Source organism: Bos indicus, chromosome 13 (genome assembly GCF_029378745.1).
Source record: "Bos indicus isolate NIAB-ARS_2022 breed Sahiwal x Tharparkar chromosome 13, NIAB-ARS_B.indTharparkar_mat_pri_1.0, whole genome shotgun sequence".
Lineage (NCBI taxonomy): Eukaryota > Metazoa > Chordata > Mammalia > Artiodactyla > Bovidae > Bos > Bos indicus.
Window position 1 is genome coordinate 38,894,055 of NC_091772.1, and position 1,047,624 is coordinate 39,941,678.

General features: G+C 45.9%; 6 protein-coding genes, 4 long non-coding RNA genes and 2 pseudogenes across 42 annotated transcripts; 7 read left to right on the forward strand and 5 right to left on the reverse strand.

Annotated features, from left to right (window-relative positions):
• Positions 1 to 3,647: 3,647 nt before the first annotated feature.
• LOC109568108 (uncharacterized) lies at positions 3,648 to 14,903 on the reverse strand. 2 transcript variants are annotated; one of them, XR_011570057.1, is made up of 4 exons: positions 14,656 to 14,903; positions 12,219 to 12,494; positions 4,804 to 4,866; positions 3,648 to 4,498 (listed from the first exon to the last, which is right to left on the reverse strand). It is a non-coding gene; the product is annotated as an uncharacterized lncRNA (long non-coding RNA). The 2 variants fall into 2 exon arrangements; XR_002182204.2 differs by lacking the exons at positions 3,648 to 4,498; positions 4,804 to 4,866 and adding an exon at positions 6,406 to 6,677.
• A 26,032-nt stretch (positions 14,904 to 40,935) lies between these two features.
• SLC24A3 (solute carrier family 24 member 3) lies at positions 40,936 to 482,508 on the forward strand. 4 transcript variants are annotated; one of them, XM_070802132.1, is made up of 17 exons: positions 40,936 to 41,059; positions 125,705 to 125,833; positions 316,103 to 316,179; positions 380,476 to 380,550; positions 383,847 to 383,931; positions 384,681 to 384,784; positions 437,131 to 437,205; positions 447,594 to 447,619; positions 450,382 to 450,435; positions 456,201 to 456,334; positions 458,290 to 458,450; positions 459,218 to 459,482; positions 464,563 to 464,729; positions 467,906 to 468,020; positions 469,222 to 469,334; positions 479,196 to 479,261; positions 479,602 to 480,669. In XM_070802132.1, exons 2-17 carry the CDS (start codon positions 125,716 to 125,718, stop codon positions 479,800 to 479,802), a joined length of 1,836 nt encoding a protein of 611 aa, XP_070658233.1. In that variant the 5' UTR covers positions 40,936 to 41,059; positions 125,705 to 125,715; the 3' UTR covers positions 479,803 to 480,669. The 4 variants fall into 4 exon arrangements, with proteins under 4 accessions (XP_070658233.1, XP_070658231.1, XP_070658230.1 ...); XM_070802130.1 differs by lacking the exons at positions 40,936 to 41,059; positions 479,602 to 480,669 and adding exons at positions 52,481 to 52,969; positions 480,731 to 482,508; XM_070802129.1 differs by lacking the exon at positions 40,936 to 41,059 and adding an exon at positions 52,481 to 52,969 and having other exon boundaries at positions 479,602 to 480,672.
• Positions 305,524 to 312,459, reverse strand: LOC139186661 (uncharacterized). Its single transcript, XR_011570337.1, has 2 exons — positions 312,174 to 312,459; positions 305,524 to 312,076 (listed from the first exon to the last, which is right to left on the reverse strand). It is a non-coding gene; the product is annotated as an uncharacterized lncRNA (long non-coding RNA).
• LOC109568039 (uncharacterized) lies at positions 482,100 to 510,246 on the reverse strand. 5 transcript variants are annotated; one of them, XR_011570335.1, is made up of 5 exons: positions 509,283 to 510,246; positions 508,642 to 508,732; positions 501,794 to 501,902; positions 491,377 to 491,534; positions 488,440 to 489,120 (listed from the first exon to the last, which is right to left on the reverse strand). It is a non-coding gene; the product is annotated as an uncharacterized lncRNA (long non-coding RNA). The 5 variants fall into 5 exon arrangements; XR_011570333.1 differs by having other exon boundaries at positions 508,642 to 509,855; positions 510,105 to 510,232; XR_011570336.1 differs by having other exon boundaries at positions 508,642 to 509,368; positions 509,717 to 510,232.
• On the forward strand, positions 499,374 to 499,459 carry LOC139186685 (U6atac minor spliceosomal RNA; annotated as a pseudogene).
• Positions 504,829 to 507,011, forward strand: LOC109568038 (spermatogenesis-associated serine-rich protein 2 pseudogene; annotated as a pseudogene).
• Positions 510,247 to 511,147: 901 nt separating the features above from the next.
• On the forward strand, positions 511,148 to 719,411 carry RIN2 (Ras and Rab interactor 2). Of its 20 annotated transcripts, XM_070802114.1 has the most exons (16): positions 511,394 to 511,611; positions 543,987 to 544,096; positions 545,663 to 545,782; positions 553,619 to 553,755; positions 612,554 to 612,647; positions 655,981 to 656,081; positions 671,589 to 671,669; positions 675,794 to 675,986; positions 679,400 to 679,511; positions 683,089 to 683,209; positions 691,233 to 691,324; positions 694,806 to 695,981; positions 706,973 to 707,278; positions 709,644 to 709,775; positions 714,314 to 714,477; positions 717,568 to 719,411. In XM_070802114.1, exons 5-16 carry the CDS (start codon positions 612,591 to 612,593, stop codon positions 717,889 to 717,891), a joined length of 2,859 nt encoding a protein of 952 aa, XP_070658215.1. In that variant the 5' UTR covers positions 511,394 to 511,611; positions 543,987 to 544,096; positions 545,663 to 545,782; positions 553,619 to 553,755; positions 612,554 to 612,590; the 3' UTR covers positions 717,892 to 719,411. The 20 variants fall into 20 exon arrangements, with proteins under 20 accessions (XP_070658219.1, XP_070658218.1, XP_070658215.1 ...); XM_070802118.1 differs by lacking the exons at positions 511,394 to 511,611; positions 545,663 to 545,782 and adding an exon at positions 511,148 to 511,266; XM_070802116.1 differs by lacking the exon at positions 553,619 to 553,755.
• A 10,772-nt stretch (positions 719,412 to 730,183) lies between these two features.
• NAA20 (N-alpha-acetyltransferase 20, NatB catalytic subunit) lies at positions 730,184 to 748,770 on the forward strand. The gene is made up of 6 exons (XM_070802135.1): positions 730,184 to 730,337; positions 735,640 to 735,664; positions 743,548 to 743,638; positions 744,282 to 744,417; positions 747,633 to 747,778; positions 748,249 to 748,770. Exons 1-6 carry the CDS (start codon positions 730,285 to 730,287, stop codon positions 748,332 to 748,334), a joined length of 537 nt encoding a protein of 178 aa, XP_070658236.1. The 5' UTR covers positions 730,184 to 730,284; the 3' UTR covers positions 748,335 to 748,770.
• A 430-nt stretch (positions 748,771 to 749,200) lies between these two features.
• CRNKL1 (crooked neck pre-mRNA splicing factor 1) lies at positions 749,201 to 774,841 on the reverse strand. Of its 2 annotated transcripts, XM_070802133.1 has the most exons (14): positions 774,683 to 774,841; positions 769,756 to 769,908; positions 768,857 to 768,948; positions 767,885 to 768,043; positions 767,004 to 767,170; positions 762,056 to 762,234; positions 760,754 to 760,924; positions 758,964 to 759,155; positions 755,733 to 755,792; positions 754,972 to 755,052; positions 753,994 to 754,233; positions 752,791 to 752,892; positions 752,098 to 752,346; positions 749,201 to 751,197 (listed from the first exon to the last, which is right to left on the reverse strand). In XM_070802133.1, exons 1-14 carry the CDS (start codon positions 774,731 to 774,733, stop codon positions 751,012 to 751,014), a joined length of 2,082 nt encoding a protein of 693 aa, XP_070658234.1. In that variant the 5' UTR covers positions 774,734 to 774,841; the 3' UTR covers positions 749,201 to 751,011. The 2 variants fall into 2 exon arrangements, with proteins under 2 accessions (XP_070658234.1, XP_070658235.1); XM_070802134.1 differs by lacking the exon at positions 753,994 to 754,233.
• Positions 774,842 to 774,885: 44 nt separating this feature from the next.
• CFAP61 (cilia and flagella associated protein 61) lies at positions 774,886 to 1,022,877 on the forward strand. Of its 5 annotated transcripts, XM_070802104.1 has the most exons (27): positions 774,886 to 774,958; positions 781,253 to 781,403; positions 786,808 to 786,958; positions 790,639 to 790,715; positions 792,344 to 792,411; positions 793,031 to 793,157; positions 807,979 to 808,111; positions 822,283 to 822,442; positions 843,855 to 843,946; positions 849,616 to 849,687; positions 850,552 to 850,730; positions 852,379 to 852,418; positions 856,397 to 856,536; positions 865,524 to 865,650; positions 871,445 to 871,522; positions 874,158 to 874,364; positions 876,936 to 877,070; positions 915,251 to 915,378; positions 937,943 to 938,041; positions 943,419 to 943,584; positions 950,831 to 951,008; positions 964,290 to 964,582; positions 971,510 to 971,837; positions 973,091 to 973,182; positions 980,029 to 980,234; positions 1,017,823 to 1,017,913; positions 1,022,417 to 1,022,877. In XM_070802104.1, the coding sequence occupies exons 2-27, from the start codon at positions 781,261 to 781,263 to the stop codon at positions 1,022,615 to 1,022,617; spliced, it is 3,711 nt and encodes a 1,236-aa protein (XP_070658205.1). In that variant the 5' UTR covers positions 774,886 to 774,958; positions 781,253 to 781,260; the 3' UTR covers positions 1,022,618 to 1,022,877. The 5 variants fall into 5 exon arrangements, with proteins under 5 accessions (XP_070658205.1, XP_070658206.1, XP_070658207.1 ...); XM_070802105.1 differs by lacking the exon at positions 937,943 to 938,041; XM_070802106.1 differs by lacking the exons at positions 1,017,823 to 1,017,913; positions 1,022,417 to 1,022,877 and adding an exon at positions 980,528 to 982,679.
• LOC139186388 (uncharacterized) lies at positions 928,568 to 936,543 on the reverse strand. Its single transcript, XR_011569932.1, has 2 exons — positions 936,445 to 936,543; positions 928,568 to 929,125 (listed from the first exon to the last, which is right to left on the reverse strand). It is a non-coding gene; the product is annotated as an uncharacterized lncRNA (long non-coding RNA).
• Positions 1,022,878 to 1,030,133: 7,256 nt separating the features above from the next.
• Positions 1,030,134 to 1,031,961, forward strand: INSM1 (INSM transcriptional repressor 1). The gene has a single exon (XM_070801050.1). It carries the CDS (start codon positions 1,030,262 to 1,030,264, stop codon positions 1,031,828 to 1,031,830), a length of 1,569 nt encoding a protein of 522 aa, XP_070657151.1. The 5' UTR covers positions 1,030,134 to 1,030,261; the 3' UTR covers positions 1,031,831 to 1,031,961.
• The last annotated feature ends 15,663 nt before the right edge of the window (positions 1,031,962 to 1,047,624 follow it).

Below are 1,047,624 nucleotides of genomic sequence, written 5' to 3' on the forward strand. Positions count from 1 at the left end.
ATAACCCAATCCAGTGGCAGAACAGTTAGCTTGGCTAAGGGCTGTGTAAGACTCTGATTCCCAAGGCTGCCAGGGACTAGGTCTGATCGTGGAAGGAGTCACAGGGGAGGGGGCATTCTTGGTGACCACCGCAGTGGCTGAGGCCCAGAGGACAGGGGTTTCAGCACAGTGGGAGTGGGGCTGGGGACTGCAGAATGAGCGGTGGGAGAGGGGAGGCGTCTCCTGTCCCCAGGAGGCCGGGCTCGGCCATCTTTGAAGTAGAAGGGGGAGCATGGGCCAGTGATTTGCTGGTGAAGGTTGCGCCAACGACTGTTTCATCACGCAGGTCTTCAGCCCTGGAACAGCCACTACCTTGCGTGGTTTGGGAAAACGGTAGATGCCCTGTGTTTGTCCTCATCTCTCCAGCGAGCTTGTAAGAGCCTTGAAGGCAGGGATCGTTAGCCATGTTTCTCTGATTACCCTGTGTGAAAGTGAAGTGAAAGTCGCTCAGTCATGTCTGACTCTTTGCGACCCCATGGACAGTCCATGGAATTCTCCAGGCCAGAATATTGGAGTGAGTAGCCTTTTCCTTCTCCAGGGGATCTTCCCAACGAAGGGATCAAAGCCAGGTCTCCCGCAGTGCAGGGAGATTCTTTACCAGCCGAGCCACAAGCGAAGCCCTATACCCCTGTGTGGAGGGCATCAAACACTCGATTGTTTAATTCAGTGAATATTGGTTGAGTCCATACTGTGCCCCAGCCACCGTGCCAGGCACTGGAGCTTCAGCAATGAACATCTGCCTGAGGAGGCTGAGTGAGTCCCTGCAAACTAAGGGAAACCCTAGGGGGGTACACCCAGGGATGTCTGTGCTGATCTGTCTCAACCAGGAGCGGGCAGGAGAGGAAGTCCTTTTGCAGAGCCTGGACCACCCTGAGACATTGCCTAGAGTCTCAGAGACCAGGCTCTGCAGACCACCTAAGACTAAGAGGGAGGCAGTGATGGGAATAGCACTCCTTGTGATTATTTCTTAGCCATAAGCTTGGGCATGGGTTTTATTCTTTCCTTCTTGCCAAGGCATTCTGAAAATTGGAAAATCACTTGGTCATGCTAATTGTGACAGCGTGAGACCTCCATCAAATTACTGCAGAGCTTGCGCTCTGGGAAACCCTGCCTTTAAAACGGAAAAATGCCTTCTTAGATTAGTACAGTGATGAACATCATTTGTTAGGATAAAAAAGCCCCAGGGGGCTCCTAAGAAAACAGCTCTTTACTGTGGGTGCTTTTCTGCTGCTTCTCCATCCCCACTCCCATTCACCTTGGTCAAGAGTAATTATGATATGATTGAATTTTCCCTGGGTCGTGGGGATGATGGGGGAAATCTGCTCAATGTACGAGCCAGAGCTTCAGGTCGTACCAGCTTCTCTGTCCTTGGGCAGTTGTAGTGGATGAGCTCATCATACTCTGGGTTTTGAGAAACAGTCACATTCCTTAATCTCATGCTCAATTTTCTCAACCTTTTACATTTATTAACTTCTAAGCATGGTTGTGTATTGAATAGGAAACTCTCGAATCTCTGTTTTCCCTTGTTTGTTGCTGTAAGTTATTCCCATTAGTGGTGGTGGTGGGGGTGAGCTCATGTATGCCACCAAGGAGCAGCTGGCAGAGATTCTGCAGCACATGCAGGGTGCAGGGGACTTGCTGGAGGATGGGTAAGTGGGCCTGTCTGTCCAAGCTCTGAAGAGTCAGAGAAAGAGCTAACAACCCAGTAGGTCTTCTTCGTGGGAGGCCCCACAATTAGTGTGCCTGCTTGAACTTCCCATGAAATCGCCTGCTCGGAGGGTCCACTGCTTTCTTTTGGAATTATATCCTCCGTGTTTGAGGGAAATAGGAAAGTCAATACATTTAGTTGAAAACCAGCAACCCTGCACTGTTCAGTCAACAAGACTTTATCGAGCATTTCCTAAGTGCTGGTCAACGTCTGGATCCTGGAAAAGTGCAGACTGGCTAAATGGATGGGGCCATGGAGTTATGGTTGTGGATTTTCATTCCAAAGTTTCCAGCTCATGGCGTTAGGTGGTTTGTGTCTCCTTCCCTCCTCCTCAGTAACCATGGAAACCACGTGGCTAAGATGGCAGCATCCTAAAGTGAAGGATTTGGGCCCTGGAGTCACCGCATGGAGAAGAGCTGCTCACGAAGCCACTGGCTCATCTCATGCTGTGGGGTGAGCGAGAGGTAAAACTGTGGTTGTGCTAAAACAGGGAGACTTTAGCTTTGTTTGTTATCACTGCAGAACCATAGCTGAAACTAACATGTCATGACCATCTCCTGTCCCCTGTCCCTGCCGGTCTGCTGAGCCCTCCTCCTCTAGGTTTCCCTGCTGCCTGGACCCCTGCCACCCTAGTGCCCTCAGCCAACCTCTAAGGGCAGGATGGACCTCTGGCCCCACCCTTGCCCCCATCTCTCACCTCTGTGTGTAGCCTGAGTCTCTTGCCAACCGCAGGAATCCCTGTAACCCCTGCACAGACACCCTGCAAGTCAAACGTGAAACTTAGAGGATAGAGGTCAGAGTTAGGCGATGCTACGGAGAACACAAGTAGACACATCCCACTTCGTGCCTCACAGCCTCTGAACTGGAAACCAGGGTGTCCCAGAAAAGACAGCCTTGCACTCTGTCCTGTAATGTCAGGAAGCATGGTGGCCACGCACAGCAGAGTGAGCCCAAGGTGAAGGGCATTTGTCTTATAACAACTGTCTTTCCTGATATTTTCAGACAGAAGAGTGTTTTTTTGGGATGTGTTCTGATAGACCACTAGCCTGCAAGATGCTCCATGAAGGTTGCCCTCAGAGCAGGTTAGCTGGGGCTACACCACACAAGGCATTCCCATCGTAAGACTCAGCGTGCGTCTCAGTGCATCTGGTCTTTGAGACACCCTACAATAAAACAGCCTCTAACTTGGTTTCACCAGAAGTACTTAACCCTTGGCACATCTTCTTCTTATGTTCACTAACATCGGTAGGAAGAAATTTAGGGAAATGACCAAAATAGAGTATTTATCCTTATTCACACAACCTCTGACTTTCTCAGCATCAGTTGGAGCTAGACTGTAACAGGAGGTCTACACCCGTTGTTGGGAACAGTGGAGAAAGTATAATTCTTTATGGAGGATACTTCAAGTGATTTTCATAGCTTCATACTGTTGTCTCCTAATGATGATTCATAGGAAATAATGTAACTAAATTCAGTTACATTAATAAAGTGAAACTATTTTCCTTTTCATATAAGACTATCAAGGACTGTTCACTTGATGGGAAGGGATCGTTTGTACATAGTTATACCACACTTTTCACAAAATGTATTCTGAAAAAATGTGTAAATGAACCTATTGAAAATAGCATCTCGTTTTCTCACTGATCAGTAATGTTTTCATCTCAGTTCGTCCCAATCTGGTATTAATTTACTTTTTCCATCTTTAATCCCCTTCATATTTCACCTAGCTAATAATCAATAAACTCCTAAAGGCACAGAGAAACTTAGCCGTGAATCTTTAAGTAAATGATCACTCTCTGTAGATCTCTAGATTTGGATGCAGAGCCTTTCCTATTATCAACAAATATTTTCTAAATGAATAAGTTAATTTTTTTCTTTAATTTTTGGTTGGAAGTCATTTCACATTTTTAGAAGTGAGAGTACATATGAAAAGCATAGATATAAAGTTTTATTAGGATTGTTACTGACCCAATTTCTTGGCTTTCCCCAATCAATAGAAATAGACAAGAAGCTAGACAGGAAATTCAGGCAAGGCTTTATTGGGGGCCCTGCTGCAGCCAGGGTGGGGAGAGGGGAGCGAGAAGTTAACAGGCTCTTTGCTCACTCCCAGAGGTGGGGCAAGTTGATTCCTTATTTGGGATGAGGGTAGGGGTGTGTCAGAGGTGGCTGGAGGGACAGCGTCAGTGGTTTGCCCACCCCTCTGGTGGTATTGTGTGCTGAGGGCATGCATAGCACTCTGCTTTTGCTTTTGACACCTTGTTTTTGATCCAGCCTCCTCAGAAGTGGCAGTTGAGTTTTCTTTTCACTGTCTCTTTGTATCTTTTGGGTCCAGAATTAGCCCCAAGTGTGCATGCACAGTTATTTTCAGTCCCATACAGTTTCTTTGCATTTTGTTGCTGGCGGAGAGGTGTGTCCAGGTGTAAGCAAAGGGTCTCAGGTCCCAACCTGTCTCAGGATTGCTAAAGAAGTTCTCCTGGAAAGCAGTTTCAAGTCAAAAGTGCTGTTATGTGGTCAGGTTGGGGCCAGAAAATGAAATATACCAAGGTTCTGAAAGCAAAACAGGAAAGGGGAGCATGTTTCTTTCAAGCCACAGACCAGGTAATGAATGTCCACTGGAATCATTCCACTCTTGGTGCTAACTCTGCATCACACAGCGTCTCTCATACACCCAGCTCACGAGCATCTGGGTGGGTCTCGCTGTCCACCAACAGCTCTGCCTTCAGAGTCATGCGGCACTTGGTAGACCGAGCACTGTGGGGACAGAAGGCGGGGTCACCAGGGTTTGACCACGACCACTGGCCTGGGCATGGTGCAGAGGTCATCTCCTGCCCTGTTCTGCCCTCCCAGCTGGGCCACCTCCTCCATCCTCCATTGCCCAAGGGAAAAAGAAGGCCTAGCTGACTCTCAGTAGCAGGACCCTCCCTGTTCTCCATCCTGCTCCAGCCCAGAATTCTTCTGGGAGTTCAGGCTGGCCCGGCTCCCTGTTTCCTGGCAGCAGCTCAGCTGGGACCCAGTGTCCAGATCCAAGAGAGGATCCAGAAATGTCAGCTGTTTACCTGGTTCAGGTGTTCCTCCTTGGTGATGCTGGAGGCATTCTTTTATTTTATCCTTTACATTTTCTGTTGGGATATAACAGACATAAAATGCCTAATGTGCATCTAGGAGTATATTGCTCTATAAAACTCTGCTTGCTGTTGTCTGTACCAGTCAGTTTGCAAATACCATAGCAAAATAACAAAAGCTGCAGACCGAGCAGCTTAAACAACAGAAATATTTTTCTTGAAGTTCCAGAGACTGATGGTCCAAGATCAAGATGCCAGCAGGGTCTGTGGCTGGTGAGAGCTCACCCTTGGGTTGCAGACAGCCACCTCTCGCTGAGCCCCAACAAGGCAGAGAGAGAGAGAAAGAATGAGGCTTGGGGAGTCTCTTCTGGCATACATGTGTACTAAGTCGCGTTAGTTGTGTCCAACTCTTTGCTATCCCATAGACTGTAGCCTGCCAGGCTCCTCTGCCCATGGAATTCTCCAGGTGAGAAGACTGGAGTGGGTTGCCATTCCCTTCTCCAGGGGATCATCCTGACCCAGGGATCTAACCTGTGTCTCTTATGTCACCTGCATTGGCAGGCAAATTCTTTACCATTAATGCCACCTGGGAAGCCAATACCTCTACTAATTAGAGTATAAAACACCACAACAGCAGGAGCTTTTGTCTGTTTTGTTCACAACTGTATTCTTAGTGCCTAAAATAGTGCCTGGCACATAGTAGGTGGCCAGTCAATATGGGCAGAATAAATGAATCAATGATGAAATTAAGTAAGCAGTTCCTCATCTGTTATTTTGCAAAGGGAATTCTGTTTTTATGAGTTTAATATATTTTAAAAAAGCTTCAAGTCATAGGGCAGCGTTTCAATAATTGAAATGGAGATGAATACACAATAAAAACAGTGAAAATTCTTTCCATGTCATCCCCCTCCTTCCTCCAGAGGTGCACCCAGTTAAGCTTGCTTGGTATCCTTTTCAAGACTTTTAAATCTAGTTACATATATATGTCTCAAATAGATATAAAGTTTTGTCTTATTTTAGATTTCAGTAAATAGCAAAAGGCAGGAATCTGTAGTCTTTATATAGTCAGATATATCATTTTTTTCATGGCACTGGAGATTATGTCTGGCATAAGATCTTTATGGCCCTTACGTTCTTGTTTTTTAAGAGATGTTTTTCTCTTGGGAGCTTTTAGAATCTTCCTCTTCATCCTTATTGGCTAGAAAATTACCAGCATAGGTCTAGATGTGATTTTAAAGTTATCATGCTTGTGAAGTTATCGTGCTTAGCATTTTCTTTAAATCTCAAGATGCATGCTGTTTTTCAGTACAGATGAATTTTCTATTCACATCTCTTTGATTATTTATTCCATGCCATCTTCTCTAATCCTTCCCTCTGGACTTCCTATCAGAATTCCTCCTACATTTTCCCTACAGGGCTCTCGATTCAAATTCGTATATTTTTCATCTCGTTGTCTTTCATCCATGTGTTTTGGCTACTGAGAATTTGATAAAGAAGAAAGATAGTAAATAAAAACATTTGCTGGTCTGCTACATGGCTTATCTGCTCACATATATCTTTTGCAGGGTGCATGTTATTCAAGAACACAGTCATCTCTTTATCACATAAAGACTTTATATCAGCTGGGGCTTCCCAGAGCTTGAAATTTATTTAAAATTATTTAAAATTTAAAATTTTAAAGCCAAACCCGTGGCTTGTTGAAATCCCAAGACCACCCCAAGATGCCTGTGAGTTCCAGGTGTGCTCAAATTCTGGTGACCTTCTTTCACTGGGGTCATTGCCTTGTTGCATCAAATATTTTCCTCCTTGTGCTTGTCCAGGGGAGAAATGATCCCTTCTTCAGTTTAAAAGTGGCCTTCTCCTAGAGCCTATTATACAGAGTGAAGTAAGACAGACAAAAACAAATATTGTATATTAACGGATATATATGGACTCTAGAAAGATGGTACCGATGAGCTTATTTGCAGGGCCGCAGTGGAGACTAGACATACAGAACAGACTTGTGGACACAGTGGAGGAAGGAGAGAGTAGGATGAATGGAGAGAGCAGCATGGAAACATGTACATTACCACATGTAAATAGACAGCCAGCGGGGATCTGCTGTATGACTCAGAGCTCAAATCGGTACTCTGTGACAACCGAGAGGGGTGGGATGGGATGGGAGGTAGGAGGGAGGTTCAAGAGGAAGGGGACATATGTATACCTATGGCTGATTCACGTTGCTGTATGGCAGAAACCAACACAAAATTGTAAAGTAGTTATCCTCCAATTAAAGATAAATAAATTTTTTAAGAAATGGAAGTGTTAGTCGCTCAGTCATGTCCGACTCTTTGCAACCCCATGGACTGCAGCCCACCAGGCTCCTCTGTCCGTGGGATTCTCCAGGCAAGAATACTAGAGTGGGTTGCCATTTCCTCTTCCAGGGGACCTTCCTGACCCGGGGATTGAACTCGGGTCTCCTGCACAGTGAGCAAATTCTTTACCATCTGAGTCACTCACACAAAACCTTGGAGGATATTACTAAAGAGCTGGGGGAAAAAAAGTGAAGTCACTCAGTTGTGTCTGACTCTTTGCAACCCTATGGTCTGCAGCCTACCAGGATCCTCCATCCATGGGATTTTCCAGGCAAGAGTCCTGGAGTAGGTTGCCATTTCCTTCTCCAGGGGATCCTCCAAACCCAGGGATCTAACCCGGGTCTCCCACATTGTAGGCAGTTGCTTTATCGTCTGAGCCACCAGGGAAATCCTAAACAGCTGGCGAGTCATTGTCTAATGGATCACACCACAAACAATTTAATCCTCCGTGTCTTCATTCCTTTTCTTCAAAGTCCTTTCCAAACACTCAGCTGCCTGGGGCTCCTCCATGACCTGCCCTTCCCACAGCACACGGAGTCCTCCCCTTGTCCTCCCTTTCCCCCAGAGTTTCCCCTCCACTAAGCAAGGTCACTCAGTGGCCTGTAGCTTATGCTCCTAAAAGAGCATCACAAAGCATTTCTACATCCAGGGCAGACAAAGAGCTTCTCCTAACAGGATCCATTCTCTTTAAAAGGCAGTTTGAGTTATAAGTCATATTTTGTTCTGTTTCACACAGCTAGAGATGCTATTATTATTCAATAATATTTTTAAAAATTTTTATTGAAATAAAGTTTGAAAGATTGAAGGCAAGAGGAGAAGGGGATGACCGAGGATGAGCTGCAGTCCATGGGGTCACAAAGAGTTGGACACGACTGAGTGACTGAGCAAAAACAATAACTGAATCATTTTAACATTTCAAACATGGCAAGGACTTTAACACTTTCTAGCAAAATAATTGTAGTTAATTACTCGTCTACAACTTGAGTCTGTTTTTTAACAACCTCCCACCAAGTCCATATTTGGTCTGCTAATACCATAAAGTACCACCATGCATGGCTGACACACAACTGGTTTATTGTGGCTTTTAGTTTTTCCCCAGAGAAGTAAAATCCATAGTGCTAGGTGACTGAGCAGTGATGAGGAGTAACTGTGCGAAGTGACGAAGAAACTCTGAGGTTCTCTAGTGACTGGGAGGAGGGTGTATCTCTTAGGAATTACATTTGACGGCAAACAATGATGACTTTAAAAAGTAGAGGCTTAGTTGTCTCATGTGACAGGAAACCTAGAGGTGGGCGGTTCAGACTAGTTCAGCATAGTGAGACATCTTCTGTGACCCAGGGCCCTTCTCCGTGCTTTTCCTTCCTTAGTGTATGACTCTGGTCCTTATAAGATGGCTGCAATAGCTCCAAGCATCACTTGCTTATATATTATTGGCCAGTAGTGTTTGCATGACTACACACAGCAGTGAGAGTCACTGGAGATTAAGTTTTTAGCTTTCATAGACTCTGATGTGGACGCAAGCAAAGAGTGTATGTGTGTGCTCAGTCGTGTCCGCCTCTTTGCAACCCTGTGGACTGTAGCTCACCAGGCTCCTCTGTCCATAGAATTTTCCAGGCAGGGGGCCATTTCCTACTCCAGGGGATCTTCCTGACTCAGAGATTAAACCCGTGTCTCTCGCGTTTCTTGCATTGGCAGGTGGATTCCTTACCACTGCACCATGAGGTGGGGGGTGGGATATAAATAGGATCAAGGTGAGCTGATGCCCAGGGTGTCCCACATGTAATGATGACTTCCAGGGACAAGGGGACACAGGAGAAAGCACGTGCTTTGGCAGGGAAGACAGATGTATTTGGGGGCATATTGAATTTGAGGTGTGGTTAGGATTATCCCAAGAGACTGGTGGTTGTATCTGCTCCAGGCTAGCCCATTTTACTATTTGTTTACATAAAAGTGGCATAGCTGGAAACTCTTTAAGACACAGGTCTGCCCAGCCAGAATTTTCATCTCCTTGACCTTCATGACTATCAAACAATAACGCTGGACATGTAACTCAAAGTGGACCAACAAGCCTCATTTCCAAGGATTTGGGAGAGTATTGGCCAAAGGAAACATTTTTTACTTGACCGTTGATATTTGGGATAGAAGTGGAGATGCTGGGAACCACTTGGCTACTATATGGCAAGATGGTGACGGGAGGGTGGCCCTGCATCTACCGGCTGGCCAGTGGACCCAATAAGATGGCATGAGGCCTGAGAAGGCAGATTCTCCTGGGCGCACGAGACTGGGTTGGTTCCTCCATGGTCTAGGACACCTGGCTTTCTTAGAGCAGCAATGTCAATATCAGAACAAATAAGGTTTCATTAGCCATTTTGTAATTTCTTACAAATGTTTAACCATTTTTACAGAAGGCAGATTCCATGCAAGATTTGAGAAAAACAACATCCACAGTACATATTGCAGCATTGTTTTTAGCAAAACCTGGCAAAAATGTAAACAGCCAACAACAGTAAAATGGACTGGTGAATTATGGCATGTCCATGCGTGAGCATGTTATGTAAACTTTAAAAATTATGTGTCATATAGCCTTTAAAGATTATATGTCAAACAACTTTTAGTGACAATGGAAAATGCTTATGATAAAATGTTGATACAAAATCACATAAACAGTACTATTCTATTGCCATTTTTTCTAACAAGCCTTAATTTGCAGATAGAAGAGATTGGAATGAAATACATCAACATATAATAATGTTTTTCTCTGGTTGGTGAGATTATGCATAATTTCAATTTTCTTCTTTATCCTCCCTATATTTTCCAATGAGTTCCTACTTTCATGATCATGAAAAAACCCAACATCACTTGTTTAAAAAGATATGGTGTAAAAAGATATACCATATCTGGTTATCATTTCAAATCCATCCTTAACAGTAAACGGTCCTTCCCTTTTCTCAGCACATGGGGCATTCCACTGTGAATTTGATTTGAGTCTATATCCAAGGTCATCTTTGTTGCTGGATTATAGATTCCTCGAGGGTGGGGCCCCTGCCATGGTCCTTACTGATGCCGCACTGCCCTGAAATCTGATAGAGCCTTGAAATCTGACACAGCCTTGTTGAATTGAATTGCTGTGTGCAGCCCAAGCTGATGTAATTGAGTGCCACAGCGGCAAGAGAAGTAACAAGACAAAAAAGGGCCATGAAGTCCTATAGAGAAGGTGGTCCTGGGTAGGACGGGAGGGTGCTCTGCTTCCCCTTTGTGTTTCACTTTGGTCACCTGTGAAGTGGGGATGATGGTGGCACCTCTTTATGGCACGGATGTGAAGATTTCACGAGTGAGCAGAGGTGAGGTCCTCGTGGTGGTGCCGGGACCACAGGAAGCGTGCAGAAGCATTTGCTCTGACAGAGGCTGTTGTCAGCCACTGCTGGGGACGGCGCCCAGCGCTCTGTGGCCGCGCACTTGAGCCTGTGTGCAGGCGCCTCTCACCTCCCATGTTCTGCTTTTCATCATCGCACTCCAAACTGCTTTACCCTCTGGGATCATAAACCCCCTGAAATTGGAGATTTATTAAACTGTACATTCCCTTCGATCCATTGCACCTGGCAGGTACTACATAAAGCCTGTTTAATTAGCTTTAAAATAATGTGTTTACTTTTCCTCCCAGGCGCCTTAATTTTTCTTTTTAAATCACAGCATCCCTTAAACCTTAGTGTAAACGTTCTCTGCTCTCTGCAAGCCAGTTCCTAGAGAAAAGCACTCTTGGCTTCAAGACTCGGAAAACTGAACGAGAGGTCACTGGTCCAGGCACACAGCTGGGCACCAGGACAGACACACTTAAGCTGACATCCTCAGCTGAAATCCCCTCCCTGCTGTCCTGCCAGAAGTCAGCCTTCAGTGCAGAGAGGAAGGGCCACACTTTTTTCTTTCTTTTTTGGCTGCACCGTGCAGCATGTGAGATCTTAGTTCCCTGGCCAGGGATCGAACCCATGCCCCCTGCATTACCAGCAGGAGTCACAACCACTGGACCACCAGGGAAGTCCCGGGTCACCCTTCTTGTTTCCCACTTCCAGTCACATCACAGAGGATGAACCACGTGCATGCACAGCTCCTGGGCACCCCGTAAGGTTATTCTGAGCGAATATTATAAAAGCCATTCATGGCCCCAAGCTGCTCAGTCACCCTTGCCCAATTTTCTGGCAGGTTTGGAGGGAATAGAAGTCCACTTTTGATTTATTCTCAGGTTTAGGGTTGATAGAGGTGACCTTCAGAGCATCCACTGGGGAGACGCCCATGCCACCTTCCAGAGCCAGAACCAGGAGCTCCTTTGGTACCCAAGCTCCACACTAATTCAGAGAGATCTCAAGATAGATCCCAAGGAGATGTCCATGAAGCACAGGCCCAGCCCTGAACTGGAATCCAGCCCCATTCACTCGGTGGCCCTGTTACATCAGGCAACCTCAGTTTGTTTGCTAGGTTAGAATGCTCTCCTCCAGCCTAGGGAGAGAAGTCAGCCTGCTGTGACTTGCTTTCTCCTCTCCTGGAGCAGCTAGGTGAGGATTCATATGTAAATGATGCCTAGCATTCTTTGAGTATAATGTGAGTGGGCAATAACCATGGGCTCTGTTGATTTAGAAGCCTCTGGAGAAAGCTTCTTGTTTAATCTGTTAATAAAAGTCCCACATTTGATCGCTTGATTGCAGGCTGCCTGTCATCGCATGATGGTATTGGAGCGTATGTCTCGTTGGCGCATGACTCACCAGCTGAATTGCCCACCACCGGATGTCACAATGATGCTGCTATTCAGAACATGAAGGATGCACCGCAGGGCTCAGAAAAGATTTTTTTTTTTATATAAAAAGCCGTATTTGTAGTCCAAGCCCCTCCAGGAGGAGATGCCATGCTTTCTGTTTAGCCGGTAAGGCAGAGGAAACAAAAACCACGTTATGCCTAATATCCCTGAAGCCAAATTACAATATTTACCCCTGCATGGCAACTTGATGCACATAATTATCTGTGCATAGAAAAGAAAATGGAAGAAAAGGTTCAATGAACACCCACCTGGCTGTTGTGAATGATGTTGTTCCAACAGAAACAGAGGTTGAGGAGGAGGGCTTGAGGGGAGGGAAGGAAGCGTGGTCCTTGCACATCCTCTGATGAGGAAGGAGCAGAGTCGCCTGGAGCTGGAGGATCTCTGTTTCCATCCCAGCAGGGATGAGACAGCCATGTGGTTTCCTCCGTAAGCCGCTATCGGTGTCCCCAGTGCTGCTCCATCACAGATCAGATGTAACAAGCTCCCAGACCACGCCGCAAGCTCAGGGAGCTTCCAGAGTCTCCCTGCAAAGGAAGAAGGAAGACCCTCACCGTGGCCTTTGTGACCGCCTCCAGTTCACATGGACCCAGTGCTGCACACCATGCAGCGGTCTGCTCACACCCGTCGGCATCCAGCATTGATGCCTCTCTCCTGGTAGACTGACCACCTTCACTTGGGTCCAGGGTGCCCGGAGACCCAGAAGTGTGGACCGACTGATGGGTGTGGGGGTCTAGACACCCTGCCCTGTCTGCCCCACACCCACAATTCAGGCAACTCTGATGCCTCCCCAGAGCCGCCAGTGGAGTCAGAGCCCCTCCATGGGACTGGGCTGAGTGCTGCACACTGGTCCCCCTTCCCATTCCATGACCAGGTTTTTTTCCTGGAACGTTTCCTAGGAAACGGTTCACTTGAATTTCTGGGTCCTGGATGATGGGCTTGGGGAGCAGCCCCGCATGTCCTCTCACAGGAGACTCAGCTACTCTGGCCTCAGCTGATTAGAGGAAGGAGAAGGGTCTGACCCAGAGCAGCCTGTCAGTAGAATGGCTGCCCCAGGGAGTCTGCCTAACAGGACAGGTCCTAGATGTCATTTGGAGCCTTCTAGCCCATAGTGTGGAGAAGTCGATGGCACCCCACTCCAGTACTCTTGCCTGGAAAATCCCATGGACAGAGGAGCCTGATAGGCTGCAATCCATGGGGTCCCTAAGAGTTAGACATGACTGAGTGACTTCACTTTCACTTTTCACTTTTATGCATTGGAGAAGGAAATGGCAACCCACTCCAATGTTTTTGCCTGGAGAATCCCAGGGATGGGGGAGCCTGGTGGGCTTCCGTCTATGGGTTCACACAGAGTCAGACATGACTGAAGTGACTTAGCAGCAGCTGCAGCAGCCCATAGTGAGGAGTTTGGATGGGACGCAGTGGAGGGACCAAATAGAGGTTCAGCCTTTTTTCTGGTTGAGTTGAATTGAAGGGAGGGGGCTGGGAAGAGAGGGGTCAGCTTCGTGCTGCCTCCTGTGGGCAGGTGAGTGTCAGGACTCACAGGGAAGTGCAGGGATGGCGGGGGAGGGAGATGAGATTTCCAGCAACAACTTAAATTCACTTCTTTCGCTTTGCACCAGAACCCCACCCAGCACTCAGGGGTGACTAGGAGAAGCAGGGCGTTGACCCTGGGTGACAGCTTCACCATTACCTGGTCCCACCTCCATTCCGACAGGGGAATGATTTACCTACACTCATGATGGCAAATCTGGGACTGGAAACCAAGTTTTAAGTTTTGATTGATTGATGATTGATTGGCAGTGCATGACACCACCTGTTTTCAGTTTCCCAGGGGGAAAACTCACATTGTTAGTAATACTCACATGGTCATTCTATCTCTTGCCACTGATACCTGCTCATACACATTATGAACTTCCTTGGCTGCCTGCTAGAAATGCTCCACTGCGACATTATTGCCACCCAGAAATGTTTGAGTCCTCAGCTTTCCAATGCTCTCAAGGACAAAGCTGTGCTAAATCTCTGCCTCAGTCCTGGGCAGTCTTTTCCCGGCTCCAGGGCAAGAATGTAGCAGGGCTGATATGTAATTTGTGGAGGAATTCCAGGTGAGCTGTGGATGGTTGAAGAGAAGGACACTGTCTCTGTCCTAAGGGTGGGGAAACTGAGGCAGTGGGGGAGGCTCAGGTGTCCAGGACGCATCATTCTCCCTCTCTCCCGCCACCTCGATTCCTAAGCTATGACCGAGAAACTGAGGCAGTGGGGGAGGCTCAGGTGTCCAGGACGCATCATTCTCCCTCTCTCCCGCCACCTCGATTCCTAAGCTATGACCGAGAAACTGAGGCAGTGGGGGAGGCTCAGGTGTCCAGGACGCATCATTCTCCCTCTCTCCCGCCACCTCGATTCCTAAGCTATGACAGAGCAAACAGCACTGTCTAGGTTTTAGCCCTCAGGTGATGCTGGTGGGCTGCTCCTTGGGCATTTACTTTCTTCACACTGTCCAGGCATTCTGCCATGAAATGGAGGTCTCTCTTGATCTTCACTGGGGCTCCTCCTCCCCTCCTGCCCGTCACCCTCCTTCTTCCGAAAAGACCCAGTGCGCTCGCGGGGACCCTCTGTTAGACCTGCTGAGCTTGTCCCTTCATCTCAGCCTGTCGTCGGGCTCATCGCTGCCATCCCATTCCCACTCACCTCCTAAGGCCAGGATATATCTCGCTTCCGCCCTGAGTATTCCCCCAGCAATTCCAGCACTTGCTGACTTTCTCCATGTATGCAGGTCTGTAGGCTTTATATCCAAGTTAAGAAATCTTTCATTAACAGAGAATAGACTGACTCAGATGAGTTCAAGTTAAGAAATAACAAAAGAAAGGTTGTATCTGGGAAAGCGATTCAAGAATACAGCAAGGAATAGACATGAATGGGCTTCAGGTTGGGTGTGAACTGAGAAGGGAGCTGGCAGCTCCTGAATCTCCAATTCCACCCTCTGCTCCCTCCTTATTTGCTACTCTCTGTTATTTTTACCCTATCTTTACTTCCCAACCTTCCTCTGAGCAATGCTGTCTCATGGCTTTGATGTGCAAATGGCCCCACACACGGTCCCCTGCCTGAAACTCATGCTTACTGGTGCCTACAGATGACCAGAAACCTTCCCCTCAATCTCTTAGCTCCAATTCCTGGGAAGAGAAGACTATGGTTGATTTGGTTCATTCTTTTGAACCAGGGCACAGAAGCCATGAGTCTGGCCAGCCAGTGGATTAGCCTCCCGTGGGTCAGGTATCCATCCTCACTCAATCAATGGTGGTCCCAGAGATTAAGGTGACATGGTGCAATACCCGTTAATCTGGGGGTCCATGAATGGAGGCCTCGTTAAAGGCGTGTGTGCAGGGTAGGGGATAAATTGGCATCTTTAAGGCGACTTAAGTTCAGTTCCACAGAGTCTAGAGCTTAATGGTCCTTGTGACGCTTCAGTGTTTTATTCCTGCCTCCTTTATGAGATGGGCCCTGCTGGTTCATTGGCCAAACAATCCCTGTTCCATTTGACCCAAATTTTCCCAGGTTGTGGAGAGGATCAACAGAACTAATGTCTGTTTTAAATGTGAAATGTCAGCCTGAATATCGAATGAAGAGCAATTGATTAAGTGAATTAAGGCAGTACTGCACAACAGAAAACTGTTCTGCTATTAAAATGCAGTAGCAGAAGAATATTTATATGAAAGATGTTTAAGACATTGTTAATGGAAGCAAATGAATTCCAAACAGTGTAAACATCATGATTCTCTTTGTGAGCATGTGTACATACACACACATTCATCCTTGCACTTGAAAAGATGCTCACCAAAATATCAACAGTAATGTAACCTGGGTGGTAAGATTATTGATGACATAAATTTTATCCTATTTGCTTGCTGCTGCTGCTGCTAAGTCACTTCAGTCGTGTCCGACTCTGTGTGACCCCATAGACGGCAGCCCATCAGGTTCCCCTGTCCCTGGGATTCTCCAGGCAAGAACACTGGAGTGGGTTGCCATTTCCTTCTCCAATGCATGAAAGTGAAAAGTGAAAGTGAAGTTGCTCAGTCGTGTCTGATTCTTAGTGACCCCATGGACTGCAGCCTACCAGACTCCTCTGTCCATGGGATTTTCCAGGCAAGAGTACTGGAGTGGGGTGCCATCGCCTTCTCTGCCTATTTGCTTACTGCTGCTGCTGCTAAGTCGCTTCAGTCGTGTCTGACTCTGTGTGACCCCAGAGACGGCAGCCCACCAGGCTCCCCTGTCCCTGGGATTCTGCAGGCAAGAACACTGGAGTGGGTTGCCATTTCCTTCTCCAATGCATGAAAGTGAAAAGTGAAAGTGAAGTTGCTCAGTCGTGTCTGACTCTTAGCGACCCCATGGACTGCAACCTACCAGGATCCTCTGTCCGTGGATTTTCCAGGCAAGAGTACTGGAGTGATGTGCCATTTCCTTCTCCGGCCTATTGCTTAGTTATATTTAAAATTTTTTTCTGCAATAAGCATTTATCACTTTGCAATAAGAGAAAGAAATAAAAGGATAAAAGGAATGTGTTAGTCACTCAGTCGTGTCTGAATCTTTGCGAGTCCAATCCATTATAGTCTGCCAGGCTCCTCTGTCCATGGAATTCTCCAGGCAAGAACATTGGAGTGGGTAGCTGTTCCCTTCTCCAGGAGATCTTCCTGACCCAGGGATCAAAGCTGGGTCTCCTGCACTGCAGGCAGATTCTTTACCAGCTGAGCCACCAGGGAGTGTAATGCAAGGCTATAACCTCCTTAATGAAGGCTGTTTTTTAGATTCCACTGTGATAAATAGTTTGGAGATCCCTTAAATCATATCTAGAAAGGTTGTCTATATATCCTGTCTACAACTAAAAGTGTATGCATGTAAAAATCTGATTACGTGTCTAATTACACTGAATGGCTTTCTCAGGTTGAGCTTCCAAGGAGTCTAATTTATTTGGGAGGTGATCCCAGGAAGCACTGATAGGAGAGCAGAGAAGTGAGGCAGAGAAGGGGGAGAAGCCACAGCTGGTGTGTTCCTGAGCGCCCCAGGGGCCAGCCACTGGAGATCTGAGACGGGGAGAAGCTTGCTCAGAGCTGTCCTTCCCGAGGCGCAGGGGAGCTGGGGCGTTCATTGGTCCACTACTCCCCTCTGCCAGCAGGTTAAGATTGCTCCCATTAGGCGTTTCTTCTGGCCTTCCAGCCTCCAGGGCCCAGGCAGAGAGGACTCCAGCAACCAGAAAAGGCTCTTAGTTCAGCATGCTGCTGCTGCTGCTAAGTCGCTTCAGTCGTGTCTGACTCTGTGCGACCCCATAGATGGCAGCCCACCAGGCTCCCCCATCCCTGGGATTCTCCAGGCAAGAACACTGGAGTGGGTTGCCACTACCTTCTCCAATGCATGAAAGTGAAAAGTGAAAGTGAAGTCGCTCAGTCGTGTCTGACTCTTAGTGACCCCATGGACTGCAGCCCACCAGGCTCCTCTGTCCATGGGATTTTCCAGGCAAGAGTACTGGAGTGGGGTGCCATTGCCTTCTCCGTAGTTCAGCATAGCCTCTTACAATTGGAAGGTGTTAAGTTGACATACACAAGAATGGTAAGAGTCCAGGGAATGTGGGCTGGGTACCAACAGCATCCATGCAATGGCATTCTGTCCCTTTAACAGCTCTGCCCTGCAGGGTCTTTCTTGAATTTCTGTGCTGGTGGGGAGGAGGGAGCAAAAAAGTCAAGATGAAGAAGGTCTACAGGGGAAATTCTATGACTGTGCTTATTGCTACCCTGTCCCCCACCAAAAGCCAAAATGTTCTTTTTGAAATCTGATCTTCCCTGGTGCTGCCGGGAATATTCAAAACAAAAGTTGTGAAATCCAGGTTTCAACAGGAACCCATTATAGCCAGTGAAATTGAGGAATGCACCAGGAAAACATGGTATCAGGACTTGGAGACATTTATTTGTGAGTTTGGCAGGTCTTTTTTATTTTTTTATGATGTTTTTGGACTCTTCTGCATATAAGGCAGATTCCCTCAACCCAAGTCTATTAAATCCCTCGCCATTCATTTTATGATGTGTTTGAAATACCAAAGGCTGAGTTATTTGTTGATGATTTGTCCTTTTTTTGGACACCCCAGCTGGGGATGGTCCTTCCAAAAATAGAGTTGCTAACTTCTTGGAGACCTGTGAGCATACTTGCTGACTACATCTGTGCACCAGGAAGAAGAAATATTTATTTACTGGGCCATGTGAATAGAGACAGAGTTCTGGGCCTTAGAAACTCTAGGAATAACATGAACTTGTAGAACTAGAATCACACACTCTTCATTTTACAGTCTAGGAAACTGAAGTCCCAAGTCACCCAGCAGGTGTAAGGGGGGAATTGGTGTGAAGCTTCCCCACCTCTTCCTGGGAAGTAGCCTGTGCACCAGGGCTGATTGGCGGCTTGTGCCGGTTGGGTTGGTAAATGACACTGATGCTCTAATTCCATGATTCATTCAAGTTGTCCAGTCACTTCCCGGCATGGACTTTAACAGAATCTTCGTCTCCTTGGCCACTGAGTGCTCTGGCAGTGACGTCACTCTGTGCAGCTTTCCTGAGTGTTTTACTCTCAGATTCACCTTCTTTCTCTCCTTCAGGAAAAACTGCATGATCACTGAAGGATGTTGCCAGTCGGCTAGAACAAGTCATCCTGGGTTTCTCTGTAATTTTAAGATTTTTTTTTGGCGTGGACCATTTTTAAAGCCTTTATTGAGTTTGTTACAATATTGTTTCTATTTTATGTTTTGATTTTTTTGACCACAAGGCGTGTAGGATCTTAGCTACCCCATCAGGGATTGAACCTGCTCCCCCTGCCTTGGGAGGTGAAGTCTTAACAATTTGTCACCAGGGAAGTCCCCCTTCTGTAATAATCTGGAGTGTTGGGGTCAGGGAGAGAGAGAAAAGAGACGGTTGGGACCCTGAGCACTTGCGTTCAGGCTGGTCTGTTTCTTAGCTGGGGTGGGGACAGGGGTCTGCTGCCCCACACCAGGGGCTAGGAGCAGAAATCCTCACGGAAGTGGGTGAAGGCAGGGCCTGAAAAACAGGAGATTCTTAAGACTGTGTGAGTTTAAGACCTGAAAACAGCTTCACAGAAAATCAAACCTTGGGCTTATCTGCCGGGCTTTTATGGGACCTGATTCGCTCAGGGCTTTTGTTCAGGAACCGGAAAAAGAGTCGGGAGGTTGTCTAATATCTTTTCCTCTCCCTAATCACACTGAAACTCTTTAATCTGCCAGAGGCATAGTGTATGTGTGTGTGCTCAGTTGTGTTTGCCTCTTTGCGCTTCCATAGGCTGTAGCCCGCCAGGCTCTTCTGTCCATGAAATTCTCCAGGCAAGAATACTGGAGTGGGTTGCTATTTCCTTCTCCAGGGGATCTTTGCAACCTAAGGATCTAACTGCATCTCCTGCACTGGCAGGCAGATTCTTTACCACTGCGCCTTGTGGGAAGACTCCAGAGGCATTAACAAGCCCTATTTTCTTAAAGTTCTGCTAACAAGGGGGCTCACTCGACCACCCCCCCCCCCACCCAATTTGGCAATCGTCAGTAGTAGTTCCCTAACTTAGAATGGCTAACTGCTTACATTAGGCAAACACCAGAGCCTGGTCTCCGTGGGTGCACGGGGAAACCCTTATGATCTGAGAACAGAACTTGTCCGTTTAAAGAGGGATGCTACTCACCCCAGGGTGTCCTTCCACCCCACCCCACTGTGCTGCGTGTGCAGGAAGGTGTCACTTGGAGCTGAGCCTGAGAGATGGTCACTGGGGAAGGCTCAGCCAGGCTGAGCTGGGTTTCCACCAGGCTATGGGATGAATGAGAGTGTGCACGCACACGTGTGTGTGTGTCCACGTGCATTCACATGTGTGCACATGCTTGTGGCACTTGTTTCCCAAAAGTGTTTGTGTTTCAGTGGAGGCTTGTGCAGAGGCAACGAGAATCTATGCGCCGGGCTGTCTATACTCAGCGCTGGTATCTGGTGTGGTTGCTTTGTCTTTCAGGTTTGGGGACTTCTTGCTGGGTTTATGTCCCCCTTTCCCCCCTCTTGTCTCCACCTTGTCCCCTTTGTTGCTCCCTAAAGGTTTCAGGTGGGCTTCTGACAACCTGACTCTGTTCATGGAAAGCAGGACTGTCACCCTCAGATGCTTTCCCTTCCTCCTCGGAATCCCCACAGCCTTCAGGGTGGGCGGTGGCGGCCGGTGACATGCTAGGGACAAACTGCTGCAGATGCTATAGTCAGAGCTTGACCCACAACCCCCAGGGTCTCTTCACCAATTTCCTGCAAATCTAGTGCACATTCACCTTTTAATTTTTCAAAGTCTGTGCCCTTTCCAAGTAGCATGCTGAAACATCTGAGGTCTAGAGGAGACAGGCCTTCCTCTGCACGGACTCTGGAAGATTCGCTCTAATGGGTGATCAGGACAGATGCAAGGGTCAATGGACCCCAGAAGAGGCAGATAGGACTCAATGGATCCCAGAGGAGGCAGATAGGACTCAATGGGCCACGGGCCCAGAAATGAGAAAGATGTGAGCCATGGGCCATGGAATTGGTGCAGAATCTTGGTTACAAACAGAAAGCTCAGTTAAATTAAGCCTGCGTGCAGTCATATCTGATTCTTTGTGACCCTGTGGACTGTAACCCACCAGGCTCCTCTGGCCATGGGATCCTCCAGGCAAGAATAATGGAGTGGGTTACCATTCCCTCCTGCAGGGGATCTTCCCGACCCAGGGATTAAACCTGGGTCTCTTACATCTCCTGCATTGGCAGGTAGGCTCTTTACCACTAACGCCACCTGGGATGCTGGGCTCACACTGTCCACATGTCCAGTGGACAGCCACAGTGGTCCTCCCTTATCCAAGTGGGATTTGCAGCTTCAGCCTCAGTGAGCTTCTCTCCCTCTGGGAGAGAGAAGCATTCTGTTAAGGCTGAGAGAGATTTAGCAACTTGCCCAAGGTCACATAGCAAAATTTGCAAAGCCAGAATTGAAACTCAGGTCTGTTTCTCCCCAAAGTTCACACTCTCCCTGACCTGGCATTTTAGATAATAATTTATGGACACCTTGTAATTAGGAAGGAAAAAGGATGGAGTTCAGATCTTTGACTTAGTGTTTTTTATGTGTAACTGAAAGACAGGCATGCTTGAGGCACAAGTGGCCTGTGTGAAATTCAGATGAACCTGGAGAACAAACCGTTGAAACTGGAGCCGCAAAGGGGCAATGCTTCTCAAGGAGAATGAGCAACATGTGGCCTCCTGATATAGACCAGTGACCTGTGAGTGCCTCCAGGCACAGGAAGCAGTTAGGAGAAAAAGGGAGGCAAATCATTCAGCTCTACTCTTGTGAAAAATACCTTCCCAAAATGTGTGGCCTGGGAAAATGGAACATGGACCAAACAAAAAGCTGGGAGCTCAGAATTACTGCAGGGTGATAGTCCTTCTCTGTGCCACCAAATGACAAAAAAAGGTACAAGAGAGCATCAGACTGGTTTAATCGTATCCACAGACAGCTGATCTTTAGAAACTGGATGCTCCGTGCTTCAGAAACACCTGGAAGTTGTTCTTAAACTTTAAGATATACTCTTCTGCAGACTCTCGGTTACTCCAATGTGGAAATTAGCCATCGTGCTGGGAACACCGACTCCCTGACTACCTGGTACCTGCCTATGACCGGGCTTTGTGCCGATGTCCTGAGGGCAGGTGAAGCGGGGAGCCCCTGAGGAGGTGCGCGCAGGGGAAGACAGCCCAGCAGGTGGATGGAAGACTACCTGGATCAGCTGCACACTCACAGCTCCCTGTCTGAAGGGTCGCTGACTATGTTGGAGGTGAGTGTGCATCTGTGTGGCATGCTAAGAAATAATATATTTATCAGGATAAAATCATTGGGGGGAATAAATCATTCTTTCCCAGGTAAAATAATCAGGATATTTGGTTCAAGCTTCAGAGTCACTGATACTTGTGGGAGAGGAATGTTTTGAAAGTAAGAAAAACCAATAAGATTTTTATTTATACCCCTCTGGGTTATAGCAACCATTCTGCAAAATAGCCAGGTGAGGGGCAGGTGGAGGCACCCCCCTGGGAAGGAGGCTTTGACCTCCTGGCAAGCAGACTTTTCAGCTTGCAATAGCCAAATGAATATTGACAGTCAATTTTTTGTTACAATCACCCTGAATTACCCACCACAGACTCATTAAGCTAGAAGACATCTGGTCCACCCTCCTGCCTCTAGGCAGAGCTTAAGCTGTGATTGTTGGCAAAGTTCGGGTCAAGGGGGTCCTGTCCCCAGGTGTCCCATGTTAGGGCTCCAGGAAGAACCTTAAAGGGGAGCAGCCCAGTGGGCATATAATTGAGGCCAGTCAGGATGAAATGGGAAACTCATTTCTTGGAGTGCATCGTAAGTGTAGCTACATAAAACATTGTGTGAGGCCAAACAGGAACACATGCCAACCTCAGGTGGGGAAAGAAAGTGTGACTTGCTTATTAACAATAAAAGGATCAATCTCCCTAGGAGCACCCCTGCCCCACCCCTCAGGGTAACTGGGAACCAGCCTTGATGATGAACAATAATTCTCTCTTTGGGCTTTAGCTGGCTCCTTTCAGTTATAAAGTGCTTCCCTGGTGACTCAGACAGTAGAGGATCCACCTGCAATGCAGGAGACACTGGTTCAATCCCTGGGTTGGGAAGATCCCCTTGGGGAAGGGAATGGCAACCCACTCCAGTATTCTTGCCTGGAGAATTCCATGGACAGAGGAGCCTGGTGGGTCGCAATCCATGGGATCACAGAGTCAGACACAACTGAGTGACATTCATTCATTCATTCCAATGTATGATAGTTTCTTTCACAGAGCCCCTGCTTTGGGCTCCCTCCATTATACAGCAAATTCTGAGCCACCAGGGAAGTCCTATCTATTTTACATATGGTAATGTATCTGGGTGTCGATGTATAGCAGAAACCATCATAATAAAGTAATTATCCTCCAATTAAAAATAAAAATAAATTTTTAAAAAGTAGTTTCTTTCCCAGGTAAATGCTTGGGGCTTTCAAATTCTGCCCCTTCCCCTTCTCTTCCTGGAGATGGCCCCGGGGAAGTGCTTCTCTTGTCTTGGGAACGCAGTGGTGGGGGTTCCTAGAGTACTTGTTCCTGGAGCCCCCCTTGTTCTTTTATCAATGATCAGAATCAAGTATATGCTATAGAAAAGACGCCAGCAAACCAGGCCTGCTAACTCTTGGTATTTGGGGACCATGTCTGCTTGGAAATGTCTGACCAGACCACTTACATTCCCTGTTTGGCAGAGTGTATTCTTTGTGGCAGAAATGCTGAGCCTTGGAAATACAAAACATGACTTTCTCATCTCTCTTTCTGTGCACTTAGATGTTCTTCCAGAATCTGTGCCTGGACTCCAAACAGACCTCCCTGGGGCCTGCGGTAGGCAGAATAATGGCCCCTTAAAGACATCGTCGTCCCTGGAGCCTGTGTGTATTACCTTCAAAGGCGGAAGACATTTTGCAGATGTGATTAGGGTTGAGGACCCTGACATGGGGGAGAGTCTCCTGGATTATCCAAGTGGGTCCAGTCGAATCACATGAGTCGTGAAAAGCAGGGAACCCTTCCCAGCTGTATTCAGAGAGGTGACATTGCTGGCTTGAGGGCTGGAGGAGGAGAGCCATGAACCAGAGAACGGAGGAGACTTCAGAATCTGGAAAAACGGAAAAAATGCATTCTTGTATTAGTCTGTTCAGGCTGCCATTACAAAATAGCCTGGGTGGCTTAAGTGACAGAAATTGATTTCTCATGGTTCTGGAGGCTGGAGGTGAAGATCAAGTCCTCTTCCTGGCTTGTGGGTGGTGTCTTTTCTTGGTACCTGCACACAGGGTGAGCGATCTCTCTCTCTCTTCCTCTTGTAATAAGGCCACCAATACCCAGTCCTGTTGCATTAGGACTCCATCCTTATGTCCTTGTGTGTGCGTGCTAAGTCGCTTCAGTCATGTCCAACTCTTTGGGACTCTACAGACCATAGCCTGCCTGGCTCCTCTGCCCATGGGATTCTCCAGGCAAGATTACTGGAATGGACTGCCATGTCCTCCTCCAGGGGATCTTCCCGACCCAGGGATTAAACCTGGGTCTCTTACATCTCCTGCATTGGCAGGTGGGCTCTTTACCACTAGCGCCACCTGGGAAGCCTTATGACCTTACGAAAGAAAGAAAGCACTAAGTGGTGTCCGACTCATGCGACCCCATGGACTGTAGCCTGCCAGGCTCCTCTGTCCATGGAATTCTCCAGGCAAGAATACTGGAGTGGGTTGCCATTTCCTTCTTCAGGGGATGAACTTAACTTTAATAACTTACTTAACTTTAATAACTTCCTAAAAGCTTTAGCTCCAAGGACAGTTGCATGAGATGTTAGGGCTTCAACATATAAATTTGGGGTGAACACAATTCAGTCCTTAGCTCTCCCCCTAGAGTCTCCAGAAAGGAATGCAACATTACTCATGCATACATTTTAGCCCAGTGAGATCCATGTCAGTATTCTGACCTTCAGAACTGTAAGATGGTAATATTGGATTGTTTAAACACTAAGTCTATGGTCATTTGTGACAGCCACAAAAAACCAGTACATACCCACTACCCTTCTCTTTGGCGTTCTTCCATCCTTCATGGATGAATTTTGTTTGATGCAGACTAAACTGCTATGTGCCCAGTGGTATTCGACACACAGCATCTCTTGTCCTTCGTCACTACAAGGGCAGGATGAAGGTACCTACTACAGACAAGTACTGTGGGTCCCTGGAGGTCAGGGATTGCGTTGGTCATGCCTCTGCTGGCCTAGTCCAGTGCCTCAAACACAGTAGATGCTCAATCAGGATTTGTCCAACAAAAAAAGAAACATTGATGTTCAGAGAGGTTACATAACTTTCTCAGGATCAGGAGATCTGATTTGTCCACCCAAAGAAAGTCATGCATTTTCCATCACAAAATGTAAACCCCCCAAATTATAGTCCTTGCCTATCCACCTGCAATGCCAGAGACCTGGATTTGATCCCTGGGTTGGGAAGATCTGCTGGAGAAGGGAATGGCTACCCACTCCAGTATTCTTACCTGGAGAATTCTATGGACAGAGGAGACTGTGGGCTACAGATCATTGGTTTGCAGAGTTGGACACGACTGAAGTGATTTAGCACACACTACTACTACTACTAAGTCACGTCAGTCGTGTCTGACTCTGTGCGACCCAATAGACGGCAGCCCACCAGGCTCCCCTGTCCCTGGGATTCTCCAGGCAAGAACAATGGAGTGGGTTGCCATTTCCTTCTCCAATGCATGAAAGTGAAAAGTGAAAGTGAAGTCACTCAGTCGTGTCCAACTCTTAGCGACCCCACGGACTACAGCCTACCAGGCTCCTCTGTCCATGGGATTTTCCAGGCAAGAGTACTGGATATTTATTGACTTCCCACTGTCACAGATCCTTTTCATGCATTTTTTCACTTGGGTCTTAGGAAGCAGACATTAATTATATTCATTAGATAGCTGAGAAAAATCAAAGTTCAGAAAGGTTAAGAAACAGTCTCCAAGTTTTGGGTGCAGTAGTTGTGGTAGAAATGATTTCAAAGCCCAAGTCTGGTAGGCTTTTGCAAAATCCATCTTTTCCCCACTACCTTGCACTGTACATGGACTATTTATTTTCATTTGTGTGTTTTCATGAGTTGCCCTGTGCAAGCAGAATCTGTTGTTCCATCTGCATGTTCTAACTGTTCGCTGTGACCATGATCTTTCGAAGGTGGGAAGCATGTCTCCTCCTTTCTTTTTATTCCCAGGGGCAGCTCATTTCAAGTGGCTCATCACATACACACATCCTGGCAGCAGACTTCCTGGGTTTAACCCAGATCTCAGAGGTATGCCTACACTAATTAGAGCTGCTTCAACATTTTAGAACAGCTGGAAGTATTTTATTCTAAAAAGCCACTCAGTCAAGACAGTTTTTGGATGCCTATCATACAAGACACACCATATGGAGGACAGAACCAAACCCACCTGGAGGCAGTACCGCCTGGTGGTTAGACGCCTTGCCTCTAAAGTCAGGCAGGTCTGGTTCTGGGTCCCTGGACCACATTCCTCACTGGCTTTGGGACTGCGGCAAGTTATCCCATCCCTCTGAACCTTAGTTCCACATCTCTAACACTAGTTCTTTTTTTTCTTTTTGGCCACGCCGTGTGGCTTGCAGGATCTTGGTTCCCTGACCAGGGATTGAACCTGTGCCCTTGGCAGTGAAAGAGCAGAGTCCTAACCAATGGACCACCAGGAACTTCCCTCTAACACTAGTCCTTATTTCCCAGGTTTTCTTTGGTTTTGCTTTATTTTGATTTCTTTTTGCTCTTTTTGGGTAGTAAAGATTAAGGGAAATAAACCCAAGATGCTATTAACATAGATCCTGGGATGTAGGAAATACTTATTAAATGTTAGCTGATTTCTGTTAAGTCTTTGTTCTGGCAGCCGTAGCAAATGAATACAGTAGAAATCAATCAGCCATTCTATGGTCTGAGTTCTGACTGGTCTTCATCAATCAAGGCACTGAATTCCTGTGAAGACAGTGGCTGGCTGACTCGTGAGAGCAGCAGATGGAGTATTTAACCATAATCCTCACCTGCGCTTATGCCCTCACCATGGCTTCATCTTGAGCAGTGTATCCTGTCCTGTCCTTTGACTTTGGCCACAGCTGTGGGTCTTACTCTGACTGTTGGAAAGGACACTGTGCCAGGTTTATGCATAAGAAGCTGTCTGTGTTTCCACTTCCCCTCTTGTACCCCTGCCATTTCTATGACAATGATATGACTCAGCCTCAGAGCCCAGGAGAGGGAGGGAGGTGGAGCAGAGCCTCCCTGGCTAACAGTAGAGCCATCTGGTCACCCAGCCTACATGAGCACACCCCACCAACCTGCGATGTGTGGGGGAGCCCAGATGACACAAGCAGATCTCCTTTCAGATGACTGTCAGCCATGTGAGTAACACTCACGGTTAAGTGGCACCAAGACTACACAGTGGTTATTACACAGTGTCTCACAGCGACAGCTAACGTATACAAGGAACACGTCACCTGGGGTTGTTCCATTAAGATGGAAGCCCAAGAGTCTTTCTTTCCAGTGTTGGGGAGAGTTACTCTTTCTCAGAGCGGGTGTATAGCATGGAAATTTTTGGCAGCCACCTGGAAACCAGGCTGTAGATGACACTGAGGAATCAGAACAGAAAAATGAAAGGAATAAGTGTTCTTATCAGTGTTGCTGAGCCAGGAGATCAAACCAGACATAAGTCTTGAATGACCTCTAAAATCTCCAGTTACCCGAGCAAGAAATAATGCTGTTGTCTGCTCCCAGGTGGCTTAGATTTTCCATTACTTCAAAAAGACAGACTCAGAACTTCTGGTTTCAGCTCTAACATGTAAAGAGTTTGGCAGTGATCATTCCTGTTCTTACAACAGAAAAATTCTGAGCAAACTGAAAATAAACAGATTTCCTCCGGCCCATCAAGGATTTGAAATCTGAGGGTAAACCGTCGCCTCCAGTCTGGAGAGATGGTAAGTGAACACAGAGTCTGCTTACCCGGAGCAGAAGGCGCTGGAGCCATAGATAAGTAGGAACACCTACATGAGGGTTTGGACGTGTAGAATAGTTTGAAAGTGTGAAATCTCTGGAGTCTGAAGTCTTAGGCAGCCCAATGCTTTTCAGGACCTATTTTCAGGAACCTCACCAGATTCTTATCATGAAGCCAAGAAAGATCCCCTCAGGGACTTCCCTGATGGTCCAATGGTTAAGACTTTGCCTTCCGATACAGGGCGTACGAGTTCGATCCCTCGTCCAGGATTTAAGATCCCACATAGGCGCTTCAAACCAAAACATAAAACAGAAGCAATACTGTAACAAATTCAATAAAAACTTTAAGAATGGTCCACGTCAACAGAATCTGAAAAAGAAATAAAGATCCTTTCGTGGCTCTGACAAGAGGAGGGGAAATCATTGTGAGACATGCCCAGAGAGTTCTCCAAAGCAGATGCTCACTCTCCCAGGGAAAGATTTTTACCAGAACCCAAGGGAAAGGGAAAAAAACTAAGGGGCCCTTGTGAAAGTCACAGCCCAGGAATATGGGCCTGTTAAAAAGACTGAGATTTAATTAAATGATTATAAAATGCTTCCTCTCTCCAGCAGCTTACCCCCACATCAGTAAGAGTGTAGTATAACTCAACATTCAAAGAACCAAGATCATGGCATCTGGTCCCATCATTTCATGGCAAATAGATCAGAAACAATGGAAACAGTAAGAGACTTTATTTTCTTGGGCTCCAAAATCACTGCAGATGGAGACTGCAGCCATGAACTTAAAAGACGCTTGCTCCTTGGAAGAAAAGCTATGATAAAACTAGATAGACAGAATATTAAAAAGCGGAGACATTACTTTACCAACAAAAGTCTGTCTAGTCAAAGCTATAGCTTTTCCAGTAGTCAGGTATGGATGTGAGAGTTGGACCACAAAGAAAGCTGAGCACTGAAGAATTGATGCTTTTGAACTGTGGTGTTGGAGAAGACTCTTGAGAGTCCTCTGGACTCCTTGTAAGGAGATCAAACCAGTCAATCCTAAAGGAAGTCAGTCCTGAATATTCATTGGAAGGACTGATGCTGAAGCTGAAATGTTAATACTTTGGCCACCTGATGTGAAGAACTGACTCACTGGGAAAGACTCTGATGCTGGGAAAGATTGAAGGCAGGAGGAGAAGGGGACGGCAGAGAATGAGGTGGTTGGATGGCATCACTGACTCAATGGACATGAGTTTGAGTAAGCTCCCCGGGGTGGTGATGGACAGGGGAGCCTGGAGTGCTGCAGTCCATGGGGTCGCAAAGAGTCAGACACGACTGAGTGACCGAACTGATAACACTGGATTACAGCTGACAGAGCTGCAAGGCACAGACTCTATTTAAGGAGCCCATAGACAACAGGAAAGGTAAAAACAAAGAAGTTAGACAAATTTGAAGCCTCTGACATCTACAATTACAGCAATATTAAACACAGCCCGACTCTCAAACTGATGAACACAGGATCTTATACTAAAGGCTTTACCTCAGTTCTTATTACCCAATACATCATGTTCAACATTTAATAAAGTATTACGAGGCATGCTAAAAGGCAAGGAAAATCAGAGCCTGTAGAGAAAAAAGGAAACATTAGAAACAGATTCAGCTAGTACACAGACTCTGAACTGGTTAGACAGGGAATTAAAAATAACTATGATTAATATGTTACAGGCTGTAATGGAAAAACTAGACAACATGCAAGAACAGATGGATAATGTAAGCAGAGAGATGGAAACTATAACAAATAATCAAAACGAAATCCTACAAATCAAAAAGCACTGTAATAGAAATGGAGCAAACCTTTAATGGGCTCATCAGTATACTCAGAGGAGCCAAGGAAAGAATCAGAGAGGTTAAAGATATGCCAATAGAAAGTTCCCAAACTAAAATAAGGATAAAAAGAACAACAGCAGCAAAAAAAAGGCAGAACAAAATATTCTAGAACTGTAGGGAGATTCCAAAAGTTATAGCATAAACACAGTTGGAATACCAAAAAGAAAAGAAAGACAAAGATGACATATTTGAAGTAATAATGACAGAGAATTTTCAAAAATTAATGACAGACACAAACCACAGACCTAGGAAGCTCCGAGAAAACCAAGACAAATATAAAAAAAAAACTACACTTAGATATATCATATTTAAATTACAGGAAACTGACAAAGTCTTGAAGGAAGACAGAGTAGGGGGGAGGGGTCTTATCTATAGAGAAATAAGGATAAGAATTATGGAGGATTTCTCATCAGAAACTGTGCAGGCAAGCAGAGAGTGAAGTGAAATATTTAAAATGTTGAAAGAAAAAATTAAGAATTCTATATCAAGCAAAATTATCCTTCAAAAGTGAAGGAGAAATATTTTCTCAGTTAAACAAAAACGGAGGAAATTCACTGCCAGCACACCTGTCCAGAAACAAATGTGTAGGAAGTTCTTCATGAAGAAAAAAATTACATAAGTAAGAAACTTGGATCTACATTAAAAAAAGGAAAAGCATTAGAGAAGGGAATTTTTAAAAGATAAAAATAAACATTTTCATTTTTCTTACTCTTTTTTCCCACTTTAGCCCAATTGCTTACTCCCAACCCCAGCCTCTGGGAATCACCCATCTGTTTTCTGTCAATACGTTCGATTTGTTTTAGATTTCACATATAAGTGAAATAAAACCGTCTGTTTATCTGACTTATTTCACTTCACATAACACCCTCCAGGTCCACCTTTGTTTCTCAAATGGCAGGGTTTCTCTCCTTGTAATGGCTGCCTTTTCTTTTTTTTTAATCCACTCATTCATCAGTGGGCACTTAGTTTATTTCCATGTCTCGCCTATTGTAAATAAGACTGCAATGAACATGGGAGCCCAATATCTTTTCAAGATAGTGATCTTGTTTCCTTCAGATAAATATCCAGAAGTGCCATTACTAGATGATGTGGTAGCTCTATTTTTACTTTTTAGAAACCTTCACACTTTTTTCCATAGCGACTTCCCCAGTTTACATTCTCGCTAACGGTGCATAAGGCTTCCCTTTTCTCCACATCTTTGCCAGCACTTGTTGTTGCTCATGGTTCCCTGAACCTCTTGTGCTGCTCCGTCTGTGGGATCTTAGTTCTCTGACCAGGGATTGAGTCTGGGCCCTGGCAGTGGAAGCTCCAAGTCCAAACCTCTGGACTGGCAAGGAATTCCCATGTTTCTCATATTTTTGATGATCACCATTTAATTGTGATTTTAATTTGCCTTTCCCTGACTATTAGCCATGTTGAGCACATTTTCAGGGACTTCTTGGCCATTTGTATGATGTTTATTCAGTTCCTCTCCCCATTTTAAAATCAGATTATTAGGGTTTTTCCTGTTGAGTTGTATGAGTTGTTTCTATATTTTGGATATGAATGCCGTATCAGATATATAAGTTGCAAATATTTTCTCCCACTCTGTAACTTGCATTTTCATTTTGTTGATGTTTTATTTTTGGTGTGCAGAGGCTTTTTAGTTTTATGTGGTTTAGTTGCTAAGTTGTGTCTGACTCTTGTGACCCCATGGACTGTAGCCTGCCGGGCTCCTCTGTCCATGGGATTCTCCAGGCAAGAATAAATGGAGTGGGTTTCCATTTCCTTCTCCAAAAATAAAGTGAAAGTCGCTTAGTCGTGTCTGACTCTGCAACCCCATGGACTGTAACAGTCCCTGGAATTTTCCAGGCCAGAATACTGAAGTGGGTAGCCATTTCCTTCTCCAGGGTATCTTCCCAACCCAGGGATTGAAGCCAGGTCTCCTGCATTGCAGGCAGATTCTTCACCAGCTGAGCCACCAGGGAAGCCCAGTTTTATGTAGTACCTATTTTTTCTTACTCTTAACTGATATTGAAGTATAACTGTTTCAATAATAGTAATAATGTATTGGGTGACTAAAGCATATGGATATATGAAACGGACAGCAAAGTCGTAAAGGATGAGAAGGAAGAATTGGGAATATTCTATTATAAAGTAGCAACAATACATGTGAGATGATATAGTGTTATTTGAAGGTGAGCTTAGATTAGTTGCAAATGTATATTGCTATTTTTTTTTTAAATATGAGTCAGGTTGTTGTTGTTTTTGATGTAGACTATTTTTAAAGTCTTGATTGAATTTGTTACAACATTACTTTAGTTTTATGCTTTGGTTTTTTTGGCCCTAAGACATGTGGGATCTTAGCTTCCCAACCAGGGATTGAACCCGTGCCCCTTGAATTGAAAAACGCAGTCTTAACCACTGCACCACCAGGGAAGTCCCAGAGATGTGTGCTGTAAACTCCAGAGCAACCACTAAATTTGTTAAAATAACAATCTGTATACTAAGAAAGGAAAGAAAATGGAATAGTATAAAATGTTCAATTAAAACCAGAGATGGCAGGAAAGAAGAAATACAAACAAGTGTGACGAATAGAAAACAGTTTAAACGTGGTAGATATTAATCTAACTATATCAGTAGTCAATATATGTGAATGTTCTAAATACCAGATTTAGAAGACAAACATTGTCAGAGTGAAGGAAAAAAAAAGATTCAAATATACTTTGTCCACCAGAAATTCTCTTTAAATCTAAAGGTTCATATATGCTGAAAATAAAGGCATAGAGAAAGATATATCATGTTGACATGAATCAAAAGAAAACTGGAGTTAATCACATTAATTTCAGTTAAAACTGACTTCAACACAAGAAAAAAAAGTCAGATATAAATAAGAGCATTATAGAACAGTAAAGGGGTAAATTTCCCAAGAAAGCATCATGATTCTAAGTGTGAAAGCATCTAGTATCAAAATATTTGAGGCAAAAATTAATTGAATTTCAAGGAGAAATAGACAAACCCACTCTTACAGTTGATGACTTCCACACCCCTCTTTCAATAACTGATAGATGAAGCAAGTAGAAAACCTGTAAGGATATAGTTAATCTGAACACCACCATCAGTCTCCCTGACATTTATAGAATACTTCTTCCAACAATAGCAGAACACACAATCTTGTCAAGCCCATGGGGCTCTTACACGAAGACTGACCACGTCCTTTGTCATAAATCACACCTTAACACACTTGAAAGAATAGAGATTGTACAAAATACGTTCTCAGGCCACAGTGGAATTAAACAGGAAAGCAATAATAGAAAGATAGTTCAAAAATCCTGTAATAGTTGGAAATTAACAAAAAAAGACTTCTGAATAACACATGGGTCAAAGAAGTCTCAAGAGAAATTTACAGCTATTTTGAACTAAATGAAAAAGAAAGTACAACTTATCAAAAATACACACTTCTCACCGGCACATCCGTCATGCTAGACTCCCAGAGTTGCCTGTGCTCAGGAATAAGGGTACTTCCTCCATAAAGTTGTCATCTAATCCCCTTGGAGGGATCTGACTAAGTCACAGAAATGACTGGCTCCCCTCCAAGGTGGCTAGGGCATGCAGACCAGCTTTGGTAGATCTGAGGTCAGGCATGCCGTAATTGAAAGCTTCAGAGAATAAGCCTTTGGAGAGCTTGTTCCATTCAGAATGCCCAAATGCTGCCTGGTTTTTATTACAGACACCTTAACAAAGTGGTAAAACTTTTTAGATTGCAAATTTAAACTATTCTAAAAGTGATACTGCATTTCTCAAAGACTCGAGACTCTGGTCTGCTAGAGTTCACTTAGGCGTGTTGAGTTCAATTGGGTTTCACAGGAAATGCTGATATATGGTGTAAGGATGCATCAGAGTTTAGCTCTGACCTCAATATTGGGCTCTGATTTGCTCTTTGACTTTTCCTGGTCCTAATCTTTGGAAGTCTTACTAGCCTAGTTCCCCTATTTCACCGCCCTACCTTGTGTCCAGTCGATGATCATGTGATTGTACAGAGAACACATATGCGGTCAGAAAGGATGCTGCTTGTCCAATGCTGATTGGAATAAGACATCTTTAGATTTATCTTTCATATTGGAATATTTATTTTCAGATATATGAAAGCATTTCAGACATATCTTAGAGTGAATAGTCTACAAATTTTGAAATTCTATTGAAATATAAATAAATTATTTATAAGAAAGTATAAATAAGAGCAGAGAAGGCAATGGCACCCCACTCCAGTACTCTTGCCTAGAAAATCCCATGGACAGAGGAGCCTGGTAGGCTGCAGTCCATGGGGTCGATAAGAGTTGGACACGACTGAGCGACTTCACTTTCACTTTTCACTTTCATGCATTGGAGGAGGAAATGGCAACCCACTCCAGTGTTCTCGCCTGGAGAATCCCAGGGACGGGGGAGCCTGGTGGGCTGCCGTCTATGGGGTCACACAGAGTCGGACACGACTGAAGTGACTTAGCATAGCATAAATAAGAGAGCTTCCCTGGTGGCTCAGATGGTAAAGAATCCGCCTGCAAGGCATGATACCTGAGTTTAGTCCCTGGGTTGGGAAGATCCCCTGGAGGAGGGCATGGCAACCCACTTCAGTATTCTTGCCTGGAGAATCCCCTTGGACAGAGGAACCTGGCAGGCTACAGTCCATAGGGTCGTACAGGATTGGACACGACTGAAGCGACTTAGCATATAAATAAGAGAAATAAAATATTGCCTGCAGTATCAGTAAACAAAAGATTAACAAAAGATTATCATCATTAACCTCTGCAGCCCCCTACTCATGGTGAGCCCTGTGGGAATTCAGGAAGGAAACACAGAATGCCTGCCACCTAGCAGTCATCAACCTGCAGCCACCCCCAAGGCTGAAGCTTGAGGAAACTCACAATGTAGACACAGGATACTGGCCGCAGATAGCTGAGTGCAGATCAAAGGAATGATTTTGGGGCGCCCAGACTCTTGCATCTTCCCATTTCCCAATTTAGAAAAGCGCTAAATTCCTTAACTTGAGATATCTGGTTTTCTTTAACAATAATCTTTTCATTTTTGTCACCGAAGGATTGAACCCTCATCTCCTGAAATCTCCTGCATTGGCAGGTGGATTCTTTACCACTGAACCACCTGGGAAGCCAGCTCTATTACGATCAACCATTTTATCCTTTCTGAGCAAATGTTTATAAAAATTTGAATAATAATTGTATTAGTCTGTTTGAGCTGCTGTAATGCTTAAAATTCTCCAAGCCAGGCTTCAGCAATATGTGAACCGTGAACTTCCAGATGTTCAAGCTGGTTTTAGAAAAGGCAGAGGAACCAAAGATCAAATTGCCAACATCCATCCGCTGGATCATTGAAAAAGCAAGAGAGTTCCAGAAAAACATCTATTTCTGCTTTATTGACTATGCCAAAGCCTTTGACTGTGTGGGTCACAATAAACTGTGGAAAATTCTGAAAGAGATGGGAATACCAGACCACCTGACCTGCCTCTTGAGAAACCTGTATGCAGGTCAGGAAGCAACAGTTAGAACTGGATATGGAACAACACACTGGTTCCAAATAGGAAAAGGATTACATCAAGGCTGTATATTGTCACCCTGCTTATTTAACTTCTATGCAGAGTACATCATGAGAAATGCTGGGCTGGAAGAAGCATAAGCTGAAATCAAGATTGCCGGGAGAAATATCAATTACCTCAGATATGCAGATGACACCCCCTTATGGCAGAAAGTGAAGAAGAACTAAAGAGCCTCTTGATGAAAGTGAAAGAGGAGAGTGAAAAAGTTGGCTTAAAGCTCAACATTCAGAAAACGAAGATCATGGCATCCGGTCCCATCACTTCATGGCAAATAGATGGGGAAACAGTGTCAGACTTTATTTTTTGGGGCTCCAAAATCACTGCAGATGGTAACTGCAGCCATGAAATTAAAAGACCCTTACTCCTTGGAAGGAAAGTTATGACCAACCTAGAGAGCATATTAAAAAGCAGAAACATTACTTTGCCAACAAAGGTCCGTCTAGTCAAGGCTATGGTTTTTCCAGTGGTCATGTATGGATGTGAGAGTTGGACTGTGAAGAAAGCTGAGTGCTGAAGAATTGATGCTTTTGAACTGTGATATTGGAGAAGACTCTTGAAAGTCCCTTGGACTGCAAGGAGATCCAACCAGTCCATTCTAAAGGAGATCAGTCCTGGGTGTTCATTGGAAGGACTGATGCTAAAGCTGAAACTCCAATACTTTGGCCACCTGATGCGAAGAGCTGACTCATTGGAAAAGACCCTGATGCTGGGAAAGATTGAGGGCAGGAGGAGAAGGGGACGACAGAGGATGAGATGGTTGGATGGCATCACCAACTCGATGGACATTGAGTCTGAGTGAACTCCGGGAGTTGGTGATGGACAGAGAGGTCTGGCGTACTGCGGTTCATGGGGTCACAAAGAGTCAGACACGGCTGAGCGACTGAACTGAAAAGGATACTAAAGACTGGCTGGCTTAAGCAATGGAAATTTATTTTTCTCAAGTTCTGGAGGCTGAAAGTCCAAGACCAAGGTGCCAGAAGGACTGACTCCAGCTCTCTTCCCTGCTTGTAGGTGGCCTCCTTCTCGCTGTGTCCTCACGTGGCCTTTCTGCTGTGAGTGGGCTCCTGGTTTCTCTTCCTTTTATAAGGATCCTATTGGATTAGGGCCCCACTCTTATGACCTCATTTAACCTCAGTGATTTATTCCTGTCTTCATGTACAGCTATATTGGGGGTTAAAGCTTTAGCATGTGAATTTGGAGGGACCCAAGTCAGTCAATAATAATAATAATATAATGTAAGGTAAATAGTAATAATAAACTGTTGTACCAGCATCCATAGCATTAATTGAAATTAACATTATGAACTGGTTTTGAGATCACAGTAATGCTGGCTTTATGAAATGAGTTAGAAAGGCCTCTTTTTATATCTATTACCTTCTAGAAAGGATTGTAGAGAATTGGTATAAATTTTTCCTTACATGTTTCATAGAGTTCACCAGTGAATTGATACAGGTCTGGTACTCTCTGTTTTGGAAAGTTATTAATTATTGATTCAATTTCTTTAATATATATATATAAAACCATACTATCTTTTCTACACATATTCAGATTAATATTCAAATTGTGTAAATTTTGGCACATTTCAAGGAATGCATCTATTTCATATAGGTTATCAAATTTGTGGGTATAGAGTTGTTTATAATATTCCTTTATTATCCCATTAATATCCTGGGATCAGCAGTGATGACCCCTCTTATATTTCTATGTTAATCATTTTTCTGCTTCCTTTTTATTAATCAACCTAGCTAGATGCTTATTGAGGTCATCAATCTTTTTGAAGTTTGATTTTGCTGATAATATCTATTGTTTTCATGCTTCCAATTTCATTGATTTCTGCTGACATTTTATTTCTTTCCTTCTGCTTACTTTGGATTTAAATAAAATCCAAATCATTTTCTTTTTCTATTTTCCTAACATGTAAGGGTTTTAGATGGTTGATTTTAGATTTTTCTTATTTTTTTAATATAAGCATTCAGTGCGATAAATTTTCCTGTAAACACTGCTTTTATTGTATCCCACCAATTTTAATAAGTTGCATTTTAATTTTCATTTACTGCAAAGCATTTTAATTTTTTTCTTGAGAGTTCTTCTTGACTCGAGTATCATTTGCAAATGTATTGTTTAATCTCCAGATATTTGGGGGACTTTCCAGCTTTCTGTTATTGATTCCTAGTTTAATTCAGCTGTGGCCTGAGCACTTGCTTTCTGTGATTTCTGTTCTTTTGAATTTGTTAAGGTGTTTTTTATGGCCCAGAATGTGATCTCTCTTGGTGAATGTCCATGTGAGCTTTCAGAAGAATGTGTATTTTGCTCTTGCTGGATGAAGTAATCAATAGCTGTCAATTGTACCCAGTTGATTGATGGTGCTGTTGAGCTCAACTATGTCCTTACTGATTTTCAGTCTGCTGAACCTGTCCATTTCTGAGAGAAGGGTGTGGAAGTCTCCATCTATAACAATGAATTCATCTCTTTCTCCTTACAACTCCATCAGTTTTTGACCCACATAGTCTGACACTCTGTTGTTAGACACAAATAAACTCATTAAGGCTTGTTACATACTCTTGGAGAACTGACCACTTCATCATTATGTAATATCCCTTTTTATCCCTGATAACTTTCCTTGCTCTGAAGTCTGACCTGTCTGAAATTAATACAGCTACTCCACTTTCTTCTTATTACTCCACTTTCTTATTAGTGTAACTATGGTAACATCTTTCTCCATCTCTTTATTGTTAATCGATGTGTAGCTTCATATTTTAAGTGTGTTTCTTAGAGACCACATGTAGTTGAGTCTTGCTTTTTGATCCACCCTGACAATCTGCCTTTTATTTGCTATATTTTAAACCATTGGTGTTTAAAGTGGTTTTATTTCTTACACTTTTAACAATATAATGTCTCCTATTCAGAATAAATATACACCCAATGAGAGTGGGATTCCAAGTGAATAGAGGCTTGGGGGTGCTTGTTAAAGTGATTATTTTTTTAATATATACATTTTATTGAAGTATAGTTGACTTACAGTGCTTCAGGTACACAACAAGGTGATTCAGTTATACATATACACACATATATTTTTGAAATTATTTTCCATTATAGCTATTTAATGTAATTATTGATACAGTTGGATTTAGATCTACCATATTTGCTGTTGTTTTCTATTCATTGCTCTGTTTTTTTGACCCTATTTTTGTTCTCCTCTCTGTTTCTGATATTTGTGGGTTTTAGTTAGCATTTTATACAATTCAATTCTTTTCCCTTTCTTGGCGTATCAGTTGTACTTCTTTTGGTGGCTGCTGTAGAGTCTGTAATATACATTTACAATGAAACCAAGTTCACTTTCAAATTATGCTACACTCCTTCACAGTTGGTGTGAATGCCTTATAGTAACAAGTTCAGTAACAAGATAATCCTAATCTTCCCCTCCCGTCCTTTGTATCATTGCTGTCATTCAAAAATATGTATCTCACAGTCAAGTACATTGTTGCTATTATTATTGTAATGAACTTCTGTATGTTAGCTCAATTAAGAATAAGAAAAATAAAAACTTTTATTTTACCTTCACTTATCCAACCAGTCCATTCTGAAGGAGATCAGCACTGGGATTTCTTTGGAAGGAATGATGCTAAAGCTGAAACTCCAGTACTTTGGCCACCTCATGCGAAGAGCTGACTCATTGGAAAAGACTCTGATGCTGGGAGGGATTGGGGGCAGGAGGAGAAGGGGACAACAGAGGATGAGATGGCTGGATGGCATTACTGACTCGATGGACGTGAGTCTCAGTGAACTCCGGGAGTTGGTGATGGACAGGGAGGCCTGGCGTGCTGCAATTCATGGGGTCGCAAAGAGTCAGACACGACTGAGCGACTGATCTGATCTGATCTGATCTATCCCTTCTCTATGAGGCTTCCCAGATGGTGCTAGTAGTAAAGAACTCACCTGCCAGTGCAGGAGACATAAGAAATGATCCCTGGGTTGGGAAGATCCCCTGGAGAAGGAAATGGCAACCCACTCCAATATCCTTGCCTGGAAAATCCCATGGACAGAGGAGCCTGATGGGCTACAGTCCACGGGGTCGCAAAGAGTCAGACACGACTGGGCACAAGTGTATCCCTTGTCTGCTGCTCCCCTGTCTTTATGTAAATCCAGGCTTCTGTCCTCTATCATTTTCCTTCTCCCTGAAGAACTTCTTTTAACATTTCTTCAGGGCTTATCCACTGGGAACAAATTCCCTCAAGTTTTATTTGTCTGAAAGTCCTTCTCCTACACTGCTGAAGGATAATTCAGTAGTGTTCAAAATTCCAGCTTGGAGTACTTCTCTTTCAATACTTTAAATATATCACACTACTCTTGTGTTGCTTGCATGATTTCTGAAGAGAAATTAAATGCAATTTTTATCCATGCTCTGCTATAGGTAAGGGTTTGTTTTTTTTGAAAAAAAAAAAAAAAACTTGACTTCTTTCAAGCTTTTTCTTGATTTTTGATTTTCTAAGGTTTAAATATGATATGCCCTAGATTTTTTTTTTTTTTTGCTCTTATCTTGTTTGGTGTTCTCTGAGTTTCCTGGATCTGTGACTTGATGTCCAATATTAATTTGGAGGAAGTTATCAATCATCATTGCTTCAAATATTTCTATTCCTTCCTTCTTTGTCTGGTATTCCTATTATATGGATGTTATATCTTTTTTTAGTAATCCCACAGTTCTTGGATATTTGGTTCTGTGATTTTTTTCCATTTTTTTTTTCTCTCTGCTTTTTCATTTTGGAAGTTTCTACTGACATATCGTCAAATTCAGTCTCCTCAGCTGTATCCAGTGTACTAGTGAGCTCATCAAAAGCGTTCTTCACTCCCTTTATAATATTTTCAATCCTTTCCATTTCTTTTAGACACTTCCTTAGAATTTCCATCTCTCTGCTCCATTGCCCATCTGTTCTTATGTGGTTTCTACTTTACACATTAGAAACTTTACTGTATTAATCATGATTGTTTTCACTTCTTAGTCTGATAATTCCAACATCTTTTGTCATATTTCAGTTTGATTTTGATGCTTGCTCTGTCTCTTCAAACTGTGTTTCTGGCCTTTTAGTATGTCTTGTAATTTTTTGTTGATAGTCAGATGTGATATACTGAGTAAATGGAACTGCCATAAGGAGGCCTTTAGAAAAGTGATGGTGAGGTGTAGGGGGAGTGGAGTGTTCTACAGTCCTGTTGATGCAACTTCAGTCTTTCAGTGACCCTGTACCTCTGACCTGTGATGTTCCTAAGTGCTTTTTAGTCTCCCCTACCCGCTTAGGTGGGAGAGATGGCTAGAGTGGGCTGGAATTGCGTATTTCCTGGGTTGTTTAGGCTCTGATAAGTCTCCTAGAGTTTAGGGTCTGATAAGAGAGTTTCTCTTGAGGACAAGCCTGATGAAGAAGGACAGAATGCTCTGTCATATTTCAAAGGGTTCCTTTTCTTCTCTCCATGCTGGAAGCATGAGGGAATTTTCTTCAATATCATTGTGAAGATCTGATCAAGTCCCAGGAGGTAAAACACGAAAGTGTAAGATCCCTCTTATGACTGCTTCAGTCCCTGGAGTTTTACCTCCCAGACTTGCCCACCCTGAGCCTCCAGTAACTCATCAATTATAGTTTATATTTTTCTTACCTTGGCACTGAGTTCCTGGGAGGTTTGTGCCTAGGGTTTCTGTTCTGGTAATTTGTGACTTTCTGGATTAATATTTTCATGTCTGTCTCTTTAATTTTGAGGGCAACAGTTTGCCTGTGACCTCACTTCTCTCAATGGTTCTTAAAAGAGTTGCTGATTTTTCCAGCTTGTTCAGCTTTTTAATTACGTTAATAAACACAAGACAAATTGTTAAGGAAGAGCAACAACTTCCAATCTCCTTATATGTTGAACTGGAAACTGAAAGCCTGTATTCACGTAGATTTCAAAACCAACTTGTTAATTTCTGCAAAAGGGCAGCAGGAATTTTAAGAAGTATGGCATTAAATCTGTAGATCAACTGAAAGAATACCGCCATCTAAACAATAGTAAGTATTCCAGTCCTTGAACACAAGTTGTCTTTCAATTTTGTTAGGTCTCTAGTTTGTTTCAATGATGTTTTGTATGTTTCTAAGGACTTGTCTTGCCAAATTTATTCCGGGTGCTTCATTCTTTTTGAAAGTATTGTAAATGGAGTTGTTTTAAAATTTTATTGTCAAAAATTTACTACTATGGTATGGAAGGAAATTCAATTGATTTTTGTATGTTGATTTTGTATCTTGCATTTTTGCTAAAGGCATTTATTAGCTTTAATACCTTTTTTGCAGATTCCTGCAAATAGAAATAGGTTTATTTTGTCCTTTATCAGTATGGTGCCTTTTATTACTTTTTTCTTGCCTGATTGCCCTGGCTAGAATCTCTCATACCATATTGAATAGAAGTTTTGGGAGCAGATAACCTTTTAACGCTTCCAATCTTAGAGTAAAAGCTTCTGTATATTTTGCTATTATGATGTTTCATCGGCTTCTTCACAGATGCCCTTTGACATTCTGAGGAACTTTTCTTCTCTGTGTGGTCTGTTGAGTATTTTTTTTTTTTAAATCACAAAGGGATGTTGAGTTTTGTCAAATTTTTTTTGGCATCAATAGAAATGATCATGTTGTTTTTGCCCTTTATTTTACTGAAATGCAGTATTATTTGTTGATTCTTATATATCAAACCAATCTTGCTTTCCTGGGTTAATTTATACTTGCTCATGGTATATAATCCTTTGTGTATGTCACTGGATTCAGATTTTTAGTATTTTGTTGAGGATTTTGTCATCTATATTCATAAGTTTCTTTTTCCCACTGTGATGTCATTGACTGGTTTTGGTATCAGAAAAATACTGGCCTCATAGAATGAGTTGTAAAATGTTCCCTCTTCTATTTTTGTAAGGGTTTGTAAAGCATTCATTTAAATTCTTCCTTAAACATTTGGTAAAACTCATCTGTGAAGCCATCTGGTCCTGCACTTTGTGAGGTTTCTTGAATACTAATTTTATCTCTTGTTATAGGTCTATACAGATATTTTATTTATTCTTGAGTCAGTTTGGGTAGTTTGTGACTTTCTAAGAATTTGTGTATTTCATCTAAGTTATCTGATTTCTTGGTATACAATTGTTCATCGTTCATAGTACTTCCTTCTAATTCATATAGACTCTTTTGTTCCTTATATTAGTAATTTGAATCCTCTCTTTTTGAGTATTCTGGTCACTTAAGCTAAAGTCCTGATTCCTTTTTTTTCAAGTCAGTTAAGCTAAAGTCCTGGTTCCTTCTTTTTTCCTGTTTCCTTATTTAAGGAAAACCTGCAAATACCTCCTGGTTCCTTCCAGCCCTGCTTTTGGCACACTATGCACTCACAGTTCTGGAACCAGAGGTTGTTGCTTAGGAAGGAATAAAAGTGACTGGCATGTGGAGCAAGGAGCTCGTGTTGTAACTTTAGGGCCTCTGAAGTTTCTCTTAAAGAGAGAAGAATACACGTTTTAAGAACAAAACAAAACACCTTTGAATCATGACATTTTAAAATTTGGTAACCAAAAGCACAATACCCAGTAAGTCTAGCCAAAGACTTCTTTATGAAAACTATTTCAAGGAATCAAAGACAAAAATCGTGTCTATCAAAAGAATTTGTTAATACTAATGTAGTATGGATGACTTTAAAATAAAAAATGCCAACTATTTCACTGTAAATAATTACCTTGGCTTATTTATGCATTTTACTAACACTAGATATGGGATCATGGAGGTGGTTAGTTATTAGGTTTTCCCACTCTGAACAGCTTTCTTGTCCTTTAAAGGCATAATTCTAAGTCTTACAAACCTTGATTCCTTGACTGGTAGATTCATATGTATGGAGAGGTCGTGAAATCTTATCTAGGAGGTCTTGAAATCAGGTGCTACAGTTACAGCTTCCTGGGATTTCAAGACATGCTAACAATATCACATTTAGAGGAGCCCTTCTGCTTTCCAGGGCTTCCCTGGTAGCTCCTGGGAGTTCGACTCCTAGGTCAGGAAGATCCCTTGGAGAAGGAAATGGCAACCCACTCCATTATTCTTGCCTGGAAAATTCCATGAACAGAGGAGCCTGCCAGGCTACAGTCCATGGAGTCAGACACGACTGAGCGACTTCACTTTCTTTTCTTTCTGCTTTCCTGTCCCTACCCCTCGTTTATTATTTGAACATACCTCCTCTCCCTTCTCAAATTCCCAGCCTACTCACACACACTCAGTCTCCTCTAGTATTTATTAAATACCTCAGGGAAATGGTAAGTAACTTTTAATAAAATGGTTGAGTACCACAATAATCATTATTGGGGACAAGATCCATCGATGGATGCTAAAACTAATGGGTAAAATTTTGAAGGGAAACAAGTTGACCTGTTTCCAAGGTATCACCTCCCAAGATACTAACTCCAAGTGATCCAGGTTAACATCACCAGTAATAAGACATGGACATTACAAACCTCTTGATACAATGCAATGAGAACTCAGTGTCATTTCATTGCCCCAAATGGATAACCTCACGCAAATCTTGAGAAAGCATTAGAGAAGCCTAAATTGAGGGACATTCTATAGAATAAACCACCAATACTCCTCAAAAGTGTCAAGATCATGAAAGATAATGAAAAAGAATTGTCAGAGATTAGTGGAAAAGAAAATAACTGAATGCAGTGTGGGAGACCAGAGAATTCTATCTTGAACAGAAAGGGGATATTAGCAGAAAAGGTGATGACATTTGAATACGGTCTGTATTTTGTTAGCAATAGTATAACTGTGGTAATTTAGTCTTTTTTAAGATTTTTTTTGTGGTCCATTTTAAAAGTCTTTATTGAATTTGTTACAATATTGCTTCTGCTTTATGTTTTGGCTTTTTGGCTCTCAGGCATGTGGGATTTTAGCTCCTTGGCCAGGGATTGAAATCTGCATCCCCTGCATTAGAAGGCAAAGTCCTAACACAGGAAAGTCCCTGTGTTAATTTTATAGATTTGATTATTGTGCAGTAGATACCCAATGTGATAACCTTAGGGGAAGTTCATGAGAGGAACTATTTTTGCAACTTTCTGTAAGTTTAAAATTAGTTCAAAATAAAAAGTTTAAAGGGCTTCCCAGGTGGTGCTAATGGTAAAGAACCCGCCTGCCAATGCAGCAGGTATAAAAGATTTGGGTTCGATCCCTGGATCGGGAAGATTCCCTGGAGGAGTGCATTGCAACCCACTCCAGTATTCTTGTCTGGAGAATTCCATGGACAGAGGAGCCTGGCAGGCTATGGTCCATAAGGTTGCAAACAGTTGGACATGACTGAAGCGACTTAGCATGCAAGCATGCAAAAAGTTAAAAGAAATCATTATACTCTATTTTAACTTGTCAAAGGACTAGTTTTTTCATTCCTTTGATCATTTTTATCATCTGACTTGAAAACTTGGTATTTTTGGACATAATAGTTTAATGAGAATATGACTTATGCAGACTACGCAGAGAAGCACTGAAAGAAAAAGTATTATATCAACATAAGGTTGTAGTCTCAAATTCTCACACTGCTTTTTCAAAGTTTAATTTAGACCGTGTTTTGTGCCTTGTACACCGGTGGTGGTGTGAACTAACATAGTTTATGCCCGGCCTGGGATTTAACTTAGAAATTCCTCTTCTGAATATTTTCCGGATTGGAGGGACTTGCTATTCACAGCTAAACGTTTAATGGTGTAGCTGGAATTCTTATACCTCAGGACCTCAGAATCTATTGCTTGTAGACTGATTTGAATGTTTAAACCTTAGGAGTTTGGCTTTGTTGGTTTTCCATATTTAAGAAGTGTTTAAAAGCAAATGAGACACAGCAAGTTGAACAAAATGGTACATGTAATCTTGAGTGTTATAATTTGTTAGTTAGCCACAAATAGGGGAAGTTATGAAGTCCTAGTCATCTCATCCAAGAGGAAGTCCCAACCGCATCCGTGTTTCTCTGTTTTTAACATACACAGAAATCTGTGGGTTTTATTAAAATGCAGATTCTTAGGCAGCCAGCCTGTGGGGTAGGGGGATGGGCCTCCAAGATTCTGCATCTCCCAGGAGATGCTCCTGGTCCATGGTCAACATTGTAAGCGGCAAGGACCCTAAGTCACTGGAAAGGTCAAGCTACCTAGGAGGCCTGTTTCCCTCAGGTGTACATTTCCAAAGGGGATTTAATTTTAAACAAGTGAAATATTTAAGTACCTTCAGGCAGTACAACTGGTAGTAAAAATGTAAGGAAGCCTCGCTCATGAAACAAACTCTGGAGGAATGGAGTGCTGCCTGCGACGCCCCGGTCACGCCCAATGTCAGATTTGTCTGAGCAGAAACGTGGATCCAGTCCGAGGAAGCTCAACCAGTTCATGACCTGGCTCATTATTAACACAACCCCGGGAGCATGTCTGCCTCTGCCACCAGGGGGCGCGGCGCCACAGTTTTTCCAGGCCAGCCGTGTGGACTGTCAGCCTCACCTTGGGTGGCAGGAGGATCAAAGGAGATAATGAAACCCATACAGCACGGTTGGGGAGGGGAGGGTGGGGGGTGGGAAATCCCCTTGTCTCAGACCCTGACCTCAGGTTTTTTCCCATGACAGGGACTTGGGGATGGGCCATGTGTTAACAAATCTTGGGATGCTACCCTGGCAGTTGAGCTGGGCTCTAATGGAAGTGCATTCCAATCTGTGGTTAGATTCCAGGTGTGGGGGAGGCAGGGTTTGCTGTGAGGACCCTCATGTGGATAACACAGGTTGTTGAAGTGCAAGGAGTGACTGACTTGGGTCTCTTTTGAATGTTATGTATCCTCAGAAGGTCTCCCTGCAGCCAACATCCTTTGGAGGAAGGCTTGTCAATTGTCTTTCATATTGTCAGCGAGCAGAGAGATGGCTGGCTGGTGGATCTGCAGCCCAATTCGATGAACGATCTGCTTCCTACAGAACTCCCCACCCAACCTGCGACCTTGGGCATCAAGCAGTCAGCACAGGACTCACACAGCGGGCAAGGCCAGAATCAGGTCACGTCAATTCCCTTAATTTAAGTCAACTTACCCTAACTATTTGGAGAAGGCAACGGCACCCCACTCCAGTACTCTTGCCTGGAAAATCCCATGGATGGAGGAGCCTGGTAGGCTGCAGTCCATGGGGTCGCTAGGAGTCGCACACGACTGAGTGACTTCACTTTCACTTTTCACTTTCATGCATTGGAGAAGGAAATGGCAACCCACTCCAGTGTTCTTGCCTGGAGAATCCCAGGGATGGGGAAGCCTGATGGCTGCCGTCTATGGGGTCGCACAGAGTCAGACACGACTGAAGTGACTTAGCAGCAGCAGTAGCATCCTAACTACTTACACGTGAGCAGATTCTTTTAATTGTTCTTTATTTTTTTTTATTAGAAAAATAGGGCAGGCTACTGCCAGAAAAACAATTGTAAAAATAAAACCCAATATAAAATAAAAAGTGAAAGTCTCTCCTTGGTCACTAACTTCCACCCCAAATCCAGAAATCCCACATTTAGAAGTAACCATTGCTGACCATATGTATGTTTGTATATATAGGGCTTCCTAGGTGGCTCAGTGGTAGAGAGTTCACCTGCCAAAGTAGGAGACACAGGAAACATTGGTTCAATCCCTGGGTCAGGAAGATCCCTTGAAGGAAGAAATGGCAACCCATTCCAGTATCCTTGCCTGAAAAATCCCATGGACAGAGGAGTCTGACAGGCTATAGTCCATGGGGTTGCAAAGAGTAAGACACCACTGAGTGACTAAGCACAGACATATGTATATATATTACATATATATATATATATATTTATATTAAAGTATATAGAGGGAGACATGCAAGTGATTTTGCTTAATTTTGCAGCACTGACAGTATACAGTTCATAATGCATCTTGCTTTTGCTACTTAAGATGTATAATATATCACAGTAGTTGATCAGGATGAGATTTTGAAACCAAAAATGACAAAACACTTTACACATCTGTCTTTGTCATTCAAAACAGGATTCCTAAGCCTAACGTTTATATTTTTACAAAAACAGGCCCCCAGGTCCCTTCGTAGTGCCCCTGCCACACTCAGCATGCTACCTGTCCTAGGGCACAGTGCCAAAAGAAAATGAGTGGGTTTACATGTTTTCTTTCTGAACGATTCTCATAGAATGAGAAAATTGCTCAAACTGTAATTGCTTATTTTTTGTCTTCTGAGGATTTAAAATTGTAACCTCTTTATTATTTTCCCTGGATTATTTTTTATAGGATTTTTTCATTTGTGAAACAGGAGAGAGATTAATATATAGCCTTGGCTACAGGGTATGCTTGTGTCCTCTCTCTTTTCTCTATTTCTTCCAAATATCCAAAACAAGTCAATTACAAATCTGGACAAAAAGGGACTGGGTAACATAGTTTCCCTTTTCAGATTTTTTTTTTCTCCTCCAGGATCCACCAAAAAGACGCGCTGCACTGTCCCTTCCTCTAGAACAGATCTCAAACTTTAACACAGATGGGTCCCTGGAAATGTCTGAATGATGTAGATTTCCAGGCCTCCTGAATCCTTTTCCTCAGGATGGGCTGGGAGTGAACATTTCCAACAAGATCCCTTGTACTGTTTATATCCACTAATGCTGGATTGAAAGGACCCTCCATGGCCCTGCTTCGGAGTTTGGGGGCCGTCTTTTCTGATGGCACCTTAATTCTACTTTCTTCTCATTTAGAAGAAAAAGGGGATGGAAAGAATGTACAAGAAATGGGTTGTGCTTTTTCCATAAAAAGCAGCCTCCAAATTTTATGCACATCATAGCAGTTCTTCTAGGCATGTCTTTAAAAGCCTGACCCCTAAGCTGGCCAGCTGATCTGCTGTCCTGCAATTACCCTTAGGTCATGTAACCGGTTTGAGAAGCAGCCCATGACTGTTTCAGTTTCAGCTGAAGTTCCTTCTAAAGCGAGCCAATCTGGGAGGTCACTTGTCTCAGATCCAGAGGCAGTGGTGTGGTTATTCTTGGCTTACACTAAACTTGGAAGGGAGCTGAAGCATTAGGTAAAAAACAATGTACACATACGCAGCACGAAAAGAAACCTTCACAGCCCTACACATCCACGTGGACAGATCCCATGGAAACAAGGCTGAGCGAAAGGAGCCTCTGTTCACCTGAAGTTCAAGGACAGGCACCCATAACCCACGAGAGAGAGCAGGGAAGAGGGGTTACCTTCAGAGGGTTATTGTCCAAGGAGGGGTTGGCATGAGGGGGCCAGAGAATGCTCTACGTCCTGATCTGAAACTCAAGTAGGTTGTCCATGAATAGGTAAAGTCATTGAGCTAAGTGCTAAAGCCTTGTGCATGTTACTATATGTAAATAATCCTCAGTAAATTTAAAAAAAGATGATGGGCACCTATGATAATGACTCTGGTCCACGGGTAGGGGGAAAAAAAAAAAACTACAGTCACATCCATGAAGTGAGTCAAAAGCACCCAACAAACACTGACCATTGGCCTGAAAAAGAGTACAAAAATGGGAAACAATTGTAAAATAACCGATTGCTGCACACCTGAAACTAACACAACATGGTAAATCAAGGATACTCCCATAAAAACTTTAAAAAAAGAAAAAATAAATAAATAGAACAAGCAGCTTCTTTTAAGTTCATTTCTAACTGAATGCTTCAAGTCCTGCGAGCCCCAGATTGTGGACAGGGCCTTCCCACAGCCTCCTGACCTGCAGCGTGGACTCACACTTGTCCAGGAGTGATGATTCTGTGCTCTTTGAAGTGCCGACACCCCAGGAAGCATCTAAAGGAACAGGTTTACCAGCCTTTTGATGAAGGCATTGGACAAGAACGAGGAGGGGATCAGCAGTCAGACCTTCTTTGGAGACGCTGGGGTTTTGTTGGCCTCTGAGTGCCCGATGTGCAGGCGACATGTCTAGAGGTGAAGCGCAGCTGGTCTGTTCGGCCAGGGTCGTGGTTGACCAGACCTGTCCCGAGACCGGAGGCCTGGGAGTCTGTGTCTAGCCTGGTGTGGACAGGTGTCATGTCCAAGGGCTGTCCCAGGCTCCCCTATGCACAAGTCGCTCCCCTACTCCCCGCCATCCACCAGCACATGGCCTTAGAGTGTTGAAGGTGTTCTGTGAACGCCCAGTGTCTTCCCTCTCTTTGCTCAGGCCTCGCCTCCCTGGGTAAGAGCCAGTCATGCCCAGAAGGCTGACTTGTCACCTCACCCAGCAAGTGGCTCCTCTGATTTTCTCCTTTCCTCCCCCACCCTCTTCCTCCCATCTCTCGCCGGTGGCTTGTCTGACAACTGGCACTGTCTGGTGTTATGGAGACGCAACCCTGCTTTGTTGTGAAAACAGGTCTATCAGGTGTGGGCACTGTGGGCTAGAGAGCGCCTGGAGCCTGGGAGCGAGGCCGGGGGACACAGAAGACCCTGGTGGCCGGGCCTTGCTTCTGGGCTGATGTCTGTGCACGTGGTCCTTTGTGATCGAGGCAGATCTGTGAGAAAGATGAACCACTTCTGCGCCCTCATATCCAGTCCAAAGTCTTTGCGTGGAATGCTTTTGGAGGTTAAAAAGAGGGCATGGATGGTGACACCACCACCCAGCCCAGGCTGCCAGGCTGTGTAGGGGCCTCGTACCCACGCCTGTCTTGCTCCTGGAAGGGTGCAGGCCCTGGCACATCTTGGGGTGATGCTTCTCTTTCCAAGCAAGCGAATTCTCAGACGACTGTATCAGGGCCTGGGATTTTCTCCCCGAGGCTCTTTGCATAAAATGTGAGATCAAATGCAAACAGATTAAGAAATAAAAGGCGAAAGCTGCCTCGGGATTGACGAGGATCCTGATGGTGAAAGATAAATAGCACATAAGTTAGTTCCGGCTCCTTCCAAAATCCAGTTTCTTGGGGGGAGCTTCTGAAGACTGGGAGAGGGCAGGTACGACAAACACAGGTGGGAAGAGTCCACCGGGATCTGTCTCCTTTCTCCGGGGTTGGCAGAGGATGTGAGAACCTGCTCTCCCACCCCAACTCCCAGTCCCAAAGGGTGCCCGCTGGAGGGAGGGTAGGGGGCTTTCCTGACCCTAGAAGGAAACTTTCTTCCGGCTGAGGAGCCACCCCTGCTTGGGATGGGAGCCCTTGACGGCAGGTGCTGTCAGGCTAGGGACTGGAAGCACCCATCCTTCTTTGGGCTTCTCAGGGGTCTTTGTCTCTGCTATACCCACTTTGCTGTGAAATCTGTTGAAATGAAGATGAACTAAAAAAAAAAAATCACTTCAGCATGCCTAAGAAGGATTCTCCATCTCTGTCTCCCTCCCCTCTCTTTCCCCACCTGGCTTCTGCTCTTTCATTCCCTGCACGTGCCCAGGGCACTTCCAGGGCATTGCCAACTCTTAGTTCCTCCCCTCTGCCCTCCTGCTCTCTTCCTGACACCTCTCCCACCCCCATATTACTCAATTCCTTGTGCCTGTGGCTCATTCCCTAACCCAATTAGTTCCAGATTCCCTCTCTCACTTTTATTTTTCCTATTTACATGAGAAAAAGCGAGTGTCTTTCCTGGTTAGTTGAATAAAGGACAGTTTTCTGAGCTCCTAAACTTTCTTCTGAATGTTGATCAAGGTGATGAGACTGGAGCGCCTCCCCTTCCCCAGGGACTTCCAGGGTTTAAATCCTCATACCAGGGTTGGTAGCTGGTAACCAACAGGAGCAGAAGGGTCAACAAGGGCAGGGTAGGGGAGGTGCTTCTGGGGAGACGCCAGGCTGAGAAAGGACTAAAGGAATGATACGCCCAGGAAGCAAGAGCTCTCAGGCATGCTGGGTGAGATGATCTCTCTGTGGTGAGGAAGCCACCTAGGAAGGTCTGTTTTGTCCTTGGCCATGACCTGCTGTTCCCCGATGCTGAGGCAGGGTCATCTGGGGAGCTTGGGCTAGGAGGTCACCCATAGGTGGGGTCACCCTTGGGCTCTGTGGATCCTCCCAGACCTAGGAGTGAGAAACCCACACAGAGGTCTCTCCTTCCTTCTCACCTCCATAGATGTTTGCAGCTGGATTCCCTGAAATGACCGGACTCTGTAGAGACAGTCACCTAGACCAACACCTGGGTTCTAGTGATCATTTTTTGAACAAACTCTTTTGTTTTCCCTTGTGGCTCAGCTGGTAAAGAATCCGTCTGCAATGCGGGAGACCTGGGCTCAATCCCTGGGTTGGGAAGATCCCCTGGAGAAGGGAAAGGCTACCCACTTCAGTATACTGGCCAGGAGAATTCCAGGGACTGCGTTGTCCATGGAGTCGCAAAGAGTCGGACACGACTGAGCGACTTTCATTTCACTTCACTTCTGTTTTCAGCCCCACCATAGAGGCATCTCCTTCTGGGGCTAGATCCGCCATCCTAGCCTCAGCTCAAGGGAGGCACCGGGCACTGGGGAAGCTGGAAACCCCAGGAGGGAGGGTGGGTGTACCTGAGACCACCGGGTGTCCTCTCTAAAGGACATCTTCTGCAACGCTGCAGGTGAGGGCTGGAGCACAAGTGGAGGCTGGGGAGTGCGAGGATTAGGGCCCTGACCGCAGGACTGGGGGCAGCCTGACTGCTCTCGGCGACAGGAAGGTCAGGAGCCTCGTCCCGGGGTTGGCCGGGGGCCCTCGCGCCGCCCTGACCCTCTTCCCTCGGCCACAGCCTGGAGGCTTGGTACAGGACTATTCCGAGTGAAGTGTGAGCCCGGGCCAGAGGGGGGAGCCAGGACACCCCCAGCGAACCAAAGAGCCTCGGGGAGTCCTGTTTCAGGTCCGGAGCCGGGCGCGCACGGGGATCCCCACAAGGGGCGGAGGGAAACCCAGGAGGCCCGCGGGAGGAAGCGAGCCCGGAGGCCCGGCGCGCGCAGCCAAGCGCACTTGCGGCGCCCCTCTCCCGGCACAGGGCGGGGAGGGGGCGGGAGAGACCCTCTGCTCCTCAAAAAGTTTCGGGCGAACCCTTTCCCCCCCGGAGATCAGCCTTTCGGCGGCGCGTGTGTCCCGAGAGGGGGCCCTCCCGCGCCGGCACGAGCGCAGGACCGCGCGCGGGGCTCCCTCCCCGGCTCAGTCTCCTCCCCACGCGCCCCCTCTCCGCCGGGCTGGCCAGCGCCGCCGCGTCCCCGCCGCTGCCCCCAGCCCGCGCCCGCGCCCGAGCCGCCGCGCCGCCGCCGGCTGCCGCCTCCCGCCTCGCCCCGAGCTCCCGGCGCGCTCGGCCCGGCCCCGGCCCCGGCTCGGCCCCGGCCCCGCGCGCGGACCATGGAGTAGGCGGACGGCCCCGCGACGCGCTCCCGCCGCCGCCGGCGAGGCCGGAGCAGCCCCGGGTGGCCTCGCCCGCCGGCCGAGTTGGCCCGCGGCGGGCCCTCCTCCCGCCGGTCCTCCCCGCTCCTCCTCCTCGGCCGCCGCCGCCCCCGCCTCCCGGCCGCCCCCGCCGCCCCCGCCGCGCCGCCGCCCGAGGCCGAGCGCGGACGCCGAGCGTGGGAGCCATGGCGCGCGAGGAGGACGGGGACCCCGAGCGCCCGGAGGCGGCGGCGCGGGCCGGCGGCGGCGACGACGACGACGACGACGACGACGAGGAGGAGGAGGGACTGAGCGACGACGAGGACGGAGATCGGGAGAACCGCGGCGGCCGCCAGGAGGAAGGAGAGGCGGCGGCGGCGGCCGCCGGGCGGGAGCGCAGCGAGGACGCGCCGCCGCCGCGCGCGGAGCTGCCTCCCGCCACCAGCCGCGCTGCGGCCGCCCGCGATCGGAGCGGCCGCCGCCCGCCGGGGACCCCGCCGGGGCCGCTGCCCTGCCGCGCGGAGAGGATGCCGTCGCCCGACCTGGAGGAGCGTGAGCGCCGCCGGAGCTGCCGGAGGGACCTTCTTCTGAGCCAGGTCTGCTTCCTGGCCCTGGTGGCGCTGCTGCTCTGGTCGCTGTCGAGCATGCGGGACCACGACGGTGAGTGCTAGCCGCTCGCCCCGAGTGGGCGCTGCGGCTCTGGCGGCGGCGCAGGGCGTCCAGGCCTGGGGACGCCCCCTGCCCCGGGCGGAGGGGCCCGGGAGGCGAGGACCGTGCGCGCGGGCGCGGGGCGCGGGTAGGACCGTGGCTGGCACGCTGGGCGCCTGGCTGCCCTGGGAACCGTCACCTGTGCCTCCCGGCTCTAACCCGCTTCCTGCCACGAGCTGGAGGGACTGAGGGAGGCAGCAGTGGGGACTGTAACCCCTAAACAGGTCCCCCGTGGGCAGTAGTGAAGTTGTCCTGGTGAGCTTCGGCCCCTGCGCGCGTGACCACCTGTGCAACTCCTTGGCCTGTGGAGGGAGGGCAGGGAGAGGGCTGGTTGACCCGTGAACACAGTTAGTGCTCCGAACAGAACAGGCGGGATGGACTGCCTGTTTCTTTGGAAGCTCCATCCCCCTCCTTCTAGAACAGGTGCCCGGGAACTAATGATAGGAAAAAAGTGCTGCCCCCGCCCCGCGCCCCGGCTAGATTTTGCGACTGGTTCTCCTCCACTGGTCCCTCGCTGGGAACACGGATCCCTTTTGCAGACTTGCAACGCGTGATGAAGCCGTTAGACGGGACCGCCGATGGTCTGTACCTTACTTTCAGGGTGCCCTGCGGTGCGCCCTCCCGGCACACAACTTCTGTCTTATTTTTGCCCTCGGCCTTTCTTGAGCTGAAATAGACCTGCTGAAGAATTGTGCTCAGCACAGTTGTTCCCGGGCAAGAGTTTGGACCCTGGGTGTGCAGCTGTCAGAGAAACGGAGGAAAGGCTTGGAAGAATAGCTCTTGTAAAGCGGTTTTCTATCCCGGCTCCTCCAGTGGCGCGCTTGGTGGGAAAACAGATACGGAAATGCTCTGGAGGGAAAACAGTGATAGATACATGCTTTGATGTTAAGATCCACGGAGCTCCAATACAAGGGGTTATGAAGTGCAGAAGGAAGGCATTTGGATAGTGATGCTCAAATATACTTAAGGGTACAATCAGTTAAAAAAGGGACCTTCCCCAATTGATTGTGCTCCTGCCTGGTGGGGAAAGTGGATGGTGGGTCTTGGTTCAGGTCTTAGCAGACTTCAGCATATATGGTAATAGGAGAGAGTCCGTCCAGGTCCTCAGTGGAGCCCTCGAGACTCCTGGTTCTCTGCGTTTCTCCAGGAACCTAGACTGTCTGGCCATGGGGACTGACATCCGAAAGTGGACGGTGCCCAGTGAGGGAGGCTGGACTCTCCAAGGGCAGAGTCTGATCTGCCAGAAGCAGTTCCTGGCCTTGTCTCAGGAGGAGGGTTTTCATTAACCCCCTTTTCATCATCGCAGCTTTGACAAGTATAAAGCCAGTCCATACTATGAAAAGGGCCGTTTCAAGTCAGTTACACACCCGCCATCTTCCTACAGGTCAGGGCTCTCAGGCCATAGACTTCCTACCACTTTCCAGGCTACAAAAGACATTTTTTTCTCAGTGGGGAATGTGACCCAGATGGTTAAGTCCATCAGTGGCAGGGAGCTTCCTGGGCCCGAGGAAAGCTGGGATGTTCGGAGGAAGTGGGTGTCATAGACACTCTGCAGACTTGAAGCTAGGTGACTAGATGTCATTTGAGGATGGACAGAAGTGTCCCTGCTAGGGACTCAGATTTGGGTCCAGTGTACAGCCCTATCTTCCATCCTTCCCCTGATTAGTCTCTCTCCTTCTGCCTTTTCACCTCCTCTACACCCCCTCCCATAAATATGGGGCCTGAGAAGACCCCTACCCCAGCATCTTAAGATAACAGTGACATGTCAATGGGAGGGGAGCGTGTGCCATTGAGCCCCCTGGATGGCATGCAAGTTGTAATTCTGTCTCAAATCACCTTTTCTTCCACTAGATAATGATAATTTCATTACATGATGCGCAGCAAGATTGCTCAAGGCCCAGGTTTTTTGAAATAATTTTTAAGATACTAATTAACATGTGTGAATCTGCAAGTGATTATTTTGCTTAAGGGATTGCCATTCAGCATACCTAACCATCTGAATAGTGACTTTTACTAACTTAGGAGCTCCTCTGCTTGAGGGTCCTTTCAGTATGAATAAAAAGTTTGGAATGTAGCCTAGTTTTGAAGACACTCTGACTTGGAGAGGCCAAGCGATTCACTTACAGTCACACAGCAGTTGAGGAACAGAGGAAGAGATGAACCTGAGGTGACCTGGCTCTTTGATCCCATCTCTGTCCCCCGGCGTTTGTGCCACTCTCTGGGGCAGCTTGTAATATTTATATAACCACGTGGGGAGTGGTACCTTCATAATGATCAAAGGTGATGCTTCTGTTTATTTACCTTGAAAACCATGCAGTGATTAAGTGTAACTTCTCAGAAGCCTGTTTTCTAACACACGTTGATTTTTCTTTTTTTTCCAATAAAAAGGACAGTTCTTTTACCAAACCAAAATAGAGGTGTACAGCAGGTGTATTATATAAATAACGTTTCTGATGTATGGAATCGGAGATCCCTTTTAGGAACCCCTAACGAAACTCAGTATAGATTCTCTCCTCAGATGGGACAGGAGCATTGTTAGGCTTAAGTCAGGAAGAATTAACACTGGAATAAAGGGAAATGTTAATTCTCGCAACAACAAAAGCAGTAATAATGCTAACCGGAATTTGGCACGTTCTCCAGTGCCAGGCCCCGGCCGAGTACCCTTTCTATGCGTTGCTACATTCAAGTTGAGCACACTCTTTGCAGACGCTTGAGCCTCCAGTGCAGAAGGAAAGCCCAAGTTGCCCTATTTACTTGTTGCTGATGAAGATCTCATTTTGATGTTTTCACAGCCAATTTGCTAAGGCGGATTTTCTTTTTCTTTCTATTTTTTTTTTTTTGCAGTCTGAATGGATTACTTTGTGTGTTTTGAGTGATTTAAAAGTGTTTAATTTTTATTTGGAGTCAGGAACCTGGTCCTCCTTTTCCAAAAGTGGTGTGGACAAAGTCCAGAGGTCCTTTGGAGGGAGTGGTTGAAGACATCCTCTCTCTTGAGATTCGTAGGGTGGTGAATGGTGATTAAGGAAAATTATACATATGTGTAAACAACTTGGAGCTACTCTTTGGCTTGGTTACTGTTGCCGCATAAGAGATCACTCCAAAATAATGGTGTGAAACGACTCCTTTATGTTCTTACTTGAGGATTCTTTGTGGCAGTGACTTAGGGAGGGCCTGGTGGGGAGGACTGGCCTCTGCTTGGCTGTGTCGGGGTCTCAGGTGGAGACATTCAAGGACTGGGTGACCTGACAGCTGGGCCTAAGTCGTCTGGAAGCAGCATCACTCCCATGTGTGGTGTTGATGCCAGCTGTTGGCTGGGCCCTCAGCTGGGCTGTCACCCCGGATATCTACATGTGGCCTCTCCATGTGCCTTTGTCTGAGCTTCCCCAGAACATGGCAGCTGGGCTCCGGGACAACAAGGTGGATGTGCCTGGCCTTTTTATGTGTCAGCCTCAGGTGTCGTGTGTACCACTGCCACTGCTTTCTGTTGATCAAGGAAGTGACAGATGTCAACCCGCAGTCACAGAGAGGGGACATAGATGCAACCACTTACTCAACGGAGGAGTGTCAGGACATATAGAAAAGTGGGCATGTGTGATGGAAGATGCTGTTGTGGTTGTCTTTGGGAAAAAACAGGATCCAAAGCGATGATGACTTAGGAGTGATTGTATATATTTCCCAAGATGGTAAAGGCAGATAATATATACATGTGTACATGTACACACATGCATACATACATGTGTGTATATATGTGTGTGATTATGTATATATGTGTAGTGTGGTATATGTGTGTGCAGTGTATATGTATATGTGTGTATGTATTTGTGTGTTTATGTATGTGCATGAGTATGTATATGTGTGTGTATGTTTATATGAGTATGTGTGTATGTATTTATGTGTGTGTGCATGCATGCTGATTTGTTTTAGTTGTGTCTGACTCTGCAACCTTATGGACTATAGCCCACCAGACTCCTCTGTCCATGGGATTCTCCAGGCAAGAATACTGGAGTGGGTTGCCATGCCCTCCTCCAGGGAATCTTCCCGACCCAGTGATCAAACCCACGTCTCTATGTCTCCTGTATCGGCAGGTGTGCTCTTTATCACTAGCACCACCTGGGAATCCCATGTATACGTGTGTGTATGTACGTATAGGTGTGCACGTCTGTGTGTACGTGCATGTGTATATGTATAAATGTGTATATATGGGTGTATGCATATATGCACAAGTATGTATATATGTGTCTATATGTTATATGTGTATGCATATGTGTGTATGTATGGATGGATGTATATATGTGTGCATATGTGTGTGTATCTGTATGAGTGTGTTTACAATTTCTATTGATAGATCACCCAATCATGGTAACACCACTGCTCGTCTTCCTGGTTGGGGGTCCAGAGATGGTGGACCCAGTGGGACTTGAGCTTCAGATTTCAGTGGCAGAGCTTTGTGGCTTCCTATCCCTCGGAGGGCCCTGATCATGACCTTTCAGTCCCTCCTGTAGATTCCCAGGGGTCGAGGCTGGCTGGACTCTCATCAAACTCTATCTTCCCTCTCCCCTGGCCGGGCAGGCCTTTCTTCTGCTCCGTAGACCCGACCCCAGACCCATAGCACATGCAGGCCACATTGTCACCACCCTACAGTTTATCCTCCACCCTTCACTTCCGGGACCAAGACCTTCCTGGCCAGACTGGATCCCCAGTTTGCTCTCTGAACACACTCTGTCTTCCCTTTGTAGCAGTTCCTGCAGTTGGCAATTATATATTTCGTTATGACTTGATTATGTATTCGTTATGACATCTCCTTTTCACCAGAGTCTAAGTTCCCAGGAGGTCAGGGGCCCTGTGAACTTTTCTCACCTTTGTCACCCCGTCACCCTACCCAGAGTAGATGCTCAAAAGGCATTTGTTCGGTGTGGAGGCTGTTTCGATGTCTGAGCGACAGTGCCTGTGATGAAACCCAGCGATTGTATGTCAGAGCCCAGCTTACAGGCACACACTAGTTTTCATGATTTCTAATTCTGCCTTCAACCCAGCAAATTTGATGTTGTTACCTATTTTGCATAGACTCACCCTGACCTGAGAAAGGTGGGTGCCTCCATCAGAGGCACTTCATTCAGTGGCAGGACTTGAACTGAAGCTGCCCGCATCAGAGCTGCATAGCCCCGGCCTCAGAGGACACAAATGGAAAGCAGGAGCCACTCTGTCTTTTCCAGTCGACTGGGGAGTGAAGGAGTAACAGAAGGTTGCTTTCATAGAAGCAGTATTTTAGAAAAACATTCCTTTTCAACCTTTTCTATTTTCTGCCTAAACATATATAGATGTGTCTCCTTCCTCCTGGCTTTTCTTAGCTGCTCATCAACCCAGATTTTTCTCAAAGATTTCCTCCTCTTGTGAGTCTTGAATCCTTGTGGGAAGATTTTTTTTTTTTTACCCTGGAGGGTTGGCAAAGCCCAAAGAATTGCAAAACCAGCCATTTGCGGAGGATTCCAAGGTCTGGTGGAAGTTGGCTGATAGGATAGGCTTTTGGCAACTCTCTTTTTCCTTCAGAAGATTTCTGTTTCTTGAGCAGAATAGTTTTGGAGGGGGGAATAAAAGGACACAGACGTTTATCCTGGAGGAACCGGGGTCTGCGAGGGTTCAGAAAATGTCCCTGAAGTCGCAGGGCAAATGGGTAGTCCTGCCAGGAAGGGAATTCGAGTTTTTCTGGCCTCTTCCAGCGTTCAGTTTCTGTAGAGCTTATTTGGGAATGGTTTTATTTTCTCATTTTCAGGGGTGTTACACGTGGTCCCATTTTGTGCCATCTGAGAATTAAGTATTGAGGATTCAGTGGAAGGAGATTTTCTATGCATGAAGCGGTGATGGGCACCATTCGGGCAGTTCGAATCATGGAGTTGTGATGTTTCAGATTTGGATGGCATCTCCCAGTCTCCCTCCTGCTGTGAGGTCCCTGTCTGTCTACACCTGTTCTCTCTTCATCCTCACCCCTGGGCTGGGTGATGCTTTTCATTGTTGCATGTCCTAGGGACTTCACTCACCTCCCTGGTCTTCCCAACCTTGCCCCCACCTCTGTAAATGGTCCCTTATGAAACTCCCTTCAACAGTATCCCTTGAGTGAGTTTCTGCCTGGACCCAACTGGTGTAAAACATAGGGATCTTCGTTGCTTCTTTCTGGAAATGTGTGGCAGGTTTTTGCTCATTGTTGCGCTGATAGCCGTGTCTGAGATGGATACCCACGGTATCCTCATGATGCTCTGACTTTTGTGGGAAGAGACACATTGAACAACTGATTTTCAAGAATTTTGAGAGACAAATGAGAAATACAGCATGATGTGGAGGAGGTCTTGGTCCAGGGTGGGAGATGCTGGAACCTGGAAAATAAAGGCGTTAGGGTTGGTGAAGAAAGGACAAAACCACAAATGTACAGAAAATGGGTAAAAGAAGCTGGAAGGCAGTTCCTAAAACAAACAAGCAAGCAAAAACATTTGCAAATGGCCTGTTGACACAAGTAAAAATTCTCAGCCTTGATAGTAACAGGAGAAGCTAAATTGTAAAATGACGAGTTACCATTTTATAGTATCAGACCAGCAAAAATGAAAACAAAGTGTTGCCAAAGATGCAGGGGAGACTGCTTCTCTTGTTTATGGCAAGTGAGGATGTGCCACGGTGCCCAGGATGGGGGGAGACTGCAGCAGACTGACAGGGTGCTAGGCATAGACCTCCTGTGATGCCTCTGCCTTTTAATGAGATCGATGTGCGGAAAGTGGGGAGGTAGGATGAGAATGGCAATACAAAGTATTTGAGACGTGGATAGAAATGCAACTTGTCTGGACCCATCTGTGACCACGGAACAGGTTGGTCCTGACCCTGGGAACTCCAGAGTGCAGGGATTAGGTGAGAGTTCAGGGGAACAGGGGAGAGGCCCCTGTCCCTTCTGGAGCATGCCCAAACCCATCCAGGTTGCTAATTGAAATTTATTTTACTTATTTATTTTTGGTTGTGCTGGTTCTTCGTCACTCTGCACGCTTTTCTCTAGTTGCGGCGGTTGGGGGCTACTCTCTAGTTGCAGTGCACAGGCTCTGGGACTCGAGGGCTTCAGTAGTTGCTCCCGGGCTCTAGAGCCAGAGGTTCAGTAGTTGTGGCACACGGGCTTAGTTGCTCCATGGCATGTGGGATCTTCTCGGACTGGGGATGGAAGCTGTGTCTCCTGCATTGGCAGGTTAATTCTTTACCACTGAGTCACCAGGGAAGCCCCTACAACTTGGGGATTTAAATCATGAGATCCAGCCAGCACGCTTGTTTGTCAATCACGCTTCTTTTCTGAGAGAGGGTGAACAAATAAAGTAAGCTCATCACCCGACCTACTTCCAGGGAATTTCATGTTGCAACTTTGTATTTTCCTTTTCCTTTTCCCCTGTGTGCTTCTGCTTGTTTGGCCTTGGCAGAAGTCATTTTCACGATCGTGACATGCATTGGAATCTAAACTTGGGAAGGACGGGAAGTACCAAGTGGGTTTCTTGAGCAGGATTTTGACGTAAGAACAAAGGTCATGGGGATGAGCATGGGGGACCAGGAGACGGAGTGCCCCACTGGCCATCAGGGAGTCACTAGCACTGGTCTCTCTGTATTCTTCCTCAGATTCTTTTCCATTATAGTTTATTATAAGATAATGAATATAGTTCCCCATGCTAAACAGTAGGTCCCTGTTGTTTATTTTATATGTATGTATGATAATCCCATACTCCTAATTTATCCTCCCCTTTGGTAACCATAAATTGTTTTTTATGTCTGTGAATCTGTTTCTGTTTTGTAAGTAAGTTCATTTGTTACCACTTTTTTAGATTCCACATTTAAGTGATATCATATGCTATTTGTCTTTATCTGTCTGACTTATTATGACAGTCTCTAGGTCCGTGCATGTTGCTGGAGATGGCATGATTTCATTCTTTTCTAGGGATGATTTTCATTCTTTTTTACCCCATGGTGTATATGGACCACATCTTCTTTATCCATCCGTCTCTTGATGGACGTTAGGTTGTTTCCATGCTTGACTACTGTTAACTAGCGCTCCTATGAACATTAGAGTGCATGCATCTTTTCAGATCAGAGTCTTCTCCAGATGCATGCCCAGGAAAGGGATTGCTGGGTCATATGGTAACTCTATTTTAAGTTACTACTAGAGTCATTTTAATCGGGTTTCCTCAGTGGCTCAGTGGGTAAGAATCTGCCTGCAATGCAGGAGATGTCAGTTTGATCCCTGGGTTGGGAAGATCCCCTGGAGGAGGAAATGGCAACCCACTCCAATATTCTTGCTTAGGAAATCCCATGGACAGAGGAGCCTAGCAGGATATAGTCCATGGGGTCACAAAGAGTCAGACATGACTGAGTGACTGAACACACACACACACACACACACACACACACACACACACACAGAGTGTCATTTTTAAGAAAGAACATGAAATGCTCATTTTGGAACATTTTGACTTTGATTACTGGTAGGACACCTAGGTGGATATATAGTGGGTGGTTGAAAGTCAAGACTATAAGTAGCTGCTGCAGGTAAAGGTCTGTGACGGTTTGCATGAGGGTTGGAATCACACCTTTGGTGAGTTCTGTGCGTCTCAGTCTTCTGCACATGTTGTAATCACCAGGGAACTTTAAACCTTGCATCTGGGTCCTACCAGCTGGGGATTGTGATATAATGCCCTAGGGTATAGCTTGGACATTGGGATTTTTCTAAAGGGGGGCAGATGGGTCTACCTTGCAGCCAACACTGGGCACCACTGGCCGCAATCAGGTCAGTTTCTTATTGCAGCCACCTCAGTGCTCTTGGTGGCTCAGCTGTGAGATACACTGGGCTTAATTTTTCTATTCTGAACATGACTTAATATTTGGTGGCTTGGTATTCTAAGCCTTCACCATTAACTGAAGCCCAGACTTTCCTCTGGTTGCCTTCATTTCCTCCTCATGTGCCCAGAGTATGAAAGTGTTAGTTGCCCACTTGTGTCTGACTCTTTGCGACCCCATGGACTGTAGCCCGCCAGGCTCCCCTGTCCATGGATTCTCCAGGCAAGCATACTGGCATAGGTAGCCATTCCCTTCTCCAGGGGATCTTCCCGACCCAGGAATTAAAGCCGGGTCTTCCGCATTGCAGGCAGATTCTTTACCATCTGAGCCACGGGGGAAGCCCTCATGTGCAGATATTCTGTCCAGCGCTCTTTTGGAAGAAGTCTTTTCCAGATTCTTCTGCCCGTTCTAATCTGGACGGGTGGCTTGTTAAATCTGCTGCCCAGCTGTCATCTTGACATCTTTCTTCAGTTTCATCCTCCATGTGTTGTTTTTTTTTTCTCCAGCTTTCCTTATGTTGAAAGCCATTTTTCCTGGAACCCACATAGGTATCTCTCTTAGTTTATTTCTTCATTTTTGGTATGCATTTTTGGGATACCACACTCACAGTGCCTCCTAAGACAGGGGTGTGGGAATCAAAACAAAGGTTTGAGATGTTGTGGGCTTGACAATATGTTAATTCTACCCCCACACTTAGAAGAGTGTTAGACTGGATCAGGGTTTAGGTTGGAGCATGTTTTCTTTAGAATTTTGTAGGCTTAGCTCTTCTAGCCTCCAGTGTTGCCTCTGAGAAGTTTGATGGTGTCTTAGTTTTTTATTGTTTTAATTGTTTTCTCACTCTCTAAAAGCATGTGTGCTCACTGCTTTGTTCCTGATGTGCAGTTGTATCACAGTTATATGGCTGTTGCAGTTCATGTATTTTCTTGGGTACATTCACCTGGTTCTTTTATCCTGAAAGCTAATGTCCATTAGGTCTGGGAACTTGTCTGTCATTTCCTCTACTCTAACTTCCTTGGGTTCTAAAATCACTGAGGATGGTGACTGCAGCCATGAAATTAAAAGATTCTCCTTAGAAGGAAAGCTATGATAAACCTAGACAGTATATTAAAAAGCAGAGATATCACTTTGCTGACAAAGGTCTGTATAGTCAAAGCGATGGTTTTTCCAGTAGTCACATATGGATGTGAGAGTTGGATCATAAAGAAGACTGAGTGCTGAAGAATTGATGCTTTCAGATAGTGATGCTGGAGGAGACTCTTGAGAGTCTCTTGGACTGCAAGAAGATCAAACAAGTTAATCCTAAAGGAAATCAGTCCTAAATATTAATTGGAAGGACTGATGCTGAAGCTGAAACTCTAATACTTCGGCCACCTGATACGAGGACCTGACTCATTGGAAAAGACCCTGATGCTGGAAAAGATTGAAGGCAGGAGGAGAAGGGGACAACAGAGGATGAGATGGTTGGATGGCATCACTGACTCTATGGACATGAGTTTGAATAAGCTCCAGGAGTTGGTCATGAACAGGGAAGCCTGGCGTGGTACAGTCCATGGGGTCACAGAGTCGGACATAACTGAGCAATTGAACAACGACAACCCTAAGTTCTTTGCTTACTCTTTCTGGATTATGTATTATTGGGTGTTTGACTTCCTGCATTGATCTTTTTTATTATCTCTTCTCTCCTATTTTTTTCTCATCCTTCTGTTCTAATTTCTGTAGGTTTTCTTAATCATACCCTCTAATTCTTTTTTTTTTCCCCTCTAATTCTTATGCCAGGCTTTTTATTTCTGCTGTCATATTTTTACCTTCTGAGAGCTCTTTTTTCCTCTGCAAGTTATTTTTAGTACCATCCTGTTCTGCTTCATCAATACAGTATCATCTTTTATATCCCTAAGTATATTAATAGTAGTCTGTGGTTTTCTTTTCTTTGAATGAACTCTCTGTCTCCCAGTTGCTCTTGTCTGTTGTTGTTTTCCCTATTATGTGCTTTCTTCTTACGTCAAGGGACCTGTCGCCTCTGCTCGTATTTAAGTGAGCCCCGTTAACAAGGAGGCTGGGAACCATGCACATGGGCGGGGGGGAGGATCTGCTGATGGTGCCTGTGTAAGGTGACCTGACTGGCTGTGTCCCTGGATAGTGCTCCTAGTTTTAGATCTTTATCAGAGGGCGGTCAGATTTCCCAGAGGAGAGTCCCCTGGTGTCCTGTCCTAAGGACAAAAACCTGGTTATTCCCAGGAATCCAGTGGGGGAGGAGGTGGTGGTTGAGTGTGTAGGGGGGCTGTTCAGCAGAAACACTCCTATACCCAAGGACAGTTGTTCAAAAGAGCTGACAGTTTATTCTGATACGTTGCAGGACCATCTGAAGCTGCCTCGAGTCTCCCCCCGCCTTCCTCTCCTCCCTTCCTGCTGTCCCCCTTTTCTCTCCAGTGTGTGTGCTCAGTGGCTCACTCATGTCCGCCTCTTCCTGGCCCCATGGACTGTAGCCCGTGAGGCTCCTCTGTCCATGGAATTTCCCAGGCAGGAATACTGGAGTGGGTTGTCATCTTCTCCTCCAGAGGATCCTCCTGACCCAGGGATTCAACCTCTGTCTCCTGCGTTGGCAGGCGGATTCTTTACCACTAGTGCCAACTGGGAAGCCCCTTTTAACTCCTATGCACATGAAACTGGTAAGGGTTGTTGTCTTTTAAGAGGGCTGATGGTCGGGGTTGGGGGAAGGCATAGATTTTACCATATCCTTTCTTATTCATTGAAAAATATTATTGAGATAATTGTAGAGTCACAGGCAGTGGCAAGAAATAACGCTGTTTCTTCTGATGGTAAACTATTGCAAAACTTGAGTGAAGTATAATTTCATAACCAGAGTAGGGACACATTGATGCAGCCTACCAACCTTATTCATTTATATTGTATGTGTACCAACCCAGTCAAAATATTGAACTGACCCAACGTCACAAAGATGACTTGTGTTGATCCTCTGTAACCATACACACTCCAGGTACCTTTTTGTATAAAACGAACAGTCACGTTAAGTAACTCCTATCACCTATTCCAAAAATTAAGCTTATGAGAAAATTATATGTCATACAAATATTCTATTCTTGGTGCTATTACACCTGACTTATCCTTAAAAAAGAAAAGAAAATGATAACTTGAAGAATTAAGGGCAATTTCCCCACCAGTAATGTTGCTGTACTCCAAAGACTGCTTGTAAGTTGAGGGGCAGGGGGACGAGTGTGAAGAAGGTCAGTCTGTCTCAGTGAAGTTAGGGGGGACATCGGGGGAGGAGGTGGCCTCCATCCTTGCAGTTTGATCACTTTCGGGTACAGTAACCTGAGCTAAGTGCCAGATAAAGGCCATGCATGGCTAGTTAACAGTTTTCTTTGATGAATAATTTTTGTCTGTCATTTGCACAGTATTTCTGAATAAATGCTCCATGAAAATAATTCACCCAAACACTTGCCTCCTTCAGGAAGTTTAGACATGCCCTTTGAGACATTGCTTTTACCATTATTCACCACTGTTTGTTGACTGCTGGAGAATACTGGGGATGGAGATCGTGGGCACTTTAGTATGTTAACATCTGATCTTATGTTTGAGGAAACTGATGTGAAAGAGAATTTAAACTGGAAACAGAATCCTGGTTTTCTGACTTATTGCTTAGTAAATACTTAAGACAAAAATAGCAGAAAATTCAGATTAGAAATATATTTGATACATATGGACTGGGTGAAATTATTTCAAATTCTGAAATGCTGGTATCTTGCTGGGAATTATATGTCCTGTGGTGTGGTCATTAAATGGGGAAACTTAGGGATTTTTAGAGTGAGTTACTTCCTGTAGCATATCGATTTGTTTGTTCAGAAATCTTGGTCCATGGAACACTTTTAGCTTACTTTAGGAGAAAGGTAAAATTTTGGCTTACCTTGGCTTACCTTTTACCTGGGTAGTCACTTCATATAGCCATGAGAATGATTGGTCATTTTAAAAATTAGTGTCCATTAATTTTTCTTGTTAGGGGTCTTTGAGTTTATAAGATTTCAACTATTTTCACCCCTCATGTTGTAATTCTAGTCTGTGATCTGAACATGACTTCCGAAGTTTCGTAGGATCTTAATAACCCCAGCTTTGAAAGTTAATGACCTTCTGCATTATGACGGTTTGCTCATTTGACATCACAAGTGTTTGTTGGGATACATACAGAAAGAAAACTCATTGAACCTACTTTTGATAAATCTGGGCATGAGGACAGGTTGGTTTCAGTAATTTCCAGGGTTGTGATGTTGATATGTTTCCTCCCATACATATTATAAAATTGCTGTAATACTATGGATAAGGTCTTGAATCCTGCTTTTAAAATTAAAAGCAACTGAATACACAGTGGAACTGACTGATGGTCAGAACAGAACTGTCACCCCTCAAAATCCCCCTTAAACTATCCACTTGTATCACACTGTACCCACCCCAACCCCCTGTACTCTGCCACCGTACTTTTGTCTTTTATGAATGTCATACAGATGGAATGCTACAGTATGTAATCTTTTGACACTAGAATCTTCCTTTGTTGAGAATTTTTATCAGAAGTGGATATTGAAGTTCATCACATGATTTACCTGCATGAAATGATTCAATCTCGTGGTTTTTCTTCTTTAGACAGTTAATGTGGTGGATTGCATGGATTGGTTTTTGAATATAGAATCAGCCTTGCATACCACAGATAAGCCCTACTTGACAAGGGTGTTTTTTTCATGGTGTATTTTTCTGGATTTGAATTGATCATATTTTCTTGAGGACTTTTATATCTGTGATCACCCAGGATACCTGCCCTAGGTTTCTTTTCTAGTATTATCTTTGTCTGGTTTTGTTGGGTCCACGCAATGAAACAGGAGGTATTTCCTTCTGTTTTCTGGAAAAGATTGTGTAGTGTTGGTGGAGTCTGCTTTTAAACTTGTTATAAAGATTTCTCCATGGCATGAAACCTAAAAATTAATTTTAATGTCTACATAGTAATATTATTAAAATCACAGTATTTCTTAGTATTGTGTGACGTTATTATATATTTACAATATATAAATGTATATGGGGGCTTCCTATATATATTTGCAGGCGATGAAGAATCTGCCTGCAGTGCAGAAGTTGCAGGAGATGCAGGTTTGATCCCTGGGTCGGGAAGATCCCTTGAAGGCAGGTACGGCAACCCACTCCAGTATTCTTGGCTGGAGAATCCCATGGACAGAGGAACCTGGCGGGCTGCTGTCCATAGGGTCGCCAAGAGTCGGACACAACTGAAGTGACCGAGCATGCACAAGAACATACACACACACATATATAATACTTCTTACAAGTTAAGTGAAATATATTGAACACTTGGCATGTTTGGGGCACTGTTCCAAGTGCTTTCCCTGTACCAGTGGAATAGGTACAATTAGTTTAAGTCAGTTGCTCGAGCTCACAAAGTTTCTATGTGGCCAAGTAGGCTGTGGGCTCAGGCTGTTGGATTCCACATCTCATGGTTTTAACTGTGACATTGTATCCTCTGATTATGCCAGAATTTGTTTATTTAGGCCTCCATTTGAGATAGTGAGGTATTTTCCATGTCTTCACCGTGATGGTTGTTCTTGTGCTGAGGTCTTTGATGGCCTCTTTAGGCTGGGTCCCTGGAAATACTGTTTCACTGTCAGAGTGTGGGCCCATTGTAAAGGCTACCACACACCACTGACTGACTTTCCAGGAATCTGAATGAATTAGAAATTCTAACAGCACTGTTTGGGAGTGCTCAATTCAGTGTTCCCTGCCAGAATTGAGGATTGTGATAATTTTACACATTTTAAATTCAATTTGATGGCAGACGGACAGTATCTCATTGCTTTAGTTTGCCTTCCTTCTTTGCTAGTAAAACTGAATTGTTTTTTATTTTAAGAAATTGATTGCTAACAAGAGTGAAATATATTTTGAACCCAACAGAACAAAACAAAATTAAAACCTGCCATCATTTCAAAGCAAAGAAGAAAGATTCAAAAATAATTTGCAGAAATTCCTCAGGTGACCAGTTACTAATACCAACTGCTAGAGATACTCATTTTCAAACAGTTAATTATTGTCATCAAATAGATGTTAAACAAATTGAATCTAACTTTTTAAAATTTAAAATGTTTGCTTCTATATTTCTCTGCTTGATATATTTATCAGTGTTAATACATAGATAACCTGAGTTTTATATCTTTATCATGCTTAAGGCTTATATTCATAATTTTCTCATTGAATAAAGTAAATGGCTCCCACATATTTCAGTGTTTTATAATTATCTAACATGAAAATATTTTATTTTGTAATTATTTTTAAAGATTCTTATTGATCATTTGTATTTTTTTGCTTGTGAGAAAAATTTGTTCATGTCAGTTCTCCTTTTTTTCCCCCAATGGAATAATAGTGTTTTTCTCAGTAATCTGTAAGAGTTCTTTATATAGCCTATGTATAAATCTTTTATCTTGTTTTGTAAATTTTGCCTGGATTTTTGGCATACAGAAAAAATTATTTTTATCTAGTCAGAACTCTCTTTTCCCTTTTATTTTTTTTTCATTGTTTATCCTCAGATCCAGGATCTCAATTATATATTTATATCATGTAATCCTTTGGTCTCCCCCTCCTCATTTTTATGGTTTAATGTTTTAAAAAACTAACCCTTTACTTAATTTGAAATTTATCTTAGTAGGAGCTGCTGCTGCTGCTAAGTCGCTTCAGTCGTGTCCGACTCTGTGTGACCCCATAGACAGCAGCCCACCAGGCTCCCCCATCCCTGGGATTCTCCAGGCAAGAACACTGGAGCGGGTTGCCATTTCCTTCTCCAATGCATGAAAGTGAAAAGTGAAAGTGAAGTCGCTCAGTCATGTCCGACCCTCAGGGATCCCATGGACTGCAGCCTACCAGGCTCCTCCACCCATGGGATTTTCCAAGCTGGAGTAGGGTGCCATTGCCTTCTCCATCTTAGCAGATTAACAGATTTCACACAAATTGTTTATTGACTAATATTTCCTTTATCCTCACATTTGTAGTGTCACCTGTAGCCCATGCTTAAAGCTGTTCTTGTGATATCTACTTAGTTCTATTTCCCCATTAATTAATCATTGTAGTTTGTTCACATGTGAATTATCTGATGGGACAAAACTCCTCACCTCTTGTTTGGGGGGAAAAATCATTTGCTAGTATTCATTTATCCTTGTGGGTGAACTTTAGAATCTCTGTTAAATTTTGTCCAAATGCCTGTAGGTTTTGACAAATTTATAAAAAAGAACTGTGAAAATGCAACATTTTACAGCATTGATTCATCTCATAGTGTGCTTCTTAATCAAGGCTTTAAAAAAATCTGTCAAGATTCATGATTATTTTCCTATATTTTTCTTACATTTATTTGTGAAAGTTCTTCTGTTATTATTTATTGTTGCTATTGTTTTGTTTTTATATCTATTTTTGAAATGTTTTTTCTTTAAAATTTCTTAATTTTATTTGTAAATGTTAAGCTATGTAAATAATAATAAAAACAATAATTTGCTACTATGGAGGATTTTTAAGATTCATTCTATATTCGAATAGCTTTTTAGTATCACTTGTCAGTTAATCTAGTTATTTTTCATTATGCAATGGAACTTTCCTTTTATTTCTAGTTTTCTAAGAGTTTTTGAAAAAGCAGCCATGAATGTTGTTTGCAGTCAAATGCCTTGTTAACATTTATTGACGTGTTTAATGTAGATCAGTCCTGGGTGTTCACTGGAAGGACTGATGCTGAGGCTGAAACTCCAATACTTTGGCCACCTCATGTGAAGAGATATTGGAAAAGACTCTGATGCTGGGAGGGATTGGGGGCAGGAGGAGAAGGGGACGACAGAGGATGAGATGGCTGGATGGCATCATCGACTCCATGGACATGAGTTTGGGTAAACTCCGGGAGCTGGTGATGGACAGGGAGGCCTGGCGTGCTGTGATTCATGGGGTCGCAAAGAGTCGGACACGACTGAGCGACTGAACTGAACTGAATGTAACATAATGTCAGTAAATCCATATTAAATTGCTCCTGAAATAAATCTTAGGTAGCTATATTTTTTCTTTTAAAATGATGTTAGATTTTATTGATTCATATTTTATATAGAAATTTTTCTTTTTGTATTCATGATATAGTGACATATAACTTCCTTGCCAGGATTTGGTGTTATCACTACACTTGCTTTACAAAGCAAATTGATGATTCTCATGTTTTTCTACATTCTACAATATTTTATGAAGCGTGGGAATAATCTGCAACTTTAGAATTTGAAAGAACACTTTGTAGCACTGCCTGGCCTAGAGTTTCTTGAGGGTAATTTTGGACAAACTTTTCAATTTCTTCCCTTGCTGCTTTTCTGTGTAGGTAATTTGTTTTCCCAGAAAAGCACTAGTCTCTTTAAGATTTTGTAAATGAACAAAATTATGCATTGCATTTTAACTTGTTCTGTAATGCTGATTATGTAACATTTTCTCGTTTCTGACTTACGTGTTTCTCTTTCTTTTCTCCTTGGTCAAATCCGACTGTATTTAGTTTGTTTTATTATTTTTGGATGACCCATCTCATGTGTATCTTTGCAGTTTTGCTTTTTCTCCTATTTTATGAGTCATTGATTATGTCTTTAATAGTTCTTTAAAATCTTATTAATTCTTTTGGTTTCTTTTCTAATTTCTTGACTTATGTGCTTTATTTATATGTTTTTATTCTTTGTTGCTAATGATACATTTGGGGCTTCCCAAGTGGCGCCAGGGGTTAAGAACCCGCCTGCCAATGTAGAAGACATAAGAGACGTGGGTTTGATCCCTGGGTCAGGAAGATCCCCTGGAGGAGGGCATGACAACCCACTCCAGAGTTCTTGTCTGGAAATCCCTATGGACAGAGGAGCCTAGTAGGTACAGTCCATAGGGTTCCAAAGAGACAGACACGGCTGAGCCATTTAGCACAGCTCAATGACACATTTGTCTCTGAGAGCAGCTTTGCTGCTACCGCTAAGTCGCTTCTGTCATGTCTGACTCTGTGCGACCCCATAGATGGCAGCCCACCAGGCTCCGCCGTCCTTGGGATTCTCCAGGCAAGAACACTGGAGTGGGTTGCCATTTCCTTCTCCAATGCATGAAAGTGAAAAGTGAAAGGGAAGTCGCTCAGTCATGTCTGACTCTTAGCGACCCCATGGACTGCAGCCTACCAGGCTCCTCCATCCATGGGATTTTCCAGTCAAGAGTACTGGAGTGGGGTGCCATTGCCTTCTCCGGAGAGCAGCTTTAGATTCACCTTAAAAGTTTTAAAATGTCATGCGGCCATTCTTGTACTTTTCAGATAGCCTTGTAGTTTCTTTCTTTCTTTTTTTTGCAATTAGTTGTTTAGGGAAGTGATTTTTAATTTCTAAGTTGTCAGGGTGCTTATATGTATATATTTTAAAATACCAGTTTCTGATTTTCTTTCATTTTGTCCAGAGAATAGGACCTTTGATTGGAATATGACCCTCTGCTACCTGGTAGTTTGAATATTTAGATGGATCTTTATTCATATAATTTTGATCAGTTGATAGGTCTTCCCAGGTGCATGAAAACCTGCAACCCTAGTTCCTATCCTCCCTGCGGTTCTTTCTGTCCTCCCTTCTCTTATTCTCCAAGAGGCAGTATACCCTCATTCATATCCCTTTTGCTGGTTAACTTGTATTTCCAGGAATTGGGGGTCTCAGTGATTGGATATAGAAAGACATATTCTTGGGGTGAGGGGTCCTGTTGCAAGTGGTTTCTTTCAGCAGCTTGTTTCTGGGAGAGGGTTCCCATCTGGTGGTCCGCCTGTCACATCCCATTCTGGTGTTTCAGGGGCTCATCCACACTCAGCATCTTTTATGTCTTCCTGGGTTTTTGTTTTTTCTTTTTTCAGTGAGACCGCAGGAAAGGGTGAATCACGTGACATGTGCTAATTACCATAATATCCCAGAATGCCTGTTCAGATTTTAGCTTAAAATTTCTAGTTTGTTGCAATGAAGTTATCATGGATAGAGGGACTCAGCAGCAGGTAGGTTGATCTCATATTCACCACCTGGTCATTGTGTTTTCTAGGTTCACACCTCTGTCACATATGTTACCTCCTTAATTATTTCCAGAAAACCATGGATTAGGTACCAATACCCTTGTTTGAGTTATGGTGACATGTTCAAAGTCTCACATGTAGGCAGGGGTAGTTTCCATTGTGATAAACATCCCTGAAGGGCTTCTCTGGTGGCTCAGTGGTAAAGAACCTGCCTGCCAGTGCAGGAGATGTAGGTTCGATCCCTGGGTAAGGAAGATCCCCTGCAGAAGGAAATGGCAACCCGCTCCAATATTCTTGCCTGGGAAATCCCATGGACAGAGGACCCTGGCAGGCTACAGTTCACGGGGTCGCAAAGACTCAGACATGACTTAGCGACTGAACAACAACAACAAACATCTCTGAAGAAAGATATTGTTGAAGATTTCCTGTTGGGGATTTCAACCATAAGCTGCCCCAGTGTGGTGTGCAGTAATACTCCCCCTTCCTCTCAAAGACGTCCATGACCAACAGCTAACACCAAAAAACTATTCAACCATAGCGTGAATCTCAAAACATTTCCAATGGTAGCAAATGATTATTTTTATTATTATTTACATAGCCGAACATTTAAGAATAAAGTATGTAAGAATAAAACTAAGAAACTTTAAAGTATTTCAAGCTCCAGAGCCCATGAATGTGTTCCATTCTGTGGGGGTGGTGTGGTGGAGGTGGGGGGATTAAGGTGGCAGGTGGTGTTAGGGTTATTAATCAGCTGATCTTGAGCTGGGAGATGATCCTGTGTTATCCAGGTGGGCCCACTAATCATCACAAGGGTCCTAACCCATGAAAAGAGGAGACAGAAGTCAGGGAAGGTGATACCGTTCCTGGCTTGAGGATGGAAGGGGGCGAGGAGCCAAGGACAGTGGGCTGCCTAGGATCTGGTGGGAAAGGCAGATGAGGGCTTCTCTCCTGTAGCCTCTGGATGGAGCCTGTCCTCGCCAGCACTCTGAATTTAGCCTGTGAGACTCCTTTTGGACTTCTGACCCCCATAAATGCAAGTGTTTGGTCTGTCTCAAGCCACTAAGCTTGTGGGAATTTATTGCTGCAGCAATAGGAAACTAATACACTCAGCATATCAATATTGGCCACGGTTTGACTTTCTGGAAACCAAATAGGGAGTGCCAGAGTGGTCGACTCTGTATACACCTCACAGAGGCATTTACCTGAGCATGTGCTGGTCCTCACTGGATATTCTGTGTAGGTTTTTTCTCATTGTGTTGCTGACCCCTCCTGCACTGGGAACGTCCAATTTCTGGGAGCAGGAAGAGCCTGGGATGGAGGAGAAGCTCAGTAGTTATTTGTTGGATTATTTCTTTTAGGTCAAAAGACATTGTACCAACTAAATGAAACCTGCTTTGCATCCCAGATGAAGTAAGCCCTGCTATATAAGTGATAAAAATAAACATAAATGAAAATAAAGTAAAAAGTAAATAAAAAGAAAAAAGAAATTGAATTAAAGCTGTGGTGGTGGTGGTGTAGTGGTTTAGTTGCTCAATCATGTCTGACTCTTTTGACTCCCACCAGTCTCCTCTGTCCGTGGGATTTCCCAGGCAACAATACTGGAGTGGGTTGCCATTTCCTTCTTTAGGGTGAGTTAAAATTATCCAAGATCAAATGTTAATTTCCAGTGTTCCTTCTAGTATTTGCTCATATGCATAAACATTTTTATATATTCAGTAAATATTCCTCATGCACTGAATGGTCCTCTCATAAAAAATAGGTGGTCATCATAAAATAAATACAGTGCTTTATGTTGGGGTTTTGACTTATAGATATGTTTTGTGTTGCATTTTGGGGACTTAACATTTTAAATGGAGAAGGCAATGGCAGCCCACTCCAGTACTCTTGCCTGGAAAATCCCATGGACGGAGGAGCCTGGTGGGCTGCAGTCCATGGGGTTGCTAGGCGTCGGACACGAGTGAGCAACTTCACTTTCACTTTTCACTTTCATGCATTGGAGAAGGAAATGGCAACCTACTTCAGTATTCTTGCCTGGAGAATCCCAGGGACGGGGGAGCCTGGTGGGCTGCCGTCTTTGGGGTCGCACAGAGTCGGACACAACTGAAGCCACTTAGTAGCAGTAACATTTTAAATAAAGAGAACCATCAGTGTTTTATAATTACCATTTCACGGGCCAGTTCACATTCCATTGAGTATGTAGGATAAGCCTATATAATATATTGAATATGTATGTATATAATTAGTTATTGTTGGTTACTGAAAATATCTTAGGTTATTTAAAATATTTGATTACTATTAATGAAGTACCATTGTGCATGAGTCTGTTACAATCTCTAGTTTTACTGTGGTTTTAGTCATCTGGTGGGTTCTGGGCTAACTGGTAGACCTGCAGACAATTCTTGTGGAGTTACAGGGCTTCCACATGTTTCTGTGTAGAGCTCTATCCACCAGAGTCCCTGTCTTAGAGTGCTTTGAATAGCTCTTAAGTTTTTGTTTAATTTACTCATAAGGCATTCTCTGCCTGGCATCAAGTGTCCCCACCTATGTCCACCTCAGATTGTCCTTCTACTGAAAATTGTTCCTCATCAGAAACCCCCAGAACTGCTACAAGAACTGGAGGCAAAAGCAGAGTGTTCACGGGACAGTGATAGCAAAGAAGAAACACCCACTTGGAAAACACATCGAGAGGGTCATGAGTATCAGACGAAGTCATCGCCTGAAAACACGTTACATGATGACCTTCACTTTTTAAAATAGACATTTTGTTTTTCTTATCTTCCCTTCTTGACAGTTGCTTTGGTTTTCCTATACACTGAGTGCTTCTCTGATAACAAAAGAAGAAGGAAAAACAGAATTTTACCCGTTGACTCAATTTCGCAAGAGTGGTAAATGGTCTGGGGTTGGGGGAGGGGATCTCCCCAGGCTCCCTCTGGTCCGCCAAGCCAGCAGCGTGTGCAGAATTGCAAACAACAGCTCTAAGCCTGGGAGGAGAAGGATGTCCCCTTGGAGGCAGATCTGGACAGTTGTTTTGCCTAAGATGGCCAGAACAACATCATCTTTCAATTTTGAGCCAAGAAAGCCATAAATGGACACATCTTGTCCAGCCTGGGAAGGGATGCTCCTGAGGGCTTCTGGGGTCCCATAGTGTCCCTTGATGACTCTTTCACGTTGATGTTTGTGTTATAAATGTTTTTGAGTGCTTTGAGAGGTGGAGTGAGAAGGAAAGGAGGAGGAAGGGGAGGTGAGAGGTGTGCCTGCCTGGGAGCACTCCTCAGACAAACGTTCTGAGTGTCAGCGCCGATTGAAGGTTTATTTTAGGAGACACCAGGAATGAAATCTTTTATGTTGATGTTCTGCAGGACTCGTCTGTCCCTGTTCACCACGAAGGACAGTAAAAGTACACTATCCTCCTGCATCTTTATAGTTTCTGCTGTGAAAACGTCAATGGATAAGAAAGTTGGCTCTTCTTGTTTATAATAGGCGTGCTGGACAGTGAGTCTGGAAACATGGGTTCTGGTTCCACTCCTGTAACTATGACTCACCTTTGTTCTCTGTTTCCTCATCTGTAAAATGGGAGCATGTATGCCAAGCTGTGAATTTGTCCATGTAAATTGTCTTTACACGGGTAACACTAAAACTCTCCAATTCTATCATTAATTTTAAATCACTACCCTCTTGGAAATATGCTTCCTTCAAAGGCTCATTTACAGTTGCACCTACGTAGATTTGCTGCTGAGCCAGTCCCGAATCATTAGTCATTTTTATTTCATGAGAATTACTCTTATAAATATGCTTCCCCTTTGGTTTCACAGAGCCATCGAGATTGCACAGCTCGATACATTTCTTCTGCATGTCATAAATTTTTGCTCCTAGAAGCTGGCAACGTTCAAAGCCAGATCCTTGGATCAGTAGCATCTGTATCACCTGGCCATCCCTGTGAGCTTGTTGGATGTGCCAGGTCAGAGGCTCAACCCCAGCCTGCCAAATTGGAATCTTTGGGGATGGGAGCCAGGAAACTTGGTTCCAACAAGGTCTGCTACTGAGTGTGATGGAAGTTTGAGAAGAACTGCCACAAACCATGGAGCAGACAGACAATCGGATTTCTCCCTCTGCACAGGAACAAACCCCAAGCATACAGTTTGCGCCTTGATTAACTGTACTTCTGACAGGTCAAGATAGAGACCTTTCTTGTTCCTGAAGCTCTGCTGCTCTGTCAAGGGCCTGAAGCTATTGGGAGGGAAATGCAGACTTCCTTGGGGTGGAAGGGAAGTTGGGCTTCCTTTCCTTATGGAATGGCCTCCTGCCACCCTAGGGTAACATTTAATTTTCACTAAGATGCCTGTCTTCATCCTCAAGTATGAATGTTGCTAAAAATAAAACTCACGGACTTACCTCCTCCACCAGGATCCCTTCCAGCTTGGGTACCCAAGTGTGATACCTGAGCACCCCGGGTTCCCGTGTCTTCACTACACCTTCTGAGCTGGAGTTCTACATCGTCTTCCTTCAGTTCCTCCCTCATCTTTGCTCTCCTTCCCCTTTCAGGTCCAGGTTCTTGCCACCTCATACCTGCCCTTCTGGCCCCTCGCCCTCCACCCTCTCTCACCATTGCCCCTTCCAGCACAGGGCACTGAGTCAAGCTTCCTGAAGCCCCGAAGGGCTGGTGACAGGTGCATGCCCTGATGAATGTCTGTTCGTGTTTCCTGACTCCTCACTCCTCCTGTGGGGGGCAGGTCTTAGCTCGGGTTGCTGCAGCACATATGCTTTGGGAAAAGGGGTGGGCATCATTGAAACAGCATTTACTTCTTGTGGTTCTGGAGGCTGGGAAGTCCAAGGTCAAGGCAGTGGCAGATTCTGTATATGATGAGGGCCCTCTTCCTGGTACATGGATGGCCGACTTCTCTCCATGTCTCTATGTGGTAGAAGGGGTGAGGGAGCTCCATGGGGTCTCTCTTATTCTTTTATTTAAATTTATTTTTAATTGGAGGATAATTGCTTTACAATATTGTGTTGGTTTCTCCATATATCAACATGAATCAGCTATAGGTATGTGATGTCCCCTCCCTCTTGAGCCTCCCTCCCACCTCCCACCCCATCCCACCCTCTAAGTTGTCGTGTAGCACTAGATTTGAGCTCCCTGTGTCATACAGCAAATTTTCACTGGCTATCTAGTTTTACATATAGTTTTGTTGTTGTTTTTCAGTTACTCAGTCGTGTCCAACTCTTTGCGACCCCATGTATTGCAGCATACCAGGCTTCCCTGCCCTCCACCATCTTCTGGAGTTTGCTCAAATTCATGTCCATTGAGTCAGTGATGCCATCCAACCATCTCATCCTCTGTCGCCCTCTTCTCCTCCTGCTCTCAATCTTTCCCAGCATCAGGGTCTTTTCCAATGAGTTGGCTCTTCGCGTCAGGTGGCCAAAGCATTGGAGCTTCAGCATCAGTCCTTCTAATGAAGTTTCAGGGTTGATTTCCTTTAGGATGGACTGGTTTGATATCCTTGCAGTCCAAGGGACTCAAGAGTCTTCTCCAACACCACAGTTCAAAAGCATCAGTTCTTTGGCGCTCAGCCTTCTTTCTGGTTCAACTGCCACATCCGTACTCAACTGCAAGTAAAACCATAGCTTTGACTAGATGGACCTTTGTCAGCAAAGTGATGTCTATGCTTTTTAATATGTTATATAGGTTTGTCATAGCTTTTCTTTCAAGGAGCAAGCATCTTTTAATTTCGTGGCTGCAGTCAACATCCACAGTGATTTTGGAGCCCAAGAAAATAAAATCTGTCACTGCTTCCATTTCTGTGGGCCATGGTATGGTATAAAAAGAGGGCTACTACTTTTTAATATGCTGTTTAGTTTTGTCAAAGCTTTCCTTCCAAGGAGCAAGCATCAGAGCTTAGGAAATGAGTGTCTATTGTGATTTGGGAGAATGTTATAACTTTGAAGTGGGCTGTGTGGTATTGATAGTAAGTGATGTGAGTTAAGACCAAGAAAACAACTTGGGGGAAGCAGGCAGCTCCTGGGGGTGTTGGGGGGTCTCCACCCATCCCTAGAGAGGCCATAGGCTGGCCTGTATTTCACGGTAAGCTTCTCTCTTCACCCCCACGATATTTTTAGATAAGAAACAAGCTTACAGTGAGCAATTGGACGGCCAACAAATGTGACAGAAGACCCATTGCCAGGGAGGTGGGTGATGAAAGGGAGGGAGGGATGGTTGGTTCTGTAACTTAATTGTCTGCAGGTTGATCATCCTCACTGCTTAGAGAAGAGTTGAGGCAGTAGAGTTTCGTCCTTTCCCCAAGGAACTGCCCAGACACTTCCAAACCATACAATTAACTTTAACAGGAAATATTCATTATATTATGTGGTGCTTGCCCTGAAACGATGATAATGAGAACTTACAGCAACACAACTCACACTGGGTGGGTTCAACCCTCACCTACCTCAGCAATCACACTGGGTCCCCTTTGGGGGAACATTCTTTACATTTTGGGTTTAGAGACCCTCCAGGTCTCCAGAGCTGCAGGTGTTCATTCCATTTCCTTATAAAGTGGAGTTCTTTTTGCAGTGGAAGGGGAGGGTGTGGGAATTGTGGTGTCACTGGCCAGGCAGGGGTGAGTTGGGCTGGGTGGCGGGTTGGGATGTCAGGGTTTGGTCAGCCCGTGGCACCATCTGCTCATCTCCTAGCTTGGCCGCCTGCCTTTGCCTGCTCGGCCATCTGTAAGTCTTCCTGCAAAGGGATTCTGCGAGAATTACCTTAGGAGGAGGTCTGGCATGGGGTCCCTTTAAAGACATGGAAACTCTACTCAGTGCTCTGTGGTGACCTAAATGGGAAGGAAATCCACAAAGGAGGGAATATAAGTATATGTATGGCTGATTGACTTTGCTGTACAGCAGAAACTAACACCACATTGTAAAGCAAGTACACGCCAATAAATACTAATTTTAAAACACTTGTCATCTTACAGAAATATAAACAAAACCATAGGAACCTGTGCTCTTGGGGTCAGCATCTGCTCAAGTCCTATGTGAGCTCAGCTTCTGTGTCTCTGAGGCATCTGAAAACTGGCGGGGCCAGGATGGAATTTGGGGTGCATGTTTGGCTCCCCCACACCCTCCTCATGTGGTACCCTGCCTTTGGTCCTGCGTCACCTCAGTACAACATGCAGGGTCATTTGCATGAGAAGCTGATGGTGGGAGTGTCCACGGGTGGCTGAAATCAGCTGGACTGAGATCTGCCTCCGTGAGAGACTCTGGGTGGAGCGATGTGAATCCCCCAGCTCTCCTGTGGGGCTCTGATTCTGTCTCCTTTTCACTGGTTCCTCACCCCACCTGCTTCCCCTCCCAGCCTCGCCTCTTCTGAGTCTCTGGTTGAGGCCTGGATGAAGCCTTGCTTACCTTTACTTCACTTCCAGAGTCTACGGCCCTCTCCCATTTTTTTTGCCGCTTTCCATGTTCAACCCAAGTTGGAAATGACAAGGATGGTTTCCGTACAGACAGAGTGTGACTCATTTTGTTACTTTGAAACCTTTAAAAAAGTATATATATATATATATATATATATATATATATATATATATACACACACACACACACTCATATATATATATACATGCACGTATATATACATACATATATTAAACTTTCAAAATGCAGACACACAGAAAAGTATATTTACCATAAGTGTAGAGCTTGATGAATTTTCAGAAAGGAAACAGCACCTGCACTCCTGAAACCCCCTCGTGGATCCATCTGGTCACCCCAGGAGTCACCACTGAGCCAACTTCTCACAGCACATTTTGCCTGTTTCTGTGTTATTTCACTGTAGCCTGTGTGTATATTCTTCAACTGAATATTATTCTTGGGAGATCCAGCTACACTGTTTCAGTGGGTTGGAGGGGATCCATTATCATGGCCACTTAGTGTTGGTAAGAACTAATGGGCATTTGAGTCGTTTCCAGTGTTTGTTGTGAGTTGTATGTGCCTTTCTGTGGTCACCAAGTGCGTGTTGATGACGTCTGAGCCCCCCGTTGTGGAATCACTGGGTCTCGGGGGGACGTGCCTATATTTGGTTTTTGTAGATCCTCACAAGTAGTTTTCCACCGTGGATGTGCCTTTGTAAAGTGTACCCTGGATTTTAAAGCAAAGTGGACGATTGAGCTTGAACTCTGTGATCCCATCTGTTGGACTGAAAGCTTCATGGGCAAAGCAGAGCCAAGAGGGGGTGGAACTGAGGGATGGAGGAGTCTCAGGTGTCGTGGCATCCTCACCCTTGTTGGGTGTGGAGGCAGGGGACTGGCCAGGTGAGAGACACACCAAGTCACACTCCTGGCCTTCTCTAGACGGAAGCGACCACCACGACAGATGCTACTGTTGTCATGGATTCTTCCCTACTCTTCCCTCCCTCCTCTTCCACCGCCCCCTCCTTCCTCCTCCTCCTCTTCTCTGTGGGCTTTGCTTTCTCTCATCTCACAGCATCTCCAGAAAGGAGTTGTCTTCCGCCCCCATCCATGTGCGAGGACAGCTCCCAAGGCCAGTGTGCAGCCTCACAGCATGGAGCAGAGTGTTAATTACACGGGAGCCATTGTAACCGTCATCACTGGAGCTCTTCAGAGAAAAGCCTTATTTAAGAAGAGGAACAGAGAGAACAGGTCTTCCCAGAGCCACAGCATCTGACAGGAAATGTCTGGAGACCCTTGGGAGGTGACAGAGGCACCTCCTCCCCTGTGGACCCTGACCCCCATGTCCCTGCCCAGGGTCCCCAAGTCCCAGGGTGGGGAGGAGGCCCAGGAATCAGGACATGCTGACTGCATCTTCAGCCCCGATGACACCTGTTTGGGGCGTTTCTCTAGGAGTGGAGGTGGTACCTCTGGCGGGTGACTGTCCCCATGTGTGGGCTGCTGCCCGGGGACTTCTGCAGAGGCCAGCTTGATCTCTGGGGCCTCGGTCATAGAGGTGTGCATCCAGGTGGCCCTGGCCCAGGACTGGATACGGGCTGTCCTGGAGGGCAGTCTGGCTGGGGTGAGCAGGCCCCCAGTTCTCTGTCCTTGACCACTGCAGAGCACGGGACTGGAAGCCATCCCTTGGATGCCAGGGAGCATCTTGGTCCCCAGGGTGGGGCCCTTATCCGTGCACCTCCTCCATCTCCTCTCTGCACCTCCCGACACCTGAGAGAGGCAGTTTAATGCACCCTGTTTTATGTTTTTCCACCATCTGATGTCTTAGAAATTCTGTTGACCTCTAAATGTGTGTTAATAAAGGATGAATCTGTTCATTTCCCCCCACTGAAAATTGTCAAAGGCGCTTCGATGCCTTTCGGGGCTTTGGGTCACTGTGTGATAATTGGTGCTGCCCCCTGAGTTTATGTAATTGCCACTGAACGCAGGGGCTGATGGTGTTTCCACCAGCCATCACGGCCCTAATTGGAGCGGATCTGCGGCTTCTGAAATTCTGAAATAGCATTGTCCCGCTGCTTGGCGAGGGCTGGCTCTGAAATGTGTACACGTAGAGCTTTCCAGGGCTCTTCTGCTTCTTGGGAGCCAGGAGCTCCAGGGATGGTGGTGGTCTGAGCTGCGTGTGTGTGGCTGTGCACCCAGGCTCCTGGCGACCAGGGAAGCCTGTCTGGATGCTGCCCACCGCAACTCGTCCTCCTCGGGAGTGAGCAGATAAGTTACAGGCTATCCAAGCTCTCTGGTTGGCAGAGGCTGCTTTCCCCGGGTGGGTGAGTGTTATGGGGGGAGGAAACAGGTGAGGCAGGGTGGGTAGGGGATACAGCCTGAGCTGGGGGCAGGGCATCCCACAGGGAGGTCCTGAGCAAGCTGTATCCCAGAGTCTATCCTGTCTGAGGGGGTAGAGGGGCTGTCTTTATACTTAGCCAGCCACTCACTGGCCCCTGGCTTGGGGGCAGGGTTACCTGCCAGGTGAGGCAGGTGCTCTGGGGAAGGGGGCAGGTGGGAACCATTCACAGCCAAGGCTCACGGCAGCAGGGTGGTGTCCCTGCGAGACGCAGCGGGTCTGGGCAGGTACCAGAAATGAAATTGCACCACCCGTGGATCTGACCAGTGATGGCCACTGCCTCTCCCTGCTCTGTGCCTGTAAACAGGACCCTTCTGGACCCGCCAGTGTGCATCATGCCACATGGACAGGTCTCCCAGCAAACCACCTGGATCTGAGAAGCCCATACATGTGGGCCAAGCCAGGCTTCAGCCGAATGGGGCCTGTCAAAGCTGACAGCCGTGTGTTCTTGCCTAGTCCATGGCCTCTGAGTCACCAGGGTCTGTGCAGACCCCTCAGGTATCACCAAGAAACAGTTCTGTTCTGCCCCTGCTCCTGCCCTCCCCCTGCCAATAACATCTGTGCCATCCCCACTCAGGCTGGGGACCCTCTCTTAGGACAGCCTGGCTCCCCTTCACGTCATTCGTCCTTCTTGGTCTAAGGCGGGACTGGTGGTCAGGAAGATCCCTCCTGGTCTCACTCAGGTTGGGGCAGGCAAGGCAGGTCTGAATCCAAAGCCTGGAAAAGTGCTGGCAAGGTGGGTTTGCCCCAGGGCAGCAATGATGAGCACTAATAGTTCCATCCCTTATGGCTAAGATGCTCCTTCCAGACTCACCTGGCGGCCATGAATTCAGGGCGCATTTAGCTCTCATTGAAGGCAATCATGATGAGCAGTGAATCAGCCTCCCCGACTGTAGGGCTCATCTTACTGCAGAATGGCTGCCCTTTGTCTCACTTGCAAAACCGTGCCGAGAAATGAATGTTCCAGGCTGTAGAAATGCTGAATAATAAGTGAACTTGATCCCACCAGGCAGCGAGGTCTGAAAGGCTGTCTTTGATTGACCGAGTTATACTGTCAAGGTCCCGAGACCAGTGCTTTGGAAAAAGTGTTTGGCCCCAGCATCTCCCTGGGGGTCGTGATGCTCTGGGATCTCCACCGCAGACTTTCATCTCAACTGGGAGTTCTAATTTGAGAATTAAAACTCAAAGGACTTCCTGGAAAAGGTGGAGGGAGGGAGGTGAGGCGTGGGATTGGGAATGGGTGTCCTGGAGTCTCAGATCCAAGAGGAAGATTAGTTTACAACCCAGACACGGTGGAGTGGGGGGACGGCTTAGTCTGGAGCAAGTGCACGTGGGCCCTGTTGGAGTAAATAAAAACCCTGTTTTTGTAGATGTTCCACTTCATTCATCCATATACTCATCCATTGAGTCAACAGACAGGTGTGGGATGTCAGTTTTGCTGGTGTCGGGTTTGAGGTGCCCCAACAGATTGGGGTTCGGCCGACAGAGGCCTGGGCTGTGGGGAGGACCCAGTCTTTCCCAGGACTCTGATGCCAGCAGTTGGGTTTGCAGCTGACGTTTTCGACACAGTCCGGTGTTCAGGAAGGATAGGTTGGCTTTTAACCCATCCTTATGATAATTTTTCAGAGATGGTAAATCTTAGCTCTCATATAGATTTAAAGTAACCATCTATTAAAGATTTTATTGAACTCATCATTATGGATGAGGAATCCGGTAAGATGTTATAGGTGTTTCAGAGGAGAATCCACAGAGCAGACATACAGGTGGATCAGGAATACTGGAATGAATGTGCAGAGTTGGACTCTTTCTCAGTTGTGGGGAGAAGTCAGTTGAATCCACTGAACACATTCACATTTGTAGACAATACTTATTTTGCATTACTATCAATTTACAGAATTGAATTAATTAATAGCTCAAGGGCAAAGAAAAAGTAGGATCAGACAGCCTGGAAGGATGTGTTCTAGACAATGCTTAGTTTTCTCTTGAAGTTCAAATTTTTCTGTATACCCTTCTTAGTAAAGTCCAGTATTTTAAGCATTAAACTTGTTCAAAGAGTGCCTTTCTTGTTCTTTTTAAATGTATAAGTAGCAATAATAATTTTTTTTTTCATTTTGGGATGCTCAATGTCTTGTTTTTATGATACTAAAGCAAGGTTTTTACTCTCCAAATAACTTGAAGTGTTATTTTGGAAGAGAATTACTAAACTTACCTGTATAGTTTCCTAGGACCTGTATTAATGAGTAGGAAGTATGATTTATAAGTTTACATATATGATGTATGAGATGTTGAGTATATAAATAACATTGGAATGTCATTTCCGTGAACCAGAAATAAATTGGCTCAAATAACTTAGAAGATTCTGAATCATAGCTCTTGTGGGGTGGGGAAATGGGAGGTGGGAAGCAATCTATGTAATTCCAGAACACAGTTCCCCCCTGCGAAGAGTTGGGAATTTCTTCATGCTTTTATTTTTAGTCTCTGAAAGCTTTAAACATAATCTAATTGAAGCTAACACTTTTCACAGTTCAGGAGGACCTGGAATCCTAGATGCTTCTGATTTGTCTGCCTTCCTGATGTTTATCCTGCAAAGATGTATAATGTTATGAAAAATGAGAGGGCCGGGGCATTCGTGGCAGGATTTAACTTGCAGAACCTCTTCAGACTTACTATGAAAGTGTTTCTCCTTGATCCTCCACTGCAGCCCTTGACATCTCCTGCTGGAAACCCAGACCTTCTTTTCTTGGCCCTCCCTGGTTCCTGTTTTTCCTCTCAGGGCTCTTCTCTGTGTCTTTCACTGGTTTCCCTTCTTCCCTCTTTCCATGGGCTCCCAGGATGCTTCCCGAGGGTCTGCCCTCCACTATCCCAACCCCCTCCCGGACACTACACCTTCTTCCAGTGAGCCACCACCCACCCAGTTCACATGGTCACAATCTTCATTCCTCCTCTGGGACCCCACGCCAGCATTTCCAGCTGCACCTGAATATTCCTACATTTCATACTCCGGACATCTAAAATACAGATAATCCAGTTTTTTCTAATAATATATGTAGCTTTTTGAAAATATCCTTTGAACCCACTTACCAAACACCATCAATTCTTTCTTCCCAGTGCCTCTTCCATTTGACTCTTCCTTTCATTCCATTGTTGAGCCATCACCCAGGCCTTCCTCCCTTCTACAATGAGATGCTGACTTCTGCACTGATCATCAGTCAGTCCTCCTTTAGTGTCCAGTCAGTGGACACCCTGAGCCAGGCCCTGACATAGCTGTGAGGGTCCCAATGCTGGGGTCCATTGAGAAGACAGACACCAGAGAGACACAACTGAGTGTGTCATCAGGAGCTGAGATAAGATCTAGAAGGTGTTGACAAAAGATTAGTCAGTCAATCTAAGAAAGAAATGGAAAATTTTATTTGAGCCAAATTTGAGGATTTTAACCCAGGAACCCAGCATCTCAGAAAGCTCTGAGAACTGTTGTGCCTGTTAGAAATCAAGACACAGTTATGTAAGTTTTTTTAAGACAGAGGGCTGTACATCAAAAAACATATTATTGACAGTTTACATAACCCAGACCTAAATATCATTGTAGTGTTCATGTGAGCCCGAACAGGATCAAGAAGGAATGTTATCTTTTAAGGAGGGAGTCATCTTGTGGGTGCTGAGAGAGTGTTGCTCTTTATGGTTGAGCAGGTATTCCTGCTGATGGGGAGGTCTGGTCTGTGAATAATGCAGATACACAGTGCGCGGTGCAGAGAAGGGGAAGACAAAGGACAGAGAAGTTTTTTATGTTTGGATTTTTCTTGTCTTGCCATAAGACATGAATTGTATTTTACAAAGGAAAGTGCTGCAGAAGCATGTAGTGGGAAAGCCTGAATTAGCTTGGAGGTCAGACAAAGCTTCTCTGAGGACATGAGCACCTAAGGAACATCTGAGAAACAAGTTGGCACTGAATCCCTGAAGGCGGGGAGCCCAGTGTCTCCTGTGTCCTGGAGGTGGATGGAGATTGAGTGTGAAAGACCTCTGTGCTGCAGTGGAGGGAGTCAGGGCAGAGGAGTGTGGGAGAAGGTGGGCAGGCTGGTGTTATGTTGTGGTAAGAATTCAGGAGTCTACACAGATGGACCTTGATGGCAATATACTGAGTGAAATGAGACAGGGAAAGATGCAGGCTGTATGATGAGGTTGTACATGGAATCTAAAAAAGTCAGAACTTCCCTGGTGGTCAAGCAGTTAAGATCCTGTTGCTTCTGATGCAAGGGGCATGGGTTCCATCCCAGGTTCCATCCCAAGATGCCACAGGACACAAAAAAATAGTAATAAAATGAAAGTGAAAGTGTTAGTCACTGAGTTGTGTTTGACTCTGTGACTCCATGGACTGTAGCCCACCAGGCCCCTCTATATATGAAATTCTCCAGGCAAGAATACTAGAGTGGGTTGCCATTTCCTTCTCCAGGGGAATCTTCCCCACCCGGGAATCAAACCCAGGTCTCCTGCATTGCAGGTAGATTCTTTACTGCCTGGGCTACCAGGAAAGGTAATAATAAAATAAATAAAAATGAAAAAGCTGAACTCAAAGAAATAGAGAACGTAATGGTGTTTGCCAGGGGTAGGAGGAGCCTCGAGGAAACGGGGAAATGCTGATCAGAGGATACAGACTTCTAGTTGTAAGATGAAAACATTTCGGGGATCTAATGCATAACATGTTGATTTTAATTAATGATATCATATTACATGCTTGAAAGTTGCTAAGAGAATTCTCTCACTGTACACACACACATCTATGTGAGGTGATGGAGGTGTTAACCAGCCTGATTGTGATAATCATTTCACAGCATGTATGTGTATCCAGCCATCCTGTTGTGCCCTTTAAATGTACACAGTGTTAAATGTCCATTATATCTCAATAAAGTGGGGGGAAAAGAATTTAGGTGTCTGACCTCAGAGCAAGGGGGAGTTTTTCTTTTTTTTGGTTACAGCTCAGAGTTTTATTCGGCAAACAAAGGATAGTACACCCTTGAGGCGTGAGGGCGGGCTGACCCCAAAGGAGAGGCCTCAATCCATCTTGGCTTTCTCTTTTTATAAGCTTTGTCTCCTCTCTCCTGAGCCTCAGTTCAGTTGCTCAGTAGGGTCCAACTCTTTGTGACCCCATGGACTGCAGCACGCCAGGCTTTCCTGTCCATCACCAACTCCTGGAGCTTGCTCAAACTGATGTCCATTGAGTCGGTGATGCTATCCAACCATCTCATCCTTTGTCATCTACTTCTCCTCCTGCCTTCAATCTTTCTCAGCATCAGGGTCTTTTCAAATGAGTCAGTTCTTTGCATCAGGTACCCAAAGTATTGGAGTTTCAGCTTCAGCGTCAGTCCTTCCAATGAATATTCAGGACTGATTTCCTTTAGGATTGACTGGCTGGATTTCTTTGTAGTCCAAGGGACTCTCAAGAGTCTTCTCCAACACCACAGTTCAGAAGCATCAATTCTTCTGTGCTCAGCTTTCTTTATAGTCCAACTCTCACATCCATACATGACTACTGGAAAAACCATAGCTTTGACTGGATGGACCTTTGTTGGCAAAGTAATGTCTCTGCTTTTTAATATGCTATCTAGGTTGGTCATAGCTTTTCTTCCAAAGATCAAGCATCTTTTAATTTCATGGCTGCAGTCACCATCTTCTGTGATTTTGGAGCCCCCCCAAAATAAAATCTGTCACTGTTTCCATTGTTTCCCCATCTATTTGCCATGAAGTGATAGGACCGGATGCCATGATCTTAGTTTTCTGAATGTTGAGTTTTAAGCCAACTTTTTTACTCTCCTCTTTCACTTTCATCAAGAGGCTCTTTAGTTCTTCTTCACTTTCTGCCATAAAGGTGGTGCCATGTGCATATCTGAGGTTATTGATATTTCTCCTGGCAATCTTGATCTCAGCTTGTGCTTCATCCAGCCCATCATTTCTCATGATATACTCTGCATATAAATTAAATAAGCAGGGGTGACAATATACAACCTTGACGTACTCCCTTCCCTGTTGGAACCAGTCTGTTGTTCCATGTCCAGTTCTAACTGTTGCCTCTTGACCTGTATACAGATTTCTCAGGAGGCAGGTAAAGTGGTCTGGTATTCCCATCTGTTGAAGAATTTTCCACAGTTTGTTGTGATCCACACTGTCAAAGGCTTTGGCATAGTCAATAAACCAGAAATACATGTTTTTCTGGAACTGTCTCGCTTTTTTGATGATCTGACAGATGTTGGCAATTTGATCTCTGGTTCCTCTGCCTTTTCTAAAGCCAGCTTGAACATCTGGAAGTTCACAGTTCATGTACTGTTGAAACCTGGCTTGGAGAGTTTTGATCATTACTTTACTAGTGTGTGAGATGAGTGCAATTGTGCGGTGGTTTCAACATTCTTTGGCATAGCCTTTCTTTGAGATTGGAATGAAAACTGACCTTTTCCAGTCCTGTGGCCACTGCTGAGTTTTCCAAATTTGCTGGCATATTGAGTGCAGCACTTTAACAGCATCATCTTTTAGGATTTGAATAGCCCTGAGCCTGCCCTATGCAAATTAGGACAGGCCAGGAAGCGGGTGTGTTTGTTTCACCCGATGTTCTCACCCTGGTGCATAGATTTTCTTTTGTTCTGTTTTTGCGGGCTTTCCCTTTCTTTGTCTTTTAGCCACCACCATTTTGGACTCCTTTTCTCTATTCTAACTGCCTAACATTCCCCCCTCAAGAGACGGGAGGCCCAACAAGGGGGAATCTTTGAAGGGTTTAAAGCAGAAGGGAAGTGACATACTCAGATGAGCCTTTTCAGAAGGTCACTGTGACTGTTGTGTGATACGCAGAAGACAAGATCACCTGATAATCCTCCTGGTCCAAAGCAGCAGGAAGAACTGGGTTATATCATAGCCCAGCTGAACTTAGTAGGAAGTAAGAGATGTTGCTGGAGGCGTCCATAGAATAGCCAGGGAGTGTGCTGTCCCCGACAGCTTCATCTTTTCTGCTGGCATTGGCCCATCCCAGTAAGCAAGGGAGAAGGCAAGGCTGGGGGTGAAAGTGGATTGGGGAAGTTTTCTGAGACTCTGACATGAAAGTGAAACCCTGTGATCAGTACAAAGGGGACTGTATGTTAAACCTCCCCACCAAAGAAAATGCTAGGAAGCTTGACTCTTTTGACCTGGGCCTTGGATGGGGCTGGAACAAGTCTTCTCCAAGAACATCTGGCCATGGAAATACCCCAAGGTGATTTGGGAACCCTTCTTTACATGACCTGGAATCCCATCACAAGAGATGAACAAAATAGTCTGTCTCACACTGGTGATCACCCTTAGATTCCTAGGAGAAGCATCACAGTTTTCTCTGAAATTCTAGGTGAAGTTAAACCCTGAAGAATGTCATAAGATAGTATATATATATGTATGTGTATAAATATATATATATATAAAGAATTTGAAAATATTTTAGATTGTGTATAGCAATCCTGTAAGAATGAATGATCAATTTGAGCCAGTAATCAGAAAAACATTTTAAATCTTTGTATTTTTGCCAAGAAGAGTGGCTATATTGATTGATTACAGTGTTATTAGTTTATTAAGTTAAATGTGCATGTTAAAAGTTATGGGGATTACTAAAATTCTAAGACGAGGATATAGGATTTCCAAACCAATAGATGTAGGTACACACTACCCAAAGGCACTATTGGATTGGATAGGATTGGATATTATTATTCATTAAAGTAGATTTTAAGGCAAAGATTATTCTTTGGGATAAAGAGTCAATGTTTAATGGTAAGTGATACAATTAACTGGGAAAATGTAATAATTCTAAATTTCTAATTTCTTAATGGAGCTTTCCAGCTGGCACTAGTAGTAAAGAAGCTGTCTGCCGATGCAGGTAGATATAAGAGACATAGGTTCTAGCCCTGGGTCGGGAAGATTCCCTGGATGTCCATTGGCAGATGAATGGATAAAAAAGCTGTGGTACATATACACAGTGGAGTATTCAGTTCAGTTCAGTTCAGTTCAGTTGCTCAGTCATATCCAACTCTTTGCAACCCCATGAATCGCAGCACGCCAGGCCTCCCTGTCCCTCACCAACTCCCGGAGTTCACTCAGACTCATGTCCATCGAGTCAGCGATGCCATCCAGCCATCTCATCCTCTGTCGTCCCCTTCTCCTCCTGCCCCCAATCCCTCCCACCATCACAGTCTTTGCCAATGAGCAACTCTTCACATGAGGTGGCCAAAGTACTGGAGTTTCAGCTTTAGCATCATTTCTTCCAAAGAAATCCCAGGGCTGATCTCCTTTAGAATGGACTGGTTGGATCTCCTTGCAGTCCAAGGGACTCTCAACAGTCTTCTCCAACACCACAGTTCAAAAGCATCAATTCTTCGGCACTCAGCCTTCTTCACAGTCCAACTCTCACATCCATACGTGACCACTGGAAAAACCATAGCCTTGACTAGATGGACCTTTGTTGGCAAAGTAATGTCTCTGCTTTTGAATATGCTATCTAGGTTGGTAATAACTTTCCTTTTAATGGAGTATTACTCAGCCATTAAAAAGAATGCATTTGAATCAGTTCTAATGAGGTGGATGAAACTGGAGCCTATTCTACAGAGTGAAGTAAATCAGAAAGAAAAACATCAATACAGTATATTAACGCATATATATGGAATTTAGAAAGATGGTAACAACTTCATGGGCAATAGATGGAGAAACAGTGGAAACTGTCAGACTTTATTTTTTGGGGCTCCAAAATCACTGCAGATGGTGACTGCAGCCATGAAATTAAAAGACGCTTACTCCTTGGAAGAAAAGTTATGACCAACCTAGATAGCATATTCAAAAGCAGAGACATTACTTTGCCAACAAAGGTCCATCTAGTCAAGGCTATGGTTTTTCCAGTGGTCATGTAGGGATGTGAGAGTTGGACTGTGAAGAAGGCTGAGTGCCGAAGAATTGATGCTTTTGAACTGTGGTGTTGGAGAAGACTGTTGAGAGTCCCTTGGACTGCAAGGAGATCCAACCAGTCCATTCTAAAGGAGATCAGTCCTGGGATTTCTTTGGAAGGAATGATGCTAAAGCTGAAACTCCAGTACTTTGGCCACCTCATGTGAAGAGTTGCTCATTGGCAAAGACTGTGATGGTGGGAGGGACTGGGGGCAGGAGGAGAAGGGGACGACAGAGGATGAGATGGCTGGATGGTATCACTGACTCGATGGATGTGAGTCTGAGTGAACTCCGGGAGTTGGTGATGGACAGGGAGGCCTGGTGCGCTGTGGTTCACAGGGTTGCAAAGAGTCGGACATGACTGAGCGACTGAACTGAACTGAACTGAACAATAATCCTATATGTGAGACAGCAAAAGAGATACAGATATAAAGAACAGGCTTTTGGACTCTGTGGGAGAAGGCGAGGGTGAGATGATTTGAGAGAATAGCATTGAAACATGTGTATTACCATATGTGAAACAGATCTCCAGTCCAAGTTCAATGCATGAAACAGGGCACTCAAAGCCAGTGCACTGGGACAACCCAGAGGGATGGGATGGGAAGGGAGGTGGGAGGGGGGTTCAGGATGGGGGACCCATGTACACCCATGGCTGATTCATATCAGTGTATATGTATGGCAAAAACCACTACATTATTGTAAAGTAATTAGCCCCCAACTAAAAATGAATAAATTAATTAAAAAATAATAGGATGTATTTTGTTATATCTGAATAAAGGAAGATTAACAATAAATGAGTTAATTTTCAGTTTAGGAAGTTAGGGGAAAGAAAAATAAATAAACCCCCAGAAATTAGAAGGAAAGAAATAATAAAAAATAAGAATAGAATCAATGAAATAGTAGACCAAGTTATAATCAGTAGAATTACCAAAACCTAAGTTTGGTTCTTTGTAAAGAACAATAAAATACACAGATTTATTGACAAGACTGACCAGCACAAATGAATAATATTAGGCATGAAAAGGGGTTCATTGATACAGCTGCAGCAGAGATTAAAATGATAAAGTCTCTTTCTCATTCCTCTCAAGTTACTAGGAATCTCAAGTAAAATTAGCATTTTCAAGATAGATATTACTTAAAAACATGACTGAAGAAGAGATTGAAAACCTCAAGAACTGTATAATATTAAAAATTTTATTCAATAGTTTAAAATATGTTTATTCATCTATTGAAATGCATTAATACATTCTTTTGAACTATGGTGTTGGAGAAGACCCTTGAGAGTCCCTTGGACTGCAAAGAGATCCAACCAGTCCATCCTAAAAGAGATCAGTCCTGGGTGTTCATTGGAAGGATCGATGTTGAAACTGAGACTCCAATACTTTGGCCACCTGATGCGAATTGCTGACTCATTTGCAAAGACCCTGATGCTGAAAAAGATTTAAGGCAGGAGGAGAAGGAGATGACAAAGGATGAGATGGTTGGATGGCATCACTGACTCAATGGACATGAGATTGGGTAGACTCTGGGAGTTGGTGATGGACAGGGAGGCCTGGTGTGCTGTGGTTCATGGAGTTGCAAAGAGTTGGACATGACTGAGCGACTGAACTGAACTGAATATAGTTTTCCTCATGAACAGATAAATAAAGGGAAATGTGCTCATCTCAACAGATGCATAAAAGTATTTAAGAATTCACACCTGTTGTCTTTCTCTATCTTGATTTCTGTCTTCAGCTCTGCAAACCAGGACTAATAGCCAGGTAAAGAGTATCAAAACCTGGAAATAAATATGTAATCGTTAATTAAGAAATATTAAAAGCTCTTTCTTCAAAATTAAGAATAGGCCAGAGTTTTCTTTATCTCTTGTTATCAATATTTTATCAGAAGTTGTTGCAAATGTAATAAATTGGGAAGACAGGTCAAAGGTGAAGGCTTTCCAGTGCAAGAAATAAGTTCATTTCAGTTCAGTCGCTCAGTCGTGTCCAACTCTTTACAACCCCATGGACTATAGCACGCCAGGCCTCCCTGTCCATCGCCAACTCCCGGAGTCTATTCAAACTCATGTCTATTGAGTCAGCGGTTCCATCCAACCATCTCATCCTCTGTCGTCCCCTTCTCCCACCTTCAATCTTTCCCAGCATCAGGGTCTTTTCAAATGAATTAGCTCTTCGCATCAGGTGGCCAAAGTATTGGAGTTTCAGCATCAGTCCTTCCAATGAATATACAGGACTGATTTCCTTTAGGATGGACTGGTTGGATCTTCTTGCAAGAAATAAACTAGTTACGAAATTTATGGTTACCAGAGGGGAAAGGGGCAGGGCTAAAGTAGAAATTTGGGATTGACAGATACACAACGCTGCTGCTAAGTCGCTTCAGTCGTGTCCGACTCTGTGCGACCCCATAGAGGCAGCCCACCAGGCTCCCCCGTCCCTGGGATTCTCCAGGCAAGAACGCTGGAGTGGGTTGCCATTTCCTTCTCCAATGCATGAAGGTGAAAAGTGAAAGTGAAGTCGCTCAGTTGTGTCCAACTCTTCTCGATCCCATGGACTGCAGCCTACCAGGCTCCTCCGTCCATGGGATTTTCTAGGCAAGAGTACTGGAGTGGGGTGCCATTGCCTTCTCCGAGATACACAATACTATATATAAAATAGATAACCAACAAGGACCTACTGCACAGCACAGGGAACTGTATTTAATATCTATAAGGGAAAAGCATCTAAGACTGTGTATGTGGTGTATGTATGTATATGTACATATATATGTGTTTATATGTATGTATGTATGTTGACTTCCAGGTGGCTCAGTGGTAAAGGATTTGCTTGTCAATGTAGGAGACGCAGGTTCAGCCCCTGAGTGGGGAAGATCCCTAAAGAAGGAAATGGCAACCCATTCCAATGTTCTTGCCTGGGAAATCCCATGGACAGAGGAGCCTGGCAGGCTACAGTCTCTGGGGTTGCAAAAGAGTTGGATTCAATTTAGTGACTGAAACAACAACACAACAAATATATCTATGTATGTATAACTGAATCAGTTAGCTGTACACTTGAGACATTGTAAATCAACTCTGCGCTGTGTGTGCTTAGTCCCCGACTCTTTGCAACCACAGGGACCGGTAGCCTGCCAGGCTTCTCTGTCCATGGGGATTCTCCAGGCAAGAACGTTGGGATGGGTTGCCATGCCCTCCTCCAGGGGAGCTTCCCAACCCAAGGGTTGAACCAGGTGACCCTCGTTGGAGGCAGATTCTTTACCATCTGAACCACCAGTGAAGCTCACGAATACTGGAGTGGGTAGCCTGTCTCTTCTCCAGGAGAACTTCCTGACCCAGGAATTGAACTGGGGTCTGCATTGCAGGCAGATTCTTTACCAGCCTAGCTATCAGGGAAGCCCCAACTCTACTTCAATTAAAAAAAAATATTAAATGAGGTCAACTTGCAGATCACTTAAAAAAAAGACATAAACTGAGTTATAAACATTGTGATTTTCTAGTTTAAAAAATTATTAGATTTAATGAGGAAGTTCTTCCAGATTGCTGGATAGAAGATCAGTATACAAAAGCCAATTTCCTATTTATTTGTCAGCCACATGTTAATATAAATAGAACAATATATACCACTTAGAAAGCAGAGTCAATGACCCCATTGGGGTACTGGCTCTCTCTGTGGGGCCTTCTGTGATGAGGCATCTTCCTGCCCAGGTGCAGTAATTGATCCTTGTACACCTTGATGTCCATCCTCACCTGAGTCCCTTTCTCAGTCACTTGGCTTCGTAGTTTTCTGACTAAAAGAAAATTAAAAAGAAAAAATTTAAATCCAATTTCTGCAGTGTCTTCAGCTCTTTCTAGAGATCTATGACTTTCCCAGTACACTCTTTAGGAGGCAAGACTGTAAGAGCCAAGGCAGTAATTTTGTGGATGAAAATATCAAGCCCATAGCCACAGAAATGTTCATTCCTGGAGACAAGACAATTCCCAGTCCTGTCCAGCATGGTAGCCAAGGGCCACAGGCAGCCAGTCAAGCCCATGCATGTGGACTGAGGTGTCTGTCAGTGGAAAACGGCCACCAGATTTTAAAGACTTCATTCAAAGGAGTGAGAATATCTCCTTAATAATTTTGCATTGACTAATGTGTTGTAATGGTAATACTTCTGATATGCTGGGTTAGTTAAAATGAATTACTAAGGTTAATTTCCCTTTTCTTTTTTCCTTTCTCAATGTGGATTCTAGAAAATTTGTTGCGTGTGTGGCTTGCATTCATTTGTTTTTTTCTGTTGGTTTGGTCAGCACTGTTCTAGGTTTCTGAGTACTTCCTGCTTGTGCGGTTTAGCGGTAGTGCTGTCTTTTCTCTCAGGCTTTTTTTTTTTTTATTATTCTCTTTTTAAAACAGGGGTGATGTGTGTTTCCTGTACCTTAGACAGTTGAGAACATTCAGTGGGGGAAACCCATTTTCCAAATGAGTACTAGATAAATGGTAAAGGTTCATCCTTGCACCAAATGGTTTTGTTTCTTGTTTTTGTTCTGGAGCACAGCATAGACCGAGAATGAGGGGGAGAAAAGAAGTCCTGGAGAAAACTGACCACATAGCTGGCATCTTGCCTGTTTATCAGAGGCAGGGATCAGGACCAGTCTCTTGGCCAAGTTTCCCTATTTCTCTTCTTTATGAGCTACTTTTAGAGAGAATTCTGTGTGCCGGGCATCTTTTTAACCCACCAGGGTTGTACACACCCTGTTGGTAAAAATGACCACACAAGCTGGAACCATGCCAAGCAATGTTTACACTCAATGAGAAAAATGATGGTGGTTTTGTAAAGTTTTTTTGTCACATCATGGAAATCTACCTTACTCTTGGTTTTAAGTGGATAGTGAAATGAATGGTAAAACTAGTATTTATTTACTGTACCTAACTAAAAATATTAGAAATACCAAGAATTAAAGGGTTTCTTTGTACTTTACAAAGAAACTTATGGGGAGTAGTTGAAATAGCGTTTACAGTGCGGGCTGAGCATCTTTTACATGTCTTGGTGAGCTGTCCCACCACTTTCTGAGTTTGGTTGGCCCCTAACATTTTATCTTCTGTGTGTTCAGTGTCTCAAGGCATCTCCAGGAGTCCCTTTCACATAAAGCTTTGAGCTGGCCTCACTGCCTCCAGGAGGCCTCCATCCTTTTTATCATGACCACTCTCTTCATTTGTGCTCTTAAGTTTGCCTTCCGTGGTTCCTCTGGCTGCATCCATTGAGTCCCTCCAACCTCACGAGTATCAGCATCTCTTCACTCAGCAGATCGTGTCTCTTTCAGCTCCATTTCTCCAGGGATCACATTTCCCTTCCAGAATTACCACTTGCCATTTCTTTGCTGCACTTTTGTCTTGCTGGCCAGGTCCTTCTTTTGGTTACTCATCTTGTAGAATGTCACACAGGTTTCTCACTGGAGGACAAGGAGCAATACTGCTGCACAGTTGCTGGTCTGCTGGTGGCCGAGTCACTGATGCCCTGGTGGTGGTAAGCTCTGAAAATCCTGATGTGCTGGCTGCCAGTCACCGTGTGTGTGTTATTTGCCTACTGACTGTGGACTAAAGAGTTAGCAGTAAGTTTTTGCTTTTAGCAACTCCTCACAGCTGATAAGGGGTTCCCTGGTGGCTCAGATGGTAAAGAATCTGCCTGCAATGCGGGAGACCTGGGTTCCATCCCTGGGTTGGGAAGATCCTCTGGAAAAGGGAACGGCTACCCACTCCAGTATTCTTGCCTGGAGAATTCCATGGACAGAGGAGCCTGGCAGGCTATAGTTCATGGGGTTGCAAAGAGTCAGATATGACTGAGCGACTTTTTCACTTCCACGGCTAATGTGTATTGGGTTCCCCTGGTGGCTCAGTGGTTAAGAATCCACCCACCAATGCAGGAGACACCAGTGTGATCAATCACTGGGTGGGGAAGATCCCCTGGAGAAGTGAATGGCAACCTATTCCAAAATCCTTGCCTGGGAAATCCCATGAACAGAGGAGCATGGTGAGCTACAGTCTATGGGGTCACAAAAGAGACACGACTTAGTGACTTAATAAAAAATAATAAAAAAATAAAAGCAACAATGCCATATAGTCTTGCCCAGCTAATACATATCTTCATAACATAAACCTGAACTGTGTTCTTGGTAACAAGCATTATTCGGCTAAACCGTGACACCTAGAATTCATGCCTGAGAACCGTGCAGAGCGAGGACTGTCTGTTCTTGGCATGCTGGGAAGGTTATTCCTCGGGGGAGAAACATACTGTGCCCTTGATCTTGCTTCTTGTCCCTTGTCTGATCTGAAAGGCTGCCTTTCCTATTTATAGTTCTCAGACCTTAACTTGTGGACATGCCAGGTGTGCAGAGGGGATGTACAAGGGTTGGAGATCATTAAGTCATTTGACAACTATGTTCTCTGTGTCTGCCTGTGCTGGGCATCATGTCAGGCGCTGGCATGTTTGCTGGCAACGGAAAGTGCCTTAAATTGCTCTCATTTTTGGTTTTTGGCAGCTAACTTCCTAGCATATTTTCCAAACCACCACTTATACCATTTGCACTAGGTTTTAAAGTGACTTCTTCCTGGCCCGGCTTCCCACTGTCTTCATGCAGGAATACCCACGCTGGGGGAGCACTGCGTTCCTGAGATGGGGGTGTGGTCTCGGCCTGCCATATGGGACCATCCCCTTTCTAAATCTAGCAGTTGACTAATAGACGCAGTCTCAACTTGCATAGTTGATGGTTAATTATTTAAAGCATGTGTCATCCAAGCACATTTCTTAGCATCTTCTTTTTTGTGTTTTTAATGGAGCTGGGAATTAGGGCTACCACACTCCAAAGGGTGTATGACGGTTTGTTCAGAATCAAATGTCTTTGCCCGGAGGGTTAAATTCCATGGAAAAACTTCTTCAACCAGAGGAGAGGTGTGGCCAGAGGGAGAGAAGTTTATGATCTTAGAGCTTTAAAAAAAAAATGTTTTAATCCTTTCGAGATTTTTCACCATTAACTATATTAAGTAGTTTTGGCAAATAACATATTTGCTTAAGAAATCCAAAACACGTTTTATTAAATAGCTCTCTGGCTCCCAGTGGTGAAGGAAACCAAATGCTTATTGAGCTAGAAGTGTGCCAGGAGATTTTACATATCATCACGTGCAATCCCTGTTAGAGTTTTCTAGAATAGTACCCATTATCTGCTACTTACACAGTTGAGGGACCTGAGACCTGGATAGAAAGATTAAGATGCCTGCAATCTTCAGTGTTAGAGTTGAATTTTTGAGTTTTGAGTTTGTCTGATTCCAGAGTCTTTATAGAAATGATTGTAAATGCCTGGTGTACTGGCCACCATCCTCTCCTCCTGGTCCCATTTCCGACATCACTAATTGAGAATCGATTTATTCTCCCTGCCTTATGCTACAGGGCTTCCCTTGTGGCTCAGACAGTAAAGAATCTGCCTGCAATGCAGGAGACCTGGGTTGCATCCCTGGGTGGGAAAGATCCCCTGAAGAAGGGATGGCTACCCACTCCAGTATTCTTGCCTAGAGAATTCCATGGACACAGGAACCTGGTGGGCTCATGTCCATGGGGTCGCACAGAATCGGACACGACTGAGGGCCTAACACTTACACTTTCACTCTGCTATACTGCTGCCCGTGAAGATGCTGAATTGTGCTCAGAACTGAAAACCCATCTCTGCCCCTAATTGCAAGGTCCTGTGAGCAGAGAGATTTTAGGGACTCCAGACTAGGGAGGCACTGGCAACCACTGCTGGTAGGCAGCTGTCAGGCCAGTTGGGCCTCTCGCTACTGTTGGGACAAAGGTGTCCCTCTTTGCTTCTCGTGTTTTCCCTTTGCCCCCTGTTTCTATATTTGGGAAACTTAAGGGAGAGCTAAAGTGCTCCCTGTGGAATAAGCCACAGACAGGAAGAAAAACAATTACGAATTAAAATCCTATCTATTGAGCCTGTGTCTTGGTTGGAGTTTCCCCAACAGCAGACCCTCAGGCAAGGGCTTGACACAGGAGATAAATCAGGACTTCCTCCAGGAGAAGGAAGGAAGAAAGTGAGACAGACTGGCAGAAACACACCAGTAAGAGGTAACGAATGCTGCCGTGAACAACTGGTCAACCTGAGATGTCTCACAGGCTGTGTGGAGCATGCCTCAGGGGCAGGAAGCTGGGTGTATAGTCACTAGATCCCTCCTGCTCGTGGACTTGGGGAGGGGTATGCGCTGCTTGCATTCCTCCCCTCCCCCAGCATTAAATCTTCTGACACTCATCCCTCAGTATCTGAGGGCGAAGTTGTTCCAGGACCCCTGATACCAAATCCATGGATGCTCAAGTCTCTTATATGAAATGGTGGAGTAGAGTCAGCCTTCTGTATCCATGGATGCAGGACCCACAGCCTCAGCCAGCCTCAGATCCACAGCTGATGCATCTGGGGATGTGGGGATGTGCGATATGGAGGGCTGACTGTACTTCTCAGCTGCTTCTGTGCTGATCAGCCTCCCGTGGTGCTGGAGGAAGCCCTCAGGTGGAGAAGTGGGCAGCTTCAGGTGCGTAGGGGAAGCCAAGAAGCCCTGAATCGGCAATACTTGCTCCAGGGCCACAGGGGCCTGGGGCAGGCTTCCCCAGTCTGCTGTAGCTGGCTTCTCTTGTGCAGTTTTCCCAGATAGTTGGCAGCAAGGTATGCTGATCATTTCCCTTGCTGGTCCACCTCCCTTGCTTTGGAAAGTCACCCAGATTCTTTATGTTTTGAACTTCTAATGCCATGGAAGGTACAGACCCCAAGTGGACTTTCTCTGTGGTCGGGCTGCATTCTTGGTGCATTCTGCAGCCTAGCAGAGTCGATTGGAAGTTTATGGTGATGGCTGATTCCATCAAAGACAACACGGAGCACTCCTAATAAATTCCTCGTTATCTTTTACAGCCATCTCGGGCAAGCATTGTTCCTCTCAATACCGTGTCAGCCAGAGTGAATGTTCCCCTAGACAACCATGAATTGGAGGCTAAAGAATTTTGGGGCCAACATAACTAGCTTTGGAATGGAACCAAATGGTCTTTCACCAGTGGAAGGGGCAGGCCCAAGGCAGGGTGCATTCAGATGACCTTCACGGTGAAGAGACCCTGAGCTTTGGGAAGTCCCTAAAATTGTGGGTAACACAATCTTTGCCACCGAAACTTGGAGCAAGAAGGAAAAGCAGTGGTGGTGACAGGGTGACGATGTATTTGCGGTAATAGGTGCTAATTAACCCAGACGGCTGATTTTAATCATTGCCATCATCTGTTGAAATCAGTGAGCTGACAGTGTGGTTGGCATTCATCTTTTCCAATACTCAGAAAGATACTCAGAAACTGCTCTCTTTTCCCTTCCTACCTCTCCTTTTAGTTTAAAAAAAAGCCTAAAATTAGAATAGGGGTGCATTATTTTCCAGAATCCCCTTACAGTTTCCCTTGGGTTGTCTTGGTATATTTTTCTCTATGTGGCTTTGTCCTGCTGGATCACAAGAACCAGACAGCACAAGTCCACATTTCTTACTCAACAGTTCTTTTCATGGCTCCCATGATAAACTTTTCTTAATCTCCCAGTAAGGCTTCCAATATGGGGGAGGGTCCACATTCATATTTAGAATTCTCCTGTGTTGGTGGCTCTATGTTATATTCTAAAGAGATACACGAAGACGTGGTACCTGGTTTTACAATCTCATAGAAGATGTGTGTGCATTTGGATTTATAGAATTATGCAATGGGTCCTTTGCCTCTGAGGGTGAAGCACGGTCATGTGGAAACTTCTGAAGCAATTCCTGGATGCTTGGTCTCCCCATGGGATTAGGCAATAGCACTGGTCCAGTAGGCCCCCTGGAAGTGGACAGAATGGTATCATTTATGGACGGCATCCCAGCGTTTTCCCTTGCGGTCCATGGGATCATCTGCCCTTTCCTATAGGAGTGGGTGCAGGAGGGGGACAGACCTGAAGCTTGCCATCCTCTGGACGTACATCTGAGCATCCCAGGGTCCATCCCAGGGTCCATCCCAGGGTCCAGGTCATGTCCTGGGAAGTTCATCCAGTGACCCCATGTATTGAGCGTTAAATGATCTGCCTCTGTTGGTTTGAGGAGTCAGTCATTTTTTAAGACGTTCTTACTACATGAGAAGCATGAAATTACTTCAGACTCCAGAATCTGATGCATGTGTGTGTGATACACATGGATGAGTCCCATGCCAAGCATCACCTGGCACAGCCCTAGCACTGCCTGCGGAGCCCGAGCTCTTCTGAGCAGTTGGGTTGCAATCCTCTGGGCTTCTCAGACCCTTGAACCATGTCAGCTGGCATTCACTTTTTTCATTGTCTTGTGGTTGTTAATTTTGACTGATCAGCATCTTTACTGATGGGAACCTTGTCTGTATCCTATAGCCCTATCCTCCATGGCCTTACAAGGTCTCGGTACAGGTTCCACCAGTAAGAAGCTGCCGAAGTCCTGGCCTCTGCCCTTGTCCTCCTCCAATTCCCCATCAGATTCTTCTCCTCATGCACATCACTCTTGTTGAGTGCCCACCGTGGATCCAACCTACTTTGGCAGGAAAAGGAGCTGGGAGAAGTATATGAAATGTTCCTTTTCTCTAAGAGCTAGCTTCTGGAATGGATGGGGAAACAAAGCCTTCACATGTCAGGGGAACACAAGCTCTGAGTTTATGTTTCAGAGTTCAGTGGGCGCAAGAACAGCCAGGAAGTGGAAGGACAAAGAAGGAGCGGGACTCGGGTGCAGAGAGGCAGGTGTCATCACAGAACAGGAGCAATGCTGGCTGACACGACTCCATGTGTTTGAGTGTGGATTAAAGGGAAAGGTAAGCCGGGGCTGCTTGATAAGCCCAGGCCTCGCCGTCATCCTCCCAGCCAGATCCAGGGCACATGCTCTGCATCTGTGCTTAAGGAGCTGGTAAAAGGCAGTGGGGAGTGGTGGGGACTGGGGTGTGGGCAAGGGGGCTTCCTCATTCACAGGGGAGTAGGTGCCCTCTAAGTGCCTTTGTGGCAGGGACTCAGGCCTGTCTTGCCAGGTCTTCTGGTTTTGCAAAAGAAACTGGAAATCTGGCTTTTTGTACAGAATTGGGGAACTTTCACAACACTGTATGAACGAAACTAAACACATCTGCCAGTGTCCAGCTGGATTGTGACCTTTGGCCTTTGCCATCCCAGTGTGTCCTCCTACAGGGTGACATTACTGGGGCAGACGGATAGCCATCTACTCTTAATAGTGGACACCAGGCACCCTGATGCCTTTGTGTGGTCACCCCAGATGCCCCGGGGGGTCCTGGGGGATTAGGTCTTGGGGACCCCACTCCATTCTCAGTGAGGGAAGGCTGGGTTCACTGGCAGGGAAGCTGCCTTTCCTGCCCTCACAGGGCTGCTTGCTGTCTTGGGCTAGGATTTCAGGCAGTTGGGTGAGGGTGAGGAGCATGTTTTTGGGGACAAAAGCAGTGAATCCAAGTGTTGTGGAGTCTGTCATTCCTCAGCAGCGAACTCAACAGCTCTCCTTCCAATGTAATAAATCTGGACCCTTGTGGCTCGTACAACAAGCGTGTTGACAAGTAATAATAACTCATAAGGAACTTTTTTTTTTTTGGTCTTCCTGACTCATGCCTTTAGCAAGGGAAGTCTAGGCAGGGATGGCCACAAGTGAATGTTCTCTGGAGCTGGAAGGCATGATTCCAGAGACCATGCTGTGTGGGCAGGGAGGTTGGCGGGGGTCCAGCAAAGAGGAGGAGACTTCACAGGGAGAGACCTGGGCTCCCTGAGTGTCCCAGGTTTCTCCAGGGCAGCTCTGTGGCAGGAAACTGGAATCTGGAGCCCACGGCCTGGGTTCAGATGCCTGCCATGCTGCTTACTAGCTCTGTGATCTTGGGCAACTTACTTTACTTCTCTGTACCATGCTCTCTTCATCTTCAAATGCAGATAATAGTAATTTTTTAAAATCTCTCTCTCTTTTTTTAGTTGAGGAACCTCCATATTGTTTTCCTTAGTGACTATACCCATTTACATTCCTACCTACTGTGTTTAAAGATTCCCTTTTCTCCACACCCTTGCCAACATTTTTTATTTGTAGACTTTTAATTTTTAATTTTTTATTGGCATATAATTGCTTTACAACGTTGTTTTAGTTTCTGCTGTAAAATGAAATGAATCAGCTCTATGTATACATATATCCCCTCCCTTTTGGACCCCTCTCCCAACAGCCCCCATCCCACCCATTTAGGTGCTGATGACAGCCATCCTGACAGGTGTGAGGTGGTATCTCATTGTAGTTTGATTTACATTTCTCTGATGATTAGCAATGTTGAACATCTTTTCATGTACCTGTTGGCCATCTGTATGTCTTTGGAAACATATCTATTTCAGGTCTATTTCCCCTGAGTTGTATGATAGTCTGGATATTAATCCCTTATTAGCCATACCATTTGCAAATATTTTTTCCCGTTCAGTAGGTTGTCTTTTGCTTTGTGGATGGTTTCCTTTGCTATTCCAAAGCTTTAAAGTTTAATTATGAGGGTTCAGGATGGGGAACACAGGTATACCTGTGGCGGATTCATTTCGATATTTGGCAAAACTAATACAATATTGTAAAGTTTAAAAATAAAATAAAGTAAAAATAAATAAATATTAAAAAAAAAACGTTTAATTAGGTCCCACTTGTTTATTTTGCTTTTGTTTCTTTTGCCTTAGAAGACAGATCCAAAAAATACTGCTACATTTTATGTCGAAGAGTGTTCTTCCCATGTTTTCATTTAGGATTTTAATAGTTTCTGGTCTTATATTTAGGTCTTTAATCCATTTTGAGTTTATTTTTGTACAGGGTATTAGAGACTGTTCTAATTTCATTCTTTTAAATGTAGCTGTCCAGTTTTCCCAGCACCACTTATTGAAGAGACCGTCTTTTCCCCGCTGTATATTCTTTATTCCTTTGCTGTAGATTAATTGACTATAAGTGTGTGAATTTATTTCTGGGCTCTTTATTCTGTTCTACTGACCTATGTGTTTGTTTTTGTGCCAGGACCATGCTGTTTTGATGACTATAGCTTTGTAGTATAATATGAAGTCAAGGAGTGTGATACCAGAAATTCTGCTTCTGGCTATTTATCCAAAGAAAACGCTAATTCAAAAAGATACACACACCCCAATGTTCATAACAGCATTGTTTACAGTTGCCAAAATATGGATGTAACCTAAGTGTCTATCAACAGATGAATGGTTAAAGAAGACATGGTCTATATATACAATGGAATAGTTCTCAGCCATAGAAAAGAATGAAATTCTTCCATTTGTAGCAATGTGGATGGATTTGGAGGGTATTATGCTCAGTGAAATAAGTCAGACAGAGAAAGACAAATAGCTATATGTTATCTCTTATATGTGGAATACAAAAATAAAATCAATGAATGAATATAGCAAAGCAGAAACAGAGTCACAGATACAGAGAACAAATTAGTGGTTGCCAGTGGGGAGAGCTGGAAAAGGCAATGGCACCCCACTCCAGTACTCTTGCCTGGAAAATCCCATGGACGGAGGGGCCTGGTGGGCTGCAGTCCATGGGGTCGCTAGGAGTCGGACACGACTGAGCGACTTCCCTTTCACTTTTCACTTTCATGCATTGGAGAAGGAAATGGCAACCCACTCCAGTGTTCTTGTCTGGAGAATCCCAGGGACTGGGGAGCCTGGTAGGCTGCCGTCTATGGGGTTGCACAGAGTCGGATACGACTGAAGCGACTTAGCAGCAGCAGCAGCAGTGGGGAGAGCAGGGGAGGAAACAGGTAGGGGTATGGGATTAAGAGGCACAAACTATAATATATTACATAAGTAAGCCACAAGGTTATATTGTACTGCACAGGGAACATAGCCAGTATTTTACAATAACTTTGAATGGATTTTATAATCTACAAAAAATATTGAATCACTGGTGTACATCTGAAACTAATATTGTGAGTCAACTCTACAATACTTAAAAATACTCTTGCAAATGTTTGTGAGAATGAAAGTTGCTGTGTATAAATTGCTTAGAAGACTATCTGGTGCATGATAACTGCCATAAAAGTGTTTGGTATTAATTATTAAACTGTAGCATCTACAGAAGAAGGAATGCATCTACTCTTTCCCATAAGTAGTAAATGCCTTTGATTCATGGGGTGGGAATCCATGGGTAACATTATTTCTAAGGGGCAGAAGTTCACCAACTCTCCTTAACCCAACAAGCTCTCCTCCCTGTGTATCGGTATCTCCTCTCATGGGCACCCCATAGAGTAGGTGATGTCTGTATCTTCCCTCCCTTGATCTGGGAAGGTGAGCGGGTTATTCCTGGTGACCCATCAGTTTAACCTTGGTTGTCTTTTAGCAGCTACTGCTGTTGGAACCAGCTCATCTGGATTGTGGGAGGTGCTTTCTTTAGGGTGACAGTGGCTGGGTGCCCTGCCCTTGTCCTGTAGGGCCTGTGCCCAGGTGGAAACAGAATGATGGCCAACCACATTGGGAGTGTTGTTGAGGAAGGAGAGTGGACCTGGGGACCTCCATTGATATCTGTCTAGCCTGTTCTTTTCCATCTGTATCCTCTCCACATGGCCCAAAGCAAAGGTGAGGAGGAAAAGCTTGGTACCATCAGATGGGTCCAGCACTTGGGTTCATGCTGTGATGTCTCCACTAACCAGCCTGTGGCCTTGGGCAAGTAATTCTCCTTCCAGGGTTTTATTTAATTTTCTAAAGATGATGGGATCTGCAATAATATTGGAGCCATGAGCCTCATGTGGCTCCAGAGCACTTGAAAAGTGACTCGTCCAACTAAGATGTACACCACATGTATAAGACACAACGGGTTTTGAAGGCTAAGTACAAGAGTGAAAATGAAAGCGTTAGTTGCTCAGTCGTGTCCAACTCTTCGTGACTCCGTGGACTGTTGCCCTCCAGGTTCCTCTGTTCATGGAATTCTCCAGGCAAGCATACTGACATAGGTGGCCGTTGCCTTCTCCAGGGGATCTTCCTGAACCAGGGATTGAACCTGGGTCTCCTGCATTGCAGGCAGATTCTTTACTGTCTAAGCCACCAGGAAAGCCCTAAGTACGAAATGCTGTGCTATGCTATGCTAAGTCACTTCAGTCGTGTCCAACTCTGTGCGACCCCATAGACGGCAGCCCACCAGGCTCCCCCGTCCCTGCGATTCTCCAGGCAAGAACACTGGAGTGGGTTGCCATTTCCTTCTCCAGTGCATGAAAGTGAAAAGTGAAAGGGAAGTCGCTCAGTCGTGTCCGACTCCTAGCGACCCCATGGACTGCAGCCTACCAGGCTCCTCCGTCCATGGGATTTTCCAGGCAAGAGTCCTGGAGTGGGGTGCCATTGCCTTCTCCGTAAGTACGAAAAGAGAGTGTAAAATAGTTCACTGATAATTTTTATCCATACTGTTCAGGCATTAAAAGGATTGAAGTACTGAGACTTCTCTGGTGGCCAAGTTGCTAAAACTCCAAGCTCCCATTGCAGGGGGCCTGGGTTCCATCCCTGGTCAGGGAACGAGATCTTGCATGCCATAACTAAAGATCCCATGTGCTGCAACTAAGACCTGGAGCAGCCAAATATATATATATATGTATATATATATGTATATGTATATATGTAAAAGGAATGAAGTACAGATACTGATTCAACATGGATGAACCTTGAAAACATTAAGTCAAAGAGGCCGGTCCCCAAAGACCACATGGTGTGTGACCCCAATGATATGAAATGTCCAAAAGAGGCAAATCCATGAGGACAGAAGGAAGATGAGTGGCTGCCTAGTGGGCAAGGAGTGCGTGGAGAGGCCTGCTAATGATTGTCTTTTTGGGGTGATGAAAAGATTCAAAAATTATGATGATTGCACCACTCTGTAAACATATAAAAAATCATTGAATTGTACACTTTAAATGGTTGAATTTTATGGTAGATAAGTTGTTATCTCAATAAAGGTGATGAAATAGTTTCTATACTTATTGCTTGGTGAAATGATAATATTTTGGATATATCAGGTTAAGTAAAGCATGATTAAAATGAATTCCACCTGCCGTGCTTTACTGTTTTAATGTGTCTGCAAGAAAATGTGAAATTGCATACGTGGCCCGCAGTGTATTTCTGTTGGACTGCACTGCGCTCACATTCTCCAAGGACCTTCCTGGTTCCAAAATTATATTCTTCCACGAAACCCTCCCCAGTTTGGACTTCTGATGACTCATCTAGTACCATGGCCCAAACCCAACTTGGGTCTTTTTTTAAACGATTTGCAAAAATAGGTTTTTAGAGAGAAATCCTGGAAGGAGACAGAGAGTCACATAAGGTGAGCCAGAGAGCTGGGCTGACACTTTCTCCTGCCCCCGTGAGCCTTCCAGGGCCATCTGTAACCCTGGACAGGGCTGTTTAAAAAAATTTACAATCTGAGCTTCAACAGTGGTTTCCTCAATCGATCCTCCTCTTGGAAAATTGACTCCAGGACTGCCGCTGCCCAGAGGGAACAGGCAGTATATCCCTTGCTGGCAGACAGGCTGAAGAGTTGCCTGGCCAAGCCAGTGTACCTGGATTCCTCGAGTCCTTATGGCCCAGTAGGAGACCATGAGAGCATCCTCTATCCCGTAAAAGACTCAGTGACAAAGCCTGGACCGTGGCCTCCAATCTTACCTCCAGCAAGGGCTGAGGACCATCTGGGGAAGTGTCTTTTTCTCTTAGTAGTGATTGATTCCTTGAAGGAATGAATTCATAGAAGGCACCTTCTCTCTCCTGCCTTTCGCTGGGTGTCTCTGTTACTGCGCTTGATGGAGAAACCTGCCAGAACTGGGAAGTTACAGGGCAGAAAAGCTCCTGGACATACCTGGTATTTCCCCTGTGGGCTGAGTCTTCCCCTTTTGCTCCTTCAGGGACCTCTTTAAGACTGGCAGAGTCTCTGAGCCCTGCGTCCACAAGCCGTTGTCTGCAGGCTCTGCGTAAGTGTAGGTCCTTGTTGGGAGGGATGCCGGAAACACCTTGCCTGTCTTTTCACCTGTTTGCATTTAAACCAGAGGTGCCATTGTTCACAGTTTTAAGCTCCTGGAGGCTGGCACCCCTGGGTCCCCTGTTTCCACCAGCTGTTACCGCAGATCCTCTGATGGACTGCTTCCTGTGCCCTGAGCTCTTCTGCTCCTTTCAAAGTCTGGGCAGGGGCCTAGTGGAGTGAAGGCCTTCTGTAAAAGCCCCTTTTAACATTTCCGTAGGGAATAAGGCAAAAGGAAACTTCTTTAGTTCCTGTGCTTCTTTTCAATTAATTGAATTCCCAGAGAAAACAGTAATTGAAACCATCGTGATGAGGGAGATAGGAGAGGGAACAGTTTCCTGTAGCTTTTCCACTAAGTCTGAGCTTTCCAGAGAGCTCAGCCGAGGAATAAGCAGACCCCAGCTCCTCCAGAGCTTGTTCAGGGTGGGGCTGGGAGGATGTGGGGTGGGTGCAGTGGGTGGGGGATAAAGCTGGGTAGCAAGGAAGTATTCATAGGCTGCGGGACCCTCAGTACACTTAGGTGGAGGCCCTGTCTCGTCCTGGCAGTAATTCACCAAAGAAATGCTGTTCCTCTAGATTTAACATCAATGCAGGGATGGGGCCTGTTTCGTAATTGGATTAGAGTCAGGTGCATTCTCCTGTCCCAGTCATATCCAGAGGAGACCTTGGGAATAGAGCTGTTCAGAGACAACTGGCCTCTGAGCCAAATGATTTCCTGCCCCCTCCAAACCTCCCCCACCTCCCATTCCCACCCCCACCCCGCCCACAGAGCACGCTTTGCTGATACAGTTTTATTACTGAGGGGAAGGAAGCCCTCCAGGCCCCTGAGATGAGAACAGAAGTCAGACCCTGGTTTTGGAAGAGGAAGTAAAACAAGGGTGCAACTTGGGAGGTGCTGAACGTACTGGTTCCCACACGCAATGTGGCAGGTCCTGGTTCCGGAAGGGACACTGATCAGAGGCTGTCTTCTTAATGATGGGGATTATGGTGCACTCGGCCATGGTGGGCAGGTGCCATGGTGAGAGTACCATGCCACCTGAGGCCTTTTAGGCACAGTAGATATGGTCTTCGAAGCAGAGCACAGCTGAGCAGAAAGACCCAGCCAAGGTGTTAGACCACACGTGGCCCCAGACTGGCTCCCTCTGGAGGGGTTCCCTGGACACATAGACCTTGGCCATGTTGCAATAATCTTTCTTTTTATCACTCTCAGATGTTATAAAGGGGATGCCATGAATAATCATGTACCTTTGGGACCTTCTGCAACATTATTTTCCCCTCAATGTTTTATATGAAAACGTCCATCCATACAGAAACATGGAAATAACTGCAGTGAACACTGAGATACCTATCTCCTAGATTTCCCCATTAACTTTTTTTAAGATTTTTTTTTTTTATGTGGACCATGTTTTAGGCTTTATTGAATTTGTTACAGTATTGCTTTTGTTTTATGTTTTTGGTCTTTTGGCTGTGAGACATGTGGGATCTTAACTCCTCTATCAGGGATTGAACCCTCACTCCCTTCATTGGAAGGTGAAGTCTTAACCACTGGACCGCCTGGGAAGTCCCCCCTTTAATGTTTTGCTATACAGTATTTGCAGCATTTTTTTTTTTTTTGAACACAGTAAAATTTCAGCATGATTCTTGCATCATATTTTACTTGTATAAAATCAGTCCTGTCCCTCCTGTGTCTCTGATGGAAATGTCAAGGGGAAGCTTATACAAAACAGCCTCTGAGTGAAGCTGAGGCAAGACTCCTGAGCTTTAGGAGGTGAAGGTGAAGGAAGGATTCCTGGCATGGGAACTATCAGGCGGAGGTGCCAGGCCAAGTTCTGCTGCTAAAAAGCCAGATAGCATCTCAGATCTTTGTCCTGCCAGTTAAATCCTCAGGCCCTCCAGGTGCTGAAGACCTTTACCTGGCGCCGTGTGCGGCCAGGTTCAGGATGGGCCCTTGGGCAAGTCACTGGCCTAGAGTCCAAATGATGGGTTTCTCACTGGAGAAGTGGGAGTGAACACACGCACCTCCCAAGGGTGCCAGCAGATGAGCGAGGTGCTGAGACACGAGGTGAGAGCTGCAAGTGGTGCCTGGCAGGAGGTGGGCCCTCTCTGGGAGGTGAGCATCCCGAGTCCAGTCCATGTGCCCCTCTGTTTGGCACCTGGCGCCCAGTGCTCATGGAGGTCCATTCATTACGCTGCTGAAGTTACACCTCTGTGATATTTAGAAATAGTAGCAAGAGCGGTAGTGATTGTAAGGTTAAGGAAACCTGAACCAAGGACAGAATGAACCAGAGATTTAAAAATGTCCCAGGTTTCAGCTAGGGCATCCTTGGTAGGCGTTTGTGAAAAGAGCCAGTACGTCTTTGCCTCTGGAGAAGAGAATGTTCTGGCTTATTGCTTCCCATAAAAGATGGAAGAGGAACCCTTCAGAGAGGCTGAGGGCACCCAGGCCCGGGTCCCTGACCATGGAGGACACGGGGCCGTAGCTCTGCCTTCCCGAGTTAGGTGACCCCCCTGGCCCAGACGGCCACGCTCCTCTTACTCAGTGAGCTCTCGCTGCTGATCATCTGGCAGCGGTGACAGCTCACACCTGTCATCAGAAAGGGTGGGATGCCCTCGAGTCGGAGAGGCAGTGTTTCTATTTGAAAACCCCATCAGGGTGGCCCTGGCGCGAGAGGCTGCAAGGAGAGGCTTTCCAAGCGCCTCGGAGACTCCACCCCCTCCCGGGACTCATCATGGGCTTCGACTCCTCGTAAACCAGCTGGCATGGTTCACAGTGCCTTCTGTGGCTTCGCTGAGCTCTTAGGAGGAGAAGCCTCTCAGAGGGAGGGGCGTTTAGACTGGACCTCCTCACCCTTTTCCATCCTTCTCTATGCAGTTTGCAGCTGAGGGATGCTTGGGCGGGCTGTCAGGCTGCCATGACCAGGGACGAGGGGATGCGTGGGAATGTGCCAGGTGCTGTCACTCATCCCGCCGGGTGGTGATGTGGTCTGATGAGTCCTGGATCCCTGAAGAGGGGACACTGGCATTTTTGCTGTTATTTTCAGAGGTTCCTCTCCATTTGTAGTTATTATAGAATCTTGGCTATATTCCCCATGGTGTACTGTCCACCCTTGAGCCTGTCTTCTACCCAGGGGTCTGTACTGCAGGAGGTACAAACTCCTGGGTGTAACATAGGCTCACTGCCTTTATTAAAAAGCTTTGTGCATCCAGGTAGACTGCTGTTTAGGGGCTTCGCTTGTAGCTCAGTCGGTAAAGAATCTGCCTGCAGTGCAGGAGACCCGGGTTCAATCCCTGGGTTGGGAAGATTCCCCTGGAGGAGGGCATGGCAGCCCACTCCAGTATTCCTGCCTGGAGAATCCCATGGACAGAGGAGCCTGGAGGGCTACAGTCCATAGAGTCACACAGAGTTGGACACAACTGAAGTGACTTAGCACAGCACAACACAGGCTGGTATTTGGGACAGATCACACGAGTGTAAGGCCAGCTTCTAGGAAAAGGTTCATGCCTATGAGGCTGTGTGGGCGGGAAAGTTACAGAGCCAGAATTTAAACCAAAGTCTGATGTTTCTCAGGACAATTCTTTTATCTTAACGCAAGGTTTAATCTGATACATCAAGTCACCTGTGTAAAACACAGAAGACAATTCAAGATGCCTAAGGCATTGGGGGATTTCTTGGAGGCTGTGTCTGCAGATAGGCTGGTGTGATCAATGGACTGGTTATGTCACCGGGGCAGGTGGCGTTGGGTGGGGGGGGGGGGGGGGGGGGCTCAGCTTCCTTCCCTGCCCATTCCCCTTCCTTATATGAGTTCATAATTCAGAAAGAGATGGGCATGGCCCTTGGTTCCCAGAATCCCTTGCTTCATCACCCTATCTCAGTCTGCTTGTGTGTGTGTGTTTCCTTTTATTGACCACCTCTCCCTTGTCCCCTTCTTCCTTCACTTTTAGAAACAATGGAAGAGGCCTTTTACGTTTTTGTTTTCCTCCTGGCTCCCTGACAGAGGATTACTGGCCTTGGCTGGTGGCATCTCTCAGGCTTTGGGAGAGGGAGTGGCCAGAGGGGCATGCATGAATGAGTAGGAATCCACTGCGAGGAAGTCACTGTGTGGGAGCTGGGGAGGGGCTGCTATTGGGCTGAAATGACAGAAGCGAAGGTGTCCTTGCTCAGGCAGCAAGTGGTGGCTTGGAAGGCTGGAAGGAGGTGTGGGTCAGCCTGTCCCCATCTGTCCATTTGGGGGCTCCCTCCTTTGTCTCCCCAGTCCTGTTGGGAGATCTCTGACTTGGGAAGGAACCCTGGGGGCTTGGATGCTCCCTTTATTTCAGTTCAACTTTGCTGTTTGCCTCTGGCAAGCATCAGTTTCCGGCTTGGAAAGATGTGAGCAGTGGACCAAAGTGTAGGAAAATGTGAGAACTCAGTGGCTCTCCAGCTAAAAGAAACCCACTCGGCCCCTCCCTCTTTGGTCCTATTCTTTCGTTGTGAAGCGTCCAGAGGATGTTTTAGTTCTGGCATCTAGTTCCGTGGTGAGAGAAGGGGGAGAAAAGGAAAACATTGTTAGAAAATCTACATGTGGCCCCAGACCAATCACAGCTTCCCACTTGCTTTGAGAGAGACTGTTTGTAAGATGAGGCCAGGTTACCTTCAGTAGCTGACACACCTGCGTGGCCCTTGAGATAGCTCTTCTGCCCTCCTTTGGGTTGGAGCTGCAGCTGCTGTGGGCAGTGCCATGTGGTTTCAGACTCCACTCTGGTGATGGTGCCAACTCAAGCCTGGACCATATGTCTCTCTGGCTCGAGGTGGGTCTGGTAGGTGGCGTGGCCCACCTGAAAGTGCAGCTCAGAATTTGGGGGAGTTCATGCTTCTGGGGTAGCCCTTGGCCAGGGGGTAATGGGAGCCACAGCCCTTATCCTGCTGCAGGATGGTTTGGGGAAGAATCCTGGTGCATCTCCGAGCTTCCAGTGGGCTCTGCCTTTGTTGCCATGACAGCAACTTCCATATCATCCCCCATGTATAACCCGCCTTAAAGCTCCTGTTTCCCTTCCCTTCCGTGCTCTCCATGCACCTTCACTCCATCGTCCTGGGATCCCCTTCACAATAAACTACTTGCACTAAGTCTTTGTCTCAGACTTGGCTCTCAGGAAATGCAAAACAGGACACCTTCAGGTTAGTCGCTCACTTGTGTCTGACTCTTTGCGACCCCATGGACTGCAGCACGCCAGGCCTCCCTGTCCATCGCAAACTCCTGGAGTTTACTCAAACTCATGTCCATTGAGTCGATGATGCCATCCAACCATCTCATCCTCTGTTGGCCCCTTCTCCTCCAGCCTTCAATCTTTCCCAGCATCAGGGTGTTTTCAAATGAGTCAGTTCTTCACTGACTCTAATACTTTGGCCACATCAGGTGGCCAAGTATTAGACTTTCAGCTTCAGCATCAGTCCTTCCAATGAATATTCAGGACTGATTTCCTTTAGGATGGACTGCTTGGATCTCCTTGCAGTCCAAGGGACTCTCAAGAGTCTTCTCCAACACCACAGTTCAAGAGCATCAGTTCTTCGGCGCTCAGCTTTCTTTACAGTCCAACTCTCACATCCATATAAGGCTACTGGAAAAACCATAGCTTTGACTAGATGGACCTTTGTTGGCAAAGTAATGTCTCTGCTTTTTAATATGCTGTCTAGGTTGGTCATACCTTTTCTTCCAAGGAACAAGCATCTTTTAATTTCATGGCTGCAGTCACCATCTGCAGTGATTTTGGAGCCCCAAAAAACAAAGTCTGTCACTGTTTCCATTGTTTCCACATCTATTTGCCATGAAGTGATGGGAGTGGATGCCATGATCTTAGTTTTCTGAATGTTGAGTTTTAAGCCAACCTTTGCATTGTCTCCTCTTTCACTTTCATGAAGAGGCTCTTTAGTTCTTCTTCACTTTCTGCCATAAGGGTGGTGTCATCTGCATATCTGAGGTTATTGATATTTCTCCTGGCAATCTTGATTCCAGCTTGTGCTTCATCCAGCCCAGCATTTCTCATGATGTACTCTGCATATAAGTTAAATAAGCAGGGTGACAATATACAGCCTTGGCATACTCCTTTCCCTGTTTGGAACCAGTGTGTTGTTCCATGTCTAGTTCTAACTGTTGCTTCCTGACCTGCTTACAGATTTCTCAAGAGGCAGGTCAGGTGGTCTGGTATACCTACCTCTTTCAGAATTGTCCACAGTTTGTTGTGGTCCACACAGTCAAAGGCTTTGGCATCAATAAAGCAGAAGTAGATGTTTTTCTGGAACTCTCTTGCTTTTTCGATGATCTGATGGATGTTGGCAATTTGATCTCTGGTTCCTCTGCCTTTTCTAAAGCCAGCTTGAACATCTGGAAGTTCACGGTTCACGTACTGTTGAAGTCTGTCTTGGAGAATTTTGAGCATTAGTTTACTAGTGTGTGAGATGAGTGCAATTGTGCGGTGGTTTGAGCATTCTTTGGCATTGCCTTTCTTTGTGATTGGAATGAAAACTGACCTTTTCCAGTCCTGGGGCCACTGCTGAGTTTTCCAGATTTGCTGGAACATTGAGTGCAGCACTTTCACAACATCATCTTTTAGGATTTGAAATAGCTCAACTGTAATTCCATCACCTCTGCTAGATTTGTTCGTAGTGATGCTTCCTAAGGCCCGCTTGACTTTGCATTTCAGGCTGTCTTGCTCTAGGTGAGTGATCATACCATCGTGATTATCTGGGTCATGAAGATCTTTTTTGTATAGTTCTTCTGTGTATTCTTTCCACCTCTTCTTAATATCTTATGCTTCTGTTAGGCCCGTACCATTTCTGTCCTTTATCGAGCCCATCTTTGCATGAAATGTTCCCTTCATGTTTTTAATTTTCTTGAACAGATCTCTTTCTCATACTGTAATGTATATTTTGTATATACTTACATTTAAGCCTTGTATCTAATTTTGTGTTTCTAAACTTTTTTGTTTAAAAGAGGGACCTCAACATTACATAAACTTCAGCTCTCACAAAACCTGGATCCACCCCTGATTTTTATGTATCAAGAAACATAAATTTGAGGAATAAAATAATGATTTAGTAATAGAGCAATAATAAAGATTTAATAAAAACAATAATAAAGATTTAATAATCAGTTCAGTTCAGTCAACTCAGTCGTGTCCAACTCTTTGTCACCTCCTGGACTGCAGCACACCAGTCCTCCCTGTCCATTGCCAACTCCCGGAGTTTACTCAAACTCATGTCCATTGAGTCGGTGATGCATCCAACCATCTCACTCTCTGTTGTCCCCTTCTCTTCCCACCTTTAATCTTTCCCAGCATCAGGGTCTTTTCAAATGAGTCAACTCTTCACATCAGGTGGCCAAAGTTTTGGAGTTTCAGCTTCAGCATCAGTCCTTCCAGTGAATATTCAGGACTGATTTCCTTTAGGATGGACTGGTTGGATTTCCTTGCTGTCTAAGGGATTTATGTATCAAGAAACATAAATTTGAGGAAGAAAGTAAAGATTTAGTAATAGAGCAATCATAAAGATTTAATAAGAGCAATAATAAAGATTTAATAATAGAGCAATAATAAAGAATAAAATAGAGCAAAATATTTCAATTTTACTAAAGTATTATGATTATTAATACTGTTATGTTCTATGAGAACTATTTTATTGAGGACAATGTGATTGAATATTTTAAAATCATTTTTGAAGATACTAGTTTCATAGTTTGAGATACAGCCAATTGAAAGTCAGTTTAATTAAAGATTCAGTTTAGTATTGACTTTATGGGCTGTCCTAACTTAGATAATTCACCAAGATACACAGATCCAAGTGGGGAAAACAACATCATAAACCATACCTACTAAATCAAGACATTAATTTTTCCATCTCATCTACCAATTATGCAAAGACTTCTTGTTCACAACTTCCCACTTTTTCTGGTTTCAATCAATTAATCATGCTACTTTTCAGAAGGTGTTGAATTTACATATTTTTAACAAATGGATTAAAAACTCATTGAAACTCTTTGTGTGTGGAATGTTTTTAATCAGGTAACATAATTCTGCATCCATGTTTTACAGTAGAAAATATGATTGTTTTAGATGCTGCTGATTTCTGTCATTTCTGGAAGGCAACACAGTTTCTTGATATTTGTTTTCAAAATGTTTTCTCCTTAGAAAAGATTTCTCTAGGAAAGTAGGTACTTTTTCACCTGATGGTTAAAATGCCACCTTAAAGGGTGTGTGTGTGTGTTTTCTGAAAATATCTAGCAAATGCATACTTAGCTGGTGGCTACAATCGTCTCAGAAAAGGTTGGCATATTTGTATGCATTCATTTGTAGATGAATGCATAATTCATCTTTAAGTTCAACAGTTTAAAAGAGTTCTTTGCCAAATGATAATGAACATCCAGATGGTATAAAAAGATTTCATGATCATGCCCCCATCTCCTTTCAAAATAGTTTAAAATTTTTACTGTCTCAAACAATATCTATAAATCTGCTTCTCTGAGTGTATGTAAAGGGCACTTTGCTTGATGCTCTGAGAGCAAGACCCTTGCCTGCCACCTGCAGAAGCTGATAGTGCCCTTCTATTATGTTAATTATGGGACATGCTGGCACCTGGGCTCAGTGGGGATGCTACTGTCAGCCAGCATTATAAATATTAAATATGCATTTTTCTTATTTTTAAATTTGGATGTAATACAGTTGTGGGGGTTCTCATGTTTTCTTCCCACTCTTTAATAAGTCATGCAGCCCATCCTCCTGGGGTATACGACTCTACCCTATATTTTATAAAATCCGAGCTCAAGGACTTTAGTGGGGGGATTATTCAAGCCTTTCAGTTTTCAGATGCAGCAACTGAGCTAATATGATTCCACTTCTCCAAGAGCCCACAGCTAGGAACAGATCTGGCCACAGATGCCCAAGGTGGTGAATCCTGTGACCAGAAGTCCAGCCCCTGGGGTCCTTGGAATGTACCTGTTTGCTTTAGTTAGTAGGGCAGTGGGGAAGAAGGGAGCTGTTTTTTTTTTGGCGGGGGGGAGCTGTTTTGAAAAGAAGAAGCTTTGAAACCCAGCTGCCTAGACCTGATCTTGTTTTTCAGGCAGGTATGGAGGAAGTGGGGCTTTCGAGGTGGTGCTGGTGGTAAAGAACCTGCCTGCCAATGCAGGAGACATGGAGGACGTGGGTTGGATCCCTGGGTCGGGAAGATCCCCTGGAGGAGGGCATGGCTACCCACTCCAGTATTCTTGCCTGGAGAATCCCAGGGACACAGGAACCTGGTGGGTGATAGTCCATAGGTTTGTTAAGAGTCGGACATGACTAAAGTGACTTAGCATGCATGCCTGCATGGAGGAAGTGTCTCAAGGCGGCCAGCTAGCATCTTGGATGCCAGAGCACGTCTCCTGCAGGGGCTTGTGCTCAATGAGGGGGGGTCCTTGTTGATCCCTGGGGACTTAGAGGTGGAGAGATCACGTCGAGTGCTGTCCTGGGAACTGGAAGGTGCTCAGCCGTCCCTGTCTGTGAACAAATGGGAAAAGAAAGACTCAACCCAGCACCAGGCTGCAGAGCCAACCATACCTGAGTGTGCACACGAATCACCTGTTTAAACTCAGAGCCTCCCTGGAGGTCTGATTCTGCATCTCTAACAAGCTCCCAGGGGATGTTGAGGTGGCTGGTTCAGGGACCACACGTTGGGTTTTGTCCAGGAACCTCAAACACTTGGATTCTTTTTTAGGTTTGCCACTAAAATTCCCAGGTCTGTCATTTAAATTTAGCCCTGTATCAATGGGCATGACCCCCAAAGGGTGATGTAGAATCACTGGGGTCTTTCCTGGGGATGCTGTGATGACTCCCCAGTCCTACCAGGTGGGGGTTTGAGTGAAGCTCTGTGACAGTGTGGTTGTTGGGAGGGTGTGTGGGCTGGGCTGCAAGGGGTTGGAGTCAGGAGGGAAGGGGAGACACTGCAGCCATCAGGACTTTGTGGGGAGAGATGGCTGGACCTGCCCATTCCCCTCCCATGGGTGGATTTGCACGGGGAGTGGTCACGGGACCAGCCTCTTTGGATGCGGGACTCGACTGGACAGCACATGTCTGACCACCCAGCCCAGAGCCCTGGCATCTCGCTCCTGTTCTCTATCATGGCCTCAGCAGCACTGGGCAGGGACCCTCTGCCCATGCCCTGCAGCCTCCCTCTGCATCTTATGTTTGGAAGCATTGTGTTTTGGCTAATAACACTTGAAGCTGTTTACTGGGGCCTGGGAGCAGCAGCTCAGCCTCCTCTGTGCCCTGTGCAGAGCCCGGCTCTAGTGCTGTGTTTCTTGTAAGCCCCCAGGAGATGCTATCGCCGATGCCGACTGAGCGCTGTGTATGGGAGCCCTGCAGAGGACAGGCATCGGTGGAAGGGCCGCATCCCTGGGGCAGGTGGCCAGGGATTGCTGTCCCCTCTTCCCCTCAGTTGTTCAGTTGCTCAGTCATGTCCAACTTTTGCAACCCCACGGACTGCAGCACGCCAGGCTCCCCTGTCCTTTATCATCTCCCGGCGCTTGCTCAAACTCATGTCCTTTGAGTCAGTGATACCATCCATCTCATCTTCTGTCGTTCCCTTTTCTTCCTGCCTTCAATTTTTCCCAGCATCAGGGTCTTTTCTAATGAGTCAGTTCTTTGAATCAGGTGGCCAAAGTATCAGAGCTTCAGCTTCAGCATCAGTCCTTCCAATGAATATTCAGGGCTGATTTCCTTTAGGATTGACTGGTTTGATCTCCTGCTGTCCAAGTGACTCTCAAGAGTCTTCTCCAACATGCCTGTTCAAAAGCATCAATTCTTCTGTGCTCAGCCTTCTTTCCTGTCAGAGGGACCAAGAAACCTCAACTTTCCGTGGGGTTTCTCTATTGAAGTGGGGGTGCGGTGCCTTGATACTGGAATTCGTTTCAAGTGCAGCCTGGCTTGTGATCACCATCACGCAACCAGAGCGCAGGAGATGGGCACCCACTGGACAGGGCATGTAGACACCAGAGAGAGGAGAGGTTTAAATGGAGATTGTGGCCTTCTCTATCTTTCTGGAAGGTTTGAGGCCATGGAGGGACCAATGTCCAGGCCATAAAGCCTCCGGCTTCTTCCTTTCCTGGTGGGTATGGTGGGCTCTTAGCTCTCCACAGTCTGTTCTCCTTTCCAAGGACCAAGAGCCATGCAGAGCCATGCTTGTCTTCCGGCTGCAGAGTTGATGTGAAAATCCTAATGCAGAGGCCAGCCCCGCCCCTGCCCCCCTCCATTCAACCACAGAGGGTGAGGACCATGGTGAGTGGGTGGGGGGCAGGAAGGGGGCCGCTAGGAGAGGGTGCAGGAGAGTCTGCAGAAGGCGGTCCCGGGGCTGCAGGCTGATGCAAACCCGCCTTTGACCCCGGGGTGAAGACCCAGGGTGCCCAGAGTGGAGACAGCTGTGTAAACCGCAGGGTGGGGTATTTATAGCTCAGCAGGGCCAGCCCTGTGGCCATGGGCTCTGTCTCTTGTTCTGTTCACCGAGTTTCCTGGACTCGCTGTCCTCAGGGTCGCATGAGGCTCTCTGCAAGACTCCATGTCTCCACTTGCTGTCCGGAGCCTTCTGGGTATTTCTCTCCATCCCTGTTTTCAAGAAGAAATGCTGTGTCCCGGTTCTGGGGCAGGGGAGAGTTAATATGTTCCATCAAGGGGTCCTGCTGACCCCTGGAGGCCACTTCCCCTGGGCTCCTGAGCTCTGGGCTGAGGTGGGACACACACGCCTGGCCTTTGGAGTTGAGTCTGGGTTGGGGTCCCTGCTGGCTGCTTTATCCCACCAGTGAAAGGGGTGAAACCCCGGGGAGAGTGTGGAGGGAGAAGGGGCAGGATGGTGGTCGGGCACATGGGCAGGAGGCTTGGGGACAGTTCTCATGCTGCTGCATCAAACCCTCATCTGAAAGGGGTCCTCCACTCCTGGGAGCAGGGGTGGCAGTAGCCCCACCTCTCTGCCAAGCTTAGGGCCCTATCTGGGACTAGGAAAAGTGTGGTATTTATTTAGTCTTAGGGTGAAGCTGAGGGGCCTGGGGCACCCGAGGAAACCCATTCTTTGGGTCAGGACTCCTTGGGCTTTCCAGGCCCTGGTCACAGAGGGCAGGAAGGGGAGGAGAAGAGAGAGAGAGAGACCGAGAACACACAGCTCTGTAATGGAAACTTGGCTTCCAGCCCCACGCTCCTTCTTTAATGCCTGTGCTTGAGTCTCGGGTTGGGAACCCCTTTCCTCCGGCAGGTACGCTGAGCTAGCTCCATGGCCCACTCCTGTTCCCCTGCTCCGAGCTGGTGACACAGGACATGTGAGCCTGCTGCCTCCCTCTTCACCCTCCCCCACCCCTGTCCTTGATTAATTAGGTCAACTCGTAACTTCCAGGGCCTGGCAGGAGGAGCCAGGAACACAGTGGAGGGGGGCCAAGGGGTTTTGTTGACGTAGCTCAAGCGTAGCTTCATGGAGCAGCAGCCCCTGCAGAGTGGAGAAGTCCAGGAAAGCCAGGGGTGGGGAGGGGAGAGAAGCGGGCAGCTCCCCAAAGCCCTCCGCCTTCCCTACTGGCCACCTGCCCCTGCTCCCTGAATCTGAGACTGTAACCCTCCATGTCGTGACCAAGAGACTGGCTGAGTCTCTGAGAAATCCACATTGAGCTGAGCATCCTACATCCAGTGGGGTTCAGGACCATTTTCTTTTTATGTGTGTGATGCTTTCTTTCCAGTGATGCTCCTGCCTCATCACTGGTCCTAAGAGTTTCTGGGGGAAGCAGACCCCATGAGATGGTCTCAGCTGTTATAAAGTGCAGGCTGCATCATGCTTCTGTCTTGCGGTAGCTGAGTAACATGGCCAGATGGATTCCGTCCTCTCCAGGGATCTACCAAGAAGGTGGCCTTTGGGGATCCCCAGACCTGGGTTCAGATCCCTGTTTTGTTCCTCTTTGCTTGCTCTGTGGGCAAGTCTTTTAACCTCTTCGTGCTTAGATTTCCTTATTTGTAATCGGAGTTAACAGTTCTAAAAAAAGACTGTTGAGATGAAACATAGCAAAGAATGGAAAGTTGTTTGCACAAAATAGACACTCAATAAATGGCTGTTGTGATGACTGTTAGCTGGTGGTAGATGTGGCCATGGGTTGGCTCTGAGTTTAGGCAGATCACTTCTACTCTAACTTATTTACTCCAGAGGAAGGTTGATCTGAGAACTAACTGCCCCTTCCTACCTCTCCAGCAATTGTGTGAGGACAGAGAAAACGGGGTGTCATATTGTCACGTGTGGTCCTCAGTGGGAAGTGAGTGAACACAATGCTTTTTTTTCATCAGTGTTATGTTCTCAGACTCTGGTCTCTGCATCTGTGTATCAGTGGTCAGTGCTCAAATATATTTTTGTTGAGATTAAAGTTTGTAGATTTTGGAATCCAGAGGCACTGCCTTAATAGTCTCTAATTCCTGAAGCTATTGAATCATTGTGTAAAAAAATCCTCTCATTTTCTGCTACAATAGCTGGCTTTATTTTTACATTTCTTAATTGGTATCAGCTTTTCTCTCGGAATTACAGAACTATGGAAATTTGGCCTGAGAAGGAACTTTGGAAGTCACTGGAAGGGATGCTCTTGCTTCTTTGCAAAATGTTGGAGTCTTCCTGAATGTTAGGATTGCAGCCCCGCAGGACATTTTTCTTTGACCCAGATTATGAGAGCAGAGAGGCCACTCTGTTGGTCTCATGTAGGCAGAACGATGCCCCTGGCATCCTGCCTGCATCACTTGTCCTCACATCTTTCGTACAACTTCCAGCACCTGTGTCTAATTATCTAGGGCCATTTACTGGGCACCAGAGTCCATCTTGGGAGAAGGCAATGGCACCCCACTCCAGTACTCTTGCCTGGAAAATCCCATGGACGGAGGAGCCTGGTAGGCTGCAGTCCATGGGGTCACTAAGAGTCGGACACAACTGAGCGTCTTCACTTTCACTTTCCTGCATTGGAGAAGGAAATGGCAACCCACTCCAGTGTTCTTGCCTGGAGAATCCCAGGGACAGGGGAGCCGGGTGGGCTGCCGTCTGTGGGGTCGCACAGAGTCGGACACGACTGAAGTGACTTAGCAGTAGCAGCAGAGTCCATCTTGATTGGAAGTGCCAGGGAATGAATGTCCCCTGGGAATGGACTTCATTCAGCCCATGGCAGACCAAGAGCAGGTGGGTAAATACCCCAGCTCCCTCACCCTCTGGGTGTCTGCTTTGAATACGTACACTGTCCCCTAGAGCTTTCCAGAGGGGTCAAGCTCTAGTTCATGCATTTTAGCTTCAGACTTGAAACATGCCTCCTCCGGCTGGCTCCCACCCTGCTCCATTGCCCTGTCCTCCGTGGCTGCTTCCTGGGATTACCGCCCCCAGGTAAACTACCTGTGCTCAAGTCTCTGTCCTCAGGGGCTGCTTCTCTGGAAACCCAGCCTGAGACAAACGAGGTGTCTTTCTTCACACTCTGAGATATGGTATTTTAAGTCTGCTTATTGAATTTTGAGGCCACTGACCTTATTCCTTTTTTATGAATTTTTGCAATATTTTTTCTCTGCTTGTCACTATTCTTAATCCTAAGAATTAACTATTCAGGTAAACCAGACTATACACATATCTTGCTTTGACCTTGAAATATCTTTAGGATTGTCTTCACAATTATGGTTAAACTGATATATCTGGTCACCATGTAGGTATTTTGTATTTCAGTCTTAAATTATGGTTTATTCTAGTTGGGCTGCATATGCTAGTTTTTTTTGTTTGTTTGTTTGTTTGTTTTTTGCTTCTCTGTGTAGCACGTGGGATCTTAGTTCTCCAACCAGGGGTTGAACCCACAGCCCCTGCCTTGGAAGCACAGAGTCGAGAGAGAGAGAGAGAGAGAATAAACATAGGGGCTCTTCTGGCTAATGTGTAAAGTTGTAATTAGCTGCTTGATAAATTTACATGTGGGAGCAGGTTCCAGTTGATTGAGGAAGACCTCAGTGCGTGAGCTGCAGGCTTATATGTGTCCTTTTGGGTTAGGTGAGATGCCCACATGCACTGTGATTTCCAGAAACTTCCACGAGTCTTACCATATCCATTCACTGAGTGGGAATGGTGACTCCAACATGAATTTCCTGAGCACCTACTCTGAGCCAGCAGTGATTTGGTGTCAGAGAGACAGCAGTGGACCCAGGAGACAGTGATCAGGCTCCATCTTTCTTTCCAGAGCAGTGTCATGAGGTTCCAGTTACATAATGAAAGTGACATCATTTGAGAAACTAGAATTACCATGGAAATAGAGGAGAGGGTATGATGACCTTCAACTCTTTACTGACCATTTCAGAACACTAGGTTGGTTTGACTGGGTGGGGCCCAGCCTCTGGCCTTTCATAAAGGCCACTGGTCCCATGAATTAGACTCTTTTTGTCTTTTTCTTATATCCATTTCCTGACCACAGCAACTCTGGACACTCAAGAGGTAGCCAAAGCTTCATGTCATGTCTTTCTTGAGTTCCAAACCACTAGAGAGAGCCATCTGTGTGCTGTTTCCAAAACCCAAGGACTCTCTGAGGTCCTGCTCTATTGTTATTTTACATTTTTCCTACATGATTAAAAAAAATTGGGGGAGGGGGGGAGGAGCAAGGCTCAGGGTGGGAATGGCGGCTCAAAAAAATAAAAATAAAAATAAAAATAAATTTTTTTACATGATTTGTCCATAGTGGTCAAGGCCATTGGCAACTCTGTCCTTTTTGAAATTCTCTTTTTGCTTACCTTCTGTGACACCACTTCCCTTGCTCTTTTCTTTCTTTTCATGATTTTTTTTTCTTGTCTCTTTTATTTATTTATTTATTTCTTAAATTTTATTTTATTTTTAAACTTTACAAAATTGTATTAGTTTTGCCAAATATCGAAATGAATCCACCACAGGTATACATGTGTTCCCCGTCCTGAACCCTCCTCCTTACTCTCTCCCCATACCATCCCTCTGGGTCGTCCCAGTGCACCAGCCCCAAGCATCCAGTATCGTGCATCGAACCTGGACTGGCAACTTGTTTCATACATGATATTATACATGTTTCAATGCCATTCTCCCAAATCTTCCCACCCTCTCCCTCTCCCACAGAGTCCATGAGACTGTTCTATATATCAGTGTCTCTTTTGCTGTCTCATACACAGGGGTATTGTTACCATCTTTCTAAATTCCATATATATGCGTTAGTATACTGTATTGGTGTTTTTCTTTCTGGCTTACTTCGCTCTGTATAATAGGCTCCAGTTTCATCTACCTCATTAGAACTGATTCAAATGTATTCTTTTTAGTGGCTGAGTAATACTCCATTGTGTATATATACCACAGCTGTCTTATCCATTCATCTGCTGATGGACATCTAGGTTGCTTCCATGTCCTGGCTATTATAAACAGTGCTGCGATGAACATTGGGGTACACGTGTCTCTTTCCCTTCTGGTTTCCTCAGTGTGTATGCCCAGCAGTGGGATTGCTGGATCATAAGGCAGGTCTATTTCCAGTTTTTTAAGGAATCTCCACACTGTTCTCCATAGTGGCTGTACTAGTTTGCATTCATGATCTTTGTTGAAGGCTTTGACTCTACTTTCTCTGGAGGAATGCTGAGTTTCCCATGGTTTCTTCTTCCATTTCCTTCTCTTTAGGAAGCCCCATTCATACTCTTGCCATATGCTTCCCTGCTTGTTTATGGTTCTCCTGATGTTCTGGGTAGCTGCACTGTTGCCCTGCAGTGTCTGCACCCACATTATCCGGGCAGCACACCACCCTGCGGATGGTCCACGGACACTTCAGATTCAACGAATCCTGAGCAGAAGGCACCACACTGTCCCCAGCGTGTCCCTCCGTGTCTGCTCTTTGTCCTGACACTTCCATCCCCATGGTCGTCTCAGCCGGAGACCTCAGCCCTACTCATGCATTCAGTGATCAGCTTTCCCCTGGTTTGTGCTCTTCATCTCATGTTTGTGGAAATCTTGTTATGTGGGATTCACTAGCCTAGGCTCTGGGCATGTTGACATGGTGTCTTAGCCTGGGTGATCCAAGAAGCAGATCCTGAGCAGGTGTTAATTGCAGGTGCTTTATTTGGGAGGTGATTCAAGGAAATACTGAATATAAATATCATTTTTGTTTTTGTTTTGGCCTCACCGCATGGCTTGTTAATCTTAGTTCTACCATCAGGAATCGAACCTGGGCCCCAGCAGTGAAAGTGCAGAGTCCTAACCACTAGACCACCAGGGAATTCCCTTCAAAGAGATACAGGTTGGGGACCAGATGCTCCTGAGCAGGAGCCAGTCTAACTGACTTAGTGGACCCAACTGGGCCCTTTCTTTTCCCAAGTCCATGTTCAGTGAGGTCACATTGGTAGCTTGAAATTGGACATGGTGAGAATTTAATTTACACCATGGAAATTGACCAGTGGCTACAAATCAGGACTTTTCCTACAGAGAACTGGTTGTTCAGCATTTCTCAGCATGTCACTGGGGGCACAGAATTAAGACAGGGAATGCATGCATGCTCAGTCGCTTTAGTCGTGTCCGACTCTTTGTGATCCCGTGGACTGTAGCTCACCAGGCTCCTCTGTCCATGGGATTCTCCAGGCAGGAACCCTGGAGTGGGTTGTCATTTCCTCCTCCAGGAAGATAGGGAAGGACAACAGCTAATAAAGTGTGCTTTATCAGGAAAGTCGCCCTGAAGACATCTGGAGAGTCATCCCAGTGGAGTAGACTGGAATCTGGATTGGAACACACACTTCAGTCATCCCTCTGGAGCAGTGAGGTGTTTATACACTGCCCTCTAGCAGTCGTTGGCTGAGGGCTGCTGCTTGGGGCCTGGCAGGATCCAGCAGTGGAGAAGCCTCCCAGGAGTTAAGAGACAGGATGCTGAGCGTAGTAGTCAGAGGTGTCAGGGCTGTCGGCGGGACTGAGCGATGATGGTTGAAGGTGCTGGGCACCCAGCGTGGGCAAGGGTCACACCAGCTGTTAGTGATGTGTGGCTGTGGTGTCTTTCTCCGTAGATCTGAACTTCATGGACTTCATCGGGCAAGACACACAGTGGACTGTGGGGAGGAAGTTAATGCAGGTGAATGACTCACTGACTTCAGAAGATGCAGGACCGCGGAGCAGCAAGAACTGCACTGAACCAGGTAAGATGACGGCTGCACTGGGGCCTTTATACTGGGGACGGGGCTACTGGCAGTGGCCATAGCCCGGGAAGAGCCGGATCTGTGGTTTTCCTCTGAGCTCTGATCCAGAGAGACTCTGAGGACATTTAGGGGCAGGTGTCTAAGAAATGCGAAGGCAAGATCCCAGGGGGACAATTCAGGAGTGTTTCCACCTCTGTGTTTGTTCCCTTGGGCGGTGGGGGAGAAGGTGAGTCAAAGTCCTGGTCTAAAATATGGATGCTGGTGCCATACCGAGGGACACTAAGTCAGGAGCAGGTGGGTGAGGATGTCCTGTCCTCTTTGCCTGATTTTTAATTGAGAGCCTTGTTTCTGTCACAGTAAAGGCACAGGTGTTGAACCAGACCCTCACCTCTGATGTTGAGCTTCTTGGAAGAAATGGATGTTCATGTGTCAGCAGTTATATTTGATATAACAAATAGAATGTGCCTTTCCTCAGAACATGTTACCTCTAATGTTTTTGAACTTTCAAGAGAAAACTAACAGAAGGGGATCAAAGGGACTTGAACTCAGCTCAGCCAGACTTTGGCCAAGGCAGGTGGCCTCTGGACGGATGAAGTCTGCTTGTTTAGACCAGGTGGCGGCCACCCTGTCTGAAAAGGGCCAGAGAGCAAATATGTTAGGCTTCGAAGACCTGATACTTCTATAGTGTCTATAGTACATGTTTATTATTTAATTTTATTTTTAATTAGAGGACAGTTATTTTACAATACTATGATGGTTTCTGCCACACATCGATCGAATCGGCCATAGGTATACATGTGCCCCCTCCCTCCTGAACCTCCCTCCCCATCCCAACCTCTCCAGACTGTCACAGAGCAGCACTGAAACACGTACATTGCTGTGTGTAAAATGGAGAGCCAGCGGGGGTTTGCTGTATGCTGCAGGGAACCCAAAGCCGGTGCTCTGTCTATAAGACATTTTTAAAGATTTTTATAATCTTTAAAAATTAAAAAAAACATTTTAGCTCATGGATGGACTGGGCCTGTGGCTGCATTGTCAGCCCTGACATGGAGTTCTCAGATCTCTTGTGGGTGGGGCGGGGGTGGTTCTTCCTTCCTTACCTGGTAGAGTCTTGGGCCTCAAGTGTGCCCCCTTTAAGGGCCTGGGAGCTCAACCACCCAGTGATCCTACATGCAAACGCTGGCCTCATTTTAAGCATCAGCCTAGATGGACATATGCAATCTTCATTGCAGCCCAAAGAACCTTAGCCCTTGGGTTACAGAAGGTGAAATTGTGTGTGTGTGCTTTTCTTGGGAAGGTGGATAGAAGTTCTCTTTCCGATGTCTGGAAAGAACTAAAAATAGATTACCTTTCCCTGCCAAAAAACAGCCTACAACCTGACATAAACTATATTCCTTAAGCTGGAGAATTCAAGGGTCCCTGTGGCTGTTATTCAGCACTCTGAAAGAATACCCTTCACTGAAGCACGTGGGGGCTGCGTGAGCTACAAGTGAAAGCCGGGTTGAAGGTTTACCTGTCATTACCACGTGGACAGAACTGCATGTCTCCTGGGAGGTGGGCTTCTGTGGGGGCCTGGCCCAAGGGGCGTGGCAGGGATGCTTCGGGTCACCGCTGTGCTGGTAACCCTGTTTGCCAATCGGGTCTTACAGTCGAAGATATGTCACCATCTTTTTGCAATGAGAATGCGGGCGGTGACTGGGATGTCAGGAGACAGGAGATTCAGTTCTAGGAGCCCAGCCTTGCCGTGGGCACACCTTTGGATGCAAAAGAATGGCGTCAGACAAAGTACAGAGCCCAGCTCTGGGACTGGGGTCCAGCTCTGTGCAGGGCCAAGCGATGGAAGCTTCTGTTCCCTGGAGTTGGGACCATGTGTCAGGGGAGATGGTGCTGGCTCGCTGTGAGTGGCATTGCTGACTGTTTCAAAGAATGCATTTCTCAGAGTGACAGGTGTAAAAGAATAAGGCGCGTGAAATGCCATCGCGAGACAGGAATGACTCAGCTCACAGGCAGAACAGAAGATGTCCAGCTAAGAAGAGCTGAAGCCAGCACCTGTTGGTGTTGGCAAGAAAGTGGGGGCGCAGGGCAAGGAGGAGAGGAGAGACTCCAGGGGGCAACAGTGGTGGGGGGGTGGCAACAAACAAGAGCTCCCCATCCTGCAGCTCCAGTGCAGGCTGGGAAGCAGCCTTCTGGACTGGCCTCCTTCCTGTTCACGATGGTGTCACAGGGCAGGGCACTCACGGCTCCCCGGGATGGTGTCAGGGCTCCCTTGGTGCCCAGCGCTGAGTGTCCACATGGGGACCTGAGTGTGTGGGGGCCGGTGTGGCCAAGGGAAGCACAGTATCAGGGTCACAGGTGGGAGTTAACTTGACTCTTATTGTGAAGTGTGCCTGGTGCCCTCTGATGTCACAGGGATTCTCAGGCTGTGTCCTCGGAACCCCTGGCTGGAGACGCCATCGGAATGAAATTGACTGGGAGGCTGGTGATGGGTTGACATGTTCTGGTTGTGGAAACAGTTGGGGGATGGGGCTGGCTTGCTTCCTCACTTGGGAAGCAGACCTAGTTTAACCCTCTGCCCCTTCCATTGCATGAGTGCAGAATAGGAACTCACAAACTCTTCCACCCCTAAGACACCAGGTCCAGTTCCCCTTAGTAAGTCCCTGCTTTGTGTTCCCAGAATTCCGTGTCCTACTGCCCTCCCTGTCCTTTTATCTCTCTGCCATCCATGTTCCTCCCTCCCCCTCTCCCTTCCCCGCTCCCTCTCTTTGATAACCAGGAGGCCAGAGCACGGTCCAGGGGACAGCCAGGATCCCCGGCCCATTGGACAGTGGCTGTGCTATCTTTGTGGGTGTGGCGAGCTTGATATGGCTCACTTTTCATAGGACAGCTGCCACTTTAAAGACGTGTAAAGGACTTCCCTGGTGGCATAGTGGGTAAGATTCCACCTGCTGATGCGGGGGACCCAGGTTTGATCCTTGGTCAGGGAAGATCCCACATGCCATGGAGCAACCTGTGAGCTGCTACTACTGAGCCCACCCGCCTAGAGCCTGTGTTCCGCAACAGAAGAAGCCCCCACAATGAGTAGCCCGAGCGTGGCAGCAAAGAGTAGCCCCTTCTCGCTGCAACTAGAGAAAGCCCGTGAGGCAATGAAGACTCAGTGCAGTCATAAGTAAATAAATAACATTAAAAAGACATCTAAGATTTAAAAAAATTTTTTTCTTTTAAATGGCATTCTTCCCTGCCCCCTTGAAGACCTGGTTTTGGTGAAAATTTGTAATTTTTTCCTCCAGATCTGTATGAAAAAGACTGAGGTCCAGGCTCTAATTTTTCTGTCATCGTTCCAGCCCTCTGAGAATTTTTAAGGTTGTTTTCTTAGCCTGACATTGCCAATCTCATCTCGAGCCCGGAAACATTGTCTTTTGGCAAATAACACTTGAAACTGTTTACTCAGATGAATTATTATGAGAAATTTAACTTTGAATAAATTTGATCCATGGAAAATTAAGTCAGCTAAATGTAATACTGAGGGTGGTAGACAACTGTAGCAGAGAGGGATTCTTAGGAATGTGTGTTGGTACACTTTGCAGAATTTTATTCTACACTTTGCAGTCTGCCTCCAGAAAAAAAAATCTATCAAAAAAATCTATCATCTTTTGGTTTTTAGTTCTTTGGTATTTTAAGGAAATGAGCTTTTCCTCAGAGTGCCTCTTTCAAAGAAACTTGGGAAGAAGGAAGCTATTTAAAATGAAAGCCTTTGGTGTGGGCATCACTCTGAGATGACTGCATTTCCCTTTTTAAAAAAATTTATTGGAATATAGTTGATTTGCTATGTTGTGTTAGTTTCAGGTGTACAGCAAAGCGGTTCAGTTACACATATACCTATATACATCCCTTTTCAGATTCTTTTCTCATGTAGTTGTCACAGAATATTGAGTCGAGTTCCCTGTGCTGTACAGTAGGTCCTTGTGGGTTATCTGTCTTATAATAAGGGTCAATATGTTCATCCCAAGCTCCTGATTTATCCCTTCCCCCGCATTTTTCTGTTGATAGCCATAAGTTTGCTTTCGACATCTGAAGGTCTGTTTCTGTTTCCATTTTCTTCTGATAAAGGGCTCAGCTCCCTCTCTCTGCCTGACTTGTTGGGTCTGAGCTCTCTGAGCATAGGGAAGCCACCTTGAGCCTTTGCTTCAGGACAGAGGCCGGTAGGCACTGACCCCATGGGGCTGTGCTAGAGGTGTTACTGGATCAGGTGGCTGTTTACTGGAATGGCCAGAAACCACAGAGTCTAAGAGTCAAATCTGAACTGTCCTGGGGGAGGGAGGTCAGGTCAGGATGGGAGAAGCAGTTCAGGGGGGTGTCCAAAGCTAGGTGTGGACCATGAGCAGAACCTGGGGGCCGGGCTCAGACGCACGAGCCAGTGAAGGCCGGCTCAGCTGCAGGTCGTGTACACAGGGAGGGGTTGAGATCCTCCTGTTTTGGAGTTTAAACCGTAACATCAGGGTCAGCTGGTTTAATACCACGAGACTGGATATGACCGATCTACAAAGCACGAAAGGTCCAAATCTCTCACCATTTACATAAAGAAAAAAATGAATGACCTGCCTGAGGTTACAGGGCTTTTCCAGAAGCAGAGCAGGGCCCCTAGCTGTCCCACCTGGATAATCAATGCATATCAATAATTATCTAGAAAATCTGACACTTGCATCATTTAGAAGAACACGGTCCTGTAGAAATATAATGCAAGCTACAGATGTAATTTTGAGATTCCTAGTAGCTACATTAAAACCATAAAAGGAAACAGATGAAGTTAAGTTAATACTATAGTTTCTTTAACCAAATATTTTCAGAATATGAGGAATGACAAGTTTTCAATCGCCTTAATGTTTTATCCCTGAGTTTGAACCCAGGAAACAACTAAGATTATTTTTAAAAGTCTTAAAATGTATACTCCATTAGACTAGCTCACATAACAGTTCTCTAACTTCTCTCTACAGTTGTAATTTTCATAATGATTCCAACAGTAGCTGTGGACATTAAGTGGAACACCTTGGAAACCCATTGTGATCTGCTCTTCAATTTTTATCAAGTTCTTTACTGAATTAGGGCAACAGTAGCTGCTGTAACAAGTAAGTCCTTCAGACTTGGGGGTTTAACACAAAAGAAGTTTCTTTCTCATGTGAAGTTCTAGTCTGTGGGTGGCCCTGTTGCTAGAGGTGGTCTGTGGACTCTGAAATTTCCATTTTGAGGCTTCACTGTTCTCACGCTTGGTTTCCAAGGTCACTGTGCTTCTCTGCTTGAAGGGGAAAGAACAGGGGAGTTGTTCACAGCTGGGTTTTATGGACTAGACCCTCCCTCCTGCTCACATTCTTCTGGTCAGGACTCAGGCAAGACCACTTCTAACTGCGTGAGAGACTTCTCCCATTCCCTTGGAAGAAGAGAAAGCACATTTTCCCCCCAAACTTGTTTCTTATTAAAAAAACAAATGTCTCAATTTTCCTTTATGCTTATCTTATTTCAAAAGCAATATACTCCCTGTAGACAAAAATTATAACCTAAATTTATGTCTTCTGAGGCTGGCTTAGCCAGTAAAGAATTTGCCTGTAATGCAGGAGACCCAGGTTTGATCCCTGGGTCAGGAAGATCCCCTGGAGAAAAGAGAGTCTACCCACTCCACTATTCTTGCCTGGAGAATTCCTCAGACAGAGGAACCTGATGGGCTAGTCTTGGGGTCAAAAATAGCCACCTGAGCCCCTAACACAACACTAGCTCTTGGTTTAACTTTCATGGTTCTCACCTGGTCAGGTGACACACTTTGATTCTCTTTTCACCTTGAAAGGGTCACAAGTCATGTAGAAATTATCCCAGGTGTGTCTGCTTGCAAATTACATCTTTTCTTTGTAAATGCAAGGAGTGTAGGAAAAATAATGGATGTTTGAGGATATGTGAAATCATTGGTGAAATGTGGAAAATGCTTGGGTTTCAGAGTAAATCCTAAGTCTCTGTTCTGTCACTTTCAACCTATGTGATACCAGGTGAGTTTCCTGAATTCTTTGAATCTCTTTTCCACCATCTGTAAAATGCATATTTAGATGCTCACATCATGAAGTGAGCTAAGCTTCATAAAACAGCAAGAGTATAGGATGGTTGGATGGCATCATCAACTCATTGGACACAAGTTTGAGCAGATTCCGGGAGATAAAGCAAGACAGGGAAACCTGGCATGTTGCAGTCCATGGAGTTGCAGAGTCAGACACGGTTTAGTGACTGAACGACAATAAATGGTGGCTATGTTATCTTTGTCACTAGAAGGATCCTTAGGGATCTTAAGAGAAGAATCAATGTTTATTCTTTAAAAATGCTTCAGGGACTTCCTTGGTGGTCCAACTATTAAGACTTCTCGCTTCCTCTGTGAGGGCTGTGGACTTGATCCCTGGTAAGGGAACTAAGATCCTGCGTGCCACGTGGTGAGGCCAAAGAGTAAAAAAATCAATCAGTCAATCATAAAAATAAATAAAAAATGAAAATGCTCGAAAACCCCCTGGTCTGGACTAACCCCTTATTCCAGAGTGTCCTGTCAGTAACTCTGACCTTGCCCTCCTAATCCCTTCCCTCTCAGCAGCCAGGCTGACCCAGAGCAGCTGAGGGCAGGATCTCAGGGTGCTGACTGCCTCTCCCTTCCACCCTCTGTCCCTGACTGGGATGCTCTCAGGCCTGGAACGGCCTCTGGGAGCTTTGGGGTAGGATGTAGCCTGGGGAGGGCCTGACCTTTCTCCCCAGAGTCTCCTAGGCCTCAGACTTTTTAAACAGGCTCCCAGGACACAGCCAGTGGTGTGGCTGAGGGCTGGGGGAAAGCATGTCCGAGTTGACCTGCTTATTGTGGCTCCCACCAACCAGCTCACACTCGAGAATCTGGGCAGTAAGCCTGTTACTTCTTCTACTTGGGCGCTCCCCACGGCCAGTGGGCTGATGGCCACCCTCCAGTTTGCCTCCTCTGGGATTGGTCTGGGCTGACAAGGTTTCCATCTTGGACAGTAAGGTTAAATGAGTTCACGTCTGGGTTATCACACTGGCGCTTCTGTGGTTCCTGATATAGTGTGAGACCATTAGTGTGACTGAAATGTCTATCATAGAACAATAAAATCCCTGAATTAAAGATTAGCAGCCTATTTTAGAAGCTGACTCAGAATGAAGTGGACATGAGCCCAGCTCAGTGGTTTGTCCATCCCGGCCAAGGCCTTGCTCCCTAGCCCCGTGTCTACAATGGGATGTCAGGGCTCCACCGATGGGTCTGGGGACACTGGGCCGAGGAATGGAAGAGAACAGGCTGCAGCCCAGCAGGTCAGGCCACACTGGCAGGAGCATGGGACTGGGGTCCGGGTCACGAAATAGGCACTTGGAGTACCCACCCTGCCTCAGACTCATTGCGAGAACCAGAAGAGAAGGGATGTCCACATTTTATAATTGTAAAGTACTTCTGAGTGGAGTCAGGGATGTGGTCCAGGGTCCCACAGACCTGGAGAGGCATCCTGCTTTGACATCTATGGGCTGTGGGGCCCTGGGCCAGTCATTTAACCTCTCCAAGCCTCAGTTTCCTCCCCTGCAAAGTGGGGGTAATTCACAGCACAAACAGAAAGGGTTGCCGTGGAGAGTCAATGAGATAAAGTGTGTGAAGAACTTGGCACAAGGGACTTCCCTGGTGGTCCCGTGGCTAAGACTTCATGCTCCCAATGCAGGGGGCCAAGGTTCAATCTCTGGTCAGGGATCAAGACCCCACGTGCTGCAACTAAGACTTTGAATGCCACAACTTAAGATCCTGCAGGCTACAATAAAAGATTCTTTGCCCTGCAATGGTGACCTGGCACAGCCAAGGAAATACACAAATAAATATGAAAATGAAGAAGCTTAGCACAAAGCACGTATCCAGCTGTGACCTGATGCCCGTTTCTGGAGCACCCACTGTGTGCTCAGGGGTCCTGCACCCAAAGCCTCAGTTATACACAGGAGGATATGGTTATCACTCATGCACTGGCTTGGGCATGCGGACGTCTCCTCTAGGAGGAGAGTAAAGTCAGTCTGACTGTATTAATATTATAATAGCTAGGTGGAAAGTAAAAATATTCTTAATTTTCAAACCATACATGTTGGGCACATGAACATCCTGTTAGCATCAGCCTCCACTTCCCAATGGATCTTTCTTGGGAAATGGAATTTCACTTATGCTGCAATCTTAATTGACTCTCTTGGGCAAATCCATGAAAAGTCACCAACGATAGGGATTTAGGTCTTTACACTGCATGTGCAAGGTTGGGTGTGCCAAGTGGATGTCAGTGGATGAAGGAAGGAGAAGTAAGGGGTGGTGAGAAGTGGGGAAGAAGCTGGACTTATTCTCTGCTGAGGTCTCTTCCTGTAGGTCAACTCATCCAGAAAGATGTGATCCATGTCCCAAGGGCAACTGTCCTGCCATATTCCAGAAACAAAGTTTCCCTACCGTCTGTACCATTTAACCACACATAGGAGACCTATTAAGTTAAATTATAATTTGATACTGAGTTTAAAGGAAGGGAAGATGGAACACAGATGTACTCATCTCTTTGTGAGTGTCTTCATCATTGACCCAAGTTTGATGCAGAATATTGGCCTCTCTGCAGGAATCACTGTGTATTTGTAGCTCACAGAAGGATGTTTCCTTTAATGAGACCCAGGACAAAGAATGTGGTGCCCAGTGGATCTACTTAGTGGTTCCCAAGGGCACACAGTAATGAACCTAGAATTGTCTTTTCAATGCCACAGTGTCATTGTTGTTACCATTTTGTATCTTCTCTCTCCCCATTTAGTCTCAAGACTCTTGCCTTTAGGTACCTTTTCTCCTACTCCCACATTTTATTATGAAAATTTGCAAACATGCAGAGAAATTGAGTGAATTTTACAGCAAACACCCTCAGACTCAGCACCTAAGTTCTTTAATTTGCATTTCACACTACTGGCTTTATCGTGTTTACTCACCTCTCCACCCCTGTATCTATCCGTTAATCTATCTTATTTTTTTTTGGTGGAATTGTAAGTGATTTGAAGAAGTAAATACACTCTGTCTCATATAGGTTTAACATGTGTGTCATTAGCTAGACTTTATGATCTGTTTATCCATCTTGGGTAACAAGATGTTTATCCAAATGTTGGGTAACATTTATGCACAATGAAGTTTACAAGTCTTATGTGTACAATCCATGAGTGGTACCTATTAACTATGCAAACTCCATGGCCAACTTCTGTCATAATATGGGACATTACCATCATTCCAGGAAGTTTCCTCAAGTCTCTTTTCAGTAAACCCACAGCCCAGCCCACCCCCACACAATTACTCTTCTGATTTCTATCACCATAGGACCTTCTGTACACGAATCTTACACTATATGCTCTCTGATGTAAGACTTAGTCTGTAGCACACTGCTTTTGAGATTCATCCCTGTTTCTGAGTATAGATGCATCCTGATTCTACATGCACACTCACACATACACAAATACATGTAGATTACTCACACACATGTGACGTGCTTTCCATGTAAATGCTAACATGTTGGGTATATTTCTCTCTAGGAAGTGCCTTGTAGATTTTGGTCACTTTCCTTAGATACTTATTTTAGGTCCACTTTCAAAGAGACCTTTGTGATGTCTGTGAAATTAGCAAGCACTTTGGTTGACCAGAAGAGGTTAGTCATAGATGGCCAGTTGCCCCTAATGACCCCTCTTACTTCCCTTGGAGCAGAACCACAAACTGGATTAAGCAACCTTGTGGTTTTAAAAAAGGAAAGGGGGAAGGGGGAGCAGAGAGGAGGGGTGATCTCCCTTGTCTTTAAGGTGTTATTACTTCTGATGCAACACTGCACATTCACTTATTCAGTGATGACAAGAAGTGGAAGGAAGAGAGCCGTGAAGGTCCAGAAAATGGTCTGATTCATTGAGTCAGAGGCCGTGCTCCTTCTGCTGAGGAAGCTGCTTCCTGGGGGCTGGCATGGCATCCATTTTCACTGGAGCTGGGCACACTCCTCTCACAAACAGCATCAGAGAGAGATGATATATCTGCACTGGGAACTAGATACCTGGTTGGGGAAGGTCACCGGCCCCACTAAGGTGGGAATTTGTGTGTGTGTGTGTGTGTGTGTGTGTGTGTGTGTGTCTGTTAGGGTCTTTGGAAAGGCTGAGAGCCGCATTGTCCACAGTAAGCTCTGTCCCAGCAGAACCCTTTGTTGGCCCAATCTTCATTCTTTGTGCTCCTTGTTTCTTTGTCGGTTCCTGACATACATGTTGACTGGGAGGAGGGCCTCTGAGACACACATATGACTCTCCAGTGACGGCACACTCTTGGTGATCATCCATGGCTTGCTGTGACCATCAGGCGCCTTGACTCAGTTCTGGCTCCCTTAGAAGCAGATGCTGAGGCAAAGGTTTGGATGCCTGCAGTTTATTTGGGAGATGAGCCCAAGGAACCCCTGGGAGTAGGGAATAGAGAAGTGAAATAGGGGAGAGAGGGCATTTCCTGAACCAGTTATAGTGTGGTCACTAGGTTAGTGAGCTGGGATGGACTATGGAAGACACCTGGATGTTCTCCCACAAGGGGGTGAGGGAGTTGGGGTATTGATGCACCAGCTCCTGTAACTCACTGGTTGAGGGCTGCTCCTGGGGGTGGTGATGCCCCTTGCACAGGTGGAGTAGCACCTATGGGTAGAGACAGCCCCAGGGGAATTGAGGGGCAGGTGCTGGCGGTTGGATGTTGGGCCAGTGAGCACCCAAGAGCTAAGGAGAGAAAGGTGAGCAGAGCAGCAACAGTGATTGCTAAACACCTACTTCTCTTTTTTTTAAATATAAATTTATTTATTTTAATTGGAGGTTAATTACTTTACAATATTGTGTTGGTTTTGCCATACATCAACATGAATCCGCCACGGTTATACATGTAAACACCTACTTCTCTGTTCCCAAGGACGTGGTTTCATGTTGTTGAACAGGTTGGAAAGCTTATCGTGACCCAAGAAGAGCGCAAAGCATCACCCAGCACTTCCTCTGTCTGTGCGTGAATTTGTCTTGCTAGGCGAAGCCCTTGGACTCACCCCATTTGTTTTTACTGCATCAGAATGTGTGTTTGCACAAGTGCTGACCGCTCACTAGGCCCTCCTGCAATAAGTGGGAGCTTAGGTAGACCCAGCAGAGGAGGCCTTCTGGCCTGGCAGCAGCAGGGGAGCCCTTCTGGCCGGGCCAAGAGTGGAGGGCTTTCAGGAAGACATCCCTCCTGTCCTCATTCATCTGACTGCATCCGTGTCTGTGCTGGCCTTCAGGGGACCTCAGCAAAGCTCAGGACATGTCAAAGTTGAGAAAAGGAGAAACCAAGGAGCCCTGCATAAGCTCCTTCTGCAAGAAAACAGAACCTTTGTCCACCAGGCAGATCTTCTTTGCAGTCAACTAAAGTAAAAGAATTCTTTCTAGGAGCATTGCTGGGGCCCGAGGTCTAGAACATATGTAAACTCAGGGTCAAGACTGAATGTGAACCCTGAATCAGAATTGAGAAATGTGTGTCCTTTGCTCTCTGGGATATGTGTTATTTCAGGGGCATTTACTGGATTGTCCAGCTTCAGAATTAAGCTAGAGTATCCATATCCTCAGGTAACCAGTTCATCCCTCACTGGGCTCTGTCTGGTGTGAAATGGAATCTATATTTTATAGAAAATCATCTTTCAAGGTGGCTCAATGTGTTTAAAGTGGGGAACCCTGTTACCCTGGTATTCAGGTCTGTGGTCTCATAGCTCTTAGAGCTCTCAAAGGTGAGACTTCCAAAAAAATACATCCCACTGAGTGATGTTCTTCAGCCCAAGGCCTGACACAATGGGAAGTAACTCTCACCTGGAATTTGAGACATTTGGGTCCTTGAAGGCTAAGGGATGCTGTTTGTAGCCCCTGAAAAAGGCTGGTACCTTATGGTGCCTTAAGACATACCTACAGGTGCTCTGATCTGTCTTTCAACATGAAATTTCTCTCGTTCTCCTCCTCTTGAATATGACTGGCTTTCATGATTCACTTCTAACAGATGGACTGTGGCAGAAGCTCTGTGATCTCTAAAGCTGAGTCCTCTAAGGCAGTAGGGTTCCCCCAGCTCTTCCTCTTGGGATGGTGGCTCAGGAACCCGGCCACCCTGCTGGGAGGAAGCTCAGGCTTCACAGGGGCCATCGGCAAGGGCCTTGCTGACCATGGACAGCCTGCATCACCACCCAGACACCTGAGCAGAGACACCCTCTAGATGACCCCAGCCCCACCTACCATCAGATGCAGCCACGTGAGGCCCCAAGTGAGAGCTGCCTGAGTCCAGTCACCCCAGAACCAGGAGACAGACATGATAATACACAGTTGTTGCTATTTGGAGCTGCCCTTTTGGGCTGCTTTGTATGCAGCTGTAGTGACTGGCACACGCATACACTCTTGGTCATTCTGCTCAACAGCTTCTGGGGCCAGTAGAGAATCTCTGCTATGCATCACTTCCTTCTTTTGTCTGGTGCAGTGACTCACTTGGTGCTCCCCAGCACTGGTGTTTGGTGGGGACAGACAAGGACGGGCATGTTTCTTGGATCCAGCGTGGTAGCTAGAGTTTTCTAGCTGAGTTTTCTAGCTGCTCTGACGCCAGCAGGTTGGGGCTGAGGGCCTCTTCTGAGTCCGGCTGCAGAGGGGGTGGAGGGTGGAGAAGTTGTTTCTCTCCATCCAATCGAGATCACAGTGGTGGTCTCCTCATTGTCCCCTTGCTCTGGGCTCTTGGGCTGGCTCTGCACACCTAACTGGCTTTTGTGTGGTGACCCCACAGTCTGGCCTTTGCCTGGGGCGTCACGGCTGGAGGGTGCACAGCGGTTAGGCTCCATGGCCCTGTCCTAGGCTCTGGGCCTGCAGAGGGCAGGTCCTGGGCACCCAGCCTGGGGGCTTCTCTCTCACGTCCCCTCCTCCCCAGTGCTCCTATCTTGATCCAGCCCAGGAATGGCTCCTCCTTGTCTTCACTGTCGTGGGGGAAAATGTGAAAACACATGGGAGAGAACTGTGAATGTCCTGCTGGGTGTTTCCACAGACAGAATGTTCTGTTAAGGGGTTAGTGAATGGTTACTGGGCTGGGCAGGAGTGACATACTTACATGGATGTTTTATCTTCTCTGAAAACCATAAATTAGAGTCACAAACTCTTAACATGCAGAGACTCTTAAGAAATTGCATGACCTAGCAGTTCATGTAAGTCCCGAGATCCCTTTGTAACATCACCACAAAGTGGTCCTCTGTCCTGTCCCAGGATGTCCTCAGTGAGGGGAGCTCACCCCCCACATCCTGTGAGAGGCCTTTTTTTTCCCCTGGGCCTCCAGGTTTATTACAGTTGTCTTCCTCGTGCTGAACCAGAATGTCTTCCTTTTAGTCGTTGTGAGTTCTGTAAAATAAATCTTATTCCTCTTCCGCTTGGCGTACCTGCAAGGTCAGCTGCCGGTCTTCCTTGTTTGCATTTCCTTCTCTTCAATTTCTTAGCTGCCCCCTCCCAGCCCTCGGCCCCTGTATGACCTGAGTCCCCCCTCACTGTCCTGATTACTTTATGCACCAAACATTCCTCCTTCAAACATGATATTTGAAGAACACATGGAGAAGTTGGACTTGATACAGTCATGCTCAGGTGTTAGACATGATTATTACTATTTCAGATGTAAACTCAGCATTCCTGAATTAGGATTAAAATCCATAGGTTCTTTCCAGAGAAATGGTAAGGGGACCAGGCATTTTTTCAGGGACGAGGTAAGGGGACCAGGTATTTGTTGGGTGTCTCCTTGGAGTCAGGGCTGGGCTAAATGTGCCTGGACGGAGACCTGCAGTATCTCCTTAATTTTCCTACCATGCCTGTGAGTCAGGCATCCCTGGGGCATCTGGGGGTGGGGGGCGGTGGCAGAGCTGGAGTGAAAGCCTGGCCACGCCCAGGTGCCCCTTCCAGCATCTCACTCCTCCCTGTACTGAACTCCAGGCAGGAACATAGTGTTGACTCATCATTTCCACCCGTGCTGGTCTTTGCCTGCGGGTGATGAACCCTGCATGGGCAGGAGCAGGGCCGTCAATTCACGGTCGTATCCCCAGGGTTTGGATGATTCCCTGAATGCCCCAAATATCTGTTGGCGTTCATTCTTTGTTGAACAAATGATTGATTGAATGAATGACTCCTTGGAACTTCTCTGCGACAGTTGTTGTTTTTCACATTTTATCTTGAGAGAACAAAACCCTCATAACTATAAGAGAAAATACAACAAATTCCAATGTATTTGTTCTGGGAGTTAATAAATGATAACATTCTTTAAATGTTGGAAGAAACATTGGAAGAAAAGCAACCTAGACAGGTTATTAAAAAGCAGAGACATTACTTTGCCTACAAAGGTCCATGTAGTCAAAGCTATGGTTTTTCCAGTAGTCATATACAGATGTGAGAGCTGGACAATAAAAAAGGCTGATTGCTGAAGAATTGATGCTTTTGAACTGTGGTGCTAGAGAAGACTCTTGAGAGTCCCTTGGACAGCAAGGAGATCAAACCAGTCAATCCTAAAGGAAATCAACCCTGAATATTCACTGGAAGGACTGATACTGAAGCTTAAGCTCCAATACTTTGGCCACCTGATGAGAAGAACTAACTCATTGGAAAAGACCCTGATACTGGGAAAGATTGAAGGCGGGAAGAGAAGGAGACGAAAGAGGATGAGATGGTTGGATTGCATCACCAACTCGATGGGCATGAGTTTGAGCAAGCTCTGGGAGTTGGTGATGGACAGGGAAGCCTGGCCTGCTCTAGTCTATGGGGTTGCAAAGAGTCAGACCTGACTGAACGACTGAACAACAACATTCTTGATTTGCTTTTAGTCTCTTTTCAGTTATCAGAAATATAACAGTTGCAAAGCAGATGGACATTCCCTTTATTCACCTCCTCCGATTTTCCACGTTCGGAAGCACCATCAGCTTTATTTTCAAGGTGGTTGACCTGTGTTTAAAAGTTTTTGTCTCCTGTATTTGTATGCATGAGCAATAAGTAATATGGTTTGGTTTGCTTTCAAATTTATGTAAACGTTATTCTACTAGACTGATGTTCTGTGATGGTATGTGCAAAATCATTCATTTGAACTGCTCTCTTGTTTTCCATCATATGACTTTGTTGCCACTTATTTGTCCATTCCCAGGAATCCGTATGTGCCTGCTTTCTGTTCCCTGCCATGGGGTGATTCCTACTCTTCTCACCCTAAGTTTTCAGGTAAGGGACCTTAGAGTCAGCAGTTAGAGGACCCATCTAAGGTGTCACAGTTTTAACAGGTGCTTGAAGCAGAGAATGAACCAGACTCGTCCTCTGTTTCAGGCATTGGCTGTCTAACACCTCACACCTCTAACAGCTTCCTGAAGCTGTCTCCCTTCAGGAAGGGACATGATAAAGGTGAAGGAATTGGAGGAAAAGCTCCAGGGAAGAAATGACCATTTTTAGAGAAGAATGTAAATGTTTGATGCCCACTGAGGTCATCCCATGTGTTTCATGGCAGAGAACAGACCTACATGAGGTAGGAGGGTCGCCCCCAACTCTGGGTCTCGTCTATGCCCTCCAGGGTAGCTTGCTGGGCAGACAAGATGAGTGTTATCACCACTTTGAAGCTGGCCCTCATTTCACAAAAGCAGCAAGAAGCCCTGGTGACCTTATCTCTCAGCTTAGAGGGTCCCTGAGGGATGGGACCACTTCCGTCTTGGGTGATCCCATGCGTTTTTCCATTTCAATGGGACATAGTGTCACCATCAAGCAGATTTTGAAACCAGTTAACTTAGAAAGAGACGAATTACTTCTCTCTTCATTTCTCTTTAAAAATGAAGGCTTTGAAAACACTCATCAAGTTTCACAAATTTACCAAAAGACAGTTGAGTTCCTGAGGCAATGATGGCCTCCTTTTCCCTCCTGGAGGATGGCATCACCGCCTTTTAGCTACCTGGCTCTGTTACAGGCTTCGGAGAGGCCCTGGGGCCAGTTTCGTCACTTCCCAGAGGAGTTTCCATTTCCTTGTCTTTCATAGCAGATGCTGTTGATAAGCACCTCCCTGGACTGGGAATGGTGAGCCTCAGGGCTATTCACACTCTCTAGGGCCCCTCCAAGATCTTCTGTCTCATTTTTATTCATCATTTGATATGCATTTTTATAAAGAGGGTCCCCAAATTGTGTAAGCTTTGGCCCCAGAAGCCCTGGAAGTGCCTTCTTGCACATAAGGTTGCGTAATTAGTGCATAGAAAATGTGAGCTGTTGTTCAGATAATTACTTAATGAATAACATTTGCCCTGAGTGTAACCCCATGCCTGGAGCCCAGGTAGGGGCTCAATTAGTGGCAGCTTTGGTTCCTCTCCAGTTCTGCAGAGTTCAACTTTCCTGGGGTCTCCATCTTCCAGGACCACGTGGGAAGGCTCAGAGGTACCTGTCCTCCTTCTCAGGCCACTGCAGCAGATTCTCTGTGATAGAACAGGTGAGAATCCTTCCATTCCTAAGTTTCCACCTGTTTTGTCTCTTCTTTCCCCATCCCCTGGCTCACCTGCGGGGTCTAGGGGGAGACAAGCAGTCTGCTAGACAGGGACACCAGGAGGCTGAATGTCATCATCTGTGCTTTCTCTCTCTCTCTTTCCCTTATTATTATAGAAGTATGGTTGATTCACCATGCTGTTAACTCTTGTTATACAGCAAAGTGATTCAGTTACACATATGTATACGTTCTTTTTTTTTTTTAATATTCTTTTCCATTATGGTTTATCACAGGATTTTTGGAGGCTCATTGCTTTACAGTGTTGTGTTCGTTCTTTTCTTTTCTTAAAAGACTGTGAATCTGGAAATCTCTCAACTAAAAGATAATGGCAAAACATTGTACAGGAAAAAAAAAAGTTTCTGAGAGAGTGCCAGTTACCCTGCAAAAGCTGAAAAAGAGTTTCTTTGGGGAGGACAGGATTGTGGAGGAGGGTCCAGGAGTGATGAGAAGTTGATTCTGGGGCATCCTTGGTGCCTTGGCTTCTTAGTGAATCCATGCCTTGCACACTTGGACCAGGATCTTTGGGCCTGGACTGAATTTGAAGACCTGATGAGTTATTTTTCTCTTTCCTTCTTGAATGCAGTGTGACAGTTGTGTTTCTAAATTTAACTCTTCCTGTTTTGGCTGCTTGCGATATTTGTTCACGGAAGACCCATGTGGGATGAGAGCAGCTCTCAACGGAGGATCAACACTGCCAGGAGCTGTCACATCCCTGGGGAAGGAAGGAAAAAATATATATTCCTGCCCCCCACACCACACACCAGGGCCAGTTACTCAGGCTCCCCAGTGCACCGCTTTTTCTTAGAATCTCCTGAATGGTGTCTCTTTCAGGAGGAAATGTGAAGAATGGTTTTTCTTTCTGTGTAACTCTGAAAGGATGAGGAAACATAGAACCTCACTGAACAAGATAACTTGTTTGCCAAGATCCTTGCAATGGAATAGTCACCCCAGGAAGCTCCCCGAGGGCAGGCCTTGGTCTGGCAGTTCCTGCACCTTCTCCAGGGCCCACCCCAGGCCTCGGCACCGAGTGGGTTTGGGTTGGATGTTTGGGGGATGGGTGGATGAACAGCATGCCTGTCTTTGGAGAACATGAGAGCCCTACGTCAGTGATGGTTCCCAGATGGGCTGGGTCAGCTCTGTGGATGAGGGCGGGCCTTCCGCTGTGTGTCCTCCTGCTCCCGGACTCATAGAGCTAATTAAAATAAAACAAATAGTAACACTTGCCTGAAAAATAGGTACTGCCTGGAACATATTAAAAATGATTTCCATTTTCCAGCAATCTGGCCTAGTTTGGAAAACAAACCTGGGGGAGGGGCTTCCCTGAGCCACCAAACTTAGAAAACAGGCTTGTTCTTGGCGAGACCAGACACTTTCACATCGAAACCTCTAAGAGCTACAGGAAATAACCTGCTTGAGTTCATTTAAGCCTACATTTCCCAAAACAGTTGGGCAGCAGAACCCCTTTCTGGTAATTCTGGTTAACTTCCTTGGAGTCCAGGGTTCCAAGGGGAAAAGCAGCTGGGGAAATCCCATCCAGGTGAATGTGAATTATGTTGCCAATTGTGCTTTTCTGTTTAAGACTTACAGTTCCAACTATTTTCAAAGTCAGGTTGTAGTCCTCTGAAATGTCTCATTCTGGGAAACTGATTAAAATTGACAGAGGTGCAGGTCTTGAGTGCCCAGGGATCCTGTGAACCAAACAGACGTCTGTTCTGACCAAGTGGATGCTGGGTTGCTTTTGGTGTGTGTGCGTTCATGCTCAGTCATGTCCAACTCTTTGGAACCCCCATGGACTGTAGCCCACCAGGCTCCTTTCTGTCCATGGGATTCTCCAGAAAAGAGTGCTGGAGCAGGTTGCCATGTTCTCCTCCAGGGGATCTTCCCAATTCAGGGGTTGAACCCATGTCTCCTATGGCTCCTGCCTGCTACTGAGTCATGTGGTTAACTTATCCTAATTCAGCACGAGAATATTTGCATTTTTATTGTTCCTGATTTTCACGGAAACAAATTTTGAAAGTGAAATGTTATCATTTTTGTTTGTCATTATTGACCCCTAATATCTACGTGATGTAGACCTCCCTCCATAGAGGTATAATAGAGGGACCTTGGGAAACAGATGGGGGCTTCCCAAGTGGATGAGTGCCTGGTCAGTTCTCTTTCTTTCAAACTGGCCGTGGCTTAAATTGTGGATGGAGCGTGTTAAGCATATTTTCCTTGCACGCTGTGAGATTTTCTGATGGGCAAATAAAGCAGGTCGAAAGGAGAAGGTCTCCTCGAGGCGTGTTGGCCAACCTGATGTTACCACGTCCTTGACTCTTTGTTTCTTCAGTTCCACGGCTATAAGTGTTGCCCCAATCACCCTTGTAAAAAGAAAGCTCCTCCTTTGAGGGGCTGTGGCTTCGTTTTGAAACTGCTAAAGGCTAAAGACATGCTTGGAGTTCACCAGCGAGAGGAGGTGACATCTATGGTTTCTTCCAAAAGCAGATGTTGAAGTCCCAAATTGGCTGAGGGCTTGTCAGTATAGATTTTTCCTTTGATGCACCCTAGAAACATTTGTGGAGCTAGTTTTTTTATTAAAATGTCTGAAATCATCTGTGCCTTTTGGAATATGGAGTGGAAAAATACAAAACCGGGCTACAATACACTCTTGATTTCATTGTGAAGGTGCCCATGTCACGACCTAAGTTTTTCAAGCCTTTAACATCTAGAAACGCAACAAATGTTTGTTAAATACAGTGAATGAACTAAATGAAACATTCCCTCAAACCCCAGACCATTTAAAAAAAGCTGGTAAACATTTGATTGATATCCTTCTAAAGTAAATTCCATGTATTCTTGCCTTCTGAGACCCAATGCACTGAACCTAGGTTGAACTTTCTCCTGATAAACTAGGGCCCTCCTTTTGTTGAGGAAAGAACATAAACTTAAGTGGTTTTGTTGTTCAGGCACTAAGTCGTGTCCGACTCTTTGCAACTCCGTGGACTGCAGCACACCAGGCTTCTCTGTCATCCACTGTCTTCTGCAATTTGCTCAAATTCATGTCCTGTGGAGCATTATTCTTTGGGGCACTGGACTTTACTTTCACCACCAAACACATCCACAACTGAGCATCATTTCTACTTTGACCCAGCTGCTTCATTCCTTCTGGAGCTATTAGTACCTGCCTGCCACTCTTCCCCAGTAGTACACTGAACACCTTCCAACCTGGGGGCTCATATTCCAGGGTCGTATCTTTCTGCCTATTCATCCTGTTCATGGGCTTCTCCTGGTAAGAATACTGGAGTGGTTTGCCCTTTTCTCCTCCACTGACTTAAAATCCAGACACCCCCGTTTTCTAGCTCCAAAACTCGATTGGATTTCCTAATCTCAGAGACTGTTGGCTATTTCATCTGTCTGGTGGAGGGTCTGAGTCTATCCAAGCCAGTGATGGTGTTACTAGTATATTAATGCAAATGAAGAGCCTCACCAGGTGGCTGGCACACTCTCTAGTCTTTTTCGTCTCAAAATGAAGCCCAAGGATCAGCAGCAGCTTCAGCATCTCCTGGGAGTCGGTTTGAAATAGAGTCTCACACCCAGCCGGGCCCTCTGCCTAAGGGTCGCCAGGTGAGTCTGTGCACATCAGAGTCTGAGATGCGCAGGTCCGGGGTTCCCCTCTCCTACTTGGGAGAGAAAGCACTGAGCCAACTTTAGGGAGTCAAGGGCTTTCTGGAAGCAGGCAGGGTCCTCAGGCTCCTGAGAAGTGGCCCACCAAAGGAGAGTGGAAACTGGGTCTGGATTCTTCTCCATGTAGGCGGGTTAACTTGAGATGGCCCTTTCTTGTTTATGTACCCGCCGCTCCCAAGCAGATGGAGGGTCATCGTTTGGGGGTATAGGGACAGGGACACCTCTCCCCCAATGAGAGCTGGGCTTCCCGCCTGTGTCCTGGGCACCCTGTGCTCTGGGAAGATCCCAGTCATCCACCTGGTTGGGGTGGAGGCACAGAGTGTCACCCTCTCCCCGCTACAGCGTCCATCCTCCCAGAGCCCTGACCCTGCACAGCAGGAGAGCCCAGCAGGTCATGAGGGCCTGAATCGGAGCCAGGTTCAATGCCAGAGGTGACCCCCGGGGATGGGCCTGGTCTGCTTGGTCCTAGGGAGCTGTTTCCACCCCTGGCCACCTTATCCAGGAGCCTTGGCATCTAATTGATGATTTTCAGTTTCTTCAACAGATGGGCCCTTGCCTTCACACTGCCCCTTCTAACATCATTCCAGGGGTCATATGTGATGGTCAGAGGACAGAGGTGTCGGCCTAGCTGGGGGCTCATTGGCCACCAGGAGCTTAGGTCCACCTGGACCTGCTGAATCTGAATGTGAGTCTCACACGATCCCGACGATTCCCAAGCACAGGATAGTTCCACGTACACCCTGCTAGTGTATGCTCGGCAGACGTTCAGTCTTCCTTTGTTAACCATTGTGTAGCAAATAAAAAGCAAGAAGGCTCTGTGTGAGAGCTTGAGGAATGAAGTGCAAGATTCCGGGCCAGGAATTTCCTGCACCAACTCCTCCCTGCTGGGTCCCAGCTGGGCTGCTCCAGGACTGACTCTGGTCACCAGGGGAGGAACCAGGCTACTCTGGTCACTTGTTCCTCCCACACGGCTGGTGCACAGAGCTGTCGCCTGTGTTGCAATCTTGGGACCGCAGGAGTGTAAACAGAGCGTGATGGCGCAGTCCACATGTTACATAACCACCCTGGAGTCCTGCTCTCCAGATGTGTGGATGACTGCTCCCTGCTCCTCGTGCCACCTGTATCTTTAGCCAGATTCAGCTTCTCTAGGGGAAAGGCAAGGGCCAGCTCCCAGGATGGCCAGTGGGCTTTAAATCTTCTGGGAAAATGCCTTTGTAAAATTCATTCTAAGATGTGTTTATTTGCTTTCCTGGAGTCTCTCAAATTTTTTTCTGTTTTTCCTTTCTTCTTTCCTTCATCAAGAAGCACATTTTAGGGCCATTGGAGCCTCGGTTTTGGTTGCTCACATGCTCGTGTGAAATTGAGTTCAGATCCTGGAGGACTTTGGACGTGAACCGAAACCCATGTTCAGGGGCCCAGGGCCGGAGGAGAACCAGCCTAGTGTTGGGCAGCTTTTGGCTGCAGGGTCTACCAGTGATTTCTTGCCAGGCAGAGAATCCCTCCAGGACCACAGACAGGAAATGAGGACAAGGAGCTGACACACAGACCCTCTTCCCTGATTCTGGGGTGCGCGGGCTGGTCTCCTGGTGGGGGTGGGGGGCTTGGGCCCACAGGCCTCACCCCCCTGAAGGTGGGGGCAGGGCATCTGACCTCTTCCCTGCACAGTGATGACTCCTCTGCTGAAGGCGTGTGGCTGCCTGGCAGGCTCAGCAAAGGGTCAGGATGATGGCGGGGGCAGGGGAAGAAAGGCTTCCAGGAGGAGGCATCTTTGAATTGACAAGCATCACCCCAAGAAGATGATGGCACGCATCCTTGGAGGTGGTCAAGGGGACTAGAGCAGCGTTTTTTGCTTTAGTGACAGCACATAGCTCCCCTCTCGCTGCCCTGGTCAGCACAGAACTCATCTTGCAGCATGTCTTTCAAGAGGATGACTCCAGAGAAAGGCAGTTATAGTCGCCCAGGGTAGCCCTTGGCCCATTTGAGGGCGTGGCTGCCAGGCCCTGTCTGTGGTACAAGGACTTTTTTCTCTGATTCTTTCATACGTTGCGACTAATGAGTACGTTTGCACCCACTTCCTGCCCATGGTCAAATTCACATTTCAAGTACTGGAATAGCAAATGGACGTGAGCTTATACTCTGCTGCTGCTAAGTCATTTCAGTCGTGTCCGACTCTGTGCGACCCCATAGACGGCAGCCCACCAGGCTCCCCCGTCCCTGGGATTCTCCAGGCAAGAACACTGGAGTGGGTTGCCATTTCCTTCTCCAATGCATGAAAGTGAAAAGTGAAAGTGAAGTCGCTCAGTCGTGTCCGACCCTCAGCGACCCCATAGACTGCAGCCTTCCAGGCTCCTCCGTCCGTGGGATTTTCCAGGCAAGAGTACTGGAGTGGGGTGCCATTGCCTTCTCTGGAGCCTATACTCTAAGAACAGTAAATTCAGGCTAGTGTACTGTCAGGCTTGAAAGTAGCCCTGTGAACCAGAGCACTTGCTTACTTTATAAAGGTGGCAAGGTTATTTGTGGTGATGGAGGCAGCCTTAGTTAAGTTGCAGTGTTGGAGGAGTGCTCAGGAGGCTGAGACTCAGGGCTCCATTTTCCCTTCAGCCAAGGGCTCCCCTCCTCCTCCTGATTTGTGCATGGGATGTTGGCTGACTCCCAGCGGGTGGGCCGGTGGAGAGGAAGGCATTCCAGGAATCCATCCAAAGGTCCAGTTATACGGAAGCTTGGGACAGGTCAAGTATATATAGCTTTATATTTCTATCTTTGGCTCTTTTAAGTTAGAAGAGTCATTTAAGAACACACAATTAGCCTAGAAAGTCCAACAGTATGGAACCCTGTGGAGTAAAAGCTAAATTCCTTTTCATGCACCTGTAACCTCCTCCTCATGAGCTCCAGGGAGACAGTCATTGCCAAGAGGACAGTGACAGGGTGGGTCCTTCAGGATCTCTTTCTGTTCGTTTACAAGTGCACACAGAGAGATGATTAAAGCATAGGCAGGACACGTTTTACACTTCATTTGGCTATTTGCTGAACTGCTACCCCGATGGGTTTTGTTTTCTTCCGTTTTCTGCTCAGCTATTTGTCCAGACCGCATGTGATAGGGAAGGGCCTCGGCGAGGTGGTGGTTTTATTTCAGCCGTTAATGTGAACAAGGAGATGTCACGGGCTTGTAGCATCACTCAGCATCTCAGAGGCCCACAGGCCACCCTCCGAGCAGGAGGGGGGTCAGAGCCTCCCCAGGAAGAGCTGGGGGGAGGCTGGTGCCCCCTCCCTGGTCTGCCCTGGGGCTCTGCACCTGCGTGGCACCGAATGGGCCCCAGGAACCTGAGCGAGTCTGGAATGCAGCCCCGTTCTGGGTCAGGGCCCGTCTGAACTCTGAGGCCCAGACTTGCCTCTCCGAGGTCTTTCTTTTCTCAGTTGACTTGACAAGTCAGAGGTTGAGACTGAACTGAGAGTCTGAAGCGTGTGGTGTTCCAGCTCCCGCGTCTGGTTGGACACGCAGCACCATCTGTTCTCAGAGTCAGTCCTGGGGTTTTGAGCGGCTCTTGAATGTGAACCTTTCCTTCTGCCCTTTCCCATCTGGTGGCAGGGAGGTGTCTCAGTGACAAGTTTAATCCCCCTGGGGCTTTACAAACTTGCTGAGTGACCTCCCTGCTCCTCGCTGGGAGGGTCTACGTTGCAGAGGGTGAGCAGAAGAAAGGGCGATGCTGGACATGTGGGCCGAGGATAGAAGTTCGGGTATCGGGGTGCACGGGGAGGAAACCCCTTCCTGTGAGCACTTCCTGATGACGGGCATGAACCTGTCACCCTGTGCATTCATCCATCATCCAGCTCAGCTTTCTGTGGGGTTGGTCAAAAAGTTTGCTTGGCTTTTTCTGTAAGATCTTATGTAGAGGGCCTTCCCTGGTGGCTCAGTGGTAAAGAATCTGCCTGCCAATGCAGGAAACACCTGTTCGATCCCTGGTCTGGGAAGATTCCACACAGCATGGAGCAATTAAATAAGCCCATGAGTCACAACTACTGAGCCTGTGCTCCAGAGACGGGGAGCTGCAACTGCTGAGCCCACGAGCTGCAAATACTGAAGGCCAGTCGCCCCAGAGCCCATGCTCTGTAACCAAAGAAGCCACCCCAATGAGAAGCCCGCACACCGCAACTAGAGAAAAACCTGTGCAGCTACCAAGACCTAGTACAGCCAAAAATAAATACGTAAATAAAATTATTAAAAAAAAAGATGAAAAAAGGCTGAACGACATTTCTGAACAACCCAGTACAACCAGGCACTGTTGAAGGACGACAGTAGTTTTTGACCTACAAACTCTCTGCCCCAAGTTTTACTCTGGTTTCTTGCAGGGTCAAGGGTCACAGGGCTGCAGACAGACAGTCTTCCTTCCGGGGCCAGTGTTTTCCAAGGAGGCTGCAGGAAGGGAGCCTGGGCCTGTCCTAAATCACCTCCCCCGCTGTTCTGGACACTTGAGTGTCCTCGCTCACTGAGGCCTTCCTTGTCTGCAGGTTGGAGGGAGTGACTGTGGTGGGTTCTTGGCCGAGTAGGCCACCCAGTTCTCCCGCCTCCAGGCATGCTGCCCGTCCCATGGGCTCCAGGATGAGCGCCAGCCAAGGCTTGTCCTAACACAGCCCGGCATTTCCCAGGCTGTGGCCTGTCAGTGTGTCTGGACATGGGCAGGAGGCCGCATCAGACATGAATTACGCGTGGTGTTTGCCCTACACAGAAGGACATTCATTTCTTAGAACACTAACTACGCATTTCGGCATAAAGCTGAAGCTCCAAAACTTTGGCCATCTGATGCAAACAGCTGACTTATTAGAAAAGACCCTGATGCTGGGAAAGATTGAGGACAGGAAGAGAAGGGGACGACAGAGGATGAGATGGTTGGATGGCGTCACTGACTCAATAGACATGAGTTTGAGCAAACTCCAGGAGATGGTGAAAGACAGGGAAGCCTGGTGTGCTGCAGTCCATGGGGTCGCAAAGAGTCAAAGCTGATTTAGCTACTGAACAACAAAAATGTGGGAAAAAGTGCTGAAGGAGAAATTTGCTTTGATTTTATGGGTTATGAGGCCAAGCAGGCTGGTGGTCAAGACACCTGCTTTTGGGGTACCTACATCCTGTCCCGGCTGGAGGAGAGCACCTGGGGGTAGTTTTTGCCTTTTTGCAAAGATAAGGTCCTTTGCGTCTCTGTACTCAGACCTGCTCACCACACACCCGTATCTGTTTCCTGTACTTTCACTTGTGATAGGTTGCTGTCCAGTAGGCCTGTTTCCCCCTCTTTTTCACCAGACTGAAAATGTTTTAAGCAAGAAATGGAAAGCAGGCTCTGGGCAGCCCTGGTAGGGGCCCCAGTGCTGGTTTTCTGGAGGGTGACGCTCTGAGGACCAGTTGTTGAGAGTGGGGTGAGCATCGGACACTCCCACTCAGGGGCACGGTGGGAGGGTGCGTTGGAGGGACTTTCCACCCAGCACCAAGTGGGAGTCAGTGGAAGGTGGTTCGAAGGGGTGGGATCACGGGCCCAGCCCATGTAGGTCACTGAAGGGCTGGGGCCAGATCCTTGACCCTGCAGGGCTGAGGCCTTCCCTGCCTCCTGGCTGTCATCATGAGGGGATCTCATGGTAGGGCCCCGGTGCTCACGATTTTATCAAGAACACAGACGCTGGTGATGTTTATATCTGTGTGGACCCAGTGGCTCTGCTGGAGGGTGAGTGGGTAATCACGGCACAACCAGAATCCACAGTTCTTGTGTTCACTGTGCTCACAGGCACTGGTGTCAGGGTTACAGCCTTTGCCCACTAACAATGCAGCTGGAGAGGGAGAGGTGAGACAGAAGCTCAGGAGCAACCAGAGGCGGTAAGCAGGGCCCCCGGGATTTCACGGGCCAAGGAAGGGAGGCTGCAGCTGCCGTGGGGGTGTCGGGGGGCTATACAACACGAGCATCTGGTCTCTGGCGAGCGAGGACCATGGTCCATTTGACAGGACAGGGGTTCTCTGTGTCATCTGAGCTACGGTTCATAAATCAGTCAGATGAAAAATCCAATCTTGAGAATGTCTAGCAGGACATTCAGGACCTATGGGATTAAGTCACGCATCCAGGAGCTGTAAATCAACCAGAAGTGAAGTCACCCCGACTCACAGGAGGGGGTGTGACCCCACCTGACGTGGGCCTTGCAGAGGAGACAGTGGGGACGACATCAGGCTGTCAGGGCTCCCGACTCTGTTAGCATTGCTTTGAAATGGCGACTTTTCTGGATCCTCCAGGGCTGGTCAGACGCGTCCTGCATGGGGAACAGAGTTGCCTTGTTCTGTTCCAGTGATGCTTGCGTTTCTCCTCTGCTCCCACGGTGACTCCTCCCTGACCTGCCATGTTTACAGAAAAGAGGCAAAAGGGAAAATGGGTCTTCAGGGCTGATCAGCCCTGCCAGGCCACTGCCCTCACTACCCTGACCCAAGTGGTAGGAGAGACCTGGGTGCCCTAGCTGAGCCACACCTGAGACCTGCCCGCAGCACCTCCTTCCTGCAGCCAAGGGGCTGCCTCTCCTCCCTGAGTCACCATGATGGGTTCATGCCCTTTTTTTGGAGGTCTTTTTGCCTTCCCCTTCTTGTCAGGGACATAGGATTTCTTTTCTGGGGGTGTGGCGTTTACAGGAGTTTTTCAGGTGGCTCTAGTGGTAAAGAATACAGGAGACACAGGAGAAGCAGGTTCGATCCCTGGGTCAGAAAGATGCCCTGCAGGAGGGCATGGCGACCCACTCTGGTATTCCTGCCTGGAGAATCCCATGGACAGTGGAGCCTGGCGGGCTGCAGTCCATGGGGTTGCACAGAGTCGGACACGACTGAGCGACTTAGCATGCACGCACGGTGTTTATAGAACACCTCTCTTCTTTACATTCCTGTGATTTCAGGCAGCTTGGTAGGGGTATTCAGAGCTGCTCTGGGTTTCAGGGAGCAGGGCTTGCCTGGGTCCTGCCTCTGGCTCTGTCCCTCATCTACTCCGGGCACCTGGCCCCACCCCACCCATTTGCTCCTGCCTTCTTTCCCTGGAGTCGGAGCCCACTTTGCTCCCCTAGTAACAGGCTGGCATGGCAGAGTCTGCGAACTTGGATCACCCCTCACCCAGGGTCATGGCTGCACCTCCCTCGGGGGCTGCCCACCAACTCATCTGCCGAGGACACAGCTCTGCTGGCCACCTTAGGGGGAGAGGCCGGCAGTGAGGCTCATGGGGTGATGGGCGGTTGTGCCAGCAGGGCTCCTTCCTGGCCACTCGCAGTGTTGGAGGCCACCATGAGGGAAGTGTTAGTCCCTCAGTCGTGTCCGACTCTTTTGATTCTCTGTAGCCCACCAGGCTCCTCTGTCCATGGAATTCTCCAGGCCAGGATACTGGAGTGGGTTGCCATTTCCGTTTTCCAGGGCGTCTTCCCAACCCACGGATCGAACCCAAGTCTCCCGCATATCAGGCAGATTCCTTACCATCTGAGTCACCAGGGAAGCTTTCAAGGTGGTTTCTTTTCCCTTCTGGAGGCAACCATGTGCTGGCACACTGACCTTCCCTTTGTGTCCAGCTGTGTCCAGACCTCAGGGGGCAGCCACACAGAGTCCTGGTCTGGAGATGTGGGTATCCTTACAGCTGTCCCAGCCCCCTCTCCCAATGTGCTGTTGAGGTGATCTTCTTTCCTCTTCCCGGCATAGACCTACCAGGTGGTTTCAGCTTTGACCACAACACAGCTCAAAGACCCTGGGTTCCACTATCCTGCAAGCTCATGGTGGAGACACTGGGAGGGACAGAATAGCTTCATTCTTCACTCCGTGTGTGTGTGTGTGTGTGTGTGTGTGTGTGTGTGTGTAGTATTGCTAATGTGTCTCAAGTCAGCATTTCCCAGCAGAACCACCTGGCAGGGCAGTCAGAGCCTCAGGCTTAGCGCCTCCTGGGACCTGCTTCTGGAACCTGTTCCTGAGACATGGGTGTGTCTCTAAGGCAGGTGTGGCCTCAACAGGTCCCCCCATCTCCCTGCCCCCAGCAAACCTGCCCCATCGCAGGTGCTCGCCTGCATCTGTGGATGCCCTGTATGCACTATAGGAAGTGCTTGGATGTGGTGAAGAACAAAGTAGATTCTTGCTCTGGAAGAACTAGGAGGCCAGAGTGCAGTTTAAAATACTTAGCAGTGACAAAGCGGAGCCCTAACAGGTCAGGACTGGCCGCTGAGTCAAAGGGAGCCAGAGCCCTGTTCTTATCCTTTGGATCGTGGAGACGTGGCATGCGGTGCTGGAGGTGCTGAGGGGGCTCAGGGAGGCATGGGATGGGGTGCTGGAGGGGTTTCAGGGAGCAATTATGTACCTGGTGGTACAGAGTGTTTTGATACGTTCACAGTAGGTACGTGGATTCATACCACGTGTTCAGCCACCTGTGCCCACTTGATGGTGGGTTATGGGTCCTTCTAACGTTAAGGGTTGGTGCACCAGGCTCACCAAAGCCATCGGCTCCTCCCATGCTTGGGGCAGGGTGTATCGGTGGGGAATCCCAGAGTTTCGTCCCACAGACTCCCTAGTAGGCTCGTTCTCCTGGGCCTGTCTCACTTCCGGGCAGCATCAGGGATGGATTGGAAAAGCAGGGTCCACCCAGCTTGCTCACCTGTAATTACGTTCACTTAAACCTGCCGTCATGTCAAAGCCGCCTCTGGAGCCAATGTGTCTAAAGGCAAGCTGGCCCGGGCATTGCCGACGGCTCAGCTTCTGTTGCAGCTGGTTCCTGCCTTTGTTGAGTCCTGTCCGGTGCTGGCAGGTCAAGTTGCAGAGGTGTTGCATATGTGTGTTTTGCGTTCCAGTCAAAACATGGTGATTTACCAACATCACAGGGGCCGTATTATGAAATTAACACGAGGGGTGCCTGTGTGGAGCTTCGAAGATTATTTCCACCTCATTTGAGAGACTGTTACAGAATCGCTGCTGTGAAGCTCCTGGATTGGGACATCTGCTCATTTTTCTGGGAGGCATGCTGTCCCTGATTTGGCTCATACTGTGGCCCTTCCGCCTGGAGTGAGCTGCTCTTATGGACACTGAGCATTTCTGGCTCTGTGTCCATGTCCTGTGTCGGGGGTTTGACATGTGCGTGATCTCTCTCTGTGTCTCAACACAAGTGTGTGTGTTTTCTCTGTGTGTTTTCCAGCTGTGCCAAGCAGTTCTCCAGTTCTAAGTGGACACTTCCTGGATGTCCTGCAGATCTGATCCGATCCTCACACTGTCCTCCTGGTCACAGTGTCAGAGCCCACAGGTCAAGGGCTCAGTCCATGAGGCTGCCCCCACTTCAGACACAGTCTGAAGTGACCTTCAGTCCCAGGTCCCAGGTGTCACCTGTGCTTCTGACCCACGGGCTATAAATTGGAGCTTTCCACAACCTCCTCCTTGGTTCAGTTAATTTCATAATTTGGCTTATGAAACTCAAGAGACACTTACTTATGTTTCCCCGTTTATTTTAAAGGCTATTATATGCATGAATTATATCTCAGTAAAAAAAAAAAAAGTGGGGAAAGGGTATTATAAAAGGATACAGACACATCCAGATGAAGAGGTACACAGGGGGAGGTCCTGCCCAGAAGCTCTGTCCCCGTAGGACTGGGGTGCACCACCCGCCCAGCACATGGACATGTTCACCAACCTGGAAGCTCATCAACTCAAGTTGCTCCAAAGAATTTTGATAGCACTTAATCTGCAGACCTCCCCCTCCCCTTCCCTGTGGTTGCTGGGTGGAATTAAAAGTTCTAGCCCTCTAATCACTGGGTCTTTCTTATGAGTAACACCAGCCTGAGGCTCTCCAGGGAGCCCACCTGAGTCACCTCATGAGCTCCAAAGGGGCTCCTTAAGAATAAGAAAACCACTCCCATCACTCAGGAAATTCCAAGAGTTTTAGGAGCATTTTGCCAGTACAGGGTCCAGGACCAAATGTTGAACATACATTATTATTACCTGTACACATATGTGTGCGTGTGTGTGTGTGTTAGTCACTCAGTTGTGTCTGATTCTTTGCAGCCCCACAGACTGTAGCCTGCCAGACTTTTTTGTCCGTGGAATTCTCCAGGCCAGAATACTGGAGTGGGTACCCTTTCCTTTCTCCAAGGGATCTTCGCAACTCAGGGATCAAAGTCTGGTCTCCTGTATTACAGGCGGATTCTTAACCAGTTGAGCCACCAGGGAAACCCAGGAATACTGGAGTGGGTTCAGTTCAGTCACTCAGTCGTGTCCTATTCCCTGTGACCCCATGAACTGCAGCACGCCAGGCCTCCTTGTCCATCACCTACTCCCAGAGTTTACCCAAACTCATGTCCATTGAGTCGGTGATGCCATCCAACCATTTCATCCTCTCCCGTCCCCTTCTCCTCCTGCCTTTAATCTTTCCCAGCATCAGGGAAGAATCCTGGTGCATCTCTGAGCTTCCAGTGGTCTCTGCCTTTGTTGCCATGACAGCAACTTCCATATCATCCCCCATGTATAACCCCCCTTAAAGCTCCTGTTTCCCTTCCCTTCCGTGCTCTCCATGCACCTTCACTCCATTGTCCTGGGATCTACTTCACAATAAACTACTTGCTCTAAGTCTTTGTCTCAGACTTGGTTCTCAGGAAATGCAAAACAGGACACCTTCAGTTTAGTCGCTCACTTGTGTCTGACTCTTTGCGACCCCATGGACTGCAGCACGCCAGGCCTCCCTGTCCACTGCAAACTCTTGGAGTTTACTCAAACTCATGTCCATTGAGTCGATGATGCCATCAAACCATCTCATCCTCTGTTGGCCCCTTCTCCTCCAGCCTTCAATCTTTCCCAGCATCAGGGTGTTTTCCAATGAGTCAGTTCTTCACATCAGGTGGCCAAAGTATTAGAGTTTCAGCTTCAGCATCAGTCCTTCCAATGAATATTCAGGACTGATTTCCTTTAGGATGGACTGCTTGGATCTCCTCACAGTCCAAGGGACTCTCAAGAGTCTTCTCCAACACCACAGTTCAAAAGCATCAATTTATAAAAGCATCAATTTATATAAAGCTTTCTTTATAGTCCAACTCTCACATCCACATAAGGCTATTGGGAAAAAACCATAGCTTTGACTAGATGGACCTTTGTTGGCTAAGTAATGTCTCTGCTTTTTAATATACTGTCTAGGTTGGTCATAACTTTTCTGCCAAGGAGCAAGCGTCTTTTAATTTCATGGCTGCAGTCACCATCTGCAGTAATTTTGGAGTCCAAAGAAATAAAGTCAGCCACTGTTTCCACTGTTTCCCCATCTATTTGCCATGAAGTGGTGGGGACTGGATGCCATGATCTTTGTTTTCTGAATGTTGAGTTTTAAGCCAACTTTTCACTCTTCTCTTTCACTTTCATCAAGAGGTTCTTTAGTTCTTCTTCACTTTCTGCCGTAAGGGTGGTGTCATCTGCATGTCTGAGGTTATTGATATTTCTCCCAGCAATCTTGATTCCAGCTTGTGCTTCATCCAGCCCAGCATTTCTCATGATGTACTCTGCATATAAGTTAAATAAGCAGGGTGACAATATACAGCCTTGATGTACTCCCTTTCCTATTTGGAACCAGTCTGTTGTTCCATGTCCAGTTCTAACTGTTGCTTCCTGAGCTGCATACAGGTTTCTCAAGAGGCAGGTCAGGTGGTCTGGTATGCCCATCTCTTTCAGAATTTTCCACAGTTTATTGTGATCCACATAGTCAAAGGCTTTGGCATAGTCAATAAAGCAGAAATAGATGTTGTTCTGGAACTCTCTTGCTTTTTCAATGATCCAGTGAATGTTGACAATTTGATCTCTGGTTCCTCTGCCTTTTCTAAAACCAGCTTGAACATCTGGAAGTTCACGGTTTACGTATTGCTGAAGCCTGTCTTGGAGAATTTTGAGCATTACTTTAGTAGTGTGTGAGATGAGTGCAATTTTGCAGTAGTTTGAGCATTCTTTGTCATTGCCTTTCTTTAGGATTAGATTTGATCTTCCCTACCCAGGAGTTGAACAGGGGTCTTCTGTATTGCAGGCAGATTCTTTACCAACTGAGCTATCAGGGAAGCCCATATACATATATATAAAACATATTTATTTGGGAAAATCAGGTAAAAGTATTGCAGACAAACATCATGAACCTTTGTCTCTAATCTCCCCATACATGAATGCAACACTACTCAAGAAATAGAACAGCCACATCAGAGCCTTTGAAAGCAATACAAGTGAAATTTTGAATTGAATTAAAACCTGAGTCTCAGAAACATGCAAGATGATTAGTAATTTATTGAGCAGACATTTACCAAGTCTCTGGTATGCACAGGTCACTGGGCTTGGAAGTAAGGAAGCAGAGGGCAGAGGAAAGCCTGAACTGATAAAGATACTGAAAATATGTGAAGGTCAAAAAAGCAAAAATGAAGAAGTTCATGATGAATGACTTTGGTCTTAGAAAATTGAAAGCCTTTTCTATTTCCAGGCTGTTGGATCAGCTAGGAATCAATACAGGTCATCTTAAGGAGTAAAATTATCTTATTCCTTGGATCTCTAAGATGTTTGTTACACTTGAATGTGTTTAAAATAACTAAAAGTGTGTCAGAGGACAATGGAGGAAAGATGCCCTAGAGTTTTATGTACCTCATCTTCTTTATCCATTCCTCTGTCGATTGACATTTAGGTTGCTTCCGTGTCTTGGCTTTTATAAACAGTGCTTCAGTGAACACTGTGGTGCATATATCCTTTTGGATCATGTTTTTCTCTGGATCTATGCCCAGGAATGGGATTGCAGGGTCATATGGTAGCTTGTTTTTAGTTTTTAAGGAACCTCCATTCTGCTCTCCATAGTGGCTGCACCAATTTACATTCCCACCAACAGTGTGTGTGTGTGTGTGGGGGGGGGGGGGGGGGGGGCGGTTTCCGTTCTCCTCACACCTTCTCCAGCAGTTGTTTGTGGATTTTTTGATTATAGCCATTCTAGCTGGTGTAAGGTGATAGCCCACTGTAGTTTTGATTACAGCAAAATCTTTTTTGACCTACCTCCTAGAGTATTGAAAATAGAAACAAAAATAATCAAATGGGACCGAAATTAAACTCAAAAGCTTTTGCACAGCAAAGGAAACCATAACCAAAGCAAAGACAAGCCACAGAATGGGAGAAAATATTCTCAAATGAAGCATCCGACAAGGGATTAATCTCCAAAATATACAAACAGCTCATGCAGCTCAATAACAAAAATACAAACAACCCAATCAAAAAATGGGCCAAAGATCTTCATGGGCATTTCTTCAAGATGGCCAAGAAGCACATGAAAATGTACTCAACATCACTAATTATTGGAGAAAAGCAACTCAAAAGTCCAAGGAGGTATCACCTCACATTGGTCAGAATGGCCATCTCAAAAAGACCGCAAATAAGTGTTGGTGACAGCATGGAAAGAAGGGAACCCTGCTACACTCTTGGTGGGAATGTAAATTGGTACAACTGTTATGGAGAATGGGCTTCCCTGACCCAGGTTCGATCCCTGGGCCAGGGAAGATCCCTTGGAAAAGGGAATGGCAACCCACTTCAGTATTCCTGCCTGGAGAATTCCATGGATAGAGGAGCCTGGTGGGCTGCAGTCCATGGGGTTGCAAAGAGTGGGACCACGACTAAACAACTAACACTTTCACTTTCACGGACAGCAGTATGGAGGTTCCTTAAAAAACTAAAAATAGAGCTACCATATGAGCCATCACTTCCCACTACGCCCCCCCCCCATGCTTACATTGCCCCAGTTTTTTTTTTTTCAAAGCCAAATGTGTCAGTTTGAATGGACTTTTTGTAACAGAATGACCCAGAGCCATGTTTGACTATACTTGTGCTAACTGATGAGTTAGCAGGGTAAGCAGGTCGACAACACAGAAGCCTTTGGGTGGTCCAGCCCAGAAATGTCCTAGGACCTGGAGGTTTCACCTAGTGTGGGATTTTTTTTGGCAAGGTTGTTCTTTTACATTGAAGACTTTCTTTGGTCAGGACATTTCAAGAAGCAGTGGGATCAGGCCTTGTAAAGCCAGCAGGACTAGACAGGCGTATTCAGGTGACCTCCTACCACGAGGCTGGTAGCATCTTCAGGCTTCTTTGTGGGTGCTTTCATTCTGCATTCTATATGAGGGGTTACCAGGAGAGTAACAAGATGCTGAAGCCTAAGGGGAACTTTTGTAACCACTTACCCATTTTATGGAACCTTCCACCAAAGGGGTGCTGGAAACCATGCTTGCCACCAGAGGAATTAAAATCAGTGCTTCATTTGCCAAGAGGGTTGAAGACTTGCTTTAGCTGGGGAATTGTTCCTTTGCTCTCAGAATTATTTTTTATATCTTGGCCAACCATTTGATTGATGTAATTATCATCAACACCATGATTGGCATTCAAACACATCTACTTGGGGACTTCCCTGGCAGTCCAGTGGTTAAGACTTCACTTTCCAATGCAGGGGATATATGTTGGATCCGTGGTTGGGGAGCTAAAATCCCACATGCTTGTAGCCAAAAAGAGCAAAACATAAAGCAGAAGTGATGTAACAAATTCAATGAAGTATTTAAAAAATGGTCCATGTCAAAAAAAAAAAAAAAAAAAAAACTTAAAAATAAGTCTACTAAACTAGGACCGTTTGCTTTTGAGTCTGTCGGAGGCAGGACGACCTTACTCACGAGATCTCTGAACGTCAGATGAGACCAGGCATAGCAAGTCCCCATGCGGTGCCTGGTGCGGGATCGGAGCTCAGAAAATATCAGTTATGATTACTGAACGTATTTGTTAGCGGCAGCGATCTGACCTTAACACGCGTGAGAATAATAAAAAATGCTCGTCCTGAGTCACTGGGTGCTTCCTCTCATTTCAGTCATTTGAAAGCTGGCTGTCTGCTGTGGCGGCTGATAAGTTACAAATTGATGTCAGAGGGCTAATTTCACTGCCCTCTCGCCTTGTTAAAGGAGGGGACACCAGCCAGAACACTGCTTTTCTTGGTACTAAGATTCCCCTCTGATCTATCCGATACTGTTTTTAAGTTGTAATGTTTTCCTTGAGGACTGATAAGATCCACAGTGAGATTGGGTGACAAACATATTATCATATCCAAGTTAAAAACCCTTTGGTGTTTACCGTGGGGCACTTAAAAAAAAAAGTTATTTTATTCAAGTATAGCTGATTTACAGTGTTGTGTTGGTTTCTGGCATACAGCAAAGAGATTCAGTTACATATATAATATGTATATGTATATATATCCTTTTCTATTTTGGTTTATCACAGGGTATCGAGTGCAGTTTCCTGTGCTATATAACAGGACCTTGTTGTTTATCCATCATATACATGATAGTTTGCATTTGCTAATCCCAAACTCTTACACCATCCCTTCCCCATCCTCATCCTCCTTGGCAACCACAAATCTGTTCTCTGTGTCTGTGAGTCCGTTTCTGTTCCATGGATAAGTTCATTTGTGTCGTATTTTAGATTCCACATATAAGTGATATCACATGATACTTGTCTTTCTTGGTCTGACTCACTTTGCTTAGTATGAGCATCTCTAGGTCCATCCATGTAGCTGCAAAGCCATTGGTTGCATTCATTGCTCCAGCTGATGGATGAGCAGTTCTGCTTTTGAGAAAAGGGTTCTTTCTGATTCACACCAAGAGGCGTTACAGTCCCACAAAGCCCAGATTCATGGTCGCAGGGCTCCGTGCTTGCAGCTGCCCTAGTTGTCATCGTCTCCAGATGCCATGCCACTATGATTTGACGTCTCTACCCATCTATTTAATCAGAGAAAATCAAGCTGTGGATTCATTAAAGGGATGCCCTTAGGCTGTGTCTGTAGAAGGCCAGTTATGCAGCTGGACATGGGGGGAAGTCAATGATCTTGTTCTCGCAGGCTCTTGAACACAGTCTGATATTTGCATTAATATTGTGACACATGCTGTCCCGGACAGTGTCTCAGACCGTGGATGAATGAGTTCATCCTCCTGGTATGTTCACTTTTCAGTCTTCGCCCTGGCAGTTGACAGCCAAGGAGCGCAGCTTTTCAGTTCTGACAGCTCATGGGGGTGAATGGAAGGAGGGACTTTTTTTCTGAGATGACATCAACTCATTTATAGCCCGAGGCATCATCCTCTTCAATTCCTAAAATAACTTAGATGGCCGTGAGGTCAAAATAGAGTCCCACCCCATCAAGAGAGGAGGCCGGACAGAAGCCTGAGTCCCTTTTCAGCATCCATGGCCAATCTCTAAGCCCTGCTCCCCACTGACTGACACTATGGCTGAGGACGCCTGGCCACCAGACTGTGTGTGAGGGGGTCTTTCCCTCTGGTCGTGGTGTGCCCCCGGGGAACAGGAGCTCTTCCTTCTGCCAGGGTCTGGGAAGCAACAGATGGGATACTTGCAAGGAGCAATAGAGGTAGTTTGGGGAAAGATCTACTTAGTGAGAAGTAGGCAGGGCGAGAGGACCAAGAGGACAGGGAGTGCAGTCTGTGGAGTTGCTGTAATGAGGGGTCATCAGCGCCCTGAGCCGGAGGAGGAGAGGAAGACAGGGCCCCCGGTGCTGTGAGCCGTGGGGAGGCAGCTTGACAGCAGCTTGGGGCCAGGAGAGAAACAGGCAGTAAGTGCCCTGGACTCTCTCCTCCCCTCCGTAAGCTCCCGCCAGTGGCCAAATCCCCCTGGGAGCCAGCAGTGGCCCCCAGAAGACAAGTCTGGCCTTCTGGAGCTCAGAGCAGGGGCTGGGGCCTGGGAACGGTGGGTCAGGAGGACCAGAGGGAGAATTTCCAGCACATTCAGTTTTCCTTTATTAAAGGCAAAAAGCATAGAACAAAGCTTGTTTCCTTTGTTTTACAGAAATGGATTCTGTGGAAAGCCAGGAAAAATAAATCCAGCCAATAATTACGTTTCTGTTTAGAGATTCATTAGAACTGGACTTTGTACCAGGGGAGAGAGGTGGCCTGACTGTTTCGTGAAGGTTTACTGTTCCTTCCATTTATTTTGATTAACGTTTCTTTATTTCTTCAATTTTATTTTTAAAACATCCTATTAATATTTCACGATACCCAAGTATCAGATCCTTTTGTTCTGTTGTGATTCACACAATGGGAAGAGAGTTTCTGAGGCCCTGCCTATTTATGATGGCTGGAATGGTGGATCTTGGAGATGGTTGTAAACTTCTCCAGGTTTTGAGGGGTTCCTGCTTGCCTCCCTTAGTCCTCCAACTCTGTGGCCAGGCTGGAGAGGTGTGCAGAGGCAGGCGGCCTCAGTGGCATTGTCCCCAGGGTCAGGGTATGTGGGTCACCAAGAGAAAAACCTATTTTCGTGTCCCTGTGAGAGAGTACCCCCAGGTAGGGAGGCCAGTGGGTGGAACACACACAAGATGGAGTGGATGTCACAAGATTTGCTACCTTCACAGAACATACGGTTCTGCCTCCATGACTGATCATCCCACTTATATGTGTGTGTGTGTTTAAATTGAAGTATAGTTGATTTTCAGTGTTGTGTTTTTTTTCAGGCATATAGCAGAGGGGGCAGCTACATGCTGACCTTGACTGGATTTTGTACTGGAGGAAAAATTCTCTAAGGGACATTATTAAATAAGTTGACAAAGTTTGAATTTGAACAGTAGATTGGATATAAGAATTATATCAATGATAAAATTATTGAAATTGTGTGCCTGGATCATGTAGAAGAATGTTTTTATTACATGTAAAAGAATGTTTTTATTACTGAAAAATAAGCATTGAAGTATTTAAAGGTGTAGGGCCATGATGTGTGCTATTTACTCTGGAACAGTTCAGAAATAATGAAGAATGGATGGATGGATGGGTGGATGGGTTGGTGGATGGATGGATGGATGGGTGGGTGGATGGGTTGGTGGATGGATGGATGGATGGGTGGGTGCATGGTGGGGGGATGCATGGTAGGGGGATGCATGGTGGGGGGATAGATGAATGGATGGGTGAGTGTATAGATGAATGGAGTGGATAGATGGATGGATGGAAATAGAAGGCTATAAATAGAAATTATATAGCTATAAATAGAACGATGAAGCAATGGGGCAGCAAGGTGAATCTGGATAAAGGGTTTATGGGCATTCAATGTACTATTCTTGCAACTTTTCTGAAAGTTTGAAATTACTTCTGAAAAAAAAGTTTAAAAAAGCTCCCCTTTTATTGATGGATTGATTGATTTATGCAGGATTTGTGCAGCATCAGTCAGATCCCATTTTGCATGCAGTGTGCCAGGCAGACAAGCCCCAAGTTCTTATGAAGTGTCTGTTCCTGGGGGAACGTGACAGAATAAAGAAATCTACAAAGAATAAAGTTGCTAAGGAGAAGGGAAGTGGGGTCATCAGGTGGTGATGGGGTTAATGGGAGGGATCCCATTTGGTTGGGGTTGTGGGGAAAATGGAAACCTGGTTATGGGAAGGAGGTGGTGCTGTCCCCACCCAGGGAAGAACTTTCTGGATGGACGGACTGGCTGCTGAAAAGACCCACTGTAGGCCAGAGATCCTTGGGGAACAGAGAAGGACATTGGGGCTGGGGGTGGGACAGGAGGGGTCAGAGCCTTGGGGCACTCAACCACTGGAGGAATTTATTCTCAATTGGAGAGGAAGCTGATGGAAGGTTGGCAGAATGGAGATGATTTTAATGAATTCATGTTTCCAAAGATTGCTCTGGCTACCTCCTGGGGTATAAGCTGTAGGGAGACATTGAGCAGGAGAAGAGGCCTGGGGGCCACCTCTGTAGCCCCTACCAGGACCAGGAGAGGCAGCCTGGACTCCCAGCTCTTGTCAGTTCTCCCCACCCCCATGGGTGTGAACGCCTGTCGGAATAGAGGGTGACTGTATAAGCACACGGTCTCTTTTTTGTCTTTTATACCAAAACATATCTTCAGCACACTCACTCAATGCCTCTCAGCAACTCTAAAAATTGACCAGAATTCTTTTTCCAACATGACTTTGACACACGCCAAGAATGACAAAAATGCACCTCTCTCCAATTTTTTTTTTTTTGCTCTTGAGCTACTTTCAGGCCTGAGTGTTGGGGAAGAATAAATAGAAACGCAGATCATGACTAAAGAGGCCCCATTCCACAGGGAGAAAACCACCCAAAATCTCAGAGGAGTGTCTGAGGGATCACGGGAGCCCCTAAAGGAGGAGGAAGTGGCCAGGGGGCATCAGTCCCTCAGGCACCCAGAGGTCTCATGGAGTATTTTATTAAAAGAAATAAAGGCTGTAGTCTTTCTTGTGAATGAGTTCCCATCTCGGCTTTTGCCCTATGCCATCAGCCACCCTCTTCTAGAATCTAGAATCCTGAAGTCTGGGAACCAGGAGAGTTTAGGGAGGACATTCTAAATATCCCATCCCCCTTTTTTTGCTCCCCGTGTCCGACAAACTGGGTTTTTTCTTTAGCAGCTGGAGGGGCCCAGGGACTGGGTGCTGGTGACTACCGGATGGCTGTTTTGTTGAGGTACGATCCTGCCAGAAAGTAGAAATGAGGGGCCTGGAGAAGTGGTGATTCTTCAGGGTGGGTGGCTCTTGATCTTCACAGGTAGAGCAGTGTGTGTATGTATGGTGAGCATGTATCTCTGTGTATGTGTGTCTAGCAGGTAGGTGTATACACCTTGGGATGCCGGTTGTTTCTGGAAAGATATTTTTATCTGTGATGTCAACAGTCCTAGTTAGGTGTTTTGATGGTCATAGAGAGAGGTGCCTTTTATCGTCTCTCTGGGCTGGTTTTCTTGCTCTGGAGCACCACTCTACCACAACCAGGGCACTCAAACCAGGGTCTGTGAAGCAGGTTCTGGTGGGGCTCGTGTGTATGCGTGCTTAGTCGCGTCACTCATGTCTGATTCTTTGCAATCTTGTGGACTGTAGCCCGCCAGGCTCCTCTATCCATGGAATTCTCCAGGCAAGAATTTTACTGGAGTGGGTTATCATGCCCTTCTCCAGGGGATCTTCCCAATTCAGGAATTGAAACATCTCCTGCATTGGCAGATGGGTTCTTTACCACTAGAACCACCCGGAAGCCTGGTGGGGGCTTGAATGGACCCCAAATGGATGCTGTGTGTGTGTCTGTGGAGAGGTGGGGGACTTGGCCTGCTACAAAGTGAGAAGAAGAAGGAATGATTCCACCAAAGTGGTTTGTGGCATCAGTACGAATCAGAGAACTCAGAAGGAATGGAATTTTTAAAAAAGAGCCAACTCGTGTATGCAAATTTCCATTTTGTTGAGCAAACAAACTGCTACTGAGTCTGGTCTTGCTAATTTTTAATTTTTTGCATTGTAAATAGATGAATCGATCATTGAAGGTGGTAATTTGAGAAAAATGGAAGGGAAGAAAGCAATGCTGGCATAACTGTTGCCTGCTCATTGTACCTCTTCAGGGGTAGTAAATAACCCTCCAGGGAACACAACTTTGATTTTGGATATAGTCACAAGGCCGTCGAGCAGGAATAATGTGTGGGATCTCACTCCATGTTACCACTTACGGAGAACGAAGACAACAAAAGTAATGGTTGCCACAACCCTGTGAATGCACTGTTGTCTCTGATCTGCCTTGGGGACCAAAATCTGCAGGTGCTCGAGTCCTGGGTATAAAACAATGTAGTGTTTGCACATAACCTATGCACATCCTCCCCATACTTTATTTTTTTATTTTTAATTATTTAAAAAAATTTTGGCTTATGGGATCTTAGTTCCCCAACCGGGGACTGAACCCAGGTCCTCAGCACCAAGCACGCTAAGTCCTAACCACTAGACTGCCAGGGAATTCTCTATCCTCCCTATCCTGGAAATAATCTTTAGATTACTTATAATGTCTAGTGCTATGTAAATAGTTGCCAGAATGAAGCAAATTCAAGTTTTGCTTTTTGGAACTTTCTGGAATTTAAGAAAATATTTTTGATCCATGGTTCATTGAGTCTGTGGCAGAACTGTATTAAAAAGTTTGACTTGCACATTTTAAATGGGTGGATTGTATGAGATGTGAACTGTATTTGAATAAAGCTGTGAGGGGGGAAAAAAGACAGCAAAAGAAAAATAGACGTGTTTGACATGAAGAAACTAAATTTTTAAGAGTCAAAGAGATAACACACACACACACAGATTCTCTTCCATGTGATCCAGTCCACTTATTGTAAAGATTTGATACTGGCTGAAAGATCTTTAAGCTGAACTCTGGGGACAGTTTTCAGAACCAGGGACTTACAGTGTTCGGTTTCTCAATGGAGTCAAATGTCCTTGGAAGGTGGTTTGATTTTTGGAAACAGCTAAAATAATTCAAAGGTAGGTTTGGTGATTGAGTCATCAAGCTGAGAAAAACCAACACTGTAAAATAAAAAATAAAAAAAGTTCTATGGAGTTAGAGCAATTATTTTCTTTTGGGAGATCCCATAGCCTGACTCCTAAGGCTAGGGCTCAGCAAAATACCCCTGTTTTGTAAGTAAAATTTTACCAGACGCAGCCACGCCCAATCGTGTATGTGTTCTCCATGGCTGCTCTTTTGGTTCAAGGACACATTCAAGACCATGTGGCCTGCAAAGCCTAAAATATTTACTGCCTGGCCCCTTACAGGAAGAGTTTTCTGGACCCTGACTTACATTCTTCTTTTGGCTTTTTTGAATGGGAGAAAAATCTTCCTGTTGGCATGGGGAGCAGTTCAAGGAGCCTGTGTTTGTCCCCCCGCCGCCCCTTCCTGGCCTGGGGGAAGCTGGTGAAACCTCCAATCTGCAAAATATATATGAACTTGATACATGGTCCCACTGTAACCTTTTCAACCCCAGCACATCACCGTTAATTAATTACAGAGACAGAACTTCTGAGGCACACTCTGTAAGCATGTGAGCGTGAGGGAAGTTGGCCTTGGGGTCGCATGTTGGATCTGCCACTTAGTGTGTGGCCTTGGGCCAGCTGGCCCCTCCGAGTCTCTGTTTCTCATGAACAGGAGAATGTTACATCACAGTCCTTGTGTGTGGCAGTCCAAAAAACTTTGCAGGGAGGATTAAATTAAAAAATGGACTCCCAGGGCCTCACACATAGTAAAAGTCCATAAATGGGAGTTCTTCTCAAAGCAACATATTTTAGTAAATAAGATGATGGCCTTGGAGAAATGGCTTGCTCAGAACAAGTTCATATCTGCCATGGGAGTGTCTTGGGAAAGTAGTCTTCCTTCGTCCTTTGGGAACCCTATTGTGTCTGTTAGCTACAGCTGTGTAACAGGACACCCTGAATTTCAAGTGTTTAAAATAATAAGCATTTACTGTGGCTTCTGAATCCAGGGGTCAGCTGGGTGGGTGGTGATGCTGATCTGGGTCAGGTTCACCTGATGTCAGCTGAGTTGGTTCCTGAGCCTGTAGTCATCTGATTATATCTGGGGGGTGGCTGGATTGGGTGGTCTCATGTGTCTTGAATGTCATTCCCACCACATTCTCTTGGCCAGATGAGATCCTACGAACAGCCCAAATTCAAAGAACAGCTGTCCCCAGAAATGAATGAGCTGAAGAATCCAATTGCACGGGGCCTGGACAGGGATAAATGAAGAACTAGGGACATTTTATAATTGATCACATTGGCTCCTTCACCAGGATAGTAAAAAGTCAATCAAGAAATCACAGACGTCATGCCTTTCATCTATATGAATCGTTAATTTAAGTATCCAACTATTTTCAGCAACCACTGTTAGCTTTATCTTAAGACACTGACTACACAATCTCTACCTTTATAGGAAGGAAAAAAAAGCTATGAAATGAAATCTTTAATGAAGTTCTACTTGGCAAACCCAAGTTCTCCCTTGCCTTATCATCTCTCCAGACTTGGTACAACAGGTCCTTTGACAGGACATTCATTTGGGGTCTGCCTCCCACAGTTTGTCATGTAATAGGGTCGGCAAACCTTGGGGCCTGTTGGGTGGTTGCATATCAAGTTTCTCTGATATTTTTACAAGCACCACAGTCCTCGGAGCCACCTGCGAAGGAGCCCTCAAGCCCCACTTCACAGACTCATGTGGTTCCCTCGGGATGTATCATGCCTGCTCACTGCCACCAAGGCCACTTGAGACATGAACATCGTGGCCGGATGGGGCGCTGTCTTGGCCTCTGGGATCAGGCAGTCCTTGGATGATGTGCTGGTTTGATCTTATTGGCTCTTCGGTTTTAGCCAATTGTTCAGAGTTGAACCAGATCTTAAAAGCATGAAGGGCTCAAGAGCTTAGCCTCTGGAGTCAACAGAACAAGGAAAGCTGACTCCATCCCCTGCAGTTATGACCTTGGGGAAGATGCTGACCTTGAAGGCTTTTGGTCTTATAATAGCAGGATGGGATCAGTAACAGGATTGCAGAGACACCACGAGCTAGTGGCTTGGGATTCATCTGAGTTCAGTGTGTGGGATAAGCACTCACTCGATGACAGCTCTTATTATCGAGATTATTTGTATGGGTCTGACTCCAGTGTAGTGAGCCCCTGGGCGATTTTTAAGTCTGAGTTACATGCCGGATTTTTCCTCTTTGAAGGGGTCTCTGCCGCCTTTTTGAGCCTGCGTCTGGGCGGCTCCTTTTGAGTGGGAACATCCAGGGGTTGCCATGAAGATGTCATTTTTTGAATCGCACAGGGACTTTCCACTCGAGAAAGGGGGTGGCTTCTCTTCAGCAAGGGATGCCTGCCAAGCTCCAAAAGAGCTATAAACTTGCTGAATCGTGGAAAGGCATCCTTGGACCTGAAGCTCCCAACAAACCAGGACCTGTTTGTCATTAATTTGAATGCTTCCAGAGCATTGTATCAGACCTGCCTGGTGTCTCCCCGGGGGGCTCTCACCAGGCTGTGACCACGGATTGGAAAACTCTTTGCAGTCCTCCTTCTTTTCTTGAGGGCCACGATTCATGCAGGGCTATCATTTTTTGTCCTTAGGTAGCTGTTTCATTTGTTTTCCTCTCAGCTCAGCATCCATGTGGGTGTCTGCAGAAGGGGAGAGCTCATAACTCAGTATACTCCGTGAGAATCCGTGCAGATGTGTATTCCTACGCTATCTCTGAACCCGTGTAACAATTTGTAGAACATAATGTCAGTTCACTTATTGAGCTGTTCAGAAACTCTTTTATTTCCTGTTTTCTAAGGAGAAGTTATAGGAGCAGGTTAGGAGCACCGAAGCTGAGGGGTTGGTCAAGTTAGAAGAAACAGAAAGGACTCCATAAATATTGGCATTTGCTTGTGCTTGGCTTCCATGTGGTGTTTCAGAGAGACCCCACCCTGTCCTACCTGCTGGGTAGAGTTGTGTTCTTAACCCAGGGCTGCGAGGTTTGCCAAGCCCTGCAGGCCGAGGGCCAGAAACTGACAGGGTGGGGACAGGGCTGGGCTGGAGATGGGTCCTAAACACAAGCTGAGTTGTTTGAGGGAAGCTCTGAGTTAGTAACACCTTCAGTGTTTGATCCATCATGTGTCACCCGTGATAGGTTGGGTAGAGGGGGATTGAAATAAAGTGAATTGTTAATAATTCCCAAAGGATGTCCCTGTGACAGTGTGTGAAGCAACGGATGTCTTTATGTTTATGTGTTTCTCTTTTTTTATTTTTTAAATTGGGAAAGTATGATAACACATTTACAGGAGACTTGGACAAGACAAAGCAAAGTTACATATAGTTCCACTCTATATTACAATTATTTTTTAAGTAGATAAGATTTTTAGTTGGAGTTTCAGTATCAAACTCTCAAAAATTAACAGAATGAATATACAGAAAATTAGAAGGATATAGTAAACTTGAAAACACCATGAACCAATTCAACATAATTAAGATTTATACATTTTTCACACAACAGTAAGATACAAATTATATTCATGTTCCCATGGACTATAAAGTATGACATACCAGAACATACCCAGGGACATAAAACAAGGTGCAAAAACTTCATGGTCTAAATGTATTAAAACCATACAGAGTCTATTGTCTTATCACTGTGGAATTATATTAGAAATCAATATCAAAAGATATTTGAAAATAACCCACATATTTTCAAGCGTAATGTGACATTTACCAAGAGAGATCTTTGACTTAGCCATTGAAAGCCTCAATAAAGTTAGAAGACTGAAAAAGGCTTGTTTGATGAAGCGACAGTCTAACCAGGACCCTCACCCCTGCATGTACTTTGCATCTGTTGGGTGTGCTCTTGTCCCAGGGACATGGGGCACATGAGGACCCAGGGGGTGGTCTCTGATCTTTAGGACTAGGATGGTGTCTGTTATTGCTTGAATTGTGTCCCTCCCGCAAAGCTGTGTTGGCGTCCTAACCCCCAGCATCTCAGAATGTCACCTTATTTGGAGATGGGGTCGTTGCAGAGGGGATCAAGTTAAGATGAGGTCATGGGGCTAGACTCTAGTCCAGTACGGCACATGTTCTGAAAAGGAAGCATTTAGAGATGATTCCCATTGCTGCACAGCAGAAACTAACATGATGTTGTAAATCAACTAGACTTCAGTAAAAATAAGCAGGCAAATAAAAAATAAATATAAAAAAATAAATAAAAATGTAAAAGTCAAAAGAGGAGACAAGTCAAAGAGGAGACATTTGGACATAGACCGGTGGGGATGCCATGTGAAGGGAGTGGGGGTGATGCCTTGGCAAGCCCTGGGTGCCTGTTGTTGTTTAGCTCCTAAGTCGTGTCTGACACTTTTGGGAACCCATAGACTGTAGCCCTCCAGGCTCTCTGTCCATGGGGTTTCCCAGGCAAGAATACTGGAGTGGGTTGCCATTTCCTACTCCAGGGGATCTTCCTGACCCAGGGATCGAACCTGGGTCTCCCTTATTGCAGGCAGATTCTTTACTGTCTGAGCCACCAGGGAAACCCAATAGGCAAACCAACTAATTATTTTAGGTTGAAATGTTTAAGTTAGGTTATGAAGAGGCTGCTGAGAATCACTGGGGAATTTTTCCTTGAAGAAAGATTTTCACACACCTTTCCCTCCCACCAGGCACTCTGGATCAGAGTTTCTAGGAGTAGAGTCCAGGTGTCTGTATTTGACAAAAGGTCTGAAGATCACTTGAGGGTCATACAGGTTGGGTTTTAGAGTGTGTTCTAGTGGGATTCTAGGCCGTGAAGAGTTGTCCATCTTCCCGTAAAGCCTGGGCTGTAACACCTGACTTGATGACCCAGGGAGCATTGTGTGTTTCACTTGAGAGATTCTAAAGGTTAATATTATAGTGTCCCACAGAAAGGATCCCGGACTTGGAAATGGAGTAAAGGCTTTTGCATCGTGACTGGGCATAACTCCCAGCCATCCAGGAATTCTGTTTTGGAATTTTACATCATTTTGTGGAAGTCCACAAAATGGAAACAGTTTCCCATTCCATAAACCCATAGAATGCAGCCTTTTGGACATCATTGAGCTGATTTGTTTGTTCTACAAATGAAGAAACTGAAGGCCACGGAGGGTGCGGCCAGCCGTCTGATCCTTGCAAAAGACGGGTCTCAGTTTGGAGGCTCTGGGTACCAACTCTGATGTCCTTGTCATCTCTTCTGCTGACCCTGTGTCCATCCAGCTGTAGCTCGCTGACCACAGCCCTGTGAGATCTGTGCTCCAGATGGGCCCTTCCTGTAAGAGTCACCGTGATGTGGTGACAAAAGAAGCTGTTTCTGGCTAGGACCTCGGCTGGAACTCGGGGAGTGTGCCCGGCCCAGTAAGAGCATGCTTCGCACTGCATGGGGCAGGGTGGAGGGAGTCATGGCTCCTGCTCAGGGCGTTCTGAAGGCCTTCTCCGGAAGGTTGTCCACATCAGCCTAATTCCACATCCTGTAGACCTGTGCGTGTCATCTCCCACACCTCAGGGACGCTCTGTCCTGGTGGTGGTCATCATTCTGGGAGGAAAAAAGACCTTAGAGAGAGAGAGACCACCATGTAGTGGGAGTAAGCACAGCTCCTGGGCTTGGCCCCCGATGTCTAAGTCTCAGCTTCACCCTTAATTGCAAGAGAACCTCACTGGGTTCCCTGGGAGCTCCTTTTTTCATCTCTAATAATATATACCTTTGGGGTGTCTGTGAAGAGGACACAAAATAGTAAGTATCGAAAAGTACTTTGAAGCTTTATAAAACACTAGTTATTACTGTTGTTATTATTGCAATGTTGGCCTGCATCAGGTTGATATGGAAACTCAGGATGGGGCACAAACTTTCCACTTTGTACCTTCAAGAAGGGTTAAGTACCAATTTCTGTTTGTGGGTTTGGTTTTCTTTTGCCAATTTTCAAATAATATGGAAATATGATGCTGTATACAGTAAGTTAAGCTGACTGGCTCTGTTCTCCTGAAGCTTAAAATCTAAGGCAGAAAATATTGGCAGTGACAGAGGTGACTGGGCCATTGGTCAGAGCTGATTCCTTAATTAATCTGCCTTTATGTCTTGCCCAAGTGATGGGAAGCAGGGATGGAGCCATGGCACCTATGCTGTGCTCTAGGTGGACCCACCGTGATACATTTCTGCTGAGTTGGCAGTGTCAGTCTTTGGACAGGTCAGATGACCCGATAAGATCATGTCCAATTGTAGGACAAACATACATTGGAATCATGGTCAATTATTAAAAAATAGGTCTGTGGATATTGGGTGACATGGGAACATATTTATGATAAATGTTCTAGGTGCAAAAAGCGAGTTACAATTTGATTAGTATAGATGCTATACTATTTTTTGGATAGTATAGATACCAAATGGTAAGAAAGGGTTTCTGGTGGTTGGAAGAAGTTATTTCTGTTTTCATCTTTGTATCTGTTGTATTTTTCAAGGAAATACTAATTCTGCCAGATGGTTGTGGCTTCACTTGAATTGGGTCTTTAAAAATTTTTTTTTATTGGAGTATAGTTGATTTACAATGTTGTTTTAGTTTCAGGTATACAGCAAAGTGATTCAGTTATACATATACATATATCCACTTTATTGTTTTAGATCCTTTTCCCATATAGGTGATTACAGAGTATTGAGTAGAGTTCCCTGTGTGCCCAGTAGGTCCTTATTAGTTACCTGTTTTATATATAGTAGTGTGTATGTGTCCATCCCAATTTCCCAATTTATTTCCCCCACCCACTTACCTCTGGTAACCATAAGTTTGTTTTCTACATTTGCGACTGTGTTTCTGTTTTGCACATGACTTCATTTGTACCCCTTTTTGTTTTTAGATTCCATGTGTAAGTGATATCATATTTGTCATTGTCTGACTACTTGAATTGGGTCTTGATGGATATATAAGAGTTGAAAAGGCAGGAGGCCATCCTGAGGAATGGGAGTAGCATTTGTGGAGACATAAAATAGAAATGAAAATAGACGTATGGCCTAGTCTAGAAATGTCTGGGCCACATGCAGATGGTCAGCCAGTTAGGGTTTTCAGTGACATCTGGCTGGAACAGAAAAGCATGTTGGATAAGTTCAGTGAAGCTGAGTGGTGGAGGGTCTTACGGGGCTGCTGGTAGATTTATCACCATAAAGGGAGAGGTGATTAGAAGGTGTTGCATGCTTGTTAAGAATGCTGGCGAACAGGGTGCCTGGCCCTGCCACATTTTCCACAATTACTGGGTCATGGACCTTACCTGGAGCCAGTACTGATATTGAAGTATTTTAGACTCAGTCCACACCCTGGAAATAAGCCCTGGGTTCTGAGCCTGGAAAGACTCATGGTGGACTTCACTTTTGAGTATTGGTTTCTGGGTTGGGGAAACCACTATCTGGTTATCTGTGGACACCGCCCCCTCCAGTGAGTAAACAGGACGTTGGTCCATGACGGGGAGGGCAGTAAACATGTTCAGGCCACAATACAGTGCATTGCTGTATCGCTGAAACAATCTTGCATGCCATTTTATTGTTTTTAAGTTTTTGCTCCTTCATTATTTTTGAAATTGAGAAGGAAGAAATAAAACTGCCTTTGTTCACAGATGTCATGATTGCTTATGAGAAAATCCCAAAGAATCAATAAAAAAAGCTCATGGAACTAATAAGTGATTGTAGCAAAGTTGCAGGATACAAGGATTCAAAGGTCAATTGCTCTCTTGTATACAAGAACTTGAAGTAAAAAATACAACACTATTTACATTAACAGCAAAATAATTAAATACTTAGGTGTAAGTCTAACAAAACATGTATAAGATCTATATGAGGAAAACTAGAAGACTCTGATGAAAGAAATCAAAGAACTAGATAAATGGAGAGATATCCCATGTTTATGGATAGAATGATGCAATAGCGTTACGGTGTCAGTGCCTCCAAACTTGATCTTGACTAGATACAATGCAATTCCAATCAAAGTCCTGGCAAGTTATTTTGTAGATATCAGCAAAATGATTCTAAAGCTTATCCAGAGAGGCAGAAGACCCAGAATAGCCAACTCAATATTGAAGGAGAACAATGATGTTTGGGGACTGACACTGACTTCAGCCCTTTTTATAAAGCTACAGTAATCAAGGCAGTGTGATATTCACCTGAAACTGATAAATGTTGTACATAAATTAGGCCTCAATAAAGAAGATTTAAGCAAATTCCTGTTGTTTATTTTAAAAATACACTGCAATAGTGGTGAAAGTAGAGGCAAATAGATTAACGGAACAGAATGAAGAGCCCCCAAACTGGAGGCAACCAAGAGGTCCTTCAATATGCATATGGGTAAGCAAACTGGGGTACATCCATATGATGGAATATTATTTCAATAAGAAGAAATGAACTGTCAAGCCACAAGAGAACATAAAGGAACCTATTGTGCATGCATGCTATATGTCACTTCAGTCGTGTCTGATTCTTTGCAACCCCATGGACTGTAACCCACCAGCTTCCTCTGTCCAAGGGATTCTCCAGGCAAGAATACTGGACTAGGTTTCCATGCCCTCATCCAGGGGTTCTTCCTGACCCAGGGATTGAACCCAAGTCTCTTATGTCTCCTGCATTGGCAGGCAGGATCTTTACCACTAGCACCACTTGGGAAGCCCTCTTAATAAAAGCATATTGCTAAGTGAAGGAAGCCAGCCTGAAAGGCTTGCATACTGTGTAACTCCAAATGTATGCTCTTCTGGAAAAGGTAAAATTAAGGAGATAGTAAAATATCCATGATTGCCTGGGGTTCCAGGGGATGGAGAAAGGGAAGAATAAGTAGATGGACCATTAACCACCTATATGAGATATTTGGAGTGGTGGAACTCTTTCGTATAATACTATAATGGTGGATACATCATTTGTCAAAACCCATAGAACTGTACAACACAAAGAGTGACACTTGGTGTATTATTTAAATAATACTAATGAGTCAATATTGGTTCATCAGTTGTTATAAATACAACATACTCATGCAGGATATTCATAACAGGGTAACTGGGCCGAGGAGGGAATGAGAGGACACAGGGGAACTCTCGATTGTACGTTCCACTCAGTTTGTCTATAAACCTAAAGCTTCTCTTAAAATAAAAATCTCTTAATAAATGAAAAGGGAAACATTATATAGACTGGAGTTTTAAAAATATAAATATTTGTGGGTGATTAACTTATAAGTTAGAGTCCAGATCTTCCCCATAAAAAATGATTCCAGGATAGAAATGAAAATGTGATATTATCAAAATAAAAAACGCTGTGCTGACACACACAGTACAGAAGACGACCGTGGACTTGGGAGCAACGTGTGCTGAGCCCCATCGCAGCCTGTGCCTCAGAAGCAGAGACCATAGATGAGTTAGAACTCAGCTTCAGATGTCTCGTCCGCCAGGTGAGGGTGGGGCTGTGAAGGGGAAGGGAGATGCCGTCTTTGAAGCGTGTTGACAGTGGCGCCTAGAACAGTCCCTGGCCTCTTGCGCTGCCTCCAGACCTCTCAGGGTGCTGGACTTTGATCCAGTCACTTCTCTTTGACCCAACCAAGGCTTGTCCATCTTTGGCTTCTTGTCCATGCCTGGGCTGCCAGTTGATGATGGACAGTGACTCTGGAGGTCTCAAGGTGGAGATGGACCTTGCTCCTCAAAGCCATGTGTGCAGGCTCTGCTGGAAGCCACGGGCTCCCCACGTGCACCTTCAGTTTCACGCTGTCGCACTCCAGACGTTCTTTATGGGTGGCAAAGGCGGTTCACACTTCAGACGGACCTCTTGAGGATGATTTGCTTTCTACAAGGAGAACTGGGAACTCCCAGCTGGTTGGAAGGTTCTGTCCACTCTCATTTCAGCACTAGTGGTCCAGTCTGCCATACATGCGAACCCAGCCGTATCTGGATGAGCCATCCACCTGTGGTGGGGCTGAGCTGTCACAGTGCAGATGTGGGTTATTTCTGTCGTCTTGGAAAATTCTGCCAGACAATACAGATAAGAAGTATTGTGCCTCACTCACTAACTGCCTCCTTATCTCCTGCATGCATCTGTTCTCGCTGTGCATGTAGTCACCACCTCAGTTCTGGCCCTCAGTGCTGACTGACCACTACAGATGTCCTTTAGCAAGTCTGGCAAAGTGCTATACCTCCTGCTTCTCAGACGACAAAGCTGTGTCTCTGCTGCGTACACAAACCCTGCCAGGACCCACCTCACTTGTGCCGTGTTATCTCTTCCCGCTCCCCAGCACAAGCCTGTGTACATGGCCTGTGCACACAAGACTCCTGATGTCCTGCACGCTCATCTTTCCCTTCCATACCCCTGTGCAAGGTCTGACGTTCCTCCTCCACCCTTGGTGTGGTCTCCCTTCTCTCCTCCTGTCGATACCTTCTCTAGTCTGTGGCATAATTCTCAAATCTCACCTCCTCAAAAAAGACATCATGGCCACCCAGCCAGATAATTCTTTCTTGGGGAAATTCCCTGATAATTTGTCCTTTCCCTCCCTTGAGATGCATAGCTCATCTTGCTTCAGGAAATTTGTCTGTTTGCATCACTCGTTCTCACTTCCTCCTGGAAAATACATCCCTTTTGAGGACAAGCGCTCTTTTGCCTTCATCTGTGCCGGCTAGACTCATGCTTTGCCAAGCAATACATATTTGTATTGCTTACAAGACCCTCTGGCCAAGAAACCATCTCCAGAGTCACTGCTCCAAGAAGCTGCTTCCTAAATCACCATAGAAACAAGCCAGCATACTTCCACAGATCCCACATAGGGAGACAGCCATAGGGCTCCTGTCTCACCCTGTCTCTCTAGACCAACAATTAGCCACACTGGTCAGGTGTTTCCTTTTGCTCACTAAGGGATCAGCTGGTGTAACAGACACTGCTGATGCCCAGATTATGTCTGTGCACCACCCAGTCTTCTCTTGCCTGAACCAGAGTCTTTTTCCTAAGGGGTTTTGGATGTCCTCCAAAGCCAGAGACGACTGTTCTACCTGCCCTATGAAGCAGACCAGAAGTTCCAGAAAATGAGCATCCTTGGAAACAGTCCCCAAGCAAGAAGTGATGGGAGATGGGGTACAGATCCTCTGGCTCCCTCTCCAGCTGTGTGGACAGCTCTGAGCTGCTGCTGCATGTGGTTCCCCAAGAGCACTGGCTTCCAACCCCACAGCCTAAGTGGCTTGATCACTTAGGTCTTCAATGTCTGCATTCCTCCCCTGCCCCACTTCCCCATGTCAGAGTTCCCTTTCCCTCCCAGCAAATGAGCTGCCTTGAATCTTTGTCTCAGATTCTCCTTCTGGGGAGTCCAAATTCAGATTGAATGACTGGTGGCTCAGACAGTAAAGAATCTGCCTGTAATGCTGGAGACCTGAGTTCAATCCCTGGGTCGGGAAGATACCCTGGAGGAGGGCATGGAAACCCACTCCAGTATTCTTGCCCATAGAATCCCCATGGACAGACAGTCCATGGGGTCACAAAGAGTTGGACACGACTGAGCGACTAAGCACAGCACCAAGTTACCTTCATTTCTGGCATTCTGGCCTCTTTGATTTTGACATCCTTCAGTGAGCTCTGGTTGGTATTTTGTCTACGCTGTTTGCTCCCTCTGAGACATACATCTAAGCTCTTAGCTGGAATGATTGCTTCATTCATGTTGTACAGCTAATCCTTGTGAGTGACATGTTCAGCCAGGGACCCAGCAGGCTGAAGAACATGTCTTGAGAGTGTGAGCATGGTTGGAGGGCTCCAGGAGTTCCGGAGAAGAGGGTGTGGTGCCATTCTTCACAGCCCTAGCTCCTACCTTAAGCCAGGGATTATTGAGAGTCACCAGCTCTACTGCTTCTAAGGAATGAATGCCCAGCTGGGGAGTTTATATATGAAAAATGTGAAATACTGTTTCAATGTTAAATATCTTTTTTTCCCTGTAGTTCATAAAAAGAACATTTAATTAAAATATTAATAGAATTTGGTGGAAGACATCAAAGTTACTTTGCAGAATTTCTGTGATAGACTTATTTTTATCTGGATTTAGTCCTACTTCTCTTCCCTGAATCCATGCCCTTCTGTCCTCTGTTCATTCTCTTCCTTCCTTTCTCTTTGCCTCTGCTTTTACCACGTTATTTGTGCTACTGTATTTAAACGATGTTAAATTGTTTGCTTTTTAAAATACACATACAGATAACTTGATTTAACTGTTTAGCATTTAAATGTGTTAGGACTTTCTAAACAAAACAAGGATCCATCTGTGGCACACATGTAGCCATCTCCCCTCCATTGCTCTTGCCGGACATCAGTTCAGTTCAGTCGCTGAGTTGTGCCCGACTCTTTACGACCCCATGGACTGCATCACGCCAGGCTTCCCTGTCCATCACCAACTCCTGGAGCTTGCTCAAACTCATGTCCATTGAGTCGGTGATGATGCCATCCAACTGTCTCATCCTCTGTCGTCGCCTTCTTCTCCTGCCTTCAGTCATCAATCAACATACCCTCAACCCAGAGCTCACAGAAGCCATTGCTGGTTGATGGGCATTCCCATAGGAGATGAAATTTTTCTGATTTAACGTAAGTGCTTAGAACAGGGAGACCAGTTTATACTTGATATGCCTGTTAGTTTCACATATCCTTATCCTCTGTTAGGAGAACAAAGAGAGGAGGGTTCTAGGACAGCTTCTCCTTGAGTTCTGTGGTTTTGAGTCAGCCTTGGGTGCAGCCCTGCGCTGACCTATTCATCACCTTGAGAGAAATCCAGGAAAGACGAGAACCATGCGCTGAGTTTTCACTCACCTCTGTCCTAGCCCCAGTGACAGTTTACTGAAGACCTTTAACAGTGCATACAGATGGGGGTTCCTCTCCTCAATGTGTTTATACATTCTGATGCCACTAGCTTTTCCCAAAAACCAGTTCCCAGGTCCCTTGATCACTGTCATCATTGCCCTTGGACGCTTTCATGTTGGCCTCTCTGTGATGGTGCCCAGGGGCTCAGGTCCAGGGCCACCGTCCATAGAGTCTTTCTAGACATTTCCCCCGAGTCTGTGCTTCACCAGTCTTCCCCAGAAATGGCCTTGGCCTTGTAGGCACTATCAGCTGCACTGTAGGTGTGGCTGACACTTGTTTGCTTGGGTGGGTGGATTGTGGCCTGCTTTTCAGGAGTCCAGCTCACTCCTGCTCTTCCCTGTCTATATCATCTCTGTATCCGGGGTTACACAGCATCTGGACTGACCCGCGGGACCCATCTACGGTGCGGGACTGTTCTCTGAGTCCAGGCCTGACTCAGCAGGCCCCTAGACCTCTGTCTTTCTGGCCACCCCCGTCACTTCTGGCTTCTTGTCCTAGTTTGTCCTCCTGTTCCAGCCTGGGATTTGGCTTGGAGAACTTCTTCAGTGTTTGCCATGTCCTCTGAGTTATGTGATTAAGCTTCTTGCCAGCCCTCGTATGGGCATTAATGCTGGTCCCTCGCAGCCTCCTCCAGATCCCTCTCCTGGGGTATTTGTCAGGGTCTTTATACCACTGGCACCCTACCAGAGGTTGTCTTTGTGCTGCTTCTTCTGCATACCTCCTGAGGCTCTTGCACATGTCTCTTGTTTGATTGCTCCATTGCCTTGATTTCCCCTCCGGTGATTGGTTTGGGTGGTGGGCCAAACACTGTGATACCCAGAGAGTCAGTGGATTTTAAGAATTATGGAAAACTTCTCCAGGCCCTTCACACTCAGTTGACCCATGAGTGTGGCTCCAAATAGTCTTATGCTTGGCATCAGTGCATCAGGAGGAAGTGGTGCCCACATGTTCCTGGGTGTCTCAGGTTCCTGGAGGCAGGAAGATGGGGATTCATGAGCACGTGTTTTGTTGAGGGGGAGCTCTCAGGTGGAGTTTGTGAAAGGAGGAGAGAAGCAGACAAGGCAGGGCAAGAAGCCAAAGGGGATGCTTGCTCAGGCCAGGTTCAGCCTGGGCCTGATGGAGTGTGGGGAAGGGTCACTCCTGCAGCTCTGGTCACACCCCGGATGGTCCCTGCGCAAGTGAGGAGCCTGAGGCTGCTTGTATCCATCAGTCCTTGGACACCCCCCCGGGCATGAGGAGCCCAGTCTTCCAAGGGGCAGTTCTGAGGACAGAGTCCAAGCTGTAGCCCCGGCAGCAGGGGGTTGTGGTACCAGCTGCCAGGGGAGCTCTGGACTGGTGCCCATGGCAGCAGGAGCTCTGGAGGAGAGGATCTGATGCTTATTGCAAGGCTGCTGTGAGTGATGTGTGGGGAAATTTCACATCCATCCCCTCGTTTAATTCTTAAAATGCCCCATAAGCACCGCATTGTGTTCCCCTGGGTGGGATCCAGGAACTTTCTAGGGTCTGGGAAATCAGGACTGGAGGAGCTGGGGTTTGAACTAGATTCGTCTTTCTGGGTTTCTCTCCCCAAGCCCAGTTCCCTGCTCTGGACCTCACTGCTGAATTCTGCTGTACCAGAGACCTCAGTTTCAACATGTTTTCAGCCTTTGGTGGGGAAAATCATTACCTAGGAATCTCCTGAGGACTTTTCCCCAAGGTAATCTTTTAAAGTGTTGAAGGCTCTCCTTCAGACCTATTTGCTTTTATTTATATGGTTGCACATTTAGAAGTCAAAACAAACCTGTTTGCATCCCAAACAAGCCCATGATAGATTCAGATCACTAGTTTTGAAGGTGGGTTATTTAGAGGCAGGGGGAGGCTGAAGGTCTGATATGAAAGGAGAGATAGTATAATAACAGCAATCAAAAAAATTACATCTTGGGCCATTCAGTGTAGAAAAACCTATAGATGAACACTCTACTTGGCCTTAAGAACGTCATTTTATTATATCCCAGAATTAACTGGAATTCATTTGTTTATTTTTTTTTCGAGTTAATTTATTTAGTACCTATCATGTGTCATATACTGTGCTAGAGACACAAGGATTATTGAGACGTGGTCCTTCTCCAAGAAGAATATGTGCTTTAAAAATTGCTTAAAGAGGAAACAAGAAACGAGCAAGTGTCTCCCCTGAGCAAGGTCCTTTATCACATTAACCCAACTAATGCATATATCTATCAGCTGATAAGCTCACGAAAGGATATACAACATCATTAGTCATCAGGGAATTGAAAATTCAAACTTCAATGAGATAACGCTGTACACTCACTAGGATGGCTCACATTTAAAACCTGACAATGCCAAGTGTTAGCAAAGATGTGAAACAACTGGAACTCTAATCTGTGGTTGACAGAAATGTAAAATGTACAGCCACATTGGAGAACAGTGTGGAGTATCTTATAAGTTAAACATATACTTGCCATATTGCCCAGCCATTGTACTCTTGGTGTTTCTCCCAAAGAAATGAAAATATATGGTCACAAAATGACATGCATGTGAATGTTCATAGCAGTTTTATTCATAATGGCCCCAAACTGGAAAAACCCAGATATATATCAACTAGTAAATGGATAAACCAGTAGGGTTACATACATGTAAAGGACCACTATTCAGCTCTTAAAGGAATTAACAACCAAACACACCACAACTTGAATGCATCTCAGAAACATCCTGATAAATGAAAGAAGCCAGATATCAAGGAGTACATACTGTGTGATTTCATTTGCATAAAATTCTAGAAAAAGCAAACTAATCTACTAAGGCAGGAAGCAGATTGGTGATTACATTGGGGCCAGGTGGGCCCATGATGGATGCACCACAAAGGGACGTGAGAGAACGGTTGGGGACAATAGACTTGTCCACTTTAAAAGGCTGCAGTTTATTCAAATCAGTTATACTTCAATAATGTTGATTTTTAAAAAAGCACATAGCATTCTTATCCATTCATCTGCTGATGGACATCTAGGTTGCTTCCATGTCCTGGCTATTATAAACAGTGCTGCGATGAACATTGGGGTACACGTGTCTCTTTCCCTTCTGGTTTCCTCAGTGTGTATGCCCAGCAGTGGGATTGCTGGATCATAAGGCAGTTCTATTTCCAGTTTTTTAAGGAATCTCCACACTGTTCTCCATAGTGGCTGTACTAGTTTGCATTCCCACCAACAGTGTAAGAGGGTTCCCTTTTCTCCACACCCTCTCCAGCATTTATTATTTGTAGACTTTTGGATCACAGCCATTCTGACTGGTGTAAAATGGTACCTCATAGTGGTTTTGATTTGCATTTCTCTGATAATGAGTGATGACAGCAGATGAATGGATAAGAAAGCTATGGTACATATACACAATGGAGTATTACTCAGCCATTAAAAAGAATACATTTGAATCAGTTCTAATGAGGTGGATGAAACTGGAGCCTATTATACAGAGTGAAGTAAGCCAGAAGGAAAAACAGCAATACAGTATACTAACGCATATATATGGAATTTAGAAAGATGGTAACAATAACCCAGTGTACGAGACAGCAAAAGAGACACTGATGTATAGAACAGTCTTATGGACTCTGTGGGAGAGGGAGAGGGTGGGAAGATTTAGGAGAATGACATTGAAACATGTAAAATATCATGTAAGAAACGAGTTGCCAGTCCAGGTTCGACGCACGATACTGGATGCTTGGGGCTAGTGCACTGGGACGACCCAGAGGGATGGTATGGGGAGGGAGGAGGGAGGAGGGTTCAGGATGGGGAACACATGTATACCTGTGGCAGATTCATTTTGATATTTGGCAAAACTAATACAATTATGTAAAGTTTAAAAATAAAATAAAATTAAAAAATCAGAAAAAAAAAAAGAATTTAATGGTACCTTTGCATTTATGGTTTGATATAGAAAGGTCTGCTAAACTGTTCAATTAGTGACAAATTAGCCTTATCTATTGGAGAAGGAAATGGCAACCCACTCCAATATTCTTGCCTGGAGAATTCCCGCCAGGCTACAGTCCACTGGGTTGGACACAACTGAGCGATTAACACTAGCCTTTTCTATAAAGAATAAATCAGAGGCCAGGGGATCATCCTGATGAAAGAGAATATTAAAGTGCTCATTTAGAGTTTAGAATGCAAGTCAAAGTATGTCTTTTTAACAGTTTATTTTTTTAAATAAATAATCTTTCAAAAAAAAAAAAAAAAGCACATAGCAGCATGCCTAGCATGTAGCAAATGCTCAATAAATGGTAGATGTAAGGGAAAAATTCGAGTCCACTGCCTGCAAGGTTCTCACTAGCCTCACTCCTAAGATACATCATTTCCTATTCTATAGGCAGTTCTGAGGTACAGAAACCCCCATGGTCTTCCCTGTGGGGCATAAACACGTACCCCACTCTGTGTGGTGGACAAGGCTGCTTTCTGCTGGAAGCAATGGTGTTCTCTTCCATCTTGGGATCCTTTAACTTAGATTCAGACTTCCTGAGGCCTGGCCACACCTCTGCTAGGCTGAGTCGGAAATCCGCCAATTCCCCACGCCCCTGCCCCACCCAGGCATCCTTCCGGCCAGAAGGGAGGAAGTCACATGTGGTTCTAATCACCAAATTACAGACTCAGCCTTCACTTGAGTTTCAGGTCATTTTGGAGGCTCCCTTGGAGACTGGACCCGCTAGTTCAGTTCTCGTGTTACATTTCCATCTGTGTTCAGAACAATTCACAAGACAGGCCCTGGGTAAGATCCAATAAAAGGAGACTGAGAGGAGACGGGTTCAGGACAATGGCACAGTGCAAAGAGCTTACCTGATCCCTCAGCTTTGCATTTTTTATCTGCTGAGATAAACAAGTACAACTTTCTTTTCCTCTTTAAATTGGGATCTGATTTTTATTTCTGACCTTCTGTGTCCTGAAACTGTGGGGACCCTCACGGACTTTAGTAGCCACTGACCTGACTCCTTGGAGACCCCAACCCTGCTCCTCCTCCAGGGATGCTCAAACCCATTGGCAGTCTGCTGAAGGATCTTGTTTTGAAGACATTGGATAAAAAACAGGGCAACAGAAGACAATTTGCCTCTGTTGAAATATATCTATCAGTGTAGTGAATAAACAGCCCGGGGATGGAGTAATAATCTGTGTGCTTCTTTAGTCCATGTTCAATAGCAAGAGCTGGTGGAGAGTCTGATAACTACTGTAATTTTGAATTGTTGGTGAGCATAAATGCTGTCTTGAGATACCTGCAAAGTGTCATGGGCTGTAAAATACTGACAGCTATTGGTGATAAAGGCTAAGAAATTGCTAATACACCATGCAGTTTGCTGCCCACGTTTATATTTGAGAGTAATGCTGCATTTCAGGTAGAAGTTACTAAAAAAGATGTATTTCCTCATCCCTGTTCAGGGTCCCCTACATTCTCTCCCTAGACCCCTTGGTTAAGAACCACTGATACTGGGACCAAACTCTCCTCCCCACCAGACCTTCCCATTGGTTTGCACCTCTCCTGCCAGTTGAGTACATCACCTCCTAAAGGAAAAAAAAAATCTGACAAAATATTTCAGACATAAAGATGTCTAGGAAATAATATAATGAACATCCACATAGCCATCACTCATCTAAGAAGTAAACTATTGCAAATGCATTTGAACTCCCCCTTTGAACTTCTCACTGTTCACATTTGAATTCTGTTCCCTGCCTTTGAGGGCTTCCCTGGTAGCTCAGTTGGTAAAGAATCTGCCTGCAATGCAGGAGACCCCGGTTCGATTTCTGGGTTTGGAATATCCATTGGAGAAGAGATAGGCTACCCACTCCAGTATTCTTGGGCTTCCCTGGTGGCTCAGCTGGTAAAGAATTTACCTGCAATGGGGGAATACCTGGGTTCAATCCCTGGGTTGGGAAGATCCCCTGGGGAAGGGGAAGGCTACCCACTACAGTATTCTGGCCTGGAGAATTCCATGGACTGTATCTATCTATATCTAATCATGTATCAATATATGTATAAATATAATCGTATATCAATAAATGTATATATTATTATGTATCAATATATTTATATGTATATGTGTATGTATATATCTATATAAGAATGTACCAATCCTACTCCTCTTTATGGCTGAACTGAACAGTATTCCATTTGTGAGGTTCTATCCCATTTGTTTCTGCTCATCTGTCGATGGACATTTGGGTATTTCCACTTTAAGCCTACAGTAAATAGTGCTGCTCTGAACATTAGTGTACAAATTTTTGTTTGAACATCCCCATGGTCCACTTACTGAAGAACCACCAAACTATTTTCCACAGAAGTTTCACTGCTTGTATCTTTTTTTATCCTTTGTTTCTCCAATTAAAACAAACATTCATTCAAGGTGCCCATGTTCTAAGATTCCTGTGTTTCTGTGAGTATCCTTCATATCTGCTCACCCAGAGATTCTAGGAGACATAAGCTGTGAACAGTCCACATGGAGCTCCAGCACCTCCTCTCCGCATGGAGCGACTCATCCTGAGAGCCCCCTCCCCACAGCCCCACTCCAAAGACAGCTGTCAGCACCTGCTACCACTGCCCGCATGGGCACCTGCAGGTGGAGAGAGGACTGGCCCCTCCCTGGGATGCGGTGGGAGGTGAGCTTGTCTCCCATCGGGAAGGACATCACGGATGTGAGGCGCCTCTGTGGAGTTCCATCATTGATGCCCCTGTTCCTCAAGGAGCGGGTTCCACCCATGTGCTTCAGCAGAGGTGCCATGAGGAGATGGTGACCTGAGAACCTGGTGGCCTGCAGAAGAGGATGCATTCACTCTTGGCAGGGATGAGGTCCTGATCCTGCTTTCCAACTGTCTGCTTGGAGACAGGACTGGTGCTTTGGAGATGGCTCAGTTAGGGTTCTCACCTTAATCAGAAACAAGGATTTGGGTACAAATAGATTGTTTGGGAGGTGATCTCAAGAAACACCAATAGGGGGTGCTACCTTTGAGGATGCCTGGGGCTCAGTTCCAGCATGGACCCTCTGGGAAACAGTGTCCAGCCACTGACAGGTGAAGAAACTGGGGTGTTCACCCCTCAAATCTTATCCACATAGGTTGATCCACAGTGTTTCTTGCCTGCCCATGTAGGAGTCGCACACACACCTGGGCCCAGATAACATCTTCAGGCAGGAAGATGCAGGACACCATAGGCATGGGTGGAAACTGCCCGTGGAGACCTCTAGGGTGGGATCAGCACTGCTGCAGGGAAGGGATGTGGAAGGAGAGTTCATCAGAGGGTGGTGAGAGGAGCCCATGTCTGTATCTCGGGCCTGGCCCAAGTCATCTGATGCTTGAAGTCAGAGAGATGACTGAGAAGGTCTTTACATCTCAACCTGTGGATATCTCAACATCTCAGCATGGGACTGTCTCACCAGGTGCTGTAAATGTCTCTCTGTATCAATGTGTGAAAATCTCAACATCTGGATCTGGAAATGTATCCTTGTGTCAATCTGTGAATATCTCAATGTTGAACATCTTGACACATCAACGTGTGAATGTCTCAACATTTCAACATGTAAATGTCTTAACATCTTAACATGTGAATGTCAACCTGTGAATGTTTCAGTAGTCGTAATGCACTCATGTCTCAACATCTCAAGATGCAATGTCACAACAGACCAACATGTGATGTCTCAACTTGTGAACTTGTGTATGTCTCAACATCTCAACATGAAAATGTCTTGCCTTCTCAGTAAATGATTGCCAAACTAACAGCACATGAATGTCATGGCACCACGGCTCCAAAGAGTTCAGTGAGCCATTATTTTTTTTCTAAACAGAGCCCCTCAGAGCACTAGTGAAATACTTTTGTTGTTCAGTTGCTAAGTCCTGTCCAACTCTTTGCAACCCCATGGACTGCAGCATGCTGGGCTTCCCTGTCCTTCACTATGTCTAGGAGTTTGCTGAAATTCATGTCCATTGAATTGGTGATGCTATCCAACCATTTCATCCTCTTCTGTCCTCTTCTGTTTTTGCCTTCAATCTTTCCCAGCATCAGGGTCTTTTCCAATGAGTCGGATCTTTGCATCAGGTGGCCAAAGTATTGGAGTTTCACCTTCAGCTTCAGTTCTACCAATGAATATTCAGGGTTGATTTCCTTTAGGATTGACTGATTTGATCTCCTTGCTGTCCAAGGTAATTTTAAGAGTCTTCTCCAGCACCCTAATTCAAAAGCATCAGTTCTTCAGTGCTCGGTCTTCTTTATGGTCCAACTCTCATATCTGTACATGACTCCTGGAAAAAATGTAACTTTGACCAGATGAATCTTTGTCACATGGAAATCTTAACCCCTGTGGAAATTCTCTTCTTGTACGAATCAGCATTGGATCTTACAGGTGGAAAGATACTTGGTCAAGCTTTGTAACAATCCAGTAGCTTGCCATTTATATAGTGACCAGCCTGCTGGCAAGATCAGATACTCCTATGCCCTTGTTGAGGTGAATGCCTCTTGGCCTCATGGCAAGACAGTCTAAGACCCATGCACTTTTCTAAAAGTGGCTGTGAATTACTGTCACGACCCCCATCCAGATAATTGCAGTTAAAATGAGGTCACAGATTAGATACAGAACCTCTGGCCCTTGTAGAGTTGGCCTCAAGGGGAGGAGAAGGAAGCCCTGTAGAATGTAGACTCTCGGGAGTGAGAGTGGAGTTGACTAGGGTGCCAGGGAACCTTCTGGGCAGTAGTAAAGGTCGGCATCTTGAGAGAACTTTGGGCTACAAGGGCATATCACTCGTCACAGCTCAGTGAATGTTCACATAAGATTTGTGCATTTTATTGTGTCTGAACTGCATCTCAATAGAAAAGTACCACAAACAAGTATGAATATGATATGCATGCTGAAGAATTCAGGGAGAAGTGTGCTGGTCTCTGTAACATGATTTTATGTTTTTGATTATTCATTTATTGGTTGCGCTGTGTCTTAGTAGCTGTACCGGCTTTGTCTGGTTGCGATGAGTGGGGGCTACCCTTGTTGTGGTGCGTGCTTCTCCTTTTGGTGGATTCTCTTGTTGTGGGGCACAGGCTCTAGGCACGTGGGATTCAGTAACTGGGGCTCATGGGCTCTGTTGCTCTGAAACAGGTGGAGTCTTCCCAGACCAGGGATTGAAATTGCATCCCCTGCGTTGACAGGTGGATTCCTATCCACTGTGCCACCAGGGAAGTTCTCTGCAGTATAATTTTAAATGCGTTTTTAAAAGACATACTGGTAGCTGGATAGAGGAGTGGACAGATGGGTACCTATGTGATAAAACAAGCCTTTTATAATGTGATGTTACAATCTAGGTTGGAGGGGTAATGTTTTCCCAACTTTTCAGCATTTTTGAAAATTTTTCATAATAAAATATTCTAGGAGAAAGTAGACTTGTTACATGAACAAGTCCAGCCATCCAGGTCCCCCTTAACTCCTATCACAGACCCTAAGAACATTTCCAATTGTATCTCATTTTCTTGCCTCATACTCATTAACGTTCTGGATTATTTTTAGAAATCTTGAAATTCAGATCCGTGTGTATTTAAGATAGCAAAAGGGAGTGTAATTACTTTTGAAAATTTTCCATTAAAAGCCTCTGCAAGGTCGATTCTTAATTAGGGCTAACCTTTAGAAACCTGGAACACCTCACTTAAGTGAAATCGCTCCTTCCCTGACGATACAGGATGAGTGAGCTGCTGTTTTAATTAGCATTTCTGGTTCCTGGACAATCACATCATCTTATCTTTGACTTGGCGTCAGCATTTTCAGGGCATTTTTACATGTATCACCTCAAGGTTTTAGGGAAAGGACTTTGGAACTAAAGTCACCGAAACTTGTATTCTGTCGAAACTGTCTCCCTGCTGTGTGTGACCATGGAGGCATTTCTTGATCTGTTTCATCGTGATGCTTTTATGTGACAAGTGCGAATGATGACAAGGAAAATACAGGTTTCTCTTAAGACATAAATAATGCAGGCTGCTGCTGCTGCTAAGTCACTTCAGTCTTGTCCGACTCTGTGCGACCCCATAGATGGCAGCCAACCAGGCTCCTTCGTCCCTGGGATTCTCCAGGCAAGAACACTGGAGTGGGTTGCCATTTCCTTCTCCAATGCATGAAAGTGAAAAGTGAAAGTGAAGTCGCTCAGTCATGTCCGACTCTTAGCAACCCCATGGGGTGCAACCTACCAGGCTCCTCCATCCAAGGGATTTTCCAGGCAAGAGTACTGGAGTTGGGTGCCATTGCCTTCTCTGAATAATGCAGGCAACACGTGTTAAAGAGTCTGACGCATAGTAGGCTCTTCACCAGGTGGAATTGTCAGCCTCAGTTCCATTCCTGAAGTCTGCGTTGCATTTCTGTAATGCAGAATGAACACTGTCTTAAGTGTTTCCCAGAGAAGACAGCTGGTGTTTGGAGACGTCCCTCCACCCCGGGAACTTCCCTCTCCCCACCGCTGGCCCCAGCATAGAGGACTCGAACCCTTGACTCTGAGTCCACTGTCCTTTCTACTTCGACCAATCTTCCCCCAAATGTAGTGGAGGGATCAAGGAAGCAGAAGAAGAGCGTGAGGATGAACTGAACTTGCGTCTCCTGTGGTCTCAGGGCAAAAAGGGTGTTGCCTCATCTGTTGAAAGTTGAAAAGAATTTCGTTGAAAGTTATTAACATCTGGGGATTCCCCAGTTGTCCAGTGGTTAGGACTTCATACTACCACTGCAGGGGCCATAGGTTCCATCCTTGGTCAGGAAACTAAGATCCTGCATGCCACACAGTACAGCCAAACAAAAACAGACAAACTAACAAAAAAAGAAAGTTCTTAACATCCGCGGGAGGATAGTTAAAAGACAGACTGAAATTATACAGCAGACTTGCGTGGACTTTTACAAAATCTTTTACAAACCTTTGAGCCTCACCTACCCCCACCCTGGACCTTCACTGTCCCCCACACCCCCACTCGCCCCACCTGGGACCAGGCAGTGGTAAGGACCCTGGGGCATGGTGGAGGGCCCTGGTGTTTGGAGAAGTTCAGGGATTTGCAGACCCCGACCCTGTGGGTGTCCCAGAGTAGTGGAGGGCTTGAGCTCTCATCCCTGAGTCCACCACTGTTCTGTTTTAGCCAGTGGCAGTGGGTCAGTGGTGCAGCCAACACCTTCCAAAGGGCCCTGGGTCCTTTCCAGATGCCCTCTTCCTTTCTTCCTTTCGTGCCAAAGCTGTGGAGTTTTCACACACAGCAACTGAAGAATAACTGTGTTATGTACCTGACTATTCCCCTGGGGCATCGCGTCTGCCTCAGACCTGGTCATCTTGGACAGCCTTATGCCAGGCATCTCAGTTTCCCTGGAGGTTTGCCCATCTTCTTAAGCTTATCATCCAGAATTGGCTACTGACTTTGTTTGCAACATAAAGGGAGGGAAAAAAAGTGTCTGCTTGAGAACATCGTCAGCTGTTTGGGTGCCCCACCAGTGCTGAGAGTACAGAGCCTAGCGTGTGTGTCTGGTGGGGATGCCCATTCACAGAGGCCATGGAAGGAACAAAACAGTCAAACCAACCCTGGGAGAGAGTGATGGCCAAGGAACACACACCCTCAAGGGGCTTATTGTTTTTACAGCATACTGGGGAGTTACGACAGACTGCTTGGAGCCTTAACAATAGCTTATTTTGTATTGGATGTTTTAAAAAAGCAAAGGATTTTTTCTTCGTTGTATGTTACATGTATGCCAGGAAAAATAGTTCCTGGAGAAAAAAAAGCACCTCGAGGGTCAGTTTGCAACTTGAGAGGGGCTTTTGGGTCCAGTGGCCGGGAAGCCATTTTTTTCTGAGCGATATGTGTCTGGCAGGGATGCAGATAACTGCCAAGGGATGGGGTGACCTGGGAGGGTCTCCTGTGTTTAGTGATAGGTCTTCAGTGGGAGCTGTGAGTGTGATGGTGACTTCACCGCTGGCCAGGAGGGACGTGGGCCGCAGAGTATCTGGTGTCCAAAACCTAATGGGGAGCAGGACCAGGAAGTGCCACTCTGGGCTGCTGGCCCCAGGCAAGCCTGGTGTCTGCATCTCAGGAGCAGTTAACTTGTAAAGCACAGGTTGCCTCAGCAACCCACCCAGACCACAGACCATAGGCCCCAGACCCCTGGTGTTCTCTGGGCAGTGCTGTCGTCTGCAGGGTTGAGAACCTGCCAAGTCCAGGGCTACCCGGGAGCTGGCATGGGGAGCAGCAGGCGCAGTGGAAGGAAAACGGAAGAACAGCCCAGGCTGCCATCTGTCCAGGGCTCCCTGGAGACCATGGAGGGACTCTTGAGCAGGAGCTCATGGTCTCCTGGGAACAGCACCCCCACAGGGCTCGAGGCTCTGCTGGTGCTGACTCATGCTGTCCCGGAAGGCCCTGCACTTGGCAACCCGTGGGCCAAAGAGAAGTGTGCTTCCCCACTGGCCTCTTCAGTCTATCTGACTTTCCTTCTGCCAGACCTGGGGGGACTCCAGGTATCCCTCAAGCAGCAAATGTTTCTCAAAATGCAGTTTGAGGACCAGCGGGTCCCTGGAATGTGTGAGTATTGCATGTTCTCCAGCCCCATCCCAGACCTCCTGAGTCTGGAGCGCTGGGGTGGAGCCCTGGAATGTGAGTTTCCCTATGCTCTCCTTATTGCCAAATTCAGACTTAAATTGAAGAAAGTAGGAAAAACCATTAGACCGTTCAGGTATGACCTAAATCAAATCCCTTATGATTATACAGTGGAAGTGACAAATAGATTCAAGGGGTTAGATCTGATAGAGTGCCTGATAAACTATGACAGAGGTTCGTGACATTGTACAGGAGACAGGGATCAAGAGAATCTGCAATAAAAGAAATGTAAGAAAGCAAATTGGTTGTCTGGGGAGGCCTTAAAAATAGCTGTGAAAAGAAGAGAAGTGAAAAGCAAAGGAGAAAAGGATATACCCATTTGAATGCAGTTCCAAAGAATAGCAAGGAGAGATAAGAAAGCCTTCCTCAGTGATCAGTGCAAAGAAATAGAAGAAAACAATAGAATGGAAAGACTAGAGATCTCTTCAAGAAAATTAGAGATACCAAAGGAACATTTCATGCAAAGATGGGCTTGATAAAGGACAGAAATGGTACAGACCTAACAGAAGCAGAAGATATTAAGAAGAGGTGGCAAGAATACACAGAAGAACTGTACAAAAAGATCTTCATGACCCAGATAATCATGGTGGTGTGATCACTCACCTAGAGCCAGACATCCTGGAATGCGAAGTGGGCCTTAGGAAGCATCACTACAAACAAAGCTAGTGGAGGTGATAGAATTCCAGTTGAGCTATTTCAAATCTTGAAAGATGTTGCTGTGAAAGTGCTGCACTCAATATGCCAGTAAATCTGGAAAACTCAGCAGTGGTCACAGGACTGGAAAAGGTCAGTTTTCATTCCAATCCCAAAGAAAGGCAATGCCAAAGAATGCTCAAATACCACACAATTGCACTCATCTCACACGCTAACAAAGTAATACTCAAAATTCTCCAAGCCAGGCTTCAACAGTATGTGAACCGTGAACTTCCAGATGTTCAAATTGGATTTAGAAAAGGCAGAGGAACCAGAGATCAAATTGCCAACATCTGCTGGATCATCGAAAAAGCAACAGAGTTCTATAGAAACATCTACTTCTGCTTTATTGACTATGCCAAGCCTTTGACTGTGTGGACCACAACAAACTGGAAAATTCTGAAAGAGATGGGAATATCAGACCACCTGATCTGCCTCTTGAGAAATCTGTATGCAGGTGAGGAAGCAACAGTTAGAACTGAACATGGAACAGACTGGTTCCAAATCGGGAAAAGAGTACATCAAAGCTGTATATTGTCACCCTGCTTATTTAACTTATATGCAGAGTACGTCATGAGAAATGCTGGACTGGATGAAGCACAAGCTGGAATCAAGATTGCTGAGAGAAATATCAATAACCTCAGATATGCAGATGACACCACCCTTATGGTAGGAAGTGAAGAAGAACTAAAGAGCCTCTTGATGAAAGTGAAAGAGGAGAGTGAAAAAGTTGGCTTAAAGCTCAACATTCAGAAAACTAAGGTCATGGCACCTGATCTCATCACTTCATGGCAAATAGATGGGGAAACAGTGGAAACAGTGACAGACTTTGTTTTTTTAGGCTCCAAAATCACAGCAGGTGGTGACTGCAGCCATGAAATTAAAAGACGGTTGTTCCTTGGAAGAAAAGTTATGACCAAGTTTTAGTATGCTTTAATAGACAACATACTAGAAAGCAGAGACCTTACTTTGCCAACAAAGGTCCATCTAGTCAAAGCTATGGTTTTTCCAGTAGTCATGTATGGATTGTGAGAGTTGGACTATAAAGAAAGCTGAGTGCTGAAGAATGGATGCTTTTGAACTGTGGTGTTGGAGAAGACTCTTGAGAGTCCCTTGGATTGCAAGGAGATCCAAGCAGTCCATCCTAAAGGAAATCAGTCCTGAATATTCATTGGAAGGAGTGATGCTGAAGCTGAAACTCCAATACTTTGGCCACCTGACGTGAAAAACTGACTCATTTGAAAAGACTGATGCTGGGGAAGATTGAAGGCAGGAGGAGAAGGGGCCGACAGAGGATGAGATAGTTGGATGGCATCACCAACTCAATGGACATGAATTTGAGTAGGCTCTGGGAGTTGGTGATGGACAGGAAGGCCTGGCATGTTGCAGTCCATGGGGTCACAAAGAGTGGGACATGACTGAGCGACTGAACTGAACTGAACTGCTGCCCTCTGGGTGAGCCCAGGTACACTCCTCATCTGGACCTAGGGATGGAGAGGAACCAGGATGGCCTCTGCAGAGTATGGGGCTTCCACTGTTGGCATTTTCAAGTCTCTTTCCCATGGTAGGTTCTCCCCGTGGGCTTTAGGGTGGGTCTCTGAATGGGAGGACCATTAGCAAGATATGGGGCAGGATATGGCTAGAATAGGGTACTGGGAAATTTCTTTTGAGCTGATATCCAGAAATGAACAAGATTACTTTCTAAATGATAAGCTGTGTGTGCGTGTGTGTGTTAGTCTGTCAGTCATGTCTGACTCTTTGCGATGCCATGGACTGTATATAGCCCTCCAGGCTTCTCTGTCCATGGAATTCTCCAGACAAGAATACTGGAGTGGATTGTCATTCCCTTCTCCAGGGAATTTTCCTGACCCAGGGGTCAAACTTGGGTCTCCTGCATTGCCGGGAGATATTTTTACTATTTGGGCCACCCAGGAAGCCCAAGTGATAGGTTATAGGTCAATAAAACAGTCACATCTTTCTAATGGTGTTTTTGTTTACACTTTACAGAAGAATGAGAAGACATCAGTGGTTCATTTCCAAGGCTAGTCTTTGTAACTCTGGTCTGTGACGGGTCTTGCTAGGACCCCCTGCCCCCAGTCCTTCCTTGAGCAAAGGTTGGACAGTCCAACAGCAAAGGTTGCCTGTTCCCTGGTTTAGGCTCTACGCTGTGAAAATGAAGATCCTTTGCTTTTTTTCTTTCTGATTTTTCCCTGACATGCTGGTCCAGGTATTATTTATTATCTGGGTTTTTCTCCTTGCCTCCAGGCAAGGACTACATTTAAGCCAGTTCAAACTTTGCAACTCTTAAAAATAACTCTTTCTTTGCTTACCCCTTCCAGGTTGGCAGAGGCTTTCTTCAAACAGGAAATCCATCTATTTCTACCTGCCCACCCTCCTGCTTAACTCACGTCGTGATCTGGTCTTACTTTTTCAAACTACACATTGACAGGGTCATTGTATGTGTGTGTGTGTGTGTGTGTGTGTGTGTGTGTGGTGAGGTGGGGAAGCAGTGGGAGAGTACTGTTTTTTCCTTCCATTGCCAAAGGTCCTGATCATCAGAGTGGAAGTTAACTTCTTTAAAGGCAAAGCAGTCGTCATGGCCCTTTGTGAACAGTCATGCCTTCTGTGGGCTCATCTTCCTTTTTGTTGTTCAGTTGCTCAGTCGTGTCCGACTCTTTGTGACCCCATGGACCCTCTTATTGTTCCTAAAAGTTATCCCAGTACTTCCCGAAGTGAAGGTTACTATGACTGTTTTAAAGAACAGCTTATAAATACCGCAGACCTGTGGCATATATTTAAGCTGATAATTATCTCCAATGTGACTTACTTTCATACTGAAAGGAGATCTCTGGAGATTTTTCTTTTCTTGTAGTCTCTTCATGTTAATGGGTTTGGGGTGTGATTATGGATTCAGTCTCTCCTCCCACCACCTCCTCACTCATCCCAATGACTAGACTTTTATCTGTCCTCCTAAAACCAGGATATAGTCATCAGCTCTCCTGCTCTGGATGGGTCCCCAAACTACATATGCCCCTCTCTTCATGAGACCCTAAGTAATAATGACAGAATCTTTGGTCACAGAGAGACCTTTGAAAAGTGAAAGTGGAAGTTGCTCAGTTGTGTCCGACTCTTTGCGATCCAATGGACTATACAGTCCATGTCGTTCTCCAGGCCAGAATAGTGGAGTGGGTAGCCTTTCCCTTCTCCAGGGGATCTTCCCAACCCAGGTTTTGAACCCTGGTCTCCCGCATTGCAGGTGGATTCTTTACCAGCTGACCCACCAGGGAAGCCCACGAATACTGGAATGGGTAGCCTATACCGTCTCCAGGGGATTTTCCCAACCCAGGAATTGAACCAGGGTCTCCTGCCTTGAGAGCTATCAGAGAAGCCCTAGAGAGACCTTTGACATCATCAAACTTACTTTATCAAAATTTAAGGAAAAAAAAAATAGGGACCAATGATTGGGTTCCGCTTTGAGGCAAATGTTACAACTTGCTGAGAAATAAGTGGGAAGGATTTAGAAGGTGAAATGTCAGTAGAATAAAGATACAGGTCAAATGCCTCTGCTTCCCCCCCACCCCCCGCCACCCTCAGGTGTGCCCCTGGCACCCAGTATGCCATCCATGGATATGAGTGCAGAGGACGCCTCGTGAGGTCCCGGCATGGCTCTGACGCAGCTCCCTCTCCTTTGAACATGGGGGAACCCGTTGGCTAGCCAGCCCCTCACCAAGGAGGACTCCCTGGAGGACAGTGTGTTCTCTACACTGTTTATCACATGGAAGGTCCTGGCCACATGCATCCCCAGAGCACTTGACATGTGGCCAGTGCAACTGATGAACTAAATCTTAACTTTCGTTTAATTTTATTTAATTTACATTGAAGTGGCCACAGGTGGCAGCCTGGCTCCCTGTAGAGGAGGTGCTCCCCCATTTATGAAAACCTGGAAGCTGAGAAGGGAAAAGACCAGGCTTTTGCAAAGAAATTGAGATAATTGAGGCTTGAAATTTTCACTGAGGTGAAACAGAGCCTTGCTTCATTATTAACAAATAGGCTTGGAATGCAAGCAGAGAACTAAACAGAAAGGCCTACTGTTTCTTTCTTTTTTAACCCTTCTTCATCCAGTAGGATGAATTGCAGAAAACTCTAGAAGTGTCCAGGGGCTTTTGTTTTGACTAGGAAAAGAGTAGAGCTGACCGTTGTCTGAGTAGATGCCCAGGTTTTTGGACTGGCTGTGGTCTCGGAAAAGAGTAGAGCTGACCGTTGTCTGAGTAGATGCCCAGGTTTTTGGACTGGCTGTGGTCTCCCTACCTTCCATTTTCCCACTTGCCGGTCCTTACCATACCTGGGAAAGGACCCTACCTGGGAGGGAGGAGGAGACAGGAGTCAGCATCAGTTGGTTTTGCCCTTGGTGGCTGTGTTACAGAGAGGGTCTGGCTGGGAGGATATGAATCATCCTCAAAGCTGGAACTTCCTTGGTAGCCTAGGGCCTGACCACTTGACATTGGTACATTCCCCATGTTTGCCTAAGAAAACTGTTCTGTTTTGTAATGATTAACCAGTGTCCATCCCTGGATATCTGTTGAATAACAGGCTCCGTGTTTCATGCTATGAAGTTCGGGAGAAGTGGTATTTATCACCATGACACATGGCACCATAGAGTAGGAAAAGTAGAATTCGCACTCTTGGGATAAATGGTGGAAGAGTTAACTATCAAGTGTCAATTTTTCAGTAAAGGATGGGAATGAGTGTTAGTGTGTGTGTGTGTGTGTACCCATGCACATTTAGCTTGCACACTGGTGGCAGTCAGTGAGACAGCAATTGGAGGGAAGTTGGATTCCTTTTAAACTGAGAACCATCTTGCTTGGTGTTTCTGCTGAGAACAGTTTTTTAACTGGTGGTGATGACTGCTGACAGGAAAGGTCCAGTCAGAGAGAAAACAGGACAGACAGAGTTAAAAGTAGCCAGTGGGGCCCAGGGATGTCCTGCGAAGGTGGCACCCATTTGCCTGTCCCTCCCTTTGACATTGGCTCCTGTCACCCTCCTTTCTGGCACATGGCTTTGGCTGCTCTCTGCCCTGGTAGCCTCTCAAGCTTGGCTTTGGCTGTGGGGCTGGTGTGTGCCCTGTGTCCAGCTGAGGCTGGGCAGTGCCCTCCTCCTGGTGCTGAGTGGGTCCCACCCCACCCCTTCTGCAGTCCCAGGGCCCCTGCTCCACCCCTCTCTCCAAAATAGCAGCCATGACAACCGTTGGCCCCAGGACCCAACAGTGTAGCCAAAGGATGCTTTATTGAAAGAAGAGCTTTTAATAAAAGCTAAATCTCTTCTGAAACAAAAATGGGGCCCATGGTCTCTCAGTGTCCGGAAATTTCTCAGTCCTGACTTTGCATAAGGACACAGCAACCAGCTTTGGAAGGACTTCTCACTGGCCAAATCTGGGACCATCTGAGATCAAAATAATTAGTGATAGTAACAGTCGAATAAGATCCATAGAATAAGATAAGAATCTGTGAATCAGAGGGAGGTGGGAGGGGGGTTCAGGATGGGGAACACATGTACACCCATGGCTGATTCATGTCAATGTATGGCAAAAACCACTACAATATTGTAAAGTAACTAGCCTCCAATTAAAGTAAATAAATTAATTAAAAAAAAAGAATCTGTGAGTCCACATTTGAATAAATGAATGGATGAATGAATAAATGAGACACATTCTTCCTTTGAGTAGAGAGATGATGAAATTAGAAAAATCACCATATGGCAACCTTCATAATTGTTTCAAGCAAGAACCATAAATAACAGTTCAACTAGTGACTAAATGCTTGATAAACAGGATATTTACATCATCTTAAAGCATATTCCCATGGGATAAGAAAATAGGAACTTGACAGTGAGGAAGCTGGCTGACCCTGTCCTAACCCAGTGTAGGGACAAGCTGGCACTGTGCCTCCTGATGGGATGCCCTGAGAGGGGCACAGTCACTTCTGGGGTTGTACATCTTGAGGAATCGACAGGCAAACCCAAGTTGAGGGGCAGCCTACACAACCTGGCCTGCAAGGATGTGGAAGGCCAGTGAGAGCAGCTGTCCCCAGTTTGGAGGAGGCTCAGGCGACAGTTCAGGTGTGTGTGGTGTGTGATTCTCGACCGCATCCAGTGCAGAAATGTGTCCTTTTCCAATAAAATGAGAGTGAGATAATGAGGGAAATGAGTCAGGTCTGTGGATTCGATCATACTGTTATTAGCATTGTTGATGTCCACGTTTTGACAGTTTTGCCACGCTTGTGTAAGAGTATGTCCTTACTCTTGGGAAGTACACTGAACTGTGAAGGTGTAAAGGGTACCATACCTGCCCTTGACAGGACCTGTCAAGGGACCTGTTGGGGGGATGGACTGCTCTTGTGCCTCTGTTGGGTTGTGGGTCACCAGGGCGCCTGCATTTGTTGAAATGTACTGAACTCTACACTGAACTTCTGTATGTTTTTCCATCTGCACGTTATGCCTCGTTGGAAAGTTAAATCAGAAAAATCAAACACTTAAAAAAAAAGAGAATTCTAAAATTGTTTAGTGTATAAAGCCATTGAGGTGGGTGAAAGGCCTTCCAAAATGGCTACGTTGAAATTCTAGAGTCGTCTCTGATCCAAGCATGTTAATTTTTAAAACTAATGCACTACTTCACGGTTGTATCCTGTTTCCCCTCCTAGCATGTAGCATCCTATGGTGCTCAGTGAATATCAGCCAGTTGTTTGATGATTGCTATCTTGGATGCTTCATCCTCTTCGAGACCTGGCAGATGGGAGAGACATTTGTGTTTCTAGGGGAGGAACAGAAAGCGACCCCAGGTCAGAACTTTCCAGGCGCTCACAACCTTGGTGAAATCACTTTCCACCCCAGGAAATTCTCCCCATCCACCAGGCCAGCTGCAGGGCTTATGGTTTGGAGCCTGACAGTCTGCTTATTGGAGTTTCCTTTTAAGGGACCCCAGCCAGCTCCCCGCTTTGATGGCAGAGTTTGGAGAATGTATCTGTTGCTTTTAAAATCACCCTCCGGTGCCAGGAAGCTTCGGGGGTAGTGTCATCTCTCCACCTCCGAGGCAGATGGAGTAAAGATGTCATGCCAACCTCGCCCAGTAAGGGGATGGGAAGTTAGGATGCTGAACCAGGAGCAGAGGGAGCAGAGTCCGGTCTCACCTGGGCAGTCACCCCACTGCTCTGGCTGCTCGGAAAAGGAACTTGACTCCCACATCCCATCAACGCTTGGCCATCTGAAGCCTGGCAGGTCACGTGGTGGTCCCAATTCTTTTAGTACATTCTTGGGTTCCCTGGGCAACATTTCAACCCTTGTTTCAGGTGGGGGCTCTGAGGCTCAGAGATACCTAATCACCGGAGTCTGGACTTTCTTCCCTCTTCTCCGAGGTTCTTCCCAGTACATCAGGCAGCCCGTCTTAGTATGGGTTCCCGGGAGCAACCGTGAGCTAGGACTTGAACTCAGTCCTTGTTTGGGAGGTGACCCGGGGAAGGGAAGGAAGCTTTGGATGGGAGGCAGCCGAGGGACATACTCATCCACTCCCCTGAATCTCTGGTTTAGGGCTGCGGGGAGCAGAGTGGGTATAATTCTATCCATCATACAGCTAGGCAAAGAGAAACTGATGTTGGTAGTGGACGTTGAGGGACTGAGGAGGTATATTGAGGGAGACCCAATACAGAGTGTATTGAGGTGTATTAAGTGTCTTCCCAGGGCCAGACCACGTGGAACAGGCTCTAGGAGCTTTGAGAGGAAAAGTGCATTATGGACTCCATGCCAGATCTTGGAATCAGATCCCTCTTGCCCGGCAGCCAGTGGCCCGGCAGTGGCTCAGAAAGGCGTAGGCGAGGGAAGAGGGAGAGGAACTGGTTCTCTGGTTAATTCCATAAAAGGAACCTCGGCCTCCCAGCTGCCAGCCATCAGTGATGACCACCCACACCCCCGCTACAAAGGTTGGGGCAGGCTCCCTGATAACCTGCCCTCTACAGGCTGCCCCTGCTTTTGAAGGTGATGGATTTCCTTCCCCTCGTGGATGGGACCCGAGACCCAGTTCTAACCCCACATGTGGAGCCCCAACCACGTGACACTGAGAGAAGTCCGTGACTCCCCATCGAGATCCCTCCTGTGCCGTGGTTGTGTTTGCTGGATGTCTGCTTCTGTGAAGAGACAGAAGCTGAGGGCAGGCAGGAGAGAGAATAGAAGACTTTTATGAGGAAAGCTCGCTGCAGGAATCTCTGGAGGAGGCGGGTACACGACCCCTGGCGTTCCTGGGCACTGCCATGTTGCTCCTGGCCGTGGCGGCCCTCTGAGGGTGAGGGATACTCCTCTAGGAAGCAGAGCTGATTGAAAACAAAAAAAACAAACAAAGAAAAAGGCCCATGTGGGAATAAAGATCCTGACCTTGGCCTCTTGGCAGTACCCACCCAGTTATGTCATTCGTGTGTTTATTAGGAAAATGGTGAAACACAAAAAGGAACAAAGCAGCAAGTCAGCAGACAGACCTAAGCTCCCACCTCTGAGGAGCTTCCTGTCTGTTACTGGCAGTGCAATCTCCTGGAGAAAATGGGCGTTAGTCTGAGCCCCATGGGCCCCCGGTTATACAAGCGACACTTAGACCAGGAGGTTGGGCCCCGGGGAGAAACAGCGAATGTGAGACATTTCCTCCACCACCACCGAGCAGAGGACTCGGGAACAACCAGCAGATTTCCGCCTTTCTCCGTGGCAGCTAGAATCACAGACTTAATCAGGTGGCATCAGGAGGCAAATATTTGGACCTGTCTATGGAAAGTTCTTCTGCTTCACCATTTCCTGTGGTGGCCTCGGGGCTGGTTGGGACCACAAGGGAGATGAATTACATGGAGAGGGCGCATGCCTGACTTCATTCCCAAAGAGGAAAGAGAGAGAGAGAAGGAGAGAACTCCTTTAGCTTTGTGACTCTTTGTCCCTTGTCATGAAAGGGAGACCCTGGCACTGGGCTCTGGTTGGGGGCCTACGGATTGGCTCCTTGCCCTCAACCCACTTTGTCTTTTTGAGCGGATGGTTCCCGGTCTGGTTTTTGTTTGCTGCTGGGATTTAGTTCCTGAGAAAGGATCTGACTTTTACAAAATAATTTCTCCCTCGGCAAAGGCCAAAGGGAGTCCAGCCAGAAGCAGAGGCCTCTCAAAGGGGTCCCACTGAGTCCCATCAGCATCAGCCCCACCATCCCCTCCTCTGTAGAGGCAGGGCCTGAGCCCAGTGGCTGAATGAATGAGAGGCTGAGGGTCTGGGTGGAGTAGTGCACCATATTGGTTTATGGCATCAGAAGTTTAGAAAACTGGAGAGGACTGGGCCTGAGAGAGAGAGAGGACTTTGGTTTCTCAGACAACAGGGCCGGCCTGGAGGGGACTCATGACCCTTTGACCCTCACCTCGAGCTCACACGTGCCTTGGGAAAATCTGGACCTTGTTTCCTCATCGGAAGAAGAGGAACACAGGGCAGTGTGACCTCTAAACCACAAGAGGACAACCAGGGGGAACAGAGGCAAAAGCCAGGGAAGGCCCTGGGCAGAGGGCCTGGGCTGGATGTGCTGCCAGCCTGGGGCGAGGCACTGAACTGCACAGAACCCCTGTCACCACCACCCCACCCCCCGACCTTGCATCTCCCCTGAGTGCTGGATGCATTTCGGGGGGCCCTCGGAAGACCACTACTGAGGCCACGAGGACATCTCAGCCCCTGGCCTCCAGGGTTCTCTGCCTGGCCTTTATTGAGCACTTGTAGCCAGTAAACTCGGACTGCCTTCTGGACAATCTGATTTATTGGAAGGCTAGAGGGAAGAGAATTGCTTCTTAGGATAAAGCAGACATAGGTAGATTCTGCTACCTATGTAAAATGTGCTTGAGTTTGGGAGGTCGGGTGGGATGAAGTGGAAGGTTGGGATTGACATATACACATTGCATGCATACATGCATCCATGCTTCAGTCGTATCTCACTCTTTGTGACCCTATGGTCTGTAGCCTGCCAGGCTCCTCTGTCCATGGGATTCTCCAGGCAAGAATACTGGAGTGGGTTGCTGTGCCCTCCTCCAGGGGATCTTCCCAACCCAGGGATTGAACCTCTATCTCTCATGTCTCCTGCATTGGCAGGTGGGTTCTTTACCACTAGCACCACCTGGGAAGCCCCATATACACTGTACTATGTATAAAATAGATAACTAATGAGAATGTACTGTATAGCTCAGGTAACTCTACTCGGTGCTCTGTGGTGAGCTAAATTGGAAGCAAATCTAAAAAAAAGCAGATATGTGCATACATATGGCTGATTCACTTTGCTGTACAGTTTATACAACATTGTAAAGCACCTTACTCCAATAAGAATTAATTTTAAAAAGAGATGATACTTTAAGAATAATGCTTGTCAATGGATTCCATGCCTGCCTTACCCCACTGGTACACTAGCTCCTCACCCCTCTGATTGGCACCTGGTGGAGCATTAGTTGGTGAATAAATATCTCAACTCCCTCTCCCTTGGGCTTCCCTGATAGCTCAGTTGGTAAAGAATCTGCCTGCAATACAGGAGACCCTGGTTCAATTTGCTGGGTCGGGAAGATCCCCTGGAGAAGAGATAGGCTACCCACTCCAGTATTCTTGGGCTCAGCTGGTAAAGAATCTGCCTTCAATGCTGGAGAGACCTGGGTTCGATCCCTGGGTTGGGAAGATCCCCTGGAGAAGGGAAAGGCTACCCATTCCAGTATTCTGGCCTGGAGAATTCCATGGACTACAGTCCATGGAGTCGAAAAGAGTTGGACATGACTGAGCAACTTTCACTTTCACTTTCCCTCGCCCTTGTGTAAGAATAACCCTGAGGTGCATGGCTCATGCATTCTCCCTAGAATTCCCTGGGAATTGGGGTCAGGCCCCACCAGCCCACAGGGATAACTGGCTTCCCAGATCGTGCTTGACTGGCGGCCTTCCCTTCCCAGGGTCATGTCCCCCCCACCCTCCTGCTGGCCATCGTCCACCTCGCAAGTTAGTCACCTGCATCGGCATCCTTGTCACAGAGTCGGCCTCCTGAGAGCCTGAACTGAGACCCAGATTCTTGGGCACCAAATCCCAGCTCCTCCCATCTAGGCAGCAGTGTTTTCCCCTTTACCCTCTGAGGGGAAAGTCTCCCCAGGCTCCTTAGAGAGAAGCCAGGCTGTCTTCCAAGACTAAGCAGTCTTCATAATACCAGGGGTGGAGAACATGCAGTTAAGGTTGGGGTATTTTCTTCTTTTATCCTGAAGAGAAAGGAAACTGACCACACTCCCTGGCACACGCCCCCCCCATCCACCTCCCCAGTTGGCTCTGCTTCTTGTCCAGAAAGGGAAGTGAGGGTCAGGCAGAGACCCAGGAGAAAACCCCACTGTCTGAGCTTCTGGCCTTTGGAAGACAGATTGGGCCCAGAGAGGTGACAGAGTCCCCAAGTCACCGCATTTACTGTGCGCGGGACCTCATGTTCTGTGAGGGGGAAGAAGGGCGGCAGGCATCGTAAATCACGGGGAGTGTGCCGTGGCCACCTCTGGGTCGGGGCTTGGAGATGCAGCCATCTGTCAAGCAGGAGGCCAGGCCGTGGGCCCCCCTCAGCTGAGCCTTGGCGAAGAGGGGGGCCCCTGAAGTGAGAGGGTTCTGCTTTTCCTTCAGACACCCTTGAGAATCAGAGAAGTTGGAAAAAACACTTCAAAATCTCCTGAAAAATGTTTTTCTGAATTTGGCAAAGATGAACTAGGATTGGCCATGTGAGTGGGGAGGGCCTTTTGCTTTTATTTTTTACCTTTTTTTTAAATATATATAAGAGTATAATTGCTTTACAACGTTGCGTTAGTTGCAGCTGTGAAATGAAGTGAATCAGCTATATGTATACCTATATGTATACATATATCCTCTTCGTCTTCAACCTCCCTTCTACACCCCCTCCATCCCACTCTTCTGGGTCATCACTCCTGGGCATATACCCTGATAAAACCATAATTCTAAAGATAGATATACCCTTGTGTTCATAGCAGCACTAATCACAATAGCCAAGACGTGGAAGCAGCCTAAATGCCCATCAACAGATGAATGGATAAAGAAGACATGGTCCATATGTGCAGTACTCAGGCTGTTTATGGCTGAGGACTATTACTCAGACATAGAAAGGAATGAAATTGGGTCATTTGTAGAGATGTGGATGAACCTAGAGCCTATCATGCAGAGTGAAGTAAGTCAGAAAGAGAAAAACAAATATTGTATATGAATGCATATATGCGGAGGGCCTTTTTGTTAATAAATAAAACAAAGTCTCCAAAATTCTTATGGCTGTTAGAAGCTTCTCTTGTGTGTCTTGAAACAGACTGAAATAAAGAGATGTTGAGGACAGCCCAGCTTTCTTATTTAAAGCTGATTATTAAAATGGAGGGGCTTCCCAGGCGGCATTAGTGGTAAAGAACCTGCCTGACAAGGCAGAAGACCTAAGAGATGCAGGTTCAATCCCAGGGTTGGGAAGATCCCCTGGTGGAGCTCATGGCAACCCACTGCAGTGTTCTTGCCTGGAGAATCCCATGGACGAGGAGCCTGGCAGGCTGCAGTCCATAGAGTTGCAAAGGGTCAGACACAACTGAAGTGACTTAGCGAGCATGCATTAGAATAAAAACATTCTAACCCAGTACAAGAGGTAGGATGTGTATGGGTATGTGTGAGCCCAAAGACAGACGCTGGAAGAAAATACATGAAGGTGAGGGCAAGTGGGCAGATAAGGTGCTCTCGTGGAATCCATTGTGCACCCCAATTTATATTTCCCGTAATGCTATTTTGTTTGTAGTTTTATTTGTTGCTCATGAACTGCCAGGGTAGGAACAACGTTTTGGTTGCTAAGCGCGTGTCCAACAAGAAACCAAAAAGAAACATGGAGGCCTCCCTGTGTTTGAGATCACTGCTTGCTGGTTTTCTGGTGACCAGTAGTCATAGAAGGGCTGGGAGGGAGAATAAACTGGCACCATCGTACAGGAGGGGCCAGCATCACCCCAGCTTGCTTGTGACCCTGTTCTGTGTGTGCGTCCTCACGTGGATAACTGTGAGCAGCCTGTCGTCCTAGCCTTACTGGGAGCCTGTTCCCAATTCATTATTTCACTCTCCTCCAGGAGTAAGCCAAGGGAAAGAATATGCCCAGAAGCAGATTGTTCCAGGTTTTCTGAAAGGTCACGGCCAGTTTTTCACTGGTTGCTCCCATCTCAGCAGAAATGCTCCAGTGTCCCTCCCTGTCCCTCGAACCAGGGCTTCTTGCTGACTGCGTTTCTTTGAGATAAAACTTCCCTCCGGGTCCAGTAATATTGACGGCCGACTTGGCCACAAGACAGAGGGCCCTGTGTTCTTAATTATTTCTGGATGAGAAGTCCCGCAGGCAAGTGGAGATTCAGGGCCAAGCTGGCTAGGTGGGGCAGGCCCCAGTGTGCAGTGGATTGTACAAGCGGAGAGATAATTAAATTAAGAGCACCAGGTGCAGGCATTGAAAGATAACCATGGGTGTTAATTATGCAGCCCAGCTTCACAGTCCAGCGTTAGGGGAAGAAGTGCCAGGGGCCTGTCTGTCACGTGGTAGCTCGAAGGACTTGGGGGAGAGACATTCATGGTTTCTAGAGAATTTGCCAAGGGCTGCCTACTTGGGATTCTGGTGGAGCTGGGATTATGTATGAGTTGGAGTGTGTGCCTTTTTTTTTTTTTCCTATTTCACACTGAGCCAAGGAGGTCCTATAAACCAAGGAGGTATATAGGATGGGGAGGAGGGCTTTGGCCTGCATAGAAATGTGAGTGTAGAGGGGAGAATGTGGTGTATGTTGTTTCTGGTTTAGGCACTTCTGGCAGTATTTATTCACTCTGATTCGAAATGAGTTTGATCATAGGAGTCTGGGGCCATGTGTCCTCAATCATAGGCAAGGTGATACATCCCACGGTGACCTGTGACACAGCCACCAATGGGTGTGGACACTGAAGTGGCAGAGTGTGTGTGTGTGTGTGTGTGCGCGTGCGCCAAGTTGCTTCAGTCATGTCCGACTCTTTGCAACCCTATAGACTGTAGCCTACCAGGCTCCTCTGTCTGTGGGATTTTCCAGGCAAGAAAACCAGAATAGGTTGCTGTGCCCTCCTCCAGGGGATCTTCCCGACCCAGGGATTGAACCTGCGTCTCTTACATCACCTGCCTTGCAAGGTTCTTTACCACTAGCCAAGACAGACCCTGCATATTGAGTGAGAGACGCCGGACCTCATGATCCGTTCTGCTTGATTCCGTTCTGGTGCAAGTTCTAGATCCGGTTGAACCGGATGTCGGGTCTGGGCTGCACCAGGCAAACTAGAGAGTGACGGGATTGTTCCTCCTGTCTTGGTCTGGGGTTAGTTACGTGGAGGTAAACCTGTTTCAGGATACAATGGATGTGCACTTAAAATCTCTGCATTTCATTGCATGTAAGTTACTTCTCAATGAAACAAATGGGAAAAGACCGTCCAAAGCTGTGCCCTGTCATGGGTTTGGAACTCTGATCAGTCTCTCTCAGATTCCATGTTTGTCTGGTTCTTACCACGCAGCCTCCCCCTGTTCACTGAGCCATTCAGAAGAGCCTTTTTTTTTTTTTTTTGAATTTTCCTTTTTATTCACAAACTAGCAAGAAAATATACTGGAAAAGGTATCTCACTTACAATCATTATATTAATTTGCACTTTATCATATACTTTGTTGGAACATGTAATTTCATGAACAGTTCGATTTGGTGGGAAGTAGTTTAAAAGTTTTGAATTTATCAATAAACTATTAATAGACAGGATGATTCAGATTCAGAAACAAAGAAACACCATGGAATTAGGATCTGACTGGTTGATACATGGAACAGCATATGGTGAACTTTAAAAAAATTTACAAAAATCAGAGCACTATATCATATGTAAATGGCCATTGAAAGAAATCCGGAAACAGATACCCAATATGTATATGCTTAACATAATACATTTGACATCATAAATCTCCTTCAAAAGAAAGCTTGTGTAATCCTTGAATATCTTGTGTGTGTGAGCTCAGTCGTGCCTGACTCTTTGCGATCCCATGGACTGTAGCCCACCAGGCTCCTCTGTCCATGGACTTTTCCAGGCGAGAATACTGGAGCAGGTTGCCATTTCTTTCTCCAGGGACCTTCCTGACCCAGGGAGGATTCATTTTGATATTTGGCAAAACTAATACAATTATGTAAAGTTTAAAAATAAAATAAAATTGGAAGAAAAAAAAAAAAAAGTAAAAAAAAAAAAAAAAAAGTCACTATTATCATTTCAATGATTGTATTTTCAAAGATTGCTTCCCAGGTGGCACTAGTGGTAATGAACCAACCTGCGAATACAGGAGATGTAAGAGATGTGGGTTCAGAAGAGCCTTTTGTTAGATGGGAGCAGAGTCCAGCACAGGATGGCAAACTAAAGCCCCTGGGGCAAATCCATTCACCCCCATGTATGTAAGAACAGTCCTATGGGAACATACCCATTCACATCAGCTGCAGAGACCCCTGGTCCACAGCTTGAAATATCAACTCTCTGTCCCTTTTCTGAAAAGGTTTGCAGCAGCTCGGTCTAAAGGATCCTTTCTTTCTGGAACTCTTTGCTTGATCCCTGTGTGGGCAGAGGTTCGGGACAGAGAACGCTGGGGAGTCAGATATAGATGTTGCCATTTAGCCCAGTGGTGTCTTGTCCCCTGGAGTTTGCAGGGCACGTGTGGTGCCAGCGATCAGCAGTGGAGTACAGTTTGGCCTATATAAAGTTTAAAAAAAGTTTTCTGTGTTGCTGTTGTTAAGGAGGGAGAAATAAATAAGGCCTGGAAGCTGTCCATAGCCAGAGCAAGACTCCTGTTTCAAACCCTCTGTCTTTGCTTGGGGGCTTCCCAGATGGTTCAGCGGTGAAGAATCCACTTGCAATGCAGAAGACTTGGGTTCTATCCCTTGGTTGAGAAGATCCCCTGGAGGAGGAAATGGTAACCCACTCCAGTATTCTTGCCTGAAAAATCCCGTGGACAGAGGAGCCTGGTGGGCTACAGTCCATGCGGTCACTAAGAGTCAGACACGATAGTTTACAGCACAGCCTTTGCCTGTAAGTTATCCCTGCAGGGAAAATAAAGCTCAACCGACTGATTCTGAGCAAAGTACACATGGTCTGGGCGAGACCCAATCAACGTGGTTGGCAAGGTTTATTCAGTAAATGAAGGAACACAATTGAACAAATGAGCTGGTGTCAAAATGTAGGTTTGGTTCTGGGGCTCTATGAGCCACTTTGCTGAAGATGCTGTTTATGTTGTCGATTGTTTGGAAAGGTTTAAACTTCCTTTTCTGCTTTACCTTCTCTCCAAAAATTCTCATGAGCAGGCTGGAACTCTGGGGGGCTTGGTAATGTGGTACACGAGCCCCCAAGCAGAGTCTTTCTTCACTGTGCAGTTATTCTGTGCTTCCTCCATCTACCTGTTTCCTTCTTTTGCCGTTACCAGAAAGAGTTAGGTCTTGGGGAAGAGGGATCAATTGTTATTATTATTATTTTTTAATGAGAACAGCCAAATGTGATCAGTATCACCTAAGCTTGAGAAACAGATCTCTGTTCTCCCTAAGAAAGAAGTGTGTGTGTGTGTGTGTGTGTGTGTGTGTGTGTGTGGAGCTAATTATAGACCCCAAGAGTCCACCTAATTGGGGACTTAAGAAATCGTATCAGTGCCTTAGTGGTACATTAGACTGTCCCTTGATGGCCCCGGGTTACAGTGGTTACTGTGAGCAGGTGAGGCATAATGTTAGAACTGGAAATTTACTGTCTAATGGAGAGCATTTCAGAGACAAGCCGATGAGTCATGGGTGGTAGATTCATGCTCCAGAGTGGAGCAGTACCGACTTGATCATGTGTCCTGCACCCCTCGGGTGGGCCCCATTCTTTTTGTTAAGGGTGTATACGTAGAGCCTCCTATGTGTTGGGCACCGTATCTTACTTCATTAGAAGTGAGGGGCTCCGGGGTATGTGCTTACACCCACACACCTCTCACTTACCTTTGTTAACTGGAGGATAGTCATGGATTATCAGGGGCTCGACAGAACTCAGCCAGCCACTGCTTCTGCTGCATGGTAGTGTCAAAAATAATGGAGTCTTTGCGGAAGTCTCCTTTCCTCGCTGGGGCCACTGCACCTGACTACAGCAATAGCAGCAATGGCCACAACACACACACACACACACACACCCCATAATCTGATAGATTTTTTCTATAGCTTCAGATATACATTTGGGATTTGGGGAGAATATGATTTTTCATATTTTTATAAAATATTTTTTGTTAGTATTTGTTAGTATTCTTATAGAATTGCTAACAGTAACCCTGTGATACAGATGCTGGCTAGGTCACATTGAATATGCATTAATTCATCTTAATGGGGCAGGTTGTCATTTGCCAGGTGCCATCCTTGGGGCTAGGGAGTAGTTAATGAGCAAAGCCAAACCCGGTTCTTACCCACAGGGAACTCACAGCATCGTAGAGCAGATAATTGGTTATCAAATAACATTCAAATATCTGTTTGGCAGTTTACTATTGCACAATATTGTAAGTGACATGAGATCACACAGTGGGTTTGGTGTCAGGAGGGGTTCATAGAAATGAAAGTGATCCTGGAGTTGGAACCTACAGAAAGGATTGACCAGGTGAAGGTTGATGGAGGTTGTGCAAAGGCCCTGGGGTCCAAAGGAGCAGGATGTGTTGGAGGATTTGAAAGAAGACTGCAGGGTGGGAAGGTGGGGGAGGGGTTCCAGGTAAAGCTGGGGGCTTGGTAGTGGCCCAGCAATGCAGGTCTCTCAGGATCCTGTGCAGGAGGCAAAATGGAGTCCAAGAACAGCAGGAGCTGCAGTGGTTCTTCTGGAGGTGGATTCACATTTGGAGAAGGTACATTTGGAGTCACATTTGGAAGGATCCCTCCAGCCAGTGCCTGCTGTGGACCAGAAGGGAAGACCCAGCAGTAGCACTGATTTTCTGCATGTCTGTTCTTTTTCTCTCACTTTTTATCTGGATGTTGGGGCTCTAGGCTGATTCAGCCTCTGGTTGTCTCTGAGCAGAAGGATGGATCAGGAGTAGTTATTAAAGAAAGGGTGGTTGGAATATTTTGGAATGATGTTCCCTGGGACCTGCAATGAGTAGGAATACCAGGTACCAGCATTAATGGGTGAAACAGGTAAGTGTGTTGCCGACAGGTAAACCGAAGTCTGAAATGACTCCATCCACCATTGGAAGGACTGATGCTGAAGCTGAAACTCCAATACTTTGGCCACCTGATGCAAAGAACTGACTCATTGGAAAAGACCCTGATGCTGGGAAAGACTGAAGGTGGGAGGAGAAGGGGATGACAGAGGATGAGATGATTGGGTGGCATCACCGACTCAATGGACACGAGTTTGAGTAAACTCTGGGGGTTGGTGATGGACAGGGAGGCTTGGCGTGCTTCAGTCCATGGTGTCTCAAAGAGTTGGACATGACTGAGTGACTGAACTAGACTGAACTCAACCAAATCTTGGCTGTGAAGATTAAGTTCCTGTTTTAAAAACAGGTTTTTCCTTTGGCGTCCAGAATAAAGCATTAAGAGGTTTTCCTTGGCAGCCAACCTTAAATGACAGAGCACTGGGAAATGATTTCTGACTCTTTGTAATTAAGAGCCAGGCTAAAATCACAATAGGTTAAGACATCTGGGTGATGAAGAGACCCAGTGCGGGTAGGGGAGGGGAGAAGTATAGGCTGCTTGACTCAGTGTCTCGCATAGATGTTGCCTGTTCTTAATATTAGATCCACTGTTACCATCAGGAATGTGCTGCATTGCTCTCTCATGTTTTATATTCATTCATTCAGTTCATCCTTTCAGCAAATGTTTACTGAGAACCTGTTATGCTGTGCTGTATTGTGCTGTGCTCAGTCGCTTCAGTCGTGTCTGACTTTGTTGCGACCCCATGGGCTGTAACCTGCCAGGTTCCTCTGTCCATGGGGATTCTCCAGGCACGAATGCTGGAGTGGGTTGCCATGCCCTCCTCCAGGGGATCTTCCCAACCCAGGAATCAAATCCATATCTCTGGTGTCGCCTGCATTGCAGGCAGGTTCTTTACCCACTGAGCCATCTGGGAATCCCGAGCACATATTATACCAGGCATTATTACAGGTGTTAGAGATGTAATAGGGAGCAAAGCTACCTTCTCACGTTCCTAAAGCTTACATTCTGGCTGGGGGAGGTGATTAAGTTAAAAAAAAAAAAGAATAAATAAATGCATTGTCTGGAAAATGGGAATAAGAGCTAATTAGAAAAATAGAACAGGAATAGGGGATGGAGAGAGGGATGGGGAAGATAGTCTAGGAAGGCCTCTCTGAGGAGATGCTGCTGAGCCAGGATGGGAGCAGAGGGCATAGACTATATGGATGGCCAGGAAGCTGGAGCAGCAGGTGCAAAGGTCCTATGGCAGGGGATGGTTTCATCACTTAAATGACGCCCTCAATGTTCATCCGTAGTGTGAGAAAGAGGGAGGAGGCTTGCATGGCTTGGGGAGTGCTCTCTGCTCTCTATGCGCCAAGCTTCTGTTATTGTAGAACCACAAATGCTTTACACAGGAGTGAGCCCCTCTTCTGGGTGGTGGAGGTGAGATGTGCTGAGAGATTGGCAGCCACTCTTTGTTTTCTTTCTTTGTTCCTTGGGGCTCTGGTTCCACATCCCTCCCACTAGTTTCCACCACTGAGGTTAGCAGCTATTCCTCCTATACAAGGAGAAGGTTCCCAGAAGAAATGTTTTGAGTTTTAGCAAGTCAAAGCATGGTTGTGTCTCCTTTCCAACAATTTCAAGATTGACAAAAGTCCCCATTTGTCTAGTGACCTGGAGGGGCAAGTATCCAGTTGAACATGTGACACAGAAAGAAGCAATGAGACTTGACGTGCTGAAGTAGAAATGGAAGGAAAGACATCTTTGGAGGCAATGAAACCACCCAGGTGACATTTGAGGTGTCTGCTCTGCCTTCGACAGATGATGTCCCTGTCCCAAGCATCTCATCTGACAGTTCCTCGGACATCCGCCAAGTGCCGGGTCTCTGCTGGGGGCCTGGCGGCATTCTTCACGGTGTCTGCTCTTGGTAAACACGTCAGCGATTTGTGTGATTCACTCCACGTGCATAAAGGCTATGGTTTGGCTGATCGATCAGGATGCCAGGGCCCACAAATGCAGGAGAAAATGCCATTTCTCATCTGTGGGTGGGAACACAGAAACCAAAACTTTCTCCCCCACATGTCCGTTACACAGTGAATGATCAGAGTCCCTGAAAAGTCCCAGAAGCTGGATTACTGTTGGTGATGATAACACGATCAATTAAAGTCATGTAGGAGTTTGTCTAATTTACCCCAGTGGGAGGAAGACAAAAAAATGGTTTCGAAGGAAAAGAAAGTGAGTTCTTTTTTTCTTTTTGTTTTTTTTACACTTGAGAGTCATAGTGATTAAAATTAAGCAGCTTCCTCATCTTTTTAGGGGAGAACCTGGAGAGGCTGTTACCTCTGCTCTAGGAGCCTGGCGGCTGGTGGATGTGCGACGTGGACTCACATGTCCTCCCTTCTCAGGAGCCACCCAGGGCCCCAGGGTCACCAGAGTCTCTGTGCAGCGTCCCTCCCTCTCACCTTTTCAGGCAATGTAGAAACGTAGAAATCTTATCTAAGACAAGATAACTAAAGTACACAAATCCGGAGGGGAACTAGAGAGGGTTTAATTACAGCTCCCCTCCATCACCTGTTCTGACTTTTTCCACCCAGAAACCAAGCTGTGGACAAACACAGCATATTGGGCCCAAGAGGATCAAGCCAGTGCTCCGATACACTCACTCAGGCGGCTGCCCCACGTCTCTGCGGCAAAGCCTGCAAAATTGTGAGCATTCAGCTCTTACCATTACCATGGACTCGGCTGCCAAAACCTATTTTCCATCCGTTTCTGACAGAGGCTTCTGTTTAAATAGAGAGTGGGAAGAGAGATGATGTCTTTTCAAAGTGATCCCAGCCCAGTTCTCTGAGTGCAAGTGGTAAAGCCACCAAGTCCAATCGGGCTGAATTGATTGATCTTCTTTGGCAGCCCTGATCAGCATCCTCCCAGGAGGCTGGGCTATAAATGGGAGGTAATCATGATGAGATACTTATTTCTCTGGATGCTGCTTGGCTAATCCAGTCTGTTTCCAGAGATATTATCCCTTCAGACAGCCGCTATTCCACTGCTGGTCTTGAGTTCTTTGTTTAACCCTGTACTCAGGAAGAGAAATCTATGGGTATTTTGAATGCAACCAGATGCAGGGAAGATATGGGAGGAGCCCACCCTCCTGTAACATTTCCCTATGGAAGCTGAGGGTCTTTTTTTTTTTTTTTTTAACTTCCACCTGGACAAAGATGGAGTGTCCTGTGAAATGAGCTAATTGTGTACTTAACATACATGGAATAGTCAGTTCACATGCGGGCATCACATGCCCATGATTATAAGTGCGCATGTATGTTTTGACGTCCTCTGTTCATACGTGGGATCTACGGAGCTTCTGGTTGCATTTTACCTGCTTTGTCTGATCTGCTGGGTTAGGGGAAACTTGATGTGTTTGCATGACCTCCTCGTCACCTCTGCTGATTCCTAGGTAGAAACTTGGAGAACCATTTGCCTCCTGTCCTGTTTTATCCACCGACTGCTTCCACCCCTAAGCTGAAAGCCTTCTTCAGGCATTGCTTGTTAATTTTCTATGACCTCAGCACTTTCACCCATTCAGTGCTTTGTCTTCACTTTCCTTCATGATTTGTCAGACGTCAAGGTTTCACCCAGTTTGAGACGGTGTTCCCATTCATCTCTCTGCTTTCCCAGTCCTCACAGCATGCTTAATACACAGTCATAAATCAAATGATTTAATTTGGTTTGTCCTTCCCCAAATGGCCAGTGGTGCTGTTGACCTTATCAAGGGGAGAGGGGACTGTCCCTGATCCGAGATTGCAGCCCACACCATCACAGGCCTCTTCTGCTTTATATCACCTCATGATGTATATCACAACCTCTGATATCAGGTATTTATTTGTTCATTTTTTCTTGTTCCCAGTACAAGCTCTAGGAGAGTGGGGATTTATTTTGTTTATAGCTGAATTTCCAGTTTAGGATGGTGTCTAACATAGCAGATATCCAGTACATTTTTATTCAGTGAAAATATAATAGCTTAGCTACTCGCAAAGATAGAAAACAAACTTACAGTTTCCAAACAGGATAATAGATTTGGGGTGGGGGATAAATTAGGAATTTGGGATTAACATATGTACACTACTATATATAAAATAGATAAACAACAAGGATCTACTGTATAGCACAGGAAACTATACTCGATATCTTGTAATAACCTATGATGGAAAGGAATCTGAAAAAGAGTACATATATATATTTGAAATTTTAAAAAGTGAAGGACAGTACCACTACCAGTGAAGGATAGTACCAGAATCGAAACCAAAAAATATGTTGATTTTGGTTTGTCAAGGATTTTGACAAGGGTGCCAAGACTATACAATGGGTAAAGGAAATCTTTTCAAAAAATGGGAAAAGTGGATATCCACATGCAAAAGAATGAAGTTGGACCTGTACCTTATACTACATACAAAAGTGAACTCGAAATGGATCAAAAACCTAAAGGTAAGACCTAAAACTATGAAACCCCAGAAAGAAAACATGGGGCAAAATCTTCACAGCACTGGATTTGACATTGATTTCTTGGATATGACAGCAAAAGCAGAGGCAGCAAGAGTAAAAGTATTAACATATACACTGAAACTGCACGTCTAAGGACAGAATCCAGTAAAAAGGCAACCTTCAGAACAAAATAAAGTACTTGCAAATTATATATCTGGATATTACTATCCAGAATATATAAAGAACCCCTACAAGTCAACAATAAAAAACCAAACCACCCAATTAAAAAATGAGCAAAGGACTTAAATAAACATTTCTCCAGAGACCATATACAAATGGCCAACAAGCATATAGCAAGGTGCTCAATATCACAGATCATTAGGGAAATGCAAATCAAAGCCACATTGAGATACCTCCTCATACCCATTAGGATGCCTGCTGTTAAAAAAAAAAAAGAAAGAAAGAAAAGCAGAGCATAAGTGTTAGTGAGGATATGTAAAAATTAGCACCCTGTGTGCTGTTGGTGGGCTTGAAAAATGGTGCAGCCACTGTGGAAAACAGTCTGGAGGTTCCTCGCAGATTAAAAATAGAATTACTGTATGATCCAGCAGTCCCACTCCTGGGCACATATTCAAAAGAATTCAAAGCATGCTCTCAAAAAGATATTTATACACGCATGTTCATAGCAATGTCATTCACAATAGCCAAAAGGTAGAAGCCGGCTAAATGTCTAGTCGTGAATGAATGGCAATGCATTGCGTGTATCTGTACAGTGGAATATTATTCTGCCTTAAAAAGGAAGGAAGCTCTGACATCTGCTACAGCACAGAAGAACCTTGACCACATGATGCTAAGAGAAATAAACAATCATAAAGAGATTAAGACTGTATGCTTTCCCTTACATGATGTATTCTAGAATAGTCACACTAATAGAAATAAAGCAGAATGGTAGTAGCCAGGGGCTGGCGGAGAGGAGGTCTTTGACAGGGTCAGGGTTTCAATGTTGCAAGGTAAAAAATAGTCTTAGAGATCTGTTGAGTAGCAATGCGAATAAACTTCATGCTTCTGAACTGTACAGTTAAAAATGGTTAAGATGATACATTTTATGTAATGTGCATTTTACCACAATTTAAAAAGTCACCCATAGTTCCAGTCTAGAATTGACCACTCTCAACATTTCAGTGAGTAATTATGTTAGGTCTATAGATTTTTCTTTCCCATGTGCACGAATGCAAATATGTGCACATGTGAACACACACAAATCATTCATTGGTTGACCAGAGAGGCAGTTGAGTCATGATGGGGAAATCCAGCTTTGCTCTAGGGATTAGACAGTGAGAATGCTGGAGAGCTGCAGGGGGTCAGAGCAGGAAGAATTTGCAAAGGAGGGGGCATCTGAGTTGGGTTTTAAAGTATGAGTAGGAGTTTTACAGGCATAGAAGAAGGATCAATGCACTCCAGGTAGAGGAGAAGGCTGTGAGGAGTTCGGGAGCAGTGAAGAGGTCTGTGGATGCAGTGGAGTATTGGGATGGGACAGGCAGTGGTGGGACTGAGCCTGAACAAGGTAACTTGAGCCCTGTTTGGGGGCTTCAGTCTTCTAGCTGTCAGGGAGGTGGCCTAGGGGTATTATTTTTTTTTTTAATAATGAAAATGACATTGGCTGCAACAAAAAGGATCCCCAGGAACCAGAGGTCCATATAGTTAAAGCTGTGGTTTTTCCAGTAGTCATATACAGATGTGAGAGTTGGACCATAAAGAAGGCTGAGCACAGAAGAATTGATGCTTTCAAATTGTGGTGCTGAAGAAGACTCTTGAGAGCCCCTTGGACAGCAAGGAGATCAAACCAGTCCATCCTAAAGGAGATCATCCCTGAATATTCATTGGAAGGACTGATGCTAAAGCTAAAGTTCCAATACTTTGGCCGCCTGATGTGAAGAACTGACTCATTGGAAGAGGCCCTGATACTGGGAAAGATTGAGGACAAGAGGAGAAGGGGGCAACAGAAGATTAGATGGTTGGATGGCATCACTGACTCAGTGGACATGAGTTTAAGCAAATTCCGGGAGATAATGACGGGCAGGGAAGACTGCTGTGCAGCAGTTCATGAGATTGCAAAGAGTTGGACACAACTAAGTGACTCAACAGCAACAACAGGAACCGGTCGTCACCACAGAAGCTGCACAATAGCCCTTGAAGGTGACCATCTACTTCTCTGAAAGAGGAAATTACCATCTCTTGGTGCTCCCTGCGGGTTGAATGTGTGTGGATTCACTGAAAGGATAGTCTCCTTTTTGGGTTGCTTTTCAAATCTATATACTTTATTTTTTAAATTAACTTTTTATTGGCATACAGTTGATTTACAATGTGGTGTTAGTTTCTGCTGTACAACAAAGTGAATCAGTTGTACATATACACACGCTTTTTTAGATTCTGTTCTAATGTATGTCATTTCAGAGTATTGAGTAGAGTTGTCTGTGCTATACAGTAGATTCTTATTAGTTATCTATTGTAGATACACAGAACCCAATCTTTATTTTTAAATTAACTTTTATTGAAATATAGTTGCTTTATAATGTCCTGTTAGTTTCTACTGTACAGCAAAATGAATCAGCCACATGTATACATATATCCCCTCTTCTATGCTTTAAAGTAGACCAAGCAGTGGGTCTACAGGATATAATAACCTTTATTGTCTGGAATTGTGCTACCTAATAGAGATATAATGCAAGACACATATGTACTTTTAAATTTCTAATAGTTACGTTAAATAAAGTAAAAGAATAGGTGAAGTCAGCTTTAATATTTACCCCGCTTTATTGCTTGTTGAAATAGTATTATTTCCACATGTAATCAATATAAAGTCACTAATGAGGGATTTATAATCTCTTTTTTATTCAAAATCTCCTGCACTTAAAATACTCACCAGCCCCAGTGGCAGCATGCAGTTGGGGAGAGCAGGTCAAGAACTCACAGTGGTTTAGGAGAAATAAGCAAGTGCAGTGCATTTGCTAACCCTTTGATTGGAATAAAACGTGATCAGGATTGGTACCCTTTTTAGAGACTGCTCACAGCACAGATCACGTTACTTCCCTGGCATTTAGGAAGGTTTCAGCTGATGGAGTATAATTTTCACTGACACGTTCGCTTGCCAGGATCATATGGTGTCTAAAAAATATGCAGTCATGTCAAATCATGGTAATTAGTGCCAGGAAAAGCTTGCCAGGGGTAGGCATGCAGAGTCATCACCTCCCCTTGGCAACCCTGCATATGGATGTTCTTTTGCATTTTCATCCAAGTCAACAGAACTGAATTCGGCATCAGGATACATCCTCGTGGATTGTGTTAGTAGGAATAGGATTGAATTTTGAGGAGAACTTGGCTGGGATAAACGAGAAAGTGATCATTAGTGTCAGTGTTAGAGGTAGCAACATGATACACTCTGATATTCACTGTATGTCATGTGTGCATGTCAACCCAACGCAACAGACTCAAGGCTTTCACTCGCAGGGTAAGCACATTCTACGCACTCTTCCAAATTTCCCTTATTCCCTCTCTTGCATATTTTTAACATACAGATTTGGAATTCTTGAATCCTACATTATTTTTTTCTCATTAGCAAAATTTCTTCCCCAGGCCATATGTTTTTCTCCCCTCAAAATACAAATGATTTGTTTTTCCTCATAACCAGTTAGGTTCTTGCCAAAGGTATGAAATAATCATTTGAGATACAAATTTTGAGGCTCAGTCCTCCAAAGAAGATAACAAATTAGTTGGAAATTACTGCATTTGGAAAGAAAAGGAGACCTGAACCCAGGAGTTTCGCAGTGTTTTCAAACTTTGAACAAAAGCAGAATCCTAAAAACTTGGTAGATAACAAACATTTATTGGCTTCCAAGGAAGGACTGGCCTTGTCTTCATCTCTTATTTCATTTTACCTTGAAAATATGTGCCTTCTTCAAAATGTAGGTGGTTATAAAGGGAAAGATTGTGCTTTTTTTTAAAGTGATAGTTAAAGAGGTAAGGGAAATACGAGGAAATTTCTCAAGTTGGAGGTTGGAGAAACCAACAAGGCTATTTGCATCTATTATGTAAGTTGGAAGCTGCAGATAAAGAACATAATTTGAAACTATCTTTGTGATGCTGAAAGTCTGTTAATTCTTGATGCACTTTCATGAGAGATTGAAGGAGGAGTATTATAGCTCAGAAGCTTTGCTGTCTGAGGACCTCAGTCCACAGGAGGTGGTGAGATTGCAGGAGGAAGTGGTTGCTAATGGTTCATGAGAAACCTGGCTCTTTCTCTCTCACATACAGAGGAAATCGACACCATTTTCTCATACCATTGCTTTAGAAGAATGTAACCTACCTTACTGAATACTTAAGGCATTTTGTACTTCTTTCTCCTAAATCTTTCCTTTCTGCTTATTTCAAGAATTAGAGCCTTTTCTTTTCTCTCACTGGTCATCATTTCCTTTGGGCTTATGATACAATTTCTAAGACTTCTAACTGATATGCATTCACTACTGAATTTAACATTTAAGTGCTATAGTTTTTTTTCTTCTTCTTCAAAACCCTTTTGGGATTTTAATTAGGATTGTGTTGAATCTACAGTCAAGTTGGAGAGAACTGACATCTTAAGACTCATGATTCTTCCAACAAATGAAGATGGTATATTTATTTAGGTGTTTAATTTCTCTTAGCAATCTTTTGTCATTTTCAATGTACAGATCTTGCACAACATTTGTCTGATTAATCCCAGATTTATCATGTCTTTATGCTGTTGTAAATGATGTTTCTTTTTAAACTTTTGAATTTTTGGTATCTCATTGTAATTTCAAGTTTTGATTGTTCATTTTTAGCATTTAAGCTTTCAATAGATATTTGCATATTGATCTTGTATTATCCTTCAGCCTGCTAAAGCAAATATTAATTCTAGTAGCTTTTTGTGTATTATTTTAGTTTTTCTTATAGAGGATCATGTTGTCTGCAATAAATACAGATTTATTTTTTTTTCTCTTGCTTTATTGCACTGGCTAGAGCTTCTGTAATATTGAACAGAAATGGAGAGAGTGGCCGTCCTTGTCTTGTTCTGTATTAGGAGGAAAGCACTCCAGTCTTTCAAATTTACTAAACGTAAACTATAGGATTTTTCAATATAGTGTTTATCAATGGAAGAAGTTCCCCTGTATTCCTAGTTAACTGACAGTTATTTTTTAAATCAAGAATAATATTAGATTTTGTCAAGTTCTTTTTATGCATCTATTGAGATTATCATAAGATTTCTTGTTTTAATTTGTTAATACAGTGAATTAACATTAATTGATTTTTGAATGTCAAACCAACCTTGAGTCTAAGATACATCTGACTTGGTCATGATATTTTATCTGTTTTACATATTTTGGGGTTCAATTTGCTAAAATTTTATTTATAATTTTGCATCTACATTTATGAGGGATATTAGTCTATCTTTGCTTATAATGTCTGTGTCTGGTTTTGGTAGGTAACAGATGAATACTGGCCTCATAAATTAAGTTGTATGGGAGCTGGAACAGTTTGTGTAGGCTTCATATTATTTCTTTCCTAAGTGTTTGATAGAACTTAGCAGTGAAACCTTCTGGATTTAGAGTTTTATACATACTAAAGTTTTTAACTAAATATTCAATTTATTTCATAGAGAACTATGCAAGTTATCTATTTCTTCTTTTTTTTTTAATTTTATTTTATTTTTAAACTTTACAATATTGTATTGGTTTTGCCAAATATCGAAATGAATCCACCACAGGTATACATGTGTTCCCCATCCTGAACCCTCCTCCCTCCTCCCTCCCCAAACCATCCCTCTGGGTCGTCCCAGTGCACCAGCCCCAAGCATCCAGTATCGTGCATCGAACCTGGACTGGCGACTCGTTTCATACATGATAGTATACATGTTTCAATGCCATTCTTCTAGTAGCTTGTTTGTCAAAGATTTAGTTCATTTCATCGAAGTTGTCAATATATTGGTATCAAGTTGTTCATAATTTTTACTTGGTGCCCTATTAATATGTTTATAGAATCTGTATTGATGACACTTCTCTCATTCCTGATCTGTAAATTTTATTGCCAATCTCTAGAAACAATTTTGGGTTTCAACAACTTTCTCTATTGTTCTTCTCTGTGTTTAATTCATTACCACTCTGATCTGTACTATTTCTAACTTCTACTTACTCTGAACTTAATTGTGTTTTTTTAAGCACCTAACTGAGGTATGACTGACATGCAGCTGCTGCTGCTGCTGCTAAGTCACTTCGGTCGTGTCCAACTCTGTGTGACCCTATAGACGGCAGCCTACCAGGCTCCCCCATCCCTGGGATTCTCCAGGCAAGAACACTGGAGTGGGTTGCCATTTCCTTCTCCAATGCATGAAAGTGAAAAGTGAAAGTAAAGTAGCTTAGTCCTGTCCGACTCTTAGCGACCCCATGGACTGCAGCCTACTAGGCTCTCCGTCCGTGGGATTTTCCAGGCAAGAGTACTGGAGTGGGGTGCCATTGCCTTCTCCGGACATGCAGAAAGCTGTGTATATCAAATGTATGCAACTTGATGACATGGGAAACAAGGTACATCTGTGAAACCATTATTACAATCCATGCCATGAGAACATCCAGCACCTTCTGTCCTATTTATTTTATTGTTATTATTTGTGTGATAAGAACACTTAACATAAGATTTATTGTTGTTGTTTGGTTGCTGAGTCATGTCTGACTCTTTTGTGACTCCATGGACTGTAGTCCGCCAGGAGCCTCTGTCCATGGGATCTCCCAGGCAAGAATACTGAAGTGGGTTGCCATTTCCTCTCCAGAGGATCTTCCTGACCCAGAAATTGAACCTGAGTCTCCTGCATTGGCAGGTGGATTCTTTACAGCTGAGCCACCAGGGAGCCCAACAGAAGATTTATCCTGTTAGAAAATTTCTTAGTGTAAAGTACTGTTAACTCTACACTCTGTGCTGTACAGTAGATCTCTAGAACTTATTAATCTTACACAATGGAAGCTTTGTGCCCTTTGAATAATGCCTCCCTGTCTCCTCCCTGAGCCATGGGCAACCATGATTCTATTCTCTGCTTCTGTGAGTTTGATATAAGTGGTATCATGTGGTACTTGTCCTGTGGTTGGCTTATTCCATTTCGTATCATTCAGTTGCCACAAATGGTGGGATTGCCTTCCTTTTTCAAGGTTGAATAATATTTCATTGTTTACTGTGTGCATACATATATGGTATGTTCACATTTTCCTTATCCATTCATCTTTCAGGGGACATTTACGTTGCTTCCTTGTTCTGGTTATTGTGAACAGTGTGGTAATAAACACGGGAATGCAGCTATCTCTTCAAGAAACTGACTTGAGTTCCTTTGAATATGCACTTAGAAGTGGGGTTGCTGGATCATATGTAGTTCTTTTGGGGATTACAACAAACTAAAAAGCTTCTGCATAGCAAATCAACAAAATGGAAAGGCAGTCTGTGGAATGGAAGAAAATATTTGGTGACTATATATCTGAGAAAAAGTTAATATCCACAATACAAAGGAAACTCCTAAATGCGATAGCAACCAAAGAACAAGACAAAACAAAAAAGAACAAACTATACAAATGACCTCATTTTAAAAATAGCCAGGGACTTCCCTGGTGGTCCAGTGGTTAAGACTCCACCTGCCAGTACAGGAGAGACATGGGTTTGATCTGTGGTCAGGGAAGATCCCACATACCTTGGAGCACCTAAGCCCGTGGGCAACAACTATTGAGCCTGTGGTCTAGAGCACAGGAGCTGCAACTGCTGCAGCCCAAATGCCCTAGAGTCCATGCTCCACAAGAAGAGAAGCCCACTCAACACAACTAGAGAGCAGCCTCCACTCACCACAACCAGAGAACGCCTGCATGTAGCAACGAAGACCCAGCACAGCCATACATACATTTATAAATAAATAAATGCTAAAAAATAGGCAAGGGAACAGAATACACATTTCTCCAAAGACAGGCAGATGACCAGCAGGTATCTGAAAAGGTGCTGAGCATCGCTAATCATCAGGGAAATGCAAATAAAAACCATAATGAGGTATCAGCTCACACCTGTTAGGGTGGCTGTGATATAAACAAACAAACAAATAAATGCTGTCAAGGATGTCGAGAAAAGGGAACCTTTGTGCGCTGTTGATGGGAATGCCATGTGATGTAACGACAGTGAAAAATAGTATGGAAGTTGTGTTTGTTTGCTAATCTTTTAGAGGTGGACCCCAGAGTCATTGATCTGAAACATTTTTCATAGATACATAGTGCCAGAGTTTCTTCTTTGTGACATTCCACAAAGTTTGACGTGTTTTCATTTTTGTGGGGTTCAAAATGCCTCCAGATTTCTCCTTTCATTCTTCTTTAACATGTGGCTTATTTAGAAACATACTATTTTGCTTCCAAGTATTGGGTGATTTTTTTACATATCTTTCTGTGGTTGATTTTTAATTTAATTCCATTGTGGATGGGAAATAAACTTTATATGACTTGATTCACTTTTCATTAATGAAGACTAGTTTTATGGCCCAGAATATGGCTTATTTTGCTAAATGTGCTGTATGCTCTTGCAGAGAACATGCCTTCTGCTGTTGTTGTGTGGCATGATCCATAAGTGTCAATGAGGCCAAGTTGGTGGGTAGGATGGTTTCCTACCTCCTGACTTACTTTCTGGCTACTTGTTATATTAATTGTCGAGAGACGGGTGTTGCAATATCTTCATTCTCTGTTTTATTTTAGATAGTTTCTATTACTGTTGTCTTTAAGATCTCCAACTTCTGAAGTGTTGTCTGCCATTAATCCTGCCCAGTATATTTTCACCTCAGACGTTTTCATCTAGAAAATATTTTCATCTGTAGAAGCTCAACTTGACCCTTGTTAGTATTTTCCTCATCTCTGCATAACTTTTTGAACTTTGGAATGTGATATAGCAACTGTTTTAACATCCTTGTCTGCCATTCCTAACATCTGTATCAGTTTGGGGCTGGTATTGACTGATGGCTTTCTCTCATCAACTTGGGTCCTATTTTCTTGGTCTTTGGCACCACTGATAATCTTTCCGTGGTTATTTAGACATTGTGAATTTTACCTGGCTTGATGCTGGGTATTTTTATATTTCCCTAGGGCTTTCCTCTAGTTTTGGCAAGCAGGGGCTACTCTCTAGTTGCAATATTCGGGCTTCTTGTTGCAGTGGCTTCTCTGATTCTGGGATCCAGTGATGTAACTTGGAAACCTGAATCTTTGTCTCAGTGTCTGCTCCTGTAGGAGCCCAGATGCAGGCCAGCAGCTGCATGAGGATAATTGACAAACATCAGAGAATCAACTAAGGAAGAAATCCCTTTTTAATGTGATGTTATGAAAGAGAAGAGAAAGAATTTACTGCTTTAAAGCTCTAATCTAAAGATTAGACAGAAGCCTTGGAGGAAATGATCACAAAATAATCAAATCCATGATGAACTCAGTAGCAATAAGCCCAAAGTTAAGAGAGTCCATTTCAGGAAAGCAGATTTGCTTAGGTTTTCTCTATAGCAATTTTTTTCTCAGCCTTGTATGAAAAGTGAGAAATGAATGCAGATATTGGAGCTGTGATTCAACAGTCTAAAGTTTTCTTTAGAAACAAATGAGCCAGGAACCTCCCTGGTGTCTCAGTGATTAAAAGAAAAAAAAAAGAATCCATCTGCCAATGCAGAAGACATGGGTTTGATCCCTGATCAGGAAAGATCTCACATGCCTCAGAGCAACTAAGTCTGTGGACCACAACTACTGAACCTGAGCTCCAGAGCATGGGAGCCACAAATGCTAAGCCCACGTGCCTACAGCTACTGAACCCTGTACGCCCTGTGCCCATGTCCACAGTAGGAGAAGCCACTGCAGTGAGAAGCCTGCGCATCGCAACTAGAGGGTAGCCCACACAGCAGTGAAAACCCAGCACAGTCAAAATAAATAAATAAAAATTAAAAAAAAAAAAAGAAGCAAATGAGCCATAGTGTCAGAAGGACAGAAATGATTAGGAACCAACCCAGGGCTTTGCCCAGACTCCAGAGTTAGGAGTCCCGGGGAATGAAGCCAGGACCTCCAGGAGCAGTCCAGCAATGTGAGGGGGCAGCATTGAGAGGGCCAACATCTGAAGGAAGTTGTTAGCAAAAACTGTGAAAATCATGAAAAAAATCAACTGAGTATTTAAAAACTGTGGGGTAGACTAAAGGATCAGAGAAGTTAGTTTTTTTGATAGATGAAAGCTTGTAGGATATTGCTCTGTCCTTTTGGAGGAGATGAGCAGTGAGCTAGTTCTAGGTATGGTGTTAGGAAGGAAGGCAACACCCAGAAAGGGAACTGTGTGGTCCAGGACAACCCAGAAATGTGGCGTGTGTCAGGCTAAGCAGGCATTAGAACAGTGCTGGCTAGAAAGTGTTCCACATTTTGTGTATCTGTTCCTCTGTTGATAGGCACTTAGGTTGCTTCCATGTTCTGGCTATTGTAATTAGTGCTGCTGTGAACATTGGGGTCCATTTATCTTTTTGAATTTTGGTTTTCTTTGGATATATGCCCAGGAGTGGGATTGCTAGATCATATGGTAGGTCTATTTTTAGTTTTTTAAGGAACCTCCATTCAGTTCTCCATAGTGGCTATACCAGTTGGATTGACATATACACACTTCAGTTCAGTTCAGTTCAGTTCAGTCGCTCAGTCGTGTCCGACTCTTTGCAACCCCATGAACCGCAGCACACCAGGCCTCCCTGTCCATCACCAACTCCCGGAGTCCACCCAAACCCATGTCCATCGAGTCGATGATGCCATCCGACCATCTCATTCTCCATCGTCCCCTTCTCCTCCTGCCCCCAATCCCTCCCAGCATCAGGGCCTTTTCAAATGAGTCAGCTCTTCGCATCAGGTGGCCAAAGTATTGGAGTTTCAGCTTCAACATCAGTCTTTCCAATGAACACCCAGGACTGATCTCCTTTAGGATGGACTGGTTGGATCTCCTTGCAGTCCAAGGGACTCTCAAGAGTCTCCTCCAACACCACAGTTCAAAGCATCAATTCTTTGGCACTCAGCTTTCTTTATAGTCCAACTCTTACATCCATACATGACCACTGGAAAAACCATAGCCTTGACTAGACAGATATACACACTACTATATATAAAATAGATAACTGATAAGAACCTGCTGTATTGCACAGGAAACTCTACTCAATGCTCTGTAATGACCTGTATGGGAAAAGACTCTAGAAAAGGGTGGATGGTGACGCTAGTGGTAAAGAACCTGCCTGCCAATGCAAGAGATGTAAGAGATGCAGGTTTGATCTTTGGGTTGGGAAGATCCCCTGGAGGAAGGCATGGCAACCCACTCCAGTATTCTTGCCTGGAGAATCCATGGACAGAGGAGCCTGGCGGGCTATGGTCCATGGGGTCACAGAGAGTTGGACACAACTGAAGTGACTTTAGCACACAACACAGTACATGTGTCTATGTGTAACTGATTCACTGTGCTGTATGGCAGAAACTAACACAAAAGTATAAATCAACTATACCCCAAAGAAAATTAATAATAGAAATAAAGTTCTGCGATGGTGGTAAGTGGTCTGTATGTATACTGCCCGGGACAATAGCCCTTGGCCACACGCAGCTGTTGAGCCCTTGAAAGGTGATGAGTGTGACTGAGGAATTGAATTTTTCATTTCACTTCATGTGGCCAGTGGCTTTCACATTAGATAGCCCAGGTCTGGAAGGTGCACCCCAGGGTGATGTGATCTGTGACCTTGAGACGTGACACAAGAGGATGAGCCTGAGGGCTGGGGCAGAGCTGGTGTGGCTTCTCTCCTTTTGTATGGGAAGTGGGATGAAGGCCCTGGCTTGTCCAGGGTCTTTAGTATGTGGGATGGTACCTCCACAGGAATGAACTCTTACTGAGCATTTTATGCAGCGTCTTGTGCTGTGCTGTGCTGTGCTTAGTTGCTCAGTCATGTCCGACTCTGCAACCCCATAGACTATAGCCCTCCAGGCTCCTCTGTTATGCTTTAAGAAGCAGTTTTCAGGTAAGACGTATGAGTTCAGCTCTGTATGAGAACAAAGTTGGTGAACAAAACAGACCCAGTCTGTCCTCAGCCTCTTGGAAATGATCATCTAGCCAGAGGAACAGACATTAGACCCAAGATGGTACCAATTTAGTTCATCTTAACTGTGAAAAGTACTCTTAATAAATAGGACAGATGCTGTGAGAATGAAGAACAGGGACTCAGATTCATCTGAGAACAGCAGGGGCTTTGCTGAGAAAGTGACCTTTCAGTAAGAATTAGTTCAACAAAGAGGAAGCCACGGGGAGGCCAGGGAAGGGGATCCTAGGCAGCGGGAACGGAATATCTGGGGTCATGGGGAGTGAAGGGTTTTAGGGGTGTTCTAGGATCCATGAGATGTCAGTGTAGCCAGATTTAAGGGATAATACCATTGTCAGGTGGTAGTGTCTTACCGGCAAAAAAAAAAAAAAGTTAAGTGTTTTTTTTTACCTTTTATCATTAGGAATTTTTTTTTTTAATTTTCCATCAAACCACAGGACATGCGGGATGTTAGTTCCTCCACCAGGGTTTCCTGCACACCCCTTTATTGCAAGGTAGAACCTTAACCGCTGGACTGCTGGGGAAGTCTGCAGTGGAATTCTTTAGTCAGATGAAAATTTCTGGGATGTCTCATAATAAAACAGATGAAGATGAAGACAGAGTTCCCCATGCATCTCCTATGCAGAAGCATGTCTGCAGAGCTCTAGGGCTCAAAGTAACAGTGGTGGAAACACTGTGGAGTCAGCTCCTCTCCTTTCACAGATGAGAGGATAGAGGTTCAAGGCAGGCATGTAATTTAAGGCTCCTCAGCTTGAGGACAGCAAAGGAGACCAGCACTGGAGTCTCCCTGCCCGCCTCCACTGCCCCTGCCCCCATATTCTTTGTGTTTTACTGAGGAGGAGAACATGCTGAGCTGTCAACAGGGATTCCTTGGCACTCCTTTCAGAATTCAGTTCTATTCAGCCAAGAGTTTTGAGCACCTGTTATATATGCCTGGATCAGTCAGCAAAACAGGCCACAGTCCTTTGTGGAGTTAATTTCCCTGAGCTTGTGTTCAGACAGTGAAATACTGGGATGGATAAGCCAGTGGCCATTCTAGTGTTGGAAATGCTCTGGTTCCTGTGACCCAGCACTGTGGGCAGATAAAGATGCCCTTATCCACTTGGCCTGGTGAGGGTGAATGTGAGGGAGTCCATGGTCACGGAAAGGGCCTGAGCACAGGGATTGAGTAAGTAGACTTTGGATGGATGTTATCAGGAACCAGGAGCCTGCAGGTTCCCAGGTTTACCCTGGTTCTTTCCCTGCCTTGCCGTTGGCCCGTCCCTGTGCGTCAACTCAGGGTGAAGAGTCGGGCGTGAGCTTTAATCTAGTTCCTTCCCACTTTGATGTGTTGCAGCGTGGCAAGATGGGGTTCTCGGGTCAGCTTAGGCAACCGTGGACAGTCAGGGTGGCCTGTTCCAGGTACAAGGTGGTCATCTTACAGTGCCTGCCGCTCCTCACAGGAGTGATGACCAATGACAAGTTGAGGAGGTGAAGGGCTGTCCCTCTCATGGAGTTGTAATTCTTTTCCTCTGACATCCCACCCGGGAGGCTTCCCACCCCTGGTTTCCTCAAAGCCTATCACGGTTGACATGGTCTAATTTTTGTTTATTTATTTTGCTTTATTATTTTTATTATTATTACATTTTGGCCATGCCATGTGGCTCGTGGGATCTTAGTTTCCTGACCAGGGATCAAACCAGCGCACCCTGAAGTGAAAGTCTGGAGTCTTAACCGCTGGGCCAGTAGGGAAATCCAGTCTTATTTTTAAAAGCCCACTTATTTTCTTCCACGTTCTCTCTCAGGGTCTTTAGGACAGGGACCACAGAAGGTAAAGACAAGCGAAAGCACGCGCCCCTCCCCTGCTCCTCACCCAGGGATTGCTAGACAATGTCCCAGGCCATCCTCTGTCCATGGGGTGTGTTCTTGCTGGGGGTGGCTCCCTCCGAGAGGCAGGAATCACCTCTGCCCCCAGTGGGTCTGGAGTCTTAATTCCAAAGTCTAGTGTATTTCTCTATCACTTTGGTCACTGTGTCGCCCATAGGGCCCACTCCTGGCATCGCCTCCAGCGTAGGGGTCAGGAATGGGGGTTAGTAGTGGGTGTAACTGAAACCAGGCTCCCAGCTCAATGCTTCTTCCATCAGGATCCTCAAGAAACCAGGACCCACCACTACCACCAGAACATCAGTCTCTAATCCATCTTTCTGTTTCTTCTGTAAAGTTTACAGCTAGGAATACCAGTTCACTGTGAGAAAAGAAAACTTTGGTGGGCCTTCTACCAGCCTTCTGTCCTAGCTACCTCCAATTCCTTTCCACTTTGAGGTAGGACAGACTCGTGAAACTACACTGCCATTGGTACCCAGGCCACATCGATGGAAATGTACCTGAAACATAAAAGGCAGAATAGCATCTTGGGTTTGATCACAGTGATGGAAGTAGAATTTCAGCTGCATATGTCTTCACAATTGTTGTTTTCTCTACATTTTTGTCAAAAAATCACCCTGACATAAATAACCTAACTTCCAATCATATATTTGGCATCAGCATTGGTTTAAAACAAAATTTCTAACTGATTTAAAGCAAAATCCCAAACCTTGAAGTATTTGAAGAATTTAAATATTATTTTCTACTAAGGAAAATTACCAAAAGGCACAGTTGTCTGGGATAATAGGAGTGTACACACTGGACAGTATATAAAATTTAGGTGTTTTTCTTTTTGTAGAGGGAACTTCAGGTGAAATAATGAAATCCTTTTAACACATGGATTTGCAGATATATTCATGTTTTTTTAGTGAATGATTTTCTGCATTGAAGGAGCGTATTAATACTCTGACAGCAAATGCAATTTCCGAAAAGAACCTCTGAAAGCCTGATTTTGAATTGCCTTGTGGAACTTGCTGAAATTTTGTACCTATCCTTCCTTCTTTGATTGCTTTGGAAAACTTACAGTTCAGCCTGAGAGGCTTCGTGGCCTTCCACAATATCAGGGTGACGTCCCCCAAAGGATTCAGTATTTTAGTGCTTATCAGTAAATATATATGATGTGTGTGTGTGTGTGTGTGTGTGTGTGTGTGTGTTGTGTGTATGAGAGAGAGAGTATTTGAATGTTGGTACCAAATGATACTGCATCTGGAAGAGTCCACCTGAGTATTCTTGTGTTTGGGCTTCTGTGGTGTCTCAGAGGGTAAAAGATCCTCCTATAATACAGGTGACCTGGGTTCGATCCTTGGGTTGGAAAGATCCCCTGGAGGAAGGCATGGCAACCCACTCCAGTATTCTTGCCTGGAGAATCCCCACGGACAGAGGAGCCTGGCAGGCTACTGTCCATGGGGTCACAAAGAGTGGGATACGACTAAGTGACTAAGAACATTCTTGTGTTGATTTATATGTGATAACAACTGTGAAATGATAGAGGACTGGCAACGTTGATTTAAAAACTGAAGGGCCTGGAGTTCAGTTTTAGAGCTTTTCTACCTCTTTCCTTCGTGTCCATACAGAGACTAAGAGAACTGACTTTTTAAAATTATTTTTTATTGGCAGATAGTTGATTTACAATGTTGTGTTAGTTTCAGGTGTACAGCAAAGAGAATAAGTTATGAATATACTTACATCCGTTCTTCTTAGACTCTTTTCCCATCTAGGCCATTACAGAGTCTTGAGTATAGTTCCTTGTGCAATACAGCAGGTTTTTAGTTATCTATTTTATATATAGTAGCCTGTATATGTCAATCTACTTTTAGATCTTCATCCAGAGACCCAGTTGAATTCCATTCAAAAATGTTTATTGAGGGACTTCCCTGACCATCCAGTGCTTGGCCTTCTGATACAGGAATTGCAGGTTTGATCCCTGTTTGGGGAGTTAAGATTCCATATGCCTCATGGCCAAAAAACCAAAACATATAACTGAAACAATATTGTAACAGATTCAATAACAACTTTAAAAATTGGTCCACATCAAAAAAAAAAAAAAAAAAATCTTTACTGAGAAGCTATTCTCTGCTCATCCACTCTGCCCACAAGGAGGATGTGGTGAGATTCCAGCGATAAAGGAATCTATTGTCTCATGAAGGAGAAGGAGACGAATGACAGATTTATTAGAATGGAGTGATCGCTGCAGTGAGAGGAGAGGGACAAAGTGCAGGAGTGTGGTGGGGAGAGCAAAAGGCAGCATGAAGGGGAACATGGGGCTGCAGCATGGTTCCATGTGTTCCCCATGTCCTCGGGAGTCAGTGCAGTCCCCCTGATTTAGGTGGGCAGTACCATGGCCTTGGCCTCCTGGTGCATGGGTGAAGTTATTCATTGACAGTTGCTTTATCTGTTGTGGCAACCCACTCCAGTATCCAGTATTTGCCTGGAGAATCCCATGGACAGAGGATCCTGGTGGACTATAGTCCATAGGGTCACAAAGAGGCGGACATGGTGGAGCAATTAATACTTAATCTGTTGTGTGTAAGAGGAACCTCCCACCCAACTCATAAGGTATGAAATTGCAAAGATAACAAGCACAAGCCTTGAGGAGGTGGAGGGACAGATCTGGTCAGAGGTGGCAGTTGGGGAACATGCAATACTCCTGAGTGGCCCCCAGCCATCAGAGACAGATATCACTAGTCAGTCATGGCACTCTCTCCTGTTGATCTCTGACAATATGGCGAACCAGGCAGTTTCTACCCATCAGTGTAGCTGGTCCCAGGAAGATTGTCGTTGTTGCTATTCAGTCGCTAAGTCACATCTGACTCTTTGCAACCCCATGGACTGCAGCACTCCAGGCTTCCCTGTCCTTCACTATCTCCTGGAGTTTGCTCAAATACATGTCCTTTGAGTCAGTGATGCTATCAAACCATTTCATCTTCTCTCATTCCCTTCTCTTCCTGTCCTCAGTCTTTCCCAGAATCATGGTCTTTTCCAGTGAGTTGGCTTTTCATATCAGGTGGCCAAGGTATTGGAGCTTCAGCTTCAGCATCCATCCTTCCAGTGAATATTCAGGGTTGATTTCCTTTAGGATGGACTGGTTTGATCTCCTTGCTGTCCAAGGACTCTCAAGAGTCTTCTCCAACACCACCGTTCAAAAGCATCAATTCTTCAGCACTCAGCCATTTTTATGGCCCAACTCTCACATCCATACATGACAACTGGAAAACCATAACTTTGACTATACAGACCTTTGTTGGCAAAGTGATGTCTCTGCTTTTTAATACACGGTCTAGGTTTGTCATAGTTTTCCTTCCAAGGAGCAAGCATCTTTTAACTTCATGGTTGTAGTCACTGTCTGCTGGAAGATACCTGTTGACTACACAGAGGATTTGTTTGAAAACAGTAGAAAAAATGGGGGATTGATTTGGTTTATCGATCCAGGGACAGTGGAGGTTTCCAGAGATGAGAGCTGGTTCTTGTCAATGAGTCCTTGGGCAGAAGAGCTTGGCTGTTCCTCGGAAACCCTCGGGCACTGGTGCCAAGAGGCTGCCTATGAAGATTCAAGGCCAGGAAGCAGTGATGGGTCCCTGTGGTCATCTTGTGAAATGATGGAACCAGGAGATTTAGGGGCAGTGGGCTGAGCCCATCAAATGGTAGGCATTTGTCATCTTTAGTCTCTCTGTGTTCCACTTTCCATCCTCTTCCTGGGAGTGAAGAAGGGGCGGGATGAGCTCTGACAGTGCTTGTCCAGCTGCTTCTCTTGTCCAGGGCGGCTGCCTGGCAAAGTGGGGCTGCCTTTCATGTCAGAAACAGAGAGGGGAAAACAGAGAGGGAAGCCATCAGAGTTGCCCTGGCTTCAGAAGAGAACTGCAGGAAGGATGCAGCTGAAAAAGGCCTTCAAGGAGAAGAATTGAGTCACAAAAGTATCTATTTTAGGAGTCTAGTTACTGGTGCTTATCTCAGGCATAGGAAGTAAAAAAAAAAAAAAAAACCTAACCAACAACAGCACCAATAATAATGAGAGTAATCATTTAGATGTGTCAGTTTCCTCTTGTGGTCCATGGTATGCATTTCTCTTTCTCCACCAAGTTGAATCAGGTATATGTGTGTGGTATATATATATATATATATGAATCTTGTATGGTTTAGCAAGGAAATGTTGACAATGCTGTTTTTGTTGTGGTGTCTACACCCTAACTAACTCACCAGAGGATGTCAGTGCGTGTGTGTGGCATGGTCAGTCATGTCTGACTCTTTGTGACCCCATGGACTTAGCCTCCTAGGCTCCTCTGTCCATGGGATTATCCTGGCCAAAATACTGGAGTGGATTGTCATTTCCTCCTCCAGGGGATCTTCCCAACCCAGGGATCGAACCTGAGTCTCCTGTGTCTCCTACATTGGCAAACGGGTGTATTCTTTAGCACTGAGTCACTAGGGAAGCCCAGGTGTCAGTGAGATTGGAGTAAGCCCTGGTATCTCTTTCCACTTTCAAGGGGAGTCGGGTACAGCAAGGGTGAGGACTGCTGACAGTTCCAATGGAAGCTCTGGGTTTCACAGGATTAAACCTGTAAAACTGGTTCCTTCTTTGACCATTCTTTCTGTCACACTTAAAAAAATTCCTACCGTTTGCAAAGAAAAGAAGATAGGGACCTCAAAAAACCAAATACCTTTAAACTCAGAAACTGGAGACTTTTAAATGCTTTACTTTATCTGTAAAAGAAACACATTCTCATTGAAGAAAATTTGATAAAATGCTGAAGTATAAAGAGAAATATCCTCCTTATTTTATCACTCAGAAATATACCATTAACATTACATTTGCTGTCATTTTCATGTTATTAAAAATTCTTCATAAGCACAGTTTTTGACAGCTGCATAGTATTTCATCATTCACGTGCAATTAACATGCCTAACAATTTCCCCATTTTTCTTTATTAGAGTTGCTTTCCATTTTTAATGCTATAAATAGTGTTCTGATGACCGTTCTTTGCCAGAATTGTTGTTTCCATCCCATGTCAGCAGGAGAGAGTCCTAGAAGCAAAATATTGGCCCAAAGTTTATGGATATTTTCAAGATTTAAGAAATTCTGTGGGTATAGAGTGTATCTATATACTGTGACAACTCATCTGTAGAGTAGTTCACCAAGGAAGGGAGATTGACCTTCATGCTTTCATTCATTCAGCAAGGGAGCATTTATTGAGCTCCTGCTGTGTACCTTCACCATTCTGGGCAAAGGGGTCATAGTAAGGAACAAGAGAAACTGAGTTGGCCTGAAGGGAAAGATAATCAAGAAACACCTTCAAGAACTAGCCATTTTCCGGAAGAGTTGGGTGAGAAGCCAGTGGTGCTGGGTCAGGTCATTGAAAGTGGCTGGTGGGGAGGAGAACCCACTGCTTCTTTATTTAAAAAAAACAAACAAACAACTTTTTCTTTTATATTGGTGTATAGCTGATTAACAATGTCGTTATGGTTTCAGGTGGACAGCAAAGGGACTCAGGCATACATATATATGTCCACTGCTTCTTTAGATTGTAGATCCCAAGAGGTTGAGACCAGAATTACAAGGAGACACCTTTTTGTTTTTCCTTCAGTGAGTTAATTTTTTGGACCCATTTTATTTTGAGAAGTATAGAATAAAATGCAGTTGTTGGAGGACAGCTGCTCTACAGTGTTGCATTGGCCTCTGCCACATGTCAACACGAATCAGCCACAAGTATACATATGTCCCCTCCCTCTTGAGCCCCCTCCCATCTCTCTTTTAGAGACCTGGGAGGTGACCTTTCCAGGAAGAGATGCAGCGGGTGCAGCGGGCAGGCCAGGACCCTCTGTGTGTAGTGCCGGAGGCCAGGGGTGGGCCTGCTGGGGCAGTGGGGCCAGCTCAGTGGGCTTCAGGAAGCAGAAACAGGAAGGTAGATGTTGACACTGAGGGGTCTGGGGGCAAGGTGCACCCACCAGGTGCAACCTGGGCTGAGCAGCTTTGGGCAGGACAGGTGCCCTGAGAACAGTGTCCTGTGCCCATTCTGACCAGTAGCCAGGAGAAGGTTCAGGGCAGGTTTGTGGGTGAGCCACTGAGTCAGAGGAGGCTGTCTGATTGGAGAAGGGATTGAGGGAGAGAAATTCCTTACACAACTACAGTCCCAAGGGGAAAAAACCCAAGTGTCAGGTTAGGAAATGGTGCAATAAATTAGATCCATAGTATAAAATATTGCGCCACTAAATCATGGCTATGAAGAGTTTTAATAACACAAGAAGATGCAAACGATACCATAGAAAGTTCTTTTAAAAAGAGCTAAAACTTTTTTTATAGTAGTGCCATTATGTAAAAAAATATATCCATGCACAAAATATATACAGAATAGAGTGGTCTTGAATGTTAACGGGGATGTCTCCAGAAAGTAGGCTTATGGTTATCTTCCATTTTCATACTTTTCTGCCTCTTCCTTTTTTTTTTTTTTGCATGTACATGCATTACGTCTCTAATATGAAAAAATAAAATATGTGGAAACATTTTTGAATGCAGTGAAACTCGTGACACAGGTATTCAATTATAGAACAAGACAGAGTGGTGAGAATAGGGGCACTTCTTAGAAGAATGTTGAAAGGGGTAAGGGAACAAAGCAAACGCCTTACAAGGAGCTGGGAGACTTTATCAGAAAGCTTATTAAAGCCTGGAAAAAAAAATACTTAAAAAGAAGTGAAATGATATGGTCCCCAGAGGAGGAAAAATTAAACTCCCCGTTTGCCAAAAGGCATTAGACAATGTCCTTGAAGAAACTGATCAGCTAAGCAGTAGTGACCCCAAAAGATAAGAGGATGAAAGGAAAAAAGGAAGGCATTGCCTTGCTGTGAATTTCAGCACAGAAACTGCCCTACTGTGTCCTGAGACACTGAGTGAGACTTGCGGCCATTTTACCGCAAGAAGGAAGGTCCAAGGAGGAGAAACGCGGGCAGATGAGTGGGGAGGAGGCAGCTGGGGGGAAATTTTAATATTTAGTTACCGCCCCCCAGGATGCACGTGCTTGCCATTTTTAACAAGCCAGTGAGCTGAATGTGGGCTTCCCTGGTGGCTCAGTGCTAAAGGACCCACTTGCCAATGCAGGAGATTTGGGTTCAATCCCTGGGTCGGGAAGATCCCCTGGAAAAGGAAATGGCCACCCACTCCAGTATTCTTGCCTGGAAAATCCCATGGACAGAAGGAGCCTAGTGGGCTACCATCCATGGTGTCACAAAATTGTGAGTTGGACATGACTTAGCGACTAAACAACAGAAAACAGTGGGTTGAATGCAGAGAGTCAGCGCCTGCCTGGGTCTGATTTGAAGCCTGTGGTCAGTGTCCCCTCTGGGTGGTGGGTCCTGCGGTGCTGACTTGGCGCAGTTCCCCCAATGGACCAGGGATGAGGAATTTGTGCTGTAGGAAGAGTGATGGTCATTTGAGACAGATTAAAGAGGAACAGCGTTTGATCTGGAAAGATGAGGAGGATGTATCAGATCAAGAAATGATAAAATGGTGGAACTGAAGAGAACACGCCTCTGCCTCCCCCACAAGGCTGGAGAATAAGTCAGCATTGCTGTCGGGTCTGTGGCTTCCACGAATGCAGAACCGTGTCCTGCCTTGCTCACCATTGGAGTCCCAGCACCAAAGACCTTGTCTGTCTCATAATTAGGTGCTCAGGAAATGCTGGAAATAAAGGGCTAAAAGAATGCAGTGAATCATGAGTTGAAAATACCTCAAGAGGTGACACTATGAACAAATTCATTTATTCTTTCTTCAAATATGCAATGAGCGTTTTCCGTGCAAGACACCACCTTCAAAATAGACATGAGCTCGTAACACATTTGACACAAGTCAGTGCCCACATTGGATTATGAAAGGGAGCGGAGCTGGGTGCTGTTTCTGGAAACATCTCTGTCCTGAGATGGAGTCTAGGAGAAGCCATGTAGTTCCTTCCTGGTTCCTTGGTACTTCACAGCAGCCATGCCTTGACTGACTTCTTCCTGAATCCCTTCCAATCTGGTCGTCTCTTGAGACTGAGTCCTGGGCAGAGCAAAGGTGGGTCCTCTGCTGACTGATGGGCTTCCCAGGTAGCGCTAGTGCTAAGGAAACTGTCTGCTCATGCAGGAGATGTAAGAGATATGGGGTCGATCCCTGGGTTGGGAAGATGCCCTGGAGGAGGAGGGCATGGCAACCCACTCCAGGATTCTTGCCTGGAGAACCCTATGGACAGAGGAGCCTGGCAAGTCACAGTCCATAGGGTCACAGAGAGCTGGACATGACTGAGCTACGTAGCACACTGCTGGCTGGCGTGGGGAAGTCTGCTTGGCCCCAGGCTCCTCATGGTGTGACCCTTCCCCTCAGCACATTTTTACATCAGGATGTTTCCAAATCCTTCTTCTCCCTGAGGTGGTGAACTGCCCCAGTGTTCCCAAGTAGCCCCCCAGTCCCCGGCTCCTGGAAATGTCCTCTACAAATGCCTCTTCAACAGAGAGTGTAATGTTTAGGGGGACACCGTCTATGGGGTCACACAGAGTCGGACACGACTGAAGCGACTTAGCAGCAGCAGCAGCAGTGAGTCTGTGCACTGACCCCACGCAGTAGCATGAGTCTTCAGCATCCTTTGGTACTATGTTCATTGGCAAGAAAATAAAGTGAGTATTTGGGAAATGTTGAGATATCGTTGGACCTAGCAGCCTTGGCCATCACCAAGCAGCTTGATGATGGCTTTGAAAGTCCAAGCCTCTGGTCTGATAGAACTGACTTAAGGAAAATAAATGGGGAGCAGTGCAGGAGTCCCTGGGGAGCATCTCATCTGCTTCTGTCTCTAAGCTCTGGCCATCTTTCCATCAGCTGGGATAGTTGTAGGTGATAGTTTTGAGAAGTCAAAACCCACATGCTGTGCTGTAGTGGCCTCTGATACAGTCTCTCTCCAGCAGCTGCACACCATGGCTTTGGGCCTGGGGATGTTGACTTCCCCTTGACACTTCCAGCATACTCACCTTTTGTTTCTAATGTATTTGGCGAACTTCTTTTGTGTTCATCTCAGGATCTACCAGGGTATAAGAAATGTACAATGTGAGCTACAGCAGAGTGATCTTATGGCCCCTCACCCCCACACCTGTTCTCATCCTATTTTTTAGCTGTGGGTGTGTGCAGGGTCAGAGTTTCTCCATCTGCAGCAACGGGGGTACTTTTGAAGGCATTAATCAACAGAATCGTTGAGTATAGCACTAGGCAGATTTCAAACCCCAGAAAGTAGGAATTTAAAGCATTTGGTCTGTGAATTCATCTCATGCTATTTTTATTCAAGCTCATCCAAGCCCTCTTTGTTTCACGCCTAATGAAATGAAACCCTAATGAAATTATTCAGGCAAAGGGAGTGACCAGACAAAGAAAAATGTGCTGGTTGGGATGGCAAGACAGAGCCGAAAGCTCATGGAGAAGACCTTCCTGTAGGACAGAAATGGGAACTAATGGACTGTGACCGCTGCATTTCCCTCGTGGGTGAAATGCCAAGTTAGAAAATAAAAGGCCGGGAGAGTGGGGTAAGGAAGGGGCAGAAAGAACCACCCGAAGGCAGCAGCTTGGAAAGCCTGACCAGTGGAAATTATTTCAGGACCACTCATGGCACAGTAGAGGATGCTCATTTGAGATGCCCATTTGGCTTAATATCTTACAAGAATAGGCCACTGACTCACAGCCTGAGTCCCCGGTGCTTGTCTGGTGTGGAGTAACAGCCGGACAGCTTGCAAATCATTACCTGACCGACTTCTAGCCACTCAACTCTCCCAGTAACTGACCAGTTTGTGTCATTTTGTAGGTGTCCTTCTCTTCGCCTGGTGTCTATTGAAGACATTACAGTGTTTTTAGGACCAAAATAAAAGATAACCAGAACTGGGAAGAGTAGCTAAAATGGGAGAGGGCAGTGCTACGGGAGTGCACCATCTTGGTATGAGGCTCGAATTAGGGGGGTTGACACGTGGCCAGCTGGGACATCCCTCCCCACCACAGTCTGAAGGAACATTCAACCCTTTTGCAGTTTGGCCACCTCCTGAGTCACTGAGAACAGCCAAACCCAGAGGTCTGAGGCTGGGGGGAATTGACCTGGACCTGAAGGTAGTTAGAAGTCAGACCCTTTTCTAAAAACGAAAGAAGACAACAGAAAAATGTGAACATCGGTTTGTGATGCTTCATGGGGTGCCTTGGGCAGAGCTAAGATGTAGTGAATATTTGCTGTATAAATAAATAAGTGGCTCCAGACACTGAGATCCCTGGGTCCTTATGACAACAGAACAGTATAGCAGCATTAGAAAAAAGGTTTGAAAAGTTTCCCAACTCCTCTTCAAGGAGACGATTGCCAGGTTTCAGGTGGGCCCTTGGAGTTGTCTGGATGTGTGCCCAGTCTTTTAATAGAGTTCTATCCAGGAAGATTCCTGACAGTGGAGTTCCAGTTACACTGGCTACCTCCTCTGGTTCCTGGTTTGGGTTTCTATCAAGGATTCTGACACCCAATAATCACCTTTTACTCTTCCCTCAGCCCCTCCTCTGCAGTACAGACTTATGATTACGTTTTGATTTACAACTTCCTTTTCTGGAGCAAATGAACAGCAGGAAAAACTGAAGTCTCTATGCCATTCTCCTGTAGCTCCCTCAAATAGGAATATTTCAGTCAAGCTCCCTGCTGAAACTGTTTAATATAAATGCACTGAAAGAAAGCAAGGGGGAAACAATCCATCGTTTGTCTTCATAACATTTTAAAATTTCTTTCTGGGCACTTTCCTCATGGTTCAGGGGTTAAGAATCCACCTTGCAATGCAGGGGACATGGGTTTGATCTCTGGTTAGGGAACTAAGATCCCACAGGTTTTGAGCAAGCTAGCCTATGCGCCTTGATGAAAGATCCTGCATGAGGCAGCTAGGACCCAATGCAGCCAAATAAATAAATAAATAAGAGGAAAATAGAATCTCATTCTGTAATGCTATTCCATTAACAAAATTAACCAGCAGACATCAAGCTGGGAAATGCTGGAAACAAATAGGACAGAACAAGAAGATTAATATTTCTAATATATAGGGAATTCATCCAAATCAATAAGAAAAACATTAAGACCCAAAATAGACCAGAGTAAAGGACAAAACAAACCTCTAAAGAGAAAATTCAAGTGGCAAATCAACTTATGACAAAGACGACCAACCTCATTGGTTTTCAACAAAATGCAGATAGAAATAGCCGGGCACATCATCTCCCCTGTCAAAGGAACAGAGATGCTAGGACAATGGTCCAGAAAGAGGTACAGTCAGATAGCATGTTTTGTTCAACTCAAGCAAAGCACAGACTTTCTGGAAAACAGTTGGCCCACAACACATCAAGAGCTTTGAAATATGTGGATGCCCTTTGACCCCAAAAGTCAGCTTCTAGAAATGTATCTTGAAGAGGGCCTCAGATATGTGAGCCCTCCTTGGTGTGCAAAGACATTCATAACAGACACGTGGTTTATTAGAACACCAATTATGAAAGAGTTGAAATGCACCAAATTATGAGAATGGCTCAAAAAATATGGCTTATCTGTTCCATGAAAAATACAGCCTTAAACACGATGCTGGTGAAAAGTTTTTCCCAGTATGGGAAAACTCTTAAGATAGAATGTGACTGGAAAAAAATAGGAAATTATGTCCACATATGATTTCACCTACATTTTTTAAAATGGAAAGAGACTGGAAGTAAATACCAAATGCTCACATCAGTTTTCTTGAGGTAGTGACATGACAGGGAACTATTATATTCTTTTAAAGTGCCTCCCCTAGGTTTTCCAGAAAAGATGTCTATTCCTTTTACAATTGAAAATAGCTGGGAATTCCCTGGGTACAATGATTAGGATTATTTGCTATCACTGGCATGGCCCAGGTTTGATCCCTGATCAGGAAACTAAAATCCTGCAAGGCACATGGTATGGCCAAAAATAAAAAAGAAAGAAAATAATAGTCACCCCTTTTATGTATCTTAGAGCACATCTTCCATCTGTGGACAACTAACCCATAAATTATATAATAACACTGTCCTTTCAGCCTTTCCTATCAAAAAACTAAGATCAAATTTAATTCGTGACCCCAAAAGATAATAGTCTTGACTAATCTAGTTTCTCCCCACCCCTCTTACAGCGGAGATGACATTTGGCTAAATATGGCACACTGCATATGTATTTTACTCCATTTCTTCACAAAATCCTTAGATGTCGATAATAACATAAATTTTAAAAGGCATTGATTGAGGATAATATAAGGTTATATGTCAAATATACCTCAATAAAAAAAGAAAGGCATGGATCCACAAATTCTAAGAGAGTGGAAGCAGAGACTGGTCAGCACGGTTCTGCCATCTGTTGGGTGGAAGAATGAGCAATAATTGACATAGCAGATTAAGTTGGCAACTCCGTCCCTGCAGGATGGGAACAGGAGGGGCCAGCCAGAAAGAACCCTGGAAAGGCTCCGTCGTCAAGGTGCCAGGTACTTGTGAAGGTGAACTTTTTAAAGAATTTTTTTGATGTGGGCCATCTTTAAAGTCCTTATTGAATTTGTTACAATATTGTTTCTATTTTATGTTTTTTGGCCATGAGGCATGTGGGATCTTAGTTCCCCAACCAGAGAGCGAAACTGTACCCCTTGCTTTCGAAGCTGAAATCTTAACCACTGGACCACCGGGGAAGCCTGAAGGCACAGACTTAAGGGAGATCTGGAGACGGAAGAATTGGTTGATTCTTTGTTAGAATAATGATGTAACCTGATAGAGATATCTTCTCTTCTCCCACAACACGGTCAGGAAACCAGCCCCAACCACAGCTCCAGCACGTTCTCTAAGTTGAGCCTGAGAAGTTCTGACCCAGGTATCACCTGAGCTGAAGGAGTGATTCTGTAATGTTATGGGGGATTCAGTGAAAATCTGCATGCTGAATGGCTAGATCCCTGCTTGTACCCAGCAGTGGGAGGCAAACCTGTTCACACCAGGCAGGAACCTGGAGTCGGGGAGTCTTTGGGAAAATCAATCACCTAAAAGAAAAGACCTACAGTTTAATAAGGACTTTGGAGTTCCTCTGAGAAATTGCTTCATCCCTGCCTGATCAGTCTGCACTGGAGCCCAGAAGGAACCAGCCTCTTCCTCGCCAGAAACAAGACTTTCCCAACTCTGCAGAAACTTTGTTCAAATATGAGTGAACACCAAGGGGTCATTCGAAGTGGAGAGTCAGAAACCAAAGCCAGAAAGTAGGGCAGAAAGAAATTTGTTGGGACACGTAGAGAGTGTGGTGCACATATGAAACACCAGAAGATGGTGAGTGATAGCCTCGAAAGTAAGAAAGTTATTGCACCCATGGAGCAACAACAGCCAGCTATAAAAAGGGACATAAAAGAAATCCTGGAAATAAAATATATAATCACAAAATCAAAAGGTTCAACAAGGGAGGAGTAATATACAGTGGAAGAGATCTCCCAGAAAGCAGAATAAAACAAAAGTGGAATAGAATAAAGGAGAGGAATTAAAAAAAAATCAGAGGATGAGGCTATGAAATCTAAACCTAGATCAATATGAAACAAATGAAAAACAGAGAATATGGAAAAGGAGAAGAGAGGATCAAATAAAAACAGAAGAAAATGTCCAACTGACAGATAGGAGTTGCCCACTTCAAAAGGATCCATTGAGTGACCAGGTTGCACTAGTGGTAAAGACACCACCTGCCAATGCAGGAGACTCAAAAGATGTGGGTTTGATCCCCAGGTCAGGAAGATCCCTTGGAGGAGAGCACAGGAACCCACCTCAGTATTCTTGCCTGGAGAATCCCATGGACAGAGGAGCCTGGTCGCAGAGTTGGACATGACTGAATCAATTAGCATGATAGCACAATTGAATGCCCCTTACAATGGATTTTAAAAGACCCTCATCTCTAAATACCATTCCTTGTTTAAAGAACCAGAGATCCTCAAGGAAGTGGTTAATTCTAGATCTAGGGCAGGAAATGTACAAGATGGAACTGGGGTCAAGCCAGACAGCAACACAGTCATTGAAATCTGGGTTATGTCAGTAGGACTCAGTAGCCAGTTTGGAGAGGTTTCCACTGGTCAAAGATATGAGGGCTTCAGCCTCACTTAGAATAAGGGCTGCACAGATCAGACCACGAGTCCATCATGACACTGAAAAGGAGAACTCATTGGGTCACTTTTGGAAGATGCTAGGGAGCCAACTCCTTATTGTGAAAACTAGCAAATAACAAGAATGAATAAGCATTTATTTTTGTCTTCCTTGTAAAACTGTACCTTGGGTAACAAAACAGTTGATGAGAGAAGGTTTTTCTATAAAACTATTTCGGCTAATAAACAGAAAAGGACACAAAAGAGTGAGACCGTCACTGTCACATTCCCCAGTGAGATGCAGGATCCTTGAAAGATCGGTGGTTGTCACTGACGACACAAAAAGAGTGACAGGCAGGTGCGTTGTGCCTCCCAGTGCAAGTACGCATCACCACCTGTTGGCACCAGCCAGGCAGTCAAAGTCCAGTGTCTTTTTTCCCCAGCTCCCTAAGACATAAGGGAAAACTTTAGGCTGAAGCCGAGTTTACTCCAGTTTGCACAGGGACTGGGGATCTAGCTTAAAGACTTTAGCCTTGATTGATTTAATCATTTAAATGAGTAGCCTGATGCCTCCAAGCAAAAGTCCCTGAACCCCTGCCTAGGAAGGGTATTATTGGAGGTTTCCAGCTGTTTATCCATCAGGTGGGATGGTGCTGCAGACACTCAGAACCCCATGGGGAGGGGTGTAAGTCCCCTCAGGACGGCATGGTCAAAGCTGCTCTTCTTGCCTACCTGTCCCCCTGGGAGGCAGTGAGCCAGCTCCTTGTACAGTGCCTCTGTCCACTTCCATGGGCTTTTAGAGAAGCCTGGGCTCAGAGAAGTTAACTCAAGTTTTCCTGATGTCTTACCTTGGGTAAGCTGAGCCTACGCAGAGGATTTGGCTGTAGAGGGGATCCCAGAGAACAGGGGGAGGGAGGGAGGAAGAGAGCCGGGAGCATCATGCAGGATGCGTGAGGGCACCAGTCACTTCAGGCAGCTGGGGCTTCACCCCATTAGAGACCTCGGTGATGACCCCTCACGGGATGAGAAAGCAGGGATCTTCATTCACCCATCATTTCCGCCATTGACGGAGGGTCACTGGGGTGCTCACTCCCTGACCATCTGTCTGGTCCCATTGAACCCACACTTTGGCCAGAGACTTGTTGCAGACAGGAGGACATGGGACACTGCCTACCTGGGGAAACTGCCTGCAGGTGACCTCCGCAGCAAGTCAGAGTCAGCAGAGCCAGACTTCCTGGCTCCCATGCTGTGCTTATAACCACTGAATTGAATTGGACTTGGGGTCTTTTATAAGGTGCAGACCCGGAGCTCAGGGAGAGAGGAGAGACTGATGTGACAGGACTGGCCTAAGTCTACTAGGTGATGGTGTAGATGTCACAGGTCCAGGGATCAGGCACTTAGGTAGCTAGTGCTGTGCGTGGGTGCCTCTGGCATGATGCATCAGAAAGAATTGGGGATGTTCCTGTGCTCCGTGTGCTGACAAGGACCTGGCTTCTGACCTGGGCAGTCCTTCTGAGTTTGGCATCTTTGGCAGCCATCCTTAGATGGGGAGATTTCACCCCCTTGCTTGGCAACTTTGGTGAAATGCTTTGAGTAGTTCTCAGCCTTCGTAACACATTATGATCACCTGGAGACCTTTAAAAAGACAGATGCAGCTGTCAGGTCGCTAGAGTGACAGAAGTAATTGACCTGTGGTGAGTGTTGGCGCTGGGAGTTTGAAATTCCCCCCAGGTTTCTAATGAGCAGTCACCGCTAATGAAAAAGTTCTAAAAGCTTAAGCAGGAAGTCCCTATTGCAAGCAGGTATTATTTTATTAATCAGGAAGGAATTGCTCACTTCTTTATGAAACCTCACCTACTGAGTAGGGGAGAGAAGGAGACCCAGCAGAAGGGTGTATGAGCAAGTCTCTTTTGTCCGCAGGAATCTGAGAGTTCTTAAGTTAAATTGATTAGTGGTCAATTAACAAGTGATTTGGAGAGGTTCACTGTTCAGGAAATTAATGAAATTAAAAGATGCTTGCTCTTTGGAAGGAAAGCTATGACAAACCTAGACAGTGTATTAAAAAGCAGAGACATCACTTTATCTACAAAGGTGCCTATAGTCAACGCTGTGATTTTTCCAGTAGTCGTGTATAGATGTGAGAGTTGGACCATAAAGAAGGCTGAGGGCTGAAGAATTGATGCTTTCGAATTATGGTGCCAGAGAAGACTCTTGAGAGTCCCTTGGACTGCAAGGAGATCAAACCAGTCAATCCTAAAGAAAATCAACCCTGAATACTCATTGGAAGGACTGATTCTGAAGCTGAAGCTCCAATACTTTGGCCACCTGATAGGAAGAGCCGACTTATTGGAAAAGACCTTGATGCTGGGAAAGATCGAAGGCAAACAGAGAAGGGGGTGGCAGAGGATGAGGTGGTTAGATAGCATCACTGACTCGATGGACACATGTCTAAGCAAACTCTGGGAAATAGTGAAGGGCAGGGAAGCCTGGTGTGTTGCAGTCCACGCAGTTGCAGTGTCGGACTTGACTTAGTGAATGAACAACAGCAACAACAGCTGTTCAAGAGGCCCTGTCTCTGTCACCTTCTGACCGTAAAAGCCTCCTTACCAGCTATACCTCTCCAATTCCCAAGTTTCGGTTCACACGTCTCTAAAATGGGGATGTGCATGATGTTTGACAAAATGCACGTGAACTGTGTGCCAAGCACACCCAGGGCAGATGCAGGCAGCCGCATCCCACGTGTGAGGACGGGCCGTGGGCGGTTAACAGAGGAGCAGTGTTACTGGAGTGAGGGATGCTCACTCCTCTCCACGGGGCTGGGTGGCCAGATGCCGTGCCAAGAAGACATTTGAGGAACCAGACTCAGGGTGAAGACCGCCCTTCCTCCAGCTTTTCCTGTTCCACCTGCTCAGCCCCAACTACAGAAACTGGAGCCAACAGCAGTTAGAGGACGACATGGTAAAAGACTCCAGTCATTCTGAAGCAGGAGGATGGCTGTGGTCAGCTGGATAGAAGACGTTTACACATTTTGGGGTGCTTTTGTTCCCCAAGAGAAGGAAAGCAGGAGGCCCTGCAGGCAGGAGGGATTTCCTGGGTGTCAGCAGCAGAAGGGTTTGCAGAATTGTTTCCTCTGCTCCTGAGGTCACTTTCTGTCTGGTTGTGGGCACTGAACCGTCTTGGCCTCCAGAACCCCATGTGCTGTTTCAACCCAGGACCATCCGGAGTTTGAACAGAGGAGGACAGTAACAGGAGCGGGCATCCTGCCATGTTCAGAGAGGTCCCTGTCCGGCTCCTAGAGTTGGCCAGTTCTGTTGGGGGTGCTGGGTCCCCATGACGCCATCAGGATTTGAAGCCGCTTCTGTCTGGGGAGCCTACTGGTTAGTGCGGGACACAGGCCCGTGGGTTCATTTCAGTGCACCATGATGCAGGGTGTGATGGTGGTAACACCTGAGCCTGGAGCAAGGCAGAGAGATGTGAAGGAAGATCATGCCCCACAAGGAGTCTTGTCTGAGATGAGGTTACAGGAGAAGTCATGGTGTGAATAGGCAGAAAGGGGCCCACGGGGGTGCAGGGGGTGGGGTGAAGGCAGGATATGACAGAGGACGTGCACCCCAGCAGGTGTAGATGGGTCACAGGTGCAAGGGGTTGGGAGGTGGGGCGGTGTTAAGAGCTAAATCAGGAGATCTAGTGGGGACCAGACCCCCGAGACCCTCTGCTCAGTGCCTAGACTTCATTCTGTGTGCCTGGGGCTGAGTAAGACTTATTTTCTCTCCAACGTTTTATTCTGAAACTTCCAAACGAGCAGGAGAGTTCAAAGACTAATACGATAAATAATGCTGCACCTTAAACATAGGATTCCCAAGTTGTTAACATCTGCCCATTGGCCTGCTCTCCTTCACTCTGGGTTATTTTTTCAGAATCTTTGAAAGCAGGTTACAGATGTCATAACTAAATACGTGAGCTTGGGTGTCTGGGAGGAATGCACATTCGTATCCTACACGATCTGATGCCATTGCACACCCACTGCCCCTTCGTTCCCAAATATATCCATTGTTGTTGTTGTTGTTCAGTGAATAAGTCATGTCCTACTCTTTGTGACCCCATGGACTGCAGCGCACCAGACCTCCCTGTCCCTCACTATCTCCCGGAGTTTGTCTAAGTTCGTATCCATTAAGTCGGTGATGCTATCCAACCAGCATCCTCTGCCACCCTCTTCTCCTTTTGCCTTTACTCTTTCCCAGCATCAGGGTCTTTTCCGATGAGTCAGCTCTTCATATCAGGTGACCAAAGTATTAGAGCTTCAGCTTCAGCATCAGCCCTTCCAATTAATATTCAAGGTTGGTTTCCTTTAGGATTGACTGGTGTGATCTCCTTGCTGTCCAAGGGACTCTCAAGAGTCTTCTCCAGCACAAATACATCAATACATTAGTTCATTTGCTGCATCCTACAACATCCACAAAGTTGTTCATGGATTGCTATACCAATAGCACCACCACCACCAACAGGTTTACTCGGTGAAAAGTGAGATTTCTTTGCAGTCATTTTCTTCTTTAGTACATGTCCCACCAAGGGTATCTAGTCCAAGGACCTGAATTTATTATTTGTGCATGTGACTTATAACTGTGTACAAATCAATTCATTTGTATATAATTAGAGTTTATTATTTCATCTTCAGTTTTATTTTGGGGGAATGTATACTACTTACATTTCAGGAGTCAATACTTAGAAAATTGTTTATGTAGCCTGACTCCAAGGGATGGGTACTTGGTTGTTTCCAGTATTTCACTCTTGCAAATAAAACCATGGTGAATTATTTCAACTTGTGAAAGTGCATTGTCCAGGTAAACCCCTGTAAATGGGGTTGCTGCACTTGCAGCCAGAGGCACGTGTGATTTTGTGAGACATTGACACATTCCCTTCCGTCTATGCTGCACCATATGAGTTGTCAGGAGGTTCTATTGCACAGTAGGTTTGAGAGCAAGTGTCATGGGACACAAGAGGTCCCTGTGGGTATCTGGGCAAGTGATGGCTCAGGGTCTGAACTGCAGGAGTGGGGCAGAGGCAGGGGTTGGGCTGACTGAGGGACTTAGCTTTTGATTGAATGCGTAGCCATGGAATAAAAATAACAGAAGGACAAAGGAATGAAGACCCCCAGATGTTTGGGCTGAGGGCACACTGAGACAGGAAACAGGAGGAAGAAGATGTGTGTGTGGGTCTGTTTCTGTGTACTTGCGTGTGTGTCTGTGTGTGCATTCATCTGTGCATGTGTGTGTGGGTGCACCCACAGGTGCACGAGTTTGGGACACAGACATGCAGAGCCTGTCGCACATGTGGGGCAGCCGGATGCAATGAGCCTCTGGCACTTAAGGCCTTGATTATGGTTGAGGCCAGGCCGTGCATCACCAAATGTCCCCAACCTCTGGAAGCACAGGGAAAATGGAACATTTGTTTTACTTTCCTCGGATGCACATGTGGATCCACTGCTTTAAAGGTAGAGGTCCTTCATCCAAAGGGGCATCTGGAGGTTGAGGAAAACCACAGTGAGCAAGTGATGCAAAAATGTAACTAACTGCTGCTGCTTTTTGCTCAGTCATGTCCTGACTCTTTGTGACCCCATGGACTGTTGCCCGCCAGGCTCCTCTGTCCATGGGGTTCTCTAGGCAAGAATACTAGAGTGAGTTGCCATGCCCTCCTCCAAGGGATCTTCCCAACCCAGGGATCGAACCCAGGTCTCCCACATTGCAGGCATATTCTTTACTGTCTGAGCCACCAGGGAAGCCCAAGAATACTGGAGTGGGTAGCCTATCCCTTCTCCAGGGGATCTTCCTGACCCAGGAATCGAACCAAGATCTCCCACATTGCATGTGAGATTCTTTATCAGCTGAGCTACCAGGGAAACCCAAAAATGTACCTGCTGCTCTGACTCTGTGCGACCCCATAGACAGAAGCCCATCAGGCTCCCCTGTCCCTGGGATTCTCCAGGTAAGGACACTGGAGTGGGTTGCCATTTCCTTCTACAATGCGTGAAAGTGAAAAGTGAAAGTGAAGTCGCTCAGTCGTGTCCGACTGTTCTCGACCCCATGGACTGCAGCCTGCCAGGCTCCTCTGCCCATGGGATTTTCCAGGCAAGAGTACTGGAGTGGGGTGCCATTGCCTTCTCAAAAATGTAACTGCTGCTGCTGCTGCTGCTAAGTCGCTTCAGTCGTGTCCAACTCTGTGTGACCCCTGAGATGGCAGCCCACCAGGCTCCCCCGTCCCTGGGATTCTCCAGGCAAGAACACTGGAGTGGGTTGCCATTTCCTTCTCCAATGCATGAAAGTGAAAAGTGAAAGTGAAGTAGCTCAGTCATGTCCGACTCTTAGTGACCCCATGGACTGCAGCCTACCAGGCTCCTCCACCCATGGGATTTTCCAGGCAAGAGTACTGGAGTGGGGTGCCATTGCCTTCTCAAAAATGTAACTGCTACGAAAAAACGAAGGGACTTGATGTTTCCCAGACCACACGTGATTTTCATCACCCTCTTGGGGGCAGGACAATACCCACTGGCCCCAGTATGAGGCGTGATGACTCTGGTTATGAAATGAGCTGCTGGCTGAGGCCCTCATGGGTGGTCCCTGTGGTGCTGCTGTCCTCCAGAGACCTGCCCTTGTCCCCGACTGGCCTGTCCTGGGCCGACCCGAGGGCAGTAAAGTGTTTGCCGGAGGCTGGGAGCACTGCGAGGCAGTGGATGTAGACCATTTCCGGGATGTGCTCCCTGGATGGAGCCCCTGTCTTCCGTCAGGAAATGCGTCTTCACGTCCAGAGTGGTTCTTGTTTGACTAAAGATGGAGACCTGTGTGTTCATGAGCACCTTAAATAACAGTGGACACAATCCCGTTTTAGAAGCTTATCAACAACTCTGCCCTCTTCACACGTCAGCTAGCATATCTGCAGGAACATGTCAAGGATCCGCTCTGCTGTGCTCCTCACATCTGAGTGACTCAAGTAATTGAAAACTTCTTTTAGTACCAATTCAATGACTGTACATTGGTTGATCATGTATCTGGGTTTCCACTGATTCCAGTACAGACTTTGTTAAGTCTTTCTTGCCTCCTCACCCTGCCTAGTGCACATGACTCAGTCATTTCTTCATAACTCAGTAGAACTGACAGAAAAGTCTCTCTCCTGGCCTGGTTGTGAGGGTTGTGGCTCCCGTTTGCTGTCCTCAGGGTTGGCTGCCAGCTCGTGCTGTCTCCTTTCACCCCTGAACAACCTAGTCTCTCTGCTTTGTGTTTGCTGGTCGACTTGGACGCAGTCACCCGCTCTCTGTAGTGTTAATACTCTGTGTTGAAGAGGAGTCCTGAGGCTCTGAGAGACTTCTCAGAAATCCGTGCCTGATGGCTTCCTGCAACACAAGGGCCGAGGGATTCTTGCCAAGAGCGAGGATGGGAAGGAGATTTCACGTCTGGATGATGGAGCTCTGCCTCTGTGCTTGCCTACAGGTGTTTCTGTTCTTGGAAGTGATCAAGCCTCCAGTGCAACTGACCAAATATGAGCTTCTGCTTTATCACGGGTATCAGTTCTCTCCTTTGAGGGGATGGGGGAGTATGGGCAGCCCTCAGTCTGTCTTTGGGAGGCAGAAGAGAAGAGCATGACTTCCGAGTTTATACCTGTGAATGGAGCTCGGTTACCTGCCTCTCCCAGGTGATAAGCATGGAAAAGTATAACCTGAGTGATCCAGCTACAAATACAAAATACCCTTATCCGCACTTCAGGGCTATTTTACACATATGATAGCCAAGGTACGGTTTCCCAATTGTGATTTTTCTCATCCACCATAAGTGTGAGACGTTTCCTTTCTATCCTCGAGTTCCCGCTCCCCGCCAGTGCTTCTTTTACCCCCTCTCTGTGTGTGTGCATGCTAAGTCGCTTCAGTCGTGTCCAACTCTTTGTGACCCCATGGACTATAGTCCACCAGGTTCCTCTGTCCATGGGATTCTTCAGGCAAGAATACTGGAGTGGGTTACCATGCCTTCCTCCAGGGGATCTTGCAAACCCGGGGACTGAACCCTCATCTCATGTCTCCTGCATTGGTAAGCAGGTTCTTTACCACTAGTTCCACCTGGGAAGCACTAGAACCTTACTGCCTTCTACACCCAAAGAATTTTAAAAGGAAATATAATGCTGATTTGAAAAATCTGAAATAGGGTTTCCCCTGCCAGAGGGCTATAATTTCCAGAAGCCAGTGCCTCACTTCTCTGCAGGTTACCCAACGCGGGAAGAGGTGTGAGCAGCGTGGACAAAAGCAGACAGCTCTGCTGTCCCCCACTGTTCTCATCTTTATGTCTAGAATCATCCAGAAAAGAATCCAGGGGCTAGGCTATAAGGCTGACCCTTGGGAAGCTTCTGACATTTGAGTCCTTTTAATACATGGAAATGCCAGTTTCCAGTGGTTTAACCTAGTGACTTACAGAAGAGAGTCAGCCTTGTGGTTCAGGGCTATTCAAGCAGGATTGCAAGATAATGCTGTCTATCTCATTTTTACAGTGAAAAATCTAGGAAATAAACGTAGGGGCTTCCCTTGTGGCTCAGACAGTAAAGAATATGCCTGCAATGCAGGAGACCCAGGTTTGATCGCAGGGTCAGGAAGATCCGCTGGAGAAGGAAGTGGCGACCCACTCCAGTGTTCTTGCCTGGAGAATACCATGGACAGAAGAGCCTGGCAGGCTACAGTCCATGGGGTCATAAAGAGTTGGGCATGACTGAGCAACTAACATTTTCTATCTTTCAAATGTAGGGAGTGCCATGTAAACAAATGCAAAGGTAATACACACATACAGCATCTCCAGTGCTCAGTCCTGCCCCATATATAGGAGTTACCGTTATTTCTCAAGTCTGATTCAGTCTGGGATAGAGACACGTTCAGGTAGAAGTTGGGAATTGAACTTGAATTTATTTTGTCATTTTAATACGCTGCCCCCTTTACTGGACAGTGAGTTTCAGTGAGCACCGTCTTCGAAGCACTTCTGATCTGCTAGATAAATAGCGCCTTGGACCGGTGCATCACAACCTACAGACGGTGCCTCGTAGAGGCTCATAAATCTGTCCTCACAGGAGTACAGCCCTGCGGTCACTCCGTCTGTATTATTTCCCACTGACCCATAAAAGGCATCTCCTGTGTGCTGATGACAACCTTGTCATCTGATCTGAAGTCCACTCACCCTGAAGCAGTGAGAATGTCCTCACAGTCCATCTCATTTTTAATCCAGAGGTGTAGCGGGGAAGCCTGTCTGCACGGCTTCGAGAAAGCAGCCTGGTCCTGTGATTAAATAGATGGAGGGAGGAAGACAGCTCAACCCGGCTGCAGGAAGGCATCCCCGGGGAAGCCCTGGGGTCTGAGGCCCAGGGAGGGGCTCTGCTTGGTCTCTTCCTTCCCCCTGCCCCCTTCTGTATTCTTTGCTATAAGTTTCAGTTAGACTGTTGCTGGGGTAAAGCCCATTCCTGGGTCTGGATCCTGAGGTTCTCAACTCTGGGGCAGTTTTCTAGGGGATCAGCAAAGGAGTTGTGAGGATTTCTGGACTCATCAAAAAGAGGACAGAGGATGACAGCAGAGGGGACTGAACTTTTAAAGAGGGTCACCACCCAGAAGGTGCCATCTCCAACCAAGCAGGGGGACCCAATGCCCATAGAGAGAAACCAGAAGAAGGAAGGGAACAGGGAGACAAGGAGGAAGAAGAGATGGAGCTGGAAGAAGGGTGGGAGGGATGGGGGAAGGGGGCGGGAAGGAAGGCAGGAGAGGCCCCTCTCGCAGATGATTTGTGTGGAAATTAAAAGCAGAGCCTGGACTGTAGGGTTTCCGCAGCCTTAGGGGAGCACGTTAATGGGGAAAATAGTGCAGAAAAATGCAGCTGATCCACGGTAAGCGGCCCTGCTCCCTCGAGAGGCCCCAGCCCATGACCACACATACACAGGCTTGCACAGGTGCACAGGCACAAACTCACACAGGCACACCCGTGCAAGACACACACACACGTGCACACACATGTGTGATCATACCCTGCCCCGTCCTTCCTGTTTTGAGTCTTGGCCTCTGCCCTTGTCTCTGACCCTGACCCAGAGGTGGGGTCTCCACAAGGTCCTGCCCTCAGGACCCCACCTGGTCAGGACCTCTGCTGGGATACAGGGAGCCCCGCGGGCTTTGCAGTCAGGGCAGAATAGCCTCTATCCACCTGTGAAGGTTTCACTGGCTGGTTGGCTGGCAGAAAGACTCGTGTGGACACGAGTCTGGTAAAGCCTTGGATTTTGCCCTGGCTCAGCTCCCATGGGGCATCCCAGGATCGTCGTGGGGGCTGCCGAGGAGGGAGGAAGCCTGCAGGGACTTTGTTAATGCAAAGCTTATAAGAAGGAGAACTTGGGAGGCAGGGAGGTAATGAGAAGGAAGGAGGGCAGGAAGGCTTTGGGAGCCTCCTCCAGGATGGCCATGAGAGAGGGTGCACGAGAGAGGGTCTTTGGGGCTGTCAGGGAGTCACAGAGCCAAGGCTGCCTCTCAAGGGCATCCTAGTCCTCCCAGAGATGGGTCTGCCTTGGTGACCCCGCCAACATAGCCGTGGATCTGGCCACCCCATGGGTGTGTGGCCTGAGAGCAAACAGAAGTCGATGGAAACTGAGACCCAAGGCAGAAGCACTGACCTGGCTCTCTTTTCTATGGACTCCAAACAGAAGTCAGCAACAATTCAAGAAAGAGCTTCAAAAAATGATAAAATGATAAAGTAAGTCAAATAATCGTTTGCTAACAAGATACTTTCTCTGTCTGAACTGGGGGAACTCTCTGCATGGCCAGCCAGGCAACACGCCCCCTATTCCCAGCACCAAGAAGCACCGATATTATAAACTGAGTCAGGGGATGGTGGACTTGGAGGGATGGAAGACTTTCTGGATGGTGAGTGGAGCTTTAAACATGGCACAAGGTTGTAGAATCATTTTGTTTTAGAGTCCTTAGAAGTCAGGTTTGAATCCTGTCAGTTTCAGATCAGTGGAATGACTGTCCGAGGGAAGAGCCCTTCTCTTCCTGGACGACCTCATGCTTCCCGCACTGGGCTGAGGTCAGCAAAACGCATCCATGGGTGACCAGAGATCAAGGTCTTCCCATTGAGGCCACAGAGACATCCATATAAACAGCACTTAGCCAGTTCCAACCCCCAAAGCAGGTGGTGTGAGAAGAGCCGCGGTCACCTGACTTCATGTTCAGGAAATCAAACAGGCTTGTATGTCATCTTAAAGATCATCCTGATAAACACTGGAAAATTTCAGAGTTAAAAGAAGCACTCATCAATTACAGAAGACTAGACAGTGCCTAACTCTTTTTAGTCCTTGGTTGCTCTTCTCCTACGACCATCTTTCAGTTGCCCGTTGAGTTTTTTCTGCTGCCCACAGTTATTCAGGTAGAGGTGAAGACCTGTGGAGAATTTCAAGCTGAAGTCTGAATGCATACCAATGGAACTGAATGCAAGCTGAAGCATGCGTACCACTGCATGCATATCTCGAGCTCCAGGGTGTTCATAAGTGAAAGAAAAATGTTAGCGACCAAAGAGGAAGGAAGTCTTTGATCAGGAGCAGGGTCTCTCATCTGACTGGCCAAAGAATGTGTAATGTTACTGCCGAGACCCACTCAGCTGTGCAGCTTCCACTAATAGAGGGAATGGTTTGTCAGCTCTTAGTAGCCAGATGCATTACTGAACCTGTGTTCACAAGAGCATCTTAACACATGGATTTCGTGCTGTCAGTTCCAAGAGGTATAAATGCCTGAGGATGTTTCAAGCTTTCAATGAAGTTTCTTTGATTGGTGGCAGTTGTAATCTTCTGTATCTTAATTAACCTTAGGACTATAGCTCTGTCCTTCAGGTAGCTTCAATTAAGATGTGGATATTTTATCTAGTGGGCTTCCCAGGTTGCACTAGTGGTGAAGAACCCACCTGCCAATGAAGGAGACATGAGAGATGCAGATCGGAAAGATCCCCTGGAGGAGGGTATGGCAACCCACTCCAGTACTCTTGCCTGGAGAATCCCATGGACAGAGGAGCCTGGCAGGCTAAAGTCCATGGGGTTGCAAAGAGTCAGACCCGAGTGAAGTGACTTAGCACACACGTACATTTTATCCAGTGCAAGAATCTCAGGATTTTAATCAGAAGTCCCCCAATGCAGGTGGTAATGGCATGTGGGCTTTCTCTGTGGTGTCTCATCTAGAGATAGTTTAAGTTTTGAGTGGGACAATATTACCCCCAATTTTATTAGGAGATTAATGACACATGACCAAATCCTTATGCAGAAAACACTTATATTTTATTTTCAGACTTTGGGAGTGGAAACTGGGTCAAATCCCAGAGCATTCTTACACAAACTAATGAGATCCTCAGAAATCATGCTTCTGCAGTGGTTTTCATGAATTTTCCACAGGGAATGCACTAAGGCTTTGCCGTTGAATCAGGCCGTCACAAAGGTAGGTCACTTTAGGTAAATTTTCTCCAATATGCAGAGTATTAAACTTGCATCTGCATGTCTTGGATTCTTTTTCCATCATAACTGTTGGTTTTTCTCTTTGAAAAGCACGATAGAGATGAAGCCACTCAAGCTTTCTGCCGTTTTGTGGGAGGTGGATGTGGAGTGTGGTGGGAGTGACTTAGTAGAGACTTGTGTTCAACTAGAAGGTGTTTTATAGAAAATTTGAGGGACTTCCCTGGTGGTGCAGTGTTTGGGACTTTGCCTTCTGATGCAGGGAGTGCAGGTTTGATCCCTGGTCAGGAAACTATGATCCCGTATGCCTTGTGGCTAAAACAACAACAACAAAAAACCCCAAAATATAAAAAAAGGAGCAATATTGTTAACAAACTCAATAAAGAGTTTTAAAAATAGTCCTCATTAAAAAATCTTTTAAAAAATAAGAAAATTTGAGATATGATAAAGCCAACTGATCAGGAGAGGAGCAATGTGAAAACACTGTTTGTTCCACACAGCTTCCCAGAGAAGGGGGTGTGTCATATCACATGAAGCAGTACCAGAGTGGGTCAGGGGTAAGAGTGGAGTGGGGGTGGGGGAGACAGTCTGAGGACAAAGCCTTTATTGTGGTCTCCTTGGAAAGGATCAGGAGAGGCAGAGTGGGCAGCCTTGGGCTTGGCTAGTTTGGTGAGTTTCAGCAGGCTCTGGGGTACAGTGACCGTCCTGGTTGTACAGTTACCTGGGGTACAGGTACCTGGCCCTGGCTTCCAGAAGGGCAGGTGGAGAGTGGCTCAGAAGGTGAGAGCTCCACAAAGGAGGTGGTTGGCGTGAGGGCTCTGGATTGATTGTTTTGAAAAGTATGCTCATGTTTACTGTTTATTACCCATGTGTTTGCTCTAGGAATGAGCTGACCCCTGAGAGAGACCCTCCCTCCTGGGCCAGCAAAGCCCTAGATGGAGCCCGTGAAAATTAAAAAAATAAAAGACCTGCTTCATGCCCATCTCCAAGCTGAAATTCCAGTGGTTTATCAAATGAGAGGAGTGAGGATTTAGAGCTACGTTTCTGTTCCCAGAAACCCCCCATATAAGGGAAATGTTCACGGACATTAAAACCCAGAAGTCACAGAACTTTATTCTCCCACGGATGTCGGCAAACCTGGTGTTCGTCAGCCCCTACTGGTCATGCAATTAAAAGGCTTGGGGGTCAGGGAGGCGCTCTGCCAGCTTTGAGAAAGAAGGGGGACAGTGTTGAGCTCCAGTTTCCCACGGGGGGAAACGAGAAATGTTTTGCAGGTGGATTCAGCCCAGGAAGATTTACATTGCAGGAATAACATTTCAATCACTTCATGAGATGGAGAGGGTTGTAGAGCTCTAGCCTGTACTGCTGGCCTCAGGATGAATGACCTTTTTTGGGAGAACTTGCCATTTCCTTAGGAAAGGGAAGGCGGCTGTCCATGGTTCCTACCGTGGGGCTCTGTGCCCACCCTCCCCCTCTGCATGCCTTTCACGGGGGCTACACAGCTGCTTCCTGGTGCTTATTTGTTCCTGGCTAATTACAGAATGAAGGGATTTCACAGTCTTACAGCTAAGAACCCACCTTTTCCCTCTTTTCTTAGAAAAAGCTGACACTCATCTCATGCCTAATTAGAGAGTCCTGTATGCAGGGAATCGGAAACAGTGATGCACACATGGAGAGGAGGAACTCCTCCCAATGGCGGGCAGCTTCCAGGGGGTTCATTTTTGTTTCAGAAGCTGCACGATCACCCAGAGTCCTCTTGGCCACAGCTAACAGTCCTCTTTGCTTTGTTTTGCCACTCTCTCTGGGGTCCTCAGCACATCTTTCAACAGTTACTTTTTGATGAACTAATCCAATTACCCTGGTGTTGGATTCTGTCAAAACGACCCCAGAATTGCTGTCCCTCTCTATTTGGGATGACTTCCCTGCTAGCTCAGCTGGTAAAGAATCTGCCTGCAATGCAGGAGACCCCTGTTCGATTCCTGGGTCAGAAAGATCCCCTAGAGATTCTCACCTGGAGAACTGGGGACAATCTGTTGTGGAGAGAGAACAGGCTTTCATGACATGTGAGTCTAGATGTAAATCCTGGCTGAGCCACGTCCCAGCTGGGCATGTGTGGGCCACTTCCTAACCTTTCCAGAACTGTAACTTCCTCCTCTGTAGCATGGGCCCACCAACACCACCTGTCCACAACAGGAGGGTCAGTTTGTAAAAGCCTTGCCAGGGTGTAGGCTTGTTTATTCTATGTTTTTTGTTTTTACTGCTTCACTGTATTTTTTATTTTATTTTTAAAACCAAGTTTTATTGCAGTATAGTTGATTGACAACATTGTGATAGTTTCTTCTGTACAGCAGAGTGAATCAGTTAAACATATACATGGTGGTGGTGGTTTTGGTCGCTAAGTCAGGTCTGACTCTTGCAACTCCATGGACTGTAGCCCTCCAGGCTCCTCTGTCCATGGGAGTCCCCAGGCAAGAATACTGGAATGGGTTGTCATTTCCTTCTTCAGGGGATCTTCCCTACCCAGGAATCAAACCCAGGTCTCCTGCATTACAGGCAGATGACTTACTGACTGAGCTATGAGGGAAGCCCAAACATACACATATATCCACTCTTTTAAGATTCTTTTCCTGTATAGGCCATTATGGAGTATTGAGTAGAGTTCCCTGAGCTATACAGTAGATTGCTATTAGTTATCTATAGAAGTGTATATGCTGTGGTTAGTCGCTCAGTTGCATCCAACTTTTTGCAACCCTATGGACTGCAGCCCACCAGGCTCCTCTGTCCATGGGGATTCTCCAGGCAAGAATACTGGGGTGGGTTGCCATGCCCTCCTCCAGGGGATCTTCCCAACCCAGGGATCGAACCCAGGTCTTCCACATTACAGGCAGATTCTTTACCATCTGAGCCACCAGGGAAGCCCAAGAGTACTGGAGTGGGTACCCTATCCCTTCTCTAGGGAAATCTTCCCAATCCAGGAATTAAACCAGGATCTCCTACATTGCCTAAGGCAATGGCACCCCATTCCAGTACTCTTGCGTGGAAAATCCCATGGACAGAGGAGCCTGGTGGGCTGCAGTCCATGGGGTCGCTAAGAGTTGGACACAGCTGAGCAACTTCACTTTCACTTTTCACTTTCATGCATTGGAGAAGGAAATGGCAACTCACTCCAGTGTTGTTGCCTAGAGAATCCCAGGGACAGGGGAGCCTGATGGGCTTCTGTCTATGGGGTCGCACAGAGTTGGACACAGCTGAAGCAACTTAGCAGCAGCAGCTCCTACATTGCAAGTGGATTCTTTACCAGCTGAGCTACCAGGGAAGTGTGTATATGTCAATTCCAATCTCTCAATTTATCCCTCCCCCCTTCTAACCCCTTGGTAAGCATAAGTTTGTTTTCTATGTTTGTGACTCTATTTCTGTTTTATAAATAAGTTCATTTTGTTTTTCATATCCTTTTTATGTTTCTACACCAAAAAACCACAAAAGTATTCTGATTAATAATAAAAAAGGGCATTTATTGTCATCATTTAGTGAGTGCAGTTTCAAGAAGCTCCAATACTTTGGAAAAGCCCCTGATGCTGGGGAAGATGGAGGGCAAGAGGAGACAGGAGTGACAGAGGATGAGATGGTTGGATGGCCTCATGGACTCACTAAATTTGAGTTTGAGCAAACTCCGGGAGATAGTGAAGGACCGGGAAGCCTGGTGTGCTGCAATCCATGGGGTCGCAAAGAGTCGGACAGGACTGACTGACTGACTGCTGTCCAATTATGTAAAAAAGCGGGGGAAAGAGCATATGCTGTTTGTGAGCTCCTGGGATCTCATTGTGTCCTTGTAAGAACCCTGTGGGGAAGCTTTGGGACCTTTACCCCACTGTCCAGAGGTGGAAAGTGAGGCTGGCCGGGCTTCAGCACTAGCCCGGACTCACCAGTCCAGGACTCAAGCCGCCTCCTCAGAGAGTGTGGCTCAGTGACCCTGGAGAAAATTCTGGAAGGAAAAGGCTGTGATGGCAAAGAGAACTTATTCTGAGCCAACTTGCGGAGGCAGCTGCGGAGAGTGCTGGAGCCTTTTAATTAAACGTTGGAAAGCACAGGAGATTGAAAGTCAGCTGCTTCAGCGGGAAGGCTAATATTTACACATAAAAAGTGTCAAACTCTGGAGACCCAGGTCTCTCATTAGGTGGTGGTATAATTACCACGTTCCTGTTTCCTAGCAGTAAGGAAGAAGATGTGAATTCTGGGTCTAAGGTTTGCCTCTGGGCAGGTCTTGGACTTGGTTGCTGGCCGGAGCCTGTTGCCAAGGGCCGAGTCTTCAGTGTTTTCTTAGAGGCTTGTGGCTTTAGGGAATCACTCTGGGAAGGAAGGAGTTACCTTTATTCTCTGCATCCAGGTGACTTGAATGAGCTCTTTGAGCATCGAAGAAAGGGAGGGTGCCCTTCATGTAACCTTGACTCATTCTACCAGAATGCCTCTGGTGGGGAACTTCTCACCAACTTCAGTTTTGTCACCAACTGGCTGTTGGGCTTTGGACACATCCATAGAACTCTCCGGATTTAGTGATTTTCTGTGGAGTCCTGTTGAGCTCTGTTAACTGCACTTTGTGGATGGGCAAATGCGTGGACCACAGATCCTGTATGCAAAGACCCGTACGTGCACCCACGGGGCTCAGAGCCTACTGCCAGCATCTGCCACCAGCTCAGGCCACCGTTGCCATAAAGTGGCTCCGCCAGGCCAAGCCTGGAGGTTTACGGTGGGGCCCTCCTGACTCAGATGAGGGCACTAAGAGCATCCAAACCCACCTTGTGGATCCTGTAACACTGGAAAGATGTGCAGAAAGCACCTTGTTGAATTATGTAGGGTAGCTCCAGCTGCTGCCTGGATAAGACCCCAAATTCCAGCAGCTTAACACCATAGAAGATTAATCCTTACATATGCAAGGTATTCAGTAGGCACTTTTTATACAATGACTGAGGACCCAGGAGCTATTGTGTCCAGCTTCCGCCACCATAGCTGGTTCTGAGTCCTAGGGGAGGCCCACAGTGGCAGCCACTCCCTCCTTTCAAAAGTCAGGATCCTGGGTCTCCACCAGTCCTGCCCAGGCCAGGATGGCTGGACCTGGTCTCCAAACCCACGGTCCCAGCTCAGCACAACAGCAGACACGGTGCTCTGACCATATCTTAGCATCACCAAGTCACCATGGTGGTCCTGGCATCTGCCATATATGGGTGCTTGTTAGGCACAAGTCACTGATGCTTACTTTGTACAATCTTTTAACCTCAGTCATAAGTGCAACATTGTCTTCATAATCCACATTTTCTGATGAGAAAACAAAATATTGGGTTTCAGAGAAGGTGCTTACATAGCTGACCCTAGTCCTGCCTTACTTCAGAGCACTGTAGGTTACACACAGCTTCACTGAACCCTGAAACCGTGGCATCAGCAGGTGACCTTCTGTCCTTTCTCCCCAAAAGAAGCCTTGGATGGTTCTCCAGATCCATGTTGTATCCCCACAATGGTGCCAGTGGTTAATTGGATGAGCCCCCTCCCGCCCGCCCCCCTCCGCCGCCCGTCATGGGCAGGGATGTAAGGTTGGACTTGACCGTCAGGTCAACTCTGGGCCCCACTACTTGGCAGCACATCATCCTGAAGCCTCTGTGCTGAGTGGGTTTACCTGAGCCAGTCTCACAGGACGTGGTCCAGGATTCGGCAAGATAAACCTGCAAAGCAAATTAGTGTGGTCCCTGCACCGACTCGATGGACATGAGCTTGAGTGAACTCCAGGAGATGGCAATGGACAGGCCTGGCATGCTGCAATTCATGGGGTCACAAAGAGTCGGACACGACTGAGCGACTGATCTGATCTGAACTGCACCTAGTAAATGCTCCATGAGGTGTTAGTATCAGAGGGAGAGCAGAGGTCATTTCTCCTCTTTCTCTTAAATAGGGAGGGGGGAACTTCACACCCTGAGCAGGGGAAGTGCAGCTGAGGGGGTCCCTCAGCAGCCCCTGTGCACACAGCCCTGAAGTGGGTGCATTCAGAGAACTGCCCTTTCAGGACCCCCTGGAGCAGCAGAATGGAGACAAGGGCTTGAGTAGTCACTGGGTTGGGGGTGAGTGATGGCAGCAAGTAGGAGTAGGGGCTGGGACTGTGACAGGAGGGAGCAGAGGAGGCTCTGCGACATTTGAACTGGGCACTGCGCTCCCGGAAGTTGTCTGTCACAGAGATGGCTCCTGGAGAGTCCTCCACCAGCCCCTCCCCCTGTGCAGCATCACTGGCCTTGGCCTGCATCCCACGTTGTCATCTTGGTACCTGCCTGCCCCCTGAATGTGTGGCAACGTCTTGAAGGTAGCGGCTACTTCTTGGGACGCCACTGGCCTGTAGAAGACTTTTGTGCAGACTTGGAAAAGGTGCCCCTTAGGCTGGTCACAGCTTTGTGAAATGCGGTCTTAGGGAACAGGAGGCACCTTGGTTCACATTTTTTAAAGGTGCCCTTTGGAGAGGGACTTCTGGGGTCCTGCTAGTGTCCTGTTTCTAGACCTGGATGCCAGTGACCTTGGTGTATTCAATTTGTGAAAATTCAGCAAACCTGGAACATTCAATTTATGCACTTTTCTTATGTGTATATAATACTTCAATGACATTTACCAAAAAATATTAAAGGAATAAGAAAATATATTTTAAAATACCACTTCCTCCAGCTTAGCTTAGCAAGGGCACCAGCGGCCTCTTCAGCCACTGGTGTACCTCACATCCTACACACCTGATCTTACTCGATGTCATGTCTCTGGGGTGCTTCCTATAACTGTGCCCGGCCCCAGCAGGTCATCTTATCAATGGGCATCCACTTAGTCTATTCATCTCTGAGCACAGCCAGCTCTTGGTCCCCTGCATTGTGATAACTCAGCTGTGGGGCTCAGTGGAGAGGTCTCTTGTACAAACCCAAGAGTTTTGTCACTCAAGCTAATCCCCTGCTTTTGTAAGAGCACATGAAAGGCTAGCCAGCAGCCCCTGCAGTAAAGGTATTTTGAGTGATGGCTGCAAGTGGACATGGGGCCCGGAGGTTCTTAAGGTCATCAGGAGGTTACGTGCTCAGCTGTCGATAAATAGCTTTCCACTATTTGCTTAATTATGCCATCCTGTTCTGGTGCTGGTCTCTCTTCCCCATCTCTAGAGGGGACAACATACCACCGGAGCCTCAGATCTCAGGCTGTCAGAGGGACATCAAACTTTGCCAATAATTCCTTTTTCTTCCTCGGCATGCTCGAGTGGGCTTCCAGCCTCAACAAAGGGAAAGAAGGAAACATTTACCCAGAGCCTTATCTGCTCTTCCTGATGTGCCTGTTTGTCCCCATGCTACAAGACAGGATTGTCTTGGTGGCTATTTTCAGGAGCCCAGACCACATCTCATCCCAACGCCAGGACATGATTCAGAGGAGCCCAGCTCCACTCTGGGGAGGCATTGCGGGTGAAAGATAAGGTGCTTGGGGGCTTATCCTGCAAGTACGGTTGCTCTATTTCAGCCTCAGACCAACATCTGAGACACCCAGGGGAAGAGATGGCGTACTTTTTAAAGAACAGGGTTAGAATTTTCCGAGGGCGGAGTTAACGCTTTATCAAAGACCTACTATCGGGGCATCAGGCTCCCAGAAGAATTTCTGTCCTAATTGTGTCTTCTGTTGTCAGCACTCATCAGCGGCGAAGCTTTAAAAAATGGAAAGCAGGTGGCTAATGTGGGGGCCTGAGGGTGTGTGTGTGTGTATGTGTCGGGGGAGAGGGGGGTGGTGGGAGAGGATTATTAGGGAGGAAGGATGTGGAGACTGATGGCATGGTCTGGGATGCTCACTGGGGATGCCTGAGGTGCTTGGCTGACAGATGCCCAGAGGACCACAGCTGCCCCTCCTGCTGGCAGCGTTAGGCTCCACCCTTCAACAGAGCATCCTTCAGGGGTAGTGAGGGATCTGTTTAATTTCAACCCTGATCCCGCCCTTTGGAAGGAAGAGTGCCTAGATGGACACAAGAGCCCACTGTCAACCACCAGAGTCCTTCAGGAGCCTGACCAAGTTCTGGAGGGCCTTGGCTTCTGGTCTCAGACCAAAAGTTGCCAAGATTCCAAGGAGACATGAGAAGTGGTTGGGGTGGTTTACATTGGAGGGGAGGAGCCTGGGAACAGTAGTGGTGAGTGTTGAAGTTTTTTTGTTGTTGTTGTTGTTGAACTGTAGTTGATTTCAGGCTTCCCTGGTAGCTCAGCTGGTAAGGAATCTGCCTGCAATGCAGGAGACCCCAGTTCAATTCCTGGGTTGGGAAGTTCCCCTGAAGAAGGGATAGGCTACCCACTCCAGTATTCTTGGGTTTCCCTGGTGGCTCAGACAGTAGAGAATCTGCCTGCAATGTGGGAGACCTGGTTTTGATCCCTGGTTTGGGAAGATCCCTTGGAGGAGGGCATGGCAACCCACTCCAGTATTCTTACCTGGAGAATCTCCATGGACAGAGGAGCCTGGTGGGCTACAGTCCATGGGGTCACAATGAGTCAGATATAACTGAGTGAGTAAGCACAGCACAGCATAGTCGATTTACAATGTTGTGTTAATTACTGCTATACAACAAAGCGATTCAGTTATACATATATACATTCTCTTCTATGTTCTTTTCCATTGTGGTTTCCTGTATATATAATAAAAGCTTATGTGTGCTCAGTCATGTCTGACTCTGCGGCCCCATGGACTGTAGCCTGCCAGATTCCTCTGTCCGTGGAATTTTCCAGGCAAGAATACAGGAGTGAGTTGCCATTTGCTACTCCAGGGGATCTGCCCAACACAGGGATCAAACCTGGGTCTCTTGCGTCTCCTGTGTTGGCAGCTGGATTCTTTACCACTAGCTCCACCCAGGAAGCAATGTAGCAGCCTACATCTGCTAGTCCCAAACTCCCAGTTTACCTGCCCCCCACCTCCCACCCCCTCGGCCACCACAAGTCTGTTCTCTATGTCTGAGACTGTTTCTTTGTAGGTAAGTTCATTTGTGCCAGAGTTTAGATTCCACATATAATACGGTATTTGTCTTTCTGACTTCCTTCACTTAGTATGATAATCTCTAGTTGCACGCACGTTGCTTCAAATGGCACTAACTCATTCTTTCTATGGCTGAGTCGTATTCCTTTGTATTGTGTGTACCAGACACACTGTATATGTATACACCTTCTTTATCTGTTCATCAGTCGATGGACATTTAGCTTGTCTCCATGTTTCAGTTATTGTGAATAGCGCTGCTATGAACATAGAAGTATGTGTATCTTCCTGGATTACAGTTGTGAAGATATATGCCCTGAAGTGGGATTTCTCTATCATATGGTAATTCTATTTTTAGTTTTCCGAGGCACCTCTGTACTGTTCTCCATAGTGGCTGCACCAACTTGCATTCACACCAACAATGTAGGAAGGTTCCCTTCTCTCCACTCCCTTTCCAGTAATTGTTATTTGTAGACTTTTTGGTGATGGCCATTCTGACTTGTGTGAGGTGGTATCTCATTATACTTCTGATTTCTACTTCCCTAATGATTAGCTATGGCACCCTATGTTGAGCATCTTTTCATGTGCCTGTTGGCCATTTGTAGTTTTTTTTCTTTGGAGAAATGTCTCTTTAGGTCTTCTGCCCATTTTTTATTGGGTTGTTTTTGTTGCTGTTGTTGAGTTGTATGAGCTGTTCGCATATTTTGAAAATTAAGCCGCTGTCGGTCACATTGTTTGCAAACATTTTCTCCCATTCTGTAGGTTGTCTTTTCGTTTTGTTTATTGTGTCCTTTGCTATGCAGAAGCTTATAAGTTTGATTAGGTCCCACTTGTTTATTATTGTTTTTATTTCTATCGCTCAGGAGAGTGCCCAGGTTCTGACTGAACATCTCCATGGCGTCTGCTTCCCATGCCCCCCTCTCCTGTGCTGCCTTCACCATGTGTGCAGCCCCTCCCTTCCTTATACAGGACACTGGTTCGCACTCACCCATCTCCTGAGCCTGCTCCCCCTCCACGTGACTTGCACCCACTGATAGAACAATGAGGGCACCCAAAACAGATACCCAGGAGAGGGCTTTGGGGGATGGAGAGTGTTCTCAGGCTGCCTTAAAAAAAAAAAAAAAAAAAGACTAAAAACAGACCGAAAGACTTCATTTATTGCAAGCATTTGGGCAAAAGATCACCAACATCACAGACAGAGCCATTTTCTATTTTACAAACTGCTATCTCCACATTTTAGTGAATATTCCTTGCAGAAATCTGGCCAGCTTGGTGACGTGACCATTTCATAGTTCAAAAGGTGGAGATGCTGGGGGTTAGGAGATATACTCAAAGCCAGGGACTTAGAGACAGATCTGATGTAATTGAATACAGTATTTATGGGACCCAAGGTTTGGGGAGAGGCTGGGCAACTGGCCCTTCTCATTTCCCGAACATTTAAGGAGCCAGTTGTTGTCAGGCCAGTGAGGGGAGACAGGTTTGCGTTGTGTGTCTCCAACCTGTAACATCCTGACCCTCGATGGATGTAAGGTTCATTGAAGGCGTCTTTTGCACTTGTTGTTTATTTCCTGTTTTGTGATAGGCTTTCCAGGCCAGTAATTCAAAGCTATGAAGTAGTTCGGTGGAGTCTTGATTTCAACACGAGATTTGCAGAATCTGCTATGATTTCATTGGAGGCTAGACGGATAACTGGGCATGGATGGCGTATAGCTAGTATGTTAGCAGCTGGTTGACAAGATTGCTTCAAAACTGTGATTAATGACCTTGGGTGGGAGAAGGGTTCTCTCTCATGGCCCTCTTAACCTCAGAAGTTCATCATTTTTATAGATGATAGTGAACGAGAAATGTCAGTTCATAAAGAATTTCACTGAAGACATCAAAGGCCTGATTATCACATTTGCAAGAGACCCAAGGATTGTAGTCATAACCACAGAGCATTAGGGAGAACCAAGGTTTGAGACTGTCTCCCCATCCTGGAGATGGAGGAGATGAAATTTAACCCAGAAACGTGCAAAGTCCCACACCAACTCTGTTCCTAAAACCAGCTATATGAGTGCTGGGTGGGGAACGGGGGCTAAGGAGTAGTTGCTGTAGAGGGCTGTGTCGCCTGGTTTTGTTCATGTTGCTGTGATCAGATGTGGCTGAGGATGTGTGTCATTGGGAACAAAGGGTGCATGGTAGCATCACATGCAGACTTCCTGCTCTTCTTCCTTCCCTCCCCACCCTGCTGTGTCTCTCATTCTCAGGGAGGTAGGCTCTCAGTGCCCCCTTGAAGACTCCTCCCTCACATCTCACACCCATTCCTGGGCCAAGGATTTGCAAATAGAATGGAACCACCACTGTTGGTTCCTGAATCCCTGCTTGTGAAGAGAACTCATCACTGGAGCAAAATCGGGATCCAGACAGGAGGAGGAGGAGGGAGGGAGAGCTGGGTGTGGAACAAGTAGCCAGAGATGTCAGCTACTCTCTGATACTCTAGGTTTTCTTTCTCTTCCATAGAACCTGATACAGGGTTGGGTCATCAGTGGACAGATTAACTATCGGATTCTTTTCCCAACCATGGCCATGTGCTCAGCCTAACCACAGAGCAAGCTGAAAATGCCTGGAAGCTAATGTCCCAGGAGCAGTCTTCAGCCAATGATGTATGGGCTTAGGAGGTTACACCAGCTCCCCTTGACTCTTTGTGGAACTGGTCCAAGGCCATTCAACTCCATCTCTCAGAGCCTCCTTAGTGGGACTGAGTCCCAACTGCCCACTGAGGTAACAAGCTCATGACGCCCCCTAGACTGGCTTCCTGCCCTCCCTGGCCTCACTCACCCACTCCTTTACTGCTCCTTGGAAACCCTCCTTCCCCTGCAGATAAACTACTTATCTTGGGGTCCGCTACTGGGGGAATCCAAATGAGGACAGAGGCTGAATAATTCAAACTACTTGGTTGGGAGACTGAAATGATCGATGTCTCCATAATACAGAATCAGTTCCTTAGGTGACATTTATCAGGCACCTACTGTATGCAAAGTCCAACACTGCATATTAGACAGTTTTACACAAATGCATGAGCTCTTGGTTTATAGTGTCCTGGGGAAGGTTAAGTAGGTACACCCCACACCACAGGTTCTCTCTTCCACCGACAGTGCCGTCTCCCCCACGAATCCTGTGCTCTTCTCTTCTTCCCCATCTGGATCCATAAAGCTTTTGTTAATCTTGAAAGAAAGACCCATGAGAAAAAGATCTGGTAGGGCGCTGCTGTTTGGGGCCTCACCATTGGGAAGCCTTGGGAGGAGGGCCCATGGGAAGAGAAAGCACGTGTTCATTTCTTCTCCAGGCAAGCATCCGTCTCCTTTTTCACATCCTGCCACTTTGTCTTGAGAATGGCCGGCATTTCAGTGACATTTCTCTCACAAACTGCCAGTCTGCAGTTCACAGTGGCTCAGAAATCCTATCACCCCCATGAATCCCAAACCCCAGTCTTCGGGCAAGGCAGGCTAGCAGGAGCGAGGAAGAGGGGGCTGTGGGTAGTGACCTCAGCCATCAGGGGGCCTTTGACCTGGGCATAAAGCACTTCCCAGTATTCACTCAGGGTGGGGGGAGAGACACTGTGTCTGCAGAGACAAGAGATGAAACTGCAAATCTGGGCAGAGCCCCCCGTTAATGTCTTGGAAGCTTAAATATTAGATCCCGAGCTTTCTCTTGGGATTAATATAAGGGGAGGCATGTGCCAGATATGGCTCCTCTGCAAGCTCTCTGATGCTATAAAAAGAAACACTGCAAAGGGCATCCAGAAAAACGTCTGAACTCAAGAGAAAATGAATAATGCAGTACTTACCGACATGTGGCTTGGGATGTAAAGGGAAACCCTAGTGGCAGGATCCCAGATCTTCCTGGAGCCTCACATTTTACGAGCTGAGTCTTTGGTCATGGTGGAGAAATGCTGCACGGGAGGACTGGCCTCTGAGGCTTCATTTGCTGGGTGACCTGGGGGCACGTCAGTTTACCACCTTGCACTTGAACTTTCAGATGAAGGCATTAAACTGGGGCTTTTTCAAGCAGCATTGTTTTTCATGATACACACTCAGACTGAAATAAAAGTTATTTATGGCCTACCTTTTTTAACTCAAAATGAAAGTGCTTGATTCGATTCCATTTGAGAAAATGTGTATTTAATTAGACAATTTCCTCGATGGGATAGAAGAACACCAGGGAAAAAGTCAGCCCTGCTTTTCACCCCTGAAATGCTCATGCCTGGGTACTTAGAGAGGTGCTATAAAAAGCGGAGCTTTCCGGTGCTCTGCCCTGCCCTGGCTTCCCCGGGCCGCCTGGTGAGCCCAGGCAGTCGCACGGGTCCCGACAGCCACGGGTCACCCATCACGGGACCAAGGCTCCAAAGCAGGCTGCCTCTGAGGACAGACACTCTAGGCCGTCACTCCAGCCGCCCTGTGTCCCATCTGGAAGGAGTCAGCTGGGTGAGCGCACAGAACAGCCCCTGCAGAGGCCCACGTGGATGCTCCAGGAATTAATTACCTCCAGCCCGTGGTAATCGAAAGTGGCAGCTCCAGCTACGAGGCTCAGAGGTGGCAGAGTCTCGGGATCAGGTGCCCCCAGGGGAATCCCAGAGCATCTGAGGGGCGGCGAGGGATCTGTTCCCAGACTCGTCCTCCAGAAGGTCCAGGTTGTACGCGCTCTGCAGTTACATAAGCACCTTTTCCACGTGACTTCTGCACACCTGGGCCGGCATGGCATGGTGGGAGCTGCAGTGGGTCATAGGTCTGGACGAGTTCTGGGTTCACACGTCCTGTGTCCTGCAGAGTGTTTTCCAGCCTGTCTCACACACATGCACACACTTGTCCATACATCTCACGGACACATATACAAACACATAGATATACACATGCACGTCTCTGTGTGTGTCTGTCTGTATCTCAGAGACAGTGGGGTAAAATTAGCTGAGTTTTTAACCAGTTGGACTTTGTCAAGTCACTTACGTCGATGGATTGAAGAATTGTTGTCTACAGGTACTTGAGAACTTTGGACTAGTTGACACGCTTGCCTTGGCCCATTCGAGTGGTAAAATGCTAGTGTTATCAGACTCACTCCGAACTCACTTCTCTCCTCCAGCGTGGACCTAGGCAGGCAGGATTGGGGGGAAGGTGGTCCTTGGAGTGTCCATAAATTTTGGAAGACTTGGGCCCCAGCGCCTGCCTGTAGAAGACTGTGAGCGTGGTGTGTGATGGATCAGTCTCACTTGACTTGAATTGGGTGACTGGCATGGCTTATTGAGTTGGGTTGCTTTTAATGGAAAGTGTATACATCAGATATATTTTAAAAGATACTGAGAATAACCATGAGCATCCCGGCCACTCTTGCTATACTTAGCAACATTTTCTTCCCAGTCAACACATCCTCTAAAATTGTCGCATCTAAGACTCATTGAATAAAACCATGGAGTCAACCCAGGTTTCTTACAAGACCTCCTTGTATTAGTAACCTGCTCATCACCACTCTTAAAGTCTTTCAGTTGGACCAGGAATGGATGGTCAGGCATGTGCCTGACACGTCATTATCTTAAATTCTGGATGCGTTTGAGGCACCATGTAAACATGGATTGATTTTTATGGCACGGACTGTATTGACATCCTGCAAAATTAAACAGACTCTGAGTACTAGATGGAACCTTGGAAAGCAGTGGTTCTTTCATCCAAATGCAATGTGTGAGCTTTGTGAAATATTTAATAAATGGTCAACAACTCTTTATTTTAATAGAATTAGTATGCTGTCTCTCTGGAGCTGAGTATGGATTTGTGATCTTTGGGTGGCTGAGAGAGATCTTGGACACCCGTTGAGTGTCTTCCTCCTTAATATCAGCCCATCCCCTCACCCCCCAAGCCCTATCCCCACCCCCGCCCCAGCATCAGCAAGGCTGAGGGACGGCAAATGCCAGTTTCTATGTTGTTCCTAGGCCCTGCCAGGACTCAAACTTAAATTTTGCGCATATGAATCACCCGGCATCCTGTTAACATGCAGATGATGACGCTGTAGGTCTGGAGTGGAGCTGAAGGTCTGCATTTGTAACAAGCTCCTGGGTGCTGCTGGTCCCTGGACCACCAGTGCAGGGCAAGGCTGCTGGGAACGGGTGTGGAAGGGGCAGGGCCAGGGCTGGGGTCTTTGAGGAGCATCCAGGGCTCCTGATGGAGGGACACGCTCCCCTCAGAGTTATCCAGGCACACCCAGGGTGGCATGCCCTCCCTGGGGGGCAAGTTCAGGCTGCCTTCATCCTGAGCGCCAGTGCCCCCACATTCTGTGACTTGTTCTCCCTCATTCAAGGGACCTAGTGGAGAGGGAGGCATTCTAACTGGGTTCTTGTGGCTTCACGCCCCCAACCCTGACATCCGGGCCATCTGCCTCAACATTCCTCTTGCTTTGCACCTCCCCCGAGGATGTACTTGACGTTGGTGACTCTCCCCCTTGTACCCCAACCCCATCCCCGCCGGTTGCCTGTGTCTGTGACAGGTGGCCACACAGCTCCTGCTCCCGCCCATGTCTCTGCCGTCTTGTTACTGCTTGTCAGAGTCCCAGCCCTGCTACCTCTCACATCCCAGCCCTTGAAGCTGGGCGTGGGCACGCGATGAGTTTTCTGCCAATGAAACATGGCAGAAGCGAAGTGTGCTGTCCTGTGTGGAAGCTGTAAGAGCTGAAGGTGGTTCCCCGTGTCCTCCTGCCCCAAGGGGGTGCCCATAGGGGTCCTATGGAAACCAAGCCTCTCTTAGTGATTCCCGGGGCTCAGCCCCCTGCTGCCCCACGCTGGGCACCTGTGAAGGAGAGGGTTGTGTATTACCGAAATGTGCCCTTGCCCACCCTAGGGATGCTGCCTGGTTACCTGGGGGCCCATCACTGTCTGTCATGCAGGTTCAAGCTGCTGATTACTCCTCCCAAGCTTCTCACCCAGGAACCTGCCTCCTGACGGCTTTAGTTTGGGTTTCCTCTCCTGGTGTCCAGACTCCTTCTAAGCACTCCATGCATCCTCTGAAGTGTGTTTGGAAAACTTTTCAGACCAAGCCTGTTCTCAGTGTGCATCTTCCTGAAAAGCTTGGTTATTGTTGTTTAAGCAACTGCTTCTTGCTGTCGCCTTGAAGAAAGAAAATATCAGTGAACAGAGAATGGATTCTGGTTAGGGAATTCTGTCATTAATCAGAAGAATTAAAGATATCCTAAATGGTGAGACCATTGGGACATCCTCCCTGGGGGACCACCCTCCAGCTCTCCAATGGTGGCTGTGTAAGTGTCTTCATTCAATTAGCCACATTATGAACACCGTAACTGGTCAACATAAAGTATTCCATGGCGTTTAATAACTGCATGCCATTGCCCTACAGGGATGCTCTGTGTTTATTCTCCTGGGCTTCTTTCACGAAGCACTTAATTGATGTCCAATTTCTCTACATCGTAAACACCACTGCATCCTTGTACATCTGCCTTTCCTGACACCAGATTCCTGAAGTGTATTTGCTGGGTCTGATCATGCCGGTTGTTTCATGCGTGAGTTTGTATACAGGAGGGCTGGTTCCCCTCTTTGCCAGGGTGAGGATGTCCCACAAAGTCCCTCCACCAGTGAAGACTTCAGTCGCGATGAAATAACATCACAGACATATGTGTACATATTTGTGTGGAGAATCCCTCCACGAAAGCATTTATCCTTCATCGTCATCTTTTTCCGTCAGCAAATGTCAAGACACAGGAGAGTTTTTTTATCATCTTTTCCATGATTTGTTCTGATACTGGCAAATGCAGAGCATGTATTAGAGGTGGTGACAGGAGAGGGATGGAGAAGGGGTCATAACAGATGGTAGGCACTGAAGTGGGCTCATTGGGGACATGAGGGCAGGACTCCTTCCTTACAGCGCTGGGTGCCCAGCCAGGAAGCTGGACCGAGCAGATGGACCCCTCTCCTCTGCCGCCTGTGTGGACTAAGAAGTCCAGGAGAAGGTCTGTCTGGCAGAGGTGGCCTAGAGATGGGATGAGACCTCAGCAGGGCATGGGGAAGGGAGGTATGGGGCTCCTTCTAGCTGGGTGGGGGTCCTGGGAGGAAGCTGCCCTTGTCACCCACCAGGCTCTCCCAGGGTTGCTGAGGGGCACCCCAGGTGGAGGTGGGGGGTGCCCTGGTGCTTCCCCCACCCACTTTTCCAGCCTCATGATAAAGAGGGCCCTTCACACTACACATCTACAGGCCTGGACGCTGAGCTGCTGAGAAGGAAACAGCACACTGTCCCCAAGTCCCCTGGGGCATGAATGGCTTTCTGTTGACCTTCTTACAGCCGCGTGGAACCTGTGAAAAACCGCCACTGCAGTGGAAGGTCCTTCATCCCCAGGCCATCGGGACTGCTGGCCTTGTGACCACCCTGCTGGTGGAAGTGGACTGTCCTGTCCTGTCCTCCCAGAGCGGGCCTGTGACATGACTGTGACATCCCTCCCCGCCCTCCTCTGACCGCTGGCTCCTGAGGCCCTGAGTTCACGCACATGTGTGCACACATGTACGTACACCTGCCTACATGCACACACATGCATGCACGTACGTGCACAGCCAGTCAGGGTGTGTGTGGGTGTGGCCCATCGAGTGTGTGCTCAAAGGAAGGGATGAGGTCAGTTGGGAAAGGAAGGACCCTGCAGAGACCTGTCTGATCCCAAACCAGACAAAGACCCCTCCTCACTCATTGGCTCCCCGTCATCCTTCCTCTTGGGCCTAGTTTCTGGGGGCTGTTTGTTAGTGCTTAAAATTGTTTCACTGAACACTAATAGCATATTCTGTGTACACAGTACATTTCTCAGGAGTAGTCTCCCTTTTGGACAAGCTTTATGTGCATTAAAGCTGAGAGAAGAAAGGAGAGAGTAGGCCCATTATACAGATTAAGAAACCAAGGCCCCCAAACACACCATGATTTCCTCTTTACCCAAGGAGATTGTCGATGCTGCTTAGACATCTGATCTTCTTTCACTTCTTCAGCCCCCAATCAATAATTCTGCAGGGACTTTGGCCGAGGACCTGTTAAGTCCAGAACAACATCACCCCATAGAACTTTCTGTGGGTTGGAAATCCCTTGCACCAGCCCTGTCCAAGTCGGCAATACCTGCCACCCAGGCTGTTGAGCACTTGAAGCATGGCTGGTGCAGCTGAGGGCCTGGAGTCTCAATGTTGTTGTTGTTGTTTGACCCCTTCGTTGTGTCTGACTCTTTGCGACCCTGTGGACTGTGGCCCACCAGGCTTCTCTGTCCTTGCAATTTCCCAGGCAAGAATACTGTAGTGGGTAGTGGGTTGCCATTCCCTCTCCTAGGGGATCTTCCTGACTTAGGGATTGAAACTGCATCTCCTTTACCCACTGAGCAGTCAGGGAAGTCCTGGAGTTTCAATGTTGCTGAAATTTAACTTACTTAAGTTTAGTTAGCCACGGGTGGCCTGCGGCTGCCGTACTGGACAGGCCTGGAGCACATACAGGAAAGAGCACTTTGAAAGGCAGATTTCATGAATCAAATGTGGTCAGTGCTCCTGCAGCCTTTCTTCCAGGATTCCTTTATGAGAGCAGGTCGGGAGGGTGGAGCCATGAGAGCTGTGGACGCCCAGGCTCACTGACAATCTGGAACAGAAATGTCCAACAGAAACTTCCCACTTAGAACATATTTTCCGATAAGGGACTTGGTCATATTCCTTTTTTTCCCAGAAATATAAGATGCTTACTCACATGGTTTGCTAGAATGCATGCTGGTTTGATGCGAGTAATGACATGTGTCTTTAGTTAAGACACATCCCATCAAAGCCAGAGCTGATTGTGTGCCTGTGATATTACTGATGCTATCCAAGTGGTTAACTCATGCTCGATTCTGGGGTCTTCCAGGAAGGTGGGAAATCTTGTATCTGCAGACCAACTTGCGGTCTCCTCCAGCAGAAAATGAAATTGGCGTGGCACGGCCTGTTTCTCTTTTGTTTTTGATGTCTTAAAACAGCCACACGAAGTCACTGCCCTATCGTGTTGAGTGGTTTATCTCTGGGATGTCATAGGCTCTAACCATGCTTCTATTGGGCGGGCCCGTCCACCACTGAAAGTACATTAGACTCACCAGAGAACTTTAAAAATAACCCACTGAGGCCCGGACTCCACCATGGGCCAGTTAAACCAGACTCTGTAGATGCAGCCTAAGAACTCACATCTTTGGAGCTACCGGGGAACGTATGCTGGGTCCTCAGGCTGGGGCACTCAGCTTTTGGTGGCCTTTTCTGTGTTCCCCTAGCCATCTAGTTTTGTATTTCATTTCACTGTAAGCTGCCCTGGGTCTATTTAGAAGTAGATTGGTAAACCTCAAATAAAAGTCTTCATCCTATGCGTTATAGAAAGTATACCATGTTTTCACCATATATAGAAGTTTAACTTTTCTTGAATGTAGGATCCCAAATGATAAATCAGAATTACTATAAATGTCAAACTCTGGCATCGTTTCAGACCTAACCCCTGCTGCTACTCCTCCAATAGTCCTTTTGACCAGAAAGTCTCATTGCCTCAGGAAAGATGCTGCAGACTCCCGACACGAGGATTAAGTTAAATGCACCCAAGAAAAGAGGACAGTGAGCAGCTAAGATGCCTGCAGTGACACGGGGAAGGGAGTCCAGCCGGGGCCACCCTTTTTGTCAGCCACCGTGCGGTGGCAGTGGCCCGTGGGTGTTGTATGTTTGCATCCAAGAGCAAAGTATACTCCTTGCTCCAGAGGGAAGCCTCTTGTGCTTCTGGAATATCACCCTGGTTCTTCTGCCCTCAAAAGGTAATAAAGTACGTGCCTTTGCTGATTAGGAATAAATGTCACAGTGTCCACCATGATGGAAGTCTCTGATTTCCATGGCTCTGACCCGTCGCAGCAGGAGCTCATGAATCTTTCATGGCTGGCCTATATTTAGGGCTTTCAGTGTCTGAGGGCGATAAAACGTCCTGCAGGGATGGAGTTCTCTGAGTGCCCTGTCTTCTGCCAGGATTGGGGCCTATTTAAAGCACACCTCACCTTCCTAATGCACAGAGATTCTGATGACCACAAGAAGCTGTCCTGGACTTGAGATTAGATAAAAAGAACTCCCTTTCAAAAAAAGTTTTATTAATTTATCCAAAATATATGAGAGTGACTATCCACTATGTGTCTGGCCTCTTGCTGGGTACCATGGTGGATAAGACAGGATCCCTGAGCCATGAGCTTATATTCTATTGAGAGGAGACAGAAAGCAGATAAGGAAACAAATAATCAGGTCATTACAGGCTGTGGTCATTGCTGTGAAAGTAATAAGCAGGGTGGTGTGAAATGTTTTAAGCCCAGAAGTGACATGACCTGATTTGTGTTTTGAAAGGCCACTCTGGTTGCCAGAGGAGAGTGGCAGGGGAGATGGATTACAAGCGGGACACAAGTGAAAGCCAAGACACCAAGAAAGAGGCCATTGCAGTGGTTCAGGAAAAAGATGGTGAAGGTGATCAGAGTAAAGAGAAGGGGCAGACTTGTAATGTACGCGAGGGTACAGTGGAGAGGGCTTCCTGAGGGTTTGGATGGGAGAGGAGAAGGAAAAGAAGCAAGGAAAACTCCTGAACATGTGGGTCAACAAATGGGGGGATTGTTGTACTTTTTCCCCAGACAGGGAAGATGGGAGTGTGCATAGAAGGGGCAAGTTTGGGGAGAAATATCGAATATGCCTTCATCTAACTGATCTAAGTCTGAATGTCACCTAAGTGTACATGTGCCTGGAGTTCTGGCATGTCTAGAGATACGCATTTTGGAAACATAGCTTACAGATGGCATTTAGAGCCATGAGTTGACCCGGATGGACGTTGGAGATGGAGCCCTCCGGTCCTTCACCATCTGGATCCAGGAGAAGAGGTATCAGTGAAGGAGGCCAAGACGGAGTGGCCAGTAAGAAAGAAGGAGAAAAGATCACAGCATCCTCAAACAAAAGAGAGATCAGGAGGATGGTCACCAAGGAAACAAGGTTGGAGAAGCCCTCATTTAAACATCGGGCAGCATGGAGTCTATAGAAACCTAGGCGAGAGCCATTTTCAAGAGAGTTTAGAGGGTGGGGAGTGCGTTAAATGATTAAAGAGTAGCTAAGTCCAAGATTAAGGTGAGGAAGTTGAAGTTTTGCAAGTTTTTCTTTGAAAAAGGAGCACAGAAATGGGGCAGCAGCCCATAGCATGTTAAACTGGGGAAGGCTTTGTTTTTAAGACGAGATGTATTTGGAGGGAGGACTCTGGAACCTGTTTGTTTGTTGATTGAAATGATGGAAGGGAAAAGGAGACTTGTGTTTCAGGAGCAAAGGGGAGACCAGGAGGTAAAGTCGTGGACAGTCCAGGAGGGGAAGTGACCCAGAACAGGCACCCCTGACCTCCTTCTAAAGCTGTGGGGATGCTGCCCTTTAACAGCAAGAGAGAGAGGATATGGTGTGGATACAGGGAGCTTCTAGGCTCTGGCAGAAGAAGATGAGAGTCTGATTGCTCCTAATTTTTCTGAACATAAGGCAGACTGATGAGCTGTTGGAAAGGATGCATTTGAGGAGAGAGAAGAGAGTGTGAAGCCATCACTCCAAAGAGCAGGGAGAAAATCACATAGAAAATGTAGTCAGATCACCCGCTCCCCAGGTGCTCCTTTGGGTTCTAGTGGCCTGTTTGGGAAAAGCCCTTCTAAGCCCAGGTGTGTCATTTCTCTCCAGCCATGTCAGTTGCTCAGGTGTGGCCCAGAGCAGGTGGAGGGTTGGCTTTAACCTCAGGCTGCAATTTTGCCACTTGAATGGGGCAAACACCTCCTCGAGGAGGATTCAGGAAGGGGAATTCAGTGGGAGGGAGCAAGGAGATGCTATGATTTCCCAGGACAGCATCCGGGAAGGAGCGGGGGCCCAGCGCAGCAAGTGTCAAGGGCTTGGAGGGAGCTTCAGGGATTCTGTGCCTGTTGTGAGGTTTCTGGGTCAAGGCATCTTTGAAGAAGCAGTGGGAGAAGCAGAGTAAGAGCAGAGCCTCCATGCTCACATGCTGTGGCGATCTAGTGGACAGTGCTGGGGTGTGCAGCGTGGCCAGGAGGCCCTCACTGCTGGCCGATCCCGAATGTTGCCCCATCTTTAAACGACTGTTTCAGTCCCTCCATGAATCTGGTCCTAACATTCGCAGAAATTGCTTTCAGACTTCATCCTTAATTAATATGCCATTAAGATCAAATTTGGCACTAATTTCTTCCTTGAATTGTATTACTATGCATTTCTGGTTTTGATCTGGAAGCCAGAAAGCCAGGTGTGACCTCCATGAGCATTCCAGGTGTTGACTGTATGTATATAACTGGGGAATGAGACAGGAGTCACCTGGTAAACTGGCTCCAGGAAGCAAAAGCCCCCATTCATGATTGGTAGCCTTTGCTGATTTCCTTGGCGTAGATCCTCCCACAACGGCCAAAGTCAAGGGGAATTTTCTGAGTGTGTAACATGTGGATTAAGAGCCCCAGCCCATCAATGGGTGGAAGGGGCAGGGAAGGGGATACAGAAGTAAGAGCAGGAAAGGTCAAAAAGTTTCCTTTGACAACACTCCCCATCAACGCCTCTTTTTTTCAAATTATTAATTTAAAAAAAAAGGATGCAGACAGTTTGTGAACCTAATCCAAAAATTTCAAACTGTTCCTTTAAAAATAGAGCCATATTTGAGAATTTAAAATATGAAAATAGGAAATTTTCTGGCAGTCCAATGATTAAGACTCTGCACTTCCACTGCAGGGGATGAGGGTTCGATCCCTGGTCAGGGAACTATGACCCTACATGCCTTGCAGTGCAGCCATCTGTGTGTGTGTGTATATGTATATATGTATGTATGTGTATATATATATTATATGTACATATTTTATATATATATACTATAGCATTGAAAGTGTTAATTGCTCAGTCATGTCCAACTTTTTGTGAGCCCCTGGACCATAGCCCAGCAGGCTCCTTTGTCCATGGAATTCTCCAGGCAAGAATACTGGAGTGGGTAGCCATTCCCTATTGCAGGGGGTCTTTCCAATCCAGGGATTGAACCTGGGTCTCCTGCAATGCAAGCAGATACTTTACTGTCTGAGCTACTGGGGAAGCCCATATGTATATTCTATAGACATATACATATATAATGTGTGTGTGTGTATATGTGTGTGTGTGTATATATATATATATATATATATATATATGATAGTCTGCAAATCTCTGCATAACAGAGATTGTTGAGTTACAAAGGAATTTGCCTTGTAGGTCTTTAAATACCAAGTAATCTCGGGGTTTAAAAAAGATTCAATTTTGCAAATATTTAGCTTACTGTTTCTTAAAATACTCTCTTGTTTAAAGCAACAGTTCTTCATTTGGGGTCCATGAATCCTTGGAAGGATGCATGGTGGGGGAGAGTTTAGGGAGCTTGTAGAAGCTTTGCACTAGTCCACATGTGCTTTTTCTATGGAGATGGAACTTTCAGCAGATTCTTCAGTATGTTTATTACTTAGAAGGTAATAGACTCTGTCACCCGCCATGGGGCCCCATGTCCTGTACATCATAAATGCATGTGTGGTCATGTGTGTGGATCCAACAAGGCATTCCAGAGGCACGTGTAAAGTCGGTATCAATCAGTGTCACGAGTACCTTTACCTGCTGGAGGCATTGTCCTTGCCTTGGGATGAGAGGTGGGATGTGGACTTCTCAAGGGTCAATCTGCAACAGATTTGTGGTGGTCTATCTACAACATTGTTCTGGTGGAAACTCACTGAGAGAACAGAACACTTTGTGATGAACACGTTGGCTGCTCCTGATGTGGATGAAATTTTCTCAGGCTCCCCCTGGTGGGGCCGGTTTGAGAGTATGAGTTCTCACCTCACAACTCCGCGAATGCCCCATGTGGTCAGATAGCCTATCTCCACCTGTCCAGGTGTGCCCTTATATCATCTGCAGGTGATATTTCTGCACCTCTCTGGACACCACAGAAGCAGGGCTTTCTGTAAAAACATCATGAGCAAAATGATACATCTTCACAAGGTTAGTATGCTGCTGCGGCTAAGTCACTTCAGTCGTGTCCGACTCTGTGCGACCCCATAGATGGCAGCCCACCAGGCTTCTCCGTCCCTGGGATTCTCCAGGCAAGAACAGTGGAGTGGGTTGCCATTTCCTTCTCCAATGCATGAAAGTGAAAAGGGAAAGTGAAGTCGTTCAGTCGTGTCCGACCCTCAGCGACCCCATGGACTGCAGCCTTCTAGGCTCCTTTGTCCATGGGATTTTCCAGGCAAGAGTACAGGAGTGGGGCACCATTGCCTTCTCCGACGGGGTGAGTATAAATTAATGCTATTCATAGGAATATGAGTGTTTCGGTCTCAGTATAGTTGTTGTAGAGGCACTGTTTTTTCTCCGTGAAGTTTGTTTGACAATTCATAAGATAATTTCTTTCTTTACTTTTCTTAGTCTACAGGATTTTAAAACACGTGTTCCTTAAAACTCTGTACAACAAGCTAGGTAAATATTCATTTACCTTATAAAAGAAAGAGAACTGAAGCTGAGCGCGTATGCAATTGGCAAAGGTCAGAGGTCTAGGTTCCTAGCACATGGTCCACCGCCCACCTGCCAGGGAGGAATAATAATAATAACTAGCAGTGTTGGTACTCGTCGTCACACCAGCAACAGCGGACCTCCTGTGGGCACTACCTGGAACTGGGCTCAGCCCTTCACGTGGGCTTTTCTCCTTTCATCCTGCACTGACCTGTGCCATCCATAGGCTTTGGCATTAATCCCGTCTCCAGGGTCACCTGGTGAGTTACTCACCCTCAGCCAGGCTGCTAGGCCTCTGGGAAACCAAGATCTGAACCAGCTCTCCGTGTTCTTACTGACCACCTTCTGTCAATAGTAGGATCTGTGCAGCCCACACAAGACCCTCCCCCAGGGGAGCTGTCCTGCTTCCACCAAGGGCCTGGGAGCTGCTTTGCAGGTACAGGTGGTGTGAGGAGCCCAGGGAAGGAGTCCTAGGCAGTGTAGGAGGGGTGGGCGATGGGCTGGCAGAGACCTTGGCATCAAGAATTTCTCCGTGTTCTCTCTAGGCAGATTGATCCTTAAGTCTGCAGAGACTTCTAATTAAAAGATGGATTTTTTAATGAATTTTTATTAATTCAGCAATCTGCCTGGGTGCTGAGTTGTCATTTTTGCTAATAGAGAAAAAGGTTGAGTTTATTTTCCAGGACAGTGAAAGTCACTCAACTTAATTAAACTGTCTGAGGAAATTTTCTCCTTGTTTCACTGAGCTCAGGCCCAGGAGCCCACTTCATAAAGCCTGTCAGCCACAGTCCAGCCTTTCTCCCGAAGTTGGGATGGTTTTGGTGTCAGCTGCTTCTGAAGTTCCCCACGTGGGCTCCAGGGTACTGAGCTGAAGTGAAGAACCGCGAAGTGATGCCTGCCTCCAAGTCTGTGCAGGACCCTCCCACTGCCCCTGGACAGGGGAGCCAGGGAGCAGTGGCTGCTGCTGCTGCTGCTAAATCGCTTCAGTCGTGTCTGACTCTGTGCGACCCCATAGATGGCAGCCCACCAGGCTCTCCCATCCCTGGGATTCTCCAGGCAAGAATACTGAAGTGGGTTGCCATTTCCTTCCCCAGTGCATGAAAGCGAAAAGTGAAAGTGAAGTCAGTCAGTCATGTCTGACTCCTAGCGACCCCATGGACTGGAGCCTATGAGGCTCCTCTGTCTATGGGATTTTCCAGGCAGGAGTACTGGAGTGGGTTGCCATTGCCTTCTCTGAGGGAGCAGTGGAGGGCGGTGTTTATCCCCAGTGGCTTAGAACTTCAGCATAACCCAGAGTTTAGACTGAGAGCAGTCTGAAAGAAAATTAAGAATCCAGAACTGCCAAAGGAAACACTTAACTAGATTTGTCAGGACATCAAAAGAAGTTTCTTTCATGAGCCAGTAGAATCTGAACTTAGTGATGCAAAGATTGATTAATAGTAGAGTATCTCTCTCTTGGGCTTCCCTGTAGCTCAGATGGTAAAGAATCTGCTTGCAGTGCAGGAGACCCAGGTTTGATCCCTGGCTCAGGCAGATCCCCTGAAGGAGGAAATGGCAACCCACTCCAGTATTCTTGCCTGGAGAATCCCATGGACAGAGAAGCCTGGCAGGCTACAGTCGATGGGGTCGCAAAGATGGACACAACCGGGCAGCTAACACTACTACATTAGGATATCTCTCAGTGTCCTGTTTTGTAGAGATGGGTCTCCACAGGGTGGGGGGTAATCACATTATATGAAAAAAAAATTAATATTAAAGAAAAGGATACCCCCCCTGTCAAAAAGACTGATTCCAACCATACATCCGTGGAGGTGAACCAACCAACATACATCAGTGGAGGTAACCGGAAAACACACCACGCTACACTAAGTCAATTCAGGTGTGTCTGACTCTTTGCAACCCTTTGGACTGTGGCCCACCAGGCTCCTCTGCCCATGGGATTTCTCAGGCAAGAACACTGGGGTTGGTTGCCATTTATTTCCTCCTCCAGGAGATCTTTAAGACCCAGGGATTAAAGCTGCATCTCTCCTGTCTCCTGCTTTGGCAGGCAGGTTCCTTATCACTAGCGCCACCTGGGAAGCCCAGAAAACACACATGGCCCATAAAAATCGTATCTGTGACAAAGATGGCCACCATGATCATGTTTATTTAACACCTTTGCTTCAAAGGTGCTGCTAGATAGCTCTTCTCAATAGAAAGATGAATGTTATTTATGGATAATATAACTATATACCAAAAAATAATATAAATCTATTGGTAATCTCTTAAAATTAGTAATAAAGCTTTAAATGGTCAGATATAAGATAAATATGCAGATATTGATAGCTCCCCTAAATATTGATAGTGACCCATTAGAAGATGCATCAAATCTTTTATTTAGATAATACCAACCAAAAAGTAGTCATGTAACATTTAGGATTGACTTTAACAGTGCACAACCTCTATAAAGAAAATGTCAACTTGTATCTAAACAGATATTAAAATATTTTCATAAATATGTGTTCTTGGGGAGAAGATGAAAGCTTATTTTTAAATCATCTTTCCAATTTAATTGAAAAATCTGTAAGATTTAGGTTTGGATTTATCTGAAGCCCTGAATGTATTTCGAAAAAGAGCAATGAAGGAACATTTTTTTCCCTACTCTATATGGAAATGTAGTTTACATTTTATTAAAGCCACAGCATTGAACCAGACAGATGAGTGGTACCCAGGAGATAGCCTGAAACTGACATTAGGACGTGAGCCTAATCTCTAACAGAGGAAACAGCCTTGACCACAGCAGAAGGGAAGGATTTTTAACAGAGCATGTTGGCAAATTACCTGGAAAGACTCCAGTTAGCTTTACCCCTGAGCATACATCCGAGCCCTCCCTCCTCTCCCCCAGCTGCAGTTAACTTCACCCCTGAGCACACAGCTGAGGCCCGCCTTCCTCTCTCCCTGCTCTGTTAGACCCCAGCAGTCCACTTGCTGATGAAGATGTGCGAGCCAATGCCCTGCAAGCCTCTTTCCCACCAACCTAGCCGCTGGATATATGAATGCTCTCGGAGGTCCATATTGATGAGCCCTTGTTATACACCCAAGGTGTTGTTGATTAAGTCATGATAAGTCTGAGCTTACCTCAGATGCAAACCCTGGACCTGATCTAAAAGAGAGCTAAGGGCAATCCTGGCTACAAAGCAAATGACTTTAGTTATAAAATGGGGCTTCCCTGGTGGCTCAGGCAATGAAGAATCCGCCTGCAGTGCAGGAGACCCAGGTTTGATCCCTATGTCAGAAAGATACTCTGGAGGAGGAAATGGTAAGCCACTCTAGTACTTTTGCCTGGGAAATCCAATGGACAGAGGAGCCTGGTGGGCTACAGTCCATGGGGTCAATAAGAGTTGGACACAACTAAGCAACTAACACTGAATCACTGACTTGGTTATAAAATAGAGGCCTGAACATAAAATCTGGAGCTCTTAGAATGTAACGTGGGAGAAAATCTACATGGCCTTGGGTTTGACAATAACTTTTTAGATGCAGTTCCAAACACGAAATCCATATTGTGCAGAAAATAAAAATGATAAGTTGGGTTTTCTGGGAAAGGAGTCTAAAAGAGAACGTATGTATGTAAATGTATAACTGATTCACTGTGCTGTACACCTGAAACCAACACAGCATTGTATATCAGCCACAATTTTTTAAAAATGGAAATTTTAACTTGGTGAATTACTAACTTGGTGAAAGCTACTATTCAGAGAATAAAAAGATAAGCTCCAGACTGGGAGAAAATCTTTGCCAAACACAGGTCTGATAAAGGACTAGTATACAGAATATGTAAAATTACATAGTGTTGTTGGAGAGAGCCGGAGAAGGCAATGGCACCCCACTCCAGTACTCTTGCCTGGAAAATCCCATGGACGGAGGAGCCTGGTAGGCTGCAGTCCATGGGGTCGCTAAGAGTTGGACACGACTCAGTGACTTCACTTTCACTTTTCACTTTCATGCATTGGAGAAGGAAATGGCAACCCACTCCAGTGTTCTTGCCTGGAGAATCCCAGGGACGGGGGAGCCTGGTGGGCTGCCGTCAAAGGGGTCGCACAGAGTTGGACATGACTGAAGCGACTTAGCAGCAGTAGCAGCAGCAGTTGGAGAGAGCTAGGTGAGCGCTTGGAGGTGGTTGCTTCAAAGAAGGTGGGGATTGCGGCTGAGAGCTTGTGGCTTTTGTCGAGGCAGGCTTGGGATGTCATCATCTGTCATTATGGAAACCTCAAAGGGTCTCTCCCAAAACAGAGAATTCCACAGGGGTCTCTGGAGGAGGGCTGACAGTAGCGCTTGCTTCTTAATCCTCCTTTTCTCTATTCGTATCACTGCCCTGACTCCTCTGGGCATGTGTGTGTACTAAGTTGTTTGAGTTGTGTCCGACTCTATGCGACCCCATAGACTGTAGCCCACCAGGCTCCTCTGTCCATAGCATTCTCCAGGTAGGAATACTGGAGTGGGTTGCCATACCCTCGTGCAGGGGATCTTCTGGACCCAGGGTTCGAGCCCACGTATCTTGCATCTCCTGCATTGGCAGGCAGGTTCTTTACCTCTAGTGCCACCTGGGAAGCCTAACTCCTCTGGGCACATATGGGATTTTGGGGAGCTGTGAGTTAGGCACAAATAACCTTGTAAGGTAAGGAGTCTCTTCCTGTGGATGAGCTACAGGGCATCTGCGGGGGCGTGGACTGGTGTGTAGACCATCACAGTAAGGACTGTGGTACCTAGTTGGTTGGCAGTTGAGCGGGAAGAGGGTTACCATGGGAGAAGAAGTGAGCAGGAGAGATTGCAAAAGGAAGGATTCAAGCTGGAGAAACGTGCTTGTCAGTAACGCCCCATCGCGTGGACCTCCAAGGGGCCTGCCCCCGATGGTTGTGCACTGGAGGAGAGCTGATGGTTGGAGGAAACAAACCTCTTGATTTGGAAGCCCCTGGACATGAGCTGGGTCTGGCGTCCAGAGGATACATGATTTCAGATCTTGGAGTCTATATAGGGGCTGCTGCTATTTATAGAAATAATGAAGGCAGGAGAAAGAGGCAGGTGTTTGTAGCTAGAGAGACCTGCAGGGAACAGATGGCCAATTTTAGCTGAAGGCAAGCTAAGTCCACCAAAAAGAGGGATTTTAATTGCAGATTAATTTGCTACCTGGAGGTAATTTTGAGTTATAGAGTTTCTCTTCCACAGTATATGTGTGTGTGAAAGAACTCTTTGGAAAAAGAACAGTGCTTAGCCTGAAGTTAAGGATCACAGTTACCCTAGTTCTTGGATGGGGAGTTTTCTGACCAGGGGTCACCAGCTCTCCCTGGCCTCGCCTGTCAGGGGGTACCACCTGCCTAAAGACCCAATATCAGTGCTCCCGTCAAAGCAAGTGGCTCAATTAGCATCTCTGACAATTTCTCCTGTTTGCCAGCCTGGCACATGAATACACTAGAGACTCTGTATGCTCTCTGTATTAAACCCTTTAGACTTGAGACCAGAAGGGATTACATGACTAATATTGGGCTGGGAAGGTATTGGAAGGGGATGAAATAATGTGATTGTCATTTTCACAAGGGAAGTAGCCTCCTCCTCCAGAGGGAAATAGAAAACCCTACAGAGGAATAGAAGGCCCAGGTCCCTGGACATCTACTCCCGCCCTTGGACATTCTTCAGGAATCCCATCTACGGTGTCAGTGAGAAGTCCTCAGTCATACTCATTTATTACTATTTGTCATCTAGATTATTAGCAGGCATCTCATTTAGTAATCTGAATCCAGAGATTGCCCGGAGTCAGGAGCCAGGGAGTGACCTGGTCTGGCAGCCCTGGTCTCCTCCCAGCCTTCCTGCAAATGATAAATGACACACCCCTCCCCGACACCCCAGGGAGAGATGAAGTGCCCGCTCGGGGCCTTATTGATTTTCCGTGACAACAGATGCATCTTTAGGATCCTATTTTGATTTCAGAAGTGGTCTTCTGACCCGACTCAGGTCCATAAATCTGCTGATGGAATGGACTGCTACGGCTTTCCTTGACTTCCTTTATGCCGTGTTTTTTTTTGTTTTTTTTTTCTTCCTTATATTTGCCATGGAAAATATCCATGGGGTTCAGATACACCTCCTTCTTCACTGAGGGGAGCTTTCCTGAACTTGAATCTCAAAGATTTTTAAAAGGGGAGTGTCAGGATCACAACCATTGATTCATTTGGTTTGAAAAGTCAAGCTCAGAAAGCTACAGTGCACCCCAAGTGTGACCACACTCTGGGGCACCAGCAATGTTTCTCAGCACCCCTTGGGGGCAGGAGGAGTATTTCCACCAGCAGGAGTCTGGACCCTGGGCCACTGTGGTGCTCTGTCCACAAAGAGCTTTAATACTCAGTGAAGTGAAGGTCAGGCTTGCCAGGCCATTCATATTACAGGACAAGGAACCAAAAACCATAAGCACTTGCAGGAAAAGAGCTGTCTCAAGTTCATCTCTGTCCCAAAACACAGCCCAGGGCCTGGCACCATCAGCACCTGGGCTGAATGGGGATTGGATGGAGTTGGTTGCCAGCACCAAGTCACTTTCAAGAAGGGGGGCATAGCCCAGGCACAGTCAGAAGAACTTGTTGTTTCCTCCATGTGGCCACTCTGTGTGTGGGTTCCTGGGAGGCTGCAGAATTCACCAAGGCCTCTGACACACATAAGCCAGGTTCGCTGACCGACTTACCCCTGTGTGCAAAGATCAGGGTTCTGGGGTCACCGCCCTGGTCCTTTGAGTCTTCTGGAGCTAACATAGGCACCCGAGGCTTCCTTTCTTGCCAACCTCTGATTAGTTTCAGCTCCCTTGTCATGAACCACTGACCACGGGCAGGTCTACAGGTTAATTACTTATTGGCCAAGTCTCTTGCTTTATCCACTGCACACATAGCTCTTCTTGGCTCTATTATCACGCCTCTTCTGAGTTTGTTGGGGAAGCCACAACCTCCTGACTGGCTTCCTGACATCTCTCTGAAGCTCCCCATCCTCACAAATGTGGAGAGAGGATGGCTCTGCCCTTCCTTCTTGCTGTCTTAGCCTTGCTCCCCAAGGAGCCAACCTTGAGCAAAGATGCAAATAAGAGGTTTACATGGGAGGTGATACCAAGAGGCATCAGTGCACCAGTGGGGAGGGAAAGAGGAGGGAAAGAAACTAGTACCAAGCGTATTAGTGAGCAGGTAGCTTTTGTGGGCAGATGGGAGTCTGTATGTCCGGCGGGGAGCTCTGGGACACAGTGGAGGAGGAGGAGGCTGGGAATTTTAATCTCCAGCTCCCATCCCTCATTGGTTAGGGTTGCTCCCGGAGGCATCCATCTTGTCTCTTTGGAGCTACTCCACTGTTCCACCCGCAGGATGGGAGAAAGCCCTGGGCTGGAGGGACTCTGCCGCTCACATGAGGCCCACGAGTGTTCAGGTGACAGCTGGGACAGTAGCAGCTCACTCAGATTTTGAGGACCTTGAAGGAAGACTCAGCCTGGGGCTTTGGTGCCATTTGTGTTTCTGAGTGGACTGGGGCTGGCTGCCCAAAGTCTATGCAGTACAATGCTTCCCTCAGTGAAACAGTGATGGTGGCTGATGTATCTGATGTATGTATCTGATAAAGTGGTTGTGAAACCTGAGAAATGCATAGAAAGCACTTCTCACAAGTCTGGCTAAGAGAGCACACAGACGTCTTAGCCACAGATGGTGGTGTCATTACACTGGTCTTTTGTTGCTTGTTTTAACATGAAATTTGTTCAAAACAGTGTGATCTGTATAATTTGGAATTGTCTGGCCTCACTGACTCAATGAAGGTGAGTTTGAGCAAACTCTGGGAGATAGAGGACAGGGAAGCCTGGTGTGCTGCATTCCATTGGGTCGCAAAGAGTCAGATATGACTTAGTGACTGAATAACAACTAGGAGACTCGAGGAAAGTTTGGCTGGCTAAGAAGGTGCTTCATCTTCCTGGGCCTGTTTTTTCATTTGGAGAGTCTGGCCTGGAGGCTGGGGGTCTCTTATCCTTGTTGATTCTGTGAAATGAATATTTATCAAAAGCTGTGTTTTATTCTGTTCATTTTTGCCTCCCTCTTTTACACACCTTAGCAACCTTGGTGCTAAGCACCACACTTACACCATTGGACTCACAGCCACCTGAGTTTTGGATTTTCAAAAAATGGCACCAAATTTAAGTGCCCTTGCAGTAACTAACTGGGGACTTTCCCCACAGGAGGCCTAGAGAATGGGAGGTGGGGTCCTTCACTCATGGCTTGCTTCTGTGCCTTTGTCAGAGAACTAGCCCACTTAGCTCCTGAGATCCCACTCTCAGATGAATCCAAACCCTTCTGTAGACCCTGTATCACACTCAGCTCCTGAGATCCCACTCTCAGATGAATCCAAACCCTTCTGTAGACCCTGTATCACACTCAGCACGGGGAAGACTCTATGTGCTGATCTTGGAGAAGGGAGGAGTCCCAAGGGGACAGTTGACTTAGGTGAGTTCCTTGGGGCAAAGGGCGCAGTCTTTGAGAGCTGAGTTTATGGCTCAGAAACATCTGGGTCCTAGGAGACCCATCTTTCCTGACAACGGGGACTTGGTGTCCTCCTGGAAGCCTTCGAAACAGCAAAATTGAGTTCAGTTATGTAAGAAAAACCCAATAGGATTCAATAAATGCATATTGATTCCTGTTTAATAACAAGCCTCTGAAAGTCCTCAGTGTTCTTGGCAGGAACGTTATAAATGCTTGTCTTGCCTCCTGCTGACAAGCTGCCTGGACTTGTCTGATGTCTCATGGCTGCACGTGCATCAGAGGGAAGGCCACTTACGAGCACGTTCAGGGCGTTGTTGGGGAAGTTGGGGAGGGAAATATAAATAAGAGGCTGTCCTTGCACACGAGCGGTTGAAGTCCAGAGGAAGGAATTGATATTGGAGGCAGTGCTGTCAAGAGCAGATGCTGTGTTGCTACATCTTGACCATCAGTGTGCACAAAGTGGGTTGAAAGAAAAATTAAAACAATAATGATGGACATTGATAGGGCAATAACTGTGTGTCAGACAGTAGATTTAGGACTTGACGTGCCTCTCTGCCAAGCTGTCCACAGTTCTAGGAGTGCCAAGAGGAAGCAGCCACAATTTCACATGAGGACACTGAGGCCTAGAACTGCCCAGCCAGCAGCAGAGTGAGAATCTGAGAGGCCTGGCTTCAGGCCTTACTGGAAATTCAACCGACTAGGGTGAGAAGAGTCTAATGGGGTGGAGGGAGGGGTCTCAGGGATCCAGGTCTGGAGCCTGGAGTCAAGTGTCAGGAAAATTCAAGTGGACTCGGATGTTTCAGTTGGATGCTTGGGAAAGGGGCAGTCCTACCTGTCCATACAGAGGATGCAGAATGAGAGCCCAGCGTGGCTCTGAGACGGAGGACAGAGTGAGCCTGAATGGGGGTGGCCGGAGGGGAGAGGAGGTTCCCTGGAGAGTCAGAAAAGTCAGGCCAGGTCACTGGGTGACCTTCCCACATGACCTCTTCTCATCAGTGAGTTTGAGGGCCTCCCCTACTTGACCTCTGCCCTCGGGATTCTCCTTTGAACTCTAGACCCAGCTGACACTGCCTCCTGGAGAGCCATGGGGTCTTCACACTCCACATGTCCAAACTGACCCCTTGGCCACCCTCCAGATCCAGTGCCCCTCTTACCTCCCTGTCCTGGGTTCCCCAATTAACCACCTCCCTGCTTCTAGAGGCAGAAACCCAGATGTCTTCCTAGACTGGCCTCTCCCTAACATCCGCACCAGCTCCCCACTGCACACTGCTGGCCACACCTCCTTGGAGGATGCCTTCTTCCTCTCCTCTGGGCTGTGTTCTGGCCCACGTGATTTCCACCCTCCCACACTCTCCCCACCTTACGGCCACTGTGATCCTCCTGCAGATGAAATCTAATCAAGCTCCCCCTTCTACAGAATGCACATGGGACTTCCCTGGTGGTCCAGAGGCTAAAGACTCCTTGCTCCCAATGCTGGGGGCCTGGGTTTGATCCCATATGCCCCACCTAAATATTTATTTGGCTGTGCAAAACCCGGCACAGCTAAATATTAGTAAATAAATAAAATGAATATTTTTATAAATAAGTAATGCACCAAAAGCAGCACCTCCCACCTAGGCTGCCTGGGCTGCCTGGCTCTCCCGGGCTGGCATTGCCCGCTCTGCCCACCTCTTGCTCCCCTACTTCTCCCCACTCCAGCCTTACTCTCCTCCAGTCACATAAACACCACGTTGGTCTCCCTGCCTCCCAGCTCCACTTCATCTTCCGGGACAGGTTTCCCTCTGTTCCCCTCCACCTCACCCCTGCTCTTCTTCCCTCTGTAGGCAGGGGAGTCATGGACCTCGCCTGCTCCTCAAGCCCCAGGGAGCATCTTCCTCATGCTCATTCCAGTTGAAACCTTATACTCCTTGGTAAAATTAAATGATCGGCCACTAGGCAGAGATCTCCTTGTATTCCAGTGCTTATCAAAAAGCCGGCAAGTAATAGGTGCTCAACTTATATTACCTAAGTAAGTGAAGGAGTGAATGAGTGAGTGAATGAATGAATGAGTGAGTGAGTGAATGAATGAATGAGTGAATGAATGAATGGGGGGAGCATTCCCGGGACAATCTCCCTTCTTTCCCATTTGGAAAGTGTTCTTGCTTCTGCGAGGACAAAACCCATCTCTTGCTGAAATGTTCTGAACAATGAGCAGCCTCCTGCTGAGATGTTTCCTCTGGCCACCAACTTGGTGAGACCACAGATATTTCAGGAGGGACCTATGGGCAGAGTCTGAGGACACCCGAAGTGTGTGGCTCAGTCAATAAGCCTTTGCCACTGTGTGCACTGAATCGAACTGCAGGGTTCACGATCCAGTGGGAAGACCAGCCCAACAGACAGGAAGTGTGCTGGGTTATGGGAATGGGCCAAGGGGTTGGAGTTGCCCTGGTCTTTCCCTCTCTGAGGCATGGCCTTCTGTCAGAGCTCATGTGTCAGCACTCCTCCTGTCTCCACGGCAGCCATCAAGGCTCTGCAGCAATGAATTACCTACTTATGATTAGCTTGTTTACTTGTGATTAATGACTGCTGAGGCCAGACAGCTTAGAGCCAGTGAGCAGATCAGATCTGATTCATTGATCCAAAGCCTCCAGAAAACACCTGCCCTCGGTCATCAATAATTCTCCTGCCTAGGCAGTAGAGGTTGATGGTTCACAAGCAGTAGCTCTTTGGCAGATTTTTGTCTGAGCTTGGCTTCCAAGGCAGTGGGAAGAAGCACCAAAAGAAAAAGAGTTCTTGGCCATTGAAATAAATGGAGAAGAAATTCTAGAGGCAGCCAGCCTGGGACGCTAGACACAGAATTTATCTATCTCATTTCAGTGGCTTGCAGGGTTGTGGAGTAGTTGTGTGTGTGTGTGCATTTTAACCAAACCTAAATTTAGGATTTGGAATATTTGGTGGGATCTGAAGGATAGATAGCATTTACGTCAGCCGCACCAGCTGTTTTTCTTGCCTCTGAGGTTCAAGGATATTCCAAATGCCCCCAAAGACCTGCCTCCAAATGCCCCCCAAAGACCTGCTTCCTTAATGTGGTCATCAGAGTTATTGCCTCTGTGAGCACCAGAGAGAAACCGGAGGGTCTACATGGCAGGGAGGCTGGGCCACGTGCCCTGAGGCCTGAGCACATGGGGTCTCTGTGTCGGGGGTGTTGGGAGGGGTTGCCTCTGCTCATGGCTCAGCTTTTTGCAAGTGTGGGGCCAGCTGGGGTCTGCAGCGCTGGTTCTGGGTTTATTCTTGGAGGCAAAGTTTCAGCGCCTCACAGGAAGTGGAGGGAGCTGAAGACACCTTCCAGGGTGGGCTTGAGGATGGAGGAGAGGCGTCTCGGAACAGAGGTCCTGGATGGGGCTTAGGGGTCAGGGTCAGAAAACAAAATGGCATCAAGACATATTGAAAGAATTAAAAATGGAATTACCATATGATCCAGCAATTCCACTTCTGTAGTACACCCAAAGGAATTGAAAGTAGGGTCTCAAAGAGACTTCTGTCCACCGCAGCATTATTCACAGTAGCCAAGAGGTGCAAGAACCTCAAGTGTCCACCAGCAGATGAATGAAGAAACAGAATGTGGAGTATACATACAATGGAATCTTATCCAGGTGTTTTAAAAGGCAGGAAATTCTAAGACATGCCACAACATGGATGATCTTCTGTGACAGTTCATCACGGGTGAAATAAGCTAAATACAAAAAGCAAATTCTATCCGTTTGCATTTGTATGTGGTACCCACAGTCGTTAAATTCAGAAAGACAGATGGCAGAACAGTGGGTGCCAGGGGCTGGGGAGTTACTGTTTAACGGGAACAATGCAAACCCAGGACCCCTCTCGATACAATTGAATTGGCTCCATGTGTGCTGTGCTTAGTCACTCAGTTGTGTCTGACTCTTTGTGACCCTTTGAACTGTAGCCCCTCAGGCTCCTCTGTCCATGGGATTTTCCAGGCAAGAATACCGAAGTGGGTTGCCATTTTCCTCCTCCAGGGGATCTTCCCGACCCAGGGATTGAACCTGCGTCTCCTGTGTCTCCTGCACTGCAGGATGATTCTTTACCTGCTGAACCATCAGAGAAGCCCTGTTGGCTCCATGAGGTTTTTATTTCTTTTCCTTCAGTGTATATGGGTTTTCATATTTCAGAACCCTGACTTAAGATCATAAGTTTTAATGGCAAGTGTTTCATTTTATTTTATTTCATTTTAATTATGATGGCAGGATAATGAAGCCATGACTCCAGAAAATTTAAGTGAATACCAGAGTAATATTTTCAATAAAGGTCACATCCTTTGTTCTCAATTCATAATTAACATTTACTAAAGGTCTGAAGTTTGGGAGATATTATTATAAACATTTACATAGTTTGCTCTTTTATGGATCTTTTTTCCTAATTAATTTTTTCAAATGAACTCAAGGGCCTTTGGAAGAAAAGATAAAAAAGTAGGGTATTCCAAGAAATCACTATTTAGAGACACCACATGCCTATCTGTGAAGTTTTAACTGCTGTTGAGCTTAATAGTGGCCCTTAGGGTGTGTGAGTCCTGAACTGTCTTTTGAACTTGGAAGAAAAATCAAATTATGTACAAAAAAAATGTCAGTGCTGGGAGTATTTTATGGCACATGGTCTTCTTAATTGACAGCCCGCATGCTAGCATCCTGACGGTGGCTCCCTCTGCAGTTCGCCATTTCCTTGACCATATTGAATATCGGAATCAAGTCTTGCCCTATTTTCTTTCTGAATCCAACACTAGATCTTGGAGGTTTTGGGTAGAAGGAAATAAAAGCTAGCTTTGAGAATAGAGAAAGTTCTTATCAACCGCATGCATGTGATCCTGAACTGCTTGCCTATCTCTAAATCGGTAAACTTCCAAAGGTCTCTTCCAAAGGGATCCCAGAAGCCATGCTTCCTGCTCACCATTGGCCATGTGAACCGTTGCCAGTTCACACAAGCTGTCCTCTTGAGCACAAGGGCCATGTTTCTGCCATCTGCCCCTGAGGACAGTAATGAGGTGGCCCAGAGTAGCACCTCTTTAATGCACAGACCATGGCCCTTTGGAAATTGAGAGAGTGGCTCCTGGCTGACTCCCCACAGAAGAAAGTCTTCTCAGACTCCTGAGAAAGCTAGCAGATGGAGATGCCTCCTGACTCTCACCACGTCCTCCTCCAGCCACTAAACCCGAGAGAGAGGCGGGTCGGAGCGCAAGGGTCCCTCTAGCTTTTCTTTGTTGCTAATCCACCTAGTTTTCTGGGGAGAGAGATGTCTGGGCGCCTCCACGTTATCCTTTATAAAATTCAGTTCAGTTCAGTTCAGTTGCTCAGTCGTGTCTGACTCTTTGCAACCCCATGAATTGCAGCATACAAGGCCTCCCTGTCCATCACCAACTCCCAGAGTTCACCCAAACTCTTGTGCATCGAGTCGGTGATGCCATCCAATAACCTTTAAAAAGCTCCAAAGGCAGAATATTTTTTAAACTTTTTATTTTGTATTGGCGTACAGCTGATTAAGAATGTTGTGATCGTTCCAGGTGGACCACAAAGGGACTCAGCCATCTGTACACATGTATCTATTCTCCCCCAAATTTCCCTCTCATCCAGGCTGCCATGTAACACTGATAAGAACAGCATATTTGAACCAATAGAAAAGCCTGACCTGGACATTTGCCAAAAGACAATAGTGACTCAACGATTAATGCAATTAGAGCTATTATTAAACTGGGAGGTTAAGTACCCATAAACAAAGGGGTTAGGGCAGGTCCGCACTTGTCCACTGTGTACCAGGTCTGAAAGTGTCCACTAAGATGAGAGAAAACTGAAACCTTCTGACCTTGACAGAGTCATACATGTCTTTCTTAACCTCTGGGCCAGAGGCTTGCTCCCTGGGGATCAGCACAACACTGTGGTTAAAGGCGTGGACTCTGGGGACAAAGGATACCTCATTTAGGTCCGACCCTGACTGTGAGGAGTTGTGTGGCCTTGAGCAAGGTATTGTCTTTCTGAGTCAAACCTCTGCATCTGTGCAATGGTGCCAGTTCCATTCACCTGCCAGAGTGTGTGCATGGCCTGGCACAAGGGGCCAGCCCACCATACCTGATGCATACGTGAGAGGTCTGTGGTCGCTCATCTTTCCCATCCGAGAGCTGATGAAGCTGAGAGGTCGGTGCTGCCATCGCACTCCACTCACTGTGGACCTTTGGCCTTTTAGTCCTGAGGCCAAGGTGCCTGCACTTTAACTGCCTGCATCACCTAGTCACTTATTTGTCATGTCCACATACTTCATGGGGAATTATTTCCTTCACCCTGTTTTCTTTCTTTATTTGGCTCCATACTTCATGAATAATTATTTCCTTTCACTTTTCTTTCTTTCTTTTCTTTGACTGCACTGGGTCTTTAGTTGCAGCAAACAGGGTGAGCATTGTCTATTTACTTACAGTGCCTGGAACGGAGTGAACACTCCAGAATTTTCATCAGATGAATAAACTGAGTACTAAAACCATTTGATATAATAGTCAGGCCTCTACTGCAACGAGTATTCACTGAGTATTTTCTGTACTCTTAGCACCAGGTTGAGGATCACAGAGCAAAATAGTGGAAATGCAAAGTGCTTATGGAATGTGAAGGGGTGGAGGATGTAGGAGTTTCTTAGGAAAATAGGACCAGTTAGAATATGAGAATGATGGGGGGTCAGGAGTCAGGTTCAGGAATCAGGATCAGGGGTCCAGAGTCAGGGTCAAGGGTCAGGATATAGGGTTGGGGGTCCAGAGTCAGGAGTGCACTTGTCCTGCCCACTCCCTGCTCATCCCCCCGAGATGGTCCAGCCCTCCCCACCCCCAAACGCTGAAATACAGCTGATTCTCCAGGGTGAGCCGCCTGTGGACCACAGTGCTGCCTGACTCGTTGGGGCCTTGGAAGAGACCTGATTTGTTGGGAAAAATACTCTCTTGGGCGTGCTTGTCTTGCACTGTATCTCTTGGCTGTGGCTTTCTTGGCCTTGCTTACCGCATTCCAAGTTAAAATAGCTCATGCTTCTTCCAGGCGGGACCCAGCAGCCTCCCCAGGGTGTAGATCTGTGTGGAGGGAGGGAGGGTCTGTGGTTGCTGCCCTGCCTCTGGAGGGGCATCAGTCCACATCTCTGAGCCTACAGGCCTCCATGGAACCAGTAGAGATGCTGCCTGCATTACCTGAACGTTTAGATCCTGGATGGACCCATCCATAGGCCCTCCTCCCCAAGTCAATCATGAGATTAGAACTCTCTAGACATTTTTAATCCTTACCACGAAGGAGAACAGGGTCTCCCTCTGATAGAGAAGTGCTCCTGTGGTCACAGGACAAAGACTCCAGGAGGACCAGAGGTTGGAAAATGACCAAGAAAAGTGTTGCGCATATTGATCTTTGGGCCATCACAGCAGGGATGCTGGGTTCATCCAAACTTGTTATCTTCCAAGTGATGGAAACATTTGGGGAATAAGTTCCATATAAAATATAAAATCTTCCCAGCATCCCTCTTCAGACTTCAAAGGGAGATTTGGGGGAAGGAAATCCTACCCAGTTATAATTATTCCAAGGATGTTGGGGAGGTGGGGAGGAAGCAGGATTGTTTCTGGTGCCAAATCCAAATCTGGCTCCCCAGCTGTCAGCCCACTTCCGGGGCATTCAGCTCGGACTGCAGCTGTGCTAAGGCCCAGGGCTTCACTCGGAACAGAGACAGAACCACTGGTCCAACTCTGAGCTGCGGTGATTTGGAGGGATCAAAAGAGGCACAGCTCGCTCTGGTTCATCCCTGAGCACACAGGCCCTCTCACCTCTCCCCTCTCCCCAGGATGTGGATTTTATGTTTCAGTGACAGGCCTCATTCCCTCGGCAAGTTGAGAGCAAAAGCCAACTCAAGGGGCTGTCTTGGGTTGGGTCCCTGAGATAGTGATTTATTGATGGACAGTTCTCATGCAGAGGGGAGAGAAACAGGCTTAGCAGGATGAGTGAGCCAAGCTGTGTTCTCAGCTGCAGGCCAGCCTCAGCCTGATCCTGCAGGGACCAGAGAGCATGCATGGCCCTGAAAAGTTGTCCCACCTTGAGGCAGGGGTTGACCACACGCTGCTCTGGAAGTAAGCACTTAATCTTCCAGGCATTTCGGGTGAAGTGTTGTGCATCAGTTACTTCTCAGGAGAAGGGCTATTCTCAAGGAGAAGGATGCACTCAATGGACAACATTCATGGCAGCAGGAGGTGGGTACCCATCCCACAGAAGGGGATCTAAGTTGCCAGCAACAGTGTCTACTACAAAGATGTTCCCTGTTGTCCTTCTTGACTTCACCTGGGACTGGTTATAACAAAACTCCAAGTTCTTGTCACCTTGAAAAGAAAGCACCGGGCATCTGTCTGTGAGAGGTTTCCTTTCCTTTCATACCTTAACAGGTTATAGATGTGTTTTGAAAAGGGAGGAGGCAGTAGGTGGATACATAAGAGAATGTAGCTGGTCAAATATTACAGCCTTGGACCCAGGACCGCCAGCCCCTGATGTAAGCACTCAGCTAGCTATTCATCCGGGCTTGTTAAACATGAGGGCATAAAAAGAGCTGATTTCATTCATTTTATAGCACCACGTAGTTTCCCCCAGGAGAGGCAAGGCTGGCCAAGATGTGTGTGGTCCATACCTTTTGTGTGAAAGATGTTTTCAAGACTTTTCCCCCTTGTATATGCCTAGTCCTGCCCCTGACCAACACCTACTTATTGATACTATAGAGCGTGAGCGTATTTGGGCTGTTTCTAGCACTTGCCTTTCTGTCGTTTGAAATGGTCACCCAAAAATCACAACCATTTCCATTCCCAAACCCAAGTACCACGAGGTTCTGACAACCAGATTTGGGCTGGGTGTTCTGTTGTCACCTGAGCCTATTCCTGCTTCCAACGGACCAAGACATAACCAGAAATCCTATTCTGTTTGGCTATTTAGATCCGAGCTTCCTGGTGAAAATATATATATTTTAAACAATGTGATAGGAGAACATAGAAATGTCTCGAACATGTTTAAGACCAGTGAAACACAGTGAGAAGATGATCCCACTGCCTCCTCGTGGCTCAGACAAGTCAGACATGCCCCTGGCTCCATCCGCTGGCACTAGCCCTGGAAACTTTAGCCACGGGCAGCTGTTTCCATGGCTGCTCCACTCCTTCCTGACCGCATCTCAGAGCAGTTCTACCCCAGCATAGTCCCATCCTAAACCCCAGCCAGCCCACCTTCAGGCAACAAGGACCCATGGGCATGCTGGAGTCTCGACAGAAGAAACGGTCATCACAGAGCATAAACAGGCTGATTTGGAATGGATGGGCTGACAGGAGAGGCGTGAGGCCCCTTTGGGATCCTGTCCCTTCGTAGGACTGCCACGCACACACCCCGGGGCGTGGGAACAAGTCAGCAGCCCCACCCCCACCCCCAGCCTGCGCTCACGTGGTCTGGATCCCACTCCCGTGGTGATTGAGTGCAGGATTCCTTCGGGATGATCAAGGGGATGTTTGTGGGAGAAGCAGCGCTCGTGCGGTTCTTGGGTTAGCCTGGCTTCCCAGAAGCAGAGCCTGGCAGGAGCGTGCATGTGAGAGGGATTTGGGAAGGGCTCCCTGGAAAACTGCTGGGACCAGGGAATGGGAGAGGGCAGTGCCAAACAGAGCCTTTAGCTCAGGGGACTCTGGGTGCCGGCTCTTGGGGACTGCAATCACCCTAGGGGGTCGGCGTAAGAAAGGGGATCTGAGGTAAGGCGAGCAGAGCACAGGCAGGGCTGGTTCAGGCCCCTCCCAGAGACTTTCAGAGGAGTTCTCAGGAGCAGAAGTAGCACCAGGACAATGCTTCCCCCACGCCAAACCTTGCTTTAAGTTGGCATCTTTCCGGAGTCCTGATACCAACTCTTTGCACCTTGCTCTTGTGGGTCCCAACACACCAAAAGAGACACTGGGGCACCAGCATCTCTCGCCCAGAAATATGCAAAGGATAAAATGGCACCCTGGGATGGAGATCCTGCAAAAAGTGCCAACACGCTTCCCATCAGGATGGAGCTCAGGTCCCGGGAGGATCTGGGTTCAACTCCTAGCTTGTTCTCCACCGATGACAAATGCCAAGATGCAGGTAGACATTCGCAGTACTTACATAAGGTGAGAACGCCAAGCCAGCTCCTTTTGGGGTGGAAGGGGCTAGAAAATTGTTCCGTTTGAATAGGAAGCCCTGGATGCAGAAAGCTATTCACCACGAGGCACGCGGTGGAGCAAAATCCCAGACTCAACACAGTCCAGGGTTCTGTTTCTCTAGCCTGAGGCTTAGTAAACGGCTAATCAGGAAACCTGGCCAGTTTTCGTCTTGGGTCCTATTCTGGGTTTTAATGTACCATGAAATTCAATGCAATTCCAGAGGCTTTTGTAGATTCTGGGTGAAGCATTTTCTTTTGGATAAAACAAAGCGAGGGTTCGCATGAGCATGTGCTTGATCTCTGTGAGCCTGGGGAAATGTGAGCTGAGCCCCGACTCCTGGGTTCCGAAGAGGCTGCTGCTGTGGAGGAGAAGAAAGGGTGCCCCCTTAGAGGGTCTGCCCCAAGGGCACATGCGCTTTGTGAACTTGGTCTCAGTCTCCCTCTCTGTAGAGCTGTCTGGGTAGCTGCGAGGATTAGGGAAGGTCACAGAAGGAAAGCAATGACAGGGTCGTGCGTGAGTAGCTCTCACTGTTTCCACTGGAGAGCTTGTCTTCTGTTCAAGGAGAAACACATGGAAGAGTCCCCACCTCATTAGAACCTAGAAGCTGTGGTCGTCCCCCCTCCACACCTTGGTTACCACTTCCTCCCCACCTGGGAGGGCCTCCTCTACAGCTTCCCCTTCTTCAAGGCTCCACTCAGTACTGACTCACCACATGTGGCCCTTACCTGTGGCTCTGGCTCACACAGGGGCTTCAGTTCCTGACTCTAAATACCACCTACTCTGATCCATATTAATGGATACATTGTAAATATAGCTATAAAGTTATCATTTCAGACAGGCTTCCCTGATGGCTCAGATGGTAAAGAATCCACCCCATGTGGGAGACCTGGGTTCGATCCCTGGATTGGGAAGAAATCTCCTGGATGAGAGCATGGCAACCCACTCCAGTATTCTTACCTGGAGAATCTCCATGGACAGAGGAGCCTGGCAGGCTACAGTCCATGGGGTCACAAAGAGTCGGACACAACTGAGCAACTAAACACATCGTTTCAGACAGAGGAAACAGTGCCTGTGTTCATCTTCTCAAATGGCCATGGTAATAACTCCAGGACCACGTGTGCTTCCAGGGTAGGATCCCTCCCCCACCCCACTAAAAGTCAAGACAAAGAGTCTACAGTACCCCCCCACCCCCGCTGCCCAGCCCTGAGGGCAGTCAGGCCTTTGACTGACAGACAGTGGTAGAAAGGCTCTGCGTGACTTCCCAGGATCCGTCATAAAGGGCCATACTTTATGGGTATTCTCCTGGGTGTCTGTCTTGAAACATGTGCCTTTGTAGCTCCGAGGCCATGTGAGAAGTCCTCATGCTGAAGAGACCTCAAGGAAGAAAGAGGGGTCCAGGAGCCCCCGCAGTGTCAGACCCGGGTGTCTGAGCTGCCCCAGCACAGGTGCCAGAAAGGCAGTGAGGGAGGGAGCTTCCTGTTTCCAGCCCCAGTCACTGGGTCACGGCAGTCGCTTGAGTGGTGAAGTGAGGACCACCTCCCTGAGGCCAGAGTCATGAGCTGTAAGCATAAGATGTTCTGGTTGTCTTAGGCCAACCACTGCCTTTGGGCATAGTTGTTCAGTGGTTGATATGTATCATACACATGTATACACACGCACATGTGTATGCACATATATACCTACGTGTATGTTTGGGGATCGGAGAAGGCAATGGCACCCCACTCCAGTACTCTTGCCTGGAAAATCCCATGGATGGAGGAGCCTGGTAGGCTGCAGTCCATGGGGTTGCTGAGGGTCGGACACGACTGAGTGACTTCACTTTCACTTTTCACTTTCCTGCATTGGAGAAGGAAATGGCAACCCACTCCAGTGTTCTTGCCTGCAGAATCCCAGGGACGGAGGAGCCTGGTGGGCTGCCATCTATGGGCTCGCACAGAGTCGGACACGACTGAAGTGACTTAGCATGTTTGGGGATATAGCCTTCTATCGGCCTCCAATTTGCGTATACACTTAAATCTGGCTTCCCCAACTTGACTGAAAACTCCAGGAGGACAAGGCTGTGTAGAGTGTGCCCTAGTTATCCTCTGCAGGATTTAAGCCAGTGCGGTGGGTGTAACAACTATGCCATGTATTGTTGAGTTAAGTTAAGTGGATAGGGAACGTTTGTGTGCACGTCTGTGTCTCTGAAAAGCCTGCTAGCATTATAGGATACATTTGTGATTGTAAAGAAATCAGAATCTTTTTGGTCTTTGAATCATTCTCAAAGGAACCTTGTATCCTTGGAGAGAACCATTTGCTTAAAATCACTGAGAACAAGCCCCTTGGTTTGCTTCTGTGTCCTAGATAATGCAACTCACACTTGCCCTCCCATCTGTAGGCATATGATCACTGGCCTCTTATATTAGCTCATGATTAGGCCAGACCTTGTTTTCTTGGTCCAGGATCTCGAAGGAGTTTGTCATTTCCATCTTCAGAGGAAAAAGTAGCTTGGCCTATCTGCTCACCTTATTGTTACCTAGGAGATCAGAGATCTTCATGCAGTAAGTTTGACACTCTGGTCATATTTATTTGAGCTATGTCAGAAAATGTAAACATTGGAGTCACTCCCAGAATAATAATTTTACCTCTTCCTAGCCACCTCCCCCCCTCAAAAAATACATATCTTGAACACTAGAAGAATCACTTCTTTAAAAATTTATTTTAATAGGTTTTGTCCATAGATCTACATGAAATGCCCCCTCCATTCAGTGTTTACATGATAAAAGATCAGAGGATGTAATATGAATTTCTTTCCATCCTTTGAAGTCAACAAAGTTATCACACCTCATTCATCTGTCCAGCATGCCCGGTGAGCTGCAGGTCCACATCCTTAAGTCTGGGCTAATCCAGCCCTCAGACGGTGGGGGTGGCAAGAGGATGCTCATTGTCTTGGATTAGCCTTTGCTTCAAATGAAATCAAGATTTTTCCTTACTTACGACAGCAAATGTGTCCATTTGCCTCTGGTCTTGATGACATCATGATCAAGTTTATTACATCACAAAGTTTATGCCACTGCCTCTGCATCTTTTTGTCCCAAAATAATTATGTTGATTTCTTTGACTGTGTTTTCAACTCCAACCAACCCTGCAGCGAAATATCAGCACATAGAAAGACATGAGCTAGCCAGAATTGACACAGAAATCCTGGATTCTGAGGGTGCCCAGTGGTCGCTGACTTGTCACGGGGAATGTGAAGGAGTTCTGACACCAGAACAAAGTGAAACCTTTCCCTCCTCACTGTGAACACCAGTTGTTGTATTTATGAGTTTGGTCTCAACTAATTCAGGAAATGAGCAGAATTTTCCTTTACTTCCTTTTTTAAAAAAAAATTATAGATGTGATTGCCTTTATGTTCTTTAGGTAATGGCCAGATTTAGTCAAGTTTGTTTGTTGCATACTTCTCTTTCTCGTTTCTAAAGCTTTCATAAATTTGTCTGGACTTGAAAAGCCTCTATTAAACACCTACCTTCTATTGCTGGGAATTTCAATCTGCCAAATTCATGTGGAATGTCAAAATCTGACACTCTGGGGAACGTGTAAGAGGACCTCTAGGCTCCAAAGGAGAGCAGGATGTGATTCTACTTCATTGGCTATAACTGGTTTCTGATAGCACTCTGCCTCCGAACACACTCTCCTGCCTCTGAGCCTTCGGGCATCACCTGTCAGAGACATCAGAACTGCCACAGATGTGTCTTTGGATTGCCTTGACCTTGAAATATTTATAGTTGAGGGCTTTGCAAGGCTGCCACGTCTCTTCCTGGAATCTTACACTGTACTGATTTCTCTCTGTCCAATCCTTGGTTTATCCATATGAATTAGTATGAAACTAGGTTGCCTCCTAGCCCTGCCATCATAACTTGCCTGCCCATCTAGTCACCTTCACTTTCCCTGGGGTACACCACACAGTTATTTTGGACTACAATAGTTCCATGGAGGATTTAATATAACTAGTAGCAAGTTTGGGGAAACATTCACGTGCATTTAGTTTACTGGACACTTTTCTGTGGCAGGTTATGATCTAAGATATATTCTGGATTTTAGACTTCCCATCATGGTAGAGTAGCTTATATTGGATTAATGCTTTTGTAGGAATGGTTATAGACTGTAAATAGAATAAAGAAAAACAATTGTTTAAAGGCTTCAGAAAGTGAATAAATAAAGCAAACAGAGAATAGAGAGTATATGAGGTTTGAAAGAAGGGAACTATATTGTGTGAGGGCCACACCCATTGGCTTTTCCCAGAGCAAGTTCCCATGATGTACAGTGCATGGGAATAGAGCTCTAGCAGAGTGAGAGCAGTGATCTTATTGGGGCAATCCATCAGAGATTAGTGTGAGGTCCTCCCAGAGTAGCCGGAATTTGGGGGATACCCCAGAAAGAAAGAAAAATTCAGAGGGAGAGTGCAAAACATGCATATAAATTCCCCTGAAATTCTTGACTGACTCTGAAATTGTGCATGCTTTGAGTGTGTGGGATTCCAGGCAGTTCCTGCAGGGACAGCAGCTGAAAGGCTGGAACTGCTAAGTAGACATTTCAGTAGCTACCAGCACTGGGGAGACAAGAGTTTTCAGTTCAAGTCTCTAAAGTTAAAGAAATTTATTAAACAGCTAAGAGTTCCCACTGAAACCTATTAGGACCATATCCCAGGCCTAAGAGTATAATAAAAATGGCCTTTATTATAAAAAAAACTTAAAACCAGCACCAGATAGCACCACTAACTGCTCCAGCAAAACACGACAGTCTTCAGAGGAAGACAACAGAATCCAGAGTCTCTTCAGTGCATCATCCGTACAGTAAACATACAACCAAAAATTGTTAAACATACCTCAAATAGGTTCTAGATGCCCTTGTTTTGATCTATCTGCTCCAAACTGTGACCAGTTTTGCTTTGCTAAATACAAGACAGCATTGTGGCTTTCTTAAGATATCTTTCTTGTCATCGATTTGTATTGGGTTGGCCAAAAAGTTCACTGGGGCTTTTTCAAAGATAGCTAATGTATCACAAAGGGAAAATGGTTTCCTCCAGGTAACATTTCTTCATGTTTCCTTCAAGGAGTGGTCAGAGATTGCCAAATATTAAATCGTGTTTTGCCAAATAGTTTATTTGGCAAAACAAACTTTTCTATTTATTTACAGAAAACTTTCTATAAGTTTATTTACAATACACAGAAAGTTTATTTACAATAAACTTTCTGTTTATTTACAATAAACTTTCTGTTTATTTACAATAAACTTTCTGTTTATTTACAATAAACTTTCTGTTTATTTACATCTCTTCCTACAACTAGCTGTGAGTTTTCTTAGATATTTATTTCATTACTACAGGCTAGATTTCAAGCTAATATTTATAAATACATAGCTACCTAATACATCTGCTTGAATATATTTGGCATCTTTGGGGGATCATATTGAAACACTTTTTTTTTTTTTTTTACAATTTGAGTTCTGAATATGTTTTTAATTGAGGTATAGTTGGTCACTGAAGCACTTTTAATCTCTGTCCAGCTTTTCAGTGGATTACACTCTAAAGTAGGTAAAGACCAGAAGAAATTAGAGTAATCACTATTGCCAGGAGTAAGAAGGGACAATTCGCTTTATTTTTAGGATTTTTGTCAGCAGAGCTCAGTGCAGAGAAATAAGAAGCACACATGCCCCCATTTCCTTTCCCATAGCCATGGCAGAGCCATCCTTAGTGGGTCACAGCGCTTCACCACAATGAACCCCATCCAAGATGAGGCAACCCAGCAGTCACTCATTACCAACCAACTGATGAACATATGAAATGACCTCTGCTTTCTATCCCTGAAATTGGTGATCATGGAATAATATCATGGAGAAAAAAGAGAGCAGGTTTTAAAAAGGGAAGCAGAGGAAAACTTCAACAGCATTTCTCATCAAATCCTTATGCTAACTACCTTTCCATCTGTAGATCAACAGAACCCTAAAGGTTGCTTCTAGCTCTGAAATGTGATGAGTTAACGTTTTAAAAAATCACCGATTTTGAAACTACCAGTCATTTGGCGTGCACACTTCATCTTCAATAGAATAAATGCTGAAAGAGTGAACGTGTTCACCATAGATTCCTATAGGGAATTGCAACACTCAGAAAGAACTATTTAATTACATTTTTCCTAAGAAAGTTTTTCACAGAGCCTCATCCTCTCCCAGGGTGCTGAGAAGCAGTGCACATTCTTTCCAGCCCTTGTGCGTTGTCTTGAGGAGCTATGCACTGGGTTTCTGCACACGTCAGCTTGTTGGTCTGCATTTCTCTGGATCAATAAGCAGACATGAGAACACGAGGGATGCACTACCTGGGTCAGACCCCTGGTCATCCATCCAAACCTCCTGCCTCTGCCATTGGCACCAAGGGACGTTTTGAGGAATAGAGCAGTCCAAGGAGACCATAAAGTTCTGAGCACTGCAGACCTATTTACCGTAAATATTGCATTTCCTTTAATAAGAATTCATTACTGACACAGCCATGATGATCCCGCAGGAGCAGCAAACACAAGTGGCTGGCTATTGCCTCTGCAAAGTGGCTTCCTGCTCTCTGCAGCCATGGCTGTGGCCTGAGAGCACAGCGTTGTTCGTGGGATCACTGTATTTTCCTACAGTAGCTGCTGGCTCAGGCACATGAGCAGTGTGGGTGCCTCAGCTTTTTATTATTGATAAAGAAATATGTTTCTAGTTCATCGAATTACACTTCAGGGCCCTGCCAGGCCAAAATTCTATGTAACTAATGACTGGGGTTCTTCAGTTGCAAAGAATGTCTGTTCTCTTCCAGGAGAAAAGCTTGTGGGATGGTTGTTTAAAATCTTCTGCCAATATGGACATGAGAGAAAAGAGCCCTGGAGTGGAAATCAAGGAGCTTGTCTTGGGTGCTGGATCAACCTCTGCACCACAAAAAAGAGGGCAAAGATGGTCTCTCAACCTGTGTTCAGGAGGGAGGCGGTTCTATGCTGCTGTTGACAAGGCAGGGTGCATCACTTCTCTATAAATGCGTGGGAATGAGGCCCTGATTGGAGGGAAATTCACCTGAATATGGATGAATTCTCTGCTGGAAAGAGTAGCGTTTGTTGAAGTGGAGGGTACAAGACTGCAGAATTCCTAGTTCCCTCTGTATAAATATGGATTTGCCAGAAGTAGGCCTTGAGGCAAGCTCAAGTACAAGTTTATTTTGGAGATGATTTAGGCAGGGGAGTTGGGAAGTGAGACAAGGAAGGAAAGGCAATCAATCAAAGGAAGGTTACGAAGCCAGCTGTCACTCTGAGAAGCTGGAACTTAGTCCCGCTGAGAAGAGCAGCAAACAGCACAGAATGTGCCCCATGACCCCACCTGTGTGGGAAGGGAGTTGGGATACTAATACACCCAACCTCCCATCAGACTTTGGTGGAGGGCTTCTCCTGGCCTTCTCAGGGCCATGAGTCATAGGAATTCTCCAGCTTCTCCAGCCTGCAGTATCAGGGCAGAGCACCCATGGTCAGCCTTGGAGAAGGCCCTCACGCAAAGAGATGCAAAAGAGATAGGGTTGCCCAGCATGAACATGATGGGACTCTAGGAAGGTGGGCATGGATGCCTTGGGAAACACCTCCTGTCCGTATTTCTCCTTCCTCGTTATTTGAATCAAAGGAGTTACCCTTTGATAATTACTTACCTGATTGTAGGTACTTGGTATTTCATAGGTATCATCACAGTTAATCCTCCTAATCACATAAACTGGTATTGTTTTCATGCCCTCATTTTGCACAGTAAGAAATTAAGACTGGAGAAGTCTCAGGAATTTAGTTCAAGGCCACAGAACTCATGAGTGATGAAGAAGGTCTTCAAATCTAGGTATTCAGGTTCTTAGAAAACCCTGGCTGCCTGGTGAGCATACGTCACCACATAGACATTTGGCTGAAATGGCATTTGTCAGTGAATTTGATTGGGGATACCTTTGTAGTAATAGTTGGAGGAACCCTGGATTGAGGTTCCTGGTTACCACGACCTCTGTTACATTCTCCTTCACAGAGGTGCTGTTCAGTCTTGTTTCCACACACACGTCAACCTATTTGAGTCTGTAACTTTGGTTCTGGCTTTTGAAAGGAGGGACTTGTGCCCCCAAAAGTCAAGGAAAGGGACAAAAAAAACCAATTCCAACCACTCAGGTTGGAATCCAGTTGTTGGGTGTTTAATTGAATTGTACCTCCCAGTATCATTTTTCAGCTAATAATTCTGTTTTGGGTGCATACAGAAGCTGTATCCTAGGAGAAAGGCTATCTGAGTCCATTCACTCTGCTTTTTCTATTGCAGAGACATCAACATGCTAGGAAGTCAGACCCCAATTATGATGGCTCCTCCAAGAACATAGTGTGACTGTGGGCTGGTTACTTAATTTCTTTGAGCCTCAGTTTCCTCCTCTGTAAGTTGAAGATAATGATTCCTATCCCATAGAAGCAATGAAAAAGTGATAAATACATCTTTACAGTACTCCATAAAGATTACTTTTCTGCTTCAATTTGGGACACATGTTATTGGTGTGACTTAAGAGTTGAGGGTTCCCTTGCTCCCAGCCTAATCTTTTATTAACTCCTCAATGGTCAGGACTGTGTATCCTTCTTGTTTCTAGGACTGGGGTTGAGTACGGTACTGAGAACATGGTAAGAGGTAAATAAGTATGTATTTCATTGCATGGTTTTGATTTGTTAATAAGTTTTTTCATGTTACTGACAGTCCTTAGACTGAGGAGCAAGTTCAAATGATGACTTCACAGCAGCCTGCACCTGCCTGTTGCCAACATGCTCCCTGTTGCATCTCCATGTCCTGCTCAACCTCACTGAATCTGGAATGCCTGAAACTTCTCCAGTTGTGAATACATCCACTTTCATAGATTCTTTCACAGATAATCTTGTTCAGGGGACTTCAGTGATGACACATGTGTTCATCTGATCAGCAAATACTCATGAGGCAACTGCTCTTCTGCAGGCACTTAGCTGTGCGTGGGGGATGCACAGAAGAACAAATTTCCTCCCACCTTTCCTACCCTCACACAGTCTAGTGGAGAAGACAGGAGAAACGAAAGATTGTCTCAAGGCAGAACCTCATGTGCAGAATGCCATAGGGATGCCAAAGACACATTTGCTATTGCATTGCTCAGAGTGGGCTTGGATATGTTGGGTAACAAACAGCCCCAAATCTCAGTGGCTAAGGAGACTGCAAGTGCTGTTTATTACTCAGGCTACCAAATGTGCACCTCAGGGGGATGGGATTCTAATATCTGACTCAGGGACCCTGGTTGATGAAAGATTCATTCCTGACATGTAGCCAGGAGCACACAAAATAGTGAGTCAGACCCTGGCTATTGAGGTTGACCCAGGAAAACAGACGTCCTGTCGTTCTGTTCACATTTCATTAACCAAAGCATCTGCATGGCCTCACCTAACCACACAGGAGGCTTAGACCTGTGCTCCTGCCAGGTCTTGGGATGGAAAGAATGGGTTATTTGTCCACAGCCTGAAAGACCACTCAGGTTGGAATTCAGTTGGGTGTTTTATTGAATCGTGCCTCCCAGTGTCATTTTTCAGCTAATAATTCTGTCCTGGGTGCATACAGAAGCTGTGTCCTAGGAGAAAGGCTGTCTGATTCCATTCACTCGGTGTCATTCTCTTTTGTGGCGCTGGGCCTGGTGGGTGCTGCCCTGAGAGAGGTCTTGACTCCCGGGAGCTCATAGGGTTATTTAGGCCAAGGCATGACTGCAGTGTATTGGAAGGTTACATGTCAGCACAGCATAATGGGACCACCAACAGAGCATCAGGAGGGCTCTGTGGGGGCTGTCACCACACCTGGCAGACTCGGCTTCCCAGGGTGTCTGCCAGGGGCCCAGGGAGCAGCAAGATGTATCAGAACATCTAAAACAGAAGCTTGAAGTCACCCATTGCTACAGAGAGGAGCTGGGCAGTGTCAGGACCTCAGTTCTTGGTGCAATCCCCAAGGGGCCAGGCAATCAAGATGCTCTGAGTATTTCATGATTAAAAAACAAACAAACCTGGATGAGAGCAGGGTGTTGTTTTGGTCACAGAGGCCCAGATTCCTTTCACTCAGATATTTTCAGGGAGCTGGGCCTTTTTAGGTGTGTTGATTTTCATCTTGAGCTGCTTCATTTGATCAGTATGCAATTAGTATGTCTAAAGATGCTATGAAAGTCCCTGTTGCATTTTAAAAAAAAAGCTCTCCATCCCCTTCAGACTTCCATTTAGACTCATCAAACTCAGGCCCAGGAAAGCAGCCAGGAGAGAGAAGCAGGCCGCTGATTGCCGTTGCCTTGGTAAGGGGAATCCGCTCCCTCCAGGCTCTGTTGTTTCCATGGGAACAGCACTGCTTGCCTCTGCCGGCTGCCTGCCCCAGGCTGGCAAGATGTACCGGAAAGAAAATTAGGGGGAGAAGGAGAGGAGCAGAAAGAGACTTTGAGGATTTTGAAGGTATTTGGGGGAAACTTCAGCTGGATGTATAGCGGTTGCCAGCATGACACAAGGACCTCGGGCTCCCCAACAGCCTGTACACAGGAAGCACTTATCAGAGGCTCCGGCACTCATGCGGCTCCTTCGGACCAAACACCATCCCGGAGAAATAACCCAGGCGAGGCATGCAGGAGTTGGTGATCGGTGTGTTTTAACACCGTCGTCGTGAGGAATGTGTCCTTGGCCCCCTTTTGGGCGAACATCCTATCGCTGTTAAAATGAACAGGAACAGCAATAGGTACCCAGGAAGATGACATGGCAGAGGTGTTTCACACACTGTCTGCACACTTCCCAGCAACTCTACACAGATGGCGTCCACACACCTTCTCACCAATGGAGGAGGTGGGCTCAGAGAGGGGAAAAGAAAACCCATGAGTCACAGAGGTGGGCCGTGAACCCAGGCCTCATTTCCCATGGTGGGCTTATACTCAAAGCCCAACCAACGGCCACAGGAAAATGTTAAGGAAGCCGAGGCCAAGAAGTGCTGGGCAGAGCCATTCGGCCACTCTGTCTCTGTACGCTCTTCTCAGAGGCAGATGTGGCCCTTCCGAAAGCACTGTTGGAGCTGAGTTTGTGGCCCAGAGTCTGTGCTGGCCTCACGTGGGGGGTTGTTCAACCTCAGAGAAGCTAACTCAACCACCAGCAGCAGCTCCTGAACCACTGGTCCAGCTGGGCAAGGCCAGCTCATGCTATCTGCAATCAGGGACCCCGTCTCCTCCCTACAGAGGTCTTCATCCTGTCAACACTTATTAGGCACCTGCTGTATGCACTGACCCTGCACTGCGTGGACTGGAGGGAGCAGTGACCAGAAACCGCAGCCATTTTTCATATGGGCCAGCAGGCAGATTCAGGCCTGGAGAGATGAAGTGACACGTTGGCAAAAGCCACACCACAAGAAGCCTGGGGATGAGCCCCACATCTCCAGACGCCTGACTGAGGGCCCTTTCCTCGGCCTAAGCTGACCCTTGCCTTAAGGAAATTAAACACCATCACATCAAACTGCTTTAGAACCAGGACAAAACAATACTTCGTGAAATAACTTTGTACTGGCAGGCACTATGTAGGGTGCATATGGGGTGGAGAGGGTTACTGATGAGATAAGTGATGAGTTACCCCCAAAGAAGCTGCTGCCCCAGTTGGGTCTCTGGTGATGGGGCTGCTCCTGAGTCATGTCCCCTGTGGCTAGGGTCGTCAGGTACTGGTCTTTGCCAATGAGTCACACAAGCTTCCAACATGATGGAATTGAAAATGATTACAATGTTCTTTGCAAGTCATGCAGTAGCTCTCTGAAATCATCATAATAATTTCATCATCAGCCCAGTACATGTTTTCAGAAGAGCTGTCATAAAGTGGGACCCACATCAGGTGAGGCTTCCGGGGGAATTCTTACCTAGCCATTCTTTCCACATGACTGGGAACCACCAAGTAAGAATGTTGTCGTTCTGGAAGCAATTGGAAAGCATTTAACTGACTGTCCTCTGCCTTCCAACCCTCCTGACTGGTCACACCCACCCTTTGTCTCAGCCACTGCCCAGTCACCTCCAGCTCTGTGAGCCACTCTGCTCACAGCCCCTTGCTTCTGCAGTGGGATAGTGATAGACCAGGCCTTTGCCACATGCCATTACACTCTGCACCCCATTAGCAGGCAATGGTTTTTCAGGACTGTTAGTGGTCCTGCTCAACTATTGGTCTACACTGTCAGTGAGTGACTGTTACTGGTCCTTCTCAGCCATTGGTTGGTGCCGCCGTGGGCCCCGCTCCCAAGTGACCAACTGTCAATGAGTGACCGTTAGTGGTCCTTCTCAGCCATTGGTTGGTGCCGCCGTGGGCCCCACCCCCAAGTGACCAACTGTCAATGAGTGACCGTTAGTGGTCCCGCTCGGCCATTGGTTGGTGCCACCATGGGCCCCACCCCAAAGTGACCACTGTCAGTGAGTGACCGTTAGTGGTCCTCAGCCATTGGTTGGTGCCGCCATGGGCCCCGCTCCCAAGTGACCAACTGTCAGTGAGTGACCGTTAGTGGTCCTTCTCAGCCATTGGTTGGTGCCGCCGTGGGCCCCACCCCCAAGTGACCACTGTCAGTGAGTGACCGTTAGTGGTCCTCAGCCATTGGTTGGTGCCGCCGTGGGCCCCGCTCCCAAGTGACCAACTGTCAGTGAGTGACCGTTAGTGGTCCCACTCGGCCATTGGTTAGCACTGCATTGGGTCCCACGAACAGGCAACCAGTTGTCAATGAACTACCAATCATGGGCATTTCAGCTAATGGTCAGCAGAGTGGTGGTCATCAGGTGGAGAGTGAGGTAAGAGGTGGATCCTGGCCTTCTCCTAGGGTCCTCCAGCTCACCCAGGCTTGGGCCAGCAGGTGAGCTGGGGGGGCCCAGGGACCAGGCTGGGACTGTGTCCTGCCATATCCAGTCCCTGTTGTCTAGGCAGCCTGAGGAGCCTGAGGGCCATTTGGGTCCTAGGGATCTGGCTCCCTCAGCTATGACAGCTAGACAGGGTCTGGAGACTTGGCCCTGAGGGAGCCAACAACTGAGCTTTGCCTCCTCTTAACCAGGCCCTAGACCTTGGAGGGTGGAAGTTGTGCCTTGGGACCTGCCCTTTCATGTCAGAAGAGAGAATCACATCTGTTTGGTGGAGATTGACAAGCATGTCATTCCCTAACCATGACCTGACCTCAGGAATAAAGGGTTTGACACCAGAAGTTTGCAACAACAACCATGCCTCTCCCTCCCCTTTCCTAGAAAAGGGCTTTGCTGAGAGCTTTCAGGAAGTTTGGGGTTTTTAAGGCATAAGACTTGCTTCAGCCTTCCTAGGCCCTGCAGAAAATTTTTCTCTGCTCTGAACGCCAGCATTTCAGTATCATTTGGCCTCACTGCATGTCAGGCACATGGACTAGCATTTGGGTAACAGGATCATCTCATGGAGAATTTCATTGATTTTCTCCTAGCCAGTTCTGACAGCAGGAGGCACCCTTGACCAAGGACTGGGAGTTTCCAGCTGGTGATGAGTCAGACACCAGGCCAGGAAGACAGATCAAGAAGGGAACACTGCCAAGCTCCCCACTTCCCTGAGCATTGAGGAAGGAGGAGCCTGAAGGAGAGTGTCCTGGTCCCCAGCCCTACCCTTTTACCCCAACCCCCACCCAACACCTCCTGGGCCAGCACTTTGGACAGCGCTCACTCTGCCTATCCAGAGCCAGCACTGGGCTCTGTGGGTCCTTCCCCATCCAAGGGCACAGCTCTCGGCCTGGGCCTATCCAAGAGCCCCAGCCAGTCCCCAGGGTTTATTGGGAATCCAGATCTCTGCTGAGACCCTCCCCTACCAAACTCAAAGCCCAGAACATCCATCTGGTCCTGGTCATTCCACTCCTGAACTCACTGTTGAGCACCCAGGGCATTTAAAATAAAAATTGTTGTTGTTCAGTCACTAAGTCATGTCCGTCCGACTTTGTGATCCCATGGACTGCAGCACATCAGGCTCCTTTGTCCTCCACTATCTCCTGGAATTTGCTTAAATTCATGTCCATTGAGTTGGTGATGCTATCTAACCATCTCATCCTCTGCCACCCACTTCTCCTTTTGCCTTCAGTCTTTCCCAGCATCAAGATCTTTTCCAATTAGTTGACTCTTTGCATCAGCTGACCAAGGTATTGAAACTTCAGCATTAGCAATAGTCCTTCAAAATGCCTCGATTCAAAACATAAAAATGTGTCACTTACTGACATGGTGCCCTTGATCAAACCATTCTTGGGGGCTCTGGTAGAGAGGCAAGGATGACGGAGCAGGCACGGTGTGGGCATCTTGCAGACTGGTAGGGTTGCCTGCACCATGGCCTTCATTCCCTCCATCTGCTGCTCTCAACAGGAGGGGCAGGAGGGAAGGCAGTGGCTGGCTTCCATGTATCAGTGGCAGGGGCACCTTGATGCCCCTCACATCCCTCGTCCTCCTCGTTGATGGTAAGTGGTCCCCATGCATGGCGGTTTTATATGATGCCCATCACAAGGCAGACCCTGGCTTCAGTTTCCCAAGGCTGTCCTGATGGATACAGTAACCTGCATATTGGCCCATCTCTACCTCTGGAGGAAGGTGGGAAATGGATTGATCACATTTACCCCTGACTGCCCAGCACTGAAAAGCCCCATGGCAGCTGCACAGATTGCTCCTCTGGTGTGTGGGGGCTGAATTTAGATTGGATCAGGTCCCCACTAGGAAGAAGCCCCCCAGAAGGAAGAGGTCACCAGGTGAAATAAGATGGGCAAGCCGTGCCAGGAGCCAAGAGGTCACAGCTGTGAGGGCATCATGGGCTGGTCTCCTGGGTGAATGGCCCTCCCTGTGGATGCTCCAGCACACCGTCTGGTCCTGCTGCCGCTGGGTTCCTCGTCTACAGTCCAGAAGCAACAGCTTTCTGGGAGGGTCGGAGGCATAGTGGGTGTCAAGTGCAGGGAGGGTGGGTGCCGGCTGGCCGGGAGCAGAGGTCACTGCGTATGCTGCTGTGAATTCTGCCCAAACCTGTGCAGATGTCCTGCTGTCAGAGCCTCTGTCTCTACCCACTGCAGCCAGCCCATCCCCAGGGCACATCAGGAAGGAGCGGTGCAGCTATGGGCAATGCCTGTTGTCTTCAGAACCATGGAGTGGGGTGCCGCTTTGGCCAGATTCAAGCGCCCCTGGGTGGGGGGCAGACAGTGCTGGGAAACCTGGGCCAGGGGGTTGAGGGACAGGCCTGCCCTGCGGGGTTCTGCACAGCAGCCACCCATGTCCTGGGTTTGGAAAGTGGGCAGAAAAGAACATTTCTTATGTGTTCTGCCCTGCAGTGGACTTCCCGGGAAGCAGAGGGCAATGTGGTATAGAAGTAGGAGGCAGGAGGAGGGAGTCTAAGAGGCCAAGGGGGCCCTGGCCAGGGCAAGAGCAGGACAAGGAAAAGAGGGCCAGTCAGACAGTTCAGAGCAAGGACTTAACCCTGCATGTGCCACGGACCCCCGGGTAGTCCTTGAAGCCCGCAGACCTCTGCTTGGGAGAAATGTTTCAGCATTTGCAAGGACGTGTGATGCTGCAGAAGGAAACTGATGCGCTGGAATGAAGTTGTCAAGGTGTTAGAACACAGACCTGCACAGTAGTGGTTCCCAGGTGTCCTCATGAACCTTGGTCATAAGTGGTGATCTCCACGCCGCCCCCGTGTTGAAGGGGGTGAGCAGGAGCCAGGCAGATGGCAGGACCGTGGGTCCTGAGCATGTCTGCTGGGGTCACAGACCTGCGTGTTTCTAACACGGCTGAGATTTGTTGCCTCTATTCTTATTAGGAGGAATCACCAAGTTCCCAGTTAGAGATTTGTGAACTTTGAACTTACAAATGTCATTTTTCCTCATCCAAGTTCACAGTAGACTGAGGAAGGCAGTGCTCTGAAGGCTTCCTGTTCTGAAATGTTGTCACCTGAGTGTACTGAGCTGCTCTTCTCTCTCCATCCCGCAGCCCTGCACGAGTTCCCCAATGACATCTTCACCAACGAGGACCGAAGACAGGGCGCAGTGGTCCTTCACGTGCTTTGCGTAAGTACCCTGCTGATGGCCCTGCCGCGGGGCCCAAGGGTGAGCCTGGAAGGGGGGAGTTGGGGGGTGAGGGAGGGGAAGGCAGGAGAAGGGTTTCCCCTCCTGTTCACACACCTGCTGTGGGGTCTGTGAGCCCCAAACAGGTGATCAACAAACGTGCTTTTTAAAAGGTGTTTTTTATCGAAGCGTAGTTGATGTACAATGTTTTGGGTGTACAGAAAAGTGATTCAATTATATGTGTGTGTGTACATATATATTCTTTTTCAGGTCCTTTTCCCTTCTAGGTTGTTATTACAAGATATCGAGTATAGTTCCCTGTGCTTTACAGCTGATTCTTCTCGTTTGTCTTATATATATGGTACTGTGTATCCAAAGGTCCTGTCTTTAAGAGGCCACAGTTGTGTACGCTAGGGGCTACATGGACATTTTCTTTCCCCGATACCCATGCCCAGGGTGTGGGCTCTGGGGTCAAACAGAGTTGGGATTCTCTGCTGAAATGCTACCTTCTTTGGGAGTCCGTCCTTCCCCAACCTGCCTCTGTAAACTTCCTGTCTTCACGTGGCTTTACTTTTCTCTGCAGCGCTGAGTACCCTGTGACATAATATTATCTAGTTCTTTGCTTATTGCTCGTCACCTTCTCTCCCACAGGGATGTAGTTTTGTGCACAGCTGGGATGAGAACAGGGATGTAGTTTTGCATGTGGCTTCCTCCGAGACCTCTTCCTGTCGTGTGGTGGGGCAGTGTCTGGCACGTAGTAGGTGGTCCATGAAAATGTATTCTGGCTCTTAATCTCCACCTCTGGCCTAGCACTTCATCCACAGGCCCAGTGGATGGAAGACTTTTGATTTTCCTTGTCCCCATCCCGAGAGTTGGGCGGGGGGTGGGGGTGGGGGGGTGGAGGGGCAGAGGTGGCTCTGTCTTGAAGAAGTACCTGCAGAACTAGTAAGACTCGGGACACATTCTCCACTAGACACATCAGTGCTCTTTCCCATCTCCATGGCATGGGCTCCGCCTGCGTGCTCTTGATTCCATTCTGGTTATTTATTGCTGTGAAACATTCTCTGAATTGGGAGACATATCAGATAACTACATCCTGTTGCTTATCAGTTCCAGGGATCAATAGTTCAGAAAGGGCACAGAGGTGGGTGCTGCACCCCGGGATCCAGGGCCCAGGATGGGAGATTTGGATGGCTGGTGGTGGCGCTGATGGCTGGGACTGGAGCCACTGCTGCTGGAGGACCCCTTGAAGAAGGCTCGTCTACTCCCATGTCTGGTGTCTGGGCTGCAGTGCCCAGAGGACTAGCTCAGCTGGGACTGTCAACTGGAGCACCTCTGTGTGGCCCCTCCAGCATGGCTCCAGGTGGCAGCCCAGGGCTTGCAGAGGGAGGGTTGCGGTGACAAGGAGGAAGCCCATGGCCTGAGTGGCACAGCCTCTGGAGTCACACGAGTCATTTCTGCCAGCCTCTATTGCAGTCACACGCCCACCATAACTCAGGGAAGGGGACAGAGACCTTATTTTTCCATCCACACCACGGGCTCTGGAGTTAGACCAGATGTGGGGTAGAGCCTGGTTCTGCTGTCCTTGCTTTGTGAGCGACTTCTGGCAATATATTTACCCTCTGGCCCCATAAGCTGCCTAAGCATGACTCCTTTCCTGATGAAAGCCGTCAACTCTACAAGTCTTTCCCCACTTACCCCAACCCCTCTAAACCATCCACTTAAAAAAAGGCTCGAGGGGCCCCAAATGATAAAACAGCCTCTGCAGCCCTCCTGCCCATCAGGAGAGTCATGAGCACAGAACAGTTACTATGGATGCCAGCTGCCACCCCAGCTCCAGGGAACCTTCCCTGTTGCTAGGCTGAGAAGACCGAGGCACTGCATCGGACCTGGGACTCCTGGCTGCCTCTGCGCCCTGATGCCTTGACAGCTGAGAGATGAGGTTTCCACTCTCAGCCCAAACAGCACAAACTTCCGTCTCCCAAGGGGTGTTGTCGCAGCCAAAGGCAGGGCCCTTCCACCCTCCTCCACTCCCCCCAGCCCCGGGATCCTCTGAACCCAGCTGAAGGCAGAGGAAGGTACGTTGCCTTGTCCTTCATGAGCCAAGGGTCCCGTAAGGCCTATGCCATCTGTGGCAGTGAGTTCCCAGGCAGGCATGAAAGCTAAATAGACAAAGCAGGATAATTCCGGCCTTTGCTTAAAGGTACTTTTTTTCCCCTCTTGCCTGCTGCTGCTGCTGCTGCTAAGTCACTTCAATCGTGTCTGACTCTGTGCAACCCCATAGATGGCAGCCCACCAGGCTCTCCTGTCCCTGGGGTTCTCCAGGCAAGAACACTGGAGTGGGTTGCCAATTTCTTCTCCAATTCGTGAAAGTGAAGTCGCTCAGTCGTGTCCGACTCGTAGCGACCCCATGGACTGCAGCCCACCAGGCTCCTCCGTCCATGGGATTTTCCAGGCAAGAGTATTGGAGTGAGTTGCCATTGCCTTCTACCCACCTTACCTAGAGGAGTGGATATAAGCCTGCAGCCTCACACTTTGTCATTACTGGTGTCTTATCCCACAGCCTGCCCTGCCCTGCGCCCTGCATTGTGGAAACCATAGGGCAAGGAGTCTAGGGGCCAAAGTCAGTGTTCATTCCTTGAAGACCATGCTCCAGCACCTGGAATTCCAGAATTCTCCACCCAAACAGCCTGTGTCTGCAGCCAAGGCCCACTCAGGCTTCCTCCCCAACCTGCCTCTCAGAGGGAGGAGACCCCAGTGGAGAAGCCCAACCTGCTGCCTGGGGGATCCACATGCAGGCAGGTGATGCAGGGGTCCTAGGCTCGGGAGAGGAGGAGCCCCTCTGCTGCATCTAGTCAGGCTGGGCCTGCTGGTGGCCTCCTCAGGGTCAGGGAACAAGTTTATATTGTCCAACCTCAGAAATATAACCCATTCCACCCTCCTTCTGCAGCGTCACACGAGCCTCACAGGAAACCCTCGTGTAGTGTCTGGACATCACAAAACAAAAGCTACTCAGTCCCAACTTGTTCAGCACTGGGACAAGCTCCACCCACCATGGCACCCAGCACACCTGAAGCTCAAGAATTGTCAGATTACATCGTTGAGTGTAGGAAAGGCTGCCAGGGCTAACCTGAGTCATCCCTGTCACCAGTAGGAAACAGTTAAATGCATAAGTCAGAGCTGTAGGAGCTACATATAAAGTCCTGCTCTCAGCCTTCTGGGAAGCATCTCTGAGCCCCTGCAGGATGGTGGCACCAGGCTGGACCCTTCTAACAGTCTGGTCACAGCTCACTGTATTGTTCTGCAGGAGCCTGCTGTATTGGAGGCAGATCCCCCCTGGATGGCTCCTGCTGCATGTTAGTGCGGCCATGGTCCCCCCAGGGCAGGAGGAGTGAAATGAAGGCTCCAATAGTGGAATGGGTTTGAAGAGTGGGCAGGTGTTTTCCAAAGGAGAAGAGGGAAGGGAATTCCAGGCAGGAAGCAGAAACCTGCGATGGAAGATGTAGAGTTCAGGATCTAGAGGGAGTGGAAACTTTGGTCTGAAGGGTGGGAGGCCCCAGGAGGTGACTCAGGCACTGGCTTGGAAGTGGTCCCTCCTTGCCTGGGGAATAGGGTCAGGCATGGCCAGAGGCAACCCAGAGCACTCTTCTCCCCTGCCAGGGCACAGAGGTCCAGGAAGGCCGGAGGTCAGCTCAGGGCCATGTGGCTGGGGTCCCAGGTACCCTGACGAACACCCCTCAGGGCATCATAAATGGCTGTTTACGTCATCTGGCCTCCTCCAGTGAGGGGTGGCAGGCCCTCTTTGGGAGGGTCCCAGAGTTGTGTCCTGTCACCCAGGCCGCCCCAGAGAGGACCCCAGGGAGCAGCTGGCAGTGATTTGGGATCTCCACCAGAGCACCCAGGCCTTTTAGCACGTGTCCCGAAACCTGATTAAGCTTCACAGCTAAGCTCACACAACCCGTCACACACGGACATCGTGAGTTTGCTTTTCGTGGGAGGCTTTCCGCACAGCCCCTGCCCTTGGCCTGGTGCTGGCCCTTGGTCACAGATGCTCTGACTCCCTGAAACTACACTTTAATCTTCCCTGTCCAAGCTTGCCTTCCTTTTTTTATTTTTGTACTTCCCTCCTTTTTGTGAGCTTTGTGGAAATCAAGCAGCCATTTCTGGTTAAACTTTCCCCCGCACTGTGACTTTAATTTTCCTTGGTTCTTCCGGGTTGTGAGGCTGTCAGAAACCTTCAGCCCTGAGATTCCACTAGACAAAGATTCCTTCCTACCTTCTTTACCCAGGGGTTCCTTGTACTGTGCTGTGCTGAGTCATGTATGACTCTGTGACTGTAGCCTGCCAGGTTCCTCTGTCCATGGGATTCTTGTCTCCGCAAGAATACTGGAGTGGATTGCTGTGCCTGCCTCCAGGAGATTTACCCAACCCAGGAATTGAACCCGTATCTCCTGCATTGCAGGCAGGTTCTTTACCCACTGAGCCACCTGGGAAGCTCCTGGTAGAGTGGAAATCCGTCATCTGCAAACTTCTATCAACAGTGAATATCCCCAGGAAAACACACTTGTCTGAAAACTTGCTTCACCGTCTGTTCTAATGTTCTAATGTTGATCAGGATACCCTTAGTCAGGTCTTCCTTAGTTGGGGTGATTGAAGCACAGGAGGGCGGAGAGATCCCAAAGGAAGTCTTGGCTTTGTGGCCTGAATTCCAACTCCAACTTCACCCCCAACGTGGAGCAGGGTGAAGGCTAATTTTGACGTGTTCCTGAAGAACGGGGAGAGCCCATCCCAGGTGGGGAGCACTCCCCTCCTCTCCCTGCCTCCTCCGAGCTTCAGTCCCCTTTTAGTCATGGGGGAGGGGCTCTGGAAGGAGCCTTACAGGGCGGATATCTTTTCCCTGGGGCCTTGGCTGCTTCCAGTCATCTGTTTAATTATAATATCTTAAGGAATGGTGTCCTTAGATCCTCTCCCCTCCCTGAGGCTCAGAGTGCTTTTGTTAAGAGCCAAAGAATAAACTAATTGATGCACATGCCAGTTCTCAGTGGTCAGAGGGGCCAGGGTGCCAGTAGAATGTGGAAGGGGCCCTTCTTGCCCCCACCCCTACTTGGAGAGGCAGCTTTGTACATCAAAGTTCCACCTCAGCCCCGGGGGGTGATTTTTGTCTCTCCAAGGTCATTCCTTTCCTTTTTTGCTCTTGAGACTAAACACTTTAAGTCTATAAAACAGTGGTATCTCAAACCTTCTAATGCTGATGAAGTTGTTCTCTCTCTGCTCAGTCCAGTAAGGGAGCTGCTGGCCATGTGAGCTACTGAGCCCTTGAAACTTGGTTAGTCTAACTGAGAGGTTAGTCTGACTTTAAATTTTATTTTATTTTCATTAATATAAATTAAGTAGCCTCAGGAGGAAATGGAAACCCACTCTAGTATTCTTGCCTAGAAAATCACATAGGCAGAGGAACAGTCCATATAGGGTTGCAAAGAGTTGGACACAACTGAGCAACTGAGCATGCGTGCATGGCAGGGTGTTCCCTAGAAGACCTAGAGATTCTAGTTGACCATCATCCCTCCTTTTTCTTGCATTGTCAACTCAAAATCACAAAGCAGAGGTGGTCGGGCAAAAAACGTCTCCAGGAAAGAGGCGCTACTCCTTTACCCTTGGCATCTAAGCGATGGCCTGGGTTTAGCAACTCATACACACACGATGCGTAGAAGGCACTTACAGGCCACCAGGCATCCAAGATGGGATTTTTGTGTGTGTGGGGGGGGGGGGTGGGGTTATGTATAGGCTTCTTTTTTCTTAATATATATTTTTATTGAAGTATAGTTGACTTACAATATCTCAGGTGCACAGCAATGTGATCCAGTTTTACATAAACACACATATTATTTTTCAAATTATTTCCCCTTATAGGTTATTATAAGATATTGACTATAGTTCCCTGAGCTAGACAATTAACCTATTTTGCAAGATGAGATGTTTGATGAGAGAGAAGGATACCCAGATTAGGAGCAGGAGAGCTTGTGTATCACCAAAGTGCTAGGGGCTTTGGAACAAGTCACAGAACTTCTCCTGGCCTCGATTTCCACATCTATAAAGTGGGAGTGCGTAGTAGATGCTCAAGAAATGTTAGGTGTTTTGGTCCTTACCTTCTCCTCACCGTACATCTCTCTAAGGGTGGCTCACCTGTGCTTAGCCCACCACAAAGGACCAGAGTCAGACCCACTGGGAGCCGGCCCCATCCTCATGAACACCAGGACACGGGGGCCCAGAGGCCTTTCTATAGCTCCAAGGCCAGGGTCCTTAGAGAGGAGCTGCCACAGGGGTTTCGACGTATAAGGGGACCCACAGGATCTGGTCAGCAAGGTCCTGGCAACAACTCTCTGGCCAGGCAGACGTGTTTAGTTAAGGGATTTCACCCTGGAAGAGAAAAATGATTAGAAGAGCTTGTGGAATTTCCTGTTTACTTTTGCAAAAGTGCTGAGCATGTCCTTAATTTGTCAGTGTCAACACAAAGCTAAAACTGGTGTCCAGAGAGGATTAGCACAAAGAGGGTAAATTATGTTTCGAAAGATCTTAAGTTACTCACTCCTCTCCTTGCGTGAGACCCAGTTCAGACAGCCAGAGTCTGACCATCAGGCCCCACGGGCGGCACACATGTTGGCCAGTGGCTGGTTCCCCAGGACCTCAAGCTGGATATAAAGCCTGATGGTGGCTTAGAGCGTACCCTTTGAGTGAAACCCACCTGAGTGTCAGTCCTGGCTTTTCTACTGATTAGGCGCATAGCCATGGGCGATCTGCTTTGCCTGGTCAAGCTTCATCTTCCCTGTCAGTCGCTGGAGGTGAATCTGGCTGCTTTCAGGAACATATGAAGGCATGTGGGCAGAGCTCTTGGTAGAGTATCTGGCGCTGCTGGGATAAGGCCCCCTGTACCCACTTAGTATTTATAGCTTGGTGTGCCTGCCTAAACCCCAGTTCCCTGCTCCCATGAGTCCAGGGTTTTGCTGATCCCCAGAGCCTGTTCTACCAGAATGCAGGGCAGCCCAGAAGTGCCACGAAATTATCAACCCCCAGAAGTAGCCCTCAGTCAGAGAGGGGTTGATGGATAAATACCTTTGTTCCCTTATGCCTCCGATGTGCACAGGGAAACACATTCAGCCCTGTCTCCCCCAGGTGCCCCAGCAGGTGCCAGTCCAGCATCTTACGGATAACACACTGGATCAGCAGCCCCTTCCTCCCTGATCTATTTTCCTGCTCTTTTCTGGATTGGAGGGGGGTCACTTTCTGAGACTCCTCCCTCGCAGCTAAAAGACTTGCACTAGAATCCTGGAATCTAGTTCTGCTTCTAGGGAAAAGGCTGAATAGATATTACCTACCATTATTATTAGCTTCCTGGTGGCTCAGACGGTAAAGCGTCTGCCTGCAATGCAGGAGACCCGGGTTCAATTCCTGGGTTAGGAAGATCCCCTGGAGAAGGAAATGGCAATCCACTCCAGCACTCTTGCCTGGGAAATCCCATGGACAGAGGAGCCTGGAAGGCTGCAGTCCATGGGGTCGCTGAGGGTCAGACATGACTGAGCCTGGTGGACTGTAGTCCATGGGGTCACCAAACAGTCACACACAAACTGAGTAAACAACAACCATTATTATTATGCACATCTGTTCTCTCTCTGAAACCCATGAGGCTATAGAAGATGCAAAATTATGAGAACCCAGCCCCTTCTGGACAGACGCTACAGGTGTTCATCTACTGTCTCTTTGGTTCACATCCTGAACCCAGTGCAATAGAGAGAAGCTTAGAGAATGAGCTTGGAGCAGACAGTGTTATCTTTGATCTAATGAGGAGCCCCAACTGGTGATGGGAGAGAGTAGGCACATTGCTTAGATACCAAATATTTACCTATCAGGACCGGACACCTGCAGCCTACTGTATGCTGCTCTTCATCTTATTTATCTATCAAAATTTTGTCATTATTGATAGTAATTTATTATTATTGGTCCACTTGTCCCCACTCTATTTTATTTTCTTTATTTTGTTACTTACAAGGCAAACTTAATTTATGTGTTCCTCTGAGATGACATTGCCAACAGTCCCAATGTGAGCAATATTCTATACCGACTACAATTTTATAGTATCTTTCCTCTGAAACCACCGACTCCAGTTACATGCCTTGTCTCCACGATGTTGGTGCTGTTAGGTAGCTTGGGCTTTGCAGAGCCCCAGGGAGCTATGTCTGTAGCCCCTACAGAGCTGTGTCTGTTTCCCAATTTCACAAGGACTCAGAGTCCTCTCTGAACATGTGCTCCAACATGTAGCATCTGAACAAACACGTCATTGGTGACAATCACAGTGTTCTTTCCCTGAAGCATTGGCCTCTGTCTGCTGAGATGTTATTTCAGCAGCTGAAGCTGGTGCCTGAGTATGAAAACCACCCAAATGTGTTCTCAGTTAAGGAGTGGGCAGAGGTGGGTTTGGGGTGTAGCTTTGGCTAAGCCCATTCAACCTGGGGGGCCACAGTGAGGACAGAGCCAGATTCTTCTGCCACATCTCCCCCTACCCCTGCTTCTCTGAGATCCCAAGAGCTTCTCACCCTCTTCAGAAGCTCCTGAAGAGTTTCCAGAACTGTTCCCATTGCTAGCTGGGGGGGCCTTGTGGGCTGCCGTCTCTGGGGTTGCATAGAGTCGGACGCGACTGAAGCGACCTAGCAGCAGCAGCAGTCCTCTCTTGTTCTTACACTTAAGGAATCTTAAGGAACACCAAAGATAAATTGCCCTTTCAATAAGTGGCCCCTCTTTCATTGGGGAATTTAGAACCAGATCCCAGGGAGCTGGTTTAGGGGATATTTGGAGTAAACTGTCAGCCATCGAACTTGCCTCTCACTGTCAGCCCAGGGACGAAGATGGCACCCACCTACCCAACTCCTAATCCAATGGGTGTGTGTCCTCCACTCCTGGGACACCTGTGACACTCTCTCTGAAAGTCTTGTTTCCTAAGGCTTGCTTCATCTTACTCCCAAGAATACTAGGAGCTATTTGCAAATAGATTTCATGATGAAAGGCTCTTTTGCCTGGAAATGACAAAGCAAGAATGCAAATTAGGTCCACCTGTGGCCTCATCCTTGGCCCATGGCTGGGGATGCTCTTCATGGACTCTCGTGATGCATTCTCAGAATACAAGACCCTCTCCTGCCCTGGGAGTGGATTCCAAAGGTAAACATGGAGTCTGTCTTGTCTGCTATGTTATTAGTGCTTTGATGGATCTCATTTTACATACAAAGGTAGGAGCCTGAGGATCTACTTTTTCTCCTCTTGAACTTGTTAAAGCTGTCTTTTCCTCAGTGCTGTGAACTAGAGGGATGAGCGCAGTTAGCAGAGTGGTTTTCAGTATCTGAAACTGTGATGGGACCAGCAGCTTTGGCTCGTGCTGGCCCTCTCATCCTCTCCTGGACACAGGCCCAGCTTCATCTGACTTCATTGCTTTTCTGTTTCACAGGGTTGGCTTGAGGCAAAACCTATTACTCTCCTCTGCAGAGGACGAGTCCCAGAGGGCAATTTTATCCCCAGGCTGGATGTGTGCACATCCGTCTGAGTGCACACATGACATACACAGATGCTTATATGGATACCATAACCCTCTTTTAAAAGGCAATAGGAAAGACATTTTACCATCTTAGGCACAATTACTTAAAGTGGGATTCTGGATAAAGGAGTGTGTGTGTGTGTGTGTTTAATTTCTCCCTTGGCAACTCAGCACTCCATTGAAGAGGGAGTGTAGATTGATATGGAGTTGGAATATAGTTTGAAATGGAGCCATGGGTTTTTAAAAGACAACAAACCCTCTTGCCCCTTAGATTGGCCATCTCAGAAACACATCCACTGAATTGCTCAGGCTGGAATCATAGAATCAGCCTTGACTTCTTTCCCTCCTACCCCACTGCCATCAGCTCATCCTGGCCTTTCCACCTCCAAACTGTGTCTTATCCCCATCTCCTCTCCATCCTCACTGGCATGGCTATTGTCCAGGCTGCCATCACCCTCTCCTGGACCAGGATCTCCCCTCATGTCCACGTCCCACACAGTGGTCCAGGCAGTCCTTTAATGATATATGTGGGGATTGGCCTGCACGTTCTGTGTCTGCCCACCTCTCCACATCCATGTCCTACTCTCCCCACCCCGAGTACACTCCCACCCTCAGACCTTCCTCGTGTTCCTCAGTCATTTCAAGCTCATCGCACCTGGGGTGCCTGGGTGCACCCCTTCCTCTGATTCCACATCGACCCTCCATCCTGCTGCCGTGTGCAGTGTCTACACATGCCTCGGTTCTCACGTGTGAGAACCATGACTAGCCACTGCCTGAACGTTTTGCTCCACTCTTTGCTAGCAAAGAAACCAGATTTTTCTATACCAAAAATGGCAAAAAGTGAATCCTCTTGTCTCCCTTGCTATAGTAAATAGACAAGTCAGTTCAGAGAGTAGTCTGTTCAAACTGGAAAGAACTCAGGATGACTAACGAGATGATTTACTGTGTCATCCCTTATAAAATTAGCTGGTCCTTGTCTTTTTTAAAAAAATAAAAACTGATAGGAAGGGAAAAGCTCTTCTGTGAGTGTATTCGTCTCTGTGTGGCTTAATGATGGTGTTGACATGGAGATTCAGGGAAGGGAGGGGAAGGGGTGTCCTGCATTGTGAGATGTGGCAGAGACTGGAATGTTTCCCGTTGTGATCTTTCTAATAATGAGATAGAGTCTTTGAACACTGGCAGGAGAGCTGTGCTGCTTTGAATGTCTTCAAACCAACTGAGTGCAGAGGGTCTCTCTCTGTTTGTCTTTGGGGTAAATGGGCGATGGCACCATTCACCAAAGGAGAAAGAGTGTGGCTGGTGAGGATGTCACTACTGTGTTGACTGTAGGATGACTCAGTGGTGGTGGGCCAGTCTGTCCCAGGGCTACCACTGTTCAGCTCTACGACCTTGAGAAAGTCACTAGCCTTTCTCATATTTTGGCCTCTTCAGCTATAAGTGAAAAAAAATTCTCAAGGTCCAGTCTAATTCCAGGAGCCACAATTGGTGCAGTAAAAGACAAAAGGACTCCCGTCTCTGGTCAGGCATGACACTGTCCAATTTCCTGGGACTCAGCCCCTTCTGACGAGCCTGTGCTACCTGGAAACACACAGGAGTATCAATATTGCCTAAGTGAAACTCGGCAGGTTGGGGTTGGGAGCTTAAGCTCTGGGCTTGCGTACAGACAGGCACTCTCCGAGGCTCTGTGCCTTCATATCACAAGAGAACAGGCTCATTTCCATGGCCCCTGGGGTTAGATCAAGTCACATGACCAGTGTGGGCAGAACAAAAGTGGGCAGCTGCTCCATATGTGGAACAGGACTCCTGCAGAGAGTCAAGAGCCACCACTGCCCCCAAGTAATATTCATGGCAAAGGGCCAGATGCTAGACCACTCCAGCCTCAGTTGGCCAGTGGTCCGTGCACGAGTCCAGGGCGTCAGGGTGGGAGCCAAGCAGAAAGAAGGTCCCCCAGTGTTCATTGCTCAGCTGAAGATCAGTCACAAGGTAACAGGGGATACCTCGTGTCATTTTTTCAGCCACCAGTGTACCCGGCAGTGGTCCAAGTGCATCAGGAATCTCCCAGAAGCTCAGAAAACGAAGTAGATAGGAATTTATTCTCTCCCATTAAGATGCTGACAAGGGAGAGTGGCAGAGAGCACCAGGGCTTGTGTGCACACATGCTGCACAAACAGGGCATCCAGTTGGTCCACTCCAGGCCATGAAGGTAAAGGCTGGGGGTGGGGGACAGACATTGGCTGCAGATCTCCCACAGTGGGAGGAGCATGCCAGCATCTTCCTCTCACCTTCTTCCACCTTAATCCTCCCATTTTAGATAAATGAACAGACTGAGGTTTAGCAGAGCAAACAGCCCAAAGAAGCAAATTGCTGACACCATGTTGAGACCAGTGTTGCATAATTACCTCAGCTTCAATCAAATGAAGACATGTTGATGGAGAGATTTGTCAGTGAGCAGTGCAGGATGGGAGGTGGTCCTCCCCTCCCAGGGGGCTGACAAATATAAGACTCGTGCTGGGAACATGGCACAAAAATGAAGGATGAGACGCTCAGAGCTGTGTGTTCATCAGCTTCTCCTGCAGGAGCCGATCTTGTTCCCACTTTGTAGATGGGTCACTAAGACTCTGAGAGGGTCCCATGACATAACACCTAGGACGCAGGGATTACTTCCTCTTTTCGCAGGTGAGGAAACTGAGGCACAGAGGAATCAGGCAACTTGCCCAGGGCACAGAGCGCAGGATTGACGGCTGGGGTTGGAGCCAGGTGCAGGGCTCCTGAGTTGGTGGGCGATGGGGAGGGAAGTCTCCTTCCATGGCAACGATGTGAGTGATGACATTGGAAGTGACTCCAGGCATGGTCAGTAGGCACAGTGTTTGATAGTTTCCAAAGCCTTATTTCTGGGCACAGCTCTAGAAACCTCCCAGTTCTTTAAGCTGCCAGAGGACCCAGGGGTTGTAGGGTGGACACAGGGACTGTGGCCATGCTGCAGGGCAGTGTCACCAGCCTTGTGTCCAGCACCAGGGTGGGCTGGTCATTGTTGGACTGATCCCTCCATGTCCAGATTCCTGAGTGCCTTGTTTCCACCCACATTACTCCCCCATCCATGCCCCAAGGAGAGGGGCCATCTGGCTAGACCCTGGTCATGGCTCTGGCCTGGCCGTGCCCTACCCTTTGCTCTTTCACCAGCAGCCAAGCCATGTGAAAGAGCAGGAGCCGGGGGCATAGGGTTTGCGGGGCTCAGCTGACTCTATCTGTGACCCTCATTTGTCTGCAATTCCGGAAGCCTTTGAAGAGCGCTAGTGATAATTGCAGAATTCCCACATATATTGATGAGAAACAGCTACATAAATAGCACAGCTTGGTATATACAAAGTGCCATTTTCTGTAAATAGAGGATTTTGGCAACGACTTCCAGGCAGCTCATCCACCTTCTGGAGGCAGCACTTGTCTTATTTCAGTTCTTTCTGGAAGCTGCTTCATGTGCCCTCTTGGTGGCCTGTCCTGCAGCCTCAGCAGGTACAAGGAAGCCTCCAGGTGGTCAGGAGCCAAAAGCAGAGACACCATCTATTCCATAGCATAGGGACACCTGGTTCCCATTGGAGAGGTGTCGCAACCACCTGCCACCATCTCCAGGTTAACACCTGACCCCAGTACAATCATTTGGGCTTCTCAGAGGATCTGTGGTCTTCAGGTTGGAAATCAAGGCTCCTTTATTGATCGGGAACAGAAATGCTAAGTTATTGTCTGACTATGTGCTAAATGCAGGGTTTCTCACAAACTTTTAATATGCAAATTTGGGCCATGAATCTCCATATGGGAAGTGTAATAGCATGGCTTTCAAAGCTGATCACAGAATTCTTTTTTCACAAGTACTTTACAGTTTGCTAAAGTCCTACTTTGAGTAATGATGACTAACCACCGTCAGGGCCCATTAATGATCTTAGCTCTAAATGAATGATATTGCATCAGTAAGCTTCTGCTGTGTAACAGAGGAACCTCTGTTTTAGTAGCTTATATAAGCAACCACTTATTTAGCTATGGTTCTGTGGGTCAACAATTTGGGCAGGGCTTACCCAGGTGGTTCTTCCAGTCTTGGCTAGGCTTCCCTATGTGTCTCTCATCAGTTGTCAGCAGCCAGGTGCCTGTCTTTGGGCAGATGACTGGCTATCAGCTGGGGTCACATGTTGTATCATCCTCCAGGGAACTAGCCTAGGTTTCTTCACATGGCAGCTAGAAATGTCCCATGAGATAATCAGAAGCAGCCCTAAGCTCCCCATTGGCATGGTATCATCTCTGCCATATCCCGTTGGTAAAGGCAATTCACCAAGCAGCTCCCTTGGATCCTCAGCCAAGGAGAAACAAGCTCCAGAAAGTGGAGGCTCCACATTTCTAGGCAGGAGGGTCTTTGGAGAGGTGATTTGATTGGGAGAACAGGGCTGGCATTCTTGTTGAATCTGTGTGTGGAACAAAGAAAAAGGGTTTTGGACCTAGATGGCATGTTTGTTTGGGGTGTCAGGACATGGAGGGCCAGCTAATTGAGATTATACAAGAGCAAAACCACCTTAGAATCCACTTCTCCATGACCCCACAAGAGGTGAGTCTCAACTTTTCTCTATCAATAAAATAGGATTCTCAGCATGATAGCACACCAGTCAGAGACAACTGGGAATGCTCCCGTAGTCACTCCAGGACAAAGTTTGGTTCTTTATGTTGCTGCAGCAAAATGGGGTGGGTGGGGCACACGCAGAGGTGCTTCATGAGCATCTCTGAACAGGGGAGGTTAACATGAGCTGCACAGCTCTGAGAAGGAGGTTAACATCTGCTGCACGGCAGAAAGAGGAGGAGGCCTGGGGTGGATGCATCTCCATGGTGTCTGTGCAGGCAGCAGTAGGGTGTCAGCAGGGATGCTGGTGTCATGGGAGGAGGGAGCAGCAATCACCAGGCAGGCAGAATGGGGGGTCACTTGGGGTTTGGAGTTCAGCTTTGTCCATGTCCTGTTAGACACGTTGCTCAGAATCTGTAGGCCTATGTAGAAATGACCGAGCTCTGTGGGAAACACTGGGCTTTGGTCACCTGTGGGCAGATCTTTATGTCATCCTAGGCCTGGATGGAAATTGATCAGCTAGAGACTGTATCATGTGCCGGCCTCAGCCATTTGCTGTCACCGCCCTATGCTTCTCCAGTCATGTTGAAGGCATGGCAGCATCAAGAGTGAACCCCCAAATGGAGCAAACAGTTGAGCTGGCAGGTGGCAGGCAGCCTTGGCCCTCCACTGGTCCATCCCATTGGGTACAGGAAACACTACACTGGTGGGCACTGCCCAGAGGACCCCTTGGTTTGTCAGCTTTGAAATGACCACATGCATTGGAAGAGTGACTCTTAGAATATCCTAGGACAAGTCACTTGATTGCCAACAGGAAAGCAAGCACGTGGCTACCTGTCCCTGCTGACCTCATAGGTTTCCAGGGACATTTGTAGAAAATCATTCAGGAAGCACTTTGAGAAGCCACCACTGGTAAACATGGTACTTCTGGATAAATGACAAAATGGTGCCCCTTCCTGGGTGGAGCAGCCCAAACTAGGCTGCCTCCCCTCAGCCGAAAGGATTGTGCAGTGCAGACACTGCACAGCTATTCCTAGTGATCTCTGCGGTTTTTGGAAGAAAGTTTTCTCTTGGTGATCTGCAGCAGTGTCAAGGCATGGCCATCACTCTGCTTAGTTCAGTGCTTTACTTGAGATCACTGTTTGCTCAAGCACATAGCACTTAATAAAGAAGATTCTTACCCTAGATCAATCAACCAACAAATACACAGTTGATCTCATTATTCACAAATTCTGCATTTGCAGATTCGCCTACTTGCTAAAATTTATTTGCAGCCCCCAAAGCAATATTTGCACGTGCTTGTTCTCAGCTGAGGTTGAGTGAGGCAACTGTCAACAAGCATCCCATTCAGCCCGCATTGTGCCACACTCTCTGTAATTTTGTGCTTTCAGGAGGGGATGAGGATGAGGTTGCTGTTTACATTTGCCTCCGAGCACAATGCTGAAGTGCGGTCTAGGGTTCCTGTGCATGAAGGCTGGGATGTGCCTGATGGAGAAAATATTAATACACGTGTTAGATGAGCTTCATTCAGGCACAAGAGACACTGGTGTTGGCCATGAGTTCAATGTTAACAACTCAAGGGTATGTGTTAAGGAAGGTGTTTTTAAAGAGAAACGCACATAAAACAAGATTCTGGGTTGATCCTTTGAGGAAAATGTTGTGCCCTGAGCCTCACAGGAACCTGACCCTCTATTCCTCCAGGAGGAAGGGGTTGGTCCGCACTACTTCGGTGTTTGTGGTAACTTGATGGAACATGACCACTGGAGGCTGGGCTATGTCAACATCGCCCTCCTGTACTGCAGCAGAGTAGTGTGGACCTCCCACTTCAGTGCAGCGAGATCTCTCATTTCAGGACACACCTCGTGTCGGTTGTGGGGGGCAGGACTGCACAGCACCGGGTGGGTGGGCAGCAGGAGGCCTGTGCCGGAATTCCACCTCCCCCCAGGCCTGTGGCACAGCTGTGTACTTGTTACATGGCCTTCCTGAGGTGAGTTTTTCCTCCTCGAAGACAAGAAGATGATATTACCTACCTCGTGAGGATGCTGTGAGGATGGTGGAAAATATATATAAAACACTGCCCAGCCACAGCTTCACCAAGTCCTCAGTGAGTGTTGGCTGTTAAGATAGAGATGATGCCGGCCTTTCTCAAGAGGAGGCAGGCAGCAGGGGCAGACAGAAGAGGACCAGGTGAGACCAGCATTTTTTTTCAAGCACTTTGGATTTCCTGAAAGGTAAAGATACCTATGTTCCTGTGCTAGTACCAAGACCCCTTCAGGAGCCAAACATGAATGCACTCAGGACTGTCTGTGTACATGGTCCTCTCCATCAGTGGAACGTGGGAAGTCAACAGTATTTTCCTGTGCACTGTGGTTACCAGAGGGCTTCCCTGGTAGCTCAGATGGTAAAGCATCTGCCTGCAATACAGGAGACCTGGGTTTGATCCCTGGGTCAGGAAGCTCCCCTGGAGAAGAAAATGGCAACCCATTCCAGTATTCTTGACTGGTAAATCTCATGGACAGAGGAGCCTGGTAGGCTACAGTCCATGGGGTTGCAAAGAGTCGGACATGAGTGAGTAATTAACAGTGGTTACCAAGCTTGTATGCACAACATGCTAATATACCGAGATGAGTTGTTGGGGCAAGGAATAGAGACTTTATTCAGAAAGAGCAGACCCTGAAGATAGTTCCCAAAGAAGCTTCTTGCCAGGGCATCCTTCTAGATGTACCTCAGAGAGGTACAGCCTGGCTAAAATGAAAGACTGGAAATCCCAAGTGTTACCAAAGATGTGGAGTAACTGGAACTCCCATCTGCTGTTGGTGGAATTATACATTAATGCGATCACTTTGTAAAACTTTTTGGTAGTAGAAGCTGAACAGCAATGTGGAGTTGCTCTGTGACCCAGCAATCCCACTTCTAGGTATCAACAGAAATGTATATTATGTACAAAACAGAAGTACTAGAATGTCCATGGAAGCACCGTTTGTAGTAGCCAAAGCCCTGTCAGTAGTGCAAGGAATAAGTACATGGCACTCACGTCACACAGTGGAAGACTTCACAGCCAGGGTAACGACATACAGTCCCCTACAGCTATGTGCAACAGGGTGTTTGAGCCTCACACATGGGGTACTGAGTCTGACACAGAGTGTGGACTGTATGATTCTACTTATATTAAAGTACAAAAACAGATACAAGTCAGGATAATGGTTCATCTTAGGCTTGAGTGACTCTGGGGGGGCTTGTGAGGTACTGGTCAAGTTCTCTACTGATGCCATAAATACATTCTGGTGTCAAAATTGACCAAGCTGTTCAGTTAAAACATGTCCATTCCAATAACAAAGAAAACATAAGTCAGAATCCCTGAGTCACTGGTGAGATGGCAGCCCAAGCACAGAGGCTGCGTTCTGCCCTCTGCAGCCCCGGGCAGAAGCCTGGGGTGGAAGCCCCCAATGGAGCTCCCGTGGGTGAGTGTGCTCTTCACACCAACAGCCCAAGAGCTTGCTGAGTCTGCCACTCACACTTTTCCTCCAAGACTTCAAGTTGCCAAGGGCACAGCTGTTAGGGTCACAGTGTGGGTACGGACCCTGAACTGATCTTTCCATTCCGATGGTTGACGGACATCCGTACTCATACCACAGACACAAGTAAACACCACGTACCCACTTGCTATAATCTGCTCCATTTTACAGATGAAGAAACTAAGGCTCAGGGAGGACAGGTAGCCCATTCAAAGTCACTCAGGAAACACGTTCAGAATTCGAACCAGTCTCCCAGACTCCACAGCCTGCCTTCTAAGTGGTGGGCCCTCCTGCCAGGAGGAGGGGCACGGGGGACTCGCTGCTCCCAGCGAGCGTCCTACCCTGGCACAACCTGCACCACCCAGAAACCACCTGAAGCCCTCCACACAGTTCTCTTCCACAGTGCCCATTTAAAATGCAAATTGATTCTTTAATCTGCCTTGAAAACACAAAAGCTGTTCCTTTACAGAAATGTGAAACCAGAAGGTTCTCAGAGGCCGGTAACACCAACTCCTCCACATTTGTACATTCCAAACAGTATGGAAGGGAGGAAGCCGGTGCCAGAGTGAGGAATAAACATCCCATGTGTTATGTGTGGGCGCTTAATATTGCACAAAGACGGGCGAAGCGGATTTCCTGACATTCTGTGCCATAGGAATGGGGGAGCATTTGCATTTGATTTGCTTTATTTCCAAAATTATTTTCAGAAATGGGAAAGGAAGCCGAGAGGAAAAAGCAGAACATCTCCGATCTTCCTTTCCTTCACTGTAGTCCTAACTCACCTGTCAGTCACAAAGATCAATGACAGGTATTAATAAAGAGAAAATCTATTTCAATAGCAATGTCACTTTACATGTATTGAAATGTATAAACATTGAAGTAATTAAAAATTACAGATAATTTAGTACTCTCCCATGCCCCTCTCCCACTTCTTACAGGATTACCCTGAAAAACCACGCACAGTTAAGAATGTGAACTGGTGAAGACTTGAAAGCTGGCTAGTTTAACAAACTTCATAGATTCAGCTCATGTGTTCTGATTGAAACGCAGTTTTTTACTTTTAGTCTCCCTTTAGAAGGAACATATTTTGCTTAAACCTTCCTTTTAGGCTAAACCCATGATGGAAACTTTTCAGACAGAGAAGAATGACGTGTGTGAAAGATTGAACAGTAGTGCTAGTGATGACAGTGGCAGTGCCCTGGGAGACGTCTCCTTGACAGCGCTCAGGCTGCCCTGATCCTGCTCCATCCACACACATTTTGTGCTCTCGGGAATGGGGCTCCTTATACACCCAGACATCACCTTCCTTCCTTCCTTTCTTTCCAGCTTCCTTCCTAAGTCAGTGTTAAATGTTCGTTCACAAGTATCACTGTTTACTTTGTGCTCTCCCTGGTTAGGATATCCTGAAGGAAGAGGATATGGAGGTGGAATCCAAGGAGGCAGAAACCTACCCCCTTCCCCATTTGCTGGAATCACAGACCCCTGGCATCTCAGAATCAGTCTTAGGATGCATGATCTCATTAGTCACCAAAGTCATTTCTCAGTCATTGTTTCCAGAATGTCCCCATTAAAATATGAAAAGCTTACCTGAAATATAAGAAAATTTGACATCTTTAAAATAAAAGGAGTGGGGGATGTGCCTACTGGTGGGGACTTTAGCAAGCAAGCCTGTGGGATCCAAACCAATGGCAACTCCCAATGAGATTCCAAGGGTTCCCACCTGGCAAAACATTATCAAGTCAACCAACCGATTTGGAGGACTTATAGCTGGGCTGGATGGGGGTGTCAGAAGGGGAGAGTCAGTGTTGAGAGGCAACGCCCAGAGCAGATACGCCTGAGCTGGGTAATGAATGCTGAGGCCCAGGTGAAATTGCACTTCCACCTGTATAGAAACCCTGGAATACGTGAAGCTGGCAGATGGTGCATCTATGTGTTTGTCAGGTACTGAATATATATGTAAATGTGTAATCACTTATTACTCAGAATCAGGGGGTCAGAATAAGGGGCTGGTCATGTTTCTGCAGGGCTTCCCAGGTGGCGCTAGTGGTAAAGAACCCGCCTGCCAGTGCAGGATACCTGAGACGCAGGTTTGATCCCTGGGTTGGGAAGATCCCCTGGAGAAGGCACAGTAACCCAATCCAGTATTCTTGCCTGGAGAATCCCCATGGACAGAGGAGCCTGGCGGGCTACAGTCCATGGGGTCTCAAAGAATAGGACATGATGGAAGCAACTTAGCACACACGCATGTTTTTGCGGACTAACCCTCCTGTTTTCCTTTTACTGAGAATGCAAACTAAAGGGCAGGTTTTCCTGCTTCAGGTAAACTGACTGGAAGTCAGGACCCGTGCTGCCAGGGGAAATCTGCCCTGTTTTGGTTTTGAAGCTGCAAAGATGGGATTTTCCCTGCTGTCTCATGGGGGCTGTTTCATGTGACTGCAAGATGAACATTAGTGTTTGGAGGAAGTCTGAGTTTGGGGCCCACTTCTATTTCCAGCCACATTTATGGTAGGATAGTCACTCCAGAAACGAGGCAGCATCCCAAAATGAGAATGATAGAAAACTCTCAGGATGTAGCTGTGGTGTGGTGTACATCTCTGGCACTACCGTGTTTAGAGAATTGAGCCCTGTCTCGGGCTGTGCCTGAGGGAGAAGGAAGGAGGAAAGAATGTTGAAGGGCATTGCCTCTCAACACTGACCCCATCTCTCCACTTCTGACTCCACCCAAGGGATGGCTGTTGATTAATGGGGAATGGGGGATCGGAGGGGAGGAAGTGAAAGGCATCTGAGGTCACAGATGTGTGGGGAGAAGAGCCATGAACACTCGGCAGCAGTTGGGCAGGTGATCTGGTGTCTCAGCCAAGGTCTGTGGAGCGAGAGTGAAGGTCAAAGCCAGACCGCCTCCTAGTCACAGAATGACCCATTAGAGTTACTAATGTCCTGCAGTCTCATCTGTTAAACAATGACACTTGCCATATGGTCTTAAAGAAAGAATCAAATTAGGGCTTCCCTGGTGGCTCAGTGGTAAAGAATCCACCTGCCAATGCAGAAGACACAGGTTTGATCTCTGGTCTGGGAGGATCCCACATGCCATGCAGTAACTAAGCCCATGTGCCACAACTACTAAGCCTGTGCCCCAGGGCCCAGGAGCACAACTGCTGAAGCCCCTGTGCACCTAGAGCCCATGCTTCACAACAGGAGAAGCCACTGCAATTAGAAACCTATGCACTACAACTAGAGAGTAGCCCCCACTTGCTGCAACTGGAGAAAAGCCCACACAGCAATGAAGACCTAGCACAGCCAAAAAAAATAAAAAGTTTTAAAAAATGAACAACAACAAAAAAGAATCAAAGTATGTATATAAGACACATAGAGGGAAACAACAGAATGGGAAAGACTAGAGATCTCTTCAAGAAAATTAGAGATACCAAGGGAACACTTCATGCAAAGATGGGCTCGATGAAGGACAGAAATGGTATGGACTTAACAGAAGCAGAAGGTATTAAGAAGAGCTGGCAAGAATACACAGAAGAACTGTACAAAAAAGATCTACACGACCAAGATAATCACAGTGGTGTGATCACTCACCTAGAGCCAGACATCTTGGAATGTGAAGTCAAGTGGGCCTTAGAAAGCATCACTATGAACAAGTCTAGTGGAGGTGATGGAATTCCAGTTGAGATATTTCAAATCCTGAAAGATGATGCTATGAAAGTGCTGTACTCAATATGCCAGCAAATTTGGAAAACTCAGCAGTGGCCACAGGACTGGAAAAGGTCAGTTTTCATTCCAATCCCAAAGAAAGGCAATGCCAAAGAATGCTCAAACTACCGCACAATTGCACTCATCTCACACGCTAGTAAAGTAATGCTCAAAATTCTCTAAGCCAGGCTTCAGCAATACGTGAATTGCAAACTTCCAGATGTTCAAGCTGGTTTTAGAAAGGCAGAGGAACCAGAGATCAAGTTGCCAACATCCGCTGGATCATGGAAGAAGAAAGAGAGTTCCAGAAAAACGTCTACTTCTGCTTTGTTGACTATGCCAAAGCCTTTGACTGTGTGGATCACAATAAACTGTGGAAAATTCTGAAAGAGATGGGAATACTAGACCACCTGACCTGCCTCTTGAGAAACCTGTATGCTGGTCAGGAAGCAACAGTTAGAACTGGACATGAAACAACAGACTGGTTCCAAATAGGAAAAGGAGTATGTCAAGGCTGTATATTGTCACCCTGCTTATTTAACTTATATGCAGAGTACATCATGAGAAACACTGGGCTGGAAGAAGCACAAGCTGGAATCAAGATTGCCGGGAGAAATATCATTAACCTCAGAGATGCAGATGACACCACCCTTATGGCAGAAAGTGAAGAGGAACTCAAAAGCCTCTTGATGAAAGTGAAAGTGGAGAGTGAAAAAGTTGGCTTAAAACTCAACATTCAGAAAACAAAGATCATGGCATCTGGTTCCATCATTTCATGGGAAATAGATGGGGAAACAATGGAAACAGTGTCAGACTTTCTTTTGGGGGGCTCCAAAATCACTGCAGATGGTGACTGCAGCCATGAAATTAAAAGATGCTTACTCCTTGGAAGGAAAGTTATGACCAACCTAGCTAGCATATTAAAAGGCAGAGACATTATTTTGCCAACAAACGTCTGTCTAGTCAAGGCTATAGTTTTTCCAGTGGTCATGTATGGATGTGAGAGTTGGACTGTGAAGAAAGCTGAGCGCCCAAGAATTGATGCTTTTGAACTGTGGTGTTGGAGAAGACTCTTGAGAGTCCCTTGGACTGCAAGGAGATCCTACCAGTCCATTCTAAAGGAGATCAGTCCCGGATGTTCTTTGAAAGGACTGATGCTAAAGCTGAAACTCCAACACTTTGGCCACCTCATGCGAAGAGCTGACTCCTTGGAAAAGACTCTGATGCTGGAAGGGATTTGGGGCAGGGGGAGAAGGGGACAACAGAGGATGAGATGGCTGGGTGGCATCACCAAGTCGATGGACATGAGTTGGAGTGAACTTCGGGAGTTGATGATGGACAGGAGGCCTGGCGTGCTGCGGTTCATGGGGTCACAAAGAGTTGGACACGACTGAGCGACTGAATGAACTGAACTGAATTGAAGACACATGCCTGAGATACCCTAAGTCTCAGTAAATGGGATATTTATTACCATTATCAGGATTTCATTTATTCTCCAAATAAGCCAGGTGGGTATGTCTTCCTCTCCCCATTTTATAAGTTAAAAATCAAAGCTCTATTGTGTGAAGTCACATCTTCAAGGTCATACATCTAGTGAGATGGTAAGGGAGATGTGGTCCCAGGGGTGTCTAATTCTCAAGCAGGTGTCACTAGCCCTGGAGTGGGACGGTAGGCATGGCAAGGAAGGGGAAGCCTGGATATGGGTTGGTTTTTGCAGAGAAAGAGAGCTCTTTTTTGAAGTTCTGGGTCCTAGACAGTATTGGGACAGCTGGTGATCCTGGGTTGTCCTCTGGAGGACCTTGCCCACAGCATTCATTCTGCAAGTGTGTGTCAAGGTCCTGTTCCATGCTAAGCAGCTACTGGTGCTGGGGATGCCAAGTGACAGGGAGGTGACCAGGAGGCTCTGGCAGGGGCCCCAGGGAGGGATCCCAGGGTGGGATGGGAAGTCTTCAGAGGCCATAGAGGAAGCACTGGATCCTGTATTCTGAGAAGAGCTCAGCCCCACATTTTGTAGGTGGCCACAACCAGCAGGTGTTGGCTACACTGAGAAATAAGCTAGGTTTCCAGGGACAGCTGGTCACCTAAGGGTAGTGTCTCTGCAATGAGGATAGCAACGCTCTGAGCTTCAGAATCCAGTGCTGCCTCGGGTGCAGTTCCCAGTGTGAATGGCGTGGTTTGCCTTTACATAGATTCCAGAATGTGTTCACTGATCTGAGCTGTGAAACAGTGTCCTAGAGCCCACACATTCATTCCTGTCAACTGCCCTCATCCCAGATGTTTTCAGAGCCCTTCGTTGTCAGGGTAGAGTTTAGAGATGCACAGGTCCCTCTAGAAAGTCAAAGTCCTTGTGTTATTACATAGCCTAGCCATCCTCTGGGTTCCTGTATTTTGCCTGCAAAGAGTTTGGACCACTTTTCAAAATCAAAACTCCCCAGTAAGCACCTCATCTACCACATCTGAAGTTGTCAGAAAGGATCAGTCACAGGTTGAGAAAATGATTCCAGAGGACAGTGGTGACATCCTGGGATCCTCTCCCAAGCAGTGGGCTGCCTGAAAGCTGCCCAGTGGGCACCTGCCCCCATAGAAACCCAGCCAGGTGAGACCACACCAGCTTCCTTCAGAGAGCAGAGGCTAGAACTGCATGGAGAATGGATGTTTCTCATTTCCCATCTTTGTTCTGAGTTTCCAGCCAGACAGGCAGGGTGCAGCAAGAGTGTCACCAGGTAGATTGAAAGAAAAAAAAGCGTAAAAAGCACACCTGAAATTCAGCACTTGTGCATAGATATGTGAGGGAAAGTCTGCCCGAGCAACATCATTCTTGTCCCAAATTCTCCAGGGGGGAGGTGATGTTGGTGTGGTCAGTCACCACACCAATTCTGTCTAGGGGCATCACCTCACACAAGACAATAGCAAAGTGAAGAACTCAGTGAGCATCTGACACCATGCACCAAACTCTGGCAATTTGGTGGAAATACACACACCAGCCCAGATAGCACAATCTCTAGGATGGACGTGATACCCACGTGGGGCAGAAAGGGAGGGAGCAGGCACACTCACAGGTCATTCTGAGTGAAGCAACCTGCCCTCTAGTAACTTGAGCTCTGACCTCAGATCAACCTCCGTGTAGGAGACTAAGAGAAACAGGCAAAGGGATCAAAGGAGGAAGGAAGGGTGCCACTTCCTCCTGGCACCAGGTCCAAGGATTAAGGAAGAATAAGGCTGTGTGAGTATGATCACCATTAATACAAGACCTGGCAGGAGCGAGGTCACGTGAGGGTACAGAACCAGACAGCTAACTTGTTAGACTCAGGGTGTGATGGGGAAAAGGAGAAGTGCTATTCATTCAGTATGCTTATGAGGCAGGTGGAAAGACAGCCTGCTGCTGCGTACAGTTAGTGAACCCTGGGAGCAAGTCTGAGTTGGTGAGTAGCTCAGACAGGAAGGGGGACAAATGTAAACCCTGGGAGGAAAGAACTCCCAGCTCTCAGCTTCCATAAGGGTGACAGTTACATAGGAGCTCCTGCATCAGGGACCCTCCCTCTGCAGTCAGCTGGCCTCACTTCCACCCTTGTTCAGAGTGGCTCCCCTCTGTGCATATTGTGTTTAATTAAGACCAGATAAAAGGGCTTCTGTTTTCTGACTCTTGCTGCCATGTGGAGTTGAAAAAAATCAAACATCTAGGTCAGCTGTACTCCCGGGCCCTTCCTGGGAATGGAGTGATGTTACTACTTCCTCGGAGATGAGATTGGACGTTCAAAGTCTGAGTCCCGCTGTTTGGGCACCTCTCCCCCAATCCCCAAAGTATCCTTAGGCCACCTGTCCCCACTTGGGGACATCCTGAAGCTTGTCCAGGGCACAGGAATGACGTGAAGTTTGGAGGCTTGTACCTTTTCAGGTTCCAGGAAAACAAAGAACAGTTTATGTTCCATTTTCCCTTTTACTGATACAAATTGATTGATTTGTAGGTTGCTTCCATTTCCTTAGAAGTAAACACCATTCCTTAAATCCTCCAAACAAGGTGCTGGTCCGAGTCTTTTTCCCAAACCCTTCCCCAGGATGTGGCTGGTGAGGAGCATTTTGTGGCTGGTGGGGAATCCATAGCCACACCCACCCTACACTCCTGAGCTTGTGCAAGAATCTGGAGCAAATAATGATCAGAGCTGAGAGGAATCTTCTGTGATGGCCAGAAATCAGGCCACCATCTCTCGATGCCACACGATACCAAATCCTGTCATTCCTTCCCTTGTCTTTTTGTTTTTTTTTAAGAAATAGATTGTAAACCAGATCTCTTCAGTGTAGAAAACAGAGCTGCTTTCCAGAAGTTGGCTGGAAGAGCCAAAGCCCTGTTCTCTCTAGCCCACCACTCTTCATCCTCCATCCTGATCCCACCCCCACCCGCCTCAAGGTAGGAAACACCAAGAATTGGAGGCATGGTTTCCCTTCATTTTCAGGAATAGTGGACTAGTGATTTTTTAAAAATATTCATTTATTTATTTGGTGGCACCGGGTCTTAGTTGCAGCATGTGGGATCTTTGAAATTCGGGGATTTTTTTTTTTTTTTTTTTTTCAGTTGTGGCATGTATGATCTAGTTCCCCGACCAGGGATTGAACACTAACCCCCAGCATTGGGAGCACAGAGTCTTAGCCACTGGACCCCCAGGGAAGTCCCGTGGGCTAGTGATTTTGAAGGTCTCCTCTAGTCAGAGGTTCTCTAATTCTCTGGGACATAGTCAGGAGCACTCTCAGGCTGTCTTACTACAGGAATAAATCCTGGCCTTGCCTCCCAAACCTGGCCTCTTTGCAGAATCTCCTGGGTCTGAAATTGGAGCTACACTTCCTGTAATTGCTGAGCCTGGAAACCTGGTAACGTCACCCTTGCTAAATCCACTACCTGGTCTTCTTGGTCCTGGCTACTCAAAGTGTAGTCCATGGACCACCAGTACGGGTCACCTGGGTGGTGGATAGGATGTAGAATCTCTGGGCCTTCTCCAAGGCTACTGATTGGCATCTACACTTTAGCAAGATCTTCTGGAGACTTGTATGCACATTTTAGGGTGAGAAGCAAGTGGTACCCAGTTCTACCTACTTTCCACTTGTATCAGTGCTGCCCATGGGTTCTTGCCTCCAGATGGGACAGCTCTCTGGTGCTGTTCACACTCCCAGGTCCTCCCTGGGCTCAGGCTGAGGCTAACATCCCCCCAGTTCTTCCTTATCCACTGTCTGCTGCCCCTCACCATGTGCTCCCACAGCTCTGACCTCCTTCCTTCCTTCAGATGCCTGTCTGTTCTCCCTCTCTGGAAGGTTAACTACTGTGCATCCCTAAGGTCTCAGCTAAGTGATCACCTCCTCTCTGCAGCCTCCTTTGAGTCTCACAGAGCAGACCACATCTCCTGTCTGTGTGAGCTAAGAGTACTCTGTATCTTTCCTCTGATAGCAGTGATCAGAGTGTGTAATTATACATCTATTTGTGGGATTGTTTGATTAACAGCTCTCTCCCTGCTGGTCTCAGTTCTCCATGAAAGTAGGGACCACGTTGGTTTCACTCATCACTCTATCCCAGAGCCTAGCTCTGAGTCTGACACTTCACGGATGCCCCACAGGCATTAAGCTGAGCAAAAGAAGCCTGGTACAAAGGACTAGAGGCTTTGTAATCTGTTATGTGAAATTTGTAGCAAAGTCAAACTGAAGATACAGAAAGCAGACCGCTGGTTGCCTGCAGATTGGGGGTGGAAGTAAGGATTGGCTACAAATGGACATGGGGGAACTTGGAGATAGTAGAAGTATCCTAAAACTGGCCGTGGTGATGGTTGTACAGTTGCATGAAATTTGCTGAAAATCATCAAACTGTACAGTTACAATGGGTGAATTTTATGGTATGTAAATTATACCTCAATAAAGCTATTTTGCAAATGACCAAAATAAAATGAGATGAACTAGAATCTCACAGGTGACCACAGTGGCATGGCTGCTGTCATATTCCCTCCCCACCTTCTTCCGGCCCAGAGATGTGCTTGTTCAGCACAGCTGGGTAAGTGACCAGGCCAAAATCAACTCCCTGTCCCACCCTCCTTTTGCCCTGAGCTCAGAGGCAGATGCTGAAACTGCAGTTCCTTTGATGGTGTCCCAGAGCCAGAGCAAGAGGAGATTCATGATTTCTAATAAGCTGCTGCCCTGGTTGTAGCTCCGTCCTCTCTCTAATTAGAGAGATCTCCTTTGGGCACAGCCCAGAAATCAGGATGGTTTGCAGTGATCATTGCAGAGTTGAGCAAAATAACTAAGTATTGGGAACTGTGGAACAGTCAAGGATTCCCCCCCTCCCCAACTAGATCATTAAAAATGCCCAGCCAATTTTAGGCATATTAGAATTCTTCTGACTGCATTCTGTCCTCCTCTTAATTTGTGTGATTTCTCAGTCACCCTGCAGATAAGTTCAAGCCCAGTATGTGGAAGAACGTAGCTCTAGCATGAAAGTCATTGGCTTACAAGCCAGGCTGACATTTGGCCCTTCTCGGCGCAAATCGGGCTGTATCTCTTCTGCCATGCTGAGTTCGTCCTTCCCTGGTGTTGCATATTTAGAATGGCCCCTCTGCTTTCAAGGAGCATGCTTGTCACAAATGAGAAGGCTTGGTCTACAATGTAAGATGTTTGTTTACACATACACTGACACTATAAGCAATGGCCTTGGAAAATCTGTGTCATTAATTAGAAGTTCTCTTTATCACTAATTTTCTAAGCATTTAACAATGAGATAGATATTCCATGGGGTCTACATGTAAAGTAAATAGGCCAATGTGGCAGTTAGGGGAGGTTAATTACAGTGACAAAGAGATCCTGTGTTGTTTCCGATTGCTGTGTAATAAGTGGCCACAGACCTGGAAGCTTAATACAGCACTTACTTATTTTCTCGCCATTTGTAGGTCAGATGTCCAGGCACACCCTGGCTGGGTTCTCGTCTCAGCATCTCCCAAGCTATCAGTGGAGAATATCCCTGGGTGCCTCTCATTCCTCAAATATCTTTCACCAGGAAGAGCTCATCTGCCTAGGATAGACCCACAAAGAAAATCTCCCTATCTGAAAGTCCCCTGCTTAGAGACCATAATTATACTTGCAAATCCTGTCTTTAGCAGCAGCTATATTGTGTTTGCGGAGAAGGCAATGGCACCCAACTCCAGTACTCTTGCCTGGAAAATCCCATGGACAGAGGAGCCTGGTGGGCTGCCATCTATGGGGTCGTATAGAGTCGGACACGACTGAAGCGACTTAGCAGCAGTAGCAGCAGCAGCATATTGTGTTTGAATAACTGAGAAAATATATGTACACCGTAGGGCCGTTAGAATTCTGTCTGCCACAGACCCCTAAATGCGTCATGACACAAGCAGAACAAGAGAGGATTCTTCCTCACACAACATTTTCAGGAGTGAGGTTAGCTGATTTCCAGAGCCAGTCAAGGGCATTGACCCACATAGGCTGTCCTCTACGTATGGCTTCCAGTATCTTCCTGACTGTGAAACCAGCCAGCAGAATGGGTCAGATGTGGACCATGGAGCTTGATGTGAAAGGCCTGAGAGTGGTGCCCATCACTTCTGCCTGCTTACATTTGATTGGCTGGAACCCAGTCACATGACGGCACCTAACCACAAGAGACGCTGGGACATGCTATCTTTAGCTGGGTACCACTTCCCAGTGGCATCTTTTCAGCCTTGTTGGGAGAGCACCAGTTTTTGGTGGATAGTTAGACATTCCTCTGCCACAGCTGATTTTTCGGGAAACACTACAAAATGAATCCATCCAAATGAAGGATATTGTCCTCCAAGGACAATATAGAGTTGACATGATAGAGCCAATATCTCAGTTCTGACCAAAATACAGACACCATTTTTAAAAGCATCAACTTGCATATTACTCCTAACTTAATTTCACTGATTTATTAATACTAGATTTCACCTCAAAAGCCTTTGATAGTTTGAAAAGCATACTCCCAAATGATCAAGAATTGAATGACTGGACTTTTTCTGAAGGATATGATGCTCATAATCTAAATTCCAAATATATTTTGAAAGATAGAAAACTTGAGAAAAAGATATCACCTCCCAAGGTGATTACTTTTTAGATTGTGACAGTAATTAGAAAATAAAATTTCTCAATATTTTCTTGAAAAAAATCTTAATGTTTGATTCATACCTAATCATTATCAGTCCTCTGTATTAGGAAAAACTTTGGGAGAAATAAAAATAAAGGCTTGGAATTGCCAAAACACCATTTACTCAGTTTGGTCTAGACAAATTTCTGAAAGTTACTTTCACAATGCTATACTAGATGCAACTAAAGAATCACAGCAGTTTCCTCTTTTCCCACTCTTAACTTTTCTACTTTACATATTTCTTTCTGGTTCTTTAAAAAGGCAACAGCTAAAATAAATTTTAGAGGAAAAACATTTCTTTTATGAATATGCCATTTGAAAAGCCAAAATAATACCCATGGTATCATTGAGCTAATTTCTATTGTGTCCTGTAAGATTCAACAAATCTCAAAAAAGAACAAGGAAAAGGGAGACCCAGTGAGAGGGTGGGGCTGGCTGTCATTTTCAAAGACGTACCTGAATTCATCCAACTGGAAATTGAAAGAAGTCTATCTTCTTGATTTATGTGTAGCCACAAAATCACAATTAGAGAAGTATATGTATATGCACACATATACACATGTCCATGGGGACAAGAAAAGTAGAAAATGCATTTCTACCTTTTATTTTGAACTTAAGTTAAAGACTAGCAGCATGATGTCAAAATGAAATTGGGTCTTCGCACAAGATGTTGAGAGAGTCAGTTCCTAGGCAGGTTGATAGGGAGTCTAGGGGTCCCCAAGGAGAGAGGGGTCTGGAATTCTCAAGGAGGAAGAAAGGACAAACTTTTTTTCTTTCTCCACATTCTTTAGGATTATATAACAATAATGTATCCTGCCTAAGGACAGTCTTTGGATTCAACCTTCTGTTATCTTAAAATGTTAATTATGGGAGTAGACCTGGTCTTTACAAGGATGTATCTTGCCTGAGGACAGTGTTATCTTAAAATGTAAATTGTGGGAGTAGGTCCAATGAGGTCTTTACAACCTCCAGACATTCTTTGGATTATATAACCTCATTGTTAACACTAGCAAGCGGGTACTCTATCTGCCCTCTTCTGATGCCTATGTCAGAAGCTTTGTCTATCTCCTTTATACTTTAATAAAACTTTATTACACAAAAGCTCTGAGCGATCAAGCCTCGTCTCTGGCCCCGGATTGAATTCTTCTCCTCCGGGGGCCAAGAATCCCGGTGTATTCGTGTGATTCAACAACAACCGTTCAATGTCACCCTAGCCTTCTCTCTTTGTCTGATAGACAGACACATATCTGTGTAGCATGGTAACCGCTAAGTCTGGTTAAGAAAGTAAGTGCCTTGAAAGTCATGAGTAGTTAAGGAACTAGGTTGAAAACTTAAAAGAGGCAGTAATTCAGAGCAAACAAAGGGTAAAGGTGAGAGTGGTAGGTACATTTGAACCAGTTGGCAGTGAGGTCTGAGAGCAGATGAGAGTGGGGAAGAAACAGGAGGAGAACAGGATTCAGGGATCTAGTGGGTTCTGCATCCTTGGAGTTTGTGTCCAGTTGCAAGGAATAGGAAACTCAATGAAGAGTGGCTTAAACTCATAGGTGCCTATTTTTCTCAAGGGAGAGACTTCAGAGGAGTCAGTTCAAGGGCTAGCACCATGCCCTTGAGTGTCATTAATGTGCCAAGACCCATCTTTCTGGCTGGCAAAGCTTCTCTTTGGTTCTTGTGACTTCAAGATGGAGGCTCTATTTAGGAAAAGGCTTGTTGGAGTCGAGATGTTAGAGGAATACTCTGGGAAGGTGGAGGAAGTTATCAGGGTGGAAGGGATAGATTTGAGGTTGGGAAGGGACAGTAGATATTAATAATGACAGGGTCTACAATGGTATGATTCCAGAGGTGAGTATCTGAGGACAGGAAGAAGTCAAGAAATAGAGAGTCAAGGTGTTGAGAAGATTGTCCACATATATAATGAACTCTCCAAAAATTCAGACAGAAGTGGTATTAAGTTTTAATTAATGATCACGCCCTCTTACCCCATTCCACATCCATGTGATCTTCCCCTGCCCTTGGGATGGGTGTAGAAAGCTGAATTCCTTGGTGGAATTGCCATAACTTGCCATGAGCCTCTTGTTTTTCTTCATGCTCTGCACCCTCCCAGCCCCCTCTGGAGACCTCCAGAGACACAGTGCCCTGTATTGGAGGGACAAGTGACCTTTTGCCGGGAATACTCTGCTCCTTTGGCTTCTGGGCACCAAAGGAGTCCAACAGAAGGCCAGTCTCCAGCTGATTACCCACCCTTAGGACACACTCTCAACTTTTCTCCTAATGAATCTCAGGATCACTTTCAAGAGGCCCCTTAATTACCTCTTTCTTCCTTCGCTTGACTCCCTAGAGGCCCAAACAGCCTGACCTCAGCTGCCTGATCCCCTCTTGGGGCTCAAAATATATCCAAATTTCAAAAGCCCAAACACAGAAAATAAAACCAAAACTTGAAAAACGATTTTGCTGACTGTATCGGAAGCTACTCACCTCCTCATTGCTTGCTCTTTTATTGACTCAGAAACAACTTTCAGTTTAGTTACCTCTCACCTAAAAGATTTCCATTTCCTTAGAGATTTATCTTTAGAAAAACTTCTTTTTTCTCTTTGGGTATCTCATTGTTAGTACAATCTGGGCACAGTCCTCTTCCCATAAGATACAAAATTGCGACTAAGGCTTCAGCCAGGAATAGAAAGATTCCTTTAAGTCTCTCCCTTTAGCAGAGGAGAAAGCAGATAGGAACAGCTCTCCGGCCACACCCCCAGGTCCCTGCAGACAGCTTTGGTGTCCACAAAGTAAAATTCATCCCCGTCGTGTTGCTGTCTAGACACCTGCCTCTCAACTCAGGGGGAGACTACCCAATACAGCCTACAGAAGTTTTCATCATTCCAGCACCATGCTGCCTAGGTCTTTAGAGTGTAGCTGCTCCTTCCGTGGCCGTCTCCTTAGAAGTTTAAGAAGACACTGTGTCTTCCTATTTCCCCCTAGTTGTGACACTTCTCTCCATTATTTTGTGCCTCAACAGGACTCATTTCTTAACTGCTGGATCTCTGGGCACCAGCAAAGGGGCCCAATATAATTTTATTATGAAATGACATTCGATTTCAGTTGATTCCATTCACTTCTGACTTGCGGGTTGAACATTTCAAAAGATCTTGTTTTCCTCCTTCTGCCTCCTCTTAAAATCCCATGTTTGGATTTTCTTGGCTGCTTCCACTCTCGTTGGTTCACAGTTCTTACTGTTGGGGAGTTTCCCTCCCTGACTACCTTGGGTGTCACTGTCTGTGAATAAGAACAGACAAGGTTGGGTGACAGCCTACACCTGTGTCATCTTGCATCACTGAAGGAAAGAAGGGGACACACTTACTGAAGTCCACGAATCCATACTCAGCAGGGCTTTGTCATGTCTGCATGGGGATAAGCACCAAAACGTAAAATTCTTAGAGCTTGCAGAGTACCCAGTCTGGCTTGGCTCTTCCCCTCTCTCTCTCTCCCTCCCTTCCTTCTTTCCTTTTCTCTTAATGTTCAGAGAGTTATTCTGCCAAATCGTATGCAATTTACAGCTTGGGAAGCTATCCCCTGCCTATGTGCACATGTGTGTACCTGTGTGTGCACACCTGTGTATGATGGATGGAGGTGGTGGGGAGAATGTAGGCAGATTACAGATACCATAAGGTGACTGACTGCATCGCAAGAGACTGAAGTGACTCTTAAGGTGAGAGGGACACTCAGTCAGAAAATGCTCTCACTCCACGCAGGGCAGGACGGCCTCTCTGAAGCACAGCTGTGTAAACTTCAAAAGGCCAGAGTCCAGATGGGAATAATCCTACTTCTTCCTCAGCCCCTCAGAATGCATCTCTGACATTGTGGGCACTCAGTAAATATTTAATAATGGAATGACTGACGAGTGTGTAAAAGTAACGCAGCTGAAGCCATTTATGTGCAGTGATGCCATTCACATCAGCCAGCTGTGGATGGCCATCCCAAGCCTTTTCAACGATCCTGTGAAAGTGAAGATGGCACTCAGGACCAGTGGTGGGAGGGAGAGGGTGTGTGCTGAGTGGACAGGTCTGCTTTGGGATGCTTTCAGGAGCATACACTACGGAACTCTAGAACACTGGGGTATAAAAAGGGGGCACATTCAGAGAGCCAGAGGGGCCGGTGCACCTTTGGGTGACATTGTAGAGAACTTGTGCAGGTGGGCGGATCACCTAAGACAGCCGGCAGTGCCACTAGGAGGCAGAGTGTGGAGAAGCGAGAAAGAGGATTCAGAAAAGGCAGAAAGTGAATCCAAGGTGTTGATCTCAAAGGCAGAGGAATGGGTCCAATGACAACACTGTGATTTAAGAAAAAATAACCCAGAGACGGAAAATGGGGCATTGTCTGTGCATACCCATCATGGCAGCCACCAGCCACGGGTGTCTCTAGAGCCCGTGAAAAGTGGTGAGTCCCAGTTGAGATGTGCTGTTGTGTGGCACACACCAGATCACAAACCCCTCGTGTGGAAAACGAACATATAAATATCACCTTAATAGGTTAATGTCAATTTCATGCGATAGAATTGTGTAATTGTCATGTGGATATATTCATTTTTAAAAAAAGATTTTACTAGTTTCTTTTTACTTTTTTAAATTTACTTTTACTGGAGTATCGATGATTTACAGTGTTGTGTTAGTTTCAGGTGTGAAGCAAACTGAATCAGTTATGCATATACACATATCCTCTCTTTTTTAGATTCTATTCCCATATAGGCCATTACAGAATATTGAGTTCCCTGTGTTATACAGTAGGTCCTTGTTCGTTTTCTATTGTATATGTAATAGTAGTAGTAGTTGTTGTTGGAGTGGGTTGCCATTTCCTTCTCCAGGGGATCTTCCTGACCCAAGGATTGAATACAGGCAAGCAGACCATTTCCCATTGAGCCACCAAGGAAGCCAATGTCTAATAGTGTGTGTATGTTAATCTCAAGCTCCTAATTTACCCCTCCCCCACTTCTCCCCAGCAACCATAAGGTTGTTTTCTACATCTGTGACTCTGTTTTGTAAATAGGTTCATTTGTACCGTTTTTTTCGGAGAAGGCAATGGCACCCCACTCCAGTACTCTTGCCTCATCCCATGGATGGAGGAGCCTAGTAGGCTGCAGTCCATGGGGTCGCTAAGAGTCAGACACGACTGAGCGACTTCACTTTCACTTTTCACTTTCCTGCATTGGAGAAGGAAATGGAAACCCACTCCAGTGTTCTTGCCTGGAGAATCCCAGGGACGGGGGAGCCCATAGATGGTGGGCTGCCATCTATGGGGTTGCACAGAGTTTGACACGACTGAAGTGACTTAGCAGCAGCAATACCGTTTTTTAAGATTCCACATATAAGCAATATCATATTTTACTTTTTCTGAACTAAAAACACTACTTCAAAAAGTAGAAAAATCTTGTGAATTGTATATGTGGCTCACATATATGTCTCTTTGCAAACCCTACTCCAGATGCACTTGTAGCAGCCTCTAGGGAGACAGAGGCAGGGGGAAGGGAAAGCAGTCACACTGGGCTTCGGGTGAGCTTCCTGCTGGGGGTGGTTGGGCAAGTTATGTCATCTCAGGTAGCCTCAGTATCCTCACCTGTAAGGTGCTGGCTGATGATGTCTGTTTCCTGGAGTTGTTACATCTGAGTGGGAAACCCTGCAGAGCCTCTTGAGGGACACCGTGTGTGTAGCAAGGGCTTCCTCTCCTCCCCTCCTTTCCCTCACTCAGAGTAACACATCAGAGGATCCAGGAGCAGTGAGGCGGAGCTGAGATAAAGGTTGGCAAATTCTGCATGTGTCTCAGTTTTCTTCATGTCCTGGTTTGCAGTGAATTGGGAAAGTGAAGAGAGGAGTGGAAAGTCCAGTGGAGAAACAAAATGGAGGTGAGAAAAGACTTGAGCAAGCCCATGATGACAAATACTTTGGCCACCTGATGCAAAGAACTGACTCCTTGGAAAAGACCCTGATCCTGGGAAAGACTGAGGACAGGAAGAGAAGGGGATAAGGATGAGATGGTTGGATGGAATCACTGACTCAATGGACATGAGTTTGAGTAAACTCCAGGAGTTGGCAATGGACAGGGAGGCCTGGCGTGCTGCAGTCCATGGGGTCACAAAGAGTCAGACACAACTGAGCAACTGAACTGAACTGAACTGAACTGATGATGACAAAGCCATCCACCTGGTTTGGAAGGAGCAGGGGGTGGCAACAGAGAAAGGGTCCTGAGAGTCAGTGGGAGGGTTCAGAAGGGCCCTGTCCAGTGCTGCTAAAGGCTGATCTCTCATACTCTTGGATGAAGCGGATACTTTTGCTTCTGTTAGGTAAAGCAGTGTGGTTTTCTAATGCTTTGCACCTTTAGAAAACTGCTTTGAGTTAGACACAGCCTTGGCAACCTTGGGCTTCCCTGGTGGCTCAGAGAGCAAAGAATCCGCCTGTAATGCAGGAGACTCAGGTTTGATCCCTGGGTTGGACAGATCTCCTGGAGAAGGAAATGGCAACCCACTCCAGGATTCTTGCCTGCAGAATGCCATGGACAGAGGAGCCTGGCAGGCTACAGTCCATAGGGTCTCAAAGAGTCAGACACGACTGAACATTAATAGGAGCACTGGCAACCTAGAGTGTTACTGTGCCCCCAGGTAGATGTTAGCATCCCTGAAAAGGACAGCAGAACCTGTGCTTATTGTTCAGCTCAAAGATTTCCAGGGAGAAAATTCTGAGTACTGGTTGCTTATAAATAAGAGATATCAGCTCTCAGAGAACGTCCCACAATCCTGGAGGAACTCGTCTGCAGCAAAACTGAATTATTTCAAGGCAGCTGCTGGTGACTGGACACTTCTTTACTAAAGGAAACTGAAGCTAAGGAACACTGATGGATAAGTCCATCATCCGGGTCCATCCTGTTGAATTCACAGTTCAAGAATAGTCAGTATGCCTTCTTCCATTAGTCTCAATGAGAGGAAAGGGAAATGGATGCCTTCCTAACTTAGGACAGTAGGTGACCACCAGATTACTGCAGGCATGTTCCAAAAACCTCTGGTCTGGAAAGAGTTCCTGAAAGCTGCTTCTAGTGCAGTGGCATCCATGACTTGGTCTGTCCCCTCCAGAAACAACCATGCCCTCTTCAGTAGAACTCAGTTTTTCATTTATAAAATGAAGCTCATTCATGCATCAAAGGACCTCCTCAGACAAGTCTCCTATTTTAAGGGGAAAAGAAGGCCCCAGAATTCATTCTGTAAATGACCAGAGGACACTGTGAATCGTCCTGAGCTTTCAAGGACCCCCTCCTCTGTATGGCAAATATATCACCTTGATGTTTCATCATTCCAAGTCAAGGAAAGGCTGACCATCAGAAAGATGCAGAAAAAGAGACACCATGGGCATCAAAAGTGGCCGCTGTTCCTGTTCTCCACTGTTCGCCTTAGGCATAAAGAGAATCCAAAAATACAACTCCTTCCTCCCTGGTAGTGTGTTCTCCTGGGAAAATTGGTCTTGGGGTTAGTAATAAGTTTGTCTTATTAAATCGTCCTCTCCCCCACCCCATCACTCAAAGAGGCAGAGAATTCCGAAGCAGCTGAATAATTTCACCATCCAGGTAAGCCACTTAATAAGTGTGGGCTTTCTTCCAGCAAGCCCTAAATAATCGCATCACATTGAGAAGGAGGCAGTGGTTTTAGCCAGACTGAAAAATGTTGCTGTAGTAGCTCATGCTTTGTAAGGAATGGAGGGAGGGTGGAAGGAAGGAAGAAAGGGAGGAGAGAAGAAGGAAGGACAGTGTCAGCTTGGCAGCTTGGACGGCTCAGATGTAGCTCACTTCTCTATCAGGTTTGTGACACCTGATTGGGATGCTTTTCTGCAAGACTCCTGAGTGGTCAGGTTCATGTCATTCTTCCTCTGTGGAGCATTTTCTCTCTTAAGGCACAGATAGGCCTGTGCTACATCCTTACTGACCTCAAACCCCAAAATTATAGAAAAAGAGTCAACTAGAAAACACTAAGTGTGGACATTCCCCATACTTCTCCAAATCCATTAAAAATTTTTTTTTCCTTTCATTCCAGGTGGCCTGAGATGTAGGGCCTTCTCCACAGTCTGACTGGTTCTTACATCCTGCCAATGAGATGCACAAGCCTCTGGGCTTGTCCAGAGCCCCGCCCTTTGGGGTCTGCAGGCAAAACGCTCTTCTCTAGCACAGCATCCTCTTGGGGCTCGGGTCCCTGGGTGATTCCTAATTGTGCAGCTCACATGCTTGTGAGTGCAAACTGTGATTCTTTTCTCTCCACACCTTAGCTCTGCTGTGATGGAGACAACATGACTTGTCTATGGCTTTTATCAGCCAGGTAAAGAGGACCTTCCACCTCCAAACACACACGACGGCCTCTCTCCCAAGCCCCCATACACAGAGCTCCACCCCCTTCTCCAGCCGCATCTGCCCCATGGTGTGCTGGCGATGGCTCTACCTGGCTCACAATAGCGAACTGTGCATGTCTGTCTTTTCCCAACTTCGCCATCATGGCAGTGGTCTAACACTGGCCATGATGGCAGTAGTTACACCACAGATATCAGCAAATGCTTCATATCAGGGCTTCCCCCGCATCCAGAGTGTCAGTTGCTCAACATCTACCAGCTCATCTCTGTGTCCAGCTGTTGGCATCACACATCAGACTTGGCACCCATCTCTAAAACCATCTGCATACTTCCATTTTTCTTAAAGATGGGTTTCTTCTTTAAAAAAGTTAGATTTGAATGTTTCAAAATATAATCCTATTATTGAAAAAGTTTAGCGGTTTTTAGCAGTAACCTGCCCCCTTTTGAATGAAGGCATAAGAAAAATAAATGTGTATATCTCTATGTATGCATGTATGTAGGTATTCAGACATGTATATAAAACAAGGAAAAACAGGTCATGCTTGATTGAAGCATGACATAAGGTCAGGGATGGTGGGGAAAACATGAGGATGCAGATTCCTGTGCTCACTGTGTCCTCATTTCAGGCCCCTTGAAGTAGCAACAGATTTTCTGAGTTACATTGGAACTGCTTTTATATATATATATATTTGCACACATTTTAACTTTTATGTTTTTTTAATTTTTAATAATTTGATACATTTAGAAGACCATATAAAACATTTATATAAGCCATGGAACATAGTAAACAAATATCTAAAAACCAGCATCCAACTTAAGAAATAGAAGATAACCAGTGCCATTTCCCCCAGGAGTGCCCCATTCTTCTATGCCACTTCCACTCACCCTCAAGTTGTCCACTGTCCTTCTTAATTTTAAATCTTTCCCTCACGCTTCTCTATAGATTTGCCATGTGAAGTGAAGTAAGTCACTCAGTCGTGTCCGACTCTTTGCGACCCCATGGACTATATAGTCCACGGAATTCTCCAGGCCAGAATTCTGGATTGGGTAGCTGTTCCCTTCTCCATCGGATCTTCCCAACCCAGGAATTGAACCAGCGTCTCCCACATTGCAGGCAGATTCTTTACCAACTGAAATATCAGGGAAGCCCGGGTTTGCCATAACATATTGTTTAGTTTAGAGGTAGATGTATAATCTTCTGAAATAAATTTTTAAGCAGTATCATTTCCTATGCCTGTATAGTTGCTTAATTGAAATCTGGCTGCATATACAGTCTTTATTTAGCTTAGATTAATTTTATTCTTAGCATTTTACTGTCTTTAACCAACAAGGACCTATTTTATAGCACAGGGAACTCTGTTCAACGTTATGTGCCAGCCTGGATGGGAGGGGGATTGGGGAAAGAATGGATACAAGTATACATATGGCTGAGTCCCTTCGCTTGGACTGCTTATTTTTTAAATCACCTTTATTGAGGTATGATTTGCATGCTAAAAATTGCCATTTTAAAAAACCTATTTAAAAACTATCTATCTGTTTATTTTGGGTTGTACTGGGTCCTCGTTGCTGTGTCTGTGGCTTTCTCTAGCTGCCGCGAGTGAGGGCTGCTGTCTAGGTGTGGTACACGGGCTTCTCATTGTGGTGGCTTCTCTTGCTGGGCAGCATGGACTCTAGGGCATGCAGGCTCCAGAGCTGTATTTAGTTGCCCCAAGGCATGTGGGATCTTCCCAGACCAGGGATTGAACCCGTGTCCCCTGCACTGGCAGGTGGATTCTTCACCACCGAGCCACCAGGGAACTCCCTAAGAGTAATTTTAGACTTACAGAAAGAGCTGCCACCATAACACAGAAATTCTCCACATACATTTCACCAAGCTTCCCCTGATGGTAACGTCTCCTATAACTGTAATAGAGTTATCAAAACTAGATAACTAACATTGCTGTGGTACTATTAACTGACTACAGAACTTATTCAAATTTTACCAGGTTATTTTTTTCTGGTCCAACCTAGGACCCCACATTGCATTTACTGTATGTCTCTGTAATTGCTTACAATCCATGACAAATCCTTAATCTTTATCTTTCATGATCCTCCTAATTTTAAAGAGTCCAGGCCAGTCTGGCTTTGTGTTCAGTTTTCTTATGATTTGGTTAGGTCATACCTGTTCAGCTGAAATACTGAAGTGACCTGATACTCTTTGCAGCATGTCACATGGGGGGCAGGTTGGACAGTGATCTTACTACTGGCAATATAAACTTCATCACTTAGCATAATGCTTTTGAGACCCATCCATGTAGTCATGTGTATGGGTTCTATATGCAGGGAGTTTATCCCCTTTTATTACCAAATACAATTCATTTGTGGGCTTCCCTGTGGCTCAGTGGTAAAGAATCTGCCTGCCAGTGTAGGTGACATGGGTTCAATCCCTAGGTCAGGAAGATCCCCTGGAGAAGGAAATGGCAACCCACTCCAGTATTCTTACCTGGGAAATCCCATGGACAGAGGAGCCTGGTGGGCTACAGTCCATGGGCTTACAAAAGAGTTGGACACAACTTAGCAACTAAAATAACAGAATCCATTTGTACAGGAGAAGACAATGGCACCCCACTCCAGTACTCTTGCCTGGAAAATCCCATGGACGGAGGAGCCTGGTGGGCTGCAGTCCATGGGGTCGCTAAGAGTCAGATACGACTGAGCGACTTCACTTTCACTTTTCACTTTCCACTTTCATGTGCTGGAGAGGGAGATGGCAACCCACTCCAGTATTCTTGCCTGGAGAATCCCAGGGATGGGGGAGCCTGGTGGGCTACCGTCTCTGGGGTCGCACAGAGTCGGACACGACTGAAGTGACTTAGCAGCAGCACCACTGTTTTTTATCCAACCACATCTAGTTGTTTCCAGATTGGGGTTATTATGATGCTATGAACATCCGTGTACACGAGTTAGTGCCTACAGATGGTCTCATTTCTCTTGGGTAAATACCTGGGGGGTGGTTTGCAAGTGTATGTTCAACTTTGTAATATTTTTCCAACACACTTGTTGGAAAGTGTGTTCATTCCTACCAGTGATGAATGTTCTAGTACCTCTACCTTCTCACCAACACTCAATACTGCTGGTCTTTTTAATTTCAGCCATTCTAATGCATGTGTAGAGGTATCTCATTGTGCTTTTTAACTTGCATTTTCCTAATGACTAATAATGTTGAGCATTTTTTAATAATCTTATTTCTCATTCATTCATATTCTTCAGTGTCTGTTCAAATATTGTATGTTTTCAATTGGGTTATTTGTCTCCTTATTTTTGAATTTTAAGTGTTCTTTATTTTTGTTGAATACAAGTTTTATATATACATATATATATGTTCGACTTTTGTGACCCCATGGATTATACAGTCCATGGAATTCTCCAGGCCAGAATACTGGAGTGAGTAGCCTTTCCCTTCTCCAGGGGATCTTCCCAACCCAGGGAGCAAACCCATGTCTCCTGCATTGCAGGAGGATTCTTTACCAGCTGAGCCACAAGGGAAGCCCACATACATCACTTATATATATGGAAACCTATATATATATATATATATATATATATATAGTTGCATATATATTGCAAGTTTTTTCCCAGTCTATGGCCTTCCTCTTCATTTTCTTAACAGTATCTTTAAAGAGCAACGTTTTGTTTTGTTTTTAATTTTGATGTTGTCCATTTTATCCTTATTTTTCTTTCCTGGTTTTCCTTAAAATTTTAGTGTTTCTATCTAATAAATTTTTGTGTAACCCAGAGTCATGAAGATTTTCTGCTATATTTTCCTATGGGATGAATTTCAAGTGGCAAAAGTTTTGTTTTTCCCCTTTCAATTTCTCTACCTCCTTCCTTAACTCTTAATTTAGAAGTAAATCCTATTCCTCTAGTTAAGTTCATGAGGAATCATTCATTTGGCCGGTGAAGGAATGATTGTAATAATCATGGCAAATTTGATTCTTTTGTTCCCTAAATGCTCATGGGTTGGTTCAGTGGGGCACCTGCTACTCACACTTAGTTTCGGTGTGCCCAAAACAAACCCAGAAGCAAGGACTAGGCTGAAGACTGTGTTGTGCTGGTAAATATTTAACAACTGGTTCTCCCGAGGGAAAAAGCTGTGATTTTTAGCATTTTCCATGCTGTAACTATCTACACCATGACTAATTTTAAGCTACCAATACATCAATGGACTTAGAACATTCTTGAAAGCTTAATAACTGGTCCTTATGAGCTGGCATGGGGCTGCTCCAGCATACCACCGGCCACAGGGCATGTATTTGAAGTGAAGCCCAAGAAGCAGGAGATAGGTAGTCAGGGAGACAAGACAGGGAAGGAGGGGAGCCAACCAAGGGGGTAAGAAAGAGCTGTTAATGCCATGAATAGCTTGGCCCACTGGGAGAAATATCAATAACCTCAGATACGCAGATGACACCACCGTTATGGCAGAAAGCGAAGAAGAACTAAAGACCCTCTTGATGAAAGTGAAAGAGGAGAGTGAAAAAGTTGGCTTAAAACTCAACATTCAGAAAACCAAGATCATGACATCTGGTCCCATCACTTCATGACAAATAGATGAGGAAACAGTGGAAACAGTGACAGACTTTATTTTGGGGGCCTCCAAAATCACTGCAGATGGTGACTGCAGCCATGAAATTAAGAGACTCTTTCTCCTTGGAAGAAAAGTTATGACCAACCTAGACAGCACATTAAAAAGCAGAGACATTACTTTGCCAACAAAGGTCCATCTAATTAAGGCTATGTTTTTTTCAGTAGTCTTGTATGGATGTGAGAGTTGGACTATAAAGAAAGCTAAGTGCCGAGGAATTGCTGCTTTTGAACTGTGGTGTTGGAGAAGACTCTTGAGAGCCCCTTGGACTGCAAGGAGATCCAAGCAGTCCATCCTCAAGGAAATCAGTCCTGTACATTCATTGGAAGGACTGATGCTAAAGCTGAAACTCCAATACTTTGGGCAACTGATGTGAAGAACTGACTCATTTGAAAAGACCCTGATTCTGGGAAAGGTCTTTAAAGGCGGGAGGAGAAGGGGACGACAGGATAAGATGGTTGGATGGCTTCAACGACTCGATGGACATAAGCTTGAGTAAACTCTGGAAGTTGGTGATGGACAGGGAGGCCTGGCGTGCTGCAGTCCATGGGGTCGCAAAGAGTCAGACACAACTGAGTGACTGAACTGAACCCCACTGTGGATCTCAAGGGGTGATGTAGACACGACTCAAGATTGTCCAGTTGAGATTGAGCAGGCTGGGTGTAGTGCACTGACTCCTACCCTGTCCCCTTTTGTTGATGGTTGACCCCATGTTATCCTGAGCACCATCAGGCAGCTCTGCCCATGGGCTGAGGGAAGCTTTCCAGTACAGGAGGAGGCCTTAGGCAGAAATGCAGGAGGAGGCCTTAGGCAGAAATGCACGGAGGCACTGGCCCCAGGTAAGGTGGGAAGTGATCCTGGGAAGGAAACCACCAGGTTCTTAAGCTGTCCAAGGGGCATCCAGAGCATCTACTCCATGCACCTCAAGCTTCTTTAAACACTCTATTAGCAGCAGTAAACAACCATTATGGTCCTTCTTTCACAGTCAAAGGCACCTTGTTTGGTGCAAACTGGCTGATAAAATGCAGTAGAGAAGAGGTGCTTTTGGTGTCTGTAAGGTAATGCTTTCTTTATTAGTTCATATCTGTGGATTCAGTGTCCCCACCTGACCAGACCCAGGGACACTGGCATTCCCCAAGACAGCCTTGATGTTCATTCTTCAATTAGTAGATTTTGTTTTCTTTAAAGAATGGAAAATGAGAAATTATCTCTTTGTCAGTTGTTTAAAAGACAGGTAATGTAAGTATGAGTTTTATTACTCAATGTTGAGTATTACTCAATGCTGAATATTGAGTTTTTATTACTTAATAAAAACCAACCAAATAATTCAAATAAAACAAATATTAACATATTAACACATATTAACACATTTATGTGGAATCTAGAAAGATGGTACTGATGACTTATTTGCAGTGCAGGAACAGAGACACAGACACAGAGAACGGACTTGTGGACACAGTGGGGGAAGGAACTGAGATCATAGAATTGACCTGTACACACTACCCTGTGTAAAACAGATAGCTAGTGGGAAGCAGCTGTATAGCATAGGGTGCTCAGCTCGGTACTCACGATGACCTAGAGGGGTGGAATGGGGGAGTGGGTGGAAGGGAGGCTCAGGAAGGCAGAGATATATGTATACATATGGCTGACTCACTTCATTGTACAGTAGAAACTAACATTGTAGAACAATTATATTCCAATAAAAAAAGACAGATGATGTAAGTATGAGTAATAGTTTAGTTCAATCGCTCAGTCATGTCCGACTCTTTGAGACCCATGGACTGAAGCACAGCAGGCTTCCCTGTCCATCACTAACTCCTGGAGCTTGCTCAAATTCATGTCTACCAAGTTGGTTATGCCACCCAACCATCTCATCCTCTGTCATCCCCTTCTCCTTCTGCCTTCAGTCTTTCAGGGCCTTTTCCAGTGAGTCAATTCTTCATATCCGGTGGCCAAATTATTGGATTTTCAGCTTCAGCATCAGTCCTTCCAATGAATATTTAGGACTGATTTCCTTTAGGATGGACTGGTTTGATTTCCTTGCAGTCCAAGGGACTCTGAAGAGTCTTCTACAACACCACAGTTTAAAAGCATATGAGTAATAGAATCCAATCAAGTAATTCTCTCATCTAGGCCACCTCATAATGGGAATTCTATATGGAGTGTAGGGGGAATTTTATAAACCAAGGCACAAGTCATATTCAAATATTTTCTTATCTCCAAAATGCTTCACTTGTGGTGAGAGCTTGAACTTGAGTAGCTGTCTACATTCCTGAGGTTGTCCCACTGACTTTGCCTGGTTGGGTGTCTGACCTAAATTTTCTGTGGTTTTGTAGATCAGAGACAATCTTATCATGACAAACAAGAAGATGTTTTCTTAAATGCAAAAGTCCCGTCTTCCTTGGGGCAAGAGGAAGTTGGCTGTGGCTCTGTCTTCTCCGCTGGGGAAACTTCCCACAGACAGGGAACAGATGGGCCTAGATTTAGATACCATCTGCTTTTCAGTTGTAATTAACATCGGATCCAGGGGTTGGTTGGATTTTACCATTGTGTTGGCCTTCCCCGTTGACCGCTGGGGAGTCCTAAATCCTGTGTTTGTTGGAAAGTGAAACTTGGGTTGGGTTTCCTTGGATGGGGATCAGCTCTTATGAGACAAGGAAGGAAAAAGAAACCATTTTTGAGTGCCTGCTTCCAGTTCAGTGGCCCCCAGATGCAGTCGGAGAGAGGAAGATGCCTGCTCATCTTGCCTTGTGTTTGTGTAAAGAAGAAAAATAGGAATGATTCTGAGTCTATTTCAGTTCAGTTGGTTCCACTTTTCTTTCTAACAAGGTGATTGAAATAATGATGACCCAGTAATATTATTCAGCATTTATTGAACACTTGCAACATTCCAGCTGTGGTGCTAAGAATTCTACATGATCTAGTTTCAAAACAACCACTTGAGGTAGATACTGTTATCCCCATTTTACAAACAAGGAAAACTGAAACCTCAATGCAGTTGAAATGCTCACCTCAGGCCACACTACTGAGATATGGAGCAGGCGATCATAGAAAAAGCAAGGGAATTCCAAAAAAACACCTACTCCTGCTTTCTTGACTACGCGAAAGGCTTTGACTATGTGGATCTCAACAAACTGCGGAAAATTCTTAAAGGGATGGAAATACCATATCACTTTACCTGCCTCCTGAGAAACCTATATGCAGATCAAGAAGCAACAGTTTGAACCAGACATGGAACAATGGACTGGTTCAAAATTGGGAAAGGAGTATATCAATGCTGTATATTGTCACCCTGCGTATTTAACTTATATGCAGAGTACATCATGTAAAAGGACAGGGTATGAATCCCAAGCTGGAATCAAGAATGCTGGGAAAAATATCAACAACCTCAGAAATGTAGATGATACCACTCTTAATGCCAGAAAGAGAAGAGAAACTAAAAGAGCCTCTTGATGGGGGTAACAGAGGAGAGTGAAAAAGCTGGCTTAAAACTCAACGTCCAGAAAACTAAGATTATGGCATCTGGTCCCATCACTTTATGGCAAATAGATGGGGAAAAATTGGAAACAGTGACAGATTTTATTTTCTTGGGCTCCAATAAAAATCACTGCAAATGGTGATTTCAGCCACAAAATTAAAAGATGCTTGCTCCTTGAAAGAAAAGCTATATGAATGTAGACAGCATATTAAAAAGCAGAGACATCCATATAGTCAAAGCTATGGTTTTTCCAGTAGTCATGTACAGTTATAAGAGTTGGACCACAAAGAAGGCTTAGTGCCAAAGAATTGATGATTTTGCATTGTGGTGCTGGAAAAGACTCTTGAGAGTCCCTTCGATTGCAAGGAGATCAAATCAGTCAATCCTAAAAGAGATCAACCCTGAATATTCATTTAAGGACTGATGTTGAAGCTCCAGTACTTTGGCCACCTGATGCGAAGAGCCAACTCATTGGGAAAGACCCTGATGCTGGGAATGACTGAGGGCAAGAAGAGAAGAGGGCGACAGAGGATGAGATGGTTGGATGGCATCACCAACTCAATGGACATGAGTTTGAGCAAACTCCAGGAGATAGTGAAGTACAGGGAAGCCTGGCATGCTGCAGTCTGTGGGGTCACAAAGAGTCAGACACAACTTAGCAACTAAGCAACAATAAATCGATTGGTTCCTGCTTCATAACCATGGTTCATCGCTGCCTCCACCAACTTCCTTACACTGACAGGGAGAGCAGGAGTAACCACGGCTCCCCTTATGGCTCAACTAGTAAAAAATCTGTCTGCAATGTAGGAGATGTGGGTTCAATCCCTGGGTTGGGAAGATCCCCCGGAGAAGGAAATCACAACCCACTTCAGTACTCTTGCCTGGAGAGTTCCATGAACAGAGGAGCCTGGCAGGCCACAGTCCATGGGGTTACAAAGAGTCAGACACGAATGAGCAACTAACACTTTCACAGGAGTAACCAGCCAGGCAGATTTCTTCCATTCCTGTTTATTCATTCCAGGAAAGAACTGAAGTAACTCAAAGATGCCACTGTTGTCCAGTTTCTTTATCATCTCCAGGAAATCATCTCTCTTGTACTTCAATGTGGGCTTCCCAGGTGGTGCTAGTGATAAAGAACCCACCTGCCAATGCAGGTTAGACGTAAGAGATAGACTCAATCCCTGGGTCGGGGGGATCTCCTGGAGGAGGATGTAGCAACCCACTCCAGTATTCTTGCCTGGAGAATCCCCTGGACAGAGGAGCCTGGCAGGCTACAATCTATAGGGTCACACAGAGTCGGACACGACTGAAGCAACTTAGCATGCATGCACATACTTCAGTGTGCTTTACCCTTATGCCTTTAGACGATCTCTTGGGTTTTTAGTTGCAGCTCTGCAGCTTGCTTTTTCTTAGCCCTGGGGGAGGTGAGTGTAAGCATGATTAAATTTTAGCTTCTGCCTTAAAGCCCCAGTTCCTCATGTTGGTGTCATCATCTACAGACTGCAGCAGAAGTCGGTCCCCTTCTCATCAGAGGCATTGTCCCTCCAGCAACAGAAAGATGTTTAGTAGAACGTCTGAGAGCATCTCTATCTGGAGCCCTGTTGCTTTCTAAGGGCACACAATGTGAATAGAATGCACGAAGGACACCCAAGACCAGCAGTCATTCATGCTGTTGTCTGGGTACAAAGGATTCCTTGGAATACCCTGAATGTCAGCCCAGGGGAGGGACGTTCTATGCCCAGCTAAGCTAATTGTCTGGCAAGAGAGGTTTTGAACCTCCTAGTTAAAAGTCCATGGTATTCATCTGGGAGTGATTTTAGTGGATTGTCATTGAAGTGTGAAGTTGGAAGTACTATAATACAAAGCTTTGGTCTGGGTTCATTAACTGCACTAGATCTTAAGCAATAAAATGAAGGTGAGAGTTTAAGCCCCACACAAGCCTGTTGGTTTTACTCAGACACACAGCCCCAGGCTGGACTGCTACCCACAGCCATCCAGCCTGTTGACCCTTTACACCAATCGCAAGCAGGATGACCTGTGTCGCCCTCCACCATGAATGGGAAAGCTTCTTCCACTCCAGGAGAAAGGTATCCTGGGTCAGTTCAGATAAGAGGATACAGTAAAGGCATGCAGTCAAGGAAGTAGTTTCAACCTGGCAGAAGACTGTGCCAGGGTACCCAAAGCTGGATGGCGGTGTGGCCACCTGAGCACCTTCTCAGGTCACTGACCACCCAGGAGCACAAAACATCGCATATGAAACAAGAGAGGAGAAAGGATACATGCATGTGTATGGCTGAGTCCCTTCACTGTTCACCTAAAACTGTCACATTGTTAATCCGCTAGACCCCAATACAAAATTAAAAAAAAATTCTTTTGGAGAAACAAGATGGTGCCTCTTTACTCACGTTCCAGCACAACACAACTGAAGGCAAATAAATTGATCGCCTCCACCTGAAGCAAACAGCCACCTACAGTAGGAATAGCACAGATCCTCCTGCTTTTTGCTACTGTCAGCTGATTTCTATCACACGTACTTTATAAGGGCTCCCATCATTCCACCAGCTGAATTTTTATTTTTTTAGTAAAGTATAGTTGATTTACAATGTTAGTCTCTGTTGTATAGCAAAGTGATTCAGTTATACATATATATATACACGCATTCTTTTTCATGTTCTTTTCTACTATGGTTTGTTGCAGGATATTGAATATAGTTCCCTGAGCTAAACAATAGGACCTTGTTGTTTATCCATCCTATACATGTTTGTCTCTGCTAATCCCAAGCTCCCACTCCTTTCCTACCCCCGCCTTGGCAACCACAGGTCTGTTGCCTGTGTCTGTGAGTCTGTTGCTGTTTTGTACATAGGTTCATTTGTATCATATTTCAGATTCCACACATAGGTGATACTATATGGGGTCTGTCTTTCTCTTTCTGACTTACTTTGCTTGGTATGATCATTTCTAGATGATATCTATGTCTAGCTGCAAATGTCATTATTTCATTCTTTTTTATGGCTTAGTAATATTCCATTGTATATATTATATGTATATAATATATAACATATGTATATATAAAACAAGATATATATATATATATATACACATATATATACACATCACATCTTCTTTAGCCAGTCATCTGTTGATGGACGTTTAGGTTGTTTCTCTGTCTTGACTATTGTGAATAATGTCACCAGTTGAAATTTTAAAATTAGAATGAATAGTGCATAAAGTGTTTCACTACCTAAATATTAGATATTAAAACTTTGAATTCACCAACAAGACATTGCTTACTTAAGAGTAATCCCTTTTGCAAAAGAAAGATGAAAGAGGATAACAATTACAGAAAAATAGGGGAGATTTTGCAGTCTATTTTTCAGAATATTGACTATGCCTGCATTGCTGGAAATGCATTAGTAAGAGGCTTAATTTCTATATACACTTTTTAATTAATAGAGGATGAGTTTTCGCCTCCATCTTCCAGTAAATAAATGTTGAATAAATATTTAAAGAGCATGAGTTTGAAGAGGCGCCAATGATGAGCCTGCTTGAAGTGCCCACGTCTCAGGCCAGCTCTGTTTTTGGAAGTTTTGGTTACCTGCCCGGGGTTCGGCCGCCGTCCACTGTTTGATGTTATCTGGCAGCTGCAGTACCCACCAGCTCCCAAGACTGTTTGGACAGAGAATAACAAGAAAACGACAGAAAGGCAAGAGTATAAATGTCTTGATAACTTTAACCAGACTGGCGTCTTTCAAAGGCTCCATGTTGTTTAATAAGCTTAGCTCTGAATCTGGCATGGAAATTCCTACTTCACTGTGGATTGCCTCAGAAAGACTCAGCTCTGGTTGCTATTAAAAACTTTAAGGCAAGAAGCAGGTTTCTCACCAACCTTGAAGAGTTCCATCCTCTTGCAGATAGTTGAGTATATGCTGGAATTTCAAAGTCTCCCAGAAAAGTTAAATTTTCTATTATTTACAATATATCCTCAAAGTAGAAGTCATTGTCACTTTCTCAATGAGCCTGAAGGAGAGGCCAGTGCTAGCTAACAAACCTGCTGCCAGACCATCTCACATGGGGTTTTCAGAGCTCCCAGAGTATGTCACACGGTTTTAGTGGCAATGGGAGAGGGGGAGCATCATGGCGAAGTAGAGGAAAGGCAGAAAGGGAAGAAATGACTCAAGGAAAGATGAGGGGTCTTGAGAAACCCTCAAGCCAGTGGGCATCCTGAGCATTCAGACCACATCTCTTCTCTTGCTGCTGAAAGTAAGGTTAGAACCATGACTGGCTTGGGCTGTAATCATTCAAATGGGGTTGAAGTCCAGTTTCTGTTTTGTGCTGGTGCTGTGACTTAGGACTTATATTTTGTCTGCCTCAATTTCCTTGTCTGAAAAGTGGGGATAACAATAGTATCTCATGGGGTAGTTGAAAGGATTAAGTTGTAAAGCATTTCTATGCTTAGTCATATGGCCAGTGTGCTCAGTGGTCATGTGCTCAATGGTCAGTATTCAAAAAGTGTGACCTGTCATCATCATCACCAGCATTATCTTTCTCATCATCACCATCACCATCTTCACCATTGTCCCCATCGTCATCACCATTATCATCACCATCATCACCATCTTCACCATCACCACCAACCACCATCATCACCATCTTCATCTCCATCACTGTCCCCATCATCATCCAATCACTGTCAGCACCAGCATTATTACAACCATCATCATACCATCAAAACCACTTTCATCATCACCATCATCATAAGGTTTTCCCAGTAAAGTCAACAATGATTCCTGATCATCATAGATGGTCTGCACCTGTGAACCCAAATCTCTAAGTCTAGAGTATAAGAACTCCCCCAACTAACCTTAACTTGTTTCTGTAGCCTCATCTGTCTCTGCTGCTGCTGCTGCTGCTAAGTCACTTCAGTCGTGTCCGACTCTGTGCGACCCCATAGATGGGAGCCCACCAGGCTCCCCTGTCCCTGGGATTCTCCAGGCAAGAACACTGGAGTGGGTCGCCATTTCCTTCTCCAATGCATGAACGTGAAAAGTGAAAGTGAAGTCGTTCAGTCGTGTCCGACCCTCAGCGACCCCATGGACTTCAGCCTTCCAGGCTCCTCCGTCCGTGGGATTTTCCAGGCAAGAGTACTGGAGTGGGGTGCCAGCTCACTCATAATCTGTACTCCAGCCAAAGTGTCATTTTCAGCACAAACCATGTTTTTATTCTTGCTGTTCTGTTGCCTAGTCAACTCTGTCCTGGTTTATTTGATTGGCTAATACCTGTTCATTTCTCAGACATGGTATAAGCATCAGCTCCTCCAGATGGTCTTACTACACCCTCCCCTTCACCCCCTGAAACCTAGGCCCTGTGTCCTTCCGTAAAGTTCACAGAAAATCCAGTGAAGAGCTCTGTGTTTACCTGTAATACCAAATGCTTTGCTTACATGTTCAGCAGACATGATGGTGTACCACTTTCCTGATCAAAGAATTGGAAAGTTGGACCCAAACTGAATTTATAATGCTTTTAATTGGCAGGTTCTGTGTGGCTGGTTGAGTGTTTTACAATTGTTTAATTCAATCATTTATCTAAGAATTATTTATTGAACACATACTATGTGCCGGCCCTGTATGGGCACTAGGGATATATCAAAGGATAAGTTAGGTAAAGACCCCTGTCTGTGTGGAGTTTACATTCTAAGGAATGAGACATACAATAAAATATGCACCATGATAAGAATTATTTGGTATGCTAGAAGGTAATCCTGGTAATAGAAAAAAGAGGAAATGGAACAGGGTCAGAGACAGGAGGAGGAGAGTGCAGGAGAAGGAGGCTCCATGAAGGTGAGGTTTGAGCAAAGGCTGAAAGAAGTGAGGCACAGAGCCAGGTGGATGGCTGGGGAGAAAGTGAAACTGGCATAGGGAATAACCGTGCAAAAGCCCTGAGGCAGAGCTTGCGAGGCTCATTCAGACAGCAGCCAGGAGACCTGGGTGCAGGCAGCAGAATCAGCAAGGCAGAGAGTAGGGGCACCAGGGCATCCATAGTCCTTACTCAGCCTCAAGAGATGCTACCCAACAGTCCAGACTCGCAGCTTCTCTCTTGGGAGATCAGAAGCTCTGGCCTCGCTAAGCACGTATTCTCATGCAACACTGGTTAGGGCAGAGCACAGGCTGCCCATTTCAGATGGGCATCCACTGTTCAGTGAGCCACAGAGCCTGCCTCATCCTCTCTGGGCAGTTGAGGCCCTGGCACCAAGTAGCAGCTTCTGACAGGCATGCCCAAACCTGCTGCCACCACTCTCTGCTCCCATCCTGCCTTGACCATCCTCCTTCCCTCAGCCCTGATCTCTGTCTGTTCTGTGTGAGTCCAGTGAAGACTCCTGCAGGGCAATACCCTGAAAGGGAAGGAAGCCCACGACAATGGAAGGGAGTTTTCATTCTTGATTCTACAAAGGAGACTCTTCTTTCGAAAGAATGAATGGGCTTCCTCGAGTGTTTGAACATACTTAGGTGGAGGATTGCCAGGGGCCCAGGAATACACTTGCCTCCTATTTCTGTCACACCTGTCTCCTATCCTGACAGCAGGGCTTTGATGGTGGTGAGGCGGGGCGGGGGTGCGGCTGGGGTGGAGGGGTTGGTAACTACTTCTTCAAAAATGAACTCGTTAACAAAACCCCAAACTGTGCCTTGATCACATTATCTCACACCTGTTAAGATAGCTACTATTGAAAAAATAAATAAAAACAAAATAACAAGTATTGGTGAAGATATGGAGAAACTGGAGCTTGTAAACTGTTGGAAGGAATGTAAAATGGTGCAGCCCCTTTGGAGAGCAGTATGGCAGGTCCTCAGAAAATGAAACACAGAATTACCATATGATCCAGTGATTCCACTTCTGGGTATCTACCTCCAAAGAATTGCAAGAAGGAACTCAGAGATTTGTACATCAATGTTCACAGCAAAGTTATTGACTATAGATGAAAGATGGAAGCAACCCAAATGTGCAGTGACAGATGAATGATTAAATAGAATGTGGCATATCCTTACAATAGAATATTACTCAGCCTTGAAAAGGTAAGGCATTCTGACCCCTGCTACAGCATGTATGAACTGTGCAGACATTATGCTGAGTGAAATAAGACAGTCACAAAGGGACAAATACTGTAGGATTCCCCTTATATGAGGTCTCTAGTAGAGTTGTCACATTCACAGACACAGAAAGTAGAAAGATGATCACCAGGGGCTGGGAGGAGAGGGAATGGGGAGTTAATGTTTAGTGGAGACAGTTTCAGTTTGGAAAGATGAAAAGGATCTAGAGGTGATGGTGGTACAGCTGTGATACTTAATGCCATGAAGCTGTACACTTAAATATGGTTAAAATGGTAAATCTTGTGCATATTTAACACAATAAAAAAATGAAGTTTTTAAAAGTCAAAAAATATGGGGAGATGTATAATATATGTATATATGTGCTTGTGTGCTAAATCGCTTCAGTCGTGTCCGACTCTGCAACCCTGTGGACTGTAGCCTGCCCAGCTCCTCTGTCCATGGGATTCTCTAGGCAAGAATACTGGAGTGGGTTGCCACGCTCTTCTTCAGGGGATTATATATATATCAGTTCAGTTCAGTTGCTCAGTAGTGTCCGACTCTTTGCGACCCCATAAATCACAGCACGCCAGGCCTCCCTGTCCATCACCAACTCCCAGAGTTCACCCAGACTCACATCCATCGAGTCAGTGATGCCATCCAGCCATCTCATCCTCTATCGTCCCCTTCTCCTCCTTCCCCCAATCCCTCCCAGCATCAGAGTCTTTTCCAATGAGTCAACTCTTCGCATGAGGTGGCCAAAGTACTGGAGTTTCAGCTTTAGCATCATTCCTTCCAAAGAAATCCCAGGGCTGATCTTCAGAATGGACTGGTTGGATCGTGCAAGGGACTCTTAAGAGTCTTCTCCAACACCACAGTTCAAAAGCATCAATTCTTCAGCACTCAGCCTTCTTCACAGTCCAACTCTCACATCCATACATGACCACAGGAAAAACCATAGCCTTGACTAGATGAACCTTTGTTGGCAAAGTAATGTCTCTGCTTTTGAATATGCTATCTAGGTTGGTCATAACTTTCCTTCCAAGGAGTAAGCGTCTTTTAATTTCATGGCTGCAGTCACCATCTGCAGTGATTTTGGAGCCCAAAAAAAGAAAGCCTGACACTGTTTCCACTGTTTCCCTATCTATTTCCCATGAAGTTATGGGACCGGATGCCATGATCTTCATTTTCTGAATGTTGAGCTTTAAGCCAGCTTTTTCACTCTCCACTTTCACTTTCATCAAGAGGCTTTTGAGTTCCTCTTCACTTTCTGCCATAAGGGTGGTGTCATCTGCATATCTGAGGTTATTGATATTACTCCTGGCTGTCTTGATTCCAGCTTGTGCTTCTTCCAGTCCAGCATTTCTCATGATGTACTCTGCATAGAAGTTAAATAAGCAGGGTGACAATATACAGCCTTGATGTACTCCTTTTCCTATTTGGAACCAGTCTGTTGTTCCATGTCCAGTTCTAACTGTTGCTTCCTGACCTGCATACAGATTTCTCAAGAGGCAGGTCAGGTGGTCTGGGATTCCCATCTCTTTCAGAATTTTCCACAGTTTATTGTGATCCACACAGTCAAAGGCTTTGGCATAGTCAATAAAGCAGAAGTAGATGTTTTTCTGGAACTCTCTTGCTTTTTCCATGATCCAGCAGATGTTGGCAATTTGATCTCTGGTTCCTCTGCCTTTTCTAAAACCAGCTTGAACATCAGGAAGTTCACGGTTCACATATTGCTGAAGCCTGGCTTGGAGAATTTTGAGCATTACTTTACTAGTGTGTGAGATGAGTGCAATTGTGCAGTAGTTTGAGCATTCTTTGGCATTGCCTTTCTTTGGGATTGGAAAGAAAAATGACCTTTTCCAGTCCTGTGGCCACTGCTGAGTTTTCCAAATTTGCTGGCATATTGAGTACAGCACTTCCATAGCATCATCTTTCAGGATTTGGAATAGCTTAACTGGAATTCTATCACCTCCACTAGCTTTGTTCGTAGTGATGCTTTCTAAGGCCCACTTGACTTCTCATTCCAGGATGTCTGGCTCTAGGTCAGTGATCACACCATCGTGATTATCCGGGTCATGAAGATCTTTTTTGTACAGTTCTTCTGTGTATTCTTGCCACCTCTTCTTAATATCTTCTGCTTCTGTTAGGTCCATACCATTTCTGTCCTTTATCGAGCCCATCTTTGCATGAAATGTTCCCTTGGTATCTCTAATTTTCTTGAAGAGATTTCTAGTCTTTCCCATTCTGTTGTTTTCCTCTTATTTCTTTGCATTGATCGCTGAAGAAGACTTTCTTATCTCTTCTTGCTATTCTTTGGAACTCTGCATTCAGATGCTTATATCTTTTTCTCCTTTGCTTTTCGCTTCTCTTCTTTTCACAGCTATTTGTAAGGCCTCCTCAGACAGCCATTTTGCTTTTTTGCATTTCTTTTCCATGGGGATGGTCTTGATCCCTGTCTCCTGTACAATGTCACGAACCTCATTCCATAGTTCATCAGGCACTCTATCAGATCTAGGCCCTTAAATCTATTTCTCACTTCCACTGTATAATCATAAGGGATTTGATTTAGGTCATACCTGAATGGTCTAGTGGTTTTCCCTACTTTCTTCAATTTAAGTCTGAATTTGGCAATAAGGAGTTCATGATCTGAGCCACAGTCAGCTCCTGGTCTTGTTTTTGCTGACTGTATAGAGCTTCTCTATCTTTGGCTGCAAAGAATGTAATTAATCTGATTTCAGTGTTGACCATCTGGTGATGTCCATGTATAGAGTCTTCTCTTGTGTTGTTGGAAGAGGGTGTTTGTTATGACCAGTGCGTTTTCTTGGCAAAACTCTATTAGTCTTTGCCCTGCTTCATTCTGTATTCCAAGGCCAAATTTGCCTGTTAATCCAGGTGTTTCTTGACTTCCTACTTTTGCATTCCAGTCCCCTATAATGAAAAGGACATCTTTTTGGGGTGTTAGTTCTAAAAGGTCTTGTAGGTCTTCATAGAACCATTCAACTTCAGCCTCTTCAGCGTTACTGGTTGGGGCATAGACTTCACTGTGATATTGAATGGTTTGCCTTGGAAATGAACAGAGATCATTCTGTCGTTTTTGAGATTGCATCCAAGTACTGCATTTTGGACTCTTTTGTTGACCATGATGGCTTCTCCATTTCTGCTGAGGGATTCCTGCCCACAGTAGTAGATATAATGGTCATCTGAGTTAAATTCACCCATTCCAGTCCATTTTAGTTCACTGATTCCTAGAATTTCGACATTCACTCTTGCCATCTCTTGTTTGACCACTTCCAATTTGCCTTGATTCATGGACCTGACATTCCAGGTTCCTATGCAATATTGCTCTTTACAGCATTGGACCTTGCTTCTATCACCAGTCACATCCACAGCTGGGTATTCTTTTTGCTTTGGCTCCATCCCTTCATTCTTTCTGGAGTTATTTCTCCACTGATCTCCAGTAGCATACTGGGCACTTACGGACCTGGGGAGTTCCTCTTTGAGTATCCTATCATTTAGCCTTTTCATACTGTTCATGGGGTTCTCAAGGCAAGAATACTGAAGTGGTTTGCCATTCCCTTCTCCAGTGGACCACATTCTGTCAGATCTCTCCACCATGACCCACCCATCTTGGGTTGCCCCAATGGCATGGCTTAGTTTCATTGAGTTAGACAAGGCTGTGGTCCTAGTGTGATTAGATTGACTAGTTTTCTGTGAGTATGGTTTCAGTGTGTCTGCCCTCTGATGCCCTCTTGCAACACCTACCATCTTACTTGGGTTTCTCTTACCTCGGGCGTAGGGTATCTCTTCATGGCTGCTCCAGCAAAGCGCAGCCACTGCTCCTTACCTTGAACAAGGGGTATCTCCTCACCGCAGCCCTTCCTGACCTTCAACGTGGGATAGCTCCTCTAGGCCCTCCTGTGCCCACGCAGCCACGGCTCTTTGGACGTGGGGTTGCTCCTCCCGGCTGCCGCCCCTGGCCTCGGGCGTTGGGGCGTGGGGCAGCTCCTCCCGTCTGCTCTCTCTCTCTCTCTCTCTCTCTCTCTATCTATATATATATATATATACACACACACACACATATATATATTGTGTATATATATATCTGACTCTTTGCAACCCCATGAACTGGCGCTCACCAGGTTCCTCTGCCCGTGGAATTTTCCAGGCAAGAATGCTTGAGTGGGTTGCTATTTCCTTCTCCAATCTTTAAATCTGTACATATATCTATAACTATCTATATGTGTATAAAGAAAGAGAGAGAGGTGCCATGGTGTGGTGATGAGAGCCATGTAGTAGGGAGATAGTTCCCTGGGCTCAAATCCTGCCTCTGCCACCCACTAGCTGGCTGACCTGAACCAGGTTAATGACTTGGTCCCCACTGCGAGGAGGCTGGATTGAACCAGCACCCCATCCTGCAGCCATGATTGTGAGGGTCAGTGGAGCATGTGTGTGCCTGCCCCCATCAGGGAGCCCCTGTAAGGCCCACGCACACATCAGCCCAGCTACAGAAACCTGTCCCCAGAACATGCCTTTAGTGGATATTATGGGGAGATGGCAATTACCACCCCCACTTCCCTGAGAAACTGTCAAGCAAGCGAAATAAATGAGGTCCTCAGGGACTCAGGAACCATTCTCAGAGTGGACCCCATATGAGAGGCATTGGGGTGGGGAAGAAAGAGTCGAGAGAACAAAGGAAGAGAAGGCAGATCTCATTCCACGGCTCTGAGACAGTGACCCCAGGGTGCTGACCTCCAAGAACACTGTCAGCCATGGGCTTTATCTGGTAACGTGAAAGGCATCAGGTAACACAATGACAGGTTTATGCTGGTGAGCAGGAGTATTAACATACACTCAACCTCCTTTAGCATTTGAGTCCCTGTGAGAGAATCCTTTTCAGTTGGCAGTGGTTTCGATGACCTTCTGATGCCGACTACAGAGGACTAGGGGTGGGGTGAAGAGAACATTCCTGAGTCTGTTGCCCTCAGCCTTTGAGAGCAATGCTCTGGCTGGGAGTGCACTCACCTTGGTCGGGCTGCTGGTGCACTCCCATGGGCATCTCCTGAGCAGCAGCCAGTGTTGAGGCTGGATTGGCCCTCCTGGTTCTATCTCAATGGCAGGACACACCCCAGAAACAGCAACCAGGGAACTTTGAAAGGACAAAGTTTATTACTCCCAGATTCTTGGGTGTATAGGGCCACACGGTGAGGTCATGGGTGGCCAGGGTGGGGAGAGAGAGTGGGGAACAGAGCTGGGGTCCTGCCTTTATTGAGGGCAAGTGTAGGATGTCTAGGGTTTCTCTGGTTCACTCTTTATTGGCAAATTTAAAACCTAAGAGCAGGAGTTTAGGGTGCAGGTAGGGAAAATCGGGGTCAGTCCAGTGGTCACTTATTTGGGTCACACAGGATTTCTGAAAGGGGAACTTCCTGGGTGAGGCAGCCTGTCTCCTCATCTAGTTGTGTAGCTGGCGATGTGTTTATTGAGACGGGAGCCTTTGGAATGGATGCCCTGGAGATCAAAAGCCTAATGTCAGGCACTTATGTTCCAACAAGAAAAGCTCATTGCCAGACACTTAACTACTGTCCCCACTCGACTTTAGGAAGATAGTTGTTTCTGAGAGTGGTCCACCTTGATTTCTTTTTTTTTCTATACGATGTTTTGTTTATTTTATTTTTTTAGCTATTTAAAAAACTGAAGTATAATTAACTTACAATGTTATGTTACTTTTGGGTATACAGCAAAGTGATTCAGTTATGTATGTATACATCCACACATGTTTTTTGGATTCTTTTCCATTATAGGTTATTAAAAGATGTTGAATATAGTTCCTTATGCTATATAGTAGGCCCTTTTGTTTATTTGTAGTATGTATATATATATATATATATGTGTGTGTGTATGTATGTTAATCCCAAACTCCTCCAAAAATACATTTATTTATTTAGAATAGTTTTAGGTTTACAGAAAAAAAATGAGTAGGAAGTACAGATAGATCACATACATCCCTCCTCTCCCCCTTGCACAGTTTCCCTTATTATAAACATTCTGCATTTGGTGGTGCAGCTTGGTTTCAATGCTGCATTGAGTTCCTTTCACAGTCTTCCTTCGGAGAAGACAATGGCACCCCACTCAAGTACTCTTGCCTGGAAAATCCCATGGACGGAGGAGCCTGGAGGGCTGAAGTCCATGGGGTCGCTGAGGGTCAGACACGACTGAGCGACTTCACTTTCACTTTTCACTTTCATGCATTGGAGAAGGAAATGGCGACCCACTCCAGTGTTCTTGCCTGGAGAATCCCAGGGATGGAGGAGCCTGGTGGGCTGCAGTCTATGGGGTCGCACAGAGTCGGACACGACTGAAGCGACTTAGCAGCAGCAGCAGCAACAGTCTTCCTTAACCCATTTCCCTCTTACTTTAACTTGGGGTCTCCTGGAAGCTGACCTTAAGACAACGATTAGAACTCAGTGGTCACTTGTGAAGGAAGGAAATGTTGCTAGTGGTGTAGGAAGTGAGATGGGGGAAGGAGAGATTGCTGCTAAAAGGTCAGCAATGGAACTTATGACACTACAGGCTCCTGAAGCTTGATTCAGCTGTGGGAACCCAGGAGGATGAAGTGGAGGGACCCTCTCAGGGAGTGAGGGAGCAGGGACTGATGCACCAACATCCACTGGTCAGGTCTTCAAGCAGATTGAGGCAAATTCTGACTACTGAAAGGCAGTGTGTGTGTGTGTGTGTGTGTGTGTGTGTGTGTGTGTGTGTGCTCGTGCGTGTGAAGTCACTTCAGTCAGGTCCAACTCTTTGCGATCCCATGGACTTTAACCCACCAGGCTCCTCTGTCCATGGGATTCTCCAGGCAAGAATGATAGAGTGGGTTTTCATGCCCTTCTCCAGGGGATCTTTCAGACCCAGGGATTGAACCCACATCTGTTCTGTCTCCTGCATTGTCTGGCAGGGTCTTTACCACTAGCACCACCTGGAAGCCCACAGAAAGGCAGCAGAGTTCCCTGAAGCCTGATGAACATGGTAGGACCAGGGGGCACCCCTAACCATCTGCCGTGTTCCTCTTCCCTGCAGCCAGCTCCCCAATCTCAGATCCTCTTGGTCAGAATCCAAGGCTGGCTGAGATGGTGTCTCTCTCTAATCACCAGGGCAGTGAGCTGTTCCAGCAGAATGATATCTACAATGGTAGCAGAGCCTGAGAGTGGGTGTGGGAGTTGGTCCTGCCATAGCATCATGGGGCCAGCACCAAACTTTTCAAGAGGGGGAGAATGATTTTTAAAGAAAAAACTTTTTTCCAAGTATAATTGTATATGATCACTTGAAACCATGAAAAAGACAGAGACGGAAAAAAGGAAGATCTTTTTGTTGTTGTTGTTGTTGTTTATTCTGATCCTATTCCCTGGGAGATTTAGAATGATTTCTACCAAAGCCAGATTTCTACAGTCTTCTCTAGAAATTGCTTTTCCAGTACCACCTTCACTGAAATTAAAGATAGAGAAACATGAGTACAGATAATGCAGCAAAAGGAAATTGTCTGTGAAAACCGCTGACTGTAGATGCCACATAAAACAGCGGGGCTAATGTCATGCTGGTGGGATACATTTGCCCTCAACAATTCGGAAGTCCTTATGTGTATCAACATTTCATCTAGAGCCTATTCACCCCCATAAAGCCCCAGGCCATGATGACTTCATGTTACCTTAGATATTTTGCAGTTTAACTATTTTTACCAAAGTTCTCTAGTTTATTAGTCCCAATCAACTTTTAAAATTGCCTGATGAAATAGAATTTATCTTTCAAAATCCTAGTTCATTAGCCACTTTCTCTGTGAAGCCTTCTCTGACCTCCTTCACCCACACCCAGCAGAATGAATCTTTTATGCCTTGTATCTGTTAGGGAGGCACACAGCTGCAAGTACAGAAGTCCCAATTAATGGGGACTGAGGCAAATAGGAGATTCATTTTATCACCTACTAAGAAGTACAGAGGCAGGTGGTTTCTGGCATTAGATTGGTGAATAGCATTCTTTGGGGCTCTGGTACCCTTAGCATGTTGGTATGTATTGACATGTTTATTGTCTCATGGTCACATAATGGCTGCTGGCATTCTAGACATCACATCTGAGTTCAAGGCAAGAAGAAAGGGTGACTTTACTTGAATCTGTCCCTTATTCCCATTGCCCAAAATTGTGTCAGTGGTCATGGCTAGTTCCAGGGAGGCTAGAAAAGCTGACTATATAGCCATTTAGAACAACAGCAAAGTTTAAACTTCTTGGAAGTTACTTCTTATTATTATTGTTTTCACTATGGCTCCTTTCATCACCTTGGCTGTAGCTGTTAAGCTGTTACTACAATAGTGCTGTATAACAAATGGCCTGAAAACCTCAACAACATACAACAATAAACATTTATTTAGCATGTGGGTGTTTGGGGTTTAGCAGAACTGGGTTGAGCTTGATCAGTCTCAGCTGAGACAGCAGGGATGACTGGGACACGTCTTGGCTCTTTTTCTTTTCCATTTGCTCCTCTCTAGCAGCCACAGAAGCTAACTAGACAGCATGGTGGGGTTCGTGCTGAAGGCTAGCGAGCTAAGGATAGTCTCTCAAGGTCACACAGCTTGGAAGTGTCAAGTCCAGGACTGGGTGTGAGGTCCTTGACCCCATCCTGGGCTCCCTCCAAGGCTGCGGGCTGCCTCTTCCAGCAGTCGCTGTTCCAGGCATGCTCCTTGGCCACTTCCCTGAATGGCTTCAGAAGGCAACACCGGCTACTATTTGAGTGCTCCCGTCTTGGAACCTATTCACTCCAGGCAAACCTGGCCCTCACTCTGGGCAAACCTGGAACAGGATAGTGAGGAACACGTGAAGGACATAGCTGCCTCCCTTCTCCCTTATGTATCTTGAAGACACATAAACCTGAAACATGACCCATGGTCCCTGGCAGCACGTGGGTCGGTGTCTGAGTAGAGATGTCCTGATGCATTCCAGGGAAGAAAAGCCCTTGTGGTCTGATACTGGAGCTGCAGCTCACATAGATGACCCCCTCCCGCAGACATCTTCACTCATGGTCTTTAGAGCGCGACCCACATTCACCTGCCTTGGCTGCTGTAGCTGAGCCGCAGTTTCCACTGGCCTAGGCTCCACGTGGGCAATCCCAGGGTATTGGGCCAGCTCAGCCCTTTTTGAGACTTCCAATCTTGTCGGAGAAGGCAATGGCACCCCACTCCAGTGCTCTTGCCTGGAAAATCCCATGGACAGAGGGGCCTGGTGGGATGCACTCCATGGGGTCGCTAGGAGTTGGACACAACTGAACGACTTCACTTTCACTTTTCACTTTCCTGCATTGGAGAAGGAAATGGCAACCCACTCCAGTTTTCTTGCCTGGAGAATCCCAGGGACGGGGGAGCCTGGTGGGCTGCCGTCTATGGGGTCGCACAGAGTCGGACACGACTAAAGCGACTTAGCAGTAGTGGCAGCAGCAATCTGTCTTGTATTTTGCAGTGCACCTTGTAAAAATAATAACATTAAAGACCATTATCCAACAACTCCCCATCTGGAAGCTTATCCTAGAAATGCAAAAGGATATATGCTTAAAGATTTTTTTTTTATTGTAACACTGTTTACGGTCCATTCATTTATAGAGGAAAAGAGGGATTCACCCCAAATACAGAGGTAGCAAGGGTTTACTAATGTTCATGCTGATCACGTTTATTCTTCTGTATAAATGGTATATTTATGTGAACACACAATCAAAATAAACCTTTTCAAATATAAATAAATAAGGACATCAGTGGCTCTGACGGGCAGCCCCCAAAAGTGGCTGACTAGGATTCTGAAACTGTCCCTCCCTCTGTGTGGCTGGCAAAGGCAGTCATTAGTAAGTGAGCTGAAATAGGAAGTGGGGATGGGGCAGAAATCAAAAGCGACCTCTGCACGGGGTGACAATGGCCCTGTGGGCAGCTTGGAGAGGATCCTTGGAGAAGTTAAGATGTCCTCTGTGGTGTCTGGGAGATGGATCAGGAACCGCCTGCCTCCCATGTGAGTTAGGAGAACTGAGACCACCAGAACATGCCTTAATTCCTGGCCCAACAAAGAGGGGCAAATATGATTAATAGTGGTGGTATTGTTATCATCGTAAATGATGATATTATATTATCCTTTGGAAATATAGGAATGGTCAAATTGATCCCCAAATGCCTCGTTCTCTGAAGTATTTGGACCAGCGTATTGATAGAATCATCTGTGTCACCACTTTCAGTAGGTCCTTTGCATCTTCAAGTTTGACTTTGTACATTTGTTTCGTTCCTTTATACTGTTGTTTTATTATTATTAATGGTAGACCTTTTAGAGCAGTTTTAGGTTCACAGCATAACTGCACAGAAGGTACAGAGTCCCTTCATCCCCCTGCCCCCCGACACACACAGCACCCCATCGATATCTTGTTCTGTTTTCCCAGTGGGAACCTGACTTCTAGTGGGTAACACAGCAAAGAGCTAGAAGAGAGTTTCTTGTAAGTAAAGTGGCAGGCTGCCCTCAGATGCCAGGAGGTGCTCTGAGCTGGAAAGAAGCCCGTGGCCTGGCAGGCCCCTAGGTGTCCAGAGGAGCCTTGTCACAGAGCATCTGTGGGTGGGTGTCCTACCTCACACTGCCTTGGGCATGAAACTAACTTGGTTTTCAGTAGGCTTCACCCTTGAGAGCACAGAGAGCCTGGCAAATCTGCTCATTTCTCATCCTAATCCAAGTGTTGGCACTGCTGTGCATTAGACGAAGCTTCTTACTCGAGGAAGATCAATACATAATATTGGAACATGGTCTTGGAGAGAGAGTTTATGGACTTGTAAGAGGCGTTGAGGCTTTTAGCCTGTTGTATATAAAACAGATCAAGAAAAACAAAGCAGAATACGGGGGATGGGAGGGCCTTTTGCTTAGACTGACATTAACCCAGAGGTCCTAAGTACATGGAGGGCTGAGGCAAGGTGATCTGGAGGGAACGTGTTCCGGGCAGTGGGAACAGCAAGTGCAAAGGCCCGGGAGCAGCATCCATGGCACACTTGGGGATCTAGGAGGTGGACAAGGTGAGCATGTGATAGGTGACAGGCATTGCAAAGACTTGGTGTACAGTATAAGCTGCTGAATTAATGAAGACAGGATGTTCTTGAAGCAGAGGGTGGCCTGACCCTCACCCCAGGGGCTCTGCCCTGACTCTGACTTTAACCCCTTCTCTCCTCTCTTCCAGGCCATGTACATGTTCTACGCGCTGGCCATTGTGTGTGATGACTTCTTCGTCCCCTCCTTGGAAAAGATCTGTGAGGTACATGTTTGAGCACTGGAACTGTTCCAGCCTCCTCCACTGAGATCCTGAGGAGCCCTGCATGCTGCTGGGTGGGAAGGCCAGGCACCAGCATGCTTCAGAGCTGTGGGCAATGGTAGCCCAGAAACTCACTGGTCTACTTAGAGTTTCATTGTGCTCATCCATGCTGTGTTGGGTAGTGGTTAGTCGCTCAGTAGTGTCCAACTCTTTGAGACCCCATGATTGTTGCCCACTAGGCTCCTCTGTCCATGGGGATTATCCAGGCAAGAATACTGGAGTGGGTAGCCTTTCTCTTTTCCAGAGGATCTTCCCAACCCAGGGATCAAACCCAGATATCCCGCATTGCAGACAGATTCCTTACCATTTGAGCCATGAGGGAAGCCCATAAACACCAGAGTGGGTAGCCTATCCCTTTTCCAGGGGATCTCCCCGACCCAGGGATCGAACTGGGATCTCCTGTATTGCAGGCGAATTCTTTATCAACTGAGCTACCAGAGGAGCCCATGCCCATCCATAGCTGGGCTTTAACCCTTCCGGCCAGCTCTCCCTGCACCCTTTGGCGTAACTCGAAATGCAGTTTGTGTTCTGTTCCCACTTTCTTTTTCTTTTAAGTCTCACTCTTTCTTCCTCTTTCCTCCACCTTCCTCCCCTCCCTTTCATTCTGCCGCCATAATCCTCCCTCATGATTTGTGGGGTCCGCGAAGAGTGAGAAGTCTTCAGCCTCACCTCCACCACCCTTCCTCTCTGTGCGTGTGCAGAAATACTGCAAGCAGGGCCCCCAAGAGCAAGACAATGAAAGAACTGGCTGCAGAGACCAGGAAAGGGTCTCTTCGAAGTCAGCCCAGGGGACGCCAGGGCCAATTACATCCCTTTCATCTGAAAATATTTAGCATATCCAGAGCTCTTTCAATTCTCTTGCTTCTTTCATCTCTTTTTCTGATTTGAAATGTGGTTTCCTTTATCTGGAAGCTTTCTGTTTTATTCTTAATTCAGAATCCCGTTTTCAGAAAGTGTCTCTCCCAGGTGCACCTCCTGTCTGTCCGGAACTCCTGTCCCTTTACGTTGCCCTCAGCCTGGACTGTCCCTCCCGCCGTGTCTGAGTCACTGGGTCTTGCGGGACAGTGGGGAACAGAAGTTACATTTCCAACAAGTTCCCAGGTGATGTGCTGGTCTGGAAGCCACACTGGAGAACTACTAGCTTAAGCAGTTTCTTCCACCTCCTGAAGTCGGTTAGTTTTGTGTACTTGAAAGAGAATCATCCCACAGCAACCCTAGAGAGACCCCGAGTGGGTTCCTCTGTACAGTGGAGGTGGGAGAAGGGAAGTGAGAGAGCTGGTTTCTGAGATGGATGGCCGGCCAGTGTGGAGGCCTTTTGTCCAAAGCAGTTTAACCTGAGAACAGGGTCACCTGGTGGAGAAGAGGGGGAGGCACCAAGTGCCAGTGATCAGGGTCATCTGTGGTCTCTAAAACCCACCAGGAGCAGTTTAGTCCTCACACAAAGCCAACCACTCTCTAATCACACATTGTTTAATAGCCAAGTTAAGACCTGGTGCTGGAAATGTACATGCAATTGTCAGAATGTGTTCTCCTCCACTGGGGACACACATGGCACCTGTGAGCACACCCCCTGGGGAGGAATCAAGGTGAAATGTGGTGTGATCCTGGCCGTCAAGGGGCCTGGGGCTCAGAGCAGCTCCAGAGTGAGACCCGGGGACAGGTGAAGTGCTGGAGCTGGAGATGCAGAGAAGAGGGGAACAGAAGAACAGAGGGGAACAGAATTGACTCACCTTGAGATCAGGGAAGGGCTTGTGCAGGGGCAGGATGTGAGCAGCGGTCTCAGTGGCAGTGTCTTACAAGGACATATGTAAGCCAAGAGTCCGGCAGGAGAACTAAGCTGGGAGACCCAGGGACAAGACTCAGCGTGTGGGGAGCCCTGAGGATGCCCAGCCCAGACATAGGAGTTTCTCAGGAGGAAGCTAGAAAGCTTTTGATGACTGTTCTAATAGATGGAAAGGGTCCCAAGACAGGAAGTGCTCCCCCAACCAGCCAGGACCCAGTGAGATGTGGCCAAACTGACATGAATGAGGGGTGAAAGAGGAGGGGAGGTCCAGGAGGAAGAAGCAATGTGATGAATGAAACAGAGAGAGGAACAGGACATGCATGAGCCCCGGGGTGGACTCCACAGCTAACGCCCCAGCGGGAGCCCGAGCTGGAGCAGACACTGCAGAGTGAGGCTCACAGCTTCTGGCGAGCCTGGGCAAACCAGCCATGGACCCTGAGCACTGCTGGGGTACCTGCCCAGGGAGATGGGATGCCTGGCCACCCTCACAGCCACACCTTTCACCTTCACACAGCCGCATCTCCATCTTAGGGTCTTCTCACAACCACCTGGAACGTTTACTGTTCAGTCAAGATCCAGGGAACCCAGGTTTCCAGGTCAAAATGTTCAGCAGGGCTCCGCGGCAACTTCAGACGGTCAGTGGAGCCAGGGGCCTTCACCGAGGCCGTGCTGCCCCTCAATGGCTGAGCGGGGAAGTGCAACTGTGGTGCTGCTGGAAGAGGGACCAGGGTCCCTTAAGCTGGCATGCCCAAGGGAGCCGCCTATTTACTGACAGCCGGTAGCTTCCTTTCTGGGCCAGGAGTGAATGCAGAAAGGCTCCCCACACCACCCAGCCTCAGTTGACGTGCCTTCTTGCAAATCACCTTTTGGGTCAGCAAGCAAGGTAACCTGGAGAGCTCATTGTGTGGATCATCTTGGCGGGGCTCACCATCTCTTTCTATTTATTCTCACTGCCCCCAATTCCCTCTACCCCAGGCTTCAAGGCTGCATTGAGGATGGGTGATCCTCCCCAGCCCCAAACTCCCAGACTCAGGGCTCAAAAACTGGTTACCATGAGCCTAATTTAGCTTGAGAACATCAGCAAGATAATGAAAAAAGTCAAAATCTTTTACATAAAAATGTGGATTTGGGCATCTCTATAAATAGGAATACTTGGCAACATAGAGGGAACTGAGCTTTTAAAAAAGAGGTGAAGGCCCACCCTGCCTCACAAGACCACTCCCCTCCCCCATTATCTTTACAGCCCCCGGGGCATCTGGCTTGGGATCCCTAGATCTTGTCAGAACCTTTACTTGGAGGGAACATGTAGCCCCCTCCCTGATACTGCCCAGAGGAGGAGGTGTGGCCCAGCTGGGGAGACGGGGAAGCTGAGGAGGGACTGAGCTGGGACCTGGGGAGTCACAGTCACTGCTGTTCCAGGAGAAACCCGATTCACTATGCTTTTGCTCCCCTGCAGCGCCTGCACCTCAGTGAGGATGTGGCGGGAGCCACATTCATGGCGGCGGGCAGTTCAGCCCCAGAGCTGTTCACGTCGGTCATAGGTAGGTGCCACCCTGAGGAACATCTCAGCTCTGTCCTCCCTGAAGAACGAGGGCTCTGGAAACAGGAGCACTGAGACCCCGAGGGGCAGAGCACTAGCCTCCCCGCCCCCGCTGGAGTGGTTGTTTTCATCTTATTAAAGTGGTGTTTTTGCTTTGCATGAGTGGGTCCCAGACCCTGTTCCAATGGTCCGTGGACAGAGGCTCCAATAGAGATTGGAAAGTTCTCTCCAAGCCTCGGCTGTTTCCTGTAGATCCTGAGAACAGTCTAACTAACACTTAAAAAACTCCCCCCCATATACATGGAATCTAGAAAAACAGCACTGCTGAAGATAATTGCAGGGCAGGAATAGAGATGCAGATGTCAAGAACAGAGGTGTGTCCATGAGGTGGTGGGAGGAGGGGAGGGTGGGATGAACTGAGACAGTAGCATTGACACGTATACATATTTGAGGGCGTGTAAAACAGATAGCTAGTGGGAAGCTGCTGTATAGCCGAGGGAGCTTAGTTTGATACTCTGTGATGAACTAGAGGGCTGGGATGGGGGCAGGGAGGGAGACTCAAGAGGGAAGGGATATATGTACACATATGGCTGACTCACTTTGTAGTACAGCAGAAACCAACACAGCATTGTAAAGCAACTATGCTCCGATAGAAAATGAATAAATAAATAAAAATCTCCCCCCACCGCCCCGCACCCACTTTGGATACAGCCCACCACAGCAGCCGGCTAACCTCGGTCTGTGTTTCAGGAGTCTTCATCACCAAGGGCGACGTGGGCGTGGGGACCATCGTGGGCTCTGCTGTGTTTAACATTCTGTGCATCATCGGCGTCTGTGGGCTCTTCGCGGGGCAGGTAAGACTCACCAAAACGTGGCATGGTGGGGCCCTTGTGGAGGTAAGGCAGCGGCCTGTCTCCCTTGAGTGCACCCAAGGGCCAGTGGTCTTGGGTCAGGTGACATGGGGTCTCATGATCTGAGAAACTGGCCCAGCCAGGACTGGAAACCCAAGCAGCGTGATTTGATCTCTGGGCTGATGGATTGTGGAGTTCAAGAGCCACGTGAATAGGTAACCAGCCTGCAGATCTGAGGGTGTTACCCTCATTTTGCTGTGTTCCTGATCTGAACTGAAATGATGTAAACCAACCTTAGGAGTGGAAATGGAGTTAATGGGGTGGAGGGAGAGGAGATGACATATTGTTTTTCTTCACTTGTCACAGTTTGGGGAGCATTCTCTCTTTTTCTATAAGGATCAAGCATTTGACTTCTGGATCCACTTGAGCTCACTTTGGGGGTCATGAGAGGCTTTGCATGCCTGTGTTTTACCTGTAGAGACTATTCCACTGCCAGAAGGTGTCGTGGGGCCCGTGTGCAACTGGTGTCTGTCTTGGAAAATCTGGAGAAGACACTTGATGTCACCATCATGTGAGGCTGCTGGGCATCCGCAGCCTGGCAGTGGCAGCTGGGGGTTTGCAGCCAACGGCCCTCCTGGCTGGCTCTGATGCCCCAGTTTCTTTCATAGAAAGATTATTCAGAAACACAGTCCTGAGCTCTCTGCCCAAACAGCCAGGACTCCATATCTTCTAGGAAAAGCGACTGCCAGTAGCCCGTGAGGGTCTCCCACTTGCAGTACTGAGGAACCCGGGGACCCCTCCAGCCCCCTTGCTATGGAGGAAGGATGCAGGTTCTGCTGGAGACGGCTGGTTGGTTTGCAGGGCTAAGGAAGTTCCTGCAAACCATCTCCCACATCCTTTCCCAGACCCTGGCTGGGGGCACCCAGCACCACCGACTCTCATGCCAGCTGCTCCCTGGCACCACTGCCCCCCTTACTGCCTGCTTTGCATTCCCATCATCTTCATCCCGAGTGGTTTGTCTGGGTCGCCTGGTTGGTTTGTTGCTTCTGGGGTACAGGCAGAGGGACACCTTGATCCCATCAGGGGTCAGCTCCAGAGCCCACAGCTGGATGCTTACCCCCAGAAGGGGCTGCCAGACAGCTGGGTCCATATGTGGTGATCAAGTTACACCTGACTGGCTAGACTGAATGTTTTCTTTCTTCATCCTTTCAGTCCGTTGTCTCGTCTTAGATTTTATGGACTCGTGACATGGCATTTTTTAGATCTCTTGTAAATGTAGTTGCTGCTGCTGCTAAGTCACTTCAGTCGTGTCCGACTCTGTGCGACCCCATAGACGGCAGCCCACCAGGCTCCCCCGTCCCTGGGATTCTCCAGGCAAGAACACTGGAGTAGGTTGCCATTTCCTTCTCCAATGCATGAAAGTGAAAAGTGAAAGTGAAGTCGCTCAGTCGTGTCCGACTCTTAGCGACACCATGGATTGCAGCCTACTAGGCTCCTCCATCCATGGGATTTTCCAGGCAAGAGTACTGGAGTGGGGTGCCATTGCCTTCTCCGTAAATGTAGTTAGTACCCCCCAAAAGTGAGTGTCCATCTTTGCCTTTGGGGCCGTTTGTACTTCCCTGGCCCCCACCTATGCTGGCCACCCTCCCATTGCCTCCCAGAGATGAACAGTCACATTCCGAAGAGCCCGTGGCTGTCAGCACTCTCTTAATTAGCGTTGTCACCGTCAGCAGTAGCAGTAGGAGTATTAGCCCGGCCGGTGTTAGTGTTGTCACTAGTTCGTTAGTCATTTGTTCCTGAAGCTTGATGCAAAATCAGGCCCAAAGGGGGAGAAATAATGTAAAGAAATGAAACACATGGCTGAAAAGTGCTGAGGAAATGCCACACAACTAATTACATAGGAGGTGGGCTGAATGCACTTGTGTTTCATAATTTATTAGCAACGCAGTTAATCACTGGCTTGGTTAGAACACCTGCAGAAAAGACAAATTGCTTCCTGAACTTTAGCAAGTGCTGGGATCAGTCACTTCACTCCCCTGGAAGGGCCTTGCCAAACTCCTCTCACATGATCGGGGGAGAAGCACCAACCACAGTGGTGTTAGAGGAGCCGGATGGTGATTCTGGGGCTGACCTCCCTCCTGACTCTCCTTGTCCTGTGCCCACTTGGAGAGGTCCAAGGCTACCCAGCTCTCTTTTTCAGACCTTTGTAGAATCCCAGAAGTCTTTGCAGAGAGAGAAAAAAATGATGTTTTGGAAAGAACATGAGCCCGGGGATCAGATACGCCTGGATTTGGATCCTGGCTCTGCCATTTGCTGGCCATGGAGCCTTGGAGAAGTTATGTCACCTCTGTAACCTTCAGTGTTCTCATCTGTAGAGTGCGTACAGGACACCTACCTCTTAGCATCACTGTAAGGATGAAACGGAGCTTGTTCGGCAGCGCGTGGTCCACACGGCACACACTAGTACAGTCAGACAGCATTGTCAGCTCTGAGAAGAAAAAGGTTCCCTGGGGTCACTGTCTCCAGATTCCACCCTCGGTCACCGCAATAATTTGACCTGCCTATTGCCAGAACTTATTAACAGTACAGTGGAACAGAATGGCCATCATCAAAAATCTACAAACAGTGCTGGAGAGGGTGTGGAGAGAAGGGAACCCTCTTGCACAGTTGGTGGGAACGTAAGTTGATACAGCCACCATGGAGAACAATATGTTGTTGTTTAGTTGCTAAGTCATGTCCAACTCATTTGTGACCCCATGGACTATAGCTTACCAGGCTCCTCTATCCATGGGATTTCCCAGGCAAGAATACTGGAGTGGAATCCTGGAGTTGCCATTCCCTTCTCCAAGGGAATCTTCTCAACCCAGAGATCCAGCCCACATCTGCTGCATTGCAGGTGGATTATTTACTGCTGAAACAGTAGGGAAGCCCATGGAGATTTCTTTTAAAACTAGAAGTAAAGCTACCATATGATCCAGCAATACCACTTCTCGCCTTATACCCTGAGAAAACCACAATTCTAAAAGACACATCTACCCCAATGTTCATTGCAGCACTATTTATAATAGCCAGGACATGGAAGCAACCTAGATGTCCATTGACAGGTGAATGGAGAAAGATGCGGTACATATGTATGATGGACTATTACTCAGCCATAAAAAGGAATGAATCTGAGTCAGTTCTAGTGAGGTGGATGAACCTAGAGCCTGTTATACAGAGTGAAGTAAGTCAGAAAGAGAAAAACAAATATCGTATATTAACGCTTACATATGGAATCTAGGAAAATGGTGCTGATGAACCCACTTGCAGGGTAGCAATAGAGACTCAACATAGAGAACAGACTTATGGATCCAACAGAGGAAGGAGAGGGTGGGGCGAATTGAGAGAGTAGCACTGAAACATGTGCTGTGTGCTTAATCACTCAGTCATGTCCAACTCTTCGCTACCCCATGGACTGTAGCTCACCAGGCTCCTCTATTCGTGGGGGTTCTCCAGGCAAAAATACTGGAGTGGGTTGCCATGCCCTTCTCCAGGAGATCTTCCCAACCCAGGAATCAAACTGGGGTCTCCTGAGTTGCAGGTGGATTCTTTACCAGCTGAGCCTAAATATACACATGACCATATGTAAAATAGATAGCTAATGGGAAGTTGCTGTATGACACAGGGAACTCAAGGCAGTAGTCTTTGACAACCTAGAGGGATGGGATGAGGTGGGAGTGGGAGACAGGCTCAAGAGGGACGGATATATATATATACTTATGGCTGATTCATGCTGATGTATGGCAGAAACCACCACAACTTTGTAAAGCAATTATCCTCCAATTAAAAAAAGTTAAAAAAAAAATAGTTGAACAACCATGGGATGCCAGTGGGGAGGAATGGGAAGGCTGGGGAGAAAATGAGAAGCAAGATGAGGTGTTGGGAATTCCCTGCCAGCCCAGTGGTTAAGAATCCGCCTTCCGATGCAGGGGATGAGGGTTCAATCCCTAGTTGGGAAGCTAAGATCCCACACGCTGTAGAGCAACTATGCCAGTGTGTCACAACTCGAGAGTCCGTGCACCACACCAAAGGATCCTGCACGACATACTGCTGATCCCATGTGCTACAGCTAAGACCTGACACAGCCAAAAAAAAAAAAAAAAGTTGAGGAGGTGTTAGTAGAAAGACCTCAGAGGACTGGTCCTGGTCCCTGTGCCTTCTGATCGCTGGGAGGAAAACCAACTTCAGTGAGACACAGATGCTGCCTTATCTTCCGAGAAGCCCTCCTAGGCAGTGGAGCTGGGACAGAGGCATGTGGCAGCACAGGACAGACTTTGGGAATTGAGCTGATTCATCAGTCCAGTCATGGGGCTCACTTGGCAGTGTCATTTACGTTGCTCCGCACTTGTATTTGCGGGGAGAATTACCAGTGAGCGCCCGTGGGCTTCTCTAACGGTGTCCTGGCGTGAAAGGCTATTAGTGACCGAGTCTGCTCCCCATCTGAAATTAAAGTGATTCGGCCATAAGGCTTGAGTTCCTGTCTCAATTAGGGTTTTGATGAATTCGATGTAATTGAATGTCTGCTACATTGGCAATTTGCGAACATACCCAGCGCCTTGGAGTTCGCCTAAGGTGCTTTGGGGAGTTTTATGGGACGAGAAAGAAATTGCTTCTTGGAAAGTATGAAAAGGTTCTTGGAATCCTCACAAGGCATGTACAGGACTGTGGTCCTAAAGATTTTCTTTATGTAAGAGCAAAACATAATAACAAAGACAGAACACTGAGATCTGGAGACAACACAGTAATGTATCTTACGTATTATATTAAAAGAACTGCTGCCAGTTTTGCAAAACAACATACTTATGAATTTAAATCTCCCATTCAGTTATGTTAAGCTTTCAAGACATAAGCATAGACAGACAGTAAACAGTCTAACTGCATCCCAGATGCAGAACTCTCATATTCTGGTTATTACAGGCTGGCAGAGGAGCCCCTGATTCCTCTCCCAGCATCCTAGAAATGTACCTGATGTCCTCTGGTGAGGTCCATCTCCTAGTGGCTGGGTTTGCCTTCCTTCTGTGAACACTTTGCCCGTGCCAGCCCCAGACAGCACCCAGAGGTGGGATCTCTGAATCAAGACCTGCCTGCCTGAGATTGGGTTTCCCCAGAGGAATCTAAACAGCAATTTAAAATTCAAGTAGTTTATCTAAAAGTTGATCTCAGAGACTTCCCTGGCGGTTCAGTGGTTAAGTGCTCCAATGCAGGAGCTGAGGGTTTGATCCCTGGTCAAGGAGCTAGGATCCCACATGCTGTGTGGCCAAAAAGCCAAAACAGAAAACAGAAACAATATTGTAACAAATTCAATGAAAACTTTAAAAATGATTCACATTAAAAAAAAAAAAAACCTAAAAAAATAATGAAATAAAAGGTGATCCCAGGACAGGCCAGCCAGGCAGTAGGGGAGTGAAATAGGGAAGTGAAAGCAGCCAAGGGCTGTGTGTCCCCAGCAAGTCCCTGGTGTGGGTGGCTGGGATCGCTGCTTCAGGGGGCCGGGAAGATAGCATAGCACACAGCCTCCAGGTTTTCGCACCCAATGGGCAAGAGCAGGGGATTTATCCACCAGCCTTCCTCGTCATTGCTTAAGGATTGCCTTTGAGGGACATTAATTCTGTGACGTTCCAATTTACTGAGCACAGGCAGGGTGGACTTTGGGGCCCAGAGAAAACCTCTTAGCAAGTAGACTTAGGAGGCTGGCTGTTGGAAGGACCTGAAATGGTAAAAGGTGGGGAGATATGAGTGGGGTCCATAAAGCATGGCTACACACTCAAAACAGCCTTCGAACATAAGCCATCCTGTAGGTCTCACCTCCAGCTCACAGGGAGGAGACACCAGCCTCAGTGCCAGACTGCCTCCTCGGAGCTCAGGGCCAGGACAGCCTGCTTGCAGGGAATGTCCTTTGTGTTCAAAATAACAGCTGCCATTCTAGGCAGTCTTTGCTTCCACTTGGGATGCAGAAGGCCTGAGCTCCCTAGAAGTGCAAGGAGAAATCTGGATAATGTAAAAATCATATACGGGGATGTCAAGGGACAGTGGAGATCAGAAGGGCTTGATGGACAAATTTCCAGAGAGAGGAGCCCATCCCACGTGAGCTGTAAGCCCTGGTGGTCTGGATGCGGGGGAGCAGCAGGATCCAGAAGTTCACTGGATAGAGACAAGTGAGCCTAGCATCATCCACTGGCATCTGAAAGACCATCCGGGACAATAATGATTTGATCTCCTCACCCCAGATTTGCTGAGAAAGGTGGAAATGAAGGCAAGTCAATAAATAGAAGGAAATCATTCCCTCTGCCCCATCTCCCACACTCTCCTGAGACCCGAAATGGACGGACGCAAAGGGAACTGGGAATTTGGAATGCCAGATCAGATCCTGATAAGAACTGGGAGACTGGTCCTTCCTTGGGAAGCTGGATGGTGTCGCGCTGAGCCAAAGTGGGCTGCCACTCAGCCCCGGTCGGATGAAGCCAGGCTGACCTCTGAATAATCACCTCCTCCCTGTGCCAACAGGCAAGAGAAGAACTGGAGATTTCCAGAGGGAAAAGAACCAGGATTATTCCTCAGCTCTCACTCTTCTGTACATAATTTCCAGGATGCAGCAGTAAGTTACAGGACCCGTGAAGAGGTAGGAACAGAACTCATAACCAAGGAAAGACCGCAGAAGTAAACCACAGATGATCCAGATACAAGAATTAGAAGAAAATCATTTAAACCATCTCTCTTAAATAGGGAAAGGTGGGAAGAATAAATGAGGGTGGGTAATTTCAGCAGAGAAATGGAAAGAATAAGAAAAACCAGATAGATGTTATATATATATGTATACACATATATATTTTTTAAGTTGCTGTTTACAGTAAGTCCCTTACATATAAGCCTACAAGTTGTGAGCTTTTAAAGATGTGAATGTGCCTTCACATGTGCAATCACATAAGTTGGTTCACGTGTCTGGTGTACGCTGTCATGTGAGTGCACCCTCAACACATGGTTGTACTTTACTGGACAGTACTGTACAGAGCACAGTAGTACCGTATCTTTATTTCAAGCTCAGGATGTCCAGAAGCAAGTGTCAAAGCAGGGGTGATGTCACTGGTACTGCCAAGAGGCACTAAGTCGTAACAGTCTTTACTTGTTGGGTACCCAGGCTAACTTTGCTGGACTTATGAACAAAAGTGACTTAGTAGAGCACTCTCAGAATGGAACTTGTTCATATGTAGGGGACTTACTTACCTGCACCAAAGTGCAGGCATCACACTAGATACTGTATAAGTATTTGTAGAAATGCACCTCCTGACTTTTAAGATAGTGTCGTCCTCATTCACAGACAGAGGACTGAGTAGCTGGAGGCAGGGGGCAACCGTGAAGTAGTTAAGCCTGGATTTGAGTCACATCTGCGGACTGTCAAATCCACTCTCATTTCACATGGGGAACTTATGACTTAAAAATTCCAGATGTTATTATTGAGTTCTTATAATTATCCCTTAGCTCATGGGTGTTCCTTAGAAATGTTGAGTGTAGGAGATGAAACAGGGGCTTCCCAGGTGGTGCTAGTGGTAAGAACCCACCTGCCAATGCAGGAGATGAAAGAGATGCCGTTTCAATCTCTGGGTCAGGAAGATCCCCTGGAGGAAGGCGTGGCAACCCACTCCAGTATTTTTGCCTGGAGAATCCCATAGACAGAGGAGCCTGGCCTGCTACGGTCCATAGCGTGGCAAAGAGTCGGACACAACTAAAGTGACTTAGCACTCAGGCACACAGGAAATGGAACAAAGGAAAGCAAGAAATGGACATGTCAGCACCATGGTGGCGACCCAAGCTGGGTGATGGAAGCACTCAGCCCAGCCAGTGCTCAGCTAGAAGCTGATCTCATAATCAAAGGACATCGTCCACTGCTGGGTTTACAATTCCCCCAAACAGACAGGGGATTCAGGCTGATAAATACAGTGAGAGGTCTACAGGTCACCTCAGTTACCTGTGCACCTTGGTTTTTGGCTTACTGTTCCCCAGACAAAACCCAGCCACACACCACCTATCAAATTCCCATTCAGAGAAGCATCCAGTCTCCCCAAGAGGCTGGGAACTGAGGACAGGCAAGGCTGAAGATCTCACACCACTAGTTGCCAAACCTAAAATTAGGAACTGTAGGCCTGCCATCCCCTGCTGGAGTTGGGGTAGCCGGCGGGGGGGAAGCTCAAGGAATAGAAGGAATAATCCATGGAAAAACCAGGAGGAGCCAAGTGCAGGCAGCGGCCCTGCCCAGGAGGCAGGATGCTGTAATGGGAGAATTTGTGGTGCAGGAGTAGACCAAGGCCTGGGTCAGGTCCAGCTGGTGTGTTCCCTGGATATTCTACCACATTCGAGTAGAAGAGAGTTTCTCCCAGGGTCATCGTCAGGCCACCTGCCTTAGGAAGATCTTGTTGAAAGCAGATCCCCTGCCCTCGTCCAGAGCAGGGGACGAGGAGCATCTGTACCTGCTTGAGCCCCATCTGCAGGCTCAGCTCTGCTCAGTCCTTGGACCAAGCTTGACCTTGGGCAAGAGGCAGCCCACCTTGGGCAGTTGGTCCTGGCAGCATAAATGGTCCCCTCTGGATGCTCCTGTCCTGTGACTATATGTCTGCTCAAGGCTGTCTCCCTTATGTTCCCTGGTATCTTTTCCTTGGTTGTCCCCTCTGTTCCCCTACAAGCCTGGGTCCCAACAGAGCCCCACACCTGATCTTCCCCTGATAGACCCTGTTGTTCCTGGCCCGGACTCCTTTAAGGTCACCCACACAGCTCTCTGCTGCTCCACCTCAATGGCCTCTGCATCCTCATCCCAGCTCTCTATTCTCACTTTAGCTTTGGCTCATAGCACGTGTTCCTGGATTGTTCTACGTCCTTGAAATGATCCCTGGAAATCAGAACCCACATCTAGATTAGGTAAGAGGTTTTTGGTTTCAGGAAACAAAAAGCCCCAGCTCTAACTTGGTCTCTTAGAGGATGGGAATATATTAATGTCTGAAAAATACAGAAGAAAACTGGACTTCAGGCATGGTTTGATCAAGCCTCCAGCCACGTTTTCTGTGATTCTCTTATCACTAATCTCTTTTGTTCCCTTCCACATAACTATTTTTCTTGGGGGCTGTAGCAGTTTCAGGCTTCATATACACATTTCACACTGACTAGGAAGAAGAAGAATATCTCCCCACCCTTCATCCTCATGGCATCATCAAACAAAAATCTGATTGGACTCAGGTCACCTGACCATCCCTGAACCCATCACTGTGGCACAGGAACTAGAATTACCCAGTTGGTTTAGATTACTCAGAAACCAACCACGCTTTCCTCCGTCTCCCCAGAGATAAGACTATGATCCGTTCCACTCCACGTACATAGCCATTGGTCCCTGGTTATCATAGAAAGCAGATAAATGCCTACAGAACAAAGCCTATGCAGTACCCTAGGGCTAGTGTGACACAGACAAACGTGTTTAGATCCATTACAGGTCCTTGTGTGGACACTGATTTCATTTCTTTGGGGTAAATAAGGCAGGAGTGGGATTGCTGGGTCATATGGTGAGTATGTTTATAAGAAACCACCAACAGACTTTCAAAGTGGCTGAAACCCTTTTGTATTCCCACCAGCAAGCTGTGTATTCCAGCCGCTCTGCATCTTCTCCAGCACTTGGTACTTTCAGATTGTTGCTTTGTTTTGCTTTTAGCCATTCTAGTGAGCACGCGTGGCACCTCACTGTAGTTTTAACTTGCGTTTCCCTGATAAGTCATGATGTCGAGCATCTTTTCATGTGCTTCTTCCCTGCCAAACATATCTTGTTTGGCAAGAGTCTGTTCAAATCTTTGTCCATTTAAAAAAGAATTATTGGAGTATAGTTGATTTACAATGTTATATTAGTTTCAGGTATACAGCAAAGTGAATCAGTTATACACATACATATATCCACTCTTTTTTTTAGATTCTTTTTCCCATCTTGGCCAGTACAGAATATTGAGTAGAGCTCTCTGTGCTATACGGCAGTTTATTATTAGTAATCTATTTTATATATAGTGTGTGTGTATATATATATATATATATGTATGTTCCAATCTCCCATTTATCCCTCCCCCACCCCTTATCCCTTGGTTTGTTTTCTGTATCCATGGCTCTACTTCAGTTTTATAAATAAGTTCATATGTATCCCCTTTTTTTAAGATTTTCCATTTTAAGTGGGGTTTTCACCCTCTTACTCTAAAGTTCAGCGGTCTGTGTACCATGATGCTTGACCATCCTTCTGAGACATTCTGTCCTGTTTATTTTATCTTCAGATGAGTAAAGACTAGGGCCGTTAGAAATGCTTTAAAGTGACTGTGGCATTGTGTTGGATGCATTTGAGTTTATAGGAGAGATCCTTGGAGAACTCTTTCATCCTGTGGGAGAAAAAGGCAAGGTCACTTCCCTTTCAATGTGCAAGGAGCCCAGAACCTTACAGCCATCCCAGAGCCACCCCAAGTAGAAGGTCCATCTTTAGACACGCATGTCTTTCTGGTCAGGATCACGCCCAGATGGATTCCACGGCCCCTCTGCTGCCTATTGTCCAGCCAGGCCCCCTGCCCCACAAGCAGCTGAACCTGGGTTGATGGGTGAATGCAATAGGGACAGAAACCCTCTGGCTGGCAGATGCCTGCTTTATCGTGTCTCTTTAAACAAGCATCCTTAGCTGTCAGCCTGTGCCTGGCACTACTTTCATGCTTGAAACCCCTCTGATCCTCACAAGAAACCTCTGAAGAGGACAGTGTTTTTACAAAAGAGGAAACCTAGGCTCTGAGAGACCAAGTAACCTGTCAGTCACAGAGCCGTTAAGTTGTGAGGAGTTTAGGGCTTCAGGGATCCTGAAAGCCCAGCAATGGGAGGTTCCCCCTCAAGCCCAGCTCAGAGGCCTGGTGCATTAAGCTCCCTCCACACCACAGCTGTGCTCCCATTCACAGCTCAGTGCCTTTGCATTCCCACAAAACCTGCCTCACAAGGAAGCAGAGGGTGTGATCCAGTGAAAAGGGAAAGATGGGAATTCCTCCTCACCCTAAATTAGCATATGTAGCATCAGCTGAACTTCCACCCTTCTGGGGGATCTGGCATCTTGAGTCCCTCACATCCACTCCTGAGCCCCCTGAAACTGCCAAGTGGCCCCAGGCCCCCTCAGTCTGGGCACCGAGACCCACTTGGCAGCACACAAGCCCTTAGTCCATAAGCAGAACCCGCACACAGTTGTGAAGAAGTCCAGAACGTGAGCAAGTGGTGACCGTGTGTGCAGAGTGCCAGGAAGGCTGTTGTGTCTACTCCCGCAGCCACGTGTCCCCCGAGCACCCCACCTGCCCTCCTGTCACCCCACACGCACAGAGCGCTGCAGGGGCTGTGACCGAACTGATCAGACTTCATGCTTCTGGTTTGAGCAAATGGGTTAAAGTGTTTGTGGTGGGAGTCGTAGCCAGCCCGCATAGCCTGAGGAGATCTAGAATCACAAGCCTGTCTTTGCACAAAAAAACGTAAACTCGAGGTGTTTGTTTCTTCATATCGTCATCTGTGAATTCAAACCTCTGGTGGTAGTAGTCCGTGGATCGGGTTCTGGGGGAAATGTTTACTGTATTCCATCTTTGGGCAGTAAGTCCATTCATTGATTCAGCAAATATTTCTGAGTATCTGCTATGTACCAGGCAGTGTTGTAGGCACTAGAGAGACACCAGTGAGGAAAGGATAGAGTCAGAGCAGGCCATTATCTGTTGGAGTATTGATTATCCAACAGAAATGAAAGATTAGGAGATAGATGGATAGATGGATGGACGGACTGAAGGAAAGAGAGGGTTCAAGATTGTCTGACAGTGAACAAGGAGAGAGCATGTGTGTCCAGGGGTGGCCAATGCTGTAGAAAAGTAAAACAAAGTAAGGATTATAGAGAGTGTGGGAAAAAGAGATATTGATTTATAAAGCATTTCCAGGGAACGTCCCTCTGCAAGCGTTGATAGTTTAATGGAGTGAGAAAACAGTACTAAATCTCACTCCATAAAGAAAATGGCACCAAATAAAACTTAAAAAAAAATTTTTTTTTAAGACTCTGGTTGCAGGCACTGTTTCAGACATTTGAGTTCCTCTCTGAGCAGAGGAAACACGCCAGCCAAGCAGATAGACAGCTGTTGCCTTTGGGATGCTGTAAAAGTTGGGTGGGCTAATCCCACAGGCTAGAGCAAGGAAAGAACAGAGCAAAGGGCAGCAGGAAGAGGCGTGTGCGGTGGCCAGCCCCCCTCATCCCGAAGGTGATGGGGTGTGTGAGATGCTGCAGAAATGAGGGGAGCTCTTTTCCACTGGGAAACCATCATGGTGCTAGGCTGTGAGTCCCTGAGAGCCCAGCCTCCTTCCCTCTGGTTCCCACTCTGTCTCTAGCACCCAGAGGACTGCCCACATGTGGTTGGCACTCAGTCAATCTTTGATGCATTTACTAAGTGACCCTTGACACAGAGAAAGGGAGGGTTGATGTATGGATCAGAGATAGAGATCACAAGGCCCCATAGCCTGACACAAACGTGCCCAGGAACTATCTGACCAGTGCCTGGGGCATTAGACAATGAGTGGACATATGTCACCGCCTGCCACCAGGTGCCCCAATGACAAGCTGGATTGAGACAGTGGGGACTCTGGACAGAACTTGAGACACAGTCTTGAAACAAAATGATTGGTGTTCTGAGGGTCTCCACTCACTGCCTTTTATGTGCATTCACAAGACACACAAAGACGAACAGGGTGGGAAAGGTCCTGGCACCGCTAGAGCTCACAGACCAGCAGAGGGACACAGGCAAGGAGCATGGAAGCCAATAAATGGTCAAACTGTAGTACAAAGACGAGACCTGGAAGGAAATGCCGTGAGCAATGGGATGGGGGACCTGTAGGGGAGGAGGAGGAGCAGCTCTAGGGAAGTGGTCTGAGAAAGTGTCACAAAGAACCCCAGATTTCAAAGGCAGCACTGTATGGAGACCTGGGAAAGGAATCCCAGGAAAGCAGTAGTTGGGTGTTCAGACAGGAACAAGCATGGCGTTGTTGAGGGTCAGAGAAAAGGCCAACTGGGAGCCTAGTGTGGAAGGGGGAGGGGCGTAGATGGGAGAGAGCTTGGCGGGGACGGGTCGTGGTGGGGACTGGGTGCTGTGGGAAGCTATGGGAGGGCTCTAAGCTGTAGAGTAACATCTGATTTATCCTCTGGCAAAGTTTGCTCTGACGACTCCTTGGAGAAGGGAACCTGATGGTGACAAGATGGTGGTGGAGAAACCAGCGATGAGGCGAGAGCTGAATTCTGGGCAAAAATATAAGAAGATGTGGTTGTTCTGTTTAGAATATTTTTGGAGGTGACATCAAGAGGATTTGCTGGTAAATTAAAAATGGTGGGGGGGCATCAAATGAGATCAGTCAGGGAAGAGTCTGGGATTTTTGTCCTGAGTGATGTGCATGAGTCCTGACTCTACAAATGAGAACAATTCAGTCATGAGAAATTTGGAGAGTGAATTTTCAGAGAACAGTCAGCTTGTTATCAAACACATTCTGAAGTCTCCCACGGAGTGTCAGATCCAGAAACTTGGTAGGGTCACTGAGACACATTGGGAGGTGGTTTTTCGTTGAAAGTGTGGTTGGCTGGCTGTTACTCACCAGCCACTTGGCCCGGAGGCTTCTGTCTTGGAACGCGTGCTCAGCCTCAGTGAGCAGCCTCCCAGCTCTTGCACGTGGAGCTCCCGCTCCTGTTGGTATCACTTGTGGGGAAAACCCTCATTAGCTCCTTCTAGGCTCCCAAACACAGGGATGTGTCTGAGTCCTGGACAGCACTGCCCACCTTGTGCCAGCCAGCCCCTGTGAATTTACAGCTGGCACCTAGGAGCTGCACAGACCTCCAGAAGTGGTGATTTTGCATATGGTGAAGCCAGAACAAAACCGCTGAAATCCATGGCATGTAACCCGGTGTGGCTTGACCCATTGCATTCTCCATCATCTCCCTCCCTCACCCCTTCCCCCTGCCCACCCTCGGTCCAGATGAAGCCGGGTTGTTTTATCTGCTCATACTAGGCTGCAGTGTCATGGGGATGTCCAGAATCTCTGAGTTCCTGACAAGCCATACAACCCTTCAGATTCATCAGGCAATAGGGACTCAGAGAAGCAGGGTAGGTGACCAAGGTAAATTTTGCTCTTTTGGTTTGGGGGCTTTTTTTAATATAATAAAATTACTTTTCTAGTCTATTCTTGTTTATTCTGACCCATCTCCATTTATTTATGTGAGGTTAGAATTTATTCCCTCCTGAACCTGAATCTCTAAAAGCAAGAAACAGTCGTCATTAACCTTTTCAGATAGTGCATGGACCATCTGGGGCAACAGGGGAGCTCATGTTCTGAAGGCCTGGCTTTGACAAGGAGGGTAGGATGGAACAGCGGTGGGCCTGGGGCTCTCACTCCCTTGACTCAACCAAGGGGATGCTGTCTCCATGGCAACAAGGAGAGCTCATCCTTCCCTGAAGTGGGTTTATGTGAGTGCCATTCCCTAGGAAATGAGAAAGAAAACAGCCTCATGGGCTTTATTTGTTTGTGATTCTTCTTCCAAGATCAAGCTATGGCTGCCATTGGGGTGTGGAATGTTAGAACAGGTTACTCAGTGTGGTAGCCAGAGGCTGGGAGACTCAAGCACTGACTGGCTCAGCTGTCAGATAACATCAGAGCCTTGGATTTCATCATGGTCAGCGTACAGTAAACCTTATTTCTCCCCTATCTTGCTCTACCTGTGGCCCCTGCAATGTGCAGCTTCTAAAAACATATGTCCCAGAATCCCCATGGCATCTTTGCTTTTTTTCCCCCCGTTTTTTTTTTTTTTAACAATATACAACTTTCTTCTGCTCGCTTTTTTATTTTACTATTTTTCATTTTTAATTAAAAACAGCTTATGTATTAATAGCTAATACACATTGGGATCTCAACTAAGTTAATACAAAATTATATGTAACTTGTTTTTAATCCTTCTATCAAACCCACGGTGTGGATGTTGTTTTTGTTCATTTTACAGATGAGAAAACAGAGCCCAGAAAGGGAGGTGGAGAAATTTGCCCCAGACCACACATGTAGGAATAGCAGAGTGGGAATCAGAACCACCCAGATTTGTAGAATTTGCGTCCTTAATCTCTGTGGGACTCTATAAACCAGTGGAGCAAAGCCATGCAGAGGCCCCCTTGGAGGGTTGTAGAACTTGTCTCACAGTTGGAAGAAGAAACTGTCATGGATTGTCAGACAGCTCTTCTCTCTGGTCTAGATGTACAGGGCAGGTCCAGGGCATCCTTGAAAACTCTTGTTTTAGAGCCAGTTATAGAGAATGCTGAGATGGGTGACCTGGGAGGTCATCTCCAAGTGAGAACCACAAGGATGTCTCCTTTTGGAAACTGAGGCCCTTCTCTGAACTCTGTATTATATGTGCCCTGATTATGGAGTATTCTGGGATGTGGTGGGGAACTAAATGGATCCTAAGGCTCTTTCTATCCTCCATTCCTAAAACCAGCACATCATGGCCCCGTGTGCTTCCCTGACACCAAGAGGGGAGGGATTCCCTTCCACTGTCCCATGTCAGCAGCACTGTCCCTCAGGACTTTGTCAGCCCCTCTGCCCTTGTTCTCTAGTCTCTTTTTTTAGAGGAACTGACTCTGTTTCAGGGACAAGAAGGAAAGATTGAGGGGACCACCAGATGAGTTCTCATTCACATAAGGGAAGCAAAGCTGAGGCGTGTCCCGGGTGAAGTGTTCACTTTCCATCCTGGAATCTTTGGCTGACTTGGTTTTGCTTGCATGACCTCACAAGTCATGTTTTTCCCACAAAGCTGGGACTAGAGTGGGGGCAGGAACTCTGCAGCTTTTACCCCAGCAGTGGGTCACCTCCCATCCACTTGCCTTTCCTTGCCCCAGGATCCAGTCTCCAGACCCTGCCGGCTCCACCTCGACAGACCCCAAATGGAATTAAGAAGGAAAAGGTCCTTGGGAATAAGCAAGTCCCTGGGCCTGGTTTGGCTAGGGCTGGGGCTGAAATCTGTGGGTTTTGGTCTGCATACTCCTGGCCACAGCACAGCATCTGCCCGTGGACAGTCCCCAACTGGAGAGCCAGGATGACGCTGCGTGCAGACTTTTCACTTCTCCAGCTTCAGGGTCCCCGATGTCTCCCTGTTTCCAAAGAAAAGAACAGTATGGAAGTGGGGTCCATTTTGTAGATATTTCTGAGGTTGTTTGCAGGCTTTCAGTGCTCACATTATCAAGCAAGCTCTATCAGAGATGGGATCAACAGACTCCATAAATAGTCCAGAATGACTTCATATCTGTGACCAAGTCCTTTAGGGGTCTGAACACCTGTCCGCCCAGTTGGCTGGCTGTTGTCAAACCACTTAGCCAGTATTTGAACACAGGAAATCCTTTTGCCATCAGAAGGAAGAAGTTTCCTGGAGCTTGCAGGGTTTGGGTACATGTTTTCCCTTACAGTCTTTTTTTAATTACTCATTAAGTTGCTTGTTCATTTCAGAACCGAGTGTGCTGGCGCCAGCCTTGGAGCCATGTATGCATACAGTCTGAAAAAACTGCTGTGACTTCCTGGGTGTTGGCTACAGCTTGTAGTCCTGCCATGTTCACAAAGCCGGTGCAGAGAAACATTCAATCTTCACCTCTGTCATTTCTGGGTTTGCCCTGAGCCGCACCCCACTAGGTCCATGTAGGGATTTCCAGTGGATTTCCAGAGGATTCCAGGGGATCCTCTAAGCGCTTCCTTGGTGGCTCAGACAGTAAAGACACCTACAGTGTGGGAGATCTGGGTTCGATCCCTGGGTCGGGAAGATCCCCTGGAGAAGGGCATGGCAACCCACTCCAGTATTCTTGCCTGGAGAATCCCCATGGACAGAGGAGCCTGGCCAGCTATAGTCCACAGGATCACAAAGAGTCAGACATGATTAAGAGGCTAAGCACTATCCTATAAAGGGCAGCAGAGGCTTCTACAAGCCCCGGTGGCACCCTGTAGGCTAGAGATTTGCTCCATCAGTACAAACATCCTAAGTGATATTTCCATTGCTCAGGGAGGTGATGTTGATGAACAGGCCCCCTGAGTTCTCCTGTTGACTGTGTCTAGTGGAGGGAAGACCAATGATAAACAAGGACCCAGTAAGTCAACAAGGTATTTTCACACAGAAGTAGTTTGGTGGTAGTAAAATGGGGTATCGTCAGTGACCAGCAGGGAGCAAGGGGCTGTAGTGAGGCTGAAACCTGACCGCTATGAGGGAGGAGCCATGTGACAATCCAGAATATTCCAGGCCGAATGCCGGTGAAGGGACCTGCTGGAGAGAGAGCCCAGGGGTAGAGGCAGATCTGGAATGGGCTCCTGAGGCCTGGTGAGGGGTTTGCTTCCAAACAGGACCATGTTCTAGGGAAATATTTGGGGGCATTTTCCCTAGGGAGACATCACAGTGGGTGGAAAGGAGTCGGAAAGCCCGGTGCTACCTGCGATCTCTCCAGGTGTTAATGCCATGTGCAGACATCTGTAACATCATCTAGGTATGAGTCTCCATTAGCCTGAATGCTGTGGGGGATTGGCTCAAAACCCCTGGTTGCTGGTCCTGGGGAATGGTACTCCACCCTGTTATCCTGCCCCTCCCTCCCTGTGACTTCCATTCAGTGTCCCTCCCTTCCCCTCGGCCTCTGGTCCATTCCTGAAAGGGAATGGATCCTTTAACCTTAGCCTCATTGTCTCGTTGGAAATCTCGTCCTTTTCCCTTCATATTCTCAGCATTCCCCTCCTCCCTGTTAGCATCTGGATCAGCTATCCTCACTCGAGTATCTGCCTCCCCTACTCCGGGATGGTCGTCCCTCCCGCCTTCACCCACATCAGAGCGCTTGGTCTGACCAAGGTTTATGGTATTTCCAGGTCCAAGAGTTAAATTGGGAAGTCCACTTTGTGTGTGGAAACACTGGGGTTTAGTTGAACAGTAAGATGGTTTATTATGAACAATACATTGGAATATTTGAAGCTGAGACTGTCTGTAGAGCAGCCACTTTGTAGGTCCACCTTCCACAGTTAAGTAGCCACCTCTTCTGAGTTGTAATTTGTCAGATTTCTAGTAAAGCCATGCTTTCTCTACTTCTGGGACTCTGTCCATGATGCTAAACTGAGTGTCTGCCACACTAGAATTGCACCAAATCCCCGTGCAAGGGGGCAGGCTTGACTGAGAACAAGGCACTGCAGTGCATTTTCTTATTTATTCCTTGTAATAACATTTAGAACAGTTTGGAAAATGAAGATATTTGACAAATGTGATAGCCAGCCCCAAACATAGCATCCTGTTGACCCCAGGGTCCTGGTACGCAGGCCTTTCTGTCTCCCTCCCACACTGAACAAGCATCATCCATGTGGTCACCTGCCATGTGACTGAGCTGCTATAGGCACAGCTCCTCCGACTCCTATAAGTCATCGCATGGACTGTGGCCCCTATTTAGTGAGACCCTGAGCCAGAGCAACACAGCTGAGCCATTTCCAAATTCCAAACCCTCAGAAACCCTGTGAGATAATGTTTATTGCGTTAAGTTGCTAAACACAGTAATGGATAACTAGTACAGTAAAAAAGTTACTCCAAATTTGACAGATGACAAAGCAGGCTCAGAAGTATCAGGGATTTCCAGCAAAATTTCCAGCAAATTCCAGCAGGGAATCATGCCCCATTCATTTCTCAGACAAGTCCACGCTCTCACCTCTCTACACAGCTGCCTGTGGCATCTGACTTTTGACAGACAAACGGTATCAGGAAAAAGCAACAGACCACACTGCCCTCATCTCAGTCCTGCAGTGGTCCTCAGCTTGGGGAGCCTGGAGACGGTGTGGAATGAGCAAAGAGAGGCAAGGGGCGGTGTCACAATTTGTGTGAAGTATTTGCCTGAACCGTGCTCACCCAGTTCAGCCAGAGCTAGCTGATGTTCAAAGACTTCACCCTGCTTATTTCTAGTTCTTTTCTCTTATAATTTTTTAAAATCACTGAAGTCCACAGCTTAAATAGTCTATTTCCAATTAGGACTTCTACTAAGCTTTCTCCACAAAGAGGTCTATTCTCTTCCCCTTCCATCCATCCTTGCTTCCCTCCCTCTCTCTCTTTCTATAAAATGTACTCTTGCTGACAGAATTTCATAGCAATATATGAGTTTCAGAAACCTCTGTCATCTGATTCTTGGGATTTGCAGCAATTAATATTCACTGCCGTTAAAGGATGAAGGTTCAACCCTGCAGGCTCCATTCACATCATCAGCAGATCTGCTCATCCAGAGGTGTAACATGTGCTATCTTCTTTGTAGGAGACATTCTTTACAGCAGGGGCTTTCTGACATCTACCTGAGGACCCTCTGTTTAGTGACCTGATCTTTTAGCATCTTCCCAGTAAAAGACAAACCACCAGATTGTTTAAAGCTTCCATTTCCCCCACAAATCAGTCTGTTGAACTTGCCAAACCAAAGGAAAATGAATGCAATTTAACAGCTTTGAAAGGAAAACATTCTACCTATGGGGCTGCTTTTTTTCCAGCTCCTCCATCCAGTGGCAGCTGGAAGCAGCAGCTAGGACTTCGGTAGGACTTGAAGGAAGAGGCTGCCCTTCCCTGGCCCTCTTGGTTCTGAGCAGCTGTGCCCACTTTCTGAAGCCAGTTCTGACACTCAGCTTTTACCCCTCAACTGAGAGTAGTCTTTTCTAAAGAATCACCCTTGGGTGAGGCCTTATAACGCCCCACCCACCCACCCAGTATGCTATTTGGCCCTGGTGAGCAATGCAGCAAAGAAAAATTGGCCAAGTTAGGCAGCTTCCTGAGATAAAGCAGGCCTGTGGCATCATGCCTGTAACCACATTCTAACCTGAAGTGGGGCAGGGGAGAGTAACTGCCCACCTGGGTTCCCCATAAACATGTTGCCCACCCATGTGGTTGGATTGTCTTCTCCTATTTACTGCCTGCTAAGGGCTTAGGGCTCCAGCCTGGGGGAGGGTGACTTATATTGCTCAACTGAGCTTCTTATAGCAAGGGTGATTCTGGCGGAGATTGGTTCAGGCATTGCCCATAGAAGTAATAGCAGTTGGTATTGATTTTATTTTTTATTCCATAGCTCAGTGTTTAAAAATTATTTGGTGCTGAAATGCAGAACACACATTTACTGTAGGGGATTTCAAGCTCCAATAAAGTTTCAAGACCTCTCATTGAATTTAAATCTGAACGACTGCTGGGCAAATAGTATTCATTGGATTCTGCTGAATCAATCTTTAGAGCCCAAGGAAGTATGCTAACTAACCTCCTCTCTGTCCATGAATATAAATAGAAGACATATGTGCATCCCTCACTTGTGGGAAGGAGATCAAAGGGGGCTGAGCATGTAGGATGGAGGGTGTAGAGGAAGAAAGTCAGGGAGGTCACGAGCCACAGGAAAATGACCAGGGTGGGTGGGTGGACTGATGCTCGGGCGGGTGGGGTGACTCGTCCGCATACGTGCTAGTGACTGTCCCACCATGAACAGAACCTCACTGCAGTGCTTCAAGCCCAGCCCACTTCGGCCATTCCATGGCATGTGTGGGCAGTGTGTGGCCAAGCTGGGCTTTATACTCAGTCCACCTGTCGGTCCTGCCCCGCTGCCGCCCTTCAGGGCCCTTCACAAATGAACAAAGAGATGTATATACCTGAAGGAGAGAGGGATGTGTCGCCTCATCCAGATAGTTGTCTTCAAGGAAGCCACCAGAAAGCTGAGTCAGCTCAGAGATACTCTCTGAGAACCTATGACATGAGACTTGGCTTGTTCCCTGGACCCACACCCCAGCTGGGACCGATTCTTCAAGCTCCTCAAACTTCGGGGTGCAAACGCACTGAGCTTTTCCTACTGGGCATCCTCTTCTGCCTTACTTCGCAAAATGCCTTCTTCCTCTTGGATCCCCTCAGTGGGGACATGCCTCCTAACTGAGCTGCCCATAGTCCCATCTCCCCTACCCGATATGGGACAGACTCGTCTGATCTTGACTTTAGCCTCCTCTGCCAGGCACCACACCCTCCATCCCTGGCCCGGGCTGTTCTTGTGTCCTCAGGATTTAGTTTGCAAATGGGCTGCTGGACCATTCCAACCCAGGTCCCAGGGGACAGCCTCCAGTTCAAAGTCAAAACCTTGAACCAAACTCTGTCTATTGACTATTAGTCTGGTTTCTTTAGAGAACAGATGTGTGTGTACATATATATATATATATATATGTATATATATCATACATACTATATATGTAAAATCATATCATATATGTGTGATTATATATAATCATATATATATATATATATACACACATAATTTTATATATATAGATGAGATTTGCCATGAGGAATTAGCTCACACTGTTATGGAGGCTGACAAGTCCCAGGAGCTACAGGGCAAATCAGCAAGCTGGAGGCCCCAGGAGAGCTAATGGCGTAGGATACTCCAAGTTCAAACACCTGAGAACCCTTTGAGAGCTATTAGTTAAGTTCCAGTTCAAGTCCTAGTCTGAAGGCAGGAGACCAGTGTCCTAGCCCAAAGACACAGGCAGAGAGAAAGAATCCTTTCTTCTTCAGCCTTTTATTCTCTTTAGGCCTTCAGTGGATTGGGTGAGGCTCACGCACATTGGGGAGCCAGTCTCAACCAGAAACACCCTCATATTTTTGCCCCCAAATAATGTTTAACCAAATATCTAGATACGAGTGGCCCAGTCAAGTTGACACATAGAGTCAAGCATCACACCCTCCCACCCAAGCTCTCCAAGGACACTGAGTGCATTCCTTGGTTTCTGACGCCCGCAGTTTAAGCCTCAGCCTCACAGGAGACCCTCCGTGTCCAGCCCGTTGTCAAATCCGATTGAGCCTTCCACCACAGCAGTGCTTGTGTCTGTCCTTTCCTTTGTGAGTCCACTGATACCAATCTAGTGCAGACCTCCACCCTTGGGCACCTGGACCACCAGAGGCCCCTCCCCTCTGACTTTATCCTCTCTTCCTCAAATCCATTTTCACACTGATTAAACTTCCTGAACCTCCCCTTGATCTTGTCTCTTACCTGCAAGGCCCACCTTCCGTGGTCATTTCCCATTTCTGGATGGCTTTCACGCTTACAGCAGAACTGAACCAACCACTCATTGTCTGTGCCGGGTTTTACCTCATTCAAGTGCTTACACATGTGCTCTTCCTCCTGGCTGGAATGCCCTTACTTATCTCTGTTCACTCCACACCATCTCCCAATTTCGAAAGCATAGTCATTTTTATTCTACAAGAATGTATTAAATGTCACCTCTTGCAGGAAGCCTTCCATGGTTTCACCAGGTAGACATAATCTCTTCTTCAAACTCCCATAGCAATCTTTTCAGTTTTATTATTCATGTCTGCCAATGATCATCTCTAATAGACTACTAAGCCTGTCTGTCCAAGCTGATTGTTCTGGTATAAGCTTCTTTGGTGATGGTGGTATGGGGGTGAGGGTGTCGAGAAAATACATAAACAAGTATTAACTAGCAATATGAGATCTAAATACAAGCTAAGGCAACAAACAACGTGAAGTTACAGGTTGGTCAACGCTTAGTTACCAAATGAATGGTACAGTTTTCAAGATCCCAGTGTATTATTCTATGACACGAGTTAAAGTCAGTTCTTTGGTGTCTGTGTCTCCTGTCAGCACACACAGTTCTACAAAGAAGCATAACTAAGTCAGTCACTTATTTTTGCTAGTTAGCAACACTTGCTGCATGTTTCTGATGTGCTTTCATTGTCTCTGTAGAATCACCATGTCACAAGAAGGCTTCAGGAAAGAAGAGTGAGGACATGCTTTCTTTAAAGGCACAGAGAGAGAGTACCGTGTATAGCGGAGCCAGGGGTCCCCACCGGTCTGCCTCTGGTGTTCATTAACCAAGTCCCTGCTGTGAGCAGTTTGCACGAGGAAGCAAAGTTGCCAAAACACACAATATTCACTAATGAGCCAAGCACTTGAAAAAACTGCCCCTCCCATGCTCCTTTCCATACTTCACAATAGCATCCTCTCCCACCCATTACCTCAGCCTCTGTGTCCAGTTTATGGGGATTTGTTGGATGTTCCGACATCCCCCAAAAATGCAAGTTTCATGAAGCTGACATGTTGGAGGATTGCTCACACCTCACTCACAAAGTCGTTAAAATAAATGGGGTCTCGCTGTGGAGGGAGAAAGTGAGACAAGGATGATGACACGGGCTCCATAATCCTTCCGAAAGAGTGATTCAGAGAGTAAAGGATTAGGGCAGAGCCTCGGAAGATTTGATGAAACCCCAGACTCCCTCTGTGACTAAGGAGAATAAAACACGAAGGCGGGAGTACACTATGATCTGCTGTCCTTCCTCCACGTTACGGGGAAATTACACCAAGGGACAGGCAACGCTGGATTCCAGTCCCATTCATTACAGCAAGCAGGGCGGGAGTGCTCTTAGAACATCCGTTTTTAGGGAAACATTAGGTCCACAGATTTTATTTTTTAGGACAAAATAAACCCCACTTTTTTAACCTCTGCAACTCACTCTCACTTGAACTAGTTTACACGTAGGCTTTTTTTCTCTGCCAGCTCTCCCCATGTTTATTGTCTTTATTTTTATATTTTTCCTAACCCCAAAGTACAGATTTCCAAAGATGGGATTCTTCTTTCTTGATTTTATTTTAAAAAATTTTATTGGAATATAGTTGCTTTACAATGTTGTGTTACGTTCTGTTATACAGCAAAGTGAATCAACCATACATACACATTATAGGCCCTCTTTTTTGGATTTCCTTCCCATTTAGGTAACCATAGAGCGCTGAGTAATTACCTGTAGGTTCTCATTAGTTATCTATTTTATACATGAAAGTGGAAAGTGAAAGTCACTCAGTTGTGTCTGACTCTGCGACCCAATGGACTGTATAGTCCATGGAATTCTCCAGGCCAGAATACTGAGTGGGTAGCCTATCCCTTCTCCAGAGGATCTTCCCGACCCACGAATCTAACTGGGGTCTCCTGCATTGCAGGCAGATTCTTTACCAAATGAGCTATGAGGGAAGCCATATGCATTTTACACACAGTAGTGTACATATGTCAGTCTCCCCATTCATCCCATCACCCACTTAGTATCCATACATTTATTCTCTATGTCTGTGTCTCTATTTCTGCTTTGCAAATAGGTTCATCTGTGCAGTTTTTCTAGATTCCACATATATGCATTAATATATGATATTTGTTTTTCTCTTTCTGACTTACTTCCCTCTATATGGACTTACATTTCTAAGTCCATCCACATCTCCTGCAAATGGCACAATTTGTCCCTTTTTAAGGCTAAGTCCCTGATAGCTCAGTTGATAAAGAATCCGCCTGCAGTGCAGAAGACCTGGGTTTGATCCCTGGGTTGGGAAGATCCCCTGGAGAAGAGAAAGGCTACCCACTCCAGAATTCTGGCCTGGAGAATTCCATGGACTGTATAGTCCATGGGGTTGCAAAGAGTCAAACATGACTGAGCGACTTTCACTTACACTATCAATATCCCAGTGTATATATGTACCACATCTTCTTTATCCATTCCTTTGTCAAAGGACATCTGGAATGCTTCCATGTCCTGTGGTGCAGTGAACATTGGGGTGCATGGGTCTTTTTCAATTATGGTTTTCTCTGGGTATATGCTTTTAAATAATTGGAAAATCTTCTTGCTCTGAAAAAGAACTTTGAGATGAAAAAGCATTTAGTGTAGGGGTCTCTGTATTTGTGGGAACTAGTAGAAGTGGTAACAGTAATGAGCTCTGCAGTGTTTGCCGTCGGATTGAATAAGCATCTGTTCGCCTTTTCTATTCTTCAATGTTTCTGCAGAAGTATAGGGGTTGGTGAGAGTGGCATCTTGAAAACCATAAGATTAAATGTATAATTAAGAGAATTTAGAGTCACACCGTTGAGAATGAATCCCATCTCAGCCATCTGCTACCTGTATGACATTGAACACATTACTTAAATTATATATGCCTCAGTTCCCTTGTCTGTGAAACGGGTTCTAGTTTTTACTTGGGACGTCACTGTGACAATTATAGGAATGAACATGTGTAAAACACTTAGAATGACACCAGTAAATATTCAAGACCTCTTTCTATGGTCTTGGTCAGGCAGTAGTATCTTTGTTCTAAATTCCCTTCCTGCAGGGCCCAGCTCAAGCCCTTCCTCTCTGAGCAGCTGTCCCTTCATGCCAAGGACCCGTTGACTCTCCTTCACCAGACGTTGGGCTTCTAATTTATTTATGTGCTTTTTATTTTTTGGCTGTGCTGGGTCTTCGTTGCTGCACGGACTTTTCTCTAGTCGTGGCGAGTGGGGGCTACTGTCTAGTTGTATCACGCGTGCTTCTCATTGTGGTGGCCTCTCTTATTGCGGAGCATAGGCTTTAGGGCACGTGGGCTCAGCAGTGGCAGTTCCCAGGCTCCAGAGCACAAGCTCAGGAGTTGTGGCCCAGTTGCTCTGTGGCATGTGGGATCTTCCTGACCAGGGACTGAACCCATGTCTCCTGCATTGGCAGGCAGAGTCACCAAGGAAGCCCTCCCCTTTGCACTTTGCTTGTGCTCCTCTGGGTCGCCCAGCCTGGCTGTGGGCTCCGGGAGCACAATGTCGTCCTCTGCCCCTGGGTCCCATCCTGTGCATGATGCATGCAGGCTCTTGTTAACCAAGGACCAGCTCACATTGTTGAATCAGGAAAGTGCGGTCTGTGGCTCTGAGGCCCCTCGGGCTGCCGTGTGGATTCTGACTAAACTGCCTCCAACTCTGCAGCTGCCTGTGACCTGGCTTCTGTTGACACAGATGAATCCTTGACGGATCTCTCTGCTAAGAACCCTGACACCGATAATGAAGAATGAGGCTGAATCCCTAGGAGTGTTCAAGGAAGATCAAATGATCTCCTGGGTTAGCATCCAACAACCCAAATTGAAATTTGCTGGGGGGGGGGGGGAGGTGTTTGTGTGTATATGTTTTGATTAGTGAATCTCTCTGTGTTTGCTCCTCATCCAAGCCATAATCCCCTTTTTAAACCATAATCTTTTAAGCTTTAATCTCACAGATTATGTGGTCTTTAGCTTCATCTTTGAACAGACCTCTATGGGATAGAGCATCTTTCCCACCAGGGGGTTTAATTCCTTTTCCAGCTGCTATTATTATTGTTTGCTGTAGTTTGGTTTATGTTTGGGTTTTGTCTCTTTTTTTTAAATCTATCAGGGAGAGATCAAATCAGGGAGAGTCTAGACATTTTAAATGAATTAATGACATGCTGTCACCAGCTGGGTTTTTTGCAAGAAGACACCCACCAGGACAGAGTTCTGGGAACAAGATGTTTTTATTGACCAATACCTGTGAAGGGAAGGGGGAGGGAGATGAAGTCAGGCTGCAAAGCAGACTCTCCAAAGCCTCAGCCGACCTGGCAGAGAGTTCTGAAAAATATATGGCCCACTTTGTATAGCAATGCATCTCTCAGTTAGTGGATAAGGCCACCCAAGAAGGCCATGACCTCGGGTAAGGCTGCTATCTGCAGCCGAGGCAGATCAGCCGGGAAACTGCCAGCTGGAGTTCACCAGATGACCTCACCCCTGGAGCTGGGCAGCAGGTCCTTCCAGTTCTCTGGACAGAGCCACCCAGGACCCATGAGCATCCACATGTCCCTGGTCAGGGGACAGCATGAGGTGAGTTCTCGGAAATACTCTAGCAAGTTCTGTGTCTCTGCAGTTTTCAGGCCCAGTGTCCATTCTGAGATGGCTGACCTAGATATGTCCACTGATGCTGGGACCACCTGAACAGCAGGCATTTGAGCTAGGAAGGAAGCTTCTATATTCAAGTCACCCTAAGAAAACGGGTTCCAGGAAGTGTCTGATTGTTTGGAGGATATTGGAAGGCCTAGGAGCCATTGAGGAGTTTTGATCATTCAGCACTGAGCCACATCTATAAGGATGCCAGCACCCCTCCGCATCACCATCCTCCTGAAGATGGCTTCAGCCAAGGGCCCAAACCTGGCTCTGTCCCAGGTGCTGCTTCTGTAGCTTAGAACTCCCTCCAGGGCATCTTCAAGGAAAGAGGGGAAGGAGAGAGCAAACCACCTCTGCAGGTGCTTCAGACCTCCCACCGGTAGGAGAACTATGGACCAATCACTGCTGTTTCATACATCCAACAATTATCAAGTGCCTGCTTGGGACGGACCATGCAGGTGGAGTCCATGTCCTCACAGGCCTGACTGGGGGGAATGTGACCCACCCGTCACTACTTGGGTCGGGCGGATGTGGTCCCAGCCTGCAGAGCTTAGTCTAAAGGGGACAAAGCTCCAAATGAAGCTGATGTCACAAGACTCCTCTACAGCTGATCCTTCATGCCGCTTGGTCCAGACTCCACGTGCTGATGAGCCATGGGCCTCTAGATTGGTTCAGAGTGCACCTGCTGGGCTTGCTCTGTACTGTACATCTGGGCCACCCCCACCCCTGGGCACTTCTGAGTTCCCAGAGAAGCCCCTGGGACTGTGGCAGCCAAATGTCCAGGTCCTTCTTCCTGCCGCCCTCACCAACAGCCAGTGAGGAGTATAAGCAGACTCCAGTCTCAAAACCTCGGGACTCCAAGATGTCCAGTGGGGCTGGCTTCATCCCTGAGGTCTTTTCTACTCACCATGGATACCATCTGTGACATTTGTTCCAGTCAGATCTGGGAGGACAAATGGGGGTGGAAACCATGCTAGTCTAACCAAGCCTCCTGGTGGAGAGCAGTTCAAGGGTCCCCTCTGAGGTCGGAGCTAGGGGCTGTCCTGGGGGTGGTGTGCAAGCCACGGTGGCTTGGCCTGGGGGAGGTGTGCAAGCCATGTGGCTCCCGAACCACCCACATGCCCACCTACTCTCAGCCTCACTGCTGGCCCCGGACACTTGCTGCCTGTGTCACAGCAGTGTTGTAAAAAGAGAGATTTAATGAAAAGAGTGGTGATGCCCTAGTGAGAACTCTGGACCCGGTTCAGCTGAGGCTGCAGGTTACATAACCGTGGGGTAATGAAGGCAGGGAAGCTCTGAGGGCCATGGGATTTTTGTTTTTGATCTCCAACTTCCAAGCCAGATCCCACGGAGCTTTAAATCTCCTGTCGTCCTAGTTTAAATGATCTCCTTTCCGGTCTTTTTTTTGTTTGTTTTTCTTTTACTTCCTCACTTGGCATTGGCTTCTTCTTCTAGCATCTGCACTGGGCATCCTCCTGGAAATGTTCAGGGGAGGAGGTCCAGCCCATCTTAAAATACATTGTCCTGGGGTCGCGGGGTGGGTGGGGGGGACACGAAGGGCGGGGACTGGGAAGAGGGCCACTGGGGGAGGTCCCCAGGGGGTGCTTTCCCCCTTTCCAGCCCCGGGAATGGGCTACCTGGGTCCAGACCCCGGTGTCACCACTGCATCCGTTTGCTAGGGCCCCCAAGACACGGTCCTGCAGGCTGGGGGCCCTAGACAACTGAAAGTGATTTTCTCACAGTCCTGGAGGTTGGAAGTCAAAGATCAAGGTGTCTCAGAGCCGGTTTCTTCAAGGCCTCCTCCTCAGCTGGCAGATGGCTGTCTGTCTCCTGAGTCTTCACACGGTCCCCACTTTGTGCATGTCTGTGTCCTAATCTCTTCTTATACAAACCTCAGGATTAGGGCCCATCTACCTGATCTCATTTTACCTTCATCACCTCCTAAGGGCCCCATCTCCAAACACAGTCACATTCTGAGGTCCTGGGGGTTAAAGCAAAAACACATAAATTGGGGGGGCAGAATTCAGCTCATAACAATCATATACTAACTAAGTGATCTTAAGTAACTTTTATGCTTCTTGTGCTTCTGCTTTTCATCTGAAAAATGGGCACAGTAATCATGCCAGCCTCACAGAGTCTTTGTGAGGATCAACTGAGTTAATACCTCATGAAAAAAGTGTGAATTTGAAGAGTGTTGGGAATTGTTACTCCCAAAGGAAGCAGAGCGAATTTTAAATGCACAGCCTTCTCACTCTCAGGATTCTTTGGGAAGAGCCATGCCTGACTCCTTCCTCAGATTCATAAAGGGTCTGTAGTCAGCTGTTTTTACTGTTTAAGAGTGCTCAGTAGTTCCAGTTCCCCCAAAAACAAAGTGTAAAGCCATGGCAGGGTGGACCCCCGGGGCAGGCCGGGGCTCCCAGCTACCGCCCAGCTCATCTTTGTGGCACCACATACCTCCCCACACCACCCACTCCTGCCCACCTGCAGCGGCTCAACCCATGGCCACACATCCTTTTACTTTCTTGCCATCAACAAATAGAGTCTGGTTGTCTCCTTCACTGTGGGCTCGCTAGGGCTTCCCTTCCACCAAACACAGTGAAGTGGAGGTAACACTGCATGCCCCCAGACTGGATCCACAAAGGCGGTAGGGCTTCCCCTCAGCTCTGTCTCTGTTTCTCAGGACATGGACCTTTGGAGTCCTGAGCTGCTGTGAAAGAAGCCAGCTACCCCGGAACTGTCATGCAGGAAAGATGATCGAAGGATGGAGAGGGATGTCCATGGTCTCCCAGACTTTCTGCCCCAGCTGTTGGCATGTGTCCACCCCAGGAGGCAGATATGAAAATAAGCCATCTTATTTCACATGATTTCAGTCCCCAATCCACAAGCCACCCCAACTGATGTGACTAGAATGGAGATGAGCAGGCACTATGGACTCTTGGGGTCTGTGAGCCTAGGAATGGCTGGTTTATGCCCCCATGTTTTGGAGTAACTTGTTAACAGCTGACAACACTGGAGCCCCAACTTACCTCCAATCCAAACCATTTCAAGCGGGATTTGTGGGGTGTTTCTCCCGGCTGCGGCCCATCCCTTAGAGCACTGGGGGATAGATCTATGATAAGGAGTCTACAAGCTGTTAATGTTTGTACTGTGTTGAGTTTATTGAAAACTGGCTGAAGGAACTTGTGTTTATTGTTCAATGACAGTCGATGGTCTTAAAAAACCAGTTCTCGTCCTAACTTGTGAATACTAAATTATGGATACAAATTAAATGATAGCAAGGGAAAATCTTAACTGATTGGAAGGTTGATCAAGAAGGAAGAGACCAAAGGCACGGAATATCTGTGGGTTTAGGACACTTTTTTCTGCAGAGGGAAAAATCATTTAGGACCCATCAAGAGGTCACAAAGCCATGCCCGCTCCTCGCCAAAAAAGACCCTCCTTTGCATTTTCAGAGGAACTAGCCTACATTTTTCCCCTGGTTGACTCACTCCATGATCCCCAACTTCAACTCAGTAACTGGGAGTTCCACCAAAATCTGCCTTGCCCAAGGGTCTCCTAGCCCATCTAGGCTGTAATCCTGCAAAGTCACCCTGATTCCTGAAACAGATCTTTTTATCATCAGGGCAGCTTCCAGCATGTTAGAAATAAGATTAAATGGTGATTCCTTTCCTTTGGGGATAAAAGAAAGGATGAATTGAGGAGTCTTAACAGTCTGCGTGCTGACAGTCCTCTTTGGGGAGAAAGCGCGACACAATAACGATTGCATTTCAGCATCTCAAGTTCAAAGCTCTTTAAAACCAGCAAGTTCTGCAGTGCTCTGTATTGGGAGACCCTAATCTCACCATTGCAGATGGTGAGATTAGGCATTCTTGAGAGAAAGAGACGAGAAGAATAAGAATTGACATTGCTAGAACATTAGCTGTCTGACGTTAAAGCCTTACCATGGGCTGAGGTGCTCCTGGGGGGCTGGCAGCTGCAGGTCTACCCCAGCTGTTGTCGGATGTCACTGGGAACACCCCCCTAACCCAGCACATTAATGGGGGAAAGCAGATAAGATGCCACCTGCCAGCATCTTACCGGATCTTCTGTCTTATTTGGGCAGAGCAGATGGAATGAGTAATTCATTCACTCCTTCCCTGAGAAATGAGGCCTCTCAATAAGCTCCCATAGTTAACAAGTTAGTCAGTTCAGTCGCTCAGTTGTGTCCGACTCTTTTCGACCCCATGAATCGCAGCTCGCCAGGCCTCCCTGTCCATCACCAACTCCCGGAGTTCACTCAAACTCACGTCCGTCGAGTCGGTAATGCCATCCAGCCATCTCATCCTCTGTCGTCCCCTTCTCCTTCTGCCCCCAGTCCCTCACAGCATAGAGTCTTTTCCAATGAAGTTAACAATATTTATTAAATGTTCGTGATGACCTAGAGTTGGTCGTCACACTGCCTTCTAGAATTGTGCTGTCAAGGATAATAGCCACTAGCCCCTGGTGGCTCAGACAGTAAAGAATCTGCCTGCAATACAGGAGACCCAGGTTCAATCCCTGGATTGGAAAGATACCTTGAAGAAGGGAATGGCTACCCACTTGAGTATTCTTCCTGAAGAATCCCATGAGCAGAGTAGTCTGGTGGGCTACCATCCATGGGGTTGCAAAGAATCGGACACAACTGAGCAACTAACACTTCTACTTTTTTTTCACTTTCCCATTTAAAATTTAATTTAATTTACATTTAAAATTCAGTTCCTCAGCCACACCAGTTACATTTCAGTGCCCACTAATGACGCATGGATAGCAGTTACCATGTCAGACAGCAAAGATTCTAGACTGTTTCTATTGTGCTCAGCTGCTCTAGGCCTTAAGCACACATACATCTAGCCAGTGCTAGATGGAAAATGGGCCTGTCTGAATGTGATCCAGACACCTGGGGAAGAACAGCGAGTCTGTGCCTAAGGAGAGAGGCTACACCTGATTCAGCCCAGAGGGCTGTGCTACTTTCCAGGTGCTGACCCCTTCTGGCCTGTCACATTCCTGTATCTCTAGAGGAAGAAAGGGAGCTAGAGTCTACATGTGAAGTGACAGTCGCTCAGTCATGTCCGACTCTGCGACCCCTTGGACTGTAGCCCACTAGGCTCCTCTGTCCATGGAATTCTCCAGGCAAGAATACTGAAGTGGGTTGCCATGCCCTCCTCCAGGGGATCTTCCCAACCTAGGGATTGAATCCAGGTTTCCCGCATTGCAGGCAGATTCTTTACCAGCTGAGCCACCAGGGAAGAGTTTACATAATTCTCTATAAAAGCCCCCCTCCTTTTCTAATTTTTTTTAATTGAAAAATAGTTGAGTTACAGTGCTGTGCTAATTTCTGTTGTACAATGAAGTGACTCAGTTTACACACATACACATTTTTTTATAGTCTTTTCCATTATGGTTTATCACAGGATACTGAATACAGTCCCCTGTGCTTTACAGTAGGACTTCATTATTTATCCATCCTGTGTATAATAGTTTGCATCTGCTAATCCCAATCTCCCAAAAGGCCCTTTTTCTGAACTAACCTAACAACTCCTTCTCTTGTCAATAGGCAAGACATAGACCTCTCTCAAAAGAGTCAAGGCCTCAAGAAATCTATTTTGGGTCTCATATCCTATTAATTTTCTTCAAGAACTTACTTGCTTTTTCAAGGGAAATTTTTTTTAACTTTTCATTTTATATTGGAGTGTAGCCAATTAACAATGTTGTGAAAGTTTCAGATGGACTACAAAGGGACTCAGCTATACATATGCATGTATCCATTCTCCCCCAAACTCCCCTACCATCCAGGCTGCCACATAACAATGAGCAGAGTTCCCTGTGCTGTTAAGCAGGTCCTTGTTGGCTATCCATGTTAAATACAGCCATGTGTACATGTCCATCCCAGACTCCCTAACCATCCCTTCCCCCTTCATTCCCTCAATAACCATAAAGGAATTTACCTTCCTTGGCTAGACACCGCCACCTCTTGTTTTGAGGCTTCTTTATCTGGCATCTGCCTTTCCACCCATCCTCTCTCTCTGATGCTTTGATAGCACTCTGCAGTTTGATCTTGTCTTAGCTGCTGAAGAGCCATTTTTCTAAACTCACTTAGTGATTACTCTGTAGGCCGTGGGCCCAGAATCCTGGAATCCAGGCCTCCAATGCTGCCTCACTTATCTGAGAAGGAAGTTCAAATATGTTTGCTCTGTCAAAGTGAAGCTATGTGTTGGAGTCAGCTATTGCTGTGTAATAAGCAGTCCATAAACCTCAATTGTATGCAATAATAGGCATTTATTTCTTACATATCTGTTCATTCTGGGGCCAAGATTGAGACAGCAGCAGCAGCAGCTACTCAAGGGAAGGTATTCTCATGGTGATGGCAAAAGTGCAATTAATAGGATAAGAAAATATGCCAGAATTCTAAGGTCAGAACTGGTGAACCATCACTTTCTGCTCTCATTCCAGTGTCCAAAGGACTTGGAAAGTTCTTTCTACCTTTCATAGGAAGAACTACAAAGGTATGTGAAATAGAGTGTGGGTCCAGAGTGGAGAATCGGGGCCAATAATTCAGTCTGAGACATGGTGCTAGACCATCCAGATTTTGGAAAGAGGAAGTGAGCATATACTCACTGAATCCTGAGTTAGGTTAGTCAGGGTCATCGTTAGGTTGAATCCTGATTCAAGTGGGTGAGTTCTGGATAGTATCTGTTCTCGATGGCTGTGTAACAAACTGTACAAAAAGTTAGTGGCTTGAAACAACAACCACTGTACCTGGCTCATAATTCTGTGGGTCAGCGATTAGAGCTCAGCTCAGTGAGATGATCCTTCTGGTCTGGGCTGCTCTTGGCTGGGTTTGTTTAGTGTCTCAGGCTGGGAAGGCTGCGTCTCATATTCTCCAGCAGGCTGGCGCACGTGCTGGTGGAAGGGTTCCCACTGAGAGCTAAGCTCGAGGTCTCTAGACACCTAGGTTTGGAGCTGGTGCCCCAGAACTTCTGCTGCATCCAATGGCCCAAAACAAGTCAGCCCAGACTGGGGATGGAGGAGGGAATAGATTGCACCTCTTGATGGAAAGAACTTTATGATCTTGGGTCATGTTTGTAGTTTACCAGATAGACCCAAAATATATATATCCCAGGATGGGAAATTAAAATACAAGGCTTGGTCCCATCTAAAATTTACCGTATATAGTCACATTGAGGAACTAAAAGTACAAGTGCGAGTAGAATTCAGAGGGGGACGTGTCTGTTTCCTCAGTTTCTCCCTGTGCAGTGGGGGCATCACTGCATGCCCTGTCTTGGTGAGACAAAAGCAAAACTCCAAAAGCATTTGACATTATATAATATGCTATAATAGCAGCTAGTCATTATTAAGCCAACATCTCACCAGCAACAGTTCTCTGGGTCTGATCCAAGACCATCTCTGTGAAAGTCCAGCCCTAGCCAGTACCACCTGTCAGGTCTTTTCTGAGGGATAGAGTTGCAGCTGCTCATAACAGCTGTCAACAGCAGCTGTAACCATAACACTAAACCACAAGTTATTACACTTTCATTTTTTCTAGGAGGCAAAGTGACTACAAACATATATTGTATCCTTTATTCCCACAGGAGTGTATTTGTTCAAGAACAGTTGGCCACAAGTGAATACAAATAGTAACTCCTTAAAATATACATCTTTTCCATGGAGTCCCAGTTTTCCATTTCATCCCACTGAGAGTTTTAATACAACACTCTCCTACTTCACGTATTTTTAATCTCTTCATCTGGTTCAAATTTCTTTTGGATTTCCCTTTCTCCATATTTGTTGAATTCTATTTTTCTTCTCATTTATCTGTGGGGATAGTTACTGTGGGGAGAGTTTGTCCACTTTCCATCACTTTGGTCTACCGTAGCTTTGTGGGCTGTTGGTGAATTTGTTTCAGTAACAGTTATTGTTTTTAATATTGCTTGGATTTATAAAATATTTCAACTTAGTCCCTTGTGCTTAATCACTTAGTCATGTCTGACTCTTTGTGACCCCACGGACTGTAGCCTTCCAGGCTCCTCTGTCCATGGAATTTTCCAGGCAAGAATACTGGTGTGCGTTACCATTTCCTCCTCCAGGGGATCTTTCTCACCCAGGGAATGAACCTGCAACTCTTGCTTGTCCTGCATTGGCAGGTGGGTTCTATCCCACTAGCACCACCTGGGAAGCCCCTTAGTCCAATAAAAATCCATAAAAATTCAGAATGAAAGGTAAGTTAATGTTTCTTGAGTACCAACTACATCCAAGCACTGCAGTAAGACTTGGTGTTACCCTGTTCATCCTCATGTCCTTAAAGAGGAGGGTTGTTAATAAGTTTCTGCTGAAGAAACTGAGACTCAGAACAGTGAAGCACCTTTCCTAAGTTCTAGGAAGAGAGTAAAGAAGAGCAAGAATATTATTTACATCACTTTTCCTGATAGCAAAGCTGTGACATAAGTTATGCATAGATTAAGTCAGAAATTGCTGTATTTTTCTCAAAACCATGCACTTTTGTACTTGGTTTATAGCAAGTGACCCAAAATTGGATGTTTAATTGAACAGAACCGAATCTATCTTTAGGATGGATACCAGGGCAACTTATATCAAGAAGAAGTGGTTATTTTTTGGTCTTATACTCCTGGGTTCTGATTCCAAAGGAAATAATGAGTTGGGTTGCCCAAAAAGTTGTTTGTGCTGGTAAGGGAGCTGGGTCCTACCAGCTGAGGATCCCACGTGCCACAGCTAAGACCCAGCAGAGCCAAATAAATTTCCTTAAAAATAGATAAAACAATGACACATTGTAAGATGCAAGGAAGAGAAGACTAAATCATTACTGGCCCATATTATTTTAATTGTCCCACTAAGTTAGCAGCGAATGGAACCCCATGGTACCTTCAATGGGAAGCATGTTCAGTTGAGTGATTTGTGAGGTATTTAACTGTCACATTCTCTGAACAAGTATAAGCACTGGGTAATGATAAGTGACAGGATTTCATAAGGAGACATGGATTCACACAGGTAGAAGCAAATGTGAAGTAACTTTAAAGGAAATTTTCATCAGCTGCCAAGTTGAACAGATACCTTCTGGAAATAGCTGCAAACATGTTCATATCACTGATGAGTAGAGAGAGACCATGTTGCTGGAATAGAAGCCCCAGGCACTCCTTGCCCCACGGAGACACCGATTTGACAACAATAATACGGACCAGGTGTATGAACCATACATTGACTGTGTGAGAACTTCAAAAACAAGTTGAAAGGTCACAGCACCCTAGGTGAGTGCAGTGCCAAAAGAGGTGCCGTGGGGCAAGTGGGAAAGTCCATCGCACTTAACCTGCCGTGATCCGTCCCCTCCCAGCAGAGTGCAGCCTCATCAGGAGACAGCTCCCCCGTCTGGCTGCCTCTTCCTCTGGAGGGAAGAGAAAGATGGAACGCATGTCCAGCGTTCTAGCTTCTTAGCGTGCTGCCCAGGGGATCAGTTTCTGTCTCGCCTGACTCTGATCACTAGCAGGGAAAGCAGTAGCAACCTTGGGTGCCTGGGGGCCACTGAGAAGGAAGGTGAACCCCCACTCCCCTCGACTTGCCAGAGCTGCCGCTCTGAGCCGGCAGTATCACAAACAGACACAAAGGGGCGCTCATGAGTAGAAACAGCGCATTTCCTCAGTCGGGAAATTATTACACGTAGGAGCCTAAAGAAGTGACCCCAGGAAAGGTTTGAGAAATCTATACTCTCTAACTGGTATAATTGGACATGATTATCCCCTGTATAAGAACAATCTGTAAAGCCTGAGAAAAGTGTCTATTTTCTTCAAATGCCCAAATCTCAACAGAAGATCAAAAGGCATACGAAGAAACATGGAAACATGGTCAAATCATAGAACTAAAATAAATCTCCAGAACATGACCCTAAAGAAAGGGAGACCTATGGACTGTCTGATGGAAGATTCAAAATAACTATCACAAAGATGCTGAGTGGACTGAGACAGAAAACAGATAGCTAGATGAAATCCAGTAAACACGGTATGAACAAAAGGAATATATCAACAAAGAGAGAGAAACTATTAAAAAGAATCAAACAGAAATTCTATAGCTGAGGAATAAAGTAACCGAATGGAAAGATTCACAACAGGAATGTTTCGAATAAGCCAAGATACAGCAACTCTTCTCTTTCTAAATTACATTTTCAATTTTAAAGAGTCCTAAGGCCTCTTGCCTCTCCTTCTGCCCCATCTTGATAATCAAGAAGAGCAGAGGAAATAAATGTGGTAGAAACCTCATGTTGTGTACTTTCACGTTAGTGGGATTTGTGGAGAGGGAGGGTAGGTGGAAATTATGGGCTTAAAGAAGGATTTTACAATTATCTTTCATTCTGTTATAATTAGTAAGCCTCTCTGTGGGCAATGCAGGGACTGTGTGACCACACTTTGGTCTCAGAATTCAGTGGTACAGCATTCTTGAGGGCCAGAAATATGCGCCGAGTTTCTGTAAATCTGGGCTGTGGGTGCTGAGATGACCCACACAGTCCCCACCCTCAGCCATGTTGAGGCTTCTCTGTGCATCTACAGGAAATCATGCAAGAGTTAAAAGCGTGAACATGGCTGAGCCTGGAGGACTTTGTGCTCACTGAAATAAGCCAGACACAGAGGGATAGACCTTGTATGATCCCACTTATCTTAAGTACCCGGAGTGGTCAGATTCACGCAGAGAAGGTGGAAGGGTGGTTGCCAGGAGCTGGGGGAGGGAATGAGGAGTTAATGTTTAATGGATACAGAGATTAAGTTTGCAAAGATGAAAAAAGTTCTGAAGATGGATGGTGGTGAGGGTTGCACAACGACATTTTTTTTTTACCATTTCAATAACTTTAAATTGATAAAGAGTCTATTCATTTACAAAATTCACTAATTCCATTCATTTATTTAATAGTTGGGATTCAAAGTGTTAAAGATTTGACTTACCCAAGTGGAACCAAACACTAAGTAATCATTTTAAGTGCCATTTCCGAAGAATGTGCCCCATGTTTCAAAATTATTGTTTGTAGCCTTCAAATGACAATACTAACATCCTACTAATGACCACATTATTCACTAATGTCACTGAACTGTACACTTAAAAATGGTGAAGATAGTAAGTCTTATATCATGTATATTACCCCAAAAACAGAGTGTAAAAAAATGCAAGCAATGTGGGATTCAGACTCTGGCAAATATGGACCTGAGTCTGCCACCTCCAGCTGTGGACCTCCAGAAGTCCCTCTGCTGTTCTAGCCTCTGTTTGCCGCTCTGTAAAATGGGACTGACCATGACCTCTGCCCAGGATTGTTGAGGGAGATGGAAAATGAGACAGGTTCATTAGACACCCACTCTGCAGGCACCGCCTTGGATGTAGGGCTGTGGGGAGCCACTGACCTAAGGAAAGCAGAATGTTTATATTTCAGGAAAAGAATTTGAACCGCACTCTGATTTGAACCTTACTGGGTATGGAATCGGTTGAGTTTCAGCCCCTCTGGGCACCTGGAGCATCAAGGTTGTCATTGAGGTTCAGACTAGGACAGGTGTACTCATTTCCTACCAACACTGTCAAAAATTCCACAAACTTATGGCTTCAAACAGCACAAGTTGATTTTCTGAGAGTTCTGGAGGACAGAAGTCTAAAGCTAGAGCATCAGTAGGGCTGTGTTTCTTCTGGAAGCTACAGAAGAGAATCTGGTTCATCATCTTGTTTGGCTTCTGGAGGCACCGGCATTCCTTGGCTCAGGGCCCCTTCTTTGTCGCTCCAGCCCCTTGTTTCTGTCAACACGTCTCCTACGACTCCCTCTGATTCTCTGCCTGCCACACAGGAGTTTGTCTTTATGGTGAGCTGTAAGCTCCACAAGGTAGGGACCCGCCTTCCCTCTTATTTTTTCACTTGAGGCAAAACAGTCTTTCCTATAAAACATTTGCAAGCCTGGGCTTTGGAAACGGTCAGCCAGCTCCGCTGCTGGGCACCCAAGCCTGGCAGGCGGCCGTGGTCCTCGGTTTCTCACGTCTGTAAGATGGAGACATTACGTAGCCCTGCGTGAGTCAGCCGGGGCTGTCTTGACAGAGCGTCACTCACTAGGGGGCTTAGACAACAGAAATTTATCTGCTTACACTTCTGGAAACCAGAAGTCTGAGATGCAGGTGTTGGCAGGATTTGTCTATTCTGAGGTCTCTCTTCTTGTCTGGTGGCCGTTTTCCTCCTGCGTCTTCACGTGGTCCTCCTCCCTCTGTGTAATTTGGGTCCAGATGATACCACTTCCAGGTAGCTCAGACAGTAAAGTATCTGCCTGCAATGCAGGAGCCTCAAGAGTTCAATCCCTGGGTTGGGTTGGAAAGATCCCCTGGAGAACGAAATGGCAACCCACTCCAGTATTCTTGCCTGGAGAATCTCATGGACAGAGGAACCTGGTGGGCTAAAGTTCATAGGGTTGAAAAGAGTTGGGCACAACTAAGCGACTTTCACTTCCTCTTCTTATAAGACTCTAGTCAGTGTGGCTTAGAGCCCACCCTAGGAACCTCTTTTTAACTGAATCACCTCTTTAAAGGCCCCAGGTCCTGAGGTCCTGGGAGTTAGGGCTACAAAAAATATGAATCTGAGAGGGACATAAGGCCCTAGCATCCACCCTGTGCAGGAATGAAATGAACTAAAGCCTGTAGAGAAAAGTCACTCGTTTGGTGCCTGGCACATGTAAATATTCAATAAAAGGCCGCTGCCGCTGCTCTTCTTTTTTGAGGAAGTTAGCCAATACTCCCTCCTACCCCTTTCTATATCTGCCATAAAATAGTTCATATGTTTAGAAGGGGAACAAATGCTCCGTGTGCTTTCCATTTCCTTTGGATTTCCCCAGTCAGCAGTTATCTTTTACGCTTCTGGCCAGGCCTAAGTGCTGAGACGTTGCCAGTCGAAAGCGATGCCTGTTGAGTTGTTTTCTCCACATGGGTGGAATTTATATGCTGCACAAGGAAGCTGCTTATCTCTTTGAAACGCTCATTATCAAGCATGCCTGACTCACCTTCTTCAGCACAGCAGTGCTGACTGGCTTTGGTTTTCATAGACCACTGTTTTTTAATTTAACATTTATTTATTTATTTTAGTTTATTATTTATTTGGTCTTAGTTGTGGCAAATGGGATCTTCGTTGCAGCATGCAGGATCTAGTTCCCTGCTGCTGCTGCTGCTAAGTTGCTTCAGTCGTGTCCGACTCTGTGCGACCCCATAGACGGCAGCCCACCAGGCTCCCCCGTCCCTGGGATTCTCCAGGCAAGAACACCGGAGTAGGTTGCCATTTCTTTCTCCATTGCATGAAAGTGAAAAGTGAAAGTGAAGTCGCTCAGTCGTGTCCGACTCTTAGCGACCCCATGGACTGCAGCCTACCAGGCTCCTCCGTCCATGGGATTTTCCAGGCAAGAGTCCTGGAGTGGGGTGCCATTGCCTTATCTGATAGTTACCTGACCAGGGGTCAAATCCAGGCCCCCTGCATTGGGAGCACTGAGTCTCAGTCACTGGACCACCAGGGAAGGCTCTATAGACCACTTTTGCTTTGGTTGGCTTGTGCCCTGTGACTCCTGGGATCTAGAGTCGTGTCGTTTGTAGGAAAAGGGAGAAAATGAGTCTTGCTTTGACAGATCCCAGCTGCCGGGCTGCACCAGAATGCTGCTGCGGATACCCTTGTCCCTCTAAGGAGGAAACGAAGGGCTTTTCAGTGTGGATGCAGATAATACAGGCCCAGCCCTCAATCAGCTTCCATGTCAGCTCTTTTAGAATGCCAGAAGTGATGACCCCATCAGCCCTCCCAGATCCTCATCTGGATCAAAAGACATGCCAAAGTGGTCAGAGCAGCTTTGGTCATCAGACCTCAAAACATCCCAAACACCCCTTCAGCAGATAAACGGATAAACAAAGGGAATAATGATCAGCGATAAAAAGGAACAAAGTCTTGACACACACAACACAGATGAGGCTGTTTGTAGGTTAGGCCCGTAGCCCCAGCTGGGAACCCAGCTGACAGCCAACGTCAGCCACCAGCCACACCACTGAACAAACCTTCCGAGGATTCCAGCCCTCACCTTTGAGTCTCTCTAGCTAAAAGTGAGACCCAGAAATTGCACACTTCTTGTTTTATACTGATGTGACTCTCAAAGCAAATTTTTATTATAAATCTAAAAGAGATGTTAAAACAGAACTACTTTATAAGCAGAGTGGTGGATGGCAACACTGCTAGTGTGTGGGCTCTGAAATGGTCATAAGGAATACGTAAAGTCTGTTGTTATTTCTCAAAATCTCTTACATACTGGCTGGGTTTCCTTCTGCATTGTAGGGGACAGGGGATGGTTGGTAGTTCCTCATTTCTGATTATCTGGACATACCTCAGATTAACACGGAGAAGGCGATGGCACCCCACTCCAGTACTCTTGCCTGGAAAATCCCATGGACGGAGGAGCCTGGTAGGCTGCAGTCCATGGAGTCGCGAAGAGTCAGACATGACTGAGCAACTTCCCTTTCACTTTTCACTTTCATGCATTGGAGAAGGAAATGGCAACCCACTCCAGTGTTCTTGCCTGGAGAATCCCAGGGACAGGGGAGCCTAGTGGGCTGCCGTCTATGGGGTCACACAGAGTCAGACACGACTGAAGCGACTTAACTTAGCAGCAGACTAACAGGTGGTTGCAGGCTGGGCCAGTGGTCTTAACCCCTGCCAGATGTTAGGAATCACCTGGGAAGCTTTGAGAAATCCCAATGGCCCAGCCAGAGCCTGAATCTACTAACTCAGCATCTCTGGGGGTGGAACCTAGGCATCAGTGTTTCCTAAAGCTTCCAAGAGATTCCAATGTACAGCTCTGATTCGAAAGGTCTGGGGTGCAAAAAAAAAGGGGGGACTTTCCTGGTTGTCCAGTGGTTAGGGTCCCCATTGCTAGGACCCGGGTTCTATCCCTGGTTGGGAAACTAACATCCCCCAAGCTGTGTAGTGCAAAAACAGAAAAAGATAAGTCTGACATGGGCTTGGGGATCCATTGTCAGATTCAGGTCACTCTTATGATCAGCTAAGTTGAGTAACCTTGGCAAAGGGGTGACCATGTGGGCTCTTGAATTCAGACCTGGTCAAAATATGGCTCAGTCACTTTCAAACTGTGAACCTTGGGCAGGTTATGTAGCCTCAGTTGACTCATCTGTAAAATGGGATAAGTAAATGATTGGAAAGGAAAAGGCAAGTGAAGTACGGTGTGCAGTATCTGGCTCATAAGAACCAATTTTAAAATGTTGGCTATTCAGGAAGGGGCTGCATCTCAGGCCATGACCTCCCGGGAAACACTTATTCTTGGGTCCCTGAAGGCCCCAGATGTTCAGAGGGGCGTTTTCTTTCCTGAGGGTGAGACAGGGTGCTCCAGGTAAAGCCATTCTGTTCCTGATGCCTCCACGCACAATGTTCCTTTCACCCCAAAATCTTAGCGTCTCCGAGGTTTTTGTGTGGATCCTTAACACACTGCTGAGGGACTGATGCAGGTAAAAATGATCATTCCAGGTGGAGAGTTGAACGTTGGAGGAGCACAGGCCTCTGTTCCCGTACCACACGTGGAGGATGAGGCTGGGAGACTGCGCTCAGGCCTGCAGGCCAGGGGGTGGGCAGAGAAGGAAATGGAGAGGGGGTACAGGTGGAGGGGTGAGACCCTCACAGCCTTCCCTCCCCACGTCTCAACTTTCTTCGAACTAGATAAGCACCACATCCTTACTGTTGTACCTTCCACCCTGCACTTAGATTCCATACCTGAGCCTCTAAACCACTAAGGCACTAAGTACTCCCCCTTTACATGGTCATCCACAAAGTGAAATTAACACAGATACTTAGATAACCTCTCCCCTCGATTTTGGATAGAAGCTGCCAGCTCTTTGGGGAAGGGGCTTTGTTGGCTGGCATGTGTGACTGGCTGCCACAGCCTCTGCTTCACTGCTAAATGCAAATCAAGGCTGGGTATATTTTGGTGTTACCGTATTTTAATCCTCAAGATCTTTAATGCAGGGGAAACGATCTGCCAAGCATCCATTAAAGAACGTTTCTTGGGTTCAGTCTGCCGTGGCTGCAGGATTGATTCGTGGGCGTCACCTGTTCTCTCTGCCATGAGTCACAGAAGTTACTTAAAATACATTGCCTGACAGATCGACTGGGGCCGCATGAGCCACACAGGCTAGCAGCCAGTATTTGTTAGTAAGAAAATGTCACTGCACACCCCCGAGATCAGAATGTGACCTTGCTTCCACACCTAGAGGGGCAAGTGCTTCCTTTCCAACCTGGTGCTCCCACGGGGGGCAGCCACCCACCTTCCCTTTGGAGATGTCACAAGTCAGGTTAGTTCCTGAGATGATGCAAGTCCCATTCCATGTCAAGCAGGGGGTAGATATCTTCGCTTTGAAGTACACTGTACACATTTCCTCTCCTCTGTAACTTGGTGATGCAGAGAAACGTGGCTCTTTCCAGGTGTGAAACAGACCCTTCCAAGTCCATACCCAAGCCTGTGGACTGGAAAGGAGCCGGTCCTCCTGTTTTTCCATCCTCTTTGGCTTCAGCATTTTAATTTTCAGAGAGATCAGAGGGAAATGGGACATCTTCCCCACTGTGCTTCCACTACTGGTTTCTGACAGCATGGAAAGCATCATGTAATGGAAACACTAATGGCTAATAATGCAATTGTGTGCTGTAGCCAGGTTCTTACTTCCAGAAGCTTCAACTCAAATACATGGTCTTGAAGTGAAGTGAAAGTCGCTCAGTCACGTCTGACTCTTGGCAACCCCATGCACTATACAGTTCATGGAATTCTCCAGGCCCGAATACTGGAGTGAGTAGCTTCCCCCTCTTCATGGAATCTTCCCAACCCAGGGATCAAACCCAGGTCTCCCACGTTGCAGGTGGATTCTTTACCAGCTGAACTACCAGGGAAGCCCATACATGATCTTAACTATCTTATTTCTGAACTCACATGATATGTATTAACTTCGTTTTCCATCAACACTTCTGGAGAAGGCAATGACAACCCACTCCAGTACTCTTGCCTGGAAGATCCCATGGGCAGAGGAGTCTGGTAGGCTGCCGTCTATGAGGTCGCACAGAGTCGGACACGACTGAAGTGACTTAGCAGCAGCAGCAGCCATCAACACTTCAAATGCAGAGAAGCCCCACTGCACTTTCGAGACCCCAGTCCCATGAGGATGTGTTACAGATCAAGAGAGTAAAATGATCATTCAAGCCCAGACATTGTCCTTTTGGGCATCATAATTGATAAAATGAGGAAATACTTGCCTCTGATGTGTACCTGGCTCCTAACCCAAATGATATAAATTTAAAAATAAATAAATTCACTGTGCTTTAGAATTCTTTATACTGTCTTTTCAATAGATCAAGTAGGAAAACTTGGAAGGGAGTGGGAATTTTCTGGCCTGGTTCTACACTGTACAAAAGGGTGGTTTCCCAGCATCTTTTCTAAAAATTATGCTGTTTATTTATTTTTGGCTGTGCTGGGTCGTCACTGCTGCAAGGGCTTTCTCTTAGCTGTGGTGTGCAGGCTTCTCACTGCGGTGGTTTCTGTGGACCTATTTATTCTTTTTCAGAATTTTCTTTTCCCTTGTAGGTTGTTACAAAATATTGACCTTAGTCCCCTGTGCTACACAGTGGGTCCTTGTTGGTTATCTATTTTATATATTTTAATGTATCTGTTACTCCAAAAATCCTAATTTATCCCTCCCTCCCTTTCCCCTTTGGTTACCCTAAATCTGTTTTTCATGTCTGTGGATCTGGGTCTGCCTAGTAAGTGTTGCATTTTTAGATTCCACATATAAGCATTACCATGTGATACTTCACTCCTAGGTGTATATCTAGAGAAAACTATAATCTAAAAAGGCACGTGCTCCCCTATGTTCACTGCAACACTATTTGCAACAGCCAGGACGTGGACGCAACCTAAGTGTCAACTGGCAGATGAATGGATAAGAAAGGTGTGATGTGTATAGACAATGGGTTGTATTTTCGAGCTTACAAAATGTGTGTGTGTGAATGCTTACTCAGATTATTGGATCATTGTGTAAATCCATGGTTAGGGTTAAAGCAGACACTGCAGGTGTCCCCTCCCATGACCCCTCATCCTCACCTTTTGAGTTCCCACTGGCCTGACTTCCCCGTGCCAGGGCCTGCATTCCTCTATCTGTGGGCTCTTCTTGGCCAGGGAATCAACATTCTGGTTGCAGCCCTCAAGCAGTGACTGGTGGAAGTAGGTGGATAAATACCCCAGCTCACTCTCCCCTTGGAGAAGATAGGGAAGAGGCATGTTCTCCAGGGTCCCTCAGAGCACCCCAGCACATCATGCCCCACCAGGATAGCACCCGCCCCCAGGATAGCGCCCCACCAGGATTTCGCCCCACCAGGATTTCGCCCCAGTCACCTGCTGCTGTGTCTTTATCATTTCATTACCTGCCTCACTTTCCCCAACAGTGTTTCGTAGAATCACTTCCCAAATAAAGTATATGCACTCACATCTTGCCCTGGGCTCTGATTCTGGGTGAATCCAAGAAAACACAGCTGATGACTTGAAATTACCCTAAATGCCCTTCTTTTATAGGTAAACTCATATAGTCCCTAGTGCTGGGGTGACAATGTCTGGCAGTGACCACAGGCCCCACGCCTGTTCCCAGGAGCACAAGCCCGCACAGTCCTTCCTTAAGGTGGCTCCGTCTCCCCGAGAATTCTGATGTATGCGAGAACACTCTGAGCTACCAAGGTTTGAAGGCCTAGCAGGCCGCATTTACATCCACCATGAGAGCTCCTGCTAAATGTTCTAAACGACTGGGAAGGTGCTTCTGCATCCTGGGCACTTCGGACCCTTAGAGCGTCCCTGATGGTTGTTTGGTTCGGCCAGTGTGGAGCCATCAGGAGACTGCTGTGTGCCTGCATGGTCCCAGCGTGGCCTCGTCTTATATCTCCAAGAGCAGCTTCTTCACTTGTCATTTGTTTTCCTTACATGAAACTAGAACTCAGAGTGGGTTTCCTTAGGAAAAATGTAAAATTTAAAATATGAATTCACTTTCTGTTCCTGTTTGCAAAGAGTAGTAAGAGGACATTCATAGTATTTTGCAGTTTATTATTGTCTTTTTATGTGGCCTGACTCTGACTGTCCATTCTCAGTAGAAAATTTCCAGAAAGCAGGAGCCATTTGTATTTCGGCGACTTCTCCCAGGATTGAAGCATTTTGAACGGGTACTTGAATAATGAACAGACAGTGGTGTCCACCTGTCCCTCACCTGCTGTGGCCCCCAGCATCACTGAATGCCCTCAGACCATGTGAGGGACACCCTAGAACCCCAGCCTTCCTCCAAATCTCATGGCTGTCTTGCTTGAGATAAGAATTGGCTGTGGGATCTGTGTCAGCTCAAAAGCTTGGAACAAGACTCATGTTATGATTTTCAAATCCCTTTTCCATGAAATTTGTGTGAAATAACAACATTTCTCTGAAATGATAGCAGTTTTATGTTTATGTCATGTAACTTATGGTGTTCTGCCTGCTTAAACGGGTTTTTAAAAAGGCAGAGTGTTCATGAGTTGAGGGTATTCATTCTTTTTAAAATGTGTCCATGATGTCAAATCCCATTCTCCATCAAGGAAAAAATATTAAATTGTATTATACATGTCATCTATCCACATGTATGATGTACATGTATCACCATATATATCAATAGATATATATAGATTTGCAATACAAATCCATACACAGAAATCCATACACATATATAGTTCTGTCATAAACAATTAATTTTAACTCCCTAGCAGGAGTCAGAATTCCAAATGATCATTCAGCATTTGAATACAGGAGGAGGTGTTTTTCTCTGTTTTAGAAGAGTGGGGTTTTTTTTTTCTTTTCGCCTCATGTCACTCTGAAATTAAATGAAATTATAAGAAGGAAACTGAAGCTGCATATTCAATAGAAGAAGTGCAAAATGCACTCCAGAAATAGAAGAGAAATATCAAGATGCAATTCCAGCTGGGAGGGATTCCTAGAGTGAAAGGGGAAGAACAGAGCCTCTGGCTTTAATTTACAGAGGAGTCTGCCAGTGACGACCTCTTACAGTTCTCACTGTCTGTATTATTGACTAATGAGGTCAAGGGCAGCGTCACTCACTGCTGACTTTCTCTGGGGACCTGTGTTCACTCTGCAGAGTGCTCCAGAAGATGCTGTCTGCCGGCAGATGCCAAAGAGCCTCCCATGTTGACGCAAGGGTGCTGACAGATCCCTCTGTGCCCATGGGTGCATTCGGGGCCTAAGTCAGATGGTTGCTGGCCTCCATCTAGAGATAAAAGCCCCCCCACCGAGAAGCAGAGAGAGTGGCTTGGACCCAAACATCAGTGTATCCATGTCTGTGGAAAAGCTAACACTTCCATCACCAAACAATGAGCTGTGTTGGTGTTAAAAAAAAAAAGAAGGAAAACAAAAACTACCTAAATGGAATAGTTTCCGAGTTTTCTCCTTCCCTCCTGGGATATGTCCAGAGCACGTCCATATCCCTGTCTGCAGTGTCTGTGGTCACTCCTTCTGCCTTGATTTCTTGCTTGGGCTCTCTTTAAAGCAGTGTATTTTTATATTGAGCTGTGAGTGTGTGAAAGTGTTTTAGTCCCTCATTCGTGTCCAACTCTTTGCACCCCTATGGACTGTAAGCCCACCAGGCTCCTCTCTGTCCATGGAATTCTCCAGGCAAGAATACTGGAGTGGGTAGCCATTTCTTCCTCTAGGGGATATTCCTGACCATAGATTTAAGCCAGGTATCCCGCACTATGGGCAGATTCTTTACCATCTGAGCCACCTGGGAAGCTGTGATCACTGCTTTTTGGTCTCTCACCAAATGCCCCTGCCAAATGGCTTGAAGTCTTGGAGAAAAGAAGACCTCCATGGGGGATGTCACAGATGGGTGTCTGCTCTCACCCTGCCTCTGTTTACTCACAGTAGCATAGGGTGTGGGGTCAGGACCATGAGATCCAAGCTTTCAGGTTCAGATCCCAGCCCTCATCCCACTGCTAGTTGTACCGTTGTGTTCAAGACTTCAACTTGGCCATGCCCACACTGCCAGCCAGTGAGGGTGGCAGTGCCCACCTTACTGGTTGCTGTAGGACTGAATTAAATAAACCTTCTGGGTCCTCTTGTTTGCAGGAAGTGTCAGATAAGTCTTTTTATTGTGGTGAGGAGTGGTCACAGAAGAGGAAAGTAGGGGACACCAGGTCATGGTCACAGCTTTCACTATAGATGCTGCAGAATCAAGGATGCTTTAATACCCTCGAGAGTGTGGAGAATTATTCTTCTCTGGTTCGACTCCTTTCTTGTCCTCCAGTTCATTGCTTCTATAGAAAAAAAAACTGGTCTTGCCAAAATAGACTCACAGACATAGAAAACAAACTTGCAGTTACCAAAAGGGAAAGGGGGTAGGGAGGGATAAATTAGGAATTTGAGATTAACATATACACACTGTTTGTATGAAACAGGTAACAAGGACCTACTGTGTAGCACAGGGAACTGTATTCAATATCTTGTAATAACCTGTAATGAAAAAGAATCTGAAAAAGAATATATATATATATATATATATATATATATATAAAACTGAGTCACTTTACTGTATACCTGAAACATTATAAATCAACTAAATTTCATTTTTTTAATTTAATAAAAAAAATTTTTTTAATTGGTTTTGGTAATTGTAGGCTTTGAATCTAGAGCTGAAACATGGAGATGGTCTATACATTAAAAACTATTCTATTTATAAAGAGATACAGTAGATCAGTATCCAGGCAAGTCTGACATTTAGACCTAATGGGATGTGTATTTCTTAGAGCAGTAAATCTAAATGGATAACTTGCATTACACTTTCTCATTTTTATTTTAGTTTTTATTTTCATTAAAGTTATACACACAGAGCTTAAAGAGGCAACCAGTTCCAGGCGGCTTATTATGAAAGACAGCCACCCTCCTGTCCCACCAGGGCCGCCTGCCACCCTTCAGAGGCAACTGCTTTCCACTAGTTTAGTTGTTCCTGATACTCACTCCGTGTCTCCAGATCAGATGCTTCTAGAACAGTGACTTGACCTTTCAGTTTCAAGTGTTCTCCAAGGCTTTCCAGTGTGGAGGAGGAGGTCTTTTTCAGCCCTCAGTTCAGTTCAGTTCAGTCGCTCAGTTGTGTCCGACTCTTTGCGACCCCATGAATCACAGCACGCCAGGCCTCCCTGTCCATCACCAACTCCCGGAGTTCACTCAAACTCATGTCCATCGAGTCGGTGATGCCATCCAGCCATCTCATCCTCTGTCGTCCCCTTCTCCTCCTGCCCCCAATCCCTCCCAGCATCAGAGTCTTTTCCAATGAGTCAACTCTTCGCATGAGGTGGCCAAAGTATTGGAGTTTCAGCTTTAGCATCATTCCTTCCAAAGAACACCCAGGACTAATTTCCTTTAGGATGGACTGGTTGGATCTCCTTGCAGTCCAAGGGACTCTCAAGAGTCTTCTCCAACACCACAGTTCAAAAGCATTAATTCTTTGGCACTCAGCCCTGCTCACCCCGAATACCCAGCCCTCCATCCTCACCAAACACTTACACCATTAATTTACTTAGACAGCAGTCTACACTGCGTTTATTATGTCTGAGTTTATAGCTCAGCCAATACCAGCAATGATTCGTCTTCCTTTCCTGCACAACTCTGTGTTTTCCCTGTGGTGTATGGTTGTCTCTGTTGCTGTTGTTCACTTGCTTAGGCTGCAGTGCTCTGTCCCCAGCGCTCTCCAGTCTCCTTCCTGTGGGTCCAGAACCATAAGATATCCCATTGATTTTGTCCTCCTGGCGCCATTTCTGCTGTGTCTTCTGACCAGCTGCAAAATTTCTTTTAGAATCTCCTCTTACCATCTCTCTAGAATCTTCTTTCACCATCATTCTGGAGATCTTTTCTTATTACAATAGATTTTTGTTGTTTGATGTAAGGATTTATTTTGCCAACATTCTATGTAACAAGTGTTTTACTCCCTGAGTTTAGTGGAGCAATCTTCTAGTAGCTTTTTGGAAAAGGATACGTAGGAAGTAAATATTTTGAGATAATTGACTTTTATTTTTATTCTCCTCTCACACTTAATGAGCAATTTGGTCAGGTGTAGAATTCCAGGTTGAAATCATTTTCCTTTCTAATTTCAAAGTTACTCCTCCGTTGTCTTCTAGCTTTCAGCTCTCTGGCTGAGAAATAAAATATTATTCTTTGTATATGATCCTGTTTTTCTCTCTCCAGTGACTTCTAGGACTCTTTTATGGTTCCAGTATTCAGAATATTCACAATGATATGCCTTGGTGTGCATCTTTTTGTCTGTTGTGTCAGAAAAATGGAAGTCCTTAACTTCTGAGCACTTTCCTTTAATTATTTATTCAATCATTTCCTCTCCTCTGTTTCTGAAACTTCTCTTCTGTAAATGCCAGGTCTCCTGCCTCAGATAAGGTGGGGGATGTATAGTCACTGGTCTATTTGAAGTGAGGGAAGAAATCTGCAGTTAAATTAAAAAATTTTTTTTTTATTTTATATGGAAGGATAGTTGATTGACACTGTTGTAATAGTATCAGGTGGGATTAAAGTCTTCAACAGTCTTGCCGCCATCCCGTTTCAGGCCACCTTTACCAGCACTTCTAGAGCTTGGTCCACTGCCAGCTGAAAGACTTTGATTGTTCAGTTGTTCTGCGTTCCAGCTCAAAATTTTGTTGCTCTGATCAATTCTTCTAGTCTCTTTGTCTCCCAGGTTTATCTCTTGTTTAAAAAAAAAACAAAATCCCTTTGCTGTAACCCTGTTATAGTAGAACAAGAAGCAGCAGCGGTGCTGGGATGTTCAGTCCACATATCTTTAACTAGAAATCCAAGTGATTTTTAAGAAAATTCAGAGTTGATACTTGCCACATGTTTTAAGTCCATTTGCTTAATTATAATACATTTTGAAATATTCACCACCTTTTATGACCTGATGGAACGTGAACAATCTAGTCCAATTTGTCCTCTTCCTTAGATGGTGAGTGGCGGCCACAGGCTCAAAGAGTAAACAGTCCAGGGAGAGATGATAAAAGGCTGGAGAGGACACTCTGTTCTAAAGAGATTCTCGTGGTGCAAGTCCTTTTCTTGACAAGCCCTTCATCTGAAACTTGGATCTGCAAATACCAAACCAAGCAAGGCAAAATTAGCACAGAAAATACTCAGTGTCCCTACAGTGGTGGAAGAGTGTGTTAACAGAAAGAGGCTGGCCTCGTTATTCATTTTTAGCTCTATTTAAGCCATATCTTTCATGTTATTTGAATCCAGAATACCCTCTCTGGTTTGGCTTTGCCCTGATCTTTTCTTTACAGTTGGACCCAGTCATCCAGGAGGGAAGAGACACCAAAGGAGGCGTCCCTGGAATCCCTTTTCCAGCTGTCTTTGGTCCTTGTTCTTATCGTAGCTCAGAGTGGCACTTGCTGTGTCCTTTTCCGCTTATGAGGCAAGGGCAAAGGCAGCTAGATGAGTCCTGTGGCCATGGGGTGGCTGACGCTTTCCTAGGGAGGTGGGAGAGAGTGAGAATGACAGCCCAGGGGGCACCTCCGATCTGGGACTCTCCCAGGCTCCTTTTGCAGAGAGTCTGCAAAAATGGACCTACTTTGCAAAACAGAGGGAAAATACCAGGTTTCCCTCCATGAAAGACTCTGAAGGACTTACCCAGGGGAGAGGACTCTCCTCCAGAATAGGGTCCCCCGCCCACAATACCCTGCCCGTCCCCTCCCCTCCTGCGGCACCAGGGGTCTCCTTCGCCTGCAGGAAGTCCACACACAAGAGGCCAAGGCTGCTTAGTCTCCAGCAAAGTGTCCACTGGTCTCAGCAGAGCCACCACCTCTAAGACAGCATTTTCTCCACATCAATAGGCAAATCAATCTTTTAAAAATTCTGATTAAGCCAGAGGTCAAGTGCCAACAAGGCCAGGCATATCACAGAGATGGGAGAAGAGGCTGGGGGCCTTCAGAAGGGTATGCCCAGCTCTGGGCAGAGTGCTGGCAGGAACAGCAAGTCAGTAGGCTCCTCCCCTCTCCTTGGCATCAGGGATACCGAGGCTGGCAGATTCCTGGGAGACTTCGACCTGGTTTTGCAGAACCTTCCTCAGATAGTCCATCTAACCCCGCCTTGCCTCTCCTTTGGGGGCCAGATCGGAGTAACAGCTGGGCAGCCCTCCCCCTTCCCCCCTCCCTCCCTGTCTTCTCTCCTGGGCATCTCCCTGTAATGAAGTCCTGGCAGGTTCAAACCCATCCTGGCACCTGATTTTCAGGAGACCAGACTACTGTGCCCGAAGACCTTGAGTGAATTCCTTCGACTGGCAGATGGACTGGGCCTCGGGCAGAGAGAGAAGCGCTGAGCTGTGTCTGGGTCGTCACCGGCTGCAATGCCAGAGCCGGGCTGTGTCCCTCGCACGGTCCGTGTCCTGTTTCTCACCTGCCGCCCCTTCCCCCCAGGTCGTGGCTCTCTCCTCCTGGTGCCTGCTGAGGGACTCCATTTACTACACGCTGTCCGTGGTTGCGCTCATTGTGGTAAGTGTGTGCCGGGCACCTCGCCTCTTCTCTCCCGATCACCCTTCTCAGCTCGGGGCAACTTGGGACTCCTCCAGGTGGAACAGGTGCATAGAGGCAGGTGCTCTGGTCACCCAGAACCCAGCCCGATGGTTCCGGTGCTCAGAACAGGAGGTGGCTCTGCTCACCTGGCTCCATGAGCGTCCCTGCTGCTTTCCTGGGATTCTCATGATCCTTTCCTCTCACCTTCCTCACGGGCTCCGCTGTAACTCACTGCAGTGTCCCCGGGTATAGTCCTTCCTTCCTCATCCTGCCTGTCCCACACTCCCTGTGGCCATTACACTCCCTGTGGCCATTACCACCTTCATGGGGACACCCCACACTGTGTCCCTAGTGGTGGGTGTCTCTACTGGACACCTTCATGTCCCAGGTCCAAGTGTCTCTACACGTAGAATGATTTCCCCAAGGCTGGACCTCCTCCTGTATTCCAGGCCCCCACTCCCATCCTAGCCATCTAGCCTGGGAAGGATATTAAACAGATCTTCCCCCAGTTCCCACCATAGGCATTGCTTCATTGTCCTATGGATTTTCACTTTGTAAAGATCTCTGCAGTGTGCCCCCTGTAGCCCATCTTACTTGAGGCTCTTTTTTATCTCTGACCCGAACTGACAGAGCTCATTGCAGAGTAACGTAACAAGCAGCATTACTGCCAGCCACCCCCTACCTACCACTTCCATCAGTCCTCGGAGCCATGCAAATGTTGTCTCTACAAAGAACACCTGCAAATGCCAGTCCTTTGTTTAAATGAGCAGTGGCTCCAGGTCTCCTGTGGGGACAAACCCAGGCTGAGCCATCCAGGAATAGAAGGGCGGCAAAGCAGAAAGAACGCTGACGAGGGTGGAAGCTCTGACTCCTGGTCCTTCTCTCACTCGCTCTCATGACCTTAGAGGAATCAGTCTCTCCAGGTCCTAGTTTTCACACCTACCAGTCAGGAATAGATCCGCTTGAGGATTTACTTACCCGTTTACAAAGCATTTACCTGCATAGTATTTCATTGTAAATCTCTATGCAAATAAGGGCTTCCCTGGTGGCTCAGATGGTAAAAAAGCTGCCTGCAATGCAGGAGACCGGGGTTCAATCCTTGGGTCGGGAAGATCCCCTGGACAAGGGAATGGCAACCCATCCAGTGTTCTTGCCTGGAGAATTCCATGGACCGAGGAGACTGGTGGGCTACAGTCCATGGGGTCACAGAGTTGGACACGACTAGTGACCAACACATACACACATGCAAATAAGTCAAAAGTGACATTTAATACAAGACTTTGCCAAGGAATCAGGTGGGTACTTCAGTCAATAGCAAATCCTACAGCAAAGATCTTGGGTTTACAGCCACAGCCCCCACACTCCAAGGGTGACAGAGGCTCAGGAGAGTGGAGAGCAGCCCCAAGGAGGAGCAGGGCTCAGACGCCCACACTGGGATGAACACTCACTCCGCTGTATAATTCCCAGTCAGCAGACTTGAGGACACCCATGAGCTCTGTGTTCTTGTACCTGTGGAAAAGGCTCAATCACCCCAGATCTAGAGGCCTCCGTTCACCCAGCCCAGACTGCTGAAACATGCTTTGCAGAAGCTCTGCCCTGCAATGTCCCATCTGGTATAGATCACATGCGCTCAGCTCTTCTGCTGTCAAGGTATTTTAGGATGATTTGTGAAAGTCATATTTTTCAAGAGATGTATTGTGGGGGGTGGTAATGAAAGTAGTTCTCTACTTTGTTGAATTCTAGAGAGATGCCCACCCACCCCCACTACAGACAAGGAAATGAGACAGAACAGCGAAGTCCAAGACCCACCCCCACCCCAGGAGCAAGGGCTCCGTGATGTCCGCGCCTGTCAGTAGACTCGCGGATATCAGCTTCACTCCATTTTCACATAGACGCCTCCTAGAACTGTGTGTGAAATAATCTGTCTTCTGTTAAGTGTATCTGGACGTGTTTGAGACAGAACAAATATATCGTTGCTAATGACTTGTGAAGAAGTGAGGCAATTTTGCTTCCTTGGGCTGCGGGTGATGCTCACGCGAGCACGGTCTTTGAGCAAAGCAGTCACCTACTGTGGATGAATCAGAGCTGAGCCAGCTGGGCATGGGGCGCCGGCGGCTCTGTGTTCCCTCCAATGGCGAAAGTCAACAGCAAGTGACTCTGTGCTGTGACCTAGAGACTGGACTGGGTATTTACTGAGCCAACATCAAGCCTAGATTACTATGATCTTAAGAAAAATTACCTTTCTCCACTGTTAGGAAGTATGGAAAAGAGAACATCTGAATAATGGGGGCTTGGTCCTGGTTCTTTTGACTTTAATGGTGTCCCTCCAAATTCAGCAGCACTGACATGCCCTGCGTGCCTCCCAGAAACATGCAACCCAGAGGTTTTTAATCCGGAAGGGCCTGGGGTTGGACCCAGGAAACTTCAGTTCAACCAGGATCTTCCGTCATGATTCTGATGCCAGCAGCCCCCGCAGCACTTGCAGAAACTCAGTCTCAAAGACAGTCGGATACTATTTCCTCAGACACTCACCTGCTGCGGGGCAAGTGTGATCTCCAAGACACTTGGAGAGCCGCAAAAGGGAGGCGGCGTGGCAGCTTGGTGGTCTGGATTTCTGACAGCTGTTTGTTGTTGGAGACCTTTTCACATGAGACTTTCAAACAGCATGAGGAGCAAAACAATCTAATACCCGAAGAGCAGTACTTAGCAAAGGAGGTTTCTCGGTGTCCCCAGACCCCTTCCATGCACCAGCCCCAGGCTTCTGCTCCACACGCTGTATCTTTCTGTCAAGGTTTCCTAGTCTCCTCCTTCTGTGTTTCCCCTAGTGTCATGGTAACCTCGTCACTTTTGCAGGGGGGCGGGGGTGGTTCCTTGCATAACACAAAGCTTTTCCATTGGACCCTGCAATGGGCACTGAAAAGTCCTGTACTTAGAAGCTCTCTTCCTACCCAGAAAGAATTACCAACCAGCCAAATAATTAAGCTCTTTGGGTTTGTTCTTTTTACTCTCTCCCCTTTTTACGGTTCTGAAATGTTCAGAAGATGGGCCTCCGAGGTGCCACAACGAAGAGCTCATTCACCTGGAGGGCCAAGTCCCAGTGAAGAGGGACCAGATGCTGCTTCTAAATACACTTGCTCAGGCAGAGCAGCCCTGAGGACGATCCGTAAGGGCTGGGGATCTGAAGCACTGGGAAAGTCAACTTCTCTGACAGACTTGGGGCCCTTGGGCCTGGGAGAGCTGATAGGGTGCTCCTACCTGGACTGCTTGACAGCTGGCCTGGAGGCTGATGCAGAGGCCGGGCCCCAAAGCACAAACACAGCAGGAATGTTCTGAAGCCAGCAGAGCTTCATACAGTTAGCTTAGAGGCAAGGGGCTCCGTTCGGTGTCTGGGAGGCACCTACCCTTTGCTCTCTGCTGTTTTCTAGTTTGTTTCTATGTTGCTGATGTTCAAGCCCGCCTCCTCTGAAGCATATAGTGTGAGCCACTCAGTGCCCTTCTCCTGCCTCGTCAGGTGCCCACTTTAGTCCTGGGGACACTCTACAGGGGCGCATCGGCCCTGGAGAAGCCAGAAGTGGCCCAGGAGGCTCGCCCCATGACTTGGGTCTCTCTCTGCAAGAGAGATGTCACCGTTTAGGTCCTGAGAGAGTCCCAGCTGCTGTCCCATGCCTGATGACACGCCCATCTGAAGGATAGTCCACAGGCCCTCACAGGCCCTCTGGCTGCCTCTCTCTCACACCAAGGACCCACCCCCAACTGACTGTGAGAGTTCTGGCCTCCTTGTCTGCTTTCTCCAAATTCCAGCAGGCCAGATAGTTTCCTTTATTGAAATGTTACTGTAATTTACATAATCATGTAATTTACATAAATGCAAATGATTCATTTCATCATCAATCTAACAGCTGCCCTAAAAGGAATGCTTTATTTTTACCCTTCATCTCTGCTTCAAGATCAGGGATTTTGAGCATCAGGAGAAGGGAAGCTTGGCTAGGGTGGAGGTAGCCAGGGACCCCATGAGACAGGCTCCAGATAACTTATCGGGGTTCCCAAATCCAGCCTGGGGGGTGCTTCCCTCCTGGAGAAGGGCCAAATGGGCCTTGGCAGTTGGGGGGCCCCAGGGGCAATCTAAGTGCTGGCACAGCAGAAAGAGCTTATCTGAGGTAACGCTCCCCCCGACTCAATGCAGCCCCCAACTCTGAAGGCGATTCCATGGGGACAAAGAGAGACAGGTGAGCTGACCCAACCACCAAAGACAGCCTGGAGGGCACTGTCCCATATGGTAGCCACCAGGCAGGTGAGCCTTTGGGGTCTTTTTTTTTCATTTTTATTTTATAGTGGGGTGTAGTTGATTCACAACGTTGTGTCAGTTTCAGGTGGACAGAAAGTGATTCAGTTATACACAGACATGTATCTATTCTTTTTCAAATGCTTTTCCCATTGAGCCATTGAGCTTTGGAAAGCCAGCTAGCGAGACCATGGAACCGAACCTTATTTCATTAATTTCAGTGCATGCGGCCACATGTGACTAGTGCCTATCATCTGGATAGCGTGGATGTGGAGAGCAAACCCTTCCATGGGAAGTGTACCCACCTCCTCACCCTTTTAACAAGCACAGGCTCCATACTTCACAGGACTGAGTACAGCACTGGGCCTGACGATGAAGGTTCTCGAGCTGCTGTGATAGGAGTCCCATTTTACAGATGGTAACACCGAGGCTCTAGAAATCCAAGGATTTCCCCGAGGTGAGGTAGCTACCCCCCCACTCAGGTCTCCCAGAGCAAGAAAAGAAGATGCACAACTATATGAGCCCAGCAAAGAATTCAGGTTTTTCATCCAACAAAACCGGCCTCATGCAGTCTGATTTTACTGCACCTAACATGCATCTACCTCTACAGAAGCGCCCGAAACACCTCTTTACCCGGAGACTGAACATCAGCCTCCCTCTCCTGGGAGTCTTTCATTAAGATGACTCATCTTCCGTAATCCAGAAGCCATCTCTCCCCCTTCTGTGAGAGGAGGGACACTGGGCACCCACAGGGATGGCTGTCCTCTGGGCCCTGGCCTCCGTGACCTGTCCCCACCGGGCCCCTTCCTCTCACTCCAGCCTGAAGACTCTGAGGTCCTCATGCCCACGGTTCCATTTCAGGGCCTGGCAAAGCGGGAATGACTGTGGCGGCCAGAAGATTCTCACAGGGAAGGATGTGGAGAACGTCCCATTTCCTCAAACAAACCAAAGGGCCCCCTGTTGCCCTAATCCCTGCCCAGGCTCTGCTCAAGCCCTGCCTTACACCCGCCATCCTTGCCACCCTCCCTTAGCCCCCGCACCGTCAGGTCAGCCCACTGGAGATCCTCATGTGGGAATTCCTGTTTACCCTTCAAGTGGAAACCATATCCATGCCTCACGGCTGTTTTCCAGTGTTTCCCATCTGACTCCTCTTAGAGGGAATCGCCACGGCCTCAGCTAAGCCACCCACCCACACCCGCGGCCCCAGAGCCTGGGAAGGCAGGCCTCCAAGACGGCACATCTCCTGAGGGCACCTGTAGCCGAGGAAGGAGAATCTGCAGGGAGCAGTTTCCCTTCCCAGCGGGGAGGATGTTCAAGGTTTCAGGCTCTTCAAAGAGAATGATGGTGTTGATTTTCTCCTTTTACTTTCACTGCTTAAAATTCTGATGGTGCCAGTGATTATGATTCCAGCTACAAGGTCTCAGCTTCAGCAAGGCAGCCACCCGGCCGTGGTTACCGCCTACAACCAGCCAACCCGAGGCCACCGAACAGTGCGGGGCCAGCCCAGCCTCTCTCTCTGGCTCACTGGCCTGTAACCCCTGGCGGTCCATTCCCTGGTGTCCCATCTCGAGTATCTGGGATGCTCTGTCATCCAGGGAGTCGCATGTCTGATGGAAGCCTGTCTCTGGGAAGAATTCTAGACCACATGCCAACACTGAAAAGCTGGTTTCCATGGTAGCCCATCTATTTCCCAGAGGCCTGGAGGAAAAGTGTTTTTTTCATATTCACTCCTGTGAATTCCCGTTTAGCTGGTCCCTGGAACACCTGGAAAGCCTAAGGTGAAGCCTGAGGTCGATCTGGAGGAACCACGTGTGGGTCAAAGGGCCGGACCAGCTGTGCAGCAAATCTGGGGCGACATGTGTTACAGGGGATATCGCGGGCCTGGTTTCAGCCAACCAGCAGAGAACAGAAAGCTACTTCCCCAAGTAGTTGCTGTTCAGTCGCTAAGTCATGTCGGATTCTATGTGATCCCATGGACTGCAGCACAGCAGCCTTTCACTATCTCCTGGAGCTTGCTCAGATTCATGTCCATTGAGTCAGTGTTGCTGTCTAACCATCTCATCTCTACTCCCTTCTCCTTTGGCTTTCAATCTTCTCCAACATCAGGGTCTTTTCCAATGAGTTGGCTCTTCACATCAGGTGAACTAAGTATTGGAGCTTCAACTTCAGCCTCAGTCCTTCCAATGAATATTCAGTTGATTTCCTTTAGAATTGACTGGTTTGATCTCCATGCAGTCCAAGGGACTCTCAAGAGTCTTCCTCAGCACCACAATTTGAAAGCTTCAGTTCTTCAGCGCTCAGCCTCCCTTACTGTCCAACTCTCACATCCCTACGTGATTACTAGCAAAACTATAGCTTTGACCATACGGACCTTTGTCAGCAAAGTGATGCCTCTGCTTTTCAATACGCTGTCTAGGTTGGTCACAGCTTTTCTTCCAAGGAGTAAGTCTTTTAATACCATGGCTGCAGGTCACCGTTGGCAGTGATTTTGGAGCCCAGGAAAATAAATTGTCACTGCTTCCTGAAGGCTCCGCTGCAACATCCAGGAAAAAAAGGGCAGGTCAGCTCGAGGTCAGCTCCATCCGCACCCTAGTAGGGCCAGTGATCGCATGTGAGTGTAAATACGGGACCCGCCCGTCAGCATCCCAGAGCCCCGGAAAGGAGCTGCCTCCCGAACGTGACCCCGCCCCGTGACCGAGGTGGGCTGGTGACAGGCGCCCGCGGGAGGCTGTCTGTCCAGAGGCGCTTGCCCTCTGCCCAGAAGATGTCCTGGAGCCCAGAAGGGGAATGGTCCTCCTTCATCACATCCCTTCATCACATCCTCCCCTCTAGGGCCGCGGGGCCAGGCGCGGGGCTGGACCGTGAGCGCCACCTAGTGGGAGCCGGCCGGAACTGGGGGCGCGTTTCTCATCTCAGGAGAGGAGAGTGAATGCAGGTTTTCTTCTTCCCTGGTCTCCCCGCCTGCGGGGGTGGGGGAAGTCGTTTTGTCTTCTTTTACTCACAGAGGACATGAAAATACAGAGGGATATGCAACACTTGTCTTAGAAGAATTAAATGAAATAAAATCTCTAAGGAATAAGAAATCCACTCCATCCAGCCATCAGCAGCACCCAGTGAGAAACACTGTCCTTGGCATCGGAAGTTTTGAGACAGGCTGGCTCCACGCTCCCTCCGGATGCCCTGGAGATGTGCTGCCTGGAAGGACCTTTTCGGTGAACAGGGCAGATGTCCTGTGTGGGCGACCATCAGTCAACCCGCCTCCTCCAGGCGCCGCCAGACTCCGCAGGCAGGTCTTCCTCTCCACAAACAAGCCTCTTTCCATTCAGATGCTCTCAAAGTCCTGATTGCTAGCTCCTTATAGCCATTGTATTGTTCTTTTTGGAGGCCCCTGGTGTTTCCACCCAATCGTTTTGAGGAAGGGAGATCAAACCCAGACCGTGTTCTCAAGTGGGCCACAGGGTGGCTTAGTCCTTGGGGCTCTTAGGGTCAGGGAGCAGCACCATTGCCTCTGTTGTCTGGAAATTTCTGCTTCTCTCTCCCTCCACACCATTTGCCTCCAATGGTGGGGCGCCCCACTATTTCTCTGACATTGTGTTCCCTGTAAATTCTGCTCTCACTTTGGAATCCTTTGCACAGTTAAGCCCATTCTGGTTTTTTTCACTGCTATGATCATTAAGATAATAGCTAAAAACATACAGAGCCCTACCCCCATCTGTCATATGTCACGAAATAAGGCTTCCTTAGAGCTGCTTTCATATTGTGGAGTGTCAGCTGCCCTCCCCAGAGACACACATGAAATTGGTCATCTAATCAACTCTTCACCAGTATCTTGTGCTCTCTTAAGTAGCTACAAATTGATTGCTCTATCCTGTTGCCCAAGACTGATATTGAATTAACTTCAATTAATAGAAAACATTTTCCAACTTCAGTCATTGGTTCCGTTCCATGATTCCTTGGATTTTTTTTAAAGCTAATGATTACATAAAAGCGACTGGAATGGATTCTGTACCATCCAACCTGGGTCATAGGGCAGTTTCCTTGACTTCTTTTTTCCCATCCTGGTTTGACATCTTCATCCGAACGCCAGCCTGTTGGATGCAATAACAACAGATGACAGAAGGACGAAACCTGATGGAATCAATGTCTTTTTTGGTGTCTTGTTGGGAACAGTGAGTTACCAAGAAAGGTGGCCACTTTCTCCTCATCCTTCTCTCTATGCCTTCGGGGTGACTGGAGGGAGGTCCTCTCTTGAGCCTTTGAGCTGCACCTGCTGGGCTTTGAGGTTGTCTGTGTCTCTCACAACTGGTGGTGGTTATCATCGCCAGCGACTGCGTGATGCCAGTTGTTAGCCAAGTTAACCATCTCAGTGCCATGATCACCCTCTATACTGGATGCTTCTGCCTCGGAGACTCCAGTGGGCCCCGGCCCGATGGAAAGCCACTCAGAGATGCTTGAGCCCAAATCAGTCATGTTCTGAGTGTAGGCAAAGAAAGAGCTTCCTGCTGGAATGAAACGGAGGGTACTCATTTGGTTTCAACACCATGCCATCTGGGCAAATAGGGTGCCATGGAAGGAACAGAAAATTAGAGCCAGGGCTGGGTTTTAGGACCAACTCTCCAGCTAAGTGAGCAATCTCAGGGAAACAATGCGTGTTCTCCATAGCCCCATTCCCTGTGTAAATCAATGAGCCAAGATCATACCACTTTTCCCCCCCAAATAAGAAGCGATTTTAGATGCTATTACTATATGGATCAGGGCTTAAATAAATTCAGTCCTGTTGTGTATTTTTTTTGCATCCTAACTGATGAAGGAGGTTTTCTGTGTGGCCCTGTGTGTTCTCCACTGCCTCTGACCCTGATAAGCTCCCTTCACATACGGCAGGCCCGTGGCCCAGGGCGTGGGCAGCTAACAGCGTCCAGCCAGGATCTTCACAGTCGTTACTGCATGCATTTTTATTCTCTCTCTACACATGGTGCAGAGAAGGCAATGGCACCCCACTCCAGTACTCTTGGCTGGAAAATCCCATGGACGGAGGGGCCTGGTGGGCTGCAGTCCATGGGGTTGCTAGGAGTCAGACACGACTGAGCGACTTCACTTTCACTTTTCACTTTCATGCATTGAGAAGGAAATGGCAACCCACTCCAGTCTTCTTGCCTGGAGAATCCCAGGGACGGGGGAGCCTGGTGGGCGGCTGTCTATGGGGTCTCAGAGTCGGACACGACTGAAGCGACTTAGCAGCAGCAGCTACACATGGTGTTGATTCTCCACTTCCAGTTGTGATGCAAAATTTTCTTTGAAAATAAGTTCTTTAGAGGAAATGAAAGAGTAGGTTGACTGATCGGAAAATACTGAGTCCCTAGACACCCACTGCTACTGCTACTGCTGCTAAGTCGCTTCAGTCATGTCCGACTCTGTGCGACCCCATAGACGGCAGCCCACCAGGCTCCACCATCCCTGGGATTCTCCAGGCAAGAACACTGGAGTGGGTTGCCATTTCCTCCTCCAATGCATCAAAGTGAAAAGTGAAAGTGAAGTTACTCAGTCGTGTCTGACTTGTAGCGACCCCATGGACTGCAGCCCACTAGGCTCCTCCATCCATGGGATTTTCCAGGCAAGAGTACTAGAGTGGGGTGCCATTGCCTTCTCCGCTAGACACCCAAGTGCTTACATAAGAGCTTGAAGGTGCTGTACAAGGCACAGAGACATGCAAACAGCTTCCAGGTGGCCCATAAATGGCTACTGTTTGGACACCCCCACCAAGCTCTGCGTTGCCTTCCAGATCCAAAATTCTACAAATAACAAGCTTGGGCTTCCCTCTTATTCCACCCTCGGACAGAAAATGGGCTGATGCTCTGTTCTCTGAACCAGGCCCACCCCAGTCTGCCAGCAGACCTCCCTCCACTGACACTGACCAGAGACTCAACCAGCACAGAGGGGAGTACCCACAGACGCTTCAGACTCCAAACCAGCCCCAGCCCTGGTTCCCACCAACCAGCCACGAGGGCAAATAAAGTGCAGTGATAAGGCATGTGTGTGCATGTATGTGTGTGTCTAATCTTCTCTTTTTTTATCTTCTTTTTAACAGTTCATTTATGATGAACAAGTTTCCTGGTAAGTACCTGTCTTCCCCTTCCAAGTTCCCCTTGCTGTGTTTCAGAGATAGTACCTTAAAAACCAGAATCAGAGTTCAGGAAAGACAGGGAAATGTCAGGGCAGCTTGGAATGGCTAGCACTTCTTGGGAACCCTGTGTCCATCTGAACAAACAAACCAGCTTTAACGGAGCAGAGGCCGTTTCCCTTGGGCTGGGCTAGTGCACTTCCTTTGGAGACAGATCTTTCATCCAGATTAGATGGTGTGATTTAACTGTCCTTTTCTGCAGTCAGCCATGGGCAAGGCCATGGACAAGATTTGATGAACTTTTCCAGTTGTTCAGACCACATTGCCATATTCTGAATACCATATATATCACAGGAGCCAGAGGTGGAGGCACTTCCATGACCTTTAACCTGTTAAAGTTCTGCCTAACATTCAAGATAAACTTGGAGCTCTGAAAAACCAGTGATTTCCTGATAGATTAAAAATATTGCCCAAATTAAATATGTGGGAACATTTGCATTTGGGTCAATGTCCAAACCGCCTTTTTTGAGATGAGTTCTGAGCATGTCAGCTGTGTTTGTAATGGAAACAGAAATTGGGTGTGCTGTGCATTCTTGTTCCCTTTTTCAAATATTTGATCTGTGGAAGTAGAGTGATGTGAAAATACAGCTACTTTTTCTGAGATAACGTCTCAGAAATAGGCAGTTGTGATGCTGCAGGTAGGCGACTTGCATGGTGTTATTTAAAGCTAAGAATGAGGTAGCAAAAAAGTACAAATAATAGGTTCCTACTATATAGCACAGGGGGCTGATGTATTCAGTATCCTGTAATAAACCATATGGAAAAGAATATGCAAATAATAATAATAGGTTATATCATTTTTAAGTAAAAATAAAGATGTACAAAGCCCAGCCGTCTTCATTTTCAGCAAAATGAGTGCTAGCCCTTTGCAGGAGCAACACCTATGCATCCTAGGTCGTCACCGTGATTTCAGAATTAAAGGTGTCGGGGGACATATCACATTGACCATAAATGTTACATGCTATTCAGGGTATTAAGGTATCCTGCTCTCTCTCTCCTCTGCCCAAGAGGGCAAGGGGGAGACAGCTGGGAGAGCTTGCTCTAAGACAAATGGTCTGTATACTGACTGACCCGTAAGAAACAGGAAGGAAGTCTTCTTTGAATAACAGTGATCAATGGGCTGAAAGGGATCAAGATGCCTGGGAGAATCTCAGCTCAGAGGCCAGGGAGAACCTCCTCGTGGGATCCACCTGGACCTGGTTACCATATGCAATGGTGATATTGTCCCCACATGTCCTTGGAGATTGAGTGCAGCACAAGAAAACTTACAGAGGCATTGCCACTTGAACTCATGGCACAGTTAACACAACCAGCACTCTCTCTCAGCAAACAGCAGGTGCCTAAGCGTTGCTCAGTGTTGCTGCTCTCTGCTAACCATGCTGCCATAAGGACAACGAGTTATGATCACAGTTGACCTCAGAAATCTTTCTGCTGCGTTTGTGCAGAAAACCTGAAGCAAGGAGATTCACAGGTGGTTTCCCATCTGTTGGTCTTAGAAGGAGTCCCCTCTCATCTCCCTGGCCTTGCTCGTGAAAACTGCATAGGAGGAAGTGAGAGCAGGTTCCTGGCAAGTCCGTGTCAGTCCTTAGCCTCCTTCTGGAGACTTTAGGTGGTTTGGACCCCCAACTTCTTTCAGCAGCATCACCAGCATCACCAGCACTGTGTCTATAATAGCCTCATACAGTATCTGCAGAATCATTCTTGACCCATGGTGGTGGCCCATGGCGAGGCCTTACTCACCATAACTCAGAGCCCACCTCGTCGGCTGACTGCTTCTCTCCAACACTGCATTCTTCTAAAACAGCACTGCGGCAGGAACCTGTGTGTGTGTCCTTTTCATGTTTGACCACATATTTCTCCGGGATCAGTTTCTAGACATGGAACTTGAAAAAGCACAGGAAAGCCATAACCTAAAATTTCTCCATAGACCATCCCTCATGAACCTTTTCTTGAAGCAAAAATGATGCTCTCAATTGACTAGTTAAATTCTACACCTGAAGAGGAACCTAGAAATCAGGTTCCTTGTTTTCTAACTGGAAGTTACTAAAATCAAGAAACTAGAGGAAGCATTCAAAGTATCAAAAGTTCAAGGTACATTCCAGAGGTTTCATTATTTTTCCCTTGACCATTCTCCCACTTATTCATTCTTATCCTTTCTGACAGCACCTTCCCTGACCCAGGTGTGTGTATCTGTCTGTCTGTCTTCTCCCTCCCTCCCCTCTCTCCTTCTCTGTCTCCATCTCCCACTATCTAATGAATCTAACAGGCCTTACTCCAATGAAGCCAACAGTCCCTTGGTTGCTCCTGTCAATTCCTCCAGGTTGCCGTTTGTATCTGAATTGTTTTAGTGAATGATTAAGCTGTGGTCAGACTTAATACATGCAGTCTTATATTCAGCAATATGACAGAAGTCTTGCTGTGCTCAAAGCACTCTTTGGAGTGAGCAAATAACAGAGAAGAGGAAGCATTCTCCTTTTAAGTGGAGGAAGGAAGAAATCCTCGAAAGCTGGGCACTGCCTAGGACGTGTGTATAGATCAGGAACTGTGTGTGTGTGGCTTTCGCGTCTACCTCATCCTTACCGTGCTTGGCAGGTTTAGTTGTTGTTCGCATCACGCACGCGTCTAAGGGAGTCTGGGGTGTGGCACGTGCGTCTTGGTGGCTTCCGCTAACTAACCATTCTTGGCTTGTCCACAGGTGGGAGTCTTTGGTCCTCGTGCTGATGTATCTCATCTACATTGTCATCATGAAGTGAGTAAGATCCCTTCTCAGTTTCTCTCCCCAAACTGTTTCCTGCACTCAGCGTTATGTGATGATGTGGACAGAGGGACATTGCCCTTGCCCCTCTTCAGGACCTGGCAGCCTAGTTTTTGACTGTTTCTTTGTTCGCTTTCATAATAAGAAAGGTGGCAAAACTTCCCATATAGGCTTCTCCTTAGGACTGTTCCAGTGTCCCCATACCCGGGAGCTGGCTTCCCACAGAGCAGGTGATTCAAGAGAGGGCACGAAGGACCTAGCAACACCTTCTATGATCCAGCCTCACAAGTCACACACTGTCCCTTCTGCCATGTTCTATTCGTTAGAAAAGAGTCAGTCTGGTCTTCACTCCTTGCCTTTCCGAGAGAGGAGAGTCAATTACTTGTGGACATGTTTTAGACCACCAGATCATGCATTCTTTTTCCCCATGGAGTCTGGGCAGATTACCACTTGTATCAGGAGTTACGTTGCTGATGCTTCCCATGTTCTAACGTAAGATGTAAGCACTGTGGTCAGAAACCTGCTGGGTCATCTTTTTTGACAAGGACCATTGAGATGAGGAGTTTGTAAACAGTGCAGAGATACTCTGTGCTGCAGCCACCTGCCCCCACGGAAGCAATTGCATTGCTTCGAATTAGCCCATCCTCTCCCCAGCCCATGTGACTGCAGGAGTGACCGCCTCCTCTAGGGGGAGGACAGGAGACCACTCTTTGTGTCCGACTCTTTGTGACCCCATGGACTGCAGCACGCCAGGCTTCCCTGTCCATCACCAACTCCCAGAGCTTGCTCAAACTCATGTCCATCGAGTCGGTGATGCCATCCAACCATCTCGTCCTCTGTCGTCCCCTTCTCCTCTGTCCTTCAATCTTTCCCAGCATCAGGGTCTTTTCTAGTGAGTCAGTTCTTCGAATCAGGTGGCCAGAGTATTGGAGTTTCAGCTTCAGCATCAGTCCTTCCAATGAATATTCAGGACTGATTTCCTTTAGGATTGACTGGTTGGATCTTCTTGCAGTCCAAGGGACTCTCAAGAGTTTTCTCCAACACCACAATTCAAAAGCATCAATTCTTCAGTGCTCAACTTTCTTTATAGTCCAGCTCTCACATCATACATGACTACTGAAAAAAACATAACTTTGACTAGACGGACCTTTGTTGGCAAAAGTTCCTTTTGTCTGACTGCTGCCAGAAATTGCTGATGTGGATGCATCCAGTAGCAGTCTGCCACTGACACGTCAAGTTTTCTTTGCTGTTGAGGCCTAACAAAAATTACTTCTGGTGGCTGAGAACCCTGTCGGGAGAAATCAGTGTGGCCGTTGGCCAATGTCACAGGAACAGTGAAGGCAGGAGCTGGCTTGACCCATGGCCGGGGTAGGCTGTGAGCCATCTGCCACCATCCCACCCAATATGATGCCCAGTTTCCACCTCAGGAACTGTCCATGTTCAGCGTGGACCCAGCATCTGGATCTTGTGACTGAACGAGACTATTTCAAGACTAGAACCTCACCCAAAGTTATCCTGATGTGGAATTGCCATGATGGTAACTGACATCACAGTTAAGATGACAAAACCAGGTGCTTTTCCCACAAATCACACACCTCAGTGCATCAGCTCCCATAAAAAAGCCGAGTTGGCCCAAAGGCTTTCCATAGTTTCTAGACTCCAAGGAAATGCCTTTAAAGACAGGAGCAGCCAACTTATTTCTCTTTCTCTCAAAGAGCAAAACTATCAGGGAATCCATGCCACCGTCAGAAAGCCTCAATAATACACGTCTTCTTTCAGCATTTTTTATTTCATGTGTTTGTTTTATTTTTTTTTAACATTTGGTGCTTTGAGACCCCAGTGAGTCAAGAGCTCTCATCTCCCCTTTTGAAAAGGTGGATTCATCAATTATTCCAGAAGAACTGACTGAGTGTCTGCTATAAGCCGAACATGGATCTTGGGTTTTAAAATCTGAATTTAGATGAAAGCATGTCCCATACTGAATTCACTAAGGGCTGTACAAGAATAAGGAGGCCTTCAGAAAGTTCTTTTTATCTAAAAAGAAGGAAGATTGAAGAATTTTGCTAGCATGCACTCCATAAGCACCACACCCCTCTACTGAGCCATCATAACATCTGTGAGTTGCAGGCAGGGCATGTGGACATGAAGAAAACACACTGAACAATTTCCCTACCCCAAGCCAAGTCCAATGTGAAAGCTAATGAGGTGTGTTTCTGCTGATGCGTCAGCATTACCAACTTCCCAGCTGTTCAGACCAGCAGGATACAAATAAAGGGGAAAGGCAGCTACTGCGCTCGTGAAATTTTCTGCATAAATTCTGGTCCCAAGTTCTAAATTGAAATCTCTGCTCTTTTGCCATCCCCCTCAGTAATCAGAGGCTTTAATCATTGGGTTTTATAAAATCTGATTTATAAAATTGCATGCTTCACAATAAAGCAGCTTTGGGGTGCAAGCACAAAATTTAAAACATTCAATTAAAAATATAAAACAGCAGCAGCCATTGAAAACAGCCTGTATTAGAATTGTCAGCTGCCTCCTGGATGGATTGCTTTAAAATGATTTTTAAACATTCTGTCTGAAGGTCAAAAAGCAATTCTGGTTTGGCCCAGCAGGTAGAAACCTTAAGGGAGCCTGAAGCATACCTGACCTTGGCGAGGATTGATTTCTGTCCTTCTGGGTCATTTCACTGGGATTTGGTTCCCAGATGAGGCAGTGTGGGCTTGTTGTTAAGATCAAGTGCCTCCCTTGCAGCCCTGGCTGCAGAACTGAGCCAGGTGGTTCTGGTATTTTGAATCTCAGTTTTTGCTTCTAGGAACAGAAGGAATGATGCTTTCTACCTGAAAGGCTGTTTGTAAGGATGGGATGTGATAGAATAGTTAATTAACTGATATCCAGTTCCACGAAAGTGCTCATAATGATGCAATACATAGCATTAGTATCCTATCATCCAAATCCAAGTACGTACACAACACACAGTTGTGAACTTTTAAAGCAAACCCCCTGGAGAGTCAGTATTTCTGGGGGGGAAAGTGGATTCTAAGTCAAGATGACAGAAACAGTGCCTCTCCCTGGAGCTCCTCCAGGAGGGGGGACAGAGGATGAGGAGACCATGCCATGAAGAATGCTGGCCTGCAGAGCAGTCAGCAGAATAGCATGACACACCCCATGTGCTCTCCACGAGTTGCCCCACTATTGACTTGCACCCACACTGCCAGCTGTATCACTCCCTCCACATGATCTGAAACCCCAACTTGCCTGCTAAGTCCCTTCAGTCATGTTCAACTCTTCGTGACCCTATGCACTGTAGCCCGCCAGGCTCCTCTGTCCATGGGTTCTCCAGGCAGGAATACAAGAGTGGATTGCAGGCCCTCCTCCAGGGGACCTTCCCAACCCAGGGATTGAACCCACATCTCTTATGTCTCCTGCATTGGTAGGCAGGTTCTTTACCACTAGCACCACCTGGGAATCCCCGTCAAGTCCCGGACATCATACCATTTCATCTACCCAAATGTCAGTACTTGTCTCTAAAAAGACTCATTTTTAACCCAGCCACACTATCATGATCATACCTAAAATGAATGCTAATTCTTTAATATGATTCAGTATCCAATGTTCAAATTCTCAACAGTCTCATAAATATCATTTTTTACAGTTCCTTCGGTCTCATAAATGTCATGAATAGTTTAAAAAGCAGAATCCAAATAAATTCCACTCATCACTCTTGGTTGCTCCATATTCTAGATCTCTTTGAGTTTATAAATTCCCCCTTTTTTTTTTCCTTGCAATTTAGTCTTGAATGAAATCTGATTGATGGCTCTGCAGAGTTTCCCACAGTTAAGACATTGTTGATTACATCTGCGGGGTAGTGTGACCTGTTCCTCCAGCCCCTGTATCCCTCCATGTCAGTCGTTGATCCCATTCAGGTTAGACTGTGTCCAGAGTGGTGGAGAGTCACACCAACAGACGCCTGGATCACTATGTTATCTTGGCAGCTGCTGATCCTCAATATCTGGCTCCATCATTTCATCATGTTGCAGAATAGTCATGTTCTCATTCTATTCCTTGCAAGCCCTGAGATTATAAACCCTGAGAGTGGGCCTGCCCACTGCCCTTTCCATGGCTGCCACTGTCCCTATAGACTAGCTTTCTCTTCTCCCTCAGGCCTGTAGGAAGCACCTCAGGCTCCCAGGGTGAACAGGAAGGGGCCCAGCCGTAGAGGATCCCCCACCTGTATCTCCATGGCAGGCCCACCACCCAGAGCTGCACTAAGAACAGAGGATGCAGTGGGAAGGGACCCCCAAGGGGCCTCATGTCTGTAGCAGGAAAAGGGATGAAGAAGAGGAGGGGGAACTCAGCTTGAGTGGCACGTGAGCTGGATTTAGAATCTAATGCTTGGGTGCTGTTCTGTGGGAGGCCAGGGACCAAGCTGGTGGGACCCCTCAGTGGGTTTTCCCATGGTCAGTAAGCCATCAGGACCTTTAAGTCTCTTAGTGGAAAAAGCAGCGAGGGCCACAGTGCCCTGGAGACGCTGCCCGCTGGCTGTCTTTGCCCCTGAGTTTCCTAGGATTCCTCCATGGGAGTCTTCTAATACCAATGATAAAGGGACCAGGACAGTGCCTGCCAGAGCATCCCAGGAACTTGACTAAGCTGCCTTCCTTCCAACACACATGGGAGAAACTCCACACAGGGTTTTGATTCTTTCCCTCAGTCATTCTGAAGAAACACAGCCCAGAATTTTGTCATAAAGCCAAGAGCCCCACAGACCTGGAATTATGGCACAACAGTGACAGACTTTCCCAGGATCCCAGCTTGTGACCTCAGGAAACCAAAGGCAGACAGAGACTTCGGCAGCCAGCCCGCCAGTGCACATGGACTGTGATGCTAGCAGGACAGATGGATGTGACACCTTGACCTTCCTCCACCCAGCATGGCCCTGATAGCAAAGGCCCTGGGGACACGGCCCAGAGGAGGGAGTCTTTGCTCATCCCTCTGAGTCTCATCACAGCCCTTCCATGCATGGACCACGAGGTGTTGTTCAGTAGCTCAGTCATGTCTAACTCTGTGACCCCATAGACTGCAGGACGCCAGGCTTTCCTGTCCATCTCCATCTCCCAGAGCTTGCTCAAACTCACGTCCATTGAGTCGGTGATGCTATCCAACCATCTCATCCTCTGTCATTCCCTTCTCTTCCCGCCTTCAATCTTCTCCAGCATCAGGGTCTTTTCCAATGAGTCGGCTCTTCACATGAGGTGGTCAAAGTATTGGAGCTTCAGCTTCAGCATCAGTCCTTCCAATGAATATTCAGGACTGATTTGCTTTAGGATGGACTGGTTGGATCTCCTTTCTGTCCAAGGGACTCTCAAGAGTCTTCCCGAACACCACAATTGAAAAGCATCAATTCTTCAGTGCTCAGCTTTCTTTATGGACCAACTCTTACATCCATACATAGATCATGAGTAAGGGAACTCAATCCCAGAGCTCCCCCACTGACATGAAAGACTGCAGAGAAAGCAGTGTGTCCCTATTTATCTGTCTGAAGTTGGTTTTATTTTCACTTACCATATATCCTCAAGTTGGGGAAATGGGCTGAATATTCTGGGGAAAACAGGATGATAAAACAGTAACCATATTAACCTGAGGCACCGGGTCTCTCACCCGTGTCCAGGCTGAGGGAGCTTTGGGGAGCTTTGGGGAGCCAGGAGCCCAGGAGGGAGGAACGGCAGTGCTGATGGGCTCTTTCTGCTCCCGGCCGTGTCCAGATACAACGCCTGCATACACCAGTGCTTCGAGAGGAAGACCAAAGGGGCCGGAAACATGGTCAATGGCTTGGCCAACAACGCCGAAATGGACGACAGCGGCAACTGCGACGCAACCGTGGTGCTACTCAAGAGAGGTAACCCTGGGGCCGTGCCCCACTGCGGGGCTGCGCCGGGTGCCGCCGGCCCCACAGGGCGTGCCTGCCCGGGGAGCACCGCCCCCACTCCCTCCCATTGGCTGTGTCCGGGAATATCCTGGTGATGGGCGGTCTCTGGAAGCTGTGGAAGTTCTTGGACCAAACGTGCTGAGGTTGATAACAGAGAAACAAGATAGTAAAGGAGACGCCAGGGGTGTCAAGGTGCTGACTGTCTCCCATTCTGGCTGTGTGACCTTGGAGCAAGTTACTTAACCTCTCTGAGCCTCAATTTTCTCTTCTGTAAAAGGAGGATAATTTTTATAGCAAGTTAAGGAGATAAAGTATATAAAATACTCCATTAATGATAGTTGTTATTAGTGTATATTTATATCCGAATTCACTTTCAGGCTATATTACCTCAGTTTCCCACCTGCAAAATAACATAGAAAAGAAAGGGAAAGTGAAGTCACTCATTCGTGTCTCATTCTTGGTGACCCCCTGGACTGTAGCCCGCCAGGCTCCTCTGTCCATGGAATTCTCTGGGCAAGGATACTGGAGTGGGTTGCCATGCCTTCCTCCCAGGGCTCTTCTTGACCCAGAGATCAGACCTGGGTCTCCTGCATTGCAGGCAGATTCTTTACCATCTGGACACCAGGGAAGCCCTAAAAGTGTGAAAGTGTTAGTCACTCAATCACTCCCCCAAATTCTGATATTCAGGAGATGCTTAGTAAGCAGTTGCTATTCCAAGAGAAATAATACAATGCTCTTAATAATATTCTTTCTTAAAGGAACATGGAAAATTATCATTTACTTTTGCCTAGAATGTGTTTCAGTTTTCATTTAACTTTTTTTTTAACTTTCCTATTGAAATGTGTGGGTTTATTTCTTCTCAGTCCCATTTCCTTACTTTTCAGGGAAGGGAAAAAAAGAAAAAGAAAAATCTATAGGTTATTTCCAAGTACATAGCTCAGTTTGAAATCTGTGGGTAATTATTAGAATTTGAAAATCAATTTTTTGATGTAGTTTTCTCACTAATTATACTATACTAATTTCTCACTAATTATACTCATGTTTAACGAAAGACTTTTGAGTATTCAGCGCTATCCCACATAAGGATTTCATTTCATTTCTTCTCTGCAGGGTAGTTTATAACAATAAAAGGAATACTCTTAGAGAACCAAAGAGAGCTACCTACTATTAGTCAGTATTTCCAGAGATCATTTCATGGTTTAGTGGCCTGGAGAACAGGAGTGAGGCTGTGACCTGTGAGCTGCGTCCTCACATTGCAATATCCACACGGAAGAGATTGGGCCATGGAGGAAGTATTCTTCAGGCCTGCTAGCAGATCATTTCACAGGATTTTCCCTAAGCACCCTCTGGACTTGAGCCTCTGTAAGCTGGCCAGCTGCCCGCCCCCCACCCCAGTCTGCCCTGCATCCCACACCGTGCCCTCTGCTTGGACTAGCATCAGTCCTGGAGCTTTTAACAGCCTACTGTGAACACTCTTGACATTTGAAAAGGGCATAAAGGGTTACTAAAGACAGTTGGGGTCTTTCCTATGCCCCAGATATTAGTGGCAGGAAAAGAATCCTTTGAGGAGAAAGGAAAATTCTCTTATGTTATAATTCATTCTTACTATGTCAGAGAAGGACTCAAACTGTTTTAAGTCATTTCAAAGGAAGTATAGATGAGCCCATGGAAAGCAGATGTTGACTCTTCTTCAAAGTTTAATCACAACCTTTCCGGGACAGACGGGTGGGTGGGTGGATGGATGGATGAGTGGATGGGTGGGAGGGTTGGTGGGTTGGCGGATGGATGTATGGAAAGAAGGAAAGGAGGGAAGAAAGGAGAAAGGGAGGGAGCAAGAAAGATAAGGGAGGGAAGGAAGATGAATGAATATCTCTTTCCCACTCCTAGCCTCAACGCTATCTTTATTTTGTTTTTAACTTTCCTAGCCAATTTCCACCGCAAAGCATCAGTGATCATGGTAGACGAGCTGCTGTCAGCCTACCCACATCAGCTTTCTTTCTCTGAGGCTGGTCTTCGAATCATGATCACCAGCCACTTCCCCCCCAAGACCCGACTCTCCATGGCCAGTCGCATGTTAATCAATGAGGTATCTGAGAAAACAAGTCCATCTGCCACGGCTGGGGTGGGGAACTGGGCAGGGAGGACGTTCCCTAGTCTGCAGGTAAAAGCGCCTGCCTCAGTGTTTTACACAATAATGTCCCTCAGCTGTTTCCCAACATTCTTGCTCAGCTATGCATCCTTGTCCTTGCTCTTCCCACCACGTGTCCAGAGATGTAGTCCAGCTCCCAGCTGTACAGAAAGACTCTTCCGTCCCTTCTTCTCATTATCTTCCCTCTGAATAAAGCCCCCGGATGTGAACTCGCAGGAAAGTAGTTGTTAAATTAAGGTTACCTTAGTTTAGGGTACTTCAGAGTCTCACCCACATTTTCCTGGGGATGCCTTTCTCTGGAATGGCAGCCTTGTTGATCCTAATCCCGATACATTTTATGGCTTTCTCACATATGGACCAGGGAAGTGCTACCATCTGGAGAGGAGCATTAACAACCCAGTGTGCAGGCAGTCAAACCCTGGTAGAAAAGCAGTGCCCATTTGAGGCATGGGGACTCTCCTCTAAAGGGATTTGTAAGTCCCAGTGGGTCACGAAAGAGTAATCCTTCTTCCCAGAAAGTCTATTAGAGTTGGTTGTTACTTTAAGGAGTCCCTTAGAACCTGTCTGCAGAGTCTTCTGGAAGCACCTCCTGCCAGCAGCCTGGGAAAATCCCGACAGCCGGGGTCCTGGGTGAGAGGATCTACAGCTCCTCTGGGGGGGGGTAGGGAGGGATTCTGTGTTAGAACGTGCCTTTCCTTCTCCAGAGACAGAGACTGATAAACAGCAGGGCTTATGCCAACGGAGAATCCGAGGTGGCCATCAAGATCCCGATTAAGCACACAGTGGAGAACGGGACGGGGCCCAGCAGCGCCCCAGACAGAGGCGTGAGCGGGACGCGGAGGGACGAGGTCGTGGAGGCCGGTGACGAGACGGAGAACGAGAATGAGGACAACGAGAATAACGAGAACGACGAGGAGGAGGAGGACGAGGAGGAGGAGGAGGGGCCATACACACCCTTCGACCCCCCGTGTAAGAGCCCCTGCTAGGGCTGGGCGGGCTGCGGTCCTGAGCTGTTTTGAAGCCACTGACTTGATGCCCTTGACCACGTGACCTTTCTGATACCAAATTCAAGGGCTGGCTGTATGGCTGTAGAAATATTTATATTGTGTTAACCTTTACAGTGGGTAAGATTCTTTCACAGCAGATCCGATGACCAAGACGGTGACCTTCAGGCCTGGTTGAAATGTGGGCCTTTGGAGGAGGAAGGCTCCCTGTCAGTGGTTCCTCTGGACCCTGTGGTGCCAAAGAGGAAAGTTCGTGACCCTGCCAGCCAGGCGGCTTGGTGCTGTGGGGTGGGGTTTCCCACCATTACCCACCCCATCGCGGTTGGTGGGGGCACTGTCCTGACGAGGCAGCCCTTGGGGGCCCAGGTCCCAGGACCTGCTGTCTCCAGGGTGGGCACCTCAGGAGATGCAGACTAGGGCAGAGAGCTCCCGAATCACACCTCAGGGGCTGGCCCAGGGTCTCCCCGTTTCTTGACGGTTCAGGGTGCATGCAGAGGCTAGTAAGCGCTCAGGACCCCGGCCACAAGGGCAGTGTCCTTGTCCACCAACTGCTGCCTCCAGTAAAGACTCAGCTGAGCCAGCGGCCTTGTCCTCCAGCCCCACCATTAATGGAATGGGTGGACCAAACCGAAAGAATTCTGCCTGTCTGCCAGACCTTCCAGAAGTTTCTGTTTCAAGAAAGTGTTCGCTGGTCCAGTTCGTATTCACTGTCAAGTACGTGAAGCTTAATTAGCCTGTGTGTCTTCTCTGCAACGTTGGAAGTAGTGGGGGCTGTCAGCTCTGAGGAAGAAGTGCTGGATCCACTTGAAAGGCCGTTTAACAAGGAGACATGGGCGCAGCGTCACAGTCGAGTGTTCCTTTCGGATGCAGTGTCCTTCGGGGCCCCTCTTTGTGTCCAGCCAGTAAAGCTCAGGGGGCGACGGGGTCCCTGAAAGGCTCCTCAGATTTCAACCTGGTCAACTGCCAACCGAAAGTAACTAGAAAATACCACCCAGATTCCCAGACCCCGAATCACCCAAAGTTAAATCCTGGCTTGTTAGTAAAAATGTATCCTGGCTTTTTATCCATTTTGCCACATTTGGTGACATTTCTTGGCAACCTTTCTATCGACCAGGACAAAAACATGTTAAGGATGGAATGACTGGCCCCCCACTTTTCCCTCTAGGGCCTCATGCTCGTTTTCCCTTGCTTTGTAACAAATGAGCACAAGCCTTGCTGCTTACACTCATTGGCTAGCTCACGTTCTAGGGTCAGAAGTCTGGCACTGCCTGGCTGGGGGTTCCAAGGCTCTCGGGGCAGTGATGAGGGGGCCAGGGCTGCGGTCCTTCCCAGCAGCCCCGGCACACTCAGGTTCCTGGCAGGGTTCCTGGTGGCTCCTCGTGGCTGTCGGCTGGGGCTGCTCCCTACCCTACGGCCCCCGTCTTCTTCATCCCGTGGCGTCTCATTTCAAACGAACAGTGTGTGTTGTCTGGTCCTCCCCGCTCTGCTCATGGCTCTAGCCTCCTCCTCTGCTTCCAAGGGCTCCAGTGATTACCTGCCTATCTGGAGGCCAGCTCTGCTTCACACTGTAGCGCAGTCAGGGACGGTGGTTCATCCTCTGCACGGGCTCTGAAAACCGGGGCACAGACCTTGGGGGCTGTGTCTGGAATTCCACCCCCTCCCCAGCCCCTGTTTGCAGAGCTCACTGTCGGCACTGTAACCTCGCTCCAAGAACTCTCACTCGCCTGACGTCATCCCTGATGAAAGAGTTTTTAAGTGGCTGGGTGCTCTGTTGGCCCCACGGCCCAGGATCCCATACACACTCCTCCAGGAAGACATCAGAGACAGAGGTGTGAGAGTGCACAGACCACATCACTCAGCGGGATCGAGGGCCCCCTTCGGGTCACGAGCTCCCTGTTTCTCACCTGGACGCAGTACGTGCCAGGCCTACGTGTGAAGTTTCAGGGTATCCTGAACTCCTGCTCCCCACCCTTACCCCAGGATTAGGGTGCACATGTGGAGGCCATAGGGTCTCCCCACACGTTAGGAGCCATGGCTGCAGGTGTGGGCTCAAGCACCCACGTCAGGCACCCTCCATCCTTTGGAAGCACAGGCTCACAAGGAGAACGGATGCTCTGTGTGGTCCTGCCACCTCTGGGGGTCTCAGCTTCACCACAGGGCCCTGAGCTGCTGAGACAGTCAGTGGGATCCTGAGTCCTCCTCACCAGCCCCTCTCATGTGGGCATCCTTGACCAGGGGTGGGCTCTGACTTGGGTGATCCAGGTGGGGCCCCAGGTGATGCCGATGCTGCTGGTCCGTGGGCCACTGCTGGGTGGCATGGGCTTGGGGCCTGGGGTCCCCCAGCCATCTTCAGGGTTCCTCTGCCACGCCAGGGAGCAAGGTCAGCACCTGGCTCTGCCTCTGAAGTGAGAATGGGCTTGCCCGAGTGTGGGCCCCTGTTCTGCTCCACCAGCTGCTAAGAAACACCATTCAAGGCCAGGACTGGGGACTGAGTGTCCAGCCAGGGCCTCCCCTGGGTAGGGCTGCCTCCTCACAGCAATGAGCGAGCAGAGGCCCTCAGGCCAGCAGAGGGCACTCGAGGGTCCTCTCAGGCCAAGATACTTTGGCCACTGGGTAAAGATCTGTTTCCCTCCCACGGGAATCTTGCAGGGACCTGGATTTGCATGTTTCTGCCACTAAGGCTTGACTGGAGTGTGTATCATTAACAAGTACATAATTGTGTGGGAGTATACAAATAGAGGAGTATAGGACATGCAAGCATATGTGTGTGTACATGAATATAGGTGTGTGTGCACATATATAGCATGTGCACATGTATGATTGATGTGATGCATGCATATAACATGCTTTCTATATACTGTATATATTTAATATGCTGCATCTGTGTGTGCATCTTTAGTCATGTTCAACTCTTTTCATATACCCATGAACTATAGCCCACCAGGCTTCTCTGTCCATGGACTCTCCAGACAAGAATACTGGAGTGGGTTGCCATTCCCTCCTCAGGAGATCTTCTCGACCCAGGAATCAAACCCACATCTCCTGCATTAGCAGGCGAATTCTTTATCACTGAGCCACGTGGGAAGGCCTGATATGTTGCATATTAATACACAAATATTTATATATATTTAATATGCTGTATATTATATAATGGACTTACCCAGTGGCTCAGATGGTAAAGAATCCTCCTGCAATGCCAAAGACCCAGGTTCGATCCCTGGATCAGGAAGATCCCCTGGAGAAAGGAATGGCTTACCCACTCCAGTATTCTTGCCTGGAGAATTCCACCTACAAGAGGAGCCTGGCGGGCTACAGGCCATAGGAAGGCAAAGAGTCGGACACAACTGAAGTGACTGAGCACAGCGCACATGCATGATGTATGTATCTGTATGTCTGTATGTGGGAGTACTAAGTCGCTTCACTTGTGTCTGACTCTTTGTGACCCCATGGACTGCTGCTCTGTCAACATTCCAGAGATGAGGAAACTGAGGCTCAGGGAGTTTAAATAACTGAGGCACTTGATTCAGACAGAACAGACAGAATGGGGACTGATAAGAAAGCCCCCTCTCCTCCCGCTAGAGACCACCTTGTGAGTCTAGGGAGACCAGGAGTCAAAAGTGATATCATGTAACTTAACTGCAATTTTAAGAAAATATTTGGAGACTGGCGAAAGATGTATGAAATAAGTGCTGGATGCTAGTATACAATTATAAATTGTGTTAAAGATTTTAGTCATCACTTTTCACAGTGTAATTTTAAAAATACCTCAACTCTGGTGGGAATACAAATTGGAACAGTCCTTTTTAGAAAACAGTTCAGCAGTTTCTCATAAAGTTAAAAAAAAAACACCCACCCTGTGACTCAGCATTTCTACTCCTGGGTCTTTGCCCAAGAGAAATGAAAACATGCCCACAGAAAGATTCACACAGAAAAGCTTACAGCCTCGTTAGTTGTAATACCTGAAAACTGGCAACAGCCCAAATCCCAGACACAGGAGAATGCAGTCACACCACAGTGTATTCACAGGCTGGAACACTACATAGCAATTAGGAATGAGTTACCAACCCAGGGATGAAACTCAGAAAGCATTATGTTGAATAAAAGAAGGTAGAAACAAACAAACAAAATACTGTATGATTTTATTTATTTGAAGTTGGAGAATAGAAAGAACTCTGTGGTGGTAGGGGCTGGGAAGTTGACCAGAAAGGATGCACAGAGACCTTTCTGCAGATCTTGGTTGATATTTCTCTTCAGAGGTGAGTTAGTACTTAATGCAGGATGGTTTGTTGTTGTTGTTATTTAGTCACTAAGCAGGATGGTAGTCATGGCCAAAGGAGAGCTAATGGGTTTTTCGAATCTGAGGCTACAAGAACTCCTGGTAAAATAGTCACCATTGTCTCTGGCACTCAGCAGCTGAGATGGTAGGACAGGTCATCACTAACAGATCCATCATCTTGTCCATATAAGCAGGCAGATAAAGCCAGGAAGCAATTATGAATTTGCAAATCCATAGCAGCTTGGGATATAAACACTCAAGCAATGCTTTGGCAACCGTGAGAGCTTTCAGATCGTCCATCAAATTTTCCGCAAGTTGAAGGACGATGTTGAGAAATTCCACTAGGTGGCGCTATGTCTGCTGACCCCCTTAGACTCCGGGAAGATGTCGCTGCCTGTCCATGGGAAGAAGGACTGGAAGGGGATTGGTGGTCTTTACCGCCCCTCCCCTGCCTCCACCCGGACCCCACACTCTTCCCTGCACCCCATTTGTATCCTGAGAATCCTCCGCATCCTTTTCCACCTGGCTGCATTTGCCAAACCGTCCCCCCCAGCTCTGTATTCCTCAGAAGCGACACATCCTTCATTTTGAGGCCTACCGGCAGGTGGGCACTTTATATTCCTCTTGGTCTTGTGGGTGGAAAGGCACTCGAGTCTTTGTGGTAAGGAGCACCACAGTCAGGCTTAATGTCTGGGGACGCTCATGCTGAGGATGGAGCGGGAAAATGCGCCTCACTGATTGGTTTGTTTTGCCTTTGTTGTTCTCCCAGCTGGCAAACTGGAAACAGTGAAGTGGGCATTCACCTGGCCCCTGAGCTTCGTCTTGTACTTCACCGTCCCCAACTGCAACAAGCCCCGCTGGGAGAAGTGGTTTATGGTGACCTTCGCTTCGTCCACGCTGTGGATCGCAGCCTTCTCCTACATGATGGTGTGGATGGTGAGTCCAGGACCCCAGGGTGCTGGGTCCCTTCAGAGAGAAACTCAAGGATGCAGAGGATTCTCAGGATACAAATGGGGTGCAGGGAAGAGTGTGGGGTCTGGGTGGAGGCAGGGAAGGGGCGGTAAAGACCACCAGCCCTCTCTCAGTCCTTCTCCCCATGGACAGGCAGCTACGTCTTCCCAGAGTCTAAGGTGGGGGTCAGGAGACAGCGCCACCTAGTGGAATTTCTCAACATCGTCCTTCAATTTGCGGAAACTCCCCTCTCCAGAGGGGAGCCAGGGCAGAGGTTTTAGCCCAGTAACTGTATCAGTCAGCTGTTGCTGCCATACACTGTGTAACAACCAGCCCTAGATTCCGTGGCTTAGAATCAAAAGAACTTATCCTCCTGCTCATGTGTCGGCAGGGAGACTGTGGGTGACTGGTCTTACCGGGCACCAGCTAATCAGTCTGCTTTCAGCTCCATTGCGGTTGCCTTTGGTTCAGGCAGCAGGTGGGGTTCGTGTCTCCTCTGTGTTTGCCCATTTTCTTTGGACCTGTGGCTACCTGGGGAATGTCTTTTCACAGTGGGTCACAGGAATGCAGGAGGGAAAAGGCAAATATGGGGGCCTTCTGGGGCCTTGGCTTGAGATTTCCACCCAGCCTCCATCTGCCAAGTATTTGTGGAGTGGGGGACATACACCTGACCTGCTCTGGTGGGAAGGCCTGCAGGGTCACAGGCAGCCAGCCTGGAGGCAAGGTGGGAGGTATGAGAAGTGACACTCCATCCATCATAGTCACTCCCCATCTCAGCTCAGTTTCTTCAACCAGAAAATGAAGTCACTGAACCAAGTGAATGCTCAAGGGTCCCTTATGAAGCTAAAACAATGATTCAAGAGTTGGCATTGATTGAGGGACCTTCGCTCAAAAGCGTTTCTGCCCTAAAGCCATCCTAGGAAACCCAGAGTGCACTCATTGCCCATGCATGATGCTCGTTTTTAACTGGGGAGTGGCCCTAATTCATTATAATTGGAATTGGGAAGAAATTAAAAACCATGACATACGTACATCTAATTGTGCTTGAGCATCGGGTAGAGATGAAATATAAATGCTGGAGAATTAAACTCAGAGCTAAAAAAAGTTCTGAAAAGATTATTTTGGAGGTAATAGCAAATGTGGAAACCTGACATAACTAACTCATAATTACCCCTTGCCTTCAACATCACAGGCATACTTTTTTCAATCCAAATCGCATAGGCAGGGGTTTCTCCCTCATGCTGTGTCCATTACTATTTTTGTTTGACCTTTTCATTGGGTGCCAACTTTGGGGAATAGCATTGGTATCCCTGACCTCCAGGTGTCCAGTGGTTTTTCTCTGAAGTCCACTAACATGCAAAGTAGCTGACAGATCTTAGGCTCGCCCTCTTTCTGTTTGCCTCCTTCCACTCTGGGGGAGGTTCGGAGAAGCCCTGGGAAAGGGCCGGGAGTGAGGGGAGACCAGGAGAAACCCTTGAGACCTGGTACAGAGACCTGGAGAATCGCTTCCCAGCACGCCAGCCTCAGCTGTAACCATGGTAACCATAGGCACAGTGGGGACAGGGTCCTCTTCCCAGCTCAAGCCCCATGGAGCCAAACCAATTCGTGCAGGGACCCTACTGAGGGTGAGAACAGAAAAACACAGGTGAGCAGGATGCTTGCCGCTCCATTGCACAAAAGGCTCCAGAGCAGCCACAAGAAACTGCTGTGTTTCCGTGTCTCCCTTTCCTCCCTGGAGCATGGAAGGCAGAGAATCTGAGGCCACCACAAATCCAGTCCAGCACTGGACGGAATGAGACACACAGCCTCTGCTTGAAAGAGACCAAGCCAGGCATCCTAGCAGATTTAAATAACGTCCCCCAAACCTTTGGAGGGGAGGCCAGACTCCCATGCAGGGATCCTGGAGGAGCTGGCAGGAGTGGGATACTGGCCACATGCCGTCTGCATTTCTTGCAGTTTTATAGAACGTGAGGGAGGGCGCATCCCACAATGACCTAATGTTTAGCTCCTGCATGTTGTCCTCTTCTGAGGCCAGGGCACCCGGAACGGGTCTCTTTCCACTCACTCGTGCCACCCGCCCCTGGTCACTCCGTCCCACCCACTGCTGTCCTCCCAGTTTGCCCATCTGAAAACTGGGAGCCAGAATGAGCTCATTTGCAGAACAGAAGCACTGCCTCTGGTGTTGACTTAACCCCTCCCCCTGTGTACACAGAGGTGCTGCCCATGCCCACGGGCCTGCTCTCTGTGCAGGGGATGCCCCAAGGCCACTCGGAGAATGGAGATAACACCAGTAGGTGTATCCTGGGGTTGTAGTGAGAGTTAAGTAAGTTACACTAAAAGTGCCTGAGTTCTAGGCAGATGTAAGCCACCGTGGCGGAGAAGGCAGTGGCACCCCACTCTGGTGCTCTTGCCTGGAAAATCCCATGGATCACTGAGAGTTGGACACGACTGAGCGACTTCACTTTCACTTTTCACTTTGATGCATTGGAGAAGGAAATGGGAACCCACTCCAGTGTTCTTGCCTGGAGAATCCCAGGGACGGGGGAGCTTGATGGGCTGCCGTATCTGGGGTCACACAGAGTCGGACACAACTGAAGAGACTTAGCAGCAGCAAGCCACCATGGAGCAGAGGGTGATGTGGACAGATGATGTTCCCAAGCTGCCAGGAAGGGAGGAAAGGAATCGGCAGCTGACAGCTTTTCTTACTGGACTGGATGGTGTTATTCAGCCCCCTCCCAACTCTTGTAAAGTCTCGTCATGCAGCCAACCTGAGACTTGGACAGTGGATTTCCTAGCACAGCATGGCAGCCATCCATTCTGGGTCCCCAGGAACATCCTGAGTTCAAAAACTGTCCCGCTGTTGCCTTTTTCCAGCAACTCTGTTTCTCTTCTCTCAGGCCGCCTGCCTCACCCAAAGGAAGGTGTGAAAAAGGCCAGTCCTTGGTTGGAAAGCATGGGCTCTGTAACTCCACCTCTCTGTTTCCTGAGACATTCCTGGCCCTCTGTCTTTGACATGGAACGCAGACGCTGCCCCTAGACCGCCCAGATTGCAGACTCTTCAGCTTTGCTGACAGGGTCGACAGGCAGGCAGGGCTGGCATCGGCCCTCTGCTCACTGCCTCTTCCTGCCTCCCTTCCCCCCCACCCTCACCCCGCTCCCAGGTCACGATCATCGGCTACACGCTGGGGATTCCTGACGTCATCATGGGGATCACCTTCCTGGCAGCTGGAACCAGCGTGCCCGACTGCATGGCCAGCCTCATTGTGGCCAGACAAGGTGGGGCCCACATGGGGAAGGCTGGGAAGGGAAGCCAGACCTCCCTACTTAGGGGTTAGGGGGAGTTTGCATGGCAGTTACCAGGGCACCGCATCCCAGCTGTGCAGGAGCACTGCCCACCTCAGTGCCAGGCTGGTCAGAAGTCTTCCTGGCATCAGAATAACAGGGAAACAAGCCAGAAGATCCACCCTCGAGCAAGGCAGAGACCCTTTCTATATACTAAATATACTATATACCTATATAGGTATATACTATATACCTATATAGGTATACCATATACCCTTTCGTATACTAGGGTGTCCCCTCATCCCCTCCAGGGTTGTATTGCTTCTATTATTAAAAATAGTAAGAAATACAGTGATAGCTGACATCTGCTGATGATAGCCCCACACTGAACAGAGCAATTTGTACACATGATCTTACTTAATTTAACAATTCTATGAATTAGGGGCAGTCATATACCCATTTCATGGATGAGGAAACTGAGCTTAGAGAGGATGGACCCCATAGACTAAGTGCCAGACGTTACTCTTCAGTGTGTGACAGACCCTTCCACCCTCAAAACCAAGATTACAGTCTACCCACCCCTGGGTGGAAGCCCCCCAGATGGCCACGTTCCTTCCAGCACCTACTCTCGTTTATGAACCTGATTTGTGCGGGAGGAGATTGGTTTTCAGCAAACAGTGTGTGGCTGCCACCCTTGGCAAAATGTCCTCCACCGGTCCTCACAAAATTCTACTGGTTACACTATTTTCCTTAATGGTGCTCAGTTATTTAGAAGACTTGGATACGGCGTGGAGCAGATGGGTAATGTAATGACACTGAACTGTGTGGGTCAGTGAGCTCATGAACCCTTTATAGACTGTTGAGTTTATTCCTTTCCACAGAATGGTTCAGAATTTTGCAACCAGATTTAGTTTTTTGAATTACATTTAACCAATGATCATATTTGAAGTAAAGCTCAGCAGTTCAATAGAATGTATATTTCATTCTATTTATTGAAAATACATATTCAATGACTATTTTATAATTGGAATCATCCTACAGTGATGGATGGTCCGGGACAGACCCGAGCACCTGGGCTGGCCCACCTGCCCACCAGGTCTCTGGCTGTCAGACCAGGGGCTGGAGAGAGTCTTCAAGGGCCGGGGCACCCCCCAGGGACCACCTTCCTCACTCCAGTGACCTCTTGTCCTTGCAGGCATGGGGGACATGGCTGTGTCCAACTCCATCGGGAGCAATGTTTTTGACATCCTCATTGGGCTCGGTCTCCCCTGGGCACTGCAAACCCTGGCTGTGGATTACGGATCCTATGTAAGTGAAATTTTCTCCCTGGTGACCTCGGCCACTGGGACTATGTCTCAGGGCAGAGGAGGTGTGGAAACACTCGCATTGAGAGGAAACAAATTCTCCTGGCCAAGTCTTCTCAAGGTCAGGCCCACGTGGGGACATTCAGGACTCGAGAGCAGACGGAGCTGTTACAAGCTTCGGGAAAGGGTCAGATGGTAACTACTTTACGCCCCGTGGCCTAGATGGTCTCCATCACAGTCGTCATCAGCTCTGCCGTGTTGGCCTGAAGGCAGCAACAGGTGATGGCGGGTCAATAAACGTAGCGGTTACAGTCCGACTTTATGTATAGAAGCTGAAATTTGAATTTCATATGACTTTCACATGTCGTGACACAGTATGATTCTTTTCAAAACTTTTCAACCAATGAAAAATGTAAAAACCCTTCTTCACTCATGGGCTCTGCAAAAACAGCGGAGGGGCCAGGTTTGGCCTGCAGGCCCTAATTCGCCAACCCTTGCTCTGCAGATTTGTTTTGCACGCAAAATATTTTATTCCTGAAGGGACAGACACAAAGTACATGATGCTGTTTCTGCCAGGGATCTGGTGACCGTCACACTCTGCAGTGACGGCCCCACGCTCTTTCTCAAGACCAAGCCAACTCTGACTCCAGGTGGATTTGCAGATGGGGACTTGGGAGTTCCAGCTAGATGTCAGTGCTCTTTCCCAGCCTGCCAAAGTGTTCCCCCTCTGCTGAGGGGCACTCCTGTCCCAGACACTGTCCAGAGATGGAGGGAGAAACTGCAGTTAGAGGTTTCTCTCTGTGTCAGGGAGGAAAAAAAGGATGATGCCTCTGGTATTCATACCCAACCCAGTGTTGGTGCTTCTCTGAACCTGTCACTGAGCATGCTTTAGTCTGTCTGTGTAATATGTTGTAGCTAAGTGTGTTTTCCAAAGAAAATATCGTGGCTCATTTATCAGATGATGGTTGTTTCCAAGTTGCTTCCCTCGCAGCTGTTTGAAGTAGGGAGAGTGTGTCCATTGAAATTTCTCAACACATGGTGAGAAAGGCCATACGTGTTTGGTTCATGCGAATCTACCTGTTGGCAGGAAGATTTCACCAGAGAGTTAAGATAAGCACAAGACATTGGAAGGAAGCATTATGTGTCCTAAGGAGCTGAGATCTCTTCTCTGCTGTCTGCGAAATTGGGAGGTGATGTGGTGACAGAGGGGGTCTGGGAAAGCTCCTTACAAGAGGTGACTGTGAGTCGAAGTCTGAATAACTAGAGAAGAGGCAATCATGGAGAAACTGGGGCAGGGCAGAGCAAAAGCATTCCAGGCAAAAGGAACAGCTGTGCAAAGGCCCTGAGGCAGACATGCACTCGGCCTGTTGGAGAACAGGAAGGGGCCCCAAGTAAGTGGAGCAGAGCAAGCCTGGGGGCATGTGGCCTAGATGCCATGCAGGGCAGACCATGTGGGTACTCTTAGTTAATCAAAAACGATGACATTCAAACTGATGAGATATATAGATTTACATAATGATGTTTTTGATGGCTTTTATGAAATTCAGCTGCATGAGTTTTTTTTTTAACTGTGTTTTTTAACTGTGTTTCAGTCAATCTTACTTTAATTACCAGAGAGACTAAACATTCTTTTTCACATGTATTGGCCTTTTAGATTCTTCCTTCAGATAATTATCTCTTTATGCCCTTTACCCAATTCTCCATTAGAGGGTAATGGTTTTTTGTGTGTGAGTTGATTTTTTTTTTCATCTTTCCCTATATTGTTTTTTTTTTTAATTTATTTTATTGGACAATAGTTGATTTACAGTGTTAGTTTCTGATGTACAGCAAAGTGATTCAATTATACATCTATATGCATTTTCCTTTTCATATTCTATCCCATAAATCACACATTCCCACCTACATGTAAGGGGGCTCCAGGTCATTTATGGAGCTGGCTACTCAGGAAGGGGAGGAGACATGAATGAGTCCTGTGGTCCGGGGTGCCAGGTTGAGAGTGGAGTCCAGACAGGAGGGACCTGCAGGATAACCTCTTACTGGGGCTGTAGAGCGGCCACGGTCCACGAGTGCCCCGCTATTGTAGGGTCTGTCTCTCTGCCATCCCAAGCTGCCCCCTCCACTCCCTCTCATCCAGCCTCTGAGCGCCTTTTCCTGGGTCACGTATGGACCGCCTCCCTGGGTATACATCCTTTTCTGTACTTCAACTGAGAACAGTATTTTCCATTTAAGCCTCGCTAGTTCCCTTCAATACAAGTCACCTTGATTCTGTTTTGCCATTCCCAAAATAATCTCCTGGGTTTTTCCAACAGTCCACAAATTAAACTTTCCTTTTTTCAGTCCTTTTTTCTGATTATAAAAGTAACTTATGATCTTCATAGAAAATTTGTTGTTGTTGTTATTCAGTCACTCAGTCATGTCTGACTCTTCACAACCCCATGGACTGCAGCACTTCAGGCTTCCCTGTCCTTCACCATCTCCCAGAGCTAGTTCAAACTTATGCCCTTTAAGTCAGTGATGCCATCCAACCATCTCATTCTCTGTCGCCCCCTTCTCCTCCTGTCTTCAATCTTTCTCAGCATCAGGGTCTTTTCCAGTGAGTCGGCTCTTCACATCAGGTGGCCAGAGTTTCAGCATCAGTCCTTCCAATGAATACTCAGGGTTGATTTCCTTTAGGATTGACTGGTTTGATCTCCTTGCAGTCCAAGGGACTCTCAAGAGTCTTCTTCAACATCACGGTTCAAAAGCATCAGTTCTTCAGTGCTCAGGCTTCTTTATGGTCCAGCTCTCACATCCATATGTACTACTGGAAAAACCATAGCTTTGACTATATGGACCTTTCTCAGCAAAGTGATGTCTCTGCTTTTTAATACGCTGTCTAGGTGTGTCATAGCTTTTCTTCCAAGTCATAGAAAATTAGAGAAACTTTAACTAGAGAATTCTAATCAGGGAAAACTCTGGAGCAGAGCCTGCCCAGTTGAACTTTCTGCAGTGATGGAAATGTTCCAGCCATGGAATGTGGAATACAGTCAGCCACTAGTCCCATGAGACATTCAAGCACTTGACATGTGGCTGGAACAAGACCGACTTTGTCCGACAGTCATTAACCCACACTGGTTCCCTATTGCTAGAGCCTGAGTGTGAGACCATGTCCACTTGGCGTTTGCCATCCATGCAGCAGGACATTTACCTTGTTTAAATAGTGAATACATTTTATTTCCTCAATTGTAGGGATGAGCATTCCTCATACATCAGTAGCTCCTGAGAGTGTGGCTGTAATTCAGCCCAGTTAAATAATGTACATTCATGGTGGTGATTCTCAGACATCCAGAAAAAGTTAGGAGTAAAATCCCACAGGCATTGGTGCAGCTCAAACAGCCACTGCCCGCAGCTGCAGTAAGAGGTGAGTCTACCCAGTTTCCATCTGCGTGTCAGAGGAACCACTCTGGATCCTTCCATGACCCATTTGTCCACGCCCTGGTCCCTCCACAGCTTCCATCGGGCCCTCTGGGCCAGCCCCCCACACCCAGCCACACTGTAGGGGCATGTGTAACTTCAGGCCAAGATGCAGAAGTTGCTTGGAGAGCTAATTTCAGGCTCATGGAAAAGCAAATTTAGAGGCTTATTGGTCTTGAATGTTTAGTCTTCCCTCATCTCCGCCTCCAGCTTTTTCGAGGAGAGAGTGTTCCTTCTGAAAGGACAGTCAGGGGCCTCCACCTGTTAGCATTTCAGTGACCCCATGACATCTTCCTGTCTCTCTGATATCAGTACTCAGTGGCTTGTGTGGATTTAATGGCTTCCCCACCCTCGCAAGCGAGCTGCTTCAGTTCTGAAGCCATTTTTCCATTTCGCCTAGATGGATTTCCAGGTCATGATTACTGGATAATTACCAGTGAGACAGCTGTTTTGTGCAAAGTATTAGGTTCAGGCATCTGACAGCAAGGAAGGAAGGCAGTTGCACAGATTTTGACATTTCTCAGTACTTGTGTCTTGCTCAGAAGCCAGCTAGCTACTTAAGTGCCCCCAGTAATAGCTGTTTCTAAAAGTCGGTTTGGAAAATGAGTACTTCTTATTCCATTTCAGTGATAAGTCTCTCCCACCTGCTCCCACCAAACTAAGAAAGTCACCAGGCAGGCTCCAGGCAGCTAGGGCAAAATCTAGATTTCTGAGCTGGGGCTTAGAAATGTAAAAGAACCCTAAGAAGCAGCGAACAGGGGCAGCAAGGAAGTCTGTCTTTCCCTCTCTCCAAGCAAGAGTCCACCTTATTCCAGAATCCATGGAGGTAAAAAGAAGTGATTGGAGGAGTTCTCCCCACCACACCTCTGTCCAGGTCACTCTTCTACTCAGACACGAATTGACTGCCTTCTCTGTGCTGAGCTGGTAGCCGTCACTGGGGCTGCCTCAGTGAGCCAGACAGACACTGTCCTGTGCTCCTGGGGCCCCAGCCGCTGGGAGGGCATGACCGCACAGTGTGACCCCTGCCCTCCTGAGAGCTGGCCATGCAGCATTCAGGGCAGCACGTGGCGCTGTGTGCAGGGGCCAGGGCACCTGGATGCGTGTGAGGAAATGATCCTTACCCTGAAAAACTGAGATTATCAGAAGCGAAGCAGGTGAAGGTGAAAGGCTTTTTCTAAGCAAAGGAACAGCTAGTAGAAGCCCCAAGATACGAGAATGTTCCAGGCACTGAAGGACCAAAGGACAGTTCCTCTGCCTGGGGTGTGGGAGGGGGTGTGGGAGGGACAGGGATGAGTGGCAGGGGTGAACTGGAGCCCAGAGAGGCCACGTGGGCAAGGACACTGAGAGCCATGCTCGTGGGGACAAGGGAGGGGCTGCTATGACTGTCCATCCTTTGAGGAAGAGAATTCTAGCTGTAGTGTGGGGAAAGGGTTAGTTCAGTTCAGTTCAGTTGCTCAGTCAAGTCTGACTCTTTGTGACCCCATGGATTGCAGCATCCCAGGCTTCCCTGTCCATCACCAACTCCTGGATCTTACTCAAACTCATGTCCATCGAGTCGGTGATGCCATCCAACCATCTCATCATCTGTCATCCCCTTCTCCTCCTGCCTTCAATCTTTCCCAGCATCAGGGTCTTTTCAAATGAGTCAGTTCTTCACATCAGGTAGCCACAGTATTGGAGTTTCAGCTACAGCATCAGTCCTTCCAATGAATATTCAGGACTGATCTCCTTTAGGATGGACTGGTTGGATCTCCTTGCTGTCCAAGGGACTCTCAAGAGTCTTCTCCAACACCACAGTTCAAAAGCATCAATTCTTCGGCACTCAGCTTTCTTTATAGTCCAACTCTCACATCCATACATGACTATTGGAAAAACCATAGCTTCGACTAGACAGATCTTTGTTGGCAAGTAATGACTCTGCTTTTTAATACACTTTTCATAACTTTTCTTCCAGGGAGCAAGTGTCTTTTAATTTCATGGCTGCAGTCACCATTTGCAGTGATTTTGGAGCTCCCCAAAAAATGAAGTCTGCCACTGTTTCCACTATTTCCCCATCTATTTGCCCTGAAGTGATGGGACCAGATGCCATGATCTTAATTTTCTGAATGTTGAGCTTTACGCCGACTTTTTCACTCTCCTCTTTCACTTTCATCAAGAGGCTCTGTAGTTCTTCACTTTCTGTCATAAGGGTGGTGTCATCTGCATATGTGAGGTTTTTGATATTTTTCCTGGCAATCTTGATTCCAGCTTGTGCTTCATCCAGTCCAGCATTTCTCATGATGTACTCTGCATATAAGTTAAATAAGCAGGGTGACAATATACAGCCTTGATGTACTCCTTTCCCAGTTTGGAACCAATCTGATGTTCTATGTTCAGTTCTAACTGTTGCTTCTTGACCTGCATACAAATTTCTCAAGAGGCAGGTCAGGTGGTCTGGTATTCCCATCTCTTGAAGAATTTTCCACAGTTTGTTGTGAGCCACACAGTCAAAAGCTTTGGCATAGTCAATAAAGTGGAAATAGATGTTCTTCTGGAACTCTCTTCCTTTTTTGATGATCCAACAGATGTTGGCAATTTGATCTCTGGTTCCTCTGCCTTTTCTAAATCCAACTTGAACATCTGGAAGTTCACAGTTCATGTACTGTTGAAGCCTGGCTTGGAGAATTTTGAGCATTACTTGGCTAGCATGTGAGATGAGTGCAATCGTGCGGTAGTTTGAGCATTCTTTGGCATTGCCTTTCTTTGGGATTGGAATGAAAACTGACCTTTTCCAGTCCTGTGGCCACTGCTGAGTTTTCCAAATTTGCTGGCATATTGAGTGTAGCACTTTCACAACATCATCATTTAGGATTTGAAATAGCTCAACTGGAATTCCATCACCTCCACTAGCTTTGTTCGTTGTGATGCTTCCTAAGGCCCAGTTGACTTCGCATTCCAGGATGTCTGGCTCTAGGTAAGTGATCACACCATCGTGGAACCAGACATGACAGAGGGCAGCCAGACCAGTTATGAAGCATTTGTAGGAAAAACAGAATATGTGACCTGGGGGAGAGAGCCCCCAGGGGAGCCAGGGTGGGAGTGCATATTTAAGCGACAGGATCCAGGGTTGTGCTTAGAACCAGATGAGGTGTGATGTGTCTGAGGGTCATCCTGGTGGAGACATCAGGCAGACAGTGAGATAAATTCAGAGGCAAGACCTCTGACAGTCAAGAGAGTTGCTATGGGTTTTTAAGCATAAAGCTCATACAGGGAGTAAGTGTAAACAGAGAAGAGAACCATGACCATACCCTGATGTCAGGTAGTGAGAAAACCATTCAGGGAAGGAGGCTGGGGGGTGGTCGGCCAGAAAGGGCAAGGATGAGGAGAATGTTTCCAGAAAGACTGGCCACATGGAGGAAGGCTCTTCCCAATGTCCTCCTTCCAATGCCGGCTGTCCTCCAGCTGTCACCTCCTCCGAGAAGCCACCCAGCCATGTCCACTGCCTCTGCAGTCACATGGTGGGGGTGGGGTGTCATCTTCCCTCACCCTCTGAGAGCAAAGATGTGTCCGACTCAGCCAGTGCACCCAGAACCTACCAGTCAGTTCTCAATGCTACCACGTCTTCCTTCTCGAGGAAAAACATTCTTGAGTCGATCTTCTGGTATGCAGTTTCTGTTCCAGTTGCCAGGCCGGTTTTTCTTTTTCTGCAAACCCTGCCCCAACCCCGGGGCAGCTACACGTAGCCCTTCCCCACTCCACTCTCAGTGAGGCCACATGGGCAGCTTGCACTTGACCTTGGCAGGAATACTGACACCATGGAAACCAGGAAAATGCAGAAACTATTCCCAGGGTCTGGCCACAGGCTGTTCCCACAGACCTAGTTGGGTAACTGGGGATCATCTGGGGGCTTCACAATGAATGGTTCTTCTCAAAGCTGTTCTAACAAGGCCCTAGGGGCTGCAATGACACCACCCAATCCCCTTAAGGTGAATCTTGCTCTTTAGATTTTAGGAAAAATGAGGTGATGTTTGGGGGGAGGTAGGGTCTTTCCTGGGTCACCAAGGCCTGAAGTAGATTCAGTCTCACCATCAAAGTTTTAGATCCCTCCCAAAACCACTCTATTCTGAAGATGAGGATGGGGTGAGGACTTTATTCCGGGTGTGTCGGGGGGGAACCCAGTAGGAGGTGGGCAGGTGTGACCAGAGAGGTGGGTGGTGGCTCTTCCAGGGCTTGAGGAGGAGCCTCAGACACAGACCACAGATGCCAGCGTGGGCTCCAGGGAGTCAGGTGGTCCCACCAAGATGGTAAGGGGCCCACATGTGAGCCTAGAGAGTTCTTAGCAGGTAGAGGAAGCCCTGGCTTTTCTCCTGTGCCCTGCAAGGTGCATTGAAGAGTCTAGAATTTTCAGGCTGAAGCCTGACTCTAAGTGCATACGTGACCCCTTACCAGCTCCCTGACCTTGTGTAATACAGCGATTTGTAGTAAGAAATTTATATTTGGTCTTTTTTTCTAGCACAGAGCTCCTAAAAGCCTCAGAATTATCTTTTTATGTGAATGAGATGACTTTAGGATAGCTTCTAAGGATGGAGCTGGTTGGCAGGAGAACCAACCCTGTGGTTTGAGGGCTGGAACTTTGCTTCCCAATACTGTGAACTCTGGGGCAGAGAGAGGGGCTGGAAGTCCCTCAGTCGGCAGCAGCTGTAGATTTAATCAGCTGTGCCTCCATAACGAGGCCTCCGTAAAAGCCCCAAAACGACAGGGTTCAGAGAACTTCTGGGAACACGTGGAGATGCAGGGAGAGTGGGGGCTTCACTTCCTGGAGCCTCAGCTGTCTCACCTTTACAGGCAGCTCAGGACACCTTGAGGAGCTGCCACAAGAACTCAGTGCAGCCCATGTGTGGTCACGCACTCCGGGAAGAAAGCTGTGTTCCAGTGCTTCTCTTCGGTCGGCTCATTCACTTTCTGACCTCATGTCACTGTTCAAGGAAAGCCCCCCACCCTGTGATGTTATATAGCGTAAAGTCCCAGCTGGACGTATCCATTTGGAACCCAAGCCTAAGCAAGTGTTCAAACCACTCAAGTTAGAAAATGCAAAGTGACAACCACATGTGTTCCGAGTTATAAACCAATTAGCGAAAATCCAGGGGCTTCTTGTTTTTCCTAAAAGAATTTGCTGGTCGGGTGGAGCTGACCTCAAAACATACAGAGATTTTAAACTGCAATGTGGGGGAAGTCAGAGTCTTTGAGGCTGCAGGTTCAGGTCCTTAAACAAACAGTATAGGATTCAGGGGACTGTTTTATGAGCCACATGCATGCAGGAAATTGGGGGTGATGCAGTCTCTGTGTGCGTTTGCACTAAAAGACACATCCGTGGAGCCTAAATTCCTGTTGACTCAGGAACCAGCCAGCCTCCTGTTTCCTCTCTAGCAACTGCCAAGAGGGAATTGGAGGATAAAATTCATAGTTTCGAAGGCAAGAAATAAAAACAACGTTAAATGTCAAGGCTGAACAATCCGAGTGTGTTGCCTGCTCTCAGAAGGGCATTGCCATGGGGACCGTCTGCCTTTGCACTTCCTGGGCCTCGCATCTGTGAGGCAGGAGCAGGGGATGCTGGTTTAGGTCCACACTGCACAGTTGAGGCTCCAAGTCTTATCCAGAGGTGAGAAGGGTTGGTGAGATTGTCTGGCTTAGCAAGACCCCAAGAAACTGGTTTTTTACGGGGATAAGACTTACTGCCCTTGAACTTCCCTGGTGACCCAGTGGTTAAGACTCTGCTTCTGTTGCTGAAAGCACAGGTTCTGATCAGGGAACTAAGACTATGTATGCCTCATGGGAAGTTGCACTGGACAGGGCTCCTAAGAATTCCAGAAATTGTTGTTTGTATTTTTTTTAATCTTCAAAGTTTGCCTGTTAACCCCACTGTGTTACTGTGGAAAACAAACAAAATATCAGGAATTGAATGTTAACTCTTCTTTGCCTGTTCAAAATAGCAACCCTCACTCACCACTTCCCATCAAGTTCAGGTGAAGGTCACAGACATTTGAATGCAAAAGAGATTAAAAAGTTTAGTCATATTTTTCAAAATATTGCTCTCATGACCCACGTTATTAAATTTACCCTAAACGTTGTGTGTCGGGAGATCGGAAGCTCCCTGGAAGTCAAGTCCCCCAGTAAATAAGAATCAGGCCATGCCGGATGGAGAATTCAAGTGGCCACAGGGCAGTCAGCAAATACCGCTGCTGGAGGGGGAAGGGATGGGGCTGAGGGTGGACCAGGCCAGGGTGCCCCCTGGGTGTCAAGGAAAGTGCCATACCCACTGCAAAGCTGCCATTTGCCCTCCATCCTGGATGAGGGTCTTGGCCTCACTAGAATTTATCGCCCCGCACTTGGCAGATGTTTCGGGAGCCTAACTCTGTGTCATCCTCTCTTACAGATTCGGCTGAACAGCAGGGGGTTGATCTACTCCGTGGGCTTGCTCCTGGCCTCCGTCTTCGTCACGGTGGGTCTGCAGCTCTCTCCACTCTCCAGTCCCCACCTCTCCCCCCATTCCCTTGGGTTCTCTGGCTACAGAGTCTGTTTGGACACCAGATAGGCTTGGCCTCCCGGTGGATAGGGACAGTCAGCCTTGAGGTTCTCCTGTCTCGTGGCTGTGTCCTCCACAAATGGATCCTGGCAACCCCCGAGAAAGCCTCCCTTTCTGAAAGGAGCCAGCCTCCTCTCGGAAGCACAACCTGTCTCATGTCAAACACAAACATTTATCAAAAGCAATAGGGGGAATCCCACTTTTTATGCAAGATGAGGCTACAGAAGGTTATATTCCAATTAATTGACTATTCCAGGTTCCTAAACATCTCCATAAATCCATGGATGTGACCAACACCCAAAGACTGAGGACAGACTTGCTGGACAGTGAATGCACTCTGATGCCACTGCACTGCCTTGGCCATCCATCCACTTGCATAATGTACTGTTCCAACTCAGTTGACACCTTTGGTGGGAGCGAGTTCACACCACCATGTGGACTGACCCACCTGCCCTAAGTGTCTGATGACGTACATGTATGCTACTGAATTTTCACCGTAGGAAATGCAATGTGTTTTTTCCTGAATTGTTGAGGAACTATTTGTTGAATTACACCTGTCATGAGAACATACATAGGTAGAGAATGGGAATTCACAAGGGCAGGAGAGGTCATTTCCAGGTCCAGCATGCAACTCCAATGCCAAGGTTTTATCAAACTAAATACTGCCTTACACAATAGTGAAAACCCATCTATTCATTCTTTTTAGGAGGTTCTTCAGGTTGGTATGACTTAGGATTATTATGCTTGTAACCGCCACACAGGTGCTTACTGCAGGAATTTCCCCATCTGGAGCTCACCACACTCCAATAGGTAGTCACTGATATCAGCCGCATTATAGAGACTGACAAGTGAGGCCTGTAGGGACCTTGTGTCTGACCTCCGAGTGCCTGCTGGCTTGCCGGTGCACTGCATCGCCGGATGCTGTGGCCGGGCATTCCTGGGACAGGGTCTCACCACTGCCCCTCTGCCCTGGAGGGCTGTTGAAGGACTGAAACGAAGTAGGTCTGGGAGGAGAAGCAAGTTCCAATATCTGAAGTTTTCAGTGCCGAACTGACATCCCAGGGGCTAGGTCAGAACAGCTGGTTCAGGAGGAAGCCCACGCTGGAGACACCAGGACGTAGACGGGGGTTTAGAGCCAAGGAGTCGGATGAGACCCCCCTGGGAGTGAGCGTAGGTGGAAGAGAGTGGCCGAAGTGTGAGTCCCGGTGCCCCGACAGTCAGAGCTCAGGATGCTGGGGACGGAGCCGCAAGAGGAACACAGAGGGAGCTGGAAGAGCGGCCGGAGGGAAACCCGGTGCGCATGCGGGGTCTGGGACGCGGTGGAGGAGGGGCTTCGTAACCCAGGAGGGTCCCCACGCCCTCTGACCCTGCTCTGTGCCTCGCAGGTGTTCGGCGTCCACCTGAACAAGTGGCAGCTGGACAGGAAGCTGGGGTGCGGGTGCCTTTTCCTATACGGCGTGTTCCTGTGCTTCTCCATCATGACGGAGTTCAACGTGTTCACGTTTGTGAACCTGCCCATGTGCGGGGACCACTGACCCGCGGCCGCGCCCAGCTCGGCCCCTCCTTCTGTGCAATACAAGCGGGCGCCCGAGTCCGCCTCCGCGCTGCCCGCAGGCCTCCGCCCCCTCGACTCCTCCTGGGCCCTGCCCCTACCCCCCTACCCTCCACCGCCTCCCGACCCGCCAATCCCGGACCCCCACCCCGACTCCGTCTCTGCCCTCCTCCACGTGAAGACTCCCGACCTCCGCGTGACTTTTCAAGCCCCATTTTTGAACAGTGACTGAGATTCTAGAAAAACTGGCTGCTAACTGGCCCGTGCCAGGCAAACTTAGTATATATCCCTCCTCCTTTTTTAAGTTATTGGATGGAAGACCGGCCTAATGTATGAGCCGAGACTGTGGAGAAGAGAGAGGAGAGGGTCCACGCGTGACAGGGAGCGTTTGGGATTCTCCTTATGTTTGGGGCTGGTTTCTAGGTTCCTGAGTCTGGGGGTTTGGTTTGGGGGCTCCCCTCTTTTCTTCTTTTCCTTCCAGAGATGTTGACTTTTTTCCTCGCATCTTCTCTCCCCGGGCTCTGGATCCTCACTGACCCACTGGGCGTCCCAGCTGCGTCCTCTGGGGTCGAGGCCCAGGTGCGTTGCAGCTTGTGTGGATTTAGCGCCCATCGGAGGAGCGGCTGGAGAGGCCCCTGGACAAGCTCCTTCTCGTCACACCCGGGGCTCTGCCCTGAGGCCCTGGGTTTTCTAGGAAGAAGACAGCTGACCGCCTGTCCGTTCTGACCATCACTCTCTCCCCAGTTCTTTCTAGCCTCTCAAGCAATAGTTGAAGCCTGCCTGCCCGGGTTAACCTCTCCATCCTGAGCACCAGGCAGCCGGCACGGCAGTGCCTCCCGCCTGAGACTCTGAGACTGCTCTTGGTTTGGTGTTTGGCGGGGCAGGGAGTGTGACCCGGAGGCAGGAGTTGCAGACACTGGTTTCTCGGGAAGTGGAGAAGCGCACTTTGCACAGACACCGCCCCTCGTACTGAGTACACTGGACCCTGACTGCTGGCTCGAGGGCCAGCGTCTCCTCCCAGTCGCCACGCCCAGCTGCCCCAGCGCCCCGCTCCCTTCCCCGGGGGGTGGGGAGGGGACACAGGAAGGAGGAACAGAACTGACACCTTGGAAACGCAGAATGTGTTGGATGCAGACTCACTCAAGGGCGTGTTACTGTGGATGTTGCTGTCAATCGCTGCTCAGCAGCTCCGCTAGGTTCTGTCCGATGCTGAATTACTCCGCAGACAACTCCACCGAGTTGAGACCCACCCATGCTTGTTCACTTGTATTTATTGAAACTGTGGATTCTCGCCCCGTGCTGCCCCATGTATTTACTTTAAGCACTGATCACCTATTCATTCGGTATGGTTTTCCCCTTCCCCTGTACACACTCTGGTATGAATTGTAAAAATAACCTGCTACAAATGGGTTGAATGTTTCTGTCGCCGGTGCCCACCGAGGCCGGCCTTGGCCGAGGGGTACCTGCTGGCCAGCGGAGCGGGAGAGGGAATCACCACTTTGGGCTTTCTGAGCTGAGACACACTTACGGATTCTGTTACACATTTTGCACTGGTTTTATGGAGATTGTTTTCTTGGACGGATAGTGTAAAATAAACTTCTCTGTTCTGTATCTTTCCTTGAGCAGTTTCCTCTTTGCTTTCTCCCTGGAGTGAGGAGGACACAGGGAAGGTGAAAAGATGGTGTCATCGAATGTTTACTGTTTCTTGGTTGACGCCTCTGGGAATCTGGTCAGTGTCTGGCAGATTGCAGGTATGAAGTGACAAATCTTGGGTCCCCTCTGAATCTTGAAGGTTCTCTGCTAGGCCTGTCATTCTTAGGATACGTGCGATGGTGTGTTAGGAATTCTTGCAGCTGGACATAACAGGGAGAGCATTCCAGAGTTGACAGTGATGTCCAGCAGGGCTCAAGTCACCCTCCTGTCTGATTTTAGTAGATTTCAGTTGTGAAAATTAAGACTTCCCCAAGGTGGTTCCTTAAGAAGGAAAGAAAGTAATACATAATAAGCCATATTCTGCATGACTCTCAAGAAATCATTATCAGGGGACTTCCCCGGCAATCCAGTGGTTAAGACTCCATGCTTCTACTGCTGGGGCTGGGGGTTCCATCCCTGGTTGGGGAACTAAGATCCCGCATGCCGTGAGGTGCAGCCAAACAAACAAAAATCATTACAAGGATCTAAAAGTAGCCCTAGAGGAGCAAACAAGCCAAGTTTCCACCTGAACCTCAATAGAATTGTTTTATAGGAATCAGAAGAAAAATAGCTGGTAATTCACAGTTCCAAATTTATTTTTTAAAAATCTCTTCCCAGGTGGTGGGAAAATACTAGGAACTTAGCTTTGTCTTGAGTGTTTACATCTAAAAGTGTTTTATTCCTATATTGGTGCTTTTTATAAATACATGACAGACATGGACAGGATATTACCATAATGTGGATTGGTGCTTACGAAGCATCAAATGCTTTTATGTTAAATACTCTGTCATACTGGTCTTGATTAGTTTTAGTCTTAGTCTTAAGCAAAGACATTTGATCCAAAGCCTGTTTTGTTTTTGTTTTTTTACACATTTGCTGTGAAATCTTGAGAAACCATAGTTCCAGGCTAAATGTCTCAGAGAGGAAATTCTGGGACTGGTTGTTTCCATGTTTCATGCACCATGATTGCTGACCTAAGAACTGGGCAGGGTTCCTTTCTGAAATGAGCCCCGGGCGTCTTTCTGCCAGGTCTCAGCCATGCACATTGTGCCTTAAACTGCTGACTGAGAACATGCTTCTGACGGCTGTCCAGCAGTGCACAACTGCTGATGCAGCTGTTTTCCCTGTCCTGGGATTTATCTGGGAGAGGTTGGGATGAGTTAGAGGGAAGAACCTTCTTACAGCGTCCCAAACCTGCCGGTATCACCTGAGAAACCCTCTCAGCAGTTTTCTGGGATGTGTTGATTTCTGTAAACTCCCAGGCTGTGATTTCATGCACCAGGGCATTCAGTGGCCCTGGTGAGGGGGCGGGGAGTGGATCCTGAAGCTTGCACTTCTTACTAAACAGCCTGGATGACCCCAGGCGGTACCACCACACACCCTCTTTCTAGGAAGTGTGTTCCCAGCGTGGCCAGTGCCTACCAAAGTCGCTGTCCCCACACATGCCCTTAGGTGGCCTTGCATACACTGAGAGGCCATGAAATTTCCGGATGGCTTTGCCACTTCCCAAAGCAAAGTGCTGGTCCTACCCTTGAAGGGAGAGTGCACTTTTATAGGTACATGGTTTGTATTTACCTCCAAAAAGACCTGGAGAACTGCTTATTATGTTTTCCTAAACCTGTGGCTTCTGACATTTGTAGCTTAGTCCTAAATGTACGTGCTAGAGTTTGAGACTCTATGTATCTCAAACAGCAAATGTGAACTTATTTTAAGCACTCAGGTTTAAAAAAAAAAAAAGCCTAAATGTCTTTATTTAAAAAGGGGGGAGGGCAGGGTAATAATATTGTAACGTCCAGACAGTTTTGAGTTGTAGTATATAAAATAGGAATAACATTCAACCTGCAATAAATGTAATTAAGTGTAGCCTTAGAGCTTTACCTAATTTTTCATGAAGATAGTCAGGTTTGGGGCAGAGGGGACAGAAATAGGAAATTAGAGTTGGTAATGTTGCTCTTTCCAAGATTTATTTTCATCTTTTCAAAATAGGATGGTTATCCCATTAATAGATAACTATCCAATTCTTCTGACCCATTTTGATCAAGTATTTTGAAGTAAATGGGACACTGCCTTCTTGGATTTTGTGTCATCTTGTACTGAGTTATACATCTCATTTATTTTTATTTTCTTCAGTGGCTGCTCAACACACACACACACACACACACACACACCATCTATCTGACACCAGAACTCTGTATGAAAACAACCCAATGGATCTTTGAAAGTCTTCCAATTATCCAGCTGTGTGTTACAGTCCAACTGCAGGAATCCGGTTGATTCAGCCAAGTTTTCTCTAATAAATAAAATGCCGTGTGTTCATCGCATCATCATCTAGAGTTTCAGGCACTGCAGAGATGTTGGAAAAGTCAGGAACTAAGCCTGTGGACAAGCAGAGATTAGCAATGTGCACGAGATAAATTATGCCATGCCTCAGGATTGATTTCACATTGAACTTTGTGGTTCATTTCAAAACACAAGGCAGGATAATAAACCTCACCAAAATCTCTCAGATAACTCACTGCTGCACTCAGGACGTTTATTTCCTTAGTAAAGTACACCCAGGCGTCCCATTAACTTTTTACTGAACCACAGTTTAGCACACATTCTTGCCAAGTTGTAGAGGTTTTAAATAGAGTGAATAATCATAGTTAATACTCATCCTGGCTTTTGTTTTTCTTGTTGCAATGGGTGGGAGGAGGGGGAAGAGGTAAGATTAGGGTTTCAGCATCTATGCCATTCAAGGCATAAATTGAAGTTATTTTGTAAGTGTATTCAAATATATGTGAATTACATTTCTTCTTTATACAACATCCATCTTATCCTGTCTGTCAACAGCTGAACTTGGTGATATCACATCTTAGGTTTGTTGGAACAATTAATCCAGTAACGGATCCCAGAGAGCTGCATACGAATCCCGCAATGAAATGTGACAAGGAATTTCTGGATCCTGGCAGTTTGTTTTTTGGTTACTTCTGAGCCATGCCTACAAGTCATTGCTAAAAAGAGCTGCACATGTGTGAAAAAGTGCTTTCAACATAAAACTAGTAGTTTTCAATTTTTGCAGAAAAAAAAAATGTATCCACTCAGTTTCATATCTTTTTGACACATAAGTCAAATGTTTCACCCATGATTAAGATGATTCATTCTTAAAACGCTAGATAATAACCCTCTGCTCTGGTCAGACACCTTTACTCCAACCACCAATCTGGGTTTGAACCCAGATGCCTGGTGCTTTATTATTAGAAGAATCTGTGTCCAGTGATTTCAGATATGTAAAACATTAATTCCATAATATCTAGTAATTCATTTCATGTCAGGTTGAATTGTTCCTTCCCATTGCTTAGAAGTTAAATACAGTATTATTCAATTTCATATATGAAAAAATGCATTTACTTGCATTCATTTACTCATCTTATGGTCTAAATCAGCATTTTCCAAATTTAATTATGCATCAGACTTACCTGTAGACTTGTTAAAATACAGATTTGGGGCCCCTGCCCCTGAGTTTTTGGTTCAGCAGTTCTAAGGATAGGCCCTAAAACTCGTATTTCCACTATCCCTGCTGGGTCTGGGCCACACTTTGAGAATCACTGGTGTAAATAAGGTGTTTCGCCCATAAAGCCGTGTTTTTCCTACAGCAGCATCTACCAGTGTCATTGGTGTACAGCTTACAGAAAAACACAATGCAGACATAGATTATTCCTTTCATTCTTTCAAAATTCCTTTTTGTTTCTACTTCCACTGAGCCCTAAGAATGGCTGAAAGTATGCAAAGAAATATGATCAGTTCTTCAAAACCACATTCTCTATTATCTGGCAGGAAGCATCTACTCACAGTCAAAGACAGCCTAAAACTTAAAACTAAAGCAGATCAGAGCAAATGGTTTAAGATGAAAATGCAGGAGAGTCAGGATTCTGGGGAAGTATTAGCTTGGGAGAGATGTGAGCAGGCTACCACCATTTTCCTTCCAGGTGAAAAAGATTTTGTTCTAAATCCCAACAACAGAAAGTAACGATGAATATAGGAGAAAATTTCAACACACAAACTCCGAGTTGCACCTTACAACTGTATCTAGCTACATTTCTAATCTAAACATGTTCCACTGATGTAAATCCATCCAACACAGATGTCATGACTCCAAGAAAGAAGTAAGAGCCTGGCACTAGAGTCAGCTTACTCTCTCTGCCATGACCGGGGTTCAATCCCTGGTCAGGCAAAGAAGATTCTGCAAGCAGCACAGCCAAAACAACAACAAAACACACCCCAGCTAGAGATCCTGCCTGGGGCTCAGAAACCAGCATCCCCAGGCTGCCCAGATCAGTTTCCACCTAGAAACAACTGCCACTCCCAGGTGAGACAGGTTCAGGAGTGGCGCTGCCTGCAGCCAGACCTTAACTTGGTCTTGGACTCCTGGCTTATTCACAAGAACCTCAGGGAACACACTGCACTCCCAGATGACATGGTAAAAGCCACATTTTTATATCCACTAAAAGCGCTCAAGAATCAGGAAGTGGGTTGAGATATGACTCTGCACAGTTGGGGTGGAGGAGGACAAGGAGGAAAGGCAAAGTCTTCCTTCTAGAAATATAACATTTTATGCTTGGTCTCTGCCCGTATGGGGTGGTCCCCAGAAAAAAAAAGATGAGATCTCTCCCTGCACTGAGAAGCAACAGCATAGCCAGTCAAGTAACATGTGTGCTCCAGGGGCAGCGATGCCCACTCAGGCCCACGTGTGTCTTGTTACTATTAATTGAATGCAAGGTATTATATTCAAGGTACTGCTTCATTTTTTTCCCCAGACCCCTTGGTAACAGAAGCAGGTCTTTTACCCTCCCAGGCAGAATTTAATCTGCCACCTGGATGTTAACCAAGGGCACTTCTTAGGAAGAAGAACAAAATGTTTGAAGACTGAAAAAAGAGAGCCCTGCCAAGAAAACTCACTCATTTGTTATCAATCAGGCAAATCAACTCATTGGAGGCGTCAGTGCTTCGCATGCCCTGGATGACCAGGTAACAGGGTTGTACCTATGACTCTCAAAAGGAATTGAATCCAATTCCGAATTTTAAACTCCGTTTTGGTATTTGTTTCAGGAAGGAATTCTGGCCCTGTGGTATTTTAACCCAGGCGTGCTGGCTGCGTGGAAGGCATCACAGTTTCCCCGCGTGAATCTGGGACAAGACAGCCTTTCAGGGTGAGGGGTAAGTTCCCCCACACGCCCCCCTGGGAAGGTGGCATCCTGTATCAGTTTTCCTGGGAGTTCCTGGTTGTGAGTCAGCAGTCTGGAAAGCAATGGAGGCCAGTCTCAAACGCTGCCAGGTCCCTCTGTTTTCTCCCCCCACTTCACGTCTGTCGATCGTCGTGATCGGTCCCACCTGGCACTTGGTCATGTGTCACAGCCTGACCTGACTTCTCCCCTCCCCTTCCCTAAAGGTGTGCAGAGCTGGGTTCCCCAAGGATTCTCATTACCGAAGCAGAGCAGTGATGCCAACACACAGCAGGCACCGACACGGGGAGGGCTGGGTTAACAAGAGACCCAGGTTCTGTGATACAGGAAATAAAAATGGAACAATTCTAACCCAACTTTTGAGCTCTAGATAATGACATGGTGGCCATAATAGCATCCTTCTTCTTGCTAAAGGCATAATTCAGAGGAGCCAGAAAGGTCTGGACATAAAGGCAGTTGGAGACACAGATCCCATAAAGATGAAATCGCTCAGCAGTAACTGTTTGCCTGGTTTTCATGGGCCTGCTTGGCCCAGACAGTGTCTATTTCCCATGGAGAGGGAATTCAAGGGGCAGAAGATACACAGAGCAGCTTCAGAGGGATACTGATGGCTATGAGTGTCAGAAAATGTGTTGCCATAAAAATGTTTACTTCAGTAAATGAGGCAGGTTTTAATTTGGGGACCCTTGAAGCAAGGAAATGGTAGAATGGTATTCTGTTTTACCCTCAATGTCTGCAAAAACACCTCTTCTTACCTAAATAACTGGGCATTCTTGATACTTGAATATGTACACAGGGAATGTGTACACAGGGAAAGGAAGTTAACATTGAACTTTACAAGCACTGGACTGGAAGTGGAGAATGCAATGTTTTAAATAAAAACTGTATTTAAAATTGGCACCATTATAAAAAAAAAAAAGTCTTGCATGAAGACTTCACAGGACTGGTGTCTCAGGTTCCCATCTTGATTAGACTTTTAAGGTAATGCTGCTGCTGCTGCTAAGTTGCTTCAGTCGTGTCCAACTCTGTGCGGCCCCAGAAACAGCAGCCCACCAGGCTACCCCATCCCTGGGATTCTCCAGGCAAGAACACTGGAGTGGGTTGCCATTTCCTTCTCCAGTGCGTGAAAAGTGAAAGTGAAGTCGCTCAGTCATGTCCAACTCTTAGCAACCCCATGAACTGCAGCCCACCAGGCTCCTCCGTCCATGGGATTTTCCAGGCAAGAGTGCTGGAGTGGGGTGCCATTGCCTTCTCCGTTTAAGGTAATAATAGTTGTTAAAATCGCAATCTTGTGTCTCAGAGACTTCACCTGAAAATGCAAACATTAAAAAAGCTGTGAGTAGACAAAACCAAGCAGTCTTCCGCTGGCTCTTCAGAGACCCACCCCCACCCTGGAAAGTCCTGTATTTTTTTTTTCCCTAGGCAAAGCTTTCCTGGGCCGGCTGTTGCAAAGAGGGAACTGAGAACACACAGCAGGTGTCCTTGCTGGCTGCCAGAGGGGGGCAGGCTTGTTCCTTATGCGGGCTGAGGGTAGAGGTGTGTCCTGGAGGGAGGTGTTTTGCCTCCCTCACCCTCCTCGGCTGTGCTGTGTGCAGGTGGCACGAGCAGTTGTGTATTGTAACAACAAGCCCAGAAAACTTTTCCAGGGCCTCCTGGCTGCGTGTCAGCGTGCGGGTCATGGTACTGAATTCAGTCCTAAAGCAATGGTGGCTGGGCTCCATATTAGAATCACCTGGGGTGTGTTTCCGATTACCCATCCCCTCCCCCGCCATCATTCAGAACTGGACGATCTGGTTACCTGCTTTGGGCTGCCTGGATGTTTCTTCCTGGGCCCCTGGTTCAGAACCACAGTTCATGGAGTAAAATCAGACCACCTGGGATATTTGATTGTGCAGAACCACACAGAAATGCTGTGGGTCTTTGCTACTCAAAGTGTGGGTCGGCCTTCAGTGGGCAGCTTTGACTAGAATGAGAGACTTGGGGAACCCTGTAAAACGGCACTGTCCGCTGGAACTTTCCACAGGAATGTGACTGTCCTCCACCTCTGCTGTCCAGTATGGTAGCCGTGAGGTGCACGTGACTGCTGAGCACTCGAAAGGTGGCTTGGGCAACTAAGAATAACCTTTTTAATCTTGTTTTGTCTATTTGAATTTGCATGAGGAAAGCCACGTGTGATGAGTGGCTGCAGAGCCAGTAGAGTATTAAGGGGCCGACCTGACCCACAAAGATGGTCAGGTTTCCTGGGGGTCCAGTGGTTAAGCCTCTGAGCTTCCAGTGCAGTGGCTGTGGGTTCTATCCCTGGTTAGGGAACTAGATCGCGCATACTGCACAGCACAACCAGGGAGGAAAGAAAAAAGCGGGGTAAAGTTTCTTCCTTGGTGTTGAGAAGATGCCCAGGGGTCCTGAGGCTGGTTGGCCGGAAACAGGAGGTGCCTCAGGGAAGCGGTGCTCACAGGGTGCTCGGACCAGCAGCATCACCCAGGGGCATGTTAGAAAAGCAGAATCTCAGACCCTACACAGACCCCCTGAATCAGAACCTGCATTTAAATTTTTTTTTTAATTTTTATTTATTTATTTGGGTTCACTGAGTTTTAATTGCAGCATGCAGGATCTTTTAGCTGTGGTTTGCAACTCTTAACTGGCACATGGGCTCTAGTTCCCTGACCAGAAATTTAACCAGAGCCCCCTGCATTGGGAGCACAGAGTCTTAGCCATTGGACCATCTGGGAAGTCCTAAAACCTGCATTTTAACAAGGTCCCAGGTGATGGATATGAACATCCGAGTTTGAGAAGCTCTGACAGTAAATGTCACTCTGCTCTTCAGGGGACAGGTGACCATTTACACACATACTCTTCTAGAAAGTCATTCAACATTGTTGGCACCTGAGAATATTACAGGAAGTACCAAGTGGGTTTCCCGAATAGGTCATGGAGAGCAACACACTTGAAATTGGAGATGGATTGGTTTTCCCAGTAGTCATATATGGATGTGAGAGCTGGACTATAAAGAAAGCTGAGCACTGAAGAATTGATGCTTTTGAACTTCAGTGCTGGAGAGGACTCTTGAGAGTCCCTTGGACTGCAAGGAGATCCAACCAGTCCATCCTAAAGAAAATCAGTCCTGAATATTCATTGGAAGGACTGATGCTGAAGCCGAAATTCCAATACTTTGACCACCTGATGTGAAGAACTGACTCATTTGAAAAGACCCTGATGCTGGGAAAGATTTAAGGCAGGAGAAGGGAATGACAGATGATGAGATGGTTGGATGACATCACCAACTCAATGGACATGAGTTTGGGTAAACTCCAGGAGTTGGTAACAGACAGGGAGGCCTGGAGTGCTGCAGTCATGGGGTTGCAAAGAGTCAGACACGACTGAGCGACTCAGTTGAACTCAACTGAACCGATTGCTGAATTTGGAAGGCAAGAGAGTCATCTTTTAGTTCTAATAAGCCCCTGTTTTCATTGGATGAAGGAATAACTGTGGAGAACTTCATTGAAGGGCCGAGATCTAACTCAGGGTGAATCTTCATATTCACCCCACTCTTTAAACATGAACTCACGTGGATACGCTGCCAGGAATATTGCTAATACTGGAAATTCCTGTGTGGTACTGATAAACAGAATTGTCTTCTTTCCATATTCAATCCAGGACTGATTCTACATTTTTTCCTTCTAAAGTTCCATAAGATTTTGCATCATTTGCAAGATGAGAGATTTCCTGTGGGGAGAAAAAAAAATAGCTCAACCAAGAAAGTCATTGCATTTAGCAGAAGGAGGCAGAAAATAGAACAAAGAGGGGAATGGTTTTTATGCAACAGCAATTTTTTGTAATAAGTGTGGGGACAGGTCCCCCTGGGAGGACATTTAAGCTGTCATTTCTGAAAGGATAATTGAGACACAGCTGGATGGCGGCAGGGTTTAAAGCCAGGAGCAAACACAGCCAGGAAGTGGAGGAGCAGATGATTCAGCCCCCAGGGCATGGGTAGCTGGGTAGTTTCCGCACCCAGGGGAGCACCAACTGTCATGCTGGCATTGGTGGTGTCCTGCAGTCATCTGGGCGCAGCCATCTTGCTGTGAGTGAGAGGAGAACCCATCCTCAGGCAGCTCACGCGAGTAATTCAATCACAGCTCTCTGCAGGCTGAATCCTGGACGTTTAGCCCAGACCGCCCCTGAATTTCCCTTCCCTAGGGATCTCCTGTCCCCCCAACTCCTTTTCCCAGTTAGCACCCCAATCCAAACATAAAACAACTGGGAACTGGTTTTAGAGGTCTCATTCACAGCTGCTCAGGCCATCTGAAATACCGCCATCAGAAGAATGGGGGAAAGGGACAGTTAGGGAGCTTGGGATGGACATGTACACATGGCTATATTTAAAATGGGTAACCAGTGAGGACCTACTGCGCAGGGAACTCTGCTCAGTGTTATGGGGCAGCCTGGATGGGAGGGGAGTTTGGGGGAGAGTGGATACATGTGTATGTATATGGCTGAGTCTGTTTGCTGTCCACCTGAAACTATCACATTGTTAATTGGCTATACTCCAATATAAAAGATAAAGTTAAAGAAAAAGAGAAATACCGCCCCCAGAAAGCAATTCAGTGATTTCACACCAACTTTCATCTCCTCTCTTCCTCTTCTACAATAGCTATTTTTAAAAGCAATCATAGACTATCATTAGCAAAAAAGCACAAGATGAAAATAAAAGTGGTGTTTAATTCTGGCATTTTATGTGACTCCACCTACGCAGTGAGGGACCTGGTTAGTCACCTCCTCTGGGGACCTATTAGGCCTGTCGCAGGAAAGCACAGCATCTGAGCTTTGACCCATAACTTCTTCCATTCTACCACAAAAACAAGGATATAGAGAAAAAGTCCAGAAGTATGTTAAAGCACACAATCAAAAAGTTTTTTGGTGTATTTTATGTAAAAGTAAAAGAAAACAAGTATAGGTCTAAGAATTGTTAACTCAATAACAGGAACCGGTGAGATGGTAAAGCTGGTTACCATCTTTAGAGCATCTACCATCCAAGTGCATTTTGAGGATCTGCGGATTTGTAAATTCATAGGGACTGTGAAAAAAAAGTGCTCAATATAGAATTAAAAGTTCTGTGGTGCTTCTCGCTCTAAGTGTAACACATGCAGGAAACTGAAAAATTGAGACATGTGATAAAGTGTTAATTCCTATTTGGAGGCATTTGACAAAAAGAATTATGAAAGAAGTTCATTCTCAAATATTATTTTAACCTTAAACAAGAGACAAACTTAGGTTACCTTTTTAAAAGAGATACACTGATTTTATCATAAATGGATGTTGAATTTTGTCAAAAGCTTTTTCTGCATCTATCGAGATGATCACATGGTTTTATTCTTCAATTTGTTAATGTGGCATATCACATTGATTGATTTGCAGATGTTGAAATATCCTTGCATCCTTGGAATAAATCCTACTTGATCGTGGTGTATGATCCTTTTAATGTATTGTTAGATTCAGTTTGCTAATAATTTGGTGAGGACTTTTTCATCTGTGTTCATCAGCGATACTGGTCTGGTTTTGGTATCAGGGTGATGCTGGTCTTGTAGAATGAGTTTGGAAGTGTTCCTTCCTCTGCAATGCACCAATCATTTTTATACTTTTATGAAGTGTGTATTTGTTTTGCCATTGATGGTAGAGGACTATTTGTGTTTATCATTCTTTTTCCATTTGTGTGCATGAACTAGGGGTTTAATAGAGATGAGAGCATGTATTTTTCCATTTTTCATTAATCTAAGTATTTATAAACCAACCTTTATGTATTTGAAAAAGCTAGGGCTGTTAGTAAAGCTAGGCAAGTTTCACAATACTATTGTTCAAAGAAGAACAAGATTTGTCACATTTTGTGACTTTAATTATCTTTTAAGTTACTTTGATAATTGTTATGGATTGAATTGTATCTCTCACACACACATACACACACACACACAAATATGTTCAAATCCTATACCCTACAACCTGTAAATGTGACCCTACTTGGAAATAGCCTTTGCAGATATAATCAAGTAAAGATGAGATCACACTGGAGTTGAGGGGGTGGGACCCTACTCCAATGACTGCTGCTGCTACCGCTAAGTTGCTTCAGTCATGTCCGACTCTGTGCAACCCCATAGACGGCAGCCCACCAGGCTCCCCTGTCCCTGGGATCCTCAAGGCAAGAACACTGGAGTGGATTGCCATTTCCTTCTGTAATGCATGAAAGTGAAAATGAAGTTGCTCAGTCGTGTCTGACTCCTAGCAACCCCATGGACTGCAGCCTACCAGGCTCCTCTGTCCATGGGATTTTCCAGGCAAGAGTACTGGAGTGAGTTACCATTGCCTTCTCCAACTCCAATGACTAGTGTCCTTATAAAAGGAAGATTTGGATACACACAGGGAGAATGCCCCATGACCATGGAGGCAGAGGCTGGAGTTACTCTGTCACAAGCCAAGGACTGCCCACAAGCACCAAGAAACTCAAGGAAATGCACAGGACAGACTCCCCCAGGCCCCTGCAAGAAGGAACCAACCCTGTTTTATTTCAGACCTCTGGCCTCCAGAACTGTTGGAGAATATATATATCTATTGCTGCAGCCACCAGGTTAGTGGTACTTTGCTATGGCAGCTCCAGGAAGCTAGTCCTGTGATGCTTCAGAGAGCGACACTGAAATAGAACCAAGTTTATCAGCTTACCAGTCTCTCTGATGGGACCTTAGCTGTCATTTCCAGGGAAGAATTGTAAGCACTGGTGAATATGGGGGAAATGGCACGACCCTGTTTAACCCTTCAGCACCCCTTACCAGGTGAGAGCCATAGGCCTTGCCAAGCTGGCCACCTCTGCAGCAGTGCTTCTGTGGGAGAGCCATCCAGGCAGCCCCTGGAGATGCCAGGGCCACATGGCCCCTGACCAGTACTTGGACACACACACCCCTGAAAGCCCCCCAAGGTGGGACTAGACCCTGCTGCCATTCTGCAGGGGTGGGCTTGACCCTGGGCTTGTGAGATGAAGCTTAGTCTGGGGGCACGGCGAGGGGGCGGGGGGTGCTGGGGTACATAAGAGAGACCCACGCTTCTGCAAGTCCTGCTCCCATTCACTCATAAGCAGGTGGGCAGGCTGAGGGCCCAGCCAGCAGCAGGAAGAAGGAAGAGGGAGGGCTCTCCACAGGAGACATCAGCTTCGAGGAAGAAGCAGATGCTGAGGCTGGAGCCAGGCTGGGAGAGTAAGACTTCACTAGGGGATGGGAGGGTCACAGCCCCAGCCTCTGGACATCTGGAAGGTGAGCAGGGACACAGAGCGTGCGGGGGCCCGGGGTGAACCACGGCCTACTTCTGCCTGTGCTGAGCACTGAATGTCCTACCCTCTGGGGCTGCTAGCCTGAGAGCAACGCCGCCCCCCCGAGAGCATCTGCCGTGTAAGCCCTGTGTTCAGAGACCAACAGACAGAGAGCCCAGTAGATGTGACTCCCCACAACACCAGCATGCCCGCCGGTCCTTGTAGGGGACAGTGGGGGACACTAAGTGTTAAAGCCCCATATCCAGGTCTCCGGAAGCATGTTTTCAGAGAGAAAGTGGATTTCTGCAGCAGTGTGTGGAATTGAAAGTCTGGATATTTCTGAAGGTCTGGGATGCTAAATGTCCTCCTTTGATAACAGAAATGATTTTAAAAAGGAAAGAGGAAAGGGAGGGAGGGAAGAGAAAGGGAAAGGCAATAAGAAGTCTCCAGAGGGAAGGGACATTTAAGAAAAAATAAGGTTTCCAACAGGAAGTGAGTCGACATATAGCATGATCATGATTTTGAGGAATTGAAGGGGAATAAGAAGAGAATTCATTTGGCTTTGATGCTGGAAACATTTCTCTTTAAATGTCCTGGGAAGAGTGATGTTGGATTCGCAGAGAAGGAAAATTAATCTTAGCTTGTGATGAGGCTGCAAAATGAGCACCAGTTATAAGTGTGTTAATGTGGTTTGTGTTCAGTCTTTAGAATCAATCTCTAAACCAAGTCTAGAAAACTGACTTACTGTTTCCGAGCAGGACGTACCTGTGAAAATAAACCTGCAGCTGACAATGACCGTGTCACTGAAGCTGTCACACATTTGTCCTCCCAGTCAACCCCAATGTTTTGGGCACCAGGGATCGGTTTCATGGAAGACAATTTTTCCACGGACCAGGAGGTGAAGGGATAGTTTCAGGATGATTTAAGTGCATAACATTTATTGTGTACTTTATTTCTATTGTTATACATCAGCTCTGCCTCAGATCATCGGGCTTTAGATCTCAGAGGTTGGGGACCCCTGCTTTACACGACCTCTCCTCTCCTGAATCTGCTGGGTCTTTTGTCTGTTGTTCAACACACCTTGCAGGGCGCAGCTCTGTACCCTGGGCCTGGTGGTTCCCCCTCTCTCCTTTCAGTTGAGCAGATCTACCCTTCTGCCTCCATCCTGTGTCCCTCAGCAACCCCACTGGATGATGGCCTCACTGCCCATTTGGAGATGGCTCCTCAAGCTGACTACCTGATGGAGGAGATGAGGAATGGTCTCTTAATACCCCCTTAAAAAACAAAAACACGCACCAAACATGCTGCTAGGGCTACTGCTAACTCACTTCACTTGTGTCCGACTCTGTGCGACCTCATAGACGGCAGCCCACCAGGCTCCCCCGTCCCTGGGATTCTCCAGGCAAGAACACTGGAGTGGGTTGCCATTTCCTTCTCCAATGCATGAAAGTGGAAAGTGAAAGGGAAGTCTCTCAATCGTGTCCGACTCTTAGCAACCCCATGGACCACAGCCTACCAGGCTCCTCTGTCCATGGGATTTTCCCGGCAGGAGTACTAGAGTGGGGTGCCATTGCCTTCTCTGCCAAACATGCTAGCATGGGGAAATTCCAGTGTCTCCTTCGGAAAACTCTCCTAAGGTTTTCTGATCTCAGCAGGGAATCTGATCTATCCTTGAATCTTCCCTGTTAGCTCAGATGGTAAAGAATTTGCCTGCAATGCAGGATACTGGGGTTCAATCCCTGGATTGGGAAGATCCCCTAAAGAAGGGCACACAACCCACTCCAGTATCCTTGCCTGGACAATTCCATGGACATGGAGAATTCCCTGGACAGAGGAGCCTGGCTGTCTACAGCTCATGGGGTCACAGACAGACACGACTGAGCGACTAAGAGACAACTACGTTCTCGAATCTGACCTATTCTTGATCATTTCAACTTGCTGAACAAAAGCAACACAGACCTTTCTGTTCTGGCCATGCTCATTATGAATCACACTTAAACAGGGCACATGCCCCTTTTCTTGCCAAGAAGAGCAGAGGGACAAGCCAGTTCCCCATGAGCACCTTGCTACTTGGATGCAGGCCCAGCAGTTCCCACCCTTGGCTGCAGAATGCCAGCACCTGGGAAGCTTTGGAAAATCCCAACCACGTTCAGACCAACTCCCTCAGAACCTTGGGTGCTGAGGCCCGGGCCTCAGTGTGTCTTAAAAGCTTCCCAGGTGATCCCAAACAGCAAGGCTAAGGACCGATTCACAGGCTGCAGCTTCCAGACTTTTCTAGGACTTTGCCTACATATTAGCATCACCTGAGAGCTATAAAGCTGCTGATGCAGGCACCCCACCCTGGAGACTCTAATAGGTCAGGGCTGTGACCTGAGCCTCAGGGTTTTATCAAACTCTCCAGGTGTAATGTACGACCAAGGTTGAGACTTGCTGGCCTTGACCAGTATATAACAGAGCACTGATGGGGGCGGGAAGGAGTGGGTGAGAGACCCCATACCAGGAGTCGCAGGGTCTCGCCTTGAAGGGAACCTCAGCGGGGATGAGTTAAGCCACAGGGCATGTGATGGTATTTAGTGGAACCCAGCTTTTCACTCACATCATTAGAGAACTGGGGAGTGGGTTAGGTGATCAAATCCCACTTTTAATTAGAAGAAAGCTTCTTATTTCTTACCTTGTGTCTCCCCCAACTGCCCTGCAACAGCACCGTGGGCCCCTTCTCCCCAGGCAGCTGCCAGCATCCCTGATGTGAATGCAGTGTTAGAGCATAGCAGAGCAGCCCCAGTGCCCACCACGGTGAGGGGGCCCTGGAAAGAGGCTCCAGGACCTGAGCCCCTTAGGCATCCCTTCCTGTGGACCCCAGGGAGCGGTGGACAGAGATTAGGGCAAGGAGTTATCTCCCAGTGCTGCTGCTTCTAGGAGTTTCCAAATGAAACCCAGAGTGGGGATGATTCTGGTGGAAGGCAGTAATGGGTGTGACCACAGATTTCCCCAGGGCTCAGGGGCCCCTCCCCTCCCCCTCAGCAGTAGGCCGAGTCCCACGAGGTGGCAAAGGGCCTCGTGCTCCCCACTCTGGAGTCTGTCCTACAAGCCTCTGCTTCTGTGACTTGCTTCTAGCCTACAGAACAAGGAAAAGGTATGGCTGTCACTCCCATGTATGTGCTAAGTCGCTTCAGTCATGTCCGACTCTGCTACCCCACAGATTGTAGCCCTGACAGGCTCCTCTGTCCATGGAATTCTCCAGGCAAGAATACTGGAATGGATTGCCATTTCCTCCTCCAGGGGATCTTCCCCCACTCAGGAACAGAACCCTCATCTCTTAAGTCTCCTGCATTGACAGGCAGATTCTTTACCACTGGCGCCACCTAGGAATCCCTAGCAACTTAGCACATGTACCCCCTTGAATACATAATAACACAGAAAAAACTGTCTTGCTAGTGATGAAATAAAATTTATATTTTAAGGCAGGACAAGAAAAATTCAACATAAAATTCCCTCTCTGCATTTGTCTGGACCTCCTTCCTCCCCAGTGTGCCGTGTGCATTTGAATTACACACAAACCTTGAGTGCCTCAAAGATAAGAAGGCTTGCTCAACCGTGAAGATCAATTTTTTCTTTCTTCTGATGCCAGCAACGCAATTTCTTAAAAGAACAGTGTGTTTTCCCGGCTCTGGAGAGAGTCATGGAGACTTGCTGCTCGCTTTGCAGGTGCTTACCGAAACTGTGTGTCCCGTGAACTTTAGGTAAAATATCAAGCTGTCACTTGGACATATGATCCTTTGTCTTGAAAATGTGTATGTCTGTGTTTTCCGCTTCTAATAGGTGAAACAGTTCTCTAAGCTTTCCAAGAATCTGCTTCCCAGGTTATAATCCTCAATTTGGCTAGAATAAAATTCCCTCTTGTTTCTTCATGATAGTGAACTGAATTCTTATCAACAGTAAAATGCGTTAGAGTGACAGATGCTCTCTGCTGGCCATGAAGAAGCAGCTGCCACGCTGTGAACAGCCCAAGGAGACAGCCACATGCCAGGGGGCCATGGGCTGCCTCTGGGAGCTGACAACCAAATGAACAAACAGACGGTGGCCCGGCCATAGGTAGCAAGAGAACCCTGACCCACCGTCTGCAGCAACCAGTCCAGGTAAACCCACCTATAGCAACCAGGAAGTCGGCTGCCATGTTCAAGTCAGACCTGTAGGAAATCAGACCATTGTCTCTAGCCACTGGTCCAGGAAGCAAAACCATGACCCCTGTAACCACTGATCCAAAATGCCCAGAACTTGTGTTGTACGAAAGGAGAGAAAGTTAAAACTCCCTTTGACAAAACAATCAGAACTTGATTAATAACTGATAGCCTCCTGATTTTGTCCTGATTTCCAATGTGGGACCAAGCAGAGGCCAACAAGCTCCCGAGCCAGCCACAGCTGGTCAGCTGCATCCAGTCTCCCCAGTCCAGCGGCCCCAGTCTGGGCACACCTGACCTGAAGCTGCCTCTTTGCTCCATTGTCAAGCTTTCCCGCCCCTCTACCTGCCTTTGAGTCCCTGCCAAATGCAAATAATGGTGGCCGACTCCCTTGCTATTGAAAGCTCTAAATAAATGGCCTTTCCTTGTTCCCATTTGGTCTTCATTTATTGCCACTGAGCCAAGAGCCTCAGCCACACAGCTGCAAGGAAGTGAATTCTGCCAGCAAACATACCAGCTTAGAGAACCCAGCAGAGGGTGCAGGGGTCTCAGCTGAGGGTGTAGCCCCCACCAACACCTGGACTGAAGCCTCGTGAGGATGAGAAACCTGGCTAAGCTGCACCCAGACACTTGACCCAGGGAAACTGAGAGATGACACACATGTGTGCTATATGTTGGGCTGCCACGTGTGCAGTGATGTAACATGCAGCCACAGGGAAGTAGTACACAGATCCTTATACGCAAGGAGTGATATAGCCTGGAGCCAAGCCTGGACTCTCTTCTAATACCTATGCCAGTTAGAATAGCCAGTGCCCTCAAATACCATGCCTGAGAGGGTACCACTGCCAGAAGGGCAGCAAATGTAACAATAAATACCACCTGAAGCAGAATTACCGGCACAACTACACCAACATTTTCAAACAAGCAATGATACAAATATTAAGAAGTCAGACATATGATACAAGAATCAGACCTCCCGCAAAAGGGAAATGGATGGAAATATGAAAAGAACATTTTGATACAGAAAGTGACAAGTGGAATAAAGAATAGATGGATACAGGGAATTGCTTGTTGGTTCAGTGGTCAGGACTCTGCTCCTCCTGCTGAGGGTCCAGGTTCGATCTCTGGCCGGGGAACTAATATCCTACGAACTGCATGGTGCAGCAAAAAAAAAAAAAAAAAGGCTACAAAGAACCAATGAACAGGGAGATGTGACCCAGGCCCTCTCCAAGGGACAGCAGAGGAGACTGGAGAGGGAAGGTGGAGAAGTTAAAAGGCTCGGAGGATGGACGCTGACGTGCAGATCCAGAAGGAGACCGGCAAGGGCCTGAAGGCATGTCTATAAGTTCCCCAGAATGTAGACGGATGAGAGTCTACAGCTGGAGAAGGCACCTCACTGTGGATGAAGAAAAATTCTCAGACCCCATCACAGTGGAATTCAAACACACTGAAGACAGAGCTGCTGTTTCCCAGCTTTCAGATGACGGAGGCCGACCACCTACAATGAAGCAAGAATGCAGATGACCTCAGGCTTCTCCACAGCGTACAGGGAATTCGATTTTTTTAATAAATATAACTCTGAACCTAGAACTTTAGAACTCACCAAACTGTCACTGGACTATAAGGACATAACAAAAAAAAAAAGAATCCTTGGGTCTATAAAGTCTTCAAAAGTGCACTCTGTGCCTAAGGTGCAAACATGCAAAGGACCACAGAGAAAACAGGTCCTGCAAAGGCTCTGAGGCTGGAAAAAGCCCAGTGTGTCCAACAAAGAGAAGACCAGAGTCCAGGGGCAGGGAGTGGGGAGTTGGGGGACCATGGGGACCGGTGCAGGGTGGGCCTCAAGGTGGAGCACAGTGCCAGAGTCCTTCTGTTGGCCTCAAGAAGGACTCTGAATTTCCAGAAGCACTATGAGAAGCCGGATGGTGAGCAGGAAAGCAATGTGACCTGACTTCGGTTTTGACTACAGTATAGCAAGTCCCCATACACAAATCAGTTCTGTTCCGAGAGCGTCTTCATGAGTCTGACAAAGTTAGTCCAGGTACCAAATCAGCGATAAAGCACTGTACTGTAATAGGTTTATAATACTTTTCACATGAATGATACATTAAAAAAACAACAACAAAAACATTTTTAATCTTACAGTACCTTGAAAAGCATAATAGTACAGTGCAATGGAGAAGGCAGTGGCACCCCACTCCAGTACTCTTGCCTGGAAAATCCCATGGACGGAGGAGCCTGTTAGGCTGCAGTCCATGGGGTCGCTAAGAGTCGGACACGACTGAGCGACTTCATTTTCACTTTTCACTTTCATGCATTGGAGAAGGAAATGGCAACTCACTCCAGTGTTCTTATCTGGAGAATCCCAGGGACAGGGGAGCCTGGTGGGCTGCCGTCTATGGGGTCGCACAGAGTCGGACATGACTGAAGTGACTTAGCATAGCATAGCTCAGTGCAATAGCTGGCATACAGGACCATGTTCACATCTTTCAAAGTTTTCGACATGAAGGTTGACTTACTGTATGTCCTTCTGCCTGCTGTGTGTACAAAGATCCTCAGAGGGCCAGACTGGATGCAGTGTTTCAGGGAGAAGCCTCCTTCTTCTGTGGAGTGGTGGCTCAGCCCAGGCTGGTGGGAAGGGAGACGGAGAGAAGGGCACAGATTCAGGTTACATGTTGTGGGGAAAGCAGGAAGGTGTCACTGATGTGTCTGTAGTTGGAACGAAAGAAAAAGCAAGAGTCTTGTCTTCGTAGGGTTTCACACTGTAAGCAGACATTTTGCGGGGATCAGTTTGAAAAGTATAGAAATACCAGATCACTATGTTGGGCAACAGAAACTAACATAGAGCTGTGGGTCAATTACACTTTAGAAAAGAAGAGATCAGATTTTTGGTTACCAGAGGCAGAGGGGAGGAGGAGGAGGGAAATTGTATGAAAATAATCAGGAGGTACAAACTTCCAGTTATAAGATAAATAAATAAACCCTAGGGATATAACGTACAACATGATAAATGTAAATAACACTGCTGCATGTTATATGTAAAAGTTGTTAAGAGTAAATCTCAAGAGTTCCCATCACAAGGAAAATATTTTCTATTTCTTTAATTTCATATTTGTAAGAGGTTTTGGCTTTTTTAAAAAATTATTTCCCTCCACCATGGGTGGATTTTTAAAATTTGTACTCTTTTTTGGCTGTGCGGCCTGCAGGATCTTAGCCCCAACCACAGATTGAACTTATGCCCCCATGCATTGGAAGCACAGGTCTTAACCACTGGACCACCAGGGAAGTCCCCTCATATCTATCAGAGATTATGGACGTTCATAAACTGTGGTGATCATTCATGATGTATGTAAGTCATCTGCATACCGTATACTTTACATGTATACAGTGCTCTATGCCAATTATATCTTAGTAAAACTGGAAGAAAAAAAGGTGAGAAAAAGCAAGAAATTAAGGATAAGGCAGAGATAGGGAAGCTTGGGGAGAGTTTTAGGGGAGCAAATTAGGAGCTCTAACTTCAGAATGTAAACACTGAGTAGCTGTTACCTCCCAGGAGTAGAAGATGTAAGGGAGTTATCAGGTACACCAGAAGTTAGAGTTGGGGTTATAGATCTGTGATCAGTGGTAGAGACAATGTGTTTAATTACCCAGAGAGTGTGAAGGGTATGGTGCTGGGTGGGGGGCAAGCAAAAGTGGGGGGCACTCGCTGGAGTCTGGTCATGCAGGAGGAGGCAGCGGAGAAGGAGGAAGACTGGATCCAGAGGACATGCTGTTGGCACAGAAGCCAAGAGAAAACGGGGTGTACTTATAGGAGAGAAATTAGCCTGTGTGGAGTAAAACTGAGATTGGAAATGTCCTGGCAGTGGTGAATGACAAAGCTGTTTCAGCCTGACATCAGGCCAAATATAGATATACAATTAATTCTCAACAGATGAGTCACACAGAAGAAAAATAATAATTCAGTGATGTAAAAGTTTCTGTTCTGAAGTCCAGCGCCCAAAGACTAGGAAGAATGAGGGGCCTGGGAGGTGAGCAGGGAACAGAACAGCATGGTAAATCCTTCAGTGCACCTGGGCCAAGTCAGGGCAGGCAGTTTTCCAATAAACCAAAGACAGCCAGGAGTCTTTACCTCTCATCCCTCCAAAACTGCTCCTGTCTCAGTAAACAGCACCACTGTTCACTGAAGGGCTCCCCCTGAAACCTAAGCAGCTGGGGGGATTCTTTCCACCTCTCCTCCACAGGGCTTCTTCAGCATGCCCTGAGGACTCGTCCTCCCACTGGACGAGGTGTGGGGTATAAACAGGCACTGGTAAGCACACCCACATACAATTTCTAAAATGCCACCCTGAGCGTTTCATTGTAACTCAACTGTTTCAAAAGAGACACTTTTTTTCAGTTAATGTCAACAATTATTTGCTACTTTTAAGGCACAGGCCAGATTTAATGAATTTATGGCTAAACTCAACTACAATGTAACCTAAATTACATCCAGGGACTTCCTGGGCAATCCAGTGGTTGAGACTCAATCCCTGGCCAGGGAACTAAGATTCCACATGCCTTGCAGAGTGCGACCAATTATAAATAAATAAACCTAAATTGCACCCAAACATAACCCAGGAGAGACATATAAACAAGCATGCCCTGGGGACTCTACCTGCATGGTGTAGGGAGGCAAACTTTCCCTCTGTTCTCTTAGAGTCTCTGGCTGTGCCCAAGACTTAAGCGGCCACAAAACAGATCAACAGAAGTAAAGCATACAAATTCTATTTTTACACATGCATAGGGGCCTTTGCAGGAAAATCACCAAAGTGATTAAGCCTAAGTGCTTATATATTTCATTGAACAAAGAGTGATTGTGGGAAAGTAACTGAAATTATGAGGAAGCAAAGAGAGGATAAGGGTTCTTTTCATCAGGTTTGTACAGATTCTTCTTGGCTTCATGCCTGCTAAGTTACTTCAGTTGTGTCCGACTCTGTACCACCCCATGGACTGTAGCCCGCCAGGCTCCTCTGTCCATGGGATTTCCCAGGCAAGGATACTGGAGTGTTGCCATTTCCTTCTCCAGGGGAATCTTCCTGACACAGGGATCAAACCCACATCTCTAACGTCTCCTGCATTGGCAAGCGGGTTTTTACCACTAGCACCACCTGGGAAGCCCTTCATATATTCATCAAATAACCAGAGTGCCTAGAACAGTGTCTGCCTCTCAGTACAGAATCATAACTGAATACAGGATGGAATGAACTACTCTGGCTAAAACAAGAACTATGCTTTTCAAATGCCCAAAGAAAATATGAAGAGAGAAAGTACAGTCAGTTTCACCAAAAAAGCACAGAACTCAGGAAGTGGCAGGGGATTATAAAACCCCCATATCATAAAACAAGATGGAAAAATTGAAAGAAATTCATCAGTTGGGTTTAAAAAGAAAATTCAATTATATAAATGTTGCTTCAAAAAGACTCATCATAATAAAAAGATGCAAAAAGATTTAAAATAGCCTTTCCTCTTCTCAGACCCCAGAGCATCCGGAATGCAGAGCCAGAACTAGGGAACATGGCGACTGTGGGGGCCCAGGATAGAATCTCCCTGGAAAAAGAGACATGAATGTCTACAATGATATTTCTTGACACAAATTTGATATGAGAGAAGAAAAGGAGATCGATGCTAGTGAACAGGATTTCAAATAACCAGGATTTTATATTTATCACCTCCAACTATAGCCTTCGGTCGCCTCCTTTTAAATCAAAGATAACTACAGTCAGAACCAAGACAAGGCAAAATAATACTTTTCTTCTGCATTTTTTGAGATTAAAAAAACCTGAAATGTCTAGCAAACAAAACCAGAAGGATTCAGCAGGATTCATTTTTGATTTGCAGTCCAATACTGTACTGGCCCAACGAGGAGCTTTTGAAAACATGAAAGAAAAGATAAATGCAGTGCGTGCAATAATAGTTCCCAATAAGAATAACAATGAAATTATCCTGGTTTTGCAGCACTTTGGTAATTGTGTGGACAAAACAGTACAAGCATTCATGGAAGGTAGTGCCAGTGAAGTACTCAAAGAATGGACAGTAACAGGCAAGAAAAAGAACAAAAAGAAGAAAAGCAAGCCAAAACCTGCAGCAAAACCAAATAACAGTATCCCAGATTCCAATAAATCGGTTTCCATTCAAGAGAAACAACCTGCGCCCTCCTCAGAGAAAGGTGGTACTAATGGTTATCATGTCAGCGGTGCCATCGATGATACTGAGTCTGTGGACTCACTCAGTGAAGGTATGGAGACACTTTCAACAGAAGCCAGAGAACTGGAGGATCCTGAGTCTGACACATCAGAAATGCTGGATGGAACAGGATCCTTGCTGGAGAATGGTGTCTCTGATTTTGAGGCCAGATCTTTGACTATGCGCTGTACTCAGAATTCTCAACAAAATAGGAACGTTGCCAAGTCTCTCTCAAGAACTACTGTAGGACCTCAGCTTTCAAATTTAGGCATGGAAGATGTTCCCCTCTCTTTCACCAACAAAAAGCTTGGTTCTAATATTGAAAAATCTGTGAAAGACCTCCAGAGCTGCACAGTGTCTCTTGCACGATATCAAGTTCTAGTTAAAGAAGAGATGGATGCTTCTATTAAGAAAATGAAACAAGCTTTTGCCGAATTGCAGAGCTGTTCAATGGATCGGGAAGTGGCGTTGCTTGCTGAAATGGACAAAGTAAAATCTGAAGCAACTGAAATTTTGCTTAGTCGTCAAAAGAAAGCCGAACTTCTAAAGAAAATGACTGATGTGGCTGTTCAGATGTCAGAAGAGCAGTTGGTCGAGCTCAGAGCTGATATCAAGAACTTTGTTAGTGAATGTAAATATGATGAGGATCTGGGACGAGTGGCCCGATTCACCTGTGACGTAGAGACCCTGAAGAAGAACATTGATTCATTTGGACAACTATCCCATCCAAAGAATAGCTAGTCAACACGATCTCAATGTAGCTTGGTTACATCTATGTCTTTGAGTAACCCATGTGATGCCTCTGCTCCCAGCCTTACAAGTGCTAACAAGAAAACCTCGGCACCGGGGGATACACCTACAACCACAGCAAACTCCGGTGGCTGATCCTACCAGGCTCATCGAGAGGTATTGCCAGGAAACAGACGAGGACAAGGCTACAGGCCACAAGGCCCAAAGTCCAGTGACCCCACGAACCAAGGGCAACATGACAGCGTGGGTCGTTACAGAAATAGCTCATGGTATTCATCTGCTTCCAGGTACCAGAGTGCTCTACCCCAGGCACCAGGAAACACTAGTGAATGGCGCCAGGCTCACTCTGCAGGGACCAATGGGACTGGAGCCAGCATGGAGCCCAGCCCACCCAAGCCCTCATTCATTAAGAGGCTCCCCCAGCGCAAACCTAGGACCTCTCAGCCTGACGTTGTGAACTCCTGAGGAAAATTCCAGCCGGTCTCTCTTCTTTCCCACACAATTCAACTTGGTAACTGGACTTTAGGAAACTTCTAGTTAGATTTAATAACAAAAAGAAGTTTACGCATATCACTTTTTATGCCATTCTAAATATTTAGCCATTCTAAATATTTTGGTTTATTCTCTCCTTGTTTCCTCTTTACTGTTTTTGGAAGGGAAGCTGTTTTGTTTTGTTTTTTTTTTCCCCCTTGACCTTTCCCAGTGAGATGGATTGATTCTGATTGGTCATTCCCACCAGAAATTACAGGCAACTGTTGCCAGGTTTCCCAAGGGTAAGCAGTGTTTTTCCCGGGGCTCCAGGCCTTCCAGAGGCCTGAGGAAGCCTTCCTCAGCCAACCCGGCTGTCCAGGCGTTCTGGAGGAGACGGATCACAGCTGGTCTTGCTGCCTTTCTGTCTAAGCAGAAGCCACACATGCCTGTCGGGTTCCCTGTAAACACCAGGGGAGGCAGCGAGGGGGTTGTGTACAACCCTGAATTGGCCAGAAAAGGGGAAATTGAATAGGTGAAAATGGAAGAACCCTGGGACACATTTGATAATCTGCCTGTGCTCCTAAGCCGTGCCTGAGACTGACACTCAGATCGCGGTTTTAGTCTCTCGCTTGGCACCATAGCTTAACCTGCAGTTTCTTCCATATGCCCAAGCCTTGTTTTCTATTACCTTAGGCTGCAAACCAGTCTAGGGAAGTCTATGGGAAAGTAGCATTAATTCAAGGGAAAAAAGTATTTCTTCATTTCAGTGTTTGAAGATTTTTGTTTCTATTGTTCTCCCTCTTTCCTGATTCCCATTCTGACCCTGAACCAAATTTATAGCAATATAATTAGTGTTAATCTAAGGTGTCAACCATCCAAAAATTGCTGCAGTCAATCTTTAGAGTTGAATTAATAAAAACAATTGCATAAATGTTAAAAAAAAAAAAAGATTTAAAATAGAGGATAGACTAAAAAATGTATTGAACATAAACACAAAGAAAGTGGGGGTCATGGTAGGAATTTCAGAATAAATCAGGACAAAAACATTTAATAGGGCTGCTGCTGCTGCTAAGTCACTTCAGTCGTGTCCGACTCTGTGTGACCCCAGAGACGGCAGCCCACTAGGCTCCACCATCCCTGGGATTCTCCAGGCAAGAACGCTGGAGTGGGTTGCCATTTCCTTCTCCAATGCATGAAAGTGAAAAGTGAAAGTGAAGTCGCTCAGTCGTATCTGACTCTTAGCGACCCCATGGACTGCAGCCTACCAGGCTCCTCCGTCCATAGGATTTTCCAGGCAAGATTATTGCAGTGGGGTGCCATTGCGTTCTCCGTTTAATGGGGCAAAGGAGGCTTATTATACTGATAACTGCCATCCATTGTAAAAGCATAGTACCCATAAATATTTATGTACTGGGTAACAGCATGACAATGTTAGAATACAAGAGGTAGAAAATGCAAAGAAAAATGTCTGAACTCCAGTTGAAATGGAAAATGTTCATTTTATTCAGGAATGGGACAGGGGAGAAAGCAGGATATAAATTAGAAGACTGGCAAAGAAAATTATAAAAATAAATGACACAAACAATTAGAATAAATGCAAAAGATGAATTCACATTTAATTAGTTGGTGTTTGAGTTCAGGAATAAACAGTTTTGAACAACTACTATACGCTAAGTATGAACTAGATTATGGGGAGCATTTAATAAGCCTTTTCTGATAAATATGGAATTTTTTTCAAAATAGATCTTATACTAGGTCACAAAGAAAACCTCAAATAATTTCAGGGTGGCTATGGGGATTGATCAAGGAAACGTTACCCATTTACCATTGCAGATGCATAAATAAAGAGAAGCTATCATTATCCTTGTGATGACTGTACAGCTCAGATCCTGGAATACCAAACCACTTTTTTCAGGACACTCACCTCTATTTGCCCTGCTCAACAGAGGAAAGAAACAAATTGCCAAGTTGCCAGCTCTGGGCAATGCTTCCAGACCAGGACTGCTTGGTTTACTCTGGAAGGGAAATAACTTCATTAGAAATGTCATTTTCTTGGCTGGCTGGTCCTCAGCTGACAGCAGTGCGCCCAAAGCACTTGTGATCTCTGCGGCTGACTGGAGTGCACACTGCAGTCTCCAGGGACCCGGGCAGGGGGAGACCAAACCTGCCAAGTGTGAGAATGTCCCTGAGAGGGTCCAAGGTTCATTATTTTTAAAAAGGTTTTCTTTTTTTTCCCCCCTCCTGGAGTTTTCTCTGACCACCTATCTCAAATCGCAGCCTCCCTAGCAACCTCTCTTTCCCTCCCCAGGTTCATTTTTCCTCCATGGCACGTTTCATCAACCATGGCACGTTTCATCAACCATGTCACATATCTTCCTTGTTTGTCTGGTTTATTGACTCTCTCCCCATGAGACTGAGGGTTCCAGGAGAACACAATGTTTTGTCTGTTTGGTTCCCTGCTGTAGCCCCAAAGCCTACAACAGGGCTTGGCACATACACAGTTGCTACTCAGTAAACAGTTTGGTTGAGTAACCCCCAAATCCATCTCTACAGTAGAATGTTTACCTGGGGGGAATACAGCCTAATGGGTCCCAAGTTCTAGGATACATTGAGCCTGTGTCCACAAGATGAATGAAGTTTTCAAGAGGGTGCTAGAAAGGGAGAAAAGGAAAAGAACAGGAAGAAAGGAGCAGAGGCCATACCTGTCCAGTATTTACCTGCTGCTGCTGCTAAGTCACTTCAGTCGTGTCCGACTCTGTGCAACCCCATAGACGGCAGCTACCAGGCTCCCCCATCCCTGGGATTCTCCAGGCAAGAACACTGGAGTGGGTTGCCATTTCCTTCTCCAATGCATGAAAGTGAAAAGTGAAAGTGAAGTCTCTCAGTCGTGTCCGACTCTTAGCCACCCCATGGACTGCAGCCTACCAGACTCCTCCATCCACGGGATTTTCCAGGCAAAGTACTGGAGTGGGGTGCCATTGCCTTCTCCAAGTATTTACCTGGGGTTGTCTACAAAACACAATCGTTCCTGGTGGAGGAAGGGAGGGAAGGGGGAGAGATGTGGGGCCAGGTCTGCCTCTGTCTGCTTCGCCCTTCTTCCAGTGTATCCAACCGCAGAGGAATTCCTGACACTTTTACCTGCAAAACCAGTAAGAATCCATACTTCACCTCTGCTCTGGCCACCTTTCTCTCAATCTGAGATCATTTCAAGTCTCCTAACTTGTTTCCACCTTTGCCCCTTGCAATGGACTTTCTGGTACAACATCAGACCCATTTTTCAGCAATGTAGCCAGACCACATTACCCTCCATGTAGACTCTGGTGATTTCTACCCAGCAGCTCAGAGCCCCTACCCCTAGTCCTCTTTGCAGGTTATTCCTTTCCTCACCTGCCCGAATTCCACCTGCTCAGGCTGGCCTCCTCGGAGCACCCCAGACACAAGGACTCCCCAGCCTGCTTACTTTGTCTCCAGTTCCCACTGCTGACAGCCTCTACAGCCCAGATAATTAGCTGACTGATGCTCATGGGTCACCCTCTGCCCCTGCACCCACCCCACCCCCGTCCAAGTGTCCAAGTAAGTCAGTTCCACCAAGGGCAGGGAGATCTTTGTTTGGAATCAATAACAAAGATCTTTTGGTCTTTTGTCCTCTAGCTCATCTCCAAACATTACAGCAGTGCCTGGCACAAAAGCAGGTGCTCAATTATTCATGGAATGGTTGACTTGGAACAGAAGACGAGCACAGTGGGTTCCGTCTTCCTGGGAGTCTAGCTGAATACAAAGGATAAATTTGGGGATTTTTAGAAGGTCTGGGGCAGAAAGGAAACAAAATATAAGATTTCTGTCCGTTGGCTTCCTTTTTCTGCTCCGTCCAAAAACGGTGTCTCTGAGTTGTTCTTTTGTTTTTGTTTTTTTGAGACACCAGCTACTTTGGTAACCTTTAGGTATTTCTCTCCAGCGGGGAAGTGAGAGAACTTCCCCTCACCAGGGACTCGCCAGACCACTCCTGGTTCGGGGCGGTGAACCCGCCCGCACCCCCTCGCCTCTCTGCCTGTGCGCGTCGCCCCCACCAGGGGTGAGAAAGGTCTCCCAGCGCGGAGCCGAACCACATCCTCGCACTCTCGCGGGCCGGGGGCTGGGCTGCTCATGCAGAAACAATCCCAGGCGGCCCCCTATGCAGCGAAGACGAGCACAACATCGCGCGGCAGGCACCCGGCGCGTTCAAAGCGGGGACAAAGCGCCGCGCCCCACTCGGGCTTCAGGGACTAGGGCTCCCAGCCCGCGCGGCGGATCGGGGATTGCGGCGGGGCGGTGGGGCTCGTTCCGTGGAGGGGGGGGTGCAAGTGTTCATGCAGCCGGGAGGATGAGCAGATCGAAAGGGGACGCTGGGCCTTGTCTCCGGGAACAACAGCCTGGCTCTCCCCGGGGGAGCGAGCAAAGCGCGGCGGCGGCGCCGAGGCGGGTCGGGAGCCGGGCCAGCGGGGTTCGCGCCGGGTTAGATCAACTTTCTGCCGCAGCTCTCCGCCCTGCAGCCGGGGCGCCGGCTGCCGGGGTGAGCGTAGAGGCTGCGCGTCCCGGGGCGCAGGGTGGGCGGTACGGGGTGGGGGGTGGGGGGCGGGGGGGGCAGGGCGGGGGTGGACCCGGGTCGCGCAGGCGCCTTCCTCGCCCCCTCGGCTCCCCCGCCCCATCGCTCCAGAGTTCGGGAGGGCGGCTGGGGGAGGGGGATGGCCCGAGCTGGAGCCGAGGGAGGACGCGAGGCAAACACAAAGCCCTTCCCTCGCCTGCCTCCTCTTCCTCCGCCAACAGCGCCTCCCGGGCGGGGCAAGTCAGCCCGGCGCCGGTCCGCGGGGCTCGGGTCGCCCCCCTCTCCGAGACCTGCGGGGAGGGCCTGTGCGAGGTAAGGGGCGGCGGCAGCGGAGACCCCACCCCCTGGGCCTGCACCCCAAGCGCCTGGAGACCCCCCAGCGGGCGCACGCGGGCGGAGGCTTTGCAGGGTTCGGGGCGCGGGGTGCTAGTCCTCGCACGCTCCTCCCCTCTGGAGGAGACCTGGGGGGCCTGGCAATCGAGCGGCTCTGGGGTCGTGGGGACGCACGGGGAAGGGGGCACCAGGGAGTAGGGGCGCCGGGACTGGGCCAGGATGGTCTTTCCCAGCGGGAATCCTCCCGGGGCCTCTGCGCGGAGGGTAGTGGGGAGGGGGACACCGCGGCTGCAGGCGCGGGGGCTCGGGGTGCGCGCGCGCACGGCGGACGGCCGCGGGGACTTGAATGGAGTTGGACCTGCGGGGATGCAGACGGTGTGTCAAGTGCGCCCTGAGCCGCGCAACCTGGAGCTGGGGTCGCAAGCCCGGGGCAGACCGGGTCGGTGCGCTCGGCCAGTGTGCGGGGCAGACGCTCGGGCTAGAGATTTCCTCCCCTCACCCACTCCTGCGGGGGAGAGGCCGGCCGGGGAACGAAGGGGCTGTCGCCGTGATTGATGGCGGTGCGGCAGGCGGAGGAGCCCAGGGTTCCTGCGCGGAAGGGAGGGGGTCACTCTCACACTTTGAGGCTTCCACGTCCCCCCATCCCCGGGTTCGGTCTCCACCCTTGGACTCGGGTCCCACCAGCGCAGTGTCTACCCACCCGCGCCCCTCGCCCCCGACGGCCGCGGGACTTCGGAGAGTTTGCAGAATTCAGCTTTAAAGCCTGTGATGTGTTGCCAAGAAATACAGGCGAGAGGCTGACCCCGCCCCCACCTCGGGCCCTCACCGGCGCCTGGCTTCTCTAGTGGAGGGGGGTGCAGGGGGGTTTCCTAACTCAGGACAGAAAGCCACAAAAACCCGAAAGCTGGGGGGCTGTATTTTCTTGCAGCCCTGAGGGTTTCAGGCACAGTAGGGTTTCTTAGGAACGTGCTGTCTTCAGTAAGGAAACCCCAGGGCACTCTTCCGACCAACAGGACTTTGTAAATATTGCAGCAAAAACAAACAGCTGGCGGAACTCGGTCATTAACAAAAATAGTATTTTAATGCACTGTTGAAAACCATCAACTTTCATGTGAAAAATCCCCTGAACAAAATGTCAACGTTTTACATCAAGACCGGTTGTGGTTATGACCTTGCGTCACTGTGCGGTGGAAACAGTGTTTCCAATCGCCCTGTTTGTCTAGACCCCACCTGGGGGTTTCTGAGCCTTGGCAGAGTGGCATGCTGCAGTTTAGGCAGTGCGGCTTTAAACAGAATAAATAGTCATGTTCTTTTGTTTTTACTGTGACTCTAAAAAAAAACATGAAATATAATTGATTTACACTGTTGTGTTAGTTTCAAGTATACAGCACAGTGATTCAGCTGTACACAGAGATACATTCTTTTTCGGATTGTTTTCCCTTGTAAGTTGTTTTTTGACTGTGGAACTGCTACTATTTTACCCAGTTCAAGTATGCGAGAGTATTTTTGTGAGTGTACATAGAGGTGGGCATTTCCTTTTTGGCCTCCAGTTCCAATTCTATCTCTAGAACAAACATGCATTGTCCCTGCCTTGGCACCTCTACAGCATCGTGGCCTGGGATTGAGGGGGGCGAGGGGGGCGGTGGGGGGCTCCTATTTGGGACCTCAGAAAGAACACTGGTGGTTGACAGGAGCTTTGGGGTTTGGGGACTCTGCTCTCAGCCTTTGGAGGCTGGGGACAGGAGAACGCCCTGCTACTGTGACCTCCTTTGTCTGGAGACCCTCTCCCTGCTGCAAACATGTTCTCTGAGGGAAGAAGGAGATCTAAAATAGCCCTCCCCTCCGCCCCCCCCCCCCCCCCCCCCCGCCCCCCATGCAGAAATAGATGCAAGCAGCTTGACTCCCTCTAGGGCTGCAGGTATGTGCTTGTTTAGAGAGAACGTCCAAGCAGCCCTCCCCCAAACCCACCCCAGGTCCCCCTCCCAGTTCTCCAAATTCAAGGGCCACCACCATAATTCTTCTCCAGAAATATCTCTTTGGGGAGCTAAATCCTCCCCTTCCTCTTGGAGGAGACAGATAACTCATTTCTCCTCTGTCCGAGGGTATGCAGCCCTGAGAGGTCGGCCACAGTTGGGCCCAATTAGCACAGGCACTGCCCACATTCCACCACGAGGCTCTGTCCTGTTCCTCGTGTCAATCCAGGTCTGATGATACTGCCAGATTCCTAGTGGTTTCAGCTGAATTCCGGCCGCCTTTCCCTGGTCAGGCACCCCAAGTCCTTGGGTGTGTATTGTACATGCATGTTTGCTCAGTCCTGTCTGACTCTGCAACCCCACGGAGTGTAGCTCGCCAGGCTCCTCTGTCCGTGGGATTCTCCAGGCAAGAATACTGGAGTCGGTCGCCATTTCCTACTGCAGGGGCTCTTTCCAACTCAGGGTTCTAACCTTCGTCTTCTGCGCATCCTTTGTCTCCTGCATTGGCAGGCTGATTCTTTACCACTGAGTCACCTGGGAAGCAATTACTTTTGAGCAGTATTCAGTGGCCCCTGCTCAACCTCTGTCTTTGAACTTCCTAAGGGTGAAAGCCAGCTCCAAGCTCTTACTGCCTAACACTTCGTGAATGGGTGTTGAAAGAGTGAACAGAAGTTTCCTTCTGTAAAAAGCATTTGGAGGAGTTGCAGAGCAATAAGTATATCCTTAGCAGATAATCGTATTATTCTAGTGCTTTATAAAATGCGTTTCCAGATAATATCACAGTTGTTTGTCACAACAACACTAATAATTCCGTTTGGTAGGTAGAAAAACAGAGGCCTGGACAGGTTAAAGCACCAAAGTTGGAAGTAGAGCCTCAAGCCCAGTACTCCTTTAGCTGAACCCCTGCTGACTTGCTGGAGGTGGCTGGACTCAGATACACACACACCATGAAGTGTATGTCCAGAACAGAATTTACGAAGTGGTGTGTTCAGAGGCACTTTTCCAGAGACATTACTACAGAGTCACAGGGGTAAAATGTTTTAGAGAAATAAGAAGGTTAAGCAGGTTTTCCACTGCAGGACTTTTCAGTGCCATTATTATTATGTGCATCGGGACTCTTTAGGATGACTCCATAATATGGAATGTTTGCCAACTTCATTTGGCCCCAGAACCAGGAAGCGTCTTCCGGATCCACCATTCTTAAGGGGTCCACTTGGGGAAATTGCTTAGTTCATGCAAAACCTCCTAACGTCTAGGCAATGTTCAAGGAATACTAGTGTGCAGAAGAGTAAAAATATATGTTCTGGACATTTAAAAGGCAGAGTAATCCCCCCTTGTAAATTTAGAGTGAATTGTTGGCTTGCCAGCTCCTATGCATCTGATTAGTCTTCCCAGGCGGTGCTAGGTGGGTAAAGAACCCACCTGCCAATGCAGGAGACATCAGAAACATGGGTTTGATCCCTGTGGGGTCAGAAGGATCCCCTGGAGGAGGGAATGGCAACCCACTCCAGTATTCTTACCTGGAGAATTCCATGGACAGGCGGGCTACAGTCCCTGGTATCTCAAAGAATCAGACACGACTGAAGTAACTTAGCATTTGCACACGCATGCCTCTGATTAACATGAATCAGTGCTCTCCCCATCCCACCCCCTGGTGTGATCGGGTCTCAGGGACCTGGAGTTCTTTGGTCAGCAGTGCAAACAGGCCCTAGTGAGTGGGCTCCCTGGGCTGCGGTAAGCAGGCAGAGCTCACCCAGCCTCCCTAGACAGCGCCTCAGAAGCCCCCAATTCAGACACACCCATTGTTGGCAGTTGTTTTTGAATCAGAGCTTGCCTGCAATCTATTAGGTACTTTTTACCCATTGGTACCTCTGGCTATTCAGGCTTGATTGCATTTAAGAGAGGAGCTGAACAGAGGATTCCAGTGTGTATTTCAGGGATTCAGAGGAGAGTGGTGGGCTAGGAGGAGCCCTGGAAAAGATGATACTGTGATCAGACAGGCTGGGTGAATTTAAGTCCATCTGCATTTGGATGGAGGCATTTCTAGGTCTCCAGTGCTGAGCAAATGTGTCTGCAGATTTGTGTCATAGGTTATTCCAAAGACTAGAAGATATGTGGGCTCCTTTAGAGATCTGTATTTAATAGGATGGTGTCACAGAGGTCAAGAAAAGGAATGTTTTGAGAAAAATGGACCAATCAGATGGGGTGGATATTCCTGAGTGAGCATGTGAGTGTCCTTCTGCATGTGTGGCCAAGGGAGACAGTCGGGAAGAAATACTGAGTGTGACTTCTAATCTGTTGAGTTTAAAAGTCCTGCATGTTACCTCGATAGAAATTGTCAGTGAAGAGCCAGAGTTGGGGTACTGGGATACTGAGGGGACCAGAGTGGGCCAGTGAACTAACCCAGGGACAGGCCACAGGACAAGTAGAATGAGGTCAAGGCAGAACCTAGAGGCCCATGTCCAGGGGCCTGGAAGGGAAGAGAAAATGCCTGTATTGATGGTGAGTCGGACCATTCAGAACTTGTGACTGGCCAGGACCCAGACTACCCCTAGTTTGTGAATTATTTTCTAACAAACAACTTTATATTAGTTTCATGTGTGTAGCTTAATGATTCAGTATTTATATTGTGAAGTGATCACTGTACGTCTAGGTAACATCTGTCACTATACAGTTACAGAATTTTTGTGTATGTGATGAGAACTTTTAAAATCTATTTTAGCAACTTCCTTGATAGCTCAATTGGTAAAGAATCCACCTGCAATGCAGGAGACTCTGGTTCGATTCCTGGGTCGGAAAGATCCGCTGGAGAAGGGAATGGCAACCCACTCCAGTATTCTTGGGCTTCCCTTGTGGCTCAGCTGGTAAAGAATCCACCTGCAATGTGGGAGACCTGGGTTTGATCTCTGGGTTGGGAAGATCCCCTGGAGAAGGGAAAGGCTACCCTCTTCAGTATTCTGGCCTGGAGAATTTCATGGGGTCGCAAAGAGTTGGACACAACTGAGTGACTTTCACTTAGCAACTTTCAAATATGCAATACAGTATTATTAACTGTAGTCAGCATGCTGTTCACTGCATTCTCTGACTTACCTATTTTATACCTGGAGGTTTGCACCTTTTGACCACCCTCACCCACCTTTTGACCACCCTCACCCATTTCATCCCCTGTCCCTACCCCCTGCACCTACAACTCTGGCAACCAGCAATCTGTCTTCTTTTTCTATGAGCTTGGCTGTGTGTGTGTGTTTTAAAAATTCCACATATAAATGAGATTATAAGGTGTTTGTCTTTCTTTATCTGACTTATTTCATTTAGTAGGATGCCTTCAAGATACATTCATGTTTTTGCAAATGGCAGGATTTCACTCTTTATGATGGCTAGATAATGCTCTATTGTATACATGTACCACACTCTTGAGAGTCCCCTGGACTTCAAGGACATCCAACCAGTCCATCCTAAAGGAGATCAGTCCAGGGTGTTCATTGGTAGGACTGATGTTGAAGCTGAAACTCCAATACTTTGGCCATCTGATGCGACTCATTGACTCAATGGAAAAGACCCTGATGCTGGGAAAGATTGAGGGCAGGAGGAGAAGGAGATGACAGAGGATGAGATGGTTGGATGGCATCACCGACTCAATGGACCTGGGTTTGGGTGAACTCTGGGAATTGGTGATGGACAGGGAGGCCTGGCGTGCTGCGGTTTATGGGGGTTGCAAAGAGTCAGACACGACTGAGTGACTGAACTGAACTGAACCACATCTTTATCCGTTCATCCATCAATGGACAGCTAGGTTTTTTTTCTATATCTTGGCTATTGTAAATAGTGCTGCAGTGAACATGAGGTGCAGATATCTCTTCAAGTTCCTGTTTTCATTTTCTTTGGATAAATATCCAGAATTGGAATTGACCATGTGGCAGTTCTAGTGTAAACTTTTTGAGGTATCTCTATTTTGGTTTCTGTGGTGGTTGCACCAATTTACATTCTCACCAATAGTGCAGAAAGGGTTTTCTTTTCTCCACATCAGCAACATTTGTAACCTCTCTTGTTTTTGATGATGGCCATTCTGACGGGTGTGAGGTGATACCTCACTGTGGTTCTGACTGATTTCCCTCATGATTAGTGATGTTGCACATCTTTTCAAGTGCCTGTTGATCATCTGTATTTCTTCTTTGGAGAAATGTCTGCTTAAGTCTTCTGCCCATTTTTGGATTGGGTTTGTTTTTTGTTGTTGTTGAGTTGTATGAGCTGTTTGTATATTTTGGAGATTAAGGCCTTGTCAGTCACGTCATTTACAGATATTTCTGAGATGAGAGTTTAAACATTATGACTTAAGATCTCAAGAGATCTATCATCAGATCTAATTTTAACTGTTGACATAAGGTGGAAATCGATCTCTTTCTTATTTTTTTCCTATTTTAAAAATTTATTTACTTTTAATTGAAGGATAATTGCTTTACGATATTCACTAATTGTGTTAGTTTCTACCAGACATCCACATGAATCAGCCATAGGTTTACCCATGTCCGCTCTCACTTGGACCTCCCTCCCACGTCCCTCCCCATCACTCCTCTAGGTTGTTACCCAGCTCCGGGTTGAGTTTCCTGAGTCATACAGCAAATTCCCATCTAGTTTTCATATGGTAATGTATGCTTCCATATTACTCTCTGGGTACATCCCACCCTCTCCTTCCTCCTCCCCAAACCGTGTCCATTAGTCTGTTCTCTATGTCTGTGTCTCCATGACTGCTCTGCAAATAGGTTCATGAGTACCATCCTTCTAGATTCCATATATATGCGTTAATATGCGATATTTGTTTTTCCCTTTCTGACTTACTTTCCTACGGAATTTTTATCATTTAGTGTAAGTACCAAGAAACCATTAAAATAACAATTGCAAGAGAAAAAAATGATCAACATTAAGGGTAAAAGAAAATGAATAGTATGAAAAAGTAGCATTTTTCACCATTGTTTCTCCATAAGTTCATTTAAACATCTGGGCCTTAGTTGGTGTTTACTGTACTGAAGAATTCCCTGTACACACCATGGAAAGTGATTGAGGAAAAAAATGGAATGCTTCAGAGGAAGCTGTACTCAGTTCTTCTGGAGAGAGAAAAAGAGCCTCACTTGAAAACCAAGACTGTGTTCTCAGAGGTTCTGATGCTTTTATAAATGAAACATCATTCTAGAAACAGAGACAAAAATCAATAAACAGCAGCGTAGTTGTTGAAGGTTGACTGAACTAAAGGTTCTTATACAGCTGTATACTTGTGTGTTATTCAATTTAACAAAACTACCTTTGAGGAAACTTTTTTTTAGTGAGTGCTGGGAAAATGGACCAAGATACAAAACAATCTAAGCGTATTTATACACCGTATGAAAACCCAGCACAGAAGCAGGGGCAAAATACTGTAACAGGTAAAGCATTTTCAGAAGAATTTAACATTCAACAGACGAGTTTACCAGTGGCGGTTGGTGAGGGGACTCAAACCACCTTGTCCTCTGTCTCGATGATGAGATGTGAAGCCTTGTTTTTCATGTAGAGTTGCTTTGGCTCAGCCCCTGCCCTGCTCTACAATCCACTGGCCCTGCCATCGGGTCCCTGCACCTCGTTCATGTCACATCCTCACCTGCCTCCTTCCCAGCTTGGATTTTGGGGTCTAGGGTAATAGCCCTTCTTTGGCATAAACCTGAATTCTGTTGTCGTCTCTCTCAGGGGACTCCCCTGTGTGAACCCATCCCCTGGTCTATGTCTGCCCCAGGAGGTGGACAGGCTGGAAAACCACAAGCATGTCAAGGGTTCATAGCTGTTGATCTCAAGGGCTCCTGCTCCATTTATCAGTCTCTCTTCTCAGTACCTGTCTGCATCTGAGATGCACTGGGAAAGTTACGGGCTTGTCTGGTTTTTGCCAGAGTAGCACTGGCGTATCTACAGCAGATACTTAAAAAAAAATTATTGGAGTATAGTTGCTTTACAGTGTTGTGTTTCTGCTGTACAGCAAAGTGAATCAACTGTATGTTTATATACGCCCCCTTTTTTGAATTTCCTTCCCATTTAGATCAACACAGAGCACTGAGTAGCATTCCCTGTGCTACTCTGTAGGTTCTCATTCATTATGTGTTTTATACGTAGTAGTGTATCTGCGTCGATCCCAACCTCTCCATTCATCCCACCCACCCCACCCCTTTCCTCCTTGGTGTGTTTTCTATGTCTGTATCTCCATTTCTGTTTCTCAAATAAGATCATCTGTACCATTTTTTGCAAAAGTAGAAAGTCAAGAAACACCTGGAGTAACAGGCAAATTTGGCCTTGGAATACGGGATGAAGCAGGGCAAAGGCTAACAGAGTTTTGCTTAGAGAACGCACTGGTCATAGCAAACACCCTCTTCCAACAACACAAGAGAAGACTCTATACATGGACATCACCAGATGGTCAACACCAAAATCAGATTGATTATATTCTTTGCAGCCAAAGATGGAGAAGCTCTATACAGTCAGCAAAAACAAGACCTGGAGTTGACTGTGGCTCAGATCATGAACTCCTTATTGCCAAATTCAGATTTAATTGAAGAAAGTAGGGAAAACCACTAGACCATTCAGATATAACCTAAATCAAATCCCTTATGATTATACACTGGAAGTGAGGAATAGATTTAAGGGACTAGATCTGATAGAGTGCCTGATGAACTATGGACAGAGGTTTGTGACATTGTACAGGAGACAGGGATCAAGACCATCCCCCCCCCAAAAAAATGCAAAAAAGCAAAGTGGCTGTCTGAGGAGGCCTTGCAAATAGCTGTGAAAAGAAGAGAAGCGAAAAGCAAATGAGAAAAGGAAAGATATTCCCATTTGAATGCAGAGTTCCAAAGAATAGCAAGGAGAGATAAGAAAGCCTTTCTCAGCGATCGACGCAAAGAAATAAAGGAAAACAATAGAATGGGAAAGACTAGAGATCTCTTCAAGAAAATTAGAGATATCAAGGGACCATTTCATGCAAAGATGGGCTCAATAAAGGACAGAAATGGTATGGACCTAACAGAAGCAGAAGATATTAAGAAGAGGTGGCAAGAATACACAGAAGAACTGTACAAGAAAGATCTTCACCACCCAGATAATCACGATGGTGTGATCACTCACCTAGAGCCAGACATCTTGGAATGTGAAGTCAAGTGGACCTTAGGAAGCATCACTACAAACAAACTAGTGGAGGTGATGGAATTCCAGTTGAGCTATTTCAAAGCCTAAAAGATGATGCTGTGAAAGTGATGCACTCAATATGCCAGCAAATTTGGAAAACTCAGCAGTGGCCACAGGACTGGAAAAGGTCAGTTTTCATTCCAATCCCAAAGAAAGGCAATGCCAAAGAATGCTCAAACTACCACACAATTGCACTCATCTCACACGCTAGTAAAGTGATGCTTAAAATTCACCAAGCCATACTATGAACTATGAACTTGCAGATGTTCAAGCTTGTTTTAGAAAAGGCAGAGGAACCAGAGATCTAATTGCCAACATCCTCTGGATCATCGAAAAAGCGAGAGAGTTCCAGAAAAACATCTATTTCTGCTTTATTGACTATGCCAAAGCCTTTCATTGTGTGGATCACAACAAACTGTGGCAAATTCTGAAAGAGATGGGAATACCAAACCATCTGACCTGCCTCTTGAGAAACCTGTATGCAGGTCAGGAAGCAACAGTTAGAACTGGACATGGAACAACAGACTGGTTCCAAATAGGAAAAGGAGTACATCAAGGCTGTATATTGTCACCCTGTTTATTTAACTTATATGCAGAATACATCATGAGAAATGCTGAACTGGAAGAAGCACAAGCTGGAATCAAGATTTCTGTGAGAAATATCAATAACTTTAGATATGCAGATGACACAACCCTTATGGCAGAAAGTGAAGAAGAACTAAAGAGCCTCATGATGAAAGTGAAAGAGGAGAGTGAAAAGGTTGACTTAAAGCTCAACATTCAGAAAATGCAGATCATGGTATCCGGTCCCATCACTTCATGGCAAATAGATGGGGAAACAGTATAAACAGTGGCTGACTTTATTTTGGGGGGCTCCAAAATCACTGCAAATGGTGATTGTAGCCATGAAATTAGAAGACAGTTACTCCTTGGAAGGAAAGTTATGACCAGCCTAGACAGCTTATTAAAAAGCAGAGGCATTACTTTGTCAACAAAGGTCCATCTAGTCAAGGCTATGGTTTTTCCAGTGGTCATGTATGGATGTGAGAGTTGGACTATAAAGAAAGCTGAGCACAGAAGAATTGATGCTTTTGACCTGTGATGTTGGAGAAGACTCTTGAGAGTCCCTTGGACTGCGAAGAGATCCAACCAGTCCATCCTAAAGGAGATCAGTCCTGGGTGTTAATTAGAAGGACTGATGTTGAAGCTGAAACTCCAGTACTTTGGCCACCTGATGCAAAGAGCTGACTCATTTGAAAAGACCCTGATGCTGGGAAAGATTGAAGACAGGAGGAGAAGGGGATGACAGAGGATGAGATGGTTGGATGTCCACCGACTCAGTGGACATGAGTTTAGATAAACTCTTGGAGTTGGCGATGAACAGGGAGGCCTGGCATGCTGCGGTTCATGGGGTTTCAGAGTCAGACATGACTGAGCAACTGAACTGAACTGTACCATTTTTTCTAGATTCCAGACATATTCGCTAATATATGATATTTATTTTTCTCTTTCTGACTTAACTCTGTATGATAGACTCTAGGTCCAACTACATCTCTACAGATGACCCAATTTCATTCCTTTTAATGATTGAGTAATATTCCACTGTGTATATATACCACATCTTTATCCATTCATCTGTTGGTGGACATTTAGATTGCTTCCATGTCCTGGCTATTATAAATATGCTGCAAAGAACTTTGGGGTACATGTGTCTTTTTGAATTATATTTTTTCTCTGAGTATATGTCCAGGAGTGGGACATAATAATAGTTCTTATTTTTAGTTTTTTGAGAAATCTCCATACTGTTCTCCATAGGGCTTGCACCAATTCACGTTCTCACCAGCAGTATAGGAGGGCTCCCTTTTCTCCACATCGTCTCTGCTGCTGCTGCTAAGTCGCTTCAGTCGTGTCCAACTCTGTGCGACTCCATAGACGGCAGCCCACCAGGCTTTCCCGTCCCTGGGATTCTCCAGGCAAGAACACTGGAGTGGGTTGCCATTTCCTTCTCCAGTGCATGAAAGTGAAAAGTGAAAGTGAAGTCGCTCAGTCGTGTCTGACTCTAGCAACCCCATGGACTGCAGCCTACCAGGCTCCTCCATCCATGGGATTTTCTAGGCAAAAGTACTGGAGTGGGTCGCCATTGCCTTCTCTGACATCGTCTCTAGCAGGTACTTAATACAACTTTGTTGACTTAAACAGTTAAGGCATGAAGATTCTTGAAGGCTTGGGCACAGTGACTAAAGAGGCCAAATATCCCTTTGAGCTAAAAATAAAAGCTTGCCTGTTGTGAGGCAGCCTGCCAGTTTCTGTAGGAGCCACCCCTCTCTCAGCAGCCCCAGCCCAGGGCGCTGGGGCTCAGGCCATGAAGTTAGGAAGAACATGAGCCGTGAAAACGCTTTCTCTTCATTCTTTTCCTCAAACCTGGAACAAGTTTCTGCAAGAGAGATTTTTTTTCTTAAGTGCATATAGCGCTCAGATTTAGAGATTAAAGTCATTGGATCATCAAAAAAGCAAGAGAGTTCCAGAAAACACCTACTTCTGCTTTATTGACTACACCAAAGCCTTTGACTTTGTGAATCACAACAAACTGTGGAAAATTCTTCAGGAGATGGGAATACCAGACCACCTGACCTGCCTCCTGAGAAATCTGTATGCAGATCAAGAAGCAACAGTTAGAACTGGACATGGAACAACAGGCTGGTTCCAAATAGGAAAAGGAGTGTGTCAAGGCTGTATATTATCACCCTGTTTATTTAACTTATATACAGAGTACATCATGCCAGATGCTGGGCTGGATGAAGCACAAGCTGGAATCAAGATTGCCGGAAGAAAGATCAATAACTTTAGATATGCAGATGATACCACCTTTATGGCAGAAAGTGAAGAAGAACTAAAAAGCCTCTTGATGAAAGTGAAAGAGGAGAGTGAAAAAGTTGGCTTAAAACTCAACATTCAGAAAACTAAGATCATGACTTCATGGCAAATAGATGGGGAAACAATAGAAACAGTGAGAGACTTGACTTTCTTGGGCTCCAAAAATCACTGCAGATGGTGACTGCAGCCATGAAATTAAAAGACACTTACTCCTTGGAAGAAAAGCTATGACCAACCTAGACAGCATATTAAAAAGACAGCATATTATAAAACATTACTTTGCCAACAAAGGTCCATCTAGTCAAAGCTATGGTTTTTCCAGTAGTCACGTATGGATGTGAGAGTTGGAATATAAAGAAAGCTGAACACTGAAGCAATTGATGCTTTTGAGCTGTGGTGTTGGAGAAGACTCTTGAGAGTCCCTTGGACTGCAAGGAGGTCCAACCAGGCCATCCTAAAGGAAAGCAACCCTGAATATTCATTGGAAGGATGGATGCTGAAGCTGAAACTCTAATACTTTGGCCACCGGATGCGAAGAGCTGACTCATTTCAAAAGACCCTGATGCTTGGAAAGATTGAAGGCAGGAGAAGGGGATGACAGAGGGTGAGATGGTTGGATGGCATCACCAACTCGATGGACATGAGTTTTAGTAAGATCCAGGAGTTGGTGATGGACAGGGAAGCCTGGCATGCTGCAGTCCATGGGGCTGCAAAGAGTCAGACATGACTGAGTGACTGAACTTAACTGAAAGACATTGGGATATTTGAATGTAGCCTCCAGAAAGACTTGAGCAATGGGCTGAGGGATAAAGATGCTTAAAGCTAATAAAGGCTCCCAACCCTGAAGAGTTGCTTCACTTCTAAAGAAGATGCTCTCCTGCACACACCAGGGACCTTAAGCTTTCAACCCACGTGTGTGACTGGAGGGGCCAGGCAGGACCAGTACATAATTTGCGAGGCTCCAGGCAAAATGAAAATGGCAAAATGAAAAATCCCACGGACAGAGGAGCCTGGTAGGCTACAGTCCATGGGGTTGCAAAGAGTCGGACATGACTGAGTGACTTCACTTAGGCAAAATGAAAATGGGGGCCCCTGGTCAAAAATTATTAATTTCAAGAAGGTGTCAGCAGAGCATTAAACCAAGAGTGGGGCCTTCCTGAATGCAGGGTCGTGTGACTATGGAGCACGCCATGGGCTACAGGAGATATGAGCTTCCATTGACAAGGGCTTCAAGATCCCAACTGCCGGTCACACCAGCCAGGGTCACCGAACGCCTTCATCTCAATGCATGAGATGGTTGCTTCATGTATTGTCCCTGTGGGACACAGCAAGTGGTTTTATTTTCCCTCTTTTTTCAGATCATAGACCCAAGGCACAGAAAGGTTCAGTAACGTGTGTGGTCACACAGCACAAAAGTGGGGAAGCCAAAATACAAAGGTCTGTCAAATGCCAGGACCTATGCGCTTAGCAGCATCCTATCACATCTCCAGAGCATCTTTTAGTGAAAATACTGAGATATATTAGATTTCTGGGGGCTGCCGTGACTCCCTCTGAAGGTGCCAAGGACGGTACAGTCTGGATTCCTCTCCTGCCTTTGGGTGGCCTCGGGCAGTTCTCAGCCTGCAGACACAGGGCTCCAGTCTCCGCTCCCACCCTCCCACAGAGTCCTTTCTCCGGGTCTGCACATGGCCCTCTCTTTGCATGTGTGTGTTCACATTTCCCTTTTTTATAAGGACCCCAGTCATATTGGATTTGGGACCATCGGAGAAGGCGATGGCACCCCACTCCAGTACTCTCGCCTGGAAAATCCCATGGGCAGAGGAGCCTGGTAGGCTGCAGTCCATGGGGTCGCTAGGAGTCGGACACGACTGAGCGACTTCACTTTCACTTTTCACTTACATGCATTGGAGAAGGAAATGGCAACCCACTCCAGTGTTCTTGCCTGGAGAATCCCAGGGATGGGGGAGCCTGGTGGGCTGCTGTCTATGGGGTCGCACAGAGTCGGACATGACTGAAGTGACTTAGCAGCAGCAGCAAAGACCTCATCTTAACCTGATGAAATCTGCATGGACCCTATTTCTAAATAAAGGGCCCGTTCAGTGTGGTGTTGAGGATCAGGTCTCTCACTGATCTTTCTGCGGGGGTATCATTCAACCCATAGCAGGATGTAAAGTTGGAAACTGATCAAATGAGCAGGAAGTGTGACCAGCTCACATGGTCAGAAGTAGAGTCGGGTATTCTCAGTGGTGAGTGGTTACTCTGTGGTCAAAGTGCCCGATAGGAATCGGCTCTCTCCTGCCCTCCTGCCTCATTCTTAGGGTAGGGAGTTCTCAGCACCCTCCCAGCAGTGGATGGAAGCTGAGAATGGGAGGAGAAGTGTTAAAGAAATGACAGGCAGACTGCTGTCTTGACTGCTGGTTTGGAGATGTGCTGGCCATTAAACCACCGCCGTGGTTTCAGCGATTGCCATGGTGCTGGGTCCCTGGAGAGGCTGACCCTTAATGAACCACCCGCTTCTCATTCTGCTGACTCAGGATAGGTAGAGACCAAATGACTTGACTGGGGAAATGAGTAGTAAAACTTTCAGATCCCTAAATAGTGCAGTGATGCTGATCACAGCCTATTAAAAATATAAAAATTTAGCTTTGTACAAAACTCATGGACCTGCCCTTGCTTTCCCCCTGATCAACACCATGACCTTGGCAGTTCCTTTGTTGGAACCCTGGGGTTCTGTCCCGTGGAACCACTACTGTCTTGCCGGGGCAGGAGTTGGGGATCTCTGCAGATCTCTACTCTTCTTTTCCCCCAGAAGACTGGTGCAGGCAGAACTCAGGTTTCTGAACTCATCTTGCATCTGAACAGGCTCCAGCATCCCTTGCCCCTCCCTCCCTGCCCCCCTGAGCCAGGCACTGAAGAGAGCACTGAGCTGGGAGAGAGCCTTGGGATTGTTCAAGAAGATGGGTGAGAACACTCGCCGTGAGTGGAATCAACCCTGACTTGTGTTTCCAGAGGAAGTCAGACAGGAATGTGCTCTGGGCACATTGTATTTTTCTTGGAGCAACATGTGATAAAAGCGATATTTTTTCAAGTAGAGGAGTGGGGAAAAGATCAAGAAGCCCAAGATTGCAGAAGGTGGAGAGGAATATTTAGACGGAAAAAGCCATTACCCACCTCCCCCTCCGCCGCCCCCCCCCCACCCCCCCGCCCGGGTCTGCTGCCACCGTGGCGTGTAAAGGAATTGGAAGTGCCCGGAGAAAAGCATTCCTATCCTAGAAAAGAGGTTAGATGGGAGTGAAACCCTTGCATTCTTTCAAAGTGCTGTTGAGTCCCATGGCTCAGGCCCTGAAATGAACCGGTGTGGTACCCATTTTGTGTTTCTCTGAGTCTTCCTGGCCATCGCCCCAGTCCAGGTCATCTTCATATCTTGTGAGGGGGAGGATGTTATTGTTGCCCTCTATCTGCTGGTTCTGCATTTGTGGATTTAACCAATTGCGGATGGAAAACATTAAAAAAAAAAATTCCAGAAACTCCCCCAAAACAAAAACTTGAATTTGCTGTACCAGCAACTATTTGGGCTTCCCGGGTGGCGCCTGGGAAGAACCTGCCTGCCAGTGCTTACGCAGAAGACGTGAGAGGTTTGGGTTCAATCTCTGGGTGGGAAAGATCCCCTGGAGAAGGAAATGGCAGCCCACTCTGGTATTCTTGCCTGGGAAGTCCCATGGACAGAGGAGCCTGGCAGGCTACAGTCCATGGGATCGTAAAGAGCTGGACACAACTGAAGCGACTTAGCACACAGCAACTGTTTTGTAGCATTTGCCTTGTATTCACAACTGTTTCCCTTGTATTAGCCATCATAAGTAGCCTGGAGATGACTGAAAGTATATGGGACGGGGGACTTCCTTGGCAGTCCAGTGGTTGGGAATCTGCCTTCCAATGCAGGAGGTACAGGTTTGATGCCTGGTCAGGGAACTAAGATCCCAGAAGCCTCCATGCGCCGCATCAAAGTGCAGTAAAAAATAAAGTATATGAGAGGATGTACATAGGCTGAAAATGTTTCAGCTCAAGGGATGATGCTGGTTCATTTCTCTTAGCTGCTTGTCTTCCCGGCAGACAGAGCCCCTTGGGCAGTTGGGACTCAGGACTTTCACATGTGGCGCCCTCTAACACAGGGTTCAGGGTTTCCGAGTCTGATGGAGAAAGGCTGGAGACTTCTCCATTGAGACTGAAGAAACCACTTGATTTTGGCAGGAGCCTGTCGATAGAATCCTGAGGGCTGACCATCCTGGGAGTCCTGGTGAGAACTGACCTTTACTGAGTCTGCACAGTCCATGTGATGTCTTATCAGATCTGCTCCTGCCAGTCCTAAAGATGGGTAGTCTTCTTATACCTGTTTGACATGGGGAAGATGGAGGCTTGGACCGCACCAGTGACCTGACCTGCTCAAGGTCAACCTAATCAGGGCTGGACAGCATGGCCCCAGGTGCCATCCATGGACAGAGCCTGATTCTCAAGAGTCAGCAGGCTGAGGAACTTTCTGTCTCATGATGGAGGGTGTGGGTGGGTGTGGGACTCAGTGCCTCCAGGAGCCTGTGACCCCTGACCCACCCCCCCCCCCCACCATTGTCTGATCCTCCCCCTCCCCATGGCTGTAGAAAAATACCCAGGAAATCTGGTTGCACAATTTCCTCTGAAATAGAAATACACAAATATTTTTGTGATGTTTATTGTTCATTAAACAGTTTCCTAGGTATCCTCAAGCCTGCATCCTTTCTGTGCCCTAAAGGCTATCATTAATTTTTTTGCAGCGAGTTGATGAAATAGGAAAGGGAGTGAAGGGAGGCAGTCGTGGGCTGAGGGCCGAGGTGCACTGCTCCAGCCCCACCCAACCCTGCCTTTACACTGTCTTCTATTTTTATTTGTAAGGCTGGGTTGTTGCTGGACCGCCAAATTCTCATCTTTAATTAACAAAAAGAATTTCAGCTAACAAACTGGTTATAGCTTTTTCCTTCTCTTTTAGTTGTGAAATATAACAGAATTTTGGCTTCCCTTATAGCTCAGTTGGTAAAGAATCCGCCTTCAATTCAGGAGACCCCAGTTCGATTCCTGGGTTAGGAAGATCTGCTGGGGAAAGGATAGGCTACCCAATCCAGTATCCCTGGTGGCTCAGCTGGTAAAGATTCCACCTGCAATGTGGGAAACCTGGGTTCGATCCCTGGGCTGGGAAGATCCCCTGGAGAAGGGAAAGGCTACCCACTCCAGTATATATAACAGAATTTACCATCCTAACCATTTTAAGGGCACGGTTCAGCAGCATTAAGTACATTCAGATTTTTGTACAGCCATCACCACCATCCATCCACAGAACTCTCCACATCTTTCTAAACTGAAAAACCCAATACACCGTAACTCCAGCACCTGGCATTCACCATTCTACTTTCTGTCTCTGATTTTAACAACTCTAGGTACTGCGTATAAGTGGGATACTACAGCATTTGTTTTATCAGCCTACGTCATATTGCATGAATACCACTGTGTACTTACCACGTGAAATACTGGCTTATTTCACTTAGCATGATGTCCTCCAAGTTCAGCCATACTGTAGCATGTGTCAGAATTTCCTACTTTTTAAAGGCTGAATTTAGTCCATTGTATGTAATACCGTATTTTGTTTATCCGTTCATCTATCAGTGGACACTTGGGTTGCTTCTGCGTCTTGACTGTTGTAAATAATGCATCTATGAAAATGCATGTTCAAATATCTCTTTAAAAGAGATATTTGTCTTCAGGTTTTAGGGGTGTATACCCAGAAGTGGAGTTGCTAGATGATATGGTAATTCTGTTACCATAGATATTCTATTACCATAGATAATATGGTAATTCTATTACCATAGATACTCTATTACCGTAGATAATATGGTAATTCTATGGTAATTCTTTAATTTCTTGAGGAACTGCCATACTCTTTTCCATAGCAGCTGCACCATTTTGCATTCCCACCAAGAGTTCACAAGGGTTCCAGTTTTTCCACATCTTTGCTAACACTTGTTATTTTGTTTTTTTGTGGGGTTTTTGGGGGCAGGGGAGATAATAGTCATTCTAATAGATGACATAGTGTCTCTTCGTGGTTTTGATTTGCCTTTCTCTAATGGTTAGTTACATGGAGCATCTTTTTATTTGCTTGTTAGCCACTTGTACATCTTCTTTGGAGAAATATTTACTCAAGCCTTTTGCCATTTTTAACCCTAGTTGTTTGTTTTTGTTATTGAGTTGTAGAAGTTCTCTCTGTATTCTGGATATTAATGCTTTATCAGACACATGCTGTGTAAATATTTTCTCCCCTTCTGTGGGTTGCTTTTTCACTTAATTGCGTGTGTCCTTTTGGGCACACATGTTTCTAATTTTGATATAGTCCAATTTATCTCTTTTTTTTTCCTGTTGTCTGTGCTTTTGGTGTCATACCAAGAAATCACTGCCAGACTCAATATCTTGAAGTTTTTCTCCTATATTTTCTTCCAAGAGTTTCATAATTTTAGCTTTTACACTTCAGTCTTTGGCCTGTTTTAATTTTTGTATATGGTATCAGTTAAGGGGCCAACTGCATTCTTTGGCGTGTGGATATCCAGTTTTCCTAGCACTGAGTCTTTGTGCTAGGAAAGTCAAAGATCTTTGTTATAAGGCCTCTCCTCATTGAACCATCATGGCACCCACATTGAAAAGTATTTCACCATATACGCATGGGTTTATTTGGGTGCTTTCCGTCCTAATCTGTTGTCCTTCACATCTGTCTTTATGCCAGTACCACATTGCTTTCATTTCTGTAGCTTTATAGTAAGTTTTGGAATCAAGAAGTGTGAGTCTTCCAACTTTGTTCTTCTTTTTCAAGGTTGTTTTGGCTATTCAGGGTTTCTGGAGATTCTATATGAATTCTAGGATGAATTTTTCGATTTTTGCAAAAAATTGGCATTGGTATTTTCTTAGGGATTGCATTTCATCTGGTTAGTATTGCTGTCTTAACAATATGAAGTCTCCTAGTCCATAAACACTGGATGTCTTTCTCTTTATTTGCGTCTTAATTTCTTTCAGCAACATTTTCTAGTTTTTAGAGTATGTCTTTTGCCCCCTTGGCAACATTTAAATTTTTTCCTACATATTATATTCTTTTTAATGTGATTGTAAGTGGAATTATTTTCTTAATTTACTTTTTGTATTCATTTTAAAGGTATAGAAACACAACTGATTTTTGTGTGTTGACTTTGTTCACTGCAACTTTGCTGGATTCTTTCTTTGTTCTAATTGTTTGCAGAATATTCAGGATTATCTAATATACGATTATGTGATCTCTGAACAGAGATTACTCTTTTCTTTCCAGTGGATACCTTTTATTTTTTTTCCTTGGCTGGTTGCTTTGATTAGGGCTTCCAATACTGTGTTGAATAGAAGTGATGAAAATGGGCACCTTTAATTCTGATCTTAGAAACAAGAGGAGAGTGCTTTTTAATCCTCATTTCTCCATCATGAATGGCAGAGGGTTTGGGGTTTTTTTGTTTATTCATTCTGTTTGCATGCAGAGCCTATAAAAGGACTGAGGATGCCGGCAGAGGCTGTGGAAATCCTGTTGAAGCTGGTCAGGGAAGGACACTGATGACAAAGGGAGCTCTAACTGAGCTCTAACTGAGCTATACCTGCAGGAGTGGGGCTGACCCCCACACTGGTGGCCAGGTTCACACACCTGCTTCCCTTCGAAGCCCAGGGAACTCCTCCCCATTCCCACCTCTCCTGGCGCCTGCTGCCTTGGCTTGCTGCTCGCCTGTCTGCTGGGTCTCTGCCCCAGTGCAGAGCCAGGGTGCGGTAGCCCAGTGTCACCAAGGAAAAGGTGGTTTGAAACCTGAGCTCTGCTGTCTTCACACGTTTTTTTCTTCTGCACATGAAATTTTAAATCTTGCATTCCAGTTACCTTAAAATGACACTATAGGGATTAAAGAGGCTTTTATAAATTGTCGGCTAGATGGCACCCCACTCCAGTCTTCTTGCCTGGAAAAATCCCATGGACGGAGGAGCCTGGTAGGCTGCAGTCCATGGGGTCTCGAAGAGTTGAATATGACTGAGCGACTTCACTTTCACTTTTCACTTTCATGCATTGGAGAAGGAAATGGTAACCCACTCCAGTGTTCTTGCCTGGAGAATCCCAGGGATGGGGGAGACTAGTGGGCTGCTGTCTATGGGGTCGCACAGAGTCGGACACGACTGAAGTGACTTAGCAGCAGCAGCAGCAGATATGAAACTGCAGCATCTTGACTTAAGCAGGAACATTTGCCAATATTTTTCTCTAACTTTGCATTTGTGTCCAGCTGAAAATCAACCTTCTTTGTGATGGGGGATTTCCTATTCACATGAAATCTTTCATGGCTCTGGTGCAGTTGTCATTCCACATGGACTTAAGAATACTGTGAATAAACAAAGAAAATGCTCAGGGAGAGCAAAGCCTTGCTTTGTGACATCCCTAGGCTTTTACTTTTTTTTTTAAAGTCAGATTTCACCCTTAAAAACAGACAAAAACATAATTGAATATTGGGAGGCTTGGAATCTCTGATTACAAGTGACATGTGCTACAATCCAGTCTTACGGGGTATTATTTTCCTCCAAATCGAATGAAATTCCCAGAAAGGCAAATAATACTATACAAGCTATATTTTCAATGAAAAGAAAAAAATCATGTCTCTGAGATGTTGCTGAGTAGATTTTTATTTTGGGGGGAGGAAAAATGAAGTCTCCTTTGAGACTTTATTTCCTAAAGAGACAACTTTAGAAATGCAAGGGGTATTACTGCCCCGGGCATTTACAAATTTGTGGCTTATCTACATGAACGTGCTTGCCCGAGAGGTGTTGTAAAACAGGTGCAGTATTGGTATTCAGACAAGATGGTGAATTAAATTTTGTGAGCATTTATATAGACAAAGAACTTCAGATAACAAAAGACCCCCAAATTGTTGACTCATAGCACCTAACTTTCAGAAGAGGAAACTGAGTCCTAGAAAAGTTAACTTACGTGCCCAAGTTTTTACAACTCACACACTCCACATTTGATGCCCTGTGGGCCATTTCTTTAGATGTTTCTGGTGTGTGTGTGTGTGTGCGCACTCAGTTGCTCAATCATGTCTGATTCCTTGTGACTCCGTGGACTATAGCCCACCAGGCTCCTCTGTCTACAGAATTTCTCAGGTGAGAATACTGGAGTGGGTTGCCATTTCCTCCTCCCCAGGATCTTCTGGATCCAGGGTTTGAACTTGAGGCTCCTGCATCGGCAGGCAGATTCTTTACCACTGAGCCACCTGGGAAGCCCATTGCTGGGATGGATAACACTTATGTTTTATTTTAATCTCACATCATTGGTTGCTTTTTTCCTCCTCTTTCTGGAGAGAAAACAGTCTAATCTAGAAGGAAAGGCATTTCATGTTTTTGTTTTTATGAGATATGCAATTTTGTAAATTGTACTTTTAAGACTGACTTTTTTTTGGCCATTTGGTATTTTGTTTCGAAAGTTTGTTGCTTCTGGTCTGTTGGCTACTTTAATTTCAAACTGATCTTTTTCTAATTTTTTCAAAAATGCAGAAAACCAAACAGCATCATCTTGCTCCTTTTGCTCTTGAAATCACAGAGGACAATGTTACATTTAAAAAGCCTGAGAATAACAGTGATCCCAGAGGAGCTGGATTCAGGGAATGAAAAGAAATAGTTTTGCTCCTAGATGTCATTTTTTGTTTTTTCCAAGGGTGGTTATGATTAAAAAAAAAAGTCTGAGTTGAATAGAGTTTTTCTGATGAGAATTTTTGAAAAGGCTGTGATTAAAAGAAAAACAGGTCCCACCGTGCTGGAAACTTTATGGACATCACTCCATTCAGGGACCCTGAACAGTGTTGTGAGAGCAGTGCCTTGATTCCATTTTACAGGCAAGTAAACACAGGCTCTGAGAAGTTAAGTGAACTTGTCCCAAGTCACAGAGTTAGTAAGTGGGGTTTGAAACCGGGGGAGGACTTCCTGTGAGTAATGAGATAAACACCCAAGTCCAGCCAGGCGTCTCTGAGCCCATCCCTGTCAGGAGCACTGGGCAGAGACAGCAGAGAAAATCTGGAGCAAAGGACAGGACTCTAGGGAGTGTGGGGTGACCCAAACCAGACAACATCCCCCTAGACCTGTCCTGGGTGGAAATATTGGAATGCATGTGGGACCCAAGGCTTCAAAACAGAAGGAAGGGAACCCTGAAAGGTCATTGCCTCTTGTAGATAATGTGTAGCAAGTACAACGAATGGGGTAAAATTGGAGGAGTCCTGCAGAGATTTAAAAAAAAAGAAGAGTATTGTAATAGCAGAATCCCCCTCGCCCAGAAGCGCTCTCTGCAGTAAAGAACGTGCACTTCACCAAGTCAACAGCAGAGGGCGCATGGGACTCGAGAAACCTCGTTAGCCACCCGAGGCCCTTGTCTGTATCTGCTCACTGCTGGTCCAGGAAAGAAAATCCATTACAAAAAGAACAGAACGTGGCAGGCAATGCACGCGCAGAGCTGCAATCAGAAGAAAACAGTTTGGGAATCAAAACACTTCAGGGGATAAATGTTCACCCCTCTCTAAACACACCTGGTGGTGGTGGTTTAGTCGCCAAGTTGTATTCGACTCTTGCGACCCCTTAGACCGTAGCCTGCCAGGCTCCTCTGTCCACGGGCTTCTCCAGGCAAGAATACTGGAGTGGGTTGCCATTTCCTTCTCCATAAACACATCTACAAACCCCAAAACAGAAGATAATAGCAAACAGCCTTCCAACATTATTAAATATCCTGAGATAAGCATTTTCTTTTTATAAATTCTTGACTCAAGGCTGTCATACATATAGATTTGTCACATATATGTTTATATATGTCAACCTTGAATCGAAGATATTTTTAAAAATCAAAGCTAAAATGGACAAAACCCAGGAAGATGTGAAATGAGAGTTGGCTGAACCTAGAAGAAATAAACTTCAGCTTCCATGAATGGACTTGTGTTGGGATGTCCATGGGACCATCCCTTCCAGAGGGAGCAGAGTGACCGGTCACCTGGCTCCTACTTTGCTGTACTTTCTTTCCTAAACCACAGCCCAAGGCAAATATTCCTTGCCCACAGCTGTACTTACTGCCTCTTCCAAGGAGAAACAGTTTAAAAGGCTAGTCTTGGTGATGGTTTTTACTTTCCAAGTTCTCTATTTAAAAAGGACTCTAAGAATTACCCAAACACTTTCCTAGGGTGGCTCAAGTGGTATTTGTTAAGTAGATAAAACTTGCCAAGGAGAGTGTCATCTCCATTGATAATATGTCAGAATTTCAGAGATATAGAACTTCAGAGACGTTTCCAAATTGCTTTGAGCGACCACAAGTTTGGCTGTATTTTATAGTTCACAAAGTGCTTTCCAAGTGTTATATTCTTTAAAGTTGCATTTGCTGCTGTTGTTGTTCAGTTGCTCAGTTGTGTCCGACTCTTTGTGACCTCATGGACTGCAGCACGCCAGACTTCCCTGTCCTTCACCATCTCCAGGAGTTTACTAAAACTTATATCCATTGAGTCGGTAATGCCATCCAACCATCTCATCCTCTGTCATCCCCTTCTCTTCCTGCCTTCAATCTTTCCCAGCATAAGGGTCTTTTCTAATGAGTCAGCTCTTCGCATCAGGTGACCACAGTATTGGAGCTTAAATTAAAGTTGCATATGGGCTAAAAAAAAAAAAAAAACAAACCACAGATTTGATGCTTCCTTCCCCTCCTCTGTGTTACAAACAGCTTAGAAATGCTTTGTCTGATTTACCTAGAAAACAAGACTGTCCGTGGCTTCCTTAAATGAGACATCTGCTGTACAAGCTAACTCTAGGCTGGGGGACACTGTATTTCTCTAAAGACAGACACGCCACCATCACCACTGTGCCTGTTTTCTTTGTCCTCCCACCCCATTCAGGGGTGACCTCTACTCTCTTCCCTTTGCATCTGGCTAGGTTTGAGTCTGGAGAAGGCAATGGCACCCCACTCCAGTACTCTTGCCTGGAAAATCCCATGGATGGAGGAGCCTGGTAGGCTGCAGTCCACGGGGTCGCTGGGAGTCGGACACGACTGAGCGACTTCACTTTCACTTTTCACTTTCATGCATTGGAGAAGGAAATGGCAACCCACTCCAGTGTTCTTGCCTGGAGAATCCCAGGGACGGGGGAGCCTGGTGGGCTGCCATCTATGGGGTCGCACAGAGTCAGACATGACTGAATCGACTTAGCAGCAGCAGCAGCAGCAGGTTTGAGTCTCACTTGTAACCAGTAGAATGTGGCAGAAATAACACTGTATTACCTTAGGGGATGAGCCCTACCTGAATTCCAGACCCTCGGAAACCAGATAATAAAATGCTGGTTGTTTTCAGCCACTAAGTCTTGTGTGATTTGTTATGCAGTGATGGATATCCAGAATGAGTAGAATGTCAGAAGAAAGGAGAGGAGGAGTAACTAGCCTAATCCCTTGTATATGGGTGGGTGTGTGTCTGTTGCTCTGTCACATCTGACTCTGCGGTGCTATGGACTACAGCCCACCAGACTCCTCTGTCCATGGAATTTTGCAGGAGAGAATACTGGAGTGGGTTGTCATTCCCTTCTCCAGGGGATCTTCTCAACCCAGGGATCGAGTCCGTATATCTTACATCTCCTGCATTGGCAGGTGGGTTCTTTACTACTAGCGCCTTTTTCAGTAGTTTTGTTTTGGAAGATTTTTAAAGAGGACATTAATAGCCCAGAACATGTCTCTTTTAAGAAGAATTAGGTTGCTTTCTAAATGTACCTTGTAAACTAACCTTTCTACTGGAAACGAACTGAGTTATCCTCAGGTGGTTTTCTTCTTTGTAGTTTTAGATCTTTAATCTACTGCTTTTTGCAAAAGTAAGTAACACGAGAATTCTTGGGAGAATTGTTTACCTTGTCCTTGAATTCGATAACCCTTATAAATGCAGGAACTGAGAACATGGTACCAGTCTTAAGCTTTCTGATGAAGCCCAAGGTGGGGTGGCTCCTGCATTGGCTGCATGGTGAACAAATTGTCTAATATCCTGGGTCGCAATAGAGAGAAGTGACTTCAAAGAGAGGGTTGGGATGAATTTTATTCCTAATTGTGCAGTCCATCCCTTGCCCTCCAGAACCTCAGACCAAATCATCCAAAAGTGAAATAATCATAGACCCATGGAAACAGCCTAAAGGTCCATCAACAGACGAATGGATAAAGAAGATGTGGTGCATGTATATATGGAATATTCAGTTCAGTTCAGTCGCTCAGTCGTGTCCGACTCTTTGCAACCCCATGAATCGCAGCACGCCAGGCCTCCCTGTCCATCACCAACTCCCAGAGTTCACTCAAACTCACGTCCATTGAGTCGGTGATGCCATCCAGCCATCTCATCCTCTGTCGTCCCCTTCTCCTCCTGCCTCCAATCCCTCCCAGCATCAGAATCTTTTCCGATGAGTCAACTCTTCGCATGAGGTGGCCCAAGTATTGGAATTTCAGCTTTAGCATCATTCCTTCCAAAGAACACCCAGGACCGATCTCCTTTAGAATGGACTGGTTGGATCTCCTTGCAGTCCAAAGGCCTCAAGAGTTTTCTCCAACACCACAATTCAAAAGCATCAATTCTTTGGCACTCAGCCTTCTTCACAGTCCAACTCTCACATCCATACATGACCATTGGAAAAACCATAGCCTTGACTAGATGGCAAAAGGAGCAAAATTATTCCGTTTGCAGAGACGTGGATGGACCTAGAGACCGTCATATGGAGTGAAAGAGAGAGAAAAGTCAGAAAGAGAAAAGCAAATATATTACTGCATTTATGTAGAATCTGAAAAAATTAAATACAGACAATCTTGTTTACAAAGCAGAAACAGAGACATAGATATAGAGAACAAATATATGATACCAAGGGGTAAATGGGGAGGGGGGTATGGTAGGGTGAATTGGAAGAGCGATATTGATGTATTACATTAATATGTATAAAATAAATAACTAATGATAACTGAATAGCACAGGGAACTCAGTGCTCTGTGGTGACCTAAATGGTAGGGAAATCCCCAAAAGAGGGGATATATGTATACACAGAAATTATCACTACTTTGTGAACCCACTATACTGTGTTGGAGAAGACTCTTGAGAGTTCCTTGGACTGCAAGAAGAGCAAACCAGTCAGTCTGAAAGGAAATAAGTCCTGGATATTCATTGGAAGGACTGATGCTGAAGCTGAAACTCCAATACTTTGGCCACCTGGTGCGAAGAACTGACTCATTTGCAAAGACCCTGATGCTGGGGAAGATTGAAGGCAGGAGGAGACGGGGATGACAGAAGATGAGATTGTTGGATGGCATCACTGACTCAATGGACATGAGTTTGAGTAAACTCTGGGAGTTGGTGATGGATAGGGAGGCCTGGCATGCTGCAGTCCATGGGGTCACAAAGAGTTGGACGTGACTGAGTGACTGAACTGAACTGAACTGATACTCTAATAAAAAACTTATATTAAAAAAAAAAAATCCAACACCCACTCACACCGGCAATTCCTCTCGTCTTAGTAAGGCCAGTGGTCAGGATGCCTGCTTCCCACACAGGAAACTTGACCCCTGGCTTTGTTGATCACAAGGGCGGCTGTGACTACTCTTCCTTTACTCTCTATCTGTGTGTAGAGATATACACAGATTTGTATATCTGTGGGTTTGCGGGGAGGGGACTTTCTGTCCTGAAACAGAAATACACATTTACTCCTCTTAATTTTTCAACTAGCGCTGGACTTTTCAACTTAGACTCAGCTTATCGAAAGATGTACTAATCCTCTACCCGCCCACACCAGCTGCTTTTCAAGGCTTCATTGTCCTCTCTGGGGGCCTGTTTAGAGCTTCCTCTTATACAGCAGCAGTCTTCCATAACAGCTCTCGTGTCAGGTACCACCTTGCCTAGTTCAAGGTCGTAGTCCATAGTTCAGGCCTTCATTATTTGCCTTAAGAGGCCCTTCCACCTCCAGCAGCCCACCCTGCAACAGGTTTCAGTAGCTCTGCTGTGTTTACATTGTACAGTGGAAGCCCCCTCCCCTTGGTCCGGGCCCTTTCCTGGGCTGCCTATCTGCTTCCTTCCCCAGTCCTCCCAGGGCCAACGACGATCCTAATCCTTTGACCTTGGCACATCTGCTTTTGACCAAGTGGTTTTCTCTAAAATGCCTCTCTTCCTGCCCCCTGATTGAAACTACCCTCATCTTCTGCATCCCTTTGAGATCCCCACATTTCAAAACAGGACCCTGTTTGTGTCCCTGCAGTGTCCAGCTGAGACCCTGAGCAAAATCCAGCAAATGTTCATTAAAATGAATAAACAAATGTTCTTACTGGCCCCTTTCCTTAACTGGCAGGACAGAAATAGAAATGCTTAGAGAATTATCATGGATATATATGCATTCCTAGACCTGCTGGTCATTTCTGAAGATGAGAGAATGTTTCCAAAACAATGAACCTATTTGAGAAGATTATTCAAAACAATCTTGTTGATCTTATTTAATTTAATCTTACATATTTAAGCAAAGATCAAAGAATCTAATTTAGTGAGTTAGTACAGTGGGAAGGTTTAGATCATCAAAGGGCAACAGGATTCTTGGCTCATCCTTTGCAAGAATACATATTAGAATAAAATGATCCACAGAAGAGAAGGTGTGCCCTGTCTTTGGATGTTTTTCCACGGAAGTGAGAAAAATTTCATGAAGTCATGGCAAGCTGGCTTCTGAGGGAAAAACTGAGATCATTGCATAAGGAAAGTTAAGCAGTAAGTCTGTTTTAAAGCAATTGGAAACATCTAAAATTTCTCCATTACACAAAAGTCTTTGGAAAGGGAATAGAAAATAACAAATTTGAATCCTTATTTTTCATAGATATTGTAACTTCTAGGGGATCTTCATTCTGACTTTTTTGGGGGGTGCCCATTTCTGACAACAAAGTAGCTAAAGGATGAGAGTCTTCTAAACTTACCAGAAATGTTCTTGCTTTGGAAATACCCGTAATTACTCTCCTAATTCCTTGCATTTTTTTCCTTCCCTCCCCCATCAGTTTCTTCTCAGGCAATTTTCTGTGGTCAGGGAAGTAGGGGACAGGATGCCTTCTGGGGACAAGGTTAAGGATAGGGTAAAACTGACAGTGTGAGCTGAAAGAGAGAAACTGCGAAGGTATTTAGAGGTGGTCCTGCCGGAGGGAACCACAGACACTCAGCTGCTCTCTTTGGCCCCCAGTTTCTTTCTAATTTTTAGTGATTTGAGGTACTTCAGGTTGTGATTCTTATTTATTTTTGGCTGTGCCGGGTCCTCACGGATGCACATGGGCTCTCTCTAGTTGCAGCAAGCAAGGGCTACTCTCTAACTGCAGTGCGCAGGCTTCTCATCACAGCGGCTTCCCTTGCTGCAGAGCACAGGCTCTAGGTCGCTCCGGCTCAGTAGTCAAGGTGTGTGAGCTTAGTTGTTCTGCTGCCCATGGGATCGTCTCTGACCAGGGATCGAACCCACATGTCCCTTGCATTGGCAGGTGGATTCTTAACCACTGGACCACCAGGGAAGCCCTGCCCCTAATTTTATTCTGTTTGTCAGCAGTGGGCGTCCACATCAATTTCCCTTATTCCCCTTTCACCAGCAAAAGTCTATAATTTGTAAAAGGTTGTGAGAGGAAGACATTCAAGTATAATATATAATACTCTGTATATTAGTCAAACAGTCACAGAGGCCCCAAAGTGCCATTTTCTGTGAAGACTCAAGCAAGAGCAGAGTTCATCCTGGTCTTCAGAGAAAACTGTGTGGATCAGACAAAATTGAGATTGTAATAGTACAACGTAGTAATTCATGCTGTGGAAATGTATGTAAACTAAGATGTATTAACCAAGTGCAGCGAGGCTTCAAAGGAGTGAGACAGCGTGATACCCGGGACCCCAGAGCAGACGTGGGGAGGGGGTGAGGACCGCCAAGGGGGTTAAAGGTGGGGACAGTGATGACAAGTCTGGGTTTTGCCATGAGCAGCTCATGGTGCTAAAGTGAAAGTGAAAGTTGATCAGTCATATCCGACTCTTTGCAACCCCATGGATTTTACAGTCCGTGGAATTCTCCAGGCCAAAATTCTGGAGTGGGTAGCCTTTCCCTTCTCCAGAGGATCTTCCCAGCCCAGGGATTGAACCTAGGTCTCCCGCTTTGCAGGCAGATTCTTTACCAGCTGAGCCACAGGGAAACCCAAGAATACTAGAGTGGGTAGCCTATCCCTTCTCCAGCGGATCTTCCTGACCCAGGAATCTAACCAGGATCTCCTGCATTGCAGGTGGATTCTTTACTAGCTGAGCTATGAGGGAAGCCCAATCCGACAAAACCAGGTCATTTCACTTTGTCCTGCTGTAAATTGAGAATCTGTTGCTAGTCTCTTCATGCAGCTGCTGGGATGGCTTAAGAGCATCAGGGGGATAGTACATGCTGTAGTGCCTGGAGTGTCATCAATTCTTCATACATGCCAGCCGTGACCTGCTCTGTTTTGAGATAGAGCTTAAGAGAAAGCTTGGATTGTAGCAGGAACTGGCATCAAAGAACAAGGGGTTTTAGGCTAAGCATCCTCCATGTGTGTGTCTTTGTGTGTTTCTCTGTGTGTGTGTGTGTCTTTGTGTATGTGTGTATTCAAAAGACACCAAGTACACCAACTGTATTCTGGTGTGCCAGGAGCCAGGAAGGCCTTGAGGGCTATTCCATAGGGAAATGCTGTCCAATAGAAATGTAGTGGGAGCCACATGTCATTCTAAATTTTCTAGTGGTTATATTAAAAAAAATGTTAAACAGGTTAAATGAATTTAAATAATGTATTTTATTTAATTAATTCAGTGTATCAAATATTTCAACATGAGGTCTGTGTAAAAAATTGTTAATGAGGTAATTTACTTTTTTGTACTAAGTCTTCAAAACTTGGTGTCTATTTTCTATACATCTCAACTCGGACTCTGCACGGCTCGGGTGACCCATAGCCACGCAGGGCTGGAGGCTGCTCTACTGGATGGCCCAGCTATCAGGGGTCTTCCTCTGATGGCTGTGGCACAGTTTGCTTTGTAGCATCCTCTCTAGCCTTTCCTCTAGAGAGAGAGAGATGGCAACACCTTTTCCTAAGACAATTAAAGAAAAGGAGAGGAAGAAAGGAAAGAAAAAGAGAGGGAGAAAAAATATGCCAGTGACCCTGAGGTGTTCACAACAAAAGCTCTTTGGGCAGAAAAATTTGGAAGATACGAGCTGGAACATACTTAAAACTGTTCCAGGTCGTATTTAGAGAGACCCTAGAAATCTTGCAACAAAGTAACCTGTTTTACTCTGTGTAACTCCTCATTTCCCAATTTACTAGGATTATGGAACAATGTTTTCTTTTGACACTTAACTACTGTTGGCACAATCCATTGGCAGCCTGTTCTTTTCAACCTTTTTTTTTTTAAGATTCAAGTAACATACTCTTTTTTTTTTTTTTTTTTATTGAAGTGTAGGTGATTTACAATGTTGTGTTAGTTTCAGGTATACAGCAAAGTGATTCAGTTATACATATTCCTTTTCAGATTCTTTTCTAGTATAGGTTATTACAAGGTATTGAATAGAATACCCTCTGCTGTGCAATAGGTTCTTGTGGTTTATCTATTTTTATATGTAGTAGTGGGTACCTGCTAATCCCAAATTCCTAATTTATCCCTTTCGCCTCCTTTCCCCTTTAGTAACTATTAGTTTGTCCTCTATATTTGTGAATCTGTTTCTCTTTTGTGAGTAAGTTCACTTATATTATGTTTTTAGACTTCACATACAAGTGGGATCAGATGGCGGCTCTCTGTCTGACTTACTTCACTTAGTATGATAATCTCTAGGTCCGTCCATGCTGCTGCAGGTTTTTCATTCTTTTTTTGTGGCTGAATAATATTCCATTGTATGTACCACATCCTTGACTTCCCTGGTAGCTCAAATGGTAAAGGATCTGCCTGAAATGCAGGAGACCAGGCTTTGATCTCTGGGTCGGGAAGATCCCCTGGAGAAGGCAATGGCGACCCACTCCAGTATTCCTGCCTGGAAAATTCCATGGACAGAGGAGCCTGGAGGGCTACAGTCCACATCTTCTTTATCCATTTGTTTGTCTGGATATTTAGGTTGCTAAAGGAAACTTGAGCCTTAATTTAGTGTTTGTGTTTTGTTTTCTGTTTGTTTGTAAGCAAGATGACTGCATTCATGGACTTATGTAATTCTGTAAAGGCTAGGGTGTTGACAGGACAGAAAAGATACGGGGTCATTTGAGAATTTCATATTGCACTTAGTTTCATCTCCAAATCCTACACTTGCAGATTGCAGGACTCTTTAAATTGTTGCAACAGATGTAATGCAAGGGGTAAAGGAACAAATTGTCACTTGATTGATGGAGAAGACAGAATCCTTGTTTATAGTTACTTTTATTTTTTACCACAGAAGACTATTTGGAATTTTAGAAATCTGAGCATCAGCATAGGGATATAAACAGCATTCTGGTAAGGCAAGTCCCCTGTTCATAACCTGACCAGGAGGTCGGAAAAGGGATCAAAACAGGAAGGAAAGGCCCTTAGCCGTACAGTCTGCCCTCCATCCTGTAAGCCTGCCCTCTGCGTCCTTGGATTCAGTTTTGCAAAATTTGGGTCTACAGTAGTTGAATCTGTGGACACAGAACCACCAATATGGGGCCACTTTCATTCACCTACTACTGCACCCTTTTAATAAGGGACTTAGGCATGGTGAGTTTTGGTATCTGCAGCTCCTGGATCCACCCTGCACCCCCCCCCCCCCCCCCCCGGACACCGAGGATGACTGTGCCTTAGCTTTCAGCAACCCCTCCCAGCCAAGTGATGGGCAAGTCCCTGGGTGGTTTTTGTGGCATTTAAAAAAATTTTTATGTTTGTTTTTGGCTCCACTAGGTCTTCGTTGCTGTTCGGGCTTTTTTCTGGTTTTCATTTGGAAGCTTCTCATTGCCATGACTTCTCTTGTTGCTGAGCTAGGGCTCCAGAGCTCATGGGCTTCAGTTAATTGCAGCTCCCGGGCTCCAGAGCACAGGCTCAATAGTTGCGGCTCATGGCCTTATTTGCGCAGCAGCACATGGGACCTTCCCAGACCAGGAATTGAACCCGTGTCTTCTGCATTGGCAGGCGGATTCTTTACCAAAGAGCCACCAGGGAAGCCCTGTGGCATTTAAAAAATGCATACAAGACACTAAACGGCCAACTCCGTGTATTGCAGATGAAGAAAGGACCTGCGGACTTCTGACCTTCCACTGGGGAAGATACCCGTTAAGCCCTTTCAGGATGGTGAGCAGGTGGAGTCTGGACTGAGAGATGCTGGCGTGAAGGGTAAGTGACAACTAAAGCCTCATGCCCTGAGGCCCTGGATCCTCTTTTCCAAATTCTTCTGTGCGTGGGGACCTGTGTGCTCTATTGTGGTGTGCTGCTATGGATGGTACCTCTCTCCGAAAGGGTCAGGGAGGATGCTTACCTATTTTCAGGTACCTAAGGGATCCTGTCATGATGCAGTAAGCAGCGGGGCCAAACCAAGGTCAGGACAGCTCACTGTAAGTGCTCAGAGTAACAGAGCTCCGACTGTGTGGCAGACTCGGCCCTTCAATGGGTTAACTCATTTCATTCTCGTCTCAGAAATGAGAACACCGAAGCTGGCTGGTTACCGAGAGTAGATGGTCCTGATGGTGGCCCCGTCCCAACCTAAAAGCCTTTTTCCTCTTTCAGGTACATTCCCCACTTGCCTCTCTTCCCATCCCCACTTTTCATCTTTTTTTTTTTTTCATGCAATCATAGATCTCTGTACAAAAGGGATTGAACGTCAGAGGGACATCTGTGTAGGTCACTGTGGGGGATCACAGTTTCCCTGGGTCCCCTCAATTTGGGAAGTCTGCTTTCTCCTTTCTGGAATCTGGGTGGGGACTCGGTGACCACCTTCACAGAGAAGGCAGCAGAGGCGACGCTGAGTTACTCTGAAGCTGAGAGCAGCAAAACCAACGTGGCTCCCAGCTGGCTCTCAGGCTCGGGGCAGACTTGCCGATGAGACCAGCCGCCACGCTGCGAGGCGGCTGAGGCCCCGTGTGCATGCGTGCGTGTGTGTGTGTGTGTGTGTGTGTGTGTGCGTGCGCCAGGCCCCACTGATATGTGAGGGAGACTTCAGGTGGCTCCAGCCTCCAGTCTTGAGCTGCCGGGTGGAACTGGGACAAAGTGACTCACCCAAGGCCAGATGACAAGCTGGGATGTGAACCCCCAGGGCTCTCTGATGCCAGGCTTGTGAGATGAACTCTGACCCCAGTGCCCATTCCTTCTGGACCAGGAACTGCCCTTCAAACACAGCTCTGCTCAGAGAAGGCAGACCGTTTGAAGCAGGCAGACCAGCAAACACAGCTTTGGAGAACTAGATTTACGTGCGTATAGTTTGCTGTGACTCTGTTTTCTTAATCTGAATCCTAGCTAAACTCGTTGCTCATGCTCAATTGCTGAGTCATGTCTGACTCTTTGAAACACCATGGACTGTAGCCCACCAGGCTCCTCTGTCCATGGCATTTTCCAGGCAAGAATACGGGAGTGGGTTGCCATCTCCTCCTTTGGGGGATCTTCCCCACCCAGGGATCAAACCTGTGTCTCTTTCATCTCCTGCACTGGCAAGCAGATTCTTTACCACTGCAGCACCTGGGAAGCCCTTAGCTGGGCCCTGGGGTCCTGCCTTACAGTCCTCTCATGAGGCTGCCTGCTTCCCCCACCACCACCCCACCAAGAGCTTAGATTCATGGTCTCTGCTCATGTTACATGAGATTCATAACATGTGGAGTGATGTTCATGTTTCTGGATTGCCCATGTTTGACTTCAGGCTCCGTGAGGCAAGAGCCTGATCGGTGTCTCCTGTTCTTTTTTTTTTTTTAGCACAAGCTGTAATCTGTAGCAGACAGTGGATAAATGTGAGCTAAATCAACAGCAAAAAGCAGGAAGTATGAATTTTCTTGAGAAGGAAGAGGGTTAACATAAGGAAGTGCAAAATTCCAGGTATAAGCACTAAAGTCTTATCATGGGGCTAAGGGGTTGTCTTTTGAGGTCAAGGTTTCTTTGTCACTTCCTTTGTTTTTCCTGTGAGATGAAACATCTTTGGGTCTCACTTTTATAAATAAACGGCTTCCACAAGATGCAACAGTAAGCTAAACAATAACAGGAACCAGCGGGGCTCTGCGTTGCTTTTCTCTGTGGGTTATTCAACTGGAAAGTATTTTCAGATGTGCAACGCGGGAGAACTGACTTCGGTATGAATGTTGAAAGGTGACCTGTCGTGCGCTCTCATCACCGTCAGCCTTTGCGCATGGGATCGGTGGCTTGTGTCTTCACCTAGACACCCCTCTTGTACCGCCTCTGGTTCTCAGTAAGCAGAATGTCCTGAACCAAATATAATCCATGGAGGATGCCTGTTGCTGGCCCAGCTCACGTTTAGTTAAAGGCAAGTGCTGCCATCAGCTGGTGGAGGAATTTAAAGTGGGTTCATGGGGAGGATCTCATCTAGCCCCTAAGTGGCTCACACAGTAAAGAATCTGCCTGCAGTGCAGGAGACCTGGGTTTGATTCCTGGGTCAGGAAGATCCCCTAGAGAAGGAAATGGCAACCCACTCCAGTGTTCTTGCCTGGAAAATCCCATGGACAGAGGAACCTGGCGGGGCTATAGTCCATGCGGTCCCAAAGAATCGATCATGACTGAGCAGCTAACATTTTCACCTTCTTGAGGATGGAAGATATTCCTTGTTCTTCATCCTCTTTTTTCTGGCTTTCTTTTTCTCCATTCTACCCATTCCTTCCAGTAGGAGGATGCAGCTTGGAAGCCTGTTGGTAATAAGGAGAAGAAAAGTGAAAGTTGCTCAGTCCTGTCCGACTCTTTGCAAACCCATGGACTGTATAGTCCAGGCCAAAATACTGGAGTGGGTAGCCTTTCCCTTCTCCAAGGGATCTTCCCAACCCAGGGGTCGAACCCAGGTCTTCTGCATTGCAGGCAGATTCTTTACTGTCTGAGCCACAAGGAAAGCCCAAGGAGAAGCAATTCTTGCTTCAAAATAGTAGCGTTTATTGAAGGTTTTCCATGAGCCAGGTCTTGTTTGAGGTGCATTACACATTCTTTTCTCACAGCAGCCCTGGTGGGCAGTGGTTTGAGCCCATTTTGCAGATGAGGAAGCTGAGGCACAGAGAGGTGAAGTCACCTCTGTGTCATGATGCCTGGCACATTCAAGTGCTTCTTGTTATTTGTAAAGCGAGCCATGTGTTAGTTTGAGTCGAGCATTCATGTGCAAGTGTTTCTTTTTTTAAAAATTCAAAATCTCAGTTCTTCAGGAGTGATCTTTTTAAAAGCATTTATTTTTTTATTTGGCTGTGCTGGGTCTTAGTTACAGCATGCGAACTCTTGGTTGAGATATGTGGGATCCAGTTCCCTGACCAGGGGTCAAACCCGTGTCTCCTGCCTTGGGAGCTTGGAGTCTTAACCACGGAACAGTCAGTGCAAGTGTTTCTATGGGCAGTGATGCATGGGGGCAGAGTGCGGGAGTAAGGGGTATGGCGGGGAAGTGGGAGGCTGTTCAAGGTGGGACCCTGAGCAGGGGACTGCTGTGGGTAACCAGGGCTCAGTCTTGCTGGGAACCTGTGACAGACCGTGTAGGGAGCATCTAGGAATTGTCCCAGTAAGGGACACAGAAGTTGGGGGGTTCCTAGAGAAATCATGGGAACCTTTTGAAGCAAGTATGATCATCACAATTATATCCTGTAAATTACCCCATTTGTCCAGGGAAGTTAGGAAGGAGAATGTATGAAGCAGGACTCCTGGCTTCCTAGACTTCCCTTTGTTCTCTGCATTAGTTCATCTTGTGCAGCAAATTGCCCTCGGACACAGTGGAAACAAGGCTGTGTGCTTAGTCCTTCAGTCGTGTCTGATCTTTGCAACCCCTTGAGTAGGCTCATGGAGTAGCCCCTTGACTCTGGGAGTGCTGATGGACAGGGAGGCCTGGCGTGCTATAGTCCATGGGGTCGCAAAGAGTCAGACATGACTGAGCAACTGAACTGAACTGGACTGTAGCCTGCCAGGCTTCTCTGTTCATGGGATTCTCCAGGAAAGAACACTGGAGTGGGTTGTGCCCTCCTCCAGAGGATCTTCTCCACCCAGGGATCGAACCCAGGTCTCCTGTATTGCAGGCAGATTCTTTACCATCTGAGCCACCAAGGAAGCCCATAATAAGGGTTTATGCAGCACACTCTGTAGAGGTTGGCCACAGCTGGTCTGATCGAGGGTGGACTCAGCTGGGTGACTCTGCTGACCTCGAAGGGAGGGTTGAGGGGTGAGGCTGATCCGGGCTGGGCTCGACTGGACTACTGCTTCCAACCTGATCCAGCAAGGCCTCTCGCTCAGGTCTGGGCTCAAGCCTGTTCCGCCTGACTGCATTCTAAATCTAGGCTTGAGGGCAGTGGCAGCCCAAGAGCAGCTCTTCTCATGACCATGAGAGAGGCGGGGGTGCAGGCGGAAATGCAGAGACTTCTTCACTGGTGCTCCCGTGTGATCATATTGATAATGCGAGTCACATGGCCATGCCCGAGTCAAGAGGCTGAGTGGTGAAGTCCACCTGTCTTGGGTGTGGGGTGTCTGCTGTTGGCCTTGGCCTTGGTCAGAACCCAGAAGTCCCTCTCTTATGCGGCCTCTGCTTCTGTCAAATTGGGCAAAGACAAGCTGAAATTTAAAGGCTTTTTCCAGTGGCAGTTTTGGTTCTAACTCTGGGCAAAACCCCAGGTCTTCAGTGATATTTCTGTGTGCTCACGCTCAGTCCCTAAGTCGTGTCTGCCTCTTTGTGACCCCATGGACTGTAGCCCACCAGGCTCCTCTATCCATGGGATTCTCCAGGCAAGAATTCTGGAGTGGGTTGCCATTTCCTTCTCCAGGGGATCTTCCCCCACCCAGGGAGCAAACCTTCATCTTCTGTATTGGCAGGTGGATTCTTTATCACTGAGTCACCAAGGAAGCCATATGATGTGGTTATTAGAAGCTACACAGCCCCGGGTTCTGGAAACCTCTGGGGGCTCAGCCCTTTGCAGGCGATTCTGCCCCTTCTGGTATCACAGCTTTGCTTCTCCTGGACTCAGGAGGCGTCTAGGGTTGTTGAGCTCCCTCAGTGACAACCACTACCTCCCCAGCAGCGGCCTGAAATGGTTTTACTTGGCATCAGCACATACCAGTTGCTCAAGTGCGTCAGAATGAAATAAGAGCAGCCAGTGGGATGACTAAATTGTCAATTACACTGAAGTGTATGGTTTCCTACAATTGGGGAGAGTGCTCTGAGTTTGGTGAAAATGTCATTTCTTTGCCTCTTGGTACCTTGGCTCTCCCATCTGGCACGAATACAGTTGAAGCTGGAAGGAGAGGAGGCGACACTTTTATGTTGGTTGGAATTAGCAGCCATAAATTTACAGGGCTTTTTCCAAGTGAGCATGGAAAAGACTTGCCATCTGATGCTTTTTGTGAGTTCTAAGTCACAAAGCATCTGCTAAGGGTGGCTTGACAGTTGTGTTCTTGGAGGTCTGCGGCAGAAACCTAAGCCTCAAATGATTAAATGTGTTTCCAAACACTCATAAGTTATTTATACTGTGTTTGCATCTTGGCCAACCAAGCAAGACGGTACTGTAGTGTCTTCACGGTGGTACCCTATTTCAAACAAGACTGTGCTCTAGGGTCTTTGTGATGGTACCCTATTTGGCCCAACAGAGCTTTCTAATTAACTCATCCATGCCAGCATGAGCGTTATGAATGCTGCTGACATGCCTGTGGACTTTATGGCTGATTTCCATCTTCGTGAATGCGCAAGGACCAGCCAGAAAGTACCACTACCATCCTTCTGGGTGGGAAGGATGCAGGGGGAGAGGAGAGGTGAGATGCAGCAGGGGAGCAGTTGTGTTCACAAGCCCCTGACCACTGTGGGCAGCTGGGGTCCAGCCTGCCCAGGAGTTCTGGGAGGTGGCATTGATCTCCCCTTGGAATTACTTCTCCTCGGGAGTGAGGACACAGGGCATTCATCCACCAACTCCCACTCATCATTGCCACGGATCATCGCAAGGCAATAGCTCCTTGGTCTTCTGGCCTACCCAGACATGCTCCGGCTGTCTGTCCTCAGATCAAAGAAAGCCACAGGTACCAGAGGATGGATATTTTGGAGTAGGTAATTTGTGATTTAAAAAAGAAAATCAAAACAAAAGTAATGTTGATTTTTTTTTTAAGTCCAAAAGTGGCATGTATGGGAGGGCAAGTGATAAGGGGACATGGGTGAGGTACCTTTGCATCTGATATCGGGGTGCCAGGCAGTTTGGGGAATGGAAGGAGGGGGTCTTGTAGCTTTTAAATTTGAGCACAATGGAAGCGAAATCCCTCTGAGACCTTAGGACAGAATGCGGAAAGGAGAGCATTTTTGTGTGTGTGTGTGTGCCCATGGCTATTTATTTATTTAAATTTGGTCACAGTCATACAGTGAAACGTTAGACAGCCACTTATAAAGATAGAGAGCATCCCTGGTGGCTCAAACAGTAAAGAATTTGCCTGCAGTGCAAGAGGCCCGGGTTTGAAAGATCCCCTGAAGAATGGCTACCCACTCCAGTATTCTTGCCTGGAGAATTCCAGGGACAGGGGAGCCTGGTGGGCTACAGTCCATGGGATCACATAGAGTCAGACATGACTGAGCGACTAACATTTTCACTTTTTCAAAAAAGGTAGAACTATGGTGATGATAGGAAACTGTCTTCAAGTTATAGTTCTGAGTAGAGAAAAAGCACAATACAGAGCTATCTTTAGAATATGTTCCCCTTTGTTAAAATAGCTTTGATGTTGTTTAGTCGCTCAATTGTGTCTGACTTTTCGCAACCTCATGGACTGTAGCCTGCCAGGCTCCTCTGTCCATGGAATTCTCCAGGCAAGAAAACTGGAGTGGGTTGCCATTTCCTTCTCCAGGAGATCTTCTCAACCCCAGGGATCAAACCTGGGTCTCCTGCATTGCAGATGGATTCTTTACCACTGAGCCACCAGGAAAGGCTAAAATTAGTTTATTGGGATCTAATTTATGTATCATAAAGATAACCCACTTTAAGTGTACAGGTATGGGCGTTTTAGTAAACTTTGAAAGTTTGCTAGAAATGTTATGCAAATGGAATCGAACACGGCGTCTGGCTGCTCTCGGTCATCCCTGACTGCAGCATGCCCATCATTTGTTTCCTTTTTACTGTGGAATAGTGTTTCATTGATTGGACATAGCACTTTTTTTTATCCATTCTACAGTTGATAGACATTTGGATTGGTTTCAGTTCCATTCCACATACAATCCTTTATGTGGACATAGATTTTTATTTTCCTTGGGTAGGTACTTAAATGAAGTTTATGGGTCATAGGATGAGTATTTGTTTGGTTCTTTAAGAAACTGCAAACCTGTTTCCAGAGAGGCTGCTCCATTTTACTGCATTCCCACCAACAATGGGAGACTAATTTCCATTCTCGCAGTTGATGTGGTCAGCTTTTTTGTTGTTTGCCATTCTGATAGACGTGTAGTCTCATCTTTGTGTGTGTGTGTGTGTGTGTGTGTGTGTGTGTGTAGTCTCATCTTACTGTGGATTTAGCATTTCCTCGTAACTAAGGATGTCGAGCATCTTTTCATGTGCTTATTAGCTATTGGCTTATCTTCTTGGCAGTGTGTCTCTTCCGATCTTTTCTTATGTTTATTTTGGGTCCTTTTGTCTCCCTATTAATTAGTAAGGGTTCTGGACTCCTGCCATGTTTTCTGGAAGTTTGAAATTATGTCCAAATAAAAAGTTAAAAAAAGGCTAGCCCCCACACCCCATCAGGATGGTGCACCCAGAAATTGTCTCACAGCATGGATGTGCTTGCTAAAAGAATCAAAGGGAAGGGCAAGATCAAACTTTGATTTTTTTGCCAGAAAAAGTCGTCTGGTCACGACACAGTGGCTCTTTATTAAATGAAGGCATACTTCCTTGGCCGCTTTTTCTCTGTTAATGGGAAATTGGTGATTAAAATGTGTCCAGATGTTGCATAAACAAAAGCATGAAAGAGCTTATTAGTATCTCTCTTGCTTAAGTTAAGGCACAAGTTTCTCCACCCCTTCAGTCTTCCACGCTGGGTACGGTCAGGAGGCCCCTGGCGTGCCGGTCACATGGCAGATCTAAAGGGTTGGGAGGGCTGGGTGGTCCCCATTGTGGCACTGAGAGCACAGACTCACCTGTGTCCAGCAGACCCCTGCTCTTGCCCGCTGACACTGACCCTGATTGTAGACTTGCCTCTGCTTCAAGGCTGTCTTCTTTCTGTAACTTCTCACATTGTGAACATGAACCAAATTCATACCTGTAGCTACATATACTGAATTCAGACAAGAATTAATGGGCTGATTTAGTCAACAGCAGAAGGAATCAGGATGATGAGGAGAAGACCTTCTCACCTACTTGCCATCACCTTGACGTCAGCCAGGTTGTACTTACCAGCTTTCAATTTTCCAAATAGTTAGTGAGCATCAACTGTTCATTGTTTCATTCATTCACGAGGCCTTTATAACTCCTAATAGGCATCAAGCACTATTTGAGTCTGGGGGTGGGGGAGCAATTAGTAGTGAACAAAAGGGGCAAAGTGCTTTCCCCCAAGAAGTTGTCTATTCTCTTAAAAGGAAGGAACAGATGCATAGAAGTGGGAGAAAGAGACAATAAATAATTGAAGAAATAAATACACTGTAGATAGCAGGTTATAATAAGCATTACAAAATGAAATAAAACCCAGTAAGGAAGTAGAGACAGATGCATTCATAAAGCTTCTGGAAGGATGTACTACAGAGGATTAACAAATAGAATGATAGTTTTAAGGAATTTATTTTAGTAATTTGTTTTCTAATTTTTCTATAACAAATTTGTATTGCTCTTTTTGGCAAAAAAAGTTTTTCCAAACTTACCAAAAGCATTAAATTTGAATGTCCATATGGTTCATTGTATCATAATTTTATAACCAAAAATACAGCAAGAAAAATCAACTGGAAAATAATACCTAGTCTTTATTATCTGTGATGTGGTTCTGCATGTTTTAGAAAGTTTGATGTTTGGAAATATATGATCAATAAATTATGGAAAACCAGACTTGTTTATAAAATGCCTTTCTGATGGGTAACTTGGAATGATGAGTGATCTCTTCAAGTCTTGGTAAATTACACATTTTGCTAAGTTGGTCAGAATAGAAAATAGTAGCATTAAATGCAGGATGCAGAGACTGAACCATCTGAGCCCCAAATGCTGGTTCTAATATTGCTTTGTTTTCACTGGCAAAGGGAGCTGCAGATGTGTGTTTAGGAGCTCACACAACGTATCATACAGTGCAGATTTCAGTTATTGGGTTAGCTCGACCCAAGAAGACTCCCAGACTTGGGAAAGTTAGACAAAAATAAAACATTTTCAGCCCTCACCCAGACTCTTTGCCTGGGGCTCAGATCCCTGGAACACGCAGACATGTATGATGGGAGTGGGGTGGTAACCGTGCCACCCTCTCTCCTTCCCTCCTCTTTTCTTCCCCACTGCTTCCACACAACTGACTTTGCCTTTTCACTGATTGGTGCCACTTTCCAAAATCAGTGACACTTTATTTCCTAACGTCTCCACTGATTATTACAGCTGTTCAAGAAACTCATTAGGTCACACAACACTCCCACCCAAAACATCCACCCAAAACCTTCCGCCCCACACAGTCGTCATTCACTCCATTTCCGGTCTAGCCTGACTTTAAAATCCACTTGGGAATAAATCAAATCCTATCCAAATAGTAACTTCATTTGATGGCTTGCAGGCTTGGTCACTGGAAAAGGACATGGCAACTCACTCTCGTTCTTGCCTGGAGAACCCCGTGGACAGAGGAGCCTGGCGAGGTCCATGAGGTTGCAAAGAGTTGGACACAACTGAGCCTGCCGGCACAAGCTTGTTCAGGTTTTCTTAATTAATTTGAATTCGTAATTATCCATGTAGCACCAATAAAGAAACTCATAATCTGTGCCCACATAGATTCTTATATATAATATATTTTTAATACATATTTTCTAGTCATGATTCTGTTTTTACAATTTCAGTGTTTTGTTTTGGGAGGGTGTTTTTTTTTTTTTTTTTTTGGTCATCCCTTACGGCATGCAGGATCTTAGTTCCCTGACCAGGGATTGAACCCATGCTCTCTGCAGTGGAAGTGCAGAGTCCTAACCACAGGACCACCAGGGAAGTCCTCATGTGGATACTTAATTGCTCTTACTTTGAGTCTGAGTTCTGTGTCTCTCTTCAGAACCAGTGATTTCAGTGTTTCCAGTGATTCCCGGTGGATTGATCCCAGTGGCTTTGAGGTTTCTTGTTTGTTTTTTATTTCCTTGTTGATTGGATTCTACGGAGCCCCACGTCACTCCTTCATTTTACATTTCTAGATCCCTCATTATTGGAAAATTAAATGATGCCTACGGAGCCCCACCTCACTCCTTCATTTTACATTTCTAGATCCCTCATTATTGGAAAATTAAATGATGCTACTTGAGAGAAGGCTTAAATGAGGCCAGAATTCTCACTACAAAGAAAAAGTGCAGTTTGAGCGAAAGTTAACATTAAAAGTTTTCTACTATTCAACAAAAGTTAATGAAGGTATATAAAGGACTGTTTGAGATGGACAAATATTGTATTGGCTTCTTATTTTTTTGTAACAAGTACCAGCTTCACTAAAAAGAACTCATTTGTTTTTATATAACTACATTATGCACTGTACTGGTTCAGCTTTGCTGTAACTAATTTAATTAGGCTTTGTTTTGAAATTTGCCTTTTTTTTTTTTTTTTCCTTCCTTGGACTTTTAAAAGCAGAAGTCACAGTGACATGCTCAGTGTGGCATTTGCTGATGTATAAGAGTGCGTGTGGTTTTAATTTCTGGTTGTTTTTTCTCCCTCAACCTTTTCCTCTAGTTAATGTGAATCACATTGTATTTTCCACTCCTGGACACTGATTCATAGCCATCCACTTCCTCCCAAGCTCAGCAAACCACCAGGTCCTCTGGGAAATGGATTAGTCACAGCCCAGCCAGGCACCTTGCGTGCCATGGTCGGTATTAGCTCCAACAGTCATGCGTTTAGGAGGAAAAGGTAAAAACTGCTGCACCATCTTCCTTTGGGGAAGGAATAAGGCCTTAGTTTAGGGGGGGTCTGTATGGCCTGTCACACTCCTTGGCTTCATCTCTACAATACAGCACACAGGCAGGTTAGAAAGACAGAGGTCTCATTTGGTTCAGAAGCTTTTCAGGCGCCCTGAGGAAACAGACATCAGATTTGATCAGGGCCCCATCCCTGGGGCACATGTGTAGTGTTTGTGAATAGGCTGAATCTTAATATATGGATGCAATTTTGAAAAATTTGGAACAGATTTATTTATGTCCAACATGTTTTTATCAAATTCACTTGAGTCTAATTTCAGAACATTTTAAGGCCAGGGATTTTTCTTCATAGGCCAGACTTATAAAGACATTCCCAAGATCATGCCTTAATTATATCAGTAATTGTTGCTAGGTTTCAACTTACATTTAGCAACATTGATTGACAGCCTTGACCACCAGTCCCCACTTAATACAGCCTGACCTAAGGGTGTTATGGCTGTGACATCTACAATTGGGAGAATTCTTTAATTTTTCTGTTCTGAGTGAAGCCTCTTCAAGTTTAAGAGACTGGAGCAACTGAAGAGCAGGGACCCATGGTTAAGCAGTTTGATAAACTGAACAAGGTAACAGAAGATCATGTTCTGGTCTGAGCCCCAGGTGGCTTTGGGGAGCTGTGTTTGCACCTGATTGTTTCTGTCAGTCTATTAGCATTCGTGGCAGGAGGTAGAAAGGCCAACCCCTAACACTGCTCCCAGGTGAGGGCTGGGTGTGGTGGCCCTGTGGTCAGAACTGGGTCACACAAACAAAGCCTGAGCAAATATTAGATGAATGTACAGGAAGTACAAGTCCTTAACCTTCGCAGTGAGAAGGATCACCAGCCCTGTTTCCCCGGGATGACGGAGCTCTTGTCTGGAGGTTCGGCTTTTGTCTGTCCTGTTGATGATCTGGAGCCTGGGGAATCCAGAACACGGTAACCCTCCTGCTCAGTTAGAAATTAAGTGTTAGCGTGTGGGTGAGGCATTCAGGAGAGTCATGTGCTACACTGACTCTGATGCTGGTGGATAGGTAGCAACCTCTGGGTCTCCCCTTCTTCACTGGTGGAATCAGAGTAGGGCTGCTCTACCTGGTGGGCAGGATGCTGTGTGGAAGAGGGTGCTGGGGACCCCACTGGGAAAAAGCACCACAGCTGGTGTCAGTGTCTGCAGTATCAGGGAGAGAGGAGGCGGCCAATACCTGCCGTCCACATGTTCAGCGAGCTCTCAGCTCCCCTTGGCCAGCAGCTCCCTCAGGTGTGACTTGCGACAAGTCTAGAAGCCCTACTTGTTATTAACATCATAAATCACTAGCTAGCCTGAGCCCTGGCCAGAAAGTGATTTAGGCATGACTCTTCAGTCTTGCTCTGTCTGACTTACTTCCCTTAGTATGATAATCTTTAGTTCCATCCATGTTGCTGCAATGGTGTTGTTTCATTCTTTTTTATGGCTGAGTAATATTCCATTGTATATATGTACTGTGTCTTCTTTATCCACTGCTCTGTCAGCGGACACTTAGATTCCTTCCATGTCTTGACTGCTATGAATATTGCTGCTATGAACATAGAGGTACCAGTGTCTTTTCAAGTTAGAGTTTTCTCCAGATATGTGCCCAGTAATGGAATTGCTGGATCATATGGTAGCTCTATTTTTAGTGTTTTAAGGAACCCCCTTACTGTTCTCCATAGTGAACTTACAATTCCACTAATAGTGTAGGCGTGAATGTTCAGCTGTGATGATCTTGTCACTCGTGCTTCGGACAGGAAAGAAGAGCAGTTGGTGTCAATGTGATTTCCATAATGTTTGTTCTCTTTAGCCTTTTCTTTAGTCCGTATTTTAGCTGTTTTGCAGGACTTAATTTAGAGATCTAATTGGACCTGCTGTGAGCTGGTCCCAGGACATGGCTGCAGATGCTTGAGCGGAATCCTCAGGCTTAAGTTCAGATTTCATCCTTGCCATCTGTGGGTCATCCTGCCCATGCCAACACTGTCTCTCCAGCCTTGACCATGCGCCCAAGCTCCAGAGTCACATCCAACTCTCTTGGTCACCTCCACCCACAGCCTCTTCCAATTTAACTGCGCCAAAATTCATCTGTTTCATTTCTCCCACTATACCTGCTGTTTTTCTGGGTGCTGTATATTGGTGAATTGTACCACCTTCTATCCAAGTTTCTTGCACATTGAACCTGAAACTTCCCTGGGACTCCCTTTCCTCTACCCACCTCCCACAGGTATCAAGTCTTGACCCTTTAAATAGGATCTCACCCATATGCTCCACCCTTTGCATGGATCAGCCTTCCACCTCCCACCCTGGGTGGCCCCCTGAAGTGTCACCTACTGCTCAGAGGTATTCAGTGGTATCTCATCATCACCCAGATGGTCAAATCCTCATTAGCTGGCATGGCCTACAAGATGGTCTGTTCTGTGCAAAGCCAGTTCCCGTTCCACAGAACCCTTGGTGCCCTAGCAATAGTGAGCAAGATTGAATTTATAGGGACTTCCCTGGTGGTCCAGTGGTTAAAACTCTGCATTCCCTGGAGGGGGCCTGGGTTCAGTCCCCACTTAGAGAACTAAGATCCCACATGCTGCATAGCATGGCCAAAAAAAAAAAGAGAAGACTCTGAAGAGGATATATATGTATATGTATAACTGATTCACTTTGCTGTATGGCAGAAACTAACACACTGTAAAGCAACTATATTCCAATTTTTTTAAAAAATTGGATTTATGGTCTCCCCAAAGCACTTGCTCATCCCTTGCTTCTGAAGGGCATTTCTCATGCTCTTCTCTCTGACAGGAACCCCTTCCACTGTCTACTCACCCTTCGAGACTCAACTCTGAGGTTGCCGTCTTTGTAGAACCATCCTGGTCTTTCTCAGAAGACTTCACACCTTTTATCTTCTGTCACCATTGTGCTGGTCACAGATCCCAATTTTAACAGTAATCATGTGAATGTCTGGGGGCAGAGGGTAGGTTTTTTTTTTTTGTCCATCCTATGGGGCCAATTTTCAGAATTGCAGGATCTTAGTTCCCCGACCAGAGATTGAACTCCAGTCCATGGCAGTGAAAACAGTGAGTCCTAACCACTGGACCACCAGGAATTCCCTGCATTAGTAATTTTGTATTCTTTCCCATAACAGAGGCTTCCCAAATAGAATAAGCCTCAGGCTCCCTAAAACCTGGATCTGTCCCTGCTGGACTTAGTAACAATTACAGGAGCCTCTTAGGATCTCAGGAAGAGAGATTTTTGCAAGTTCTGGCTGTCAGGGACACAGCAGGAGCCAAGTAGAAGAAAAAATGGCCTTTTACAGTTTTTAAAAAATGAACTCAGACATCAGTTACAAAAACTCAGGTCCCATCAATCATTTCCAAAGTGCAAACAACCATGTAGTGACCATCCTCCTAAACCACCAAGGTCTCCCCACAGTCTGGGGTGGGCCTCGGGTTCTGATGGCCTCTCTGTGGCCCCCTTCTCCAGAGACCTGTTCTTGGTGACACTTAGAAGGACAGACCCTGCAGGAAAGGCCAGTCATCGACTGGCAGATGTGGGTATAGAAGACAGGTCCTGCCTCCAGTGGGATAAATATGGTTCCATTCATGTTATAGAGCTGCCTGTGGGGTCAGGCCAAGGCCAGATTTAACCGCGGGCACAGGCTTGCTGGGCTCTTTATCCTTCCCCCTCTGCCTTCCTCACCCCCAAGACACTCCCAGCAAGCCGTGTGCACCTGAATCCCCATCCTGGGCTCTACTTCTGGGGAATCTGGTTGAGGACTAAGCTGTTTTCATCTCCAAATGCTTGAGCAGCCTGTGCTTGACCTTCTAGCAGTGGCTCTGGGCCTTCCAGGACAGCTCGGATCATCTGATGGTCTTACCTAGGCTGAGCCCAGTAGGTTGAACCTATTTGTAACGAGATGACCCACCTGCCCCATCCTTCCCCGCTTCCCAGTCTTCCCTGGGAAACCCTTCTCAGGCAGTCAGCTCATCCTTGTGTGGCCAGGCTTCTGTTCTCTCACCTCCTGGTTTCTCTCCTCACCTCGTCTGATGTGGCAGAATCCCTGCATAGGTGCCCACTGAACTGAGCCCCATGTTCTCTGTGAGAGCCAGGGACTCATGGAACAGGACTTGCTGCAACAAAGAAATGGCTTCTGCGTGTGTGCACACTAAGTCATATCTGACTCTTTGCGACCCCATGGACTGTAACCCACCAGACTCCTCTGTCCATGGGGTTCTCCAGGCAAGAATACTGGAGTGGGTTGCCATGCCCTCCTCCAAGGGGTCTTCCCAACCTAGGGATCAAACTCGTGTCTCTTAGGTCTCCTGCATTGGCAGGCGTGTTCTTTACCAGCAGCACCACCTGGATAGCCCTAGAAATGGCTTACCTGAGCCCGTGTGCAATGGGGACTCAGGCACTTTCGTCATCTTGCACAGTCAGTTCAACCGGAGTCCCTTCCACGTGTGCACTCGGTTGTCTTCTCTAGCACGCTCCCCAGTGATGCATTCTGTCCCCCTGCTCGAAGGAGTTCACATTGATTTTTCCCAAACATCATTTTGTGAGCCTGTGGTCTCAGCCAGTTGAGTGGTTTTTTGTATCTCAGTGATGTCATCTGGTTCCATTTTTTCCAAAGCATGTTACAGACACCAGTAGAGACAGCCCAGAAGATTTTTCAGTGGTTCTCAGATGAGCATTTTTATACTTTCACTTCATTGTTTAATTCTTACGAACCTAATTTATAGTATAAAATATAATTAACACATCAAATACATAGCTTCTTTTTAAAAAAAAAAACAGTTTAAAATTAATCAAAGAAAAACCCGTGTGTACACAGTGATAAGAATTACGAAGGCATTTCTCTCAAGACTGAGATTTAGAAAACACTGGCTTAGAAGATTTACCACTTCTCTCTGCTTTAAACTTAACCTTGATGCAATCCTTTTTCTAGTTTACCTTTTGAGTAAATACCCTAAACAGAATGGCCATGGAAAGAAATGTGGGGCCTGCTCCTGTGTGATCGTGATTTATCAACGGGGGCTCTGGGCGTGTGGACATGTGACTACTGTTTTGTCATCCTCTTACACACAATGTTCCATCTTACTAAAAAGGTGTCATTATTTGTCAGCTCCTTTTTTGCAATTCAGATCCATGGCTAACAGGTTCATTTTTTATTTTATTTATTTATTTTACTGATTTCCTAGTCTAATAGCCCTACCAAAAACATAGTGTCACTGAGTGACAGACCTTGTCTTTGGAAATCAAGCTGACCCTGGGGGTGAGCACTTTTGCCCAAAGATAGACCATTTTGCTAGTAACCGCAGTTAAAGTCATGTACAAGATGGCCCCCAAGCTCACACCTTAGAGGCAAGAGTCAGCTTCCTTCTCTGGTCTTGAAACCAGGGTCCATGTTACCTACCAGCCTTGCCCCAGCACCTCTTCAGTTCTCTGTGAATGCTGGACGATGACCACAAATAATCTCATGTGCAGTTTAGTTTTAATCACAGCCTGGCACCTGCTCCCTCCAGGCTGGGAAATGGATGTGCCAGTGGAACACCCAGACACCCTCTTACAGCTGCTCTGTGACCTTGAGGATCCCGTGCTCCTTGTTAATGCTGGTCTCCTTCTCCGAGTCCCAAAGTCTTACTTCTTTATTTGTTGGTATCATGGGTATTAGGGTTTCTCTGGTAGCTCAGCTGCTAAAGAATCCTCTTGCAGTGCAGGAGACCTGGGTTCAAACCCTGGGTTTGGAAGATCCCCTGGAGGAGGGCGTGGCAACCCACCCCAGTATTCTTGCCTGGAGAATCCCCATGGACAGAGGTGCCCCGAGGGCTACAGTCTATGGGGTCACGAAGAGTCAGACACGACTGAGCAGCTAAGCACACATCATGGGTATTAAACACTCCAGTGGACAGGAGTTGAGTAGGTGTGTTTTGCTTTTGTTCTGCTGCTGGTCAACCTTCTCTTGTTTCAAAAAAGAACCTCTAAAAAATTATTTGATGATTTTCTTTAGCTCTGTTTGCAAGACACCCTTTCTTGGGGTTTAGGTTTATAGACGCTACTCACTTACATCTGTCTCTGCCTCAAAGCTTTCCTCATAGCTTGTCCCTTCTAGCTCTGAGTTCACTTCAGAGTTGTCTGTGCAGTCACGTCAGCTTACTGTGATTCTTCTACATCTCTGCTAATTATTTAGTTGTGTTTGTAGTGTCAGACCCCATTTTCAAGAATGGCTCACCTTAGTTGAGAAGGAGGACATATATTTTTTTTTTTAGATGTCAGCTCACCTTTCAGCATTTTGAGGTCTCTGCTCATGAACTACAGATTCTCAGCTGGACTGGGTTTCTCATTCCCGGCTGCCATGAGCATAAAGATGATGTGAACGTCTTCTCTCCATACCCATCACTTCCACTTCTCGAATCACTTCCTCCTCGTTAATTGGAAATAAGTCAAGACTAGCAGCCGCTCCCGCTGCTTTCTCAACCTTCTGAGGCCTGGATCTGTCAGCCAGTTAGGCCAAGGGTGTGTCATGCACAGTTTCGATCATAGTGACACGATGAGAACGTGTGGGCACGGTGGAATCCCCACCAGTTATGTCTTCGATGTTTCTTCCTGATTCCTGTAGCAGCGCTACGCATTCATTTCCCACATTTGGCAGTGGCTGTGATGTCCTGCTGTTACTGTATCACTTTTCTCTGTTCATCCCCATTTTTTTCCCCACATGAGAACTGGGGTAGACATGCATATAGAGTTATTTGTTATTGACTTACGGCGACAGCTTACTGACTCTCCAAACCAACCAAACAAAAGCCTACTCCTTATGAACAGACCATGGTGCATGGCATCTCCCTTTGTCGAAATCTAACCAGAGCCTGGTTCCTGTGGTCCCCCTGCCTTCCGTGAGCTTTTGCTGAATTGTCATATCCTCCATGGCCCCAGATCCAGTTTTGCTTTTCCCAAATTCTACTGTGTTGGCAACCAGACTGGCCCAACCAGCTACATTGCCTCAGGCTCCCTTTGCTAACTGGGTCTGTGCTGGGTTTGGCCAGTGTGAGCACTGATGGGTATTAGAGTGGAAGGAAGAGAAAAACCAAGGCAATTGATCAACCTTGGTGCATTAGTGATTTAGATTTGTGCCTCTGCAAAATTTCAGATTACCCGGGTTTGTTGTTCAGTCCTTTAGTCATGTCAGACTCTTTGTGACCCCATAGACTGCAGCAGACCAGGCTTCCCTGTCCTGCATTATCTCCTGCAGTTTGCTCAAACTTAATGTCTGTTCAGTCAGTGATGCCATCCAACCATCTCATTCTCTACCGTCCCTTCTCCTGCTGCCTTCAGTCTTTCCCAGCATCAGGATCGTTTCCAACGAGTGAGCTCTTCGCATCAGATGGCCTAAGTATTGGAGCTTCAGCTTCAGCACTAGTCCTTCCAATGCAGAATAGTTAACATCTGCAAATGGGAGGTCCATGAGTGCTAAGGGCTATTGAAATTACCCATCAGAGGCTGAGAAGCAGCGCTGGAGAGAGGGTTAGGAAGAGCACATAGGCAGACAACATCGTGCCCGACACACTAGGAAGAAGAAAGGTAAACGGGTCTGGAGACCCGGAGTTGTAGGGAGTGAGATGGGGATTTGTTGGGTAGGACTGCAGAACAAAAGGCATGCTAGACGAGGTGGAACAAAGTAGATTGGGTCCAAAAGAGGTCATAGTTCTCTTTCCACTGTTGTGGGCATCAGGAAATGTAGCGGTCAGGTTTTCAGATGCTTGCACTGCATCACCCCTAGCTGGTTGATGCAGGAAGCCATGTTGAGGAGCAGAGTTCTCGGAAACCTAGGATGGATTCAGGAGTGGGTTGGGCTGACTCCCTGAAGGACACGTCAGAATCAGCCCGCCAAGGGTCAGGAAGCTGGTGAGTCAGGGGACCCTTCCCCCACTGACACTCAGGCCACACCTGCTCTGCCCCGTTCTGGATCCTGCCTCTTTCTCCATATCCCTCCGTTCCCGGCAAAGCCTTGCAGGAGCCGGTCTGCTTGGCAGAACCCAAGTCAAACGACTGTGGCCCAGGAGCACGGAAGCCAGGAAATAAGGGTTTGAATGTTTAATTTTTTTCATTCTCTGTTGGAAAAACTGCCTTTACTCTGTAAGATGTTACTGATGCGAGGAGTATGGTTAGAGTTCTGGGGCATCCATGGAGGACAGGTGTCCACTTCAGGAGGGAACTTATTTCTTAAAGGATGGAGTGTAGTGAGATGTCAGTCCCTTTAAGCTGCCGCATCCAAACACCAGGAACTGGGTGGGCGACAAACAACAGGAATTTACTGCTCACAACTGTAGAGGCTGGCAGTCTCAGATCAGGGCAGCATGGACGGATGAGGGTCTTCCTGGTTGCTGGTTTCTGTCCCGTCCTCATGTGGTGGGAGGGACTAGAGGGCTCTATGAGGCCTTCTTTGCAAAGGGTACTAATTCCACTCATGGGGTCTCTGCTTTTATGACCTGATCACCTCCCAAGGGCTCCACCTCCTAACTCTACCACCTTGGGCATTAAATTTTCAGCATGAGTCTTGAGACAGACATTCAGATATTGGAGCCTTTGGAACAAGTCCTGGCATGTGGGGAGCTTTGTGTTAAGTGACTGTTGCTGCTGCTGCTGCTGCTAAGTCACTTCAGTCGTGTCCGACTCTGTGCGATCCCAGAGACCGCAGTCCACCAGGCTGCCCCGTCCCTGGGATTCTCCAGGCAAGAACACTGGAGTGGGTTGCCATTTCCTTCTCCAATGCATGAAAGTGGAAAGTGAAAGTGAAGTCGCTCAGTCGTGTCCGACTCTTAGCGACCCCATGGCCTGCAGCCTTCCAGGCTCCTCCTTCCATGGGATTTTCCAGGCAAGAGTACTGGAGTGGGGTGCCATTGCCTTCTCCGAAGTGACTGCTACTATTATTATTATCAACTGTCAGGCATAGTGTTTGTACAGTAGAACCAATAAACACATTTAAAAATGTATGCCCTGGAAGATATGACATAAAATGTTGTCATTTAACTTTCTTTATGTATTTGTTTTATCTACTGTAACATCTGCAGGATAAAGCTCTTCTATTTCTTTATCCTCCCTAGAACATCTTCTGTATATACAAGCTCACAGTACATGTTCAATAAATGTTTGCTGAATGAACAATGAATTCAAAACATCAGAGAAATTATACTGATATGATCTTCAGTACCAGATGGGCTTGACCTTATCTTTGAAATAAATTCATAAAAGGTTCCCAGTCTGCCTTTCCTAGAAAGGTTATGCATACTTATTTTTCCACTATTTCATAATGAAAAATCAAACAAAGTCAAAAGAATTTTTCAGTGAACCTAAATGTTTGCTGAATAAACAACGAATTCAAAACATCAGAGAAATTATACTGATATGATCTTCAGTACCAGATGGGCTTGACCTTATCTTTGAAATAAATTCATAAAAGGTTCCCAGTCTGCCTTTCCTAGAAAGGTTATGCATACTTATTTTTCCACTATTTCATAATAAAAAATCAAACAAAGTCAAAAGAATTTTTCAGTGAACCCCCGTATACACACTGCCTAGATTCTATCATTGTATGTGTGCTTGGTTCTCAGTTGTAGCCCACCAGGATCCTCTGTCCGTGGGATTTTCCAACCCACAAGAATACTAGAGCAGTTTGCTATTTCCTCCTCCAGGGGATCTTCCCAACCCAGGGATTGAACCTGTGTCTATTGCGTCTTCTTCATTGGCAGAAGGTTCTTTAGCACTGCACCATCTGGGAAGCCCAGATTCTACCATGAACGTTCTACAATACTTATTTTATCACATGTTTATCCTTCTCTACAACTTGTTTTGATCCATTTCATCCTTACACTTTTGCGGCCATGAGAAGGCAGATTTCCAGCTAAAGGGGACATGATTGACCATAGTGCCAACCACTGCGCTCTGTAATCTGTCGCCAAGTCTCCCAGCCAGTGACTGACCCAGCAGGGATACTGTGTCAGGCCCATTGCTGAGAGACAAGGAACCCCCGGTGATAGTCATCACTGCTTCCATCAGCCCTTGGGGCCTCCCCAGCCTTCCTCAGGCTGCACAGCATCCTAGGGTATACCTCTCCGCTCCCTTCCATCCCTCTCTGCTTCACCGGATGAGACCTGCATCCCGGCTGGGTGACCCTCCCCACCTCCTGCTTCTTCCTCCTCTCCCCACACAGCGGGGAGCTCCCTCTAAGACATTCCCTCCCACTCTAAGACAGTCTTTGCACAGTGGATCCTGTGTGCATATCTTCATCTCAGAGGACCTGGACTAACACCTTTGTCCTGTGAGCAGAACTGTTTTTATCTTCGTTTTACAGGTGAGGAAACCGAGGGTTGTAACTTGCAAAGGTCACAGAGCTGAACTAGAATTCTGACTGGTGTCTCTGGCAACATCCTATTTCTAAGAAGATGATGCTCCTGGTTGGGTCTTGAATGTTATAAGTTGGAAAGGCAGCATCTAGGGGTTATAACTGATGATGACGACAACTCAGTGGTGCAGGCGCTCTTCATCCGGTTTAATTCACACAACAACCTTGTAGGTTGGTATTATTACTTCCACCCACATCGCACACCTGCTAAAAGGCAGAGCTGGCTCCTCCCCTGTGGCTCCCCTTTGGGGTCTTACACTTGACCTGCTGTGCTGCCACACTACTATAGAGAGCTCTGGTATTTAGGACCTGCCCCTTGGCTTCCCTGGTGGCTCAGACGGTAAAGCGTCTGCCTGCAATGTGGGAGACCTGGGTTCAATTCCTGGGTCGGGAAGGTCCCCTGGAGAAGGAAATGGCAATCCACTCCAGCACCCTTGCCTAAAAAATCCCATGGACAGAGGAGCCTGATAGGCTACAGTCCATGGGATTGCAAACAGTCGGACAAGACTGAGTGACTTCACTTTCACTTTCCTTGAAGACAGAAGGCACGGAGAAGAGCAGTGCTGGAAGGGATGTGTGGTTGGGTTGGATGGGGCCAGATCTTATGGAAAGGTCCCAGTGTACTGTATCGTGTTTGAGGGCATGGCTGGGCTTTCCTGGGAGTCCTGCTTAACTGAGGTAAGAAACCTGGTGCCTAGGGCCCCGGGGATGTGGGGAAAGGCAGGTGGGCAGCAGAAGCATGACTGGGGATTGATCAGGACCCTCCTGATAATAAGCTGCCTGGGCTGCTCAGAGTGCCATGGATGGTCAAGCTTGGTTGTGCATCAGCCATGTCCTGTATTTTCTGCATTCTGATGTGTTAACATCTGGGGTCCTGCTGACTCTGAATTGAGTAACATCCCAGAAACAGTAAACCACTCACCCAGTGAGAGCATCTTTGAAATGCAGACTGACCCATCCGGAGCCCACAACCCCACCACCTCCTCTATGGGCCTCTCCCACTCTGGACCACTGTTCTCCCAGTCCTGACCACCCCAGGGCCAGGAAGTAGATGGACCACCAAGGACAGCTGCTATTCCCAGAGCCCACTGAAATTACTCAAGGTAGCCAATTCTCAGCCTACCTACCCTCCTCACCTGTATCTCCCCATGGAAACCACAGGCAAGACTCTAGAAACGGTGGTTTCCCGTCTCCCTCTGCCTCCTGACTGGCCTAGTGCCTGGCCCACCATGTGGTCCCCACAGTGATGGAAGCTGAGGGCACCCCTTGCCAATCCCCTGGTCACTGCCTGAGCACCGTGCCGGGAACCAGCAGGCCTGGGTTGGGTTGTATGGCTGTCTGGGGTGACAGACACGCCCCCTTACCCTGCACACCCAGAGGGAGATGTGAGCTCTGCACCAAGCATGTTCAGGACAGACCATGGGTTGAAACATGGCCACTCCCTATTCGTGTGATGTCATCCCATGATGCCATCGTTTTGCACACTCCCACTCCGTCCTGTGCTCTACTGGGCAAAGTGGATTAAAGAATGAATGCGAATGCCTTCCCAACCACATGGATGGAACTTGAGGATATTGTGCTGAGTAAAATAAGTCAGAGGGAGAAAGACAAGTGCTATACTGTCTGACATAGAGAAATTAAAACAAAAAACCGAGCTCAGAAGCCACCTTTGGGTGGTTCCCAGAGGCTGGAGGTGGGGTGTGGGGTGTGGGAAGTGGGTGAAAGGAGTCAAAATGTATGAACGTCCAGTTATAAAATAAGTTATGGGATGCTGTACTGCACAGTGACTGTAATTAGTAATACTGTACTGCAGGTTTGAAAGATGCTAAGAGAGTAGGTCTTAAAAGGTCTCATCACAAGAAAAGAATTCTGTGACTGTGTATGGTGGTGGATGTTAACTAGACTTATTGTGATCATTTTGCAATATAAGTGAATAGTGAATCCTTGAGTGTTAGTTGCTCAGTTGTGTCCGACTCTTTGCGACCCCATGGACTATAGCCCACCAGGCTCTTCTGTCCATGGAATTTTCCAGGCCAGAATACTGGAGTGGGTTGCCATGCCCTCCTCCAGGGGATCTTCCTAACCCAAGGATCGAACCCAAGTCTCCCACATTGCAGGCAGATTCTTTACCGTCTGAGCCACTAAAACTATCATCGTATGTCAATTAGACCTAATTTAAAAATCACAATAAATTCAACCATAGGTATTTAAAAAAAAAAGAATAAATGTATTTAATGCCTCACCATGATACTGCTGAACAAAATAGATTTAATTTTCTCCTTCCCCATTTCTTCCAGGTAAATTCTAGTTTCAGTTAAAGAAAATGAGAGTGAATTTGTAACTGACAGTTTTCTTATAGTATCACACCAAAGCTAGCAGGATTTATCCTCAACACTCAAATCAGCAAATTAAAAATTGCACTATGAAGAGATTTTTAATTCTCATTGTGTATCACCAGCTCATTCTTTGGAAAAACAGCTGATTCAGTTCAGCCTCATTCCTAAGTGTTGTGTTGGTATTTTAATTGGAATTACATTAAATCTCTTCTAAATTAAAGAATGTTGTCATCTGGAGTATTTCTGGACTGCCAACAAGGAGACTGTGATATCTCTCCCCATGATTTAGATCTTTCTTCATTTTTCCATTAAGGTTACCTAATCTTAAATGGTTCTTATATTTATTGAATCAAATGATTCTTTTCTATTTAATTTTTATAGTTATTATGATCGGACAAGATAGTGAGTTTCTCTTCTGTTACTAAAATTGACACTGCAGTTGATTTTTCATTTATAGGTAAGATCCTGTAATTTTCCTGAACCCCTTCCCTCAAAAAAATTTTTTTGTTGATTTTTGTGCAACTTTAAGGCAATGCCAAAGAATGCTCAAACTATCGCACAATTGCACTCATCTCACAAGTTAGTAAAGTAATGTTTAAAATTCTCCAAGCCAGGCTTTAGCAATACGTGAACTGTGAACTTCCAGATGTTCAAGCTGGTTTTAGAAAAGGCCGAGGAACCAGAGATCAAATTGCCAACATCTGCTGGATCATCGAAAAAGCAAGAGAGTTCCAGAAAAACATCTATTTCTGCTTTATTGACTATGCCAAAGCCTTTGACTGTGTGGATCACAATAAACTGTGGAAAATTCTGAAGAGATGGGAATACCAGACCACCTGATCTGCCTCTTGAGAAACCTGTATGCAGGTCAGGAAGCAACAGTTAAAACTGGACATGGAACATCAGACTGGTTCCAAATAGGAAAAGGAGTTCGTCAAGGCTGTATATTGTCACCATGCTTATTTAACTTATATGCAGAGTACATCATGAAAAACGCTGGGCTGGAGGAAGCACAAGCTAGAATCAAGATTGCCAGGAGAAATATCAATAACCTCAGATATGCAGATGACACCACCCTTATGGCAGAAAGTGAAGAGGAACTAAAGAGCCCCTTGATGAAAGTGAAAGAGGAGAGTAAAAAAGTTGGCTTGAAGTTCAACGTTCAGAAAACTAAGATCCTGGTATCCAGTCCCATCACTTCATGGGAAATAGATGGGGAAACAGTGTCAGACTTTATTTTTTTCGGCTCCAAAATCACTGCAAATGGTGACTGAAGCCATGAAATTAGAAGACACTTGCTCCTTGGAAGAAAAGTTATGACCAATCTAGACAGCATATTAAAAAGCAAAGACATTACTTTGCCAACAAAGATGCTAGTCAAAACTATGGTTTTTCCAGTAGTCATGTATGGATGTGAGAGTTGGACTATACAGAAAGCTGAGCACCGAAGAATTGATTTTTTTGAACTGTGGTGTTTGAGGAGACTCTTGAGAGTCCCTTGGACTGCAAGGAGATCCAACCAGTCCATCCTAAAGGAGATCAGTCCTGGGTGTTCATTGGTAGGACTGTTGTTGAAGCTGAAATTGCAATACTTTGGCCACCTGATGCGAAGATCTGATTCATTCGAAAAGACCCTGATGCTGGGAAAGATTGAGGGCAGGAGGAGAAGGGGACGACAGAGGATGAGATGGTTGGATGGCATCACCGACTCAATGGACATGGGTTTGGGTGGACTCCGGGAGTTGGTGATGGACAGGGAAGCCTGCTGTGGTTCATGGTGATGCAAAGAGTCGGACACAACTGAGTGACTGAACTGAACTGAACTGAAGGTATATAAATCATATCAGTATAAAACAAAAGCACCAGTATAAAAACAGACTCATAATTGTGGAAGCAATAGATGCTCATTTTAGAGGAACTAGAGGGTTTCAAGACAGGGTTGTCATGGCTGTCTCACCATTGTTATTACTGTCACTTATCACCTGTCATGTACAGGTATTTCCCTTAAAGCCTTATTTGTCCCCATTTTATGGATGTGGAAACTGAGTCTCAGAGAGGTGAAGTAACACAGAACAGAGAACACACACACATATTCACACCACAAGTTACAGTGCTGGGTTTTGATCTAGCTCTGGCTGAGTCGAAAGCCTTTACATTTAATAGCAGAAAAGGAGATAATTGGGAATGAATTTAACTCAATAAACATGGGAATTGTTCAAAGAAAATGAAAACACCTTAAAGGAAAATAAAGGCTCTGAGGAATCAACACCTTTGAGCTTTGTCTCCTTCATAATTTGGGTTGATTTCTCAAGGGAGAAATGGCCTTTAATTGTCAGTTTTATTTGCATTTTTATTCCTAAGAAGTTTCAACATTTTCAGATTAAACACATATCTTTTCTATCCTGTTTTCTCATGGGTTTTTATTTTTCCATTCATAACTTCTGCTAATTTCACCATTGGGAAATTTAAGTAGGTTTTTTTTTTTAACTGACTTATTTGAATTAATTATATAAGTATTTATATTATTTCTTGTCAAATCCCTAGCAAATATTAAACCACCCCTTTGCTTTGCCTTTTAATTGTGTGTATAATGTGGTTAATATACAAATACTTTGATTACTTTTAAATATAATTACATTTATCAGTCTTTTCCTTTTTGATTCTTTTTTTGTTTGGATTGGGGTATATGCTGAAAATGACCTTTCCCATGCAGAGATGAAATAGATGAATGCCTGTTCTTTCATCTAGTCTTACTACTCATTTTTTTTTTTCAATTCTGTAATGCACCTGAAATGCATTTTGAGTTGAGGAACAAGAAAAAGAAAGTACTTTATTTAGCTGGGTAATACAGTCACTTCATAATAATCAGGTCTTTTTTTTTTTCTTTTCTTTTTTATTCAAAAGATCTTCAGAGGTTGGTGCATGCATGCATGCTAAGCTGCTTCAGTTGTATCTGATTCTTTGCAACCAGTAGCCCGCCAGGCTCCTCCATCTATGGGATTCTCCAGACAAGAATACTGGAATGGGTTGCCATGCCCTTTTCCAGGGGATCTTCCTGACCCAGGAATCTAACCTGCATCTCTTACATCTCCTGCATTGGCAGGCGGGTTCTTTTATCATTGGTGCCGTATGGGAAGCCTGTTTTATGGTTGGATGCCATAGCAGTTCATCCTCCCATGAAGTAGTGTTCATTGATACCACACATTAGACATTATGGAAAACAGTCTAGTATTTTCATAGTTTCTAATGGTCTTCCAAATTCTTGGAAGGATACCTGCTTGATCCTGGTGATTTCTCTATATGTTAAAAAAAAAAAAAAAAAAGATCTTCAGAGATTTTTAGCTTGAAAATAAAAGCACATCTTTTCTCATTTGAGAGGCTATTTTGTTCTTTCAACATGAAGTTACTTTAGTTGTTACCTCTAACTTATTTTTAAACAGATTCTGCGCCGTCAGCCTAAGACAGGTCTTCTCTTACGACACAGGGCTCGTCATTGTGAGATGAGCTGGCATCTGCTGTGTGTCTTGAGGAGCGAAGGTCTGCTCTGGACAAACAGACTGGATGCTGTGGTTAGCTAACTCCTTTAATCAACTAAATTTAATAGTGTCCCTAACTTTAATAAGACTTTTACTTTTTAAAAATTGAGATATGATTCACATGACTGAAAATTCACCCTTTCAAAGCATACGTGGTCTTCAGTATATACAGTGTTGCGACCATGCTGCTGCTGCTGCTGCTGCTGCTAAGTCGCTTCAGTTGTGTCCGACTCTGTGCGACCCCATTGACGGCAGCCCACGAGGCACCCCCGTCCCTGGGAGTCTCCAAGCAAGAACACTGGAGTGGGTTGCCATTTCCTCCTGCAATGCATGAACGTGAAAAGTGAAAGTGAAGTCGCTCAGTCGTGTCCGACTCTTAGCGACCCCATGGACTGCAGCCTACCAGGCTCCTCCATCTATGGGATTTTCCAGGCAAGAGTACTGGAGTGGGGTGCCATCGCCTTCTCTGGTTGCAACCATAACCCACCATCTAATTTCAGAACATTTCTGTCACCCCAGAAAGAAAACATTAGCAGTCACCCCAACTCCTCCTTCCTCCCAGCCACGAGCAATCTCTCCTATGTTTTGCAAGAGTTTGTGAAGTATTGGTTAACTTTTTAACACTGGGGGAGATTCACGAGTGAAGTCATCTAGTTGTGGACTCCTCATGTTAGGAACTTTAGGGCGGTATTTTAAAACTAATTCTGCCTTTTCATTATAGATCTATTCAGATTTCCTATTTCTTTTTGAGTCCGTTTCAGTAGTTTGTGTCTTTCTAGGAATTTGTCCTTTCATCTAAGTTGTTTAATTTGTTGATATGTAGTTGTTTGTAGTATTCTCTATATATCAACAATAAGTTTGTTGATATAAATTCTCATAGTTCTTTTTATTCTTTAAATTTTGTAAAGTGGGTCGTCATGTCTTCTCTTTCATTCCTGATTTTAGTAATTTGAGTCTTCTTTTTATAATTCAGTTTAACTAAAGGTTTATCAATTTTGTTTATGTTTTCAAAGAAACAACTTCCTCAATTTTCTCTTCTTTAATTTATTTATTTCCCCTGTGATCTTATTTCCTTTCTTCTGCTTGATTTAGGTTTAGTTTGCTGTTTTTAAAATTTCTAATGGTGAAACGTTAGGCTTTTGATTAGAAACCTCATGTATTTTAAATATAGCCATTTTACAAATACACATTTCCCTCTAAGCACTGCCTTAGCTGCATCCCATAAATTTTGGTATGTTGTGTTTTTGTTTTCATTCATCTCAAACTATTTTCTAATTTCCTTTATAATTTCTTCTTTGATTAATTGGTTACTTGAGTATATTGTTTAATTTCCACATATATAGAATTTCCTAATTCTCTTACAGCTGATTTCTAATTTCATCTGTTGTTGTGCTTTTAATCCTTTTGAATGTGTTGAGACTTGTTTTATGACCTAAGATATGATCTTTCTCAGAAAATATTCACGTGCATTCAAGAAGAATGTATTCTGCAGCTGTTGGGTGGCGTGTCCTGTGGTATCTGTCCGGTCTTGTTGGTTCCTAGTGTCAGTCAGTCTTCTATTTCCTTGTTCATCTTCTAATTCTTCTGTTCATTACTGAAAGTGAGCATTGAAATCTGCAACTGTTTTTGTTGCATTTCTATTTCTCCCTTAATTCTGTCAGGTTTTGTGACATGTATTTGGAGGCTCTGTTGTTAAATGGATTGGTCCTGTGATCATGATAAATGTTCTTTGTCTAGTAACTTGTCTTAAAGTCCACTTTGTCTGACTTTGGGGTAGCCCTACCAGCTCTCTTTTGGATACTATTTTCATAACCTTTTCCATTCTTTTATTTTCAATCTGTGTGTCCTTGAAGAGAAAATGAATCTCTTATAGATAGCGTACCTCCAGAGAAATAGAACCAGTAAGACATAGATATAAATATAGGTCTAGATATGTGAAGAGATTTATTGTAGGAATTGGCTTACGTGATTTTGGAGACCAAGGAGTCTCACAATCTGCATTCTAAGCTGGGGAACCAGGAAAGCAAGGGCTTCAGTTCAGTCCAGATCCAAAACTTGGAGAGTGTGGGGAGTTGGTGATGTTGAGTCCAAATCCAAAGACCCTATAATCAGGAGGCTGTGGGGCGGGGGTGGAAGTACTAGTGTGAGTCTGAAGTCCCAGGAACCAGGAGCAGCAGTGTCTTGAGTGCAGGAGAAGATGAATATCTCGACACAGAGAGAGCAAAGTTGCCCTTTCTCTACCTTTTTGTTCTGTTCAAGACTTTAGCAGGTTGGATGGTGTTTACTCACACATGTGAAGCTGTTTATTCAGTCTACACTGCTGTTGTTATTCAATCGCTAAGTCATGTCCAACTCTTTGCAACCCCATGAACTGGCGCAGCATGCCAGGCTCCCCAGTCCTCCCCTATCTCCTGGAATTTGCTTAAATTCATGTCGATTGAATCAGTGATGCCATCCAATCATCTCATCCTCTGTCGTCCCCTTCTCCTCCTGCCCTCAATCTCTTCCAGCATCAGGGTCTTTTCCAGTGAGTCTGCTCTTCACATCAAGTGGCCAAAGTATTAGAGCTTCAGCTTCAGCATCAGTCCTTCCAGTGAATAGTCAGGATTGATTTCCTTTAGGATTGACTGGTTTGATCTCCTTGCTGTCTGAGGGACGCTCAAGAGTCTTCTCCAGGCCCACAGTTGGAAAACATCAGTTCTTCAGCACTCAGGCTTATCTCAGTCTACATATCCTAATGCTGATCTCTTCTGCAGACCTCTGTACAGACAGACCCAGAAATATTTTACCAGGTTTCAGGGCATGCCTTAGTCCAATCAAGTTACATATAAAATTAACCATCACAGGCAGCATATGGTTAGATCATCAGAAATTCTTTTATTCTGCCCAAGTCTGTTTTACTAGAGTGTTTAATCCATTGACATTTAATGTAATTACTGGTAATATATGCTTTACATCTGCCACTTTGATGTGTATTTTCTGTATGTCTTATGCCTTTTTGCATCTCTGTTCCTCCAATGTTGACTTCTTTTATATTAAATAGATACTTTTTGGTGTACCATTTTAATCCCTTTTTCCTGTTTCTTTTTTAGTTACTTTCTTAGTGTTGCTCTGAAGATTGCAATTAACATGTTAATTTCTAACAATTAAGTTTGGATTAATCCCAGCATTATTTAGGTAACATATTATAATGTTGGGACTTCCCTGGCAGTCTAGCAGTTAGGATGATGCACTGCAAGGGGTGTGGATTTGATCCCTAATCGGGGAACTCAGATCCTACATGCCATGTGGCTTGACAGAAAAAGAAACACACACACACAACAACAACAAAAACAACAACTTTGCTTCTGTGTAATTATTTTCAAAATATACATATACTTATCCATTTATTTGGCTGTGCCCGGTCTTAGTTGCAGCATGTGGGGTCTAGTTCCCTGATCGGGGATGGAACCTGTGCCCCCTGCTTTGGGATCATGGACCACCAGGGAAGTCCCCCTTCTGTCTCGTTCTGGGTCCTCTCCTTTGTGCTAATTTTGTCATGCCAATTACCTCTTTATATACTGTAAGGCCGTGAACACAGTTTTATGATTATAATTTTATGCAATTATCTTTTAAAACAGGAGAAAAAAGATTTTTTGAGCAAAACTTGGACAATTAAGTGGTGGAGGGGTTTTGTTTAATTTAGCACTGGCAGGAAATGGAGATGGAGTGGGGCCTTCGGGACTCTGGGTGGTTGCAGGGGGCACCTGGAGCAGATGGTGGCTATCGCCACACCCTTCCCCACTGGGCATCACCTTGGGCCTTGCTGCTGGCTGGCCTTTCACAGCTCTTTGTTGTCTGGGGAAATCCGCATCTCAGATGTGGTCAGCTCTGACCCCAAGGCCTGGGTAAGCCTGTTGAGGAAGTGTGGGACTGTCCATGGCCACAGTGGACTGGGTGACGTGCAGACCTTGGCACACCCACCGGCCAGCTCCTGTTTCTCCAGTGTCGGCGGTGGCTCTGGGTGTAGGGTGACACCAGGATACCACCCTACCCCTTACACGGATCCCTGGGGACCTCACTCAAGCCTCCACCGGTCCCTGGAACACCTGCCGGTGGCCTGACAGCATCAGCCGCTCAGCTCGGCAGGCCTCTGCAGTCCTTTTGAATCTGTATGTAGGTGGACCCACCTGTCTATTAGCAGGATTCCAGCAGGAACTGTGGGCAGAGGGCCCGGGTCCGACCCTGCGCTGGCCTCTGCTCGCTGCCCCGTTGATATGCCCGGGGTTTGTTCTCACCTGGACTGGCTCTATGCAACCTTGGCTCCACCACCAAGCGGGTCCCCCGGGAGGAACACAGGACCCCGGGAGACAAGCTCCGTGCAGACAGGCCCTTCTGTGGGTCTGTAGCTGCCCAAATCCTTGTGAAGGAAAGAACACTAAGACCAAGGCAGGGAAAGGTCTGGGTGGGAATGACCTGCTGTGTAGATGCTCCGCACTTGCCTGCAGCTTTCATGAGCAGATCCCTTTGAAATAGGAACCATTGCCTACAGTTTACAGATGAGGAAATGGAAACTCAGGGAGGCTCAGTCACCCACCCAAAGTCACAAAACCAGTTCCATGACGGAGCCAGACGTGTCCCTTGGCTCCTGGCCCAATGCTTTTCCTTTGCTGTGCCATGACTGTTGTCGGAGGTGAGAAAGCCCTGGTCCCTTTGCTCCCTTCAAGCCCCTCAGCCCTGGCTGCTCTCCTGGTCTCCATTCTTGCACCTCTGCTTCCCCGGGTGCCTGCCCTCCCCACTTCTGGTGCCATGTGGTCTCCAGGGTCTTCTTTTTTCACTGATCCTCTGAATGGGCCATGTATTATTACACTGAGCACTTATTTTTCCTATAGTCAAGGGATTAAAAGTACTAAAAGCTAGTTTTTTCAGGACTCAAAATTTCAACCTCAAATTTTATGAACAAAGAGACCAAAACTCTTAGAGAACACACCTGGTTCAAGGTCACATGATGGAACTGGCTGAATCCAGGTGTCACGGCTCCCGTCCCCATGGCTCGCCTCTGGTGCCATGCCTGGGAGAGAGTGGTCAGGTTTCTCAGCACTTAACTAGGGTGGGAGTCTGGGGGTTGTTGCTTGTCTGTTCTCCATCAGGTGCCTGGATTCCCCTTATGTGACTTGGAGCAGGCGGCATCTAGAAAGACACAAATTAAAATAAGGAGACACTCCTGGTTTTAAGTTGCTGATTTTATTTAGCTTTTTATTTATTTATTTATTTTTAAACTTTTTTTTTTTTTAATTGAAATGAATCCGCCACAGGTATACATGTGTTCCCCATCCTGAACCCTCCTCCCTCCTCCCTCCCCATACCATCCCTCTGGGTCGTCCCAGTGCACCAGCCCCAAGCATCCAGTATCGAGTCGCCAGTCCAGGTTCGATATTTAGCTTTTTAAATTAATTTTTATTGGAGTATAGTGACTTCCCTCATGGCATCTGGTCCCATCACTTCATAGGAAATAGTGGAAACAGTAGCTGACTTTATTTTTGGGGGGCTCCAAAATCACTGCAGATGGTGACTGCAGCCATGAAATTAAAAGACACTTACTCCTTGGAAGGAAAGTTATGACCAACCTAGATAGCATATTCAAAAGCAGAGACATTACTTTGCCAACAAAGGTCTGTCTAGTCAAGGCTATGGTTTTTCCAGTAGTCATGTATGGATGTGAAAGTTGGACTGTGAAGAAAGCTGAGCGCCGAAGAATTGATGCTTTTGAACTGTGGTGTTGGAGAAGACTCTTGAGAGTCCCTTGGACTGCAAGGAGATCCAACCAGTGCATTCTGAAGGAGATCAGCCCTGGGGTTTCTTTGGAAGGAATGATGCTAAAGCTGAATCTCCAGTACTTTGGCCACCTGATGCAAAGAGTTGACTCATTGGAAAAGACTCTGATGCTGGGAGGGATTGGGGGCAAGAGGAGAAGGGGACGACAGAGGATGAGATGGCTGGATGGCATCACTGACTCGATGGACGTGAGTCTGAGTGAACTCTGGGAGTTGGTGATGGACAGGGAGGCCTGGCATGCTGTGATTCATGGGGTCGAAAAGAATCGGACACGACTGAGTGACTGAACTGAACTGAACTGATAGTGACTTCACAGTTTGTGTGGGTTTCTACTGTACGGCAAAAGGAATCGGCCATGTGTATACATATATCCCCTCTTGTTCGGGTTTCCTTCCCATTCAGGTCACTGCAGTTTTGTTTTTAATATACAAACACTCATCATCATTCACTTTGCACAGCAAGCCCCTCCCCACAGTTTTCAGGAATGTTGTCTCCACACCCTTGAGTCCAACCCAGAAATACTTCTGATCATTACAGAAGTGTCTTTACACATCCAATCAAGCCCTGAATTGCTGCGAGAGTGTCTAGTCTGGGATGCGCAGAAAGGGACCAAGCTTCCAATCCCTAGGATCCTGGAGCCCCACTGGCCTTCTCCATGCACATTTCCAGAGGTCCTGTCCTGGCACCTCCTTGTGCCTGGACTTACTCCACAGCAGTCAAGCAGCAAGATGCCTTATTTTTCTGGGAACTCACAGGTTAAAAATCTTAAAATTTGCTGCAAGTATTTTGTTGAAACATAAATGAGATTCAGAAATGTTTCCATCATCTCCAACATGGGGCTTAAACCCCACTTTCTCCATTCTGCTTTGGCTCCTCTCATTCCCTAAAAGATGTCTGTGCTTTGGGATGCATTTGATCATATGGGTTATATTCAGTCCTTTGTATATACCACATAACAACTTTTTCAAAAAAGGACTTTACTAGGATTGTTTGGCATTGCTGCCTTGAATATGGGTTGGCCTTTGTTCTTTCAGTTCAATTGAAGTGAAGTAAATCTATAGGTTCACTCAGAGCTGGGAGTAACCATTGCAGCCTCACAGGGTTTGCCAACCAATGGAATGAAAAGGCCCCTGTTGAAATGAGCAACTAACCCATAGAGGCAGGGCCTTCCCTTTCTCTATTCTCATTCAGATTTCAGCTACCACACCCCACCAGCACATTCCAGAACAAAATGGCAAGCCAAGGGGAAGACTAGAGTCACTTTCTTTAAGTTTCTTTTGAGAGGTGCGTCTTGTTAGAAGTAGAAAATTATTCTGAAAATTATTATTGTGGAAGATGATCTGGTAATACAGTGATGTACCCTCATTGTAAAGGGGTGTATTGTGTGATGAAGGTGACCTCCTCAAAGGTCAAAACCTTTGAGACTCTACCATAGTCAGAAATCAGGGGGGAGGCTCTGGACTCACCGTGGAGAAGAGCAGACCAGTGATGGGGACGCGTGGCCCTCGGCAAGTCCCTCCTCTGTGCAGCCGTCCTGTTGAGGTGTTTGTGATGCTGCACTAAGGTCCCTGCGATGGAAGTGCTCCGTGCTGGAGAAGGGACCGGGGAGAACAAGATGGGGGCAGGACACCCCCGGTGTTTGATAGAGCTTTCTGGAGGGAGGTGGGGCTTGTAGATGGGTGGGGGTTAGAGAGCAGAAGGGCATGGGGGACAGGGGATCACAGGACGGTCCAGGGTTGTTGAGGCATCTGATAAAGGTGTGGGAACTCTTTGTGAGGCTTCCCCATTGCCCTGGGCCATTTTAACGTCCCTGGTGATCCAGTGGTTAAGACTTTGCGCTTCCAGGGCAGGGGATAGGAGTTCGATCCCTGGTCGAACTAAGGTCCCACATTCCGTGCGTGGTGCAGCCATAGAAAAACAAATTGAAGAAAGGGATTCTGGTGTAAATAAGTAATGTTAACATTGGCTACTCCAGTCTCTACCCCATGCTAAATACAGGGAAACTGAGGCTCAGAGCAGTGAGGCTGCTCCTTTGCAAACTGTCCAGCTTGATAAAGACAGATTTAGGCTACCAGGATGTTCCAAAACAAAATGGCAAGCCACATGGAAGAATAGAGTCACTTTCTTTGAGTTTCTTTTGAGAGGAACTTCTTGTTAGAAGTAGAAAATTCTTCTGACCAAGTAAATTTTGGTCCGCAAAATGTTTTCAAATAAAAGATGTTGACTTTATAAAGAATACATTTCATAGGTCTATAAAACATGCAGTGCTATGGCTCATAAACTCTTTGTAACTTAATACAGCATGACATAGGTCAATGAACAAAATCAAGGTACAAGCAGCTGAAGTGGGGATGCCAAAGACGAAACTGTTCATTTCCTGATTGTCATACTTAAACCCCTGAGTGTGTCAGGTCCAAAGCCATAATGATTTAAGAGGCAATAACTCTAGAAATGATGTCGGCAGACTGTTTTTCCAGTTTGGCTGGTGTGATTGGAAAGAGTTTGTGATCACAGTTGTGTGCTCTTGGGAGCTGCTCAGATAATTAAAGGATAAGAAAAATTGCCAGCCTCTGAATTTGGGACCAACTATTCTACCAGTATAAGCTAAAGGATCAAAGCCCCTCCAGATTGAAACCACACTAGACTATAAACCTGATAAATAGTAGTTTTTACCCTGGCTAAAAATTTCCCCATTGCCAGTAGATGTAACTTCTTTGCTTTCAACATTACCCTGTCATAATTTCAAAAAGTTATCTTGTTGTCTCAAAGTTATGTCTACTGCAAAAGTACAAACTAAAAGCCAGGGAGCCATGTCAACAGGTGCATAACTGCTATTTGATGACTTGGAAGAAGGTGACTGTGGCTGGTTAGAAAGCACACGCGCCTTCTGGGGTGGGGGGCACCTGCCAGTCCATCCCACCAACTGTTGTCATCCAAACTTTGTTCCCAGCCCTTGTCATTTTTCCAAAGATGCCAGAAATTCATTGGTAAGTGGTGTGTCTTAATTTCTAAATATTGGCAGCTAGTTAGTTTTTCTTTTGCTCGTTTGCTTCTGTAACATCAGGCAGACCAAAATTAAATTCGTGTTTCGTCCTGCAGTCAACATTCTTTCATGGCTCAGTAGAATAATCACATGGCTGAATTGCCAAAGATACCTGAAGGGATGCTCATCAGGTCCTCTTTTCCTTCTGTTCTTCTTCTGACAGCTTTAGTGTTGGTTTGTTTTAGCTTGTTTATTAGCCTCATTTCCTCCAACAAGGTCTGATGAAGTCTGATTCTCCTCACCAACTCATTCTTTCTCTTTCAACTCAGTCTTTCTCTAAAGACTGTAAGCAGTTCTCTCACCTTTCTTTGCTCTAGGGACGTGTTACAACTAAGAGTTGTAGGATTTTTGAATGTTTGTCTTCCATTCATATTTTCAAGAAGGAAGGAAGCTTATACAGAATGGCGCATGCAGTTAGTTGAAGGGGAGGAACCTGGCTGGCAGTAGGGTGAGCCGGGGTCGAGGGGAGGGCGGGAATAAGTCCTGGAGCTCTGGTTCCAAGAGCAGAAGGTGTTCCAGAACTGTGCTGTCCACTGGAGTGGGCCCTGGCCGTATAGGACTGTCCAGCACTTAAGTGTAGCTGCAGTGAATTGATCTGTGAAACATACATAGGCTTGGAAACAGTATGAAAGAGAGAAAATATCTCAGTTGTTCATATTGACTGTATGCTACAGTGATAATATTTTAGATGTGTTGGATAAATGGAGATTAATTTTACATATTTCTTTTTACTTTTTTTTTGTTTACTAAACTATAGTTGATCTACCATATTGTGTTCCTTTCAAGGGTAAAGCAAGGTGATTCACTTATGCATATATATTTTTTCAGATTCTTTTCCATTATAAGTTATTACAAGATATTGAATATAGTTCCCTATACTATACAGTAAATCCTTGTGGTATATCTAGTTTACATATGGTAGTGTGTATCTGTTAATCCCAGACTCCCAATTTATTCCTCCTCTTCCACTTTGGTAATCGTAAGTTTGTTTTCTGTCTGTGAGTCTGTTTCTATTTTGTAAATAAGTTTGTTTGTATCATTTTTTTAGACTCTGCATATAAACAGTATCATATAATATTTGTCTTTCTCTAGCTTATTTCTTCATTCATTATGATAATCTCTAGGTCCATCCACGTAGTTACAAATGGCATTATTTCATTCTTTTTTATAGCTGAGTAATATTCCATTGTATATATTTACCACATCTTCTTTGTCCATTCATCTGCTGATGGACATTTAGGGTGCTTCCATGTCTTGGCTGTTGTGATTGTGCTGGTGCTAGTACTGAACACTGAGGCACGTCTTTTAGAGTTTTCACCTTTTCCAGGTAGGTAGATGCCCAGGAATGGGATTGCTGGGTCATATGGTAGCTCTATTTTTACTTTCTAAAGGAACCTCCAGGGGATTCCCTGGTGGTCCAGTGTTTAGGACTCTGTGCTTTCACTGCCAGGGGCCCAGTCCCTCCTCAGTGAGCTAAAATCCCACAGACTGCATGGTATGCCCAAAAACAAACACAAAAGGAAACTTCACAGTGGCTGCACCGTTTTACATTCCTACCAGCAGTGTAGGAGGATTCCCTTTTCTCCACACGTGCTGCAGCTTTTGTTACTTGTGGACTTTTTGGTGATGACCATTCTGACCAGTGTGAGGTGATACCTCCTTGTATTGGTTGATAGTTTTGATTTGCATTTCTCTAATAATTAGTGATGTTGATCATCTTTTCATGGGCCCATTGGTCATCTGTATGTCTTCTTTGGAGAAATGTCAACTGAGATCTTCTGGCCACTTTTACTTTTTGATCTGGCTATTAGAAAACTTAAAATTACATATTCTACTGGACAGTGCCACCCTACAACAATGGTCTTTGAACTTTTTCTAGGTCCAGATAGTAAATATTTTAGGCTCCTCAGGCCATAGGTCTTTGCTGGCAACTACTCACCATGTCTTTCACGGTGATATAGATGATATGTAAGTGAATGGGTGTGGTTGTATTCCAGTAAAACTTTTTTTACACAGACAGTCAGGGATGGATTTGCTGATGCCTGCCTGAGAAGATAAAAGCCAGGGGGAAGGAGAGGATGAAGGTGCCTCTGAGGGGACTGGTGGCATTCTGTTTCTTGATTTGCGTGCTGGCTTACAGGTGTGCTAACTTTCTGAAAATTCCTCAGGCTGTTTGTGTATAATTGGCATACTTTTGCATACATATATTAAAGAGCTAACTTAAAAAGAGTCAAAGATGAGTGGTCTGTCCCTACCAATCAGTGACAATCCTCTTCCCACGTTGAGTATTAAAAATAAGACAACCGGCCCCCAAGTGCAGTTGCTGATGCTAAGCCCTACTTCACCAAACCGAGTTCATGACAGTTTCAGCTCTCCCAGAAATGGAATCTTAAACCAGTCACACTCAGGAATCATGTGATCAGGGGCAGTGAGGTCGCCTGCCTGATAGACCACTGCTGTCCCCCAAAGGAAATGACTTTGCCGTAACCATCCCACCTTTTTACCTGGTATAACTTCCTGGATCCCACTCCCTCTGCCTGGGGAAGTCTTTCATTTTGTGCAGCTCCTGGGAGCTCCTTCTACCTTTCAGACTGAGTGCTGCTCAATTTGAATCTCTTTTTGCTCCAGTAAACTCCTACTCACGTTGACATGCCTCCGTTTCTCTATTAACAAGAGTGAAACCAATTTTTCAGTTCTTCACCAGTGGTCAACCATTTAAATCATCCAAATAATTTGGCTTTTGCCCTAGGTATCTGTGACTCCTGTCTTATTGTTCATTCAGTCTGTACGACGGTCCTTACCTTAGGGAGTACCGTGCAGAGAGAAAAGTCAAGCTCCTGGGAGAAGTTTTAAGAGAATTCAGCAGGTATTAAAATCTTAGGCTGTATTAAAGCTGCCTGCCAGTTAAAAAAAAAAAAAAAAAAAATTCTGGTTCCCGATGAGCTTGTCCTGCCTGCAGAATAAACGGTTTTAAGATTTTGTCAATGAAATATTAACAATCAGAAAAGTGTGACTTTTCCTTCTGGACTGTGATGCTCACCAGCTCTCAGGGCACTTGTGGGTGCCGCCTGCCCACCAGGATATAAGGAGAGAGGCTGGAAGACAAGTCAAGCTCTGGGCATGGAAGTTCGGTCCACGGCTGCCCTGGTGGAACAGCCTTCTAGCCCAGCTCTTTGCTTGTGTTCGGCATCACAGTTGCAGGGAGAGGGGCCTCCCTCTCCAGAAGTGGAAACATTTTTAAATCAGTCTTTTAACTTTTCGCCTGTGGATCCAGCTGCGTTGACACAAAGCCACGTTTGAGGCCTGATGTCTCGGAAGGCTGGCACCACGGAGTGTTTTTCTACTGGGACCCATAATGGCTGCTTTTAAGAGCTCAGTTCTATCAATGTGGTGCTTGAGCCGGCCTTTCAGCTGACCTCCAAAAGGAAATCATTTTAAAAGGAAGAATTTGAAGTCTGCCAAGAGTCAGATAATGGCACAGCACAGAAAAAGCAAGGGTTGTGTGGTTTTTATATTAAAATACAAGTCTCTTAATGCCGCAAAACAGCAACCTCCAGAAAATGTGAAGTTTCATCTATGAGGCTAGGGAAAAAAAAAAACAAAACAAAACAGTTTTTTAGAGATCCAAGTTTTCCCTCTTTGTTCCTTGTGATTTATCGGAAAGGAACAAGTCCCTTTTTCCTGCATCTCCTCCTGCCTCTGTGTTGGATTTTATACAAGTGACTGTTCTCATTAAAGTAAATTTCAGCGTTCTCTGAAAGTGGCCATGCTGTGGACACGGCATCCCTGGAGAGCTGTGAGCCTGGCCCCTTGGGAAAATGAGCCCAAGGACAGAGGCTGTTGACCTTTGCTTTAACCCTACATCATTGATGACCTTCCCCATAAACTAACATTGCGAGGACCTTCCCCATGTCTTTTTCTGAGCAGGTCTAGCCCCATCCCCCAGCCCTCCTTTTTGCCCAGCACAGAATCGAGTGAGGCCCCCGAGGAGGTCGGGGCTGTTCTCTGTCTCCAAATATCCGTCTGGCTCCGGGGAAGCTGTCGTTTCTCCTAAGGGTGATGGTTTGTAAGGAGAAATGTTGTACATCTCTTCGTCAGTGTGGACTCTGGCTGGATTCCGGACGGGGGACGTAGCACACGTGGTCATCGGTGATGTAGTCTACGGTTCTCACAGGCCATTTGGCCCCTGTGTCATCTTGCCTTCTGTTTGCAGCAACATAGTCCTAGATGTGGCTAAAAGTGCAGCACAGGCTACTAGGAGGTCGGGTGGGGGGACCTGAATTCAGCAAAGATACTCCCTGCACTTTTCTCACCTGATGCTCGCCCCTGGTGCCGTATATCCCATTATACAGCATTATATGTATATCCCATTGGCACTGCACTCTGACAGTGACCTCCAAGCCAGCTGGGGACCAGGGCAGGGGCAGAAGATTGTGGAGCAAGGGGGTCAGATAGAAAGCCTTGAAGCAGACAAGGTGGGTTTGGGGGAAGAGGTCTAGATGCTGCAAAGGTGATACTGGGCCAAGGGAGGTTCAGTTCAAGGGAGGGAAGAAGGATTTGCAGTTTTGGGTTCCCAGACACAGGTGAAGCTTGGAGACAAGGACAGTTGAAGAGGGTTGGAAGAAGTCCCAGCCCCAGGGAGGCCTACCCAGCTGCCCTAGACCCAGAGGGACAGGAGCCCTGGGCTCCCAAGAGCTCCAGATGGGATAACTGCACGTCATTGATGGCACTGTGACAGCTACAGTGAGACTGGCTGGAAATGTGCATCAGTCAGCTGTCATCTTCAATGGTGCTGCTTAACAAAGCGCCCCAAACTCGAGGCTCACGACCACAAGCATTTCCTTCTCATGCTTACGTCTGTGAGTTGGCTGGAGCTCGTCTGTGTCTGGATCCCAGGCCTGGGCTGGTTCAGGTGCACATGTGTCTCAGCCTCCTGGGCTGTCTGAGATGGGTCCTCCTGTGGTGACAGAGACAGGGCGCAAATCCTGCTGCCCAAGTACTTGTGAAGCTGCTGCCCACGTCACTGATCCTGTTGGACAAAGCATGTCACACAGCCAAGCCCAGTGTCATGGGGGCAGGGAAGTATGCTCTGCCTCTCCTGGGGGGACCTGCAAGGTCACGTAGCAGAGGGTACAGATGAAGAAAGGCATGAAGACTGGGGGGGGGAGGCGGGGAGGGGCGGTGGATAGCTGGATCCAGTTGCTTTCTGCCAGCATGTCCAGGTGGTGATTGCAGCTCACATGGACTCCTGCTAACTGACCTAACTCACAGTTGTCACATGAACCAAGGTGCCAGCAGATGGATTTGCAATGAGAAAGAGGGATATGCTGTGGATCAGTAATTCTCACCATCCACTCAGTGTGTCCTTTTCTTCTAGGAAACCTACTTACAGCACCAAGTCATAATTCAAATTGTGCTTATGAGCGTGGAGACTGGGCAAGGGGCACGGTGGGATGATCTGAATGGCTTGAAGGATACAGGTCTGGTTCCTGGAGGTGTCCACCTCCTCTACAGGAAAATACCCATGACAGGTACCAGGAGGCCACCTCCCTTTAGGTGGGAGTAGTGTGGTCAACTTATTTTTTGTCCTACCCTTTTGAAACCCCTGCTCAGGTCACTCTCAATCTCCACTTTTTCTTTAGGTACAACTGGATGGTAGTTTTAGAGATACAAATGAAATGACTCTTCTGTGACCTCAGGCTGATCATCCTGTTGAGAATTAAGGTGTTTGCAAAACCCTCCAGTCAGTCAGTCACTGACCATGACTTAGAATGAGATACTTTATATATTCATTTATGTCTCTGAAATTGTGAGTATCACAGGTTGGGGGCATCTTGTAGTCCCTGCAGGCCACGTGAACGTGGAGTGGTCATCCTTTCCTGGTTGTGGGCAAACCTGCTTGTTATTCTTGGGGGTCTAAGTGGACACCTGGAGCCTCAGCATTTCAGTCCAGATAGCATTTCAGGACCATTCGAGGAAGTAATAAGAATTTAGATTGTCATATGAAAACCTTTCATTGATTCCTCCTGTGAGATAAAGAAAATACCAACATCAGACATGCGCTGTTGGTGGCAAAGGCTGGGGAGAAATTCCCACAGAGTAGAGTGGGGAGCACTCTTTTAAAAGGTCCTGCACAGTGATGCTCTTGAAAGACCAGATTCGGTCTATGAAGGAGTTTTAGGACTATATCAACCAATTATTTTCCTTATTTTTTTAATGTATACAGAAAAATAATATATAATAGCATCATATGTCTAGATAAGCCTTCTGGCTTGAGACCTCCTTCAATAAAATTGAAATGAATTCTAAAGGATAAGAAAGTGTGATGGGATGATTTAACTGGCAGCGTTCAGTGTACTGGGTAGTGTGTGAAACCATGGACCGTCTGCGATCGCCGGTGGCTTAGAGGCTGTCACATTTAGCATTTCTCCACTGAAGCATTCCAGTTATTGGTCAACAGAAATAGGGAACACTACTCAATATTCTGTAATAATCTAAATGGGAAAAGAATATGAAAAAGAATGGATATAATAATATGAAAAAGAATGTATAACTGAACCACTTTGCTGCACACCTGAAACTAACACAACATTGTAAATCAACTATACTCCAATATAAAATTAAAAATAAATTTTAAAAAGATATAGGCAATCTCAGTAAGAATAAAAAAAAGGTGGACTCATGGTATTTTCACATTTTGTATAGTGGCAAGAAATTTATTAGAGCTAGAATAAAAGATTCATAGTTGGCAGTGATATGAGAAAAAAAAAAAGAAGTGGGTCTAGGACCCCAAATGGAGTGATTCTAGACTCTGCAGGATGGCTAGTAAAGAAGAAATAGGAAGAGAGACTGCTTTTGTATTTTTAAGGCCTTTCCTGGAGTATCTTAGCCTCTATCTGCCCTCATTAAAAAAAACAATTATATTTATTGAGACATAATTTCGTACAATAAAAGAAAAATCTTATATATGCAGCTTAGTGAACTTTTCTCTCACACACCTGTAGCCTCAACGTTTCAGTCCACAAAGCACTGTGGAGACGTGGGAGACATGAGAGAACCAACAGCTGTAAGAGAACCCACATCTCTTATGTCTCCATCATATCAGATGGTTTTTGTCAATATTATTCCCAAATAAGAGTAGCCGATACTCTGATAGCTGTCACCATAGTTTGGTTTTGCCTGATTTGTGGCATAAAGTATATACACTTTTCTGACTGGCTTCTTTTGCTCTGTATCAACAATCTATTCCTTTTAATCCCTGAACACTTATTCTTAGTATGAATAACATCATTTGTTTATCCATTTTCCTGTTTGTGGATATTTAAGTTGTTAGAAGTTTGCGCTACTGTGAATCAGGCTGCCATGGATATTCTCGTCTTTTTGTCGGCGTGTACACTCATTTATCCTAGATGCATGCCAAGTCCGACTCTTTGCAATCCTATGGACCATAGCCCGCCAGATTCCTCTGTCCATACTGGAGTGAGTTGCCATGCCCTCCTCCAGGGGATCTTTCCAACCTAGGGATTGAACCTGAGTCTCTATGTCTCCTGCATTGGCAGGCAGATTCTTTACCACTAGTGCCACCTAGGAAGCCCCTTCCTAGAGGTATACCTAGACCTAGAACTCCTTGTTACAGAGTGAGCATAAACATTAGTAGATATTCCAGGTTCCCAGCGTGATTGAACCAAATTTTACTCCTTCCAACAATGCAGGAGACTTCCAGTTGCTCCTTATTGTTGGAAGACTTGATATGATTTTAAATTTTATCTGTTCAACTGCTTACATGGATGTATCTTGTTTTGGTTTTAATTCTGATTTTCCTTAGGAGTAATAGCATTGAACACCTTTTCATGTGCTTTAGATTTGCATAGTCTCTTTCGTGAAGGATTATGTTAAAACCTTTTGCTCCTTTAAAAAATTCATTTTGTCTTTTTTCTTACTGGTTTTCAGGGTTTTTAAAAAACATATTCTGAGTATAAGTTCTTTGTATATTTGCTTTTTAATAATGTGTTTCGTTAGACCAATTTTTAATTTTTTTAATTTTCAAAGTTTTTCATTTTAATGAAGTCTACTTTATCCCTTTTTGAATGGTTGCCCCTTTTAAATGTTCTATGGAGATGGTTGCATGCACTTGCTCTTTGTATCCTATTAAAAAATCTTTGCCCGCCTGTCATTGCCATTCTCTGATTTCTCTCAACACTTCAGTTGCATGCCGAGTTCAATGTATTTTCTTCCAAGGGGAGAATGAAAGTTGGGTCAAGCTGAATCTACATGAGGCTGGAAGTATTCCAGAGGTTAAGTTGCGAAGATGAATCCAGCTGATTGGCAGAAATGAAGCAGAAAGAGACCCAACACTGTTAGGTTTTGGTCCAAGGACATGAAGAATAGATGTATTCTAGAGGCTTTGTGGTTAGGTTAGCAGACTGTATTGCCATCCCACCCACATTGCATCTCTTAGAATATTTTGAGAGGCTTGTCAGACTCCTTCATGAAGTCAAACATAGCCCCTGCCCTATTGCTGAGAAATACTAAAACGTCAAGAGCTTCGTGTTTTAGGGGCAGCATGCTCGTGTCTCCAGGGCATCACTGTTCTGCACAACCCACTAGCTTAATATTTCTTTCTTGACCATATTTGGGAAATAAAATCTCCCCTTGAAATAACATTTTCCCAATCCTAATCTTCTGACTCCTCCCCTATTCTTCATAAGTTTTCCTAAAAAAAGATCAATGTCAATAGTTCCATGATCTCATCTGTTTTCCTACAGACCAGGATGAATGTTTAGGTCTGCTTCTCATAATTAGACCCTGGCAAAACTGGGGTGGAGCTGCCCAGGCTGTGGGCAGAGCCAGGAGGAAGTTGGCAGAAGCCACAGGCCATGCAGGAAGAAGGCGGGACCACTGCTGTCGACTCTGTGTCTCAAAGTGGATCAAGAGCAGGTCGAAGCTGCTGAGTTCAGACCCCAGAGCTGGGAGAGGGTCCCTGGAGGCTGTGGCAGCTGCAGGACTATCTTGGGGAGACGTGGGAGCACCCCACCATGCCAGGTGCTGGGAGATGGAGATGTGGAATAATACACTCTGAACTGAGAGGGACTTCTGAGACTGAGAAGTGGAGCAGGCAGCTCCATAAAATACAGCTGTGAAGCTTGTCCTGGGGAACTTACATACAGGCAGGCAGGATTGAGTGGACATACACTCCAGAGGCCTTCGAAGCTGCCCTCCTGGCAGCCAAGAGGGGACAGTAGGACCAAAGGGGCCAAAGGGGAAAACTGAATGTTGACTGTTGAGTGAGAAACGTGACCGCATCGACTGCAGCCAGGGGTTTTCCGCCACCCGGGTGTCTCATGGCCCTTCACCATCTGTGTCCAGCAAAAGGCACTCTTCCAGTTGGCATATCAGATGGAGACAGGGGTGCAGGTGGACAGGGAGCTCAACTGGCTTGGGTGCATTGCTGGTGAGGAGGCTGAAACTCAGTCACCAGGAGCTGGGAGAGGGTGCGACTGCAGGCTTAGGAGGGAGTCAGTGTGGTCCAGCCACACACAAGGCGCTCCCAGGGCTTTCATCCTTAGAATGTTGGGACAACTGGAATGGAGCTGAGTCTCCTAGGGGACAGTAACTGGTAGGGACAGGAAATGAAGGAGCCACTCACTTTCCAGGGGGCTGAGCTGGCAGAGGCTGCAGAGACACTGACAGCCTTGGGCCTTCACCCTCAGGAACAGAATAGAAGGTGCCATAGAGGGAGGGGCCTCTTAGGAGTCAAACACACCTGGTTTCCATCATAGCTCTGTGCTTGCATACTAAGTTGCTTCAGTTGTGTTCAACTCTTTGCGACCCAATGGACAGTAGCCCTCCAGGCTCCTCTGTCTGTGCGATTCTCCAGGCAAGAATACTGATGTGGGTTGCCATGCCCTCCTCCAGGGGATCTTCCTGATCCAGGGATTGAACCCATGTCTCTTACATCTTCTGCATTGGCAAGTGTGTTCTTTACGACTAGCACCACCTGGGAAGCCCAGTCATAGCTGTAGCAGTCATTAATTGTAGATGGTACCTCCATCCCAAGATGGACAAGAAGGTCGAGGAAAATAATATGTGTAAAAGGCTGACGTTTCCATTTCCCTCCCATTTTTTAGCTCCTCCTTCATGTTGCTACACCCAACAGGAAGCTTCTAGGCCTTGTCCTTTCTGCCCACTTGGCAGCATTGGCTCCACAGAACAGTCTCAAAGTCTTGAGATTGCTCGGCTCCCAGGTAGATCTTTCTGGTCCATGACGACAGCTACCATGTTGTGGTAGTGAGGGCTGCCATAGACGGACTGAGTGGTTTAAGCAACATGCATTACTTTTCTTGCAGTTCTGGGGGCTGGATGTTCAGAGTCAAGGTACTGGTGGGATTGGATTCCTCCAAGACGTCTCTCCTTGGTGTGTGCACACGGTCACCCTCCCCCGGCTGCTTCACATGGTCTTTTCTGTGTGTGCATCCCTGGTATCTCTATGTATCCTAACGGTCTCTTATAATGGCACCAGACATATTGCCTTGGGGCTGACCTAACAACCTCACTTTAACCCAGTTACCTCTGTAAATGTCTGTCTCCAAATACAGCCACCTTCTGACATACATGGGATTAGGGCTTCAGCATATGGATTCAAGGGGCAAAATTCAATCCATAGCATGTGTATATGCTGACCACTCCCACGTGTATCCACCCATGAAATGCCAGGTCAGTTGAAGCACCTGACTCCTGAACTTCCCTACTGACAGCTCAAACTCAGCAGCTGTCAAGTTCACGAAGCCCATTTCACAGTAAATGGGATATTGGGGGAGGGGCGGTGAATTTTAAAATCCTACTTAAAATTTTTTTTCTTGCTGGCTGCACTCAAACCCAAGTTCCCTGCCTTGGAAATGTGGGGTCTTAACCACCAGACCACCAGGGAAGTCTCAAAATCCTACTGTTTTTGTGTATAAATCACAGAAATACATCAGATCAGATCAGATCAGATCAGTCGCTCAGTCATGTCCGACTCTTTGCGACCCCATGAATCCCAGCACGCCAGGCCTCCCTGTCCATCACCAACTCCTGGAGTTCACTCAGACTCACGTCCATCAAGTCAGTGATGCCATCCAGCCATCTCATCCTCTGTCGTCCCTTTCTCCTCCTGCCCCCAATCCCTCCCAGCATCAGAGTCTTTTCCAATGAGTCAACTCTTTGCATGAGATGGCCAAAGTACTGGAGTTTCAGCTTTAGCATCATTCCTTTCAAAGAAATCCCAGGGCTGATCTCCTTCAGAATGGACTGGTTGGATCTCCTTGCAGTCCAAGGGACTCTCAAGAGTCTTCTCCAACACCACAGTTCAAAAGCATCAATTCTTCAGTGCTCAGCCTTCTTCACAGTCCAACTCTCACGTCCATTCGTGACCACAGGAAAAACCATAGCCGTGACTAGACGGATCTTTGTTGGCAAAGTAATGTCTCTGCTTTTGAATATGCTATCTAGGTTGGTCATAACTTTCCTTCCAAGGAGTAAGCGTCTTTTAATTTCATGGCTGCAGTCACCATCGGCAGTGATTTTGGAGCCCAGAAAAATAAAGTCTGACACTGTTTCCACTGTTTCCTCATCTATTTCCCATGAAGTGATGGGACCGGATGCCATGATCTTTGTTTTCTGAATGTTGAGCTTTAAGCCAACTTTTTCACTCTCCTCTTTCACTTTCATCAAGAGGCTTTTTAGTTCCTCTTCACTTTCTGGCATAAGGGTGGTGTCATCTGCATATCTGAGGTTATTGATATTTCTCCCGGCAATCTTGATTCCAGCTTGTGTTTCTTCCAGTCCAGCATTTCTCATGATGTACTCTGCATATAAGTTAAATAAACAGGGTGACAATATACAGCCTTGACGTACTCCCTTTCCTATTTGGAACCAGTCTGTTGTTCCATGTCCAGTTCTAACTGTTGCTTCCTGACCTGCATACAGATTTCTCAAGAGGCAGATCAGGTTGTCTGGTATTCCCATCTCTTGAAGAATTTTCCACAGTTTATTGTGATCCACACAGTCAAAGGCTTTGGCATAGTCAATAAAGCAGAAATAGATGTTTTTCTGGAACTCGCTTGCTTTTTCACATCTGACATATAAATAAATATACAGTATATCTATGGTGTTAACATTTAATGAGGGAATTCCTTGGATGTCCAGTGGTTAGGACACCAGGCTTCCACCGCAGGGGCCATGAGTTCCATCCCTGGGTTGGGAACTAAGATCCTGCCTGACATATGGTATGGCCAGAAAAGGGGAAAAAGGGGAAAAAAATGAGTGAAGTCAATAGGAAAACATCTAAAGGTTCCTAGAAGAGGGGGTCAGATAATAACAACAATAACAGAACCCCGCCAGCTCCTAACAGGCAGGAACTGTTCCTATTGACATCACGCTGCCTATGGACCATCTTGGTGGCACTGCTTAGTTTACAGGGTTCGTGTCCTCTTCTGGATCGGGGAGTGAAAAGCTGAACTTCCCTAAAGTTCTTTGGTGAAATTTGCCCAGAGAGGCACCAGGCTTTTGGCAAAACATCTATCTGTCTGTGGTTAAGATTTTTTTTGGTTCTTATTATAACCAGACTCGGTTACGTTTTGAGAACTATGAGGCTTGGCTCTGATGAATAAGGCGACCAGCTATCCAACTCGGTGCCTTTTGAATCTTTCCTTCCTCGTGTGTCCAAAGTCTCTCCTCCTCAAGGCTGACAGCCATGAATTTGACGAGAAGGAAAAGTGACCGAAGTCTTTAATTTCAGCCCGTATCTCCTTTGTCAAAGTGTGATCGTTAAAGAGTTTTTAAAATATAGCGCTTTTGCAGACATTGAAGATGCATGACCGAAAGATTTACTTCACTGGTTTAGAAAGCATCAGCAAGATGGCCAAGGTAATTCACAGGACACCACTCTAGCCTTTTGAGATGTCCCACACTCTGTCTGTGGAATGAGTTTCTCTCTAAATAAATCTACTTCTTACCTATAAAAAAGTGGAGACTGATGTATATATAATCAATTAAAAGCAAAGCTGCTAAAATAGGCTCACAATTTTAGAGACCAAAGTAGTTACTGTCCTGCAGGGCAATCAATCTCCATGCCTCTGGGAGTTGTTCCCTACTGTGTGCTGTGCTTAGTCACTCAGTCGTGTCTGACTCTTTGTGACCCCATTAACTGTAGCCCACCAGGCTCCTCTGTCCATGGGATTCTCCAGGCAAAAATAACTGGTGTGGGTTGCCATGCCCTCCCCTAGGACATCTTCCCAACCCAAGGATCGAACCCAAGTCTCCCACATTGCAGGTGAATTCCTTCCTGTCTAAACTACCAAGAAAGCCCAAAATAACAATATGTAACTTATATTAAACCTAGGCCAATGGAAATTTTATGCTTAATGTTAATGACTCTTAGACATGTCTATATTAGTTAGATCAACAAACAAACATTAAAACCAGGTATTTAATACTGATTATTTCCCAATTCACGTGAACCTGAAATTCATTTAGGTTAATTTCTCTTGTATTTAGAATTATTTGATTTGTAAGTGCTTATTTTTCTTTAGGCCAATTAGATTAGAGCTCATTTACAAACCAATCCCAACAATATCCAAAAACAAAGACACACACTGAGACATACATATATCCAAATAGACCCAAGAGATGTTATAGTTTTGTTTTCCAAACTTATGAATCGGATATCACAATATAAAACTCTAATTGTAAATAACAGTTGGAAAAAAAATTTTTTTAAGTCTTCCTTCCCTTTTGTTTTGGTTTCAGGAATTAGAGATGGTCTAGATAAGTGATCCAGAGAGCTCTGGTCTAAAGGTATGCTGCTGCTGCTGCTAAGTCGCTTCAGTTGTGTCTGACTCTGTGCGACCCCATAGACGGCAGCCCACCAGGCTCCCCCATCCCTGGGATTCTCCAGGCAAGAACACTGGAGTGGGATGCCATTTCCTACTCCAATGCATGAAAGTGAAAAGTGAAAGTGAAGTCACTCAGTCGTGTCCGACTCTTAGCGACCCCATGGACTGCAGCCTACCAGGCTCCTCTGTCCATGGATTTTCCAGGCAAGAGTACTGGACTGGGGTGCCATTGCCTTCTCCGGGTCTAAAGGTATCAGATCAGATCAGTCGCTCAGTCATGTCCGACTCTTTGCGACCCCATGAATCCCAGCACGCCAGGCCTCCCTGTCCATCACCAACTCCCAGAGTTCACTCAGACTCACGTCCATCGAGTCAGTGATGCCACCCAGCCATCTCATCCTCTGTCGTCCCCTTCTCCTCCTGCCCCCAATCCTTCCCAGCATCAGAGTCTTTTCCAATGAGTCAACTCTTTGCATGAGATGGCCAAAGTACTGGAGTTTCAGCTTTAGCATCATGCCTTCCAAAGAAATCCCAGGGCTGATCTCCTTCAGAATGGACTGGTTGGATCTCCTTGCAGTCCAAGGGACTCTCAAGAGTCTTCTCCAACACCACAGTTCAAAAGCATCAATTCTTCAGTGCTCAGCTTTCTTCACAGTCCAACTCTCACGTCCATACATGACCACAGGAAAAACCATAGCCTTGACTAGACGGATCTTTGTTGGCAAAGTAATGTCTCTGCTTTTGAATATGCTATCTAGGTTGGTCATAACTTTCCTTCCAAGGAGTAAGCGTCTTTTAATTTCATGGCTGCAGTCACCATCTGCAGTGATTTTGGAGCCCAGAAAAATAAAGTCTGACACTGTTTCCACTGTTTCCTCATCTATTTCCCATGAAGTGATGGGACCGGATGCCATGATCTTTGTTTTCTGAATGTTGAGCTTTAAGCCAACTTTTTCACTCTCCTCTTTCACTTTCATCAAGAGGCTTTTTAGTTCCTCTTCACTTTCTGGCATAAGGGTGGTGTCATCTGCATATCTGAGGTTATTGATATTTCTCCCGGCAATCTTGATTCCAGCTTGTGTTTCTTCCAGTCCAGCATTTCTCATGATGTACTCTGCATATAAGTTAAATAAGCAGGGTGACAATATACAGCCTTGACGTACTCCCTTTCCTATTTGTAACCAGTCTGTTGTTCCATGTCCAGTTCTAACTGTTGCTTCCTGACCTGCATACAGATTTCTCAAGAGGCAGATCAGGTGGTCTGGTATTCCCATCTCTTCAGAATTTTCCACAGTTTATTGTGATCCACACAGTCAAAGGCTTTGGCATAGTCAATAAAGCAGAAATAGATGTTTTTCTGGAATCCTCTTGCTTTTTCGATGATCCAGTGGATGTTGGCAATTTGATCTTTGGTTCCTCTGCCTTTTCTAAAACCAGCTTGAACATCAGGAAGTTCACGGTTCACATATTGGTGAAGCCTGGCTTGGAGAATTTTGAGCATTACTTTACTAGCGTGTGAGATGTGTGCAATTGTGTGGTAGTTTGAGCATTCTTTGGCATTGCCTTTCTTAGGGATTGGAATGAAACTGACCTTTTCCAGTCCTGTGGCCACTGCTGAGTTTTCCAAATTTGCTGGCATATTGAGTGCAGCACTTTCACAGCATCATCTTTCAGGATTTGGAATAGCTCCACTGGAATTCCATCCCCTCCACTAGCTTTGTTCGTAGTGATGCTTTCTAAGGCCCACTTGACTTCACATTCCAGGATGTCTGGCTCTAGGTCAGTGATCACACCATCGTGATTATCTGGGTCGTGAAGATCTTTTTTGTACAGTTCTTCTGTGTATTCTTGCCATCTCTTGTTAATATCTTCTGCTTCTGTTAGGTCCATACCATTCCTGTCCTTTATCGAGCTCCTCTTTGCATGAAATGTTCCTTTGGTATCTCTGATTTTCTTGAAGAGATCCCTAGTCTTTCCCATTCTGTTGTTTTTCTCTATTTCTTTGCATTGATTGCTGTAGAAGGCTTTCTTATCTCTTCTTGCTATCCTTTGGAACTCTGCATTCAGATGCTTATATCTTTCTTTATAGGAGGAGGTATTTCCTCAGGGCAAGAATTGTTAAAGAGATAATCTTGTTCTCTACTGGACAAAATGTAATTTGTAAATTACTTTGGATGATTATATCCAGATGTTTTGCACAGTATTTTCTTAAATTATCATCTGAATTCACTTTGACATTTTCTATACTAGTCTGTCTGGGCTGTGAAATCTTAATCTTTAACAAAGTTTAGTTCTTCATTTTTCCTTTTTTTCCCCCCTTTTGAATATCTGAAAGGTTAGCTGAAAAACTTTGTTGCTTTACATCCAAGATGCCTTAGATCTGGGTGCCTTCAGTGTTTTGCTGTGTTTACAACACCCCTGCCTGCAGTTCTTGCCTATTTCTGTGGTATAAATGCTCCAGCCACGGTGAATTTCAATCTAATAACATGGTGTGGTTGCAGGCACTGAAGACAAAGTGAGGAAGAGATTTCTAAGTCACTACTGCTCACTGGTATTTTCTGGTTCCAGGACGTTGTTGTAGGTATGATCCATGTTTTATGGACTATTTCATGGTGTTCAAGTTATTTGCGAGAAGTGTGAAATCATGGTCACTAGGTAACTATCTCTAAAGAGCCTAAGAGATTAGCCCATCCAATGGTTCTAAGATTAAAATACCTGAAACTGTAATATTCCTTGACGGTCCCTCAGGGGTTACACAAACTGAATTCAACTTTCTTTTTAAAAGTTGTATTTAAAAAAAATATGACAAAATGTACACATGCACATAAATGTAGCAGACATGTAAAGAAATATAGGGGACTGATGAACACTAAGTTTAGAATTCTTGTAACTTCTTTTTTTATTTTGTTTTTGTTTTTGGAAGTACAGTTGAGATACAATATTATATGTCACAGGTATACGGTATAATGATTCACTATTTTAAAGATTTTAATCCATTATAGTTATTAAGACATATTGGCTATATTCCCATGTTGTGCAATGTATCTTTGTAGCTTGCTGCTGCTGCTGCTAAGTCGCTTCAGTCATGTCCGACTCTGTGTGACCCCATAGACGGCAGCCCACCAGGCTCCCCCATCCCTGGGATTCTCCAGGCAAGAACGGTGGAGTGGGTTGCCATTTCCTTCTCCAATGCATGAAAGTGAAAAGTGGAAGTGAAGTCACTCAGTCGTGCCCGACTCTTGGCGACCCCATGGACTATAGCCCACCAGGCTCCTCTGTCCATGGGATTTTCCAGGCAAGAGTACTGGAGTGGGGTGCCATTGCCTTCTCTTTGTAGCTTATTTATACCTAATAGTTTGTGCCTCTGTATCCCTATGTTGCCCCTCCCTTCTTCCCTTTCCCCATTGGTAACCACTGCTGCTGCTGCTGCTAAGTCGCTTCAGTCATGTCCGACTCTGTGCTACCCTATAGACAGCAGCCCACCAGCCTCCCCCGTCCCTAGGATTCTTCAGGCAAGAACACTGGAGTGAGTTGCCATTTCCTTCTCCAATGCATGAAAGTGAAAAGTGAAAAGTGAAAGTGAAATCGCTCAGTCGTGTCTGACTCTCAGGGACCCCATGGACTGCAGCCTACCAAGTTCCTCCGTCCATGGGATTCTCCAGGCAAGAGTACTGGAGTGGGGTGCCATTGCTTTCTTCTTGGTGACCACTACCTTATTCTTTATATCTGTGAGTCTGTTTCTTTTTGTTATATTCACTAGTTTGTTGTATGTTTTAGGTTCTACATATAAGTAATATCATATAGTATTTGTCTTTCTCTGTCTAACTTACTTCACTAAGCACAATGCCCTCTAAGTTCATCTGTCTTCATCTTTCCATGTTGGTGCAGGTGGAAAATTTTCATTCTTTTTTGAAATGAGTGAGTAATATTCCATTATGTGTGTGTGTGTGTATCATATCTTTTTTATCCATTCATCTGTTGATAGACACACTGGTTGCTTCCATATCTTGGCAATTGTAAATAATGCTGCTATTAACATTGGAGTGCATATATATTTTTGAATTAGTGAGGATTTGGGGCAATATATATCCAGGAGTGGAACTGCTGGGTCATATGGTAGTTCTAATTTTAGCTTTTTGAAGACCCTTCATCTTGTACATTGTTGGTGAGAATATAAACTTGTGCAATCACAGCAGAATTCTGTTAACTTCTGAAAAGGAGACGAGGACGTGATGGAAGGAATGCTAGCAGGCAGTGAGGTGTATGGTCCCATCTTAAAGCTGTTAGCATCACTTAAATATTCAGTTCAATTCAGTCACTCAGTCGTGTCCGACTCTTTGCGACCCCATGAACTGCAGCATGCCAGGCCTGCCTGTCCATCACCAGCTCCTGCAGTTTACCCAAACTCATGTCCATTGAGTCAGTGATGCCATCGAACCATCTCATCCTCTGTTGTCCCCTTCTCCTCCTGCCTTCAGTCTTTCTCAGCATCAGGGTCTTTTCCAATGAGTCAGCTCTTTGCATGAGGTGGCCAAAGTATTGGAATTTCAGCTTCAACATCAGTCCTTCCAATGAACACTCAGGACTGATCTCCTTTACGATGGACTGGTTGGATCGCCTTGCAGGCCAAAGGACTCTCAAGAGTCTTCTCCAACACCACAGTTCAAAAGCATCAATTCTTCTGTGCTCAGCTTTCTTTATAGTCCAACTCCCACATCCGTGCATGACTACTGGAAAAACCATAGCCTTGACTAGGTAGACCTTTGTTGGCAAAGTAATGTCTCTGCTTTTTAATTGCTGTCTAGGTTGGAGAAGGCAATGGCACTCCACTCCAGTACTCTTGCCTAGAAAATTCCACAGATGGAGGAGCCTAGTAGGCTGCAGTCCATGGGGTCGCTAAGAGTCGGACACGACTGAGCGACTTCACTTTCACTTTTCACTTTCATGCAATGGAGAAGGAAATGGCAACCCACTCCAGTGTTCTTGCCTGGAGAACCCCAGGGACGGGGGAGCCTGGTTGGCTGCCGTCTCTGGGGTCGCACAGAGTCAGACATGACTGAAGTGACTTAGCAGCAGCAGGTTGGTCATAACTTTCCTCCCAAGGAGTAAGCATCTTTCAGTTTCATGGCTGCAGTCACCATCTGCAGTTATTTTGGAGCCCCCCAAAAATAACATCAGCCACTGTTTCCACTGTTTCCCAATCTATTTCCCATGAAGTGATGGGACCGGATGCTATGATCTTCGTTTTCTGAATGTTGAGCTTTAAGCCAACTTTTTCACTCTCCTCTTTCACTTTCATCAAGAGGCTTTTTAGTTCCTCTTCACTTTCTACCATAAGGGTGGTGTCATCTGCATATCTGAGGTTATTGATATTTCTCCTGGCAATCTTGATTCCAGCTTGTACTTCTTCCAGCCCAGCGTTTCTCATGATGTACTCTGCATATAAGTTAAATAAGCAGGGTGACAATATACAGCCTTGACGTACTCCTTTTCCTATTTGGAACCAGTCTGTTGTTCCATGTCCAGTTCTAACTGTTGCTTCCTGACCTGCAGACAGACCAATTGTTTTTCCAGCAGCAGGAAGCAAGGACACTAGAGATAAGGAAAATCACATCAAATGACGCCTGATTCTTCTTTCAAAAGCCTAACTAAGCAGGGTGACAATATACAGCCTTGATGTACTCCTTTCCGGATTTGGAACCAGTCTGTTGTTCCATGTCCAGTTCTAACTGTTTCTTCCTGACCTGCATACAGATTTCTCAGGAGGCAGGTAAGGTAGTCTGGTATTCCCATCTCTTTCAGAATTTTCCACAGTTTATTGTGATCCACACAAAAGGTTTGGCATAGTCAAATTGCACAATGAATAATAAAACACACCCACAAATACAACTTTATATCAAGTGTCAAATGTTTAAAAACCACTCACCAATCAAATTGTACTGCCAGACTAACTTATTTTGTATGCTGCTGCTGCTGCTGCTAAGTGGCTTCATTCGTGTCCAACTCTGTGTGACCACATAGACGGCAGCCCACTAGGCTCCCCCGTCCCTGGGATTTTCCAGGCAAGAATACTGGAGTGGGTTGCCATTTCCTCCTCCAATGCATTAAAGTGAAAAGTGAAAGTGAAGTCACTCAGTCGTGTCCGACTCTTATCGACCCCATGGACTGCAGCCTACCAGGTTCCTCCGTCCACAGGATTTTCCAGGCAAGAGTACTGGAGTGGGGTGCCATTGCCTTCTCTCTTTGTATAAGTGATAGAATAAAGCTTTCCCACCCTCTCTGCTTAATTAACTGTTTTCCAGTGTTTCATGGTGAGCTGTTCCAAACCACTGTCACTAAGAATCTCATTTATTTTATTTTACAAAATGAGGCAATGGAACGCACTTCCACATTTTAAAAAGATTTCAAACTTGATACACATTGCAGGTGTAGTACAAAGAATATTTGTATGCCATTTATTTACCCAGATTAATACATTTTTAACATATTCCCACATCAGTTTTCATTCTGTCTGTCTTATGCACACTCACATACACACACACACACTTGCACTTCTTTTTCTAGGTGATTTGAGAGTCAGTGTGCTACTTAACACGTCAGTGTGTACTTGAGAACAAGGTCGTTCTCATGTCACCACAGTGCAGTTGTCAAATGCAGGACACCTAATGTTGATCCAGTACTTCAACCTCTAGCTCATATTCTGGTTTCACCAGTTAACCCTGGAATGCTACTTAGAGCCATTTTCTTTTTTATTCTTTAGATTCAGATCCAGTCCAGGACCATGCATTGCATTTAAATCTGTACTTTCTCCCTCGGGGCTCAGGCTGGTTTTTGCAAGCTCCCCTCAGTTTGCTGTGTCCGGTGCGCCTGACAGGGAGATTCGGGTCACATGCTCTTGGCCCCCTAAAGGATGCTATGTCCTCCTTGGTGTCCAGTCTCCGGATGCGCGGGTGACTGTGGCCATGTCCTCCGGTGGGAGGTTTTTAAGAGGCATGATTTGACTAAAAATGAAGGATGAATGAAGCGCAGGGATTGTTTAGACTTTTCAGAGGGATGAGTCCCTAGTTGCTCTGAAAAAGTCATCTAGCTGATGAGCTGGTCTGCTTTTTCAGCTGTGATGCACTTCTGTGCCCCAGGAAAGGGCCTCCCCTGGGTAGCAGGGGCTGCAAAACCATCAAGTCCACGTGTCTGGCGTGGCCTAATGCCGGGCGTGAAGGCTGTCAGAATGGCCGCCGACCGTGGCTGTCCCTCCTGTTTGATGATGTGGTATTTGTGATTTGTGGCTTTTCTGAGATTCCCTTTTCCCCATATTTTGAAGACAGTCTTTCTCTTGAGCCAAGGCTGGGCCGCGATCAAGCACTGCCCGACCCAGGCTGGGACGGCGGCCTCTCGGAGAAAAACAGGAAATTAGAACTTATGCACTTGCCACGTATGGGCTAAATGATGCCTTTCTCAGTGGTTCCATGTGGCTTGAATAACAGGGTAATTTTCCTTCCCAGAGTAAAATACCCAACCTAATTAACATGTATTTTACTGGAGAACATTTTATTTCAGTGAATTATTTCAGGTCCAGCCCTGCTGTAAGCAGTTTCACAGATTCACTCATGAAACTCATTCCACAGGTTTCTACTGGGCAGGAAGCACGTGGTGTCGGCGGGGCAGGCGTGATGCTGGGTCCACGTGTGGTGGGGGTGTGGGCACTTTCTGAACCTTGGACTATAGCCCAGCTTTGCCCTTCAGAAACTCAGGGCCTGTGGGCAATAAGTAGAAACATGGCCTCATAATGTCACGAGAGGCTGTTGGAGGGTCGAGACCCCCAGGAAAGAGGAGGCCCTGCACTGGGGGACCCTGGAAGGTCACACAAAAGAGGTGCTTCGAGAATCAAGTCTGGAGGAACAGAAAGTGTTTGCCAGGTGGTGAAGGGGGCAGGTTTAGAGAGAGGGTCTGTTGCAGAGATTCAGGGTTGTGGCAGATGAGGGTGGGCTCGTGGGGGAGCTGGAAATGGGAATGAAAGTTTGCGTGAAACTGGAGGAGACCTGGGGTGTCTGCTATAGTGGGTGGGTAAGGGGACTTCATGTCCTAAGTGCCAGGGCGGCCTGATTAGATTCTCTGTGATGGAGCAGGGTTTCCAAACGTGAAGGAAGAGTTTCGGGAAAGAAGGCCCTCACTTCCCCTTCTGAGAGGGTGTGAAGCCTGAGGTCCCCCAGCCAGTCCACCACCTGTCACTCTGAGGACAGGTGTGCTGACCCCAGAAGGGTAGAATCAGGAGACAGAAGAAAGCCAGGAAAGTGGGGCCCTGCTAAAATCATGGAGCCACTGGCTTGGCCCTCCAGGTCACCTAATCACTTTCATTGCTCAGTTGTTTTTTAAGTTCTGATTTTGAAATACTTCCAAACTTCCAGAAATTTGCAAGAGTAGTTCAGAGAACCCTTATTTTCCATTTATGCTGATTTGCCAATTTGTTCCACTTTGTCCCCTGCGGTTGGATCCTCTCTGGGCCCGGTGAGAGCAGTGGACATCACACCCCTTGAGCATGTGCTTTTCCAAATGTTCTTCAGAACAGGGACCTTCTCTCACATCCCCACAGTCCTGTCATCCAGGACTGCAGCTTAATCTTTTTTTTTTTTTTTCATTGTGAGGAAGTCTTCTTAAGAAAAAGTCTTAGTTAACAAAGGTGGTGCTGTGGTAAAGGATCCACCTGCCAAAGCAGGAGATGCAAGTTCAATCCTTGAATCAGTAAAATCCCCTGAATTAGAAAATGGCAACCCACTCAAGTACTCTTGCCTGGAAAATCCCATGGACAGAGGAGCCTGGTGGGCTACAGACCATAGGATCACAAAGAATCAGACATGACCGAACACAGCACACATACTATAACAAAAGATTTTAACAAGTTTCACTTAGCAAAATACATCCAAAAAGAAGTCACAGTACAAAGAAAGTGGTAAGACAAGGCCTCACCAGTTCCTACAGTATTAGTAATGTGTCTCAATTTTCAAAACTAACTTTTAAAAAGCTTAAAATTAACCTAAAAGATTTTAAATGAAAATAAACTAGAATGAGCAAATGTAAGACATGTCCTCTTTGATTTACAGGTATGATATAGTAGTTTAAGCCACAGATACCAATTTTAATCAGTTTTCCCAGTAACACCCCCTAAGTGTGTGTGTGTGTGTTTGTGTGTGTGTGCACGTGCATGCATGCTCAGTTGTGTCTGATTCTCTGAGACCCGATGGACTGTAGCCTGCCAGGATCATCTGTCCATGGGATTTCCCAGGCAAGAATACTGGAATGGGTTGCCATTTCCTCCTCCAGGGGATCTTCCCAACCTAGGGATCAAATCTGTGTCTCCTGCATTGACAACCGGATTCTTCTGCCTCTGAGCCCCCTGGTAAGCCCAGGACCCTCTGTAGCATGTTTCTTTCTCTGAGTCCAGTATTGTGAGTTTTGGGAGCGTTGGATCTCTTTAATCTCTTTTAATCTGGAACGATTCCTGTTTTTCCTTGTCTTTCATGACATCAATATTTTTGCAAAATCCAGGCAAGTTTTTTTGTTGACTGTCCCTTAGGTGGAGCATATGTGGTCCTTATGACAAGTTTCAGATCCCCCGCCTTCTGTTGGGAAGCACTATAACTGATGTTGTGTTCATCTCGGGCCTGGAGGAACATGGCATCTCTCTGGCCTCAGTGAGGTATTCATCTCACTCACCTGGTCCTGGCATTGTCTGGTTTTTCCACTGTTTGATTACTATCATTCCTCTTGCAATTAATCAGCCGTCTATAAGGAGACATGACTGTTTCTTCTTAAGCCAATTAGAATTGGGTTTTCTGTTACTTACAACATAAAAGCCCCTCACTGATCCAAGGGCCTATTTATAATGTGGGATTAATTGCTCATTACCGTGGGGGAAACAAGCAAGTGATTATGATGAGAAAAATCGGAGGAGTTTCTTAAAAGCTCTAATTGTGGTCACATGGGAGCAGAGCTGGACCACAGTATGTGGGTATCCTGAGAGGACTTATCATCCAGTGTGCTTCTTAATCTTTGAATTTATTTTGCAAGTGAAGGACCCCCCCCAAAAAAAAGATTCTCTGGTAGGAAAAATTATATCCTCAGTTCAAAATAGATTGATCATTTGTTGCATTGAGTAATGTAACATTTTAACTCATTTTCAAGTAAGTCAAATTTTTGCAACAGTTTGCAGTAGAGGTCTGTTGTTTCCATTTTTACCTGGAGAGTGTAAATTATGCTCACAAAGAGTAGTGGTTATTTACAGGGTCAGAGAAATTTTATTCAAAATATGTTTGTGGATTTTATGTTGGCAAAGGTGTTTCCATTAATTGTGAATTCAGTACCAAGTGAGCAGCATTCCTAGGAGAAATAGGGAACCAGACTCTGAGACAAGGATTCTTGTAGAAGTTGTTGTCTGGGAGGTGATCTCAGGAAAGTGGGGCTGGACACAGGGAAGGGGGAGCAGCCATTAAAGTGTGTGTGTGTGTGTGTGTGTGTGTGTGTGTGTGTGTGTGTGTGTGTGTGTGACTGTGATTGTCTTGGTTTGGCTGCCCCCAAAAGCAGACCCTAAGATAAGGATTCAGGTGCAGATTGCAAGGAAGGGTTTTATAAGGACCAAACTTTAATATCTCAGAGACATCCCAATGCGTTACTGTGGGTGTCACAAACGCTTCTGTCCATGCCACCAGAGTTATAACTCTGAAAGTTATAGCAATGACCTCTCTGGATACATAAAAGCAGCATATTGCAGCATGTCACAGAGTACAAATAAGGAGCCACTGAACAGAGCGGAAACAGGCAGTGGCCAAATGTCCTAGCAGGAGGGCAGGGAAGGTCCAGAGTCAGAGAGGCTCAGGCATGAGTTTGGGGTGATTATTATTACAACTGGTCAGAGGAAACCAAAGTTCAGATCTCCCATGGCTGCAGTGGAAATTCACAGCAAAGAGAATCTTTGGTCACTTGTCACCAGGAGGTTGAGCAAGAAGGGAGAGCTGAAGCTTAGGCAGCGAGGTCGCTAAGGCAGCGACCCAGACCCCGGCTGACATCTCTGCACCAGCTCTGAGCCCGTCGTGAGGAGGGGGAGGGAAAAGGCTGTGTGATCAAGCCAGCTCCCTGGGGGCGACTGGAGCCTCATCTCACGAGGACCTTGGGAGACAGCACAGGACAGCACCTGAGAGTTTTCCCACCTGGGTGGTCAGGGAGCCGGGAGTCATGTACCTTCAGTATCTCACCTGCCCACGGCTACCAGCCTTGGACTCATCAACTTGCTGGCCCAGGTTTGCTGTGTGACCGGAGGTGACAGTGTGCAAATGTCAGGTGTGAAAACACCATGACGAGGGGGCTGCCGATCAGCAATGTTCTCAGTGTCTAGTATTGTGGGAGCTCCATTCCAGAAGGGACAGGGCCAGTCTGCACACACATCACTACTGAAAACAGATGGGAAAAGGGCCCTGAGTACTCATCCAGGGACTGTGGACGTTAGATTCCTAAAAGCAGGTTTCTGCCTGTGCAGCACAGCAACAGGAAGCGGGAGGCTGGAAAGGACCAATCCCTCTGAGAATGGAGGGGAGCAGACAGACAGTGGGGACCACAGACAGCAGCGAGATGCTGAAACCATTAAGGGTGCTGCAGTCCAGGTCTGAGTGCACACAGAGGACGGGGGGGAAGATGACAGAGGTTTGGATGAAAGACCCTGCAGCACTGGGAGTGATTGATGGGCAGAGTGAAACAGAGATTCAAGCCTGGTGCTGTCATTAAGAGAGGGGAGCCTGGACTTCAGGGGAAAGGAATGTTGAGTGGAAAGACAGCATTTCAGAGACAGAGAGCAAAAAGGAGTGCTTCTTTCTGTACTTTTTTGTAGACAGATCTTTCTGAGTTCAGCAAAGGGAGTGGGGAGGTAGGGGAATAGGACCCCACAAACACTTTGTGGTTTGATTTTGATTTGGTTTTGTTCCCCCTAAATTGGAAGCAGAGAAAACAAAGAGCTGTGATCCAGAAATCACACACGAGCCTGCCAGCTGAATGATTTGACTTCTGTCCGCTCCTTTTGTGCACCTTAGTGGAAACATAGAGGAATTGAAAATAATCAAAATCAGGGAGTAGGAAGGAAAAGGAAGCACTAGAGCTCTGAGAACAGAGTCCGTGATGAAGCCTTGGTTAAAACAGTAGCTTTGGGCTGCGGGGGAGCCTTGTGTATATAGATGGAGCCCCTGATGCCCTAGCAGGTAGGTGAGATGAGGATATGTGGGTCAAATTCTTTGTCAATAAAAATACCACAGACAGGTTAGGGCCCTGTTCCAATAGTAGCTTTGTCATAGCGAGACCCCTGGCCCCAGTTTAATGGCAGCCCACTCCAGTACTCTTGCCTGGAAAATCCCATGGACGGAGGAGCCTGGTAGGCTGCAGTCCATGGGGTCGCTGGGAGTCCATGGGATTTTCCTGGCAAGAGTACTGGAGTGGGGTGCCATCGCCTTCTCCATACAGGAGGGTATAATTGTCAACCCACAGATAATTTGTGAATTTATTCCTCCCCCACTTCCTCTTTGATAACCATAAGCTTGTTTTCTATGTTTGTGAGTCTGTTTGTTTTATAAATAAGTTCATTGTATCATATTTTAGATTTTATGTATAAAGGATATCATATGATATTTGTCTTTCTCTGGCTTACTTCACTTAGTGTGAAGATCTGATGATGTAAGATGATCAACATCCATGTTACTGCAAGTGGCATTATTTCATTCTTTTTTGTGGCTGAGTAGTATTCCATTGGGAGCAGGCAATGGCACCCCACTCCAGTACTCTTGCCTGGAAAAGCCCATGGACAGAGGAGCCTGGTGGGCTGCAGTCCATGGGGTCGCTAGGAGTCGGACACGACTGAGCGACTTCACTTTCACTTTTCACTTTCATGCATTGGAGAAGGAAATGGCAACCCACTCCAGTGTTCTTGCCTGGAGAATTCCAGGGACGGAGGAGCCTGGTAGGCTGCTGTCTATGGCGACTGCAGTGACTTAGCAGCAGCAGCAGTATTCCATTGTATTAATATCTATAGCTTATTCCCACCAGCAGTGTAGGAGGATGACAGCTCGCTGTGACAGAGAAGCAAGACACCCACACTTTAGGCAAAATGTCCTGGTTTGAGTTACCAGGTGTAGGGGACATTGTTCAGTCCTTCCCGTCTCCTTTGGGTACTGAGTGTTTCCATGCACACTGGCCTGATTTCCAACTGCCAGCTTTGCCCAAGGGCTCTCTTTGGCTTTGACAGTCCACTCTACCCACAACAGGGGTATATGGGAGCAGCTGGTGACCCAAGGCCCCTTAGGGGCAGCTTCCCACAGTTACCTGGGGGGAGTTGAACAAATATCCCAGCTCCCTGGCCCCTCAGTTGGGACCCAAGGCCAGTCTACGCCAGCTTTAGGGCTTCCAACCCTGGAGGGCTGCAGTCCACTCGCCCCTGGCTGCTTGCTTGATGCTGCACTTTGTACTGGCTGCCCTTTCTCCCCTGTGTCACACCCTCTCCTTGACCAGTGATTCATGAAGTCACCTCTAATAAACCACTTGGACATGAATTCTTGACTGAGGGTCTCTGGAGACAGTTTACTCAGTGTGTTAAAAAAAAGTGTGTTACGTCATCTATTGTATCTTCAGTGTGGACTCCATCTAGGTGCCGCCAGGTTATAAACCTTCAGTTAAAATGAACCACCAGCGTAGACCCTTTGGGGGCTTCCTAGGTGGCAAAGTGGTAAAGAACATGCCTGCTAGTGCAGAAGATGGTGCAAGAGACATGGTTTCCATCCCTGGCTCAGGAAGATCCCCTGGAGAAGGAAATGGCAACCCACTCCAGTGTTCTCCCCTGGGAAATCCCACGGATAGAGGAGCCTGGCGGGCCACAGTCCATGGGGTCACAAAGAGTCAGACACGGCTGGACACACGTGCGCACGCATGCGCGCACACACACACACACACACGCGCGCGCGCGCACCATTGTGGCCAGAGCACTTCGGGAAGGAGAGCTCTAAACTCAGGTGCTCACATGTAGACGGTAAACCTGTGTGACTTCCTTCCATGGTGTCCTCTGGGCTCAGGGCCGATGCAGCTTATGGGGCTTCTTCACTTACATGTGGTCATTGCACACGTGTGTCGTCTGTGACCACCAACTACGTGGCACTTTTCAAGTGAGGAGCTTAAAAGACACATGCTTCTGAGAATGACCTTAGGGGCTACCCCTCTCCCTTCCTAGCCCTATTCCAGGCAGCAGCCCCAAGGCCCGAGGAGTGTCACTCAGAAGGGACAGGGAGAAGGAGGCGGGCAGTAACTCTTGGATGGCCCAAGGGGTCAGATGAGGGCAGTGGGTGGGGGGAGAGGGGGCAGTTTCCCATCAGTGGGGAGGAGGAGTTTGTAACAGCCAAGCTGCCCGCCTGTGTGCAGGGCACATTCACTGCCCTTGGTGGAGGTATCCACGCCTGCTTTGTAGGCATCAACAAAGCTTCTGCAGGGTCTCGGTGAGACCCGCTGTTTTCCAAGAGGAAGGACCTCCCCTGGAATTGGTTACAGGACAACCTTGTGAGTGGCTGAAATGCACAGTCTCACTGTGAACACCTTCCTAAAAAAAGAAGAAAGATTATTTTTATTCTCCTCTGTTACTCTTGTGAATGTCAAGACACAGAGCATTGTTTCTAATTCTCTTTAAAAACAGTTACCAAGAGCCTGGGAATACAGTTCTTCTCTTCTGGTTTCTTACTTCCTGTAAATTAGTTTCTCTTTTCAACAAAAGATGTTTATGATCTTCAAAATGCTTTAAAGAGTTTGACGACTAAGAGGAAAAAAATCAGTGCTGGGCAGGGAGACAAGATGTTCAAAGAACGAATTTTAAATTTAAATAACTTGAATCGTCCAGCCAGGGGCTGGAATAGAGATTTTTCTATCCAACTTGTAAAATCCTTGGTCATACAAAGATAATTATGGAAATATTCAGAGACCTTCCCTGGACTCAGACGCAGACCCGCCCCACTGGCTCTTACCTCTTAGTAAAGACAAAAAATATTCACAAGAGGGAGGACCTGCCGTCATTGGAGCCACTCAAGCAAGGAACCAGGCAGAAAGGTGACATGCCTGTCCCAGGACTGGCCTCGACCTGACAGGTCCCCCGGGGGGTGAGTCACTTTCTTCTACTTCAGTTCGTTTGGCTGTAAAATGATTATAATAATGAGAGCTTGTTTACCAAGAGCCGAAGTCCACTTTGCCTCGCTTCATTCAGCTGTTAGAAGGAAGAAGGAAGACAGGAGTGATTAGAAAGCTTTCAGAGCCGACTTGCACAGCAGCAGGAGATGAGAAACCCATGACTCCAAGAAGCTGAGTCTTTTAAACCAGACTTGTGAGTGGAGGTCTCCAGAGTCTGTATTACTGCTGCCGCTTTTGGGGTTCAAACTTGTACCTGAAGCGAACAGAATAGAATGGTAGAGGCTGGCTAAATAAATCAGGGTGGGGGGAGGGGGTGGCTGGGGTCCGTCTCAGATGCAGCCTCTCTTGCCAAGATCTGGCAAGCTGGAATTTTAAGCAACAGCTGGAAACTTGCCAGTGACTTGGCTCCGTGGCTTGGTGAACTGGAGCCCAAGTGCCGGGTGTTCTAGCCCTGTCGGCCAGCCCTGCAGCCCAAGGTCAGGTGGTGGTAGCCCAGCGCCGTCCTCAGCGGCTCCCAGTGGAAGGGGCTGGAAGGCCAGCCGGGAGCGGTCCTGCTCAGCACGGTCCACACCACCTGGAGCCCGGTCGGACGGCGCAGTGAGTCCTGGACACTGAAATCCCAGGACAGACTTCACCTCGGCACTCGCTCTTGGGGCCACATGGAAGCCATCGCCAGGCTTCCTCCAAAGTGGCTGAGCCTGGCATAGGGGAAGAGTTGGGAATACTCGCTTCCTGCCTTTGTCCTGTAGTTGGACCACAGCGCCGGCTCTGTTTACATTCTTTCAGTGCTGTTACTGAAAGGGCTTGGCCGTGTCCTTCCAAAGTGTTCGCAGTGTCCTTCGGTCCCATTCGGGTTTCTCTCTCTCTCTCTCTTTTTTGCTGGCGTTCAGCTAGCATCTGGAAAGATCCACTGGACACTCTGGGCTCCTTTTTGGAGACTCTGCTCCACTGTTCAGGGAAACCAGGAAAGGAGCAAGCTTCCACCGTGTAAGTCTGGAGGAATCTGACAGCCTCTCTAACTACCGTTCCTTTTCTGTTTGTTGGTTCAGTCTGTTTGTGTACTGGGGTGGTTTTAGGATGAGATTGTTGGTGTAACTCCAGGGTAGGTGAGGGATCAGGTGAGAACCACAAGTGGAAAGAAAGTCTCCTTATCAATTGTATTAGATTTCTGTCCATGTTGAGTTGGGGTGTCAGAGGCTATGGTTTGGGAAGGAAACTACTGCTCCAATAGGAAAGACCTGACACCCAAACTTCTTCCCGACCCATGAGAGCTTTATTTAAGAATTCGAATAATGTGGATTTCATTCTCTGCAAAGGACCTGCTGTGGCCCTTGGCAGCCTGTCTTTGTCACCTGCTCTCATAGCCTTTTGAAGAAGCAGAGATGGAATCTGCATCCTTTGGAAGAAATGTGATGCATCTGCCAATTCCACACAGAATCCAGGCTGGTCGTTTCCTTGAGAACCACTTGAGGTAGACGTGTTCACGTTCAGTTTTCAGGAAGCTAAGTAAGCTAGTAAACTTGAGGAATCCAGACTTCTCAGTGGTTATAGGCAGTATCCCCTGCCTGTCCTGGCTCATCAGAAAGGGTTTGTATACGGAAAACTTCTGAACAGAACAAAGAGACTTAGGTCTGGATGAGGAATGAAGTCTTGGCTCTCAACGTGCCATTCCTTCACTGCTGTGCAATGTCAAATTTCTTGCCGAGAAAGCATCTGGAAGGAAAAGAATTACAGGCACTAGGCTTGGATTCAAGTGTACTTTTTAATTTGTGTGCTTCTTGGTTGAAACAGTTAATCATTTGCCCCTCAAGGTTCCACTGTGGTTGTGGTTCTGCTCCGTGCTCTGAAGACAGCACTGTGTTTTCCTTTTGGGAGCACTCCAGCCCCTGGACTTTGCTAATTAAGTGATGAACTTCAAAGGGCCTGGAACTGGGGCTCCGTGCAGCAGCTGAGCCTGTGAACGTGAATCTCAGAGTCAACAGAATTGCTATGGAAAACTCACCAGTCTTCTCAGGAGGCTTTTGGAAGGTTGACCTTCATCCCATTGGGATTCCGAGTGGAAAGAATCGGAGGGAAGACAGCTCTGAACCTTTAAAGGGACGGAGCCACAGAGACATAACTGAAATAGGTGACAGCTCCAGAAGGAAGGACGGGTCCATGTTGTGTTCTCATTTTCTGAGATGGAAACCACCGGTCATTGCAGCCCCCTGCGGATGTGAAGGAGTGGCAGGTCTTAGGGCGGAAACGTGCCTGTCTCCAGAGGTCATCGCTTCCTAAAGCGAGCAATTCTCTACTACTCTTCCGTTTGTTGACATGTTTGTGGGCTGCTGCTGCCTCTGTCCCCCCAAGTTCATGATGAAAGAGCCTCAGCAAACTGGCAGCAGCTCATGTGTCTTTGGGGCCTTCCCACCCCACCCCTGCCGCTGAACCCTCTAAGATCCCCCGGACACGTTTTCATTTAATGTTTCCTTTACAGTCCTTCTACCGGGCTGGTCGAGGTTAGGGTCAGCTACCTCTGAGAGCCAGAGGGCAGTTTGATTATCGTCCCTGGTGCACTAGACCGGATCAGAGATGCTTCCTCAGCACGCACTGGCCGGGGCGGGGCCAGCTGCCTGTGTGCATGTGTGTTTTATTTATAAGTGGATGTGGAAGGCGTTGGACCCGGGAGACAAGATTATTGGGTTTTGATGCTCCAGTGAGGGCAGTTCCAAGCTCAAATAGCTGCAGTTATGATTCAGAACCCGATCATGCCCTTAAACTCCTCTCTGCGTTCCAGTGTCCACCCCGCCTCCCCTCGGGTTATCCTGGAGCTGTTTACATGCTGTTTCTTAACACAAACTAATCTCTGTCAGTAGGCACACAGAATTTCATCCGAAGCTTTGATTTCTTAGGAGAAAAGAGAGGGATTTCTTCCCGGTGCCCTTGTGTTGACCTTGCCTGGGGGGAGAGGGCTGGCAGAGCTGTTAATGACCTCATCCCATTCCTGCAGGATTTTCTGGGACACGCAAGGCCTCACTCTTCCGCTGGCCTCTGTGATCGGCCGCATTAAGTCCGTGAGCTTTGGAGCAGATTATAGTGACATCTAGCATTGTCCCTCTAGGACTTGAGCGTGAGGTCAAGCAAACACACAGAGCAATCATTATGCTATCCGCAGTCCCCGGGAGCCTGGGCCGTCAGCTGGAGGAGCGGGAGGGGGGCGGCGAAGGTGGGGCCGAGTCTGAGCCATGGGCGGCAGGAAATCAGCCTGAAAGGAGATGGAAGGGCTTTGGTGGGAAATAAAACGGCACTCTTGTTGTTGATGGAAAAAGATCTTGGCAGGAGGGTTGTTGTGAGTGTTCTGTGGCTTAGAAAGGAATTTCCTACAGGCTGGACTAACCATCACACATGTCTCTACCTTCAGGAGTCCCCGGCGTGCAGGAGAGCCTCGTCGGGGGGCCATGTCAGCTCAGACCATGGGCACCCGCGGTCTGGACAAGCGAGGAAGTTTCTTTAAGGTAAAAGGGAGCCTCAATCGGGGTTGCTGACGGGTGTCTTGCTCCCGGTGCCGGTGCCGGGCTGCACGGGGAGCTGCAGGACTGTGGAGAGGGGCAGGGGAAGCCTGCTCCCTGAGCCAGCTCTGGCTGGGGAGCTCGCCTGAGCCCAGCTGCAAGCTCCTCCTGGCTTTGGTGGGAGATGGGGGCTTTCGTGAGTCTGTGCTTCCAGACAGGCTCAGCACCCAGACACGGGGCGATGCCACCTGTATGAGACAGGTGAGGCAACCTTCCCTGTCAACTGCTCACCTGCTCCTTTTTCATCTGGATGGTGTTTGATGGAAGCTGGGCTCAGCATCTGAGTGTGCTTTACCCTTGGCTTGATTTTGAGAATCATTTAAGTGCTCATTAAAAGAAGAGAAGGACACACAGATCCCTGGGCCTTACCTTAGACTGACTGAATGCTTTTGCTGGTATATTTTATCAAACACCGCCAGAGGCCTCTTAAGAGAGAACCCAGGCAGCATGATGAAAGCTGGACCACTTTTCTACATGCCTGTTGATGCCAGTGGGGGACCTTGCTAGGTTAATGAGATGAGCTTCTCAGTGGGTATTTTATATACTCTTGAGTGTGTGTTTTAAATTAAGACCTGACAATTGTTTCTAATATACACGAGGGAATTACTTTTCTTTTTATGGTGTTTGCTTTGCTTCCTCTCACTCACCCTCCAAATAATGCAAACTCATTGTAGAAAATTTGGGAAATGCAGAAAATGTAAAATCAGAGGGACACAGAGGTAAATCGTGCATTTGCACTGTGTCACAAGCAGGTGTTCAAATACCAGGTCTTTTCCTCAAAAAGGGAATGAAATAGAAGCCTTCATGTTTTGGAGGAAAACTGACTATATATTTACTGATTACCCCACCCTGGTGGGTTGTAGATATAGAGTAACTCACATTTAGATGCTTCCTGTTTCAAACCTGATTTCCTGTGTCAGTTCTGGGCTCCAAAACTTTCATCACAAAAGCTTATTGGTAAAGCAAAGCCAAGTTCATTCAAGTGACTGTCAAAAGAAGACATGGCCAGGGCCTGGGCCTGTCAGTGTCTAGGCAAAGAGGGTTAGGAGGTGTCTTTACAGGGTTTAGAGGTCCATGCCCAGGCTCTTTAAGTTGTGCTTTTTCAGGCCGAGAATTGGCTGGGTTTCAGCAAAGTTTGTGGTCACTTAGTACATAATACAGTTCAGGGTGGGTGGATTCAGCATGTCAAGAGTCTTAAAGGGAGTCTTCGAGAGTAAACCATTGATCAGCAAAGCTGTTTTCCCAGGTGAGCAAACTAGTGTGCCAGGACAGATTGTTTTGTAGGAATATCCTGCCGTGAACAGCAGATTTATTTATTGGTTTACAATAACTTCCTGGAAGAACTAGTCAAGTCATGTTGACACAGATGGCCACGATTCTCAGTCCTGAGAGTTGAGCTTTGTCAACGTAGCTGTCTTAGTTCACAAACCATTTAGTCAATTTGAATCAAAACTGTGTAAAATCCACCAGCAGAGGCACAGGAGGGGCCCCCCAAGTGTCCCGTGGACCAGACGCTAACCCACCAGGCTCCTGACTCATCTCCAGTTCTTGGATTCTGTCTCATGCTGAGATATTCATTTCATCTTGCTGGAAGGGGGGAACCCAAGTCCCCCTCCCCAAAGGCATTGCTTAAGTGATTAAGTGAAGTTGCTCAGTCGTGTCCGACTCTATGCAACCCCATGGATTATAGCCTACCAGGATCCTCCATCCATGGAATTTTCCAGGCAAGAGTACTGGAGTGGGTTGCCATTTCCTTCTCCTACATCAGCCTAAATGTCGGCTTGTCCGTAATCACCACCCTAGCCTCAGGAAGCAGAGAGGGCTGAATCTCACATAGTAGTTAAAGTCCAGGTAAAAGGAGAAAATAGAGTCCAAATTGCCTTTAAAAATTCCTAAGGAGTTTATTGGACCTAATACTACCTACTGTTAAGTTCAACATAATCAGTTTTTCCTGCAGTCCTTGGTGTCGGGGTCCAGGCCCAGCAGGATCCTAGGGTACCCTCAGGATGGACGGCATCAGCAAGAGAGATGACATGGGTCTTTTAATGGATTGGGACCTGGTGGTCCGGGGTCAAAATAAAAATAAAGAGAAAGAATAAGGGAGAGAGAAAGAGGCTGATATTTCTTGGTTTACACAGAAAGCCAATAAAGCCCCTGACATGGGACTTGCTCTGATCACGGAGGCCACAGGCGCCCTCTTGGTGGGGTGAAGACACAGGACACCTCCCCTGGGTGAAGACGTGGGGTGCCTTCCCGATTGGGTCTTAGAAGCCTGGGCAAAAAAGTGAACTCAGCCTCTGTGCTCCAAGGAGTCAGCCTGAAAAAGGAAGAGAGAGAGAGAGAGAAAGAGAAAGAAAGACAGAGACCAGAGCTCTGGAGAAGTGGGATCCGCAGCTTTATTTTCAAAAGGGGCTTTTATACCCTGAGTTACACATTTCCAGAAGTGAAAGACACAAAGTCATGCAGAGTCAGCTCAACATTACATCAGTTTTACCTTTATCGAACCAGGACATTTTCTGCATAGCTTTTCATAAATAAGGGTCTTACGTTATGTACATTATCTTCTGGCCCTGTGGCCTGTTAACATTTTGTGACTCTTTCCCGATAAAGGTTGGTCAACCAGAAGACTTGTTTTCCCTTTATCTTTCCGAACTGCAGTCCCCCTCAGGAAACAAAGCTACATGGAGCAAAGGTGCAGTGGGTTACAACAAAGGAAGAACTTATTAACTCAAGGGTGTTGTGTGGCTAATGCCAAGGCTACTGCTTGTGTTTCTTGCATCAGATCAGATCAGATCAGATCAGTTGCTCAGTCGTGTCTGACTCTTTGTGACCCCATGAATCGCAGCACGCCAGGCCTCCCTGTCCATCACCAACTCCCGGAGTTCACTGAGACTCACATCCATCGAGTCAGTGATGCCATCCAGCCATCTCATCCTCTGTCATCCCCTTCTCCTCTTGCCCCCAATCCTTCCCAGCATCAGAGTCTTTTCTAATGCGTCAACTCTTGGCATGAGGTGGCCAAAGTACTGGAGTTTCAGCTTTAGCATCATTCCTTCCAAAGAAATCCCAGGGCTGATCTCCTTCAGAATGGACTGGTTGCATCTCCTTGCAGTCCAAGGGACTCTCAAGAGTCTTCTCCAACACCACAGTTCAAAACCATCAATTCTTCGGCGCTCAGCCTTCTTCACAGTCCAACTCTCACATCCATACATGACCACAGGAAAAACCATAGCCTTGACTAGACGAACCTTTGTTGGCAAAGTAACGTCTCTGCTTTTGAATATGCTATCTAGGCTGGTCATAACTTTCCTTCCAAGGAGTAAGCGTCTTTTAATTTCATGGCTGCAGTCACCATCTGCAGTGATATTGGAGCCCAGAAAAATAAAGTCTGACACTGTTTCCACTGTTTCCCCATCTATTTCCCATGAAGTGATGGGACCGGATGCCATGATCTTCATTTTCTGAATGTTGAGCTTTAAGCCAACTTTTTCACTCTCCACTTTTACTTTCATCAAGAGGCTTTTTAGTGTCTCTTCGCTTTCTGCCATAAGGGTGGTGTCATCTGCATATCTGAGGTTATTGATACTTCTCCCGGCAATCTTGATTCCAGCTTGTGTTTCTTCCAGTCCAGCGTTTCTCATATGTACTTATATGCAGATGTACTCTGCATATAAGTTAAATAACAGGGTGACAATATACAGCCTTGACGTACTCCTTTTCCTATTTGGAACCAGTCTGTTGTTCCATGTCCAGTTCTAACTGTTGCTTCCTGACCTGCATACAAATTTCTCAAGAGGCAGATCAGGTGGTCTGGTATTCCCATCTCTTTAAGAATTTTCCACGGTTTATTGTGATCCACACAGTCAAAGGCTTTGGCATAGTCAATAAAGCAGAAATAGATGTTTTCTGGAACTCTCTTGCTTTTTCCATGATCCAGCGGTTGTTGGCAATTTGATGTCTGGTTCCTCTGCCTTTTCTAAAACCAGCTTGAACATCAGGAAGTTCATGGTTCACATATTGCTGAATCCTGGCTTGGAGAATTTTGAGCATTACTTTACTAGCGTGTGAGATGAGTGCAATTGTGTGGTAGTTTGAGCATTCTTTGGCATTGCCTTTCTTTGGGATTGGAATGAAAACTGACCTTTTCCAGTCCTGTGGCCACTGCTGAGTTTTCCAAATTTGCTGGCATATTGAGTGCAGCACTTTCACAGCATCATCTCTCAGGATTTGAAATAGCTCAACTGGAATTCCATCACCTCCACTAGCTTTGTTCGTAGTGATGCTTTCTAAGGCCCACTTGACTTCACATTCCAGGATGTCTGGCTCTAGGTCAGTGATCACACCATCGTGATTATCTGGGTCATGAAGATCTTTTTTGTACAGTTCTTCTGTGTACTCTTGCCATCTCTTCTTAATATCTTCTGCTTCTGTTAGGTCCATACCGTTTCTGTCCTTTATCGAGCCCATCTTTGCATGAAATGTTCCTTTGGTATCTCTGATTTTCTTGAAGAGATCCCTAGTCTTTCCCATTCTGTTGTTTTCCTCTATTTCTTTGCATTGATCACTGAAGAAGGCTTTCTTATCTCTTCTTGCTATTCTTTGGAACTCTGCATTCAGATGTTTATATCTTTCCTTTTCTCCTTTGCTTTTCACTTCTCTTCTTTTCACACCTATTTGTAAGGCCTCCCCAGACAGCCATTTTGGTTTTTTGCATTTCTTTTCCATGGGGATGGTCTTGATCCCTGTCTCCTGTACAATGTCACGAACCTCATTCCATAGTTCATCAGGCACTCTGTCTATCAGATCTAAGTCCTTAAATCTATTTCTCAGTTCCACTGTATAATCATAAGGGATTTGATTTAGGTCATACCTGAATGGTCTAGTGGTTTTCCCTACTTTCTTCAATTTAAGTCTGAATTTGGCAATAAGGATTTCATGATCTGAGCCACAGTCAACTCCTGGTCTTGTTTTTGCTGACTGTATAGAGCTTCTCCATCTTTGGCTGCAAAGAATATAATCAGTCTGATTTTGATGTTGACCATCTGGTGATGTCCATGTATAGAGTCTTCTCTTGTGTTGTTGGAAGAGGGTGTTTGTTATGACCAGTGCATTTTCTTGGCAAAACTCTATTAGTCTTTGCCCTGCTTCATTCCATATTCCAAGGCCAAATTTACCTGTTACTCCAGGTGTTTCTTGACTTCCTACTTTTGCATTCCAGTCCCCTATAATGAAAAGGACATCTTTTTTGGGTGTTAGTTCTAAAAGGTCTTGTAGGTCTTCATAGAACCATTCAACTTCAGCCTCTTCAGCGTTACTGGTCGGGGTATAGACTTGGATTACTGTGATATTGAATGGTTTGCCTTGGAAATGAACAGAGATCATTCTGTCATTTTTGAGATTGCATCCAAGTACTGCATTTCAGACTCTTTTGTTGACCATGATGGCTACTCCATTTCTTCTGAGGGATTCCTGCCCTCAGTAGTAGATATAATGGTCATCTGAGTAAAATTCACCCATTCCAGTCCATTTCAGTTTGCTGATTCCTAGAATGTCGACATTCACTCTTGCCATCTCTTGTTTGACCACTTCCAATTTGCCTTGATTCATGGACCTGACATTCCACGTTCCTATGCAATATTGCTCTTTACAGCATTGGACCTTGCTTCTATCACCAGTCACATCCACAACTGGGTATTCTTTTTGCTTTGGCTCCATCCCTTCATTCTTTCTGGAGTTATTTCTCCACTGATGTCCAGTAGCATATTGGGCCCCTACTGACCTAGGGAGTTTCTCTTTCAGTACGCTATCATTTTGCCTTTTCATACTGTTCATGGGGTTCTCAAGGCAAGAATACTGAAGTGGTTTGCCATTCCCTTCTCCAGTGGACCACATTCTGTCAGATCTCTCCACCGTGATCCGCCCATCTTGGGTTGCCCCATGGGCATGGCTTAGTTTCATTGAGTTAGACAAGGCTGTGGTCCTAGTGTGATTAGATTGACTAGTTTTCTGTGAGTATGGTTTCAGTGTGTCTGCCCTCTGATGCCCTCTTGCAACACCTACCGTCTTACTTGGGTTTCTCTTACCTTGGGCATGGGGTATCTCTTCACGGCTGCTCCAGCAAAGCGCAGCCATTGCTGCTTACCTTGGACGAGGGGTATCTCCTCACTGCCGCCCTTCCTGACCTTCAACGTGGGATAGCTCCTCTAGGCCCTCCTGCGCCCGTGCAACCATGGCTCCTTTCTTGCATACCAACTATATTAACTAATGCACTCCCAGGCGCACATTGGGTAAGGGATAAGGAAACTCGGTAGCAAACATTGGCTCAACAATGCAGTATTATTCTAATAAAGCTTTTTTATCGCTCAAAGGTTATGCTTGGGGTGTTGTGCACAATCATGTGCATTAGTTGCAAGAACGTGGATAAACCTGCCAAGCAAGCTAAAATAGTAACAGAGGGGTTAGAATTAAAATGCTCCTTTCAAGCCCAGGAGACTTATTAACTAGAGCCTTAACTTGATTTTCTTCAGAGAAAGGTGGTCGGGGACAGCCCCCTGTTAATGTCAGAAGAGTTGGTAAAAGGCATAATATAGTAAACAGTAGACAGACAGATTTTGGTTTTGGGGCAGATGATCGAGCAGGTCCAGGGAGTCCCTCGAGTCCTGTTCTGCCTTTACCTGTCAGGTCTTCTCCGCATGACCTTTGTCATGGGTGGGATCTCCCGTGGGGGCTCCCGGTTCCTGGGGAAAATCTTTTTGTTTTAGTGTTTTCAGTTTAATAACAGGTAAAGTAGTTAACTTGTTATGTCCTATGAAAGAATCCATCAGACAAGAAGTGAGAGACTGAGGGCAGGTCTACTTCTCTCCTGAGTCAAATGCCCTTGAGGAAAATGTGACAAGTGGCCTGAACTATATAACTTGGTATTGTCTCCCCTTCCCCACCACAAAGCTTAAAAATTGTTTCGTTTGTTTGTTAGATGCTCCAAGTTGATAGTTACGTTATATTTCTTTCTCTCCTCTTTTTTATAGACATTGTTATTCTTTACTATAGTTATTTATAATTAGTTATCATGGAATAATAATATCATTTGTTATTATAATATTGAAAGTGAAAGTGTTTGTCAGTCAGTCGTGTCCAGCTCTTTGCAACCCCATGGACTGTAGCCCGCCAGGCCCCTCTGTCCATGGGATTCTCCAGGCAAGAATACTGGAGTACATTCCCTTCTCCAGGAGATCTTCCTGACCCAGGGATTGAACCTGGGTCTCCTGCATTGCAGGCAGATTCTTTATTAGATAAATAACATTATTCAGTTCAGTTCAGTTCAGTTCAGTCGCTCAATCATGTCCGACTCTTTGCGACCCCATGAGTTGCAGCACGCCAGGCCTCCCTGTCCATCACCAACTCCCAGAGTTCACTCAAACTCATGTCCATCAAGTCAGTGATGCCATCCAGCCATCTCATCCTCTGTCATCCCCTTCTCCTCCTGCCCCCAATCCCTCCCAGCATCAGAGTGTTTTCCAATCAGTCAACTCTTAACATGAGGTAGCCAAAGTACTGGAGATTGAGCATTAGCATCATTCCTTCCAAAGAACACCCAGGACTGATATCCTTTAGAATGGACTGGTTGGATCTCCTTGCAGTCCAAGGGACTCTCAAGAGTCTTCTCCAACACCACACTTTAAAAGCATCAATTCTTCAGCACTCAGCTTTCTTCACAGTCAGCTTTCACATCCATACATGACTACTGGAAAAACCATAGCCTTGACTAGATGGACCTTTGTTGGCAAAGTAATGTCTCTGCTTTTCAATATGCTATCTTGGTTGGTCATAACTTTCCTTCCATGGAGTAAGCATCTTTTAATTTCATGGCTGCAGTCACCATCTGCAGTGATTTTGGAGCCCAAAACAATAAAGTCTGACACTGTTTCCATTGTTTCCTCATCTATTTGCCATGAAGTGATGGGACCAGATGCCATGATCTTCATTTTCTGAATGTTGAGTTTTAAGCCAACTTTTTCACTCTCCAGTTTCACTTTCATCAAGAGGCTTTTTAGTTCCTCTTCACTTTCTGGCATAAGGGTGGTGTCATCTGCATATCTGAGGTTATTGATATTTCCTCGGGCAATCTTGATTCCAGCTTGTGCTTCTTCCAGCCCAACGTTTCTCATGATGTACTCTGCATATAAGTTAAATAACAGGGTGACAATATACAGCCTTGATGTACTCCTTTTCCTATTTGGAACCAGTCTGTTTTCCATGTTCGGTTCTAACTGTTGCTTCGTGACCTGCGTATAGGTTTCTCAAGAGGCAGATCAGGTGGTCTGGTATCCCCATCTCTTTCAGAATTTTCCACAGTTTATTGTGATCCACACAGTCAAAGGCTTTGGCATAGTCAATAAAGCAGAAATAGATGTTTTTCTGGAACTCTCTTGCTTTTTCCATGATCCAGCGGATGTTGGCAATTTGATGTCTGGTTCCTCTGCCTTTTCTAAAACCAGCTTGAACATCTGTAAGTTCACGGTTCATGTATTGCTGAAGCCTGACTTGGAGAATTTTGAGCATTACTTTACTAGCGTGTGAGATGAGTGCAATTGTGTGGTAGTTTGAGCATTCTTTGGCATTGCCTTTCTTTGGGATTGGAATGAAAACTGACCTTTTCCAGTCCTGTGGCCACTGCTGAGTTTTCCAAATTTGCTGGCATATTGAGTGCAGCACTTTCACAGCATCATCTTTCAGGATTTGAAATGGCTCAATTGGAATTCCATCACCTCCACTAGCTTTGTTTGTAGTGATGCTGTCTAAGGCCCACTTGACTTCACATTCCAGGATGTCTGCCTCCAGGTGAACGATCACACCATCGTGATTATCTTGGTCATGAAGATCTTTATTGTACATTTCTTCCATGTATTCTTGCCACCTCTTCTTAATTATCTTCTGCTTCTGTTAGGTCCATACCATTTCTGTCCTTTATTGAGCCCATCTTTGCATGAAATATTCCCTTGGTATCTCTAATTTTCCTGAAGAGATCTCTAGTCTTTCCCATTCTGTTGTTTTCCTCTATTTCTTTGCATTGATCACTGAGGAAGGCTTTCTTAATTATTCCATAATTTTTCCATGTGGTTACCTGCAAAGATGGAGTCAGCTGCCCTTTGAACCTTTAATATTGACCCCTTGGAGGTTTGTTTTGAAAATGCCAGGTAGTGTTCAGCTGCTGAAATGGGCTGTCTGAACCCCCTAGCTCTTCCTTTATTCCTCAAGCTTCATTTTGACTCACATTGACCAAGCACTTGTGAACAGCCAGGCTCTGTCCTAGGCACCAGGAAGAGAAAAACCAGAAGGCATTCCAGATCATGGAGCTTTCAGTCTGGTACCAAAGCAGGATATTAATCCAATATAATAGTAAACCCATAATAATAATCATAGGAGAAAACACTGCTTTGTGAGAGAAGTAAAAGGGACTCTGAGGACAGATAACTCGACATGGGTCCCAGAACAGTCTTTCCTAGAAAGTGGTGTCTGACCTAGAGCTGAGGTTGAATCTAGGTATCAGAGTGACTTTCTTGTGCCACTGTCCTTCCACCCTCCACACAGACTCGTGATGCCCTACATCCGGGTAGGACCACTTCATAAATGTGAGAGTTCATGGTTACATTCTTGACTCAGAGCTGAATTCCACACAGTCATTATCCCTTTCTTGGTTATTAGGGCTCGTCTGATTTTGTGCAAAGTGTGAATCCTTGAAAGGCAATCACCAGACCTCTTTTTCAGCCTCATCTTCCCTACCCAGTTGGTGCTTTTAAGCTAGAGTTGCTAACCACTGGCAACAAGCCTCGATTTGTGGCTTTGCCTCTGTCCCGGCTCCTGGAAGTGACTCAGCTAAGTTGCTGGACATGAGGTCCTGGGTAAGGCAGATGGTCTGAACATTCTGGGGTAATCGAGAACACCCTGGGGTTATGGTGCTCGTGAAATCTCATCATGGAATCCTGGACACAGAAATCCTGTGCTGAACAAACGCATGGTCCACGGCCCCTCCCAGCATCATTGCTAATGTTCCTCAACCACCTGTGAGAATAGTATCTTCCTGCCCTGAAAGGTCTTACCTGGGGGAGGCAGCAAAGTTATTTGCACCTACACCAACATGGACACCAATAGCTGTGACCTTGCACGGCCGTGTGGTGTGGAAGACTGTATAAGGAAGATATCATGTGAGCTGGGAGAGTTATCAGCAGTCCTGGCCCAGGGCTGAGCAGCTCCTCATCATCTCGGATCCTTCCTTTTGCTGGATCCCTAGCTTTCCCAAGCCACCCCTCCCCTTCCGCATCCAGGCAGCCAGTGCTGGCAGATCCCCCTCAGGTCTTCAAGCTCCACCCCTCCTCCCCTTCCCTGCATCCTCCACCCTACCTAGGGTCTGGTTCTTTCCTTGTGGGCACTACAGGTGATACTCAGAATCCGTCTGTACCACCTCTGAATGCAGATGGTTGGTTGGTTGGTTCTTCCCAATGATTCCATCCATCCGTGTTGCCTGCTGGCAGACCCCGGCTCTGTGCTACATCCAGGACCAGGTCTGCACTCTTCAGGTTGACATTTAAGGACTTTCAGACTTCCTCCCAGCTTGTCCTTCACCCATCCTACCCCTGTGTCCCCTTGGGTCTGCTCCCATTGCCCAAACCTGCTATGTCCTTCCTCTTCCCCACCCTCTGCTTTCTCCCCATCAGGTTCCCAGCTGCCCTTCCAGGCTGGCGTCCACCCCCTTTCTCCATTGACAACAGGGGCTGAGCTGGTGTCCACCCGGTAGTAGAGATGTGACATAGACCTAGCCGTGGGCTACAGCCTAGTGCCAGGACATCCCCCTCCATTCATAGCTTGAGCTCTGCCACGAGGAACTTGTTCTGTCTTGTGCTACTGTGTTTCTGACCCTGAGGAGGATCTTCTTAGAGCAGTGAATATGCTGGAAGAGGACCAGTGTGACTGCTGCCAGGCATTTCTACTTGCTTCCAGGCCTGCCTGCCCTCGGCCACCCACATGTTGGTAGGGTTCCCTGTTGCTGCATGGCTGATCCCTCTCCTTCCTTTTCTCCTGGGACAGGGGAACGGCTGGTCTTAACTGATCAGGAAGAAAATGTGTTTGACCACAGGGCCCCTGCTGTCCTGTGCCTTCAAGCCCTCGTTCATCCTGTAGGGAGATGCCCAGAGCCTGGACTCACAAACCATTGGGATGTTCAAGGGCCCAGTTCAGCAGCAGAGGCTCCGTTTGAGAAATCCCATTTTGGTCATTTTGCACAATTGGAATAGCAGGTGCATGATGCTTGTCTTTCAGAAACAAAGCCTGGGGTTGGAGTTCAGACAAGGCTTGGAAGTGCTCTCTGGACCCATGAAGAGCAAAGGTGTGACTGGCTTTGAAGAAACCTAATTACTAAAATCCGACTCTGCAAAGTAGATAAACTGGGGGTGATGGTTTGCATCACCCCAACCGACTTTCCTTAATGACTGGTCTCTCCTTGGCATTTGAAAAGTTACTCTGTTTTGAAAACCATAGGCACATTTTCGATCATCCAGAACTGGCACCCCTGCCCATCTCAGGTCTCAGGGATTCCCAGTATTTGAGTTTTAAGATGATCCTTTATGGAAAGTCACGTCTCCGAACGCACCGCCTAGGACAAGAAGTCAGTGCTGTGTAACAGTGGTCAGAGATGGCGGGGCTGCAAAAAGTAACAGATAGCCTGTAGATAGATTCATCAGTACCATCTTTCTAGATTCCATGTATACACATTAATGTGTGTGTTAGTCACGCAGTCGTATCCGACTCTTCATGAACCCCATGGACTGTAGCCCTCCAGGCTCCTCTGTCCATTTAATTCTCCAGGCAAGAATACTGGAGTGGGTAGCCTATCCCTTCTCCAGGGGATACTCCCAACCCAGGGATCGAACCCAGGTCTCCCTGGGTCGCATTTCAGGTGGATTCTTTACCATCTGAGCCACCAGGGAAGCCCAAGAATACTGGAATGGGTAGCCTATCCCTTCTCGGGAAGATCCCTGACTCAGGAGTTGAACTTGGTCTCTTGCATTGCAGGTGAATTCTTTACCAGCTGAGCTACCAGGGAAGCCCATATGTATTAATATACAATACTTATCTTTCCTTTCAGATTTAATTCCCTTTGTATAACAGGCTTATGTTGATGTATGGCAGAAACCATCACAATACTGTAAAGTAATTATCCTCCAATTAAAAATAAAATTTCAAAAAAAAGGAATGGATGGAATCCCAAATCACATTTTAGTAGTTTCATGGATCAAATCCCTACATGAATATGTGGGTGCTTAAAAGCCAGAGACGTGAGCATTCGTTTCCCAGCGTGTCCCCTGGATGGCGGACTTCTGTCCACTGACTCTGACCAGGAGAGGACTAAGTGCCTTGCAGTAGAAACAAAATAGTGATTAGAGATTTGGTCAGAGCAATTGACACATGGCTAATTATTCTTCATAATATCGCAAAGCAAACCTGACATCAGCATTCAATGTGTCTTTTCTTTGCTTCTAGATGCTCATCTGGAGAGACCTTAGAGCAGTGCTGTCTCCATAGAAATACATAATAAACTGCAGATGTCATTTTAAATGTTCAAGCAGCCACATTAAAAAAGAGTAAAATTGATTTTAATATTTTTATCTAACGGTATATCTAAAATATTGTCAGCATGTCATCAAGATAAAGTTATTAATCAGATATTTTACATTTGTATTGGTACCATGCCTTTGAAGCCCAGTGTGTATTTTACACCGAGTGTGTCTTGATACAGACTATCAGCATTATAAAGGGCTGTGGAGCCCATGTGGCTGGTGGCTAAGTATTGGAGAGTGAAGGCTTGCATTTTGTCTAGTGTAAACCTCCTCCTTTCACAGAGGAGAAAACTGAGGTCCAGGGAGGCTGAAGCCCCAGGCGCTGGTTGTTGGTCCACAGCAGGGGTGGGAATGGGACTCAGCCTGAGTTTCTCATGTGCCCCCCCCCCGCCCCACCCCCACCCTGTGTAGACCTCCTGAGGCTTCTGCTCTGGTCCCTTCTCCCTTCTCCACTGAGATTCCCCAGGAAACTCCATCTGGAGAGGTCGTGGGGACAGTGTCCTCTCTCTGGAAGACCTATGGCTTTTTTTGGATACACAAGCATATCTTTCACCATCTGCTCCAAATGCCTCTAGGACACAGATCAGCGTCCTCTCCCTCCCCAGGCATGACTTTCTAGGAATACCCCAAACATTTTGGATAGCATTTCCTGTTCATGTTTTCAGAACACAGTGGACTTCATGGTTTTATAGCATCGCTTTCCCAGCACACTTTGGCCATCCCTTTCTGACATTAAATGTAGCCTGGTTGGGCCTCAGCACATTCTCACTTGCTCCAGGGAACTTTGCCTTTTGAACATCAGGAAGGAAAAAGATTCTCCCAGTACCCCTCAACCATATCATCTCTGCAGGCTTACTTGTAACTCTGAGTTTTCATAACTAGGGGGGGTACCCAGGAGGAAGGTGTAGGTTTGAAGGACTGTTGTTTCATTGTATGATTTTCAAAAAGCTAAATCATGCAATATAAAATGAACATCTTTTGAAGCTTTCTTCAAACCAAGCATGAATCTAGGAGGCCAATATAAATAAAGCTGGTTCATAGAATACCTGGACAAATGATATATTTGTAGTTGACTTAAAAAATCACTCTGGGAATTAATTCCCTGGCAGTTCAGTGCCCTGGACTCTGTGCTTCCACTGCAGGGGGGACCAGTTTGATCCCTGGTTGGGGAACTAAGATCCCACATGCCACCTAGTGTGGCCAAAAAAAAAAAGAGTCATTTTGTAAAAAGTTTGCTAAGTTAAAGTCAAAATGAGTGATAGTCCTACAGGGCAATACAACTGTAACCTTTGGGATAATCTTTTCTCTTCTCTGAACAGAAATCTCCAGGCAGATATGCAACTTCACAGTGCCTGAGCCCTTCATTAACAGCACAGAGCAAAGTCAAATACAGATGCAACCCTTAGGTAACTAGTGTTTCAGTTGACCTAGTGAAACAGTGCCAGAGCATGACAATGAGCGGGTGTACTCCAAGCAAAGGAGTCTTCCACCTGGAAACCTCAACACTTTCTAATAAACAACCCTTGGGTGACAGAGGAATTATAAACTAGAATTTTAGGAATAGCTTCTTGCCATTAACTTATGGGGTACCAGGAGTCCACTGTCCCAGATAGAAAGCTGCCCAGGGAGGAACTAGTGTGGGATGGAGTATCCTTTCTCCTTTGCCTTACCATCTAAAAAGGAGCATGGCCTGTCCAAAAATACCTCCCCCACCTTCCTGTAACACCAACTGGAGGTTCCCCTGAGTTAGCACGTCCTGACAGAATGTCGAATGACGTCATCCATCATTCACAACTTAGTATAAATGAGGACTTTCTGAACTGTTAGCTGAGATCAGCCCAGAGAAGAAACTTGAGTTTATGAATGTTGAGGAGAAGGGATGGAAAAAGGCAACTTAGGATCTCCGAGGGGAGGACAGGACTCAGGGACCCACGGTCGGTGGGCTGAGCAAGCAGGACACCAGTCACCCAGAGTGGGGAGGGCCTCAGGAAGTAGTCAGTGACAAGGCCGTGTGGTTCCACATCTTCTTTCACTGCTCAGAGAAAACCATTTCTCTCCTCACAGCTCTTCTGACACCAAATGTGTGGGCTTTTCCTACACTGACCACTTCAGTTCTCTGTGAACACCAGCAGATGACCTATGGATTAACTCAATTCTAATACTACCCAGAGTCTAACACTACACAGACCTGCCAGGTTAGGGACTCAGTCCCACAGGACTGCCCCCCGCTTCCGATGCCATCACAAGTAGGGGGGTTTCCTGGTCACCCACACTCTTTCCAGCTTGTACTTAAGTTCAGTACAGGGGACTTCAGAGATATTGTGGGTTCCATTCCAGAATACAACAGTAAACCAGATACCACACCAATATTTTGGTTTCCCAATGCATGTAAAAGCCATGTTTACGATATCCTATAATCTTATTAAGGGGCTTTCCTGGTGGCTCAGTGGTAAAGAATCTGCCTGTCAATGCAGGAGATGTGGGTTCAATACTGGGTGGGGAGGATACCCTGGAGAAGGAAATGGCAACCTACTCCAATATTCTTGCCTGCAAAATCCCCCAGACACAGGAGCCTGGTGGGCTACAGTCCATGGGGTCGCGAAAGAGTCAGACACCACTTAGTGCCTGAACAGCAACATAGTCTGTTAATTATGCAATAACATTATGACTAAAAAAAAATGTACACATTTTAATTTAAAATACTTTATTGCTAAATTTTGCTATCATCTGAACATTCAGCAAGTCATTATCATTTGGTTATAGTAACATTGAAGATCCCCTATCACAGATCACCATCACAAATACCATAATAGTGAAAAAGTATGAAATTTTGTGAGAATTATCAAAATGTGACCCAGAGACACGAAGTGAGCAAATGCTATTAGAAAAATGGCCCACAGCCTCGCTTGATGTGGGTTTGCCACAGACTTTCAATTTGTAAAAAATGCAGTATCTGGTGAGCAGAGTGCCATAAAGCAAGTGTTTATCTTGCTGTAATTTGCTACAGTGGTCACAGAGCTCCAGGAAACACTTTGTTTACTGTTAGCAGTGTGTTATGAAGGATGCAGTTGAACAGCCAGGGCAAGCTGCTGAAGGGACCAACGCAGAGGAGCATCTGTCCCTAGGAGTTTGGGTGTGTCACCCTCTAGCCTCTCGCACCAGCAGCTCTCCAAACCCCTCCACATAGAGCTTTTACGGAGGTTACTGTGCTGTGTGTGTGTGCGTGTGCACGCGTGCTTAGTTGCTCAGTAGTATCCGACTCTTTGCGACCCCATGGACTGTAGCCCACCAGGCTCCTCTGTCCATGGGATTTTTTCAGGCAAGAATACAATAGAGTGGTTTGTCATTTCCTTCTCCAGAGGATCTTCCTGAACCAAGGATTGAACCTGAGTCTCCTGTGTCTCCTATATTGCAGGCAGAGTCTTTACCCACTGAGCCATTGGGGAAGCCATGTTTTGTCGGCATGTTGATTAAATCATTGACCATTGGTGACTGGCTCAACCCCCAGCCCCTGTTCTTGGTGGTGGGGTAGGGGTGGGGCTGAAAATACCAACCCTCTAATTATATGCCTTGTCCCCCTGGCAACCAGCCTGCATCCTGAAGCCTTCCAGGGGCTTCTAGCCATCAGGCATCTATGACTTAAACTCAGGCCCAATAGAAGAAGGTTTGCAGTGAGTAACTAAAGACACTCCCATTCCCTCTACCTCTCAGGAGATCCTGAGAGTTTGGATCAAAGACCAAATATTCCTTATCAGTTCAGTTCAGTTCAGTTTAGTTGCTCAGTCATGTCCGACTTTTTGTGAACCCATGGACTGCAGCACGCCAGGCTTCCCTGTCCATCACCAACTCCCAGAGTTGACTCAAACTCATGTCCATTGAGTCGGTGATGCCATCCAACCATCTCATCCTCTGTTATCCCCTTCTCCTTCTGCCTTCAATCTTTCCCAGCTTCAGAGTCTTTTCAAATGAGTCAAATATCCCTTATGATGGCGCATATTCTAACACCATATACTGTGACATCACACAGTATCCTTATGATGTTACAATAGTGCAGGTAGGACAGGCGTGTTGAGAGTCGGTCTCTGGAGGCAGATAAACCTGGTCTCATCCCAGTTTTGTTACCTACTTCCCATGTGACTTTGAGCAACTTACCTCAACTCTCTGGACCTGTTGCCTCATCTGGAAATTGACGATTAAGGCTCCCTCCCTCCTAAGGCTGCTGTTACACAAATTCAGTGATATTACCCCCAAGCACCTGCAACACATTAAGGTTCAGCGGTTGCAGGGTCCCTGAGCGCCAGGCGCCACACCTGTCCTAACCCTGCATCCTGCTGTGAACTTGACTGCTTTGTTTGGGGCACAGGTTTTTTTGTAGAGACTGGCCCCTCCTTTGGGCAGGTGAAGTGTGCTGACTTTGGGTGGTGTTGGAACTGAATTGAATCTTAGGACATCCCCCTGGGGGAAGGTGTTGCCTTCTTGGTTCCGTTCTCTTGGCTGTTAAGTAAGGGTCTCCTATGAGGAGGATTTCCTTCCCTGAACAGGCACAGATAAGAATTCCAGTAGGTTCTTGTTAACATGCAGATTCTCATATCCACTAAATCAGAACCACCAAGGGAGGAAACGGAACCCTTTGCCTTAACAAGGGCCCTGGTGATTCTTGTTTTTGGAGAGACCAGAAGACACTGATGAACTAGGTAGGCCTCTCAAGGTGAAATGCCTGAGTATGTGTCTTTGCATTTACCTGTGTGTTAGGAAATAATCGTGGAGAAGGAAATGGCAACCCACTGCATTGTTCTTGCCTGGAGAATCCCAGGGACGGGGGAGCCTGGTGGGCTGCCGTTTATGGGGTCCCACAGAGTCAGATACGACTGAAGTGACTTAGCAGCAGCAGCAGTAGCAGCAGCAGTAGGAAGTAATTGACACATGAAATGTGGTCTTCTGATGGAAGGGCAGCGTTCTCATTGGCCGGAGTTTGTTACCAAGGCAGCCTCGATCAGTGGTTCTCAATGTGTGGTCCTGGCTCTGGTCTCAGCTTCACCTGGAGATGTCTTAGAAATGCAGGTTCTTGGATTCCAGTGCAGATCTCCAATCAGACTCTAGGGGTGGGAACTTCAAAGGATGCAGAGCAGACCTCCATCCCCGCACAGCTTGGCTTGCTGGTCAACCTACCCATGTCTCTGTGCCCAGCTGCCCCTCCAGAAATGCCCCCTCTCCTTGCTCTCAAAACACTCCCAAGTCTTCCCATCACTTCTCGTTCCCTCTGTCTTGCCCTCCACCTTCTCATCTTTATTGTGCATATCATCTTAGCCCGTCTGGAGCCATGGACTTTGTGTTTTCCACCTCTGCACCTTCTTGGAATCAGTCTTGAAAACGCTGGGCTACAGCCAGCTGCCCACTGCCACTTTAGGAAGGTTGTGAGGTCTTGGTGTGTGTTTTTTGCTCAGGCCTGCCCCAGAGTCTTTGAAATGGCTCCTCTACCTGAAATATGCAAAGTAGGTTGGAGGGGGGCCACCCAGGGACCCGGACAGTCACTCTGGGCAGAGTTAGCCAGCTGTCACCTTCAAGTCAGAGCCGGCTGGCACCTGTGTTTGTGGCGGGGACATGGCCATGCCTGTTCATTGCAGTGTTGTCAATGCATGGGCTTAGTAGTCACAGTATGTGGGCAAAGCCTAAAGAATTGTGCCCCACCACCATTTGTGTGTAATTTTAAATAATTTTTTATTTTTCCTCTGTGACATAGAAGTTAACTTTGAATGATGAAATTAAATTGATGATGGAATTAAATTTAATGATGAAATTAAAATGCTTCCCTCCTAGAAACTTTCACAACTCAATGCTGAGCTCCACAGCCCCACCCAGAACCAGCCAGGGCTCTTCTTGGCCACAGAGGGGCTGGGCACCTCCCCTAAGCCAGTTCCCATTCGTCCCCCTGACTAACTGATTATTGCCCCTTTTACAGATGAGAAGACTGAGGCTCAGGGAGCTTATCTATGGTCTCCCTCACAGGCCACCCAGGGGGCAGGAGTTCAAACTGGCCTTCCAACCAGGGCTGTGTGGTTCTGGGGCTTATCAGGGAGCTTGGCAGGTCTTCCTGGTGACCCCTGAGCCTTGGCTCCCCAGGGGGCAAAGTGTTAGCCCCAGGGGCTGGGTGTGGTCGGGCACACAGAAACGAGGCACAACCAGGCCTTGGAGCCCAGCTGCTGTGCAGGAAGAGGTGTGTGGGCCACCCTTCCTCTGACTAGGCCGAGGGTGCCTGGACAAAGATTTTGAGGACAAGGAACGGAGTGGCCTGAACTTTCCAAAGCAGAGATTTCCCAACAAGAAGAATGTGCAGAGTAAGCTCTGGAGATGAGCTGGGAGAAAGAGGGAAGTGACTGCTGGCAGTCTGGTTTTCATTCTTAAGTATGTTGTATTAATTTCCTGCCCCCCACCCCAACCCCACCCAGGAGTCGGGAGTGAGGGGTTTGACTGATATCATTTCAAATTTACAGCAGAGTTGTAAGGATGGCACAAAGGATTCCTCGTGTACTGACATATATGTGCATGTTATATAACATCACGTATTCATATGATACAATTTCACATTTCCTTAGAAAGTTGCAAGAAGAGTTCAAGAGACTTCTGTGTACCCACAGAAGTCATCTGGCCATAAGCAGGTGTCTCATCTGAACCAAAATGCTCAGACCCCAAACCAGGCGAGAGCTTTGGGGCATTTTTCAGGGGCACAAAAGGAAGGCGTGTGGGCTAGGACCCAGCTGTCCAGCTCTGGCCTCAGCCTCGGGCCCGCCGGTGGATGCTCGTCATAAGGCCAGCTCTTCCCTCCTAGGGGATCTTGGTTTGGCCCCCTGGTTCCAGGAGTCTGTCCAGCACTGGGAAGATTCCAGGCCTCCTAGGCTGGACTGGTCACTCCTGACTATCTTGGTTGTGGAGCATCCGTCTGTTCTCTATATGTAGTGTTTAAGATGCAGAGGTGTGGGGACCCCTGGCTGCGGGAACTGTACTTTATCCCGGCGCCAAGAGGCACCACCTGCAGAGTGCCAGCTGGGTTGGCCCTGGGTCCACGGGTGTGGAATTCGTGGACGTGCTGTCCAGAGGTCACACCTTTTCACATCTTGGAGCCTCTGGGGCTTTGCTTCAGATGACCATTACCTTCTTAGGGGAGCCCAGGGCTTAAAAGCTGGAATTGGATTATTGTAGCTTATTTTCTCCAAAGATGGTCCCTATAGCACAGATCTGTAAAAAAAAAAAAAAATACAAAACAAAAAACTTTGATACCCTGCTTTCTGATTTTTATGGATTTGGGGTTTTAATTGTGGTGAACCATACACAAAATTTACCATTTTAAGTGTACATTTCCATGGCATTACATGTGCTCGCATTATTGTGTAACAATTCCTGCCAACCAGTTTCGGAACTCTTATACCTTCCCCAACTGAAACTCCATCCCCATTAAACACTGACTTCCCGGTCCTTCCTCCCCCAGCCCCTGACAGCCACCGTGCTACTGTCGGTCTCTATGAACTTGACTACATTCCAGGAACTTCGTATCAGTGGAATCATACAGTGTCCTTTTGTGATGGGCTTATTTCACTCAGCATAATGTCCTCAAGGTTCATCTGTGATGGAGCGTGTGTCAGAATGTCTTTCCTTTTTAAGGAGGAATAATAATTATATGTGTAATCTACATTTTGTTTATCCATTCATCCATAATGAGCATTTGGGCTGCTTCCACCTTTTAGCTGTCGTGAGTAATGCTGCTGTGAACATGGCATGGCTTCTGTTTCTAAAGGTCTTAGTTCTCTTGCCCTGAGTAAGAACGTTAAAACTTCTCTGATTAAAGGCACATCACCCACAAGGTACACAAGCATGTGTCAGAGGGTGAGAGATGTGCGCTAGAACTGAAGTTAAGCCCGAGTCTCTTGCAAAATGTGGCTCCTGGTGTCTGCTGGCCGGAGCGAGGGCCCTGCAGTCTACTCGGTGAGCAGGGGGGCATGACTATGACTTTGGGGTAAATCAGAGGTGTCCCAGTTATCACCGGCCGTGGCCACTCACCAGGTGTGTATTTCTTGTTACTTTTCTGTCTTAACCTTCTAGTCACATTGTAAGGCTTTTTAGTGACAGGTTTAGAGATGGGGACAATGTCTTACCCTTCTTCTGGTGCCCATTTAGCCTGGTGCCCCAAAGGTGGCTGGTCTTCTGTAAATGTGAGTTGACTGTGGCTGTCATTGCAAAACTGTTTTTTGGTCAGAGTTGTCCCTCCAGGGTGGGAGGAAGCTAGGGTACCTGTGCACAGAGCCCTACCACACCCCCACACCCCCACTGCACATGTCCTCAGAGCATCCACAGCCTTAGGCAGGGGGGTCCAGGTGTCTGCAGTGGAACCTGAGGGAGCGGCAACCCCAGGAGGCAGGGGTGGGCACTGCCTGTACTTGCTGCATGTACATCTGATGTTCTGAGCTGGGTGCCTCGCCAACATCCACATCGGTGCTTCAGTTCCTGATGAGGAACTAAGCCTTTGCATTTTAGTAAGTTTCAGTGCTTCTGTGATTCATCACCTCCAAGTTGTTAATCATCTTCACAAGACTGAAAATGACCAGACTCTACATTTTCTTACAGTCCAAATTCCCTTTTCAGAATCCCTCTGCCTTCTTCCTTCCCTAAATTAAGTATATGTTCTCAGAGGATGTTGTCATCCTCAATTTACAGAAAAAACATTTTTAATGATTAATTTCAAAAATTTCACCTTAATGTTGCAAGTTGTAGATTCATGGCTCTTCTCCTATTACTTTCCCTTTGACTCCTTACTCCTGTATTTCTCTTTTTAAAAAAATAAATAAAATTGAACACAGATAAACAATCCAATTCAGGAAAAGAATATGTGAACAAAATGAGATTAAAAATATTTCTTATCATTAAATAAAATAAAATTGAAATCCCATATATGGCAATTGCTATTCCTAGGGACCATGTCAGCATCTCCTTAGGCCATCACTTCCTTAAGAGTTTCTGTAGAACCTGAAAATTGTCCTCAACAGAGTCTTAAAGATCGAAGGGGTTGGGGGGCGGGGGCAGCTTATATGCAGAATATAAAAAAACAGCAGTAACACTAAGACATGAACTTATTTATAAAACAGAAACAGACTCTCAGGCTTAGAGAATGAACTTATAGTTACTGAGGCAGAGGGTGGGGGGAAAGGGTAGATTGGGAGTTTGGGATCGACATGTACACGCTTCTCTGTTTAAAATAGATAACCAGCAAGGACCTACTGTATAGCACAGGGAACTCTGCTCAATATTCTATAATAACCTAAATGAAAAAAGAGTTAGAAAAAAAATGGATACATGTATTTATATAGTACTGAATCACTTTGTTCTATACCTGAAACTAACACAATGTTTTTAATCAATTATACTCCAATATGGGCTTCCTAGGTGGCTAAGTAGTAAAGAATCTGCCTGCAATACAGGAGGCTCAGGTTCAATCCCTGTATCCGGAAAGAGCTCCTAAAGAAGGAAATGGCAACCCACTCCAGTATTCTTGCCTGGGAAATCCTGTGGACAGAGGAGCCTGGTGGGCTACAGTCCCTGTGGTTGCAAAGAGTTGGACACAACTTAGTGGTTAAACAACAACTCCAATATAAAATAAAAGCTAAAGAACAACCAAACAAACAAGAAGACCAGATCAGGAGAACAGTGGAATCTTGGACACTCCATTCTCTTCTCGGAAACCTCACTCACACCTGCGTTTTAAACATTTTTGAGGAGTCCACGTGACCTTGTTTAATTGAATGTTTAACCCGGTTTCCTTGGATATTTCCAGTGTTATTGGAGCAGTAACTTTTTTTTGAAATCATGCCTGTTTACATCCCACACCGCTAGTGTTGAGTGAAAACCATCTGAGGAAATGCCACTAGAAACACCCTCTCTCTCACTGCATCTAAAACTGGTAGCGTTGTGGGAGGGGGGCACTAGGGGCTGAGTAGAGACAGTGGGCACAGGAAAAGTGCAGCTCAGAGTTTGCCCTGGTTTTTGTAACTTGAAGAAAGAAGAAAGAGAGAGAAAACTTCCTTATGTGTAACTGATGTTTTGGAATGAGAAGCAACCCTGATTTGATATTGAAGTCAACCCCTGATGTGTAATTGAGTAGATTTGTCCAAAAAAAGGTAGGCTGGGTGGGTAAGGTATAACCCTTTTGAGTGTCAGTCTGGCCTCAAGAGAAGGAATTTAATTCAGTAGCTCAGACCATGATAATTGGCAGAACAGCCCATTTCTTTGTTTTATTGAGGCCTCCACTGACCAAGTGGTTTCTTACTGGCCCTTCCATTTGAGGACTTAAGCACCTGCTATGCCAGGTAGCACAGTGGTAAGGAATCAGCCAGCCAATGCAGGAGACACAGGTTCAATCCCTGAATCTGGAATATCCCCTAGAGTAGGAAATGGCAACCTGCTCCAGTATTATTGCCTGGAAACAGGAGCCTGGGGTCGCAGAAAATTGAACGTGACTGAGCAGCTGGTCACACACACACACACACACACACACACACACACACACACACATACGTATTGCCCAAACTGGAGCATTATATTGCCAAACCTAGGAGCTCTGAAGACTTGTCTAACTGCCATGATGTTAACTCTAGGCTCTGTATAAATTCCACCTGCTGAACTATTCTATTACTTCTGTTTTTCCCAAAGAAAATAGCTATTTTTTCTATGGGAAAAATAAAAGCTATTGTAGAAAAAATTTTAATGTAAAGAAGAAAGAGAATGTTACCTATATTTTACCATCTTTTATTGCTCTACGTGGAAAGGAGCCCTGTGAGAATCTTGATGCTGATGAATCCAGAATTTTTTTAAATACTTTTTTTAAATGTGAACCATTTTTTAAAGTCTTTATTGAATTTGTTACAATATTGCTTCTGTTTCATGTTTTGGTTTTACTGGCCTCGAGGCATGTGGGATCTTAGCTTCCCAACCATGGATCAAATCTGCACCCCCTGCATTGGAAGGTGAAGTCTTAACCACTGCACCACTAGGGATGTCCCTGAGTCCAGAATTTTGCTTTCTGTCTATAATTACACTGCATTACGGTAATCCATAATAAATATATTGCCTAAATGGGCTTAGGCAATATATGCAAGTTTTTTCCACTGAGTAACAAATTTCTGTACTGATATATTGCTAAGTCACTTCAGTCGTGTCCGACTCTGTGTGACCCCATAGATGGCAGCCCACTAGGCTCCCCTGACCCTGGGATTCTCCAGGCAAGAACACTGGAGTGGGATGCCATTTCCTTCTCCAATGCATGAGAGTGAAAAGTGAAAGTGAAGTCGCTCAGTCCTGTCTGACTCTTAGCGACCCTATGGACTGCAGCCTACCAGGCTCCTCCATCCATGGGATTTTCCAGGCAAGAGTACTGGAGTGGGGTGCCATCGGAATAAACATAGAATCACCATTTTAAGGGCTGTATAATATTCCAGCATCTTGCTGTACCATACTTTTAATGAGGTCACTGTTATTAGACACTTACTCCTTTTTCCATTGTTTACTATTGTAAATGATGCTCACAAGACCCTTTCTTTACGTATACCTGAGTGTTTATTTGAATCTCCTAGAATTGGAAATGCCAAATTTGATAGTTTGCATACTGAGCTGTGGATGTATACATTCAGATCAACTTCCAGAAAGGGTGAGTCATTATTTCTTCTCCAGGGCTGGTAGAAAGCCCAGTGCAGGCAGCTGCTTGGTAGGAAGCTGGAGGTGATAAAAGGGAAGTGAATGTGACAGACACTTATGCCACTGCATTCCGGAAAGGCTAAGCGGGGCAGCTGGTTGTCATCAGGAGTCTGAGCCAGAAGAGGTGTCAGGAGTCCAATGATGTATTTAATGCTTCAGGAAACTGAAGTCCAGAGAGGTTAAGCAGTCCTCACCCCCACCCCACCGCATACATACACAGCTGTCAAGTCTCTTAGAATGAATAGAAGTAAAAAACTTAATTCTCAAACAAATACCCAGTGAATGTGCATCACAGATTTGTTTACCTCATTAAGGAGAAAATCAGTAGGCTATTGGAGCCAGTCACAGATGGCAGAGGCTACTAAATAAAGGGAGAAGGAAATGGCAACCCACTCCAGTGTTCTTGCCTGGAGAATCCCAGGGATGGGGGAGCCTGGTGGGCTTCTGTCTATGGGGTCGCACAGAGTCGGACACGACTGAAGTGGCTTAGCAGCAGCAGCAGCAGTAAATGAAGAATGTGCCGAAGAAGTTTATCTTGAACAAGCTTTACCATCTACCATCAGCCAGCTTTGTGAATCTAGTTTTGCAAGGTTAGATATGGGCTTGATGATAACTGATATGCAACCACTTTTTGACCTTCCAATACTGCAGTTTTATATAGCGCAGTCAATGGCAACCCACTCCAGTACTCTTGCCTGGAGAATCCCATGGACAGAGGAGCCTGGTGGGCTGCAGTCCATGGGGTCGCTACGAGTCGGACACGACTGAGCGACTTCATTTTCACTTTTCACTTTCATGCATTGAAGAAGGAAATGGCAACCCACTCCAGTGTTCTTGCCTGGAGATTCCCAGGGACGGGGGAGCCTGGTGGGCTGCCGTCTCTGGAGTCGCACAGGGTCGGACACAACTGAAGCGACTTAGCAGCAGTAGCAGCAGCAACACAAAACTGGCTCAAGATGGACAGGGCAAAAAAGCCAAAGCCTTTGGGGATATCTATTCTGCCAAACAAACATAATTTGTGATGTATCACTCTCCCACAAGTTCTGCATCTGACTTTACAGAGTCTGAGCCTTCTGTAAAAGAAGAGTTGGGGACTTCCCTGGCCCTGCCGTGGTTAGAACTCGGAGCTTTGACTGCTGGGAGCCTGGATTCAATCCCTGGTTGGGGAACTAAGATCCTGAAAGCCTCACGATGTGGCCAAAAAAAAAAAAGAATCAAACAAAATGAGATCCCAGGTGATGCTTAGGCAGGCTTGTTAGACAGTGCCCAGCTCTGACTTTGGAGGGAACTTTTTTGTATAGTTTTGTTACGAATAGTTTCTGTGACAGAACCGATGAGTGGGTGGACAAGGTTGATTGTAGTGGTTAACTTAGCCACACTGCAGTTCCTGGGCAGAGAAGCCTGCTTGGTGTGCAGGAATATATTCTGGCCAGGCTTCCAGCCTCCAGCTTGTTGGAACACCCTCTCGAGGCCTGTCACACCTGGAGGGAGTGCCAGGTGGAGCCCAGGAGGCTGGAAGGCCAGCTGGTCATCTGCCCACCACTGTTTTGTAAGTTCCAGGATGCTGGTCCCACACAGCATGTTTGTTGTTATCAAAACAACAAAACGAGCTGCTAACAATCAACCAAAACAGCCTCAGGCCCTTCCCCTTGATCCGCATGAAGACAAAGATAGTGCATTTCAATTCTAAGACTTACTGCTTCGAAAGTCACCACCATCTCTGAAGTTATTTGTATCCTATAATCAATGGACTTCACATTCCAGGATATCTGGCTCTAGGTCAGTGATCACACCATCGTGATTGTCTGGGTCGTGAAGTTCTTTTTTGTACAGTTCTTCTGTGTATTCTTGCCACCTTTTCTTAATATCTTCTGCTTTTGTTAGGTCCATACCATTTCTGTTCTTTATCGAGCCCATCTTTGCATGAAATGTTCCCTTGGTATCGCGAATTTTCTTGAAGAGATCTCTAGTCTTCCCTATTCTGTTGTTTTCCTCTATTTCTTTGCATTGATCACTGAGGAAGGCTTTCTTATCTCTTCTTGCTATTCTTTGGAACTCCACATTCAGATGCTTATATCTTTCCTTTTCTCCTTTGCTTTTCACTTCTCTTCTTTTCACAGCTATTTGTAAGGCTTCCCCAGACAGCCATTTTGCTTTTTAGCATTCTTTTCTGTCTTGATCCCTGTCTCCTGTACAATGTCACGAACCTCATTCCATAGTTCATCAGGCACTCTATCTATCAGATCTAGGCCCTTAAATCTATTTCTCACTTCCACTGTATAATCATATGGGATTTGATTTAGGTCATACCTGAATGGTCTAGTGGTTTTCCCTACTTTCTTCAATTTAAGTCTGAATTTGGCAATAAGGTGTTCATGGTCTGAGACACAGTCAGCTCCTGGTCTTGTTTTTGCTGACCTTATAGAGCTTCTCCATCTTTGGCTGCAAAGAATATAATCAGTCTGATTTTGGTGTTGACCATCTGGTGATGTCCATGTGTAGAGTCTTCTCTTGTGTTGTTGGAAGAGGGTGTTTGCTATGACCAGTGCATTTTCTTGGCAAAATTCTATTAGTCTTTGCCCTGCTCCATTCCGTATTCCAAGGCCAAATTTGCCTGTTCCTCCAGGTGCTTCTTGACTTCCTACTTTTGCATTCCAGTCCCCTATAATGATAAGGACATCTTTTTTGGGTGTTAGTTCTAAAAATTCTTGTAAGTCTTCATAGAACCATTCAACTTCAGCTTCTTCAGCATTACTGGCTAGGGCATAGACTTGGATTACTAGTGGAGGTGATGGAATTCCAGTTGAGCTACTTCAAATCCTGAAAGATGATGCTGTGAAAGTGCTGCACTCAATATGCCAGCAAATTTGGAAAACTCAGCAGTGGCCACAGGACTGGAAAAGGTCAGTTTTCATTCCAATCCCAAAGAAAGGCTGTGCTAAAGAATGTTCAAACTACCGCACAATTGCACTCATCTCACACGCTAGTAAAGTAATGCTCAAAATTCTCCAAGCCAGGATTCAGCAATACGTGAACCATGAACTTCCTGATGTTCAAGCTGGTTTTAGAAAAGGCAGAGGAACCAGAGATCAAATTGCCAACATCTGTTGGATCATGGAAAAAGCAAGAGGATTCCAGAAAAACATCTATTTCTGCTTTATGGACTATGCCAAAGCCTTTGACTGTGTGGATCACAATAAACTGTTGAAAATTCTGAAAGAGATGGGAATACCAGACCACCTGACCTGCCTCTTGAGAAACCTGTATGCAGGTCAGGAAGCAACAGTTAGAACTGGACATGGAAAAACAGACTGGTTCCAAATAGGAAAAGGAGTATGTCAAGGCTGTATATTGTCACCCTGTTATTTAACTTACATGCAGAGTACATCATGAGAAACGCTGGACTGGAAGAAACACAAGATGGAACCAAGATTGCTGGGAGAAATATCAATAACCTCAGATATGCAGATGACACCACCCTTATGCCAGAAAGTGAAGAGGAACTACAAAGCCTCTTGATGAAAGTGAAAGTGGAGAGTGGAAAAAGTTGGCTTAAAGCTCAACATTCAGAAAACGAAGATCATGGCATCCAGTCCCATCACTTCATGGGAAATAGATGGGGAAACAGTGGAAATAGTGTCAGACTTTATTTTTCTGGGCTCCAAAATCACTGCAGATGGTGACTGCAGCCATGAAATTAAAAGACGCTTACTCCTTGGAAGGAAAGTTAGGACCAACCTAGATAGCATATTCAAAAGCAGAGACATTACTTTGCCAACAAAGATCCATCTAGTCAAGGCTATGGTTTTTCCTGTGGTCATGTATGGATGTGAGAGTTGGACTGTGAAGAGGGCTGAGCGCCGAAGAATTAATGCTTTTGAACTGTGGTGTTGGAGAAGACTCTTGAGAGTCCCTTGGACTGCAAGGACATCCAACCAGTCCATTCTGAAGGAGATCAGCCCTGGGATTTCTTTGGAAGGCATGATGCTAAAGCTGAAACTCCAGTACTTTGGCCACCTCATGCGAAGAGTTGACTCATTGCAAAAGACTCTGATGCTGGGAAGGATTGGGGGCAGGAGGAGAAGGGGACGACAGAGGATGAGATGGCTGGATGGCATCACTGACTTGATGGACGTGAGTCTGAGTGAACTCTGGGAGTTGGTGATGGACAAGGAGGCCTGGCATGTTGTGATTCATGGGGTCGCAAAGAGTCGGACACGACAGAGCGACTGAACTGAACTGAACTGAATCAATGGACATGAATTTGAGCAAACTCTGGGAGTTAGCGGGACAGAGGAACCTGGTATGCCACAGTCCATGGAGTCACAAAGAGCTGGACATGACTTAGCAACCGAACAACAACTTCAGTGATCAATGATATGTTATAATTATTACTGGCAGCTTTTTTTTTTCTTGGTGGTATACAAAGTAACACCATGTCTTTCAATGATAGTATCTTCAATTTGATGGAGCAGATTGTGCATCTTTCCTGTTGTTGACCTAGAGTCTGAGGTTTTTAAAGTACTCTGTACATGCTTCTTTTTTCTTTTCTTATTTTTCCCCGGCTTGACTGAGATATAATTGACATGCAGCTACGTACAGCATACTGATTTGACTTGCATACATCATGAAATGATGTCCACCATAAGTTTAGTGAACATCCATAATTTCATATAGCAGGTTGGCCAGAAAGTTAACTTTTTGGACAACCCAGTAGATACAAAATTGATGGAAGTGAAAAAAGATTTTCTTTCCTTGTAATGAGAACTCTTAGGATTTACTCTCTTAACCATTTTCATATATATCATACAATGTTAATTGTATTAATCCTGTTGTGCATTACATTCCTAGTGCTTCTTTATCTTATAATTACAAGTCTGTACATTTTGACCACCTTCCTCCAATTTCCTCTCCCCTGCACCCTCATGTCCCACCTCTAATAACCACAAATCTGATCTCTTTTTTTATGTGTTTGTTTTTGAAGTATAATTGGTCTGTTCAGTTCAGTTCAGTCACTCAGTTGTGTCTGACTCTCTGCGACCCCATGGACTGCAGCACACCAGGTTTCCCTGTCCATCACCAACTCCCAGAGCTTGCTCAAACTCATGTCCATTGAGTCAGTGATGCCATCCAACCATATCATCCTCTGTTGTCCTCTTCTCCTCCTGCCTTCAATCTTTCCCAGCATCAGGGTCTTTTCTGGTGAGTCAGTTCTTTGCATCAGGTGGCCAAAGTTTTGGAGTTTCAGCTTCAGCATCAGTCCTTCCAATGGATATTCAGGACTGACTTCCTTTAGGATGGACTGGGGATTGGAAGGGACTCTCAAGAGTCTTCTCCAACACCATAGTTCAAAAGCATCAATTGTTCTGCACTCAGCTTTCTTTTAGTCCAGTTTTCATATCTACATGACTACTGGAAGAACAATTGGTCTGTAAGACTGAGTTAATTTCTGGTGCACCATATATTGACTTAAAATTTCTCTGCATTGCAAGATGATTACCACTGTACCCATTTCTAAAAATCTTTTTAAAACATACGACATTAAAACTTCAGACACAGATGCTAAAACCAGGGCTGTAGAAACATTAGTGCCAGAGCCTTAGAAAGAGCTTTGCTCTTCCTGGTGTTTGTTGGTTATCTTGTTATTTCACCTTACGACTCAAAGCCACAAGCAGCGATAGAGAGGTATCTGTAACTTCTGAACTCATTGAAGAATCCAACGCAACACCGACCTCGGACAACTGACAGAGTAAATCGGGACCTCAGCAGAATGACTATTTCAAGGCACATCACACCGGCTGCTTCCTTATTTTATATGGACACTCTGTGTATCATTAAAAAAAATTTTTTTTTTCTGGGACTTCCCTTGTGGTGCAGTGGGTAAGAATCCACTTGTCAGTGCAGGGGACATGAGTTTGATACCTGGTCCAGGAAGATTCCACATTCCATAGAGTGACTAAGCCTGTGTGCCACAACTACTGAAATCTGTGTGCCTAGAGCCTGTTCTCCTCAACAAGAGAAGCCACTGCAGTGAGAAGCCCAGGCACCCAACTAGAGAGTAGCCCCTACTCACCGCAGCTAGAGAAAGTCCACATCCAGCAGCACAGTCCGGGCACAGCCAAATATAAATAAATAAAAATAAATAAATATAGGGAAAAAATTTTCCCCTTAAATTAGTAAATAAATACATTAAAAAATAATTTTTCCCCAAAGATGCACTAAGTTTAAAGTTATATTAGTGTTTGTTGTGGAGGATCATTTCAAATATAATTAAACTAACAGCTCTGGGCTGGGCCTCTTCAAGTTGTACTGAGCCTTTGGTGTGTTTGATGGCAGAGGCCTCTCTGCCCTCCACAGCCTCCCCATATTTGGAGGTGAGTGTCCGGCAGGGTAGAGCCTGTGGAGATCTCTTACCCTTGGATAGAAGCAGCTTACAATTTAGTCATTAGAGGTTGTTGTTCAGTTGCTAAGTTGAGTCCGAATGTTTTCGAACCCACGGACTGCAGCATGCCAGGCTTCCCTGTCCTTTACTCTCTCCTGGAGTTTGCTCAAACTCATGTCCATTGAGTTGATGATGCCATCCAATCATCTTATCCTCTGTCACCCCCTTCTCCTCCTGCTCTTAGTCTTTCCCAGAATCGGGATCTTTTCCAATGAGTCAGTTCTTCGCATTATTGTTTTCGTATGTCTTTATTAATGTTGGCTGCGCTGGGTCTTCATTGCTGCTCGAGGGCTATCTCTAGTTGCGGTGCTCATGGGCTTCTCATAGCGGTAGCTTCTCTTGTTGCAGAGCACAGGCTCTAGGTGTGCAAACTCAGTAGTTGTGGCATACAGGCTTAGTTGCTCCTCCGCATGTGGGATCCTTCTGGAACGGATCAGGAATCGGACCCATGCCCCCTGCATTGGCAAGCAGATTCTTAACCACTGGATCACCAGGGAAGTCTGGGGCCAGGGTTTCCAACCAATGGCTTCTGCTCAGTGAGACCTGAACAGTGGTTCAGAGCTCTGAATTCTGCATGTACAGCTCCCTTGGTGTGATCGCTGGTGAACAGCTGAAAACTCTGGAGCTGTGCCTTTGCAGCAGCTGCCACAGTGTCAGCCACTTCCCCGTGGTGTCCAGCTGAGGTCAGGCTGGAGCCCCACCCACCCCGTGTCCTGATTTATCCCTGGTCTAGACAGAAATGGACAGGGAAGTTACCAAGAGGAAGGCAGGAGAGGGAAGTGCCCCGAACTGTCCTGAGCTTGGAGGTCTCCACAGAACACAAGGACACCATTCCTGCTCTGCGGAATTTGCGTCCAGGTGGGGGCCATTGGGGAGAGCCCCTGGCTTCAGGATGGTCTCAGACACAGGACCATCAACCTCAAGTGGTGAATGGAGGGGAGGGAGGAAACAGGGGAGGTTGGGGGCACCTTGGGTCAGTGTCTCCAGAAACAAGCCCAGAGCTAAAATTTTTCACGAAAGTGGCTTATCAGAAAGTGCTCCCAAGAAAACCCCATAGCAGAGTGGGGCAGAGAGGGTGAGCGAGGGTCCAAGTTCAAGGGAAGTCCCTTGAGGGTAACTCTGGCTCTGTCTTCAAGGACCAGAGGTGAGGGAGCAGGAGCGTTTACAGTCAGCGCCCATCAGTCAGTGGTCCAGAACTGACTCTGAGGGTCCTTCTGGGTCTCTGTGCACAAGACCAAGCAGTTTCTGTCCTCTGACAGGGACCTGGGGCTGGCCGTGGAGGGCCAAGTTCCCTCCCCCTGACGGCCTTGGGGAAGCACCCAGCATGTCTGGCAGAAGCACTAGTGTCAGCGAGACCGCTGTGCAACCTGATGTTTGCAGGGCTTTGCAGATACCAGGAAGGTCTAACAAGAGGCTAAAAGTCCAGAAGCCTGGTCCCTGGGTGAGTCCTGCAGCGGGTACCATCACACCTAAGGTGCACCAAGTACTGATGGGGGCTTTTGCCTTTCAAATATTTCTACCCATTCTAAGTTGTTGTTCAGTCGCTCAGTCATGTCCGACTCTTTGCGACCCCATGGACTGCAGCACACCACCTTTCCTGTCCATCACCAACTCCTGGAGCTTGCTCAAACTCATGTCTATGGAGTCAGTGAAGCCAGCCAACCATTTCATCCTCTGTCGTCCCCTTTTCCTCCTGCCCTCAATCGTTCCCAGCATCAGGGTCTTTTCTAATGAATCAGCTCTTCGCATCAGGTGGCTAAAGTATTGGCGCTTCAGCTTCAGCATCAGTCCTTCCAATGAATATTCAGGGTTGATTTCCTTTAGGATGGACTGGTTTGATCTCCTTGTAGTCCAAGAGACCCATTCAAAGAATCTCCATGCTTCTCAGGCCCCCAGCAAGCCCCATGGAATTCAAGTGCTTGGGGGAAATAGCACATGGAGGCCTCCCTCTCCCTTGTGGGCATTGCAGCAGGACCTGCGTCCCCAGCATATACAATCAGCCATCACATCCAGCATCCTTAACCCCACCTGGAGCTTCTGGTGGCACACCTTAAACCACACTTCTCACCTTGCTGTCCTCTGAGGAGGGTGGTATCAATTGAAAGCCTCTCTCCACACCCGCCTCCCCGCCGCCCCCACCCCCCACCCTCCAGCAAACAATAAAGGGGCCTATCTATTGTGGACATGGCCTGCAACACCTCCTTGGACCCTTAAATGGCCCTGAGAAACAGCCCTCAACACATCATCCATTCACGGATGAGAAAATGTAAGGGGGTCAAATGATTTCCTCAGGGAATGCACGGCTTGAATCAACAGAGCCAAAGGAATTTGAAGCCGGGCCTTTAGCCAAAATTCTGCTTTTAAATAATTCAATTATTCACTCGTATTTGTTTCTTCTAAATGCTGCTATTTACTACTTTGTGCTAAAAACAGAAAATTACTCATGGCAAACCATTGACTTCACACAGAGGATGGAGAGGGGTGGGTTGCTTATTAAGTTTTCCTCTACGTATGTTGGAGGTGGGCTGTATTTTTTTAACTCCAGAGAAGAAAGTGGAATAAGAAGGTAGTGAGTGTTGTTTTTTGGTAACTAGGAAGGTTCTGATTGGCTTCCCTGGTGACTCAGATGGTAAAGAATCTGCCTGCAATGCAGGAGAGCCAAGTTCAATCCCTGGGTCAGGAAGATCCCCTGGAGAAGGGAATCGCAACCCATTCCAGTATTCTTGCCTGGAGAATTCCGTGGGTAGAGGAGCCTGGCGGGCTACAGTCCATGGGGTCTTAAAGAGTTGGACAGGACTGAGGGACTAACACTTTCACTTTCTTTCAAAGTTCTGATTGTGGCTGAAGGGCTGTTTTGGATCAGTAAGGACTGTGGCATAAATACTGTGGTGTCTCTGACTCTCCATATGGGGTGAAAAATCCAGTGCAGAGTTCACCTGTCCCGAGCCACGCCCAGCCTTTGGGCAAACTGGGAAAAGGCAGCCTTCTGGGCACATTCCTTGGCCTGCAGAAGGTACCTCGGGGCAGGGTTTAGGCCAGGAGAGCGGGTAATGTAGAACTAGCCCTGGTCTTATCACAGTCACCCCTCACCTCCTTGTCCCAACTTCACATCACACTCAGGATTAAATCCAGACGATGACAGGCCTACAGAAACAAATACGTCATACGTGAAGAGGCAAAATGACATGTGTCTTAGAGAAAACCAAGGAGACTTTCTTACTTCCAGATAAGGAGTGTCTTCCTAGACAGCGGAGAGTCAGCAAGAGCCTTAAGTAACTTTTGATTCTATCAACATTCAAAGTTTAAGGGAAGTTGGGACTTCCCGGGTGGTCCAGTGGTTAAGACTTCTTGCTCCCAAAGCAGGGGGCCTGGGTTCCACCCCCGGTCAGGGAACTAGATCCCACGTGCCAGAACTAAGAATTTGCCTGCTACAATGAAGAGCAACTAAGACCTAGCACAGGCAAAATAAATGTTTTTTTTTTTAATTTAAGGAAATTTAAAAGGCAGAGAAACAGGATGAGGGGGAATCTTCAGTATTTGAGACAAGGGATTCATATCCACAACTTAAGAAAAACCAGCAAACCCCTAAACAGGCAACAAATAAACGAACAGATAACCCCTCTGGGAAGAAATACAAATAGATGACCAAAATATGAAGGGAAGAAAAACTTGCCACCCCAAAATATCTCTTTGGCATGCAGATTATTTGAAGCTGGAGACAATAGCTCTGAAGACTCAGGAAGAACCTTTGACCTTCCCCTTAAACTGCCTAAAAAAAACGCAGATAGAGGACCTGTACCAGGAAGGGAGCCGTTGCCTAGAAGCCTCTAACTCACATGAGGCAGTGGATGGGAAGTCATGGCCCATTGTATCTGCAGGGGCCAGCAAACCTTTGTTTTCCAAACAGCTGCTGGTCCATCTCCTAAGAACTACCTTCCTTCCCTTTGAAGCCCTCTTTTGTCTTTAGCTGAAGGTGATATTTAAAGGGTTTGGCCATTTTGGTTCTTTTGGCTCCCCCCTATGTGTACATGTTATTACACTTTGTTTGACTTTCTGCTGTTAACCTGTTTCATCCTAATTTAATTTATTTTAGTTATTTTGGCCTTGCCACACAGCATGTGGAATCTTAGTTCCCCACAGAGATGGAGTCCTCGCCCCTTCCAGTGGAAACTCAGAGTGTTAACCACTGGACATCCAAGGACGTTCCCACTTTTTTTTTTTTTTTAATTCTTAATTCTTTGACCAGCCAGAAGAGTGTAGAAGGGCAGAGAAAAATTTCTTCCTTCCCAACAAAAATAATCTTTGAAAAGCACTAAGATAATAAAAAGCCATTTATCAGATTAGCCAAAGCTTAAAAAAATTGATACTTCCCTGGTGGCTCAGATGGTAAAGAATCCACCTGCAATGCAGGAGACTCAGGTTCAATCTCTGGGTTGGGAAGATCCCCTGAAGGAGGGCATGGCAACCCACTCCAGTATTCTTGGCTGGAGAATCCCATGGACAGAGAAGACTGGCGAGCTATATAGTCCATGGGATCGCAAAGAGACAGGACTGAGCGACTAACACACAGTAAATGCTGACAAGTGAGGTGGATGTTTTCAAAGAAGGTGGAGGCACTGCAGCTGGGCACAGACCCCTGGAGAGCCACATGGTACCTCCTCATAACCTCCTATGTGCCTACAATTTGGCATTTTCTCTTGAGTTTTCACACGGTACACAAGGCTGCTCATCACAATCATGATTGTGACAGCAACATATTAGAAACGAACTAAGCATTTATCAAAATAGAATGGATACATGGGGTATTCCTAAGTATATCCCTACATGGTTTGTCCCTTTGGTGGAAAACCATTCCCACTTGAAACGAATTAACCAAGGGTGGGACTTTCCTAGCGGTCCAGTGGTTAAGACTCTGGACTTTAAGACTCAAATGCAGAGCAGGGAGGATTCAATCCGAGGTCAGGTTCAATCACTGGGTTGGGAAGATCCCCTGGAGGAGAAAATGGCAACCCACTCCAATATTCTTGCCTGGAGAATCCCAAGGACAGAGGAGCCTGGGGGACTATAGTCCACGGGGTGGCAGAGTCAGATATGACGGAGCAACTAACACATAAAAACAAAAAAAGGGCCAGATTCCAAGATGCTCCAGTGTCAGTCCCCAGACACTCCTCTACAAGTGAAGGCAAGCAGCCTTCATTACTTCTTTGTTTCCATGGTGACAGTTCCTGGGGCAAGAATCTTCTGAAAGTTTGTAACAAGCCAATTATTTTCCAGATTGCTTTAGGAAAACTCCAGCATGGGGTATGCCCACTAGACCTAGAGGCTCCGCCAGCTCAGCGGAAACAGGAAAGGCAGTTGTGAGGGTCAGTGGTTGTTTGTGACCTGGAGGTGGGTCTAAGCCCACAGAGCTGATAAGATTGTCAAGGCCCATCATATCCCAAGGCCAACTCAATGCACTTGGGGAATAGAAATTCCATGGCTGGGAGTCAGACTTTTCCCACATCCTAGGATTCAAGTCTTCATCTGTCAGTGACACATCCTTTCAAGAACCGCTGATAACATTCCTGAGTTAGTCCTGGAATTCCTGTATCAGAACTTGCTCTAAAAACACTTTCTTTTTAACTTGACCTTCAAGAGAATCTCTCTCCTCTTATCTAACTCTAAAATAAACAAAGCAAGATTGAGTCCCTCCTTTCCCCTCCCTCCAGCTTGCCCTGCAAGCAAGGGTGTCAGACAACTTCTCTCCTGGTCCATCAGTCCATTGGGGAAAATTGTTATCTAGTGTGCACATCTCAAGCTTAGAGACTTTGGGGCAGACAGGCAGAAGGAGGGTTGGAGTCCAGGAACACTAATCTTTTGTAGCGGAGATGAAACAACCTCTTTGCAGGCAGGGAGGTGAATGAGTCTGTTTTTAAGTGTCAGCTTTATCAGCTCTCTGCTTCCTAGCGGGTCACCATTCATATAAAGAGAGGACTGAACTAGGAAGAAAATGTGAGAGCATTTAGGGGCAGGCTCCAAGGTGTTTTCATCTCATCATCCTATGAACTCATCCAAACCCAAGCCCTAATATCAGGGGTTCAGGAATAAGTCGGTACCGAGGGATTCAGGACTCAGCTGACAGGGGTCGGGCTGGGATTGGAAGGTAGGTCTTTCTGAGCCACAGCTGGGGTCCTCACCACCGCTCTTTCGACTTAAAAAACAAAAAATAGTTGCAACGTAAAAGATGAGAGTTATGTTTTATTCAACGGAAATTTTTAGGACTTAAGCCCAGGAGGTAGCACCTCAAGTAGTCTTGAGAGAATTGCTCCAGGGGAGGGGGGTGAGGGGATCGGTGAGGAGCCAGGTTATATAGAAGTTTTGCAACAAAGGGTAGGTAGTCTGAACATCAAAAGTATTTTTGTGAATTAAAGAGAACCAGATATCACAAGGAATTTAGCGCTTTTCTGTATATGGGAAGATGCAGGAGTCTGGGCTCACTGAAATCATCCCTTTCATATGCATCTCAACTATTTGGGGCCAGTGTCCTGGGTGTTTTTTGTTTTCACATCCTGAGCTCCAACCAGTCCATCTTAAAGGAAATCAGTCCTAAATGTTCATTGGAAGGACTGATGCTGAAGCTGAAACTCCAATACTTCGGCCACCTGATGCAAAGAACTGACTCATTGGAGAAGACCCTGATGCTGGGAAAGATTGAAGGCAGGAGGAGAAGGGGACGACAGATGATGAGATGGTTGGATGGCATCACCGACTTGATGGACATGAGTTTGAGTAAACTCTGGGAGTTGATGATGGACAAGGAGGCCTGGTGTGCTACAGTCCAAGGGGTCACAAAGAATCGGACACAACTGAGCCACTGAACTAAACTGAGCTCCCTTGGGCTCTCTGAAGGGAGTGGTTGCAATCTGATGGCTGTTAGATCTCAGGTATTTTTCCTCCTTCCTGAATGCCCTGGAGGGCTGAAATCGCTGACGACTGTGACATCATTGTTTACTGATATGGTAGGAAGCACTTCATTTCTCTGTCAGGTAGGGGCTGCAAAGCGGGCTGCCTCACACACTGTACCCCCTGCTGCTGGAAGTGTGGCCCCATTGGTGAGGTTCCCCTGACAGGCACATGACCCACACAGAATAATTACAGATTGGTCCATATCAGTGTAGACTCATGGGCCTGGCTGGAGCTGCACAGGTTCCATGTTGTCGAGCCCTGGGTGTGATCTCGGGAAAGAACCTGGGGCTTCCCGAATTCTCCTGCCCTTGGCCTGGCTGCAGGGTAGGGTGAAACTCATCCCAAGGAGTACTACCTGTACTTTGTTCTGGAGCCCAGGGCGGGGGCACTGGCTTTCTGAGCAGAATGAAGGAGGGACGCAGAGACCCAGCCCCAGGCTTGTTCTCCCTGTGGCGGATGCAGAAACAGCTGATCCTACCAGCAGCCTTCTCCCTGCTCTGCACCCCAGCCCTGTGGGGTATACAGAACACAGGCCATGCCTTGACTTTCTCCGGGCAGGCTGTCTGTGCCCTGACTATGTTGCTGCTTGTGGGGTTTTCTGGAGAGAACATAGCTACTGTGTTTTGAACAAGTACTACTATCTCACTGGCTCTGTGCCCTGAAACCTGAGGCCCATCTCTGGTGCCAGTTCACTGAGTAACAGCCGTTTGGCTGTGTTGCCACCCCCTCGGGCATCCACACATGTCTAGGGCAGCCATACAGGGTTGCGGAAAGCCACACTGGCTTCCAGCTTGGCACATGCGTAGGCAGCCCCTTCCCCGCTGGAGGAGTTCTAACAGAGACCCGGATGTGCTGGGGTATCAGGTTGTGTAAGTGGATTTGGAGAAACTTGAATGAAGCAGCTTACACGGAAACTGACTGCTGTTGGCTTTAACACAGGAAAAGGCTAAAACTTCGGTTCACACTGCTTCCCCTTCGGTGGGTGCTAAGTTATCCCTGTTTGCCCTCAAAGAATGAAATCTGGAAGAACATGAGAGCATAAGGGGTGAGGTCAAACATCTGCCAGAATTAAAACCAATCAAACACACCTGTATCTGGGAACAGTGGTGGGGAGCAGCTTACATCCCATCAGGGACCTCTGGGCTGACCTCAGGGAGCAGCAGACATTTTAGGGTGACTCTTGTTTCTGGCGGCCTGGCTCTGGAACCCTAGCCTCTGGTCCATCTGTCAGGTAAATCTGTGCCATCTGATGGATGAGTTGGGGTCAAAAAGGGTGGAGAGGGGAGATGAAAGGGGTGAAAACGCCCTCAATCCATCCAGAGCGTCCCAGAGTCATCCAGCCAGGGCAGCCTCTGTGGTCAGCCACCTTCATGCCTTGGGGTCCTGGCCCTTCCCTTCTGCTTTACAGATAAGGGGTGCCACCTGTGGTTTGCCATCTGGGTGTATTGAGTGACAACCACAGATTGTAGTGTGTGTTTGGGACAAAGAAAGCTGGCTGGAGGGGTCAGCTGCTTCTCTCGGGGAAAGCCATTCAGTTCGTGATGATGGCCGTGAAGGGGACTGAGGGCAGAAAGGATGAATGTGCTGGGTTGGGAATCTTTCCTTTGAGATTTGCTGGAGGTCGAGTTTGGGCCTCCCCAGGGCACGCCTGCTTGCTCCCTCATGGGCCATGTGTGACCTTCCTGCCCTAGAAAGTGGAGGGGGGGACCCCTGCACAGACACTCAGACACCCCCAGCTCACCCTACTCACTCCCACCTTTTTAGTCCTTCCTTTTTCGATTTTCCTACATATTGGAGTCTGGGTGAACTCTGGGAGTTGGTGATGGACAGGGAGGCCTGGCGTGCTGCGATTCATGGGGTCGCAAAGAGTCGGACACAACTGAGTGACTGAACTGAACTAAATAAGTTTGATGACGAAGTCAATTAAACATACAGAAAATCGCATGATATTACACTCATCACTAGCTCCATCTAGTATCATCATTTTGCCACTTTAAGAAATGAAGTGCTGCAAGTGGCTGAGATGCTCTACCTGTGCACACCTCCATCTACCTGTGCACACACCTCTGTCCACCTGTGCACACCTCTGTCCACCTGTGCACACCTCTGTCCACCTGTGCACACTTCCACCCACCTGTGCACACCTCTATCCATCTGTACACACCTGCATCCACTTCTCTTCCTGAGAACTAGGATGATTAACCCTATACTGCATCTTGGAGTCATCTGTTTTCATATATGTATCTACAAACACTCAACAGTACAATTTTGCTTAGTTTTAAACTTCATATACTGAGTGTAATCTGTTTCACTTTTCTTTTTTTGCTTTTATGAAAACTTGTTTGAGCTTTTGCCTGTGTGTTGATGTATATAATCTGCTTCTTTTTCTTTCGTTTTTTTTTTTTTTTTGGCTACGCTGGGCAGGCTTATGGGATTTTATTTCTCTAATCCAGGATTGAACCCATGCCCTTTGCGGTGGAAATGCAGAGTCTTAACCACTAGACCACCAGGGAAGTCCTAGTTCATTCATTTTAACCGCTGTGGAGTATTCTATACCTCCATTTATCCAGTGTCTCCAGTTGGTGGACATTTAGATGCTTATAATTTGGTTTTCTTACAAACAGCAGTGCGGCCAATATTCTCATCTCACCCAGGGGCGTGGGTTTCTCTCAAGCATGTGCACGGGAGTCTGTGTCTCTATAAGGTACCACACACGGCTTTCCAATGTGCTTGCCAAACATGGCTCCGGCAACATGTAAGTGCTCCTGTTTTCCCACATCCTCAAGGATTTGACATTGTCAGACTTTTAATTTTTGCCTCTGGAATGTGTCTCAAAGGAAATCCCCTTATCTCCTCTTCTAAGGCCCCAGTGCTTCCAGAAGCTCCATGTACAGCCTGCACCCCAGTCACACACAAAGGGGATGGACTTGGCTGGCCCCCTATCCCCTGACCTCTAAGTGCTGAGAGTGCACACAGCTGTTTGCTGGGGCCCCTTATCCATCCCCCCCACCCCCCATAGATAGTCTCTCCTTGTCACAGTGACCTATTCCAGTGACTTCCAAATGTATAAGTTGTTCCACCCTTAGTATTAGAAGTCACTTAATACATTGAATTGATGACCAACCAGCAACTCAGTTAGAACTTAACCTGTGCAGTGTCCACTGGGTTACTTCCTCAAATCTGATCCTTCCCCATGTTTTCCTCAGTGAAAGGCACTATCGTCTATCTAATAGCTCAAGCCAACAACTTAGGAGTGGCCTTGAGACTTCTCTCACATTCAATCCATCTCTCAGTTTCCATGTCCAGTGATTCCTGGATTTGCCCCCTTCTCTCTGATACCACTCTGGTCCATACCACCGTTGTCTCTTGCCTGGACCATTGCAGTTGCCTCGTAACTACTTTTGCTGCTTTTCCTTACAAACCATGTGTAGCCAGCAGCCAAGGAGATCTTTTTAGAACATAAAACAAGTAAAATGGCCATTCCCCTACTAAAGCCCTCCAATGGTTCTCAGCTGAAAATTCAAATCCAAGGGTACTGTAATCTAGAAGGTGGACAAAGGCTGGTGGCAGGCAGACCACAGTTTTCCACAAACCTCCCTCGCCTCTGGGACTCGCTGTGTGGAGGGCTCCTCCCCTGATCTTTTCTTGGCTCCCTTGTCATTCAGGGCTTCATCACTTCCTCAAAAGACCTGTCCTCACCACCCACCATAGCTAGGGTGACCCTTTAGCTACCGCCTACAGCATCACTCAATTCTCTTTTCATTCTGTAACTTCTCGATGCTCAGTGCTGTGGTCTGTGTCCCAAATACAGTATTATCTCCATGAGAAATGTCATGGAGTGCTTAGCATGAAGTGAGTAGACATAAAAATCTGAATGAATGAATAGATAAGGGTACATTTTGGTACAGCCTATAGACTCAAAATGAAATTTCTTCCAGAGTCTGGGTGGAATAAAAGCTGCTTGAGGCAAGACGACAACATCTTTAAGCTAGAACAATGATTCTCAAGCATTTTATCCCCAGGACCCCTTTACACTGTGAAAAATTATGGAGGGCTTGACGTGTGGGTTACACCTACAGATATCTGCTATATTAGGAAAGAAATAATTTAAATGTTTATTTTAAAATATTAATTGGTTTCTTGTTGACATAAGTAACATTTATATGAAAACATCTGTTAATTTAGCCGCTAAGGTGTGTCCAGCTCTTTTGTGACCCTATCAACTGTAGTCTGCCAGGCTCCTCTGTCCATGGGACTTCCCAGGCAAGAATACTGGAGTGGGTTACCATTACCTTTTCCAAGGGATCTTCCCAATTCAAAGACTGAACCTGTGTCTCTTGCAGGGCAGGTGGATTCTTTACCACGAGCCACCTGGGAAGCCCCATATGAAAAAATAACTGCTGCTGCTGCTGCTGCTAAGTCAATTCAGTCGTGTCCGACTCTATGCGACCCCATAGACGGCAGCCCACCAGGCTCCCCCGTCCCTGGGATTCTCCAGGCAAGAGCACTGGAGTGGGTTGCCATTTCCTTCTCCAGTGCATAAAAGTGAAAAGTGAAAGTGAAGTTGCTCAGTCATGTCCAACTCTTAGCGACCCCATGGACTGCGGCCCACCAGGGTCCTCCATCCATGGGATTTTCCAGGCAAGAACACTGGAGTGGGCCGCCATTTCCTTCTCCAGTGTATGAAACTGAAAAGTGAAAGTGAAATCATTCAGTCGTGTCCGACTCTAGCGACCCCATGGACTGCAGCCTACCAGGCTCCTCTGTCCATGGGATTTTCTAGGCAAAAGTACTACATTTTTTAAAAAAATGAATGAGCAGTGACACTTTGAGTAGCTGTTCCACAGATCCTGATTAGCATCATGAAGATTCTTTTGAATGAGTGGATGTGGGGAGGAAGGGGGGCTCAAGAATTCAGACCACACTTCAGGGTCAGATGTAGCTTCTTCCCAAGCATGTAAGCAAGGCATGCAAGACTACACAAGTCTTCTCCGAGAAGAAGACACGTTTCCCCATCTCTTCCCCTGCGGCTCCCTGACTGCCTGCTCACCCACTCCTACCCCCACACAATCCTCTCTCTTCCCTTTCCCCTAACAAGTCATTGGAAGTTGATTTGCCAACTGTATGTATCTTTGAAATAGACATCTTTCTGTAACCAGAATAAGGATGGTATAAAGTTTAATCCAGGGCATCCATTTTGACTGTTCACTTTGACAGTAGGAATGTTGAAGCCTGGTTTTGCCAAGATTTGTTTATTCCTCTTTGTAGTTCATGTTGAGAAAGCAAACTGGGTGTCATATTTTTTTGTTTTATTTATGTCATATTTTAGGGTGATACCGAAACCTAAGTTCTTCCTCTTTCTCAGAAGCTGCTCCCTCCCTATTTCCCCCCTCCTCTGGGTAAAGGAAATTCACAAAGCCAGGATTTAAAAAAAAAGAAAAGAAAAGTGGTCACCTCTGTGCTCCTATTGAAGTGGCTGAAGCTGCCCAGCTCTGGGCACGCCTCTTCCACTTCCTGACGTCACACTATTTTTGTCTTTGAATAGCTCATTGACACAATTGCCTCGGAGATCGGCGAACTGAAACAGGAGATGGTGCAGACAGATGTCAGCCTGGAAAATGGCCTGGGACCCACCGAAGCCCACAGGTGACCGAGGCGATTAGGCATCGGGGACACGATGGGGGCGATGTGACCCTGGTAGCCACCAGGATAGCTGTTCCGGTCGCCTGGCAGGTTTGGGAACTGGGGGTGTGGTGGCCACTCCAGAAGAATCTTCTGTAGGAGGTGGGAGTGGCCTAGGAACCAGTTGTCTGGGTTCACATTAATCCATCTGAAGGCACTTGAACTTTACACCTTCTCCATTCCTCTTGGCATCAGAACCCGGAAACCTAAAGTTCTGTCTGCCACCTCCACCTTCTCACAGTGATGGAAACAGTAACTCAGCGGGAGCCTCCGTGTGCAAAACAGAATTCAGTGTAGCCCGTGTCTGTCTCCAGAAGGTTTGAAGGGAGCACTAAAGAGGATGGACTCGTTTTGCATTCTCAGGTCAGAAACAACCCCAGCACCTTCCATGGCCCTTAGCCCAAAATGTGACCCAGCGTATTGGAAATTGGATGTGGTTGTAAGCGATGAAGAAAGGCACTGGCTACCTGTGTTACGCTGTGTTCACAACACACAAGGTCTAAGTAGGTAGTTAAGGACTGGCATTTTCTGCAGAATGAGGATACAGAGGTGGGGAGCGGGCAGGCTGGAGGAGAGTCCCCAAACCTCTTCTAGTTCTTGGAAGCTCTAGTTCTTTGCAAGGACAGGAGGGCATAGTCAGTAGAAAATGCCATGGACACTTGGTGCCTCGGAGGCCAGATTTATTAGTAGTTTCCCCTTTTTCTCAGGAAATGGGGTTGAGGCTGCCTGGTGCAGTGTGAGGGTGAGATTTTTGGAGTTGGTTTTGCTTGCAAGTCATGAGCTGGGCAGGAGGAGTCCTGCAGAGGCAGGCAAACCAGGTGAATCTGGTTGTCAGGGCAAGTTTCAAACCAGCCCGACCTGTTCCTGCTATAGAGGAAGGAGAACCAGCCGACCCAGGGCGGCACCCTGCCACCCTGCAGCTGCCACCCTGCAGCTGAGAGTCTGTGCGTCCATACCCTGGGTCTCTGGAGGAATAAGTCCCCCCTTAGCTGTGCAAATACTCTGTGCTGTTTCCTCTGCTTTTGTACAAAAATGTTGGAGGTAGACTAGATGGTCCTCCACTTGGCATTCTGTGACTTCCCCTTGACTTTGGTATGAACAGTTTTAATGGGGTCATTTTTTCCCCAGAAACTAGACAAATACACAGTGATTTTTGATCAGAGATTTTCTGCCCCGTGTTCAATGTAGTTCCAGGTTTTTTCTCTTCACCCTTAACATTTCCTTTAAGGTTTTTAAATTTAAGAATGACTATAAACATCCCACGAAACCTTTTTCTTTTTCACGTTAGTGTCAGTTATTCTTGAATGCTATACTGGTTGATACGGAATTTATGAATTTTAAAGGCTTTTAGAAGGGAAATAGGAAAGTTGAGATTATCTTTTTTTAGTTTGTTTTTTAATTGAAGGGTAGTTGTTTTACAATGTTGTGTTGGTTTCTACCAAACATCAACATGACTCAGCCATAGGTTTACCCATGTCCCCTCCCACTTGAACAGCCGTGGCACCTACCTCCGCATCCCACCCCTCTAGGTTGTTACAGAGCCCAGGTTTGAGTTCCCTGAGTCATTCAGCAAATTCCCCTTGGCTATCTATTTTACATACGGTAATGTCTGTTTCCAAGATTATCTTTAACAATGTGTACGGTGTTCACCACGTGTGGACCACTGTTTTAAGTACATTACATCTGCCAGCTCATTGAATCTCCTAACGACCCTTGAAGGAAACTCTATCGTGACCCTAGTTCTGCTGATCTGGGACCCATGTGACATGGAAAAAGCCCACCTGAGAAGCCTCTGGATTCTGTGCTGGGATCTCTCACTGACTGTTTGGAGCATGGAACAGGGACTCAGTTTTAATCCCTCCATTTTGCCCAGTGGAGAAGTCAAGAGAGGCAGATGACGGAGAGGCACTGTGAGGAGGACTCTGAGCTGTTTGCAAATGAGGGCAGAGCAGGACTGTGGTTACAGGGAGACAGTGGGTCAGCCTGGCACAGAGCACCCTGAAGGGCAGATGACCGGGAAGCAGTGGGAGTGAGGGGAGCAGAACCCAGTCAAATGAGAGCCTTGTAGACAGAAGACACACCCCAACCCCATCCCACCCTCATCTCCTACCCCCATCCCCAGACGTGGGCAGGGCACCTTCTGGTGGCTGCAGGAAGGCATCCCAGTCACCTTCCTTTGTGACGTCACCCATGGTGAGGGTGCCTGGGCGCTGTGGGCTACCGTCACCTGCCCCAGGCAGTCACCAGGAAGCATCTGGGTGGATGCGAAGTGAAGTACCCGCTGACTCCCCAGGTTAGGATGCGGTTTCCTGCCTGCGGTGGCTGCTCTGTGGTTAATATTGAGATGAGCTGGAGGTCTTTAGCCTTTTCAGGTGTCATGGAGCCTCTCCTCGGGATAATACTTTACATGCATAAAATAAAATATGTAGCGCGACAGCGGGAACAACTGAGATACAAGGATCAGAATTGTTAACGTGTGATTCCATAGCGTAGGTGCTCCTTTACTGACATGTTAAAGGCCAGGTCAGGCTGTGGGTTGAGGAGCCGCTCTCATCTGGAGGCGGACAGGCAGGCCTGCACTGACCCTGAGAGCATCTGGGGCTGCTGGTGGTGACAGGGTCTCAGGGGCTGAGAGCACTACTGAGATGTGATGCCTACATTCAAACTGGGAGGAAGTTAATTGCAGAAGGAAGCAGGTTAGTGGAAGTAAAGATGTCCCTTTTTTCTATCCATGGTCAGCTCCCACCTTCTGTCCCCTGCAGGGACACTCGTGGGCATCAGGGACACCAGGCTCCCTGGTCTCCTCTCACCTCGCCTGCCACTGGCTGCTTCCTCCTTGTCCCCCTGCCCACCTGACCCTGGGACTCCCAGCGGCCTCTGCACCATCCCCTTTCTTTTCTGAATAGGACCCTCAGTGTCCATATCAGTAAAATAGGGACAATAACGGAGCTTTACCTCTGAGTTGTTAGGAAGATGGAGTTAACAGCTGTGAAGCACTTGGCCCAGTGTTAGCACGTGGTAAGCACAGTATCTTGTTTACAGAGACATCTCTAGAGCCACTTCCTGTGTGATCCCATCCAGGCTTGTGGCTTATGATCCAACCATAGGTTAAATGGAATCTTTTTGGTTCCACTTCCTCTTACCTCTCTCCATCTCATCCATCCGTCATTATGAGCATTCCCACCTCCAGAACATTCCCAGGTTCCCAGCTTGTATCCATCCCTAGGCTGGTCCTCTGTTGGATCCACATGTTTGCATCCAGCTGCCCACAGCCTGACCCTTGGCATTTCAAACTTACAAAGACCAGGACTGAGCCCTTGGTTTCCCTTCACAAACGCTTCAACCCTGACACCTCTTGTCTCATAACTGCCTTCCCCTCTATCTCCAAACTCTAGCAGCTCTGCCAATAAGATAGATCCAGGGTGGGACCACTCCTCACCAGCACTGCAGTAGACCCTGCCTGCTGCCCCTGCTTTATCTTCACCGATTCACCACCTCTGAGCTGGTTTTTTTTTGTTTTGTTTTGTTTTGTTTTTAATTTTTGGCACAGCTCCCGCAGCATGTGGGACTTTAGTTCCTGGACCAGGGATCAAATCCATACTCTCTGCATTGGAAGGTGGAGTATTAAACACTGGATTGCCAGAGAAGTCCCTCTGAACTGTTATCTAAGTCAGAGGATGGTCTGACTTTAGTTCATCTGAATCCAAGTCATGTCCCTCCCGTTCAAAGTCCTTTAGTAGTTTTCCATTTAAAACCAAAATCTTCACCGTAGCCTTCAGTCCTTCGGGGATCCAACCCCCACCCCTGCCCCGCAAATCTCTTCTGACAGTGTCACCTACTCCATCTGTCTACTCCAGCCCCTGGGCTCCTGGCCAAGCAAGCTCCCACCTCCCAGACTTTATCCTACCGTTCCTTTTGCCTAGAATGCCCTTTCTGCAGGAAGCAGTCACCCATGGACTCTCCTTTCTCCTGTCCCCGCAGCTGGCTGTTATTATTATTTTTTTAATATTAATTTATTTCTTTGGCTGCATTGGGTCTTCATTGCAGCCACATGTGGGATCTTCTTTGCATCTTGCAGGGACCTTCATTTGAGGCTCATGGACTCTCTAGTTGTGGAGTAGGGGCTCTTAGTTTCCCAACCAGGGATTGAACCTGTGTCCCCTGTGTTGCAAGGCAGATTCTTAACCCCTGGACCACCAGGGAAGTCTCTGGCTTTATTCAAAGTTGTAGAATTTGTACAGACCTGAAATGGACTCACTGGCTTACGTTTGTGTTTTCTGCCCCCGACACTAAAAACTATGCTGTGTGAGACCAGAGACTTCATCTGTGCCCAATGCTGTTTTTTTTCAACACGCAGGATGGTGTCTGGCAGGTAGCATACACTTAGTAAATATTCAGTGAATGGACAAATGACAGTCGCCAGCCCCTTTGAGATTCTAAACATATTCAAGCCTCTTGGAAGAGCAAGACGCCAGGCTCATAAAGCAATTAGGGGACCTCAGTTCAGTTCAGTTCAATTGCTCAGTTGTGTCCAACTCTTCACGAACCCATGGACTGCAGCACGCCAGGATTCCCTGTCCTTCACCAACTCCCAGAGCTTGCTCAAACTCATGTCCATTGAGTCAGTGATGCCATCCAACCATCTCATCCTCTCTCGTCCCCTTCTCCTCCTGCCTTCAATCTTTCCCAGCATCAGGGTCTTTTCAAATGAGTCAGCTCTTCACATCAGGTGGCCAAAGTATTGGAGTTTCAGCTTTAGCGTCAGTCCTTCTAATGAATATTCAGGACTGATTTCCTTTAGGATGGACTAGTTCCATCTCCTTGCAGTCCAAGGACTCTCAAGAGTCTTCTCCAACACCACAGTTCAAAGGTATCAATTCTTCAGTGCTCAGCTTTCTTTATGGTCCAACTCTCACATCCATATATGACTACTGGAAAAACCATAGCCTTGACTAGATGGACCTTTGTTGGTGAAGTAATGTCTCTGGTTTTTAATATGCTGTCTAGGTTGGTCATAGCTTTTCTTCCAAGGAGCAAGCATCCTTTAATTTCATGGCTGCAGTCACCATCTGCAGTGATTTTGGAGCCCAAGAAAATAGTCTGGTGCGTAAAGAAATAAAATGTTGAAGATGTGGGATAGGCTTTAAGCTTCCTCCAGAGCATAGGAAGGGCCCCCCAGTGTACTCCCTTCTGATCTCCATACCCCAGGAGTAAACACTTTCCTGGCTTCTGTTGCCATCAGTCAGATTTGCCTGTTTGGGGCCTTAATACAACTGGAATCATACAGTGTGTATTCCATTCTATGAATACAGCACAAGTTGTATTCTCCTGTTGATGGATATTGGCATTGTTTCCAGTGTGGAGCTATTTTGAATAATGCTGCTGTGAACGCTGGGCTGGAAGAAGCACAAGCTGGAATCAAGATTGTCAGGAGAAATATCAGTAACCTCAGATATGCAGATGACACCACCCTTATGGCAGAAAGTGAAGAGGAACTAAAAGCCTCTTGATGAAGGTGAAAGAGGAGAGTGAAAAAGTTGGCTTAAAACTCAACATTCAGAAAATGAAGATCATGGCATCTGGTCCCATCACTTCATGGGAAATAGATGGGGAAACAGTGGAAACAGTGTCAGACTTTATTTTTCTGGGCTTCAAAATAACTGCAGATGGTGACTGCAGCCATGAAATTAAAGGACGCTTGCTCCTTGGAAGAAAAGCTATGACCAACCTAGATAGCATATTGAAAAGCAGAGACATTACTTTGCCAACAAAGGTCCGTCTAGTCAAGGCTATGGTTTTTCCAGTGGTCATATATGGATGTGAGAGTTGGACTGTGAAGAAAGCTGAGCACTGAAGAATTAATGCTTTTGAACTGTGGTGTTGGAGAAGACTCTTGAGAGTCCCTTGGACTGCAAGGAGATCGAACTAGTCCATCCTAAAGGAAATCAGTCCTGAATATTCATTGGAAGGACTGACGCTAAAGCTGAAACTCCAATACTTTGGCCACCTGATGTGAAGAGCTGACTCATTTGAAAAGACCCTGATGCTGGGAAAGATTGAAGGCAGGAGGAGAAGGGGACGACAGAGGATGAAATGGTTGGATGGCATCACTGACTCGATGGACGTGAGTCTCAGTGAACTCCGGGAGTTGGTGATGGACAGGGAGGCCTGGCGTGCTGCAATTCATGGGGTTGCAAAGAGTTGGACACAACTGAGTGACTGAACTGAACTAAACATTCTTGTGTCTTTGGGGGGAACATGTGTGACAAGCTTCAGTTTGGGACATAGGAATGAATTGATGGGTTGTAGGATACTTATATAGTCAACATTAGTAAATGGTGCCCAACAGTTTTCCAAAGTCATTATGTCAATTTGCACTTCCACCCACAGTGTGTGAGAGTTCTGAATGCTCTGTTCTTATCTACACTTGCTGTCATCTACCTTTTTAAATTTATTTACTTATTTATTTGGCTGTGTTGGGTCTTAGTTGTGGCAAGCAGGATCTTTAGTTCTGGCATGCACACTCTTAGTTGCAGTGAGTATGTGTGTCCTATATCACTTAGGTCGTGTCCAACTCTTTGCGACCCTATGAACTGTAGCCCACCCGGCTCCTCCGCCCATGGGATTCTCCAGGCAAGAATACTGAAGTGGATTGCCATACCCTTCTCCAGGGCATCTTCCCGATCCAGGGATCAAACTTGCATCTCTTATGTCTCCTGCATTGGCAGATGGGTTCTTTACCACTGGTGCCACCTGAGAATCCCTAACTAAGAAACGTATGCACCCAAATCTGGTAGAGCCATTTTGGCTATTTGGGGGGCTCAAATTCTTCATTTAAACTCAGAATACATTTTAGCCTCCAATACAGTTTCCCATAGTTAATAAATACATGTCCTCAATATCGGTGACTTTAAGTACAGAATTTAATGTCACTTTGTATTATTCCTTTCCATCTTTTCCTCTTGAAATAGTACATGCAGAGTGACTATTCTCCACTGATTATAGCCACTTTTGGTCTTCTGAAAGTCTTGGAGGATCTTTTCATGAGGTCTTTTGGAACAAGTTCAAGTCGTCAAAGGCAAAATCGCTTTGTGTTCTGTCTCCTGACATAGTGTCTGTGTCATGTGCAAAGCAATATTTTGCTCTTTTGCCATATTTGGAAACCCGTCTGCCCCTCAGAATTTGGGGCTCATCCTTAGGTCCCACAGCATCTGAGAGCAGACCATGCCCAGAACCAACCACACCTGTCAGAAAAGTTGGTTTGTCTCCTAGGAAGCTCACAATAATCACTTGCTACAGAATCTTAGCTATATCTTGTAGCATCTTAGATTCTTTCTTTAAAAAAAAATGCTTACTGTTATCAAAGTTTATGTTCATCTTACACATGATCTATTTCTAAGAATTATTAACACTATTGTTGTTTTAGTCACTAAGTTGTGTCTGACTCTTTGAGACCCCCATGGCCTGTAGCCCACCAGCCACCTCTGTCCATGGGATTTCCTAGACAAGAAAACTGGAATGGGTTGACATTTCCTTCTCCCAAGGATCTTCCTGACCCAGGGACCAAACCCACATCTCCTGTATTGGCAGGTGTATTGTTCACCACTGAGCCGCCAGGGAAGCCCCACGCATATTTCCATTAATTCTGATTTGTCAGCCCTCGCCTGTTCACCTTCTTTCTCGAAGACTATCTGATGGCAAACAGGATAGAGAAGCTCTTTGACTTGAGTTGAAGACCCATTTGTCTGAAACACTCAAGTGACACCATAGACACAGCTGCTCTTTCCTTCAGTGGAAGCAGGACAATGGGGTGCTTTTGGGGGGACAGAGCTCGGTTCATCAGAAGCAGAAATAGTTTTGCAGTAAGACAGTGACCCATCATGCCAGTGAGGATATTCTGCCATGACTTGCCTGACCAGTTTTCTCCCAGTTCCTTAAGATGTTTCCTGATTTCCAACCACTATGCAGGTGTTTGGATTATGGTATCAAGGAATTCTACCTGGACTGACCAACTCTTTTCTCACACTGTTACCAAAGTGGCAACAATTAAGTTCAATTTACATAAAATGTGTTTCGAGCGGGTGCTATTTGCTAACATACCTAGACAGGAGCCTAAAGTGTTACACAACTTAAGGAAGAAAGAATGGTCAACAAATATCATATAATGGGAAGAGGACATAATAGTGGACTGTGCCAGATGTCCTGGGGACCTTAGCGAGGATGTGGGTAATTCCAGGTGGGAGGCGGTTTTAGCAAAGATGCGACTCAGCCTTAAAGAATGAGGTGAGCAGGTGTAAAGACATCCTCTAAATCAACAGTTCCCGAAACAATTGTTTTGCCCATTTTGACTGGTGATATTGGGGAAGGTTTTTTTTTTTTTTTTTTTTTTTAACATTTATTTTTGTTTATTTATTTGGCTGCGCCAAGTTTTAGCTGTAGCATGTGGGATCCAGTTCCTCAACCTGGGATGGAACCCAGGCGCCCTGCATTGGGAGCTCAGAGTCTTAGCCACTGGACCACCAGCAAAGTCCCAGGGAAGGCTTTTAAAAAGAACATATAAGATTTCTTTTTTGATCAGCAAAAGCAAAACCTGCACACTGTAGAAAAAGCATAATGCAAAAAATAAAAATCAGTATTACCACGAACCCACCCCCTGAGATATAGTCTCTTCTGATTGCTCGTTGGTTATTTTCGTTCTTTGCCTGGGTACATGTCCTACCAGTGTTTCCTGGGCATCTGAGTGGTAGATTATGATTTTCGCTGACTTACAAGGACGTTTTTGGAGAATTCTGGAAAGGCACAGTGTGTCCTGGAAGTAGATTCCAGTTTTGTTGTGGGGCTGGTGGCCCAGATCTCTTGCGGCCTTTACAGACCTTGGCTGGCCGCTGGATTGGTAGTTGACTTTGCTGCAGAACATCGGGTCAGTTAGATGCAGGGTCTGACTGAATCTGGCTCTGAGACACCCGTGGTGTGACCCTAAGGAGAATTGCTTTTCCATGAAGCTCCACGCTGGCCAATGGCTGGGCTCCGGGATCAGCGGGTGAGACACAGCCCGCCTGGCTCCTGCTCCTGTTTTCAGCTTCAAGGGTGCCCAGGACAACAGGTCCTTTGTTCCTTTCTTAGTTTTACAGGAATGAGGGGAGACCCTGCCAGCATGGGCTCCTATCTGCCCTTTCCATCTCTCACTGGTAAGTCATTGGCAGGAAGTTCATAAGTAAAAAAGTCACTGAATCCTTCTCCTCTCCTGCAAGTGGCAGGGCCGCATCCCCTGATGTTCCCTTTCCTGTGCTGTTCTCTCCAACTGGTCCTCAGTTGATGGAGCTTTTTCATAAAAATCCTCCTGTCACTGCTTTTAGAAATCTTCTTGAGGAAGTCAAGGCCTCCCCTCCTCCCCCAGCAAGTAGTAACCCTTGGCCAGGGGGGATAAAGCCCGTCACCTCAAATCTGTTCATCTTTGTCCTTGCGGAGTTCAAGGGGACAAAAAGTCCATGGGGAATGAAAATACCCATTTTTGTAGTGTAGGGAAACTGCACAATTCAGGACTGGGCCCAGTTCTACCAATTTCTAGCATTTGACCTCAAAGAAGGAGATGGCCTCTAGTTTCCTCTAGATGGCCTCTAATTTCCCTTCAATGAAGGTAGACCTGCCACGCTCCTTATGAGAACATGCCACCTCCCAGGCCTCTGCCCATCACATTTCCATCCCAAGTGGTAGGTCAGAGTCTTCTCAGCTCACCTGGCAAATTCTCTGTTATAAACGGAGAAAGGAGCCACATACAGCCAGAATGAACTGGGGCCCCCTCCTCCAGACTGGACCACTACACAGTGGGTTTTATTTGGCTTCACACATTCTAAAGAAGTGTTTGCATGACTGAGAGTGTTAGGAAATCATTGTACATCAGCTACCAGGCATCTCTGAAATGAAAGGTTTTCTGGGAAATTTGTGTTTGCTATGTATATGTGTATGTGTGTTTAGCAACATTTGGAATTGGTCCCTTTGCCAGAAATTTTTATTAGATGTATCTTTTTGGGATGAGCTGGTCTTTTCTGTCTCTCTACCTAAGAGGCTTTTTCTTTTTTTTAAATTAAGCATTTGTTTATTTATTTGTTTATTCATTTGGCCACTCTGGGTCTTAGTGGCAGCGTGTGGGATCTAGTTCCCTGACCAGGGGTGGAACCCAGGCCCCCTGCATTGGGAGCACAAAGTCTTAGCTACTGGACCAGCAGGGGACTCCCTGTGCTGGGTTTTGACAGGTGGGTTGCAGCCAGTTACAGACACTCAAGAGCAGTTTTGACGTATACGTATAGGTGATTCAGATCGTTGTACAGCAGAAACTCACGCAACGTTGTTAAGCAATTATACGCCAATTTTTAAAAAATGGAAATAAAAGGAAATGAAATGGGGGGAAAAGTGTGAATGTCGCAAGGAGGGGCTGAGAAGAGGCGATAGATGCTCTTCTCAGGGTGGTCTTCCCTGCTGAAACTAAGAGAAGGTTTGTGAAGATTAATACAGGAAAAATAGTCTTCTTACTCGAATCATCTTAGCCCATCATCCGTTGTGCCCAGTTTTTCACTTATTCATGTGCCATCTTTGCTATTCATTTGCCTGATATTTTTCTTTAAGTTGGCTGCGTGTTACATTTAAGATAAATTTAATAAGCCAGCCATGAAAAGACAAGTGCTACATGACTCTGCTTATATGAGGGATTTAGAGTCGTCAGATTCATAGAGACAGAAAGTAGATGGTGGTTTCCAGGCACTAGGGAGAAGGGAAGAATGGGAATTACTGTTTAAAAGGTAGTTTTTTGGACTCTGTGGGAGAGGGAGAGGGTGCACTGATTTGGGAGAATGGCATTGTAACATGTATAATATCATATATGAAACGAGTCGCCAGTCCAGGTTCGATGCATGATGCTGGATGCTTGGGGCTGGTGCACTGGGATGACCCAGAGGGATGGTATGGGGAGGGAGAAGGGAGGAGGGTTCAGGATGGGGAACACATGTATACCTGTGGCGGATTCATTTTGATATATGGCAAAACCAATACAATACTGTAAAGTTAAAAAATAAAATTAAATTAAAAAAATAAATAAAAGGTAGTTTTAGATTTGCAAAAGGAAAAGAAGTCTGGACGTGAATGGCTTCATGAATTTATACTTCACAAATCAGGCAGCATTCCATCTACGGAGGAAAAAGGCGCTCCCTTGGGCTGCAGGAAAGGAAAGGTTTTTTAAGGTAGAGAGGAAATGGGAAAATGAAATTATTAGCAAAGAATTCATCGTTTATAGCAAGGTCACCCTCCTAAGGAAAAGGAGGGGCCTATTAGACAGTATGTCTTATTAGTGTTAACCAGGAAATTTCAAGTTGGCTGCTTACAGGTCACATTCTTGAGGAAGGTTGAAACCATACTTAGCTTAGTTAGGAAGTTTTAGTGGGCTCAGCACAAATAACTCCATTTGGAGCCTGTCATTTCTTTTTTATCAGTAGTGATGGTTGTGCAACAATATGCATATGTATTCAACACCACTTAAAAATGGTTAGGATAGTAACTTTTATATTATGTGTGTTTTTCCACAATAAAAAATGGGGGGAAAAGTCAATTAATACCTCCACCATAATGGCGAATTACACTAAATCCATATGGCTATTAAATGCTGGACATTAAAATGAAAACCATGCTTCCATATACTATCTTAGTATATCCAGCACTCTCTGGGAATTACTCTCAATTTTTGTAAACCACTGAAAAGTTATAAAATATGAAAAGTAATCTATTCTGTCCTACCAGGGCGGGGGTTGGTTTTGAGTTCTTTGCTTTGTAGCCAGACTCAGCTCTTTATGTCAGGGAAAGAGGCAAGGAGATGAATCTTAAGTCATAATTAAGTCCTCAGCAAAAGCAACTTGAAATCCGGGACTCTGCTCTTATTGTTTTTGTTTGTTTGTTTTCATTTTGTTTTACTGACAACACTAGCAACTTATTGGTAATTACCGGCCCCATCCATTTCTCTTGATTCATTCTTTGTGTAATAGGCCTTTACAGTGTAAACAAAGACAAACTCTTAGTTTTCTTAAGGGTATGGAAGGCCAGCCCTTAGGTTGCAGGAAGAACTCTGAGTCTTCCTTGAGAGTTGAGTTATATTTGCTGGAAATCCAGGGAGGGCCTAGAAGGTGAAACCTGGGTGGAGCCTGCCTCTTACCCCTTCAGATCCTAAATCCAGTGCCCTTGTGAGTTACTCAGTCCTACAGCCCACACCTGGGATTGGCCAGGAAGGAGCAGGCACAGTGGGCAGACTCCCCTTTGAAGAAGAGAACTAACTACCTGATAGAGGAGACCAAAGGTGGTGTGTAGGGCCAGAGAGCTGGGATGTAGGGAAGAAAAGGGACAAAGGCCAAAAGCCAAGGTGCATTTTAAGGAGTTGCAATAACCCTTCCTCCAAATGCCTGCAGACTCAGTCATCCAGTGTCCTCAGATGATTCAACTCACAGAGTTCTTTGAGTAGAGGCAAGACAAAAAACTTGGTTAAAGTGTAAGGGTGGGTTTTCCGTGAAGGAGATCACAAAGGTACCAAATTCCCAGGCAGAAGGGATGGGTTTGTGCAAAGATGCCTGTTCTTCCTCCATGCAAACACCCAGAAGGGAGCCGTAGAATCTGGTTTGGGAGCCCACCTTATATACATCATTATATAGATATAAGTCTTCAGAGCACTTGCCATTCATTCTAAGAGAGGTTTTCTAAAGTCGTTAATGAACTAAACCAATTCCTTTTTCCTTTGAACTATGATCTAACACTCTGCTCTAGAAAGGAACAGTCTTAGCACACATTTAAATGATTTAGTTGAAATAGCGTTTGCCCTTGAACAATAATCAAGTACAGCTTATCATAGATGTTGATATAAATTGTCCATTTAAAAAGTATAATTGTTTGGCCTAATGATTTTTTAATGGAAAGGAAGTTTTAATATTTTATTTATTTAGCGGCACCAGGTCTTATTTGCAGCACTCAGGATCTTTGATCTTGGTTGTGTCATGCAGGATCGTTAGGTACAGTATGTGGTATCTAGTTCCCTGACCAGGGATTGAATCCCGGCCCACTGCTTTGGGAGCACAGAATCTTAGCAACTGGACCACCAGGGAAGTCCCTTAATGATGTGTTTCTAATGCACATAGGATAGGTTTGGAGAACTTTCTCTTTGAGGTTTATACTTCTGTCCCCATGTCCTGACTGAGGACAGAGCCCTTTGGACCACTGAACTCTTTCTGAGACCCATTTGCCAAACAGACTTGTGTGCCCTTGTTGAGCATGACAGTTTGGTATTTGCTTGTATCTCGTTCCTTTAAACTGCATTTTTGCTATTCAACAGCTGAATTAAGATTCTTATACACAGAACGTTGCCGACTGTATCGCTGCACTGAAACAACTTCACATCAAAGTTTCATGTCTATTATGTATTGCTTTCTTTTTAAAATAAAACAGATTTATTTATTTTTGGTCACGCTGGGTTCTCATCGCTGTGGGCTGGTTTTCTCTAGTTGTGGTGATCCAGGGCTACTCTTTGTTGCAGTGCTTGGGCTTCTCATTGCGGTGGCTTCTGCTGAGCACAGGCCCCAAGTACTCGGACTTCAGTAGTTGTGGCACACGGGCTTAGTTGCTCTGCGGCATGTGGGATCTTCTCAGACCAGGGATTGAACCTGTGTCCCCTGCACTGGCAGGTGGATTCTTAACCCCTGGACCACCAGGGAAGCACCTTTGTATTAATATTGCTTTCTTATTTGCCCATCATTAAGAAAGACTGAAGTGTAAAGTAATGTGTTGTTTTGGATAGGAGCTGGGGAGGGAGTGATGTATTGGAAAGACACGGGAGCCTTACTGAACACGCTTGGTCTAGACACTGGACCTTAATAGCTGCCTGGATGGATTGTGCCGTACTCTGGGGTTCTGGATGAGGATCAGAAAGCATCCTTTGGGAACACTGCTGCAAGTTCATGGTTCCTCTGAGATGAGTCTGATTCTGTGATGTGTGATAGAAGAAGCAGGCCTTGGTCCTGAATTAGAATGCACTGCCTGCCGTTGCTTCTTCTTGCACCTGCCTAGGCTACCAACGCCTGGTCCCAGGAATGACAGGAATACAGCCAAGTGGAAAGGCCACTCTTGTCCCACACTCTGAACAGCCTGGCATTGAATGTGACCAGAATGTTGGAGAGCCCTGCCCCCCAGGCTAGGTGTGGTCATCGGCCATCTGCTGCCGGGCCCTGGAGCCCAGTTGGAACGAGAGCAGACAGGGTCCGAGTTTTTCAGTGTTTATTCTCTGCCTCTAAAGCCATCTTAGGGCTGTAGGGCATTTTTTGATTTGCCCAGGATTTTCACGTGCAGGTATGGGGCTCACTGAATCCATAATTGAGCTTCATCTCCCCCCTCCCTGAAAGTAGCCTAGATATTTGGAAATACTAGTTAATAGTTGAATAAATAAATGGATCCTCTGCTCATAAAACCCAGTAAGGGACTTCCTTGGTGGTCCAGTGGTTAATTAAGACTTTGCCCTTCCAACGCAGTGGGTACGGGAACTAAGATTCCACATGCCACGTAGCACAGTCAAAACAAAAACAACAGTGAGGTGCCATGTATTTTCCCGTCTCATTTCCCAACCTAATACTTGAGAAATTTCAAGCTCCAAAAAAGTTGCAAGAAGAGTACTATTTATAACTGCTCACCAGTTGTCGGGATTTCACCTCCTTTTCCTTCCCTCTGTATTCTTCCCTTTTTTTGAGGAGGTGAGAGGTGAGGAGGAGTTAACTACTTGGTACTTAATTTCTAACATTTTCACACTTGGCCCCTGAATTTTTGAGTATGCTTCTCTTAAGACCAAGAACATTTTCCTGCAGAATCGTAATAACATTATCACAGTCAGGAGATTAAATATCAACACAGTAGTATCGCATATGTATTCCTCATTCAGATATTGTTCCTTCTAGCTGCATTTTATTCTGAGGCCGTATGTGATTGGTTCTGTGCGCTCAGTGAGATTATCACATCTGTTTAGTCTCCTTTTCTCTACAATAACTCACAGTTTGTGTGTGTGTGTGTGTGTGTGTGTGTTTGAGATTTATTTATTTATTTATGGCTGCACTGAGTCTTCGTTGCTGTGCAAGGACCTCTTCCAGTTGTGGTGAGCAAGGCCTGCTCTGTAATTTCAGTGTGCGGTCTTCTTATTGTGGTGGTTTCTCTCATTAAGAGTGTGGGCTCTAGTGCACATGGGCTTCAGTAGTTGTGACGCATGGGTAGTTGCCCTGCGGCAGGTGGGATCTTCCCAGCCCTGCCAGGTCCCCTGCCCTGACAGGTGGATTCTTTACCATGGAGCCACTAGGGAAGCCCTTTTTTGTTTTTAATTTTTTACCACACTGACATTTTTGAAGAGTTCAGGCCAGTGGCTTTGCAGAAGTCCCTGAATGTGGGTCTTTCTGTTTCCTCCCATAGGGATTCAGGTTATAGGCGTTTGGGGGCAGGAAGACCCGGTGATGCTATAACCTTTTCAGAGCATCGCATCCGAGGCAGCAGGTGAGGTGGTGGAGATGTCAGTCCCGGTCACTCGGTCAAAGTGGCTTCTCCCTTGTCAGGGCACATTTCCTTCTTCAGAATAAGGAACACTTGGGGTGGTATTTTAAGGCTGTAAATGTTCTGTTCCCTAAATCTTTCACCTACTGATGTCAGCATCCATACGTGAGTCTGCCGCTCATCAGTTCTGCACGGTGGCGGAGATATTAATTGCCACCTTCAGACAAAGCTTAAAAAGGGAGCTGGCCGGATCGCAGGTGCCAGCCTCCCCACTGTGACCATGTCCTGTGTCTCCTGCTCAGTGGTTTGTCTTTTATAAGCCTCTCCTCCTTTGTCCTTCCTCACATCTGTCTTAGAAATCATGGCATCGAATCTCATCGGGTTCTTTCTCGGATTGGATTCCCTAGACGCAGAGCCTGAGACAGGGCTAATAGGATGTGATGGGAGGAAACCAGACAGAGATGGGGGATCAGCTGGGGTATGGCCTCTGCCTGACCCTGCAGGGAGCCCTGAAGTTTGACTGGTACCCACCTTGGACCTGTCCCACCTTGAAGCCAGAAAGCCTCTTCTCCACTTGTGTCACCAAGTCCTGAGCCATGCATCTGCTCCCGGTGGGTGGGGGTGGCTAGCTTCCTGGGTTGCCCAGGGAAGGAAGCAGCTGTGGGCTTTTGGCAGCCAGCACTCATAGTAACAGGGGCACGGGTGCCTAGTTGATCGAGGGGATCTTGGCAGGCAGAGTGCCAACAGCATCCACTACAGCTTCAGTGTTTCCCTCATTAGTTCTTTCCTGAGCCTTGTCCCCATAAAAGCCAATCTGTCCTGTAATCATAGGCTATAAACCTCAGACAGCTGGCTGCATAAAGGCGTGAGCTTAGTCATTTGCAAAGACAAGGTCTAATTTATGGTTGCTCCTTTATGAGGTCCCATGAATCATATTTACCGCCTTCCTGTCTGGGCCCTGGCTTTTGTAGGTGAGGTCAGTTGTCAGAACAAAGGCTTTGTAGCTGCTTAACAACCAAGGCTGCTTAACCGCACAGGCTGGGCCCTTCTAAGGAAGAGGTATCAACCTATTCACTCTCAGTACACAAGTGTCCAGACTGCCATGTTGGGGGAAGGAGAATTTGGTTTTGATAAAACATCTCTTAGCTTTCCTGGTGGCTCAGATGGTAAAGAAAGAATCTGCCTGCAATGCAGGAGACCTGGGTTTGATCCCTGGGTTGGGAAGAACCCCTGGAGGAGGGCATGGCAATCCACTCCAGTATTCTTGCCTGGAGAATTCCATGGACGGAGAAGCCTGGTGGTCTACAGTCCATGGGGTCGCAAGGAATCGGACACAACTGAGCAACTAACACTTTCACTTTCACACTTCCAAAATATCACCAACTTGAGATGGCAGGGCTGACATGTGTCTTTATTTGGTTTCCTATAATTATTATTTATTTGGCTCTGCCGGGTCTTAACTGCAGCATGTGGGAACTAGTTCCCTGACCAGGTATCGAACCCAGGACCTCTGAATTGAGAGCATGGAGTCTGCCACTGGGCCACCAGGGAAATCCCCTAAGAGCTCTTTCAATGGCATGTTACCTGTGTCCTCTCAGCCCCAAACAAAACACAAACGCCAACCACCTAATTGGGTCTGGGTTCAAGTGCATATTTTACTCTTAGGCCTCAAGCCTGTGCTCCTCGAGCTCTGGGGCTGGCAGCATCAGAATTCCCCCAGAGCTTGGTAGAAATGCAGAGTCCTGGGCCCACCCCAGACCTGCAGAATCAAAACCTTTGGGGCTGAAACCAGGAAGCGCATGTGGTCACATCCCCAGGGGATTGCTCCCCCAGGCTCAAGCGCTGATGCAAAGCAATGGTTATAAACTTGGGTGCAGGCTGGGGCTGCCTGGGGAAGCTGAACCATTCTGATGTCTGCATTCTGCCCCCAGAGTGTCTGATTTATTTGTTCTGGGGGTGCTGTCTAGCCATCACAAAAATTTATCCTCCCCAGGCAATTTTCATGTGCAGCCGAGGGTGGAAACCAGTGCTGTAAAGTTGCCTTCTTTACCTCATGGGAAAGGAATGTTTATGCCAGCTTCATTGTGAAGAGTTTGTCCTGAGCACTGCAGAGATTCTCTTCAAAACACCTGGAGGCCCTGGAATGGCATTTCCAGAATGAGGAACTACCCTTTCTGGGCACAGATGGCCCCATATGGAAACTTGTAGCAGCAGTAAAGGAAAACACTCCTTACTTGAGAACAGATGAAATGTAAATATTGAATGGAAGCCCTAGATTCTTTAGATCTGGAGAGTCTTTAGATCTGGAGCAGGTCTAAAGATGGCAGGGGAGAAGGTGGGGTGTGGTCTCTAGTGGCCCATGTGCTGTCATGGGGTGGCGGGGGGTGTGTGGTTCCTAGGTCTGCATGCCCCACGCGATCTCTTAGAGCAGAGTGGCCCACGGTGGGGTGGCATACCCCTTCTCCCCTCTCCCCTTACATTCAGGCCCTGTCACCTTTCTTCCTCACTGTTGAAGGCTTCCTTCAGACCACATGTATGGGTCTCTTGGAGTGCACACGTTTGAAGATGGTGTGTATCCCACCTGAACTCCGCCGTGCAGACATGGGTGGTCAGGCCTGGTGGTCCCACTGGCTGTTGGGGCCAGTGGGGATGACCACGGGGGACCACAGGGATGACCAGCATGGAGAACTCTGAATGTGGCAGAGGGAAGATACCCCAGAGCTTAGGCAGCCTTAGACGGGGACCTCCACCCTCTCTCAGCAGAGCGCTGTTTCTCGGCCTGAGCCTCCAGGCCCTCTTTTTGAAAGCTAAGATCCTGGCACCTCCTTTCAGGGCTACTGTGAGGAGCAGATAAGAGAGTATTTCTGAAGATTTGGCCAACAGTAGACAGCACCAGGTTACAGCCATATGGTGTTTGTGATCTCACCTGTTAGCTGCAAAGCTGGAGAAACACCAAACTTCTGGGATTTCCGGCTTTGCCATTTCACGGCTGTTTATTACTCTGGAGCTTGTTGAACTTCAGTTTCCTCACTTGTAAAATCGGGATTAAGTACTCAGAAATAGGGTTAGGGTTGGGAGGCAGAGGAGATGATATACGTCAAGGTGATATTTTTGTACTGAGATTTCATTCACATACCATAAAGTTCAGTGGGTTTTTTTAGTACTTCACAAAGTTGTACAGCCATCAGCTCATCTCATTCCAAAACATTTTTGTTACCTGGAAAGAACCTCCAAACCCTTTAGTGGTCATGACCTACCCCAACCCCTTCCCAGTCCTTGGCAATCACTAATCTTTCTGTCTCTGTGTTTTTATCTAACCCAGATATTTTGCATAAATGGGATCAGTACGCTATTGTGCCTGGTTTCTTTCACTTTGTGTGGGATTCTCAAGGTTTCATTCCATTCCATGGAGTCTTCAAAGTCTTCCATTTTGTAGCATTGATCAATGGCTCAGTAATAAAAAGAATCAATGACCATTACGGCTGAATAAAATTCCATTTTCTGGATATACCACATTTTATTTATCCTTTCTTTAGTTGATGGAGATTTGGACTGTTTTCACTTTAGGGCAACTATGAATAATATTAATATGGTTTTATGAATAGTGTAATACCATTCCACTGTGGGATTCTGTTAGAAATAATATTAATAGTGAAAGTGCCTGAAAGGAAATGAAATCCAGTTTATATGGGTATGAAATGAGTGCCTGAGGAATGTTTGTCTGTGTTTTCGGAGCTTGCCTAGTCATACTCTTGGCCTCATGGTTATTGTATGGAATTTAGCACTTAGAGTTTCTTTTTGCTCAAGGTGAAGACATGCCCTAATTGCAGAAAACAGAGTAAACAGCATTTAGGATATTTAGAACCCTGTGAAAACTGGGTTAGAAGGGGAAGGTTGAGTGTGTTGAGGGGTGTTGAGGACTCGCTACAATGTTAGACATATAGAGTGACATAGAACCCAGTGTCTGCCCCTGGAAAGCTTTCAGTCTGGAGGGGAAGACAGAAGAAGTGGTGATGAAGGACGGGGCCTCGGGCCAGGGTAGGTCCAGCCAAGAAGAGCACAGGGTGCTGTCTTCATGAGGGAGACCTCGCTGCAGCCGTCTGACCCCTGCCAACTCTCTCTCCTAGCATGGTAAGGCACAAGGACGATCACTACTCCGAGGAAACGGACGCCAAGACCTGCCCCCGGGACTCGGGCTACGACAGCCTCTCCAACAGGCTCAGCATCTTGGACCGACTCCTGCATACCCACCCCATATGGCTGCAGCTGAGCCTGAGCGAGGAGGAGGCGGCGGGAGTCCTGCAAGCGCAGCCTCCGGGGGTAAGACCCTAAGTGGGCAACTGGGGAGGTGGGCAGGGCCGTCACTTCCCTAAAGAGAAAGACGGCGAGTTCCAGAGAGTTCTTCCCAGCCCCTAGGGAGCACGGTTCCCAGTTTGTGTGTCTCGTTACAATGCAGAGAAATTCTGGAAACTTTGAGCAGCTCCCAAAATAGAGCCCTTCATATGCTCAGTGACCTTGGGACCTCAAGACTCTGAGGGATAATAGGGCAACTGGGTACTGAGGAGGGACCGCTGGCCACGGGCCCCGGGCCTGACTTCTTGAGATGTGGCATGGAGGATGAGCCTGGTTGTGGGGTCCTCAGTCTGTGGTTTTCCTTCCATTATGAGCCTGGGAGCCCTGGCCTGGGTCCAGCCATCCAATTCAGGACCCAACCTTCAAAAATTCCACATCTGTAATCTTGTCTACTCTGGCTGCCAGTGTCATCCTCTTTCCCTTGTGTGGTCTCAGTGACAAATCAAGGCCCAGTTTGGTTTCTTCAGCACCCCCCTACCCAAGGCTACACAAGGGCTTCCCGTGTGGCTCAGCTGGTAAAGAATCTGCCTGCAATGCAGGAAACCTGGGTTCAATCCCTGGGTTGAAGATCCCCTGGAGAAGGGAAAGGCTACCCACTCCAGTATTCTGGCCTGAGAATTCCATGGACTGTATAATCCATGGAGTTGCAAAGAATCAGACACTATTGAGCAACTTTCACTTTCACCCAAGGCTAGTCTCATCTAACTCAAGCCCACTCCATGATGCTATAGAAGTTTCTTAGAAAATGTTATTCAGTGATAGGTAGATATATTCTGTGCTATCTGACATGGTGGCCACTGGCCTCATGTAGCTATTTAAGTTACATTAATAAAATAGAATAAAACATTTGGTTCCTCAGTGGCACTAGCCATATTTTAAGATCTCACTATCCCCAGTGTCTGGTGGCTACCATATTGAATGGACAATGCAAAGTATAGAACATTTCCACCATTATAGAAAGTTCTTGGGGACAGCGATTGTGTACAATGTAGACTTCTAAAACAAGGGTAAATACAATAAATCACAGATAAAATAAGACTGGAAACAACACACCACAAGAGATAGAAACTAAGAAATAGATGGAGAGGCCGGGAGAAAATTCCTTCAGTAGCTGGCTGAGGAATGTTGTAACAGCTGGACACAAAAATAAACTTTCCAGTTTCCTATCAGCCAGAGCTTGTCGGTTGTTACTTTTTGACTCACAAGTGAGTCTTTGTTCCTCATCCGAGGGAAGCAGACAGGACTAAGTCCTCTGCTGGAACACGTTTGGGAGGACAGGCACAGTATTGAATCATCCTTGTGGAGAATTCCTTGGCCGTCACACCAGGTTGTTTCCTCTGGTTTAGGTCTGTATGATCAGGATCCGTTCTGTGAGGCCCCCACTTTTTGCAAGTTGAGTTGTCTGCTTTTGTATTTCTGCAAAAAAAATTCTAAAGAGGGAGGTTGCTGTGTTGCTAGGCAACCTCCTAGCAACTCACCCCAGCACCTGGAGTCAGGCATGTCCATTCCTGCTGGAAACTGGTGGGGAGCAAGTCAGGCAGGAGGTTCTCCACCTACTGGATCCCTCTGCAGGATCTGCCTGATGGGATGGGGCTGAGGGCAGGGTAAGGAGAAGAGAGGCCACAGTTCACCAGGAGAAGCAAGGATCCTGAACAGAAGGAGGAGCGGGTGTATGAAAGAGAAAGGTTTGAAAGACCAACCTTAGTGGCATCTGGTCCTTAGGGTGCCACCATCCCTAATTCATCTATAGCCCTAAGACAAGGATCGGCAAACTCTTTCTGTGAAGAGTCAGAATGACAGTATCTGGGGCTTTGTGGCCATAGAGCCTCTGTCACAGCCACTCAACTCTGCCATCATAGGGCAGCCGCAGCTGTTTAAGTATGTAGACCAAGCAGCAGGCTGTATGTCAATAAAACTTTATTTATGAAAGCAAGTGGCAGGATAGGTTTGGTCTGTAGGCCATGCGCTGCCAACTGCTGACCTAAGGTTTTGGATGTTCAGGAGATAAGGCTCAGAGATTGTACCCTCCCTGAGCGTCAAGACTCAAGGAGACCCCCACCTCCCAAAGGGAGAGATACTTCTTTCCACCAACCAGCAGCTGCCTCCTAGCAGTACTTTGAGGCTTTTCCTCATCACAAAAGCATTGTGGGAACACCTGCTTCTGCCTCAGGATGACCCAGAACTATTGACTCCCACAACTGGCACATTCTGTGGCCACCTCTCTATGGTCACTGCGGAAAAAGAGAGCCCTGAAGATGACCTTCCTGTCTTCCACAGACACCCAGTTCCCATTGCCCCTTCTCCCCTCATAAAAGTATCTTAGGAGCTATTGACCGGACATCAAGAAAGAGATGACAATTAGGTGGGAAAAGTGAAAGACTACAGAACCTTAGGAGCAGATATCCAAACACAGAGCAAAGGGGAATGAAGAAAAAGGACAGGATGGTCTCCTTGGAGAAGGGTCGTGAGTCACAGAAGGAAACCGGCCTGCAGCCAGGCCACCACACCACAAACTCCAGGGAGTACCACTTCGTTTGTCATGACGCCCATCAGGTAGATGACACCCTGGGTAGATGATGCCCCCAGGTTTGTGCAGTGCACAGCTGTATGTGGCTTACCCAGCTCCGTAGTAACATATGCTTGGATGGTCTCCTGAGATCAGCACTGGGCTTGGGCTGGTTTAAACTTACATCTAAAGACACCATTTAGAATTGGAGGGAGTTGTTGTAAAGCAAAGTGAATCAGGAGTAAAGGGACCACCAGCCTGCATCTTGGCTGGAGCGAACCTCAGAGCACTTCCCATTTTCAGCTCCAGTAGATGTGGCCAAGCCAGGTCTTGCCTTATTATCCCGTTTTCCAAGAGACACTGGCCATTCAGATTTTCATGTGTAAAGTGAAAGACCTTGTGCTCTTCCACTGTTGGCAACAAATTCAGATTTCTATCTTAAATACACCCATGAGCCAGACTAGCCAATGAACTTCCAATTCTCCACCAATGGCTGAGCCGTGTTACCTGTGTCTAGAATTTAGGGTTCATCAGCCAGGACGCCTTATCAGACATAGGCTGGAGAGTATGTATCATGAGCTGTAAAATAGTCACCAAACTGAAAATGTTTCACAGATTGGGGAGGTTCTCAGTCTTGTGGAGAAGTTCCCATCAAAGAGAAAGTGGGATCCTCCTCAGACTGGTTACCAAAGGTGGGCATCCGTGGCCTGCTGGCTCATCAGTTTCCATGGCAGCAGTGTGCACCTGAAGCCCTGAAGTTTGGCTACAAGAGGGGTTCCATGCATGGAAGCTACGTGTATAGCTTCCCAGGGACACACCCAGGTCCCAGCCTTCTAGATGTCTCCTAAGCTTGTATTTCTTTTCCCTCCTCTAGATCTTCCTGGTTCGTAAATCCACCAAAATGCAGAAGAAGGTCCTCTGCCTTCGCCTGCCCTGTGAATTTGGAGTCCCACTCAAGGAATTTGCCATAAAGGAAAGCACATACAGTAAGTGGTCGTCAGGTGGTGAGGTCCTGGTGAAGTGAGGTCTTTAAGTAAGTGGAGGGGGAGAGGGCCTGCAACTTGAAGATGGACAGACGTGGGTCTGAGTCCCAGAGCTGTCACTTATCCTCTGTAGATAACCTAGCACAGGAGCCTCAGTTTTCTTATCTGTATAATGGGATGGTGGTGACCTCAGAGAGCTGTTGACAGTTCGGTTAAACAGCCTGTGTGCAAGGTTCACAGTCTGTTGCCTGGCAAATGACAGGGCCTCACAGAGGCTAGTTTCCCAGTTACACTGGGTGTGGTCCCCAGGTTTGCTGATGGCTAAGCTGAAGGACAGGCTGCACAACAGTCTTTTTTTGGGGATCTCATTCCAAAGTGCGTGTCTGCACAGCCCTTGAATAGCCCTAGAGGGGATTGTCCCCTCTAGGCCATCCTTCTACAGTGTTCTAAAGGGGCAACTGGTCATAGGCTGAATCCAGAGCTCTTTGGAGAAATGGATTGGCTGAAGTTTTGGAAGGAGAGAATCAGGAGTGTTGGTTTCTTTCTGCTGATTTGTGGTCCCTGGAAACGTGAAGTCTTTGGGAGGTCAAGTGTTCAAGGAAAAGGGGAACATACAATCCTGATGCCCTGTGAGCCTCCCAGCGACAATCAGAAGGTGGACCTACAGCCCCAAGGGGGAGGCCTCTCTCAGCCACAGGTGAGCAAGCCCAGGTGTGAAGGCCAGTTTGTATACTGATGTAGGCCAGATTCTATTTATAAGCTGAGCAGCCTCAGTCTTGGAAGGAGCCAAAGATCCCCAGACTGATTTGAGGGCAGGTACAGGCTTCCACTCAGCCTGGAGTTCAGAGTCTTGCTGAGCCAAATATCTATTAACTGGATCTGGAGGAGATGTTTCTGGCCCCAGCGGAACTTGCCAGCCTCTGTGTGATCTACGACTGGCCTCAGGTCAGCTGTAGACGGGGTCCTGTGATGTTTACCCCCAGACCTCTTCAAGGTCGCTGACGTCAGGGAAAAGCTCCCACGTGCAGAGTCATCTGAGCAGTTACTAAGCTTGGCTAATGATCTGCGGGTTTATTTACATTAGGAGGGAGTCAAAAGGTAGATTTCAAACCCGCCCTCTGAAAGACAATGAATTAAATATTAAGTGAGAAAGGGCGATGCTGAGTTGGCTTTTTAAAGTCAGCTAGACAAGAGGTGATAAATCTAAGAGGTTTTTAAATCCCTTCTAACATCCACAGTTGAAAAAGCTGGCATAAAACTCAACATTCAAAAAACTAAGATCATGGCAACCAGTCCCATCACTTCATGGCAAATAGATGGGGGAAAAGTGGAAACAGTGACAGATTTTATTTTCTTGGACTCCAAAATCACTGCAGATGGTGATTGCAGCCATGAAATTTAAAAACTCTTGCTTCTTGGAAGGAAAGCCATTTCAAACCTAGACAGTGTATTAAAAAGCAGAGACATCACTTTGCTGACAAAGGTCCGTCTAGTCAAAGTTATGATTTTTCCAGTAGTCATGTATGGATGTGAGAGTTGGACCGTAAAGAAAGCTGAGTGCCAAAGAATTGATGCTTTTGAACTGTGGTGCTAGAGAAGTCTCTTGAGAGTCCCTTGGACTTGAAAGGAGATCCAACCAATCAATCTTAAAGGAAATCAACCTTGAATATTCACTGGGAGGACTGATGCTGAAGCTGAAGCTCCAATACTCTGGCCACCTGATGCAAAGAACCAACTCATTGGAAAAGACCCTGATGCTGGGAAAGATTGAGGGTGAAAGGACAAGATGGTTGGATGGCATAAGCAACTCAATGGACATAAATTTGAGCAAATTCCAGGAGATAGTGAAGGACAGGGAAGCCTGGTGTGCTGCAGTCCATGGGGTCACAAAGAGTCGGACAACTTAACAAATGAACAACAATTTCCACAGTTTACCGTGATAAGTCACCTTGCAAATCCCACCCACCTTCCCTTCCTACAATAAGTACAGTTAGTGTTTTGTATTTTAAACTTCTCTCGTTGTTTGTCTGAGATCCCTCCCTGGCTGCATGATTTTCCTCCCTATTTTGCAAAGATCTTTATCACTTCTCTGGTTTTAAAGTAGCTGAAAGAACTAGTCTGCCTAGTCTGAGCAAAACATGAACCTGCCTATAACTGGTTACCCCAGGCCTCCCATGATGACCCCTTCCCAGGCAGGGTCTGCCTTCTTTGCGAGGAAGGGCTGGCCTTAAAAACATAGATATTTTTGGACTTTGCTGGCGGTCTAGTGGCTTAGACTCCATGCTCCCAATGCAGGGGGCCCAGGTGTGATCCCTGGTCAGGGAACTAGAACCCACATGCTGCAACTGAAAGGTCACATGCCTCAGCTAAAGCTCCTGTGCACCCACAGCTAAGACCCAGCACAGCCCAATAAATAAACATAAAAAGCAAAACCAAAAACCCAAAACCCCATAGCTCTTTCATCGTAACATCTGAGCAGTGTTTTGCATAATAAGTACCAACTCATATCTGCATAGAACTGCTTTCACAGAAGTTACTCCATTTTTTTAAAATTTCCACTACCCACTACTCTCCTTCTGGGAGACAAGGGAAGTATAATTATTGTCCATTTTACAGATGAGAAAACCAAGGCCAGAGATGTTAAGCTACCCAAGTTCGTTCCCTTTTACTCCACTCACAAAATTGTGGTACATGTGGGCGTGTTTCTCTTTCTGTGTTTGTCAGTCAGGGTATATCTGTAGGGGTACTAAAGAAATAGTAAGTAAGTGAAATAATACAACATAAGCAAGTAATAAGCAAAATGAATGAGGATGTGGAAGGGAGAGAAACTCATCTGAAGTTAGGGAATTGTCACAGAACTGAAGCTCTTTGGAGAATTTCTGGAAGAAGGGCTGCCGGGGTGGTATTTCAGCCAAGACAGCATAAGGAGTGATTGGCAAATACATGAATTTTTGAAGTCAAGCCACTCTCTCTGTTCTATCATTTGGAAGATTTACAAAATGGCACACCGTCTTGCCAGAATACTTCTTTCTTGGAAGGTTGCACACTTAGTGGCAGCAGTGGGGTGGGGCGGGGGCTCTCGAAGTAAATCAATTTTAGCATCTTTCCTGCGAAGTCGAGCTCAAGCTGATGTATGGGAACCTGTGTTATCCTCCAGGCTTCACCCTCCTTCTGCCTTTTGTCTTAACCACAAATGGCACATTTGTGATCCAGGAGGTCTGGCCTGGGAGGGTCAAGGGCTGGGGGGGCCTTGGTGTCCCCCCAAGCCCTGCCTTCTGCTGGCCTCTGGCTCCAGCCTGTCTGACTCCTTGACTCCGCCCAGTTTTGTATCCTGAACTTAAAAAAAAAAGATAGTTGTGTAATTTGAGTCTGGGCTGCTCTGTTTACCAAGCACTGGAGCACGTGCTCTGATGAGTCAGGGGCTGGACTTACTGTAGGCCGCCCACCCTCCCCTGGCCTATCTCCCACCACCATGCATCCTCCGTACATCTGGTTCCCATCAGGCGCGGGAGTTGGTCGGGGAGCCCAGAGATGCTCCTGCCCTCCCAGCCAGCAATATCGAGGGCCTTTCCTTTCCCAGGATGCACTCGGGGACACTCAGCTGGTTTCCGAACTCTCTCTTTTCCAGCCTTTTCCCTGGAAGGCTCAGGAATCAGCTTTGCGGATTTATTCCGGCTCATTGCTTTCTACTGCATCAGCAGGTAAGGCTCCCTTTGTCTCCTGATGTCAAGCCGCTGCTTGGTGACTGTGCTGTCAACAGCCCCCAGGTTTCTTGATTAACCCCGGGCAGGGGGCTCTGGAGGGCTTGTCAGCTATTGGATGTCCCTGGAAGGATTGGCCCCTGAGGTAAAAGGGTCCCCAGGCCCCCCTGTGCCAGGCTTAAGATCAAAATGACTGCCCTGGCCCCTGTAAATGTAAAATCACACACTCACGTAGAAAGGGACCTGTGATGCAAACCTGTAATGTTTAAAGATCCTAATATTACTCATGGATCGAACTAAGAGTGTCACACTGAATGAAGTCAGACACAGAAGGAGAAACATGGTATGACAACCCTTATATGTAGAAGCTAAACAGAAATGATACAAATGAACTTACAAAATAGAAAGAGACTCACAGACTCACAGACTTAGAGAAGGAACCTATGGTTGCCGGGGGGAGGGGGGAGTGGAAGGGATAGTTAGTGAGTTTAGGTTGGGCATGTACACAGTGTTATATTTAAACTGAATAGGAAACTTCTCTGGTGGTCCAGTGGCTAAGACTCTGTGCTCCCAATGCAGGGGGCCTGGGTTCAATCCCTGGCTGGGGAACAAGATCCCACATGCTGCAATAAAGACCCAGTACAGCCAAATAAATAATTTTTTTAAAAAAGAATAAACTGGATAACCAACAAGGACCTTCTGTATAGCACAGGCAACTCTGCACAATGTTTTGTGGCAGGCTGGATGGGAGGGGAGTTTGGGTGAGAATGGATACATGTATGTGTGTTGCTGAGTCCCTTCGCTGTTCACCTGAAACTATCACAGGATTGTTAACTGGCTATACTCCAATCAAAAAAAAAAAAAAAAAAAACTCCTCTGGGATTGGAACATATAGGTTTTCAAGGCAGAGGCCTTCCCTGTCCCCCTTTGCCTGGCAAAGCAATATATCCTTTTCTACTTCAAAATAAATCAAGGTCCTAATGTCTCTGAAAACTCCCCAGTGGATGCAGTTCATCTAGAATTGTGGGTGCCTTCAGCCCCTAAATCTTGTGTCCCTCTCCTTCAGGCCTGCTGGGTACCCCTGTCTTTTTTGTAACTAAAGGAACTGTTTCAGTCTACATGAAGCTAAGCCCCAAACCCCGATGTTAACAAGTGTCAGGAGGGCGCAAATTGGGAAAGCCTTTCTTTCTTTCTTTTCTTGTGAGCCACCCCGGTTTCTCAAATCAAGGATTCTTTCTGTGAATCAGGATCGAAACGCATTGTCTGCAGAGGCTGACATTGCCTCCTCTCAGGTAGCCTGGCTCGGGGGTGGTGGGGAGGGGGGCGGGGCACGGTTCCCTGGGTTTTTCTGCACATCTGTTGCAGCTGACAGAGCAGAGATGGGCATGTGTTCCTGGGGTATTTTGCAAAAGATACTTCTCATCCCCATCCCACCCGTGGCTGAGAAGTCTGTTTGGAATGGGGTTATTTTATGTTAATTTAATATATGGGCTGTTTCTCAAAAACTGAGTCAGGTGTTTGTTGCACCTGTTGGCCTAGACCCTTGGTGGGGGATGGTAGAGGAGGCACCAAGCTGTCCACTCCCGGAGGTCCCCAGACCAGGCCAGCTGAAGCCACGATCAGCAGCCTGATGAGGGAGGCACTTTCAGAGGGGGAAGAGACAGGGCTTTTACGCCCCTAAATGGGATTGACCGGAACTCCACACCACCTGCCCGGGTGTGAGGGAATCCACTCAATTGAGGAGGGCAGTGCAGAACCCCCACATCCCCAGACATGCACACTTGCTGTGGCACAAGCCCCTGATAGCGACGATCAACCTGGCATGTGGGCCAGAGGCGAGGTTGGCCAGCATTCACACGCCATAGTTCATGTCTTGATGGGCCTGCTGTTGTTACGAAAAATAGTCCCACCTAGGCTCTGTGACAACCTAGAGGGGTGGGATGGGGTAGGAGGTGGGAAGGAGGTCCAAGAGGGAGGGGACATACGTGTCCCTATGGCTGATTCATGTTGATGTATAGCGGAAATAACACAATATTGTAAAGCAATTATTCTTCAATTAAAACTAAATAAGTTTAAAAAAAGAAAAAAAGATCGTCCCACCCAGAATACAGGGTTTGGCAGCCTGAGAAAGATATCATCTCTGCCATCGGTGGTCATGGTAGACTGGGGACCGCTGTCCGGGGCCACTGGATGACTAGAGGGGACAGAGTCCATAGAAGCCTTGGTGACCTACCCACATGATGCCAAGATAGGTGCTCACAGGCAGACCCCTCTGTTGACATTTTGTGATTAATAGCCAGTCTCCTCCTCTTAAGAAAATGTACACATGGAGTAAAAACAAAATTAAAAAATAAAATGAGTACGCAGGTACGAACACTCTTGAGTGAAACATTTTTAACAAAGATGGATTTATTTTGTCTATCATGAGAGTTTTAGAGCCAGGGTGTAGGTGAGAAGGAGGCACCCTCTTTTGTGGGTGTACGTGAGGAGGGGCTGGATTGTGCCCTTGCCCAACACGGCAGGAGAGGACTCACAAACAACATCTAATTTTCTAGTAGATCAAAGCCTAAAACCACCCGTGAGTGAATGACAGGTGTGGTTTCCTGCCATCTCTGTCATCAAGGAAAACCAAAACCAAGCACGCGATGTTTTAGGCTCTAGGTACTGTGCTGGGCAAAGTAAAATCTTAAAATAAACGTAGGTTGGTTTTTGTTTGGGGCTTCCCAGGTGACTCAGTGGTAAAGAACCCTCCTGAGTCAGACAATACGTGGTTTTCCTCCCAGATCGTCTAAAGAAAGTAGGTTTTCATGAAGTGGGCAAGCCATGGAAACATATTTGCATGATGCTTTGGCATTACAAAGTTCTGGTTCTCGTTAGCCTTCATTTAAGATTATCATCAGGTCCATGACCTCTCCTGGGTCAGGCAGCAGCTCTTACACAAATGCTGTGTCCCCTGACACTCCACTTGCTTCATCCAGAACAGATGCACGGGGACAAATAGAGGGAGGTGATCACAGCATCTAGGGGAAGAAGGGTCTCCTGGAAGCAGGATGTGACCCTGGCTTGACACCCTGGAAAGAGGAGCCTCTTGACTGCCAGTTCCTAATATTTTTATGTGAGCCCTTCCTGACCCTGTTACACTCTATTCTTGTTTTGCTGTTTTCATCGATCTTACTAATTTGTTGTTCATTGTCAACAGCCTCAAGGGCCCCAAGATTCTCTGCTCGTCCAGATTTAACCTGCTATAGCCCAGAGTGTTGCCCAGTCTTACTGTAAACGACAAGTTGTTTGGTGTAGTTACTTTCTTCAGTGGAAATATCCAGAGCATCTTGTGCAGACAAACACTCCAGGCGTTGCCCTCACACACTTCACCACAGGCATGGGTGGGGAGGTGTCTCCTGGCTGTTCTTCATACACGCCAGACACTCTCCCACCCCAGGGCCTTTGCACCTGCTGTTCCCTCTGCCTGGAATGTGAGGCCAACTCTCACACGTGAACCCCCTTTATTTTTCCGCTTTTGTGCTTTATTTTTATCCATGGAGCACATTCGCTTCTCATAGATTCTATGAATTGCGTTCTTGTTCTCTGTCTGCTGGCATCCACTGGAGTGACGCTTCACGCAGGTGTGGACTTTGTTTTGTTTGAAGCACCTAGAAGAGCGTCTGGCACATTGTGGATGACCATAGACTTTGCTGGATGAATGAATGAATGCTTTCTTTGTGAGATCAATACCATCAATGGGAAAAAAAAAAAAAGTCCTTTCCTAAGAAGTCATTATTGTCATTGCACGTTCGTTCATCTATTTATTTGAAGCACACTCTCTCCCATCTGTATCAGGCCAGGCTGTGTGCTGAATCCTGTTTAGATTTCACCAGTGCTGAGAGCGTGACCCTAATCCTTGTGTCTAAGTGTTAGTCTCTCAGTCGCGTCCGATTCTGTGACCCCATGGACTGTAGCCCACCAGGCTCCTCTGTCCATGGGATTCTCCAGGCAAGAATACTCGAGTGGGTTGCCATTTCCTTCTTCAGGGGATCTTCCCAACCCAGGGATCGAACCCAGGTCTCCTAGCATTGCAGGCGGAATCTTTACCATCTGAGCCACCAGGGAAGTCCAGATCCTTGTGTATGAAGATGAGCAAATGTTTCTCAAGTCTGCCTTTGCCCTTTTGGAGAAAGCAGGAGATCATAAAGCAGGAGGTCTCGGTGGTGACGCTATGCTCTGGCCATGGCAGGATCCTTTTGCAAGCCCAGCTCCTTCCTCTTGGGCCTGCTGGTCTGCAGTGCTGCAGTGCATGTGTTTCCCGGTCCATACATGGCATCAGACTGTTTAGGGGCAGGGTTGTCTCATGAGGTCCTTTAGTTTCACTTTTCTGCTCAAAGTGTGATCCAGGGGCAGGGAGCTTGGCAGAAATGCCAAACCTCAGCCTCCCCTAGACCTGTTGAATCAAAGCGCAGCCTCACAAGACCCTCAGGGATTCAGGCACACATCACAGTTAGACAAACACTACCTGAAGACTCAAGAGGAAGGTCTGCCACCAGCACACAAAGGACAGTGTGTGGGCTCCAGCTGGAACCCCTCACAAGTAAAATCAACAGACATTCACTGAGAACCTACCGTGGAAAAGGGAGTGGATAACACATCTCAGTTTAGGACCACACATTCCCACCCAGGGAGTCGGGGCCCAACATCCAGTTCAGTTCAGTTCAGTCGCTCAGTCGTGTCCGACTCTTTGCAACCCCATGAATCGAAGCACGCCAGCCCTCCCTGTCCATCACCAACTCCCAGAGTTCACACAAACCCATGTCCTTCGAGTTGGTGACACCATCCAGCCATTTCATTCTCTGTCGTCCCCTTCTCCTCCTGCCCCCAGTCCCTCCCAGCATCAGGTTTTTTTCCAATGAGTCAACTCTTCGCATGAGGTGGCCAAAGTATTGGAGTTTCAGCCTCAGCATCAGTCCTTCAAATGAACACCCAGGACTGGTCTCCTTTAGGATGGACTGGTTGAATCTCCTTGCAGTCCAAGGGACTTGCAAGAGTCTTCTCCAGCACCACAGTTCAAAAGCATCAATTCTTCGGTGCTCAGCTTTCTTCACAGTCCAACTCTCACATCCATACATGATCACTGGAAAAACCATAGCCTTGACTAGACGGACCTTTGTTGGCAAAGTAATGTCTCTGCTTTTCAATATGCTATCTAGGTTGGTCATAACTTTTCTTCCAAGGAGTAAGCGTCTTTTAATTTCATGGCTGCAGTCACCATCTGCAGTGATTTTGGAGCCCCCAAAAATAAAGTCTGCCACTGTTTCCCCATCTATTTGCCATGAAGTGATGGGACCAGATGCCATGATCTTTGTTTTCTGAATGTTGAGCTTTAAGCTAACTTTTTCACTCTCCTCTTTCACTTTCATCAAGAGGCTTTTTAGTTCCTCTTCACTTTTTGCCATAAGAGTGGTATCATCTGCATATCTGAGGTTATTGATATTTCTCCCGGCAATCTTGATTCCAGCTTGTGCTTCTTCCACTCCAGTGTTTCTCATGATGTACTCTGCATATAAGTTAAATAAGCAGGGTGACAATATACAGCCTTGACATACTCCTTTTCCTATTTGGAACCAGTCTGTTTTTCCATGTCCAGTTCTAACTGTTGCTTCCTGACCTGCATACAGGTTTCTCAAGAGGCAGGCCAGGTGGTCTGGTATTCCCATCTCTTTCAGAATTTTCCACAGTTTATTGTGATCCACACAGTCAAAGGCTTTGGCATAGTCAATAAAGCAGAAATAAATGTTTTTCTGGAACTCTGTTTTTCGATGATCTAGCGAATGTTGGCAGTTTGGTCTCTGGTTCCTCTGCCTCTTCTAAAACTAGTTTGAACATCTGGAAGTTCACAGTTCACGTATTGCTGAAGCCTGGCTTGGAGAATTTTGAGCATTACTTTACTAGCGTGTGAGATGAGTGCAATTGTGCAGTAGTTTGAGCATTCTTTGGCATTGCCTTTCTTTGGGATTGGAATGAAAACTGACCTTTTCCAGTCCTGTGGCCACTGCTGAGTTTTCCAAATTTGCTGGCAGATTGAGTGCAGCACTTTCACAGCATCATCTTTCAGGATTTGAAATAGCTCAACTGGAATTCCATCCCCTCCACTAGCTTTGTTCGTAGTGATGCTTTCTAAGGCCCACTTGACTTCACATTCCAGGATGCCTGGCTCTAAGTGAGTGATCACAGCATCATGATTATCTGGGTCATGAAGATATTTTTTGTACAGTTCTTCTGTGTATTCTTGCCATCTCTTCTTAATATCTTCTGCTTCTGTTAGGTCCATACCATTTCTGCTTCTGTTAGGTCCATAGCATTTATCGAGCCCATCTTTGCATGAAATGTTCCCTTGGTATCTCGAATTTTCTTGAAGAGATCTCTAGTCTTTCCCATTCTGTTGTTTTCCTCTATTTCTTTGCATTGATCGCTGAAGAAGGCTTTCTTATCTCTTCTTGCTATTCTTTGGAACTCTGCATTCAGATGCTTATATCTTTCCTTTTCTCCTTTGCTTTTCACTTCTCTTCTTTTCACAGCTATTTGTAAGGCCTCCCCAGATAGCCATTTTGCTTTTTTGCATTTCTTTTCCATGGGGATGGTCTTGATCCCTGTCTCCTGTACAATGTCACGAACCTCATTCCATAGTTCATCAGGCACTCTGTCTATCAGATCTAGGCCCTTAAATCTATTTCTCACTTCCACTGTATAATTATAAGGGATTTTATTTAGGTCATACCTGAGTGGTCTAGTGGTTTTCCCTACTTTCTTCAATTTAAGTCTGAATTTGGCAATACGGAGCTCATGATCTGAGCCACAGTCAGCTCCTGGTCTTGTTTTTGCTGACTGTATAGAGCTTCTCTATCTTTGGCAGCAAAGAATATAATCAATCTGATTTTAGTGTTGACCATCTGGTGATGTCCATGTCTAGAGTCTTCTCTTGTGTTGTTGGAAGAGGTCGAACCTGGGTCTCCTGCATTGCAGGCAGATTCTTTACCACTGAGCTATGAGAGAAGCCCCAAAATCCAGAGCAGGTAGCAAATTGATACCTAATGTATTATTTGCATGATGGATCAACCATCATAGTCAGTGAGTCCAATATTAACTCTAGATACAGTTTAGCTGCCTGAGAATGCAACTCAGTCTTCACTGCTGATCTGTAACCAGGAACTCAGTCTGTCCTGCATGGGCAGAAGTCATGACCCCCCAGTCCAGTCACCAGTCAAGACAAGTCAGGTTGGATATGATGCGATGTTGAAATAGTTCAAGCTGTAGTTAAATAACAGGGATCTACTGCACAGCACAGGGCACTGTATTCAATATCTTGTAATAACCTATAATGGAAAAGAATCTGGAAAAAGACTATCAGTTCAGTTCAGTCCAGTCACTCAGTCGTGTCCGACTCTTTGCGACCCCATGAATTGCAGCACGCCAGGCCTCCCTGTCCATCACCAACTCCCGGAGTTCACTCAGACTCACGTCCATCGAGTCAGTGATGCCATCCAGCCATCTCATCCTCTGTCGTCCCCTTCTCCTCCTGCCCCCAATCCCTCCCAGCATCAGAGTCTTTTCCAATGAGTCAACTCTTCACATGAGGTGACCAATGTACTGGAGTTTCAGCTTTAGCATCATTCCTTCCAAAGAACACCCAGGGCTGATATCCTTTAGAATGAACTGGTTGGATCTCCTTGCAGTCCAAGGGACTCTCTTCTCCAACACCACAGTTCAAAAGCATCAATTATTCAATGCTCAGCTTTCTTCACAGTCCAACTCTCACATCCATACATGACCACTGGAAAAACCATAGCCTTGACTAGATGGACCTTTGTTGGCAAGGTAAACTGAATCACTTTGCTGTATATCGGAAACACTGTAAATCAACTAGACTTAGAAGAAAATAAAATACTTTCAGCTGAAACCTTTCTAGGATGGAAATGAAAGCAAGAGACAGAAATGAGATGTGTAATCATGTGTATTCTCTCTTTTGAAAAATCAGGGACGTCCTGCCATTTACCTTGAAGTTGCCTTATGCCATTTCAACAGCCAAGACCGAGGCTCAGCTTGAAGAACTTGCCCAGCTGGGACTAAGTAAGTGGGTGCCCTTGCCCAGTCTCTTGTCATGCACGTGTGGAGCAGAGCCAGTGGCCCCTGAAACATTGTTGCATCAGAATGTAACCCTCACCTCCATGGCAGAACTTCAGGAGGCCCTGAGTCACACCTTTTGAGAGTCTTTTTCTAAGTCAAGCATTGAACCAGCTCTCAGAGGCAGGTGCTAGGTTTGCCTGGGGAGCTCCCACAATTCTCCCCAGCACCTCCTGTTGATGAGTTTGTGCTCCCCCAAATGTCCAGCAGGTGTCTGTCATAGGTCCTGCCTTTCTATGGCATCTTGCTGGGGAATGGCCATGCCTGATGGACAGGGAAGTCCGGCGCAGGCACCTCCCCTGCTTGAGTTTTATTCTAGAATGCACGGCGTAGATGGCACTTCTGTGCTTTGAGCAATCTGACTGCACAGGCTTCCAGGGAACATCTGTCTCAGTTCCTCTCTGCCTCAGTTCTGGCCCTGGTGTTCTCGGCCACACCCCTCACCCCGCGGAGCATCCCCACTCCGGCCAGCCAGATGTTTGCTTCCCCTCATGCCTCTCAACCCAGCCCCGTGCTGGGCAGTGGATGGTAGGGGCTCAGGACACACCACTGCCCCAGTATCACTTCTGGGTCCTGTTGCCCTAGGGAATCTGTGTGCATTTGACTTTCACACACACACACATACACACACACACAGTTTTCCTCCTTGATGGGAAAGGGGAATTCTCTTAAGATTTCAGGGCTCCAGTCTTCAGGTAGATGAGCAACAAGGCCATGGTATTTGAGTGAGAGTTTGGGATTCAGAAGTGCAAGTCCCAGGATTCTTAGAACCTAAGAAACTGTGATACTTGACCCAGCAAATAAGAAATGTCCTTCCTTGGGCACATTTTCCCCTTACTCTAAAGAATCTGTTCTGAAGGGGGTGCCATTGCCAGGGGAGCCTGCAGAATTCACAGAGAAGCCTGGAGTTAAGAGTCATGTTCCTCTCTGAAACCTAGATTGCCTCAGAAGAATTGCCACATGCAACCAAGGCCTGCCTGATGGGCAGCTGCGTTGCAGGACAAGGAGGCAGAGTCCTGGTAAAAATACCAGGGCCACGTAAGAGTCCCTGCTGAAAAGTCATGCCATCTCTGCCACTGAGCTTTATACCCCTTGGAAAGAGTTCAAAGCATTTCCTGAGTTTAAGGTCACATCACCACCTAGATTCTAGCCCTGCTGAGGACGTGTTCCAGGTCTCTGTTTCCTCTGGTGACCTCTGTCCCTGGGTCTCCCAGGTGGGTGGTCCACCTGCTATGTGTGCTTCGTGCCAGGACTCAAGGACTAGAGTATCTGGGGGCAGCCCTTGTGCCCTGAAAAGGCTAAGGCAAAAAAAAAAATCTGTTCTGGTGGCCACTCACCAGAAGCAAAATTTTTTAAAAAGCCAAAGTATTAATTGCTCAATCATGTCCCAGTCTCTGTGATCCTGTGGACTGTAGCCCACCAGGCTCCTGGGCTCCTCTATCCATACAAGTCTTCAGGCAAGAATACTGAAGTGGGTAACATTTCCCTTCTCCTGGGGATCTTCCCCACCCAGGGCTCAAACCCAGGTCTCCTGCATTGCAGGCAGATTCCTTACCGTCTGAGCCACCAGAGAAGCCCATAGATATTGAACGTGTGATATTTACTGTGTACTTCATTTTGTGAAGAGACATCCCTTTTTAAAACCCTGTATCTCATGTATTTGTTCATCTAACAAGTGTTTCTGGAGGGTCTGCTATGTGGCAGCCACAGCAAGGGTTTAAGGATCCATAGGGTCTCTCCCCCTTGCCCACTCCCCAGCTCTATAGTCTGTATGGGAACAACACATACACAAGAACTACACGTTCTATATTTGCAAAATCTCAACAACGGTTGACAGTGGGAATTTAAGGAGGGTTAAATTTCGAGCTAGAGCAGCCCTATCCTGGCCACTATAAAAATACGTAAGGCTAGTCAGCGCGCACTTTTAACATTTCCTAGTGGCCACATGAAAGAGGATTAAAGGTGCAGTTAATTTTTATAATTTCTTTACTATGTGAAATGCTATTTCAATATATCATCCCTATTTTTTAAAATAGTAATGAAATATTTTACCTTCTTTTTTTCTTGCTAAGTGTTTGAAATCCAGTATATATTATATCCTTACAGCACACTTCTATTCAGGCACTAAATTTTCAGCAAAAATACATGGATCAGTATTTAGATTCCATTAAATTTACAACTGAAGAAGTAGTTTCACATACCCCAGTTCCAGACCTACTTGAGTTTCCCAGTAATGCAATTGTTCAGTTTTACATTTAAATGGGTTTACATGAAATAAGATGGAAAATTGAGTCCCTGGTTGCACAAGCTGGATTTCAAGCGCTCACTGGCCACAGGTGGCTGTTGGCTTCCCTGTTGGACAGCACAGACCTAGAGGGAAGGAAGGACGACAGAAAGCGGGCAACAGGAGCCAAGGTCAGGGGTGTGCATGGCAAGGACAAGGCAGGCCCAGGGCTCCTGGCCTCACCCTCTCTCCAGGATCCCGGTGACCAGCCATTCTGGGCCCTTAGGAAAGAAACACAGTTTCAGCAAACACAGCAAGGCAAAGCGGTAGAGAGAGCAACCTATTCCAGATGGAAATGACACCAGGTATTTATTTATCAGCCTCCCTTGATTTGCATGGAAGGCCGACCTGTCCGTCCAAGGACGCACAGGCAGGGTGCCTACAGTCACAGCGATGTGCCCCACTCCAGAGTGTGCTGAGCCGCAGTGGCCACGGCTAGAAGGCTGGAGATTTGGGAAGACTGGGCAGCAAACCACAAAGACAGTCGAACTTGCACTTATCCTTGGCCTGAGCCCGGCTGTCCTGTTTTTTTGTTTTTTTTTTTGCTGATGGGCCCTGCGAGTGCATTTTTCCTGCTTTTGGGTTTTAATGCTGAATGTGTAAAACCCCAGGCAGATTGTGTAATGTCCACAGACCCAGCTGCTCGTCCTGCCCATTAAAGGGGAACTGCAGGCCCTAGGGGGTGGAGGAGGGCACCCCAGGATAAGGGGATCCATCAGAAAGGGTGCTGCCACCGGGCGGGCAAACTCCCTCTTGGTGGAGCAAGTGGGAAGCCGCCTCCCACCCCTCCCCGGGGACCCCCCCACCCCACAGCCTTCTCCCAGCTCCCACTGTTCCTTTTTCCTCACCTGGGGAAGGGCTGGGCCCTCTGTGGGCAACAGCCAAGCCATTTCTCAAGAGCCTTGAAGCCCAAAGCCTCACGAACCTTCCTGGGAGCCCGCAGCTGGGCCTGGCAGCATTTCCAGCCCTTCCAGTAAAGGAATGCAGTTAAAAGCAAAAAGAGAGAGAGAGAAAGGAAAACACCACACTCCAGCATAGCACCTCCCCTCCAAAGCCATGCATTGCCAGGCAAGTGTGCTGTTTGTGATGGACAGGCCGAGTGCACTGTATTTACATTCTTGTGTTCACGATAATGACTTTCAGATTTTTGGAGCTCTCCAGCTGACAACAAACCCCCAAACCCTCCACCTCCCCATAGGCCTCCCTCCTCCGACGGCGGCGACGACGGTGTGAGTCCGGCCTCCTCGCGTCAGCTCTGCCTGATAAATGGAGTGCATTCTATAAAAACCAGGACGCCCTCGGAACTGGAGTGCAGCCAGACCAACGGGGCCCTGTGCTTTATTAATCCCCTGTTCTTCAAAGTGCACAGCCAGGACCTCGGCGGGGGCCCCCGGCGGCCCTGCACTCGGACTCCCGACGCGGATGGCACCGAGAGGCCTCGGTCCCCGCCGCCCCGGCCCCCGCCGCCCGCTATTCATAGTCAGCCCGCCGGCCCCCAGCTGGCCGGGCCCGTGGCGCCCCCGGCCGGCATGCCGGAAACCGTCGCCCTGCACCAGCCCGGGGACGCGGCGCGCCTTGGAACGAAACCCACCCCCGTGCCTCCACCCCGGCTCAAGAAGCAGGCGTCTTTCCTCGAGGCGGAGGGCGGCGCCAAGACCTTGACCGGCGGCCGGCCTCGCCCGGAGCCCGCGGCGGGCCCGGCGGGCGGCGCAGGGGGGGGCTCTGCCCCGGCGGAGACGGAGGCGGAGGCGGTCCTGGCCTCGGGGGATTGCGCAAGGGCCCGGCGCGCCGCCGCCTCGGCCTCGGCATCCCGGGCCCCGTGGCGCGCGGGCCGCCAGCGGCTGAGTGACATGAGCCTTTCCACTTCCTCCTCCGACTCGCTGGACCTGGACCGCAGCATGCCCCTGTTTGGCTACGAGGCGGACACCAACAGCAGCCTGGAGGACTACGACGGCGAGAGCGACCAGGAGACCATGGCCCCCCCAATCAAGTCCAAGAAGAAGCGGAACAGCTCCTTCGTGCTGCCTAAGCTCGTCAAGTCCCAGCTCCGCAAGATGAGCGGCGTCTTCAGCTCGTTCCTGACCCCGGAGAAGCGCATGGTGCGCCGGATCGCCGAGCTGGCCCGTGACAAGCGCACCTACTTCGGCTGCCTGGTGCAGGACTACGTGAGTTTTCTGCAGGAGAACAAGGAGTGCCACGTGTCCAGCACCGACCTCCTGCAGACCATCCGGCAGTTCATGACCCAGGTGAAGAACTACCTGTCCCAGAGCTCCGAGCTGGACCCCCCCATCGAATCGCTGATCCCCGAAGACCAGATAGGTGGGTGCCACCTTGCCTTTAAAATACATGTGTGTGTGTATAGAATTGCTTATACATACCAGTGGAATTATTTAAAAACAGAAATTCACAGCCGTAGAAAGAAACAGGGTTATCAAAGGGGGAAGGGGAGGGAGGGAGAGATGGGGAGTTTGGGATTAACAGATACACCCCACTGTAGGTAAAATAGGTAAGCAACAAGGACCTACTGTAGAGCACAAGGACCTATATACTTAATAGTTTGTAATAACCTATATGAGAGGAGTCTGAAAAAGAATACATATGTGTGTATCTATATATGTGTGTATATATGTGCTCAGTCGCTCAGTTGTGTCCAACTCTGTGCAACCCCACAGACTGTAGCGCACCAGGCTCCTCTGTCCATGGGATTCTCCAGGCAAGAATACCGGAGTGGGTTGCCATTTCCTCCTCCAGGATGTGTTTGTGTACATATATCTGAATCAGTTAATATACACCTGAAACTAATAGGACTTTGTAAATCAACGTTCAATAAACGACAAATATATATATATATATATAGTATATATATATACTGTGGCCTGGCAGGACAGTGTATCCTGTGTTAGTTCTCTTGGGTGACATTTTCTCCAGAGTTCAAAACAGCAACACACTCCACCGCCTGGGCTCATCTGAACTAGAAACACAGCTTCTTGAAGTTGACTTCATGTTATATACCTGGTTTGGGGGCTGAGCATCAGGCTCAGACACGTTTTGGGGAGCGACTAATGGGAGCCGCAGACAGGTCTGTTCAGGGCTGGACCATTCTGGTTGCCTGCCTGATTTTGTGCTCTGTGTGGGCTTTGAGGGTCTCCTGAATGTGTGTCTCAGCAAGCCATGGGGGTTTGTGCTGTATTGGTTGGAAAGTGCCCTTTTTTACCCTCAGGAGGGCAGAGGCCACGGTGTGCAGCTGGGTGAGTTGCCACAGGGAGCAAGCACCAGTGCAGCAGAACGTGACAGCATCAAAGCCCCCAGGGAACCCCTCCCTGTCCCCCTTCTTCCCAAAGGGAAACTGCCCTGCTGGCTTCTAATCACAGAATTCAGTAAGTTTGGGAGTAAGCAAAAACAAAAAAGTCAAATGGACAAGTTTGTTTTGTGTATCTTTAAAAATAAGTATCAAATTTTGGACGTCACATGAAAGGTGTTTTCTCCAAAGTCAAGGGGAAATAACTTTCCTTCTAACTTCATTGGAGAGCTGAATTGCTAATAGTTACTTTGGCCAAGGGAAGATTGAATTTGGCAAGACCTCTCTTTTTCCAGGGCTAGAGTCTTAAGAGATTTTTTTTTTTTTTTTAACTTCAGAAGATTGACTCTGAAGGACAAATTTCAGAGACCTCATTCACTGGGCAGCAGCAATCAAAAAGAGCTACCTGACATTTCTAGGCCGTTCATAAAGCAAAGCTGGAATCGGCTTCTTTCTGATTGGGTCTGTTTGTGGAAAGTAGTAAACAGCGTGTGGTTTGCCGGTGGGGTCTCCCCGCCTCTCTCTCTCTCCCCCTCTCCTTGAAGTGAGTTTCAGCAGCTTTTTTATTTTCTCACAAAGGAATCAAAGCCTTGTTTGTTTTCCTGTGGCTTGCGCCTGGGTGGGTGGGGCGTGGTTAGAGCCCGGCTGCTGGAGAGAAAGCTGGAAGGAATGTGCCCCAGGATGTGCCTTGGGGATGGAAACGCTTGCCTTCGAGACAACGGAAGAGCGGCCCGGGCCCTCTCGGTCCCGCCCCCACCCCCAGAGCCTGCCTCTCAGGGGAGACCGGCTCAGACCCCGCACCGGCGGGAGGGCCAGGCGGGCGCTGATGTCAGCGCTGGGCTATGTGGCCGCAGTGCCAGCCAGCCCACGGAGACGAGGCTCCTCCCTGGGGAGCCAGGCCTTTCCTTCCTTCCCCGCCGATGCTGTGAGCACCGACCGAAGCTGCCGGTCCTTCCGGCGGGTGCGGGGGACGCTCTCCTCCTAGCTTCTCGGAAGGTGCCAGTTCAGATAGGGTATTGCTGTTGGTTGGAGCCCCGGAACTCATCTTCCCCAAAAACAGATTTGAATGTGGCCAGCAGTCTTTGACACAAACGCTTTGCTGCTCTGGAAAGATAGAGCTTTCCATCTAAAAATCTAAGGTCCTGAGGAGGAGGGAAGCTGACATCCAGGCTGCCTGTCCCAGCGATGGCAGTAGGTCTTGGCCTCAGCCCTGTGAAGCAGGCATCCTGTGCCCTGGCAAGGCTGGGTTCTGCCAGCTGGAGCCAGGTGTCCAGGGCTATCCCGGCCTAGCCTGTGAAGCTTCTGAACTTTCTTCTTTGGATTCAGAGCCTGTTTTTTTGAGGGGACTTCCCTGGTGGCCCAGTGGTTGCCTTCCACTGGACCACCGGGGAACGTGGGTTCAACCTTTGGTCGGGGAGCTAAGATCTCATGTGCCTCGTGGCCAGAAACACAAAACATAAAACAGAACCAATATTGCAACAAATTTAATAAAGACTTTTAAAATGGTCCACATTAAAAAATCTTATAAATTAAAAAATTTTTTTTTACTTTGTTTATTTGGCTGTGCTGGGTCTTTGTTGCTGCACAGGTTCTTCTCTAGTTGTGGCAATCACGGGCTGCTCTCTAGTTTCGGTGCACGGCTTCTCATTGTGGCAGCTTCTTTTGTTGCAGAGCACAGGCTCTAGTGTGCTGGCTCAGTAGTTGTAGCACACGGATTTAGTTGTCCAGCAGCACATGAGATCTTCCCGGACCAGGGATCAAACCCGTGTCTCCTGCATTGGCAGGCAGATTCTTAACCACTGAGCCACCAAGGAAGCCCCCCAACCCAATTTATTTTTTTTAAACCCTGTGTTTTGAACCTTACCCCTGTCCCCTGCCAGAGAAGGCAATGGCACCCCACTCCAGTACTCTTGCCTGGAAAATCCCATGGACGGAGGAGCCTGGTGGGCTGCAGTCCATGGGGTTGTGAAGAGTCGGACACGACTGAGCGACTGAGCAGCAGCAGCAGCCTCTCCCTTGCTGGTGCCTATGTTCATATTTTCTCATAAGAAACTTAGGAGATTGGAAAACATTGTTTAATTGTGTTATGCACCTAATAGGAATATGATATTTGTCAATTATATCTCAATGAAAATTAACTTAAACATTTAATTTGTGAATTCAAGGGAATTAGGATAGTAGGCTCACCATTGGTAGAGGAAGCTCAGAGTGCTACTGTCTGCGGACGCGGATGTGGGACACACTGCCACACTTTTTTATTGGTTTGTTTTGTTTAAGCTTTTGCATTAAAGCAGATGCTTCATCTTATCTGTTGCTTCATCAATGAAACCATTATTCTGTTTTGAAAGGTGCAGAGAATGTGCTGGGCTTTTGAAATTAAGAGGAAGGCGAGCCAAAGCAGAAGGTGACCTAAGAAACTCATCACGTGCCCAGTTGTGAGGAAAGATGTGATCCTAATGATTAGAAAACCAATCCCCTTAAATGTGCCAGTTTAGATTCGGACTCTGGCAAGAAAATGGAGTCTAAATGATCTTTTTACATATTCCTAAATGAAGGGCTCACTAGTTTACTAAGACCTTGTTAACACAGTGATTCCTTTGAACTGTGTGATCAACTCACGGGTGGTACCTTTGTGTAGATTTTGTTCTGTTTTGCAAATTCAGGAATGGAGGTCAAGATGTATAAAGTGACTTGTGGAGGGTTATGCTGCTGGTGGGTAGGGGAGATTGGATTCAGCCCTGGTCTCCTCTGGTTTATCTGTTTATTTTCACCAATCTCACTTCCTGGGAGGTTATAATTCACTTTGAATGGATTCACTTTAAATGCCACCCCCAGGATTCCAAACCTCAAATTTCTTCAGAACCGGTGTCAACTGATGCTTGTAAGGCTTTTCAAGAATACCAGTTGGATTTCTCTTCTTCTTCTTCAAAAAATCTAGTTCTGTCCTCCTTTCCCACAGCTTCTGGGGGAGAGAGTGCTGAATGAGGAGGTGGGAATATAAAGCCTAGATCTACAGAATTCCATCCTTAAATTCAGGAAGTTGGAGGAGGTATCTCAGTGCTGTAACCCACGTAGAATTCCATCCCTCATATGTAAAAAAGAACCATATGAACACATGTGCATTTAGTGTTTGGATACAGTGCTAATCTTCTTCACAAAGGAGTTCTTCAGTTGCACAGAGAAAAGCCAGTGAAAAAACTAAATAGCTCTCACCCAACTGCAACTTTGTCCATTTGCTCCTGTCATATAGCCCTGTAGGGCAGCACTTTCCAGGTGAGAATGACACGATAAAAACAGTCTCAAAGCTGTAAAATTGCCAGCCTAAATGGTGGTGCCCTATCATAGAGAATTTGACTTCTGTTTAGACTGCTCTTTAAAGCACTGCCACACAAAACCTTGCCATGTAGAGGTTCTTGAGCAGATGTTGGTTGATTGACATCAGCTTTGCTCTCCTGATGGGAGGATAAGATAAGTTCCCATTTGACCCAGCTCCCTCTTGATTCCAGGGCCACATATCCTGTTTCCCTTTTGACAAGCTCTCTACCCTTCACACTGCAAAAGTGGTACGTGGAGGGACAAGCAACTGCTTTAACAAAAGCATGTATACCATTTGGCATCCTCCTCAAAAGCCCAGGATCGGTAACTTCATGGACACAGTGAAGTGTACTCACTCCTGAGTGCCCCGCCCAGTAAGATATAGACCCTGTGACATCATTTGTTATCCCAACACATGCTCCTTATTGGTGGGTTTTCACATCATACCACTTCCGCCTCAGTCTCTTTCAACCAACGAGAGAATAGTCCCAAAGTGGGTTACAGCACTGAAATACCTCCTCCAACTTCCTTAATTTCAGGATGGAATTCTGTAGATCTAGGCTTTACATTCCCACCTCCTCATTCAGCACTCTCTCCCCCAGAAGCTGTGGGAAAGGAGGACAGGACTAGATTTTTTTGAAGAAGAAGAGAAACCCAGCTGGTGCTCTCAACTGGTATTCTCTTAGTCCCAACTTTCTGGTAGTGAAATCTACACTTTGCAGAACTTGTTGCATTTTTGTGGATACTGTTTTGATTTTCTTAAAGCAAAAGAATTTTTACTTCTGATTTGATATTAATCTTAAGGAAATCCTTCTGTTTTCAAGTCTTGTTTCAAGAAAAACAAAATTTTCCAACTCCCAAAATGTTAGTAATCCTCAACTTTCTACTTCATTCAAATTGCACACAAACACTCAACAAAGATACAGATAAGCCAACTGTATTTATAAAAGTCAGTAATAAAAAACAAGATACGGTTTTGCCTTCTTTAGTGGCTGTCAAAATGTGTATTTTTTCTGAAGAGTATTACCATTATTTGAAGAAAAAGTAGCCTTAAAATTCAATTCCCACATATTTCAAAGAGAACATCAATTTACTTACATGAGTGTTTTATTTTCTTTATAGAGAAATGATACTGAAATGTGGTTAAACACCAGAGAGCATAGTGTGCGTAAGAAAGAAGTCTGAAGTCATTCCTTGGGTTTTAAACAATTAAAACTGCCTTGCTTCATGTCATTTTTTTTTAATGAACATTCAAACCTGGGGATTCCCCAGTGGTACACTCATAAAGAATCTGCCTGCCAATGCAGGAGAGTGGGTTCAATCCCCTGGGTTGGGAAGATCCCCTAGAGGATGAAATGGCAACACACTCCAGTATTCTTGCCTGGGAAATCTCATGGACTGAGGAGCCTGGCTGGCTACATAGAGTCCATGAGGTCTCAAAGAGCTGGATACGACTGAGCATGCACGCATAAGTCTAACTCAAGCTTCAATATCTAGTGTGATTTGCTTTTAATTTTGAATTCAGAGTTTGGTTTAATCCCTTCAGTTATTGTGTTACCTGCTGTGTTTTAGACAGAGTCATTCTGAAAGGAGGCCGAGAGACACAGTGGTGCAGAGTTAAGAGTTAAACCACCTTGATTCTGACCTCTGAGCTAGTCCTTGTGTCCATGTCACCTGGAAGGAGAGGATCTCTTAGTACATTATCAAAAGGTACAGAGCAGGAGAAAGATCGACCTCTTGCAGCCTAGGAAAAGCACGTCTATACTATTTTTGAGAGTTACTTTAAATAGACAGAAGACTGCCCCTCTTTTCCTGACTATAGCTCAGAAGACCCAAGGGAAAACACATAGGAGTTATGTATTCATGTCAGTCAAAGGGTAGTTTAAATACATGTAAAGTACATAAAAGTGTTTGGAATGCTTGGAAAGCACTTAGTACCCCGTCCAGTTCAGCCCTGATTTTTAATCCAGCTGTGCAGCCAGAGGTGACCATGTTAGCACCGAAAGACAGAAGCAGCTCCTTTTGCCCTTCTCGTACAGAGCGAGGGCCACTATGCTATTTTCTGACTTCTTTGAGGTAGGGACAACCAGGTTCCCCACCGTCCAGGGAAGGTCATTTAACTTCTGTGCCTCGGGGAGAGGGCCCCCATTCATTGTGACAGGGCTGAAGTGAGGGCCAGCACAGAGCACAGGCTTCCGTCCTGCCCCTTGTCCCAGGAACTGCGCAAACAGATGTGCCCATTGGTATTCGTGGTGGTGCACGTTTGCACTTCGCAGTTTGAGTTCCCCACAAAAGAGGTCTGCCTCTTGTCATCAAATGTTAACTTCTATTGCTTCTACTTTACTTTCTTGAAAGAATGCTAGAACTTGAATAAGCCAAGAGGCTGTGTGACCTCACTTCATCTTTGATCTTTGTCATGTAGGTTGCAACCTACCCCTTTTGGACATCATGTTGTTTAGACTTTGGGTTCTGTTAGAATTCCTGGCGAATACCGGGAATTATTTTGTTTTAACCAGGTTCAGAGTGCTCCTTCTGTCTTCCCTTCCCTGGGCGAGGAGTAGATGGCAGTTCAGAAGTTGCAGGCAGTGACAGTTAGAGAGGTGAAGTGAAGAGGCCAGAGTCACTTAGAAAGACACAGCTGGGCCAGCTGCCAGGCCACCTCCTCTCACTCTTTCTAAGACACACGCCTTCGCTGAACTTCAGCTTCTGGACTCTCGCTTCCTCTTCAGCAGCAGTGGGGGAGCAGAAAGTGTCCAGACGAGCTGATGAGTGAGCCTGTCCTGTGATGGGTCCCTGTCTCGTGCCTGACTTTCTCTGGAATCCATGCCTCTGATCAGAGGGAAGTGACAGACCTTAGGCTTCTGTCCTCATTCCTAAGACGGGGCAATCATCTCACGGCTCTAGAGGCCGACACGTTTAGCGCTTCTTGTAAATCACTGCATTTACAGGTCTCACTAAGGCAGGGAGCTCTAGGCCGATGCCCCTGACTACGTCTCTGAGTGGATGAACTTTAGAACCAGTTGATAGGATCTCTATAAATATTTTCAGAAACTGTGTTTCCAGTGGGTTATCCAGTTAGCAATCGGTTTCTAACACTCACAGTGTTGTAGTGCAGACAGTTCTCCGGCATCGTTTTGTTTCTTTGTAGATAAACACAGTTGACATAACCAGAGTTTCTTGGGCTTGAGTCCTGGCTCCCCTTGGCAGCTGTGTGGCATCCATGTCTCTGGGTTTCCTCAGCGATAAAATAAAGAAATCACAGTCCTCCCACCAGGGGTTTGGTGGAGGAGCTGAAGAGTCAGTGCATGTAAAGTGCCTAGAATAGCATCATTCTTGGATGTAAAGCAACCAGAGATGGTAGGGGAAAACGGATAGTAGTAATTTATAAGCCATATGACTGATCTGATCTTTTGTTCTGAGCTAGTCCACATTCTGAAAGATTTTCTGTTCCTTTTGTTTCCTAAAATCATTTTTCCCTCTTGCTTCATAAGCACGACCTTCTTTTCCTTTTGGAGAGACTCAGGTACTGGGTCCTTGTCATTTGGACTTTTTTTCTTATTCATTGTATTTATTAAAGATTTGTGAGGATGGGGAGGGGTGATTAGGAGTGAAGACATGAAAAAGAAAGCAGAGAGACCAGTTTTTCTTATTTCTAAATTATAGCCTTTTAAAAATGTTCTAAAAATTTGTTTCTTTGGGGATTTTAAGGCAATGGGTCCTGGATGTCAACCCTCCTAGCAAATTTCCACTGTTGCATTTCCTACTGAGAGTAGAGTTTGTGGCTCAAAGGTCAGTATCAGCACCCCTTCCCTGGGGACAAGGATGAGTTGCTCAAGAGACTCACTCAGCTGGCTGGTGACGAGCTGTCTGCTGTCAGCCCCAGGAACAGCATAGAACCTTTTGGAGATGGTTTGTGTGTACACTCTGGCCCTGAGATGATCAGACTTGCTCGGAATTTAAAAGTTGCCCTTGGGGTTCAAGGTGAAAAGCCCAGGCTGGTCTCTAGGTGTTTTCGGTTGGCTTGATTTATACACATGGCTATTGAGGTTTAACGTGTATCCATGAAGTGTATAAATTTCAAGTGCTTAGCTTGACAATTCTTTATCCATGTATCAACCACAGGCATCTACCATCTCCACCTCCTGAGAGTGTCCCCCGAAGCCCCGTTTATTTCTCAGGACGACTGCCATCCCGACCTGTCATCATAAATTGGTTTTGCCTGTCCTTGAGCTTTGTGTAAGCATCGTGCTAAAGGAGACAACTCTTGTGTGTCTGGCTTTTTTTATACAGATTGTATCTTGGAGACTCAGCCAGTTGTGTCCGGAGCAGCAGCATGCTCTTTTTCATGGAATGAATCTTCCATTGTCTGCATTCCATTTTCTGAATTCCATTGTGTGTATATCTCCTGGCATCTATGCCATTGGGTTGGGCCTTGGGTGCTTTCCAGATTGGGCCTGTTATGAGTAACACTGCTCCCAACATTCATGTGCGTCCTAATTAATGATTGACGTGGCTTTCTCCCCCCTTGGTGACCTCCTTCCAGCAGAGGGAGGGGTCACCAGGAATGTGGCTGCAGAATCTTTAGATAGAGCAGTAAACTGGTGAATGTTTATGAAACACCATGAACTTTAGAACTAAGAAATCATTGACTTTGAAAAGCAGGGTGTTCAGTTTTATGGGCTCAAACAAACCATTAGACATCTCCAAGTCTCTGTTTCCTTATCTATAAAAAGCCCTATATCTGTTTCCTTATTCTATAAAAAGAATATGAATAGTCATATTGTGCAAAAATAATAGCGATACTATAGAATTAGATGAGATAATGAAATAAGGCCTAGCCCAACTGGGCACTCAATGTTAATTCCTATTGTTGACTTTTCATCCTAGTGGCCATTGGAAGTGAAGTCAGAGATGCTATATGACTTTCTAGAAGTTTATTGACACAGCATAACCAATGCAAACTTGGTTTTAATTTGTTTTAAAACAGTAATTTGTTTTAATGCCAGATGTGAAGAAATGTTGTTCTGTTTTTCTTCTTACTGTATAACCTCTTTTGCTTCAACCTTGGTTTCTACAGGTATGTCCTGCTTAGATTTCTCTTTGCCTCTGATCTTCTAATAATAGGTGATCATTTACAGTCTGTGTCATCTGATGTCTCTCGGGAATGCCAAGGGCCAGAGAGATAACTTGGCTATTTCTGTGGGTTCCTGGGCTTCCAAGATGAAATCGTATCCCCAAGTGTCGTATCCTAGGGGTGGTTGCTACCCAGGCAGCTTTGATGAGAACGTGAAACATTTGAGATGGAAAAACTGATGTGGAAGAAGCAGAGAGAGCTTCTCACGGCACAGACCCTCTTCAGACCAGAGCTCCAGCTTCGTGGTCCTGGTTACTGTACCGTCGGCTCCATTGGGCAAACCATTCCAAGAAAGAGGGGGAAATAATGCCTCCCACACCTAAGGGTATTTCCTAATTCTGAACAGAAACGCACTTCAAGAATTTTTAAATTTTCACTTTGAAATCAGCTCAGACATTCAAAAAAGTTGCAAAAAGTCAATGAAGAAATCATGTCTGCCCTTCACCCGGATTCCTGGTGTTAGTGCTTTTCTGTTGACACACACACACGCACTCATGTGCACACACACGCTCACACACACATATACACATGCACACATCCCCTCCTTTTATCTAAATCATGAGAGCTAGTTGCAGGCATTGTATCCCTTTTTCCCTAAATACTTAGTGGGTATTTATCTAAAAATAGGGACATTGTGTTACAAAACTGCAGTAACATTAACTTTCATTAACTTTCACGGAAGAGTCATTCTTTGAAAAAGAGCACACTGTTGCTCCAGACACAGCTGGCCGAGTCTCCAAGATACAGTCTGTGTGAAAGAAGCCAGATTCACTGTTAACAATATTATCTAATCTGCAGACTTTATTCAGATCTCATCTAATGCCGCACTATGTCCTTTATAGTAAATGACAGAAAGACTTTTTTGGTCCAGAATCCAATCCAAGATACCATGTGCATTTAGTTGAATTTTTCCCTCAGGAAATATTTTGAGGGAGCTGGTACCCTTGCTATTAGCAAATCCTTCTTTTAACATAACACATTTGCTTAGCTGTTCACTGACTCTTCAGTGGAAAGACTGGGTCAAAAGCATACCTTCTAGAATATTCACCTGTGCTTATGGGTGAGAAGGTATAAAAGTAGTTAAAACAAATATATTCAGTTGTATTGACTGCATGCAAAAGAGACTGTAAAAATGTTAGGGGAGATTCACTCTTCTTGGCTTTACTGAAGAAAAAAAAGTGTGGTGTGTGAATGCATGTGTGCTGTGCTTAGTCGCTCAGTGTCCAACTCTTTGCAATCCCATGGACTGTAGCCTGCCAGTTCCTCTGTCCATGGGGATTCTCCAGGCAAGAACACTGGAGTGGGTTGCCATTTCCTTCTCCAGGGGATCCTCCCAACCCAGGGATCGAACCCAGGTCTCCCACACCACAGGCAGATTGTTTACTGTCCAAGCCACCAGGGAAGCCTGATGTGGGGCTAAATTTTGGTTGATTGGCTGTGCAGTTGGGACATGTCTGCCCGATAACCAATGCACGGAGTTGCGGGTGTCCATTTCCAGAAAGCAGGCCCTACGTTTCTTCTTTCTTTAGACAATGGTCACAGTAGCTGTGCTTTCTTTGGCAGACGTGGTACTGGAGAAAGCCATGCACAAGTGCATCCTGAAGCCCCTGAAGGGCCACATCGAGGCCATGCTGAAGCACTTCCACGTGGCCGATGGCTCATGGAAACAACTCAAGGAGAACCTGCAGCTCGTGCGGCAGAGGAATCCCCAGGAGCTAGGCGTCTTTGCCCCCACCCCTGACTTTGTGGACGTGGAGAAAATCAAGGTCAAGTTCATGACCATGCAGAAGATGTATTCGCCAGAAAAGAAGGTCATGCTGCTGCTCAGAGTCTGCAAGCTCATCTATACCGTCATGGAGAACAACTCAGGTGAGGCTACCACCCCATCCAGGCTCTTGGCCCTCCGATGGGGCTGGGACGTGTTGGGCTTTCCAGTCCCCAACTGCTCTTCCTTTCAGCTTCTTGACCTCACCAAGGGCCTCATAAAAATGCAGGTGTTACTCTGGTTCTGGCAAATTAGTCCACATGCAACAAACTACAGCACCAAAAATCCAGGACAGGGCAACAAGAGTTTTGTACAATGCCAGTTTATAAAAGCTTTAGTTCAGAAACTTCCCTGGCAATCCAGTGGTTAAGACTGCATTTCCAACACAGAGAGCAAGAGTTAGATACCTGGTCAGGGATCTAAGATCCCACATGCCTTGTGGCCAAAACATCAAAACAAATAGAAGCAGTATTGTGACAAATTCAATAAAGACTTTAAAAATTGGTCCATATACAAAAAAGAAAAAAAAAGAAAAAAAAAAAAAACCTTTAAAGAAGTTATGTTAAGATAAAAAAAAAAAAAAAAAAGATTTAATTCAGGGCAGTGGATACAGACTCAGTCTTGGGGTTTGAGTTGAGACCTGGCTCTGGGAATGGGTTCATTAACTGTGGGGCTTCGGCCTCCGTAATCAACCTTCCAAGCTGCAGTTCTGTTCTTGTCCTGGATATGACCTTAGCCTTCCTCCTAAGGTGGGCATTAGACAGGTCAATGTTTGCACAGCCCCAAGCGTGGTGGAGATAGTTCCAATTATTCCTATTGTTACTGCATTCTGGCCCGTGAGAGCCTGTGTCCATGATAGCATCTGTCAGAAACTTGGAGCATTCAGCTCTCGTTATAGTCATTTATCGGCCATCCCTTCTTTGCCCTGAGCTGATGCAGTGCAATAGGAATTCACACATGTCAGCCCTCAGGTTTCCCCAGGGCTCCTCCATGTAGATGTGAGAGTGACCCTGATTTATGGGTAGTGATGAGTCCTGTGGTACCCCAGGTCTTGGGTGAGCCTTTTTAATTTCCTGGATGGTCACAGTGTTTCCAGGAGCGAAATTGCTTCCTGGAGAGACAGCAGAGAGAAAACACAGGCTCTGTTTCTCACGGCTGGAGGAGGTCACCATGCGCATGCACTTTGCAGATTGTTGAGCAGAAACGTTAACATGTGAACGCCCGGGTGGTGATGCTGGCGGATGAACACCGCCTCTGAAACATACTTCACATGCAAGAAATGTGTTTTCTTTTATTTTTTGGCTGAGCCAAGCAGCATGTGGGTCTTAGTTCCCCAACCAGGAATTGAACTTGCGCCCTCTGCCTTGGAAATGTAGAGTCTTAACCCCTGGATATCCAGGGAAGTCCCAAAAAGTGTATTTTCTGTAGTCTGTCAAATTATTTATAAGAAGTCCCCCACATTATATCTGCACAGGATTCTGTTCTCAGGCAGTTTCTCAACCTTAGCACTAATAGCATTACAGCTGGCTAGTCCTTTGCTGTGGAAACATCCCACTTCCTCTAGGAAGTTTATTGGCATCCGGATGCATGCTATTTGCACGCCCACCCTCCAGTCATGAGCTTGAAAGATGTCTCCAGACAGTGCCAGACTTCCCTAGGAGGCAGAGTCACCGCTAGTTGAGAATCTCTGTCATAATAAAACAGTACAGACTGACCATTTTTTTGGTCAGATATTAATTAGATGTATTTATTCAGTGTACAGCGATTGAGCACATTTAAGTCACACTGAAGATGGAGAAGGACAAGTTGTTCCTTGCTCCAGTTGGTTTTGGTCACTATGTTTTGGTTAATTTGCACAGAAAGCAATAGGAAGGAAGACACAAAGGAGAAACATCATAAGTAGACACTTTTACGCAAATGTTTTATTCTGTCACTTGCTGAAAAGTTAAACCCTTTAAAAATAAAAAGACTGTTTTATTGCACGTGTGTGCATGCTCAGTCATGTCCGACTCTTTGCGATCCTATGGACTGTAGTCCAGTAGGCTCCTCTGTCCATGGGATTCCCCTGGCAAGAATGCTGGAGTGGGTTGCCCACTCCAGTAGATCCAGGGGATCTTCCCGACCCAGGGATCAAGCCTGCGTCTACCTGCCTTTCCTGCACTGAGGCGGGTTCTTTACCGCTGAGCCACCAGGGAAGCCCCATTTTATTGCTTGCATTGAGGCATCTCATGGAAGTGGGAAAACAATCTCCCCTGTGTTCGCTGACTCGGACATTCATCCTGAAATTGTGAGTTAGGGTCGGCCTCTGATGAGGGCAGTGGGGAGGAGCCCTCCCACCGTAGAATTCCAGAAACACCCACCTCACTTCCCCTGCATGGCTGTTTGCTAATAAAAGCAGCAAGTAGGACATGAAAGGGAGAAATGTGGCTAAAAATACCCTGTCTGTCCCCCCCTTTCTTCCTACTCCAGGGAGGATGTACGGAGCAGATGACTTTTTGCCAGTCCTGACCTATGTCATAGCACAATGTGACATGCTGGAGCTAGACACGGAGGTCGAATACATGATGGAGCTTCTGGATCCGTCCCTGCTACATGGAGAAGGTAGCAGGCTTTTGGAGAAGTGGGAGGAACTGGGTGCTTTCCTTCAGTTTTCTTTTCTTTTCTTTGTAAATTGAAGCAGAGTTCGCGGAACATGAGATAACCATTTGAAAATGAGCAATGCAAATGCCCTGGCAGTCCAGTGGTTAAGAAAATGAGCAATGCAATAGCCCTTAGTACATTTGTGGTTAAACTAAAATTAACTATTGTAAAGTGACAATTTTGTAGCGTTTAGTCCAGTTGCAATTTGGGGCAATCCTCCAACTCTTTTCAGCTCCAAAACATTTTCATCCCTCCAAATAAAACCTCAGATCCACCTGGCACTTACATGGGTGCTTCTTGACATATTCAGGGTTAATGGCTGTTTTAGTTTTGCTCATGTATGAGAAGGTACTGACTTTTTTCCAGATTACAGAGGTCATAGTGTTGGTCGCAGAAAATTTGGAGAAGTCGGAAAAACACACAAAACAACGCAACCCTGCCATAATTATACTTCACCGAGATTGCTTAGTTGCAGTAAAAAAATATATATATATACCATTCAGTAGAATCAGGGCCATTTTTTAAAAGAAATGGTTTCTTTGATTTCACAGGGAAGCTGTAAAGTTTTGCTGCAGAATATTTCCACTGCCAGAACAACTGCCCACTGTGTGTCTGTGAATCGGACAAAGGCCTATCTTTTGTTTTCATCTTTATTTTTTAAATTTGATTTTCAAGATGATAATAGCATCAGTGATTTCCTTTTCTTAAAAAAAAAAAAAAAAAGATAGCACCTGCTTATCGTTAACATAAAACCACAGTGGAGTAAAAAAATCCAGGCGATTTGCTTTCAACTTACTTTGTCAGTTCAGTCATCCTCCTCCTGTCTGCCTCATTGCAACACGTCTTCACAGGAATCCCTCTCCTTACACAAGGGTTAGGTATTTTATCATGGAAATAATTAGGGTGTTTGTCACCGTGGTGCACAGGCCTGAAATAACAAGGACTCTTGTATGAGCTTGTCTTAAAGGGGATCAGATCGGAGCTTGTTCAGCCTGTGTATCCTGACAGTTCATTTCATGTGTCTCAGCCCAGATGGACTCTGAGTGATGAATTGGCACCTAACATTTTTTCCTCTAGTGAGTTTTAGTCTGGGCTTGAGTAAAAAGGTCCATCCACATGCCGATGGGATTCCCCAGGGAATGTATCATCCCGGGATTTTCCCTGGAGGAGACAGCAGTGCAGTCACCCCCCAAACGTGTGCATTAATTCCCTTGGTCCCCAGGACCTGGCTCTGGGTCAGAGGGTCTGACCTCCAGGGAGCCCTGTGGTCCCCCTCTAGCCCCGCAGGGACCCGCTGACTCAGGACCAGTGATGAGTATCTTCACCCATCCCTTTACCTCTTCCCGGTTTATCTCCCCTCATTAATATAAACTGATGCTGAGGCCGGACCCTCTAGGATAAACTGCCCAGACCCTGCCGGGAGCCTTCCTCCCCGGCTCTGCCCTGGGGTTCCCAGGAGGGAGGGAGCACGTGGCTTTGTCCAGGGACCAGGAGGAGACATACATTCATCTCCGTGCCCTTCTTTTCTTTCTTCCACGGCATTATTATTATAATTGAATATGCATCGAGGATTTTTTTGAGCCTCAGTCATGTTTAATTCTAGTGATAAGTGTGCTGAACTCTTGGGGCTTCGGGGAAAGGGCATGCCAGCCTCCCTCAGAAAATTACCATTCTGTTGCTGTCAGTGTGCACTTGGGACAAACACGTGCTTACATCCTGTGACCTGAGGATGGAGACAGCCACTTCCTGTCACCTTTCCCAGCATTTCTCCAGAGTGAGGCACTGCCCAGGGTACTGTGTCATTGACAGGTGGGCGGGTCCTCACCTCCGGGAATCACAGAGAAAGACAAGGACACAGCTAAAAAACACACAGAGCAGTCAGTCAAGTCACGGTTTCACTGGAGCCTGCCTTCACTCAGCCATGTCCTGGCTTCTTGGGCTCCTGGCTGGGAGGACCAGGCGGCCCTGTCAGGCTGGCAGACCAGGAGGAGACACATGGCTGGTCCTGCCCTGCATCCTGCCCCACTGCCCAAAGCACAGCCCACACCAGTTTTCTGCCATTTAAGCAGGTAATTTCATTTACGCAAAAGACATCATAGAATCCCTTTGACGTGCACAGCCCTAGTGGCAGGGTTAGTTTTGCTGAAATTTAAACCTTAACTTTAATTGCATCCACATGTTTCCAAGTGTGGTCAGTTTTGTGCTTCCAGCATTTGGAGTTTTCTCCTTAGTGGCCTGAACTTTGAGCCATGGAGTGAAAAATTTGACATTCAAAGGAAACCAACCCCTCCCCAACTCAACAGTCATGGTCCCTCCAAGTCCAAGCTCCAATTCTGACACCTCCACAAGCCTCTCTTGAGTCCTTAGGTCCACATTGGTTTTTTCTGAAATCCTCTGTGTCACATTTAAATTCCATACTACTGAGTTTCTCACTCAATCATGTGATTTGTTCATGGATAAAATATTTAGTAAAACTCAGCCACTCGAAACTCTCTACTGTGTACCGTGGGGGCTGCCTTAGAAAGCTTATAGCTGAGTGGTAAATCTGCTAAATTAAGATGACTTTGAACAAAAAGGCTGACCTACAATGGATACACAGAAGGTGTGCTGCTCAGAGTGGGCGAGAGGATGCTACAGTAAGTGATAACCTCCAGGGACGTCCCTGGTGGTCCAGTGGTTAGGACTTCAGCTTCCAATGCAGGGGATGCAAGTTCAATCCCTGGTCGGGGAGCTAAGCTCCTACACGCCTCCCTGCCAAAAAACCAAATCATAAAATAGAAACAGTATTGTAACAAACTCAGAAAAGACTTTTAAAATGGTCCACATCAAAAAACCTTAAAAAAAAAAAAAAGACCCCCAAATCTCTGCCGGTGACCTGAAAACCACAAAACTGTTTCTCAGATTCCACGTCCAGTATGACTTAGGGTGGCGTTCATCTGGTTTCCTAGATGGTGGACCACCTCCCATCTTGAGTGTTGACCAGAGAGAAAGTTCTTGTGTTAACTTAGGGTCTTGTGTTAACACTCAGTACTTTGGCGGTGGAAGTGACACTTGGCAGACAAAGCTCATTTAACCGCAGCTAACTTCTGGTCCCTGCATGAATAACAGGCCAATATCCGTTTTCTTTTAATGTATTTATGGAGCAGGGACTCAGATTCTAATTTTTACAAACCCAGCCGGGCTCTGTACCTGGCTCAAGGTGGAGATTCAACAGGTATTTGGACCAAGAATGTCTCTCAGTCCACAACATGCAGTGTCCAGTTGCGGAAAGAAAAGTGCAGTCGCTCAGTCGTGTCCGACTCTGCAACCCCATGGACTGTAGCTTACCAGGCTCCCGTTGTGGAGTTTGTAATAAACATCTAGTGCGCCCTCTAGTGTTTCTCCAGCGAAGAGCTTTACAAGTTCCAGAAAGGCACCTCCATCGTATTGGGTTAGCCAAAACGTTCTTTCCGGTTTTCCTGTAATATCTTATAGGAAAACCAGAATGAACTTATTGGACAACCCTATAGTTTAGGACCAACCTGTGAACACATTTACATGCCTTTCAGAGTATTGTAAGTGTTTTTAACACTCCCTCAGACATAAGAGGACTTCCCTGGTGGCTCAGCCGGTAAAGTATCTGCCAGCAATGTAGGAGACCCCGGGTTCAATTACTGGGTCGGGAAGATCCCCTGGAGAAGGGAAAGTCTACTCACTCCAGTATTCTTGCCTGGAGAATCCTCGTGGACAGAGGAGCCTGGTGGGCTACAGTCCATGGGGTCGCAAACAGTTATACACAACTGAGCACCTCAGCACAGCACAAACATAGGAAATCATTCCCAAATGCTCCGGCAAAAGGGGCGTCACTTCCTTTTCCTTGTAAATTAACCTTTTCTTAAATGTCCTGTTCTGTGAGTCCCTATGTAAGGGTAGGAAAGGGAAGCATGAGGGAGAGGTTCTTTTGAAAAACCCATATTATTGTAAGCACACTTGTATGTTCTGTATTTCTTTCAAAGTGTATAGTTCACTTAAAATTTAGAACATATGAATTCTTAAATGAGAAGCTTCAAAGCAGGTGTTGCTAGGAGGTGTGTGGACTCGTGTTCCTACCGGAAGGTGTTCTGACCTCAGCAGTGGACCCCACCGCCCTCATAAGCCACCACCCCCTCCCCCTCAATAGGTCAGGCTCCAGAGCTCTAACCTTTTCTGGAAAAGCATTTTCACAGTTGCACTTCGGTTGATTCTGTGAGTCTCAGCTTTGGAATGGAAATTCCATCAATGAAAGCATGGCCTGGTCCTCAGTCCCCAGGCAGTGGCTCAGGTCTGGGTTAGCTGCACATCCGTGGGGAGGAATGCAGGAATGGATGGAAGAGGATTCTTTTGCTCAAAAAGAAAAATAAATAAAAAATGCATGTGGAAGAGAAGGGGCAAGGTGGAGCCTGACCTCCAACTCTGTGGTCACCCTCCTGTGGTCCCCAGAGGTGAACCCCTGGAGAACTCACTCTGTCTACCCTTTCCAGGAGGCTATTACCTGACGAGCGCCTACGGGGCCCTCTCCCTGATAAAGAACTTCCAGGAAGAGCAGGCGGCGCGGCTACTCAGCTCTGAGGCCAGGGACACCCTGAGGCAGTGGCACAAGCGCAGGACCACCACCCGGACCGTCCCCTCGGTGGATGACTTTCAGGTGCGTGGCCAGCAGCCTGGGTGGGCCCAGCTGCTTCCTCACGGCCCATGCGGCTCAGGGACGCCCCCCACTCCCCCTCCCGCCCCACTTTGTCCGATCATCCAGTGGAAAAGGGATATTTTAAACCACCTTCTGACCTTGTTGTTTCACTTCTCTCTTTTCCTTAAAAGAGAGAGAGGAAGAGAGAGAGAGAGAGTGTGTGTGTATGTGTGTGTGTGTGTGTGTATTTGGCCCAAGTTTTGCTGCCCTTAAGGAAATAGTCAGATGAGGGCAGGATTTCCTCCTGAAGGTTCAGCGTGGATACTGAGCACCTGGGCACTCAGGAAGCCTACAGGAAGGATGCTTTTGGCACAGGTGGCAAACAGGTGACCTGCCATATGGAAACAGCCCTGTGAGGCCCTGCACTTGACCTGGCCTCTCTGAGAAGACGGAGGGGTGCAGTGACCCCATTCCTTTTTTCCTTTCCCTGTCCCCTACCCCCAAAACAGAAGACCCTAGGGTCTCACCGGCAGTGTCAGCTCTGGCAGCCTGGTAGGGCCAGAGCTGAAGCATGAGCATCTGAGCCCAGTCTTCTGAATTCCTCATCCAGAATTTTCTCTGTGCATGGACAGGTGCTTGGAAAGGTGGGGTTCCTATGGTGCATGCTTCCTGGAGAGGAGAGGCTGGTTGAGGCTGTAGAAATCTTGACCCAACACAGGATCACTTCATGGGCTTACAGTCTATGAAATGATGAGTGAGTCTGCATAGGTCTTCGAATACAATTTCAAAAGCTTCCAGCAGAACTGTGAACCCGGACTGAGTCCATGTGGTAAATTCCCAAGCAGGCCAGATTTGTCTCTGTGTCCCAATTCACTTTCCTTGCCCTTTTTGCCTTTTTAATGCTCTGAAAACACTCAAAAGGTACATTTGGTTTAAAGGAGCCTGTTGTGGAAAGGCAGGGTCAGCAAGGTGTTCTTGAGGATAGCCGTGCTCCCAGAAACTTCCTTCCCAAGCACATAAATCTAAAGGGCAAGAAGGCATCCTGTGCACCTCCCACCCCTGGGATGGTTGAAGAACATCCAGGTGTTAAGGGATTTAGCATTCACGGGCCCTTGGGATGCAGTGATTGTCAGCCATCTAGGCAGTGGTTCCTGAGGCTGCCCAGCCTCTAAGGAGAATCATGGAAAGAGGGCAGGAGAAAAGGAAAATGCATGTCCTTCCAATTCCCACCTTCCCCCAGTCCCCTGTCTCTATCTGGAGCTTCTCGACCAGAGATGCCCCCCGGAGTCCACGGAGCCCTTGTCTCACGCACACCCCTCCCCACTGGCCTCACTCACCTTGCAGACGGACATCTTCTTAGAACAGGCCCAAGACGGGGATTGTCGGCACTCAGCTTGGCTGTAGGAGCAAAGCCAGGAAGTGAGGCTGCACTCGGAACAGCTAAGTCAGGCTCACAGACGCGTCTGCTCACGCTGGAGTGGCAGCACCTCACCTCATGGGCAAGAGGCTAGAACGCTGGCCCTGCCACTCGCCTGCTGTATGGCCTTGGGCAAGTTACCTAGCCTCTCTGTACTTCAGTTTCTTCCCTGGTCAAATGGGGATAGTGTAGGCCTCCTCCACAAAGTCCTCTCCAGGAGTCAGTGAGTGAATGCACACCAGGCGTGTGGACCACGTGTGCTGGGGGTGGGGCGCGGGAGGAGAGAGGAGGGGTAAGTAAAACAGGGCAGGTGTGTACTCAGAGGTGCCCTGAAACGTTCTGGTTCAGAGCCTCGACTTTATCATTCATGTGCAGAGTGCACTGTCCTTCCCTAGAGAGCTCTTTTTTCCATCAGCCCAGGAAACCCTCAGGAGAACCTCATGGGACCCAGGCAGAGGGCTTCACTCCCCTTCATGCCTGAGTAGGGCGGCCATGTTTTGAAAAGGAAGATGTATTTATTTTCTTTCTGAAAATCCGATATAACAGGGCCTCCCCTATAACCCCCACTCCTGAAGAAGTGGAACTGAAGAATAATTCGGGGCCACAGACTCTGGGAGAACTGGGCAGGAGGCTGGGACACCCTGCCCCTGGTCAGGACCCCAGTCTGTCCTGTGATGCCGCTCGCCTGGCACTGCTTATGACACGGGGCCTGCCAACACTCCCCACCCCCCCGACACCTCCCATTTCCACATGGCAGCACCCTGCACCCAGTCAGCGCATCTCCCAAGTCTTTCCACAGAATCCATGTGTCCCCCGCCCACCACCACCACCAACTTTTCCACAGGGCGTTCAGAGCCGCCTGGAGCCTTGCATTGGCTTCAGTGGTGTGAAATTGCCCTTAGGGGAGGGGAAGGATGGTCAGCTGTCTGCAGTAACACCAGAGCCCCTGCTTAGGCTTTGTGAAAGGCAGTCCAAACCAACAGGGCCTGTGTCCTCACGTTATGTGTCTCGCCCTGCTATTCTGGTTCAGGTTCTTCTGCCCTTTGGTTTAATTTTCAAACTGGGAATAAACCCGGCATCAGTTCTAGTTGACACTCTTTTTTTGGCTTGTGCACAACAGAAATTTATTTCTCACAATTTTGGAGGCTAGAGGGACAAGATCGGGGTAGCAGTAAGTTGACACTGTTTACCAGGAATTTCTCAGCCCAGCTTTATAAAAGGGACTGAAAGAGCAGGTCTGAACAGACTTCCTGCTTCTGACATTTGAGATGAATTACAGGACTTCCCTGGTGGCTCGTTGGTAAAGAATCCGCCTGCCAATGCAGGAAACGCGGGTACGATCCCTGGGTTGGAAAAATCCCCTGGATCTGGCAACCCACTCCAGTATTCTGGCCTGGAGAATCCCATGGACAGAGGAGCCTGGCGGGCTACAGTCCGTGGGGTTGCAAAGAGTCGGACACGACTGAGCGACTAAACGACAACAACAGTACAGCAACCCAGACCACACAGCGTGCTCGCCACTGTCCCGCCTGGGATCAGCCCCCTTCCCTACCTGGGGCCTCGTGTTCTGACACCGGATGTCCCGGTGAGGCTCACCTGCCAGCCTCTCCTTGGCATCCCATGGGTTCACCTGTGCCGTCTCTCTTCCTCTTCTGACTCTGTACCCCCGAATCTCTTTCCCATCCCCCCTGCAGAATTACCTCCGGGTTGCATTCCAGGAGGTCAACAGTGGCTGCACTGGAAAGACCCTCCTCGTAAGGCCGTACGTCACCACTGAAGATGTGTGTCAGCTTTGTGCAGAGAAGTTCAAGGTGGCCGAGCCCCAGGAGTACAGCCTCTTCCTCTTTGTGGACGAAACGTGGCAGCAACTCGCAGAGGACACATACCCACAGAAGATCAAGGCCGAGCTGCACAGCCGGCCACAGCCCCACGTCTTCCACTTCGTCTACAAGCGCATCAAGAAGGATCCTTATGGCATCATCTTCCAGAACGGGGAGGAAGACCTCAGCACCTCCTAGGGGACTCACAAGGCTTCCCAGTGGTGCATCCAAAGAGGAAGACTTAGGAACCTGGCCTCTGGCGTCCACGGGCTTGTGCAGTCACCTCCTTGAGGACCCGTGACCGAGCCATCCACAGGCCCAATTGGCCAAGGGCATCTTTAACCACGACTCCCCAGCGAGCTCGCTGAGGTTCAGCAAAGAGGAGGACCTGTCCTTCAGAGGTGGAGAGTTGCATCCAGTGGTTCAAGTGTCCCTGGATAGCTTGCTGCCTACCCCTCAGCCAGGTTTCAGGTTGGCTCACGTGTGTGTATATGTACTGAATAAACATTTAAGAACCAGCTCCTCTCGAGTTCAGCAGCAGGCGTTTGACAAGACTGTCCGATGCAGTGCATCAAGGACCTCTCAGTTCTGTGGATGCCTTCATCCACCCTTCCTTCCTTTTTTTTTTTTTTTACGAAGAGCCTTTGTGTTTTTATATATTTCATAGAAGATTTTATAGCAGTTGCAGGTAAACTGTCAGGATTGGTTTTTAAAATATTTTTGTAACTTTTAAGATATTCTATAATTATGCATGTGATTTTAACATTGATGCAAAAAAAGAAATCTCTTGCTGGATTTGAGAGTATTGCATTTTAAAAGTCTCTCTCCCGTAACTGGATGTTTCGGCCACTCTGTGGGGAGAGACGGCTGGGTTTCTTACAGCGGTGTATTTCTGACACTGGCCACAGGATGCCTTTGGGGATCTGATGTACTGTTTTTACCTTGTTCACGCTCAGTGCTATCGTGTTGTTTTGTGTTTTCACCAAGTGATGCTGACGATCAGGAGAGAAATGAATGTAGAGAGAGACTGAGAGGGAAATACAGACTCTTAACAGAAGACTAAGGAGTGGAGCCTGCTGGTTCAGGCTCCGTACAGGAAGTGGGAAAAGGAGGTAGAAGGAACCACCTATGCCGAAAATACTGTAAATATGCAGTGAGGTTTGCAAAATCTGTCCCATGTTATTTGCTTTTGGAAGCAATTTTGAAAACCCCACGAGGAAAAAAAAAAATTAGAGCAACAGTTTCCCCCCCCACCCCCTTTTTCCACATAAATCAAAACTAACAGCATCAAATTCTATGGGGCAGAAACCACATAATGTGAGTTTCATTGAGTTAAATAAATACCTTTTGGAAAGGAGTTTGCCGATGCACCAAAAAAGCCTGTCTGTGTTCTAGGAATGTGTGGTGAAGTTCAATTTCTGTTTTATGAAACCTGTTTGGGTGGGGGTCTGGGGGTTGCACAGAGAATGAGTTCTTGTATTCGTGTCACACAGGTAGTTATGGAAATATGTTATTGTACTGTGTAAAGATGCCCAGTCATCTGATTTGTTTGGCTTTCTACTTTGTACCTTTTCAAGCTTTTGCTATACATCTGGAACCCTCAACACATACTGTGTTGTACTTCCTTTTGTAAATGATTTTTAATGGAGTTTTGCACATAACTCTTTGTAATACTGTACGATAATTCATGTGTGAAAATAATTCTTGCAATATCCTCACGTTGTCTCTTTTTCTTTGGGAAGCGGAGTGTAATGATGTACCACAGAGTGTTATGTAAAACTGGAATCCGTGCTGGTGTTTGTGGTTAGATAATCCTCAGACAGGAAACAGAAAAGTTGATGTGTTGTTTTTTTTTTTTTTTTAAGTCAGCTCGTATTCTGATAGGAGGCAAAAATCCAGCAGCAGAAGGAAAAGATGGTCTTCTAACCTGAAAGGATTTGGCATTTCTGGGAGCTCTGCAGACACTCCTCTCCCCACTCCGCTCCCTCTCTCCCCAACCCCTGCTGCCCAGGTCTTATGTAACCTCTAAAGTGCCCAGGCTGAGAGTTTAGGGTTGTTGCAAAACCAACGTTGCAGAAGCTGCCCTGTTCCTACTGCTTGGAGCCAAGCCTGGCAGAGAGCAATGGCACGATAAGTCCTTGCTGAAGGAACGAACTTTCTAACCCAGCAGTAGGATGGGCACTTTAAGATCAGAGCTATAGCTGAGCGGGCTGCCTGCTTTGTATATTTACAATGAATTGCAAATGCAGTTTGGTCCTGATGGTTGTGAGAGCGTCAGCTCTCCTTATCTCCTGAAGTCGTCAGCTCTCCTTATCTTCCGAAGTCGGTACACTGCTGATTTCACGAGGGTCACAATGTCTGAATGGGGGACAGCTGGAGTAAACTTCGGTGAGATCAAAATAGGATGCTGGTGTGAGCGGAAGAAAACATCACAAGACAGCCCCTGCTTTCGTCCTTGGGCAATGTTTCCATGCTAACATGACAGCATCACATGTCTCCTCACTTTTTTTCCCCCAACTCTGACAGTTCTCACTTCTCAAATTGCCAGGAAACAGATTTTGCTGCAGTTTGGAAGGAGTCAGAGGAGAATAAAAATATACATGCTGGGTGGAGGGAGAGGAAAACGTATTTCCAAATCTAAAAATATAAAAGTTGAATGCCAGCCAGAGGAAAGGAATTTTTTTTTTTTTTTTTAACGTTACATGCGCTGCCAAGTATTCTCTCCTCGCGGGACAGAGAATAGAAATAGAAACTGTTCATGTAGTTCAGTACTGTGTGGAAGTTACAACTTTAGATCTGTAAGGAAACACAGAAGGCAGGAAACCCAGCCATGAATGCGTTCATTCATAAATGCGGCTTCTCGTCCGCTGGGCAGCTCTTCCTTTCATCTTTAAGAGTCTGGAAATGAGAGAGTGCTCTGACAGTCTTCAGCACTGCCCACTTACTCCCCCAAAGATCTGAGAAGGAAAGGTTACGTACATGGACACAGCTGTTTTCATCGCCTGGCAGTATCTGATGGTAAAAATCCTAAAAAGTAATCATTTTCCAAGTTGTGTTGATGATGGTGAATTTGAGAGCAAAAGTTGTTCATTTAGTGAGCCCTGATCAACTTGGACATAGGGTAAGTTCACAAAACATGGCAGAATCCTAAACGGATCGTAGAAAAATAGAAGAGATAGACGGAGGAAGATCTGATGGTTGGTCTCAGAGAACATGTGCTTCGAAAAAGATGTCTCGCTCCAGCATGGAAGGATGGGTGGCAGGTGGGACCATCTGCCCCCTTGGAACAGTGACTTTGTCAGGAAGGTATGCAGGGGAAGTTTTATAAAAAATTATTCAGAAAGATCTGGGCCAATATGTTTAATAAAGTGGTAGCCAGACCCCTGCTCAACAGGCAAGTCTGCAGGCGGGGGGGGGGGGGGCAGCTTTGATTGAAGTCAGCGGGGGTTTGAGGGGGCAGTTTCTTGTCTTGATGCTAATAATCTAACCTTCAAGAGTTGAAAGTTGCCTGAATTCTGAAATTCTGTACGTAGTAGGTAGACATTTAGAATATCATATGAATGGATTCGAGTATTTCCTTTGACCAAACACAGAACTGCTATAGCGTCTCCTGGACTCTGGCTCTCGGCCTGGATGGGAGGATACTCAGAGCCTGTGGACAAAGGCTGGGGGCTGGGGGTGTGGTGGGGGGTAAGGCCAGTCTCAGCTCAGTGCTGTGGTTTCCTCCAGGGCAGCATCTCTCGGCCCTGTGGCCCCTGGAGGTGAGAGAGGCATACACCTCTGCAGCCAGCCCTCCCTGGGGTCCCTGGGGAAGTGTCACCTCACACAGCTGAAAGCATTCTCACCACCCCCACCCCAACTGAGCTCCACTCCTCCCCTCCCCACCGCAGGACCCTGAAGGGGAGAGGAGTTTAGTTTTTAATGAGCTGTGCAGGCTCTGACCATTCTCCTGGGCCTTTCCACACCATGCTTATCTAGTTGTACGAGAGATGCAGAGTGAGCCAAGCCCCTCTGCCAACACCCCACCCCCTCCGCTCCCTCCCACTACCTCAGTCCCCAGGGCTCAGTTCTGCAGGTTCTTTTTTCCCATCAGGTTCTCAACTTCCACTGCTTCTTCAGCTCACCTGCAGGCCTTTAAAAAACCCCCGATGGCCAAGCTGTCCAGACCATCAGAATCTCTGCACGCAGGATCCAGGCGGCAGCTTTTACTGAAATTTCCAAGGTGATTCCACTGGGGCTGAGAAATACCAGGCTAGAGCAAGACACAGGTCTTAGGAGAGACACGCACCTGGGAGAGGTAAGACCTTGTCTACAGCCCCCAACAACTAATCAAGTACAAGTTCTTCATCTCATCTGCCTGATTTCAGCAAAAGACCATAGAAAATGTGCTCGTAACACGGTGCTGTTCCAGCAAATAGGAAGCAAGCCACATAAGTGAGTTTCAGTTTTCTAGTAGCCACATTAAGGAGAGAAGAAAAACAAATGGGTGAAATCAATAGCACTATATTGCAGTATTACTAATAATTTATTTGACTTTAGTAATCTATTATATTTAACCCATGATATCCCAAATATAATAGTTCAACAATTAATCTAAAATCTCAGAGATATTTTACATTCATTTTTTTTCATTGTCTTCAAAATCTTGTGTGTACTGGGCACATATGTCACATCTTATTAGCCAGATGTCAAATGTTTAAGAGCCAAAATTGGCTCGTGGTTACAATATTGGAGAGCGCAGTTCTACCAAATTCACTAGGAACGATTTAAGAAGCTGAAAAATGTAGCTATAGATGCATATAAAATAAAATCACGCCCAGAGCATCTATCCACAAAACACACAAACATGCCCACTGTCAAACAGGCACTTCTTACCAGCCGAGGAACTAAGAGCATCTTCCTCTTAACTCCTCTGAGAGCCATACGGCACTGAATTAATCCATGTGAGGTCTTAGTACCCAGTTCTCCACCAGCACGTTGAATATTAGTTACTATTATCATGAGATAATCAACTTTGAAAATTTTCCACTGCCAATGGTTATTTCTACTTCCTCATCCCTGTTACTATTTGCTGGCAATTTTTCTTATGAAAAAAAGAAAGGCAGTAACAGGTACCAAAGGTTTAATATTTATATGTGTGTGTGTGTGTGTGTGTGTGTGTGTGTGTGTGTATGTGTGTGTAGGGCTTCCCTGGTGGCTCAAATGGTAAAGAATCCACTTTCAATGCAGGAGACCCAGGAGACATGGGTTCAATCTCTGGGTTGGGAAGATCCCCTGGAGGAGGAAATGGCAACCGACTCCAGTTTTCTTGCCTGGTGAATCTCCATGGACAGAGGAGGCTGGCGGGCTAGAGTCCAGAGGGTTGCAAAGAATCAGACACGACTGAACAACTAAGCACAGCATACACACACATACACACACACATATATATAGAGTGTTCATGTTCCCAGGTGGCGCAGGCGTAAAGAATCCGCCTACAATGTAAGAGACACAAGAGATGCGGATTCAATCCCTGAGTCAGGAAGATCCGCTGGGAAATGGTAACCAACTCCAGTAATCTTGCCTGGGAAATCCCATGGACAGAGGAACCTGACGGGCTCCAGTCCATGGGGTCACAGAGAGCTGGATACGACTAAGCACTGAGCACGTGTATGTGGGATGCCCAGTGTGGGAGAATTAAAGTGGATGCCTTCCGTTAGCCTTGTTGTTTATGATGGAGGTGATGATGGCAGTGATGGCGGACACACGTGTGAACTGGAAGGATTTTCCCAGCATTCCTTCCTGGCTAAGAGCATCAGCAGGGCTCATGGTCAGTGGTGACTATTGCCAAGAGGGGCAAAGAGAGGAAGGGAGATTGCAGGGGCAGCCAGAGTGACCTCCCAGGAGGAAGTGGGTCTGCCCCTGAGGTTGCCTGAAGCAGCGCTTCCCAGAAAGGAATGACATAAGGAAAAGTGCAGCTACTGTCGGGGATTATCTCCATAGCTTTTCCTCTTTTAATTGTATTTTTTATATTCACTTATTCATTTAGATATTTATATATGTGTGTCTATTATTTAACTGGATTACTCTGAAATACATTAGGCTTTTGAAAGAAGAATCAGGTGTCATTTGATGTGATTTTCCTTATCTCTAGTGTCCTTGCTTCCTGCTGCTGCTGCTGCTATGTCGCTTCAGTCGTGTCCGACTCTGTGCAACCCCATAGACGGCAGCCCACCAGGCTCCCCCATCCCTGGGACTCTACAGGCAAGAACACTGGAATGGGTTGCCATTTCCTTCTCCAATGCACGAAAGTGAAAAGTGAAAGTGAAGTCGCTCAGTCATGTCTGACCCTCAGTGACCCCATGGACTGCAGCCTTCCAGGCTCCTCCATCCATGGGATTCTCCAGGCAAGAGTACTGGAGTGGGGTGCCATTTGCTTCCTACTTGCTGCCAATTCTACAGATTATGAGAGAGTGGACTCAGATTGTAGTGTTAGTCAATTTTATCTTTTTTGCTCTCTGTTTCTCTAGTCTATTGATACACAATCAAGAGCAGAACAGAAATGCATCAATAGTGAAATGAAAGAATGAAAAATTGCAAGAAACTGCCCAAGTCTCTTTAAGTAATTAAAAATAAACACATGTGAACTTGCTAGGACATTGGAAAGCATCTGCTTTTTATAAGCACATGGAAATACCATACTTGGCAGAGTGCAGAATCTCATTTCACAGATAGTTGAAGTTTTTGCTGTAGAAAATGCAATCGAAGGATCAAGCCCAGCATCTCCTAGGTGCTGGTCAGAGTCTCAGACCCTTCCCAGACCTACTGAAGCTGAACACACATTTTAACAAAATTCCAGATGACCAAATGCATGTTACAGTTTGAAAAGTATTAGTTCAAGGCATATTTGAATTGAGGACATTTGTGCAGCTGATATGATTAAACAGATGTAGGCTGCTGCTGTTACAAGTCTGGAGGAAAGGGCTGGTGTGTGTGCTAGGTTGCTCAGTCATGTCCGACTCTTTGCGACCCCATGGACTGTAGCCCACCGGGCTCCTCTGTCCACGGGATTCTCCAGGCAAGAACACTGGAGTGGGTTACCATTTCTTACCCCATGGGATCTTCCCAGTCCTGGGATTGAACCCTAATCTCATGCATTGGCAGGCGGATTTTTTTTATCACTGTGCCACCTGGAAAGCCTTGTTATTAAAAAAAACTCTGGAGGAAAGGAGCTGGTGACGCTTATGGGGAAAAAAAAAAAAAGGCATAACCTCACTTCACATCAACTGCATGATCACAAAAGGTTTAAAAGGCAGATGTCAGGAAATGAGTATTACCCTCCTGGTTATTTATATATTCTTCTTGCTTTTATAGGGGGAAAAAAACACCTGAAAGGTAGGGGGAAAGACAAATTCAGTACTCTTGCATCGTCTTTTACCTCCGACTATGTGAGGGCAGCAGAAGCTGAGTCAGAAGGTTCTTTCTGTCTGGGCCAGCTGCTCTCACTTGTGTGCACGTGTGTGTGTGCGCGCAGGGACATCATCACGTACTCTGGATAATTAGTCACGCTGTCTCCACGTGATGTTGGAAGTTTATGGGCTTTTTCATTTTCTGAAAGGACAGCCAACTTTCTTTTAAAGGCATTTCATTCTCTGAAAATCTGTTACCAACGGGGCCATTTTACTCATCAGTTTTGAAACACAGGGAAGAGAGATGTAATTAAAATGTATTTGGTGATTAACAAGTGAATTGTGTAAAACATCAAATAATTGCAGCTGTATAAGGAAGCAGTGGTTCCAGTCCCCTCCCCCAATCCCAGGGGCTGGAGTTGAGGGGCCAGAAGGGAATTGGGGGAGAGTTTTATGGGGGCTGCCTTGTAAATAAACCTTTGTGACAAATCTCCATCTCCCAGCATTTGGCTTGCTTCATATAGAGGAAATAAACCTGCCTCTGTAACAGACCTAGTAGATTGGACACCTATTTTTTTAAAGATTTATTTATTTTTGGCTGTGCTGGGCCTCCGTTTCTGAGCCAGCTTTTCTCTAGTTGTGCTGAGCAGGGGCTACTCTTCGTTTCTATATGCAGGCTTCTCCTTGCAGAGCACAGGCTCTAGGCACTCAGGCTTCAGTAGTTGGGCTCACTAGTTGTGCCTCCCAGGCTCAAAAGCACAGGCTCAGTAGTTGTGGCTCACGGGCTTAGTTGCTCTGTGGCATGTGGGATCTTCCTGGATCAGGAGTTGAACCTATGTCTCCTGCATAGGAGCCAGATTAGTTACCACTGAGCCCCCAGGGAAGCCCTCAGTATCTTTTTTTTTTTTTGAATCTCTGTTTATCCTAGTTCTCTTTTTCTGTTTTATTGTTTTTGGGGTTACAGGCTGTACTGAAATGTTCCGTGGCTTTTGGCTGGCTATTCATAATTAAATGGAAAGCATCACAAAGCTTGTTGGGAGCTGCAGATACCGGGCAGAGTTTGTGAACTGGTGACCCTCCCAGTGACCATGTCACAACCTGGTCATTTCATTGGAGGGATGAAAAATGTGAATAGTTGTGGGACTTTTCTTTTTGGGTCAGGCAACTTCCCCAGGAAAAGTTCTCCAGTGTCCTCCTGGAGGGTGCAGGGTGGGATTAAGTCTTGCCAGCACCCTGGGACCTCCAGAGGGCAGGGTCAGGATGACTGCTCTTCCTTAGCCCTGTCTCACCCTCACCCTGTGCTGTCTGTGTGCTGAGAACTCAGGAGCACAGCTCCTGTGCCGCTCTGGGGATAAAGCTGCATTCCTCTCCCTGCAGGCATCCCAGCCTTGTCCAAATCCTGGGCCTCGGCAGATTCTGCACTGGGAACCCACTGCCTGCCCCTTGGCTTTTTGTCCAGCAGTGGCTAAATTCTCAGCTTGTCTCCGGTTGCTGAATGAGTTTACCAGCTTCCATAACTGTGCTGCCCGTTATCACTGGCTGTTGTCTCCTCCTCCATTTCCTTCATTCTTATGGTTTTGGTGCAGTGGGTGCTCAATCGCTCTGTGTGTCCAACTCTCTGTGAACCCACAGGCTCCTCTGCCTATGGGATTGGACAAGAATACTGGAGTGGATGGCCATTTCCTCCTCCAGGGGATCTTCCCAGACCTAGAGTTGGAACTCACATATCCATCGTCTCCAGCATTGCAGGCGGATTCTTTACCCCCGAGCCACCGGGGGAAGCCCCTCATATGGATTTATGTCTTTTAAAAGTTTATTTATTTATTTTTAAAGCTCTTTTCTTCTCATTTTAAGTGAGGCGCTGGTAGGGAGCCCATGTGTGCTGCTCACCTTATTTTATTGAAACCTGTTGTCAGCTTTTCATATGAATAGACAGTGCTTTTGTACAAGCTAGTTAGCAAAACTAAAAGTAATTGATTCCATGGAGGGCTGGAATGAAAGCATCTATCCAACCCAGTTATTTTATAAAAAAAAAAAAAAATTATCTGAAGGCAACTGCCAAGCTGTTTCTTTGTCAAGCATATTGGCGAGGATTTCTCAAAATACATATTTCCTGGGCACTTCGTCTTTTCCACATGATCTGAAGGAAAAAAAAAAAAAAAAAAAAAGCAACGGTGGCTGAATCGCCAGGCTGTTTGCTTGCTTAAATGTCAGTGAAACATTGCCATGGTGATGAGAGCTTGGGTCAGCAGTATTTACAGAAGAGCACATGGTGTTTCATCTCAATGAGCAGGAAGATGTTTTGTGATAAAATGTGGTAAAAACTTGTTTTTTTCCAACTAAGCTAAGAAAGGAAGTACACAGTGTGAAATGATCAATGAGAAGTTCTGAGTCATCTGTAACATAGGAAAATGTGCAGCCAGGACAGGAATGGTGTTTTTCTGCAGGTTAAAAATAAGATTGGATGCACTGAAATGGAAAGCCATAATAGCACATCCTAGAAGCCTAAGTCAGTGTGGGGCTCCAAGGCATTTAATGTACTTTGTACTTATCAAATAGAGTTACTGTGATGGTGGGGACATTGATGTAACGATGCAAACCATGACAATTCTCTTGGACAGCAAGGAGATCCAACCAGTCTATCCTAAAGGAAATAAGTCCTGAATATTCATTGGAAGGACTGATGCTGAAGCTGAAACTCTTAATACTTTGGCCACCTGATGCGAAGAACTGACTCATTTGAAAAGATCCTGATGCTGGGAAAGATTGAAGGCGGGAGGAGAAGGGGATGTCAGAGGATGAGATGGTTGGATGATATCACTGACTCAGTGGACATGAGGTTGAGTGAGCTCCAGGAGACGGCGATGGACAGGGAGGCCTGGCGTGCTGCAGTCCATGGGGTCGCAAACAGACACGACTGAGTGATTAAACTGAACTGATCTAAGTATTTGTGTACAGGTTTTTGTGTATATATACATTTTCACTTCTCTGGGATAAATCCCCAGGAGTGCAACTGCTGGACTATATAGTAATTGCATATTTTTTGGGTTGGCTGAAAAGTCCTTTTGGGTTTTTCATCTTAAAGGAGAACCCAAACAAACTTTTTGACCAACTCATTAGTTTTTAAAGAAACCTACCAAACTTTTCCAGAGAGGCTGTCTCTGGTTATGTGGGAGTGATTCAACTTTGACTATTGTTTGTGTGTGTGTTAAAACTGCTGAAATTGTCAAAGATTTAGTTGGTTTAAAATGTATGCACTTTTAAGAATGTTTTCTTTCTGGAAGTGTCTTGACTAATCCCACTTCAGTACAAAAACTAAGTCACCCGCAAAAGGGAAAACAGAAACCCTGCTGGCCTTACTCTTTTCCCCTAGAAACTTTCAACACCCGAAAACAACGGAATAATGATGTGTACAAAGTTCTTGGCGGGGAGAGAACACGGGAATCCATGAATATCCAGCCAATATTCTAATCAGGCGTCTCACAGACTAAAGAGGTCTGGGAGTAGAGGACCAACCCCACAGGGCCCCTGGAAAACAAAGCAAAGAGGGAAAAGGAAATACTGTAATGAAACCCAGCCAAGCCATAAATGAATCAAAATGAAGAATGGAATGAGGAAATTGTAACAAAAAGTGGCAATGAGCATGATATCCACTCAATTACAGACTGAAGAAATCAAGCAACTGGGAGATGCATAGATGTAACACAGCTGTATATATGAAAGTTCGGAAAAGTAACAATATTACAAGCAACATAATCAGGAGACTAGGGCAGAAGGGACAAAGACCATGACAAAGATCATTATATCTTTCATTACAAAGAGACAGTAGTGCCCTAAATGGAAGCTTATAATAAAAAATACTTTTCGATGATTTTCATTAAGATGTTGAAAACATATTTACTATATATGATGTGTGTGTGTGCTAAGTTGCTTCAGCCATGTCCAACTCTTTGCAACCCCATGGACTGTAGCCTGCCAGGCTTCTCTGTTTATAGAATTTTCCAAGCAAGAATACTAGAGTGGGTTGCCATTTCCTCTTCCAGGGGATCTTCCCGTATATGACGTAATATAATATATATCTTAAGCGTAAAGGACATCTTTGGGTACTCTTATTTCTTTGGCGCTCAGTAATCTATTTAGTTTTAATTCAGTTCATTTGGAAATTACCAAAAAAAAAAAAAAAAGATTCGGCTTTCTGCCAGGTACACGCATCCAGGTTAACTCTGTAAGCTGCAGAAAATGGACAGTAATAAAAAGGATTTCTGTCCACAGAAACACAAATGCATGGTACATGGCCAGGAGATACAGTAAATAGATATGCTGTACATGTATTTAGAAACACATTTCAGCTTTCCTGATTGCCTTCTGCAGTTTAAATTCTCCTTTTAACCCATGGTAACATCTTAGTGGTTCTTTCATAATGAATGAGTTAAAATGTTTTTTTAACGTGTGCATTTTATGTTTGTATGAGAATCACAATTTTATCTTTTTTAAAAGGCTACTTGAAAACTTAGCATGGTTGGAACAATGTGGGTATATCAATCCACTTTTTAATCATACATTTTATGAACTCTAAATACAGGACAAGAATTGCCTATGACAATTTAGGTCCCGAGTTGAAATATGCTGCAAATATATTTCTAAGGCTTAGTATCATAAAGAAAAAAAAAGAAAAAAATTAAAGCATTCTATTAGAATTTTTAAAAGTTGATTACATGTGAAACAATATTGTTTATATACTGGGTAAAATAATAATGCTGCTAATTCCACCTTTCTCTTATGTTGTGAAATATGTTAGAAAATTTGCAGTCGAATGCACGGCTGGCATCACTGGGACAGGCCGCTCTGGACCATGAGTTCTCCCATCCCTCTGGGCTTCCTTCCTCACATGCCAGGGGCACAAAGTGATCCTGAACCCTGCTTTTCTGCCTTGGGTTCCTAACCCCCGGCAGCCTCTTGTTTCCTTCTCTCCGGGGCTCACCGTGAAGATCCTCGGAAAACCCCAGACGTTACAAGCGTTCCCGGCTGCGGCCTCCAGAGGGCGCAAAGTCGCGACCGCCGTTGCCGAGCAACTCGTGGCCCGGAAGTAGTTCTCTGCACCGCCCCCTCCCCCCGTGCCGCCTTGGGGCATCCGCGCCGGACAACTTCCGGCGGGGCGAGTGTGGTGGTTCCGCTAACCGGTTCCCGCGGCCGCGGCGACGCGATGACCACGCTCCGGGCCTTTACGTGCGACGACCTGTTTCGCTTCAACAACATGTGAGTGAGGCACGCTCGGGCCCGGCGGCGGCCGGCGCGTCCCCGGGGCAGCCCTGGGAGGGAGCCGGGCGGGACGTCCGGACGGCCCCGCTGACCTTGGCCGGGTGGCCGTGTCCCCGCAGCCCTGACTGCAGTGCGGGCGCCTCTCGGGGCCTGAGGGGACGGCGGGCGAGGGTCGGGGGGTGCCGAGCCGAGCTCCCCGCCGCTTCCTGCTGGCGTCCCCCGCCCTGCGCGGCAGCCGGAGCCCGGCGGCGGCGGCGCGGTTACCTTGTATCCGCGCAGGGTAACACTGGCCGCCGCCCGGCGCGGCGCCTTTGCGCTCCTCGTTACTGTTGCTGCTCGTCACGGCGGGGGTACCACTTGCTGCGGGATGGGGCGAGGGGCGGTCCTCGGGGTTCCTGGTCCTTCGTCCGACTTAAGTCAGGCTCTGTGACTTGCAGGTTTCATTATTTTTTTCCTAAGTTTTATTATGAAAATTTCTGAGCGCTTAAAAGCTTGATAGAATTTTACCGTGAACACCTGTAGGCTACCAGCTGGACTCCCACTTTTTTACCATTTCACTCCTTTGGCTTCATCACATTTCAGCCCATCTTATCCACCCACCTCACCAATCCCAGATCCACTTTTAAAGATCCCGAGGCAATTATTTGAAAAAGGACCAGGTAGTTCAGGTCCAAGTGTCAGGAGGATGGAAAGAACCTGAGAAGAGTTCGCTAGAAACGTTCACAGAGGGACTGAGTCTCAGAAAATGGGTAACTGTTGACAGTGGTGAGGAAGCGGGTGCTGGAGGAGGAAGCCGCTGCCTTGCAGGGCGGCCGACGCTCGGGCGGGGATTAACTGTAGGAGCCGGATTCTGTAACTCCGAGGTCAGAGCAACTTGTGAGACTGGACCTGTGCCCCATTTTGGGGGGCGGAGGTGGTTTCTGGGGGCCTCTCTCAGTCGGAGCAGATTAACTGAGGCGACTGCGTTCAGTCTCGTTGTGCCTGGCCCCGGAGTGACTCCTTAGTAGCTATAGTAGTAGTAGCAGCTTAGTCGTGTCCGACTACTGGCGACACCATGGACTGGCCAGTTGGGCTCCTCTGTCCATGGGATTCTCCAGGTAAGAATACTGGAGTGGTAGCCTATCCCTTCTCCAGGGGATCTTTCCGACCCAGGGATCGAGCCCCACTCTCTTGCATTGTAGGCAAACTCTCTACCATTTGAGCTACAGGGAAGATCGGAGTAACCCCTTTCCTTCTCACACCTCTGTGAAGTAGTTGCCCTTCTCATTCCCATTTTTTGGCGTGAGTCAGCTAAGGAGCTGAGAGCTCAGAGGAATGGCTCAGGTGGAAGAGCCCTGTGTGGGAGTGGGCTGAGCAAGGAGACTCCTTAAGGAGATTGGGTCTGGTCTGGTGGTTCTTCATTCCTGGCCGCGCAGGACCCCTAAGCTGTCCGCTGCAGGGCCGTGTGTCTCGGGGTGACTGGAGAAGGTGTACCAGGCAGGTGAGCCATTTAGGAGGTCTTGGCAATGGCCCAGAGATGATAACTTGATGAAGGCTTGGGTTTCAGAAGCACAGACCCGGGAAGTGACAGTGTGCTTTGACATTTCAAGAATGGATGAGGCAAAGCTGCCTAGAAAGTCATTTTTAACCAAAGACTGAGGAAGGGCCCACACTTTTATATGAAAATGAATAGAACAGAAGGAGAATAAGCCTGACCATTTACGTACAACAAAACATCCTGTCAACAGGCAGAGAAAATCGACACATATTTATTTAATCTCCACATTGTGTAAGTCATCATGCCTTTGTATAACAAAAAAGGTATATATTCAAAATTACTGTTAATTAAAGATTAATTATGAGGACTTCCGTGGTGGCTCAGTGGTGAGAAGTCCACCTGCTAGTGCAGGAGATGCCAGTTCTATTCCTGGGCTGGGAAGACCCCCTGGAGAAGGAAACGGCAAACACTCCAGTACTCTTGCCTGGAGAATCCCATGGATACAGGAGACTGGTGGGTCACAGTCCATGGTCACAAAGAGTGGAACACGCCTTAGTGACTAAACTTAGCAAAAAGTCGGACACGACTGAGCGACTTTCACTCGCTCACTCACCAGAGGTTCTAGTCCTTTTCTTTACATTTTGGTTTTATCCTGGGGATCAACAACTACTGCCGATGTTTTTGTTTGTAGGATGCGGAGGGAGGCAGGACTGGTTTCCATGGTTACTCTCCCACTACTCAAGTAGGACATTTAGGCCCCCTTATTTTAAATGTATTAATTTCCTTGGTAGCTCAGACGGTAAACCATCTGCCTGCAATTCGAGAGACCTGGGTTTGATCCCTGGGTTGGGAACATCCCCGGAGAAGGAAATGGCAACCCTCTCCAGTACTCTTGCCTGGAAAATACCGTGAATGAAGGAGCCTGATAGACTACAGTCCATGGGGTCGCAAACAGTTGGACACGACTGAGCGACTTCACTTTCACTTTAGCGACTAAACAACAATAGTCAGAGTCATCTAACTTGTCAAGGCCTCTTCAGTCTATGCCAGTAGGGGGACTCCTCTCCCTCCTCTCTTCCTTGTTTCTCACCTTGATTAGGGCGGTTCTGTCAAGAACATGGAGAATCACTGGGGTAGGGTGTTGCAGTAGTAACTGAAAGAAGCAATGGATGTGGAAACATTGCCGTCAACAGCAAATATTTTATCCTTGGAAAAATATTTTATGCCTGCCAGTACTGAAGAGACAGTAGTTAACAGACAAAAAATGTTACCTTTATGGAATTTACAATTTATTTGTTTAAATTGGCCACACCACACAGCTTGTCGGTTCTTGGTTCCCCAAGTCCAAGGGTTGAACTCGGACCCTCAGCAATGAAAACCAAAGTCATTGAAAGCCGAAGTCGCTGTAGTTGTACGTAACCATTGCATTGGATTGCCAGGGAATTCCCAGAATTTACATTTTAGAGGGGAAAGTAAGATAGAACTTAAGTGTTCAGTAAACAAGGAAAAATGAGAGCAGGAAAGGGAAATAGGAAGTACATGTGGATTCGGCTTTGGGTGAGGTGTTTCAGGGAAGGTGTCACTGCAGGAAGATGGGGATGGGGGAGTGTGTAGGCTTTGGGGGCATGGGTATTATGGGCAGAGTAGTATGGGTACTGGTTCCTGTTTCAGACACAAAGTCAGGGAGGTGGAGGCGGCTGCCAGTGTGGCCCAAGCAGCAAGTGGGAGTGTGAGAACACCAGGTCGGAGTCACAGGGCTCGACCTTGGAGAGGCCAGCGCTGGACATGGGCTCTGCAGAGGGTGCTCAGACCCCCAGGTAGAGAAGTCAGCCAGGCATCTGGACATGGGAATTTCAAGTTTAGGTCTGGGCTAAAAATAGAAACTTGGGGGTCAACACTGCATGGATGGTGTTAAACCCAGGTGGCTCGGTGACTTCATTGATGAGTGTGGACAGGAAAAAAGGCTCCAGGATGGCTCCCAGGGCATCATGTGGTAAAGGAGACACAGTGGTCCAGTGAAGCAGGAGGAAACCCTGCTGCTGGGTCTGGAGGCTGAGAAGGGACAGCATGTCAGGGGGGCGGAGCTGTGGACTGTGTCATGTGTTCTATGGCCTAGTGTGCAGCAGGTTTGTCCATTTCATTCAGGGGAGCAGGCTGCTGGGTCCTGAGAGGTGGTGGGACCTGCCCACCTGCACTCCAGGCCTGGGTCCAAGGCAGCAGGTAGAGAGCAGGTGGGGCGGATGCTGGAACCTTGGTGAAGCTTCTTCTTAGAGTTGTGTTTTCTTCCTGAAATCAGAAGCAGCTGAGCTGGAAGAGGGAGCATTGAGGAGACAGGAGAGGGTATAAAGTAGTCTTGAGAAGGGCGGAGAGTGAGTCCTGTACTCGATTAGAGCAGTGATCCTCTGGGTGTGGGCAAGGGCGCCTCAAGATTGCTTGGGGGGTTCTGCAGGATCAGAGCCATTTTCATGATAAAACTAAGGTTTTTGGTTTTTTTAAAACATTTTGGCCATGCCGCGCAGCATGTGGGATCTTAATTCCCCAACCAGTGATTGAACCCTGGCCCCCTGCATTATCAGCACAGAGTCTTAACCACTGGACCACCAGAGAAGTCCGGTTTTTTGTTTTTTATTGCTTTTTTTTACTCTCATTTTCTCACTAGTGCACAAGTGGAGTCTTATAGATGTGTGATCATCTAACAGAAAGCATAGCAGACACAGAAATGAAAAATCAACTGTTTTCTATTAAGCCAGACAGTAAAAAGATACGTAAAATTGTTCAAATAATGACATTCTTGTTACTAAATTTTCTTTTGTTTTTGAAAACAGTGACTTTTGGTTTAAAAAAGTCATTCACATTAATATTTAACTGATTTTTTTTAAAATGAACAAATATCTTACACTTTTAAATACCAATAGATTTAAGTCTTGGGGTCTTTAGTAATTTTGGAGGGGAAAGGGGCACTAAGGTTTGCTGGTCTCCAGAAACGCAGTGTGACCGTTGCTGTCCCTAAGGGTCCTGAGGACGAGCTTGACTGCATGTGTGAGGGGTTGAGGGCGCTGTTCCGGGCTCCGCCAGGATTGTGCTTCCACTGACTGAATAGGAAAGTGAGGGGCAGAGCTCTCTGGAGGGGGGCAGGTGTAGAAATGCAGATTTGGGAGTGTTGTGGCCAGACACGCTGGTGAGGCAGCTGCTCAGCAGCTCCAGAGCCGGGTAAGGAGTATTCCTCTGAGAGCAAAATTAAAGGTATGAGAACAGGGGCAGTGGGGAGCAGAAGCCCCGGAGTGAGAGCGCCCACATTGAGAGGGTGGGGTAAGGCAGGGCCGGCCCTTGGCACATGCTGCAAGGCTGGTGTAGCCCTGTCTGTGATTGACACCCCAGGTTGGTCACCAGTTCCACTTGCAGTTTACTGTTAGAAAATGGAAAATTGTAGGGAATTCCCTGGTGATCCTGTGGTTGACGTAGTGCTCCCAGTGCATTAGGGCATGGGTTCAATCCCAGGTTGCAGAACTAACATTCTCCAAGCCATGGTGAGGCGTGGCCAAAAAAAAAGAAGATAGAATGTTTTGATGATGTATTAACTGTAAAGTAATTTGTAAAGAAGCAGTTAAATGAAAATGTACGGGTGTCTTTATAGTGACTGTGATGATGGCTCAATATGGTCATTAGGCAGGTTAAACCGTCTTTCTTAGTTGAAAAGTTGGTTAAAGTTGTGAACTTAACATGTCTGTTTTCCCTATGCATGTTATTTTTAGTTGTAATTGGCCTATTTAAACTGATTTTGTAAACACTGCTTACTGTTGACATTTCTCTTGTTTCTTTTAGTAACTTGGATCCACTTACAGAAACTGTATCCTTTTTTAAAAAGTTTAAATAAAGGCTTCCAAAAGTAAGCAAAATAGAGAAAAGAAAAAAAAATAGACTTGAACACTGAAAATGTTTAAGACTTGGAGGTCAGGAAACATCATCAACAACATTAAAGGCAATTAAAAAGAAACTAAAAACTGGGAACAAGAGTTATCTTACATCTGCTGACAAGCTGCTAATATAATGACCTCATAAATCAAGAACAATACAATCCCCTGCCCCTCAGTAGTAAGCATAACTGTGAGCAGCAGAAAGCTGTGACTTCAGCAGGAGGGGCTGTTTTTGTCTGATAAGAACAAAGCCTCAAGAGGATGATCAGACCCGGGCGATTCCATGACATCCTATGACACCGGGCTCTGCCCTGGGACCACTGTGTCACCCAGGGGACCCTGGCTTCCAGAGTCTATGGCATCTCATCCGCATTCCTGGCAGGAGCATCGATCAGCAGAGGGGAAGCCAAGGGGACCACTGGGAGGTGTGACACAGCCCTCTGCCCTGTAGACCAGCACCTGCCTCGAGATACACCTATCTAGAACAGTCTGGGATGAGCCGGGGTTTACATTCAGGCTGGTTGCTAAAGGGGAAAAAAACGATTTTAGGTAACAATTAGCAGTATCTGTCATGATCCCCAGTAGAAACATGGGCAAGGATGTGCGAAGTTAGGGTCCTCTGACCTGAATAGAGAACTCCTACATTCTCAACAGCTTGAAACACAGAGTTGGATTTCTGGGTTATGTGCTATGTCCACTGTGGGGTAGTGTTAATTGATCATTTAACCAAGAGGGCATATAGGAGGCTATGAAAATTTCAAGACTTCAGTCTCACCAATTAAAAGACATGATAATTAAAACCAAAATGATGTACCATGTTTTATCTATCAAACTATCAAGGATTTCAAGCAGTGATGAAGCTCAAGGTTGATGGAGGTGAGGTGAGGGGAGTATTCTCATAAATTGCTAGTGACAGAGCAGTTTATGAGAATGTTCAAAAGCTAGTCTCTTGAAGGACTTTACTCATGAATACCTGGTAATTGCGTTTCCTGGAACCTGAAAATAACAATAGAGGCATTTATGTCAGGGGTGGGCACGCTAATATGCAGGGGCCTGTTTTTGTAAATAACGCTTTACTGGGGAATAATTTATACACTGTGTCTAGTCCTTGACTTTCACAGTTCTTTTTTTAGTTGAAATATAGCTGACTTACAGTGTAGTGCTTTTTTATGGTAAGAATGTGTAACAAGCTAGAACTGGAAGGACTTTTATTAATTTGGTAAAGGTTTTATATTTTAAAACTTTCAGCAAGCATTATATACTTGAGTGAGAAATTAAGGTACATTCCTTTCAAGATTGGGCATAAGATAATGCCTACTGTCACTACTACCCTTTAACATAGTTCTGGAGGAACTGACCAAACTTCCAGAAGGAAGAAGTATAAGGACGAGAAAGGTAGAAATAAAACTATCATCATTTACAATTGATAGTACGATCGAAAAAAGAACAACTTAAGAACATTCACCAATGTTAGAACCAGGATCAAGTTTTAAAAAATCAGTAGCATGTGTACACCAGCAGTAGAAATCAAGAATATGTGGGTGTGTGTTCGTGTGTGTACTTTTTTTTTGTAGTAAAAACTTTATTAAAACTTTGAAATCAAAAAATAAAATTCTTGTTACAATTTTCTGAACCTTTAGGTCAGTTCAGCACAAGAAAATAATTGAATATTTAAAACATGTATATTTACTTAAAGAACATCATAGAAGAATGGAAGCAGGTTTTTTAAATATCTAAAACTGACCATATCTGTAATATATATTTATAATAATCCCTCTTGTTTTATGACCTTTTAAAAAACGCGAGTGTAATTGATATACATTATTGTGTTAGTTTTAGGTGTACAGCAGAGTGATTAGTTATATATATAAAACCATTCTTTTATCAGAGTCTTCTCCCATATAGGTTATCACAGAAAATTATTGAGTTGAAGTCCATGTGCTATACAGTAGGTCCCTATTGGTTATTTACACACATACACATTTTATATATAGTAGTGTGTATGTTAATACCTGACCCCTGATTTCTCTCTCACCCCATGTTTTCCCTTTGGTAACCATGTTTGTTTTTGATACCTATAAGTCTGTTTTATAAGTAAGTTTCTTTGTATCAGTTTTTAAATTAGATTCCACATAAAAGTGATAGCATATGACACTTGTCTTTACCTTATTTCACTTAGTATGATAATCTCTGGGTCCATCCAGGTCGCTGCAAATGGCATTATTTCATTTTTTTATGGCTGAGTGATATGCCATTGTATGTGTTTACCACATCTTTATCCATTCATCTGTCAATGGACATTTAGGTTGCTTCCATATCTTGGCTCTTATAAACAGTGCTGCAGCGAACAGTTTTCTCCTGATACATACAGAGGAGTGGGACTGCTTGATCATATGGTAGTTCTATTTTTAGTTTTTTAAGGAACCTCCATACTGTTCTCCCTACCAGTTTATATTCCCTAGGAGGGGTCCCTTTTCTCCACACCCTCTCCAGCATTTTATTGTTGTATACTTTTTGAAGATGGCCATTCTGACCACTGTGAGGTGATACCTCATTGTAGTTTTGATTTGCTTTTCTCTGATAATTAGGGATATTGAGTATCTTTTCATGTGCTTTTTAGCCATCTGTATGCCTTCTTTGGAGAAATTCTATTTATATCTGCCCATTTTTTGTTGGATTATTTCTTTGACACAAAGTTGCATGAGCTGTTTGTATATTTTGGAAATTAACCACCTCAGTCACTTCATTTGCAGATAGTTTCCCCCCATTCTGTGCATCATCTTTTCATTTTTTTTTTTTTTTATGGTTTCCTTTGCTGTGCAAAAGCTTTTAAGTTTAATTAGGTCCCATTTATTTTGATTACTGTAAAGGATACTGACATGATTATGTAAAAAAAAAACATTTTACCTGTGTTTTCTTCTAAGAGTTTTATAGTATCTTACATTTAGGTCTTCGATCCATTTTGAGTTTATTTTTGTGTATAGTGTTAGAGAATCTTCTGATTTCATTCTTTTACATGTAGCTGTCCAGTTTCCCTGGCACCACTTATGAAGAGACTGTCATTTCTCCATGGTGTTTTGTGTGTGTGTGTGCCAGTACCATGCTGTTTTGATGACTGCAGCTTTGTAGTATAGTCTGAAGTCAGGGGGCCTGATTCCTCCACCTCTGTTCATTGTTCCTAGGATTGCTTTGGGTCTTTGAGGTCTTTCGTGTTTACATACAAATTAAAAAAAAAAATCTTCTGTGAAAAATGCCATTGCTAATTTGATAGGGGTTGCAGTTGAACCTGATTGCCTTGGGTAGTAGAGTCATTTTGACAGTATCGATTCTTCCAGTCCAAGAGCTTGGTGTATCTTTCCATCTGTCATTGATTCCTTTCATCAGCATCTTACAGTTTTCAGAGTCCAGGTCTTTTGTCCCCTGTGTAGGCTTATACACAGGTGATTTTTTTTTTTCTTTTTGATGTAAATGGTAAATGGCATTGTTTCCTGAATTTCTCTTTCTGATCTTTCATCATTAGTGTATGGAATGTAAGCGATTTCTGTGTATTTTGTATCCTGCAGTTTTAACCAGAATCACTGACGGTCTCTAGTAGTTTTCTGGTAGCATCTTCAGGATTTTCTGTGTGTAGTATCATGTCATCTGTAGTGACAGTTTTACTTGTTTTTCAGTTTGGATTCCTTTTCTTTCTTTTTCTTCTGTGCTGTGGCTAGGACTTCCAAAACTATGTTGAATAAAAGTGGTGATAGTGGACATTCTTGCCTTGTTCCTGATCTCAGAGGGAATGCTTTTGGCTTTTCACCATTGAGAATGATGTTACCTGTGGATTTATCCTGCTGCTGCTAAGTTGCTTCAGTCATGTCCGACTCTATGCGACCCCAGAGATGGCAGCCTACCAGGCTCCCCTGTCCCTGGGATTCTCCAGGCAAGAACACTGGAGTGGGTTGCTATTTCTTTCTGCAGTGCATGAAAGTGAAAAGTGAAAGTGAAGTTGCTCAGTCGTGTCCGACTCGTAGCGACCCCATGGACTGAAGCCTACCAGGCTCCTCTGTCCATGGGATTTTCCAGGCGAGAGTACTGGAGTGGGGTGCCATTGCCTTCTCCGGTGGGTTTATCCTATATGGCCTTTATTAGGTTTAGGTTAAGTTCCCTCTATGCCAACTTTCTGGACAGTTTTTTATCATAAATTGGTGTCAGGTTTCGTGAAAACCTTTTTCTGCTTCTATTGAGATGATCCTTTGGTTTTTCTTCAGTTTGTTAATGTGCTGTATATCACATTGATTGAAGCTATTAAAGAATCTTTGCATCCCTGGGATAAATCCACTTGATCATGGTGTATGATCCTTTTAATGTATTGTTGGGTTTGGTTTACTAGTATTTTGTTGAGGATTTTTGTGTCTGTGTTCATCAGTGATGTTGGTCTGTAATTATTTTTTTGTGGTATCTTTGATTTTGATATCAGGGTGATAGTGGCCTCATAGAATGAGCTTGAAGTGTTCCTTTTTCTGCAATTTTTGGGAAAGTTTCAGATGGATAGGTGTTAACTCTTCTTTAGGTGTTTGATAGAATTCACCTGTGAAGCCATTTGGTCCTGGATTTTTGTTTGTTGGACATTTTAAAATCACTGTTTCAGTTTAAGTACTTTTGATTGGTCTGTTCATATTTTCAATTTCTTCAGTCTTGGAAGATTGTATCTTTCTAAGAATTTGTCCATTTTATTAGCATATAGTTGTAAGTTTTTTATGATCCTTTGTATTTCTGTGGTGTCAGTTGTAACTTCTATTTCATTTCTAATTTATTTGAGCTTTCTTTTTTCTTGATGAGTTTGGGCTAAAGGTTTATCTATTTTATTGTCTCAAATAACTAGCTTTTAGTTTCATCGATCTTTTCATTTATTTCTTTTCTGATCTTTATGATTTCTTTCCTTCTACTAACTTTGAGGTTTTGTTTTTCTTTCTCTAGTTGCTTTACTTGATAGTTTACTTGTTTAGATTGTTTACTTGAGATTTTTCTTGTTTTCTAAGGTAAGACTATATTGCTATAAACTTCTCTTTTAGAACTGCTTTTGATACATTCCATAGGTTTTGGTGGAGAAGGCAATGGCACCCCACTTCAGTACTCCTGCCTGGAAAATCCCAGGAACAGAGGAACCTGGTAGGCTGCCGTCCATGGTCCATGGGGTTGCTGAGAGGAGGACACAACTGAGCAACTTCACTTTTCACTTTCCTGCATTGGAGAAGGAAATGGCAACCCACTCCAGTGTTCTTGCCTGGAGAATCCCAGGGACGGGGGAGCCTGGTGGGCTGCCGTCTATGGGGTCGCACAGAGTGGGACACGACTGAAGTGACTTAGCAGCAGCATAGGTTTTGGACTGTCATGTTCTTATAGTCATTTGTCTCTAGGTATTTGATTTCCTCTTGATTTCTTTAGTGATCCATTGGTTGTTTAGTAAATATTTTTTCAGCCTCCATGTGTTTGTATTTTTTATTTTTTCTGTATTTGATTTCTTATCTCATAGTGTTATAGTCAGAAAAGATGCTTGATTGAACTTTCTTAAATTTACCAAGGTTTGATTTGTGGCCCAGTATGTGATCTATCCTGGAGAATGTTCCATGAGCACTTGAGAAGAAAGTGTATTCTGCTTTGGGATGGAATGTTCTATAAATATCAGTTAAATCCGTCTAGTATAATGTGCCATTTCAGGCCTGTGTTTCCTCATTGGTTTTGTCTCTGTCCATTGATGAAAGCAGCTTGTTAAAGTCACCCACTGTCGTTTTGTTGTTTTCTCTTTCTCTGTTATCATTTGCAGGATATAGTGAGGTGCTTCTATGTTGGGTGCATGTATACGTCTTTTTGGATTGATCATTATGTCTCTCGTAACAGTCTTTAAAGTCCATTTTGTCTGATACGAGTATTGCTACTCTAGCTTTCTTTTGATGTTTCATTTGCATGTAATACCTTTTTCTGTCCCTTCACTTTCAGTCTTTGTGTGTCCCTAGATTGGAAGTGGGTCTCTTGGAGACAGCATATATATGGGTCTTGTTTTGTATCCATTCAGCAAGTCTGTGTCTTTTGAGCGTTTAATCCATTTACATTTAAGGTAATTATTGACACATATTCTTTCTGCCACTTTCTTGTTTTGGGTTTGTTTTTGTAGGTATTACCTTCCTTTTTTGTTCTCTTGTGGTTTGATGTCTCTGTTTAGTGTTGTGTTTGGATTGCTTTTTTTGTGTGTGTCTTTATTGTAGATTTTTGGTTTGTGGTTTCCATGAGGTTTTGATACAGCAGTCTGTCTGTATACCTACAGGATTGTTTTAAGTTGCTGGTCTCAATTTCTGATGCATTTCCAATATCCTGTACTCTTCTCACGTGTGTTGGTTTTGATACTGTATCTGTGTGTGGAGGGTTTCCTACCTTTACCTCTTTTGCCTGTACCTGTGAGCTTTCCCATTCATAATTTTCTTGATCCTGTTTGTGGCCTTTTCCACACAGGGAAGTTCCTTTAGGATTTATTGTGGCTTTCATAGTAGTTGCAACAGAGACCATATGGGTCACACAGCCTTGAATATTTACTGTCTGGCTCTTTACAGGAAATGTTTGTCGCTGAGTTATGTCGGTGGAATACTATCAGCAGTAAAAATCAACTATAACAGGTGACAGTAGGGCTGAATATCAGAAACAAAGTTGAGTGAAAAAAGCAAAAACAAAAAAGCCTCAATTTTCATTTGTATTGAAAAGATTATGACCTGTTAAAGACTGCTGTTTAAAAAAGTGAAAGGATTTTGGAGAATTTTTAATGACAAAATTTTCACTGTGTATTAGGCAAAGCATCACAGTGCGAATCAGCCTACAGGGTGTGCTTCCTGTTATGTGTAGTTTTTGGCAAAAGTCCCATAAACCGGGTGAGGTGCCTGCCAGGGCTTCATGGTCCATAAGCTAGTGCCTGGGGCTGCTTCAATAGCCAGAGAAGAGATGGTTATGGTGTCAGTGGCTGGATGGCAGAAAGACTTGTGCTTCCATGTTAATGGTTATGTTTTAAGAGACAGAATAAAGGCTGTCCTTCAGAGGGGAGTTTGAAGAATTTACAAAAAGATTTTCCAGAAAGTTAAAAAAAGCCTGATGGTGTCCCCTTATAGAACTGCACCTCCAAGTTAATACTGAGAAGTACAGAAATGAGTACAACTCAGCAGGACAGCAGGGCTGAAGAGCTAAGTAATGAGCCAAGTACTCAGGCATTCACTTTAACATCAGGTTTTTATTTTTTGCATTACTAAAAATGCAGAATCTGAATCAGTGGACTGGACGAACTGGGTTTAAGTAGCCTTTGGAAGTAAATTACAGTTATTTTCACTGTCCCATGCCTGAAGCTAATGAAGGCACTCGTCATTCATTTCCTAGTGCAGAAAGGGAGAAGTAAACATACTGAGGTTGCACTGTGTGCCCAGCACCAGGGAGAGAGGGCAGGTGACACTCACACTGTAAGGGGACAGTAGACAGGAATGGCAGGTGATGGGGAAGTGCTGTGCGGGGGAGGGGGGGTCTAGACAAAGTATGAGCTGGGGAGACAGGCTGTAGAACTTGGGGGTCCTGGTTCTCCACTCTTGGATGGTATGTCTCCATTCACATCTGAGGTTACATATTCAGGCAGTTTTCTTGAAACTTAGTGCTAACCTAAACATTTCATGTAATGAACTGATTGCAGAAATCATACATTTGGCTAGGGATGAACAATATGCTTTTTAAAGGAAACTTCAGAACACGTTTTGTGAAGAACTCTGATTGTCCTTACTTTGCATCCTCCTTAATGAGTCTCTAGTATGGGATTCCGTTTTACCTACAGTACCTTGCCCACTGGCCAGAGTACTTCATCGTCGCAGAGGCCCCTGGAGGCGAGTTAATGGGTTATAGTAAGTATAACACTACTAGTGCTTTTCTGGGTAAACAATTAAGATAAAAATAGTTTTTAACTCTTAGACTGATCACAGAACTGGAAATATAATCATGATGCCTCTAATTTTCTTTTCTTTTCAACTCTTTGACAGCTTACTGATCCCTCTGTCTTGGGTACTGTGCTAGGCCCAGGGGATACAGCAGTGACCCAAACAGAACTGGTCATGTTGCTGGCCAAGTTTGAGCTGTGGACTGTCTGTTGTGTGTACATACACACATACATACCCACATGAAATGGTAGATCGTTTAAAAAATACATATCAAGTAAGAGTAACAATTAGCTAGATGGCTTTAAGCAGCAGTCCCCAAACTTTCTGGCATCAGGGACCGGTTTCATGGAAGATAAATTTTCTGGTGAGGGTGAGGATGGTTTTTGGACAATTCCAGCACATTACATTTATTATGCACTTTATTTCTATTATTACTACGTCAGCTCCACCTCAGATCATCAGGTCCCCAGAGGTTGGGGACCCCGGCTTTAAGTGTTACTTCAACATCAGAGCTTGGTCGTTTCCTTTATGATAAAAGTGTGCACCACACAGTATTTCTCCACGTGTGAGTTGCCGTGTTTAGTCACTGGATGTGGTCTTTCATTGGCAGTCATGGGCAAAGCAGAAGGCTCAGTGGCAAGGGAAGAATGGCACGGGCATGTCACAGCTCTGTCTGTTGCCCCGGAGTTTCGGCGCCTTGGTTTGGCTGCTAAACTTATGGAGCTATTAGAGGAAATTTCAGAAAGGTAGGAGCCTGTTTTTCAAATAATTCTTGAACTCTAACCATTTGGTTTTTCTCTTGGTGAATGTTGATCAGTTGTTTACTTCAGGATGAATGTTGTCATGATGCAGTTCCATAGGAATTTCATGTTCAGCCTCTACAAGTCCTTACAGCAGTCCTGTCACATATCCATAGTGGTGTTACTGCCCCTGTTTCGCCACTGAGGAAGATTAAAGCAGGCTGAGTGATGCGCTGCAGACTCTTGAGCTGGGTCATAGGTGGAATCAGAATCTAGCCCTCAAGGTCTCTGTTACTGTTCTTGTCACTGGCAGATATTCCCTAATTCTTTGCATTGCCCTTTGCATCCCGGTTATTTTTTTCATAGTGTCCTAGGCTAAAGAAAAGTTTATACTTTTAAGCAGTAAAACTGAAAGAAATATTTTCATTTCATTTTAGTCACTGTGGTTATCTCCTAATGAGATGTGCCTGCTGGGCATCGCATGGCTTCTCAAACCTTGGAATCTGATTCTGCAGAACCACCTGCACTCTTGTTCCACATTAATTTTCATGTGGTCCTGGGGCTTTATAATGACAGGAATTGCTAAAAGCCTGGCTTCATAAAGACATTGTCATCAAAAGAAATATAATGTGATGTGTTTTTGTGAACTATACAAAGCCAGTGGTTTGCCTGTGTTTTCCCCAAGTGTTTGAAATATTCTACAGCACATCCATGAGTTTGGACCACCTGGGAGCACAGTTCGAACAGCCAACATTGTGGCTTTTTTTTTTTTAAAGACCTGTTTTATATATCAGACACTTGTTATGTGTTACTTGTTATGTGCTCCATTAAAGTGGAGCGTTTTACAGAAGTAACCATGGCCTCAAAAGTCGACTTGAGGCAAGTTGAGAGCAAGAGGGAACTTGAGCTCATTCTTGTTTAAGCTGTAAAAGAAGTTTAGTCCTTAAGAATTTTTAAATTCCTGTCATTAAAAAGCCCCAGGACCACACGAAAATCAATATAAAACAAAAATGCAGGTGGTTCTGCAGAATCAGGTTCTCTTAGACTGAACAGGGAAGAGGAGAATATTGTAGTTTACACACAAGAATTGATGGCATGCACATCTTGTTGAAAAAGTTATGACATTATTATTATAGTGGACAAGGAGTTCGGACATGTGTTCTAATAGCCATGACCTTACACATAAAATGTATAGGACAGACTATCTTTTAGAGTAGAAAACTACTCTCCTTCCCCTTCCAGTTCCTAAATCTTCATTACAGTAGTTACTAAGATTTAAGTGACCTGTATTTGTACAGGAGTGTGTGTGTACCTATGCATATACATACATATATACATGTATATATTAGTGTACACTAAAAATACAAACTATATTTCCAAAGAAAAAATTGACTAATAAAAAATCAAAAGAAAAACGAAGGTGGCAAAACAAAAAGCATGAAATGAGGTGGTAGTCATGAATCCCAGTGTAATTAGGTAAGTACAACAGTGAATGTTAAGGAACTAATAACTCCAGTTTAAAGACAGATATTATGCCAAGTGAAATAGGCCAGTCACAGAAAGACAAATACTACATGATAGCACTCAGAGACCGAAGGTGGTAAGATTCATAACGAGTGGAATGGTGGTAGCAGGGAGGGGGAATGGGAAGTTATTACATTTACAATTTACCAATAGGGTGAACCTCATGTTTAGTGTTCTTAGGACAGTAAGATTAAAAAAATGATATTGTCAGCTGTACGCTATTTACAGGAAATACATGTAAAGATACAGAAAGACTAAAAGGAAAGAAATTTTCTAAATTGGGCTTCCCTGGTGGCTCAGCTGATAAAGAATCTGCCTGCAGTGCGGGAGACCTGGGTTCGATCCCTGGGTTGGATAGATCACCTGGAGAATTCCATGGACTGTATAGTCCATGGGGTCACAAAGAGTCGGACATGACTGAGTGACTTACGCTCACTTCACTTTTTAAATTATGCAAATTCCAAAGCAAAAAGTGAAAAGCAATTAAGAGTGTAATTAAGTCACATTATAGTTATTACTAGAATAAAAAACAGTCACTGCATATTGGTAAGAGTCAAACTTAAAGTAAAAATGCAACAACTGACTAAACCATAGGAAGAAATAGATCATCATAATTAGAGGTATGAACAGGCCTCTTCCTAATTAGAACAATCAGAAATTGATTTAATTGTATATAACAGGAGTCAACGTACTTTTTCTTGGGCCACCAGAAAGGGTTCACAAGGCGACCTGAGGTCTCTGTTGCACATTATAACTGATGTATTCTGTAATGTTAAAATATAGTTCCTTTTAAAATACAGTTTAGTGGGTTTCATGTTTTCATTGTATAAATGTCACCATACTCCATAAAACTTCTTTAAGACAACATAGGCAAAACATTAAAATATATTTCTAAATATTTAAGGGTTGTCCCTTGAAAATTGTAAAAAAAAAAGGATTCTAAGTTCAATCTTACACACAAAAAGGGAACTTATTTTTTAAGGCTAAGATAATCTTAACAAAAACCTGACAAGCGATATGAGAAAGAACAGATGCAGAAGTCCTAGAAAAACTTAGCAAACGGACCTAAGAATGTATTCTAGCAATTAATAGACTGAAGAACATTTTTTTATCTCACTAAATGTAGAAAATGCTTTGATAAAATGCAGTATTCACTCTTGATTAAGCAATCTAGGATACAGAAAGGGAAAACTTTAACCTGCAAAAAGTATTTACTGAAAACCTTTAGTAAATATTAGAGGTGATGCACGGAATGCTTTCCGGGACAGGATGCCTAAAGCCAGCTTCTCTTAGTAATTATTGGAAATCCTTGACTGTACAGTGAAGCAACTAAAAAGAAGGTATGAGGACTGAGAGAAAACATAACTGTTACTTGGACAGAGAAGAGTGTACACATGAAAAACCTGTAAGAATCTAGTCTGTTGGATATAAAGTGAAAGTGTATAAAGTGAGTCTAAATTCAGTTGCGTTTCTATACAAACAGTAACATTTAGAAGAGGATGAGATCTGCATTGGCATCAGTCCACTAAGCCTTTAGGAAAAATCTAACAAAAGCTGTGCAAGACCTCTCTGAAGTTCATACAGCTTTATCCAGAGACAGTAAAGATGGCCTTTGTAAATGAAGAGAGGAACTATTCATGCCAGTATTGTTTTCTAGGACTTCTCCCATTCGTTTTTTTTTTTTTTTTTAATTACAGAAAGGGTGGATTTTTTGTTGATCTCTTTGTAAGAGTGTCTAACCAAGTTGCTGTCAACATGTACAAGCAGCTGGGCTACAGCGTGTACAGGACAGTCATAGAGTACTATTCGGCGAGCAATGGGGAACCCGACGAGGACGCTTACGGTGAGTCCCCGCTGGGGCAGCGTCCCGGAAGAAGGGACGTTTACATGCATCCTATAGACCAAAATACTCGGCTCTTTCAATACACTTAAAAAAACCATATTTAAATTTGAGCTATAGTATTTAAATATCCTGTAAGCTACCTTCATGAACCTACCACTTATATTAACTAACCAATGGTTAATTACCATCGGTGGTTGTTTTGCTGTTACAGACATGTTACTTAGACTTTGTTAAAAGAACATTTGTAGGAAGAGCTGAATCCCAGCTAGGGTTCGGTTAGTGTTTTGTGTACTCCTGCTTGGGAGTCTCACTTATAAATACGTTTCTCTTAGAATCTGGTAAAAGTGGGAGAGTAGGGGACAAAACCACTTATGGCTTTGGTGTTTTTTAAAACATCTGTACACTTTAAATCTGATATAAAATCATACTCTGACATTTGGGTACTTACATTAAACTTTGCTTCTTAACAGATATGAGGAAAGCTCTATCCAGGGATACTGAGAAGAAGTCCATCATACCATTACCTCATCCTGTGAGGCCAGAAGACATTGAATAACCATGAGCAGTGGTTCTTAGGCTGATGATGCTCCAAATAGAATTATGGACAATATTATTTTCATTAGGTGACCTTGGAGCTCTATTAGGAGAAAAGGGGATCATTTAGCTCTTAAAGACTTCAAGAAAATATAGGTTATCAAACTTTAAGTCATCTTGTTTCCTGTTAGCAATATCATACCTTCTAAAGCTGTTCACTGTAATAAAATCCAACCAAAAAAGGCAGCTAGGTGAGAAGGAAACATTCCCCTGTCATGGCTCATAACACACTATTCACGGTGTGCTAGGGAAAATGATTGCTCCAGTCTCCCCCTAAATTCTGTGCCTGAGAACCACTGCTGCATATACAGTTTTTATTTTGTATTGAACTTAAGCTTTAAAAGCATATATGAAATGTATAAATCTAAGATGTATAATAAAATGCACTGTTGACTCTATGAATGTTTTCTGGAAGTTTTGATGGTCATTTGTAAACCTATAGCTAGCAGGATTGAGAAAGGTCATCACTTAGGGTTGGTTTGTCACATTTTTCATTTACATACAAAGCATTGTTTAAATGCTTACGTGAACAGCCCCTGCCCTGAACACTTGAGCTTCCTGCTTATTGCAGATGAAATTCTTCCAAGATACTTGTTTCCACACTGCTGGTCTCAGGTCTTTCCTCTGTGTAGTTTCACAATACTGTATTCCTGCCTTTCAAAGTACAAAAAGATGATAAAAGGAGAACAGAACCAAATTTCTTTAAAAAAAAAAAAAAAAAGGCCAAACGATTAGTTCACAGGCTAACCACTTATTTTCATGTTTAGTTTTCACTTGTAATACCAGTGCATAAAAGAAGTAGCTAAAGAAAATGAAAAGAATCACAAATGACTGTTAAAACCCTTTACTTTTGAAAGGACTTATTTTGGTGGAGGTGAGAGAGAAGTGATAGTCTCCCCAAAGAGTAACTTTTTCTTCATGCATTTTACACAGGCATGGTATGTGCCTGCAAACAGCGGAAGGAGTTTACACAAGAACTTGGCTGGTTTTTTTTCCTTTCACACATGTGCAACACAAACATGATTATGATTAATCACTTACAGTAGCATCTGGCCCGTTTTCATCTCACCCATGGGGCTGTGCAACTTAGCCAGTTCAGAACACAGTGCTCCTCTGAAGCCCCTGCTCAGACCTCGGGACTCAGAGCCTGTGACTCCAGCAGCCAATGCCAGTCTGGTGACCGAAGGAGTGAGGTGGAGAACAGGTTGCTTTTACCTGCTGGTCCTATTTCTTTCTGCTCTCAAACGCTCCTATTTTCAAGGTAGAATTTTAACACCGTAACAACTAGCTTTTACTCCCTTGGGTGACTAACATACTTGACAATGTAATAATACATTTGCCCAAGTAAATTTGCTAATTGTCCCTACAGGTGAAGAAACAAGACAGCTATGCTTCCAGTCAAATAACCTTGGCAGTGAACAACAAAAAAACAGGCTTGAGAATATGGGCTAGATTAAAGGAAACAATTTCTCAGATTGGTTAACTAAGGCAAATGCTTTTTTGCTTGAGAATATACGCAATGTATCAGCCAGCAAATACACCATCATCTTTGCGTTGCTAAGTGTCATATAAGTTCCCGCAGGTGTTTTTCACATTCTAAATCGAGGCCAGGTTGAATGAGTCAAGTTTATGGGTAGACAGTCTGCTGCAGCATGCTGGGCAGTGTTTATTGGTGCTCTTGGTAGAAATGGTTTCCTTTTCACTGTATTTTGGGGAACACAGCGAGGCCTTGCTGCTGAGGATTCATAACATATAGGAACGTGTCAAGAGCCCTAAGAAGCCTAAGTATAAAGAGACTTGTCTGCAAGGCTTAACCTAGGGTTTCCCACACTCACTGGAGCATGGGACATTGTTCTTCACAGCTCCTGAATTACTGTTGTTTAAGCAAGCCACTGCAGAACTCGGCCAGTTTGGGCAACTGATTATGGTATAACTGAAATTTTACTAAAATGTTCTTGGTTTTTAAAAAATACACCTTGTGCAGAAATGTAGCAACTGTAAATTATTTCCCAACTGGTGTTTTCATAAACATTCAGTATAAATGGCCATTAAGAAGGTACAGTTATTCATGTTAAAATTAATCCAAGCATGCCCAATTCCACAAGGCATGGACATCTGAGCACTCCCTCTGCCAGGCATACTCCTTTTCTAATTTAATCTTCAAAATGACCCGGCAAAAGTCCATAAACTGAAAGGTTATGTATCACTAAGTGACAGAGCTGGGGATGGAACTCAAGTCAGTGACTCGAGACGTGAGTAAGTTATAGGTTTCAGATGAATGCATAAAATATCTTTATGAAGACAACCATGAGAAAAAAGTTACTATGGAATGTAACTGAGAACTTTTTATAAAAGACTTTCAGAATTCTGCAGTTCCATCTAAAACAGATGAATTAGATTTCCTAATGAATGATGGAGGCACAAAATGTTTTAGACTCAGATAAAGAAAACCCAGCAGCTAAAGAAAAATTCCTTTACTTACAAATCCCACCCCCAACTAACCCAAGAGCATTTTAAAAATAATTCAAAAGTAGTTGTCAAAAGATCCCCATCAATTCATTACTGGTGGAATACCCAAAAACTTAACAGGAGTTTCAAGAATTCCAAACTATACATTTATAAAAATAATATAACATCTGTCAATACGAACAGGAGGGCCCAGCTTCCCGCTCGGCAGTGTCTGTGTCTGGGTCCTGCTCTCCAGCCTCCTTCTCCTGCTGCTGCTTCTTCCACAGTTTGGCCATGGCCAGGAGCTTGAGGTTGGGTTGGTTGGCTGCATCTTCGGGAAAGATGTAATCATAGTATTCTTCCCACCCTGCATCTGACTACAGGGACAAAGAAAAACAGAAGATAAGCTAACCTGTGGCTGAAATGCATTTTCCAGTTACAGCAGAGAATCGTCACTGTGGAGCCCAGGGTTCGTATTCAACTTACTGTTACTGTGCAAAACAACATCAAGGCCTACTTTCAAAGTTCTACTTTCAAGGGCAGGCCCTGGAGACCGGGAGTGAGTGCGTACTGCTGGATGGGGGGTGTTGCAGCTGCTGCTCACTGAAAGCAACAGCGTGGTGGGAAAAGTGCTCCACAGTCAACCAGAAGATACGCAGTGTCCTCCACCCCACCTTGCAGTCCTGTGTGTGAGATTTTGAACTTCTAAAGATTTACTTGACTTTCACCTCACAGTGAAGCCACAGACCTGGGACTCCTGGCTCCCTGCCTGCCCCTCCCACGTCCAGTCGGCCACTGGCTGCACTCCCCATGGGTGCACTGTCCCAGATTCCAGCACCGCCTCTCTGATACAACAGCCTCCCAAGAGACCCTCTGCAACCAAGCCCCTGCAATCCACCCACAGGAGACGCCAACTGCATCAGAGCTCTGGGGGCTTTCCTACAGCCGACAGAGCCTCCCCTGCATTAGTTCCCACCTAGAGGCGGAGCTACCCTGCCCTCCACCTCCTGTCTAATGCTCCAGAAACAACACACTTCAGACAGTTCCCAGAACCAGCAGTGCCAGGAAGACCCTCTGCAAGCCCTCCTTGGGGCTCCACCCTGGGTGGACCGCACACCCTGCCGTGTTCCCACAGCAGCCAGACTGTGACCGACTCCTTCCCCAGCTGCTGACCCCGTCCTCAGGCTGTACACGTGCCATGCATTGCACACACATTTCAAAGTCTGGGGCGCTTCTGCTCGGCTGGCATGGAGGACCAGCACAAGCTCAGTCCTTACCCCGTCGTCAGCCTGGACCTTTCTCCTTTTCTTGACCTTCTCGGGCATGAGCTTGTCCACTCTCTCCTTATCTGACGCTGTTCCAAATTCATCCTCAAAGTTTCGCCACGACTCCAGCAGCATGAGCCTCTCTTCCTTTTCCTCACAGTTTCGCATGGTTTTGTTAGCCTCTTCATAAATTTGTCTGCACTTGGCCAAACTTCCTTCTTTCCCTGAAGACAACTCAAACTGTGCAAAACTGATCCATACCTTAGAAAGAAATTATTACCAAACCAAATTAACCATGTCACCCAGGAAACAATAATGTAATAAGCTAATTTCTTATTGACAACATCTGAACATACCTACTGTATTCATCTCGAGTATTCTAAAGAATGTAACCTATTGACTAGCTGCTTCTATACAGTAATGGTGAAGAAGTCTGCTTTTATATCTAATTAGGTGTCTGAAGTAATCTTAATATACTGAAAAAAGTTTTAATTTTTATTCAACCTACAATATCCAAGTTGCTCACATGCAGTATAAATATTGGCCTGGTATAAGCTTAACATTCCAAAGTCTTGAGACTCACAAGCTCTCTGTAAAAGGAAGCCACTTAAAATATATTAAAAAAAAGAAAAAAAAAAATATATATATAAATACACTATTTCTTCCAGACTGCTGATTCGAGCAAACACACAAATCACAGAATACCTTGACGTGCTGTGTCCGCTGAAGCAATCTTCGGTAAAGATTTCGTGTTCTCTCAGTTTCTTCCTGCTCAATTTCAAAATCAATATATGATTTCCAAAGCACCTGAGAAAGACAAATTCATAGGTCAGTCTTGACATTTAAAAAGCAACATGCTCTTGTTTGAAGCACAGCCTAACTAGCATCTCAACCTAGAACATCCAGGAACCTAGAACTTTCTAAGGAACACACAGGGGATATTACGACTAATGCTAGTATTTACAAGCTGGCCAAGATTTGGCTAAGAGTCTACATTATGAGAAAAAAGACCTTGGATCTATTTCCAGATTCTCTTTTGAAATTTCCCAAATGTTGGACTTAACAAGAAGAGCAGAGAAACTTAACAAACCACCCAGCACTATCATAAGCCTGCCACATATGAGGAAATTGTGCGGAGAAAACAGGCCTCGGTCAGTCAGTGTACACTGTTTTTGCCATCACTGTAAGTTCCCTGATGCGTCTGAATTCAACTCAACAAGCATCCAGGGACCAGCTGCCCACTCGCCTGGTACAGCCTGTCAGGGCACAAGGACAAGAAAGATGTAGCCTGGTCACCTGAGACTGCAGTCTGTGGAAAAGCTGAGGCCAACTCATGGGACCAGTGACCGAGAAAGCCCTGCCCAGTGCAGTCAGTGGGGCCTGGTAAACCACTGAGTGCAGTCACCCCAGAGCAAGATTCACAGAACACCTGCGCAAGCCTGGAGGTTCCTGAGGTTCACGTTGTCCAGGCTGCAGTTTGGCACCACCTGGAGGCTCGAGCTTACCCCATAGCTGGCCAGGCCAGGGCACTTGTGCCTCCAGGAACATCCTGATTTGGTGAGGGCCTAATCCAGGCAAATCTGTGCCAGAAGAACCCCTCCCCTGTACTTCACGTGGCCTAGACTGCACTGCCCTGGCCGCCCCCTTTAGCCTTCTGTTACAGAAAGGCAGGAAGAGCCCACCTGTAAAATTCCAATTCATCCTGGTGTCACTGGGGCAGGGCTGAGCTACCCGCTAGAGAGGGCTTCTCCCCCTGCCTTTCTGTCTCTAAAACAGAAGCCCTGATCTTAGTGAAAGACTACAGGTGATATTGTCCCTATGCTCCAAAAGGCACACAGACTTAGATGGTTATCTAAGGTAAAGCTGGGCCAGTGTCTGAAATAAAGCCAGTCAATGCAAGCGCCTCACCTCTGGCATGTCCAAGCGTGGCTGACTAATGGCTAACTCGTAGATCGCCCGGGCTCGCTCAATATCGCCAAGGATTGTCTCTAATTCTGCAAATTTAATCCAAGAGGTACAGTTTTCTGGCCCAAATTCCAGGAACTTTTCATAAAGCTTCCGGCATCTGTCAAATTCTCGAAGCTGTAGCTCCAGTTCTATGTAACCTTTAAATAATTTGTTCTTTGGACATTTGCCTATGGACGTTCCCTGGAAAAGAAGACACCGAGGTGATGCCTGAGTGGGTCTGACTTGTGCAGACATCCTTGACCTGGCTGAGAAGCCGTTACTCCACTGAGCAAGAGCCTTGGTGCATTGATCCGGTGAACCACCCACTCCCTCTGCAGTACCACACTGCTCTACTGCTCCTGACAGAGGCCCAAAGAAACCCTCCAGCTCACTCAGCCATCAACTGGGCCTGTTCAGTAAGAGGCAGGGTTGCTGAAGTGTTTGGAAAACTATTTTTAATCTCACCTAGATTCTCAGGATCTCTTATGGAATCCAGATGTCAAAGGAGAACACTTCCCATGATAAAGGGGTTATCAATGAACGAACCCTGCTGCCCACAGCCAGGGGCTTATCAGAAGGACAGCTGCATCTGATCCTATTGAGAAACTTTAGAATACCTGTCAAGACGGAGGTGCATTTAATATACCAAAAATCTTGCAGAGGATCAGACTACTAACAATTTAAGATCAAATCTCCCTAGCCGCAGGAAAGATCTGGTTAACAGGTAGCTGTAACTGTCCATTGTTGACAACAGAATAATTTAAGCATTATCGCCCAATCTTCCCTCTAAGGCCCAGCTTTTGAAAACATGTCTCAGGTTATAAAGGCACAGTATTTCTCCTGCCTTCTTAGTGGGGGACTGGACAACCTGTAAACACTAAGATGTAAATTTCCTTCTCAAAGGACTTAATGATGCATCATGATCCTTTATTTACTCACCAAAGCTCTTCTGGCAAATGGTAAATTTTTCTGTCTTATTTCAAACTGTGCATATAGTAACCACATTTTGGCAAATGTGAACTAGAAAACAAAAGCACAAAAATTCACTTAAACTTAAATTAACACAAGGCCACAAGTGAATTTCCCTAAAGCTTCACAGCTAGGGCAGATGTATTTTCTCGTTTATAAGCTAAGCTAACAATATCTGACAGAAATCACCAAGAGTAATCTGGACACTTCACTGTGACGCAGGGCTCTCCAGCCCCCACTGAGGGGCAGCTTTGTGGGTGTGCGGTTAGCAGGCAGAACACGCCCCTCTGTTCCAGACAGTAATTTGGTCAACATCGCTCGCTATCTCTGGTGTCAGGAAATAAAGCCAACTGCCCACAGTGGGCAGAGACCACGTGTCAACTGCTCCCAGAACACCCGTGTTCCTGTGCCTATGGACATCCACGCAGGTGCCAGCAGCTGGCTGTCCCTGTGCAAGCTGAGTGCACTCCGCTCAGTCTGTTCCCATTATGATCCTCTCGGAATTTCTCCATTATCTCTATCAGTCATTGGTCACTTAAAGGCTGTCCATTCAACTAGACTGGAAGCTGTTTTCAGAGGCAAAGAGCATACCTAGTTCTTATTTATGTTTTCCTAGGGTGCCTAGCACAGGGAAAGAGCTCATCAACAAATAGGATTCCTCGGGATTATTTCACAAGTAACAGACACAGGATTTTCATGTGTTTAGAACAGAATGCTTACAGCAAACATACCTTTTTATGAGGAATGAGTTCCAAAGAGGCTTGGTAAACCTGTCTTGTCCTCTCGGGATCCTACATTAGGATAAAAAATTTGCACAAAATATTCATGTCCAATACTAATTTTACCATTACTAACAAAAATGTATACCCCTAACACTGAATATCAGTAATCCAAGTCTATGCCCCAACCAGTAACGCTGAAGAAGCTGAAGTTGAACAGTTCTATGAAGACCTACAAGACCTTTTAGAACTAACACCCAAAAAAGATGTCCTTCTCATTATAGGGGACTGGAATGCAAAAGTAGGAAGTCAAGAAACACCTAGAGTAACAGGCAAATTTGGCCTTGGAATATGGAATGAAGCAGGGCAAAGACTAGTAGAGTTTTGCCAAGAAAATGCACTGGTCATAACAAACACCTTCTTCCAACAACACAAGAGAAGACTCTATACATGGACATCACCAGATGGTCAACACCGAAATCAGACTGATTATATTCTTTGCAGCCAAAGATGGAGAAGCTCTATACAGTCAGCAAAAACAAGACCAGGAGCTGACTGAGGCTCAGACCATGAACTCCTTATTGCCAAATTTAGACTTAAATTGAAGAAAGTAGGGAAAACCACTAGACCATTCAGGTATGACCTAAATCAAATCCCTTATGATTATACAGTGGAAGTGAGAAATAGATTTAAGGGCCTAGATCTGATAGACAGAGTGCCTGATGAACTATGGAATGAGGTTCGTGACATTGTACAGGAGACAGGGATCAAGACCATTCCCATAGAAAAGAAATGCAAAAAAGCAAAATGGCTGTCTGGGGACGCCTTAAAACAGCTGTGAAAAGAAGAGAAGCAAAAAGCAAAGGAGAAAAGGAAAGATAGAAGTATCTGAATGCAGAGTTCCAAAGAATAGCAAGAAGAGATAAGAAAGCCTTCTTCAGCGATCAATGCAAAGAAACAGAGGAAAACAACAGAATGGGAAAGACTAGGGATCTCTTCAAGAAAATCAGAGATACCAAGGGAACATTTCATGCAAAGAGGAGCTCAATAAAGGACAGAAATGGTATGGACCTAACAGAAGCAGAAGATATTAAGAATAGATGGCAGGAATACACAGAAGAACTGTAAAAAAAGATCTTCACGACCCAGATAATCACAATGATGTGATCACTGACCTAGAGCCAGACATCCTGGAATGTGAAGTCAAGTGGACCTTAGGAAGCATCACTACGAACAAAGCTAGTGGAGGGGATGGAATTCCAGTTAAACTATTCCAAATCCTGAAAGATGATGCTGTGAAAGTGCTGCACTCAATATGCCAGCAAATTTGGAAAACTCAGCAGTGGCCACAGGACTGGAAAAGGTCAGTTTTCATTCCAATCCCAAAGAAAGGCAATGCCAAAGAATGCTCAAACTACCGCACAATTGCACTCATCTCACACGCTAGTAAAGTAATGCTCAAAATTCTCCAAGCCAGGCTTCAGCAATATGTGAACCGTGAACTTCCTGATGTTTAAGCTGGTTTTAGAAAAGGCAGAGGAACCAGAGATCAAATTGCCAACATCCGGTGGATCACAGAAAAAGCAAGAGAGTTCCAGAAAAACATCTATTTCTGCTTTATTGACTATGCCAAAGCCTTTGACTGTGTGGATCACAAGAAACTGTGGAAAATTCTGAAAGAGATGGGAATACCAGACTACCTGATCTGCCTCTTGAGAAATGTGTATGCAGGTCAGGAAGCAACAGTTAGAACTGGACATGGAACAACAGACTGGTTCCAAATAGGAAAAGGAGTTCGTCAAGGCTGTATATTGTCACCCTGTTTATTTAACTTATATGCAGAGTACATCATGAGAAATGCTGGACTGGAAGAAACACAAACTGGAATCAAGATTGCTGGGAGAAATATCAATAACCTCAGATATGCAGATGACACCACCCTTATGGCAGAAAGTGAAGAGGAACTAAAAACCTCTTGATGAAAGTGAAAGTGGAGAGTGAAAAAGTTAGCTTAAAGCTCAACATTCAGAAAACGAAGATCATGGCATCTGGTTCCACCACTTCATGGCAAATAGATGGGGAAACAATGGAAACAGTGTCAGACTTTATTTTTCTGGGCTCCAAAATCACTGCAGATGGTGACTGCAGCCATGAAATTAAAAGATGCTTACTCTTTAGAAGGAAAGTTATGACCAACCTAGATAGCATATTGAAAAGCAGAAACATTACTTTGCCAACAAAGGTCCGTCTAGTCAAGGCTATGGTTTTTCCTGTGGTCACGTATGGATGTGAGAGTTGGACTGTGAAGAAGGCTGAGTACCGAAGAATTGATGCTTTTGAACTGTGGTGTTGGAGAAGACTCTTGAGAGTCCCTTGGACTGCAAGGAGATCCAACCAGTCCATTCTGAAGGAGATCAGCCCTGGGATTTCTTTGGAAGGAATGATGCTAAAGCTGAAACTCCAGTACTTTGGCCACCTCATGTGAAGAGTTGATTCACTGGAAAAGACTCTGATGCTGGGACGGATTGGGGGCAGGAGGAGAAGGGGACAACAGAGGATGAGATGGCTGGATGGTATCGCTGACTCGATGGACGTAAGTCTCAGTAAACTCCGCGAGTTGGTGATGGACATTGAGGCCTGGTGTGCTGCGATTCATGGGGTTGCAAAGAGTCGGACACGACTGAGCAACTGATCTGATCTGATCTGAACACTGAATATGTTTCCACAAGCTGTTATTCTATTTATCATCAAAAGCGAACTAACTTTGGGCATCAAGCTTTGGTCAAAGACCTGCCCACAGCACTGAGCCACCAAGTGAGAGCTTCTCAGTGGGGTGTGTGACAGCAGGAACAAAGATGTTCTGCAGTCTTCAACCAACAGGATTCGTCTTTTCCTATTAACTTACAACCAATTTCTGAAAATTCTACTTAAGAGCAAGAATGTGCAATCCAGCTGTGATCCCTAGTTATGAGAAAACCCTGGCAACTATAAATAATGAAGCTATTCTTTCAAGCGCCTCAAGGTGCAAAAAAAAAAATCAAAACTAAAAACCACCTCGCCTGTGCCCACAGCAGGTATAGAGAGTTTAAAACGTGGCAGAAAGAATGTAAATGGCTGCAAGGAGGCCTGTAAGAATGTACAGAGAAATTCCTGTGTGGTCAAGGCTCCGCGGTTATCAGTTCCCACCCACGCCAGCCGGCTGCCCAGGGGAGCAGCCCCCCGCGGCCAGGACCCACTCTGCACCTTGGCCTCCAGCTCCTCATAGAGGGCGTAGTTGATCCACAAGTAGATGTAGCGCTTCCAGTGCCTCTTCTCCTGCACGGGCGGCACGTTGGCGATGGCGCGCTCGTACACTTCCCGCACCGTCTCGGCCTCCGCATCGCTCTCCACCAAGCGCAGGTAATCGAACCACGCGTCGTAGTTGTGCGGGTTAGCCTGGAAACACCAGGCTGGATTAAACAGAAACCAAACCCAGAGCTGCACCTGCTGGATTAGGCAAGCTGACGGAAGGCACCAGACTGACTTTCTATACTCCAGCAGCCTTTTTTCTAGACTTTACACTATTTTATTGAAAAATACCATTCTTGAGATTTTATAAATAGAAAGGGAAAAGGAGAGAGAAGACAGACTGTTACCAGGTTCCCCAGCAAAGCTCCTTTCACCTACAACAGCCTTTTTTTGGGGGGAGCATCCCAGTTTTTAAGTTGGGTTTCCAAGGTGGCGCTAATGGTAAAGAACCTCCTGCCAATGTAGGACATAAGTGGTAAAGAACCTCCCTGCCAATTCGGGACATGGGTTCAAACCCTGGGTTGGGAAGATCCCCTGGAGGAGGGCATGGAAATCCACTCCAGTACTCTTGCCTGGAGAATCCCATGGACAGAGAAGCCTGGCAGGCTATGGGGTCACGGAGTTAGACACAACTGAAGCGACTTAACACACAATTTTTAAGTTTTTTAAAAGAAGGTATAAATGGAAAAATGACTTAGAGGCAAATGCATAAAAATTAATTAACAACTGGTTTTCTGTTTGTTTTAAATGAAGCAGCAATTGGTAATTTGCTGGTCAAATTACACACAGCTCTGTGCTGGGTGATGCCCTGCACACCTCTCCTCCACAGAAGTGAAGGGAGCCAGGGGCCCACCCTTCCTGGCCCCTGGAAGCCACTGCACTTGGCAACCTAAGGACCCCTGTCTGAGAGTCTGGCTCATGCTGGTGGGTGACACAGAGATGAAGGACAGCGGGAACTGGCTTGTGGAAGCGCTTTCCGTTGGTGGGTTGATCATTCCCAGCTGGAATGAAATGTGACTGTCCCACCTTCTTCTTCAGGACTCTCTGCAACTGGCCTGATTCCTGCCCACTTTCCAAGCCTCCTCCCCCAGCTTCCTACTGCTTCTGCAAAGCTCCCAGTATCTACAGCCATGAAAACAGATGTCTGTTCTCCTAGGTGTCTGTTTATGTATGTGACTCTATGTCTAAATTTAATATTATAATGGGATTGTACCACTCTCACAACTGCAGAACCTGCCTTCTCATTTAATAATAATATATCTTGAACATATTTCGCTGACCTCATCTACCACCACTTGGTCCTTTGTTTGGAGATACCTTAATTAATTTGACCAGGCAGAAATATTTTAAAATACATAGCAGAGCAATAAAGGCAAACACTACTACCTTTGAATTCAAGTCAAAACAGTATGTTACAGAGAGAGATGAGGGTGGAACTGTAACTACAATAGTCTTGCTCAGGCAGCTAAACTAAAGGGTAATGTATAAATATGGTTCTTTTAGGTCAATCTCTGACTCTTCCATCTTCTTTAAATAATGAGCTCAAATGGGTTCCAAATTTCCTTTGCTCAAGTTCTTTGTGTCCAGTTAGCAGCCAACACTGTGACTTCCAACACTCGCGCGGCAGAACAAGTCCAAGTGCTGTCTGCCTGCCTGTTCCCTGTCCTGTTTGCCGGTTTACTGCAGACACAGGGTGGGGAGAGGCCTGGCTGGCAGGCCCGTTGGTGCCGCCCTGTGACTCTCACCTTCACCTCCTCCTCGTACTGGAACCTCCGCTTGCTCACGATGATGTCTTCGATGCCCCGCCTGTCACCAAACTTCTTCTCAAAGATGGTATAATTTTTAAAGAGTTCCTGGGCCTCCTGCTTCGAAATTCTATCCAGGGCATACTTGTAGATCACTCGCACCCTCTCAAACTGAAAGCAGACAGGATGGTTACTCTTCCAGAACACAGCACTCTTGTTCTAGCCACAGCACGGGGAGCAACTCTGACATAAAACATGACCTGTAGGTTAGACTGTGAGGCCTCAAAGTGTCCAAAGTACGGTTTTCCCTCTCCCTTTTGTTGAGGTACTTTTGTCAGGATGGACAGACACTCTGAGCCCCACATTTAAGTCTACCTAACCTGCCAGCTGGACATCGTCCTTGCATCTCGGACTCACCTGAGTCCCGCCCAGCTGGGTCGTTGTCAGACTCCTCATTCCGGTCTTGATCACGCACCTGCTCAGCCAGGGCCCTCCCCCTGCCCCCCACCCCGACTCCTCTCTCCCCTGCACCCCCACACTCCCTGCTTCCACAGTCCGCCCCTTCTACCTCCTCAACTCAGCCCTCCACTCCCCCCCAGGTCCCTGCCGACCCACCTCCATCTCTCTGTGGACCATGTGAAAAGCCCCCATCCCACTTCTGCCGCTCTCTCCCCATACGCTGCGCTTGAAGCAGCCACAGGCCCACCACATGTCACACAGACGACATCTGACCACTTCCTGCTTAAGACCCTCCACACCTCCCACCAGCCTGAGGACAGAACCTGAACTCACCCCTGGGACCTCTGCAAGACCCCACACTCAGACCCCAGCACATGGCCCTCCCCATCCCGGATTATCTGAACTACGAGAAGGGATTGTTTTCCACATATACTACGGGAGAACACAACTGACTTATTTGTGGGGCCATCATTGTTTTCATTTCAAATTCTGTTCTCAGTACTGAAGGCTCTAGGCCTTTTGTTTCCCAGGCTCATTACTTGAGAAGCCTTTTAATCAGAGTATCAAATGACTCTTAGTTTGTAGATAATATTCTCATTCTAGATTTAAAGATCTGTTTTCAAGTAGAGCACACAAAATCAAGACCGCTGTAATACAATCTATAACCACTCCCAACCTGCAGGTTAGTGACGTGCACTTTTTCCTTGAGAAATCATGTTTTCGTATTTTGAAATTATTTTCTCCAAGGATAAGTAAGAAACTGTAAATGAACTCAACGTGCACAAAAAGTCATCCTTTCTAAGCTCTTTTGCAACATAATTGATTTCCTTTAAGTTTACCTACTTCTTTCTGATTTTCCTCAAATTTGGCAAAGGCAACATAAAGGTGCTCGTCCATATGTTCGTCCCCGAAGAATTCAACAGCCCTCTCATACACTTTCCGTGCGTGGGCAAAGTAACCATGCTTTTCTTCAAAGCGGGCATACTTAATCCAGTTCTTCACATCAGGGTGCACGAGAACAAGTGAGTGGAATGAAGGAAAAACCAGGTAGCACAATGTGGCTTAGAGAACAAAAACCCAAGCCCAAACCCAGAACCTCAACAACACCCACTATGGCTATGGGGGTGACTGGAGACACACTAGCCTGTGACTCCCCAGGGGGCAGTGTCTTGTTTCTCTGGCCTCCTCCAGTGCGTCTTCATATTTTAGGAGTAGTACAAAGAGGAGTTTGGAGTCATGAAAAGCTGAACCCCGTGACTAGCCATGTGATCTGGGCAAGTTCTTACCTTACCTAAGCCTCAGTTTATCATCTATAAATGATAAGAAAATAGTAACAACCAACCTCATTTAATGATTGTCAACTATAAATTAGAAAAAATGTGTAGAAAAGTCTTTGCAATTTCAGGTCAAAAGAATGTGCTCAACAAATGGCACCTGTTGTGGTATCTACTTAGTAATAATATCTGAATTACTGATTAAGGAAAAAACTCCTGAGAGTACTCTGGATGGCAGAGGAGGATGTGGCGCTCACCTCTCCCTACAAGTACACCAAGAGTACAGCTAGACAGGGAACAGTTCTCACGGAGCACCTGCTGAACACCAGCAGAGGACCTCAGACACCTGAAAGAACAAGAAGATGCCCACGTATCCAGGCAGGATGAAAGAAAGAAAAGCAATAGCCAACAGTGAGCGGGATAGGACCTGCACCCCTGGTGGGGGACTAGAGGAGAGGAGAGATTCCCGCACCTGGGGAAACCCCCTTACAGCTGGAGAGATCAGCTGGTTAACACAATCAAAGATGACATAAACAGGTGGAAACACATACCATGTTCGTCGGCTGGAAGAATCAATAGTGTCAAAAATTACGATATTGCCCAAGGCAACCTACCGATTTAATGCAATCCCTATTAATGGCATTTTCCACAGAACTGAGAGAAAAAAATTTTTAATTTGTATGGAAACACAGAAGACCCCAAGTAGCCAGGGCAATCTTGAGAATCAAAAACAGAGCTGGAGGAATTAGGCTCTCTGACTTCAGACTATACTACAAAGCTACAGTCATCAAAACAGTATGGTACTGGTACAAAAACAGAAATACAGATCAATGGAACAGGACAGAAAGCCCAGGTACAAACCCACACACTGACCTATGACAAAGCAAGAATAGGCAATGGAGAAGAGAGTCTCTTCAATAAGCGGTGCTGGGAAAACTGGACAGCTACATGTGAAGGAATGAAATTAGAATACTACCTAATACCATACACAAAAATAAACTCAAAATAGATTACTAAAGACCTAAATGTAAGGCCAGATACTCTTAGAAGAAAACAGAACACTCTCTGACATAAATCACAGCAGTATCTTTTTGAATCCCCCTCTTAGAGTAACAAAAATAAAAACAAAAAACAAACAAACAGGACTTAATTAAACATAACAGCTTTTGCACATCAAAGGAAACCATTAAGAAAATGCAAAGGCAACCCATAGAATGGGAGAAAATACTTGCAAATAAAGCAACCAACAAAGGATTAATTTCCAAAATACACCAACAGTTCATGCAGCTCTCTATAAAAAAAAAAAAAAAAAATCAAAAAATGGACAGAAGATCTAAATAGACATTTCTCCAAAGACAGACAGATGGGGAAAAATCATAGGAAAAGATGCTCAGCATAACTAATTATTAGAGAAATGCACATCAAAACTATAAATACCACCTCACACTGGTCAGAATGGCCATCATCAAAACTGTGAATAATAAATGTTGGAGCAGACACAGAGAAAAGAGAACCCTCCTACTCTGTTGATGGGGATATAATTTGGTACATTTGGTATATTTGAATATAATTATGGAGAACATTATGGAAGTTCTTTAAAAAACTAGAAACAGAATTACCATATGATCCAGCAATCCAACTCCTAGGCATATATCTGGAGAAAACCCTAATTCAAAAAGACATATGCACCCCAGTGTTCACTATTTTAATTTGCAGCACTATTTACAATAGCCAAGACATGGAAGCAACCTAAATGTCCATCAACAGAAGAATGGATAAAGATGATGTGGTGCATACATACAATGGAATATTACTCAGCCATAAGAATGAACAAAATAATGTCATTTGCATCAACATGAATAAACCTAGAGTATCAAAAAAAAACAAACCACCCAATCAAAAAATGGACAAAAGATCTAAGTAGACTTTTCTCCAAAGAAGAAATGAAGTCAGTCATACTAACTGAAGTAAGTCAGAGGAAGACAAATACCATTTATCACTTACAGGTGAAATTTAACAACAACAACAAAAATGGCACAAATGAACTGTGTGGCAGAGAGAAACAGACTCACAGATCCCAAAATCAAATTTATGGTTGCGGAAGGGGAAACGTGGGGGAGTGATGGACTGGGACACAGGAATTAACATACATGCACTACTGGGCTTCCCTGGTGGCCCAGGCAGTAAAGCAGCCAGCTGCACTGCAGGACACCTGGGTCCGATCCCTGGCTCAGGAAGATCCCCTGGAGGAGGGAATGGCAGTCCACTCCAGTGCTCTCGCCTGGAGAATGTCATAGACAGAGGAGCCTGGTGGACTGCAGTCCATGGGGCCGCAAAGAGTCGGACACAACTGAGTGACTAACACACACACTGCTAAATATAAGATAGATAACAGGGACCTACTGTACAGCACAGGAAACACTTCCGTGGTCAATTATATTGGAAAAGATTCTGAAAAAGAATGCATATATGTATATACATACATATATATATAAAACTGACTTAGTTTGCTATATAACACAACATTGTAAATCAACTGTACTCCAATCAAGATTTAAGGGAAAAAAAGAAGTTCCTGGTGGTCCAGTGGTTAGGACTCAGTGCTTTCACTACCATGGCCCAGATTTAATCCCTGGTTGGGAGAACAAATATCCTACCAGGTGTGTGGCATGGCCAGAAAATCAAAAAAAAAAAGGAAGAAAGAAAAAACATGTCATGAAAAGAAAACTACTAATCAGAGCCAACAGAGACATTTTTGATTACAATTTTATTTTTTCATAGGATGTGTTTTTCATCTACTTTCCTTGAAGAAATCAATTAAATTTCAAAGTAGTAACACATTCCAATGGGCAATGATTAAAGAGTACGCAGTCCATGGGGCCGCAAAGAGTCGGACATGACTGGCGAATGAACTGAACACGTTCCGTTAGGGCAATGATTAAAGAGCACCAGCTCTGAAGCTGACTGGCTCAAATCCCAGCCTCACCAGCACCTGAAAGGTGCTATCCTGCCTCAGATTCCTCATCTGCAGAAGGAAGCAGCTCCTGAATCGAGGGCTGTCACAGGGATTAAACAACAGTATCTGTAAGGCGCTTAGAATAATGCATGGCACAGAGCAGGTGCGATACATGCTTTGGTTAAACTAGTGATACCAAAATGAGTAGTCACAGTTAAGATGCTAAAATTACATAATACAGTTGAGTCTTGTATCTCACGGTACTTATGCTCTATGAAGTCACTCTGCTTGGAGAATACCAAATCGCTACTCCCAGAGGAAATATGTACGCATGATACACGCACACATATATACTATATCTATACATATGAATACACACACGTATCTCACATAGACTGTGATTTTCAATCCTAAAAATAACTATCATTGGCAAATTCTTTTATTTTAGAAAAGAGAAAACAAGTCTCAGAAGTGTTAAGTGACATGCCTAAAGCTGCCCACTAACCGGTGCCAGAGAAGGATTTCTGTCCTGTTCAGCTGGCCCAGAGCCGGGTGTCTCCCTCCCCTGCACTGCCCCTCCCGCTCCCTGCCCCGGTCAACCCTGCAGGAGAGCAGAGACAGGAAGGCAGACGGCCGTTTTGTTTGTCCTCCACTGGGACCAAGTGCCTCGGGTGATGCACATTTTTCATCACTCTGGGGCTTATCTGCAAACGACTGCCAAAGTGCCACAAATACTGATTGTGGATTTATGAATAAACGCTAGCAAGTAGGAGATAAACCAGCACAAGAACAGTGAAACACGAATCAAGCACTGCTGAGGGTGCTTTCCCGTCACCATCTCCTTCCTCCTCACAATCTGCCCACAGCAGGGACTTTTACCTCCCTTCTAAAGATGAGGGAGCTTCCCTGGTGGCTCAGTGGTAAGGAATCTGCCTGCCAACATAGCAGACACCGGTTTGATCCCTGGTCCAGAAAGATCCCAACATGCCATGGAGCAACTAAGGCCATGGGGCACGACTGCTGAGCTTGTGCTCTAGAGCCCAGGAGCCGCACCTATTGAGGCCTGTGTGCCGAGAGCCAGTGCTCTGCAATGAAAGAAGCCTGCACATCTCAACTAGAGTAGCCCCCACCCGCTACAATGAGAGAAAAGCCTGCAGAGCCAAAAAATAAGTAAATAATTGAAAAAATAAAGATGAGGACACCTAGGCTCCAAGGAGTGATCTGACGCATTGAGATCACATGGCTAGTAAACAGTAAACCTCTGGACCAACTCCAGTACCGGTGCCCATGACCAACATACACCCCAGAGCAAACAGGGCCTTACGGTATTAACTTCCACAAGGAACCAGTGTTAATGCCAAAGTATAAACAAACCCAAGTCTCCTTGGAAAAGACACAATTATCCAGACCACAAACTTTTGTTCTGAATACTATGTCCCTAGAAAATATAAACGCAACTTATGAAGCAGAAGTTGACTTCTGGGCCAACATCAGTGACTACATGGCCCAGCCAGACCACAGCCCCCCGGCAGTGCAGCAGGCAGACCCATCTGAAGGATATAGCGCTCATAGATGGTGCGGGCCCGGTCCACCTCCTTGTATCTCAGCTCGAAGTTGATGTACGAATGCCAGGCCTGCTCCTCTGGCCGCCACTCCATCCAGCGCTCGAACACCTGCCGGGCACCAGCGATGTTCCCGAGCATCTCCTCCATGTACGTGTACTTGTACCTTCAATAGAACCATCTGAACTTATCAGTCACGGTCAAAATGACTTCAGAAAAAAACGGTCTTTGGCAATCTCTGGCTCTAACTTTGTTAACACATGAGAGTCAGGGCTTTATCTTCCCAAAAGGTGAAGTCAAACATGTTTTCCTATTAAAATAGAAATCTGAAAAGGATCAGACATTCTGAAAAGGATCAGACATTGGAAAAAAAGGATTTTTCTCCTCAAATGTTGCTTAGTTCAACAAAAAGATTCTTTTGTATAAAAGACTGTAACCAAAACTTCAGTTTTGATTACACAGCTATTATATATTGGGATTATGACTTAATAGACCAGAGGACATTAAACAGTAATGAGTGTACGTTTAAAGAAAAAGTAGGATGCAAGACTTAATACATATGATTACAACTATAAATAAAATAATTACACAGGGATTCCCTTATGGTCCAGTGGTTAAGAACACCTTCCAATGTAGGAGACACGGGTTTGATCCCTGCTTGGGCAACTAAGCCCATGAGCCACAACTACTGAGCCTGTGCGCTCTGGAGCCCAGGAACCACAACTAGAGAATAGCCCACACATCATAACAAAGACCCCACATACTGCAACTAAGAGTCGACGCAGCCAAATAAACAAACGAATATAAAATAAACACATGTACACACAAAAATGTGGAAATTTAGTCTACAAAAAGCCATTTCATCAGATCAGGAACTTACCAGAACTGGTTGACTCGAGGCAAAGTCGTTATGGCTCGGTCCCAGATATTCCGGGCGTGGTTGACCTGGCGATTCTTCATTTCCATCTCGGCATATTTCAGCCATAGCGTAATATTTCGGTAGTCCACATCCAAGGCACGTTCGTATATGGATCGAGCCCTTGAGAAGCCAGATTTGGAAGGTATCAGTTACAGCACATGCAACACACCCGGCAACCACCTCCACGGCTCGCTATTCTGTCAGGTGTTTACTGTGAGCAAGGTTCCGGGCATAAAAAGGTGACAAGATACCATGTCCTCAGGAGCCTTACAAGTTGTAGAGAAAGACTGACATGCGTGTAACTGCAATGCAATATGATGTTACAGTGAAGGTCTGCACAAGGAAGCAGAGGGGAAAGAAAGAAAAATGTCAAGTGGAAAAGTTAGTTAAGCGGTAGGTGAGAACTTGGGAAAAGTTCCCAAGACTGAGGTGAGTGGCAGGGGGCTGGGGGAGGGGTGGGGGTCCCTGCCACTCCTCAGGGATGAGGAGATGCGGTAGGTTCTGGGCCTGGCCAGAGCAGGGGGAATACTGGGAGAACACAGGAAGGTGGGACAACAGGAAGGGTCAGGTCATGATTTCATTTTGTTGGCCACTGGTTTTGAGCGGAACAATAATTCTTAAAAAAAAAAAAAAAAAAAAAATTTCCCAATATGGAGAAAATGGATAGAACTGCATTTCTCTGGCTGCAGAGTGTGTGCTGGTGACGAGAATCACCTGGAGAGCCTCCTCCACTGTTCCTCCCTTGGACCAGCCCACCACAGCATTCCTGAGGCCCCTCAAAGGAAGCCTAGGGTCCCAAGGGAACAAACTCTGAAAATTTTTATTTTATTATTATCAGAGGCACACAGTTTTACACGTGCTTTAACTTCTATGTTTTTGTATCTGGTAACTTAAGAATTTCTATTTACAGAGTTACATGCTCAGTGACTTTACCTCTGAATCTCCTTTAGACTCTCTTCCCATTGTGCATATTTTATCCAGTTACTAATCACAGTCCTGTTTTTTCTTATGTTATCTTCGAAAGTCTGGCAAAAGGCAAAAAGGGTCAAATTAAAGGGAAAGTAACTAAAGATGACATTTGTCTATTAACCCTTGTACTAAGAAATTTATTCATTTTGCTCTTATTTAAGATAAATTACATCCTGGAATCCTTGAGAGATAAGAAACCCACTGAAGAAGGTTAAAGTCACAAGTGTTTCTTTAAAATCTTACAGGCAAACAAAGAGAAAACTTTAGATAAAAACTATTAGTAGAATTGCTGACATTTTCTCTTATTGCCCGTTAACAACTGGTACTTTAATATACTCTACACGTGTTACTAATGAGAAAGCGTTTCTGACTGTTTAAGTCCTCTCAGTAACGTCTCAGACATTACTGAGGATAACTAAATATGTAGATACAACAGGATGAGCAACAGGATTTAAAAAAAATAATAATCCCACATCCTGGGGTGGGGCAGGTCGGATCAGATCCCCAGGTCTTACCTCTCAGCACAGAAGGCGCTACAGACAGAAGACCATGGCGCAAACTCACTACTCCCACCCCTCCTCAGCTGTCAGTTGTTCTGCCTGGTAAACTCCCACCTGAGTTTGATTCAGCACTAAAAATTCTGTCCGTGGTGGATTTAACGTAAGACAGACAACTCGTGGTGTATTTTATGAAGTTTAGCGATAATGCAACCGCTTGGTGAGCAGAAGTCACATTACGCAGGTGGCCAGAAACACTAAACTCTTCTTAGTTTATAGTCTCTCTAATCAGTGAGCAACTTTTCAAACTCTGACCTATAAATTCTTAATGATATTGACAGACTAAACCAGACCACACAGACCAACCTTCCTCTTCCGTAGTTTGTAATCATTTAACTCTTCTTCATCTGTGATCTTCTGTTGAGGGGGAGGTGGAAGAAGCTCAAGTTCTCTCTCCTTAGCTTCTCTTAGCAGTTGCTCCGCAGTGATCTGAACTTCAGCTGGGGCTTTGTTTTTCACCTTTTAACACAGGAGACATTTCCATTTTTAGCAGATGCTTTTCACACAAAGTATAAGAAACAAATGAACTTTTTTTAGAATGTGAACTTTATAAACACTATTACAAGATGCCCCCTTTGCATGACCTGCTCGCATTTCTCTATGAAACTAAAAAAAAAACCCCACAAACTTTTTAATTTCATGCAAGGTATTTATCACAAAGCCATTGATAAAAGTCTCAAGAGGAAAGGTAGCAAAAACAACATTTCTCTTTTAGAATAGTATAATAAATTTTGAGGATGCCTAGGTAAAACTGAAACCATAATCACAGAAAACTAGTCAATCTAATCACACTAGGACCACAGCCTTGTCTAACTCAATGAAACTAAGCCATGCCTGTGGGGCCACCCAAGACAGGCGGGTCACGGTGGAGAGGTCTGACAGAATGTGGTCCACTGGAGAAGGGAATGGCAAACCACTTCAGTATTCTTGCCTTGAGAACCCCAAGAACAGTATGAAAAGGCAAAATGATAGGATACTGAAAGAGGAACTCCCCAGGTCAGTAGGTGCCCAATATGTTACTGGAGATCAGTAGAGAAATAACTCCAGAAAGAATGAAGGGATGAAGTCAAAGCAAAAACAATACCCAGTTGTGGATGTGACTGGTGATAGAAGCAAGGTCTGATGCTGTAAAGAGCAATATTGCATAGGAACCTGGAATGTCAGGTCCACGAATCAAGGCAAATTCGAAGTGGTCAAACAGGAGATGGCAAGAGTGAATGTCAACATTCTAGGAATCAGTGAACTAAAATGGACTGGAATGGGTGAATTTAACTCAGATGACAATTATATCTACTACTGTGGGCAGGAATCCCTTAGAAGAAATGGAGTAGCCATCATGGTCAACAAAAGAGTCTGAAATGCAGTACTTGGATGCAATCTCAAAAACGACAGAATGATCTCTGTTCATTTCCAAGGCAAACCATTCAATAGTAATCCAAGTCTATGCCCCGACCAGTAACGCGGGAGAACCTGAAGTTGTACGGTTCTATGAAGACCTACAAGACCTTTTAGAACTAATACCCAAAAAAGATGTCCTTTTCATTATAGGGGACTGGAATGCAAAAGTAGGAAGTCAAGAAACACCTGGAGTAACAGGCAAATTTGGCCTGGGAATACAGAATGGAGCAGGGCAAAGACTAATAGAGTTTTGCCAAGAGAATGCACAGGTCGTAGCAAACACTCTTTTCCAACAACACAAGAGAAGACTCTACACATGGACATCACTAGATGGTCAACATCAGAATCAGACTGATTATATTCTTTGCAGCCAAAGATGGAGAAGCTCTATAAAGTCAACAAAAACAAGACCAGGAGCTAACTGTGGCTCAGATCATGAACTCCTTATTGTCAAATTCAGACTTAAATTGAAGAAAGTAGGGAAAACCACTAGACTGTTCAGGTATGACCTAAATCAAATCCCTTATGATTATACAGTGGAAGTAGAAATAGATTTAAGGGCCTAGATCTGATAGATAAGAGTGCCTGATGAACTATGGACAGAGGTTCGTGACATTGTACAGGAGACAGGGATCAAGACCATCCCCATGGAAAAGAAATGCAAAAAAGCAAAATGGCTGTCTGAGGAGGCCTTACAAATAGCTGTGAAAAGAAGAGAAGCGAAAAGCAAAGGAGAAAAGGAAAGATATAAACATCTGAATGCAGAGTTCCAAAGAATAGCAAGAAGAGATAAGAAAGCCTTCCTCAGCGACCAATGCAAAGAAATAGAGGAAAACAACAGAATGGGAAAGACTAGAGATCTCTTCAAGAAAATGAGAGATACCAAAGGAACATTTCATGCAAAGATGGGCTCGATAAAGGACAGAAATGGTATGGACCTAACAGAAGCAGAAGATATTAAGAAGAGATGGCAGGAATACACAGAAGAACTGTACAAAAAAGATCTTCACGACCAAGATAATCACGATGGTGTGATCACTCACCTAGAGCCAGACATCCTGGAATGTGAAGTCAAGTGGGCCTTAGGAAGACCACTACGAACAAAGCTAGTGAAGGGGATGGAATTCCAGTTGAACTATTCCAAATCCTGAAAGATGATGCTGTGAAAGTGCTGCACTCAATATGCCAGCAAATTTGGAAAACTCAGCAGTGGCCACAGGACTGGAAAAGGTCAGTTTCATTCCAATCCCAAAGAAAGGCAATGCCAAAGAATGCTCAAACTACTGCACAATTGCACTCATCTCACACGCTAGTAAAGTAATGCTCAAAATTCTCCAAGCCAGGCTTCAGCAATATGTGAACCGTGAACTTCCTGATGTTCAAGCTGGTTTTAGAAAAGGCAGAGGAACCAGAGATCAAATTGCCAACATCTACTGCATCATCGAAAAAGCAAGAGAGTTCCAGAAAAACATCTATTTCTGCTTTATTGACTATGCCAAAGCCTTTGACTGTGTGGATCACAAGAAACTGGAAAATTCTGAAAGAGATGGGAATACCAGACCACCTGATCTGCCTCTTGAGAAACCTATATGCAGGTCAGGAAGCAACAGTTAGAACTGGACATGGAACAACAGACGGGTTCCAAATAGGAAAAGGAGTACGTCGAGGCTGTATATTGTCACCCTGCTTATTTAACTTCTATGCAGAGTACATCATGAGAAACGCTGGGCTGGAAGAAACACAGGCTGGAATCAAGATTGCCGGGAGAAATATCAATAACCTCAGATATGCAGATGACACCACCCTTATGGCAGAAAGTGAAGAGGAACTAAAAACCTCTTGATGAAAAGTGAAAGTGGAGAGTGAAAAAGTTGGCTTAAAGCTCAACATTCAGAATATGAAGATTATGGCATCTGGTCCCATCACTTCATGGGAAATAGATGGGGAAACAGTGGAAACAATGTCAGAATTTATTTTTGGGGGCTCCAAAATCACTGCAGATGGTGACTGCAGCCATGAAATTAAAAGACGCTTACTCCTTGGAAGGAAAGTTATGACCAACCTAGATAGCATATTGAAAAGCAGAGACATTACTTTGCCAACAAAGGTCCGTCTAGTCAAGGCTATGGTTTTTCCTGTGGTCATGTATGGATGTGAGAGTTGGACTGTGAAGAAAGCCGAGCACCAAAGAATTGATGCTTTTGAACTGTGGTGTTGGATAAAACTCTTGAGAGTCCCTTGGACTGCAAGGAGATCCAACCAGTCCATTCTGAAGATCAGCCCTGGGATTTCTTTGGAAGGAATGAACCAGTAAATTGGCCACCTCATGGGACGAGTTGACTCATTGGAAAAGACTCCGATGCTGGAAGGGATTGGGGGCAGGAGGAGAAGGGAACGACAGAGGATGAGATGGCTGGATGGCATCACTGACTCGATGGATGTGAGTCTGAGTGAGCTCCGGGAGTTGGTGATGGACAGGGAGGCCTGGCGTGCTGCGATTCATGGGGTCGCAAAGAGTCGGCCACAACTGAGTGACTGAACTGAACTGAGGTAAAACTCTATAACTAGAGGTCTTATCTAGATGTGCGCCATGCCTTAACTGGCATTTCAACCTCTATTTACAGAATCCTTCAATTTCTGCCTTGGCCCCAGGTGGATAACCGTCTTTGATCTTTCATGGCATTTCAAGTCAAAGACATATTCAGTAAGTTCCTATCATTAGACTGTAAGCTTCTTGAGGTCTTAGAGCTGTGCTGTCCAACACAGCGGCCTTGAATCACATTTGGTGAGTCCAAATCGGGCTGCAAGTGTAAAACACACAAGGGGTTTTGAAGACTTAGTATGGGGGGGAAAAAAAAGAATAAATTATCCAATCAAACTTTTTGTATTCATGACATAATGGAATGACACTATCTTGGATACACTGGTTAAATAAAATGTATAATTAAAATTCATGTCACCTGCTTTGACTTTTTGTTTTTACTGTAGCTATGAGAAAACTTAAAATTATCTATGTGGCTCACATTAAATTTTTATGGGGCCTGTGGAGCCCAATAAAAGTTTATGGAACTGAACTATAAGAAATACTAAGTATTTAATGCCATGTGTGCAGTGAGGATGCTGAGGGTGCCTATCTAATGAACATTAAGTGCCAGAAACTGTGTTGAGTGCTTTCTATGCACTCTCTCCCGGACTTATCCAAACGGGTACCTAAAAGACAGGCTCTAGAAAGTCATCTGAGCTGGAGAAAGACGGGAGGGAAGAGTATGTGCAAACGTTTAGGACAAATGCTGTCACATATTAAGCATTCGCTAAGTATTAACCGCCGACGAAAAAAGTCAGATCAGCCAAAACACAGCCCTTGTCATCTCTTTTCACTCCTTCCACTCTCACCCGGGGTTGACTCCTATTACCGCCTTCAGCACAGTTTAACCATCACTTCCTCGGCAAAGTTTGCGCTGGAGACCCCTCACACGAGCCCAGGAAGCCACGGCATATTCCTCTGGGACTCAGGAGTCTTTGCAAGGCTGCAATTCTACCCTTACGGAGGGCAGCTCTTAGCCCGCTCTACCCGGAGACCAAGCGCCTAACGAGTGTTTGGTTCAGCGGGTCTGTGCTGAAGGACGTCTCTCCTCCCCCAGATAAACACCTTCTAACACGACGACCACACGGACGCGGGAGAGCCCCCCACGCCCGGCTGGCCCTTCCCGCCCGCGGCCCCCACTCAGGGAGGGACGACCAGCTCCCCGGGACCACACGCCTCCCGCCCCGGGCACCACCGAGGCCGGGCCAACCCCGTCCCCGGCCTCCTCCCACAAGGCCCCGAGCCGCTCACCTTGGCCACTTTGGGGATCCTCTGCTTCCCGGCCGCGGTGGAGGCCGCCATGGCTGCAGCGGCGACAGCGGGCGAGCCCGGGACCACAGAACACCTTCCCCAAGGGCTCGCCCACACCGCGCAACTTTCTGACAACAAGCGGGATCCCGGAACCGGAAGCGGAACTGGCTGGAGCGACTTTTGACCTCTCTCCCGCGCCGTGACGGAGTCAACGTCGTTTCTGTGGTAACCGGGCTGCGCGTCCTCTTCGGAGCCCGGGACTCTCTGGAGTTGCAGGTGAGGTGAGGAGTGCTGGCTGCCGGCCTAAGGCGGGCAGAATCCGGGGCGTCAGGGGCTCATCATCAGGTCGCCTCTGGGATTGGGATGACCGTGCGAGGACGGGTGGATCCGTGAAGCCGGGGTATCCCGCAAGGGGACAGGAACCCGGCTCCCGTGCGGATGCTCGAGGCCGGGGGTCGGGTAGAAAACTACCATTCCTGGCATGCCTAGCGGCAAGCTGCTGAGCTGCTCGGCCGCCCTGAGCTGGGGTGCGTTCTGGGCTGTGTAGTCCAGAATGGTCAACTGCCCCTTGGTTTCTGGACAGTGTGACCAAATAATTCTATGGCTTATAACTGAAAGTAACTGAGGGAATTTTAAAGCCAGATACACAGAAAAAAGTGAAAATAAATAATCAGAGTACTAGCAAATAATCCAGCCTTATAATATCAGATAAACAATATATCAATCTTAAATAGTATCAGATAAACAGATATTTAGAATTTTCTGTCATTGTGTCTTAATGTCAATTTTCTTAGCGCCAGTGCGCCTAACTTTTGTTGTTATTAAGTCGCGAATTCAGGTCCCACTCTTTGCGACCTCATGGACTGTAGCACCCCAGGCTTCTCTGCCCTCCACTATCTCCTGTAATTTGCTGAAAGTTATGTCCATTGAGTCAGTGATTCCATTTAACGATCTCACCCTCTGCCACCCCCTTTTCCTTTTGCCTTCAGTCTTTCTCAGCATCAGGTCTTTTCCACTGACTTGGCTCTTTGCATCTAGTGGCCAAAGTATTGGAGCTTCAGCTTCAGTCCTTCCAATGAACATTCAGGGTTGATTTCCTTTAGGATTGACTGGTTTGATCTCCATGCAGTCCAAGTGACTCTCAAGAGGCTTGTCCAGCACCACAACTAGAAAGCATAAATTCTCCGGTGCTCAACCTTCCTTATGGTCCAGCTCTCAAATCTGTGCATGACTATGGAGAAAACCATAGCTTTGACCATACAGACATTTATTGGTAAAGTGATACCTCTGCTTTTTAATATACTGTCTAGGTTTGTCATAGCTTTCCTTTCAAGGAGCAAGAATCTTTTAATTTCATGGCTGCAGTTATCATCCTGCAGTGATTTTGGAGCCCAAGGGGAAAAAAAAAATCTGTCACTGCCTCCACGTTTTCCCCTTCTATTTGCCACACAGTGATGGGACTGGATGCCATGTTTTTTTAATGTTGAGATTCAAGCCAGCTTTTTCACTCTCCTCATTCATCCTCATCAAGAGGCTCTTTAGTTCATCTTCACTTTCTGCCATTAGAGTGGTATCATTTGTTTATCTGAGGGTACTGATATTTCTCCTGGAAATCTTAATTTCAGCTTGTGATTCATCCAGCCCAGAATTTCACATGATATGCTCTGCATAGAAGTTAAATAAGCAGAGTGAAAATACACAGTGTTATCATACTCCTTTCCCAATTTTGAACCAGTTAGTTGTTTCATGTCCAGTAAGCTTCTTGACCCACATACAGGTTTCTCAGGAGACAGGTACAGTGGGCTGATACTCCCATCTCTTTAAGAATTTTCCACAATCTGTTGTGATCCACACAATCAAAGTCTTTAGTCCTTAACTATATGACAAATAATATCTATTTCACCAGGATTAAAGAAAAAATCTATTTAAGTTCATTTCAGTTGCTCAGTCATGTCCGACTCTTTGCGACCCCATGAATTGCAGCACGACAGGCCTCCCTGTCCATCACCATCTCCCGGAGTTCACTCAAACTCACGTCCATCAAGTCGGTGATGCCATCCAGCCATCTCATCCTCTGTCGTCCCCTTTTCCTCCTTCCCCCAATCCCTCCCAGCATCAGAGTCTTTTCAAATGAGTCGACTCTTCCCATGAGGTGGCCAAAGTACTGGAGTTTCAGCTTTAGCTGAAACTATTTCAGCCCAACTATTTCATTCCTTCCAAAGAAATCCCAGGGCTGATCTCCTTCAGAATGGACTGGTTGGATCTCCTTGCAGTCCAAGGGACTCTCAAGAGTCTTCTCCAACACCACAGTTCAAAAGCATCAATTCTTCGGTGCTCGGCTTTCTTCACAGTCCAACTCTCACATCCATACATGACCACTGGAAAAACCATAGCCTTGACTAGACAGACCTTTGTTGTCAAAGTAATGTCTCTGCTTTTCAATATGCTATCTAGGTTGGTCATAACTTTTCTTCCAAGGAGTAAGTGTCTTTTAATTTCATGGCTGCAGTCACCATCTGCAGTGATTTTGGAGCCCCCAAAAATAAAGTCTGACACTGTTTCCCCATCTATTTCCCATGAAGTGATGGGACCGGATGCCATGATCTTCATTTTCTGAATGTTGAGCTTTAAGCTAACTTTTTCACTCTCCACTTTCACTTTCACCAAGAGGCTTTTTAGTTCCTCTTCACTTTCTGCCATAAGGGCGGTGTCATCTGCATATCTGAGGTTATTGATATTTCTCCCAGCAATCTTGATTCCAGCTTGTGCTTCTTCCAGCCCAGTGTTTCTCATGATGTACTCTGCATATAAGTTAAATAATCTATGTAAAGTGCTCCGTAAATACCTAATCTGTCTTCAGAAGCAGAAAAATTATGTGCACACAAATGGTTAAGAGAAATTTTAAAAATAAACTTGATTTTTTAGAGCAGTTTTAGATTCACAGGAAAATTGAATGAAAGGTACAAAAAATTTCTATTTCTGCTGCCCCGTCCACCCCTTGCTGCCCCATGATTAATATCCACCACCAGAGTACTGCATTTGTTACAGTCCATGAACCTACATTGTCACATCACACGTCATTATCATCCAATGTAAGAGTTTATTTGTGATGTTGTACAGTGTATAGGATTTGACAAAAAATACAATGTCATGTATCCATCATTACAGAATGGTAAAGAACAGTTGGTGCTAAGTTGTGTCAGTCATGTCTGACACTTTGTGACCCTAAGGACCGTAGCCTGCCGGGCTCCCCTGTCCGTGGGATTCTCCATGCAACAATACTGGAGTGGGTTGCCATGCCCTCCTCCAGGGGAAAGAACAGTTTAACTGCCCTAAAAATCCTCTCTGCTTCACCTGTTCATCCTTCCCTACCCATTTTCTTCTGGAAGCCACTTACTTTTTTTTTTTCAGACTATCAGCAGTCTTTTTCAGAATATCATATCATTAGAATGATACAGTGTATAGCCTTTGAAGACTGGCTTCTTTCACTTAGTAACATGCATTTAAGATTTCTCCATGTCTTTACATGGCTTGTTAGTTCATTGGTTAAGAGATTTTTGACAGCTGCCAAGTCTCTTGTTTATGTATTTATGTATGTAGAACTCGGAGAAGGCCATGGCACCCCACTCCAGTACTCTTGCCTGGAAAACCCCATGGACGGAGGAGCCTGGAAGGCTGCAGTCCATGGGGTCGCTGAGGGTGGGACACTGAGCGACTTCACTTCCACTTTTCACTTTCATGCATTGGAGAAGGAAATGGCAACCCACTCCAGTATTCTTGCCTGGAGAATCCCAGGGACGGGGGAGCCTGGTGGGCTGCCGTCTCTGGGGTCGCACAGAGTCGGACACAACTGAAGTGACTTAGCAGCAGCAGTACCGTTTTTTAAGATTCCGCATATAAGCAATATCATATTTTACTTTTTCTGAACTAAAAACACTACTTCAAAAAGTAGAAAAATCTTGTAAATTGTGTATGTGGCTCACATATATGTCTCTTTCATTCAAAACACTGCCGTCTATGGGGTCGCACAGAGTCAGACATGACTGAAGCGACTTAGCAGCAGCAGCAGCAGTATGTAGAACTATCACATCTACCTCTGCAGATAGTTTTTTCAAAAAGCTTTTTATGCTGATTTCTCAAATGGAAGTCATTCGTAACCAATATAAAAACAGTTGCCATAGTTCTGTATCACCATTTTATTATTTAAACATTTAAAAGTTGTCTCACTTTTCTTTTTTTTTCTTTCATTTATTTATTTTACTTTACTTTTCAAATTCTAGATGAATGAGATTTTATATAACCGCCATAAAGAGAAGTCACCTATGGAAATAAATAAATAGCTATTAAAATAAAAAAAGATATTTACCTTAGGTGAATTCCCTTAAATCTGTAACTATATGCAATTGATTTGACAAAGTTTAATCATTTATAGCTGCCTCTCAAACCTTAGAATGTTTCATTTCTGATTGTCATCCTTCCATCTCACAAGTTTTTATTGTGTGGTAATTCAATCCAGCTGTTGTTTCTAAAACAAGATTTATCATCATTATTACTTTTTTTCCTGACCGTCAATGCCTATATAGATATATCTTCTCATTTACTTTTCTCTCCTCAACATTTCATCCTGTATTCTATTCCTTTCTGATTTTAATTTTCTTCTTCCTGATATACATCTTGTCCTAGTTCTTTCAACAGGGTTCTTTGAATGGTAATTTCTTTGTAATAAATTGTCTTATATCACCTTGATTTTTAAACAATTATTCAGCTAGATATAGAACTCTCACTTAGTGATTATTTTTGCCTCTGTATTTTTGAAATACTTGTTATGGTAGTTGGGAAACAGTAGTCTACAGGCCACATTCAACACATTAACTATTTTCTATGTGGCCCACAAGCTAAGAATTAAAAAAAAAACAAAAACATGTTTAAACAACTGAATAAAAGACCAAAAGAACATTTCAGGATACACTCAACTATGTGAAAGTCAAACATCAGTGTTCATAAGTAAAATTTTATTGGAATACAGTCATCATGTAATTTGTGCAAGAATATATCTCCTGCTGCTGCTAAGTCACTTCAGTCATGTCCGACTCTGTGCAACCCCATAGATGGCAGCCCACCAGGCTCCCCCGTCCCTGGGATTCTCCAGGCAAGAACACTGGAGTGGGTTGCCATTTCCTTCTCAAGTGCATGAAAGTGAAAAGTGAAAGTGAAGTTGCTCAGTCGTGTCCGACTCTTCGCAACCTCATGGACTGCAGCCTACCAGGCTCCTCCATCCATGGGATTTTCTAGGCAAAAGTACTGGAGTGGGGTGCCAACAGCAAAAAGTCAAATGATACAATCTGTGTTTTGAAAGAATGCAGTGCACACTGTGTAATTCCATTTATATAGTGTTCAAAAAATGGCCAAGGGCACTATGAGATAGAAGTCAGAATGGTGACTACCTGTGGATGGGGCCACCTTCCGGGGTGCTGGGAATGCTCCGCACTGCTCTTAGAGTCAATGCGATGGTGAAAATTAACTTCCCTGTTTTCCAGCTTACTGGCTTAGACCATAATAAGGTATTTCCCCTTAGGAAACAGGAAAAAAAGAAAAAGGAAGGGAAGGAAGGAGGGAGGAAAGGAAAGAGAGGGAGGAAGAGACACATACACATTGAGGCCCCTAGACATCGAGACAGATGGAGCTCGTCTTGGGCCTGCTGTTCTGTCAGTAGCATCTCCCGCGTGTCTTTCCCAACGTGAGACTCTCCGCCATTGCTGTCATTAGAGATTCTTCTCAGAATGGCTGTGGGGAAGGCTCGGTCTACAGAGAAAGCTGCAACTTTATCCTGGAGCTTCCCAGAGACTTTCGTGGGCGGAAGCTCCTTGCCAGCCACATCTCTTACACTTATTTGGCCACAGACCTCTTCTCACCTTAGGACTTCCCAGGTGGCTCAGTGGTAAAGAATCTGCCTGCCAAGCAGGAGATGTGGGTTTGATCCCTGGGTTGGAAAAATCCCCTGGAAAAGGAAGTGGCTCAGTATTCTTGCCTGGGAAATCCCATAGACAGAGGAGCCTGGTGGGCTACAGTCTATGGAGTTGCAAAGAGTCCAACTTAACTGACTAACAGCAACTCTTTCAACCTCAAAATATCCCCCAGGACTGCCGCCCTTTGGGCTCTGGTTTGGGGGAGCTCTGTTTGTACAGGGGGCGGTGTCTGTATTTCCCCTCTAACTCTTGACCACAGTGACTGATCAAATATGAGGACCCTGAATCAGTAAATTCCTTTCAATGTTCTTCAGTCCTATTGCTTGAATATTTTTAAAGCAGCTTTGTGGAAAACAAAAAATATCGTTGCAGTCACTTCTAACCAGGCCAGTTCTCAGAAATCTCATTTTCCTGGAGAGACACGTGTCAGCTAGTTTTGGGGGACAGTTGTCATAGCCTATTCCCAGGGGAGATGTATCCCACCAACTGTGCTCACCCTGACCACACGAAGACTGAAGGAATGTCCCATTTTTGTAAATACGTAGCTAGACTGGCTCATCATCTCAGGTTAACAGTGGGCTGTTTTTCTCTCTTTTGGGGACAGGATCAAAAATGTCAGTACTTACTTCTCCAAGAGGAAAAGTTGAAGTGGTACATTGCCGAAGAACAGAGACACAGGATATTTATTGTATCAAAAACCTCATTAGAAAATTTACCCAGAAGCTCTTTGGAAATCTTAATATCATCTATCTTCTGTAAGTATGTAGCCAAGGGGCTCCACTCCTTTGTCCTCACGGGGCTTATGGCAAGGAAACAGACAGCAGGAAAGTCTGCCCTCCTGAGCAGGTCTCTGGGAACAACCATCACTAAGTCCTATAACAAACATAAAAACTGGAAAGATTTCTCACAGCTTTTGGATTCAGGCAAACTTGTGTTCAAATCTCGGCTGCCTCACCTACCAGTAGAGTCTCTTGAAAGCAAGTTAATAATATTAGCTACAAATATTGAGAATTTATTTTCCTTCAGACTCCATGCTTTGCCAACATTGTCTTGTTTAATTCTGAGGTAGCCACCATCATGCCCATTTTTACAAATGAGAAAGTGGAGGCCCACTCAAGGTCCAGCAATTAGTAAGTGACAAAGCCTGAATGTGCTCTCAGCCACTTCTGTTGATCTGTTCTTCTAAACTTTGAATTAGGCATAGTTTTTTTTTTTAAGAAAATGTCTTTTTTTCTCCCTGTTTTGTTTTGTTTTGGGGCACTATAATATGAATATAGGGCTTTCCTGGTGGCTCAGATGATAAAGAATCCACTTGCAATTCAGGAGACCCGGGTTTGATCCCTGGGTTGAGAAGGGAATGGCTACCCACTTCAGTGTTCTTGCCTGGAAAATCAGTGGACAGAGGAGCCTAGTGGGGTACAGTTCATCGGGTTGCAAAGAGTTGGACACGACTGAGTGACTAACACATACAAATATCCTATAATCAGCTCCTTGTTATTTTGATTGAGCATGTTAAGAGATAGCTCAGTATTTTGGATCTCATAAAGCTTCAGATTAAATGTAATTGAAGAGTTTAAACTAGGCCAGCCTAAGACATTAAAATTTACAGTTTCTGATCACCACACTGACGAATGTAATGTAAATTTGGCATAGTTTTGTTGGAGAGTAGTAGGGCAATATATATAAAAGCTTTAAAAATACGTATACCAATGAAATTATTTCTTTTTTTGGGCCTTGTTGTGGATTAAACACCTTAATGATGTCCTCTGGATGGAAACATGTTGATATGCACACACACACACACACACACACACGCACACACAAGTTGTCAGAATGAAATCAGAAACTTTAGGACAATAGCAGGAACCCATGCCACTTTCTCCTTGAGAATTTTTTGCTACATTCTAGAAACCTCACACTTCTGTTTTGACAGGTTTGCAAGGAACAGAAGTTAAATACTCCCTACACTTAAGGAGGGAAGTGTTAGACTTCTTTGTATAAAATTATATTATTTGTAGGGATGAAGGAGATATAAACCCACTGCATAAAAGTAAGGAAACTTGGCCATTTCAACCTCAGCATGAATGAAAGGGTTGGGGGGAGGGATAAAGCTCCCCTGCAAAAGCTTCAAAACTTCCTAATTAATGGATGCATTTTCAGACAAACAAAACTAAGTTAATTTGCCCATAGACTGAATAAAGTAAAGGCAGTGGAAAATTTGATTAAAAGTGGTTACAGGTTAGTACTGTATCTAGGAGACTGCTAAAATAAATGCAGATCAGGTCTGAAAGGGTGGAGCTTCAGCTTAGACTTCAAATAATACTCACAGATAAGGTTCCAAGGAACATAAACTCGCAGCTAAAAATCACAACACAAATACACAAGGAGACAGTCACCATTAGTGAAAATCAAAGACAAAAACTATACAGAAGAATCAGACTCAAAGACTTCAGATATTAAGTCACAGAATATAAAATAACTATACTATGTCTAAAGTGAAAAGGTATGTTTTAAAAGACCATAAAATGAAAAATGAGTATTGAAAAAGTCTAGTAGACCATCTAGAAAGAAATAGAGTTAAAATTAAAAGCTCGGTAGATGAATTAAGCATCATAATAGACACAGGTAAAGACAGATGTAGTGAACTGGAAGATCAATAAAAATAGATTACCTGGAATTCAGTACAAAGAGACAGAGACAAAACATAAAAATGGGATACTTAACAATTAGGTATGATCAGACATCTAGAAGGACATAATAGAAAGTGGAAGAGTCAGTATTTGAAGAGATAATGGCTGAGAACTTTCCAGAATTGTTGAAAAGCACACATTCTTACAGAAAACTCAATGAATTCCAAATAGGAAAAATGCACAGAGAATTCTACAACTAACCACATCATAATGAAACAGCAAAACACCAAAGCTAAAGAGAAGATCTGAAAAATACCTGTAGAGAAAAAAGAAGTTGCCTGCAAACAACTAAAAATTAGTCTAATGATAATTCTTACTAGCAACAATGGTACCCAGAAGACAGTGAAATGTTGGAGAGCAAATAACATCAAACTAGAATTTATACCTAGTAAAACAATGTTTCAATACTTAGGGGAAAAAATGAATGAATTTTTTAGATAAACAAAAACTAGTTTATCAGTTACTTTACTGGTAGACTCTGAATTAAGGAAATTCCTCAGAACATACTCTAAGCAGAAGGAAAAATATCTCTGCTGGAAAAACCCAATATAAAAGAAGGAAAGTAAACAAAAATATGTATAAATATTTTTAAAAATCTAGCTTGTATGAAACAGTAACATTAACAATGACTAATCTAATATAGATACTAACTATAAATGGTAAATTATAAAATATAAATAATGAGATAAAATGCAGGACAAAAATAGCTGATAAATTGGGCGTCATGTGATTAAATAGAAAGTAGTTTTAAGGATTTGTTGAGGAGGAGGGTGTGGTAGCTAGTATTCAGAGGTGTTCCCCCTCCCTCCCACTAACCACACACCCTCCCATCAAGTCCTTTTCAAGTCTCTTCTTGTCCTGAGTAAGGGCTGGCCCTGTGTATAGAAATCAGCAACAGGATGCTCTATGACTTCAAGTCTAGACTGTAAGAAGTCTACAGCTCCCCCTGCTCTCTGAAATGCTCCCTCTTGGAACCCAGATGCCACACTGTTAAAGGCTCAAGTCACAGGGCTACATGCAGGTGTCTCTCCTGACAGCCTTGGCTGAGCTCTTAGCCAATAACCAGCACCAACTGCTAACAGTGTGAGTGGAACCGTTCTAGACGTTGGATATTCAGCGGACTCCAGCTATTAGCACCACTTGACTGCCATCACCTGAGAGACCTCCACCAAAAACTGCTCAGTCAAAACCAGCTAGCCCACAGAACCATGAGAGATGATATAAAATCGCTGTTTGGAGCCTAGGGCTGGTTTGGTACATGTCAGTTGATAACTGGAACAGAGGGTAAAGACTTTGTTAGAAATACATGTTAACTTGGGCTAGTATAATCATTAAAGGATAGGCGTAGAGATTATAACTGCTGATCTATAGAGGGGAAAATTGAACAGGAAATTAATAAGAAACCAGAATCTAAAAGCAAGAAAAGAGGAAGAAAAAAGAAACAGAAAGCATAGAACACATTAAAATCACAAATAATAGGAAGATTGAAAAAAATTCTGTATATCGGTAATCAAAATAAATGTATCTGAACAAAATTCTTCAGTTAAAATATAAAGATGAGTAGATTGGCTGAAAACAGAATGAAACGAAGAGCAGTCATGTTTTACATATGAGACATACCTAAGATATAAAAAATCACAGAGGGATTTAAAGTTGAAGTATTGGGGGGACAAAGGGACATGAAGCCTTGTTTCACTACTTAACGAGGCAGAAAATGGGAACCCTTTTCCAACCAGATTTTCACCAAATACAGTTAAGTAAAACGAGTACTGGCTGAACTTAAATTCCTGAAACCTATTGAATAAATGAAGCACTGCTCTAATGGAAAGAACTCTGATTTCTATTGCTGGTAACATCTTTGAACTTTAATATGTTTTGATGAAATACATAAGTGTGCACACATGTGTGTGTGTGTGTGTGTGTCTGTGTATTTTTTAAGGGCTCCTTTGGCTTGGATTTGGCTTATTACAAAGGATAATTTTAAACGAGCTTTAAAGGCACACACCTCCCTCTACCTTATCCCTCCTTTCCTGCTTTCACTCCCACAATGATTTTTATCTGTCCTATAGAGGACCTATTCGCTAAGCAGTAATAAGTGGAAATTGTATATATAAAATGATTTGCTGCCAAAGTTACTTTTTGCAAACAGGCTCTTTGGAAACTGCAGTGCATTTTCCCATTGAAATAAAGTTATTGGTGGCTGGCTTCCCAGGCCATCCCAGAAAAGCCTATTTAATCTATACTGTGTGTGCGGTATAGCACTGTGCTAATTGTGCTGCAGAGCACCACCACCACCCTAGGTTCCCATGGATAAGTGAATTTCAGGTTCTAATTGGGATTCCAGGAACACCTTTCCTTTCCTTCACTGAAGGGATGGTAGCTGCCCGGCTCCAGGTCTTGCCCACTTCCTCCTCTACCACCTTCATCACTGCCATCACTGATGCTCAGTGATCAAGGTCCTGATCAAGGTCAAGGTCAATGGTCCTGCACCTTTGACCATTCTCATCCTGGTTAGAGTGAGGACGAGACTCAGTATGAAGTCATAGGTCATGGCTCTGGGAACCCGGAGCAGGGGAGCCCAGAGGACAGGAGCTGGAGGGAGACCTGCAGAAGTAGAATGAGGGGCAGAGGCTTCAGTGAATTAGATGAGAGAATCTAGGGGGCTGCCCCTCCTGCTAATGAACGTCCTGTGTGGATCCCGTGTTCTCAATACCTGAGGGCAGCCAGCTGCAGAGCTTGGGCCAAGGGCACCCTGCTGGGAGTCCCCTGTGGCTAAATGTTGTGACTTCCTGTGAGAGGGGATGGTGGCTAGAGGTGCTGAGATTGATGTCCCAAGTGCAGTGGCTACTTAAGGTGCCCACAGCTCTGGTGGTACCAGATTTGACTCAAGTGATTTGACTCCAATTATGTAGAGCAATTTTTGTGTTAAATGTTCTATCTTCATTTTTATAGATAGCTTCTACTTATAGGAAGGGATACTGGTTTTCCTTTTATGATAGTAATGTAAAACTTGTTATTGAAATAGACTCATTGTAGCCAAAAATTAACTGGCTTAAAGATAATAATGATGTGTAGGAGGTGCATGTGAGTGAGAGACTCACAGGGGTCAGTTGACCATCCTAAACGTGTGTTTTGGCCAGCACGATGAAGCTGGCAACATGGAGAGTGTGCAGAAGTCTGCAGTTGATGTTTCCCCCACCCGTCTCCAAGGGAGATCCTGGGCATCTCATATCATAGATGTAGCACCTTTCTCAGGCAGTGTAACTTTCTGTAGAGATGTGGTTGATAGCGCCAGGTGTCCTGAAAGATGTTCCGCAGATGCTGCCTCATTGCTGCCACCTCTTGGAAAGGTGGTCACACCTGACTCAGCGGGTGCTGAACTCCAGGAGCCCAAGGTAGGAGAAAATGACACCTCTTCCTTTCACGGTTGGTACCTTCTTCATGTGTGCAATTCAAACCATTTCCACAGGGAGAAAGCAAACCTTGCCATCACCCTCCACAATGACCAAGAGGAGATCATGGCCCAGGCCACCTTCCTGGATTACCCCAACTGGAATATTGCCACGCAGGATGATTGGGTGTCCGTGTTCCGGGAGCTGGACAGTGACATACCATGCACAGTGAGTGACCACGCATGTCATTTGTGAGAACAGCCTGAATTTCCGAGGGAAGTCCTGTGTTTCCCTGTGGATCGCCTCAGTTTTCAGACTGAGCAGTTTAAAGGTCATGACAGAATGTATGTGACATCATGATAGACAGACATAAACATAGGTGGTGGAGAGGGAAGGGGAGTCTGGGAGCAAAAGGCCTCTGAGGAGGACCTGGGGGAGCAAGGAATTAGCGGAGCAGCAGAACTCTGCTTCCCATGTCTCCACGCTCTGCTCCCAAGTCTCGGACCTGCCTGATAGGCACCTGCCATTTACTCCATCTGCTCCTGAAATACTGGCAACAGAGTCTCAGGTTCAAGTCATGCTCTTTAATTTTTAAAGCGCCCTTGTGGGCTCTAGCTCATTTGATGTCTTTCAGTTGCAGATGCAGGACACCCTGTGAACCCACGGGAGCCCGGTCGGGGGGTCCCAGGAAAGTGGGGCTTTGGGAGGGGTGCCCAGCCTGAGTTGACCCTGCCTCGGCTTCCAGAGCCAGGCCCACGTCCGGTCCCAGCTGCTGGGGAGAGTCAGAAGCTGCGACCATGGAGTTCAAGAGTGTGTCCCCAGAGCCCTGGGGAACGGCAGTCGCGTGCAGGGGTGGATTGGAGCATACACACAAACACACCCAGCCAGCACGTTGGCTACCCAGCATCTGTCCATCCAGAGTCCACCTCCGCCTCATCCCCTGTGGTCCCCTCTGCCCACCACCCTGTGCTGTCCTGGTCCCCACTGTCAGGAAAGTGATCTCAAACTTGGAAATAGGCCAAAAAGATCTGCTCGGTCAGGGATTGTACCTTTGATTGATTTTCTATTGACTGAGCTGTTTTCCAGTTCTGCAGGAGCAGTGATTAGCTTGTAGATTTGGGTCCATTTGAGATGTAAGTCACTTCTGTCTGGTGGAAGAGATAACCTCAAAGGTCACCATTTCTGACCCTGCAGGACAGGAACTCTTTGTATCTAGCCAGGCAATCTTCTAACAATTTCCTCATTAAACTGCCAGAAGACAGCTTCTCAAGTGCAATGAATCATTTTTTGTTGTTGTTGTTTTTGTTTTTAACCATCTCGCTGGTTGCCTCCTGAATTGATGCATTGAATCAATCTCTGACACTTGCACTTTGTCTTTGCATTAGGGTCATGATTTTACCTTCTCAAAAATTATAAATTAGCACGATTCTTCATAAATTCTTTCCCCTTCTATTCCTCTTCTTGTTCTTTTAAGATTGTTTTCTTTTTCAACTACTTCCTTCAATAGTGTCGGAGCTGAGTTTTCCTGTATGGTACACTAGCCACGTGCAGCTACTGGGAACCTGAAATGTGGCTAGTTTGAATTGAGATGAGCTATGTGTATAAACAGCATATTAAAAAGCAGAGACATTACTTTGCCAACTAGATGCCAAAGGTCCATCTAGTCAAGGCTATGGTTTTTCCAGTAGTCATGTATGGATGTGAGAGTTGGACTATAAAGAAAGCTGAGCACTGAAGAATTGATGCTTTTGAACTGTGGTGTTGGAGAAGACTCTTGAGAGTCCCTTGTACTGCAAGGAGATCCAACCAATCCATCCTAAAGGAAATCAGTCCTGAATATTCATTGGAAGGACTGATGCTGAAGCTGAAACTCCAATACTTTGGCCACCTGATGTGAAGAACTGACTCATTAGAAAAGACCCTGATGCTGGGAAAGATTGAAGGCAGGAGAAGGGGACGACAGAGAATGAGATGGTTGGATGGTATCACCGACTCAATGGACATGAGTTTGAGCAAACTCCAGGAGATGGTGATGGACAGGGAGGCCTGGCATGCTGCAGTCCATGGGGTCGCAAAGAGTCAGGCACAACTGAGCAACTGAACTGAACTGAACTGATGTGTATAAAACATACTCTGGGCATCAGCACTCTCAGTAGGAAAAAGAAGAGTGTAAAATATCTTGTTGAGAAGTTTTATACTGACTGCTTCTTAAAAGGGTAATAATTTAAATAGATTGAATAAAACATATTAAAATTAGTTTAACCTGTTTACTCCTTTTTTAAAAATATATTTAATAGAAAATTGAAAATTACTTATGTACCTAGCATTTGTGGCTTGAATTATCTTCCTATTGTTTAGCATAGGTATAGACCCTTATGGCTTAATGTATTATCTACCCCAGGGGTATCTGCAAATGAAATAATGATTTTTATCTTAAAGCTGAGGAATAAATATTGAACTGTAATATTCTTGATGGAAGAAAGAATTTGGGAAATACACCAGCCAAGTGATAAGCCATGTACCATAAGCCAAGTCCTGTTCAGAATATAAAAGATGCCATGGGGTTAGGCCAGTCTGTGCACGGAAAGTGCTCGCATTGTGACGTTACGTTGTCACTCACTGTCCCTGGTGATATCTGAATTCTGGAGTTTGTGTTGTTTACCTTTGGGGAATTTTCAAGCTCATGAACTAAACTCATGATTCTTCTCTCACCATTTTATGCCTGATAAGCTCCTTCCGAGTGTTCTGAGGGCACGTGCCACCCAACAGGAGGGGAGACCAAGGCACAGACATGCCGGCGGCCACCCAAGGCCCACCTATGAAATTGCTCAGGAAACAGGAGACACAGAAGTGCTGCTGTGTCTGGACTGAGGTGCAGGCACTGCCTTCCCTTCACCACTCAGCTACCTCCCATTTGCATCATCTCCAGAATTTGAGGGTTTGCCAGTAAGCACAGGGGTACAGAGTCGAACAGGCCAGTGTGGGGATGCACAGAACAGTTCAGAAGCCTTCAATACAACTGTGCTGTACAGGAGAAATTGATGCAGCATTGTAAATCAACTACATGCTCAGTGGCTCAGTTGTGTCTGACTCTGTGTGGACTGTAACCCACCAGGCTCCTCTGTCCACGGTATTTTCCAAGCACGAATACTGGAGTGTGTTGCCATTTCTTCCTCCAGGGGATCTTCCCAACCCATGGATTGAACCTGAGTGTCCTGTGTCCCCTGCATTGCTGTCGGATTCTTTACCATTGAGCCATGAGGGATGCCCCCAAACGAACCATACACTTTGATAGAATTTTTTTTTTTAAGCTATGGGGCAGAGCTCTTTAAAAACCCTAAAATCTTATCCTGAGAGTCATAGAAGAATCTTTGCTGCTTTGTTTTCCCTCTCAGGTTCTCTGGATCCTGAGAGTAGGGTTAGATTCTGACTCTGGGAATGTGGAACGAAACAAGCCATCGGATTCATAACTGGGGCATTTGCCTTCCACCCTGGAAATTCGGGAGAGACTCTTTCCCTCGGGTGTCACTTGAATAGAGCAGCAGCTGCTGACCCGGGAGCCCCAGCATTGTCTTTCACTAGGCAGTGGTGCCCAGGACAAGACCACGGAGTTCTCAGTTCTCAGTCGGTTTCACGCCCCTGTAGGCGCGCCCCTGCCACATAGCTGGCAATGAGGCAGGAGGAAGGGCCGAACGGAGGCTCTCCATGTCCGTGAACAAGTCCAAGCTAGGAGGACAGAAAGTGGCTTGAACCCTGCCTGGGTGTCTCCTCATTTTAGACACAAAGTTCCATCCACCAGCACCTGGCAGCTCTGGGCTGTGCCCACCTCCAGACCCTCCCCCCACCCTACCTCCCACCTTCCCCTTGCTCTGACTCAGCCTCTAACCGTGTCCTGTTTCCTTCTGCAGCCTCTGAACACACTGTTCATGCACCTCTTTGTGGCTGTGGATGAGTATTCTGTCAGCTGTTGCAAAGAGATTATTCGGTGAGTGGCCATAGCATGGCAGACAGTGACGTGGAGCGCTGGTAGCAGATCACAGACAAGACTTGCTCCTGTCTCTATCATGTCTTTAAGTATCTGGATAGTTCAGAGATATTTTTTTGAACTAAAGTTTAGGTTGCTTTTTAAAAAACTTTTTATTTTGTGTTGGGGGTATAGCCGATAAACAATGTTGTGGCAGACTTGCCATACACATACATGATAGATAGTTTAAAAATATTTTTAAAGGTCCTAATTCTTTGTGGTTGTTCAGTTTGCTTTCCGGCTCTAGTAAAGCATTTCCTCTGAAGAGCAGTGTAATTTCTGAAAGAAAACAATCCTTCCTTTAAATGGATGCCTTTAACTGCTGCCACTGGAGGCAAACAGGTTGGACCGTCCTTTGGGAAAACATGGATTTGGGGGAAGAAAGGAAAGAAAAAGGTCACAGGCTTGGATGTTTGTAAAAATAGCTGTCCCCAGTCTTATCCTGAGACACGTTATTAACAGGACAACCGGCAGAACATCGTCAGTAACAGGTCATGGGGAAACATGACCCGCTGAGTTCCCGAGGTGGATCCATGACATTTGGGGGTGGTGGCCTCTGTAATGTCACACCAGAACCTCCAGATGCCAGGGCAAAGGTTAATCTCAGCAGAAATCTGGCATACTGCATGGACGTGGTGCCTTGGTTCTTGCCACCTCCATGGAACAGATACAAAAGCGGGCCTTTTGGAATCCAGAGGAAAGCAGAGAAGAGAAAGGAATTGTAGGCTCCCTTTGCTGGTGGGGAGCAGGGCACCCGGGTGCATCTATGAATGTCTCATTTTTGTAGTGAAGGCGTGTACCTCACTCAGGTGCTGATCTCAGAGACACAGCAGTCAGTGGTCCTGAGGAGAGATCTTACTTCATTCTCTGCCCAGGAACTGAACCTGGATAGCCTGGATGAAAACCAGGAATCCTAGCCGCCAGACCCCCAGGGGCTGGAGGCTAAGAATCAAAGTCACCCGGGCTCTTACCCCGTGTGAAAGCAGGAATGTTTCAAGGAGGCAAAAGCTGTAAAGACAGGCACAAAGTTTGTTACTAAAGAGGGCAGCATAGCATGTGGGAGAGCACACAGAGAAACAGTTGGTTTATTGAAGGCAGAAACAAGGCAGGGGTGTACCCGGAGAGGTGTCCTAAATGAGAGCAGTAAAGAGGTGCTTTGAAGCACTTGTAATGGGCAGTCCTTCCAGATCTTTGTTTACAATTGGCCAATTACCTTGTTTCTTTCCTCATTCCTGATTGGTCCTAGGACCCTCCCCAAGATGCCTGTGCAGCTTTTTTCTAAAATAGCTTCCACTGTAGAGGCCTGGGGTGCATGTTCCCTTTTTGACCCCCTTTTAGAAGGCTTCCTGCACATGTGGGAACAGGGAAGTTTTCCTTGACCTCGGGAGTGGTCATCTTATCTCTCTACTTGAGCAGAGCTCAGAATTCTGCCACTAACTTTGTCCTTGGAGTTCTGGGTGGGGACACAGCTTGAATTTTACTCCCCTTGACAAACACCAGCTGTCTGGCCCCAAGGCCCATCTGTCTCCTACCTCAGTGGCTCACGAGGTCACCTTGCTGACACCCCGACCCTCTCTTACCCTCATTAGGACCGTATTCAAGGCGGTGCTGGACCTGCACTTTGTCTTCCTCATCGTGCCATCCTGCATGAGCCTCGGTAAGGCCTCCTCCACCACGTCCTAGCTCCAGGAGCTGAGGCAGGAATTTCATGCTTAAAATGGGGCATCGAGGATGGGACATAAGAATGGTCTCCAGGTCCTTGAGACATAACATGCCCATCTGATTGTGACAATTAAAACATGTTACATATATACAGAATCTAGAAAAATGGTACTGAAGACCTTTTTTACAGGGCAGCAGTGGAGAAACAGACATAGAGAATCAACTTATGGACGTGGGGAAAGGGGAGGAGAGGGTGAGATGTATGGAAAGAGTAACCTGGAAACTTACATTATCACATGTAAAATAGATAGCCAACGGGAATTTGCTGTGTGGCTCAGGAAACTCAAACAGGCGCTCTGTATCAACCTAGAGGAGTGGGATGGGGAGGGAGACAGGAGGGAGGTTCAAAAGGAAGGGGACATATGTATACCTATGGCGGATTCATATTGAGGTTTGACAGAAAACAACAAAATTCTGTAAAGCAATTATTCTTCAATAAAAAAAAAAATAACACATTTAGAGTGAAAACTTCACTCTAAGTTTTAAACTTCACTCAAGAAGTGAAGTTACTTCTTGGTAAATCCAGGCCTCATTTCTTTGTCTCTGGGATTCAGGCTCCACTCTCATAACCGTGTTCAGCCAAGTGGGGTATGTCCCCAGCCTGACGAATGATGAGGACTTTGCCGTGCACGTGTGTCACAGGCACAACCACTACCCTCAGCTGCACGTCCGCAAAGCCAGGTAAGACTGGTGCCAGGCCCCCTGTTACCTAAGCCTTTACCCTGACAGTTACCTTCACGCATGCGTGCTCAGTAGCTTCAGTCATGTCCAACTCTGTGCGACCTCATGGACCGTAGCCTGTCAGACTCCATTGTTCATGGGATTCTCCAGGCAAGAATACTGGAGTGGGTTGCCATGCCCTCCTCCAGGGAATCTTCCTGACCCAATAATTGAACCCGAGTCTCTTATGTCTCCCGAATTGGCAGGTGAGTTCTTTACCACTAGTGCCAGCTGGGAAGCCCAACAGTTACCTTACAGAGAGTTTAAAAATCGCCAGTTCTTACTGTAAGTAATTATAGCTCGAATGAAATTGCTTTAGAATACCCAGGAACTTGCATTCATTTGGAGGTGATTATAGTTCCCCTTGATGACATAATAGGATTGCATGTTTGAGAGTCATTGCATGCATGATTGAGAGTCATTTGGTGCCATGTGGTCAGCAAAGCTGTGATTTTACTTCTTAAAGGTTTCTAAAGACAGACCCCATATTTGACTTTTTGTTTTGATGTGGAGCTTTTTAAAAGTTTTTATTGAATTTGTTGCAATATTGCTTCTGCTTTTTGTTTTGGTCTTTTGGCCTGGAGGCATGTGGGATCTTAGATCCCCGACCAGGGATCAAACCTGCGCCCCCTGCATTGGAAGGCCAAGTCCCATCCACAGGACTGCTAGGGGAATCCCACCATATTCATGGGTTGTGTTTGTTCGTTGTGTTTTTTCATGTGCTTTGTTTGTTTCTGGTGTTGCCCAACTGTATATGGGATCTTAGTTCCCCAGAAATAAAGTGAAAGTGAAGTCGCTCAGTCATGTCTGACTCTTTGCGACCCCATGGACTGTACCTTCCAGGCTCCTCCATCCATGGGATTTTCCAGGCAAGATTACTGGAGTGGGTTGCCATTCCCTTCTCCAGGGGATCTTCCCAACCCAGGGATTGAACCCGGGTCTCCTGAATTGCAGGCAGACTCTTTACCGTCTGAGCCACAAAGAGGCTTCAAGGATCAAACCCTCACCCCCTGCATTGGAAGCATGAAGTCCTAACCACTTACCAGGAAAGTTCCTGTTTTTTTTTGGGGGGGTGGGGTTTGGCCACACCATGTAGCTTGCGGGCTCTCAGTTCCCCAACCAGGAATTGAGTCCATGCCCCTTGCAGTGGATGGATAGAGTCCTAACTACTATATTGCTAGAGAATTCCCATCATTGCCATATTGGATAAGTACTCGGTTTCTTTAGAAAGTATAAAATCTCAATTTTTAAAAAGCAAGAGTCTCTTGGACTACAAGGAGATCAAACCAGTCAATCCTAAAGAAAATCAGCGCTGAACATTCAGGGAGAGCCTACTATTTACCAGGCTTGTAGTATCATGAATTTGTAATAATGACATCAGGTAGAGGTAGATCTTGATCTTGGTTTTACTCCTCTCCAGATGAGTTAACTTAAACAAGGAACCGGGCCTCTGCAGGCCTTGATTTCATCTCTGTCAGTGGATGTGAAGATATTGTATGCAACATGGGACTGTTGTAGTGATGGGATGAACTGACAGAAATCAAGCACTCAGCACACTGCCCATCACATGTAGGTGCCCAAGGAAATTAAACATTGTTACTAATATTGTTAGAGTTAAGTGGGGGAGACAAATCCACTTACAAGCTGTAATGCTTCATAGCTTGGAGGAGGGAAGGACAGAGAGGGATCAAGACAGCTTCATACCACCCCTAGACTCTCCGAAATCTAAATGTCCACCAAACTGCAGTCCCTCTGTGCAATGGATACTACTCAGCAATGAAATGGAATAAACTACAGATATACACAGTAGTGGGCTTCCCAGGTGGGTTGGTGGGTCAGTGTGTAAAGAATCCACCTGCAATGCAAGAGACACAGGTGATGTAGGTTCAATCCCTTGGTTGGGAAGATCCTCTGGAGGAGGGTATGGCAACCCACTCCAGTATTCTTGCCTGGAGAATTCCATGGACAGAGGGGCCTGGTGGAGCACAGTTCTTGGGGTCACAAAGAGGCAGACAGGACTGAAGTGACTGAGCACATACGCATACACAGTAGCATGGACCAGGCTCAGAAAGTTTATGCTGAGTGAAAGAATACAGACATGGAAACAAAGACTGTATGCTGTTTGTATGATGTACAAAATGGCAGAAGCCAGATCAACAGATGCCTCTGGCAGAGACAAGAGTATGGTGGAGGGACAGGATGGGGAGACCATGCTCTGTGGATTGATTAGGGTGCATGCGGCTGACAGAAGTCATCAACTTTTAATACCTGTGCATTTTACACTATGTTATTATACCTCAGTGGGGGAAATGTAAATGAAAAAAAGGCTTCACAGAGAAGGTGGCCTCTGACTCTAGTCAGGGGAGATGAGTCAGAGTTCAGCCAGATGGACAGGATGGGCAAAGGCATGAAGGCAAGAGAGCATTAGGCAGGTGGGCAGTTATGAGGAAGCACGCAACCGAAATGCGCAGACTTCAACTCGGAACCAGCAGGGAGCACTGAAGAAAGACGTGGTGTGGACTGTATGTCAAAGAATAACTGGTTTTCCTGTGGTCAGTGACTTGCAGGGGAGTAGCACAGAACAGTCTGGCCAAGAGTGATGCCGGCTAGAATTCAGGCAGTGACCAGTCAGAGGTCCAGGTCGCGGAATGGACCAAGGCAGTTGCATAGATGCAAAGAAATGATTGAGATGGAGGGTGCAGTTTGGTTGCCAGTTGTATAGAGAAGTTGAAGAATGAGAACGAGTTGATGGTGATGCAGGATTTTCAAGGTTAGTGGGGGCTGGTGTATTCTTGCCACCTTTTCTTAATATCTTTTGCTTCTGTTAGGTCCATACCATTTCTGTCCTTTATTGTCCCCATCTTTGCATGAAATGTTCCCTTGATATCTCTAATTTTCTTGAGGAGACCTCTGGTCTTCCCCATTCTACTGTTTTCCTCAATTTCTTTGCATTGGTCACCGAGGAAGGCTTTCTTAACTCTCCTTTATATTCTTTGGAACTCTCCATTCAGATAGGTATATCTTTCCTTTTCTCCTTTGCCTTTCATTTCTCTTCTTTTCACAGCTATTTGTAAGGCCTCCTCAGACAATCATTTTGCCTTTTTGCATTTCCTTTTCTTGGGGATGGTCTTGATCCCTGCCTCCTATACGATGTCATGAACCTCTGTCCATAGTTCTTCAGGCACTCTATCAGATCGAATCCCTTGAATCTATTTGTCACTTCCACTGTATAATCCTACAGGATTTGATTTAGGTTATACCTGAATGGTCTAGTGGTTTTCCCTAATTTCATCGATTTAAGTAGGAATTTGGCAATGAGGAGTTCATGATCTGAGCCACAGTCAGCTCCTAGTCTTGTTTTTGCTGACTGTATAGAGCTTCTCCATCTTTGCATGCAAAGAATATAATCAATCTGATTTTGGTATTGACCATCTGGTGATGTCCATGTATAGAGTCTTCTCTTGTATTGTTGGAAGAGGGTGTTTGCTATGACCAGACAGAAATGTTATGGACCTAACAGAAGCAGAAGATATTAAGAAGAGGTGGCAAGAATACACAGAAGAACTATACAAAAAAGATCTTCATGACCCAGATAATCACGATGGTGTGATCACTTACCTAGAGCCAGACATCCTGGAATTCAAAGTTAAGTAGGCCTTGGGAAGCTTCACTACTAACAAAGCTAGTGGAGGTGATGGAATTCCAGTTGAACTATTCCAAATCCTAAAAGATGATGCTGTGAAAGTGCTGCACTCAATATGCCAGCAAATTTGGAAAACTTAGCAGTGACCACAGGACTGGAAAGGTCAGTTTTCATTCCAATCTCAAAGAAAGGCAATGCCACAGAATGCTCAAACTACCACACAATTGCACTCATCTCACGTGCTAGCAAAGTAGTGCTCAAAATTCTCCAAGCCAGGCTTCAACAGTACGTGAACCATGAACTTACAGATGTTCAAGCTGAATTTAGAAAAGGCAGTAGAAACAGAGATCAAACTGCCAACATCCACTGGATCATCGAAAAAGCAAGAGAGTTCCAGAAAAACATCTATTTCTGCTTTATTGACTATGCTAAAGCCTTTGACTGTGTGGATCACAACAAACTGTGGGAAATTCTGAAAGAGATGGGACTACCAGACCACCTTACCTGCCTCCTGAGAAATCTGTATGCAGGTCAGGAAGCAACACTTAGAACTGGACATGGAACAACAGACTGGTATTGTCACCCTGCTTATTTAACTTATATGCAGAGTACATCATGAGAAATGCTGGGCTGGAAGAAGCACAAGCTGGAATCAAGATTGCCAGGAGAAATATCAATAACCTCAATATGCAGATGAAACCACCCTTATGGCAGAAAGCGAAGAACTAAAGAGCCTCTTGATGAAAGTGAAAGAGGAGAGTGAAAAAGTTGGCTTAAAACTCAACATTCAGAAAACTAAGATCATGGCATCTGGTCCCATCACTTCATGGCAAATAGATGGGAAAACAATGGAAACAGTGACAGACTTTATTTTGGGGGGCTCCAAAATCACTGCAGATGGTGACTGCAGCCATGAAATTAAAAGTCACTTGCTCCTTGGAAGAAAAGTTATGACCAACCTAGACAGCATATTAAAAAGCAGAGACATTATTTGCAACGAAGGTCCATCTAGTCAAAGCTTTGGTTTTTCCAGTAGTCATGTATGGATGTGAGAGTTGGACCATAAACAAAGCTGAGCACTGAAGAATTGGTACTTTTGAACTGTGGCGTTGGAAAAGACTCTTGTGAGTCCCTTGGACTGCAAGGAGATCCAACCAGTCCATCCTAAAGAAAATCAGTCCTGAATATTCATTGAAAGGACTGATGTTGAAGCTGAAACCAATACTTTGGCCACCTGATGTGAAGAACTGACTCATTTTAGAAGACCCTGATGCTGGGAAAGATTGAAGGCAGGAGGAGAAGGGGACGACAGAGAATGAGATGGTTGGATGGCATCACCGATTCAATGGACGTTAGTTTGAGTATACTCTGGGAGTTGGTGATGGACAGGGAGGCCTAGTGTGCTGCAGTCCATGGGTTTTCAAAGAGTCAGACTCGACTGAGCAACTGATCTGAACTGGGGAATGGTGGATTCATTAACCAAAGGTAAAAATAACAGTGCTATATGTAGAGGAGAGAGTTTGAGGAGATCGTGAGAACAAAAGAGATGGTCTAGTTTAGGGGGGTATTTTAAAGTAAAAAGCAGAGAATTAGAGCAGAATTTTGAAAGATGAAACTCTTAACAATAATAAAGAAAATTGGAAGAGAGTCACAGAAGTCAAAGACTCTTAAAGTGGCAAATCAAATAATTTGTAGGGAGATCAAATAATTTGATTACAAAAAAGAGACCGTTGGATTTGGCATTTTAAAAGACACAGATGAGATGAATAAAACTGATGAACTCCTAGCCAAACTTATCAAGCAAAAAGAAAAGGAGAGTAGACTTACTACCAATAGCAGGATTGAAAGAAGTGATATTAGTACAGATCCTACAGACATTGAGGGGCTTCCCTGATAGCTCAGTTGGTAAAGAATCTGCCTGCAATGCAGGAGACCTGGGTTCGATCCCTGGGTTGGGAAGATCCCCTGGAGAAGGGAGAGGCCACCCACACCAGTATTCTGGCCTAGAGAATTCCATGGACTGTAGAGTCCGTGGGGTAGCAAAGAGTCAGACACAACTGAGTAACTTTAACTTTTCACTGTAAACTTCATTTTACAGACACTGAAAAGATTCAATTCTATAAATTCAACAATTTAGATAAAATGCTTATCTGAATTGTTTAGATAAATATAATCATCTAAAATGTTTCCTATTCCCTGAAAAACACAAACTACCTACACTCATTGTAAAGATGGTAATAATTGAATAATTCTATATCCATTAAAGAAATGTCAGCTGATGGACGAAATGCACAAGGCAGGATATGGGGAAGGGCTCAGGGCTTCCATGCCTCTTCCAGTCTCCCCAAACCTCCACACTCTGAATTCTCTTAAAATGTATACGAAAAGTATATGGAATTTGGATTGTGCAAATTGTTATTTCCTTGGGGAATTTTAAAGCTTATGTTTTTTTGACATAGATATTCATCAAGACGTTATTATAATGGAAAATTATAGATAAATCTAATGCTGACGTTGACATGTACGGAAGCTGCCTATCTCAAAATCCCCTGTTTCTGGTGTTTGTTTGGGGGGGTGGGGAATGAGTGGAGTAAGCGAGGGAGATTAAGAGGTAAAAACATCCAGTTACAAAATAAATGAATTATGGGGGAGAAAAATCACCTGTTTCTTCCATTGTGTAAAAAGTAAGTGGCATCTTGGCTAACTCAGTGATGCGGCTTCTGCCACTTCAGGACGCAGGTGGCTCGAGAAGCCCACTGTAGGGTGTGCCCCGCCCAGCGCTGGCTCCTAGGAGCACACGGGAACTGGGGGTCAGGAGCTGGTCTCCCCAGTTCTCGTCTTCCCACCTCCTCCTTCCTTTCTTCCTTTTACTCTTGCAAACTTGAATGTTACGAACGCCAACCTTCCCCTCAGCCTGAACTAAACCTCCCATTTCCCCTTTTCCCTGAGGTCTTGCTTATTTAGCCTCCCTCTGAGAGTGAGCTGTCCAGAAAATCTGCCAAAAGTAGTTCACGAGAGGAACGTGGTCCTGGTGGCCAAGAGATGACAGGGGGTTCTTTGTAGAGAGGGAGGGATGCTTATAAGAAGAGAATTTGGGGGGTAGCACTGAAATGTAGAGGCAGTTATGGTGTCGTTAGAATTAGTGTTTTTGCTTGCAGGTGGGGGTGGTGGCACAGCTTAGGAGGTCCTCCCTCCACAGTGTCCCAATTCGAGTTTTGACACCTGCAGGCGTAGTTCTTCAGATATATGGAAACAGCACTCATGTGGACAAGCTCCCTCCTTAATGATGCAGGAAAAAACCATTTTGGAGTTAGATGGGTGCGGCCATGCATCCACTTAGGCTGCCTCATTTCTCGTTTCCCCTACATTTATTTTCTGACATCTGTATCATCTGTTGTTACTTGCACTGATAATTAATAGTGAAGAACACAATCCTTAAGACAACAAACCAGTGAAGGGTTTGGGGATATGATTATACTTCTGCTGTTTACCTAGCAACATATTCAGAGCCAGCATACTGATGTGATCATCCCCAGTCCCATTTCTTTGACTCATCTGTATTGTGCTGTAGTGTCCCCTTCTACTTAGAAACTAATGATCACAGTTACTGTTCTGTATTTTGTATGAAATATGAAGGAAAGCACAGCTGCTTCTAGACACACCTTTATTACCTATCATGGACTTGATTCATCACTGCTGGTGGATTTGAGATGTTCTCAGATGTAGAAACTATTGAAATGGGCTTTCTGGGAAGAAACCTACCTTTTTCAAGTCCTCACGGGGTTGGGAGAGTACTTACCAAGGTAAGGATTATAATCGTGCCGTCAATCAGGGTTGTAAAGAAACTTACACCCAAGACGGATAGGTCATGGTGGAGAGGTCTGACAGAATGTGGTCCACCGGAGAAGGGAATGGCAAACCACTTCAGTATTCTTGCCTTGAGAACCCCATGAACAGTATGAAAAGGCAAAATGATAGGATACTGAAAGAGGAACTCCCCAGGTCGATAGATGCCAAATATGCTACATGAAATCACTACTGGGAGGGATTGGGGGCAGGAGGAGAAGGGGGCAACAGAGGATGAGATGGCTGGATGGCATCACCGACTTGATGGACATGAGTTTGGGTGAACTCCAGGAGTTGGTGATGGACAGGGAGGCCTGGCGTGCTGCGATTCATGGGGTCGCAAAGAGTCGGACATGACTGAGTGACTGAATTGAACTGAACTGAAAGTAACTTAAAGTTTCCTTAATATAATACTGCTTTTTTTGCTAATAACAGAAATTAAGTTAGGTCAGCATTATTGCTATTTAAAATAGATGAAAAAATTAGGACTTTTAAGATTGGTGTTTTTAAAATGCTAACTTTTCACCTTTTAAAGCAGTTATTTTTATTAAGCGTTTGATAGTCTCATGATTTTTTAGGAATCCACTTAAGCTTGACTTCTAAGCAATTTCATGTAAATAAACATTCTGATGTTTGAGTGATAAATATACTAAAGGATTCAAAAAGAATATGTGGGGCAGTTCGGAATTTCCCCACTGGTCTTCCTGGGTCCTGATAAGTGACCCAGCAGATAGAATTTGGTTCACAGTCCAACTGGAGCAGAGATGTGCCAATGTAGATCAGATCGCAGTGGTGGAAGTTCAGGAGCCTCTAGCTGGCCCTAATGTGCTTTGAAGTTATCCCGAAGTCCTCCACAACTTGTTAAAATCATGACATTTTCCAATGAGCAGAGGCTAAAGGGTTCCAAAACCCATTTTAAAGTTTTGAATGGAACATACAGTTTAGAAATGATGGATATGATTCTCCGAGAGAAGACCACTAGAGGTCACAAGAGATCTTGGAAAGAAAAAGGTGCTTTGTTTCACACGTCTGAATAAAAAGAAAAATCTGGGTGCCAAGTTGGCAGCTACTGTAGGTTCTCCAACTCCAAATTAAAACCAGTTGTGTTAGGGGTTGGTTTAAGCAAATACGCGGCATTCTTTAGCACGACCACTAAACTGGATTCTCTGAATTTTTCTGTCTTCACTGATTTCTTAAAGAATATTGTTTGGTCACTCAGTCTTGTCCAAATGTTTGTGACCCCACGGACTGTAGCCCTCCAGGCTCCTCTGTCCATGGGATTTCCCGGCAAGAATGGCATTTCCAGGCAAGAATACTGGAGTGGGTTGCAATTTCCTCCTCCAGGGGATCAAAAGTGCATCTCCTGCATTGTCAGGTGGGTTCTTTCCCGCTGAGCCACCAGGGACACCCCCTCCGCATACACACATATATGCACGCACTCTCAGACTTGAAGAAATACAATATTTATGGCGTTTAAAGTGACATCAGAATCCCTTTTCCAATGGCACATTCTCAAGTCTCGCTAATCATGCAGATCCTCTCCGGCTGTGGCAGATGCCTTCAGGCAGCAGAGAGGAAGCTGTGCCAGTATCCCGAACACAAAGGTGGGCTGCAGCCGTCGTTTACAGCCCGTGAGCATGAGCTTTCCATCTGTGCGTTTGCAACGGCTTCTTTGCTGGCAAGGAAACAACGTGCACCTCCCTGTCCAGGGAAGCCTCCTGAGGGCTCTCTTCCACACTTGATGCTGCAGAAGAGGGGTCAGGGTGATGAGGGAGCCACCTGCCACCAAGGGACCATGCCAGCAGCTGGGCAAGTGCCCTGGGGTCTGGCATCACGCTGTTCCTTGAAAGCCCTCCTCGCTAACACGGAGGAGGTGGGGAGTGAACCTGTTCTTCCTCCTCCCCACCTCCCAGGAAGCCAGCAAGAGCCCACAGGTCCCTGTCCTCCTTCACCTTGCCTTCTCCAGGGCTTCCGGGACACCGGACCCCAAGCCAGGTGTCCTGAGAGGCTGTTGATTTTCTTCAGCTTTGGATTCCAGCCTGCTTTCATCTGGCATGGTTCTCAGAGTCTGATGGGCATTTAGGGGCCTGAGGGATCAAACCAGTTTCTATGGGAAGGGCCTTTTGTTTCCTCCAAACAGGTTAAAATAAAATAGTCTGTAACTAGTTCCATAGCATGGGGGTTGTCGTCCACTCCAAGCCTCATAACGGCTGCAAGATGTAAAGGAAGGTTACTGCTTACTCAGCAGCGTCTTCCCCGTGTGTCAATACTTTGTGTTGATCAACTGTAACCTTCTGAGTCATCACCACCTAAACACTGGGGGTCATGGAGGTGCTGGCCACGTGGCCCTGCTGTGCCCAACGGCTCCAGGAGAAGTGGCTTTCCTCCTATCTGAGTGGCAAAGTGAAAGTGAAAGTTGCTCAGTTGTGTCTGACTCTTTGCAACCCCATGGACTGTAACCTCCCAGGCTCCTCTGTCCATGGAATTCTCCAGGCAAGACTGCTGGAGTAGGTTACCATTTCTTTCTCCAGAGGATCTTCTCAACACAGGGATCGAACTCTGGTCTCCTGCATTGCAGGCAGAGTCTTTACCTTCTGAGCAGGCAGTGCACAAATTGAAACACTTTCCTGAATGAGTTGTTTTCGGTAGCTGGGGTGTCTTATTTCCAAGGGGTTAGTCTTTGTCACATGCCATTTGAGACTACGAGAGGCTGATGTCATACCTTATCATTAGCACCGGGGCTGATGCAAGAGCATAAACCATCGATTACCCCAAGGAACATGCTTGCAGAGCAGGTTCCTCTTTATACATTTTGGGGACGGGCTTAAGGGAGAGACTCTTCGGAGCTCCACAGCTTGGATTTTTTTTCTTCTTTTTCCCAGAAGAATAAGTACTGAGGTGTGATTATGAATCACTTTGTTCACAGGCTGCCGAGGGCTCATGATTAGGCATTCGGCCCTGGGTCTCTCTGAGCCTTTATCCTTGATTTTTATACCACGAAGTAGTGTTTTTGTGTCCATCATATGGATAAAAACCCATGGTACACAGTTGATTTTGGAGTTCTCTGAGTGATAGCTGTCTCTGTTCTCTTAAAATGATTAGGATATTGAATTACTTTCACATAATTTAAAATAATTACCTCTTGAAGAAAAGCTATGACCAACCTAGACAGCATATTAAAAAGCAGAGACATTACTTTGCTGACAAAAGTCCATCTAGTCAAAGCTATGGTTTTTCCAATAGTCATGTATGGATGTGAGAGTTGGACTATAAAGAAAGCTGAGCACTGAAGAATTGATACTTTTGAACTGTGGTGTTGGAGAAGACTCTTGAGAGTCCCTTGGACTTCAAGGAGATCCAACCAGTCCATCCTAAAGGAAATCAATCCTGAACATTCATTGGAAGGACTGATGTTGAAGCTGAAACTCCAATACTTGGGCCATCTTATGCGAAGAACTGACTCATTGGAAAAGACCTTGATGCTGGGAAAGTGGAAGGCAGGAGTAGAAGGGGATGACAGAGGATGAGATGGTTGGATGGCATCACTGACTTAATGGACATGAGTTTGAGCAAGCTCCAGGAGATGGTGATGGACAGGGAAGCCTGGCATCTTGCAGTCCATGGGGTCACAAAGAGTCAGACACAACTGAGTGACTGAATTGAACTGAACTAATATTGGGACTTCCCTGGTGGTCCAGGCATTAAAGATTTTGCAGTTCCAGTGCGGGGGGACCCGGGTTCAATCCCTGGTCAGGGAACTAGATCCCACATGCCGCAACTAAGAGTTCACATGCTGCAACTAAGACCCGGCACAGTCTAAATAATAAATCAATATTTTTTAAATTCTTAAAAAAATATTGGTGGGGGCTTTAATTTTTGGCAAGATATTTGAAAATGGATTGGTTGTCTATTCTAGCCTAGAATCTTTTTTTTTAAGTACTATCACTGAGGACTCTGTTTACAGAGAAAAGCCACCTCTGTTAGCAGCGCCCTTCTGCAGGCTGTGGTGTGGGGAAGGGAGGGGTGTCCTGAATGCAGTGGGGCCTTCTTGGCTCTCCCAGCAGAGGGCTTGGGCACTCAGATGGAGGTTGCCGGCAGGGGTTTCAGAGTGTGTCGGATGGTAGGGGGTGGTGGTGGATGGCATGTGAATAGCACCATAGCAGATGCTGCCGGGGGCTGAATGCCTGCGAGAGAGTAACCTTGAGGGCTTCCCTGTGTCTGGACACTGTACCCCCTGATTCTCCTCGTCTCTACCGTCTTGTAGGTGAGACCCCCAAGGCCACACAGTGAGGAGATCTGGGCAGTAGTCTCAGCAGAGGAGTCAGAGGCAGGCTGGAGGGCTGGGGCGGGTTCACTCCCCAGAGGGCCCCCGTCGGACCACATAGCCACTCCTGGCAAACAGGCCTAGCGATGGCACCCCCGGGGCAGTCAGTGCCTGTGGTGGGGGGAGTCCCTTCCACGTTGGCTGTCACTGTTGCCCCTGGGCTATGGGCTCCAGGGTGTGCAGACATCAAAGGTCAAACAAAGCAGGACTCTGGTAAGGACAGATTTTAATCCTAAATAACCACTGGGAGGGAACTCCATTGGGAGTGTGGTCCAGGGTGGACCAAACTCAGCTTTCATTTGTACAGAGGTGACTGGGCCTTCTGAAGTGAAAATACTACACGAAGGAAGGGAGGAAAAGAGGGAAGGAAGGGAGGGAGAAAAAAATCTGGAATTTATGTGATTAGTTTATCCTGCAGGAATTTAAAGCATTGGATCCAAGAGTTATTCTTTCGATTATATATTGTGATCTACAGAACGGGCAGACAGTCTGCTGATATCAACAATGGAGAATAAAAGAAAGAATCAAGTAACATTATCAAAATCTCACAAGAAAACTGAAATCTGCATCATCTTTTAAATTCAAACTGTAATAATTTGAATTCTGAGGGTATTGTAGAGATACTTCATAGAGATACAGATCAAGAAAAATTATATTTTAAAATTGCATTATAGCTAATAGTTGGAGTAAAAAAAAAGCAACTTAATGTTATGATGATTGTTTCTCATAGAAATGTTTTTATTTTAAAAAGATTTTTTTATAATGACAAATTATGCAGTATCTAAGAGAAGAAGAAACTGCATAGAAGACCCAAAGGAAAAAAGACTGAAATTTAAATTCAGGCAGTGATCTTATTCTTTAAGTTCTTATTTAGAATCAATATATTGGTATTTTCTTGTAATGCTGCTGCTGCTGCTGCTGCGTCGCTTCAGTTGTGTCCGACTCTGTGCGACCCCATAGACGGCAGCCAACCAGGCTTCCCCTCCCTGGGATTCTCCAGGCAAGAACACTGGAGTGGGTTGCCATTTCCTTCTGTAATTCATGAAAGTGAAAAGTGAAAGTGAAGTTGCTCAGTCGTGTCGGACTCTAGCGACCCCATGAACTGCAGCCTACCAGGCTCCTCCGTCCATGGGAATAGCAATTATGACTGAGAAAATTATTATCTGGTGTTGTCAGCAAGTGAACTATTCTGCTGTATTAGATATTTGACTAAAACAAAGCAATTATATGCTATGAACTTTAAGGTAGTAGAAATAATACGTTACATACAATAATAGATATATATTAGCTACAATGTAATTTAAAATCTGTTGAAACATAAAATACTGTGTAGTATGCTTGTGATCATATCTAATGAACATCAATTAACCTATAGAAGCAAATAGAAGTCATTCCAGGCAAAAGGATATATGCTCATTAATATCAATCTGTAGTTTAATGAAATAAAGTGGGCTTTATCAAAAATTTTTAAAAAAGAGAAAATGAGAGAGTGAAAATGAGAGAGCCTCTATGAGACTCGTCTGAGTGTAGAAGCCAGGCTCCTGCCCTCCTGCAGATGTTGGGAGACAGGGTAACCACAGGTGTGGGCTGGAACAAGCTGGAAATTCTCCTGGCAACCTGAGCTTGCTCAGGCAGGCACTTTAAGGCAGTCTCACATCATCCTAGGGATGTGGCCTTGAGCTGTCCTAAGTAACTGCTAGTATTTGTTCAGATATTCAGGCCAGGGCTCAGAATTAGTCAAGAAGAGACTTCAAGTGTCCCGGGTCAGAGTCTGGTCAAGGGGAGAGTCTTTGCCATTCATTAGATGGAGCTGCTAGTAACATCAAAAAGAACATACTAGAAGTTAGAGTGGGATATCATCCCAACCCAGGGATCAAACCTGCATCTCTTATGTCTCTTACATTGGCAGGTGGATTCTTTACCACTAGTGTCACCTGAGAAGCCCCATGAGATGGCAGAGTAATGAAAGAAGAGGGGGGATAAAGGCTGGTAGCCAAATCAGTTATATGAGAAAAGCAATACAAATATTGAACATTTTTAAAAGAAAAGGACCAGGAAAATGTATAAGAACACCGTAGACAGGAAAACTAGAATAGCGTTAATCTCTCTCTCTCTCTCTCTCTCTTTCTATATATATATATATAAAATAGCATAATCAAGAATCTGCTACAAAGAAGAAACAAACATGTAATATGGCAGCAAAATGAAAGCCAAGGGCCAGCACCACTGTGCTGCCATAAACTTGGTTCTTGGGTCTCCCATCCCTGCCCACACTGTGGGTCAAGGTCATGATAGGCAGTCGTGGGAAGGAGGCTTGAGGTAGTTGTGCCCAGGGTAGGGAGCAGAGCTTCGTTACCTGCAAACCAGCATCTCCTCCATGGAAGTAGGCATCTCAGGAGCAAAGGGCACCATGGGCCCCTTGAAGGAAATAGTCTTTATCATAGTCATTCCCAGAACCTTTACGTCTTACCTGTGATAATCCATGAGGGACCCTATGGCAGAAAAGTGTTTTTAGATTATGGTTTTCTTCTAAGGGAGGAAGCGGGTGCTGGGAGCAGTGTTGTAGAAACGGTACTCCTTGAAACACACATGGGAGGTGCTGCGCCCATCTTCCTGTCCTTTGGCTCACGAGTGATGCTGCGCCTGCAGTCTGCACCCAGCCAGTGAGCGTGTCCCTTCTGCCTGGTACAGCCCACCTCCAGGTCTCGACATAGCTTCCTCCCCATCTCTCCATTCGGGTCTCACTCAGGTGTCCTATCCCTGACCCCTTGGCCCCCTCACTCTCCATCCCAAAGCAATTGGTCGCACTTTGAAATGTTCCAGGAGACTTGTTTGTTACATTCTTGTCTATTCCCCCCATTATGATGTAAGTCCATTTCTTGGGTGTGTTGCTCTATCCCTGGCATTTAAGACAGGGTCAAAGGAGCAGATGGAGGAACCAACACTGATTTAGGCCTTTCCTTTGACAGGGTGGAAGATCACGATGACCTCATGCCAATATTCCTACACCATGACACCATCCTGAAGGAGACATATGGCGAGTACTTCCTGGCTGAGCTCATCGAGGCCCAAGACGAGGAGAATCACGCTGTCGTGTGTGAGGTGCATGATAACTCACCTGGGGCCCACCCGGGAGAGGGGTGAGAGGAGGGCAGCCCTGGTCCTGGTTCGAGGAACATCCTTGGAGCCATGACGTCACCCGCTTCCCCAGGGTTCCCGCTCTAGGTTTTTCAGGTTTTACGAGGCCCTCCCAGATGCTCAGTCTTAACAGGTTCAAGCCTGAACTAGACACAGCTGACTCCAAGTTCCTGGAAAACAACTTGGGCAAACATCTTATCATTTGGGCTATGTGCCTCTTGGCGGATGTGCAAGTCATTTGTATAGATAGCAACAGTTAAGGCAAGCTTAATCAGTGATGCCACGCCCCGGGTGTGATGGATTTAATGGATTATTACCCTCAGTTTCAGAACGTGAATTCTATCTCAGAAAAAATTCCTGATTCCAGGTTGCAGTCAGAACAATGAAATCAATCTTTTGGGGGTAGAGCACGTCAGTATCTTGAAAACGCTCCCCGTATACTTCCCTTATGCAGTCCAGGTGGTGAAACATTGATCTATATGATGGAAGAAGACACATCGGAAGAAGGCCAGGATGGGGGCTTTCCCTGGTAGTCCAGTGGTTAAGGCTTCACCTTCCAGTACAGGAGATGCAGATTCAATCCCTAGTTGGGGACTTAAGATCCCATATGTCTTGTGGCCAAAAAACCAAAACATAAAACAAGCAGTATTGTAACAAATTCAATAAAGACTAAAAATGGTCCACATTTAAAAAAAAAAATTAACATCTTAAAAAAAAGAATAAGATGAGTTTAGATGTTCATAGAGGTTTAGTTTCAGGTGAGAACCAGCCTTAAAAATTAGATTCAGATGTACTAGTGCATGATAGTTGTTTCTTCTGCATTGAAAGACTTCATTTTTTTTTTTTTTTGTCATATTTAGGTTTATGTGTTGTCTTTTAAGGACGTTTGTTCAAATATTGTCATTTGACCTTTGGCTCCGGGCTAGTGACAGAAGGAAGGATCAGGAAGCATTTGGGCCCAGCAGCACCATTTTGAAAAACCACGTCTTACACGATGAGTCAAAAACTCTGTGTGTGTGTGTGTGTGTGTGTGCGTATGTGCTGAGTCGCGTCCGACTCTGCAGCCACACGGACTGTAGCCCTCCAGGTTCCTCTGGCCGTGGAATTTTCCAGGCAAGAATAAGAGAGTGGGTTGCCGTTTCCTACTCCAGGGGATCTTCCCAGCCCTGGGATCGAACCCCCATCTCTTGAGTCTCCTGAGAAGACTCAAGACATTTACCACCTGAGAAGCCCTGATAGTTAAAATGATTCATACAGACCCAAATAAGCTTTTAATGATCCCACTGTACCCATCCAGTTAAGTCAGTTCTTTGTTTTTTAGAGAAGGCATTTATTTATGTATTTATTTTTCCAGCTTTATTGAGATGTAATTGACATATGACATTGTGTAAGATTAAGGTATACAGTGTGTTAGTCTGATGTACTTATCTTGCAAAATGATCACCACCTTAGCGTGAGCCAGCACCTCCATTATGTTACAAAATTATTAATACCGTTTTCTTTTGTGGTGAAAACATTTAAGATCTACCTCTTAACCACTCCTAGGTATATAATACAGTGTTATTAGCTGTAATCATCATGCTGTACAGTAGATGCCCAGAACTTATTCATCTTATACCTGAAATTTGTATCCCTTGATTAACAACTCCTGATTCAGTCTGGGTAGCTTATCTGTTTCTGGGAATTTGTCTGTTTCTTTTAGGTTATCCAATTTGTTGGTGTATAATTAATCATAGTAATCTCTTATCCTTTGTATCCATGAAATCAGTTTTAACACCTACTCTTCCATTTCAGATTTTGAGTGTTCTCTCTTTTTCTTAGTCTAGCTAACAGGTTGTCAATTTTGTTTATTGTCTAAAAATACAGCTCTAAGTTTTGCAGATCTTTTTGATTACTTTTCTGGTCTCTATTTCATTTATTTCTGCTCTGCTCTTTGTTAATTTCTTCCTTCTGCTAATTTTGGGCTTCTTAATTTGGTCTTTTTCTAAAGGTTGTAAAGTTAGGTTGTTTATTTGAAATCTTCCTTTTTTTTTGTTAATGTAGGCATTTACTACTATAAACTTACTTCTTAGAACTGCTTTTTGCAGTATCCTGTAAATTTTGGTTTATTGTATTTCCACTTTTGTTTGTTTCAAGGTTTTTTTTAATTTCCCTTTTGATTTCTTCTTTGACCTCTTAGTTGTTCAGGAGTATATTAAATTTTCATATACTTGTGAATTTTCAGCTTTCCTCCTATTAATTTCTAGGGTAATACCACTGTAGTTGGGAAAGATACTAGGTGTGATTTAAATCTTTTTAATGAAGACTCTTGAGAGTCCCTTGGACTGCAAGGAGATCCAACCAGTCCATTCTAAACGAGATCAGTCCTGGGTGTTCTTTGGAAGGAATGATGCTGAAGCTGAAACTCCAGTACTTTGGCCACCTCATGCAAAGAGTTGACTCATTGGAAAAGGCTCTGATGCTGGGAGGGATTGGGGGCAGGAGGAGAAGGGGACAACAGAGGATGAGATGGCTGGATGGCATCACTGACTCGATGGACGTGAGTCTGAGTGAACTCCAGGAGTTGGTGATGGACGGGGAGGCCTGGCACGCTGCAGTTCATGGGATCGCAAAGAGTCGGACACGACTGAGCGACTAAACTGAACTGACTGAATGTGCTAAGACTCATTTTGTGATCTATCATATTCTGTATCATGGACAATGTTCCATGTGTTCTTGAGAATGATGTGTATTCTACTGCTGTTGGATGGGATGTTCTGTACACATTTGTTAGGTCAGTTTTATCTAACGTGTGCATCGAGCCTAATGTTTCCTGGTTGATTTCCTCTCTGGATGTCTATCCATTGTCGAAAGTTAGCTATTGAAGTCCCCTGCTAGTATTGTATTGTTGTCTATCTCTCCCTTCAGATCTGTTAGTATTTGCTTATCATAGTTAGGTGCTCTGATGTTGAGGATATATATTAATATATTTGTGATTGTTATATCTTCTTTTTTTATATTTTTATTTTATTTTTTAAATATACATTTATTTATTTTAATTGGAGGCTAATTACTTTACAATATTGTATTGGTTTTGCCATACATCAACATGAATCCGCCATGGGTATACACGTGTTCCCCATCCTGAACCCCCCTCCCACCTCCCTCCCCGTACCATCCCTCTGGGTCATCCCAGTGCACCAGCCCCAAGCATCCTGTATCCTGCATCGAACCTGGACTGGCGATTCGTTTCATATATGATATTATACGTGTTTCAATGCCATTCTCCCGAATCATCCCGCCCTCTCCCTCTCCCACAGAGTCCAAAAGACTGTTCTATACATCTGTGTCTCTTTGGCTGTCTTGCATACAGGGTTATCGTTACCATCTTTCTAAATTCCATATATATGCATTAGTATACTATATTGGTGTTTTTCTTTCTGGCTTACTTCACTCTGTATAATAGGCTCTAGTTTCATCCACCTCATTAGAACTGATTCAAATGTATTCTTTTTAATGGCTGAGTGATACTCCATTGTGTATATGTACCATGGCTTTCTTATCTATTTGTCTGCTGATGGACATCTAGGTTGCTTCCATGTCCTGGCTATTATAAACAGTGCTGCGATGAACATTGGGGTACATGTGTCTCTTTCAATTCTGGTTTCCTCAGTGTGTATGCCCAGCAGTGGGATTGCTGGGTCATAAGGCAGTTCTATTTCCAGTTTTTTAAAGGAATCTCCACACTGTTCTCCATAGTGGCTGTACTAGTTTGCATTCCCACCAACAGTGTAAGAGGGTTCCCTTTTCTCCACACCCTCTCCAGCATTTATTGCTTGTAGACTTAGATCACAGCCATTCTGACTGGCGTGAAATGGTACCTCATAGTGGTTTTGATTTGCATTTCTCTGATAAAGAGTGATGCTGAGCATCTTTTCATGTGTTTGTTAGCCGTCTGTATGTCTTCTTTGGAGAAATGTCTGTTTAGTTCTTTGGCCCATTTTTTGATTGGGTCGTTTATTTTCTTTTTTAAAAAAATGATTTATTCATTTATTTTTGGCTGTGCTGGGTCTTCATTGCTTTGCGTGGGCTTTCTTTACGGCAGTGAGCGGGGGCTACTCCTTCTTGCAGTGCACAAGCTTCTCACTGTGGTGCCCTCACTTGGCTCGGAGCACAGGAGCTAGGTGCACAGGCGTCAGTAGTTGCAGCACTTGGACTCAGTGGTTGTAGCACATGGGCTTGGTTGCTCTGTGGCACGTGGGATCTCCCCGCACCAGGCAATGAACCTATGTCCTGTGTATTGGCAGTCGGAGTCTTACCCACTGCACCACCCGTGAAGTCCTATGATATCTTCTTGATGAATTGACCCCTTTATCATTATTTAATAACCTTCCTTGTCTCTTTCTGGGGGGCTTACAGTCTGTTTTGTCTGGTATAAGCATAGCTACCCATGCTCTCTTTTGGTTTTCACCATCATGGAATATATTCTTCCATCTCTTCACTTGAAAATGATGTGTATCCTTAAAGGAAGTGAATTTCTTGTAGGCAGCAAATTGATAGGTCTTGTTTTTTTATCCATCTAGCCACTCTGTGTCTTTTGTTTGGAGAATACAATTCATTTACACTTAGAGTAATTACAGGTAAGGACTTACAAATGCCATCTTACTGTTTTCTGGCTGTTTGTAGTACCTTGTTCCTTTCTTCCTGCCTTCCTTTATGAGTTGATGATTTTCTGCTGTGAAATGGTTTGATTCCTTTTTCTTTATCTTTTGTGAATCTACTGTAGATCTTTATTGCATGGTTACCATGAAACTTACATAAAACAGCTTACAGACATAACAGTCTATTTTACACTAAAGACTTAATTCAATTGCACACAAAAGGTTTACCCTTTTACTTCCCTGTGTTTTTAATATCACAATTTACCCCTTTTTATATCCCATATTTACTAACAAATTATTGTACCTATAGCTATTTAAATATTAAATTGTCATCCTTTAATCTTTACACTAGAGTTAAGTGGTTAATGCTTTGCCATATTAAAGTTTTATAGTATCCTGAACTTGACTGTATACTTGGTTTTACTATTGTGTTGTATATTTTTATATATTTTTGTGTTATTAGCATCCTTTCATTTCATCTTGAAGAACTCCTTTCAGCATTTCTTATAGGGCAGGTCTAGTGGTGAAGAATTTTATTAGCTTTTTTTTGTCTAGGAAAGTCTTTCATTTTTTAAGGACAGCTTTGCTGAGTGAAGTATTCTTTATTGGAAGTTTTTATCTTTCAGCACTTTGAGTATATTATCCTGCTAATTCCTGGCCTGGAGGGTTTCTGCTGAGAAATCTGCTGACAGTCTTATTGGGGGGGTTCCCTTGGAAGTCACAAGATTTTTTTCTTCTGCTGCTTTTAAGATTCTCCTCTTACCTTTGATTTTTGAGTTTTATTATAATGTGTCTTGGGAAGGATCTTTTAAGTTGATTTTGTTTGGTGACCTATGGGTTTCATGAACTTGGGTATCTATATCTCTCCCCAGCTTTGGGATGTTCTTGGCCATTATTTCTTTAAATAAGCTCTCTGCCCCCTTTTCCCTCTCTGCTTGTCTTGGAACTCTGGTGATTCACAAATTGGTCCTTAGGATCGTATCTTATAGATCACACAGACTTTCTTCAACTATTTTCGTTCTTTTTACTTTGTTCTCCTTTGACTTGATATTTTCAAAGTTCCTGTCTTCAGTCTCACTATTCTTTCTTCTGATTGATCAGGTCCACTGTTAGATGCTTTGTGTTGTATTTTCATGTCATTCATTGATTCTTTGGCTCCAGAATTTATGGTTGATTCTTATGGATTCTCTTTTGCTAAACTTCTTATTTTATTTGTGTATTGTTTTCCTGATTTTGTTGAACTGTCTGTGTTTTCTTGTAGCTCACTGTCTCCTGAAAACAGCTTTTTTGAATTATTTGTCTAGTGCGTTGGAGAGTTAACCATTTGTCCTTGTCTTTGGGTTCAGTTATCAGAAGACTATTGTGACCTTTTGGTGGTGTCATATTTCCTTGATATTTCACGGTCCTGGAGTTTTGCATTGCTGACTTCACGTTTGAATAGCAATCATTTCCTCTGGTCTTTGGGTGAGAAATACCTTCTCTCAGCCCTGCTAGAGATTCTGAGGTGTCCTTTTATGGGTACACCTCCTCTGTGCCTCTTGCTCTCTCTTTTGGCAGAATTTTTAAGTTGTTTATTTTCTATGGGCCCTCCAAAGCACCAGGTTGAGTGTTTTGTCTTCCCAAAGATGGCACTAAAGCTCAAGTTTGTAGTATCTTCCTGGACCACAGATTAGACCGATTTTCTCATTATGCTCCTTAGCCATCTGCCAGGTCTGCTCACACCACTCCTAGGAGTGTACATGAGAGCTGCCACAAGGTGGGCGGGTGTGGGGATAAGGCATGTGGAACATTCCTGGGCCAGTTGGTAGGATCCATGGGTGGGATATTCCCAGCAGCTCATGGGTGGGCTTCTTGATGGAATCCGTGATGCCTGTTAATGTCCTCTGAGCGCCCTACCTGCTGCTGTCTCAGATTCCTTCCTCCCCGACCCTCCAACCCAGTCATGAGCTCCTAATTTAGTACTCTAAGCCTGGCAAGAGAGAAATGAGTCCCTCTGGCAGCATCCTGCATAGCTAGGGAAGCCAGGCACTCCCTTACCCCCATGGGACAAATTATGGGAATAAATCTTGGCCTAAGCTGTACTGCCTTGGAGGATGGATGTTGTGGGGAAAGGCAGACTGTCTTACCCCAGTCTAGGATATCCAAACTGGTTTTTGTTTTTGTATTTTGCTCCAAATGGATCAGAATCTTCTCCTCTGGAAGTCTGAACTTGATCAAAGGCTGTCGCATCCATGAGTGATTGTCTCAGGCACTGTTCTCAGGAGCTCCTGGACCGAGGCTCAGAGGCGCTAGAGTCACTTCATGGGCCTCTGCAGGGTCCACAACCACGACTGAGGTCTGTCTGCCTATTTCCCAGTTCACAGGCAGGTGAGACTCCCCCCAGGCCCCTTGGTGGACGGTGCTGGATCCCACAGCTCCCTCACATGCACTTTTGTTCGTGCATGGAAGCCAAATATCTGCTGCTGAGCAGGAGACAAAACCAAGGGATGTCTTATCACTATGATACTGATATCACTCTGGAGAAGGCCTTTAATTATTTGGTTTCATGATGCAAGTTAGAACCCAAGTCTCTTGAGTTTTAGTGCTTGTGAGAAGCAGCTATAGCAGCCTCCTCACTCATTTCCTTCCCTCTCCTGTCACGCGTTACAAGCTTTCAGTGTGTGAGAACATCAAAGCAACATCTCCGGCTGAGAACTGCAGTCCCATCCCTGCAGGGATCCTTTGGTATCTCTAAAGACACAAACGGAGTCCAGTGTGATCTCTGTGTGTTCGGTGGAGATGTGACCACAGGCCTCAGTCTTACGTGGACGGTCGAGAACAGGACGTGTCCATGGCGAGCAAGCTGACCTAGGATCTGGGAGTGAGTCTCTGGTCTTCACCAAGCCATATTAGGTATCTCAGCCTGTTTTGGGTTCAAGAGCAGTGCAGTCACCACCCTCCCACTGACCTCCCAGGACCCTCTTTCCAACCCCTGTAGGCTTACTCAGGCTGGCCGTTCGGCAGAAGTGTTCTGGGGTGAGGGGGAGGGGGGTGCACTCGCCCTGTCTCATGGGAGCCAGTTGTTAAATCTTCAGGAACTTGGCAAACTGATTGTTAAGCATAGCCATTGTCAAAAATTAAGTGATATCAACTAACAGTATAATAAATTATACTAAAAGCAAAATCAATAAATCCTCAAAAATCAGTTCAGTTCAGTTCAGTTGCTCAGTCATGTCCGACTCTTTGTGACCCCCATGGACTGCAGCACGCCAGGCCTGCCTATCCATCACCAACTCCTGGAGTCTACCCAAACTCATGTCCATTGAGTTGATGATGCCATCCAATCACCTCATCCTCTGTTGTCCCCTTCTCATCCCACCTTCCATCTTTTCCAGCATCAGGGTCTTTTCAGATGAGTCAGTTCTTCACATCAGGTGGCCAAAGTATTGGAGTTTCAGCTTCAACATCAGTCCTTCCAGTGAACACTCAGGACTGACCTCCTGTACAATGGACTGGTTGGATCTCCTTGCAGTCCAAGGGGCTCTCAAGAGTCTTCTCCAACACCATAGTTAAAAAGCATCAGTTCTTTGGTGCTCAGCTTTCTTTATAGTCCAATTCTCACATCCATACTTGACTACTGGAAAAACTATTAGCCTTAACTAGGCGGACCTTTGTTGGCAAGCTTTCTGCTTTTTAATATGCTGTCTAGGTTGGTCATAACTTTCCTTCCAAGGAGTAAGTGTCTTTTAATTTCATGGCTTCAGTCACCATCTGCAGTGATTTTGGAGCTCAAAAAAATAAAGTCTGCCACTTCTTAATTCCAGCTTGTGCTTCATCCAGCCTAGCGTTTCTCATGATGTACTCTGCATATAAGTTAAATAAGCAGGGTGACAATATACAGCCTTGATGTACTCCTTTTCCTATTTGGAACAAGTCTGTTGTTCCATGTCCAGTTCTAACTGTTGCTTCCTGACCTGCATACAGATTTCTCAAGAGGCAGGTCAGGTGGTCTGGTATTCCCATCTCTTTCAGAATTTTCCACAGTTTGTTATGATCCACATAGTCAAAGGTGTTGGCACAGTCAATAAAGCAGAAATAAATGTTTTTCTGGAACTCTATGCTTTTTTGATGATCCAGCGGATGTTGGCAATTTGATCTCTGGTTCCTTTGCCTTTTCTAAAACCAGCTTGAATATCTGGAAGTTCATGGTTCACATTCTATTGAAGCCTGGGTTGGAGAATTTTAAGCATTACTTTACTAGCGTGTGAGATGGGTGCAATTGTGCGGTAGTTTGAACATTCTTTGGCATTGGCTTTCTTTGGGATTGGAATGAAAACTGACCTTTTCCAGTCCTGTGGTCACTGCTGAGTTTTCCAAATTTGCTGACATATTGGGTGCAGCACTTTCACAGCATCATCTTTCAGGATTTGAAATAGCTCAACTGGAATTCCATCACCTCCATTAGCTTTGTTTGTAGTGATGCTTCCTAAGGCCTACTTGACTTCACATTCCAGGATGTCTGGCTCTAGGTGAGTGATCACACCATTGTGATCATCTGGGTCGTGAAGATCTTTTTTTGTACAGTTCTTCTGTGTATTGTTGCCACCTCTTCTTAATATCTTCTACTTCTGTTAGGTCCATACCATTTCTGTCTTTTATTGAGCCCATGCAAAGATGGGCTCAAAGACCATAACTTTGTCATTATTTTACTATTATCTGCCCTCTTGAAGTCACTTATATTTGTAGTCTCTGTGCAGAAGAATTACTGTAATTATGGCTACTGGGCATCTTTTCCCAGTTTTCCTCTCAGTGACATCATACCAGGAACTCACGAAAGGCTGCAACAGGAGTATTTACACCACAGAAATTGGCAACAGTTAGGAATAAGCTTTTCCCGCATATTTGTAACTGCCGCTTAGGAGTTACACTGCACTTTTGGGTGAGCAGAGAGAACAGGGCACAGTCCAGCAAGCCTGCCCCTTCCAGACCCATCCACGGCAGTCACAGGCCACATGTGTGGAAGGCCTGAGAACTGTATCTGCACTGTGCAAGCTGTGGAGTAAAGGGTTTTAACTGAGAGTGCTTTCTTTGACTTCATCGACACTTTGGAGGAGTTCTGAGTTAGCAAAGTTCCTTTTTATAACTTCATCCTGGCTTACCTTGACATCTGGTGTTTACACAAACTGAGATTTCAGGGCAGGGTGGTTGGAGGCCAAGGGCAGCTCCTGGAGACAGATGGACAGAGTGTCTGCCTTGGCAGCATCCACAGCATGGGCAGCAGCAGTCCAAGGAGGCACCACTGACCTGCGGGTGGGCAGAGCCTGCCTGCCCAGCCGTGCCTCTGGCATCAGGCAGGAAGGATCAGAGCTGACAGTTGTTACAATGAGGGCAACCTCACTGTGGAGTATGGTCACCCAGAAAGGTGGGTGATACAGGGCTTTTTAGATGGAAGTGTGAATGACACGTTGCACACGGGCCTATTGATGGACCTGCTTATGAAGACTTGGCTACCAAATGTGTGGTTATGATGATCTTAGCCTTATGCATTGTCGTATGGATCCTCATAGGAAAAACAAGCACAGCAGCAAACTCAGTTTTGCTCACTGTGAAATAATGAAAGCCACCCTTGGAGTGGAAAGTACTTGTTACCTGGAAGACAGACAGGAGCCTGCAATCATTACCTTTTCACTGTACAAGTAAAAAAGAAAACATCCATCAAATCAACTTTTTTTTTTTTTTTCTGGAAAACACATACTCACACAAAGATGCATTTGAATACTCCCACAAATTCATATTTAAGAGCAGTGTTTTTCACGTCAGAACGGTAATCACAAAGGAACCCAAAGGAAAAAAGCAGGCACGTCCACAATATATCCTCGCTGTGTTGGGTCCATCATCCTTAACTTTGTGAATTGTCACAGCCGCAGCATGAATGACGAGAATATAACAGGTTGCAGAATTGGAGAACGTGAAATCTTTTGTTCCTAATGGCACAACATGTTTTTCTCATTTTCATCAGAATGTGTGATCCATGCCATTTGAAATCAAATTCCAAACACGACGAGCCATTAGTGTAATAGCTCATTACTAACAGCGGTCTTATAAATAATACATTCTTATCGTGCACACGCAGCTCGCCGCGAAGCCAGCAAAAGGTATTTCAGGCCATGGAAGTTGCACTGCGCCAGCGTGGCTGTAGATGAGAAGGACATCTCCATGTGAACCAAGATGGATGCCAATTTTCCCTGCCGAGAGGGAGGCTGGCCATCTCTCCCCACACATATGGCAGATGGATTGGTTAATCAGCGTCTGCTGAGTCTCAGGCCTAAAATCACAGAGAAGCCAGGCAACTGCGGCTACGCAGCCTTTGTTCACGCGTGCAAACAAGACAAACAATCACTTGTTATTTGGGAAAAAAATTAAAATGTTTATTTTGGACTTTTATTGAAGTGTCGATGGATTTGTAAAACAGCTGTGTGAATCCAGCCTTTTGCAGCTAGTAATTGGTGGGGGGGCGCCTGTAAAGAAAAGAATATGCATGGGAAAAAAATTCATTAAAAAAAATTCCTCTTGTATCCTAGCATTTAGAAGAATTACAGGGAATCTCGTATTTACTTTTCAAACACATCTTGGAGGATGAACAGTTTTAAGCCAGAAGATACATTTGAGAACGAATAGCTTAATAGCTAACTTTTTTTCCCTCTGATGTTTAAAAGAGTGTTGTAGGTTCTTGCTCCACTCTAGGGAGTATTAACCATTTTATCCAACTTGGTATTTATGGGATGATGTCGCATTCTTAGGATCTGGGAATTCTGACAATTGTTGAGCTCTTCTGGCTGAATGGTTGTCTCAAGAAATAAAATCTGAACTCTGGAGGGCTAGAACCCACCCAGTAAATGCTGTTTTCTTATAAGAGCTGTCAGAGTCAAATCAGTTACCAGAATTTGCTTAGAACCCACATAAAGATCAAAGGAATTATTTATGCAAAATGTGTTTATTTTTCTTCTTTCCAATTTTATTGAGCTAGAATTGATATGTAACATTGTATAAGTTTAAGGTGTCCAACCTAATATTTTGATGTATGTGCATATTGTAACATAATCACCATGAGTGAGAATAGTTAACCCAAGAATGCTGTATTCCTTCTTGCCTCTTTTAAAATTTTAAATGCTTTCCTTGCAGAGAAGAGTGAAATCCAGAATTACTAAAGGAGCATAGTAAAGAATTTCAATCACAGTCATCAGTCAATAGGGCATTAAACTTTGATAGAATTAAAAATTGTCGTTAATTTATAATATGTCAGTACCAGTAATAGGCCTAGATCAGCTAGTCACTCATGAAAAGATATGTTGTTTCCTCTACTCAGAACACTTATGATCCCAAATGTGTTGCATCTTTCCCACACCAGCCAGCTCTCCAGCTTCTAGTCACCAGCTGGGTGTCCTGCAGTCTAATTCACTTTCTGATACTGCTCAGCCTTAGTGCAGACCCCACAGATTTAGAGCTCAGGCCCACAAAATTGCCCACATCAGGTGCCATTCACAAGCCCCAGATTGTCCCCTGTGCTTTTAACTGACCAGCGATAACTCACGGGTTCCCATGACCCCCTCGGTCATGTTTGAGAACCTGCTGGAAGGGTCACAGAGCTCAGGCGACTCTTTACTTGCCATCATGGGTTCACTGTAAAGGATACAGCTCAGGAACAGGAAACGGAACAGACGCATTGGGTGAGGTAGGGAGGGCGGGGGGAGCTTCATGCCCTCTCTGGGCCCCCGACTGCCTGGCATTTCGTGTGTTCACCAGCAGGGAGGCTTGGGAACCCCATTGTTTAGGTGTTTTTCTGGTTTTCCATTAACAGTTGATTAAATCTTGGGCTGTGGTGGCTGCACTCACTCTCCAGCTCCTCTCCCCTTCTCAGAGGTCGAGGTGCTGTGTGCTTAGTCGCTCAGTTGTGTCCAAGTCTTAGCAACCCCATGAACTGCAGCCCACCAGGCTCTGTCCATGGGGATTCTCCAGGCAAGAATACTGGAGTGGGATGCCATTTCCTCCTCCAGGGAATCTTCCTGACCCAGGGATTGAACCCATGCCTCTCACATTTCAGGCCGATTCTTTACTGTCTGAGCCACCAGGGAAGCCCCTGAGGCCGAGGGAACATGGCTGAAAGCTCCAACCCTCTAATCACATGGCTGATTCCTCTGGTAACCAGTTCCCATCCTCTGAAAGTGGCCTTATTAGCATAAACTCACGTACCATTGAAAGGGGCTTATTATGAACAATAAAAGACTCTCAGGAGATTATAAGTGTTTTATGAACTTTGAGCCAGGAATGAGGGATGAAGACCAAATATTTTTTATTATATCTCACTGTCACCCTCGTCTTCCCACTGATGTATTCCTCATCAAAGGCCTAAAATGATGAGGGCCATTGTAGGAGGTTTAGAATCAGGTGGGATGCTGAGAGGGCTTCTCTGGTGGCTCAGACGGTAAAGAATCTGCCTGCAATGTGGGAGACCTGGGTTTGATCCCTGGGTTGGGAAGACCCCCCTGGAGGAGGACATAGCAACCCACTCCAGTATTCTTGCCTGGAGAATCCCCATGGATAGAGGAGCCTGGCAGGCTACAGTCTGTGGGGTTGCAAAGAGTCAGACACGACTTAGCGACACAGCACAGCACAGGATGCTGGGAGGTGGTTATGTTGTAGATCAGACTCACCTGTGAACAGGTGCAGTGAGTTTATTTCCTCAGAACTTTCCACTGAACCTCCTTCCTCTCATCTCCTCCCCATGAGACCATCTAGTCAAATATATGTTCAAGAAAATGAAAGAAATAAGTCTTCCCACGTGGCACTAGTTGTAAAGAATCTACCTGCCAATGGAGAAGCCTCAAGAGACACAGGTTCTATCCCAGCATTGGGAAGATCCCCTGGAGAAGGAAATGGTGACCCACTCCAGTATTCTTGTCTGGGAAATCCTGTGGACAGAGGAATCTGGCAGTCTACAGTCCATGGAGTCACAAAGAGTTGGGCACAATTGAGCACATGCACACACACACAACACACACACACACACAAATTGAAGAGTACCTACCTGATGAGGAGCAAATTATTAACTTGTTCTAAATTGGGGTCAACCAGATGGCCACTGGAAATAATGGTCCTCCTTGGAACTGCATGGTGGAGGGGAGGAAAGTAGACAGGAGAGTTGGGCTTGCAGTAGGGAAATGAAAGGATTTAGGGCAGGCAGGGGTATTGTTTGGGCAAAATTTCCCCTCAAGAACACCATGACAGCCTCCCTAAGTTCCAGACCCATCTCTAGGATTGTCATTCATGATAATTTTGTTGTCCATCCAAGGTGGTCATCTGTGACATCATTTTTTGAGCCTGTCATGTGTGCTGTGCACTGCGCCTGACCATAGGGTGCTCCCTCCCTCATACAGCTCCAGGTGCCCACGGGCAGGGGCTTTCATGGTGCCCATTCACCTGAGGTTGGATGGTCATGAGATGTCTTGGACATTTCAGGTGGAAGGTGTGGCTGTCGGGTTCATGAGCGTGTGCTCACAAGTGAACCTGGAGCTCCTGCACAAGTGCTTTGACCTGGCACCCTTCCATGGACTCTGCATCCCGCATCAGGACGACATCCTAGAACCACCCCAGGAGTTCAGCATCCACGAAAGTTCAGGTACAGTGGCTGTCGTAGGAGCACGCTGGGGATGGAGCTTTGTGCGCTATGCTGTGCTATTGACTCTGTGCTGGAGCTGGGTGGTGGCAGCTGCTGGGCAGCTCTGTACCCAGTCCCCTTTCAGGGGTGGTTCCTGGTGCCTCGCAACCTTGTGCTTGTATCTGTGAGCACAGAGGGTCAAGGGGCACGGCCCTGGGTAGACACCACAGCCTTGTTGCCAAAGGTCTCCTGAATTCAGAATGTCTACCTTCAGAAGTTCATTGTTAGAGTCGAGGTAAGTTGTGGTGAAATAATTGATAGTGTTTCAGGATTTTATTTGTGCACACACATAGAACCCAGAACCTGAATATGATAAGTGAGTCTTTTAAGTCAAGAACTAGAGAAATTCTGTATGTCCTTAAGTTTTTTATTTTTTTTTAATTGAAGTATAGTTGATTTATAATGTTATGTTAGTTTCAGGTATAAAGTGATTCATTTATACAAATATATTCAGATATATGTATATATGCCTTTAAGTTTTAACCCCAACAATTAGCGCTTCTGTGTTTATGTCATCGACAACTTATTATGTAATACAGGTCTATTGCAAGTAGTCATTTTAAACTTGCTTATTTTTAGCCATCTACAATATTAGAACTGATTTTAAAATCATGTCTGTATTAGGATTTTCACCAAGTGAAATTGGGTCATCTCAAATTTGGTATCTTAATTTAACAAAGTCTCCCTGCATCCATGAGCATCTTTGAGGTTAAGTGTTTTGTTTCTTAAATCAGGGAGATGCAGCAGGGTGTGTAAATCTAGTTCTCCAAACCTAGGTTTCCTCATTTGTGAAATAGGAAGAGTAGTAACACCTCCCACAAAGGGGCGTCGTGGGGTCTGACTGAGATCACTCAGGTCCAGGGCTTTATTCAGCATCTACATCAAACTTAGTGCGCCATCAGCATGGATCCTCATTTTGAGCGGTCATTATCCATCACTTTGTCGTTGGTCTTTCACTTACATGAGTCTTCCCAGGTTAACATCAGGGCATCTTGAATTGCTCTGCTTTCTCGTGTCTGAAAGACTATATCACAATTTTGCTCTTGTCTGCCAGTCTGGGCTCCATTTTTATGTTTATTTTTGAAGACAGCTGTTGCATCAATATACTGTTACTTGGCATTGTTCAGCGTAGGTAATGTGTGCACTTTCTGCGTACATATATTCATATTTAAGTTTTTTGCATAAAATAAATGCTTCTAGATGTCAAAAAAAAGATTGCTCAAAAGTAGGAAGAGGAGCATGTTGGAAGCAAGACTGACAAGCAGAGGACTTGTTAATCTAAACAACAGCAGGTGTTGGTTTGGCAGATCTTATTGGCTGGACAGGAAACCAAGCGCATGGAGCTGGTCGGAACGTTCACACAGGTCGCAAAGACCTTTTGGAGCTGTAGCTGGAGAGGGATATCCCTTCTGTATTAATAAGAGCTTTGAGGTCTTTATTGTTTCATGGTGAAGGCTGGCTTGCCCTTGCTTCTCAGCTAAGACATACAGGAGTGTTCTGAAGGAACCTTCAGCATGAGACAGTCTTGAATAATATGTTATCATTGTCACTTTCGAATGTATAAATTCTTCTTGAAGGCAGAAGTCAATAGGTTTTATGGCTTAGTTTTCTCATGCCTAAAATGGAGATAAAAATAGTATCAAAACCAGAAAGTTGTTGGGATGGTTAAATGTTAGAATCTACATGACGACCTTAGCTTTTTGCCAAGTATGGAGTAAGTTCTGAAAAAATTAAGGTTGTTTTTCCTCTCCCCTTGATTGTTGTCGTTATTAAAAACAAGTTGAGGGACTTCCCTGGTAGTCCAGTGGTTAAGACTTCACCTCCCGGAGCAGGGGGTATGGGTTTGATCTCTGATCAGGGAACTAAGATCCCACATACCTCTCAGCCAAAAAACTATAACATACGAAAGCAGTACTGTAAAATATTCAATAAAGACTTTTAAAATGGTCCACATAAAAATAAATCTTTAGAAAAATGTTGAAAAGATATGGTTCCCTTTCAGGGTGTTTCTGAGTAGCTCTGAATTACATAGAATGACTGGGATGTTCCTATCTTAGAAACTTCATGGGCAGGAACACAATTCAAAATTTAGATCAAATCCTGGACTTAAAAACACATAATCTGTTTAGCCAAAGTGTGTCTGTTTAGCAAAAGCCCCAGAGATATGGAAACTGGAAGAAGTCTTACTATTCTGTCTCCCACTTTTAATATTTTTACCTAAAATTAGTTGATCTAGGACAGGATGGTAGCTAAAGGAAATAGGAAAATTTCTCTTGTCATTTTTTGTGTCTTATTTATTTTTGAAAATCCAGCTCCACTAATAAAATGGTGATTATGAAGTTTCGTTACCGGGAAACACTATTGTAGACTTCCAAATAACTCAGGGATGGATTCACGAATCTACAGCCCATTATATTCCAGAAAAGAGTCATTGGCACGTTTTGCTTTCCCCTTCACATCAACAGCGACAAAGAATGAGGCTCCAGAGAAAACTGGAAATGTGTTATGATCCTGTCCTTTTTTATCTAACGAAAGTCTCAAGTTAAAGGAAATATAATTTCCCTAAAATACGAGCCAAAATTCTTGTTTCAGTGGGCACACACCATTGTGCCTTATGCTTTCAATTCTGTTTATGCTTTTTACCTTTCAAAGGATTTTCATATATATTGTCTCATTTTATCCTCATGATTTGATGTACGAGAGCTAAGAAAGGTGCCTGTGTGTGTGCTATGTTGCTTCAGTCATGTCTGGCTCTTTGCGACCCCAGGGACTGCAGCCTGCCAGGCTCCTCTGTCCATAGGATTCTCCAGGCAAGAATACTGGAGTGGGTTGCCACGCCCTCCTCCAGGGGAATCTTTCTAACTCAGAGATTGAAACCACATCTCCTGGGTCTCCTGCCTTGGCAGGTGGGTTCTTCACCACTAGCACTGCCTGGGAAAGGTGACCCCTGCTGCCCAAATTCACAAAAGGTGTTACAGCTCAGCAGGGACTGACCCAGCACCCAGCTTATCCTTCCACTTGACTTTTTGTCTAGGGTGGCTGTGATCAAAAACTCCAGTGGTGTGTCTACTATACAAATACATGATCAATTGTTTTCACTTCAATGAATTATTGAATGAGTTACCACTTTTAGGAGCTCTCAGTGACGTGTGTGTGTGTGTCTGCGTGTGTGTGTGTGTGTTTGTGCTTTGGACAACTCCCATCTTCTGGACTCTTCACCTCTTGTGTCTGTGGGATTTGCCAGGACTGTGCACAGCCAATCTGTCCTGTGCCAGAGGTGGGCAGGAAGTACCAGGACACTGAGACCCCAGGAGCAGCCTCTGATTCTCCATTTCTTCTTTAAAAAATATTGATTTATTTATTTGGCTATGTCAGGGTCTTAGTTGTAGCACGTGGAATCTTTCATTGCTTAGTTGCCCTATAGCATGTGGGATCTTCGTACCTTGACCAGGGATTGAACCTGAGTACCCTGCACTGGAAGGTGTGTTCTTAACCACTGGACCGCTAGGAAAGTGCCCCAGCTTCCCTGTTCCTTGTCCCTGCTCCCCTGCTGGTATCTTCTCCATCAGCTCCCAGGTAGACAATTGTGCTCGAATCCTTGACTCAGGGTCTGCTTCTGAGAGAACCCACCCCAACACACTGCTGGCCTAGTCTTTCCCCACCAGCTGTGAAAACATTTACTTACTACAGCTGAAAGGAGTTGAGATATAAATACCGCAGCTCCCTCACCCCTCGGTGGGATAGCTTTGAGACTTGAGTTTTGCGTTGTTTTTCAGAACTCCTCCAGGAGATGAAGTTACAGCTAGTGATCCGCGTGATGACATATGTTTCATTAGCTGCCTTCCTTTCCCTTCTCTCTTCCTAACCTCCCTACCATGCTTCCTGAATCACCTCCCAAATAAACTACTTGTTCTCAGGTCCTTGATCAAGGTAGGGTCTGTTCCCACCAGCTGTGAAACTCACAATTTCATGCAAACTTTCACCCCTCCAAGCAGAGTGACAACATCATGACTCAACATTCCAGAGCTTGTACAGTGGTCCCCATTCTTTATTTTTCCAACCAAATGATTAATTAAGCAAAGAAACAAAAATGCAGTTTGCTAGCTTCTTTAGGTAAAGATCTTAAAATATTTAAATCTTTCTAATATGATGCTGATTATTTCTAATGATTTAACAATATCAAAGTTACATGATTAACTGTATTTCTGAATACAGAATCCATTTAACCTATATGGAATTTAGTTATCAAGTTCCTCATTCTTTAGCTACTGTAAATATTGTGATCAGCTGCCATCTCATCATTTCAGCTGTGTCCGAAGTTTCCTTTGGATCTGAAAAGTGTAACCATGCACATTCACTTTGCATTTGACTTGGATAATTTGTGTATGATCCCATTCTTTTAGCCACAGGTTCTTCATTTATAAATTATTACACACACTTGTAAATTTGAGTTTATAGCTACTAAACCTTGAGACTAAATTAGGACCAATGGGAACAAAGTCTGAGGATGCAGATTTTGTCCCAGTTTAAGGAAAATCTAGTAAAAGTTTATTTTTTATTAAGTGGAGTACCTCGTTTAGAAGTGGCCAAGTTCCCCAGACATTGGAAAAATTCATGAATAGTCATAAGTCTCAGGAAAGGGCTTTCTACTTGTATGGGAGGTTATACTGAATGAGACCCAAGATCCCTCAAATGCCAGGAGCCTGAAAGCTGAGGGAACAAGCATCAGGATGCTCCCTCCATATGCTGGCAGTTTATGAATATTTTCCTTCAGTGACAATGAAATGGCTCAAAACAATATGTATTTTTTCCAGTTGGCTCCACCGCTGGCCTGGCCCAGCGATTGCAAATCAAGCTGTGTCTTTTGTTCCCTGCATCATTACAATGAAGACTTTGGAACCAGAAGTGAGCTGGCAATTTTCTTGATGATGCATAAGGCAAAATAGGGCACAGCCTGCATTTCCACAGCTGCCCTGGCATCAACACATTTACCAGTTAAAATAAAAACAAGCGAAAGACGAAACTTTTGTTTGTCATGCAGGCTGGTGTGACCTGGGGAGTGAGCGTCTTGGTTTTGAAAGAGTCCTGCGAAGTGAATCTCAATACATGCCCAGGGGCTAGCACACATAGGCTCCAAGGACCTTGATGTGCCCTTGGCCGGGAGAGATACAATTTCACACAACAGAATCGTGGGTGTCCCTTAGAATAACCAACGCAGCCTCTTATAACCAGCCCACCCAGGAAAAGTACTGCTTACTCTACATTTAAAAGGCCCTTCAAAATATAATTTTCACAACATCTCCACATAGCAATGTTGCCTTTTAAATGAAAGAAAATCGCTCATTGTCAGGAAATGTTCCTTTATGTCTTATTTAAATTCTTTTATTGCACTTACATTTGCTTCTTACTCTCAGTCTCTCCTCTGCAGGGAGAAGGAATATGGAGGGTTAAGAAACAGCAGCTAAATCAAGTCTTATTTAATCAAGTAGTCCAGGTCGTCTAGCCTCTCTTCCTAAGGTTCTATTTTATATGTCTGTGTTGCTTTCTGTTTTATACTTTATTCTTCTTTTAGCGTGGATTCCAAATGTGGATGGAGCACTCATCTACAGAGCCTAGCAATATTTCCACCAAGATATTTGGATATTGCATCTCAGACCATGTATTTATTAATACCAGCTAGGATGGTCTACAACTGCTGAAGTAGTGACCCTCTTGGGCTCTGTATGGATTTGTTTGGGCTGTCATAGAAGGGTCCCACAGAACACGGGGCTTAAACAACAGAAAATCATTTTCTCACAGTTCTGGAGATGAGAAGTCTGAGGTCAAGGTGTCGGCAGGGTGGTTTCTTCTGAGGCCTCCCTCTTTGGCTTGTGGATGACCGTCTTTTCCTTGTGTCTTCATGTGGTTCTCCCTTCTGTTCCTGTCTGTGTCCTAATCCCCTTTTCTTATGAGGACACACAGTGGCTCAAGGGCCCACCCATCTGACCTCATATTACTCTGTCTCTTTCAAGGCCCTTTCTTGGGACTTCCCTGGTGGTCTAGTGGTTAAGACTTTGTTTTCCAATGCAGGGGGTGCAGGTTCCTTCCTGGATGGGGAGCTAAGACCCCACATGCCTTGTGGCCAAAAAACCAAAACATAAAACAGATGCAATATTGTGACACATTCAATAAGGACTTTTTAAGTGGTTGACATTAAAAAATCTGAAAAATAAACTAAAGGCCCTTTCTCCAGATGGTCACATTCTGAGGTATTAAGGGGTTAGGACTTAAAGCATGAAGTTTATGGGAACATGACTCAACATTCAGTGACACCTAGGATCCTGTGTCAGTGGTTCTCTGGAGCCCTGTTGCCAAGGCTGCAAGACATGGCAGTAATGTCCCCTCTGCCTGATGCTCAAAGTCTAATATACTGACTCGTATTTGTCACAACTTGAATTTCATCTTTTTTTTTTTTAAAAAAACAACAAATGTCTTTTTGGTATACAGAGGTAAGAAAATTGTATTCTTCTGAAACTTTAGCCACTCTTGCCAGATCTAGTTTTCCAGAACTATGTGAGTTCTAATGATGTGTTAAAGAAGTTGACAAAACAAATAAATACTTCCAGGCTTATGCCCAGGCTGACATGATTATCTCCACAGTGACAGTGTTGATGAAAAATTAATTGGTCAATCTAAGAAAGAAATGGGAAATTTTATTCGAGCCTGATTGAGGTTTTTAACCCAGGAACAACCTCTCAGACAGCTCCGAAAATGGTTGTACCCGTTAGAGGTCAAAGCACAGTTGCATAGGTTTTTGAGGCAGAGGGCTGTACGGTCAATGATGTAGATAGTTTTCACAATCCAGATTAAGTACAAAGTGGTTCAGTTCAGTTCAGTTGCTCAGTCGTGTCCAACTCTGCGACCCCGTGGACTGCAGCATGCCAGGCCTCCCTGTCCATCACCAACTCCCAGAATTTACTCAAACTCATGTCCATCAAGTCGATGATGCCATCCAACCACCTCATCCTCTGTCGTCCCCTTCTCCCCCCGCCTTCAGTCTTTCCCAGCATCAGGGTCTTTTCAGATAAGTCAGTTCTTCGTATCAGGTGGCCAAAGTATTGGAGTTTCAGCTTCAGCATCAGTCCTTCCAATGAATATTCAGGACTGATTTCCTTTAGGATGGACTGGTTGGATCTCCTTGCAATCCTAGGGACTCTCAAGAGTCTTCTCCAACACCACAGTTCAAAAGCATCAATTCTTTGGCGCTCAACTTTCTTTATAGTCCAACTCTCACATCCATACATGACTACTGGAAAAACCATACCTTTGACTAGACAGACCTTTGTTGGCAAAGTAAGGTCTCTGCTTTTTAATAAGCTGTCTAGATTGATTATAACTTTTCTTCCAAGGAGCAAGCATCTTTTAATTTCATGGCTGCAGTCACCATCTGCAGTGATTTTGGAGCCCCCCAAAATAAAGTCTCTCACAGTTTCCACTGTTTCCCCATCTACTTACCATGAAGTGATGGGACCAGATGCCATGATCTTAGTTTTCTGAATGTTGAGCTTTAAGCCAACTTTTTCACTCTCCTCTTTCACTTTCATCAAGAGGCTTTTTAGTTCTTCTTTGCTTTCTGCCATAAGGGTGGTGTTATCTGCATATCTGAAGTTATTGATATTTCTCCCAGCAATCTTGATTCCAGCTTGTGCTTCATCCAGTCCAGCATTTCTTATGATGTACTCTGCATATAAGTTAAATAAACAGGGTGACAATACACAGCCTTGATGTACTCCTTTCCCTATTTGGAACCAGTCTTGTTGTTCCATGTCCCGTTCTAACTGTTGCTTCTTGACCTACATACAGATTTCTCAGGAGTCCAGTCTGGTGGTCTGGTATCCCCATTTCTTGAATAATTTTCCACAGTTTGTTGTGATCCACACAGTCAAAAGCTTTGGCATAGTCAATAAAGCAGAAGTAGATGTTTTTCTGAAACTCTCTTGCTTTTTCAATGATCCAGCGGATGTTGACAATTTGATCTCTGTTTCCACTGCCTTTTTGAAATCCACCTTGAACATCTGGAAGTTCATGGTTCATTTGAAGCCTGTTGAAGCCTATTGAAGCCTGGCTTGGAGAATTTTGAGCATTCCTTTGCTAGTGTGTGAGATGAGTACAATTGTACGGTAGTTTGAGCATTCTTTGGCTTTGCCTTTCTTTCGGATCTGAATAAAAACTGACCCTTTCCAGCAAAAACAACACTGAGTTGTGGATATGACTGGTGATGGAAGTAAAGTCTGATGCTGTAAAGAGCAGTATGGCATAGGAACCTGGAATGTTAGGTCACGAATCAAGGCAAATTAGAAGTGGCCAAACAGGAGATGGCAAGAGTGAACATCGACATTTTAGGAATCGGCAAATTAAAATGGACTGGAATGGGTGAATTTAACTCAGATGACCAATATCTACTACTGTGGGCAGTAATCCCTTAGAAGAAATGGAGTAGCCATCATAGTCAACAAAAGAGTCCAAAATGCAGTACTTGGATGCAATCTCAAAAATGATGGAATGATCTCTGTTTCCAAGGCAAACCATTCAGTATCATAGTACAAAGTGGTGACTCATCATAAACCCTTACCAGATCAAGAATGAATATTATCTTTATTTTTCTGGTAGTATCGCATGCCTTGAAGGATCTTAGTTCCTCAACCAAGGATTGAATGTGAGCCCCCCACATTGGAAGTGTGGAGTCCTAACCAGTGGGCCACAAGGGAATCCCAGAAATATTTTTTGTTTGTTTTTTGTTTTTATTTTTTTAATTTTTTAACTTTACAATATTGTATTGGTTTTGCCATATATCGAAATGAATCTGCCACAGGTACACATGTGTTCCCCATCCTGAACCCTCCTCCCTCCTCCCTCTCCACACCATCCCTCTGGGTCGTCCCATTGCACCAGCCCCAAGCATCCAGTATCATGCATTGAACCTGGACTGGCAACTCATTTCATATATGATATTATACATATTTCAATGCCATTCTCCCAAATCATCCCACCCTCTCCCTCTCCCACAGAGTCCAAAATACTATTCTATACATCAGTGTCTCTTTTGCTGTCTCGTATACAGGGTTATTGTTACCATCTTTCTAAATTCCATATATATGTGTTAGTATACTATATTGGTGTTTTTCTTTCTGGCTTACTTCACTCTGTATAATAGGCTCCAGTTTCATCCACCTCATTAGAACTGTATTCTTTTTAATGGCTGAGTAATACTCCATTGTGTATATGTACCATAAGGAGTTGTTCTGTGGATACTGAGAGAATGTTGCTCTATATAGTTGACCAGGTGTTTCTACTAATGAGGAGTTTGGTCCATGTATAACACAGAAGAGGAGAGAGAGGATAACAAGGGACATAGAAAAATGTTTATGTTTAGATTTTCCTTGACTTGCCTTAGAATACAGATTTTAACTTCATTAACACTATAAATGCTTGCATGGGTTTTCCAGGCTTGGGCTGGTAACATACCAGGAAGGAGGCAGTCATGCCTGGAAACCAGTATTGTTACAGTCATTGCCCCAGAAAGTCTTTTGATTACTTATCTGTCTTCATTCAGCTGCTGGTTTCTAAGCCCTTTTGGATGCCTTTAAAAACAGCAGCGACAAATGAGGGCATCCTCTGAAGTCTCCCCAATTCTTCAGGGAGCTGGATGGCTGGGAGGAAGGGTCCTACCCCCCTAATCAGCTCTGGGAGCCACTAGCTAAGTGATGACTCCGCTGCATTCACCAGTCAGATCCGTTTCTCAGTGGTTGAAATACAAATGTATTTGTACATAGGGCCTTGAGGTCTTTGAAAGAAAAGCGGTTTTATTTATATTCGTTATGATCATTATGTACTGGGATTATTTTCTCAGTAGGCAACATGTCTTTTGCCCATATTTATGAAGCAGGGGAGAAGGCATTTAATGAATTTCAAGAGTGTGTTTGACTGTAAAACACATCTCTCTTACCACATTCACATGTAAATAGCCCTTTTATTTGTTCTCTCCGGTGACCTTTCTTCTTTTGGGGGTAGATCACAGTTTGTTGTTGTTTTCCATTTCCAAATGGGAGGCTGAATGATAATAATGAAAGATTATGCAAAAAATCCATGTTTAAAATAATGTTGATATGGCACTTGTGTTGCGGGATAATTATAGTAATTTGGCCATTACGCTATATGGAGTCAGGAGGTAGTTGCTAGAAAACACGGTGATAGGGGTGATTCAGAAGGTTTTCATCCCAACAGGCTGTTTGATCCTGCTGACTTTTCTCTTGAAAATCAATTGCTTACGATGAATACTCTGAATTCTCCCTTGATTGAATTGGCTGGCGGTGGGCTGCACCCATTGCACGGGGGTCACCAAGAGTTCCGTGTCTGTTTACACAGGGCTTTCGACAACTCTTAAAATATCACAGAGCAAATTTAATCCGAGCGAGCAAGCAGCTAAGGAGGCAGTTGCTAAAAATCACAGTCTTTGCTCATGGAAGCAAGCAAAGGAAGATGTATTCATTCTAAGCCCAACACGAAGCCAGTTATTTTGCTGCAGGTTGCAAGCCTGTTCTTCACTGCACGTGGCTCTGGCTCTGGGCATTTTCAGACTTTCAGGAACACATGGGCTCGCCCGGTGGAAGACCAGGGACAGTCTCCTTGGAAGCCTGCTTCTGACTCCAGGTGCATGACTGACAATGTTCTTTTTCCCCTCAAGGTTATTAACATATTCAGATTTTCTGTTTCTTTCAAATCAACTTTAGGAAATTAGATTTTTCTAGAAAAACATTGTTTAGTATATGAAGGTTTAAAAATGATTAGAGTACAATTGCTGGTATATATACATATATAGATATATATAGCTCCAGTGTGTATACACACACACACACACACACACACAAACACACACATATACTGGAAAATCCCCTGGAGAAGGGAATGGCAACCCACCCCAGTATTCTTGCCTGGAGAATTCCATGAACAGAGGAGCCTGGCAGGCTACAACCCATGGGGTGGCAAAGAGTTGGACACGACTGAGCGACTAACACGCACACAAAATGATTAAAGAAGACAATTTAGGTGATATAAATAAACTTTAATACTTCATGAAGTGGGTGGTCTGTTTTCAGAGAACTGCAAAGTGACAGAAAGGCATGGGGCTTTTATAGGATAAAGAATAAGGAAGAGAAAAAGAGAAAATATCTGGTTGGCCAGGTCTCACAGTCACCCTGGTTTGCGGTAAGAAGGCCCAGGGTTGAGTTGGCATTTGAGGATTGGCTGACAGGATCGACTACATTTCTGGTTGAGTGTAGCATTTATAGGAACATGAAAGTTACCCAAGTTTCAGTTTTCTGACCTGCCCCCCAGCAGGCAGGAGCAGCTCCATCTTGGCCCTAGAAAGTTATTTATTAGTCAGAGAACCTCCCCTGTGTGATTTTAATCCTTTAAATTTTGTTGAGCTTATGGTCAATTTTGGTAAATATTCCTTGAGTCCATGAAAAAAGTGTATAATCTGTAGTTGTTAGGTACAGGGTTCTCTATATTTAGGATTATGTTTGATAATAATGTCAAATATTTTATCCATTTGACCTCATCAATTGTTTGATCAATTCATGTGAGGCCTGTTAAAATCTTCTGCTTTGATTGTAGATATATAGGTTTTTACTCCTATCTATCTATCATTGTTTCAAAGAATAGCAAGAAGAGATAAAAAAGCCTCCTTCAGCGATCAATGCAAAGAAATAGAGGAAAACAACAGAATGGGAAAGACTAGGGATCTCTTCAAGAAAATCAGAGATACCAAAGGAACATTTCATGCAAAGATGAGCTCGATAAAGGACAGAAATGGTATGGACCTAACAGAAGCAGAAGATATTAAGAAGAGATGGCAAGAATACACAGAAAAACTGTACAAAAAAGATCTTCATGACCCAGATAATCATGATGGTGTGATAACTGACCTAGAGCCAGACATCCTGGAATGTGAAGTCAAGTGGGCCTTAGAAAGCATCACTACGAACAAAGCTAGTGGAGGTGATGGAATTCCAGTTGAGCTATTCCAAATCTTGAAAGATGATGCTGTCAAAGTGCTGCAGTCAATATACCAGCAAATTTGGAAAACTCAGCAGTGGCCACAGGACTGGAAAAGGTCAGTTTTCATTCCAATCCCAAAGAAAGGCAATGCCAAAGAATGCTCAAACTACCGCACAATTGCACTCATCTCACACGCTAGTAAAGTAATGTTCAAAATTCTCCAAGCCAGGCTTCAGCAATATGTGAACCATGAACTTCCTGATGTTCAAGCTGGTTTTAGAAAAGGCAGAGGAACCAGAGATCAAATTGCCAACATCTGCTGGATCATCGAAAAAGCAAGAGAGTTCCAGAAAAACATCTATTTCTGCTTTACTGACTATGCCAAAGCCTTTGACTGTGTGGATCACAATAAACTGTGGAAAATTCTGAAAGAGATGAGAATACCAGACCACCTGATCTGCCTCCTGAGAAATTTGTATGCAGGTCAGGAAGCAACAGTTAGAACTGGACATGGAACAACAGACTGGTTCCAAATAGGAAAAGGAGTTCGTCAAGGCTGTATATTGTCACCCTGTTTATTTAACTTATATGCAGAGTACATAATGAGAAATGCTGGACTGGAAGAAACAGAAACAGGAATCAAGATTGCCGGGAGAAATATCAATAACCTCAAAAAAAAAAAATAACCTCAGATATGCAGATGACACCACCCTTATGGCAGAAAGTGAAGAGGAACTCAAAAGCCTCTTGATGAAGGTGAAAGTAGAGAGTGAAAAAGTTGGCTTAAAGCTTAACATTCAGAAAACGAAGATCATGGCATCCGGTCCCACCACTTCATGGGAAATAGATGGGGAAACAGGGGAAACAGTGTCAGACTTTATTTTTCTGGGCTCCAAAATCACTGCCGATGGTGACTGTAGCCATGAAATTAAAAGACGCTTACTCCTTGGAAGGAAAGTTATGACCAACCTAGACAGCATATTCAAAAGCAGAGACATTACTTTGCCAACAAAGGTTTGTCTAGTCAAGGCTATGGTTTTTCCTGTGGTCATGTATGGATGTGAGAGTTGGACTGTGAAGAAGGCTGAGTGCCGAAGAATTGATGCTTTTGAACTGTGGTGTTGGAGAAGACTCTTGAGAGTCCCTTGGACTGCAAGGAGATCCAACCAGTCCATTCTGAAGGAGATCAGCCCTGGGATTTCTTTGGAAGGAATGATGCTAAAGTTGAAACTCCAGTACTTTGGCCACCTCATGCGAAGAGTTGACTCATTGGAAAACACTCTGATGCTGGGAGGGATTGGGGGCAGGAGGAGAAGGGGACGACAGAGGATGAGATGGCTGGATGGCATCACTGACTCGATGGACGTGAGTCTCAGTAAACTCTGGGAGTTGGTGATGTATAGGGAGGCCTGGCCTGCTGCGATTCATGAGGTCTCAAAGAGTCAGCCACGACTGAGTGACTGATCTGATCTGATCATTGTTTCACTGTGTATTTTGAGTCTATGCTATTAGGTACATGATTTTTAAGTCATGTCTTCCTTGAACTTAAAAACATCAGTTATGAAGTGTCCTTCTTTATCTCTGGTGAAAGGTTTTTGCCTTAAAGTCTACTTTTTCTGATTTTAATGTGGCCACGCTTGCTTTCTTTAGCTCATATAGGCATGCCATATCTCTTTGCATTATTTTATCTTCATTCTTCCTGTTTTCTTACATGTTAGGTGTGTCTTTTGTAAACAGCATAAATTTGGTTGTTGTTTTTATCTAGTGTAACAGCTGCTGTCTTTTAGTTTTAGTATTTAGTTCACTTTATTTTCTTATGCGTTTATATCTACTGTCGTACTTTATAGATGTTCCCCATGTTTCTATGTTTTATTCCTGGTATTTTTCTTGTATGTCTTTTCCTTTCTTAATCTCACCAGTGTCAATTTTATTTTTCAAAGAACCAGGTTCAAGATTGAGTTGATTCTCTGTATTATGTTTTATGACTGTTATCAATAGGCCATTACCACAAGAATGCTCCTAACAAACAACTACAGAAGCACAGCAGTGTCCTACACTCACACAGCTGGGGTCAGCTACACAGCTCTACTGACTGTGGCTGGGTCTTCCCACCTGTCTTGGGGTTGGTTGCCTGTTGGCAGATCTAGGCTGGCCTTGGGTCCACTCCGTGTGCCTCTCGCAGGCTGGATAGGACATGTTATCATGGTAATGGCAGAGGCACCAGAGATCAAGTGGAAACACACAAAGCCTCTTGAGGTCTGGGCATTGCACTAACACATGTCACTTATCCAAAGCAGATCCCAGGCTGAGCTCAGAATCAGAGTGGAGGACACTACATGACAAAGGGCCTGAACAGAGTAAGGATGAAAAATGAGCATCATGACTACAGCCCATGCTCACAGAAGAAGATAAGGCTGGTGATTTTTGTCATGACCTTCTTTCTCCTGTCCTCCAGAGACACAAACTCCAATTTAGCCTGTGTGAGGCTAAAACCTATAGTCTCATATCAAGACAGTGAGCTCAAGTTCATCATGCTATATGGCTTGGAGGCTGCCCTGCAGTCCAGAAAGGAAGAGTGTCCTTGAAAAATATGGAAAAGCTCTTTGTCCTGCTCTCATGTGGTTTGCCGAGTGTTTTCCTTTGTATGGACTCTATCCTCAGCTTCCTGCCAGTCACTCAGCCAATACGGAGTATATCCCATATACTAGTCTTTGGGAGCCGGATCCAGTATGTGGTGAGCCCCACATGGCCTAATGGTAGGATAAACATGCAAGACAAATGAATTTACAACCAGAGAATTGTTTTGAAGGAGAGAAAATTGTGTTGAGATCCCAGCAGAATTACACCTAAGTCATCTTGGGAACATCAATATAGGACTTCATAGAAAGAAAGCTTTTGAATCAGAACTTCAAAAACAAATTGGAGCTTTGTAGATGAAGAAGCAGAAAGATTTTCGATGGAGGAAAGACATTGTGTATGGGCAAAAACAAGGAGGTGTTAGAGACCAGGGCATGTGAGGGGAAGAGCACCTGCTCAGTGCTGTTGGAGCAGGAAGGGAGGGGGCAGCAGGACGGAGGAAGTAGGACAGGAGACAGAGGGAGGTGAAGCAAAGAATCTAGATTCTTCTTAATCATGGCATATCTGATGAGCAGCCTGGGAATGTTGAACTAGAAAGGGACACACCATCAACTTCTAGTTATCAGGAAGCGTTCCCCAGGGGCCACTAGAGTGTGCAGCAAAGAGATGAGAAGGGCTGAACCAGAGCCGTTGACTGCAAATGAACTTGGGAGATATTTTGGAGAATTAATGGAACCTGATATTTTACTGCATATGGGGAAGGAGGGTTGTGGAAGAGGGAAGCCTCAAGGGTGTGTTCAGAATCCAGGTGGATGGTGGAACCATCTTGCCAGATAGAAATAAAAAGCGTGAATGAATCATTTGCTGGAGACGCTGTGAATTCTGATTTGGACAAGTTCAGTCTGACCTTCCTGGAAAGCCCTTGAGTGGATACAGAGCATCCAGGCAGCAACAGGTGCTTCTGAGGTTGGATGGAAAGGTGACCTCCCAAAGGACGTTCTCACCCTAACCCCTGGAATGAGTAAATGCTACCTTCATTTTGGCAAAAGGTCTTCCTCAATGTGATGAAGGATCTGGAGATGAGATTTATCCTGAAAGAGGGAGCCTGGCCCTGCTAACACCTTGACTTCTGCCCAGAGATACTGATTTTGGATTTCTGGCTTCCAGAACTCTGGAAGAATACATTTCTGTTGTTTTAAGCCACCATGTGAGTGGACATTTGTCACAGTAGCCACAGGAAACTAACACAATTATAAAGAAGACCAAAGGGCTGGAAGCAAAGCAAGGAAGGAAACAGGTCAGGAAGTAAGGACACCCTCATTCTTCAGCAGTCCGCGAACGCATTGTCTGCTCGTCTCCATCTTCTTACTGTCTTGAGGCTGCTTATTATCCTTTAGATCTCAGTTTACACGTCCAATGGGCTTCCCTGATGGCTCAGATAGTAAAGAGTCCACCTGCAATGCAGGAGACCTGGGTTCGATTCCTGGATTGGGAAGATCCCCCAGAGAAGGGAATTGCAACCCACTCCAGTATTCTTGCCTGGAGAATCCCACGGATAGAGGAGCGTGGTGGACTACCAGTCCATGGGGTCACAAAAAGTCGGACACAGCTGAGACACTAACACTTTCTCTTTCACTTTACGTACACAATAGGACATTGCTCAAACTGAAGCAGCTCCCAGGCCCTTGTTTTCTACACACCATCTAGCACATCTTAGTATTTCTTCTTCTCTTACTGACTTTATTTGGAAGGGCAAGTTAGTCTCATTCGCTGCTGAATCTTCAACGCCTAGTTTGTTAATGTGCACCAGGTGGTAGGTATAAAATATAAAATTTTAAATGAATGAATGAATAAATAAGTGAACAATATGCTTTGTTCATACCTCTGCTTTAGCAACTTGCATACTGCAAGGTAGTTGGGAGTGTATGTGGGGGGGTTATGAGTGTGTGCACGCACACCCACCTACCTGATCACTTGTGAGCCTCTTAGAGTGAGGACTACCTCTGTCTGGATTTTGCGTACTGCTGGGTACCTCATGTGACTGCAACTCTTCGTTCTCCACTCAACTTCAGTTGAATGAATGTTTTAACTTGAACCTTTAAGTTTTCCTCTTCTTAAAGGTGAGGGCTTAAATTCATTTGTCAGTCTTTTCTGAAATCAGCCATAATATTAAAATACTAAACAAAATAACCGTTTTGTAATATTCTGAAATGAAATTACCCTTATAATTAGACATTTTTGGGAAGATCTTAATTGAGTTAATGCATGAAACTCTCCTCCTTTAAAAAGTTAGGATAATGCAGTTAGAGTTGAATTCCCTTGGATCAATGTCCCAGCCTGGTTCTCCCTCTCAATTCCCAGAAATGGCCATTGTTATAACGTTAGTAGGCATCCATCCAGACTTCTTTTTATACTTTCATATGAAGTCCTTGTGTTCATCGGAAAAAATTCTACCATTTCGTGGCAGTGTTTTTTTTACATAAATGGCACCTTTTGGGTTTGCGAAGTTCTGAAATTTGCTTCTTCACTCAGCTCTTTGAGATCTAATAATGTCGATAAGCTTAGGTCTGGGACGCTCCTTTTATCTTTTGAATAGGATTTCACTCTATGAAATGTGCCACACTTGTCCTCAGATGGACGCAAATTGTTTCCACTATTTCATATTGCAAACCATGCTGCAGTAAGTATTCTCGCACACGTCGTCTTGGGCCCCTTGCGAGCGTTTTTACAGGCTGTGTTCCCAGAATTGCTCTCGCCGGCTTGGAAATATACCAAGCATGGCCACAACAGTGGCCTTCCTCCCGAGCCTCTCCTAGTTCTCCAGGATTTGTTGGCACGTTTAACTTTTGCCAGTATGATAGCTGTGAAAGGAGATATCATTGTTTAAACTTCATTTCTCTGACTGTTATTGAGGTTGGACACGTTTTATGTGTTTATTGGTCATTTGCATCTCCTGTCCATTCATTTTCTTTGCCTATTGGTTTTTTCTCTTCCCCTAGACTTCAGTTCTTGGTGTATTATGTGTGTTGCAAATATTTACTCTGTGTATCTACTTATTTAAGAAACACTTTAGGGTTCTTTTGATAAAACTTTTAAATTGTGATGGGGTCAAGTATGTCAATATTTTTCTTTTATGACTTCTGACTTCTACATTTAAAAGGAAAGATTTGTCCATCCCTAAAATAATAGAGAGATTCTCTTATATTTTCTTCTCATAATTTAAAAGTATTACAAAAAACTTTAAGCTGTTAATGTATCTGTGAACGATCTTTGTGTATTATATGAAATAGGGACCCAAATTAATTCTTTTCCCATTTGATTAGCACTGTTTATTGTATTGTTTATTCTTCCCCACCAATGCTACCTTTACTGTGTATGAACGTTTAGGCTCTTTTTTGGATTCCGTTCTGTTCTGTTCCTGCACCCAATAACCTGCTGTTTTAATAACTATGGCTTTATAATATGTCTTAATATTCGTTAGAAAATTTCAACTCTTTTTTCTTATTCCTTAAAATTTTGTTGACTAACTCTCTTCCATTACTCTTTTAGAATCACTTTATTTCATTTCACAAAGAGAAAAATCTTGTAGGATTTTTGATTATTATTTTTTTTTAAGTTAAAAACCACCAAATTGTATACTGTTACTTTTTCCCAAAGCCTTCAAAATGTATTATTTAACTTTCCCTATGTATTTTTCCTGTTAAATAAAGGACTTCCCTGATAGCTCAGTTGGTAAAGAATCCACCTACAATTCAGGAGACCCCAATTCGATTCCTGAGTCAGGAAGATCCACTGGAGAAGTGATAGGCTATCCACTCCAGTATTCTTGGGCTTCCCTTGGGGCTCAGCTGGTAAAGACTCCACCTGCAGTGCAGGAGGCCTGGGTTCAATCCCTGGGTTGGGAAGATACCCTGGAGAAGGGAAAGGCTACCCACTCTAGTATTCTGGCCTGGAGAATTCTATGGACTGTATAATCCATGGGGTCGCAAAGAGTCGGACACAATGGAGTTACTTTCACGTATTTTTCCTGTTAGTTAAAGAGCAGGGCAGAACCAGGTCTGGTGGGACCTCGGGTTTATACAGTTTGGGAAGTCTCTTTAAGAAAAAGAATACAAAGTTAGGAATGCAATAGTGGGTACTGTCCCTCGGGATGATAATGTGATGTTTTATTCATATCATGGTAAGCCCTCTTCAGATAGCCCCTTCTCAGTCCCACTCAGAGAGAAAGTGCCAGCAAACGGTACCTTCCCTCCCCCTAGAATAAAGCCCTGGTTCGTGACTTCCAAGCTACTTAGGTGATGTAAGCAAATAGAATAACAATTAAATTTGCAGCCTCAGTTGTGTTTCTAGCTGCGTGTCATATAAAACCACTGCCTGACTTTCCCCGGGACAGCACCTCACGTCTGAGGATCTCAGGGCACATTAAGCACATTAACTAATTAAACCCCACAAAACCCCAGAGACACGGGAAGGAGAGACGTGGCCTCACCTCGCCCAGTTCTAAAATGCAGCCACCTCTGGGGACGAGCACGGCAGCTGCTTCGGAAAAAGCGGCAGCACCCATGACACTTGAGCCCAGACAATTAGTCGTTGTCATTGGCAATTGTCTTGTGAGCATTAGCCTGTCAGACAGTGAGAGCTCCAGGATTAATTGTTGACTGCAGATCTAATCCAGTCCCTGAAATTTCTGGCTTTTTAGTAATTTTGTCCTAATTAAAATGGGCTTCCTTGGTGGCTCAGGTAGTAAAGAGTCCTCCCGCAATGCAGGAGATCCAGGTTCGATTTGTGGGTGGGGAAGATACCCTGGAGAAGGGAATGGCAGCCCACTCCAGTATTTTTGCCTGGAGAATCCCATGACAGGGGAGCTTGGTGGGCTACAGTCCATCAGGTTGCAAAGAGTCAGACACAACCAAGTGACTAAACAACAACAAACAATATATATGTATGTGTGTGTGTGTGTGTGTGTGTGTGTGTGTGTGTGTGTGTGAAAGTGAAAGTTGCTCAGTCATGTCTGATTCTTTGCAACCCCATGGACCGTATAGTCCATGGAATTCTCTAGGCAAGAATACTGGAGTGGGTAGCTCCAGCCGCTACTTTTAAGGGGTGTATTGGCTGGGCAGCAGGTGAGGGAAATCTCTGGGCTCTGGAAATCTTAGTATTCATTTAAGTGATTGTTACATGGGAATCGATACATATAGAGATTCATGTGGACTCTACTGCACACAAGTTGTATCACCCCAACAAGCTAAATTCACCTAAATAGCCCTCTATTCTTGCCAGCCTGAGAACACTGGAAATGCTGTACAGATGACTGGAAAGTTCTGCAAGGAGCAGGGTGTTTCCAGGTGCTAGGGACACGCTAGGGTTCATTGTCCCCAAAGCATCTTTCTTCACAGCAGGGATTCTGAGTCCCTTGTCCTCTCTCCTGTCACTTGCTCTCCACGTAGAAGAGCTTCTCACTCTGCTGGGGTGACATTCTCTCTTGGTAACTTCAACATCATGTACCTCTTCATCTCTCCCCTTCCACCTCTCTGGGCATCTGACTTTTCTCTTACTTAGAATTTCATTCTATTTCATTCGTCTGCGTCTTTGCCCGAAGCAGTGTGTAGGGTGTGAGCCAGTGCGTATGCGGGGTCTAGAGGTAATCTGCAGGACCCGTTGACGCTGGCTGCTGCTGGAGGAACCAGATGCAGTGTGAGAGGGGGGCACAGAGAGGGTCGCAGCCTCTGGCCCCATCCCGTCTGCTGTGATGCTTAGAAACGGGAAGATGGGGCAGCAGGGCACACCGGCAGCCCAGTGTCTGGGGCCTCCTGCAGGCCTAAGGTCCCTCCTGTGTCTGTGTGGACAGTTCTTGGGAGGGGCAGCCCCCAGGCTGGAAGGAGCTGAGGCCCAGAGGCTGCGAGCAGGGGTTAGGGCTGAGTGCCTCCGTGGAGCAGACACAGAGGGAGCAAGAGAGGATGGGGTGGGGAGCGGGGAAAGGGGGAGAGATGGTGGAAGAGGAGAGATGCAGGGGGTGAAGGGCTGGGGTTGGGGAGAGAAAGACAGGAAGAGAGACAGGAATAAAGGAAAGAGCAGAAGGAAGAGGAAGGAAAGGAGGGGAATAGCTTTTTAGACACATGGGAAAACTTCTTTTCTGCTCTATTTTTTGGTGAACACTGCATATATGAACACCACCCTGATTATTGACTTTCCACAACATATTAAAGTGATAATGTAAGCTCAGCTCTGGTTCTTGCTTAGAAAGTATAAATGTGAGTTTCATGGCTGCTTTCAGATGCCTGTTCACAGTATTTCCACGTAGAGAGAAAGCAGCCCTGGGCTCATTTGTGTCCTGAGGGCACAGACACAGCCGACTGCGGTCTAATTCCCCATTCCATCTTAAAATCACTTGAAAGCCTGCCATCCAAGAGGGTGATAACCAGTTGCTTACAAACCTCAAAGGGGCTCCCATGAAAGAGTCTCAGAGCTTAGTCACTGGCAGCCCACCAGGCCCACCCTGGCCTCAGTTTATCCCCGAAGCTCCTGCAGGGCTGGTTACCACTGGATCCCATCGTGTGAACGTGGCACAGAGAACTCAGAGTCCAGGTGGGCTGCACAGACCTGTTCCTCCCCACCTCCTCGCAGTGCTGCCCCCAGTGATTGGATCCTTCAGATATGCTGCAGTTTAGAAACACACGACCACGCTGCCACCAGTGTCCTGTGCTCTGTGGACGTCGATCATATCTTTTCTGTCCTTGTGTCACTTTTTCTCCCAAAGACTCCCAGCTCGAGAACAGCAGCGAGGAATCCCAGAAAATAGTCAAGGAGCCGCAGGAAGCTGTGTCACTGGAGACCAGGGAGAGCATCCAGGTAAAGGAGATGATCCGCCCAGCCGGGCCTGGGGCTGCTGCACCGTCAGGTCAGGCATGCTCCTGGTGCTGGAGTGACTCCTGAGCGGGGAAAGGCCTCCCTGGCACTCAGAGCTGGGGACCAGGGCAGGGGCGATTCGGCTGTATGTTCGTAGGACATCAGAATATTGCAACACCTTCAAGAGTTCAGCTCAGGGTGGAATTCCACCCCTTCTCCCCCTGCCTCCTCACTCTTTCCTGGTTTCAGGAGGCTGATATGGATAAAGCCAGTAGAAAACACACCTTGTCCACAGACTCCAGTGAGGCAGCGTCTTCTCCCTGCCTGACTGGGCCCCTCAGGCTGTAGAAGCACCTGCCACAGCTCCCTGGCCTGCCTTCAGCAGGATCCCTCTCCACCCCACCCTCACCTCCTGCTCTGCTAGTGCTGCTGCCCTGACCATTTGTTCAGTCGCAAAGTCCTGTCTGACTCCTCGTGGCTCCATGGACTGCAGCATGCCAGACTTCCCTGTCCCTCACCATCTCCTGGAGTTTGCCCAAGTTCATGTCCATTGCATCGGTGATGCCATCCAACCACTTCATCCTCTGTCACCCTCTTCTCCTTCTGCCCCTTCCCAGCATCAGGGTCTTTTCCAATGAGTCAGCTCTTTGCATCAGGTGGCCAAAGTTTTGGAGCTTCAGTTTCCACATCAGTCCTTCCAATGAGTATTCAGGCTTGATTTCCTTTAAGATTGACTGGCTTGATCTCCTTGCAGTCCAAGGGACTCTCTAGAGTCTACAGGGAAGCAAACCCCACACTGAAGGAGGCACAATCAGCCCTATCATACAGGACATAGGATTTGGGGGGATGGGCTGGGGATCCAGCCATCATTCTAGCTCTGCCACCCTCTGACCACTGATTATTCCTAGAAATAGAAACGCCCATATAGATTGGGCTCTGGGTCCTCATCTACTCCTGCAAGACCTCGGGGCAAGTCCCTGTGTCCTCTGAAACAAGCCTCACCAAAGAGGTGGGGAGAATGAACAGGCTTACCTCTGGCTACCATGAGCAGCCCAGCCCTGCATCAGCACTGCGTGTGGCCAGGGTCCCAGCACGTGTTTCATGGCCTGGGCCCTTCTGCTTCTGGTCCTCCTGACTCTTCCATCTATGTGAAACCAGAATAGGGGCTGGGGCAGTGTCATTGCTTCCCGGCCTCCAGCCCCCAACCGCCCCCTTACCCCCACTTTTTTCTCCTTTCCAGTCTTGTACAAAATAACGTTCCCCCTGCCCATCAGCTCATGCGAAGAAGATCATGGGAAGAAAAGGAGGTAGGGAGGACCTTTATCTCACTGCTGGGCCACCTGGCTCACCCTGCCTTCATTGCCTCTATGAAGAGTGCCTTCCTGTACCACAGACCACAATAGGACCCAACCTGTAGCTGGGTGGTGTTGTGTTTTGAAGACTGATTTTGTCTCTGCACAGAGGTTGAACACACATAACTGCTGAACTCTCTGTTAGGGACTAAGGGTGCTCATGGGGCTAAAACACAACCTCAGCCTTCGGGAGATGGTACTCCATGGGAAGAGGAAGGCCTACTAGTTCAGGATATGGAAATGAGGGTGGAAAACCATGCAGGAGAGGGCCCTGAAGGACCTCTGAAGCTTTTAAAGAAGGTTGTATGCCATGGACTAGAGTGTGGGAGAGGAAGCTGATGAATGGAAGTGATAAAAAGAACTCAGTAAGAGGTATTTCTGCTTCCGGCAAAGATGGAGATAGAGACTAGATTTACTTCCCTGCCTGAAAAACATTGCCAACGTATATGAAGTAAGTTTTAAGACTCTGCTCATCAGATAACAAAGGAGAGTGATGCTTAAGAGGTGGGAAACAACTCTGTTGAGCCCTCTGACTGTGCTGGCCTCCTGCCTTGAGAGAGTTCCTGGCCATAGCACAGGGCAGGAGGAACGTAGGTGTGCGTGCGTGCTGAGTCACTTCAGCCGTGTCCAACTCTTTGTGACCCTATGGACTGCAGCCTGCCAGGCTTCTCTAAATTAAAAAAAAAAGTTACAAATCAAATTCAGAAAGTTATATCTAATAAGCCTACAAAGAGGTAAAGTGGAATTATAAAAATATACAATTAATCCAAGAGACAGCAAAGAAATTTTTTTAAAAAAGGAAAGAGGGAATAAAGAACAGATAGGACAAATAGAAAACAAACAGCAAGATGACGGACTTAATCCTACACACATTAATAATTGCATGAAATGTAAAATGGTCTTTGTGTTGTTGTACATATCCCAATTAAAGAACACGTAAAGCAGATATAGATTCAATTAAAAAGCAAGACAGTTATATGTGGGTCACAAACATGCACTTTGAGTGGACAGAATAGGTTCAAATGAAAAGCATGCATGTAGACACACCATGGTAACACTGATCAAAAGAAAGCTAGAGAAGCTTCATTCATTTCAGACCAAGTGGATTTCAGAGGAGGGAATATTACCAGGGACAACGAAAGTCAAGAGGACATAACAGTCAAATATTTATGTACCTAATTGTAGAACTTCACAAAACACAAACTGATAGAACTGCAAAGACAAATGAATAAATAAGCAACTATATTTGATGACCTCAGCGTCCCTCCCTTGATCACAGATAGAATAAGTAGACAGAAAATTGATAGGAGTGTGGAAGATTTTAAGAGCGCTATTGACAATAAGACCTGATTTGCACTTAATAGAACACTCTACCCAATTTGACCCAATTCGCACTTAATAGAGCACACGACCCAGTAGATACATCTTCCCACATACATGTGGAATATTTCCCAAGTTAGATCATATTCCAAGCTAGAAAATAAGTCTCAAGATAATTAAAGGATTCAAGTCATCTAAAGTATGATCTTTCTCAACAGACAACATTACAGGAAAATAAAACCAGATCAATAGCTCTCATGAACATTGATGGAAAAATTCAAATAGAAATCTTGTATTGAATCTGTGTATTAAAAGGACAATACATCATGACCAAGCAGGGTTTATTCTGGGTTACAAGGTTAGAAATACAATTATAAGAAGATCAATGAAAGTAATTCACCATATTAACATTCTAAAAAGGATTACCTGTATGATTATCTCTTAAATATTGGAAAGGTATTTGAAAATTCACATTCATTCCTCATAAAACTCTCAGAAAACTAGGAATAGAAGTTCTTCAATTTGATAGAGGTTATTTTTGAAAAGCATGTGGCTAGCATCATCCTTAATGGTAAAAGGATGACCTTTTCCACCAAGGTCAGGAACAAGAATGTGTGTTCTCACCACTTCTATTCATAATTATTCTGGAGGTTCAAGCTGGTGAAAAAAGACAAGAAAATACTTTAAAAGCATCTAGATTGGAAAGGAAGGATTAAAACTGTCTTCAATTTGCGGATAACATAGTCATCTAGCGGAGAAGGTGATGGCACCCCACCCCAGGACTCTTGCCTGGAAAATCCCACAGATGGAGGAGCCTGGTGGGCTGCAGTCCATGGGGTCGCTAAGAGTCAAACATGACTGAGCGACTTCACTTTTTTCACTTTCATGCATTGGAGAAGGAAATGGCAACCCACTCCAGTGTTCTTGCCTGGAGAATCCCAGGGACAGGGGAGCCTGGTGGGCTGCCGTCTATGGAGTCGCACAGAGTTGAACATGACTGGAGCAACTTAGCAGCAGCAGCAGCAGCATTGTCATCTAGAATCTATAAAACAGCTATAGAACTAATAAGTAATTTAATAAACTGCTAAATATATACAAAACTAATAGGCAAAGTTCAGTTTTATCTATGCATAAGAGTAATGAACAATGAGGAATTTAAATAAATACTATTTATAATACAGCATGCTCAGTCGCATCTGACTCTTTGTAGCCCCATGGACTGTACCCGGCCAAGCTCCTCTGTCCATGGAATTTTCTAGGCAAGAATACTGGAGTGGGTTGCTATTTCCTTCTCCAGGAGATCTTCCTGACCCAGGGATTGGACCTGTGCCTCTTGGGTCTCCTGCATCCGCAGGCAAATTCATTGCCACTGCACTACCTGGAAGCCCTTACAGTAGTACAAATACACAAAACACATGAATCTGACAAAAGATGTTTAAAACCTGTATACTAAAAACTACAAAACATTTATGAGAGAAATGAAATAAGACCTAAATAGGTGGAGAAATATCTCCCATACATAATTTTGAGGACTCGGTATTTTCAAGATGTCAGTTGATCAATGAAATCTCAAGCCAAAACTAATTTTTGTTGTTGTTGTTGTTCAGTCACTAAGTTGTGTTTGACTCTTTGTGACCCCATGTACTGTAGCACACCAGGCTTCCCTGTCCTTCACTATCTCCTAGAGTTTGTTCAGATTCATGTCCATTGAGTCGGTAATGCCACCCAACCATCTCATCCTCTGTTGTCCCTTTCTCCTCTTGCCCTCAATCTTTCCCAGCCTCAGGGTCTTTTCCAATGAGTTGGTAGTTTGCATCAGGTGGCCAAAGTATTGGTGCTTCAGCATCAGTCCTTCTAGTGAATATTCAAACTAGTCAATTCCTTTAGGATTGACTAGTTTGATCTCCTTGCAGTCCAAGGGACTCTGAAGAGTCTTCTTCAGCACAATTCGAAAGCATCAATTCTTTAGCACTCAGCCTTCTTTGTGGTCCAACTCTTACATCCATACATGACTGTTGGAAAAACCATAGCTTTGACTGTATGGATCTTTGTTGGCAAAGTGATGTCTCTGCTTTTTAATATGCTATCTAGGTTTGTCATAGCTTTCCTTCAAAGGAGCAAGCATCTTTTAATTTCATGGTTGCAGTCAATGCCTTTGATTTTGGAGCCCAAGTGAAATGAAAACTAATTTCAAAATTCAGATGAAATTGAGAAGGACCTAGCACAGCCAAAGCAACTATGGGAAGGGAACAAGCTGTAGGACTAATGCTGCTGATTTCAAGATTTATTATAAGGTTCTTGTAACTGAGTTAGTGTGGTAATGATGTCAAGGTTAATAATAGATGGATCAAACAGAACAGATAATCCAGAAGTAGACTCAGCATACGATCTACACTGACGAAGCAGATCATTGTTTTCCTATGGTTGGCAGAGTGGCCCCGGGTTGTGGGGAGAGGCATGTGGAAACATACCACTTTTTACTGTGACGATATTTTTATGGGCACCTATATAGGCTTCCCCAGTGGCTCAGTGGGTAAAGAAATCCGCCTGCAATGCAGGATACACAGGAAACACGGGTTCAATGCCTGCTTTGGGAAAATCCCCTGGAGGAGGAAATGGCAACCCATTCCAGTATTCTTGCCTGAAACATCCCATGGACAGAGGAGCCTGGCAGGCTACAGTCCATAGTGTTGCAAAGTCAGACACGACTGAAGTGACTGAGCATACAGAGCAGTTAAAAACCCTAGTGCAGCTTTCAAATTATATAGAAAAATGAGAGTGAAGGAAGGATAAATATTAATAACATCTGCAGAGAGTTGGGAGGTAACTGAGCATCTCTCCATCCACGTGTCCTGACTGTATCCTCAGACAATCAGATGAGGCTTACTTTGTGAAAGTCACATGGCTGGTAAGCAGCGAGGCCAGGATTTGACCAGAACTCAGGCTCTGAACCACTGCAGGTATTGATTAATTCTCATGTCTTGCCTTTGTCATTTGCAGAGAAAAGGCACAGAAGCTGCAGTGGAGGAAGCTTTGTCACCAGTCACAAGTGAGAACACTGGTGAAGTGGAGGTAAGGCTTTCGAGGCCACTGGAGTGGTTTGTGCTACCCCCCACCCCCATGCAGCTCACTCTTCTCCACCTGCACCCCTATGCCCTGTCCTTCCCCCGGCCTCCCACCTCCCTCTCCCAGTTCAGAGCTGCCTCCTTCCTTAGGACCTGCTCTGCAGGTCACCCTTGATGACCCTTATTCCACTGAGATTAGGCCTCTTATTCTGTCTCCCTCAAACAGCTTGGTCCTAGAAGTTATACTTTCTACTTTGATAATTTGCAACCATTTCAGTAGATAGAATCTTTTTCCTCTTCCCATTGTCTAGAGAAGAGGCTCCTGATTTTCTTTATAAGTTTTTAGTGCTAATAATGATTTTAACTTTTATTATACTATACACACAAGGGGCTTCGCTGGTAGCTCAGATGTTAAAAGAATCTGCCTGCCACACAGGAGACCCAGGTTCAGTCCCTGGGTTGGGAAGATCCCCTGGAGAAAGGAATGGAGAATTCCTGAAGAATTCCATGAATCCAGGTGGACTACAGTCCATAGGGTCACAAAGAGTTGGATGTGACTTAGTGACTGACACTTTCACTTTCAACATTTCCTCAATGATGCAGTTAAAACATGGAGCCTGTATCAAAGGCCAGCCGAGACCATTCATTTTCTGACCTTCCCAGGAAAACTGGTTCCCAGCCTTACGAGTTTTGAAATCTCATTATGAACATCTCCTTAAAGCCAGGCCTGGCTCGGGATGGTTCATCTCAGGTGAGGCAGTCACATCTGTCCCAGGAACAGTGTCATGTACAGACAAGGCAACCACTAGCCATTAAGTTGCAGAGAATGAATGGGTTTCCCAGTTGGGTTTGTCCTCTCTCCTTGTTGCAGGACTCAGAAAAACTCAGTCAAGTGAGCAGTATGGTTTACATGGGTTACTACATCAGCCATAGGAGCTCATTGTCCGTCTCTCTGCCTGAGGACACCAGCAGTTTCCGCCCCATCTACAAGGGCGCCTCCACTGCCTTCTGCATCCAGCTGTTTTTTATAGACGAGAAGTACGAAGCAAGGCAAGTCCCGGTCCCCAGCTTGTCTGCCGTGGAGAGAGCTTCTTCTGGCCTTGCTCGCCCAATACTTTCATCTCACAGAGTCAGGGGTTTCCAAGCCTGGCTTCCCGTCCTCATTTCTGGGGAGTTTTTTTTTAAAACTACAGATTCCTAGTCCCCATTTCCGGACTCCAGCCCGTGAAATTCCAGGCTGCCCAGGCTCTGTGAGATCATACCTTCCCAAGCCACGTGCTACTCCTCATTCTCTAGAGTTTGCATTCTGGGGAGACTTCGGGTTTAGTTTGTCTAGAATCTTTTAGTTGCAAGTGACAGAAAATCCAACTGAAACTGGCTTTGGAAACATGAACAAAAACTGCCACATAGAAGAAAGCATAATCCATTGGAGGGACTGATTTTCGGTGTGGCTTGACCTGGGATTTGGATAACTCAGTCACAGACCAAGCTTCTCTCTACCCTTTGGCTCTGCCAGTCCCATCTTCAGAGGAGTGTCCCCACCTGGGGCCACAAGACGTGGCCTCAGCGTTGCACTACAGCCAGTGAGGAGGACAGTGTGGTTTGGGCCCCCTCTCGAAGCTCCATTGGGCCTGGTTGGACTGTGTGCTCTTTCCTAAGCTGATGGCTGGGGCCAATACGTGAGGACAGCTTTGTCACTTTCCTCATGCTCCCCACTGACTCGGGGCTGGAGTCTCAATCTGAGATGGGGTTAATGGGACACCAAACAACAATCCAGGCTGGCTGCTGGAAGGAGGAGGCCCGGTGCTGGGCAGACAATCCCGTGTCCACTGCTTGCTGCCCCCTGAAGTCTGGATGTGGACCCCTGCCTTCCATTCCTGAGAGTCCATAGCCCCTTTGGGGTGCCCGCCCACTCCACATTCTGTCCATAGAACAGTGTTGAAGAAGGAACGATTAGCACATTTTCATAGACTGGAAGGTTCTGGAGTATCTTTGAGATGACCAAGATTGCCACTGGCTACTCCCTTCTTAGAGGGTGTGTTTAATTACATCCCATTCTCCCAGCCTTGCTTAGAACCGTGCTTTAACTTGGACTTTTTTTCCTCTTGGGTTTTCAATTTCTTTGAAATTGCAATTCAACTGAAAGATTAAAAGGGGAAACCTTTTTATTCTAATTATATTACAGACATCTAAAAAGCCTGTAAAAAACCCTTCTAGATCTGTTGCGTATATTTATTTTCCCTTGCTCATGATAAGATAAGAAATATGCTTTTTGAATTTTCAAACAGAAATTCGATGACCCATTATGGTTCGCCTACAAATAGGCATCTGCCGCTGGTCAGAAAATCTTTTGCATATAAAAAAGAAAAAGATCAGAGTAGCTTAGAATATACCCATGTCTCCCCACAGCTCCTCCAGAAAGGAAGGGAGGGATCCTGTTCACAAAAGGACTGTCTTGCTTTTTGAATGTGTAGAGACTATTAATTGCCATAATAGTATCTTGAATATAGGCAAATGCTTTATTACTGACATTTGAAGCTTCTGACTTCTGCAGTTGATTACTGTCAGCTCGACACACATTCTGAGTAGTGACTGGCTAATCCTTGCCTAAGGGGGTGAGAGCCATACATCTCTTGGAAGGTACACGGATGCTGCATTTGCTTGGAGGTCAGTGACAGTTCTTATTGTCTGTTTACAGGTCACTGGACTTTATGAATTTTGTTTTCCATCTTTTCCATGTAAGTACATGTTGAATTTTGAGTAATATAATTGGTTTTATAAGCTAGAAAAGTTATAGAGAAGTAAGATACCATACTCATTATCCAAACATATCTGATATGAATATTGAGGTGGGACCGCTTCTCTGTTCTGAAAAAAAAAGGGCGAATAATACATCATGAACTTTTCAAAGTAGGAAAAATTGTCATTCTCAATAATTTTTCAGTCATGCTGTTTTAACATTCTTTCAATGCATAACTTCTTTTAGAGAGTATTTCGCTGGTATTTTACTATCAATAGAACCAAATCATGGACAGAATGCTGGTAGCATCTGAAAATGTCAGGAGTTACAGTGAAGTTAGTCTTTTGTATTTCTGTATAGTGTGTGTTGGCTAAAAGATTTCCGACACCAGTATACTGCGTTTCTGAGGGTAAGAAGGTGGGAACTTGAGGTCGGGCTTCTGGTTGGCATCACCTGACACGTGGGAGTCACTTGACCCTCTACTGTTGGTTGGTGATGACCCCAAGCAGACGCCCAAGTGCAAACAAGATTCTCTGTCTCAGGGTGTCTGGGCTGCCACTTCCATTTTTGCTTCACGGTTGTCAAGGGATAGAAATTCTGACCAACCTCTTGTTACCTTATTGGAGGGAAGAGAGTAGGGAAGGAAGACAATTTAGTTTCCTCCACTGGATTTTTATGGCTTTTTTCGAGGCTGGCCTGTCAGTTAAGTCAGGTCAACAACCACACTTCTTCAGTCAGCTAATATAGGCAAGATGTCTATTGTTTTATTTTTCCTTGATGCTCTTTATACTGAGGCTAAAAAACCAAAGAGGCTTTAATTCTGTTGCATGAAAGCTATGTGATCATAGATTGTATCTCCTCATTTTGTTAAGATCATGAAGCCTTGGTGCTGATGTTCTCCATCATAATTTTTTTTAAATTAATTTTAAGGCATTTTGAAACTCGGAAACCTCTGTAGTGACCCTGAGAGAGGATTTGCAAAGCTGGCTTCCCTCAGAGATGCCCCAAAGTAAATTCACTAAGTTCACTTCATTGCTATTTTAAAGTCCATGCAAAGACAGGTCTTCGGTATTATGACAAAATGGCTTTAAAACCATAAAAGACATGTTTACTTTTTATTTATTTATTTTTTGGCTCTTCCAGGTGGCATATGGGATCTTAGTTCCCTCGCCAGGAATCAAACCCACACCCACTACAGTGGACCCCTATGGGATCTTGACCACTGGATAGCCAGAGAACTCTGACGTGTTTACTTTTTAATTATTTCAGGATCTGGGAGACAGGAGCAAAATATCATCATTACTTCATCCTTAATCCTTCCCATCCACCATAAAGCAATTCATTAATGTCTCCTCCTCCCAGAGGAAGCCCCTGGGACGTGGCACTCAGTCCTTTTTTTCAGCTAGAGTATTTCGACAACTTGACTCACAAGTTCCCCAGAAGGAGCTGTTATTTTGCTAGAAGGAGGATAAGGTCAGAGAGTGACTCACTCCTTTGAGTTGCACGCGTGTCCCCAAGGTTTTGGATTAGCTCAGGCAATGCCTTCACAGGGTTCAGCAGGAGGCGAGATCCCACAGGGACAAATTAGCTCTGGGAAGAGCAAGCTGCTCTGCAGGCGCCTGGCAGAGGTTCTTGGGGGACGTGCGGAGCAGAGACAGTCCACAGCAGCACTGTCCCACAGACACCAAGTTCCAAATGTTCCAGCAGATACATTTTTTTTTTTAATTTAAATTTATTTATTTTTGATTGGAGGATAATTGCTTTACCGTATTGTGTTGGTTTCTGCCATACATCCACATGAATCAGCAATGGCTATATGTATGCCCCTCCCTCATGAACCTCCCTACCCCCTCCCACTCCAGCCCCCTGCTCTGCGTTGTCACAGAGCACCGGATTTGAGCTCCCTGAGTCATACAACAAATTTCCACTGGCTATCTAATTTTACATACAGTAATGTATATGTTTCAACACTAGTCTCTCAATTCATCCCACCCTCTCCTTCCCTTGCTGTGTCCTCAAGTCTGACCTCTATGTACAGCAGACACATTATTAAGAAAAAAAAAAAAAAACTAAAGAGACACAGGTGACATCAACTTTAATAATGAATTTTACTCAATGTACTATGTCCAAAAGTATGAAAGATTATTAAGGAGATCTTGAATACCCCTTGTCTCAGTTTTTAAAATCCGGTGTGTATTTTACACTTAGGGTACATTGTAGAACAAGCGCTAACTTGTCATCTGAAATCCTTGATCTGGTTTTAGATTTCCTAAAATTTATACTTGTCATCAGAACTCCTTGATCTGCTTTTAGATTTCCTACGAGTTGTAGTTGAATGAATAGATTCATATACCCACTTGTTCTAAACAGACATGCAACTTTTCCAATAACAACTGAGTTTTTATTTTATTATTTTTTCTTTACCATTATGATTTACTGAAGGATATGGAATGTAGTTCCCTCTGCTATACTGTGAGACCTTGTTGCTTATCTATTTGATACGTAATAGTTTGTGTTTCAGAGAAGGCAATGGCACCCCACTCCAGTACTCTTGCCTGGAAAATCCCATGGACAGAGGAGCCTGGTGGGCTGCAGTCCATGAGGTTGCTAAGAGTCGGACATGACTGAGAGACTTCACTTTCACTTTTCACTTTCATGCACTGGAGAAGGAAATGGCACCCCACTCCAGTGTTCTTGCCTGGAGAATCCCAGGGACGGGGGAGCCTGGTGGGCTGCCGTCTATGGGGTCGCACAGAGTCGGACACGACTGACGCGACTTAGCAGCAGCAGCAGCAGTTTGTGTCTACTGACCCGGAGCTCCTACTCCACACCTCCCCTACTCCCCCTCCTCTTTGCAACCATAAGCTTGTTTTCTATGTCTGTGAGTCTGTTTCTTTTTATAAATAAGTTCATTTGTATTTTTTTTTTAGATTCCACATGTATGTGATTATATGGTATTTGCCTTTCTCTGTCTGAATTACTTCACTTAGTATGATAATATCTAGGTCCATCCATGTAGCTGCAAATGGCATTATTTCATTCTTTTTTTATGGCCGAGTAATATTCCATCATGTGTGTATGTGTGTGTATACATATATACACACATCTTTTCCATTCATCTGTCGATGGACATTTAGGTTGCTTCCATGTCCTGGGTGCGTGTACCTTTTTGAGGTGTAGTTTTCTCCAGGAGTGGGATTGCTGGGTCATATGGTAGTTCTGTTTTTAATTTTTTGAGGAACCTTCATCCTGCTCTCCATAGTGGCTGCCTCAGTGTATATTCCCACCAACAATGTAGGAGGGTTCCCAAGTATCAGTTTTGAAATTTAAATTTAGATTAATCAAAATGAAATAAAAGTAACAATTGGATTCCCCTGTCACACTAGCCAGGTTCCAAACGCTTGGTGGCCAGAAGCAGCTCCTGGCTAGCATGTTTCAGGTCAGGACACGCAAATATCACTGCCCAGGTTAACCTGCCCTTAGATCTCATCACCCAGGGAAGATCACATCGTGACAAAATACACAGACATCCATGCCTGAGTAATCACAGGACTTTGGAGCTGAAAAGGCCTGAAGCACCACCCTCTCTCCTCACGGAGGCAGGGACCACGACTGGCACAGCAGCACTGGGTAAACCCAGGCCTTTGCCATGGCAGTGCACTGCTTCATTCACTCCTGGATACAAGTGAGTTTGCAAATGGAAACGTCCTTACTTTAAAACTCTACTTCCAAAAACACAGCTGTGCCAAATGGCTTCCATTGTTCACAGTATTCTTTTATGTAGGTTTCAGTCAAAGACCAGACATTTTCCCCATATTCTTACAGTTGTTTATCTCCCTGAATTTTCTGATTATTTTCCAAATGATAGGAATGTTTAACTTGAGTACCGTCTCCTTCACACATTTTACTCCTCTTTAGTGTTTTACAGCAGAAATTTGTTTGGTGATTAATGATTTCTGGTTTCCAATCACATCAGGACAAGGACTTCTGCATCGTTTCTGTGCCGCATCTCACCCCTGAGTTTGTCCTCATCCAGAGCTTCGTGAAGGTGGTTCCGTTCAACAACTGCACCCTAGAGCAGGACCTGTACGTCTTCCATCGGGCAGGGTTGCTCAAGTAAGCAGATGCTCGGAGGGCGAAAAGACAATCCATGAAGTTACAAAAGGAGAACGGAAAAGGAACTCCCTGCCATTTTAATTTAATAACTTATTTTTAAAATCATCTTCTTGGTGGAGGGCTTCATTAAGTGATTTTTACCAATCTATTTAGGGAAAGAATCACAGTGACAAATTACTAGTCCAGTCCGATATTAAAGCATAATCCAACTCTAAGATAATCAAAACAATGTCATTTGACCATTTCTATGGGTAGAGCAAGGTAACACAAGAAAGACCCCAAGAGAGTAAAAATTGAATGTGTGTGTGTTTAAAGGCATATAGATGAATTATGTGATGGCATTTGTGTCACAATGATGGGAAAAGAAAGAATTATTCTGTAAGTGATGGGGTAAAAACAAGAACAGAAATATTCTTCATATTCTCCAGTAAAATAAATTCCCACATGATCGAAGAGTTCAGTGTAAATATTGCAATAGGTCCAAATTAGAAACTGTGTCTACAGTGCTAGTTCCAGGCAAGGTTCTGAGAATACAGCAGTGAGCAACCTACTGATGTTTCCCCGGTCCTTTCAAAGCTCATAAACACTCAAGTAAAAGTAACCTGCAGCTGTGATGGGGATACCAGCCGTGGGTCTGTGGGACCACGGAGACGTGTCACTGCAAAAATAAACCCAGTCAGAGGAAGCCCATGGGGAGTGTGAGTGCAGACTGATCCTTACCATCTCTCAGGACGGAGACGGTCTTTTTAGAACATGCAAGAAAAAAAATCAAGATTTGTTTTTAATCTTATATACATAAGAGACATTCTAGAAAAGTCCATAGGACTTTATTAACCTTATGTGCCTTTGGGAAGCAAGATAAAGATGTGGGGGTGTACATGGCAATGTATTCTTTGCTTTATATCTGTGGGCTCTGTTTAATTTTTTTCATTAATAAATTTTATTTTCTAGAGCAGTTTTAGGCTCACAGCACCATTTGTACCATCGATGAACCTATAGGGATGCACCATCATCAACCAGAGTCCACAGTTTACATGAAGGCTTGCTCATCGGTTACACCTTCTATCAGTTCAATTCAGTTCAGTCACTCTGTCATGCCTAACTCTTTGTGACCTCATGGACTGCAGCACTCCAGGTTTCTCTGTCCATCACCAACTCCCAGAGTTTGCTCAAACTCATGTCCATCAAGTCGGTGATGCCCTCCAACCACCTCATCCTGTCGTCCCCTTCTTCTCCTGCCTTCAGTCTTTCCTGACATTAGAGTATTTCCCAAGTCCTTTGCATTAAGCGGCCAAATTATTGGAGCTTCAGCTTTAGCATCAGCCCTTCCAATGAATATTCAGGACTGATTTCTTTTAGAATGGACTGATTGGATCTCCTTGCAGTCCTAGGGACTCTTAAGAGTCTTCTCCAACACCACAGTTCAAAAGCATCAGTTCTTTGGCACTCAGCTTTCTTTATGGTCCAACTCTCATATCCATACATAACTATTGGAAAAACCATAGCTTTGACTAGACAGACCTTTGTTGGCAAAGTAATGTCTCTGCTTTTTAATATGCAGTCTAGGTTGGTCATAGCTTTCCTTCCAAGGAGCAAGCATCTTTTAATTTCATGGCTGCAGTCACCATCTGCAGTGATTTTGGAGCCCAGAAGAATAAAGTCTCACTGTTTCCATTGTTTTCCCATCTATTTGCCATGAAGTGATGGTACCAGATGCCATGATCTTTGTTTTCTGAATGTTGGGTTTCAAGCCAGCTTTTCACTTTCATCAAGAGGCTCTTCAGTTCCTCTTCGATTTCTTCCATAAGGGTGGTGTCATCTGCATATCTAAGGTTATTAATATTTCTCCTGGCAATCTTGATTCCAGCTTGTGCTTCATCCAGCCCAGCATTTCACATGATGTACTCTGCACATAAGTTAAATAAGCAGGGTGACAATATACAGCCTTGACATACTCCTTTCCCAATTTGGAACCAGTCCATTTTCCATGTCCAGTTCTAGCTGTTGCTTCTTGACCTTCATACAGATTTCTCAGGAGACAGGTAAGGTGGTCTGGTATTCCCATCTTTTTAATAATTTTTCAGTTTATTTTGATCCACACAGTGAAAGACTTTAGCATAGTCAATGAAACAAAAGTAGATATTTTTCTGAAATTCTCTTGCTTTTTCTTTGATCCAACAGATGTTGGAAATCTGATCTCTGGTTCCTCTGCCTTTTCTAAATCCAGCTTGAACATCTGGAAGTTCGCAGTTCACATACTGTTGAAGCCTGGTTGGAGAATTTTGAGCATTACGTTGCTAGCATGTGAGATGAGTGCAGTTGTGTGGTAGTTTGAACATTCTTTGGGCTTGAAATGAAAAATGACCTTTTCCAGTCCTGTAGCCACTGCTGATGGGTCTGGTCAAATGTGTAATGATGTGTCCTCCATTATAATTTCATATAGAGTAGTTTCTTTTCTTTTTTTTTTTTACAATATTGTATTGGTTTTGCCATATAGTAGTTTCTAAAACTCCTGTGTACTCCACCTGTTCATCTCTCTCTCCTTCCCCACCATCTCTTTCAGCCACTGGCCTTATCACCATTTCCGTAGTTTTGTTCCCTATAGTTCAAACTGTAAAGAATCTGCCTGCAATGCAGGAGACCAGGGTTTGATCCCTGGGTCGGGAAGATCCCCTAGAGAAGGGAATGGCAATCCACTCCAGTATTCTTGCCTGGAGAATTCCATGGACAGAGAAGCCTGGCGGGCTACAGTTTGTGGGGTCACAAAGAGTTGGACACGACTGAGCAACTAACACACACACAGAATGTCATAGCTGGAATCATACAGTGTCTGGCCTTTACAGATTAGCCTCTTTCATTTAGTAATTAGTATTTTCAAGGCTTGATGGCTGAATTCATTTTAACCCTGAATGGTATTCCTTTGTCTGGATGGACCGCAGTTTATTTATCCTCTCACCTACTGAAAGACCGCTTGGTTGCTTCCAAGTTTTGGCAACTATGAATAAGGCAGACTACAAAGGCAAATACAAACATTCGTGTGCAGGTTTTTGTGTGGACGTAAGTTTTTGACTCATTTGGGTATAAACCAAGGAGCACAACCATAGATTGTATGGTAAGAATATTGAGTTTTGTAAGAAACTACCCCCTTGTCTTCCAAAGTCCTCCACCATTTTGCGTTCCTGCCGGCAATGAAGGCTTCTTCACATCCTCACCGGCATTTGTCAGTGTTCTGAATTTTTTCCATTCTAATAGTTGTATTGTGGTATCTTGCTTTAATTTGCATTTCCATACTGATTTATGATGTTGAGCATCTTTTCATTTGCTGTCTGCAATCTGTGTATCTACTTTGGTGAGATGTCTGTTCATATCTTCTGCCCTTTTTAAGAGTGGGTTGTTTATTTCTGTGTGATTTTTTTTTTTAATTATAGGCATGCATTATGTCCATAACAGAAAATGAAGTTAATTTTGTATCACTGAGAGTTTAAATTTTACTATGACTCAAGTAAAACTTTTATTAGGTGCTCTTTACACTCTCTGCATTCTTGAATAGAGCATATTGGTGACATTTTCTCATGACTTCCAATGCTACTCATGAATAAACACACTGACGACAGCAGCCAGATGACATTCGGTCAGGACTGGGCCCCGGGTCTGCCTGTGGTCATGACCTTGCTCTTAGTTGCTTAATTATTTAATTCATAGTCATGTTCCTTTCTTGTACACTTCCTTTTCTTACTATGAACACATATTTCTTTTATTAAAAATTAAGTTTAATTTTTCAAAACAATGAGACTTTCAACATGCATCTGGAAATTAATCCTGGTGGCAGCAGGGCCCTCGCTATTCTTTGTAACCATTTGCAATGTCAGCTTCATGTTTGCTTTGTTCTAATCACTTACATATAAAGGTGCAGATTGTGTGCACCTGGGTTCTTTTCTGAAAAGTTAAACTCTCAAGCAGAAATAGTTTCTGGGTCCTTAGAAAGTCATGGTCTTTGTCACTGTTCCCCTCTGAGCCCTCTTTGGGAGCTTTCCTTTGTTGCTCTGAGTTTCATTGACAACCCATCCACCACCGCTCACCGAGTTCTCAGTGTGTCCAGTCTTGTGGCTCCTTTGCACTTTTACTCTTGTTCCTGACGCCTTGCTGCTTGGAATCTGCTTGCGTGTAGGGGGGGATGTCCCTCAAAACCCATGTGTGTGTCACCAACAGGGGATGTCTCTCTTGTGGCCATGGCAATGGGTCATTTTTCTCTAGAGCAAACCTAGATCTTTAATTCTTTAAATTCTACCTGCATTCCAGGTAGAGGAGAAAGATGCAAAGGAAGGGGAGTGAGAAGATACAGACCAGGTAGTGATGAGGGCGAATGTGAGGGCATGAGACACGTGGGGGCAGAGGGCAGGAGGCAGTGGAGCAGCCATGTGGGCACAGCCCTCCGCTGCCCCGCTTTTTGAGCTGTGGCTTTAAATACATCCGTGTTCTTCCATTTTTTGCTTCACTTCTCTTGACATCTGGGATGGATTGTTCTTGCCCTTAAGTTTGGTTACTCTAAATTTCATGACCTCCTGTCCTCGGCTCCCACTGGATCGCCTTCCTCTTCCCTTGGGAAATTATATTTATGTCTGTCACCTGCCCTCTGGCCATGCTGCTGAGCACAGGGACAAATTGCTTGGTTGTTAGCGGTGTTACCTCTCTGTCAACAGATTCCACGAGGGGGCCCCTCTCATTTCATTTGTGGCTACTGGTCTTTGAGAGGACATTTTCCAGCATTTATGTTAGCTTTCATTTGGAATGTGCATAACTGAACGCTTTTTAACACTCTCCTTCACCGAGTGATCTCAGGGGTGCCTGCTTATATAACCTGAGGGGGGTGTGTGGTATGAGGACCCCTGTTCCTTTCCTCCGCCTGCCTGTCCTTCACCGTTATGTGTGTGAAAGTCTCTCAGTCGTGTCTGACTTTGCAACCCCATGGACTGTAGCCCGCCAGGCTTCTCTGTCCATGGAATTCTCCAGGCCAGAGAATTGGAGAATTCTGGAGTGGGTAGCCAGCCGTTCCATTCTCCAGGGCATCCCAGACCCAGGGATCGAACCCAGGTCTCCCGTATTGCAGGTGGATTTTTTACCATCTGAGCCACCATTCCATGGGCTTTTATTCTTTATTCATGACCAGAGGACACGTTTGGATGAACCAACTGGTCATTCCATCTTCCTGCCCTTCCAAAGCATATTTTTCTGAAATTTGGCATTTTTTTTTTTAAAATTTGGGAGATTAGGTTTCAAACTTACTCATCCAGCTGATATATATATATATATATATATATTTTTTTTTTGGTGCCAGAAATGATTTTCTATGAATAAACATTGACCTCTAAGTTGAATCATACTACTTATTGTCAACTTTGCTCAGCAAATAAAAATGCCCTTAGGAGTTGGCTTTTAAATGGCTCCTTCCCTCAGTGTTTTTGCTTTATATGCTTCTCCATGGGTGGCTCACTGATGCCTGGTAGTCATCTTTTTCTAGCATGGCGCCATTCTACCTGTTTCAGGCCCATGTTGTCACTGAGAGTGGTTTAGGGCTATCAGTCTTTCTGGTGCTTTTAACCAGCTTCCTTGAATAGAAGCCAAGAGAAACTTTATTTTGTGGTTATCATTTTGTTTTGGTTTAAACTGAAATGCCAAAGCTGTCGAATTATTTTATGTTTCTATTACATAGATCACTCCTTTGAAATGCAGAAAGATTCAAATTACTTTTTCTTCTTTCCATCATTTAGTTTTAATTCACTGGCATCAAAAAACCACCCTATATTCTGCAGGACTGAGTGATGACATACACATTGACTGCTAGGTGTCTATAACCATTCATTCATTCAACCTGAAGTTGAAAAATTAACTGTTAAATCTTTTTCGTTCTACTTTTATGTATGATTTTCTATTTTGTTATGTATGCAGTCTGATTAAATGCTATAAAATCTGACCTTTGAGGCCAGAATCCGCCAAAAGCAGGAGAACAAAATCTCTTGTGAAACAAAACTTTCCAGATCCAAGAAGGGACCAGTGGGCGAGGATGACATCACTTCTTCGTGGAGAGGTGACATTTCCTGAACATCCAAGTTCAGCAAAGGAGGGACATGTGAAGGTGGAGTGACCTGGGGAGGTGAAGGGCCACGGGGAAGGGTTAGGAAACCAGGGGGGCCCATGTAGGACCCCCTTGGGAGAACTTGCTTCTTCTATGGCTGGAGGAAGCCCCATGGATGGGTGGACAACCATGGCTAAGCTCCTCTGATTCAAAGCAGCCCTAGAACCACGTGTGAGCCCTTGAGGAGAAAATGCCTAAACCGTCTTGGCCTGAGCATGTGTTCACTTCTGGGAAGGTTGTGCACGGTAACCGGCAGAAGAGCTGGTGGGCATGGTCTCTTTCCCGGCTCTGTACCTGGTTGTGGGGAAGAGGAAGGGACCCAGCACAGAGCTGATAATGAAAGAATGATGATCCAAAACTCCTCATTCCAAACTTGTGGAGAGATACAAGTAGGAACATCTGAACTAGATTTTGGCACAAGGTGGCCATGTCAGAACCATGTTCTTATCTTTCACTTAAAAATTGCTCATGCTGTTTCTATTATTCAGTTCAGTTCAGTTCAGTTCTGTTGCTCAGTTGTGTCTGACTCTTTGCAACCTCATGAGCTGTAGCACACCAGGCTTCTCTGTCCATCACCAACTCCTGGAGCTTACTCAAACTCATGTCCATCGAATCAGTGATGCCATCCAACCATCTCATCCTCTGTCATCCCCTTCTCCCCCCACCTTCATTCTTTCCCAGCATCAGGGTCTTTTCCAATGAGTCAGTTCTTCACATCAGGTGGCCAAAGTATTGGAGTTTCAGCTTCAGCATCAGTCCTTCCAATTCATATTCAGGACTGATTTCCTTTAGGATGGACTGGTTGGATCTCTTTGTAGTCCAAGGGACTCTCAAAAGTCTTCTCCAACACCACAGTTCAAAAGCATCAATTCTTTGCACTCAGCTTTCTTTATGGTTCAACTCTTACATCCATACATGACTACTGGAAAAACCATAGCTTTGGCTAGATAGACTTTGGTGGCAAAGTAATGGCTCTACTTTTTAATATGCTGTCTAGGTCAGTCATAACTTTTCTTCCAAGGAGCAAGTGTCTTTTAATTTTATGGCTGCCGTCACCATCTGCAGTGATTTTGGAGCCCAAGAAAATAAAGTTTGTCACTGTTTCCATTGTTTTCCCATCTATTTGCCATGAAGTGATGGGACCAGATGCCATGATCTTCGTTTTCTGAATGTTGAGTTTTAAGCCAACTTTTTCACTCTCCTCTTTCACTTTCATCAGGAGGCTCTTTAGTTCTTCTTCACTTTCTGCCATAAGGGTGTCATCTGCATATCTGAGGTTATTGATATTTCTCCTGGTAATCTTGATTCCAGCTTGTGCTTCATCCAGCCCAGCATTTTTCATGATGTGCTCTGCGTATCAGTTAAATAAGCAGGGTGACAATATACAGCCTTGATGTACTCTTTTTCCAATTTTATTATTATTCTGTTATTCAGGTGATAGCAATTGATTGGGGCTTCCCTGGTGGCTCAGCAGTAAAGAATCTGCCTGCCAGTGCAGGAGATGCAGGGGATGTGGGTTTGATCCTTGGGTCAGGAAGATCCCCTGGAGAAAGAAATGGCAACCCACTCTAGTGTTCTTGCCTGGAAAACTCCATGGACAGAAGAGGCTGGTGGGCTACAGTCCCTGGGGTCACAAAGAGTTGGACGTGACTAAGAGACAAAGTAATTGATCATTTTTATATCACTTAACTATATATGTAGATTGCTCTTTACAAATGTGCTGCTTTGCACATAGAACGGAAGCGGACATTAAAACATAAGCACAAATATTCACTACAGTTGGAAGCAAAGTAGGTTAGAGTATTTCACTTTATTAATAGTAGGAGGAGTAGCCTTGTCCTATTTGATAATAACACTAATAACCCTATAATGACTGGAGAGTGTGCCTTGTATGAACTCTACATCGTATGCAGGGCCCAGCCTCCAGGCTAAGGTGGAGACATCATCACTTCCCCTTCGCATGGGTCCACAGCTCCATCCCGTGGCAAACAGGCACTCAGATGCCCTGCATACCTAGGTATGGGGTGGGCTGGCGCTCTACACTGAGTTGCCAGCCTAACACACTGTGGCACTGCCTGCCCTGGGTGCGGACAGCCACCACCTTGCTCTGATTAGAGACTCCAGGGGCACAGTTTGATGCCGATCCTCCCCAGGTCCATGTCCAGGACCCCAGCGAGAGTGGGGCAGGATTGCTCAAAGTGGGGCTCCCCCACTGATGCACCCAGTTGTCACCCTGGCAGAGGATGGAAGCCATCACAGGGCAGAGATTGGGGAGGTGCCAAAGGAAGGGCACAGATCGGGGAGAAACCATCATGGGAGCTGGATGAGGTGGGTACCACCTGTGAGCCAAGGCATCAAGCCCCGGACGTGCTCCATTGTCCTCCTAGACTTCACGTAAAATCACGAAATCAGAGATAAAATTATTAAGAAATTTAAGACTCGTGAAGCCAGCCTGGGTTCAGTGTAAGTTTTTAACCTCTTAACATACTTTATAAATTTGACAGAGTTTGGCTTTATGTATGAAGCAATGTGACATAAAGCATAGTGCTGAACATTTTAAATGAAATAAGTTTAAAATTTGACTTTATATTGTTTGGTTAATGGTTACAATCAGTGTTGCTGTTTTCTTTTTCTTCTAACCTTATTGTTCTCACTTTTTAAATGAATGTTTTCCATGTTTTCTAGAATGAAGAGTTACTTTTTAATTAAATCCCAATGTTATATAAAAATATTTTGCTGGATATTATTTTACATAAGTGTGATCTGTTACAATCTTGTCTCCATTTGGGGGACAGGGAGAATATGTATTTTAGTACTTTAAGCGGAAAAAGAAAATGTGTCTCTTCTTTCCCAGGACCATTAAAATAAGATTAGCTACCCTCTTGGACACTCCTGGTGTTGAAAAGCTCGTCAGCACCCTCATGCCGTGTAAAAGCATATTGGAGGATTTGAAGCAGTACAACGAGGCTCGCAGGGACCCTGTAAGTACCTGCCACTTCCAGACTGGCTTCCTTTCCCCATGCTTTGGTACTTATGAGTACCGGGTAGGTTCTATCCTGAAGTTTTCTTGGACCTTGTTGGAGAATTGGGTGGTGGGGAGCAACAGAGGTGGGGTTGGGAGAGGGGAGGGAGAAAAAAAGAAAAAGGAAACTGAGGTTTAAAGAAGTTTGGGGCTGTTTTCTCACTAGTGACCCCATGGGGGTTGATCAGATATGCCCTAAATCCTTATCTCGGGCATAGAAAATTTGAACTTAATCTAGGCAACATGTAAGAAAATGAGACCCCAGTGCTTGGAATAGGCACATCTGAGTCAGGTTAGAGGATCCTTGGGTCCCTGGTGCCTACCCCAGCAGCACCCATCTCACCCTCTGGATGATGGGTTGGTCCATACCCTTTTGGTGACCTGGCTGCATCCTCAAAGATCAGATTGGCTGGGAAGATCCTGTGTGACAAATTTGGGGCTCTCTTTCTAGTACAGTAAGTATATGATACATTTGGCATAACAAAGGGCAAGCTAGCAGTGGTCCTTATGTCATTGCTGCCTTCTTAAGGACCATGCCAGTTACCTTCCTCCAGATGTGGAAGAATGCATGCGGTTAGGAAAATGCTTCATTACTGTTTTGATGAATTTTATTTAAAAAAATTTCACTGAAGCATAACCAATAAAAAATGTTTGATAGATTTCACAATTTGAATACACCATGGAATAAACAGGAAACAGACTAATCCCAGCCCACTGGAAGTCCCTTTCAAGTTCTCATTTAGTGACTCCTCCCTCCGCCCGGGTTAGTACTACCTTCACTTCTAAGATCATAAATACCTGGCTTTTGAGCTTTATTTAAAGGGATCAGACACTATGTTTTCTGACACCAAGCATCTTTTGCTCAGCGACAACTGTGAGATTCAGCCACAGTGTGGTGTACAAAGTACTTCATTGCTTGAACATACCCCAGTTTATTCATTCCACCTCTCAGGCCATCTGGCGAGTTCCCAGTTATGGGCTCTTTTGAATAACCCTTTCAGTCAATCTAAAACTCATCAAGAGGGAGCCAACAAACACAAACATGGTGAGAGTTTTAATAAATATAAAGGCATTGAATGAAAAGAAAACTTCCCTTCCGCACATGTTTTTCTGTTTTGGTTTGTCTTGATCTCTTTTGGTCTTGGTTTATATATTTTTTTTGTTCCTTCCCTCGTGGCTGGCTGACACAGTATGATGTAGTGGCCCAGTTCTTAAAGCGGGTTCTAAGGAACTCTAGGGGTCCCCAAGACATTCAGGGAGTCTGTGAGATTAAAACTATCCTCCTAAGAAGAGTAAGAAATTATTTTTCTTTTCTGCCAAATTGATATTCGCACTGATGGTGCAAAAGCAATGGTGGGAAAAACCTCAGGGACCTCGGTGTGGATCGGGGGTGGGGCAGCAAACTTGCCAGTGGTCACTGAGTTTGCTGCTCTGCTCTCACAGGAGCGACGGGAGCAGAAAGCCCATGACAGCAGATCACTGTGCACCAGCAGAATGGCCAAAACTAAAAAGAGGGATGCTCCTCGGTGCTGGCAAGGATGCTGGGAAATTGGGTCACTCCTCTGTTGCTGGTGGGATGTGAAATGCTATCCCCCCCTCTGGAGAACATTTTGGCTATCCCTTAAAAAAACAGACAAATAAATACAACAGTCATGTGACCTGGTGATTACACTCCTGACCATTTATCCCAGAAAAAGGAAGATTTGAATACAAGTGTTCATAGCAGCTGGAGTCAGACCAGGTGTCCTTCAATAGGTGGATAAGCTATGTTACCTCCATGCCATTGAATAGTGCTCAGCAGTAGCAAACGATGTACTGTTTTTTTGTTTGTTTAAGCATAGTTGAGTTATAATGTTGTATTAGTTTCAGGTGTACCACAGAGTGATTCAGGTAAATATATGTATATCTATACAGTAAGTCCTTGTTATTTATCTGTTTTATATATAGTAATGTATATCAGTTGGGCTTCCCGAGTAGCTCAGTGGTAAAGAATTCTCCTGCAATGCAGGAGCCGAAGGAGATGTGGGTTCATTCACTAGGTCACGAAGATCCCCTGGAGGAGGAAATGGCAACCCACTCCAGTATGCCTGCCTGAAAAAAATCCCACGGACAGTGGAACCTGGTGGGCTACCGTCCTTAGGATTGCAAAGAATCGGACACCACTGAGTGACTGAGCCGGCCAGTCAGTATATCAGTTAATTTCAAGCTCCCAATTTATCTCTCCCATCATCCCTTTCTCCTTTGGTAACTGTGATTGTTTTCCATGTCTGTGAGTCTATTTCTGTTTTGTAAATAAGCTCATTTGTATCATTTTCTGTTAGATTCCACAAATAAGTGATATTACCTGAGATTTATTTATTTATTTTTTCCGTCTGATTTACTTCAGTTAATAAGATCATCTCTGGGTCCATCCATGTTGCTGCAAATGGCAAATTTCATTGTTCTTTACAGATGAGTAACATTCCATTGTATATAAGTGTCACATCTTATTTCTCCATTCCTCTGTTGATGGATATTTATGTTGCTTCCATGTCATGGCTATTGTCAGTAATGTTGCAGTGATCATTGGGGTGCATGTCTCTCTTCAAATTAGGGTTTTCATCTTTTCCAGGTATATGCTCAGAAGTGGAATTGCTGGATCATATGGTTGTTCTATTTTTAGCTTTATAAGGACCCCTGTACTGTTAAGGGATGCACTGTTGATATCATGCATCAACTTGGGTGAATGTCCAGTGTGTGTGTGTGTGTGTGTGTGATCGGTTGCTCAGTCATGTGCAACTCTTTGCGGCCCCATGGACTGTCACCCACCAGGCTCCTCTGCCCATGGAGTTTTCCAGGCAAGAATATTAGAGTAGGGTGCCATTTCCTATTCCAGGGGATCCTCCTGACCCAGGGATCTAACCCACGTCTCTTGCATCTCCTGCATTGGCAGGCGGATTCTTTACCACTAGAAAATATTCAGAGAATTATGCTAAATGGAAAAATAAGCCAATCCCTAGAGGTTATATATTGTATGATTTTGCTTGTATGACATTTTGTAAATGATAACACTTTAGAGCTGGAGAACAGATCACTTGTTGCCATGGTTAAGGATGGGAGCGGGGCAGAGGGAAGACAGGTGTGGTACAATAGGCAAGCCAAGAGATCCTTGTGGTGGACTGTCTAGTATCTTGACTGCAATGGTGGGCACATGAGCCCACACAGGGGCTAAAGTCGCACAGACCTGAATACACACACACATACACACACACACACACACAATCACATCAGTGTGCTTTCCCTGCTTGTCATATCATACTAGTGTTCTGCAGAAAGTGACCATTATAGGATACTGGACAAAATGTACAAGGAATCTCTCTGTATTGTTTTTTACAACTGCTGGTGCATCTGCAGCTATCTCCATAGACATTTTAATTAAAATTCCAAAAAAAAAAAAAAAAAAAGAGGCGAGCCAGTTTCCCTTGAAGCCGTAAACATTATTCACTTACTAAGCCTCAGTCCTTGAGTATATGTATTTGCCATATTCTGTGTAGCAAAACGAGATACGGCCATACCACTCTTGGGCTGCAGACTGAAACGTGGTGGTGGTTTGAAGGAAAACGTTTCTGCGGTTGTTTGAATTGCAGCACTGCTGTCACAGAGCAGCTGGCAGACAAAATATGGTTATTTAGTCCTGGGGAGCCCGCAGACTTTTTCTTAAAAGTGAACGAGGTGAGAGGGTCACTCCACGAAGACAACTGACAGCATGTATCCTCTATGATGAAGACCAAGCTTTAAAGAAAAACTTAGACTTTTAGAAAATCAGTATCTGCCATCATAAGCTTGACAGCTCCCCAAAAACTTAAAAACAGGTTTTCTGATGAAGCTGGTGGTGATATTACCAAATGCAGTGTTTTGATATTTTGCGATTAAAAATAGGTCAACATTTGGAAAATCTGCATAAGCTTGGTGAACCAATATTTTCCAGATAGACAAGCCATGATATTACAAAATCGTGCAGAGGTAAAAGATTCAAAGTGAAGAAGAGACCAGTGAATTTCAATGTAGTAGGTCATTCACTGATAGATTTCAGATCCACATTGCAACAAATCTTTAATACAGTATGTACGACATGTTACTTTTTGGTGGAGCATCAAAGAAGAATATCCATAATTATCTGAAAAAATTATTTAAATACATCTCCTTTTTCCAACTACTATCCTTATGAAGACAGATTTTTTTTTGCATTCATTTCAACCAAACTAATATATTACAACAGATTGAATACAGAAGCAGATGTGAGAATCTAGCTGTCTTCCATTAAGCCACACATTTGAGATCTGCAAAAATCTGAAACAATGCTACTCTTTTCTCTAAATCCATCAGTTCAGTTCACTCACTCGGTCACGTCCGACTCTTTGCAACCCCATGGACTGCAGCACACCAGGCTTCCCTGTCCATCACCAATGCCCAGAGCTTACTTGAACTCATGTCCATCAAGTCGGTGATGCCATCCAACCACCTCATCCTCTGCCATCCCCTTCTCCTCCTGCCTTCAATCTTCCCCAGCATCAGGGTCTTTTCCAATTAGTCAGTTCTTCTCATCAGGTGGCCAAAGTATTGGAGTTTCAGCTTCAGCATCAGTCCTTCCAATGAATATTCAGGAATGATTTCCTTTAGGATGGACTGGTTGGATCTCCTTGTAGTCCAAGGGACTCTCAAGAGTCTTCTCCAACACCACAGTTCAAAAGCATCAATTCTTCAGCGCTCAGCTTTCTTTATAGTCCAACTCTCACATCCATACATGACTACTGGAAAAACCATAGCTTTTACTAGATGGACCTTTGTCAGCAAAGTAATGTCTCTGCTTTTTAATATGATGTCTAGGTCAGTCATAGCTTTTCTTCCAAGGAGCAAGTGTCTTTTAATTTCATGGCTGCAGTCACCATCTGTAATGATTTTGGAGCCTAAAAAAATAAAGTCTCTCACTGTTTCCACTGTTTCCCCATCTATTTGCCATGAAGTGATGGGACCAGATGCCATGATCTTAGTTGAGTTTTAAGCCAGATTTTTTACTCTCCTCTTTCACTTTCATCAAGAGGCTCTTTAGTTCTTCTTCGCTTTCTGCCATAAAGGTGGTGTCATCTAAATATTTCTCTAAATATTTTTGTCAAATTAAAAAATTTGCTTTAATGAGTAAATTCAACAAAAATTCATAGAAGAATCCAAACTTTTCTCAATTTTAATTTCTAATACAGAAAGTAGTAGCAGACATGAACCAAAGCTCTTTGGCATCCTCAGGACACAGGGCTCCTGGGCTGACAGTGACAATCACTGATGTGCTAAAGAAAACAGTTGCTGTTCAGTCGCTAAGTCATGTCTGACTTTCTGCGACCCCAGGGACTGTAGCCTGCCAAGCTCCTCTGTCCATGAGATTATCCTGGCAGGAATACAGATTCCCAGTCAAAAGCAATTGGTTGGAATCAATAGACCCATTCCACAGTAGTTGGAGATCTTGTCAAGGTGGACTCTCAAGCTTTGTTTTCTCATAAATAAAGTAGAGACATAATGGTAATATTTACCTCATAGGGTTGGAGTGAGGGTTAAATGCAGTCAAGGAGGGCATTGAACTTATTACCTGGCCCAGAAGGTGATAGGATGGTGGCTTCATCATTGTTGTTCTATGATCACGGTTGAAACCCTTTAAGGACAGCTTGCAGAAACATTAATAGCAATATTTTGAAAGGTCCTAAGGCATCTTCTTCTCTTTCCAGGATGGAACACCACTTCAGGTATTTGTAGCTGAAGTTGCAGAACAGGTAGTCGGCATTGCAGTGATCAGAAATGAAATGGTAAGCTGGGAAGTGGATATGACTTCCCTTGACTGCGCCTTTTCCTCTCCTGAATCAACGCATGATGTCTCTTTCTAAGTTTAATTAATTTAAACTCTTATTTAATACGAATGTCTCCTTTTCCCGAAGGCTATAGATCTGCCTGCTTGCATCCTACTTGGCAGACACTTTTTTTTTTTCAGTTCAAAATGTTTAAAATGTTACAAAGAATACATGAAAACATTCACATTCTAAAAATTCAAATAACCTCCCAACACCAAAAAAAGTCCCAGCTCTTTCCCTAAAGAATTACTCTATTGAGAGTTATGCATTTATCCCTTCCAACATCCTTTCTTGCACTTAATAACATGCATCGTGTGTGTTTGTTGTTAAGTGGACATCTAATTTTATTTTGTCCCAATGCACAGCCAATTATTCCAAAGTATTTATTACTGAGCAGTCCATTCTTTCCCTGCTGATTTAAAATGCTGCCTTTGCGTTATTAAATTTCCATGTGTCTGTGTCTATTTTTACTCTCTATTCCATTCCATAGATTTATTTGTTGATAGCTATTGCATTATCATGTGTTTTGGTATCTGGTATGGAAGTCTTCTCTTGTTTGTTTCCTTTGCCTAAAATTTCTTGGTTTTACTTGAGTGTTTTCCTTTCTGGATAAACCTTGTAACACTTACTATGAATTTATTTGTGCCTATGTAGATTTTACACAACAATTTAGGCAGAACTGATAAATGTAATATTGAGACTTCGCAGCTGGGAACATAGCTTCTGGAAGATATCAAGGAACTTCTCTCCTATTTCTAGTTCACTAAAAGCTTTTATTGTGCATGCATATTGAATTTTATTAAATGTGTTTTGGCATTTATTGATATGCTCATGTGACTTTATTTCTTCAATGTATTCAAACTATCCTTGTTCTTAGATTCTTTTGATTCAATATATCTTTAAGAATTTTTGGAGAGAGGGTGGAAGAGGGTCAGGTCTCTGAGTCCACACACATACAAGTTTTCATCTGTCCATACACCTGAATTCAGCTGTGTATAGAGTTCCTATGCAAATGATTCCTCATCAGAGTGTTGTATTTATTCTCATCATCTTCCAGTAGCCAATGTCACAGATAAAACACAATCTGATGTAAATAAGTGTATGTTTGTTTGCTTTCTCTCTTGAGAATTCCCTTTTCCTTTTTATTCCTGAAATTCTTATTAAGTACCTTATGCCTCTTTTGAGCTTGTGAACCTCTTTCTTCCATGATTTCATTATTTCTTCTCTTTCATTTTCTGTATTCTCCTTGTCTTAAATTCCTTTTTAAATGGAATTGACCCTTTGCTGTCTCATATCTTTCTTCCTGTACTTTTTAATCCATTGTACTTCTTACTCTTCATTCTAGGAGATTTCCTTGATTTTTGTCTTCCAGATCCCTAATGCACTGTTCATCCATGTCTATTCAGACCTTCTACTGGAATTTTAATTTCAGAGTTCATGTATTTAACTTCCAAGTCCCTTCCTTGTTCTCTTATTGTTCTTTATTTTTTGTAGCAGCTTGTTATGTTTTATGTGAGATCCTTTTTGGTATCTCTGAGGACATTTTGTAGAATTTTTTTTTTAATTATCTTCTGTTTGCTAGATAACCTCTGTTTCCTTTGGAGTGAGTGGTATGTTTCTCTATCTGATCTTTTGCATTTCTCAGTTTTCCTCAAAAGTCTGTCAATGTCATGAATGAGAGATTAAATGACCAATGCGAATGGCTGGCATGGTCTCCTTGACAGTGTGTTTATCCGCTTCTCCATGACATTGCTCTGGCCACTGGGAGGCTGCCTACAAGCTGGGACACAAGGCTGTCTGGGTTGTTAGCACAGTTGTGAGAAACAAATTCCAAAGCTCTGAGCCACCCTCCAGAAGTAAGCCATCAAAGCAAGTGGCTTTGGGGAAACAAGCTTTTAGCTTTTCAAAAATTAACCATGAAAATGAGATTAGTAAGTAATAGGAGAAAATAACTCATCTCTCATTACTGTACCTAAAGTCTCTTTTCTTTCACTGGGCATTTTTCTCAGAGAAGCCCTGGATCTGGTGCACAGGGCAATGTGTTTCCTCATAGCAAAGCCCTAGAAACAAGTTAGATGTCCATCCAGAGGGGATCAGCTACATAGCCACTCCTCTGGCCACATGCTGGAACATGATAATGCAGGAGAGAATCATTAGCTCAGGCTCCAGGTCCCTCCAGGGAAACTTCTTGAAGACTGACCTAAGCATGACCATCATCAGAGCAGTTCTCTGCCGAGGTGGCCGTTGTGAGCTGTTAGTCACTGATAAAGGGCGTCCGGGCAGCATCCAGCACAGGACTGAGTCCCCGTTTTCACAACTCGAAACCTCACTGTGGTAAACATCCTTGTGTGTGTATCTCTGGGCGTGTGTATTCAACTTTTCTCCCCGAGGATGAATGCCATTGAGAGCAGACACTGGGGTAGATCTCTTCTTAGTCCCCACCAGGCGTAGCTCAGTCTCTACCCTGGCTCCTTAGGAAGAGAAGGGAAAGGCATGCCCTTAAAGTTATTTTTAAATGATGTTTCTCAGAAGATGCATGCCATTTGTTTAAAACCCTCTTAGATGTCCTTTCTCACCTTTTTTTTTTTTTTAGGATATAGAGTATATCCGATCCCACTACAACATTGAAGATTTCATCTACTTCAATCACCACCAGCGCGAAGAGCACGGACACCTGTATCACTTTGTCCTGAATCCCATTTTCCGGCACTACACCAAGTTTTTTCTCAAGGAGATCCTCCGTTTAGGATACAAATCTTGTCTCTACTACCCTGTTTACCCACAAGTCAAGGAAGGCAAGGTAAGAGCGTGTCCTCAGCCACCTCTCCTGCAGACCAGCGTCCACGGTGTCATTCGTGTTGCATGCCAATATTTTATTTCTTCCTCATTCCATGGATTTTGATTATATATGTGTGTATATATATATATGATATATGCATCATATATATACACATGTGTATGCATATATACATATACTATACATATATGATACATATATGTGATATATATGTTTGACTATATATGGATTTTGACTCTGAATTTCAAATGGCCATACTGAGTTTGGTCCTTTTCACACACTCTAGGGAAAACCCAGAAGACTTTGAATTTCTGAAACCGTCACAACCCACACAATTAATAGAACAATTTGTTTGCTTTTCCATATCAACCAAAGACTGCAAGCTATGGAAAAGTGTCCTAAGGGACGTGAGAATCAAATTATCTGTCACATACATTAGTGAATGCCGAAACGTCCCACCATGTTCTTCAGGCAAAGAATATTCCAGTAGTGAACTCATAGGATAAATCAGTTCAATCCTGAATACTGGTGTGCTATCATGACATTCCAAATTAGCACTATAACATCCCATAAAAGTGATGGACAAAAAGTGGAGATAAGTGATACTGATGCAGCCTTTATGTGGTGAAGCACCTCTGTGTCTGCATAGCACTTGTTATGTGTACACACAGAAGCTCTTGCTTCTGTTCTTCCTGCTTCGGTCTCCATCATTGCACTTCTCACTAGCTCACATTCTGTCTTGTGCCGTGAAGCTGGAGCTTTTTTCCTGTTCAGAGCTCGACCTCCAATGCCTAGACGAGTCCCACCTGTGCTCACACACACTCACTGTCCTGCTTGCTCGCAGGCAAGGGCTTCTCAGAGCTGGACTCCCAAGCCATTCTTTCCTGCGAGATGGTCCCTCTGCCACTGAGAATGTCGAGGCAGACTTGAGGGCCGTTGCGAGGCGAACCCCCAGACTAGGTTGAGATTGCCCCATAATCCGTTTGTGGCTCTGCCTGGGGTCTGACACTTGTCACTTTTCCTCTTAGTTATCACGGTGAGCTAACAGATTTTTTTTAATGTTCTGAATTATTCAACCGAAAACAATCTAAGGTATATGGGTACATGCACATAACAGTAATTTTACCAACGTATCTTATTTGACAAATGCCTTTTGGAAGAACAGAAGAAATGGGGGAGAAAGAAGGAAAAACATGGGAAAGATTGGTAGCGAATGGAGAATACGCTCGAAAGATGATTTTTTTTTTTTCTGATGAAAACACAGCACAACAGTAACATGAATGCCCCAGATTTGAACTCACGAAATGGGCAGTGTAACAGCTTTGCCTGAGAGGCATGGCCCTGCGCAATTGCTTTACACTTCCCATTTGGCCAAGTGCCAGCTTGGTGACCTTCAGGATGTGACATTAAATTCTCAGTTTTTATTCATAGTGGTGCCTGCATGTGCCAGGTTGGTAGAGTCTTTTTGCGTCCATGCTAAAAAAAAAATGGTACCTTGAACTGAACTCGATGGATGTTCACATATTCCCCTCATGGTGTAGAATTAGTACCATGTTATGCACTATTGTGTATATAATGTAGAAACACACTTGGAAAGAGATTTCCTCTCTGTCTACACCTCTGGTTGATTTATACACATCCATTTTAACAAGTGCAAGAAGCAATTCCAAATAGTGCAAATGAGACTCTCCAAATTCTGCTATAAATCCCCAGTTGACAGCAATATAAGTGAACTCTTGACTGACACAGCGAAGACAGTTTTCTCCACAACCTCCTGCCAGAACATGCACTGAAAGCTTGTCCAGGCTTAAAAACAGAGCTTTGGCTGGAGACCCCAAGGTTCTTCTTTTCTGTGTGTAATATCAGGCGGTGAAGTTCAATGGTGAAGGATTTAAAAATCCCTTCTAGAAGCTCCTAAGTTGGGTAACATTACTATCTAAAGCAACCACCTAAAGCATGATTTACTGTAGCCTATTTCAGTAAGCGTAAATCCAGCTCACAATTTAGGATGAACATAAATCAAAATAATCTAATCCAGCCCCTACCTCGCCCTCACCTCTCCAGTTTCATCCTTTGATTTTAAAGCACTCATTTGATCCAGAAAGGTCCAGTTGAAGTAGCAGTGACTTTCACAAACATGAGGGTGTTCGCATCCCTGCCCTGTTGCCCCTCAGATAACATATCTACATGCCTTCTTAAAGCAGCTTGTGCCAAAGACACAAAGGTTACCAGGATGCAGATAACACAGCTTATTAATGGGGTCAAATCAAGCTGATTCATGATCACTGTGGAGAAGAATATCCTCCTGGGGAAAATACTTGCGCTGAAAAATCCCATAAACCAAACCACTTGTTTATCTGTCATTCCCACAGAGATAGTAATGCAATTACTCCCATAATTATCTTCATTAGTGTCAGGCATTATCTACAATTCATTCCTCTGCTCTAAGAGTACGTTTGTTTATTTGCCGGTCTCCCCCTCTTCCCCCCACCTGCCCTCTGGTTGTCAAGTCTGGCATCTGTGCGCTCGGGCTCCCACGCCCTCCCCGCTAAAATAGAGGTTGCTGTCTCCCAGGTCCAGAGCCCCAAGGCCCACTCGCTGACATCCGCCCTCCACTACTTGGTTCCCGTGCGGCCCCGACGACAGATTGTCTATCCCCTGGAAAAGCTTGGCATCAACGCTCCATCAAAGGAGGTCTCCAAGGACGCGGTGGGTAGCCGGCGGCAGCAGGCGGGGCGCGGTGCCAGCGCGGCGGGGCGTGGCAGATGGGGCGGCGCTGCGCGCGAAAAGGGGGCCGGTGGCGGCTCCTTCATCCCCGAGCCCGGGCTGCCCGCGGCCCCTGCCCTCGGGTGGTGCGTCCGCGGAGAGCCCGGAGCAGGGCGCCGAGGGGTCCTTGTGACGCGCCCCCTGCATCTCAGGACCAGTGGGTCTGGCGTCAGCCTCCCAGAATCGTTGTGGGCATAGCCGCCTTGCTGCAAAGCAAACGCCCCTTCCCTCATGCTTTCGTTGCACGATTTGAGACCCGGTATCTTGCTGCATTAGGACTTCGGGGCTGAGTCCGAGCTGGGTTTTGTTCACTCTTTTGCGGGGAGTCAGCGCTGCCCTGGGGGGCCGCGGTGTGGGGGATGGGGGATGGGGGAACGTTAAAATGATAGCCCTGGGCCGCCCTTACTAGCAGAACAAGAGAAGGAACCACACAGAGCCTAGATTTCGCTTTCAGTGGAAGTGTACGTGTAAACAGCCATACACACAGGGCCACCCATGTTCAGGAACTTGGCTGTGACTTAGGCTGACTCACGTGTGAGCCTGTTCTGTTTGTGCACTGCTGCTGCTGCTGCTGCTAAGTCGCTTCAGTCGTGTCCGACTCTGTGCGACCCCATAGACGGCAGCCCACCAGGCTCCGCGGTCTCCGGGCTTCTCCACCCCACTTCTGCGTAAATGAGAAAGACATTTACGCAGAACGTAAATGACGTTTGTCCTCCGTGGGAGAGAAAAAAAGTGCAAAGCTGAAATTCTCCAAACCTTTAGCCAAGGAGTTGCTTATCAGAGCTGCATGTGGTGCTCAAACCAACTGGAGAGAAGCCTGGTGCTGCCCAGAGTGCATCACCACACTGTCCCCAGCTCCTGCTTTACTTGCTGGGGGTGAGGGGGCCACTCCACCAAGACCATCTTAGAGGCAACTGCTGACTGTGACCCAGGCTGCTGTAAGTCCTACATTTATCTCTAAATTGTAAAATTAAACAAAATTTTTATTCATTTTCTGATAAGTTCTAAATTTGTCTTTGAGCAGAGACTGAAAACAAATAGCAATCCTTTTGCCCTCTCCCAGTGTTCATCACGGAAAACAGGAAGCATCCACAAGGAGCAGAGCGAATCCTGTGACAGAGAAGAGATTCTCCGGACTAAACCAAGAGACCTGGTCTTCTTTTTTTTTAGTGTACAATCCCTCATAGGCTGGTAGTTTTATGAAGCATGGTTTCCTGAAAGAACGAGGTTAAAGACAGAGGCCAGATTCAAGTCTTATTATTTTGTTACTAGATTCCACAGACCCTGAATTACTCTGTCCTCTTGCTCTAAAGGGCTTCCCAGGTGGCACAGTGGTAAAGAATCCATCTGCCAATGCTGGAGACGTGGGATCGCTCCCTGGGTCGGGAAGACCCCCTGGAGGAGGAAATGGCCATTCACTCCAGTATTCTTAACTGGGAAATTCCGTGGACAGAGGAGCCTGGCGGGCTACAGTCCATGGGGTCAGAAAGAGTCAGACATGACTGAGCACACAGGCAACCTTGCTCTAAAAGCTTCTGAAGGCAGAGGGGCCCCTGTCTCAGCCCACTCTATGAGCTTCACTGAAAGTCCCGGATCCTCTGCCCTCAGCTGCAACAAGTTTCAACTCTTGGCCAGTTTTGAACTTACTGCATCACCACCCAATTCCCCTTCCTCCTTTATCATTTTGCAGCAGGTACATAGCACTTCACCCAGGACCACAGGTGTGTCTTTAGGTAGCAGGGCCCCAGCATCACACGCTAGAGAGGAAAGGGCCTAAGCCCATCTGCAGGACCACTGGCTCGGCCACCAGGTGGCCTGTAGGGTGGGGAGACAGGGGGAAAGGACTTTCGTAATGAGATCCAAGAGAGTGTGTTGGGGTCAGGGAGAGTGGCTCCATCTCTACCCATCACTGAATCACGGCTTGTCTGACGTCGCGTGATCCCAGGAGAAGGATCCACAGGCGCAAGGTACAGAGATGCTTCTGTGTGAGAGGTGCTGCACATATGCACCCACTGCTGAGATGCACTCGAGTTTGGGTAGACTACACGGCCAGGCCAGGAGTAGCCCCTGGACGTCAGTGGCAGCCTATGGCCCCACTGCCTTCAGCTGGTCCCTGGGGGGCACGAGTGTGTGGCTGGAGGGACAGGGAACAGTTCAGGGCTGCTGACTTGGTGTCGAGAGCAGCGTTCCTGAACCTCCAGCGTCTCCCACCCCTAGGAATCTCCAGAACTGGATGACTTTGAGATGAGCTAGACTCCAGGTGGGGAAAAAAAAGCCAAAGAACACATTCTGTTTCATTAACAACAACCCTATCATAACTTTCCAGGTTTCTACGAGTTGAAATCCTTGCTCACATTTAATAAGCTTTTCTGTGGTTATCTCTGTGTGTGCTGTGCACCACCCCCCTGCCCTGCCCTAGACCCTTGGCTTAGTTCAAGAAATAGCACAGGATGGATTGTTGAATCCCTACTCCAGAAAGTCAGCCATGGTGTGGCTGGTGCTCGGTATCTGCTGCTTTGTGCTGTGTGGTTTATTGTGTTAATGAATTCTGATTTTTTTCCTTTTTTTAAAAAAAATTATTTATCTTTAATTGAAAGATAATGGCTTTACAGTATTGTTGTGGTTTCTGTCAAACATCAAGATGAATCAGCCATAGGTATACAGTGAATTCTGATTTTTTTTAAGAAGTACTTTACTGCTGCTTGCTGCTGTACTCATTCTCAAGAAGGCTTTAGTAAAGACCTAGATTTAGTCAAAATGTAGAAATCTTGAAGTATGACCAAGGGATTATTGAGAGCATCATCCACATGGAATGAGCTTGGATGCTCAAACATTAAAATGCTATTATGTTAAATTAAATTTAAAAAAGATTGTAGGTGGGTTTAATGTTTTAGGCTGTTTATCTGAGACAAGGTGAGCCAGATGGAAGTTTTTTGGGAGGAATTTCTTTTATAAGATGGTTTTATTTGTTTATTTTTGGCTGTGCTGGGTCTTTGTTGCTGCACATGGGCTTCTCTTTGTGGTGGCTTCTCTTGCTGCAGAGCATAGGCTCTAGAGCACAGGCTCAGTAGTTGTGGCTCACGGAGCTAGTTGCTTCGCGGCATGTGGGATCTTCCCGGACCAGGGATCAAGCCCGTGTCTCCTGCACTGGCAGGCAGATTCTTTACCATTGAACTGCCAGAAGGAAGCCCCTAGAAGGAATGTCTTACAGGGTCCTAAGCACACTGATTTCTTAGCAGAGCAAATAGTATTGCAGCTGCTGAAGCTGACAGATGGCCTTACTAAATGAAGTCCTTTCTGTCCCTTTAAGTTCTATGCTCCCCTGTGCACCTGGAGCTTCACTGGGGACTCAGCTTCCTCACAGAGGTTTCTCTCTTTGGGCACTGGCCTCTCATACATTTTATCCCATTTAAGCCATCTCAGACTGACCATCCGTTCCCTAGCTTTCACCTGGGAAGCCAGTCTTCAAGGGAACAGATCACCCCAGGCATGAGTAATGGGATAGAAAGCGTTTCATCTCGGTGGGTTGCCAATTTGACGCTGGCACAAGCCAGCAGTGATTGAAATTCATCATTGCATGGCAGAGAAACACGCCCCCTCCCACCCTGAGGCCAGGTTGCTGCGGCCTGGTCTAGATGAATCGTGTCCCTGCCACCAGACCTGCCCTGTGGTTCCTATCAATTGACAGCCCACCCATGTCAGGTCACAGGAAGGGACCTGGAAAACTCGTGAATGATTTGCATCACACATCACAGGGCTGGGCCCGGAAGATTCATCATGTTGCCTGTCAACCAGTAGATTCGTGGATAAGGGAAGGCTTTTTCCTGACCGTAATCCACATGGCGCAGACTGAGAAGCTCGCTTCTCATCTTGAATTGGCTGTCTTGGCCTGTGCATTTGCATTCTGAGAATTGTTCTGATGGAAATTGTTAATGAAATGAATCATTGTAGCCCACTTGCATGAGAACCGTGATCAGGGAAATACTCAAAATTTGGTTGAATGAATAACTATATTAATTACAAACTATGGAGCAATTTGACTTACTCTGGGGTGGTTCTCTGTGCAAGCTGACTTGCTTTCCTTCCGGCCTCCCCCTTAGGGATTCAGAGATGACCATGACAGGGTCCCTGCCCTCAGGGAGCTTACAGTCCAGCATCAGTATTGGGACGCTTCGTGGGACTGCTTCGTGTTTGTGCTCAGTCAGTCGTGTCCAACTCTTTGCAACCCCATGAACTGTAGCCTGCCAGGCTCCTCTGTCCAGGGGGATTCTCCAGGCAAAAATACTGGAGTGGGTTGCCATGCCCTCCTCCAGGGGATCTTCTTGGGGTTAGTTAAACCAGGGATGGGGGAGGGTGCACCAGCCCCAGGGAGCAAGAGAAGAACAGCCCTGCTGGGGTTGGACCTGTTCTGTGGAATCCCTCGGGAGGGGCAGATGTGTCCGAGGCATGCTTTCCTTTCAAAGACCGGGGTTTTAAATGACTCTTACTTGTGATAATAAACACCAGAAAATCTGCTTTGAACTTAAAAAGCTCCTCCCTTTGCTTCGGTACCAGGAGATGCTCCCTGTCATTCACTTCAATCACTTTGGTTCTCTGTGTTGATTTAGAGTATTCTAAATGAATGAGAGTGTCAATCCATCTCCTTTTTTTTTTTTCTTCCCCAAAACTTTTTGGACCAGATCAATCCATCATCTTTCATATAAAAGAACCATCTCAGGAATCAGACGTTTAGACTAATCAATGCTTGTTTGTGTGTGTGTGTGTGTGTGTGTGTGTGTGTGGTTGTTTATTCGTGACGGTCTGTTTAAATCTGGACTAATGAATTCTTTGAAGCCCCCGTTTTCCCTTTGTCCTTCTACAAAGTAAGAACGACGGTTTGTTTAACCCCCCTTCTCAGAGCAAAGTGCTGGCCCGCCTTTCCTGGTGTGTGAGCTCTCAGGAAGATGTCCGCTCTGGCATTCGGTTACCCTTTGAATCGCCCCTTTCATCTGGCTGCTCTTCCCCAGTTCAGCTGTAATTACCATCTGATGGACTGCTGCTGGATACTGTTTCCTTTGCGCATCTGCTGCCCTAGGAAATTGCATTATTCTCCCAGCACCTGCTAGATTTTCCCAGCTTAATTGTTTCCCCAACCCTTCCTTAAACTTGGAAACTTTCACTGCCTGCATTAGGCTTCTTTTGGTTGTACGTGTGTGCCTGTGTGTGTGTGTTTAAATTGACCCTTTAGTATCTCCTTGTTTCTAAAAACGCAAACCCATATTTTTCAGCATCATACATGCACTGATCATTATTAATGGTACCGTTGTGATATTCTCCTGAAATGAAATTAACCCACTTTAAATTATCGCTGTGAATCCAGTTTGCTTTTTCAAGCCACTTCCCAGCCATTTCCTACAGTTACCCAACCTGTGGGAAATGCATTTCCTTTTATTTATGGCAAACTCTTTTCTCCGACATTCTTAGAATAATTTACATAAATGCCTTCATGGGCTCTTTTTTTTCCCTCCTGAACAAAGAATACAAGTTCTATGGTCATTTCTTTCCAATTCTCTAAACACTATCTACTTTAGGATTGTGCATAGTATGTATGTATCTATCAAAATGACATAAATCAGTGGTTTATTCTCCTTGTTATCAAATTCCTCCCTGTTAGAAAGGTTACAGAGTAATAAACTACAGCTCCTACTGCCATTACTAGCATGCTGTTTCTGAGACTTCCCATGAATTTTCTCATTGAATCCTCATATGAGCAGCACTTGTGAATAGTTATTGCTACTGTCATTCTCAAGGTATTTAAAGAAAAACAGGCCCGCAGAACAGAGAGCTAGTGACTTGTCCAAAGGCTAATTCATTGACAGGGCTTCATGCCCAGGCAGTTAGATACCAAAAACTCAGACCATTATGTATTCTCTCTTAGCTAAACATTAAAGTACTGATGTCATGGTTTATTGTCGGAAAAGCAAACCACAGAAAAGGAAGATGGCTTGATAAGAAACCTTTTGGAGTCTCCCAGATCTTTGGCACTAGTCTTGTAATCAAAAGGTGACTCACAGATAATTGGCTTTCCCCAGAACAGCTGGATTTTCCTCTTGGCTGAGCCATCCAGCCTCACGTTTGATCCTGTGCCAGCCAGACCCTGGCTGGGCTGGGAGCAGATGCAGGGGTCCAGGTTAGAGCCCTGGGGTCAGTTTTTGGACAGCAGCTGATCCTGGCTGTCTGCACATCTCTCTCTGTTGTGTCCAATTTGTTGTTATAAACCTTTCAAAATTACAGTGGCAGCCACAGGAAAGGTGAAAAAAAAAATAATCCTGTACATGGGTCACAGTATCCATTTTTCAAGATTCACTTCCTTTCTGTGTTTGGCTTCATTAGAAAGTGCTCAGGTAATGCCCAGGATGAGCACTGGAGGTTCCCTCGGGAGGTGGGGCTTGGACAGGGTGAGCACTGATGGGCCTGCCTGTAGAAACTGGGCTGCAGTAGAGGCAGAAGGAGGCTTCACGGTGTGATGAGAAAAGGTGAAAAGTAAAGGTACTTCTCCATCTCTCAGTATTGTCAGGGAGTATATCTTATCATTTTCTAGGATAGATATTGTAAGAGAGTCGACCTCTCTCTCCCTTCCTCTCCTCTTTCCCCCTCTCCCGTCTTTCTAATAGCTTTACCGAGATATGAATCACCTGCCATACAATTCGTCCATTAAAACAGCAAGTTATTGGTTCTTGGTACATTAACAGAGTTGGGCAACCATCACCATCTAATTTTAGAATATTTTTGTCACCTCCCCCTGCAAAAAGTAACCCATTAGTAGTCACTCCCTATATCCCCACCCCCCAGCCCTCGGCAGCTACTATTTTACTTTCTTGTTTCTATGAATCTGCCTTTTCTGGGCACTTCATTTAACAGAATTACACAATATGTGGCATTTGTGTCTGTCTTTTTTTCATTGAGCATCTTCTCAAGGTTCAACGGTTTTGCAGTATGTATCGATATTCAAATCATTTTTATAGCTGAGTAATATTCTGTTACGTGGACATACTCCGTTTTGTCTGTCCATTCACCAAATGATGGACATTTGAGTCATCGCCACTGTTTGGCTACTATGAGTAATGACACTATGAACATTTGCACACAGGTTTCTATGTGGATGTGTGTTTAATTTCTCTTGGGTGTTGCACCTAGGATTAGAATTGCTTGGTCACATGGTAACCCTAGATTTAACATTTTGCTGCTGCTGCTGCTGCTAAGTCACTTCAGTCGTGTCCGACTCTGTGTGACCCCATAGACGGCAGCCCACCAGGCTCCCCCGTCCCTGGGATTCTCCAGGCAAGAACACTGGAGTGGGTTGCCATTTCCTTCTCCAATGCATGAAAGTGAAAAGTGAAAGTGAAGTCGCTCAGTCGTGTCCGACACCTAGTGACCCCATGGACTGAAGCCTACCAGGCTCCTCTGTCCATGGGATTTGCCAGGCAAGAGTATTGGAGTGGGTTGCCATTAACATTTTGAGGAACTTCCAAACTGTTTTCCCAAGTAATGGCACCATTTTGCACTCTCATTCTTTTTTTTTTTTTTAGATTTTTTAAAAAATATTTATTTTTATTTATTTAGCACTCGGTCTTAGTTTCAGCATGTGGGATCTAGTTCCCTAAGCAGGGATCAAACACGGGTCCCCACATTAGGAGTGCAGAGTCTTAGCCATTGGACCATCAGGGAAGTCCCTGTTCTCTCATTCTTAGATCAGACCCAGCACCCCTACTCATAAGTGGTGAGCTGCTGGCCAGCTCAAGGCCATGGATAGGCCATGACCTTGACTGTTCCTTCAGTTGCAGGAGTGGAGTGTCCCCACTGCTTTGGGAAAGTGCCATACATGTGCTTGGTGGTATGCTGCCAATCTAAGCTTCAGCTCTCTAGAAAGCAGAGATTTTTCTAAAATAAAATCTCTCCTGCCCGTATCTTCCCTGCTTCACCCTCTCTGGCCCATCACCTCCCAGGAGGGGCTGCAAGGACATTTCTGAGCACAGGGAACGCCCATCCAGACCCCAAGGAGTGATGTGGAGGGCTGCTGGTTTTTCACACCAGTGTGTCCATCGCTTCAGCCCACCGTTGGTAACATTATTTAAATGCATTTGGTAACACGCATTTAAAACAGCTTCCAACAGAAAAAAAAATTCTGAGGCTTTCCTAGATGCTGATGGGGTTCTTCCCACAATCCAGGAGGGGGAAAATGTGTCCTGTTCCCTGCAGAGCAAGGCCGCAGAAGTCCAGAAGGTACTCAGGACACGCAAGCTGCTGGCTGCAGCGCTCTGGACACCTCCTGCCAAGCAAGGGTCCCTGGTGGACCTGAGCTCCCAGGCCGGAGCTGGCCTTTACAGCTAAGTGGCTTCTTCAGAATCACCTTCGGGGAGGAAAGCCCGCCAGTAAGAAGCTTTGCTTTGTGGATTTTAATGGAGCTGAGGATGTAAAATGACAAAGGGGACAATTAGAGCTGCAGATGCCCGCCCCCCACCCAGGGAAGTTGCATCCTCCTCCTTGATTAAAATATATGTATGCGGTTACAAAAGCAGTGCATGGTGATAGTAGAAATTTTAGGGGAAAAGAGAGATGATAGAAAGAGAACATGGATGAAGCCTGAATCTTCTATCTATAGGTTACCTTACTTAATGTTTTGGTTTTTACTTCTAGATTATTTTCTGTGAAAAAAGCCACATGGGATTAAATATGGGGTCATCTGCACGCAGTGTTCTGAAATATGCACTTTCACTTCTGAGGTTGTGAACAACTTTCTGTGTCCCTGGGTATTCTAGAGTGGCATTTGGATGGCCGCACCGTCCTCTGGGCCAGGCTCTGCGTCCTGTGTCTGTGTGCCTTAGCCTGCAACATTCTCACAGTAGTTTGTGTAGTGTTTTCTCCATCTTGCACTAGGGAACTGAGGTTACGAGCCATTTGATTATATGCCTGAACACTGAGCCAGTGGGACTTGTGGGAATAATAACGATTTCTGCCCCCATCATCCTGGGAATATGATCGCCGAGGCCAGCTTTCCCTGCACTCAGACAGACAGTGAGCAAGTCCCGGGGCTTTTCTCATCAATTTCAGGTAGTTACAGTTGTGTGTGTACGTGTACTCAGTCATGTCTGACTCTTTGCGACCCCCGTGGACTAGTAGCCTGCCAGGTTCCTCTGTCCATGGGATTCTCCAGCAAGAATACTAGAGTGGGGTACTATTTCCTTCTCCAGAGGATCTTCCCCACCCAGAGAATGAACCCACATCTCTTGTGTCTCCTGCATTGGCAGGCGGATTCTTTACCAACTGCACCAAGTGGGTCATTCCAAATCCACAAAACATGCTTTTAATTCTATAAAATGTCCAATGTCATTTCAGGTAATAATCAAAACTCAAATTCCATTTTCATCCAAAGATTAGAGTTTATTCCTTCCTTCCTCTGTGTCCTCCCACTCCACTCCTCCACTGAAACCTGTAACTGGTGAAGGAGGGTTGGGAGCCTCCTCGCTCCTTCTAAGTCACCATGCCCTCCAGTGACTGAGCATCTATTTAGTTTATTAGTATTTAGCTTTTTGGGGGGGAAAAAAAGCCTATTCATTTCTTATTCTTATTTAGCTATGTTTCCAGTCCTTCTGGAATGGGGACCAAGGTGGGGAGGAACAGTTAGGGCAATAGGCGTGTGTCAGAAGGTAACTCCTGCCCTGTGTGCCTGACACCTCTTCTCAAGGGTCCAATTCTTCAGAGATCCCTGTCCCTCTGCTCGGGACTGCATCCCATAATTCAGGGACACACCCTCCAACTCTGCAGCCCGAGTCGGGGTTGCCCTGGAGATGGTCCTACGGCAAGGACCTCGATAAGAGCTCAGGCTGTCTGGTCAGCACATGTGGCCAGCACCTTCCCTCTCGGTCGCCCAGTCACTGGCCGGCCTGTTGATGTCATCAGCATCCTTGGGTGGGAACCACACACCACTGCACCATGTCCACTAGCCGTGGGGACTCACTCGAGAGCCTGAGGCTCCCAAACCCTTGTCTTGTAACTTAAAGGATGAGGCACCCCTGCCCCTCCTCCTGGGGCTGGAGTGGCGTGCGCCCCAGAGCACATCAACAGTTCTCATTGAGGAAATTTCCAGAAAAATCCCCTTCTCTCCATTCTTCCGATGCTTTTGTGTCTTGGTTGTGAATGAGGGGTTTAAAAGTCACTTAACCAGTGCTTGCCCACCTGCTTCCACATTTCCACGAGTGCAGCTCCGGTGGAACGCAGCAGCCTTTGTCTTCCCGCCTCACGTGTCCTTTGTGACATCCACTTCTCCAGGCCGGGCAGCTGCCAGGTTAGGTGCTGGGATGCAGGGATGCCAGACCCGGGAGCTAGCACTGCTGCGTATAGCTAGGTCCCTAATGTCCTCTCCAAATGTCTGTCATTATAAACAAGGCCACCACGCCCATCCTTGTTATTTCTGAGTACATTCATCGTGATTTTATTTCCATAAATTCCTAGCAATGATTCTCTAGGTCAAAGGTAAAGCTACTATGTCTTTGAACAAAAAGCAAGCCGATTTAGGATCTGAGAAAGCAAGCTTGCGATTCCCTACTTTAAAAGATGATTTCTCCTTGCAGTGTGTAAACTGCTGGCGTGAGGGACTCTCTCTTTTATTGTAAGATGTAGATTTAAAAATTTTTTTCTTTTCTATTATGGTTTATCACAGGATAGTGAGTATAGTTCCCTGTGCTGTACAGTAGGCCCTTGTTGTTTATCCATTCTCCACATAATTGTTTGTTAGCTGCTAATCCCAAACTCCTACTTCATCCCTCCCCAACCCTTCCCTCTCGGCTGTTCTCCGTGCATGTGCGTCTGTTTCTGTTTCATAGGTAGGTTCATTTTTCCCATATTTTCATTTCCACACATAGGTGATGTCATATGTTATCTGTCTTCCTCTGACTTTACTGACAAAGGTCCATCTAGTCAAAGCTATGGTTTTTCCAGTAGTCATGTATGGACGAGAGTTGGACTATAAAGAAAGCTAAGTGCCAAAGAATTTATGCTTTTGAACTGTGGTGTTGGAGAAGACTCTTGAGAGTTCCTTGGACAGCAAGGAGATCAAACCAGTCAATCCTGAAAGAAATCAGTCCTGAATATTCATTGGAAGGACTGATGCTGAAACTGAAGCTCCAATACTTTGACCACCTAATGTGAAGAGCCAACTCATTGGAAAAGATGCAGATGCTGGGAAAGACTGAAGGCAGACGGACAAGAGGGCAACAGAGGATGAGATGGTTGGATGGCATCACTGACTTGATGGACATGAGTTTGAGCAAGCTCCGAGAGTTGGTGATGGACAGGGAAGCCCGGCATGCTGCATTCCATGGGGTCACAAAGAGTTGGACACGACTGAGCCACTGAACTGAACTGATTTGTCTTTCTCTGTCTGACTGACTTTGCTTAGTATGACAGTCTCTTGAGTCCATCCACATAGCTGCATATGGCATTATTTTATTCTTTTTTATGGCTGAGTAATATTCTGTTATAAATATGTACCGCAGTGAGATGTAGATTCTTAAGCAGATAATCAGGTCTGCAAATAGCCAGCAGCCTTCCATTTCCCCATTAGCCTCTAACTCAGCTGAATCTCTGCTTGGAGCCTTCATTCCACCTGCTAGGAGGACAAGGAACCTCCACCAACTCCAGGCACATTTAGCCATTTAACGTTTAAATGGAGCCCATTGTGAAATGTTCCATCCTCACAGGCATCTGCTCATTTTTCAGAGATTCAGCCTTCCTTCAGCCATCCCTCTTTTGGTACCCAGGCTCCCAAGCAGCCCTCAGGGCTCAAGGTGGGGGCCCTCTTCACAGCCTCAAGATCTCTTCGGATCAGGCCTCAAGTTCGCTGGAACATGAGCCCTCTCTCTCTGCCCTCTCTCATGTTTTATCTCTGACAGTCCCTCCCCCTCGCCATCCAATGCTTTGGGAAGCTCCTGGACAGCCTCATCCTCTTTCCTGCCCTGGTGCCACCCTCAACCACTCCACCTTCTCAGCCCAGGGGGCTGGGCGACCCTGTGAGGCACAGGCCTGCCTACCCCTATGCTTTCCAGAACCCTGTGGGGATGAATCCTGCTTGGTCCCTCGGCTTTATGGCCCTACCCGGGGGGAGGAGAGGCTGGGCTGCGTTTCTCTTCCTCTGTCCCTCCAACTTACCTTCTCTGAGACAGCAGACTGCCATCACCACGTGTTCTTCTGAAATCTGTTGTTTGAAACATCAACTCTGATTTTGGGGGGACTCAAAAGTCAGGCTCTTGTGAGACTCAAAAGCCTCTCAACCTGCTCTCTGCCTGGAAATGAAAAGGCATGTCTGCCCAACGGCTGGTGTCCCTGGCTGCTGCCTGAGGGGTCGGGAGGGCCAGGAGTCAACGGGGACTTGGCAGGAATGAATCGCATCTGTTAATATAAAACAGTGCCGACTACGACGATGACAGTGATGTGCACTTGGCCTGCAGACCCAGCAGGCCTCGCGGGGCTGGCCGCTCCCTCTGGCCCCCGGAGTAATGATAAAAACACAACACCATTTGTTATGAAGTCATTTTATGTCAATAGATGTCGGTACTAGAAAGTATCAGAAGTCTAACTTTTAGTCTTATGTGAGAGCTTTGGGATGGTACATCTTGTTAATCGATTCTGGTTGATAAAAAAGTAGGATATGCTCTCTTGAAGATGTGAGAGGCTAGGGGGAAAAAAAAACAAACAGACTGAGGACCTAGAGAGGTTTTACATTCAAACTGAGCTCAGGTGGATTAAAAGTCTTCCACATTTTAGTGATTTTCATAAAGCCTTCTGAGTTTATTCATCATTATTTACACACTCACTGAATCTGAGGGGAAAATGGCATTTGTGTGCACGGAGGCAAAGGATTAAATGAGCCTTGGAAACTGAAGTGCCTGTGTCTGGAGGCCTGGCTCTGGTGGCCTGGGGGTGGAGTGGGGGGTTGGGGGGGGCTGGTCTGCCATCCCCACCATGTGCTCTCCTCCCCCCGCCCCCCACCCCGTCAGAGAAGCAGCTTGGAGTCCTCAGACCTCAGGCTGCTGCTGTCGTCTGGGGCTGACCCTCTTTCAGGAAGAATAAAAACCTTTACTCCGTATGTTGCCCCAAGACCACTAAGCGTAGTCAGGATTACTGATGTCATGATCTCCATAGAAACCAACTTAACAGGCAAGAAGAAAACAGAAAGCATGCCTGAAAAACAGGAAAATAAAAGAATAAATAAGGTATGGTAGAAGTGTAGGAGCCATAAAGGTTTTTTATGGCGGTCTTGTTGCAGATATCAAACACGTCTCAGCCAGTGTGTTGCTGGCTCCCGCCATCCAGGCGCTGGGGACCCAAGGCGGCAACCAAGAATTGCATGCCACCCCCTTGTCCTGCCTGGCACTCTTCAATCATGTCCCAGGTTCTGTTTGTTTTGTTTTGTTTTAAAATATAGTTCAGTGCATTGAAACGATCACCATGGCAGTTATAATTGAGGGTTTTATGGTAGTTTTTGTATTTAACCGAAAGGTGCCAGCCTCAGGCAACACTTTCTGGTCACCATAGTGAAGCTCTGCTGGCCGAAAGCACTTCGATATCACCTTGGGGTGGTACCTCTGTGAAACCCAAGATGATGGCTGATTTTAAAAAGTGAGCCAGGTATTATTATCTTTCACAAGTGACAGTTTGTGAGCAGGTCACAGAGATGGTCTGAGAGTGTCCCATGGAATTATGTACTGTTGACAACCTGGTACTAGACAACCTCCTTCCCCACCCACTGGTCACTCTGGGTTGGTAGGTCGGAGGCTACAGACAGACACACAGACAAATTCACACCCCCAGTGATCTGACTCACCCCAAAGGTGGGAGCAAGTGCCAGAGGTGGAAGGAGTTTGGGTGGCGGGGCTTGAACCTGCCCCTGTCCTTGGTGCTCCATCCCCTTGCCCTCTCAGGTGGAGGTGCCTTACTGCTGGTGGGGGTGCCCCCACCGCCTCCCCTCTCACTATGTCCTGCTCCCTGAGGGCTGTCTGCTCTTCGGCTTGCTGCCTGGAGCCCCAGAGCTCTTGGCTGTGCTCAGGGCAGCCACGCTGAGACCCAGTTCCCTGGAGCTCCAGGAGAGATGGCCTGGCTTCTCTCTCCCAGCTGGCCTTCCCTCTGGGGACTTGCCCCCACTGGAGAGCAGATGGGGAATACCTCCTGCCAAGCCCAGATTCCAAAAGAATCTCCAGGCCCTGAGTAATCAAATGCATCTTTGTGCGTGTGTGTGTGTGTGTGCGCGCGTGTGTGTGTGTGTGTGTGTGTCTGCGTTATTTATGGGTTTATTTCAACTTTAAAGAAATGTGTATACATAGGACAAAAACAGGAAATATATACAAACAAAACTAGTTGTGTTTAGTGCTAGTGGGAGAGGGGATGAAAATTTTTTTTCTGGATATTATTGTCTTTGCAAAAGAAAACTTAACAAAGCCCTGTGTAATTGAATGAGACTTTTCAATTAGTCTCATTCTATTTCTTTTCAAAACAAAGAATATGCTAAAAGTAAGAACAACCAAGTAAAGTCAGGAGAAATGTGATAATAGTTAACATTTGTCACACTTTATGTATGAAAGGCACTGTTCTAAATTCCTTGTAAGAATTAGTACATTAATCCCTACACACACCCATGGTCTAGAAACTCTTCTTATTGGTGAAGCATATAGTTCGCTTTCAAACTCGTTTTCTCGGATTCTGCTTAGGAACCAACCAATCCCTCTGCCATCCCCCACCTCTCTCTCTCTCACACACACACAAACACATGCTACAATCACCATCCCTAGAGAAGTGCACAAATTCCAAGCATGTCTACACCCTGTCAACTCCAGCAGCACAGTTTGTGACTGCAGCTCGATTCTGAGTTCTGTTCTTCACCCGCCTCCCCTGTCCAGGTTCTCCCCAGGAGCTGCACAGACCCTGAGCCCACTTCTGTACCCATCACATGCTGCGGTGGTGTGTTTTTTGTCCTGAATCTGATGCACACCACAATGTGGACACGCCTTTCCCAGAGTCAGCCCTGCCCCTTTGTGGACAGGATCCTATGCACGCCTTATCTGATGGGCCAGAGCGGTGGTGTGAGGGTCCGGAAGGTTTCCCTTCTTCCTTTTCACCCACCAGAATGCAACCCAGCACTGAGCCTGCCCTTGGCCCCGTGAGAACCAGCCTTCCCATGGGCACACACTCCTGATGACACAGCACTGATGCTTTGACTTCTGCTACTGCTGCTAAGTCACTTCAGTTGTGTCCGACTCTGTGCGACCCCATAGACAGCAGACCACCAGGCTCCCCTGTCCCTGGGATTCTCCAGGCAAGAGCACTGGAGCGGGTTGCCATTTCCTTCTCCAATGCATGAAAGTGAAAAGTGAAAGTGAAGTAGCTCAGTTGTGTCTGACTGTTAGTGACCCTATGGACTGCAGCCTACCAGGCTCCTCTGCCCATGGGATTTTCCAGGCAAGAGTACTGGAGTGGGTTGCTTTGACTTCTAGTTCATGGTTATTTTAAAAGAATTTCATGCGAGAAGTCCATCAGATACAATGGAAATGTTTCCAATTATATTCTTAAAACACAACCCCTCCCTTCCCATTTCTTTGCAATCTTCCACGGCTTGCTCAAAGCAGAACTAGAGCTATATGGGATTGCAATTCCCCTTCAAACGATTATTTGTGTTTTTAAAAGGGGCAGGGGAAACCCATAGACTCAGATAAGAATTCAGGATTTCATGTGCCCAAATGTTTGGAAAAGGTTAAATATTTTACCTGGATGGCAGTTGGCCTCCCCTGAACTTCCTTGGAGGGTGTTGTTATCTGGGTAAGAAAAGAATGACAAAGTCACTGCTATTTTGAAGGCTCTATTTAACAGATGTGTATAGAAATCTATGTATTATTAAATAATTCTTTATAATATGCTCAAGAATAAGCGATTGGTAAGCCTGTTTACGTTCTCACCATCTGGGAGCATTCTGTCACCCATCTGTTTCATGTAATTATGTAATTATCAATATAAGGAAAGAATAGGTGATATAATTAACAAGAAAAACTGATCCTCGCTGAAGAGGAAAAATGACATGCATCTGTTGAATTCCTTTTTGTTTCTCTTTCTTTATTGTTAGCTGTTTTTTTTCCCTTCATTTCACAGTTGCATTCAGGCTGTCAGCCTGTGTCATACCCTCAGGAGAGCTGTTTCTGCCATGCTACGCACTGCCTCACACACACACATGTACATGCACACACATGCATGTACACACACGTGTGCAGAGGCAGAGCGATTAGTCAGGTCCTAGAGGCACTGATACCACTTTGAAAGGAAAGAGCAAGGCCGTGTTGGCCTTGACCCTCCATCCTCTGCCTCTGGGAGAGCCCGGAGAGTTCTTTCCAGAACACATCCTGTAAGAGTCAGAACTCTGGGAAATATTTACATTAACAACTGACAGATGGAAGGACAGGTGAGCATGTGGTGTTCACACAGGTTACTGCATACAGATTCCACTCGAGAAGAACCCCCGACTTGGTGCTTTTGTCTGAATGCCAAGATTCAAGCAATACATGTTACGTCATAGTAGGATACAGTCCCGGGGGGCTGGGGTTCGTGTCCATAGGCTCGAACTGCAGAGGTTCCGTCGTGCGGTGGAGACTCGCGGGCATGTGGATGGACGTGGACAGCTTCCTCACACACACAGTCACCTCTCCTGACACGTAGGACAGCAGTGGACGGCGAGCGGTCCCCCGCCCCCCTCCCCCTCTGTCTGCCCAGGCCGGGCTCTGAAGTCCTCCAAAGGGCGGGTGGTTCTCCCAGGCAGTCGATGGAACCATCCTCAATGACTCATCTTGACAAAACCTGGGATTTTGGTCCTAAGCCACACAGAGGGGCAGCTCCGGGAGCCATTGAGGTGACAGTCAGCCTGGGGATGAAGGTGTGAAAATCCTTGTCCTTCCACTGATCCAGTGATGGGGCACTCCCCCGGTGCCTCCTGACTCTTTGCAGCCCATCATCTCCCCTACAGGGATGAGCCTTCCAGAGAACCCTCCATCCACCCCCAACCCCACCAAAATGTTCCCCCTGCCTGGGCAGGCACTGTGCCTGGAGGGGCAGGGGAGAATGAAGGACAAATCTGAGGGTCTGAGACCCTAAAACTACTCAACAGCTCTCACCAGGGAGTTAAACCTGACTCACAAACTGAGCTAGAAATCTCTACTTCCATCATTTCTTGACATCTGCCTAAATTTTTTTTTTTTTTAAAACAGCGCTTTCTCTGTTTCCTCCTGATAAGTGTTCCTTTTTACATGTCAAGATGATGATGTTTCAAGAATCCATCTTCCTAGGAGCATCCCGTGACAGAGCCTTGGTCCAGGCTGGATTTCCCGCCCTCCATCCCAGCCTGAGGCTTGTGTCAGGGCAGGCATGGGCTCCCCACACTCACCACCCCATGTCCAGGAAGAAAACAAGTAACTTGTCCCACCTACGTCTCTCTTTGTTCCTTTGAATTCAATGGTAGTCCTTGATGAATCCTCCATAAAGCCAGTCACCATCGCCCAGTCTATCTGTATTTTGAATTGTTATTTCCATGGATTTTTTTTTTTAAAGCTGTGGATACCCTTAGAATAAGCAAAAAGGAGAAAATTACGGGGCACCCTGTGGGGAGAGTATTTTAAAGGGCTAAGTAATGGGGACAAATGTGGCTCGACTCCTCGTGGGATTTGGCTGGTTTTGACTTTATATTTACTTGTTTCCTTAATTCAAAGTTAAAATGATTTAATTGCAGCCATAACTGTCCAATCCATTAAGGATTTGAAAGGGAAGAATGCCATCTGAACCTCTCTTTTGTTGTTTCTAGTTTTGAAAAGGTTTTAACAATAATTTCTTTTTCAAGAAAACATTTCAGTTTATATATTTAAGCATTTTTTTTAACAAAAGAGCCTAGACAGATTGTTTCTCAAGAGAAAATTATTATAAAAGAGTTATTTACATGCATATATCATACTCAACTAAAAAATAAAAATTAAGAAAAAAATCCCTGTATCCTATAACAAACCATATTAAAAATCATGAAAGCTTAGACTAAATGGTTTTCATTTAACCCGCCAAAGTGGCATTAATTTTTCAAGTGGTAACTGTTGCTTAAGACACTATTGTGCCTGAGTGATAAATGTTTCATGATTTGGTAGTACATGCATGGCTTACAATCCATTATTTATTGCACCTTCCCTTGCCTGGCAAAGGTGATGATTTTATAGCCCCAGCAGTCATGCAAACACATTTATACAAACCGACGGCGGATAATAAATTTCCTTACTGTAAATGTCAGTGGGTTTCATGTGTTGCTGCCATTACATCTTGTTTGGAAGCTGAATGCTCCACAGTTATGGGAGCCGCCAGATGGTGTCATTAACACGAACGCCGGGGCTGTTTACCGCTGACGTGCACGTGACAGATGAAAAGTTCTGGGCCTGTCTCTGCACTGAAGCGTGATGTGAGCCACACACAGGTGTAATGACAGCGGCATCCCCTGGCCTCTGCCCTCTACCCCACCAAGAGAAATTTTAGCTGTGGTGGTGGTGGTGGTTATAGTTTGTGTCTGAATACACAGCAGAGTGAGCAAAAGGGGACATTTTCCCCAGGACTCCTGCTTGATTTGATCTGTGGAGCTTCAAACGTGCTGCCAGGGACACCTGCCTTCCCAAGGGTGGTTCCCACAGGAGTGGCAAGCCAGCTCCCCTTCTAAGCCCTCCAGGCCTGGCCTGGCCTTTTGTGCTAATTAATTACAGCAGGATTGTTATTACTGTGTGTCTGTGTATGTATGTATTGTCATCAGATATTTTGAATACTTACTATCTTACTATGATGGACAAATTTCCATCGAGAGCATGGAATTAGTGTCTCTCAAAAGTACTGTCAAAACCATCAGGCATGGATTCAAAGAGTGAGGAGAAACAAAGAAGTAGAAATCTCCCGTACCAGTGTCTTCTGTGCAGTGAGCTCTTCTTTTCACAGGAATGAACAGCAAACATTGTTGCTTTCCCTGATCGGATGTGAAATGTCTGCATGACTGACGTTAGCCTCCGCGTTTTATTAACGTGTTCGCATCTTTGTTCAGCACCGGCCATTCCCATTAATGGTGGCCCAGCTTCCCTGCTGTTGCAGTTTCTGCTTCACTCTCTATCCAGATCTCTTTTAATTTCAATTTAAAAATAAGCTGGGTTTGAGACTTCCCTGGTGATTCAGTGATTAGGACTCCACACTTGCACTGCCAAGGGTGCGGGTTCAATCCCTGATGGGGAAACTAAGATTCTACATGCCTCACAGTGTAGTCCAAAAAAAAAAAAAAGAGTTTGTTTTATTCCCCACTGTACATCCTTCCCTGGAACCAAAAAGCTGGCCCATAGATTCTGATCAAGGTCCTTTGAACTTTATTTTTAGCCTTAGCGTTCTCCATAGGAATTTTCAGAAAGGCTTATTTTTTCACAACAGCCCTTGTTTGTTGCTCTCAGAAGTTGAGTGAACCTTTCATTTCAGTGCACAGAAATGTCAAGTCGTGCAAAAGAATACACACCATTGTCTGCATCGAGATGAAAGAGAATGTTCTTAATTTCTTCAGAGCAGCTCTGGAATACTGTCGAATGTCAGTATTCGAAGTACAGAGCCTGATTGAAAGGCTACATGTGTGCATGAAGGCACACCTCAGACATGCACAGCAGAGCCCTGAGTTTTAGTTTGCTTTCAGGAGTGTGTGAAAAGACCCAGGAATGAAAATAAAGAAATGGCGGGGACACAGCTAGATTGAAAAGTTGTATCTGTAGAATAGCCCTCGCTTGGACAGGAGTTCTCAGGAAAATGAGTGCTTTCCCCACTGCTGCCATTTTCCTGGCAAATGAACCGGAGACCTGAACCAGCAGTGCAAATAGCCAGGGACCTGACCTAAGCAAATAGCTTATTCCCAGGGAAACAGAAATTTCCCTTTGTGCTCTGTGCCCAGAAATGCCCAAAGGCTCTCCTGACCCTGCTCCTCCCTGTGTGTCCCCTCTGCGTCTGCCTACCTTGTCCACTCTCCCTTCTCAGGACGTCATCTGCAAATGCATCTGTAGAGCCTAATCTGTTTTTCAGTGGGATACCTCACTCTTCCAGATTCTTGCACTGGCTCCCCCTGCCATCCCATCTGGAAAGTTGTTTTTTCTCTTGCCTATCACCTGGGAAAGATCCTTCTAAATCAAGCTCAGTGTCATTTCCTCGAAGAAGACCATCCTGACTTCCCTCCTATCATGAGTTCAATGAACACTTGTTTTAATCCTCTCAATCTTGGACTGGTTTGTTACACAGCCATAGCTTCCTGGTACACTGCCTTTAATCACACATGCCGCGTTTTCTTAGTTTACTCATGTCTCCTGACTTAATGAGAATTCCTTCATGACAGGAGCCGTGCCTCACTCTTACCCCAGCACTGGGGCCAGTGCTTGGCACATGGGAGATGCTCAATATGTGTCTGTTGGATTGAAATTGTTGACTTAAGGTCTATATCAAATTTTTGATGGCAGAATTTCAGGCATCAGGATTCTGGATGGATTATCCTGCTATCCCCAGAATCACTCCATGAATCCAACTGCCTTCTCCACCAACAAGTCAGACTTGCCTTCTTGCTAGAACATTGACTTCATACAGACAGTTTTTTCCCAGAGTTGCTTTCCTCACTGGGGAAATTACTCTATGTCATAGAAACTCTTTGCTGAATATTTGTAAGTTGCTTCTATGAGAATAAGGGTAGATTCCAGTCTGCTTCTGGGATATTAAATGCAAATGTTTTTAAACCTAATGTTTTAAACCAAATGTTTTTAAGCCTGAAGTCCTCTTTCTTTAATCAAATAACATTCAGACAGATGATACCTGACATATTTTCTATAAATCATTTTTTTAGGAAGTGCAAACAAATAACTATACAACTTTTTCATTTAACAAAATTCTCAAGAGAATAAACTTCAGTTTAGTCGCTCAGTTGTGTCCGACTCTTTACAACTCCATGAATTGCAGCACACCAGGCCTCCCTGTCCATCACCAACTCCCGAAGTTCACTCAAACCCATGTCCATCGAGTTGGTGATCCCATCCAGCCATCTCATCCTCTGTCGCCCTCTTCTCCTCCTGCCCCCAATCCCTCCCAGCATCGGAGTCTTTTCCAATGAGTCAACTCTTCGCATGAGGTGGCCAAAGTACTGGAGTTTCAGCTTTAGCATCATTCCTTCCAAAGAACACCCAGGACTGATCTCCTTTAGAATGGACTGGTTGGATCTCCTTGCAGTCCAAGGGACTCTCAAGAGTCTTCTCCAACACCACAGTTCAAAAGCGTCAATTCTTCAGTGCTCAACTTTCTTCACAGTCCAACTCTCACATCCATACATGACCACTGGAAAAACCATAGCCTTGACTAGATGGACCTTTGTTGGCAAAGTAATGTCTCTGCTTTTCAATATGCTATCTAGGTTGGTCATAACTTTTCTTCCAAGGAGTAAGTGTATTTTAATTTCATGGCTGCAATCACATGTGCAGTGATTTTGGAGCCCAAAAAAATAAAGTCTGACACTGTTTCCATTGTTTCCCCGTTTATTTCCCATGAAGTGATGGGACCAGATGCCATGATCTTTGTTTTCTGAATGTTGAGCTTTAAGCCAACTTTTTCACTCTCCACTTTCACTTTCATCAAGAGGCTTTTTAGTTCCTCTTCACTTTCTGCCATAAGGGTGGAGTCATCTGCATATCTGAGGTTATTGATATTTCTCCCGGCAGTCTCCATTCCAGCTTGTGCTTCCTTCAGCCCAGCGTTTCTCATGATGTACTCTGCATATAAGTTAAATAAGCAGGGTGACAATATACAGCCTTGATGTACTCCTTTTCCTATTTGGACCCAGTCTGTTGTTCCATGTCCAGTTCTAACTGTTGCTTCCTGACCTGCATATAGGTTTCTCAAGAGGTAGGTCAGGTGGTCTGGTATTCCCATCTCTTTCAGAATTTTCCACGTTTATTGTGATCCACACAGTCAAAGGCTTTGGCATTGTCAATGAAGCAGAAATAGATGTTTTTCTGGAATCCTCTTGCTTTTTCGATGATCCAGCAGATGTTGGCAATTTGATCTCTGGTTCCTCTGCCTTTTCTAAAACCAGCTTGAACATCAGGAAGTTCACGGTCCACGTACTGCTGAAGCCTGGCTTGGAGAATTTTGAGCATTACTTTACTAGCATGTGAGATGAGTGCAATTGTGTGGTAGTTTGAGCATTCTTTGGCATTGCCTTTCTTTGGGATCAGAACGAAAACTGACCTTTTCCAGTCCTGAGGCCACTGCTGAGTTTTCCAAATTTGCTGGCATATTGAGTGCAGCACTTTCACAGCATCATCTTTCAGGATTTGAAATAGCTCAACTGGAATTCCATCACCTCCACTAGCTTTGTTCGTAGTGATGCTTTCTAAGGCCCACTTGACTTCACATTCCAGGATGTCTGGCTCTAGGTCAGTGATCACACCATCGTGGTTATCTGGGTCATGAAGATCTTTTTTGTACAGTTGTTCTGTGTATTCTTGCCACCTCTTCTTAATATCTTCTGCTTCTGTTAGGTCCATACCATTTCTGTCCTTTATCGAGCCCATCTTTGCATGAAATGTTCCCTTGGTATCTCGAATTTTTTTGAAGAGATCTCTAAGTCTTTCCCATTCTGTTGTTTTCCTCTATTTCTTTGCATTGGTCACTGAGGAAGGCTTTCTTATCTCTTCTTGCTATTCTTTGGAACTCTACATTCAAATGGAATATCTTTCCTTTTCTCCTTTGCTTTTTGCTTCTCTTCTTTTCACAGCTATTTGTAAGGCCTCCTCAGACAGCCATTTTGCTTTTTTGCATTTCTTTTCCATGGGGATGGTCTTGATCCCTGTCTCCTGTACAATGTCACGAACCTCTGTCCATAGTTCATCTGGCACTCTGTCTATCAGATCTAATCCCTTAAATCTATTTCTGTATAATCATAAGGGATTTGATTTAAGTCATACCCTAATGGTCTAGTGGTCTTCCCTACTTTCTTCAATTTAAGTCTGAATTTGGCAATAAGGAGTTCATGATCTGAGCTACAGTCAGCTCCCAGTCTTGTTTTTGCTGACTGTATAGAGCTTCTCCATCTTTGGCTGCAAAGAATATAATCAATCTGATTTCAGTGTTGACCATCTGGTGATGTCCATGTGTAGAGTCTTCTCTTGTGTTGTTGGAAGAGGGTGTTTGCTATGACCAGTGTGTTCTCTTGGCAAAACTCTATTAGTCTTTGCCCTGCTTCATTCTGTATTCCTAGGCCAAATTTGCCTGTTACTCCAGGTGTTTCTTGACTTCCTACTTTTGCATTTCAGTCCCCTATAATGAAAAGGACATCTTTTTGGGGTATTAGTTCTAAAAGGTCTTGTAGGTCTTCATAAAACTGTTCAACTTCAGCTTCTTCAGCATTACTGGTTGGGGCATAGACTTGGATTACTATGATAGTGAATGGTTTGCCTTGGAAACGAACAGAGATCATTCTGTCGTTTTTGAGATTGCATCCAAGTACTGCATTTCAGACTCTTTTGTTGACCATGATGGCTACTCCATTTCTTCTAAGGGATTCCTGCCTGCAGTAGTAGATATAATAGTCATCTGAGTTAAATTCACCTATTCCAGTCCATTTTAGTTCGCTGATTCCTAGAATGTCAACATTCACTCTTGCCATCTCCTGTTTGACCACTTCCAATTTGCCTTGATTCATGGACCTAACATTCCAGGTTCCTAGGCAATATTGCTCTTTACAGCATCAGACCTTGCTTCTATCACCAGTCACATCCACAGCTGGGTATTGTTTTTGCTTTGGCTCCATCCCTTCATTCTTTCTGGAGTTATTTTTCCACTGATCTCCAGGGAATGGCAAACCTCTTCAGTATTCTTGCATTGAGAACCCCAAGAGAATAAACTTATCACTCATATATTTCTCTGATTCCTCACCTAATTATTAAGACATTCAAATTCTATGTTATAAACATACATATATTCATTTGTGTTCAGTATATGTATGCATACATGCTGAATCACTTCAGTCATGTCCAACTCTTTGCAACCATATGGGTTGTAGCCCACCAGGCTCCTATGTCCATGGAGTTTTCCAGGCAAGAATACTAGAGTGAGTTGCCATGGCCTCCTCCAGGGAAATCTTCCTAACACAGCGATCAAACCTGTGTCTCTTATATGTCCTGCATTGGCAAGTGGGTTCTTTACCACTAGCACCACGTGGGGAGCCCATTCAAAAATGGAGAGGACCATTTTTATCCTTGGATACTTGTAGTAAAATGTCATAATTTTCAGAAGGGCATTCTTTGACAGGAACAATGCCTTTCATTGCTTTTGAATTTGAGTATTTTCAAAACCTTTGAGGCCAAGCCTTCATTTTATTCCATGACAAATGGGTCTCTCATGTGGCTCTAGAGGTGGAGAGTGGTTAGGCAGCTAAGACATTAAGTCAATGAGTTTTTTTCAAGAGACATGGATATAATAGTGATTTGTGCTTTTAGAGCAATACAGGTCAGGTCATTGATTCTACAAACCATTTCTCTGACATGGATTTGCTTTTGGCCTACCTTTTGCTGTCTGTTCACCCCAGAGATGTCATTTCTCCAGTTTCTGGCTGACATTGTATGATGATAACTCTAGGGTCAAGTGGCTGAACCTTAACAGACAGGAGTTGCTGGGTGTGATGAGGAGTGCAGAAGACATTTCTAAACACTCAGCACCTCTTCAGATGGGAAGGGAGGGATGTGCATCCCTCCCTTGAGGATGTGCATCCTCAAGTTGGGGAATCAGTGAGTCTCTGGGTCTCTGAAAAGCCAAATGTGGGTCTCCCTTTGCCTCTGTTGGAGTATTGCATCAAAGCAACCATATTTTCCGTGGTTATAATATGAGCTACTGGTTCAAGATGTTATTTAATTAAAAACAAGTCAATTTAATCACCTTTATCAAATCTAAGATGCCATTATTATGGGCCTCCCACATGGTGCTAGTGGTAAAGAACCTGCCTGCCAATGCAGGTGACATAAGATACACGGGTTTGATTCCTGGGTCATGAAGATCCCCTGGAGAAGGACACGGCAGCCCACTCCAGTATTCTTGCCTGGAGAATCCCACTGACAAGAGGATCCTGGTGGGCTACAGTCCACAGGGTCGCAAAGAGTCGGACATGACTGAAACAACTTAGCATATACATGAGATGTCATTATTATAAGATAAACTCTTACTTTATGTACTATTAAGAAAAAAACATGGCCAAACTATGACACAGTGTCTTAATGAGAGCCCTGAACAGCATACAAATCGATCATACAAGTCTTATTGCTTTGAAATTTCTTTCATCTATTCAGAGAGGAGAGCCAATTTATGTTCCCTTCAATTGCATTGTTTGCTGTGGGATGCGAAAAGAAAAAAACTTTTGCATGTGTCTCAGTAAGAAAATATGACACAGTGTTGTCTACTTGTAGGCATCTATCATCCCTGATTTGCTCCCATAAAGCACTCGATTGTTGCATTGCAAGAAAATATGGAATTATAGCCATTCTCTCCAATGACTAATATTTGCTTCACTAATATCAAATTTGCACCCTGCTGTGTGGTTTCCAGGCCTTCATGGGAACATAATAAGTGTTCATTTCGATGCCAAATCATGCTGTAATCTTTTTGAAGGTGTTGTCAGCAGCAGTTAAACTCATCCCATGTTGTCACATAATGCATATGACTCTCTGGAAATGACGACAGTGAATAGCCTTGATCAAGTCACCTGTGCCCAGCACTGCACACTGTGTCACTGCAGCTACCTGGCTGACCTCAACAGCTAAGATGACCTTGACCATGATGCTGTTTTCAGGGATGCTAATGTGGAAAAAATGTGCACCCTAGAACTGGTGAAATCCATTAAAGTCACTCAACTTCCAAAACACTTTCCCCACACCCCAGATATAAATGTGTAAGAATGGTTGCCAGTGAATGTCATGGGGTGGCAATAATTTGAATTTTTAAAACGTTTGCAAATAGTGATAATGAACAGTTGGAGGGTATGACTGTAGGAGAGATGGAATATTTTAAATATTCCAGGTGTAATATGGATAAAGTATTTTAAAAATGCAAGTTAAAGAAACTCACCCATTGAATAGAAGCTTACTAAATTATAGCCAGGCTTCCCAGGTGGCGCTAATGGTAAAGAAGCTGCTTGCCAGTGCAGACACACAAGAGACGTGGGTTTGATCCCTGGGTTGGGAAGATCCCCTGGAGTAGGAAATGGCAACCCAGTCCAGTATTCTTGCCTAGAGAATCCCATGGACAGAGGAACCTGGCAGACTATAGTTCATGGAGCCGCAAAGAGTGGGACACGACTGAGTGAGCACACACGGTGGCAAAGAATTACAGCAAAGACTACAAGTCAGCCCCACTATCCTTTCTCCCGCTTTGCCTTAGTAATAAGATCTCAATTTTGTTACAGGCAGCAATGCCCCAACAAAGAGAATGTGTTTCTTAGAGCCCCTGCATTAGGCATGACCATATGACTTAGTTTTGGCCACTGGGATAGAAGTAGTAGTTGGAACTGCTGAAAAGGTGTCTGAAAAGGTTGGTTAAAGGCTGTGGCTTACTGGAAGGAAGGCCCTTTTTCCCTCCCTTCTCCTTCCTGCTTCCTGGAATGAGGACATGCTGTCTGGATCTCTGGCAGCCATGCTGGGCCATCCTTGAGGATAGAAGCCATGCACTAGGATGGGGAATTAGGCAGGTAGAAGTCTGACTCTGCCTCAATAGCCTTGGACTATGTGTTTCCAGATTTCTTCTTCATAAAGAGAGAAATTATTTTCTATCCTATTAAAGGTACTGTTTTGTGTTTAAGCTGCATTTTCTGTTGTATGCAGCCAAGTCCAACCCTAACTGAGACAGAAACCCTCTTCTTTTAAAAAAAATTTTGTTTTTTACTAATTTTTACAAAATTTATTTGTTTATCCCTTACTGAGTCTTCCATGCTGTGCTTGGATTTTCTCGAGTTGAGGCTAGTGAGGGCTAACTGTGGTTTGTGGGCTTATTATTGCAGTGGCTTCTCTTGTTGTAGAGCACGGGCTGTAGGGCAGGTGGGCTCAGTAGTTGTGGTGCATGGGTTTAGTTGCCCTGAATCGTGTGGGATCTTTCTGGGCCAGGGATCAAATGGTGTCCCCTGCATTGGCAGAATTCTTAACCTCTGGACCACCAGGGAAGTCCAGGAACCCTCTTCTTTAGCTAGGGCTCAAGCTTCCACTGTTTGCCTAGGATAATGTGAAGAATGTAAAGGAGTTAAAGGCATGATTATTCTTTAAAGAAATAAGAATTCTTCATGGGTAGTTCAGTTCAGTTCAGTTGTTCAGTCGTGTCTGACTCTTTGCAACCCCTTGGACTCCAGCATACCAGGCTTCTCTATCACCAACTCCCAGAGTTTACTCAAACTCATGTCCATTGAGTCAGTGATGCCATCCAACCATCTCATCCTTTGTCGTCCCCTTCTCCTCATGCCTTCAATCTTTCCCAGCATCAGGGTCTTTTCTAATGAGTCAGTTCTTCACATCAGGTGGCCAAAGTATTGGAGTTTCAGCTTCAGCATTAGTCCTTCCAATGGATATTGGGATCATGGGTAGAGTTATGAATAATTTTGAAAGGCCAAATTAGGGCCTCATTCACTTTGCTGACTTTACCGTGTACCTGGGGCAACAGTGGGGATCCTGTAGGAACCCCAGCTCACCCCTTGCCCCACTTTGCACGGTTCTGAGTACACTCATCCCCGTGTTAGGAAAGCAAGTCAGAAGGGGTCCCAGAGTCATCCCTCTCAGCACACGCCAGAGACATAACAGTGTGCATTCTCCCTAAGTGCTGGAGCTGCAGGAAGTGGTAGAGGTGCCCATTTTCTAAGAGAAAGGAAGGTTAGGGAATCCTTCAGAAAACAAGGCTGAAAACCATGGCGTTGTCCTGACAGCCCCCTCAGGCTGTGCTGGGACAGGTGATGGCATTCCTACCTTGCTTCTGAGCCTTTTAATGACTTTTCAAAATCACATTGTTAATCTGTGGAAGAGATGTCCCACTTATTGAATCTTGTTCATTCATTCATTGAATCTCCTTACTCTTTGTTTATTTGGTAAATGTTGCAATACTTTGCCCCCAAGAGGCCAGTTTGTGAACTTTGAACTCTGAAACAGACACCGATATTTATAGCACTGTCAACCTGTCATTATTCGTCTTGATCAAATTGGGGGAAAGTTGGGGGGCGTTCTCAAAAAGAAGAGAGAGAATGGAAAAGTGTAAGGAGGAAAAAAATTACATTTGTAAGGCAAAAATAGGCTTATTAAGAATTTCAGAAACTCTATTTCTAATGGCTTTGAATCTCTCCATCTTCCATTTTCTTGCCTGGACAGAGCTCCCTTTGAAGTCTTTGGACGCTTTCTGTAAGAAAAAATAGATACACATGGGTGTGGAGCTGAAAATGGAGCTCCTTGTTTCGCCCTTTTAAAATGTGTTTTCGAAGATTTGCCTTTCATATTGCAGATGGAAGAGAGGATATGCAATTTTACCTTGTGTAACATCTTTGCCTGAAAAGCTCCAAGTATTTGTCGATGTTTTTTAATGAATAGTTTCCATGTTTGCCTGCTGAGGAAGGCAGAGGCTTGTGTAATTTACTTCCATTTTACACCTGAGGAAACTGATATTTAAGGAAAAGAGGCTCAGAATTTCAACCAGTAGCAGAGTTAAGAAAACAAGCCCAAACCTTGCCTCCAGGCTAATGATGCCTAGTCCAGTGATCCTGGAGTTTGAACGTCACCCCCAAATGAAATGGTGTCATCGGAAAAAATTCACCATAGATGTTGTCATGTCGCATTTTAGTAAGAATTTGGTTTATTTTATAGGACCATTTGTATTTATTGTCACTGCTTTCTAGTTTAATGGCCTGTTTATAATTTTATTAACTTCTGATTTTGGATCTGTTATTGAAATTGAGTTTCAGTCATGATTTTGTTGTGATTCTAACTCATTCTAAGTGCAAAAGAGAAACTTAACCAGTTATGAAAACACAGAACTCAGGTCTGTATATAACAGACTAAGTTATATTTTGACTAGTTTTTTTGAACACACAGAACAATTAATGCATATGCATACAATTCAAAACCATGTCTTTAAGATCTCTTGACAAATGTATGTGAATCATGGCATAAACGCACTTGAGCTTGTATATCAGTATCGTTTTTACTAAACAGACAAATTTTATCCTGAGTAGCTCTTATTATGGGGCATCCCTGGTGGCTCACTGGTAAAGAATCTGCCTGCCAGTGCAGGAGATGTGAATTCAACCTCTGGGTCCAGAAGATTCCCTGGAGAAGGAAATGGCAGCGCACTCCAGTGTTCTTGCCTGGGAAATCCCATGGACAGAGAAGCCTGGCAGGCTACATACTGTCCATGGGGTCGCAAAAGAATCAGACACGATTTAGTGACTAAACAACAGCAAAGCTCTAATTATATCTAAATCATTGGTTTGGCCATTTAAGCAGCTGGAAAACACCAAAGGAAATATTTTGAATCAGTGGAAATTATATCAACACCCTTTAAGAAGGGCTCATGAAAAATCAGCCTATCCGTCCTTTCATCATTGATCAAATGTCCAAATATATGTGGCAGGAATTGTTCAGATAAAACAAAAGCTAAACTAAAACTGAACAAGGCCTCAGAAAACAAAGATGTAGCTTCTGACTCCAGGAAGCAAATAATCTAGGGCAGCAGACCAACCAGATGAATTAATAGAAGGACGAAAGCCCTCTATGAGTCACGCTCTCACTTGTACAAGGTGTTCTGATTCAGAAGTTTATAGGCGATTGCAGATAAATAGCTTAAAATTTAAGCACATGCTCATTTCTATTCCCTATTTTCTCATCTCAACAGCCCGCCACATGACCTTTATCATCACTTCTCTCAGAAACCTTCATACTCTCTCCCCTCCCCACCTCACCCCGGCTCTAGAATTTCCAAACCGAGAGAATTTCCCATATTATCCATTCTTTCTTCTCCCTTCTCAGGGATGGAACTTAAGGCTTGTGTTTTAAACTCATTACGAGAGTCCTAATCTATTTTAAGGGACTTGTCTTTTAGCCTTAAAAGTTCAACTTATACATGCTGTATGGTTTATTCTTTCTTGCTGAAAGTGAAACTCACTCAGTCGTGCCCAAGTCTTTGTGACCCATGGATTGTATAGTCCATGGAATTCTCCAGGCCAGAATACTGGAGTAGGTAACCTTTCCCCTTCTCCAGGGGATCTTCCCAATGCAGGGGTTGAACCCAGGTCCTCCCGCATTGCAGGTGGATTCTTTACCACCTGAGTCACAAGGGAAGCCCAAGAATACTGGAGTGGGTAGCCTATCCCTTCTCCAGCAGATCTTCCTGACCCAGGAATCGAACCCGGGTCTCCTGCATTGCAGGCGGATTCTTTACCCACCAAGCTATCAGGGAAGCCCATCTTGCTGGGGCACCTATTCATCTCTCTATTTAAAATCATCCCTTTGTCTAAAAATGCTCATTTAATGCCATTAGGAAAATAGAATCATAAATGTCTCAAAAGAACATGGAGGTAAGAATCTGACCTCTCACCCATATTATGACTGGTACAGTACATAGTGGGACGGCCTATAGACACTCCTCTGTTTCATCTTTGATACGTTACTATTCCAAAATACATTTAATTTCTGTCTATAAGGTATGAGTCAATAGATAGAGCTTGTGTTTTTACTTTGCTATTAAGGAAATAAAAACAGAAACAAGCATCTAAAGCAGGATCTCCAGGGCACAGCACATCTTTAGTAGATGTTCAGACCAAGAAAAGGAAAACCTGGCTTGGCTCAGAGGGTCTTACATACCTGTTTTTCTTCGCTGTGAAAATCTGTAGTTTGAAGGAACATAAAGGAAGGACACATTGTGCTTTCTTCCAAAAATGCCTCGAGCTTCCAGCTTACAGGCAAAACAAACCCTTTGAAAGCCGTCTTCATTTGCAGTTGTCACTGAAAGACATTTCCAGGCTGGAAAGAATGTTTTATTTTTCAAGGTATTTAAAAATCGCCTATCCTAACAAAAGGAAAATGTGGCTTCTTCAGGTTACTTCTTCATACCCAATGATGAATATGTTTTTAATTAAAGCCTGGGCACAAAATTGGGTTTCCCGAGAACCATTGTGAGGCCTGATTGCTCTCCCGAGACACCCACCCTTGTGGGTACTGATGCTAACTGCTGACACCCGAGGCCACTGTGTGTATTCAGCGGTTAGAAAGGTGATTTCTGAGGCCTGGCAGCTGTTGGTGTTAAAGCTATTGTGAGGGAAACAAAAGCCATTCTGCTCTGTTCCCTAGACGCCTTTGTATCTTTGATTCAGGAGCTGTTTCATAAATGAGGTATCATTCTTTACCAGGGAATTTCATGACTGCCCGTGTTGCAGTGTCCGCGTACACTTCCTGACAGCAGAGGGGAATGTCTGAACACACCTCCTATGGAAGGAATCTTGGGTTCTGACCTCTGTGAAGATGCTTGCATCTTAAGTCTGTTAATTGGATCTTCGATTAGATGCCATCATACCACGGGCTATGCTTTCTGTTTTCTTCCCTCTAACTACCAGACTCTGCTGCTGCCAAGGCTTGTCCTGCAAGTTAATCAGAACACAGTCCACTTTGGCAGCCAGATGTACCAGGGTTAACTAGATACTCTTTCACCTAAATGGTATATTCATTATTGTCATTCAGAAAGTCTATCTAGTTTAGGAGGTTTTTGCTGCTGTTGCTGCTAAGTCACTTCAGTCGTGTCCAACTCTGTGCGACCCCAGAGACGGCAGCCCACCAGGCTCTCCTGTCCCTGGGATTCTCCAGGCAAGAACACTGGAGTGGGTTGCCATTTCCTTCTCCAATGCATGAAAGTGAAAAGTGAAAGTGAAGTTGCTCAGTCGTGTCCGACTCCTAGCGACCCCATGGACTGCAGCCCACCAGGCTCCTCTGTCCATGGGATTTTCCAGGCAAGAGTACTGGAGTGGGGTGCCATTGCCTTCTCCATTAGGAGGTTTTTAGTTGCATGTAAAAGAAACAAACTGGCCTAACCATCAAGGAAACAGGACGGGTTGCATCTTTCTCCCCAGCACTTCCTCCTTCCCTGGGCTGCACCCTTGTGTGTGAGTTTGACATTCTTCCCACTCCAGGGGAGTCTGCTTCCCCATCTCTTGGGTGTTGGGCTCAGCCTTGTGGCTTGCTTTGGCCATGCACAATATTTTTTTAATACCTTATTGAGAAATAAGTGGGCATCCTTGATGGTTCAGCAGGTGAAGAATCTGCCTGCAATGCAGAAGAAACAGGAAATGCGGGTTCAGTCCTTGGGTTGAGAAGATGCCCTGGAGGAGGAAATGGCAACCCACTCCAGTATTCTTGCCTGATAAATTCCATGGACAGAGGAGCCTGATGGGCTACAGTCCATGGGGTTGCAAAGATATTTCTTATTTTCACTCACCCTTCTTGCACTTTCGTGTTGCCATGAGAAGGACAGACCCAGCTCTCTGTCACCAAAAAAGATAAGATAGGTAGGAGAATGGACACATATATATGTGTGGCTGAGTCTCTTTGCTGTCCACCTGAAATTATCAAAACATTATTAATTGGCTATACTCCAATATGAAATAAGAATTTTAGTAAAAAAAAAAAAAGTAAAATAATCTATGAGAATATATTGTACAGCACAGGGAATATAGCCAATATTTTATAATAACTATAAATGGAGTGTAACCTTTAAAAATCATGATTCACTCAGTTGTACGCCTGAAACTTATATTTTACATTAACTCTACCTCAATAATAGATAAATTAAAAAAGGAGAGCCATGTGAGGCCAAACTGAAAACTGCAGAGTGAAGCCAAACCCTGATGAATCCCACTGACATCAACCTTCTTCCTGATGACTCAGAGTTACCTGAGTCAAAATAGATGGCGGTGTTTTAAACCACTGCACTTTGGGGCAGTTTGTTATGTAACACTGTTTGGCAATAGCTGACTAATACTTACTGCTCCTGTAACTGAAGAGCCCAAAGATAGCATGGGGTTCAGGTAGGATTTGAAAGGAATTCTTGTTCTATTTCTTTGTTATTCACTTGGAGCTTCATCCCAGAATCATTTCCCTTTTGGTGACATGATGACTGTACTGTTTCAGGCTTTACATACCCCAAGCCATCTGGAAGGCAAGAGGCTTTTCTTCTTAAATCATCACACAGAAGTCCTGAGCTTCACTCTGATTATGCCAGCAGAGGTCACATGTCTATTCCGGGTCATTGTTGAGCAAGGAGGGTGGGATTATACAACCTGGTTTGTATCAACCAGATGGGAGTGGATTGTCTTTTCCCATAATCCATGGTTTGCCTCATTAGATGTGGGAGAGAGTGAAATAGATGCTGGGAGACACCATCAATGTTAATTATGGGGAGAGTCTAAAATCTTGGAACATTGTTTTGGATTTCTATTAATACTTTATTTTTCTCAAGACATTTTCCTACCTCGTATTGCTGGGCTAGCTTGAGCTGGAGAGAGAGGATTTATCCTCTAGATCACATATGTTCCTGGGTGAATTGCAAAGCATGCAACCCACGCCCCCATGCTGCCTTAGGCACTAAAAAGTAAGTGGGAGCTTAGCTTTCCACAGGGTTTCACTGTTAAACTTCCAACTCGTGATGTCTCAGGATTTTGGGAAAATTAAAAACTGGTTTGGTCTACTAGATTTGAAGGTCTCTAACCTAGAGGATGAGTTAATGCTAATGTAATAAGAACTTGAACAAGAGACATGCTTTGTTGTGGACATCACTCCACCGACTCTTGGCCTCCATTGCTTCTGATGAGAAGTCAGCTGCAAACCCTGTTATTGTCTGGACACACAGGAAGCATCAGATTAAAATGTTTGTTGAATTTATGAATTAAAAACGGGAAGCAAGGTCTTCTGATTTTTCTAGTCTGACATTCTTTCAAGAGTATCCCGTCACTTCTTTCTAGTAAAACCTTCCCTTGTTCATTTCATGCTCCCACTGAAGCTTCTGCAGGAAAGTGAACCAAACAAATCAATCCAGGTCATTTTTTCAAACACAGGCATTAAAACAATCATCTGTGACTCTCTGTGTTTCTAAGAGTCCTCCCTGACCCTCAGTTATTTGAAAGACTGAACAAGCCTTATTATCCAATATGCTTTAGTTATTCAACACGTTTGTCATTCTGTAAATATCACTGAACACCTACTGTGCTCCAGATGCTATGAGGGATGCAGAATTGAATAGAGTTAATACTTTTTCATTAACTTTCATAAACTTCCCCCCTTTTCAAAAGGGCATCAGAGGCCAGATACACTGAAATTATAATCACAGAAAACGAGTCAATCTAATCACACTAGGACCACAGCCTTGTCTTACTCAATGAAACTAAGCCATGCCTGTGGGGCCACCTAAGACAGGCAGGTCATGGGGGACAGGGCTGACAGAATGTGGTCCACTGGAGAAGGGAATGGCAAACCACTTCAGTATTCTTACCTTGAGAACCCCACGAACAGTATGAAAAGGCAAAATGGTAGGATACTGAAAAGGAACTCCCCAGGTTAGTAGGTGCCCAATATGCTACTGGAGATCAGTGGAGAAATAACTCCAGAAAGAATGAAGGGATAGAGCCAAAGCAAAAACAATACGAAGTTGTGGATCTGACTGGTGATAGAAGCAAGATCCGATGCTATAAAGAGCAATATTGCGTAGGAACCTGGAATGTCAGGTCCATGAATCAAGGCAAATTGCAAGTGGTCAAACAGGAGATGGCAAGAGTGAACGTCAACATTCTAGGAATCAGCAAACTAAAATGGACTGGAATGGGTGAATTTAACTCAGATGACCATTATATCTACTACTGCAGGCAGGAATCCCTTAGAAGAAATGGAGTAGCCATCATGGTCAACAAAAGACTCTGAAATGCAGTACTTGGATGCAATCTCAAAAATGAGAGAATGATCTTTGTTCGTTTCCAAGGCAAACCATTCAATATCACAGAATCCAAGTCTATGCCCCAACCAGTAACGCTGAAGAAGCTGAAGTTGAATGGTTCTATGAAGACCTACAAGACCTTTTAGAACTAATACCCCAAAAAGATGTCCTTTTCATTATAGGGGACTGGAATGCCAAAGTAGGAAGTCAAGAAACACCTGGAGTAACAGACAAATTTGGCCTGGGAATACAGAATGAAGCAGGGCAAATACTAATAGATTTTGCCAAGAAAATGCACTGGTCATAGCAAACACCCTCTTCCAACAACACAAGAGAAGACTGTACACATGGACATCACAAGATGGTCAACACTGAAATCAGATTGATTATATTCTTTGCAGCCGAAGATGGAGAAGCTCTATACAGTCAAGAAAAACAAGACCAGGAGCTGACTGTGGCTCAGATCATGAATTCCTTATTGCCAAATTCAGACTTAAATTGAAAAAAGTAGGGAAAACCACTAGACCATTCAAGTATGACCTAAATCAAATCCCTTATGATTATACAGTGGAAGTGAAAAATAGATTTAAGGGCCTATATCTGATAGATAGAGTGGCTGATGAACTATGGAATGAGGTTCGTGACATTGTACAGGAGACAGGGATCAAGACCATCCCCATGGAAAAGAAATGCAAAAAAGCAAAATGGCTGTCTGAGGAGGCCTTACAAATAGCTGTGAAAAGAAGAGAAGAGAAAAGCAAAGGAGAAAAGGAAAGCTATAAGCACCTGAATGCAGAGTTCTAAAGAATAGCAAGAAGAGATAAGAAAGCCTTCCTCAGTGACCAATGCAAAGAAATAGAGGAAAACAACAGAATGGGAAAGACTAGAGATCTCTTCAAGAAAATTAGAGATACCAAAGGAACATTTCATGCAAAGATGGGCTCGATAAATGACAGAAATGGTATGGACCTAACAGAAGCAGAAGATATTAAGAAGAGGTGGCAAGAATACACAGAACAACTGTACAAAAAAGATCTTCATGACCCAGATAATCACAATAGTATGACCACTCACCTAGAGCCAGACATCCTGGAATGTGAAGTCAAGTGGGCCTTAGAAAGCATCACTACAAACAAAGCTAGTGGAGGTGATGGAATTCCAGTTGAGCTATTTCAAATCCTGAAAGATGATGCTGTGAAAGTGCTGCGCTCAATATGCCAGCAAATCTGAAAAACTCAGCAGTGGCCACAGGACTGGAAAAGGGCAGTTTTCATCCCAATCCCAAAGAAAGGCAATGCCAAAGAATGCTCAAACTACTGCACAATTGTACTCATCTCACACACTAGTAAAGCAATGCTCAAAATTCTCCAAGCCAGGCTTCAGCAGTACGTGGACCGTGAACTTCCAGATGTTCAAGCTGGTTTTAGAAAAGGCAGAGGAACCAGAGATCAAATTGTCAACATCAGCTGGATCATGGAAAAAGCAAGCGAGTTCCAGAAAAACATCTATTTCTGCTTTATTGACTATGCCAAAGCCTTTGACTGTGTGGATCACAATAAACTGTGGAAAATTCTGAAAGAGATGGGAATAGCAGACCACCTGACCTACCTCTTGAGAAACCTATATGCAGGTCAGGAAGCAACAGTTAGAACTGGACATGGAACAACAGACTGGTTCCAAAGAGGAAAAGGAGTATGTCAAGGCTGTATATTGTCACCCTGCTTATTTACCTTATAGGCAGAGTACATCATGAGAAACACTGGGCTGGAAGAAGCACAAGCTGGTATCGAGATTGCCGGGAGAAATATCAATAACCTCAGATATGCAGATGACTCCACCCTTATGGCAGAAAGTGAAGAGGAACTAAAAAGCCTCTTGATGAAAGTGAAAGAGGAGAGTGAAAAAGTTGGCTTAAAGCTCAACATTCTGAAAACGAAGATCATGGCATCTGGTCCCATTACTTCATGGGAAATAGATGGGGAAACAGTGAAAACAGTGTCAGACTTTATTTTTCTGGGCTCCAAAATCACTGCAGATGTGACTGCAGCCATGAAATTAAAAGATGCTTATTCCTTTGAAGAAAAGTTATGACCAAACTAGATAGCATATTGAAAAGCAGAGACATTACTTTGCCAACAAATGTCCATCTAGTCAAGGCTATGGTTTTTCCTGTGGTCATGTATGGATGTGAGAGTTGGACTGTGAAGAAAGCTGAGCGCTGAAGAATTGATGCTTTTGAACTGTGGTGTTGGAGAAGACTCTTGAGAGTCCCTTGGACAGCAAGGAGATCCAACCAGTCCATTCTAAAGGAGATCGGTCCTGGGTGTTCTTTGGAAGGAATGATGCTAAAGCTGAAACTCCAGTACTTTGGCCACCTCATGCGAAGAGTTGACTCATTGGAAAAGACTGTGATGCTGGGAGGGATTGGGGGCAGGAGGAGAAGGGGACGACAGAGGATGAGATGGCTGGATGGCATCATCGACTCGATGGATGTGAGTCGAAGTGAACTCTGGGAGTTGGTGATGGACAGGGAGGCCTGGCATGCTGCGATTCATAGGATTGCAAAGAGTCAGACACGACTGAGCAACTGAGATGAACTGAACTGAACTGAATACTTTTCATCAAAAACCCGGCTACTGTAATCCAGTCATTCACAGTTTCAAGAAAACCCTAGACAGAAGGGAAGATTTAGGTCTTTGATGAAACTACAATTTCTCAGGGTGCAGCTTGCCTGTCTTCCTGTGGGATTATTCACCTTATCATATCTAGTCATAGATGGCCTCAGTTCAATATAAAACATCTGTTAATAATAAGACAAAAAGTGATCTAGATTAAGCATTTTGATGTGCACCAGCCTAGGTATTACATATATTCCCATATTCTTACATTCATTTATTTGACATTCCTTCCTGTAAAACTCCTCAGGGCTGTGCAGGGGCATTTTTCAGTTTGCTGTGCTGGTAATATTCTGGTTAAGCAATTGCCAATTTGGGAATGCAGACTCAGCTATGTTTTCCTCAAGTCCATTTCCTCTTTGTGCTTTTTTCCAGTTGAGTTATGCCTTGAACCATACAAACAGAAAACTATCGTTGGAACCTAAAATAACTGTCAATGCCAAGATTGTTGTCGTTGGCGCATCCAACGTTGGAATTTCCTTCCTAGAAACGTTGGTGTTTTGGTAAGTTGTTTTACTTTATTTATTAGTTTGTTTTTAAAGGGGCCTTTTTCTTCCCACACCTGAGAGAGTCCCTTGAAAAGATTTTTTTTCAACACCTCACATACCTTGCCTATGTAGATTAATAAAAAGAATGAATCAGAGGAATATTCTAGACCAGAGGTTGGCAAGCTCTAGCCTCTCAGGTCAAAGCAGATCCACCTGCTTTTGAAAATAAAGCTTTACAGGAACACAGTAATGCTCACCTATTTATGCTTCGTCTCTCTTTTGTCACTACAGTGGCAACTTTGAGTAGCCGTGACAGGGACCATGTGGCCCGCAGTGACTAGTATATGTCACTCTGACCCTTTCGAGGTGTTTTTCAGCCCGGTTCTGTACTAGTGCTCGCTTTTTGGCTGAATTATAAGAATCACCTAGAGCATTTGTTGGAGATGTAGATTCCCAGACCTTGTAGACATATGGAAGGAGAAAGTTCCCATGGGGGGCCCTGGGAACTTGTATTTTAACAGATGTTCTATGTGATCAAGCAGGTGTGGGGATGGACCAGTTTTGACTTTATGCATCAAGAACAGGCTTCAGAGGTGGCAGGCAGGCCAGGATGTTTCTTTCGACCCCTGCATTTTGGGTGCCAGGGGACAGAGTACCTGCCCTCAATACCTCAGTTCCCCCAGGACAATTGAGGTTCATGCATCTGTTTGAGCTGTTTTCTATTATCCTTGAAGCAATGCATAATTTCTGCCCATTGTCCTGATAGGTGATTCCTGAGTCTTCTCAGCTCCCCCCCACTAGCTTTCTATTTGCTCACCAAATTTCAGTTCCTCTTTAACAGGAAGAGCCCCAGGTTATTGTCCAAGAACTTGTGTTTGTGGCCTGGTATCTCCACCACCGGCACGGAACTGCCAGTGTGTGCCTGACTTCTCTCAGATCCAGGTTACTTTTATAAAAAGTCTCCACGTGTTTTCAAAGACCCTGGTTTGGAGGAAATGCAGACTCCTAAGTTAGAGAATATTTCTTTCCCAAAATCTTTTGCTCAGGATCACATGAGAAAACTTTGGCTACCGTTCAAAACTGTAGGTGCTAAGAGGGGATTGGGCAAAGGGGGAAAGATATCCCCACAACTGAGTGGTGAGGGCTAAACAAGGAAAGGGGCAGAGGCAAGGAACCCTAGAAGGTATTTGTTCCTGGTGGACAGGGGGATGAGCTAACCCCAGGTGATTAGTTTACTCATCTGACCTCACATTTAATGGAAGATTTTTTCACTTCCTAGCCAGTTTGTTCAGTTATTCAGAACACACCCTTAGTTAACCAGATTTAAGTCACCTGTCTTTAATTTTTTTTAATTAATTAATTTTTGGTTGTGCTGGGTCACCATTGCTGGGCATGGGCTTTCTCTAGTTGTGGCGAGCGGGGGCTACTCTTTGCTGTGGTGTGCTGGCTTCTCTTCTGAAGAGCACAGGCTCTGGGTGCCGGCTCAGTAGTTGTGGCGTGCGGGTTTAGTTGCTCTGAGGCACGTGGAATCTTCCTGGACCAGGGATTGACCCCATGTCATCTGCGTTGGCAGGCAGATTCAGATCCACTGTACCACCAGCAAAGTCCTAATTAAAAAAATAATAATAATAAATATATATATTTGGTAGTGCTGAGTCTTGGTCGCGGCACGCAGAATCTTCCACCTTCGTTGCAACATTCATGCCAACTGTAAGATGCAGCATGCAGGATCTAGTTCTCTGAGCAGGGGTTGAACCTGGGCCCCCTGCATTGGGAGCACGGAGTCTTAGCTGCTGGACAGCCAGGGAAGTCCCATAGGTCTCCTGTCTTTATTGAAATTAGAACAAAGTTCACAGGCTTTAAATACTGTGGTCAGTTTACTGCAATCTTCTTGCATTGCAAGAAAGGAATCATGAGATGCACTCAGGAAACTTCCTGTTCACTGCCTGTGCCATTCTGTAGTCTGAAGTCTTCCCTGTTCTTACAGGACGCCTCACCTAAGATTCTGAACAGCAGTTGTGTGCAGCCATTTTTGAATGATGAATGATCTGGGTGGAGTTGTGAAATTATAGTAGAGAAGAAGTTATCATAAACAGATCTTAAATTTTAATTTAGCTATATATCCAGTCATTATGTCTTGTTAAAAATGATTACATTGATACATACACATATAATTTTCTTTTTATGGAATCAACTTAGATTTAATAAAGACAGGTATAAATTTTGATATAAGTACTTGGTTGATTAAATTCCTCAATCAGACAGACCTTTTTAAAGCATTTTAAAGCACTCGTGCTTCTCTATCATCGTTGCACAGATTACGTCCACTAAAAATAGACCAGTATCAGTTTACGGATATCTAATCCCGAAGAGAGGAAATAGTTCTCTCATTATGTTCTCTAATTATTTCAAATCAGCAATCACCATAGTAACCTGCTGTAGATTTTACTTAACAGTTTAACTGCCATTTGAAATGGATTTTATAAATGATTCGAGTTGGAATGAAATGGAAGAAACACAGTTTTCACCAAGCACTGACCTCCAGTGAGGATTAAATCCACATTTTGGAGGCAAGATTTAGGAGTCGCCTTCCTGTGCTCCTGCTCTGTGTTATTAAACCCAGGTGGGGCCCTGTAGTTTCCAGAAAATCCATCTGAGGCCCAGTACAACAACCTCTTTTTCCAGAAAATCTGGTCACCCTGTCATCTGGTGACAAAGCAAACACAACTCTTTGTTCTTTCATTGTTTACATGCAGAAAAACTGCAAAGCACCTTGGGTCTCCTCTTCAGACACCAAAAGCAGCCCTTGCAGAAGTTCTTGGCCTTGTCATGTTCTTCTTTCCCCAAGCGCCATGACGCTACTAGGATGTTGATGTGATTTGTCCACAGTCACCAACTAACGCATCAGGGGGCTTCCCTCATAGCTTGCCTGCAACTAGGAGACCCCAGTTCGATTCCTGGGTCGGGAAGCTCCACTGGAGAAGGGATAGGCTACCCACTTCAGTATTCTTGGGCTTCTCTGATGGCTCAGCTGGTAAAGAATCCGCCTGCAATGCGGGAAACCTGGGTTCTATCCCTGGGTTGGGAAGATCCCCTGGAGAAGAGAAAGGCTACCCACTCCAGTATTCTGTCCTGGAGAATCGCAAAGAAGATCACAAAGAGTCAGACACAGCTGAGCAACTTTCACTTTCACCAACTAACACAGATACCCGGGTGTGAGCTCCACGTGGGGAGGGAGTGTTGAGGGGATGTTTGGGGTTTTGGATTTTAGTACAACATTGTCTGGTCCTCAGCTGCTACCCACCCACAGGCACGCCTGCTCAGAGGACACCCTTCCTGTCTGGTCATCAGGCTAGTGGATTGCTCGGTGACTTCTTCTTGTCCTTATGAGGGCAAGGCCTCCTGGGCCTTCCAGTGCCCGGTGACATGACTGGCAGGCATTTCTAGAGACACACACCACCTGCCATGTGCGTCCATGTCCTCCTGGTTCTGGTGAATCCTCTGGTGCTGAGTTGAGTGGCCTTAGACTTTCTACGGTCTCTGTCAACCCTCCTGAGCCAGCCCTGCCTGGCTGATACAAAGGGGAAAGGGGAGGGTGACTCAGGGTGGAGGGGAGGCTCAGCTAACTGGTCCCCCATCTCCCACACCCAGGTCTTGTGCATCTGTCTTCTGAGGGCACTGTGCCCAAGCAACTCTGCAAGGGGCAGAGGAGGGAACGTGTTCAGAACCCCAGGCCCCACCTGGAGGGCACATCCTGGCCTCCTTCCCCATCACCCACCTTGCCGGGACATGTGCCCCCATGGTGGGGACCAGGGGCTGGGCAGGGGGAGGACAGCAGGCATGCCAGGGAGCTTTCTTGAGGTGGGGGGCATAGAGTAGAAAACCCCCACTCATCTGTGGAATAGAGGGCAGTAAAGTGGAGGGAAAAGGGAATTTTTAAGACTCTTTGCTGTGTTTTTCATCGTGCCCAAGACATTCAGGTGATGGACGTGAGCTATATTAAAACTGTAGTTTTCATGATTGATAGGTGGTGTTTGTTTGGCTGCCTGGCCCGTTGGGACAGAAAGGTGTTGTCTTAGGCATTGTAGTTGTTTGGTCTTATCCTTCCTGGTCCTTCTGCTTAAAACCCCAAACACTGGTTTTTGGCAGAAAGCTCTTGGCCTCAGCCATCAGTTCCCCTGCTAAGGGAGGGACATGGCAGGGGACCCCCAGTCCTGCCAACCCTGAGGTGCTGTCACACCAGGAGCTCCACCAACTCTGTCAGAGTTTAGTCTAAGTCCCCGTTCTCAGATCAAGAGCCAGGTCCAGAGGGGAGCTTCCATCACCTGTCAGGGAGATGCTGTGTCCTAAAGGAGAGCTTTGCAAGGAAGTCAGAAAGCTCTTTCCAAAAAGCAAGGGACCTCTTTCCTCATAGCCAGTCATATTTTTACCAGCTCCTTGTTCCTGCAGAACTCTCCAAATGCAATGCTTTCACAGTGTTGGGCTTTCCACAACGGTACTCCAAAATCAGTTTTAAAAAAGAATTATGGACATGCTCTACCAAAAAAGGGGGGTGGGATAAGAACCAGGTCCATGAACTCATTTTATGTCTTATGTCCTTTTTACTCGAAAGTTCGGTCTGTATTCCAGCGAGATAAGCATCACCTGGGAGCTTATTAGAAACACAGAGCCTCAGGCCCTGCCACCGTCAGTATCCTAGATAGACATTTTATCTTCCAGAATTGTACACAACAGCTTCTTCCTTCTGTCTTTGTCATCAAGCCACTGAGCTGAAGCAGTTACTGTTTGATTCTGTTTCAGCTCATGTGTCTCTATGCCTTGTGTATTATATTATTTACTCCCAATTATGGAGCAGCCCCTTTTAATCCATTACTTTAAAATCTTTCCTAATTCAATTCTGATGTAAAGAATCTCTCGAGGAGCCTCTAATGGCCCTAGAGAAACGCATGAATGAACCCTGAGATGACAGTGACTGAAAGCAGCCCCGGGTGGTGTCCCCACAACTCTGGGTGGTTGGAGGAAGATGCCCTTTGGTTCTCGGGGAGCTCCAGTGGGCGCCAGGCCCCCCACTGCCTCGTCTTCCACTCCTGCCCCCAGGAAGAGGTGTCAAAATTCCCACCGTGTCATCTCACCCCAGGGTGGAGTTTCTGGTTTTCATCGGCCCCTGATCCCACATCCCCGTGGGCATGTCAAGGTAACTAAGAACAGCCTGGAACTACAGGGCACGTTTGTGAAGCCGCGGTTGTGCCAGGTGCCCGGAACACGCGCTATCAGGTGGCACAGGACCATGCCGTGCCAGCGTAACTGTGGATCTGGCGGCTGCAGCCAAGCGCTCACAACTTAATGAGGCTTCTTATCTCCACCTTTGTCTGAGGACAGCTGAGGTCGTCAGTGTGGCCTGTCACTAATTAGGTGATTCATTAAGTAGTGCTTACGTGCTGATCTCGGAGCTGAACCCCAGCGAACAGGTTGCTGGCTGTCCTGTTGTGTACTGCTGGCCTCTGCCCCAGGGATTGAGGGCCCTGTGCTGGCTCCGATCGCCCTCTGGGTACCCCGGAAATGTGAGGTGGCGGCCGGGCCGTGGCACCTGCTGTGGAGCAGGCAAGAGATCCCTGGGGCAAGTCACATATCACATCTTGTTGCGTTGGCATCACGATGGGGCCTGTGGTGGGGGTGTGGTGGCGGGGGGGGGGAGGAGGGCTGGTACAGAGGCCCCTCTGATGGCCTGGGGAGATGGAAGGTGAGGGGCGGGGACAGTGCCTCCCCAGGCAGAAGGAGCTGGCATCCCGCATCCAGAAAAGACTGATCCAGAGCCGTCCTCATCACCATCAGCTTTCCGAACCTGATCCTAGTATTGAAGCGCACAGGCATCCCTGGGTTTTCCTGCATTTTGCAGATACTGCATTGTTTTTACAAATTGAAGGTTTGTGGAAGCCCTGCGTTGTCAGATGATGGTTACCATTTTATAGGAAAAACTTATTTTTTAGTTAGTATGTTGTTTTTGTAGACACATGTTATTGTGCACTGAATAGACTATAGTGTTTTGCAAACATAACTTTTGTGTGCACTGGGAAACCAAAACAAACAAACAAACAAACAGGTGACTCACTTTATAGGGATATTGGCTTTATTGTGGGTCTGAAACCAAATCCACAGTATCTCTGAGGTGGCCTGTGACTAAGGTTAAATGAAAGTATCTTCGTTTACTGACAGCATTCCTTCCTGCTCTCTTCAGGAGATCTTTTCTCATTTCCAGTGGCTCATTTTAGAGGCTCCCAGAAATAAAGGAAAGCAGCCTCTCTGAGCAATGTCAGGCCTTTTTGGGGATCAGCTAACTGCCGTGTTTTGTGGGTTCTCTGAGCCCCTGGGGTGAAAGATGTTAAATAGGAAGCACTTTCTCCATGATGGCACGAAACATAAACCACACATGTGGACCAGTGACAGTCACCTGCTCAGCCTCCAGCCCCTGCAATCAGCTCATTTTCAAATGATGACATTGGCCCCTATCTTGGTTTGCATTCATGCAAATGCTGAAAACAAAGAATTTGGTGCCAGTAGTTTATTTGGGGAGAAGACAATAGCACCCCACTTCAGTACTCTTGTCTGGAAAATCCCATGGACGGAGGAGCCTGGTAGGCGGCAGTCCAGGGGTTGCATAGAGTTGGACACGACTGAGCGACTTCACTTTCACTTTTCACTTTCATGCATTGGAGAAGGAAATGGCAACCCACTCCAGTGTTCTTGCCTGGAGAATCCCAGGGACCGGAAAGCCTGGTGGGCTGCTGTCTATGGGGTCGCACAGAGTCGGACACAACTGAAGTGACTTAGCAGCAGCAGCAGAAGTTTATTTGGAGGTGATCTCTGAGAACTACCTGAGTAAGCAGGTGAGATGGGACAGGCAGGAAAGCCAGCAAATCCCCCAGATCATGTGCCTTTGGGTCATTGTAGACACTGAGGCTCAGTGCTGCCAGGACCTGCAGGGTCACATCTGGGAGCTGTCCCTCTGTGCTCAAGGAAGCAGGTATTTACCCACCAATTCTTGTCCATCTGGTCACTCTTGGGCTATGCTTCCATCCTGTTCTTCAAGCTGCCACAGTCAGGGGGTGACCCTGGGCAGAGAAGGCAGGAAAGCACTGAGGCAGGAGGATCATTTACAGGAGATGTGTGTGTGTGAGGGGGGGTCCCCTCCTAACCTGGTTTCTTTTGTTTGGTCTCCTTTCTTTTGGTTTTTAAAAATACTTATTTGGCTGCGCCCAGCCTTAGTTGTGGCGAGCAGGATCTAGTTCCCTGACCAAGGGTGGAACCCAGTCCTCTGCACTGGGAGCGTGTAGTCTTAGCCACTGGACCACCAGGGAAGTCTATATTCTCTTTTCTTAATATTTACACCATTGCCCTTTAACGATGGAGAAGGCGATGGCACCCTACTCCAGTACTCTTGCCTGGAGAATCCCAGGGACGGGGGAGCCTGGTGGGCTGCAGTCCATGGGGTCGCTAGGAGTCGGACACGACTGAGCGACTTCACTTTCACTTTTCACTCTCATGCATTGGAGAAGGAAATGGCAACCCACTCCGGTGATCTTGCCTGGAGAATCCCAGGGACGGGGGAGCCTGGTGGGCTGCCGTCTACGGGGTCACACAGAGTCAGACACGACCGAAGCGACTTAGCAACAGCAGCAGCAGCCCTTTAACAAAGTGGGCGGGTCTAGACAAAGGCAGAGGGAAGAGAGGCAAGAAGAGAAAACCGTGTCAGGAGGCTGTCCTGATCTGCCACCTCTGTCCCCAGGCATCCTGGAGGCTCTAGAGAGAACCCAGGCGTTCTGCTCCTCCAAAACCTCAGTGGGAACAAAGTGGGCAAGAAGCTTCCTGGGTCGGGAAGATCCCCTGGAGAAGGAAATGGCAACCCACTCCAGTACTCTTGCCTGGGAAATCCCATGGACAGAGGAGCCCGGTGAGCTACAGTTCATGGGGTAGCAAAAGAGTCAGACATAACTCAGTGACTAAAACAACAACTTTTTATAAAAGCAACAGTTTGCGAAAATTCCAAACTCTACAATTCTATAATCAAAGCTACTTTTCTGGGTAAGGGTGACTAGGTGGTAGTTACAAAAAGACAACTTCCTGAGACCCTGTTCCTGTGGTAACAATCCAGCAGAGTTGCAGTGCACACAAGGAATGTGTATTTTTAAGACTCTCCAGGTAATTTTTACACACAGCCAGGTTTAATCACCATTTATGGAGACTTTTCCTCAAACTTGGCAGTCTTAGCCATAAGGAAACCTATTTTCCCCCCTCTGATTGCTCATTGTAATTGAGCTGTTTTTATGGGCTGTGTCTTCCAAACCACATTTTCTGATTCTCAACAAATCATATAACTTCTAAGTCACATTGTTACTTTGGGGCTTACCAGGCATAATTATTAACATATCATTAAACATTGCATAGCTGAAGCCATTGCCCCAGGTTCATAGTATTTACGTGTTGAATTGGACCCAGTAGAAAGCATTTCACAAAGCTTCATGCTTCAGCTATTCACCATGAAGAATGAAGGCCCAAGAAGATACCTGCCAAGCATGAGGAAACCTGCCCTGACTGTGTCAATAAAGCTTTCCTAACCTTCAGTATGTGCCCAAAGCATAGCACCCTCCTCACCCTCCCCGCCCGGAAGTGATCTCACCTGCTTTTTAAAACTATCCAGGTCTTTTTATTTACTTCTTTTTATTTTATTTTTGGCTGCACTGGGTCTTTGTTGCTACATGGTCTTTCTCTAGTTGCAGCGAATGGGGGTTACTCTTTGTTGCGGTACATGGCTTCTCACTGTGGTGGCTTCTTGTTGCAGAGCACAGGCTCTATCTAGGGTGCATGGGATTCAGTATTTGTGGCCCACAGCTTTAGTTGCTCCGTGGCATGTGGAATCCTCCCAGACCAGGGACTGAACCTGTGTCTCCTACATTGGCAGGTGGATTCTTAGCCACTTGACCACCAGGGAAGGCAACTCTCATTTGCTATTGAATTCCCACAATGCTTGTTTTTTCCAGTCTTGAGGGATGATTCTGATTCTGTCTTGTACTTTGCTACCTCTCGTGTGTGAAGGATTTCCAGTTTGCCTTTTACAGGTGCCATCTTGGTATTTACACCTTGCACATGCTCAAAGGATAAATGTATGGCATTTTTCAGTTCCGTTCCGTCACTCAGTTGTGTCTGACTATTTGCGACCCCATGGACTTTGCGACCCCCAGGAAGCATGCCAGGGTTCCCTGTCCATCACTAACTCCCAGAGCTTGCTCAAACTCATATCCATTGAGTCAGTGATGGATCCAACCATCTCATCCTCATTCTCTTACTGCCTTCAGTCTTTCCCAGCATCAGGGTGTTTTCCAATGAGTCAGTTCTTTGCATCAGGTGGCCAAAGTATTGGAGTTTCAGCGTCAGCATCAGTTCCTTCCAATGAATATTCAGGACTGATTTCCTTTAGGATGGACTGGTTGGATGTCCTTGCAGTCCTAGGGACTCTCAAGAGTCTTCTCCAACACCACAGTTGAAAAGCATCAATTCTTCAGCACTCAGCTTTCTTTATAGTCCAGCTCTCACATCCATACATGACTACTGGAAAAACCATAGCTTTAACTAGACAGACCTTTGTGGCAAAGTAATGTCTCTGCTTTTTAATATGCCATCTAGGTTGGTCATAACTTTTCTTCCAGGGAGCAAGCATCTTTTAATTTAATGGCTGCAGTCACCATCTGCAGTGATTTTGGAGCCCCCCAAAATAAAGTCTCTCACTGTTTCCATTGTTTTCCCATCTGTTTGCCATGACGTGATAGGACTGGATGCCATGATCTTAGTTTTCTGAATGTTGAGTTTTAAGCCAACTTTTTCTCACTCCTCATTGACTTTCATCAAGTGGCTCTTTAGTTCTTCGCTTTCTACCATAAGGGTGGTGTCATCTGCATATCTGAGGTTATTAATATTTCTCCCAGCAATCTTGATTCCAGCTTGTGTTTCATCCAGCCCAGCATTTCTCATGATGTACTCTGCATATAAGTTAAATAAGCAGGGTGACAAAATACAGCTTTGGTGTATTCCTTTCCTGATTTGGAACCAGTCTGTTGTTCCATGTCCAGTTCTAACTGTTGCTTCTTGACCTGCATACAGATTTCTCAGGAGGCAGGTCATGTGGTCTGGTACTCCCATCTCTTGAAGAATTTTCTGCAGTTTGTTGTGATCCACAAAGTCAAAGGCTTTGGCATAGTCAGTAAAGCAGACATAGATGTTTTTCTGGAACTCTCTTGCTTTTTCTTTGATCTAATGGATGTTGGCAATTTGATCTCTGTTTGCTCTGCCTTTTCTAAATCCAGTTTGAACATCTGGAAGTTCACAGTTCATGTACTGCTGAAGCCTGGCTTGGAGCATTTTGAGCATTACTTTACTAGCGTGTGAGACGAGTGCAATTGTGCGGTAGTTTGAGCATTCTTTGGCATTGCCTTTCTTTGGGATTGGAATGAAAACTGACCTTTTCCAGTCCTGTGGCCACTGCTGAGTTTTCCAAATTTGCTGGCATATTGAGTACAGTACTTTCACAGCATCATCTTTTAGGATTTGAAATAGCTCAACTGAAATTCCACCACTTCCACTAGCTTTGTTCATAGTGATGCTTCCTAAGGCCCACTTGACTTCACATTCTAGGATGTCTGGCTCTAGGTGAGTGATCACACCATCATGGTTATCTGGGTCATGAAGATCTTTTTTGTTTAGTTCTTCTGTGTATTGTTGCCACCTCTTCTCAATATCTTCTGCTTCTGTTAGGTCCATACCATTTCTGTCCTTTATTGAGCACATCTTTGCATGAAATGTTCCTTTGGTATCTCTAATTTTCTTGAAGAGATCTCTAGTCTTTCCCATTCTATTGATTTTCTCTATTTCTTTGCATTGATCGCTGAGGAAGGCTTTCTTATCTCTCCTTGCTATTCTTTGGAACTCTACATTCAAGTGGGTGTATATATCCTTTTCCCCTTTGCTTTTCACTTCTCTTCTTTTCACAGCTATTTGGAAGGCCTCCTCAGACAACCATTTTGCCTTTCTTTTCTTGGGGATGGTCTTGATCACTGCCTCCCGTACAATGTCACAAACCTCATTCCATAGTTCTTCAGGCACTCTATCAGATTTAACCCCTTGAATTTATTTCTTACTTCCACTGTCTAATCATAAGGGATTTGATTTAGGTCATACCTGAATGTTCTAGTGGTTTTCCCTACTTTCTTCAATTTAAGTCTGACTTGGGCAATAAGGAGTTCATGATCTGAGCCACAGTCAGCTCTCATTCTTGTTTTTGCTGACTGTATAGAGCTTTTCCATCTTTGGCTGCAAAGAATATAATCAATCTGATTTCAGTGTTGACCATCTGGTGATGTCCATGTGTAGAGTCTTCTCTTGTGTTGTTGGAAGAGGGTGTTTGCTATGACCAGTACATTCTCTTGGCAAACCTCTATTAGCCTTTGCCCTGATTTATTCTGCACACCAAGGCCAAATTTGCCTATTACTCCAGGTATTTCTTGACTTCCTACTTTTGCATTTCAGTCCCCTATGAGGAAAAGGACATCTTTTGGGGGGATTAGTTCTAAAAGGTCTTGTAGGTCTTCATAGAACCATTCAACTTCAGCTTCTTCAGCATTACTGGTCAGGGCATAGACTTGGATTAGCATGATATTGAACGGTTTGCCTTGGAAACAAACAGAGATCATTCGTTTTTGAGATTGTATCCAAGTACTGCATTTCAGACTCTTTTGTTGATTATGATGACTACTCCATTTCTTCTAAGGGATTCTTGCCCACAGTAGTAAATATAATGGTCCTCTGAGTTAAATTCACCCATTCCAGTCCATTTTAGTTCACTGAGTCCTAAAATGTTGATGTTCACTCTTGCCATCTCCTGTTTGACCACTTCCAATTTGCCTTGATTCATGGACCTAACATTACAGGTGGGGAAACAGTGGAAACAGTGTCAGACTTTATTTTTCTGGGCTCCAAAATCACTACAGATGGTGACTGCAGCCATGAAATTAAAAGACGCTTACTCCTTGGAAGCAAAGTTATGACCAACCTAGACAGCATATTCAAAAGCAGAGACATTATTTTGCCAACAAAGATCTGTCTAGTCAAGGCTATGGTTTCTCCTGTGGTCATGTATGGATGTGAGAGTTGGGCTGTGAAGAAGGCTGAGCGCCGAAGAATTGATGCTTTTGAACTGTGGTGTTGGAGAAGACTCTTGAGAGTCCCTTGGACTGCAAGGAGATCCAACCAGTCCATTCTGAAGGAGATCAGCCCTGGGATTTCTTTGGAAGGAATGATGCTAAAGCTGAAACTCCAGTACTTTGGCCACCTCATGTGAAGAGTTGACTCATTGGAAAAGACTCTGATGCTGGGAGGGATTGGGGGCAGGAGGAGAAGGGGACGACAGAGGATGAGATGGCTGGATGGCACCACTGTCTCGATGGACGTGAGTCTGAGTGAACTCCGGGAGTTGGTGATGGACAGGGAGGCCTGGCGTGCTGCAGTTCATGGGGTTGCAAAGAGTCGGACACGACTGAGCGACTGATCTGATCTGATGCGATATTGCTCTTTACAGCATTAGACTTTACTTCCATCACCAGTCACATCCACAATTGGGTGTTGTTTTTGCTTTGGCTCCATCTCTTCATTCTTTCTGGAGTTATTTCTCCACTGATCTCCAGTAGCTTATTGGGCACCTGCTGACCTGGGGAATTCGTCTTTCAGTGTCCTATCTTTTTGCGTTTTCATAGTGTTCATGGGGTTCTAAAGACAAGAATACTGACGTGGTTTGCCATTCCCTTCTCCAGTGGACCATGTTTTGTTTGCCTCTTATCCTTCTCCATCAGAGGGCAGACAGAATGAAAACCACAATCATAGAAAACTAACCAGTCTGATTACATGGACCACAGCCTTGTCTAACTATGAGCCATGCCTTGTAGGGCCACCCAAGATGGACGGGTCATGGTGGAGAGTTCTGACAAAATATGGTCCACTGGAGAAGGGAATGACATTTTTACTTCATGTTTGTAGAGAGGAAAACATCTTAAATCATTTACTCTAAATCATAAAGCAAAACTCAATTTTATTTTGTTCTTTTTGTTGGAACTCCCAAATTTTGTTCTCATTTGTTCCATGGACATTTCAAGCATTACATTCGTTTTCTTTTTTTTTTTTTGGTAAGGATTATGTTTTAACCTTCATGCACAGATACATAAGCTTTTCCTCTGAGATCGTGCTCCCTAAATCTCCCCTGCCCAACTCCCCTTATCCTAACCACCAGCCTCCCTCCACTGCCAGGTCCCTGGAGAATCCACAGAGCACCAAGGTCATGCCAGGCAAGCCGTTGTGCCTAATTGTGGATCCAGTGTTGATAAGAGATCCTTGACCCCACACACAAGCCTGGACGCAGGCAGGTTTAAGCCACTTCTTCCTTGGCCCTTTCCTCTGGGCTCCTTCCTGGTTCCTCCAGGGGCTTTCAGGAGCAGGGGAGACATGCAGGACGGCATCCACTCGGTGAAGGCTGACTGCGTCCCTTCTCAAAGGGCTCAGGATCCTTGATCACAGGCTTCTACCCATCCAGTTTTCCCCGGAGGTCAGAGTGTGCCGTTACCAACAGCTTTGTGGCCACACAGGCAGCTGCTGTGTGTCATTTTCACTCACACAACAAAAATGAAGTCAGTGGCCAAGAACGTTGTCCAAAAGTCTCTTTTGTGATCTAAGCAGAAAAAAATATTGCAGAAGGAAGTTAAACATTTTCCAAAGGAAAAGGTAGATTCTCTTAATAGGTTCTCTACTCATAAGAAAGGTTTTGTGTTGATTTGCTTTCTCCCTGTATTTTTCCTCTCATATTGGAAGTCCACATAACTCCTATCTTTGAAATTCCATCATTTTATTCATTTTGTGAAATTATGTGGTATCATTAAGACCAGATTAAGTCTGAGTTGTTCTTGGACTAGTCAAATGTGCAGTTAGGTTAAATATCCATCTCGAGCTGACATTCACCGTTCAGTTGGCAAATATTTTTGTCATTGTCCTGAGCAATTCAGAAAGCAGAGATTTTAGTAAATTAAATTGTAGCATTTAGGTTGATATAGGATAATTGGTTTCCCTCCACATTATCTGTTTGTTTGAATAAAACCATTAATGGAAACAGTTAATTAAATTACTTGCTTTGGTTGTCCTAATTATGTGCCCCCCCAAGGAAATCAGCAAAAACATAAAAATAAAAAATAATATGTATTCACTGGCAGATTGACAGGTTTCTACTGCCCAGAAGGGTAAGCAACCTGAGAAGCATTGTGTTTCTTTTATCGTGTTCACCATAACTTGGCAATGTGACCCTCTTTATGTGAAGGATAAGAACGTTTAGACCTAATTCTGTCGCTGTCCTTCCAAAGCATGGAACGAAACGCAATACCTTTTACTTATTTCCCTGGATACTCTAATCCCTCCCTGCCTCACAAGTGTCTTTGAGCCATTCCTCCCTCTGTATCCACAGCAACATGAAATCCCACTGGAATTATCTGCTGTGAAAATGCAGGTGCACTTGTTTAATCTTTCATTGGCCTGAGCACTTCACTTGAACTTTTTTTTTTTTGGTTCCACGACATGATGACCTTTGATTTCAGAGTGGAGGGCTTACGGGGATGCTAGATTTTGTTTTCACGCATAAAGCCAATAGTGTGAGACCCAAGATAGTGCCTTTTCCGAGGTGCCACTGCTTCTGCCATCTCGTCTAATGCATGTCCATACCCAAATGCCCCCGTGATCCCCTCTTCTGTGTGCAGGAACTTTTTGAATATTGAATATTGAAATAATACTGAATTTTGAATATTGAAAGAATAAAAGCCTTAAATGTTTTATCTCCATATTTCTTTTTTTAATTTAAATTTATTTATTTTAATTGGAGGTTAATTACTTTACAACGTTGTATTGTTTTTGCCATACATCAACATGAATCCGCCACAGGTGTACACGTGTTCCCCATCCTGAACCCCCCTCCCACCTCCCTTCCTGTACCATCCCTCTGGGTCATCCCATTGCCCCAGCCCCAAGCATCCTGTATCCTACATCGAACCTGGACTGGCAATTCATTTCTTATATGATATTACACATGTTTCAATGCCATTCTCCCAAATCATTCCCCCCCTCCCTCTCCCACAGAGTCCAAAAGACTGTTCTGTGCATCTGTGTCTCTTTTGCTGTCTCGCATACAGGGTTATCATTACCATCTTTCTAAATTCCATATATATGCGTTAGTATACTGTATTGGTGTTTTTCTTTCTGGCTTACTTCACTCTGTATAATAGGCTCCAGTTTAATCCACCTCATTAGAACTGATTCAAATGTATTCTTTTTAATGGCTGAGTAATACTCCATTGTGTATATGTACCACAGCTTTCTTATCCATTTATCTGCTGATGGACATCTAGGTTGCTTCCATGTCCTGGCTATTATAAACAGTGCTGTATGAACCTTGGGGTACACGTGTCTCTTTCAATTCTGGTTTCCTCGGTGTGTATGCCCAGTAGTGGGATTGCTGAGTCGTATGGGAATACTATTTCCAGTTTTTTAAGGAATCTCCACACTGTTCTCCATAGTGGCTGTACTAGTTTGCATTCCCACCAACAGTGTAAGAGGGTTCCCTTTTCTCCACACCCTCTCCAACATTTATTATTTGTAGACTTTTGGATCGCAGCCATTCTGACTGGTGTGAAATGGTACCTCCATATTTCATCTGAAGAAAAGCTAAGGTCTATATGTACATGATAAACAGTATAATGATTGTGGACTGATACTCTTGTGAAAGTCGCTCAGTTGTGTCTGACTCTTGGCGACCCCAGGGACTGTAGCCTGCCAGGCTCTTCTGTCCATGGGATTCTTCAGGCAAGAATACTGGAGTGGGTTGCCATTTCCTTCTCCAAGGGATCTTCCCAACATGGGAATCGAACCCCGGTCTCCCACATTGCTGGTGGATTCTTTACCGCCTGAGCCACCATAACTAGCTAAGAATATTATATCTAAGAGTATTTTATAACTCTCTCAGCGTATTCTAAGAGTACCTAAGAGTACTATAACTAAGAGTATTATGACTAATAAGATTATCAGATCAGATCAGATCAGATCAGTCGCTCAGTCATGTCCGACTCTTTGCGACCCCATGAATCGAAGCATGCCAGGCCTCCCTGTCCATCACCAACTCCTGGAGTTCACTCAGACTCACGTCCATCGACTCAGTGATGCCATCCAGCCATCTCATCCTCTGTCATCCCCTTCTCCTCCTGCCCCCAATCCCTCCCAGCATCAGAGTCTCTTCCAATGAGTCAACTCTTCGCATGAGGTGGCCAAAGTAGTGGAGTTTCAGCTTTAGCATCATTCTTTCCAAAGAAATCCCAGGGCTGATCTCCTTCAGAATGGACTGGTTGGATCTCCTTGCAGTCCAAGGGACTCTCAAGAGTCTTCTCCAACACCACAGTTCAAAAGCATCAATTCTTCAGCGCTCAGCCTTCTTCACAGTCCAACTCTCACATCCATACATGACCATAGGAAAAACCATAGCCTTGACTAGACAAACCTTTGTTGGCAAAGTAATGTCTCTGCTTTTGAATATGCTGTCTAGGTTGGTCATAACTTTCCTTCCAAGGAGTAAGCGTCTTTTAATATCATGGCTGCAGTCACCATTTGTAGTGATTTTGGAGCCCAGAAAAATAAAGTCTGACACTGTTTCCACTGTTTCCCCATCTATTTCCCATGAAGTGATGGGACCTGATGTCATGATCTTCGTTTTCTGAATGTTGAGCTTTAAGCCAACTTTTTGACTCTCCACTTTCACTTTCATCAAGAGGCTTTTTAGTTCCTCTTCACTCTTTGCCATAAGGGTGGTGTCATCTGCATATCTGAGGTTAGACCATCCCCATGGAAAAGAAATGCAAAAAAGCAAAATGGCTGTCTGGGGAGGCCTTACAAATAGCTGTGAAAAGAAGAGAAGCAAAAAGCAAAGGAGAAAAGGAAAGATATAAACATCTGAATGCAGAGTTCCAAAGAATAGCAAGAAGAGATAAGAAAGCCTTCTTCAGTGATCAATGCAAAGAAATAGAGGAAAACAACAGAATGGGAAAGACTAGGGATCTCTTCAAGAAAATTAGAGATACCAAAGGAACATTTCATGCAAAGATGGGCTCGATAAAGGACAGAAATGGTATGGACTTAACAGAAGCAGAAGATATTAAGAAGAGGTGGCAAGAATACACAGAACAACTGTACAAAAAAGATCTTCATGACCCAGATAATCACGATGGTGTGATCACTGACCTAGAGCCAGACATCCTGGAATGTGAAGTCAAGTGGGCCTTAGAAAGCATCACTACGAACAAAGCTAGTGGAGGTGATGGAATTCCAGTTGAGCTGTTCCAAATCCTGAAAGATGATGCTGTCAAAGTGCTGCAGTCAATATGTCAGCAAATTTGGAAAACTCAGCAGTGGCCACAGGACTGGAAAAGGTCAGTTTTCATTCCAATCTCAAAGAAAGGCAATGCCAAAGAATGCTCAAACTACCACACAATTGCACTCATCTCACACGCTAGTAAAGTAATGCTCAAAATTCTCCAAGCCAGGCTTCAGCAATATGTGAACTGTGAACTTCCTGATGTTCAAGCTGGTTTTAGAAAAGGCAGAGGAACCAGAGACCAAATTGCCAACATCCACTGGATCATGGAAAAAGCAAGCGAGTTCCAGAAAAACATCTATTTCTGCTTTATTGACTATGCCAAAGCCTTTGACTGTGTGCATCACAATAAACTGTGGAAAATTCTGAAAGAGATGGGAATACCAGACCACCTGATCTGCCTCTTGAGAAATTTGTATGCAGGTCAGGAAGCAACAGTTAGAACTGGACATGGAACAACAGACTGGTTCCAAATAGGAAAAGGAGTTCGTCGAGGTTGTATATTGCCACCCTGTTTATTTAACTTATATGCAGAGTACATCATGAGAAATGCTGGACTGGAAGATTATCTGATACTCAGTTATAAATTTAAGAAATTAAATATTTGGATGTTTCTAAATCAGGTTGACAGAGATAGCTATCACAGAAAGATATGAGGTTGGAGATAAAATGGAAATGCTGGTGGTAATTTCATATAAAGGCACGAAAGAGGCAGGAACTTCATGGAACAGCAAGAAGATTGACTTTCAAAGAAGAGTGGGGAGGCAAGGGTATGCCCCAAACATAGGAACTGAGATACCATGCTCATGAATTTGAACTTAATGTTTTGGTCATAAAAATAATTAACATGCATTGAAAATGTTCAGTGTAGCAGGAAATATTCTCAGCGTTTTATACGTGCTATTTAATCTCATCCTCACATCACTCATATGAGGAGTGAGACTTTATTATTTTCATTTCACAGGCAGAAACTGAGCCACAGAAAGGCTGAATAACTTGCCTGAGGCCAAAGAACTAGAAAGTGCTCCAGCCAGGGGTCCAGTAAGGCAATCTGACCTCTGACCCCTGACCCCATGGTCTTAGCCACCCTGCTCTGCATTCACCAAAGTGTTGAGCAGACATGGGGACTTTAAGCCAGGAACAATTGAGCTTGGATTTAATTTAAAAAGAGTTCCCAGGAAGATAGACAGGAGAGATACTTGTGCCAGAGAGACTAACCCTGGTACTGTTTTCTCTAGGCAAGAAGGTGAGCTAAGGCAGTGTGTCCTGGGAATGGCAGGTGTCGGGTGTTCAAGAGACGTGGACAACACAAACATAACTGGACATGGTGACCAGTTGTGGGGAAGGAGAGGGAGGGTAGGAGCCCCAGGTTCCTAACTTAAGAGGTGGTCAGTTGACCATGTCTTTGATGAAGTTGAAAGAGAAGTGGGAGGGGCCACAGATCCGTTGTTTGGACACATAATGAATTTGGTATGCCTGTGGAGTGGCCACATTAGGACTGATGGGTGTCTGGAAATTAGGTTTCCAGCTCAGAAAAAAAAAAAGTATAAAGATGTAAGATGAAGTCATGGTGGTCAATTCCATCACCTGGTCAATCCCAGGCTGAGCATGGAGCCTGGGAAGCTTGGCAAAGGGTAGATGGGCCATGGAGGAGGAGATGGTGAAGAAAGCAGTCTTCAAGGAGAATCTCAAGGCAGTGCCATCTCAGATTGAGAGTTCTATATGTTAGCTCCTGGACAGGGCCTCCTCCATGGCCCCACCCGTCCCTGTGTCCTCCAGCCCTCCCTCCTCAGGATTACCATCAACAGTGGCACCTTACCCACCATTGCTAGTCCATGGGTGAGCCCCAGAAGCCTGCACACATCTCTGCCTTTCTTCAGTCAAACCCCCTGTGGAGTCGACTGTCCACTTCCTGCCTGGACCCTGGATACTATGAGGATCTTCCCTCATTCCCACCCACTGTTCCTTAAGTCAGTGCATAGAGACTTCTAGCTGCCGCCCAGTATTTATTCTGTACTTTGTCTTGATAACAGAACCCTGGGTAGTGTGGTTCTTGGAAAACCCAGTGTGTTTCTCTTTGAAAAACCATATTTCCCAGCCTCCCTTGCTGCTACATACGGCCACGTCACTAAGTTCTGCTATGTTAGCAGACACATCACGTGAGACTTTCAGGGAAGCTCCTTAAAGAGCAGCCGTTTCTACCCATTCCTCCTCCCTTCCGCCTATAATGTGGATGTAGGGGGCATGTGATGGCAGGAGCTCCAGGAGCCGCCTTGGACCTGAGGTGACCTTAGGAACGGAAGGCGCACACTGAGAAGCAGAGAAGCGGGGTCTGCTGATGGCATGGCTCCACCTTATCAGTACGAGACAGGTCACTTTCAGGTTTCTTAAGTACAGTTAAAAGAGGAGTTTGCTGGAAGAGGCAGGAGGGGAGCTTGCAGAGGAGACAGGATTAATGGGAGACCTCTGTCTTCTGAATCGGAGGGGGAAGGAAGATTGCTGTTGTTGGAGAATGTGGAGGTGGCAAAAAGGAAAATGGGGGAGGGCTCCTGCTGGGGGGGCTCTTTTCTGTTTTCCTTTATGACACGAGAGGTGTTCTCAGTTGAAAATGAGCAAAGGCATAGTAAGGAGAATGAGAAAGGGTGAAATGGCAACCCTGAAGAGTGGATGAAGAATCATAGAAGCCACGAGGAAGAATGCAGAAGGAATTTGGCTGAGGCTGAAGCTGAGGAGTAAATAAAAATAGATAAAAATGAATGAATAGATAAAAATTAAGAAAATGCCCCTCCTCTAATCTTTTGTTGAAACTTTTAACTGTATAATATAGTTATACAGTTAATGCAGGGCAGTAATTTGGCAAATTAAAGTCATTCTACAAGTGGTCCGTGTTGTTAGTTCAAATTATTCAGTGCCAAAGAGATTGTTTTTGTTGTAAAAGATATCACTGAATAATCACTACGCCTCCTATTCACACAGAGATGTGAAAGAGGCCTGCATATAGATGTTATTTATATAACATAAACCACATTTTGATCACTTAGCCTCCAAAGCCCAGATAAATTTTGACTACACGTGAGTATAAACACATATTATTATTTGCATTTTCCATTAAATGGTAAGAAATCAAAGGCCTACGATTGGTGTGTTTGCAGACTGGCAGCCCTAAGTAGTTGGGGTTAATTGTAACCTTTATGTTATTTGAAAGGATTCAAAATTATTATTGTTAGAGGATAGATGTTCTTTGTTTTCTTTGTATCAAATAAGAATATTCGCCTTTAAATGACACACATCCCTAGAGACTTTAGAGCAGACCCTTTCATAATATTTAGCTACTTTTAAATGTCAGGTGCAGTTGAGTTTATTCCATTGCTGGCCGTGTGTGCCCTCACCAAAAGGCTCCGGCTTTTAATGGTACTTAACAGATTGTCAGCAAATTGATAGCATTTCCACGTTTGGAAATTTTCCAGTTCCCTCCTGGGTAAGGACGGCGGGTGTTCTTCTCTAACTTGGAGATGGTTTCTTTTTTGGCAGTGGTTGGTGTAAGGGGAGGGGTGAACCAAGAAGAGATTTTTAGGGAAAAAAAAAAATACCTTCCTTGTCCTGCTGAAGGCCAGGAGAAGATCAGCTCACCCAGAAAATGTTGCTGACTCTAGCTGGAGAGTAGATCTGCCCAGCAGGAGAGCTGTAAATATTTCAGGGAGACCTAGAGGGAAGGAGCGCAGAGAAGTGCCCACTTAACGTGTGTGCTGAGTGGACTGCTCACCACCCCCCTGGGCGCTGGTCTCCGGGAAACCTGGGTGAATCCAACAGGTGCTACCTGGGGTCAGAAGGCAAGGCTTTCATTTCTGGTCCAGCTGCTTCTGACCTTCCTGACCATGAAGAAATTATCTACCATTTCCAACCTTGATTTTCTTCAGTCTGAAATACGGATAAATGCAAACCTGCCTCCTGCCCCTGGCAGAAATTGTTTTGAAGATTAATCTCTATGACGATACCCATAAGCGCACCTTGAGCCCTGGAAAGCCTGATGCGAATAAATATAAGGCAGCTTTGCTCTTGAAAGGAATCCTCCAGCATTCTCTCCTCTGTGATGCTGTGGCCTCTTGATTTGAGTAGTTACAAACATCTGAAAGTCATAAATCTATTGTTGACTGTGGGAATTAGATGACCTTTGCATCCCTGTCCACAGTTTGGGGTCTTACAGGGCAGTGGAGACCAAGGTCAGATGAGAAGATGCTAGAGCCAAACAACGTGGTTCACGTCCTACCTCCAGACTTCCTGGGTGTACTGTCTTGGGCAAATCACTTTGCCTCCATTTCACACAATAAAGTCAGGGTAGTAATAGTACTGCTTCAAGGACTTGGGGAGGGCCTCGAAGAACCCCTGAGTGTAGGCACTCAGCAAGTTTTCACTGTAGTGGTTAGGGTTCCATGCCATTTCTCAGAAGTCATCTGAAACTCAAACTTTGCTTGTGTGTGTGTGTGTGTGTGTGTGTGTGTGTGTGTGTGTGTGCGCGCGCGCATGCTTAGTTGCTCAGTCATGTCCGACTCTTTGCAACCCCACGGACTGTAGCCCACCAGGCTCCTCTGTTCATGGGGATTCTCCAGGCAAGTGTACTGGAGTGAGTTTCCATGCCCTCCTCCAGGGGATCTTCCCAACCCAGAGATTGAACCCAGGTCTCCCACATTACATGTGGATTCTTTACCATCTGAACCACGAGGGAAGCATACTGGAGTGGGTAGCCTATCCCTTCTCCAGGAGATCTTCCCAACTGTGACTTACACTAAATCCACCTGCTTCCTCCTAATTTGGAGTTTGATTTTGTTTTACTCTGAAAAGCAAATTTTTAAAAATTAATGTTCTGCCTTCACTGGCCGGCAGTTTGGGAAGTTCCTGTCAATAGCTGTTCCAATGCCCTCTTTCTCCTTTAAATGGTTGGTTCTCTTGAAAGGTTTTTGTAAAAAGAGTTGCTACAGTCAAAGAAAGCAGCGACAATTAGAAGACATGTGAAATAAGGTTCAATTGAATTACAATGAACTCTCACAGAATTGTGCTTTACTTTTTTTTTTTTTTCTTCTTTCTCCTTAGCTCTCATCTGAAGTTCAGTAATCTCACCTTGATTTCAACCTACGGACTCCCAGGAAAAAAACTTCTGGGCAATGAACAAAGGAAGTTTTTAGCAAATGAGTATGAATTTCATTTTTAAAAATTCATTTTATATGAGCGTAAAGATGATTTACAATGTTGCGTTAGTTTCAGGTGTACAGCACAGTGATTCATTTATACATATATCCATTCTTTTTTAGATTCTTTTCCCACAGTTACTACAGAATATTGAGTAGAGTCCCCTGTGTTGTACAGTAGGTCCTTGTTGATTATCTATTTTGTATATCGTAGTGTGTACCTGTTAATCCCAAACTCCCAGTTTATCCTTCCCCTGCTTTTTCATACTGAAGCCTAAATGCCCTCATTTATGTGCTGTCCTTTTTCTGCTAACAGTAGAAAAGGGAAGTGGTGGGCTTTTCTTGTGGGTTCAGATGCTCTTTAGGAGATGCAAACGCAAGTTCAGAGTGAATGGCAGGGTTGGGAGGGTCCTGGCCTGTTCCAGACATCTGGGACGAGTCTGCTGACCCAGATACCACCTATACTCAGGTTCTGAGTGACTCTCCAGGGCAGGGGAGCTTGGTGACCGTATTTGTATCAGAACAGACAACCCGCTGGAGGGAGCTAAAGGCTGGGTGCCTCCCTGGGGTGAGGGTCTCAGACCCACCCAGCCCTCTACCACTCGAGGTTGATGAAGCAAAGGTCTTTGGAACCGATCAAGGCAAGCGTCAATGTTTCTGTCCCTGCAGAATCAGTCTTTGACAACATCCTTTCTAGAAAATGCCATTTCATTATCACTCAGCTTCCACTCATTTTAATTTCCTGAGCAAAGCGTGGGTACAGGCATGATTAGGCTCCCTACCTCTAGAAACAATGTGCCTGTTTCTCCAGGAAGGAGGGAGGAAATTGTTCTCAATGGGAGTTGGGGCGGGGCGGGGGTGGATGTTAATTTTAGATCCGTGAAGATCATCTTTCCTCTGTTAAAAAGGCTGATTTTGCTGTCAAACAGTGACAAAAACAGCAGCCACCTTGCCAGCAGAACCAGGCTCATTTTGACCCAGTACTTTTAAAACCAGACTATAAACTTCAGAGTTTTGGTAAGGACATCATCAGAGCACCATCAGAAGGGTCTGGGTTTGGAGCCAAGTCGATGGGGTTCAGATTCTGCCCCCACCACAAAGGGGACTTCATCTGTGCTTTGAGGGATTTGACTGTGGATTGTGCTTGGCTAAACCAGGCTCACTGGAGTTTTGGGTTAAAATCAGTCTAACGCCAAATTCTGGCTGAGCGAGGACAGTCGATCCATGCACACCCCTTCCTCACTTTCTGTCTTTTCCAAATGACACAATTCCCAGGAAATACTGGTGTTCCCAATCATTGTCTCACGAGGAATGTAATTCAGTCTGCCTGTCCAAGGTTTTCTGTCAGTCTCCAGGCCAGGTGTGTTTCAGAAGAGAAGAGATAGATAGTGACACTCTGCCAGCCTGGTTCTGCAGGAACCTGCGTGTGGCTAGCACTCAGTCACCTGGTGCCTCAGCCCCTGTTCTTCCCCCCGCCCTCCCCCATCCATGCTATCGGCCCAGTCGCCAGAAAAAGGCTGCAAAAACATGAATCAGATCATGTCAACTCTCAGCAGCCAGGAGCTGCTCTGTCCAGCGTGGCAACTGCATGCCGCATGTGGCTGCTTAAGTTTCAATTAATTACAGTTCAGGGGGATTAAAGTTCAGCCCTTCAATTACTTGAGCCACTTTTCAAGTGGCCGACTAGCCACGTGTAACTCGTAGCTCTCCTATCAGACAGGCCAGCTGCAGAAGGATTCTGTCATCACAGAAAGTTCCAGATGCTCCATCCAGTCTGAAGCCTGTCCTTTTCTGCTGACACCTCTAACCCCCTTTTTCACTACGTTTGCCCTTGTTCTCTCCACTGTAGCCTCACCAGTCTCCTTGATGATTCTTGAACACAAGAGGCAAGTCCCCACGTTGGAGGTCTTTGCTCCCTGGTGGCTCAAATGGTAAAGAATCTGCCTGCATTACAGGAGACCCAGGTTTGATCCCTAGATTGGGAGGAACCCCAGAGAAGGGCATGGCAACCCACTCCAGTATTCTTATCTGGAGAATTCTGTGGACAGAGGAGCCTGGTGGGCTACAGTCCATGGGGTTGCAGAGTTGGACACCACTGAGCAACTTATATTTTTCCACGAGACCCATTCTGACCACCCAATTGTCTGCAACCAATTCTCCAGGACACTCCAGTCCTCTTCCTCTGCTCTCTTCCTTATTACTGAAATCCTTGTAAATATACAATTTGCCTTTAAAATGGTTGATTCCGAATCCTTCAGCTATATTGCAAACTCTGCAAGGGCCAGAATTTTTTGCCTTTTTGTTCGCTGATTGGTCCCAGTGTCTGGGACAATGTTCGACACTTAGCAGGTGCTCAGTAAATTATGTCAAATGGATAATGGTTACCTTCAAAAAGTACCTACCAAAGTCCCCTCCACCAGGGTGTAGATAGGGACTAGATAACATAGCCATATAAGATGCTTCTGGATCGGGACCAGCATGTCCTAACCCACAGAAGCTACAACACAGAAACAACAGGATGCTGCCTTTCAAATGGTCCTCAGATCACGATATAGGAAACTTTCTGATCATGGAGTTAAAAAATAGCAAGTGCGCTGACATCTGTAAATCTAATTATTCAAATTCCTCGTGCTAAATATTGGGTTGGCCAAGAAGTTCAATCGGGTTTTTCCATACTAGCTCCTGGAAAAACTTGAATGAACCTTTTGGCCAACCTAATACAAATTCTGAACTTTTCCATAACCAGTGTTTGGATTTATTATTGCCATTACTATTTTTTGAAGAGCCATGTTTTGTTCCCTTGCCCGTGTTCCCACACCGTCCAGCCTCTGGTGGAAGTGCTAATGACTTACCCGGGGATGCAACAGAAAGGAGGGCACTGGGAGGGAGGGGGAACAGGCAGAGGGAGAAAGCTGCTAACTAGACGATCCGCTCTGAACCACTGAAGGGTAATTACGATGCTCCTCCTTCCGGGAGTGTCACAGTAAACCCTCCTGAAAGCCTCTGAGGTCCTTTCCGATCCTGTAGGGTTCCAATTCCTTGAAATGCAGGTCTTCACCACACTTACATTTATTAATATTCCCCTGGAGTTCACTCCTAATTTTGCACCTGGGACCTTAGGCTAAGACTTCCGATCTCTAGGTTTGAGGTCACTGCAACTTTAAGCCAGCTGGCCACTCTACATTTCTACTTTTTTCCCCCTCCTCCTTATTACCTGTCTCCAGAATGTTCTACGAAGACAAATTTTCACATTATTTCTGTGTCAGGGTCAAGCTCATTTGAGAAACATGAAGTTTCATTGACCTCCCTTCTTTGGTTTCTTCTCTGTCTCCCAGAGAACCCTAGTGGAGATATTTCTCTGGTCTCCAAGCCTTGAGACAGTCCCTGCCATGTGAGAATCTTAATATTTGTTTACTCTGCTTAGGAAATAATTTTACAGGCAGAACACTTACAGGCTCCAGTATCTAGCTTCACCTACCTGATAGGTAAATTAAAGGAGATCCAGAATGGTTTATAATATCCAAAATGGATGGGCATCGCCTGCCCAGTGATGTCCTAAACTGAGAAATGTCATTCTGTGTGGTCACAGGCTGTAAAAGGAAGCATCCCACATTTTCCATGCTTCTTGAGGTTTCCTAAAGCCCCAGTGTTTCTGAGTGCCAGCCTGCTGGACAGAGCTTCAGATCTGAGCTCTGAGATATGAATTCTGAAATTATCAACACTGCAGACCGACTGTCATTACAAATAACATTCATCTTAGCCTTTCTCAAATTTCCCCTGAGAACTTGCATCTTTGAGCAGATCCTCATGTGACAAATCCCTGTGCGTTAAGGAAATTTAATTTTTTTCCCATCTTGGATGGCTGACAGTACCACTCTATTAGGAATGGATGATGTCCCAAGTAGGAACAGCCCTTCATGGGTCTCTTCGTGAATGTACGAAATCAATGAAACATCCTGTTTTCCTATAAAGCTACCAACATGGCTTTTTAAAAAAGAATTTCATCTCACTATCTGTTATTTTCCCGTGACAGGTCAGCCCCCTATTTTCTTTTCTTATTAAGAAGAAATTTTCTTGTTTTTTAAGTGTTGTTGCATGGAGAGATACAAAGCCCAGACTCGCTTCTCTTTCACAGGCCCCGTAACAGGGTCTAATGTGTATCCATTACCAGGGTTCTTTTTGTGTGGTGCGAGCAGACTCTACGCATGGATCAAAAAGAAAAAATGTTCTCCCATTACCACTTCAGAACCCTGTTTGCCTCTAAGCAGAGTAAACAGGGTTGTGTATCGTTAACATTATCTGGACTAATAACTCCTCACATATGCATCCCACTTGACCGGACAGTATCTCTTACATTCTCATGCCCATCCCTCACAACCCTTGAGGTGGGTGAGGAGAGGTCATCACCTCCTGCTCGGAGGTGGAGATGGTGAGGTTCTGAGAAGGGGTGCAGAGTCCCCGGGACCCAGTCTCCTTGGCAACAGAGCAGGGACACAGACCCTGGCTCGGGGAAGCCTGGGTTTAAACAAACTCTCAGTGTTCTGCTCTTCTGCACTCTCGGTCTTCAGAACAGGGTTATTAAAACGTCCTGTACCTGAGGGTCACACCATCCAGAAGATTCTGGAAACAGCCCTTACAGAAATCTAAATAAACCCAAAGCCACAGGAAATCTACTTTTCTCCCACTACAGTGTTGTGTTCATCCTCAAACAGAACCCAAAGAAGCAAACCCGTCCATCCTGGACCTGCTCTTATGGAAGCAGAGGTCCCTATAAATCACCTTAGTCATTAGGAGGGACTCCCCAAAGTCCCCAGGGATTGTACTGGATGCAAACATAATTCCCCAATTGACACCTTCTTTAAATAAAATGTGTTTTGTTGTTTGGGCATGAATCCATATGCTTATTCTGGATATGAGTCATTTATCAAAAAGCCTTCGCAGACTTGTGGGGCCTTGACCTCTGCCTTTGGGGATCCTCAGGTGTCACTTTCTTCATCCTCATTCACTCCGAGTCTGTGGTCAATATGACAAGATGACAGTTGTCAATGTGACAGTTCAACAGCTAAAGTAAATTTACACCAGCCATGCATTGGAAGGAAGAGTATTAGAAATGATTACACACACACACACAGGTGTGCGTGCACCCTCCCTGGCGTGGACCGGCCTACCCCAAGCAAAACAATTTAGCTTTAATAGGAAGATGTCAATTGGCAACTAAATGTTCCACAAGGACAAATCTCCTAGCCTGCCCAGATCCTGGTAAGTTCTCAGCAAGAGCACGGGCTTGGCCCACCAGGGGCCCTGAACCAGCTCACCAGATGTCTAATTAATGCCTGCTGTCAGCTGCTCAAATGTCACTGATGGAGCCTCTCTCTCCGCAGCCACTGCTATAATGACAGAGATCATGAATTGATGTCGCTGTGCTCCTGGGTCAACGTGGTGGTTGCTAAGATGACCGCCATAGACCGAGCAGCCAAGCAGGTCGTCGTTTCGAGAGAGAAAGTCGTGCTCTATGACCACCTCATCCTCTGCACCGGACGGCAGTACCAGGGAAGCTCTTGAGGGCTGAGGGAAGTGGGGCGGGGGGATGGGTCACGGGGTGGCTGGGCCCACATCCCAGGGCCAAGAGTGTGCCTCCCATCTGCACGCGTGACCAGAACTGAGTCCTCCTGGAAACCCCATTCCAAGAAAGCATTCTTCCCAAGGGTGAAAACCACAGCAAACTGGAGAAATGCCATCCTTGAAGCTGTGGTCCCAAAGTCGAACACTTGCCACTCACCAGAGCGGAATCCAGAAGCAGCCTGTCATGCATCTACAGGAAATTAACTTTGCCTCAACAGCCTACGGTTTCCCTGATGGCTCAGATGGTAAAGAATCCACCTGCAATGCGGGAGACGTGGGTCCAATCCCTGGGTCCAGAAGATTCCCTGGAGGAGGGAATGTCAACCCACTCCAGTATCCTTGCCTGGAAAATCTCATGGACAGAGGAGCCGGGTGGGCTGCAGTCATGGGGTTGCAAAGAGTCAGACACGACTGAGCAACTAACATTTTCAAGAGCTTAACATTTGGTGATGGTGCCAGGCTTGCAAGAAAGTATTTCAGACATGCACACCTTCTGTCACCCTTGTGCTATTGTGTGTCTTGGTTACAAAGCTCTAGGGAGTGTGGCTGGTGGCTTTCCTGGTGACCATGCTCTCCATCTGGGTTTAATTCTCAAACCCCACTCGAGGAAAATGCTCCAGGATGTGACTGAAGCTGAGTTTGAACGTTCTCACTGCAATGCAGCAGCATTTTGTGCAGAAATAGGTCATCTCTTTGATGGAAAGAGATTTAGATGATGGAGTCTTTTTGTTACATTTCCCCCGAGGAACTGGATAGGCTCCAAGTTGGGTTTATATGGAGTTATCCACCCCCTCCACCATGTCCCACGCAAACACTGGTCATATTTTCCTGGTCCTGTCCCAGGCTACCATGGGGATTCATTCATGCTTGAGCTGGTGGTCATGGTGAGGACAGACAGCCCGGCAATGCTGAGCATCACTTACTTCGATCACTGAGCCGCAGTTACCGGTTGAGTACACCTGGGGCACTTTTGAAATAAACCCTGGCTGGGCCCTGCTCCCAGGGGCTTTGTTTTAATTATTCTGGGGTGAGTGGGACCCAGTCATCAGTATTTTTTTTTTTTTTTGAAGCTCCCAGTTGATTCTTTTTTTTAAAAATTAATAAACTTAATTGGAGGATAATTACTTTACAACATGTGATGGTTTTTGCCATACATCAACATGAGTCAGCCACAGGTATACGTGTATCCCCCCACCCTGAAGCCCCCTCCCACCTCCCTCCCCACCCTCTGGGTTGTCCCAGAGCACCGGCTTTGGGTGCCCTGCTTCATGCATTGAACTTACACTGATTTAAGGCTAGGTTGGAGAACTATGGACTCGAACATTCTAGAACCTCATCTTACTCTAGAGCAGCACTTCTCCAGCTGTCATATGCACAAAAATCCCCTGTGCATCTCGTTAAAATGCAGATGCCAGCAGGTGGTGGGGTGGGGACGGGTGTGGCTGAGAAACCTCAGTTCTGACTTGTTTCCAGGTGAGGCCAAGGCCATCAAGGGAACCCCTGATGGTCCAGCTTGGATCAACCTCTGAGTGATATCTTTTCTTCCTACCTCCTCCTCCCCTTCTGCTTCTCCTTCTTCTTTTAAAGAAATCCAGTTCTCAAAGTGTAGAAAAGGATTTTTTTTTCTGGATTTTTATTTATAAAAATAAATGAGGTCCTTAAATATTCCTCTTTTTTGAACATGAAATCAGAAGAAAACACCAAGCACTCCTCTGTCCCCCGCCTCACCTCAGAGCTCCAGCTGCTCCCTGTGACCGTGGACTTGGGAAAATGTGAGAGGAGGCCCGGCCAGCTGTCCAGAGTCTGGGGCGCCTGTCCATGTGTGCCCAGCTGCCCCATGGCTTTCGTCTGTGGCACATTAAGCTCTTGCCCTTTTTACACCGGGCAACATGAAATGAAGACGTGATCAAGAGTGTTCCAAATTAATTTTTCCAGAAGGACATGAAAATTAAAGGTACATAAGCTGATATTTTTTAAAGGCAGCTGAATTCATTGGGCACTTCCAGCTCTTATTTCTCTCCCTATTTACTTCTCTTCCAATCTCTCATGGTTTTGTCCCAATGCTGTGATTTAAAAAAAAAATACTAACAAACTGGTGAAAGTAAGCAAAAAGACTATATGTTATATCTGTTATAAAATATAATTGCAAACCTTAACCTCTAATCTGACTTGTAAATGGCATGGATCAGTCTAAAATATCGTGCAATATTTTTGATATCCAGATCCACCACACTTTTTTTCTTTTAATGAGAAAATCCATGCTCAGGCTACACTGTGCTGCAGTGTTTCACATGAGGAGGGCTAGTCTCTACTTTCAAGCCCTGTCTCCAGGGTCAACTATTCCAAGGCATTTCCATTATTCAGTCTTCATGGGTTGCTCCCCAGAACTCACAAAAATGTGTTTGTAGTTTTCCCTTTGATTGGTCGACTTCTGATATGAGCTATGGCCTTTCTATTTTGGAAGATGAAGATTTTTCTGGTTCACATTCAGCCCCCTCTAACCCCTCCCCCAAAGCCCATGTATGGATTGGTTATTTTGATTGCTGAGCGCACACTGGTGCTGAAAAAACTGTGTGCAAGAGCTTACAACTGGGGTCCCCGGGCCCCCTCCACGGCTCTTGGCACATCATGCAGACCAAGAGAGGCCTGCCCCCGCGCCGGGCTGTGGGTCATCTCAAAAAGAGGAAGGACAAAAGTGTCAGCCTGAAGTCAGATGAGTCAGCGTGGCCATGGGAAAACCGTGGCTGGGACTCCCCACGAGGCAGTACTCTGGGGAAGCCAGGAGGTGGGGCAAAGATGGGCAGCCAGAGGGTAAGAGCGAAAAAATAGATACAAGGGGCAACAGCAAAAGGTGTCAGGCAAATTCATACAGCTGTTAGGAGCAGTCACATCCAGCAAAGCAGAACTAACTGGAGAAATGCAAGAATCCCCGTTTCACAGATGAGGCAACTGAGGTGCCGTGAGGCTGAGGCCCAAGGTCAGACAAGACAGATTGTCCACAGTCACAGCAGGGTGGCAGATTAGGGGCTAAGGTTAGAGCCCAGGTAGTCTGGCTCCAGTTCTTTGTCCTTGCCTCTCTCTCTCCTCTCTCCCTCTTTCCGTGTCTCCTTCCCCTTCCTTCCTCCTTCCCCTTTCCTTCCTGCTCTCTCCCAAAGCTGTGGTGCAGAGGTTACCCTTGATGGCTTTTAAAAGTTTTCACAACACACAAATTCTGGAACTTAATATTTATAGCTGCTACTGCTGCTAAGTCACTTCAGTCGTGTCCGACTCTGTGCGACCCCATGGACGGCAGCCCACCAGGCTCCCCATCCCTGGGATTCTCCAGGCAAGAACACTGGAGTGGGTTGCCATTTCCTTCTCCAGTGCATGAGAGTGAAAAGTGAAAGTGAAGTCGCTCAGTCGTGTCCAACCCTCAGCGACACCATGGACTGCAGCCTTCCAGGCTCCTCTGTCCATGGGATTTTCCAGGCAAGAGTACTGGAGTGGGGTGTCATTGCCTTCTCCAATATTTATAGCTAGAGTCAGATAAATAGGTTGTTGTTGTTGTTGTTTAAAGTTTTTTTCTTTCATTAAAAATATCTGGAGAAAAGCAACTCAGTTCTGATAAAGTGGCTTCCAGGTGTCATCAGGAACCCAGACCCTCTGTCTTTTGTTATTCTGCCTTTAGAATGTTTTTCTATCCTCAGCATCTTGTTGTGGCTGCTGTGGTTCCGGCCATTTCATGTGCAAGAGGCAGGAAGAAGGAAGGACTAGGGCAAAATGACTTTTCCCACTGCCCTCTTCCCTCCTGCTTCTACCCCATCCCTCATCAAGGATGCCTGCTTATCTCTCTTGACTTCTTAGGTCATAAGTGGGGAAATGTTCCAACTGGGCATATGTCCCAGGAATCCATTCCTAAGAAAGAAAGGGAGATAGAATAATGGGTAGGCCAGCAGCATCCTCTGCTGCCATGTTAATTAACTTGCTGGGATCAGGGTGGCCAACAGGCTCCCACCAGCAGGTGATGCTCAGTCCCGAATCACTGGAGTGGTTGGGAAGTCCCCTGCTTCTCTCCAGTCACAGTTCAGTGCCAGGTTAGTGGTGGCAGAGAACCTCTGCTTTGGGGAGCTGGTACGGATGGGCTTCTACATTGAATGGCCTCCTATTGAACTTTACTCCCTCCTTTCACTGACGACATCATATGATTTTCCCCCATATATCCTTTCTGATGTATCGAGTTCTGCTAAACTCTGTGTGGGCAACTTAACTAGTTTGGGAACTTAAAAATTCCAAGCTTAAAAAACTTAGCTTGAGTTTTGCCTGTTTTGTGACATGCCACTGTGCAAATATGAAAATACGTTATCCCTTTAATTTCTAATTCTTTATAGTTTAGAAATGTGCAAAAACAACTCCACCTGCTTCGTGCACAGAAGAATTATACGAATCTTTAGGCAACAGTTACATCACAGGATTGCAGCAAACTGATTTTCATTTTTGACCTTATTCCTTTTTCCCCTCTTTTCTGTGTGTGTTTTTTTTTTCTCTTTCATCTGAGCACACACTATCTGGAATGATAAGTTCTTTTATAAATTGAACAGCTCTCAGTTTGCGCTTCAGCTTTGCCTTTTTCTGCCAAGGATTTTTCCTGATTTGTTAAAGCATGATTTACTAAACTGATATGCTACCCCAATTTCATTTTATCTTAACTATCAATACAATCCTTGTTGTAGTTCTGATAAAGTTTAAAACCTCTAAGGCACAGTATTCCACACTGTGCACTTTAAGTCACTCACCAAAGCCCCCGGTGGATTGCTTTATACCGGCCGCGAGTGTGATTAATACCAGAATTTTACCGTCATATTGCTAAATAAATTATATTGCTAATAAGAGATTGCCACCACAAGTTTAGTTGTGATGCATGCTGCTAAGTCGCTTCAGTCGTGTCCGACTCTGTGTGACCCATAGACGGCAGCCCAACAGGCTCCGCCGTCCCTGGGATTCTCCAGGCAAGAACACTGGAGTGGGTTGCCATTTCCATACGCACATGCTAAATTGCCTCAGTCGTGTCTGATTCTTTGCGGCACTGTGGACTGCAGCCCGCCAGACTCCTCTGTCGGTGGGGATTCTCCACGCAAGAATACCGGAGTGGGTTGCCATGCCCTTCTCCAGAGGATCTTCCCAACCCAGGGATCAAACCCACATCTCTTACATCTTCACTGGCAGGTAGGTTCTTTACCACTAGCATTGCCTGGGAAGCCCTTTAGTTGTGATAAATGACCATAGTTTCTGGCCAGCCTCCTCACAGAGAAAAGACATCCAGGTTTAAAAATTGATTCTGTTTTTTTGTTCTTTAGTCCCACTTGAAATTGAATTACATACATCACAGTCGTGTAGTCAGACTTTACTATTTCTCTTGAGGAAGGATATACCAGCAAGTTCTCCAGATGTCATCTGGGGTTTAGTGAAGCCCCACATGCTCAGGCAACCATCCGGCATTCACATCCCCCTCATGGCCAGGGGTTGCCGGTGGTCCTCAGGGGATGAAGAGACTCTTTGAAGCCCATGTTGGTCTCTGCAGCCAGTGAACACTTTGCCCTCTGTAGCCGTAGGAGTCTGGTCTCATACCCTTAGGCCTCAGGCCACAAGCGCGCAGGACACTGGCTTCTCTGATAAAAGCCAGGCTGCCTGGGTGTTTCGCCATGGGTTCCAGCCTCATCATCTCCCATAATCTCCACCTGGCCGCCAAATGCTACCCAGCAGGGCAGCAAGGGGGCCACCAGGCACACTCATCTCACTCTGCCCTTTAACTTGGCTTCCATGACAGCGCCTGTCTGATTTTCATTTGAACCAAAATAATGAACAAATCAAGAGTCCACATAAAAAAAGACCCAAGTATCTGGCATTTCTTGAGAGATGGTATCTGGCCAACCAGAACCCCACGACTACCCTGGCAATGACTGGATGGAGCTGAGTCAAGGTTGAACACTGTGGCTGGGGTCCGGGCCATCCAGCTCATCACAGCATCCTGGACAATGAGGACCAGAGCCAGCCAGCATCTGTGATCATGTGGTGCTGTTCCTTTCCCTATGGCAGAGGAAAGCACCCGTCTTCACTCGTGTCTGTGTCAAAAGTCAGGGAACAGGAATTATACTGGAAGGGCTCTGCACTGAGTGGGAGAGAGAGAGGGGGCAAGGCTGGGGAGGAATACTTCTTTGAAAAAGTGAGAGAGAAGCCAATAATTTTCACAAGTAAGTGGTAGCCCACTTCCCTCATTTAGCGCCTCAACCCTCTGTGCACTTGACTTTCAATCCCTGATACAGTTGCTTCTATGCAGGTTTTTTTTGTTTGTTTTTTGTTTTTTTACCAAAAATGGCCACATCAAATGCAGTTCTACAGACTCTTCCATGGCCCCGTCCCGCCTATGGGAGCAGGTGGATCCTGGTTTCCCTTCCCTTGACCCTGGCCAGAGCTTCATGATGAGCCATGATTTGTTCATGATGAGCTCCGTGACTGAACCTGGCAGGAGAGCCCCTGCTGGACTCCTCAGGACCAGGTTAAAGAAGACTGTGAGCCCTCTGGACTGCTGACCTCTCCCAGGACGTGTGCCCTGGAACCCAGCCACCCAGTCGTGAGGGACCTCAAGCCACACGGTGTTCATGTGGCATCATGTCCCCTGCCCCAGCTGGGACCAACCTCTAGACACAGGCTGATAATGATTTGTCATCTGTTTAAACACCCACCCTATCTTCTTGGGGAAAGAAAAAGGCTTGAATTCATCTCCAGGTGATTCCAGCCCCTGGCCGTCAAGTCTGTACCCTCAGCATTCAGGTCTTCCCAGCTGAGCTCTCCGAAAAGACCTACTGTCCCCCACCTTGGCCCTGTCTGCATGGCTGACCTCCAGAACCTGGGAGCCTCCTAACGGTTTCTCATGACCGAGCTTCGGAATAATTTGTTATGCAGCATCAAGATGACCAGGGCAGTTCCTTTTGAGAATTAGCTCCAAGTGGCCACTTCACCCATCTGGTTTTTGTTTTGTTTTGTTGTTTTTTAAATTACAACCTGATTCTATCTGGAGATGGAAAAAGGCACACCTGTACTGGGCATTGCTTTCTTTATGTGAGTCAATGAATTAATTACTGTTTGAACGCTTCACCTGTTACCACCGAAATAAGCATCTTTCTGTAATGCACCTCAGGTCCCATGCCCGACGGAGGTGGATATTAGCCTCCATCCGACCAACAGAGAGGTTTCAAACAGCTGCCTGCGGCGGTACACCGGCCCAATTCCCTGCAATCATTTCACCCTCAACGATGAGGAGGATTGCCTGAGGGCCCTGTCCTGGATCAAGAACAACTCCATCACGGCCGAAGGTAAGGATGCTGGTTCCCGTGCATCTTTTCAGAACAGCGTTTTCTTTCCATAATGAGTCTTATTCTTCATCTAGTTCCAGTGTATAATTAGTGCCTAATTAATTCCAACCAAATCATTCATCTGTCATGCTTTGTTTTCCAGATTAATTTACAACTTGTTGTCATTTTTGGATACCCAGCATGTTTGCCGGGGGAAAGAAAAGGGCTGGAGATAGTTTAATTATCTATAATTATTTTATTACACGAAATGAATATCCGAAGAGCAAAGCATGGCTAAAATCATTAACTAATTAAAGAATAATTTAATAAGCAAACATGTTTAGCAATTATATGGAAAATATGTCTCCTTTTGTGAGGCTGAAAAGACCTCGGAAGAAAAAGAAAGGTCTGAGTCGTAAGGGCTCTTTTCTCTCACCACCCATTGTTCTCCATCGTGGTTGCCCGCACAGTCGTTCCCACAGACGCTCACAGTCGAGTCGCCTGCCACTTTTTGCATCCAAAAGAGAGGGGAAAGCATTTGTACAAATGCCTCTGCCACTCAGAAGCGTCGTCTTAAGTGTCTTCCTCTCTCCCACTTGGGTTCATGGAAATTGTTCGACTAATAGAATAACCAGAACAGGGCCTCGCTGCCGGTTTGTCTTGAAACCCGGGAGTCCACTTTTAGAGGTGACTTTCTGCAGCCTCCTCATTTTACTGAAAGCACAGAGAGGATCAGGGCCTTGGTCAGGTTATAAACTACCTGCAATGGGCTGGTCTTCTAATCCAGCCTTCAACTCAGTCCAGGGATAGAAGGATCACTAAGTGACAGGAGTATGGGGAATCAGTATATATCCAATCAAATATATTAATCTATGTAATGTATTTATTTAAATATAATTTCATCTTGTTAGTATTATAATTAATGTTAGTTATTATGACTAATTAGAACCCACCTGCCAGTGCAGGAGATGTAAGTGATGCAGGTTTGATCCCTGGGTCGGTAAGATCCCCTGGAGGAGGGCATGGCAACCCACTCCAGTATTCTTGCCTGGAAAATCCCATGGGCAGAGGAGCCTGATGGGCTACAGTCCATGGGGGTCGCAAAGAGTCAGACACGACTGAACACCTTAGCACAGCACATTGTAATTAATGTTAGTTGTTATAATCAATGTTAGTTATTATAATTAATATATTAAATTATATACTTTCTTCTAATTTTTAGTGGAACTTTTTGGTTAACTCTCAAGTTCCTACACTTATTTCATTACAAATAAAGAAATAGATATCAAAGAACATTCAATACATTACTGAATTCAATTTTTTAATACTTATAGGTTATTTGAATCAAAATTTATACGTGAGATTGGCCTGTTTTCTCTTTTATGCTCGACTTGTCAAGTTTTGGAATTGAGGGTATGCCAGTCTCACAAAATGTTTTGGGGAAGCTTTCCACATTTTTCTGGGGTCAGAAATACTTTGCATCTAAAAATTAGACAGGAATAACCCATAAAACCAACTGGGGGTCTGGAACCTTTGGGCAGGTGTGGGAGATACATATATATACACACATATGCTGCTAAGTCACTTCAGTCATGTCTGACTCTATGCGACCCCATAGATGGCAGCCCACCAGGCTCCCTCATCCCTGGGATTCTCCAGGCAAGAACACTGGAGTGGAGTGCCATTTCCTTCTCCAGTGCATGAAAGTGAAAAGTGAAAGTGAAGTCGCTCAGTCATATCCGACTCTTAGCAACCCCATGGACTGCAGCCCACCAGGCTCCTCCGTTCATGGGATTTTCCAGGCAAGAGTACTGGAGTGGGGTGCCATCACCTTCTCCAACACACATATATGTAATTACATATATATAGCTGTATACTGGGAACCCAGATTAAAACTTGATGAAGTATTTTAATATTTGCATTAACACTTGGTATTATTTTCAGTTTGGATCTGTATGTATTTAAACCTGTTTCAATATTTTAGTTGTTCTTTAATCACTGCCCTATGACCTAAGTACACTTAGGGAATCAGTGACTTTTACCATAAAGGGCCAGACAGTAAAAATTTTAGACTTTGCAGGGCATATGGTCTCTGTTCGAACTACCCAACTCTGCTGCTGTAGCGAGATAGCAGCCACTGACAATGTGTCAGTGAATGAGCATGACTGTTTTGGAACACTGTTTATTGGAACACAGTCATGTTCCAATAAAACTTTATTTACAAAAATAGGTGAATCAGAGTTTTCAGAACCCTTCCTTTATCCATACGATCTGTGACATCGTTGTCTTTGTTGTTTAGTCGCTCAGTCACATTCAACTCTTTGCGACAACATGGACTATAGCCTGCCAGGCTCCTCTGTCCATGGGGATTCTCTAGGCAAGAATACTGGAGTGGGTAGCCATTCCCTTCTCCGGGGATCTTCCGACCCAGGGATCAACCCAGGTTTCCTGCACTGCAGTCAGATTCTTCAACAGCTGAGCCACCAGGGACCCATTTCATCAAGTCCAGACCTCAAAATGTAACTTAAACTTGCTGAAAACACAAAAACCAGTGGTTCAATACAAAATATGATTATGTCTTAGGAATGTGCTCAGTCCTATTACAATGTAATATTTTAATCAACTGTTGGCTGTTTTGAGAGTTTAGGATTCAGGAATCTTTTGACCAAGAAAATGGCCTTTGCATGTGGCAATGCAAGTTATTTTTGTTTTTTTTAGTTTCTTTCTACTCTGTAGACCTATTAAGCCTTCTTTTTGGCCATATTGCCCTGTCAGTGACCACCAGTTGAACAAGAATGGTGATTGTGGACTTTCTTGTCTCATTCCTATTTTAGGTGGAAAAGTTTCCACATCACTTTCATCTATAAGTATGCCTTTTAGATGTTTCTAGTTTTTAGTTCAGTTTAGTCACTCAGTTGTGTCCAACTCTTTGCCACCCTATGAATCACAGCACGCCAGGCCTCCCTGTCCATCACCAATTCCTGGAGTTCACTCAGACTCACATCCATCGAGTCAGTGATGACATCCAGCCATCTCATCCTCTGTCGTCCCCTTCTCCTCCTGCCCACAATCCCTCCCAGCATCAGAGTCTTTTCCAATGAGTCAACTCTTTGCATGAGGTGGCCAAAGTACTGGAGTTTCAGCTTTAGCATCATTCCTTCCAAAGAAATCCCAGGGCTGATCTCCTTCAGAATGGACTGGTTGGATCTCCTTGCAGTCCAACAAATAAATGCTGAATTTTATTAAATGCTTTTTTCTGCATTTATTGAGGTGATAAATAATTTTTTCTCCTTTCTCTGTTAATTTGCTGAGTTACCTTAATTGATTTTTTTTCCACTTAAAAGTATCTTTTTTTAAATTTTATTTTATTTTTAAACTTTACATAATTGTATTAGCTTTGCCAAATATCAAAATGAATCCATCACAGGTATACATGTGCTCCCCATCCTGAACCCTCCTCCCTCCTCCCTCCCCATACCATCCCTCTGGGTCGTCCCAGTGCACTAGCCCCAAGCATCCAGTATCGTGCACTGAACCTGGACTGGCATCTCGTTTCATACATGATATTTTACATGTTTCAATGCCATTCTCCCAAATCTTCCCACCCTCTCCCTCTCCCACAGAGTCCATAACTTAATTGATTTTTGAATGCTGAACTAACTTTGCATCTTGGAATAATTCTTACTGGGTCGAGATGAAAATTCATATATCCTTATTCCTGGAATCAGAATGCTAACATATTTAGAAGAATTTCTATGCCTGTGTTCATGAGTGTACAATGTGTACAATATTCTATAATGCAAGTTCTTAACTCCGAATGCTTATGGCAGAGTACTTAGAAATTCCAAAGCAAAAAGTTCTTAGCTTTCAAATGGGGGAGGAGCATCCATGCTATCGCATTGCCTTAACTAGTGGTCAAAGATGGTGACATTCTGGTACCCACTTAGAGGGAAATAAATGGGTTTGCAAGATTTAAGAATGTCTCCTATTAGCCATTGCATAAAACCCATTCATACCTGTTTTTGTCTGCGAATGAACAGGTTAGGAAGTTGGTAGACATTAGCTTCCTATCTTAAAAGTAGGCTGCTTTCCAGGTCCATTGCTTAACAATACTCCTGGGGCATCTCCCAAGTGGGTCGTCTAAACAGTCAGAGGCCCGGCCCAGGCTCTGGAAGGCATCTGAGAAACCGATCCAGCCAAGTTCATTCAACTTAGGCTAGTGAGCCTTTTCAGAGGACTCTAAGAGAAGTTGGGAAGAAAAACGTTAACCCCCTGCCTTGAGGAAGCTCTTTCTCTTTGTTGTTTTTCCATAATTAGAGCCCTATTCAGATGAATTCAATTAGTCCCATTCCAGATATCTTCCTCACATGGGCTGCTGTGAGGAGCAAACGAGATTAATAAGCTATTTCACGTCCAACTCAGGGTCATGTCTCTTACATGGTAAGAGTTCAGTCATATAACCACCACTACTGCTGTGCGATGGGGTTGTTGCTGTGCACGAAGGTTCCCCGGGTGTACATCTCAGCCCCTGCCGTCCTACCGATAGTGCAGTCTAGCACGGTCTCTACACAAAAGATAGGGATCCGTGTACACCAGGCAACTGTCTGGTTGTAGAGGGGCACCATGGCCTTCATGGGAGCCCAGGAGAATGTGAAGTTTGGAGACAGCTTCCCCAAGGAGGGAGGATTTGGCTCAGCCTTAAAGGAGGGCAGGATAAGCAAAGGAAGAGAGAGGCTGGGGACGTCTGACTTGTATCCAAAACCCATGGCCCAACAACTGGGGTCGGGCAGACTCTGTGAAGGGCAGCAATGAGATGGGCAAGTGGAGGGGTGAGGGGGGAACTTAAGTGTCCAGCTCGGTCCAGGTTTAACTGGTTGCTTTTTAGAGGTTGGGGTCCCAAGGGTGATGCTGTGCATGCAACAGCACTGCAGAACCCTCATCTCTGGTGTTCACGGCAGGGTGAATTGGGGTTGGAGGTGGGGGCCACCATGCTGGCGGGGAAGGGCTGGAAGCAGCCACCTTTGATCCATTTGGTGGTCCTGTTGGCACAAGACCGCATCTAGCTTATTTCCACATGAGTAATGGGCTGATGGCATTTGAAGCAGGAAACTAGAAGTTGGCACTCCATGAAATGGAGGAGCAGAGTTTTGTTCCCGCATCCATTACCGTCACTCCGCCTGTCAGCTCTTGGTCCCTAATTACGCCAGAAAGAATGTGGACGTTTTTCATCAGAGTTAGCTTTTGCTCCCTCGTGCTAATTCTCCTTTTTCTCGGTAATTCTGGGTGGGGTTGGAGGGAGGCGGGCACCGAGGATAGGGCGCTTCGGCCAAGACCGTGAGAAAAAAATCTCCTGTGTCTCATGGGTGGGGATTGAGTCAAATGTCCACCCAAGAATCATAGCCTGAATCCTGGGACAGTCCAGGACCAACTTGAAGCCCAGGGACTCAAGAAGAGGGGCTTGTTCTGAGGATGGTGGAGAGATTGTTCTAGAAGGACAGATGGATTCTAGGTAGCAGAAACAATGAATTTTTTTTTTTTTAACTAAGAGGAAGTTAACTTTCCTCTGAATTTCTGCTCTTTGGAAATGCACAAACATCTCCCCTAAAGTATCACCAGTCTCCCCCCTCCAACCCCCGTTCTGTTTTATCATACCTCCCTCTGCTTCCAAAGGAGAAACAGTTGTTCTGTGATGGAATGAGTCCAGTCTGAAGGAAATTGTTTTGGGGGCTCTGGAGTTGGATGGGTTTATAGATGTAAATTATCCTAAACTATTAGAACTGCTCCAGCATCCTGACGAAGAGCTGACATCACTGGCTTTCAACAGCAAACAAAACCTGGAGGGTTTAGCTGGCGGGGCGGGGGTTCAGATAGAACCCAGCAGCCTAATACATTATAACAGTTTATGGCATTAATTGAAACTAATTGAAATTCAACTGCTATTACCTCTGTACTTTCCATGAAAATGAAAAGTAGGATGAAAGTAAAGTACAAAAAAATCCACTGCCTTAATGGCCCGAAATGGATCAATTATTTTCATCTTTAGCTAAATACAGTTTACTGCCTTATTAAAAGCATGTTTGTAAGAAAAGTATAACATTAAAATTCCAGTGCATGAATCACCGAACAAAGCCCTTGTTATGCTATATCTAATATATTCTTCCTTTTTCATTTGGCAGAGCAACATGGGACAGGTCAGGCTTGGGTCATGGAAATCTTATGCTTTAACTTATGAAAAATAAAAAGCGTATTCTCTGGTCTATTCACAGATATAAAATGTTTTTTTAAGTGAGTGTTTTTTTCATAATTTATAAATATTCTTTGATATCTATGAAAATTCTTTCATTATCTAGTTATTTCCAGAAGTTAATTATACAGATAAAATGCCAGTTAGAGGGATTTTTTTAGGAATGTGTTATATCAGTTCAGTTCAGTAGCTCAGTCATGTCTGACTCTTTGTGACCCCATGGACTGTAGCATGCCAGGTTTCCCTGTCCATCACCAACTCCAGGAGCTTGCTCAAACTCATATCCATCGAGTTAGTGATGCCATCCAACCATCTCATCTTCTGTCGTCTCCTTCTCCTCCCATCTTCAGTCTTTCCTAGCATCAAGGTCTTTTCCAATGAGTCAGTTCTTCACATCAGGTGGCCAAAGTATTGGAGTTTCAGCTTCAGCATCAGTCCTTCCAGTGAATATTCAGGACTGATTTCTTTCAGGATGGACTGATTTGATCTCCTTGCAGTCCAAGGGACCCTCAAGAGTCTTCTCCAACACGACAGTAGTCAAATATATATATATATATATATATATATATATATATATATATATATATTTAAAATATAGGTATTTAGAACAAGTTTTTTTTTCTAATTTTATTTTATTTTTAAACTTTACATAATTGTATTAGTTTTGCCAAATATCAAAATGAATCCGCCACAGGTATACATGTGTTCCCCATCCCGAACCCTCCTCCCTCCTCCCTCCCCATACCATCCCTCTGGGCCGTCCCAGTGCACCAGCCCCAAGCATCCAGCATCGTGCATCGAATCTGGACTGGCAACTCGTTTCCTACATGATATTTTACATGTTTCAATGCCACTCTCCCAAATCTTCCCACCCTCTCCCTCTCCCACAGAGTCCATAAGACTGTTCTATACATCAGTGTCTCTTTTGCTGTCTCGTACACTGGGTTATGGTTACCATCTTTCTAAATTCCATATATATGCGTTAGTATACTGTATTTATGTTTTTCCTTCTGGCTTACTTCACTCTGTATAATAGGCTCCAGTTTCATCCACCTCATTAGAACTGATTCAAATGTTATATCCATCTGCAAATACAGTGTAGTGGTATGAGCATGCATGCGTGCTAATTTGCTTCAGTTGTGGCTGACTCTTTGCGACCCCACAGACTATAACCCACCAGACTTCTCTGTCCATGGGATTCTCCAGGCAAGAATGCTGGAGTGGGTTGCCATGCCCTCCTGGTTCTCAAATCAGACCTGGCAGGTCTGAATCCTGCTGAACCATCTACGACTGTGTGACCTGGAGCCTGTCACTTAACCTCTCTGTGCTCAGTTTTCTAGAGAGCGTAAACTTTTCTCCTGGGTCTGTTCTGGTCGTAATCATTCTGTTTCTTTTGATGTGGAAAAGGAACTATAATTCTTCATCAAAATACAATGGAATATGTAAATATACATGGATAGAAGTCATTTCAAGTACAGAAATTAATGTGTAACTCTTGTTTCCTCTGGTCTTAAAAATACAATTACTACAAAGAAAAATTCTTATTAATATTTGTGTGCATAATTCCTAAATTTATTTCCTGTCCTCTTGAGAGGTGATTTCCTGGCCAGAACGTCAGATCAGAAATTCCTTCCCTGTTCTTCTTTCCAAGGGATGATTTTCTTCCTCCCATCTCTGTATCTTGGGTGTATTTAGCTTGTTTTGCTGGTCACACAATAAGAGTTGCTCATGTGTTCATTTACAGCGTCAAACAAGAGAGTAGCAAAAACATCACCTCTCCATTCATGGCAACATTTCAAACAGCAGGTCTTAGTGCTTTTTCAGCCTCAGATGGAGAAGTGACAGCTCACTGGAGTGGTGACTGGAGTCACCATGTCCCCTCCTCCCCCCAGCTGGGCTGTCACCGCCGCGGGAAGCCCCCCTTACCTTTGGGAGCTCCCTTGCACATTCAGTCCCAAAGGTCACTGCAGGTGGGCATGAGAGAGAGACGGTGCTGTTTCCAGCCAACTTTAATTACAGGGGCTTTCCAGGGTTGTCTTCTTTTTTTTTCTTTTTTTACTACCCCTCTGTCCCCCTTACCCCGCCTCCTGATTCAGCTCTGTAATCTCCCTAATGCATAATTTATCCCCTAAATGGGACAACAGAGATCAGCTTCCCATGAAAACCGCTGCAGTTCTATTCCATCACCCTTCCTTGAAAATCAACCCAGTCTGTTCTAACTGTCGGTTACCATTTGCCGTTTCCAAGTAGGACCGCCTGCCATTTCTCCTCTGTCAGCCATCAAATGAAGTGCAGAGACTGGTTGTTTCTTATCTATTAAATAAACTGAGCTGCAAAGAAGACAATGAACGGATCTCTTAGCATACAACTGATATCCAGGGGGACATCCTAAGCTTTTCCACTCTGTTTCTTCCGTACCTGCAGGGGCACTTCCAAAGAACATACACGAATGCATCTCCTTCTAAATATTTGCAAACACTCTGTGAGTTACACAGCACTGAAGTGGTAGAACTTCATGAGCTGGATGAATCTTTAATGACCTGGAGTTGTCTGACCTCTGAAGCCCACTGTAGATGACAGATGCTGCGGGTACCACATACCCTGGGGCTGCTTCCCACACCACCCCAACAGCCATCAGGGTGTTCTGCACCAGGGGGACCCCAGCCACCCCACCTGGCCCCCTCAGGCTCGGACACACTGGCAGACTCAGTGTAGCCCTTACAAAGTCGTTTTCACTGCTATTATTTATGGCCCAGTTTCCCCAGCCCCTCTCCCACCCCACAACCACTTTCTTTCACCTACATTTATTTGTTTATTTGGCCGAGCCATGAGGCATGAGGGCTTCCCAGGTGGCGCTAGTGGTAAAGGACCTGCCTGCCAATGCAGGAGGCGTAAAAGACAAGATCCCCTGGAGGGTGGCATGGCAACCCACTCCAGTATTCTTGCTTGGAGAATCCCATGGACAGAGGAGTCCACGGGGTCACAAAGAGTCGAACACGACAGAAGAGACTTAGCACACACGCATGCATGCAGCATAATTTCCTCTACCAGGCATAGAACCCGCACTCCCTGCTATATAAGCAGAGTCTTAACCACTGAACTTCCAGGCAAGTCCCTCATTCACCTACTTTTAAACCCTTTCTTCCTTCTAACTCAGCCAGAGATGATACAATCTATTTCACTCCACCCCCTCCCTTTCTTTCTCCAGTTGTTTCCCCCTCCATCTTCCCTCCCTGATTCAGCCCCAGATCCACCCAACAGTCCGCAGCACGGTAGTCACATGAGGGGCTCACCTCCCTGGAAAATATCCTTGGTCCTGGGTTTCAATGAGAACCAGCACACTAGGAGAGTTACCCTATACTGTTGTGCTGGAGGCACACACAATTTGGGTTACATTTAGAACTGGGTAGGATTTTGTGGGCTGGAAGAGAAACCCAGTAGCCAGATCTAACATGTTTCTGTCTTACAGATCTCAAGTGTACAATCCATCTTCTGGCTGGTTCAGTCTTTCTTGTGGTGCCAACTTCGTAGTGAACAGCAAGTAGAAGGGCATAGTAGGAAAACCTGGCCAGAGTGAGGGTGTCCCGCAGTAAACATTGAGAGGACCCAAAAGGAACGCTTAGTTAGTCTCGGGTCAGCAAGCTGATAAAGCCTAAACATTCTTCCATACATCTGTCTAGGAAGCATATTGTCCTACCTGTTGTAGAGAGGCTCTGTGTGAAGCCCCAGGGTGGGCAGGGTGAGCCTGAAGTCCACCCATCACTTACCCATCACTGGGGAAGTGATGGCAAGGAAGGCAGGTAGAGACAATCTTTGATCCTTGGAAGCCTCACCTGGCTGGAGGCTGGATCCTCTACTGGGGCCCAGACACGATCACAGCCACAGCCCAGCCCAGGGGGGCTTTAAGAGCTCTAGTTCCAGGACTTCTCTGGTGGTCCTGTGTTGGGACTCCTAGTTTTCCACTGCAAGGAGTATAGGTTCAATCCTTTGTCCAGGAACTAAGAGCCTACATGCCATGTGGCATGGCCAAAAAAGGAAAAAGAAATAAGTAGTTTTAAAAAAGTTCTAGTTCCACCTCATCCATGCAAGTAAAATTATGCTGATAAATACAAGCAGTCATATTTTTTACCTAAACTGATTTGTCCTGAAATGAATACATTAACAATCAAACTCTTTATCTTCTGGGTTTTTTTCCTGGGGATGCCCCAAAATATAAGACTTTGCTTCTCCTATGAATTGTCTTCATACTTATATTTTTACTTTTAGCTTATGAAAAAGTTACAGGCATTTGCCTGAAGCCAATGTTATTGATAACAATTCTGTTATTGTTACTGACAGTAATAATAATAAGGGCTTGTGTATTAAAAATGCCTACCTTGGGCCTGATATATCAGAGTCGTGAGATAAACAGGAATTGAATCTAAAAATTTTTTGCAAAGTAAAAGTTGGAAATGATGCAGAACTAAGTCACAACTGCACGAAGATAATGGAAAGAATAATCCCCTCCCCGCCTCCCACCCTGGAGTAGGAATGCTTAAAAGCTGAAGGACTGAACTGGCAAAGAATAATAGGCTGACTTCATAACATCGGGTTTTGTGATATTCATGGAGGGATGTGATTTGACCTGTGACTTGTTATTTAGGTAGCAGAAAATTCTAATGGGATTCTACTGTTTTGTGGGATGGGACAATGTAAGTAAATGATCAGTAAAACATGTTTAGATGAAAATTCTGGATGACATCACATAGGCCTCACGTAGGCATAGGCACACAGAGTACTGTGCCCAGAGTAACAATGATTTTGGAATGTTATTCAATGAATACACACACACACACATCCCTGCTGTGGACAGAGCGTGCTTCACCCCCTTGGGCGAGGGTGTGGCCACTTGACTTGCTTTGGTCAAGAGAACGTTAGTGGCTGTTGCCAGGAGAGCCTTGGAAAGTGCCTGAGCAGTCATGCCTGCCCTCCTGCACAGCTCCCAAAAGAGAATATGCCTCAGGTTGCTGTTGGTCCAAAGAGGCTGAGAGAGGCATGGTGGTACCGACTTGACACCAACCATAGCTTGGAGCCGTAGCAGCCAGCATTTGTCAGCCTGCAGACCTGTGAGCTGACCTACCACAAGCTTATTGGTTTTCTGGCATTGAGTTTGAGGGTAGCTTGTTACACAGTATTATTGTGACAATAGCTAACAGTTACAATAACCAAAGTCTCATGTTTGGGGAGGTGTTTCGAATTACATTAAAAGACAAACCAAAAGATAACTATTTAGAAGTTAGCATATATATATATATATATATATATATATATACATACAGAGAGAGAGAGAGAGAGAGAGAGAGAGAGACATCTAATTTAAGTATGAGAGGTTTTATGAAAAGTATTATCTTTTGAAGTCCTCAGACTCTCCAACTGCCTACAATCTGTGGGCAACCCTGGCTAAACATACAGCTCTCTAATGACCCCAGCAGCCTGGCATTGCTATATATAGCCTGTGAGCCTATAATGAAAAAGCAGAATAGTTGCTAAAAGCCCACATGAAGGAGAAACTGCAAAAATAATGAAACTCTGAGTTGCATGGGGCCTAAACGCTTAACCTGTTTCACGGAAAGTGAATGCTGTTTTCACATGCATATTTGAAAGAAGGGACAGAGGACCTCAAATTTGGACAATGTGAGGTTCAAGTTTTGGCTCTCCTGGCGGGCTACTCCTTTGTCGTGTCAAACCTCCAGGAGTCACGTTTTGCAGCAGGTGGGTACCTCAATAATTTAAACAAAATGTTGGCTCTTTCAGCCAAGGGAAATGCAGCTTATTCAGGAATGTCACACTAGTGAGTCTGAACGGGGAGGCGATCAGAGCCCCCAGATCAGAATGTCCTAGGGAAGGCGGGGAGGAGGGGCCCTGCCCCTGGCTTCTGTCCCCCTTGGCCATCCGTGTTCGAGAAGAGGAAGTAGGCGAGGACTTCCTAGGAGCTCTGAAAAATGCCTGAAAGCGATTCCAGTTCCTTTTCTTCTAGGCAAGTAAGATAGCCATTATACCTCCTTTCAGTTTGATTTTTGCATAATTTATTCCACAAAATTGAGTAAATACACTTGCCATTTATTTTGTCTCTTAAAATTCCTCTTCATATCATTTCACAAACAGAAGGAAAAAGAGAGGTAAAGTTTTGTGGTAAAATTGTTACAGCTTGCCTGAAATGTGAGTCCACAGCAGTTTCTTTCTTTGTGAAGAGGTAATAATGCCAATTCCATGTCAAAAATAACATATGAATAGCACATAATACATTTCACTCATATAATAGGATCATTGATCTTAAAATTTATATCATCATCAGAAGAGCATATGTAATTACTTCTGTAATATTTTTAAGAAATATAAATAAATTGTATCATCAAAGTGCTCTCACACAGTAGAAATCTTTCGAGATTATTTTATGATTTTATTTTTCCTCACCAAAAGAATACCCATCAATCTCTCGCTAGGTCTTAACACATTAAATTGTAAAACTCAGGATTTGAATCTTTATAAAATTATCTGTTGCAAAGCAGAATGTTCTAGTCTTTAGTTTTCAAAAAAAAAGTTTTCTTGAAATCAACACAATTCAACAATTAAGTATTAAAATGTCCTTACCATCATGCACATGACTATTTTTTTTAACCATTGTCCTTTTCATGACTCAAGAAGAACTTGCATTTATTGCAAACTTTCGCCATTTTTCCCCCTTAATAAGTATAGCAAGTAGGGGACAAAAGCAAGATAAAAGGTTTTATTTTTGACCGTTTCATTTAGCATAATTTCAACTTTCAAATTATAGGTACATAAACGAATATCCTACTTGTGTGTTAAAAGTACTTGACTACTTTGTGGGATGTTGTGTGTCCATTCTTTGCTAAATTATCTTGGTTGCCGTTGCTAGGTAACACCGCTGGCTTCCCACAGCTGAAAAAAAATGAGAGGGTTGGAGGGAGTAATTCAGCATCATTAGCACTTGACTAATAAGGTTATTGGGTTTTTTTTTTTTTAAGCTATGTATCTTAGCAATTTGCCCCCTTTTCTAGGGAACATCATCATCTATGGGAACTCAATTGACACATACACCACTGTGGAGACCCTCTTGAGCCTGGGGGTCAGGGGCTCCTGCATCCACCTGGTAAAGCACCCACCCACATCCATCATCACCTGCATCAACGACTGCGCCGTGGAGGGCGCGATAGAGGACGCACTCCAGGCTGCAGGGGTGAATGTGTACCGGGACGCACTGCTGGCTCAGTGGAACAATGGGCTGTACCCTGACCCCATCCACACTGCCAGCTTCACCACGCCCACCAAGCCCTTCCAGCTCCCCTGCTCCGTAAGTAGGTCCCCGGAACCTCACTCACCACCTTGGGAGAGCTACCAGCTTTGGGGGACTTGGGGTCTGAAAGGTGATGGGTGATGAGCTTACAGTCGCAGTTTCCCTGCCACCCCTCTCCAGCCCCTGCAAACTTTCAGAGTTTCTGTAGCTACATAAAGAGCCACCCAAACCGAGTGACCTAAACCAACAGTAGTCATCCTTGCGTCTCTCTTGTGGTCCTAGCGTGGGAGCCAGCTCATTGGGCAGGAATCCCTAGAGGTCTTTCCTGAGGATGAAAGGGGACTGGGTGGGGCTGGAGCCATAGAAAAGGTGTGTCCCCCCGCTTGTCGGGCTGCTGGTGTCAGATCAGGCTCAGGTGAGATGCTGATCAGAACAATCACAGACGGCCCCTCCATGGGACTGAGCTTCTCCTCAGCGTGGTGACTGGTTCCAAAAGCACTGGGACAGAGACAGAGAGGATCAAGAGAGATGGAGAGAGACAGAGAGATGGAGAGAGACAGAGAGATGGAAAGAGACAGAGTGATAGAGAGAGACAGAGAGAGAGAGAGAAACAGAGAGATAGAGCCAGAGAGAAACAGAGATAGAGACAGAGAGAGCCAGAGAGCCAGAGATAGAAACAGACAGATGGAGACAGAAACAGACAAACAGAGAGCCAGAGATACACACAGAGAGATAGAAACAGAGATAGAGACAGACGCAGAGAGCCAGAGATAGAGACAGACCGAGAGATGATAGAGACAGCGACAGCATCCCTCCTCCTGTGACCTAACCTCATACATCAAGCAGCATCCTTCGGAGTCCTGGAGGCAGGTCACCGAGGCAGCCCACATGCAAAGGAAGGGGAACTGGACCCCCCCACCTTCTATTTGTGGATGGAGTGTCAGGATTTGAGGACTGCCAGCTCCCATACTTCGGCCACCTGATGCGAAGAACTGACTTATTAGAAAAGACCCTGATGCTGGGAAGGATTGAAGGCAGGAGGAGAAGGGGATGACAGAGAATGAGATGGTTGGATGGCATCACTGACTCAGTGGACATGAGTTTGAGCAAACTCTGGGAGTTGGTGATGAACAGGAAAGCCTGGCATGCTGCAGTCCATGGGGTTGCAAAGAGTCAGACACGACTGAGCGACTGAACAACAACCAGCCCCACTGTGAGCAAGTCCCAGGCGCCGTGCTACCCTCTTGCAGTGCATTCTGTCCCCTCCTCACAACAGCTCTGTCACAGGAAGCACCCCCACTTTACAGACAGAACACGGTGACTCCCCATCAGCTTAAGATCTAACCCAGGCTAACAGGGCCTCAAAGTGTACACCGTGTTGACCTCCTAAGATTCTGGAAACAGCTACAGTGGGTCTTTCCCTGTGGAACAGGGACTTAGAATAGCTCAGCTCACAGCCTATTCAGGAGACGAGCAGAAGCCAGGAGGAAGAGGGGAAGGGGCCAGTTGATGTGCCAGAGAAGCAGGAGACCCCTCAGGGAGGGGGCTGCAGTCAGCGTGAGGGCTGGACTTATGGGGGTCAAGGGTGTGTTGACCCCTGGGTTGGGATGAAGGATACCAGCAGCCTGTGGTGGGAAGACCACCTGGAGGAGGCCTCTGAGGGCTCATGGGGGTCCATTACCTGGCAGTATGGGCCAGTCAGCCTAAGTCAGGGCTTCTCGCCCCAGTGCTCTTACAGGTGGGTGCCATGACCCTCGTCCCCCAGAACCTAGACAGGAGGAGCTCAAGGCAGACTGCATGCCAGAGGAGCTTCCCTACCACCTCTCATTTCATTCTGATAACCCAGGGGATTCTACACTCTGCTCCTCAAGAACATTCATTCCTTCCTTCACTCTGCAGAGATTTATTGAAAGCCTACTAGGTCTCAAGCTCGGTCCTAAGTATGAGGGATATAGCAGTGCAAAAGAAAAAGTTCATAGTATTTTAATAGAAAAGTGTATGTACTTTTCTACATATCTACATATGTATGTCACAATACCTATTTAAGGAGGAAAAATAAAGATCTTCTCATTGGAAGTTTCCTCCGAAAATGATGATCCTAGAAGATGTGTGCCAAGTGTACCCTGGGGGAATTCTGGGGGTGAGTACAAACCCTGCCTAGGGAGCACAGGTACAAGAAAACCTTCCCCAAGTATCTGACTGAATACAGGGTCTGTAGCAGCCCCCACAGGCCTTCACTCTCCTATTAGGTCAGAACTAGAATCAAGGCAAAGACACCTTGCAGATACTTTCAACCCCCTTGATCCAGCATGCCTTCCTGCCCAGACTTCCCCCTAAAGTAATGAGTCAGACCGTGGTCCACTGTCCTTGGGTCCTGTCTCCTGCTCCCCTGCTGTGTTTCTCCCCACCCCACCCCACCCTGAAACTCTCATCTGTGTTTGGCCAACAGTAAGTACCAGCTGGAGATTCCCAGTTGGCATTAGTGGTAAAAAACCCACCTACCAATGCAGGAGATGTAAAAGATGTAGGTTCTATCACTGGGTCAGGAAAATCCCCTGGAGGAGGGCATGGCAGCCCACTCCAGTCTTCTTGCCTGGAGAATCCCATAGACAGAGGAGCCTGGCGGGCTATGCTCCATGGGGTCACAAAGACTCAGACACGACTGAGTGACTTAGCATAGCACAGGTACCAGCTGGGGATTAAAAGCCTAAAGAAGGGAGAGATCAGGGTATGTATCCCTCTGATGATCAGCTTTGAGTAGCGTCTCTGTCAGGGCACTAGGAGACTTTTAACAAAAGTGAAAGTGAGTCACTCAGTCGTGTCTGACTCTATGCAACCCCGTGGACCATAGCCCTCCAGGCTCTTCTGTCCATGGGGTTTTCTAGGCAAGAATATTGGAGTCAGTTGCCATTCCCTTCTCCAAGACTTTGATGGGGACAAGTATCTTCACATCTCCACTGTGGTTGTGGGGTCATGGTTTGAATTATGTCCCCTGGAGAGCTATGGTCCTAAGCCTCAGGACCTGAATGTGACCTTACTTGGAAATAGGATCTTAGTGGTTGCTGTCAAGCAAAGAGAAGGTCCTCCTGGATTGGGGTGGGTCCTAAGTCTGATGATTGGTGCCCTTATACGGAGAGAAAGATGTGATGGCAGAGAGGAAGCCCACAGGAAGAAGCCTGTGTGCTGACGGAAGTAGAGATGGATTGATGGCAGCCGCCATCAGATCCTGAATAGCACAAATAGGCAGCAACCGCCAGAAATGAAGACGAGGCGAAGACCTGTCTAAAGTTCTCTGTCTAGCTAGATGTTTGTCGATTGTATTGATTTTTTTCACCCAAAGCACCAGCTTTTGAGTTTGTTAATTGTCTCTGTTGTCTGTCAGTTTTCTCTCTCATTGATTTCTGCTCTTAACAATTATTTTCTTTTTTTCTGCTTGCTTTGGCTTTACCATGCCTTTCTTTTCCTAGTTCCTTAAGGTAGAACCTTAGGGCATTATTTATAGAGGCATTTAAAGCAGATGTTTCTTCTAATACTCCATATTTTCAGCCAATATGTAGTATTCAGTTGGCCTTATAGGAGCACATGAATTGTGTTTGAGAGATATGAGAGATCCGTGACTCATAACTTGTGTTCCCGGGGACAGTGCTGGATTTGCTGTTTCAGCAATCGGTCCATTCCACCAACTCGTATGTCTCCAATGTAACCATGTTCTGAATGCCTATGCCAAAATGGTATAAAATAACACGATTTCAGTAGAAGTGCTGGTAATCTTCCAAACCCAGGAAAACAAGGGCTAGTATATTTAATGTGCCCCTTAATAAAAAGTGGAGGCTTCCTTGGTGTCTCAGATGGTAAAACCCTCTGCCTGCAATGCTGGAGACCCAGGTTCGATCCCTGGGTTGGGAAGATCCCCTGAAGAAGGAAATGGCAACCCACTCCAGTACTCTTCCCTGGAAAATGGATGGAGGAGCCTGGAGGGCTACAGTCCATGGGGTCGCAAAGAGTGGGACACGACTGAACGACTTCACTTTCACTTTCACTTTAATAAAAGGTAGGTTTACCTAGGAGATAAACTGAGCAGGTAGAAGAACTTTGTGGGGATGTTGAAGGAGAATTCTGAGCATTAATGGTCCTGTTTTGCACATATAATTTCAATTCAAATATTTCTACGTGTTTTTCTATGGATGAGAAGTCTATTTCTATATAGATGGGAAAGGAATAGAGGCAAAAAAGGAAAGAGGAGTAGAGAGACAGACTCAGAGTGAGGGACTCAGAGAAATATATTTTCCTGTGGTCACTGAGTAAGGTTAAAAGCAGAAAGAATTTATAACAGATTAGAGAGAAAGAGGCTACCTGAATGGGAGTAACTGGGAGAGGATTAGACGTCCAAGTGAACAGAGACAGGTAAAGGGGAAAAGTCCTTGCTGGTTCCCTCAGGAAGAAGAAAGGATATCACAGGGATGGTGGACTCGAGTCAAGTGCTGTCGAGTGGAACTTCCCGTGATGGTAGAAATGGTCCTTACTTGTTCAGTCAGTATGGCAGCCGCTGCCACCTGTAGCTTTGGGGCGTTTGAAATAGGCCACAATTGAGGGTCTGGATTTTCAATTTTACTTACTTTTAATTAATTTAGATTTATTTATTTTAAAAATATTTATTTATTTGGCTGTGCCGGGTCTTATTTGCAGCTTGTGGGATCTTTATTTGTGGCACGCAGGATCTAGTTTCCTGACCAGGGATCAAACTGGGTCTGCCAGCAATGGGAGCTCAGAGTCGTAGCCACGGGACCACCAGGGAAAGTGAAAGTGTTAGTCGCTCAGTCATGTCTGACTCTCTGTGACCCCATGGACTCCTTGTGACCCCATGACCCAGGCTCCTTTGTCCATGGAATTTTCCAGGCAAGTGGAACCCAGTGAAGTGGGTTGCCATTCCCTTCTCCAGGGGATCTTCCCTACCCAGGGATCGAACCTGAATCTCCCACATTGCAGGCAGATCCTTTACCAGCTGAGCCAACAGGGAAACTGGACCACTAGGGAAGTACCTAACTAATTTTGATTTAAATGTATGTAGTCACCTGTGATTAGTGGCTGTTGTAGGCTCATTCCTGCCTCACTTCTCATTCACGCACCATTCTTGGGTGGAGAAGGGGTGTGGAATGGCTCTGCTCATTTAACTTCTATGCAGAGTACATCATGTGACATGCCCAGCTGGATGAATCACAAACTGGAATCAAGATTGCCAGGAGAAATATCAACAGCCTCAGATATGTAGATGATACCACTTTAATGGCAGAAAGTAAAGAGGAACTAAAGATCCTCTTGAGAACAGTGAAAGAGGAGAGTGAAAAAGCTAGCTTGAAACTCAACATTAAAAAAAAAAAAAAAACAAAACACCTAATATTCATGGCAAAAAGAAGGGGGAAAAGTGGAAGCAGTGACATATTTTCTTTTCTTAGGCTCCAAAATCACTGCAGATGGTGACTATAGCCATGAAATTAGAAGACATTTGCTCCTTGGAAGAAAAACTATCACAGACCTAAATAGTGTATTAAAAAGCAGAAGCATCACTTTGTCTATAAACATCCCTATAGTTAAAGCTATGGTTTTTCCAGTAGTCACGTATGAATTTGAGAGTTGGACCATAAAGAAGGCCAAGTGCTAAAGAACTGATGCTTTTGAATTGTGGTGCTGGAGACACTTAAGAGTTCCTTGGACTGCAAGGAGATCAAACCAGTCCATCTTAAAGGAAATTAACCCTGAATATTCATTGAAAGGATTGATGCTGAAGCTGAAACTTCAATACTTTGGCACCTGATGCAAAAAGCCAACTCACTGGAGAAGAACCTGATGCTGGGAAAGAGCAAGAGAAGGGAGCAACAGAGGACGAGATAGTTAGATAGCATCACTGGCTCAATGGACATAAATTTGAGCAAAGTCTGGGACATGGTGAGGGACAGGGGAGCCTGGCGTGCTACAGTCCATGGGGTTGCCAAGAGTCGGACATGACTTAGTGACTGAATAGCAACAACTAAGATAAAAATGAGTCAATTTAGCCTCTTCCACAACAACTGAAGCCCTAAAAACAAATAACTTAGCCTGGCTTCCCTGGTAGCTCAGCTGGTAAAGAATCCGCCTGCAATGCAGGAGACCCTGGTTTGATTTCTGGGTCAGGAAGATCCCCTGGAGAAGGGAATGACTACCTACTCCAGTATTCTGGCCTGGAGAATTGCATGGACTGTATAGTCCAAGGGTCACAAAGATCTGGACACGACTAAACAACTTTGCCTTTCACTTTCACTAGATGCTTTAATGAAACATCAATACAGAAGATGATTTCCAGATGAGTGTGAGAAAGTATTAAAATCTGGGCAGAGAATATGGGGGTGGGGCATGCAGGTACCCTGTCTATATTCACTGAATCAGTACCTGCCCTCCCAGGTCAGGAGCCCAGACCTGGAGGGTATGGAGGTGAACGGGGTATCCTGCAAGGACAGGCTTTCTGGGCTTAAAGGGCCAGAAATGGGGCAGTCTGAAGACTCAAGAGTGGACAAGGTGACCCCAAGAAGGAACCTGGAGAAACATGAGTGTCAGACACCAGAGAGGAAAATGGAAGGAGACTGAGAAGGAGTGATTTAGAGTGTCCTGGAATGAGGGGCAAGTGGTATCTATGAACATAAACCTCCTTACAGGGGAGAACGTGCTCTCGTGGGAGACGTTCCACTATGTGGCATCCATTGCTGGATACCTAGATAAGCGATTAAAAAAAAAGAGTGACATTGAGTGATATTAATTTGTTCTTCATCTGAAAGATACACACACCATTAGGACATACTCTTAGTAGATTTAGGTTTTCTAGTGTGCCCCAAATAATAAAATGGAGATTTTATTGGAGGATTTAAAATGGATTTAAAATGGAGGATTCCCAACCTCTTGGGAAGGTACAGTGAAGAATGATAACTAAGGATAATGTGTCTGTTCACTTTGTAGATGTTCTTCAGCTTCCTCGAGAAGAACGTGGATTATGAAACGTTCAAAGCCTTCAATGATGCATGCCTGGTCTACGACGGCCGACTTGTGATCGACAGCAACTTTCACACCAACGACATAGCCATCAGAGCTGCCGGCCCCCTCACCAAGTTCTCCAATAGGTACTACTCGAATGAGTGGACTCACAGCAACTTCAATTCCAAAGAAATCGGCTTCCAACTGGCAGCAGCAATGCTCAAGCTCTTCGATCCGACTCTGGAGCCTGTGACCGAACCACCGGCCGACCTTGACCGACTCATCCCCATGTACAAGGGAGCCAAGATCAAAGGTGTGTAGGGGGCCACCCTCATCCCACTGCTGTAGCCGCTGGTTGGGTCTGGACCAGCCAGCCCCATTTCCCATAGGCTTGGTGAGGAGGCATTGCTGTGTGTCAGTGGCTTTGCAAAGAGATGTGGGGAGGGGGGCTCTCTCATGTTTAACTGTTTATGATGGACCTGATTCTACCATGTCAGTTCTGTGATGGTCACTCTATGTATAAGGCCACTGAGACTAGGGGATGGTCAGTAACTTGCCCAGAGGCTCCTCACCACTGGTGTGTGGTGTGATGCCCTGACATCTTGCCAAACTTTTATTCTCACTGAAAGTTGAGAGATCAGGGGAGCTTCCGAGCCTCCCATGCTTCAGTCTGCTGTCTGAAATAATAAGCACAACTTGTAGCAGCTGTAAAATGGGTCTACTCTAATCCCCTCTGTTTTATTGGCTCCTAAGGAGGTCATCACATGAGTAACACAGAATTTCCTTATATTGGGGAGATGGACCTTCTGTCAGAAAAATGCACATATTTATAGAATTGTGTATGTGTACTTCCAGAGAGTTGATGGGCCAACACCCATAATCATCCATGGACTCCTGGGGGGAGGGTCTGTGAACCCTAATCCAGTAGACAGAACATCAGTCTAAAGGGGCAGAAACCCAACATCCCAGTCTTTGTGTTTGTCTGCCCAGCGAGAGGTCATGATCGCCTCTTCACTCTGGACAAGACCTTAGGGAGGGCGGTGGCCATGGAAAAGGACAAGTCCCGGTTGTCAGAAGATGCTCTGAGTGGGACCTGGCTTGGGCTTCTGGGGCCAGCTAGAAATAGTAACCATTTCATAATCCACATTTTCTAAAGCCTTGAACAAGGACTTTGTTGACTTTCCTTATAACATTTACTTTCTTTAGTATGTTGGTTACACAGTGGAGGAGGACAGAGAAAGGGAACATCTTGGCCATGTTTACAAAGCCTTGGTAGGTGGGGATTAGAGGGCCGTGAGTTATGGGAAGTCAGGATGCACAGGGTCAGCCTGGACCTCTTAGAGCATTGGTGTCTGTATTGTGTGCTATTATGGCACATTCACCTTGGTTGTATTAAATGTTATCAGCCCCAGGGTGTCCCTTGCCAACAGAGGCACTTTGGTGGGAAAGTGAGTGGCACACACCACAGCAGGTGTCTCTGGTGGTCTTGTGGTGTAGATGTCAGCCTTGCTACCCATTTGTTCACCCAACTGAAATAAAATGTCTAAAACTGGCCTTCTTCACTAGGAGGCATCCTCCCTGGGTCTTACCATTACTTGCATGTCTCCAAGCCCGCCATTCCAACCCCTTTGGAGGTACAGAGGGCCCAGTCTGATTTTGTAAGTATTCTTCCTGAATTTCATTTTACTTTCAAATATAGCACTTTGTTTCCGGGAGTAGGGGGTGAAATTCTTAATCCACAGTTTTTAGTGTCATGTATTGGTTCTTGCATCAGAAAGCCATGGGCCAGCTGGCCCCTGAAATGGCCCCTACTCATTCCTGCCCCTTGGTATCCATGTCCATGAATGGTCCCCACCCACACTGACCAGGGCTGAGGTGTGTAGCCAGCAGGATATTGCATAAATGATAATGTGTGCCTTCTGAGGCCAGGTCCTGAAAGATCCTACAGCTTCCAACTTGCACCCTCCTGGGTCACTGCTACCATATCCTCAGGTCACCCGGTTGGCCCTTTGGTGGGGTCCGCATGGAAAGGGATTGAGGATTCCTGCCCCAGACATTCCACAATTTGCTAGTCATGTGAGGAGCCATCTGTGTGAGTGGTCCTCCAGCCCCAGTCCAACCTTATGATGCAGCCCTGGCTGATATCTTGACTACAAATTTTGCAGGAGACCATGAGCCAGAATCCCCTAGCTAAGCTAGTCCCAACTTCTGTGACTCCCAAAGACTAAGGTTGTAAAAGTTGATTGTCATTTTAAGCCATTTATTTTTTTAGAGCAGTTTTAGGTCCACAGCAAAATTGAGAAAAGGGTACAGAGATTTCCCATACATCCCCTGAGCCTCTCACGCATAGCTGCCCCTGTTATCAACATCCCCACCACAGGGTATGTTTGTCACAACTGATGAACCAACACTGGTGCATCATCACCAGAATCCCACAATTTACATGATGATTCACTCTTGGTATTGTACATGCTGCAGGTTTGGACAAATGTATGATAACATGGGTCCACCATAGTGGTGTTCTACAGACCAGGGTCCCTACCCAAAAAATCCCTTTGGTTCCACCTGTTCTTCCCTCCCGCCCACCCCTGCAACTCCTGGCAACCAGTGACCTTTTTTTTTCACTGTCTTCATAGTTTTGCCTTTTTCAGAATATCATAGAGTGGGAAGCAGTCTGTCACCTTTTCAAATCAGCTTCTTTCACTTAACAATTTGCGTTTAAGTTTCCTCCATGTCTTTTCATGGCTTGAGAGTCCATTTCCTTTTAGCCCTGAATTTTATATATATATATATATTCTGCTGTCTGGATGCACCACCAGTTTATATATCAAACTGCCTCCTGAAGGCCATTAAGCCACAAAGTTCTGAGGTAGCCCGTGATGTATCCATCAATAATTAAAATTCTCGATGTCACCTCTGTGGTGACAACAGGCAAATTGCTGAGGGTCTGATGTCCGTCTGGACCCCCTGGTGCTCCTGCTCCTCTGAATGACACTGGAAAGACCGTGGAGGTGAAGCAGAAGCTGTGCGTGCTTGGGGATTGCGGGGAGGGCGGTGTTCCCCTGGCTTCAAGGTAGCTAGAGAGGAAGCAAGGACACAGGGTGGCTGGCCAGTTGGGAGCTCCCCAGGTAGGACTGTCTGGCAGCTGGCCCCAGAGTGGCATCTGTTGTAGCGGAGGCTTTCCTTCCCTGTGTCATGTTTGTGTTTCATCAGTGAGGCAACCACTGGAGGTTGCCTGCTTCCATTCCCATTTTCACATCCTGATTTTTTTTTTTCCTTTGGAAGATTAGCAATCTAACTTAAAATAAGCACATTTCCCAGATTTCCTTGAGAATGAGGTCAGCCACATGGCAGGTCCTGGCCAGTGAGATGTAGTAGAAACTGATGGAAATTTCCATCAGGAGAACAGACTCCAGACCTCCCAGGCTTCTGGCCCCACTTTGGGAAGTCAGAATCCCAGTGTTCCAGTTGTCTTACCGTGGACTTTGGGCAAGTTATCAACTCCACTGCTTTTCTGGGATCATTAGGGATCACATATAAAGTAACACTCCCTTCAGGGAATAAAACAGGTGCCCCATCAGTGGTGAATGTTGTTAATCATAGTTACAGATAAGTACTGAGACCTGGTTCTGCTGAGGAAAGGTCAGATGCCATGTGTTTAAAACTTATTTCCCTTGGGCCTTCCAAGATTCTTTTAGGCATGTCCCATATCCATGGTCTGATGCAAAATGCTTAAAGTAAGGACCATAGTCAATGGTCTCCAGTCTCTATTGCTCTATAACAAAGCTTAGCAACATGAAGCAGCCCTTGGACTGTGCTCAGATTCTGTTGGTTAGGAGTTTGGACAGGACACAGTGGGAGCAGCTTGTCTCTGCTCAGCTGGGAAGACTTAGTAGACTAGGGGTAGCCCAGTGATTGGGTCCTCTAACCGAAAGCTTGTCACTGACCTGGGCTGGCACAGCTCAGCCACAGAGATTGCTGGCCAGAGCATCACACCTGGGCTGCCCATGTCACCTGGGCTTCCTCACAGCCTGGTGGCCTCTGAGTGGTGAGACTGCCTGCGTGGAAGCTCAGGACTCCCAAGTGCAAGGGTCCCCACCAGCCAGCTGGACACTGCGCTGCCTTTTATGACTCAGCCTTGAAAGTCAAATAGCAGTCACTACCCCCACATCCTCTGCTGGAGCAGTCACAGCCCAGTGGGATTCAAGGAGAAAGGACAGAGAGTTCATCTCTCAATGGGAAGATAGTCAAGGTCAAGTGTAGAAGAGCATGTGGGATGGGGTACCACTGGGGCCATCTTTGGAAAGTATAGTTTGCCACCAATCATGTAAACAGGAGGCAACTCGGATGATGAGTTTGGAGTGTGACCAACGGACACTTTGGTCTTTGTAGATAAATACCTGGAACCAAGTAGTTTCAAAAACTAGGAAATACTGGACTTGATTTTGGACAGAACAAGATTCTTCAAGGACAGTGTGTGATTTCTGACATGCAATATCATTTGTTTATGAACCACAGCTCTCTCTGGGAATAAAGTCAGAGGATGCGCCAAAGGAAGTTTTAGTTAATGACAGTTTTAAAAAGACTAGAACTTGAATAGCTTCTTTGGCTGGTACTGTGACAGTATTTGAGCAGGAACCCTGACTGTAATTAACCATTTTGCCAGGCGGGCCTCCTTTTTAATTAGTATAAAAGATCTAAACAGATTTTTCCCCCATTTTATTCACCAAGAAAAAAAATGTAGGATGGTTCCATGGCAATCTTTGGGGGTTGGAACTAATTTGATTAAGTAAAATTGTTGCCAAAATGGCCAGGCAGTTGCCTAAATATCACCAGTGGGTGGAGAATGGAACCCTTGGAGCAATATTTCACTCGAGAAACCAAATTACTATTCTCACAATGATTGTAGTACAGATGAACCTCATCAGAGTCTTTTAACACTCTATCCTTAGGATATTTAAGTAAGAGATGCTTGAGTAATTCACTCGGTAGCCCGACAAAAGGAAGAAAGGGTCCCCAAGTTGTCTACATAATAAACTGATCTACAGATTCCAGTCCACATGCTTTGTTGGCTTATCCTCCATGGAATAAAGAAATGTGTCACAACAAACCCTGCCTTGGATACCACTAAATTTAAAACTGTGTGTTCATCGTGGGGGCTGAAACCTGGGTTTCTAGCACGCCGAGTCTGATTACCCCTGGGTCTTCCACTTGGCGTGAATTCCAGAGGCATGTTCCAATCTTTGTCAAAATCATAAAGGAGCTCAAAAGAATAATTATATTCAGGAAAAGATGGGAAGACAAAAAAAAAAAAAAAAAGACCCACATCAGAACCAGTTACTCTGTCAAAATTTTAAATTCAAGACCTGAATATCCTAACAATTAACTCATGTATTTAAAGGAAGAAACTCACTACATCCCTAAGAACTGGAAAGCATGTGAAATCATCACTGTTACCCCAGAATCCCTCATGGGGTGGCCGGGCTAGAAGCTGCCTAAAGTCCTTGTTTAAGGATAAGCAGAAAGTGTTCTGGACTTCACCAGATTTTCCCATCTGCTGTGACTAGAAATGACCTAAGAAATTTAGATCAGTCTGCCCAGCCCCACGGGGTAACTTGTGTCTGAAAAACCCACTCGTAAGCGACTTGTCTTTCGTGTCAATGCAAACTGTTTCCATGCCACAGGCCCAGAATGGCCCCCTAGTTATGTGATCACGGTGCCAAGTCTTATTAACAATAGTCATGGTCACTTCCAGAGTTAAGCTAAGCTATCTCTGCACCACTGGGCCTTTCCTTCCTCCACACGGCTGCTCTCTGAGCTCTTTAAGGGCTGAGACACACAGAGGCAACCCACGGATTGTAATTCGACTTTTAAATTTAAAAAAAAAAAAAAAGGACCTCCCTGATGGCCCAAGTGGTGAAGAATCCACCTGCCAGTACAGGGGACAAGGGATCTATCTCTGGTCTGGGAAGCTTCCACATGCCTTGGGGGCAACTGAGCCTGTAAGCAAGTACTGAACCTGCTGTCTAGGGCCTGTGTGCAGCGACAAGAGAAGCCACTGCAATGAGAAGCCTGCACACCGCAATGAAGAGCGGCCCCTGCTCGCCGCACCTAGAGACACCTGAGCAGCAGAGAAGACCCAGCACAGCCAAAAGTCAAATAAAGGAATAAAAATTATTTAAAAAATAAGACCAACTCGCCTCAACCCCAAATAAGCAGACCAACGATGATGCTGATGACTCATTAGCCCTCCTGCATGGGATGACCTCAGAGGGAGGGCCCATGATGCTCAGATTCTCCACCAGCAACCTGCCAGGACCCCACGGAAACATGGCAAGACACCACCCATGAGGTCACCGTGAACCTCGCTCCGAGGTGCTCCGTATCCCCCGAATCAGCCCCCACGTACTGGTGCTTGTGAGCCATTGTGAGAGTGGGATATTCAGTGAAAGTCTTTGCCGAGCCCAAAATATTAGTAGCCATGTAGGTGGATCTCAAGACGTACCCCTTGGATACCCAAGTGCTTTTCTGTAATCACTCAGCATAAATAAGTTTCAAAGATGAAGAGGAGGGTCCAAGGCCTTGTGGGATCCGCTCTCCACTGAGCCCTGGGGAAACCTGGCACCAAAACTATTGCAAGCTATGGCCAGTGCCCCCTCTCCCGGGACCCCAGTCACCCTACCTGCGAGGTCAGGGGGCAGCCCCACCCCCAGCTGTTCATGCCCTTCACCAAGGCACCCCTGACTGCAAAGGGGCCTCCAGGGGTCAACTTTACTTGCTGGCTCATCATAGCAAAGCTATTTCTGAATTAAATACACACGGAGATAGAGCATGATGAATGTTCCTGTTATGTGCATCTCTAAGGATAAACACAAGACTTTAAAGACTATATGAGTTTGATACCAGCAGTTTTAGTCTTAGCAACCCCCCCATTAACATTTTGTTAAAATGTTGACACAAAAGCAAATAAATGATCCCATGTATTTTTATGAAAATAGAATGAATCTGTGCAAGTTATAAAAATTACAAATTGATAGACTGTACTTCTGCAGTATAAAATGTACTGGAAACATATTTCCGTTATGAAATACAGTTTACCAATAATTTCTATTGGATACACTGTATCCCATTGTGCAGATGTACCATTGTTTTGTTAGATAACACCTCACTGCCTGTTGTTTTCAGCCCTTTGCTATGGAGGTAGATTCCCTCTCTGTATCCATCCATCTCTATGATGATGGACTTGGTGCACCTCGCTTGGGGTGCCATCCTCCACCTCTTTCCTAAACTGAGTTTGTTCTGTCCCCTACTGTCACGCACATCCTTGGGGCTGGGCCAGGACTTACCTGTCAACCCTCCCCTCTGTCTCACCTTGTGCCTTTGTGAGTGACTGGTTCCTCCTCAGAGCTTAGCCACAAGATACCCAAACACCCACCAGTTGCTTCAATTTACTTAAAAATCCAGGTAAACCATGTGTTCTTGTTTAGACAGTGTCTCCAGGGGATGTCCGAGACTCAGTAAATGTTTGGGATCCTTGCAGTTCACCTTGTGGTGGATTTCTAAATGTCACAGTCAAGTTCAGGGCAAAAGCTTCAATCAATATGCTCTCAAGAGAGATTCACTGAACATTATTGTGTCCTGGGTTCAGAGTCCAGGGCCAAAGTGCAGGTTCAGCCACCACCAGCCAAACCCAGGTTTGTCCACAGACAAACAGAGGTTCTGCTCATTGCCGGAGCCGGTGGGAAGCATGTCTCCAGCTGTTTGGTTGGTGGCCACCAGGGGCTGAAATAGAAAAAGTAGTCGTGACTGGAGCAGAGAGGCGTCTTTCCTCGTCACCTGGGTTCACGTGGTGGTTTCAGTCCGTTTCTAGAAGACATAAAGCCAGGAACCTCCGCCTCTCCTAATTTACAAGCTAACAAGTAGCCCACACATCGTGTGTGTGCTTATTTCCCGTGAGCTGGAACCTTCTTCATGGAAACACACCCTCCCAGTCAAACCTCCCCAAACCCAGCTGTCAGAGGTTTACCTCTACCTTGCTTCCTTTGTTCAAGTAAAACTTTAAAACCTGTCGTTCCTTTTGACCACCTTTGACTAGGAGCTTTTCTCAAAGTGGTACTGTGAAAAATTAAGAAAGTTAACAGTCTTAGGACACCTCACAGGAGAGAAAAGACCCAGTTCCACGGACCAGCTGAGTGAGGTATTGAAGAAAGGAGAATTGGCCATAACCTAGCAACCAATTTAGAAATGTGGAGTGATGTAGTCACAGTGTGAACTATCCCTAGGAACTTTTAGTCATTAAGTCCACATGCGTTTAGTCATTAAACCACATGCGTGGTTTCTGACACGCACTTACCTTCAGTTGATCTTGGTCAATACCTACCACTGTGATTTGCAACAAGCAATAACATATACCCTGTTATATTTGAAAAATAAATTGCTGTGACAAAGTTGCCAAAGTCCAGACATGTTTCTAATGGGGTTTTTCTGATGCCCGCCCCCACCAGGGTTCAGAAATAGTAACGGGTAACGTGAAGAATGGGAATTACTTCCGCATCCACATCAACAAGTACAGGATGGTGGAAACCATCACGTGCCTTTCCAAAGTGCCTTTCCCCGCCTCCAACTACATCCGCTTGTTTGGTCAGCACGAGCAGGCCCTCAACAACCTGTGCGCTCGGTATGAAGATGGGCTGGTCCCAGATCTCTACAGGTAAGCTGGGCATTGCCCTCTCCTGATTGGAAATGCAAACACAGGCAGTCAGTGTCTTGTGAATGAGAGAGGTATTTTGTGATGTGCCAGCAAGTTGATGGGAACCCCAGGGAGAGCTATGCTGTGCTCAGTTGCTCAGTCATGTCCGACTCTTTGCAACCCTATGGACTATAGCCCACCAGGCTCATCTGTCCCTGCAGATTCTCCAGGCAAGAATACTCGAGTGGTTGCCATGCCCTCCTCCAGGGGATCTTCCCAATCCAGGGATCGAACCCAGGTCTCCTGCATTGCAGATGGATTCTTTATCATCTGAGCCACCAGAGAAAACCTGGGAGAAGTTAGAGCTTCTCAACAGTGAAGGGTGTGAGACCACCAGCATCAGCCAGAGAATGGAGAAGCCCACAGAGGAGAAGAGCATGGACTCTTGGTGTGTCCACATGTGGCCCTGTGGCCATGTGCAGGCTGGGTTCCAGACATATCCCCGCATGGCTTCCATGCCACAGATGATATTCAAGTCTCTCTTGAGACACAGGCTGCTAAGAGTAGTGATCAGAAACGTAAGAAGTCAATTTGAAGGCAGGATGCAGAGGCACCTGGTCCTGGTGGGAATCCCACCAACGCAGGCAGGGTGTCTGTGACTCCAGCCACCTTCTCAGGGCACATGCTCTAACAGAGGAGGGTGACCATTTGCCTAAGGCGTTGAGTTCTGCTCTGGCAGGTTACTCAGACTGGGTGATCTAGACCCATCTTTTCAATTCAGAGAACTTATCCTATAACTCTAGGAAGGCTAGAATTTTAGAGTAGAACTCTCAATCTGCTGCTTAGAAAGGTTAGGAGAATTTCTGTGTGTCCACAAAACAAGATGACAACAAACAGAGATGTAGAATTCTGGGGTCCTCAGTAGCCATGGGGGAGTCTGAAACATCAGAAGCAATCCCTCTTCCCTCTTATAAGAATGTTTTTAAGTTGTAGAATAATCATAGAAACAAACAAACAAAAAGTATATAAAGCATGTATGTACTTTATAGGATAATAACCTTACTTAGAGGCTTCTCGGGTGGCGCTAGTGGTAAAGAACCTACCTGCCAGTGCAGGAGATATAAGAGATGTGGGTTCGATCCCTGGGTCAGGAAGATCCCCTGGAGAAAGGCATGGCAACCCACTCCAGTATTCCTGCCTGGAGAATCCCATGGACAGAGGAGCCTGGCAGGCTACAGTTCATAGGGTCACAAAGAGTCAGACACGACTGAAGGACATAACACGCACGCACACATGCAACCTTACTTCAAAGCACCAGTCTGATCACATCCACCTCCATCTCCTTGGTGGTCACCACTGTCCTGTGATTTGGGTTAATCATTCCCTCTCTTTCTTGGAAAGCAGGGATCAGCCGGCTTTCCCTATAAAGGTCAGGGTGGTAAATACTTTCGGCTTCAGGGGTCACATGACTTCTGTTCCAAGAACTCAAGTCAGCGTCCATGCCGTGAAATCCGCCACGGAGTGTCCGTAAACCAGTGAACGTGGCTGTGTCCCAGTAAACCTGCGTACTGAAACAGGCAGCAGGCCAAGCCTTGTTTTAAAGGTGTACCATGTATCTGGTTTCCTAAATGATGTACTGATCCATTTTACCTGTTTTGAATCAATTCTGTGGCTGCTGAAGAAAGTCAGCGCTCCATTTGGGGCTCTTGTTTGCGAGCTTGTCCGTGGCCATGTGTGTAGCTGGAGTTCATGTGCTTTCCCTGCTGTGTGATATTCCCAAGATAACAAAATCGTCTTGCAGCTCATCTGTCCATTTTCAGGTCGATGGGTGTTCAGATGGTTCTAGTTTGGCGCGGTTGGTGTCCTGGGCACACCTCTTTGCAGGAATTTCTCTCAGGTGTACTAGGTGATGCCCAGATGCTGCCCAAGGTAGTGGTGCCTGCTCCACTTGCTCACCCGGCTGTGAGAGCCCTCCACAACCCTGGCAGGCCCCTGCACCATTCAACTTGAACATTTGGCCATCCTGGTGGTGTGGGAAGCTGTCTGACCCACGTTGTAGTGTTCTCGTCCCTGGTTTCTAATGCAGTTTAGTGGTTTTCATTTGTTTGTGTCACCATTCATGGTAGTTTCTAGGAAGTGCTTGTCTATGACATTTGTCCATTTTGGGCAAGATATCATCTCTTACTAACTCCCAGTATTCATTTATATGTTCTGGATACAAACTTGGTTTGTTTTGTTTCCTTCCTTCGTCTTCTTCTATTTTGAGGCTTGTCTTTTCACTTCTTTTATGAAGAAAGTGGATTCAACCAAGCATTCTGGTCAACCAAGCATGGATTAGGTAGTACCATAGCATTTACTATTGAAAAAATATGCATGTAAGTGGGTCCACACAGTACTGTTCAAGGGTCAGCTCTGTAGATCTTGATTTATGTGGGTCTCTTTAAATAGCTCAATAAAGGTTTATTATTTTCTCCATCAATGGCTTGTGTTATTTTCATTTGATATGATCCAAAGTGGGCTTCCCTGCTCAGCTGGTAAAGAATCTACCTGCAATGCAGCAGACCCCAGTTCAATACCTGGGTCAGGAAGATCCCCCTGGAGAAGGGATAGGCTACCTCCTCCCATATTCTTGGGCTTCCCTGATGGCTCAGTTGATAAAGAGTCCCCATGCAATCCCGGAGACCTGAGTTCGATCACTGGGTTGGGAAGATCCCCTGGAGGAGGGCATGGCAACCCACTCCAGTATTCTTGCCTAGAGAATTCCCACGGACAAAGAAGCCTGGCAGCTGCAATCCATGGAATCTCAAAGAATCAGACATGACTGAGTGACTAAGCACAGCACATGATCCAAAGTTCCTTATGTTTTTATTACTGTTGTAAGTATCATTTTCTTACTGATCGCTGCTATATGGTTTATGGAAATGTGCTAACTTTTTGTATGGTCTTGTAATCTGCAAATTTGCTAAGCTCCTTCATCCATTCAAATAATTTACCTGTAAATTCTTTTAGACTGTCCACACAAAAAATTATATCATCTGCAAATAGTGACTGTTTTGTTTGTTTCTTCTTTTTCAATCTTTGTAGCTCTTTTTCTTTTTCTTGTCTTACTGCACTGGCTAAGATGTATGATAGAAGTTGGGATAGAAGTAGTGATGGATGGCACCCTTGCCTCATTCTTAATTTTAAAGGGAATGCTTTCAATATTAAGCGTGTGACATTTGCCATACATAATTTTGTAGATACATTTTTTCATAATAAGAAAGTTTATTTTTATTACTGTCTTGCTAAGCATTTTTAGCATGTATGGATTTTTTTTCCAGGAAGAGTACTTAACTTTTGAAACATTTTATGTATGAGGATGTCTTCCTATATGTTTCCCATTATAAATTATACTTTAAGTATCAAACTTTTTAATCATAGACTTTCTCTCCTTAAATCTCTGTAGACTTGACTCCATTATTTACTGAAAATAAAACACTTCAAGTATTTAGAAAGTGAATTCATTTGTTCCTTATCATCTAAGTAGGGATTTATTATTGCTGTCAGTTTTACCCAAAATATTTGAGCTGGTGGGGTATCAGTTCTTTGTCAAAGAAGATTTTTGTGGGAGCTATGTATTAAGAGTCTTCTCTGAAAAGAAAATTTGACCAAATTCAAAAGCCATTGTCAGGTTTTTTTCCCTGAGAAGAAGGTATGTTGAAAGAGACAGACTTTGTGAGTTTGAGACCACTGGTTGGGGCACAGCTATTAACTGATGGTAGAAATAATTTAAACAGTTAATTTGGTTTGCTAGGCGTGAATACTTGGGATTGAAGATGGGACAGCACTGGCTATTGGGACATGCCAATTGACATCTGTAAGAAAGTTTCAGGGGGAATAGTGGTTAACTGCAGAAGGGACTGCTGATCAGGTCCTAGTGTGGTACCCAGGATGCCCCCAGGCCCCGCCCATCCCTCCCGGACGCATGTTAGCGTGCACGAACAGCTGTGGCCACGTTCTTTTCAAGTGCCACGAAATGCTGCCAGGTCCCGTGCTGATTCTTGGCCCTGTCTGCTTGCCCTGTCTGCTGTCAGACCCGCTGGCAAAGCTCTTTCCCGGCAGGCAGGGTGAATGGTTTAGCTGATTTTGGCCGAGATATGATTACCAATTGTTTCCCTGACCTGGGCAGCACCAGCAACCTCTCTTGTTCAAATTTTGGCATGATTCCATCTGCTGCATCTGGGGGCACCTTCCTTCAGGCTGCAAGGGCTGACCATTAACTAGCCACTCTGTCTCCAGCAAGGCAGACATGACCTCAAGGTCAAGTTCCTCTATGAGTTCAGCAAAACCCTCTGGATCCTTTCTCTCCACTTCCCTCAGGCTAGTCTCACGCCATCACGGGCCAGGACAGAGGCAGTGCTGGTGGCCACAGCGGGAATGGTGGCAGCCACGCAGGCAGACGCCATAGCAGCCAAGGCCTCGCCAGCCGGGGGTCTGGCTGCCCGAGCACAGGCTCGCTTGGAGCCATTTGGGGCACATGGTGGTGGCCGAGCAGTCAGCGGTGATACCCAAGCCGACAGCTGTCACAGGACTGCAGTGCAGCTGAGGGTCTGGAGCCAGGCTGGCTTGGAATCTACCTCTGGTTTATCTTTTGTCTTCCCCTTGGCGCGCCCATGCAAACTGCCAGTGATGAAGAGAACAAATTCCCCCCTGGTGACCACGTGTGTGCACCTGTGATTGCGTGTGTCTGTGCGAGTGTGTCTGCTGGAGTATGTCTGCTGATGTGTGTGGAAGAGAGAGAAATAAATTGATGGGTTGACTGATTTATCACTTTGAGAAAAGAAAGGAGTCCAAGTAATCATTTGTTCCTTTCTGAACCATCCAGCATTGAAAATCACGTAACAAATATGCTAGAAAATGAACTTTTCCCTGATCTTCCCCTAGGAGCGCCTGTGTCCTGCAGTGGCCCACGCACACCTACACACACCTGTCGTGACCTCCATACCCCCAGCCCCTACCCACTTTGACAGCAGCCCCTTCCCTCCACCTGCTGGTGCTGCTTTGCCCTCAGATACTAGGGCAGAGGCAGCTTCCTCGGGGTACCAGGGAAGCAGAGATGGGAACCGTGGGTGAAGAGGAGAGGGAGGCTGAGGCGGGCCCCTGCAAAGTCCCCATCACGGGGCTCCAGTAAGGCCTGTCCCATCCTGTGCCTTCCCCACATTTTCAACTGTCCTCATCTTCATTTACTCCTCTTAGCGGTTGGCCCTGTGAAGAAAAGCTCTTGCCTCCTGAATCCCTTCCCCTTAGCCTTAATTAACAGTCTGTAGCATCCTTTATCCTCACGGCGTGAATAGGTCTTGCCCCGGCCTCTTTGTGTGAGCCCATCAGATACTCATGAACCTTGATTAAATCACCTCTTTTCACATCTTCACATGCTCAGCTCTCAAAGGCTGCCCTCGCCCGGCCCTCTCCTCCTGTGAGTGCCGCGTCCCCCTCTGCACTTCCCAAGTGCTCGGACGGCCTATTTTTAGTGAGTAAGTGCTGCTGGGCACAATATTATAAATGGGACAGGAGCAGACCCTTTAAAAGGCTGCCATTACATTTTTGATCTGCAAAACCCAAGGAGTGACTCCCTTAGGAAAGCTGCCGTGTGCCATCTCTTCAGAGCAGCCAAGCAGGAGGCTGCCAGCCCATGTTGCCTCCCAATTCATTCACCTATTAGACTCAACTGGAATAATTTAATCATAACTTAAGTGTCTTTTGGTTCGTCTGTGGTCGGTGACCTTGTGCTGTGTCCAGTAGAAAATCACACGCTGTGGCTCAGCTGGTAAAGAATTGCCTGCAATGCAGGAGACGTGGGTTTGATCCCCGGGTTGGGAGGATTCCCTGGAGAAGGGAAAGGCTACTCACTCTAGTATTCTGGCCTGGAGAATTCCATGGACTGTATAGTCCGTGGGATCACAAAGAGTTGGACACGACTGAGCGACTTTCACTAAATTCCAGGTGCCCGTTTTTCTAGACCTATCAAAATTTGAGTGAACCATGACTGCTCACTCCACCTCATCAATTATTTTTTGCATACCTAAAATTTGTTTGAGTGGACTTCCCTGGTGGTCCAGTGGCTAAGACTCCATCCTCCCAATGCAGGGGGCCCAGGTTCAATCGTCAGGGAACTAGACTCCACATGCTGCAACAAAGTTCAAAGATCTCACATGCCACAGCGAAGACCCATCTCAGCCAAACAAAAAAAATAAATGTTTAAAAATAAAAAAAGAATTTACTTATTGGGTAATAGTTCTCCCAAGATGCAAATTTCTGTGTTGGCCACATACTTGCCTTTCTGGAGACCTTTAGGTCAGTGTTCCTGCCAATCTTTGATTTCGGATAGTGCCAATCCCATTCCATAGCCTGATAAAGAAAGCTGGTTAAATGATTTGCTAAAATCAAAATCCACTCTCTTCATTTTCCTTCCCCATCATTTAGCTCTATTTTCCTGCCCTTGTCTGTATTTGCACGCTTTACCTGGGCTCCTCACTGGTCATCCCTTGGCCTCCTTGCTCTAAGAACATCTCCTTGCCCACTGGTGTTTCTCATGCAACCACGTTGCCTTTGAGGCTGAACCCATATTTTGGAACATCCGTAATTACTGAGGCAGTCAACCTCAGGTCTCTGAGTATAGATCAGTGCGGGAGCAAAATTCCATCTAACACAACCTATGTCCATTTTTATTTGTAATACTGCTCTGCTAAGACCAGGGTTGGGCTTGCCTGATGGCTCAGTGGTAAAGAATCCACCTGCCAATGCAGGAGACGCGGATTCAGGAAGATCCCACATGCTGTGGAGCCGCTAAGGCCGTGTGCCACAACTATCGAGCCTGTGCTTTCGAGCCCAGAAGCCAAAAGTACTGAAGCCCACATGCCCTACAGCCCCTGCTCTCCCCATCAGGGGAAACCACTGCAATGAGAAGCCCATGTACCAAAACTAGGGTAGACACAGCTCCCTGCAACTAGAGAAAAGCCCATGCAGCAGTGATGACCCAGAACAGTCAAAAAAAACAGACCAATTTTTTTTTTTTTTATATGTCACCTCCCTCTTTCCTTCAGTAACATTTGTGTGGAATTAACCTCCCCTGGGATGAAGGACAAGGTTGTTTTGAGCCATCTTGAACTCATAGCCAGTGAGTGTCCCTTCAGACACTCATCCCAAGATGATAATGTACAGGAAAAACAAACGCAGATGTTCACATGGTCCGGGCAGAATGTTCAGGTAATGAACCTGGAGCACTGTTTCCACTGCAGGGCTTTTCTCTTTCATCGCTTCTCCAGTGTGTTCCAATAATTTGCCTCATTCATCATGAAATTATAGCTTGGCATATTATCTCAGCATTTATCAGAAAGGTCTGCATTGAGGTTTGTTTTTTGCCACATCTCACATACTCCACAGCCACATGTGGCTAGTGGCTACCATACTGGATAGCACAGAATGGATGAGCTGTTTGAGTTATAGGGTATGTCTAGAATCTCATATCATATAGTTTTAAAAAAATTTTTATTGGAGGATAACCACTTTACAATATTGTGCTGGTATCTGCCATACGTCAACATGAATCAGTCACAGGTATACATATGTCCTCTCCCTCTAGAACCTCCCTCCCACTAGAGTCTAGTATCATGAATAGTTTTAAAAATTGCTTCAGGCGTTGCAAAGAGTCATCGACACCTTAGATCTGCACTGTCCAACCTGACAGCCAGTTGCCAGGTGTGACTTTTAAGTTTTAATTAGGATTTAAAGAAAAAATAATAAAAGCTCGGTTCCTTACTCACACTAACCACATGTTGCATACCCAACAGCCACGTGTGGCTAGTGGCCGCCATATCAGCCAGTACAGAATGGATGGCGGCCACTGTCACAGAAAGTTCAACTCCCCTAACCCAGTCCTGATTGGTTGAGTTCCCCAACGTTTAGATGTGGTAGATCAGAGATGGATGTGCAGTGAAGGCCCCAGGGGAGGAGGATGTGACTTCTCTCTGTACCTGCTTTTGTGGGGTCACCTGGAAAGGAAATTCTCCTCAGATCACACGCCAGGATGGACAGATGGGGAACAAGAACAGCATGGGAGAAGGGGAGGCAGACAAGCTCTTGGAGGCCCATGGTCACACTGTGGGTTTCCTGTCCACTTATGCTCATATACCATTCAGCTGGCCCCATCCCAACCAGCCTATACTTCCTCACCAGTTACTAACATTCCAGCCCTTGTCAGACCCCAGGGGCTCAGCAGATCTGACTGGTATGTTCAGAACTGACTTCTGTCCCTCTGAGGATGTTTTTAAGCTTTTGCTGCAGGAGCTAAAGCCCTTTATAGATTGTCTGCCTCCTTTTCACCTGGCAGCATATGGGTCAAAGGTATTATTGATGAGTCTAAAATAATAGCTGATGAGCCAATGGTTATCTCCAAGGCTACCACATTACTTTAATATAAATACCTCTTTACAAAGCTCCAAGAAAAAACTGGATTGTTCTGTTGTTATTGGAATTGTCAACAGAAATACATTTCAGAAATCCTGTTTTCAGTCCACTGAATTGTGAAAAAAAAATGCCTCCTGCTTACATTTTTTATAGCCAAATAACAAAAAGATGCTCTGAAGCCACCTGGGCAGCAGGGAGTAGCATCATGCAACCGTGTCCTCTCTCCCTACTAGTCCTGGATCTTTGTATGTTTCCTTTTGAAGATTATTGTGTACTTTTTTTTTCACTCTTTAGTATTTTCCATTATGAAAGCAATACAGGATTGTTATAGAAAATTTAGAAAAATATTTCTAAAGCCAAGTAGAATACAAAGTCCATTCCTAATCCCATCACCCAGAGAGAGGGGCTTGGAAATTATCCAAAGGTTCCCCTTGAAAATTCAGTCAAGTACTGATCAGTGCATGTAAGGGAGGAAACCACCCAAGGCTGGGAAAGAATCGCTCCGAGGACTAGAAGCTACAGTTCCTGGAGCTCACACAGGGCTGGGAACAGTGTGTATTTCTACCAGGCAACCTAGAAAACCTCAAGATTCATCAGTGGGCAGAGTAGACACAGTGGTCTCCCCAAAGTGGTGAGAAGAATGAGCAGGCATCCAAAAAAGCAAGAAAATTCAACCCATACAGTGAAGTAAAATCAGTCAATCAAAACAAACCTAGAGCTGACACAGTTATAGACTTAGCAGATTGACATATTGAAAGTGTTATTATAACTGTATTCCACACAATGAAAAGTTGAGTAGACATATAGAAAGTATTAATGTATGAAAGACCCAGATAAAACTGTAAGAGATGAAAACTACAATGTCTGAGATGAAAAAATACATTGGATGGGATTAATCGAAGATTAGACCTTGCTGAAGAAAAGATTAGTGAATTTGAAGACATGCCAGTTGAAACCGGAGAAGGCGATGGCACCCCACTCCAGTACTCTTGCCTGGAAAATCCCATGGATGGAGGAGCCTGGTAGGCTGCAGTCTATGGGGTCGCAAAGAGTCGGACACAACTGAGCGACTTCCCTTTCACTTTTCACTTTCATGCATTGGAGAAGGAAATGGCAACCCACTCTAGTGTTCTTGCCTGGAGAATCCCAGGGACGGGGGAGCCTGGTGGGCTGCGGTCTATGGGGTCACACAGAGTCGGACACGACTGAAGCGACTTAGCAGCAGCAGCAGTTGAAACCACCCAAAATGAAGCGCAAAGAGAAACAAAGAATTTACAACAATGAACAGAGACTTGGTGAGCTACAGGGTAGCTTCAAATGGACTAAAGAAATAATGACCAATTTTTTTCCCAAAGTTTATATAAAAATAAACCCACAAGTCCAAGAAGCTGAATGAATGTCAAGCATGAAAAACATGAAGAGGAAATTAGTATTGAGGTTTCTCAAAAAATTTAAAATAGAACTACCATATGACCCAGCAGTTCCACTCCTGGGTATACATCTGAAAGAAACAAAAACACTAATTCAAAAAATATAGGCACCCCAATGTTCATAGCAATATCATTTACAATTGCAAAGGTATGGAAGCAGACTGAGAATCCATCAAGAGGTGAATGGATAAAGAAGATGTGATATATAGATATATACAACGGAACACTACTCAGCCATAAAAACAAGTTTATTACATATTGCCGTTTATAACAAGGTGGATGGACTTTGAGGGCATTATGCTAAGTGAAATAAGTCAGACAGAGAAAGAAAAATACTGTTTGATATCATTTATATGTGGAATCTAAACAATACAACCAACGAGTGAATGTAGCAAAAAGAAGCTGACGCACAGATACAGAGAACAAACTAGTGGTTACCACTGGGGAGAGGAAAGGAAGAGGGACAAGCTAGAGGGTGGGGGAAGGAAGAGGAACAAACTATTAGGTATAAAATACACTGCAAGGATCAACTGTACAACATGAGGGATATAGCCAATATTTTAACCTTTAAAAATTGTGAACCACTATATTGTATCTGTAACATATAATGTTGTAAAACTACAGTTTTTTCAAAAAAAATCACACCAAGGCATATCATAATCAAATTGCTCAGTTTGACCAGTGATAAAGAATAAATGAAGAAGGAACAAGAGAAAACAGATTATTTTCAGAGGAATGAAGATAAAGGTGACAACATATTCCTCATCAGAAACAATGCAAGTGAGAAGTCAGTTGGACAACAACATCTTTAAAACACAGAATTTTTTTTCAAGTTGAGAACACATTTATTACATATTATATTTCAAAGTAGCATCTCAAGCCTAATACATGGCATAGCATCCCCTCATATTACATATTCTCCCTATGCCAAAACATCTCTGAGTATTTTCTATCCCATTGCCCTGTTTAATTCCTCTATTGGTTTACTCTCTCTGTGGATAACCCCACCATGACCTCAGAATTCTGTATGTTGAATCACTAATCCCCAGTGTGTCTCTATCTGGAGATAGAGTCTTTAGGAGGTAATTAAGATAAAATGAGGTCACAAAGGTGGGACCCTAATCCCATAGGATTAGGGGGGAATCGCTGTTTCTCTCCTCAATCTAAGGACACAGTGAGAAGACAGCCCCAGGAAGAGAGCCCTCACCAGAAACCCACCATCCTGGCACCCTGACCTTGGACTTGCAGCCTCCAGAACTTTGAGAAATAGATGCCTACTATTTAAGTCACCCAGTCAGTCTGAGCTAGGACAGATTTACATCCCATTTTGGTGATGCTCTGTGTCCCACAATGCCCTAGGCTGCCTGCTGCTTCCAACAGCTGCTGGCCATGCGGCCAAAGGCATGTGGTACTCCCCAGGCCCCTCTGTATGCAGCCACCATGGGAATGACCTCCATGTCAGTTAGTCCCGGGTTTGACCCCAGCTTCTGACATTATTCCTCACTGGGAACTTGGTTCTTCCTCGGTGGTGATAAGGTGTGGAAAGGAGCAAGCACATCTCAGAACACACCCCCAGGGGGGTCCCTTGGACCTCACCTGGCAGCTTGTCTTAGGCAAGCTTCCTGTAAGCTTCATTTCTCTTACCCATAAAAGGGGCTTATCCCAGCTTCTAGGGGAAGACTAAATGAGACGACCTACAGGGAACACTTGCTCAGAGCCTGTCCTGGAAGAACCAATTCCACAACCCCGGGCTTTGCTGACCTTCTGATCCAGGCGGGGCAGGTGGCAACCTTGGGGCCACTTTGCCGCAGGCCCTGCACATCCCCCAAACTGGCACCTGTCCAGGCCCCCTTGCAGAGTGACAGATGCATAGCCCCAAGCTTCTCCTCTCCAAAGACTCTTTTTGTCAGCCACCCAGCAAACTCCGAGCTGGGCTTTGTGACTTACTATTCCCTCTATCTGGTCATCTGGGGAGAAGAGAGTACCAAATGCCACCAGCGATGTGCCCGCAGCTGCTAATAGGAGCCGCTGTTTGCATCCCACGGTCCTGTCTTGGCCCCAGCAGCTCCGACAGCTGCCGGAGCACCGTCTGCCAGGCCAGGATACGTGCCGAAGGCTCCGAGGGCAGAATAGAGCCCAGCACGGTCACGCTGGGCTCCCAGAGGCTCGCAGCATTAATAATCTATAGTTCAATCATTAGGAGCAAATCCAAGTGAAATAGGAAAATATACCCCACGCTGGAGGCCGCAAGGCTGCTGGGAGGTGGCCTCGCTGCTCCACGGCAGGCTTAACGATCAGCTTCTGGCCACCAACAGCCCCAGCTGACAAGCGGCACTTGCAAGCCGCAGGCTTTCTTCACGTGATAATTGAACAAAGCTACACCGCCTTCAAGATGTTAACACCAACTTGCCACCAAAGGATCTGCTTGGTTTGTCGGGTCCCCGAATCGAAGCCTCTCCAGGGAACCCCGAAGGGTGTCCATCAGGTCAGTTGTTGCCCTCTGGACTGACCTGCAGTGGATCTTCCTGGATGCAGGTCGCAGGCAGGGGACCTGGTAAGGATTACATATATGAACTTATATAATCCTACCCTGATTTCTCCAATTATGCACTGGACCAAAGTGCTAACCCCCGGGCTTTACGGCCCCAGGTCAGCCCGCAGCATACCAAGTAGGAGGATACCCAAGGGCAGGGAATCATTTCTAATTTCCAGGTTTTCTTTAAAAACAGATCATTTCAGGTTGTTCTGGGTAAAGATTGGAATTTTTGTTGTTGTTAATATTCTTCCTGGTCATAACTATTAGTCGGGAACTTCTTTCTGCAAGTGACAGAACTAAAACGCCAGAATAGACTGTAATGTCACTCACCGGAACCCCCCAACCTGATCTCTCTCATTCTGGCAACAGCCAAGCAGCCCCCCAACTGCTTCTCCCCTCCTTGTAAGAGACGGAGCCTTGTTCTCTGAAAGAACTCCAGACATGAGGACACCAGACCCAGGAGAGGAAAAGTGTGAAGGGAGAAGGGGTGAGGTGAAGGTCCCGATGCTGATCCCCTCTGCTGGTCCTGGCCCCTGGTCCCCTTTGCTGCCCTGTTTCCAGCATGGCAATAGTCAGAGCAGAGAGATCAGATGATGAAGTCGACAAAGCATCATGAAAAAGAGAACAAGACCTTTTGTCTAAGAGGGATTCCAGAGAGAGCAAAGAAAATGCAGTGGAGCAGGGTTGGGAGACTCCTCTTACAGGCCGAAGATTAAAAAAAAAAAAAAAAAGCCCAGAACTGGAAGATATCAATCTCCAGATTGAAAGATGGACTGTTGCTGCTGCTGCTAAGTCACTTCAGTCGTGTCCGACTCTGTGTGACCCCATAGACGTCAGCCCACAAGGCTCCCCCGTCCCTGGGATTCTCCAGGCAAGAACACTGGAGTGGGTTGCCATTTCCTTCTCCAATGCAGCAAAGTGAAAAGTGAGAGTGAAGTCACTCAGTCGTGTCCGACTCTTAGCGACCCCATAGACTGCAGCCCACCAGGCTCCTCTGTCCATGGGATTTTCCAGGCAAGAGTACTGGAGTCGGGTGCCATTGCCTTCTCCAGAAAGATGCACAATAAGTGACAAACAGCCCAAGAGTCTGTGATGAAATTCCAGACATCAGGGACAATGAGAAGCTTCTACAAATGTCCGGAGGGTAAAGCATGTCGCTGAGAAAAGAACCAGGGTCAGAATAGCACCAGGTTCTCAACAGCAACCGCAGAACCAAACAGACAATGGGTAACATCCTCACTTTCTGAAAGGAGGCAATTTCTGGCAGTAATTCTATGACCATCCTCCAAGGAGGTGCCAAGGACGGAGGTACCAAGGACCGTTCCAGCCCACACGGGAGGGAGGAACAGCACGGTTAGAATGTCACCGTTTTGGAAACTCTCCTGATTGAAAGGGCTCGGGGGTGTGGCTGCTGACACAGAAGAAGACACAGCCACACACTCTGTACTTCTTGGCAGGAAAACACACCACCTTGAAATAAAAACTGGATCTGAATCTGCCCAGGATCTTAGGTCTACCACCAGTTTATGGGAAATAGAGGAGAGAGAGGAGCACGTTCCCTAAAACCACAGAGCTTTCGTCCACACATCCCAGACCCTGGGAGACTCTACAGAAAAACAGCCTGACTCCTCCCACTAATAAACTGCAATTGGAAGGCTGTTGATTAAGATAGATTTTTATAAGCATATCAGCTTATGTGAATCCTGATTCAAATGGGCTGTAAAAAACTTAAGGCCCTTTATGACATTATTGGAAATTTGAACACTGGATATTTGATGGTGTGAAGGAATTATTAATTTTTAAGTATGAAAATGGTATTGGAGTTACATATATTTTGAGATCTCATCCAGGGGATCGTCCCAACCCAGGGATCAAACCCATGTCTCCCACATTGCAGGCAGATTTTTTTACTGTCTGAGCCACCAAGGAAGCTGAACCACCAGGAAAGTATTATAAAGATTTAATTTTTTAATATATACTCCATTTATAGTTATTATAAAATATTGACTATATTCCCCGTGCCGTACAGTAGATCCTTGTAGCTTATTTTATACCTAATAGTTTGTACCTCTTATGTCCCTGCTCCTATATTACCTCTCCCTCCTTCCCTCTCCCCACTGGTAACCACTATTTTGTTCTCAATATGAGTTATTTTTAAGAAGTAACCCAAGAACCTTCCTTTTAGCACAGGGAACTATACTTAGTATCTTGTAATAACCTATAATGGAAAAGAATCTAAAAAAGAATGTGTGTGTGTGTGTGTGTGGTGATGGTTTAGTTGTTCAGTCATGTCCGACTCTTGTAACCCCATGGACTATAGCCTGCCAATCTCTGTTCATGGAATTTCCCAGGCAAGAATACTGGACTAGGTTGCGATTTCCTTCTCCAGGGGATCTTTCTGACCCAGGGATCAAACCCAGATCTCCCACATTACAGGCAGATTCTTTACCGACTGAGCCACCAGGGAAGCCCATATAGGTATGTATGTATGTGGATATATATATAACTGAATCACTTTGCTGAAACTAACATTGTAATCAACTATAGTTCAATAAAAATTTTTAAAAAGAAATGTAAAAAGAACATAACCATTAAAAAAAAATGGGAAACAACCACAGTTGTAAGCTGAGAGATCTAAGACTGGAGAACAGTGTGGAGAAGACCCCATGAGCCCAGGGGACAACCAGGTCAGACCAGACAGGAGCACAGGGGCGTTAAGAGGGAGGAATCCTAGGAAAATTATTATTTTGATTATTTCACATGTTTATGTTGAAAATAATATTGAAGGAGATTTTACAGACCTCCTGGAGCATTAAAAGGAAAGACTTGAACTAAAAAGCCTCTTGATGAAAGTGAAAGTGGAGAGTGAAAAAGTTGGCTTAAAGCTCAACATTCAGAAAACGAAGATCATGGCATCCAGTCCCATCACTTCATGGGAAATAGATGGGGAAACAGTGGAAACAGTGTCAGACTATTTTTTGGGGCTCCAAAATCACTGCAGATGGTGACTGCAGCCATGAAATTAAAAGATGCTTACTCCTTGGAAGGACAGTTATGACCAACCTAGATAGCATATTCAAAAGCAGAGACATTACTTTGCCAACAAAGGTCCATCTAGTCAAGGCTATGGTTTTTCCTGTGGTCATGTATGGATGTGAGAGTTGGACTGTGAAGAAGGCTGAGCGCCGAAGAATTGATGCTTTTGAATTGTGGTGTTGGAGAAGACTCTTGAGAGTCCCTTGGACAGCAAGGAGATCCAACCAGTCCATTCTGAAGGAGATCAGCCCTGGGATTTCTTTGGAAGGAATGATGCTAAAGCTGAAACTCCAGTACTTTGGCCACCTCATGGGAAGAGTTGACTCATTGGAAAAGACTGTGATGCTGGGAGGGATTGGGGGCAGGACGAGAAGGGGACGACAGAGGATGAGATGGCTGGATGGCATCACTGAGTCGATGGACGTGAGTCTGAGTGAACTCCAGGAGTTGGTGATGGACAGGGAGGCCTTGGCGTACTGCGATTCGTGGGGTCGCGAAGAGTCGGACACGACTGAGTGACTGAACTGAACTGAACTGTGCTAGATGCATTGAAAACGAAGAGGAAAAAAAGAGCAATTATTATTTCTAAGGAAAGCAAAAAAAGTTATATAATAAAGAAATGTGGTTAGTATTTGCACTGTTAAAATAATATAATCAAAGATACTAATTTTATCAAAAATTGTCATACTGTTTGGAAAGTTTGGGATAGGGAGCAGTAGGGGTTTGTTTTAAAAAGGTAAACCTCTGGACTTCCCTCGTGGTCCAGTGGTTAAGACTCTGCACTCCCATTGCAGGGGGCCTGGGTTCATTTCCTGTTAAAGGGAACTAAGATCCTACATGCTGCATGGCACAGTCAAAAATAAATAAATGAAAACAAATAGACATCAATTTTTTTAAAAAACTATTAAAAAGATAAACCCTCATTTTCCATAACAAGGAATTGATAGGTATATTTGAAATTAATAAGAATTGGTATCATGCATATAAGCTATCACATTTACATCAGTAATCATTAGAAAAATCAGCTGACGGTCTGTGAGCTACTTAGGACTCTTTGGTTGCAAGTAGCAGACGCTAACCAAAGCTAGATTTAAGCTAAAAAGGAGAATTCATGCTGAGAATTCATGGTTGTATTTCAAAGGAACACAGGGCATACAAATGGCTGGGCCTCAGGACAGGGAGAAGCCGAGTCCTGGCCGCTGCTTTCTCTCTGCGGGTCTGTTTCTTCAGTTGCTCCACAGCCCCCATGCCTCCATGTCACAATCCCCAAAACCCACAGAGAATAACTGGGCACATCTCAGTCCCAGTTCCAGATTTCCTGGAGAGTGGCTGGCATGGCCTAGGGCAGCAGTTTCAAACCACTTGGCACTGTTCCCATAGAGAAATGGGGTCTGTGCCCCTTCCCTTGAATCTGGGCCGGCTTGCGATGGCTTTGACCAATGGACTGTGGCAGAAGTGGGGCCATGTGACTTCTGAGGCTGAGTTATAGAAGCCCACGCATGTAGTTCCAGCTTCTTTGCTGGAACATTTGCTCTTAGAGTCCAGACCTGTCAGCCAAGAAGTCCAGGCACCCTGAGGCTGCCATGCTGCAAGGAAGCCCAAGTTGTTTGGAAAGACCAAGTAGACACTCGAGCAAGAGTCCCAGCTTTCAAGTCATCCTAGCACAGGTGGCCAGATATGTGGGTGGAGAAGACTTCAGATGATTCTAGCCCTGAACATCAGAGTGGCCCCGAGGCGTTTGTCTTCCCATCTGAAGCCCCTGCAGTCATGTAACAGAAGCGAGTCATTGTGAGCATATTACAATGGATTTCACTCTGTGCCACTAAGTTTGGGGCTGGTTGTTGCATATCAGTTTGTAACTAGAAGACTTGGATCAGATGCTGTATTGGCTTCGTGGAACCATGAAGTTGCAGCATGACTGCTGGGGACCTAACCCCCACCCTCCACCCCGTGCCATGCAAAGAGGTAGTAATGCAAGGAGCAGAGAAGAGTCCAACAAAATATGGCTTGACAGACACCCCTCAAGGCATCCACTCTGTTGCCTGTCCTGGTCTCCCAGGAGTCTGTTGCCGACCTAGGAGAGGGAAAGCACCCGGAGTGGCCCCTTTTGAACCTGCTTCTCAGTTCTTGCTCTCTCACTAGTGAGGCCATGAAAAGGAGGAAAGGGTGAAGAGGTGTATATGACATGGTGACATAGAAAATGACATCATTCGTTCCCTCCCCTCTCAGCCCCATAGTGGTTTTCCAGCAGAAACCGTTGCCAAGAAGTCGGGAAGAGTCTCAGAACTCTGGCATCTTCTTTCGCTCCATCTTCAGTACTGAGGACATCATTAGAGGGCCCTCATGTTGCCTAGCAACCGGTGAACGCTGCTTGCTATCATGTCATTAATATGATATGAAAGTGTTTCATAGAAGACATTCATCTTGCATTAATGAAAATCAGATTTGCTAATATGACACAAAATCTGTTCTTGCTTGTGACTTTCTGTACTTAAGTATCTTACTTATTGAATTAGACCATGAGTGGTTTTAAGCTTGAGATTGTTAAAAGGATCATGATAATGATTTTGTTTTCGATTGTATCAGATGGCAGTTAATGATGTGATTATGCCCCTGTAACTGCTGTGATCACGGTCTCAGACTGAGGCCCCTCCCCCAAAGGCCCAGCCCCTCAAACCAGTTGACTGTCTGCCACCCAACTTCTTACTGTTGAAACCTCAGCTAGGAGAGGATTCTGGTTTGAGCCAGTGTACTTTCCAGACCACCCACAAGTTTACTGTCTCAATAGTTTTGCCTTTTCCAGATGTGTCATATACTTGGACTCACACGGCCTTTAAACCTTTGGGGTTGGGCTCTTTCACTTTAGCAAAGTTCTTGTAGGTTCCTCTATATCTTTCATATCTTGATAGCTCATTCCTTTTTATTGATGATATTCCGTGGTCTGGATGGACCATTCACCTGTTAAAGGACATCTTCGTTGCTTCTATGTTCTGGCAATTAAGAGTAAAGCTGCTGTAAACATTTGTGTGCAGTTTTTTCTTTTCTGTAGGCACAAGTTTTCGACGCATTTGAGTATAAAGCAAAGGGTGCAATTTGGAATCCTCTGGTAAGAATGTGTTTAATTCTGTAAGAAACTGCCAAACTGCCTTGCAGAGTGGCTGCACCGTTTTGCATTCCCACCAGCGATGAATGACAGTTACTGTGGCCCCACATACTCGCCACCATTAGGCGTCAGTGTTTGGGACTTTAGCTTTTCTAATAGGGGTGCTGCGGCATCATATTGTTGTTGTAAATTGCATTTCCCTGATGAAAAATGACTGGGAGCATCTTTTTATATGTTTATTTGCTCTCTGTATATCTTCTTTGATGACATGTCTGTTCAGATCTTTTGTCCGTTTTTTAAATTGGGTTGTTTGTTCTTTTTCTGTTGAGTCTTAAGATTTTTGAATTTTTGGGACATTAGTCTTCTATCAGATTTGTGTTTTGAAAAGATTTTCTTCCAAGTCTGTGAGTAGTCTTTTCCTTCTCCTATATCATTTGTTTACAATTTTTTTTCTTATAAACATTTTAATTTTTACCTAATCAAATCTTCTTTAGAGCTTCTGAAATTTGTCTCCTCTTTAGGAAAATCTCCTTCAACTGAAAGTTATATTCTGCTCTATTATTTCACTTTTGTAGCTTTTTTCACATTGACATCTTTAATTCTTCCTGAATTTTTTTCATGCTTGTTTATTCTTTAAAGACACTAATTTTACTTTTTCTAAGTGTAGAAAAAACTTTCTTAATAACTTTTAAAAGTCTTTTTTTCTGCTATTTCATTGAAATGCTACCATTATTATATATTAAGCTAAATTCTTTCATACAGATGAATCCACTTCTGTACTTGCTACCCTGTTATTTGATCCTTTTTTTTTTTTTTTTTTTCTGTTTCCGGATTCTGCCACACTCTTTTAATTACTATGGTGTTAGAGTTTGTCTTTTCTTGGCTATTCTTTTACTTTTCCAAATGAATTACCATGTCTAATTCCATTAAAAAAATCATTTAGGGAGTTTAACTGAATTTTTGAATTGAACTTTTAGGTAAGTTTCAAACATTTATAAAATTGAACATTACCACTTATATCTCTGTGTGCTGTCTTCAGTTCAGTGGTTTTTTTCTGGTAGGTCTCTTCACAGAGCTTGCACATTTACTTTTAGGCTTATTTTAGTATTGTTTATCATTTTGTTGCTATTGCAAGTAGTATCCTTTTGTTATATTTTCTTATTTTAAAAATATTTGTAGATAGGGAAAATAGTGGGTTTTGTAAGTTGTTATCCTGAATTCTTTTTGTTTAAATGTATTTTAGTAGGTTATTCTCATATTTCTAGGCAGATGGTTATCAGCTGCAAATAACAACTGCTTTTTTCTTTCCTTTCCAGTAGTTACACTTCCTATTTATTTTTCTTGTTTTATTGAATTTCCTAGAATCACTGGTATAATATTAAATCATAGTGGAGACAGTTGTCACTATTATCCTGCTCTTGACATTCATGAAGAAGAGATGATGAACAAGTGATTTTTTTCAAGAGAAACTAAGCAAGGACTTTGAAGGCTAGTTCAATATTCCATAGACTGGAGTCAAATACCATTGATGTACCTTCTCATTATAATTTCTATTCCCTCAGAAAAATAAAACTGAAGTGTCCCCAGTGAATATAGATATGCCCCACTTTACATAATGACATGTCTCCGAAATGGTTGGCGTGGGGGCTCATCTTGATTGTAGCAGACTCTCCCATGGCTAACATCATGCGTTTATATCTTTGGACTGCCATTATCTTAAACTTTGGGTTAAAAAAAAAGCATTTTTAGTTTATGTTATAACCAAGACCTTCCATTAAGAGGAAATGGGTTATGTCTCCCAGCTTAGGAAGGTAACTTTTTTTTTTAATTGGAGTGTAATCGCTTTATAGTGTTGTGTTGGTTTCTGCTGTACAATAACGTGAATCAGCTATGTATATATCCCCTCTTTCTTGAGCCTCCCTCTCACCCCTCGAGGTCAACACAGAGCAAGCCAGGCTCCCTGTGCTAACAGCAGCTCCCCACCAGCTGCCTATTTCACACATGGCAGTGCTTATATGGCAGTGCCGCTCCCAGTTCATCCCAACCTCCCCTTCCCCCGACTGTGTCCACACGTTCATTCTCTTGGTCTATGTCTCTATTCCTGCCCTGCAAATAGGTTCTTCTGTACCACTTTTTTTTCTAGATTCCACATCTATGTGTTAATGTATGATATTTATTTTTCTCTTGCTGACTTACTTCACTCTGAATGACAGACTCTAAGTCCATCCACATCACTACAAATGACCCAGTCTTGTTCCTTTTTCAGCTGAGTAATATTTCATAGGAAGGTAATTTAATGGAAGAAGAAAAATGACCAAATATCTTTTAGAAGAATGAATCACTAAATTCCATCCTCAGATGAAGGCAGATGATTCAGGAGCGTTTGAATCCCCTGCAGCCCCCTCTTCTTTGGGGTTTCCCCATCTTTCTTCGTGGTAGATCACATCTCTGTGTAGCATGAGTCGCTGAGCAGCCGTTGGGGTGAGGTCAGGTCTCACCTGTCCTGAGACAGGGCTCACGAGCAGACCCAACTGGTTTCACTGCTTCTTCACTTTGAAAAGCAAGCAAGCCCATTAAAAAACCTGATCTTTAAAGAGTCACTTGATATTTTAACTTGCTGGGTTAAACCTGCTGAATAATCAAAGCCAGTTGGCTTATGTTGATAGAACCCATGTTACAAAAGAATATTCCAAATTGACCATGCCTGAAAGACGGCCATCTGGTGACAGTGGTCATGAGGGGAGGCGAAGTGACCCTGACCTTGGGGCCCTGAGCTGGCTGTGTTCCAGCTCACACACCACTGTGTCTTCCTGGTGTCTGAGCACCTCTGAACAAGACACATCTTTCCCTGTGGATCCTCAGCACCTGGCATGGTGCTTGGCACGTAGGGACGGACATCAGATGGACATGTGACTGTCCGTCTGTCTGTTTCTGAAGTAGTAAACTACACTCAGCTCATTTCCTCTGCAGTTCCTCCCAGTTAAGATTCTAATGATTTAGAATTAGTTGCCAAATCCATCATGGTTTTGGTCTATGCTTTTCATTTACTCTTTCATTCAGTAAAGGGCTTCCCAGGTGGCTCAGTGGTAAAGAATCCACCTGCCAATGCAGGAGACATAGGAGATGTGGGTTTGATCCCTGGGTTGGGAAGATCCCCATGGAGAAGGAAATGGCAACCTACTCCAGTGTTCTTGCCTGGAGAATCCCATGGACAGAGGAGCCTGACAGGCTACAGTTCACAGACAGGGTCATGAAGAGTTGGACGTGACTAAGCACACACACATGCATGCATTCATTCAATAAACATGTATTAAGTGCCTGCTGTGTGCTGTGTTCTATAGATAGAGTTATGAATAAGACTGAAAAAAGCCAGCCTTTCTGGATTTTATATTCCAGAGGAGGGCAGGCTGCATGTAAGGCTGCATAAATATGGAAATAAGACCATTTCCAATGGTGCGAAGGGCTAGGAAACAACTTCAAGGAGCAAAGTGTGATAAAGCAGCTCCAGAGAGGAGTTGAGGTGGCCGGGGCCGACACTGAGACACAGCCAGGCCTGCCAGATGCAGGGGGAGAAGAGTCCAGCCGGAGGGCACAGTGGGCACAGAGGTCCTCGACGCGGAGACGTCTTGGAATGTCCAGGAACCAAAGCTGCAGCAGAGTGAGCGGAGGTCAGGGCCACTGCATCACGTGGCTCTCTCTGGGCCTGGGCTGAGGTGGCTCTTTCCACAAAGCAAAGGCAGTGACCTGCCAAATTGTGCTTTGAAAGCTTACTGCAGCTGCCATGGAGAATGGATAGTAGCAGCTATGAAGAGGCTCCTCCAGTTTTCCCATGCAAGAGACGGTGGGTTGGACAGATGGGTGCCGAGTCAAGTGGTTGGATTTGGGATGTTTTAGCATCAGGGTGTGCAAGATGTGCTCTAAGCTCCAGTGAAACACCCAACTGCCCACTTAACTCTCAGACTTACCTCACCAGAACTTATGATCTCCCACCTCTGTTGTGGGCATGGCTGGAGCCCCCCCCTTCCCCCTTCTCCCACCCCAACACTACCAGTCCAGGGTCCCTATCTAACACCATCCGCCCCCACCCCCGACCCCTGCCGTGTAAATGTGGCCTTGGAACTCACAGCTACAAAGAGGTCAATCCTAAAGGAAATCAGCCCTGAATATTCATTGGAAGGACTGACACTGAAGCTGAAGTTCCAATACTTTGGCCCCCTAATGCAAAGAGCCCACTCATTGGAAAAGACCCCAATGCTGGGAAAGACTGAGTGCGGGAGAAGGAGGCAACAGAGGATGGGATGGTTGAATGACATCACCAACTCAATGGACATGAGTCTGAGCAAGCTATGGGAGATAGTGAAGGACAGGGAAGCCTGGCGTACCACCTTCCGTCCGTGGGGTCACAAAGAGTCAGGCTTGGCGACTGAACAACAACGACTCAAAGCTGCCCCCTTGAGGTAATGGCAGGGAGCCACCTTGCCCAGGAGCTCCCCCTCTGCCTGGTCCTGGGGAACCCACCGCCTCCTGAAGCCCTGCCTCAAGGTCTAGCCAACCCTGGGCCACACTTCACACCCAGGGCCCCCACTAGGCCCAGACTCCAGTTCAGATCTCTTCCCACTCAGCTCCCAGAGAAAAGGGCCAAGAGAGTCTTCACGTTTCCATGTCCAGAAGATGTGGTTCAGAAGGGAGTTTGATCGTGCTTGCAGAATGGAGCAGTGGTCAGCTGTGTTGATTCCACAGAGGGGCTGTGGTGAGCTGGTGGCTGAATTGGGCTTTGATCAGAGCTGCTTCAGAGCAGATGGGAAGTGAAAATAGCTCAGGAGGGAGGTTCTGACCTGAGAACTGCAGACGCCACAGAGACCAGTTTGGAGAAGTCTTCTGTAAGTGGAGAGAGAACTGGGGAATACTTAGCAGGCAGAGTGTGGAGGGGTTTGTCGAAGAGGGGAGGATGTGAGTCTTATCTGTAGCGAATACAAGATGCAGAAGAGAGAGGCCAGGGACAGAGCTGGACAGCTTTCTATCCTAACAGCCACAGGGGCAGGGTCCTGGGAGAAAAGCAGGACTTGGGTGAGAGGACAAGGCAGCTCTTGATTGCTCCTGTTTTCTCAATACAGCGAGGTCATCAGCTGAGATCAAAGAAAAGCAGGAAGGGGCACTGGATGTTTAAGGAAAGAGACAGAGTCATCTCAGAGACCAGAAACATGAATTCGCTTGCATGGTGTCTGGATTGCCAGGCAACACTGAGTGCCCGTTAGATTCCATCCTGAGGATGAACAGGCGTGAGAGCCGATCTGGCAGCAAGGTCATGTGGGTTCTTTCCATCTATGTTCTGCTCCTCGGGTGCAGGAGGGAAGCAGGCAGAGAGCTGGGTGGCATGGAGGCTGAGAGGATGAGGCAGCTGAGGGTGTTTCCAGAGGAGGGTCCTACAGCTTCCTCCCTAGGGATGGCCTCTGTAGCCTCCTTCCCCGTCCCAGTGACCTGGGTCCATTCTGAGAAAGTGAAAAATGGAATGGTCCCAGAAGTCAGCAGCGAGGCCGTGATGCCCAGCGTTCACAGGATACAGCTGTGATCAGAGCAGGACCCCCTGTGACCTGGCCGAAGACAGGACAGGGAGGGGACACATGACAAGGACCACGGGACAGCCCTCCGCTACAGACACAAGTGACCAGGGATGGCTCTGCGTGCACGCTCAGTTGCTTCAGTTGTGTCTGACTCTTTGCGACCCCATGGACCGTAGCCCACCAGGCTCCTCTGTCCATGGGATTTCCCGGGTAAGAATCCTGGAGTGGGTTGCCACGCCCTTCTCCAGGGGATCTTTACCCCGAGAAAGCCCCGGGATGCTTCTGGCCCTGTGTTAATCCTCCCTCCTCCTGGATGGAAACTATCTTGTCGTCCAACTGCCTGCCACTAACAGGGGACCTGCCACACTTCACCTCTGCCCTCTGCCCTTCACCTCTATCCTTTGCGGAACCACCCACCCAGGCCCACGTGCTGGTTGGTACTCAGCCCCTCCCAGCTCCTCTTATCTCGATCCCCCGGGGCGCCCTGCTCCCCGCTTTCACACCTCCCACCCCCCACCCGCAGCAGCAGCACAGTCGCCCTCTGCTTTCCGCCTGGGCCCCGGGACCTGTGCCTGGTAGGCCACAATTCACTCTACTGTATTTGGGGTCACTGGTGATACTGCTTTGCCCCCCTCCTCCCTCCACGTCCCTACCCCGCCAGCCCCCACGAGATGCTGGTGTTTCCCCAGCTTCTCATCAACCCTCTCACCATCCCTTCCTCGTGTCTCCATCATCGCTTCCAACCTGGGACGGCTCCTCACCCCTTTGCTGTCATGAGCCTTCTCTCATCAAACACACAGACTGGTATTTTGTAGAATGCCTGCCCCTTTGGGTCTGTCTGATGGCTCTTGATTCACTGCAGGCTATGCCTTCTTGCAGGAATGTCAGGGGTGATACTGCATCCCTCTCCAAGCATCTCAGCAGGAGGGACACAAGGCAGATTTGTTCTCTCACTCATGTGAGTTCTCACTGTTCAGTTCAGTTGCTCAGTCATGTCTGACTCTTTGCGACCCCATGGTTTGCAGCAAGCCAGGCTTCCTTGTCCGTCACCAACTCCTGGAGCTTACTCAAACTCGTGTCCATTGAGTCAGTGATACCATCCAATCATCTCATCCTCTGTCATCCCCTTCTCCTCCTGCCCTCAATCTTTCCCAGCATCAGGGTCTTTTCAACTGAATTGGTTCTTCGCATCAGGTGGCCAAAGTATTGGAGCTTCTGCTTCAGCATCAGTCCTTCCAATGAACACCCAGGACTGATTTCCTTTAGGATGGACTGGTTGGATCTCCTTGCAGTCCAAGGGACTCTCAAGAGTCCTCTCCAACACCACAATTCAAAAGCATCAATTCTTTGGCACTCACCTTTCTTCATAGTCCAGCTCTCACATCCATACATGACCACTGGAAAGACCATAACCTTGACTAGACAGACCTTTGTTGGCAAAGTAATGTCTCTGCTTTCTAATATACTGTCTAGGTTGGGCATAGCTTTTCTTCCAAGGAGCAAGTATCTTTTAATTTCATGGCTGCAGTCACCATCTGCAGTGATTTGGAGCCTGAGAAAATAGAGTCTCTCACTGTTTCCATTGTTTCCCCATCTATCTGCCGTGAGGTGATGGGACCGGATGGGATCTCAGCAGGACGGGCGTGAGGAGGATCTGTCCTCACCTGTGTTAACTGTGGTCCCTGGTCAAGTGACAAATGTGCAGGCTTCTCTATTTTTACCCTCATCATCGATCAGTGACACTTTAAGACCATAAACATCCTCCTTTCCAGTTACTTTAGCATTCATAAACAATTCTTGCCTGAAAAGGATTGTTACTGTCTTATTTGCCAAAGGTTGATTTTTGTCCAACTCCATCATTCATTCTGTATGTATTACTTGGCCATCGACTCTAAGGAAAGGTTATCGCTTCTCCTCTATTTATTCACTTATCTATCTCAGTGTGCACTTGTGGATTCTCAAAACATGGTCATATCTGTTCCTCTCATTAATGTCTTTTAGGGAGATAAGATGATTGGATGGCATCATCGACACAGTGGGTATGAGTTTGAGCAAACTCTGGGAGATAGTGAAGGACAGGGCAGCCAGGCATACTGTAGTTCATGAGGTGGCAAAGAGTCAGATGCGACTTAGTGACCGAACCACAACAGGGAGATAAGAACTAGGAATATGTTAGCTGAATTTTAGTTCTTTGTTTTTGGGAACTATAAACCTGAAAGCATAAAAGTGACAAAGAAAGGGAAGAAACAGCATGTCATTTGTCATCATCTCAATAAAAGCTTTAGTTTAAAAAAACGTATTCACTACAAAACATTTTTTTGTTATGAAAGGGAATCATTTTAAACATGTACAGATCACAATTATTGCAAACCGAGACTGAATGTGTTGGATATATTCTGCACCAGAGAGTGATATTTATCCTAAGCAGTCCTTTAAAGTTTAAAGAGCAGTTAAACCAAAAGACTCATGAGCCAGCAAAATACCTTGTTTCCGGGGTTTCCTGGCTCCTGTGGCCTCAGTCTCACAAAGCGTGATTCCACTGGTTCCTTTGTTCCACCCTCCTCGGGCTTGTTGGGGGGTATGTGTACATATATACACTTTTTTTTCCTTTCCCTACAGAAAATAGATAGGAAATGGCCATGGCTGTGAGCGTGGCTGAGTGGCTGAGTGGCCTAATGCTAGCCTGTGCTCTCTGCAGCCTAATTAAAGGAAAATGGTTGTGCTTTCTATGAAGAGAGATGCAGAATGAGAGGAGGGGGCACAGGAAGGGGAGCTGAGCGCTAAGAGCCTGCCTTTCTCCGCCGAATTAAATGCTAACCTCGCCTCCTTCTCCGAGTCCTGAATTTATATAACAAATCAATGTACATAGCTGGACAGCTTCCAGGGCACTAGACTTCTCGTCCAGATTCAGTTAATGCAGCCCCTAAGCAACCAGCAACGTGTAGGAAACACCGCAGATGGACCTAGAGGGCAGGTACGTGGAGCCCCAAGTCAGCCAGCTCCCTGGGCTCTCACCCCGGCCCCTCCCCACAACCGCCAAAGGTCTGGGCAGGCACTGTCCAAGTTTCAGTGGGAATATAAAGGTCAACTTAAATAGGAACAAAATTCTTAGCTATATAAAAATCATGCTGCTTCCACGAGAAGACTGTTTGCTCTGGCAAGTCAGACACAAAAAGCAGGTCAGAATAAAACCTAGTCTTGCTGGGGGGCCAGTATCATTATCCCCCGGGGCTTCCTCTCTGCCTCTGCACATATCCAACCAACAGCTGGGTTAACCGTTTGGACTGACTGGCTCACTCTTCATAATAAACAGAAAAAAAAAAAAGGAATGCCATGCAAAACACTTTTGATTGAACTTCCATCAACTCAGACCAAAATAAGCAGTCGAGGTCACAGTTTATTTATCCCCACCTGACTCTCCAGGGCACACACAACTTCACAGTCTCGTCATAAAGTCCATTTTAACTTGATCGCAGCTAAAATGAATTGCTGCTCTAAAACTGCAGCCAGTTACTTCCCTGGTGGCCCAGTGGTTACGAAGAGTCCACCTGCCAATGTGGGGGGGTGTGGGTTTGATCCCCGGTCGGGGAAGATTCCACATACCTCGGGGAGCTGAGCCTGTGCACAACTACTGAGCCTGTGTGCTATGCAGCCTGTGCTCCCAACAAGGGGAGCCACCAAAATGAGAAGCCTGCACACCGCGACTAGAGAGTGGCCCCTGCTCGTCACGCAGAGAGAAAGCCCACACGCAGCAATGAAGACTCAGCCCAACCATAAGTAAAAAAATAAATATAAAATAAAAACTCATCGTTGAAAAAAAAAAAAAAAAAAAAACCCTGCAGCTGAATGAATTCACGCAGACAACCCTGGAGTGGAGCAAAAGCAGTCCCGAAGAAGAACTGCAGAGTTACGCCGAAGACAGACTTTCAATAGAACGGCAAACAAAGAGTGTTTAATCATTTATTTGGTCTCTAACTCACACCAGAAAGGATCTGAGGCTGTTTACACAAATATATACAGTAGGATAATTAAGAACAACAGCAGCCGCAACAATAATAACAACAAGAAGAACACGTTACACAGTGGTCTGTGGTGGCCTAAATGAGAAGGAAATTCAAAGAAGAGGGGATTTATGTATATGTATAGCAGATTCACTTTGCTGTACAGCAGAAACTGACACAACATTAAACAACTATATTCCAATGAAAATTTTAAAAAAGAAGAACACAATACACACGGGGCCCTCCCCACACTGAGCCAGGCACACAGCCAGACCTCTTTCCTGCAGGGTCTCCGAGAATTCTGATAGTCATTCTTTGCAGTAAGGACCATCAGTATCCCCATTTTACAGCTATGAAGACTGAGGCTGGGAGGTTAAAGCAACCCAGCTCAAGAGGACATCAGCTAACAAGTGGCAGAGCGGGGACAAAGAGAAAGGTCGGCAGTAAATGGGTGAGTACAGGCAGGTCAGCAATGCAAAGCTGAGTCCAGGTGGAGAGACGGCGCCCTCCACAGCACAGATGTGTCAGCAGTGAACGCGCACACTTGGCTTGGGCTTTCTTCCAGGACAAAGCAAGAAGGGAAATGTTTATCGGTGGTGAGAGGGCCAAGATGCCCAAGAGAAACATTTTCCGTTTTCTAAGATGAAGCCGTTTTTCCTGGGCTAAGTGTCCAGGATTCAGAAAGAGCAAACTGCCAGCAGACAGGTCTTTCAGAGAATCAAGTAGGAATAGTATTTCTGGAAACCAAGACTCCGGAGGCGGGGCGGGGGCGGCATGGTTGGGGGGCGGGGATAGGGGGAGGGGGCAAGCAGGCGGCACTCCATCCTCAGCACCATCCGGGCACCCACCCTGACCCAGGACCAGTGTGTCTGGGGCTCCATTCTCTTGGACTCATGCTTGAGAGAGAGAACACGGCCTCCTGGCAGCGTGGCTCAGGACCAAACGTGTGTCCATTCACAGGAGACACATCACACAGGTGCCGGCACCTCCAGCAAACAGCAGCCTCTCTCCCAGAGCCTCTGCCACTAGGTGTGCCTGGCGTGCCCAGCTCTCAGGGTGCCCGGCAAAGGCAGTGTCAGCTTCCGGTTCCTGGCATACCTGGGTGACCAGATGAACACCCGCTTTGTGGAGCCATGAGCCAATCAGCAGGGAGAGACAGGTTGCTTACCAGCTATTCAGAAGAACAGAATTTTGCTTTTACTGCCAGGGCACTGAGAGGCATATTTCCTTAGAGGAGTAAACATCCATTACCTGGTGATACCAGTTCCAGATTTTGACAATAACCAAACTATATTCAGGGGAAGCTTGGTTTTCTGTTATACAGATCTTAGGCAGGTTGACAGAACTGATTATCAAATAACTGGGCTTCCCTGGTGGCTCAGACGGTAAAGAATCTGCCTGCAATGCAGAAGACCTGGGTTTGATCCCTGGGTTGGGAAGATCCCCTGGAGAAGGGAATGGCAACTCACTCCAGTTTTCATGCCGGGAGAATTCCATGGACAGAGGAGCCTGGTGGGCTATAGTCCACAGAGTCACAAAGAGTCGGACATGACTGAGCAACTAACACGTTAAATAACTAGTTTATTTTGCTTTCAAAATCCTTCATCTTATCTTTCTAAATATGCCTCAAAGCAATAGATGAACTATTGATAGTGATTCTGGCAAACTCAAGTCGCACAGGAAATAGTCACGTCAAACTTCCATTTCAGTGTTTGGGGTTTTAGTCGCAGCGTGTCATGGGCTGCATCTGCTCCTATAATACATGGTATCCCTGAGTAAATCCACCGCCCCAGAAACGTGGAATTTAATTTCCAAGCAAACCTACGGCTAACTGGAAATGCTTATTTGTTCCTATTCTTATTTTTTTGAAAATTGTATTGAAATGAACGAATCCAGTTTCTTTTATGGGCAGAATAAAAACGACCAGAATGCACCCTCACAATGGGAACACAAATTGTTCTCTTCTCTCCTCTGCATTTAAGCCAACTTGGGCCAGATGGGGACGTGGAAGACACCAGGGTCTCCCATGGGCTTGGAGGTGACTGTCGTATACAGAAAATTGTGTTTGTGTGTGTGTGTGTTTCCAGAATGTTAATTTGGGGACAGATTTGAATCTAGTGAAAGACATGTTCTCATTCTGGGAACTTCAATTTAACACACTTTCCCAATTTTCATAGATTTAACGTTAAGACAAGGTTTTTAAGTAGATGCTATGGAGTTTATTGGGTATCATAGCAGATGACATCCTTTCTCTCTTTGCTCTTCAGAATCCTGATTTATAGGGTGTTATTGTACCTAAAATAGATGACAATGATTCCCAGGCTCTCCTGCAGCCAAGGAAGCCATTTGACCAAGCTTTGGGCAGTAAGATATAAATAGAAGTATTATGTGAGATTTCTAGGAATGCTTTCTAAAATAAAGAAAAAGGACCCTCAGTTTTCCTTTTTTCCATCCAAGAACATGTCTGTGATGACTGGAACTCAGCAGCCATTTTGCTCCATGAGGTCAAGGACCCTATGGTTTCTGCTGTGATCTGATTTCTAAGGAAGCATCATGTCAGCCCCTAACACCTCACCTGGACTTTCTTTATATGAGAAAATTACAGTTATGCCTTTTTAAAGCCAGGATTAATTTGAATATTTTTATAACTGCAAACAAACTTAATCTGCCTAATGCAGGGGGTACTAGGGAAACTGGGGTGATTCAGAAAGTTGCTAGAAAGACTCAGGAAATGACGTTTGATTGTGCAGTTGTTCAGAGCTGGAACTGTCAGATCAAGCAGAATAATGATTAAGATGCAGTTTGGCCACTTGTTAGCTGTGTGACAGTAGGTCACTTAACCTCTCCAAATCTATCTTCTCACCTGTAAAATGGGCCAGCAAGCCCCACTTTAGAGGACTGGATTCACAATGACGTGAGATAATGCACAGGAACTGTTCAGCACAGTGTCTTTGAGTTTGTGTCCCCAAATGAGGTGCCTCCACCATCGAGTAAGAAAAAAACATCGTCCCCGGTAGCAGGCGAGGTGCTTTAGGCAGTAGAGGCACACGTGACTAAAGATGGCATCATTTCAGTAAGAATAAGACAAGAAGTGCAAGGTTCATATCAGACCCACGCTTTCACAGGTGTGATTGCTTAGAACAAGACAGTGGACATTCTTTCTGTTTTAAAAAAAAAGCAAATCAATCCAAGGGTCATTTTTGAAAAAATGAATAATTCAGACTGTATGAAAACTGATGGGTTCCCTAGAGGCTGAAGTTTGGCAAACACTTGCCTAAGAGGAGGGGATGTGGAAATGCAGTGACCAGAAGGATGCAGACTCACTTGGCCTTCCGCCTCAACCCCGGTCCCCTGCCCCCACACCCCCACACATCCACCTCAGTGTGTGCCCTTTGGGGCCAGGGACCACTGCTTCCCTTCTCCAGGTCACACCTGGCCCCCGGGGTGTCTGCACTTTCTTCCTTCTGTGTGTGGAGTGTCTATGAGAGGGCCAAGGCCCTCCCCACAGCGCCCCCAGCCTCCTTGTAGAAGGAGAATATCTGTCCCCACCCTGAGTCTAAGGTGCTGCCCACACAGGAAAGGGACAGCACCTTAGAGAACATCAGGCGATGTTCTGTGAGAACATCACACTCCCGGGAAGGCCTGCGGGCGCCCCCACCCCCCAGGAGAAAAGGCAATGCTTAAGCGAGTTTCTGGCTCAAATAAACTTCTGGATGTGAGTGAGTAGCAGCTGGGAACCCTCTTATCAGGTCCCAAAGCAAAAATTGACTATTATCACACTAAGATAAAATTAGAATGCTTTTCATTAAAAAAAAGGGGGGGGGGAGATCTTGGAGAGAGAGGTGTATTTCTTCTCTGCCCACTCCCTCCCTTTTCGCAGTGGTATGTAGTTTGGCATTTCCAGGTGGGCCTTGCTCTTCTGCAACTCTCCTTCCCTACTGCTGGTGAAGGGCCCTGGCCTTGGGGCTGAGTCCGCTGAGTCCGTCTTTTCCCCTTGCCAGTGGCGGGGCTGGTTACCAGGTTCCAACCCCATTGATGTGACTGTGTCGATCCATGAGGTTGAATGACCAGATGAGGTTGAGCTCTGGAGAAGTCTGATCAATTCCTTAATGATTGGACCACATCGACCAGAATGGTTAATTCAGTTCCACGGGCTGACCTTTCCTAGGCCTTCTGGGAAAAAGTGGATCATTTGCAAAAGTAATGGAGAATTTAAGTCTCCCCCCAATAAACCAGGACAACCATTTGCAAAATGAACAGAGACTGTCATGTCCTCTGTTTGGGCCCTGGAGAATTTGTGTAACCTTTTTTTCACAGATGTTTAAAAATGCATTTAGTGATGTGGGAACCCCAATCTGCATAGCCAATTAGAAGCCGTGGTATAGCCCTGCTCTTACCCAGCTGGGTCTCCTGAAGACTTTGAGGCCACCAACTATGAAGGTGACTCAGTAGTCCTGTTAGTCTTCCCTTTTTGATTGTAAATTGGGAAAGAAGTTGCTATATTTTATTTCTTTAAATTTTAAAACTGGTTTCTTTTATTTGGCTGCGCCGGGTCTTAGTTGTGGCAGGTGAGAGCGTTAACTTGTGGCATGTGGCATCTGGTTCCCTGACCAGCAATCAAACCTGGGCCGTCTGCACTGGGAGCTTGGAGTCTTAGCCAGTGGACCATCAGGGAAGTCCCTCTATTTTTTTAAAATTCACATTGTTCATGGAAGTATACATTTCCCCAAAGCCTAGAATTATGCCAATCATCCATAGCTCTTGGGGTCATTAATGCAGACGGTACCCCGACTCCAGCCAGCCTTGGCAAGGATTCCAGAAGCCCCTCTCCTTTCTACAGAGAAGGAAAGAAACTGAAGCACAGAAGTCATTCAGTTGGGTAGGAAAACTAGATTTACAAGTTCATAAAATAAAACTTCTTTCTAACATCCTGATATCAAAAGGAGATGATCTTTGTTTGACTCAATGTCCTCATCCTTCGAGGTTAAATTCAAAGTTTTTCTGATTTTTAGAGCGAAGGCTGCTTCCATATTTCTAGGCTGGTTTTGAGGACTCCACAGGGGTCTGTGCCTCTCTAAAGCCCGGCTCTCACCCACCCTAAACAGGGTCACTGCTCTAGTGCAGAAGCGCTCCACGGAGGGGGTGAAGGGAGAAGCAGTCCCAGGTGTCCTCACCTGCTCCTTCAGTGCCCCCGAGGGCCAGCCTGTGCTGGACACCATGGGGCACACTGCCCACATTGCATTAGAGGTCAAGACACACCCTGGGGCACTTCCCTGCACCGTCAGGAGTGCTCCATGCACTGAAGTGGGTGGAAACCTCAAGCCCTGAGTCAGCTCCACAGAGGAGGTCTGTGTGGACTTGAGCGTGGATGGCACCAGAGGAGGTGAAGACGTGGATATGGGTCCTTGGGGCTGCCCACAGGCAGGAGGGCCGGGGTGGGAAGTGTCTTGAGGGAGCCTGAGACCCTCCCCGCAGGGAGAAGACAGCAGACGGAGCAGCAGGCAGTGTGAGCGCAGCTTTGAAGCTGGGAGAAGTCTGAACTGGACACGGCCCCCCAGGAGGTGCCCTGACTGTGCCACCTCCGGTCAGCACCCCTCAGCCCACAGCTGCAGCCCCCACCCCGGGCGAAGGGAGGATACCTGGGAGCCCCACAGCCCACAGTTCGCTGGGAAAGGCAGTGCGTTGCGGCTTTTCCAGAACTCTAGTTCCCCTGTGACTGTGACGGGTGCCGCCTGCCATGACGGTTAAGACAACATGCCCACACGCTCCGTGGTGACGCCCAGCTCCCCAGTGTGGGCGCTAGCACTCTGTCACCTCCTTGTAAGTGGCACCACTGAAGCTGCAGTCAAACTGAGAAGGAGCTGTCGATGACAGCTGGTTGGTTTAGTTTTAAACTAGACGAACTCTGGGAACATGGGTGGCCAACAGCTGGTTGCAGAGATTATCACCTTCTGGACAAGATCCTCAAGTGCTTGACCCCAGGAGGCAGTGGTGCGAGACTGAAAGGACAGCAACTTCCGGTCTCCTGAGTCTGCAAACCGCTGGCCGGGCTGTCAGGAGCATAGCGGTCGTTGAATTGCCAGGTGCCACTGCTGCTGGAGGCCATTGGAGGGGCCATGAGCTCCAAAGCAGCAGCAGGAAACCTGCAGGAACCTCAGCTTCCTCTTCCACCCCCGAGTCTCCATGCAGACCAGCTTGATCCCTTTCAGAGGGTTAAGGCTCCCCAGGCCTCTGTGCTCAGCCTCACGGATGGAAGTGATAGAGACCTGGGTGTTAGATGATGGGCCCCTGGGTGGGGCATTCATTCTAAGAGAAGTGGGTTTCCCCAGAGTCCACTCTTGGAAGCAAATGACAAGGAGTCCAAGAGGTAACACAGAGGCTGGGGCGGTGAGGGTGCTGAATAGGGACGCACCTGAGCGGCACCTGGGCAGTTGGAATAGAGCTGTGCTGACACCAGGAAGGTAGCTTCTTCTGTGCAGCAGAAGGCTGTGGCTGCAAACCCTGAAACCAAGTGGCTAGGAACTCTGATGCTGCCATGGAAACGCATACGGGGTGAGGAGGTGGCATCTCAGCTGTGCAATAAAGGTGGCAACAAACTTAAAAGCACCCATTCAATTCTCACCCAGGCATTTTAGGGGCTTCCCTGATGGCTCAGTGGTCAAGAATCCACCTGCCAATGCAAGAGACACAAGAGACCTGGGCTCGATCCCTGGGTCAGGAAGATCCCCTGGAGGTGAGCATGGCGACCCACTCCAGTATTCTTGCCTGCAGAACCTCACGGACAGAGGAGCCTGGTGGGTTACAGTCCATGGGGGTCACAGAGTCAGACGCAATTGAAATGACTTAGCACACACGCATAGTAGTTTTGAGATTTGCAAGTTTACGATTCCCTGAAGCTTTTCTAGAAGCTACTGAGACCTAAGAGGGAGGGACCATCTTGGCAAAGCTGTGCTTGAGTGTACGCACTTGGGTGTCACTGATGCTTTGGTCCATGATGCAACCATCCGAGATGTGTCAAAGCATCACCTGGCTAAGCTGATACCTGCCCAGGCGGCCGGCTCCACATCAGTGCCTTTGTTCCAGGAATCAGACGGGTGTTGGATGTCGGCCTGAGTTTGTGGGGGTCCAGAACTCCAGGCAGAACCTCCATCGACTCCATTCATTCAGGATTCAGCAGTCTTGAGTCAGTCACAGCACTGACAGGTTTGCACGAGCGCCCTCTGGAACCCCCGGCCCTCCCTCTACACCCCAGGGCTCAGGCTGACCGCCCTTTGAGCCTGGGCTCACCCACAGCTCTCCCCCTGTCCCTGTGAGGCTCGCTTCTTTGCACGACTGCCCATCTTGGGACACTTTGCAGAGTTTTGCCACCTACTTATTGAGTAGAACTTTATATTAATTAAAGAGCCATCAGGGCCAGGCAGTGTGGAGTGTATACCATGCTGTGTGCAATTCGTGCTTGCGTGCCAAGTTGCTTCAGTCATGTCGGACTCTGTGCCACCAGCTTGCCAGGCTCTTCTGTCCGTGGGATTCTTTCGGCAAGAGTACTGCAGTGGGTTGCTGTGCTGTCCTCCAGGTGATCTTCCTGACTCAGGGATCAAACCTGCATCTCTTACGTCTAACCTGCATTGGCAGGTGGGTTCTTAACCACCAGGGCTGCATTCATCGTTCCTTCCTTTGTTCCGTGAACATCTGTGAGATGCCTGTTGCACACAGGTACTGAGCTAGATGGCCGTGGACCAATTACATAGCACAGCTGAGTGGACCCCTGCCTCCAGGAGCATCCTTCCTGCCCATCACCTCCCTAAGCTCAGCTCCTGCCCCCCTCCCATTCTGCTTATCTCCACCCACCTCCTTGAGGGCTGGGCACATACCTGCCTCCTGGCCTTTGCGCCTGCTGGTCCCGGAAGGTTCTTTCCCCTGAGTCGCAGGTGGCTCACTCCCCATCCCTCGGACTTTGCTGGCTAAGTCACTGTCTTAGGAGAGAGCCTTGCTCTGACGTCTCCCATCCTCACTTGATTTATGTTTCCTCCTAAGCCGTTCTCCCTCACATGTTGAACATGGACCTACGTATCGGTTGGATGTAAGCTCCTCAGTGGCAGGGATGTTTGTGTTGGTCCCTGCTGTTTCCCAAGTACCCAGAACAGTGCTGGGCACAGAATGGGCATGGAGTCAATATTAGTGGAATTAATAGTGGGATGAATATATGACCTGAACCACAAAGTAGGTGGGTTAGCATGAAATTAGGTCATATTCTGGACAAGCTAACAGCTGATAGGTGCCAAGCAGTGTAGCTGAGAGCCAGGCTGGTCCTACACGGGCTTGACACTGCCCTGGTCCTTTAGTGCCATGGTGTCCCTGGGCTCATTATGTCCTTCTCAAGAATTATTGTCAAGTTGCAGATAACAGGGACTACCCTGATGGTTCCATGGTTTAAAATCCGCCTTGCAATGTAGGGGGTGCTGGTGCGATCCATGGTTGGGGAACTAAGATCCCACATGCTGTGGGGCAAACTCAACTAGAGAGTGAGAGTCCATGCGCTGCAACAAAAGATCCCACATGATGCAATGCAGCTCTCGAGTGTTGCAATGCAGCTCTCCCACGCAGCAGCCAAGTCCTGATGCAGCCAAATAAACATTTTTTTAAAATATCAGAAAAAAACAGAAAGTGCTCATCTGCATGTGGGCACCAGTTTCTCTTCCCCTGGGCACACACCTGACGTCCACTCACTGTCCCAGGAATGCCAGGGGAGCCCAGGTCACCCCAGTGGGCCTGCCTGACACTGAAGATGTTTCCTATTCCGAGACACTGAGTGTGAAGAGGAAGAGTTCAAATACCAATAGAGGTTCTTGGTTCTTCCAAAGAACGCAGCAAACCTGCGACAATCCCCTGTGAATAAAGGATGGCCATGCTGTCCCCCACGCAAGAAAGCATTTGTTCAGATAGTTTTTCAGGGCCAAGTTAGCAAAAGAGGGCCGCCAGCGGAACCACTCTCAGAAGAGAGATTCAATTAGGCGTCTGTGCAGTTGCACGAAGGCCGTGTCGCAACACCGAGGTGGCCTGTTTTTCTGGTCATTATTAATCCAGAAACCTTAATGATGAACAACATTTGTGTTATTGTCTCCCCAAATTTAATTTGTTTATGCAGCAGTTCAGTTAATCCTGCAATCTGTTTTTCTCAAACGGGGGCAGATAATGGAGACACCGTTCTTTACAAGTCTTCAGGCTTTTAAATTCTGATAAAATCAGGATTCTTCACTGGGTCTTGCCCCAGCTCTGAACTAAACAACTTTAAATGTAATTATGGAAGCTGGCCTTACATCAGGGACATCCATTTACAAAATTGATTGGCCATGCTGTTCCGCGAGGCATTTCGTGAGCAAACGATTACAAAAGAGCCAGAACTGTAATTTATAAAGGCAAAAAAAAAGCAGATAAATACTTTATTAGTGGTAATGAGAGGGTTTCCAACTAACTGCACCTTTTTCTTCCCTCGCCAGCTACTTCACGGAGCCGTGGTGCATGGCCCTCTTTCACGATCGTTTTATTGATCTCCGGAAAGCGTTACACCAAATCTTATCCTCCAAGGAGGTAAGTGTGATTAACGGATATGTGAGTTATTCCTTGCAAATTAGGAGTTACAAGCTGTTGATCATTTAGACTTTTCCCTACATTCTCACTTTATGGTTTCACTTTGAAAACCAACTGTCCTTCACTTAAACTATGGAGTCGTAAACATAGATGGTGATATTTCAGGGAAAGTGGGTTATTCAAATCTCTGATACGAGGCAGATTTCTTTTCCTCTTTTACAAGTACCTGTACTTTCATTATCAGCTGACAGTGAGGGCTGAAAGCAGGTAGTGGGCTGTGCCTCCTGGTCCCCGAGCATGAAGTCTATGCTCGTATGGTTTCTGTCCACATCTGCCAGCTGACTGTTAACTATTTGTGTGCACATGTTGTTCTGAAGGTGTCAAGGAAAGTCAACAGGTGTCCAGATGCACTCCTCTTATTTTTTATTTACTTACTTAGTTTTTTGCAAATGTTGGTGTCTTTTTTTAAAATTCACTTTGGCCGTGTTGTGTGGTTATGGGATGTTAGTTTCCTGACCAGGGATCAAACCCATGCGCTCTGCAGTGGAAGCAGAGACTCTTAACCACTTTCCACTTTCATGCATTGGAGAAGGAAATGGCAACCCACTCCAGTGTTCTTGCCTGGAGAATCCCAGGGACGGAGAAGCCTGGTGGGCTGCAGTCCTTGGGGTCACACAGAGTCGGACACGACTGAAGCGACTTAGCAGCAGCAGCAGCAGCAGCAGAAGAGAGTCAGGGAAGTCCCTAAACACTCTTCTTTTAAAACTGAAACTTCTTTCTCCAAGCAATTCACAATTAACTGCAGGTGAGGCTGCACACTGCACAGACTCTGTACTTGGCAAGAAATTTGACTCTGCCATGTAAATAGTAAAATATTTATGAAACTTTATTTTTTTTCAACACCTGTAGTCCTTACCAGAGTTGTGGGGAATTTACATGTTCGGTCAAGTATCCATTCTAGATGCTTCGTTGGTTTACTCAGACAAGGGCTGGGGCTTGGCTGAGTGGTCTGACTGCCTAAATGAGCAGGTCCTGTGTCTCTGTGTCACCTCTTCGTGGGTCCCCAGGGTGTAGGCTGCCAATGCAGGAGACGGTAGTTCTGTCCCTGGGTCAGGAAGACTCCCTGGAGAAGGAAATGGCAACCCACTCCAGTATTCTTGCCTGGAAAATCCCATGGACAGAGGAGCCTGGCAGGCTACAGCCCATGGGGTCACAAAAGAGTCGGACGTGACTTAGCGACTAAACAACAAAAACCAAAATGAGAAAAGAATCTGAAAAAGAATATATATCTCAAACTGATTCACTTTACTGTACACCTGAAACTAACACAGCATTGTAAATCAACTACACTCCAATATAAAGTAAAAATTTTAAACACCAAAGTGCCAAGTTTAAAAGTTTAAAAAGATTGTTAAGATAGGACTAGTATGCAAAGCAACCTACAGATTGTGTACAAGCCTATAAAAATCCCCATTTCTTTTTTTAGAAATGGAAAGGCCAATCCTAAAGTTCATATGGAAATGCAAAAGACTCCAAATTAAATTTGAGAAACTTTTAAAAAGTTGATGGACACACACTTTGCAATTTCAAAACTTAATATAAATCAGTGGTAACCAAGACAGTATGGTACTTATATAAGAATAGACATAGAGATCAACGGAGTAAAATTAAGAGCCAAAGTAAACCCATTTACATGAAAAGATGTTAACATTGTTAATCATTAGGGAAATACAAAAACCAGGGTCACAATGAGATATCACTTCACATCTACTAGGATGGCTACACTTTTAAAAAAAAAAAAAGAGGAAATAATGAGTGTTGGCAAGGATGTGGAAAAATTGAAACTCTCACACATTGCTAGTGGGAATGTAAAAATATTATGCAATTACTGTGAAAAAAATGGTTTGATGGCTCCTAAAAACTTATAAACAGAATTACTATATGATCTAGCCATTGCACTCCTAGGTATATACCCCCAAAGAACTGAAAATCAGTATTCAAATGAATACTTATATATGAATGTTCATGGCATCACTATTCAGAATTACAAGATGGAAGAAAGAACCCAGATGTCCATCACGGGACCTGTGGATAAACAAACGTGGTCTCACAGTACCAGGGAACGTACTCTGCCATAAAAGAAATGAAGTGCTGATACATTCTAACAAGTGGATAAACCTCAAAACACTGAGTTAACTGAAAGGAGCCAGACACAGGAGATCATGTGTTGTCTGGGGGGCACTGTGAGGTGAGCTGCTCACAGATGAACATGTTGGTGGGGGGGTAGGTAGTCACCCTGAGACAGGGCACACAGGAGAGGCAAATGCACAAAAAATGAGTTTACAATCTAGAGCAGTATTTGTCCTCCATAAATTTCAGAGTTCTATTTTGTGACTTTACACCATTACCCCAATGTTGGGCTTCCCTGGTAGCTCAGTTGGTAAAGAATCCACCTGCAATTCAGGAGACCTTCATTCGATTCCTGGGTTGGGAAGATGCCCTGGAGAAGGGAAAGGCTACCCACTCCAGTATTCTGGCCTGGAGAATTCCATGGACTTTATAGTCCATGGGGTCGCAAAGAGTCGGACATGACTGAGCAACTTTCACTTGACTTCACTTTTTCACCCCACCCCAAGTCTCCTCTAATTTTTGTATATTCGTTATATTTGATACAATCTATCTGGAAAATTAAGGAAAAAAGAGCCAACCTCAGCTCTACGTGCTTGGGCACTCAAATGTCTCAGTGCCTCTAATATTTACTTCTGGGCGTCACTTGCCATTCTTTCTCTCTCCCATCTTTGTTGATCTGATTTGGGGTCCTGGCCTCCCACAGATGGTTCTTTCAAGTGATATATGTATAATCCCCACACCTGGCAGTGTCTCACTTATATAACTAAGTGATAATTACTGTATTTCTCCGTATAGTTTGAATCTATTTTTCTACCTATAAGTTCTTACTATTGATAAATTAATGATCCAATAGAACTCTGCAAGTTATCCACTTTTTTTTTTTGCTGTTAAAAATAAAAAAGAATTATTGGAAGGTCAAATAAACACATCATCAAAGTCCATCTTCTTTTAGGGTAATTTTCAATTACTGGAGTGTTCAGAAAGCACACAGCTCAAATCTCAGTGAAGTGCTTTTTATTTTGGCTTTACTGCCCACACAGTATGTGGGATCTTAGTCCCCCACCAGGGATCGAACCCATGCCCCCTGCATTGGAAGCCCTGAGTCTTAACCACTGAATTGCCAGAGAAGTCCCTTTTAAAGTTATTTTTATTTTATGAATGAAGTGCTTTATTCAACAATAGATAGGCAGATAGGTGATGAAGCAAGTAAGGTAACCATAGAAACCAGATAGTGTGTATCCGAGTGCCAAGTTCATCACTCTGTCAACTTGCCTCTATGTCTGAATCCTTTTATAATAAAATGTTGGGGAAATCTCTATGTTATAAATGTGCACAGTGTGTGATTCTCAAGTGCAAATAACTTTATTCTCTCTGAGCCCCACACCTTTAAAGATAGCAATGAAATTTGCCTTTACTAAGAATTTAGTATAGGTTTTAAAAATCCCATTGGTTGGGGGCTGTAAAGTAAACCATCTAGGAGTCTTCAACTAAAAATGTTTAATCACCACCTTTCTTATTTTTAAAACAAGCCTGATCTACATATTATTTTTATCTGGAAATTAAGAGCTTAAAATTACTATGCTTGCTGAACTCTAAGACATTATGGTATGCGAACTAAGCCAGTCACAAAAAGAGAACTAGTGTTTGATTCCATTTACATGAAATGTCTAAAGTCAAATCATAGAGAAAGCAGAAGGGCGGAGACTTCCTTGGTGGTCCGGTGGCTAAGACTCCGTGTTCACAACATAGGGGGCCTGGGTTTGATCCCTGGTCAGGGATCTAGATCCCACATGCCACAGCTAAGAGTTTGCATGCCTCAACAAAAGACCCTGGGATGGGCAGTAAATGGTTAGTAGTGACAACTGGGGAGAATGAGAAGGGAATGGCTACCCACTCTGGTAAATTAGAGCTAACTTGATTATTCTAGGGCTTCCCAGGTGGCGCTAGTGGTAAAAAACAAAAACAAAAAAAACCTGCCTGCCAATGCAGGAACTATGAGACATGGGTTCAGTCTCTAGCCGGGGAATATCCCCTGGAGGAGGGCATGGCAACCCACTCCAGTATTCTTGCCTGGAGAATCCCACGGACAGAGGAGCCTGGTGGGCTACAGGCCATGGGGTCACACAGAGTCGGACACAACTGAAGCCACTTCACACGCACATACCACGCCGAGATGGACGGTGCTGATGGCTGCATGACGACATGAAGGTCCGTTTACCTCTGAGTTGGACACTTAAAAATAAAGTGGTAAATTTTATGCTATGTGTGTTTTGCCACAGTTTAATTTTTTTTTAATCTAGGGAAAAAAAAAAACAATATTGTGGCACTCAGCCCAAGTAATATCAGTATCTGCCATCTCACTCTATTTTCCAGGACGAAAACCTTCCTTCTATGGAAGAGTTAGCCCGTCAGATCGAAGATGAGGAAATCAACCTGCCAGAGAAGCCCAGGAATTACCTCAAAAGAGTTTTCCAGGAAACCATCTACAGGCCTCTGGTGGAGAAGAGCATCCTTGACTACCTGCACTACAATCATTACCACCTGCCCATGTACGCGTGGCCGGGCATCATTTAGCTGCGGCCACCGCCTCCACGTGATCGTTTCCATGCGTGTCGTTTCGGGAAGTGCTCCATAGAAGCAGGAAACCTGGCTGGACCGCCGGGCACCATCCTTTTCTGCCGCCACCAGATGCCTGTAGTTCCCTATCGTCCCAGTAGGTGGCGCACGGTGGTGCGACTCGATTCTGGAGCACGGAGAGGCTTTACCCACACCAGGCGTGTTCCTGGCCAGAATAACCCAGATTAGCAATAAAATGAGACCGTTAGTGTGCAAAACTTGTTTTTTTTTTTTTTTAATAAAACCTTGGGCATGTTTCTGTTTGATTTCCTGAAAAGCCCTGCCACCAACGCTGTTAGTCCTTTACATGTTTTCCTGGTCACGTGGGTGATAAAAGAAAATTGTATACCCAGGACGGAAAATTAGGAATACAGACGCGGCAAAATTATCTCTATAATCCAACATCAGGACTGGTTGCATAGACAAGCTTACAGGGGGTTTTGAAACGAGGGGCCTGCTCTTACGACCTGTATATTACATTTCTACTTCCTGTTGCAGATTAGGTGCATAAATGCACCAAAAAAACTGGCAGATCAACCCAGGTTCACGGGCACGTTTTAGATTAAAAAACGGTAGTGGGAAGTTAATCTGGGTCATTTCCTTTGACTCTCAGTGCTGTTGCTTGGCACTGGGGCCCTCTGGTACCCGTCACCTGTAATGTGGGTCAGTAGCCCACTTTCTCGTAAATAAAGCACATTAAATGCCTTCCAGAAAACACATGGATTCAGGAACAACAGGTAAGACATTTCGTTTATTTGGATATCTTTTAAGCAGATAGTGTGATATCATTTGTGTCTGAATTTTTGACCAGCAGAGGTTAAAACTGGCTTTCAGTTTTCATTCTTTTTTTTTTTTTTGTATTTATGTTAACATTTAGCAAAAGTTGGAGCAATTGTAATGACTACACAGCTACTTGGAGGGCACAGCCACTTGGAGGGTAAGTCATTACAGAATTATCCCCCATTAATAAACTAATACCTCTTAAAAAATAAAATGGTTGTGGAACACCAGGCTCTGATTTTTCTAAAGCAGGCAAAAGCAAGCAACAAACTCCATTAATTCCTGCACAAATATGTTTTACACAAGGGCAGGGGTGGGGGGCCCAGTGCCCACCATATGGTATAAACTGTGCTATTCATATGGGGAACAGTCAATACTAGTCCCCTCTTCAAACCGCAAGCCCAACACGCATGGAACCATGTTTCAGGGCCTGTGAATGAGTTAGCTCAAGAAACTCTCTCTTTCCCCCCCTTCCCCTTCCTCTGAGAGGCCCTGGATCAAAGACATCAGCAAATTGGAGTGAGTTTCTGTAACAGGCCCTGGGACCTTGGGTGGAGATGAACAGAACAGTAGAGGATAACTGGTGATGATTTCTGTGACCAAGTATTACCATTAAAAAGCTTCTAGTCACATAAAAGTGACCCTATACGACAGTGGCAACCTTAATGTCAAACCGTGCATAATTTTATGGTTAAGTTTTTCTCTGCTGCCTTTTAAAAAGTAATCTTGGGCCCCTATAAGTATCATGGCAGGTCTGAAAATGAATATAATTTAGTCTACAAAGTATATGGGATGAAATTACTAATCACTGTCCTATATTCAGAAAGTAATTTCCTGAATCGAGGTAGGAATGTTAGCATGTGTGTGCAGACAAGCATTTTTATGACTAAGGAACAGCTTGTTTAAGAATAGGAGATGAACCCAAGACTTGTTGATCTTAACTTGAAACTGGCTGCTCTAAGGATTTCAGGAGAATAAAGATATTTATTCTTAAATGATGATAAATCCTGGCAAAAGAAAGGGTTCCAGATACACCAAGTATTTGGACTTCTCTAAATCTTTAGAATTCTCTAAATCTAAATCTAACCCTGGCAGAGCTTCCATAGAGATTCTGTCCGAGAAGTCTCCATACGGTTCAGCTTGTGCTGCTTGTCTTGAGCTCTAAGCCTACCCAATCTCGTAATTCTAGTTTTGGACAAAGAATATGGACAAGAAAACACCAAAGTTACACTTCCTACGTTGTATTCTCCCCATATCGCAAGGAACAACCATGCCTCACGATGCCTTTAATAATTTTGTGACACGTGTCAGTTTCTACTAGCTCGCGGCCACCTCCTTCCCCAAAGTGGCTCCTGAGATGCTACCCAAATATCCCAAGGAGAAAGAAAAATAGAAGATGATGTGGGGGAGGAAAGGGAACCTTGTACGGAGGAGAAAATGTGAAGCCAGGCAATCAATATTTACCCTCAGAAGAAGGATGTGTGTGTGTGTGTGTGTGTGCACGCGCGCCAGCACGGGTGCACCGGCTGAGTGTTAGCCAAGGAGCAGGGCGAGGGCCTCGAAAGTCGCCGTGTGCGAGGAGCTGTTGATTGTTTTCTGGTTGAGAGAAGAGGTGATGATAAGGCTGGGATACAGTGCGCGCCGGCCCGGCGGAGCGGCAGCTGTATGCTAATACTCGCAGAAACCAGCCTCCGCGTCCCCCATTAAAGCAGGCGGCCAGGAGGCCACACATCACTGAACAAATAGGCTCTCTCTAGACAAATAAAATAACACACGTTGGCCTGCGGGGAGGGGTGGGGGGTGGAGAGCCAGAGGGGGTGAGGAGCTGGAGGAGAGGAAGGGAGGGGGAGAGAGGGGGGCACCGAAGAGAGGGGTGGACCGAGAGAGAGGGGAGGGGAGGCCGGGAGGGAGACCAGGAAGAGGAAAGACAGGGACTGTCCGAGGGGGAGAGGGTCAGAGGTGGGCGAGACTCCGCGGAGCAGAGAGATGGGGTGGCGTGGCGTGGGGTGGAGTGAAAGATGCGAAGAGGGGAGAGGTGGGACGAGGTGGGACGGGGTGGGACGGGGTGGGCAGAGAGGGGCTGGGGAGAAAGAGAAGGTGGCGCCAGGAAAGGAGGCGGGGGCGAGGAGGAGGCCCGAGGAGGGCAGAGGAGGAGGCCCGAGGAGGGCAGAGGAGGAACGCGGACCCCCAACCCAAGAGCCGAAGCAGAAACAGGGGCCCCGAAGCCCATACGGACGGTGCGCCCCTGCAGCCCCCAGGCGCCTGGCTGTCCCTTCGTCCCCACCCCGGGGCGGGCGAGGACAGGGGACTGTCGGAGTCGCCAGGCCTTTCTGGTCGGTTTTGCTGGAGCTTTGTCGCCGCCTTGTCCGAGTCAGGGGAGCCGGGCTGCCCTTCATCGGGGAGGGTGGGGGAAGCCGCCCCTGAGCGCCCCGCACTCGCTGCCCTCCCAGCTCTCCCCGGCCTCATCCTCTCCGTCTGACTTTCCCACACTTCTGGGCGTCGCTGCGCCCGCCTTGGGTACCATCACCCTTCCAAGTCGCCCAGCCCGGGGCCCGTCCGGCCCGCCGCCCCCCTCCCTTCCGGCCGCGACAGTCCCACCCGAGGCGAAAACAAACAGCCCCCGAGGGCACTTCAAGGGAGCGTGCGGTGGCCCGACGGCACACTCGGCAGGATGAAAGGGGAGGCCGACCACCACCCCGTGGGCCCCGGGCGAATAATGGGCGCGCAGCAGATTGCCGGGGGCACTTGAAACTCGAGGGGAGGGAACTGCTGGAGCGCGGTCCCTCCCCGAGCCCGGCGGACGGCGCAGCCTCGCGGCTTCGCCCTCGTCCGCCCTCTTTCATGCGCTCTCCTTTTGTGTGGAATTATTTAAACGGGAGATCCGTGGCAGCTTTATGCTAATGTGCCGAACAAAGGCGACGGCCGGCGGGCGGGGGGCCCCCGGAAGGTGCCCGGAGGCCGGAGCGGGCTGGGCTGGGCGGCGGCGGGCTGCGCGTGGCTCTCGCGTGCCCCGGGGGCCCAACACGCCTGCCCCTCATTCCTGCAAATACAAAGAGTCTCCGGCTCCGGGCGGCGAGCGCGGCGCACTGGGGGTGCGCTGGTCCCTCCGGGACTTGACGGCTGGCTCTGCAGCGGGAAGGCGCGATCCAGGTCGGGCCGTGGCTCGCGGACCTGGAGGGCTCTGCGAATCAGGCAGAGGTGTCCGCAGCCGACCCGGGATGGCGCTGGGGGCGCTGATCGCTTCCCTTTCACGCCTCCGGGGCGTCTCCAAACACACCCCGGAGACAGACTTCCTTTCTGGCCTCTTAGGGGCTGCATGAACCCAGAAACATCCCAAGGGGCCATTCCTGGGCCGAAATTCCCCGCTTTAGCGCTTGGCTCCAAGCTTTGGGCTTCTAGCAACTCCCTGGGGCTAACTCCTGGTCACAGTGAATCCCAGCGCCTTCCCCGACGGCAACCTAGGGCTCCAGGACAGGAGAGTCGGAGCAGCCGTGGCCTCCAGCTCTGCAGCGGTCAGAGGAAGCACTCACCCCCTCAAGAAGAGAGGCGAAGAGGCCTCGGGGTTTTTCCTCAGCACTGGCCAGGACCCCACAGGAAGGGAGTCGATTGGGGCTTAGGAAGGACAGTACCCTGCCTGGGATCCCTCTTCTTGCCTTCCCCCGTGGAACTCCCCTGGAAGGGGCAGGTCAGCACTCAGTGGGTCCCCAACTCAGCTCCACACAGCCCCTATCCGGAATCGCAGTACGCAGAGGCCCACCGTCTCAGCGCAGCGTGGTGGAGCTTTCCTCTTCCAAAAGGAAGGCAAATATCTCGCCTCACTGGCCACCTGCCCGCGGGCGTGCAGATTCTGAGAAATGAAATCACGCAGAAGAAGACAGAAACCCAAGACCGGGTGCGAGGTGCATGTCCTTGGATGGTGCTGGTGTGTGCCGTGAGCGAAACCTGGTTCTTTCCCAGCCCTGGGTTGTGAAATTAGTTTCTAATACTCGGACCTTTCAAGTTTACATTTGTTTTGACTATACCTGTCTGAAAGCAGATTTCATTTTCTCTGGCAAGACTAGAAACCACAAATAAAGAAAAAGAAACGGATCCATTGAATCTCAGTATTTCAATAGTGTTCAATAGATTCTCTTAGCTTAATTCAGAGCCCTGTTGAATTCGCTGCATTCAGACAGGGGTTTTGTTTTGTTTTTGCACACACGCACACCCCCGCCCTCCTCACAATTATGGGTGTTGTTATTTTTTAAAGGATTCTCAAGGTGACTAACTCTCCCTGTTATCTGTTGAATGAAAGGAGGGTTACACATGCAAGACCAAATACTGCGGCCATCAGTAGGGGATGCCGGCGGACAGGGCCCCCGCCCTATTATTGGACAATCCAGATGGGATTCGTGATTAGAAAATAAAATTGGCCAGAGCTGTCCCGGAATCCCTTTCCCACTTCTAATTTCATCAGCAGTATTAATCAGCACTCAAAAGAGCAAAGAAATAACATCAGTTACTTTTAGACTGAAACACATACATTTTAAATAATCATTTTAGAATTTCTAACTTTTTTCAGGACTACTTTCATCGTAGTTAGCATTTTGTAAAATGAGGGTGAAAGCTTTCAAAATATATTGCATTATATTCTATTTTCAGTGTATAAGTTTTTTTTAAATCACAAACAAAATCACCAAATATTTTCCCCTTGATTAATCAACTTGATTAACCCCTTGATTAACGAAATCTAACAACTGTCCCCATTACAACTATTACTCATGTGGACTCAAAAAAAAAATCTTTCATTTCCACGCCAGGGTATTTTCAGAGGGAAAATCCAAAACAATTAAATACCTTCAGTGGAATCAAACGTAAGCAAAATTCAGCAAAATCTGAGTGTACAGAGCTTTGCAGAAAAGTGCCCATTTCCTTTTCTTTCAATAAAGTGATATTTTCTTCACAACATATGACATTTTATGTGGCTTGGCAATTTGTTCCCTAGTGATGGGCGATCAGGGCCAGTACCCACTCTTGGGGTTCTGACCCCTCCACTCCCGGAGTTTCTGCTTTTGTGTTTCCTTGGGGCTGGGTTAGGGCTGGGGCTGGGAAGAGCTTGGAGGAACGGCGTGGTGGGGGTGGGGGGTAGATTTTCACTGTTGTTTTTTCCTGGTGGCTCGGTTGGAAGGGTGGGGGAGGTGGGGGGGGGGGAGGCTGGAAGGGTGGGGGGCGGTGGGGGGCTGTTGGGGGGCGGAGGCGGTCGGTCCTCTCCGAGGCCACAGCCTGCCTCAGAGGACAGATTGCCCCCCTCTCCCCCCCGGCCGGCAGCACGCGCCTCTTTTGAGTCCAGATTGGCCGAGACCGGCGCTCAATAGCGGGAGGTTAATTTCCTTCACAAAGGTGAAGGGGGCACGGCTCCGGGGGGCCCCGCGCCCAGACAGGCGGCCCCTTTATTCCGCTGCGCCTTGATTGGAGCCCTTGATTTAGCATCTGATGTCAACCAGCAGACAAAATGCCCGCTCCGAATGAAAATGCATGAGGCCGCGCAAGAAGAGCGGAAACCAACTTCACTAGGGCGCACGCGGCTGGCCGCGCGTTTCGGGCTGTGGCCAGCGCCACTCGAATCGACCCAGCCCTGGGCGACGCGGAGGTTCCGAGTGGCCTGGACTGGACCATTCCAACGATGCCAATCCCGGAGCCTCCGGGAACTTAAAACAACAACAAAAAAGTTCAGAAATTCAAGGTTTTCTTGGAACCCAGCCTGTTCCTTCCCCCATCCAGCGCTGTGTCTGCAGGCAATTCAAGAAGTGCAGTGCCAACTGTTTCTCAAACTCGAGAGAAACCTTCCTGAGGCCCTTGGGCGCGAGGCGGCTGCGGACATCGCCCTCGGCTGCAGCTAGCAGGCCAGACCCTCCACCCAAACTTGAAACTCCAGGGTCCCGTTTCCGCTTAGATCCTGGGTCCCCGCGGCCCATCAGCCCCAGGCCCGGGCGGGGTTCTGGGAGACTCCTGCTTGGCAGCTATTTTTGATTCCCTATTATTTCCCAATACCAGGAGGAGTTCCAGCGCCTCCCCCAACCCCTCTCCCGCCCCAGCAGCCGCGCTCGGATCTCCCCCGCCCCTGCCAACCGCCGCCCCTACCCAATCAGCGCGCACAACTTCCCCCTCCGCTCCGGCTCGCGGATTGAACCCTCCTGACATATTTGGGGCCATTCTTCTCCTTTGTTGCTATTTTGCTCGCGACCCGCGGGTAATCCCCGCTCGGGAAGCGGGGGTGGGGGGCGAGCATTGTCGTGCTGATGGACGGGCCCATTTGGCGGCTCCGAGCCCCCCGGAGGAGAGACACAAAGCCCAGGCACGTGCGCCTCCGCATAGAGGAGCAGCAGACCGTGAAGGGAGGCGGGGCCGGGCGTGTGCCGGGGCCGGGCGGGGCTGTGGCGCCGGGCGGGGCGGCCGAGAGGCGCGCGCGGGGGCCTTGCGCCCTCAGGTACATCTGCCGCACCTACCGGGCGACCCCCGAGTCCCGGGCCCCTTTTGGCCGCCGCGTCGCCCTCCCACCCGACCGGGTGGAGGAGCTGCGGGCGCGCTGATTGGCTCCGGGGGAAGCGGGAGGCGAGAACAATGGCCCCCTCCCCCAGTTAAAAGGGAGCGGCTCCCGGGCCCGGGGACAGGGACGCGCGTGCAGGACGCAGAGGCGGGCCGAGCTGCCGCCGGCGCCACGCGAGTCCCGCCGCCGCCGCCGCCGCGCCCGGGCCATGCGCCGGGGACACTGAGGGCCGCCGGGGCCGAGCGCGGAGGTGGGACCGAGCCAGCCCCTCGCCCTCACCCTCGCGCCGCGCCAACATGCCCCGCGGCTTCCTGGTGAAGCGCAGCAAGAAGTCCACGCCGGTATCCTACCGGATCCGCGGCGGCGAGGACGGCGATCGGGCGCTGCTACTCTTGCCGGGCTGCGGGGGCGCCCGCGCCTCTCCCCCGGCGCCCGGCCCGGGGCCGGTGCCGGGCCCGCTGCAGCCGCCGCCGCCGACCGAGCGCGCCCATGCGGCGCTCGCCGCCGCGCTCGCCTGCGCGCCGGGCCCGCCGCCACCCCCGCCAGGGCTGCGGGCCGCGCACTTCGGCAACCCTGAGGCCGCGCACCCGGCGCCGCTCTACAGCCCCACGCGGCCCGTGAGCCGCGAGCACGAAAAGCACAAGTACTTCGAGCGCAGCTTCAACCTCGGCTCGCCGGTCTCGGCCGAGTCCTTCCCCACGCCCGCCGCGCTGCTCGTGGGTGGCGGCGGCGGCGGCGGCGGCGGCGGGGCCAACGGCGCCGGAGGTGGTGGCACCTGCAGCGGCGACCCGCTGCTCTTCGCGCCCGCCGAGCTCAAGATGGGCACGGCTTTCTCGGCGGCAGCCGAGGCGGCCCGCGGCCCGGGGCCTGGTCCCCCACTGCCCCCCGCCGCCGCCTTGCGGCCCCCGGGCAAGCGGCCTTCGCCCCCAGCCTCCGCCGCGGCTGCCGCAGAGCCGCCCGCCAAGGTAGCCAAGGCCCCGGGTTCCAAGAAGCCCAAAGCCATCCGCAAGCTGCACTTCGAGGACGAGGTGACCACGTCGCCCGTGCTGGGGCTCAAGATCAAGGAGGGTCCGGTGGAGGCGCCGCGAGGCCGCGCGGGGGGTGCGGCGCGGCCGCTGGGCGAGTTCATCTGCCAGCTCTGCAAAGAGGAGTACGCCGACCCCTTCGCGCTGGCACAGCACAAGTGCTCGCGGATCGTGCGCGTGGAGTACCGCTGCCCCGAGTGCGCCAAGGTCTTCAGCTGCCCGGCCAACCTGGCCTCGCATCGCCGCTGGCACAAACCGCGGCCTGCGCCCGCCGCCGCCCGCGCGTGCGAGCCCGAAACTCCTGCCCGGGCGGAGGCGCGGGAGGCGACAGGCGGCGGTGGCAGCGACCGCGACACGCCGAGCCCGGGCGGCGTGTCCGAATCGGGCTCCGAGGACGGGCTCTACGAGTGCCACCACTGCGCCAAGAAGTTCCGCCGCCAGGCCTATCTGCGCAAGCACCTGCTGGCGCACCACCAGGCGCTGCAGGCCAAGGGCGCGCCGCCGCCGGCGCCCCCGGCCGAGGACCTACTGGCCTTGTACCCCGGGCCCGACGAGAAGGTGCCCCAGGAGGCGGCCGGCGACGGCGAGGCGGCCGGCGTGCTGGGCCTGAGTGCGTCCGCCGAGTGCCACCTGTGCCCGGTGTGCGGGGAGACGTTCCCCAGCAAAGGCGCCCAGGAGCGCCACCTGCGCCTGCTGCACGCCGCCCAGGTGTTCCCCTGCAAGTACTGCCCGGCCACCTTCTACAGCTCGCCCGGCCTCACGAGGCACATCAACAAGTGCCACCCGTCCGAGAACAGACAGGTGATCCTCCTGCAGGTGCCCGTGCGTCCGGCCTGCTAGAGCGCGCCCTCCACCCCGGGCCCCCGAACCGTGCCTTCGCTTGGAGACCCACGGAAAGAGCGCGCTCAGACACCGCGCCCGCGCCGGGGACGCCCACCCCCGGTGAAAGTGTGGTCTCCGCTTCTCTCGGTGTGGCGTGACGGTAACCCCATCCTCTCGTTGTGACTCCTTTTGGACACCCCCCCCCCACTTTGCGTTGTGTCCCCTTCTTCCCCGCACCATGGCGCAACAGGAGCCAATCTCTTTTTGTACAAGGGAGAAAAGCTGTACGCGTTTGTCTCGTGGTTGGAAGCCTCCCCTTGGAGGGGAAATGTTTTTCTTGCTAGTATTCGCTGTGTTCATGGTCTAGAAATGCGGTTTGCTCTCGCCTACCAATCTCTGCTCTCTATGTATGTAGCCTACGGGTTGTTTTGGGTGAATCTTGAGGAATAAATGCCTTTATATTTCACAGGCTGTAAATTGAACTCCCCACATGATTAGCTTTATTATGGCTTGTGAACTGCTGGAGTCTGGCTTTACCTTTTTGTATGTGAACAAATCGAATTGCTTAAAAAAAAAAAAAGAGTTTTCTTTAGTCTAGCCACAAATGCCTTGAACGTTGTCTGTTTGGGATTGTTTTTAGGGGGGAGGGTTGGGAATTTTCAGAAGATGCTGTAGAAACTGCCTCAGTGTTTCACAAAAGTCTTTTCAGTTTGATCATCTTTGTTGAGGTAGGACTATATGAGTTCCCTCTAAATGTATATGTTGATTTATGAGTAATTGTTATTTATTCTTTATTTATTTATATTAATTATGAAGATTATGATATTATTTGATTGCATATTTTTTGGTGCGCTTCCCCCCTCCCCCTGCCACTCTTGACATTTCACTGTGCATTTTAGAAGAGAGCCTTTTTCTAAAGGGATCTGTTAAAAGTTTTAACTTTTATACCTATCTGAGCGAATTACAGACAACCTACCATTTTATTCTGCTTGGAGCCCCTCCCCCCTGGGGCCCTCGTACAACCGACAGCTCTTACTTTTAAATGCAATCTCTTTTCTACATACATTATTTTCTTAATTGTTAGCTATTTATAGAAAGCTTCAATAGAACTGTTTCAACTGTATAACTATTTACTATTCAAATAAAATATTTTCAAAGTCAAAGTAAGGTGGACTTATTTCTGCATCATGTGGTTTCAACAAGGATTTAAAACAGAGCTTCCAATGATTTCTTCAATGTATGCCTGTTGTTTATTAAGAAAAAAAATCCCACTACCATCACTGGAATCATGGATTTTTAGAGCTGAACCTGAGCTGCTGAATTCTGCCCTTCTGGCAGTTCTGGGGTGTAGGCTCAAAACAGACTGGAGCCAGAAGCTTTTTAGGGGTCCTTAGGAATGTACTGGAAGGTAGAGTTAGGTGGGAGGCTGTGCAAATCTTTTTCAGAGAAATCTAGATAAATGTCCACAAGAATCCATCCTTTTAACCAAGGGGATATTAGAACACCACCTTAATTTAGCAGATCCTCATTTCCTGACAATGGCACCCCAGTCCAGTACTTTTGCCTGGAAAATCCCATGGATGGAGGAGCCTGGTAGGCTGCAGTCCATGGGGTCGCTAAGAGTCAGACACGAATAAGCAACTTCATTTTCACTTTTCACTTTCATGCATTGGAGAAGGAAATGGCAACCCACTCCAGTGTTCTTCCCTGGAGAGTCCCAGGGACTGGGGAGCCTGGTGGGCTGCCGTCTATGGGGTTGCACAGAGTTGGACATGATTGAAGCGACATAGCAGCAGCAGCATTTCCTGACAATTTGGGGCTCAGTGTAACAGTAATTCCTCAAGTAAAGACGGGTAATTTTTGATCCTTAAGTATCAATCAGGAGAAAGTAGGAATGATTTTATGGTTAGATTTCCAAAGTAAGGGACACAGACCAACTCTTGTTTGGGTGTACCAGAAGTTAAGCAACTGAGTTTAAAGTAAGGACTCAGAAATAATTTTCCAATCAGGTGAGCAGTCCATTTTGGGGGGGAAAAAAACTGGAGCACCATCTGTTTGGGGTATTAAATTTAATAACGGTAATTACAGTGTTTTCCATTATGTGTCACAAAGCCCTCGAAGAACAATCCTGACGTTCACCAGTGAATATTTGGAGTTGTTTTTCTCCACCTTTGAAACGCTCGATTATGGAGCTGTGCTAGCCATCACAGTTGTGTATTCCCTGTGGCCCACTAAATCTAAGATTTTGCCCAGCAAAGGGATTTTAGAAATCCATACAGTTGAAGCTCCATTTCCAAAAGGTGTAGCTGGCATGATGGTGGGAAGGGCAACACATGAGAAACTTGGAAGGAAAATGTGACAAAAGAGACGATTTTCAGATTTTGAGCCTAAAGTTTTTTTGTAGGGAAAGGTTTACTGAAAGTCTCAGCTGTCAGGACCGTCGAGTACTCCTCTTTTTGGGAGGGTCTTAAAACAGACTCAGGAACAATGAAGGAGCAGCCAGCACAGGTAAGTTGCCTCGGGGACAAACTGCCCCTCTTTTTATTCTTTACCAGTTTGGAAAATACTGGAAGACCAAAGCTCTGTGCAGCCCAACAGGAAAGCATAGGGGCAAAGCTGTGTTAATAACCTCCTGAAAATTTGGAATGAAACAAAGAAACCTTCAAATTTGTGGCCTGATAATTGCTCCCTTGAAGCAACAATATGAGATTTTTTAAATGTTCCCTCTGAATTTACACCTCACAATAAAAGACCCAGCATCTTGAGGGTCAGTGTACGTTCCATGCCAATACAAATTTTCCTTAAAAACCTGGTGGTTGGCCTGCAGGTATGACATCTTGGCATCTGTTTGGCTTGCTTTTCTTGTCCATAATCATAAAAGCATAAACCCTAAGGCCCATCTTCAGAAAAATTTGATTTGGTGGTTTGCAAATGTGCTCCTTCATCCCTTGTGGAAATTCATTTTGACTGATCAAGGAGACCTTTTCTAAAACAGAAACCAAAATTTCATCTCCTTGAAATATGCTAGGAAATCGCACAGTGAATTTCATCTCTGTGAGATATTCTGTGAAATTGCATACTAAAGGGAGTACACTGAAGGTGACTAAACAGCGCAGAGAGAGAGAAAACTGTGGTCACTTTGTTTCACAGTAATGCTACGTGAGTTAGTAGAATGTTCCACAGGCAGGAAATCAGATTGTCTGTCTCTTCATTCCTCCCTGGATAATAAGTTCCCAAGGGCTCCTATTATAAAATGCCAAGTGGAAATGCACCCATCTTCCTTATAAGTGTGCAAAGGATCCGGAGGGCATCCTCTGTGTGGAAGTCTGCTCCAGCCTGTACGCCCACCAGTGGAAACCGGCTGCGAAGGAACTCAAGACAGTTCAGCCTGGGGAGGCGGGCGGGGGCCGGCGGTTAGGAGGCGGGCCGCCGCTGGGGGCGCTGTTCCTTCCCTGTAGCGCCTTGGCCTGAAGGTGATGCCCAGGCCCTCTGGCTTCACTCTGGATACCACTCGCGGAGGCAGCTGCTGCAGGGTAACTTGGAAGCGCGTGGAGCCAGGCCAGAGGCTCCACAGGTGCGCCCTATGACAGCGTCATGGCGCAGAGCAGTACAAGGCTGGAGGCCGGGTGGACTCTGGGCCCTCAGTGGCACCTAGGGGTAGAGTGGGGTCCCTTGCAGACACCTGGGGGCACAAGGTTGGGCCAGCACCCATAGTCACTGGGCACCTGTGGACCAGAGTGTCAGCACCCAGAGGCGGCTGGCCAGGTGTCCTCTGTGAACCACCATTGTTTTGCTGCAGGCTCGCCGGGGTAGCCCGTACTCCGAACCCACCACCCCTCCATCCCTTTAGACTTCATTCCACAGCTGTCCACCATGTCTTTGAGACACAGGAAGCAGAAGAATCTTTTGACAGTCCTCTATAACATCCTAGAAATTCCTCACCTACCCAATATCTTGTGAATGTGAAAGGTTGAGAAGTGGCTTGGGCTCCAGGGCATCCAACAGACCCGTGTCCTCATCTCTAAACTGGAGGGAATGGACTTTGGGAGACCCAGTGAGATACTGGGGAGGACTTCGTGGGCTGAAAGGTGAAGGCCAGTAAGGGCCCTAGGGGGAGCAGGCGGGAGAAAAGCTCCGCCCGGGGAGTGTGTCTTGTGACCTTAGGACTAGTTATGAATCTGCTGGCCTGTGGTAGCAGGCTTTGACCCAAACTTGCTGTCTTTCTGCAGAAAGGATGTTTTGTCTTATGGGAAAATTTTTCTGGCAAATCGACCCTAGTGTATGGGGCCACTTAGATGGTCACCTACACACACAGTGTGTGTGTGTGTGCGTGTGCGCGCGTGCACCACCCAGATAGCCTGTTTCAGGTTAAGTTAACAGTCTTTTAGTGGCTAGGCTAGAGAAAGTTGTGTGTTTGCCTGTTAAAAGCCCATGTTGCGGGGTTTAGAGAAGACCAATCAGGAAACCAAGTTGTAGAGAGAGACCTGAAAGGTGGCAGAACACTCTAGAGCAAGAGGGTCAGCTGAGCAGCACCTCACTAGGATGTTGGTTCCGTTTAACTCCCAAGGTGGTACCAGGGCTTGGAGTACAATATGGCGGTCCAAAGACACTTACGATTCTGATCCTAAATTCTGGAAACATCCGAATCATGTTGTGGCAATATAACCTGAAAGGAAGAGCCCCAGGATCTCACTGGGGAGAGAGAGAGAGCAGACAAATGCATCTTCAAATTATAAATATCTCACATAGTGAAGAAACTTGCTCAGTTGTATCGAACTCTTTGCAGCCCCATGGACTGTAGCCCACCAGGTTCCTCTATACATGGGATTCTCCAGGCAAGAATACTGGAGTGGGGTGCCATTTCCTATTTCAGGGGGTCTTTCCGACCCAGGGATTGAACCCAGGTCTCTTGCATCTCCTGCATTAGCAAGCGGGTTCTTGACCACTAGCGCCAACTGGAAAGCCCCAGTGAAGAAACTTGGTGTGATTTTACGGGCAACCTGCAGCATCAGATGACTCGTGCTCATGGGGAAAGGCTGGAACACTTATTGTAACGTGAGTGTTGTAACATGGTGACCGGCTCTGTCAGGCCTGTCAGCATCACAGAGAGCAGTTCAGATGTGAGGCCTGGTCACAGGTTCCCAAGAATGTCCCTGCCTGGTGGCCCTTGGAGAAAGAACTAGTCCCAGATACCCAGAGGATAAGGCCATCCTCTGGAGGCCTGCTCCTAGTCCTGGTGTTTCCTCCCATTTGCTCACACCTTGGTCAACCAAGGCTCCGTGGCAAGGCCGGCTACCTTCAGTCCACAGAAGGAAGGGGTCAGAGAAGAGAGGACCTACCTGCCCAAGGATTTCCAGGAAGGGGACATCTTTCTCTCACCAGGAGAAACAGGGAACTCCTGCCTCCTTCTGAGGTTGCTAAGGAAACAACTAATTTCCAACAGATTCATCAGCATCTCCTTGTCTTGTACAAACAACCAGCTACAGGCTTTGGTGTCATCAAGGCAATTTCCCAGTCAAGAGGATTTTGTGAACACAAACGTGTCCTGTTTCTCTGGTCGGTTAGGAGGAACCATGGGGGAAGTTATGACGAATTAGGCTGGGTCTCGGGAGTGACAGAGCCCAGAGGGAGGTATTTTGGACTTTCCTGGTGAAGAGGAACTGATTTCTCAGGGCTGGGTTAGAGGGACGCCTCGGCTTCCATGTCAACCACTCCTAGATAGTTTGGGGGCATCATTGAGGCCTCATACGCTTCTTAGAATCACGGCACATTTTTGTGTATCTGATTCAAAGTCAGTTACCATATTTTCACTGACCCAAATACACACTCCTTCATCTCTTAAACCCCAGCTGTCATCATTGTCTACCAGGCACTTTTATTGTGGGCTTGTTCTGTTGCATCTGGAGAGTGGAACGTTGAGCGCAGGCAGGCTTCCTCTGGCAGCATGTATGGTGAGCAGATGGGTTGTAAGGGTAAACGTGTTCATATTCATCTTGTTTGAAGATTTCTAGACTGTGTGGTCTTCTGGTGGCATTTCCACACAAAGCATCAATACTGATGCTTTTTCTTTAGCCCTTCACAAAAGCCCACACCACTGGGACAAGCTGGTCTTGGAATATTCTCCATTTTGAAGTGATACATATAGAACGTTTACTGCCAGAGCACATTCAAGGGCTCGATTGTTTATTTATTTGGCTGCCTTGGGTCTTAGCTGCGAAACGCAGGATCCTTTGTTGTGGCACGAGGGCTCTGGAGCATGAGGGCTCAGTGATTGCAGTTCGTGGGCTTAGTTGCTCTTCCATATGTGCGAGCTTAGTTCCCCAACAAGGGATCCAACCAAGTCCCCTGCATTGCAAGGTGGATTCTTAACCGCCAGGGAAGTCCGCAAGGGCATGATCATTGACAGACGGTGTTTCACCTGTGCCATGCACACGCTGTGCAGTGTCACCAACATTTATAAAAAGCTCATCCACACCGTTTGCTTTCCTGAGTCACCTGTACTTCCTTCTCTCCATCCAGAATCCAGGTGTTGTCTCCCCTCTACTTGGCTTGAACCAGTAGACTGAGCACTGCTCCAGGGAAACAGTAATGATGGGAACATCAGCCTGAATCCACTCCTCTCCTCCCTCACTCATCAAAGAAGGTCTTTGTATGTAAAGGCAACAGCTGCTCCATTTCTGTTGTCCAGGACTGTAGCCCCGATGCAATGCTCCTTCCCAAACGCCGCTGCCAGGTGACGGCCACCCCTGACGGCGACAGGATGTACAAAGTGAGCCAAGAGGCTCTTGTCTGTGGGATCTGATAGGAGGCAGAGGTGTTTAGGCATGGAAGGCTTCACAGGAGGCTCTTTCTACGTAAGAAAAAAAAAATAGGCTAGAATTTCCTCTGAGCACAAAGAACAGAAAAGCGTGGGGAACTTGGACTTAAACACGTGTCGTTGAAAAGCTTAGTAACACCAATGGCTAGAGGTCCTTTTCTACTTCTGTCTGTCCTGCTCTATTATGTAAGATGAGTCTTCTAGAATACAGCTACAAAGAGGTCATTGTTAGAGGATGGGCAGAAACTGATAGGGACAAGGTACATGAAAATGATGTGATTGAGGACTGCCAGGGATAAAGGGAGATGGACGAATCACCATCCCAGGGTGTCCAAACCTGAACAGAATCATGTCAGAGCGGATCAAATATTGTATACCACAAAGGAACACACTTTCTTCACTCATCTCTAGAAAAGAAGACCTTTATTGATTCTTTGAACAGTATTATTTTCCTTGATATCTTCTTGAAGGTTTTCACATGAATATATTGATAACTCATGCATGCATGTTCAGTCACTCAGTTGTGTCCAATTCTTTTGTGACCCCATGGACTGTAGTCCAGCAGGCTCCTCTGTCCATGGGATTCTTCAGGCAAGAATACTGAGCGTGTTGCCACTTCTCTGGGGGATCTTCCCAACCCAGGGATTGAACCCCTGTCTCTTCTGTCTCCTGCACTGGCAGGTGGATTCTTTGCCGCTAGGGCCGCCTGGGAAGGGAACTCAGAAAATAATTTTCTTCACTGCAACAGTGGCTGCCATTTACCAAGTGACATCACAACCTTTCAGTTGAATAGTAAAAAGATTGCTGTTTTCATAGGTAAAATGAAAAGTTTAATATCAACAAGTTTGCATGGTTCAACCCAACCATTTGTGGACTTCTGGTAACTATTAGCTTAACAACTTAATTAAAGAAGATAATTTTAATTCAGCATTGATCAGTTTTAAAATAACGTGAATTCAAAGCAACAAGGACCTTTCTGACAATTGCTGACCTCACTTAATTGTACAAATATTTGAGCATTGGGGGCATGTAGATCAATGTCCAACAGGAAGAAGTCAGCTCTGTTTAGAAGTTTCCAACCTAAAATGTGACTTGTGGAAAACAGTATGGCAGTTACTCAGAAAACTAAAAATAAAATTACCATAAGATCCAGCAGTCCCACTCCTGGGCATATATTTGGGAAAAAACCCTGTAATTCGAAAAGATACATGCACCCCGATACTCATAGCAGCACTATTCACAACAGCTAGGACATGAAAACAACCTAGATGTCCATCGACAGATAAGTGGATAAAGAAGGTGTGTGCATGTCCAGCGATGCAATGGGATGTTACTCAGCCATTAGAAAGGACAAAACAACGCCACTTGCAGCAACATGGATCGACCTAGACATGATCACACTACGTGAAATAAGTCATAAAGAGAGAGACAAATATCATGACATCACTTATATGTAGAATCTAAAATATGACACAGATGAACCTGTGTAGGAAACAGAAACAGACTCATGGACATAGAGTCTTGTGCTTGCCAAAAGGAGGGGCTGGGGGAAGGATGGAGTGGGAGGCTGAGATTAGCAGAGGTAGGCTTTTATATACAGAATGTATAAACAGAGACCCTACTGTGTATAGCACAGGGATCTATATTAAATGGGCTTCCCAGGTGGTGCTGGTGGTAAAGAACCCACCTGCCAATGCAGGAGACATAAGAGACACGGGTTCCATCCCTGGGTCAGGAAGATCCCCTACAGTAGAAAATGGCAACCCACTCTAGTATTCTTGCCTGGAAAATCCCAAGGATAGAGGAGTCTGGCAGGCTACAGTCCATAGGGTTGCAAAGAGTTGGACACAACTGAAGCAACTTAGCACACATGTACACGATATTAAATATCCTATGATAAACCACAATGGAAAAGAATATTTTTAAAAAATGTGTATATAACTGACTCACGTTGCTGTACAGCAGAAATTAACACAACACTAAATCAACTATACTTCAATTAAAAAACAATCAGGAAAAGAAGTTCCCAACATCTTCTTGAAATTTTTTCTAGGTCAGACTTCCAACACAGTGTCATACGGGTATCAGTTATAGCAACGACAGTGGAGAACTTGTACTTTGCTAGCATGTATTTTTCAGAGCCTTGTCACTCAAAGTGTAGGCCACCGACCTGTACCACCTGCATTCCTGGGAGCTGCTTAGAAATGCAGAGCTGCAGGGTCCACTGTAGACCTGCCAGATCAGAATCCGCATTTGCACAAGATCCCCAGGAGGTGGGTTGGGGTGAGGCTGTGGGCCTGCTTGTGTTTAACATGTGCTGGTGGAATTTGGGGTCTCCATCACACAGAGAGTGTTACCAGTTGCTGCCCCCGGCAGGAAGTTTGGCCTGGGAAGACTTGATGGCTTGAAGTTTTAACAGAGACTACTAACTCTGACTAATGATGGACTGACTTGTTTGGAACAATGCTACCAGGGAAAATCCATCAAACCCTTATTATTGATATAAATTACTCACTGATTTCTCACATAACTCTGTGAGGTTGTATCGATGGGAAATGGAAGAGCCTGAAGAGGTGGCATGACCAGGAAGTGGGGAAATTTAGCTGAGAGCAAGAAGGTCATTGGTTCATAGAGATTAAACTGTTGGGAGTGGGCAGATGTGTCTGTATGGGAGAGTTCAAATGGAAAGTAAAATGCAGAGTCTTGACTGCGTCCCCTTATTGAGGGGACCTTGTCACGGAGTTTGATGTGACAGCAGAAGGAGATCACATGCTTCTAATTCCAAATCGTGAAAACAACTGATTTGTGTTCTGCCAATTTGACCCCAAAATAACAGCCTGAAAATTTCACCCGGGTGAGCCAGAGAGAGAGGAGCCAAGCATGTCATCATTTCACGTCATCTCCTATCTCGTCCACTGGAGAAAACTTCTTCACTCTACACTGCCCAACCTCCAAACTCCAATAACTGATATTCCTGAGAAACAGGTTAATGCAGCCCTGTAGCGAAGGCTCTCACGCTGGCATGATCGCAGCACCGAATCCACAGATTCTGAACCATTTTCACTTTGCTTTCACGTGCTCCAGGTGCAGATGGTAAGAGGGAGAAACGGACGAGCTCCTTGTGAAAGATGAAGCTTGAAGCAGCACCGCATCAAAGACAGCACCCAGCGCCGGCACGTCCCCGCCACCTTCTGTCGGCTCTCTGCCTCCACTCTGGCTCTCAAAGCACTTGGCTGTGGAAACCACTTATTGTTTCACACCTGCAGGCGAGTTAACAGGCCAGCCCAGAACCATGGCAACTGGCAAGAGTGTGAGAAGGAGAAATTTCAGAGCCCAGGCCGCTGGGCATCCCTGCTCAGACTCAAGCAAGGGTGATGTCCAGGCTGGGGAAAGCGGGGCTGGGGGTGGGGGGCTGTTCCAACCCCAAATCTGAGACTCAGAGTCCACTCCCCCCGGCAGGCCCCTGCCTTGATCCTTGTCTCCTGGGGGTGGCCGCAGGGAAGGCCCAGTGCCCTGGTGTGAGCTGCAGTGGGACTTGGCTGGCAGGGTGATTTGGGTGTTGTTCCTGGCTCTTTTAGCCCCAAAGTCTGATCGTGCAGCCCCCTGGCACAGTCTGGGGGGGTAGCCAAGAGCCCCGAGAAAATCATTTATTTCCTTCAGCTGGCCAGGGTGCAACCGGCCATCTGCAGCCAAGTACCGCCCATGCTTCTGTGGAGATTGAGTTATTCAGGTCAAGTGCTAGGAAGAACTCGCTCATGATCATTGTTATTTGAAGTCCTTTGATCATCAGCTCCATCCACTGGATGGGAGAGAATACCGGTTTACACTTTTATTTACTTTTCATACCCAGTGATATAGGTTTTAAAGCTATTTCTTCAAACTCTTTGATGCACTTTCCACTGAGAGGTGGCCTCTGGGCCCCTCCCTTGAAACCTCTGTGACTGCTTCCTGGAATCAAGTGAGTGGGAGTGACTCTGCATGACTTCTGAGACCAGGATGGGGAAAGGCCAGCAGTTTCTCCCTGGGGCTCACTTGGGACTCGCAGATGCCATGCTGTGGGGAAGCCCAAGCTGCACACGGAGGCCACATATTGGTGCTCGGCTGACGGCCTGAGATGAGATCCCAGCCAACAGCCAGGATCAACCCCAGATGCACAGGAAGGAGGTAACCCCTGACTCTGGCCCTTCCACCATCTCGGAATACTTGCACGAGAGACCCCAGCTGGACCCCATCACCCCAGAACCATGAGAGAGTAATAAAGTGGCGGTTGTTTTAAGTCACTAAGTTTTGGGGACATTTGTTGTCTAGTAGCAGATAACTGAAACTCCAATCCTTCGGCCACCTGATGCAAAGAACTGACTCATTGGAAAAGACCCTGGTGCTAGGAAAGATTGAAGGCAGGAGGAGAAGGGGACGACAGAGGGTGAGATGTATGGATGGCATCACTGACTCAATGGACATGAGTTTGAGTAAACTCTGGGAGCTGCTGATGGACAGGGAGGCTTGATGTGCTGCAGTCCATGGGGTCGCAAAGAGTCGGACATGACTGAGCAACTGAACTGAGCAGATAACTGGTGTACACTTTTCGTTTTTAGAGCATCGTCTGGTTTCTAGATGCTTGAATGTGATTTTTTCTATTTCGTCTCCACATCAACTCTGTATGGAAGGTATTCAAATTCATTAATCTGGACATGAGGGAAATGCCTATGAATGTTGAATGCCTTGCCCAACATCACAAGGCTCGTTGCCTGAGATGTAGAGAGACCAGAACCCGAGGGATGTCTGGCTCCAGGACCCAGTGCTCTTCCCATGAAGTGATGTGGTCAGGGCCCAGAGGAACAGTGTTTAGCATCATCTCACCCACTGAACTATTTAAAACACCATCAGGATGTGTCCTGTGTACATGCCTTCTGTACCTTAGCATCTTCCAAACACCGGGTTCATGTCCCACTGACTACAACTGTGGAACAACAGACCACCCCCAAAGCCTAGTGGCTTAGAACAACAATAGTCCTTCATTATATTTCATTCTTTTGGTGGGTCAGGAATTCAGAAGTGGCCCGACTGGGTGGTTCTGGCTTAGGATCACTCATAAAGTTACCATTAGGTGTCACCTGGGGCTGTAGTCAAGTGAGGGGGTGATGGACTGGAGAGTTCATTTCCAGAATGGCTCCGTCCCACAGCTGTCGATCTCCCCAGCACTGTGCCTTTCTCATCTCACTATGCCTTTCTTCAGAGTAAGCCATCCAAGGGGCCAAGGTGGAAGATTCAGTATTTTATGACCTATCTTAGAGACTCACACCATCACTTGTGCTGTTTTCTTGGTCCCACTGGTGCTCTCTGAGTCAGTGCAAGAGGGATCACACCAGGTGTGAGCTCCAGAGTGATGGGCCCCTGGGGCCATCTTCAAGGGTAGCCACCATGGTCAGTACTGTTACCCTAATTCACAGGTGAGGCAAAAAGACTCAGAGAGGTTGGGACTCGAGGGCTGGAGGCCGAGCAGGGAGCCTGCAGACTGAAGGCAGTGCTGTCTGACTCCCAAGCTCATGTTCCTCTCCACCTACATTAAAGGTGGTTCATGGTGTATTTTGATGCATATATTAGGATTTTCAGAAACACCTTCAAAGTTAGGAAGTTCCTTGGAGCACCATCATGGAAGGAAATATTGGGTGCGTAAGCCAAGTGGAGGCCTTTACTTTCTTCAGTTAATAAAGGCCTCACTTTATTGGGGCTGAAATTCTGCCTTTTACCTGGGTGCCCGCCTTTAAAACCATGTTTCCTTTCTAAAAAATTTTATTGGGGTATAATGGATTAACAATGGCGTGTTAGTTTCAGGTATACATTATATCCCAATACATACATAAATAAGCTACAAGGATGTATTCTACAAAATGGGGAACATAGCCAATATTTTATAATAACCATATGTGGAATATAATCTTTAAAAATTGTGAATCACTATACTGTACACCTGTAACTTATATAATGCTACATAGTAGCTATGTGCTGTGCTTAGGCGCTCAGTTGTGTCTGACTCTTTGTAGCCCACCAGGCTTCTCTGTTCATGGGGATTCTCCAGGCAAGAATACTGGATTGGGCATAGCAACTATAGTTCAGTTTTAAAAAAAAAGACAAAGAGAAAACACCAAGGCTTCCTTTCCTTAAGTCGGTGGGTAATATAGGAAGACATTGGTCTTAGTTTTGGTTTTTTTAAAGACCCCCAAAGCTGATGTTATAGATTTCTAATAGTCTATTAGGGCTAAAATTACATCTGCTTTCTTTAATTTTTGGCATACTTTACATTTTTTACTTGAAAACAATAGTGAACCTTAAGAGTTATGAAAGATGTGTTTCACTGTAAACTTAATTACATAAAAATTAAGAAGAAAAATATGAAGATCGTTAACAGAGGAGATAAACACACAATTCACAAATATAGATCTATAGTTAGTAAAGAAACATGAGAAAAGATTGAGCTCCACTAAAAATGAATAGGAAGCTAAAGGTAAAAGACTTTTATAAAATTCACAAAGAAATTATATCTATACTCTGCCTTGGTAGTTTCACATTTGGGAATTTATCTTACAGATATAAAAGCAGAGCTATGTATCAATCTGTAAGATGAGATGGTGTTGACCACTGGTGCGTTTGTTATAACAAACATTGGAGACCAGCTGCGTGTTCACAGATGGTTGAGTAAATAAACTGCGGCTACATGAAGGAATAATACGCACCCATTAGAAGGATTAATTAAGGGAGGGGTGCCCATGACATCTTTCAAAACTTTGGAAGTTACTGAATGATGTGTGTTGTTGGATGCTATTTCTATAGAAAAGGAAAGCTCGTGTCTTTGTATGAGTTTGCATTAATCTGCAGAGAATCTGTTTATTGATCAGGGGTGTGACGTGGGGGGCAGATAATTAGTTTTAGAAGGGAAAAAGTACAGAACACACAGTGTAAAGTACAAATCTATACTTTGGCTATTTCATTAAAGTCTCAATGCTGATCGGTAAGCATCTTCCTTAAGAGAGGCCACTGTTTTTTTTTTGTTTTGGCCTTACCACTCAACATGTGGAATCTTAGTTCCCCGACCAGGGGTCGAACTCATGCCCCGTGCAGTGGAAATGTGGGGTCTTCACCACTGGACCCCCAGGGAAGTCCTAAGAGGCCACTCTTTTGCATTTTCTTCCTGGCCCCTGCCGTCCCCTTCGAGTGGACAGTGCCAAGCCTTCCTTCTCCCCGTAGCGAAAATGAGGATGCTGAGATTTCCCTGCAGGAATGTGATGCTGGTAGCTGTTTCCAGTGTCCCATAATCAGACATCAACATGGAGGACAAGACAAGGTGATACTTTTTAAAGGGAGAGGGAGGTGATACCATTCACATGCCATCCTCGCTGGTTCCAAGTGTGGGGGGCGGGGTGGGGTGGGGAAGAGCTTTGTTGTGGGTGCGCTGTGCCCTCTTGGAGGGAAGGAGGCATCCAGCCCTTTGCCTGCACTTAGCCTGGTAGCCTTTTCTGAAGAATATTGATCAAAAGTGCTAACCTCTGCTATTGTAACAGCAGAATGCAGTCCGCGAGTATTTACGGAAAAAAGCTTTTCTTCACCAGACTATTTTCTGAAGTCAGAAAGATCCTTTCAGAAGCTCTAATAGCAAACCCCTGCCCACTTCACGCCCGCCTGAGAGCCACACTCCAATTTTCAGGCCCCCAGGACCCCGTGTTGATCTGGAAGCTGGAGAGCATGACCTATTTATAGAAAAGATGCTCTGTCTAACCCGACACGCGTCTTGCTGGAGGGTGAGGTGGGATATGTAAGTGGAAGACTGAAATTATACTAAGACACACAGGGAACCGTATTCTTGTCCCCGAGAGAATTTATTCATTTATTCTTCATTTCTTAAGTTAGTGTTTTAGGCAGAATTTGGGAGACTTCCCTGGTGGTTCAGTGGTTAGTCTGTGCTTCCACTGCAGGAGGTGCTTGTTTGATCCCTGGTCAAGTAACTAAGATCCTACAGTCTCCACAGTATAGCTAAAAATAAATAAAAATTTTAAAATGTTTAAAGAGAATTTTGATCACATAATGTCATCTGATATTTGTGATAGCAATATGTTTGCTTGAATGAATCTAGTCAGTGTTTTTCATGTCTGACATGGTCCAGAAGGGAGGTTACTAAGAATTCCTATATATATATTTTTTTTTGGCTGTGCTGCATGGCTTGTGGGATCTTAGTTCCCCAGCCATAGATCAAATCCACACCCTTGGCAGTGAAAGTGTGAGGTCCTAACCACTGAGAATTCCTAATTTCTCCTTTGTTCTATAAGGAGAAGAATTCTTAGGGGGGAGGTTGAAAAAAACAGATGATGGGCTCCCACCACACCTACTGGTAAGAATCTAGGTGGTGGGGGGCTGGGTAGGACTCAGAATCTTATGAAGGCTCCCTAACAAATAAAATCACCCAGCTCCCTCTTATGAGGAATCAAGCATTAAAGGTGAAGTATACCTTCGAAGTGAGCTCCTGCTAATAGTCAAAAGCAAAAGTCAAAAAAAAAAAAAAAAAAGCCAAAAGGATTCAGGCTCTACTTGGTTCCCAGGACAGCAGCTCCCCATGGAGGTCACTAAATGTCTTGTAAGTAACAGGGACTCGGCAAATATTTGCAGATGGACGAGTGGATGCTTTTTGCAAACCTTGATTGTCTAATGTCCTGGAAGTTCCCTGCTGTCCAGGGTATGGAAGTAGCCCAGGATGCTGGTAGGGGCCACCTGGCCAGGTTGTCTGAATGTGACGGCTGATGGCTGGAGTCCTGAGGTGAGGCCACAGGTGGGCTTCAGCTGCACCACAGGGGGTATCATTACACCCTATCTATCACTTCTTCACAAGACAAAGCCTCCAAGCTGGACCCTTGCTCATTAGGGTCAGGGGCTCCAGACCCCTGGAAGAGTGACTGGTACAGAGGGCTGCTCTGGAGAGATGGGCTCCAAAGCCAGGGCTCACTGT

What these genes read in the sequence shown, in the direction of transcription:
- SLC24A3 (XM_070802129.1), top strand. Translation starts at nt 52,516, where the DNA reads ATGGCGCGCGAGGAGGACGGGGACCCCGAGCGCCCGGAGGCGGCGGCG. An exon ending in CCTTGGAAAAGATCTGTGAG is followed by an intron (nt 380,551 to 383,846) that starts GTACATGTTTGA and finishes GCTCCCCTGCAG; the next exon opens with CGCCTGCACCTCAGTGAGGA. An exon ending in TATGATGAACAAGTTTCCTG is followed by an intron (nt 447,620 to 450,381) that starts GTAAGTACCTGT and finishes GCTTGTCCACAG; the next exon opens with GTGGGAGTCTTTGGTCCTCG.
- CFAP61 (XM_070802104.1), top strand. Translation starts at nt 781,261, where the DNA reads ATGTCAGTACTTACTTCTCCAAGAGGAAAAGTTGAAGTGGTACATTGC. An exon ending in CTTAATATCATCTATCTTCT is followed by an intron (nt 781,404 to 786,807) that starts GTAAGTATGTAG and finishes CCATTTCCACAG; the next exon opens with GGAGAAAGCAAACCTTGCCA. An exon ending in TTGTTTTCCATCTTTTCCAT is followed by an intron (nt 852,419 to 856,396) that starts GTAAGTACATGT and finishes CAATCACATCAG; the next exon opens with GACAAGGACTTCTGCATCGT.
- NAA20 (XM_070802135.1), top strand. Translation starts at nt 730,285, where the DNA reads ATGACCACGCTCCGGGCCTTTACGTGCGACGACCTGTTTCGCTTCAAC. An exon ending in CTGTTTCGCTTCAACAACAT is followed by an intron (nt 730,338 to 735,639) that starts GTGAGTGAGGCA and finishes TGTTTCTTTTAG; the next exon opens with TAACTTGGATCCACTTACAG. An exon ending in TGGATCCACTTACAGAAACT is followed by an intron (nt 735,665 to 743,547) that starts GTATCCTTTTTT and finishes ATGAGTCTCTAG; the next exon opens with TATGGGATTCCGTTTTACCT.
- RIN2 (XM_070802109.1), top strand. Translation starts at nt 555,767, where the DNA reads ATGAATGTACAGGAAGTACAAGTCCTTAACCTTCGCAGTGAGAAGGAT. An exon ending in AGCGAGGAAGTTTCTTTAAG is followed by an intron (nt 612,648 to 655,980) that starts GTAAAAGGGAGC and finishes GTCTTTGAATAG; the next exon opens with CTCATTGACACAATTGCCTC. An exon ending in CCTCGGTGGATGACTTTCAG is followed by an intron (nt 714,478 to 717,567) that starts GTGCGTGGCCAG and finishes TCCCCCCTGCAG; the next exon opens with AATTACCTCCGGGTTGCATT.
- CRNKL1 (XM_070802133.1), bottom strand. Translation starts at nt 774,733, where the DNA reads ATGGCGGCCTCCACCGCGGCCGGGAAGCAGAGGATCCCCAAAGTGGCC. An exon ending in TTGAGGAAAATCAGAAAGAA is followed by an intron (nt 760,925 to 762,055) that starts GTAGGTAAACTT and finishes GTCTGCTTTCAG; the next exon opens with TTTGAGAGGGTGCGAGTGAT. An exon ending in AACTCATTCCTCATAAAAAG is followed by an intron (nt 755,053 to 755,732) that starts GTATGTTTGCTG and finishes TTTGTTTTCTAG; the next exon opens with TTCACATTTGCCAAAATGTG.
- INSM1 (XM_070801050.1), top strand. Translation starts at nt 1,030,262, where the DNA reads ATGCCCCGCGGCTTCCTGGTGAAGCGCAGCAAGAAGTCCACGCCGGTA.